The sequence below is a fragment of the Thermobia domestica genome, chromosome 7, assembly GCF_964235325.1.
Source record: "Thermobia domestica chromosome 7, izTheDome1.hap1.1, whole genome shotgun sequence".
Lineage (NCBI taxonomy): Eukaryota > Metazoa > Arthropoda > Insecta > Zygentoma > Lepismatidae > Thermobia > Thermobia domestica.
Genome location: NC_137460.1, coordinates 20070614 through 21224046, shown reverse-complemented (window position 1 = coordinate 21224046; position 1153433 = coordinate 20070614). Strand labels below are relative to the sequence as shown.

Sequence of the window (1153433 nt, the reverse complement as noted above, 5' to 3'; positions counted from 1 at the left end):
AGATATTGCCAAAATAATCAAAAAAAAATATCCCCTTTAGAATACCCTTGCCGATTTTTATCAAGACGTCCTTCACTTGTGTCTGTAAAGGGACATGTACAGATGTTATGAGGAATGACAAGGAGATTTATGCTCATATGTGAATCATGCGCTGTGTAGAGTGCGCAGGTTCAGCTAGTAGGTTGTATAAGATCGGGGTTCGATTTTGAGTGGTTTGGTGGGATTCCTAAAACTGAGCAAGAAAAAGAAAATGAATTAAGAAGCAATACACGAATAAGCAAACAGTGGAGTTTGCAAAATATTTAGTAGGAAAGTATTAACCCTTGATGCACCATACAAGTAATAATATTCGTTCTTATATTTTCTCGAACACTTTGGCTCCACTAGCGAAATGGAAGATGACAGATTATGAGATCCGAAACACTATTGAGTTGTAGCAGACGCAAGCCTTCATAAGGGATCGAATACTGGGGGTAACGGTGGCTCTATACTAGAACGTTCACCTCTGGTGCGAAGGGTCCTTTGTTCGATCCCAGGACAGCTGAGAATGTAGTGGACAGCACAGTGTCCGTGGGTTTCCTTGGGGTTCTCCCGTTTTCTCCTACATTACCACTCTAACATCAATCGTCCGTATGCTTCGCCTATATAGCTAACCATGGAATGCAAAATTCAAAAAAGAAAAATCAATCCGTAAGAGCGTTAGTTACTTGGTCATGAATGAAAGAGAGATTACAACTCAAATTGATTACATTAAAAACGAAATAAGCAATATTGCACAAGTCACAGATCTTATTGAACCTAAATGTGGGTATTTTAGTGTAGCCTTGTCACTTTATTAATGAATGTATAAGATGTCTCATATGTAGTGTATGTTTCAGTGTCACATGTTCGTAAGTAATATAATAATTGCAGTATTAGATAAGTAACATACCTTTATTGAAACTGGAAATGGATGTTTTAGCAAGTGTTTTTTGTCATTTTATTAATGAATGTATAAGTTTCATACATTGAAGGTGTTTCATTGTCAGACGAGTGGTAGTGTAATATTTGCGATATTGAAATTTATAGAAATTCTGGAGTAAAGTTCATTGTCAGATGTTTGTAGGTAATCTACTAATTGCAATATTTGATAAGGAAGAGATCTTTATTGAAACTAGATATGGATATTTTAAAAGAGCCTTGTCATTATTAAATGAATATATAAGAAGTATCGTATCTTCAGAGTAATTGATTGTCAGATGTTTGTGGGTAGATATTAGTGATCACAGTATGGGACGTTGCTCAGATTTTTACGGGAGGTAAATGGAATGTACGTATGAGCAATTGATTACTATTTGTCTCTACAGAACAAATGTTCTCATATATAAATATTCACCATTATTTATTACTTATTTATATGTCAACGTTATCCGACACTTGTCATGAAAGTCAGGGAATTTCCTGCAAAAAGTCAGGGAAATAGATTTCTCCAGATCAGTAGAAACCCTGTATTGGTATAAAGTAATAGCACATTTCATTATAGTGTTCCTGAAACAAACAACTATGTAATACTCTCATTTCTAGAGTTGTTCTAAATATTTGTTTTAATGAAAGATCATGAATTTTGGCGCTGAAAGTTGACCCTTGCATGGATATTGTCCAAATAAAAGTACCCTTACTGTTTAAAAATATCCTTACCAAATTTTTTTGACCCACAACTTCCTCCTCTTCAGTGAGACTCTTCATGTTATATTTTTCCAGAAAGTGTTCTGCCACCATTCCTCTCAACCTTCGGATCATCTTTTCTTCGTAGCCCCTCTTTTCTCTAAACAATCGGATATTGTTTTCTATCACTTCTACCTAAGGAATTGAAAACAGAAAGAAAACTCAAGATTTTGGTAAAAGAAAAATATAATAAAATCTCTAACGGATGCCAGTCAGGCATAATTATTTGTAACTACCTGATTCATACTAGTTTGCTATATTTAATAACTTACACTACAATACAAATGCTGAGCAAACAACGTTTTATTATAAAATAATAAAAGTGATAGTTTCGGATATATAACATATCCTTCTTCAGACACTATCGAAAATTAAATTCTTTTTGATAGTGTCTGAAGAAGGATATGTTAGATATCCGAAACTGTCACATTTACTATTTTATTTTATAATAAAACGTTGCTTTGCTCAGCATTTGTATTGTAGTGTAAAAAAAATAATTATTTGTTAATTACAGAGGGGTTACACAAAGTTAGAATATTCACACTTCATCTAATAATTGTATGTAGTATACAGGGTGTTTCAGGACAACACCGACAACATTTGGGAAGTGATTCCTGACACCAAGATAGGACAAAAAGTATAGATCAACCTAACCTGGGTGCAGAAATGCTTCCTTTCGGAGTTATAGGCTGCCGAAAACATGAAAAAATGAACTTTTTAAGAACCATAGCTTCATAACTATGGGATCTACCGTAGTCGCGCCAAGACTTCACTTACGAACTAATATGTGCCCTATCCAAAATACATGTCTCAGAATCCTAAGCTACTCCAGCAACAATTTTTATAGAAGCAGTTTCGCTACGGGCATGTAATTTGAAGTACTCATCAACTACCTCCATAAAAATTGATGCGGAAGTACCGCAGGATTCTGAAACATGGTTATTTGGATAGGGCACATACTAGTTCCTGAGTGAAGTCTTGACTAGACTACGGTAGGTCCCATAGTTTGGGAGCTATGGACCTTTCAAGTTCATCTTTTTCATGTTTTCGGCAGCTTTAACTCCGAAAGGAAGCATTTGTGCACTCAGATTGGTCTATATTTTTTGTCTTATCTTGGTGTCAGGAATCAACTCCCAAACGTTGTCGGCGTTGTTTTGAAACACCCTGTATACGGCGTTATTACAAAAAAAAAAAAAAAAAAAAAAAAAAAAAAAAAAAAAGATCTGGTTTCATAAATTCACTCTAGCTTTATTATTGGACCCAAAAGAAACCGTAATAGCATTGTGGCGGGCGGAGCTTCTGTAGTACGCATTTATGCTGCTAGGCATATATAACACAACTCATTGCCAATTCAGTGCCGCCTGTGTTGTCGACCTGGCTTGTCGTGTTCATCTACAGTGAGTGTTTTTGCTAGCGCTGTGGTGTTCTCCTTTTGTTTTTCTGATGGCAAGTTTAAGTGAACAACGTGCAGCAGTAAAATTTTGTTTTCTAATCGGTAAAAATGCTACTGAAACTGTTGTAATGTTAAAAACAGCATACACGGAGGATACTATGGGTAAAGTCAAGTGTACGAGTGGTTCAAACATGGCGACATGGTGATTGAGGGCAAACCTCGTTCTGGACGCTGAGTTGAGTCGATTGTGATTTAACGTCCCGTTCAGCAGCGAGGCTATATGAGACGTGGACCTACTGATTAACGTGGAATCCGAACATGAGCTCCCGCCAGGAATCGAAACCGGGTCTCCCACGACAAAGGCGCGTACGCTAATCGCTTAGCCACAAAGGAGCTCTCGTTCTGGACATCAAACTGCCCGAAATGACGAAAATGTTCAAAAAATTCGAGAGCTTGTGCTCACAGAACCGCCGACAGACAATTGATTACCTGTCAGAGATCAGTGGGATATCTTGGAACTCGGTTCAGTGAATTTTAACCGAATATTTGGGCATGAAAAGGATTGCTGCCAAGTTTGTTCGTCGGGTTCTCACTGACAATCCAAAAGAACGTCGAGCTGATGAGACATGGTGCTAGAGGTACGACTCAGAAACAAAGCAACAGTCAAGCCAATGGAAGACGTCATTGTCACCCCGTCCAAACAAATGTCAAGTCAAATCAAAGATCAAAACAATGGTGATTTGCTTTTTTGATGTCAAGGGCGTAGTGCATTCAGAGTTTGTTCCGCCAGGTCAGACAGTCAATCAAACCTTTTATTTGGAAGTGTTAAGACGATTGCGCAACAGTGTTCATCAAAAAAGACCCGAGTTGTGGCAGACAGGAGACTGGTTCTTCCACCACGACAATGCACCCGTACCCGTTCGCGTTTTTGACTAAGAATAACATGGTTCCGCTGCTTCACGCACCTAAACAAACGAGAGAGGAGCTGTCAGCCATTTCTCAAGATGACTACAATGAATATTTCGAACAGTGGAAGCACCGGTGGGACAAATATATTAATTGGAGTGAAGAGTATTTTGAAGAGGATAAGGCTGTTTTGTAAAAAGTTTGAAAATATAGCTTTTACACAATAATTCCAGTTTCTTTTGGGTACCCCTCGTATTGTCACAAAACTTTGCAGACGTACTGAAAAACTCAAAAAGTTCTTGTGCGTTGCAGGTTCGCTTCTGATTTCTGGCACGAGCGCAGCAGTCATCATTTATTCAAAATGGCGACAGACGTAGAGAAAGCTTATGTTGAGTTTATTAATCTAACCTAAGAGTACAACGACATTTCTGAACGAAGTTAAGCAAAGATCCACGAACTGCCAAATCCATTCTGCGATGGTATGCACAATTTACAGCTTCAGGATGCCTCTGTAGTTGAGAGCTAGCACCAACGGACTGCTAAAGACATACTGCACGGAGTGTGGGAAGAACTTTATTATCGGCTTCATATTTACAGAATTACTACGGGGCACACGTAGAGCACTTGTAATATGTCACTAAAAACTTTTCGAGTTATTCAATATGTTTGCTAAGTTTTGTAACAATGTGTAAAATAAAAAACTACAGTGAAGTTATGAAATCGGGTCAATCATTTGTAATAACCCTGTGTATATGTGCGTGTGTATTAGTTACATGTTGAAACCGGAAAAATTAATTTACACCACTTGCGATTTGAATAGAGAATTAACGGCTAACATGGAACCTATTCCTGGAATGCTAAATCAATTAAAATAAATGCTACTCGATATCTCCTACAGCATGTGCTCTCATTTGTCGACACACGGACATGGTCGTTCTGTAAGATATCCGATATTTAGGCATACCAAAGTTTGGAAGTCTAAGAAAAATGGAAGAATAGTTGAGTTGAACTGTACATTGTCTTAATGAAGAACATGCCTGTTACTGCTTTCAACACTCTCCTCAATCGTTCCATGTTTTCTTCAATTTTGTTCAACTAATGAAGATCTAAACTTTAATGCTTTAGTAGTCATCCTGCCCGGAAATGATAAAGATTACCCATTTTCATAGCATACGTCTCAGATCTCGAAATTCCTCATTTACCTGTCAAAGTCCATGAGACTGACATCGGTGCTGTTAAAATTATTCAAAAATTCGTTACTCAAATAATTCTTCGAATATTTTATCTGCTGCTATTCGAATATCCGAATATTCGAACAATTATTCGAATACAGTAGAGTCTAGCTAATCCGATCTACAGTAGTCCGTCCTCTCAGTAATCCGGTCCCACATCTGGCGTCTGCTGCATAACGTTACAATAATCGATTTGTTTATACTGTAACTGCGGAAAAATACATATAGTACTACAGAGGCTGTTCAGTCTACATTTGGCCAATTTCGACTTAACTAAAAATTTAGAAGAATCCATGGCGCCAGCTCCGTAAGTGCTTGATGTGTTTCCCTTGGTTCCTAACAATAGCCCGACAGCGTAATTTTCACTGTAATAGGCTTCTCTGAAGAACAGGAAGGGGAATCTTGTCCCATTCCCTTTGCAGTTCTTCCACAGTTGTCACACGCCGTTTTCCCAAAGCCCGCTTCAGCAATCCAAATCCACAATAGTCCATAGGACTTGCATCTGGACATTTAACAGGTACCTCATTGAAAGGTATCACCTGCATACTACTTGCCTCCTCCATCTCCCTGCAGAATGCGAGGGACGATCGTGAGGTATGTGATGACGCCTTGTCCATGTAAATGCGCACTCGATTGGCATCATTTTCGTATATTGTTGGAATCTCATGCTCGTAGATCGGCCGCATGATCTGCTCCTGAAAATACTGCGAATTTATTTTGCAGTTCTTCGCCACCCTATGAATCTTCAGTTTACCTTGGTAAAGTAGCCAGTAACGACCATGAACCATTTTGGGAAGGATTCTTTACAGACACGGACCCACATTGTGAAGTTCTTGGCGCCTTTCTCTCGGTACATGATGGCTCTCGGTTTGCCGCAGTCGGAAAGGTAAATCCATCCTTCATCGAGCGTTACAACGTACATCCATCTTTGTTTTGCCGGATGCTGTTCCTACAGCTTCCGGGGGTTACACTTTCGTTTCTTTTGGTGGGCATCCGTGAGAAGATGGCCGCGAGCTTTCATGACTTTTTCCAGCTTGAGTTGATGGTGTAACGTCCGGCTCACAGTCCCAAAGAAACGTCAAGATGATTAGCCATACACCTTTGTGTTGGCGGATTTTCTTGCATTGCCATTTTGCGAAGTTTCCTCTGCATGGTGGAGCTTCGTTGCCCTTGTACTTTTTAATAACATTTTTTATTCCATTTAAACTGATGTTGCAACCATTCTTCTTCCACTGTTTTCTAATGACAGAAACACTAAAGTGGGCGTCATAAAGAGCCGCAACATAGCCTTCCAAAAACCGGCTTAGTTTGGGCGGCATTTTGGTCACAGAGCGGAAACCCACACACTTGGAAACAAATTTAACACAGCACTCACAACAATGCTCCTGATTTGTGCGTTATTGTCGTCCGCGCGGAAAAATAACTCCGTTCCCAGGAAGTCACTGCACAGCACTACAGGACGCCACGAGGCAGGTCGGGTGAGTCCATTCTGCCCGGGAGGGGGAAGGAACGAAATCAGCCAAACGTAGGCTGAACAACCTCTGTATCATGACTTCAGCTTACTGTTACTTGGAAAGCGGTAACGTGATAATGTATGCCGCCGTCGAGCATCTTCATTGCTTCAACTGAACATTTGGGACATGCTTCATACTGAGTGATAATCTACGTACAATCCCAAGCATTACGTTTTTTTTTTTTTTTTGTTTTTTTTTTTTTTCCAGTGGAAATGTATATAACCTTATCTAATATAAATAAAATAAAGAGTTTGTTTGTGTGTTTGTCTGTCTGTCTGTGTGCGGCCTGGGGACCAGACAAGTGAACCGAGAGTTACCAAATTTTGGTCAGGGGTACCTTGGCCCAGTCAAATTTCGAACCAGGGGGGTCTCAGGGGGAGCGTTTACCGGAATTGACTTGGGAACCAGACAAATTGACCGAGAGTTACCAAATTTTAGTCACGAATACCTTGGTCCAGGCTCCAGACCAGAATAAACGTTTTTCTCAAAATTCTAACCAAAGGTCTCGGGGGGGGGGGGGGATGACGTTTACCGAGCCATGTAAAAGTAGTAGAAAATGACCGATATTAGTGTCGAATTCGAAGTTTTCGCGGTCGCTGAAATCAATGGTGAAACTCCGATCGCATTAACTTCCAAATTCACGGCTCCGGGCCGGGGGTCACCGAGGGGGGGAGGGGGATTTGAGATACCGAGACACATAAAAGTAATCCAAAATGACCGATATTAGTGTCAAATCCGTAGTTTTCGCGGTTGCTGGAATCAATGGTGACACTTCCATTAGCGATGACTTGCAAATTTAGTTACAACTGCATGCAGGCCGGAAGTCAGCGGGGGGGGGGGGGGGGGGTACCGAGAAATGTAAAATAAAAAATAGCCCAAAATGACCGATATTAGTATCAAATCCATAGTTTTCGCGGTCGCTGAGATCAATGGTGATACTCCCACAGGCGTTGACTTCCAAATACAGCCCCCGTGAGAAGCATGGGTATATTCAACTAATATTTAATAAAGTACTGTATGTGCTAAATTCAATTTCAGGCACTTTCAATCATTCGGCACTTTTACTAATCCAGCACCCTCTTTGCAAGAAATGGTCGGAATAGCGAGTCTGGTGTAATTATTCGAATTAGGAAACTTCCAAGAAATAATTATTCGAGTATTGAATTATTCGAATGTTAACAGCATTAGTTGATATCATCTGAACATGGTGTCTATTTTACAAGCCTCCTGCCACATCCAACCAAGCCTCCTGCCAGGTCTGGAAAGCATGTCATCCAACCAGTAGTGAACAATTTCAGCCACTGATTTCTGATTTTGCAGTTAATTGTCGTGTTTTATAACAAAATGAACAGAAATCATATTATCATCCTTTTATACTTCGTAAATGTTACGGGATATAAACTAAGGAGCGATAGGGAAGTACTGGCTTTAAAAAGTAAGTACTTTGACGTTTGTGAGTTTCTTTTCCTGCTTTCTAGTATGTGTCATCCTGTCAATGTTCGCAACTAAATAGGAAGCCTGGATGCTTTGTGTTAAATCAACTACATGAGGAACTACGGATTTCGTCAATGTCAATTTGGATCATTAACCATGTTAATGTGATCTTTTAGGTGTCACATCCGTCTGTTCATTCACCACGTCAGAGGGACAGTAGAATCGAAAGCAACTGAAAGAGCTCTCGTTCTGATTCGACCATTCTTGGTCACTACGTTACACACTTCTTAATAACCTTGAGACTTTCTGTCCTTCGATGCCATGGTCGATTAACACGTAAGTCTTCACCAGTGAAAACCTACAAAACGCCCCAATCTGCGAGTCTCCAGAACTTCGAGGACAACGCCTAACATCGCCTATGAGAGAAAGGGAGGAGTGTAAAGCTTCATCAAGACTTCGAAATTAATTGTTTCCTTTGCTCTACCATCTTTCCCCTTATATACCCTTATTGCTACCATTCATTATTATCAAAATCATATGCTTTATTTCTTTCAATTGTTAAAGTTATCCCACACCTTTGGTGGGCCTCCCGTTACGATCTCAACCTTAAGTCTTGTTTCAGCAAAATACAATCCTAAAATGTGAAGTACTTCTATTAAAACAGAGGGACTCAAGATTATTATTATAACACAACTTTTATGTCAAAGAGACGGACATAAGTGCTAAATTCGAAGCCTTAGGAACTAAGGAAAACAAGTCATTTCTGAAATATTGTAGATAAATAAAACAAAGCAAAATAAAATAAAATAAATACATATAAATAAAATAGAACAATCAACTTACTTGTTTATCTTTAAAGAACTCCGAGCATTCTTTTAACTGCTTTAGAAAATCGTCTGGTATCGAGCTTTTCGGAATCATAGACTTCGGGGGTAGTTCAGGTCCTAAAATACCCAAAATGAAGAAAAAATATAGGTATTTGAATCTCTTTTTTAAAAAATAAGAATAAAAATATTACACAAACGATAAATTAGTAAGAATTACTTTTTTAAACTCCTTTTTGATGACTCGCGAATTCGCGATATACTTACTACTAATGCGTGCTTCTGCAAGACGATATGAAGCGATAACCAGATGCCGACTGCAACGCATTCGAGATGTACCAATTCAATGCATCCTTGCTTACTCTGCCATCTTACTTATTGACGATTTTGTCTATTTCTGTGACCATGAGAATTTTGGTGGCAACAGAACATGTTTCTTCGTTTTTGCTTGTTTCATATATCGTTTTATTGGAAAACAGTGCTTAGCACATTAAAAAAATTACAGACAGTTGTGATTATTCAATCGTTCTGGAACACGTTGCTGCCCATTTTGGACCAAACGTGTCTCGAGATAGTACAGTAATATGGTTAGTCACTTTTCCCCCCAACATAATGGAAATACATACTAATAAAATTTTTTTCGCATATTTTTCAGTTGATTGAACTTTAGTAACCTTAATTCATGTAGAATGTATAACTGAATATTGTTTTCAAACTATGTTGCGTAATTCCGGCGTTAAGGGGTTAAATGAAATTAACTTTTTATAAACGGATTGTTGACATCAAAACCGGAATTCACTACACTAACTGTCTTCTTTTACTGAAAAGTGAAATGAAATCTACAGTTCCACAGATGATTAATGATACTGAATGATTATGGAACAACTGCTGGAAAGAGAATGTGGAAAAACCCCGAGAAAACTCACGGATACAATGCTGTCCACCTCAAACTTCTATGGTCTGCAATCGAAACAGAGACCTCTCCCATCAGTGAGAACACTACCACTGAGCAAACCATACCCCCTCCTACTTTTTGTATTTTTTTTTTTTTTTTTTTCAATGGTAGGCGCTCATACAAAGTATTTCACAGAAATATTTGTCATTATGTCAACGTAAAACGAAAAATGAAATCAAATCTTCAAACTCATCCCACGGTACAAGTGCCTCAACCGACATGGGAAAAAAAAAATGAAATGAAATCTTTGAGTTTTACGTCCCACGGTTATGCCGGTTAGGCTAAAGGAGACGGTGATGATGAGTAATGAATGAAATGGTGGAATGAAGAAAGTGGGAGGAAACGGGAGAACCCCGAGAAAACCCACGCACACGGTGTTTGTCCACCACAAAGTTTACTTGGCGGGGGCTGGGATCGAACCCGGGACCCCAAGCACCAGAGGTGAACGCTCTACCACTGAGCCACCGCGGCCCCTCAACCAACATGGAGACAATGTCGAAAACTAGCCTAATGTATATACCATATGTTAGCTGTATTGGTTGTATGAAATAATATATACACGTTTCACTGCAGGCTTTGTAACCTTAGTTTCTGATCACCCCTCGTTCATTGATATTTTACGAAGTGTTGTATTTTTCCCTAAGAGCTGTTAGCAGCACTAAAAACAAAATGGAAGTTTATTATAAAGTTATTATTCCCTGACAAGGATCATATTTGGAACAGAATGATATTTTAAAAGTATTTTTAGAGGGCACAGAAACTAAGAGCAACATTAAGTTATAAAATTAAATAATGAAAAAGTATCACAATACGAACAGACAGGAGAAACAAAGTCTATATGCTCACCAAAATGCTTCTTTAAAATATCTAGCCATGGCTGAAATGCCTCTTTTCCTACATACTCTAAGCATATCACATAGACTTCTGAGTTTCCTTCTTTGCTGGTGGCTGGTTTACACACATTGACGTTGGAGAACGCACAGCACAAAACGTACAACAAACAAATTGTGGCCTCTTCGAAGAATGTAAACATCTTCAGCAAAAAGCTTCCACCTGAAACAAGAGTAACAATGCTTTCAGTACTGGTGTAACTCAAGGACCACAAGTAAGAAACACTCGAACGTTAGGTATCTATAAACCTTATCAGACATTCGAACGAAATGGGAATAAAATAATTGACGAAATTTTTAATATTACCATGAAATCATAAATATATTTCCTACTTTTATATACAGGGTGTTTCAAAACAACATCGACAACGTTCAGGAGGTAATTCCTGATACTACGATAAGACGAAAAGTATACACCAACCTGGGTACACAAATGCTTCCTTTCGGAGTTATATGCTGCCGAAAACATGAAAAAATGAAGTTTAAAGGTTCATAGCTCCAAAACTATGGGACCTACCGTAGTCGGGTCAAGATTTCACTTAAGAACTAATACGCGCGCTATCCAAAAATACATGTTTCAGAATTCTAAGGTACTCACGCAACTATTTCTATAGAGGCAGTTTGGCTACGGGCATATAATTTGAAGTATTCACCAACTATCTCTATAAAAATTGTTGCGGAAGTACCACAGGATTCTGAAACATGGATATTTGGATAGGGCACATACTAGCTTCTAAATAAAGTCTTGACCCGACTACGGTAGATCCCATAGTATTGGAGCTATGGGCCTTAAGTTCATTTTTTTATGTTTTCAGCAGTCCATAACTCCGAAAGGAAGCCTTTGTGCACCCAGGTTGGTCTATATTTTTTGTCTTATCTTGGTGTCAGGAATCACCTCCCAAACGTTGTCGGTGTTGTTTTGAATCAAGGTATATTTAGCTAATATAAACATTTATCTATTGTACTTTACATTTGATTAGTCATCATCTCGTACAAAACAGAAATTAAATTTATGGACTCAAAACTGCGATGCAAACTAAATAAGTCTCGAATCGCACTTTTGGCAGCGAACATTAATTACTAGTTTTAGTTGGTTGTTTCACTGTTTTACATGAAATAATAAACATTTTTGTGTGTCACATACAAATATGAAAGTGAAAAGCAAAGTAAAGTGGACCTTAATTTTTACGATAGAATCAAAATAACTTAATACAAACTTCATTTCCTAACCTCATGTTATAGCCAACTGCTCCTCGTGTCCAGTTCGCTTTTCCATTTTTTAAACGTTTTACACTGAACACTACTTGCCTTTCGTTATTTCAATGCAGAACAGGAGAATATAGCAAAATAAATATATATTTCTGCGCCAATGCTATGAAACAAATGAAAAATCAGGAGGGGTGAAAAAAGTACTTCTAATTTCTCGTTTATTAGCTAGTAATCTAGTTTCCGAAAAGAAAGCTTGAGCCTTGGATTTCGGGAGCCCATTGAGCTATTTTCTTTACAGAAAGAATAAAGTGTCAAAGAAAATATGGTCTCTGTCGTCAATTCTACCACGGGCGTCGTTTGAGGGGGGACAGGTAGGACATGTCCCTCCCAATAATTTTCTGTGTTACGTCAAATATTGCCAAACTGGGAGGTATTTTATCGGTATATGCAAGGACAGTATTGATGCATCATGCACATATAAAAACTCAATGTAATGCATTAACGAACTTAACAATGTGTTCAGTCATTTTCCCAAAGCAAAAGCATATTCAGTAACAAACTGGATGTTGTCTTTTGACAAACTTTTCGAAGATACGTCTTGTGTGTCCAACTTGTTGGCTGTAAAGAAAATATAAGATTGAACACGTATGAATAAATATGAGATAATATTGCAAAATCTGGAGAAACTGTTGCAAAAAATAACCCACTTCGGTAATAAAATATGCTCATGAATGCATCAGGTTTTCTGCAGTTCTAAATTTTTCGTTTGCATTACATTTCTAAGACTTTATGTAGCAACTGCGATACGATACTACTTAAATAAAACGCTGTTCTGCACATATTAACATTACTGCTTATGTTCTGCCTTCGCGTCACCCCGACATCCTTGAACCGTCATACTCCTCCTGGAGCCGCCAGTGTGAACACTGTATACCACCAGAAGAAGAAGGTGCAACAAAAGATTGAGATTTAAATCTTAAAAAGAGCTTTAAATTGGCAAGTATTCCATTATATATTATTGTCGAAGAGTAAGTAATATTTATGCTGAGTATTTTTATTTTTCCAACAAAATCATCTGAAAACTTTGGAGGTCTACTATATTCAAAGCCAATATAGGTACTGGTAAACACATAAATAATAGTAAATCAATACATAAAACCGCAAACTAAAAATAAAAACGATACAAAATAGAGACAGAACGCGAAAGATGACATTAAGAAAGATAGAAAACATACGTAACACAAGGGACGGACAAAGTAGTAGATATTTTTGTAATTCGACAAAGTAATATATTTTTCTTAATTTATTATGAGTCAGCAAAAGGAGTTATTATTTTCAGCCGTAGATTTCATTAATGTACCGTGGCCCGCGCAGAGCAGACACTAACGCTCTCGCTTTTGGTGCGAGCGATTCCGGGTTCGATTCCTGGTGGGAACAGTTGGTCGAAAACATATAAAAGCTTTTTCAGGCCAGCTATCCTGAGGGAAGTTTTCCTGGGTTTTCTTATTCACAGGAGGCAAATGCCGGGATGGCGCCTAACATACAGGTCCCAGGCCGCTTCCTTCCTTCCCTTTCATTGAATACTGTGATCGCCGAGGAACGTCATCTCTCATATATGACGGGCTAACATGGCCTTAGATATCGAAATCCCAGAAATCTAAATCTTAATCCTAATCACTAATGTACCACTGAATATAGTGTGTGTATAAATTTACAGTTTCGCACTTGTCGTCGTGCGTTTGTATACTTCACGAATTTTCGCTCAGTGGTAAAGCGCTTATCTCTGGTACCTAGTATCCCTGGTTCGATCCCCAAGTGTTTGTGGCATTTTCTCGGGTCTCTTGTTTAATACCACATTTTCATTCCGCCATTTCATCATCATTCACTTGCCTGAATCATCCGTCTCCCTTAGCTTAAAGGACATAATCATGGGTCGTTGAACTGAAAGATTTTATTTCACGATTTTCACTTCAGCTTCAGGACTAACTGTGTCGCCTTTCTTGCACCAAGAAATCTACAACTGAAAATAATCACTCCTAAGTTTTTTTTTACTCCACCTTAATCCTATATATATATATATATATATATATATATATATATATATATATATATATATATATATATATATATATATATATAGGGTGGTAGGTAACTCCACCGACAAACTTTGGGAGGCGATTCCTTATACGAAATGAAAGAAAAAGGTTCTAATAAACATGGGTCGAAAAATGCCTCCTTTCAGAGTTATGATCCATTGAAAATTCGAAAAATCATTTTTCAAAACTCCCTAATTTAGAATCTATAGGACCTATCCCAAGCGGTTTAAGGAATTACACAGGAACTGGTATACGCTCTAAATATCCATGTTTCAGAATTCACCAGTACCAGCGAAACGAACGCACCATTAGTACTTAAAGGAGTATCCCTATACTTCATTTCCTTTTCACAGTTCCTTTCACTGATAACGGAAGATGGTAAAACATGGTTATTTAGATAGAGAACATAGTATATATATGGGGGAGTAGTGAATCTCAGATTTTTCTGCCGACTATGAAATGCCTAAAGGATTCCTTTAACTCCTACCTTTGGCTAAGATATGTAATGCTGTCACAGCTTCGCAGTAATGCAAAGGAGCTACTATATTCTCTTGTTCGCCTGGGTCTTCTTGGCAATCAATACTACCATCAGCTGTTACCTGCAATGAATCGGAAAATCAAAGATTTAAATCCTCAAAATAAGTTGTGTTTATTAGCTCATTTTCTAAGGATGGAAAATTACTCTGCCTTTACCTTTATATTTTAATTTAAACTTCCATTGTGTCAAACAATAGTCTCTCGTGACATATCTCCAACTCACCAATTGTGAATGGAAAGATATCTTTTGCAGAATCTTTTGCCCTGAAAAGGCTATTGTACACATCTTCGCAACTAGTAAAAATAGTATTTTCCCGTAACCTTCCACACAATAATATTCAAGTTGTTCAAGTCCTCTATCCACACCTCGAACTAATGTTGCACTCCCCGCTAGTCTACTGGCTAGCGCGTGCGCCTTTGATGCGCATGGTTTCAAGTTCGATTCCTTGTGGGACAGTACAAAAGAAAATAATTTTACAATTACATACTTTCATTTATTATCCGTCTCCTTTACTCTAAAGAGCATAACCGTGGAACACTAAACTGAAATGAATTGGAACTAACGTTAAAGTTGCTGTATCAACAAGTCTGATTTCTGCTGATCTCCTTGTCGGAAGAATGTAACCTCTTCCCAGGAAACTCCATCTGGTAACTTCAATTAGACATTTCGTTCCTTCTAGTAATAAACTGCCTTCCATCTAGCACTAAAAATTCATCTTCCCACCCAAAACATAGGAACTCGACCATTAAGCTTCTATATTGTCTTCAAAATTTCAACTCACTTAATTCAATTCACAGGAAAAACTTTACGAACTAAAATTTCTCAAAAGCACCTGACAGACTAAATTCACAACTACGATACCAGAGAAAGATTTAATCTTTTTTATAACAATGCTTTAATTTCGACGTTAATGAACTGAGACGTATTGAGAATGTATGTAATAGTTGGTTATGTTTTTTTTTAAAAAAGAGTATTTGAGTTGCTTCTATCTCCTCCCACGACACTTCTCAAATTTTATGACAAAATTAGAAATCCAAGAGTTTGGCCCTGATTTATCTTTAATTTTCAGATTTGTTATCTACTTACCAACAAAATGTCCCCGAGCTCTTGTGATCTCGCCACTAAATGGTCCAAATTCTTGACGTCCATTAAGTTCCCTGTGTAATCCACTCCAAAGTCCCAATTTTGAAGGGTCTTCATAATGAACCTGTCGTCATTAATCATACACGAAAGTGGGTTGCCCTCGTAATAGGGATTCAATGTAGTAGCCAACCATTTCCACTAGAATCAAAAGGTGAGTGAAATACATGAGACGAAAATTATATAAATCAAAATACTATAATATAACCTATAATAAAGAAAATACGGGGTTTTATGTATCTTGCATATATTTTTTTTTTTATTTATTTCTTTTTAGTTCCAATATTTCACTCACTTTTCTTCTACAAACTTTAGGAGGAAATAGTGTTAAAAAGATTAAATCAAGTAGGAGTTTACATGTTGGTTGTTTATTCACTTATATTATTATACATTATACTGCCAGTAATGTCCGGACACCATTAAAAACTTGTTCATCTCGCGCTCATAAGGAGTTAGTATGGCTTATGTCCGCCAATCGTCGTAGTAACAATCTCGACACTTCTAGGAAAACTTTCCATAAGGCTGTGGTAGATTTCGGGATATCCTACATTCGCCATCCAAAATGGCAAACAGTGACATAAAAGTTTTGTGGCGTTATTGTCGGCCCCTCAACCGGTGCTCCAACTAAATCCAAGGCTTTAAATAGAATTGAGGTGGGTTTTGGGCTAGGGATGGCCAGAGCCGGTTCCTGTTGGAACCGGTTTTCGGGTCTGAACGGATCCGGTTCTAGAAGATTCGGTTCCGGAACCGGTTTTTTGGATCTAGGTCTGGAACCGGTTCTCAAGATCCGGTTCTGGAACCGGGTTATCAGATCCAGATCTGGAACCGGTTCCTAAGATTTGGTTCTGGAACCGGGTTTTCGGATCCAAGTCTGGAACCGGTTCCTAAGATCCGGTTCTGGAACCGGGTTTTCGGATCCAGGTCTGGAACCGGTTCTAAAAACCGGATCTCCGAGAACCGGTTCCGCCGGAACCGGAACTTTGTGGCCATCCCTATTTTGGGCCGGACAGTCAAGTACTTGCATCTTCACTCCTCAAACGTCTCTGTGATGGGGTGGGCTTTATGGATGCTGGCATTGGCACGTTGAATACAAACGGCCCACTTCCGAACAGATGCCGAAGGATAGATAGCGTATAGATGTCTATGCTTTGTTGATAGGCCCATCGTTCCAGTCCAAACCATGGCAAATAGGCCCATCCCATTATTCTTCCACTGCCAAATTTCACAGTATGGACGAGGCACTCTGGCAATAACACTCAACTGGCATACGCCATGTTTACTCACGTCTGTCGGATTGCCACATGAAGCATAATTAATCACTCCAAATGATGCTCTTCCACTCCCCCGCTGTCCACTCGTGCCATGATTTGCACCATTGGACTCGGCGCGCTCGTTTACTTATGTGATGCTTGGCTTATGGGCAACAGTTTGCTCATTAAACCTCAGTTCTATCATCTCGTGAGGAACAGTACATGTATTGGCATCACTTCCGAATTTGTGTGTCTACAGTGTCCAATGACCTTTGCCGGTGTACTTTCACTACGCATTTGAGTCAACTAATTTCTATGAGACAACTTTCGTGGTTTTCCTGTTCGGATTGCGAATTTAGTACTCCTTTTCGTTCTCATTTCATCTGTAGGTACGCACTATCGCACGTGTGATCTGGAATTTGTAGGAAATTACATATTGAATAACCGAGTCATGATGCCCATTTCATCTGCACTTAACTCTCCCCATCCGTTCATTTTAACTGCTCGCGTTTGTATAACTTTCTCCCAAGCGCTCAATTTCCTTCTATCACCATACCTGATGCATCTACTGAACCAGCCTACTTGTTTTTCATGGTGTCCGGTTATTAATGGCAATGTAGTGTATATTCCAATGGAGATAACTTCTCGAAATTCACTGCAAACCTCTTACACAAATCAATTATAAAAATATTTTTACAGTCTACTAAGAAAAATTATTAATTTTTTGCTTTCGCTATTAATATTCATAGTAGGAAATTCGTCTGGTATATTCGTTCCTCACAATTATGAAAAACTGCTGAAAGATTATATATATATATATATATATATATATATATATATATATATATATATATATATATATATATATATATACAATGCATTGTAAAAATTGTGTGGTCAAAATTTTCCATTGCAATGGTATGAAAAATGTTTCGAGCTTTTTAATTTAGAACGTTATTTATGATGTTTCTAAGGTTGATGATACAGAAGGCTGTTCCACATTTATGGAAACGATTTTGTCCCCCCTACGCTAGGGCGTAAAGCCGTATTTCCACCAGCGGTTGTGTTCAATATGACGACCCTGACTATAAACTATAGCCTCACACCGAAGTTTCCATTGGAGTAGGCTTCTGTTCAGAGAAATCTGATCAAGTTTGGACTACTACTCCTTGCAAACTTTCCACAAGCCAATCAATGTGCGTGGGCGACGTAAGGAAATCGCTTGCTTCAAACAAACGAAAGCACAAAAGTCCATTGGTGCAGCGTCGGGAGACTTGACACGGATGACTGAATATGGGGTAGCATGGATTCCAGTTTCACACTCTTCGCGGGTCATGTATGCCACATTTGTTCGAGACGTGAGGATGACTGCTTTGTCTTGATGAATTAAGACTTTACACACCTCACCCTACAACGACGGAAGATCTGCCCTGTCGCGACAAAACGCTGTAACTTTGGCGGAGCAATTTTGAGAAAAAGAGCCGTAAAATCGCTACAGACCGCCTAATTTCCTACTTACATCGCAATTCTCTTTGGTATATTTTCAAAAGTATTTGACTCAGCTCAATGCTGGGCCTGGTGAACATAAGTATCGGTGGGGGAAATTCAAAAATGCTTATAGCGACAAAACAATGTAACTCAAGTTACAGCGTTTTGTCGCGACACGGCAGATATGTTGCCGGTATAATGACTCCAGAATGTGTTGTTGACAGTATGCTGCGTTAATTTTCACATTTCGTGCAACTCTACGCAGGGGAAGTTTCCCTTTATGCCAAAAACCTGCAACCATCAAGAAGCCATGAGGAAAACTTTCGCGGCACGTGCGGACCCAATTGACATGATCCTTGGCATCCTTTGGATGATAGTAAATGGCTCGAACTCGCTTGGAGTTTGACAAATAGATCCAGGCCTCGTATAACGTGACCACATATTTTCATTTGTCACCCGCTAAATATCGTTCACAAAGCCGTTTGCAATGGACCCTGCGTTTCCGGATGTGTTTGGTTGTGAGTGTGCGAACATGAGGCTTATGCTTCACTTTCAGGCGTAAATCCTGGCTGATTATCCTCTGCACAGTTGATTTGAATCTTCTAACACTCCTGGCAATGTCTCTTTGTGGCGGCAAATTCTCCTGGGTCGCCAATTTCTGCACTTGTCGAACCACATCCGTTGTAAGTTTGGCACGGGGGTGTTGTTTTCGTGCCATGGTGTTGTTTTCGTGCCATTGTTCGCATACCCATTTCCTCTGGCTGTGCATTTTTGTTGCGTTTGAGTACATTGGCAAATACCCTTCTTGGAAATGGTGAAACCCTTGGACGAACACTGTTTCACAATTGCACTGTAACTGTATTCGATGTTGGAAAGAGCGGTGATGTACCGTCCCAGAATGGGATCACTTTTGGAGGCGTTTTATACTCAGAGCACTTCACTTCCTGCTACCGAATTCTCCACACAACTGGTTTGTGATTGCTCTGCTGTGCTTACTGTCTGTGCGATTCTAGCACCCCTGGCAACGTTCCACTTAGTTTCTATAAATGTGGACAAATCTTCTGTACGAGGTATGTCAAAAAGTAATCGAACTTTTGGTTGACAAAAGTACATTTATTGATTTGGAAATCCGAAGCACTAATCCTCTTCAAAATAGACTCCTTGGTAATACTTCTCCCAGCTCTTTCGCCATTGTTTGAAACACTTCTGGAACGGATTTTGGAATGGTGAACAACCGTGCCGTCGCATTCCGCATGATGTCTTCTCTTGACTCAAATTGGGACTCTTTTAGTGCCATTTTCAGCTTGGGAAATAACCAGAAGTCACACGGAGACATGTCGAGTGAGTAGGGAGTTTGATGACACACAGGAATGTTGCGATGCAAGTCTGAATCAAACTTCGCGGTCACTCTCCTCATGCACAAATTGAATGGTTTCCGTTTGGGTATAGGCATGCTTTTGGCAAAATTTGATGCAATTATCTCTGTTCAAGTTTTCCTGTCATCTTAGAAGAATCTCAAATCTGACGACCGCTCACTAGACGTCTTCACTAGTTGGCTAACTGCCAGTGACCGACGCTTTCTGTGGACAGGGAAAAAAATCTGACTGCGCATGAGTATCCCCTCTACATTTCCACTGAAGAAAGTTTCCCGTGCTTCATTGGTTTACACGGCAAAAAAATAAGGTTCGATACTTTTTGAAAACACCTCGTATAATTCTAATGTACATAAAATCATTTATTTTCTTTATTACTGATAATCTGCGTTAAAAACATGAAAATCTTGAAGTATTCTACTAGATCTAATTAAACAGCGTAAGAAATGTTAGAAATCGACCACCCAGCGTGATCTTCTCTTAAACAGTCTCCAATGATATCCCAACTACTTTGAAAATAAAGTATAAAACTCAAACAACTATTTAAGTTAATTAGACTAAAGCATGCTTCTTTCGCAAAAAACAATGGAGGAAAAAAATCATTTTTATATCTCTCTAGAAGCAATTCACAGTTTCCTGCTCCAGTTACTGATCATCATCACGAATACCACACTTGAACTTATCGTTGCTGCGCCTCGAAGAACCGATGCCATTTTTGTCGAAAACGAGTTATGTCGTGCAAATAAACCAGAAAGCTGTCAGGCAGCGTCCCTTATAATGTCATAAGTTAATATTCAATTGTTTCGCCACAACAATGAAAAAATAATAGATTGAAATTAAAGGCTTCCGGTTCTCATCACGTATGTATTGATTAATGTATACAAATCCTCTATGTGCTCATCAAGGCGCAAAAGGTGCTACGTAAACAAAAAATAGTAATATAATACTGTTTAAGCAAGCTACAACAATGTGCAGTGCATAATACTATATGCAGAACCAATTTTATTACACTTTTCAAGTGTTTCCGTGTATTTAGCAAAATTTTTAATAGTTCGGAATGTTTTTTGCTTCTCCTGAATAGTTGTGGATTTAACACATAGCGGTTCTTCGAGGCGCAGCGACGACAGATTACATTCATTCATCGTCACAGAAACAAAACTTCTACATCGGATTCAATCCAGTATGAAGCAACTTCACTCTTTATATTATTACTACCCACCCCCCTAAATATAATCACGTATTTCTATCAGTAGCTGACAGTTCTGGTCACATCAGACTTAAATGCACCAGTTTCAACTTTTCTTTTTGATCAAAAGATCCAATATATTTTAATCAAAAATTTTCTTGTATATCTGGAGAGCTACATATAGTGTAGCCAAACCCAAACGATCACTTAACTCAGTATGATGTGCTTATTCCGTAGAAAATACGAAAACTCGATTTAGGGGCCGTTCAAAAATTTTGTGGTCCCTGATCCAAAAACTAATTACTGGCCCAGATCGCAATCTTTTCATGCATTTTTATGGATCATTCCTAAAATTCTTGACCAAGTTCGTAATCTTTTGATCCATTTTTTTGGGAGGGGGGGAATCATTCCTAAAATTCTTGTTTACCTAACCCTTCTTACTTTTTTTTCTTTCTTTTTCAAATTCCCATCATGTATTTTGTCACTGGACGAAATTAATTTTGTACTTTTAGTTTGTGTTAATCCTAATTTTGGAAACATTCCTAAAGTTTTTATTAAACTTTTTTTTTTTTAAAAAAAAATCATTACTTATGCGTGCAAGTATTATCAATATTTGAGTTTTTACCATGTTGATATATCAAGTTCATTACAGATGTCAAACACAGTGAAATTCCGAATTCAGTCCTATTAAAACATTTAAAGGGAAAGGGGGGACAAAATTAAAATCATGTGGGACTGGGAATTTCATTTTTTAAATCCAGAAAGAGGAAAACTAAAACTGAATTCTAAGGTGGACTGACTGGTTAAAGGTTGGTATCTCATCAACGACATCATCAAGCTGCAATTAAAAAGGCAGAACTCTTACAAAACTATAATTACATGGGCGCATGAAAGGATAATCCACATTAACAAAAAATTGGCTACTTACAAGAAATATTCACTTTTTGTATTGTACTGTATCACTTTTTGTATTGTGCTTATAAACATTACACGTGCTCCTGTTTGTATACAACAGCCATATGTATTTTACGATGGAGTACTACGCCTTACGTTGGATTACTACAGAAGCATATGACAGACAAGTCACATGACGGCAAGGGAGCAGCAGCGCCACCGCCACCCGGAGCGCCTATATAACGAACAGGATTCAACGGACAGTCAGTAGTCTGCGATTGGTCAACCCTCCTCTAGCTTGCCTGGAGCTCTAGGAGAAACCAAACCTAAAAGCCTCTAGTTTGCTGCGGTACTCTAAGCTTCCCTTCCTCCCGCCTTAGCTTGCACGGAGCTCTGTCGATACCCCAACCTCAATCATTTAGCCTGCTTCGCGGCTGTGTGACTCTTAACCCCCTCATTGCTTGCTTCGAAGCATTGAGGTTTCCTCCTCCACTTCCCTTAGCTTGCTTCGGAGCTCTGTGGAGATCCTGCCTTAAGGCTGCACAGTCTACCTATATGCACGACAGACATAACAGTGTAACTTTAAGATCTGCGTTTTTGATTATTCGTTTCTCCAATTTTTATCCTATTCTTTTTTATCTTTTAATTTACCTTCGTCCTTTATAACCGGGAAGCTTCGTAGAGAAAATTTGGAAAGTAGATTCTAAATATTCTATTGGAGTTTAGAGGCCCAATCAGGTACGAGGTAACTACAACAAAGTTTAAGATTAAATTGACTCTAAAGCATATATTTCTTGCTTCTGGGATTGTTCTTTACAAGTAACAATACGAAGAAAAAGACTCGATAAAAGTATCTACCACTAAAAAATGATCTTCGCATTTATTTAAAAATCTCAGTACCAATTATTAAACAAGTATATATTAAACTCTGTACAGCAACAACCAGTAAATGGCGTGTTTACCAACCAGCTTTGACCTTCAGTCCTTAGGGATGATGTACGATATGAGCACATCGTCTCCTTTCTCCGTTAATGTCGGCTTTTTTGACCGGAGTACGCTACCTCATTCTTCCAGGTAGCTTTCCAATTGTCCTCAGGACGCACTACCAACGCCATCTGGTATTACCCAATTATCACCTATCTAAATATTGAAAAGACTCAATATTGTTGGCGTTCTACGGAAACTGCTAATCTCTTTCCAGTCTTAGAAAAAAGTAGATGTAAACAAACCCACCTGACTATCAATGGATCGATGATCAGTGATAGGTTGTTGGTCTCAATACACTAGTATCCTACCGCAATATAATCCCTATTAAAATAATAATTTCACAGATATCTGAATTTATCCTTCATTTTATAAGAAACGCAATATATATAATATTTAATAACAGATATAGCTTTATTTCAGCCTCATCAGTATTTGGACATACAGTATTACTGTACATGCGTATGCGTTCGCGCGCCTACCTCACTCATTTAAAATTATTGTAGAATGCAGAGTTTCATGGCGAGGATAAGTGACAATAATCCATCTTCGTCTCGTGTTATAAAAAACAAAAGAGGACAAGAAGAACAGGGAGCAATCTCGTTTATATAATGATTTAAGAAAATACATATTCCCAACATAGCAGTAGTTAGTGTCAGTGCGTTAATTATTTACCAACCAACCGTAGCCTTACACTTTGAAAACTATACGACGACAGTAAGCTAGCAGATGATCTGTCTGTTCATGTCTCTCACTGCAGAAGCATGTGTGAGACGCGGGCGGAGTAATACATTTCGCTTTGTTTACAGACTTTAGACAAGCGTGGTTAGGAAGTTAGCGATAAAAAAAGTAATTAGTATTGATTAATAATTACCTCTAATCCAGTTCCGTTCGTAAAAGACGATTTTATAAAGTGATTTAAGGATGTGATGAAAGCACCAGGCGCTTCGCACAAGTGCACTGAATTCAACTTCCTCGTCTGAACTACAACTGGTGGCACCAAGTTAAACAATGAAGCATTTTCGTAGAACTTACACCATGCCTGAAAATAGACAAATGATTATTATTGATATACGTGGAAACTTAGAACACGATATACACGTATGTACATGGCATGGACAATATAATGAATGTAACGATATTTGGCAGTAGATTGACAGTGGACATACCTACAAGTTATGCTTCCGTTATTTAGTTATATTTTTAGAATATGCTGGCCTACTTACCATAATTAATGCAATATATAACAACAGACTTATAAACATGTAACTTTAGTGTATTCGTAATTTTCCGTACTTAGAGTGGCCGAGAATGAAAGAAGCTGCTTAATTTCAAAATATTTATACTGGCATCGTAAAAAAATGAAATGAAATCTTTAAGTTTTATGTCCCATAGTTATGCCGGTTAGGCTAAAGGAGACGGTGATGATGAGAGATGACTGAAATGCTGGAATGAAGGAAGTGGAAGGAAACGGGAGAACCCGGAGAAAACCCACGAGCACGGTTTGTCCACCACAAAGTCCACACGGCGCGAGCTGGGCTCGAACCAGAGACCCCAAGCATCGGAGATGAACACTCTACCACTGAGCCACCCCGCCCTCCTACTGGCATCGTAAGATTAGTCATATCACTTCATTAATTTTTTCGAATGTTCGAAATGTCATGGCTTCTCTTTTTTATATTCCTTTTGAACTATCTCGTACAACATAGTAACGATATCTGTCCTCTACTGTTAAACATAATCCTACTTACCTGAGTGATAAATTCAGGTTCAATTTTTTCTCGTAAGGTCCACAACACACTCCCAGCTTTATTCGTAGATCTCGTGTGTTTGTGCCATTTTTCTAGGTTGTAATCATTTAACTTATTTTTTACATCATTTAACTCCTTTTTCAGTCTTTGCATTTCGGGAAGCTGTAAAAATTAAGAATTAACAATTAATATTATTACTTTATAAATACCGGTAATATTTCAGAATGGGAAAATACTTCAACTAAACAAATTCTAAGCAGAAAGTGCTACAACTTACTGATATTTATAACGAAATACTTTAGTTTGTATAATATTTACCTGTACCGTGGGCAAAAAGTGCTCATAAATATGTAATATACTTAGTAGAATGTTCATTTTAAATTAACAGAAAAGAAGAATGTTTTTAATATATGTAAGAGATTATTATGGGATAGTTGTGGCTATGTACATGTTATGTGTTGACCTAGTCAAGTGAATTTATGTATTTCACGGTTTTAAAAAGGAATATTTAAGACATATCAAGCAATAAAGGTGAGGCTAATGATCTTTGAATATCTGAGTTGATTCTTGCATAAAGAAAAGTTATTATCGCTTCGTAACTTATATTTTAACAGACGGACCAGGTTGACGACGCTTTTCTATAGAGTCGTTATAAAAATTTGGTTTACCAAACCCGGGATCTTTTGAAAATTCAGTTCCCGAAGAAGGAAAGTAGGGCTGAATTTACTTGGATATTACCATTTATGAATACGAACTTAACCGTATTACGAAGCGGTAAGGTCATCAAAAGAAAAATGGATAGTGAAATAGTGCAACAGGAATCTAATACCAGTAATCCAGGTGAAATTAGTGCAACACCAAGTTTGTCATCTGAGGATCGACTTTTGTTAGCTGTGCAGCGACAAATTATGCAAATGACGACTGAGATAAAACAAACCATGGAACAGAAGCTCAATGAATCTAACACAAACATGGAACAGAAGTTCTATGAAGCTAACCAGACCATGGAACAGAAGATAGAACTGAAGTTCTATGAAGCTAACCAGACCATGGAAAAGAAGATAGAACTGAAATTTAATGAAGCTAGCAAGCAGTATGAAGAATTAAGTAAACGAATAGAACGGATAGAACTGAAATCAGACGATACGAAACAAACAATCGTCCAGGTGATGAACGACATATCCTCGCAGTTTGAAGAGAAGTTAAAAAGGTTAGCCGATGAGTGTCAAGAAAAGCACGATCATCAAAATCATGAAATCTGTGCTGTAAAAAAGGATTTAACGTTAATAGAATCTTCCGTTAAACATCAAAAGATCCAGTTGGCTACTATGCAGGAAGAAATTAAAACGTTACAGGCTAGAGACACCATTTATCGCAATAATCTGGGCAGTGATCGCTTCGAGTTTCCCCAATCACCGGATATAAATACGCCTTCGCCGGAATCTGAGGAGGATATTATATTAGAGGAAAATTGTCCGAAGATCACTGATGAACGAAATATAAATGGTATCATGACACAGCACGCTACGGACCGGAACAATCACACCACAAGAACAAGGAGTGAGAAAAGAAAGGTAAAGCTAAGTGTCAAGATGAGCGAAATCAAAGCCATGAGTAAATTTAGTGGTAAGTGCAATGAAAATGCTAGTTCTTTCTTAGAGAAATTCCAAGACGAATGTAATATAATGTCTATCGACCGATCACAATACATGAAATTAATACCCCATGTATTACTCCCACCTTGTTCCTTATGGTTTAAGGCAATACGTGATCACATTAGTACATATGAGGAATTTAAAGCGGCATTGATCGCGAATTACGAAAATGACTTTTTGCTGGCAAACAGAGATGCCACTCTTAGAAATCAACATTTCAATCCTCGATTGCACAAATCTATTGTAGAGTTTGTTATAAATGTCTATAATGAATTAAAGGTTGTTAATCCCTTGCAATCGGAATCAAGAATAATTGCATCGATTCGCAATTTGCTTCCATTTAAATTACAGCAGATCTTATTTTCCACACAGTGTATGAGTTTCAGTCATTTATTAATGCTTGTACAATGCTACGAAACTCAATACCATGCTATGAATCTAACACAATCAGGAATGGGTAAAAATAAGAATAATTCAGATCATTTGGTCCCTGTTCGGAATTTGAATATCCGAAGTGTGAATAATAATGAACCGAACCTAAGACGAGTATACTCTAGCAATCAAAATGAACAAAATAGACAAGGTTATGTAGGGAATCCGCCTAACCTAATTAATCGTAATAATTCCTATGTTAGACCATATAGTCAAAATAGGTTTAAAAATAGACGAAATGTATGGAGAAATTCCACCAACGCAGCGAACTACGTGGATAGAAGTAATGGAAGGATAAGAGATGGCACTTCACATCAAGATCCAGGTATTGAAGTAATTTCTGTACAAAACAATAATACAGGACATAATCATGATTGTGCTGTACAGTGTACCCTATTGGAACCCTACTCGAGTATGAATTTAAACTAATTGCGGCTGATATGGTAGGGGTTAAACCCATGTCAGCTGTAGGTTCTCATGAGCATTTATCTAAAAATTTAAGCGATAATTTCTATGAACATTTATCTTCCAATTTACCGGTTCATGCTAATTATGAAAATGATCTTTCCTATGACGTTTCTGTGAATAACTATTCGGAAATAGCAATTAACAGGTGTCAATATCAATTTATACCTGTTGTAAATCGTTGTTGGTTTGAAGACGATACTGTCAATGATGGTTTTAATATCGAAGAAAATTTTGTATTTTTAAAATCATATAGTACTGCTAAAATACCTATTAAAGTCAATGGATTAAGTACCGAAGCTTTACTCGATACGGGAGCAAACGCCTCTCTATTATCGTATTCATGGTGGAAAGTAATCACTAGTAATTATTCGAATCCTAAGCTACAAAAGGCTGAGAACATTATTATAGTTGATTTTACCGGTAAACATAAAAAGAGAGTAGCAGGAATTACCCGTGTGTCAATATCTATCCAAGATTTCGAAATATCAATCCCTATTCTGGTTAACAATAATAATGAAAAATGTGTTTAATAACAAAAAGGTGTCTTTTGTTTCTGTAAAATAAATTTATTTACTTCCGTTTGATTATTCAAACGTAGGTTATGTTTAATTTTTATTCTTTCTTATTAATGTGAAGAATCATAATTCAATTTATAATTAGTTAAAGGCAAAAAAATTACTTTATATCAGATTGATTTGTGTTTAATTGTCAAAGATTATGTTAAGAATAAGATCCATTCTATAAAATCAATTATTCAATAACTACCTTGAATGAAATTCTTCTTTATTTATGACATCTTAGTGCTACTATGTATACATTACAATTGCAACATCTAACTTATTTGTTATACAATGCGCCCGAAAAGAATAAATATTATTTGTCACATCATCGTTTGTAATAATGATCGAAACTAGTAATCTTGACAATTTGTGTTTCACCCTCGTTAATTATATTTCTAAGCGACGATGTTTTTAATGATAAAGAATAAATAATAATGTAATAAAAGAGAAATATTAATGAAATCAAAGATTTATTGTAAATGTATTTATGTGAATGATAATAACTAATATTTTATATATATATGAGGGTTAACCAAAAAATAATGAAGATATATACGAGGTGTGATCAAAATATAAAGAACATATGTAATGTACGAACATTAATCTAATCAGACCAGTGGTTCTTGAATATAAAAGCCAAGCCTACTCATGACTTTTATATTCAGTCCCTTTGTCGGGCGACATTTTCTATAACGAAATACTTTAGTTTGTATAATATTTACCTGTACCGTGGGCAAAAAGTGCTCATAAATATGTAATATACTTAGTAGAATGTTCATTTTAAATTAACAGAAAAGAAGAATGTTTTTAATATATGTAAGAGATTATTATGGGATAGTTGTGGCTATGTACATGTTATGTGTTGACCTAGTCAAGTGAATTTATGTATTTCACGGTTTTAAAAAGGAATATTTAAGACATATCAAGCAATAAAGGTGAGGCTAATGATCTTTGAATATCTGAGTTGATTCTTGCATAAAGAAAAGTTATTATCGCTTCGTAACTTATATTTTAACAGACGGACCAGGTTGACGACGCTTTTCTATAGAGTCGTTATATATTATATATATATATATATATACTTTTTTTATGTCAGGACAGGTAAAAGTTGATGATTCGTTGGCATTAATTTCAATCTTCACTTTGACTTAAGAATTTTCTCAAGTAAAATTCACATTCTGTTACTCATTACCAACGTAACAGTACATCAAAAAGTAAATTCACAATTTGGAGACAACAGCTCCCCAAAACTTAGCTCTGGCACTACGAACGGGGAGGTACTTTGTGCCTACCACTGTATATCTTTTGTGATTACCTTCTAATCGTTTCTTTAAAATTATATATAATAATTTTATAATTTTATATATATTGCTCAACATGTTTAGCTAAAGCATATACTTTACGGTGGTGCAAACTGAACGTTAGTGTGTGTCATAAATTTGTTATTTTAAGTTGGTGGGCACAAAGTAACTTCCCCCCCTTCCCGTTGGTAGAAGACGTGACTGACATTTAGAGGTGTCACTCCAGGATGACAGTATAATTAATAGCTGTATCCCGCCTTTCCTGAATTTGGCGGTTAGCCTTACTCCGTGTACTGTTCACTTCAGTCTCCGTAGACTTTTTGAGATTTTCTAATTTGTTTCTTTTGCGAGATAAATTTTAACAGGTGGGTGCAAAATGACTCCCCTCCCCCCTGGTAGTTCGCGTTACAAAAATACGTAGGTAATGTGAGGGTTAAAACGCTCAACCGAATATTGTTACAACAACGTATGACGTCATAATGTTGTATATACACAGCACTTAATTGAAATTCACCATCAATTCCCGATTCTAGCATCATGGCGGGTTTGAGTGTGTGCAACCCAACTAGTTCCATCATTCTTTATCCAGGACATTTACCACATTTTATTCCCCGTTTTTCCACATCTTACCGACACCTTATACTGCCATGTACTCCTTAATCTTCCCAGTTACTGATAAATGGGTAAGACATCTACCTATGGTAAAAGCCACAAAGTCGTTCACAGGTCATCTGGATCACAGCTTTATAACGGTTCGTAAATGTAATTTTTACTTTATTTGTCAATGAAGAAATAGTTTACTTTAAACATTCAAATTATTAGGCTAAGACATTAAAGGATTTTAAGCTATAGTAAGCATCACTCGAATTGGCGTGTGACATCAGCCAATAAGCTCGCAATGCGCTGTTACTAAACCTTCAGGGAGGAATCTAACCATTCACAATTGTCCACAAATATGAACAAAATCAATTATGAATGATTAGATTCCTCTCTGAAGCTTTAGTAACAGGGCATTGCGAGTTTATTGGCTGATGCTACAAGCCAATTCGGGTCTCGAGGACTATAGTAATCATCCGTTTTCTATATCCGTGTATATGACTGAAAACATGAGTTGACCTGCATTGTTTGCCTTCTTGTTCTAAGGACGGGTACAGATTCCATCCTCGGAATATCACTTCACAAGAGTTTAGTAATAATTCTCTACTGCATGAAGACCAACAATCAGCTGCTACTTTCTTTCTGCAATACGGACAAAAAAAAGTGACATTTTTAACGTTGGATTCCAATGTTGTCAAACACACTCGGATAGCAGACATTTATTTCGAAGCAAATTTATAGAAACAGAAGTGAAAATCAAATTTGTGAGCCTCACATTAAAAACATACCTGTTGGAGTGAACAAGAAGCGCCCTTAAATAACATTATTATTTAATTTTAATAATTGTACGTTAAAACTATTTTGTTTATTACAAACTAAATCATGGTGTCTAGCAAATTTCTCTCAGCAATTTCCCGACTTTTTTCAGACTTTTCCCGACCATTTCCAAATTTTTCCCGACTCATTCTAAAAAAATGTTTTCGTAAAATTAGGAAAGATTGAATGTAATGAAAAAGTGTACAAGTTTTTACCTGATCATAGAATGTCTCCTTCTTCATATATACAATGAAACAACCTAATCGTGCAATTTTTTGATCTCCTCCTCTATGGTAGCAACCTGTTCTGACAACTGACTGTTTCTTTGCTTCAAATTCCTTTCGTCTCTGTTCTGCTCTTCTTTTCTCAGCGGCCCTGCGATCTTTTTCTGACATCACTTTTCTGCGGTGTTCTTCGGCTTCCTTGAATCTCGCGTATGCGTTTCTCATTGATAGAATCATCTGCTTTAGGATAGGAATGGCTTGTATGCCACCAGCCTCATTGACAGCATCATACACTACAAATTTTCAACTACTAATTTCTTGTTTACCGAAAAACCCCTTTCTAATGCTACATTACCGTGGGAAAGAATTAGGCATATCTTTACTACTTTGCACAGATATACATCATTTGGTGGTAACACATTCATCCAGAAGTTATCAAGTCTGTGTTCATTTCTTTTGTACGACTCCATTTTCTGCATCAGACGCTGAAGCAATATTACTCTGCACTAAAATTTCGAACGTTGCTCTCATTTGTTTAACAGCTTCTTCCTGTGAATGACCAACGGTTAAGGGATTAAGAAACGTCAGCGCTTTTGTAAGGGAATATTTTAGCGGGGACCTCTCCCGCAGCTTGGACACTAAATGTTGATAACATTCACGTACTTGCTTTCGGATACACATTTCCTTTTCACTAACTTTTGTACATCTTCTCAGTGCTGACCTAGTTGCATACCCAAGGTCAATTTTCTTGATACGAATTAAATTAATATATAAGTTTTCACTTTTCTCCATAACATCAATAGCACTGATACTCTTCCTGGCCATTATTTCTTTTTTAACGAAGCGAGACAATACTTTCAATAACTGAGTAAGGCTACCATGCAAAAATGGAGTCATAGGAGTGTCTGACTTATATTCAGTCAGGAAAGGCTCACAGTCCTCAGCAAGAGATTTGAAAAACGCTAATTTTGCATAGAGCAACTTGTCGTTCAAATTTCTAGCTACTATTCTGAAACTGTTACATTGTCTGTTACCTTAACCGTTTCAACATACTTTCTCACATGCGGTAATATTTCTTGGCTTCGCTTGGCTACCTTCGCATTTTCTACCCAACGAATATGGCAAAATGGAAGTGGAAACAATGACGGACCTGTTATTTCAGAATGCTGGGCACGCCTTGCTGGTACCATTTCGTACAAGTTATACAAGGCTCTAAGAGAAGAAATCAAATCCCATCCAGTTTTTTGTATGCCAGTCTTAAAACCACCGTGAACAACGCGAAGACCACACGAGCCAAGTTCAAGGAGCTGTGGAGCGTCTGTACCAAGGGAGGCACAACGTTCCTCTTTCATTAGCCGTAAAAGCGCCCAATTTACATTTGGCCCATCCACTGAAACTTGCAAAAACGGATCAAGCGATTGCAATACATTCTGCAAACCTTGTAGTAGATCTGTAGCTGTACTATGATCCATAAAAACAGAATTCAAATACCGTGTTCTGACTCTGTTCGTGTTATCGTCCCAGAAGCGTACACTTACATCCATTTGAGTTCTTTGCGCAACACTATTTACTTCATCAAATCCAATGACATAATGTTCGCACCCTTGTAATACGGATTTAAGTTCACGTTGAAAGTATGGACACAATCCGTACACGATGCTATATGACATTTTATCCTTGTGCAATTTCATCTCGCTAGCAATTGTAGTGTCTGGAAACATCCTAGTGAAAAGAACACTACTTTCAGCACTGCGTAAAGAGTTGTGATTCATCACCTCGTTTATACACCACAAAATCTCCGCCTGTATGACTCTATCTTTTAGTTTATATTTGTCCAGAGTCGAAGTAGACCTACGAGTGGGAGAGCATGTTTCGCTGGATGAGCATGGGACAGGACCAGTGCTGGTGCCAGGTTGATCTACATTTAATGAAGACGCAGGAACATCTAAAATTTCTTTAGGTTTTGTTGGGAAATGATATGTCATTGCGAAAGTCTTCTGTCGAGTCGCTGCAAGGTTTTGATGCTTCTTGCACTTTGAATGACTGGTAAGAGCTGTACGTCCCATGGTGCCAAACAAAAATGTGTCATGACACCACACACATTCTGCAGTTAACTTCGTCTTCCCTTCTTTTACCCATGGAAATTCATCTTTCCACCTTTCTTGAAAATTCGTTGACTGCATAATGTGCGTCAGACTCTGAAAACACAAAAGATAAATCATGGCAAAACTACGCGAATATGTTCGGTGCTGAGCTAATTCGTGGCCTAATCGACGATTACGTAAATAAACATTAACCTAACCTAACCTGTTAGAAAAACTTTGCTTAGTTATATATATATATATATATATATATATATATATATATATATATATATATATATAAATAGTTGGTAAAAAGTGTTGAATTATTTACGAAATCATTCCCCAGATAAACTTACCTGCACGTGAAAAACAATCCAACATTTAATTTATACTAAATATTATATACGCATAGTACGATGCAACGCCCAATTAACCACCCGTTACTCTTGAAACGCAAAAACCTTTCTGCTGTCAGCAAACACTGTTGCCAACCACTCGCTCACCACTCTTCTTCCCCCAGCACCACAGCAGGAGACAAACCGCGCGCCTCACATAAATCGCAGAAAATCCACGGTGTACGAGATGCAACGCGTACCACGTGACCACTTCTACGTAGAAAATTAAAAAAAACGGTTGAGATGGATCGCGATGTATTTAGGAACACTTTTTAAAAAAATACGATGTAAACGTACTACATCGCGATGCATTTGGGAACGCGAGGTTTATCGAAGTCGCTCCGACAAGCGTCAGCATCATTTCCAACATGTGGAATTTAATTCCATTTTTCCCGACTTTTTTCCGCAAATTCCAGACAAATCCCCGAATTCCCGACCATTTTTTAAATTTAAGACAAATTCCCGACTTTCCCGACTGCTAGACACCCTGTAAATACAACTATTAATTAATAAGTAGTTAACAGGAAACGAAAACAATATGATACGTAATCAAATGCAGTTGCGTTCGTTCCTCTAATCGCTGCCTTAATTTAGATTTTGGGGGAATTGTTATTCTGGCAACACTGAAAATTCTTCAGGTTCATATTTTCTGTTATAGAATAACATTATATATGATTGGTAAATTGCATTTCATTTATCTCCTATCACTTACCGGTATGAATAACAAGCAAAAGACAAATCGTAAATTTTGTATTATTTTTAGTAGGACAGGCTCTTAAGGTAAATAGTAAGCTGATACCTTTTCATTTTTGTTGAAAACAGACACTTCTGCAGTTAACCTCTGGTATGTGATACTTACTTGCCATTTATCTTCCGTAAACAGGGTTCCAGGATCAGGAAGCTGCCACCCTTCTAACGCCCGGAAAAATGTAAACCTTTTGTTAAAATACTCCCAGACAATATTTTCCAGTTCACTCGTATCCTCGTAACTACGTTGCTGTCGTCCAAACGATGTCGGTAATTCATGATCACGATTCTCGAATGATTTCCGGAAGGAGTTCCTTTCGAACCCACGACCACCAGAAGACGAATACATGTCATTGTCTGAAGATTTGCGCTGAAAGTTTCTGCCCGACCCACGACGATTTCCGAAATTGAACGACGATCCTTCATGATTCTCCGTAGAGCCATCGTACGATTTGCGATGCCAGTTTCTGAATGACCCTCCCCGAGATCCAAACGAGGGTCTGTTTTCTTTATCACTGGAATCGCTTGTAGTTGGGGATAACACTACATTATTGTGTCCATCTGATGATCTAGAACTATCTGCAACCCTTTGTCGCTTTTCCATAGCAGCGTGCACGTCTTTAGTACAATTCCTACAAAAATTATCACTACCATTATTATTTCTACATGCACCATCACAGTCAGACCGAAGATGATACGGATATTTTCTTTGGTCGTCACCATTCAAGTCAGTCGTTGATTTATTTCTGCCTCTATATTTGGCTGCCATGATGTCCTCACCAAGAATTTGGTCTGTATATAACTGTAAGAAAAGAAAAAGATGGAATTGCATCAGTATATGCTGTATTCGTAGTGCCAAAGCAGGTTCTCTCAGTTTTCATGAGAACAGAAATGATCAGTTAAATACTATCTTTAGAGAATAGTGTTTAACCTAAGTTATACGTATATTTTTCTTGCCGTACCACAGCTCACCTCACATCAGAAAAACAGATGTGATCGATTAGTGAAAAAAAAAAAAAAAAAAAGACGTTTACCAAAAATTGTGTACTCTCTCTATTCGGCTATTTGTTTCTTATATGAAGCATTTTCCCTCTGTATGTTTAAAAGAATCGAATCAGTCAAACCTTTTATCTCTATAAGGGCAATGAGGGTAATTATGAGACACTCCTCACTGATCTTAACCACTGTACGTAAATACAAATTAAGAACACAGGCATTTAGAAACATTCTTCACAATGCTCTGTCTACATTTCAGTTAACAAAAGTTTGCATGTACCAATCTTTTTAACAAACCCATTCAAAAAAAAAAGTTTTGAAATTTGAAATCCTATCATTAACTTTTATATCTACTCGTGCAGTAATATCACTGTTGTAAAACCAATGGGTGTTGGTGGAAGCCTGGTAGGTCAGCAGTTATAGGTTAAGTTGAATTTGTGCCTTGGTCTTTCGTTTCAGAGTTACAAATTCTTTTGATTTTGTATCTCATTTTGCTTATATGAAGGGTAACTATGACACGCATGCTAGATTAATGTATTTGAGAAATAACTGGAATCTGTCTCTGTATCCTACCTAGTTATATCATAAATACTGTCAGAAAGTTTGGAGTGGCGCTGTAGGCATCCGGAGTGGCACAGTGCTGCCACCTGTGTATAAAGCGGAAGATGCATGTAGTGTGTGTTCATGACACACGTTGATATTGTACTGAGTTCTGATGGGGTGGGCGATTAAGAAAATCGTGTAGCAGTAATTGCACTACACAAGGTCGAGAAGTCAGCAGGTGAGATTTTCAACCTCCTGAAACCCCTACAAATCAGCAAGAGATTCGTGTATCGCGCCATACAGCGATACACCAAGACTGGAACGGCAGCTGACCGCGCAAGGAGTGGCAGACCACGAACGGTACGAACCCCGCAGGCCCAGAAAGCAGTCGCAGCAAGAATTCGAAGAAATCCTGTTCGAACACAGCATGAACATGAGCAGAAATTCCATGTCTCGTGTGCTCAGAAGTGACCTACATCTACGGGCGTATAAGAGGCGGACTGGTCACTTTCTGACCCAAACATTAATGTCGCAGAGGGTCCTTAAATCAAAGAGACTGTTGTGGTGTTACGCCAACAATCTGCACAGAAAGATTCTGTTCACTGACGAAAAGGTGTTCACAATTGAGCAGGCCTACAACGCCCAAAATGACCGTGTGTATGCCACGTCATCTACTGCAGCTCCAAGGGTTCCGAGAGCACGTCATCCTGCCTCAGCTATGGTTTGGTGGGGAGTGAGCTACTCAGGCACAACCCAGCTGCATTTTTGGGAACAAGGTGTTAAAACACCTGCCAAGGTGTACCAGGGTAAAACATCTGCCAAATATTTGTATATCTTCATGTAATAAACTCAAAATAACGAAGACTTCTTTGTCCCTCATACCTCAATATCACATACAGAAAGCTGGGGACAACAGGTGTCTCATAATTACCCTTTTGGAAGGAAATTATGAGACAACACAAATTCGACATTTACTCATCAACTTATGAGATTACAGGAAATTTCTTGGTAACAAATTGTTACTCTATTGGCACCATAAAACTGCTGCCTTGCTTTCAAAACTAATGTGAGATGAGTAACGTAGAAAAGTTGAGAAATCTGTCTCATAATTGCCCTCCCTGACCTTACATCTGATATTACGAAGAAGGCAGCTTCTATTCTTGCAGAGATTGTAGAATTTGTGAGAGAGTTCGATTTCGTAGGAATCGATCCTTCGGAACGGTATGAGTTACTTTTGTTGATTAAAAAAAACTTTCAATATCTGCATGAGGCCTTTTCTTCTGATGGAATCTACCTGAAGCCCACTTTTATTAGTCAAATCCTACTGACAAATCAAGAGGAAGAAAATGCGACTATCGCAGTGATTCATGGACAAGTGTAAAAAGTTTCTGATTTTAGAACGCAAAAAAAAAAAAAAAAAAAAAAAAATCGATCTTTCGCAAGATATCTCGGGATAGGAGATTTTTATGCTTTGTGGCATCCTAAGGATTTCCTGTGTGAATGCAACTTTGGAAGAAAATGGCAGGAACCGAGCTTGCCACAGAGGTTCTCCAACAAAAAGCGGAAGGCCTGTATCAATATAACGATAAGCAAACCTTTCCCTCCCCTAATGATCTTCCTCATACGACGCACGAAGCTCTTTCCATTATTGCAGAGATCAATGTTAGTTTCCAAAATTTTAAAGGGTAATGATGTTAAATATTCTTACATTTTTCAACAACATTTCTAACGGATACTTCAATAACGCGGATAATTATGTTTTCGTCCTATCAAAAGCATATTTTATTTATTATTACAAAACAGAACCCTCTTTTACGACATTGTCAAGTATAGAAATGGACAGTCTTCTTTGCCTTAACAACAGCAAATTATTGTAAGTTCATATGTAAATGAAATTTAATTATTACGTCCCACGACTGCCCTGTAGCCTAAAGGTGACGGATAATTTGACAATTAATGAATGATTGTGAAATCATTGGTGAAATGAGAATGTGTGAGGGAACGGGAGAACCCCGAGAAACAACACAGACACGATGTTGGTCATCACAAACCCCGTGGTACGGAATGAACAGAGAACTACTTGCACCAAAGGTGAGCACTCAATCACGGATCCACCATGCCACCCAATGTAATAAACCAGTGGCGTAGCCAGAGGGTGACCCGGCTCAAGTCCTCTCTTAGTGGAGTGATATTGAAAACGGATTCTGCTTACATGCAGTTTGTTTTACTTGTGATCTCCATAACACCCCTAAAGCAGAACGTTTCTCAACTTTCTGTGACGGATTACGAAATACAAAAACATTCTGCAAGCATTTTAATAATAACGCTGTAAAATTATAATGTAAAATTTTGAAGCGCATGAAAGCAAAAAAGTCTCTATAATTCTATTTTCTAAACTTTTTTTAAAATTTATTTACAGACTTTATTTATGGAGAAATATACAAGAGTCTTAAAGGGCTGTTATAATAATTGAATAAGTACATGGTGTCTAGCAAATTTCTCTCAGCAATTTCCCGAATTTTTCCAGACTTTTCCCGACCATTTCCTAATTTTTCCCGACTCATTCTAAACCGCTTCTACGTAGAAAATAGAAAAACGGTTGAAATGGATCGCGATGTATTTAGGAACACTTTAAAAAAAATACGATGTAAACGTACTACATCGCGATGCATTTAGGAACGCGAGGTTTATCGGAGTCGCTCCGACAAACGTCAGCATCACTTCCAACATGTGGAATTTAATTCCATTTTTCCCGACTTTTTTTCGCAAATTCCTGACAAATCCCCGACCATTTTTTAAATTTAAGACAAATTCCCGACTTTCCCGACTGCTAGACACCCTGAAGTAACAAACCAAGAAAGCCTTACATATATTTACTCAAAAAGCATTTACAGGTAGGTACTTGTTTTGTGTATTTTATAAACAGTTGTCAAAAATCAATTAAAAACACTGATAATGTCAAAAAATGCACTAAAAGAATCGACATTTTCGTCTGCTTTGTCATTAGCTACATTCTTTCTTGGAAATATCACGGAGTCCAAGGTAAAGAAAAAAAATAGCTGTGATAGAGTGATTGTTAGGTTCATCTATATTCAGGCAAGTCTAATATTGTTTTTTGAATGATACTAGAAACTTCAAGAACTCTTGTGAACAATTTACAATTTCATGCACTACATCGCTGCCAACTGTCTTTTAGGCTGAATTGTGCTTTATTTACGGGGAAGAATATAATTTTGCAACCGTAATTTTCATTTACAGAGTAGACAATCTTTCTGCGGCCGTAATTCTCGTCTAGAGGTTAGTTAATCTTTCTGCAGTCCGCACTTTCTTTATGCGACATTGTCGCACCATCGCCTGTTGTTCTGCTTTGGGGCATAACACGACATTATTTCTTATAATTTGTCACAAAAAAGTAAGTATTGTAGTCAAGTTCAAAAAGCTTAGTTCCCAGAAGGCTAAATTTTAGCCCTTCACAAGATTTCAGCGAACTATTTATATGCTGTATAATTTATATTTTTCTCTTAAAAAAAAAAAAAAAAAAAGTTTACTGAATTTCTCTTTCGCTTACGTATATGCAGAGCACGAAATTTAAGTCGGTCCTATTTTTTTCTCCCAAAAAGATCTAATTTATGAAATACCTATATCCAAACTAAAATATTTGGTTTCGAAAATTTTACACATGCACATACATATATATATGTGCACGCTTATGTATATATGCCCCCTTTGATAAGTTTCTGGCTACGTCACTGCAATAAACAAAAGAAAAGTAAGAAGGCAATGACTAAATTTTCTATCATTTTAAAGACTAAAATTCCAAAAGTTTGTATAGGAAAGAACACCTAACATTTACTCGCGCAAAATTAAAAATACAATAACTCACAAAGACGGCGTGCCAGGTCTTTGTTTCTGAAAGACTTTCATGGACCGCTGGAAGTGTCGTTGTTTGGTGAGCAGACAGCTTACGAACCACGTGGCCGGAAGCTACAGTAGTAATGTACACCAGGAAGTGAGCGTAACCAAACCGAATACAAAAACAATTCACTTTAAGGAATCGAGTAGAATCGAATCTTGTACTCGATTCTGCTCATCTCTAAAATTCTTAGGCTAGTTTTAGACGGAAGCATTTCTCATAGCAAAAATCGTATCATCGATATCCTACCGTGTAAAGGAGCAAATGCTATAGCATTTCCCATGCCATGGCATATCCTATGGCATTTCTCGTCGATAGAACCTGCTCTATTTCGTAGCATTTTCCCCAGCATTTCTGGTCCGATTGCAGCGCTGTGATGTATTAAAAAGAAGCGAAAGATTTTGTGCCAAATATCCATGCTCTTTGTTTCGTGTGGGAAAAAATGAGTTGGAGTAGGGATGCTGTTTGTCCACATACTTCTTTGTGATTTTCGTTTTTTAATATGACCGGCGAGAACTGTTGTTCCAATTACTATAGCTTTAGCTACCTCACGCTTAATTTCGGAGCCATAATTGCGCTCTTCTCCAGTGGTTTGTTTGCTACGTCACGACAAATGCTTATCAAAATGCTACCGTTTAAAAGCACCATATACTTTTGATGCCATAGAATATTATATGAAATATTTGGCAGCACATCTGCTACGATAAATGCTTCCGTCTAAAACTAGCCTTAGAATATAGCTACAGACATTAAGTTCAAGTTCCTTTGAAAAACATCATAAACATGCCCAAAGAAAAGGACTAAAGTTTACTTATTTGGCGTATTCTTACTTTTTATACGGCGGACACAGTGGCTGTGGTAGGGCGCTTACTTCTGGTGTGCGGGGTATCTGGTTCGATACCCGGCCAAGTAAGTTGGTGGTGGACAACATCGTGTCCGCGGGTTTTCTCGGGCACTCCCGTTTTCTCATACATTCTCATTCCACCAATTCTTCCATCATCATTCACTTGCCTTTATCATCGTTTCCCTTAGCCTAACGAGCATAACCGTCGGATGTTAAACTGAAAAATTTCATTTATATATATATATATATATATATATATATATATATATATATATATATATATATATATATATATATATACAGTGAAACCTCTCTAAAGCGGACAGTCATGGGGGAATCAAAAATTGTCCGCCATAGAGAGGTGTCCGCCTTTAAGAGGTTTCAGTATTTTGTTATGTAAATTAGTGAGCAAGGTAATATACAAGTAGAAAAAATATTTTTGTATGAATCACGTATTTACGAATATTACACGGATTATCCTCTGTCATCCAATACTCTATGTTCGAGGCACAACATGGAAATAACATGTTATAGTTCTCTGCACTTTGCACTTATCAGTACTTCGTTCGTTTTCAGTATGGCGCTATAATTTGTGGGGTAATTGCAGTCCTGAAGTGTCCTTTTTGAGACAATATGTATACCTGAGTGCAAAAAATACTAAACTTGTCTTCTGGTTGGTTAGAGACTAACGAGACAGTAGCATAACGTGTCATCCCCAACGGCGGGCAACTGTCAATCACTTTTGGGTCTAAAACAGCTTGGGTGGGAGTGGGATGCAGGCAAAGGACATAAGAGTGTTGTTAAACAGAGACGCTTCGTCTGGGTTGCTGAGCAGACAGTTGAGGAGGCAAAATGTTGTCACAATGCTTCCTTGGTGACACATGTATGAATTACTAAAAATGTATTTTTACTACATTTTCAACTTATTTCTAGAGAAAGTGTCCGTAATATGGAGGTAAATAATACCTATAAAAGACACAAAAGACTGTCCATGTCCGTACTAGAGAATGTCCGCTTTAGAGAAGATTTTCCTATTCCAGTGTTTGGGGATTACAAAATATGTCCGTTAAGGGAGGTGTTCGCTTTATAGAGGTGTCCGTTAGTAGAGGTTTCACTGTATATCTGGTTGCGAACATTTTGAGATCTTCAGTTCAAGAACTAATCCTGAGGACCACCTGAAGACGCCAGAGGCTTCTTGGTGTCAAAATGAACACAATCTGATATGTATAAAAATAAGAATACAAGGTACGTACAGTTGATTCCTTTTATTACACAAAAAGAAACTTTTTATGCCTTAATATTAACGTTAATAACCATTACGTAAGAACAGCGCTAATTTTACAGTGTCAAAGACTATTATCATGGTAGCATTTATGAGTTCTCTCGTATGACTAGATTTGGATGGAATACGCCATGAGATCAACGTTCGATTCTCGGTGGTGGCACTATTATTTATACTTATTTATTTAATTTATTATATTTTACCACGATTATGCTCCGAAATTACGGTAGACGGTGATGATGATAATGTATGAAACGGTGGAATGAAGAAAACGAGAGAAAACCTACATACATGATCTCGTTCAACGGAACTCAAATTGTGACAGCATGGGTAGAACCAGAGACTCAATGGGCCAGAGGTGAGCGTACTATCATTCAAGCACCGTGGCCTCGGTTGAACTAATATGTATTTCACTGTAATTAGGCCTAATTATTAAAATTGCCCGTGATCTCATTTCTCTAAGAAGACAGACACAGAAAATTATAAACAGGCTGTTAATAGTTTAAATAGGTATTCCAGGTACCGTAACAAACGATCGTTTGTAATGGTCGTAAAGCAGGAATTGGAGAAGATTGACACAAAATGAAATCGTGAGGCATGTTAAAGACTACCAAATATCAGATAACATTTTAATGTTTCATCATAAATTATAGCACAACATATAATCAGCATACTCACCTGATTACACTAACATCATATTTTACATCGGGGTGAGAAGCTTTAGCTTTGCACAACTATTCTAGAAAGAGATTAAAAAAGATAAGTTTAATTCATCAGCTAGTATAGAATTCACGTTTTAAAAAATCACAATAGAAACTAATGTCTAAATATAAAACATGGCTTATTGATATAAATCGTATTTGCAAAAGACTCTGTAGAAAAGAAATGTAATTTTCCACCACACTGTTCATCAACTGTCGAACTAATGTCACATAATTTTCCAACTTGTATGCATTAAGTACAAGGGTATATTCAAAATATTGGGTTAAGTTCCAAAGTTAGTCGTCCTAGAATATTCACCTGGAAGAAATTGATAATTTACTCGTTTGTGTGTTTGATATGTAAGGAGAGCGGAAGTTGTGTTTATCTATTTTTTTCTTTTTACAAGCTGTGATAAACGTGGAACTATTTAGCAAGCAGAAGGAACTACTTCGCGCAAGGTTACCGCATGGTTGGATTCTGGAGAAGTAATGAGCATCTGTATTCTGTACATGGCTGCAGGTGTACAGAGACGCTTTATTTAGTATCCTTACGCACAGACGAGGATATGGATACTGACAATCTGGCGAGAATTTACAGAATAAATGTCTAATATTTAATTTCGTACAGATCAAGTTGAGGTACACCACTCGAATTGTTGATACCTTCTTATTGTCCTTCAAAAAGTTTACGCCAGGCGACATGACATTATCTCAATTAGCTTAGATTAAATTCACGGGGTACCAGAAGTAAGTTAATTCTTAAAAACTTACGGCATTTGTGCCGTATCGCCGGACCACTTTGAAAACTTTATAATAATAATAAAAAAAAAAAAAGCATAAAAGTGTATTGCATTCGGTTATATTTTGTTGGATTACATTAAGTTACGCTAGATTACGTTACATTAGGCATGCAGTATTACTCTAATACGGATCCATAGTATAAGTATTAGTAGTAGTAGAAGCAGAAGTAAGAGTAGTAATAGTAATAGTAGGAACGGGTTAGAAGCCCGGCAGGGGTTGGTTGGGTTCTGTTCCCGACATGAAATGGGCAAATTAAAGACTGTACATTTTACAATTTATGGATCCGTATAGTAAAACAAGTTTACCTTTCCGCGAAATAGTCCATCCGCCTCTACATACAGTGCCGCTCACATCATCAAAAAACATCAACAAACACAACCACTTTATTAACTTTTACTATTCCTCTTACCTCCCTTGTACTCATTCTTTCTCACGAACTTAAATAAATTCTCCAATTGACTCGGTAAATTTCATAAAATTGGTCCGGCGATACGGCACTTAACCCAAAATTACTATTCTTTCACAATTTCTGTATAAATACAGCATCCGGGCGTGTCATAAAAACTACAGCACGATTGCCATCTAACCGAATCAGTGCAGGGTGAAGCTGGTGGATCCGCGCAGTAGCGCAAGTGCGTCCAAAGGGAACAGGCGCGTCAGCGACGGTGGATTAATCCGTCGTAAACATAAAATACAGAGATGTCTTTCATACACACATTTATTTTTACCGTCGCAAAGCACTTGCAATGATTCCACACTAGTAATTACACTTTTAAACCTAAAGTACAACTGTATTGTTTAATTCTGCCGCCTGTAGAATTTGTTCGTTATGAACAGGTCTTTCCATGCAGAGTATTGAATTTTACCTGTAAATTTTACAAAATGTGGTGTGTACAAACCTGAACAGAATCTTTAATTTAATTGGGGTAAACTTTAAAACACACGCTCCAATCATCGATAAGTAAAGCCGCAACTATGAGTTTAATATCCGTTTCAGCAGCGAGGCTATATGAGACGGGACCTACAGATTAACGGGGAATCCGAACATTTCGCTCCCGCCGGGAATCGAACCCAGATCTCCGCTATAAAGGAATACAGTAGAGTACGGTAGGGTAGGGTTGGGCAAGCTTAGGGTTAGGGTTGGGAAGTTTACACCCAATTTGTTAATTCTCGTTTTTCCGTCAGGATACCAACTGAAGCAGGCATTTGAATAAACATACTGAAATGTTCACCTATCAGAAATTCAGCAGTAGTATTACAAAGACGCTGAGGGTGGACTTAAACGGCGCCAAACAGTAATTGACCTAAACAACGTATAAGTACAGAATAAAGCAATGCTGCTATAGTAATAAATACATATGTTTTTAACCATATTTCACGAAAAACGGCACAGCATAAGCTGTCTTGAACCCTTGCTAATCTCTAAGTTAAACAAATCTTCCACGGAATTTTCGCGCTGCAAAGTAACACAGTAGTAACAAGCAATAATATAACCACATAAGTATTTATATTTCTTTTACGTGGTACACTGCCTTTCAATGCTGTCTTGTATAGCACATATTAATGTTATTTTCGTAAAACAGTATAATAAGAATAAAATGCACTACTTCCATGACCTGTTAACGTCACTTACAAGAATTGGAAGATATACTCGATAGATGCATACGGTAACCTGTATTCGTACTTCTTCATCTGTGTTCCTCTCAAAATTTTCTCAGAAACAAATTAGTGATGCAAAAGGAATTGGAACTTACCTATATTATGCAGTGACACACTACTGTGTCAATAACAGGAAGGAGAAAAACTATAACGTAACATTCCAGCTATGCTACCGTCGTTATCACGGTAGAGAACAGATACTCTCACAAAATACAAGGTTGCAAACTGCTACATGTAAAATAGTGTATATTTTTTCCAACATTGTTGTACCCTAGTTACAATTTCCAAATATATGACTTCCATACCACACATCGCAAATTGGTTATACTAAATATTTTAAGGAACGTTATTACCAATAAAATCTATTTATAGTATTATAAATAAGAAGCAACGATAATTAACTGATAGTTGGTAACACTAGCCGAATTCCTTTCTGTTTCAGTGCTGCAGGAAAAGGATCGCATATGCATGAAGCTTTGCGAAAATATAGGACAAAATCGTATTTCTCGATATGTAAATCGAATGGTTAGCTTCAGGAAGGTACACGGAAGTTGTGAAACAATTGTTCGTATTGATCACGTTATTATTATTAATATATAAAAAAGTTAAATGCTTAGAAAAGAATCAGAAAATATAGGCCTATCTTCACAGATACAAAAAAAGAGATAAAACAAGAGATAAAAATATTTATCTTTAAGTCTTACTTTTTAGGAAGAGATAAAAAAAACATTGTTTTAAATATATTAACTGTCTTCAATAAAAGCGTTAAAGAGCAGATAATAATAATAATAATAATAATAATAATAATAATACAGCACTTTAAATAAGAAAATAATTCATTGTTATTCAATGGCGGATCTAACCCGGGGCCGGGGGCCTACACAAATTATTTGTGTGACAAGAATAATTGAAGTATTATTCATATTTTTGAAAGTTTATAGAAAGAGTTGCCTTCTATTTTTTATTGGATTTTTTAAACATTAAATATTCCTATTTTTTTCTTAACGACGTGCGTAAACATGAAGGGCTTTATGCAGAGTCGTTCTGACGCGTGATTAGTGGCATACGAAAACTAAAGTATTTTTCCTGCAGTAGTCAGACCTTTAGTATGACGCTAATCACATGTTAAAAAGACTCTACATAAGGCGGTAAATGATTAAAATGATTTGCGTAAACTCATGATATACCTATCGTAGTCTGGGTTCTGGTTCGCCCTCTAGTTTCTACCTTCTAGATCCGCCACTGTTATTATCTACAAAAAAAAATTTGAAATACCGTATGTGCCAAGCCAATCAAATTAAACCCTATAAAATTACCGGGTGCGGACATACACGGTGTAAGCTCACCGGCACAGCCAGTCTACTACAGGGGCGGACAAAAGCTCATCGATAGCAAACATAAGCTCCCTTAAGGGACTTGTAATAAAATTCACGAGAATATTGAAATTTATGCTTTGGCTACTTCCTAAGCAGAAAATGGAGCTACTATCTTATATGACTTATCAGGTATAAAAAAAATAATAAGGACATTGCGGAGTTGAGTCAGACTGTTAAGCGTGGGTAGACCTTGAGGAACTTGTAATAAAATGCAACGGCGCCGATTTCTCTGTAACTTTGGGGGGGCATTGATAAACAATATATATATATACAACAATACATATAACAATAAAAAATACATATTCATAAAATACATGGGGGCCCACATGAGTTTTGGGAGGTCCCCCCGGCAAGCCCCCAGCATCGACGCCCTTGATAAAATGCTCTGGATATTAAAATCTAGCCTTTGACTACAATTACAAATAGGCCTAATAAATTATTAGGCCTATTTGTAATTGTAGTCAAAGGCTAAATTTTAATATCCAGGGCATAATAACTGAATAGGAAATAGAGCTACTAATGTCGTACAGCAGTTATCAGATATCACAATAAAATAATGATGTTGCAAGTTTAATGTGTTAAGCATGGGCGTCGACAGTAAGCCCTGAAAATTTTGGAATCAAATTTTTCTTATAGGCCGGACAATTCATCACTGGATTAAAACAATTTCATGATTAGGCATGAATACTTACATAATAGAATTTGCTTGCTAGCAGGATTGGTTTGTCACTTCTTTTTCGAATTCATCATACTCAGATGTATTTAGGCCTTGCTTCTTACATGTTAGTGCTGCCGTTGTGCTTGCAGACCAACACTCAAACAAATAATTATCTTTCTTATTTACTAACACTAAGCTTTTTTTGTTCATAAGTTGTTGTTTTGTTCTTAGTAAATAAGAAAGAGATTCATTTGATGAGTAGGAAAAAAATTAATAATAATAATACTAATACCAATAATAATAATAATTATTATTATTATTATTATTATTAATAACTATTCTGCCTTTCGGCAGGTCCTAGGACTAATAAGGATTATTTTTTCTAAGTTTTTAGATTAGGGCCTGAAAATGTTTTTTCCACTTTTAACGATCTTCAGCTTCCTCTTTTAACTGCCAATATTTTTTCCTATCTTCATCTATCAGCTGTGTTCTTCTTCTTCCTATTCCTCGCTTCCCTTCCATTTTTCCTTCTATGGCGGTGTGAAGAAGACAATTTCTTCGCAAGATGTGTCCAATTCAATTGGTCTTTCTACGAAGGATGGTGGCTAGAAGTGTCCTCTTCTCTCCTATCCGTTTTAAAACATCTTCGTTTGTTGTTCTCTGTCTATTTTATCTTCTCCATCTTCCTCCAACACCACATTTCGAAACTCCCTAAATATTTCTTCTCTATCTTCCGTAATGTCCAAGTCTCTGAACCAGGCCGGTAGCCAGCCCAAAAGTGTTGGGGGAGCCCGGTAGAAGTTAGGGGGGCCGACCCAGCCATATTATAGTTAGTTCATTTGCAAGCCTACCGTGAAAATTTTAGGGGGCAGTGAAAATTTGGTGGGCACCCTAGCCCCTCGTGGATACGGGCCTGCTCTGAACTATACAGTCCAATGAGTGCAATGCTCCATATATAGCACTTGACCAACTTCTTCTTAAGTCCAATATTGAGCCTGCTAGTTAAGAGTGATCGTTTCTTATTGAATGCTTCTTTAGTTATAGCAATTCTTGACCTGATCTCTTTGGTGCAGTAAGCGTCCCTCGTCGAAATACTTCCCAGATACTTGCAATTATCAACCTCTTCAAGTTCTCTTTGTTCTACTCTGATCTGTAAGGGCGTGTTTCCACGGGATATTCTCATGACTTTCGACTTTTCCATGTTAATTTCCATTCCATACAATTTTCCAGTGTCAACTATTTTGTCAGTCATCTCCTGTAGTCCTTCTTCGGTTTTAGCTATTATAACCGTATCATCTGCATACCTGATAATGATCTGCCCTCCAATCTTGAAATCTCCAATTCCCATTAATGTTTCCTTCGTTAAACATTCACTGTAAATGTTGAATAATTTGGGCGACAAACTACCTTCTTGTCTGACTCCTATTCCAATCTCCACACTATTGGTTTCTCCTTCATTCAAGCGCAACTTCACTCGTCCTATGCACAGGTTTTGAATGAGTCGTCGATCTCTCCAGTTGACTCCGATTTTTTTAAAGTATTTTCAGAAGTTTCGTCCAATTGACTCGGTCGAAAACTTTTCGCCAGTCGATGAAACACAAATACATCAAGAATCTCCCCCTTCATCTTCCTCTTGTGTTCCTAATTTAACGAAGCTTGACCTACAATGTGCACGACTAGGGAGATCGAGCATTAATCTTACACATATCTTTTGTATCTTCAATAGGCTTTTGATGGAGGACTGATGACCCCAAAGTATCGTGCCATAACTTAAATGACTGTGAATTTGCGCATAATAAACAGTTTTAAGTACCTTTAAACTTACGTACAATCTTAATTTACGTATTAGATAAACTCCTTTACTAGCTCTAGATTCCACTTTAAGGATATGATCGTTCCAGTTCAAATGATTATCAAATGAAAACCCACAAAAAAGTTGCGGAATATATATATATATATATATATGTATATATAAATTCTGCATTCGAATTTAATACAAATCAAGTTGGAAGTACACCAGTCTTTAATAATATCTGAGGTGATGTTTAAGGTGGATCACCACCCAGAAGTCAGTATAAGCATTAGTTCATTACCTTAACCAATGCGTAACGAAATGACACATATTATAGGTATTGCATTCTAAAATAGAGTTATGCGTCAGCTACAACATAAGATACTATTTCCTGTGCTTATGTATTCTGTTATCTAAAAAAGCAACATATAAGAGGAAAACTTGATGAGTTTTAAGATGAGTACGCAAGATGGCGCTTGCTGTTAGATTTTGATACTCCTGTGCTCAGTTTTATGAAATTTTTACTTACAAGCACAAATTATTTTACAAGTAGTTATCTCATTACGGAATATGGATATTGTATGGTAATTTTTCTTGTTAAGTTTTACATTTTACCCAAATATTATTCTATGTTTATGGAAATAGTTGTAGTGGCTAAATCTCATGCTTGCGCACGACGCCATAATGCTTCGTTGCCAAACTTGCATGTGTACTGTTGGAGTCACAGTAGTAGGGCAATTCCTTGTTAGCATTTGAAGTCCAGAGGCGGAACCAGTGAACTGTGACAAAACTATTATAATTAATAAGCGGAACCAGTGAACTGTGACAAAACTATTATAATTAATAAAAGTGGAAAATGGGGAAACGGAAGGAATCACATAAAAGAAAGAAGAATTCAACTCAAAGTAAAATGTCGAAGAGCCAAAGGAAGCGAAGAGAAAGAAGAATAATTTGAAGAAAGAGCTAATCGCGTTCCAATTTTTAACTGTTTGTTGCCACGTAAATATTATACACACGTGTAATATAGTTATTTTGACGAACATTTTGAACGTTAAATATGTAATATGTATTCTTTCTTACTTTTTCTTCTTTCCTTTTATCTATTTATTTACTTATTTCTTGCTGAAACTTAATTTGCTTAGGTAACATATATAGTATCTTCTTGAAAATAATTTATATGTATATGTTTCTGAACTTTCATATGTACACGAATAATTGCCTGAACCCGTTAGTGGAATTAATTTCATTTATTACGGAAGGTCGTGGGATGTTACTCTGACTCCATATTGATACTATGCTCAGTCGACTCCTTTTGACATTTGAAACAATTAGGTGCCGGAGAAATTCTCAGTCGCAAGCGTGTACGAATTATGAGCGTTAAAAGTTCAAAATTGAACAGATTTTGAAAAAAGTTTGAAGTAACCATTTTTTTGGTACTGGGGTGTTTTCTTGGGTGCTCGACAGAATGATGAGGTCAAAACATACCCATTTTGCAAGATAAGGGAACTTATTGGGGAGGGGTTGAAGGGTAATGACGTCTGAAAATTTGCAAATTGTCTCCTATTTGGTACACCGTGTCAGTAGGCTAATAACATTTATTTGTCACCCCTATTTAACCACATTGTCTTTTAAATGTCACTTTCCTGTGTGGTCACCTTAACATTGAACAATGATATTTGTCTCCGAAACGCTTTGCACCGGAACTAACGTGAACTGGACTCCCAACCCAGCCGGCCTTTGTGCATTGTGGGGAAAATGAAATATTTCAGTTTAACATCCAACGATTATGACCTTTAGGCTAAGGAAGACGGTGATTAAGGCAAGTGAATGATGTTGGAAGAATTGATGGAATGAGAAGAAGGGAGGAAATGGGAGTACCCCGAGAAAACCCACGAACATGATGATATCCATTGTGGAAAACGGTGTTTCAATATTTCACCGCTAGTCATTTTTTAAAATTTTTCAACGGATTTTAATGGCGATTGTTTGAAAATAGTGGCCAAACTTCAGGCAATATTTTACGATATCCCGCGAGAAATATAACCAAAAAAACAATCGGCTAGCGATGATGTATGCAAACAGCGGTTTTCTCGAGAATGAAAGCCACCTGGTTCACAACTTTGAGCGTGCACTCCCGTTAACCTTTTTTTTTTTTTTTTTTAAGTTTTTCTGTCTATTTTGTCGTTGAATGTCTTAGAATATTCCCTGGAGTTTGACCAATATTTTTCCAGAATAGACATTCTAATTCACTGAAAACTAAGCACATGGCTAGCGATGATCAGGGTTCGGAGTACCGCTCATGTCTGTTCCGCGGCAGGCTTCTCTGGCGCTACGCGAGCTGTTAGGATCGCCATTTTCTCATGATTAACTACAAATGAAATATAGTCGTATACACTAATATTTGTATTCACTGTCAATGCCAGCCTGTAGTGGATAGTTTATTTGATTTAGCTTCATTTTAACAATAACCTGATTTTCGTTTTCCACATATACTATGTTGTAGTGCGTCCGAGTGCAAAATTTTTGCTGAGCAGCTGATCCGGCCAAAACAACATATTGGTGACAGAGTCTTTTAAGAAAATATTAATCTCACTCCTAACTACAGAAGGGGAAGAACACTACAATATAGATCATCACAAGTTTAACTATGAATACCACGACATTCTTCATTGAATTTTGCACGACTGGCAAAGCGTTTTCGAGACAAATATTATTGTTCAATTTGAAGGTGGCTACACAGGAAAGTAATATTTGAATGATACTACAGTCGAATAGGGGTAGCAAATACATTTTATTAGCCCACTGGCCCAATATGCCAAATGGGAGGCAATTTGCAAGATGTAAAACTCCATAAGTCTTCATCCTCTTCCAAATAATAACCATTATCTTACAAAATGCGTACGTTTTGATCTTACACCCGATACCAAGAATGAAGCGCCTATCTCAAGAAATGGTACTTCAAACTTTCTGCAAAATCTGTTTAATTTTGAAACGCTCATAATTCGAACACGCTTACGATCGAGGATTTCTTCGGTCACCTAATTGTTTCATATGTAAAAATGCGTCGACTGAGCATAATATCGATGCGAAGCCAGTGTAACACCCCGTGACTTTCCCTAGTTAGTATTTTAAAAAATCATAAAATCTACAGCTCGAATTGTTTTTCTTTTTCCTATAGAGAAAAGAAAGTACAGTATGTATAGCTTCAGTTCAAAAACGCAACCACTCCTATAGAAATCCTTTTTCTACTCCGGAGCTGCAGTGGTAGAGCATTGACATTTTGTACGTGATGTCGCTGGTTCGATCCCAACTTTGCCAGGTGGGCTTTATGTTGGACAAATACCATGTGTGTGTGGGTTTTCTCGGGGTTTCCCCATGTGCTCCTACTTTTCTCATTCTACCATTTCATTCATTCTTATCATCACCGTCTCGTTTAGCCTACATGGCAGAACCGAGAGACATTATTTTTTTCTGTAACGACCTATCATTAGATTGAACTGTCTTTTTGTCGTGAGTTAACACAGATATTGAGATCATCAGCAAATAAATGACTATTGACGAAGGGTGAAGCGACATTGTATGGAAGGTCATTAATATAAATAATAAAAAGAATCGAGCCAAGAATAGATCCCTGAGGTACTACGTGTCTAACAGGCAATAGGTTAGATTCTTTCACTTCATAAACAACTCTCAGATGTCGTCCATTTAAATACGAATGAAGAAGTGACAGAGCTGCATTATCAAAACCATAGACTTCTAGTTTTTGTAATAAAATATCATGAGACACAGTATCAAATGTTTTTGATAAATCATATAGTTTTACATGAACAAAAGTTTTACAGTCCAACCCAGAAACACAATTTACCAAAAATGAAACAGCAGCCTTGACAGTACCTAGTCCAAATTGAGAATTACTAAATAAATTATTATGTTCAAAATAGTCAACAATCTGTTCATTCAAAACAATCTCAAAAACTTTAGATATAACTAGAACCAATGAAATTGGTCTATAGTTATCAAGAGAAGACTTATTTCCTTTTTTTCTTCATTATGAGTACTACTTTCACTAATTTAAAGCATTCAGGAAAATAACTGTCTAATATACAAGAGTTTATAATATGAGTTAAAGGTTCCGTTATGCAATTTAACCCATATTTTAAAATAATAAGACAGATTATAAATATCCTCACATCTACTGCTACTCATTTTAATAATCGCTTTCTCAATATCTTTTACTTCAACTGGAAGAAAATTAACCGTAGTAGTAGGTTTGGACAATTTATTTAAATAAAAACCTTGACTCATTATTATGAGGATATGATGAAACTTCCCCCAGTATCTCTTCAATTTTGTTAACAAAAAAGTTATTAAATTCAGAGGCATTCAACTGGTTATCAGAGTTTTTTTTTTAATATTTTTTTTACAGTATTCCATATTACTTTAGACTTATTGCCAGAGTTGTTGATGGTATTACCATTAACCTTAATTCTAGTTTCTCTCACTAGTTTATATAACTTTTTCTTACTAATTTTATATAAAATTTTTATGACACTTGAGCCAGTACTACTATAAGTCATAATAAAATTCACATTTTACTTTATCTTTACTCGTAACTCTAGTAGGCAACGATAAAATGGCAAAGGAAAAATATGACAAAAATGAAAACTAGACTTTGAATATTAATATAAAGTAGATTTTCGATATTAAAATATAACTTGAAAACATATTTGACAAACAAGAGATACTACTTTCTTTTACTGAAGAAAGCAATCCAACCTCGTCCTCTGTGCTGATACTTTCGGTGCACGAAATTTTGCAGCACAGAAATATCGGTAAACGAAATTTTGGTGAAAGGATATCTCCTTGTTCTTTATTTTTTTCACTATGGCTGAGAGTATCTGAGATATATATTTCATTTTGCTCTAGAAAAACGTATGATGGGTATGAAGAGGTATTAAAATCTAGACTTTCACTAGTAGTAGGCCTAATTCAGTAGAAATTAGAGCTACTAATGCTATATACCAGTTGGCAATATCAGAATAAAATAATAAGAATTTTACAGGGTTTAATGTGTTAAACATGAGCAAGCTTTGATGAACTTATAATAAAATGTTCCAGACATTTAAATCTGGGCTTTGACTACTAGTAAGTCTTGTTCCTTAATAGAAAATAGGCTATATGACTAATGTCACATAGGAATTATCAGACATCAGAATAAAATATTAAGAATGTTGTAGAGTAGTCTTAAGGCTGTCATCATACTTGCACACCAATAAAGTGCCTACTAATATGGCCCCGATTAGTCAAGATACGTCTTGTTCAGTGTAGAATAGAAAGGAATGGTATCATTTGTGATAATTGTGATAAATGGACAGTGGTGTAGCCAGCAGGTTTTTGTAGGAGGGGCCCGTCGTTTTTGAGGGGGGGCCAGCTACAATGTACAAAGCCAAAAAAAATGTGTTGCTGCTAGTGTTTTTGAGGCCTGAAAGGAAAATTTTGGTTTCCTTCTGGAAAACTAAAAACACTATTTTAGCTTATTATTATTATTATTATTATTATTATTATTATTATTATTATTATTATTATTATTATTATTATTATTATTATTATTATTATTATTATTATTATTATCCATAAATTATATTCAAGATAGTTTTTATTATGCTTAATCAAGAACTACTGCCTGGGACCAAACGCTATACTTCTGTGCATAACTATAAAAGTAACCAAGAAAGTTCTGTCCCTTTTCGTGGAGGTCTGTGTTCAATTGGACCTCACACCGTGAGTTGAATGCGAGTGGAGATAAGGCGAACGTCAGTTGTTGGTGTTGGTATATCCAACATACTACCTGGTTGTGGCAATTCAGTTACACCGCCAACTTGCGTAAAGACAGAGGGAACATGGGACATCCACAGAGCGTCAAAAGAGCATGTATGCTGAACGAGTTCAAATGGTGGTCAAACACCGCTGTAGCTAGACAGAAGATATGCCAGGCCTTTGGTAAGGGTGTCGTGACGACACGGACAGTGCAACATGGTTTAACAAGTTTAAGGACGATGACGAAACACCCGAAAACACCACCTACCAGAAGACCAACACATGTACAAAGAGGAACTGGGATTACAATTCACTGTTGGAGAAATCATTCGGCAGCATATCCATCAACTTGGGAAGCACTACAAATTGGGTCGATGGGTCTCACATGTTTTGACTCCGGGTCAGAAGGCAGCGCGGCAGTCGCCTGTATTTATTTACTGTTTCGGAGCCATTTCTGAACAGGGCGTTAACATGTGATAAAAAGTGGGTCCTATACGAAGCTCCACGGCGCCGTCATCATTGGTTCGCATCCCATGAAATGATTTCAAAACAGCTGAAACCAGCACTTTACCAGAAGAAGGTTCTTCCGTGTGTTTGGTGCATCGTGCATCGGGAACTGCTACCAACTGGTCAGAGTATCAATACAACTGTGTAGTGTCAGCAGTTGAGCTGTTCTCAAGAAAAACTCCAAACTCTGGAGCCATCACTTCTGAGTTTAAAAATGGGTCCTCGTTTACGGCTAGCCAAGTCCCACGTGGCTAGGATGACTCAGGACACCATTCTCCGCCTTGGATGGGAAACAATATTCCCCGGATATTGCACCGTCCGATTATCACCTGTTCCATTCTTTGGACAATCACTTTAGAGGACGCCAGTTCAAATCCCTAGTAAAAGTCCAAAATGCACCTGATACCTTCTTCGTTTGACGGCCCACCAAGTTCTACCGCGATGGATTCCATGGCCTTCCATAACGTTTTCAGAAGGTCGTCGGTGCTGATGGGGACTATTTTTGATCTTCCAGGTTATGTGACATATCGATGTTCGAAGGTGGTGAGTGAAAAAGCGACAGAACTTTTCTTGCTTATCTTTATATTTAAATTTAAGACCTTGTATACAGAACCTATCTACACAAGATTGATTTTCTTTGAAATTTCACTTAATTTCTTTACGGTTTCCTGACAAAAATATTTATTTATTATTCGTGACTAAAAAAAAAAAAAAAAAAAAAAAAAAAAAAAAAAAAAAAACAATTATTTTATTACACTGAGTAGAAATAAAAGAGAGAGCGAATGAAATTCAAATTGAATAAAAACATTGTTTCTCACCAAATTTTCCATCCTCTATGTCTTTTAAAACACTTGTTAAAGCATATAAAAATACAGGGGCGTCGTTAAGGGGGGGTAAAGGGGGGGAGCCTCCCCCCCCAAAGTTACCAATCGCTTGACAAGTTGGCAAATTAAAATACATAGTTGGCAATTTGAAGAATGCCGTTTTGTTCAATTGACTTATTCGGTTTAACATTTTCTTAGGTAGCCAGTTGCTGTAAAACATTATCAGTTCTTTTATAGACTTGGCATAAATTTTGTGTAGTTACCTATCTTGAAATAAATTGATTTATTCGTTTAAAGCTTCTTTACTTGTTGCAAGTGATTACACTTCACTTTTCTTCATTTGATATTCGTAAACATTTTGAAGAATCTTTAATGAAAATCGGAAATTGTACCACTGACAAAAGCAGAATGGAGTTGGCATGCAAAGACAGACAGAAAAGGCGTTTCGGTGGCAAGTAGAGAATTTACGCAAAAGCATTTGATACAAGAGCGTATACAAGGCAACAGGTAGTGACTGAAAGAATTGATATTAATAAAACAAGAACAAGGCAGTGACTGGTTAGTATTAAGCCTACTGTTCGTCCCGTATAAAACGGGACAGTCCCGATTTTGGGCCCGAGAATACCGCGTCCCAATAAATTTAGTCAGGACAGGCAAATGTCCCATATTTTAATTCCATCCCATTTCTCCTATCAATATAAGCTTATTCGGAAAGTAATGAAGTGGCTGGGATAATGCGAATGAACGATAAAGTGTAGCATGTAACAGTTTTGATCAAGTTATCACAATACCCTGTCCGACTTGATAGCGAGCGAAATTTGCAACAATGCTTTTTCCATTGTACCTGGTGGAAACTCGGATACTCTCCAACATAAAAAAAAAAGAAAAAAAAAAGTAAGATGGCTTTGAGTGTTTCTACATGTACAAGCACAGGAAAGATGAGTGACTTTTTCTTCATAGAGACATTAAATAAAGTAACAAGAATTATAATATTTTTGAGATGTTATGGGCACAGAATTGTGCTTGGTCCAGGGCTTAGAAATATGTAAATCTGGTCCTGATAATTATACACGACACAAGGAGAAAAATCAACTTTTCATCAGATTAAACTGACAAACGTAATTTTGGCAAATACTACCATGTAAATAAATATTGCTAAACACGCGAAGAATATTGAATGTAGATTGTATGACTGATTTGAACCGTTTGCATATTGTTTTTCTGTAAAGCATTTATATAAGACATTATCTTAAGTTTTTAAGGCATTTTTTTTATTGTAGTTGGATTGTAAACATCTTCAGTCCGTCAAGTTAATTGCAGGGAACGACGAGAGAAAAGTAGCTGCAGCTTAGGAAACTTCCGCCTATTATATTGTTGAAAAAAATAAATGTTGGCTAGGCTAAAGGAGATGGTGATGATGAGAAATGAATGAAATGGTGGAATGAAGAAAGTGGGAGGAAACGGGAGAACCCCGATACGCACACGGTGTTTTTCCACTACAAAGCTCACTGGAAGTGAGCTGGGATCGAACCAAGGATCCCATGCACCAGAAATGAACGCTATACCACTGAGCCACCGCGGCCTATTATACTGTTATTCATAACCAGAGGTACAGTTTATTGGATTTTGTTGGAAAATTTTTGGGGGGAAAGGGGATCTAAGATCCCGTATTCCCATGAAGAAAACATGGCAGGTTTATTAGTATAAACCTTTTACTATGTATAGTATGTGAATTTGACAAATTTAAGAGTTTTTTTCTAATAGTAAAGTGTCAAAGGGAAGTAGATTTTTATACCAGAGTGAATATACTTTGTATTGTGTAACCGTGTATGCTTTGTGTGTGAATAAATCTTTCGCTTTGAAACAAAAGGTGATCATATTAATATAGAGGACAAGGATAGCGTATTTCAGTTCTGTTTTGCAGTAAGACTTTCTATTTACAGGGCTTTTCGAGTAGGGAGAACTGAACAAAAGTGTGTTTTGGGAATGATATCATCAGTGCCTTGCATAACGGGGGTGATAGCTCCGGGCTCCGAAGAAAGGGGGCGCAAAATTGGGGAGAAAATGAAAAAAGAGAATGAAAGAAAAAGAGAGACAGGAAAAATTATTTGGAATACAACTAGTATGTACTTAAATCCTCTTTCTGCTTTAGGAAATGGTCCTATAATGTTACTCATGTTAGGAAAATATATGTGCACATATATAAAATGGAAGGAAAAAGTAATAAAAGGTGTTCAAAATCAAGGAAAAGCAGGGTTTATTTTTGAAAATTTTCTTACGCTTCGCGCCAACCATGGTGGCGCTTCGCGGATGATCTGTCCCCTAACTCATATGTACGAGGACGCCGTCGTATACTCTCGCCCCGGCTGCTGATTTTCCATCCCACGGCACAGGGGGGCACAGTAGGTTTCTGGAAATGTTCGATGGACGAAAGCTACAATGGATGGGTCAAGTCGTTCTGTCTCTTCCGCTATGAACCTAAGTGCATGATTCCAAAAGTCACATTTTGGGGGGCCAAACAATACGTCTGCTGGGTGAAAGCATAGACCGGTGTGTGTTTCACTTCATTTTCATACAAATGTGTTGCCTTTCCTACTTCATTTTTAATCACGTAGTTGGTTCTTTCGGAAAGTAAAACAAAAATTGCAATTCTTCCTTTCTTTATAGTATTTATAAGTCAAAGCATTACGTAATCATTGTATGTTACTTACGTAGCTCATGGGGGAGCAAGCGGGGCACGTGCCCCGTGCTTGTGGTTGGAGGGGCGCCTAAAAGGGAGGTTATATATTAGTATTTTTCTTGCTGGTATTTAATAATTTTCATCAGAGTGCGAAATTATGAAATCGAAGTGGGAGGAGACTGGAGGACAGAAAAGAAAAAAACTCTCCGCATTTCTGGTGAGGACTGACTGGCGCAGACTATCAAAACTAGCCATAAGTTGTCAAATTAACAGTTGTACATCGTGGGAGATGATAGTGATTCTAAGTTGAGGTGTGAAACTTTACTCGAAACCGGGGGCTGTTCGTCCGTCACTCAGATGGGGCACGGAATGGGGCGAATATGAAAATAAGGTTGCTGTGAAGTTTTCCGCAGAGTTGGTAAAAGTGAGACTAAGATTTTCGAAACACTTGATATATATATATATATCTATCTATCTATATATATATATATATATATATATATATCTATATCTATATCTATATATATATATATATATATATATATATATATATATATATATATATATATATATATATATATATATATATATAATCAAGACTTGGCAATTTCAAGTTTCATCCCCCCCGAATCTTGTAATGCTCGCTACGCCGCTGTAAAAATATACTGTACTTACAAATCAGTTTAGTACCTTCGTTTTATGGCTGTATTTGTAGTACCTTGTTAAAACGTCTGTCTTCAAACTGTCAGATATAAATCGCAGTAAATTGTGTAATCTACTGTCAAAAAAGTATCCTATTTTTCGATCGGTATAAGGAAGAGATACTATACTATTTTTCGATCGGTATAGAAACACAATATTTCTTCACACTATTTTACCGTAAATTATTAATTGTCAATAAAATTTGTTACTTTTAAATGAATGAAGCGAGATAATTTTACTATGATGTTTTAAAAGCTGGTCATTTGGGGGGGCCAGGAAACCATTTGGGGGGGCCTGGCCCCGATGGGCCCCCCTTGGCTACACCCCTGTAAATGAAATCATTTTCGTTGTGCCGGAGTTGATGAAAATGATTTACCAGCTGAAAATGAGCAGTGGTTTTGTCCAAAGTGTAAGAAGGAAGCTGAAAAGCCGGGCTGCGGTCATACCGTGGAATTCGTAGCTCATGGGAGCTTATCCCAGGAATCTTGGTAACAGTGAGCATGGGCAAGGGGTGAACTTGCCTGAAAAGCTTTGGTAATATGCCTGCAGAGCGTGGGAGAACTGATTCACTAGCAGTTCACCTCTACTAGTAAGTAACTAGTAGGCATTCAGAACTTCGGTCTGGCCGTGCAGTGGGCTATCCCACTCCCTTAGAGAATAGGGGTTTCATCGCTGAGATGAGTCAAAATCAAGGGATAAATCTTGACGGTGCACTATGTGCACGATGATATAAGTCCAAATAGGAGTAACTACGGGCCGGGTGACTCTTTTGGCTGAACCGATCCATTAATTAGGCTGAGCGGCCGCGGGCACACTTTCCATGCGTGAACTAAATCGTGGTAATAGATCACTAGATCATAATGGTCATCAAGTTCACCGGACCTCACAATCCTGTAGAGTTTCGTCACGAACAATGTTTACATTTCTCCACTTCCAACGACATTGCTAGAATTGAGAAGGAACAATACCAGAGCCGTTGAGAACATCGCACCAGACATGGTCAGGGCTGGATCTACGAAATACTGCGCCCGGGGCAAAGAAGTTTTTCTGGCGCCCCCTTCCTCCCAAGTCTAAATACTTTATGTTAGGAATTGGAACAAATCTTGTGTTAAAGCATATATATTTTAAAAAGTTTAAAATTATTGCCAACTTTCTCGCTTTTATAACATTTACCGAAATGTGTGTACACATACGAGCTTCAAACCAATTAGAAAGCGTAGGTATATCCAAAACTTAAGAAGTGAGAAGTATTAAAAGTCATTTTATGGTTTAATCGAAACACAGACCGATACATTATGCAATGTTTACGTTTTATTTATATTAAATATTTATGATATTTATTAAAACTTAAATTCTGAAACCGGTTTCTTTGTTGAAGCTCATTTATTTCGAAAATAAAATACTCTGTTATACTGAAAACAAAATTCTCAAGATTTTTCTTGTAAGAAATCCATAATTGTAGAAGATGTAACTTCGTTACATACCTGTATTGGGACCTATTGTGAAATGTCCTTCAGATTTTAACGCAAAGTAATATTAGTGTTGTAATAGAAAAAAACAAAAGAAATACATAACAATATAAACAAGCTATAAAGGTAACCAAGAAAGTTCTGTCGTTTTTCGTGGAGGCCTGTGTTCCATTGGCCCTCACATCACGAGTTGAATGCGAATAGAGATAAGATGAAGGTCAGTATCCAACATACTACCTGGTTGTGGCAGTTCAGTTACACCATGAACTTGCGTAAGGACAGACTGAACATGAGACCTCCACAGACCGTCATAAGGGCGTGTATGCTGTACGAGTTTAAACTGGAGTCAAACGCCGCTGCAGCAGGGCGGAAGATATGCCAGGCCTTTGGTGAGGGTGTCATGACTATGCGAACAACGCAGCGATGGTTTAACAAGTTTAAGGACGGTGACGAAACACTTGAATACGCGCCACGTGTCGGAAAAGAAACCCATGTACAAAATGAAGATCTTCAGGCAGCAGAGGCAAACAGTGGCTAGACATGTGATGAACTGGGACTACAATTCAGTGTGAGTTGAGAAACCATTCGGCAGCACCTCCATCAACGTGGGAAGTGCTACAAGTTCGGTCGATGGGTCCCACATGATTTGACTCCGGGCCAGAAGGCAACGCGAGCAGACACCTGTGTTACTTTGCTGTCTCGTCTGAGGAAGAGCCATTTGTGGACAGAATGTTGACATGTGATGAGAAGTGGGTCCTGTACGAAGCTCCATGGCGCCGTCATCATTGGTTAGCATCCCATGAACCGGTTCCAAAACAGCCGAAACCAGCACTACACCAGAAGAAGGTCCTCCTGTGTGTTTGATGGACTGCTCTCAGCATCGTGCATCGGGAACTGCTACCAGCTGGTCAAGCATTAATGCAACTGTGAACTGTCAGCAGTTTGGAGCCAGCACTTCTGAATCCTAAAGGGGTCCTCCGGGTAATCAATACAGGACAACGCTAAGCCCCACGTGGCTAGGATGACCCAGGACACCATTCTACGCCTTGGATGGGAAACACTATTGTATCCGCCATACTTCTCGGACATTGCACCGTCTAATTATCACCTGTTTCCTTGGATGCCTTCAAGAACGCCAGTTCAAATCCCTAGTAGAGATGTATTTTGATACCTACTTGACACCTTCTTTGCTTCACGGTTCACCAAGGTCTACCGGGATGGAATTCATGGCTTTCCAGTACGTTGGCAGAAGGTCGTCGATGCTGATGGAGACTATTTTTGATCTTCCAGGTATGTCTTAGGTGGTATATTGATTTCAAATGTGGTGGGTGAAAAAGCGATAGAACTTTCTTGGTTACCTTTATATTTAGAAACATTTCTCTATAAATACTGCCCCTTTACTTGATAATCTGTAGCTTCCTCTTCTTGTGTTGGCTCAGGAAATTCTTCATTGATTTACTTTATGATTCCTCCTGTGTATGTAGGGCTTTATTGGCTTTTCAGTTGTATGCTTGGCTTCACTTTATGTGAAGGCCTTCTATCTTTGTGTAGATAAGTATCAAAATCAACTTTTCTTAAGTGATATTGACTTTTCTCATGTGTATATTGGCTTTTCACGTGTCCACGTTGCCTTTTTCTCGCATGTGTATATTGGCTTCACTCTATATGTGGACCTTTCACCTGTGTGTAAATAATTCTTCTAGTAATATGCTTAAGTTTAAGGTAGGCTAGATAGTTACACACGTTTAACATCCATTTATATGTAACAATAAATATAGAGAACAAATACTTATATTTATAGTATCTGTTAATGACGGAATTCTATATAATTCCCTTCTCGTTTTGTAACATGCGCTCACAAAAATAGTTTTTTGGCTTTCCTTTGTGCTAAGTCCTCAATATTTTTTTTCATAAGATGTTGATTGAGCAACCTTGTTCTCTATAACTATTGTTACCAAATATGATAGCCTTTCCTGTCCCATGGATGAACGTAAGTATATTTTAATGAGTTTTAGTTTGCTGAAACTTCTTTCACAAGTTGGCACACTGCATGGAAGGATAAGAAAATTCTAAGAGCCACTGAGACGTTTGGACAGACACTTTGAAGTACATTTTCGGTAATCATGTCGAGTATATTCCTTGGGGTGGACTTCTTGAGGTCCGGCAAGAATACAACAGCCTGGTCATTAAAACACTCAATTTCTACACATAATTCTACAGCATTCAAATCGCCTTGGTATTTCAAACCGATATCCGCGCACGATTTTCTCAGGTCCTCCGAAGAAATTTCACACAATGAGCTTCCTCTGAGGAAGCTGAAGTTCTTGCTTACTTCTTTGAGCTTGTCCATTCTACTATAGAGTTCTCACCGTAAAAGGTCAAGAAAGATTGTCTAAGGCGATCCTCTTCAGTAAAAACTCTTGCTTCATCCTTTCCTGACATTCTCTTCTTCAAGTTACACTTTTATCTGAACTGATCTTCTACATAGATCAAATTAACAGTAACCTTCGCTTCCGACAGCCATCTGTCAAATCCATGATTCTAAACCTGGAGATTGTTTTCAAAAGATCAGATAACAAATCAAGAGACTTTTGCAAAGTCAAATCCTTATTCTCAGTGTTTCTTCCAGACATGTTTCTAGGTGGGCACTATCCACCGGAGCTCTCAGAATGCCCTTCCGGAGGAGAACAAAATAATACGTTTATAATAATAAATAGAATAGTACCGTGTGAAAATAATATGTGCCCCTTCGAATACTAAGTGTGCCCCCAAGGAACATGATTTTCTAAAAGAAACACAACTTATTCTGTATTTCTTTGTTATCTCCATCTATTTCATCCAAAACCGAGCCCAAAAATACTAAATTAATTACAAATTTCAGATCTTTGATTGATTTCATTAAGTTTTTGGCAACTGATTTGACTTCTGAATTAGGGAAAGTGGTTCTAATATCATCAAATAGTGCGAGAACATTTTTCAGCTCAGATTTCCTCCCACTTTCTTCACTCCACCAACCATTCCATCATCGTCCATACGGCTTTCCGACCTTGCCATCATTAATCTCGCCTCGAAATGGCGCCCCCTACATTCTCTCAAACAGGTGCGCCCCGGGGCAAATGCCCCAAATTGCCCCCCGTAGATCCGGCCCTGGACATGGTTGAAAGATATTGGGGAAAATTAGTTGAGATCACAGCTTGAACGTCTTCTACATTACACCTGAGACTCACATCAAGTGCATTTAAAGTCAGAACAAAACTTCAAACTTTTTACTTTTCAATGACAACAAGATTGTGTGGTTCTGTTCAGTATTAGTGGAAATACAGCCTCCTGAAATCGTGTAATAATTTGTAACCACTTTTTAGGAGTTTTAGTAAATCAAACTCTTTAATTATAAATTAAGTAATACAGGAAGCCCTTCTGAACATATAGGACATTCATTGCACAAGGCATTTAGGTCCAGTTTTGGGTCATTTTGGACATATTTAAGATCTCTACCTGAAGCTCCTTTCAGTGCTTAAGAGATCCATGTTCAAATATTGCAAATTTCCCTTAGAATGTTAAAAAAAAAAAAAAAAAAAAAAGTGAACACTTTTCCTTGCATTTAAATGAAGCGTATAAAAATTATGTCTATTTTTCTCTGAATTGGTAATTGGTCTTGAATTCCTTGTGCTCTGAACGTCCCATATAAAGGTTAAAAAAATAACATGTGTGCACGACGTATTTCTTCAATTTAAATGGAAATGAAATCTTTTTAATTTTACGCTCTATGGTTATACTAACGTTGCTTAACCCTTTGGGGATCTTATGGTACATTTTGTACCATACGCGTTTTTCATGGTACATTGCGTTATTTCTCTTCTATTTGAGCTTTTTCGTCCGTTTTTTTTTCAAGTCCAGAGACATTGTAGAAGACATTACGTATGGTTTCAGACCGTCCTGCGTCCAGACATGGGAGGTGATGACGTCATAATCTTAAAATATATTTTTTCCCTTTTTAAGCCTATGTTCATTTTTTGGCGGGCTTATTTTTGAACGTAGAAGATTGAAATTTTGCACAAACATTCAGTCCACCGAGTAGTATTTACCAGATTTTTTGTTCCGATGTCAGTGCTAAACCAGGGGGGGGGGGACCAGAGGGGCAAAGGGGTAAAAAAGGGGATATTTTTACCCCAAAAATCCCGTTTGTCATTTTCCCGTCTCACATGCATGATAGGACCACGTGAGTCATACCATCTGAAAGGCCGTTCCATTCTGAAGAGAATGACGGTCAAATTATTATTCTAGGGTAATTAGGGATGTCTCAGGGATTTTTTGAAAAATATACTTCTATATAGGGAAAAATGGGGCATTGTCGGTATATATATTTTTTGGCGGGCTTATTTTTGAACGTAGAAGATTGAAATTTTGCACAAACATTCAGTCCACCAAGTAGTATTTACCAGATTTTTTGTTCCGATGTCAGTGTTAAAACAGGAAGGGAACCAGAGGGGCAAAGGGTTAAAAAAGGGATATTTTTACCCCAAATATCCCGTTTTTCGTCATTTTCCCGCCTCACATACACGATAGGACCACGTGAGTCATACCGTCTGAAAGGCCGTTCCATTCTGAAGAGAACGACGGTCGAATTATTATTCTAGGATAATTAGGGCCGTCTCAGTGAATTTTTATCCAAATATACTTCTGTATAGGGTAAAAGTGGGGCATGGTAGGGAAATTTTTTTCTGGCGGGCCTATTTTTCCACGTAGAAGATTAAAATTTTGCACAAACATTCAGTCCACCGAGTAGTATTTACCAGAAGTTTTTTTCCGATTTCTGCTTAAAAACAGGGGGATCCAGAGGGGCAAAAGTTGAAAAAAGGGAAATTTTGCCCAATAAATCCATTTTTTCAGGAATTTCCAGCCTTAGATACATGATGGAGACATGTAAATGGTACCGACTGAAAGACAGTTCTATTCTGAAGAGAATGATTGGCGGATTATAGTCTTAGGGTAATTAGGGATGTCTCAGGAATTTTTTTCCCTGAGATCATAGTGTTTTATGGTGATTTGGGCATTGTGGGAATTTTTGATAAAAATTCTCCCGCCCTTATTATTCAAGATAGAAACTTGAAATTTGGCACATACATTCAGTATACCAAGTACTATTTATCAGATCTTTTTTAGATGGCTAATCACACAGGGGGGGTCCAGGGGGGGCCAAAGTTCGAGAAAAAAATTTTCCCTCCGAAATTTTCACTTTGACATTTTTTCCCGCTTCTCGTATATGGTATGAGCATGCAAGTGGTACCATTTGAAAGCCAGCTCTATTCTGAAGAGAATGAGGTATGAACCATGATGCTAGGATAAATAGTGACGATGCAGTAGCTGCTTGACTGAAAGTTTCAAAAATAGCCCAAAAAGCCAAGAACTCCTAAGGGTTAAAGGAGATGTACAAGGTGCGATAAAAATATGGGACTGTAGTTGCACAGTGACATCTATCGATGTTTTATCCATTAAACCTTTGGTACAGTCAGTGTTGCCAATTTGGCGGAAAAGTCGCTAAATCTAGGGAATTTGACTCCAGGATAGCGACAAAAAATAATTTTTCCGATTAGCGACTTTTTTGGTGATTTTTGAATGACGATTTGGAGACTTCCTTACAAATCTAGCGACTTTTGTGCTGTGAACAACTCCTGTAATCAAGTAGACTTACTATTAGCTCGAATCAGTTCAGATATATCAGTGTTTATTTTCTTTTGCTTATTTGAATCAGCGCAGGTGTTGACGAGCTGGGAAAGTATATAGCATTTATCTCCATATTCCTGCTTTGATTGCTATTATCTCTTGTCCTCTAACGGGGACCTACTCTAACCTTTAATGTATTTTAGTTTGCAGAGTTTCCGTTTAGAGGCACAAATAATACATTACCTATAGTAAACTTATTATCTATAGAAGCGTGAGTAAAAGTGAGCTCTATAAGATTTTTCTTTGTAGACTTACTTTTGTTTGTTTTTCTAAACTCATTTTTATATAAAGTAAAAAAATATAGCTATTTTGTATCAAAAGGGAAATTGAAATTATTCTTAGTTACATGTGATTCATCTGCGTTTTTGTAGCGTAGATAGTATTATATATATATATATGAGAGATAAAGACGAAACTCAACTAATATTTTTTTAGCGACTTTTCACCCAAAATTGGAGTCATTTCATCTCCCATTTAGCGACTTTTGTATCAACTTTTTGGCAACACTGGGTACATCAGTGTCGAGTTTGAACGAGTTGTGACTGAATGTGACATGTTAATTGGCTTCCAGAGGCAGAGGAGTGAGGACGTATTAAGAATGTCTGTTGCACTCCAACATTAAGTTTTGTTCTAAGCTGAAAAAAAAAAAGTGCCAAAGAAGCTCGGGAGCGAAATGTCAAAATCAGTGTATGTCGATGAAGCGATGGCAATGAAAACGGTTTACAAGTGATATTAGCGATTGAAGAAGTCGGTTGAAAATGAGCAACGATCGAGATGTCCTTCGACGTCAGTAAGACGAAAACGTGCAAAAAATGGGACAAATGATTTGTTCAAGCAGGCGAATGACTATTTTAGAGCTCTTTTCAAAGAACTATACATTTTGTATGGGTCCGTGAAAAGCTTTTTAACCACCTATTAAATAAACAACTGGCTTCCTTCTTTACGAGCACGGGCCACGAAAACGTGCTGTGCCACATTATACTTTGGATCCGGAGGTTTTGGGCCGAAAAAATATTCTTGTCTATCCATATTCGCTTCAGAGTTGGCGTGGGTCAATGAAAACTTGACCCACGACCCACTGACCCACCACTCACCATGACCCACTCTGACCCACGACCCACCATGACCCATCACCCACCGTGACCCACTGTGACCCACCACCCACTGTGATCCACCTTGACCTACCACCCACTCTGACCCCCACCCACCGTGACCCACCACCCACCATGAACCGCTCTCATCCACTTTGACCTACTCTGAAGCAAAATCCATCGTCATCAACTCTGAACACGATCCACGGTCTCTTCTGAACTGACTAAAGAGTTTACACTTGTAATAGAACAAGACTGTGAAATTGTCACTAATCGGAGTTTGAATTTCTAGTCAATCGCTCAAGCACCAATCTGTTACAATAACGGTGGATCTGACCTTGACGATATAAAATGGTAAAGTGTTTGTCAGTGAGGAAATTAGTGTGTGCCTAAAATATACTTGTACTAATAGAGTATTCTTGGAAATGTTAATTTCTGAACGCATTCCACAACAAACTTCTATTTGCAGGAAAATACCCCTGTATAATATGGAAAAGGTTATGGTTTCTCAGTTCATAGTATTTTTCTCACAAAAGACATGAAAAATCAGTTGTTCATAGGGTATAAAGGTGCTCGGGTACCCTATGTGAGAGCATTTCCATAAAGTATGCTCATAATTGTAATTTGTGTAATCACTAAAACACCACGTTAAATTTAAGTTACAAATATGCATAATTGCAATTATTATGAATATTTATTCAAAGTAGTTTACCTAAAGCAAATAAGAGACTTACTAAAAATTAGGTACAAAGTTGAATAACACAAATAAGCCATTAGTAATACAAGTATACATTTTCCGTCACTCGTAATTTTCCACCTTAAAACAAATCTGAAATCGGATTTATTTCCTGTTGGTAACTTTTTCGTGGTAAATCATCCGCAGTGGAATAATTAGCTCGTCTACTTTGAGCTTGTCTAGCGGTGGGCCATTAACATTGATGAACAACAAGTTAGACAATGTTTGAGCACTTAGTCTATTTCTAATATCAGTCATCTGTAAATTCATAAGGGGAAATCCCCGTTCGCACTCTGTCGTGGAAATTGATAATACTTCTACCCGATTTCTGCAACTCCTCATCGACTAGCTGCTTGTTAGACTTAAGCCTGATAACGATTTTTCTTGGTCAGGTTTGAAATACTCAGCAAGAAGTATCATCTCTCTATCACCATACAACATCTTTTCCATATCGACCATGTCAGTTGGCAATGTCGACTCATGCAGAACAGAAACTTTATCTACCACGCCTTTGACAAGGAATCTTGTGAATAAATTATCAATTAAAGCCTGATAAACTGATGATTTCTTATTTGTTTATAAATTTAAATTTTGTAACTACACATGAAGGTTTGATACCATTACCAAGTTCCTTCCCCGTCTAGAAAGCGAAAGGGAACGAGGTTCCTGGAAAGTGTTCAGAGTTGAATGGGAATTTCCCTCCGTCTTCCCCTTCAATTACCAAACTGCTGTTTGCCATGTGCCAAATTACGATGAATTTCAATTTAATTATCATAGTATAATTATTTCCTTGTTGAATTATCAATACTTTTCAGTGGAAAAAAGGATGAAATTTCAAAGTTCCAAATCAAAGTAATTAGACCAACGTAAAGGGTAAAAAGTGTAAAATTTTCCATACAATTGTGCGTACAATCCAAACTTCAAATTTCCGTGTAATTAAGCTTACAGTACAAATTTTATGCCTACTTTTCTCACTACTTTATGGGTTGATTGCCCTGTGCTGTAAGCGCTCCATATAATAAACATAAGCTTCAGCAATTATTATAGCAGAAAGCATTGGATATATGAAGCCAAGCACTGTATTTTTTCTTTCTGATTTTTTTTTCTTAAATAACATCGATCGTTTTCGGTCATTTTTACAAACCAACTCACTACCAATTTTCCATACATAGAAAGTGCACAACCTCCACATAAAGGAGAATTTTAAGAAATACTAGGACACAATCTGTTTATTTTCAATAAAGAGTTAATACACTGAATTTCAGCTCCGTAAGTTTAACGGCTTGCGATATACTCATTTTTTTTTTCGCAAAAATTCGGATCCTCACTACCTCCTTAGGATATTAAATAAATATAATAATTATAATAAATATAATAATTATAATAAATATAATAATTATAATAAATATAATAATTATAATAAAAGCAATATAACATCCCAATTTGGATTAAGGCCTAACCATATACCAAAAGTAATTTCATTTGACCTTGCAATTTGACCATGATGATCAGACACACATGGTTACATTCAATTTTTTATATAATAATTTATATATTACAGTGATTCAAAGATGTATTTTTCCAGTAGTTAGCTCTAAAAACTCACAGGTCTCGAAAGCCAAGTTGTAGTGTAAGTCCTATTGCTATTATTACTATTAAAAATATCAATATCCAAAAGTGCCTGAAGTTCTTTTTTCACTTGGTTGTATATACTCACCTCAGGTAAGTAGACAGAAACAAGTGGAAAAGGAAGGGAAATGAAGGTCTTGAAAGTAAAACGGAGACAAATTTACCAGTCTTCAGAAGATACTATCTACAATTCAGTGAGCAGAGAGGGTCGGTAGATCATACTGAGTCGGTGGGTCGCAGTGGGTCACGGTGGGTGGTGGGTCGCAGTGGGTCACTGTGGGTGGTGGGTCGCAGTGGGTCACGGTGGGTGGTGGGTCACAGTGGGTCATGGTGGGTGGTGGGTCGCAGTGGGTCACGGTGGGTGGTGGGTCACAGTGGGTCACATGCTGTTGACCCACGACCCACTGACCCACTAAGAAAACTTGACCCACTTGACCCACTGACCCACTGACCAACTCCATCTCTGCTCCAGATATAGCACCGTGAGATTGCTGGCTCTTCTCAAAAATTAAAACCACGATTGCGTAAAGGAAAACATTTGGACTTCCATTCCTAACATTGAGGGAACCACGACAGAGCAGCTGCACGCCCTTCCAAAAGAAGCCTTCCAGAAATGCTTCCAGTCATGGATTCAACATTAGGATAAGTGCATTAGTGCTCTCAGCGGGTCGGGTCGGGTTGAAGACCGACCCGACCCGTGACCCGAATTGACTGATCCGACCCGATGACCCGATCCGACCCGTGATCCGACCCGGTTGACCTGATCCGACAACCCGACCCGAGCTGACCCGACTGACCCGACCCGAGCTGACCCGACACGACAACCCGACCCGAGTTGACCTGACCATTGAGAGCACTAAAGTGCATGCTAGCCAAGGACAGTACTTTGAAGGAGATTAAATCAAATTCTATGTAAGCTTATTACTTTCTTGCTAATAAAAATATTCATCGTATTTTTTCATCACACCTCGTGTGATTGATTGAAATTAACGATTAAAGATTCTGTGGCAGGTGAGTGTACCTCTTATCCTCCGTGGCTTATTCGTCAATTATGCTTTATATCGTTATATTCCAACCCAATTCTTTACTCTACACTCAAGTTATGTACTATTTACATCTATACGTTTATAGTTATGTTTTACTGCTTTTATTTGATTATTTAAAAAAAAATTTGAACAGGCAAACCTATAGCTGATTCGAAAAAAAAGTAATAAATAAGAAATAACAAATGCTTCAGATTATGAAAATACAGTAGATTAACAAAATACGTAAATTCAATATTGAAACCGGAAGTAGAAGATATGTAACTTCCGGTTGCAATTTAAGGAATAAGATCAGAGATAGATAAGTTCTACCTGTTTCTCCGATACTGAATCCATACCGAAAATAGTTTCTCGCTGTATCTTACTCAATTATTACTATAAAGGAACCAATATTCAAATTTGAAGTTGTAATTAGTTTCTAGTACTTTCGGTTTCAGTATGACAATAAGAACTGAAATGAGGGTTATATTTGAAACACTGAATCCATCCCAGAAAAGCCATTTTTTTCTATCGCTTACCGTTTTCATTTTTCTGTATAGTGGGAGGAATCGCCAGGTCTGGACCCCACTATACAGAAATACTTTTCTCCAAAGCAGTGGTTCTCAACCTAATTCTTATCACGATCCCCATTTTATCACATCTTCTTGCCAGCGATCCCCTTTTTCTGGTTTGTAATAAGCTTGTGTGAGATTTTTAATATATCTATTGCGGAGATCTTACGATATCCATCTATTTCTATAATAGTAGAAACCATTTTTTTGTATATAGTGGATACAGTAACTTCTCTAAGAGTGAATGCATTAAAAACCAAATTTGGTCAGTTCACTCATATTACAAATATCGAATCCCATCCTCTTTCATTTAAATTGATTTTTAAACAACTCTGCACCTGTTGAAAAAGTTTAGTAGACCTGTTTTTGTTGTTCTAAGCAGTATGTATAAAAATAAAAATATGCCTCTCAGAACAAAATTCAAAATAATAATTAAAAATATTTTCCGGTATTAGATTCTAATTACATTTATCTCTTCTGCTCATCTTCGTGACTCCCATGAAACCTTCTCCAAAGTAATCTTAAATAATAGAATAACATAAGATAGTTGAGTTGAGTTGATTTTAGTTTAGCGTCCCTTGCAGCAGCGAGGCTATATGAGACGTGGACCTACTGATTAACGTGGAATCCGAACCACATGAGCTCCCGCCGGGAATCGAACCCGGGCTAACATAAGATAGAAAATTTATATATACATACTACAGCATTTCACAATTTACTATAATTTTACAGGGCTTTTAAAAGCACAGTACCATATCAATCGTGCAAAGTAAGTGAAATGTCTTTTTCAATATTAGTCAAAATGAAAAAGGTATTAATCACATACATTTTTAAAGAAAAAAACATAAGAAATGACATTTACACGTTATTTACAGAGAACATCATGTTTAAGAAATAAAAAGGAATATCAGGGATGCTGCACAACTGCTAAAACAATTTCAAAATAAACTTATAGTAATGGATTCAAATATTCAAACATGCAAAATACCATACAATACAACAAAAACTTAAATTCGTTTCAGAAAGCTTTTTCTCCTAGATTTAGCATCAGCAAAATCTAAAAACAATCTTGTCTATGTTTAGTCTTGGAGTTTGTTTTCGTTCTACTTTTAATATAGCAACATTTGTTAACCTTTTCTGTAAGGTATTACTTCTCAAGTAGTTCTTTATGAACTTTTTAATTTTGAGATCGAGCATTCAGCAGAAGCCACATTTACTGGATTTGTTAGAAAAATTACACACAGGCCCGTATATAGGTAAGTGCTATTCTGTGCTCGAGCACAGGACGGCAGAATTTAGGGGACGGCAACATTTCTTTTTCTTTCTTTCTTTCTTTTTTTCTTTTTTTTCTTTTTTCTTTCTTTCTTTCTTTTTTTTTTTTTTTTACAATTCCATATTTTATTATTACAATGATAAGAGTAAATATTTAAGAAATTCAATCATAATACAAGTGAAATTATAAAATATAAAAATCACTTAACGGTTGATTAAGAATTAATTGAATGCATTGTCTTCGGACCATAAATTAAAACCTACATGAATAAATTACATGCCAGTGTTGAGAAAATGTGTCCCCAATGAATGAGTGGTTAAGTTCGTTGTCTTGTAATCAAGGGGTGCCGACTTCTATTCCCAGTGGGGACACAATTGGTTCTGATCCCAAGTTAAGCTGTAGATCCGGTCCTTAGTACATCATCATCATCCCAAAGAAGGCAACGGTAAACTACCATGGGTTCACCTTCCTCAGGGACTTTTGGGTCAAACACCTACCTTCGGGCAGAACACGACAACATAATCATCATTGAGAGAATTAGACCATTTAAAATTACGTTGTAACTTTTGGAAGTTGTAATACCTAAAATGCTACTCAACAAGAGATGGTATGTTTGCAAAATCACGGCTTGTTTCCTTGTTTGAGACATAAGTTTGTGCGGGGAGGGGGGAGGACAAATTATTTGAGCGCACAATATATAGATACCGGCTTGATTACACATGCGGTAAGCACAACAGGAAAAGGTGTAGAATATTCATTCTCCACTAAGAACAAAGCTATTTTCGAAGGTTACCTATTTTAACCCTATTATAATCTCTGAATACCAGTATTTTCCGTGGAAAATCTGAGTTTACATCACACTGCTGTAATTTGTAGCAAAGTCATATCTAGATTTCTGAAGGTCTTCTTCAGATACAGACAACAATGTTGTTGGGGTGAGAAAAGAAAAGCTATTAAGCACTTCAGTCATTCCGTGGAAACGGGTGCTAAATTGTGACACAATACATCCAGAATAGGATAAAAAATACAGTGACACGAAATATATCTTCCGGTACATCTAGTCTACTATCCATAGCCAGTTCATCAAATATATTTCTTTCCAAGCGTTTTGCGTTTCTCTTGAAATGTTTCTGAAATACTCAATTCCGAGCACAGGTCTCTTGTGGATTTTACAAGCTCGTCATACTTTCCCCGCAGATCTTTCATTTGCTGAAGTGATTTCTTCAGATTTCTCTGCAGAGCAATACCCAGAAGACTGCAAACTTTTGGAAGTTACATACATGGACATTAGTATCTTTTTCTAAATGACTAGCATCAACAAAAATTCAAATGCCTCTGTCATCTTTAATGTCTCAACTGCTCTCAATTCTTTTTTTTTTTTTTTTTTAACTTGTCAGGCAAATTGCGGTAGGGGACTTTTGAACATCAGCAATTCTGTCTTCAATGCAGCTAACAGGTTTTGTTTCTCACCTAGTTATACATTGTTTATTCCAGAGTTTTCTTCTTTAATTTTGAAGCCATTTTATCACCAAGAGCTAAAAGTGACCATCTAGGAGCACTAGAATTAAAAAAGGAAAATATATTGAAGTGCATAATAAAATAAATTAGAAACGCATGTGGAGACTTTTGCAGTATCGGCAATAACAAGATTCAGATTAGGCGCATAGCAATGAATGTACGGAGCGTTTGGAGTAGTATTACTAATTCTTACTTGTAAACCACTATAAACTCCGCTCATTACTGATGCTCCATCAAATCTCTGCTTTTTGCACCGTTGTATGTCGATTTGGTTGCTGAGTAGAATTTCACGAACGAGATGTTCATAGTTCCCCACATAGGAAACAAATAACAGAATATAAGTATTCAGTAATAAATTCAGGGCTACTAGGGTCGGGGGCCCCTAAAACAGAAAAGAATGTTACCAAAACTGCTAGTAATTTAGAATTTCACAATGATTATTTCTCACACATAAGAAACGAATAACAGAATGTAAGTACTTATTCAATACTGAGTAATAAACGGGTTCAGTGGGTCCCTAGGTTTGGGGGGCCCAAAAACAGAAAACATGTTTCGAAAATACCCATAATCTAAAATTTCGCAATAATTACTTCTTCCACATAAGAAATAAATAACAGAATATAAGTATTCAGTACCGAGTAATAAACGAGTTTAGCGAGACCTTGGATACCCCCCCAAAAGTTACGGATTTCACCACAATGATTATTTCTTACACATAAGAAATGGTCCTATAAGTTTGGGGGGGGGGGGCTTAAAAATGTTACTAATATTGTCGGCAATTTTAATACTGACAATGATTTTTTCCCCCAAAAGATGAAGTAGAGTAATAATATAAGAAGTGAATGACAATATAAGTATTTAGTACTGAATAATAAAAAGCTTCAGTGAGGACTCTAGGCTTGGGGGCCCCAAAAACAGGAAAAAAAAAGTACTAAAATTGCCGGCAATTTTAAAATTGACACATTTTCTCTCACACATAAGAAATGAGTAATAAAATATAAGTATTCAGTGGCCAACTGAGTAACTCGACTCGACGGGGCCCCTAGACTTGGGGGCCCCGGTGCGTTGCATCGCTTGCACCGCCCATTGTTACAGCACTGAATATTGAATGTTTTTTTCCTTTTAGATAATAAGCAAGTAAAATTATATATTTTGTTTATTGTAGAACGTATATATTCGAAAATTTAAAATATTTTTGTGAAAAATTGTGTGATTAAGTTTAAAGAATTTTACAAAACAATACAAAATGTGTTGTAAACTTAACTTTATTTGGCTCTACTCTATTGAATCTAAAAAAATAAACATTAAAAATAAAATACGTTTCTTTTTATCTTGAACGAACGTACTAGGAGTTTTAAATTAAGCTATTTGAATATGCACATATGTGCCTAAGATTTGTATAATTTTAAAATTATTTGTAACTATCCACTTATACTTTCCATATGTAACATATATATAGTATAATTTGGACAAATTTTCTTGCAGAAAATAATAATTTAAGTGCTGCTTTATTATGAGTACTGAAAATACTGGAAAATTGTTACATGAATCAAAAAGCAACTTTTAAAAAGAATTTTGCAAAACTGGAGTTACTTTCGTAATCACTAAAATTGCGAATGTCATGTCTTGAAATTCGTGAACTGAGATTTCTTTTCCCAAAAGATTAATTTTATTTCATTTAGCATAATAATCTTCCATTTAAAAGGACAGAACCGGAGAGGCAATTTTCTGAGCTTCGGCAGTCTTGAAACGCCTGGAAGTTATACGGGCTGCAATTCAAGTGACCTTGCTATTTCCAAACAAGAGAAAAAGAATCTTTCGACTTTCTGACTGTACAGTGGTGCTACCTGGCGTCAATGTACTGTAAAACAAGGTGTGCGACGTTGAGGTGTGTGCTACGTGTGTTATTGTTAGCTGTTGTGAATGTTGATTTAGCTGTATATTTGTGTATATACTTTGTCTGCAGTAAACTTATATAAATCAAGGTAAGTTAATTAGTATATGCGCATGAATTCACAATATACCGATGTCATGTAGTAAGTATGAATATTTAGTTTTGCCAAAACTTTTGTGTCATGCTTTCTTGACTTTTTTCTTTGAAGGAAAAAACGTGAAGTGACTTGTCTTTGAATAAAGATATTTTTTGTTTGTAGTTTTTAAATTATGAAATACAAACAAAAGAGTTCTATCACAAAGTGTTAAAAGAACGTCCTCTTATTTCAATCAAGTAATTGTGTCCAGGAGAAACTGAAAAATAAAAAACAACAACATTGTTTTGGTTTCTTGTTTTGTCCGCTGGGGCATTGACTACTACAAAAAAACCTAGGTAATAAACGAACACCACCGAGTGACGGGGAATTCACAATCGGTGAACATTTTTTTAACTTCACGCGCGAAAGTGTATGCAGAAGAGTTCTGTCAGTATAATATGTTTCCAGTATGTTTTGAGTTTTGTTTGCTATAAAAAGAAATACTCGATCGTAGGTAAACAAAGATACATAATCGTGTATAGACATTAATTTACTGTTCAAGCAAGAAAACAATCGCACATTTAAAAGAAATTGCGGTGCAGAATGACCAATTTTAGGGGAAAGTTTATTCATGAAGATTGAGTCAGTCTAAGAAACTTTTTGTAGTGAGAGTCGCATTTATAAATATCAAATAAGGTAGATATAATACAAGCTGTGTTAGAAATGCAAACTTAACTCTCCATAACGGAAACAGTATATACACATTGAGACTTTATGTACATTTCTGTAGGATATTTAATGCTCACTGGCTTCTAATTGCACTCGCTCGTGTAAGTTCGGGGCCCTAACGTTCTGTGTTACTCTCCTGCCTGAAGGAGCGTCCTGAACTACAACATAAATATCATTTTCCAAGTATACCTGGCACCGTGGAAATCTACCACCAAAATGAGGTGCTGTCTCATTTTATGTGGTCATAAATACGTAAAATCTACGAAAGTAATGATTTCACAATAAGATTGTGTAGGTACCGGTAATCAAAATGTATCGGTATTTTACTTTTCATATGCATAATAAGGTAGAAATACATGCCTCTCCACTAAGAAAGTATGTCTTTTACCGCGCAGTAAAGTGAAATACTATATGAAGGTAGTGTACAAAGTTATCATAGAAGTGTTACAAAGCTCTGCCATACTCAAGATGCGTATTTTTATGCCACAGGAAATGTTTTCCCCTATGTTCGTTTATGTGTATATTCACCGTCGCTGACGCGCCTGTTATGTATGGACGTGCTACCATCCCTCGCAGCATTCCTGCTCTGATTCTGTTACGTAGCTAATCATGCTTTTAGTGGCCAACTATCAGATGTTGGTTCGTGTTTCATGCACTGTTGTTTTTATGCTGTATATCCACACACTGTTTTTACTCAGCTCTCCTAAATTCAGCCTGCACCCATTAATGCAACTCCTTCTTTATAGGGCATTTTCTGCTAGGAGAAGTTCATATATCATACCACAAAATGGAGTAGCACGCCAAATAATTACATTTAAGACAGTTTTACTAAGAAAACAAAAACAGTGTATTTGTAGCTATATTAGACTGTATTGTACTCAATCTGCTCGAAAGTCAGTATTACTTTCAACAAAAAGTTAAGAACCGAAAAGAGTTCGAGTTAATTCTAATTGCGGAGGACCGATATAAACCATGAAGGTAAATACATTATAAACCCCAATTATCCAACACAATTTTCGAGATATTTCTCAGCCTCTATATAATCGATTTACAGAAAATTTTAAGAGTAAGCTTCTAAGGTCATCTAGTTATATCCTCCAAAATTTGAAACAGATCGGTTGAATAGAGGCCGAGAAATAGCCCGGAAACTTTGTCGGATAATCATGGACGGAGTTAGGAATTGTCTCCTGGGGGAAGGGGGGTCAGACCATTTGTCTGCTGGGGCGCGCGGTAAATACAAATGAGAATTAAAGGATGTTATAGGAGGTATTTTTATTTTTTATCAGAAAATTGGGGTCAGTCCCCCCAACAGCTCCGCCTGTGCGGATAATCGAGATCCTACTGTGCAGCATAACCACGTATAACCTAACGTAACAAAAATTAGACTATAGTTATCAAAAGAAGTACGAATTATTAGGAAAAAATTCTGGCTCACCGTAATTAGAATTTATACAAGCGTTTTTATATTCGGAAGTGGTTTGGAAAGCCCCTATTACATTTCGTAATACATTGATTGAGCCATTATATACTTGTATTGCGAATTATATTTAAACAGGTAGGCTATAGATATTAAAATAATGTGAAGTTAAATCATCAAAACACTTAAGCAAGTATTACTGCTCTTTGTAATATATATAAATAAAGCATGTGAGTTTATTTGGGTACAAGGACATATGTCTTTTTAAGTGCAAGGAGGTATTGTAGCAATGATCGTACTATTGGAGTGTTTTGATTTGATAATCTCGATTCGGTTTCGTTTACCTATGGACTTCAGTGCGAAGAACTTTGAGTTACAGGGAAGCTAGACTAGTTGTAAATATAATAAATTATTTTGTTTATAATAGACTGGTTGTTGTACTCCCAGTGCACTCATCCTCCCATGTATTTGTGGATTTTTAGTGGTTCGGTGTCGTTCCTTCGACCACTTGAAACAGCACTAGGTTTTATTTATTTATTTATTTTTTGTTTTTTTACTATGAATTTTATTGTTTAAAATGAACATTATTTCTGTAGTTCTTATTTATGTGATATGCGACGGATTCAGTTGCAGATTCATAGTTTAACAGTTTTTAGAAAAGGAGGTGTATGTGATTTCAATGAGTATCTATCTTAGTATGTAAATATATACTAAGGTGGACTGACGGCACGAAAAGGGGAGTGGTACAGAAAAGGATGGTAGGTATTGGTAGGGCATCATACCAGTTGGTCGGAGAGGGGAATATTATGTCATTTTGTCATTTATAGATGTCTTGCTATAGACATTCGAATTTACGTCCATACCCTTATAGGTTTTTAACTATTACGTAAGACATAGTTTTAAATAAACATACTTCAAACAAAGCGCTATTTCATTTGATGTTCCATCGTGTTCGTAGATTCTGTAGGGTACTCCCTCTTTCTTCCACATTTACATTCTACCAATTTTTATATCATCGTTCTATTGCCCTTAGCCTAAATGGCCATAACTTCATGGGATGTTAAACCGAAAGCTTTCATTTCATTTTAACTTTGATGTTTCGTTATAGAAGATAACCATTGCGCCCCGGCAATATAGTTGTAACTTGGTTACCCAGCCTTACACCCGCCTTAAAAAGTTATTACCAACGAACATTCCCAGCATGCACAGATTATTTCAGAAAAATAATTTAAGTATCTAAAGGAAATTAATTCATGTTCCTTTCGTTATTAAATTGATTTGGGGAGGAGAGATCACACGGATACTTGTCCATTTGCCTGTACAACGGTACGTTGTATATTATTGTAAATATGTCTTTCTTTATGGTTTTGAGCCATAAGATATTTCAAATTTGTACTAGGCTGGCTGATATTTTTACTATCTGAAGAAGAGAAAGAAATGTTTAAATAATGAGATTGTCAATACGTGGTTGGCAGGACAACTAAATATATATAGAATAAAAATAAATAGAATCAAACTAAGGGACGTAGTGTATTATTGATGGCTCAAATATTATTATTATAAAAAAAGGAAGAATCAGTGTAAAAATATCGTTGTACCTGACTGGCCAGTCCACTCTTGAACATATATATTTGAAGCTTGCTTTGGAACCAATAGGTCGATTTCTAACACCGACTTCCACCAGATTCACAGCAATTATGTCATGTACACTTATGTCCAAAGTTATTGTCGCATGTCAATAAATATATTGCTATAGGAATATAATTTGATAACGAATTCGCCCGGTATTTCTTATAATGTTAGTATGTGTATAATCGGCAAAGACATGTAGGTGGCAAATTTCATGTCAAAAGAGCAGTATATAAGAACAATAGAACGAAAATAAAACTTTCTTGACCATTTAGCAACATTTGGTTTTATTCATTGTAATTTTCGTATTTATAATTCTTTTCATACGAAATTTACCACAAATATACATTTCCCGATTATATACATAGTATCAGTATTAAAAGTGCCCTGCAAAATCATTATCAAATTATATTCTTACAAGAAAACAGTTATAGATATCCGACAGTAATTTTGGACATGAGTGTACACTGATATTCACACCTTTTTTGTGCATGATCTTCGTGTAATTTTATACTTGACTCTGACACGAATGGTGGACAAAAGTATCCATAAATAGAACACTAAACAGCATTGTTTTAGTAGATACCAAAAATATTTAATAATTTAGGTAAAACATTTCTTTCCATAAAATAGTATGCAGTAACAGAATATTTTCATAAACCATATCCTGATAGAGAGTTGGCTACAACAGAATGCGAACTAGTATTTACTTAAATACAAGACAATTCATTTCCCTACCCCCTTACTTCTGCTGTTATAGTTTCTTTCCTACCGTACCATAAGTGTTGTTGAGTTTCACAATCCTGTCAGTTGCTACATACCGGCTATTCTTTGTAACTCCAGTATTTCAGTTCTGAAATTATTTCTAATACGGGAAACAGGACATTCATATCTTTGGAACAAACGCCTCGTCGCGTAAAATTCTATCATGCTGAAACTCGAAACACTGAGTGTATTTTATTGTGATTTTAAGCAAATGAAGTTTGCTTTTGGAAGAAAAAAAATATACTGTGTATAATTTTATCAAAAAGTTTGAACATAATATGGAATATCGTGTACATAAGGCCATGGGCGCTCGAAGGGGAGGGGAAAGGCGAACCTATCCGGATCACGTAAAAGTATTAAATTTCTTAAGATTTTCTTAATATACACAAAAAATATCAAACGTAATATAGGAGCCAGGGGTTTGAGCTCCTTCTAGAAAATTTTCTTCGGGTGCCCATGCATAGGACTGTTTTAACTTTATGGGCTAATGAGGGTGGAGCACATGTTCACCAACTGAGAATGGGTGCAGTTAATGTGAGCAAGACCTAATATCTCGTTTTATATATATATATATATCGTGTTTAAATTCCTTCATTTGTCCTTTTGGTCGTCCAAAAGTTTTACTCAACACTATTTTCGAATACCTGTAGGCAGGCACTTTATTGAATCACAACACAATTCGATGCCGGGTTCGATCCTACCTTACGCTGAATGGCCTTGGTGATGGACAAACACCATGAGCATCATGTGTTTTGTCCGGATTCTTTCATTTTCTCTCGAATTCCTTCATTTCGCCATTCCGTTTATCATCTTCAGGTTTCAGCACTGTTTTCCTTAATCTCGGAGCATTTGAGACATTACAAATAGATAAATAACACTGAGCTTGTGTTTATCCCGTTGTGTTAGTAATCAACTTTTGCTGTCATAATTCCGTACTTACTACGGGCAATACAATTTTTAATTGTAACTTGTTCGATATTAGTTGCGAAGATAAGTTTATGCTTCGGGTAGAACAACAATCTACTTTTAACTTCTTCGCCAACATGTTCCTTATTTGTTTCAAGTATACCTAACGTTTTTAATATGTCACTATGCTAAGTTGAATTTCAAAAGTTCAAATTTGGCGACTGGGCGAAGATCATACCTGGGTGTCTGGCTTATCGTACTACTGTAATCATTTCTTTTTGCTAGGAAATGTGATGTAATTTCACTTTCACCAAAAATTACGTATTGGGAGAAAAGATCGGTTGAAGCCTGCTTTGTATTTCTACAGTGTACTCCTGTGTTCTTAATTAAGTTCAGAACTCGAGTCTTCATTACACTCAGGCGTATTGTGGTGCCCAAATTCCATGTTTTCTAGCAGTAGTAGTATGTAATGTTGCCCGTGAGAGGAGATGTGCCTTTTTAAATTTGAGAGAAGACAGGAAACATGAATATTCTCATTTTGTTTTCGAGACGAGACGAGACGAGAAATTTCTCGTCTCGTAAGGGACATTACATAGCTCACCCAAATATTCGATCTCAAACACTGTTTGTGTTACATGATGAATGGGGGCATGTTTTAAATGGAAGCTGCTCATCGACACGTTAGTATAGACAGTAGCTTCATTTACTTATGTTGTGATTCCAGGTAAATGACAACGTTTTATTTAACATTGGGCGCGTAAACAGTGTACAGCATAAGCATCTCGTCCTATTAAAAAAAAAAAAAGTTTTATTTTTGATTGAAAACGTCATATTTGGAGACGGTTTCCCCTTTTACAGTTTTTTGTAGCTCTGATAACAGAGATGCCCTAAGGTGAGGGAATTGAGACACCCTCTATATATAGTAGCAGATTGCTCGTTCTTCGCACGGGGAGAATAGTTTCATTTTGGACATAAAGGGCAATGGGAGCAGAATTTGGTTTTAAACGGCATCGTAAGTGTCACTGTTAATCTCACCGACCCCGAAAGCTATGATTTCGACACTAATGTCAGTCATTTTCGAATGTATATATATATATCCATATCCCCTTTCCCAAGTTGCGGATATGAATTTGGACTTAAACGGAATCGGAAATGTCACTGTTCGTGTCAGCGACTTCGAAAATATGGATTCGACTCTAATATCGGCCAATTTGCATTGTTTTTTATATACCTTCCCCCTCTCCTAAGTTGCACCATCAGAGTGAAGTGATAAAAACCATCAGAGGCCTTTACCTCATCTATGTTGAAAATTTGATCGAGATCGATCGGGTGGTTGAAGAAGTATAAGGTCGTAAACATGGTCATTTTCAGTTTTATATAACTGACTAGCCTTTGGCTAGCTGGGGGCTCTGCCCCCAATCTCCCGAGTTTGCTCGGCCTACGGCCTCGCATTTCTTATCTATCGCCCTTTGCATCAACAGTGAATTTCCTGAACTTGCTCTACATATTTCCTGAATCTGCCCATCCGGGGGCTTCGTCCCCCCACACACTGTCTTTGTTCGGCCTACGGCCTCGCACCTCTTCAACCCACAATTCTATCGTATCTTTTAGATAGTTGAAATAGGAAATAAAAATATTTTTGTTTCCTAAGAAAACGCCCATTTAAATAACATGGTTATTTCTTCATCCCTCTTTAGACCCTAAAAAATTAAAAATTTTCACTTTTGGCAATTTTAGTGTCGGTTAGTCCTGGAAGGCTACAATCATGCCAAATTTCATTATTCTAATCCTGCCAGAAGTGCCATAACATTTTGAGGTGTAGAAGACGTCTCGTATAAATAACATGGGAAAGATTTTTCAGTTCCATATAAAACCACTCTACGGTTGGAAATTTTTATTTCTGATGATTCACTTAGGTAACGCTAACGGAAACGTACAAGCATACAGAATTTCAAGTTTTTATTCCAATTCTTAGTACCTAAAACATGAGGTTATAAGCAGGGTGGATTGATTTAAATCAGTCTGATTTAAATCAAGATTTAACTCACTTGATTCTTTAAATAAAAATCGTTGATTTAAATCAAATTCCGAAATAAATTAATTTAAAGTGAAGATAAGTAAAATCCCGTTTATGTTCTATTATATCGATTATGGAAGATGATAATCAGAATACAATGAGACTCAAATGTATGTAAGCGCGATATGAAAACGAGTATCATGCAGAGGATAAGTAGGGAAAATCCCGTTTTGAGCGGGTGAATCCTACTTCCTTCTCTTCGTAACATATGGTTTTTAAATCGTTCCAACGGGGAAATCACCATGGACATTTAAGACGAAAATTCTTTTGTGTCCACGTCTATTTCTTTGTTTCCAGGTAATAGGGGCGTATCTAGAGGGATCCGATCCCCTCTCCGAAATAAAGTAAAATAAACAATTAAAACTTTAGTCGAAGTTTATGTACTGAATACATAGAAGTTGCCCGGAATCGTAGTACGGCAAATTTTGGATGCGTTAAAATATCAAATAATACTTTTGATAAAGTGAATACTTTTAAATATCTAGGATAAATATTAACAGACGAAAAGGATATTTACGAAGGAAATAAATGTCAGCTGAAAGCAGGGAATTCGTGTTATTATTCAGTTCAAAATCTCTTGTCGTTGCGAATTCTGTCGAGGAATTTGAAGCTTAAAATACATAAAACGGTAATCATGCCTGTTGTTCTCTATGGTTGCGAAACATGGTCGCTTACTATGAGGGAAGAGCATGACTGAAAATATTTGAGAATAAGATCCTGAGACAAATATTCGGACCCAAGAGGAACGAGAATGGCGGAAACTTCATAACGAGAAATTACATAATTTATACGGTTTACCAAACATTGTCGGGGTCATCTAATCTAGGAGACTCAGGTGGGCAGGTCATGTAACCATTATGGAAGAAAGTAGAAACACTTTCAAAGTTTTAAGTGCGAAACCAATGGAAAAAGACCATTAGGAAGACCTAGACACAAATGGGAGGACAATTTTAAGATTGATTTCGCAGAAATATGAATACAAAGTAGACACTGGATCCAGTTGGCTAAGGATAGAAGTCAATGGAGAGCTTTTGTGAATGTGGCATTGAACTTCCGGGTTCCATAGGCCATAGAGTTAGTTACTTAATTTTAGGCGAAGTTTATGTACTTTATATGTATTTCGTGCCGCTAGCTAGTTCCGAGTTTTTAAAAATATGTCCCTGCCAAATATCAGTAGCTTTAGTGAAAAGAAAAGTGTCATGTTGATAAATGTTGCTGTACTTTAATGCTTAAGAAAGATTGTTTAGGATTGAAATAGGTTAGCGATTAGGAATTAATTCAAAATTCAACCCCAATACTTTCACTTAAATGGCATGATTGAAATTTAATACTAATTCCTAACGTTTCTTTTTCAGTTCGCGACTTGTATTATACGAGGAGAAAGATTTGATTTAAATAAAAAAAATCAACAAAATGATTTTTTTTTAAAAAATCATGCTTTTTTCCACCCTGGTTATAAGTAAAAAAAAGCCCATTTAAATAACATGGGGAAATTTTTCATCCCCTCTTTAGACCCCCCCAAAATTAAAAATTTTCACTTTTGCCAATTTTCCTGTTGGTTAGTTCAGGAAATCTACAATCATGCCAAATTTAATCATTGTAGCCTTACAGGAAATGCTCAATAATTTGTCAGCTCATGTAGTTTTATATATAAGTAGGATATATATAGGCCATGTACACCTCGTAGTGGAACTATAAGCTCCTGCATACTTCCATCGGAAGCTAAATGGTAGGTCATAAAGTTGTATTTCCAAAAACGAGACCAGAAAAGCTTTTTGAGAATCGAGACGAGAGAAGATAACCTTATTTATCGTCTCGTCTCATGGGTAACGCTAGTAGTATTCTCTGGCCGTTGATGAGTTAGTCACTTTTACAGAGAGTCTGTTGGTCACGAAAGTCAAGGAAAGGCCACGAAATCGGAAAATGGTTATGGAAGTTAAGAAAAACTTACTATATTTAGCTTTTGGGTCAAGATTTTATTATCTGTACAAATATAAGTACAGACTGGAAACTTTTGTTGTATAAAACTTCAAACTTCACCACCAAAAATGTCTATTGTAGGCTTTAGACGCTAGCAAATCGCAAAGAAAAGCGCGGCTCTGACGCATGCATGAAAATTCGACCTAATTCGCTCTTGAGGATGTTACGAAATTTTATGGTTTGGTAAAGAAAAGGTCACGAAATTTTATTTTGGAATTTTAGTAGACACTTTGTTTTATTCTTTAGTATAGATGGTCTGCTCTCGTGTATTTTCTTTCTAGCTTTGTTAACTATTTTGGATTTTTTTTCTCTTCCAATTTTTCCTTTTAGACGACCTTGAAGAGATAATAATGTAGAAACAGAGAGTTACCATATACCGGGCTGTGGTTTTTCTCTAAATAAACACAGTCCTATTATGGTGACATTTGGTGATATTGTGGTATTCATGTAGACTTTTTCGATTGGCTGAACTCCCTCCTTTATACTTCTTGGTTCTTAAATTGAACTCGCGCTTAATTCTTACTTCTCGATTTTCACGTGTTAATAAAACAACATGTTTGTTTTTTGTAGCCCTTTATTCACAGAATGGGCATGGTAGCTCAGTGGTAGTGCACTTACCACTGATGCATGGGGTCCCTGGTTCGATCCCGACCAAGTAAGTTTGTGGTGGACAACATCGTGTCCGTTGTTTTTCTCAGGGTACTTCCGTTTCCTCCCACTTTCTCATTCCACAAATTATTCCATTATCATTCACTTTAATCATGGTCTCAGTGGTGTCCCCCCTTATGTCGATGACGCACCCCCCAATTGTCTATCCATAGATGTTCTTCCATGAAAAAAAAATCTTTTCGATTAATTTTTACACTCCCTCAAACATATTTATATAGATTTTTAACCCTCCCCAAATATTTCAATGACGCAGTTTGCGTCATAGCCCCCCTTTGTGGGCACCCCTGCATGGTCTTCCTTATGCTAAAGAGCGTAATTGTGGGACGTTAAAGTCAAAAATTTCATTTTCCTTTATCCACAGAGTAAGATATGCCTTTCCTTTCCGAAATTTGTTCCGTCACCATTTTTTTTTTCTTTGCTCATATTTATCATTCATGTTTCGTATAGAGAATAATCTAAGGACCCCGGGTTTTGAAAATCGTTGGGGGTACTCCCACTGTTCACGACCTGGCGATCTCGGGGTATGAAATACGACTTAGCGTGGTATCCGGGGATCCTTCTGCGTATTTTTTTTTTTTTAATGACCCTGGCTGAAAATACAGTTTTAGGTATTTTTTCAACGAACATGGATTTTTCCGTGTTTGTTTTCCTTTTTAGCTTCTTTTTACACAATTGAAAAGAAAATCTTAAATCAGAAAGTAACGGCTTAAGTAGAGAGGTTCTAAACCCCGTCACACCATTCTGAACGCCGACTATTTGTAATATAAGAAGTGTTTTAAAAAAGATGAATATAGCACAGAGAAACTATAGTTTTATTTGTCATTTATATATATATATATATATATATATATATATATATATATATATATATATATATATATATATATATATATATATATATATATCAGCACCACAATTCCAGAAATTTACATGTGTTCATCCCTGGCAAAGCCTATCCAAAACTTTACATTCCCTTTTCGCTCTATGAAAATTTCGGGCCCTACTGTCATTTAAGAAATGCGGTGAAATATTAGATTTTGCCCATTTTTCTGTCATTTTTAAAAACTTTTTGTTTTTGTGTGGTGCTGAGCACTACACAAACAAAAAATTGGACGGGGAATGCTCGAGACTAGTAGACGGCATTTCTTCAATGATCCTTATTACGAAAGTAAGACATCTCAGTCTGACAGTTACGGTAATTCGTAATCAGGCTGATAGTTCGCTAGTATCGCTGCCTCCGACTTGACCCTAAAAGATATCGCTAACGTGATATGCTGAATGTTTCAACGAAAATTTGACGCAAAATATGTTTTAAACTACCTTTTAAAATCTGGAGGAGCAAAAGTATTTTTGAATTGGCTTACTGTCGTAATTTTTTTGTGATGAACAAATTCAATTAAACTCATTGTACCATATAGACCGCGAATAACATATCTTTGTAGCACGGACGCTTGTTGTAGACCTAACTACTTGGCCGCATATACAAGGTATTTTTGAATTTAGTTGCTCCTTAGCTTAAATGTTGTATCTAATTTTCTCACAAACTCCTCCTCTGAAAGCATTGATGACATTATCTCCCTCGTTTTATAGCCTTGTTCTTTAGTTTAGTGATAATTTCAGATTTCCTCTGAAGGGGGAGGGACAGACTTTCAGTGCACAGCAGAGTCGCAAATCTGTCTTTAACATTGGGTGGGGGGCGGATAAGACCGTTCCCATATTTTCTTTTAAGCGATGTTCAAAATATGGATGAAGTTGAGAAACAATGCTTTGGAGGATCAGGGGAGCAGAGTTGTCTTAGGGACAACATTGGGAACCTGGCAGATTTGAGGCGTATTCTGGAAGAGGGGGGAGATCACACTCATATTACGGTAGATGAATCGGACTTCTGAGGTGAACCTGTTGATATTATATATCAGGCGATGTAGATGAAGTGTCAGTCGGTCACAAATCATCACATTTCTTCCCCCCAAAAAACACATTTCAAATCAGATTATTCTGGGGACCATCTCCCCAGTTCCAACATTAGAGGGGACATGCCCCCACATTCCCCCGGGATTTGCCCCAGTGGTGCACAGGGTTGTGAAAGTAGAAGAACTGAAAAAAGTTGTAGGCTCCGTGGCTTTTCCCTGAAAGACTGATGTTAGTTAAGGGCACAGAATCGCTTGTGGTTGAATGATATATAATACAGTACATTAACGTTCTAATACTCTTTCATAATATAAAATCTTAATCGTTACTATATTTAGATCTTGTATTATTAATAAAGATAAGTTTTAAGTTAAACTAATACAGCAACCTGCCAATATGAACGTTTTGATACAGAATCAGTGATTGCGGTTACGCTTGTGCGTGAATGTGAGTACGCTCAAGAATTTTTGAGTTAGACCTGGCTCAGAATCAGCGAAACTATTTCCAGTGGCGTATATAAAGGGGGCTTCAGTAAATGAAATATTTTGCAGAATTTTCACATTTCCAGGAACCAAGTTAGCCAAGGCCACCGAAACAAAATCGTAAATACGCCACTGGTCATTTCAAATTTTGCCAGGGAATAGGGGGGGGGGTAAGATGGTCTACCAACATAAGAGTTTCGTGTTCTTTACTAGTGTGTTAGCATACAATTGATTAAAAATGATGTGTTCTTTTTAGACTTACGCAGGTAATTGCTCCACTGGCGTCTCCAAATAATACCCCTACTCAGAGTGTGTGTGTATAAATTTCCCAAGGTACCAATCTTATACAGAATATCAAAGAGCGAATTATCATACCCAAAAAATTAAAAAAAAAAAAAAAAAAATGTGTTGAAACTTAAATGGAAACCCCTGAAAGATGAATAAAAGTAATAAAAGAACTATAGCCACGGAAGAACGCAATACGAACAGAAAAATAAAAATTCAAATTATATTTCTGTTCATAATCCACACAAACTATGTTTTTCTTAACATAACAACCAGCTGTATCATTTGGCAGAATTAAGTTGTTTAGAAATAATTCGCAAATTATGCTTAAAAACGAATTAACAAGTAATATAAACAACGCGTAATAGACTAAGTTCAACCAACAGGAGCAGTAAGAATTATCTTATCATCATCTCAAATATAATATAAAAAATATAGGGTATAGTTCTTTATTCAAAATATACATAGAATATCGTTTCCAGTTGAACATTAAAGGAAACCAATTAAGCAGAACTTTTTCGATTTTTGGGCCGCGGTGGCTCAGTGGTTGAGCGTTCATCTCTGATGCGTGGGGTCCCTGTTCGATCCTAGCTCGCGGTAAGTGGGCTTTGTGGTGGACAAATCGTGTGCGTGAGTTTTCTCGGGGTTTCCCCGTTTCCTCCCACTTTATTCATTCCACCACTTCAATCACTTCTCATCACCGTCTCCTTTAGCCTAGCCGGCATAACCATGAGATGTAAAACTCAAAAATTTCGTTTTTTTTTTAAGTTTTTTTTTTCATCTTGTTTGATTTGTTTTTTCTCGATTAAGATACATCCAAGGAGTTTATCGTCTTTAGCCTCTGACTCATGACTTTAAGGAAATAACCACGAGTAGTAAATCATTAAGGGGAAAAGACTCACAACGTGCGCAAGGGTAATTTACGTAGAGCATAATCGGAGGGAGATATGTCCCAGGGGAACCTAACGTCCCGAGTCACCTCCTGAAATCATCACTGCTTTGGATCCCTTCATATTTACTTGCCGTCTCCCGTCCCAAACTCCAAATACTGATTTATACATTTGAAGCAAGGGAAATGGCGGGAAAATTAGTTCATATTTCTTGTTAACGTCACGTGGAAGAGAGAGAGCGCTGTCGTAGAAGACATATTGATCAGAGGAATGAACGTAGTCCGGGATTTCCCCGTGAACACTTCTCTTTGTAAATACGCGACAGTGACGTGAAGAAATTTCATTACTAGTCGTAACGTATTTCATCATCCTAGAGGAAGATGTATATATTTAGATTATTTTTTTTAATGGACAGCTTCTCGAAAGTAAAAAGCCGGGTTATACTATAAACCTCGTTTTGGACGTGGTCCAAGGTGAAGCTTCTCTTGAACACAGTTTCTTTGCTGTTACAGTAATTAACGAATAGGCCTAGAATGTGTTCAAACACTATGTTCGTTACCCGAAATGGATCGTCGATTTACCATAATTTTTTTTTTTTTATGAGAATTTGATTAATTTGTTGTGAAGACCCGAAAAGTACTAAATAAGAATTATATAATGTACCTGTTTTAGACAATATGAGTTTTTTTTTCTTTTAAATAGTGACCTCAGTTTAACAGCCGAAACTTCATATAGTATGGGGGAACAATACGTCTGGTGCGTGGGGTACCTGGTTCGACCCTCGGCCAAGCAGGGGCGCATCCAGGACGGACTTCTGGGGGGGGGCGGTCGGTAGTAATACTGCTACTTAGAGCCACTTTTAAGAGCTCCAAACTTTTTATGGATGGATTTATTTATATATAAAATAAAGTTTCCTCTTCTGGGGGGGGCGCGATCGCCCCCCTGGATCCGCCCCTGCGGCCAAGTAAGTTTGTAGTGGACCTACACTGTGTCCGTTTTTTCTCGGGGTACTCCCGTTTCCTTCCACATGCTTATTCCATCATTCACTTGCCTTAGTCATCCTCTCTCCCTTAGCCTAAGAGGTAGAATCGTGGTACGTTAAACTAAAAGATTTCATTTCATTTATTTATGTATTTACCTGTTTATCCGTGCGTCCGTTCGTCCGGAAGACAACAATCTCAAGAATTACAGTTGATGAATCATCATCGGTTGTAGCCAGAATGTAGAAGGTCGAGAATTAAAAATCAATGCTTTAGTTTAAAATAAAATTGATAAAAACAAATCATTTTAAGGTTGATTTAAAGGGAAAAGTTTTGCCGATAGATGTCACTACAGTCTTCGTATCTCTTTCTCGTATTTTTTTACCTTTCACGAAAATTCACGATTTCTCGTACAAATTTCAAAATAGAGACTTCAAATTTTTAAAGAAGGAACTTCATAACCTATCAAAGACAACAATCCGTGCCGATTTTTTTTATTTAGAATTTTCTTCATTGTTGAAGTGACTTGATTGTTGAAATGGATATTCAAACCTTTAACAGTATAACTGTTTCAATAATGAAGAAAATTCTAAATTAAAAAATCGGCATGGATTGTTGCCTTCGATAGGTTATGAAGTTCCTTCTCTAAAAATTTGAAGTCTCCAGGCTGAAACTTGTAAGAGAAATCGTGAATTTTCGTGAAAGGTAAAAACTACGTGAGAGAGAGACGAAGGGTGTAGTGACATCTACCGGCAAAGCTTGTCCCTTTACACCAACCTTAATAAATAACTGTTAAAAAGTTATTTCCTTTGGTCAGATTTTATTTTTAATAAAAGAAAAAGAAATCCCAACCTACAATGAACAGCATTCAGTTGGAAATCGAGTTCGTTGGTAGAGATCATGCCCAAACTGGAAGTGGTAGTGGTCCTGTTTTAACATTGATCGATATAGAATAGAAACGGGAATAAGATAGCGAGAAGGAGTTTTCTGCAATCAGTTAAGTGGCCCAGGAATATATTCCATCTCTTACTCTAATCTCTTTACTAAAATCGGATTTAATAAAAAATTACCACCACTTCCGGTTTGTATATGAATTGACTAAATGTCACGCCATATAAACCAAACTCCTTCATGTGGTGTACACGTAACAGCGATTTTTTTAAAGTTACAAGTTTATGAAAGCAGCATCATCGTAGGTATTCTGCCATTATCGGCAGGTCACTTGCCGCAACTGGGAAGCTTTCATGTTTCACGGTCTTCCGCTAACCTCTTTGTCTTCACATACGATTTATCTCTTTTGATATCGTCTATTCCATTAATTGTAGTCTCCTTCGCCCCGTCCCTTTCTTCCCTGTCATATACTCTATCACGTCGCTCATGATACAGTTCCTTCTTAGCCAATGTCTCGACTAGCTTCCCTTCCTCTTCTTAGTAATATTTAACATTGTTCTTTTCTCTCCTACAATTTCTAACATCATTCGTTTTCTGCTCGACTAAGCTGATTTGCTTCATTCTTCTCCACACCCACATTTCGAAAGCCAGTGGTTTTCATAATTTTTATGTAATGTATATGTTCCGACCCATACAGGGAAAAACTCCACACGAAGCGTTTTTATGAGTTTTTCTCAACTCTTTATTCAAGGTTCCACAAAATAGTATTACCTTCCTGTTAATAGGCTTAACAATAATTCAGAGAAGAGAAATTAATTAGCGGACGAGAAAGTTGCGTATACGGTTGTCAAAGTCTCATTCTACAAAGTACCTATCGTATAAATAGAACGAAAACATTGATTTACAAATCTTCCACTCAGCGTCTCTTCTTTAACCATAAAATAAAAAATGAAATTTCGAAGTGTTATGTCCCATTATTTTTTTAACCTGTAGGCGGAGGAAAACGGATCATTATTGGATCTTGAATAATTGAGAAATAATTGATGGAATGAGTATAGTGGAAGAAAGGAAGGATCTCGTTGAAACCCATCGATACGATGTTATTTATGCACAAGAATTACAGATAATTTTATCCGAGGGGGGATCAAAATGTGAGGAGGAACACTTATTTGCTAAAGGACATGATTTTTATGAGTGACATGCTATCGTAAGTTAATTTACTTCAGCTCCTTGCAGTGGGAGTAAAGCGTCCCTAGAAATATATTTGGAGGAAACACTGTTTGTCCTAAGCAAAGATCGATTCATATGGTCTAAGATCGAACTAGTGACTCCTTGGACCAGAGGTGAGCGCTAGCACGCTACCATATTACTGTATTTGTTCTTGTGAGCTGTTCGTTATTCCAACGTGGATTTGCTGTCTGATCATAAAAAAGTCTTTCAGGAATGTGTTTGTTCTTCGATTTATTCGGAGTTTAAACTGTTCGTTATTTGATCGAAAACCCTGTATATTCTGATAAATAGTTTAGTTATACAGAAAAGACACAATATTATCCGTTCATTTCTGTGATCTTTGAAACTGCGATTGTTTTTCATTGCACTCAATTATTAATTTGTTGATGCGAGCACGGTGCTTTGTACTTTCTCAATAATAATAATAATAATAATAATAATAATAATAATAATAATAATAATAATAATAATAATAATAATAATAATAATAATAATAATAATAAGTATTTTGTCATTATTCTGAAATCACTTACATTAAGTGAGATCATTTCTCACGGGCGTTATAATTTAGTTATCCAAAAGCTAATGGTAGGCAACCTGGAATACAACCAGGAAATTTGGGTTGTCTATCTCACAGGCTTCATGGTTCACGGTTGACGTTTTATATTACCGGGTGGTGCAGTGAGAAACTGGAGAAAGTGATATGAGTAGTAGACATGGAACTAAACAAATAATGTCGATTGAACATGGATCAAAAGGAACAATGTTTTAACGTGAGAGGCATTCGTATAATGCCGAACATTTCGCAAATGCGGAAAGGTATCGATGTCGGGTCAAGAGATTACATACAAAGTCGCACTTAACAAGTGCAATAATGTACAGATGGGAACGGAGCGGTCTCCACACGGTTGAACTTTCTACAGACAGGTGGAGAATCTACACATACATTCCCCATCTGTAGAGATCCTTGTATTAGAGGTCTGCACGGGCCGGAATTTTTAGCATTTAGGCCTGAGCCCGGTCCGAACTCGTGTAATAATCGAATGAGCCCGAAATAAACCCGAATTACAGAAACTTAATAATTAACGGAAAATTGTATTTTTATTTACAGCAATTAGAGGTTTAATTTTGCAGTAGTGCTTTAAAAGTTCTCTAGAAAGAACGGTGCATTATAAATCGTTCTACAGTATATTTACAAAGTTAGGCCCGAGAAATATGGCTGTATATCTAAAAATGTATTTGCCCGGCCCGGGCCCGAAGTGATATATGCTTTATAGGCCCGAGCCCGTGCAGACCTCTACCTTGTATCATGAAACGTTTTGAGAGGCTTAGGATAACCTCTATTGCTTGGGAACTAAATTAGTAAGAGACATTCACTAGTCATTAGAATCAAATATACTTTAAAAATACTAGATTTTTTATAAATAATAACATGCGCTTTCTTTATGAATTCCGAGTATGTAGGATTGAAATCAGATTTTTTTTAAAAAAAAAAAGAAAGAAAAAGTTTAGGAAATAATCCATAATTTTAAGAAAATGCATCAAGGTATCTTTCATGTAAAAAGCTACTTATTCCTCACGAAACTTGGACGGAGGCTTAATATTGACTTCTTGCGGTTGAAGTTGAAAACTACAAGATTAGCGATGGAGTGTAGAGGATAGAAGCTTTTCAGTGACGCCAAGTGATATGCTACAGGTAAATCATATATGTAAAGCCCTCCCTTTTGGTCTAGTGGGTAGCAGGCGCGCCTTTGGTGCATGGGGTGCTGGGTTCGATTACCGGTGAGAGAGCTTTGAAATGTGAACGCATTACGGTGCTTTGGATTCCACCTGAAACATTAGGACTGTGTCTGGTATAGCCTTGATGCTAAAAGGGATACGATACTCCAGTTCAGCCAATGTATAGTTAAGAAACAAGAGAAGAATGTGGGAAATTAACGGGATTTAGGAAGTTATTCAAATTTTGCAAATAATAATTGAAGAAATGGATAAATTAGGTCTAAGCATTATTATACACTAGCAGAAGTATCCGTTCTCCGCGTGCACTGAACAGTATGGGTTGTCTTAAGTTTTTGAACCTCCAGAACGTGTTACCCCCAGCCCCCTTCAGTCGATAGGATCTTCATACATGATTAGATCTGGTTAAGATGTATCTGTATACAAATTTTGGTAACTTTAGGTGACTCGTTTTTAATCGAAAATCACACACACAAAAGTAGACTCTCTCTCGCATACACACGCTATTTTATCTATTAAAAGGACAAGAAAATCTGTAACTCATCCTAATCAGGGAGCAAAATCCAAATAGAACAATACTCGGTGTTGGAATTTTGGATCAAACTGAAAGTGTTATGTCTGAATGCACTGCAGAAGACATATTTAGTGATGACTTCAGATCAAGTGTATCATGCTTTTTAGCTGTAAAACACGGAAATTTCTTCGCTTACTCTCCAAAGATTGTAATCCGTATGATTGGTGACTGTAGTTATTTCCTTTTCCACCCACGTTGTTCTTTTTTGATCAGCCAAAGAGCTGTTGGTAGCACCAGAAGGCGGAGTGTGGAGTTTGATCACTGGCCTTGACGGATCACGTCTTGCCCAGCCCAATACAGAAGGAGAGAAAGAATAAAAAAAAAAGTTAATAACAATTCGCCGGCAACTATCGGTGGTACTTTTCTGTGTTATGTCTGTCTAGCCGACCGCAGGACCTTGGACGCCATCGAGTCAAGTTAGCACGCTCATGGGAATGCGACGAATAGGTGTGGCGCCTGTGAATTACAAGGGAGACAAAACTAACCCCATGCTCACTTGATCTCTGCTACCGAAATACATAACTGTTTTCTTTTGAAATATAAGATTTCAGCTGTAATAGACATTTTATTATACTCTAGCCATTTGAACAATGTTCCACTTTGACCTGTCAATTAAACAACGTGATTTTTAACTAAGACCGACACGGTGTTTATGAAAATATTGAGAAAGATAGAGAAAAGTTACATTTGAATGTTGTATAGTGTTGGACACGAAAACCGATTTTTCAGTTTCTAGAGAAACCAAAACCGGTTTATGGAAACTTTCGAAAGAACTGGTTCGGTTTGCTTTCAAACAGGTTCCGTTTTCTATCAAACCGGTTTGGTTTTAGGCAATTTCTGGTTTATATCAAAAACTTTCGCTCATTTGTTGACTTTTTGGATTTGATTTTGAGTTGAGCGTTCCTTTCAGCAGCGAGACAATACGAGGCGTGGACCTACAAAACCGCATGATCTCTCACCTGGAATTGAACTCGGATTTTCCGCGTAAAGTTGCGTGCGCTATCCACATAACCACAAGGGATCTCGTTAACTTGTTTGTAAAGAACAGATAGGCCTACCGATCACAGTGGTCTCGGCATTTTTGTTTTGTTTTGTTTTGAGAAACCCGTTTCGGCGAAGAGCCGAAATATGTTTTCAGTTTCTTAAGAAACCAGTTCCCGATTTTTTATAAAAGAAAAACCGTTTTGTGCATCCCCTGTAGGCCTATGTAGTTGTCTTGAGAACATTCATCATGAATCAAGTTTTGGAGTTCAGATACGTACGTGTAACACTGTAGGACAGGGTTTCTGAACCTGGGAGTCGCGAACCCTAAAGTTCGCGAGAGGGTTTCATGAGGGTTCGCGAAGATAAGCGGAAAACATAAATATTATTAGAATCTAACACCGGAAAATATTTTTAAATATTATTTTGAATTTTGTTATGATAGGCATTTTTTTTTATTTTTACACATGCTGTTAAGAACAACAAAAATATAGCTGTACTATACATTTTCAACAGGTGTAGAGTTGTTTAAAAATCAATTTAAATGAAAAAGGTATAATATGAAACTAATGAGAAATGTATTTTGAGATACCAGAAAAATACAAATGCAAGGAAATCTGCATATGGAAATACAATTAAAATTGAAAGCTAATGAGATAAACTGAGCAGGGTGTGATTTCACTAGTGCAGCAGTTTCGTGTTCGATCTTCGTGATGCACATTATCAAGTCATTTAAAATACTCAATGACTTATTTTAACAACTGTCCAAGTTTTTTTTTTAAAATCAAGATTAGAAATAACTTTTTTTTTTTTGTCATAGAACCCAAAGTTAAGGGAGTTGCGAAGTTTTAAAATTTTTAAACAGCCTCCCTTTTGAAACAGCATGGCGAATTGGATTCGATATTTGTAATATGAATGAATTAATTAAATTTGGTTTTAATTTATTCACTTTTAGGAAGGTTACTGTATCCGCTATATACAAATGGATTCTACTATTAAAGAAATAGATGGATATCGTGAGATCTCCGCAGTAGGTATATTAAAAACCCTACACAAACCTTATTACAATCCATAATTTATAAGGGGATCGCTGGCAAGTGGTTGTGTTAAAATAGGGTTCGTGATAGGAAGTAGGTTGAGAACCACTGCTGTAGGGAGACTGATCGTTCCCTACTGTCGATATCAGAGTCATAAACGTTAATGGGATTCCCAATATCTGTTCCTTTTATTATAAAATTGTGCAACTTAAATCTTACTCCATATTAACTAGGGCTCTGGAATTTTGTATAGACGTAAATGTAAACTTAGTAACAATACATTATTTCAAGTCGAGTAGATCGTTCAATATCTCGGAGTTACAGAAATATTGAATATATTATTACGGAGTTTTTCATTTTTAAAACTAAGTCAGATAAATACGGAGGACGGATATTCGAGAGTCTATTGTATTAGGAATAAATTATCAACCACCTGCTGCTTATACAACCCAAAGCACATGAAAGTGTGGCTGGTTGCAGTCGAGTAGGCGTATTGTTGATTTCATATCCACAAGATTAGGGCTTTCTTTTCGTGATGAAAGGAGAGACCGTTGCCTTCCACAATGCTAATAAAATATTGAATAAATATTTAAAAAATGAAAAGAATAACCGTAAAAACTTAAAAACAATTATTTTCATAAACTTTACTAAAACGGATGATATGTATTGGTGGGCTAATACATAGGCCTTTTAAAAAAGTGTATTTTATAAAATAATTCTTTCAAAGATTTTTTTTACAGTTATTGATTTATTGTGTAAGTTTTTGTATAGGAAACTACACAACAGTTTTATTCTTTAAGTCTAAATATTGTCTTTAGACAGTGTAGATTGATTTTTACTTCCGTATACAGTACCAAAGTTATGAAAGATAGAACCCTGGGCTTCAATCCGGTGCATTTGGCAAGATAGAACCCTGGGCTTCAATCCGGTGCATTTGGCGAGTGCGTATACCCTACCCTATATTATCATCGTGCACACACCAGGTCGTTTCCTATCTCGCGTGCATCAGAGATGGATTGCTGGGCTTGGCAACAGATCCTGGCAGTGTGTACACAGCAAGAACAGGTGATACAGTATTTGAAAATAATGATATTTAAGGTAGAATGAATAACAAACTGATAACATAAGTTCAACACACACAACTGATTCAAATGACTGATTCCAACAAACTGACGCAGCTACCAGTTGTAACAGATACATCATTTTTTTTTTCCACAAATGACAGTATATGCGATTAACAGTATTACGAATGGCAGGTATTTCTATGTCAAGGCGTAACTTTTGGAAATGTCCTCGTATTTGTTTCACATTTAGTAGAAAAATAATATTGAAATATATATAAGTGTTTCAAGCAACTATCTTTATTGGTTTTTCAGTATTAAGTGTGGATATAGTATACGTGAATCTTACACTGCGCAACTTCGTTTTTTTATGTAGGAGGTAAATAATGTAAGCTAAAAACATCGTTCTGGGAAAAACTAATCTATTTTGCTCTTTGACTACTACGTGCAGCTGCAGAATAAGAAATGCAATTTGGCGGATACGCTTAAGTGCGGACAGACTGACCTGTCCATAAGGGAAGTCCCACTTCATATTATCATGTTTGTTTTCCCCAAGTGGATGATCTTAGCGCGAGTGCACTGATGCGTGAGACGTTGTAACGTGTGAATTTGTCCACATTTCTTTGTTATTGTTATGGATAATGCGTAAGATATGACATTAGTGTAAGTAAAAATACTCGATTTTCATGTGAGGTTCGTATAGCAAGGACATCTGCGCCAGAATAGTTTTAAATTTGTACAGAATTGCTTACTTTTTAATGTACCATTTAGAAGAAAGAAAGGATGCATGCGTTTGGTATATGTCGTCCCATCCCAGATTCTAGCTCTGCTGACGATAATTTTGGCGTTGATTGAGGATCATGAGGCAAATAACATTTTACTTAATTTAAGTAGTAACTTATCCTGCTTTCGAAAGACGGAAGTGAATGTGCTAATCATCGATCACCAACTAGAAAGAATGTGTGGCTGGTCAGAAATATTCATGGAAATTCAGTTTAGTTACTAATATTTATGTACTGGTAGTTGTAGTTACAAAGATAACAGAAATAGACGATATTATCTTGCAAGTAAAGAAAGGCATTGAAGTGCAAAGCGGGAATGTGCCGCTGACTTTGAAGATACAGTAAAACCTAGAAACGTTCTACTGCAGAGTAACATGGAAAAGAATTACTTATTATAGAAGTAAGTCTACAGTTACTCAATGCGTTCGCAACGGGTTTTCTGGCTCATGCGTACGCTTGGGATACGCTAACCGTGTATTTAAGTGTGGATGGCTAATGACAATGCACTGCAAACGCGAAAGCAATAAAAACGCACAGAATACGCCTGCTCGAGCGTATTTGGTGCGTTTCAGAACAATAGATCGCGTGCTGTTTCGGAATCAGTAAAAGATGTCTAAAGAAAGGGGGAAAAAAGAGATACGTGATACTAGGCAAGGGAATTTTAGCAAGAAACCGCTGCTTGGAAGATGTTTTGTGAAGAGTATTGAAACTCTGCTATTATAAAGTATGTGCGTGTTTTTTTTTTTTTTAAAAAAAATCATAAAAACACAAGGAAATTTCGAAAAATTAGCTAGTCACAGAAAAATCTGTGTGACACAATAGGGTTACATAGACAAAAAGACTTGGAAACCCTGACTGGCGCACAGTATGATTTATAAGTATGGCGAAAGTAAAATTACGGAGTAGCCACCTAGGTCGCGTTCGCTGCGAAGGGTAAGGCATCCTACTTTAGCCATAGCCTAAGAGTTGGACTGGTCCCGCGTACCGTAGTCGCTAACGATGTCGCCTTTGGTGAGAACGGTCCCGTTGGGACACTTGGTCGAAAAATTGTAAAAGCTTTTTCAGGCTAGCCATCCTGAATGAGGTTTTCCTGGGCTTTCCTCATTCACATCAGGTAAATGCTAGGATGGTATTTCCCATAATAGTGCCAGTCCGCTTCCTTCCTTCCCCATTCCTGTCTTCCTCCCCAATTTCGCGGATAGAGTGATCGCCGAGAGACGTCATCCCTCATACGTAACGGTCTAACATGACCATAGATGCCGAAAGCCCAGAAATCTAATTAAGAGGCCTCATCCCGGCGAAATTAAAATACCGCTAATTTTACAGTAATTATGTGATATCTTCAAATAGATAAAAGGTAATCGAAATGTAGAACAAGAGCGCCCTAGACAATATTATTTTACATGAGATACCGTTATCACGATTCACTTGTCTGCCTTCGATTTCGAGCCATTTTGAAAATCGGCACTTATTTTCGCGTTTCTAAGCGGATGAAAACGGAAAGCCACTAGGTGACTTGTGATAAGGGTACCTCACGCAAAATAATATTGTCTAGGGCGCTCTTGTTCCACTTTTCGATTATCTTTAATCTATTTGAAGATATCACATGATTACTGTATAATTAGCGGTATTTTAATTTCGCCGGGATGAGGCCTCTTAATAATCCTAAGAAGATTTCGAGAGATCTTCATCTAGCAGTGTACTGATAGTAGTTGACATGTCCGAAGTACCTTAGTGTCGCCAGCTGAACGGTGTTGCGTACCCCTTCCGTCTTCATCTTCTAGCCAATGGATTTGTATGGGGCAAGAATGTTAATGATGTAATTTCACTGATTTTTTTTCTTGTCTAATTAAAAATGGCCCTTACTTTTTCAAAATGAATTTCCATTATATGTAAAGTTAAATTATATTTTTAGTATCAAATATTAAAATTATGTATAACTGATTTTCACAAAGAGCTTTTGATAAATTTGAGGGAAAAATCAGTGAAATCAAACCATTAAAATGTCAATTCCATTTACAGAAACAGAATAGTAATTCGATATAGTTCAAATCAATGGGCTAAATTAACGAGGCGGCTCCGAACCATTAATTTTTAACGATTGAAATTTGGATAAAGAGTGCGGTGAATTTCTATTATTCGCTTACAGAAATTCAATATAGAAGATGCACAGGGAACATACAATATATCCGCGGTAGCACGCGGGCACATTTGGTCGCTAACATATAAAAGAGGAACGTAGTCATGAAATATAATACTCTCCTTTGCTATTTATTCTTAAAGTGTGTAGACACCTCGATCGTCTTGTGATTGAGAGATTTGCCTTCTGAAACCAAGCAGCACTGTTCTCATTGGCCTGTTGTTCGAATGCATCTTCTTTCGTTTTCTTTTTATTTCTTCTGAATGTTCCAAGATGACCTCTGCGTTTGTTCAGGTGCCAAGTGTTGGTAAGGTTTCGGAGACAAGGTGCACAGGAATCCTAGACCCCTGCATACCTTCAAGTGATTCTCACGAGTGTTATTTTTGTTGCGAAGCAGGACATGGCGCGCGTGTCCTATATAGCCAAACGACACACTGTCAGCTATTCTTTACTCATGTGGCGGCGCTGTTCGCAAAAGGCAGCTGTAGTTTTCCGTTCGAAAGTAGATTTTTTTTTTCATTTTAAAAAAAAATGCAAAATCCAGTGGCGTCGTCAGGCCACTGTCAATATAATCAACAAGAGAAAATACCATACAGAAACAAGTAGGAGAATTTTCTTGCTAATTATAGGTAAATAAGTTTAATCATAGCAAGCGTAGAGAGTTTTAGGAATTATTAACAAAACTCCCTGACACTAAACCTTCAAACTTTACGGACAGACAAAGCAAACGGTAAAAAGGAAACTCCATAAATTCCAAGGATGTTATCAATAGAGGATCTGCCCATATGTATCTTCATCCTATTAAATAATGAAGCCAAAAAAACAACCGAGCATCGGCACGTCTAATTGGCTACTCTCGTTTCTTCCATAGTCTGATTGGCTCCTTTCGTTTCCGCCATGTTTGTTGGCTCAAAACATTGCGATGCTATTGGGTAGAGTGGGCAGAGTAGGGGTGGGGAAACTGTGACGTATGGCTTCAAGATTTTGTTGTGAGGGCACATCCTCTATTTTATAAGATCCTTGGTAGATTCCGACTACAGGCAGCTTTTCTGGTGCTACTCCTGCCACGGCCGGAGAACTACAATCCTAGAAAATTCGTGTTCTGACGCAGATTTTCTGGACTGTGTAGTGTTTGTACACAACCAGATAATATTGTAAAGCTCTGCTTGTGCTGGTATAGGTGGAGCAAATTATATTTGGGAATCGTTTTCTCCTATATTACCAGCTTTTATTATAAACTCTTCATTTGTATAAACAGTATATTACAAAATCACTATTATATAAAATCTTCTAACACTTGAGTAAAATATGGTATCCTAAGGCCCGGGCATCCTAGGAAAGGATCTCCACAGAACTCCGAGCAAGCTAACTGGGGTGAATCATAGGATCCCCACGCTAACTGGGGTGAATCATAGGAGGGGGTTAAAAACAACAAAATCTCCACGCAGGCTGAGTGACTGAGGTTTAGGAGTCTCACAGAGTTCCGAGCAAACTAAACCCTTTTGGGTTAGGTTCCTCTCAAAGCTCCAAGCAAGCTGAGCGAGTGATAGTGACCAGCCGAAGACCGATGATTGTCGATGAGTCTCTCTTAGTTATGTAGGTGCTCCAATGTAGCGGTGGCGCTGCTGGTTATCAAAATACATAACCGTGATTTTCTATATCCTGCACGTGCCAACGGAAGACACATGATTTCCATTTATTTTCTGGTGTACAGATTGGTCCTGGCTCAGCAACAAACAGCTCAGCTCCGTTAAATTTCGCCTCTCCGGTTTTCTAGACTAAAAATCATCTTTTTATTCCTCTGAGTAGAATTGCCCACAAGACCAGACAAAACAGAATTTTCGTGACTATACGAGACGAGACGTCACTTTTAATGTTGCCCACGAGATTAGAAGTATTATACCCGTCGCTCGAGTCTGCATTTGTTTTGTAGAGGCGCTGCTGGTTTTGGTACTGGGCGAAGGGGGTGGTAAGAGGGAAGGCAGGAATGATTTTCTGTATTCCTTTACAGGGTTGCCAGGACATCTTTAGGCCAGGCAACCATCTAGATTCCATATCAAATAGTTACATATTTCTCGCAAGACGACTTGAAATATGTACGCACTACTCTCACACAAATTTGATTCTGTTCATATCCTTTTGATTTTCTCGAAAACCTGACCATAAAAGAAATCTCAAGGAACTATAGTACTCGCGCCGAGTCGTGAAGCTTGACCTAGATCTCCCGATTTCACCACCCATTAGAACGCGAGGGTGTGTTCCAGTCGTCAGCCCCCACCCATCAAATTTTGTCAGTGTCGTCTCTCGCGCTACACTGAAAACATCTCCCGAGAGTACAGTGTTGTCGGATTGGCGCCAAGTTCCGTTTTGTTAATTGTTTTTTGTTGCGTTATATTTTCGTTGTTACTATTTGTGCTATTGTTACCATTTTAGAATAGTTGTTACAGTAGTTATTGTTGTGCAGTGTTATTATTGGTAATTTTTAAATGCATCTTTAATATACTCGTTTACTATGTCTTCAAAGTTTGGCAACATAGCCGGTGAATTTCAGCTGTTCGACGTTTCCCCAAGTGTGCGCTCGGGAAGCTGCTCCACGAATTGTACCGAAGTTTTCCGATGTGTTGGAGCTCAAGAAAAATATTTCTATGATTGGTTTAAAACCCAAGCTTCACGACTCGGCGCGAGTACTATAGTACCTCTGGCGACCCAGCCATGTTGCTCCTGCCACTTGTAAACAAGGAAGTTAGTTCCCAACTTCGCCGCATGCAGAGAAAAATCAGACGAGTAATACATTTTTAAATTGTGGTCGAGACGAAACATTTGTCGAGTCTCAACACTAGTTTACTCAAGTCTTAGATCTCAAACACTTGTTTTAGTGTTACATCATTCATATGTAAGTATGATATAAATGTTCGTCATCGACCCCTCGTGACACGTAAGGATTATAATAACTTTAAGACGAAATTATGAGGGAAAGTCAAGGCATACGTTTCGTACATAAATCTGCAAAACTAAACGAGAAAAGCTTTTCGACGGTTGAGACGAGACAGCCTTAACTCTCGTCTCATAAGTAACCTTCGTGATACTTCTTCGAAATGAGAAGTAACTCTCCTGAAGTTTCCTTCTCGCTAGTGTAGTAAGTAACCTTCATGACACCTTTTCGAGATGAGAAGTAACTCGAAGTTTCCTTCTCGCTAGTGTAGTAAATAACCTTCATGATACCTTTTCGAGATGAGAAGTAACTCTCCTGAAGTTTCCTTCTCGCTAGTGTAGTAAGTAACCTTCATGACACCTTTTCGAGATGAGAAGTAACTCGAAGTTTCCTTCTCGCTAGTGTAGTAAGTAACCTTCATGATACCTTTTCGAGATGAGAAGTAACTCTCCTGAAGTTTCCTTCTCGCTAGTGTAGTAAGTAACCTTCATGACACCTTTTCGAGATGAGAAGTAACTCGAAGTTTCCTTCTCGCTAGTGTAGTAAGTAACCTTCATGATACCTTTTCGAGATGAGAAGTAACTCTCCTGAAGTTTCCTTCTCGCTAGTGTAATAAGTAACCTTCATGATACCTTTTCGAGATGAGAAGTAACTCTCCTGAAGTTTCCTTCTCGCTAGTGTAGTAAGTAACCTTCATGACACCTTTTCGAGATGAGAAGTAACTCTCCTGAAGTTTCCTTCTCGCTAGTGTAGTAAGTAACCTTCATGATACCTTTTCGAGATGAGAAGTAACTCTCCTGAAGTTTCCTTCTCGCTAGTGTAGTAAGTAACCTTCATGATACCTTTTCGAGATGAGAAGTAACTCTCCTGAAGTTTCCTTCTCGCTAGTGTAGTAAGTAACCTTCATGACACCTTTTCGAGATGAGAAGTAACTCTCCTGAAGTTTCCTTCTCGCTAGTGTAGTAAGTAACCTTCATGATACCTTTTCGAGATGAGAAGTATCTCTCCTGAAGTTTCCTTCTCGCTAGTGTAGTGACACAAGCGCGTGTCTCTTATCCTCGAGGTTCTGGATTCGATTCCCAGTGGAAGAACATGAAACGCATGCTGCTGGTTTAGATCCCATTTTACACTATCTCTTGTTCTATAGCCTCGCTGTTAACAGAGGACATGAGTACAAATCAATCTACCAGTCAGTTACCTCTTAAGGGTTTAAAGCTTACTGGCCGTTCACTGAAAATGGAATCTTTGAGTTAACGTCCCGAAGTTATGCCCTTTAGGCTAAGAAGACGTATGATAATGGAGGGAATTATTATATAATAATTGGTGGAATCAGGATGTGGGAGGAAATAGGAAAATCCACGATGTTGAGCACTACTAACAGCCTAATATCGAATCAGGGACCACTTTTATTAGAGGTGAGCTTTCTGTCACTGAACCATTATGTCATCCTCCGTACATTCCAGACTGATACGAATGTTTGATAAAAATTTGATTTATTTATTATTTACGGAAGTCGCTCTGAAACATGTACGTGAGTTACAGTTTCGGGTTACATGCGTAGGATCGACACGGCATCCTACCGTCACCGGAATAGGATCGAAAGCAGTTACCTGCATACGATGACGACATTAAAAATAAATAAATAAAATAAAGTAAAATCTATAATCATTCAATATTAAGTAAAAATCATTTTCATGATTATATATAAGAGAAAACCAGCACACGGTCGACACTGTTTGGAATATCGGGACCCACGCCTTGAATGTGGGAGGTGTAAAAATTTGTAGAGAGAATTAATTGCTAATAGTCGATACCGACAAAATAATAACATTTGTATGTTGCTCTTACAGTGTTGTAAATTTTTACGTATTCTAAATTGGAGCACACCAAATATTTCCTGTAATAACTAAATTTATGACCTACGGAACCCGGAGGTTTAATGCCGCATACAGAAAAGCTCTCCACTGACTTTTATCCTTACGTTACCCAACTGGGTCCAGTTTCTACTTTGTATTTCTATTTCTGAGAGATCCCTGTTAATATTGTCCTCCCATTTGCGCCTAGGTCTTCCTAATGGTCGTTTTCTGATTGGATTTCCAGTTAAAACTTTGAAAGCGTTCCTACTGTTTTCCATTTTCGATGCCTCCAATGTCCTGCCCACTTGAGCCTCCTAGACTTGATGACCCTAAGAATGTTTGGTGAACGGTATAAAATTTGCAGTTCCTCGTTATGAAGTTTCCGTCATTCCCAATTACCGTTTCTCTTGGGTCCGAATTTCGTTTCAGGATTTTATTCTCAAATACTTTCAATCTGCGTTCTTCTCTCAGAGTAAGCGATTGTATTTCGCAACCATACAGTACTACAGGCATGATTATCGTTTTACATATTTTAAGCTTCAAATTCCTCGACAGAATTCACGACTACAAAAGATTTTCAACTGAGTAATAAAACGATTTCTCTGCATTTAATTTCTTCGTGTATATGGTTTTGGTCTGTTAACATTGATTCTAGATATTTGATAGTATATACTTTGTCGAAAGTAGTGATGAGCAAATGTAAGACCAAGACCAAGACTCGGGTGGTCTTGGTCTTGGTCGTGGTCTTGCTTGCAAGAGTCTTGCAAGTCTTGTTTTTAAAAAATCTTACGCTTTTTATAGATAAATTTTACTTTGGATATAAGGGATAATCAATTCTACAATGTGCTAATAGTAACGGAAATGCAATGTATGTTTCTAATATTGTAATATAGCTTACCTTCGTGCACGTATGATGATAGTGTTCAACATAGGTGATGACCTTTATTTTTTTTTAATGGGTGCCCACGCTTCACTACTTATAAGACAAATCACAATGTTTCGTAATCCTTTTTATGTTTTTTTTTAACAGATCCAACAATCCATTGGTTCCCAAATTGGTGAGGCTACACCTGAGACGCATGAAAGAAAATCAAGACGGCACAGATTATTGAAATACCATGAGTTGCAAAATTATTTTTACACTCTAAAGGCGTCAGATTTTTTTCAACCACGATTAGCTAATGCTTGTATTGAACAAACTTCCAATTAAATATTGAAATTTTGTTTTACTGGTTCGAATATGTACTCTGTGGGGCATAAACATGTACCAAGGTTGGCAAAAACAATTTTTTTATTGAAAAAAAAAAGTTTTTTTTGGGGGGGGGTTTAGACCAGTTTTTTTTTTTTTTTTTGTTTAAATAATTTGCTCTATGTGTTTATATCATATATGGACAGAAATAAGTTTGTTTCGCCTTGGTGTTATTATGCAACAACCGGGTTATGCTGGAAGGGGTCACATAAGCTTGAAGCGGAATCCAAACCGCTTCTCGGCTTACATCCGAGAGGAATTGTCCTCCATTTGAACTCGAAACCGGGATTAATTGGCCACAAATGCGATACGTGTGCAGACTCACTCACGAAGGACTCCTGATAAATAAACGTTGTACTGATCTTTACATACTTGTTAATATAATTGTCAAGAGTCATTTCAGAACGACGAAAAGATAAACAGCTGCACAAGTGAAACCATTACATATGGACAGTCCATACAGAATTACATACGGACAGTTTCAAAATATTGCAGAGTACAGAAGAACTAATTTAGTCCAAGTTAAAGGAATACAGCGACTTAATTTGCGTATCACTAAGAAAAGTGAATAAAGATACGAATTATTTGAGTCCACTTTGGCTCTGACCCATTTATACATAAGTAGATACCAAAGATACTTCTGATTTCAATAAATGCCTCTCGTGGGGTTTGTATGACCCCCCCCCCAAAAAAAAACGTATTGCATTTCGATGTATTTTATCAATAGTAAACATCAATAAAACGAAACAATATTTAGAATTTTTCCTTGATTGCACTTGCATACCCACATTAACAAACTATAAAAAAAAAAAAATACAGTGGCGGATCCAGGATATGATCAAGGGAGGGGCTAAACCATAATTTGCCGTTTTATCCAGTATAAAGCAGAATTGAAGCCCATTTTATCCAGTGTAAACCTGAACGTCAAGGGGGGGCTATAGCCCCTTAGCCCCCCTTGGATCTGCCCTTGTATATATATATATATATATATATATATATATATATATATATATATATATATATATATATAAGTTGCTTTTGTAGTATAATCTCTGAGTAATGAATGGAGAATTTAAGTCTGTATATAATACGAATGATATACGGGAGTGAAGCGTGATAACCCACAAATGTGTTCATTAAGATTTTACGAACACTTACACTTTTACGCTTACACTTTTTTTGTTTTGGTTTAAACTAGTTTTTTTTTTGTTGTTGTTGAAAAATAACAGCTGGTTTAAACCACCTTGGTTTAAAACAGCCAACCCTGACATGGACATTACGCAAAAGCGATTTAAAAAATTGCAGGCTTTCGAAATGTGGGCATGGAGAAAAAAGGAGAGAATTAGCTGTGTTGAACGGAAAACGAATGAGAAGGTGGTAGAAATATTAGCAGTAAGAGAAAAAAGAAGAATTTTAGATATTGTCAAGAGGAGGAAGAGAAACTGGTTGGGATATTGGCTGAGGAGGAACTGTATTATGTGGGACGTGCTAGAAAGTATGGTGGAAGGAATGAGAGGGAGGGAGCGAAGGAGACTAGTTGAAGGAAGGCATTAAAACAGAAAATCGCTAGTCAAGGCGAAGAGACCTGCTGAGGACCATCGTATATCGAAGCGTCTCAGTTGCAACAAGTAACCTGCCAATAATGTCAGAATAGCTAATATGCCGTTGCTGCTGATGATATGTTTAGCAACACTGACCAAAAAAAAGGAGAAAAAAATAAAATAATAATTATTATAACAAAATCTTTTAATATTTTAGAATAATTCGAAACTGAAAAAGACTCAATTGTCTATGTCCTTTGTGTAAACTCAATTGATATATATACTTTTGATCTATATTAGAAGTACAAGATAACGGCATCAAACTCCAAGTTATTTAAAATAACTGTACAAAATCAGTCTCACTTGTGAATATGGATTACAAGCATCAATTACCCACTTCGTTAGGTTAAATTTTTTAAAGAATAATATGTTTTGTTAGTCAGTCACTTTTTACTATTACTAAAGGGTTCTCTGATATTGGACTTTTTCGATGATTTATATATTTCTCTCCCCTCCTCCTCCCCAAGTTGCGGGGCTGAATTTGGATTTAAAAGGCATCAGAAGGTCACTGTTTATCTCAGAGACCCCGAAAACTATGGATTCGGCACTGATAAATATCGGGCATTTTCAATAAATTTATATATCTCCTCCTCCCCCATGTTCCGAGGCACGGCATCAGAAATGTCACTGTTCATCTCAATGACCTCGGAAACCATGGATTTGACATTGATAATGATCATTTTCGATCATTTTTATATATCTCCTTCCTCCACCTCCCCCAAGTTGCGGTGCTGAATTTGCATTGAAACGGGATCGGAAGTATCACTGTTCATCTTAGCGACCTCGAAAACTATGGATTCGACACTAATATTTGGTCATTTTTTATCGTTTTTATGTTTATGCCCCTCCCCTAAGTTACGGGGCTGAAATTGTTCGTAAACGGTATCGGAAGTGTCAGTATTCAACTCAGGGGCTAATTTATATATATATCACCCCTCACGCTCCCCTAACCTGCACCGTCAAAGTGATATGACAAACCATCTCAGGTTCGAACCTCATCTATGTTGAAAATGTTGTCAAGGTCGGTCGGGTGGTTCAAGAGTTAGTTTTATTTATTTAATTATTTTTTGTACATTTTCACCTCCCCTAAGGTCTACCGTCAAAGTGGTATGAGAAAAACATCCGAAATCCAAACCTCATCTATGTTGAAAATTTTATTGAGATCGATCGACTGGTTCGAGAGTGATGAAGTCACAAAGACAGTCACTTTTTTATTTTTATTTTTTAAAAATATATCTCCCTCTTCCCCCCTCCTACGTCGCACCGTCGAAGTAAAACGATAAAAATCGTTCCAAGCCTAAAATTCTTCTTTGTTGAGAATTTGATCGAGGTCGGTTGGGTGGTTCAAGATATTAGGATCACAAACGTGATCACTTTCAGTTTTATAATATAGATTTATTGTTGTAGTATAATGTTATAACGCTCAATCCTCGACGTGCCGTATATCTAAGGAGGCCAAAAGTTATATTGATAAACAATTATTCAACGTATAGGCATTCACCCATGAAATCAAACTTGCGGTCACATGCACTAAGTTTTAGTCAATGTCATGAAAATGTTATTTTCGATATTCATTTTATGAGCGTACACTAAAAATTCCCAACGGATGTAGTCGGCATTAATGGTATACGGAATTACGGGTCTAGGTCAAAACTCCCACAGCCAAAACCCCCACACTCAAGAAATGTCAAAACGCCCAAATGATCGGTCATAACTCCCACACAAATGGACAAATCCCCCAAACGCACGAACGGTCAAAACCCCCACACTCAAGAAATGTCAAAACGCCCACACGATCGGTCATAACTCCCACACAAATGGACAAATCCCCCAAACGCACGAACGGTCAAAACCCTCACAGCCAAAACTCCCACACAAATGGACAAAACTCCCACACATAGCAACGGTCACAATACCCACATAAATGGACAAAACCCCCACACAAATGGACAAAACTCCCAAATGCAGAAATTGTCACAACTGCCACACAAATGGACAAAACCCCCAAACGCACGAACGGTCAAAACCCTCACAGCCAAAACTCCCACACAAATGGACAAAACTCCCACACAAATGGGCAAAACTCCCACACATAGCAACGGTCACAATATCCACATAAATGGACAAAACCCCCACACTCTGAAAATATCGTGATTGCAGGTCTTTGTTGCGGCTCTTTACGACGCCCACTTTAGTGTTTCTGTCATTACAAAACAGTGCAAGAAGAATAGTTGCAACATCAGTTTAAGTGGAATAAAAAATGTTATTAAAAAGTACAAGGGCAAGACATACAACCAGGATCATTTCAGAGTGTGAGAGATTTGACCGATTGTGTGGGGTTTTTGTCCATTTGTGTGGCAGTTGTGACAATTTCTGCATGTGGGAGTTTTGTCCATTTGTGTGGGGGTTTTGTCCATTTATGTGGGGATTGTGACCGTTACTATGTGTGGCTGTTTTGTCCATTTGTGTGGGAGTTATGACCGTTGGAGGTTATGACCGATTACCAGTGTGGGGGTTTTGGCTGTGGGGGTTATGACCGATCGTGTGGGCGTTTTGACATTTCTTGAGTGTAGGGGTTTTGGCTGTGGGGGTTTTGACCGGTTCCCGGAATTACCGATGTTCAATACTACATTTCTCTAGTTTTGAAAGAACACCACTAATATGCTTTGAAATGAAATGAAGTATCTAGTTTAACGTACCACGCTTATGAACCAAGGCTAAGAAAGACGTTCATGATGAGAAATGACTAAAATAGTGCAATGAAAAAAGTAAGAGGAAACAGAAAATCTCCGAGAAAACCCACGCACACGGTGTTTGTCCACCAAAAAAGCTCACAAGATGCAAGATGACACCTGTGTGGCTTGAAAACGAGTAATATCTACAGAAAACGCAAACAACCAATTCAGAAAACGACATACTGTTGCTAAATGCTACAGAGGCAGATCGATTCACACGGATTGCATAAACTACTGGGTACACATTTACTTCAGCGGCATTTTTACTGAAGTCAAGAAATTCAAGTAATAGATGTAATGATTTTTTCCTTCTTTTTAACATTCTATATGAAAGAAATAAGTATTACTGGTACTTGTGCAAGACTCTTGCGCAAAAGTCTTGGTCTTGCACCCCTTGGTCTTGGTCTTGATCTTCCATGCAAGACTCTTGCAAAAACTGCAAGACCAAGACTTGTGCTCATCACTGGTCGAAAGTATTATTTGATATTTTGGCGCATCCATAATTTGCAGTATTGCGATCCCGGCGAACTTCCATGTATTTGGAATCGAAAAATGTTCGGCGTAGAATTTTTATCTGGAAGCTTTGAACTGTGAACAGTGTTTTATGTTGACATCTTAGCCGTAAATTTTTCTCTTAAAAATTTCAGTTCATATATATATGTACCGTATATGATCGAAAGAAAGAATTCTATACACTCTAAAATTTGTCCAAAGTCCGCATACATGTCCTAAATCGTTTAGAATATTGTTATACTGAATGCAGACACAAAGTGTTCCCAGAAATACTTGAAATTGGATGATAACTGATCTTTTTCACCTTAGAATTGTTTTTAAGTTCTACGATATATTCATAAAACTAAACTTGGTTCTCTTACTAACAATGCAATATTGATGGCCAACTTTAACGCCTTTAGCCTGGCATTTTCGTCAGGATATATATATCAGGGGGACATTGCCTGACTTACTCTGATACCACAAGGTTAACAACGTTGCCAACCCAACAAAATTGTTTTTCAAATGGCACTACGTCAGACTGTTACACATTTTAAATTTACATGTTAAACGAAAACTTACATTGGTATAAATAGTATTTAGTGTTGCAAACTAAGGACGCTACATTATTAGTAAAATCCAAATTTCGATGGCCTGTCCATCAATAATAACGCAACCGGGGTTGTAAAAACCCCAGTTAAAGAAAAACAGCCCAGTGGGTTTCAATGGGCAAAGTGTGGTTTTATTAAATTTCGTACGTATATTTTGCATGAGACTTTATCGATCGTACGTTTTGATCCTACTCCGAATTCCCACACTTTCGCCTCAAACCATAATAACTTCTATGCGTAACCTACAAAAAAGTACATGTTTCTAGTCTATGATGTATAATAGGACTTACCTGCAATTCCATTTAATCATTCCTGTAAGTATGGCTCGCGTGGTTATTTTAAAACCACTTTACACAAGCTCTGCGTACATTACACTCACAAGATATTATTATTTATGCTAGCTCACATAGGTAATATCCAGAAGCGACTCTAACAAAGAAACTGTGGAAATGTCATTCACATCAAATAGAAAGTGAAATTAATTTAAAATTCTATATCATATTTCAGGTGTCGTAAAAGTCTATATTATTTTTTTTATTTTTAATATGTTTTGTATTGAAATAACTGCGAAGAGTATGCAGACATTAAAATCAGGAACAGTCACGTTTTTCGTGCGTTGGAATTTATTAACACTTTTTGTTTGCATCAAATTGTATGCATGTATCTTTGTGCAAATAGTAATGTATTGAAATAATTTTGAAAGAAACAGTATAAAGCCATAGTAAGTATCGAACAATTAACCTTCTAGACCAGCAGACCTGTAGCAGCCTGATTTATATGGAGGGTCGAAATGAAGACTGAGGGGGCGATGACAAAGACATCAAAGAACACCATAAAATTGTACATTTATTTATTATTTACAAAATGTGTATTTATTTTTGAATTATCGAAATCTTAAATTTTTGTTTCATTTTTGTATGCTTAATACAACCTTTTTTGCGAGGTACTTTATTTTATATTAATAATTAAAATTGAAGAATTTATTTTTTAAAACATTAAAACAAAATTATATTACAGCAATTTTAAATTATACCAATACAAAATAAAAGTATATGTTTTATTCAACATTTGCACTCTGTTTTCTACCTTCCAAAATAAGCGAGACAATACAGTTTATAAATATTCACAACTAACGTTGTGGGTTATGATACTGTTGTTTGGTAGTGCATTTGGTATCCTTGGATGCTTGTCATGGTTGCAGTAATAGGACACTGTTTGAAATTCTTCGAAATGGGTAAAGGCAATGGAAGTTTGGCGCATCTAGCAAATAATAATAATAATAATAATAATTATAAAAAAAATAAAATTATATATATATATATATATATATATATATATATATATTTTACACAGAAATGAGTAGGTAGAATATAATTTGGTAAATATAATTGCAAAAATTTCACTGGTTTTGAATCAGTTGGAAGATTCTCTTTAGCGTTATTTTTTAAGAAGGTGCAAAAAATTATAGGGGGCAGTGCCCCCTCTAGCCCCTCCCTGGCTAATATTCGCAAAATATCATCTCCCTATGATTTACGGTTTCCAAGATATGGTTGTTTAAATATCCACAAAATCGGAACTTTTTTTTTTTTTTTTTTTTTGGCCAATAACTTGGGAACGGTACGAGAGATGTGAAAAAATTTCATCACTTTTTTCAGATAGTCTTTGATGCTGTATCGAATGGAGAGCTCAAAATTGAAAAATTCGCAAATAACATACAGACAGACAGAGACACACACACACACACACACACACACACACACACACACACACACACACACACACTAGGGATGGCCAGAACCGGTTCCTGTTGGAACCGGTTTTCGGGTCTGAACGGATCCGGTTCTAGAAGATCCGGTTCCGGAACCGGTTTTTCGGATCTAGGTCTGGAACCGGTTTTTCGGATCCAGGTCTGGAACCGGTTCTTCAGATCCAGGTCTGGAACCGGTTCGTCGGATCCAGGTCTAGAACCGGTTCTTCGGATCCAGGTCTGGAACCGGGTTTTCGGATCCAGGTGTGGAACCGAAACTTTGTGACGATCCCTACGCTAAACCCGAGCTGCTGGAAGGCTGTGAATAGTGTGCTAGATGAAATCGTGGAAGCGACAGGCAGGCGCCCAGACGGCGACCGCTTGTTTCATTTGGCTAAATAAACTGGGTAACTGGCAAACTCAATGGTTAAACAGGCAAACTGGCCAACTCATTTGGCTAAACACCCACTGGTGGACCAAAATAAATAAAAAAAAAACTGGTGGCCCAATTTTTTTTTCTGGGGGCACAAGCGAGTCTGAGCGGGGAGGGCACAAGCGCATTGTTCTCTTTGCAGGGTTTTGAAGGAACCGGTTCCTAAGATACGATTCTGGAACCGGGTTTTCAGATCCAGTTCTGGAACCGGTTCCTAAGATCCGGTTTTGGAACCGGGTTTTCAGATCCAGATCTGGAACCTGTTCCTAAGATCCGGTTCTGGAACCGGGTTTTCGGATCCAGATCTGGAACCGGTTCTGAAAACCGGATCTCCGAGAACCGGTTCCGCTGAACCGAAACTTTGTGGCCATCCCTAACACACACACACATACACACATATATATATATATATATATATATATATATATATATATATATATATATATATATATATAAAGAATTTAGTAACAAAATTTTAAAGTGTTGAATAAGTAAAACATCTTCCAGTCAACAGCACGGAATCGTTTCTATAAGAAACACTCTATGAGAAGGGTGCTTGTGTAAATAAATAGTAGCAACATATACTTGTCTTCATGTGAGATATATTTTGATGTCTCAATACTAATAGGATGGGATACAACACGAACCAGACATATTCTGATTTAGATATACCGAGTTATCTTGTAGACAACTCTACTGCAGTCTAAGCTTCTATGGAAAACATGGGCGCTTGAATAAAACCAAGACTAGATTATTTTTCGTTCTCATTGCCATAAGATTACACCCTTAAGAAAAACAGTGCCGCGATCCCAAAAAGTTTGCGAAACACTGATTTAGATCATTAGTGTAAGAAGATATATTGTTTTTTTCTTCTTCTTCAACGTTTTCTACTTTGACTTAAAGAGGATGGATTACAGCCAGAAAATGGTCGTAAAACCACATCCGTGCGAAGGGTTATTTTGGAGAGAAATAGTGTTACCACATGTAATTGGCGAATAACAAAATAATCAACATAGCTGACTTATTTTTAGCAATCCGAGAGATTTGATGATGTCGGTTGGTTCCCCTGGTGACTGAACTAGAAGTACCTTATGTGTTGCCTGCATTGCTTCTACAATCGTGTCATTACCATTCTTAGTGTGACATTGGAGCTGGCAGCGGTTCAACGCAAGTCAATAAACTCACTTTTCTCTTGATTCCCGCTCTCTCTGTCTTGCATGCCGATAGATTCTCTACCATCAGGAGAACCATGGTCTTTTAAAGAATCGTCAATGATTGTGGAATTGATAACGTAATTGTCACTGAAGAGTGAAACATCGTTGTGGAGATATATGCGTGTATTTGTAACGCTATCAATAAGTACTAGCGGCGGCGATTGAAGAGGAGAGGGATTTTGGGAGCAGTTACCGTCACTTTTTTGTCCACGCAGTGCCGTGTCTGTCAAAATAAATCGAACTTTTCTTACCCATTTTGCGTTAAATTTCATAAAATTAGAATTGTTATTGCTTAACATAAATGGTTACAGGTTATATTAAATCTTTTAACATCTTACGTTTATGCCCTTTAGAATAAAGGAGATGGTGAACCCTGAACTTTTCGCACCAGAAGTGATCATGTTATCACTTAAAAAAAAGATCTACTGAACATACATGAGTTTCTTATTTATTTCCACAGGAGTCTACAGTATTTTTCGTTTATATAGTTGAGGTTTAGCGTCCCTTTTCAGCACCGAGGCTGTATGAGACATAACCCTACAGCTTAAGGTGGAATCTGATCCACCGTAATGAGTTAAAATGTCAGAGCTCTCCCAATAGGAATAGAAGAAGAATTCTGTGGTGGTGTCTTTCAGCCTGTTTGCACCAGTTTTCCAGAGCGTGTTGTTGAAATTATAATTTCACCTCTAGATCCAATACTTACGGGGGGGGGGGACGTACAAATTTTGAGTATTACTACATACGAGGATGTTCAAAAAGTATTGAACCTTATCTTTTCCCGGGTAAACCAATGAAGCTCGGGAGGTTTTCTTCAGTGCAGATCTGAATGGGATACTCACGCGCAGTCGTGATTTTTTTTCCCGACCGCAGAAAGCAGCGTTGCCAACATGTACGATAATTATCGAATCATACGATAATTTCTACGCCTGTACACTGTACGACAGCTACTGTACGATAATAGGAGATCAATTTAACAAATCCTGGTCGAAATTTCATTCATTACGTGAAAAAGAGTAAGAATTTCTCAAAATGCAATTACAAAATTACAAAAACTAATAATGTCTAGAGAGGAAATAATGCAGGCAAATTAAAGTTAATATTGTAGTAATTTAAATATTTTTATGTTATACCCTAGGTAGAATTTACCTTTATCGTAGCCTAAAATCATAAAACGTATTTACCTGCTTACACATGTTTATTATCACGACATAATTGGTTAATCGGAAATCGTTGTGGTGTAACATACACCGTACATTTTGAACACCGATACTGTATGAGATGTAACGTAAAATTGATGCAAACCACTACTAGTATTTGTACTGCTGTTACGTGATCCCACCTGTAATCAAATTAAGAACAACGACAACATACTCAGGAAACCAATCAAGAAGGGGTAATTAGATAATGTAGATAAGTTTTCACAAGTAAGGCATGTAAAGTATTGAAGGAAAATTAGATTTTGTTTTTCGATAGACTGGTAAAGAATTAAGCTTTAATCGTGTTTCCTATGCAGATTGCTTAATACAGTTTTAGCTGCAAGCATTGGTGTTAATTACCTCGTAATAATAATAACAATAAAACTTGATATTGAGACCAGAAACAAAAGGATACGATAATTATACGACAAAAACGATAATTTTAAGTGCTAAGTACGATAATATCTTCTGATCAGGTTGGCAACGCTGCGCCCACAGAAAGCGTCAGTCGCTGGCAGTCGGCCAATGAGTGAAGACGTGTAGTGAGCGGTCGTTGGATTTCATTTGTTTTGTAAAATGACAGAAAAACCTGGTTGCTCAAGTTTTGCCAAAAGCTTGGCGATACCGTAGCGGAAACCATTCAATCGCATCGGTATATTCAATTTTGAACGAGAATTATGGCATGAGGAGAGTGTCCGCGAAATCTGATTCAGGCTTTCATCCCGAAACACAACATTGTGTGTTTCGTCAGTCTCCTTACTCACCCGATGTGGCTCCTTGTGACTTTTTGGTTAATTTTCAAGCTGAAAATGACACTAAAAGGAACCTGATTTGAGTCTATAGAAGATATCATGCGGAATGCGTTGCTTACCATTCCAAACCCTGCGTTCTAGATGTGTTTCCAACATTGGTGGGAGCGTTGGGAGATGTGTGTGTGCATACCAAGAAGACTACTTTGAAGAGGATTAGTGTTTCGGATTTTCAAATCAATAAATGTATTTTTGCTACCAGAGGTTCGATACTATTTAAACACATCTCGTATTTACCATTTCCAGCCTTTAAGAGACAATCTGCAAACGAGAAATGTCACTTGATTTTGTGTATGTGTGTGTCTAGTGTTTTGTCAAGGATATGTAATTCTGCAGATTGCAAATGCAGCTAATTTCTTTAACATGTATGTTTCTCGTCAGAAACATACATTTTGCGTTGTCTTGACGTGAAAAGATATGAAACAGGACTCACATTTTATTTTTCCTGTTTGGCGTAGTTGTAAGTCAGCGTATTGTGCTAATCACAGAACTGGTTGTTAATTGATTTGAATCACACCACTGAATAGAACTCAAGACCCTATGCACCAAATGCACGTACGCCAGGCACTAGACCAACGGAGAGGACTTGCAAAACTCGACAGAAATGTTAAGGGTAATTAAAAACACCCATGCTCTTCAGTGGAACTCGAAGCTACGATTGGGTGCTGCTGAATCATTATGTCTTCTTAAGAGCCTGCCTTACTAAAAATAATACAAATTTTTACCATTTTTCTTTTGTTTGTTTATTCGTAAGTGAAAGGAGATAACAAAATGCAACTTACCACAATCATAGATAATGCTATTCTACAACAGAAAATATGAACCTGAAGAATGTTCAGTGTTGCCATCCATAGAAATTACAGTGTTGCCAGAATAACAATTCCCCTAAAATCTAAGTTAAGGCAGCGACTATAAGAACGAACTCAACTGCATTTGATTACATGTCATGTTGTTTTGGTTTGCTGTGAACTACTTTTTAAATATCATTATTATTTAATTTTAATAACTATATGTTAAAACTATTTTGTTTATTACAAACCAAATACAACTACTATTTAAAAAGTAGTTCACAGCGAACCAAAACAACATGATACGTAATCAAATGCAGTTGAGTTCGTTCTTCTAGTCACTGTCTTAACTTAGATTTTAGGGGAATTGTTATTCTGGCAACACTGCAATTTCTACGGATGGCAACACTGAACATTCTTCAGGTTCACATTTTATATTGTAGAATAACATTATCTATGATTGTGCTAAGTTGCATTTTGTTATCTCCTTTCACTTATGAATAAACAAGCAAAAGAAAAATGGTAAAATTTGTATTTTTTTTTTTTTTTTTTTTTTGTTAAGGCAGGCTCTTAATGATTAAGAGGTCTGTGCGGATATAAAATACCGTATCCACAATCTCAATACAAAGTTGGCCTAATGATTCATCGGATTTCAAAGCACCGTTTAAAGACAATTATACGACGTACAAAGACTGGTGATACATGAAAAGATAAATACACATGGACATTACGCAAAAATAATGGTAAACGACTGAAATCTCTCGGAATGTGGGTGTGGAGAAGAATGAAGAAAATGAGTTGGTTCAAGCGGAAAACTAATCGGAGTATCAGAAATGGCGGAGGAGAAAAGAACAGTTGTAGACATTGTTGAGAAGAGGAAGAGAAACTGGGACATTGACTAAGAAGGAATTCTGTCATGAGGGGGCGTGCTAGAAGCGGGACAGGACGTTTGGGCGCGGACGTTTCGGCGCTGCCGTTTGGGCGCAAAGCCGTTTAGGCACCAGACGTTTGGGCGCGAGATACATAGTAAAAATCACAATTTACGACATATAAAGTAAGCTATAGGCACTGAAAACTAAGCGCGAATCAAGATATATACATTTCCTACACTTTTGTTTTTCTCTCACCTCATTTATCTGTATATTTTCTAAATTAAATAGTTTAATGCGTTTGTGGTATTTGTTGCCTAACCTCGTCATGGACTGATTTTTCGCTTGTTCACTATTCTTGTACTTCTGATCTAATGATCTAATTTTTGTATTATATAAGAAAGCTAGAAAATGAAGGAATCAGACGAACTGTTAATAATGCCGGGGTGGTATCTAATTTATAGATCCAGGCCGCTTCCTTCCTTCCCCAATCCTTTCCCCGGATAGTGTGCTCCCTCAAACGTGACGGATTAAATGGCCTTAGATGCCGAGAGCCCAGAAATCTAAAAATCCTAAATCCTAATCGAGTTGAGGGAAAGATGTTAATACAGGGTGTCTAAGACATTGAATTTAGGAACTGCAGTATGCCGTATTTCTAGTATCACTTTTTTTTATATTAACATTCCGATATAAAAATCAAAACTTAACACACTTTGTTTTTCATCCCATTGTAAGCATTTAATTTGCACTAAAGAAAGTGGCAAAAGGAAAAAAAGAACGATTTCAAAGTGAAAAATAATAGTTAAGTGTACATATATTGGTCATTTAGCCACTAGAAATGTGTTTGACATTCACACTTATTGCATAACTACAGTAGAAGTCCTGCTTTAAGTTTTTTAATGGAATAAGCTCACTATGTATGTAATGCAGTCAATCATATCTAGTCTGGTCTACTTACCTTTGGCTTGAAAAGTTATCAAATAAAAAGCACACTTAACTTTGGCTGAAACTTAAATTTACAAAATTTAATTGTTAATTCAGTTTTTAGAATTTTGAAATTCCAGTATTTCTAGTATGTAAAACAAAATCCAGTATAATTCAAGGACTTCCACTACAGTAGACACCTTGTGATATCTTGATTCGAACTTAGTACTCAGCGCCTAACATAATGACTTTTTAATTTAACTCGCGCCCAAACGTCTGGCGCCCAAATGGCTTCGCGCCCAAACGGCGGCGCCCAAACGTCACGTACCGTGCTAGAAGGTATGTCTGCAGGAAAGAGAGGGAGGAGGAGGATACAATTGATGGACAATATTAAAACAGAAAAACCGTACGTGAAGAAGAGGTTAGCCGAAGACGGTGGTGCATGGGAGCTTTTGAGTTGCGGCAAGTAACCTGCCAGTAATGGTAGAATACCTATGATAATGATGTAGGTCCGCATCTCATATTCTTGAATTGGACATTTGACTCCGAACCAACCCATACTAAAAAAGCAAGTGGAGAAAACTCGGAAGCACCTATCAGAATAACGATTAATCGCGTCATTAAACAATCGAATAATGCATTGAAATCAATATATAATCGTCATATAATGAAGTGAGTCCAGAAGTATTGGTATATCAACTCCCTTGGGAGCTAGCAACACTTGGTCAAAGATGGATAACTGCTCGCAGTGCCCTCTTAACGAACTGAACAACACATTACAAATTACTATAACACCATCGGCACACACGTTATCTATAAAAGGCGGGAAACAACAAATACTTCGTTTTATTCCTTCATGTTTATGACATTTAGTCCTTCAATACAACACGTATTCTCAACGAACAAACAATTGGAAACACAATAACAAAAGAAAGAAAGAAAAGGTATTACGTCTTCTTATTCTCTTGCAGCGCATGAATTCTCTTCATCGCCATCTTGGTTGGTTGTTCTGTAGAGAGAACTACAAGGTAATATTTACACTCGTTCAACCTGCGGTCAGTGGCCATAATACCAGCCATACACTAACGTATTTTTCAGCCGTAGCCATAAAATTTCTTGCGCTAGTCTTGTTAGCAGCTGTCAATACGTTAGTGTATGGGACCTGGCGTACGTTTACGTACCGAATTTTCATACGCTGGAAAAGTCTGGGTGCTTTTAACTTCGAGCGTAAATACGGCGCGTAAAAACGGCTCAGATGAAAGGGTTTTCGAGCAGCAGGTGGTCTCTTGCCCTTTCCACGGCCTTCTCCCCGGTCTGGTCTTATTGTTTTCAGAAGAGAAAACCTGTTCTTGTGTTGTCCTCGCGAATCGTTCCTGAGGTTTGCTTGTAGACTCACCAGAAATCATCATTCCAATCTAGTTTCAGTCTTTCTATACAATACATGATTTCGGCTAAATTAATATTTTCTATTGCACAAAACGAGACATTGCTTCCTAATTAAAATTCATAATTAATTTTCAGTACATAGAGGAAAAGGTATTTAAATCCAATACTTTCTAATTAGAATTCGCAAATGATGAGAGCTCTTCCGTGGCTATATGGTCAGCGTAAGCTTCTCCGGCGCAGGACATCCTGTTCGATTCTCGGCAGCTCACGCAGTTTGGATCTCACTTCTCATATAGCCTCGCTGTCTGAGAGGTCGCTAAATTCAAACCCAATCCAATCGGACATGATGTCTTTCGACTACGAATTTAACATTAAATTAATATTTGACAATTAGTCCCCCACACACACACACAGAAAAATGAAGTCACACTTTAGAGTTGCTCATATTCTGATATTAAAAAAAGAAGTATAACATGACTTTTAATAGCATGTGACCAATTCCCGACAAACTAAAAATGTCATGCTATTTAGAAAAGAGAGAGAAAGCAAGAGAAGGGAAAGAAGGTAAGGGCAACCAACAGTAGAGTACGCAGGAATTTATTTCGGGAGCGGTCCAAACTCAATTTGAGGGTATTTTATATTAAAATTCCTAAAATTGTCCCTAAAATTAGGCTAAATTTACACAAAAGTAGAAATTTGGGGGGGTCCGGACCCCCAGGACCCACCCCCTGCATACGTCCCTGGCAACCAACATAAAATGTTACTTCCAGACATACTTTCTCGTTCACTTGGTTCTCTCCGGTCGAATATGAATAAAAATGTCCCCAGTAGCAAAGATAAATTACATTTCGCTCTTATGAAGAACACTCCTTCACCAAACAATGTTCAAATTCAGCTTTCTCATATTTTGTTTTGTCCCACGCTACCCGTACAATATTTTTGAAAGAAATCACTACCAGCATAGAGGCTACAGGTACCTACTAGGTATATTTAAGAATGAAAAGTAATAATCCTGACCTTCAACAAGATATTATCTCGATATCTGCCTGATAAAACAGCAAAAAATTGCGTTTGACTATCGAAATTCGGTGAAAATTTTTTGCTATTTCGACCACCTGCTGCTTGTTATTTTAAGTACATTCTCAATTTTACAAGAACTTGTAACAAAATAGGTTCAGAAAGTCACTATTTTTTTTCCCGTGATCTTAACATTACTCGTGAAAAAGAAAATGTGAGAAACCGCAATACATGGCCTAAGGTTTCTTTCTTTGTGAATTATTTCAAACCTCAGATTGTACATATATTTAAATTTAATATACCTAATAATCCTATTTCACCATTAATGCTCACATACTAAGTCTAAATAGCACAATCATTGTACTGCTCGCTTTAGTGTGCTTGCTTTTCAGCCTAAAAGTTCTAGTTCAATCCAGGGTGCCAGCTATGTTGAATATTTTTCAACATTTTATTATATCTCGTCATGATGGGGACTGTACCAACACTTATTTGAAAAGCTTAAGTAGACTCAAAACAGAACATACCAAACACCAAAATTGAAATGACACCCATTTGCAGGAAACAGGATTACACTCATAATAGTTCATGTTAACTTGTAGTATACCATTAAAGCATTTCTCAATTTTTGTGGTGTGGTTACTATCAATTCTTCCCAGATAAACGTTAACTTAAGGTCTATTACCACAAAATATTAAATAACAATGAATATCTGACACTTAAATAATTTCTTTCACGAACAACTCAATCATTTTACTGAGCTCCTCTGTGGCTAAACGGTTAGCGTGCGTGTCTTTGGCGTGGGAGATCCAGGTTTGCTACCCGGTGGGAGCTCATGTGGTTCGGATTCCATGTTAATCAGTAGGTCTCGTCTCATATAGCCTCGCTGCTGAAAGGGACGTTAAATTCAAAATCAACTCAATCGTTTTATTATGTTTATAAGTAGCATGTCCATCAGTGTTAGGAGGATTTATATAATATTTGACACAACTTCTTACTTAATAGTGTTATTTTATTGTCATTTTTACTACTAGAGCTTCGAAATTAATTGATATTTAATTGTTTTCAGTTTCGTATAACATACAAGTTTGTTTACATTTTTCTTTTTACTTTCTGCTTAATTCCTTATAACTACGCTTTCTTACAGTGAAATATGTCTTATTCAATGAATACAAGAACTATGAGTATTAAAAACATACAATTCGACGGATCTTTACACTGAGAAAAATGAAAATTTAAAATAAAACGATATTTTCTGAATCAGTAAATGGAAACTCTTCCGACATAGATTGCTTCAAATTATTGGTTCATAAGTTGTGAAACAAATGTAATAATAATAATAATAATAATAATAATAATAATAATAATAATAATAATAATAATAATAATAATAATAATAATAAATTTAAACGAACGAATGGACTTGGTTCAAAGTGTCTTTAATGAGTTAACAGTTTAAACTTCATTTGAAAAAGAAATCTGAACTAAGATTGGGTAGCTGAGTTAATTTTAATAAGCAGTTGGATGTTTGTACCAACATGTAGTGAAATTTAAACAAACCAGTCGTTCAGAATAGTTTAACTTTGTTTCAAAATAACCTAATCTGAGGTGAATTGGAGATTAAAGTGTTGTGAATAGCTAATGTTTGGACCGAATTTGACTAAGTTCGAAATTAAATAAATTAAGGTCTATATTGTGGTAATGCTTCGTGATAATATGCCAAATATGATAGCTACGCCAAATTCATGAAACAGCTATAATCATTTGTAACAACTCCACATTTTATTATTTGCAGTTTCTTATGTTCCCATATAACATACACGTGCAAACCTTTTTTTTAAAGACAAATTTAATATTTAGTATACTAAATAACTATAATAATTTTAATCAAGCGTTAAAATTATCTTACTTTTCGTAATCAATTGTAGTTGCGCAAAAACACAGATCTATTCGCTTGAAATGGAAAGTACCAGTGACGGCAATTGGGTATGAACACTAAAAAGGGGGACAAAACACTACTAATAGTAAGGGGCATATAATTAGTTTATAGTGTAAAGCCAAAAAAGTGGGGGCAGCAATTACCTTCACGCCCCTAATCGCCGATGGACAGCACATTTGTTAATAATATTCCTATTTTAAGTGAATTTTAAGACTTTGTTGAGGAATAATTTTAGTAGTATTTAATTAGATCTATACGCTTTTATTGGAATCACTTCACTTCAGATTTACAATTAGTTTCATTATATTTTTATTAACTGTTAATCATCCAACGATGCGTTCAAACGTAGAATATTCACTAATAGTCATTACATTGGCCAACAACTTAAATTAATTTGTTTACAATTAACTAAATTATTTTAAAAACAATACCAAATTTGTTATATTTAATTTGAACATGTGGTTTGGTCCAGTCATTAGAATCAATCATTTTTTAATTTAAAAGTTGGTTTACATCGATCAAAAGTGTCTGCTTACTGTGTCAAAAGCTTTTCAGTAGACCTTACATTGAATGCTGTAAATTTCTTATATCTTATACACTAACATGAGAGACGGACATAGGGCGTATTGTGAAATTATATACTCAGAAAAAATGTATGTGGCGTACTTAAAAACGTAGGTTACATGTGTAAATCATGTAGTTTTAGGACTTAACGTACAGCAAATGTATAACTGAAAAAAGCACATTTTATACATACTTTCCGCATACATGTTTCGAATAAACGTACTTTCTGTACGAACGAAAGAACTGTATATAGATGGTCAGGAACTCACATACAGATATACGCATGTAACATACAACTGGCGTATGTAACATACGTATACGTATGTGATATATGGAAGACTATTAGATGTCATACATTCTGCAACGGCATGATGTAACATCTAAGCGGGGAAAGTCTGTAGCATATGGATAACGTATGCTCCGTGCAGGTTTCTGTAGTAAACATAATGATTCCGTATAATTGTACAATATACCGCTGTCCGGATAACGGACTTTTCTCAGTGTATTAATTAATAAGAATTTGCGTCCGTTGAATGAGAATATTAAAAGTTCGAAAAATTATATATATATATATATATATATATATATATATATATATATATATATATATATATATATATATATATATATATATATATTACAATAATGAGGAATATCACAGTCGAATCGATAAGTGTTAGTAAACAATACAAATGTTTAGAAGGTGGATGAAAAACAGAGCAGTAGCTAGAGATTTCGGCGCCAGGGGTGAAGTAGAATTCGGCGCCCCTACACTCACCTTATCAAGCTTCCTTCCTTTATTTATTTATTTATTTATTTATTTACAAATAAGAGAAACAGCTGTTCTTGTTATGCTACGTTGAATTTTTATCATGCTGCTTGCACAGACTATTACAACAACTGAAAGTGATCATTCTCTATTCTTTTACAAAGCTGTTTTCAAGAGGCTTATTTTGAACTTTTTGTTAAACTTACAAAACTGCCTTTGCTGTACACAAATCCACTTTGAGAAAAGTTATAAAAAATTACAACTTTTTACGTTTCATACTATATATAAGAAATGAAATTTTAATACATTAGAAACTATGTGACTTAAAAATGTTCGAAATGGGTAACAGCATCAATTTCCAGTAATAATTGTAAACTTTTGTAATTCTATTCTGTATGTGACCATATAAAGATTTTAATTTTGATTGTTTTACGGTCAAAAATATTTTGTGAAATGTAACGGAAACTCTGAAGAGACAGTATTTGCGAATTTCTTAATATTGATCGATGGAGGTAAAGAATATGTTTAATGTTCGTACTTGAAATCCAAAATGTAGTTTGGCTACTACATACACTACGTGATCAAAAGTATCCGGACACGCAAGAAACATACGTTTTTCATATTAGGTACATTGTGCTGCCACATACTGCCAGGTACTCATTATCAGCGACCTCAGTAGTCATTAGACATCGTGACAAAGGAGAATGGAGCGCTCCGCGGAACTCACGGACTTCGAACGTGGTCAGGTGATTGGGTGTCACTTGTGTCAGAAGTCTGTACGAGAGATTTCCACACGCCTAAACATCCCTAGGTCCACTGTGTCAGATGTGATAGTGAAGTAGAAACGTGAAGGGACACGCACAGCACAAAAGCGTACAGGCCGACCTCGTCTGTTGACTGACAGAGACCGTCGACTGTTGAAGAGAGTCGTAAAGTGTAATAGACAGACATCTATCCAGACCATCACACAGGAATTACAAACTGCATCAGGATCCACTACAAGTACTATGACAGTTAGGCGTGAGTTGAGAAAACTTGCATTTCATGGTCGAATGGCTGCTCATAAGCCACATATCACGCAGGTAAATACCTCGCTTGGTGTAAGGAGCGTAAACATTGGACGATTGAACAGTGGAAAAACGTTGTGTGGAGTGACGAATCACGGTACACAATGTGGCCATCCGATGGCAGGGTGTGGGTATGGCGAGTGCCCAGTAAACGTCATCTGTCAGCGTGTGTAGTGCCAACAGTAAAATTCGGAGGTGATGATGTTATTGTGTGGTCGTGTTTTTCTTGGAGGGGGCTTGCACCCCTTGTTGTTTTGCGTGGCACTCTCACAGCGCAGACCTACATTGATGTTTTAAGCACCTTCTTGCTTCCCATTGTTGAAGAGCAATTCGGGGATGGCGATTGCATCTTTCAACACGATCGAGCACCTGTTCATACTGCATGGCCTGTGGCGGAGTGGTTACACAACCACAACATCCCTATGATGAACTGGCCTGCACAGAATCCTGACTTGAATCCTATAGAACACCTTTGGGAGTTTTGGAAGGCCGACTTTGTGCCAGGCCTCACCAACCTACATCGATACCTCTCCTCAGTTCAGTACTCCGTGAAGAATGGGCTGCCATTCCCCAAGAAACCTTCCAGCACTGATTGAAAGTATGCCTACAAGGGTGGAAGCTGTTATCAAGGCTAAGGGTGGGCCAACACCATATTGAATTCCAGCAGTACCGATGGAGGACGCCACGAACTTCTAAGTCATTTTCAGCCGGGTGTCCGGATACTTTTGATCACATAGTGTATGTTTAAAATTATAGTACTTACTTAATTTCTTAATGACTGAAAATTCTGAATTTAAGGTTACTTTTATTAATAAAAATATTAAAATACACGCACCCACCCACCCACCCACACATATATATATATATATATATATATATATATATATATATATATATATATATATATATATATATATATATATATATATATATATATATATATATAATGTATGTGTGTGTGTGTGTTTTGTATGTATGTAGATAAATAAAAAAATATCACACAACTAGATACGTGAGCACAAAAAAGAATCCTGGCGATACAAGTAGTTAATGGAGAAATAAATTTCTTTAAATTGGAAGCATTTCATATGTCAATGAAATAAAAAAAAAAAAAAAAACACTGGTAGTTCATCAGTCTTTGAAAAAGACGAAATTCGTGGAGTAAAGTTCTGACCCATTAAGCCCCTATTCTAAACTGTTTCAAGAACGTTATTCTCCTTGTCTACCTTCATTTTTAATATTCCCGCGCAAACAACAACTTGTGTGTCTCTTCACTCCTTTCATTTTTCATACCTTTATTCTCACCGTCATGATTAAAACGATTGGTTAGAAAAACGTGATTAACTAACCAAACTCATCATCATCAAAATGCCGAATACGTACGTATTTAAGACTGTGACCGTTTCTGATTTTGAAAACGCTCTTGTTTACACTGTAAGTCATTACTTGGCAGCATGTATGTCACATCGTCATTAAAAAATCATATATAATAGCTTTTTTTTTTTAAAGTAATAAGTAAAAACTTGTTCTAACTCTTATTGAAACATTTGGATTGCGGGCGTAGCGAGCAAGAAAATTTTTAACAAATCTATTTTCATTTCCAATACTTTCCTTTCTTCTTGCTCCTTCGGCACCCTCTTGCTATCAGCGCCCGGGGCAACCGCCCCGCTGGCCCCCCAACTTAGTTACGACACTAATGAGAACTATTCTAAATATAAAGCAATCTATTCTACAGTTGCTAAATGGATAAGGGATAACACAAGCACTTATATATTTAAAAATTACTTGTATTTAAGGTAAAGTATTTTTTTTATCTTAAAAAGATATTTTAACTTCCAAAAACTTCTTATTATGACCAAATGTACTATCCAATGTAATGTAGCATGGTGCATTAATATCGTCACTGTTAGAACAAATGCTATGCTTCAAAGATTGTGAAAGAAAACAGGAGAGTGAATTAGTTGCCGCATTTCATATTAGTAAAGTACAACAATACAATTGATATTGTTTTCATTTGGTTATGTTATATCCCAGATTAAGTGTTAATTCGTTTTCTAAATATAAAATTTTAATTATTCTAGATATTCTTTGTAACTTTTAAATAGCTTTTCAAGTCACATTTCGAAATTAAAACTTGGATTGTTTGTACTTGGAGACGGTTGACTTTCCTTCTTTTTGTTGACCCTTTCATTAAGGACTAGATTCTACAAGAGCAGCAGATGTGCTGAGCATATATTACCCAATAGCAGTGCGCGAATTAGGTTGTGTATATTTGAAAGGGGATACAATAGTTTCTAACAGGAGATAGTTGATTGCTTTGTGAGGGACCAATGTTTCAATTTGTTGCTTTTGGAAGAGATTAAAACAAAATAGAAGGAAATTCCGCCCCGGGATTCGCACCCTGTCCTAAAGGCATGAGTGGCACAAGCTGGATGGTAGGCCCTGGTTCCATGAGATATGTTACGCCACAGAGGGTAGATTTATTTATTTATTTATTTATTCGAGAAATCTAACAAATTTAGTGAGAAAATTTATTAAATTGAATTACTACTTTCGCAAAATCATGGATTTAGCTTTTGTTTTTGTTTGTTTGTTTCTTTTTTTTTTTTTAATCTGTCTGATTTAACTTTGTTAAAATATTCTATGGGAATTTTCACATTCCGATACTATGAAAAGAAATAAAAAGTACTCCTACATTGAATATCACTTGCTAGTCCAAATGTTTCTATTGTTTTGTTCTTTCTTTTTATTCGTTTCCTTAATAGCATAATGTTTATAGGACCTGCATTTAAAACATAGATCTGTCCTGTTCAAACAACTTGAGCAAACTGGAAAACGACCGCGTGCTGAAGTAACAGGCAAAAGGAAGAGCGAAAACTGACCGCTTCTTTTTCTTCTTCTTTTACGCGCCTATTTTTACGCTAGGTGTATGGGCCGACATACGGACCGAAATTTACGACATCATTTTACGGACCGAAAATGCGCGCTGAAAATACGCTAGTGTATGTTAGCCTTAACGCAGCCAGCCTTCATAACGGGAATGTTCTTTTTAAAAAAAGAGTTATAAAGATAACTACGTTTCAGTTGTGAAGGCCAGAAACGACGATTCTTTAACAAAACTGACTTATCTTTGACAATACAGGAAACACGAAAAAAAAAAAAAGTGTTGTGCATATTAGAGTTTACCAAAACTTCTTAAACTTTAATCCACGCATTCCCAAGTAACTCAGAAGACCTCACTTTGGCGTCTACAAATGCGTGAAGAAATTCTACTATCTTCTAAGGAAAATAGAAAAAGAAAGAAATGAAACATAGAATGAGGTTTCATTTTCCTTTTTTCTTGTATGAAACATTTTGTAATATGGATTGGTTGAAATGCATTGCAATTCAGAAACGTGCCCAAGTAAGAAAAGCAAGTTGCAGTGTCACGTGTAGACCACGTGAAAGATTTTTGTTGGAATATTGAAAGTAACCGAATGGTATACCTATACGACATTTAGTTCAGGGCGCAAAATTTCCGGTCGCCATTGGCGACTAGAAATTTAGAGCTGGCGACCACTATTCAGTAGGAATGGTTTCTGCGTAAACTCACAGGGCTGCGTAGTTTCTGTTTCGCACGAAAATAATTGTCACTAATATGAATTGTCCAATCCAATCCCGAATCTAATTGTCAATTTTGAAATTGTATGTCCTCATGTAATCTCTTACTTTGTCAAACTAAAGGCCAGTGGGTGGGGAGGAAGGGACCTCTCTTAATTTGTACGTGAGAGATACTGGCGATCATCATTTTTGGATTGGCGAGTGCGTCTGACTTTGATATTTTGCGTCCTGATTTAGACACAGTTGGATTGCATATAACCAAGAGACAATTCATCTTAATAACTCCCTGTTGGAGCAGGGTGGGGGGGACATATCTTCAGATCAAATAGTTTGATCACTTCCATCAGCGAACTCAATTCCGAAGTTGGGGTCCGGGGTTCAAACCCTGCTCCCGCCAAGTGAACTTTGTGGTGGACAAACACCATGTGCGTGGGTTTCCTCGGGGTTCTCCCGTTTCCTCCCACTTTCTTCATTCTACCATTTCATTCATTGCTAATCATCACCGTCTCCATTAGTCTAGCCGACATAATCGTGGAACGTAAAACTGAAAAAAAAAAATCATTTCATTTCTCAATTCCGAAGTTTAGAACCTTTATATCCTGACCAAAATTTACGTTGGTCCGCGAAGTAGTTCGTGAAATTTTTCTCGCCCAGATAAACGGAGACAGGGATTTTTGTGGAATTATTATTGATATGGCCGCATGGATTCATTTCTGTTTAGGAGCTTATTATTTAATGATATTGAATCGTCTGACAATTGAGACTTGTAGGAAGACATTAGCCAAGCGGGTATATGAAAGAGTGAAGCAGAAGGATATGCTGGTCATGTGGAAATGTCCTGCAGGTAATTTGTTTCTGCTATAATATCATAGATTGTATGGTTATTGGTTTTATCTCAAGTAAAATGGAGGCTAAATAAGGCTTTCTCATCAGAGAACATGCTTTGATAGCGATGTTAAAATTATATTGAATACTGTTCATCCCCTTCTCACTTTCACCTCGTCTATATGGAATTCGTGGCAATGTATGGTCAATTCATATCCTCTGTAGAAAAATAAACATCAAAATTCGTACAGTTATGTCCAGCAATTCAGGAAATGTGATAAATGTGGAATAATCGTTACAAATATCCTCCGTCTCGCATCCCTTTTGAAATGGAATGTTTAAAATTCGTACATGTCTCCCCAAAAGAAAAAAAATTGTGGCCAACCCAAGGATCTTATAAAATAGAGGATCTGCCCTTACAACAAAATCTTGAAGCCATACATCACAGTTTCGCCACCCCTAATCTGCCCACTCCGCCCAATAGGATCGCAGTGTTTTGAGCCAACAATCATGGCAGAAACGAAAGTAGCCAATCAGACGATGGCAGAAACGAGAGTAGCCAATCAGCCGTGCCGATGCTCGGTTGTTTTTTGGCTTCATCGATTTAATAGGATGAAGATACATATGGGCAGATCCTCTATTTATAACCCGTGTGCGTGGGTTTTCTCGGGGTTCTCCCACTTTCTTCATTCCACCATTTAATTCATCACTCATCATCACCGTCTCCTTTAGCCTAACCGGCATAAGCGTGGGACGTAAAACTCAAAAATTTCATTTCATTTTTTCTATTTATAACATCCTTGGGCCAACCTCACGTTCTAGTATCTCTTGAAAATCATCATCTCTTACCAGGCACGTCCGCCGAAATTTATTTCGGGAGGAGTCCAAATTCAATATAAATCATATTAAGAACTGTAAAATCACCCCTAAAATTACACCAAATTTACAGAGAAATCGAGGTTTCGTGTGTCGGACCCAGGACAGGCGTGCATCCAGAAATTTTTGTTGAGAGAGGTCAAAGCTTGGAGGTCCAATACTACAAGTCACTACGGCAATTTAGTTGTGCATAGGTAATATTTTACGTCGAGAAAACAAGTAATTGTAAAATATTTCCATCTATATTTTCAGAAAAGAGAATTATAGAACTAGATGATTTTTATAAGAGAGAGAGTACAGATGAAGTGTAAGATCAAATTTTAATGCTACACCAATTATTTCCTAGTTAAACAAGTATAAGTGTAAGATCAATTTTTTATGTTACACCAATTATTTCCCAGTTAAACAAGTATAAGTGTAAGATCATTTTTTTTATGCTACACCAATTATTTCCCAGTTAAACAAGTATAAGTGTAAGATCAAATTTTAATGCTACACCAATTCTTTCCCAGTTAAACAAGTGTAAGTGTAAGATCAAATTTTAATGCTACACCAATTATTTCCCAGTTAAACAAGTATAAGTGTAAGATCAATTTTTTATGCTACACCAATTATTTCCCAGTTAAACAACTATAAGTGTAAGATCAAATTTTAATGCTACACCAATTCTTTCCCAGTTAAACAACTATAAGTGTAAGATCAAATTTTAATGCTACATCAATTATTTCCCAGTTAAACAAGTATAGTATTACGGAGAAAGTGTACAAATGTATGATGATTTAGGAAGTTTTGATGTGGACTCCGGACCCGGTGGACCCCCGTGAGTGCCCTCCTTGCCCAGGACACTGTCCCTACTTACGTCCTGTCTCTTTCGATAATTATGCGACCGAAATAAAATGATTTTAATATAAATCTGACCTAATTTGAAACGTGCCCAAAATTGCAAAAAATTTATCGAAAACTGCATTAAAAACTTACTATTGGTATAAGTTACAATTTTAATAGATATATCCGTTAACTTCCATCGGTATAGTTGCATTAACATACACCATTTAGAATGAACTATTGTTGCCAGTTTCTTCCTTAACAGTTTAAAGATCAGAGATGTGTAATGAAAAGTGTTTATGGCCGATGTTAAATCGAAGTCCACGATCCATTACTAACTAACTGTTCCCAGTGGCGACTCTTGAGGGAAGTCTCACTGATAAAAAATTAAATTTTATCCCTCTCTCCCCGTACCTTGTAACGGTAAAATTTAAATTTTTACCGGTGTGACTTATCTCAAGAGCCGCCACTGTTGTCTACTTACGATCCACTTTAAGAGCTGAAGCCTTCCTCACTAGTCCAGAAACTAGATACATATCTCCCGGCTTCAATTCCCGGTGGGAGAGCATTAAATAATTGAACACATTACGGTTCGAATTCAACCTTAAACTACTGACCCACGTTTCATAAAGCCTGTATGCTTTAAAGGGATGCTAAACTCCAACCAAACCAACTTAACGTTGGTAGGTGAACGTCTAAGGTAGCATAGAAGGGGGAGCCAGTCCTTGCTTTTCCATTGCAAATGAGAGCTAGAGATAGCATTATTTATACTCCTTCAAATTAGCTGGCTAGAGTAGAAGAACAGGATGAGAAATTGGATTAGGGATACCAGATATACTACAACTGTGTGAACGGCTCCGGATCTCCCCTAAAACTTTCTAATTCAACATACATTTGTACAGTGCACAACAAAAAAACTGCAACATAAGCATGTAAGTTTATTGTGAAACGGCGAAGTCTTTTATTCCAAAATAAATGTGCAGGGGAGGACGCCGAGGTGATTTGTGCCACTTAAACGTTTTGTTGATTCCCTGTGCTGTTAGGCATAATTTCACAGTAAACATACATGCTCATGTTGCAGGTTTTTTGCTGCGGACTGTACAGTTTTTAAAGAAAACTATACTTGTTTAACAGGGAAATGATTGATGTAGCATGGAAATTTAAATAGGGAAATGATTGATGTAGCATGGAAATTTAAACAGGGAAATGATTGATGTAGCATGGAAATTTATCTTACACTTCATTAGCATTTATATAAAAACAATCGAGTCTTATTATTTTTTTTCTGAAAATACAGGTGGAAGTATTTTAGAATTACGTACTTATCGTATTTTCGGGTGTAGAATAACACCCGTTCAATACTGCATAGACGTACTGGCTTGTAATATTGGACACCCACCCAACAAAAAATTTATTTGTGCGCGGCTGTGTGTGATTATGGGTTTATTACACGGTAGTTACTGGTATACATCAATTCATATCATTCGTATTAATGTGCAGAAGACGAGATACATGAGAGTTCTGATCTCAATTTCGAGATGAGAATCGAGAAAGGACTAGAAATTTCATGAGTCTCTTAGGAACATAAATTTACCCAAGTCATACATTGCAGACACTGTTTTAGAGTTACAGGATTCATAGTATAGAAACTAAATGTTGAAAAGATGATTGCATGAACACAATAAAAAGCCTTTATCAACAAAGTCGTTATGCAATATACTACAATAATACGAAATATGGTTTAAATGTTGTTATACCACACCCTTCGTGGACCTCTTGGGAGGCGGAAGGATTTTTGGAAATTTCTCGATAAAATTAAGAAAATAAAAAATCAAAGCATTAATTACAAAACGAGATGAGAAATTCTTTTCGATAATCGAGACTAGAAGATTAAACCTTATTTCTCGTCACGCCTCGTGAGCTCTATCTGATGATAAACCCTGTGCTTTCCTGTTACGCAAGGAGCTAGAACCTTCACAAATGATTATGATATGTTGACGAGATATTATAGTTAGTGAAAAATCCAATGAATTGGTAACCTTTGTGTTTCGTAGCTCTTCTCCCTTGAGGAGCGGATTCTCCATCCTTTCTTTTCCCCTTTGCACCAGGTAAAGAAGTTGCCTCGTTGTGTTCGTTGCAGTCGGAACAGCGTGAGAGGAGGTTGACCTCCACAAACGAGGAGGCTCGTATGCCGAAACTTTTCTTTTCTCCTTTCATCTTAATTTCGACCTTTGTACACTATGATTTTTTTTTTTAAAGTAAGAAAACCCTGAGAACTATGTGAGAAAGCTGTCAAAAGAAATTCATTGGTTACCTGAGTGATTGTGGTGTTATTTTTCTGAGAAGAAATAATGCTGAACAAGTGTGTTGTTGTGTGTTGTTCTGCGAGTGATCTTTCGCGGTTGTTGATCTTTTGTTCAGGTGTTTAATCGTTTGGTGGTGGTGGTCCTTCGAAGTTGTTCGTCGAAAGTCTTTTTTAATTACGTGACGGTAAGGAATTAAAATAATAATAATAATAATAAAAAGTACCAGTAAAATCTCTAAACATATTTTCCATTCTTAGCTGTATTGTTTGTTTGATGTTTATATATTTCTTTGTCTTGAATGTTGTTTTGTAATTGCATTCGTTGCTGTACACCTTTTTCCAGTGGTGCTATCCAGACGGTTCGAACGTTGTTAAAATATTTCCAGTTCGTAGAACCGTTATACCCAGACGTAGCAGTAAATTTTACCCACTTATACCCAAGAGCAGTAAATTTTAGTTTAACTAACTTTGTTTTTTAGAAATTCTTACAGCTACAGGGTTAAACATATCATATCTCTGAACAAGGTTATAAGCGTTTATTTCTTAACCTCAAACGCTCAGATATCAAGAAGGAGAACTGAAATCACATGAGTATAGTGGTGAGAGTTATTTGTATTTGAAACGCATATTTACCATTATCAACAATTGTCGATCCATTGCTAGATTAAGGTTTTTCCTATACTTTTTGACAGGGTGGATTGATTTAAATCAGTCTGATTTAAATCACGATTTTAATCAAGATTTAAATCACTTGATTTTTTTTAATAAAAATCGTTGATTTAAATCAAATTCCGAAATGAATTAATTTAAAGTGAAAGTAAGTAAAATCCCGTTTCTCTTCTGTTATTCCGATTATGGAAGATAATAATCATAATACAATGAGACTCAATGTATGTAAGCACAGTATGAAAACGAGTATCATGTAGGGAACTATCAGGGAAAATCCCGTTTGAACGGATTACGGGTGAACCCTGCTTCCTTCTCTTTGTAACACAGTGTTTTAAAATTTCTATTCCAACGGGGAAATCACCATGGACATTTAAGATGAAGACTCTTTTGTGTCCACGTCCATTTGTTTTGTTTCCAGATAATATGGGCGTATTTAGAGGGGTCCGATCCCCTCTCCGAAACAAACAAACAAACAAACAAACAAAAAAAAGATTTTAAAATTTTGGGCGAAATTTATGTACTAAATACATAGAAGTTCCTCGGGATCGTAATACGAGAAATTTTGGATGCGTTAAAATATCGAATAATACTTATGATAAAATGGATACTTGACCCCATTGCAGAACATGCCGCGATCTGCGATGTGATCGCAGAAAATTTGCCGCGCCTGTGCAGGAAAAATTGTCAAAGGAAATAAAATAACCAACAGAAGAATATAAAAACGTGCCTGCTATGTATAGATGTCTTAAATGCACGGACAACTCACATTTGAACTGTTTTTCACGTCACATAGAGCATATTTTTAACAATCACAAGTGTTGTATCTTCTGGAACTGATCATCTTGAATTTTATTTTGGAATTCCTACAGGAAATTCGTGTTATTATTCAGTTCAAAATCTCTTATCGTCGCGAATTGTGTCGAGGAATTTGAAGCTTTAAAATATATAAAACGATAATTATGCCTGTTGTGCTGTATGGTTATGAAACATGGTCGCTTACGCTGAGGAAAGAATGCAGATTGAAAGTGTTTGAGAATAAAATCCTGAAACGAATATTCGGAACCAAAAGGAACGGAAATGAGGAATGGCGAAAACTTCACGATGAGGAACTGCATAATTTATACCATTCACCAAACATTGTTAGGGTCATCAAATCTTGGAGGCTCAGATGGGCAGGACATGTAGCGAGAATGGAAGAAAGTAGGAACACTTTCAAAGTTTTAACTGGAAGTCCAATCGGAAAACGACCATTAGGAAGACCTAGGCGCAGATGGGAGGACAATATTAAGATGGATCTCACAGAAATAAGAATACAAAATAGAAACTGGATTCAGTTAACTAAGGATAGAAGTCAGGAGAGCTTTTGTGAAAATGTCATTGAACCTCCGGGTTCCGTAGGTCATAGTTAGTTAGTTAATTTTAGGCGAAATTTATGTACTTTATATGTATTTCGTGCTGCTAGCTAGTTCCAATTGTTTAAAAATATGCCCCTGCCAAATATCAGTAGCTTTCGTGAAAAGAAAAGTGTCATGTTGATATACATTGCTGTACTTTTTCCTTAATGCTTAAGAAACATTGTTTGGAATTGAAATAGGTTAACGATTGGGAATTATTTCAAAATTAAAACCCAATACTTTCACATAAATGACATAATTAACATTTAATACTAATTCTTAATGTTTTTTCTTCAGTTCGCGACTTGTATTATCGAAGAAAAAGATTTGATTTAATCAAAAAAATCGATTTAAATCAAAAAAATCAACAAAAATGATTTTTTTGAAAAAATTCATGATTTTTTTCCACCCTGCTTTTTGACAACCATCGATCTTGGATAATTTGTTTTCAGGTTATCCGCAGTGCTACCCAATTTCGTTACACCATCTTATATTAGAATGCTGTGTAGCTCCCTACTTGTCACTTGTGGTATCTAGTAAAAAATTTGCGTTTGTCTACCTTGTATGGTGTGTTTCCTAAGAGAGTTATATCTACTCTCTCTCTTATTCTCTTTTACTGTCTCCAGAAAAGTACCACTGTTTCTTTCGTATACAATGGCGACAACATACCTCTTTTAGTAAAAGGGCTTAAATTTACAAGAATGCACGAGAATTCCCGCCCCGCCCCATGTTACAGAAAATGTTATGTATTGAATGAAGCTATATACGCAAAGATTGGAAATCATTATTAATAGTATTATGAAAAATGCAATTCTAATTTTTGGAACTTATTTGATGAAGGAGATCTAGAGCTTGAGTGATAAAGGGAGAGCATCGACTGTATTATAGTGGTTCAGATTCCAGTTCAAACTCTAGGCGTGGCCACCTGCAGAGTGCGGTAAACGGGTGCAATTGCCTTCTACTAGATTTTCGAAATAGGATAACTTTGTAGTTTTGTTATGCTGAAGGAAATGTGCTTTTAAAATTAATATTCGAATATAATTAATAGACTTTCCATGCCATGTTGACACTTAACACTGATTTACGTGCAGGTTATGAACCCAAAGTTAATTTCGGACGGGGTTCAATTCTTCAAAATACATGTCAGAACAGATTTGCTTATTCACACAAATAAAATCCTATAGTATTTAATACGTTATTTGTTTACAGTGATATATTTACTGTACGTAATGCAGCTGTACTGTATGTGTAAATAATTGTTGTTTTACGTACTTGAAATGTTATGTGTACGCAGGGCCGGATCTACCAAATATTGCGTCCCCAAGTCTAAATACCATATGTTAGGATTTGGAACAGATCTTAGGTTAAAAATGACAAATAAATTAAACTTTTTAAAATATATATTTTAAAAAGTTTAATTTATTTGTCATTTTTCTCCATTTTATAACTTTTACTGAAATTTGTGTCCAGATATGAGCTTGAAACTAACTACTAAATGTATTCAAAAGTTACAAAAATAACACCGCATCAATAATTATGGACAAAACCTCCTTCCACTTATCTTTTTTCTGTTGTAATGCATTCTTGAAGTTCTTTGTCCACTCCTTTGTCTAAATTGACGAAGTTTAGTGGGCACTTCCATTGCACAACAAACTTCTCATGGAAGACCGAATTTTCATAATTTGGTGTTCTTTCAGATATTTCCTTCCAATCTTTAAACCAGAGGCAGATCCAGGGGGGGCGATCGGGGCGATTGCCCCCCAGAAGAGAAAACTTTCTTATTTTATATATAAATAAAACCCATCCGAGAGCTCTTAAAAGTAGCTCTAAGTAGCAGTATTACGACCTACCGCCCCCCCAGAAGTCCGTCCTGGATCCGCCCCTGCTTTAAACCCAGAACTTTCTAATTTTGATATGGCACAAGAAAACGAAGATGACAGGTAATAATAGTTTGGAGTCAGAAAATAACTTACAGGGAAAGCAAAAGAGAGCATTTTCACTTTTTGAATACACGAACCAGGACCATTTGGTTTTCTCCCCGTTTGAAAGAACTCTACATGTCATGAGTTAATCACCTTCCTTCTCTGGTTATATAAGAAAAGTCTATGTTGTCTGTATTCCATGACGAAACCATGAAATTTTGTACAAAATAGCACCTTTGTTTGTTTGATATTTCACTTGGCCAAGTATTAGTATCATCAACGCACTAATCAACTTTTTTTCTCTCGTTATTTTCCATATGCAGTAGGGGTGGTGTCGTTATTGGTAGTGAGTGCTCTTTAAATCGAAGAGATACTCTAGTTCTATAACGAATAACTTTGGTTAAGAAAAGGAACGGAAAAACAAACAGAATCGTGTGTATGAAACCAATCTAACTGCGGGGTAATTTTGTTTCATATTTCTTTTCCATTTTCTACAACAATTATAACATTGTCAGATTACTGACAAAGTTTCGAGAAATAATTAACATTTTGCACAAAGTAATTTGCAAACTTGCCTCAGTATCTTCAGAAGACACCTGGAGGCAAATGTTACGTTCCGACTGATTTTATGTAATTTCCTTTCTTAATCCTTTAATTGGCAAGCATTGATAGCATTGCCATTAAAATGTTTGGTTTGCTTTTATGGTTGAACCATGTCTACCTGATCATAATTTCGTAATTTTTAAAGTATTTTTGTACTTTGGTTACAAAATACAGGGTGTTTATTTCAAAGCAACGTTGCCATAAAATAGGTCTTACGTGTAGCTACTGAGCAGCATTGCCCTATTGTGGTAAAATATCATAAGAATACTCGCAGTAATTACCAACAGTTTCGTTGTAATATTTTCCTACAGGGCAAGAAACCGCAAATAAAAAATAATAATAAAAAAAGAACTTTCGCGGAACATAGGAGATAAAGCTTCTCTAATACTAAATTTGAATTCCCCTATTGACGAAGATTAGAAGTATCTAAAGAAGCGATCCGCAAATCATGTATATGAATATTGTATGAAAGCAATAATGCCAATTAAATGATCACTGAAGTTATAATTCGTGCGGACAACGCAATAGAATGCGATGTTGCTTGAGAGCAACACTGCCCACTAAAGGGTTAATTAAGAAATAGTATCGTTTAAAATGTATATATTAAAATCTACTTAAAAATATGTTTAGTACATTCAGCTACCTTTATTATCTTCATTAATTAAAATCAGAACCGATTGCATTTGACAAAATTTAATCATTACTCGTAAAAAAGTAATACCAACCAATTAAGACAGGAAAAACGTCTTTTCGGCACTTTTCATAGGACTAATTGCTTCATTTTTGACCTGACAAAGTGTAAAATAATTAAACTAATTCCAGTAAACATCAATAAATGTTGGAAACGCTTTTATTCCTCTTATTTGACTCGTGTAAGTGGGTTTTCTCGGGGCTCTCTCGTGTCCTTCCATTTTCTTCATTCATCGTCCATACGGCCTGAGCCAAACTTGCCAGCGTTGATCTTGTATCGAAATGGCATCCCCTACATACTCTCAACCAACTGCGCCCTGGGGCAAATGCTCTGATTGCCCCCCCCCCCCTGTAGATCCGGCGCTGCGTGTACGCATGCATCAAGGAATGTGTGTGTCAGGCGAACACCAGAAATGTTTGCTGGGAGAGTTTCAAAGTATTTTTTTGGGGGGAAGAGGTCCAGTAGTTGTATGTAATATTGAATCTGCCTTATTCTGTATCCGAAAAGGCGATAAGTAATTGTTAATTACTGCCACCTATATATATTTTTTTAAAGTATAGAACTAGATTATTTTTATAAGAAAAGCACAGATGATGCATAAAATCAAATGTTCAGCCTACATCAATCATTTCTCTGTTAAACAAATATTGTTCGGTTTAAGAAAGTCTACAAATGTTAGTCGAGTTCCGGAGTTTTTTTTGGGGGGGGGTTGGGGGTTCCGGACCCAGTGGACCACCGTGGGTATCCCCCTGGTTTGTGTATGTGTATTCGCTACTGAGTTTGTGTCGATCTCTTGCCAACCCTTCCTCCTGGGGAAAAAAAAAATCTATGAACGCCTCCTGACTGTAGGTCTTGTCCTATGTCACCTTGTTGCTGACAAAGGACATATTTTGTATGTTAAATACAAATTAGTCCAATCGACCAGATCAGCATTTTTGTCTGTTACTTTTACACACGAGATAAGAAATTTCTCTTTTCGCCTTAAAAAACGAGACAAGTACATTTTCAAAAATTCGAGTCAAGACGAAAATTTCACGAGTCTTGTGGGTAACACTAGTTCGTCAAAGTTTTAGATATTAAAAAAAAAAAAAAAACTGTTTTATTGTTACATAACTCAGAAACCAGCATTGGTCGTTTAGGATGAATTGACATTGTGCATTTTGCATAAAACTCGATAAACTGTGTGAACCTATGAATTTATTGGCTAATTCATACTCGAGTTCTAGTTCGTTTCAGATGGAGTTTAGATTATCCAAAAATTTCAACTTAATAAGAATTTAGTGTAAATAGTTGTTTATATAAATAAATGAACAGTTATACTCAAATTACTAAACAACACAGTTGAACTCCATATTAAAAGATGCCCTTTTCTGTTTGAAGTTTCTTCTAGGTAGTTAGTATTGCTGGATTTTACTGTTTGTGCTGTGAAAACGGCAGAAAGAGGATGGTGTAGATTTCACTTAAAGTGTACTTGAAATCCTCTTTTTGCCATCCGCAACACCTGTTAGTGTTGACATACACTTTACGGTTTTCGGTTAAGAGTTTTTCCCTTGGATACGTCCAACTTCCGTATTGCGAACGATGAGGCCGATCTTTTGTTGACAAGCACGTGCTGAAATTCTATTTTGCATTTTATACTGTCATTTCTTCAGTGTGGTGTTTGTTAGCGTTTTGTGAGTGCTATTTGAATAATGGATCGCAGCCATATTGTCGACTAATACAGGTTCTTTTTCCTGTATTTATTTATTTAGTTAGATTTATCATCATTTTTTTTTTAACTTCCTAACAATGTTATTCATCACCTATCTATATGCACAGATTGGACCACGCAAAAGTAGCCCAATACCGAAACAGTATTATCAATACATATTATTACAGGGAAGTTGTGATTATGTACTTACGTGTCATAAAAGATGTGAAATTGGTCCCTGTTCATTTCAAGTACTTCTGGGATCTGGGCACAGTTCTTTGCTCGTGATGCTGCTGATAGTGTTCGAGTTGTTTTCTTTAAGTTCTTCCAGGTTGATTGGCGTACATTTTCCTTTTAAACTTTCCCGTCGTACGTGGACAAGTCAGGAGACTGTGGTGGCCATAACCGCTTGGTGACAGTTCAATTACGAAGCAGCATCAGTGACTCATGAGAGTGGAATGTTTCCCATCTTGGTTGAAAAAAAGCAGTTTTTGATTTACCGTGACGTTAGTTGGTTATATAATAGTTTAGCTATGTTCAGGTGCACTTTGGTTTTCACAATTGACTCGAAGAAAGTTGGACCATTTTCATTTTCCTGACACTGAGCACTAAACGACAATTTTCTGATCGTGTACTGAGTCATTTTTCAAAAGAACATTGTCTCGTCTTATGTGTTCACATAATCAGACAGGTAAACCAGGCTTCTTCCATCTTGAAGTACATCAATAGGTCCAAAAATCTTCGGGTTACCATATCCACTATGTACAATAGCGTAATGTTTAGCCTTGTCGGGCTCTTTCAGTTGTTAAACCAGATACAAACTAAACAAGTTTGGTTGTTTTACTTCATGTACTATGAAACTGAGCGCTTCTCGGCGCAAAAGCAATCCTAGTTGACAACAGAAATAACGAATGTGAGCAACAATGAGTGTAAAACAGTTTGCCTGGAAGCTCATCAATGAATAGTGGATAGTGGCCGACTGCCCATGTTTACACCTGAATTTGTGAAAAATGTGCAGAAAGGAATTCTGCAGGTGGCCCCGCGTAGCATAGTCGCTAACGCTCTCGCCTTCGGTGCGAGCGGTCCGGGTTCGACTCCCGGTGTGGACACGATCGAAAAAGTGTAAAACGCTTTTTCAGGCCAGCCACCTTGAATTAGGTTTTCCTGGGTTTTCCTCATTCATAGCTCATGCAAATGCCGGGGTGGTACCTAACTTATAGGGCCCAGGCCGCTTCCTTCCTTCCCCAATCCTTTCTTCCTTCCTTTTCCCTGGATAGTGTGCTCGCCGACGTATGTCATCCCTAATATGTGATGGGCTAAATGGCCATAGATGCCGAAACCCCAGAAATCTAAATCGTAAATAGGTTCCAAAATAACTGAAAGCAAAGCACAAAAAACGCCTAGCGTCCGTTTTGATCTTTCTGCTGCGTTACCATTAGTTCCTCGATCAAATCATCATCGGGAACAAAATATAAGTGCCTTATGTGACGCCATAAATCAATCAGTAGTCCATGCACTGCTGACAATGGTTCGCCAGTGAATCTTAAATTATCTGCCCGAAAAGTTCATGGAGCATATATGTTTGTTCACGGTCTTCAGGAACTGATAGGGTCCTTCATCCAGTTCTTATTCCAGGAGCACATCATCACTGCAGAACGGTATTGCGACACTTTGCGGCAACTGCTGGTCCATACAATTCCCAACTCTGACACGACAGCTTCTTAGCGTGGAGAAACTTGATTATCAGACGTACCTCGCACTTAATGGGAGCCTGTGCGTGTATCTATGTTAACCATACCACAATTCTATCACCGCTAACTCCACACAAGTGCGCTCACGCCAAGTTACATGACTACGTGTTCCTTCCACACTCCTTGCGCAAGCACGTCCCCATCTGACAACTCATGCCAGCTTTCGTAACTTACTTTCTGAATGTGTCTCGTATATGTAAGCATTTGTTAATTAAAAATGATGGTTTTAGTTATCTTTATGACAATAATTATTCGTAAAAGCAAGTTTGTTGGAGTAATTAATTGCACAGTGACTCGTTTATTCTAATAATTGTTGGCACAGTAATTCGTTTAGTAAAGTAACCATTCGTACAAGGATTCGTTTATTGGATAATTATTCTCAATGATTCGTTTATTGCAATAATTATTTATTTATTCGAATAATTTAGGGAGACATAATTTGTCATTTTTTTCAAGCCCAAACATGTTAATTTCAATCATATCTTTGAAGGCCAGATCTCTTGTAGTTACGAGGCTGGCGTAAACCATTGGTCCGCATGATCCCAAGTTTGAATAAGAGGATCACCATAGGAATGACTACTCCAATAAACGGATCACTGTACGATTATTTAGACTTGTATTTTCTAAAGAGATTGTGTTAAAAAGAAGAAAGAACGGTGGGTATATAGTATGTGCATCGTGTTTTGTGCAAAATGTACCGTTAAACTTTTGCGTGATTGCGAGTAGAAGAACGTTAGAACATGGTACACAGTACAATTTCCAGTTACTAGTTTAGCTCTCACCTAATGCAAAAGAAAAGTAACTCTTTTTTAAAGTAAAAAGATACAGTAGTTGTATAGTGTGGTCTTTAATGTACTGGGATTATATAAAAATCATCATTCTCATGTTGTACAGCTTTGCAACATTCACGTAAAATTGAAATAATACCGTCATCATCATGATAAATATTCTCTATTACTGGGAGGTCACTTCATGAAAACTGAGGAGCTTCCATGCAGCGCGTTCTTTAGCTAACCTCGTTGTCTTCCCTTAGGAATATTCTGTTTTAGTACCGTCCGTCAATCTCCCCTGCTTTTCCTTCCACCATGTTATAGTTCCTCCTTAGCCAATGTCCCAAAATTGTATCTTCCTGTTTTTAAATATTTTAAATACATTTTTCTCTACTACTATTCATAATTCTTCCTTGGGAGACCCGGGTTTGATTCCGGGCGGCAGCTCATGTGGTTCAGATTTCACGTTAATAGGTCCACGTCTCATATAGCCTCGCTGCTGAAAGGGACGCTAAACTAAAATAAACTCAACTCATAATTCTTCCTCGGTGGTTTTCCGTTCAATCCAGCTTATTATACCCCATTCTTTTTTATCCCACATTTCGAAAATATCCCGTCTTTTTCGTCGCTTTTGCGTAGTGTTCATACATTTCTGTCATATATAGAGTGCAATAGTCCTCTAGAAAAATCTTATGAGCCTTTTTTTCTTATCTCTTCAAGTTCCCATAAAATAAAAAAAAATGCTTTAAAAAGACCTTGAAACTTTGGAAATTCCTATAAATGTATCCAGACTATATACAGAGCTGTATAATTTTGCGACTTTAGTTGCAGTTCACATTTGTTATTAATGAAAATCAGTGATGACCAACTTCTTTAAACTAAGGAGCCGCATTATAGAAATTTCTATGTGGCGAGGGCCGCAACTTCATTTGATAACTTACGTTTATAATATACACTCATTGCACCGACTCAAAAAGACAACTACAAATAATGTAATTCTTGAGGAAATAGTTTGCAATTCTGAAGTATGCTGATATAATGCACCAGTCTCCGACACAGACTGAGTTGCCAGGTTCTCAGCGACAAACTTCCTCCAAAGAGTCTTGGAAACCCCTTTTGGTCGAAAAACATCGGTTGGGTGAAAATATCTTGGATAATTTTTTAAACATGGGAATAAACGCAAAAAATGAAAAAAAACAAACAAGTAAAAGCATACACCTGTCCTCAATGATATAGACGTTTAAAAATATTCACAGCCACTCATTTTTCACGCCGCAGCATAACTTTAGATATCTAACGTAACCAAATAAATTAAATAAAACACTAACCTAACTAATGAAGCTTAAATTTAATTTTGGTTTCCGCGCCTAAAGCATACATCCCTTTTTGTGTGTTAGTCCTAGTCGGTATATTTTAACTATTTTAAAAAGTTTAATGTACTCGACAAAATGTATAAAAACGCTAACACTTCTCGAGAGTCGCACGAGAAGACCTCGCATGTGGCCCGCGGGCCCGTAGTTGACCATCCTTGATTTAGATCAGTGTCAGTCGTAATTGAGGAACTATATGAGTTATCTTCAGAAAAAAGAAAACAGTAATTTTTTCGAGCCTTGTTAATCTCAGCGTCATACTTATCTGTATCTATCTCAACTTTCTAGCATCCCCAAATTTCAGATTTTCACAGTTCTTCAAGGCCCTCAGCGCCTCAGTATTTCCCGGTCTTTAGCCCAATTTTCGTATTAATTATGAGGATACATGGACTACATGATATTTTAGGGGCACGGTGGCTCAGTGGTAGAGCGTTCACCTCCGGTGCTTAGGGTCCCTGGTTCGATCCCAGCTCGTGCCGTGTAGACTTTGTGGTGGACAAACACCGTACTCGTGGGTTTTCTCTCGGGGTTTTCCCGTTTCCTCCCACTTTCTTTATTCAACCATTTCATTCATTTCTCATCATCACCGTCTCCTTTAGCCTAACTGGCATTGAACGTGGGACGTAAAACTTAAGAGTCTTCATCCCTGCGAAATGAAAATACCGCTAATTTTACAGTAATTATGTGATATCTTCAAACAGATAAAAGATAATTGAAATATGGAACAAGAGCGCCCTAGACAAAATTATTTTGCGTGAGGTACCGTTATCACAAGTCACCTAGTGGCTTTCCGTTTTCAACCGTTTAGAAACGCGAAAATAAATGCCGATTTTCAAAATGACTCGAAATCGAAAGCAGATAAGTGAGTTGTGATAATGGTATCTCATATAAAATATTATTCTCTAGGGCGCTCTTGTTCCACATTTCGATTATCTTCTATCTATTTGAAGATATCACATAATTACTGTAAAATTAGCGGTATTTTAATTTCGCAGGGATAAAGACTCTTAAATATGTGTGTTCGTACAATCACTTCATCAGTTTATAGTTTTTATACTATGAAGCGTGTAACATGAAAACAATGTTTGAGATCAAAAACTTGGGTGAACTAGTGTTGGCTACGGGACTTAAAAAATTTGTCTTGTCGTCTGTCTCGAATTTTGAACATGTACTTCTCATCTCCAAAAGACGTAAACTTCCAGAAAAGCGCAGGCTAAAGAAGTATTCTAATAGGAAAAGAGGGGTGCTAACATCAAGAAATGTGTCGTTCGACTTTCGAAAACGATTTATTAATACCCTGGTATGGAACGTGGCGCTTTACGGATCAGAGACGTGGACATTGAGAAAATTTGAAATATCCAAGCTGGAAACATTTGAAATATGGTGTTGGCACAGAATGCTGTGCGTGTCATGAACCGAAAGGAAAAGGAATGAAGACGTACTAAAGGAAGCTAATGAAAAACGACTGATCATGAGATAATAGGATAAAGAAGAAACATCATGCTTGGCTATCTTATTCGACTCTCCTATTGGATCACCGTGCTAATAGAGTAAAAGGTAGAAGCTAAACCAGGAAGAGGAAGACCAAGGATAGAACATCTAGATGCAGTTACGAAGAAGAGATTTTTATCAAAGTATAAAACAGCTCTCTCAAGCGAGAAAAAAGTTTTAAAATTTCCATGTTGCCCACCAACCTATCTATGGTTGAAGTGAGTAAGAAGAAAACTTTTCATCTCTCTAGTTGAAAGGTTCTGTGCCCTTCAATTCCCAAAACTATTCGAGAGTCTGAAAAGATAAAATAGCTCATTTAGACGAGTCTAGAATGCTCCAGAACACACCGTTTAATGATTCAGACATTTATTTTCAATCTCATGCCATCAGGTGGTTCATCATTCTTATATATTGAAACAGGTTCATTTTTGACCATTAGAGGTTTTCATTTTCTTCTGAAGAGCACAGTGCTTCTTCAGACACCTAGTGGTTGAATTTTTTGAATGGAAAATAGAAGTTTCAGAACACTAATCAGATAAGTGGCAGGACGGAAACGCAAGATAGCCCCATTGTATTTATATTTGCTGGAGTTGCGTTTTTATTTATTTACTTTTTTTAAAAAAAGAAATATTCCCTTTAAGAACTGTGTCTTCCATAATAAGACTCATAAATACAGGAAATACACCACTTCTCGGACAGGTTGTCTGGCGTCTGTAATCCATGCAGTCTGTGCGACGGACTAGTACGCCACCCATTTCTGCAGTATGACTCACTCACATTTAGGGGAGGAAGATCGGATCGAACCACTTAACCCCCTTTCTTCTCCATCAGTTTTTTCTTTCGTTTTTTCAAGCTAGGGAAAATCCGCTTAGTATTGATTTGTGTGCGTAGTGCATTCAATGGTTTTATATGCATACAGTTGCACTAGTCGGTGGTTCTTCCTTCGAATACGCATTCTGAAGAAAAAAACATATGATCAAAATAATAGACCCTCAATAGTGGTGTTAAATTAAAATAATTTCATTTCGAATATTGGAGCAGTAGGTTCTACGAACAGATCGGATAATAAATCATTGTTCGAAGAACGATTTTAATAACGAGTTATTACTCAAATAATGATTTGAATAAGGAAAGATTGCGCGAATAATGATTTAAATAACGCGGAATTTGACAACAGTTCTTTGAATAGCAAGTAATTATTGGAATATGAAACAGTCGAATTATGGTTTGAAATATAAAATAACTGTTCGAATATTGATTTGAAAAATGAATAATGAATAATGATTTGACTAACGCATAACTAGATGTGAATAACTCATAATTGTTTGAATAATGAACTGAATAACGCATAATTGGATTTGAATAACGCATGATTGTTTGAATAATAATTTTTAATAACGAATAATTGTTTGTTTAATGATTTTAGTTACCAATAATTGTTTGATTAATGATTTGAATAAGTGTTTGAATATAATTGAATAACACATAATTGTTTGAATAATAATTTAATAACGAATAATTGTTTGATTGATAATTTGAATAAGTGTTTGAATAATAAATTGAATAACGCATAATTATTTGAATAATGATTTTAATAACGAATAATTGTTTGATTAATGATTTGAATAAGTATTTTAATATAATTGAATAACACATGATTGTTTGAATAATAATTTAATAACGAATAATTGTTTGATTAATGATTTGAATAACGCACAATTACTTGAATATTGTTTTAAATAACGCATAATTGTTCGAATAATTATTTGAGTAACCAATTATGGTTTGAATAATCATGTGAATAAGAACGCAGTGTATCTGAATAACGAATAATTAATATTTCAATCTCAAATAATTTTTTGAATTGTTTTCAATAAATAATTGTTCCAACAAGAATTTGAGTAACGATACAGTTCAAATAATCATTTGATTAAGGATGAAATGTTCGAGTAGTGAATAATTAAATAACTCAGTAAAGATTAATTATATTGAATAACAAATAATTTAATGACGAATAAGTTGTGTGAATATTACTCGAATTGCGAGTGATTTGTTTCGTACAGTCTGACGATAGCTTACATTCTAAATCTTTTTACTCTTTCACGTAGTGTGGCATGCTTCAACTTGCGTTCATCAGTGAGATTTCTTAACTTTCTTAAAATCTTTGTACCCATGGTACTCTTCCCTGATGCTCATCCAGTTTTCCCCATATTGCAGACTATTTATTCTTCTGACAAGTTGTCGGCGATACTTTGCTGACCAACCAACCTCAAACTATTGAAATTCATGCCCTTTTCGAACAATGTAAAAATGCATTAGAGAACGGTGACTAGTGGGAAAGTTCCATTATGTTTATGTGAATATATATATATATATAGTGGTTTACTGCTTGTTTAATTTGTTCCGTTTTTAGCTGTTAAAATTATGGTCACCCTATCAAAATGGGTCACGGTGGGTGGTGAGTCTCAGTGGGTCACGTCCTGTTGACCCACTCCATCTCTGCTAACCTTAACAAAGGCTTGAGTCATGTGCAGTTGGCGATTCACTTACTGTATAGGCCGTTCTTCACCACACTATCTCGCCTCGCCAAAAAGTTTGATTACAGGAATGATAAACTTTTGTTTCCGCGGCGATGATTTTTTTCTTTTGTTTAAGAAAAAATTCTCAAGTTGTCTGGAATCAGTTGCAATTGACAGTTTGTTCTTTGTATATTCCGATGACTAACTGAAAAACAAAAATCGACTTCTTGTGCATAGTCTGGTCTTCTTCTTTTCTAATCCATTTACGGCGACATCACTAGACAGTGCTGAAGTAACATTGAATGGTGTTTTCGTGCCGTGTTACCAGTCTATTAGATACAAACGGTTGACTGGCGTCTGGCAGTTATAAGAGACGTTCACGCGAACTGTAGTTTCTCGAGAATGATTCAATATTATTTGTATCAATAGCAAACAAGAGTGCTTATAAATAACGGTATGGTAGGTTCCTTGCACTTCGCATGTCAGCAGGGTCAGTCCTCCGTATAACTTGACCGAAGCAAAAGGTCAGGTTCAAAGGTAAGAGACATACATTATAGGTAGTTGTCTTTTATTCTGTCCTGTAGAATATGTTTTTATTTTACTTGTTAAAGCTGCAGCATGTCATACGCTTGTTACGTATAATCTAAATTAGACTGAGCCAGCTCTGATAATTTTCTGAAAGGTAAGCTATCCACCCAATGAGATTTTCCAAACACCAATTGCCAATTTTGTTAACAATCGTTAAAATTGGGGGAGGGGCATAGTGGCTCAGTGGTAGGGCGCTTACCTCTGGTTCGTGGGGTTCCTAATTCGATTCCTGTGGTGGACATCGTTTCCGTTTGTTTTCTGAGGATACTGCCGTTTCTTAAAACTTTCTTAATACAGCAATGACACTGAATTCTTCCACCAAAAGGATTTTTTTTTGGTTTTCTTCCTTTAATTGCACTTTATAAAATTGTCGTTTTACTACGTTATTTTTTGTCTTCTTTCTTATGACGGAAAGAAAAATTTCCGAACTTGTTGATAGTCAAGCAGAACGCCTAATCATGTGCAACCAACTGCACTTAGGTGTGGTGTGGGTTGTATAAACAGCAGGCGCTAGGTACTTAATTTCTAAATACGTAATTTTAGAGCGAAACGATGACACAGCGAAAATTGTGTGAAAGTATTATATTGTCATAGGATTTACATAACTATACAAAGTTCCAGAGCTCTAGTTACCATGAAAGTGCGTAAAGTTTAAGTTCCAGAACTCGACTGTAATAGACAGAAAAGTAAATGAAAGTATTGTAAAAAGAGGAAAATGAAGTTATTAGTACATTGAGAAGAAAATATCTGATTATTTGACAAAGTTGGCTGGTTTAAACCAGATGTTTAAAAAATTGGTTTAAACCAAAATAAATTAATACATTTAAGAGCAAAAAATGCCACAAATCGTGTTAATTAATGGTAAAATTTCCCTGTATCTCAAACTATATAGATTGTTTTTCGTACATTACTAACTCATTAAACATCAGTATAAATGCTTTGTTGACATCAAAAGTATTTTCTGCATTTGTATATATATAGATTGTTGAGAGCCAGAGTGATCTTCAATGATTCGTATCTTTATTCACTTCTTTTATTGATATGTAAATTGAATTAAATCGTTGTATTTTTACTCATTGAACTAAATTAAAAATTAGGTCTTCCGTACTCTTATTACATTAGGCCACTGGTTGCGCTACCGATGGCACAACTGGTGGCGACACCATTCTCTTACGTATCGTCCACCAGTGGCACAACCAAAACAAGACGAATATTTTCATGAGAAAATGTCTTCAGTGAGTGAAAGCATGCTTCTCTTTGCTTCAAAATTTGGTAGCTGTATAATTGATTTCCACGCATTTAATTTAATGTTTCTGTTGCTGTAGTCTTGGATTGTGCTGTTCCAAATTGCAGGATATTTTTCAATTTGGGTTGGAATCCGAGGCATATGTATATGTATAAATAGTTGAAAGCCAGAGTGATCTTAAATAATTTATTCGCTTTTTTCATTGATATGCAAATTGAATTAACTCGTTGAACTAACTTGGACTAAATTATATGTTCTGTTCTCTGTAATCGTTTGAAATTGTATCACTTATTTCAGTAACGTGTTTAACTCTGTGCAGTGATTTCACTTCAGCCGTTGTGTATCTTTTTTGTCCTTCTGAAGTGACTTAAAATATTCACAAGTATGTAAGATCAATACAACGTATTCCTATTAGCTGTGTCTTTCGTAAAGAAGTCGGTAGACTCGTCGCCGTTTGTAATCAAGAGGTATCGAGTTCGAATCTAGATGGAGAACTGTTTGTCTTGGGTGCAAACCGAGTAGTGATTCGGATCCTACTTTAGCTTAGGATTGTCGCAGTTTTCAGAGAGAAAAAAAATAGATCGTAGGTTTTTTTTTTTTTAAAGGAAAGAAATATCATATATGCGATATACATATATCAAATATAGGTGTATTATTCCACATAGTAGCGCAGAATAATTGTTATTGAAAATATTTGTTTAAAAAATGGAACACATTAAACACCCGAAAGTTGTATTTTATAATTCCTAGTCAAACACTACACTCAAATCCAACCAAAAAAATCCTTGTTGCATCTTAACTGTATTTAACGAAGACTGCATGCATCTCTAAAGTCCCACATCATTCTTTTTCATTTTTCGTTCAAAAATATTTGTAGAACATATTTACGAAATCTACAATTACTTGGGGTTTGCTTTTATTAGTTCACAGTAGATTCTGATCAACATCACTATATTCTACTTTCATTAGTTCACAGTAGTTTCTGTTTCTGACATCATTATATTCTGCTTTTATTAGTGCATAGGAGCTTCTGTTCGTGACATCAGTATATTCTGCTTTTATTAGTTCACAAAAGTTTCTGTTCCTGAGATCAGTATATTCTGCTTTTATTAGTTCCCAGTAGCTTCTGTTCCTGACATCAGTATATTCTGCTTTTATTAGTTCACAGTAACTACTGTTCATGACGTCAGTATAGAAACTGCGATATGATCGATACGATGTTGACAGACTCTAAAACCAAATTATTATTAATCATAAGGTTGTGGTGCCGGCTAGATAGGAGGTGAGAAAACAACCTATTGTTTTTTTTTTTCGTCTCTGAATACAAAGTTAAATCGTTGGGTTACGTTGTTAACGGTGTGATAAATCAGTTCCTCTAATTAAATAAATAAAGTTACTAACAAAATCGTATAAAAGACATTTTTAAGGTGTCCAGAACTATGATTTTTTTCATGTATTAAAAAAATGGAAGAAATCGTTTTACGAGGAAAATAAAAACGCATAACCTGGCAGAAAAACGTATTACTTGCTGAAAAAAACGTGAGATCTGGCAACCCTATTTAAGCTGTAGACTCGTTCTTCATAACCCCGTTATTGCACAAGGACGTTAAGGTTAAACAAACTTTTTCTATTCATATGTATTCTAAATAAATAAAGCAAATCTATTTAAACAACAACAACAAAAATGATTTAAACAACAACAAAGAACTGAGTTTAAACTAAAAAGAAACTTGTTCATTTAAAAAAAAACATGATTTTTGCAAATCCTGTTTTTCTAGGTGGTAAACGATATGAAAGGAGACAAAAGATGGAGAAGAAGAAAAAGACTAGACAATATTTAGAAGAAATTTACAGAGGGCATTTTTATTTTAAAAAATTGAACTTGTCGCAACTGATGATGACGATAATTATACCAGTTTCAGCACCAATCTTCCTCTTAAGATTGGTGTAAAGGGACAATCGTAGCCGGTAGATGTCACTACAGTCTTCGTATCTCTGTTATGTATTTTTTACCTTTCACGAAAATTACCGATTTCTCTTACAAATTTCAGCCTAGGGATTTCAGATTTTTAGAGAAGGAACTTCATAACCTATCGAAGGCAACAATCCGTGTCGATTTTTTATTTAAAGTCTACTTCATTGTTGAAACAGTTATATTGTTAAAGGTTTGGATATCCATTTCAAAAATCAAGCCATTTCAACAATGAAGAAAATTTACATGAGAAAGATACAAAGACTGTAGTGACATCTATCGGTAAAACTTGTCCCTTTAAACCAACCTTAACTCCTATGCAGAGCCTCCGCAGTTTATTCTGAAACCTAATTAATAGACACCGGATGTTTAGGCACTAAAAACCTGTAAAATAGGCAGGCAAATAGGCACTAAAGTTTTAAAAATAGGCAGTAAAATGGGCACTAAAATGTAACTCGAAATAATGATAAATACTCAATACCATTAAAAAATATGTTCAGGTCATAGATCATGTTCAAAGAATATAGAAACATACCTGTTTGTTAATATCTTATTTTATTGCACATATAAAAACGAAGCTTGTTATGCATTCATACATACTGGGTGAACCTAAAAGATCTGCACATACGTCGGGAGGTGATTCATCATATCAAAAGACCTGTTGCATGTTGTGGAATTCCGCGTCGTGTACGAGTGACAGGGTGCCATCTTAAAGTTGAAAATCGAATCCTGACAATTGGAACGAGACATAGAAGTGTGCACATACTTCGGGAGGTGTTTCCTGACATTCAAGAGGACTTTTTGTCTCCTTTACATGTCACAAATCATCTGTCGAAGTATGTGTACGATTTTCGATTCCAAGTTGGCACCTCTGTCACTCGTACACGACGAGGAATTCGACAACATGCAACAGGACTTTTTGTCTTTTTTTCATGTCACAAATCACCTCTCAACGTATGTGCACACCTATCTGTTCCGTTCCAATTGTCAAGATTTCATTTTCGATTCCAAGTTGGCACCACTGTCGCTCGTACACGACACAGAATTCGACAAAATACAAGAGGACTTTTTGTCTTCTTTTGATGTAATTAATCACCTCCCAAAGTATATGCACGTCTTTGAAGTTCACCCTGTATGTACATTGTAACGCAGCACATTTACAAACTTATTGTACGTATATATGTGTCTTTATTTATGTTGTATAAATTATATATTTTCCCAATAAAGGCTTATTTTAAAGAAAATGGATAAAATAGGCAACATTAGGCACTAAAGCAATTATTTAGGCAATAAAATAAAAATAATAATAACCCCCCGAAATAGGCAAAATAAAATTGGCTTAAATCGAAACTATAACCCCCCACATAAACTTTTAAACGTTACTTCGGCAAGGCTTATTTTAAAGAAAATGGATAAAATAGGCAACATTAGGCACTAAAGAAATTATTTAGGCAATAAAATAAAAATAATAATAACCCCCCGAAATAGGCAAAATAAAATTGGCTTAAATCGAAACTATAACCCCCCACATAAACTTTGAAACGTTACTTCGGCATAATCATATCTTTAATATTAAAGAATAGGCATTTTGTCTAACATCCGGTCTCTACTAATCAATTTGTGCATCTGTTCATTACTGCATCCATTAACCTGTAGTGCCTAAACATAGAATAGAGAGAAAACTAATAAATAATTCCGCTTTGTAGGTAATAGAGTAGAAAGCATCTTTTCACCATTTAATTGAACTGAACCGTTAACCGTTTTCCGGAAATCCTGTGTTCTGTTGGTTACGTCATAATTTCCGTCATATGGAATTTGTCTCACCCATTGGTAGTTTGTCAAGTGAAGTTCTATTTACTCAGGGAGAGACAGACACTCACTCACACATCAACCATATGTGTAAGCTGTGATGGGAGCCAACCGATCCGAACTTCTCTCTCGCGTTGCTAACCCAAGGTCGTGCTATTCTGAGGCAAGGACGAACGACTATCTATCTCTTAGTGTCCGTCGTTCAGGACTTCGTAATCCGTGCACAAAGGACGCTTTCAGTTCATAGGATATCGTCGGCGAGCATGATAAAAGGGACAGGCTTTATTAACACCTAACTTGTTATTCCTTTTCCGCATTCTTCAAAATAAAATTTCAATTTAAGAGTATTTAAAAATGAATTCAAGCCTGTCACACGGATGGATTTAAGAGATAACGCTGGGTTCAGTCATCTCCATTGATTTTTCTAACTACTTGAAAAGTGTCTTCTTTCTGTAACTTCTTACTGTAAAAGTATCTTCTTTTTTGAAAAGTAATTTCTTCCTTTCTGATCTGAAATTCTCAGAATGTTAGCCCGATTTTGATATATCATTCTCACAATCGTAGAGTGAGAGAGCTCTGATTAACGAAACTTATATTAACAAAAATCTTTTCCATGCGTTTCTAAATAGAATAATTTAACCAGCATTAAGTGAAATCTTGTATGTTGTGGAAATTGAACTTGTTACTACTGGTGTTATGCGTCAAACCAGAGGCGGCCCGTCATAAGGGGCCCAATGGGCCCGACCCTCTCATCGTTTATTGTTGCTATAATTTCCCTCTGAACCAAAAACAGTAGTTCTGACTCCTTCAAATAAGTTTTTGCATGTACTACATACGCTTATGGGCACGGTATTCATGCGGCCAGTCACGGGCCAGTACAAAATAAAGGCAAAAAGGGCCTGAGATGTTTCAGTGTGGACTTAGTATCATCTCGCATTGACTCGTGTGGCGAACAACGTGAAACCGAGCTTGAATGTAGGTATAGTGCTGCCAAAATGTCTTGAGCCGTGGCAAATATGCGAACTAAAGCTCACACCCTCGCCACACCCACGGTTGAGCCAATAAGGGTTCAACTGTTGCTAAGCGAGAGAGCCTTAGCCAAAGGGAGTGGAATTCCCGCAGTCGATAGCAGCGCTCGGAACGGAAGACTAGGTGTCAAGTCAATGTGGTATATCTATAGCATGGGCCAAGAATTGTAGGCCCTCATCACACGATTCCTCCCGACCCCTTCCGAACGAAATGATTTGAATCTTGCTTGTTACCAAAATTCGTTTCGTCGGTAGAGGTTGTTGATTCCGCGCCTTAAGTTGCTTTTTTCCTTGACCTTTTTGTGTTACTTCTGCTGAAGGGATTCAAAATCAATCGCGTGTCCACCCATCAGTTTAGACGTACATCTTCTTAGTATCTTTTGTACTATTTTTTCCGTGTGTTTTCATGTGGTTGTGCGAAAATGAATAAAGTACGCATGTTAGGAAGTATTACGCGCATTTCCAGTAGGTGAACTCTCAGAACTTTTCCACTTTTAACCACTCCTTCCCGGAAAATGACTTTACAGTTGTATCCTGCTCCTATCCGATGCTGAACAGAGAAACGCTCAAATCCGAATTACCAGCCGCATAGAGCAATGCTATTCTTTGCGCAGTTAATAACAAAAGTGTCTTATTACTATTTTTTTTTTTGACAAAAACTTAACAGATACATTTTCTGAGGTGTCAAAACTTATGGACATAGTGTTGTTGCCCTATGATTATACTTAATGTGTTATAGTATGGTAAGTTTTTCTGAGTGCAATTTCGAGTTTTTTTAAAGCAATTCACTTAATAATAACAACAATAATACATTAGTAGTAGTAGCAGTAGTTGTAGTAGTAACCATAAAATACTTGTCTTGAGGTTTGGCATACCCTACCTTTTATTTCACGAGCCGCCACTGCGTCAAACTATCAAATAATAATTTCAATAAAGTAGATACTTTTAAATATCTAGGATCAGTATTAACAGACCAAAATCTTACCCACGTCGACTGAAAGCAGGGAATTCGTGTTGTTATTCCGTTCAAAATCCTTTGTCGTTGCGAATGCTGTCGAGGAATTCGAAACTTAACATACAGGGTGGCCCAAAAGTAGGTATACATTCCTGCATTGAACAAGTGTAACATTCTAGTTTATGGGTTTATTTACTTTGGCTCTTCCAAGCTTAAGATGTAAGTAAAAACACATTAAGAACAAATAAAAGAAACTAAGTCTACCTCATGGATAACAATAAGAAATTATATAAAATGCAATGAACTGATCAGTACTGTACTGTATACCTATTTTTGGGCCACCCTGTATATAAACCGATTATCCTGTCTGTTGTCCTGTATGGTTGCGAAACATGGTCGTTTACTCTGAGCGAAGAATACAGACAGAAAGTATTTGATAATAGAAACCTGAGACGAATATTCGGACTCAAGAGGAACGGAAATGGGGAATGACGGAAACTTCATAACGAGGAACTACATAATTTATATCGTTTACTAAACATTGTGCTGGGCGTCAATTCTAGGAGGCTCGGGTGTACAGGTCATGTAGCCAGAATGGAAGAAAATAGGAACGCTTTCAAAGTTTTAACTGAAAATCCAATCGGAAAACGACCATTAGGAAGACCTAGGCGCAGATAGGAGGACAATATTGAGATGAATCTCGCAGAAATAGGAATACAAAGTAGAAACGATCCAGTTGGCTAAGGATTGAAGTCAGTGGAGAACTTTTGTAAGCGCAGCATTGAACCTCCATATGCCATTGTCATTCACAGTTATTTGTTATGCGAACAAATATTCCAATAATTATTCATTATCCGAAATTATTCGGAAAACGGATATTCGAAGAATCCATTATTGGAGTATTGGAAGAATATTTTTTTCGAATTTTAACAGACCCAGTTGTTACCATGAGATTTAGTTGTACTAACGAAGTAATTGCCTGAAACATATGCAAAACTTTATACAATTATCTTGGAAATGTTACGTCGTTTAATGTGTGCTCAACCTACGAATGACTATGGTTGAAAATATGATTAGTTCTACTGTGTGAAATGGAAACGAAACATTGACCCCATATAAACATGGAAAAAGGCAGAGACAAAGAACAGATACCGAACCTGGGTCATTCAGTTTGTAAGTAGATGTCTTAAGGGTCTTCACTACAGCGAAATTAAACTACCGCTAATTTTAGAGTGTTTCTGTAATGTCTTCAAAACAAATAAAAATATTCAAAAAGCAGAAACGTAGTGAACTAGACAATACGATTTTGCATGTGATACCGTTATCACAACTCATCTATCTGCTTTCGATTTGCAACTGTAAATAGATCTAGCTTTTTTTTTTTTTTTTTGGGTTCTGTAAAGAGCGGCATACCAAAAGCAGATAGGTGAATTGTGGTAAAGGTATCACATGCAAAACCAAATTGTCTAGTTCACTACGTTTCTGCTTTTCGAATATTTTTATTTGTTTTGAAGACATTACAGAAAAAACTCTAAAATTAGTGCTAGTTTAATTTCGCCGTAGTGAAGACCCTTAATAACTATGGCACTGCGTCTCTTTCTTTTTATTATTATTATTATTATTATTATTATTATTATTATTATTATTATTATTATTATTATTATTATTATTATTATTATTATTATTATTATTACGGTGAACGAAAGGTTATAGTTTACCACACGGCCTTCTACTTGGCTGATGTGTGGTCAGCACATCCACTTGATAAGTGTTATTTCTGTTATTCTGTTCCAAAATTTGATAAAATCAAGTACACTCGGAAGTTTCCTCACGATCAGTACTGAAAACTGAACCCGGGACTCTTGCACCAAAGGTTCTCGCAGCATTAGGTTACACTGAATAACTAAATGTTCAGCTCGGGCGAACATAATCATAAGCCCCGCTTCCGGTAAAATTGAGTTATTACGTGGAATGAGTTTTGATCGAACCACAGAATAGGATGTAGGTAATTTTAATTTCGGAAATGTACCTAGAGAAGGCAGGGAAAGCTTGTTTGGTATGTGTCATTACAGTGAAATGCATGAAAATGGTCAATCTTCTTTTCCACTTTACTAAAAATTTGAAAAATGCAACATACTATTATATTCGCCCGAGCCGCGAAAATAATACGTAATAATAATTTCGTATACATAAGAGAGTTTCTTCTAAAATTTGGTAGTTAATCATTAATTTGTTAGGAGTTACCAAACCTCCGACCACGACTACTAAGGACAAGAGTGCACTTACTCACTCGTCTAGGTGCTTGCTGCCTCTTAGATAATATAACGTGTGTCATTTTACAAGAAGATTAGCCGTGTTGATGGTATGTCGTGCAAGTTGCGATACCCAACAATTTTCCCAACAGCGAGTGAGCAAGGCAAGAAACAACTGTGATTTCGCATGCTTCATGCCTCCAGCTGACTTCGTGCGAGGACCCTTCTTCTGGAATTAGATTGCTTTTTCCTTTCACTTGGATTTGTTCGTGCTGCTTGCCTGCCGTCGATGTGTTTTGTGGACGATTCTCTTTCGTTTGGTTGCGGGGAAAAGCCTTGGAAAGGCCGCCGAAAAAAGAAAAATTCATCACCTTGTTTTCTGTCGATTGTTTTCGTGGCATTCTTTCTTCGTTGTCGTTCGCTTTTCCTTGCCAACAACTAAAGAAATGGAATCTTGTGCTCAATTACAGCGTTGCCATCTTTCACAGTAAGTCATATTTTCAGACTTACTTAATTATGTTGATTTACCATGGCGCTGGAGTGTACAGGGTGTTTCAAAAGTGCAGGCCTTAGACCAGTTCCATTATGAGCAAAAAAATTAAGAGGGACAAAAGTTATTGGAAATAAGCGGTTTTCAATCTAAAATGGTGGAGTTCTTCCAATCACACTAGCCGTTTGGGGTCGACACTAGTAAGGCTCCCTATTTTAAATGAGAAAACAACGTTGCCAGTTTAGGAGGGGTTTCTGTGGACCCTCACCATACCAAGAATATAGCATTGTTGGGAAACGGATTTTCGAGGTTCTAGGTTCTCTGACATAACAGTGTGCACTTTCCACGTGGCATTTACGCGTTCGAACAGTCTGATGAATTGAAAATAATACTTGTTCATTTAACATGGGACTTCTCACCCGTGTAGAGCTCGAACGGTTCGTACAATGGAAAAATTTCTTCATTTTGGATTCAGACCATCCATTACTTAGTTGCCCTATATATTTTCTGTACCCATTTATACAACTTGGATAAAGGTTCTTGCTCCTTAATACCTACCTTGATACGGATATCCAGATGGGGATCAGCATATATATATATAATGAAAGATGAGGCTATTTGGAAGGAACCATTTGGAAGATCACACTTTCCTGAGAAGATTGATATGAACATGCCTATGTTTCTTTCATAGTAATGTGTTCCTAGGCTGTTTTAAATAAAAAGGAGTATTTTTTCTTTTCTTTTTCCCCCTTTTTTTGCACAACGTTTTAGTTAAATACAATAAATTGTTGAACCAATCTAAACCGACTACAGTGGTAAGCTTGCCTTCCTGAAGGCCAAAGAACCATTTTAAAAAATCGCAATATGCAGTGGAAATTTTGGTAAATGCCAATAGACGCATAAGCTCATGAGGGTTTTTTAAGACACTAAAACATGTCCTACATAATTTTATGAACTTTATGTGTGTATCAGATCAGTAATTGCTTTACATTGCTTTACAAAATTACCTGGTACCATTTTTACAAGTGTACATTTACGTTATCTTTTTGTAAAAGTATCATATGGTACTGTTATAATAATAATGTAACATAGTACATAAGGACAAAAAATAAATGCCAAACTAGACCCTACTGGTAGAAATTCACATATTGAAATTCTTTGCTGCAAAGGCGTATGAAAAAACAACTTGTTCTCTTTATGTATCCCCTGATCAACATCATCATTTTTAGTAGAAAATGGAAGGGAATAAAAAAATGGCCACAGAGTGTCCCAGAAAGGAAGTGGAAATGTAAAACTAATTCGTGTCATTAGGAAACTTCTGATATGATATTTACCACAACTAGGTAAAAATCGCTTTTCATTACGATAACACAGGGACAATTTACAGAAAATTAAAAAAAAAAAAAAAAAGTATAAATTGCCGTGAAAATTTTTATACCATTTATAAATAAGACACAGCACTTATGACCATCCGTATTCCCTATTTTAGGTGCCTACTTTTCATTGGTCTGGAAGGAAACGAAAACAATATATCTGTCATAGTTCTCTCATTATTATACCATGCAACAAATTCTGTATCAGTTTTCCAAATCCCAAGATTTTACAAGTAACCCCAGTTTACGGTATTTGATTTTAGTTTACCTATATACAAGAATTTTAGGAATGATCAAAAAAAAAAAAAAAATGGATCTAAAGATTGTGATCTTGGCCAATAATTAGTTTTTGGATCAGAGGCACAAAATTTTTGATCAGGCCCTAAATCGAGTTTTCGTGTTTTTTTTTATTTTATTTTATTTTATTTTTTTTACAAAATAAGGACACCATACTGAGTTAAGTGGTAGTTTAGGTTTGGGTACACTATATGTAGTTCTGCAGATATAAGACCCACGAGAAAATTTTTGTTGGTTAATAATTAGTTTTAGGATCAGGGGTCACAAAATTTTTGAAGGGCCCCTAAATCGAGTTTTCGTATTTTTTACGGATAATTTGGGTTTGGCTACATTGTATGTAGTTCTCCAAATATAAGGCCTACGAGAAAATATTGGTGCCCAATAATTAGTTTTTGGATCAGAAACCACAAAATTTCTGAACGGACCCTAAATTGAGTTTTCTTTCTTTCTTTTCTTTTTTTCTTTCTTTTCTTTTTTCTTTCTTCTTTTTAACGGAATAAGTACATCACACTGAGTTAAGTGATAGTTTGGGTTTGGCTACACTGTATGTAGTTCTCCAGATATAAGGCTTGCAAGAAAATTTTTAATTGAAATATATTGGATCTTTTGATCCAAAAGGAAGCTGTAATGTATAGAATATTCTTAAATAGAAAATGAATTTAGAGTAATATTTGCTTTCCATTATTTTTCAAAAATCACATTTAAAATAAAGCATAATTTGTTAAATTATCAGAAAAATGAAGCACCTGAACGCTCTAATTATCAATTTATAACAGCTTGTGGTAATTTGATTGGAAATACTGTATTGTAAGTTGTTAGCTATCGGCAAATCTTTCCTGGTGAGGTGGCACTCCAACCCATGGAGGTGGTAAAGCCTCGAAGAAAAAGTAAGCGCGGATACGCTCTGCTGCTAATCTAGGACAAAATGATGTTAGCTGGTATAATTTTGAGAGAGTGGTTTTCGAGGCTTATCCTTTCTATCGATGGCAGTTACGTTGACGCGATGTCCATTGAGTTCGTAATTTTTTTTTAGTAATTTATGTGTTGCTAATCGTTCGATTAACATTTAAGATATGATTTTGTTGAATGAAAATAGTAGCAGTTGATCCTCTTTTATTTCTTCTTTTTGTGACATGGAATTTCTTTTAACTGAATGCAAAAAAGTGATAGTTTTTTTTTTAAATGAAAATTGTACTTACAGCAAAAGCAATACTAAGTATTCACATAGCACAGTGCATTTTACTGCGCAAGGTATATGGTTCAGTTCCCGGTGCATGTGCATTATTTTCATTGTTGAGCCAAACAGTTGTGAAGAGAATTTTCTGAACTGACGAGCCCCGTTCTCGGGTTCAATCCATCTCGAGCTTAATAATGAGGCTAAACTCCAGATCGATCATGTGGGCTCTCGTAGTGTAGTCGCTAACGCTGTTGTCGTCTTTGGTGCGAGCGATCCCGGGTTCGATTTCCGATGGAGATACTCTGTCGAAAAAGATTAAACCTTTTTCAGGCCAGGCCGTCCTGGGTGAGGTTTTCTTCATTCATACTGGGATGGTACCTACCATGTAGTTCCGACGTCGGTTCCTTCCTTCCCATTCCTCGGATAGTGTGATTGTCGAGGGACGTCATCCTTCATATTTCGATTCCCGGTGGGGTCACTTGGTCGAAAAAGTGTAACACGCTTTTTTAGGCCAGCCACCCTGAATGAGGTTTTCCTCATTCCCACCAGGCAAATGTCGGGGTGGTACCTAACTTATAGGTCCTAGGCCGCTTCCTTCCTTCCCTTTTCCCGGATTGTGTGCTCGCCGAGGGACGTTATCCCTCAAATCGTGACTGGGTAAATGGCCGAAAGCCCAGAAATCTAAATCCTAAGTCATCCTTCATACGTTACGGGCTAACATTGCTATACATTCCGAAAGCCCAGAAATCTACTTCCTAATTGTAATCCAAATAGACCAGTTAATTGAATAGAGTAAATGTGCGCTGGAATCATTAACAATGAATACTAAACGGAAACGTTCTTTTCTTTTTCTTTTTTCTTTTTTTAAAGAAAGTAGACTAGAGTCCGTGTGTTAAAGCAGTCATTTACAACTGAACGATCTGTGATGTCACAATGTTGCTTTTCTTCTCAATAAACTATATGGAGAAGAGAAGGAGCAAGTGGAAAACCTGGCAGTGACGACTAGTGATGAGCGCAAGAGTCTTGGTCTTGCAGTTTTTGCAAGAGTCTTGCATGCAAGACCAAGACCAAGACCAAGACCAAGACCAAGACCAAGACCAGGAATCCCGATGCAAGACCAAGACCAAGACCAAGGGGTGCAAGACCAAGACCAAGACCAAGACCATACCTGCAAGAACAAGACCAAGACCAAGACTCTTGCGCAAGAGTCTTGCACAAGTATGGTACTACTTGATTTTTTATAGAATGTAAAAAGGAAGGAGGGAAATCATTACATCTTTCACGTGAACTTCTTGGCTCCAGTAAAAATACCGCCGGAGTGAATAAGTTCCCAGTAGTTTGTGCATTCCATGTGAGTAGATCTGCTCCTGTAACATATAGCTACAATATGTCGTTTTTTGAATCGGTTGTTCACGAGACGACCGACAGCATAATTCTATGAATTGTTACAAGCTATAACTTCCGTGTCTGATTTACTTTGGTCATCATTTGATCATTCACGACGGCCCATGATTGGATTTTGGGAAATCGTACGAATAGTTGTGTCCATAAGAAGTGGATAAGCAAAAATAAACTAGAGCATGTTATGGACACGGTAGCTCAGTGGCAGAGCGTTCACCTCTGGCACATGGGGCCCTGGTTCGATCGCAGCTTGTGCTATGTGAGCTTCTTTGGTGAACAAACACCCTGTGCGTTGGTTTTCCCGTTTCCTCGTACTTTCTTCATTCCACCATTTCTCATCATCAGTGTTTCCCTTAGCCTCAGTGTAATAATCGTGAGACGTTAAAGTAGATATTTCATTTCATTTTAAAGCATACTAGTGGTGTTCTTCTTCCAAAACTGAAGAGAAATGTAGTATTGAACATCGGCAATTCCGTACACCATAGGTGCCGACTACATAGGTATGGCCTTGGCTCTGAGGTTCAAGCATCCATTGGAAATTTTTAATGTGTACTTATAAAATTAATATTGAAATAACATTTTCATGACATTGACAAAAACTTAGCGCATGTGACCGCAAGTTTGATTTCATAGGTGAATGCTTATACGTTAAATAATTGTTTATCAATATAACTTATAGCCCCCTTAGGTATACGGCATATCTAGGATTCAACGATATAACATTATACTGTACAACAATAAATAATCTATATTCACAACTAAGAGTAATTTCGTACTTATTTCAAATAACTTGAAGTTTAATGCCGTTATTATGTATTTCTAATGTAGGTCAAAAGTATTTATATAAATTGAATTACACAAAAGACAGACAGTTGAGTCGTTTTCAGTTTTCACTCAAATTATTCTAAAATATTGGGGCCACAGTGGCTCAGTAGTAGAGCGTTCAGCTCTGGTGTTTGGGGTCCCGCATTCGATCCCAGTCCTCGCCAAGTGAACTTTGTGGTGGACAAACACCGTGTGCGTGGGTTTCCTCGGGGTTCTCCAGTTTTCTCCCACTTTCTTCTTTCCACCATTTTCATTCATTTTTCATCATCACTGTCTCCTTTAGCCTAGCCGGTATAATCGTGGGACATAAAACTCAAAGATTTCATTTCATTTCATATTCTAAAATATTAAGAGGTTTAATTATTATTATTTTATTTTTTCTCTCTTTTTTGGTCAATATTGCAAAAAATATCATCATCGACATAATAATAGCTATTCTGCCATTATTGGCAGGTCACTTGCTGTAGCTGAGAAGCTTCGATGACTGTGGTTCTCAGCTAGTCTCTTCGTCTTAACGTAGCAATTTTCTGTCTTAATATATTTCTTCAAGTACAATCTCCTTCGCCCCCTCCCTCTAGCACGTCCCTCATTATACAGTTCCTCCTCAGCCAATTTCTCCCCTACTGCTAATATTTCTAAAACCTTCGCATTCGTTTTTCGTTCAACCCAGCCGATTCTCTCCTTTTTTCTCCGTGCCACAGTTCGAAAGTCTAATTGTTTCATCGTTTTTGCGTAATGTCCTTGTTTAGCTAATCGTGGTTGGAAAGAAAAAAAATCTGATGCCTTTAGAGTGTAAAAATAATCTTGCAATTATGGTATTTGTGCCGTCTTGGTTTTGTTTCATTCGTCTCACTGACAGGGGTACCCTCCCAAGTTTGGGAACCAGTGGAGTATTGGATCTGTTAAAACATATAAAAATATTACGAAATGTTGTGATTTATCTTGTAAGTAGTGAAGCGTGATCACCCGTTGAAAAAAAAAAAAAGTAAAGGTCATCGCGTATGTTGTACAATATCGTCACACTTACACGAAGGTAAAATATATTACATTTAGAAACATACATTGTATTTCCCTCACTATTGACGCAATGTAGGATTTATTATCTCTTATATCCAGAGTAAAATTTGCTTATGAAAATCATAGATTTCTTAAAAGCAAAACTTGCAAGACTCTTGCAAGCAAGACCAAGACTGGGTGTGCAAGACCAAGACCAAGACCAAGACTAGGTATGCAAGACCAAGACCAAGACCAAGACCGAAGGTTCCAGTGCAAGACCAAGACCAAGACCGCATGTGCAAGACCAAGACCAAGACCAAGACCACCCGGGTCTTGGTCTTGGTCTTGCATTTGCTCATCACTAGTGACGACAGGCAAACAAGAATGCTGATAGCCTTGTCAATGCGATGGTTTTGCAGGCATAGTACTCATAGAACCAGTGACTACTCATACACCCTCAACACATGCTTATTTTTTTCTCCCACTTCATGCCATCATAGATTCATTGACTACTCATACTCTGCCAACACGTGCTTATTTTGTTCTCCCACCTCATGCCGTCATAGATCCATTGACTACTTATACACTGCCAACACGTGCTTATTTTATTCTCCCACTTCATGCCATCATGGATCCATTGACTACGCATACACTGCCAACACGTGCTTATTTTATTCTCCCACTTCGTGCCATCATAGATCCATTGACTACTCATACACTGCCAACACGTGCTTATTTTATTCTCCCACCTCATGCCATCGTAGATCCATTGATTACTCATACACTACCAACACGTGCTTATTTTATTCTCCCACTTCATGCCATCATAGATCCATTGACTACCCATACACTGCAAACACGTGCTTATTTTATTCTCCCACTTCATGCCATCATAGATCCATTAACTACTCATACGCTGAAAACACGTGCTTATTTTATTTTCCCACTTCATGCCATCATAGATCCATTGACTACTCATACACTGCCAACACGTGCTTATTTTATTCTCCTGCGTCGTGCCCTCATCTCTTTTGCTCTAGTGGTTCTCTGTGTTACTTCTCTGATTGTAAAAACACACACTTACGTCACACATCGGCCGGATTGTGAAATTATTAACCCCACTGGACATTGTGTAGTGGGGTTAATGTTCTGAAAATATGTCAGGATGACCGATTGTGCGAACCCAGAGTGTCCTGGTTATTGTGTGAGAATTTGTATCGTAAGTCCCACAACCCCACGAGCCCTGTAGACTCGAAGTGAATTGCGAGACATTGTCCCACTGAGGTTAGTGGGCGCGAGTTCTAGAAGCTGCAAGCCTCATTGACGTTAGTTGAGTCAAACTCAGGACACCAAAATGGCCATCTGTGGTTGGAAAGCTGCTTAAATTAAAATGTAGCAAACTTCGGTCTAAAATTTCGGCTATAAGAATATGTCACAAAATTCGACGTGGATATCGTAGCTGTTCTCACTGGTGGAACGCCAAAGGATTAAGTTCCTGGTGATGTTAGTTAAATAGTTCCATATTCATACACATTGGGCCGTAGCCAAAAATTTAATTTGGCGAGGAGAGATTCCGACTTTTACCACTTTTAAAAGTTAATGTGAAAATTACTATTTAGTTCTTCAAATGTAGTATGTATTTTTTCTCATTCTGTGGGAGGAACAGAAGTAGAGCCATTGATAGGTAGTACTTTTAAAGTACTGTATATGAAATAATAGTACGAATAGATAGTACCTTTTATTTATTTATTTCTAAAAGAACTGTACCGTTGGTTGTGAATAACAATTCCCTAACTTTCAGGTTATTAAGAATTGTATAATACATTCTTGAATATTATTATTATTATTTAATAACAAAAATTTAAAAAAAAAAAAACTATTTGCTGTAAAGTCCAATTTTTCTTCCATTTCTTCTTATTTTCGGGGATATAAAACCAGTAGACCTCGTTTGGCTAAGTACCTGAGCCAACTCAAAATGGATGTGGAGAAGCAGGTGGCCAAACCTGATGCGCGAAATGCTATGCAAAATCACTATGCAACTTTCTTTTTTTTTTGACTGCCCCCCCAGCAAATATTATAATCTGGTCTCCTTCTGTTGATACTTTTTTCTTTCAGTAACCACAGAGCGTTTTCGAGTCCAAGGCCTCAAGTCTGTTACAGCTCTAACGCAGAGTTCGCCGTAGTGTAAGTTACAACACTGGGCGGTGTTATTCATTGATGGTTTGTACAAAAGGGAAGTCTATATAGCGAAAAATAATTAAAATTCAGCGACCAGTTGGCAAATAATTGTTTGCTGTCCGAAAGACAAGAAAACATATTAGTTTTCTGAAAATTTACAGACAGAGTGGAGATAAATTCCAAACATCATCTCTATGAAGGTATGATGCATATGACCAACAACTACTTCATTAAGCTTATTGCCCATTCATCTTACAAGGCCAATTAATCTAAACATTCCTCCAACGCAGACGCATTACCATTGAAGGAAAGATGATTCTAGGAAAAGGAATAATGATGTCTTTTTAGCATGGACTACCATAATTTCCTTGTTGGTTGGTTTGGAGTTTAATCCCACTTTCAGCGCCGAGTCTAACCGTAGTTTCCTTGTTGGTTGGTTTGGAGTTTAATCCCACTTTCAGCACCGAGTCTAACCGTAGTTTTCTTGTTGGTTGGTTTGGAGTTTAATCCCACTTTCAGCGCCGAGTCTAACCGTAGTTTCCTTGTTGGTTGGTTTGTAGTTTAATGCCACTTTCAGCACCGAGTCTAACCGTAGTTTCCTTGTTGGTTGGTTTGGAGTTTAATGCCACTTTCAGCACCGAGTCTAACCGTAGTTTTCTTGTTGGTTGGTTTGGAGTTTAATCCCACTTTCAGCGCCGAGTCTAACCGTAGTTTTCTTGTTGGTTGGTTTGGAGTTTAATGCCACTTTCAGCACCGAGTCTAACCGTAGTTTTCTTGTTGGTTGGTTTGGAGTTTAATGCCACTTTCAGCACCGAGTCTAACCGTAGTTTTCTTGTTGGTTGGTTTGGAATTAAATGCCACTTTCAGCACCGAGTCTAACCGTAGTCTCCTTGTTGGTTGGTTTGGAGTTTAATGCCACTTTCAGCATCGAGTCTAACCGTAGTTTCCTTGTTGGTTGGTTTGGAGTTTAATGCCACTTTCAGCACCGAGTCTAACCGTAGTTTCCTTGTTGGTTGGTTTGGAGTTAAATGCCACTTTCAGCACCGAGTCTACCCGTAGTTTTCTTGTTGGTTGGTTTGGAGTTAAATGCCACTTTCAGCACCGAGTCTAACTGTAGTTTCCTTGTTGGTTGGTTTGGAGTTAAATGCCACTTTCAGCACCGAGTCTAACCGTAGTTTCCTTGTTGGTTGGTTTGGAGTTTAATGCCACTTTCAGCTGCGAGTCTAACCCTAGTTTTCTTGTTGGTTGGTTTGGAGTTAAATGCCACTTTCAGCACCGAGTCTAACCGTAGTTTCCTTGTTGGTTGGTTTGGAGTTTAATGCCACTTTCAGCATCGAGTCTAACCGTAGTTTCCTTGTTGGTTGGTTTGGAGTTTAATGCCACTTTCAGCACCGAGTCTAACCGTAGTTTCCTTGTTGGTTGGTTTGGAGTTAAATGCCACTTTCAGCACCGAGTCTACCCGTAGTTTTCTTGTTGGTTGGTTTGGAGTTAAATGCCACTTTCAGCACCGAGTCTAACTGTAGTTTCCTTGTTGGTTGGTTTGGAGTTAAATGCCACTTTCAGCACCGAGTCTAACCCTAGTTTTCTTGTTGGTTGGTTTGGAGTTAAATGCCACTTTCAGCACCGAGTCTAACCGTAGTTTCCTTGTTGGTTGGTTTGGAGTTAAATACTACTTTCAGCACCGAGTCTACCCGTAGTTTCCTTGTTGGTTGGTTTGGAGTTAAATACCACTTTCAGCACCGAGTCTACCCGTAGTTTCCTTGTTGGTTGGTTTGGAGTTAAATGCCACTTTCAGCACCGAGTCTACCCGTAGTTTCCTTGTTGGTTGTTTTGGAGTGAAATGCCACTTTCAGCACCGAGTCTAACCGTAGTTTTCTTGTTGGTTGGTTTGGAGTTTAATGCCACTTTCAGCACCGAGTCTAACCGTAGTTTTCTTGTTGGTTGGTTTGGAGTGAAATGCCACTTTCAGCACCGAGTCTACCCGTAGTTTCCTTGTTGGTTGGTTTGGAGTTTAATGCCACTTTCAGCACCGAGTCTACCCGTAGTTTCCTTGTTGGTTGGTTTGGAGTTAAATGCCACTTTCAGCACCGAGTCTAACCGTAGTTTCCTTGTTGGTTGGTTTGGAGTTTAATGCCACTTTCAGCTGCGAGTCTAACCGTAGTTTCCTTGTTGGTTGGTTTGGAGTTAAATACTACTTTCAGCACCGAGTCTACCCGTAGTTTCCTTGTTGGTTGGTTTGGAGTTAAATACCACTTTCAGCACCGAGTCTATCCGTAGTTTCCTTGTTGGTTGGTTTGGAGTTAAATGCCACTTTCAGCACCGAGTCTACCCGTAGTTTCCTTGTTGGTTGTTTTGGAGTGAAATGCCACTTTCAGCACCGAGTCTAACCGTAGTTTTCTTGTTGGTTGGTTTGGAGTTTAATGCCACTTTCAGCACCGAGTCTAACCGTAGTTTTCTTGTTGGTTGGTTTGGAGTTGAATGCAATTTTCAGCACCGAGTCTGCCCGTAGATTCCTTGTTGGTTGGTTTGGAGTTTAATGCCATTTTCAGCACCGAGTCTACCCATAGTTTCCTTGTTGGTTGGTTTGGAGTTTAATGCCACTTTCAGCACCGAATCTACTCGTAGTTTCCTTGTTGGTTGGTTTGGAGTTTAATGCCACTTTCAGCACCGAGTCTACCCGTAGTTTCCTTGCTGATTAGTTTTGAGTTTAATGCCATTTTCAGCACCGAGCCTATAGAGACGTGGTCTACGCTTAACGTGATATTCAAACCCTATGAGCTTTCACCTTGAATCGTTATTTCAAATATGAAAGCACAAGGGATTTTTCATATAATTTCTTTGTGGTAAAGTGGTTCAAATTTTTGTCTTTGCGGATGCTCCGAGTTTAATTTTCGGTTCGAATCCTGGATTCCGATTTAAATCTATGTCCCGTACAACTTCGATGTAGAAAAGCGACGCTAGATTCAGCGCCCCGTAACAAGTTTTCCGCAGTTTAGAGCCGTTAGAAAGTTCTAACTCTAGGATTCTTTCAGTATTCTAAATAACCATAATGATAAAATCAATTGCGGTAACCATATGTACTTGCACATAATAAAAAAGTACCAATTCACAATAGGTGCTCCATTTTATTTGTATAGGAAATCAATTCTGCTGTTCCTGGGGCAGCCAGTTTCTCGATAATTCTTTTGAAGTCTAGTTTTTACCATTTTCTTAAAATATCTTGATGCTATAGCTAATGAGTTATGGCATTTCTTTAAGGTCGGTTTAAAGGGACAAGTTTTGTCGATAAATGTCACTACAGTCCTCGTATCTCTCTCATGTATGTTTATACCTTTCAGAAAATTCATGTTTTCTCTTACAAATTTCAAACTACAGACTTCGAATTTTTAGAGAAAGAACTTCATAACGTATCGAAGGCAAAATTCCTTGCAGATTTTTTATGTAGAATTTTCTTCATTGTTGTAATGACAATTGTTGAAATTGGATACCCAAATCTGTAACAATATACTGTTTCAACAGTGAAGAAAATTCTAAATAAAAAATTGGCACGGATTATTGCCTTCGATATGTTATGAAGTTTCTTCTCTAAAAATTTGAAGCCTGTACTTTGAAATTTGTAAGAGAAATCTTGAATGTTCGTGAAAGGTAAAAAATACATGAGAGAGATACGAAGACTTTAGTGACATCTACCGGCAAAACTTATCCCTTTAAACCAACCTTAAATGATTTTATATATTCTTAAATATGATAAAACAACTTTAAGTTCCTGAAATGTACATAGGAATATTCACTATGATATTCGTGAAATGTCTGCTGTCGTATACGTAATTTACCAGATTTGCTGTTTTTTTTTTTTTTAAACAACCTACAATGTACCAAATTATTATGACAATTGCAGAGGTGCTTTTAATTACGAATACTTTGTCCATCTGTTCTTACATTGTTATCTCAAAGACACTTCATGGCCGGTTATTTTATATTGACATTCTCTGTCAGGCTATAAAGAATGAGATTTACAATTTAAAAAATGAAATTCCTGTAATGTGTTCGATGCTTTCCCCACCGGAAGTTGAATGCAGCACTTACAAACCGAAGACATACACTAATCAGTATACAGATGAGAAGGATACACGACATTTCATGAAATCAACCAAACCAAAATTTGATGGAATCAGTCAGAAGTGGGCGAATGTGATTTTTTTCCTCCTATGATGATATTATGAGCCTTCCTAGTAAAAATGGATTTCAAAACTTTACCGGAGAAGAAGTTCAATCGATAATCAGAAAATAATCCGCCCGGTTTCTGGCCATTTTGTTTCATTATTAGAGACGTTTGTCTGAAGACTAAAATCAAGAGCTTTCAACATCAAATAAAACAAAGAAACGCACGAATTATCCCCTCTGTTCATCTTGTGCTTGAAAAAAGTTGGTATAGTAATATCTTGAGTTCGATTGAATTATTCTGAATTCTGTCTCTCGCTATGGAATACATTAGAAAGAGATGACACTAATAAACGTGGTGCCATCTGTTGACAATAATGGAGCCTTGTACCAAAACCGAAACCTAAAACTTTCCGGTACGTTACCATTAACAAATCTTGTAGAAGACAGATACTATATGTAGACAGTGTAATAAAGAATATTACTGTCTAAATAATTAAATTATTTGGTAGTTGGTAGTAGTAGGCAGAAAAACAAGATTTTCAAAACCGGTTCGATTTTTTTGGTCTAAAACCGGTTTCGGTGAAATAACCGAAAGCCGAAATGTTTTTTTCTTGAAACGGTTTTCAGTTGTTATTTTTAAAGAAGTTTTGCCCATCCCTGGTAATTAGTAGTATTCGTTTACATATTTGAACGAAACAGTTTCAGGAATTTCTGAACATTTTATTTATTCAGTAACAGCAGAACAAATGGACGAGAAGTTTTTATTATTTTTTCTATTTTTTCCTGTCACGAACTAGCCAAAATGGCCTTGAATTTGCTAACCACTAATAGATTTTTTTGGGCCTATTTCTGCATTGAGAAAAACGGATGAAAATGAAATGGGAATTCTTAAATTCAAGGTCATGCAAAGTCATGTAATTGAGACCTTCTCTCTCTCTCTCTCTCTCTCTCTCTCTCTCTCTATATATATATATATATATATATATATATATATATATATATATATATATATATATATATATTCCCTTTTTAAAAGTGAAATTTGTAGTAACAATTCATTTTCTACCCTCGTCTTATTATTGTTGGAGTAAAATATGACATCTCTGTAAATAGTATAGATTCCTGCTTCAAATTCGCGGTGTATAAGATAAGGTGGTTAGCACTTCGTCTTAACTTCCGTTTCAATGTTAATCTAGAGAAACAAGACATGCGATCAAGTTCTTCCGCAATAAATATTCATGTACGATAAATTAAGTATGTACTTAAAAAGTTTCTTACGTACACGTGCCGCGTAGATAAGACGATATTCGTATTGGGAGTTGTAAGAATATATTGTCATCAGAATTTTTAAAAGGTTGTTTTCCCGTGTTTAACGTCACTTTTTAGTTTCAAGGGTATTTGAGACGTCGCTTTGGAGCGTAAGAATCTTTACTGCACTCTAATATTGGTAATACTCGTAAATGGATAAACTCTATTTTCTAATTCATAATTTGATAATTAATTGAGGCTTCTTTTCAGGATCTAATTTTAAGATAATGTATCCCAAACCGGGAGCCGTACCGGAGAGAACGTACAGGTAAATGATCGGGTAGTCATCATTTCGTTTTTACTAAATGCATTGTGCTTTCCATTGTAGTGTCTTAATTTTTTATATTTTTCAATTAATCGAGATTAATGTTAAATGCTGTACAGCAACTAGAAATCAAGCTCAGAACTAGGAATGGTCATAAAGTTCCGATTCCACGAGGAACCGGTTCTTATAGATCCGGTTTTCAAAACCGTTTCATGACCTGGATCCGAAAAAAAAACGGTTTCGGAACCGGATTTTAGGAACAGGTTCCAGACTTGGATTCTAAACACTATTAACTATTGATGTGTTGTATTAAATTGTGATCGTCATTTTGAGGCAAATAACCGCACGTGCAGGAAAAAAATCGAAAACCCGGTTTCGGAACCGGATCCGTTCAGAGTCGAAAACCGGTTCCACCAGGAACCGGTTCTGGTCATCCCTACGTAGAACCGATCACAACAAAGTGTCATCATCACAGTTTTTCACAAATACTTGTAAATACATACACTGTGGTTCCTAATTTTTAAGTTAATGATTACTTGCTTGGTTTGAGTTTTGCGACCCAGGACTAAGACTATGTAGTACTTGGACCTGTGGACGATTCATTATTTTGCTTTCAAATTTTAAAACTCTTCCATCGGGAATCGATCCCCGGGACCCCGGGCGCGCGTGTTAGACACTAGACCAGTGTGGAGGAGAGAACAAGTTGATAATTTAGACTCGTTTTGAAGGAAGATATTAAATTTTAAATATTGTGCTTAAAACGGGAATAGAACGTTTTATGACAAAACTAGCAGCGTTCACCCCGCTTCGCTGCGGTCACCCCGGAACGCAATAAACTTTGTTACTTAGATAATTTTTACTTTTTCGCTTTCAAGTGATATGATAAAAACCATAGAAGATTGCAGTAAATGTTAACATTATATCGCCTGTCATTTATGTTAACCCGCCCCGCTTCGCTGCGGTCACCCCGGAACGCAATAAACTTTATTACTTAGATAATTTTTACTTTTTCGCTTTCAAGTGATATGATAAAAACCATAGTAGATTGCAGTAAATGTTAACATTATATCGCCTGTCATTTATGTTAACCCGCCGAGTGACACGGTCATGCGGGTTGCATATAAATACGTTTATTTTTACCTATGATGAACTAACAAAGGATTTGTACTTTATGGACACTTGAATGGTCAATTATCTCAAGACACTGGTAATTAAAAATTAAAGTGATATGATAAAAACCATCTAGGGTCCAAATCCTAATAACCCCCCAAAAATGAAAGAAATTGGTTCAGCCGTATTAGCGTGATGAGGGAACAAAGGATTTGTGCGTTCTCTTTTATATATAAGATAGGCATGGTTTTGTATTCGGGAAAATTCGAAAGTGTATAATAGATCGTGCTTTCTAATTTTTAAGTTCATAGTTTTCCGAGACTTGTTTTCAAGTATGTTACTTTTTTATTACTGCTCTGTATTAATCATCCCTTCCGTTGGATATTCTAACAAAACATTATGTTTCTTTGTGTAAATGGAAAGTTCAGTTTAGTCCAGTGAGTCATAACGTATATATGATACTACAATTCGTAAGCGAATATTTTAAGTTCCTGTTCCAGTTCATGAAGTTTTGTGTGTGTATGTATGTATGTATATGTGTGGTTAAATCTGCGGGCAGAGAAGGACAAATGTTAGAGCGTGGGTGTGGTTTTGTGTGTGAAACATCTTGAAAGGGAACTATCACACTTGGAAGGGGGAAAAAAAAAGTAGCCAAGAATCTCGAACGGAAATTCCTCGGATTTCTTAGTAGATGACTTTACCTGCGTGTATGTCCTTTGTGCCCTTGTTTTCTGTCGCAATGGTGGGTTTATTGTGTGGTCTCAAATCTCACTGTGTGTGGATACCACGTTAGGTAGGTAGGTTATCATCTTCGTCCGTTTACGTGCAATAAAAAGGAGGATTAGGAAAATACCCTTTTGTTTTGCACGGATAACTTACAGGTAAACTTTACGACATCAGTAGCCGTGCTAGATTCGTAATAGTAGGGGGGGGGGAGGCAAGAGGGGAGCCAAGAAAAATTTTGGGGAGGCGAGGCAGCCACACCACACTTGTTTTGCTTTGAATATTATCGGTTTACATATTATTATTATTATTATTATTATTATTATTATTATTATTATTATTATTATTATTATTATTATTATTATTATTATTATTATTATTATTCACCGGTCGTACATAGAGAAATGGGGGCGAGAAAAATATTCATGAAGTGGTCGCCCATCCTCGCCTGCCTGTAGCGCCGCCACTGTTTGACATCGAGATCAACTTTGTTGACCAAACTTAGTAGCGAAGTGGGGAATAACAAGAAACGAGCGTAAGGAAAATTTAAAGTGCTTCTATCCATAAAGACGGGCGGAGTGGTCAAAAACATGATTAATCAGAATAAGCCAGATCAATGTGTTTCAAGTTTGAAAATTGCATTGTATTTGTACAACAGATAAAGGGATGGAAAACAGAAACACGTTAATAATAGACACTGGGAAGAAGTAGATATCTATTAGGGAGTAGGCTTGTCATGACCGCCGTCTTCAAGTTGGCCATCTTGTATCTCGCTCGATTCTTTTTAAATAGGAAGGGTATCATGTAATATATCAAACCGGGGTAATTTTAAGAGAAATACAATGGTGAATTCATGTCAACGTAGTTAATTCTTGTTCAGGGTTACGAGAAATCTAGTTAGTGGTCTCTGATATATATGATAAACCGAAATTTTATAGGTTCTTTAAAAAATAATAATAATAATAATAATAATAAAATTGTGAAGTAAGATGCGGCTAGGGTTATGGAATAGTAGGAGGACGTGGAATAGGAATTACTATCATTATATTAATGGTTCCTGTATGTCTTACTTTCACTAAACTAGTTTTCACCCCAATTCAAATCGAAATTAACAAAAATCACACACATAAGTGTCTTTCTCATAACCGAAACACCTTTCATTAATGCACATATCACAATCAACAATTTTAGTTACGTTTCACCAGGACACCATAAAATTTGTTGTCGCGAGACCATTCTCAGTTCACCTCATTATTAGAGTATCGAAACTATTCTGGCGTTCGTGTCTTCCTTTTTAAAGGAATCTTGGAAGAGTAATGGTGGAATAATGGTAAAGAATAATTGTGCGGTAATGAATAACTACGATACGGTCATATTTTATTTTTGTCTAACGCAGACAAGCCTTTCTTTAAGGCTGTATAGCTCCAGGAAGTTCAGTTCATTGAAACAGACATAAGACTATTTATATAGTTCGACTCAACCAAATTGATTAACCAAATTGTCTCGCCAAATGCTATCTTCCAGGTTTAGAAGATAAACTTATTGCGTGGAATTGAAATCCATCATTAATATGATGGAGCGTTTAATTGGAATCTAATCAGTCCCTAGGCTAAAAGTTTGCCGTTGTGTATAATTTAATAACACAATTTTCTACATAACTTTCGTAAAATTTATTCAGTTTTGATTCAGTATATCGCGTATTATCTGTAGGTCTCCCATTCTTCTTCATTGCACGTGGTTGAAATCAGTATAGGAAAGTGGAGTGTATTCACTTGAAGACAATATTTAAGGTTTTCATAAAACAAAATGTGTGTTTTCTGAGGCTTTATATCCATCCTTATTGTTTTGGGTTGAGGTTGGAGAAATGAATCCGTCCCATGGCTTTCCACTACAGCCTGATGTTTAGGCTTGAAATCCACCTCATCTTTAACCTTTTTTTTTTTTTTTTTGCTACGAAGTACCAGATATATATGAAAAACGGCATATGCTTTCTTTGAGATTTCCTAGTGGGTCTCTTGCTTAGGGTGGAAATTAGCTTATGTTAAATGTTTGATGATACATGTCGAATTATAACGATCATAAAAAAAAAAAAAAAAAAAAAAAAAAAAAAAAAAAAAACAAGAAATTAAAACCTGTTTTCTTTGTGCTTAAGAATCACTTTCTGTTACGATTGAAAGTAAGTGATGAGTAAGATCACCTAGAAGAATCCCCAATAATTTCTCAAATCATTCTGGGGGGCGCGGTGGCTCAGTGGTAGAGCGTTCACCTCTGGTGCTTGGGGTCCCGGGTTCGATCCCAGCCCCCGCCAAGTGAACTTTCTGGTGGACAAACATCGTGCTCGTGGGTTTTCTCGGGGTTCTCCCGTTTCCTCCCACTTTCTTCATTCCACCATTTCACTCATCTCTCATAATCACCGTCTCCTTTAGCCTAACCGGCATAACCGTGGGACGTAAAACTTACAGATTTCATTTCATTTCATTTTCAAATCATTCTGCATTTTATCCAATCTGCAAAGCAGAGCATCACTAGTTTGAGGTAGTAATATTAAGTTGAAAATCAAGGAAATTATCACATTCCACTTCTATTTTTGTTTTCTAAAAGAACTTTCCACAAATCTAATCTTATGAATCAATCTTAATGATCCGAATCAATCTCTTCCATAAAGTCATTATTTTGTAAGTGGCAAGGTGACAGCGTAATTTAACATTTTTACGAGATAAAATGTTACTTTCAAACTATTATTTGATGATTGCTCCATTTTTTTTTTTTTTTAAATGACTAATGTTGTTCATTGAGTGAATGATTTATAAAGTGATACGTTATTGGGGCATCAAGTAGACTGGAACAATAACTGTGTGGTTCCGCTTTCATTGCAATGAAAACTTCACAAGGTCATTTTCTGAAGGCTATGCAAAGGGAAAGAAAAAGTCAATTAATGTATCAATTCAGGAAAGAAAGGATACATACATACATGATAAAATGCACTTGTATTTATTCTGAAACATATAAATAAAATTTTTAAAAAAAGAGCTTGGAACATGAAACATTTCTCACATTGCCAGGAGTAAGTAAGTGCTTACCACCTTACAGCTAATGTTATCCACGAGACGAGATGAGAAGATTTTCTCGTCTCGTTAATTGTATATACTGTGAGTCTCGTCTCGATTCCCCAAGAATTCTCTCTTTCTCGAAAAAAAAAAGATGTTCTCGTTTGTTTTGTAAATTTAAGTAAAACAATTATGTCCTATATTTTTTTCTTAATTTCATGTAGAGGGTGTCAGAATCCTTCTGCGTTACGAGAAGTTCTCCGAAAGGAGTGATAATAGCGGTATTTAAAACATATTTATTATTGGACTATACAGGGTTAGCATAAATGATTCATTCATTTTCAGAAAGGATATATTCTGAAAAGCATTACACGTACACACATGAGAGACATGGAAAGAACCACATACTCACCAAGTTTGTATTGTGTATTTCAGGAGGTAGCAAGAGGGGGGGGGGGGCACAAGACGGAACACTCTCTCATTGTCACACTCCAGTTCGTGACTACGTAAACGATGAACTTCAGCATCGCTGGATTGGGCGTATTGATGAGAATGACCTAGGTTTTTCTTCTGGCTACCCAGATCTCCTGATTTAACGCCCTGCGACTTTTTCCTGTGAAGATCATTTTCACCAATACGCCCAATCCAGTGATGCGAAAATTTATTGTTTAGGTAGTCAATGTGCCAGTGAGGGTTTGCCCCGTCTAGTGCCCCCCCCCCACGTGCTGCCACCTGGAATACACAATACAAACTTGGTGAGTTTGTGGTTCCTTTCATATATATATATCTTTCATGTGCGACATGTAATACTTTTGAAAATATAACCTTTTCAAAACGAATTAGTTATTTATGTTAACTGTGTATTGTATAGTGACTTGTGCATTTTAAAATATTGATAAATATTCTTTATTGTGTTCGTACGATCACTTTATCAATTTATAGTTTATGAATCATGTAACAAAAACAAATGTTTCGAGATCTAAGACTTGGATAAACTAGTGAGCTCCCTCGTGGCTAAGCGGTTAGCGTACGCGCCTTTGGCGTGGGAGACCCGGGTTCGATTCCCGGTGGGAGCTCATGCGGTTCGGATTCCACGTTAATCAGTAGGTCCACGTCTCATATAGCCTCGCTGCTGAAAAGGGACGCTAAACTAAAATCACCTCACCTCACCTTGGATAAACTAGTGTTGCCAGTGATACTTGTAAAATATTTCTTCTCGTCCCGAATTTATAAACACTCGGATTAGTAACCACAGTTTCCCTAAGAAACAAATCTTTCACAAATGTAAAGGTATAGATCCTTCAGTCCAAGTGTCTACTTTCTGACTTAATTATAATAAAGAGCTTCCGAATGAAGTGTATTTGATTTAACGTTCTCAGATCATTTTCAATGAGCTTAGTGACTTAAGTACGAATACGAAATAGCAATGACGGTAACAATTACAAAATATGATAAATAATATTCCACTTGCTGTAAATCGACAGTGGCGACACTATGCGGTGGAAATGTGCTCTGAACGACCTTGCTGCTGTTTTGGAAGTAGTTACTATGTAGATCACTAGATGGCAGGAATGTGCTACTACTTGTGGCGCCTTAGAAACACGGGAAGTACTACCTTTAAAAAAGTCGACGACTGTACTTCGAATATTTATTCGATTCTATACTATAATTATCATTCATTTTAACCACAACTTTACGATCGAAATGAAAATAAAATGCGAAGAAGCTAAACTTTAAATTATATTAAATCTCATTAAGTTGTACTTTTTTAAATATGTTTTAAACAGTCGACCTTAGTTGTTTTAGTAATTACGCTTAACACCCACAATATGGATCTTAGTGGATTTAATAATTCTCATCTTAGATCTCTAGGGTCGACCTTAGTTCATTTAATAATTCACAACTTTACCAGTGCTGATTTAATAATTCGCATTTAACATCCTTAGTGTCGATTTAAGTCGATTTCTGTTTTTTAACATTCACAAGTTTCCCTTAGTCAATTTAATAATCCACACGTAATATCCACAGTATCGACTTCAGTCGATTTAATAATGAACACTTGGCATCCATTGCATCGACCTTACTTGATTTATTGATTGACATTTAACATTCCCAGCATCGTGTTTATTCAATCTAATTTTTACACTGCGCCCACTCTTCTTTCTCAGGTTCTTTTCAGTTCTTAACGTACTTAGGAAAGAAGAGCTGTTAATACTTTTAAATGGATGGCATTTTAACTTTTCTGGGTATTTAAGAAGCTTATATTGAATGTGTTAGTTTGATAGCTGGTTTAAGTTTGTTTATATTTTTGTAATTGCATTATATGGAGTATGTAACGTAATAGTCCCAATAAATGTTATTTTTTGTATGTATTTTGTATAAGAATATGTATTTTGGTAATTTTAACCTTCTAAATTTGAACCTGTCACGAGGCCATATGCATACCAATCATTTGTGCTCACTTCTAGTTTATTTAAATGTTGTTACTAGTATTGAGTAATCAGACAATTTATGGTAAAGAAATATACAAAGAATACCTTATTAAAATTACTATTTCGTTATTGCATAAATATATATTACTTGTTGTTCATTGTTACGAATTCACTATTTGTTACTCAACGTGTAAAAGAAAAAAGCAATTTATTTTTCTTCTTAATAAATTTGTTGATTTACAATTCGTATTCTACTTCACACGATATTAACTATAAGACCTGTGCTGGCTTCCGTCAAATTTACAGACTTTACTAGAAGCCAAGCATGTTACAAGTCAGCCTACTATGTAAGCGTATTATGTTGTGTAAGCCTACTAGAGTATATATCGGGTGTTTTACTACAGAGAAAATGAACCAATCCGTCAAATATTTACAGTTCTTTCTAGCCACGTGTGCAGCCATTAAACCAACGGGGAGGGCTCTTATGCTGTGGTGTGGTGTAGCATTTGGAAGCGAATGTAAAATAGGGTGAAATGAAATCTCAGTTTAACGTCCCATGATTATACCCTTTAGGCTAAAGGAGACAGATGATTTAAGACAAGTGATTAATGGACTAATTGGTGGAATGGAAATGTGGGAGGAAGTAGGAGTATTTCGAGAAAACCCACGGACACAATGTTGTTCACCACAAACTCACTTGGCCGAGGCTCGAACCAGGAACCGCACACACCAGAGGTAAGCGTTCTACTACCGAGTCACTGTGCCCCCTGGAAGCTAATGTTCTGTAAACAGTATTCACAATTATATATATATATATATATATATATATATATATATATATATATATATATATATATATACGAGGGTTGGGGCAAAAGTCATGGCAACCATTTTTTTTCTTGCAGATATGTGAGCGGATCACAAACTTCTATGTGTCGTGTGGAAGTTCTGCAGGCATAGTGTGTATGCAGAACAACAGATAGCTCTGTGATATCTGGTAGTAGCACAGCGAGGCCTGTAAAATCAGTCAGTTGGTGAGTGTCGTGCGAGATGGAAGTAACCCGTGTTGAGCATTGCGCTTACATCAAAATAGCCGTTCTCCGAGGGTGAAATGCGATGGAATGTCACAGTGAATTAGTGGAAGCGCTTGGTAATAATGCCCTACCATACCGGACAGTAGCACAGTGGGTAGGAGAGTTTCAGCAAGGACGTGTGTCAATCAGTGATGAGCAACGTTCGGGACGACCTGTCAGTGTGCGGACCGACACGGCACGTGTCGTCATCAACCCACCGCACTCTCCTGACATATCGTCCCGTGACTTTGATCTCATTCGAAAGATTAAGGAACCACTATGTGATAGGCGGTTTACAACACGCGAGGACATTGCTAATGCTGTGCGCGAACAGGTGACCCGATTCACACATGGTGTGGCAAATGCTGAGGCGGATGGTATTCAACGCCTCCCACATCGTTGGCAGCGCGTGGTGCAAGTAGCAGGGGACTACTTTGAGGGTCTCTATGCTCAGGTTTGTCATGTCAACTGTATGCGTACTGTGTTGTCATTCTTTTGCACCGTGAAGGCCATATAGCCCTGTATACTACCGTAATAAATTAGTGTGTTACCATATTTCAGTGGTATTCATTGTCCACACATGTAGGTAACACCTTGTCCTTTCGTATGTATATGTCAGATTTTCGAACCGGACTGGTATCTTCAAGAAAAAAAATAGTTGCCATGACTTTTGCCCCAACCCTCGTGTATATATATATATATATATATATATATATATATATATATATATATATATATATATATATATGTATATATGTATATATATATATATATATATATATATATATATATATATATATATATATATATATTATATATATTAGTGGTGGGCACAAAAACCGAAACCGGTTTTTGAAAATTAAAAACTGTTTCGGTTTTCTCCAAAAACCGGTTTCGCTTTTTCACCGGTTTCGGTTTTCTTCAAGACCGGTTCCCGTTTTTTCCAAAACTTGTTTTATTTCTGACCAGAATAGTGTTTTGTTGTTCTCCGGAAGCTGATTCCGTTTCCACACAAATAGTTTTCTGGTTTCGGTGAAAAACCGAACCGGTTTTGCAGAAAACTTAGTTGTCGGTTTTCTAAAAACCAGTTTCCGTTTTTTTATATATAAAAACCGGTTTTGCATATCCTCTCTCTCTCTCTCTCTCTCTCTCTCTCTCTATATATATATATATATATATATATATATATATATATATATATATATATATATATATATATATATATCGGTTTCCGGTTTTTATAAAAACCGGTTTTGCCCATCCCTAATATATATATATATATATATATATATATATATATATATATATATATATATATATATATATATATATATATATATATATAATATTGATATTGTCGAATACTTTTTGTACGGAAACTAGCATACTCTGAATTGTTAAGGCTGCCCATAATAATAATAATAATAATAATAATAATAATAATAATAATAATAATAATAATAATAATAATAATAATAATGAAGGGCAATGAGCGTAAAGTAGTTTCTCTGGAGAAATTGAGAGTCTGTTGCTGGTTATACTGTAAGGATATGTTGTAAAAAGGAAGATTAAATTTTTTCAATCTTTTTGAGAGGAGAAAATAAACACCTGTAGGTGTCGATATTAAGTTTTGATAAAGCAGTTGAGAGCAGAGAGGAAATGCCATTCTATATTCGGCTTTTAAGAATGAACCAGTCATGGCTGGCTGATGGGTTCTTTCGCCCGTAGACTCCTCTAGAGCAACGTGTTACGGTACCGTAACGTGAAAGGTGTGTGGGTAGTGCGTTGGTAGTGGGAGACAGTGGTGAGCTTGGAGGAGTCTGACTCATCCGGTTAGACCGCTGCCAACTGGTCGTCGCATCAGCATACAACATAACTACTGTCAATGTAAAGGTATTTGGAAGTTATTGTCTGTTTTTGTAGAAACAGTGAAAGTTTTTCATGAATTCCGAAATAAAAGTACTTGTGAAGATACAGAATGTGAATTAGAAATAATTTCAAAGAAAAATAAATTTTAGGAAGAAGAATCAAAGCGTATTTTGTATGAAAAAAAGAATTAAAAATAAATTTCTAGTTTTATGTCTTACAAATATGCCTTTTAGGCTAAAGGAGATGGGATGGGTAAGAGCTCGGGGAACCGGCAGCTCCATGTGTGTGTGTGTGTGTGTGTGTGTGTGTGTGTGTGTGTGTGTTTTGTGTGTGTGTGTGTGTTCGGAATAACGCGTTATATGTATTTCGTCACGATATATTTCACGTTTTCTTCACTTATAAGCGTGAAAGAAAAAAATTACAGCATGCGTTTTCCCGAGTATGAGAAACTGTGCTACTGACGATCCTTAACACTTCCCAACATCGCGCCAAAGGATTCTGTGTTCACGGCTATCAAGGCGTCTCGTTTGCCTACTTTGAATCAATCTTAAAGTCAGAGCATATCTCAAAATACGGTTGATGTCATGTCTGGGAATTTCACCTTGTATGGAATACTCTGTACATCCACTGAAAATTAATGAAATATAATTTTTGGATTGCTTATGCGTGACTTCCTTTACGCTGATAAGGACCACCGTTCACAGTTTCTGGAATTCGAAATAGGGTCTGTTGAAATTGGGCCTTTTCGCTATTTTGGACAGCCGTAGCTCTGAAACTATGCACTTTTCGCCATAGGTCCATATGAACTTTGTCTTATTTTTATGAGGAATCACCTCTTACAGTTTGTCGGTATAGTTCATTAACACCCTGTATATTGCTTTGTATGCAAGTGGATGCGAAGAAGCTATTATAATATTTAGCTATGAAAGAAAGATGTAGTGTGTTCGGATGCTTGTCGTTGTGACGTAAAAAGACGTTTATTTTCGGTATTGTTTGTCATGCACTGGCTGAGATTGCTGTCGTCAACCTTATGTGCATTTGTATCCAATCATATGTTGTCATGACTACCTTAGAATTACGTCAATTGAATTTTTCAGTTTCTTTTAATTTTTTTGTTATGTTGCTTTATCTGTCTGATGCAAACACAGATGTTTCTGGGTGCTGTCGATTTCATAAGAACAATTTCATCATGGTTCTCCCTCTTTTTCCAATAAGAATCTAGAACCTGTATTTGAGAATGATATCCTACAAAGTATGCCATCCATCATACAGGTGTATTTAAAGTTGCCTATATTCCAGGGATATTTATTAGCATTTCTTGGGGGACTTCACACGAACATTCCACTTTTTTTCTTCTCTAATATAAGCAGTACTTCCGACAGAGTACAGCAAAAAACGTCAAATTTTTACATTCAACATATTTTTCAAGTGGTTATATAATTAGCCAATTATATTGCATCGTTTTCTCCCAAGATGTGGAAGAACTTTTGTTTTAAAACTCAGAAAAAAATTACTAAAGATACTTTCAAAATTTCAATTTGATTGGTTGATCAGAGTTTAGAGCACCTTTTCAAGACTTGGGCTATATAATACGAGGATCTACAATTTAAGGTAAATAAAAAAGACGAACCACCGTGATGCGTTAAAATTTTCCTTCTACAGGGAATCGAACCCGGGATCCATGCACCAAAGGCGCTTACCCTAGCCACTAGGTCAGCGTTTATTCTGAGAGATGAATTTTAAGCATAAGTCGTGTATCGTATTAAATACAGAATCTAAAATATAGAGTATAATCCCTTAAATATTATATATATATATATATATTTGCATGTGCGTAGAATCTTTAAATAGAAAGTGAAGAACTAGCAATAATCTAGACCCGTGGTTCTCAAACTTATTGTTACTGCGACCCACATTAAATAGTAAAAAGTATTTTGTGGCCCACCTGCTTTTATTCAAATATACATTGACATTCTATTTAATGGTGGTGTATTTCAAAGCAATTAAATTTTGTAAATCATATCTCTAATTCCAGTTCGTTCAATAACAGTTCGTATGAGTGATTAACATATAATTTAATTGGGGATGTTATGAACACCCCTTGCGACCACGAATGTTACAAAGTAGAACTCGATGCTTAAATTTTAATAAATAAAAAATTAGTTGGTTTCTTTTACGTCTATCGTAAATATCTCCCTATCAGACTAAATTATAATGTAAATTTATGAATATATTAGCCCTGTCGGTATGAGAATATCAGTTGGTGACGATCGAGCAAGTGCAATATAAATTTCTTTCCCAGTAACTGTATTATATGAAATTGTACACATGCGCAACAAGGGTTAAAGTGTTACCAAAGAAAGGTAACACAGAGCTAACACTACTCCCGACCAATGCCCTACCTCGCTCACCTACTCTCTTTCCATCCTAACCCAGCATCTCTACTGACTGTGTAGCAGGACAGAACTCTGAATAACCACTTAGTTTTCACTTCATTAACAAACGTTTCCAATTTACGTTTTCTGAATTGTACTTCACAATATATGTTTGTGTATCAAAATAAAATTTTCACAATTAAAAATTTCTCGCGACCCACTTAAAAAAAGGTCCGCGACCCACTCTTTGAGAAACACTGGTCTAGACTCTATAGAGTTCTAGCGAAGAAGGGATTTAGGAATTAGATTCGTGGCTTTCGGCATCTATAACTATGTTAGATCGTCACGTATGAGGGATGGCGTCCCTCGGCGAGCACACCACCATCCGAGGAAAAGGAAGAAGAAAGGATTTTGGTGAAGGAAGGAAGCGTCCTGAGACCTATATGTTAGGTACTATTCTGGCATTTGGTTGGTGTGAATGAAAAAAAAACACTCAGGGTGGCCGGCCTGAGAAAGCTTTTACACATTTTCGATCGAGTGTCCCCATCGGGAATCGAACCCGGGACTCTAGCGAAGAATATTTCAACACAACGAAATTATTTCGTGTTGATGAAAATCAGATCGTGACTTAATCAATCAATTATATTACTTTATTCACTTGAAATTTTGAACCGCTAGTGTAGTGACTAGCGCGCGAGCGTTTGGTGAAGGAGTCACCTGGTTTGATTCCTATTCGAAGGGAAATTTGAACGCGTTGCGATGGTTCAGATTCCATCTTAAAAATTGTAGGTCCACGTTTCATATAGGCTTGGTATTGAAAAGCACATTAAAACTCAAATCAGTTGAAACAGAATTAACCGAGTTAATGAACAGTCAAATTTTGGATCACGTTTTTAGAAAACAAGAAAAACTGAACCGGATCAAACTTGGCATCCTGGTATACACTTTGACCTGCTATACAAGCACTTGAAGTATTGTTATTTGTAGGCTGCTGATTCTTAAGTTAAACATAGTCAAAGTTCTAAATCAATTTATTTGGTATAATAAAAACGTTTAGTAATAATTATTACTGTTTAAATAGCAATTGAAAGTAATCTTGTACAGAAAAAAATGACAGACGATCTTTTTTTTTTTAAACTTTCTTTCATTCATTTGTTATTAATAGGAAAATAATGAAGAAATAGCGTTGATGCACCTTGTGCAAGCTATACAAAACGTCAATGCTAGTTGTGGTAAAAGAGACGTTGAACTTTCCTCTGTTATGTTTCCTTTTCTCTCTTGATTCTTTGAAGCATTGTCCCTGGCTCTCCCTCCCCCGCATCTGGTCGTAACGGTTGAACTAGTAAACAGAAGTCACCGACCGAACTTGACTATATGGATTTTCTCTACGGAAAACATACCATACACATTCACACATTCATATTCACTTGCTTGGTTTGGTTAGCTTGTCTTTTGTGTTGTGATGTATGTAATGTCCTTTTGCTGCATCATACTCGTTGCATGACGTAGCGGTCGGTGTTATTTATACGCTGTGTGTCCTTGTGTGACCTTCAGTTTGTCACTGTTTACTGGAAAGGCAATCGTGCTAAGCACTGACATGCACGAAAAACACCACACGCTTATCTTTTCACCTTTTCCTAATTTGTTTGGTAGAGTACCCGAATGGGCATTCTTTGTAAATCTTATTCAACGTACAATGAGGAAAAGTGAAGTGGGACAGCACTTAGTCTGTTTGGCTTGCCCACCGAAAATATTACGCCACTCTCTCTTGTATATGTCTTAGACCTTAAGATTTTTAAAAAGATTTTTTGCACATTTGTTGCAAAGAACTATCGTTCATGCTAATAGTACGAAAATTTCCCATGCGCAGATTTATTTCTATTTGCGTCTTTTGTACTAATTTGGGTATGTCGAATCCAATGTAAATACAGCTAAAAAAAAAAAAAAAAAACTCCCTTACTTCGAAAGGGCGCCGTGTGAGTTTGGTGGGGTTATCGCGGCGGAGGGGGAGAAAAAATCGCCTGGCCAACCTGTTTAAGTACTGAACGTTTTGGAGATTACTGGATGGACGTTCTCACACGCGTCACATTTTCCGGCGTTGCCACAATCCGATGTTGGCTAGGCGATTCCTCCCCCCCCCCCAGTGCAGAACCTTTAGAACTTGCTGCTCTAAAGTTGGATACCCAAAATTTAATAGGTTTTCTATCCGGAACAGAGTCATGTCGACCAAGTCGGAACAGAACGCGAAATATTCGCTGAGTAGTAATTATAGAACCACCGTTACTAATATACTCATCCACAACAAACGAACGATGCTCACCGTGTCACGCCATTGCGACTACTGAAAATGGCAGGTATACCGCTATCGGTCGATACCCCCTCTACTGCCGTATCCGCACCATAACTCACACAGCACCCTATTGAAATATAGAAGATATTTTTGCCGTACCCTGTATTTTAAACATTTCCGTCCTTGGGGTGAGGAGAAAATTGACCTCAGAGTTTGGATATTTGAACTACTTTCGTATCAATGGCAAACGTATTCACGTTGAATAAATTTCTAATTGCGCATTATGTGCTAACGTGAGGAAATCCAATGAAACTAGTTTGAAACACATCCATCCATACGGCCAGGAGGAAAATGACGTCAGCGTTGAAGTCACTTTTCTCGTGATTCTCTGTTCGGATATGTGAAACAATAGTTCCATTGGATTTCGCGGCCTCAAATTAGTATAAAAAGCACAGTTAGCAATGAAGTAATGAGACGTGGCTCGACAACTTTACATTGGATTCGAACTACATTAAGCGTCTTGCGTCGAAGACGTGTATGCGAACTATTTAGCCACGATGGATTTGCGGATTTCAAGAAGGGGCATTACAGTCACCCGACTTAAATCACGTAAACTTTGATCCATGGAGAATTTTAAATAGGGATGTGTTATTGAAGCTAGGTTTGTATCATACCTATGTGGGAGAGGATAATCACGTCAGTGGGTGCTCCTGATCTTTATAGAGGGTGGCCTAAAAGTGGATATACACCTCTGCATTGATCAAGTATAATATTCTAGCTTATAGGTTTGTTTCCTTCGGCTGTTCCCAGCTTAAGATATAAGTAAAAAAAGAATTAAGAACAAATAATAAAGAAACTAAGTCTACCTGTTAAGAAACTTTATGAAAAGCAAGTAGTTGATCAGTACGGGACCGTATACCTACTTTTGGGCCACCCTGTATGTTCAGGAGGATATTGCTGGACAAAAAATAAGGATAGAGAAACCGGTGTCTGAAAAAAAATACAACAGAAAAGCCGACTTTTTAAAATCTGGTTTGAATTTTTACCAATACTGAAAGAATTAGGTATTTACTAAGACCAGTGTGATTTTCGCCCAAGCCGGTATCTGTTCATTCTATTGTAGAACTGATTTCCGAACCAGTTAGTGAAGAAACAAAAAAGTTTATAATAGAAAACGGAGCCGATCTTGAAAAACTGTTTTTAGTTCTCAAGAACTAGTTCCGATTTTTCTAAAAAGAATTAAAATATTTTTTCTGACCACCCTTAGAAGAAAATCCATTGAAGCCAGGGGAGAGAGAGAGAGAAAGATAGAGATAGATAGAGAGAGAGAGAGAGAGAGAGAGAGAGAAAGAGAGAGAGAGAGAGAGAGCGCAGTCACATCAAACTGAACTGCGTGTGACATCATGCCTTTACGTTGGCATAAAAGTCACAGAAAGACAGCAAGAACCATGGAGAAAGGTGTAGAGAACTCTTGGCAGTGTACGAGTACTTATTGATCCATGAGTAATTTTTAGGAGTGGGGGAAGCGACTTAATTAATAATCTCAAATGTACACCAATGGCAATTACTCAAACATCAATGGTCATTGACATGGTAACCTAAACCATTTATTTGATAAATAGTACACGTTATAACATTAAGCTAACATATTATAGGAATTGTAGTATATATGCTCGATGACACTATTAATTATTTACCAGCAAAGAAGCGTCAACACTGTCATTCCTCTATACTCAAATTGGTTGTTGCTAAATATATAAAAACAAGTGATATTCATCACAGACAACTATTTGTTCCCAAATGGCTAGTGCCAGCATCTAAAAACATTTCCGCAAACATGAGCAGCAAAAGACAATCGATGTTCTAATTTCCCTAACACCTCTGCTTTGACCTATGCCAGATAGCTCAGTTATGTTGCGTTCCCTACGCCAGATTGTTGAATTACGTTCCTTTGCCTACGTGGGACTACTTCGTTATGTTCCTTCGTCTGTCACCTTTGCGTACGCTTGATTGCTCGGCTATGTTGTATCGAGATCTTCTTTCACCTCCTCAGGTTATTCCTTCGTCTACTCCCTTTGCTTTTGTTAGATTGCTTAGTTGTCTATTCATCTACTGCCTTTGTCCACGTTAGATTACGTTCTTTCACCTACGTCAGTTTACTGAGTTACGTTTCTTCGTCTACTCGCTTTGCTTTTTGTTACATTGCCTACTAAAACTAGTTGTCTATTTTTCGTCTATTGCATTTTCCACGTTAGATTACGTTCTTTCGCCAACATTAGATTGCTCAGTTATGTTTCTTCGTCTACTGCCTTTGTCCACGTTAGATTACGTTCTTTCGCCTACTTCAGATTCAAAGGCGCCGATTTCTCAGTAAATTTGGGAAGGGGGGGGCATTCAGATGCAGAAGGGATATATATATATACTGTATGAAGATTTTAAGACAAATTGTACTCAAATTATGCCAAATATTGTATATTCATAAATATAATAGGGAGCCCACATGAGCTTTGGGAGGGAAGGGGGCAAGAATCGGCGTCCTTCTTCAGATTGCTCAGTTATGTTTCTTCGTCTACCCTGTCTGCGTACGTCAGACTCCTCAGTTGTATTCTTTCGTCTGGTTATCGAAAAGAAAAAATAAAGTAAGGGAATCAGCCATATTATAGATTATTAACTTGGAAGTGACTGGTCTAGAAAATGGCGGTTGACAGGTGAATGGATAAGTTTTGCATGTATGTTATGGATTATTTTTCAGTTTCAAGGACCCTGTACGTATAATATATCATTGAGCAATTGAGGCAAAGTTAGTTTTGTGGAATCAATAGGTCTATATTACAATAAATATTCAGCGGTAAAAAAAAAAAAAAAAAAGTAGTTTTAGTTAGTGAGAAATACTGTAAAAAAATTGTATTCATTGGATTTCACTGCTTGTATTAAATTTGAAACAATAGGATGGTAACAAATGTTCTCCCATAAGCTATGATAAATAAAGATTAAGACAAAAGATTGCCGAATCAAATTGCTAAGTGTCCAGAAAAGTATTTGCCGTTGAATCATCATCAAAGGTTACTCATATAGATAAACAAAATGTTGTTGTTATGCTCTTCCGAAAAGAAAGAAAGAAAAAAAAAAAGAAAATATGCTACATTGATAATCATACGTTACAGCAAATGATGAGTAAGACTGACTGTGAGCTGGAGAAACGCAACAAGAATCTTAATTGGTTCCGTGTTTTTTGAAAAAAAAAAAAAAATGCACAATGGCAGTAGTGTACAGGCTTAAGATATTTTGATAGACTTGTTGCATAAATGGGCATAGATGGAACTCATGTCAAACTAATAACACTTCGCAAATGATATTCTGAAAACTATTATACGAGGGCACTTTGTTAAGTAAGGTCGAATGTTAATAGAAACAAAACTAGTAAGGACGGTGCCATACATTTTTGGTTATTTCCGCTGTATATATTAAGCTGTCTTTCTACATAGTTTCAATGTTTATTTAAACATTTATATAGCGTTTGACAATTTTTGTATGCGCGCGTCGTAGAAATCACCCACCTGTGACCGAAACCAATCTTCAGCTGTTGTCTTCACTTCTTCACTGGTGTCAAACCGCTGACCGGCGAGAAACTGCTTCGGGTAGGGAACAAACGATAATCACTCGGTCTCGATGCAAGGTTCGGACTGTACGGTGGTTGGTCCTGTAGAGCATATACAGTATGTTCTTGATTTTGTCTCGTACAGTACAATACTGCACAAGAAATATTTTGATAAGACGTTTTCTTCTCTCTTTGTTCAAATGCTTACGTAGTTGTGCTTGATTTTAGTTTACTTTCGCTTTTCATGACTTCACTAGTATTACCTAGGAACCAAAAAGGAATAAGTTTTTCTTTCTTCCATCCTTCTATATATGATAGTGTAGTGTTTAATACTTGGCAAAGATCAGTTGAATTATTTTGTATGCATAAAAAAAAATTGAATTAGTGCTATTATATTGTAGTTGGATACACCGAGTGTGAAAAGAAAGTTCAATAAGTTAGTTGGAGAGGTACGATCCTAGTGTTAAGACGTCCGTGCGACATTGTAGCAATTGTAATATCTAACGCCAAAATATACTTATATAATATATTAATGAACACTCATTTAACATACAAACAAATTAACCCGTCCATGCGAGCTTTTATTATAGTGTGCTATCGAAAGAGATTTATATAAAAGAAGTTTAGTGGAGTCAGATTACAGAAGACATTATCCTTTCGATAAAGAAGAAAAAAAGGAACATTGCAATAGCAATAGCGTCGTTCCATTACTTTCGTCTCTGAAACGTCCATTTCCATCCTCACATCATAATTATTTGCTGTAGAGATTCCGCAACAAGAGCCTTATCACCTGCAAATTGTATTAACCTGTTCGGTAATCTTTTAAACTCTTAAAAATGGAAATACAGTGACTTGTTGGTGGAGAGCTCAGGATAGTATGAAGGGTGCCTAGTTCGATTGCAGATTGTGTGAGTTTGTGGTGAATAGGATCGTGCCCATTGACTTTTCTCGGAGTTTTCCTGTTCCCTTCCACATTCTCATTCCATCAAATCTTGCTTATTTCACTTTACTTGAACATCTATGTCCTTTAGTCTAAATAGGAGGATGACTTAAGGGTCTTCACTACAGCGAAATTAGTGTAGATTGATTGCATTTTGCTATGCTTTCAATTTGCAACTGTAGATAAATTTGGCATTTTTTGCGGGTTCAGTAAATAGCGGCATAGCAAAAACAGATAAGTGAATTGTGATAAAGGTATCACATGCAAAATCGTATTGTGTAGTTCACTACGTTTCTGCTTTTCGAATATTTTTATTTGTTTTGAAGATATTACAGAAAAACTCTAAAATTAGCGGTAGTTTAATTTTGCTGTAGTGAAGACCCAAGGGTTAAGTCAGTCGTTCATAGATTTTTTTCCTTGCCGAACCACCGTCAAATGGACGCAGATTTTTCCTCACCATCTCTTGTAGAAAGTGTGGGTGAAAGTCAACATCCCTGACAGTTGCGAATCTAGCCCGGAGCCGGGGGGCCTACACCCCCAGTTTCTTGAGTGTTAAAATAATTTAAGCTATTATTATTATTATTATTATTATTATTATTATTATTATTATTATTTTAATTTATAGTGAACTCATGATATATCTATCATCGTCTAGGTTTTGGCTGCCTCCCCCAGTCTTTACCTTCTAGATCCCCCTCTGAATGCAAAATGTAATGGTTAACAAATGAAGAAATCTGTATACTGCTATCCCACAACGACAGAAATACCTGTGGTCAGGCATGCATGACTTGGGGCCTCATTTTGTACCAGCTATCGCAAAATTTGCGAAGCTTAACGCAAAACATGCAAAAAGCAATTATAACTACTTTCCAAATTATAGCAAACCAAAACGCAAATTTAACGTTGTGTTAACATAAACTGCTTGGGAGCGAGGCTCCTTGTCATTAATGAATCAAAATTTGAACTTAGTATTTCTGTCCTCGAGTAGTCAAAGAAATGTATAAAGTTAGCGTATAAGGATCAGGTTAATAATGGTATTCTTGGGAATGAGATTTGAAGTTGTTTACTTACTGAATTGTTATTGTTATAAAAAAAGCCTTACTTCATTGCTTATTACGGAAGTTGATGTTAGAATCTGTTTGTTGTAAAGCAAGCGACCTTGTCGTGAATGTTGATTGTTTGTGATTATTAATGCTGTTTGCTCATGATGACGTGTGCTTGCCGATGAGTTCATAGCATGATATATTTTTTGGTGAGAAGAATACGATATGATAATTTACTTATACTAACAATTATGCTTATTTATTTATTTCCAGATTTCCTGGCTTTCTCACGTTGTTAATGGGGTTCTGTGATAAAGGAGAGAAAGTGAAGCCAGACTTACCTCATTTTGGTAAGTTTTTTTTTTGTTTTTGTAGTTTGAAACTTTTAAGATACCCACCTCTGCCTTCACAAACAATGACATCAACTTTTATATACAGGGTGGATCATTTATGCTGAAACACCCTTGTCACTTTTAACTAATGAAAAACGCTCAAGATTTTGTACGATGAAAATATCGACAAGGAGAATATTGTCTGACATACTCAGCAATACAACCAGATTAACAGTGTTACCATCACAATATAAAGTTGTTTTTTTTTTTTCAAATGGTACTGCGTCAGATTGTTATAGGTCCATGCAATAAATAACCGGAAAAGTTATATAAAAAATACAAAACTTCGACAGTTTGTGCTTCTTACTTTGTTATTTTTTGGTGGTGTCCTAGAACTATTATCATATAGACCTGACACGTCTGCCTCGCGAACGGAATGCTGAGAATCAGTGATACAAAATGGCGGCACCTTTGCAGGGCTGTACCAATGTGGAGTAGCGGAGTATCATTAGATTTCTGTTCGCTGAAGGGCGAATTTTCAACACTTGTTACACCCCCGTTTGAATTTAACTGCCCACTCGTACACTTGTGTTCGACTCAAATAACTTTCATCATATTGCACTGCCATCCGACTGTGAATTTAGATTGGTTTCATCTTTTCAGCTAACAGAAAGTTAAACGTCAAATAAATTGAGTGCGAACTTGTAATAAAGATCTGCTAATGTCAGTGAAGAATATTGTTCACCTAACAGAGATACAGTAGAAACTCGATTAACCGTCACCCTCGGGACCGGGACCATGACGGTTAAGCGAATAGACGGATAACAGAAATATCGTTATAAACCTCTACAGTAAGTAAATTTAAAAGGTTCTGGAAGAAATAAATAACCTTATACAAGTGAATAATACATGTTTATACTGTATTTAAATTACATACGTCAATTAAATTAAATTAAATTAATGACGCTGTAAGTAAATTACGGTGTCAATTACGGCACATTTAAAGTACAGTACTGTCCGGAGCAGTGACGGATAACAGAGAGTGACGGTTAATCGAGTTTCTACTGTACTCTCTATTTGATTACATCTGAGAAATCTATTCGTGATGAACTGTCGTGTATTTTTGAGACGCCCTGTATAAATTTAAAAGTTTGTGGGTGGGATTGTGTAAGTGCTGATTGTCACTGCAGATAGGCAGATGACTGTGCTTAGTTAGATTAATAATATTATTAATAATAATAATAATAATAATAATAATAATAATATGAGAAGAAAGGTGTTATCGTTTGTGAGGCTGTATTAAAACCTACTGTGGTTGACCTAAGTTAAAACCAGATATGTATGTGACACCATTCGAAATTGAATTTACATTGAGATTTTTAAATCAAGATTTTTCTCAAAAGGATATTATCAGGAATTGTGACATGGTCCAAGCTATCATTACGTCGTTAATAGAATTATAATAAGTACGTGCTGTTCCTTAGGGACGTGGTCATAAAATTGTAGGCTGAAAGGTACAGCAAATAACAAGATATCGTCTTTCTTCTTTGGCTAAATCTCAAGGCCAAACGTTTGATTTTGGATAGGCGGGCGGGGGAGATAATTCATGAAAAATTTGCCAGAGAGAGAGAGAATTGAAAAGAAATCTCAGGAAAAATTGATTGGATATTGGCTATCACTCACCTCTTGTCTTTTTCTTTTAAAAGAATTGCCGCTGTCTTTTTATTGGGGGAGGAGGGAGGGGTATAAAACACGAGGAATTCGTCCTTGTAACATTTTACTATGTTATTGCCTCTCCTCCTCCCATTGAAGTATTGTTGATGTTGAAGAAAGGGAAAAGTAAGCTTAGATCATGTCAGCAGTTTTGTGGGATATTTTTCAGCGTAGGGAATTTTTTAGTGGAGTGCTGTAATGTTTTTAGAAAAAGGAAAGGGAAATTCCGTAATAAAAAAAATTGTCTCAAAGTATACAGAAAGTAAGCTTTTCAAAATATTGGAAATGGTTGAACAGTTTCCTTGCACATCCACTGCACTGAGAAAAATCCGTTATCCGGACAGCGATATATTGTACAAATATACGGAATCCATAAGTTTACTACGGAAATCTGTACGGTGCATACGTTATCCATACCACGTATATATGTACTGCCTTTTTCGTGCTTAGATGTTACATCATGCCGCTGGAGGGTGTCTGACATCTAACGGTCTTCGTATATTACATCTATACGTCAGCCATATGTTACGAGGGTGGGCTGATAAGTTCTCGGCCCGACCCAGAAGGCATGAAAGTGTGAGGCTATTCAACATAGTCCCCTCGAAGGTCAGCACACTTGGCACTTCGATGCTGCAACTTCTCCAGCCTCTCAAAAAAAAAAAAAAAAAAAAAAAAACTCAAGGTCTGCAGAAAACTGTTTCGCAGCTGTTATCACCTCTTCATCACTGTGAAATTTCTGCCCTTTCAGTGTTGTTTCGAGTTTTGGAAATAGATAATAATCAGAAGGGGCAAGATCTGGCGAGTAAGGTGGGTGGTCAATGCACTGAAACCCTAGGTCCCTCAGAAAATCCATTGTTCTGCCAGCCATGTGGACGGGAGCATTGTCCTGCAAGAACAAGACACCTCGTGTCAACTTTCCCCGGTGCTTTTCTTTAATAGCGTCCTTTATCTTAGCCAGCAGACTGCAGTAATACTCTGCAGTTATGGTTTGGCCCTTTGGAAGGTAGTCTGAGAGCAAAACACCATCCTTATCCCAGAATATTGAGGCAAGCACCTTCTCTGTGGACTTTTGTGCTTTAAATTTTTTGACCCTTGGAGATCCTGAGTGGCGCCACTCGCATGACTGCTGTTTGGTTTCCGGATCAAAGTAATGCAACCACGTTTCATCGTGGGTAACAAGCCGATTCAAAAAATCGTCCTTGGAATTCGCAAAATGCCGCAAAATCACCTGCGATGATCTCACACGTTCGCGTTTCTGATCCGCGTTCAAACATTTCGGAATCCATTTCGCAGAAAGCTTGCGCATGTCCAACTGATCATGGATTATTGACCCAACACGTTCTTTGGATATGTGCACTTTGTCAGCTATCTCTTGAAGCGAAATCCGTCTGTTGCTCAAATTCAGGTCATGAATCTGGTCCACTTTTTTTTGGAATTGACACTGACACTGGCCTGCCACACCTGTCACCATCTTCTGTTGAAAATTCACCACGCTTGAAGTCCGCACACCATTTCTTCACAGTGGAGTATGAAAGGCACTGTCCACCCAATGTGTGTAGCATGCAACCATGGATTTCCTTGGGCGACTTCTGTTGCAGGAAGAAGAACTTCATTACACCTCGCAACTCCTGTTTGGTGAATTTGACATCTGGCTCCGCCATAGTTCATTCAAATTACCTGTAAAATAAAAACCGTTCATGGTCGAATCGTGAAATTTGGTACTTAAACATATAAAAGATCAACATTCCACATGTCATCAATTACATCAGGGTAGTACATTCGGAAGAGGGTCGGGCCGAGAACTTATCAGCCGACCCTCGTATATACGTCCATCTCTATGTGAGATCCTGACCTCCTATATACATTTCTTTGTTTCATACGGAAAGTATTATAAAACATACGTTGCTGCAGGATATTGTATACAGCTGTACCGTTAAGAGTCTTTATCGCGGCGAAATTAAAATACCGCTAATTTTACAGTAATTATGTGATATCTTCAAATAGATAAAAGATAATTGAAATATGGAACAAGAGCGCCCTAGACAATATTATTTTGCGTGAGGTACCGTTATCACAAGTCACCTAGTGGCTTTTCGTTTTCAGCTGTTTAGAAACGCGAAAATAAATGCCGATTTTCAAAATGGCTCGAAATCGAAAGCAGATAAATCAGTCATGATAACGGTATCTCATGTAAAATAATATTGTCTAGGGAGCTCTTGTTCCACTTTTCGATTATCTTTTATCTATTTGGAGGTATGACATAATTACTGTAAAATTAGCGGTATTTTAATTTCGCCGGGATGAAGACTCTTAAGTCCAAAAGCTACAGGATTACACATGTTACCTACATTTTTACGTACGCCACGTACGCTTTTTCTGTGTGTGTGAAAGTCTGAAATCTTTTTAATATTGTGTGTTTCTTATTTTAATTGTAAAGTGAAACATCATACAGTAGTACTATTCATTTTAGAAAGAATCCCGACCTGTTCTGGTGTGAATAGGGAAATCAGAAAATCTATTTTATGATATCCGATATTGAAACTTCAAGTGGATTTCTACATGTCTCCGTTTCCACACTGTCATAATGTTTGTGGTGGAATCTATTCTTGGGACATAAAAGTCCATTTTAGAAATGAAGCCAGAAGTAGTTAAATCTTGTCGTTTCCGTTTCCAGTAGAGAAATGGAGGCTGAGATAGATCTTATCTTAGTGTTGTGATGCTGTATCCAGACTTCTTCTCCTCCTCCTCCTCCCCTAAGGTACGCCATCAAAGTGGAATGATAAAAAAAAAAAAGAAAATCCCAGGCCCGAACCTCATCTATGTTGAAAATTTGATCGAGATCGATCTGATGGTTCAAAAGGTATTAAGTCACAAACAGTCGCTTTCAATTTTACATTATAGATATGTTAGAAACGCAATCTCATTAATCATAAATATACGTTTCGAGTGACCCTCTTTACTGTCTTTAGCAGAATTAAGCATCATTATGTTAATATAAACAGCATTTTCATTGTCACCATACTCTAGCACATGGCAATTATATTAAGGCAACCTATTAGCGATTTTTCGTTTTAATGGTGTTGACTGATCGTGTGATAACTGTAGATGATTTTTCTTCTTATTATTAATTTTACGAGGAATGATCGAAAAGAAGGATTACAAAACCTATTATAGCTTATATGTGAGACATAGTTGGAAGATCATCACACCTGATGATAGAGGGCACTCAACAGTGGTCCATGATGTTCAACCGTTTATCACAACGGCAGATAAAGTTGTCTATATCATTTGTATAGAAATTCGCGTCAAGTTCTCGTAGCCACCGTGAGGCAGTGGTTTTGCCTGATAATGCTGACCAACCATTTTTGGCTTTTAAACAAAGAAAATGTGAAAGTCACTGGGTTAGGTCAGGGCTGTAGAAGGGGTGCTCTTGTCGTTCCAAAGGTAACATCAGTACTTGAAGTACTGGGTCTGCTGCTGTGTCAAGGGTTGTCATTAATAATATTGGTCCGTCTTTCTTTGAAGTTATGATACCATTTCTCTACATGTTAGTTTTAAAATTTAGCCCTTAGCACTGCCAAACACACCTCTACAATCTGCCTATGATAGTCAGCAGATGTACTGTTTCTGGCCCACAGGAACCACGCCACCGCCCTCACTTCCATTGTTGGCCAATTTTCCAGACGTCATAATCATTTTTAATGTACACTTCTCGAGTATACACTATCAGAATCCGAAGTCTTCAAGCCTGCACCAAGACGTACATGTTATTAATCTACAAATACATTTTCGATAAGTTACAGTGCATAACATAAAACTTTTATTTATGCTTTGTAACTTTTTTTTTTTAATTATATCTCATACTTCATTACAGACTATAGCAGAAACGTTGAGCATAAGCGGGAATTTGATGTAGTAAGAACTGGAAATTTCGGAGGGAAATTTTGTGAAAGGTACTCCTATATCCAGTGGTGACCATGAAGCAATTGCTTCAGTCGATCACGATCCGTCGACCGACCAGAAGTGATTTCGTCTTTTTTTCTTTTTCTTTCTTTCTTTCTTTCTTCCTAGTTGTGTTAATTGGCTTCGTGGTTTGTCGTAGTCAAAAGTTGTCAGAAGTTATTACCAACTGTCCTTGGGAAATATATGATCATACCTAGTGGAGTCAATTTTCTGTTTTTTGAACGATACATTTCTCAACTGGAAATTAATAGCTACCGTCATACAAATCCCGACAGCTTAGGGTATTATTTTTAAAGTTACATGATCGTAATGTAATTACTTGTTTAGCCGTACTCCTTTTTTTGGATTCATAACCATATTTGTAGTTCGAAATAAAATGTCGGAATAAATATATAGAAAATAAGTTTTAAGATGTAATTGATACTTAATGTAGTAGTTTTCTTGTTGATCTTACGTTCAGTTGCAGAAAATTATTATTAAGCAAAGAACTAAGTAAGAACCATTGTGTATTCTCTTTATAAATAAGTTGTTAACATATTATATGTTGGTAGCGCACAGTCGTACGTAAAGGTGTATTCCAATTTGCGATCGTTTCAATTATTATTTCTTTAGCGACCAACTTTGATTGACAAGTAGATAAGATTTATCAGCTATGATAAAATAGTACAGTTTGCGACCAAACACTGACTGATTCTTTTCATTTAACATTGGATGCATAAAGAGTGTACAGCCCAAACGGCTCGTCCATTTTTTTAAGTCCTCCACTTTAGATTGAAAACATCATATTTGCAGACGATTTTCCCCACTTACATATTGTTGTAACTCTGATAATAACAGTTATCATATGTCAAGGAACTTTTGAGACACCCTGTATATTCTTGAAAACTTTATTTTCAAAAGTCTCCTAGCCTTTGTTTTCTACTCAACATGCAACTTTAATAAGATGCGTCTATACCATTTTTAACCATCTTTTTCGGAGCCCTCACCTCCGCCTGAACGTTTTGTACCCTCGCCTTTAAGTATGAAATTACGGTAGTCTTTCTGCTATGCGAATTCAGTTCTGAAAGTGTAAGTCGTAGGTTTTTAACTTTCAGTGGCAGTAAAGGGATAAGTTCCGGAATGGAATCTGTTCTTCGGACACTCAGTCCGTATGATAAGCAGTTTCTCAGTATCGCTTAAGAGTTATTTCTCAATAGGGAATAGGCTAAATATTGAAACCGGAGCCAGTAGCAGAATTTCTCTCTTCTGATTGCTGTAGAGAAGTAAACTCCGAGATGGAACCTAGTTTTTCGTTGCTTAATCCATATTAAAAAAAGAAAAGAAAAGAAACTGCTCCTTGCTGTCTATTGCCGTTTTTCACTATTGCAGTATGCGTTGAAGCCGGAAATCATAAGATTTCAACCACTTCCGGTTTGAATAGAAATGAAATCTTTGAGTCTTAGGTTCGACGGTTATGCCGGCTAGGCTAAAGGAGACGGTGATGATGGGAAACGGATGAAGTGGCGGAGTGAAGAAAGTGGACGGAAAAAAAGCGGAGAACCACGAGGAAACCCACGCATACGGTATTTGTCCACCACAGAGCCCACTTGGCGGGAGCTGGGATCGAACCAAGGACTCCATGCACCAGAGGTGAACGCTCCATCACTGAGCAACCCCGGACCGGTGTCAGTAGAGTAATAAAGATCGAGATGAAAGTTATTTTTGAGACGTTGAGTGCATCTTAGAAATTCATTTTTTGCTCTATGGAGATCAGTATTGTAACCGGAAGTACAGTAGTATAGTGCTGCCAAAATGTCTTGAGCCGTGGCAAAAATGCGAACTAAAGCTCACACCCTCGATACACCCACACGTTCAGCCAATAAGGGTTCAACTGTTGCAAAGCGAGACAACCTCAGCGAAAGAGAGTGGAATTCCTTCAGCCAATAGCAGCGCCTGGAACGGAAGACTAGGTGTCAAGTCAGTGTGGTATATTTATAGTATAATTTTCTCTTCCGGTTGCAGTGCAATAGAGAAGTAAAGTCGGAGATGTAACCTATATTTCGGACGCAGCATTGATTAAAAAAAAAAAAAGAAACTATTACTATTTGTACGTAAGGACGACATATCCGTTCTGTAAGATTTCCCATACGTTTATGCTTAGCATAGTTCTGAAGTCTGTACGTTTGACTAGACTCATCGTCAATGTGGTGTGGCCTGGGTCGAGTACGGTAATAGCACGACCGAAGTGGTGTTTCAAAGCAATGCCTCTCACTCTGAGTGATGGCTTCTCAGAATCCTAAAGGTGTGTTTTGTTCTACGAAGTGTTAATAACCGCAGCTGCTTTTCCTGCCTTTTTCTGTATATGTATGTGTGCGTTTTTGTTGTTGTTTAGCTCTGTGTGTAAATGGAGATACATTGCGCTAACTGCTCATACGAGTAAAATGTATATAACAAGCGCTTGTTCTCTTAAATGCTTCAAGAAATGAACCTTTGTACATGTTTCTTGCTCAAAAATGAATAGTTTTAGCGAGTATACGGAACAAAAAGAAAGCTGTTCCAAAGTTAAAACTCTTGTGCGGTAATGAGGTAATGAGAGAGAGAAACTCTTAAATGGTTGGCAACAGGAAGAAGACACTTTGAGAAAAGCGCAAAGCAAACTAGAATTATTATTGCCTTGTTATTCGTATCAGTCTTTCAAAAGTTTTAAAATATGGGATAATGTATGAAACCAATACTTTTTTGCCCTGGTTCCGCACTACAGAAACTTTTTTTTTTTTTTTACAAAGTTTTATAAAAAGCATCTCATTTTATTTTAGTTCGTAAATACAAAAATGACTATATATATATATATATATATATATATATATATATATATACAGGGGCGGATCCAGGATATGATCAAGGGAGGGGCTAAACCATATTTTGCCGTTTTATCCAGTGTAAAGCAGGATTGAAGCCCATTTTATCCAGTGTATACCTCGGCGTCAAGGGGGGGGCTATAGCCCCTATAGCCCTCCCCTTGGATCCGCCACTGTATATATATATATATATATATATATATATATATATATACAGTGGCGGATCCAGGATATGATCAAGGGAGGGGCTAAACCATAGTTTGTCATTTTTAACAAGTGTAAAGCAGGATGTAATTCCATTTTATCCAGTGTATACCTGAGCGTCAAGGGGGGGGCTATAGCCCCTATAGCCCTCCCCTTGGATCCGCCACTGTATATATATATATATATATATATATATATATATATATATATATAATATAAGTTTTAAAAACTGTTGGAAAGCTCCTGCTGGAAGATGATTCTGATGCTACTGTGCGCTAAAATTTTAGATTCTAGGTATTGTTTCGAAAATCCTGGGTTAATATTTGACGAAGCTGAAATTAGAATGTTGGCACACAAATTTCGCTTAAGTGTAAGAGAATAAAAATGTAATTTTCGTATCTTCGAGAAGGTAAAGTCACAAGATTTTTATTCCTCTAAAGCATACTTTGAGTGCACCAGCGAATGTGAAAGGTGGTTCTCACCGATAAATCTTAATAACATCAGCTACGGGGGATGTTCAAGTCAAACAGGGACTTTCTGTTTTACCGGTTTAAAATTGAATCCTAGGGTGGAGCTAGTGCATATATTATGAGCTGACAACTATCTCCTATTACCGGTAGGCCGCACTATTCGTGTGGTGGACAAACACCGTGCTCGTGGGTTTTCTCGGGATTTTCCCGTTTCCTCCCACTTTCTTCATTCCACCATTTTTCATTCATTTCTCATCATCACCGTCTCCTTTAGCCTAAGCGGAATAACCGCGGGACGTGAAACAAAGATTTCATTTTATTTTCCGCACTATTCGTGCGCCAGTCCAGAAACTGGTTTTCAAGACAGTGTGAATGTGTTCAGTTGAGTTGATTTTAACATCCCTTTCAGCAGCAAGACTATATGAGACGGGGCCTATTGATTAACGTGGAATCCGAACCACATAAGCTCTTGATGGGAATCGAACCCGGATCTCTCATGCCAAAGGCGCGTACGCTAACCGCTTAGCCACGAAGGAGCCCATGTGAATATGTTGAAAGTGTACACGAAATAGTACATGGTGATGAAGTTTTTTAGTGTAGAAAAGCATAAAACCAGCGGAAATATACAGATTTCAGTCAGAAAACGGTGATGAAACATTAAGCTGCAACAAAACATTTGAATAGTTGAATTGTGCAGATTCTTCAAAGGTGGTGTACGTCTGTCACAGATGATCTTGGCTGTGCTGGATCCCAGTGCACACCATTCATTTTTTGGGAATTTTCAGCGCGTTGAACAACTTACTGCTGTACAATTCTTATAACGCAAGCGTGTTAGCATTTTCTATCAGCAGTGTGTGCAGCAGTATTGGCTAGGCATGGAGGTGTGTTGGTATTCATCAACATATTCCAGAGCCTTCCAATATTGCAGTACATAATATGTAGGCTCCCCACACACGTCCTAGAAAACCTGGAAATAAAAGTGTGTTGTGGAAACGCCCTGGAAAAGGTATGGAAAGCAGAAAAATGGTAAAAATCCTGGAAATTATTTATGAACTGGAAGTGCCTTGAAATTTATGTTGTATAACAGTTAGAATTGTATATATAATTTGCAGGACTATGATGAATGAAATGCTGTTAAATTATTTATTTTAGAAGAAAATACGTTAATCAAATAATTGAATGTTTAATTAGATTCAAATATTTCATTAAAGAGAGATAAGTTATCAGTCTTTTTTCAGTAGAAAGGTACGAAGTAATGAAAAATATTGTCAAAATAAAGTTTATCGATAAATAAAAGAACTAGTAGGAAGGTAGAGAAATAGTTAATAGTTTTGCGTGTATTCAAAATTATGTATAAATATTCTATTCTATTCTATTCATCTCCCTCGCGGGAGATTTTATAATTAAAAGTCACAGCACTAAGGCCAAGTTGACTGCTTCACTAGAATTGTTTTAAATCTTTTTGTTGTTATTATAATTGTAGAAGATGGCCCGTTCCAAAATGGACGAATTGGCCTGTTTTAAATAGTTTTGTTTCCACACTAGTTTGTGAATTAAAAAGGAAGGCAGAAGCGTAGAACATACAAAAAACATATAAAACACTATAAAAATTGTAATACACTAAATTATGTCCAAAATTGAAATTGTTGTTAAAAATTAAATTGAAATAATTGAAGAGCATGACGCTCCATTGTGTAGAACATTCTACGCCATCTTGCCAACCCCTATGTATAAATAACGACGTGTAAAAAGTGTTAAATGCCATGGTAATCATATAAATAAGAGTTAATTGTTTCTTTTTCTTCTGAGGAAATGTGAATATGTTCTAAATTCTAACAATATTGAAGCTGCATTTTAAAAGTGTTTTTACTATTTTCAATTCCTTGTTTAAATTCTATTGTTTGCACAAAAATCATAAAAACAAAAATTAACGTAAAAAGTGTAATTCAGAATGTATGGTTAGTTGGTGTCCTTAAAGAAATAATACTTCCAGTTGCATTTCAAATTTGTGTTTGTGCATTGTAGTCAAAATTGTTGGTACCCCGGAAAATCTGGAATGAATACTGGAAAAGTCTTGGAAGGTTGGCGGGTGGAAGGTTGGCCTTTTTTACAATATATTTATATTTTTTTTCTTTGCTTCAGAGCGTATTATTTTATTGTAGAAACCAAACTGTCCTATTTTATAAACCAAATTGTTCTAAAAAAAAATTAATGTCCTGCTGGGAGGCCTGTTTCTATAATATTCAAATTTGCAATTCTTTATACAGAAAAGAAAAAGAAAACTTTATATGAGTATTCTTTTAAGTTGGAGGTAAGAAATCTGGTACATAATCTTCAAATTATAATTAATCAAAAATATTTTTTTAGCTTTTACAAAATTTTGGCTTCTAAAGGGGAGAGTTTCCAGTGTTAAAATTTGCGATTCTTTATTCAGAAGATGCTTAATGTGAATAATCGCTACAGTTGGAGGCGTAAAACGATGTACATTCATGTCCAAAATGATTTTCGCATATCTATAACTGTCTTCTTATAAGAATAAAATTTGATAATGATTTTGTAGGGCACTTTTAATACTGATATTATGTGTATAATCGGGAAATGAATATTTGTGGTAAATTTCATAGGAAAAGAATTATGAATACGAAAATTAGAATGACTAAAACAAAATGTTGCTAAATTGACAATAAAGTTTTATTTTCGTTTTGTTGTTCTTATTTGCTGCTCTTTTTACATGAAATTTGCCACATACATGTCTTTGCCGATTATACACATACTAACATTGTAAGAAATACCGGGCGAATTCGTTATCAAATTATATTCCTTCAACAACATATTTATAGACATGCGACAATAATTTTGGACATGAGTGTACATATAAACAAATATTCAGAAGTGAGTAAACATGTGTTGGAGCGTTTTCGACAATTCCGCTTCTGAAAGATTTTTTTAAACAATATTAAAATTTTCGCTTTTGTATTCATTTAAACGTTCCAATATAAGCATTCGTCGTTTACTTTAGGAAACATGTATAAATAAGCACCTGACAGTCGAATTCCGTTTGGGGCCGCCGCCCCCTTTGGGTGTACCGGTACCTCTGATTAGAGATAAAGACCTGTAATAATACAGGAATAGGGAAGAAATAGATGCTTCAACGTATTCACTTATAGCTTGGTGTGAAATTTGATAATGGACGCAATTATCATTAGAGAGTGTTATCTCATTAAAATATGCTTGTTTCCCAATATGTTTGGTTCCGTTGTGTCTGAATGAATAAGCAGTCGTGGAGAGTGTCTGGCGTTCGGTAGATCAATAGTTCGTCTCCCTCCCGGTGTGAGTCATCGTATACATGACGCTCACGCACCCCGATATCTAGCAGCTTCCTCCTTTGCTCTTCATGTGTGGCAAAGGCTGAGAGATGGCGCCAGTGATGCCAACGCGGTGTGGAATTTACTCACTAAACAGGTGAAAAAAAAAAAAAAGTTGTAAATCCAGTACAGCTCATCAAATATGCAGACGATACCACATCTTTTTCATGGAGGCGAGGCTAATTGCTTGATGCATTCGAGCTGTTTTTGTTCATGCCTGTTCATATGATGCTCTTTTGTCTTCTTTTTATCCGACAAAGTATTACGGCTGTCTGCACGACGTTTGCGAATAATATTATTGTTATTAGGAGGCTGCAGTTGCTTAGAAGTAGGGCGCTCATCTGTGGTCCATGGTTCAATCTCAGCTCGCACCAAGTGGGCTTTGTGGAGAACCAGCATCATGTGCACGAGTTTTTCTCAGAGTTCTCCCCCTTTCTTCATTCAGTCTATTATTTCATTCATTATCACCATCTTACCTTAAAATATGAAAGAAATTTTTGAGTATCGTGTGTCTGAATGATGGGCTGTCTGGCTTTTGATCAGGAAACCCGGTTCCATTCTCAATGGTATTTATACAAGTTAGATAAATCCTAAAATAAGCTTAACCCCTCTTTTGGACAACAAAATTAATATAAGACTCAGTCTTATTTTCGAGGAAACAGGTCAAGTATGCTTCATGAAGTTGTAGGTTCTTTTTCATTTAACATTAGTAATGGGAAGAGACAGAACCGCGAAGTTGTCCGTAAGGCGTTTATTTACCAACTGGGCGACCCGTGTTCGCTGTCCGGGAACTAGTTCTTTTTGAAGTTGCAGTTCAGGTTGATCCAGCCTCTGTAAAATGTGTACTTGGGGATATCCTGGGGGGTTAAAGGTGACAGTTGCATGTATAGTAGTACACGTGCCGAAGTTTCAAGCGAAGTTTGTAGTTCCACGTCCCATGTTTATGCCCTGTATGATAGAAAAAATGGATGATTTATAAAAGTCAGTGGTTACGAAATTGCTTGAATGAAAATATGGGAAGCAGGAGAACCCTGCAAAAACCCGCGGATACGGTGTGGTCCACCAATAACTCTACGAAATTGATTGAGTGAAAGTGTGCGAAGAAACACGAGAACCCTGAGAAAACCGCGGATACGATGTGCTCCACCAATAACTCTTATGATCTGGGATTGAACGAAAGACTTCTCGTTTAAAAGGTTGGCACTCTACTACCCCCCTTATGAAGTTTGAGTTAGTGTGGAGCCTTACCTCCACAATACAGTATTTCTGTGTCATATTATCCCATACGGGGGCGGGGGAGCGCAATAAAAAACGTAAAAAAAAATGCTATTAACATTTTTATAGTAAGCTTTTGTAGAATTAAAACAATAGCGTAATCTGGATAAAATTTATGATAAAATTTCTTGTAAATTTCACAGAAAACACGAAACACTTGGTCTTAGTACAGGAATAAGTTTATTATTATTATTATTATTATTATTATTATTTTGCTTTATGAACAATGTTGTCCCTGCGTTCGAAAATGCCAGATTGCTGCTTCATTACTTGTACGGTACGTTACTTCAAAACAATTGTATTATAGCGGGCAGTGCTTTCCTCCATTTCCCGGAGATCTTGAAGTAACCGATTGCATCTTTAGGAGTCCTTGCGTTAATGAATTTACACCTGAAATATATGCAACCCACGGAACATTTATGTTCGTAGAGTTGTATCATTTTTTGCAACACACTGGAGCTATGAGGAACAGGAACTAGTATGAAATTGAGATCAGAACCACTGTCCGGCGTCTGTCCAAAGCATTATATTATTCTAGCAAACTCTAAGCCTTCAATCACACATTTTAGAACCATCAGTAACCAAGTTGATTTAGTGTTGATTTCTAGTGCACGTCCCCAGTCAGCAAAAACAGACCAACAGTTTAAAATGGAATGTGAACCATTTTTAGTTCATTCGCCGGCATCGAACCCGAGACTTCGTGTACTGAAACTACATGCTGTATCCACGAGACTAGAAAGGACCTAATAACCAAGTAATTAATGTCTGTGTGAATGGTATGTTACGTTGCTTACATGAGAGCATGGGCTGTATGGAATTCTAGCTGAGGAACTTGTATTAAAAAAAAAAAAAAACATTTCAATGGACCTGGACCACAGCAAACATCAGTCTGTGTGTCACGGTAATTCAAGTAATAAAAGTTTCACGCTAATAGACTTGCTACCTGCGTTATTGGATGTTAAACTGTTCAGGCAGTTCGCCAATATAAAACTATTGTGACAGTTTAATTCCAACTTGAAAACTGTGTTGTTTCAGTGTAATTATTTCAATAAATAAGTTCGTTATATCTAACCAATTAGAGGTTTCAAGTAAGCACTATTTTAATCTATAGTGTACAGCGGGACGAAAACTGGCAGAACAACTGGTACTGGTAAAAGGTGATTTTAGGAAGCTGAAGTAATTATAAACGTAATTGGAATGGTTTAATTTAGGATTGAATCTCATTGTTTTTTTGTTTTTTTTAATTGTGGTATTTACCAGACACACTCGGAGGATGTTTCGAAATCGGGCATGGATCGAATTTGGCAAGAAAATAGATCTAGTATACATTCCTGCATTCACCCGATGATTCTTGCACGAAACGGTAGTAGTTCGCCCATTCCAGCCATTTTAAGATAATTTAAGATTTCAATAATGTTGACCTTGGGGAGAGTCTAACGACTGACTTTTCCTTAACAAATTATCTATATTCTAATCATATTGTAATGGTGTTTCAAAACTAACTAAACTTGGTGTATACATAAGCAAGTTGGCAACTCTGGTGATACTGTTGACTGCCTGGATGCGTACCTCCTGGGAAAGGTCAAGGCCCACGTATCCTCCATCCTCCCAGCATGGTCGGTGGTGGGATTTCCTTTACTGCCAAGGATTCTCAAGGTCACAAGTGTCGGTTTCTGTTCCTGGGACTATGCGGAAAAACGTTAGTTCGGAGTAAAAAGGGAGGGGGAGGAACAAAAAAACTACTTTCTTGCACAAACAAAATAACTAGGTGTTTACAGCAGTCGTGCTAAACTATCATGCATGTTGAGCTAGCTGCTGGGTAATTGTTATGGAAGAGTCAGTTGTCAGAGCCTCGTTCCCGAGGTCAACATACTTGAAATTTGATTCTTTGAGAACTGAATGAAATTCCAAGCCATCCAAGCTGAGATAACTGAATGGGGTTATTTATATCTTATACAAAGAGAGGGTGTATTATGGCCAGCCATACTATTGTATAGCGAGTGAGATCTCTTTTAACGCAAACATCCAACATTAGTTAATCTAGAACAGTAGATTTCAACCTTTCGATATTAACCGATCGGTAGAAGACGAGCTATAGTGCTGCCAAAATGTCTTGAGCCGTGGCAGAAATGCAAACTAAAGCTCACCCTCGACACACCCACGCATTGAGCCAATAAGGGTTCAGCTGTTGCTAAGCGAGAGAGCCTTAGCGAAAGGAAGTGGAATTCCTTCAGTAGTATATATATATATATATATATACAAACCTTGCTTCAGTCGACAGCAGCGCTCGGAACGGAATACTACGTGTCAACTCAATGCGGTATATCTATAGTTTACTAGCTGCGGACTTCGCCCCCAGACTCCCGCATTTGCTCGGTCTACGGCCTCTTATTTTGCATATCCCTAACATATGTAATTTAAAGGGATATCAAGATATGGCCATCTTATTATAACAATTACAACTGCCTCTCTCTTTTTTTTTTTCATTCTAAGGGTAACATCCGATAACGCAGAAACACGTCTTTAATTAGCATGTCTACTCTTAAGGGATTTTGAGATATTGCCCTGTTATTCTAACAGTTGCAACCCCCACCCTTTTTGGATCAAAATATCCTATATATTTCAATCAAAAAAAAAATGTACACATTATATCTGGAGAACTACATATAGTGTAGCCAAACATAAACGATCACTTAACTCAGTATGATGTGCTTACTCCGTAGAAAATACGAAAACTCGATTTAGGGGCCGCTCAGAAATTTTGTGGCCCCTGATCCAAGATCCAATATATTCCATTCAATCAAAAAAAAAAAAAAAAAAAAAAAAAGCCTTGTGTGTGGCCCCTGATCCAAAAACTATTTTTTGGGCAAGATCGCTATCTTTTCAGTATTTTCTTAATCATTCCTAAAATTCTTGGCCAAGGTCACAATCTTTTGATAGTTTTTTTTTTAAATCATTCCTAAAATTCTTGTTCTTCCTTTCTAAGGGAAACATCAAGAAACACTGAAACACGTCTTTAATTATTTTAAATTTAAAGTCAAACACCAATTTTCATGCCTCTTTACGTAACGGATTTCGAGATACGGCCATCCAATTATAACAATTGTAACCACACCCTTTTCTTCCCACCCCTTTTTCTTTCCTTCAAAGGAAAATCAAAAACCGGTGAAACGTGCCTAATTATTTTAAACGAGAAGTCCAAATGCTGAATTTTATGTCTCTAACATTCAGAGATTCATTGAAATATGGAGATATTAAGATAATAATTGGCACCCTTCTTCCTCACCTTTCCGCGTTGATTATTCAAAAGTACTTTTGTACTGGAACTTTACATCACAAATCCTATACCTTGTCCAAATTTAAAGTTTCTAACTTAAGCGGTTTGGGCAGGACGTTGATCAGTCAGTCAGAACTTCTTTCATTTTTAAAAGTGAAATAGTGGGCCCGCATAGCGTAGTCGCTAATGCCCTTTCCTTTGGTGTGATGGGTTCAATTCCCGGTGGGGACATTCGGTTGAAAAAGTGTAAAAGCTGTTTCAGGGCATCCATCCTGAGAGGTTTTCCAGGGTATTCCTCATTCATACCAGACAGATGTTGGGATGGTACCTAACATACAGGTGCCAGGCCACTTCCGTCCTTTCCCAATTCTTTCTTCCTTCCCTTTCCTCGGATAGTGTGTTCGTCAAGAGACGTTCTTTCATACATGACGGGCTAACATGGCCATAGATACTAGGGTTGGCCACATTTTTTAGAAAATACTTTTTCGAAAACGAGAAATGAAAAATTTTTAGAAAAACGATTTTTTTTCGAAAAACCGATAAACGGAAAATGAAATTTCCGAAAATAAAAAAAAAAACAACATATTTTTCGAAAAAGGCTATCCCTAATGGATACCGAAAGCCCAGAAATCTAATTCCTTATCCTAATCCTTAAGGTGAGATAATGCAAAAAAAAAAAAAAAAAAAATATATATATATATATATATAGTGCCACAACTACATTTTACATTTGTAGTAGAAATTTTACAATCGTACCGCTACCGCATTTAATCTGTTTTCTTTGAAAATTCATTTTTGTGAACGTGATGTGACATTTGCTGCTATTTATTTGTTAAAATCATCTCGATTTGTGGATTCAGTGTTGAAACTCCAAGACGTAGACGACGGTGTCAACGTCCAGTCGGTGCTTTTTTTATTATTTTTTATGTTTTTTGGTTGCACAAACAGCAGAATAAGTTTTCTCATAAATACGTATTTTAAAAAAATCTCTAACAATTTCGAAGCTTTTCTTCTCGGATCAGGATGTTCTTCAGTCACAGCTAACTGGTACTTATAGTATAGTGACTTTGAAACTGGAATGGAGAGCTACGCCAGAAGAAAGTTTCAATGGTGACACGGCATCATGTAATAGGCCAAAACGCCACCCTTTAATGCGGACAGGCAAATTGATCTAGGCGGCTGATCCGTCTAGAAGAATGGTCTTCTTAAACAGAGCTTGATAACACTAGTTAACAAATTTAAACTTTTTGTTTGTTACATGAGAAAAATCACCTGATCTTAAAGGAACTTTTTGCGCTGAATTCGAATATGCACTCGGTTTCTCTCCATCACGTACAGTTTTCCCGTAACAGAGGGATTTTCGGGAAATTCCCTCAAAAATTTCCCTTTTTCAGATATTTTATTCCCCTAGCTCCTGTCCCCTTACATATAGTAACATAGAAATTATACCTAAGTATACCTTGATTTATATTTAATAAACCCTAAAAGTTTCGTAAAAATCGCTTTGTTCTTTCTAGAGAAATAAATATATTTGTATGTATACTGTGTGCACTGTTTATTGCACCTGATAGTAATGCATTCAGATCTCCTGAGTTGGGGTAAAAACGATTTGCTTTATTACTACAAACACAGACATAAAAATGAATATTTACAATAGTCAACAACACACTTGTATTGCTCTCTGTAAATTAGAAACGTGTATAGAGAACCCACCAACCATCTGGATGATTGTTATTTTTGTCTCACAGTAGTTAAGGGACATTCTAAAAAAAAGCAAATACACAATAAGTTATCCCAACGTTAAATCCGCAATTAGACCTATTCCGCACGGGGATGAACTTCCACTTCTCGAGCCCCCTACCAACTGGGAAGAGATATGGCCAAAAGACTCTGATGATGATCATGACCTTGATGAACCATCGACATCAACATGTACATCCAAGGATCCAACGTTCATCCCTGACTGTGTTCGCGAGCCACATTTCATCCGGCAATGTGAACTTAATGACCTAGTCCGTGATTTGCACCTGACAAAACAAGAGGCGGAACTTCTGGGATCAAGGCTCCAGCAGTGGAACTTATTGGATGCAGAAACGAACATATCAGTGTACAGGAAAAGGCATGTTCAATTTTGAAGCTATTTCTCAATGCAAGATAATGTGTGCGTATGTACGGATATGAATGGGTTGATGGCGGAGCTAGGAATTCCTTACGTTCCAGAAGAATGGAGGTTATTTATCGACGCGTCAAAGGTCAGCCTTAAAGCTGTCCTTTTACATAATGGAAATAAAAAACCTTCTATACCACTTGCGCACTCAGTGAAGATTAAGGAATCCTATGACACCATGTCAACTTTGCTAAATCTTATAAATTACAAGGACCATTCTTGGCAAATATGTTGTGATCTCAAGGTAGTTGGTATTTTATTAGGACTGCAGTGCGGTTACACGAAGTACCAATGTTTTTTATGTTTATGGGATAGCCGAGCTGATGACAAACATTATGAAGTGAAGGAATGGGAACCTAGAGTGAATTACGTACCTGGAGAATGCAACGTCAAATACGCTCCTTTGGTAGATCCTAATAAGATATTACTACCGCCACTTCATATCAAGTTAGGACTTATGAAAAACTTTGTCAAAGCCATGGACACATCTGGTGAAGGTTTCAAGTATTTGCGAGATAAGTTCCCTAACCTGAGTGATGCTAAGATTTCAGCGGGAGTGTTTATTGGTCCCCAAATTAGGAAATTAATGCTTGATGATAGCTTTGACAGCAAGTTAAACAATGCTGAGCTAGCTGCCTGGACAGCATTTAAGTGTGTTGTGCGCAACTTTCTGGGCAATAACAAAGCTGAGAGTTACACAGAAATCGTACAGGACATGATACAGAAATACAAAGAGTTGGGTTGTAGGATGTCTTTAAAAATCCACTTTTTGCACTCCCACCTCAGCTTCTTTCCTGCTAACCTAGGTGCTCTCAGCGACGAACAGGGGGAAAGATTCCACCAAGATATAATGGCAATGGAGAAAAGGTACCAGGGACGATGGGATCCTTCAATGATGGGGGACTATTGTTGGGGTCTTGTTAGAGAATGCAACATTTCTTACAAAAGAAGAAAGTAGTGTACGTTTTTGTAACCCAATGGAAGTTTCATATATTGTGATAGTTTTGATTGTCTTTTCATGACCTTTTGGTACATTTGTATTATTGTTTATTGTAAATTGTCACACTTGTAAATTATATTGTATTATATTTTATATATGTGTTTGTGGTAATAAAGCAAAACGTTTTACCTCAACTTAAGAGATCTGAAAGCTTTACTATAAGGTGCAATATACAGTACACACAGTATACATACAAACATATTTATTTCTCTAGAAAGAATAAAGCGATTATTACGAAACTTGGAGGGTTTGTTAAATATGAATCAAAGTATACTTAGGTATAATTTCTATGTTAGTATATGCAAGGGGACAAGATCTTGGGGTGTAAAATAAACGAAAAGGGAAATTTTTGAGGGATTTTCCCGAAAATCCCTCTGTTACGGGAAAATCGTACGTGATGGAGAAAAACCGAGTGCATATTCGAATTCAGCGCAAAAAGTTCCTTTAAGAACAGGTATTTCCTTTTATGTAACAAAACCTTTGTTAACTAGTGTAATCTTCAAACGGTTTTCAAGTTAAAGATTAAAACTATAGTATGAGAAACTAGAATGCAATTAAATACTTATTTCCTCATATTTTCTTTTTGCCTTTGGTTAGAATAATTTTATATCAGAGAAATAAATTGAGAAGAAGTTGCTGTGTTAGGGGCTGGTATCACTCAAATAGTGATAAAGGAAGAAGGTCATAACTTGAAAGATACCAAACGTCCAGATTTAGTTGGTGTAATCCTTTCTTTTTGGTCCCAGTTCCCGACTTATTTTTCGAACTGAAGTTGTGACGCACAATGTGTTGTTTTTTTTTCAGTTATTGTATTTCACACAATGTTATTTTTTCTTACAGAACTTAATAAGGTTCATCGTTAACATGCATAATTTAATGGATAAATTGTCAATAATTACCATCATTCAGTTGGAATATTTCAGAAAAAAAATATCCCGATTTCACAATTTGAAAATGTGGCAGCCTTACCTAACATTATTAGTTGCACTATTTATCATTAGACTTAAAAAAAGAAAAGTCTGAATGTTCTTAACATAAATTCGTGAGACGAATGTACAAGTAATGATTCAGAAATAAAGAAATAAAAAAAGCACTCGACGATATGTAAACACTTGTGTTTGTCTTTGAGAAGCTGTTACAACACTCACAAACTCTGTCACAACGTAACAATGTCTCAAGGATAGTGTTGCGCACGAGACAAGACTCGTCTCGATTCAAAATCATGAATCTTTGAATTCATAATGTTCTAATACGTTACACTAATTAAAAAAAAAAAAAAAAGTGAAACTTATTATATCGGTGGAACCTCCGGCAATATCTGCAGTGACGCTGCTGCAGAGAGTGTCTTCTTGTCTCGTCTCGAAAAAAAAAATTACTTTTCAAAATTACTCCGAAGAAAGTACTCACGTAGAATATTTGTTAGACTCTGTATGTAAAAGAAGTTCTGTCTGAGTGACTGATCAAAAGCCTAGAAATTTGGACAATTCCTAGAATTTGTGACTTAAAGATGACTTTTGTAAATTCGACGTGAAAAGGGAGGGATGAAATGAAAAATGAAACGAAATCTTTGAGTTTTACGTTCCATGGTTATGTCGGTTAGGCTAAAGGAGACGGTGATGATGAGTGATGAATGAAATGGTGGAATGAAGAAAGTGGGAGGAAACGGGAGAACCCCGAGAAAACCCACGCACGCGATGTTTGTCCACCACAAAGTTCACTTGGCGGGGGCTGGGATCGAACCCAGGACCCCAAGCACCAGAGCTGAACGCTGTACCACTGAGCCACCGCGGCCCCATGGGTGAAATGGATGTTGCACTGCACTTATTCAACAATATGTTCATATCTCGTTTCTCAACCTGGAGTCGCGAAGGGAAATAAAAAAGATAAATATAATTAGAATCTAGTATCTAGTGGAAAAATGCCATTTTTAATGATTATTTTGAATGTCTTGTTTTGGTAAACATATTTTAATTTCCGTACTTACGGTCACATACAGCAAAGAATATTAAACAAACGGAGAATTGGTCAAAACAATTAGAATTAAAGTAGAAAGGAAGGTAACTGATGAAAAGCTGCAGACTGAAATACAAGAAAAATACAAACACAATTATATATATTTACACTGTGCACAGTTCTAATACGAGCATGATTCTCCCTCCCACTTCTCACTGTATCTGTGCAAGTCCCTTTACGGACACACCTAGAGAACAGGAAGACTCAAAAGGAGTGAATAGACAAACATATAAATGTAGTATTTTAATATATAGAATGTTGGGGTGAGTTTGTGGCAAACTCGGATAAGTAGTAGATAACACCAAATGGATTTTTTTTTCTTACAATTCCACATCCGAGTACACCTCATTGTGGGTCCACAAGATTTGCCAGCTTGCAATAGGTTTTGTCAAACAAACTAAAGCAAAGCGCCTGAAATGTCCAACAACCCGCTATACGTAGCTACTGTACTGGTTGCCTTTCACAAGGGTATCAACCTTAACTTCTTAGTGACAATATTAAACTAATAGGGTCAAAACGACGACTAAAATGTGGAATAGAAAAATATAGACAAGTTTTTTGAAACTTTGAATGAAAAGTGGCAAATCTACACAAAGCTTGGAATCGAGCAGCGAAAACGGCACGTTTCTAGCATTTGTGGTTTCCGAGATCTCATTGTTGAAAAGATTGACCACAAACATAAACTTTTCTGTGGGGACAAACAATTAAACCTTGTATTTTAATATATAAACTAGCTGAACCTGCGCTCTCTACACAGTGCATCATTCACATATGAGCATGAATCTCCTTGTTATTCCTCGCATCGGTACATATCCGTTTACAGACACAATGAAAGACGACTTGATAAAAATTGGCAAGAGATGCCATAAATGGGAGATTTTTTCGATTGCTTGTTCAATATCTCGCACCATCTGCAAGATTTGAGCCTACTTCCGGTTGTAGTTTTTAATTAATGTATGATCAGTGTTTTCTGTCTTTTTGCATGCGGTATGTAATAAGCAAATACATTAGACAGACAATTAATTATAATGTCAGTGATATATGATGCTCATTGGGCAAAACACTGCAAACAATAAAGATTCAACTTAGAGCGGAGAAATGGTTAGCCTTCGTTTTTCATTATCATTTGTCCATGAAATAAACGCCTGAGGGGTATGCAACACCTGTGCACAATTATTTGGTGTTGGAATTATAAGGCGTAGGATATGATAGGATAAGTTTTTTTTTCTTATTTAATTTCAGCGCTTCCAGTGTTCCAGTAAAAATGTAAGAAAGAAATAATGGCCGGTTTTTAAATATTCAATTAGAACTGGCATATACACAAAATTTGCAATCGATCAGTGAAAACATCTTTCTAGAGCCTGTAGTTCCCGAGATCTCATTGTCGAAAGGATTGGCCACAAACATAAACTTCCACAAACGTATAGTTTAAAGAACCCCAAAGATGACAGCACAATTCATTTGCATTAATTTTGGAAAAGGCTTATTAAAATACAAAGGCTTTGAACAATAATTTAAACACACAAGCTTTATTTAAAAGGTCTATTTAAATAATTTATTTAAAAGTACAGACATTTTAAAATATTTGTTTTTGTTAAACGTGAAATCACAAATAACCGTGAATCAAAGGTTTGAATACAGAATTTATCGATTGAAGCTTAGGCGCTTTTGTTGCTATTATAGCATTTTAATAGATAGATAGGCAGCAATAACCAAACACTTATTACAAACCGGAAATTACATATAGGGGTCCCTGGCAAGGATCTTGATGTGAAATAAGTTAAATAAAAAATTCCTTAAGTTTAGAGACATGAAATTTGCTATTTAGACTTCTAATGTAAAATAATGAAACGCGTTTCAGTGTTTTTGATATTTGGCCTATATGAAAACTAAAAGTGTTCTGAGGTTCAGTACCCTTTTAGGGAGATGGTGAACTCTCGACCATAGAGATGACCATAAAGAACTTCGTGTTCAGTCAAATTCTGTGTAAAAGATACAGGAGGAGAAACTCAAAATATTGCTGGCTTTAACGTGTAGGAGTATTTTCCAGTACCAATATAATCATCATCATCATCATCATAAGTATTCTGCCATTATTGGCAGGTCACTTGGCGCAGCTGAGAAGCTTCCATCGTCCACGGTCTTCTGCTAACATCGTCTTCTTCACGTACGATATTTCTGTTTCGATATCGTCCATTAATTGTCTCCTTCACCCCCTCCCTCTCTTTCCTGCCACCATACCCTCAGGATAGCATGTCCCTCAGGATACAGTTCCTTCTTAGCCAGTGTCCCAACCAGTTTCTCCATTTTTTAAATAATATCTAAAATTGCTCTTTTCTCCCCCACCAATTCTAACACCTTCTCATTCGTTTTCCAGTCGATCCTAGTTGATTCTGCTTTCTTCTCCATGCCCACATTTCGAAAGCTTTCACTCGTTTTTCAGTGGTGCCCACCCCTCCTCATGTCCATGACGCACCCCCCTCAATTGTCTATCCGTAGGTGTTCTTCCATGAAAAAAAACTTTTCGATTAATTTTTACACCCCCTCAAACATATTTATATAGATTTTTAACCCCCCCAATATTTCAATGACGCAGTTTGCGTCATAGCCCCCCCCTTGTGGGCACCCCTGTGTTTTTAATCATTTTTGCGTAATTCCCATGTGTCTGACCCATAGAGTACAATATTCCACACGAAGCATTCTATGAGTCTTATTTTCAAAACTTTATTCAAGGACCCACAAAAGAGTATTTTCTTCCTCCTGAAGGCTTCTTTCACCATTCCTATCCTTACTTTTATTTCACTTTCACACTTCATATCATCACCAATAATATTACCCAGGTATCGAAAGCTATTTTCTCCTTTCTTCCTCCAAATTCTATGTTTGACACTGACCGCTTCCTTCAGTCACCATGGCTTTTGTCTTTCTCAAATTTATTTTCATCCCATGGTAATTTTAACTGAAAGATAGTAGATTGGTATAGAGGTATAGACCCTATGCTTAAAAAATCAAATGGGACAAAAGTCCATAGGTCATTCTGACTAGTGGTCCACGTTTAAAAACGTTTGAGAGTCTTCATAGCATAATTAGAGGAATCTTAAACCGTTTCGCCTGAATCTTAATCCTTAACATCAGTAAATAATAAGAATGTAAGATGAAATAAGGTACACAGAAGAAAACTAAAGTTATCATTCCTTGTTGGTAAAGTTAAAAAGAAAATATATTTGCTGTTGCTTTTTCTTTGAAAGAAATAAAAACATATGTTGGAGAATGACAAGGTGTATTGTTATGGTGGTAGCCGTTAGCTATATAGTCTCGAACGCAGGTGTTGTTTCTTATTGCTACTGCTTCTTGCTTGATAGTGACACCTGTAGAGAAATTTGAACACTACTTGCTTTTTCTTTTTCATTCTTCTGTTTCACGTCTGAGAAGGGCGTGAAAACATGCAATGTGCTTTCTTTTCTGGTTAGCAAGTTCCGATAAGAATTCAAAGGGGAAATACGAAGGACTAAAATAAAACTTACATGTCTAGCAAATACGAAGTGGTGTTTGAAGGAGTGACGTGCACAAGGGGGACTCGGAGTCAACTTCTCTTGAGCAAGATTATTATTATGGAAAAATAAGACACAAAAGTTATCTACATATTGTAGATAAAAATGAAAGTGACATATTTGTGACTTAATAACTGTTGAGTCATCTGACGGATCTCAGTCAAATTTTCAACATAAATGAGGCTCCGGCCTGGGATGGTTTTTATCATTTCATTTTGACGGTGCAACTTAGAGAAGGGGAGAGAGATAATAAAAATGGTCGAAAATGACCGATATTAGTGTCGAATCCATAGTTTTCGAGATCGCTGAGACGAACACTGATAGTTCTGATGCCGTTTAAATCCAAATTCAGCCCCCATTAGTACTCCTAAGGGGGGATGGTGACATGTAAAAATAATTGAAAATGATCAATATTAGTGTCGAATTCATAGTTTTTGGGTCACCGTTGATATGTGATAGTTTTGGTGTCCTTTATGTCTAAAATGAAATTATATTTCCCGTGTGAAGAACCTACATTCTGTTAGTTTTTAATAATAATATCAATTTTAATGAAAGTGACATATATTTTCGGTGATGCATTCCAAATCATATTCGGGGTTGAAAACGATAAAAAATAAGGAAGTAAATTAATTTCACTTTGCAATAGAGTTTAGTCTACCAAAACTCCTTTTTATATTTATCCTGATCGTGTCCGTCCGTCGACTGTCCGAGAAAGACAAAACAATCTCCAGGACTACCTGAAGAATCAGCACCAAATTTGGCCAGAATGTCAAAAACTCGAAATTGAGTTCGTTGATGGACGCGGAATTCAAACCAGAAGTGATAGAAATCAACGATTTCCGGTTTGTACGTTGATCACTATTGATAGCGAGAATAGATAAGAGAATAACGGTAACAAAGCGAGAAGCAATTTTCTGTAATCAGCTAAGCGCCTTATGAATATATATCCCATCTCTACTAATACCGGAAGTGGTATAAATCTACTGCTACGCTTGGTTTCAATATTAAGAAAATATCACGCCACACAAAGTGGACTTCTTCACGTAATATACACATGGCACTGTTACTTCTTTTTAATAGTATTTCATGATTACAGCATTTGGATCTGAAGAGTTACGCTGTTGTGTAGGGGTGAATACTGTATCATGGATCATTTTGGTTTATAAACCATTCAACTACAATATTCTAAACAAATGTTCAACAATTACTTTGATTTGTTTGTATTTACACCCTTCCTTACAAGTAATTTATAGAGGACAAAACCTACTGTTTAAAATGGAATGGGACCCACTGTGACGACTTCGATGCTCTCCCACCGAGAATCGAACTGGGACATCGTTCACGAAGAGCACACATGGTAGCCAGTAACCATATCTTGTATAGTGAATGAATAAATAAATAAAATAAATAAATCAGGTTTCTCAATGGAACATATTGCTTTGGGTTGATAATCAGTGAAGAGCAAGGAAAAAAATAATCCACATGTTTAATGTTTCTGGAAAACTTACTTCCAAATAATAATAATAATAATAATAATAATAATAATAATAATAATAATAATAATAATAATAATAATAATAAATGGTATTTTTGTGAAACATTGAAGTCTGACCTGTTTCTTTTCAAGATTAAAAATTATTATATATTGCTTGTGATTAAAATTGGTCAGGGGTAAATGAGTAACTTTGCTTACGAGATTAGATTTGGAGCTGTCTCGTCTCGGAAAAGTGTTCCGAAAGTGGTATTTCGTGTGGAAAATATCTGTTTATTTGAAAGAATTGAGTCTCATCTTTTATTCTGTCTCAGAAATTTTTTTCGTGTCTTCTCGGGGGCAACAATATACGTGAATTTTATTCCTCCCCCCAACGTAAATTAAAAAGGCTTAGTTCGTTTCTGCTGTGCACGGCACCACTGCTACTACTAATTATTATTATTATTTTAAGGTATCTTTCTATGCTGTATGTCATATTCCTAAAAACTGTAATTGTAGTGATTTCCAGTTGATAATCCATCCAGTCGTTTTAATAACGGCATCAATAAAGATTTCCTATATAATAGCTTTTTTAATGAAATAAGCATAAACGTACACACTCTCTTGTTTTTATGGCCATCCATCTCTTAATGGAAAGCCATGTTCTTATTCATAAATGGAATTAAATAAACAAATTTGAATATTCTTTGGCCAGTTAACGTGTGCCTGTTGTCTTGTATGTTAATGATTACGAAACATTGTCACTTACCCTGAGAGAAGAAGGTAGACTAAAAGTTTTTGAGAACAAGATCCGAGACGAATATTCGGACCCATGAGGGTCGAGAATGGGGAATGGCGGAAATTTCATAACGAGGAATTAATTTATACCGTTTACCAAACATTGTTAGGGTTATCAAATCTAGGAGGGTCAGGTAGGCAGGTCAAGTAGCCAGATCGCAAGAAAGTAGGTACGAGAGAAATTTTGGAGATGGAAGTTTTTTCTTTTCTTTAAGTTTCCCATTCGTACTTAAGACCCTGTTTCCCATAAGAGGAATAAATGGTTTGTGGTAACGTAGACATGCTTTAAGTCAGTTTCTTTTTGCTGACTAACCCGACTTCGACTAAAAGTGCAGTTATATTGTTTGTGAGGTAGGGTTCTCAATTTTACGATATTAATGTTGGATCAAATTAATTCGTAAAATTTCGATCAAAAATTTGGGCTATTTATTTTGATGATTTGTCTCAGTTGTTGGGTATCTGTGTGATTTTTGACATGTGAAATTTCTGTGTTGATCCATGCCTGCATACATACACACTGTACTGGTCTTAAGTTTAACCCGACTTCGCTTTATTAAAAATTTGCTCAATTTCTGTAAATTTTTGGTGAATATAGACAACACCTGAAAGATGCAACCCATTTCACAGCAAGATGTTGTGGGTTGCATCACTCATAGGATGTCAGATATAATTCATTATTAGAAGAAACGTTGAAAGGTATGAACATAATACAAGTATTGATATGAATAATGTGCACATTAAAAAAAAATTTTTTTTATGAAACTAGAATTTGAAAGACGTGTGTATGTGCTACTGTTTATTTTACTATAAGTTAACGAATTGGTTACATTTTCAGACCCCATTATCCGCGGAATAGGGTGGTGCGCCAGCCACACATGGTCCGAAAAATGGCTGAAATAGGATACACTCAACACGAAAATGCTTTTTTAAATTTACAGTTGTGGACGTATATACGAGGGAGGATCCAAAAGAAACCAGACTCGTTCTAAAAAAATAATTTATTACTTTTTTTTTTTTTTTTTTTTACAAAATTCTTTCAGTCTCCTTCAAAGTACTCTCCATTAAATGCGATTCATTTCTCCCATCTTCTTTCCCACTGTTTGAAGCACCTCTGGAACTCCGAAACTTTTATATCGTCCTATGCACTTTGCGAAGTTCTTTTTACAGCCTCTACACCATCAAAACATTTTCCTTTTAGATTTTGTTTAATTCTCGGAAAATGTCATCATATTGGTCAAAAAGTTTGAATCACTTTCAATCTGATTTTTCAAGTCCTTGCTCAAATTCAGACGAATGATTTGATCCTATGTGAGCAGGCGAGAAACAAACTTAGCGGCAACATGTCTCATTTGCAAAACCTCACTCTGGCACGAGCTCCAGCTCACTCCTGCCTGTTTTGAAATATCATCGATCATAAAACGACGATCCTCGCTGATTTTGGGGCAGATTTGTTCGATGTTTTCGTCGTTTCGAAATGCTAATGAGCACCCAGAACGAGCATGATCTTCAACACTCATCTCACCACACTTAAAGCGCCCAAACCACTCAAACAATTGTGTGCGTTCATAGTATCCTTCTTGAAAGCCTGTTGAAGCATTTGGTAAGTTTTCGTTTCCGATTTTCCAAATAGGAAGCAAACACACTCCTTGTTCCTTTGAATTTGCCATAACGATTTCGCAGGCGGCAAACGAGAACAGTTGAGATAAACAATAATACTATCAAATGTTAACCTCCTACGCAGACGCTGTTTGGTGAACTGATTTAGGAAGGTATCTACTAGACCCACCTAGCAGGAGAACTCTCTACTACGCCTAGGAACGGCAATGCTCTTTCAATCCAGTTTCTTTTGGGTCCCTCCTCGTATATATATAGTTATGACTGAATGAACACTACTTTTCTGTAATATTTTCCATAAGTAGAAGCTTTGCTTTGTATATACTTAAACACAAACTATTTGCTGAGCAAAACAATATATTCACATAAAAAACTACATATGTGTTACAGTTTCCCCAAGTAGCACTTTAGCTTCATCAGACACTATCAGACACTTTACTTTTCTGTACTTATACTGGCTTATTTTTTGGATCAAAAGATCCAATATAGATTTCAGTCAAAAATTTTTTTTGTTAGCCTTATATCTGCAGAACTATATCTAGTGTAGCCAAACACAAGCTATCATTTAACTCAGTATGATGTGCTTATTCCGTAGAAAATACGGAACCTCGATTTTGGGACCGTTCAAAAATGTTGTGGCTCCTGAACCAAAAACTAATTATTGGCCAAGATCGCAATCTTTTGGTACATTTCTTTTGGATGATTCCTAAAATTCTTGTTCACATACACGAACCAGTCAACTGTTTTTATTTGTCATGTTTTCATGTTACTCCCCATCTTTATTTGTAAACAACATTTTAACATTTTAAACAACAAAGTGATGCTTCGTCGCAGAAAAAAGAACAAGAAAAAGGAAACGATGATCGCGTATAATTAGGAATTTACTGTATAACTAACGTTTTAATAATAATAATAAAATATATGATCTGTACGGAGTAAAAGTGATTGAATATAAATTAATTCACTTGAGTTGAGTTGAGTTGATTTTGAGTTTAACGTCCCGTTCAGCAGCGAGGCTATATGAGACGTGGAATCCGAACCACATGAGCTCCTACCGGGAATCGAACCCGGGCCTCCCACGCCAAAGGCGCGTACGCTAACCGCTTAGCCACGGAGGAGCTCATTAATTCACTTGAAATAGACACAGACATTTTTTTTAATCTGGAGAAAGCATTTTTAATATAAAAACGGGATTACAAAGCGAACGTATTTTTTGTGTATATAGATAAATTAAAAAAAAAAAATCACAGAACTTCGTGTTGCTTCTTCATTGCCTAGCAGGAACATTGGAGCTTGTTTATTCGTCTCTTAGAAAGTGTTGGGTGTTGTGTTATGCGAATGATATTCCAAGCTGCCTATTTTTGATTCTGCAATCGAAGGGAAACGATATATACAGAAGGAGTTCAAGGTGTACAGCTAAACACTTCTTGCAACTACTTTTAAGTGGTTGGTTTGGTTGTGTTCGTGCGTAGCGGAGGGAGTTAATTTGGTCAGTGCGTGTTGTAGATTTAGCGTGACATGTGTGGCATGGAAAGGGAAAAACATATTCCACTTCCCTTCTCTTCTCTTATACGCTTTGCCTTGCTTTTTTTATACTTTGTATAGACATTATACTTTGCTTTCGCTTGGACTTTTTTTTTTTTTTTTTTTTTTTTTTTTTTTTTTTTTTTACTCGCTCACGAGAAACTGCGGAAATACCTTGTACTGGTTAGGCCTGTGCATAGTATGCGGTAATATAAGAAATGGGGTTTCTTAGTCCACTCTAAAAGAAATCACGTACCTTATTGTTTCTTTTTATAACTATTTGCTTCAACAAACTTTTTGGATCAAAAGATCTAATAAATTTCAATGAAAAATTTTCTTGTAGGGCTTATATCTGGAGAACATGTCCATGAAGTTAGCAGGCCACCTATGGCAGGCCAGAACTTCAACTTCACAGTTCGTTAGTGCTTCGTTAGTGCTCGTTAGTGCCGCAAACCCCATCGTTAGTGCTACAAAAATAACGCCGCAATTTTAATAGTTACTATTGGCCTGCTAACTTCATGCCAGCAGGCCAACATTTCAGAATCACACCATAAGTGAAATAGCCGGTTTCAGCATCGTTAGTGCTCGTTAGTGCTGTAAACAATAACGTTAGTGCTTCTATATATACGGTTTTTAGGGTAACAAAATGGGTCAGTTTTATGAAGCTAGCATGAACTTAGCAGGCCACCTATGGCAGGCCAGAATTTCAACTTCACAGATCGTTAGTGCTTCGTTAGTGCTCGTTAGTTCCGCAAACCCCATCGTTAGTGCTACAAAAATAACGCCGCAATTTTCACCAGTCACTATTGGCCTGCTAACTTCATGCCAATGAACTTTGCAGTCCACATATGGCAGGAGACAACTGCGATTTTACACATCGTTAGTGCTCCGTTAGTGCTCGTTAGTGCCGCAAACCCAATCGTTAGTGCTACAAAAATAACGCCGCAATTTTAATAGTTACTATTGGCCTGCTAACTTCATGCCAGCAGGCCAACATATCAGAATCATACCATAAGTGAAATAGCCGGTTTCAGCATCGTTAGTGCTCGTTAGTGCTGTAAACAATAACGTTAGTGCTTCTATATATACAGTTTTTAGGGTAACAAAATGGGTCAGTTTTATGAAGCTAGTATGAACTTAGCAGGCCACCTATGGCAGGCCAGAATTTCAACTTCACAGATCGTTAGTGCTTCGTTAGTGCTCGTTAGTGCCGCAAACCCCATCGTTAGTGCTACAAAAATAACGCCGCAATTTTCACCAGTCACTATTGGCCTGCTAACTTCATGCCAATGAACTTTGCAGGCCACATATGGCAGGCCACAACTGGGATTTTACACATCGTTAGTGCTCCGTTAGTGCTCGTTAGTGCCGCAAACCCCATCGTTAGTGCTACAAAAATAACGCCGCAATTTTAATAGTTACTATTGGCCTGCTAACTTCATGCCAGCAGGCCAACATATCAGAATCACACCATAAGTGAAATAGCCGGTTTCAGCATCGTTAGTGCTCGTTAGTGCTGTAAACAATAACGTTAGTGCTTCTATATATACGGTTTTTAGGGTAACAAAATGGGTCAGTTTTATGAAGCTAGCATGAACTTAGCAGGCCACCTATGGCAGGCCAGAATTTCAACTTCACAGATCGTTAGTGCTTCGTTAGTGCTCGTTAGTTCCGCAAACCCCATCGTTAGTGCTACAAAAATAACGCCGCAATTTTCACCAGTCACTATTGGCCTGCTAACTTCATGCCAATGAACTTTGCAGTCCACATATGGCAGGAAACAACTGGGATTTTACACATCGTTAGTGCTCCGTTAGTGCTCGTTAGTGCCGCAAACCCAATCGTTAGTGCTACAAAAATAACGCCGCAATTTTAATAGTTACTATTGGCCTGCTAACTTCATGCCAGCAGGCCAACATATCAGAATCATACCATAAGTGAAATAGCCGGTTTCAGCATCGTTAGTGCTCGTTAGTGCTGTAAACAATAACGTTAGTGCTTCTATATATACAGTTTTTAGGGTAACAAAATGGGTCAGTTTTATGAAGCTAGTATGAACTTAGCAGGCCACCTATGGCAGGCCAGAATTTCAACTTCACAGATCGTTAGTGCTTCGTTAGTGCTCGTTAGTGCCGCAAACCCCATCGTTAGTGCTACAAAAATAACGCCGCAATTTTCACCAGTCACTATTGGCCTGCTAACTTCATGCCAATGAACTTTGCAGGCCACATATGGCAGGCCACAACTGGGATTTTACACATCGTTAGTGCTCCGTTAGTGCTCGTTAGTGCCGCAAACCCCATCGTTAGTGCTACAAAAATAACGCCGCAATTTTAATAGTTACTATTGGCCTGCTAACTTCATGCCAGCAGGCCAACATATCAGAATCACACCATAAGTGAAATAGCCGGTTTCAGCATCGTTAGTGCTCGTTAGTGCTGTAAACAATAACGTTAGTGCTTCTATATATACAGTTTTTAGGGTAACAAAATGGGTCAGTTTTATGAAGCTAGTATGAACTTAGCAGGCCACCTATGGCAGGCCAGAATTTCAACTTCACAGATCGTTAGTGCTTTGTTAGTGCTCGTTAGTGCCGCAAACCCCATCGTTAGTGCTACAAAAATAACGCCGCAATTTTCACCAGTCACTATTGGCCTGCTAACTTCATGCCAATGAACTTTGCAGGCCACATATGGCAGGCCACAACTGGGATTTTACACATCGTTAGTGCTCCGTTAGTGCTCGTTAGTGCCGCAAACCCCATCGTTAGTGCTACAAAAATAACGCCGCAATTTTAATAGTTACTATTGGTTTGCTAACTTCATGCCAGCAGGCCAACATATCAGAATCACACCATAAGTGAAATAGCCGGTTTCAGCATCGTTAGTGCTCGTTAGTGCTTCTATATATACAGTTTTTAGGGTAACAAAATGGGTCAGTTTTATGAAGCTAGTATGAACTTAGCAGGCCACCTATGGCAGGCCACCTATGGCAGGCCAGAATTTCAACTTCACAGATCGTTAGTGCTTCGTTAATGCTCGTTAGTGCCGTAAACCCCATCGTTAGTGCTACAAAAATAACGCCGCAATTTTCACCAGTCACTATTGGCCTGCAAACTTCATGCCAATGAACTTTGCAGGCCACATATGGCAGGAAACAACTGGGATTTTACACATCGTTAGTGCTCCGTTAGTGCTCGTTAGTGCCGCAAACCCAATCGTTAGTGCTACAAAAATAACGTCTGAATTTTAATAGTTACTATTGGCCTGCTAACTTTATGCCAGCAGGACAACATATCAGAATCACACCATAAGTGAAATAGCCGGTTTCAGCATCGTTAGTGCTCGTTAGTGCTGTAAACAATAACGTTAGTGCTTCTATATATACAGTTTTTAGGGTAACAAAATGGGTCAGTTTTATGAAGCTAGTTTAAACTTAGCAGGCCACCTATGGCAGGTCAGAATTTCAACTTCACAGATCGTTAGTGCTTCGTTAGTGCTCGTTAGTGCCGCAAACCCCATCGTTAGTGCTACAAAAATAACGCCGCAATTTTCACCAGTCACTATTGGCCAGCTAACTTCATGCCAATGAACTTTGCAGGCCACATATGGCAGGACACAACTGGGATTTTACACATCGTTAGTGCTTTGTTAGTGCTCGTTTGTGCCGCAAACCCAATCGTTAGTGCTACAAAAATAACGTCTGAATTTTAATAGTTACTATTGGCCTGCTAACTTTATGCCAGCAGGACAACATATCAGAATCACACCATAAATGAAATTGCCGGTTCGAGCTTCGTTAGTGCTCGTTAGTGCTAGAAATATTAATGTTAGTGCTTCTATATATGTAGTTTTAGGGTAACAAAATGGGTCCGTTTTATGAAGCTAGCGTGAACTTAGCAGGTCACTTATGGCAGGACAGAAATACAATTTCACAGATCGTTAGTGCTTCGTTAATGCTCGTTGGTGCCGCAAACAATATCGTTAGTGCTACAAAAATAACGCCTGAATTTTCAGCAGTCACTATTGAGCTGCTAATTTTAAGCCAATGAAGTTGGCAGGCCACATATGGCAGGCGACTACTAGGATTTTACACATCGTTAGTGCTTCGTTAGTGCACGTTAGTGCTCCAAACCCCATCGTTAGTGCTACAAAAATAACGCCTGAATTTTCAACAGTTACTATTGGCGTGCTAACTTCATGTCAATGAACTTGGCAGGCCACATATGGCAGGCTACAACTGTGATTTCACATATCGTTAGTGCTTCGTTAGTGCTCGTTAGCACCGGAAACTCCATCGTTAGTGCTACGAAAATAAGTCTGAATTATGATATAATAGATACTATTGGCCTGCTAATTTCATGCCAGCAGGCTAACATATCAAAATCACCCCATAAATGAAGTGGCCGCTTCGAGCATCGTTAGCGCTCGTTAGTGCTAAAAGCATTAACGTTAGTGCTTCTATGTATTCAGTTTTTTGGGTAACATATTGGGTCCGTTTTATGAATCTGGCATGCCACATATGGCAGACCACGATTTGGATTTTACACATCGTAAATGCTTCGTTAGTGCCCGTTAGTGCCGCAAATCTCTTCGTTAGTGCTACAAAAATAACGTCTCAATTTTTAAAAGTAAATGTTGCCATGCTAACTTCTTGCCAATTAATTTTGGCAGGCCACAATTTCGATTTCACATATTGTTTTTTCTTCGTTAGTGTTCGTTATCGCCGCAAAACTCATCGTGAGTGCTTGAAAAATAACGTCTCATTTTTTAGTCACTATTGGCCTGCTAACATCAGCCTAATGAGTTTGCCAGGCCGTCTATTGCAGCCCACAATTTCGATTACACACATTGTTAGTGCTTCGCTAGAACAGCAAATCCCATCGTTAGTGCTACAAAAATAACGCCTCAATTTTTAACAGTCACTATTGGCCTGCTAACTTTATGCCAATGAATTTGGCAGGCCACATATGTCAGACCACAATTTCGGTTTCACATATTGTTTGTGATTCATTTGTGCTCGTTAGTGCCGCAAAACCCATCATTAGTGTTACAGAAATAACGTCCCAATTTTTAACAGTCACTATTGCCTTGCTAACATCTTGCCAACGAACTTAGCAGACCACCTATGGCAGACCACAATTTCGATTTCACACATTGTTAGTGATTCTTTAGTGCTCGTTAGTGCCGTTAGCCCCGTCGATAGTGCTACAAAAATAACTTCACAATTTTTAACAGTCGCTACTTGCCTGATAATTTCATGCCAATGAAATTGGCAGGTCGTCTGTGGCAGGCCACAAGTTCGAATTCACACATTGTTAGTGTTTTGTTAGTGTTCGTTAATGTCCCAAATCCCATCGTTAGTACTACAAAAATAACGTCCGAATTTTAGTAGTTCTTTTGGCCTCCTAACTTCATGCCAGCAGGCCATCATATCAAAATCACACCATTGGTGAAATTGTCGGTTCGAGTAACGTTAGTGCTCGTTAGTGCTTTAAACAATAACGTTAGTGCTTCTATATATACAGTTTTTAGGGTAACAAAATGGGTCAGTTTTATGAAGCTAGTATGAACTTAGCAGGCCACCTATGGCAGGCCAGAATTTCAACTTCACAGATCGTTAGTGCTTCGTTAGTGCTCGTTAGTGCCGCAAACCCCATCGTTAGTGCTACAAAAATAACGCCGCAATTTTCACCAGTCACTATTGGCCTGCTAACTTCATGCCAATGAACTTTGCAGTCCACATATGGCAGGAAACAACTGGGATTTTACACATCGTTAGTGCTCCGTTAGTGCTCGTTAGTGCCGCAAACCCCATCGTTAGTGCTACAAAAATAACGCCGCAATTTTAATAGTTACTATTGGCCTGCTAACTTCATGCCAGCAGGCCAACATATCAGAATCACACCATAAGTGAAAGAGCCGGTTTCAGCATCGTTAGTGCTCGTTAGTGCTGTAAACAATAACGTTATTGCTACTATATATACAGTTTTTAGGGTAACAAAATGGGTCAGTTTTATGAAGCTAGTATGAACTTAGCAGGCCACCTATGGCAGGCCAGAATTTCAACTTCACAGATCTTTAGTGCTTCGTTAGTGCTCGTTAGTGCCGCAAACCCCGTCGTTAGTGCTACAAAAATAACGCCGCAATTTTCTCCAGTCACTATTGGCCTGCTAACTTCATGCCAATGAACTTCGCAGGCCACAACTTGGATTTTACACATCGTTAGTGCTTCGTTAGTGCTCGTTAGTGCCGCAAACCCCATCGTTAGTGCTACAGAAATAACGTCTCAATTTTAATTGTTACTATTTGCTGCTAACTTCATTCTGAAGAACTTGGGATACTACCTATGGCAGGCCACAATTTCGATTTTGCACATAGTTAGTGCTTCTTTATTTCCCGTTAGTCACGCAAACCCCATAGTTAGTGCTTCAAAAATAACGTCTCAATTTTTAACAGTCACTATTGGCCTGCTAATTTTATGCGAACAGGCCAACATATCAAAATCAGTCCATAAATGAAGTGGACGGTTGGAGCAGCGTTAGTGCTTGTTAGTGCTATAAACATTAATGTTAGTGCTTCTATATGTACAGTTATTGTTTAAAAAATGGACCCGTTTCATGAAGCTGACAAGCCACCACCATTTAATCTTACATATCATTTGTGCTTGTTATTGCTCCAAAGACAACGGATATATATATATATATATATATAATATTTAAGAAATCCATTTTCCTCACTTAACTTCATGTCAACACGTCGCAAAGAACTTACAGCAGAGCACAGTCCCGATTTCACCCATCGTTGTTACATCGTTAGTTGTCGTTAGTGCCACATATCCCATTGTTACTGCCCTATAGATATTGCCTACAATTTTGAAGAAACTATTATTGGCCTGCTAACTTGTGCCTGCACGGTAGGGACGAAATCTACGACAGATGACACCCGTCATTAGTGATTACATCTGTCATTACTAGTTCTCTGTAGTTCTCTTCAGTGCCACACATCCAATCGTTAGTGTTCGTTCGTTAGTGCTGCATATCTTATCGTTAATGCTCCACAGATAACATCCACATTTTTAAAACTTCCATTTGACCCTTCTAATTTCATGCCAACACGCCACGCACGAAACCTACAGTAGACCACAATTTTGATCTTATCTATCATTAGTGCTTCGTTAATAGTGCTCGACACATAACGGCTAGATTTTTAGAAATCATCATTTGCTAACTTCGTTACAAGATACCAGGAACGAAACCTGCAGCTAATCAAAATTTCATTTACAGCTCTCGTTAGTTCTTCGTTTATACTTAATAGTGCAGCATATTGCATCGTTACTTCTTCACAGATACCGGTTAGGACTAGGTTGTTACTGCTTTGATATGCCGCATACACCATCATTAGTACTCACATATAATGCCTACATTTTTAAAAAATGCGTTATTGGCCTCCTGCCAATAGGCCTGGCACTACACCTTCCTCAGACACAATTCAATTTCACAAATCGTTAGTGCTCGTTAGTTCTGCAATCTTCTAGTTATTGCTCCCCAGAGAACATTTATATTTAAAAAATCGTATTCTGCAATATCTCAAGCTGAACTTCGATGTGCCTTTACAAGTCGCCCTGTCACGTTCAGTTGCTACCACTACTTGGACACAAATTGCGTCCCTCGAAAAATGGATGATACGAACGCTCTTGTCCGTTCCCCCACCCTCAATGTTGAAGACAAATTTGTACTATGTACTAATAGTACGAGTCGATTAACATCACAAGTAATGGTTTAAAATAATAAGCATATATTTTTCTTTCAACTTTTATCCATTAAATAATTAAATAACTCCACAACAGATGACACATTTGTTAACAATATTACAAAATACTACCATCTCTATATGCATTTTATTTCAACTTCTCATATTATATATTTCAAGACTACACCAATTAAACGTAGAAAGCATACTAATTAAAGCAGGCTTCCTATACAAACGTAGCATATTCTATATCAAGTGAAACAACTTAAACATACGTCTATGACGGTACCTTTACTAGAATGAGATATTTCTCACCGTTGAAATATCATTGCACCGAACACTACTACATCACCTAGATTGGAACAAGCCATAAGGAAATAACCACACACACACATACACTATAACATACAGCAATTAAAACAAACAAACACCAAAAAATACTAGTTAATTTATATGAAACACAGGAAAGCTCTATAAACAATTTGTTATGGCGCTAAATTCAAAACAATAACAACAACAAATGTTAATTTTTCCAGAACCATTAGTGGAGCGAGTACACATATTTACCATTTTGAGAAACAATATTGGTAATGAACAATGTGTTTATCAGTGTAATCTGCGCAATTACTATCTCTTAAAGGGCTAGAAAAATATCCAAAACTTGAAACTAATATTGGGAGAAGTTTCCGAGTAATATATTCTTACACGAATCTTATTAAATTGAAAAATGTAACACTATGTAATAGGAAATGACTGTTGTTATTCTACTACCCATTTCATGGTACTTTTCCATAAATTTCACTAAGCGACACAGCGATCTCTTCATAACTTACAATGAAGTCTTTACTCCTATATAATGTATGTTTTCTTAAATTAACTAGAGAGTGAACAATTTTTGAATAGTTTTTCAAACCGTGCAAAATGGTATTATAGATGATCATATCAGGGATATTTTATTTTGTGGTTAACTAAAGAATACTACCCAACAGGCTCATTGATGTCTTATCTCTGGTGATTATTCTAAACTAAATTAACCAGACAGCAAACGAACTTCAAACTGAATAAAGTTTCAAATTGGACAAGAACTACTTTAGAAGGTCATAACCATGTAGTACTTCTGTCGTACCGATCAACAAAGCAATCCCTTAGCAGGCATATAAAGGTATTCTATTAACAAATACAGAAGGTTGTTTGCTTTAAGTCAGTACTCCCTACAAGATACCACGCCGCTACCACCGATCATGTTCTGTTGGACACCCAGCATCGTGGACTATCACGCGGCATCGCAGTTTTCATTGCAGCAAACTCCGGTTCAGGACAGAAATGGGAATTCTGTTCCACTCATCCCTGCAAGCTTTCCATAGACCAAAATGAAAATGAAATCTTTGAGTTTTACGTCCCACGCTTCTGCCGGTTACTCTAAAGGAGACGGTGATGATGAGTAATGAATGAAACGGTGGAATGAATAAAGTGGGAGTAAACGGGATAACCCCGAGAAAACCCACGTACGCGGTGTTTGTCCACCACAAAGTTCATTTGGCGGGGGCTGGGACTTTCCATAAACCATCCACGATGCGCGGGAGGCGATGTTAAAGACATCGTTTAAACAGTCCAAATGTGCAAAAATCCATTGAAGTTTTCAAACAAAATTACACGAATTCCTATTTCCTCTCACATTTGCTGATAAAAACGTAGTGATGATTTGGCGATATAACTTGAAACCTTATCCATATGAATCATCACCTAGTTCCCGTCCATTTCATAGAATTCGAAGATTTCTCTCCGATAGATAAGTGTCAGAATAGATTCTTGGAAGCATCTGGCATTGACCTTCACGATTTGCTCTACTTTGCGTATCATCAACTTAACCTTATATCCGAATCCCGTAACAACCATAAAGCTACAAGTGAAACTTTGCCTGCACTAACGAACAAAGTTGTTGCGCCCCTTTTCATACAGTTACAGTTACAGAAACTTTTCATATAGTTTCCTGCAATTCGTCTGACATTCGGCGATGCGACGCGGTAGAAGGCGGTGTACACGGCCTTCCGCACACACTTCAACTTGAGGTGTTTGGGATGTGTTTTACTTTTTCATGGTTGACGGTTAGAGATAAATTTGTGGCCTATATCACGTTGAGTGGGGTAATTTTCTTGGCATGCCAATCGTGGGATCTGCCTTAGCAATAGTGTTACTTTGCTTGCCTGGTAGTTTTCGTGGATGAATATTTCGCAAGGGGAGCGTGTTGTAACCTTTCGCAATAGTCACCGCTACACTGCGTCATAATGCGTATATACAAAAATTTATTTGAAAAAGGGTCATTAGGTAACCCTCCCAGTATCGGGTGATTTTCGGCGCCATTTATTATACTCACTAGGAACACTCATGCGCCTATAAGATCCGACACAACACAGCTCCCGCCAGCAGATCCATAGTTCCATAATGATACACCAGTTTGCAGCACTGAATCGAAAATGGTCGGATATAAAGCAAACACCCTTCTTTATTTGTTTTCTAACCAGACATAAATACATAGATACATATATAAGAACATATTTCACATCTAAAGAAATGTGCTTAAACAATAATTTGATTTAAAGGAAACACTTTCGAATCTTCCACTTTATTGAACTACTCTGACTTAAAGACCAATAAAAATTTGATTGCTTCTGGAGGAAGATTGGTCAAGTACACATTTTTTCAACTTAAACTAATTTGACAGTCCTTGGTACTTGAGGCTCTTTTTTACTTATTTGACCTTTGGATTTACCCGTATTTTAAAAGTGAAAACATGTTCAGTCTCCAAAATCAGTAAAAAAAAAAAAAAAAAGGGAAAAGAACTAAAATAATTTGTAGAGTAAAATAATTTTGATGATTATCATGAAGTTTCTTAAGTCTTACACGGTGTATACTAAAATATGTGGACACACGAGCCAGTCATTTCTTACTCTTCTAACATGTCTTTCCAAATCGTTGTACATCTCCCAGTAACCGTTCACTCGTTTCGCGTATCCGATGTAATGGCTTGGTTCGTGGGCAACAACACCCGCAAACCTCCTTTCCTCTGAGCCCACATTTAGATTTCGGGTGAGCTCTTCCAATTTATATGATCTATTATGGACACTGCCTACAAACAGACTTTGCATTTGTTTGTCAGCTAAAAAATCAACGTTGACTAGAAAGATTGAACCGATTGTAAAGCTACATGTCGTTGACGAGCCGCATTCCTTACACTTTCTCAGCTTCCTCACTGTGCGCTCTGTGAAGTTCTTGACTGCTTCCTCTAGAGAGTCGATTCCCATTTCAAGAAGAAATTTCATGTTGACATCTACACACCCGTGGTCTTCAGCTTCTTTCCATGAGCAATCAGGATCAGTGCATGAATATTCAAAGGACATCGATGGCTCGTCCTTCATAACTTTCCCCGCCAAGTTCGAAGCATTTCCAAAGCAGTCGTAAGTCATTGTTATTACCGACTGCCTTTTATTTCTACTAGGTGCTTTCGGTAATACACCCTTGGGTTCTACAGTGGCAGCAATAAGTTGTGCGCGACTCTTGTAAGTATCGGCATCCGCTCCCTTGACAGCTAATAATCTTATTGTTTGATGGAGCAAACACTCAGATTCACTTATTTTCTGACAGAATTCTTGCTTGTCTGTATATGACGCAGCAAGAACCTGTACAAGGGAGTCAAGAGGACAAGTGTTAGTCACAAATATTCTTGTCGTGGGGCTAAGAACTACCGGCTTTGGACACTTGTTACCATTCATAAGAAGTCTATTTTTAGGAGTACGCGTCTGACCTCCGTGAATGGCAACGTGCAGATCTTCGTTGAAATCGAGATAACTTTGCCTTTTTGGTCGCCGGTCCCGTCGAATATTTGCTTGATTTCTCCAATTTTCAATAAAACGCAGGTCATTCGGAGCTTCTTCGGGATTTGAGAAAACAGAATTTCCTTCGCTGTCTTCGGAACTCGAGGGAACGTTTATAATCTGCTCATCGTCTGTTAATTTTTTCAATTGCTTCATATGAACTTCTACTTTTATCTCGTGTTTCGCAGCACGCCTTTCTCCTGCTCGGATGACCGTATCTACATTCTTCATGCCCTGTGAGATGAGACACAGACCGTCGATTGATTGTAAATGAAGCGCTAAAAATCTGTCAGCTCTAACTGGTGTGGTGACTCCTTTTATGATGTCTTTTTTTAACGTTTTGAAATCACTCTCAACTGGTGCAGAAGACGCTGTTAAGTAAGGTGACTTGTATGGTTTAACTAAAACCGCCGTCCAGTGAGGGAAATCCAAGCACGCTTCCAGAAAATTTTTCGCTATTCCCTTGCTGAAGTACGGATTGATACGATCTCCACGAATGGTATCCACTTCAACACTGACCATGTTCCAAATTCTTTCCAACCACACTTTGATGGGGGAATCTGCTGCTTCTTCGGGGTCTGTTTTACCAACATCAGGGAGACGATGTTGGTCGTCAACGTCATCAGGATCCTCCGTTAGAGATTCGGTCTTCATTTTACTGGTTAGGTACTCCAAACTTTCTTCCATTGGTGTATTGATCCCATCTCCATTGCGGCCTTCAAATTCAGATAGGGAAACAATCAGAATATGACGAAGAACTGTTTCAAATTCACCGATGGAATCGGTTTTCATGAGAAGGCCGCAACAATGCATGTAGAATTGCTTTAGACGTTTCAACGATTCTTCTTTCCAACATGGCCAAAGTTTCACGTTCTTTATGAAATGGGCTGCGTCAAGTCTCAAGTAGCAGGGCGGCAAATACTCTGATATTCCCTTTAAATATGCGAAACATTTTTCACGGATTTCACTAAAGCTCCTTCCCCTACAAAACGATCTTGCTATGGCGGATTTCAATGCTGGAGAATTATCTACAACCACTTCATTAGGTACTGGAGCACCACATCTTTCCCATTCATTGAGCCAATATAATATTGAATTGGCATCTTGTTTCTCTGATATCATCTGCACGACCGGTAGTTGTGTGGTACCTGTATGGATAACCCCTTCATACAAAAATATGTGCCCAGACCAGCCGTGGGGACGAGGCAATTTCTGAACCAAAGACCCAGTTGCATCTATGGAAAGTGATACGTATGAATTCTGACGGTGTTGCCTGTACATTTCTAACTGTTGCGGTGAGTAGTAGTGTACAAAAAACTTGTCTGCACCAATATCATGTAAACTTCCAGCGTAGGGTTCTTTGTGTTTCAAAATCTGTAGACTTTGAATGACATCCTTTCTTCTCATTGTCCCTAATCTCGCGTCGAGATTTTCTGATTTTGCATGTCTCAAGACATCATTATTGTAAAGAAATGGGCATGGAGGGTCTCCAGGATCCATATTCTCGCTGGCAATTTCACGCTTATATCTTTCACAGGAGTCGTGCTGCAATTTTCTGCCTACGGTATACCGTTCTTCTCTCTGAAGACGTTGTCTGGACCTGTGCTGTACTCCCCTTGAGTCGTTTGCTGTCCACATCATGGTCACATCTTCTCCTTCTTGCGGCTCCGATAAGATACGCCCTGTAGCTTCCGCGCCACATTCGTTACACATCGCCCTAATCTTCACGAATTCTCTTCTAGTCGCTGATTTGCTGACGTAAGAGTATTTAACAGTGTAGGGACAAGGAATTTTGTGTTGGGCCCACAATTGTCTTCTCAGCTTGTTTGTATAGCAGCAGTCAATAGGCATACGAAACCTTTCCCGCACTCCCATTTCCTTACACTTAACTTTTTTCAGGATCGGTGCCATTTCAACCCACATAGCAGCTGGAAGGAGGACACTAAATGTTTTCTTTGGCTTTATGACTTTACCTTCTGTAGATTCATTAGAAGTGTTTGATGTCGCGTCTGATAAACAAGAGTCATTAGAATCGCTACCATCTGTTACATAGGTCGCAATTCCCGTATTTCTTGTGTAGGTTATATTATGGTGCTCAAGTAGTTTTGCGTAGCAGTCCCAACGATTACTGGTGACGTAGGTATATAAATACTTTGGTGTGATCTTCGCAATTCCAATTTCATTGGACAGCTGTTCCCATACAGGAGCTGATGGCGGTAACACTTTTCCATTTGTGTCAATTATACCATCGGCAGCCAAAATTCTCTTTTGAAGGTCGAGATGTGGAATCGAAGGTGGAGGTGGCATCTGTTAAAATAAGATATATATATATTATTATTTTACCAGTCAGGTTATTCAGTGTGGATTTCGGAAAACATTTTCAAATTTACCACGCTAACGCATCACTATTTTGGAGGTGACGTCTACATTTTGATTCACCTGTGATTTTGAGCAACAATTTTATTTGGTTGAATTAAACTGCTCTTAGAACTACTTTATGCAGACGAACTAAAATTCTCTAGTGAGTCCGCGGTGGCTCAGTGGTAGAGCGTTCATCTCTGATGCTTGGGGTCCCGGGTTCGATCCCATCCAGTGAACTTTGTGGTGGACAAACACCGTGTGCGTGAGTTTCCTCGGGGTTCTCCCGTTTCCTCCCACTTTCTTCATTCCACCATTTCATTCATTACTCATCATCACCGTCTCCTTTATCATAACCGTAGGACGTACAACTCAACGATTTCATTTCATTTTTTTTTTTTTCATTTTAAAATTCTCTAGAACTGTTTTATTTAGTTGGTGAACATTAAAATTTCATTTTTATTATTTAGTGTTTAATTTTCTTTCTTTAAATGATTGTGTATATTTAGTTATTTTCTGTTAAATATGGTATACACCATATACCGTGTTACAATAAATGATTCATTCGTTTTCAAAAGGCTATATGTTCAAAGGTATCACACGTAAAACATGAGATAATCAAATAACCGCACTTACGAAATTTGTATTGCGTATTACATGTGGTACCAGGTATCAGCACATGTTCAGTATCTTTCCGATTGTTTGCACCAGGTGGCAGTGCGAATTTAGTATCTGTCCAAAATAGAGGTAAAGCAAGAAAAGGGATTTGTGTGTTAGGATATGTGAGATGTTCGTCATGTGAGATGAGCGTTCTCAGTGCAACACGCTTTCAGAATAGAGTACGGAAAAGAACCGTCATGTAAACAAAGCATTTTGCGATGATTAAAGGAAACATAGCGCCAGATTAAATAATGTAGAGAGTGACGGCTAGTTTCGTTCTTACCAGTGGTGCAGCCACACGGAAGAGACGGGGACAACGGGACAGGAGATAATCTTTTATTAAGTTTTGCTTATTTGAAAACAGATAGGGATGGGCACTAGTCGAGTCAAAGGTAATTTTCTCGAGTCGAGTTCCTAGCCGAGTCACTGTTTTTGAGGTCGAGTTTTGAGTCGAGTCGAGTTTGATAAATGACTCGCTCGTTCAGCTCGTTTTAACTCGTTTTCAAATCATGGCCTGATTAGACGGGAAGGCGAAAGTCATTAGAAACGTTGCAGTTGTGTGGAATTTTTCTAGTGTTGCTCACAACAGAGGACACTACTCGCATCTCGTCTTGTCTCGATAACGAGACAATAGATGTTTATAACGAGAGAATCTTAAATGTCGTAAGTACCAATATAAATACATAGTGTATTTTGTATCCTCAAGGCTGTACTGTCGAATTTTTGACAGCCCAAGCAAAAGCTCAACTCTGGAAGTGATGTCAAAATTCCCAAGTCGGTTCAACTGAGCGAACAGCTCGAGCTGGCTCGGTTGGGATGAGCCATCGTCTAGGCGCAATTCAGCCAATTGCGTGAACCGTATTGGTTGAGACGAGCCATCGACACGGTTCAGATGAGCCATTAACTCGAGCTGGCTCGTTTGGGATGAGCCACCGACTCGGCTCGAAACAGCTCTGTTGAAATGAGTCCAGCGGCTCAGTTCGATTCGGGTCCACTGAGCCGATGGCACGAACTCGCGCGGTTGGGTGAGCTGTTGGCTCGGCTCACTTCTCGGTTCGGATCGATAGTGAATGAGCTGTGAGCCGAGCCGCTCGAGTCGTTTACAACTCTAAACCGGTGCCGAGCAGATTTGAACATGTCTGGTCGGGGTCCCATCTTTTACAATTTTGGGTTCAAGCTGGAATACTTGCTCCTCCGGAACTCAAACCCTGAACCTCGTAAGCGATGTCCTTGCCTCCTGAAGACATGAGCGAGATCGGTAGTCAATTAGCTTTTAGTATTCAGATACAAACCGCCTAACTTGCAATGTTATTCACAGTGATGTAATAATAATAATAATAATAATAATAATAATAATAATAATAATAATAATAATAATAATAATAATAATAATAATAATCATAATCATAATAATAATAATAATATAATGATAATGATAATAATGTTTTAGTAGTAGTAGTATCATTGATAATAACTATCTTGTCTGTGTTATTTGAAAAGAATACTTGAAACTAGCTCGATTTGACTCTTTTTTTCTCGACTCGACTCGAAACTCGACCGAAATTCGAGTCGAGTTGAAGGAAATTTTTCGAGATGAGTTCTCGAGTCGAGCTCACAGATGTGTTTCGAATCGAGTCGAGTTTCAAAGAAAACTCGCTCGAACTCGCTTATGCCCATCCCTACAAACAGAATGTAACAAACGTAGTTACATCCATATCAAACTTAATAAATTGTACTTTGTGTTTCAATAAGAAATTATTTAAAGTAACTAGGCTACTGTTTATCCATTTAGCAAAGAACAATGCACTAACCAAGCAATCACGTTAAATGAAAAAAAAATATTTATAGTGGTTGAGCACGAGTATGTTTGTTAATTTCATCATTACAGTTTGTATAATAAACAAAAACTACACTTAAAGCGATAGAGAAAAATTATAATCGTTTTGGAGAAGTAATATTATTTAACTCAGATTTCAATATACTCACACCTTTCTATTTGGCCATTTTCTTTCTAGAGCTCTTCGTTCGCAATATGACTGTTTGGCTCGTCTCTTTCGATCGTACTTTAGTATTTTTGATTTGTGTTTTTCATATTTCTGAAATAATCTTGAGTTCAATGAAAGTGCAATATGACCTTTGTTGATTCTTCTGTTCTGTTTAGCTTTTCCGAAAAATTACTTATTGACATGTTCGTGTTTATAAATGGCCAGAGGGATAATAATAATAATAATAATAATAATAATAATAATAATAATAATAATAATAATAATAATAATAATAATAATAATAATAATAATAATAATAATCTGCATTTGATTTCTCAAGTTTTCATAGGAAAAATATTATCCGAAAAAACTGTTCTTACATGTTCAGAAATGTTCATGAAAGAACTAAACTCACTAAAATATTATGTGTTTGCAGCAGATTAAAAATAGCCTGAGTCGTAATTAAGGGGGGAATTTGCCAGGGCGCCCATTCCTTAGCTACGGCACTGACAGTACTTGCTATAAGAATCCCTTAGCTACGGAACCTACACTGAGAAAAAAAATTGTAGGTGGCGTACTTAAAAAGATAGGTTACATGCGTAATTCCTGTAGTTTTTGGACAACGTACAGCAGACGTATAACTGAAAACGCATGTTTTATAATAGTTTCTGTGTAAGTGTTCCATCTATACGAACTTTCCATATGAAACAATATAGGCGGCAAGGATCTCACATACAAATGGACGTATATAACATATAGCTGACGAAGGTAACATAAGTATATGCATGTGATATACAGAAAACTGTTAGATGTCAGACCTCCTGCAACGGCATGATGTAACATCTAAGAGCAGTGCCTATGTAGCATATGGGTAACGTTTGCTCTGTACTGATTTCTATAGTAAGCAAGAAGATTCCGTATATTTGTACAATATAACGCTGTCCGGAAAAAGAATTTTTCTCTGTGTACGTGGCATTAAAGAAAAAAGTCATCTTGCATTATATACGTATAACTCAAGTAACCATTTACAAATCATATTTCCAAATTTAAAAGTAACAATGAGAATGACATTGCCTGTCACCAGTTGCAAAGCAGAGAGAGGTTACTCGAAATAATTAAAAAGAAAACTGCAGATAATGGCAAACCTACCAGTAACACGAGGTGAGGTCATTCTCCACACTACGGTATTTGAAAACATACTTGAGGAATAGAACAGAAGAAAACAGACTTAATATTTTGGTATTCTTATATTCACATAAGGACATGCAAGATTTAGAACAAATGGACAAGAATCCGATGGAGATTCCTCTGAAAAATTTCCGTACCTAAAAATCCACGTGCAATAGTGACAGTTGAAAGAGATTCACCGAAGGTGAAAATCTTCTGTGCAATGTCACAAAGATGTATGAGCAATTTTTCTTTTGTAGAAAACTGTGATCGGTTGAAGTTACCTGTATATATGTTGCAGTTGTATTTTTTTTTTTTTTGAAACGGGTTGTAATCAGCAACAGGTATTTTGTCTTCCAACAAGACGGGGAACTCTCACATAGGAACATCCAAGTTCGTGAATATCTAAACGATTAACTTGCGTATCGCTACATCAGATGCGTTGGTGAGAATGTCCCAGCTTTGTTCCTTTGCCCCTCAGATCTCTTGATTTACTTCCTCTGATTTCTTTCTTTGGGGATACATTAAGGACGTTGTTTATCTACCCCATTACCACAACTATTGCTCGAGCCTAGGGAAAGCATCGATGCTGAAGTATAGACTACTGGCAGGACGAAGTTACGAAATGTGTGGAACAAGGTTGACTACAGTTTGAACATATGGGCACATATGGAACACTTGTAGAGGGTACAGAAAACTTGATGAGTTTGCGTTTATTTTCATGTCTCTCATGTTTGTACATGTATCACTTCCAAAAGTATAGCCTTTTGAAACCAATGAATCATTTATAGTAGTCTTGTACAAAGGACCGTATTTAGATAAGTGCTTTCTGTGCTCGAGTACGGGGCAGCAAATTTTTGGATTTTTTAAAAGATTTACAATAAAGTAATATTGAAAAGTGCAGCCCGCAAAGTCCCGCGCACGCGCGAGAAAAAATGTTAATATGTTTAATTCGCTCTAATTACAGTAGCTACTAATTAACCAGCTTATCTGATTATTTTTAAAAATTCATCCTCTCCCACACCCACCCCAAGGGGTGAGGATGAAATAGAACATCATGAAAACTAATGCCGTAAAACTCAGCGACTTGAAAACTATGAATTCAACACTAATGTATGTCGTTTTCGATTACTTTTAAAATCTTGCCCAATCCCTAGGGAGTGTAGTATGACCTTGAAATTGAATTGGATTAAAATTGTCACTATTCATCTCAGCGACCCCAAAAAGTATGAATTCAATTCATTGGTCGTTTTCGGGAAAGGGGCCGGCAAATTTTGTGAGGAGAGGCGGCAAATTATTTAGAGCACAGGGGGGCACAATATATAAATACGGGCCTGCTTGTACAGTATAAATGTTATTTTCGAAATACTAACACTCCTTAGATTTTTGAATGAACCTGTACGTTGGGCCGGAGTACACTTTATAAGCACTGATTTTTTTTATGACTTGTCCTTGTGAACTTGGCTCCTCCCCACCCGGTGCAAATGATTTAAATATATCATTCAAAAGTAATTCGTTTGCACCGTTTTGTACCGTAATTAATTTTCTATGTACTGCACTATCTTTGAGGAATTAAGGAAACTATGTGGGGCCAGGTTCACGGAGCTCCAAAAGATGTCCTATTGCTTTAATTGGCTCATTTGAAAAACTTTCGTTTGTACCGTCTTACATTGTGAGAAATTAACACTACAAAGTGGGGGGATGGCCATTCACTACCCGATGTAAATGTTCTTTATATCATTCAAAGGTTATTCGTTTGTACCGACTTGTACCGCAACTATTTTTGTTTGTACTGTATTGTATTTTGAGAAAATAAGAAAGCAAAGTAGGGGCAGGTTCACGCAGCCTCCACCACGTCCTGTAAATTGAATTTATATTTGCGTTCTTTCTTGCACATGTTTTGCATATGGTTTAGAACTTTTTCTTCTTAGTATTTGCCATACCCTGGTATGTATAATGGTAGTCATACTGATCGCTGTTTTCTAAAGTGTAAGAGCACAAGTTATATTCATATTAAAACTCAATTACTTTGATATTAATTTTTAAGAGTAAACATTTAAAAGCATATCCAAGGATTTTTCAAATCTGTGAGGAATTTTGTACTTTCCGATAGTAACTACAATCCTGAATTTGCAGAAATGTACTTTAAAATAATTTTGTTTTTTAGAAAGTGTTAAACTGTTATAAGTGTTGAGAACCATCTTAGTTTCTCCACACCATTTTCATTACCACACAATTTTATAATTTCTGGAGAGTATTACTTTGTCCATAAACTAGTAATTGAGAAATAGTTAATATCTCTGAATGAATACTCTTTGTGGATTGAGTATGTGGGAAAACATTGTTACGTCTTTGAAAAAAAGTGACGCTTCCATTTTTAGGACAAACATGGATTACATTTCTCCTATCGCAACGAAACCGCAAACTTGCGACACTATTCCACAAAGTACCACACGTTTCTTTAACTAGGCAATATGCCTTTTATTTCACTTTCCGCAAGCTTGTGGCAATGCAAAAGCACCTTCGTTATACTTGCTGTAGACTTTCGGCAAAGCAGAAAGCGCTTGCGATATATTTACTGCAAGCTTGTGGCAAGGCAGAAGAAGAACCATTAAGAGTTGCTACATGCTTGACTTACTTTGCAAGCTAAATGCTTGCATTTGTCTTGACATGCAAGAGGTCATGGCAAACTTCCAAAAACATTATATTTTTCTTGTCACACTTGCAAAAGCATGCTCCAACATTAAATGAAAAGTTTACCACAAGGTTGCCCCCATGTGCTTCGCTCCAGGACTTCAACTTGCAGAATGTTTGCACAATTTCCACAGAAGCAGAATGCAAGCTTGCCAGAATTGCAAGGCTAGTTTGTATCCAACTTAATGCAAGTTTTCTACACTACTAGGATTAATTTCTTATAACTACTACGGTTTAAAGGAAAACTAAAATTAATTGCAGTAAAATCCAGAAGAAACCAAATAGTCTACCTTCATATGATATGCTAAACTTCTGTGAATTGGGTCTTTTAACACATGATTGGAGACCATCTTGAACTCCCTCTCCCGTTTTTCTGTAATTTCTCGTAATCTAAAATGGTGAATAAGAAAGAAATTACGGTACAACCCAGTACAAAAAACTCTCAAACGACCCATTAGATCGATTATAATACGTGGTAAGGGAATGCGTGAACCTGGTCTTCACTTTGTATTCATAATTTCTAATAAGATAGTATAATAATAATAACAGTACAAACCGGTACAAACGAAATACTTCATAATGATATACTGACAAGTAAAGGACATGAACCTGTTCAACGGGACTTCCTATTCAAACCTAGTTCATTCGATAAACATAAAAAAGATATGTTCACGCACAAAAAAATAGGTGCCATGGATTATGAAGTAAGTCCCTGGGGCCCATTAATCCCGTTAGTATGTAGAAAATCGTAGACTCGCAGTGAAGTAGCTATTGCATCAACATTGTTTATGGAAAGCCATGGTTTACAGTTCATTTTCTTCAGCATGAAACAAGTTTTCCGGAGGTGCTATGTATTGTGGCCCATAATGTACTTGAACAGGGAAAACTGGGATAATGTGTGGAAAATTCTCTCCATAAATCCCTACCTTCAACTTTGACCCTTTCTGGAGTGGCCCCGGGTAAAAGCACAATCCAATTGTATCTCTGAAAATACTATAGAAGTTAGGAAATGTGTATACCAAGTTATACTAGGTACTTTATAATATTATACTGAGATCGCTTGTACCGAGTAGTGTTGGTGGGGAAGGGAGCACCGATTTGTTCCGTCAATTCCTCATAATATAGAAATTTTGAGAAATTTACAGAATAAGCAGTAGCGTAGCCAGGACCATTATTTGGGGGTCGTCAGTATTACGATCATATATACAGGGCGCAAAATTTCAGGTTGCCAATTGGCGACTAGAAATTTAGAGCTGGCGACCAGTGTTCTGTAGAGATGGTTTCTTCCTAAACTCACAAGGCTGCGCAGTTTCTGTTTCGCACGAAAATAATTGTCACTGAGTGAGAGAAAACACGGAATGTGAAGTCTTCACAACGTTTCCATCCCATCCTCTATCGAAATTGTTTGTCCCCTGGATTCCTGTCTTGCGAGATTCCCAAATTTGCTTCCAATTGTCACACTTTGTGCAGTTTTACCAGTGAGTATCACTTCATGTGAGAGAGGCTTCAGTAGTCTCAACAAAGTTAAGACTGTCTACAGGACTTCACTGAAGACAGACACATCGGATGATTTGTTGACAATTTTCATCAATGTCCTTCACTTAAGGACTTTGATCTGAAAAATGCAATCGACAACTGGTACTCAGTGCAGAGAGAGAGAGCGTTGCTCCAACTCAAAATTGATTATCCTGAATCTAATTGTCTGGTTTTGAAATTTTATGCCCTGATGTAATCTCTTTCTTTGTCCAACTAAAGGAGGGGAAAGTACCTCTCATAATTTGTACGCGAGAGATACTAGCGACCATCATTTTTCAATTGGCGAGTGCGTCTGACTTTGAAATTTTGCCCCGTGATATATTTTGTTTTGAAATACAGTACATGAAAGTCAATTATGCTTGCTCCGGAAAAAAAATTACTTACATCAAAGTATCAGTGCACATTGTCGGAACCCTTTGGAAGAGTGCCGGCCTCCCCTGAGCCCCTTACCTACGCCACTGGAAGGTGCAAACGAAACAAATTACGGTAAAATGTGGTAGAAACGAAAGCCTTTCACATGTGCCAATTAAACCGATCATAGGACGAAATGTAGAGGCAGCGCGAACCTGGTCCCCCAATTTTTTTAATTTCTCAAAATGCAGTATAGTTAAAAGTATTTGCGGTATAAACCGGTACAAACGAAGATCTTTTGAGTGATATACTCTAATCGTTTGTGGCGGGTGATGATGACAGAAGTGCCTACAGGGGAGTTTGAGGGCGCAGGATGTTTCCTTTTTCCTCTTAAAACTTTTTTTTTGGGGGGGGGGACAGATTTTTTCACTGAAAATGCCACCATCAAAATTTAGTTATGCAGTAATGACACTTTTAAGAACGATAACTGTGAAGGAAAACTTTTCAGGAATAGCATTTTCAAATAATTGATTATTACAGCAAACAAGTTATTCTTGTTTGATTGAAATGACACGATTATGGCGGGAGGCATAAGAATAGTGCGAATCATAACAATCGAATTGGTTTTAATGACGACTACAGTTTTAATTTCTAAAGAGGTGGGTGCAAGTCGAAAGTCGAGGGGGAGATACATTTTGGGGGGAGGTTCTTTTGTATCTGAAGATAATAAATTATTTGACAATACATGTGGGCAGTAGATTATGTCACCGATTTGGGGGGGGGCTGGACAAGCGGAGGCAGAGACTTTCTGGGAGGAAGGAAAGGCAATTTGGGGAGGAATGTGCCCAAGCACTGGGGGGTATCGGAACCTCTAGGTGGTGGGGCCCATTTTCCACTTTGTACTGTTAATTTCTCACTATATAAGACGGTACAAACTAAACAAAGTATGGTACAATCCGATATAAACAAGTCTTTCAAATGAGCTAATTAAATTTATTAGGACATGATGGGGGATTGAGTGAATCTGGCCCCAACTTTGCTTTTTTTAATTTTTCAGAATACAGTATAGTAGAAACAAAAGTGATTGCGGCACAAATCAGTAGGAACAAATGATTCGGCGTAATAAAGTTGTGCATGTAACAAATTTATCTCCGGAAGGGGGTGCTGAAGCCCGATGGCCACCCCCTAAATACGCCAATGGTTATACTTAAATCGTTTGTACCGGCGTGGGGTTGTGCGGAAATTCCCAAGTGTTTCTGACCGTTAATGCTGAATATAAACTATGTTAAACATATAAATAAAATAATAATACTCACCGCAGATCACAAAGATAATTGTTGTTATATTCTTCTATTAATCTATATTTAGTAAACGATGTAGAAGCTGTTTTCAACTCGATACATAGTTCACACAATGCACATTTCAAACTGAGTTGAGCTTTCTTCACACTAAATTGTAAGAACAATTAAAATACGTATATACTTGCTTTGAGGAGACTAACTGTCTCGTTGTACACCTGCGATAATTTTATAGATCTTTATTCTTGCCGAATGTTGGAGTTTTCGAACATTATATATATAACAGAGTATATGCCGCCTTAATAGTTCTTTGTTTAAAGATGAAATTCTAGAAGCTAGGCCTACTCTTGATAAGTGCCAGTAATTTTTCAACTTGAGACGTGATCTTAACACATTGGTGTTGAAAGATAGCGCAGAAACAAAATAAAAGAAAACAAAGAAGGAAAAGTAAATTCAATACTATTCAAAAATTGTATTTTGATGGTGAGGACAAAACCTAATAAATCACTGTACACACAAGAGTAAGGTTGGACATTTATAAATTTAAAATGCAGGGATTTTTAAAAGCATTTTGAGGACATTTGCTTCTCAAACTTTTCGCTATTTTTCACTTTTTAAGAAAAGAAATCTTTATCTTAGGTACATCGTTGAAGCGAACTGCCCTCCCTCTTCCCTCTGACAAATATCAACCTGAAATTGTAAGAGAAAGCCTCTAATCTCGAACAATATACGCACACGTTTTATGAAAATTAGATTTCTTTTGAGCACTAAAGATGGGATTTGTATCACTAACAAGCGCTAAATGATGTGTAAAATCGAAATTGTGCTCCACCGTACGTGGCTTGCCCGCCCTGTGAGAAAGAAGGAATTACGCCAATAATATGTTTTAAACAACTGAGCGTTATCTGTATAGCACTAACTATGGAATTTGCAACATTACCAAGCACTATCGAATTTTTGAAATTAAAATTGTGGTCTGCCGTATATGGCATATCAGGCCTGTTAAAAACAAGTAATTATGACAAAAGTATATATATATATATATATTAAAGAAAGTAAGCGTTATTTGTGGGGCACTAACGAGCGCTAACGAAGTATGAATGATGTGTGAAGTCGAAATTGTGGCGTGCCGTCCTAGTCTGGCAAGCTAATTAGCATGATGCTAGCAGCACAATAAGAATTACTTTAAATCAATAGATGTTATATATGCAGCATTAACGATGACCTTACGAATATAACGAGAACTAACAAAGAACAAACGATAAGCAAAATCAAAATTGAGGTACCCTGTAAGTAGCATGGTAAGTCTCTTGGCTTCAAGTTAGCAGGTCAATAGATAAGTTTTTATAAGTTAATGTTATTTCTGGAGGACTAGTGATGGAATTTGCAGCACTAACGAGCACTAACGAAGCATGAACGACGTGTGAAGTGAAAATTGTGGTTTACTGTATGTCCGTTAGTGCTCGCATATCTGTTGGTATTATGTTAGCAGGCCAATAACTAATATTTTAAAACAATAGGTGTTATCCATGGATCACAAACGATAGAAGTTGCGGCACAAACGAGAAAGAACATAGCACTAACGATCTGAGAAATCAAGATAGTGGTCTGCTGTAAGTCGTACGGAGGGATTGTTGCTGTAAGTGGTACGGAGGAGGGCGCCCATGTTGTGGTTTCCAAGGGGGGCAAATATAAGCAAAGTTTCAAGTTTAGTTTCAAATTTTTTGTAACTATTGTAAAAAGTCTCTTGGGTTTTCGATATTCCCAGGTACAATTTCCTCTTAGGGCGGCGAGCGCCCCACCTTGCCCTTCTGATGGGCGCCCTTGATTATTGGTATACGTTAGTAGGCCAATAGTAATGTCTGAAAATGCATGCGTTGTTTCTAGCACTAACTATCAGATTTGCTGAGCTAACGAACACTGAACGTTTGTGTATGCAATCGAAATTGTGGTCCGCCGCAGGTGGCTTGCTACCTCTATTGCCGTGAAGTTAGCTGGAAAATATACTATTTTAATAAGTTGAAGTAATAGGTGGAGAATTAACGATAGAATGAGCGGCAGTAACCAAATACTAACTATGTGTAAAATAAAAATAAAAAAAAAATATCCGATGTGGCTAAAATGCCAGACCCGTCCAAACAATGTTGGAAAGACTATAATGATTTTTTTATAAAGTAGGTGTCATCTGCGGGCCACTTACGATGAGATGTATCACAAAGGACCACTAACGAAACATTAACGATGAGTAAAGTTGAAGTCGTGCTTCGCCGCAGGTGCCACCTCTAAGTCGTGCTTGCCACCTCTATTTTCGTGAAGTTAGCCTGCCCTTTGACAAGAAGTTAGTAGGCCAATAATGTTATATATATATATATATATATATATATATATATATATATATATATATATATATATATATATATATATATATATATATATATACCGGGTATATATAAAGGTGTTCTCTGTGGAGCACTAACGATGAAATTTGCGGAACTAACGGGCACTAACAAACCACTAACGATGTGCGAAATTGAAATTGTGGTCTGAAGAAGGTCTGTTTGCAGGACGTTATAAGACCAATAACAGTGTTGGATAAATTTCAATTGAATTAACAATAAATCTGTAAATTTAATTGTTAATTGCAATTAACAATTGAAATAAGTAATGGTTAATTGTTAATTGTAGTTGGCCATTAATAATGGAATTACAGTGGAAAGTAATTGCAATTGAATTCATTCAATTGCAATTGAAATTAATTGGCAATTAATTCAATTGCAATTGATTTCCACAGCAATTACTTTCAATTGATTGATCAATTGCAATTTATTTTCACTGATTAATTTTCAACACTGTAGTTCAGAGAGGGCGTGGAGCAATGAAAACTTTAGCCACGACCAATTGACTCATCACCCATCGTGCCCCAGAGCCCACCCTGACCCACTCTGACCCACCACCCACCATGAACCACTCTCACCCACTGTGACCAACAGACCCACCAAAACCCATTATCATCAACTCTGACCCATGATTCACGCCCTGTTCTCTACTGACTAAAGAGTTTAAACTTGTAATAAAACAAGCCTATGAAATCATCGCTCATCGGAGTTTGAATTTCTACGATCAATCGCTCAAGCACCGCTCTATTACAATAAGGGCGGATCTGACCTTTCTAATATAAATAAAATAAAGAGTTTGTTTGTGTCTGTCTCTCTATATTTGTGCTGAATGTGGACCAGACAAGTGGACCGAAAGTTTTCAAAATTTGGTCACGGGTAGCTTGGTCTAGGCCGCAGATCAATACGAAGTTGTTTTTTTTTCAAATTTCGAACTTGGGGGTCTCAGGGGAACGTTTACCGGGACCGGCCTGGGGACCAAATAAGTTGACCGAGAGTTACGAAATTTTGGTCACGGATACCTTGGTCCAGGTCCCACAGCAAGGAGAAGCGTTTTGACCAAATTCGAACCAGGGGGTCTCAAGGCGGGCGTTTACCGGAACATGTAAAAGTAGTAGAAAATGACCGATATTAGTGTCGATTTCATAGTTTTCGGGGTCGCTGAGATCAATGGTGAAACTCCGATCGCATTAAATTCCAAATTCACCCTATTCGGTTGCGGGCCGAGGGTTATCGGGGGAGAGAGGAGGGATACCAAAACGTAAAAGTAATCCAAAATGACCGATATTAGTGTAAAATCCATAGTTTTCGCGGTCGCTGAGATCAATGGTGACACTACCATTCGATGACTTTCAAATTCATCCACCGTTGTATGCGGGCCTTGGGTCGCCAGAGAGGGGAATTCCGAGACATGTAAAAGTAATCGAAAATGACCGATAGTCCATAGTCAAATCCATAGTTTTCGGGGTCGCTGAGCTCAATGGTGAATATCAAGACCGAGTTTACTTTCACATTTAGCCCTCACCAGCTAAGGAACGGGGGCATTATAAAGGGGATCACGAGACATGTAAAAATAATCCACAATGATCGATATTAGTGTCAAATCCGTAGTTTTCGCGGTCACTGAGATTAATGATGATACTTTCATTAGCGATGATTTTTAAATTTAGCCACCATTGTATGCGGGCCGGGAGTCTCCCGGGGTGGGGAATTGCGAGACATGTAAAAATAATGGAAAATGACCGATATTAGTGTCAAATCCATAGTTTTCGCTATCGCTGAGATGAATGGTGATACTTCCATAGGCGTTGACTTCCAAATACAGTCCCCAGGGCTGCGGGCCAGATGCGTTGATTTTTCAAAATTGGAACCAGAGGATCATAGGGGCTTTTACCGGGATATGTAAAAGGTAGTAGAAAATGGCAGATGTTAGTATCACATTCATAGTTTTCGCGGTATCGGCTGGGGCTAGAGGAGACTATTTTCACAATTCGAACCAAGGGGGTCTGAGGGGGCGTTCACCGGGACATGTAAAAGTAATAGAAAATGACCAATATTTGTGTCGAATCCATATTTATCGAGGTTGCTCAGATGTATAGTGACACCCCCAATAGTGTTTACGTTCAAATTCAGCCCCCATCGGCCTTCCCAATGAAAGCACATGTACGTTGTTGGATATATATTCACATAAAATATATCCAATTTTAGAAATGTTTCTTAATTGTTCTCCCGTTGTTCAGTTTGTTTACATTGATATTTTATCTGATCCGTGCGATTAACGGGCATAACAGCTAGTACGAAATGGTAAAGTGTTTGTCATGGAACAAATTACAATGAATTCAATTATATAGATAATGATTATAATTATCATTGATAATTATTTCCTTGTTGAATTATAGATACTTTTCAGTGGAAAAAAGAAAGTCTCAAATCAACGTAAAATAGACCAACGTAAAGGGAAAAATGTATAAAATTTTCTATATAATTAAGCTTACAAACTTAAAATTTCCATGTAATTAAGCTAAATTTCAATTTTTATGTGTCGTTTTGTGCGCCTATTTCCTCGTTTTGTGCGTCACCGGAAATGGGTCAATGTTATTCTACAAATATGGCGGAACAAGTTAATGCTGTTCCGTCAGGAACGATTTCGAGGTCGTTTCCTTCACATCGTCTTGTGCGCCTTTTCTACCGTTTTGTAAGCCTGTTTCCACGTTTTGTGAATCAATGGTAGTGGGTCAAAGTTGGCATTCAATGTGGGAAGAAAAATGACCCACTCTCCCATCAGTATCGAATTTCGAGGTCGCATTTTTTTGCATTGTTTAGTGCATGTTTTGTATCGTTTCTGCGCATATTTTCACGTTTTGTGCGCCAACGAAAGTGGGTCAAAGAAGACCTACAAATATGGCAGAAAAAGACATATTCACCCCACTTTCAAGGCCCATTTTGACCCACTTCCACTGATGCACAAAGCGACACAAATCATGCATAAAAATGTAAAGGAAACGACCTCGACATTCGATGGTGACAGAACAGCATTAAGTTATTCCGCTATACTTGTAGGCCATTTTGACCCATTTTCGTTGTCGCACTAAAGTGGAAATAGGAGCACAAAACGGTAGAAAACAGGCACTATACGATGCGAAAGAAACGACTTTCAAATTCGATAGTGGCGGAACAAAGGCTCTTTTTTCTCACATCTTGATGGACCATTTTGACGCATTTCTGGTGATGCTCAAAACGTGGAAGTAGGTGAACAGAACGGTACAACATACACACTAAACGATGTGAAGGAAACGTCCTCCAAATTCGTTGGTGGCGGAACAGGATTAACTTGTTTTGTTATGTTCGTAGGTCCATTTTGACCCACTTCCGTTGACGCACAAAATGTGGGAATAGTCGCATAAAGCGACACAAAACATGCAATAAAGATGCAAAGCAAAGTACCTCGAAATTCGTTGGTGGGGAACAAGTTAATGACGCCGTGAGCACCAATATAAGTATATACTGTAGTTCTTACCATCAAGGCTGAGAACTGCACGGTCCAATTTTTTAGCCAAAGTAGAAGCCCAACAGGGATAGTGATGTCAACCGGCTCGGCTCGGTTCAACAGAACGTACAGCTTGAGCTGGCTTAGTTGGGATGACCCATCGACTGGGCTCAATTGAGCCGATGCCTTGAATCGGCTTGGTAGGGACGATTCATCGACTCGGCTCGATTGGAGCCAATGGCTCGAACCAGCTATGTTGAAACGAGTCCATAGGCTGGGTTCAAGTCAGCTTAACTGAACAGATGGCTCGAATCAGCTCGATTGGGGTAAGGAATCAGCTCGGTTCGGCTCGTGTAATCCATCGGCTCAAGTTGGCTCGGTTGGATGAGCTGTTGGCTCGGCTCACTTTTCGGTTCGGCTCGATAAGTGAATGAGCTGTGAGCGAGCCGCTTGAGTCGTTGACAATCCTAAACCCGGGTCGAGCAGTTTTGAACATATTTGGCTGGAGTCCTATAACTTTTAACAATTTTTGGCCCGAGTCCGAATACTTGCTCCTCCTGAACTCAAACCTAGAACCTCGTGACCGATGTCCTTGCTTCCTGAAAATTTCTTAACGACCGAGATCGACAGTCAACTAATTTTTAGTATCATTGATAATTATATTGTCTATATAGGATACTTCTAGAGTGTAGCACTTGGAACTACACAAAGGATTTAGCTCGGATTGGCTCGTTTTGGCTCGACTCGATGGAAACTCGATGCGAATTCGAGTCGAGTTGGGGAAATTTTTCGAGCCGAGTTCTCGAGTTGAGCTCAAAGATATCTACTTCGAGTCGAGTCGAGTTTTAAAGAAACTAGACTCGTGCCCATTCCTATTGTATGCATGACGGGCATATAGAGTTCTTTCGAGGGGTATAGAACCATAAACATAATATATTTAAAAAATAGTTTCACGGCTTTCTTCCCAGGGGGGCAAAGGGATTATAGTTATCCAGGATTTCTTATAAGTACCTTATTTGAAATATGTAAAACAGTAATAAGTGGACAACACAATATACTCACATCTTCTTATCTTCAGTTTTAATTGCTGATTTTAATTGCAATTAACAATTACAAGTTTCAATTGTCAATTGCAATTAACAATTAAATGTTTCAATTGCACCCTTTGCGATTGACAATTAACAATTAAAAGTTTCAATTGCCTGTTGACCAATTAACAATTAACAATTGACGAAAATTTAATTGCAAATTTTATGGTTGAATTCAATTGCAATTGAAATTAATTGTCAATTACAAATTGAAATCAATTGGAATTAATTTTCAGAGCAATTACTTTCAATTGATTTATCGATTGCAATTAATTTCGGTTGATTGCGGCATATCAAAGTAGTAACGACTAGCCGTAGCCGTTATCAGTGGAGCAGTAACGATGTAATATGCTGCAATAACAAGCACTAACGAAGCACTAACGATGGCTGTAAATGAAATTGAGATTAGCCGCAATTTAACTTCCTGGTCTTTTGTAACGAAGTTAGCAGACAAATGATGATTTCTAAAAATGTAGCTGTTAAGTGCCAAGCACTAACGATACGATATACAGCATTAAAGATTATTAACGAAGCACTAATGATAGATAAGATCAAAATTGTGGTCTACTGTAGGTTTCGTGCGTGGCGTGTTGGCATGAAATTAGAAGGGTCAAATGGAAGTTTAAAAAATGTGGATGTTATCTGTGGAGCATTAACGATAAGATATGCAGCACTAACGAACACTAACGATTGGATGTGTGGCACTGAAGAGAACTACAGAAGCTCTAATGACAGATATAATCACTAATGACGGGTGTCATCTGTCGTAGATTTCGTCCCTACCGTGCAGGCACAAGTTAGCAGGCCAATAATAGTTTCTTCAAAATTGTAGGCAATATCTATAGGGCAGTAACAATGGGATATGTGGCACTAACGACAACTAACGATGTAAGAACGATGGGCGAAATCGAGACTGTAATCTGTTGTAAGTTCTTTGCGACGTGTTGACATGAAGGTAAGTGAGGAAAATGGATTTCTTAAATATTATATATATATATCCGTTGTCTTTGGAGCAATAACAAGCACAAACAAAGCACAAATGATATATGAGGTTAAATGGTGGTGGCTTGTCAGCTTCATGAAACGGGTCCATTTTTTAAACAATAACTGTACATATAGAAGCACTAACATTAATGTTTATAGCACTAACAAGCACTAACGCTGCTTCAACCGTCCACTTCATTTATGGGGTGATTTTGATATCTTGGCCTGTTCGAATAAAATTAGCAGGCCAATAGTAAGTGCTAAAAATTGAGACGTTATTTTTGTAGCACTAACTATGGTGTTTGTGAGACTAACGGGCACTAACGAAGCACTACCTATGTGCAAAATCGAAATTATGGCCTGCCATAGGTAGTATACCAAGTTCTTCAGAATGAAGTTAGCAGCAAATAGTAACAATTAAAATTGAGATGTTATTTCTCTAGCACTAACGATGGGGTCTGCAGCACTAACCAGTACTAACGAAGCACTAACAATGTGTGAAATCAAAGTTGTGGCCTGCCATATGTGGCCTGCCAAGTTCATTGGCATAAAGTTAGCATGACAATACTTACTTTTAAAAATTGAGACGTTATTTTTCTGGCACTAATGATGGGGTTTGCGGCACTAACGGGCACTAACGAAGCATTTACGATGTGTAAAATCCAAATCGTGGTCTGCTATATGTGGCATGCCAGCTTCATAAAACGGACTCATTTTACTACTCAAATAACTGAATACATACAAGCACTAACGTTAATGCTCTAAAGCACTAACGAGCACTAACGGCGCTCAAAGCGGCCACTTCATTTATGGGGTGATTTTGATGTGGTAGCATGCTGGCATGAAATTAGCAGGCCAATAGTAACTATTATATCATAATTGAGACTTATTTTCGTAGCACTAACGATGGAGTTTCCGGCTCTAACGAGCACTAACGAAGCACTAACAATGTGTGAAATCCTAGGTCTGGCCTGCCAAGTTCATTGGCATGAAGTTAGCTGGCCAATAGTCACTGGTGAAAATTCAGGCGTTATTTTTGTAGCATTTTTGTAGCGCTAACGATAGGGTTCGCGGCACTAACGAGCACTAACGAAGCACTAACGATCTGTGAAGTTGAAATTCTGGCATACCATCGGTGGTTTGCTAAGTTCATGCTAGATTCATAAAACTGACCCATTTTCTTGCCCTAAAAACTGTATATATAGAAGCACTACCGTTAATGTTTACAGCACTAACGAGCACTAACGATGCTGAAACCGGCTACTTCACTTATGATGTGATTCTGATATATTGGCCTGCTGGCATGAAGTTAGCAGGCCAATAGTAACTATTAAAATTGCGGCGTTATTTTTGTAGCACTAACGATGGGGTTTGCGGCACTAACGAGCACTAACGGAGCACTAACGATGTGTAAAATCGCAGTTGTCTCCTGCCATATGTGGCCTGCAAAGTTCATTGGCATGAAGTTAGCAAGCCAATAGTGACTGGTGAAAATTGCAGCGTTATTTGTGTAGCACTAGCGATGGGGTTTGCGGCACTAACGAGCACTAACGAAGCACTAACGATCTGTGAAGTTGAAATTCTGGCCTGCCATAGGTGGCCTGTTAAGTTCATGCTAGCTTCATAAAACTGACCCATTTTGTTACCCTAAAAAACTGTATATATAGAAGCAATAACGTTATTGTTTACAGCACTAACGAGCACTAACGATGCTGAAACCGGCTATTTCACTTATGGTGTGATTCTGATATGTTGGCCTGCTGGCATGAAGTTAGCAGGCCAATAGTAACTATTAAAATTGCGGCGTTATTTTTGTAGCACTAACGATGGGGTTTGCGGCACTAACGAGCACTAACGGAGCACTAACGATGTGTAAAATCCCAGTTGTTTCCTGCCATATGTGGACTGCAAAGTTCATTGGCATGAAGTTAGCAGGCCAATAGTGACTGGTGAAAATTGCGGCGTTATTTTTGTAGCACTAACGATGGGGTTTGCGGCACTAACGAGCACTAACGAAGCACTAACGATCTGTGAAGTTGAAATTCTGGCCTGCCATAGGTGGCCTGCTAAGTTCATGCTAGCTTCATAAAACTGACCCATTTTGTTACCCTAAAAACTGTATATATAGAAGCACTAACGTTATTGTTTACAGCACTAACGAGCACTAACGATGCTGAAACCGGCTACTTCACTTATGGTGTGATTCTGATATGTTGGCCTGCTGGCATGAAGTTAGCAGGCCAATAGTAACTATTAAAATTGCGGCGTTATTTTTGTAGCACTAACGATGGGGTTTGCGGCACTAACGAGCACTAACGAAGCACTAACGAACTGTGAAGTTGAAGTTCTGGCCTGCCATAGGTGGCCTGCTAACTTCATGGACATCTGGAGAACTACATATAGCTAGTATAGCCAAACCCAAACCATCACTTAACTCAGTATGTGCTTATTACATAGAAAGTACGTAAACTCGATTTAGTACGAAAAGTACGAAAACTCTATGTGACACTATACAAACATAAATGTATAAATGAAGTATGAAATAAGTTCACCGCATCCCAAAAAACAAAAGACTCACACAAATGAAGCAAAATTATGATCTGGACCCATTTCAACAAAATATCTACTAGTCTAGTGCTGTTCAACCATTTTTCCTCGCGTACCCCTAGACACAGTTCGTCATCCAATTGTGTACCCCTGAAGCCGTTCAAAAGAAATCAAATCGAAATGAACTTATTAAACTTAATACACTGAGTTCATTTTTTTTAGTTAGCGCCCCTTTCAGTAGCGAGGCTATATGAGACGGGACCTACTTATTAACGTGGAATCCGAACCATATGAGCTCCTGCCGGGAATCGAACCCGGGTCTCCCACGCCAAAGGCGCGTACGCTAATTGCTTAGCCACGAGCTCACTTAATACACTTGTTCTGCTGATTAAAAACGGGAACAAATAGGGACCCAACAAAAGGACAATCACTGTGCCAACCCCCCAAAAAAATATTTAGAGGGGGATAAAGTGCACATTCGAGAAAATGAACATGGCAAATTTTAAAACATATGGAAGACATCCAATTCTGCTGAAGGGGTTTTACCCTCATCCTCCCTGATAATTCGCACACTGAGGACAGTGTTAAAAATTCAAAAAATAAAAGTAACTTCATAACTTAACTACATGTATTTTCTCCACTATGATCATTCAATAAATGTTGGCTTATTTTATAGGATTACGTACCCCCAGAAACATGTTCTCGTACCCCCGGATGAATAGCAGTGTACTAGTCTATCAGTGGTCCTCAAAATAATATATATTTGTTAAGACTTTAAATTGTATCAAATATTGTTCCCTCAGTTTAAGTTGTCAAGCATGAAATGGGCCTACCATACAGTTTCCCAAAGAACTGAAAGTAATTTTAAATTCTACTTGTGCCTTATCATCTGAAAAACGCATATTTCCCTAAAAGGATGCATAAACGTAATCTGGACCTTAATTTCACTGAAACACCAACTGGACCCTTTAGAGGCAATAAAAATGTGTATTAAGATTTTATATTTTAAGAGAAGCGAAATTTAATATTTTTTAAAAAGGGGCCAACTTTGTTTCTTTCTTGGTGTCCCAAATATTAATGCTTTCCTCCCAGGAAAGGTTTCAAGTAGCAGCGTTTCTCAACCGGTGTGCCGTGAATGAGCCGCTGGTGTGGCGCGAGGAAATCGAAATAAAATTATTAATTCCATAGCAATCAAATTTCAAGACATAGGGAAAAATGAGGACCTCTACTATGAATCTACAATTGAGGACCTTGCCGGACAAAGGGCACATAGAGTAAAAGTGTACTTTCGGGAATGAGCTCTCAAAGTTAAGAGTTGTAATTTATATTTAGTTATAATTAAAGAAACACCTGTGATGAATATTTTTTGGTGGGACATTTCATTCTTTATATGTTAGTGATATTACTATGGTGATTACTGAAAAGTACTTTTAGTAAAAAATAAAAGTTGTAAGACATGTTATGTGCCCTTTTTCCAGCAACCAGTTATCATGTTTGGAAACAAAACACAAGTTTTAAAAGAACAAACTTTATTACAAAATTACATACCTAAATCATAGAAAGGATGTTTTGTTAGGTCTAGTTAGGCCTCAGCGTTCTCTTCAAGCAAACTTTCCAGCCAGTTTTGGTCCTCAGCGGTCAAGTACTTCATCAGACTTCTAACATCAACCATTTTAGCTTGTGACACTTGAGGAAATAGCACTGTTGTTGGTTGAACTTGTGCTAATGTTGCTTTATTAACATTTTTCATGAACTTGAAAGGCGAGTAGGTAGGGATGAAATTGGGAGAACACAATACAGTTCCATCACATTTGTATTTGATCATTACATATTTCATGATAGTGAACTTCAGATGTTTTGAAGTCTTTTGAATGTTTAAAAAAAAAGGTTCAAGGCTCTCGTCCCAACTTTTGATCAGATTTCGATCCATTATTACAGTAAAGGGGCTGGGTTTCTGCCGAGCTTGAACCATAGCTTGAAGCCATGGTTTTGCAGTTCCAATGACCTCTTTCTTTTTTATATGAGACCGAACGAGCCCAAAGTTCCGATCACACTGTGTGAAAGAATGTCCCCTAACTGGAAACAACTGAATTAGTTCAACATTAAACACTTTGCTGAACCAAGAGCAAAACTTAATCATTGTAGCATTGCGGTTCTGTCCTCCCGCAGAGTCTGATAACAAAACAATAGTTTTTACTTGTGATGTTTCTACATATTTTTTAAGGCAATCATACAAAAATGAAGCCACACTGTTCGAGTTCTTACATGCTTGTGATTCCATGAAACAGTAAAAGTAAGACTCGTCATCATTAAAAACATGTACATTGAATGCATATAGCCATAAAAGCCTTTTATAGAATTGGCTGTTAACATTCAGCCTTGGCACCGCGTAGTTTTGTGCATAATCAAATTCACATACCAAAAAAGATGGATCATTTTTTGCTTTTTCAATGTACTCATTTCTTAAAGCTTGTCTTCTCTTATACTTCCTCTGATGAACCTGATACGGTACTTTGATTGGGTCATTAGGATTTCTTGCCAGTTTTTCTTTGCACTCTGTGCAATAATCACATACATCACTTTTAGGTGCTCTTATACCAAATTCATTACTAAACTTAGACTTAAAACACTTAAAATAGTGGGGGTAGCCCATTTTCAAGTTTTCATTAGTTTCAGCCCTATAAAACTCTTGAAACATAGTGTACAACGTTTTAATGTTGAGCTCTGGGTTGTCAAAGTATTTGAGAGAGGTTTTATTACCACTATAATGGCTTAGGCTGTGTGGAATTGATTCAAGGTGCGTCTTCATCAAATGCAAAACGTTCGGTTTCAATTTGTGGGGCCGGTTGGTGTGATGACCTCTCCGTTCTGTAAAGTCTTGTGAATTCAACATTTTTTGTTGGATTACCCTTATTCTTTTAGGACTAACTTGTAGTAGTTTCCTTAAGAAACCCTGACAAACTGATACATTCAAACCACCAACGTTTAGGCTATAGGTCCATGTATTGATTCGGGCCTTTTTGGGATGAATGGCGTGAGTTTTAAGTTCTGTTTTTGTTATACAATTAGAAATAAATGAGTCTTGGAGCTCTTTACCTTGATTATAAAAGAACGAAAATAATTCTTCCTGATGTTCTTTAGTAAAACGAATACAACACTTCTCACTACAACAATCAGGAACATAACCAAACTGTTTGCCACTTACAGTCTTCCCACATCTGTTTACATACATTTCACCTTTAAGTCGATTCACTTTAGCATTTTCACGTTTAAGATTTATATTGTTACTGTATGATTTACGTTTACGTTTAGCTTTTGACTGCTCCATTGCTTTAAATATCTGTTATTTAATAATAAACTTCCTTTATAAATGTGACCTCAAAACAACAGGCAAAATACGTAAACACCACTGTTGTCTGCTGCCGACTATTTCTTTGTTCTTTCCAGCTGCACAGATTCAAAAAAAGTTTTGCCACAGACTAACGAATAGAGATTTTTGTTTGAAACTTTCTGGGCACAATCACAACAACATGGCGGATCGTTTAAAACGATTGCCGGAAAAAGGGCACATAGACCTATGTTCCCTTTGTCCGGCAAGGCCCACAATTTCAAGTTTCAGACCTTGTTGCTTTTCTGTACATTTTTAATGTTGAAAAAAGTATATATTATTATTTTATTACCATTATTGCTTCTTTATTGTTGCAGTCTATTTTGTAACTTGAAATTTTAGAATATCATTCAATCTTAATATCGTAATAATATCTATGAGTGAATGTGCCGCGAGAATTAAAGTTATACCCGTAGTGTGCCGCAGGTTGAAAAAGGTTGGGAAACGTTGACGTAAAGTAATAAATATTTGCAGATAGATCAGGAAAGTGAATTCGTAATTTATGTATTCATTTGCGGACACTAATGTCTTCACACTAAATGATGGGTCGTGAAATCGTTAGTTTATCTAATAGCATTCCGTAACTATTGACTGGTCTACTGTCCAAAATTAATTGTCGTATAGTTGATTGATTTTTAACATTTAAAAAAGTTAGCATAGGAAAGATGCATACCTCATTTCCTAATATTGCACCTTCTGGATTCCTGAACCGAATTTTGTCAAATTCTTCCAAACTGGCCCGATATTAAACTTGCCAAATTTCTGAAACACCAAACCAGGACATTGTTAATACCAATATTTTATCAAAAATTCTTATGATAAACTCTCAACTTAACAAGACACATTCTCAATGAAAATTCATAGTAAATGTTTTTCCAAATTCTAATATAAAATGTATTCTTACACACACCACTCAGAATTCAAAGAAATTTACGGCTGAGTGGTAGAACACTTAACTTGTGGTGCGTAGAGTCCCTGATTCGATCGTCGACCGAGTAAGTTTGCGGTGGACAACGTTGTACTCGTGATACTCCGTTTCCTCCCACTTTCTCATTCCACCAATTCGTTCATCATCATTCCCTTGCTTTAATAATTGTCATAGCTTAAAAGGCTTAATTGTGGAACGTTAAACTCAAAGATTTCATTTCATTTTCACACAAATTTACACTGCATAAATATTAGTGTGGACAAAGGCAGTATTTTGTTTGTAGTAGAGACCTGCACGGGCCGGGCCGACACTGATTTCTCTTCAGGTCGGGCCGGGCTGGGGCCGATTAATTGCAATTCTTTAATAATTATTGGCTTTCGTTAAACGATAATTAGAATAAAGGCAATTGTTGAAGAAATGTGCCCGTGAAAAATGTTACAAAATGAAACTTTTAAAATGTATCGGGCCCGGGCCGGGCTTGGACCAAGAATTTTTTTTAAAAGAACTTATCGGCCCGGGCCGGGCTCGGGCCGAAAATCTCCAAAACTTTTCGGGCCCGGGCTGGGCCGGGCCTAGGTACATTCGAACTGGATTGGGCTCGGGCCGAAAAATTCGACCCGTGTAGGTCTCTAGTTTGTAGTAGGACTACCAAATAATAATTCAGGAAACAGTCTGAGGTATTTGTCTCAAAATTTTCTGTTCACTAGTCAGATTTGGTGTTCTAATTTCTCAAGGAGCTGCTAAAATATATATACATATATAAAAAACTTTTTTTAGCTAGACAAAATTTAACAACTAACTAGTTTAATATCCGCAACACGAGGAGAAAAGGAAGAACTACTATACACTATTCAGGCTTTTACTCCTTCACGTGAACGAACCTCTCAAAAAGCACGTATTGTTCTTGAGTTGAGTTGATTTTGAATTTAACGTCCCGTTCAGCAGCGAGGCTATATGAGACGTGGACCTACTGATTAACGTGGAATCCGAACCACATGAGCTCCCGCCGGGAATCGAACCCGGGCCTCCCACGCCAAAGGCGCGTACGCTAACCGCTTAGCCACGAAGGAGCTCCACACGTATTGTTCTTTATTTTATTAAAGAATTCACTCCAAGTCATTGGAAAGTTCATTTTGCAGAGTATTAGTCCTCTCATTGTTGACTTTTCTATTCTCTACTAGCTGAACCTGCGCTCTCTACACAGCGCATCATTCGCATATGAGCATAAATCTCCATCTCATTCCTCACAACATATGTACATGTCCCTTTACAGACACAAGTGAAAGACGTCTTGATTAAAAGAAATCGGCAAGGGATATCATAAAGGGGAGATTTTTTCGATTATTTTTTCTCAATGTCTCGCACCATTTGCAAGATTTGAGCCTACTTTCGGTTGGCGTTTCCAATTCATGTATGACCAGTGTTTTCTTTTTTCTTGCATGAAGTATATAATAAGCAAATACATTACATATACAATTAATTATAATGTCAGTTATATATGGTGTTCATTGGGCAAAACACTCAAAAATAAATAAATAAAGATTTATCTTAGACTCGAGAAATGGTTATCCTTCCTTTTTCACTATTTGGCCATGGAACAAACGCCTGAGACATATACAACCCCAATATACAACATTGTGGTGTTGGAATGTATAACGCATAGGATATGATGCTTTAGTTTTTTTTATTTCAACGCTTCCAGCGTACTCTAAAAAATGTAATAAAGAAATAATGGCAATTTTTTCAAATATTCAATTAGAACTGGACAATCTACACAAAATTTCCAATCGATCAGTGAAAACGTCATCTTTCTAGAGCCTGTAGTTTCCGAGATCTCATTGTCGAAAGGATTGACCACAAACATATAAACATAGTTTAAAAATACTCGGAAGATGGAAGCACAATTCACATGCATTGATTTTAGAGAAGGCTTATTAAAATACAAAGGCTTTGAACAATAATTTTATATCATAAACTTTATGAAAAAGATATAGTTAACTAATTTAGACTATTTAAAGTACATACTCAAAATGTTTGTCTCTGAAATCTCACATAACCGCAAATGAAAGATTTGAAAGCCAAAGTTATAGGTTGGAGCTCAGGCGCTTTTAATTGCTATTGTAGCATTTTAATAGATAGCTAGATGGAAAAAGCACTAGAAGTTTTTAAATAACTTTGCGAGTAGACACTAAATTTGTCTGTCTGACCGGAACTATACACGAAACCGGTCAGGACAACCCCTCAAAACCGGGACATTTGACAAGCCTACCCAGTAAGATCAGCGTAGGAATTTCTCATCCTAACTGGAATCAAACATAGAGACCATGCGTCCGAAATATCACATACATCAGTACTAACCTAACTACTAACAGTGGCGTCTGAACTTCCCTCTTGACGAAATATGGAAAAGTAAACATTTACTGAATTAAAATATATGTACAAAAATTACGCCTGTCCTGAAAGAATGAGATTTTGAGTGCTTGAACTCCTCGCCCTTGACGAACTCTTGAGTACACCAGTAACTACTAATATACTAAAAATATTAATGAGTATAGAATGATCTAGTAAAGGCCATTGATATTTGTTCGAACCCACTGCCTTGTAAACTATTGCGTGTTTATTTTCTGTTGTCTATTGCTACCCGGAAATTCTGCGAACCAATAGTACGACGCGTTGTCTGTGTCAATCAGATGATTAAAAACCAAGTTTGTTTTCTGTCTTGCAGGAATCAAGTATGCTCCCAGTAATGTAACAAGAGATTTACATGTGTTGTGTTTGTGTTATAACCTATGTGCGAAAGAAAACTCAGTGTTTGAGACCACCCCTCTTCGCCTTCCGGCCTGATTTTTCATCGCTCTTTCATTTTGCCCATTGTGTTCCCTGGGAAGGAGTGCCCGTGACGTCATCGAGCCTTCCCGTCTTGCTCCTCAGGCCGCTCCGACCTCTAGGGATCCGTCGATGACCTTGGCTGGGGCACGCAGGAACCAAGCTGGGTGGCGGCGTTGCCGCGTGCACAACTCTTTCCATAGTCTACGTTGCCAAATATAACAGCCAACCTTTCCAATTGTGCTTTTGCAACGAAGAGAAAAAAGAATATTTTTTTATCTTTGCTTCTCAATTAAAAAAAAATCTTTTAAAGTTTCATTAAGGGGAAGAAATAGTGAAATATACGTTGAAGTGTGTAAAGAATGATGAACCGTGAGGTGAAGCGTGTTACACGCGGTGGTTTGTCGATATTTTTAAAGGAGAGGTGTTGGTGTGCTTGGGTGCAAAGAGCATGCGTGAGCCAGAAGGGTGAATCATTCGCGTTACTAACATTGCAAAGACGTTTCAATTCGCCGAAATTGCCTCTCACTTCTATACTTTCAGGAGTTTGTAGTAATGATAAATAGAATCTAGCGTCTGCTTATATGCCTTGAGGATAGAGTTACACATTTAAAATAAACAACTATTTACATTTGAACTTCTGATATCTCTCAAGTAGTAAATATTTTGTCTCCATAATCGCTGATTTCTGGGGCAGAGTACTTTCTCCCCTCCCAATCCCGAACCTATACACGTATACAAAATATCGTCGTTAATTAATTTCAACAAAATATTTCTCCATTTTTTAAAAATTATCTTCAGAATTATATCAGAAATAGAAAAAAAAAAGCAGCTTTTATTTCAGATGTTCAAAACGCTTTGTTTGGTTCCTCGGTACGTAAGACATCGTTCCTCAAACTGTGGTCCGAAGACCACAAGTGATTTTCGAAATTCGCTTAGATTGAACATTAGTTCTAAGTTGGGAAGGAGAAAATAAAATTTCAAGTGACTTGCATATCACATACTATACAGTAATATCTCCTTAATTCGAACCCTGGTAAACGTCACTTCGCTTAATCCGAACACACACACACACAAAAAGGAAGTATACTACAGTACAGTAGTACTATAATGCATTTAGGCATATAGCCTTTAAATGCACCATAATAAAAGTGTTTGTTAAACAGAGTTAATGCACTTTCTACTGTTCTTTTAGGTTAAGTTAATCTGGACTTTTGTTTATCCGTTCAACTTATCCCCTCAGTTAGTCCGGATTAACGAGGTTTTATTTCAGTTGCAAATCTCCAACAGATATAGATTTTACAAATATAATTATACATTAATAAGGTGAAGATTGTACAATTATATAAATTCTAATAGTTTATATACGAGTAAATGTATTATTATAAAATATTTTTGATGATATCATTCGAATAGGATTAGGTTTCTGAGCTTTCGACACATATCGCCATGTTAGTCCGTTACGTATGAGGGATGACGTCCGTCACATTACCCGGGGACTGTGGAACGAAGGATTGAGGAAGGAAGGAACAGGCCTGAGATCATTAGTGATATTCCATCCCAGCATTTGCTTCGTGTGAATGAGGAAAACCCAGCCAAAACCTCATTGAGAATAGCTGGCAAAAAGCTTTTTACAATTTTTCGACTGAGCGGTGGAAGTTATCAACCCGCTATATATATATATATAATATATTGTACTGATTGCCTGTTACAATGATATCGACCTTAGCACCGCTCTAACGACAATGTTAATTTTATGAGCTCAAAATAAGCCCTAAAATATTGAATAGGAAAATAACGGCATGATTTTTTTGATTTTCTTTTTTAAAAAAGAAAACTTTATTTCAATAAAAACTGGGGAATCTGAATGAAAATTGGATTCTACCATCGAAAACGGTACGTTTGTAGAGCTTATGGTTTCCGAGATCCCATTGTCGAAACGATTTGGCCAGGAACATAAAAACGTGGCATTTTAATATATAAATATCTAATTCTCAAATATTTTATGGTTTCAACTTTGTCATAATTTCAGGGAAGCATCTCTACACTGGATCAACATAGTTAATAATAATTCAGAGGTGTTTTAGACCTAAGATGTAGGTTCAAATTTTGTACATGATTTAAAAGCTACTGTATGTTCACGATTTAATGCAAGGAACGCGCAACCTTTTTTTGCAGTTCTCTCTTCTGGGTTGCGTAACATGCTACAAAAGAGAATATATCAAAATAATCTGCAGTATTACTAGAAATATAGTAATGTACGACTGTAGGTGAACAGCCAACGGTGTCCTATTCGGAAGGCCCAAGGTTTGATTCCTGCAGCAATGATTTATTATTCCCACCGTCCTAAAATGTTTCCATATTCAGGTCCTGGCCAACTTCTCTCCAAGAATTTTACCCATCTTTAATTGGTAACGTTTCGAGTGTAAAGTGACTATTGAAAATCTCTGGATTGTGGTTAACAAATAAAGTAAAAAATGTGTAAATGTTCTAAAGCTATGTTTCTCGTAATTGACACAGACACAAGCAAATGGTAACATTGATTGATTCTGTGAATAGAAATATTTTCAGTTTACTTTCACATGTGTATCCATTCTGTGTGATGAGCGCTTTGCTTTCTTTTTCTTTTTCTTTTTTTTTTCCGTCCTGTTCGTAGTTTCACCTGTCTGCCTTGTGATTCGACCTTGGTGGGATTTTCGGTCTATTTGAGTTGAGAGAGCTGAAAAGAGAAGTATTCTGTTGAATGTATTGTATTGTATTGTGGCAAAATCCCTCTATGGTATTGTAATAACTAGTCTCTGTCTGCCTTATTTATATTTATACCTGGAAATAATTTTGTTACACTCATGTGCTTTGTTATATTTTTGAGTAATTTTGATCCTAAAGAAAGAACATGTGGTTGTAAATTTGAGCAGCGAATTTAAAATCCTGTTTAAAAATATATGGTCTTCGACGTGAATTATCAGTTTTTTTTTGTTTATTTTTTTTCTAAAGTCATCATCCAGCGTGGGATGAACCTCTATGATCACGTCACAACTGAGCGTATACATTTACTTGTATTTCTGCAACCTTCTCAAGGTGACGAGCCGCGCACCATTGCATTTTTTTTATATTTCCTCTTAAAAAAAGTGCAAGAATTCATGCGCACTTAATTTCACTTCTTGCTTTTTTTTTCACACTGATGGTTAAGGTACTCTTTTTCTTTTCAGGAAGTGGCAGTTGGGTGTACGATCTAATTGACTGTCTTGGCAACCACGATTAAACTTTGTGCACGAAGCATTATTGTAGAAGTTGTTGAACTAGTTATCGCTAAAATTAATTCCACCGATTCTTCGACGAGCGCGAGCTTGACATTGGCCGCTGCAGCAGACGAGTTTGTCGTCCCCCTCCCGCCTCCTGTACCGCGCCGCGGTTATCCACTCTCGGCTCCAACCAGGGATGGAAGTTACGTGACAATTTTTGTTCCTATACGGTAATTTCATTACCTGTATTTTGTGTACTATGCAATCTGTATATTATTACACTTAGGATCTGTAAAGTAGGGATGCGCACGAGACAAAATTTATGGCTGTCTCGACTCGAAAATGTGCTGTAAAAGTGATGTCTCGACTCGAAAAATGTATATTTCTCTATTGGAAGAGCCATGTCTCGACTCGAATTTTGTCAGGAAAATCCTGTCTCGACTCGTCTCGTGCGCATCTCTACTGTAAAGTCGGTTGCTTTACGGGAAAAATGGTTAATTGGTTGATTTCAAGTCTAGCACTCCTGTTCAACACCGAGGCTATGTGACAGGAAACCTCAGCTTAATGTAAGATCCGTATCACATGACCTCCCACTGGGAATCAAACCAGTCTCCCGAATACGAATTAACCATATAGCCACGGTGGAGCTCACAGAGAAATACGGTAGTTATGAATGATACCTTGGAGTTGTAGTGTACACTTAAAGGCTTATAAAATAAGAGCTACAAGCAGTAACGATGCTGGAGGGAAGCAAGGGGCGAGCACTTTCCTAGTGGCTACGCCCGCCCCCCAGACATGTATTGTAATGGAGGCCAATTAATATAAAATTATTTTCAGTATACAAAAAAAAAAAAAAAAAAAAAAGAAAGAAAAGAAAAAGCTTCCCCCCAAATCCTTTGCTCCTCTGCTTACCACTTCTTCAAGAAATGAAAGTTTGCTGTCACTGGGTGCAACTTTCGTACCAGATAATAATCTTGTTCTTTCTTTCTTTCTTTCTTTCTTTCTTTCTTTCTTTTCTTTTCTTTCTTTTTTTTTATCAAAGTTTAATGTCCCACTATTATGCTCCGAGGTTTTGACAAGAGACGCTTGGTATTCCAAAGAGATCAGGTCACGAAAGAGGGCAAAGAAGCATTCAACAAGAAAAGCTCACTCTTTAACTATAGATATACCACATTAACTTGATCCCTAGTCTTCCGTTGCAAGCGCTACTATCGGCTGAAGGAATTCCATTCGCTTTCTCTCGCTTAGCAACAGCTGAACCCTTATTGGCTCAACGCGTGTTGTGTGAGCATGGAAGCTTTAGTTCGCATTTTTGCCACGGCTCAAGACATTTTGGCAGCACAATAGCAGCCTTAATATTGGACTAAGGAAGAAAGTGGTCGAGTTCAATATCTAGAGCATTGGAATGTACGCTTTAGAAACTTGGACGTTAAGGAAGTTAGAGAAGAAATATTTTAGAGATCTTCGAAATGTAGTGTTGGAGCAAAATGGAGAAAATAAAATGGATAGAGGGTGTAACAAATGAAGATGTTTTGGAACGCATAGGGGAGAAGAGAACGCTTCTACATACCATCCTTCGTAGGAAGACCGATTATATTGGATGACACATTGCGAAGAAATTGTCTTCTTTCTTCACACGGCTATACAAGTAAAGATTGAAGGAAAGGGAGTAATAGGAAGAAGAACACAAGTAATCGATGATTTGAAAAATAGAAGAAAATATTGGGAGTTAAAAGAGGGAAGCCGAAGATCGAGAAACATTTCCAAACCCAAATCTATAATAATAATAATAATAATAATAATAATAATAATAATAATAATAATAATAATAATAATAATAATAATAATAATAATAATAATAATAATAGTGCCAAAACCTGCCAAAAGGCAGAATACTTAATAATGCTCCGAGGCTAAGAAAGACAGTAATGATGGTAATGAAATGGTGGAATGAAGTAAGCGAAAGGAAACTGGAGAACCCCGAGGAAAACGATGCACGCGGTGTTTGTCCATTACAAAGTCTACTTGGCGAGAGCTAGGATCGAATCAGAAACCCGACGCACCTGAAACGAGATTCTGCCACTAAGCCATCACGGTCCCTGGTGCTCTTGTCGTTAGTATACATGGTCTTGGATACGTTTTGCAGGGTGACAAGGGGGTACTTCAGTAACTATTATCAATGCTGATTCTAGTGTTTAGACAAATATTTAAACAAACAAACTAAAAGATGACCCTGTATGATTGCTGCGGTGTAAAAAATGCCCAACCCTGCCGTAACGTACATCTCCCTCTCTCTTTCTGTCGTTCGTATTATTCGTTTCCAAGCGATAGAAGAGAAGCGAGCCGTGTTGAACGAGGAAGGTAAATGTGCAAAGTGCGAGTAGAGCAGACGGCAAGTTGAAGCAGCCAGCGGTCGCGAAACTTTCTCGGTTGGCGGTTGTTGGTGTGCATGCCTGCTAGTAAAAAAGAGAAATATTTTACCGGATACATTCAAGAAGAGAGTTTTTTAATTCTTTGTGCGTATAAATGTGTCATCATAATCTAAGGTTTATTATGCAACGGTGGCGCATATAAACAGTGTAGAGAGTGAAACTTTGTAGTTCGGTAGATAATGTGATTTGTTATTATTAAAGAAGTGCTTTAAAATTTTTTAGTGTGTGGAATTATTGTGTATTTTGATGCAAACAAGTGTATCGTTCGGTGTAGCGTCGTTTTGCGCAATCCGTGGCAGTAACGCACTTGGGTAAGTGACGAATATGTTTTTATCCTCTTTTTTGTGTGTGTGTTTCCAAGCAAAAGCTAGTTGAAATTTCAGATGATGTTTCAGGCCATACCTAAACCGGTCATTGTATAAGAGATAGGAAGGAGCTATAAGAAGCGATTTCGTTTGGGTCTAGAAATGGTTATTTTTTCTAGTTTAAATGCCTGTGATCCATGTACTTCAATATATTGAATGGTGAGTAAGTGTAAGGCTTGGGTTCGATTTTCAGTGGCGATTTTCATGGTTATTCAGCATCATGAGGCATTTGGGTAACTACTTAGATAATTTTTATGGATAAAATTTAAATATTTCACATGAAAGTACTCCAAACTGTCGGTCTAGGGGTTAGCTCTCGTACCTTTGGTGGTCGAAGATCTGTGTTCGATCTCCAGTGGGTGAGCGTTGAACGCATTAGGATATTACGGATTCCATCCTAAACTGTAAGTCCACATCTATAATCTAGATGCTATGAAGCGATGTGAAACTTTAATAAACCAAAGAAAACTAATTGTCACTTTCTACTAGTGCCTTTCAGTAGAACACAGAAAGGAAGATACGAATCTTAAGTTAAATAACTGTATAGTGTAAGGCAAATTAATCTATCTATATAAGTAAAAATGAAAGTGGCCATATTTGTGAGTTAATAAGTCTTGAACTACCCAACCGATCTCGATTAAATCTTCAATATAGATGGGTTCGGGCCTGCAATGTTTTTGTCATTTCACTTTGACGGTGCAATTTAGGGGAGAGTGAGGGAGGAAGATATATAAAAATGATCGAAAATAACCGATATTAGTGTCGAATGCATAGTTTTCGGGGTCGCTGAGATGAACAGTGACACTTCCGATGCCGTTTCAAATCCACATTCAGCCCGGCAACTTGAATGAGGAGGAGGGGGAAGATATATGAAAATAATCGAAGAAGACCGATATTAGTGTCGATTCCATATTTTCGGAGATGCTGAGAGGAACAGAGACACTTCTGATGCCGTTTAAAATCAAATTTAGCCTACATTAGTACTCCTAATGGGGATGGTGACATGTAAAAATAATTGAAAATGACCGATATTAGTGTCATAGTTTTAGGAGTCCTTAAGTTAATTGGTGACAGTTTTGATACCTTTTATGACCAAAATGAAACGTATTCTCCCTGCGCGAAAAGCGGGCATTCTGCTAGTTAGTATATAACTCGTCAGAAAGTACAACTTCTATACTATGTAAGCTTACCAAAGGTGCAGTGACTGCAATAGGCGAGCCGTGCCGGGGCTCGACCGGGTTTGGAAATTCGACATAATATACTTTGTTAATAAAACAGGGTTCATACACTACCTGGAAAACCTGGAAATCTCAGGGAAATTGATTTTGGAAGAAAAAATCCTGGATAATTCACGGAAATCGATCATATCTGGTAAAGAACCTGGAAATATCAGGGAAATTGAGTTCAATATTTTTGTATATTTTGAATGTATTCAGGTATGGAACAAATTTTTCAATATTTTAATTTTTTTTACGTTAATTATTTATTTTCTTGTGACTCGATATTTAATTGCAATCGTTCATTTGGGGGGGGGGAGAGAAGGGTGGTTATTCTTAAATATATAAATATATTATTCTTAAAATTTGTATGTTTTCTTATTGTTAGTTTCTTCCGCCAGACCTGAAAATTGCAAAATTAATACCTGGAAAATTCAGGGAAATTGAGTTCAATATTTTTGTATGAACCCTGTAAAACTGTGCTCGATTATTTGATTAGTAGAGAAGTGATTGATAAAACACAAAGATTTGATCTATACGCTTTCTCTTGTTATAAAAACAATTTTTCGTGAGAATGGGCTGACATTTACTTATTGCTTTGTTCCAGTGCAGAATAACATCGGTCCAATATTCGATAGACGTAGTGCCTTGCATTATACCTCTCCCACAAAAATTTCTGGGTGCACTCCTGGTGACTGCAAATATCGCCTGCCCCTGCGCCGTAACTCGTATGTGTTACTCGCTTGTTTTTCAACATTCCGCAATGAGTCACGAAAGTAATGCCCTTGTGGAAGTATGCCGACTAAACATGTAAAATCGCTAGTATAGTGTTACTTTTTTCTCAAGGGATTAGGAGACAATACAGTAAACACTTTCCATGGGCGTAATATGGATGCTACAAAAAATATGAGGCAGATGAGAAAAAAACTGAATCTCATAGAAAAAAAGAAACTTAAGAAATAAATGGCGCTGAGGGGCCATGTGTTGATCAGGCATATTCCAACTGACTGCCCGTGTCTTTTATAAAATTGTGTGAACAAAGGATTTTCCTTCTAAATGCTTAGTGAAGTCCGTGGTCTACTCGTAAGAGGGGCTACTCTAGAAGGAAATCGTATCTCTAAATATTACGCGTTTATCGTTTCAAACTAGGCGAAAAAGAATTATTAATATTCTAGCCGTAATTCTTGACCATACTTAAAATACACAAGAGGATATCTTGATATGAACGGAGATAAGTAGATGAATACTGCTGTTTGGACAGGTAGTAACGAACTTCAAATAGGTATTTTTCTGGTAATTGAGGTTATGTGAATTGTTTTGTTTTAAAAAAGTATGTATTCTTCAGAATTCATTGGTTTCTATAATATTTAAAAGCATATTTACAGAATATATATATATGGGTGATTCCACGAAAAAGGGAATTCACTTGGAAAATTTTTGTTCCGTTGATGGTCGCCTATTTCGATAAAAAATATCACATGCACTTACTACTACTAAGTACATGTTAATTAGGTGTTCAGCAGAGCTGAATCGTTATTGGTGTAGTAAATAAAAAATAATAAACTTTTCAGCACCCACGGAGTTGAAACCATAGGTCACGGAGTTGAGATTAGTTAACACGGAGTTGAAAATTGCTGTAGAGTTGAGAAACGTGATACATCTTGGTGATAGGTTTTGGTTTATAAGTGACTAAGCTTATAATTTACATAAAAATTGAAAAAAAATTTCGAATAGTTTTTGTAAGTTAGAATTATTCCCTTATGTTGAATAAAATTCTAACAAACTAGATGACACGTAATTTGTTATACAAAAATACTCCAGAAAATACTGCAAACATATGAAAATATATCTAATGAAGGTTCAAAAATTGAGTACATATATGAATATGTGACGTAAATAAGAAGAAAAAAAAAAAGAAATACGCATACACTTATCGAATATTGAAAAATTATTGCGCTTTCAATATATTGCCTATCATATGGAGAGGACAAACTTTTCACATAAGCTTACGAAACAGACGAAGTAGTCACTAAACCTGTCTATTGTCTACTTCATTTGTTTTCTGAGCTTATGTAAACCGTCTCTCTTCTCTGTGTAATCAAGTCAACACGTCGAAAGTGCAATACTTTTTCAACATTTGGTAAGTGTATTTGTATATTTGGTATATATACAAGGTGTTTCAAAACAATACACACATCGTTTGGGAGCTGATTCCTGGCACCAAGATAAGACGAAAAGTATAGACAACTGGGTGCACAAATACTTCCTTTCGGAGTTATAGACTGCCGAGAACATGAAAAGAAAAATGAACTTTAAAGGTTCATAGCTCCAAAACTATGAGACCTGCCGTAGTCGGGTCACGACTTCACTTAGGAACTAATATGTGCACTATCCAAAAATATGTTTCAGAATCCTTAGGTACTTACGAAGCAATTTTTATAGAGGGAGTTTGGCTACGGGCGTATAATTTGAAGTACTCACCAACTACTTCTATAAAAGTTGTTGTGGAAGTACCGCAAGATTCTAAAACATGGATATTTGGATAGCGCACATACTAATTCCTAAGTGAAGTCTGACCCGACTACGGTAGGTCCCATAGTTTTATGCTATGAACCTTTAAAGTTAATTTTTTTCATGTTTTCGGCAGCCTATAACTGCGAAAGGAAGCATTTGTGCACCCAGATTGGTCTATATTTTTTATTTTATTTTGGTGTTAGGAATCACCTCCCAAACGTTGTCGGTATTGTTTTGAAACGCCCTGTATAATGCACACTAAATGACAGTGTAAGGCACTCATCATTTCTGTCTTTGGATAATTCGATGTTTTTTGTTAAGTAGCCCTCATTTTCCACTACAATGGAGGAAATGTCTTGAGGAAACAGGGAAGGGCTGTTATAGTCTACACAGAATGACAACTGCCAACGCTTTTTAAACGTCAGGTTTAGTAGGCCAGGAGAAATTCCTCCCGATCCGCGTCATAAAATTGACTGTCCGTATATTGCCCTCAGACTCTTCGACAATCCCTGAAAAGAAAACAATTAGTTGATCATAAGATTGAGACGTCAATAGGTTAAAAACAGATACCATCCTTCTTGACTTGACTGAAGTTTTACCTCCGGCTACCTGACAGCCCCAAATCTGAACTTCCGCGAAACACTCCTTAAATGGGCTAGGACCCACCAGCCGGCCTTAGAGTGTGAATGACACGTGGTCAGCGTGTCGGCTCCTACGACCGTTACGATGGTCTGCGTGATCAGGTTTCAGTACATCTCTACTCAAATGAGTTTTTCAATTGCCTCACTGTGCAAAGTAAACACCATTAATTTTTGAGCTTCCACCGGGAAACAAACCCAGAACCACGCACGAAAGGCGAGCATACTAGTCAGTAGACCATAAACGAGCTTTATTTCTATCAATATATTGAAAGAACAAATATTTGGAAGAGCATGAGCATAACAAACACTATAGGATTATCAACTCCGTGAACTTGTCTCAACACCTGGATTCCTTAGTTTTCAGATTTACATGGAGTTGAGAAAATCGAATATAATTTATCTTTACCTGCCCACTTTTTGACCAGTACATGTGAGTAATTGTGTACGAATTTTCTACGTTAAGGCGTAGGTTCCTCAAGGGAAAGAAGGTATATACCATACAAATACATTCAGTAATAAATACCATGGTGTTGAGTATCAATTAATATACGCACCTGCTTTCCACACACAAAAATATTTTTCCTATAGCTTTTAACACATGCACACAACTTTTTCTGTTCTTCAGTCAAACATGTCTGCCTTGTCTTCTTGTGGGTATTGACAATGTGGACGACCATGCTATCTGTTGAGAGCAATGACATTTTTTTTCTCATGCCATGGAGTTGAGACGAAATAGAGGTGACAGAAACGAAGCATAGTCAAGCTTTCGAAAATAATCGTTATAAAGGTTTACTTTCCACAAAACCGAAATATTGAAGTGTTCTCTTCCATTTAATTACCATTAAATGATGTTTGATTTGCGACTTCAGTTGTAATTTATTGATTAAAATCAGTCAACTGTAGTCTGTGACAGCCCACGGTGTTGAGAAATTGGGTAATAATTAATTTTTTACGTATGTTACGTGTTATATTTGCAAACTGTTATATATGACACACCTACTTTGTGAGGGTTACTACCAAACAAGATAAAAATGAGGTGATTCTTTCTAGTAGTAGTTTGAAGAAATGCCCGTGACAGAAAATTTCCCTTTTTCGTGGAATCACCCATATATATATATATATATATATATATATATATATATATATATATATATTAAATCAGAATGCGGTACTAATATTTGAGAAATAAAGTCAAATTGACATTAGTGACTTTTATCTGACAAATCTGGAGAATAATTGAAAACTAAACTAAACGTTACTGTCGGAAAGTCGTTGTTTGTTTGAATTATCTGTGGCTAGTTATGCTCATGAGACGAGACGAGAAGTAATTGTCTTGTCTCGTATTTTTTTGTGGAAATCTCGTCTCGTTTCGATTCTCAGAGAGCCTTTCTCGTACCGTTTAGTAAATTTCTGTACAAAATTAATACCCTGAGTTTGTGTTTAATCTAGAAATTGTTAGAATCCTTCCACTTCACAAGAGTTACGCGAAAGATATGATATAACAACATTCAAACCATATTCACTATTGGGATCAGTAGGGGCGGATCCAAGGAGGGCTTACATAGCCCACCTTTGACGTTCAGGTATACACTGGATAAAATGGGCTTCAATCCTGCTTTATACTGGATAAAGCGGCATACTATGGTTTAGCCCCTCCCTTGATCATATTCTGGATCCGCCACTGGGGATCAGCATCGTAATTTCAGATTTGATTTCGGGGTAAAACCCTAGATGTCAGTAGATTTTCAGGTTTGTCATTGGTAAGTTATAATGGATTAAAAAGTATACAAATGCAGGATGCAAAAATTTCAAAGTCAGGTGCACTTTCGAATGCAAAAAAGTCGCCAGTGTCTCTCACGTACAAGGGGTCCCCCCATTGCCTTTGGTTTGATAGAGAAAGAGATTACATCAGGGCATAAAATTTCAAAACCAGACAATTAGATTCAGGATAATCATTTTTGAATTGGACAATCCATATACCTGTAAAACATTTCTGCTGAACACTGGTCGCCATCTCTAAATTTCTAGTCACTAATGGCGACCAGAAATTTTGCGCTCTGCAAATATCAAGCTCTTATGGGGAAGGGCAGACATCCGTGATTGGAGTATGTTGGTAATAGTTTGCATATCTTTAAATATTGATAAATGCTCTTTATTATGTTTATACAATCACTTCATCAGTTTATAGTTTTTATATTATGAATCGAGCATCACTAAAACAGTGTTCGCGAGAACTAAGATTTCGGTGAATTAATGGTACTCACGCGATTTGAGAAATTTCTCGCCACGTTTCAGAAACGCAACGATAATTGTCATTGTTTCTCGTACCGTCTCGAGTTTAAAAATCTCGTCTCGTTTTCGTAACGAGATATGTATTGCCTTGTGGACAACACTAGTGGCTATGAAAAAGGATGAGTACAGAGCGTGTTTCGAAATGTGATTGTAGAGACAAATGCAGAATATTCACTGAATCTTACGAAAAAGTGATGAGAAAATGTTGGAATTCAAAGGTAGAAGTAAACAGTATGGGATTTTTTTTTTAAATAACTAAGTCTGACGTTCTCTCTCTCTCTCTTTTTTTTTAAAGAAAGTAACTAGATTGGACGTTTTCATTTTTAAAAAGATAGTAACTAGGTAGGACGTTTTCTTTTTAATTCCATCCAATATTGTATTTTTCTACTGCTATTAAAATTATTTGAATAATTTTTCTGCTGATATTTGAATATCCGAATACTCGTTTTCAGTTTTTGAATTATTCGTTATCCGAATAACTTTGAATAACAAATATTGTTCGAATTTTATCAGCACTAGTTTTCTACCTTATAATTCGAGCACTTTCTCACCTTTTTTTTCTTTTTTTCTTTTTCTTTTTTTTTTTTTTTTTTTTTTTTTTTCATAAGATCCAGCCATCTACAACCACATTTCGAAGGCCTCAACTCATCATTCTTTACCTGCACTGTATAGTGGCAAAAGACAATACAGTCACCACTGATACTGTTCAGTTCTGTCAAGTTTTGTTCTCTGTTTTAATATATATATATATATATATATATATATATATATATATATATATATATATATATATATATATATATATATATATATTTTAAGATTTTTATATTTTCATTGCATTTGCTTTTAATGTGTTTACTTAAAAGCAACTAAGGCATAAGGCAATGTGAAGCAAGACGAAATTATCTTAACTCGTCCATTTTTAATACGTTGGGTTAAAAATAAAATAAAGAAAAATCGAACATATTTTTTATTTTTATTGTTTTGAAAGTCCAGTAGATCCAGTAATGTTAGAATATATAATTATTTTCATCCTTAAAATCAAATCCGAGAGACCATTAATATAAAATGTCCACGTCTACTTTAAGATGGGTTGCCACGTTAGAAGAACTTGTAGCTGTCATAAAAGAAAATCTTGAAACTCCACCATATTTCACCGTGCACACAGAGTCTTGAAAAGGTCATAAAACATTTTTTTTTCCATCTTGCAAGGAGTCGAACAGTGTCCAACAGTACCTGCTATCGCCCTCCCGCTGACAAAGGAAAAACCAGTTTCACCGCTTCCGAAACAACGGATTCTTTTGGACAGGGAGAGGAAGTGCGCCAAAATACACGTTTTTAATGAGGAGGTTAATTGTTTGTCCACTAGAGGGCAGTGCTGCATGTGTGGCGACACCTTTCTTGCGTACAAGAAGTTGTAAAATCTAAACAGTAGATAGAAAGATCGAGTAGCAATGTCTTTTTTATGACAGCTACAAGATTCATGTAAAGTGGAAACATGGTCTTACGTCGTAAAAGTGAGCATCTTTCGTGAAGGGTTCTTCCTCTTTTGAGACCATAGCAAGTCAGAGTTCTTCACATCGTAGGAATAATAATTGATGTATAGAAGTGACTGACTGTACTGTATAATGAATCCATAATTACATCGTTCTTGTATACGTGGTATCCCTAAACCTAAATCTGAACCTGTTCCTTTACTCCAGCTCGTAATTTCCAGTTTACCGTATCCTTTTTGAATCACAAAGGAATAAGGTAACCGCCCATACTACTCTTGATCTTCTGGCCTGGTGACCCGGTAAGTGGGCTAGAACCTGCCTTCGGGTAGATTACTCGAGACATGCAGACAGTAAGTGTTAAGAGGTATCCAAATCTCAGAACGTAGAATCCATTTCTACGATGAGAGTTCTAAAGTTGGACGGAGTTGGAGGGCATCGAGAACTTTTCAGCACCCCCTCCTTTCAGTTTTTACTATAATCAGCACTGATGTTATTATTATGATTATTATTATTAGTAGTAGTAGTATCATCATCATCTTCTTCTTCTTTGGCAATGCTATGGCTTCATGATACTATAGAGAGTCAGCGTGCATTAAAGTCGAATGAATACTGACATTCAAGTTACAGTATATGTAACGAAGCCAAAATTACTTAGATATTTTGTACGTGGAATCTCTAATAGGGATAGCCCTTTTCAAAATATCTGTTTTTTGATCTTGTGAAAATTGATTTATCGTTTTTTTTCTTCAAATTTTTCCTTTTTCGTAAAAGGATTGGTTTTCCATATTGGAACCATCCCTGATCTCTAATCCAGTTATTGAGTATGTTCCTTCTCCCCAGTTGCTGCAATTCCTTCTCCGTCCTATCTCTTTTATGTATGTATTTCTTTGAAATCAGCGGGAAAATAAACTAGCCACCTCATCTTCGTAGATCTAATTTCCGTAAAATAACTTGTAAATACAATTCTTTATTCTAGATAATACTGGATTACAAGAAATTTAAATAGCCCCTTTCCAAATAAATACTTTCAAGGTAATTTCCTTTGAAATGAAGGGGTACGGTGGCCCAGTGGTAGAGTGCTTACATCTGGCGCGAGGGCCTCCTGGTTCGATACCTAGCAAAGTAAGCTTGTGGTGGACAGCATTGTGTGTGTGTGTGTTTTTTTTTTCTCGGGGTATTTGTTTCCTCCCACATCTCATTCCACCAATTCTTCCATTATCATTTACTTGTCTTAATCATCGTCTCACGTAGCCCAGTGCTCATAGCGAGTCACTTTTTTTTTTCAAGTTGGTCACTAAAAGTTACTTTTTTGGAGAGTAAAGTGGCTTTTTCGTGTGATTTATGTTTTGCATTGGCAGTTTTCTAAGAAAAATATCATAAAAATAAATGGAAAAGGCAGAAACTTGTTACTCATTACTCTTCTGAAAGCTTCAGTACTTTGCTGCCACATTTGAAGCAGTCAGTTTTATTCTAACTTCAGCTTTTATTCTTTCTAAAGCACAGTGGATGGTTGGTGGATGCTTAAGCTCTCAAGATGTGGTTCAGAACCCTTCTGTGTGTATTCTTTCTTCTATCATAATCAGGGGCGGATCCAGGACCGACTTCTGGGGGGGGGGGCGGTGGGTTGTCATACTGTTACTTTTAAGGGCTCCAAACTTTGGAATGGGTTTTATTTATATATATAAAATAAGAAAGTTTTACTTTTCTGGGGGGGGGGCGATCGCCCCGATCGCTCCCCCCTGGATCCGCCCCTGATCATAATAGTCTTTTAGTTTTCTCTCGTAATAGTTAACGCTACGCTCAACGTTGTGTGTGTGGGTTTGTATGGTTCATTATGTTCGTCTTGTGTTATGCTTTTTGTATGTTCTTTTTAAGAGCATGTGATGAATTTGAATATTTCATGGCTTCGAGAACTCTCAATACTAAGTTACATATAATGTCTGTGATGAAAAAATTCGGAAATAGGCGAGAACTGGTTCCACTTACTCAGAAGCTTCTTACATCTGCTAAGTCTCCTTACTGTAACTACAAAGGATACTTAGAAAACCTAAGATAGGAGGAAGTTTAAAAAGAAGTAAAGAAGAAAAGATGAAACAAAACAGCAAACAAAGAAAGAGGTAATGGAGGAAGTGACAAAGGAAAAAAAGGGGGCATGATGAGATTTTGGTCACTTTTTCATGTGCTTTTGGTCACTTTCCAACTATTTACAAGAGACCAGACCACTATGAACCCTGTTAGCCTAAAGATCATAAATGTGGAACGTTACACTGAAAGATTTCGTTGCATTTTTCTTTTGAAACGTGTCATGGTGTGTAGTCTCCAGCAAATATGCAAAACCGTGTTACCCCCCCCCTTTTTTTTTTTTTTTGCTAAAATTTCGGAGAGGCTTAAGCGATTGCTTAGTGTACGTATGCACTTTTTTTCTTTCATAACACTTAAAAGATAACATAGAAGCAAGTGTGCAGCGGCGACTGTACGCACTTCCTCCGCGTATAAATGCAATGTCGCAGCTCGTTGAAGTATTAGTCGTCAATATAATGACAGAAAGATATAGAAGAAAAAGGAAATAATTTCGAAAAAAAAAAAAATTAAGTTTTTCTCAAACAATTGTAAAATGATTATAAGATTGATCTAACAATGTAAGTAAGATTTTTGAGAATCACGATAACCCTACAGGTAAGATTTTACGTAAGCAGTTAATTTATTATGATCATTTTTTAATAGTTACTGTTCGTAAGTGATGTGTAGTTTTGTTTATAACGAAGTCGTCATTGAATGACTTCCGAAAGAGTTAAATCGGTGAACGAATTGCCGTAAAATTTTCTGATATTTTACATTTGAAAACGCGGAAGAGAACACCGAATTCAATCAGGATGTGGATAACTATAAATAGCTTTACGTTTTTTTTTTTTTTTTTTTTTTCAATTTCAGATTCTAGTGGAAGCCATAAACGTAATTGTTGATTTCTTCGTATTTTTAAGGGGAAACATAATATTGAATGTTTTTGCAGTTAACGGTGCAGCTGTAGGGTGAAAAGGCAATAATAACGACATCGACTGTTTCAGATTGTTAAGTTCCCTGAGTTCAAATTTCACCCTTCAATGACTTGTTTGCGTTCCTACAAAAAACGAATCGCAGCTTGCACTAACCCCCTCTTCCTTTCTCCCTCTTTTACACACACTCTCATATATTGAGCACGGGTGTATGTATTGATCTTGTTCAGAGTGTGTGGTTCTGTAGGTAACTTTTTCTTCCCGCGCCCTCCCGGATTTGAGTTCTCATTGAATCGTTCCTGCAAGGTCACGGTCGGGGCGGTGCGGCGCGGAGCGAAGCTTGAAGGGGGCGTGCCCGTCGCTCGGAAGTGCAGCGGCGCAATCCGACACCGACACCGACGTCGAGGTCGGGGCGGGCGCTGGGAGGAATGCAAGCAAAGCAAGGCGTTTCATTGACCCGGGCGTTCGACGATGCATACAGGAGGCGGCCGTTATTTTTAAGTTTTTCGCTTCTTCTTTAACGCGAAAAATATGTCTGCTTTTGCTCGGAGACAAACTGGCGTCGTTCTCTGTGATATAAATTTCGTATTAGCTATTTTAGTCGCAAAATGGCAGTATTTGGATATGTGTTATTCAAAACAGAACAAAACGTTGTATAAAATTAATTGCAGCGAAAGGTAATTCACTATTTAGAAGTACTAGCAGATGTGCCTAAAGGCCAGGTGGTGTATAAAGCTCTCATCTCTGAAGCAGGTTTGCGTGTTTTTGAACTAGGGTCGCGCCATGTGGCCTTGTAATTCATAAATACCATATGACCATGTGTGGGTTTTCTAATGCTTCTCACGTTTCCTGTCACTGTTTAATATCATTCTATCAATGATTATATTTCGACATCTGGATCCTGCAATCGATTCCCGGTGAGAGGAAAATCTTTTGGTGTTGACTGATCATGGTGAGGCAGAGAATTGAGGGATAATGGGAGAAATAGGATTAGTGTTGTTAAAATTCGAATAATGGGTTCTTCTAATTAATCGGTATTCGAATATTAGAGCAATATTCGTTATTCGAATATTGAAAACGAATATTTCAAATATTCTAATGAATTTCTGCTGTTTTTTTTTAATGTTCATTTTGTAAATTGTTGAATGGTACCAATATTCTCAAATTGCCCTCATAAAAAAATAAAATTTGCCCCAGTGGAGTGTGCGCCCCACGTGAAGAACCACGGATCTAGAAGAATGCTTCGACTCGCGAGCCGGGCTTTGGAAATTGCGTTCTGAAATCCGTGCCTGAAATTTGAAGTAACGGATTATTGATGGCCAGAATTTTTAAATTGAAACCTATACCCTTGAGACTGCCCGCAGAAAAGAAAAGACAGCAATCACTCGATTGGTTCGGCACAAATTCCGTTATTTCCTTCTTGAGTCAGACTTTTAATTTCTTTGTAGTTCTTGTCTATATTTTGCATTATTTCGTCCACATATTTCAGTTGCGACTTTCGTCTGGGTATTGTTCCTTCTGCCATCCTCTCCATAGCAAGTAACGTGTCTCATGATGTGTACAATCATTCGGTCTTTTTTTCAAAATATTTTTCAGTATACTCTCTCTCTTTTTTTTTTCTTATTCCCATCACTCTTTCAGTCGATAACTTCCACTCTCTGTCCTTCTTGTAAGTCTATACTTTACGTTTATACAACACATTGAGATATCTCAATGATACAACATTACATCCACAATGCTGTGATTTTTTTTTTTTTTTTTTTTTGGTACTGTTTTAATATTTCCGGTTAGAATATTTTGTTATGTTCTAGTTCCATTTTCGCCGGAACTATTCTGGATTTTACATCTTGTTTGTAACTATTATTGCTGGTTATATTAGGCCTATTTGAGTAACAGAATTCCTTCATCTCTTCCACCAGGCGATCTATTTTGATTCTTCATTTTCCTTGTTATCTATACGACATTGTTAAATAGGTTTTTATTTTGTCACGTATTCCCTTACTTCTAATGTTAAATTTATGAACCAGGTTTCACTTCTCTAGCTTCAGAAATTCGTGATATATACACTATCCTTGGCAAAAATTTGAAACGACCCCAGCCCTTAAAGTACTGTATTTCAAAAATCTTTTCTTCTTCTTGCTTCTGTGACGAAGTGTCTTCTATGTGAAGTTTTACGTTTCTAAGTATAGCAGTATGGCGTGTGTTATGAATGAGGCTACAATGCTACGAGCACAAAATGTTACAGAATACTGGTACATGCATTTATATATTGAATAATCGTGTTATATTGGATTCTGTGCAAACAATTCACGTTGGATTGCAATCAGATCAAGATGAATTAGGTAATCTAGGAATCTCTTATGTTCTCTCTGGTATTGGAATCTCTTATCTCTAGTTAGGTTAATGTGGTTGTGTGAGAATTAGTTGGAGAATTATGGTTATTGTTTAGCTGTATGGTTGCAAAACGTGGTGACTCACTCTAAGGGAAGAACGCAGATTGAAATATTTGAGAATAAAATACTGAGACGAATATTCAGACCCAAAAGAAACTGGAATGGGCAATGGCGGAGACTTCATAACGAGTTAAATTGAGTTGATTTAAGTTTAACGTCCCGTTCAGCAGCGAGACTATATGAGACGTGGGCCTACTAATTAACGTGGAATGCGAACCACATGAGCTCCTGCCGGGAATCGAACCCGGGTCTCCCACGCCAAAGGTGCGTATGCTAGCCGCTTAGCCACGAAGGAGCTCTAGATTTCATTAAGAACTGCATAATTTATACCGTTTACTAAACATTGTTAGGGTTATCAAGTCTAGGAGGCGTAGGTGGGCAGGTCATACAGCCAGAATGGAAGAAAGTAAGAACGCTTTCAAAGTTTTAACTGAAAATCCATCTAGAAACATCCATTAGGTAGATCTAGGCGCAGATGGGAAAACAATAAGATGGATCTTGCACAAATAGGAATCTAAAGTGGAAACTGAATCCGTTTGCTAAGGACAGAAGTCAGTGAAGAGCTTTTGTGGACTCGGCACTGAGCCTCCGGGTTCCATAGGCCATAGAGTAAGTTAGAGAATTAGTTGGAGCACTACTGGTAATGGAAAGTTTTGTAAACTAATAATGTATTTGTTGGGTCGCGTAGGACGCTTAAGCGTAAGAGCTAAGGAACGTTCTGTCATTAATGGCAGCTTTCTCAGTTATGTGTGTGTAGTATATAGTGTCACAGTTGCAGTTTAAATGTTCCACTTACAAACTTAATATTGGCTTAGGCTTAGTTTAATTCTGAAAAAGTTTAATAGCGTGGACACTAATAACTGGATCACTTTTGCTCTTTAGACTAATCATTTACTAAAATATGATTATGAAAATGTTTGTGTTGAGGACTGCATTTCCTGTTAGCGTCCCTGATTGTGATTTATCATTTATTTTCGAAGGCGAGTATCGATTAAAGATCCCTCGAAATAAAGGGCTTTAATTGAGGCCAAGGTCCCGACCTTCACCGCACCTACGGTTCACTCACGAATTTCCCTTTGCTTTCACAATTGCATACCGCCACACGGAGTCGTCAGAACAATGGATTTCTCCGAGAGAAAGAGAGAGCGGATCTATACCAGGAAGCAACATAGATATCGCTAAGGGAAGCAAAGAGTACGGTACTTAAGAGGGCCTTGTTTTCCTGGGAATATTTTAGTTGAAAGTAATTTACACCCAGTGTGCAAGAACAATCTTTTCAGTTAGCTTAACGTTTGCAGTTCACATAGGTCGTTGACTTTTTTCTTTGCTGCCAAACGAAAGATTAAAAAAAAAAAAAAAAAAAAACTTTATTTCATGCATCAGCTGTAATCCATGGAATAATGGCGGTGGCTGTCTTGTCTCTCTTATATAGCCATTGTATTACACATAAGTTCCTTGTGGCCATATAAAACGCATAGAAAAGTTCGGATTGCTTTCCCATCCACAACGAGCTGCAATGTGTTGATTTGCCGGAAGAGCCACAGTGGCTGACGGCATCGAGTTATCGACCGCGACCTTCAAAAGGTCGGTTGGAACGGATGAGAGAGAACGTTTGGTGTGGAATGGACGGATTAGCATGTAAGCGTAAAAATTACAAAGTCTTTATTTAAAAAAAAAAAAAAAATGCAGTAAAAAAGGTTTTCGTACTGCTTCAGAAAACATGAGAAACTCACGACCTTGTACTGTCGTTTGAGAATATGAATGTATTTTTAGCATTTTTGTAAATGAGTGATTTCTCAGAGTGATAGCTTAGTGGGCAGAGCCTTTTTTTCTGTGGGATTTAAATTTGCGAATTCGTTTCCCGATTTATCATACAATTTATTTATTAACGCATTTCGTGATAGTTGTACAATTTCACACTTCGGAAGTCGTCCAGAGCAAAATTTCCAAATGCTGTATACAATATATAGTTGTACTTTTATCGTTACACCTTATCATTATTAGAATAAAAACCAAGAGAAATTTCATTAACTAATATCTAGTATCGTTATCAGTACTATCAGGGCTGAAAAGTGAATCTGAAAAAGATACGGGGACGGATGATATCACGCCATACCCCGTGTCTATCTTTGTCCGTTGTAATTTTTTTTAGGAAGTGGGGGGACGCCATAGATATATATTGGAAATAAGGGAACGTCTTCCTCCCCTGAGTACTAGTACCCCCCTGAGTACTAGTATTATGTATCGATTAAGTACACTTTACTTTCTGTTAATTAACTATGCAAAAACGTTGGTAGAATTTATACAGTATGGCGCTAAATTCGTTGTACAAAAGCAGAGGAGTGATTCCTGAGAGTAAAACAGACAAAAAAGTTCCCCAAAAATAGGGCGAAAGCCCCATCGTTTACGTGTTATAGGCTGCCGCAAAACATGAAAAAATGAATTCTAAAGGTCCATAGCTCCAAAACTATGGGACTTACTGTAGTCGGGTCAAGACTTCACTTAGGAACTAGTATGTGCTCTATCCAAAAATACATGGTTTAGAATCCTAGGTACTCACGCAACAATTTTTATGAAGGTAGTTGGAGAGTACTTTATATCATAGGCCCGTAGTCAAACTCCCTCTATAAAAATTGTGGAAGCACCTCAGAATTCTGAAACACGCATTTTTGGATAGGGCACATACTAGTTCCTAAGTGAAGTCTTGACCCGACCAAGGTAGGTCCCATAGTTTTGGAGCTATGAACCTTTAAAATTCATTTTTTTTTTTTTTTTCATGATTTCGGCAGCCTATAACACGTAAACGATGAGGTTTTCGCCCTATGTTTATAGGAACTTTTTTTTGTTTGTTTTACTCTTAGGAATCACTCCTCAGCTTTTGTACAACAAATTTAGCGCCATACTGTATATTTGGACCTAATGACAGTGAGCGAGAAAAGTTTTTTCCGTTGGGGAAAAAAAATGAAAATAACAGTGCTATGGCTGAAACGTACAAAAAATAGCATTCTTTTTAATTTACTGAAAACTGTACTGAAAGTGTCCTTCCATTCTGAAGTTATTTACGAAACTAATTTCATCAAACAGAACTTTTGTCACTGACTGTACAAGCACTATTGATTAAGAGTAAAGTCCAAATCACTGAGTCTTTATTTACATAAATTCATCCATCATTCTTAATCTACATTACTTCTTATAAACTTACAATAAACTTTTTTCCACATTACATATTATAACGCCTAATAATGTTGAATCTCTTAATAAGGTTGCAGTAAACTTCTCTCAGAAGATAGGAACAAAAGCCAATTTCTTCTGACTTTTTCGATTTTAGGAATTGTATTATTATTATTATTATTATTATTATTATTATTATTATTATTATTATTATTATTATTATTATTATTATTATTACAAAAGTAGGGTATAATACAGGGTGTTTCAAAATGAATATCGGTTTTTTTTAAAGCTTTGTAATATTTAATACAATTACCTTACAATTATGAACAGTGAATCAAATAAAAAAGCAACTCAGCTTTGTGCGCACGCATGTATGTTCCTCTGTCTGCCGTTATGAAGCGCTAGTAACAAAGATGGCGACTAGTGAGTTGAGTAGAAAGGCTTTTGTATTTTACATTTTGTAAATACTGAATCTATAGTTGCAGTGCAACCGTCCGTTTGGAGAATTTTAAGGAGACGCTTACAACTACATTCTTATCATTTGCAATTGCTACAAGCTCTAAAGTCTGCAGACTACGGTTTACGTGCCAACTTTACAAATGAAATGTTGCTACATGACGATGAAACTTTTCTGCATCGTGTCGTCTTCAGTGATGAATGGACATTTGACCTAAGTGGCAATGTGAACAGTCATAATATTCGCATCTGGGTCAGGAAATCCCCACGAAATGATACAGTTGCAACGAGACTCCCCTAAATGGAATGAATGTACTTTGTGCTATATCCCTGCGGAAGTTTACGGACCTTTCTCTCCTATCGACTTAAGAGTCTTCATTCCGGCGAAATTAAAATACCGCTAATTTTACAGTAATTATGTGATATCTTCAAATAGATAAAAGATAATCGAAATGTGAAACAAGAGCGCTCTAGACAATATTATTTTACATGAGAAACCGTTATCACGACTCACTTATCTGTTTTCGATTTCGAGCCATTTTGAAAATCGGCATTTATTTTCGCGTTTGTAAACAGCTGAAAACGGAAAGCCACTAGGTGACTTGTGATAACGGTACCTCACGCAAAATAATATTGTCTAGAGCGCTCTTGTTCCATATTTCAATTATCTTTTATCTATTTGAAGATATCACATAATTACTGTAAAATTAGCGGTATTTTAATTTCGCCGGGATGAAGACTCTTAATGTGTGCCCTGTAACGAATAGTGCTCGCATTGAACACTTGGACCAAAAACGGTTTGAGTTTCTCTTTCATTTGATGTCTTATTTATAATTGAACACTACATGTAATAAATATTACAAAGCCGTAAAACCTCGATATTCATTTTGAAACACAAACTATTCTAACGTTAGTGTACAGTTTTGTTCACAAAATCTTGGCCACTCACCTTGCTTTGAAGAGGCGATATTCTGGCAACCGTACGTAGGACATCCTAATATTTTGACTCTAAATAACGAGGTTAATTGACCAAAGAAAATCCCATTTGTTTGAATTAATTCGAACAACAATGTTGATTATGTTGATTTAATTCGAACTATAGATAACAGTGCGGTTGTTTTCAAAAAAGGGGTTGGCGACCACAATTTTTTGATCAATACTGTATATTCGTCCATCCGTCCGTTACTCCACACGATAATTCTTGATCGAAATCGAATTTTTATTTTTTATACAGTACTAGCAGCGTTCACCCCGCTTCGCTGCGGTCACCCCGGAACGCAATAAACTTTGTTACTTAGATAATTTTTACTTTTTCGCTTTCAAGTGATATGATAAAAACCATAGAAGATTGCAGTAAATGTTAACATTATATCGCCTGTCATTTATGTTAACCCGCCCCGCTTCGCTGCGGTCACCCCGGAAGTTTTCGCTTTCAAGTGATATGATAAAAACCATAGTAGATTGCAGTAAATGTTAACATTATATCGCCTGTCATTTATGTTAACCCGCCGAGTGACACGGTCATGCGGGTTGCATATAAATACGTTTATTTTTATACCTATGATGAACTAACAAAGGATTTGTACGTTATGGACACTTGAATGGTCAATTATCTCAAGACACTGGTAATTAAAAATTAAAGTGATATGATAAAAACCATCTAGGGTCCAAATCCTAATAACCCCCCAAAAATAAAAGAAATTGGTTCAGCCGTATTAGCGTGATGAGGGAACAAAGGATTTGTGCGTTCTCTTTTATATATAAGATATAGCTAGGGCGATTATCTAGACCGAGTTAGTTAAATGGAGTCAATCCATTAAGATTTTTAACGAGTAACGGCAATTTTTACTCCATACGATAACTTGAACAAACGCGAGTTTTTGAATTTTGTATTTTTATATTAGCTAGAACGCGTTTCAGATAGAGAAAAGCTCGTACCACCGGAAAACTAGACCCCCCTCTTGTTTAAATATCGACGCTACTAGCACATGAAATTCGTTTTTGAATACAGATATAAATAATGTGTTTGTAACTCGTTTAGCGCGCCACGTATCACCCGAAAACACGTTTCTGAATACCGCGTACTTTTTTTTTTCTTTAATCTGTACTTAAATTTGAACCTTCAATATTGAATGTGAGTTTCTGATCTTAGATTTTATTAGTTACTGTGTTATTTACTTACAAATATTAGATTTAGTAATACCTAAGGATAGGGAATGCTTAGCAAAGCATTTCACACTGAGATCGCCCTAATACCCAGTGTTAGGATTTAGATTTCTGGGCTTTCGGCATCTATGGCCATTTAGCCCGTCACATATTAGGGATGGCGTCCCTCAACGAGCACACTATCCGGGAAAAGGAAGCGGCCTGGGACCTCTAAGTTAGGTATACCCCGGCATAAAACCTCATTCTGGTGGCTGGTCTGAAAAAGCGTTTTACACTTTTTTCGATCGAGTCCACCGGGAACCGAACCCTAGTACCCAGTGTTTAAAACTCAAATACGCACACATGTACCTACCGTTCAAAGTGTTCAACGTTAAGTACAAGTGTGTTCTTAATGTAAGGTGCTTTTTTAATCAGTTTTTTTTTTCTACATTTGAAAGTGAATAACTCCGTAACTAATAAAAATCAAAGATCACGCACTCACATTCGATATTCAAGATTCAAACTTAAATATATATATAAACATAATAAAAAAATGTTGAACTATAGATTTCCTGTTATTATACCGAAATAGCACCAAATAAAACAAGAAATAAATTACGTGTCAGAGGAAAATTCTAAATTACGCTCAATGATACTAAGTAAGTACAAGGTACTATCTTGATTCAGTTGAAAATATTACAAATTCACCATCTTCGTAATCCTCAAACAAATTTTGTCTTTCTCTGATTCATAATGCTCGCGAGTTCCATTGTAAACATCATCTTCATTCGATTCATTAGCAGAGTTCCTTCGTGGCTAAGCAATTAGCGCACACACCTTTGGCGTGGGAGATTTGGGTTCGATTCGCAGCGGGAGCTCATGTTTTTCGGATTCCACATTAATCGGTAGGTCCCGTCTCATATAGCCTCACTCCTGAAAGGGACGTTAAAATCTACTCAACTCAACGTGAATCATTTGCAAACACTGTCTCAACCTCCACAATTGTCCTGTCTTGCAGGAATTCACATTTTATACGCGGATTTTAAATTTACTCCTTTAAACTTGGCGAAGTAAATGCTATCCGAAGAGTAGGCGATTTAATCGGAGTAATTGCTCCAAGAAACACAACTGTGTCCTACCGCTGATTAGGTACCCTATTTACTCCACAGTAACAGCTTAATCTAGTGTGGAGAAACTCGTCCTATGGTATTGAATTACACTCTGTCGTTGTAATACTAAATCTGAGAGTAGATTTGATTAGGATTATTATTTTGTACTCTGTTTCCCTTCTTTTCTCTTACCTCAGTTTTTCTTTCAACCCCAGCATTTTGGAGAGGACATGTTCACCCCTCCCCTTGGCTAGGTACCTGATTGAAGAGATGACAGACACGGGAGGAGGAAGAAATTATATAATCGTGTACCACTAGCTACTTTGTGTAATAAATTATAGAAGTAATGGACATTTTACGTAACTATTGCTGTTACATATTAGCAGGTCTTGATGTGTACGTGCTTGGTGTTATCGATTTTCAGAAACCGTGCAGAAAATAAGAAACAATATGAATTGTTCTCGACACCTAACTTTTGTTTTCTCCTTTCTGTATGTAATGCTAAAATGGCGTCGAAGCATTGTTTTTAATTATTGTTTTCGTAAGTAACAAACGGCGTTGTTGAAGGTCTTTGACACGGCTTCCTTTTAGGGCGTGGTTAGACCCTTTAGGTTACCGAGGTCAAGGTTGACAGGACACCTGAAATGGGCGGGGCGGTGTTCTCGGATGTCGTCCGTTGTAAGGAACAGGTGATTTTATTCTGTAGACGATGAATCATGGCGCTGGTCAAGCAAGCTTAAAGAAAAAACTGGTAGCTGAGACAAGAGTTGTATGGTTATTGGAGGAAATGGAGGAGGATCTTATCATTTTCTTCTAGATCAGTAAGGAAAGAATGTAAGAAAATTCTAGGAGAATTTTATCATTTTCTTCTAGATTGGAAAGGAAATGACAAAGAAGATTTTGACACTTTCCTTTAGATTAGTAGGGAAAGAATGAGAGAAAATGCGCGAGGAGAATTTTATAATTTTCTTCTAGATTGGTAGGGAAAAAATATAAGTAAATGCCAGGATTTTATCATTTCCTTCTAGATTAGTAAGGAAATGCGATGAAGCTTTTATTATTTTCTTCTATGTTAGCAGAGAAAGAATGTGAAGATTTTATTATTTTTTCTAGATTAGTAAATAAAAAATTAATGAAATGTGAGGAGGGTTTTATAATTTTCTTCTAGATATTAGTAAGGAAATGCGAGAAAGATTTTATCATGTTCTTCTAGGTTAGTAGGAAAAATTGTGAGGAAATGCTGGAATTTTATCATTTTCTTCTAGATTAGTAAAGAAAGAATGTAAGGAAATGCGCGCAGAATTTTATAATTTTCTTCTAGATTATAAAAAGGAAATAAAGCGTTCTTATGCACATAGCTCAGTGGTTTGGACGCATGTTTCTAGATCTGATACCCAGTGAGAGCAAATATTCTTCTGTGTTCATCCTCGTGAAGCAATTGGAGACTTATTTGAATAAATGAGTCAAGTAATATCATTTCCGCTGTCAATGGAAATGCGTTGTCGCAAAATGAACTATACTCTTACATGTTTGCGTGATTTTACTTTGCCAGAGGATACATTTTCCTGTTTGAGGAAAATTAACTAATTACTAGTCCATCTCTTACCATCTTGGATCTATTGGCCTACTTTCGTGGATAGATTCTGGAGACAAGCAATAGCAAACTGCGGAATCGTGCACTGACAAAATATCACCTAGGTCACTGAGTCATCCGACGATGGGTTTTACTTGAACTGTAATGCCAAAGAGGGAATAATATTATATATACCGTAATACTTTGCACAAGAATTAAGGAATTTTAAAGGAACTTACTTACGTAATGATTTAGAACGCTGTATTGTAAACATATAATAGCTAGACATATAAGGAAAACATTTTTTTAAGTACACTAGTAAACAGTTAGTATGACCATAGTTATTGAAATATAAACTTTGGTGTAAAATAACCCCATAGGTGGGAATACTTCGCACAACGTACAAAAAAAGTATGTTCAACATACGAACATAATGCTTCTGTGCAATGTTTTCCCTTCAGTATTTATACATTTATCACTTCCTACAGAAAACTGCATGCAGTCTACAAATATTGATATCAGAATGATGGTACTGGTACCGGCACAAGAACCACATTCTCATAGTTTAGCATATGCCCCATGAAAATGCCAACTCAGAAACAGGAAAAAAAGAAATCCCCGTGAACTGATTTGCCTTTTTTGCTCTTTATGTCCGAGAGTATAATTCCGAACGTAATCAGTGGAATATTTACGGAGTTTGGGACTTCCAGGCTGAAGCCCACCCAAATTGCATGATTTCTTTTATTTTTTAAAAATCTAATGTTATTCATTCCTATGCGTATAAGCTTCAAGTCCCCTAAAAGTCTAGTGATTTCTTAAAAAAAAAAAAAAAAAAAAAAAAAAAAGCTTTTATGAATGAAGCCCCTTTCAAACTGATTTTCTAAATTCGCCACTGTTCGTAATTTATTGTTCAAGAAGAAATCCATTCTGGCATCTACCTAAATAGGAAATTTACTCAATTAGAAGGCAGGAGGACCAGTAGTAGTAGTAATTTCCTATCTAAGGGGTTACTTTGGACCGGTGCAAAGTAATTCCAATTAGAGGTTGAAACCGCCTTCTCCCAGTTTTACATTTTGACTTTAAAACGTTTCACACTTCAATTTCAACCATTGTTTCAAAGTCCCAGTGTACACAGTAGTATTCTAGGAAACTGACTTAACGGAAATTATTGTAGGTGATATCTTTCAAATTTTGTCGGCCTTTACAGTGACTGCTTTCCATACCTCTACAACAACAAACCCTCCGGGTAATTAGAACTAATGTTAACCGTCAATATTATAGCCAAAATGCAGTTAGATGTTCTATCTTACGGTGGCAGCTGAAACTTGCTCTTTACAGTTCATGGTTGTACTGACAAAGGTCTATGCAGCTCTTTTTATATTTTGTATGAAGAAACACCTGATGTGCAAAGTAACCCCGTCTTACCGTAATTTTATATAATCCAGTAGATTTTGTTTTAATAGCAGAATGGCGTAAAAGCTAACTTTTAAATGAGAGCCTCAAAGGAAGTCCTTGTTTTTACCTTTTACTTCCATTTAGCTACAACTTATACCAATTTAAGAATTTGAGTTGTGGTCAGCAACCGAAGGATGAAACTCATCCTTCGGAAGGTCATAGCTGACGGGAGGCTGATCAGGAGCCCAAAAAGGCAAGTCGAGAGACTGATCGAGTGGGTCATCTTATGACGAGAAGAAGAGAAAGAGAAAGGTAAGGATGATGATGTAGCCAAACAAGTTGTCCTTGATTCAAGGATGCTACTAATAAGGTTGGACTTGGGAGTAGGAAGTATGTGTGTTCGTTTTAAGTGGATAATAATGGTTGTCACTGCATGGTTAGGATACACAATATACATTGTATGTTTACCTACGAATATCGTTCCTTCGTTATTTGCAAAGTCAACAATTACTAAGTATATAATCACTTAATTAGATGAGCATTATTGTAAGGGAGGGTAATGGATGAGTATAGTAAGTCAATGTTGACTGACCTTGTCATTTAACCTCTGGGCGCGTCGTCAGATGTTCCATTTCTATCTTAAATAGTTTGATAATGAGGGATCGAAGAAGCAATAATAATACTGTATACTAGCTGAACCAAAGCTCTCTACACAGCGCATCAGTCACATATGTGCATGAATCTTCTTGTCATTCCTCACAACATCTGTACATATCCCTTTACAGACACAATGAAAGACGTCTTGATAAAAATCGGCAAGGGGTACCATAAAGGGGACAGTTTCTCGATTACTTTTTTTCAATATCTCGCACCGTTTGCAAGATTTGAGCCTATTTCCAGTTGGAGTTCCCAGTTTATGTATGACCAGTGTTTTCTGTCTTCTTGCATGCAGTATGTAATACGTAAATACATTACACACACAATTAATTGTAATGTTAGTGATACATGGTATTCGTCGGGTAAAACACTCCAAATAATAAAGATTCATCTTAAACTGGGGAAATGGTTATCCTTTGTTTTTCATTTTCATTTGGGCATGAAGCAAACGCTTCAGAGATGTACAACCCCTGTATACATATATGTGGTGATGGAATGTATAAAGCGTAGGATATGATGCGTTAAAATTTCAACACTTCCATTGTACCCCTAAATACCATAATAAAGAAATAAGTCATTTTTTAATATTCAATTAGAACTGGAAACGGCATCTTTCTAGAGTCTATGGTTCCCGAGAACTCCCTGTCGAAAGGATTGGCTACAACTATATAAACGTCCATAAACATACGAACTTTTCTAGCATTTGAATAAATAGATTATGCTTATACGGTATACAGTGAATAAAGCCGCAGAAGTTGGACGTAGAGAGATCTGACCAATATGAATACATGTGAGTTTGAAGAACGAAAAATGCTCTTACGTTTAATGAAATTAAAGGGATTTTCAATAACGTTAGTATTTTTGCAGTTTTATTCTGTTCTTGTGTAGTGCGAACACTTAATCAGGTGATATATATATATATATATATATATATATATATATATATATATATATATATATATATATATATATATATATATATATATATATATAAAGCTACTAACCGAAACATCCATTCGTCATAGAACTGAAGAAAAGACTAATGGAAACATATGCATGAAGGGTGGCATTGTATGGATGTGAGGTATAGGCTATGAAGAAGGAACACAGAGGATGTGAGCCTTCGAAATGGGGCACTACAGGAGGATGCTGTGTGGATAAGATACCAATTGAAAGAGTATTGGAAATGGTCGTCTTCTTTCTCTCCCTTGGGAGAGCTGTTTTATACTTTGATATAATCTCTTCTTTGTAACTGCATCTAGATATTCTATCCTCGGTCTTCCTCTTCCCGGTTTTCTTTCTGCCTTTCCCTCTATCAACACGGTGATCCAGTCGGAGTGCCGAATAAGATGACCAAGCCTATTATTTCTTCTTTTCGCTATTATCTTCATGATCTGCCGTCCTTCATTATAGTGCTGCCAAAATGTCTTGATCCGTGGCAAAAATTCGATCTAAAGCTCACAGCTACGCGTTAATCCAATAAGGGTGCAGCTGTTGCTAAGCGAGAGAGCCTTGCAGTCGTGGGAGTGGAATTTTTTCAGCCGATGCAGCGCTTGGAACGGAAGCCTCCTTTCGGTCCATGATATGCGCGGGAAAATGAAGTGAAATCTTTCAATTTAACGCCCCACGATTATGCCTTTAAGGTTAAGGGAGGCGGAAGTCCGTCCTGGGTCCGCCCCTGCTCTTACCAAAAATTGTCTTCTGCACTTCAAGTGACGGGGAAACTCAGTGAATGTCCGTAAGTCTAGAGAGTAGTTTTAATGGCTACCAGTTGTGTTTTCTGATTAAATATTAGATATTCTGATACATTAATATTTTATGTTTCGGAAGTTAAGACAACTCTGAATCCGTGGAGAATCATCCATACATAAGACGTATTTGTTTTATCTGCTCAAATACGTACCAGATCAGAAAAAAAAAAAAAAAAAAACTGGTAGAATGTACCCAATATTCTAACTAGCGTCATCACTTCGTACTGGGGATGTTAGTTGGTTTGTCTTATGTTAGTGTAACTAGCCACTTCACTTCAAAACATGCAAAAATGGTGTTTTCTTGATACATTGTATGTTTGAACAAATACGTTACGCTAGGATAAATACTTGCATTAAACAGTATGTGAGACTGAATTGTTTCCTGATACGCTGTGTGCGTGAATAGATACGTTACGCTGGGTATATACTTGCATTTAAAAGTATCTGCGAAAGCCACATGTGTGAACAGATATGTTACGCGTGAATTGCTTTCCTAATGCGCCTCGTATCGAGACGGATACGTTACGCTAGATATTGTATTTAAAAGCATGCAAGAAGGGATTGTTTTGTAGATACGTTATTCGAAGTACTGTATAAATATTTGCATTTGAGAACATGTAAAAGTGTCTCCCCTGATATTCTATGGGGTAGACAACGTTAGATGTTTTGAGCGAGCAATAGAAAGCAATCTTAACAGTCTCATTTTTTTCATGTTGTGTGAAGAAGCTGAATGGAGGGTGGAAAAATCAACTCTTGAACGTTCTGCCAACTTTTTAAAACACACTCAATTTTCCCACATCATAGTTTGTACGTTCTTCTTTATAGAATCGTCTTATTTTTGGATTACTCTGTCAGCATAAATGAGCATTTAAAACAATCGCCGTTTCGTCTCTCTTTAAAACAAACTTCTGAGTCGTTAAACGCAACATACGATATCCATTCATTTTCATTTAAGAGGCCCAAGCATGGCCATCCATTCAATTGTAAAGCTTTCAGCTCTCTGTTTTTTTGCACAACTTTTTTTGAAAATTTCTAAACGGTATTACAACTAGAAGACTTTGATATTCGACTCTGAAACTCAAAGGTTCATCGGCACAAAGTCGAATATGCCAGTGTATACTAGATACACAATAAACTACGTTGGGCAGCGTATGTGCCAACTTTATTTTTGCAATTCCAATGATGCCGACCATTAGACGACTAAATATGCTACTGGATAAGGTTAGATCTCTTTATTGTTATATAGGAAATGCCTTCTATTGGAGGCATATTAATTGACATCTATCGCTGAATATATGTGTAATAAAATCATAGTAACTGAGTTCTTGTGTTCGTCTAATCCTAATTTTCAATCCGTATTCACTTCAACTCAGTTTTTAATTTTCCATGCACTCTTAATGGCACCTCTTAGCTTTGTTCGGATTGAATGTTGCTTTATATCGAGAAAACGTAGTCATAATGTATTTCATCGTAATAACGTAATGTTGCTGAAATGAACCATCATTCAGATGGCGACGATGCCGGTGACTTGTGAGATTCATGACGTGGGACTGAAGTTCCGGGCGATTAATTCTTTCAGAGCCTGCTTTCCACTTCAACCTAGCATATCGTATAAGGCAGGTAGAGGCAGTGATTTCAGCTCAGTAGTCCAGAAACAAAAGTTTTCACCAGATGATCTTTGTTGGATTCACCATGAAGTTGTCAAAAGTTTGTGCTGTAGATCCGCAGTATAAGACGGATCGTCATTTTCCACAGGTATAGTAGGAAACTTTATATAGCAGTAGCAAAAACGCCAGCAGAATTTTTTTCCAAGGGGAAAGAGGTGGGAGGGAACAAGGACGGATCACAAGCAAAGTCGCCAATACGCATACATTATGATGGACATAATACTTCATGTAACACATGAATTATTTACCCACATTGTCTCATTAACTATAGTGAATGATACTAAGTACTGTAGTGTGTGAGTAAGCAAATCCAAGGTGTTGACATGTAGCCTATTTCGAAGTACCGAATCCCTTTTGAAAATCCAGAGACAACAGTTTTCCCACTTGCCCCACTGTGTGGGCGTCCATAGACAGTAGTTTTTCTTTCTTTCAACTATTGCTATGTTTTCTAGTCACCCTAGCCCAGTGGCTAGTGTTGGACTCACGTCCACGTGGTCTCAGGTTCGATTCCCAGCCGGTGCTTCCCAATTTTCGGCGTCCTCCCAGCGTCGTGAGGGGAACTGAGGAGTCGCGACGCAGCGAGCTGACCACGTGCTTGTCGTAAGACTGGACGTAGCTCAGCTGGTCGCTGACAGATGGCGTTGGTTCTGCTCATTCCCTCAAATGGGCTGTTAACGCCAAGTGGTTGTGTGTTTTAATAGACTAATGTCTAGAGGATTAATGCGTGCTAAGTAAAATACTGTGCTGTACCGGAAAATAAGTTGTACTATATCTTATGTATTCGTTTTTTTTTTTTTTTTTCAGAAATAAACGCACTCCCAGATTTACAGATTTATACCGCATTTCATAAAATCGAGTTTTTACAAAGGTATCACTTATTTTTTTTTTTCCAAAGTTGAAACCTAAGCATCTTCCTCCCTCACACGCTTTTACTGTGAACATTAAATTTATTACATTTCTTTTTTTTTTTTTTTTTTTTTTAAGCCTTAAAGCTGTTCTGTAGTCTTTCCTAAATTAGTTTCCATCAAAAAACCTTGTTTTGTCCCCTTTCCACATCCGGAATATATATATATATATATATATATATATATATATATATATATATATATATATATATATATATATATATATATATATATATATATATATATATATATATATATATATATTTTAAACCAAATTTAATGGAAACGTTCAGAGTAGTGGACATAATAATTATTTTTACGCTTAATACCTTTCTGGAATCGAGCTTACTACTACATATATAGGAGGCACACACTTTGAGCTACCTCTCCACAGAGGAGCGATTGGTAACAAACAAAATTAAGAGATAGTGTGAGTAAGCGGACTTCTGTCTAGAAAACCTGATTTAATGATCCTGGGTGTTGGTGCAGCGACCACATGTTGCCCAGTTGAAATTGCGCCATTTGATTTGGACTGTAACATTAAGAAGTTGTGTTAAAAGAACTATTCGTGTTACTATTCGGTTCAAAATCTCTTGTCGTCGCGAATTATGTCGAGAAATTTGGAGGGAACAACATAGACTGAAAGTATTTGAGAACAAGATCCTGAGACGAATATTCGAACCCAAGAGGAACGGGAATGGGGAATGGCGGAAACTTCATAACGAGGAACTACATAATTTATACGGTTTACCCAACATTGTTAGTGCGTTTGCACACGACAACGATAATATCGGTGGTCCCACCGATAATGTCGGCGGTGAAATCGACTTCAATGTATTCAAATCGTAGCTTGCACACGCCACCGATATTATCGGCCGTTCCTCCGACACGCAGATGCTGTCGGCCAAGCCCCCGATACTGTCGGCGGTACCGCCGACACCGATTTTGTTGGGGGCAATGTTTTCTTATGATTGGATGCACACGCCACCGATAATGTCGGCCGGCCAGCGGGTTAGATGAAGAGAGTGACAAGGCGCTGTGTATTATTGTTTTTTTCTTAGAGCTACTTTTAAGAGGTCCAAACTCTGGGATGGGTTTTATTTATATATATAAAATAAGAAAGCTTCCTCTTCCGGGGGGGGGGGGGGGATGGCTCTGTTCAGTGCATTGTAGACATATTCTGAACAATGGCAAATCTGTTTATGTTTTACTTTCAATGCCTTTATTTTTCTCCCTTTTCCATTTGTTTATATTTACTTTCCTGAGATAAGTATATCTAGCTAAGTGAAAAAAGAAATACACTATTAGATATTGGTATTTGTAATTGTAATAAGAGTAATAGGAGTTGGATTTCGAGGCAGCCTGTACGCTTCATATTTTGTTCCCCTTTACGTTGGCCAACTTTACCTTCATTTGAGACTTTCAAATTTCACCCTATTTTCCACTGAAAAAGTATCTGTATTCAACAAGGAAATTAATTGTAATATGGCCCATGACACTTTACCATTTTATATCGTAAGGTCAGATCCACAGGTATTGTAACAGAGCAGTGCTTGAGCGATTGACTGTAGTAATTCAAACTCCGATTAGTGATAATTTCATAGCCTTGTTTTATTACTCTTTAAACTCTTTAGTCAGTGGAGAAGAGGGCGTGGATCAGGGGTCAGAGCTGATGACGATGGTTTTTGGTGGGTGGTGGGTCGGAGTGGGTCCCAGGTCAGTGGGGGCATGGTGGGTGGAGAGTCGCGTGGGTTACAGTGGGTCATGGGACAAATTTTCATTGATCTACACCATCTCTGACTTCCACCTATATTTTAAAAAAAGTAGAACCAGATGGTTTTTATTAAAAAAGGAATACAGATGAAGTGTAGGATCAAATTTTCATGCTAGATCAATCACTTCCCTGTTAAACAAGTATAGTTTTATTGAGAAAGTATACAAATATATGTTGAGTTAGAAAGTTTAGGGTGGTCCGGATCCGATGTAGCCCCGTAAGTACGTCCCTTCTTAAGACCTAACCTACTATGCTAGACCCTTTCGAAATATCTCTTTCTTTTTTTGGGTTGGGTTATTTATTAATTAAACTCGGTTAATCAAGGGAGAATTATTGTAGAGAGATGATTTCAAGAGCAGTTTGTTGCAAGATGAGGGAAATACGAGTATGCTCAATGTGGATTTTAAACGGGTGGTAAGTTTTATCACAATGTTAGACTTTAGAAAAACGCTATAAATTAATACTAACATAATATTATTATTGTCGTTAATGACCAGCAGGGACTTCTCCCCCAAACTTCTGGTAAGAAAAAGATGGAGCTAAAACGTCAGGAATGTTTCGTGACTTAATGAGTAGAATGAGATCGAATAAAAAAAAAAAAAAAAAAAAAAATCAAAATCCATTCACGCGGATTTCTGGATCACTTTTAATTAAAGTTTTTTTTTTCGCTTGGAGGGTAACATAAGAGCTGCCTGGCGTCCCTTATTCCTATCTCCAATTTGTTCTGTTTAACAGGTCCTAAATATTGCGCGAATTACGACACTCTTCCATTTATGATTGAGGAGGTACTTTTCTTTCACCTGAGTCAGAAACACTATTCTAAAATAAATACAAATTTAACAAAAAGAAAAACATATACGATAAATTCAGAACTATAAACAAAAAGCAAATCTCTTTTAGAATGTGAGGCCCGACCCGAGTACGAAATATGTTATAGCATTTAGGCCCAAGTTCGTGTGATAATCAAATAAACCCGAATTACAGAAACTTAATAATTATTGCAAAGTTGTGTTTTTATTTACAGCAATTAGAGGTTTAATTTTGTAATTGTGCTTTAGAAGTTCTCCACAACATTTGACTTCACTTTGCACCTGCAAAGACTTCACTCTACACCCACTGGACTCAGGGGCGGATCCGGAGGGAGGGGGGGCGATCCGGACTACATATAGTGTAACCAAACCCAAACTATCACTTAACTCAGTATGATGTACTTACTCCGGAAAAAAAATACGTAAACTCGATATAGGGGCAGTTCAAAAATTTTGTGGCCCTTGATCCAAAATATCCAATATATTTCATTCAATCAAACATTTTCTTGTACGCCCCATATTTGGAGAACTACGTATAGTGTAGTGAAACCAAAAGTATCACTTAACTCAATATGATGTGCTTATTATGTAAAAAAAAATACGTAAACTCGATTTAGGGACCGTTTAAAAAATTTGTGGCATCTGATCCAAAAGCTAATTAGTGGCCAAGGTCGCAATCTTTTGATGCGTTTCTTTTCTTTTTTTCTTTCTTTCTTTCTTTCTTTCTTTCTTTTCTTTTCTTTTTTTTTTTTTGATCATTCCTAAAATTCTTGGCCAAGATCGCAATCTTTTGATCCATTTTTTGGATCATTCCTAAAATCCTTGTTATTTATTTGTTTTTATTTTGTGTGAATACCCATTACAATCAAGGTAAGTTATAGTATTAACGAATTAATTCACTTGACTGATGTTGAACTAAAATCCGTCGTACTTGTCTTAATTAATGTATGCATGGACAAATAAACGTCGGATGTTCTAAATTTATCATTTCTCTTCTCGTTCTTTTTCTGCTTGCTCTGCCTAAAATGGAAACGTTTTCGCGACTGAGATCCGTCAGTGGTTAGGTTAAGTTAGATGAACTCGATCTGATATCTGAAGTGCTAAAACTACAACATGATATACTAGAACGTTTATTGCTAATTGCAGATATTGTACACTCATGTCCAAAATGATTGCCGTATATCTATAACTGTCTTCTTGTACGAATATAATTTGGTAATGAGTATGCAGGGTACTTTTAATACCGATACTATGTGTATAATCGGGAAATGTATATTTGTGGTAAATTTCGTAGGAAAAGAATTATAAATACGAAAATTAGAATGAGTAAAACAAAATGTTGCTAAATGGACAAGAAAGTTTTATTTTCGTTTTATTGTTCTTATTACTGCTCTTTTCACATGAAATCTTCCACATACATGTCTTTGCAAATTATACACATACTAACATTATAATAAATACCTGTAGAAATCGTTATCAAATTATATTCCTACATCAACATATTTATAGACATGCGACAATAATTTTGGACATGAGTGTACCTTTATCGCAACATTGTAGGTAACTAAATTCGCTTAAATTTATAGCCAATGTAATTTTGTATTTTGTAATTTTGTAATTTTGTAATTTTTTACCAATATGACTCATATATTCACGAATGTATTAATAGTCTTGATGACTACCGTATGCATATTTTGACAAACTCTCCTCTGAACCGTCATTATTACGCTTCTTCACATTTTCACACATTGTAACACCACTTTATAACTTATACATGCCTTATGCGGGTTTGTTTAATAAGCAAGTTAAATGCTCTTTGTGATCCTAATGAAAAAAAAAAAAGTATTGGAAATATATTTACAAGCATATTTGTGAACTGCGGCGCAGTCTTACAAAGATTGAAAATCACTGTTCCAAGTTCTTTAATGTTCTTTGAAACGCAAGTTCATTTATTTTGATTCACTCATGGTCCAACTTAACCGATGTCACTCGTATAGGACTTCTGAACCCTTTCCCGTATGCACAACCAGGCCGGTAGCCAGCCCAAAAATGTAGGGGGGAAGAGGCAGAAGTTAGGGATGGCCCGATCCAACCATATTATAGTTCATCACCATATTATAGGTCATTTGCAACCCTACCGTGAAAATTTTAGGAGGGGGCAGCAAAAATTTAGGGGGGCCGCCCCCCTAGACCCCCTTGGATACGGGCGGATAGGCCTGTGCACAACCTATAAAATTTTCAAAATCAGCCTCAACACTTTTATTTTCACTTCAAACAAGGTTCTTCCAAGGACACCTTCAAATTATTAACGTGTTCTGGGGAAGCCGGCACCGTTCTAAAGTTAAAATTCTATTCATTGTTGAAGATGATCTCTCGACTGAAGCGGTACCGATTGGAACAAGCACACGTTTTGTTGCCACAGCTGACAAATTAGGAAATATAATGGATTTATATTCTTCACAGGAAAGTTTCATTAGAAATCCCTTGAAGAAACTTATTCTTTCAATCGTTTGAAAGTTCTATATTCAAATAGGACTTCTTCGCACAAAACATGAAATAATTGTGAAAAATCGCCTATTCAGGCTCGGATCAAGGCAGAAGTTTGAAGGGTGTTACTCGAAGTTTAGGGGTGACACCCCCTATCGGGGGGTCTGGCGGAATCCCTGACTGGATAAAACGCTTGTTTGTATAATTGTTCGTCAGAGTTAAAGCCCGTCGACGGGAAAAAACGTTATTTTCCATTGAAAGTGATATTCTAGAAATTATTGCCGTAACGTATACCCACTCTTGAATATTTTAAAATCTTTTTAATAATAATAATAATAATAATAATAATAATAATAATAATAATAGACTTACCTTATTGCAACTGCCAACATTTCTATGGGTGGAATACAGGGTCTCATTTCTGTATGCTGGCGTTGAATATGGTTTCCAATTCTTTCCATTAAAAAATCAAAAGTTTGTGTAGACATGCGATAGTAATTAAAAAATTTTGCATCGTCTTCGCGTAATTTCTCATATAATGTATAAAAAGCACCTTCTACATAACGCACAGTTAATAATGGATGAACCCAAAGCTTTCGCGATCTACATTTCCTGTTTCTACGTCGTAAGTACAACAAGGCAAGAAGATATCTCTTGTTGATAGCTGGACTCACCTTCTCTCTTTCACGTCCTGTCCAATACTAGTCTCAGCGCCGACATTATCGGCCACGTGTGCAAACTATCGCCGACACCGATATTGTCGGGGCTTCCACCGATATTGTCGGCGACGTGTGCAAAGTACGCCGACACCGACACCGATATTATCGGGGCTTCCACCGATATTATCGTTGCCGTGTGCAAACGTCCTTACGGTCGTCAAGTCTAGGAGGCTTTTGTGGGCAGGTCATGTAGCCAGGATGGAAGAAAGTAGAAACGCTTTCAAAGTCTTAACTGGAAGACCAATCGGAAAACGACCATTAGGAAGACCTAGGCGCAGATGTGAGGACAATATTAAGATGGATCTCGCAGAGATTGGAATACAAAATAGAAACCGGATGCAGTTAGCTAAGGATAGAAGTGAGTGGAGAGCTTTTGTGAACGCGACATTGAATCTCCGGGTTCCATAGTCCATAGAGTTAGTTAGTTAGTGAAAAGAACTAATTTGCTATTATTTAAAAAGAATCCAAACCTTTGTTGTACGTGGTGTTATTCTCCCAGCAGATTTTTAACACAAATTTATGCGAAGAGCGGACACACTACTCAGCGAGCGTACGAGGAGTTATTGAAGAACGATGCGCAGAATACCCAACTTTAATTTTGTTTGGAAACGGTTATCGCGCATTTACGAGCAATGCAGGTGTTACATTTGCTGCAGACGTTTACACTCTTCTACTGCATATATTCGTACACTGTGGAAGGGATTCACACTAGTTGACTTCAGATTGAGGAAAGGGCGTGCTAATACAGCAGACATATCATATTGACTTACGTGACTAGTTAAAATATGCATGTATCCTCTCCAATTCGGATATTAGGGAACTCTTAACCATCCTAAGAAAATTGTATTACAGAACGTGTCTCGCTAGTGAATAATCACATCTTACGGTAAATAAATCCATATAACTCCCTTATTATGAATGGTAGAGACAACCTATTGGTACCGTCTTACAGCTCTAAGAATGTCTTACATGACTGAAGGGGGGAAATGTCATTTTGTTGCATAACCACCTTGTTATTTATAGAGAAACTTCAAAAAAAAAAGTTGAAAAAATGACATTTTCTCAATTTTGATAAATATAACTCAGAAGAAATGTTATATATATATATGTAAGATATTGCTATATAAACATTTTTCAATTATTTCTCTGTAATTTGGTGTAAAAATTACCTTTCTACGTTAATTCTGTGAGAGTTTATGAACATTTAAAAATTACCCTAGAAATTCTTATGGTGGCCATATTGATGACGTTATAACTCCGATTCCACAGACCGGAACTTCGAGGACTTTCAGTATGTTAACTAGGACATAAAACTGAGACTATTGCACAAGGTTTCATCTCTTCCCTATTTATTTTTTTCAATCCATTGCATAAAGGTCCTGTACTAGAGTATGTTTTTTTTTCTGTAAAACTTACGGTTTGGATTTCAGATATACACTCTGTAAAGAAAAAATAGCGACACCTCAATTCTCAAGGTAACTTACACAGAAAACCATAGTTGCAGCCGGCTAGAAGAGGAATAGAAGGAAATTATAAGTGTAATAATTCATTTCCATTATCTGTGACACTTATGGTGTACAATAGCGCTTACTAATTATTTATGTATCAGTAATATTCTCTCCAGATGGCACCTCAAAGCGTCTAGTAAGTTATTGGAGTGAGAATTCTGCACTACATTTGTGATGTGTAAGCCCAGGTAATTAGCATTTTGTGATTGTTCTATGATTTGTAATTGTTTGAGCAGTGTCAAGTGGCAATATTGTTGTTGTGCAGTGTTGTTTTTGTATGAAATTGTTGCTACATGTGAACTGTAAACAAGTATGATTGGTAAGAAATGTGACTTGTCGTCACGTAAACAATGCATACTTCTTGCTTTGCACAGCTAAGTTACATCTCTAAGGGAGATGGCTGGAATACTCAGAATTTACCATTCGACGGCGGAAAGAGTAATTAACAAGCAAAAATAGTATTAGAAATCATCCCTTCGTCAACAGTGTAATAGAAAAAAGAAAGCATCACCCAGAGCTGATCGCCATATAAAATCAATGGCACTGCAGATTTAAGGAATGACTTCCCCAAAAATCATTTTGATCTTGGAACTGCAGTCAGTCGTACGACTGAATTGTGCTAACTGTATGAGGAGGATATTACGAAGAAAAAAACGCCTGGAAAGTCGAAACTAACAAAAACACTGAAGACTTCAACACGTACGTTTGAGTCGATATGCTACTTGAACTTATGGCAACTGGAAGGATGTTGTTTTCTCCGTTGAAAAAGGTTTAGAATAGTTGGAAAGGATAGTGGTGTGAAGTTGTGGATGTGAATGAGCGAGAAACATGATACGGATTTTGTTTAAGAGATGCAAATATTCAGTTACTGAGTGAGGGTATGGGTTTGCTTCACTGTCAAAGACGTCAGAACAATGGATAAATGTGAAGAGTCATTTGATGTACAAAAATGTCTTCAAATTCTGGTACGTAAAATTCTTCAAACAGCTAAAGATAACTTTCCTGAAGAAGATATGGACTACTTAATTTTCCAGGACGTAAATGCTTCATGTCAATGAACGAAAATCGTTAATACGTGGTGCAAGAATATGACTATTCAAAGACTCATGTGGCCTCCAAACTGACCTGAAATGAATCCAATTGTAAAGTTTGGGTCGATATGAGCAGAAGACTCAATAGACAACTATCTCGGATAGAATGGAACTCACGGAACAGATAATCCGGGAGTGATTCCATGAAATCAAGGTTGCATTTTGCAATAGCTTTGTCACCAAAAGGTCTCGACGATTCCCTTGCAATTCCTAGAGTTCATGGTCCACATACGAAATCAAGTTTGATGTATTGTATCTCTCAATGTTCGTACACAATATGTCTTACTCTTAAGAAATATTTTGTTTTGTTTTGTGCTGTTATTGTTGATTTTTCATACTTTTATGTATAATTCTTCCCACAGCCGTTTTTGCTGAAAACACACATAGCTACTAATATATGCATATAAATTCATTATATGCATATAAAAAACCTGAAACTGCGGCGCAAGTATTAAGAATGAACTGCTCATTAAGAATATGCATTGTGATATTATCAGTAATTCATGTAAAAACTCTTATTGGTTAATGTATGTTGTGAAAACTATATCCGAGCGAGTGTCGCTATTTTTTCTTTACAGAGTGTAGTATATCACGAATCAAATTGAAGAATATTTCATCGAGTACAACGGGGCATGTGTGCAGGGCCGTGCCGTGGAAAATCAGCGCCTGGGGCGGGAGTATACGACGGCGCTCCCATACATATATTCCAAACAATTTTTCCTATCTTTTTCCTTTTTTCTCCCGAATTTTTCGCCCCCTTACTTCGACGCCCGGGGCCGTCGCCCCCCCCCCCACGGCACGGCCCTGCATGTGTGCCCAAACAGAGTTGCCACCTTTTAATGGTGAGACCCAGGTCGAAGCTAGCAGAAATCTACCCTGATTAAACTTTCTCCACCGCTTACATCGCCCATTATGTAAATAAAGGAAATTTTATGGTGAATAGGAAATGTATTTGATACGAAAATAACAGCGGATGAATACATCTAAGATTCTGTACACGTACAGACTAGTAGGGAACAGTTTTTTGAAAAGCGGTTCGGTTTTCTATCAAAAACCGGTATAGTTTTCTATCAGAATCAGATTTAGGTGGAAGAAACAAAATTTCGGTTTTTCTGCAAACCGGTTTCCGGTTTTTAAATATATATATAAAGATTTTGCCCGTTCCTAGTACAGGCACATCCCACCTTCCAGCGATGAGTTTTCAATCATTATAGAGGGAGATGCGCTATGTTCAAAGGACGGTTTTCATTCACACAATTCAAAGTACCCCTAATACCCCTCATCTACACTACCTGAAGCCACGTTTCCACTTTACATGAATCTTGTAGCTGTCATAAAAAAGACCTTGCTATCCGATCTTTCTATCTACTGTTTAGATTTTACAACTTCTTGTAAGCAAGAAAGGTGTCTCCACACATGCAGCACTGCAGTCTAGTGGACAAACAATTAACCTCCTCATTAAAAACGTGTATTTTGGCGCACTCCTTGCAAGATGGAACAAATGTTTTATGACCCTTTCAAGACTGTGTGTACACGGTGAAATACGGAAGGGTTTCAAGATTATTATTATTATTATTATTATTATTATTATTATTATTATTATTATTATTATTATTATTATTATTATTATTATTATTATTATTATTATGACAGCTACAAGTTCTTCTAACGTGGCAACCCATCTGTAGGCCCACTAAACGAATGTTGAGGTAAGCCTTTAATATTATGGACTCTTGACTGATTTCCTTATAATTTTACGTTCCACTGTTAATGCTTTTAGAATAAAATTGTTTTGTAAGCTGTAAGTTTGTTAATAAATAAATGCAAAGGGTCGGCTCGGCTTTTCGCTGTAACGCTAGTTTTATATATATACAGGATAGCATGCAATTATTTTGTACCTCAAGGTAAAGTATAGTAATAGACCAAGGATAACAAAAGCTGTCCATACCATAAACATAGTTTGCAAAGTTTTGGACCTTTCTTCTACACTGTTTCGATTTTTAAAGAAAAAAAGAAATATGCGGTGAAATAATTTTGCCGGAAGGTGATCCGCATTCCGCTTCCCGTACTTTTGCATGTTTTCAGAGAGAATGCCTCGCGGATCCTGTGAACCCACGGAACGAAGGCTGGAGTCCTTGACGCCTGACGTCGACTCTGACAGGAAGGGGTGGGGCAGACATCGACGCCAGTGTTCCGTGATGGCGTTTGTTTCCGTATTCAACGATTTAATCCAATCACTCATCTTACTGTTTTCTTTGCCGACCGTCTCTCTTCTTCAATAATTGATTTACTCACTGTAACGTCAATGACATTAGATCTTCTCTTGTTATTGAAAGGTAGTTGTATATGTTTTGATGTTTACTTGTTTTTTTTTTTTATCACTAACATCGTTAGTTACGGTTGTTCTTGTTGGGTGAATGGTTAGACTTCTTACCATTTGTGCGGAAGATTTGGGTTCGATCTCCCTTCATATGATTTCATATAAATAGTAGGTTCTTTTTTTTTAATTGATGCGTTAATGAACTCTAGTTCCACAAAAAACTTGAGGTTGTTTCTTATTTGGTACATAGTTGCCACAGCGGGTTTAGTGCCAAAACTGTCATCTGTGGTGCAAAACGTCTCCTGCTCGAGCCCAGACTTTGTGAATCTGTTTGGAGTACATCTTATCTTAATTCGGGTTCCCATCTTCTCCATATTATACGATAACTCCCGTTTTTTGATTTAATTTTGAGTATATCGTCCCTTTTCAGTAGCGAGGCTATATGAGACGGGACCTACTGATTAACGTGGAATCCGAACTACATGAGCTCCCACCGGGAATGGAACCCGGATCTCCCACGCCAGAGGCGCGTACGCTAACCGCTTAGCCATGGAGGAGCTGTAACTCCCGTTTTTGGCACATTTTTTGAACTTTATCTCGTTTCCATATGTTAAAGGAGAAAAATTCTCGTGGAACTCTGGAGCGAAGTTAAGTTTGTATTCCAAGCTATTCCCTATATTATTATTATTATTATTATTATTATTATTATTATTATTATTATTATTATTATTATTATTATTATTATTATTATTAAGCATGTTTCTTTTATTATTATTATGATTTTATGTATAAACTGTTTATTTTATAATTGTAATTCAATGTATTCACTGTATTTTGTATTATTATTGGCACATTAGTGGTTGTCAAGATGTTGTTGTCAATAAACTGCTTTGAATAATATAATAATAATAATAATAATAATAATAATAATAATAATAATAATAATAATAATAATAATAATAATAATAATAATAATAATAATAATAGGAAGGTAGGTGATCATTATGGAAAGTGTATCATTGCTGTATTAGGGATCCGAGAAAATAAATCTCAAACACTGAAGTATCTTACCACATATAACGCAAATAAACAACAGGAAGTGTTAGGAGCGATGTACAGGCTTAAATATTTTATTTAACCTTTCATAGGTCTATATTCTTCTTTCCGTTTCCCTACAAATATCCACTTTGTGCCTTCACTGTGACTCATTATGATGCCTCATGTCTAGAGTTGTTTGATTATACCGTCATTTAGGACATCACGTGTTTTTATTATTTTATGATGTTATAAAAATGAACAAAAAAAAAAGCAGGAAATAAGTAGGATTGTCTACAGTGTGTGTGTGTGTTAGAGAGTGACGTTACCTGTGAAATGGAGTAGATGAACAAACGGCGGTGTTCCCTAAGGTGGCTGGCTGCCTTTCTTTATGGAGAGGACTTCCGTTCTCGTGCATAGCTGACATTCCATGCAGCTGGCCGTCGCAAGATGAGTTTCCATTCCAGTCTCCCAGAGAGTACAAAAAACATCCAGCCGAACCACCTGAAGTGGTAGCCAGCACCTAAAGACTGGAGAACGACTCGCCAAGGTCATTTACTTTGTTCGAGACCACGGAGCAGGGTTGGAAGTTTTCCTTACAGCAATCGGAATCACCAAGTCAAGGCAAATGGTATTTATTGTCTTAATAGAAGGTATTATATCGAAACTTTCTTCCTTCTATGTGACTTATAAAGATGACTCATGCCAGTTGTGCTTTGAGTATATCATATTTTTGTGAAATCACATATTTTAAATTAGTTCAGTCCCAACTACCGCCAAGTGAACACTCTTAAGAGAGGTCATTTGGGCAGGGAAGGGGATATTGCCTCCCTAAGTTTGAGTAATACATATATTTTAATCAGTTGTATACTGATATTCTAATAAACAAATGCGAAACTTCTGTTAATGGACGGGGGGGGGGCGGTGGCTCAGTGGTAGAGCGTTCACCTCCGGTGCTTGGGGTCCCTGGTTCGATCCCAGCTCGCGCCGTATATAGTTTGTGGTGGGCAAACACCGTGCTCGTGGGTTTTCTCGGGGTTCTCCCGTTTCCTCCCACTTTCTTCATTCCACCATTTCACTCATTTCTTATTATCACAGTCTCCTTTAGCCTAACCGGCATAAGCGTAGGACGTTAAACTTAAAGATTTCATTTATTTTTTTTCTGTTAATGGACAGTCTTGCCTCCCACCCCACCCCGAAAGCATAATTTGAAATCAAGCTGCTGCATTGCGTGCGATTGTTTTCTCGGAGTGCTCCCACTTTCTTCATTGTACTACTATCATCCATCTCATTATCACCTCTACGAATATTCCTGGGACGTTGAATAATAATAATAATAATAATAATAATAATAATAATAATAATAATAATAATAATAATAATACTCTTAGATCAACCGAACTCAGAAGCTCCTGGTGAGCAAATCTATGGAACACAACCTCTGTTGCCGAGCTGAAGTTGTCCCTTGCCGAACTCAGCCACCAAATTTCGTTCAGATCCAATGGAAATTGTCGGGAAATAAAATACCACATAGAAGCAGCCATTAAACATAGCGATCTTTATTCGTTGAGACCAGTGATCCGCAACCGGTATGCCGCGGTACACTGGAGTGCCAGCACAAGGTGAAAGGTGTGACGCGAATTTTTCATTAATTATATTGTATAAAATATAAATTTCATTTCATTTTTACTCCATTACTCTGTAACGTGTGAATACAATTATTTATTTTATAGTAGATATAATAGAAAAGTGTATTTTCTTAATTTTCACACCAGTGAATTAAAGTTCATAAATTATTAATAAATTCAGAAGTTATTTGTGTTTATAATAATAATAATAATAATAATAATAATAATAATAATTACTATTATTATTATTATTATTATTATTAATATGAAATGATATAAATAATTGTTATATTACATATTTGTATTAGCGGTGTCAATATCAACATCACATGAGCGAAATTACATTTTGGTGTGCCGTATTGAGTCATAAATAATTTATGGTGTGCCGCGAGGAGCAAAATGTTGCAGATCACTGCCTTAGATGATGGGTTACTTGACTACCAAATTTGGTTCAGATTCAACCAGTAGTTACAGAGAAATAAAGTATCACACCCACACATACACATGGAATGAAACGTAATGTTCCTGTATGCTTACACCGGGAGCTAATGATAATAATAGAGAGTAATTAATACGCCAAAACTAAGGGATTAATGGAGGTCTGTATTGGAAAAACTAGAGTGGTTGGGATGATTCAAGTATCGGAATATAATCATAAAAATATAACTGATCGATATGTCGATATTTTTCGGTACTGACTAAAATGCCCGTTCTTCGCACGTGAAAAAAGTTTTTTGGAAAATATTTGAAAGGTATATTTGAACCTATTTTCCTCTATAGAATGCGTATTTGAATCAAAATCACATCACAATCCAGCTCCTTATGTTCAAAAATTCTTTTTAAACTTTGTAATCGTTATTCTTGGTGAAAAATCCAAATCCCTTTCTCCTCTTAAAACACGCATTTCAGTCAAAGTAATATAATTATGGTAACCCAGGTCGACGTATGTGCTATTTCAAAACCTTAATTTTAAACGGTTTCCTTATTTCTGCCATTTTATGAATACAAAATGGGGAAATTAAAATGTAATAGAAATTATTTCCCTTCTTATTAGAAGCAGAATTTTCAAAAATGCTGGAACGTGTCCAGTTATATTAAATGAGTTTATTTTATTTTAAAATCGCATTACAGCTGTATTTACGACCATTAGAGGGAAAGGTTAGAACTACTTCACCACGTAGATGCGTGTCTTGTGATTAAAGGAAGTCACATCGAACATTTGTAAAAGTATGTCTAAATTTTGGACAGTTTCTAGATATTTTCATGTATTATTCGGTATCGTATATGTTCTACATTTTTTTTAGCACAGCCCTTTCAAACCCAATGGATCGTTTATAATAACCAATTATCGGAACTCTGGCATCTGGATCGATATCAGGAAATTTAGAAACGCGAACTTTATATATTCGTTTGTAAAATAAATTTTTCGTGAAATTTTTATTGAAACCGATGTTAAAATCTATGTTTGATGGGAATTTTCGAAGTCTGTATTTGTGGATAACACTAAATTATTTAGAAAAAAGTCTCTAACATATCATTCAAGCAACGGACAAAATTTAGAGCAGCTGATTTAGTTAAACACTCTTGGCTTTAAACTAAGGATTCTGAATTTACTGTATCACAGCAGATGAGATATTTTGCACAGATTAAATAGTATTTAATTAAAAGTACAGTACTGGATTATTCCTGTTACTTTGGTAATATACTTGTGGATATTAATAACTGCAAACTTCCTTTCGTGCCAACATCAGATCAGTTCAACTCCCTTTTTATCCATTTAAATCATAGTTGAGTTGATTTCAGTTTAGCATCCTTTTCAGCAGCGAGGTTATATGAGACGTGGACCTACTGACTAACGTGGAATCCGTACCACATGAGCACCCGCTGGGAATCGAACCCGGGTCTCCCACGCCAAAGCCATTTAAATCAGAAATGAAATCGTCAAGTTTTATGCCCCACGATTATGCTGGCTAGGCTAAAGGAGACGGTGATAATGAGAAATTAATGAAATGGTGGAAAGGAGAAAGTAGGAGGAAACGGAAGAACCCCGAAAAAACCCACACACGGTGTGTGTCCACCACAAAGTTTACCTGGCGCGATAGATCAGAAATGAGTGCAGTGAATTTTTCTGTTCTCATATTCTAAGAAAATTGGGAGAACCCATTTGTGTTTTAGAAATTGTAATTTGATTTTTAGGTGAAAAGCAGATAGTGTTGATTATTGTTAGAAGGTTGGAAGAGTAAGGAAGAAAATTGTCCCCTCTCCACTAATCTCATCCCCTGCCTGGTCATTTACATTACGTTCGTTCACTTTATGTTTACTCCGTGTTTTTCTGTCTATAGGTATGTTACTTCGGGAACAGGTCAAAACTCCCACAGCCAAAACCCCCACACAAACAGTCATAACCCCCACACAAACGGACAAATCTCCCAAATACACGAACGGTCATAACTCCCACAGCCAAAACTCCCACATTCAAGAAATGTCAAAACGCCCACACAATCGGTCATAACTCCCACACAAACGGACAAATCTTCCAAATGCACAAACGGTCATAACTCCCATAGTCAAAACCCCCACACTGGTAATCGGTCATAACCTCCAACGGTCATAACTCCTACAAAAATGGACAAAACTCCCACACTCTGAAATGATCCTGGTTGCATGTCTTGCCCTTGTACTTTTTAATAACATTTTTTATTCCACTTAAACTGATGTTGCAACTATTCTTCTTGCACTGTTTTCTAATGACAGAAACACTAAAGTGGGTGTCATAAAGAGCCGCAACAAAGACGTGCAGTCACGATCATTTCAGAGTGTGAGGGATTTGTCCGATTGTGTGGGGGTTTTGTCCATTTGTGTGGCAGTTGTGACAATTTCTGCATGTGGGAGTTTTGACCATTTGTGTGGGAGTTTTGTCCATTTGTGTGGGAGTTATGACCGATCGTGTGGGCGTTTTGACATTTCTTGAGTGTGGGGGTTTTGGCTGTGGAGGTTTTGACCGTTCGTGCGTTTGGGAGATTTTCCCATTTGTGTGGGAGTTATGACCGATCGTGTGGGCGTTTTGACATTTCTTGAGTGTGGGGGTTTTGACCTAGATCCGTTACTTCGCTTGATGTATAATATTTTGCCGTGTTGTATTCACGCATAAGTAAAATGGCTGGGTTTATCTATTTATTAAAGCAGTTTTATAGTATTTCTTTTGTTTTACAATATGCCTTACTTTTAATTATCCAGATTACGTCTATAACACATTAACTAACTAACTAACTAACTAACTCTATGGACTATGGAACCCAGAAGTTCAATACCGCATTCACAAAGGCTCTCTACTGACTTCTATCCTTGGCCAGCTAGATCCAGTAACTACTTTGTATTTCTGTTTCTGCGAGATCCATTTTAATATTGCCCTCTCATCTGCACTTAGGTCTTCCTTATGGTCGTTTTGCGATTGGTCTTCCAGTTAAGACTTTGAAAGCGTTCATACTTTCTTCCATCCTGGCTATGTGATCTGCTCACCTGAGCCTCCTAGACTTGATGACCCTAACAATGTTGGGTAAACCGTATAAATTATGTAGTTCCTCGTTATGAAGTTTCCACCATTCCCCATTCCCGTTCCTTTTGGATCCGAATATTCGCCTCATGATCTTGTTCTCAAATACTTTCAGTCTATGTTCTTCCCTCAGAGTAAGTGACCATGTTTCGCAACCATACAGAACAACGGCCATGATTATCGTTTTATATATTTTAAGCTTCAAATTCCTCGATAGAATTCGCGGTGACAAGAGATTTTGAACTGAATAATAACACATTAGTCCGGATAATTGGAGTTTCACCGTATTTATGAAAGTTAGGAAATTTTCATTAGGCAGTAACGTTTTGTTCACCTTGTAAAAACTGTTAACGAATACACATATATACCGTAACTATTACCTAAATACGATATTTTTCATTCACTTTCCATTCCTGCCAGGTAGTGACCTTTCTACGGAGAGATCTAAGAGCGAGAGAGAGAGATAGGGGGGAGAGACAAATCGTAATTTTCCCCTATCAACCCTACCTGAGGCAATGCAGGTGCGCTCTGCTCTGCGGACACCCAAACAGCGGAATAGTATCTGCTGTAGTCCAAGGCTATGAAATTCATCTTCAGAAAAAGAGGAAGAGAAAGTGTCTTGTCATTAGGCATCATATCGGCAATAAAAGAACAGAGCTTTTTGTTTTACAGGAAGAAAAAAAAATGGACGTTTCATTGTTGTCTGTGGTTGATGATGTTGCAATGTTAACAGTTGTAATGGGAGCGACAGTTTCGAAACAGTTTGTTCTGTAGGGGAGCAACGCGGCGTTGTTTTTTCATGTATAGACTATACGATTTTACTTGCTCAAGCTTCTGTTGATGAGTTTTGGCTCGGCTCAAATGTAGGTAGTGTGGACGTAAAACGTTACCGAGGTTCCAGGAACAACAGAAAGACGGTATAAAAGACTGTATATAATTGTGTAAGTAATCTTTAAGTTTCACAGAATCATTTTGAGTAATTGGAGTTTTTAATTCATTGCAATGTTTAACGTCTCTTTCCGGCACCGAGGCTGTATATGACTGGGACCGCCGTTTGCTTTACATTTTTATTACGGGCTATTTTCACAGTATTGCAGCCTGTGCACATTCATTTGTCACGAAAATTTCTGCCATGAAAAATGAGATTACATTGTACGTAAGACCAGGCGTTTAAAAACTTTTTCGGTTTGATTTGATTTTGTTTAACGTCCCACGATTCTGTCTGCTAGGCTAAAGGAGACGTGGACCTACTGATTATAGTGGAATCCGAACCACTTTGGTCGTTCAACTGTACCCCCCACCGGGAATCGAACCCGGGACCACGCGAACCGAAATCAAGCGTGCTAGCCACTCGACCAAGTGGAGGTTTTACGTTTAAAAGGTTGTTTTATGACTACTGCATACGCTACAAAGAACCAAGCAGAACACGTGAGCAGAGGGTAACATTAAGCATTGCAACTTACGCTATGTTGCCATATATCTCATGAATATCAATCAGATTTGCAGATTCCATATTAAAATAACCAAACTTTTTGTGCGTTTTTTTATTAGTATAATAATGTCCTTAATTTTTTGCGGTTTTTAAATTTTTTCTTCGTGTTAATTGGGAGGCACGTGACTTTGTAACTCATTATAAAACCCGCCTGTTTATATCTATTTTTTTTTTTTTTTTTTTTTTTTTTTTTAAGGTCAAGATGGATCGAGTTCGGACAATTGGAATTACACTGGAATATTCATTGCCGAAACGCATATGCGCGATCACAACAAAATTATCTACGGAGCTTGTTACTCAATGCCCTTTTCTCTAGCAGCAAATGGAATGAAACAAGTGTAGCAAGGAAATTGCGCCCAAAGTCAATCGATTTTGGAAAGGATACAGTATTATTGCTCTTTCCGGAAAGGTACATAGAGACTGTAGGGATTCTTACCTGGAAACAAATCTGAGTAATAGTTTGAAGTCCACTTTAAAATGTTGTTGCCATCTAGGTTTGCTACCTTTCCGATGTAAAAAGTTGGGACGCTTCATGCAGTTTGCGACATCGTCAGAGCAAAATATATAGACACTTCATAGGTATTCGGGGAAGGAGGGAATGTCATATATTCTGGGATAAAGAGGATTCTTTTTCCATAATAATATACGTTTGTCTATAGTGAAGATCGAATCATCATATGTTTAATTGATAAAAGGAAGGTAAGGCATTTTAGATTATATAGATTCTATAAAATATATAATAATAATATGGCCAATTTGAATAGCATGTAGCCTATGTATGAACATATATGTTGCATACCTAAATACATGCAAAGCAAAAAATAGAAGTAGTTAACTATGAACAGTACTTTCATATACTTTTTGTTGTATGAACAGTACCGTTTGTTGATATTGTTTCAGCTGCTGCCACTCCCATGTCTTCTGCTGCTACTTACATTTAAATGTTTATTTCTGGTTACTTGTTTCTGCCTTTAGAAGTCGATCGTCACCAGTTATTCGTACAAAGTGAAATTAGACTTCATGTTGCCAGGCACATTGCTATCTGCCTGCCGCTCTTATGCGATTTCCAATTATTTTGAAGGCTCTATATAATAATTTGGAAACGGAAGCTCCAATAGTAATAACAATAGTTACCAACTTTATAAGTAAATATGTAAGTTAGGACATTTCAAAAGTCCTGGCGGAGTCACGACATGGTGCGGGACATTTTCTGCAAAATCGGGCAGGTGGCAACCTTATACTGCTCGCAAAGAGTCGTGAAATTGGGCTTAGATCTACCAATAAAAACGCGAGGATGTGTCCCGGTCGTTAATCCCCATCCTTGAAATTTTGCCAGTAGCGTCTCTAGCGCTATACAGAGAGCATCTCCTGAGGGTACAGTGTTGTCAGATTGTCGCTAAGTTTCGTTTTGTTTTATATTTTTGCTATTATAATGGTTACCGTTTAATTTGAATAATTGTTAGTGTTCGTGTTATAAATCTTTCGTCACTCTTGCCCATGACTTGTAAATTTGGCAACCTTGTTGGTGCATTTCTGCTGTTTCACGTTTTCTCAACTGTGCGTTGGGAAGGCAGCTGCACGAATTGTACCGAATTCTTCCGATGCATCACACGTGATGGAAAGCATTTCTGTCATTGGGATAAAGCTCAGGCTTCATGAGTCGTCGCGGTCACTATAGTCTCATTTGATGCAGTCTTGATGCTAAAAAGGGACCAGCAAATCCAATCAATTAATCAAGTAATCAGGTGTTCACACCGGGGCAACGTTTTCAGATGATTACACTAGTAAAAGTGAATGTGTACTATCTTCAACTGCGGAACATTATACAGGGTTAACATAAATGATTCATTCGTCTTAAAAAGGCTATATTTTCAAAAGTATTACACGTACACACATGAAAATATATATAAAAACCACAAACTCACCAAGTTTGTACACGCTCTACAAATGTTCAAAATGTGCCTCTTTGGTGACACGACATGCGTCCAGACGATACTCGAACTCATTCCGTACAGTTTGTAGCATAGTCCTGTCAATTGTCTGCCCTGCAGCACTGATGCATTCTTCGAGCTCGACTAAGGATTGCGGTAGTGGGGGTACGTAAACAAGGTTTTTAACCTATCCCTACAGGAAGAAGTCATAGAGGGTTAAATCAGGAGATCTGGGAGGCCAGGGGAACAAAGCGAGGTCATTCTCACCAATACACCCAATCCAGCGATGCAGGATGTTCCAAATTGTATTGTATATTCCAGGTGGCAGCACGAGGGGGCACAAGACGGGGGCATCCCTTCATTGTTAACATCTCGCATTGCCGGATTGTGTGTATTGGTGAGAAGGATCTAGTATTGTTCCTGGCATGCCAGATCTCCTGATTTAACGCCCACCTGTGACTTCTACGTTAAGGACTTCGTTTAAGTACCCCCATTACCGCAATCCTTAGTCGAGCTCAAAGAATGCATCAGTGCTGCAGTGCAGACAATTGACAGGACAATGCTACGAAATGTATGGTATGAGCTCGAGTATCATCTGGACGCATGTCGTGTCACCAAAGGGGCACATATTGAACATTTGAGAGCGTGTGTAAAGTTGGTAAGTTTGTGGTTCTTTTCATATATCTTTCATGTGTGTACATGTAATACATTTGAAAACTTAGCCTTTACAATACGAATGAACCTTGTATAACAAAAACCAGAACAAAATTCAAGAAGTTCATACGGATCAGGGGCGGATCCAAGACTGACATCTGGGTGGTGGTGGGTTGTCATGCTGCTACTTTTAAGGGCTCCAAACTTTGGGATGGGTTTTATTTATATATATAAAATAAGAAATTTTCCTCTTCTGGGGGGGGGGGCGATCGCCCCCCTTGGATCCGCCCATGATACGGATTCATATAGAAAATCGTTGTAATGAACATTGGGTTGAAATTTAGAGCAAGTCAAGAGAACTATTTACATTTTCTTTTTAGTATCAATTCTGTATAAGACTCTGATCACCATTTCGCATGTTTCTGTTGTCCGTTCCACACCCCTTTTATCCCTGTCAGTGTCAACTGCTGGACCCGTTCTAAGGACATTGCTAACAGAACTGTGATTCGGCATTAAGATAGAAGGATTGTTGGAAAGAACAACAATAAAATGGAACAAAGGTGAAGCAGGGCGCGGTCGCCTTTATAAGTAAATGCAGATTAACTGTTTGATAACTATCGGGTGACGTCAGGAGTTGTGTATTTGTGCAGATGGATTTCTGTATATTTTATTTGTATAAAATTCATGACTATGAAATAATTATTGTGGACTGCTGGCTTGTTGCAGTTCCAGTCATTTACAAGCAGTATGTTTGTTAGTCTTATAGTATGTAATTTACTGTTAGATCTGTATAAGCCACTGTGAGAAGATATGGAATACATAAAACCGTCTACTCGAATAAGCTATTGGGGGTGCGGTAGCTCAGTGGTAGAGCGTTCACCTCCGGTGCTTTGGGTCCTTGGTTCGATCCCAGCTCGCGCCATGTGGACTTTGTGGTGGACAAACACCGCGCTCGTAGGTTTTCTCGGGGTTCTCCCGTTTCCTCCCACTTTCTTCATTCCACCATTTCATTAATTTCTCATCATCACCGTCTCCTTTAGCCTAACCGGCATAATCATGGGACGTAAAACTTAAAGATTTCATTGTTTTCGAATAAGCTATTCAAGGAACATTCATACGTACAAAATATTTTTAAATAACTACTCTTTAAAAAAAAAAATCCTGCAACGTGTGGTACAGGTCTGCACGGCCCGGCCCGTGAATTTACAATGTGAGGCCTGACCCAAGTCCGAAATATGTTTTAACATTCATGCTCGAGCCCGAATTACAGAAACGTAATAATTAACGCAAAATTGTATTTCTATTTACAGCAATTATAGGTTTAATTTTACAGTTGTGCTTTAAAAGTTCTCCAGAAAGAATGGTGCAATATATATCGTTGCACAGTATATTTACAAAGTTAGGCCCGAAAAGGCCCGAGAAATATGGTTGTATATTTAAAAATTTACGGCCCGAGCCCAAAGTGATTTATGCTTGGCCCGGTCCGACCTCTAACGTGTAGGGGAAACGTATCCTTAAATATTATACAACCAGACAATCAGCAAAGATGGCTTGCATATAACCAAGGAGTTAAGAACCTTTTGTAGCTAGCTTTCTCTAAATCCTTTGACGACGAAGCTTTAGCTATATATCATAGACGATGTCTTGACTGCTTACATGCCGGTCTTGCCCAACTTTTGTCAGAATATCATTCATTTTCTTTTTTCTGTGATTGGTCGCCACTGTGAGGAGTATCTTGGACATTGAAATTTCCAGAACGTAAGCGAATGAACCATCTTTTGTCTGTTGCTTTTGTACAGGGGCGGATCCAGGACCGAATTCTGGGGGGGGGCGGTGGGTTGTCATACTGCTACTTTTAAGGGATCCAAACTTTGGGATAGGTTTTATTTATATATAAAAAATAAGAAAATTTCCTCTTCTGGGGGCGATCACCCCGATCGCCCGCCCTGGATCCGCCCCTGGCTTTTGATAATGTATTTTGCTCATAAACAGGACATATTTCTTCATGGTCCTCCGCAGCGTTGGCGCCTTTATCGAAATATTTTTTTTTAATGTAGCGCAATAATGGGGGGAAATTGACTCATCTTCACGGCGCAATACTTTACGTCTGATTAAACAATTCCAACACTTGGTGCGTTTAGTAGCCTGAACCGTCAGCTGATGTTATGCCAGACCCGCTGCAACTTGTGTTCCTGCGATTTGAGACACTAACACTATCTCGTGCGGAAAAGGCTAACTAGTTTTTAGAATGCATGATATTTTGCTGCAGTTTTCACGAATGTGACGAGATATTCCCAAGGAAGGTTTTTACTTATGATTAAGTACAATAGTTTTGATAATTATTAGTCGTCTTTTTACAGATCTTTCGTAGAAATATCCACTTTATAGGGAGTTTCATTAATTTAAGTATCTAGCTAAACTACTGGGATTACGAAAAAATTGATTTAAAAAAAAAACTTAGAAAAATAACTAACTTTAAAACTTAACTCACTAAAAAAGCATAAAGTAAAGACTTTAAGAAGATAATAACCGACTTTTAGCAAGAAGAAAATAAAAACTTTTTTAAAACATATTAACCAACTTTAAAAGAGCATCAAAAAGCAGAAAATAATAAGTGCTAAAAAGCACGCAAGCATTTAAAAGACAGAAAATATTACCGGTACTATTATTTGTAAGAAGAAAAGTCATGCCTCCTGAAATTACCATTCAAATAATTTTATATTTGACACTATACAATGTTCGTCTTGGTATGGCTTCAAAAAATAAATAAATAAATTATAGTAAAAATATTTTTTAGTTTTTAAGCGCTTTATTTTTTATTTTTTTATTGTCTGCTCTTTAGCGCTTTTATTATGTTCTGCCTTTTAGTGCTTCCTTAAGTCTGTTCACATTTTTTTTTTTTGGGGGGGGGGCGTTATCCTCTGTTCTTTTGCATTTCTATCTTTGGCCAAAATTTAAACAAATGCTTATTTTTATTTCTTATTATAGACGAAGTAGCAGATATAGGGTGTCCGAAATGTCTCACATTATAGGAAAAATTGCATTTTCCCCTTGTTCTTTTATTGTAGTGAATGATGGAATCGCAGTACGAAACAATACTGCTGCGTGGTCGCGAAAGGTACTCACACCGATCCGATATGTTGCCAGCGAGTTCAGCCAACGCCATCTCGAACAAAATCCAGTATCCCACACCACCATGGAGCAATTGTTAGAGAAATGCAAAAGAATCTAGGACGTATGTGAACCAATTCGTCCACATTATGCCCTTCGTGTGCTCACCAATTTGAGATTCCGCCCACAAATGTATGTGGAATTCAACGAAGAATACCCAGCTCGGGGCAAGTGAACTGGGTGGTGGACAAACACCGTGTGCGTGGGTTTTCTCGGTGTTATCCCGTTTCCTCCCAGTTTTTTCATTCCACCATTTCACTCATTTTTCATCATCGCCGTCTTCTCTACCCTAGCCGGCATAATAGTGGAACGTAAAACTTAAAGATTTCATTTCATTTTCAACGGAGACTACTTTCAACAAACACTGTTGTTTTGCCTGTAATGCGCGATATTTCAGATACCCTGTACAGCTGCGAAGGCATTTCGTACTGAAAATTAAAATAAGCAAACGAAACATGAAGAGAGAATATATTTAAAGGTACCGTTCCACTATTCGTGTTGCGGGTTAGGATAGATCTTGGAAAAGCTATCACAGTTATTGATTGTGAGGTTTGACCTAGGGATCTCCAATTTGAAGCAAGCCTGCGTGCTGAGCAATAAGCACACGGCTTACTGATACAAGTATTTCATGTAAAGGGAGTTATTTTAACTTACTAAGTATGTTTATAAGATCTCTTATTTATGAGGTGTAATTGAGAGATCGTTTGATGCAGTTTACATACAATGGTTAGGGCTGCGAGTGTTAACCTAGTGATAGTATGCATGTGTGTGTTCCATATGTGTAAAAAAGGGGATTATTTAATGGGCGCGACCTGTTCGTTCGTGAATGTTTTAATATCACAAGTTGGGAGGAAATTATTAAAATTATTTCTGCGTAACAGGTTTTCAAGGCCTTGTTCTGATAATTCAGTAATGGGCTGTCAATGCCGAGATTGTATCAGGTGAGATTTATGCTGGTAAATGAGTGCCTCAAGCCGTGACAAAGACCATATTGCCAGTTTGGATGTTATCTGAGGTTTGTTACCTGATTTGGGAAGGTAAGAGTTTCAACTTCCAAGCTTGAGTACCTGGTCACTCAACGTCATTTCTTGGTTAATGGTTGATTGGAGATGTTGATGAGAGGAACAGTGTTACTGTAAGCTAAAGAGCACTAGAGCTGAATGCTGTAGATATTTTATTAAGATAATTTCAAGTGCTAAAACTACTTTATACTGGCAACAGTGAAGAAAAGACCCATCAGATGTGTGTGGAGGGTACTACAGGGTGTTACAAAAGTTTGTCACGCAAATAGGTTCCTCACATCAAAATAAAAAAAAGAAGTCCAATGGACCTGTGATCGGAAGTGCATAGTTTCGTACTTACAGGATGCCGAAAACGTGAAAAAATTACCTTTAAAAGTCCATAGTTCCACTACTGTAGGAGTGATCGTAGTATATCACGGAAGAACTAGTGTGTGGATTATCCAAATATCCATCTTTCAGAATCTTCGGTACTTTCACAATCATTTTTAGAGAGGCTGTTTGGCACTACTTAAGAGTCTTCATCCCGGCGAAATTAAAATACCGCTAATTTTACAGTAATTTTGTGATATCTTCAAATAGATAAAAGATAATTAAAATATGAAACAAGAGCGCCCTAGACAATATTATTTTGCTTAAGGTACCGTTATCACAAGTCACCTAGTGGCTTTCCGTTTTCAGCTGTTTAGAAACGCGAAAATAAATGCCGATTTTCAAAATGGCTCGAAATCGAAAGCAGATAAGTGAGTCGTGATAACGGTATCTCATGTAAAATAATATTGTTTAGGGCGCTCTTGTTCCACATTTCGATTATATTTTATCTATTTGAAGATATCACATAATTACTGTAAAATTAGCGGTATTTTAATTTCGCAGGGATGAAGACTCTTAATCACTCTCCACCTACCTCTCTAAAAACTGGTTTGCAGGCACTGGAGCATTCTTAAACATGGATATTTGGATAGTTGACATATCAGTTCTTCAGTGATGTCTTAACCCGACTTCGATAGGGCCCATAGTAGTGGAGCTATGAACTTTTAAGTAAACTTCACTTGTTTCACGTTTTCGGTACCCTATAACTCCAAAACTATCCACTTTTTAGCACAGGTCTGTATGAACTTCTTTTCTTATTTTGATGTAAGGAATCTGTTTACAAAATGTTGTGTGACATATTTTTGTAACACCCTGTATACAGAACACAAATGTTGATATTAGAACAAAGCGATGAAAAACGCTTCGAGATGCTTCTGAATTGTGAATATGGAGTAGAATGGAGAAAATTGGCTGAGGCGATTGGAGCCAATGATGGATTGTTACGTGTATATCGGAGAAAAGAATGTTATTGTAAGTAATTATAAACAGAAGACCTTAATCTCATTATGGACAGTTCTTTCATTGATTTCTCCTTAGCGTCTCTGGCCTTACCCAGGAACGTCTCCAATAACATAGTCATTCTGGTTGTTAAGTTGATGGAGAAAACAATACTAAGGAAAGTGAAGGATAGTCGGACAGTGGGTGGGGAATTCTTTTTTTTAAAAAAGAAGAAACTATTTGCATTGTTATCCGATTGTAGTCGAAGGATCCGTCAAGGTCGGCTTGGATCTAATGAGTCTGTCAGATAGAATTTTCTGTTCATAAGATCTGATAAGAGTTTTGAGCTGTGTTTTGTAATATTGTCATACATCCTTTCCACTTAGGCCATCTCTTGCCGAGACAGTTGCAAATCAGATTTTCAAATACATTTCATTCACCACTCTTCGTCGTCTCTATCTTGTCTGCAGGTATATTCTACTCTCTCACTGTGAAGAACAACTTTGTCATGTTGTATTTGTTCTGTATTTAGAATGAGACCTTGGCTTGGTTCGCGTCACCATTATTTGCATTCAGAGCACTGGATCCCATCGGTCGTCATTTGTCAAAATTGGTGGAGGTGGAATAAATTCATGAGATTGTGATTTTTCTTCAAAGCAATTCTTTATAAGTTTCCTGCTGGAGATGGATAATAAACGTGTGAATAAAACATATGTAGAGATTTTTCTTTTTCATTTTGAGTATATATGGGAATCGGGTGCCATCTTACCAGTATTCCACGGTTTGTGTAACGGTGAACTCCAAGAATAGAGTAATAAGTTTAATATTTAAATATAATTACTTGGTTTCAAAAATTGATGTAGATTCTTCATATTAATGATTTCCACATCGATTGTCTTTTTTCTGTTGTGTTATATTTTCTTATCTTCATTATATTAAGATAGTTCATTCTTAATTTATAAATACTTCATAACGTTAAGAACTCATATTTGCAGACTCTTTCGCGTCCCCAAAATTTACCTTAAAAAAATAAAAAATCCTTAGGTTGTCCGTTTGAATGGAGAATAGTCATCTCATAACTGATCTCAGAAACTATAGTGGCATCGATGATTCGTGAAGCCTAGGCTCTACACAAATCATAGAACTGGTTTCCTCACATGTGATGCATCGGAAGAATTCGGTCCGATTCGTGGAGCTGCCTTCCGAGCGCACAGTTGAGAAAGAGTGAACAGCAGAAGTTTACCAACAATGTTGCCAAACTTTAAACAGCCGAGCGAGAAAAAAAAAGCACTTAAAGAACTATAATACATACACTAATAATTATTCGAATTAAATTGTACCAATACTAATAGCAACATTATAAAGTAACGATCACAACAATAACAACAAAACGAAACATAGCGGCAGTCCGACAATACTGCACCCTCAGGAGATGTTCTCGGTATAGCGCGAGAGACGGTAGTGGCAAGATTTTATGGGTGAGGATTGACGACCAGGACACAACCTCGCATTCTGTTGGATGGTGGAATCTAGGTCAAGTTTCACGACCCATCGCGATCACTATAGTTGACTCAATGATATCTCTGGAGCAAAGAGTTTCCTTGTTTCAATTGTAGGCTGTATTTGTTTGTGGGACAGCACCATGTCCGTGGGTTTACTTGAGATTCTCCTGTTTAGTCGAACACGCTCATTGTACCATTTCTTTGATAATCATTGAAGTTCAGTAACGATACGTCTGAAGCTAACATAATCGTAAGCTCTCGAAGCTTGCATAACATAATCGTAAGACGTTAAAATAAAGAGTTTATTGCTGGGACCGGTGCCATGGTTGTGTAATCTTCCTCTCATGTAGACGACATAGGGTGCTGGGGAACGACCTATGCTATGAGAGTTGATTTTTATATATGCTGTGTGCACCTACCAGCTGCACCGGATTCAATTCCCGGTCGTGATTCAGAGTCTACGTTATAGATATACCACATTGACTTGATATCTAATCTTGTTCCAAGCGCTGCTCTCGGCTGAAGGAATTCCACTCTGTTTCATCATCCATGCTGTCGCTTAGCAACAGCTGAACTCTTATTGACTCAACGCGTGGGTATGTCGAGGGTGTGAGCTTTAGTTTGCATTTTGGCACGGATCAATACATTTTGGCAGCACTATAGTATTGTTCCTCATAACCTCGGTATTGTAGGGACGAAAACAAACTCTTTAGACTTGTTCTCCTCGAAGACGTGCTGACAATAATGAATTGTATGGTACTATTGTAATAGAATACTTACAGTATATATAGCGTGTGATTAATATAACTTCTGTATTTTGTCACGACGCAGGCACTTCCAGTGGGATTATCTCATTATTGACAAAAGGTAATGTGACTTTTAAGCCTATACAAGTAATTAAATCGGTTATATTATTATTTGCAAAAATATCTGAAAAACTGTTAATGAGTGTAGCGAAGAGCTTAATGAATTATGAAACCTGTGCTAATTCTGTATGCGAATATCAATAAAATATGCCATTAACTACTAGATATTTTAAGTACGTTTTGTTGTATGCTTCTTTTAACTTGATTGTATTGTACTATATGCTTATGATATTGTTTTCTGTTTATCTTTGCAGTGTGCCTTGTCGGCGGGGAGCTGAGATGAACGGCCGGTGGTGAAGCCCGGGCCCGTTTGAGTGCCACTCCCCGCCCTGTAATGCCGTCTCTTCCCCATGCCTGGCGCTGAGGGTGACCCCACGAGCCATGGCTCGTCGCCCTGCCCCTGCAGCACGCGGACAAACATTATGAACTACAGTGCCCATAGTGCTCACCCATATAACACATTCACAGTATTGACTCCTCGCAGTGATAGTAGATGATTGACGGCCATCTCAACCAGTTCGGAGGAGGTGATCCCCTGTTGCTGAATGTCTCCTCTGCAGACGACGCCGACGCACATATCATGAACGAGACTATGGACACCAACCCCCCTTCCGCGGGTACTTGGGTGGGAGGGGGGCCCACCGCCCATTATCAACATTCCCCGGCCCTGTGCCACAAGGGGGGCTTAAAGCTCCCCAGTCCCTCCTCGCCTGTGATTGACCCCAACAAGGACGTTGTTGTATCGCCTACGTCTTCCCAGCAACCAGGAATAGTCAACCACGAAAGGAAACCTGCAGTCCCGCCGACGCCGGTTGACGACGGTGAGTACCCTACATTTATTATTATTTGATTCATTTAAGAGAAAATCTTCATGAATTCCTATTTAAAAAAAAAAAAACAACATAATTACAGAAATAATTAAGACAGTGTTAGAGTTCTTGCATTTTCTTGATAGCCGTTCTCTACTTTTCGTTGGGTTGCACCTCATGTGCAATCCAACGAAAATGGAGAATGGTTATGTAGAAATGTGTGGTCCAGCAATGTTGTCACATCTTTGGCTCATTTTTAACTGTGATGAATGACTTTAAGTAGTAACACTTACAATTGCTGATGTGCGAGCTTTGATACTAGTTTAAATAATAAAGAAATAAATAAAGAGTGGTGATTGATCATGTCCACTACTTACCAACAACTTAGATTCAGTTTTGATAAACACTAAGAAGGGACAGACCAAATTTTCAGGTGAGGAAAATCAGTTCAAGTTTAGTTTCAGTGAAAATTGCTGTATTTCTGTTCTGAAGGTAGATAGAAATGTTTTGAGCATGGCTTTTATACTCGTACTTAGAAAGATAGTGTTATACGTAATAAAGTGGTAAATGTCTTGGAAATCATTGATAACGTGGCGATTGTTACTTTGGTAAATGTCTTGGAGATCATGGATAACGTGGCGATTGTTACTTTGGTAAATGTCTTGGAGATCATTGATAACGTGGCGATTGTTACTTTGGTAAATGTCTTGGAGATCATTGATAACGTGGCGATTGTTACTTTGGTAAATGTCTTGGAGATCATGGATAACGTGGCGATTGTTACTTTGGTAAATGTCTTGGAGATCATTGATAACGTGGCGATTGTTACTTTGGTAAATGTCTTGGAGATCATTGATAACGTGGCGATTGTTACTTGACATGATAACTGAGGGTCTTCAACTAATTTTTTCTTCAAGATCTTTTATTTGACGGTAAAATTACAACTCAAATCCCTGCACCAAAACATTACAACAGGTATGACATCACAAAGTGTACCCATCGAATTCTGTGTTATAAGAAAAAGACTTGGAAAATGCTTTTTTCTATCAACGCCGTAGCTGTGGTGGTGTATTGTTTCCCGTGAGATCGTTGTGGTGTCTAACGAATTAATGATCACTAGTAAAAGCCAGCTGAGCAGCGTTCATCTAGTATTGTGAGGATAATTAGGGAGCTACTTGAGTAGGAGTAGAGAATTAGCTGCAACGATGATGGGAAGTGCGATATGTTAACAATATATACATCAATTTATAGTAATAGCACGGTGACTTAGCGGTTGGTCGCTTACCTCTGGTGCGAGGGCCCTGATTCTATCGTTCAAAAAGAAACCAACCTTTAGATAAACCAGCTCAGTAACTTAAGTTTAAAATTTGATCTGTGTACTTTGAATTATATAACCTCCACCTCCAGTGTACATTCACCAAAACAGATATCCAAAAATAACTTTTTCCGAGATGTAGAGGCCATGGAACGTGTAACCTCGTTGAAATAAAGAATTTCATATCACCACGAGTACCATATCTATCGTCGCTCGTTCCAGAATGGGATTGAGAATATTACAACCAATGAAAAACAATCACCCTAACATCAAAAGGAATAGTTTAACAGAGCGTTTCTCAAACTATGATCCGCAGAGCATAGGTGGTCATCGAAGTATCCGTTATGGTCGTCTGAGATTCAACATTAGACCAAAAACAAGGGGAGGGGGATCACTTAAATTGCATATTACGTTATGCAGTTCAGATTCTTTGTAATAAGGTAAACATTATACAAATGTGACACTAGTAATAGTCGGCTTCGCTCTACTGTAGGACGATGGGAGCCTCCCATGTTGCGCGGAGTCGACAGACACACTTCAAAGTTGAATATTGGGCAGGCACGATAGCTTGGAATGGTCTACAACTGGAGGATGGAAAGTGGATAGAATGCCATTTCATAAGAATCGATGCCATTTTAGTTATAGTGGACCTTTGGAGCAATATCAGTTAACAATGAAATATCTGTACAACCACTGCACTTCAGTTCGTTTCGTTCGAAAACATAAAACACATTGTTTAACTCTTCAACAATGTCGATGGCAGCTGTTATAGCATCCAATTCGTCACCCACAACCGTGTCTGCGCGTGCGCATTATTCAATCTTTAAATATGGAAGTGGGCTCTGCGCTAATCTGTATAAGTATACTGGTGTGCAGAAAAATATTCCAGAGAAGATTTTGACTTATAAAAGTGGTCCCAATTTGTAAAAACTTTAACCAACACTGGTTTAACAGGTCATCATAATGTGTGGAACCTGGTAAATTTGTAACACATTATTTCGCAGTGATGACAGAACGTTAAATGACGATGCTGCAATGTGATCTTTGTAATAATAAAACATTTCTCAGGGAACGGGTGAGTCGGATGTCGTTAGCCTGTCTCCCGGATATCACATCCTGCCGTTTTATATACATATTCCAAGAAATCAGATATTTATATATTTGAGGTTGTGTCATTTTGAAGCTGAAGCGCATTTTTGTGGTCTTTATAATACAACAAAATGACCATACTTTTTCTTGTGGATGTTAAAAAGGCCTTGCACGTATCCGTATGAAATTCATTTATTGATAGGAATATGTATGTATATATATATAAAATCAAGTATATATATATGTGTGTGTGTGTGTAGAATAAGCGAAAGTTTTCTCCTAATCATCCGTTAAGAGTGGATAGAAAAAAAAAAGCCTAACGCGGATATTTAGGTAAAGCGGATTATCGTGAATTGCTGGAGGCTTAGAACGTGTGGAGGAGGCTCTTGCGAAGGACGTGATCACAGTCAATGGAAAATCTCCTCCCCCGTCCCACCCACCCTTCTCTTCTTCCGTAGATCTCCTCTCCATGAAACATGCAATTTAAATACAATTGGTCAGTTTCAGCTTTTATCGTGTGCATACTAGATCAATGGGAATGCTCACGTGGAAAATTATATTTTGGAAAAAAAGAAAAAAAAAAGCAGGGGAAATTGTTATGTAAACCCTCGAGAGATTTTATTGGGAAGAAAGTACTCATGCTTTTCAGGCAGATTGAATAAAACATGTCAATGAACGCATATTGAAGTAACATTACAGAATGGGGAAAAAGAAAAGAATTCAAACAGTGGCTGATGTTGCTACGCTACGAGTACAGGGAACTCCACAGTAATACGAACTCGCATTTCGTGTATATACCTATCTTATATATATGATAGGTATACTGTATACATGAAATGCGAGTGACTATGTTTGTGACTTTGTGCATCTAGAACCACCCGACCGATCTGGATCAAATTTTCAACATATAAAGGTAACCAAGAAAGTTCTGCCGCTTTTTGTGGAGGTCTGTGTTCAATTGACTCTCACACTGTGAGTTGAATGAGAATGGAGATAAGCAGGGCCGGATTTCCCAATAGGCCCGGGCCTATGGGCGCAAGCTCCCAGAGGGCGCAAGGCCGAGAGAAAAAAATAAAAAAATATCTAGAAATAAAAATAAATAGCCATAATTTAACATACTTTTTGAATTGATTTTAAAAAATCAGGCTAATAAAGCATTCTGATTTTGAAGTTCATTGGAACAAATAATTGTTGGTAAAGTTAAAGATAAAATTGCATCGTGGAGTGGTGCTTAAGCAATTAACATATAGGCCTGATATAATTTTATAATAAAGGTTTTTAGGAAAGTAACTTTAACCAGACTAGGGGGCGGAAAAAATTATTGGGCCTAGGGGCGCCAAAATGCTAAATCCGGCGCTGGAGATAAGGCGGTCAGTTGTTGGTATTGGTTGGTTGTGGCAGTTCAGTTACACCGTGAACTTGCGTAAGAACAGAGTGAACATAGAACCTCCACAAAGTCATAAGGGCGTGTATGCTGTACGAGTTCAAACTGGGGTCAAACGCCGCTGCAGCGGGCCGGAAGATAATGCTAGGCCTTTGGTGAGGATGTCGTGATTATGCGAACAGTGCAGTCGTGGTTTAATAAGTTTAAGAACGGTGACGAAACACTCGCCGGAAGACCAACACATGTACAAAATGAAGATCAGGCAACAATTGAAATGAACAATGGCCAGACAATGTGAGGAACCTGGACTCACAATTCAGTGTGAGTGGAAAAAAAACACACACACACACACACATTTGGCAGCACCTCCAATAACTTGGGAAGCACTACAAGTTGGGTCGATGGGTCCCACATGATTTGATCCCGGGGCACAAGACAACGCGAGCAGACATCTTTTTCTTTGCTGTCTCGTCTGAGGAAGGAGCTATTTCTGGACAGGGTGTTGACATGTGATGAGAAGTAGGTCCTGTACGAAGCTCCACGGCGCCGTCATCATTGGTTAGCATCCCATGAACAAGTTCCAAAACAGCCGAAACCAGAATTAAGTCCTCCTGTGTGTTTGTTTGACTGCTCGCGGCATCGTGCATGGGGAACTGCTACCAGTTGGTCAGAGCATCAATGCAACTGTGTACTGTCAGCAGTTGAGCCATGTTCAAGAAAAACTCAAAACTCTGGAGTCAGCACGTCTGAATCACAAAGGGATCCTCCTGTTACAGGACAACGCTAAGCTCAGTTTCTAGGATGACCCGGTACATCATTCTACGCCTTGGATTGGAAACACTGTTGCATCCGCCATATTCCCCGGACATTGCACCGTCCGATTATCATCTATATCTTTTCTTGGACAATCACCTTAGAGGACGCCAGTTTAAATCCCTAGTAGAGGTGCAGATTGCGTTCTTCGCTTCACGGCCCATTAAGTTCTACCGCGATGGAATTCATGGCCTTCCAGAACGTTGTCAGAAGGTCGTCGATGCTGGTGGGGATTATGTTTGATCTTCCAGGTATGTCTTAGGTGACATATCTATGTTCGAAGGCGGTGGGTGAAAAAATCGACAGAAGTATGTTTTTTTTTTTTTTTTTTTAATGTGGTTTGGGTGTGGGGTGGATTTTATCATTTCACTTTGACGATCGCAGTAAAAAATGGTCGAAAATGACCTATATTAATGTCGAATCCATAGTTTTCGGGATCGCTGAGATGAAGAGTGACATTTCCGAGCCGTTTAAATCAAAATTCAGCCCACAATAGTAATATTATAACGGCGTCAGAGGATTGTCACTACATCGAAGCATCGTCACTACGTTCCCGAACATGTGCAAAAACGCGTAAGTCTGGTTGCCACTACATACATACAAAAACAGCATACTTCACGGGTATCAAATACATGACATAAGCAGTTGTGCATTTTAAAATTTTTATTTCAATGCAGCGAAGCGGATAATAAACGCTAGTATTGCTAGCCAAGGATAGTACTTTGAAGGAGATTAGACAGATTCTATATAAACTTATTTCATTGTTTCTAATAAAATTAATCACCGTTCTTTTTTTAAAATCTTACCTTGTACATTCGAATTATTTTTGGAATCCTGAATCCATATTAAAGAAATTTTACCATTATGTTACCAATTTTGCTTGACGTTAATGTCGCAAATGTCACTAGGAACAGACAGGAACGTGTCATCCACCGGACATCCGAATCAAACCTAGTCATTCGATAATCATAAAGATATGTTCATGCAGGGGTGCCCACAAAGGGGGCCTATGACGCAAACTGCGTCATTGAAATATTTGGGGTGGTTAAAAATCTATATAAATATGTTTGAAGGGGCGTAAAAATTAATCGAAAAGATTTTTTTCATGGAAGAACACCTACGGATAGACAATTGAGGGGGGTGCGACATGGACATGAGGGGGTGGGCACCACTGGTTCATGCACATAAAATTACGTGCCATGTACAACGGAATAAGTCCCTGGGACTCATTAATTCTGTTAGTATAAAGAAAATCGTAGACTCGCAGTGAAATAGCTATTGCATCAACACTGTTCATTGGAAAGTCATTGTTTATAGTTCTTTCTCTTCAGCATGAAACAAACTTTCCAGATGTCCTATGTATTATGGCCCATAACGTACTTGAACATAGAAAATTGGGGAAAATATCGGGAAAATTCCCTCCAGAAATCCCTCCCATCAACTTTGGATCCCTCTGGAGTGGCCCCTGGTAAAGCACACAATCCAAACGCATCTCGAAAAATACTATATGGGATGACAAATGTGTGTACCAAGTTTTGTTTTGATAGACGGTTCGAGTTTGTATGTACAGAGCGTATTGGTATACAACCTTTCCCCTCATTCCTATTCTTTCTATCAAAAGAAAACTTAGTCCACACATTTCTTATCCCTATAGTATTTTTCGAGATACATTTGGAGTGTGTGCTTGCGCCTGGGGCCACTCCAGATAGGGTCAAAGTTGATGAGAGGGATTATTTCGAGGGAATTTTCCCGACATTCTCCCAATTTTCCCTGTTCAAGTACGTTATGGGCCACAATACATAGGACCTCTGGAAAGCTTGTTTCATGCTGAAGAGAATGAATTATAAACCATGACTTTCCAATGAACAATGTTGATGCAATAGCTATTTCACTGCGAGTCTACAATTTTCTTCATATTAACAGGGTTAATGGGCTTCAGGGCTCCGTTGTCCGTGACACCTAATTTTATGTCCATGAACATATCTTTGTTATGTTTGTCGAATGGACTAGGTTTGATTCGGATGTCCGTTGCTTGTCAGAATATATTAGTGAGGCTTAACGTGATTGGATAGTTGACAGTTGATTTTAGTCTATGTTGAAATTGTTACAGTCAGACATAAAGTATTGTACCGTAAAGATGAGTGAACTTCCTGCAAAACTGCGCCACATTTTATAATTTTATTTCGATAAAGGCGCATATGCTGCCCAGGCTGATGAAGAAATTTCTGTTGTTTATGGGCAAGATAAATTATCAAAAGCAACAGCCGGAAGACAGGTTCAGTTACTTTCTTTGTGGAAATTTTGTTGTCCACTCACAGTGAATGATATTTTGACAAAAGTCGAGCAAAAGCAGCATGTAAGCAGTTATGACGTTGCCGATTACTTAAAACATCCATCACGAAACAGTGTTAAACTGTTGGAGAAAGTTGGCTACAAGAAGCAGCTCGTGGTTTGGGTCCCACATGATCTGATTGGTCGAATTCCTATCTGCGAATCTCTACTGAAACGTAACGAACTGGGACTATTTGTAAAGCGGTTGTTCACGAGTAATGAAAAGTGGATAACCGAAGACAACATTGTGCGAAAAAGATCGTGGTCGAAGCGAGAAGCTCCTCAGTCCGTGGCAAAGCCCATACTGACGCCAAGAATAGTTACGCTGTGCGTTTGGAGGAATTGGAAGAGAATCGTATATCACAAGCTGTTGCCGCCGGGGTAGAATGATAGATTTGGACGTATACGCTCGACAATTAACGTGAGTACACCTAGCAATTCAAAAGAAACGGCCGGAACTGGTCAACAAAACAACGTTGACAACTCCTGACCACATGCATCTTTAACTATTGATAAGAAATTCAGAGAACTTGGCTGTGAGGTTTTAATACATTCACCACATAGCCCGTACCTGGAACCGTCAGATTATCGTTTGTTTGGATCTCTACAGAACTCCTTGGATAGTGTTAGCTTTAAAAGAGGCCTGTGAAAACCACGTGTAATAATCTTTTGACCAGAAACCACAGACAACGAAATGATGATATTGCCAGAAAAATATGAGATCATCGAATAAAATATTGTACATGTGATTTCCTATTGTTATTTTCAAATCACAATAAATTTATTCTCAGTTTTGACCTCCAAATTCTCAATAATCTGACATATGCTTTTTATACAGTACTTATACATAGCAAAATTGGGAAGTCGGAAAAGAATTGCTTAGTTGTGAAAATGAATAAATGTGTTGCTCTTTAGAATACTTCCAGTACCACACGTTTCTGTAGTGCAAAATCGTGAAGGTTAATACAAGAACTTCGTGTTTAAAATTCGAAATCTTCAAGGATTTTTCTTTCTTCTGATGCATATGGTAACTGCAAAGTTCACCTTCGTAAAATGGAAATTGACTGCTCTGTAGCCTTATGTTTCTTTTATGGTTTCTCAAAGTTTTTAAATTGATTTCAGAAGGATTTGGAAAGAAAAGAAAAGAAAATATGTAATATGTCGGCATTAATGGATTCTGTCTCGAAATATGCAAAACAGGAAGAAAAAGGTCGAATGTCTCCTATACAATTTTTTTCCTGCCATGTTTTTTCCTCTTTCTTTTATTGTGTGTGTGAGTGAGTGAGTGAGTGGGTGGTCGCATTGGGGGTAATTCGCCGCCATGAACTTGAAAGCAAGGTCATTCGTTGAAAAATTCATGAATTGGATGTTGGTTATTTTTATGCTTCCATACACACACATATACAGAGAGAGAGAGAGTTCTGGCAGAGGGAGCCAGAAAGAAAGAAGAAAAAAGAAAAAAAAATAAATATGCAGAGGAAGGCAATGGAAGAATAATAATAGAACATAAGAAGGAACATATTCTAGGAATGGGGAATGACCGAGTACGTAGAGAAATAAAGGTGCATTCGTAGTTTTTATTTTATCGCTGGAAATAATGCTCATTGACATCATGATTGATCTGTGGACAACATAATGGGGTGTCCCAACTATGTATTGCTATGAAAAGCATGTGATTTAACCCTTTTAAATTATATCTCCTATTTTTAGGTGATAGGATATAATCTTCATTATTCGATTAAAAAAGTATCAATAAAGCTTTTTACTTCGATTTTTTTTCAAGCCTGGAGGCATTAAAGAACACAACACGTTATTTATGCTTTCACGCCTTTCTGCGTCGAGACACAAGATGTGATGATGTCATAACTTTAAAAAAAAAATATTTTTTGTTATCCGTATTTTTATTATTTTTTGGTGGGCTTACCTAGAAGATTGAAATTTTGCACACACATTCACTGCACCCCTTAGTATTTTTCAGATCTCTCTGTTAAGGGTCCAGAGGGGCAAAAAAAAAGGATATTTTTAATAATGAATCCTCTTTTTCGCGATTTTCCCGCCTTGGATACATGATGGAGACATGTGAATGGTCCGCTTGGAAGGCTGTTATATTCTGAAGAGAATGATGTGCGAATCTAGGGTAAATTGAGATGTTTCAGGAAATTTTTATATTACATCCAGATCATTTGGGACATTGTGGGGATGTTCTTAGCTCATTGGTAAATATTTTTCCCGACCTTACTATTCAAGATAGAAGTTTGGAATTTTGTACACACATTTAGTATTTTTCAGTTGATTTTGGGATCTGTGAGTTAACACGGGGTCCAGAGGGGCTCAAAATTTTTAAAAAAATAGAAAAAAATCCCGGTTTCCTTCAAAATTTCTCACCTCAGGGACATGGTAGGAAATCTATTTTGAAGAGAATGAGATACGAACCATGATTCTAGGATAAATAGGGATGATGCTGCAGGTGCCTGACAAAGTCTGTAATTTACCTTTAAAAAAGCCATAATTTAAAAGGGTTAACAAACATTATCATATCATAAGTTATCTTGATTGATTTGAGTTTAATGGGGAAGGCAGCGGCGTGGCTATATGCTTCCATCACGATAAACCTAAATGTCCCACATACCTTCTTCTAAGCTCTCTCTCTCTCTCTCTCTCTCTCAGGTAGCTGGGGTCAACTTTTCGGATCGTTGTCCTCCACTTGTTTCTATCTTGTGTCATATGCACTGTGACACCACATTGTACCATATCGTTCTTAATACAATCTCTCCCACTTCTTTGGCCTTCCTCAGGATCGTTTCTCATTCAGTTCCAAAGCATTCATCTCTCATAAAAATTAATGGCCTCTCTGTGTGTGCTGTAGCCGCTAGCGAGCGTGATCCGTGGTTCAGTGGGCAGGCCCGTTTCCAGGGGGGTCTAAGGGGGAGCGGGCCCCCCTAAAATTTTAACGGTAGGCTTGCAAATGAACTATAATATGGTGATAAACAATAATATTTTTGGATCGGGCCCCCTAACTTCAGCCGCCCCCCCTACATTTCTGGGCTGGCTACCGGCCTGTCGGTGGGAGAGTATTGAATACATTACATTGGTTCAGATTCCACCTTAAAAAGTAGATCCACGTCTCATGTAGGAGAAAGAGACACTAAACTTCATCAATAATAATAATAATAATAATAATAATAATAATAATAATAATAATAATAATAATAAGAAGAAGAAGAAGAAGAAGAAGAAGAAATAAAAAATGACACTTGCGTAACGTGTAAATAGAAAAAAAGTTGGACAAAATAATATGATTAAACAAGACAATAAAATGATTCGAATAAAAAAATTTAAATAGAGGTCTTAAAACTTAAAAAATGAATAAATAAATAACCGTATGGAAAACGTACAACAAGAAAAGAAATTTTTAAAAAATACCATAATAGTGATACATAAGAGGGAAAATCTAAAAAGAAAACCCCGGAAAACGCCAAACACGTGTCTGAATCACAATGATAAATTGAATAATACGGACACTAAAATCAGCGTGATTCTCCAATACCTGACTTACATTATTAGGTGCTATCAGCATCCTCTGAGGTCTTTTGTATTCTAGACATGCAACAAGAATGTGCTGAATACTCAGATAAGCTATTTTCTCTCACTGAGTAGCCATTTGTATGTAGTTGACAAATACACATTTTTTATGTAACACAATATTCCTAATTGTCCTAAAGTAAGTAATGAACAGGACGTCCTTACAGATAACATGGAGGAGAAGCTAGAACTCTGATATTTCTAGTTAATATTGTTATACAGGTTATGGCCTAAACTACGTCATGAATATTTTAGGAAAAGTACGGCCTGTAGTTGGTACAGTTCGCAGAAAAAAAAAACTGCAACATGAGCATGTAAGTTTATTGTGAAACGACGAAGTCTTTTGTTCCAAAATAAATGTGCAGGGGAGGACGTCAAGGTTCCTCTTGTCGTAATTCGTGTCACTTAGACGTTATGTTGATTCCCTGCTCTGTTAGGCGTAGTTTCACAATAAACTTACATGCTTATGTTACAGGTTTTTTGCTGCGGACTGTACAGGCCACGAAGGCCGATGGATTGTGTGAAAGTAAAATTTCGCTTTTACTAATCATAGTTCGACACTTGTACAGTATATCTTAATTTTTTTTTAAAAAATAAACTAATCAAAGCAAACATTTATTATTATTAATCTGTGTTCCAGTTTCGGTAGTATATCATCAGCAGAAAATCTAATGTGTGTCTGATGAAGACTGAAACTGGAACATAGATTAGTAATAATAAATGTTTGCTTTGATTAGTTTTTTTTTTTAAATTTAAGTTACAAATCTAGAATGAGCAACATTCTTAGGGGAAGTGATGTAGGTGGTGTCGTTTACATATAAATATATTAAAGAAATATATTACAAAGGTGAGTTTATTTCTTTCATGGGTGAATATATTAAAATCATCATCATTACAAGCTTGATGCACAGTTCAGCCATAAAATCTAAAATTAGTTCAGGTGTAATTATATTAATGTACCTTTATTAGTTTTTAAATTATGCAAAACGGCACATACTTTTGGTACGCACCTCATATATATAGCTCTGGTCGCCTTTACCCTCCCAGTTTCTTAAGTCTCCACTTTACGGTGATTGGGTAACTACCCTACCGAATTTAAACTAGAGTAAAACAAGAAATAAGCATTGTATCTATCAAAGGTCGAACTCGGCCCGCCCGGTAGATGTCTTACTGACTACACCACAATGGAAGGATACGAGATAGTTAGTTAGCAGCCAAAATGGTGTGTAAAACTGTATAATATGTTTTTTTTTAAAGTACGTCCTTGATTAAAACATGTTCTCGAATAATTTACGCACTTTTTATACAGGCTTTACATGATTTAAATAGTAATTTTATTGCCTTCCTCTAAAATTCCAGTCACTCAAATTGTATAATGAATTACTTGTGTGGTTGCAGTAAACAACTATTAATTAATTAAAAGTGATACAATCATATCATATAGGCCAGCCTTGTGGTCCTCGTGGTCTGCCGTTGAGGTCCTCTTAAATTTAGTCCAAAAAATTAATAGTCCAAACTAGTCCACAAAAGAGCACAGAAAAAAAAATTCAACTCAGTTTCGTATCACATAGTATAGTTGTTAATCTCAAACGTAGTTTGGAAATTACATAAGCAAGCGCCTTTCACTTTCCTCTTAAGGATTAACATTAATGAAATGTATTAACCTACCTGCTCCATAAAATATTCTTCATACTCTTTAGTTATTAAGAGAAAATGTGTGTTATTCTATTAATATCAAAATAAAATTAAGGGAGTTTTAGTTATTACCACTTCGAAAATACAAATGTACATATTCTCATTCTCAAAAGATATAACAATTAACATATTGTCAAAAGATATGAAAGAAACATGGTCCGTAGAACATTCTATTGAAAGTCGTTCTCAGTTGAGAAATATTCCAGAAACAACACTGCTGTAGGTTAAAGGAAATGACAAAATCTCAAGGAACACTGTTGTAGGCCAAAGGAAATTAGAAAAGTTTAGGAAACACTGCTATAGACTAAAGAAAATAAGAAATGTTCAAGAAACACTGCTGTAGCCTAAAGGAAATGAGAAATGTTCAAGAAACTACTGTATACTGAAGAAAACGAGGAAAGTTCAAGAAACACTGCTGTAGACTAAAGAAAACGAGGAAAGTTCAAGAAACACTGCTGTAGACTAAAGAAAACAAGAAAAGTTCCAGAAACACTGCTGTAGACTAAAGAAAACGAGAAAAGTTCAAGAAACGTTGCTGTAGACTAAAGAAAACGAGAAAAGTTCAAGAAACATTGCTGTAGACTAAAGAAAATTAGAGAAGTTCGAGAAACACCGCCGTAGAGTAAAGGAATAATGGCTGTAAAAGAACGTGGTAGGATACGGGATAACCCCGAGAAGAGTCACGGCCACGATCTTGTTCATCAAAAGTGTACCTGACCCGGGATCGAACAAGGGAGCCCTCATAGTAGAAGTGTGCGTTTAACCTCTCCTCTGTTTCAATAGTTTCGTTTCTACGACATAGCGGCAGTTGAACATGAAAACAGCAAATGGGTTGGTGAAACGTTTCCGAAATGCTCCCACGCTTCTATAAGTACAGTAAACGGTATAACGGAGCAAAACTAACGTTTTCATTTACTTGTTAAAATGTTCTCATGCTAGGTACAATAAAAAGAAAAGCAAAGAAGAAAATGTCGACCTTCACACTTGTACCGCCGGCCTTTTCTTGTTCTCTGGCTCGTTCACATGAGTACCACGTGGATTCTGTAATCGCTCCAACGTTTTTAGTGTCGCTAAATAACCTTCGGTGTTGGCACGGTTTTACCTGGACGTGCCGTTCACTAAATACTTACTAGACATTGCTTAAAGAAAGAAACCAAAAAAGTGAAGGGAAAGATCTGTGCATGCCAAATTTCTACCACCATCACATTTTGTGTTAGAACAGTTGTTCTCAACCGAAGTGGTACCGCGGCACTGATGTTCCCAGACCATTCTAGAGTAAAATTCGTGTGGCTGTATGGTTGTTAGCTTACATGCTTTCGGTACAGGAAACCCGGACTTAATTTCCACTGGGAGCTCATGTGATTTGAATTTCACGTTAAGCTGTAAGATCAGTTTCATATAGCTTCGATGCTAAAATGGGCTTCATCCAACCAATTGTTTTAGAGTAAGCTCTGAGCTCTTGCAGAGAGTATTGAATTCTCCTTTTTCAAGCCCCTTTATTTTTTTGTTTTACTTTTTAAAAAGGAATGTGATTTAGCAACCAAAGCTCCTTTATTGATTAACCCTGTTTGTCTTTTTTTTTTTTTTTTTTTTTTAAGATTTCTGGGTTTTCGACGTCTGGGTAGAGACCTGCACGGGCCGAATTTTCGGCCCGAGCCCAATCCAGCCCGAATGTATGTAGGCCCGGCCCGGCCCGATAAGTTTTTTTAAAAATTCTTGGCCCAATTTTCGAAGTTTCATTTTGTAACATTTTTCACGGGCACACTTCTTCAACGTTTGCCTTTATTCTAATTATCGTTTAACGAATGTCAATAATTATTAAAGAATTGCAATTCATCGGCCCCAGCCCGGCCCGACCTGAAGAGAAATCAGTGTCGGCCCGCCCAAGCCCGACCCGGCCCAAAGAAATAATAGAGTCGGCCGGGTCGAAGCCGGCACGTGCAGGTCTCTACATCTGGGTCCGTCACATATAAGGGATGACGTCCCTCGACGAGCACACTATTCGGGGAAAGAGAAGGAAGGAAGCGGCCTGGGACCTATAAGTTAGGTACAATCCCGGCATTTGCTTGGTGTGAATGAGGAAAACCTCGTTCTGGATGGCTGACCTGAAAAAAATCATTTTACACTTTTTCTCCGGGAATCGAACCCGAGACCGCTTGCACCAAAGGCGAGAGCGTTAGCGGCTGTCTGTCCGGGAAAACAGAAATATCAAGATCTACTTGAAGGATCAGCATCAATTGTAGTTAGGATGTAGATGGTCAAAAATTAGGAATTGAGTTCGTTGATGGCTATGATATTCAAACCGGAAACGGCAGAAATCAACCACTTCCGGTTTTAATTTGATCACTATAAAGTGAAAACGGTAGTAGACAGCGGGAAGCGGTTTTCTGCAACGTCCCATCAATTAAACGTCCCAATAATATGTTCCGTTTCTACTCTTAATCTCTCTGCTAAAACCGGAAATGATAGAAACCTTTTATCACTTCCGGTTTCAGTATTGAGGAAATATTACGCAATACAAACCAAACTTGTTCATTTCCACACATGATCCAGCATCGAAGTAGTTCAGAATTGTGTTCTCCCACATGTCACTACTGTCGATTGATACCAAGTGAAAGATTATTTATCAGATTTTGTAATCGGTTCCATTGTAATTTTGTAGGAATATTTAAATAACTGAATAAGTCGAAAGAAAAAGATTTGGGTTCGTTGAAAAATAGTATTCTTTAAAGAATCGCTAGTTATGTTTCTAATTCAAGGAAGAAAGAAAATAAGAACAGCAAATTACACAATGAAAAAAGCAAATCTGAAGAACAAAAGCATGTTTTGTGGACGCTTTCAGACCTTCCCCACTCCAGCCATTAATCTTTCATCTGTCCTGTGATCACCCTCATTATATTCTTTCTTCTTAGACTTCGAAACTTGCCTTTCACATCAACTAAATACGACGTTTTTTAGCTCTAATCTGTCCTCTTCCTCCAATTTTCTCTGCAGTTCCACCGAGTTCTTCACACTGCTACTTTCTTGTTGCCCCCTTATCACTTCTACCACTTTCTGTATCTTTTGCTCCAGTGGTTCAAATATATTCCATCTGCAATCCAACACAGGTCTTAGTTTAATATTTTCTTTATGAATTTTCGGAAAACCCTTCACAACCGGTATCCTGGTTTCTTCATTTAGACCTTCCTTATTACCCTTCTTTTGTGAACGACACTGCCACTTCTCCTTTAATTTCCTCATTCATAGTTTTGTTGACTATCACCTCATAAGTTTCATGACATAACTCACTCGATCTCTCCTTGTACTATATATATAATGGCGGATCCAGGATATGATCAAGGGAGAGGCTAAACCATAGTTTGCAGCTTTATCCATGTAAAGCAGATTGAAGCCCATTTTATTCAGTGTATATCCCCCCTTGGATCCACGCCTGTATGTATATATATATATATATATATATATATATATATAATGACTAGTGGTAACCCTCGTATAGCTATAGACTAATCACCCCCTAAGAGTCTGTGACATTATAAAGATGTAAATAACGCCATGAACCCCTGAATGTACCCTTGTACAGTATGTTGTGTGGTTATAACATGTTTCTGATTTAATTGATATCAATATTGCTACCCACTGCCCAATTACTACTGCTACTACTACACAGATACCAAAATTTGGAGGTGTAGTCTACAATTTAGGATCAATATTAACAGTCGAAGAAAACAAAATCATATTAACAAAATCATATTCACGAAGAAATTAAATGTCGACTAAAAGCAGGGAATTCGTGTTACTATTCGGTTCAAAATCTCTTGTCGTCGCGAATTCTGTCGAGGAATTTGAAGCTTAAAATATATAAAACGATAATCATGCCTGTTGTTCTGTATGGTTGCGAAACATGGTCGCTTACTCTGAGGGAAGAACATAGACTGAAAGTATTTGAGAACAGGATCCTGAGAAGAATATTCGGACCCAAGAGGAACGAGAATGGGGAATGGCGGAAGCTTCATAACGAGGAACTACATAGTTTATACGGTTTACCCAACATTGTTAGGGTCGTCAAGTCTAGGAGGCTTAGGTGGGCAGGTCATGTAGCTAGAATGGAAGAAAGTAGAAACGCTTTCAAAGTCTTGACTGGTAGACCCATAGGAAAACGACCATTAGGAAGACCTAGGCGCAGATGGGAGGATAATATTAAGATGAATCTCGCAGAGATAGGAATACAAAGTAGAAACTGGATCCAATTAGCTAAGAATAGAAGTCAGTGGAGAGCTTTTGTGAACGCGGCATTGAACCTCCAGGTTCCATAGGCCATAGAGTTAGTTAGTTAGTCTACAATTTGCCTTAAAAGTAGAAAGACGGTCCGTAACTTTGAAGTAATTGGGAAGCAGTATTATAGACAATCATTGCAGACAGCTTTTTTTTTCTTCCTTTGTTCTGAAAATACGAAACTTGTCTCAAATCTCAAACGTCCGTCCGTGCAATTTAATAAACATTTCGTGCCAGGCTGGTTCGTCTTCGGATGTTCACCCTTTATTATCGGTGGTTCTTGGGTTCCCAGGCAGAAGACCATTTACCTCCAAGCACGCTACGGACTTCATTTCTTTCCTCTTCTTTCTTTCTTTTCAACTTAAGAAATACAATTACTTTCGGAATTTCTGTAGAGTAATTTTTCAGCGAAAACCGAGAAATAAAACTCAGAAATATAGTAAATGCAGAATTGCATGTTGTGTCAATCGTAGGTAGTTATAAAGTGCAACAAAAGCTTTCTTTCACGAAAACTTCATTTTTTTTTTTTTTAATCAGTTCAACAATTTCATGTATAACTTTCAATTGTAGCATCGTTGTAAGATGAAATTATGCCAGGTAATCGTAGAATTATGTACTTGCTCCCTCCAACGTAGTTACCGAACCACAGTATCCCAGTAGAAAACAGATGTCGTTGATCTGAGCGAGCTGAGCTCTTCTAGATCCACATTGTGTTTCGGTTTCGAAGATAACTACAGGAATAACGGCTGCACTTACAATCACCAAATGTAATGCTTTGGTGGTTTTCAACACCGACCGGGAGTCAAGCCTAAACGAAAACAAACAGCGACGCTGCGCTACAGGGATAGTCAAACATTGGTGCTGAATACAGCGCCGAATAAAATTAACTAAACTGCACTACAGCGATTGCCACACGTTGATACTGAATACAGCACCAAATGCAAACGACGACACCACAGTGGTTGCTAAACGTTGATGCTGAATACAGCTCCGAATAAAAACGACACTGCGCTACATTGGTTACCAAACGTTCATGCTGAATACAACACCGAATAAAAATAGCGATGTATATTAGAGCATTGGTAGGTCACATCAAAGGGTGCCCACAGCTAGGTTTTAGGGATCAAGTTGCGTCAATGAGTTTTTTTGGCGGGAGAGGGGGTGGCAGAATTTTTAATTGAAAATCGAATTTGGTGCTTTTAAGAACACTATCTATAAAAGAAAACTTACCATGAATAGTTTTTTAAAAATGATTGCCATAGCAAAGAATGCATATTCTTTTCATTGAAAGAAAGAAAAAAATGAAATGAAATTTTGAGTTTTACGTCCCACGCTTATGCCGGTTAGGCTAAAAGAGACGGTGATAATGAGTAATGAATGAAATGGTGGAATGAAGAAAGTGGGAGGAAACGGGAGAACCCCGAGAAAACCCACGCACACGGTGTTTGTCCACCACAAAGTTCACTTGGCGGGAGCAGGGTTTGAACTGATTGAAAGAAAGAAATTATGGTGGGAGGCGACAGCCGATATAGATAGATTCTGTTCTGAAGAAGGGAACACAGGCTACCAAGTAAGGTTGTTTCCTATGTATTTGACATGTATATGATTATAGGAACTCGTTACGATTTTGGAAGTGTAAATTTGAGACCCAGGCAAATTGAGGGGGGGGGGCGTATCGCTGATAATTTAAATAAACAGACGTTACGTTACAGCAATGGTCAGTAATACCTACGCTAAATACAATGCGCAATTTGTCGTGAAAACGTTTGATTATCGCCATTCTTTACTTGAATCAGTTCCTATCCATGCGGTTTTATAATACTTCATTGCTCTCTTTAGCATGTCCCTGGCGTTACAAGTAAAAATGTGTTTCATTAAATCTTAAGATATTTCCATGTGTTTTGTTAGGAAAAATACCTAAATGCTTTGTCAAATAGGCGTGTAAGCTGGAGAACGATGTCGGAAGTAATATTTCGTGCATACCTCAAGAATATTAGTCATCACCGGAAAAATACATATACATGAAATGAAATCAGAAAAAAAAAAAAAAGAATGAAACATGTTGTTACTTTGTGGCATGTAACAGCGATTGTTATCGTGGGCGTAGTCACCCAATTCACAACGAGAAAGGTTGTGACCTCAAGATCGACAACAGAGATTGGAGTATCTCGTTTAAAGAGAAATATGTCAAAATTGAAGAATGCTCAATTATAATGCGGCAGAGTTCCGATGTATTTAGTCACATTCCATTTTATAGGGTTTGTTTCCCCCCCAAAATTACACTCAATATGTTAATATTTGTTCAGCATTGTTTGTAAATACTCAGTGTTTGAAGCGGCTCTGTGTTTGAATATTCCTGGGCATTTTTATTGATAAATAGATGTTTTAACCTGGAAGAACATAATAGATTTTTTTCTTTTTTTTTTAATAGTCGAATGCTTACTACGGCGTATAGTGTACTTTCTGTCTATGAACGTGCTTTGTGAACATTTTTTTTCCCTCGGCTTACGAACGTTATTTCCGGATACGAATGGGCACACACACATGCAGTACCAACAAGTTCATGCAAACTACTTTGTTATTTTTTCACTTTTTGTCTTTCTTACATTTCACATTTTTTTAAGGATGGTGTAAAGGGACAAGTTTTGCCAATAGATGTCACTACAGTCTTCGTATCTCACTCATGTATTTTTTACCTTTCACGAAAATTTACAATTTCTCTTACAAATTTGAACCTACAGACTTCAAATTTTTAGAGAAAGAAGTTCATAACCTATCGAAGGCAACAGTCCGTGCCGATTTTTTATTTAGAATTTTCTTCATTGTTGAAACAGTTATGTTGTTAAAGGTTTGGATATTCATTTCAACAATCAAGTCATTTCAACAATGAAGAAAATTCTAAATAAAAATTCGGCACGGATTGTTGCCTTCGATAGGTTATGAACTTCCTTCTCTAAAAATTTGAAGTCTGCAGGCTGAAATTTGTAAGAGAAATCGTGAATTTTCTTGAAAGGTAAAAAATACATGAGAGAGATACGAAGACTGCAGTGACACCTATCGGCAAAACTTGTCCCTTCAAACTAACCTTAAAATAATGTTTTTGAAAACAATGTTATTCACTATTTGTCTATGTATTTCATCATAAAAAACTATTTAAAACTATAAAAGAAAAAATGAAACGAAATGAGGTATTTCAGTTTTACTTACTACGGTTATGCCGTGTAGGCTAAAGCAGACGGTGATGATGAGAAATGAAAGAAAGGGTAGAATGAAGAAAGTGGGAGGAAATTGGAGAACCCCGAGAAAACGGTAGCTCAGTGGTAGAGTGCTTACTTCTGGTGCGTGGGGTCCCTGGTTTGATCCAGGTAAAATAAGTTTGTGGTGGTTAACATCGTGTCCGCAGGTTTTCTCGTGGTGTTTTCGTTCCCTTCCACATTTTCATTTCACCAATTATTCCGTTATCATTCACTTAATTTAATCATCCGTTATCATTCACTTAATTTAATCATCCGTTATCATTCACTTAATTTAATCATCCGTTATCATTCACTTAATTTAATCATCCGTTATCATTCACTTAATTTAATCATCCGTTATCATTCACTTCATTTAATCATCCGTTATCATTCACTTCATTTAATCATCCGTTATCATTCACTTCATTTAATCATCCGTTATCATTCACTTCATTTAATCATCCGTTATCATTCACTTAATTTAATCATCCGTTATCATTCACTTAATTTAATCATCCGTTATCATTCACTTCATTTAATCATCCGTTATCATTCACTTCATTTAATCATCCGTCTCCCTTAGCCTTATTTTCATTTCAAAGCCAAAGCTAACGCAAATTTTGGATCTCTCTCTCACCGGCTAGGTTTATTAGAGTTATCCGGCTTTTACGTTAAATGAAGCATAAAAGGCATCTGAAGATAAATCTAATGCTAACAAGTTTTTGTTTTAAATAGAATCAATCACTTTTTTCTTTTCAAATTCATTTAGTGATTGGTTTAACACCAGGGTAATAATTTAGAGGTTCAAGGGGGCACTTTTCCCCCTCCTCAAGTTTGAGGAATATTAAATTTTAATCAATTATACGAATGAACTAGTGCTTATATTAATGAAGTGTTGCTCCTCCCTCTTCCCTTCCGAAAGCAAAAGTAGAAATGACGCTAGTGCCGAAACGAATACGAACTATAAACAAAGAAATAAAACAAATAATCATTTGTGCATTTTTCTCTCTCGTGGCATGTTTCCTGAAAGTCACGCCATTTTTACATTGAGCGTAATTAGTAATGCGTTCTTGTGTGCTTTTCTTCCTTTTCTTTGTGTTTCATTTTCTATTTTTTTCAGTTTAATGTCCCACGTTTATGTCCTTTAGGCTAAGGGAGACGGATGAGAAGGGCAAGTGAATGAAGATGGAAGAATTGGTGGAATGAAATGTGAGAGGAAACTGAAGTATCCCGAGAAAACTCACGGACACGACGTTTTCGACCAGAAACTTGCTTGGCCGGGTATTAAACAGGGACCACATATGACGTAAACACTGGACCATTGAGCCACCGTGCCCTCTTTTATTTTCGATTTTCGTCCTTGTAATGTATATGCTCTCATTAATTATGTAACTTAAGAAGGTATGTTATACCTGTGTACTTTGAAATAATATATGAATCACATTGATTTAGTGCGTTTAGTCCTAGATACAATTTTCAGTCAGTGATGATTTCAGATTTCCCCAGGGAAGACTTTTAGCACAAAGGGTGAAGATAGTCCTGTTAAAATACTGGTAACCCACGCTGAGCACGATCTGTGATATGGTCCCTAGGCCACTCCTTGAAATCATAGACTTCTAATAGTCGATAATTTCGACGTTCACTCAGTATTATGAGCCCAGACATTAACGTACTTGATGATAAGTTTTTACCATTTCTTTTAATGCACAAATGCACAAAAAAGTTACAATGGCCTTGTTGAGCAGTATAAAAATTATTCCAGTTCAGATGATAATGACTGGTATCGTAGCGTTAACAACGCATCAGCTACTGAGTCCATAGTGCAATTCATAAGCTTTAAGTATCAGGTTATCTTGTTAGAAATCATGTAAATAGCCAGCCAGGTAGTTCTACGGGAAATTGTGTACATATTTCGTATAGAAAGAGAGCGGTCATTCTTCGTGGGTAGATTGAATGTAATGTGCCACGTTTACCATCGCACGGCTTCTTTGAGAGTTTCCTGAGTAAAGGAAGCAGATAGGTATTACGTTGGTTATATGCCTTGGGGCCAATTGTTGTATAGCTTGTGAGAATGTGGCATGGATGGCGAAAGGCATTTGAAAGTCGAACCCATTCGGAGTAGAAGGAAACCCAAGCAACCTGTTGGCCAGTGGAGACCTCTGGCGTGAATGCCGGTGTCCTTCAACGTCCTGTGTTTGCTTCGGGCGACCCACCTGATACTTCTTGCGTCTCTTCGTCATCTTTCTTTTATGAGTTCTTTGTATTCTGGTTGGTCTCAGGTTATATGGTTTAACTCTCTCACGTGCTAACATAATCATGGGATTGGTATCAACGTTGTCTAGACGGCGAACTAACTGTGAATGCAATGAGTGGTGAAAAAACATGTTACCAGATCGGTACTTAATACGATGGTCCTCACCCGTTCACATCATCTCATTGATACAGTCTTAATGATTTAGTGCTGAAATTGTTTTGAAACATGATTGGGACTTATTGCAGTTATTGTCGCTCGCTTCAAACACGCCCTCTGTTGGGAGATTTCATGATACAACGTTCACGTATTTGCAGCGTTTCTTAAGCACCCGGCTATTTGAGGCGATCGCAAAGCGTATTTATTGCTCATGCGTACTCTTGGAATACGCTGACCATGTATTTAAATGTAGATGGGTAATCATAAACGCGAAAGCAATAAAATCGCTGAGAAAACGTCAGCTCGAGCGTATTTGGTGCGGGTCGGAACAATAAACCGCCTGCTGTTGAAATGTCTTTCCTTTTTTCCCTTCCTTCTGAAATCGTGTTGCCAGGAAAAGGGATTGTAGCAAGAAACAGCTGCTTGGAAGATGGTTTGTGCAGAGTATTGGAACTCTGCTATTACACACCTGGACCAGGCAAAAAGACCTGGAAACCCTGACTGGCTCACAGTATGATTTACACATCTGGTGAAAGTAAAATTACTGAATAGCCACTTTGGCCGCGTTCGCTACAGGCTGTAACGCTTTCTCAAATAGCCTAAGACTAAGTGTCTTTCAAATAAGGAACGCATTTCAGAATGTACGACGAGTGGTGTTAAAATTGTTTGAATATCCAAATATAGTACAGGCCTTGTTCCTTGTTTTCATATTGTCAAACTAGACGCAGTAACTCACTGAGCAAGGAAATGTGATAAAAATATAGAAAAACACAATCACAACAGTTTCGTCATACAATGGTGGCTGTTCGAAGTGACATTGCCCTTTGTTGATTGGCCAGGAACAAATATACCAAGAAATAGTGTTCGCGATATATAAATCTATTGTCTACAGATTATACAGCAAAGCATTGAGAGAGAATGCTAGGAGTGAAGTAAAATTTTTAGTTTTACTAAACTAAAGGAATCGAAAACTACAACGTCAAGAAACAATAGGAATGACGGATGTGAAAATAAGGCATCCAAATTGGTCATATTGTGATATACACAAAAGCAATTATTGACTAGATATCGAGAAACGAGAAGAAATATTCCTATGCAAGATTGAGTGCCGAAATCAAAGAGTACAGCAGAGAAACACGAAAACAATTTCCCGCGATAGATATTTATGGGGAAAAGTTGTGGCGAAATTTTGTCTAGTGTTGGATTGATGATGATAATTTGTTACCCCACAACCAACATTAGTTCCGGCGCCATTGGCGTCGTCATTCATTTGAATTTATCAGCTCCTTATCCCCCATATTCCCGATGCACTCTGTTAATTCTTCTACTGATTTGCCTTTCCCAAAAAAGAATAATCACTTTTAAAATCACTCAACTATTCTAATCCTAATCATCTACTCTGCGGCCTTGAGTAATACGTGTTTCCGTTTCTGATTTAACTAGTTTAAATATTTCAACTTCTTCCCGAACCTCTTTCCGTAAAATTTTAGGACTATCTGGTTTAAATGTTTTTTTCTTTCTTTTCTTTTTTCTTTTCGAACTACCTTTCCTAAAATTTTAGTACTAACTGGTTTCAACTTTCTCTCGAACCCCTTTCCATAAATTTTTAGTACTAACTGGTTTAAATGTTTCAACTTTTTCTCGAACTCCTTTCCCTAAAATTTTAATATTAACTGGGTTCAATTTTTTCTCTTAACTCCCTCCCTTAAATTTTTAAAGGCCGTCATGACCACGTACTTGTTTCCCTTTGTATATTCTTCATTTACTCAGTCTACTTTTTCAGTAGCAATCTGTGTTCATTCTTGATACCACTTAGGTGTCCATTTGAGCCATCAATCTATTCGGGTTAAGGTTAGTTTGAAGGGACATGTTTTGCCGATAGATGCCACTACAGTCTTCGTATCTCTCTCATGTATTTTTTACCTTTCACGAAAATTCACGATTTCTCGTACAAATTTCAACCTAGAGACTTCAAATTTTTGGAGAAGGAACTTGATAACCTATCAAAGACAACAATCCGTGCCGACTTTTTTAAATTTGGAATTCTCTTCATTGTTGGAAAAAAATATCCAAACCTTTCACAATATAACTCTTTCAACAATCAAGGAAATTCTAAATAAGAAATCGGCACGGATTGTTGCCTTCGATAGGTTATGAAGTTCCTTCTCTAAAAATTTGAAATCCCTAGGTTGAAATTTGAAAGAGAAATTGTAAATTTTCGTGAATGGTAAAAAATACATTTGAGAGATACGAAGACTGTAGTGACATCTATTGGCAAAACTTGTCCCTTTACACCGACCTTAATCACCGAATCTCAGGTTGGTTATCTTTGCTTCGGCCCAAATTCAAAACATTTCTAGCCCTCAACTTTAATTGAAGTAGTACCGCACAAACGTTCTTTCAGAAAATTTTGTATATATATATACAGGGTGGGCCATTTTAATTAATCCACGGAAATATCTGAAAAATGATAAAACATAGAAGAAATGTTTGAAGTACACGTTATATATTGCTAAGGGGGAAAACCATTTCCACCAAAAGTACCCCTCCCCACCCCCCGGAAATGGGAGTAACGGGGGGTAACTTTGAAATGTCAAATGGGAACATGGGTCGAGTAATACCTCGTTCGAAAGATCTTGAAAAACTAAGTAACGCTGTACCAAAATTTGTTTCATATGGATCACCAGTTTCAAAATGGCCGCCATGATATAGTTCGGAAACTCCAGTAGCCATAGTATGAAAACCATGGGAGGTAAATGAATGGAACAAAATTGAAATACGTAAATATCATAGGGCATATCGAATGGTGTGGTCCCTGTGATTCCAGTGGCCTCCCTGAAGGGGTCTTGGGGGCTAACTTCAAGATTTCAAATAGTAACATGAGTCGAGTGGTACCTCTTTCGATAAATCTTGCAAAATCAAACATCTTGCAGGAGAAAACGATTGAGGTGAAATGGCAGTGTTCTCAAAAGGCCGCCGAAACATAGTATCAGTGTCAGAGAAAAGGTTTAGTATCCGTAGTATGAAAGCGATTGGATGGAACTGACGTAAGGCACATCGAGAGGTGTTGTCGGGGTGACTCCACTGAAAGGTATCCGGGGCCAACTTGAAAATTTCAAATAGCAACTTGAAGCGAGTAACATCATGTTACATAGACAAATGAATATCAAACAGCTTCTGTAAGAATATTTTCGACATGAGACACCGTTTTCAAAATGATCGCCAAGTCATGGTGAATGTGTCTAAGAAAACGTCTAGTGCCCATAGTATGAATACGGGTAGAGATAAATGAAAATAACGAAAATTAAATAGGAAAACCACGGAGGCGTTCCAAGGCTCGAGAATGATATAACAGAGATAAAAATGTTAGAGTAAAATTGCCATAATGTATAGAGAGATATACAAGTCCTGCAAAATAATCTTTTCCTGTGCCCTGTATGTAAGTGGGGTGGAAAGTAACAGTGAAAGTTCAAATGAGAACTCTACTTTAATTCGCAAATTAAGGCTACCTTACAAATAGGTATGGTATGGTTGAAACATTTGTTTGTAAGGATGACGCTGTAGTGACTAAAAAAAGGTGAAATTTTATTTGAATGGTAACGCATATCTGTTTGGCTAAGTATGATTTGATGCGAAAACAGAAGGAACGTTATACGAAAGAAGTTGTCGAATAATGCAGTTGCTGGAACTTACAAACGTGTGAATTTGCTAATCTCCGTCGCCACAGAAATTTTTATGCAATGCGTGCTGGTTATTCGGAAAGCATTTCGGGGATATACGTACACACTGTTTCGTCCCTCAAGCTCACAATATGACATGAGTGCTAATAGCTAATCAAAATGTAACTGTGGCCAAGGGCGCCCATGTTGTGGTTTACAAGGGAGGCAAGAAAAAGCGACATTTCAAATATAGTTTCAAATTTTGCTGTAGCTATTCTAAAAATTCTATTGAGTTTTCGATATTCCGAAGCACAATTTCCTCTAGGGGGACGAGAGCCCCCCTTGCCCCTCTTATGGGCGCCCTTGACTGTGGCCATCCGCATTAACTGAGTGCACTAACTCTCTATCCCTGAAGTCTGCCTTCCAAACAGCATTGGGTAGGTCAAACGTACGCCCGAACCGTTGTCCGGTCGGACATTGAAATTTTGAAGTTAGCTCACAAGATCCCTTCAGGGAAACCGCTGGGATCGCAGGGGTCACATCATTCGATATGCCCTATGATATTTACGTATTTCAATTTTGTTCCATTCATTTACCTTCCATGGTTTTCATACTACGGCTACTGGAGTTTCCGAAGTATATCATGGCGGCCATTTTGAAACTGGTGATCCATATGAAACAAATTTTGGTACAGCGTTACTTAGTTTTTCAAGACCTTTCGAACGAGGTATTACTCGACCCATGTTCCCATTTGACATTTCAAAGTTACCCCCCGTTACCCCCATTTCCGGGGGGTTGGGAGGGGTACTTTTGGTGGAAATGGTTTTCCCCCTTAACAATATATAACGTGTACTTCAAACATTTCTTCTATGTTTTATCATTTTTAAGATATTTTCGTGGATTAATTAAAATGGCCCACCCTGTATATACATGGTGTCCCCATAGTCCCTTGACATACTGTAACTGTGTTATTATGAAAATTTCAACAAAATGTAAGAAGTGGAAACCGTCTCCAAATATGTTTTCAATCTAAAGTGAAGGAATTTTTCAAAGCGGACGAGACATTTAGGCTGTACTCTTTATGCACCCAAACTGTTTGAAATGGGATTTGGCCACCGACACGTTAGCATAAAAAACAGTAACTTCATTCACTTACGTTGTGGGTCCAGGTAAACGGTAACGTTGAATTTTCATTTAACATTGGGCGCATAAAGAGTGTACAGCCCAAACGGCTCGTCCAATTAAAAAAAAAAAAAAATCCTTCACTTTAGTTTGAAAACATCATATTTCGAGACGGTTTCTCCTCTTACATTTTGTTGTAACTCTGATAATAACAGAGTTACCCTATGTCAGGGGACTTTTAAGGCACCCTGTAAAATATATATAGGGTGTTTCAAAACAACACCGACAACGTTTGGGAGGTAATTTCTGACACCAAGATAAGACAGAAAGTATAGGCCAACCTGGGTGCACAAATGCTTTCTTTCGGAGTTCATTGGCTGCCGAAAATATGAAAAACTGAACTTTAAATGTTGATAGCTCGAAAATTATACGACCTACCATAGTCGGGTCAAGACTTCACTAAGGAACTAGTATGTGCGCTATCCAAAATAAATGTTTCAGAATCCTGAGGTACTCACGTAACAGTTTTCATAGAGGCAGTTTAGCTACTGGCAAATAATTTGAAGTACTCATCAATTATCTCTATCAAAATGTTTGCGGAAGTACCACAGGATTCTGAAACATGGATATTTGAATAGGGCACATACTAGGTCCTAAATAAAGTCTTGACCCGACTACGGTAGGTCCCATAGTTTTGAAGCTATGCACCTTTAAAGTTATTTTTTCATATTTTCTGCAGTCTGTAACTCCGAAAGGAAGGATTTGTTCACCCAGGTTGGTTTATACTTTTTGTCTTATCTTGGTGTTAGGAGTTACCTCTCAAATGTTGTCGGTGTTGTTTTGAAACACTGTGTATATATTACTAGCTGTAAGCACCCGTCGAACTTAATTCACAACATCGATTAAAAGAGAGGAAAAAGTCCTTATTCCATTTCCCGGTATTTATCCTGTGCTGTTATATAAACCCGCAGAACCATGAAGTAATCGGGAAGCATAGACGCAAGGCGTTATTAGAAACCGACAAAAACATGCATACGTTTCCACATACATTTTTACCTCCCAAATCAGAACCCCTCTTCCCCGAGGCGAGAACCGAAAAAGGGTTTGTTCGGGATTAGATCTGGTGAAGATTTATTCCTGTACCGGGCACTAGCTGTAGGTCATACTTTTCTAGGCGAAAACCTGATAACACACACACATTTATATAACTTTATTATTAGATAATATAGTAGCAGAGGCATATAGGACATTGGGTTTTGTAATTAGAAACACACAAAGTTTGACGAATACATATTCTATTAAATTATTATTTAATAATTTAATAAGAAGTAAATTGGAATATGCATCAATAATTTGGTCACCAAATTTCAAATCCTATCTAAAGCAGTTAGAAAATATTCAAAAGAAATTCTTGCGATATCTCTATTACAAGAGATATCATGAATAGGCTTTAAATAAAAGAATTTCATATCTAGAATTATTGAAAGAGTTTAATTGTATATCACTGACTGATAGACGTGAAATTTTGGATCAGATATTTTTATATAAGCGAATAAATGGAATAATGGATAACACTGATTTTCTTGAAAAAATTAGTTTTAATGTTAGACAATGCAATTTAAGATTAAGAGGTTTATTATTAAATAATGTAATCAGAACTGTTTCTTTACAAAACTCATTGATACATACATACATTGAATGTGCAAGACGTATAATAAATTATCTGGTAAGCATTGAAAATTAGATTTTAGTATTAAGTTAGCAAAATTTATAAAAATATTAACGAATATATATCATATACAAAATAAAAACATCGGTCGTATTGTTATAATTCCGGTTGTAAAATGCATAAGTTGAAAATGTAATGTAAAGATTGATTGGTCACTTTTCTGTGATTTTTTTTCTTTTTTATGATTACGTTTGTTTCCTTATGTTTTATTTTTATTATTTTTTTGTGGTCTGTATAACATGAAATAATGTATTCCAATTTATGTAAGAGTTTTATAATTAGGAGTTTATTCCTGTGGATGTTCGAAGATAAATAAATGAATAAAGAAGTAAAGAAAGATATTCCGTTATACCAGAAAAGGAAAACAGATGCAAACAACCCGAGTAAACAACCGAAGGACAAGACACGTTTTACCCTTAAAACAGAGTAATTGTAATTTAGTATCAATGATTTGAAAGAAGAATGAATAAATACAGAACTATACATTCAAGCAGTAGCTTTGTATTCGGTGAAATATTGGATTCTTCAGAGCTCTGATGCCCAAATGACAGCCCAATAAATCATTTGTTAATGGAACAAGAAGCAAGATATGCAGAATAGAACCAAGATTCAGAAAATTGTTCTTATTTTGTCCTGGCCCACAATGAATTATAAACTGACCATCACTGCTTGAGAGAATCGGTACTTATTGATGCAGCCCTATAAATTGGCCATCATTGCTTGAGAGAATCTGCAGTTATTGATGCAACCCTATAAATTGGCCGTCACTGCTTGAGAGAATCTGCAGTTATTGATGGAACCCGATAAGTTGGCCATCACTGCTTGAGAGAATCGGCAATTATTGATGCAACCGTATAAATTGACCATCACTGCTTGAGACAATCGACAATTATTGATTCAAACCGTCGATAAATCTTGAGGTCGAGAGCATCGTAAGCGCCTGGGCCTTGCCTCTGGTTGTTAAGAAATAGTCTTCCAGTCAGTTATGCAGTCGAGGGCTTAAACAATAAACTTGACAATATTGACTAAAAAATATCGACTAGTTTATTCAGTAGTATTTTTTTAATTGAAAATTATTGAGAAAAATTCTAATATTACCCAGTTTTTTGTGCAGTTATTTGGGAAAGAAAATAGATAAAAATAGGGCGGGACTAGCGAACACATTAAAACTTTTTTTTAAAAATATTAACTATGATATATTGTTTTAAAATACGTATAAATATAAATAAAATTGAAATATTGACGTAACATTAGAATTAATGTGAAATATGAAATTGAAATTCTTCCTTTAATACCAAACGTTGTAGATAAAGAGAACTGCCTTTGACGATTCCTTCGTAAGCATGTGTGTAGGCTGTATTTGTTGGTACTTATTTGTGCGGTGTGCCTACGCATGCTGTTGAGAGAGGAGAGACTTCGATTTCCAGAATCTGACAAAGGGAAGTGATGTCGCAGTTAATGAAAAGCATCCCACGGAAGGTTCGTGTTCAATAGAAATTTACGTCAATTGATAAAAGTGTTGTTGACGTTGATCATTGACTAAACAGGTCAGTGACGGAGCTTGGGTGCCTAGACCTCCTACTCAAAAATTTGCCACCCCCTCCCCAGTATCCCCCTTCTTAGTGGGCGTTTTGCTACTAATTAAAATATTTTTAAAAAGTAGTACTGGTCGGTAAGAACTTCGTGTTATCAAACACATATATTAATATATACGAGGGATAGTCGGAAGAAACGTTAAATAGCCTATTATTAAGGCTTATGTGAGAGAGCTGGAAGATCAACACACCTGATGATAGAGGGCATTCAAAACTAAGAACATTTTTGTTCAAACTCTAGTCACAACGGTACATGAGTTTTCCATATCGATTGCATAGAAACCCGCGTCAGGTTCTCGTAACCACCGTGAAAGAGCGATCTTAACATCACATGTCAGATAATGGTGGCCAGCCATGTTCTGCCTTAGAGCAGGGAAAAAATAAAAGTCACTGGAGGCTAGGTCAGGATTATAGACTTTACTTTTCAGCATAAACTGTAAATGCACTCAACAGTTTCTTGTGGTGAATGGGGTCTCGCATTATCATCCAGAAGAATCAGGGTACGGCGGAGGAGAGCAGAACGTTTTCGTCTAATAGCGTGCTGCAGCTTCAGAACTGTCTTGCAATACCTTTCAGTATTCATAGTTTCTCTCTCTTTCAAATAATCGATCTGTATTACACCAGATACATCCCGCAATATAGTGCACAAAACTTTCCTGGACGAAGAAGCCACTTTGGCTTTCTTGTTTGCGCAGAGAAGATGCATGCTTCCATTCCATGGATGTCTGCTACCTTGATAAAGTGAACAGGTACAACAGTTTCATTACCAGTCACTACCGAGAGAAGAAAATTGTTCCTCTCGGCTGCAGAATCAGTAGCGTCGTTTCAGATTTGGCTTGGGGGGAGGGTGGCAAGACCCCTTGATGTAAATAAAATTTCGCGTTTTTCACTGACTTACTACTATTCTATTGATAAAATCTATATAAATCTCAAACTTAGGGGGGAAATGCCCGTCCCTGCCTCACCTATATGACGCCCCTGTGCAGAATATTCAACAATGTCGCCATTCTAGTTGTCTCATGGTTCTCGCATAGTGCCCGTGGCACGCGTATCACGCACATCCTGTACCAGAACCAAAATGTTCTGCACAACACCATATAGTAGTCCCAACTCACCTAACATTGGCTGTAATTTCTTCTGTCCACGCGAATATATTCACTCACACCGGACAGTTCATATCAGTGGTTGACGTACTGGGTCTACCGCTGTGTCCAGGGTTGCCATTGAAGTTGAGCTCTCCCCACACATTTCCACAATCTGCCTATGTTAGCAGGTGAAGTGTTTTTACCTCTCAGTAACCATACCACTGACTTCTACTCTTGATCAATTTTCCGGACGAGCCACCATTTTAAATATCCACTTCTCAGGTATACGTGGCTAACGCTTTCATCTTCAGTGCGAGTGGTCCCGGTTTTGATTCCCAGCGGGGACATTCGGTCGAAAAAGTGTAAAACCTTTTTCGGCCAGCCTCCGTGAATGATGTTTCCCTGAGTTTTCCTCATTCACACCAGACAAATGCCAGGATAGTACCTAATATATAGGTCCCAGGAAGCTTCCTTCTCTCCCCAATCCTTTCTTCCTTCCCTTTCCTCGAGTAGTGTGATAGTCGAAGGAACGTAATCCGTCATACGTAACGGGCTAACATGGCCGTACATGCCGAAAGCTCAGAAATTAATTCCTAAATCTTAAGTCAGGTGGTAAATATTTAGCAGATGTTGCAAAGTGCAATTATTATCGTTGGGCTTAGCCAGGGGTGCCCACAAGGGGGGCTATGACGCAAACTGCGTCATTGAAATATTTGGGGGGGTTAAAATTATATAAATATGTTTGAGGAGGTGTAAAAGTTAATCGAAAAGATTTTTTTTCATGGAAGAACACCTATGGATAGACAATTGCGGGGGGGGGGTGCGTCATGGACATAAGGGGGGGCACCACTGGCTTAGCGGTACTCATAACAGTGCGTATATTCTAACTCTTAGGCTTCTGAAAAAATAAATAAATAAAAGGTTCGATGCAAAGAGTATATGATCGTAGGTAATGGATTTCTATTCATGTAACATTGGCTTTTCAAAGAGTAAACGAAGAAAAATTTTTTAAATCGGACGTGCAAGAAACTTAAATGAAAAATACGTATTAAGTATGTGGAGAAGTATGCCTTCACAAACAAGGAACGAAAAAATATGTTAACCAATGTTGTTTGTTCTGTCAAAAAAGAAAGGAGCGCTTTCCATGGCTTCATTCCTGTATCATGAAATAAGGGAATTCCAAGGAGATTTTTTTTTTTTTCCTTTCTCATCGCTAATACATAATACACTCATTCCTCGGTTTAACGAATAGAAAGGTCTGATGGTTGACCGCAAGTTTCGACACCAAATCTGCGATGGCTAACATCCGTAATTGCACTACGAAAGAAAGAATAGTAATACAGTTACTGTACTTTTAATCAAGTACACACACAACCCAATATGTAAAATACCTAACACACTATACAGGGTGTTTCAAAACAACACCGGCAACGTTAGGATAAGACAAAATCTATAGACCGACCTGAGTACACAAACGCTTCCTTTCGGAGTTATGGGCTACCGAAAACATGAAAAAAATTAACTTTAAAGGTTCATAGCTCCATACTATGTGACTTACTGTAGTCGGGTGAAGACTTCACTTAGTAAATAGTATGTGCCCTATCCAAATATCCAAGTTTCAGAATCCTGCGCTACTTCAACAATAATTTTTATAGAGGTAGTTGGTGAATACTTCAAATTATATGCCCGTAGCCAAACTCCCTCTATACACTACAGGAATCTGAAACATACATTTTTGGATAGCGCACACATTAGTTCCTAAGTAAAGTCTTGACCCGACTACGGTACGTGCCATAGTTTTGGAGTTATGGACCTTTAAAATTAATTTTTTCATGTTTTCGGCAGTCTATAACTCCGAAAGGAAGCATTTGTGAACACAAGTTGGTCTATATAGTTTTTGTCTTATCTTGGTGTCAGGAATCATCTCCCAAATGTTGTCGGTGTTGTTTTGAAACACCTTGTATATATATATACACACACACTAATTAAATTTATTATCTTTAGTTTAAAACCTTCAGAACTTTCAAACGTAATTAACTTCTCGAGATTTTGTCCGTTGCTTCTCAAGTGCCTTAAACACCAAGAGTCCATGAAACCGAGGGATAAGTGAGTCCTGAATGGGAAAATAATTATATTTTGTGCAAAATGAAACTTTTAGCTTAAGTCTGCACCGGTAACTGTCAATCTTTTCGGTCAGTGAATTCATACTGAGGCACGAGTATCCGGATTGAGTTGTTCTCTTTTTTCCGCGATACTCATATTGTATGAACTCTCATAAGAGCCTAGAAAAAAATCATTGACAGGTTGATAGGTGTTGCGTTCTTATTGTAGATGTTGACTTCGCGGTTTCTTTCTACAGTTGCTGGCGAACTACATGTCTTACTCAAAATTCAGTGGCCGCTAGTCACGCGAAAGAAGAGGTAACCTGCTTGACTATGGAGTTTTGCTTTTGGAAACAGTTTCAGTTCCTGAGAGAATTAACTTCCATTTCATGGTGAGGAAACATTGAACTTAAAAAAAAAAACTTTATTGAGTTCAATAATTTACATTTCACGCAGAATAGCACGACATAACTTGAATTAAAATGTATTTCAGAAGGGCGTATTTTCGTTAGCACATTTAAAGTTATTTGCAAAACTTGGTTAGTTCTTTTTATTTATTTATTTATTTATTTATTTTTATCTTCATTGAATTCATTGTGTTTTCATACTTCTGTCATTAGTATTTCTCGTTCAGAGGTCCTTGTGGTCCATGGTGAGTCTTCTTGCAATTTGATGTTTGAGCATCTGGGATTTCGTGTGGTTTGAATTATATATTAAACTCCCGGTTTACGTTCTATGTAAAGCGGGTGTTCACATAGACTACGTTAAATTTGATATGAAGAAATATTTCTGCTGATGCATCATGATATCGAGTTTCTTCTTATGTAGCGTATGTGTTTATTTGATGTTTCATATCTTCTTTTGGTGTAAAGATGAAAAGTCATTTTTTATACTTTAGGAATACACGACTAATTATACGTTTTTCCTTTCTTTTTCCTCTTGAAGGGACTAGTGGTGGTGACCAAGGAGCTCACCCTTCAGGGAAACCTGAACTGCCACCTGGAGTGGCGGATAACATGCCAGTGGAAGACGATGATTTGTCAGGTTCCGATGGAGAAGTCAGTAAGATAGATTTTACAGGTAAAATATTAAATTAAATAATCCAATAGATGTTGTAGCAAATGATTAAAGAAATAATGTAGTAGATTTTATAGGTAAAAAATCAATAGAGTTAACCCAGTCGATTTTACAGGTAAAAGATTAAAAGAAATAACTCGATAGATTTTACCTAACAAATGTTTACAGGTGAAATATTTAAATAACTCAGTAGATCTTTACATATAAAAGATTAAAAGAAACAATTCAATGGAATTTTACAGGTAAAAGATTAAAAGAAATAACTCAATAGATTTTACAGGTAAAAGATTTAAATAAATAATTCAACAGGTAAAAAACAGGTAAGGCAATCTTTTACCTGTAATTTTTTACAGGTAAAAGATTGAAACAAATAATCCAATAAATGTTTACATTTGAAAAATTAAAATAAATAACTCAGTAAATTTTTACAGGTAAAAGATTAAAAGAAATAACTCAATGGAACTTTACAGGTAAAAGATTAAAACAAATAACCCAATAGATTTTATAGGTAAAGGATTAAAATAAATTAACTTAGTAGTTTTTTACTGGTAAAAAATTAAAATAACCCAATAGGTTTTACAGATTAAAGAGTAAAATGAACAACCCATTAAATTTTACAGGTAAAAGGTTAAAATAAATAACTCAATAGATCTTTACAGATAAAAGATTAAAATATATAAACCAATATATTTTACAGGTAAAATATTAAAAGAATTAACTCAGTAAATCTTTACAGACAAAGATTAAAACAAATAACCCAATAGAGTTTACATGCAAAAGATTTTTAAAAAATAATACAATAGAGATTACAGGCAATGTGAATTGTGTTTGTACTGTATACGAGTATGTCTGAGGTAAACATTCAGTGTATCTTATCAGATGATGACTATAACGGATCTATAGACACGTTATTTACTGCAAAGTTTAGGTAAGTTTTATTTAAATTCCGGAATTTTTATAACTAAATTTGTTTATTTTTTTAAATATAGCAATTATAAAATAATTGGTTGGTTATCTCATCATCTGAAAGGAATGTTGTGAATATGTCTCGTCGTATTGCAACATTTTTATTGATAATGCTCATTGTTTTAATCTTATCAATAAAACTTTCCGTTATGAAAAAATCGCCCTTCATTAACTTTAGCTAACCCTTTATTATAAATAGCAATTAACAGTTTATTATAAAGAACCTCAATTGCAGTTAGTGACTTTTTTCGAAAATTTTGACTGAGTCGAAACCTCAAATTTTAGTATTCCATATCTTTGGAACCAAAGGTCTACATAGGAAAATAAATCGAATTTCGCATGCATATTGAGGTAATGAAGGTCTATTACTGTGTTAGATTTCGTCAATATCAGATGAGCTCGGTGTCCTTTATTTATTTATTTATTTATTTACTAGCAGCGTTCACCCCGCTTCGCTGCGGTCACCCCGGAACGCAATAAACTTTGTTACTTAGATAATTTTTACTTTTTCGCTTTCAAGTGATATGATAAAAACCATAGAAGATTGCAGTAAATCTTAACATTATATCGCCTGTCATTTATGTTAACCCGCCCCGCTTCGCTGCGGTCATCCCGGTGCTGGCATATTGTAAAAGTGTCTGTAAAAATAAGCAAATCAATTAAAAAATTTTAAACAGAAGATTCAAGCTATTTTCCGCTGTATATCGCCTGTCATTTATGTTAACCCGCCGAGTGACACGGTCATGCGGGTTGCATATAAATACGTTTATTTTTACCTATGATGAACTAATAACAAAGGATTTGTACGTTATGGACACTTGAATGGTCAATTATCTCAAGACACTGGTAATTAAAAATTAAAGTGATATGATAAAAACCATCTAGGGTCCAAATCCTAATAACCCCCCAAAAATGAAAGAAATTGGTTCAGCCGTATTAGCGTGATGAGCGGACAAAGGATTTTGTACGTTCTCTTTTATATATATAGATAGATTTATTTATTTATTACAACATTGTGAATAAGAAATCAAAGTACCGTTTATGTTTAAAATTTCGACCAACAGGTTAATTAACTTTTTATTGTACACTTCCATATTACTTGTCACTACACATAAAATACCTCCACCGCTCTCTCACACATGAGATTCATACTGTCTGTCACTCTAAAGCAGAGATAAGTATCTGGATAATAGTCTTTGTTGATGTGAATATCACTAAACCAAGTCCCAGTGACAACGTGGGATTTATAAATTTGCTGATTTTGGTTCGTAACTCACGTACATTTTGATACCACAAAGTGATATTATCCATCTAATAATAATAATAGTAGTAAAGGAGCTGAACTGGGCTGATAATTACCAGTATTTTTTTAAAGATACTGTTCGTTTTCTATTATTTTATTTAGACACTGACAACAGAAAATGCCATCTCAAATTATATGAAGGTTTAATACCCTGGTAACATGTACACTCATGTCCAAAATTATTGTCGCATGTCTATAAATGTGCTGTTGTAGGAATATAATTTGATAACGAATTCGCCCGGTATTTCTTATAACGTTAGTATGTGTATAATCGGCAAAGACATGTATGCAGCAAATTTCGTATCAAAAGAGCAGTAAATAAGAACAATAAAACGAAAATAAAACTTTCTTGTCCATTTAGCAACATTTTGTTTTACTCACTCTAATTTTCGTATTTATAATTCTTTTCCTATGAAATTTACAACAAATATACATTTCCCGATTATACACATAGTATCAGTATTAAAAGTACCCTACAAAATCATTTTCAAATTATATTCTTCCAAGAAGACAGTTATAGATATGTGACAATCATTTTGGACATGAGTGTACATGCAAATTGCAAATAAATTATGTTACCATTCTCTTACATTCATTGCTAAAGAAGCATAATAAGTTTTAAAATAATTATGTTTTACTTTTAAGAGAATACAGTAAATGTACTCCCATGAAAATGCCGTGAGGTTTTAACAATTTCATCTTAAAAGTTTGACAATTTTTCACATGACCAATTTAATTTCCAGTTCAAATAAAAATAAAATCTGACGAAAGCAGACACTTACTATTACCAATCTACGTTACAGTTTCGGCAGTATATCAGACATACGAGTAGCAATCAAAAAGTTTACGGAATTTTATTGTTGCTCTTTATTACCAATATAAGTACATATTTACTTAATTGCCATCAAAGTAGACACTTTCGGAACATACACCCTTCTTCCACCTCTCCTGCCATTGCTAAAAACACCGACGAAAGTCCTCTTTTTGATATCTTCTGAAGTTCAGCCGTCGCGGTGGTTTTGATGTCTGCTACGGAGGCGAAACGTGCGCCGGTGCTGTTTTTCTTAAAGAGGCCTCATCCCGGTGAAATTAAAATACCGCTAATTTTACAGTAATTATGTGATATCTTCAAATAGATAAAAATATAATCGAAATGTGGAACAACAGCGCCCTAGACAATATCATTTTACATGAGATACCGTTATCACGATTCACTTATCTGCTTTCGATTTCGAGCCATTTTGAAAATCGGCATTTATTTTTGCGTTTCTGAACAGCTGAAAACGGAAAGCCACTAGGTGACTTGTGATAACAATACCTCCAAAATAATATTGTGTATCGCGCTCTTGTTCCACTTTTCGATTTTCTTTTATATATTTGAAGATATCACATAATTACTGTAAAATTAGCGGTATTTTAATTTCGCCGGGATGAGACCTCTTAAAGCACTGACATCATAAACTGATTTTAAGGCTGTTGAAATAAGTATCTGAAGCAGATTTCCCCAATTTGCACACAAACTTGATGTTTGTGCATTGTTTGAACCGCGACATTGCACCAACTGATTACCACATACTCTTTCGTTTAGCTATACTACTCGTAAACTAACTGTTATCACCTGTTCACACTTGTTATATTCATGACTAGGCAACTTAAGAGCCTGCCTTACTAAAAATAATACAAAATTTACCATTTTTCTTTTGTTTGTTTATTCATAAGTGAAAGGATATAATAAGATGCAACTTACCACAATCATAGATAACGTTATTCTGCAACAGAAAATATGAACCTGAAGAATATTCAGTGTTGCCTTCTATAGAAATTACAGTGTGGAAAGAATAACAATTCACCTAAAATTTAAGTTAAGGCAGCGACTAGAGGAACGACCTCAACGGCATTTGATTACGTATCATGTTGCCTTGGAATTGTGTGAACTACTTAAATAATAGTTGTATTTAGTTTGTAATAAACAAAATTAGTTTTAACATACAGTTTATTAAATTTAAATAATAATGTTATTTAAAAAGTAGTTCACAGCAAGCCAAAACAACATGATACGTAATAAAATACAGTTGAGTTCGTTCTTCTAGCCGCTACCTTAACTTAGATTTTAGGGGAATTGTTATTCTGGCAACACTGTAATTTCTATGGATGGCAACACTGAACATCCTTCAGGTTCATATTTTCTGTTGTAGAATAACATGATCTATAATTGTGGTAAGTTGCATTTTATTATCTCCTTTCACTTATGAATAAACAAGCAAAAGAAAAATGGTAAATTTTGTATTAATTTTAGTAAGGCAGGCTCTTAAGGACTGCACCATACAAGATTCGTTGTGATAGCATCACAAATGCCAAAACTAGAACACCATTCCTGGAACTTTTTAACGACTACTTGTATTATGAAAGTATAATCAAAGACTAGCTTAATTACAGGGTGGTCCAAAAGTAGATATACAGTACTATACTGATCAGCTCATTGCATTGTATAGTATTTCTTTTTGTTATCCATCAGGTAGATTTAGTTTCTTTATTATTTGTTCTTAATGTGTTTTTACTTATATCTTAAAACCTGGAACAGCTGAAGAAAATAAACCTATAAGCTGAAATGTTACACTTGATCAATGCAGAGGTGTATACCTACTTTTGGGCCACCTTGTATATTTCAGAAAACAAGAGGAAACAACCAATAAGATCTCTTTCATTTTGCAGTTATAAATTTTTAATTGTATACAGATCTCAACTTAGGTTCAATAATTACGTTTAAGCTTTCACTTTTTAAAATCTTAACTTTTAATTAGGTACACGTTTGTGTTCTCTCTTACATCTTATAATACTTCACTGGTTGTTGCGTCTTTTTGTCGTCTCTTTTCTACCTTATCTAGTACTTTGCTCCACGATTCATGAATATTTAATCTACCAGTCCAATTCACGTCTTTCTGTGTTCTCTTGTTATCCATTTTCTGATAATATTTCAACTTTCCCTCTCAAGTCTTCGTACATTTTACTCTATTTCATGTTTGTTTCTCTCTCGCGCTTTTATAAACTCCCTTGTATTCTTTCTTTTAGAGCCTGACATACTAAGAATAATGCAAAAATTACCAATTTTGTCTTGCTTGTTTTTCATAAGTGAAACGAGATAATAAAATGTAACTTACCACAATCATATATAATGTTATTCTACAACAGAAAATATAAACCTGAAGAATTTTCAGTATTGCCATCCGTAGAAATTACAGTGTTGTCAGAATAACATTACCCCCAAGATCTAAATTGTGGCAGCGACTAGAGGAACGAACTCAACTGCATTTGATTACGTATCATGTTGTCTTGGAATTGTGTGAACTATTTTTTTTTTTAAATAATAGCTTGTATTTAGTTTGTAATAAACAAAATTAGTTTTAACATACAGTTATTAAGATTAAATAATAATAATGTTTTTAAAAATTAGTTCATAGGATACCAAAACAACATGATTTTCTTTTCTTTTCTTTTTTTTTTGGGGGGGGGGATCAAAGGATCCAATGCATTTCAATCCAAAATTTCCCTGTACGCCTTGTATCTGGAGAACTACTTATAGTGTAGCCAAACCCAAACTGTCACTTAACTCAGTATGATGTGCTAATTCCGTAGAAAATACGAAATTTGATTTAGGGGCCGTTCAAAAATTTTGTCGCCCCTGGTCCAAAAAGATCCAATATATTTAAATCAAAAATTTTCTTGTGCGCCTTAAATTTTGTGGCCCTTGATCCAAAAAAGATCCAATATATTTCAGTCAAAAATTTTCTTGTACGCCATATATCTGGAAAACTATATAGTGTAGCCAAAGCCAAACGATCACTTAACTCAGTATGATGTGCTTATTCCGTAGAAAATACGAAAACTCGATTTAGCGCCGTTCAAAGTTTTGTGACCCTTGATCCCAAAACTAATTATTGGCCAAGATTGCAGTCTTTTGATCCATTTTTTTTTGGATTATTCCAAAAAATTCTTTGCCAAGATCGCAATCTTTTGATCCAGTCAAATTTGGATCATTCCTAAAATTCTTGTTAAAAAGTCTTACTGTTAATAAAATTTTGAAATACTTAAGTTTCTGAATAAAAGCCTATAAAATCAGTTATTCTTTTTCCTTTCTTGATGGAGCAAGAGTTAGCAAACATTTTCTTTTTCCTAAAGGACTACTGCTATGTTCCCTTCTGCTCCTCAATTCATCTTCAATTTGCTTTTAAAATTAATGCTTATAACTGTCTTAAATTGTGGTATTTTGATTTCAGGTGTGAATTTGCGGACCAAGAAGAAACGCGTAGCCGGTGGTGGTGAAGTGGAAGATTCGCAGGATGGGATGGTAGATGGAGAACAGGACGGCGACAGGGAGCGACCGATGTCATGGGAAGGGGAGCTCTCTGACGCTGAAATGAGTAGATTAGATGAAGCTATTAATAATAGCAACGAGCTCAACAAAAAGAAGGTAATTTTAAATACATTTTGTGATCTGTGCAGCTAAATAATAATAATAATAATAATAATAATAATAATAATAATAATAATAATAATAATAATAATAATAATAATAATAATAATAATAATAATAATAATAATAATAAACAAGAACTACTACTACTACTACATTTACTACTACTACTACATTTACTACTATTACTACTACTACTACTACTACTACTACATTTACTACTATTACTACTACTACTACTACATTTACTACTATTACTACTACTACTACTACTACATTTACTACTACTACTACTACTACTACATTTACTACTACTACTATTACTACTACTACTACTTTTACTACTTTTACTATTACTACTACTACTACTTTTACTACTACACTATTACTACTGCTACTACTATTACTATTACTACTACTAAAGGATCTGAACGTCCAAACGCTCTAGTATGACGGTGAAACAATGAAATGACATGTTACCTTTTCGTCCCAGAGCGAAAATGCTCTACACCCCTATGCCTTGTGTGAGGGGTGGCCAATCTTTGTATGTTCGAGGGCTATTTTTCATTTCAGAAATTACTGGCGGTCTATTTGTCTGTTCACTAGCTCGCTATAGGGAACCATAACACACTAACAGTGATGGATACAGACCACCAAATGGCTACTTCTCATGACTCGCCAGTCGGGCAGTAGGCTGTTCGCTACTTCTGCCCTATCCGATAAGGGAGAGGAATGATAGTTGAGAATGAAGGACTGTAAAAGAATTGAAGGAATTAAAGTGGGAGAGGAAACGGGAGAATCAGGGTAGGGGGAAACTGTCCCCCAACTCAGTATGAGAAACTTATGTTTTTTAACAAATTACATGCTAATGAGAAACGTGAAATTCTAATGCCAATTCTACTATCACCCCCCTCCCCCGTTGCAAAATCTGAAATGACGCTGTTTGGGAGAATATCGAGATAACTCATAGATACGATGATCTACAGCACTATAGCGCAGCGTTTTTAATCCCTTATAGTTTCAGCACAGTAATTTAAAATTTTACGGCGCACCGGTAGTAAAACGGTAACACCTTTTTCAAAGCCAATGCCCAATTAAGCTGCATTTTTGTTCATAAAGAAACATACGGAAGCGCCTATCAAAAAACTAAAAATAGTTATTGTTACCGTTTTGAAATATTTAAATGAGAAACTTTTCTGTAAGTAACTTCTGTCCTAACTTTCTATAAGACCTAACTTTCTGCCCCCATACCAGCAGCAGGGCAACCCTAGATTTCATGAACTCCCCATACATTTTCTGTGGAACTCCCTTACTCGACGTAGAACCCCCGCTTGGTCTAGTGGCTAGCATGCTTGATTTCAGTGCGATTCCCGTTGAGAGTATAGTTGAACGACCAAAGAGGTTCGGGTTCCACTAAAATCAGTAGGTCCACGTCTCCTTTAGCCTAGCAGGCATAAGCGTGGGACGTTAAACTAAATTAAACCAATCCCTCCCGCGACGTAGGTAAGGTACGAGAATTTTTATTCATGGTTAAATATAAATCCTCTTAAGTTGATCAGGATCTCTGTTTCAAGTAAACATACTTAAATTGTCCTAGTATGGCCTATGTTATACTCCCTTTTCAGTCCTCGATATTTTTTCTAATCTAGGTGCCAGTTAAGGAAACCAGGTGCCAGAATAATCCAAAATTAATTTCATACATAGGCCTACATGTTTTGGCCATATATTATAGTTACTGGTGTAAATTAATTAAATATATTACTGGAATTAAATGTATTTGAAATTCATAGTAAACTGGAAATTCGAAATGTTATAATGAATGCAATATAATTTGTTTTCAATCTACCCAAGCAGATAAAAATCAGAAGTACTGGAGGTAAAAGTTGGAAATTTTAAACATCAAAACAACAAAGAGCAGGACTCACATATTCAGTGGCCATAATGGTCTGGCGCGTGGAATTTTTCGAGCTCTGCTTCTTTTTATGTCCAGTTTCAAGAAGTTTTGCCCTTAATTAGTTCGTTGATTTTAGCAAGGTAGAATATATTTTTTAAAATCTAATATTTCTCACCCACTCACATTTTAAGGAGAACAAAATATAATCTTCCGTACATCGCCATTAAATATTCCAATAATTTACTAATACTCCGTACACTTGAAAACAATAGAAAAATTTCCTGTTGATGCATGAATGTGTTTAAATATACTGATAACTTAATGAGGTATGTTCTTGATAAAATGCGACTACATTATTTTTTATTGTTTTCAATTAGAAGAATTACAACACAGCGAGATAGCATTGGTTTGTAGTTTTTAAAAACGACAGTCCTTGTCTTTCAGGAAAAAAGCCAACTATTTGCTGTTATGATAAGATTTTTTTTTTCTTGCAGCAACATATATTCTTGCTATTTTATGACTGATAAGCTTGCTGACAAGATAATATTGATGCAGTTGTTAAACGCATCCTTGTTAGATGTTTGCAGCTATTTCTGAAGTATGAGTCAACCACCTACGTTTATCAAAGGAGATACGAAGAGGAGTTCGGTTAGATTATAAATTAATTAATTAGACAGGAAATATCTAGAAATTTATAGTAGATGTTTATAGTATAATAGGAATACAGGTTAATTTTGTTGGAATAAACCGTCAAAATACCTTCGGGGGGTGTTGTTAATCTTAATTTCGCGTAACTTAATTCCAAAACCTAATTGATTTATATACGATTAGTCTGATTATTTTGTATAGATATAGCTCGTAAGTTATGGATCTACCGTTTCGCTAAAATGTTCTACATTGAAAATATAATCTATATGTATAGCTGCTGCGTATGAAACCTAGATGTTCAGTGTTGCGTTCACAAAAGCTCTCCATTGACTTCTGTCTTTAGCCAACTGGATTTAGTTTCTATACTTTTTACTCCTATTTCTACGAAGGGGCCGCGGTGGTTCACTGGTAGAGCGTTCACCTCTGATGCTTGGGGTCCCGGGTTCGATCCTAGCCCCCGCCAAGTGAACTTTGTGGTGGTCAAACACCGTGTGCGTGGGTTTTCTCGGGATTTTCCCGTTTCCTCCCACTTTCTTCATTCCACCATTTCATTCATTACTCATCATCACCGTCTCCTTTAGTCTAACCGGCATAATCGTGGGACGTAAAACTCAAAGATTTCATTTCACTTTTTTCCTATTTCTACGAGATCCATCTTAATACTATCCTCCCATCTGCGCCTAGATCTTTCTAATGGACGTTTTCTGATTGAATTTCCAGTGGAAGCGTTCCTACTTCTTCCATAGGTACACCATAGTCTAGTGGGTACCGGTCGTACTGGGTTCGATTCCCGACCGGTGCTTTCCAATTTTCGCCGTCCACCCAGCGTCGTGAGGCAAATTGGGGAATAAAAGATGTGACGGCCACTAGGTGTACAAAGCACATGATACGCCTGTTAGAAACGACGACGCAGCACGGTGACGACGTGTTCCTCGCTAGCTAATGGCGTTGGAGTGGCTCAGGCCCGCAAAAAAGGGCCCTGACACCTAGTGCTTTTGACTTCTTCCATTCTGGCTACCCGACCTGCCCACTGAACCTCTTAGACTTGATGACCCTAATGTAAGAACGTTTTGTAAAATGGTACTCTTAAAATTAATCTACACCGTATGATATTAATATATCGTCAATAATTTGCGATCTTTAATAATTATTTCAATAACCTGAGTAGCACTTAACTCCAGTTCTCTTATGAGCATGTGGTTTAACGTACGCGTCTTTGGCGCGGGAGACCCGGGTTCGATTCCTATCGGAGCTCATGTGGTTGGGATCCACGTTAAGCTGTAGGTCCACGTCTCGTATCGTCAAGGTGCTGAAAGGGACGCTAAATTCTAATTCAACCAACCAATCCAGTTATCTATAGATTTATATGACACCTAAATAATATATAAAAACACCTTTTTCATTGCTTCTATATACGTTTAATTGTTTCATTAAATCACATTCGCATCTTCCAATATTGTATTATTAAGAATTTTGTTTTACCAAAACTCCTTTATGCACTACATTTAGTGTGTCTGAAAAAAAAAAAAAAAAAAAAAGTTACCATAAATTTTGGTCGGGATATAGAGGGTGAAAAGTGAGTTCGTTGACGGAGGTAATACTCAAACCGGAAGTGATAGAAATCAACCATTTCCGGTTTTAATGTTGATCAGTATACAACAGAAACGGTAATACGTAGTGAGAAGCGGTTTCTAGCAATCGATTAAGCGTCCCAAGAATACACGTCAGCTCCATTTTTAACTCTATACTAAATCCGGAAGTGATGGAAATCCATTACAACTTCCGGTTTTAATATTGATGTATATAGAGCAAAATGGATGAAGTGGTGAGAAGCGTTTTCTTCAAATCGAGCCAGCGTTTTAAAAATTGATACCATCCTCTTTCTCTTAGCCCTCTATTCAAACCGGAAGTGGCAGAAATAAACTACTTCCGGTTCAATGTTGATCATCCTAGAGCAAAAACGATAAAGGCGAGAAATGATTTCCTGCGATCAATTAAGTGTCTCAAGAATATGTTTCATCTCCACTCTAATCTTTGTACTAAAACCGAAAGTTGTAGAAATTTACTGTAATTTCCGGTTTCGATATTAATTGTGGAAATATCATGCTATGCAAACGAAAACCATTAACTAGTGTACACCTGACACCGCTGCTTGTTCTAGTACTTAAACTAATATCAACTTAAATTAATATCAACTTTTGCATACTACTGTATAATCCAGGTACATAACTGTAAGAAGAACTATATCTAAAGAAATCAATCATGGACTAATATTTATAATAATAAAATATATCAGTACTAAAATCATATTGTAATTACCAAGAGCTATAATATAAAAACAATTTGTTTCCCATCTAAGTCGAAAAAACTAACTCAACAAGAATATAAAGTTAATTTTTCATTTTTCCGAGGTATTACATTTTTTCTGAATGTTAATGTTAATAAGGGGACACGGACATTTTGATACTAAGAGTCCCAGGCTATGTGAGTTGATGGATATGCATGTCCTGGATGTTTTCTCGGGATTCTCTTGTTTCCTTTTACCTTTTTGCCTCACCAATTCTATCACCATTTACATGTGTATACTATGCATCTCTTATAGTTTACAGCAGTGGTTTCCAAACTTTTTTGATTGACTACCCAATGTACTGTACTCAAGAAAATCGCGACACACTTACTTAATATTTTATTAATAATAATTAAATATAGTAGGGTAATACCGGTACTATACGTTTCAATGAAGTAGTGATTTTATGTAATATTAAGCATTACTGCTGCCGCTGGAGACGTGGACTGGTAGTCTTGTTTCAAAATTGATCTCCCTATATATAAAAATGAAAGTAGCTATGTTTGTGACCTTGAACCACTCCACCGATCGTGATCAAATTTTCAGCATAGATGAGGTTTGGACCTGCGATGGTTTTTATCATTAGTATTGATATAACTGATCTATATTAGTATTGAATCCATAGTTCGTGGTCGCTATGTCCAAAATGTATTCTCCCCGTGCGAAGAATGGGTATTCTGCTAATTTTAACTATTTATTAAATGCTTCATGACTTAAATTCTGAAATTTCGGGACACACCGATTGGAACCACATGGAGCGTTAACACAGACTGCTACACTAGGAAAGAAAGAAAGAAGAAAACAAACTTGGGAAATAGAGTAAAACCTTTAGGAGCATCAATAAATAAGTTTTTTCTTCTTGGTTTCCTTTTATTGTTATTATCATTTGTGTAGTCTGAGGCGAATCTGTTAACACTAAAACATTTTAACAGCTTCTTGATTTTGACATTTATTTTTTCAGAATTGTAAAATTTGAAAAGGATACTCATGTTTTTGCTTTTAATCCAATTTCGAAATTATTGTTTTAATTCTGACCCTTGCTATTGTTAGTAATGGCATGTTGTATGTCTGTTGACAGGATCGTGAGGAAACGTCAATGGAAGGTGTACAAATATGTGGTATGACGAATTCTGCAGTGCAGAATTGTAGAGAAGAAAACAAACTCCCGGTGAAATTTGGTGAAAGTTTGGTAAGTATATATGCGAAATAACTTCCGTAGTACATTGCAACAAATAACCTCTTTCTGTGATTTTTTTAAAAAAAAAAAAATGTTATCCATATATAATTTTATACCAGAAAGTTATGGTGTCTATTTTCAACTTTGAACTAGATAGAATATGATACTCCAAGAAACCAGTTTTAATCTTGAAATGCCAAAATCAAAAGTGTAGTTCTCCTAATCTGGCTTTTGGTTTTTGAAGGGTCCTATACACAAAGTAATGGGACTTGTTTTGAAAGGAAAAAAAAAATCTATAAAACCACTTCTGCCTGTGGAATGATAAATTGCATTGACAATTTACCAAGTAAATCATGATCAGTTTTTAAAGATAGTAATTATTTTCTTTTTAAATGAAACAGAATAAATGAAACACCAATGTACAATGTTACATAGAGAATAACAGAAACACAACATACTGTGTAATTCTTAAGCCGGAGAGCATGATTAAGTGGCCCAAGGAATTTGGCTGCCGATTGCAAGACTTGTCTGTCAGGCCTAGGTTCAATTTCTGGTGGGAGAGCATTAAAATTTTAAACGCATCACCACGATTCGGATTCCACCTTAAACTAAGAAACAGATAAACCTGTCTGTCGTGGGTTCGAATTCCTTTGGACCCATGGGTATTACATATTATTTCCTTTCACCTCGTTTCGCATCATCTCTTTTAGCCGAAAGGGCAGAATCGCATCATCATCATTGGTATTCTGTCATTATTGGCGTCTCACGTGCTGATCTGAGAATCTTCAATACTCCACGGTCTTCAGCTTCTTCTTCGTCTGTACATACGATTTTTCTGTTTGATACGGTCCATCAATTGAAGCCTCTGCGGGCCCCTTTCCTCTCTCTTTCTTGCTATCATTACTCTCTAGCACCTCCCTCATGATACAATTCCTTCTTAGCCAATGTCCCAACCAGTTTGTCTTCCCCATCTCAATAATAACTAAAATTGTTCTTTTCTCGCTCGTCCCAGCTAATTCTTTCCATTCTTCTTCATACCCACATTTCGACAGTTTCAAGTCGTTTTTCATCGTTTTTACGTAATGTCCATGTTTCTGATCCATACAGTACATACTCCAGATGAAGCATTTTGTGTGTCATTTTCTCAACTCTTTATTCAAAGTCTTTCAAAATACTTTTTTTTTCTTCCTAAAAACTTCTTCCGCCATTCCTATTCTTGCTTTCATGTCACGTTCGCACTTCATATCATCACTAATAATACTTCCCAGTAGTTATCTGTTGTATTTTCTCCCCCTCTTATTCCTACATTTGATACTGACCGCTTCGTTCCAATCACCATGCCTTTTGTCTTTGTAACATTTATTTTCGTCCCATATTCTTCACACCTCTTCCTCAAATTTTCTAACATTTTATTGATTATCTGTTCATATTCCGCAGCAAGTGCTATATCATTTGCAAACCATATACACTTAATCATTCTTTCTCCTACCAAAATGTCGTCCTCATTATGTAGGTTCTTTTTCATTATCCGTTCTAGATAGATAATGTTGACGAGATATAGCATCCCTGTAGAACTCCCCTTCCAATTGCACTCACCCTATTCTCAACACGTACTTGTTAGTTCATATATAAGTTTCTTGTGAGTCCACGATCGTACCATTTCAGCCCAACCTTCTTTAGAACTCCCAACAACAATTCCCAATTCACGCGGTCAAAAGTCTTTTCTAGATAATAAATACAACATACACCTCATTCCCTTTTTTATAAACCTTTCACCGATTACCCTTAATAATCCAATTACATTTCGTGTGCCCTTGCCTCTCCTGGACCCAAACTGTTCCTTCTCAACTTCTTCATTTATTCTTCCATACAACCTTCTGTTCAGCATTCCAAGCAAAATTTTTGTTGCATGCAATATGAGACTAATAATAGTTCTATAATCCTCACGTGTTTCTGGGTTCGGTTTCGTAGCACTCGATATTATGATCATCTTCAAGAAGTCTTTTTACCACTCCCCTGTTTCATATATTTCCTTGCAGATTCGGAACAATTCTTGTCCTTGTCTCCCATATTCTTAATGAATTCGATTGGTATGTTATCTATCCCGGTTGCCTTTCCATTCCTAATCTCGGATAAAGCTTTTTCAAACTCATCCTGAAGAATACTGAACTCTTTATCAATCTCGCGTACTTCATTTTCTACTTCTAATATTTAAGCCACGGGGTCTATCTCTACTCTCATTTTCCGGGGGGAGGGAATATAGGCCAAATGGTCTGTTCCTACTGTCATTTTCCGGAGGCCCTCAGCATATTTTTTCCATCTTTCTAAGAGTTTACTCATCTCACTGACTATCTTTCCATTCTTATTGTCTAGTGTCATAGTAATGTCTTTTTATTTCCCCTGGAGTTCCATAGATTTCACTTCCTTGTACATTTCCTCATATATCCCGACTCTTTCTAATTATTTTGTGTTCTCACATTGTCTTTTGTAAAATTCCTCTTTTGCTCTGTCTGTTTCTCTTCGTAACTCTTTTGTTTAACTTCCTGTACATCTTTCTGCTCTCTTCTGTATCAATCTGTTTCCACGTCTTCTTTTCCCTCATTTTTTGCAACATCTGTTTGTGGCAAATACTTCATTCTGTATGAGGGATGAATTAAAATACACTAACTCGGAGAAGTTCAGTTTATATCCGGGTACGTGGTTCTTCCAAAGGAAGTATAGATTTGGGTTGTAGTGATTTAAACTAGTAAAAATAATATGCTATGTTTGTACATTGTAATGTATAACGTGTTGCGCGAATAAATACTCAGGAACTTTAAATGAGAATAAATAACTCAGGTAAGCGTCTAAATACTTATTACCAAAATTTTCAATGGGATCCACCACCTTCGTCAGCGGCTTATGTATTTATGCTTTTACGTAGACATACAGTGCTATTTTTAATCACATCACGTGACTTCTATTATTATAATGTAACAATATTACTGGCGTGGTTAAGGTTACCTGAAAATGACAAATCATGTGTCTTTAAAAGGTTCTGTAGTGATCACAAACTGGCAGGTGAGGTAATATACTATTTAGTTTTTTCAGCATGTACTGGTACGTTCAACTTTACTGGTAAAATTTTTCACAACGCAACTAAAGATATAAAAGTAATTGGAACAGGAACGTTAATGTATTTGAAGCTGTTATATTTGTTATAAACTATCCATCCTGGTTTAGTTTACATACATATTTTGGTTCACAGAATGTTAGAGGTAAGCTTAACCATACTTGTATTATGTATTGATAATTTCTTGGCGTAAATTGTGCATATTATAAATAACATTATATGGTAGTCGTTGAAGCGTATGCGAATAAGTTAATAATGCACGAATTCAAGATTAATATTTTATTACTGAGAAAAAGATATATCGAAAGTTGAAGTACAACGTCATAAACTATATCCCTAATATTTTTACAGGTTTTGTGAGTACCGTTTCGACTTAATAGTGCAGTTCACAAGCTGTATTCATTTTTAGAAATTAACAGTATAAAAAACATTTTATATTGAGAATGAGTTATACGTGTGTATTTATTTATTTATTTATTCATTTTTCTTTTTTCTTTTTTGCAGAATGAGAAAGGTCACAACATGGAGTGTCCAAGCAATCTTCGGTCACAGCCTATTTTGGCCCCACATACGGAGCTTCCAGTCGATATTCCAATCCTCACGGACAAAATCATTAACTACACTCCATCCCAAAGTCCTCTGCAGCAGAGGCATCTCAAGCCCCAAGCGCCAACGCCCAGTCCTGACTCCGCCATACACTCAGCCTATTATTCCCCTACTCAAAGCCCTGTACAGTCCAGGCATTTGAGTGGATTTAGCTCTCCTTATTCCCATCACACGACGCCTTCATTGTCACGAAACAATTCCGATGCCTCCCAGTACGGGGGCTCCCAGCATAGTTACTCATCGACCACAAGTCCCATCTCCCCAACGCAATTCTCGCCATCCCACTCGCCTATTCAGTCAAGGCATCACGTGCCAGCCGGTTACCCGTCGCCTGTGCTCACAAGGGCGGGCGACTTTCCAAATTTCTCTCGTGGTGATATTTCGTCCCCGCTTCCTTCGCATCACCTGATAGCTGGAGGTGTTGGTGTTATATACACCGGCGTAACACCAATTCCTCGACTGGGAGATGACGATGCCAAACCTATCTCAGCGTCACAAAGTATATTCTCTCCTGATGGTGGTGCTGCAGATGGAAACGGTAAGTTAAATTCAGATTCTTTGTATTAATCAGAGTGTTCTAGAAAGTATTTGCCCGGTATATGCGCTATGCGCAGTATATTCCAAGTAGATATGTTGTTAGTTATACTTGTTTCTTACGACCTCCAAGTACTACTACTTAAGAAATAGTTTCTTCCGGTGCATAGTGATATTTTGGAGATCTCTGGAAGGAGTAATGTAACGCAGTTAGTTATCTTAATATATCAATTTCCGGTTTTTTGTCTTGAACTGCTGAATATTCGGTGAATTAGTTCGCCATCCTTCTTGAAGCGTATAACTGGGAAAGACTTAGATTTGTTGAGTTTTTGGCTGTTTGTAAAGTGCATGCCATATGCTCCATGAGAAACACCTCTTATAACATGTAATATGTAGGTCCTGTCAATGCACAGAGTGAAAAATGTAATCATTAACATAAAACTTCCGTATACACTTGCATTGAAGTTCCTTTTTCTTCTGTGATTTCGGTTCGAAAGATGTGGGTTCGTGTGGTTCGAATTCCACCTTAAGATGTAGGACCACGTCTCATATAGCTTCCATTTCGGAACAGAATACTGAATTCTAACCAAACCCATTGCATAGTATTTTCCCGAATCTTCGTACTCGGTCATTTCATAGGAGAAACTTCTTAATGGCAAGCAAACAATGCTCTATATTGAGAACGCGCTGACTTTGTCTTGTGAATTACGTAGTAACATCTAAACCTTTACAGCTGTAGGTCAAATTATCATAATTATCATTATCATGGCCGTCTTCTTTCTAGGAAGTAAATTGTGATTATTAAACAATGAACACATTGAGAACCTACAAAACTCAAGTGATCAATTTTTAAGCTTTCTGTTGAGAATTCCGTCGTTCTATGCTTGATACGAGCAGCTGAAAGCTTAGGTTAAAATATAAGAAACATAACTCACAGAGTGAAAAATTGACTGACTGCACCGAGATTCGAACCCGAGACCTCTGACATACCGTACCGATGCGTTAACCACTACACCACCCAGTCTGCTTTCTAGAACAGTCACTCAGTCTCCAGGTTGGTGCTCTCCACTCGGATCACGTGGGTTGTATCACAGACCACTGCTATGCTTGAACAATCCCTGTGTTCATATATCAAGCACCTATGACAGTTGTAATTTCATATAGATATTACTATTAAAGAAACAGCGTTATAGAATTCACGTCTACAGAGGATCTGGTGGGTCAAAAAATCGGTTTTACTATTGCATATACCATAAAATCATGACAAATTAGAGTTATTAGCATTAGTATTTAAACATGACTTTTACCATTACTCAAGTGTTTCTTCTTCATGGTATTTCATGATTTGCAAGAAACATATCACAAGACTAGTAGCTTTGAGAAATAGGTCCCTGATAGTCATCGTTTTCAATACGAATCCAGGTGATAGCCATCCTTTCCAGTGTGAACCCAGGTGATAGTCATCCTTTTCCGTGCGAACCCATGTGATATTTTCGAATCTTTTCTATGGGTTTACAGAAGCTTTGAATTAGTTAGTCTAAAGGTATTATTGTCTACTATACTAGGGAAAGTACAGAGCTTTTTGAAGTATAAAGTGAGTGAGTCGACAGATATCTGGTTCTGTTTAGATTAGTTATTTAGTGGTCACCCTTGTCAGTGGAAACCCACAGTATTTATCGAGTTTCCAGTAGGAATACTCACTTTACCTGCTATCAGAAGAAAAACATTATCCATCCTTCTTGTCGCTGACTCTCGAAATTTTCAGCAGTAACTTTAAAATTCGAACACTTGACTGAACAGTTACTTAAGAATATGAATTGATGAATGTTAATAATAATTTGTAAATGTTCTCTTTCATTTACTGTGTCTAATATTTGGTGGGTGGGTGTGTAAAGTACGTTGTCAAAAAATATTGTTTTAGAGAAATCGCATTTGAAAGTTCAGAAATAAATCCAAAATCCGGTTCTGCGAAAATGATTAGCTGTTGTAACTCATGTTTGTCGGAAACACAAAACCGGATTTTTGGATTTATGTTTGAACTTTCAAATGCGATTTCTCTAAAACACTAGCTTTTGACTTAACTCACTTTATACACCCACCCGTCATTAAATGTAATATTAATTTTACTTTTTTGGTGTTCCCTGATACCTTCCTTAGCAGATCCGTGTAGCTTACGCACAACTCATGTCACTTTTAAAAATTTCATCTTGGATTATTTTATATGCATGGTAAACAATGATGAGATCATGAAACTGGTTAATATGATAATATAAATTTCTTAGAGTAGAATCCTCTTCTTTTGAAAATGCTGTGAGAAACTCTTGCAAAAGATCTTTATAAAGACTTACGTAATTTTGTGCTAGTTTGTAGAAATTTTGCTAACTTTTAACAGGCACTTTGTGAAGATGCTGTTATAATTTTAAATCTACGTTAAATTTGGAGGTTTGCCATAGTATAGGGTGGCGCCGAGCCGATTTACACATTTCCAACTTGAATAGTGCGCAGGCGTAATAATATATTTGTTGGCGGGTTGGGAACCAAAAGAGGAAAGAACGTCATGTTATATGGTCAGTCGCAATGGAGTACAGAACATAGTGTTATCTCAGTTCGTAGTTATTACGAAACTAAGTCTGTGCCAGAAGCTCAACGTTTGTTTAGACGAATCTTTAATGTTGGTCCACATGGTAAGATTGCGTCTCGTACCTTGGTGAAGAAGTTGAAGACACTCCTGGAAACATGTTGGATGGGAAACCTGGAGCTCCAAGAACAGTGCGAACTCCTGAGAACGTGGAGAGACCAACATTAAAGTTTCGGCTTAGAAATCGTTGCACGTCCGCCACAGACTTAGTTTCGTCATAACTACAAACTGAGATAAGACGATGTTTTGTACTCCAATACTCCTTTGCAACTAACCATATAACGTGACGTTCTTTCCTCTTTCGGTTCCCCGCTAACCAAATATAAGTTATTATGCCTGTGCAATATTCAGATGTGAAATGTGTCAGTCGGCCCGGCGCCACCCTGTATTATTCAAAACATATAAATGTTTATTCTATATAATAAGTACTTAACTTACAAGGTAGCATTATAACTGTTACATTTTTAAATATTTCTTCTTCTTTTTTTGTTTCTTGGATTGACAGAAATCTTTTATCAATGGTTGTGTTTCTAGGTCTCCTAATAGTAACTAAATCTTCGACAATTTTATTTTATGACAATATTAATATTTGACGCAGTAAATAGAAATCTTACGTTTACGTATTGAGTGTGCAGTTACATCAGTTCTGGAAGTCATTTAATGTATCCAGTGACATACAACTTATACTTCTATTTGCTTGCTATCTTAAAGACTTCTTGTATCGCATGTATATTTGAAATTGTAGATAGAGCGTAAGTTAAATTTGCACTTCTTTTCTGATATTATTATAAACTTTGAGAATTTCAGTTCCATATGTTGTTGTTTTTGTAGATGATAGTCCTCGAGAAGGTGGTAGCAGTATTCCAGACGACCGAGTCTCTTCCCTTCCAGCTGACCTAGTGCAGCACTCCGCATTGGCAGCACCTCCAGGCATTTCACGGCAGCAGCTTATTAATAGGTACGCTTAAAGTAACATAAATCTTGCTAATTTACATGATCTGTAACCCTTTATTTCTATTACGATACGTAAATATATATGAAATGTTGATCACATAATTAGTCATTTCGGTTGTTAACGTTTAAGTATGTTAATTGGTTAAGGTAGAGATATAATGAATCAGTTATAGGAATAGACGTCTGAAACTATGCAATGTTTAACCTTAGAAACACCAAGCTCCTATCTGTTACGTGTAGTACCAAGGAGGGGTTTCAAATTTGCCCGCTCGTTTTTTAAGTGTTCCTATTGAATTTAAAATAACATTTTAAACTAAACTAACAGTAGAAACCTTTGAAATAATTTTACTGTACATTTATCGTAAGTGGTTACATGTATGACACTATTTAGATTATTAAAACACGCGCATGTATTTATTCTGTCATGGCGGTGTATGTATGTATTTATTTACGTCCACTTTTAGAATAAAATTTGTCACTCTCTTGTAAGGTTCAGTGCTTGAATAAGAGACAGATGTATTGCTTAAAAACAATGTAAGTTTTGGACTAAAACGATTTTTTTTTTTCGAAAACAAAGATAGGTTACATCTAGTGCCAATGAGAGGTCAAATCTACCTGCAGCAAAATACTATTTAAAAAAATTAAAAATCAAGTAAATGATAATATAATATAAGACTAACAAATGTGAAGATTATTCAAAGGAACAATGTAAAAAAAATTTTGAAATCTTAGGAAATTCTTATCCTTCTAAAATCCCTGAAAATTTGATCTCCTAACCTCCCCCCAAATGGTATTTCTAGGGTTAAACACAAGTTGTTCGTTATACTGAGTCAATCCTTTAGTAAATAGACATTTGGACATTGTCGCGTATTTAATAGCATCATTTAGTACTTTCACTATTGCTTTCGTCGAACCCTTAATCAAGACTGAGCATAAAATCAAAGAAATTCTGCTATTTTAGCCTACACGAGCATATTTTTAAAAATGCTGTGTTACTGCACAATGAAGCGTAAGCCAGATGTATTATTTAGCCAACCTATCTTGGCTTCATTTTCGCAATGTTGCACGGAGTGCAGTTTTTCATTATTTTTTTTAAATAGCAAATTACGTCTTACCTGAGAAGTAAAACAATTTAAAAAAAAGCTTTGAGACATTCCATTATCTCCTTCGGCCAGAGGCATTTATTGGTGCGGTGAGAAGTGTTTTACATCTTAAAAGTTTCTCGTGATATCCCAGGAGTAAAAGTACTTGCCAATTGTGTTACAACTCACTTAAAGGTGTTGTGTTCTTTCTGACACTTTGAAATTTTAATTCCATCTGTAACCTTCAGATGAAGTACCGTCGGTCTTGAGTGCGACCTGATGAACGTGTCCTATCAGTTTTGTTTTGCGTTGTTCTAAACGGAACTGTTGTCCAATTAACGATGAAGATTGGAATATCCAACGTTCGAACAATTTGCTTGTCACATTGCCGAATAACACAAACTAGTTTGAAATAGCTTATTCTGTGGCACCAGGATTTGAGACATATTGCTTGATTGGCTACACGAAATGTGGAACTATAGTTCAAAATGGAATCTGAACCACTGAAATACGTTCAGATTTCAAAGCTCTTCCACCGGGAATCGAACCCACCAAAGGCCGCCCGTACTATTCACTATACTAGTGGGAAGGGCTACACATACTCCTTAATAGGTTGCTTGGATGAGTTTATATTTAACGTCCCGTTCAACAGCGAGGCATTATGAGACCTAGACCTACAGCTTAACGTGGGATCCGAAGTACATGAGTTTACGCCGGAGATCGCAGAAGACGCGTACACTAACCGTATAGCCAACTGTACATACTTCTTGTGTTTAAGAATATGTCATTAAGTACAAACCTGCAAAGATACTTAAGTATGCAGTCATTACCAAGAAATTTCTGAAATTTAAGGTATCTGCTTATTTTTGTTTATTCATTTATTTTTAAAAATGAGTGATTATAACGTCTTATATAAATGCTGTATAAGCTTAAGTATTGCCACTCTAACCACCTAAGGGTTTTTTCTGCATTCTTTTTGGATCAAAAGATCCAATATATTTCAGGCAAAAATTTTCTTGTACGCCTTATATCTGGAGAACTACATATAGTGTAGCCAAATCCAAACTATCGCTTAACTCAGTGATGATGTGCTTAGTCCGTAAAAAATACGAAAACTCGATTTAGGCGCCGTTCAAAACTTTTGTGGCCCCTGATCCACAAATGTAGCAAAAGATCGAATATGTTTTAATGAAAAATTTTGTTGTAGGCCTTATATCTGGAAAACTACATATAGTGTAGCCAAACACAAATTATCACTTAACTCATTATGCTGCACTTATTCCGTAATAAATAAATAAATAAATAAAAAAAACAAAAAAAAAAAAAAAACGAAAACTCGATTTATGGGCCATCAAAAATTTTGTGCCTCCCTGGTCCAAACACTAAAATTGCTATCTTTTGATCCACTTTTTGGATCATTCCTAAAATTATTGTTTTTATTTATTTTATAAATGAGTGATTAGATAACGTCTTATATAAGCGCTGTATAAGCTTAGATATTATTACTGTAACCTACCTAAAGGATTTTTCTGCTTCTTTTTTATCATTTATTTTACAGTTCGTGATTTTTCATTGATTTATTTTAGATTTACTACATTCATTGTATGACAGTAATACTAATTGTATGTTTTTTCTATCTTTTAGTCCATGTCCCATTTGTGGGGATAAAATTTCCGGTTTCCATTACGGTATATTTTCCTGTGAGAGTTGTAAAGGCTTCTTCAAGAGAACTGTACAGAATAGAAAGAATTACGTTTGCCTCCGAGGATCATCCTGCCCAGTCACTATAGCTACTAGAAAAAAGTGCCCTGCCTGTAGATTTGAAAAGTGCCTAAAAATGGGGATGAAGCTAGAAGGTGAGTGTGGTAATTATAATAACTATGTGCCTACTAGGAAAAAAAAACTGCCCTCCCTGTAGATTTAAAAAGTGCCTAAAAATGGAAATGAAGTTAGAAAGTGAGTATGGAAATTATTATAACTAGATATGTACAGGAAAAAAAATGCCCTGCCTGTAGATTTGAATATATATATACATCCTAAAAATGAGAATGAAGCTAGAAGATGAGTGTAAATTTTATTGTAGCTAGAACTGTCAATTCGGTACAAAAGGGAACTAATAGCAGAGTGCTAAACAACAGGATTTTGAAATTGAATTTAAGTCATCACAATAGTTCTGAATCGACAAATTGTCTACACGCTAGAGACATGTATTAGCGTTAGAGAGGAAAGCAATAGCGTAGGTAGTAACATCTGTTAGCGTGACTATATTAGGATTTATCATGACGCACTGAAACGTTTGTCTTTTGTAAATAGTGTTCGAACAATGCAGGAGTTCTCTGGAATCAGTTAGCCGTGTATGCAAGGTATTTCTGTGTTTTCTAAGTATTAAATAATAACGCAGATGTTCCGGGCGTATTTTTTAAAATTAAAAAAAAGTACAGTTGGACATCGATAACTCGAAGCTGAAGGAAGTACATGAAAATTCGATTTATCGAGTTTTTCAATAATCATGGGTTGGGGTTACCAGGGTGGCCGCAACAAAAATTCGAGATATCGAGGTTCCGTGTTCCTTATTAAAAGTGTCCATATAACTTCGGCGCATACAATAGTCAAGCTTAGACTGATTTACGGAAGGAAGAAAAAAATTTATTAACCTAGAAACAAGTGGGGGGAAGGGGAGATTTCATGTTTAGACATGAGTAAAACACACTTACAGTACAGTACACAGTACACATTCGTGAAAGCATAGAACTATAACTTTGAGTTATCGAGATCACATCAAGAGAAATTCTACTTATAGAAACAAACTTTGACTTGTAAAGGTTCACAGATACAACAGTTCGAGTTACCGAGGTTTTTAAATATGATTATGAAACCTTTAAAATTCGACATATTGAGGTTGTAATTTTTCAACATTCGACTTAGATGTTATTTTAACATAAAGTGTCATGGGGAATTCAAGGGAATGGGGAAAAAGTTCGTGTTGATCAAGGTCCAGCTGTAATAAATTCTCAAGCACATATAATTCATTTACGAGGTCTTTAAGAAAAGAAAAGAAAGAATAGGTAAAAATAATGATCTGATTTTTTGTCTTTCCTTTTCAGCTATCCGAGAGGACAGGACGAGAGGCGGTCGAAGCACGTACCAGTGTTCGTATACGCTTCCAGCGAATCTTGTTCCACCAGGTGGCGAGGCGAGCAAGTCGTTACCTTCCTCTTTGAACCCCTCTGGTGATCCCCAGGTAAAGCTGGAGGCTCCAGATTTGGGGGCTGTTGCTGGAAGCAGTGGGGTAACGGGCAACGGCGTGGACAAGCTAACAGTTCCACAGTTATTGCAAGTAAGGATGCAAATGCTGCTACTTCACAGGATATCAAAATTAACTTAGCTGTAGCATGCAAAGAAAGAAAAACAAAATTTCTCATTATATTACATGCCAGTCCAGCCTTGTATAAAATACTAATTAGTACTGAAAGGAAAATGTCACGTAGTTTCTGCTAAGATGGAAATACTCCATCCTATACTTGAAACAGTACTGTGCGCAACATTTAATTAACTTGTTCATTATTCATTTAATCAACATTTAACAACATTCAAGCATTTTCTTCCTTTGAAAAAATATAGGTAGTTAATAATGTTAATTAAAGTAACTTTGAGAAACGAATTTTAATACCATCACGGGGTAATATGTATGTAGCAGGGTAGTGCTTATTTTTCGACTTTCAAGTTTTTTTTTTTTTTTTATTTATTTATTAAATTTTACCTTCTAAAATGGTTCAAGGTAACACATGAAGCGTTTCCTTGTGAACAAATTGTACTTTTTTCAAATAGTTAAAAAATTTGTTATATTTTCTCGTATTTATTCAGACTTAATTTCCGTTATATTGGTATTCTTATCCTTATGCCAGTGGAATATTTATTGCAGTTTGACAGTCACTTCTGATCGTCCTCCCTCCTTTTATGTTGAAATTACGGATATATATATATTTTTTTTCACAATTCATGCTTGCACTTTATGAATGTTACTAATAACACAGTTACATTATATACGTTAGAAATGGATTATAAACCCCTTAATCTTGTCTTTTGTTTCGAAATAAGTGAAACATTCGTACCAGATGAGAAAATGGCTGATTTTCTAATAGTACAACAACAATTAACTACAAATAAGTCACTTATCAAATAATCTTTTAAAAATTAACAAATAACTATACAAACGACGAAAGGAACATATTGCTGAAAGCTGGATCTTTCATTAATATTTGTGTGACTATATGTTCAGGATTTTTTTTTAAAAATCTATATGGATCCAATTAAAAAAAACATACAATAATACCGTATTTACTCGAATATAAGCGGCGCCCTAAAAATCTGTGTCAGTTTTGAGAATCCGTTTTATTGGAGTAAATACGGTGTTTTTGCTTATTCCATTCTTTTTCATATCTAATAGAAATACTTTCTCTATCGTTTCTTTGTAGGAAATAATGGAAGTGGAGCACTTGTGGCACTATAATGATCAAGAAATCCAGAAAATGTCCGCACAATGTGACAATGAAACTGTTCCTGATGGGAATTCCGGTGATTTTCTCTCAAATTTATGCAACATAGCAGATCATCGACTTTATAAAATTGTTAAGTGGTGTAAAAGCTTGCCGTTATTTAAAAATATCTCTGTAAGTATGTTTTTTGTAGTATTTTTAAATGGAGTTTTTGTATTATAATTATTATTCTTCCTTTATACATTTTTAATTTTTTTTACTATTTTTTTTAAATTTCAAAGTAGTAATAATAATAATGTTTGCGTGTTGTGTTTTAATACATTTCTTTTTTTTTCTTTCTTTTTTTTTTTTCTTTCTTTTGAATTAAACTTGTTTACTGTCGTTTCTCATATAATAAAATGTCACGCAAGGAACGTCCAATGAACATCCCGTTAATATAGTAATAAATCTCAAGGAACACTGTGTTTACATTCCTTTATACTAATGACATGCTAAAGCTCATTGATGACAATAAGACACATTGTGACGATATATTTTTTTGTAACATTCAACTGTCAGAAGTGTTCATAATATATGGCCACTCTGTTGTCCAGTCACAGCAGATTTAAGTTTTTGTACAGACCATATTGTCTGAATGTGCTGATTATCGTTGTCAAGAGTGAGAATTTATGACTGGTTGAGTAAGTTACTGGGTGGAATAGTGGTTAACGCATTGTCGGAGACAAGATTATTTCCGTTCCAGTCGCATGTTTTCACACTTTTAATTTGATTATGATTTTTTTTTTTTTTTTTTTAAGTTTTGTTTTGTTTTGGCACTACACGGCACAGCAACTGAAACTGCTGTTAGTTCTGTAAGTTAGTCAGTTGTATAAATGGTTTGAACAGTTTTCATTGAACTATCAGTATCAGTCTGATTTAGACAGAATTCACTGTAACTCTTTACGTTAAATGTTTGTTGCTTATACTATGGTGATTGGAATGAAGTGGTCGGTGTCAGATATAGAAGAGGAGGGAAGAAAATAGAACAAATGACTAGTTTTCGATATCTGGGTGGTATTATTAGTGATGATATGAAGTGCGAACAAAGATATAAATGGTGAAAGAAGGATTTAGAAGGAAGAAAAGTCTGAATTCGTAGGTCATTCAATAAAGATTTAATAAAAAAAGACTCTTAAAATATTTGTGTTGAGTATTGTAACTTTATGGGGCAGAAGCATGGACATTACGCAAACGCGATGAAAACACTTGAGGCTTTCGAAGTGTTTGTGTGGAGAACAACGGAAAATAAATGATAAGGTGTTGAAATAGTGATGGAGAAAAGAATAATTTTAGATGTAAGTGAAAAAGCAGAAAAATCACACGTAAAGACGAAGAAATTAGCTGAAGACCGTGGTCCATGAAAGTTTCTCAGTTGCGACAATAATGGCAGAATATGATTATATTTTAAATTGCAAAAAAATATTGTTGCCAGATAATGTACATAACTTAATACGAGAACCTAATAGATTTTTTTTTTCTTTCTTTCAGATTGACGATCAAATTGCTTTGTTGATCAATGCATGGTGTGAATTATTGCTGTTTTCTTGTTGTTTCCGCTCCATGGCTACACCGGGGGAGATTCGTGTAAGTCTGGGTAAATCCATTTCTTTGGACCAAGCCAGAAATCTTGGACTGGGAGCATGTATAGAACGAATGCTCAATTTCACGGAACACCTCCGGCGACTTAAGGTGGATAAATACGAATATGTGGCCATGAAAGTTATAGTATTATTAACCTCAGGTAAGTTATTATTTAATATTTGTGTCAGAAATGATAAATTTACTTTTTAATATCACTTCGTTATTTCTGTTTCGGGAGCAATATTCCAGATATGTGATACGCCCATTATAGACTATTTTTAGTGTTGTACTCTTTTATCATTTTATAAAGTGGCATTTATGTAGTGTTTTTAGTCCAATTTTACTCATTTTCATACATGCGAATCATTGTTTCACTTAAATGTAATAAAATATGATTTGCGTCCGGAAAGTAAGTTTCCCTAGAGTGGTAAACACAAAAAAAGATTCAATGTCCTTGAAACATTTATTGCTGTAGATACAGCCCAGATGATTTACTTTTCATCATATTCACAACCGTAATTCAGACCCTTGTCATACCATTGTATTAACTTGTGTGTTACGATGTCGTAAAAATCAGCCCTTAGGGAGTGAAACCAGTATTAGTTGCTTCGGCACCCACCTGGCTCACAATTTCTTGAATTTTTTATTTGTCGTGACAGTTTCGTGTACCAGAGATCCGGAAATTTATAAGAACTGGTTGCTGAATTCAATTCTTGTTATAGTTCTCCAAAATGCGCTACCGCATAAGTTTCACAAGGTCTTCTATCACAAGAGATGGCCGCCCACTTCTCAACTCAGCAGCCGGTTTCCACAGATTTTTCAATCTCTGTTGCATGAAAATGTCATGACACAACTGGAGTTTCAAGAAATTGAGTCAGGTGCATGCTTAAGCAATTGACACGATTCCACTCCCAGCATCTTGACTTTTACATTGGAATACAGAAGTTGATCCCACAGTATCACTGCTAAAATTATATAATGCCGAGAACTTGTTGCATTTACAACTGCCAAAAAGTGTTGTAATAATGTTATAGGAGCAAAGTAAATCAAAAATTGTTTTAAAAGTTCTTACAAATACGCCCTTTTTTATAAATACATAATTTTTTTCCATTTTTTCATATTTCCCAAATGGTTAGAGGTATCAGATTTCTGTAAACGTCATCATGATCTTCATGTCTATTGAAAACTACGTGTGAGTTCCTTTGTGGCTACGCGGTTAGCGTACAAGCCTTTGGAGCGGGGAGACCCGGGTTCGATTCCCGGCGGGAGCTCGTGTAGTTCGGATTCCACGTTAATCAGCAGGTCCCGTCTCATATAGCCTCGCTGCTGAAAGGGATGATACACTCAAAATCAACTCAAAACTACGTGCATAATTGGATGTGACTTTTGTCTAAACACTTTTTCGAAATGAAGTCCGTAAAAAAAAAAAGTCCAGGTTTAATTTCCTTGTAACTTTGTTTCTACTTGTCCGAAATATGTCATATGATGACTGCAGTATTTTACATTAAGGTACTTTGGATATGCATTACTCTGTCCGCTTCACTTGTGTTAATCCTGCTGTAGAACGTGATATTCTTAGCGTCCTTAGTTTGCAACACTGCGTGACAAGTGTGGTATCGTAAGTTCTGTTTTACATGTAGATTTGAAATACGTAATAACCTGACGAAGTGCCATTTTAAAAAGTACACTTGTAGGGTTGGCAACACTGTTGACTTTCCTGCCGATATTCACATAGTACAAAATTCCAGCCGTTTTTCGTGAGGGCGTATCAGGATAAATGGTCCACCTTGTAAGTAATGAGACTGATTCCATGAAAGTCATGTATTTCAAGATATGCATGTCTACACTTAACGTTATTTGAAATTACTTGTTGAGCATCAATACACAAACACAGACATTTTGCCATGTTGTATCTCGCCCGGACGTCTTGAATAGGAACCTCGTTCAAATCACTCGTCACAGCAGCTAGTAGGTTTTTAGCAGTCCCAAAATGATACTCTTTCGAGATGGATTTGAAACAAGAAGTTAGCTGGGTCAAGTCCGGGCTGTAAGGAGGTTGGGGCAACGTTGTAACGATTTTTGCACACAAAACTCTCTCACTGGTATCCGTGGTGAAGCACTCAGATATTGACGATCTCCGGGCAAGCGTGCACGACTCAGTTTGTTCGACTGTGCAAACTTTTTATGAACAAGACCCTTAGAGTCAGAAAACACAATGAGCATTGATTTCATCTGTGATTTGCTGGTTCGAGCGTTCTTTGGTGGAAGAAACTCAGCAGTGTGCCACTCAGATAAGTACCATCGGTACTCTTGTACTTTTGATAAAGCATCCTTCTCGTACGCTTTGAAATGCCGTAGGCAAGTGTCTCGGTCGTGGAATTTTCAAGTTTAACACAAAACTTTATCTTGTATCGCTACTCGATACTTCTCTGTATTTTGAGCGCTACGCGCGACTTTCAAATAGCTACGCACCTAGCCAGAGATCAATATTCTGTAAAAGCTCATTGCCAGCTGGCGAGAAATTTTTTCTGTAGACTCTTCCCCCTGGCTCTTCTGATTGGCGCAAAAAAATCAGTCTCATTATTTTCGGACATCTTGTATTTGAATGTTTCTTTCAACTTCATCAAGAAATTTTGTTTAAAATCCCATAAATTTTTTGCATTTATAAAATAATTACACATGTCTTGATATATACATTGAATATGTATGGCTCTATTGTAGTTATTTGTTGGAACTGTTTCTTTTCGTATCAGATAAAAACATGACTTTTGTTTTTGTGTTGGTTTTCAGATGCAAGCGATCTGAGAGAGCCAGAGAGAGTCCGAGCTTCCCAGGAGAAAGCGTTACAAGCACTTCAGCATTACACTTTGGCTCACTATCCCGACATTCCTTCAAAGTTTGGAGAGCTCTTGCTGAGGATTCCTGAACTTCAGAGGACATGTCAGGTAAACAAACCAAGTGAAAACAACTCACTGGGTATTTATCAGTGATAACAGTCTTCTGAGCATTTATTAGTTTTAATGCAAAAATGTTGAAAAATCCGAAATTTTTACTGAACTGACTGGGACAAGTCCCATTCCTGCTGAATCCGGGGACAATCTCTGCTTTCCGGGAAGTTTGTTAAACCTAGTTCTCAGAAAAAGTTTTTTTGCAAAGTATTAAGCGTATATTGGAGACATTGTGTCTGTGGCATCCACCTTGATAAACTTGATGAGTTCATATCTGACTATGTATATGGATGTTATATTGTCACTTATTTGTACACCTTCATACGAAACTATATTCTTGAAAATAAACTTAAGCAGTACTCACTTTTTGCTCCTTCAAATTATTATAGATTGTTAATAAAATTATATTAAATGTCGTCTTTTTTTATGGTAAGTATCAGCATTGTTAAGACTAGATGTGGAACGCAATTAAATAAAAATAGAATATGAAAAAGCTCAGAGTTTACACTCATAAATAAAAACACCTTTATGCTCCACAGAGTATACAGAGTTGCTGCACTGAACAGAAGACTTCAATAATGTAAAAATTTGTGACTTTTTTAGCTAAAAGATGGTACACGGGAGATTGAACTTTCCCATTACCTTTTATAATAAAAGTTGCCTCTTGTATACAATAGTAATTACTTACAAATAAGTATAAGTTTCTCTAAATAAGTTGGTGATTTGTTGGTGAATTATAGTAGCTCAATAACCATGCGTCTTACAGAGTATAGGATAAGTGCCACTCAATGAGCAGGCGTATTAGAGAATTGATGGTTTCATCAATAGGTGGAGATTGATGCATTCTACCGTGTACTGTCTTCTTTTATCCTGAAATGTCGGCTAACTTCGTCGATCTTAGTTACTTGCCGATCGTTGGCGATGGTGGACAACATCGTCTTTGTGGCTGTCGTCTGAAGTGTGTTTATAGCTAGCACGTGGTGGAACCTAACAATATTTTAAGGCAGTTTGACTTACCAAATTTCCACTATATATTTACTCTGCCTGTGTGCGTTTGTCCGTAAGGGAGAGAGAAAAAAATCTCGACAACTAGTTGATGAATCAGGATGTATTTTGTTCACGATGTAGAGGATCGAAAGTTAGGAATCATGGAGATGATGTTCAAACCGGAAGTGGTAGAAATAATTCATTTCCGGCTTTAACGTTGATCAGTATAGATCACAAACGTTACTAGATAACGATTAACGTTTTGTACAATCATTAAATATTTAAAAATATATTTGATGTCCATCCTTAACCTCTACTAAAGCCGGAAGTAACAGAAATCAACTACAATTTCCGGTAATTTACATAAAGCAAAAACGATAAGAGATAGTAAGAAGCGGTTTCTTGAAATCGATTTAGCTTTCTAAGAATAATTACCATGCCATGTTAGTTCTCTGTTCAAAGCAGAAGTGACAGAAATCAACCGCTTCCGGTTTTAACTTAGATCACTATAGAAGAAAAACGATAATAGATTGCGAGAAACGGGTTTCTACAATCAAGTAAGTGTCCCAAAAACATATTACATCTCCACTCTATTCTCTCTAGCAAAGCTCCTTCGTGACTAAGCGGTTAACGTACACGCCTTTGGCATGGGAAACCCGGGTTCGATTTCCGGGAGAAGCTCATGTGGTTCGGATTCCACGTTAAACAGTAGGTCCACGTCTCATATAGCCTCGTTGCCGAACGGGACGTTAAACTCAAAATCAACTCAGCTCATTAATCTTTCTAATAAAACCGGAAGTGGTAAAAATGTTCTAATATCTTCGGTTTCAATATTAAATGAGAAAATATCAGACCATAAAAAGAAACTCCTTCATGTAATGCACACGTGACATTGCTACTTTGTTTTAAACAGACTATAATAATTTGGAGAAGCAAGAGTGAATATCTTTTGAGTTTATTGATAAGGCTTTTCATGCGATGTACATCGCTGTATATTCTTGAAAGCTTTTATTTACTTAATTCGGTGTGTTTCTGTTCGCATTTGTCATATAAAGACGATATGATTATTAATACGTTTCCTTTTAATTTTTGTTAAGGGGCCGTCTACATATTACGTAACGCAATTTTTGACAGATTTTTACCTCTCCCTCCCTTTTGTTACGTAACACTTCTTGATTTTTGTTTTTCGCCAATTTTGCTTATTTTGGGGATTATTTTCAATGGTAGAATTTTTTTTATTACAGAATGCTTGTATTCTGAATATAATATAATTGTGGTGTTTTTTTCGCCAACAAATCAAAGTATTAGAAAATGGTAGTACCGTAATAATATTTTAACCCCATAAAGTTGTTTAATTAACCAGCCTTTATTTTTCGAAATGGCATACTGTCGTTTTTTCAAGGAGATCGGACCCATTATTTTAGAACACCAATGAGTGGCAAGGATGAAATACTGCAGGAAGATGCAAGTAAAACTGAAACAGAATCTAAAGAAGTGACATCGATCTTTTCCCAGGATTCAAAATGCTTCTTGTATTTGAGGGGGCGCGGTGGCTCAGTGGTAGAGCGTTCACCTCTGGTGCTTGGGGTCCCGGGTTCGATCCCAGCCCCCGCCAAGTGAACTTTGTGGTGGACAAACATCGTGCTCGTGGGTTTTCTCGGGGTACTCCCGTTTCCTCCCACTTTCTTCATTCCACCATTTCACTCATCTCTCATTATCACCGTCTCCTTTAGCCCAACCGGCATAACCGTGGGACGTAAAACTCAAAGATTTCATTTCATTTTCATTTTTCTTGTATTTGAAGTTCGCCAGTGTCGACGATGCGAAGAAGTTTTCTTCCACGCCGACCACAGATTCGAAGTGGCTGCACACGTGGAGAAGCAGGGGGAATCTCTTTTGTGAAGAAGCTTTCGAACATCTTATTAGGACTTTGGACTTCAGTTTACCATTTTTTTAAAATCTTCTTGTCCAAAATCAGTGCCAGGATGCGAATAAAGCCGATTCTTCAGAAATATTCAAATAATAATAATAATAATAATAATAATAATAATAATAATAATAATAATAATAATAATAATAATAATAATAAATAAAATAAATTAAAAATAAAAAATCAGTACGAGATGAATATCCGACGAATTGGGTTTTTAATATCTTATTTTGCGCTGCAAATCGTGGATCGTTCCGTCGCGAAAAATATTATTTCACGAAAAAGAGTTCCTTCTGTTTCACATGCGAAACCCCTTAGAAAAATAGAGTGGGTAATGACAAGCTTTAAATAATCTCCGAAATAGGGATACGAGTGGGAACACGAGGTCGTTTTCAAGCGGTGGTTACGATCACTCACAGCTAACTCCAGAAAAGCGTGCGCCGTAAGTGTAATGCTACAATAGCCACAAAACGGAGTTTTATTGTATTGTAATACACGCAGGGTTTGTCACTAGTCATGCTGGTGTCTAGTAGCATCTTCGAATCCCTTCTGCATGATTTAATTTATATAGGATATATGTTTACAATTTTTCAAACCAATAGAAATATCTTTATACTCTTTATAGAAAGAAAAGAACCGAATACAATTATTTGTTTAGAAGATTGCATATAAACCTGAGAATAAAAATAAAAATTACGGCAAAAAACATGTGTTACATAACGAAGACGTAAACCTCCTGATCTCCCTTGTCACATTTCTAACCTAAGGCCGAATCCCTCTTTGCCGCGTTACATAATGTGTGGATGATCCCTAAATGTTTATCAGCACTTGTGATTCCTCTGTTCTAATCCCATTCTTTCATTTATTTAAATTTGTAGGTTGGCAAGGAAATGCTCTCCATTAAGAATAAAGAAGGAGAGGGCCCAAGTTTCAACTTGCTCATGGAATTGCTGAGAGGGGACCATTGAAATGTGCCACAAGTAAGTAAATACATATATACATGTTGGTCTAATAAATTTGGTACATCGTAAGTGTAGCTCGAAAATAATAGTTAATGTGAGTTTTATCACGCCTGTTTTTCTTGAGGCGTGATTGATATTACCCCGGATGAATTTAAACCAGTAAACATAGTTCCATAAATTTCAGATCCTTCCTTGATCATTTGTCGCAAACCGCATGGAAATCGGACTTCAGTTAGAAATTCTAGACTCAAATGAAATCCGTGAGTTTAAAAACAAAATCACCCTATATATATGTATATGTATATGTTACAACTCTTGGGAGCTGACTCCTGTCACTGAGACAAGAAAAAGAGTTCTCTTGAACTTTCGCCTATCGGGCATAGTTTCGGATCTACAAGGTGCTGAAAGCGTGGGAATATGACTTTCGGACGCCAATAGTTCGGAAACTATCCAACGTAAAGAGGGCGGGTAAAAAATTCACTGAAGAAGTCATACTTGCTGTATTGAATTTTGCATGTTCAGAATCCGACCATGCACGCTCAAGGGATTCCCCAAAGGAACGTAGGGAGTCCCGAATAATCTGCTAAATGAAAATTGGTCTAAATGGACATGAATTGATAGGGTTTCTACCAGGTAACAATAATTCGTTTGTGTTAAGTCGATGTCTGCAACAAATACAAAATGGTAGACACCTTCATGCCCTTTGTGTGTGGTTGCATAATCGCCAGGTACGGATGCTGGCCAACAGTGACGTTCTGAGTATTAAGTGTAGCGAATTTGTACTCAAATGCTCTAGAAAGACTTCTGGAATGTCGGTAGAGAACAACAGATGAAGCAGGGTGATTCATATGTGTGGAAACACGTAACGAAAAATGCCGAGAAACGCACTCATACTCAGTAAACGTGAGTTCAAAGCGTCGGAAATGTAAGAATTAGCATCAACAACATGAAAGCCATTGCCAATTCACTAATAATATTCCCTCAAATCGATGCAATATGATGTGCACGGTTGCATACCAATAAGGATGCAACAACAGGCCAAGTTGAAATTGTGCAAGGGGATTCACTAAGAAACTAGGTAAACTAAATGAATGTCACTAGTGGGATCGCATGATAGATATTGAAATGTGGCCAGTGTGTGTGTTGATATCGACATATAGCTAATGGACAAATGTCAACATGTCCCACTACTGCTGGGACACCGTCCCTCGTGCGAAAAATAGGAAAATAACTACTCGGGTCTTGAATCTGAAGCCGTGGTCTCCCAGTAGGATTGGAAACTGCGACCACGCGAGCGCTCTAGCCCTGAGGCTTCGAGGGAGCCTCACTTTCTCTGTATTCATTTCTTTGAGGAGTACACACTTTGTTTGGCAAGCGCTCTTGTACGTGCTTGTGTGTTTCATTTTGTTACTACTACTGCACAGTTGTAAACAATCAGAGCTTTAAAACGTTTCTTCCTATTTCTCATGTTTTTCCATATGTATGGTGTTCCAACACGAGTGTTACATGTGCCAATTTGTTCATTTTCGTCTTTGTCTTGGCATGTGCACTGTGTGTAAGATACGAATTTCTGGAGGTATTTTCCTATATTTCGAGTACGTCATATGTTCCAGAAGACGTGGGACATGATACAAGTTTGTTAAAGAATTCGGTATTAAGTACCTTACTTACTGTTTAATAACAGACGACCGGACTCTTAGAAATTACGGTTGTGTTAGGTTTTTAATACTTTTATAATATTTTTATCGTGTTATAACAACAATTCATACATGATTCCCTTCATAAATAATTATATTTTATTATCAGACAATCTAATCAATAAGATTAGAGCTATTTTTTAGTGGTTTTACTTTGTTTTATTTTACTTTATATGACTCAGTTTTAAACTATGAAATGTTAGAATTGTACTCTTATATGGTACTAACATTGAATTCTAAGCCTTTAAATTGTATTATGCACAAAAATATTCAATTACCTTGCACAGTGCTATACTTGGCCAACGCTGTTCATAGCTCTTTAAAATTGTAATTAAATTAAATTAAATTAACACATTGATCGCCATTTGTATCACAGGTGATACACACGGCGTCTTCCGCCTATGCTTCGTGTATCATTTCTGATACACAAGGAACGTTCTTTGTATCACCAAGTGTATATGATCTCATATACATGCTGGTTTATTTAACACATCTTATTTGTAGTCAGAGCGCCGGAAAATCATATTGCAGCAGTAATTCTGGCGTCAGTTGAATACTTTTCTTTAAGTGTATTCCGTCCGCGCTTCGTATATCATTTCTGATACACGTCAACTTTGCGCTGACAGTAAAAATTACGAAATATACACTGACAATCAATGTGTTTTAAATAAAATAAAATAAAATATTATTATTATTATTATTATTATTATTATTATTATTATTATTATTATTATTATTATTATTATTATTATTATTATTATTATTTAGTTTTGGAGTTTTATTACAATGCATCATTTTTTAATTTTTTTATTTATTTTTATTTTATTTTATTTTATTTTTATTTATTATTATTATTATTATTATTATTTTGCAGGTCCTTATGTGCCTTCTTGTGTACATGTAGCATAATGTGGATTATAGTGCAAAGGCCAGCTAGGAAGAAGCGTAGTTTGTGGTGGTGGTTTTCAGTGGGTCATCATCCGGGAATCACTCTTCCGGTGACCTTGTGTACTTAGTGAACATCTTCTGTGCTGCTAATTACTATAGCAAAAAAATAAAAATAAATAAATAAATAAGGGGTGAAAAAAACTAAATAAAAAAACGGTCAAGTGGAACATTTATATACTTTGTAAATAGTGTCTTGTGATTTTTTTTTGTGTAATGAAAAAAAAATATTTTGTATTGTTTTCCACTTTTTTGTAAGTATGTGAAAGTTTAATTTTTTTTCCGTAACAGAACCTGGTGTATTGTGAGTGTGTTTATTGCAGCTGCTTTGAAAGCAGCTTAAATTATATTATTAGAAGCTTTTTAAGAAAAAAAAAAAAGCTTTAAATATATATATATATAAATCGATTGCGAAAGAGGCTATTATGGACTTCGTAAAACTATCCCGGTTCTCTCAGTTAAAAACTGTGCTTACGACAAACAAAGAAAACAAAAAAAGAATGAAATTGCTGTGTGCGTGTCCAAGTTTTTGTGCGAAGATATACATATATATAAATATAAATAAAAAATATATATATATAAATATTATTTTTTCTGCATTTGTCAAGATGCCTTGCTGTTAACAGTGTTTTTTTTTTTCGAAAGAAAGGAAGAAAAAATGAAATCAAGAATAGATTTTGGGCTTAATGTTATTTATTTTATACAAAAAAAGAGATCAAATGTTTTTTTAATTGAGATTGAGAGATTTATATATGTTTCACAGAACAATCAAGTTGTCCCATGTGAAACAACAAGTTTTTTTTTGCGGAGATATATATGTGTGATATTGATACGTATCTTGGCATTTCATCTGGGTTATTATTTCGTTGACAATGCGAAGAAACATGTACTTGTAGATGTCATATTTTTGTTTCATTCAACATAATTTGTCTACGTTAATTAGTTGTAATATAATATAATTACCATATTTGGGTGAGTGTAGATATAGCCAGAACACTTTTTTTTTTTAACCTGTCATAAGCAAAGATTCTCAAACTCGTGAGCTCTATTGGGCTAGCGAGCCTCATTGCAAGTAAAAAATTTAAGCCTGAGAAAACCCCGTTGGAAAATGGCTATCTTAGGTCATAATTAGGCACTAAAATAAATAAGTTGATTTAATATCTCTCTCTCTCTCAAGAGTTCACGTTATTCAGATCTTTCACGTTCGTTCGTTGGTTGAAAAGATGGAAGTTCAGTGTACTACATGAACACATGTTGTAAGAAAAATACCTAATTGTTTTGTAGGATGTATGGAAACACGTGAAATTATCTTCTCTATGGTTTTGCGTATTGGTGAGAAATACTGAGATAGTATGTAGACAGCACGTTAAGAAAATCTTTTATTCAGTCATTCTTACCAAAATTTATAAGTACTATGAAATTTGTCCTACGTTGTCAGTTATAGTTCCATAGAAAACTGGCTGTGAGTAATAAAATCTTAAGTGTGTAGCTATTTGTCGCAACCAAAGCCAATCCCTCTTAAGAATTTAACCCAAGTTCTATATTTGCATCGTTTATTCTAACAGATAAAAGAAATTATGCCTCTCGGTGCCAACGAAATGTTTCCTGTAACTTTTTTTGTTCATTATTACTATTACAGCCAAGCTACGAATCATGTGTATATGCATATAATTCTAATAAGGAAAGCATAGAAACTTGTTTACTTCAATGATTTACACTAAAATTTACGAGACGTTACCAGTTCTATGGCCCTGTACAGAAGCAGTGTTTTGCTAGAATAGCGAGCTTTTGCAAACTGGGTTTTACCAAAATTGTTGCTTCATTTCTTTACCGATGGTGGAAAATCTCAATATAATATCGAATGTCTCAATGCTATCCACTCTCCGATTACGGAAGACTTCATTTCGGAAGATACAACATGATACAATAATTTAACACGTTACTAAACCTGAGATGTAAACCGCTTCATTTCAGTAGGCAGGTACGTAGTTACCATTAATATTTGCATTTTCCAAAGTATAAAATTTTGTTTCGGGAAACGCTTGGCATATTCATTTTGTCAGTATTCTTTCCATGGTCCTTGTAGAAATGTTTTAACAGGGTAGAGTGATAAATTAACGAGAACGATATTATATTTGTAAATTCAAGATGCCGTTTGGTAATCAGACCAATTACTTAAGACAGGGCCACAAACCCTACCGTGTTCCAAAATAAGAATACACAGTAATGTCAGACCGTTTATTGTATTCATCTTCTGTTAGGTTTACTCACAACTCTATCATAATCGTAATTCCATAGACTCAAACTCTCAACAACTCAGTTTTTCTCACAGAATATGCACCAATATCTAAAGGCAAAATATGTGTATCATTCTTATTGTACTTTTCACCCTCACCAGACTTGAGATTTATTAATATTCTATAGCTAAATGGGGGTTGACCTCTTGAAGAATTTCATGTTCTGAAAGGACCAATAAACATTCTCTTTAAATCATTGAAGTAAACAAGTTTCGAAAAATGTCACCGACAACTTTGTCTTTAACGCCTATTAAACTCCTAACTCGTGTTCCAACTAGTACTAAAGTGTAAATATTCGTAAAATATTCATAATTCAGATAGTAAAACAAATCACATTAGAGATCGACCAATAACGGTTATTCTCTCACGTTGTGTTGTTGAAACGTCAGCAATTAGCGATGGACAGAACACAGATGAAAACCCAAGATACGTATTATTATCTGTTTATTTTAAATGCTCCAGTTTTTACAGTATAATGTGCTTATATAATCTTAATTGTGTCTTTCATGGTGAGCCCACCTTTTTGATGTTACTGTAATATTTAATAGTCATTTTATAACCAGTATTTGGAGTTACTTTATCTACTTTGGTAAGGTAGAGGAAGCCATTTTTGTTGTCTCCTATTCAATGGTGATCCAGTAACATTATATCCCCTCTCTTTCCTTTATTTTGTAAATAATTTGAAAGCCATATCTTCTCTCTGCCCTTTTTTCTCATGTTAAAAAAATGAAGTAAAAAAAGAACACAAAAAAACAAAAAAGAGTGAGCGAAAAGACAGTATAATGTCCAGTGTCCTTCCTTTTTGGAGAAATCAGCTACTTTATGAACAAAGAAAAATAAAAATGTTTTCAGCATTAATTTTGTTCTTTTATTATTAATATATATTTAACATTACGAGACAGGTTCGATGTTAAAGCACTAAATAACAAGAAATAAGAAATTGAAAATATATATATATATATATGTATTTCTTGTTCCTTGCAAATATATATACACACGAGGGCTGTCCAGTAAGTCCCAGACGTTTTGGCCTGTCGCGGCAGTGGGCGGGGCTACAGTCTCCGTTTTGGTGTCAAAACGTTGCCACACTCAGTACATATCCAACTGTGGTAACGTGAGGACTGTGACGTGTTACAATGCACGCTGCAATAGGAAATCCCAACTCTTGTGAGTTGCGTTCTGTGAGTAGGTTTTTGTTGGCAAAATACTACAAGCCAATTGAAATCGATCACCAACTGTGTGAAGCAGGAAACACAGCGTGAAGGTGGTTGTTTTTTGACAACACACGACCAAGCGTACCCGAGAGCTCTTGGATGGTTTTAGATGAGAGGTGTTCGATCACCCACTATACAGCGCGGATTTTTTTGCCTAGTGGCTACCACCTCTTCTCAGCGATGAAAACATGGCTCGCTACTCAACGCTTTGATACTGACGCCGAACTGCATACCAGTGTAAGCCAGTGGTTGAAATCGCAAGCAGCAGATTTCTACTGCGACAGTATTGGAAAACTTGTGCCACGGTATCATAAATGCCTTAATTTCATGGCGATTATGTGGAAAACAGCTTAAGAGTGCGCTTTTCGAATGTATATAATACAATTTGATTTGTTCATTCCGTTACATTTTTATTTTAAAACGTCTGTTACTTTCTAGATAGCCCTCGTATATTATATATATATTTGAAAAGCATGACTATTTGGAAAATAATATAAAAACTCAACTTTTAAGCATCCTAATAATACTGTAAAAAGCAACAAACTATTTCAAGCAACACTGTCGTCTGCATGAATGTGATTGAAACCTCTCAATCAACAGATCACTGACACTTTTCCTTCGAAGGTTGGTGTTCTGCGTATACTCAGAAAGAGTTGATTTTGAGTTTAACGTCCCGTTCAGCAGCGAGGCTATATGAGACGTGGACCTACTGATTAACGTGAAATCCGAACCACATGAGCTTCCGCCGGGAATCGAACCCGGGCCTCTCACGCTATTCTCAGAAAGAGTCGGTAGCAGTAAGCGTGATAGTTTCTCGAACGAAGAAGGTTGCAAACAAGGTGATCCATTGACGACAAACTACAGGCAAAGGAAAATAATCTTTGACGACTATTTTACTTTACCACATAAACAATTGTAAATAGTAATTCCTCCAAATTTAATAAATTACAGGATTTGTTTGGAAAACAGTAGGACTGATTTTTTTTTTTTTCAAAAAAAAAATATTCACAATTCTGACACATCGACTTAATAGTTTTCAAAATATGCCCCTTCTGCATCAACACAGCGTTTCCAGTCACTCTGCCAATCACTTAAGGCTCCTTTTAACGCAGAAACTGAAATACTCTTCAGCTCCCTCTTACGGCCTCTTGAATGGAATGGGCTGAACCGTGGTGGCGCCCATTCATGACTCTTTTCAGTTCGGAGAAAAGAAAGAAGTCTGCAGGAGCGACATTTGGGCCGTAGGGTGGCTGGGGAAGCTATGATGCCATATTTAGTCAGGAAGTTCATGAAAGCAAATCAGTGTAGCTCGGCGCATTGTTATGATGAAGTTTCCCTGATTCAGCGATTGCTGGACGGATGCGGGCGACTCATTTTCGCAGTCTTCAAATACTTCCACCAGAATTCAAAAGATTTCGCACTTTCCTTATATTTTTGTCACTTTTTGCCGTTGAAGAGTGTCCTGACCGTTGCTCATCCTCAACTTGCTGCCTTCCCTCCCGAAACAATGTGTGCCACTGAAAAACACTTGATCGACCCATGGCATCACTCCCATAAGCAGTCGTGATCATGTCATGGATGTCATTCACAGTTTTACGCAGTTTGACGCAAAACTTCACCGCGTAACGCTGCTCTAACAAACGATTCATTGTGGAGATGGCAAGGCACCTTGAAAGGGGTTCACCTTAAACTCGATCTATACTCCGTGAAATTTTGGATACGACTGGCGACTGATGCGCTGGTAGTTAAGACCCCCAGCATCACGCAACCAGCGCAGTAATACCCCCTCCTTCACCACCTTTTGGAGGAAAAAATCAGTCCGACTACTTCCTGGACAAATCCTGTAGGTTAGTTAGCATCCAAATTTCAATACGTTAGATTTCTCATTATTTGTATTGCAAGGTTAGTTGCACATTACACACAAAATCACATCTAGACAGCAATTAAATATATTAGTTATTCCGTAACCTGTACCAGATGGTTCACACAACAGCAGACAAACGAAGAAAACATCGCAAAACTATATACACACAATGCATAACATACATCCAAGCTCAGTAATGGGTCATTTTTAATCTACTCGTATGTAAGATCGATTACATGCATAAAACTATCAATGTTACACGGAATAGTAATTTATTACTATTTATATTAAATATTCTTCATTTCATCAAACGTCGTTATATGTTTCAATTATCAACCCAAGTAATCAGACCTAGCATTCTGGCATAAATTAATATCAGTATACATTATAATTATCATATGCTCGACATCCTGGCTACATGACTGCCTACCTGAGCACCTGAGCCTCCTAGATTTGATGATCCGAACAATGTTTGGTTAACGGTATAAATTATGTAGTTCCTCGTTATGTAGTTTCCGCCACACCCCATTTCCGTTCGTCTTAGGTTCGAATATTCGTCTTAGGATCTTGTTTTCAAATACTTTCAGTCTACGTTCTTCCCTCAGAGTAAGCGACCATGTTTCGCAACCATACAGAGCAAAGGGCATGATTATCATTTTATATATATATTTTAAGCTTCAAATTCCTCGACAGAATTCACGACGACAAGAGATTTTGAACTGAATAATAACAAGAATTCCCTGCTTTTAGTCGACATTTAATTTCTTTGTGACTATGGTTTCCGTCTGTTAATATTTTTCCCAGATATTTGAAAGTATCAACTTTATCAAAAGTATTATTTAATATTTTGGCGCATCCATAATTTGCCGTATTATAATCTCAACAAATTTCCATCTGTTTAGTTTTCTCTGTATTTACTTCTAAACAGGCCCGCAACCAGCCACAGAGGTTTGGGGGGCCAAGTCATTAAAAATTCTCTTACAGATAGCTAAATTGTGTTTTTTGTATTAATAATAGCATTTTGTGTTCAGATCTGGTGGGACCACGGAAAGTTTAGGGGGGCCATCTTCCCCCAGCCCCCCCTCTGGTTGCGGGCCTGCTTCTAAATCCATACCCCTGCAAGCATTCAATAAGACCTCTGTATGTCTTTCTATTGTTCTCTTATCATTCCCTATTAAATTTACATCATCAGCATATGCCATAACCTGGTGAATACCATTCAACTCTAGGCCCTGATTGCTATCTTTCAATTTCCTTATAGCGTATTCCAGAACAAAGTTGAATAATAATGACGACAACGTATCTACTTGTTTCAGTCAATTCTCGATGTGAGAGCTCGTGGACAAAAATTTTCCTACCCGGACTTTACTTTGGGATTAATTTAAACATATCTTAATTAAACTAACTAGCTTTCTCGGTATTCCAAGTTCTGTAAGAACGTTATATAATGTTTCTCTCCTAACCGAGTCGTAAGCCTTTCTAAAATCAATAAATAGTTGATGTACCGGGGTATTGTATTCCCACTTGTTTTCGAGTATTTGGCGAATGGTAAATATTTGGTCGATAGTTGATCGATTTCGTCTAAATCCACACTGATAATCTCCAATAATTTCATCTGCGTATGGGGTCAATCTTGCTAAAAGAATATTTGAAAGGATTTTATAGGATGTTAACAGAAGAGAAAAATGCCTCGATAATTATCAGTCAGTTTTGTCGCCTTTCTTGTAAATTGGAACAATGATTGATTCTTTCTACTCTTGTGGCAATTCTTCCTTGTTCCAGATAAGGAGAATAAGTTTGTGTATCTTGTTCCACAATTTTTCGCCTCCAGCTAAAATTATCTCAGCCGGAATTTCGTCTGCACCCGGAGATTTGTGTTTCCTTAATTTCTTTAGCAATTTCTACTTTAATTCGATTTCTATTTCTATTCGATTAGGTTCTGGAATATACAGTTCTGCGGCGTGTGTTTCCCTTTCTTCACGCACATTATTTTTTGGCTGTGTGTTAAGAAAATCGTCAAAGAAATCTTCCCATCTATTTAAGATGGTATCTGTATCAGTGAGAATTGTTCCGTGTGCTTTCTTTAATATATAAGCACGCTGTTGATAGCCTTTCTTAAATTCATTGATCTCCTTATACATGTCCCGAACGTTTTTAGGTTTACTATTATCTTCAAGTTCCTTAATTTTAGCTTTCAAAAAATTGCGTTTCTTTGTTCTAAAAGTTTTGGAAATTTTCCACCTGATGTCTACGAAATTTCGTGTAGTTATTTCATTCTACTTTGTAGCAACGTAATTTTACCTATTTTCTCTTCTTTGCTAGTTTCATGCATTCCTGGTCGAACAATCGTTTGTTCCTATATATTTTCGCGTGTCCCAATTTTTCTTTTGCTGAGATTTTAATGCTATCTCTGATTTCAATCCAAGTATTCTCAACACTAGTGCACTCCGAATCTTCTAAAACCGAGAATCTATTGGAAACTTCAATCTGGTATTCCTCTCTTACCTAGCTCTCTTCTAATTTCTTTAAACTAAACCTCTCCGTTTTCAGATGTCTACGATATTCCCTTTATTCAAGGATAATCTCTCTATCACTGCTACCAGATAGTGACCAGTGTCACAGTCATGTCCTCTGAACGACCGAACATCAATTATGCTAGACTGTCTTCTTCTATCTGTTAAAAACGTAAACAAATCGATTGTGTGTTCTTCCGTCTGTCGAGGCTCAAGTGTATTTATGAGCGTTGCGATTTGGGAATTTTGTACTGTTCACGATAAGATTTTTGGATGATGCAAAGTTCACGAGTCTAACACCGTTGTCATTACTTTCCTTATGCATATTTTCGTTCCCTATAATAGATTTAAAGATATCCTCTTGTCCTACCTTCGCATTGAAATATCCTAATAGAATTTTCATATGGTACCGCGGGAGCTGGTTTCATAATATGCTGTATGTGTTAAATGCGACATATCATGAAACGTCTTGTGGCTATTTTATGCTGCGTTTTTTTAGTGACTGAACTTAAGGAACGCTATTGTGTATATATTTTAAGTAGTCAATTATTCCTATTTAATTTGTAATTGATACCTGCAGGAAACAGAAACTGAAGGTACGAAAAATCAGAAGAAATGAGCTTTCGAGCTACAGCGGCGTCGTCGGACTAAAGATAAAATTAAAAAAAAAAAAAAAAAATCCGGTCGTATACCAGTATTCATCCATATGGAATATCGTACCAAGAAGACGAGTGGGCAGATCCATGCCCGAGGAGAATTTCAAGAGAAATAAGAAAACAGTGGAACTAAGAAGTAACGCTCGTAGAATATATATAGATATATAGAGAGAAATATATAGAGAATATATAGAGAAATATATAGAGTAGAATATATAGAGAAATAAATAGAAGAAATGTCCCATTAATAAACGGAAAGAATAGTTAAAAGCAAATGTAGTCGAAAATAGCTGGACTTTCCGATTACGACGTCAGAACATTAATTATTTGTTTACATCCGTTGTTCTGGACTCGATAGTCGACAGCCCACTGTTCTTGGTGTAACCATTAAATTAAATAAGTTTCCTTCAGACAATATGCTAACATGCGAAGAAATTTCATCGATCATTTTACCTACATGCAGGTGTGATTCCTAAAAGTCTCTTGTACTTTCCAGCTTTCGGATCTTCCCTAGAGCCTTGTTCACTGACAATAAAAACAGGAAGAAAATTAATAAGGACAGGAGGAAAATAAAGTAAATTAGAAATAATATTTCTCGGCTTTCTGCATCCATGGTCATTTTAGCCCATCGCGTACGAGAAATAGCGTCTCTCGGCGATCACACTACTAGGAAAAGTGGGGAAGAAACAAAGCGGCCTGGGACCTTGTATGTTAGGTGCCATCCTAGCATTTGCCTAGTGTGAATGAGGAAAACTTAGGAAGAAAGCTCACTCAGAATGGCTGGTGTGAAAAGGCTTTTACAGCTTTCCGACCGAGTGTCCCCACCAGGAATCGAACCTGCGACTGCTTGCACGAAAGTCCAAAGCGTTAGCGACTATACTACTCGGTGTCTCAGGAAAATAAAAGAAACAAACTCACCGGGGTAAAGCAGTGCGTGGAACATCTTGCCGTAGTTGTCTGTCACACGTCGAATGGTGGCGCAGCACGTTGTGAAATGGGGGGCTTTTTTTTTTTCAAAGGACCAACTAATGTTGATATTTTTGTTTCTATTTTAATTATTGCCATCCCATTCCTTGCTTAGCCAACTCTCGTGTATATTGAGCTTTGGATTTTTTTTAGAAAAGTAAATAAGTTCTTGAATCGACAATATTGAGTTTTTCCGAAAGGTCTGAAACAGAGTGTTTTGGTTTAGCATCTCGGAGATGTTCTTCAACTCGTACTTTCAAGCTTCTTTTTGTCATGCCTTCATAACATTCAATACAAATACACTTCATTTACCTCGTAAACTCCAGGTTTGTCATTAGTGTGTGTAATATCTCTTAAATTCAGTGATATTCTGTTCCAAAGTTTTAGGGGGTCGGGTTTCAATGCTGTGCGAAGTCCATATTGAGTAAAGATCTTAATGCGGTTGTCAAATCTATGAAATATAACTTAGGTATGCCGAACCAGTTTTTGTCAGTATCCTCGGTTTCAGATCTGTTAGAACGTGTATTCCTTATAACCTGAGTATGCGAACTCAATAATGTAGAAACAGGATATCCATTTATGTTATTTGGAGGCACGGTGGCTCAGTGGTAGAGCGTTCACCTCCGGTGCTTGGGGTCCCTGGTTCGATCCCAACTTGCGCCGTGTGGGCTTTGTGGTGGACAAACACCGTGCTCGTGGGTTTTCTCGCGGTTCTCTCGTTTCCTCCCACTTTCTTCATTCCACCATCTCATTCATTTCTCATAATCACCGTCTCCTTTAGCCTAACCAACATAATCGTGGGACGTAAAACCTAAAGATTTCATTTCATTTTCCATTCATGTTATCTAAAGTTAACAAGTGATTGATCTCTTTTATCAAATCTGACTTCAATGAGGTAAGTCTTACTGCTTACAGAAAAGGTTTTTTTTCATTATTATTATTACTATTATTATTATTATTATTATTATTATTATTATTATTATTATTATTATTATTATTATTATTATTATTTAGTGAGGAATGTGTGGATCTACTATGTGTATATTGTGTACTTGCATTGGATTTATGATGGATCCTGTTAAAACTTATTATTATGCCTTTTATTGTTTAGGTCTGAGTAGGTAAAGTTACCTTTCTTTGAAAATTTATACGAAAAATTGAGCGTCTCACGATCCTATCAAATTAGGAAGATGGAACTTGATATAGAAACTCCCTATTAACACGTTGACTGCCGACAGGTATGAGTAAGAGGCCGGGCCACAAGTATTTTAGAGCGTTTCACATTTCTACAGTTAATAAAGAAACACATATTTAATTCGGGAACCAATCTGAGCAGACTGATTTATAGGCCAGCGAAAACTATATTACCACATAAAACTGAAGGAAAGGTTACTCGCTGGAGTTACGTGAGAACAAACGTGAGATTGCCGTGACCTACGGATAAGTTACGAGGTCCCTGGAACAAAACTATGATGGCCTATCGGTGGGTCACATGGCAGTCAACGTGTTGAAAACAAGTGGACAGTGTCCCAGTATTTTTGAGAACTCCAGCTTTAAGGAAGGAGGAAGACATTTTCTATAATTTTTTTGTTCACATTGAAGTCGATGTTGCCTGTTGCATGTGCTCGTATCACGGAGAAACTTCAAGCTGGGATTTTATCACGTCGTTTTAATTAAAGTGTATCCTAAGGTGGATATGGGGTTTAATATTTATGCCAAGAATATAAAGGCTTTGAAATTTGAATGTCTCCCACACTCACCTTATTCACCAGACTTCACCCCTAGTGACATTCATGTGTTGGACCGCTCAAAGGACCATTAAGAGGCAAGTATTTCAAAAGTGATGAAGAGGTGAAAATCGCAGTGCACGAGTCGCTAGTCACGACCAAAAGATTTTTCTAAAGGTGGTATCCACACACTTCCGAAGCGCTGGAATACTTGTTTTGAACGTCAGAGAGACTGCGTTGAAAAATGACAGGTATGTTTTTCCTTAATTGTTATAATATAATATGTACAGCACTTTTAAGATTTTCGTTTGAATTACCCTCGTATGTATAGTTCTGACGTGTTTAACTCATAACTTCACTCATGGCTGCTTTTCCGTTTAGACACGCAAGGCACGTACATTTATGTCCAAAATGATTGTCGCATATCTATAACTGTCTTCTTGTAAGAATATAATTTGATAATTATTTTGCAGAGTACTTTTAATACTGATACTATATGTATAATGGGGAAATGTTATTTGTGATAAATTTCATAGGAAAAGAATTATAAATACGAAAATTCATAATGAGTAAAATAAAATGTAACTAAATGGACAAGAAAATTTTATTTTCCTTTCATTGTTCTTATTTACTGCTCTTTTGACATGACATTTGCCACGTACATGTCTATGCCGATTATACACATACTAACATTATAAGAAATATCGGGCGAATTCGTTATCAAATTATATTAATACAACAAAATTTTTATAGACATGCGACAATAATTTTGGACATGAGTGTACCTAGGGTGCAAAAGATTTGGGGGCCCAAAAATTGGAGGACGAAAACAGAGAAAAAATTAAAATACGCTGGTGCAGAAAACGTCATGTCCGTTCCGGTTGAGCTACCTGCTTACAAACAAACTAGATCTCGGCCGGTAATGTAAATATGATACGTATAATTTTACTTTTGTTAATTGAAAATAGAGATTTGTATTACTTGATAATTAAGAATACTTAAAGACAGTTGTCTGAGGATAACTGGGGGTGAAAACAAACTATTAATTGTAGTAACATTAGGAAAAATATGTGTTTTCTGCTATTAGCAGACAAAAGCCGAGACTGTGGAAATGATTCCTTGTGCATTGTGTACTTTTTAATTATAATAATTTACGAGAAACCTATAAATGCAACCTCCGTCCATTTAAAACTACTAGCTTGTCACTCAATATGATAAATTGAACACCAACATGCTGAAAGAAAAAAACAAAGAAAGAAAACAACAATTATAATATACTTTTGATGAGTTCAGTGTCATTATTAAAAGCGCGCCCAACAAATTTCAACTCCTGTACATGCCAAGCCATGCCACTATTCTTTCTTTACGGCTGCCAGTTGCCAAACCGGGACATGGCGAGTCCATAGTTGGTGGATAATGGAAACACACTCCAATGAGAAAAAACAAAGAAAAAAAGTAAGAGAATTAAGGGAAAATCCCTCCCGAACTAAAACTGGCAAGGTAATAGCTGAAGGGAGGAAGGCGCTCTGGAAATAGTGGGGGACATAACAATTTGAAGTGCCTAGGGTGCCGGAGAGGTTAAAAATGGCTCTGACTTCAGTCTGCAAGTAATTAAAATGTTGCACTTCGAACTTGTAAACTTGGGGAGGGAACAACGAGTCATTTGTAAAGTGACGGGTAAGTAAAGGCAACATACCAAGTAACCATATCCGAAGGAAACTTAGAAGATAAAAAGAAAAAGAGACATTAATTAAAGTGAAACGACTATTTTGTTATTTTCTGTAAATACCAAAACAAAAACTTCTGCCTAATTAACACCACATTTGGGACAAACAATAAATTGACCCTACAGCCAGTGGCGGCTTTAGTGGGTAGGCCGTGTAGGCACGGGCCTAGTCAAAAATTTTGGAAAATACATAAACGCCAAAAGATACAATAAAGAGTAAATATATTTTCCACTATTTATATCAATGGTAGATAATTATTTAACAACTTGCATCAACCATTACTGTAAAAGTAATTTCCTATTGTCATTAATCCATCAAATGTGTATATGTATCCATAAGCGAAGGAGCGGGCCTACCCAAAATCAAAATCCTAAAGCCGCCCCTTCTACAGCACTAATTTTGACAAGTGTTGGGAAGTGAGAGAAGGAATGAATATACATTTTTTGTAGAACATTATTTATTAAAAGTTTGGAATGTATGTATGTACAGCCTCGGTCAAAAATCTTGTCCTAGTGATATACGAAATATATTTATATATATGTATATATATATGTATGTGTGTACATAGAGTGAATTACCAAGACAATATTTTTGACAGTGAATGCACAAGAAACATGAAACAAGTTATAACAGATAACAGTTATGGAAAATGTACCATATCTAAAAGATATAGTACTAACCATTTTATTAATAGATACCCAGAGACTGATCTAATAATACGAAAAGATCGTGAAGAAAAGAAAATCAGCCTTTCTCTTTAAACAGTCGCCTTATTTTTTTTTTAAAGTTAAAAAAATAGTGAATTTAAAGATCAATATTTAGAAACACTGATAAAATGTATAATTTTTTAATATTTTTTTTTCCAAGTGGATATAATTTTGGAAAGAAAACTAGAAAGACCATGATGCAATAACTTAAAAAAAGATGGTCTACCGTATAGGAACAGTATCTTCTTTTTGTGTTTACCGTATTTAATAATCTAGAATAGTATTCTTATTTCAAATAGAAGTACTTTTTTTAAAAATATATATTAGAAACAAGATTGAAGAAGAATAGATATCAACAATGTTTATAAAACATATAGCATGAACACCAATTTTTTTAGCTATTTTTTTTATAACACGAACTGACTTTTTCTTAAAAATATTTATTTAACGCTTGCAACACTGTTGATCATTATAATATAGTATTTATTCCTTTGTTCAGTGTTAAGATGTAGTTTCTAGAGTTATGACGTAAGTTTATGAAATGTATTACTACAATCCATTACTATACATGTAACAAGAAAAGTAAACTTTTTTTTATTCACTTATGAATTTCACACATAATGTGTTTTTTTCTTTTTCTTGATGGGACTCATAAATAACATATCCATGAAGCAGTTTTGTGTGTATATATATTAACATCTGTGTATGTATACCACACCGTAATGCCAAATATATACAGTATATATTGTGTTGGGATAAGTATCAGGACATTTGGGAAGATTTTTTTTTAGTTTTAACATCACATAACATATAAGATTGATCCAGTCAATTTCCTATATACATCTGTAAATATTTGTATTCAGTTTATATATTATACTAGGGTGACCAGACGTCTCATTTTTAACTGGTTTGTCCTCATTTTTTTCAGAATGGCTTCTGTGTGCCGGGAAAATTGCAAACGGGAAGCTGTTTTATTCCCGTTATATCCTGTATATATATAAAGGGGGAAGCGTCCCTTTTGTGGCTCGTAGTTATGTACTCACGTTCTTAAACCCCATAGTTTAATCTTCCTTTGGAGAGATTTCGAAATTTTGTAAAAATAGTTTCATATTTTTCGAACAGATGGCTCTGTAGTAGCTTTCTTGATTTGATATTCGATAACCTTCCGTAGGTTGATAATCAAAGACTACAAGTGGAAGGAAGGAAGACATAACAATGTCTACAGCTATGGGGAAAGTCAAATTATGCCAGTTTCCCGTTTTTCTAATTCCTAAATCTGTTCACCCTAATACATATGATACATGTAGTAATATGACATACGGATGTTAAATGTAATAGTAACATTTAACAACAAGTATCTTATTTAATGACAGTTGCTTTGGTATACATGTATATTACTTTTATTTTGAAACATATGATAGTTGAAGAGTATGAGTCATTTATCATTATATAACCTAATGACATAAAAACTCGCATATATTTATTATTATTATTATTTCCATTTAGAGTGAGTTTAACCTTAACATTATTTGAGGCCATTTGTTTCGCAGATTGTCATTTATCATTTTTTTAAAACAAAGTACAATGAAATTATGAAACATTCACTTACTTACATATACAAAACAAAAAGAAACATGATCGTAATGGCACTATTTTTTAATTATTTATTCGTAACTACATGTAATTTGTTACAACACAACCATTTGTAAATACAGTATATATAGAGATGGACATTAACCACATAACTGAGTGGTAAGTACTATTTTTAAATATGATTACAGTCAAGTTTATATCTTATATGTATGAATTTATATGTTTACATATATATATGTATAACACCAACGAGATAATTAATGCTTTCGTGCTTGTTGATCAAAGGGGTTTTGTAGCACAGTCAAAAACATGTTATTCTAAGCCAAATCCTTGAAGTAATTTCCTATATGTATCATTTTTAAAGAACAACTAGTTATATAACAAATAATGAAAGTTAAAACCTGCCATATATATAACGAATCATAAATATACAGACTTATATTATCAGTACTTTGTAAGTTGGCTACTCGTATAATTTGAAGTTGTTTATTTATTTATTTATTTTAATTAATATTGGACAACAGACCTAGGTTTCACTCTACTACCTTCCAAATTGGTGACTAATTACTATAGTTCGCGTTCTTAAAAAATAACAGTATATATCTCTGATATGTTCAGTCTATTTTAATTCAGTGTTAGTTTAAAAACCATGCTGAATATTATGTATCATGGTACGATTATACAGCGTGTACTCGCCTTAAAATTAAAAAGGATTGCGTGGAACCATCTTACGCTATCAACAACGTGGATACATATGAGTGTACTGTGTAAACCTGTGAATTTCAATGGAAGGATATAAGGAAAATCAGTGAAGGATCAATTCTCTTTGAAAACGTAACAGAAATCTTCGCTCCCCCTACATTCAATTCAATTTGGATTTATTTTTGTCCGTCCTGCCAACAAGAAAAAGGTAATTACGTATATTCATGGAAATGGTAATAATATAATGGAAATGGTTTTAGTATATTCAGTATATATTTGTTTAAAATAAAGTAGTAATACATTTGTTTTTAAATGTCTACTACGAAATTATATTCATTTCCTGACATGTGCTCCGTAAAAGACAGAGATGTGTTTATGGTGCATTATATATATACACCGTCTCTACTATGTTTATTTAGAAACTTTGAACTTATTTTAATATCAAGAAAAGGTTTCGAGCAAGTTTATTCCAAACGAGAGCTATATTCTCTGAAGTATTTACTTTCCTGGCACGGTCGCCAGCAAAAGTTGTTATTCATTTCGTACATGTTCTTTCATCGGTGACTTCAAAACGATTCAATAATTTTTTCAGTACTGTTTTCTTTGAATATAAAGGGAACGTTATCTTCTGTAAGTTTCAGAAACCATACTAAACATTGGGAACGTGCAATGCTTCTGGTAGCAGCTATACAATTTACTAGTTAATCTCATGAATTTTATGTATGTTCTGCAAAGATGTTCATGTGCTCAATTTCTTTTGTATTTATTTGAGAGTTCAGCTGACCAAACTGAGTTGGTTTGGAAGTGAAATCACCATTTAAAAAGCTTCAATAGAAAGCTGACATTTTGTAGCTAAATTTGAATACTTACTTACTGACTACTGTCTAATGTGGTTATGAATAGATAAATTGAGAATAATGCTATTAGAAACTATCATGTTAAAATACGGTGAGAAATGATTAATATAATTTTCTTGCCATAATTGCACTATTCTCCTAAATTCGTATGATATATACATGGATTGTTTGCAAATGTCACAGATTAACTGTTCCATTAATTGCACGAAATTAATATTAAGTTCTTTCTTGTCAACATGATGTAACTTGAATGAGATTTGTGATCGGAGAATAATGGAACAAAATCGCTTTTTCCTGTTGCTAACTCAGTCATCGCTTTTTCTGTTTAACCTTTCTAATGGAATATCCAAACGCATGAGATCAGTTCATGTGATATACTGCAACAACTATATCCGAGAGACCTTAATAAGTGAACTTAACATTTTAATGCGACTAACATAAAAATAATAACGTTAATATGGAATTAAACATAATTGGAAAATTACCAGATTTCTGGGCTTCAGTTTTAGATACAAACAAACTGTATCTCCTAGTGTACAAAGTCTGCTTGTTATTTTTAACTTTTATTAAATATTACTTGACGATTATTTCATTAACGATTTCATCAGAAATTTAAGGAATTGTTAAACGTATTTATGTGTTTGAACATGGCCGACTCTAGGCAATTTGCCGCATCTCCCTTTTCTCCAGAAAACAAATCTGAAAAGCCACAATTTTAAGTACGCTACCCCATCATGAACAACGAAGGGAAGGAAAATGCACTTGCACTCAGAAAGGCCTAAACACTACAAATACGATCTCGTTATGTCTGTTTTTTCTTTAAATAATAATCAATTATGTTAGTGAAAGATAAAGCAAACACACACGTGCAGAGGGAAGAGGGTAATCCTTTTTATATAATTCGATATTGATCTTCAAGCTTAATATATCAGTTTGTAATTCCAGTGCATTTAGCTCTTTTATCTTTATTTCTTGATTTTTCCCTTCTACATATGTTCAATTTTTTTAAAAAATGTTTCCACCTTCAATGATAAGGAAATTGTTCCACACAAAGACAAGACTAGTTTTCATATCAAAACTGTGATAACTAACTAAATGAAACAGGTATTCGCTACTGCACGAGAATTGAGTTCTTGTATTTGACAACAATCAAGCAATTCATGCTGAGATTTGTTTGACCATTTGCTTTACCACTGTCTATGTGACCTTAAATTAATGCGACCTAAACACGATTTATGAATGTAGTATTCAAACAGAAAGTCAGCCTGGTAAATTATCATGAAATCTGTTTCCAACAAGAAATATTTATTCTAAATAATATAGTTATGACAAATTTTGCCGCCTCTCCAAACTTGCCGTTCCCTGCAAAGACATGTGTTGCACATATGGTAGAGCCGACCCTGTGTTTGAATGATTACTAACATTATTATCAGATGATGAAAGATCATTTTTTAAATAATCAATTATGTAAAATATTTAAATACGTATTAGTTTTTGACGATTATTTGTGAAATATATAGGTATACACCCCTGCATTGATCAAGTATAACATTCTAGTTTATTGGTTTATTTGCTTCGGCTCTTCCGAGCTTAAAATGTAAGTAAATACATATTAAGAACAAATAATAAAGAAACTAAGTCTACCTGATGGACAACAATAAGAAATAATATAAAATGCAATGAGCTGATCAGTATGGTACTGTATATCTACTTTTGGACCACCCATAATGAGTTATTTTATAAGAATGCTTTAATTATGAGTATTGTCAACTGGACAAATAATCGTTAGCTTATTATATCTTTGGTATGTGGTCTACAACTCGATTTTTGTATACGCACACTCTCCACTAGTTTACAGAGCAATAATCAAAATGGACGAAATATGTCTGGAGCTGATGTTGGCATTTGTTTTAAAACTAAACATATAATGATTGAAATCAGAACGTAATCCATCAAAGAATGGACTTTGAAAATAGTTTTAGAAAATGCTTACAGACAATACTGTACTAAAAGGTCGCAAATATTTTGCGTATGATTCTTATTAAGAAGATGGTCATTCAGTTTACTTTAATGTTTATAGGCCTATAGATATAATTTATATCAATCTTTGTGTATTTGGTAAAGAATTCAATAAGATCAAATTGAAATTAACAACTAAAGACAAATTACAAATATATATATATTAAAAATTTGAATTAACTAGTTTTTAACTCGTTTTTAACTCCACAACTTTAGATTATTTGTCGTTAAAACTAGAGTTATGCTCAAGTAAAAATCCTTATTTCTTAATTTTTATTACTTTTAAACTTTTTAACTTTAAAAGCGAAAACAGCAGTAAAAAAATCCTATCTTTGCTTGTGCGACATCTAGTTTCCACAAGATAAAGTTGAAAACATTAATAAAATAGCCCAGAAATAATACAACTTCCTGGTTTTCACTCCCCATTCAGTATATGAAAATAATATTTTGACTGGCTTCTATTATACATTTCAACAGAGTATTTAGTTACTATAGACCGATAATTTCATTTTAATCAAATTGCGAACGTGCTTTTTGTTAATTTTAAATTTAACAAGTACTGCTTTTTCTTCCCCAGAAGTGATTTTTTTCATTATAGCATATTAATTACTGGATCCTTATTCCAAAGTGAAGTCCTATCCATATATCTTCTCTTTAGGATTGCGGAAAATAAAGGAAAACATAATATAGAATAGCTATGTATGATATTGGATATAAAGGATATTCCAGTTACGAAGTTAGAGCATACCTCGACGACTGATTGGTAAAGAACAGTTTGAACAAATTCGAAGTATCCTTACCACAAATATGTGTTTCCAATACATATCTCGAGTGCACCCACCAACTTGGTAAGGAAAAATTCTATCGTGTGGGGAAGGGCCAATAGACGAAAAAAAAAATATTTGAGAACTACTGAACTACATTTCTCTTAAGTAAGACTTACTTTCACTTGTAAAAACACACATACACACATTATGCGTAAGATATTTTCTCTCTTACCTTTCTGATATTCAGAAGATAGAATTAGCAATTACAGTATTGCATTTTCAACATTTTCAATTAATTGTACGAAGTACATTTAGCAACAAAGTTTCTTCTACAATTTGAAAGAACAACACATAGTTAAAGTGCAGAGAACAGTGCCTGTTTATAGCATTACAAAATTATCTTTTATCTAAAGGAAGAAAACAAGAGTGTAATTTAAATTATTCGACCGAGAACAAAAATTAAGGAAAGAAATTAAAAGATTTTAGTTGATATCTTTTTGTATGATTCATCCCAAGTTAATTTGGAAACGAACTAAGATTTGCGATAACATTTACGAACACTACTGTAAAGTTTTGTATAATATTTATACAGACATTTATACTATACACACTTGTGAACACAATTTCTTAACAATTATAGACTCCTCTCAAAATTAAAAACATTTGTAAATCCTCTCTCTCTCTCTCTCTCTCTCTCTCTCTTTCTCTTCTAACCCGCTTTTAAATATAACTTCTGTTCATGATTTTTATAATTTGAATCAAGTACAGGATGGCCACGTAATGTCATACCATTTGTTTTGTTCATTACGCATGTATAGATGGAATGTTGAAAACTCGTATTCATATACTTTGGTTTATGGAAAATCCGGTAGATGTCACGAGAAGTTAGTATCGAATATTTACTTGGTGCCAAACATCAGTTTTCAAGATAGTGCATAAAAGCAGATTGAGTGTTGAACAGAAGGTGAAAGTTGTACTGTTTTTTCACAGAAATGAGGAGTTTTGTAGCGACACAAAGATGTTTTCGTGCACACTTTCGTACAAAATGGGCTCCATGTATCAGATTATTCAGAGATTGTATCGCTAATTTGAAACAACTGGTTCTGTGGTAGAAAAGAATCAACGGTGCAAACCAAGTGTCCGCAGCCCTGAAAAACATTGAAGCAGTTCGCGTTGCTTTGACACGAAGTCCTAGAAAATCAACAAGGAGGGCGGCTGCTGAGTTAGGAATATCTCGTCGGTCCATACAAAGGATTCTGCATTCTTCACATGTTCCCTTACAAGATAACAGTTGTCCATAAATTAACAGCAGAAGACAAGCAACGAAGACATCAGTTCGATTAATGGTTAGTGCAAGAGAATCACGTTCTGCACAACACATGGTTTACTGACGAGGTGTATTTTCATTTAAATGGTGTAGTGAATAAGCAAAATGTTCGTTTCTGGACAAGTGAACATCCTTACATTCTGCACAAAAGGGATAATTATGGAGAAAAGGTTCAGTGTATGGTCAACAATTTCATCCCATGGAATCATCGGACCATTTTTCTTTGATGAGACGGTAAACAAAGATCGATATAAGGACATGTTGGAAAACAGATTTATTCCAGAACTCTTGGCAACAGGTCTCTCATTACAAACTCAATGGTTCATGCAAGACGGAACCCACCCACACACTGCAAATGTTCTTGATTACCTGTAGATATGTTTGATAGGCGGGTAATGTCACATCGGTTTCCTGAGCGTCACCAAGGTAGCGTCACAGTAGCCCCTGCACAGCCCTGATATGAATCCATGATTTCTTCTTGTGGGGCTACTTGAAAGATAATATCTTCGTAAGGAGTGTAGCTCAACTCAGGGCTCTCATCATGCAGTTGTGAAGTCGAATTTAGGAAGACTTTTGCAGGAAGTTTGTTACAAATGTAAAGGTTCGCTTGCAAGAGGTTGTGAAACAAAATGGTGATCACATTGAACACATACTACATTGAATTAAATTTCCATGCTCATACAAATAATTCTGTACTAATTTTGTAATATTTTGATGATAAATACATGTGTAACGAACAAAACAAATGGTATGATATTTGGTGCGCTACCCTGTATATACTGATTTTAAGTTATGCCAAATTCATAAATAAATTAAATACATTTTTTACAAGGTAATGAAAGCCAAAACTATCCATAAAGAAAGAAAGAAAAAAATGTTTAAAATTGGAAACTTAAAAATTCCCTTCACATCACAAGAAGAAGAAAGCAATAAAACATTTACATAAATAAATCAATAAAACCAGTTCTTAAGTTGTCTACAGTAGTTTAATAGTTAACAAAATTGGGAGATATTGTAAAAGGTAAAACTTTTAAGCCTACTTACTGTACATTATATGTATATGCATATTGTTTTTATCAAGCACTGGGTTTCCCTAATATTATTGTAACCATACTCACATTATTTCCTAGAACCCGTATTATGAACTTTGCTTTCAAAAATTCACAAAGTGCTGAAAAACTAAATTATTAACACAGTAAGAGCATAATTGTTTAAATTAAAATAAATACGATATCGTTCTTTCTTTTTTTCTTTCTTTTTAACTAGTAGATAATAAGATAGCTACTGAAGACAAGTTTTACGTACTACATCCTTTATCTTATTACATTTCAAATCTAGATCTGTTTTGGATATAATTGAAGTTACAAAAAGCAAACAATAGACTGGAAAAGCGGTACGTCATATCTGCTCAGTTACCACGAGAATGATTACTTTTGTTTCTAAACAAATACGTACTAAGTGTACATCTTGTAACGAAAATAACAATGAACGGATCAAGTATGACGTGCTTCTGTCAGTATTTCCTGTACCATTTGTTTCTGGTAATGCCTGAAGAAATGTATTTTATACGGAAATTTCATTTTTGAATGAAAGTAATAATGAATAGGTCAAGTATAACATACTTTCCTCAGATCTTCCTGCATTGTTAGTTTCTGATGGGTTCCAAAGGAGTGTGTTCCATACAAAAATTACATAATAGTTATTTTTGCGAAGATATTATAGTGAAGGAAAGAAATGTAATTTTTGTTGAAATTTTCGAAAGAAGGAACTTTAAACAATAAATTCATCAAAAAGCACAAGGAAGGTAATGAAACATAATTATTTGCCCATGTTAAACATAAGCTGGTTTATGCATTTCTTACGTATTAGAATAAATGTATCTTTTCGAACCGTGTACTTTCGTTGACTCCAGAAGTAAGGAAACTACTTTATTCATCCATTGAAGAACTATATATGCTATCTTGTTCAGAGAAAATCTACTTTTTTGTTTGCTTCAAAATCCAACATTCTGATATTCTATTATGCAACAAATAAATTCTCTCGTATTTCAAACGAGTAAAGAAAATAATTCACAGTTAAATATTATCTATCACGGTTAAAGGCTGTGAAATTTAGGGGTATGAGAGAGCAGGCTAAAACGCATCTTGAAGACAATAAACTGTATTTACAGATTTTAAGTCCACAGGGAAAAGGATGTAATAATGTAATGGAACATTACTATTACTTGAATTAGTACGAACTAATGATATAAACAAAGGAAATCCGAAACCATGGAAACAATTTACCAGAGAAACACTATACAAACTTTCGCTACTTACTTCATCATGTAAGAAGGAGAAAATGTAAGAACAAAAGACAAATTGCTATGAAGTGCGAAGGTAGGCGCCATATTGGAATGCAGAATCATGAGACAATGTTGATAGGTTCAAACCAGAAAGAGCTTAGTGGGGATAGACAAAACTTATGAGACGGGTTGGTCCGTAAGAGTACTGGAAGAGAATGAGAGTATTCATAATATGCTGTACATGTGAAGTTATAAATAATCCATTTTTCACTACACTTAATCCAGTTTCCATCAACTTATTTTCATCCTTGTTACTTTCTTTATTATTTTAATGTTCGTTCTGTATTAACTTCCATTACTATTGTCACTTTTTAATTTTTTTGTTTCTAAAATATTCCTTGCTATTTCTACAAGGGCCGTTCGGAAAGTAACCTCCGATTGGTTAAAAATGAAACACCAAAGTAAATACGAAGAATTTATTATACGCATTTGAAAATTACCTCTTTACTCTATTTTTCAACATAGTTTCCATAAACATTCAAGCATTTATCATATCTCTGTACTAGCTTAGAAATTCCATCAGCATAAAAATCTCCACTATGTGCCTTGAGCCAGTCTGTGACCGTATTTTTCAGCTTCTCATCACCAAAGCACTGGGATCCTAGAAATTCATGGAAATTCATTGGAAAGCTCCGAGATTGTGAAACGCTGGTTTTCGCGAACTTTTTCATCAATTTTCTGAACCAGTTCATCGGTGACCACTGATGGCCTGCCACTCCTCTCTTCGTCATGAATGTTTGTTCGTCCATTTTTAACTAAGCAAACTCATTCATGAAAAACTCCTTCACTCATCACTCTTGGTCCATACATGGCACAAAGTTCCGGATGAATCTCTGCTGCCGAATATTGTTTTGCCGTACGAAAACGTATAACAGCTAACACTTAGCACTTGGCGGGGTTTTCTATTGCAGCACACATTTTGAGACACTACAAAAGTGAAACTAATGATCAGACAACTTTCACTCTACCACGGCTGGTTGTAGGCTGATCTACCGCGCACGTCTGTCCAAAAATGGTAGCGCTGCCCCCACTACTTCATGCAGAGTGACCAATCGGATGTTACTTTCTGAACGCGCATCGTAGCGGAAGGCCAAGTATGATATCTACATTTGTACAGGCAAGCAAATTACGTTTTGAATTAAATTTAAAATACTTTCAGCTCACTGGTGAAAACGAAATATACACTGTTAAATAAAGAATTTTGAATTTAGCAATTATCAACTTTTTCCAGCATGTAGTTGCAGTGTGACTAACTACAGAAGGAAAAATCAGAAAATAACCAAAATGTGGTATATCATGTTTTGAGATCCTTGTATAGATCCTTGAGATCCTTCATATTTTAAAATTACTGTTTTTTCAATTTTTTATTATTACTATTACTACTACTATTACTACTACTACTACTACTACTACTTATTATTATTATTATTATTATTATTATTATTATTATTATTATTATTATTATTATTATTATTATTATTATTATTATTATTAATTTACATAATTATACATATACACGTTTTTGTCTTCCTTTACTATTCCTTATTACCATTTCTTGCAGTGTAGTTTCATATTTCTTCGCTAAACCCTCTCTACCTCCAACATGGCGACATTATGTTACTGATTTCCAATATGGCGCCTACATGGACATTCAACATCTACTTTTTATTCTCTAATTTTTCTTTTCTTTTGTTTATACTTTTTCTTATCTGACGAAATAATTAGTGATAGCCTTATAGTGTCCTTCTTTTTAAGTTTGTTATTCTATAATGGTTTTACTATTTTCTGGCAGGTAATTACTTGTATCTAAAAGTTTGTACTCACTTCAGTATAACAGTATATTATACAATAACAACCCATTGCTACTTTTGTACAGGCTATAAGGAAACAAAACACTAAAAATGATTATGTGTTAAGATAGGTAACAGAGGTAGAAATACAAAAAGGCGGTCACCACGGCAACGAGCAGGATATCACGTTCCCAGTCTATATTTAGTACTACGTCTATTACTAGCTTAAAATCTTTTTACCTTAGTATACGAACTTTCTCACAGTGTATGTACAGTCTTTTTTCTTTTTTTTTTAACTTCAAAGTTAGTTGGATGGTAGGTACTTATTTCTAGCATATTATCGATAATTAATTATCAATATATAAGTTTACTTTGCATAACACGTAAATTTAAATCAATGTTAAAGTTAACTTTAAAAATTAAACTATTTAAGAATTGTATTTTAGTTTCAATAGTGCTTTTCGTATTTTGTATTCGTTTTCTATATTTTCTTTTTATTTTTTAAAAAACTATTAACAATTATTAACAAGATTATTAAATGATAACTTCCACAGCTTGCTTCAAACTTGTAAATTTGACCAACACGTTTTCAATGAGACAAGAATAAAATTCTTTACGTTTTAGTAGCCTCCGGCTAGCGCGCGCAATTTAGGTGTACGTCTTACCATGATCAAATTCTGTATGTACTGCAGCAGCCTCGAATATAAACCCAATATTCTCCCTGAGAACACACAGACACACACACTTGTTTCATCGCTCCTGCCATTGCTGGTAATAACGCTAAAAAGTCCTGTTTTGTTATGTTCCAAAGTTCAGCCGTCGCGTTAGTTTGGATGTCTTCTACAGTGGCAAAACGACTCGCAGAAACGAACATTCCCCTCCACTTACCAACCTCCCTCTCACTGGATTTAGCACCAGCGGATTTTTGGCTCTTCCCCAAGATCAAAAAGACCCTCAGAGTTAATCGTTTCGCCACCTTATAAGTCATCCAAACCAACGCGACGGTTGAACTTCGGAACATACTAAAACAGGATTTTCAGTATTATTTCAAGCAACGCCAGGAGCGGTGGAACAAGTGTATGTGTTCTCAAGGAGTCTATTTTGAAGGTAATTAAGTGAATGTGTACCTATATTGTGGTAATAAAAAGTTTCAATAGCAGGAGCAGTGGAACAAGTGTATGTGTTCTAAAGGAGCCTATTTTGAAGGTAATTAAGTGAATGGATACCTATATTGTGGTAATAAAAAGTTTCAATAACAGGAGCAGTGGAACAAGTGTATGTGTTCTCAAGGAGCCAATTTTGAAGGTAATTAAGTGAATGTGTACCTATATTGTGGTAAAAAAAAAAGTTTCAATAGCAGGAGCAGTGGAACAAGGGTATGTGTTCTCAAGGAGCCTGTACCTATATTGTGGTAATAAGCAGTTACAACGAAATTTCGGAAATGTTTGACTGCTCCTCGTATAAAAGCAAAAATCACAAATATTTTACTTTCCAGGAAAAAGATATAACAGATTGTCCTGACTTTTCTACCATCAATGATTTACTTATTCTAAAAGGAAAAATCTAACATAAATAGCGGTTCAGAAATAAAGGATAATAAAAATACACGAAATTGAAGCTCAATAAAAGACGATCAATTTGTTTATTGAAATAGGACATTTGTTTTCATTTTTCTATTTGAAAATAGTTCCATGTCGACAGTGCACTATTATTTGTTATTGTAAGATACGTAACGAATTGTAACTTTCAAGTACTCTTTTCTATGAACGTGTCAATTTAATGCTCGGGAAGGCAGGCTCCTAGTTTCTTATGAGTTACATCTTAAGATTAGGTTAGAACTTACCTAATTTTAGAATAAATATTTGAAGGGATGGCTGAGATGACATCCATTTAGCTTCTAAATTTAATCCAGGTATTTATAGATTTAAGATCTAATCCTTTATATTTTAAGCTAAGTATATATGTATATCTAAAAGAACTTTCTTGCACCGAACCAGATAATTCAGAAGAACATGACAGTCCCCAGCGACAATTAAGCATTGTAGCAAACAGCAACTTAAAATCCGGATGTTTAAAATACGGTGATTTGCATGTGATAAGTCTCTTTTCTTGGTTTCAGAGGTCCATTGCTTCTTTTTTTGAGACAAAGAAGATCATCGTATATTTGTATAGTTTTAGCTTTTCACACAGGTAAAAACTGACGATAGTTTCGTTTAGTTCTAACCTAAAATTTATCTTAGTTCCACACCTGATTTTAATATCCAGAGTGGAGAATGGTACCGAAAATTAATCTGACACACTCAATCAAGAAGATATTTACTTTCTTAGTATTTAAAAATGTATTCGACCATTCGTCATTTTAGTACATTCTTTTATCTTTTTAAATATTGAAAATATCAGTTTTGAAATTTATTTGTGTACTGATCACAAAGAATGTAGAGCAGTGGAGATGTGACAGGACTGAATAGCACTGATAAAGACTGACAAAGTTGTGCTTTTTATCGATATATTGATAGGTAGCATTGTACTTTGTTTATTTATTCTTTTTTTTTAATTCGGAAAGTGTTACAGAAACACTTATCTTTCTCCAATAAATAATTCTGATTTATTTTAGGTATCGGTTGCTGACATAATTTTATGTTATGAAGTTGGTGTTGGTTTTGTTTTAGATGTTTGAAAAGCTTGAAAGAAGGTAGTTGTTTCTAGCGTTTTGGATATGTAGGATAGATAGGTATTTTTGATAGAAGAGTTTCGTTTCACTTACTATAATTTTCGTTGCAGTTATAGTTTTAATCTTCAATATCTCCAACCTTCATGTTAGGGAACAATTTTGATTGAAACGTGCTGTACTTGTATTCATTATGCACATTTCATTCAATATTTTAATTGTTACCTGCTTTAAGTGTCTCAATCATTTTCTTTTCACGACTCTCTTACAATTTCAATAACGCACTTTGTGTCATATTCCGCTGTGTTAATGATTTTCCAAAATGCCTTCTAGGTGGGTAAAATTCAGTAGTTTTTATAATTGCTGTCGTCGTACTGATTTCTTCACATAATCCCAACTTACCTTTTTTAACCTAATTTTTTTCTCTTTCTGACCTTGATAATGGCCGCGTAATACCATAGAAATAATAGGAAAATACTTTTCCTTTTGCATTCAACGAAACTGTAACTACGTTTTAATTACATTTTTTGTTTGCATTTTCTCCCATAATGTATATATTTGCAACAATTCAGAATACATTCTTAAAAATCAAGTGGTTCACATTAAGAATATAGTTCATATTATATTTGTAATAATAAATTAAATTATTACTAATGATATTTATTGCTAATGAGCCAAAATAAACTTTGATTAAAAGAAAGCTTTTTTTCTGCGTTTATATTTGAATGTTACGAAGCTAAATACTTTAATACTTTATTGATATATCCAAGGATTTTAAACGCATTATATAGGATACAGAAAATTATAAATTCTCTTTGCTTATACAATATATGGCTCAAAAATGAAATAGATATTCCTCCATGTCAGACTGACAAGGAAAATGTACAAAAGGAAATTGGAAGGAGGACAAATTAAATATGACATTTTTCAAAGGAAGTGCAAGGGTTCATTCTTGTACAACTTGGATGAATAATATTTGGGTAGAAAATAGATCTTCCCTCTGTTTCAACGCTGACATTTATTTTGACAGTGAAAGCGAATTGTATTGGTAACGACGATAAAAATCATGAGTGAATCGAACTTTTGAACCTTTTGTTTAGATAGTTCGAATAATACAGTACAAGAATGTTTACTGTTAGGCGGATTGCAAACAAAATATAGTTTCAAGTGGTTTCCCATTTATCCAGTGGCACACGTAGGGAAGAGTAACATATAAACCTAATCTATCTGATGATAAAGAAGATCAAGACGGGATCAGCGATGAAATAAAGAAAGCGTTTGCCAATCCCATCTAAAGCTTCTGAAATGGTTGAAAATTTAAAAAAAGCTTATTGAATGTCAATCACATTGTTGCAAATACAAATGAAACAGAAAATCTATTGACCGTTTGCATGAATTGCCCTCTTTCAAATTAAGAATTCATTACTATCAAATAAACAGTCTGAGCCTTCGCATTAATTAATTTTCGCAGTCCGTGGTAAGTTTAGATATTTGTTTTTGTACTGATGTTCAATTTCATGCACAAACCCACATGTTTATCAGATATATGTGACCTAAAATTTAACTATTAACATTTTGGTGATACATGACAATTGTATGTTCACAAGAGATCATACGTCAGCAGGAGCCAAAACAGGTTATATAAATAAATAAATATCAAAAAGAGGCATATATTTGGGAATTAAGTATGAAAGAAATCAACCATTATTGATAATTCTTAGAAATTTAACTCATTTTTTTTAAAATAGTGAATTAAATTTATTTAGTAAATAATTCTTTAATTAAAAGAATAAAAAGTTTCAAGAATGGTGGCTAAGAGGACTTCGACATGTAGAACGAAAAAATGACGACTGTGTGCGGAAAAAGAATTAGAGAACTAACGAAGAGATGACAACTGTGTGGGAAAAATAATTAGAAAACTAACAAAGAAATGACGACTGTGTGGGAAAATGAATTAGAAAACTAACAAAGAAATGACAACTGTGTGGGAAAAAGAATTAGAAAACTAACAAAGAAATGACGACTGTGTGGGAAAAAGAATTAGAAAACTAACGAAGAGATGACGACTGTGTGGGAAAAAGAATTAGAAAACTAACGAAGAGATGACGACTGTGTGGGAAAAGAATTAGAAAAGTAACAAAGAAATGACGACTGTGTGGGAAAAGAATTACAAAACTAAGAAAAAGATGATGACTGTGTGGGAAAACGACTTAGAAAACTAAGAAAGAGATGACGACTGTATGTGAAAACGAACTAGAAAACTAACAAAGAAATGACGACTGTGTGGGAAAAAAGAATTAGGAAACTAACAAAGAAATGACGACTGTGTAGGAACAAGAATTAGAAAACTAACGAGGAAATGACGACTGTGTGGAAAAAAAGAATCAGAAAACTAGAAGTATCTGGTAAAAGAAAGAGGGAAAGACCAAAGATGAAATGGAAGGACAAGATTGAAGATGATATAGGGGAGAAGGGGATGGAGAATAGAGAACGCTTAGGATAGCGAATCATGAAAGAAAATATAAAGACGTGAAGCTGACCCCATATAAAAACGGGAAAAGGCGGAGATAAAGAAAACAAAGATGAAGACGTAAATATTTCCTTATTTATAACTAAAATGAAATCTTAACGTTCCACTGTTTTAAGGTAAAGAGTGTACAGATAATTAATGCGAATAAAAATGATTAGAAAGAATTGATGAACAAGGGAGAGAAAGTCAGAAAATCCGTGAAATGCCGCGAACATGATTTGCCCAATACAGACTTACAGGGCGTATGAGATCGAAATAAGAAATTTTCCTATCAGAGGTGAACATTCTACCAGTAATCCATCGTGTTCAAATTAAAGATATGGATTTTGAAAAAGCGTTGTTCAAAACAGAAATTGAATTAATAGTAAGAAAATAATATAACATTCAAATTCGAGAAATGGAGTTTTAAAACTTCGTCCAAAACACATATTCAATCAGAGGATAATCCTTCATCCAAATTCAAGAAATGAGTTTATAAAACTTTGTCCAAAAGACCATTTGAATTAATAACCAGAGGATTAACTCTAGTTTAAACCCAAGAAATGACTTTTTAAATCTTTATGTCAAAGACAAGTTGAAACAACAATTAGAGGATAACCCATGCAGTACCTTTTTTTATATTGTTTGCTCGATTATTGAGAGCGTTTTATTTTACATCTTTTTCCAATAATGAACTAAACATAACATTAGAAAGAGTCCATGGACAACTCCCTCATCATGGATTTAAGTTTGTCTTTCAGCAAAGTATCAACATACATATCCTGAATTTGATCAGTGGCGTACGCAAAAGGGGTGTGTTTTAGCACCCAAGTTCATATGGTTTCAAATGATAAAATACGTCTTTTAATATGGTAAACGCTTAGCTTACTCATGGGGGGGAGTGTTAAAACCGCGAACTCTCCCTCGCGTACGCCACTGAATTTGACTACCTTATTGTGAATATTGTAGCTCTGGCTTCTTAAAAATACATTGGAAAGACAGAGGAAATTACATTTACTTAAATTTTTAAGTTAATTTTCCAAACTATAAATTGAGGTCATACTTTAAAAAAAAAAAAAAAAAGCCAGTGGAATAAACGCCTTTGTTTATAAGTTGGAATCTGTGTCTGAAGCTAATTTGAATTAATATATATTGTGGACTATCATGAAATAAAGTGCAAGTGTATGTAAATGTTTATATATTTACTGTGTATATGTCGTTACTACACCACGACCGTACGCAAGGAAATATTTTGAGGGTTTAAATCTTCTCAATTTACAGGTTCCAAATTCTTAAATAGTTTGAAATCTTGTTTGAGATAACCTACCATGCAATCAGAAAAGGAACGTGCCTTCAACTCCATCAGGTCATAGTTCCAATATTCCACTTATATTTCGGCCCGTATTGTTGGCCTTTTTTGAAGAACAAGAGAAAAGCTTTGTCAGTAGGGAAAAATATTGGGGGGGGGGTGGGGGGGGAGAAGAAAAATCACGTAGTTCATCTCAGTGTTTGTACAAAAACTTGTGTACTTGTAGCCTTTCTGAAGCGGACAACGTCCGTAAGTTGGAATCCGCTAGAAGGATAGATACAAATAAGTTTATTGTACCAATTCCAAACGTCTGTTTCTATTTTCAGCCCTATATTACCTATTGACATTATTTCAGTTTTAACCATCTTCACACCTTTTCTTCACTAAAGAGTTGTAATACATTCTTCACACTTTTTCTTCACTAAAGAGCTGTAATACATTAGAAACATAAGATGAATATTGGAACTAGTCCAAGAAACGGCGAATATGTTCATTTTCTGCATATTGAGAAAACACACTAGCATACGTGTGTTTCACTTGACTTAATTTTCAGTTTAGCGTTCCATTCAGCAGCAAGGCTATACGAGACATGGACTTACAGCTTAAAGCGAGATCCGAATACATGAACTCCCCTCGGGAACTAAAGTGGGAGCTCCATAACTGTGTTGTATCACATATTAAACAGTATTTTTCTTTTAAATGATATTTTTACTATTAAGACACAACTTGCTCTAGGTTATTTATCAAATTTCTGAGAACGGCCCTGATATACACCATGAGAAGTTCCAAATATTAAAAAAAAAAAAAATGAAGTACGCAGACCAATAAGAATTACAACAGCATCAAAGAGATAATCAACATTTTTTTAGTTACTATCACAAGATTTAAACATTTAAATTACCTTATAAAATATATATATATCATATAGATATTTATGGATATATATGTATATAGTTTTTAATACTATAAATTTTCCTTGAAACAAAACATGAAGCACGCATGCATGTGCTAAACAAAATGTCTTTCCTGTAATACTTTTTTTTAAGCCTCCACAAACAACATTTAGAATATATATGTATACATATTTTAGAAACTCTAAACATGATATTTTTTAATAATACTTTACGAACACAAAAATAAGTTTTTATTTAATGTATATATACAAGATGTAACGGGAGATAATGCAAATACTGCGGTAGATGATTGTACGTGACTAGTACATGGTAAAAGGTCATGAACATACATTGCGAAACGCTTAGTTTTCGAGTAAATTGGGGAAAAGGAGGAACAACGATAGACATCACGTACGCATTCACTCATTTATAACTAGTAGTACCATTAATGCATACGAACGTGTACAAATGCAGTGTGAAGTCTTCTGCCACGTAAGCCTAGATCCTATGCTGCACGCCAAGTAGCGAGACCCTGATACCAGATCCATGTCCTGTGCGTCAGTTGTGTGAGTGAGTGCGGACAAGTCAGTGTTGTGTGCAGCGTTATGTCTTCAGGTTAATGGTGGGATTTTTGAACATCTACTCCACACTGGGATGTACTAATTGGTGGCTGGACTCTTTGTGTCACATCAGGTACATTGTGTTTCTATCTTGTTTTCTCATTGTGTTTTCGCATTCATGGTAATGTTATATATTGGTACATATCACTTGTTGGTATACGTATTCTTATTTGTCGTTTTTCCGGCAGAATCCTTCACATTGCATTTATATTTGTTCGTATGCATTAATGGTATTACTAGTAATAAATCGGTGAATACGTACGTAGTGTTTTCCGTTATTACTCCTTTTCCCAAATTTACTCGAAAACTAGGCGTTTCGCGATATATGTTCATGTGAACTTTTTTCTTCATGTAATAGTCACGTACAATCACCTATCGCAGTATTTGCATTAGCTCCCGTTACAGCCTGTATATTCATATAAGACGGAGTGAGCACTAGAAATAACACTAAGCAGATATTTATTACGATACTTTTTACCCCAATATGGAGCAGAATACATACTTTAAATATACCATTAAACATGTAGTAACTTTTTGTTATTATTTAGTACTTTAATGCTAGACTAAAAGGAGATTTTGAATTTTTAATAACACACTTTCTTTGTTCTCTAGGAACATTATACATGTATGTATGTTTTATATATATACAACGTAATTATATAAGTACTTTGTGTTTATTTTATTTTTGGCATGTATTCTTTGGTCATTTTTTCTGTTTGTGTTAAAAGCAAACTTTTCTGAGAAATTGTGTAGCAATCTTTAAATGTTCAAAACGATCTGTGGTAAGCTTCAGAAAATAGCTTATTTTTAAAGTATGCTGATATCATTTATCTTCGGATCAGATTTAATACATATATTTAGTACATAACCTTATATTTAAAGATTTTTTTTAAGATACATACATAATAAACATTTTAACATTCTAAAGTACTGTAACATATTGGTTATACTTTTTTTTTCTTTAGAAAAAATCACACATTTACAGTTCAACGGTAATAGTTTGTACAACAATGTACACCGAAGCAACTAAGTTACTCCAGAAGTGATTATCACAGTTAAGACCCCTATGATTTCTTTTTTCTCTGTTTTTGCTACAAAATGGATTCCTTTATGAGAAAGGAACCCTCCAGTCTTAAAATATGCGGGCCTATGAATGGTACAACAAGTTTGTTTCATTTTTTCTGTTTACTACGAACAGTGCACACAACGGGGGCTCAGTACCGTTGTGTTAGTAGACCAGTGTTCCTGAACAAAATATTGGGTTATTTTATCACTTGTTGGACCGCTCTTGGCACACAGTTAGGAATGGTCCTGGCGGCGTAGGAGATGATGAGCAGCTTCGACTTAAACCACGAGGCATTTCTACTGTTAATAGACCGTCTTGTTGAGGGCTTGATGTTTGAGAGGTTTCTGCCGAGTTTGCTCCTAGTACTGGATCTCCTGATGGAACAGAAGGTGTTGGACAGCGTCTTTCGCACGATGCTCCCATGCCACTTAGTGTGTTCAGAGGAATACGGTAGAGCCGGAATGGTCGAGCCTCTGGTGAAGCTTCATGGTGAAAAAAGAAATATTCAAACAGTTATTTGTTATTTAGGTGTTCGTACCATGTCATATATTTTAGTACACCATCTCATAATAAAGACCAAAGTGAGCGAGAGTGAGGGGAAGTGAGTGTGAGGGAGTTGACTCAGGGTGAGGGAAAGGTCATCAATATTATTTGAGAGTTGAGGTATCAATATTATTTAAGGGTGAGTGACAATAGGGGGCAACAATATTATTCGAACAATAATACTACAATTACTGGAATAACAGAAATATTGCGTGTAAGCAATAATATTACAATTAATTATATTTACTGAAATAATATCAGAAGTATTGCGTGCAAGTAATATTGCTACAATTAAGTACACTTACTGAAATAATAGAAGTATTGCGTGTAAGTAACAATGCTACAATTAAGTACACTTACTGGAATAATAGAAGTATTGCGTGTAAGTAATAATACTATAGTTAATTATACTTACTGGAATAATAGAAATTTTGTGAGTAAGCACGCACAGTAATGTGGTCCCAGTTCAACTGTGTAGGTGTGTGTTCTGCTTTAAAGCTGGGAAGATCGCTGACTCCTAGCTTTAAGAGTACTGCGGTGAAACAACAACAACAAGAAAGATCTTTGAGTATTTGTGAAAAAGCATCGTTAATATAATTAATAATCATTGGTTGTTCACGACTTTTTTTGAGAAGTACGTAGTTTTGTTTATTGTAGTTTAGAAGTATGGGGAATAGAGAATAGTTTACCTTTTCAACAAAGAAAGGCTACAAATAGTTTTGTTTATTGGTGTTTAGAAGTAACGAGAAATGAGGCTACAAATAGTTTTGTTTATTTGGTGTTTAGAAGTAACGAGAAATAAGGCTATAAATAGTTTTGTTTGTTGGTGTTTAGAAGTAAGGGGAAATAGAGAATAGTTTACCTTTTTAAGAAAGAAATGTTACAAATAGTTTTGTTTATTGGTATTTACAAGTAACCAGAAATAAGGCTACAAATAGTTTTGTTTATTGGTGTTTAGAAGTAAGGGAAAATAGAGATAGTTTACCTTTTAAACAGAGAAAGGCTACAAATAGTTTTGTTTATTGGTGTTTAAAAGTAACGAGAAATAAGGCTACAAATAGTTTTGTTTATTGGTATTTAGAAGTAACGAGAAATAAGGCTACAAATAGTTTTGTTTATTGTCGTTTAGAAGTAACGGGAAATAGAGAATAGTTTATCACTTTAACAGTGAAAGGCTACAATATAGTTTTGTTTATTTGTGTTTAGAAGTAAAGGGAAAGAGAGAATAGTTTACTTTTTTAACAAAGAAAGGCTACAAATAGTTTTGTTACTTGTCGTTTAGAAGTAAGGGGAATAGAGAATAGTTTATCTTTTCAACAGAGAAGGGCTACAAATAGTTTGTTTATTGGTATTTAGAAGTAACGAGAAATAAGGCTACAAATAGTTTTGTTTATTGGTATTTAGAAGTAACGAGAAATAAGGCTACAAATAGTTTTGTTTATTGTTTAGAAGTAACGGGGAATAGAGAATAGTTTATCACTTTAACAGTGAAAGGCTACAATGTAGTTTTGTTTATTTGTGTTTAGAAGTAAGGGGAAAGAGAGAATAGTTTACTTTTTTTTAACAAAGAAAGGCTACAAATAGTTTTGTTACTTGTCGTTTAGAAGTAAGGGGAATAGAGAATAGTTTATCTTTTCAACAGAGAAGGGCTACAAATAGTTTGTTTATTGGTATTTAGAAGTAACGAGAAATAAGGCTACAAATATAGTTTTGTTTATTGGTATTTAGAAGTAACGAGAAATAAGGCTACAAATAGTTTTGTTTATTGTCGTTTAGAAGTAACGGGGAATAGAGAATAGTTTATCACTTTAACAGTGAAAGGCTACAATGCAGTTTTGTTTATTTGTGTTTAGAAGTAAGGGGAAAGAGAGAATAGTTTACTTTTTTAACAAAGAAAGGCTACAAATAGTTTTGTTACTTGTCGTTTAGAAGTAAGGGGAATAGAGAATAGTTTATCTTTTCAACAGAGAAGGGCAACAAATAGTTTTGTTTATTGGTGTTTAGAAGTAACGAGAAATAAGGCTACAAATAGTTTTGTTTATTGGTGTTTAGAAGTAAGGGGGAATAGAGAATAGTTTATCTTTTTAATAGTGAAAGGCTGCAAATAGTTTTGTTTATTGGTGTTTAGAAATAACAGAGAATAGAGAGTACAGTAAGTCTTCAAAAGTTATTTTTCAAACTTTCGGCGGTTTCTTGGTCTAAAAGGAGATTCTCGATAGATGTTTATTACAAGAACGTTTTTCTTTCACTTGGTGTGAGGCATCTTGGAAGTTTGGCATCATCTTCTCAGCACCTTGTATATAACGACGAACCATATTATATATAAATGAAAATGGTATAGTGTCACTTACTGTGAGGTGAAGAAGGTGGTGAAACACTGGAGTCTTTCTCTACTCTGTCCACTTGAAGCCGTTCCTGCTTAGCCTGGAAGAACTCGGGTGCAGTCGTAGCAAAATAGATGTCATTCTGAAAAGAAGCAAATAGCAAAATCAAATGAGGTCCTAGTTTTCACTAGAAAACGAAGGAAATAAAACAGTTTGCCAATTTTTTTTTAACTAGTTGTGTTGTCTTCCAGCAACGTTTATATATAGTATATTTAAGGGAACTAAAGTTAATAACAATTCTCAGGAAGGGAAGAATAACAATTACTAAGTTGACTTAAAAATATAGCAAATAGTTTCAATAAAAGTTTTATAAATTTTTTAGCATAATTACACTAACAGGGGACACCGTAGTGTAGTGGTTAAAACATTGGAGTTACGTCCGTGTGATCTCGGGTTCGATTCCCGACCGATGCTTCCCAATTTTCTGCGTCATCCCAGCGTCGTGAGGCAAACTGGGGAATCACGTGAAAACAAGTCGTGACGTCAGAAAGTTCCTGATGCACCTGTTAGGAACAGGGCGTCGCAGTTCGCTGACCACGTGTTCGCCGCTAGGCTAAACATAGTTCAGTCATTTGCTAACAGATGGCGCTGAGGTAGGTTTAGGACCACAATCTTCGCTGTTACGCTAAATGTTTTTTTTTTTTTATTATTATTTTAATTACAATAAGAACATTTCTCCAACGTTGACACCCCATCGGCTCAAGAAATAAAATACAGAAAGAAGTAAAGGGAATCAAAGAACAAAAATAAGCAGAGGTCTTTCTCAGTTTTCACATCATAAACAATATCTGTTACATATATATATTTGTAACATTATTATATCTGTTACATATATAATTAATTTTTCCATTTATACTACCTATGTAGTACTTTTCCACAGAAACTGAAACTATTAAAAATAAATAAAACCCTTATATGAAAGGAGCAAAAGGTAAGATGTCAATAAACACACATCAGCCACAGTATTATCAACATTCTCAAAAATACTCGAGACAATTTGTTGACAAATAAATTCCGCACAACGTGAATTCGTGGAAGAAAAGCATTATCAAATATCGGTAAAATGTATTGAAAGTATATTATTAGTAATTACTTATCGACTATATGGCCTATAATGTAAATTATCAAATTAATTAATTATCAATAATTAATATAATCTAATTTATAATAATTATAAATTAATTAATATAACCTAGTAATGTTCTTCGGTCATTTTTTCAATATTTCGACTGTGACATTTGGATACTCATCTTCAGGGGCACATAATGGCTTAATCCATACTATTACAATACTTTTTTTTTTTTTTTTTTTTTTTAAGTCTCAACAGTGCAGTGGTAATTTAATATTTTACGCAGAAATTTTTCGATACCTATAGTTACCTGCCTTTTCCAACATGTTACAAGTTGCTCTTAATGTGCATATATATATATATATTCTGAAAAAAGTAATAAAGAAACTATTTTCTAACTGATTTAAGCGCTACTTCAACTTCACATGATACAAAAGTTGCTATATGGACAATCTTAGCTTTTCTGGCATATATTTAGTAATGTACGATTGTAAACACGCTTATATCGGTATGACAGAAAGAAACGTGGCAATGAGAATCAAAGAACATTATAAGGGACTCGCTGTTTTAGTATTATCCAAACATTTGGCTTTCTCTACGTGCACCATTAATAAGGTACAGTTGCTCCGTAAGACCGACCTCTTTACAAAGAGAAAACTCTACGTCTGACTTCTAGTTTATGAGAACTAGGGAGCCGGAATTAAATCTCGACCAAGGACCCCAAGGGTTACTAGAAAAGTTGGAATTATATTATTAAGCTGAGACACAAATTTTTCCATACTACAATTTTTTTTCTGCAATTTTTCATAAATGCAAAAAAGTAACTATACGGTTTACTACTATAAATTACAATGGCAAATGTATATATATATATACATTTGCCATTGTAATTTATTATATATATTTAAAAGTGATTGTTGAAGATTATAGAAGTTTTTGCAGAGACTTGAGAAGTCGTTTCCAGCGAGGAATCTATGAGAAACTGATTAAATAAACATTTAAAGTCCCACTCGATTTAAGTTTCGAAAGATATAATTCTCCGAAGAAGTTCACAGAACTAAAATATTAGGATAAAAATAAATAACACTATGCCTAGGCCTTTACGCAAAATTATTATTTTTTTCTTTATTATAAAAGAAAGTAAGCTGGGAGTACTTCAAGGTATCATTGTAGGCTCTTTACTATTTTTATGATATGTGAAGAATTGTTTAGAATGTGTAGAAACCAGAGCAATAATTGAATTTACAGACATATAATTAATTATAAAAGACAAAAAACTAAACACACTGCCAAAAAAAAAAAAAAGAAGAAGAAACGCCACTATATAAGAAATATGAACATAGTTTGAAGCATCTTTTATGTTTGAAAAGAAAATCATTAGAATGAAAATTCACAAAAAATCCAGTTCTGAGTGTAAACACTGTTTTTGAAACAGGTTATATTAACAGTCTAGAGTAGTCTAGAGTGATATCTTGGTATTTGCATCAAAACCGAGATAGTGTCTGTAAAAATGTAGAGATAAGAGAAACGATATGCGTATATCAGTACAATGTAGGAAATACAGAACATTTTTTTTCATAAGGACCGTTTTAACAAAACTCAACAAAAACAATTTTTTTTTCAAAATGTGTTTTTTAACTGATTCTGGTACTTTAATGTGAGCTTCACACAATGGCTAACAGAAAATATTTGCCGAAATAGAATATTTGCCGTTGTAAAAGGTACCTGAATATATCAAATTTTCACAAAACTCGATATTTCTATTTTTCAAGATTCTACGAAACTCAACTAATCCATCTTTTATACAGTATGGTTGAAACTAAGAACATAATTTTAAAAAATGAAATTTAATAGTACTGCACTAGACTAGGGCACAATGCCTTTTTCAAAATACTTACTTTGCTTCACCGATAGACGTTGAGTGCTTAAATCTGGAAAGGGACGTGTTTCAATAAATGTTTGAAACACCTCAACTTCCATCAGTGAATCATGTTTTAAGCAAAAACAAAGCTAATGACGTAACGAAGTTGATGTCTTATTTTGACAATGATTCAGAGGAAAGAAAAGAGTTCTATTCAAAAGTTGCAAAAGAGAATGCTAGTGATACTGAAGACAAAATTGTGTGTTATTTAGAACCTTTTACATTAAAGAGGACTGTGTTCCTGTATTGTTTTCACACAGCATTAAAAATCTCAACATTGTATTCTGTACTATTGCTTTGGTTGTCATTTGAATGTATTACTATGAGTTTCATAATAGGTTTAAGATGTGAGAAACAGATTTTGTTACTGTGGAAACTTCTGTTCATGTGTTAAAACAAAAATATAAATTTACTAATACATTGTTAACTTCTTATTCTGATGTTATCTACAAAATGTAATATACTTATGAGCCCATTGAATTTAATTATTAATATTTATAACACGAAGCTTAATAAAATAAGGAAGAAACATGCACGAGAAAGTGGATATGTTGAGTTTTGTAATTTTTTTAAAAAAAAAAAAGTAATTTGTAACTTTTTTTCTTCAATAAAGGCCATTAGTGATTAACTTCAATTATTCCTTCATCAATCCTTATCTACATTGGTGACCAGTATTACATTTTTGAAACCATTTGAATCAATGATATTGAGTACAACTTAAAAATACCTCTCCTGTAAAATTTTGTATATGGCGTTTGTTGAGTTTTGTTAAACGGTCCCTAATTCAAACACTAACAAAAGTAAAAACATTGAGAAACTAATACAAAGATGATTTATTCAAACAAACGAATTCTCACGATGTTGAATTTTTAACGTTATTAGGGCTTTTCTACAATACTAATAGATTTTTATCCTGCACAAACAAAATTATTACCAGAACAATAAAAACACAATAGTTATGGTCTTTTGAAGCATCATAATTAAATAGTAGTTAAGTAATTACCAAAGTAACTACTATATCTTACTTAATGTATCTTGTAAGTAAAAGACGACAACAAAACATTCCTAGAAAAAAAAAAAATAGTAACAAATTACCTTTGAAGTGATGAGCTTAAGTTTTGGCATAACCATCGTTTGGACCAAATTTCCATTTATAATGAGCCGGATCTCCATTGAGTCAGGTGTGAAGGCAAGGATATACGGGAAGGCACACACTACACAATTAAACAATAAAAATAATTACAATAGGAATAAATGCTTAATTACAACCAGGGCCGGATTTCCCAATAGGCCCGGTAGGCCCGGGCCTATGGGTGCAAGCTCCCAGGGGGCGCACGGCCGAGAGAAAAAAAATTAAAAAATATCTAGAAATAAAAATAAATAGCCATAACTTAACATATTTTTGAATTGATTAAAAAATCAGGCTAATTAAGCATTCTGATTTTGAAGTTCATTGGAACAAATAATTGTTGGTAAAGTTCACCAATCTTTTGTTAATACATTAACGGTATTTTGTTAAGCCCAGAACCAAGAAAATTCCTCAAAAAACTTGCAATGATAAAATTGCATCGTGGAGTGGTGTTTAAGCAATTAACATATAAGCCTGATATAATTTTTTAATAAAGGTTTTTAGGAAAGTAACTTTAACCAGACTAGGGGCGGAAAAAATTATTGGGCCTAGGGGCGCCAAAATGCTAAATCCGGCCCTGATTACAACACGAAAGTTACTAAACTTAAAGATTTATGAGTTCTTAATCTTGAAAACAATAGAATAAAACTATTATATACAGGGTATTACAGATCCCTCACATCAAAATAAGAAAAAAGGTTCATATGGACCTGTGCTCAAGAATGGATAGTTTCGGAGTTATAGGGTGCCGAAAATATGAACCAAGTGAACTTTAAAGTTCATAGCTCCACTATTATGGAACTTATTGTAGTCGCGTCAAGACATCACTGAGGAACTAGTATGTGAACTATCCAAATATCCATGTTTAAGAATGCTCCAGTACTTGCACACCAATTTTTAGAGAGACTGTTTGGGATTACTTGTTCGTTCTCCATCTACCTACCTAAAAATTGGTGTGCAAACGCTGGAGCATTCTTATACATGGATATTTGGATAGTTCACATATCAGCTCCTAAGTGATGTCTTGGAGTAGTGGAGATATGAACTTTTAAAGTTCACTTGGTTCATGTTTTCGGCACCCTATAACTCCGAAACTATCCACTTTTGAACACAGGTCTATATGAACTTTTTTTCTTATTTTGATGGGAGGAATCTGTTCCCAAAATACTGTGACACATTTTTGTAATACCCTGTACAACATTTCTCATATTCCATCATATCGCATGCATTTGCTGACATATTCAACAATAAAGTAGCTGAATCTTCAGACATATTGCACAACATATTCCACACTACGACAAAATGATTATCACAAGTTTCTAAACAACAAATGTCTTTTTCCTTTAAATTCATTGCCCAATGCACCTATAATCTTTAACAACTCTGATTCTACCGGGTGTTCAGAAAGTAACTATGCAGTGTCATGTTGTGGTGTGCTAAGTGATAACTGATATGATTTTCAATTAGTAATATAACATTTTCCATTGTTTAACACATTTGAACCATATTTGACCAGGTATTTGTTCAAAGGTCCGGTTTGATTGAAGACCAACATCTTGTGTGACATCATTGTGATCCAGATCATCATGCTGACGATTGAACAAAGAGCGTTTCTGGTGGAGCATGTGTTCCGCAATGGAGACAAGTTTACCTCAGCAGTAGAAGCTACATTTGCAGCAAAATTCCCAGGAGTGAAGATGCCTAACCTCAATGCTGTACGGAACCTCATCACCAAGTTTCGAAAGACCGGATGGGGCGAGTGCACATACCGCCCACAAGGCAGTGAGCTTTTTACAGGACATCTTCGGTGACCGCATCATCTCTCTAGGACTCTGGCCTCCGCGTTCACCTGACTTGCCTCCACCGAATTACTTTCTATGAGGTACGTTGAAGGGAAAGGTCTATGATGGCAATCCGCACACCATACAAGAACTCCAAGCCGCACTGATACGTCACATTCGGAACATCACTCCCGATGTTCTGCACAACGTCTTCAAGAACATGCAGAAACATGTGCAACTGTGTCTTCAAGTGCAAGGTGATCACTTCCAACATCTCTTGTAACTTCCATGATATTAAACTTTAGCTTCGAGTTAATTTCACTTCTTTAAAGTGGTTTATGGAGAATAAAATACGGCAAGTTATGAACTGCATAGTTACTTTCTGAACACCCTGTACATCCAACATATTAAGATGCTTTCCCTAAATTATGATATGTTTTCGTATGCAAGTACCCATCGGAAAGTCATTTAAGGAATAAATATCTTTTGTAGAAAGAATTGGATACAATTTTTTTTTTCTTAAATTTTAATTTTGAACCTTTGTTGAAAGTTCTGAACCTTAAAAGTAACTGCTTCCTACTAGGGATGGCCAATTCCGGAATTTTTACTTTCCGGAATCCGGAAAGTAAAATCGGAAAATTCCGGAATTCGGAAAAATTCCGGAATTCGGAAAAATTCCGGATTTCGGAAAAAATCCGGAATTCGGAAAAAATCCGGATTTCGGAAAAATTCCGGAATTCGGAAAAAATCCGGATTTCGGAAAAATTCCGGAATTCGGAAAAATTCCGTAATTCGGAAAAATTCCGGAATTCGGAAAAATTCCGGAATTCGGAAAAAATCCGGAATTTAGAAAAAATCCGGAATTCGGAAAAATTCCGGAATTTAGAAAAATTCCGGATTTCAGAAAAATTCCGGATTTCGGAAAAATTCCGGATTTCGGAAAAATTCCGGAATTTAGAAAAAATCCGGAATTCGGAAAAATTCCGGATTTCGGAAAAATTCCGGAATTCGGAAAAATTATTTTTTCTTTTTGTAATCCTAAGAATTTTTTTCAAACGCAAACGAACAAATTTCCTTTTTGTAATCCTAAGAATGTATGATGCAAGTTAAGCTGAAACTTACATCCTAAAGTATACACTACTCAATCTTCCCATGGTTAATGAGATGTAGTCCAAAAGTACGATGTACTTCTAATATTTAATTTTTGTTTTACTGTGATATTGTCCAGAGGTAAGACATATATCACACTGAGATAAACAACTTGACATAATGAAGATGTTATCATACGTAGTTTTCCAGAAAATCGTGAGAAACTAATTTTTGTGAAGTTAAAATATGCGTCGCTTGTTGCCAGTGGGATGCAATTGATAACGTTTATGCTGGAATAGTCTTTTTATTATTATTATTATTATTATTATTAATCGTTTATGTACTGTAAAAGAAAAATGTGAACCGTTAAGTAGTAGATTTTATCTGTTGTTTTTTGATATCTTCTAACAGTAATAACAAACTGCTTGTAAATACGCAATGATTATCAAGGACAATGGCATATTAATGTAAGGACTACTCTGCAGACTAGCAATAAACAATAACAGATAAACAATAGTTGCAAAAAAAAAAAAGTAACTAACTTGGGCACGTCAGAATGTTCGCGAGAATATAGGGACGCATTGAGACTAGCAAAGAGCGTGCTATTATCATTACTCAAAGGGCCGTACGATGGAGGCATTAATGTTAATGGCACTAATGAGCACTTACTTGCTCTAACGGTTAACCTCATTTTTGAGATGATTCTTAGAAGTGGGCGTGTTGGCATGCAGTTAGAAGACCTATATCCATTATTTAAAAAGCACACGTTATCTGTGAAGTACTAAAGATTTGCGTCACTATCGAACACTAACGTAGCACTAGCGACGTTTAAAGTCGAAATGGAGTCTGACATAAGTGGCTTGTCAACTTCATGGACATTATATTTTCCTTGAATGAGAGAATTTTGCGCCCAGGAAATTTGCGCCCTACCACAAAAATAGGAAAAAATGCGCTCGCAATATATTTGCACTGGGATGTTTGCGCCCTACCCCAAAAAGAGGGGAAAATGCGCCGGCTATATATTTGCACTGGGATGTTAGCGCCCTACAATTCAACTTATTTTTGTATTGTGTAAAGTAACTTCCACTCACACTTGAACTAGGCTTGCCTATCATCGTCTCAGTGAGTTACTCCATCCGTTATAATATTCCGAACAAATGAAAAAAATACAATTTTAGTTCACTAAAGGGCAATCCATACAAATACAATTTTTCATTATACTACAAAATTTACAAAAAAGTATAAATGACTGATATATAATTATTAATATAATCAAAGAGTATAATTTAATCTACAAAAGGCTGTTTGGCTCTACCCAGATATCTCTGTTCACAATCCTTGCGAGTTGTTTGGCTTTTCAGGACACAAAATATAGAAAAGAAAATGTAAAGTGAATGTAAAATCAGTTCAGTAATATTATCAAGAAAACTATGTACAGTGTGTTTACTTGCTGGAATTCAAACACACAATTGCGTTCAGTCGTTCTTTCAGAAAAAAATTTTCCGGGGGGCACACTTAGTATTCCGGAGGGGGGTCACTGCTGGTACTATTCTATTTATTATTATATTATAGACGTATTATTTTGGTCTCCTCCGAGGGGGCACTCTGAGAGCTCTGGGGAGGCCAGTGTTCCCCCAAAATCATCTCTGGAAGAAGCAGTGATTGCGTTGATCCGTTGTGTTCTTTTGGCTTATATTGAAGTTTATTCTCCCCTTATATAGCCACAATGAAAATAAATCACAAATGGCATGGTTGTGGGGGGAGGATTGTTTATGCTGTAACGTCAGCCCCTCCGAGCAAATGCGTAAGCTCCAATAGGTTCTTTTATTTCGCAGGGCTCAACTTCCTGGTGGAGGTACATCGCAGGCGCAATTTTCCGTTCTTGAGGTAGGGCGCAAATTTCCCAGACGCAAAATTCTCGACATCGTTCGAATGACCTCGGAAAACTATATCTTTTTCAATACTTTTTTATATTCTTTTACTCGAGATTTCTTCATAGCTTCTTATTAAAATACTTACTAATATATCCTCATTTTATTGTCCTAACCAATCAATATGGGTATGTTGTCAGTAAAATATTTAGATTGATCGAGCCTCTGGTGTGTAACCACAGTATTTCATATCATCCCCCCATTAGAAATCTTGGCTAAACGAACCAATATATGTTGCCAATAAAATAGTTTAGAATGATTGAGCCCCTGGTAAATAACCACAGCATTTCGTGACAGACCCCCCCCCTTCCTATTACCATATTCTAGCTACATGCCTGACTCAGCTAATTCTCTACATTCTTTACCAAGCACACATTTTCTAAAGCGGAAAATGCTCTCTAAATACCTAAGCTCATTATTTTCAGCAGATGCACAAATTGGGTAACATTCTATCTACATGAATCTATATATATAAAAGAGAACGTACAAAATCCTTTGTCCGCTCATCACGCTAATACGGCTGAACCAATTTCTTTCATTTTTGGGGGGTTGTTAGGATTTGGACCCTAGATGGTTTTTATCATATCACTTTAATTTTCAATTACCAGTGTCTTGAGATAATTGACCATTCAGGTGTCCATACGTACAAATCCTTTGTTATTAGTTCATCATAGGTAAAAATAAACGTATTTATATGCAACCCGCATGACCGTGTGACTCGGCGGGTTAACATAAATGACAGGCGCTATAATGTTAACATTTACTGCACACTTGAAAGCGAAAAAGTAAAAATTATCTAAGTAACAAAGTTTATTGCGTTCCGGGGTGACCGCAGCGAAGCGGGGCGGGTTAACATAAATGAGAGGCGATATAATGTTAACATTTACTGCAATCTTCTATGGTTTTTATCATATCACTTGAAAGCGAAAAAGTAAAAATTATCTAAGTAACAAAGTTTATTGCGTTCCGGGGTGACCGCAGCGAAGCGGGGTGAACGCTGCTAGTGTTATATATATGTCGATTACTGGAAACCGCTTCTCGCTATCTATTACCATATTTACTATATAATGATTAACGTTAAAACCGGAAATGGTTGATTTGTACCGCTTCCGGTTTGAATATTACATTCATCAGGGAACTCGATTCTTAACTATTGACTCTGTACATCATGGCCAAAATTGATTGGTAATCCATCAGATAGTTCTTGAGACTGTTTGCTTCACTGACGGACAGAATGAATATATGGCTATAGAGTTTTGATAAACTAAATTCGTTAATGAGTGATGATGGAACAAATATAAGAAAGGTAGGCCTTCCACCGGGAAAATTTTCGAACACAAAATTAGCCATCGAAAACCCACATGTCCTGGGTTAGAATACCATAGATGAAAACTCTACCACTGAGTCATCAATCACCCGCTTATTAGTTTTATTAATTATTATATTAATATAAATTAATGAATGCCTGCTTATGTTAATTATTGAACAATTACATTGTACACTTCGTAAAGTCAAAAATTATAAATTTGTATTTACTGTACATACAGTGAGCGCAGAAAGTGTTCGTACACCTATGCTATTGAAACGAGAATGCCTGCGAAAAAGAAACAGAAAATTTAAGAAGTGTAATAACACACACAATATGAATAATGAAAACTAAGCTTTATGAATATATCAATAAAGAACCACAAAGACAAGTTTAATGGTCAGAAAGTAAATAAATTCCGTAGAAAGTGTATAGAGTAGACGCAAAAAGTGATCGTACACCTGACGTACGAATACGAAACAAAGATACCACAACTGGGGTTCACTAGTATTCACCTGAGTATACACCTCTGTATAGCATGACGAGTAACAGAATGGGTTTAGTTGTGAATAGAAGTGAAAAAACTGCACGGTGGGCTCACAAAGTGGGAAGCAACCGAACAGAAACAAATGAGGAGACAAGAAAAGTAATTATTAAATTGCATAAGAAGGGTAAGTCTTTGAGAAAGATAGCAAACCTTGCAGACAGGCCTCGTTCAACAGTACAAACAATAATTGCGATGTATAATGTTTCTATCACTGTGCGAAAAATAAAATAAAAAAAAAAAAAAAAAAAAAACTGGAAGACCAAGAGTGTTGAGTGAACAAGATAAACGTTACATTATTAGGGAAAGAAAAAAGGTTCCAAAAAATAGTGCTGTGCAATTGGCAACGGATCTGGAAACACGCGGTGTTAAAGTATCAGCCAGTACAGTGCGGAATATTTGCAAGGTATCATGGTCGGATAGCCAGGAAAATGTTCTGGGTGAACAAGACAAATCGTATAAAGAGACTAAAGTTTGAAAAAGAGTATAAAGATAAGGGATCAGGCTTCTTTCTGGAATAGGGTCATATTTTCGGACGAAAGTAAATTTAACTTTATCGAGTCCAATGGGAGGCGTATTGTATGGCGCAAGGTGAATACAGAGATGAATCCTCAAAATCTCGTCCCTAAAGTAAGACACGGAGGAGGGTCCGTGCTCGTCTGGGGTTGTATGAGTGCCTCAGGAGTGGGTCGTCTCCACCTTATCGATGGAGTGATGATCCACAAAGTGTATATTAACATATTAAAGGAAAATCTCCATACTAGTGCGCAGAAGATGGTTCTTGAAAACAATTTATTGTTCAGCAAGACAACGACTCCAAACATACAGCGGAAAATACTCGATTGTGGCTACTCTATAATACCTTGAAACAGCTTCGCACACCTCCCCAATCCCCAGATATGAACCCCATAGAACATCTATGGTCTGTTCTGGAGACAACAATCAGAAGGCACAGCTTCTCTACTCAGGGCCGGCGCTAGCAATTTTGCCGCCTTGGGCGGTGCTTTCACATGCCGCCCCTTTGATCCGCAAACCTTATTTTGACAGATAACGTTCAAGTGTCATTTAAAAACATGTATAAAATGGAAAAGTAAACAAAAAAAAAACTACCTTTCTGGAATGTTCACGTAATATTTAAACGACTCTATACTGACACAATATTCAGTATACTCGATTTCGCTGTATATCTATAATATAGAGCAGCGCATACAGAAAATAAAATTTTAAAAATATACTTTAATCATGACTAAGAATTTTAATTTTTAGGCTTATTTTATATCAAAAGGCGTTTTCAACAGAGTATGGAGCAAGAAGATAATACAGTAAATCAGATATTATGGTAAATGTAAGTGATTAGCTTAAGCCTTGTAATGTACTAAAACACAATAGACATACATAAATTTAACATACCTTAATTGAAAGAAACTTTTCTTGCTTTGATATGAGCAAATTCCTTTATCACATCACGTAGTCCAATGTTTTAGCCAATTTGTGTTCTATTGATATCGTCGCTAGACCACTCAAGCGTGTTTCAGACATAGAAGAGTGTAGATAGTTTCTAATAAACTTAAGTTTCCAAAAACTTCTTTCTCCACTTGCCACTGTTACAGGCAAGATTAACAAAATTCTACGTGCGATACTAACATTGGGAGCAAAGTCATGTTCCTAAATTATTATTATTATTTTTTTTGGTGAACTTTCACAGGCTTAATTATAGTGGATAACACTTTCAGTTTGTCTTTCAAATCACTGGGGTTAATATTTTTCAATTCTTCGTGTGTTAAAATGATGGTAAGTTTAGTACACTTTTCAGACAAAAAGTTCAGGTGGTAGGCTGTATCTTTACGATTACTTATATCGCAAAGAAAATTGAAATACTCGCTGTGATGTTTAAGTTGCTCAAATCTTTCTCTTAAAAGCTAACACAATCACTTCTAGAACTTTGTAATAAAAATCGATCTTGTATCTTGTTTGTGGATGTTTTCAGTAGCTTCATCCTCTGCCTCGTACTGAAACTCTCTTCTTTCGACTTCGAGCTTGCACTGTATTACGTATCAGTGGATCACCCGTATCTAATGCTGATGCCAAGTCCATCGTATCAACTAAGTAAGATTTAAACTTTGTATAATTTCTGCTCCTCTCAAAGTACCCAGATATATTTTCAAGAAATCCTACTGCATCCAACACATGAGAATCAATGCTTTAAAGTCATATCAGACAACGAGTGAGTAAAGGAAAGAAAAGTAACTCAGCTGGTTTGCTATACACAGAGCATCGTAGACGACCATTCTATCGGTTCTATTGTCATTACTTATTTGAAGTAAGGCATCATAAACTTCCTATATTTGATAACTGAGTCAGAGCATCAATTCGGCTCTCCCACCTTGTGGTGGATTATGATTTTAAAGTGAGGCTACTAATATGTTCCTTTAGTATGGCCTAACGTTGAACTGGCGCAGAAAAAAAAGTCATAAACTTTTTTTTGGCTATACAAAAAATGAGACATTTCTCAAGAAATAATACGCTGTACGATTTACTATATTCAGAATGAACAATTTGTAAATTGGTCAAAAACTCGCTATTAGAACCTAAATGTCTCTAGATGCTACCAGGGGCGGATCCAGGGGGGCGATCGCCCCTCCCCCAGAAGAGGAAGCTTTTTTATTTTATATATAAATAAAATATATAGTTTATTTTTTGACGCTCTTAAAAGTAGCTCTAAGTAGCAGTATTACAACCCACCGCCCCCCCCAGAAGTCCGTCCTGGATCCGCCCCTGGATGCTACAGGCTAGAACGGCCTGTCTCAAGTGGGAGTGTACCTTTTGCATACTTGGAGCGGAGCGTTAGAACATTATTGAATAGAAAAAAATATAAAAAGACACCGTGATAATCTTATGCACTCTAGCTCAAAATCCTATCTACACTGCTGCAAGGGAAATATTGAACGAGATACCTGTGGCTAGTAGTTTGATAATTGAAAACGAGGAGGAATGCTCTGAATTTCCTGAGAGAGTATTTTCTTGAATGTGAGTAAAGTAAGTTCAATTACATTCTCAGGTTAACACAATCTTATTTTTCCATGTGAGACTATTACGAAGCATTATATTTTGATAGTATTCTTTTCTTTTTCAAATTTTGCCGCCCATTAGACTTGCCGCTCTGGGCGGTGGCACGGTTCGACCCTCTCTCGCGCCGGCCCTGTCTCTACTAAAGAAGGCCTAAGAAAAGCTATTCAAGAAGAATGGGACATAATCAGTCCCGAAGCTACAGAACTACGAACTACTACAGGTGAAATCAATGCCACGAAGACTACAGACAATCATTAACGCACAGGGTAATCCCACAAAATATTAAATAACGTAATATACTTTATAAGCACTAATTCAAGCATAAGTGTACGGTGACATTTTGCGTTTACAAAAAAGGAATTCTCTCTTTTCTTCTGAACAAAACAGTGATTGTGTTTGTTTGGCCTTTCTCTTGTATATAGAAATAAAATGTATGAATGTGTAGTCTTAATTCTGGTTATATATATATTTTTCACCTCCCGTTCTCATGCTAGCTGTTTTCAATATAAAGTATGCACGGTGTACGAACACTTTCTGCGCTCACTGTAGGTATGTTGACAATAAGCGAATGTTATTAGAATATTTGTTGAGATTTCTTTTCCTCCACTGCCTTTCGCCTGGTTAAAAAGTAGTTTGCAGTGCTTTGGAGCAGCTGCAGGTGGGAACGCGATAATGTTTGAGACATACCGGCGACTTTTATGTGTGTGAAAATAAGACCTTCCTTATAAAACAGTAAATAACTGCAGTAGCAATTGTCTACGTAAGTGATAAAGACATATCCAACTACAAGAAACTAATACAGTATATATATTCATTATTGTGTTTCTCTTTTAACAGCTACTAGCTAGGGATGGCCAATTCCAGAATTTTTACTTTCCGGAATCCGGAAAGTAAAATCGGAAAAATTCCGGATTTCGGAAAAATTCCGATTTTTTTCTAAATTCCGGATTTTTTCCGAATGTCGGAATTTTTCCGAATTCCGGAATTTTTCCGAATTCCGGATTTTTTCTGGATTCCGGAATTTTTCCGAATTCCGGATTTTTTCCGAATTCCGGAATTTTTCCGAAATCCGGAATTTTTCTGGATTCCGGAATTTTTCCGAATTCCGGATTTTTTCCGAAATCCGGAATTTTTCCGAATTCCGGAATTTTTCCGAAATCCGGAATTTTTCCGAATTCCGGAAAGTAAATTTTCCGATTCCGGAAAACAAAATTTCCGGAATCCGGATTCCGGAAAATTTTGGCCATCCCTACTTCCTACAAATATTTTCAAGCACAGTAAAAATATAAACTCACTACTTTACGCAAAGATAAATTTGATATGAAAAACTTACCAATAGCCGAGGGCACTGAATTCCAATGAAAGTCAAAATCATTGTTTGGACTTTCTTCAGTCAGTTTTTGAAAATGGCACGTATCTGTAAGGTAATCAAGACGAACCAATTAGAAAAGATATGAAAGCGCTGAGGACCAATACATTTTTTTATTTTTATTTAACAATCACCAGATACAGCTCAGAGGCTATTTTACACTGGATATCTAACAACAACAATGGAAAGGATTTTGGGAAGGTATCGGCCAGGGCCTGTTTAGTAGGTACCATCCCGGCATTTGCCTGGTAGGACTGAGGAAAACCCTGGAAAACCCCAGTCAGGATGGTCGGCAGCGGGAATCGAACCCGCGACTTCCCGAATGCGAAGCCAACGCTCTACCACTTCGGCTACTTCGCTCGGTCAAATGAAAATGACTGTCAGAACAATTCTCTTGAATTCCAGATAAATTTAATAATTATTTTTTCCCGAGATTATACGTGTAATCTTATTCTAATTGTTATTGTCGAATTGAGTTTAATGTTTCTTTTCAGTACTTTTGTTACTGAGACACTACAAAGTGGGGAAGGGGTGTCCGATCCACCACTGGATTTAGAATCTGAAGCAAATATCCCTAACCGAGAGTCGAGCTTGGGACAACGCACATACAAAGCACACATGTTAGATACTCGACAAGAAAGGTGAACAAACTTTATATTAAGAACTAATCTTATTTCTCAGTAAATCTTTGTTTTCTTTTTATTTCTTTTTACCCTTCCCTGAATTTTACTTTCCTTAGTAGCGATTTTTATTGATGACGCCAGGCGGAAATTGGAAACAAATTTTAAAGTAGGCCCAAGGATGTTAATTTGTATTTTGGCCACTATTTGTGATACATACCATAATCAAGCAGGGCAATGCCAGTAGATTTTTTTTCATTTTAAAGTAATTAAAATGCAAACACAAAGTTATTTATTTTCGTCATTAATTCGATTTTTTTTAAAAAAGTAGCAGTTTCAAGTGTACACCGCACGACGGAGTTTGGTTTTACAATTAATATTAAAACTAGAAGTGATAGAAACTTATTACCAGAGATTAGAGTGAAGATGGACGCTTAATTGATTGTAGAAAATCGTTTCTCAATACTTATGACCGTTTTCACAACGTTAAAACAGAAAATGGTTGATTTCTGCCAATTCTGGTTTGAATAGAGAATAGAGTTAAGAGAATAGAGAGTTAAGAGAATAGAGTTAAGATAATAGAGTTAAGAGAATAGAGAATAGAGTTAAGAGAATAGAGTTAAGAGAATAGAGAGTTAAGATAATACAGAATAGAGTTAAGAGAATAGAGAGTTAAGAGAATAGAGTTAAGAGAATAGAGAGTTAAGAGAAAATATAATACTTAGTCTTAGAACTTTAAATCTATTCTAAACCAATCATTTTTGCGCTATAAAGTTCAATATTAAAACCGGAAGTTGTGGTGCATTTCTATCATTTCCGGTTTTAGTAGAAGAGTTAAGGATGAAGATAAGTTGTGTTCTCGCTATCGCATGGAATCGATGAAACTCAGTTGTCAACATGTAAAAATTTGACACGTTGCAAAACATTAATAAGCCTAGTATGAATATAAAATATTGTAGTGTACCATACATATTTTTGATTCCTGAGTTATGGACCATGGGCGTCCGATCCTCCCTCTGACTCACGAAAATGTATTAAATTTCTTAAGATTTTCTTAATACAAATAAAAAAAATACCAAACGTAATATAGCAACCAGAGATTTGAGCCCCCCCCCCCCACTCAGAAAATTTTCTTCGGGCACCTATGTTATGGACCATCAAGTTTGGGGTTTGGATCTTTTCAAATTTTCAATAAACAAAAGAGTCTAATTGCTATTTAGAACAGAAGTACATTGAGCAAATTTGCTATTAAACAGAGGTCTATTAATTTGAGGCACAAGGAAGTATATAATGAGACGGTTGATTAGCTACGTTATAAATACAATGCATATTTACAATAGAAACTTTCTAAAATTAATGAAGGACAAATGAAATGGTTGAAAACCAGTGGCGTCATTTGTGAAAGGCAAGAAGAGGCAATTGCCCCCCTGAGTTTGAGAAATACATATGTTTTAATCAATTGTATACTAACATACTTATAAAAAACGTGAAATTTTTATATGAGTAGAGGATCTTATCCCCTCTCTAGCAAAATCTGGAATAACGCTACTGTTGATACCTATGTTGCAAAAGCAATGTGCACTTATAATAAAGATGATCTAAAATCAATTAAGAATAAATGACACTGTTGATTAATTATGTAACAAATGCAGGGTGCACTTTATAGAAGATCATTTAAAATCAATAAATTAGAAATGACATGGGTGATTAGCTAAGGAGTTTTCTGTCCAAATATTACGTTTCCAGCTGTCGTCGTACAGGCGTGCACCCAGATTTTTTTTTTGGGAGGGGTTCAAAGTTTGGGGGAACCGAAAGTTTTGGGGGTCCAATACGACAAGACATTCCGTCTATATAGCATTGATCCGTGTTATTTTGCATTCGTGGATCGCGATGGCTCAGTGGTAGGGCGTTCACCTCTGGCGCGTGGAGCCCTTGATTCGATTCCAGCTCGCGTCAAGTGGACTTTATGGGGACAAACACCGTGTGCGTGGGTTTCCTCGGGAGTTCTCCTGTTTCCTCCCACTTTCTTAATTCTATCATTTCATTAATTTCTCATCATCACCGCCTCCTTTAGCCTGCATAGCATAACCGTGGGATGTAAAACTGAAATATTTCATTTCATTTCATTTTTGCATTCGATAAATAATTGTTAAGTGCTACCACCTATATATATATATATATATATATATATATGTGTGTATATATATATAACTAGAATATTTATAAGAAAAGAAGTATAAAATTTATGAAGTGTAAAATCAAATCTTTATGCTGCATAATTATTTCTCAGCTAAACAAGTATAGACCCAGTGGATCCCGCGTGAGTATGCCCCTTTTATAGTATGACTTGAGTGTTGATGAGTTATTTTTATATAATAGTGTGAGTTAATAACTGTAATAAATTATTGTAGTAGTCAAAAAATTTCCTTTTCCATAGTAGAAGGTGTGGCGTTTCTAATTTTCTGTTGCAACACAAAAAGTAAATAACTCACGGTTATAGCAGAGAAGGAGTTCGGGTTCCTCATCCTCATAGAGGTCCACCGCAGCCACAAGATGGGCCCTGCTTCCTTCGACCGCATGCAGCCGGCTCACCTCTCCACTCCTCTCGTTGACTAAGTCAAACTGGTGACGGTAACCAACGCAGATGTGATTGTCTGCCACTCCACCGGCCGACGCCGCTAGGGAAGAATCGACCAACGTAATCAGAATTGGTGGTTCCGCCACTTGGATCTCCTGCGGACAAGAAAGAAAAAAAATGTAATGGAAAAACTACAGGTAAAAAAGTAGAAAACTCACACAATTTAGTTTACGTTCAACTGTTATTGGCAGGTTCTCTCTCTCTCTCTCTTTCTCTCGTGTTTCAAACTTTTGATAAACAAGAGAGACATCCTCATAATAACTGAGAAAAATTAACAAAATTTGTTCAATCTCTTCCGTTAGAGAACAAAATTGTGGTATTTTTTTTTTTTTTTAAGAAATATTTATTAACTTAACCATAGTATTGAGAAGAAAGAACAAACTTAGTAGGTGTTAAAATTGGCAACCCCGAAAATGCAACCAAAAGAGGGATGGAGGGAGGAAGAGATACTGTTGTAAAATTCGGCATGGGTACTTTAAAGACATTTGCCAAACTGCACTCCTATTGAGTGAAGACACTATACCAGCGAAAGGGTCGCCTGACGTACTGTGTTCAATTCGTCGACGGACAGGCCTAACCTTCTGTACAAAGAATCCACTATCGAACGTGACATGCTCCAGAAATTAATCTAGCGCAATCCACTGTCAGTCATGTCATTTGTCGTCGTCTTGGCCTGCGGTGCGCTCCATAAAGACCCGATTCACAACCTTCACAAGTATTACATTGCTGAACATAAAATAAACTACCGGAGACTGTAGGAAAGACACTTGGAGCGGGAGGGGGGGGGGAGTCAAAATAGCAGACGGTTGTCACATTGAATGATTCTTACATTTATCTCACGTGAAATGGTAAAATTCGGGCAACTACGTACGGGACATACCGCCAGTGTAGAGAAAGTTCCTCGCAGGGACTTATGATTATCACCGAATATAGTTATGAGGGAAATTGGATATATATAAGACTAGCAGCGTTCACCCCGCTTCGCTGCGGTCACCCCGGAACGCAATAAACTTTGTTACTTAGATAATTTTTACTTTTTCGCTTTCAAGTGATATGATAAAAACCATAGAAGATTGCAGTAAATGTTAACATTATATCGCCTGTCATTTATGTTAACCCGCCCCGCTTCGCTGCGGTCACCCCGGAACGCAATAAACTTTGTTACTTAGATAATTTTTACTTTTTCGCTTTCAAGTGATATGATAAAAACCATAGTAGATTGCAGTAAATGTTAACATTATATCGCCTGTCATTTATGTTAACTCGCCGAGTGACACGGTCATGCGGGTTGCATATACATACGTTTATTTTTACCTATGATGAACTAACAAAGGATTTGTACGTTATGGACACTTGAATGGTCAATTATCTCAAGACACTGGTAATTAAAAATTAAAGTGATATGATAAAAACCATCTAGGGTCCAAATCCTAATAACCCCCCAAAAATGAAAGAAATTGGTTCAGCCGTATTAGCGTGATGAGGGAACAAAGGATTTGTGCGTTCTCTTTTATATATAAGATTGCAAACCATAAAGATGAATGTTGCCTACTTTCAGCAACTCATCGTGGCCCCATCTATGGAGACAGCATGCTTGGTTTGTACAGAGCCAACAGAAACTAGGTACGGATCGACACGGAAAAAGCGTCCACCCCATCCCATCGGGTTTTATCATGACATAAAGCAGGAAACGGAAATCCGCGCTATTCCCTCCCATGACACTCCTGTCAAAAGGTCCGACGCCATCTTAATTAATTTTTGTCCATTTGGACTGTTAAAACAACCTCTAAAATATCACCCTCACTGCCTCTGGAAAACCTGCAGGGAGGAATAGGATGTAATTCCTATATCTGTGCTCGAACGTAGTTTGTTGAAGTGGAAATTACTGACGGGCGATAGTTCTTAATCTTGGAGTACGATAGAACACAACCAGTGATAGCGGCATGTCTTTTTATACGATTTGAAAATCGGGTAGATATAAACCGAATAACGTTATTTTTCTATAGAAAATAGTTACTCATATGTCTAACGAAAGAGATGTAACTTGTTTTTCTTTTTAAAAAAGCAAGAAATTAAATTCAGTTTCTATTGAAATTAAATTATTGTTTATTTCTTTACGTAAAGAACACTGATGTAATTAACGTAATTTATAGCCAGAATTATATGAATCCATACATTATCAAATCTGCTCGTACAATAATAATTTTAAAAAATGGCAGAAACAGAGAAATAGACAAATGTTCGAAGAAAGAAAAAGAACCGAATTCACCTTTAAATGAAGAAGTATTATCCTGTTGCCACATCATGAGAATTCCACTGTGGCTTCCTCTATAACTGGTCTGTTAGAGACGATAATTGTAGCAGACACTTCAGCAGAATACTTACGATGTGGCAACAGGGTAATCTAAATTCTTTTCTTCTTTTGCTCCGAAAACTAAAAACAACTATCTATATCCGCCTTCCTTAATTACTGGTAGAAGAATTCATAATTAATGTACAGGTATACATAATTCTTGTTATAAATTCCTCAATCTTCACGATTCTCACTTCGTTCCTTCCAAGTATAATTTAAAAAGATCATTTGCCGTAAAGCATTTTTCCACATACAGTTTCGGTGTAGAATTCGCCATCTACATCGGGTGTAAAATTGTGGAAGATTACGCTGCTTAAGAGTCTTCATCCCGGCGAAATTAAAATACCGCTAATTTTACAGTAATTACGTGATATCTTCAAATAGATAAAAGATAATTCGAAATGTGGAACAAGAGCGCCCTAGACAATATTATTTTACATGAGAAACCGTATCACGACTCACTTATCTGCTTTCGATTTCGAGCCATTTTGAAAATCGGCATTTATTTTCGCGTTTCTAAACAGCTGAAAACGGAAAGCCACTGGGTAACTTGTGATAACGGTACCTCACGCAAAATAATATTGTCTAGGGCGCTCTTGTTCCATATTTCAATTATCTTTTATCTATTTGAAGATATCACATAATTATTGTAAAATAAGCGGTATTTTAATTTCGCCGGGATGAAGACTCTTAACCACGTACAATGTGAAGAATCCGGTTATTGCACGAATTCTGAAGGACAACAACAAATATATTATTATTTGTCGATAATTTCTAAACTTGTTCTAAAATTCCGTTTTAGGAGTCAAATTAAATTAGCAAATTGTTCACATGCGATAATATTTAATTTCATTTCAAAACAAGGAACTGTTGATTAAACATTATTATTATTATTATTATTATTATTATTATTATTATTATTATTATTATTATTATTATTATTATTATTATTGCTTAACTTAGAAACTAGACAAAAAATTCATTGTACTTACTCTAATGTATTGAAATCCGTCCACTGTGTCAGTGTCACTTGCCGGACACCAAGCAGTCCAAGCTGCAGAATGCCGCCATTGCATTAATAGTAACTTTCGTCCAATAGCAACAACCTTTAAATAATAAAATAAAAAACAAGTTATTTTTTTTCCTTTCATATTGTTTAAGAATTAACTAGAATTCAACATGCAACATTACATTGCGATACTAATTTGCAACAGACTAAAAATAGTTTCACTGTGTCTGCAATATGTGTTTATTATTATGCTGTAATAGTCTGATATGATAATATTACTTTAAGATAACCTACAGAATGCTAAAGTTTCATGTGTCCTTAATCATGTTACACATTTACAATAAATAAATAAATAAATTATAAAAATAAAACATAAAAAGTTAAAAAAAAACGAAATTAATCAGAAAGAAATAATGATACAGTGACACTTTATCGGGGCCGGATTAAGACGGGGTTTTAGGGTCTGTATATCCAGGCCTCCTGGTAAACGGGGGGGCCTTCACTCTGATCAAAACCTCAACTAGCTGTCTAAAAATATGAAACAAATTTCTTCTTTTGTTACATTCTACCGTCTTAATTTGGAAAGATCCATTAGCTATAATGTCATAGTTCCATTAGTATAATATGAGTTGAGTTGAGTTGATTTTGAGTTTACCGTCCCGTTCAGCAGCGAGGCTATATGAGACGTGGACCTACTGATTAACGTGGAATCCGAACCACGTGAGCTCCTGCCGGAAATCGAACCCGGGTTTCCCACGCCAAAGGCGCGTACGCTAACCGCTTAGCCACGAACGAGCTCTAGTATAATATGATCTAATGCAGTGGTCGCCAAACTTATGAAACCTTTGAGTTACCGTACTTTTTAATAGTGCTGTCGAATATTTGTGACATTTGCGGTTTTCGGTTTTTGAGAAAACCGGTTTTGTGTAAACCGAAAACCGCAAATGCGGTTTTGGAAACCGAAACCGCAAAAGCGGTTTTCAAAACCGAAACCGCAAACGCGGTTTTCAAATCCAAAACCACAAAAGCAGTTTTCAAATCCGAAACCGCAAAAGCGGTTTTCAAAACCGACATTTCGCTTTTTATGAAATTTCACTTTTTTCAAAAACCGATATCGACAGCACTACTTTTTAAATCACTGTGAGCTATCAAGTAAAAAAAACTACCAATTTGTTTCTTTTCCTTTTTTTTTTTTTTTTTAAATGTTGCATTTGTTTGTTGCCTGTAAACTTACCTTTCTAATAAATATGGAATCAAACTATCCAAGCTAGCAAATATGTAATATACACTCGAAACACACAACGTGCACAACCCTACGCGTATACAATTCAACTGTGAGATGAGACTGACATTGGCAGTTGCGCTGAAGAAACAAACAGTTGTTATCGTCCTGTCATTAGCGTCAGCTCGGTCGAGGAATCAAGGTTAGCCAACCGTAGCTTCCGTAGCTTTAACACGATCTACCGAAAATGTACTTTCGAGGTACTAGTAGCTCACGATCGACGGTTTGTCGATCACTTATCTAATACATGACATGGTAGACCTACGTTTATTTCCTTAACTTTCCTTCTGTATTTTCAAAGAAATGTATTAGATGAAGTCTCACATATTTTTTTTTTCTAGCCACGGACCTTCAGATGGCTTAATCTGGGCCTGTACTTGGTTCATATCACATTTGATTTCTTATATTCGTTTATCCTTTCTTTTAAATTCTGATCAAGTCTTCAGAAGAGTATTTCTGATGCTTACAGAGATTGGAATTGAAGTAAAAATTGAGAGGCAAACTTACCGAGAATTTTTAACCTTCTGAAAATAATATTAATAACACATCATAATCTATACTTCTTTGCTAATAATAAAATGATACATATATCTGTGTATCTGTCTGCATGGCATCACCTTTTCGCATATAGCCACTACATTTGGTATACGAATAGATCAGATCTAATCGCCTACGAAGCTGTTTTTTTTCGAATTTTAGCATTGGCGAAAATATGGGTGATCAAAATGTAGCTATACATAAAGGTAAATGACAAATATTCAGGACAACAGATATTAGTGTTAAATTCACAGTTTACGACATTGCTGAGATGAATAGTAACACACCCGATGTCGTTTAAGTTCAATTTTAGTCCCCATTGTTGTGGCCGGTTGACGGGGGGAATAAAAAAAATAGATGCCCAAAATGACCAATATTACTGTCAAATTCAGTTTTCAGGGATTGCTGAGATCGATAGTAATATCCCCGACGTCTTTCAAATACAACTTTAGCGGCTATTGTGATAAGGGTTTGAAGGCGTAAAAAAAAAAAATGTTCAAAATGGCCAATATTAGTATCGAATCCATAGTCTTCGGGATCGCTAAGCTGATTGGTAGTCAGTATGACATTTGTGCCCAAATTTAGGCAAGAACGGACATGGCAGCCAGTCTAAGAACTGACAGGAGCGACCCGAAATGCGTTGCTCTTCAATATTTATTTATTTCGCTAATTTCTTCACCTTCAGATAAGATATATTGCATAAACCTTGTCCTCCCCGTCGAAGAACAAGTATTTTAGCCAGTAATATAATAAAATAATGTTTGTGTGTGCATCTGTGGGTCTGCCATCAGCAGAAAGGAGTGATCCAGAATCACTAATTCTTGTACACAAATAGATCTCTACCAGATGAAGCCTGTGTGAAACCCTTTTTCGTATTTTCAGCTCGGGAGGTCAGAGTTGATGGTGAAAATGCATGCGAAAACATGCACATGTCTCACAGTTTTTGACAACACTTTAGGTGTATGCAATACCCATCACCTGATGGTTGTGCGGGATTACATAACAGCTCAGGATAATACGAGGGAATGGAGTAGGCATTTTTTTTCCTATCTTGTAATCGATGTTCTGATTTCAAATTCAACAACGACGGGGGCTTAGAGCTATTAATAATTATAATAATAATTTCGCATAATAATGAGTTTATAAACTTATTTTTCATATTTATAGTATAGACTAGTAAATGTCCCTACGTTACCACAGTCAATATTTTGCATTTTTCCCAGCTCTCTACGTCGTCCATATTGTATACATGTTAATGAACGATTGAACAGACAGTCCCAAACGCCAAATTTCAAGCAGTAAACTTGTTTAAGTTAACACCAACAACTGTGTTTTTTAAAGACGCGAAAATAATTTTAAGTCATCTTGTCGAGTGAATTTTTGTATTAAGTTGTATTTTTTTTTATGGCAAGAGGTATGATCCTTAGTATGTTAAGTTTAATAAATTATTCGGGCATTTCATAAGTTTGCATATGTCTAATTAGTACTTTCCCCCCACTGAAACAAAATATACGAGGAGAACTCAAAAAGTAAAGGGACTTTCGAGAAAAGGTAAATTTATTCTAATGATAGAAAACTGAAATATACAATATTTTTCTTCATAATCTCCTGCACTTCAACGCACTTTTACCAACGATCCACAAGTTTTTTGATTTCATTAAAAAAAAAAGTTTTCGGTTGCATCTGTAACCAATTTTGCATTGCATCAATGACTAGCTGATTATACACGTTTAAATTTCTGAACTTCTGGATGTTTCCAAAACCATGCTCGCAGCCTGACTTTTTGGTTCGTGATGATGTACCCAAGTTAAATCTACAGTAACGATTTGTTGTAAAAATCCATCTCCCTCGCGACGATAACGGGCCAAATGTTTATGAGAGATGTCCAACCTTTGTGCCTTATGCTGCGCTGACAATTCTTTCGGTACCCAACCTGCACACACTTTCCGGTTGTGTTTAACACCTTCTGCAAACTAGAAGCAAATCATTGCCTTCATTCCCTCCTTGATACAGATCGACATTGGAGCTGTCACGTTTAACGGTCTGCTATACTCCAATGTTTAACACGAGAATAAGAGTGACACGTTGCATATAAATGTTGCAGACGACACTAATTCAGCGCTGGATACTAGCAGTGTTACCAAATCCTAGTGCGAGAAATTGCCTAAGTCCCTTTACATTTTGACTTCTCCTCGTACATAAAATAATGAGTTGATTTTGAGTTTAACGTCCCGCTCAGCAGCGAGGCTATATGAGACGTGGACCTACTGATTAACGTGGAATTCGAACCACATGAGCTCCCGCCGGGAATCGAACCCAGAACTCCCACGCCAAAAGCGCGTGCGTTAAACCGAATGTCTCTAGCCGTTATTTACAATAGCAGTTTTCAAAACATTTTCAATTTTTATAATTATTAAAGTATTAATATTTATACGTTAAGTGTTAACTACTTCAAAATTATTACTGTTGTAAATTAATGTTACACAGTTGGGTAGGCCTTGGTTTGGAATTTTAAATTTGTTCCTTACTATTCTAGAATATTCTTTGTTTTTAATTGTGTATTTTCCTTTTTATTATTTTTTTACGTTCTGTTTGATAATCGCTGAAGTCGTTTCAAATAATTGTAATTATTTCTGTTCGAGTTTGATTAAGAAAAAACTATGTACACTCATGTCCAAAATTATTGTCACATGTCTATAAATATGTTGTTGTAGGAATTTAATTTGATAACGAATTCTCCCAATATTTCTTATAATGTTAGTATGTGTACAATCGCCAAAGACATGTGTGTGGCAAATTTCATGTCAAAAGAACAGTAAATAAGAACAATAAAACGAAAATAAAACTTTCTTGTCCATTTAGCAACATTTTGTTTCACTCGTTCTAATTTTCGTATTTATAATTCTTTTCCTATGAAATTTACCACAAATATACATTTCCCGATTATACACATAGTATCAGTATTAAAAGTACCCTGCAAAATCATTATCAAATCATAATCTTACAAGAAGACAGTTATAGATATGCGACAATCATTTTGGACATGAGTGTACATCTTTCACACTATCATCTTAATTTGTTTAGGAAATAAAATTTATATTCTGCGAACAAAAAGATGCACATCTGTCCAGATCCATCTCACTTACATTGAATTTATTCATGTTTTGCCAATTGGGGAATTTCCAAATATCAAATTTCGTACCTTTACGTCTACGGTTCAAAATTTATATTCCTTATTTTGCTACTAAGTTACCCATATTGAATTTATGCAAATGAAAGATTGATTTAGTTGTATGTCGTAATCCATAAAGCTCTGAAATGTCAGTCCTTTGAGTACATCTCATGGTTCAATCTTGCTCCCATTTTCGAAGTCCCAAAATTTTAACTTTAAAATTTACATAAAATGAATGAGTTCGAATACAAGTAGATCCATCGAATATTATCATGAATTTCTTATGTAGATACTAATAATAGTTCTAAAAGTAAAATATGGTGTAAAAACGCATGCCAATTTAGAATATCTAGAGCGCCATATTATGGCTACGAATAACTACAATCAGTGGCGAATTTAGCGGGGGCTATCGGGCTCAAGCCTACCCCCGAAATAAATTTGTTAGTACTTCGAATACCAACCACAACAATCCTTCTTACCATTTCTAAGAACTTCATTGACTTTCCATTTTCTTATACTCTTTGTTCAGAAATAATACTGTATTTGTCAAATTTCATTTTATGTAGAAACTGCATTCGTTTTTCTTTCTTTTGTGAATTCTACTCTTCTGTTTTTTCCTTAGTTGTTACTTTCTTTCGTTTCTCCTATCATACTTTCGACCGTTGTTAGTTGTGATTCAAATCGGCCGTTGTCAGTAACACCAAAACTAAGAGGAGCTGATAAGCGAAACTGTGTTTCACACCAACTTACACGAATATCAACATAATTGGACTTATAGCAAAGGAATATTTACATCGTTTAGTTATAAAGCAAGGTAAATATTTAAATTAAAGGAAATCAAGATGGGGGGAATAAGTGATCCAGGAAATTAGGTAGACCAAGAGGGTGCTTCCTTTTTCTACTATGAATAGAATAAAAGGTTAAATTCACTGCTAAATTTTTGTTCTGCAATTCTTGCCATTAAGACTTCCATGTATGCACAAATTAAAATATATTTAATTCTCAGGTGGGCAATTACCCTCTTCTTTCCCATGTTGTGCATAGTCCCCCGAAACAAAATCCTAAATACGCCACTGTCTACAATAAAACCTATTATATTGGCTACTCTGTAAACGATTTCTTTACATGAAACTTGCATTCTTCTATAAGGTATGTATTACTTATTATTCTGGTCCATACTTCTAACTTTGATCCGAATATAGGGCATCGAAGGCCTAGAGGCTGAGGCTATTTTGGTCATTATCATTTATATTGTCTTTGATAGCCTGCAGAGTATGCAGTTATTCGATAGCACGTGTTTGCATACAAATTTTGTTAAATTGTTTAATGGTTATGCCTCTCTTCATATGTATTACAGTAAGATGGTAGTAAAAGTTGATTTCATATACCGGTAAACTTATCTTCCCTATAAAGTACTTCAATTCCAACGTAAAACTTCCATTTTGTAGTCTATATATTCTCTATCTGCACCTAATATTTACTAAGCAACTATTCCTTCAATAGTTCTAAGCAAAATATTGAACGAATACTTTCTTGAGCCAGTAAAGAACTTCTGAAAATAGCGTTTTATGATAAAAAGTGTTGACTAACCATTCTGAGGTGCGATCCCCCTGGACGCGAAACAGCATATAAATGACAGCCTCTCGTTCGCTCCAATCGATGGTCTTTTAAGTCCTGTCGTCCTCGTGCAGGAGTTTCGCTGTTCCAGTCTCCATCAAAGTCCGACAGACGAAACACATGGATTTTACTGTCTCGCCCTGGAATAAGAAATGAAAGAAAACCTTAAAATCTAGAGGAAACTTCAGACAAACTCCACCAGATGTTAGTGACAGCATCAGTTTAGTTCTGTTAGCGTTTTCCAATAACTTTTTCTCGTTTTATTTCTTTGTTGAAAGGGAGTTTTGTTTTGTAGAAAGAAACTGTATAGGTTCCTTTTCCTTTTATGTGATCCCATAATACATTATATCATTATTTATAACCGATAATATTAATAAATTGAAAATAATATAGCGTCCCCTGTGGATAAGTTATACGGTTACAAACCATCTATAGGGTGGTCACAAAGTCCCGTTACCTCTTGATAAATGCTAACGTAAGTTTTTCCATTGTTTCAGAATGTGTGAACGATGGTTGATATTTCCAGTACAGTATTGAAAAATGTGTTTTTGCAAGTTGTTGGGTGCATGAGAGAAACCACACTGGTTTGTTCCTGTTTTGAAGGAGCACGTAATCAAAGAGATATGTTGGTTTCAGCATGATGGGGGCACCTGCCCATTATGCCCTCGCCGTACGGGAATATCTTACGGAAGACTTTCCTGGTCGTCGGATTGGTCGTGGTAGTCCGGATATGCCCGCACCACTTGCCTGGCCATCACGAAGTCCAGACCTGTAATAATGCGTTATGGGGGTTTATAAAGGGGTATCGTTGCACAAAATCGTTACGATAACACTGCTAAACTGACAGAAGCTGTGAAACAAGCTTTCACTCAAGTTATACCTGCAATGCTCCACAAAATGTGGTAAGAGAAGGTCAATAATTCAAATGAGCAATAGAAGGGGAGGAATAAGGAGAGTTAGCAAAGGAGGACTCGCACAAAACCTAGCTGTGTATTATCCTTTGTCATGAGAACGACGATCGACAGACTGATCCCTTGGACACTTAATGTTTTCTATCCCAATAAAACGTCTCGAAAGCAGTGTTGTTCATGTCATTCAGTTCTTTCCATGTAGTTATTCACGTACCTTAAGTGGTTTATGTTACTTATTTTCAGAGGTAACGGGATTTTGTGGCCACCCTGTATCAAGAGTTCCAAATAACTTGATTGCCATTTAAAACAGCAAAAACTGTCGTTATATTTACTTCTTTCCCATGAAGATACAGATTGATATCAAAATAATGGAAACACTTAAAAAATTAACTCAGTGACATACGTTAAGAGAGAGTTAAGGGCATTACTCTTAACCACTCCCTGAGCAAGATATTGACAGATAATAAAGATATATCACATTAAGGTAGCATACAAAAATTCAGAAATGATTTGAACTTGAGTTACCATCCCTTAATGAAATTTTAGTTCGTTACTGAAGTATCTTATCTTATTAATACGGCGTGGGACTACTGTTCGCCTGCACAGTAAGCCATGAATGTTTTCCAGAGGAATGTTATACTAATCCTCATGCAGTATCACTCAGTTCCGTCAGCGAGGATGGTGGAGGAATCTCTTCCGGAGTCTAGCTCTAGAACTGATTACTGGTGCTCAATAATATTGAAGTCTGTGAAGTGGGTAGGCTAACGTAGGTGCTGTACTTCGTCTTGATGTTCATGAAACCATGCCTCGACACCTCCGGCAATGTCCACTTGGAAGTCATTGGAAGTCATTGACCGATAACATCAAGAACCACAGAATACACATGGTTACTTAAAAAGAAAATCGTAATCGCTGGCAGTAAAACGTCCTGTGAGCGCAATCACAGCACTCACGAAATACAAAGAAATTATGGACAACAGGATCACAGAGCTACCCCATGTTTTACGGAGTATAAACATGTTTGGGCACCCGACATATATAATCATAATATGTTGCTGGAAGTAAGATGAAAGAGGACTCATTGAACGACATGATTCGTTTCCAATCATTGGCGGCACACTTTGCATGTTTTTGCTCAATATCCTTCGTTATGAGTTAAGTGTTGTTAGTGTTGATCGGAGGTTTGGACATTACCGCGAATACACAGGTTATGAAAGTCGTGTCGAACTGTCATCCCTTTCCGATGCCCAACGATTCCTGTCACAAATGGTTCTCCTTCGTCCACTATTCTTCTCCGCCGATGTTGTTTTCCCATGAGTTCTGTAGGCTGTCGTCACTTTAGACACTCTTCCTCGTGACACATCTATACTTGCTATAGTTAACCCGCGTACTCACAATTTGGACTCTTTGCAACTCATAGAAACCTCCCAGTTTGTATCGCCATTGTCTGTCCACTTCTGTGAGGGCATAGTGGGTCAGCGGTAGAGCTCTCACCTCTGGTGCATGGGGTCCCTGGTTCGATCCCCGGCAAGTAAGTTTGTGGTGGACAACATCGTGCTCGTTGTTTTTTTTAGTCCTCCCACTTCCTCATTCCACCAATTCTTCCATCATCATTCACTGCTTTAATCATCGTCTCCCTTAGCCTACCAGGCATAACCGTGGGACGTTAAAACTAAAAAAAAGACAAAGTCTGCCCACTTCAACTAACGTCCCCGTTCCACCTCGTCTCACGAAGTACAGATGATCATTTAACACACATGAGCAATGGACACAGACTGCACATTCATCTAAAGTGTTACCAACTTACACAACTTACGTGTTTCAAACTAGAGATGTTTCTATTATTTTGAGAACCATTTGCATACTATAATGAACTGGATTCTTTTAGGGTTTCTCCTTTCACTAATTAAGACAAATTATAATTTTATCTGTCACTATAGTCTTATCACGCCGACACAAAACACATAAGTAATCCAACTTTTATGTACGTAGGTATACTGTACTTTGTTTGGAACTCACCAAAAACAAATACTGTCGGAATAGTGCGGACGCTAGCCTGTGTCACGTACAGTTATATGAGTCCTCATTTTGACTGCTGGGTGTTGTTAATGGTGAAAAGAGTTAATTTCTTTTGGTCACGTGATCTGGTTCATGGTTGTTTAGTTGCCATATTGGATTTAAGACGGCGAATCATGAACCTCTTTAAACGCGCATAACTCGGCCATTTATGAACCGATTTTGAACATCTTTTTTTCCTTTGGACCCATGGAAACCTGAAGACTTTTCAAAGCAATGTACAGAGCGGCCCAAAAGTAGGTATACATTTCCGTACTGATCGGTCATGACATTTTATTTCATTTACTTATTGTTATCCGTACATATATTGACTTAGTTTCTCCCTTATCTGTTCTTAATTTATTTTCACTTGTACCTTAAGATCGAAACAAACCAAAGCAAATAAATTCATTATTTTAATAAATGTCATACTTCATCGATGCTACTCTGTATACCTACCTTTGGGCCCCCCTGTATTTTCCAGATGTGCTTCAGTGAAACTGTATGTCTCTATAGAAAATTAGAAATATTGTGCTGTGACTTTTGTAAATTTAAAAGTACTAGCAATCAATGCAATCAATGCAGGAACCCTCATAAATAATATTGTTTACGTCTTTATCTCTACTCTGAAAGATTTGCAAATATTCATTTTAATTTTTGGCACTATGTTATTAATTTGTATTAGTATTATCCACTACGACGTATTTGTTTAAAACTACATATGTTTTCTACTTCTTCTATTTGTAAAAATATTTTTTGCTCTTTGAATCCACTTTTTTCTAAAGCTTATATCTGAAAATACGTCATTGTTCCATTTTTTTCAAATTACACGGACATGGGCTAGCACCTAGACTAAAAGTAGTGGCACAAGTACATTTCCTATTTATGTATTAAAATGTAACGGGTTTTTATTTCTAACCTTTATCCGAAACTTCTGAGAATATCCTCGTTATAAATACTCGCACTCTGTAAGCGCCCGAAGAATGAAACTCCAAATAAATGCACTGAGTGAAAATACAGTGCAATCTCTATTTACTTCATTTTGTTTTTTAATTATAGGTTGGGATGCACAGTATCAACTTAAAATTCTGTTTAACTAAACGTACCAGGGTCATTTCATAAATACGTACGAAGTCATTGCTTAAGCTTTTATTGAGATCGGCGACACTTTTTTGGTCTTCGAGGAGATGGAATTCTCCACTCGTTGGATTGTGATTTCAACTCTGGCTCAAAGTCTGTGAGCCACGTTTCATCAATAGCAATAATGCGACGCAGAAAGTCCTCACCTTCAACGTTGAATCTTTGTTTCAGCACCGTTGCATTGTTCACACGTATCTGCTTCTGTTCAGCAGTCAAGAAGTAGGGGGATCCATTGGTCACAAATATTTCTCTTCTGTAATCCACTTGTCAGAATTCGGTATACTGAAGCAGATGGAATCTCTGTGACGTCAGAAAGTCCCTCACATGTCACACAGCCATCTTGTTCAAATACATCCGCCACAAGTTGCACACTTCTTTCATCGGTTAATGATTTCGGCCTTTTTTGGTCTTGCATCATCCTTTATGCTTACACGACCACTACAAAAACGGGTAGCCCAATCAGAAACTGTACCATGGTCCACTGTTGTCTCATCACAAACTTCACATAAGGGATTGTGAATTTCTGTAAGGTTTTTACCACGTATAGTTTCAATCTTTATGTACGACCTCTGGTTTTCAATAAACACGTTAGAGCTCGTCCAGTAATCTTCTCCGATCAACAAACAACATCCGAGACACCTACCGCCTCCATTTCCAACATTTGTCACAGCCACACTGTGTTCACTAGAGAACGCACAAGCACACGTCCTGCTGCCTCAAGACCTCAGCTTCAACTGACGAAATGTTTACCTCGATTTCATCATCCACTCCGCAGTGTTGCCGTAGTGTGCATGTTTTAAGAAATGACTCCTCGTAACTTTAACTATGGGCAAATTTAGGCCATACTACATCGCAGTTTCCACCACTACTTCATCTAACGATTCGCTTAGCTACATTCCAACACTATGCTACACAAAATACTTTAAAACTAGTTTAAGTTCCTTCTTTAAACGGGAACTATGCTATCGACTACAAATATATATTTATTACCTTTATCAGCCCTAAATAGCAAGATCCCGTGAGCTTCAACGACGTTCAGCTGCTTAACTCCAACAGTCTTATCAAATAATAAACGATGAGATAGGCCATCTGTGGAACAATCAAAACATTATCAGTCAAATCAGGTTACTAACTTCTTAATATAATTTGCTCATGCTAAATCACACCCTTCTTCTTTTAACGAATTAAAAAAAATCACAAATACATTAAAAAAAACAACTTAAATTATCGAAATTTACCTGTAACGATATTAGATTATAAGTATCAAAATTGTATCTGTAAAGGACTTTTTAAACGTAATATTTTAAGAAAAAACCTAATCAAGTTGATATCTTGCTGTACTTAGTCAATAAACAAGAAATAAGTAAACCTTAAATTAGCATTCACAAAAAAATCGAGTCAACAATAGTAGATCATAAACATTTAAAATCTAAATCAGATCGTATTTTTTTAAAATAAATAGTTCCATGCAAGGACGCCCATGTGCTTTCCAAGGGGGGACAAGTATAAGCGACGTTTCAAAAATAGTTTCAAATTTTGCTGTAACTAACGTAAAAATTCTCTTAGATTTTCGATATTCTGAAGTACCATTTCTTCTAGGGAGGGCGAGCGCCACACCTTGCCCCGCCGATGGGTGCCCTTCGTACCATGCTCACTTCTTATACATTGTAGTTGTTTTTACTTCGTAACAATCCATGGCAGTCTATGTCCGTAGCTAGGTGGTGGCCAGGGAGTTGATGACTCCTGGGACCATTCTCAGCCCTTGTGAAACTTCTCTGTTGATATGTTATGTATGAACGTAAGATGAACTGAAGTCAGCTTCTCTAAAGACGATCTTGGCTTCCCTGCCTTAGTGTTCTGGTTACAGTGCTGTAACAGGTATGTGTTCCTGGAGGAGGCTTAGGAGATCAAGCTTTCGCATCTATTTCCATATGCATAATTAAATATGACAGTTTTTAATACTATTTTAAATAAACATTTTAATTTTGTACCCTGCGAAACAAAATACTGGATTCACTACTATTATGCGTGGCAGCCGAAATGGCGTTTTACGTTTATCCCAGCTTACATATAGTATTTGCTTACAGCATCATTGCCAACTCTGAAATTTGATAATCTGATTCTGCTAGCATATTGTATATTCTTAGTAACGCAAGAAACTAATTCAAGTTGATATATTCATCCACTGAAAAGCAATTTTTTATTAGACATTTTGCGTCAAAGGCTTACTTCAAACGTGAACTCGGCTGCCGTCTACTATAGTATATTATAAAGAAATAATAATAATAACAATAATAATAATAATAATAATAATAATAATAATAATAATAATAATAATAATAATAATAATAATAATAATAATAATAAAAACAGGATACTATACCTTCTACGAGGTAAACTCCGCCTTCCGTGGCAATAATAAGACGATTTTCTCCCCAAGAATCTCCGCAGGTTATCTCTTGGCTAAAGTCAGGGTAAAAACAATGAGGCTCCCAGGGCTGAAAGAGATTAAATTTTATATATTTCTGTAACAATACTATTAACAGACTTGAAGAAATCGTAACAATACATTTTTACTTTTCGTGTTTTACAGTTAGTAGCACAGCAACACGTTGGTTCCATAAATTTCGTGCAGGTTGTAAAAATGTCGAAAAATCAAACAAAATCCGGTCGCCCCAGAATAAAAGATTCTGAGGTTTTAAGACACGCTATCGAGGAAAATCCATATACAATTGTGAATTCAACTTGTCATGTCCCAGTCTACTGTAGTACGTCACCTTTACGAACTCCGAGAAACAATCGGGCGCTGCCGCATTGTGTCACATGAGTTTATCTAAGGTCAGGCCCAGAGGAGAGTGAACGTGTGCCGACAACTGCTGCAAAATCCACGTGATGTGTTTTTCTGAAACGGGCTGTCAAATGTAACCAAAAACTTATGTCTTTTTTGAAATTTTGATGTCCAAAGGCAGTGCCTGAGCATGTGCCAACTTCCAGAACTGATCCTCAGAGAGAAGCGTTTCAAGCATAAAGTCATGTTATGTGTGTGGTGAGTAACTTACTCCGAGTTTGTTTCTAACGGTCGTACTATCAATGCCGATCTGAGTTCCGACAGTTTTAAGAGATGTATGCTGCATTACGCAAAAAATATCCTGCATTGATGAACTGAAAGTGCGCCCTGCTGCAACAGGATAACATAAAACTACACTCAGCTCGAAAAACGCAACAAAAAATGCAGGAACGTGATGGCATTGAATCAATGCCCACACGCCATATAGTACAGATCTTTCTCCATTGGATTATCACCCTTTTCGGTCCATAGCGCACTTCCTGAAAAATTAAAATGCTTCAGTAACCAACCAGCAGGTAAAAACAGCAGTCACTGACTTCTTTGCATCTAAGGTCAAGACATGGTATCGAGAAATTGGCAGGAAGGTGGCTGCAGACAGTCCAACACGAAGGTTATACTTTGAAATTTTCACCTGCTTACATTGTACTTAGTACATACAAGTACATTGTGTGCCAGAATATTACTCAACCTTGTAATTACACACACTACATAACTTTATTAACTACAGTAAATATGGGCTATGAGTTAGCAAATGGAATATGTTTCGACATGTATTTCGAACAACTCAACCCTCTTTGAAAATCCAGGAGTGGGCAATTCCACCCTCGTCCTTGTTTCATCCTGCGAAAGGCAACGTCCAACGCAGTTTAAAGTGCATGTTAGCCAGCCAGCATTTTGCAGTCATTTATCCAACAGTTCCGACATCATACTTCAAAGCGTAACGTTAACAATTCAGTTGGTTGGCAAATGGTCAGCAAAGTGGCTAATCACAACTTTCAGCCTACGTTGGCCAGTGGATTGCCTACCGTTCCTTACTATTGGGTCTATTGTTTGTACAGCTAGGAACTTCTTTTCACATAAATTTACGAATACTAGAGTTTGTAGTGGCGTTGTGAATACAAGGTATCTAGTACTGAGTGGACTGTTCGATCCTCGCTAGGGGACGGGAATTATATTCCCTTTCTACTCTCGTTCCGACGTAGCTCAAGGGTCCCTGGGGAAATCTGGGACGTTAAGGTAGACGAAGTGTGGCGCTGAGTACGAGGGGATTTCAAAAGTTTCCGCCCTGAGTCCGAAATATAGTACCACTAGTAATAAATCACTCACGGCATATAGTGCCATCTATGGAAGAAATAATGTATTAGTTTCAACTGTTTAGCTGTGTAGGTTCGTTGCCGGCCGTCATTTGAATCAGTCGCTTTGCGTTGAGTGTGCGTTTTGCATGGCAATGCTCCACCCCACACAGTTGTTGTCTAATTCTTTGCCAAGGTTACAGCTAACAGTGTTCGTAGTTTGATTTAAATTTCCATAACCTAGGGAAATTTTGTAGGTAAATTTAGCTAAAAGGGGAAAAAGGGAATTTGGCAATAAAACGTGAAAATCTAGGGAAAATCTCGCGATGAGTGATTGACCAATATAAACGCTTAAAATTTTTCTTTCTTCTTCACAAACAAACCAATACAATAGCCAGTGACGTACTTACGATTTTGTTTCGGGAAGGCTTTGCTAACTTTATTCTTGGAAATGGGAAAATACTGCAAGAAATTTCAGTCACTTTAAAATAGTAAATAAAATGTCGGGGATTTAAGCTCGGAATCCCCCCTTAAATACACCACTGACAATAGCAATAGTTTTCGGATTTAGATTTCTGGGCTTTCGGCATCAATTGCCATGTTAGCCATTCACGTTTGAGGGATGACATCCATCGGCGAGCACACTATCCGAGGAAAGGGAAGGAAAGGACCTATATGTTAGGTACCATCTCGGCATTAGCCTGGTGTGAATGAGGAAAATCCAGGAAAACTAATTCAGGGTGGCTGGCCTGAAAATGGTTTTTACACTTTTTCGACCGAGCCACTGGGAATCGAATCAGGGACCGCTCTGCAACAGTTTTCGTGTGCAAGTAGCATAATTTGCAGCAGTAGCGTAGCCAGGATATGTGTTTGGGGGGTCCAAGTGCTGTTATAGGCACATATAGAAAAATTACAAACATAAAAACATATAAACATAAAAATATATTAAAAAAATTACAAACATCAAAGTACCAAAGTACATTGCCGGACCTCTTTGGGGGGGCAGCCCCTCTGGGCCTCCCTTCCCTACGCCACTGACTTGCACCGATTGTTGGCTGGGTATAATTGTGTGTATCTTTTTGTAAAACAAAGAAATTGAAGGAAAAGTAAGAAGAGTAGAAACGAAAAATGCAAATGAATAAAACAAATGTGGTTGGCACTTCCTTCAATACAGATAAATTAATCTTATCACGTAATTTCCGTCTGAGGAGTTGGATATTCAACAAACTAGGGAAAATTTGATAAAGAAAGGGAAAAATTTTTTGTCCGTGGAGGGAAATTTTCTTAAGGAAACCTACGAACACTGCTGAAAGGATGGATGGGTGTTGAATCTCCTCAAAGCAACAGTCTTTCATTGCTTGCGCCATCTGAACTTTGTGGTTGGCAAACGCTGTATGCGTGGATTTTCTCTGAGTTTTCCCATTTGTGTCCTACTTTCATCATTCCTCTCCATTTCTTTTATTATTACCATCACCGTTTCTCTTTAACTCGTAGCATAATTGTAGAAAATTAAACTAGAAATGAAGTGAAATGAAATACTATAGTCCGCGTCACCCGAATTGGCGTGTGGCATCAGCCAATAAGCTCACAGTGCCCTGTTACGAAACCTTCAGGGAGGAATCAAATTATTTCTAATTGATTTTGTTCGTATTTCTGGGCAATTATGAATGAATGATTAGATTCCTCCCTGAAGGTTTAATAACAGGGCACTGCGAGCTTATTGGCTGATGCCCCACGCTAATTCGGGTGACGTGGACTATAGAACTTTGGTCTGCTGTAGTCTATCCCGAATGAAGAGTGCACTTTATGTTAACTTGCAAACTCTTAAAAAAATATATATATTTTTATACGAACGGAACAAAGAATATTAATATAATAACTTTTAGATATTATTAAGAAGAGGAAGAGAAACTGGTTGGGACATTGCCTAAGAAGAAATTGTATCATGAGGGACGTCCTAGAGGGTATGGTGGCGGGAAAGAGAGGGAGGAGGCGGGGGAGACTACAATTAATGGATTATATAAAAACAGAAAGATCATACGTGAAGACGAAGAGGTTAGCGGAGGACCGTGGAGCATGGAAGCTCCTCAGCTGTGGCAAGTGACCTGCCAGTAAGGGCAGAATACCTATGATGATGATGAACTAATGATTAGAAATTTTATTTAATGCTTTCAACTATTAAAACAGATATTAGAAAACAGTCCTATCTTGAATCCCATGGCACACAGTTTAACAATATTATTGACTATAATATAGCATAGAGAAAGGATATAGTATAAAGAGGTTTCCCGCTGAAACTAAATCACTTGACTAGAGACTGTGGCGCCGTCACTCAAAGTAGTTCTCATAGCACGAACTACTAAAAACAAGAACCAATCGAATCATTCAGAGCGCATGGGTTAGAATACAGTAGCGAATGATACAATTTAGATACTGCCAGGAGGCATTTTTGCCGATCCCAAAGGTTTCAGTGTTCGTGCGTTACCCTACTTAGCTGTACAGGTTGACTGCCATGAACATCATATGTGGTGCTCACCTTATTTTTCTGTGGGGCCATGAGCACCATATATGATGCTTATGCTCGATATCACAAATTACTAACCTATTCAGGTTCTTGAGCATCATATGAGACCATGAGCACAACATATGATGCTCGGCTCCCATTCGTACATTTTCGGGAGAAGCAAAATATCGCGACAAAAATGTGATATGACTATCCATAATTGAGCCAAAGGTAAGAAGAAATTTATGGCCTTCTGGGAGCAGTATCCTCAAATCACCTTCGCAGTCAACCTGTTAAATTGGTCATGTAAAATGTGCAGAAACATTTGGGCAAGTTTTAATTTGCCCATTTGATATCGAGAACAGAACCCAACCAACCCCTGTGGAGTTTCTAACTAGTTCCTCCCCCTCCTCCTCCTCCTTCTTCTACTACTACTACTACTCGGTAAATCACTTTTTTGAGTATTATTTTTAATCTTATTTTATTGAAAAAAGTATTATGAAAAATTAAAAAATATATAAAAAAACTTTCCTTGGAGCGGGTTCGAACCCACGCCAAAAGTCACATTCATTACTAGCCCATTCACTACTACTCATTTTTTGTAAAAAAAAAAGAAACAATTTTATTAACAATTTATACGCATTTACAAAACAATAAAATTACATAAAATAAATCTACGAGATCCGACAGCATCTGATGTTTGTTTTCTTCTATATGTATATGGCATGAGTTTTGATGTCTTATCTGTACTGGCCAGTAAGATCAGAGAATACCTGAAACGTTTGGGATCCGCAAATATCTAATTAGTTTCAATTGGAATGTATAGGGAGTTGTGCATCAGTGATAATACAAAATGCAGCTTCTTTCGTTTGTAAATACATGCACGATTATATCTTCTAAAATTTGTCTCTACATTTTAAACTCGAATTAAAAATAATACAAAACAAAACAAGTAAAGGTTTAAAATTTAATATGCTACCAAATATTCCTGTTGTAAGTATAAGCTTTTAAAATAGCTAGCGTGATCCAACCAACTATTAATTGAATCTGGCCGAATATTACCGTTTTTTCTTTCATTGCTTCATGACATTATATCATTAGTATTTTAATAATTGTCAGAGAACATTACAAAGCATTGTCCCACAATAAATGGGAGAAAATTGTCCACCATTTTTTAAAAATGTTAATCATATTAGTATCTATTAATGGAGCTTAATTGTAGCACGCGGATAATTTAATAAGGAGTATGTTTAGCACAAGGGGTCCAGCAGCACGCAAAAAACACAAAATTTACAGGAGAAATGAATGATGCAAGTACTTAGACGTAACGTAACCAAATCTAACCTAACCTAACACAAACTAACCTAATCTAACCTGAGCTAACCTAAACTTACCTAATATTATAGAAATAAGCGAAATCCTATCATTTTTTGGAAAATTATGCGGGACCCCTACACTAATTTAACATAAACTAATCCAGCCTAAACTAAACTAAACTAACCTAAGCTAGCCTAAACTAACATAACCTACTCTAAACTAATCGAATGCGAATAGAAATTACCAAAATTGTAACATTTTTTAGGGAAAAGAGCTGGACCCCTTCTGCTAAACATAGGCCTTTAATAATTCTCTTTACAAATCTGTTAGGAATAAAGTGGATTATGTTTCATATAATGGTAAGTTTTTTTTTAATATATAAATACAATTATGTAACAGTGAAAAGGTCAACGTTGTATCCAGTTTAGTGATAAATTAAAATGTCATACTACAAAGAAATCAGAGTAGATTGTTTCTTCCCACTGTCCACTTTGAAGGAGTAGTAACGTATATCCTCTTATTATTATTTTCATTTACGTAGGAAACAAAATCAAATATGTAGTATGTAATATCAAATACATATTCTCTGTCGGAACACACTGATAAAATTTTCTATATTTTCTTGCTTGTCACGTCCCCTTACAAGTTCTAGCCCAAGACGCCCAAACTGCCAGAAACGCGATTAAAATAATAATAATAATAATAATAATAATAATAATAATAATAATAATAATAATAATAATAATAATAATAATAATAATAATAATAATAATAATAATAATTTAATCTTTCTGAAACTTAGTACTCCATCATTAGGATTGTTGTTTTTGAATTTGACACTATTATTTGTTGCAAAATCAAAATTGCGGATTTTACATTATTTTAAAAAAAATAACATGGTGGATCCAATATGTCCTACTTAATTCTACTTCAAGAAAAAAATTAAAACCAAGAGATGGAGAAACGCAAAAATATTAAAGGAAATGGATGTAGCACAAGTGAAAGGAAAAAACGGAGCAAAGAAAAAGTCAAAAGGATACAGGAAAAAACAAAAATGATAAAAACTGATGGTAGTCACAAAAGTTAAGGTGAGTAGTTTTTTTCTTTTTTTCAATACAAAGTTCGGAAGGAAGTAAGAAATTCTGAAACATGCAAATTGATATACAAACGTGTTTTACCTCCAATTACATTGCAAAAAGTTACAAAAACAATTACAATTATGCGTAAAGAGCAGAAACACACCTTAAGTCCTTCAGAGAAATCTCCCAAAGAATCCATCAGACACAGCAAACGATATGAAAGGCCCCGAATACCCGTGACTTTATGATAAGTGAATCTTCTAATTTCACGGCTTACTGCTATGATAATGCTTGAAAGCGTGTTCTACGCAATAGTTTCTTCAGTTTTGATATGAGGTCGAAATCGCAATGTGATAGGCTGGGGACTATACTGCATGATTCAGTACCTTACGATCTCTATCGCGAAAGAAGATTCTATACACACGCTGCCGTATGTGCTGCTGCGTTGTCATGGAAGAATGAGTGCATTATGTAAAAGTTCAAAGCGTTTCTTCCGAACAACGCTGCGGATTGCGATGAAAATTCTTTCTGCGCCTGCGTCGCGAACTACGATTACGCCATTTTGCCTATTTCAGTTCTGGTTGTTAGGCGTTGGACAAAAATTAATCAGTTGTAACAATTTATGAATGGAAATTACGTCGAAGGACTCTAGATGCCATTCGTATGTGTTTCTGAGCTTTACGCATAGTTGTAATTGAAATGGTTTGTAATGTTCTAATTCAATGTAAGGAGCGATTTGTTGCACCCATGTTTGTCATGCTATGTACTGGTGTGGATATATGTATTCAGCCAAACTACCTACATGTAACGTTTAGATATATATACTGACGTTCCATTTACTTTTTTCAGAATTTCTTGCTTCGTTCCCATTTTTGTAATAAAGATTAGTTGCCATTACTTTTGCGGTGACCCTCGATATGTAAAATTGTCCATCTAATTAATCGTAGGGGCCGCGGTGGTTCAATGGTTCACCTTTGGTGTGTGGGGTTCCTGGTTCGATCCCAACTCGCAACAAGTGAGCTTTGTTGTGGACAAATACTGTGTGGGTGGGTTTTCTCATGATTCTTCCATTTCCTCCCACTTTCTTCATTTCATCCATTTCTCATTATCACCGTTTCCTTTATCTTACACGGTTAACAATCGGACGTAAAACTAAAAGATTTCACTAATTAGGCGTACTGTATAAATTTTGTCTCTCTTTTTCACACTTTTTTTTTTTTTTTTTTTTAAATTGGAGTTGTGCTCTGAACGTTCTATGTATGAAGTGGGGCGTTGTGATGTCATGTGGACTCTAGGAGAAGAGGAAAATGAACGAAGAGTGAAAGCCTGCTAAATGTGGTGCTATATAAAAATGTTCAAAATTAAATGGGTGAATAAAATATTAAGCGAAAGTGTGTTGGAAACGGTACAAGAAGAAAAGTAGTACACTGAAAACTGGTTCAAAGAGAAGATATGATGATTGATCATATTATTAGACGTGAAGGAATCATGCTGTTAGTTATAAAGAAGGAAAATCCCTTGAGGAAGGCCGGGATTGAAATACAGTGTGTCCAGATGCAAATACACCAATAAGAAATTTGAAAATGAAATGAAATGAAATCTTTTAGTTTTACGTCCCACGATTATGCCAGTTAGGCTAAAGGAGACGGTGATGATGAGAATGAATGAAATGGTGGAATGAAGAAAGTGGTAGGAAACGGGAGAACCCCGAAAAATCCCACGAGCACGGTGTTTGTCCACCACAGAGTCTACATGGCGTGGGCTATGATTGAACCAAGGACCCCAAGCACCGGAGGTGAACGCTCTACCACTGAACAAGTAAAAAATTTGAATAACTCGAGAGCCAATAATGATAGAATCTTCCAGTTTTGATTTCCGGAAAGGGGAAAGAATAGAATTTTATGTCCAGAAGAAAACAATTACTCAACTTACCTCAGTATACTTCCACGTGTGGTCCTTTTGTTCCTCGGCAAACATCATGGCGGTACTGAACCTCCCTCCAGGTATTGTGTAACATTTGAGGTGTCACGGATCCACAAGCACCGATAATTCTTTGTCTTAGATCATCCAAATTTTGAAATTGAGTCTGGTACATAAAAGTCATCACGTACCCCCCAAAGAAAAAAGTCCAGGGAGTTAAGTCAGGCTATCTCGGGTGCCATTGAATGGGACTTCGGCCATACAGAAATTCTCTCACGCAACGGATATGATGGAATTCCAAGAATTGTTTCCGCCATCTAACAATAGAATGATGGACTGGTAGTTCGTGTACGTATCGTTGTATAAATCTCCTCTATACGGTTACAGGGAACTTGAATTCTGCGAACTAAAAACAGCACTCCACTTTCTCACGAACAGTAAAGGATACTATTTTCCTTACGAGTAATGTGCATGCGTGAAATCTTGTAACGTTCAATTGTCTGCTATACATATAGTTCCGAAAAACAAAACCGCACGATTCTATCACTATTGGTTCTCGAGTTATTCAAATTTTATTGGTATATTTTCATCCGGATACACTGTATATGAACCACATTACAGAAGATATAGGTTAGAGAAGATACATGGAGCATTTCCAAGTAAAGAAAGAAAAAGATAGGCTTATTTTACGTGTAGAAACAACTAGTAAGTCATAGATTCTACTTACAGCTCTTTTGAATAGTCCCGTAGTGGCTAGGCTCGTGGGTGCATCTCCTTTTACAATGGTATCGAGCTTCAGAGCTTGTCCTATCCTCACAAACTCCACCTGCCGAGCTTCCTCCTTCCGCCGGGAGCCGCGCGGGGGATCAGGAAGGACATCACTGAACGCTCGTCGATTCAGCATTGTCTGAAGAACGAAATAAGGATATACATATTACAAAAGAAGCAAAATTTAAACAATGTCTTTTTTTCTATTAAATATTACAATATTAAAAATATAATTTATCAGGATCGATACACGCTCTTTTTTTGTACCGGGAAAGTACAGCCGTGTTCCCCAATAAACCTCAGAAAACCTGGCATGGTGGAGCACTTTGCTAGGAAATTATTTATATTCAAATAATACTGCTTTAAAAAAGGAAAGTACACTACTCAGAAATTTTTGTTGGGAGGTTTGATTGGAGGAGTTCCGGGGCAAACGGACCTCCGTCAATGCGCCCTGGTGCAGTCAAAAAGGGTTAAAAGTTAAATTAAAGGCACATGATTAAAAGTTTTTTTTTTCTTTTTTTATAGAGCAGCGGCGTAAGAGCAAAACGACATAGGGCCGAAACAGGTTTCTGAGCTGAATTGTCTGTCGTATAGCGTTTTGGTCCTGTGCCGCATCCCCGTCACTAAAACACATGTATATTATTTAAAGAGTTGCGAAGGTATATGGACCCGGCGGACCAATCGTGAGTGCGTCCTTAGTACGTGTTTCAGTAAATGGCCTATGTTTAGCAGAAGGGGTCCAGTTCTTTTCTCTAAAAAAATGTTACAATTTTGGTAATTTCTGTTCACAATCGCTTAGTTTAGGGTAGGGTTGGTCAGTTTAAGTTAGGTTAGGCTAGTTTAGGTTACGTTAGGTTAGTTTAGTTTATGTTATATTAGTGTAGGAGTCCCGCATAATTTTCCAAAAAATGATAGAATTTCGCTTATTTCTACCAATATTACGTTGGTTTAGGCTACTTCAGGTTAGCTTACGTTAGTTTATGTTAGATTAGGTTAGATTTGGTTACGTTATGTTACGTCTAAGTACTTGTATCACTCATTTCTCCTGTAAATTTAGTGTTTTTACGTGTTTCTGGACCCCTTGTACTAAACATACCCCCAGTAAATTTTAAACCCTTAGAGACCAGTGTTTCTTCTCTTTTTAATTAATTGCAGTACATTTTATATTACCAAACTATGCAAAGAGGAGAAAGAAGGTATGTTCGCCCGCGGACAGGTATCACAAGATTTTTTAAATGGATTCGTATTCCAAAAATAGGCTTTATCTCATGATTTAATGTTTTTCGTTCTTCATCAGTGGCTTTTTTTTTAAAACATTATACCTTGTATACGTTCTATAGAACTTCTAATCCTGACCAAACTTACGATAACGTACACCATAACTTGCTTAGCACGTATTAAAAAATATTTTCCTGTGCAGACCTTTGGGTCTTGTGTTATAAGTCACTAATATTGAAATTTAGATTGCGACAAATTTTTGTATATATTAACTGAAATAGTTGTCCTTCGCATTTTTAAAATATTTTTTAAACATTATAGCGGTACTATATAATGTAGGAGGTGTAAGAGGTATGAAATAGTTATCTTTGTTTTAACCGACTTCATCTGACTAGGACCTGGCACCGTGGTGATCGTTTAACGGGGAGTTCTATTGTATTATTTTAGTTTTTTTTAAAAAATCACATTTATAAATCTAGACTTTGTGTTAAAAACAAACTCACAAAAGCTTGAAATTCACATATTATTATTATTATTATTATTATTATTATTATTATTATTATTATTATTATTATTATTATTATTATTATTATTACTTTGGAGTTATAAGAAAATCAAATATGAAGAAAAACAAACAAAAAATCTAAGAATTTTTAAATTCAACAAATGAGAACTTCAGAAAAAAAAAACACAACTGAACGCAGAACTTTAGTAAAAATAGAAAGGGGAGAGAAAAAAAGATTAATTGAAAAAAAAGGTATTCTTTCTGGTAACATTGTTTCCATTACTTTTTCTCAGGACAGTCGACAGAGGTAAAAACTTTTCAATTTTGTAGTGACATATGCGGTCTACCAACGTCACAAGCAGATGTTGGAAGCATTGAGCAAAACCATTTTTCTTACAAATAGAAATTTCTGGAAACAAATTACTGTAAATAAAAAAAAGTTGAAAATCAATAACTGTATACATGTATGTGTGAGTGTGTCTTGTCTCTGAATTAGTAATTCTTTTATTATTTCTTTAAATGTATCTTTTTTACTAACTTATATTGGAATACTGAATCTCAAGCCGAGCAGTGTCCATCACGAAATAAAAGCGAATCTCGTAAGAAGCCATTTTGATCTACGTATGCTCAGTATTTTAATACAGAAGAATTAAATCCATTTCAGGCAAACTAAAATTACGGAATAAGCACTAATGTAATCTCTCTTTCTATCAAATTGTATCCTTTGATTCAAGTGAAGTCATCACATAACGAGAGTCAAATATATCCACAAATAATTGGTCAGTTTATGGGAAAAAAATTTAAGCCTTCTACACAGAGATAAATTTATTTGAGACATATCAAGATGGTGGAATAAATACTAATATATTCTCCATGTTTCTAATTCTATCGTTTCATTCAAGTGAAGGTCGTCATGTGACGAAAGTGAAACATATCCGCAGATAATAAGCTCTGTTGGTCTGTTTATGGACAAATAATCTCAGCCTGCTATATAGAGTTAAATTTATTTCAGGCAGAGTAAGATGGCGGAATGAACACTAATGTAATCTCTATGTTTGTAATTCTATCGTTTCATTTAGAGTGAAGGTCGTCATGTGATGTGACGAAAGTGAAACACATTTGCAGCTAATGAGAAGCTATATTGGTCTGTTTATGAAAAAAAGTATTCACAGCCTTTTTTACACAGAATTAGATCTATTTCATGCAGACGAAGATGGCGGAACAGACATTAATTTAACCTGTATGCACTAAATTTTATTGGTTCAAGTTAGTAGTATTATAGAGACAAGTAGAGGATTCTTATCTGCAAAGGTTATCCAGATAGCTAAAAAAAATTTAAAAATGTATGACAAATAACCAAATGCAAAAAGAATGCAAAATGTTTTTGCTTCTGAGGGCGAGGTAGACTGTAGAAAATTTGCTGTAAAAAAATAAAAAATCCGGATGTTGGAAAATATAAAAGATGAGATGAAACATATAAGAATCGATATTTGACACGTACTGAACAAAATGATGCACTTACGAGTAAATTCGCATGTGTAGTTTTCGTAAAAAAAAAAAAAAAAAAAAAAACTAATTTTTATGGCTCCAAAAAGTATGTTGTTTCTTCCTAGTAATAACCATAGCTTCTTTTTTTATTGTGTTGGAGCATATCATTTACTTATGTGCTGCATATGTAAAAAAAAAAAAGTACATTTAGGTAGCAGACGAGGGCGCCCATGTTGCGGTTTCCAAGGGGGGGCAAGTATAAGCGACGTTTCAAATATAGGTTCAAATTTTGCTGTACTTAATATAAAAATTCTGTTGGGTTTTCGATATTCTGAAGTACAATTTCCTTTGAGGGGGGCGAGCGCCCCACCTTGCCCCCCGCTGATGGGAGCCCTTGGCACCAGATTAACTTCTTGCAACAGTGACGCAAAAACATTTCCATTATTACGCTGTTGTCCCCCTCAAAAGCCGGGGAAAAGCTCCATCTCCAAAAAAGCTGGTTTCCTTTTTTTAAATTTCTAAATGTAATCCACTAATACATTAATTCAGTAGTCACAGATCTGCTTTTGAATATTGAATACAAATCCATTTACATCTTTTCGTTTCACTTACTCATCTAACATTATACAATTCGATAATGTCAACACAGTGATGGAAGCAGGATTCCTTACTTGGCATTTTCCATTAATTTTTAAAAACTACCTTCATCATTTTTTTTGGAAGGGGCGGGGTGAAGGGCAGATGAGATGAGAGAGACATTGGATAATTATATTTAGTTCCCTATCAATGTGAACCTCTCCTGTCATCTGCTTAATAAGTGGAGTCTCATTTTTATAGCTATTTGAATACAGAAGAGAGTGTATGGTGTATATTTTATAACAGCTGTGAAAAGTGCTTCAATTTGTTATATATGAGAAACGTGGTGGTGAGTGCTGAATAAAATTTTTACTGTAAGGGGAATTTCATTATGTAGCTACACTCCACTTTTATGACCTGATTTTTTTTAATTGAAATAAAAGTAGAGTGGATTAATCTGCAAATTTTATTATCAATGTTCAACACGACAAATTTTGATAGACAGACACCTGATTTTAATGGAATAATGTCATGGAAACAAGAAGGGGTGGAGGAGGGCTTTACATAGCAAACTAGAACGTGGGATTCTACAAACCTAAAAAAGAAAAAAAAGTGAAACAACGGTAGAGATTGTAATTCCATACTCTGGAGCAGTAGCGTCAGTGAGAACGCCAGCTTTAATTTCTTGGAGGGGGAGGGGAGAGGCAAAGACATTTTTTTGGGGGGAAGCTATTTTTATGTTTCTTAATCTGCATTATAATACAACATGTCTGGGGCAGGCCCTTAGCTACGAGGGGAGGGGGCACACGTCCCCCCAATATGTAGTCGTGTTCCCCAAGTGAAAGATCAGCACAAATTGCAGGATATGTTTTATATCAGGTTTATTACTTTAGAAATCATCGATCAGTGCTAGTTTTCTCATTTAGGCAAATAGGGCAAAGGTTGAAGTAATGGGTGAGTGATGGAGCACCAAAACACCAAAATTTAAATAAGAAGGACTTTAAACCTAGTCTTAACATTATTCAGTGATATTAACACTAGGGATGGTTTGACTGACAAATGTTTTAGAATAAATTCTATCATGTATTCAGTATTATTCTGAATTAAAATCACTTTATATTTTGTTCAGTTGTCCCTTCAAATTTTACTAGGTTATACCGAACATTGAATTCTTCTAGGAGATGCATCATACCATATTTTAATAATACTTCTTATGTAAGAAAATTCCAGTCTACTTGGGCCTTCCAATGGTATGAAGACAAGCTAATTTAGTGACCAGTTGCAGTCTTTAATTGCGTACATATTCATGTCATACACTAAAATGACCTTTCAATTTTGCAAATACCAACAGGACATTTAATATGGCATCTAGATTAGGGTGGATCGAAAAAAACTTTTGTTTAGTTTCCGAGTTGCTATACCGCGGAAAAGTTGTGGTTAGTGATGACTTGAAAAATAAAAAAAGAAGTGTCGAAATCGGTTAATATCTTCCGATCGCGCAAAGCGTCTGAAAAATTTTAAAAAACATGAAAAAAACAATTTTCTCGTACTCTTTATTAAAATAAAATACTCTCGTATTTTTTACGCTATAGTGATAAAACGTTACAACATGCCTTATTTAATAATAAAAACAGTTGTTTTATGATTTTAGAGAATATCTTCCGATCGCCCAAAGCCCATGAAGTTTAAGAAAAATGTCTGTTGTTCGTATTAAAAAAAAAAATCAAAAATTATAAACAGCGATATTTTTAATGCCTTATAGTGCTGATGTAATAACATGCGTTCTAATATGTTTTATAATGTTTAATGTTTTAATGAGAGAGTTCCAAGGTTATGACATATAATTTCCAAAGCTAACACAAATGTGCAGCTCTTCACTTGTTTTTATATATAAAAACAACCCAGAGGAGGAGGCTGCACTTCGAGTTCCACCCACACTCTTCCCATCCACCCAACCATAAAAGGTGTGTACTATTTACAATATTTACATATTTAAATTTGTTTTTCTTTTTTGAAAGACTTACAAAATTGAGGCGATTTTATAGTCAGATTTTGTTCTGAACTCAGGCATCAAAGATCTGGATTTCAACGTTGCTCTGATGTAGCCATCTCTTGATTTGAATCCGCATACTTTGAGCGAAACTTCTGTAACTAGCTTCACGCATCGCTCCACGGCTTGCGTACGGCAGGTGAACTTCTTGATATCCCCATCTGGTATTTCACCTCGTTGAACGAAAGAGTTGATGTTGTCGTTTGAAACTTTTCGATGAAGAGGTGGAAAAGAATACTTGGCTTCACTCCATTCAATTATGTCAATGTAATCTGAGGCTTCAAAATTCACAGTTGGAGTATAAAAGGTTCTGATGCTTTTTCCTTTCGAATCAGACTGCCTGGCTTTCAACACTCTTCTAAGCCCTAGTTCTCTAATATGCTTCCTCTCATCAAAAATCATGGCTATTAAAAGATTTTCGGGTGGGTAAAGAACGAGTTCCTTTCAATGACGGGGGAAACAACTTGCTTCAAATTGTGAGGCAAGTATCGAGATGTTTCAATTGTTCTATATATATATGAATAGGTCCACTTATGAAGGTATTGCTGTTTTTAATTTCAAACCACACTGGCATCTAAGATTTCAAAATGAATGTCACTATAGTTTTTAACTCACTTGAAGGATTTGCTTCACTTATGTATAGTCTGAGAACTCTATTTGCACAAGTGAGCCATCTGGAATGTGAAAGTGGTCCAGGATCAGGAATTGATAAATCACTTGGACATATGCCACTTTTGACCGCCTGACATATATCTAAAAGATATCTCTGGTCTTTACTCAAAGAATTTCTGTCAACTTCTGGAATTACACAATCTATTGATTGAAAAATCTATCGCAAGCAGTTTCTCACACCCGCTAAGATTATTTCCAATTGGTCCAGAAAATGTTGTGGGGCCCTGTTCCTCTATCCAAATGTTGAAAAAGATGACGGAAAGGTAATTCATTGAAATCAAGTAGGCAAAGAGGTCATTGCAGAGGTCGCCCAACATGGGTCTCAAGATGACGAATAACACCATTTTTCCAGCCAGTATTTGTATTAGTACCATCACAACCGATGATATCCAAGTCTTCCACTGAAATTCCTTGTTCATTAAGGCAAGATACAATGTCTTTAGCAGATCCAGAGCTCGACGACACATGGCCAATGTATGCAGAACTAGGTTCTTTGATGAGCGAGTAATGGTAATCCTTAATAGTACGACGAAATTGTTTGGATTCAATCTTATCTATAACCAAGGTGTCATCCTTTCTTCCATCAAAATAAAGACCACGCAGTTTATCTAAATCATTTTCACTGTTGTTTTGCAAGTCACTTCTGATTTTGATCCTATCCCTTCTAATTTTACACCTTCAATAACCATAGACGTATCTGCTTTGGTTATTATACCAAAGTCTTCTAGCATACTAGGTGCTATAGCAGAACTTGCACGGTCACTGACTCAATATCGATCGTAGGTTAATGCTGTAGCTCCTTGTGTAATTCTCATCTGCCATGGAGATGGAGATTCCTTTTTCTTAGAGTCATTTGGTTTGTATTCAGGTTCAATTTCAGAACACACTTCGGCTGAACAACTTGGCTCTTCCACAAGTAAACAATCAGGGTTATCTCTATTTAAAGTATAGCTTCTTCTTTCAAGTCTACGTTTTAACTTTGATGTCTCCTTCCAATCCAAAGCACTAATTTTTCCTAACCCATGCTCCCTCTGAAGATATAAGAATTTTCGCTCAATGACAGGAATCTTGTTAGGTTTCTCACACGTGCGCGAACGGAAGATAGTCCCTAAAAACATATAACATGTGTTTTTCTTATTAAATATTACTAGTTGTAACGTTTTATCACTATAGCATTAAAAATACGAGAGTATTTTGTTTTCATAAAAAGTACGAAAACATTAAATTTTTCGTGCTTTTTAAAATTTTTCAGACGCTTTGCGCGATCGGAAGATATTAACCGATTTCGACACTTTCTTTTTTATTTTTCAAGTCATCACTAACCACAACTTTTCCGCGGTATAGCAACTCGGAAACTAAAAGAAAGTTTTTTTCGATCCACCCTAATCTAGATGTCGTACTGTAGGAAAACCGCCTTCTATATAAACTACTTAAAGTTTACATAAGATATCACCAGGGGTTACTCTGTAATGTTGTCACAAAGTCACATAACTCTTCAATTATTAGGAAAAAATAATAATAAAATATTAATTATGGATATTTTTTCCTGTGTAGGAATGAGGAACAGTCTAAAAAATTTTAGTTATTTAATATGGAGACTGCAACCCTGATTGATGTCCATGACAGATTTTGCAACATAGCGTAAGTCACGATGCTTAATGTTACACCCTGTTTACGAATTCGAGCTTAGTTCTTTCTCGCGTTAGTCTTCCTCAGAGAATAGCCCTTTAAACACCTGCCTTTACGTACAAGGTAATCTCATCCTTAAAGTGACCAAAAGAAAGCTTTTTACCTACCCCTTTCGCCCGGTGGGCGAGAAAAGAGAGGTTGGGCGAAGGGTGGAGGTCTTCAATTTTGTTCTGGTTTTGAGCGCTGCACACAACGAAGGTGGGTATAGGAAAAAAAGACCTGTTAGTCATGGTAGAAAGAATGACTCATATCATTTCAAAGGCGACATAGCTCTGGAGTAGGTTTTCGACGAAGGATTATGTTTTTTCTTCTACGACGCTCATATATAAATTATTATGAAAAAAAACTTTGGAGAAAAAAAAATTATTCTAACATGTTTGGATAAAATATTGTGGCAACAATTTTTAAATCACACTGTTGGTTCGCCTTGACCAGAAAAATAATATAGTATTATATATATATAATTTCATCATTGTTAGATTTGATAAATGTCATAGGTGAATATGAAACGTATTTAGGTTTAAAACAGTAATTTCATTTCTTTGAGCTTATTATTTAATCCTCTCTGCACAAATACCTAATTGAAAAGTCGATATGCTATTCCCATAACGCAAATTGAAACATGTACTGTGTACAGGCAGTAATTACAGTAAAAACGTTATAATTTTGTTAGTATATATATATATATCAGTGAAGTTTTTCATTTAAGAAAAAATTAGTATTCTAATGTAAAAAGTAATTTATATTTCCCCACGTCCTTAATTGGCATAATCTAGTTCGATTTAGAGAATATTTATTAAACTCAGATTTAATTTCTAATAATTAAAAAAAAAAGACTTTAAAATACATTTTCTATAAGTTTTATTTAGGTATGGAAACTGATATTTCGGATATCTCGTAATTGAAATATCTTCATAACTGAACAGGCAGGAAATTTCCGGTAGTCATTGGTGACCATTTATTTATGTATATATTTATTTATAAACATGATCCCAGATACAGCTGAACGACAGTTTACACTGGGATATATAACAAATCTAAGAGATGAAACATAATACAATAATAATTTAGATTGGCAACAGGCATTTTAGTGCATAATAATTATCAATATTTAAAATGGCGGCCAAAGTCTCTGATCTGGCTACTTGATTCACGTACCTGAAATTTCGTTCTGTGAACTGATTCATGGTGCTAGGCAGTAGCATATACTGGTTTGACGGCAGGGGCGGATCCAGGGGGCGATCGGGTCGATCGCTCCCCAGAAGAGAAAACTTTCTTATTTTATATATAAAAATAAAACCTCCCAGAGTTTGGAGCTCTTAAAAGTTGCTCTAAGTAGCAGTGTTAGAACCCATCGCCCCCCAGAAGTTCGTCCTGGATCCGAACCTGTTTGACGGCTTGGTCAGGAAGACGACACTCGCTTTATCATCAGTAGCTGGTACCGCAAAAACATGTCTGATTCTCATCCCAGAATTATACGAGGGTGAGTCAATAAGAAACTGCAATACTTTTCTATTTCTTTTCAGGTTGACTACGACATTGTATGTTCACCAGATGCTAGGTGTCACCTTTGCCTGTGGTAGATTGCAGCATTACCACATCAGCCTGCTTTGCACTTTTCCGAAGTAAAGATGGCCGGACCACACTCTATGTGCACCAAATAAGAACAGCGCTCTGTCATTTGTTTTTTGTGGTCTCAAGTTGTACCCGGAGCGGAAATTCATAGAAGAGTTTCAGCATATTACGCGGACAATGTGTTGTCACAGCAAAGTGTTTACAAGTGAATTGTACAGTTCAAAAGTGCTCAGGTCAAATTAGCGTGAAGGATGAGGAAAGAGAAGGACGTCCAGTTACAGCAACAACTGATGATATTGAATGAGCCTGTGCCTTGATTCTGAATGACTGTTGATGAAGTGACAATCCATATGGACATTAGTTACGGTTTTGCATGCGACATCGTGAATAACAGCCTCAACTTTCAAATAGTCTGTGCGAGATTGGTTCCGTAAAGAAAGGCAATGAAGAGCACAAGCGAAACCCTATGAGAATCTGTCAGCACCTACCGTACCGTTAAGCTAATGAAGATGAAGTGTTTCTCAGGCAAATAATCACTGGAGATGAAACGTGGATTCATCACTTTGAATCAGAGAGCAAACGTCAGAGAATGGAATCTCCCGTCAAGAAGAAATTAAACAGTCAACGTTCTGCAGAAAAAGTGATGCTCACAGTGTTTTGGGATTCACAAGGGCCAATACTGGAACAGCACTTGGAAAGGGGTCAACATTAAACAGTAAAAGTTACAGTAACATGCTGGTAAGCAAGCTGAAGGCTATAATTCGTAATAAACGTAGAGATCGATTGTCGGAAAGCGTTATTTTGTTGCATGACAATGCGCGTCCACATACCGCCCCCACCACCCCTCACACTCTTCAGATACTGCGTTTCGAGGTGTTGGAGTATCCTGCATACAGTCCCGATCTCGTCCCGTCGGATTATCATCTGTTTGTTTCACTTAAAGATGCTCTCAGAGCCCGTTGATTCAGTTCCGATGAACAGGTGAAGGAAGCGGTGCGTTTGCAGCTTACAGCGCAATCAATTTTTTTTGTTTGCAGAGGATATTGGAAAGCTTGAAAGGGTGACTATGTTGAAAAACGATATGAATAAAAACATTGTATTCTTGTGGTAATAAATAATAAAACTTAATTGGACATACTTATTGACTTATCCTCGTGTTAAGTTAGCATTACTACACTACTCTATACTGAATTGTAAGTAAGTATACTATACTTACATTCTCAGACTTCACCGAAATACCACTCAAATTAAACTAACTTAATTAGAGCGTTTCTTTAAGACATAGCACTTAATGGCAGAAAGGTGGAACAAACTCACTTGCTCATGGCCGACTGGTGTTTCATACATATTATTACTTCACTTGTTTTCTGTACAACTTCGATAATTTTTACCACTGGCATGGAAACGCCCGGTTCATTAGTGCCACCCATGTTTATAGTCGTTAATAATAATAATAATAATAATAATAATAATAATAATAATAATAATAATAATAATAATAATAATAATAATAATTATTATTATTATTATTATTATTATTATTATTATTACTTCTTTTCGTCTATTTTATATTTGTTCTCTTAATGCTTGAAGCTCTATTATGTCTGCTGATGCCTCGGTAAGCATCAATGATTTCAAGGAATGGTCTAGGATGGCGGAATTGCCCCCCGGAGGCATATACTCTATCGTGCTCGATGTGGTTCCCCAATATTCTCGCAGTACTACTTTTCAGCCCCAATGTATTGAATTCGGTTTTTAGGGTTCATATGAAAGTGAACTCTTAATACGGAGTTACAACAATTCTCGGTGTCAGAGATATTATAAGCTCGAACGAAACTACACACAGCTCGGACCAAGTGAACTTTGTGGTGGCGGCTTCGGTGACTCAGTGGTCAGCTCGCTACGATCCTTCATACCACGAGGACGTGCTTTGTCTCTGGTGCGGTTTTTGTGGTGTGAGTATTTGAACTACGCAGTACTGGTTATTGTTTTACTATTAGTGCCTTTAATTATCTGTGTATATATATAGATGAACAGAAATGATATATAGATTTGTTTCTGTGTTGGTGCTGCATATACTGCATTGATATCAGTATGTCCCAGAACATTCGTACGAATACCGTGAAATTCGAATTCGATAAGAGTACAAGATCCAGGTGGCCATTAGCACTTGAGATACATAAATGGCTAAGTGAGAACTTTGCACCCTTATTAGCTGAGGCAACAACCATACAACTGCATTATGGGGAATACTGTATATATGTGAAAATAGGTGATGAGGATAAGTTTAATGTATTTATGTCGAATAACCCAGAAACAGTGAATTTCCGCCACAGTGATGGACTGATAAGTGAAGTACGAATTACACACGCAGTCTCTGTTTTGACTAGCGTACGAGTTTTGGATTTGCCTATGGAATTGTCGGATGAGGTGGTAGTGAATGTATTAAATGAATATGGAACTGTACATAACGTTACTTATGAAAAATGGCGTGCATGTCTCCCATACCCTATTTATAATGGAGTGCGAATTATTTCCATGTTACTGAAAAAAGAACATTCCATCCAAAGTGTTTTTCGACAACCAGAAAGCCACGATGATATACCAGGAGCAACAAACAACGTGTTGGATATGTGCCTCCCGCGCACACGTCCAGTCATTTTGCCTAAAGAAGATAAATGTAAGACAGCCCGCATCGCAACATGCTGAGGAACTCCGGATGACAGAAATATTTAAAGGAACACTTCCATCTACAAGGGGATATGCAAATGTGCAAGTTGCTGAGACTCTACCGCCCACGAGAACCCCGCCAAATTAACTGCCTAGATGTGATAATAGTGTGCCTCCTCTTAATGATGATGTAGCATTTCCGGCTTTATTCAAGCTTGTTGATGCATCTCATTCGCCTCTAGCATCTGCAGTGATAGCAAGTGAAGTGACGCCTTCTGCCATCTCTGGGCCTACTCAAGAACTACCTTCGCCAGTGAGCGCTTCTGAAACAAGTGAAATATGTGAGTCGTCTTCCCAGCAAGTAAACAAAGTGAATAGTAAAACCCACGAACAGCAATTAAGTGCCACGCATACATTGGATGAGGAAGCTGAATCCCTGCCTTTAGGTAAGAAACGAAAGCCGAATCTTGCTGATTCCCCACATTCGAGTGATATGTGTGAAACTGTAACCGAAACTTTCAGTTACGATTTAGATATTTCCTCCATAACACCTAATGACCAAGTAGAAACAGTATCATCAGTGGAAACAGTAGAAAACCATGCCAATCAGTTGCCTGTTGAATTTACTTACTCGCCAAAATAGTCCGGGTCGAGAGTCAGCTCCATTGCATCACTCTAAGTATCGTGCATCGATATGTAGATTGGCCTTGTACTTTCTTTCTCTCAGAGATTTGTTTGCCTTTATTCTTTTTTCTGCAGTAGCAGTATTGTTATTTCCAACAATAATATGCCTCTACCTAATGGGCGCTCATTTTGTACACTCAATTTAAATGCTATATCTAACTTATCTAATCAGTGCTTACTGCAACAATTTGTAGCACAAATTGATGCCGATTTTCTTGTTTCAAGAAGTGGCATTCTCTCATTTTCCTTTCTACCGGCATATAATACTATTATTAATCAAGGTGAACACCAACGTGGAACTGCTATTTTGTACAAGGAAGGTATACAAGTGGACGATATAACCTGTTTGCCTTCCGGTAGGAAAATTCGTTGCCTCTCCGACGGGTTCACGATTATTAACATTTATTCACCATCTGGGACGCAAAACCGCTTACGCAGGGAACAATTTTATAATGAAGACATAGTGCCGTTGTTACCAGCATTATCGGACAAACTTGTCATGGCAGGAGACTGGGATGCGGTGGAATCACCATTGGACACGTCAGGACAATATACAGGGTGTTTCAAAACAATACCGACAACGTTAGGGTGGTGATTCCTGACACTAAGATAAGATGAAAAGTATAGACCAACCTGGGTGCACAAATGCTTCCTTTCTGAGTTAAGGCTGCCGAAAACATGAAAAAAAGAACTTTAAAGTCCATAGTTCCAAAACTATGGAACCTACCGTAGTCGGGTCAAGACTTCACTTAGGAACCAGTGTGAGTGCTATCCAAAAATACATGTTTCAGAACCCTAAGGTACTCACGCAACAATTTTTATAAAGGCAGTTCGGCCACGGGCATATAATTTGAAGCACTCACAACTACCCCTATAAAAATTGTTGCGAAAGTAAGGCAGGATTCTGAAACATGGATATTTGGACAGGACACAAACTAGTTCCTAAATAAAGTGTTTACTCGACCACGACAGATTCCATATTTTTGGAGCAAGGACCTTTAAAATTCATTTTTTCATGTTTTCGGCAGCCTATAACTTCAAAAAGAAGCATTTGTGCACCCAGGTTGGTCTATACTTTTTGTCTTATTTTGATGTCAGGAATCACCTCTCAAACGTTGTCGATGTTGTTTTGAAACACCCTGTATACCATGTAAGGCTATGCAAACTCTTCTCACAGCTTCACCTACGCAAATGTTTGGTTATTATGTCATGCAGAACGCCAAATGATGTACCGCATCTCCCGAGTACAATCTCGTTTAGATAGGATCTATATATCAGAAGTATCCCGGCAAAATATTACAGAAGCGGCCTTGCGCATCCCCTCTTTTTCTAATCATGTGTCCGTCTACATTACCTGCAAGTTCCCACAAGCTGTGAGTCGATCTGTTGGTCGCTCATATTGGAAATTGCCACCTCGACTTTTAAACCGCCTTGATATTAAAAACTTGTTCCTTCACAAGTGACAATATCGGTGTAAACAACAGCGCTATTACCACAGCCTTAATCAGTGGTGGGTAGCTTATGCTAAACATGAAATTTGTTCACTTTTTGACACCGATCTTCTCCATACCCAGGAACACTATTACAAAATTCTGCATGACATATGGTCACAACCGAACACACCGGAAAATTTTACTCTCATGAACCACATTAAAGCAAAATTACTTCAAGTGGAATATCAACTTTTTCCTAAATTGTACAGTCGAGCACATCTTGGTGAACAACTGGAAAACGAAAAGACCACCTTCTATCATTATGTGCGTAATATGTACCGCAATACCTCCAAATACATAGATTGTCTTGATGTCTGTGGGGAACAAACCCTCTACAATTTTGATGATATTCAAAATGAATTCGTTATTATCAGCAAATGTATGACAGACCTCAGGATACGTTGATCGACATACAAGACTTTATAGATTTTCCTTTACCGCATGCCGCTACCGACGCTTTGGATTCCCTCATGCACACCTTTTCGATTGAGAAATTGACGAGTGTTTTGAAGAAATCACATAATATCTCCAACCCTGTGCCTGATGGACTACCGTACCTATTCTATAAGCAATATTGGGATATTGTGAATCAGACAGTACTTGAAATAATGAATGAATTATTAAACCCTCTAGTATTCCACAGAATGATGGGATCTTTATCCTCCTTCCTAAAAAATCCGGACGATTTTCTCTTGAGGACTTTCGTCCTATTACGCTTCTGAATACCGATCTTAAGATTTTACCAAAATGATTGCTAGCCGCTTAAAACCCATATGTAGTCAGCTCATCAGCCCCTATCAAGCTGCATTCAATCCTACGTATAATATGCAAGCAGCACTATCCAAACTGCGGGATATTATTTCATATTACTAGTTTAAACGTCTCCCAGCATGTGTAATAACACTTGATTTTAGGAAAGCATTTGACAGCAGGGGCGGATCTAGGGGACGATCGGGGCGATCGCCCCCAGAAGAGCAAACTTTCTTATAAATATAAATAAAATCCATCCCAAAGTTTGGAGCCCTTAAAAGTAGCAGTATGACAACCCACCGAAGTCGGTTCTGGATCCGCCCCTGTTTGACGGTATGACCCATATGTACTTAAGGCATATGTGTTTCCTCCATCCTTTATCAGCCTTATTACAACGTTATACAAAAATGCATTCTCCAAAATTAATTTAAATGGTCATTTGTTACATACTATACACCTTAAACGTGGTATCCGACAAGGTTGCGCATTTTCAATGTATTTGTTCAGCCTCGGACTTGACCCCCTACTACAAAAAATTGCGAGGGATCAAGATCCACTATTACAGATGATTTTACACTACTTCGTACTGAATTTTCTCATCTTCAGAAAGCAATGAAACACGTTGAGCGGTATTCCTTGCTCAGTGGACAAATGCTCAATACACATAAATCTAAGCAATTATTGTTTCATAACTAGCAATGTCCAGATTCCCCGCTGAACCCTTGGAACGTGCAGTCGGCCTTCGTTCTTAAAATTCTTGGTATTACTTGGTATTCCAAAAAAAAAAAAAAAAAATGATGCCAAGAATCAACAGCAGCATATATGGAACCCGATCATAACCACAAATGCGTATACAAAGTCAAGCAGATAAACCACGTGCACTTCCCTTGTATCAACGGATAAGGTGTGCTAACGCTTACACTTGCTCCAAATTTGGTATGTGGCACAAATTTTTCCTTTAACAGAAATGTATGCTAAGAAAATAGACTCCCTAATTCAGTGGTTTCTATGGAAGAGATGCCTTTTCGGAGTACGACGGCAGGTTCTGTGGGACGTAAATCTCAAAGATTTCATTTCATTTTAACACCGTGTGCGTGGATTTTCTCGGGATCCTCCCGTTTTCTCCCATATTATTCATTCCACCATTGCATTCATTTCTCATCATCACCGTCTATTTTAGCCTAGCCGGCATAGACATGGGACGTAAAACTGAAAGATTCCATAGGCTCATTCATGAAATAAGTTAAAAGTTCAACTAAATCTTAAGAAACAATCGATAGTGTGTGGGCTAGACTGTAATGAAACGAAGGGTGCAGCGCAACGCTGACGAGTGAGGCTAAGGTGTGTGACTAATCGGAGATACTACAGCGATTACAGGTGACAGAAGACGCGACATCTAACAGCATTACAAGGAATGCGGAGCGCCAAACTCAAATGCTACGCAGTCCCTTAGCATAGACATTAGAGGACATGTTTGTGTCCCCGATATTCGCACATGGTTTCCACGACGTTTTGAGGCGCATCCTCGTAAGCAACTTGATTCTGTTCAGCAGTGGAGATAATTTCAGCAGAAGGTAGAAAATCCATAATTTACATGTTATATTTTCGTTTTATGTCCCACAATTCTGTCCTTTACATTAAAAATATGAAATGAATTATAATAAATAATAAATTATCATAGATAAATTATAATACTCTATGCAATAAACGGGATTCGAACCTGTGAGAAACAGGTCTTGGCAATCAGTCTCAGTTTTTCTTCCACGCACACTTCTCGAAAGGTAGCCCCACCGAAATTATCCAATCGCCCCACGGAGCAAAGATAAATTGGGAATAGTGGAGTTACTCTTACACAGAACATACACTTTAACAAATATTATTCCAGTGCAGCATCTCACATTCTAATTTTATCCCCCTCCCCCCTGAACAAACTTTTGTGGAAGAAAGCCTGCCCACCTTTCATAACTTGTAGCTACACAATATGTTAAGAGGATTAAGTTTTAAGAAGTCAAGGATTATTTTTCAAACAACTACAAATCTCGTTTCGTTGGGAGTGTTTGAACTCAAGCAGTACAACAAAGCATGTAATAATAATAATAATAATAATAATAATAATAATAATAATAATAATAATAATAATAATAATAATAATAATAATAATAATATAATCGTACAGGTTTAATTTTGTCGCACCACTAGAAAGAATTGTTGAAAAATTATAATTCTTTCACTAATTTCCTTTATCGTCCCCTAAAAGTTTTCCACTGGGCGGCATGAAAATGTCTCAATTGGAATAGATAAAATTCAAGTGGGCTACCAGAAATAATTGTTAAAAATTACAATTCTTTTACGACTTGCGTATAAATAAGTCTTCTGGATGTGTAGCATAAAAACTACAGTGCGAAAAACAAGTCAACCTGTGCTACGTGGCTAATGAAAAGCACGAATATTATCTAAGCAAATCAGAGCAGAGAGAAGCTGGTGCGCCCGCGCGTCAGCGCGGGAGTGCGTCCTAAGGAAGCAGGAGCATCCACGATGGTAAATATGCTTGAAACGAGAGTAGTGGACAGATGTAGGTTTTGGCAGTGATAAGAGTTTCAATAGCACTTGTCATAGTTTCATACTAGTAACACTGCACTTGTAAACATAAAATACAGGTTTTGTACACTGTGCAGAAATATGCTGGCGGTGGAAAATAGCATCTAATAGAGCCATCTTTAATATGTATTCACTTATTTTATCCGTCGTAAAGCACTTGTAATGATTTTACAATAGTAACTCTACACTTGTAAACCTAAAATACAGCTGTATTACTTTGTATTTAATCCTGTCACCTGCTGAAATTTGTTCCTTATAAGCGTGTCTTTTCATGCAAAGTATTGGATTTTACCTGTAAATTTTCCAAAATGTGGTGCGACAAAATTACATCTGCACAATAATAATAATAATAATAATAATAATAATAATAATAATAATAATAATAAATGATTTGAGTACTTACCCCTCGGCCATCACTCATGTGTTCCCCATATAAATCCTTAATAAGCATATCCAGAGTTCTTTCCCGCTTCTGGGAAAAAATTGGCGTGTTAAATGCTGCTTTTTCTCCATTAATTACTATATTTAAAAAAGAGAAAAGAAAAAAGTATAATAGAACATGATTTATTAGCATATCCAGATAGGTGGAAATAGAATTCGTAATTTTAACTTCATTTTGTTGCTGGTGGTAGTGGTAGTGGGGTGAGAGGGATACAACCAATCACATTGTTGATAGACAAGTTTGAAACGTAACGGAAATTTAAAACCAGTAAACTAATTATTCCTGTATTTTCGCTTCTCTTTTTTTAAAAAAAATTAGATTTCCTCTTTTTTGTTTCTCGCACCGAACTTTCCTCCGCCCAGTGTAGATTCAAGATATAGAAATCTGCTAAAAATAGATATAAATTCATAGTATAGCCTGTGACTGATTGTCACTAATAAGTTGTCCAATGAGTGAATGAAACATTGGCAGAAGATGGCGTGATATCTAGATGCAATTAACACACACAGAACATACAAAATACAATTTCCTCGTTGCGTGAGTTGCAGTTGACTTGGCTTGATATTCCCCTGCAAACAATTTTATCCGATATTCTACATTCGTTGTTTCACTTCTGGGACAATATTAGCAAATTTTGTTACTTAACCGGAAGAACAGTAATTCGTTTATTCACTTCTTTTATTAATTAATTCTATGCCTTTTTTTCTGTTTAATAATTGTGAGGTGAAAATTGAACGGGAGCCTGTATTTAATCAACTTGGATTTTGGCAAAATGCAAGGAAATAAAGTTGAAAAATATATTGATTCCAATGTTGTTTAAAGTGTATGATTTTTACCCATAAATTTCCGATTTTTTATTCATCAGTTTTCTCACAATTTTACTTCTTTAGTAATAGTTTTGTTCCCAATTTAGTTTGTTGGCAGATGTTAGGCAAAGTGGTTAATTACAACTTAGGCCCAACATTGGCAGATGCTAGGCAAAATGGCTAATTACATCGCAGGTTCAACGTTGGCAGATGCTAGACAAAGCTGCTAATTACAATGTAGGGCCAACGTTGGTAGATGCTAGGCAAAGCGGTTAATTACAACATAGGGTCAACGTTGAGAGATGCTAGGCAAAGTGGCTAATTACAACGTAGGGTCAACGTTGGCAGATGCTACATAAAACGAATAATGATAACGTAGGGCCAACGTTGGCAGATGAGCTAGGCAAAGCGGCTAATTAAAACGTAGGTCAACGTTGGCTGATGTTAGGCAAAGCGGCTAATTAAATGTAGAGCCAACGTTGGCAGATGCTAGACAAAGCGGTGAATTACAACGTAGGTCAACGTTGGCAAATGTTAGGCAACGCGGCTAATCCCAACGTAGGGTCAACGTTGGGAGATGTTAGGCAACGCGGCTAATTCCAACGTACAGTCAACGTTGGGAGATGTTAGGCAAAGGGGCTAACTACAACGTAGGGTCAACGTTGGCAGATGCTACATAAAACGAATAATGATAACGTAGGGCCAACGTTGGCAGACGAGCTAGGCAAAGCGGCTAATTACAACGTAGGGCCAACGTTCGCAGATGCTAGGCAAAGCGGCTAATTAGAACGTAGGTCAACGTTGGCAAATGTTAGGCAACGCGGCTAATCCCAACGTAGAGTCAACGTTGGGAGATGTTAGGCAAAGCGGCTAATTACAACGTACGCTCAACCTTATCAGATGCTACACAAAACGACTAATTGCGACGTAGGACCAACATTGTCAGTTGGCTACCTCATAAGTGATGAGCCACTGCATATCGTTGGTAAAGCTGCACTCAAATTCGAATCGACGATATTAGTTAGTGTACTAGACAGTGAGTGCAATCTTCGACCCAACACAATGACATTTTTCGTAATAACTTAGACAAGGAAGAATCAGGGGCGTAAATAAGAGGCCCGCAGAACCCGCATTGCGGGAACATATGCCATCAGAGGGCCCCCAAATCGTGAAGCGGGACGTAGAGAAGAGGCCCCACTCCACGCTGTCTGCGGGAGAACCCCCCCAGGCCTTTAGTTACGCCACTGGGAAGAATGTAAAAATGTAGGAAGTGAGGCAGTTAAGATATCTGCAAAACTTATTACAGCAACTAATAATTGTTTTAAAGACTTGTTGTTAGTGTTGCCATGTTGAGGGATAAATCCCACGGCATAGAGATATTTCTTGTGGATAGGAAATGAAAGAATTATACAGCGAACCTTATCTCCAAAGACCGTTGACCTTTTCTTTACAAGCTCCTTTGAAATGCACTAGGATTTGCTACTCTCCATTATTTAGAAGGATTCAAAATGAGAAATCAACCAATCGGATGTATTGACGAAAATTTGATCAACTGAAAAATGGCCTTGGTTATCAGCAGGAGCAAGGAGGCATCGTAGACTAATGGTTAGAGAGTTGAGCTAATGTACGCGAGGTCTCGGGTTCAATTCCAGGCCGGTGTTGTGAGGCAAACTGGGAGTCACCTGAATAAAAGACGTGACGACTACTAGGTCTAGGAAGCTCCTGATACGCCTGTTAGAGAAAGAGCGACGCAGCTCTGTCTAGACTAGACAGCTAGACTAAATATAGTTCAGCCGGTTGCTAACAGATGGTGTTGTAGCGGCTCAGGACCACAAAAAGCTATTTGCCAAGTTGTTTTGTTTATCAGCAAGAGCATTAAAGGATAAAGACTAAAAAGTAATCATTGTACTTGTAAATTTATAATCTTAGTGATGTGTCAAGACATTTGGCGTTCTATAAATTCTTTCTCAGAGCATTTTTCAAAATTGAAATATTTGAAATAATAAAGTATCTTCTTTTAAGGTGTGTGAAATTTTTTAATCATGTGTATATTGTAAGAATCCCACCTTTCAGTATGTATTACTTCTTCAAGCATACGTTATAACTGTAAACACGTGATATTGTTTATAATTACGATTACAGGCAGACGATACAAGAATCAGGAACACACGAAGCAGGCCGGAAGGAAACCGAAGACGGACGAACCGCCCAGAATCACCAATAAAAGAGGACAGGATAGGACCTAACTATCAGTTTACGACTGATCAACTGACCTACAGCACCTGCTCCTGAGGTCACATTGGACAAGGGCGTTCCTACCAAGGGCGCCGATTTCTCTGTAACTTTGGGGGGGAAGCATATGAGGATTTTAAGACAAATTGAATTCAAATTATGCCAAATATTGTATATTCATAAATACAATGCGGGGGCCTACATGAGTTTTCGGGAGGGGATGTTTCCTAGGATCGGCGCCCTTAGTTCCTACCTTGCCTAAGGTCTGGAGGCTGTCCTGGGCTGAGATTCCTAATAACAACCATACTCCTGGAGGCTGCTATGAGCTAAAGGGGGGTCCTTATAAACCATCTCCTAAAGTCAAAAAGAGATTCCTTAACTAACATCCTGGAGGCTGCTATAAGGAAAGGGGTTCCCATACAAATCCAAATTAAATCTTTATCACCCGAAGCCACTTTATGTGTGTTAAGAACTCACTTGAAAACATTCATATATCGTATTTACAAGAAACTTTTGTAAATTGTTTTATAAATGATTATTTTTATAATAAAATTAGTGAAGGGCTAACCCCGGACTATCATTGACTCTACCAAAAAGAACATTTCAATATAAATTTCATTTAGTAGAAATTTGTTGTATATAATCCTTGTTTTACTTACAACAATCTAGCCAAAATTGTGTGTGCGACCATTTGTATGTTTAGTGTTAACACAGAAAAACAGCTAATAATAGACTAGACGAGGAAACGTAAACTTTTTCTTTTACAAAAAGGTAACGTTCCTCTAATTTTGCACTGGTGATGTTAGCTTAACATTGCTTTATTTTCTCTCCACTTGTGTCTGAAATGACAAGAGCAGACGTTTTGTGATGAATAGAGCCGAACCAATGACGAATGATAGAGAACTAACAACAGAGCAATTCTGCTGATTCACCAAACATCTCTTTCAATTGTGCTGAGACAGTTTTTCTTCTGTCTCTGTTCAGCTTTCTTCTCTCCGCTCCCTTTTCTCCAGTTCAAGAGAAAATAGCCACTTCTTTAGAAAAGGTCACAGGTTATAAACAGGACTATTTTTGTTCCCCATTGAAATAGAAGTCGAAGCAAATATGAAGGGAAAGAGAAAAAGAGAAAGAAAGAAACAAGCAAACAAACAAAACTAATTTTACTAGTAGTGAGATAGGAAAGGTTAAGTAGCTCAGCATCACAGCTAGTACCGAAAGTGTTAAGAAGAGTAATAAAGAAATGAACAACTTCAGATGTAATGAAAAAAGACGTCGAGAATCTAGAAGACATCAGCTGAGAAAGAATTGTATCATGAGAAGCGAAATAAAATGTATGGTGGAAGGAAAAAGAGAGTGTGGAAGAAAGAAGCAACAACTGACGTCGATTTCAAAACAAAAAATGGTACTACGTCAGAACGAACGACTTGGGCACATCGAAGCTTCTCAACTTGTGACAACTAGCCTATCAGTGATTGCATAATTCCTATATCAGTTCTCAGATACGATTTAGTTTTACGGCAACTGATTTGCCACTAATGGCATAATTTCTATCTCAGTTCTTAGGGTACGATATAGTTTTGAGGCAACTGACTTGCCAGAAATGGCATAATTTTTTTCTCAGTCCTCAGGATACGATTTAGTTTGTGACAACTGATCTGCCAGTAATGGCATAGTTTCTATCTCACTTCTCATTGTACGATTTAATTTTGGGGCAACTACCTACCACTAATGGCATAATTTCTATCTCAATGATTAGGGTACGATTTAGTTTGTGACAACTGATCTGCCATTAATGACATAATTTCTATCTCAGTTCTCAGGGTACGATTTAGTTTTGTGGCACCTGACATACCCGAAATGGCATAAATTTCTCAGTTCTCAGAGTACGATTTAGTTTGTGATATTTGACCTGCCACTAATGGTATGATTTTCAACTCAGTTCTCAGGGTAGGATTTCTTTTGTGGCAACTGATCTACCAGTAAAGACAGAAGTTAATATCTCAGGTTGCAATCTAGTTTGTTTTAATCAAGTAACTCTAGCTATCCCCTTTATTTGAGACAAAATAAGCTCATGGATAATCTCTGGACGTCCTTCGTGATATCAAGCACGATTGAAGGCACAATATCCTCGAGATAAATCGACCTGAAGGTAAGGTTCTGCTACAACAACTGGGAAAACTACAATTGGTGAGCTCAGGACTTATGTATGTATAGGGGGTGAGAAAAGCTTATGGCAATAAGAAATGTTCTAAGTTCACAGGCTAATACGAACTGATCTGAGATATTGCCACAAAGAACTGCCCTTAACCTGATAACGGAACGTAAACCCACTTTTTGAACGAAATAGTCTAGAATCCATGGATACTAGGAACTGAGCTTAGTTCGTACGTATGGACCGGTTCGAAAATGACTAACATGAATTGACTAGTACACATTGAGTATCAGACGAAAGAGAATTGAGCTAAGTATTAGGCCTGTGGATTAGAGAGTGACATAAATCTAGAGCTTATAGGAATTGAGCTATCCCTGCGGACAGTGAGAGATCAGCTGGATTCATAGGAATTCGAATTGAGCTTTGTGTGTGCTTACCAGAAATTAAACTGAGTCTATAGCTCATAGGAATTCCATTTTGTTTGTGACTAGTAAGGAGCGAGATAGGTCTATAATTTAAAAAAATGCGAGCTCTGCCAAAACGATTTGAGGAGATCCATAGGTAATATGAATTGATCTTTGACTGTGGGAGAAAGTGAAGCAGTCTATAGTTCATAGTAATTCGGTTTTATTAGCTGGTAGGATACAGTAAGCTGGAATTATTGCTAATAAGATTTGAGCTTTACCTGTGGCTAAAAGAAATTGAGGTATATATGTGTATAGTTCATAGAAATTAAAGTTCGTTTTGACTAATAGAAAATAAGGAGGATCTATAATTAATAGAAATTGAACTTTGCTTATATAGCTAATAAGAAGTTCTAAAAAATCTATAATTAATATGAATTCCGCTTTGTCTCTGACTTATAAGAAGTGAAATGATTCTATAGCTAATCAAGTGGAGTGAATAGAAAGTAAAGTGGATCTATAGGTAGCAAATAGAAATTGAATTTTGCATGTTGTTAACAAAAATATCACACGCATCTTTGAGTAATAAGGATTGCGTTTTGCTTCTGATTATTACCCAAGTAACATTTTCGTTGCCAAACAGCGTGCCAACCGTTGTCTATTTGTAGGCATCGTTGGCAAAGCCACTATAAAAATGCCAACGGCAAATTCGACAATCCATCAACCATCGATGCCAACAAACGAAAACAAAACACTGGTTCAACATAGGTGCATCGTTGTTTCGGCAACGCATCGAAAGACGATGTTCTATTTTGTTGTCACAATGTTGGCGTTCCGTAGGATAACGATCGTTAGCCAACTGTTTTTTTCACGTTGGTGTTTTTTTGGCATTCCATTGGCCCAACCACACCATAATTGGTAGATTGTAGGATAACGATCGTTGGCCAACTGTGATTTTCTCGTTGGCATTTTGTTGGAATTTCGTTGGCCCAACTCCACCATGGTTGGCACACTGTCGTCCATTGGTTGGTTGGCCAACTGTATACAATCTTCTGTTGGCCCAACTGTGGCGATAAGCTCAAAATATGGTTATCTCTTGCCCTTAATTGGTTTGGATTTAAAAGAAAAGCTTGTATTTAAAAGAGACTTTTTAAAAATAATTTTGCACTGGACACATATATTTACATATACTCTCCAAATTTACATATATATATCTTTACATCCATGTTTATAAATAACCCTGGTTATTGCAACTTAATTTTAAATTTGTCAACATTCTCCCTAAAAAAAAAACAATTGTAAATGTAATTTTTTAAACAAAAAAAAAACATGTTTCAGTACATTATTAAGCCCTTTTAGTTATATTGTTTTAAAATTGTATATCTAAGTATATCTTGTCGTCCTTTACAACAGCATTCTAATTACTTCAGTTGAAATGGGTATCTTTCACTGTGTGTAATGTTCTTTCGTATTGAAATCCTATTTCGTCATCTTGATTTTATTAATTTATTTTTTTATAACATTGGAAATTTTACCCCTTTACCAGTAGTCAAAATTTGTATTTGTTGCTTGCCAATGGTTTGTTCTCGCCGATTTTCCTCTTTTTAATTAGTTAATCTAAATTTTGTTTTACACAACTCCATTAAAAATTCAACCCTCTTTATGTTAAAAAGTACATAATCATGACTAATACAACCTTGTCCTTCATTCACTATAATAATATAACCAAAATCATGTTCTATCTATAAATAAACTATATTAACCTTGCCATGAATAACGTAATTGTATTTAATGCTTAAAATTAAAAAAAACATTTTTTAAAATTCAGTAACATTATCGTAACATTAATGCTCTTAATTTCTTACTCTTAATTTCAATCATCTAAGTTCAAATTATACTTAAATAGCTAGTTTTATATCTGTTATCAAACAATTAGTTATTGTCTTAAAACCTAATTAGTTCACTATCATTTCTGCATGTAAGCCTAATATGTAACTATAGCAGTTGTTTATACAAGTACCTGTCAATATGTTAATTGTTAAAATTTTCATTATACTTTTCTATGTCAATCTCTTCACTAATAAAAACTGTTAACTAATAAAAATTAATAAGTCTGTTAATAATTATAATGGCTACCATTGCCATTATCTTAAATAAACTTATTGCATTATATAGCCTATTAAATAGCTATTATTTTATTTCCTTCTTGTTAATATAATAACTAACTAAATATGTATCTCTTATTTCTCCTTATAAACCTCCCATTCCATTTTTTATGTGTTCAGTTGTATCTCAATTGTGCTATGCTTTATAATTATACTTAATTCTTACAAAAATACCATCATTGTCTTCTTACATATGGTTTAAAATTAATCTACAAAAATCGTTACTTTTTATAGTAAACAATAATAAAATGCAACCATACAACTGCTCAATTTAGCTATTAAATCCTTTCCCCTTTACCATCTAATAATATTGCCTTGCCATCATATCTCCCCCTTTCCTTAATTCGTACTGTTCTTAATTCATAAAAAAAAAAAAAAAACTCTTCTACAAGGGTTATTCCAAAAATAAATTACCCATACTCTCTATCCATACTTCACTCACTTCTTGGTAATTTTCAAAGTCGAAAATTATAAAGCAGTAAAAATGTGGCGAAAAAAAGCTTGTATTTAAAAATAACTTGTTGCAAATAATTGTTGGTATAACGATTTGCTGTACCGCCAAAATCACCGTTGGCCAACCAACTATGGTTAGTTAGCCCAACCATTTGCCAACCCAAAATGCTACTTGGGTTTTGGGGATGAAATGGATTTATTAGCTAATAAAAATTAGGCCTATGCTTTGTCTGCGGTAGAAAGTGAAGTAGATATGTACGTAATAAGAATTGAGGTATGCCCAGGGATTTATTTGTAGCCAGGGAAGCCTGGGAATTTCCCCCCTTCTAAGCTTGACTTCCCTGTCTCTAGATTTAATTCAGTCTTCCCAGCCTGGGAAGATATTTTCCCCCTTTCTTAGGCTATACAATTTGTTTTAAAGTACAATAATTCATTTTTTCAGTATGCTTATTGTCGCGAGCTGTGTTGGTCTTGTTTATAGAATTGCTTCCCGAAGAAAAACTCTTTCAACTGGCATCACTACTTATCATTCTTAATCTGAGTAGCACAGTAATAAAAAAAACAACGTTTTCAGTAATCAGTGAGAAGTCATAGCAGTTGTGAATTGGTATCTTTTTCGTTGACAAGCACGTTAAAAAGAACGAAAGGAAATGGATATTAGACTATATTTTAACAAAAGAAAAGCTCCTGACGATGAGGCAAGTAATTCCAGCACACAAAGTAAGAGGCTTTGAAGATAGTGCAACGTCCGAAATCACATTAGAGATATCTCATCAGAAAAATGAAAATAATTCGGGACCTAGTGTTATTAATGGTAAGGTTATTTCTAGCCCAAGTGGTTTGTTCTCTTCAATATGTGATCAAAAACAATTTACAAGCTGGAAAATTAAACGACGTGGCTAGGTGTTAAACAAAATACTAATGACATTCGCGTTGTGTGTATTATATGTGCTTCCGTTCGTAAACTCGGTATTGATACAATGCGTGAGTTTTCTCGGGGTTCTTCTGTTTCCTTCCACTTTCTTCATTCCACCATTTCGTTCATTTTTCATCATCACCGTCTCCTTTAGCCGAACCGGCATAAACGTGGGACGTAAAACTTGAAGATTTAATTTTATTTCGGTATTCATACAGAAAGAAGAATAAATGCACAAAGTGTATGGTGCAACGATATTATTGCAAAAGCATCAAAGAAACGTTTTTATAAAATTTTTGACCACGAAAAGTATATTGCACACAAAAAATGTTCATATGTCAATATGTGAACAAAGGGATAGGGAAGAAATATAGGTTTCAATGGCAAATGCAGAAGACAGGTGGAAAATTGTGAATGAAATTCGTGTTAAAATCATAGCTACGATATTTAGGACTGCCTACGTTATTGTCCAAAATCGTCTATCGTTTACGATGCTCCCACATCTTATTAAATTACAAGAACTAAATTTAATGCACCTCGGACAAGTTCTTTACTGCTATGTTACATGTACAAATATTATTGACTTTTAGCTACAGAAATGAAGGCAAACTGGCCGAATACCTTGCGCGTTCCATTGAACCCTTCGAGCTAATCCTGGATGAATCCTCCACTGTGTCTCATAAACCAGTTATCATTGTGCATATCCGTACTGTAGTTAATCACGTATGTATCAATATAATTTTAGTATTATTTGAGTTACAGGCAATAACAGGCAGAGAAGTTTGTGATTCCGTGATTATGTGAACGAATGAATCTTTCCAAAATGATATTACGGGAAAGACTTATGGCAGTTTGTCTGAGAGCGCCAGTAACATGCAAGGCGGAATAAATGATGCTCTCTCTTTACTGCAGCAAGAATTAGACACCAATTTACTCGTGTTTTACTACATGAGTCAGAAGATGGAACTGGTTGTTCACAACGCTGTTAATACGGTTTCAGATATGGTTCATTTTCAAAACTTTGTAGAACGATTACACGGTGTTTAGTCAATATTCCCGTAGAACACAAAAAATCCAATTAATATCAGGAGAACTAAGTATTCGCTTCTATAATATTACTAAAGTTTTTGATGTACGGTCGTGAGGCTGTTCATATCGTTCAGTAGAAGCATTGTGGAAGTCCTACCCTGCGCTAGTGGAACACTTTCGAGAAGCTTCTACAAATTTGCAGAGAAGTTTTGAGCAGCGTGCAATATTTTTGGTCCTGCAAAATTTCACTAAGTGGAATTTTGTTTATGAAATGTCCATGATCCGAGATGTGCTGGAACCTCTAGATGTCCTTAGCCTGTTTCTACAAGAAAGGTCAGCATCCCTTGTACTGTACAGGCAATAAGCAAAATTGAAACAACTGTAGGTGTACTGGAAGCGTTGCAAGAAAAGGATGGCATGTTCATGGAAGAATTACAAAGTCAGTTGAAGAAACTGGTCAGTTTTGTGGAGTCCCACTTGCAAAACCCTTAGACAGTTCTCTTGAGAAGTACCAGCAAAACAGATTGCAATTCTGTCAGGGTCTGGCAGATAACATACGGTCTTGCTTTCCTAACGAAACGTTCGGTAGGGTCGAGGTTTTGCCACAATCCAAGTGGTCAGAAGAATTGTCTGCAAGAATGTTATACTGCGACAAAGAAGTAATGAAAATTAAAATAAAATAAAATTTTCTTCTGATAATATAGCCAAAATTCTGCAGCATTCCGAGAGAACTCCTAATATTCGACCAAATCTACAAAATCTTAACATGAAATCATTGTTCTTCTAGTTTCTTCTGCATGCTGTGGGAGAGGCTTTTCCAGCTTAAACTTATAGCACACTGACGCTAGAAACCTTTTATCTGTTAAAAAAAAAAAAAAAAAAAAAAAAAAACTCGAATCTACCAGACATTACGAGACTTCTTTCAATGTAGAAAAGTATGTCACCAGTTGGATAAAAAATGGACATCGTGCTGCTACCGACAAATCAACTGGGAAAAAGACGGTGTCCGATTTAAACCAATCTCCTATTGCATCACTATTCTAAAGTGAGGTACGGTGTAACTACTATTAATTCTACTGGTACTAAAACTTATTTATGGTATGAAGAATGACATTTAACACCGTCTTTCCCCTTCTATTTAATAAAATTAGATTCAAGTGTATGTGCACTTATCACTGTTATGAAAAAGTAAACTCTTAACTTTTGTAGTATTTATTGTTCGGGCAATGAATTTCGTCTTCAAATACCTAATAAGAATGGACTAATGAATTACTTGTCATAACAAAACAGTTTTACGTAGGAGTGTGACATTTGTTATGACAAGTTATGCAGGTTGCAATGTAAGTATAGGGCTTTTGCTGAATGCTGCACACTTGTCCTCAACACTAGCACGAAAAGTAGCAAGGCAAGTAACGAATGTGATCTGATCTACCTAACCAAATTTTATCTAACGTCCCCACCAATATTTACCATAAAATTGTTTTTTTAATGAAAAAATTATGAACTTGGAAACTGGCTATGAAACTAGTACCATAATTTCAAAGTATATAGGTTTAAAAATAACGTTGTCCCAACCTGACTTTATAGTTGTTCTGTTATACGGAACACAATCTTTCATAAATATTCCCCACTTCTACAAAATCCACAAATAAATCACTGGGTATGCCTATAGCTAGCAGGAAACTGGGCTTTGTGACTAATAGGAAATAAAATGGATCTATAATTAAAAATTGAGCTTTGCCTGTGACTAATATGAAAGACAGTAAAATAGATCTATAGATGATAAAAATTAAGGTTTGTAGCTAATAGATAGTGAAATTAGTCAGTGACTTTTATGAGTTAAACTTTTATATGTGATTAACAGAAAGTGGAATACGTAGATTTATAGGTCAGAGGCGTTTGTAACCAATAAGTCTTGAGCTTTTATAACCAATACGTATTGAGCATTTCCTGTGGCTAATAAACGCCTTGGCACACAGAATGCGGGATGGGATCACATTCTGCGAACTTTGTCCGCAGCGGACTGAACGCCAATCTGTATTGTTAATATTGCATCATTTTTGCCAAACACACTCGAGTCTGTGATAACGATCTCAAGCAGGACGCAGCGGTCAGCAGTCAGTTGAGTTTCGAGTCAGTGGCCCGCATATTGTGTAGCGTTCTCTGTTGAAATGGACATTGAAAGCCTCATAGAAGAGGTGAGAAACTGACCTATTTAACTATCCTCACGCCCTACCATGCCTTAATGTGTGTGACATTTCCAGATCGAAGCCCGTTTTTGAATTTCGCGACGTCGTGTCCGTGATCGCAGCCCGCATTCTGTGCCAAGCTCTTAAGAAGTTAAATGGATCTATGAGATGAGCTTTGCCTGTGGCTAACAGGAATTAGGATATACTTGTGGCTAATAAGTAGTGAAATAAATCTACAGTATTGATATTTGACTGTTACTAATGGGAAGTGCTAACAGAAACAGACAGTGAAATGGAGATATGAATGTATAGGTAATAGGAATTGATCTTAACCTTTAGTTAACAGATAGTGAAATGGAGAAATGAAAGTATAGATAATAGGAATTAATTTTTTCCTTTGGCTAACAGGTAGTAAAAATGGAGAAATGAATATGTAGGTAATAGGAATTGAAATTTAACTTTGGCTAAGAGACAGTGAAATGGAGAAAAGAATGTATAGATAATAGGAATTGAACTTTACCTTTGACTGACAGATAGTGAAGTGAAGAAATTAATCTATGACTAACAGGAATTGATCTTTACCTTCGGCTAACAAACATTGAAATGGAGAAATAAATGTATAGGAAAAAGGAATTTACCTTTGGGTAATAGATAGTGAAATAGAGAATGAAATGAAATCTTTAAGTTTTACGTCCCACGGTTATGCCGGCCAGGCTAAAGGAGACGGTGATGATGAGAAATGAATGAAATGGTGATATGAAGAAAGTGGGAGGAAACGGGAGAACCCAGAGAAAATCCACACACAGGGTTTTGTCCACTACAAAGTTCACTTGGCGGGAGCAGGGTGTGAATCCGAGACCCCATGCATCAGAGGTGAACGCTCAACCATTGAGCCACCGCGGCCTCTATAGTGAAATAGAGTATTGAATCTATATGTAATAGGAATTGAACGTTACTTTTGACTAACAGATAGTGAAAGGGAAAATTGAATTTTTAGGCAATAGGAACTGAACTTTACCTTTGGCTAACAGAAAGTGGAATGGAAAATTGAATCTATAGCTAATAGGAATTTAACTTTTCCTTTAGCAAATATAGGGAATGGAGAGATTAATGTACAGGCAATAGGAATTTATCTTTAAGTGTGCTCAATAGGCAGTATGGGTCTATAGTTAATAAGAATAGAACTTCTCTTGTCGATAATAGGGTGAGATAGGTATAGTAATATTGAGCTTAGCGTGTAACTAACAGGAAGTGAAATGGATCTACAAGCAGTGGTTATTAAGCTTTACATGTGGCTAATAGGATTTGATTTTGATTTTAGGTTTAGCGTTCTTTTAGCAGCAAGGTCATATGAAACGTGGACCACATGAGCTCCCGCCGAAAATCAAACCCAGGTCTCTTACTCCGAAAGCGTATACGGTAACCACTTGTTCACGAGGTGGCTCATGTGGTTAATAGGAAATGGAATAAGATTTGAACTTGCCTGTATCTAAGAGAAAGTGAAATTGATCTATAGACAACAAGTATTGAGCTTTAGCTATGGCTGATATGAAGTGAAATAGGTTTATAGCTAATATGAATTATACTTTCTTGCGGGTAATGAAAAGTTTGAAGAGTCTATGGGTAGCAGAAAGCCAATACCCAGGCCATTTCTTCTATTGAAGCACAAATACCTTGTGGAACACTTAAAGATTAATTCACACACAGTGTGCCATTTCCATACCGTAGTCCACAAGTTTTTTTTCCCAGACTTTGGCATTGAAGATTCATTGGGTTGTCGTTTTCAATTCCGTGTTTGTGCCGTTCCCAACCGTGTCCCGACAGGCCGCCTTGAAGAGAAAGCAGCACGGTCGTGGCTCGTTGGCCGCGATCCTTCGGCTTTCTTCGGAGCACACGAAGCGACACGAAGTTGATCAAAACCAATTGAAATGGTGTGGAAAGCACTAGCGATACGGCACGGCACGACTTTGGCATGGGCACGGCAGACTATATGTAAATTAACCTTAAGTGGGTTTCCCAGTGTACTTCATTATTTTCTAACAACTCTATTTTTTCATGCTTAAACATTTAACTGTCACACTAGTGAAACTAAGTAAAATATCTTGGAATTACCACACAATTAACATCTATCATTATTAGAATTATACTTTATTGTAGATCTAGTTTATAATTAAAGTAAAGAGAAAGAAAAAAAACTGTACTTACATTTGACTAGCAAGAACTCCCTGAATTCCTGATGGTTTTTGAAAACTGGAGGGCAAGGCAGTGAGGGACCAAACAGCGGGACAGATTCTTCTGAGTAAATAGCCAATCGGTAGGCGTCCTCTTCAGGTACATAAGTAACCAATGCGAACACATCTTTGGATACAAGTCAAGGAAAAAATAAAATATGCGAGAAACAATACATATTATTAAAGAATTATATATCTAAGATTGAAACCAACAGAGTGTAGGCAGGCCAGTTGTTACTGATTTGCTTTGCTATTTGGAGATTTTGGGTTCAAATTCGGGATCAGTCTCCCTGGTTGAAATGTTAGCGAATTTTTCTGACTTCCACCATGTGAATGCGGGAAAGGTACCTGTAAATGTTGGCAATAATTGATATCTGTGTGAAGCACGGTGGCTCAGTGGTAGAACACTTAACTTCTGGTGCATGGGATTCCTGGTTCGACCCGTGGCCAAGTAAGTTTGTGGCGGACAATATCGTGTCTGTGGGTTTTTTTGGGGGGGTTACTCCCGTTTCCTTCCTCGTCCTCATTCCACCAATTCTTCCGTCATCATTCACTTACCTTAATCGTCTTCCTTAGCCTAAAGGGCATAATCGTGGGACGTTAAACTAAAAGATTTCATTTCATTTCGTTTTTTTTTTACATCCGTTATTAGCATCAGGGCTAAATAGGACAGGACATACGGTTTTAAGTGGGATCAGAATCTCTACTCATGAGACGGGACTTACTTTTTAAGGTGTGATCAGAATCTCTATTCATGAGACGGGACTTACTTTTAAAGGTGTGATCAGAATCTCTACTCATGAGACGGGACTTACTTTTTAAGGTGTGATCAGAATCTCTACTCATGAGACGGGACTTACTTTTTAAGGTGTGATCAGAATCTCTACTCATGAGACGGGACTTACTTTTTAAGGTGTGATCAGAATCTCTACTCATGAGACGGGACTTACTTTTTAAAGTGGGATCAGAACCACTCCTTATGAGATGAGACTTACTTTTTGAAGTGGGATAAGAACCACTACTTAAAGAAGAACTTACTTTCTAAACTACACGAGGGTCACTACTTATGGGACAGGACTTACTGTTTAAACTGGGATTATAACCATTACTTATGAGACGGGACTTACTTTATACAGAACAACAATTTGTAAGACGGGACTTACTTTTTACCGAACAACAATTTGTAAGACGGGACTTACTTTTTAAAATGGGATCAGAACCATTACTTATAAGACCTGACATGATGTTTAAAGTGGGATCAGAACCACTACTTATCAGACGGGACTTACTGTTTAAAATGGGATCAGAACCATTACTTATGAGATGAGACTTACTTTTTAAAGTGGTATCAGAACCACTACTTATGAGACGGGACTTAGTTTTTAAAGTGAGATCAGAACCACTACTTATGAGGCGGGACTTAGTTTTTAAAGTGAGATCAGAACCACTACTTATGAGGCGGGACTTAGTTTTTAAAGTGAGATCAGAACCACAACCTATGAAACAGGATTTACTTTTTCAAATGGAATCAGAACCATTACTTGCGTATATACACACCAAGGCAAGTACATTACCAGGAATCAAACTATAGATCACGTGAACAGAAAGTATGTGGATTAATCACTCAGTCGCGAAAACATCAATTAGTATTTTTATTAATGTCGATTGTTAACGATTCTATTTAAATAAATGCACTGTAAAAAAATCCGTTTTCTGGGCAGCGGTATGTTGTATAAATATACGGAATCCACATGTTTACTATGGAAATCTGTACGGAGCATAGGCTATCATACGCTACATACATACATACTGCCTTTTTCCGGTTACATAATGCCGCCGCAGGATGTCTGATATCTAACAGTATGTGAGGTCCTGACCGCTTATATACAGTTCTTATTTTCATGCGGAAAGTAATTGTAAGAAACACCGGTCGATGATCACTTATACTGATAATATTATAACACATACGTTTTTTCACTTACACGTTTCCTCCGGGATGATACATATAGTTGTACACTCATGTCCAAAATTATTCTCACATGTCTATAAATATGTTGTTATAGGAATATAATTTGATAACTAAATCGCCCGGTGTTTCTTACAATTTTAATATGTGTATAATCGGCAAAGACATGCATGTGCTAAATTTCATGTCAAAAGAGCAATACAACTTTCTTGCCCATTTTAGCAACATCTTGTTTTACTCATTCTAATTTTCGTATTTGTAATTCTTTTCCTATGAAAATTACCACAAACATACGAGTTCCCGATAATACACATAGTATGAGTATTAAAAGTACCCTGCAAAATCATTATTAAATTATATTCTTAGAAGAAGACAGTTACAGATATGCGAAAATCATTTTGGACATGAGTGTACATAAAGGCAAGTACATCACCAGGAAACAAACTATAGATCACGTGCACAGGAAGTATATGCCTTATCACTCAGCCAAGAAAACCAAACTCCCATTAGTACAATGTATTTTTTATTGATATCGTTTGTTAATTATTGTATTTAAATTAGTGGTATTTATAAGAGAAAGAATAAATAAAATTTGGTGATGAAGACAGTATAGAAAAACCACGGAAAATATTTCCATGTATAGCATATAGATAAGATAACCACCGTTAAAGTCAACGTTATACGTTAATCCGTCACCAAACTCAGGCGGATTCACCGTTATCCGTTAACATATAACTCCATTAACAAACTCACGCGAGATAATCTCTCCAGTTAACTGTTCCAAACAACAGAATTAAAGAATTCGAATCCATTCGAGAGTTATAGTGCGGAATAACGGACGTACTTACTAACAACACAACCTTATAAATCTCACTACGTGATCCTGTTAATTACCAATAGGAAACAAAAAAAAAAAAAAAAAACGGATTTGTTGTGTTTGAATTCTTGTCCAATATCATCACAGGTGAAACGAGAAATCGTGGCTTTATCAACATCAAGAAATAAAGAAACGACTAAGCTCTAACAAAAAGATCAACTCACTGTACAAAAGCTACACAGGTAATTTTGCATCCGACATATTGTACAAATAAGGATTTGTGTATTGCGAATTCTTTTCCAGGAATTTTATCATCGCCCTTGATATTTTATTGGCAACAGCCCGGACGCCTTGCGAAGCAATTCAAGGATATTGACCTGATGCATAAAATACTGCTACAACAAGATAATGCATCCTACCTTCCGCAGAGGTTGTATTATTTCACATCCACCTTACTCCCTCGATTTTGCGCTCATGGAATTCCATTTTTATCGCTCTCTATTCAACAACTTTCAAGGAAACTCCTTCGCAAACGAATAGTTCTTTAAATTAAGCTTGGAAACTTCTTTAACTTCAAATTGCCCAATTTATTCAGGCGTGAACTCAAAACATTGCCTCAGCACTGGAAAACAATTCTCGACAATGAACGAAAAGGTACTACATAGCAGGAACACATCTACGGGATGCCTACTGCTTACGGACCCCTCCTCCCAAAAACTTTCTAACACAATATACATTTGTACACTCTCAATAAAACTTTACTTGTTTAACAGGGAAATGATTGAAGTAGCACCGACATTTCATCTTGCACTTCATCTCTATGCTTTCTCTTATGAAAACAATCGAGTACTATCATTTTCCTCATTACTTATAGTCTTTTCAGCTGCATAATAATACCCGTTCAATACTGCATAAGTTCCAGGGGCGGACTGGCAACCATAGGGCCCACCCTGCTAAACTGAAATGAGGGCCCACTGTATAAAGATGTAAAAAATGTACTTGGCATTCTTCATATGTATTACCGTCTATCTTCGAATCCATAAATAGTCAGGGCTCGAGTCGAACCTCCTTGAGTCACAGGTCGGGTCAGGGCTCCTCTAGCCACGGGTCGGCCCTGGCCAACTTATGAGTCGTTTCGGCTAAAACCTATTCGGGTCATGAGTCGGGCTGGGTTGACGTTCAACTCGACCCGACCCTCTCAACCCGAGAAGGATTTAGCCGAAACGGCGCATAAGAAAGTTGACCCGAGCCGATCCGTGGCTAGAGCAGCCCTGACCCTAGCGTAGGTGACTTGACCCGACCCGTGTCTCAGGCAGGCTTGACTCGACCCCTGACCCATGAAAGCCTGATCTGACCCGTTTGAAAGCACTACGCGGCAGCAAACAGTTCAGTTAATTTCGTGTTCGCCTGTTAAAGTTGTGTAATTTCAGGTAAAAATAGCCATAAAAGATAAGCTACAATTGACTGAAATCATCCAAAGACGTGGTGTATACATTATAATTTATAAAAACCTTAGACGGAAAAACAAAACAAAACAAAAAAAAAACTACCTGGCAACTGTCCTGCAGTACTCGAATGAGTCACATTACGTTCATTTGTTTCTTGGGGCTTCACAGATTCAAATAGCCTACGTTGTTTTGGGTCAGATGCAGCTTTTTGTAAATCACATCATCGTTTGTGTTCTCGCTTTTTAGCATCACTTTTATATTTACAGTAATCTTACAATCACTCCTACCATCCATACTGACACAACCACATCTGTCTTCCGCGACAAACGACACGTAACTGGTGTTCCAATAATTGAATTGCTGCTATCGGATTTGCTCTTCGATGTAATATACAAATAAAACACGAGCCGAGGGCAGCAACTTCATAGTAATTGTTTGAAGTTTGTATAAAACAATCGTTGATAGTGGCGACTAATTTCTTTTCGCTTTACCGCACTGAAAAAAAAAAAAAAAAAAAAACGAAGCCTGATCCGATTTCTTTCTTCGAAGCTTGGTCTGAGGACAATGCAGTTCAAAAGCGTTCCGGCTCCACCTCCACTTTCCACAATAACAATATCTACGAAACTATTGTTTCTTTAAAACATCACCACTTGCCAGCTTGTAAAAGGATCGGAGTAGACAACGGTATCCAAATCCAATAACAGCCTGAAATCTACTGTGTTTCTTATATTTAAAAAAGTAGTAGTTAACGTGCTCGTTTTTAACAGCTGCTGTATCACAAACCCCGCAATGTTTTAGGGCCTGATTGGGCGATTCTCAGCGTTACGCACGGGACATTTGTACACAAAAACTGCTTTTTTAAACAAAAATGTATTTTCAAATAAAATAAAAAGCATGTCAAAATTAGAAGGAAAATTATTAGCGCATAGTTAAGTAAAATGAAACACTCAAAACAATTTCAACTTTGAGTTATAAGCCAAAATTAAGCGTTACGCACGGGACTCAGACAAAAAGCTCATTTGACAACCTCAGTTTCATTGGTCATTCTCTGCGATTTATGATAGCATTTCCATTTTGTATGCCATCACTTATGTTCTACAATCATTCTTCTTACTGTGCATTATATTTTTAAATTGAAAAATATAATTTAATTAGTTTCCCATTGTGTTTTCTTTTTCGACTCACCGTTACGCACGGGACAGAAAAGTAACCATGCAATTGTTTGGTTGTTCTAATACTATTCTTATGCAATATCCTTACTAAAGAGATTGATATTTTAAGATTAACATTTGGACATTAACAAGCATAAAAAATTGCATCCATAATTTAATTTAAATGAATTAAATTACATTCCAAAGTATCAAAGTCGAACTTTGCTAGGCAACTCGCTTAATGTTATTACCATGTCTTTGAGGTATTTGTCTGAGCGCTGATTGGAGGCGTTCAAACCACATAAGCTGTACAATTGTTGAGCTGTCGATCCTCTGTGCTGCCTACTAAACGTTTAGTCGTTTGACCGTTGCCATTGTCAGGTGAAATGTGGGAAAGTCAATTGAAGGGAAAGAGTTGGTTTTTGGTTATTTGGTATGATTGTTTGTTACTTCATAGTGAAGATTTGCTTTAGGGTGAGTTTTTTTAAATAAGTAATATGGATTCACAGGCAAGTAACTCTGTTCCAAGTAATATTGTCAGTGATGAACTAAATCAATCAACAAAAGCAATCAGTGGCGCTGAAATGGCTAGAAAATATACACTTAAATATAGGAACAAGGTGAGACAGAAAAATAAAGTGAGGATGCAGCGTTATAGACAAGTTAAAAGATTAACTTTTTTACTCTCACGTTTCTTTTGCGAAACTCATTCCGCATTGTTTGCTATTTAGAAGAGGAAAACACTCTAAAATGTGAAGAACAAGGTAATTCAAGTTAGATTGGTTCAAGAAAAACGAAAAGAGTACCAGTGTACAGAATGATATATTCATCAAATGATGAGAGCGACATTAATTCAGAATACAACTTTGAAGACTATGTTCATAATGATATTCCAACCTTCCAACTGTCGAGGTCAGAATGGACAATATTAAACCAGGTGTAATTTTCCTAGTGAAATTTGATTGTGGTTCTTCCAGAAATAGGATTAAATATCAGTATGTATGTGTCTGAAAGTGATGTAGAAGAAGATGAGGACATTAGAGTAACAAATCCGAAATACATAGACAGCAGTTGTACGAAGTTTTGTATTGATGAACTCATTTGGTCAAGTTTTAAATATACTTAAAGCACCAAATTTGCGGATAAAGGGTAAAAAAATATACTATAAAATTCCAGAACCAATAGCCGTTTTTGTAAAGAACTTAAAGAGTGTTGAAGAGAATCCATTCGTCCCCAACAAGACTGTCGAACCAACTTAGATACCTACCTTTGTAATAAAAAGAAAAAAAAATGTGATTTATCATGATAATTCGTTTTTGAGCTACGTGGTAAATGTTTCTATGTAACTTAACGTAAACTATTTTGGTAGTTATGTTTAGTTATATTTGATTTAGTTTCTCTCAGCAAATTTATGTTTCTTTGAGTTAATATAAAAGTTCATTCTTCATTGTTTAATCTCAATAACAATAAACACGTATTGAAACCTGAATAACTTGATTTTATTCACTTTCTTGCATAAATCTGTAAATGTCCCGTGCGTAACGTTACGCACGGGACAACATTTCGATAACGCATAAAATAAATAAGGGTGATAATAAACAAATTTAATAAGTACCACTAACAGGCTAATAATAATTCTACTTTGGACCAAAAGTTTCAATACTTTATCTTCTACAATTACAAAAGAAACACGAAAAATACATGTTTTCCGTTACGCACGGGACAGCGAAACATGAAATGAGAAAACTACGATTTTTGCCTACCAGAATCAAACATTAATTAAAACAAAATTATCAAATTTTTGCCAAAGGCTCACTTCATATTTTTTGCTATTGTTCATATAATTACAGATTTAGAATTTAGTTTGAAAGTTATTTGAAAATTGGGATATGTAAACAGCATTGAGCGTGGTGTAGAACAGATAAAGTTTATGTGGTCAAAACCTAGTAAATATATTTTTCAAAAAGATTTTAAATGTCTCAGTATATAGTTACACTATTTCTTAATAGAAAAACATAAACATCATAGTTTCAAATTAATTTTGAAAATTTACTAACAATGGACCACTTGCCAGAGAATCGCCCGATTATCTCATAAATGGAACCTTTTCAAGTCGATAAACGTGAAGAAGAATAAGGTCTGTTCATGAAAGTTTGACTTTACGTTTTTTTTATGCAAAACACTAGTTTGCGGGAGTTACCCTGCCATATTTTTTATGCTGGTGGGTTTAATTGAGCACATCTTATTAAAATTGGTGGAGGGGGCCCACCTGTTTGGGGGGCCCACCCTGCATTTGCAGGGTAGCAGGGTGGGCCAGTCCGCCCCTGATAAGTTCTACATACTAGTGGATTGTAGTTTTGGATCCCTTTCCCCAATATATGGACTCCTACTAACAAAAATCACTGCTTGCTGCGTAGTGATTAGTTTTTAGTTTATGTTCGTCTGAAATAAAGTACAGACACAAAAGTTCACAACGATAAAAAAAAAAAAAAATGCTTTAAACTTATGCATCAATCTAATATTAATTCAAAACATCAATACTTACTGTCTGATACATACAATCACTTGTATTTTTATTGATGCAATGGAAAGGATACGAGTAAATTGGGATTTAATAAAAGACGGGTTGAAATGGGACATCTGTCCGGGCCCACCGTCCAAGAAAACTATATTTACTATGTCATTTCCTATATGCCTCTTGCGTTCTACCTGGAAAACATAAGAAAAAAACTCATTTTATACCATGAAGCTTGAAAGACTACAATCATAAAATCTGAATGCTATGTATTTATTGGATAAGTTGGCTATATAGATTCTAAAAACTAATAAAATGACTTATGAACATTACTCTTATGGTACCTTGCAAAGTAGAAGCGAGGGAAGGGCTTTTCTTAAGTTGGAGGATTATTTCGTTTATCTTTGACCTTGTTATAAACTTGAAGCTAAAAGGAAACACCTATCATGATTCATGAAAATAGGAAAAGCCTTAAAAGGTTAAGAAAAAAAAAGGTGATGTCCACAGATGTAAAGTTAATTTGGCAAAGTTCATGTGGTTGAGGTTTATACGGTAAAATCCATGTTATTGATGCCCATATAGAGAAATCTACAGAGTTGAGGTCCATATGACAAAAGTCCATATGAAGTTGAAGTCAAGTGATCGAGATGACCATTAAACAAGCCATTTTATTCCACTCCATGTTGGTGAAATATACCACCCAAGTAGCAACTGGCAAAGTTCACGGGGTCTAGGCCCATGTGGCATTTCCATGCAATTGAGGTATATATGGCAGAGTCCATGTAGTTAAAGCCCATATAGTAAAGTCCCCATGCAAGTCCATAGTAAAGTCCACGAGGCTGTGCTCCATACGGCAAAGACCATAGGGTTAAAGTCAAGTGACCGAGATGATTATTAAGAAAAACTCTTTTATTCCACTCCATGTTTGTGAAATATATCACCCAAGTAGCAGCTGGCAAAGTACACCAAGTCGAGGTCTATGTAGCATTGCCGATGGGGTTGAGGTCTATATTCCCAAGTCCATTTGGTTGAGGTCCATATGGTAAAGTTCATGGGATTGAAGGTCATATGACAAAGTCTATGAGGTTGAAGTCGAGTGAGCGAGATGTCCATTAAACAAAACTTCTTCTTCTACTTAAATGTTGGGGAAATACCAACCAAGTAGCAACTTGGTGAGTTCACGGTGTCGAGATTTATGTGAGGTTGTCCATGGAGTTGAAATCTATATCCATGGATCTAAGTCCACGTGTTTAAGGCCCGTCCACAGAAGTCCATATGCAAAGTTCACGAGGTTGAGACCTAAGTTCATGGGGATTGAAGTTAAGTGACCGCGATGACCACTAAACAAACTCTTTTCTTCCAGTAGTAGAAGGTCTGGGAAATATGTACCCAACTAATGACATAAGATTTCTACGTAAATATGAGGTGCTACTGTATAATCGACAATCAGTGTGAAGGGCTGTTGACTCAGGTGAAAGCAAAAATTTTACAGCTGCTCCGCATGGTGTCGCTACTATTCGTAGTAAACCTAATTGATCCAGAGTTGCGCTGCATAGTATTATCACTCGCTGAGAATGTCGAAGTTGACTCTCATGTAATCAACAGTTTTACAGTTGCACCGCATGGCATCGCAACTGTCGGTTGTAAACGTAATTGATCAAGAGTTACGCCGCATTATGTCGCTTCTGTCAGTAGTAAATGTAAATGATCCAGAGTTACAATTTCCGTTTTATTACACTAGAGTCGCTGGTAGAGTGAATGGATAGTCAAATACGTAGTGCAGTAATTTAAACATACTTCTTAAACTTGAAAATGTACGAGGGTATTTACGAAAGTTTCCGGCCCGAGATAGAATATTACGCCACTGGCAATAAGCCGTCCATGACATTTTAGTGTCATTTATAGAATAAACAATGTGTCGGCTTCAACTGTCTAGCTGCGTCGGTTCATTGAAAGCAGTCATTTGAATCATTCACTGCATGTTGAGATCTTATTGCATGATGATGCTCCAGTCCACACGATTGTTGTTCCCAAGGCTGCAGTGATAGACTATGGATTCAAGGAAATTCAGTCCCACCCTACAGCTCAAATTTAGCACTGCAGCCTTAGCAATAATAATCGTATAGACTAGAGCAGGGAGCAAAATTTCCGGTCGCCATTAGCGACTAGAAATTTATTGCTGGCGGTCAGTGTTCAGTAGGAATGGTTTCTACCTACACTCACAGGCAGGAGTTCCAGAGTATAAGACGAAATTTAATCAAGAATGTAAAAATGTTATATAACAGAACGGTTTCAATCTGTATTATCATAGATAGTTCTGTCCCTTCATATATTTGACACTTTGAGTTGGCTTCCTAAAGGAAAAATCCTTGAATTTGGTGTGGAAGAAATAAAACTGCTTTTTAAGTACGGTACTTGCAACCAGATTTATACAGTGAAAAAGTAGACCTTGTCTTAGCAGAAAGGACAGAATATAAACTTTCGTTTTCATCAGTGACGTTGAATCAGACACTGAAAAAGATTTACAGTGCAAATTTCATTATAAGATTTCCAAATTTGCTTCCAATTGTTACATTTTGTCCAGTTTTACCTGTAAAAACTGCTTCATGTGAGAAAGGTTTCAGAAGTCTCACCAGAGTTAAAGAGTGCGTACAGTAATTCACCGAAGACTGACACACTGGATGATTTGCTGACAACTTCCATCAACGGCACTTCAGTTAAGGACTTTTATTCGAAAACTGCAATCGATAATTGGTACTTCAGTGCAGAGACAGAGGGAGCGTTACACAAACGTAAAGTCTTAAGTTTTTTTTGTTAGCATGTATATGAATTGTCTAATTCAAAATTGATTATCCTGAATCTAATTGTCTGGTTTTGAAATTTTATGCCCTGATGTAATCTCTTTCTTTGTCAAACCAAATGCGGAGGGGGGGACCTCTCATAATTTGTACTTGAGAAATACTGGCGGCCATGATTTTTGGATTGGCGAGTGCGTCTGACCTTGAAATATTTGCGCCCTAGACTAGAGCATTATCATTCAGAAAGAGCTCAACTGATTCAAATGACTGCCTCCAACGAACTGATGTTGCTAGACAGTTGAAACTGACACTCTATTTCTTGCATAGATGGTACTGGTGCTATATGGCACGAACAGCTTATTAAATCTTCCCCTGGTGTGATATTTCGGTGCGAGACCGGAAAACTTTTGACATTGTCCTCGTAGATTTACAAGTTCAAGTCACAACTTATTTAGGTACATTATAGTAAATGTCACAACAACATCACGCAAATCTCGAAGCAGGGTACGTGTGGTCAGCTCCTAAAGAGTTCCATCGACATTTTTTGCTTGGAAGCTTTCCAGATGACTCCTTTTTTTCGTTCATGAACTTTGCCTCTTGTTTTTATGAAGTTGAGTTAACGCTGTACTACCAAACCTAATTTCTTCACACATTACCTGGAATTGTCGGGCCAGTGTAACTACAGCGTTGGCATTAAAAATGCTAATTCTTAACAGTACACAGCCATGATAATAGATGTCGCTAGCTCCCTGCCTGATGTCAATAACAGATGTCGCTAGTATGCAGGTAATTTGTAGGTTTAAACTATTGTGACAATTTAATTACAAATTTAAAACTGGATTCTTTCAATTTAATTATTTCAAGACAGGACACAAGACGTAATCATATTTTGATGTGAACATTAATGTTTGTGTATTTCCACAACAGTATATTTTATGACGGCTTAATTGCGACTTAAAATGTATTGTTTCAATTCGATTCTTTGAAAATTGATAATGATAATGCTGAATATAAGCGTCCTCTGCTGTTTATTATTAGGACAAGTAAAGAATCACAGCTTTTAATTGAACATGAACTCGATTTTTAACCTATAGTGTAGAGAAGGTCGAAGGTTTGGGCCTAGCAAATAGTAATATTTTTTCTTTAAAAAAATGTTTTGTTTTAAAAAAGTAGCAAACGAAATTAAACAAATTCTAATGAAAAGTGCAAAAATAATTACTTTAATGCTTTGTTTCTCTTTATGTAAAAAGAAAAGCATGGGGGAGCGTTCTCATACACGATCAATTTATAAATTCTTTATTTCTCATGCTTAACTGTACATGATACTGCTCCTCATGCTTTTCTTTTGAACCATGCATAAGTATTTTTTTTTTTTTGAAGTACCGGTAATTCTCTTGAAGGCCGCAGATTTGGGCTTAGCAAGCAGTCATAATATATATTGAAATACTTTCTTTAAAAAAAAAGTAAACAAAATAAAACAGATCGTAATGAAAAGTATAAAAGCGCCTTTGGACCGGGTTCGATTCCCGGCGGGAGCTCATGTCGTTCGGATTCCACGTTAATCAGTAGGTCCACGTCTCATATAGCCTCGCTGCTGAAAAGGACGTTAAACTCAACTCAACTCAATTCTGCTTCCAAGAAAATTATTTTTCGATCTAAGCATGACTTTAAAAAAAGCATGGGGAGCACTCTAATATACAATCAAATAATAAATCCTTTATTTCTCATGCTTAATTCTACATGCTAGTGTTTCTTATGCTTTTCTCTTTAACCATTCATAAGTATATATATATTCTAAAAAATATTCTTTTGAAAACAGATTTTCTAAAACACTTTAGTACCATTTGTTTTATTTTAATTGTTAACTTTTTAAAAGAAAACACGTTTTTTAAAAATATTATTTTATTTTTTATTGTTTAGTATGATTTGATTTTATTTCTATTTTTTTAAACATGCTTTTCAAAAATGTTTCATTTTATTTTTTTAAATGTGCTATGAAAAAAAAAATCATGTAAATGTGAAATTTTATTTGAACTTGTGAATGTAATAATAATATAGACCTGTGTGAACTAGATAATTCCGTTTTACTCAAGGGTAAAGCTGGTAGCATACGAAAAGACTGATATAGATCTTTGAAATGAAACAAGATAATAAAATATGCAGAAAAATATATATAAAAAAGTAACAATGGAATATTGTATTGTCGCTATGCAAAATTTCATCATTGAATGACCTAAGAAAAATGAATTACTGGTAAATTAACGTAGCAAGATTTTAGGACAGAGGTTGAACAATTTTAAGTGAAAGAAAATCATGTAAAAACATTACCTGTTGACGGTTATCCTTTGAGTAAGGCAACATAGTTGAAACATGGAACATAATTTCATGGCCTTCGTATATCGTATATACAGAGAAACGACCAGTCATGTCCCCTGCAATTAAACAAAAGAAACTAAATGTAAATATAATACAATAAGATACAAATTAGGCATTTGCAACTTGGGTCAGGGAGTAGGGATGGTCCGACATTGGGGTAACGAGCTCACACTTCTTACCAGAGATGTGCGTCTACGCGTAAAAAACGATAGTTTACGTTTACGTGTCAACTATACGTAGACAATGTAAACAACGTAGACTATGTAGAATATGTCAACAACACGTAATTTAATATGGTGTCGTGGACAATAAAGGAGCTTTCTTTTGTCGTTACCTTGCGAAATTGCGTACAAAATAAAATGCCTAGACCAGCGAATAGTAACTTTCGAATACCTAGTTTCGTCTTGATGAAGGAAAATGAAAAATATTATGCATTTTGTAAATATGCAAGAAAAAATTGGCAAATACAGCATATTCAAGACTGAAAGCTCACAGGTGAGAATTAGTTTTGTAAATTTCATTATAAAAGCAGTGCTCGATCGTTTCCCTAATCTTTCGCTGCGCCGAAGCAAAACAACTGAATGAGGAAATATGAACAAACGAGCAACGAAATTGTTCCTTACATTTGATAGTGGTTGTCTACATAGTCTACACGGGAAAAGGTGTAATGTAGATTACGTATAGATTACAGTAGACAATCGCGTAGACGTAAAATTATAGTTTACGGCACATCACTGCTTCTTACCTTCATTTACGACCTGAATAAGTTTACGTAGGCCCGCAACCAGAGGGGGGCTAGGAGGGCCGGGCCCCCTAAACTTTTTCGTGGCTGCTCCAGACCTTAACACAAAATGCTACTATTAATACAAAAAACACAATTTAGCTATTTGTAAGAAAAAATTTTAATGACTTCGCCCCCCTAACATATTCATGCCCCTCAAACCTCTGTGGTTGGTTGCGGGCCTGAGTTTACGTATTGATAAACAAAATTACTACAAGTTGATATTTTTTAAGTATGAGTCAAGCTGACAAAACAGGATGTAAATAAAGGTAAAATAATAAACAACCGAAGCTAATCTAACCTATCTGAAGCTACACTTACCCTAGCTAAACTAGACTTAACTACCCTGGAAAAAAATCTGTAGTTTAAATTGCCAAATATCAATGTAGAATCATTTATCCTTCATTTTGTAAGTTGATATACATTTCCTTAGATTAAATTACAAAATATGCTGTTTTTTTAAAAATTTACAGTAAATTTATAAGAAAATACGACATTTTTATTGACAAAAATGTAATTTTACACTATATCATATTAGTAATTTTACTTTATAGGTGTAAATTGATTTACATAGAGGCTTGGCAAACAGATTGCCAATACTTTTTTGTAAATTTACCTATGAAATGTCTTATAGTGTAACCTAACATACTTCAAATCCGTGTAATCTCAGGAAACCCAAGCTGTAGAGTAGATTTACATAAAAATAAGGACGACATTTTCTTTGAGAATCTCTTAACTACGAGGCGCATCCAGAAAGCAAGTTGCAAATGTTCCCCAATATGGCACGAGTGGTGGGCAGGACTAGAGAAGAAATTCGTTTGCATAACCTAGCTAGAGCGCATTGATATGGAGTCAGTGGGAGAGAATTCTAGTAAGGTAGACATAACTAGGCGTATACAGTTTTCCGCCGAGTGCTTGGTAAGGGCGATAATCAGATTTCTCTACGCTCAGAAACTGTCGGTATCAGAGATCAACTGCATGTTACCCATGAAGGTATGGGTGCCTTCAAAAGATGGAACAGAGACTTCCTAGCAGTGCGCACCATAGAGCAAATTCCGTGGCCGACCACGGCTGGTTCGGATATCTTTGATCATCTCTCCCACAGCTCGGCCTTGCGCCCAGTAATTTGTTCTTCGACCGGAAGCGGTTTGGGGTCCCGGGTTCGATCCCAGCCCCCGCCAAGTGAACTTGTGGTGGACAAACACCGTGTGCGTGGGTTTTCTCGGGGTTCTACCATTTCCTCCCACTTTCTTCATTCCACCATTTCATTCATTACTCATCATCACCGTCTCATTTAGCCTAACCGGCATAATCGTGGGACGTAAAACTCAAAGATTTCATTTTTCGACCGGAAGCGATTTCTGGCCCGATTACGTTTCGACAGCGCACTTGAGTTGCAGATGGTTGGGACATTGTGATTCTAATCAGTAGCGTCATTTCAGATTTGGGTGTGGGGGGAGGGGAGCAAGACCACTTGATATAAGTAAAATTTCGCGTTTTTCGCTGACTTACTACTATTCTATTGATAGAATCTATATAAATCTCAAACTCAGTGGGGGGGGCAAATGCCCCTCCCTGTCCCCTCTAAATGACGCCCCTGATTACAATCCTTGGCAGTAGAATTCTTTCACACATACATACGAAAACTGGTGTGGCGTAACGACAAATGCCTCAACATGGATAATGATAGAAAGTAAGTTATGAATCACTAACCTCCATACAGTAATAAAATAATCTTTTATTTTACATCGGAACTTATTTTCTGGATGCACCTCGTAACTCTAAGCTAAGGAATATATAATTGCTTATCAAATACGACTTCTTAAGGTATAAGGAGTATACATTCCAAGAAAAATCATAATAATAGTAATTTTCTTATATCAGACTTTTTTTTTTTTTTAAAAAAAGATAACATATTACATTTCATTAAACTAAACTTTAAAATATGGAAATCACATTAGATTACAGTAGTAGGGGTCGACGTTGGTGCAACTCAGTCAGCAAAAATTTTTGTGACGTCATAGGTCAAAGGTCAATGACCTTGGCCCAGGGTCAATGACCTAGGGGTACCTAGGACCACCCCCTCTAAATTTTGGCAGGGGTACCTTGGCCCACCCCCTAAATTTTGGCAGGGGTACCTAGGACCACCCCCCTTAAATTTTGGAAATTGCCAAATCTAAAAATTGGGTATGTTAGCCTAGGACCATAGTATGTACCTCTAGCAGTATTCGGGGTCTATGTCGTTCCCTTTCATGGGTAAAAAATTGCCAAAAATTCAAATTTCGGAGGTTTTTGACCTAATTTATCCCCTTTGATGAGGTATTATTACCTTATATAGTTATATGGGCGTATACAGGGGTCCATTCCCTTTCATAAGACATGGGTATATTAATGCACCCCTTCAAAAATTTGGGAGGGGTACCATGGCCCACCCCTTTAATTTTGGAAATTGACCAATTTCAACATTGGGTATTATAGTACAGGACCCTAATATGTATTATAATAAATTTGGGTGGTCCACCTCATTTCCTTCTAGGGGTACAAAATTGCCAAAAATATAAACGTAAGCAATACGTTATACCACGTGTTTGGTTTTTGGCTCAATTTATCCCCTTTGATGAGGTATTATTACCCTATATGGTTATATGGGCGTATACAGAGGTCCATTTCCTTTCATAAGACATGGGTATATTTGTGCACCCCGGGAGGGGTACTTTGGCCCACCCCTTAAATTTTGGAAATTGCTCATTTTATATATTTGGTATTATAGTACTGGACCCTAACATGTATTATGATAAATTTGGGTGGTCCACCTCGTTCCCTTTTAGGGGTACAAATTGCCAAAATATAAACGTAAGCAATACGTTGTACCACGTGTTTGGTCTTTTGACCCAATTTATCCTCTTGGATGAGGTTCTATTACCTTATATGGTTATATGGTTATTATAGGGGTCTATTTCCTATCATAAGACATAGGTACATTTGTGCACTCCTTTAAAAATTTCGGAGGGGTACTTTGCCCCACCCCTTAAATTTTAGAAATTGCTCATTTTATATATTTGGTATTATAGTACTGGACCCTAACATGTATTATGATAAATTTGGGTGGTCCACCTTGTTCCCTTTTAGGGGTACAAAATTGCCAAAATTTTAGTACAACCACGTGTTTGGTATTTGGTACATTTTATCCCCCTTTGATGAGGTCCTATTACCTTATATGGTTATATGGTCATGTATAGGGGTTCATTATCTATCATAAGACATAGGTACATTGGTGCACCCCAGGAGGGGTACCTTGGCCCACCCCTTAAATGTTGGAAATTGCCCAATTTAAACATTTGGTATTATAGTACAGGACCTCAATATGTTTCGGTGTTTCTATTGTTAAATTTTTAAGTACAACCACGTGTTCGGTTATTGACTCAATGTATCCTATTTGATAAGGTATGGACGGGTATCCCCTTTCAATTTGGTAGGACCATTCGGGTGTAGTACAGTCACGTGATCGATGATTTGGTTTTAATGTGCGACGAGGTCCCTGGTCAATGTTCTCTAGGAATTAGGTGGAAACTTTGTCCAGGGTTCTCGTCTTATATCGCACAGTTCTTTAGGAGAATCTGATAACGTTGTATATGGAATGGACAATAAAAACACATAAATAAGCATAAATTGTATTTTATTCATTTTTTCTGGTTTCTTCTTTTTCTTTCTTGTTACACTAAGTTATTGACAATGTTTGTATATTGAGCTGGGTTTCTTCATTAGACCGCCTCCTTTTCTTGATTGTAATGATTTGTTTCCATGTTTTGCAGCATAGCACCCGTTTGCAAAGCTTCGTATTGTGAATTCTGTAAAAAAGAACGAGGAAAAAGATGATTAGTATAGAAATAGATGATGATTAAACAATACATTTGCAATGATAAATATGATAAAATTACCTGGAAGGTATATTGCAGCAGTCTACGATCATTAACCGTGGGTACTGTTGTGAACAAGTATTGAATTTCACGCAGAGATTTTCCTTGGGCTTTACAGCACAAATAAAAATAAGCATAATAGCCACATACGGATGAACCAAGACTTTGCATTTGGCTATTATTATATTTATAGTATATACAATGAAGTTTTAAGAATGCAACATGTTGTGGTACATAAGGAGGAAGGCCATAGCTGTCAAAATATTCTCCAACACCGCGATGATCAATATAAATTGCAATCCAATGGCTTCCTAGTTTTGTGGATGGATCTGTATTTACAATGATTGCCAGAGGAAGAGAAATCCGTGAGGGCAACTCATCGCTTGCAAATACCCCAGTAAAATGATTTCTGAATAATGGACTCCCGTTTAAAGCACTCGCTAATTGTAATGTATTCAACATCGTGAATGGAAATGATACATAACGTATACGTACCTTGTAATTTAAAAGTCCAGGATAATGTTGCGCTGGTGGTCTATCTCTAGGAGTGAGGAAAACTCTCCATACACAATACAGTTTGCAGGTGCTGCTAATTTCTCTTGGAAATGAACTTCCAATCGGATGGCTCCATGTCGTTGTAAATTCCAATAGTGACAATCTCCAGCAGAAGAATCGGGAGTTAGGTCAAATACAAACAGTGTATATCCATTCTTGTAGTCGGCTCTTGAAATTGTATTTCCAGTATTGGTAAAATGTATGCCAGAGCCTGAGAACAATGTGTGGTACGATGAAATGTAGAGATTTTCTTCAAAGTTGGGTTGCAATGGTTTTGAAGGTACAGCTTTTCCATCCACGTACAATGTAAAGAAATTAATGTTTAGATGTTGAAATTCAAATGCATTGGTGGTAATAGTTCCACTGGATGCTTCATTCGATGTAAATCCTACAATAATACGATTTGGCAATGTTCCCATAAACAGGTTATCAATAGTTTTGGATTGTATATCCTTCGGGATGGTAAATGATTTCATTTGAACCCTTGTCAGAGGATACTTTGCCGGTGTAGATTGTAAAATTTTATTGTGTGCCAATTTGACACTAGGGCTGATGCTGACTTTTTTCACCTGCAACGATGCATCTAGAATATTGATTTTTGCATTGACACCACTTTCACCGGCCATGAGACAAAAGTTTGGCTTTGCAGGAATAAGTTTCACACGTAATTCCACTCCATGAATTAAAAATTTATCTTGATTAAAAATGTCACAATGAAGATGTCCAATCATATCGAATTTCATACTTTGTTTTGTCAGTTCATAGCGTTGTTGAAATCCTTTGTTCTCACTTGTGGTTGCGTTCATATGACCAGCCGTATCTTGAAACCACATTGCTGTTTGTAAATGTGTATTTTTAGCTCCATCACTATAATTGAGTAGTTTTTCCATGTACGAACGATATGGATGATTATGTGACGGAAATGAAATCAGTTTATTGTTCAAGTAGATTTGTACTTCACTAAACATAGCATTTAGAAAATCATTGACAGGTGCAATTGCTTTATCCGTATTGATGAAGGAGGAACCATCTGGTTTCACAATTTGTGCTTGGATGTATAATAAGGTTTGTGGTAAATCAATATATTCATCACTGCTACCACTCACTACAAATTCTATTGGTGAATTTTCAGCTATTGAACTAATTGGTTTGTAGCCTATAATACGATTGTCCAGAACACTGGTTTGCGTGGGCAACGTTGAAAAAATGTCCAATTCACTTTTTACACATTCACAGGATTGATGATGTAAGAAAGCCATCGTTGAATTAATCAAAAATATCTGGTGACGATGCCAATGATCTCTTCTTCTTCTTATGTGATAATTTACGTCTCTTTGTAGGATTGATGGTGTTGTTGATCGTTGGAAGGTCAACCTCAAACTGAGAGCAGTCATCCCATTTTCGTTTATGATATCCACTTCCCAGCATAGTTTTCAACTTGTTTTTAGCTTTTTCTTGTAAATTCGATTTTGCCTCTTGCATACGTTGATGAAACGATTCTTCCAGCGGTTGATTCGAGATCACAACATCATTAATCATATTGGCACCTGATTTTAATAATTCTTTTCCCACAGTTTTAGCGCCTTGCTTCACAAGTGGTAACACTGAACGAAATAAGCCACCAAGGAAACTTCCAATGCCATGTCCTGCTTGATAGGGACTTCCCACATAGACGTTGCCGATACCGGATAACGCTTGTTTTTGGTAGTATTGCAAATACGGATCAGTCATGACGACGACGACGGAAATGTAGTTTTGTACACACCGTTCCAAAGGTGAATGGCATAGGATGACCTGTGCTATCCCTTATATCGATTTGTATTTGCTCAAAATTCATTTTTTCCACCGGAACATAATGTGCAGGATTAAAGATTTGTACTGCATGACTTCCAAAAGTATGATTCACAGGATCCATGTTGACAATTCGTAGCAAGGGTACCATTGTATCTCCAACAATGACAGATTCAATAATGTCACAATAGACGTACATTTGTGATGGTAAGCCTAATCGTACATCCGGTGTATATTGTCCCTTTTCCATATCTTTTAAATCACTTTTCGGGTCAAATCCAAGCATTAAACTAACACTTGGTGACAATTGTACAGAAGTATGGATTTCCTTTTTGGGATGTCTTATGAGGCATATATTATTAGTTGCGTCATGAGATATAAATAAATTGGTTTCTTTATGATGTATATTAATTGCATGAATAAGATCCCGTATATTGTTATAATAGCGTACAGGGATCGTTACAACCTTCCACGGTTCCTGATCATTACTACTTGATGATTTGTAATATATTTTATTGTTTTTACTGTTAATGTTCAGCAAAGAATGTGGATAATGAATCTCTACAATTGCCACATCCCATTTCTGGCGAAACTCTACACGTCGTTGTAATTTCGTAATATATGAAGTCAATGTATTTTCTGGAAAATAATCCATGGAACTATTACTGGGAAGTGTAACGTAAAAATCTTGATCAGGTTCCATTCTTCTTCTTCAATGAAGTTGCAGGGATCCACGAATTGAATGAGGAAGGATATCCTTTCCACTGGACGAGATACTCCTTTCTGCGACCTTTTGTTCTTGTACGTAATATTTTATCGATGAGGAACGTCGAAGGGAGCGGTACTGGTTGTAATTCTTCTCTGTAGAAAACACCATCGATAAGTTGATGATTTAAATCCTCTAGTCGATACACTGGTGGGTTTCTTGGTACAATGGCTTTTACTCTGAATATTTCCCAAGTCCAGTTCTCGAGGTAACCCTTGTCAAAGATACGTTTTGTTTTACTTATACGAACAGTATCACCAACAGATAAATCCGTATCTTGTTTTGAACGTTGTAGCTTTTTGTCGTATAAGTTATGCCACACCTCCAGTAAATTGTCCTGAGAAACGTTTGCAGGTGCCATTTTAATACTGGAATGCCGACTTTCATTGTATGCTTTTACAAGTAAAGGCAATACTTTGATGTAATTGTATGTTTGATATTTGGTAAAGTATTTCCACATACGATGTTTCAATGTCTGATTAAATCTTTCTGCGATGCTGGCTTTAATATCTGGATCCGTTGTTGTAACATGTTGCACGTTGTGTTTTCTGAGAAACTTTTGTACTGTCTTGTTGGTAAATTCAGTTCCTTGATCACTACGTAGTACAATTGGTTTCCTCTCCTGGAAAATCATTTCAAATGCATTCACTATATCCTCGGCACTTTTTGATTTTAGTGGTACAGCCCACCCGTACCGACTAAACACATCAATCACTGTAAGAATATAGCGGTAATTGTCATTATAGTTTTGAAGTGCTTGTAAATCATTTAAATCACATTCCCATTGATCATCAATATTGTTGACAAGATAAAAATCTCTACGGAAACGACGACGTACAGGACGATGTAACGTGTAGGTAGGTTGTTTGTTTAACCAAAGTTTTATTTTGGTTAGAGGTATAGATTTTCCTGTGGCTTGCCATAATTTCTTTGCAGTAGAAAACGATGCAGGATGTGCTGGATTGTAATAAATGGATTTCAACTTTTTGTTCATGGTTTGTACGTTGACCATTGTGGAATGATACGTTTTCTTTTTGGTCGGACTTCTAAAACATCATCATCATCTTCTTCTTCTTCTTCTTCTCCGGAAGAAAATAATTCAGGTGCCGGTTTTGGTGGTGCAGATCCTTCAGATGCTGATGTACTATTATGCTTGACAATATAGTTTAATCTTCGTGGATTACCAATCAATTCTTGAGGTGTGTTTGACGATGCAAGGTAGTTGCAAAACAATTCCCAGCCTTGAGGATTAGAATGTTTCCTCGGTCGAGTCACATCGCACATTAAATCTACAATATTGGATCCATGTAGTTTATTATCGTTGATGTACACTGTTCCTTTATGATCCCACGTAATTGCGTCATCTTGTTTTAAACGACGGAATAGTAGTTCGGCTTTCTTACGATACATTTGTGGTATTGCGGCTAAAATTTCTTGTTTCGTGCTATCGTCAACATTCGGGACGTCACCATTAGGTTTCATTGATGTAATTGTAAGTGGTATTGGTTCTTCTTGTTTACGTATCACATAAAGATATTTCTGTAATATTCTATTGTACTGATTCCATTTTTCTTCATCACTTGGATACGATGTATTCAATATAGATTGCATTTCACGATCGAGATTAGATTCTCGATTTTCACTCACACGGGATGATGATGCATGCATTCGTTGAAGCATTTCTGGTGGGACTAAAACCATCTTCTTGCTATGTTCCATGATGTTTATTGTTTAAACAGAATACTGGATAACACACTTCCTACAATAGGTGCAAGTAATGCAGGTAAGAATCCTCCTTGTTGTACGGCTAAATGTTTCTTCTTTTTATCCAATGATTTTGTATTGTCTACGAGATAGCGGAGCGTGTTCTTGTAACGCTTTAATCTTGACTTCTGCGCACTTGTCAGTGGAACATTGCCTTTTAAGACATTATAACAACATTCACAAATACTATGAATTAATGAAGCGTCTGCATTGGCAATAATAGCTTTACGCAATCTTGGTTTAGCTTTGTGCAGAGCACGTAGCAGATCAGCGTGTTTCACTGTAGGAGACATCGTGACAGACTGTCATTCTTTTCACATGCACAATAATTTAAACATGTTTTGTTGGTACGTAAACATAATGATGCAAATCGTCGGGAAAAATATTTGTACGAAATCGCATTTCATCGGGTGTATCTTGTTTAAGATCCAGCAGTAAATAGCCATGTGGATTTCTTGTTGCGTCTGCATAACTTTCTTGTAGAAACAGTGGATTCTCAGGCATGATTTGATAACTCATATGCTTGATTTGTGACTTGTCACGTGGATTTTTAAACAACACCAAATACGAACAATTTAAACTCATATTTCTATTTGCTTTACTTTGATGAAATACATTTTGTGTTATAAAAATCACACTAATATTTCGATGATGTGATCCTTTTGTGAACATATCAACAATATCACTATTCACTTCTCGCATATGGTCATCAATAATAATCAAATGTGGTCCATCTTGAGGCTGAAAATCTTTCATTCGTGGAAGTCCTTCGTGAAATTCTACTGGAACTGGCATTGTTGCATACACGTCTTGCCATTCTGCATAATACCAATATATCTTACGAAATTTTGCATTGATCATGGTTGGGAGATGTGACAGTAATCGCTTCACAAAATACGTTTTTCCACACCCACTAGGCCCTGCGAGAATACAGGTAAATGGATGTTTCCACTGTGTATCCATGATGAACACCAACACCTTGTTTCAAAAATGATGCGTATTTAAAGCGAGTACAACAATTCTTGCACTCACTGGTGTGAAAAGGAAAGAAACAGTTCATCTGTTTATCGAGTAGTTGAAAACCGTTTATTTGGTAATCGAATAGTTGAAAACCGTTTATTTGTTAATCGAATAGTTAAAAACCGGATAAAGTTTAACGGTTAACCGTGAAAGCTGATCACTGTTTGATTTAAATTCTATTTACAAAATTTTGTTTGAAAATTGTTTGTTTAAAATTTTTTGTTCCAAATTTTTGTTTTGAAGTTTTTCGTTTCCAAATATTTTTTGTTTAAAATTTGTTTTGAAATTTTTGTTTGTAAATTTATTGTTACAAAATTTTTTGTTTGAAAATTTTTCGTTTCAAATTTTTTTGGGTTGAAAATTTTTTGTTTCAAAATTTTTGTTTCAACTTTTTTCGTTTCAAAATTTTTCGTTTCAAATTTTTGTTTTGAAAAATTTTTTAGTTTCAAGATTTTTGTTTAAAAGTTTTCGTTTCAATTTTTGTTTTGATTTTTTTTAGTTTGAAAAGTTGAAAAAAAAGTTTTAAATGCCAAGAATCATGTACAAAGTTTCCACCTAATTCCTAGAGAACATTGACCAGGGACCTCGTCGCACATTAAAACCAAATCATCGATCACGTGACTGTACTACACCCGAATGGTCCTACCAAATTGAAAGGGGATACCCGTCCATACCTTATCAAATAGGATACATTGAGTCAATAACCGAACACGTGGTTGTACTTAAAAATTTAACAATAGAAACACCGAAACATATTGAGGTCCTGTACTATAATACCAAATGTTTAAATTGGGCAATTTCCAAAATTTAAGGGGTGGGCAAAATTACCCCTCCTGGGGTGCACCAATGTACCTATGTCTTATGATAGATAATGAACCCCTATACATGACCATATAACCATATAAGGTAATAGGACCTCATCAAAGGGGGATAAAATGTACCAAATACCAAACACGTGGTTGTACTAAAATTTTGGCAATTTTGTACCCCTAAAAGGGAACAAGGTGGACCACCCAAATTTATCATAATACATGTTAGGGTCCAGTACTATAATACCAAATATATAAAATGAGCAATTTCTAAAATTTAAGGGGTGGGGCAAAGTACCCCTCCGAAATTTTTAAAGGAGTGCACAAATGTACCTATGTCTTATGATAGGAAATAGACCCCTATAATAACCATATAACCATATAAGGTAATAGAACCTCATCCAAGAGGATAAATTGGGTCAAAAGACCAAACACGTGGTACAACGTATTGCTTACGTTTATATTTTGGCAATTTGTACCCCTAAAAGGGAACGAGGTGGACCACCCAAATTTATCATAATACATGTTAGGGTCCAGTACTATAATACCAAATATATAAAATGAGCAATTTCCAAAATTTAAGGGGTGGGCCAAAGTACCCCTCCCGGGGTGCACAAATATACCCATGTCTTATGAAAGGAAATGGACCTCTGTATACGCCCATATAACCATATAGGGTAATAATACCTCATCAAAGGGGATAAATTGAGCCAAAAACCAAACACGTGGTATAACGTATTGCTTACGTTTATATTTTTGGCAATTTTGTACCCCTAGAAGGAAATGAGGTGGACCACCCAAATTTATTATAATACATATTAGGGTCCTGTACTATAATACCCAATGTTGAAATTGGTCAATTTCCAAAATTAAAGGGGTGGGCCATGGTACCCCTCCCAAATTTTTGAAGGGGTGCATTAATATACCCATGTCTTATGAAAGGGAATAGACCCCTGTATACGCCCATATAACTATATAAGGTAATAATACCTCATCAAAGGGGATAAATTAGGTCAAAAACCTCCGAAATTTGAATTTTTGGCAATTTTTTACCCATGAAAGGGAACGACATAGACCCCGAATACTGCTAGAGGTACATACTATGGTCCTAGGCTACCATACCCAATTTTTAGATTTGGCAATTTCCAAAATTTAAGGGGGGTGGTCCTAGGTACCCCTGCCAAAATTTAGGGGGTGGGCCAAGGTACCCCTGCCAAAATTTAGAGGGGGTGGTCCTAGGTACCCCTAGGTCATTGACCCTGGGCCAAGGTCATTGACCTTTGACCTATGACGTCACAAAAATTTTTGCTGACTGAGTTGCACCAACGTCGACCCCTACTACTATTACGTTATGTGCAATAACTACAGTTCACAATGAGATCTCTCCTACTGAACAAACATTGCTGTTTTAGATAGTTCTTAAGCCAATTTCGATGTTTAAAACTGAAGAACTTACATTATTTGAAATTTAGTTTAATATGTATAAAGGTAAATAAATATTTTTACTTAAAAGATATGTTATAGTTTATTTGAAAGCAGTGGCGTATTTACGATTTTGTTTCGGGAGGGGCTTTGCTAACTTTCGGGGGGGGCTTTGCCTGAAAATGTGAAAATTCTGCAAGATATTTCATGTACTTTACTATAGTAAGTAAGATTTCGGGGGGAGGCTTAAGCCCGGAACCCCCCCCTAAATACGCCACTGTTTGAAAGTTATACAAAGAAATATAATCGAACGTACCTTTAACGTCTAGGCCTCCCCTATATTTATCCCAATTCTTGAGTCGAATTTTATCACCGAGAAGACCTACGAACCTGTCAAAGTCTCGGCTTCCAGTCTCTGAAATAAAGAAAACGGGACATATTAGTAATACGCAGTCGCTTTTTTAAATTTTCAGATAAAAAATCAACTCACAAAGGAAGAACAATGATGAAGGAACATTTTTATATACGAGGATGTCGTCTGCGAACACAGAAACAGTGTTATAAAGTGTGCACAAAAGATGCTTGTAGTGTCCGAGCGCGATTTTACACACTTCTCTCTCTTTCGTGTGCATTCCCACCATTGTCAATGCGCCTACCCGTACGGACGCATCCGCGCGCTGGCTCTCCAAGTTCGCCTTGCCCTTGGCTTGTGGTGTCTCAAAGTTAGTTTGTAGTGTCAACCTAGCACAGATTGGTGTGTATTTCTCGCAGTTGTCATTTTTACGGCAGACAAATTTGTAGGCACATTATTTATGACAATAAATTTACAAGCAAATTATTGGAAATTTGTATATACATAGTTGGTAGACAGGCTCCAACAAAAGCAGTATGGAAATCATTAGAAAATAATAAGTGAAAAAAAAAATTTTTCAAACAATTATTTCTGGTAGCACCCTTCAACTTTACATGTGCCAAATGGGAAAATCTTTGAGTTTTACGTCCACGGTTATGCCGGTTAGGCTGGGATATGCGAGATGTACTGGCAAAAACAGAATGTAGAAGGCATTGGCCCATGTGTAAATAAACTAATATTGAGGAGTTTGGTTATTCAGTTCGAGCTTAGTTCATGCTATTAATAATAGCGAGTAGTTTTGATTGTTCATCTAGAGTTTAGTTCCTGCTGGTAGAGCACAAACTAGAAGATTCTATAGTTCTGTATCCATTTATTGCTAGAGAGTTCTTTGACATGATATTGACGTTTTGTTTCGGTATCACTCATAGATAATCTGCTCGTGATCCTTCACCTCCAATGTACAACTTCAGAGTAATACGAGTAATTACCTTACTTATTTCTTTTCGGTTGCACAAAAGTTATTGAAAAAAATCTCTCTTGTTACTGATTTTCGTTTCTTAAAAACAGAAAGTTGAATTACAATTGAGGCAGCTTTATGTAGATATACGTATAGTGCTGTAGCAGTTCGATTCTCTTTTTTTTTCCTAAAGAAAAGAAAGAAATATTGGACAAGTAAAAAACAGAAAAAATTCTAAGTGGTATTATAGTCTTTGGAACTTTCTGGAATCTTCTAAGCTCTGTGAATTACCAAGAAATACTTTTTCAAGAGAGATTAGAAACAAAGGGAAAACCAGAGGTTTAAGACTCTGAGAAGCAAAAGAAAAAGACGAACAATTTCTGTTGAATTTCGTTGATAACCCAACAATTAAAGATCATTTTCTTTCAGTACCTTCCAACGTTTTAGATAAGATTGTTACATACATTCTAAAGAGTTTAATAATGTCTCTCATTTGCATAATAGTGTCCTTATAAAGAGCACTTCTCAGGGGACCCCCCTCTTCTCCAGCAGAAGTCCTCCGCCCCCCCTATTCTCCACACTCATTGGACTTTTGCCAAAGATCAAGTGGAATTATCGTCCTCGTTAATGGCCATGAGATTTCGCGCTTTCATGATCAAAGAGAAATGAATATTTTTTTCCACTTTTCTCTCTGTATTTAAATATGAAAAATATATTCCTCAAAATTCAAATACCAGGGGAAAAAACGAGTTTTGTTTCTTATCGTGAATATTTCTAAATTATACGAATCGAATACTGAAACCGGAAGGGATGTCGTATTTCCGGTTTCCATAGAGGGCTCTAGGGCGGAGGTGATAACTATTTCGAGAACGCTGAATCAATATATATATATATATATATATATATAACTGTTTCATTTTCTATTACTCTATTTTCCTCAATGGAGATCAATACGGAAAACGAAAGTGAAAGTAGATTTCTACCACTTACGATATTTTTTATTTGATTTTGCGTTTAGAGTCCAGTTCAGCATAGTTTTAACATGGGATCCGTACCACATGAATGGGGACGTCGTAATCTAGTGGTTACAGCGTTGGACTCATGTCCACTTGGTCCCGGGTTCGATTCCCGGCTGGCCAGTGCTTCCCAAATTTCACATATTTGTATTTATTTTATAATAACTTTCTTTAATTATTACAAAATAAATAAGTTATTACTAAATAAATACAAATATTATTTAAAAAGTAGTTAACAAGGAACATAGACAACATAATAAGTCATCAATTACCGTTGAGTTCATTTTTCTAGTCGCTGCTTTAACCTAGATTTTAGAGTAATTCAAATTCTGGTCACACTGTAATTTACATGGATGGCAACACTGAAAATTCTTCCGATTCGTATTTTCGAGTGTAGAATAACATTATCTATTACTCTTGTAAGATATATTTTATTATCTCTTTTCACTTACGAAAAACAGGCAAAAGAAAAATTATTAGCTTTTGAAAAATATTTAATAGTCTGGCCCCTTAATTCAAAATACAAAACAAAAAAGATAAGGGCATATATGGGTTAAATAAGGTGTTAACTAAATAGCAGAACATTAAAAGGACATTGTTTTAGCCAAAATTAGTGACAGGTGTGGAATTTCCAATAATCTGATTAGGTGTAAAACCGTGAAGAATAAGCAAAAATAATACCAACAAAAACACATGTAAATACTTCGGCAAACAGAAGGATTAGGAACAGAGCAAGTAAAATTTTATTTTACTTTTATTCAAATTTTAAAAGACATTTTAATTGAAGAAGCAATTCAAGTAAAGCTAAGTATAAACGGCTGGATACTGACAATTATAATTATGAATGTAGAATTGGCCAAAACTCTGGATAATAGCCAAATTATATTTATTATTGGTTAATTGGATTGCGAAAATTGTTAAACTGGCAACACTGCTCGTCTGCGTGCTATCACCAGGGCGGCGCTGTTATCTGTTAGCCTGTCATGTTGGAGGTTAAAAGAGACCCAGAAGCAATTGACTCACACAAAAGTCGTGACTCAAGTGAGCCGGTAACGCATGAATCGTTCAATCACTGTACGTAACATGGACGGACTATACCAGGACAAAAGTTGTGACCCAAGTGACTCGGTGACTCATGAACCGTTCAATTACTGTAGGTAAAATGGACGGACTTTATAATGAACCATCTCGCCTGCTGCCATCAAGTTCAATTTTCTGGGAATTGAATACCAAGCTCTTAAAATGTTCTGTGCACGGATGTGGAGACGCTTAGTAAATGACTTTCTCTCGGAATCGGCAATAACAATTCTAAATTCCAGGACAACAAGACAATATATTGAAATGGGATTGTATTAAATTTACTTCGTACTTTTAACTAAAGTCATAATGAGAGCTAATAAAACATGGAAATCTGAGCAGCCATTTTAAAAGCGATTTTCATTACGAGAAAAGAACGACAGCATCTACGCGATCCCATGGTTTTTCCTTATCTTTTGAGCAGGGATTAATCTTAATGCTCAGCAAGACGATCACAATTCGTTTTCCCAAGAATTTTCTCCTGGGAAACCGCAAAGAGGAGAAAGAAAGAAAAGAAACTTACAAGCGAAAAAGGTAGTCAAACAAGGGAAAAAGAGTTTTCTTGGTATCTCTGGAAGTTAAAAGCCAGTCGCCCATTGAAGATAGCGACGCCGTCGAGTCTCTTTTGATGTTCTGGCATTTTCTGTGATAAATTATAGGTTGAGTATCCCCGGGGAAATTCATGAAGTACTCACTTTCGCGATATTTTTTTCCCCACTTCGTTCTCAACCGAAAAGAAAAGTATATCAAAAGCCAAGTTTAAAAATGTTAGTAAGTTTTTCTTTCAAAGTAGAAAAATAATTACAGTTGAATATTATGTCTGTTTAATAATGAATGATACTTCAAAAATGTCTTTTAAAACAAATTTTTGCTTCTTAGAAAGTATTACATTTGTCTTTCTCGAAAAATAAATACCTCTTAAGGAGCTAACAAACACAAAATACCTATATCTTGCTGTTTCAATATCTGAAAGTATTTTTCACGTTAAAAACTCATTGCAGTTCAGAGACATTTCAATCTCTAAAAGTGTTAAGTTAGAAGCACAGGTAATTCAGAAACAGACATTTTAATCTTTGGGAATATTAGATACATTAGAATCACAGACAACGTAGCAACAGATGTTTCAATCTTTGGAAGTATTCGTTCCATTAGAAGCACATATACAACGATATTGTATATCAGTGAATTACTTTCATTTTTATCTTGTAGTTATTTTGGGCAACGGTGCTTAAAAATACACAATCTGTTGTGAAGAAGAAGAAGAAGAAAAGAATGTATTATATATATATATATGCCATGGTAGTTACAGTAACAAGACATAGTTGTTTGTTGAAAAGTTGCTATGACAACTGAAAAAAAAATATTATTAATTAAGAATTGAGAATAAAAGGTATTTGTGATGTGTATTAGATGTGTCTAATTTCCAGGCTATGCAATTGCTAGTTCTTGTGGTGCATGATAGTGGTGACTTATCTTATTATTCGAACTGTGGCCATAAATGTAACGTATAAAAGAGAGAATTACGTATAAAATAAGAAAAAAATATTATATATTAGTAAACTGTTACATTTTTAGATGGTGGTTCCGCCCAGGAGTATCTTGAGATTTGATAGAAGTTAAGTAGGCAGTCTCATAGATATCGTCATCACGGATTATACTTTATTAAGAAGTAAAAAGAAAATTTATCGGAACCTTAAAATGGATAATCACAGAGGTGAAAGTATTAATAATGAAGTTGGTAATGTTGAAGGAACAGGATCTGACACATCAACCAATGTGGCTGACCTTATAAAACAGCTAAGTTAACAATTAACACAGCAAATGAATACTAGATTTCGGCAGATGGATACTAAACTTCGGCAGATGGATGCTAAATTTGAGCAAATAAATTTGGGCAGTCCATGACGCAGCAAATGGATAATAAATTGGAACAAATCACACAGCAAATTAACACTAAACTAGAACAAACAGACTGTAGGATGCAACAAATTTTGCACAGATTTACAATTGTACAAAGTTCTGTGCAAGTGCTTGAAACTTAAGTTAATGAGCACACAAATCAAATTTCGAGAATTACAGGAAGAAATACATTCGATTAAGGAAAAGATTAGTACCGTAAATGGTAATCCTGATGTGGTCGTCAACATAGACAATATGCCAGATGAACCCATACTAGCTATGGAAGAAAGTGATATATTTGAAAGCTATTTGGAAAGCGATGATAGTCATTCTAGTATCGGGAAAGAAGAGAGAAGTCCACATTCATCGCATCGTAGGAATCATATATACGTAAAGTCAAAACATTTGAAACATTCTAATAATAATGGTCATTTTAGATCTAGCAAAATAAGATCTTTAACCAAATTTAATGGCCGATCGGAGGAAATACCAGCCAGTACATTTTTGAAAAAAATCGAAGAAGAGTGCGATCTAATTGTTGTAGACAAATCTAAATTTCTTAAAATTTTGCCACATGTTTTACTACCATCTTGTTCAGTATGATTCAAAACGATCAGGGGTACTTCACGTAACTACTTAGATTTCCAAAACGCTCTGCTTTCAAATTCTGAAAATGATTTTATGTTGGAAAACTGAGACGCTTTAGTTCGAAATAGACGTTATGATCCAAAAATTGATAAGTCTTTTACTGATTTTGTGATTTCCGTTTATAATGAGTTGAATCCATATCATACCAACAGGAATCACGAGTTATAGCATCGATTCGAATATTGTTACCTTTTAGGTTACAGCAAATACTGATCTCTGCACAATGCGTTAATTTCAATCATCTAATTATGATAGTGCAAAATTTTGAAAGTCAATCAATGCTGCAAGGTAATAATAACCGAAACCAAGTTAATCCTATTCATGTTCGAAATATCAATGTAAGGGAAGAGTGTAAGCCTAATGTAAGAAGTAGGTCTAATGATAGATTCAATACCGGTAATAGAACCAAGGGCACTCATCAGGGGGGGTTTGGTGGGGCGCTCGCCCCCCTAGAGAAAATTTTACTTGGGAATATCGAAAATAGAATAGCATTTTTACCCCTTAGTTACAGCAAAATTTGAAACTATATTTGAAACGTCGCCTATACTTGTCCCCCCTTGGGAAACCACAACATGGGCGCCCTTGAATAAAACCGAACCTAATTTTAGAAGAAACAGAAATCGTAATCGTAGAACATTTAGAAATCAGGCAAACAATAGATCTAATTTTCCTCGAAATGGGTTTCATAGTAATTTCATAGGTGGCAGAAATTATCAAAACAGGAATCAAAGAACTGGAGACATAAATAACATACAGGACAATACTCAAGATTGTGCCAATTAATGTAACCTAACCGAATCATTTGGTAATGTTAATTTAAACTAGATGTGGCTGACGTGACACGGGTTAAAGCCACGCCAGCAACTTATTCGCAGGAGTGTTTTTCTGTAAATGAAACTAACCTTAAGACTTAGTTTTTGTGAGGTTGCATCCTCAAAGCGATGTGTCATTAAAAAGAATTTATAAGTTTTGCGATTTATACGCAGAACCTTATTTGTGTACTAAACAAATCAATTCTAAAGTTTGTGAATTAATGGATGTGAAGACTGGTAAACTTTTGGGTTTAAGTAATATTGACGAGTTGAAATTATGGCGTCCGTCAAAACATATTACCAAAGGTAAATGGATATGGCTAGTTAAAACGTTAGTTCCTTCAGAAGTTTTATCCAAGATTAACATACATATTGATTCTTAGTATAATATTTTCTTTATTTGTATTATTCTTTGCTATGATATTTATTAATTCTCGTTTTGTTTCACTTTTGAGTATTGTTCTGATTTATATGCAATTCGCTTCACTTATCAGTATTGTGCTTTCAAAGTCTTTTATAATCATATTACTGATGCCCAAATGGAAGTAATAGGTTATGTAGTATTTCAATATACTAATTTGTCAATGAGCCCGAATGATGTTAAGTCAAAGAATCTATTTAGAATGCCGGAATGGATTTCTTGTTGGAAAATAAATTACGAACAGTCCAGAAAAATAGTTTGAGAGGGGCTTCACTCAAAAAAGCTTAGTTTTTAGAAATCACTAGACTTTTGGGGGGATTGAAGCTTATATGCATAGAAATGACTAACATTAGATTTTTTTTTAAATCATGCAGTTTGGGTGGCCTGACCAAATTCCGTAAATATTCCACTGATTACGTTTGGGATGATATTCTTGCACATAAAGAGCAACCACGGCAAACCAGTTCACGAGGTTTTATTTCTATCCCTGAGTTGGGCATTTTTGTGGGGTATATGCTGAACTATCAGAATGTGGTTTTTGTGCCGTACCAGAAAATACATAATTTTCTTTACAAATATCGATAATTCATACTAAGTACTGATACCGGTACCATCATTCTAATATAAATATTTGTAGACTGCATGCAGTTTTCTGTAGGAATTGAAATGTATAAATACTGAAGGGAAAACATTGCCCAGAAACATTATGTTCGTATGTTGAACAGACTTTCGTATGTTGTGCAAAATATCCCCCACCTATGGGGTAACTTTTCGCCAAAGTTTATACACTGCTCCACAAAACTTAAGCAACCCGAGAGGACGTGGTATAAGTGGCGTGTGGGGCCCATTCAACACTGGTTAGTGGCATGCACATACACAGAGACACACAGGGAAGGCGAGCACCCACTCTATCGCATAAGCATCACCGTTGCAAGCGCGGTGAACAACTTATGCCATGAGGCGTACACTACAGCCCAGTAGTGTCCGAGGCTCCAAACATTGAGTTAGTGGTTCTTGTGTGGGGTACACACGTTGCAATGGTTGGTAGATGACATTTGAGTGACTGACCGCGGGCGAATAATTCGGCGCTTGGAATTGGGCCGATCGTAAGTGAAAGTGGCGCAGGAATTCAACGTGAAGAAAAGTGTTGTGTCGAGGCTGTGGAGTCGCTTCCAACATGGAGGTGAAGTCAGTAGACATCATGGAGGAGGTCGTCCGAAGAAGACGTCGGCCGTCGAGGACCGATTTCTCATGATTTCTGCCAAACGTAACCGTCAAGCTTCATGCTCTCAACTAGTCAATGAGTTGTTTCAGGCTACAGGACAACACGTGAGTCGTGAAACTGTTCGTCGGCGGCTCAATAGAGCAGGATTGTATGCAAGAAGGCCTGTGCTGTGTGTGCCATTGAAACTGAAGCATAAACGTGCGCGTTACACATGGTGTAAGGAACATGTTGCATGGGGGGAACACCAGTGGGCGCGTGTCATGTTCTCCGATGAGTCGAGATTCAGCCTGTTGTGTGATTCTGGTCGGACTTTAGTGTGGAGAGAGCCAGGAACACGCTATCATCCAAACTTCATTGCTGAACGGCCGTCCTATGGCGGTGGTTCCATTATGGTGTGGGATGGAATTATGCTGGATGGGGAAATGGACCTCCGTATTGTGCAACATGGCACTTTGACAGCACAACGGTACCGGGATGAAATTCTCAATATACATGTGCGCAATTTCCGCGGAGCATTTGGCCCAGACTTCCTGTTCATGGATGACAATGCCCGCCCACACCATGCACATCTTTTGTCCGAGTATCTGGAGAGCGAAGACATTACGCGTATTGCATAGCCTGCATATTCGCCGGACTTGAATACCATCGAGCATGTGTGGAATGCTCTTGGGCGGCGAATAGCGCAGCGCAGTCCACCAGCACGCACTCTCCCTGACCTGCAAACAGCTCTCCTCAAGGAGTGGCGCCATCTGCCGCAAGACTTGATCAACATTTTGATTTGCAACATGGAGGCCAGGTGTCGTGCCTGTATAGCTGTTCGTGGTGGTCATACACCATATTGACTGCCTATGCCCTCGCAGAGTCCAGCTTCACCTGTTGAGGTATAGTTGTGCTAAAGTTTTTAGTCACTCTGTACATTCTAACTGTATTGTTCGTCTTCACTTTTGTTGCATTGTGTATTTGGACCGTCTGTTTGTTCATTATACTTGGTGCAGTGATCGTGTCGTTTTATTTTCTGCCGCTTTCTTCGAGTAGCTTAAGTATTGTGGAGCAGTGTATTTCAATAACTATGGTCATACTGAATGTTTACTAATGCACTTGCACGTGTGTTTTCCATATATATATATATATATATATATATATATATATATATATATATATATATATATATATATATATATATATATATATATATATCGCTATTATATATTTAAAACCAGCGGAGCAAATCTATCTTCAACATTGGGGGGACGAGTAAGACCGTTCCCATAATTTTTTTTAAAGCAATGTTCAAAATATTTATGAGTTGAAAAACAACGCTGTGGAGGATCAGGAGAGCAGAGGTGCCTTCAACATTGGGAGGCAGGCAGATTTGAGGCTTTTTCTCAGGATACATAAATTTCATCTCACTTTCCTTTGTGGGAATCGGACACATATCATCACATTTCTCTTCAAAAACACACTTCAAATCGGATTATTGGGGGGGGGGAGTTTCCCAGTTACAAGATTGGAGGTGACATGCTCCCCTCATTCCCCCAGGATTTGCGCCAGTGTTTAAAACACAATGTTCTAAATCATTACGTTTGTAAGTTACATGCGATTTTCTTTAAAATTCCTTAAATCTGGTGCAAAATAACGTCTTACTTTATATTAGACTTGGTAACGATGTGTATAACCACTGTTGCACTATAAACTTTCCCCACTGTGGTTGGTTACAAAGTAAGCATTTGCCTTTAAAAAAAATGAACAATGCGTTATATTGTTCACAAACAAGCTAGATTAGATTTAAATGGAAAGTTATACCATTACAAAAGAGGCAGCTATCATATTTACGTACTTCGTATATGTATCAAAAAAGCTAAAGGTTTTAGTACTCGCCATCTTTATCGCCTGACTTACCAATTAACGAATCTTTTTTTTTTTTCCTAAGAGAGGAAGAATTGAGTTGCAGACTAGGTTAAAAAGAATTAAGTAAAAAAAAAAAAAAATCGAGTACCATTAAACGTAAGATTTACGCCCCGTTTAACCCTTTTTGTTAGGGAAAACTTTGAACACCAGGAGTCGCACCTGTTCTGGTTATGAGCGAGCAATTAAACGCTTGCGACAGCTCCTTTTACGATCTAAGTTTCCTCATTTATGACATCATCAACCTTCTGATCCCCTGGGGTTTGGAGGAGAAAAAAAAAACGTGTATTTAATGTCCTTCGCGCGCTGTGGAATACTTAACGTAACAACTATTGGCGAACAGATCTATCGCAGCCACAAAACTCAAATGTAGCAAGTTTTACAACCTTGACCTATGATTCATAATCTAGATAACCCAAAACACGTAAAAATATTTTTTAAAGCATGAACAGAAACAGAGGCATAAATAATATCATGTTATATACATTTTAAATTTTAATAGTAATTTCTTAAAACTCCGTTTGATGTCTCTGCAGTCGAGGGATAGATACGTATCAAGTTCCCTCATTTTGTTTCAGCGCCAAATTTCTCGTGAAAGTGGCTCCTTTTTTTTCGCCATCATACTCGTTTGACATCAGTTTGCTTAGATAATCCAAGCAAAATGAAGCCTTTTTTAAAAAATATTGATACAACATAAACAGAAGCCATTTCGATAGTAATATGCACAGAAGGATATACCTAAGTGGTATCTCTTCATTAATCGCGTGTATGATCGCCCATAATAATAATTTATGTAACTATGTATAAGGATTCCAATTATATTAGGATTATACAGACCACTTTATCTTAATTTTATTTAGATATTAACGTTAACATGTTCCCTGTTTTAAATAGATTACGCTCTGAGTTACTATTTCTTTTTAACATTTCCTGCGAAATTGAAATTTAATTTAGTATAGATAAAAGCACATTTTTAACTTGAGACAATTTTTCTGTAAATCATATTTGTTTAAAACCGCTTAACTTATAATTTTTTTCGCAAAAGTCGTTCCAAATTTTATAATTTTTTCGGTACAATGTAAATATGCTATTTCAATTTAGTCATTTCGTCAATAAGCATTGGCCTTCAATGCAAAATATTAGCCAAAAATAGTTAAATGAATCTTACCGACATCTAGCGAACACCCATACACTCAGCTGCGTATGGCGAACGTAAGGATTCCTCGTTTAAATTAATATTTAGATCTTTTTTCTTTGCACGAATATATTCGTGTTCATAATTTTAGGGCAAAACAAAAATAACGTAATAATTCGTGGTTTTAAGTTAAGCGGTTAAGGTTGCTTTAAAGGGACAAGTTTTGCCAATAGATGTCACCACAGTCTTCGTATCTCTCTCATGTATTATTTTTATCTCTCACGAAAATTCACGATTTCTCTTACAAATTTCAACCTAGAGACTTCAAATTTTTGGAGAAGAAACTTCATAATCTATCGAAGGCAACAATCCGTGCCGATTTTCTATTTAGAATTTTCTTCATTGTTGAAATGGCTTGATTGTTGAAATGGATATCCAAATCTTTAACAATATAATTGTTTCACAATAAATGGCCCTCGTATATAAAAACTTTGGAATTATGGGTGTGGAGAAGAATGGAGAGAACTAGTTGGATCGAGCGGAAAACGAGTAAAAAGGTGTTAGAAATGGTGGGAGGAGAAAAGAACAATTTTAGAAGTTATTAAGAAGACGAAGAGAAACTGGTTGGGACATTGGCTAACTGTATCATGAGGAACCTGCTAGAGGGTATGGTGGCAGGAAAGAGAGGGACGGGGCGAAGGAGACTACAATTAATGGACGATATTAAAATAGAAAAAACCGTACGTGAAGACGAATAGGTCAGCTGATGACCGTGGAGCATGGAAATTTCTCAGTTGCAGTAAGTGACCTGCCAACAATGGCAGAATACCTATGACGATGATGATGATGTTCCATTAGCGTTTTTAGAATTTCCCGTTTTAAGAAGGGGAGAGTATTTTCCATATTTTTTTCTGTCTCATAGAAGTCGATCTTATCTATTGTTTGTGATCTCATCACGGGAAAACAGCTGATCCACTTTGAAATGAATTTCGGAACATAGTATCTCTACCTCAAAGTTAATATTTATCATACCAGTTCGATATGATAAAGGGTGTGTCTATGAGGATGAGGAAAATTCAAAAATTTATGGGAAAAATATATTATCTTATGACATTTTCATTGAAATGCATACTTTATGGGAGAAGAGATTCAGATACTTCCCATAAAACCTATTCTTCCCACACGAAGAATAGGCATTTTAGCTAATATAGTGTACACTGAGAGAAAAAGTTGTAGGTGACGTACTTAAAAAGATAGGTTACATGCGTAATTCCTGTAGTTTTTCGACTTAACGTCAACAGACATATAACTGAAAACGCATGTTTTATAATACTTTCTGTATAAGTGTCCCACCTATACGTACTTTCCGCATGAAACAATGTAGGCGGTCAGGATCTCACATACAAATGGACGTACATAACATATAGCTGACGAAGGTATATGCATGTGATACACGGAAAACTGTTAGTTGTCAGACATCCTGCAACGGCATGATGTAACATCTAAGGGCAGTGCCTATGTAGCATACGGATAACGTATGCTCCGTACTGATTTCTATAGTAAGCAAGAGGATACCGTATATTTGTACAATGTACCGCTGTCCGGAGAATGGATTTTTCTCTGAGTACACATCGTGTTTCTACTACATTGGATTTCCAGTGTATGATATTAAGACACACACACACACAAAATATTGTGTTGGATAAATCAAACTCTATAAAGTATGGAAAATAAACGTGATATAGAAAAAATGCATTAAGTATATACACGTATTGAAACTTTCCTTTTCCAAGGGCGATGCTCTTCGGAACTCCAGAAGACACACCAGCTCGACGACTTAAGACATCATACCCTCCTTCCTAATAAGTATAACTAATGTTAAAAGTAAAGAAAAGCAAAAGTCGTGTAAGACAAATGCAAAACTCAAAAAAACATTTTAACTTTTATTTCCGGGCCGGATGCCGCAACCATCACTATTCTAGAGCAAAATAGTATGTATGATATTTGAGTACCCTACCATCTCTATTATTTTGGTTACAGAGATCGCTGTAGGACTTTCCTAACAAAGGGGGGAAAGGTGTGGAAGACCGATATAAAAGCACAATCGCGAATACACAAATACTTTGATGCATTACATAAAACAACAGTTATTTACGAACATATCTTTATTAACTACAGTAAATAAATTATTATTACATTATATTACAGTATTAATTAAACGAAATCGACCAAAGCACAAAATATAGGCCTATATTGACTAACCCTTGTATAACCGTTTGGGCAACGTAGCATTGTCTTCATCAGATACGTTACGAAAAATCTATCCAAGAATAACAAGTTAAATATAAACAAAAAAGTGAAAGGAGGTCACGCCCACTATTCCCAGAGCCTATCAAGTTCTCCCTTCACATTTGTCATCACGCCCACTCTTCCCAGAGCCTATCAAGTTCTCCCTTCACATTTGTCATCAATCTGTACAAAACGCAAAATTTTAATTAGATCTTTGTTACATACTTTTTGAATTATTGTATTTGCAAAATGTAGATTTTTAATTAGATGCTTGTTACATGCTTTTCTTAATTACTTGCATTACTGTCGAATGCTTTCAAAGCTACAATGAACAGTGTTTACAAACACTGAACACGTGCTTATAATGACAAACATCAACCATGTGTGTCTTACTATGGATTACTATGACTGCAGGCGACAGAGACACCACATGACTGGTCACATGACAACGAGGGAACAGCAGCGCCACCGCTTCACCTAGAGCATCTGTATAACGGAGAGGATTTCAATGAGAGGCACGAGTCTGTGATTGGCCATTCCTCCTATAGCTTGCTTTGGAGCTCTAGGGGATACCTACCCCAAAGCCTCTAGTTTGCATTGGAACTCTAGACTTCCCATCTCTCCTTTTACCTTGCTCAGAGCTCTGTTGGGCATCCTAATCTGAGCCACTTAGCTTGCTTCGGAGTTATATGACTCTTAACCCCTTCACTGCTTGTACGGAGTAGTGGTGGTTCTAAAATCTAATCCACCTAGCTTGCTTTGGAGCTCTAGGAGATACCTATCCTAATGACTCTAGTTTGTATCGGAACTCTAGGCTTCCCATCTCTCCTTTAAGCTTGCTCGGAGCTCTGTTGGGCATCCTAACCTCAGCCACCTAGCTTGCTTTGGAGCTTTAGAAGATACCTATCCTAAAGCCTCTAGTTTGCATCGGAACTCTATCTAGGCTTCTCATCTCTCCTTTTAGCTTGCACGGAGTTCTGTTGGGCATCCTAACCTCAACCACTTAGCTTGCTTCGGAGTTCTGTGACTCTTAACCCCCCTCACTGCTTGCACGGAGTAGTGGGGGTTCTAAAATCCACTCCACCTAGCTTGCTTTGGAGCTCTGTGGAGATCTATCCTAGGTTGCTCGTGCCTTGGGTTACCTCGTTACCCAGTATTAGAGAGTTTACATTATAGACCCTAGTTGTATCTTAGTAATATATTGTTTATAGTGGGTTTTGTAATATATATATATATATATATATATATATAAAACAGTAGTGGGAAAAACGATTCCGGATGTAATTTTCTCTACATATGCTTTACTTATACCTGCACAAGCCGAACTTTACAATATTAAATACTATAGTAAAGTGGCGTATTTAGGGGGTGGCTACCGGGCTCAAGCACTCCCCGAAATAAATTTGTTATATACACAACTTCATTAAAATTTGTCGGCATCCAAAAGTGCTTATTGACGTGTTGTGCATAGTCCCCCCGTAAATACGCCACTGTTATAGTATGTGAGAGCAAATTAATATTTTTTGATACGTATTTTGCAAGAAACGAACACGCTTAAAAAATTCAAGGAGAGGGGCAATTGCTACCTTTGTCCCCCGCTGCGGGCAGCTATAATTACTGTTAGATACTCAACAAGGGAGTTAAATAAACGGAGCCCAAAGTGTATTGATAACCTAACACTAAATTAGGTGAGAGATTAGAATCTATTATTACATTCCGTAAATGTAGGCTTTTGCCTTAGAGCAACCTCACTACTGCGAAACATAAACACACTGATAATTGTTGATTCCTTTAGATATACGCTATTCATATATCCCTGAGAGAGTGATGCACTTACTAAAGAGAAATCATAACAAACCAACAATTATACGTACTACTAAAGATTCATTCATCAAGGGAAAAAATGAAATGAAATCTTTGAGTTTTACGTCCCACGGTTATGCCGGTTAGGCTAAAGGAGACGGTGATTATGAGAAATGAATGAAATGGTGGAATGAAGAAAGTGGGAGAAAACGGGAGAACCCCGAGAAAACCCACGCACACGGTGTTTGTCCAGCACAAAGTTCACTTGGCGGGGTCTGGGATCGAATCCGGGACCCCAAACACCAGAGGTGAACGCTCTACCACTGAGCCACCGCGGCCCAACATTCATCAAGGGAATATACATGAGAGCCCAGAGAACAATATTCGATAGCAAGATGATCTTTGTTTGCACAGACTCATAATAACTAAACATCCTAATTAGAGTATGTACAGTCAGCGACAAAAGTTCTTTACATCTAGTAAAATGTATTGACGGGAACGTGACGGGAACGTTCAGAAAATTATGTTCTTTTTTAATTTACTCAAAACTGTACGCAAATTGTGCTTCCATTCTGAAGTTATCTTACGAAACTAATTTCATCAAATGGAAATAACTTTTGCCACTGACTGTACAACCTTCTATGGCACTTTCAGTCAAGTAGAAACATCCTGTAGCACTTTGTGACCGTTCCAATTCTCAACAATTACAATTATAAATTTCTAAATCAGTGGAAAAGTCAGATGTTACTAGGCTGCTAATAAAACCCAAAACGCTAATAATAATAATAATAATAATAATAATAATAATAATAATAATAATAATAATAATAATAATAATAATAATAATAATAATAATAATAATAAAATGGGTTGCCAGGATGAATACCTATACTTCATCTTAAGCCTCTTCAATCTTTCGATTAAACACTTGGCTTCTTGTTGTCTGTCTCCTTTTCTTATTTGTTCTCCTCTTTTTGGAAACGTTTGTCAAGAAGACTTGGGGATGGAAATAAGAAGTCCCCTTCTACTGAAACTCTCAAATCCAATTTAACTTCTGAAGAGCCCAACGCTATGGGTCAGAGGTTACATAGAATCTCCTTCCTTGTCTCTCCTTCAGGAACGGACCCTGAATATTTATCATTCGCCGAAGACGGAAACAATGTTGCAAACTACTCTTTTCTATCAGTTATTTTTCAATAGTTGAACATTTTCTATTATGTTTTTTTCAATAGTTAAACATTCTCGCCGCTTATCCTTGGTCGTTGAGCTTTTGTGTTGTTTCACGTTCTTGTGTATGCAACTGATTGGTAGGTCAGTTAATAATAATAATAATAATAATAATAATAATAATAATAATAATAATAATAATAATAATAATAATAATAATAATAATAATAATAATAATAATAATAGAGAATCATTGAACTATAATAGGAATTATGCACTGTGAACAGAGCCAAATGAAATTAAATGATATCTTTCATATTTTCCATTCTATAAGCTTTGTGGGGGGCGCGGTGGGGTGGCTCAGTGGTAGAGCGTTCACCTCCGGTGCTTGGGATCCCTGGTTCGATCCCAGCTCGTGCCGTGTGGACTTTGTGGGGGACAAACACCATGCTCGTGGGTTTTCTCGGGGTTCTCTCGTGTCCTCCCACTTTCTTCATTCCACCATTTCACTCATTTCTCATTGTCACCGTCTCCTTTGGCCTAACCGGCGTCCGTAAAACTAAAGGATTTTTTATAAGCTTTGCTTTTAATAGACGTAAATTTGATTTAAACTATTCGCTTACCAAAACAATACGTTTACTGTAAAAAATAACTTGTAACACTTTCGACAACTATTCACTTGGGATCATGAGACACTATCCTGATAATATGGCATAAACTTGTAACTCTGTTCAACTCAGGAAAGACCATGTTGTAAGCTTTCTTCGAACCACTGTTGTTGCTTCTTGAATTCAGCGTCCCTTTTCAGGTTATATGAGACGTGAACCTAAAGTTTATTGAGGAATCTGAACCACAATAATGCGTTCAATGTTTTCCCACCAAGAATGGAACTCGGGACTATATGTAGCAAAGTGATGCGTGCTATACTTTTTCCTTTTTTAATTCACTCCATCTGCGACAGGCCTTCAGCGTGGGACGCAAACAATGGTACGTGGGTTAGGCAAATGAAACGAAAAGTGTAACTTGACGTTGCCGTATGGTAAAGGAGATGTGATTAAGCAAACACACTACAGCGCGGACAGACTGGGTAGATAACATATACATCTCGTTCTCTGGCAACACCGCAACCCTCTCATTTGCTAACAGCATTTAAAGGGAACTCAGCACCCCGCCTTCAAGCACCATAACCTCTGTCCCTTAGTATAATTAATCCTTTTTCGAATATTCTATTTCATACAATATAATAGAGAATATGAAACACAGAAACTGCAAGGACAATTAAACATCTTCAGAGGGACTCGAATCGCCAATAGATGTCGCCACACGACCGTCAGCCTAATGCATCAAATCGCTTGAGCACATCACAACCGCAGTCATTAGACCAGCGTTGTGGATTTTCATCAAACGTAATTGTCCGAAAACGTCTATTACAGTACACACGTCGTTTCCGATCTCTATGGTGGCGAATTTGAAATGCGCTGTAACACTGCAGAGAAAAGGACGGAAGCGAACCGAACTGCAGCAGTGAGAGAGATTCTTTAGAAGTAGGGTTATAGTGAAGTGAATTCACTGCCTAGTGCGTAAAATGGCACAGCGAATCCGAATACCACCATACTGGGAAAGGTACATTACAATTCTTTCTGATGAGTAAGATACTCGTATTTACAGATTATACATTAGTGTAAGAGGTATGGTTTCGAAATATTCAAGAAAGGCATATCCTATGCTGAATCGGAAAGGTAAAGAAAGGTAAACTGGAACTGCTTCAAGTAGAGCAAGAAATAGAGAAGTCTACGACCTACACTGAGCCGAACATTGCAGATGATTCAGAAAGTGAAGACCCCTTGTCGCTAGTCCCCATCCAGCAATACAGAGTCATTACAAACATATGGGGACTTCAGTGAAAATAGTGAACACTAGGATTATTAAGGTGGATCATCACCCGGAAGTCAGTACATATTTTAGCTCATTGCCTTAACTACTGCACAATGAAACATTTACATATTATAAATATTGTACTATAAGGTAGTGTAATGTTTCAGCTACAGCACAAGACACTTATTCATTTGGTTGTATCTCCTGATATCGAAAAATGTAACAAATAATAAAGAAAATATTTGATTCGTTTTACGATGAGCACACACGATGGCACCTGCTGTTAGATCTTACTAGAAGTGCTCCGTTTTATGAAATGTTTATTTGAATGTATAAAGTATTATAAAGTAACGATCTTATAACGAATTAGATATATTGTTTGACCATTTTTCGTGTTACGTTTCATATTTTATTTAAATATTAATTTACATTTAAGGAAATAGTTATTGAGACGAAACTTTCCCAGAACGCCATAATGCATTGTTGCCAAATTTGTACGTTTTACTGTAGTAGTCACAATAAGAAAATTCCTGGATTCTAACGTTGCAGTTCGAGAAGTGGAATTGCGGTAAGGGTCGAAAACTAATTTCTCCATTCAGCATCCAAGCAGAATTCCATGATTACTCCCTTTATTCTCTGGCATCAGTAAACACTGGACACTATCTGGCAACGTCACACTATTCAAGCAGCGTTTAGCATAGACTGGGAACACCTAGTGATCCACCTAAACCATCAGTGACGACGATAGATGGTATCAACGGGGACAGACACTCAGCGATAGCATTGTTTACCCCTCAACTGCCCCCAGATATGTTGTATTGTATTGTACTACTGTCTTGCATACACAAAAAGAAGCTACCCTCAAATAAATTCTCCGCCCCTCCATTTTCCCCCCAAGAAACTAAAGTTGGCGTCGTCACTCAAAACCGGGATTTACATCTAAACAAGCAGCATAAAAGTCGGGTTCACATATTGTTGTCACAGCACATTGCTGAATGTTCAACGAATAGTTGCAAGCTGTACGAACACTACCTTGCCAGTAAAAGGTGGACGTGTGTGATCATTCTAGGTGAGGCATACGTTTATCTGAATGAATTGTAATAAAATACGTCCCAGAGGGAGAAATAATTTCGAACTATGTTGTCAAGAAACAGTACAAAGTTTCCCCCAAATTTTCATAATCATTTCGGGATTTAGTTACACTGTCAAGTTAACCATCTGCCGCGTGGCTAAAAATGTCACAGTCAACACGGCCTCTTATCAAACGGCAACCTTGGCCCAGCTGGTTCGCACAGCTGTCTATGATTCAGATTATTAAAAGGCATGGCTATATCAGGATAGGGCGTAAAGTCATAACATCTGCTTTCATCACCAACTTTTGGCTGATACGGATCGCGCAACCAAGTGGGCTTCATGGTGCACAAACACCGTGCAAGGGTTTTCTCGGAGTTCTCCTACTTTCTTCATTCCATCATTTCATTCATTTCTCATCATCACCGCCTACATTAGCCTAATCGCTAATCGCGAGTCCTAAAACTGAAATTATTATTGTATGGAACGCGCAAGGGAAATACACGCCATCCCGTACAACTACATTCCTGTTAATGGATTGCTGTGTCTTTGAGTTGTTGGTACGTGCTCTTGGACACGGGTGACTTCGAACCGTAGATAGTTTCTGGGAAACTTGTCGAGAGGAGTGGACTAATCTCGACATGGCGTATTTCACACCAGATTGCTCAACGAAAACTCCGTTACAGAGTGATAGTTGGAACTCGCGGTCACCAGTTCGACTCAGATGGTGGCGGCATGGTATGTCATAAGATATAGCATGTTGGCATTTCGTGACCATAGATCGCAAACAACCTCAGTATAATTCCATTCCTCTTTCATGAATAAATATATTAATAATAATACTACAGTATGGCGTGATTCGTGGTGTAAGTTAAGAAAAGATAATTATATTATTATTTTATAGTTAACCCTCAATTACATTTCTTTATATTAATGAATAAATGTATACTAAACTATTAATTTTGGGCGTTGTTAATTTACTTGATCGATTAACTTTTCTTAGGTCACTAATGGAACAGTCGGGAACAACACGTGGTTCTGCGAGTTAACTCAAATTGAAGTCCGTCAGCTATCCATTGTTTAGAGTGACGGATGAGAAAATGACAACAATAGCTGTCCTATTAGTGGAATAACCACATGCATAATAGAAGAATTATTGCACCACATAATTATTAGAAGCTATCCAGTAATCTACTTGTTGCATTACAAGTATCATTGTTAGAAGTTCAAAGTATCTCACACTATTTATTCGGAAAGAAAAACTGGTTAAATTAACGAATTATTTGATTATTTGTTTAAAATATCATCAACTAGCTGTAAGGACTCGTCGTTGTGGGTCGTAATTCAGAACCAAAATAAAAAGAGAAAGTATCCGTCGTTGCCGACTCTTAATTCAGAACATCGATTTAAAAAAAGAAAAGAAAAGAAAAGAAAAGAAAAGAAAAGAAAAGAAAAGAAAAGAAAAGAAAAGAAAAGGTGAAAAATTCTCAATTCCTCGATATTTATCCTACGCCATTATATAAACCTGCACAATCATTGTGTAATGAGGGTTGCATACACGTAAGGCGTTATTAGAAACCTATTAATATGCATACGTTTTCGTATGTTTTCACCTGGTGCCGTTCACTACAAACCCACATAGCCTGGGATCGAAGTAGGGACGCCTCGCAGTACAGATGAGCGCTCTACAAATGAACTACCATGCCACTATTATTGTGCAATGGGTGGGGTCAAAACATTTATGTAAGTAAGAAAGAAGGTTTTTTTCTCGGGGGCAGGAATATAAGGATAAATTAGCGGTCTTCATGAAGCATGAGGGCGGGTCACCCACGTTCTTGAGTTATGGTAGACAGCATTTTATGCAATTTGTGTCTTCTCGAATAAGAATATAGATTGAAAGAGCGGTATAGTACATCGAATTTTAAGAGGTTACACCATTCACATGAGAGAGAAAGTTTAGGAGAATAAGGTCACAGTGGTTCAGTGGTAAAGACCTCACTTCTGGCACTAGAAGTATTTTGTTCGATCCCAGACCATGCTACATTGTGCTGGACAACATCGCGTTCGTGGGTTTTATCGAGGTTCTTGGGTTTCCTTCCACATTCTCATTCCGCCAATTATTTAATTATCATTCACTAATCATCCGTTTCTTTTAGCCTACAAGCCATAATTGTGTGAGATAAAGCTAGAAAATTCATAATCATTTCATAGCAGTATGACTGGTGATGTATGCAATTATTTAACAAAAATTAGTGATAGAGTGGTGAGTAAAGGCATATACTGCGAAGATTGATTTTACATAATAGTCTACGCCTCCGCAAACTACAAAGGATCTAAGGCCCGGTCTTTGATCGGACTCCACGTTAATAGTAGCTCCTATCCTTCACAAACACGGTGTTGTATAGGACAAAATTCAACTTAAGAAGTAGCAGTGCTACGTGTGCATTATGTGGAGAAGTGTGGTTTGTGTAACATGTTTTCTAAATATTGAAACCAGAATAGGTGGTGGTTTCTACCACTTCCGGTTTTAGGAGAGAAAAACAGAGTGGAAATGCAATATATCCTTGGGAAAATAAATAGATTGCAGAAAACTGCTTCTCGCCATCTATTACCGTCTTTGCTCTATAGTGATCAATTCAGAGATTGGAAGTGCCGGAAGTCAACAATTTCTTTAGAGGGTTTAAACAGAGTGGTAAAAGAGTAGATGATCCCTATTCTTAGGACGCTAAGACAGCTCCAAAAGACCGCTTTTCGCCATCTATGGATGTCAATGTTAAAACCGGAAGTGGTTGATTTCTGCCACTTACGGTTTGAATAAAGAGTTAAGAGATAAAAAGTCATCTATTCTCAGAAATCTAAATCGATTCTCCCTATCACTTGCCGTTTTCTCTTTATGTAGATCGTTATTAAAACCGGAAGTGGTACAAAATTTTTATCACTTCCGGTTTTAATGGAGAGTTAGGGATGGTAATAAAATGTATTCTTGAGACGCTTAATGGATTGCAGAAAATTGATTTTCGCTATCTATTACCGTTTCTGCTATATAGTGATAACGTTAAAACTGGAAATGGTTGATTTTTTTTTACCGCTTCGAGTGGATGCATCATCTCCCTAAACGAACTTGGGTCCAAACTTTTCACCTTTATGATCTGACCAGAATTCATCCTGATTCATCAAGTTGATCTCGAGATTCTTTTTTTTTCTCTCGGACGGACAGACAAAGGTACTTTGGAAAAAAAATAAAATAGGGTGCACGGTGGCTCAGTGGTAGAGCGCTTACCTCTGGTACGTGGGGTTCCTGGTTCGGTCCCCGGACAAGTAAAATTTGTAGTGGACAACCGTGTCCGTGGGTTTTCCCGGCGCAATCCTGTTTCCTCCCACTTTCTCATTCCACCAATTTTTCCATCATCATTCACTTATCTTAATCATCTGTCTCCCTTAGCCTAATCGTGGGACGTTAAACTAAAAGATTTCATTTCATGGAAAAATAAACTCCTTATAGAGTGTTCCTTCCAGGCATATTCCCCCTCCCCTGTAATTAGTCAACCGACCCCCAATGTCCAGGGTACGTTCCAGTGTAGACTTTTTCCTTATATTGGGGGCGCGGTGGCTCAGTGGTACAGGCAGGTGTTTGGGGTCCCTGGTTCGATCCCAGCTCGCGCCGTGTGGACTTTGTGGGGGACAAACACCGTACTCGTGGGTTTTCTCGGAGTTCTCCCGTTTCCTCCCACTTTCTTCATTTCATTCATTGCTCATCATCATCGTCTCCTTTGGCCTTTACGGCATAATCGTGGGACGTAAAACTTAAAGATTTCATTTCATTTTCTTTCCTTATATTTTGATTTTGTCTCTCCTGGACTAACTACTTAGAAGAAAGCCTGGTTAACCAGTGGGAAGGGTAAAATTAGATTGGACATTACGTTGGACTGAAAGGGTTACACCAGGTGCATGAGAGGGTATATTTAGCGGAACGACTGACATATACGTAATCACTGTTTCTTTCAGGAAAATATTCTCCGGGACACCCTTAGTATTCGGAGGGGCACACGCACATATTATTTTCAAACGTTACTGTTCTATTTATTATTAGAGCGGGCCCCGGTTCGATTCCCGGTGGGGGCACTCGGTCGAAAAAGTGTAAAACGCTTTTTCAGGCCAGCCACCATGAATGAGGTTTTCCTGGGTTTTCCTCATTCACACCAGGCAAATGCCGGGGTGGTACCTAACTTATAGGTCCCAGACCGCTTCCTTTCCTTCCCCCATCCTTTCTTCCTTCCCTTTCCCCGGATTGTGTGCTCGCCAAGGGACGTCATCCCTTAAAACGTGACGGGCTAAATGGCCTTAGATGCCGAAAGCCCAGAAATCTAAATCCTAACCTCTTGTTTATTATTATATTATGGACGTATTGCTTTGGTCTCCTTCGTGGGGGCACTCTGAGAGCTCCGGGAGGGCAATGCCTCCCAAAAACATGTCTGGAAGAAATACTGTACGTAAGTAGTGTTTAATAAATTATTTCACAAAAAAAGTGGCTATATTCACTTGTATAACTTGCTACTTTTTTTGCTATCTGGTCACAAATCGTGAAGATGAATTGTTTGAGATGGCAACACTTTTTAGTTACTTCTTTTCTATTTTATGGACAGAAAATACGACAAAGTGCAGCAGAGAAAAAAAATCTGAGGAAAAGATGTCTTTAAGAAGCGATAGAAAATAAAAACGATAGTAGAAAGAAAGAGAAATAGAAGAAATGAACAGAAAGAGAGAGTTCGTTGAAGATCCTTTTCCCCGGAAAATGTCTATTGACGACCGGAAATATCGGTAAGTCAAGAAAGAAAGAAGAAGAAAAAGAGCGATTGGCGTTTACTTGATGAATGGTGCCTCCATCTATTGAGAAAGGAGCAATCGTAAGAATGAAAATCGCCACAGAAGGAGAAGTTGTGACAGCCACTGTTCTTTTAGAACGGAAAGCTGAAGACAGATGGCGCTAGAAGAATGAAAAAAAGAATATAACGGATGTGCTGTCGAAAGATAGTAGGAATATAAGGAATGTCTGAGAGAAATTGCAGTAGAAATACCTGAAAAAGGTTTGTAGAATATGGCTGTTTGACAAATAAAGCAGACTAATTCAGTTTAAAACAGGCGTCAGTTGGCACAATAATTTTTCTACCAGTTCATTTTATAATTGTCTATCGTATGTTCTTTTTAGTGTTCAACTATTTCTTCACTTGGTGAAGGTTACTCTTATGAAGATTTATTGCAACGATGAAAATTTAGTCGGAATCCTGTAGGGGGATATGGGGACTATTTCAGTATGGTAAGAGAACAAATAGATTTTCCTAAAACAGGTTGAGTCAAAATTATGTGAACAATCTGAAGATTGTTCTGTTTTCTATTACAGGCTGACCTATGGCTGACAGACTCACATTAGAGCATAGAAGAGTGATGGCAAGCTTACTGGAAGTTGTGCGGTCGGCAACAGAAGTGCGTCGAAGGTTTGCAGAACGATTTCCAGATCGACAGCCATCAACTTGTTTAACAAATTATCGCATTTATCAGAAGTTTGCAGCAAATACATCAGTAGAAGAGAATTATCGCGAAAATGTGGAGCGACCTAGAACTGGCAGAAGTGAATTAAACATTGCTACAGTGCAAGAGGCCATACTATGGAGTCCAACAAAATCAACGAGACGTTGCAGTCTGGAAACAGAGATTCCACAGAGGACAGTGAACCGAATTCTATCCAAGGATCTTGGCATGTGGCCATATCACCTACAAATCGTTCGAGCTTTGACTGCTCCGTAGAAACAGAATGCTGTGAGATTCTACCTGAAATATTACGGATGCAGCCAAGTACTGATAGTCAAATGATTTTCAGTGAAGAAGCTACATTTTATACCAGCGACTATGTTAATCGTCATAACACAATTTTCTGGGGTATTGAAAATCCACGTATCATTCATGAGCATGAAGACGGATCCCCGAAGGTAAATGTGTGGTGTGCCGTGATCACTATTGGTGTAATTGGCCAATTTTAGTGTACAATCACAACGGTGACTGCAGATGACTACTTTCAAATGTTGCAAGAGTTTGTTATTGATAACATGTCCCTACAACTTCGACGAGAAGGTTATTTTCAGCATGATGGTGCACCGCCTCATTTTTCTTGTGCCGTGCGCGCTTATCGTGATCAAATGTTTCCAAATTGTTGGATTGGTCGCGGCGGACTTTTAGCATGGCCTCCCCAATCTCCGGATCTCACACCCTGTGACTTCGGGTTATGAGATATGATAACGGAGAGCGTGTATAGTACAAAAGTAAGAGACATCGAAGAACTCAAGGACAGAATAAAAGGTGTGATATCCAAAATTTCTCCCGAAATGTGTGTTCGGGCACTAAATTGTACTGTTGAATGTTGGTTTATATGCATTAATCATGCTTGTGGGCAGGTCGGGACTCTGTATAACGAAAACTACCTAAATTCTTTCTCTCAAATAGTGGACACATAATTTTGACTCACCCTGTATTTATGACGTCAAACTATTACAAAATTACCATAGTACAATGTACAGTAAGTTCCGATTAGCTGTAAGTGCCATGAAAAAAAAATAACCCTGTTGCAGTCCCACTCAATTATTTTTTTATAAGTAGTCACTGCGGACTGACATTCTGGATTCCGCATGCAAATAAGTACTGTATGTTCGAAAACATAAAAATAAATTCCACTGTAAAAATCAATATTTTCAACAATAGTGCACGCTTCGAAGTGCAACTCTACTCTGATAAGCAGAAGGCGATTGTTGTAAGGTATGAAACACGGAAACTGGGAAGAGTGATTTGTGTTGGTAGTAAATTACGAGGGGGGGGGGACCCAAAAGAAACGAGATTGAAAGAGCGCTGCCGTTCCTAGGCGTAGTAGAGAGTTCTCCTGCTAGGTGGGTCTAGTAGAGACCTTCCCAAATCAGTTGGCCAAGCGGCGTCTGCGTAGGGGGTTAACGTTTGAGTGTGGTGAGATGAGTGTTGAAGATCATGCTCGATCTGGGTGCTCTTCATCATTTCGAAACGATGAAAACATCGAACAAATCTGTTCCAAAATCAGCGAAGATCGTCGTTTCATGATCGATGATATTTCAAAACAGGCAGAAGTGAGTTGGAGCTCGTGTCAGCGTCAGGTTTTGCAAATGAGACATGTTGCCGCTAAGTTTGTTTCTCGCCTGCTCACACAGGATCAAATCATTCGTCTGAATTTGAGCCAGGACTTGAAAAATCAGATTGAAAGTGATCCAAACTTTTTGACCAACATGATTACATTTTCCGAGAATTAAACAAAATCTAAAAGGAAAATGTTTTGATGGTGTAGAGGCTGTAAAAAGAACTTCGTAGAGCGCATTGGGCGATATAAAAGTTCCAGAGTTCCAGAGGTACTCTCCAGAGAGGAACAGTGGGAAAGAAGATGGGAGAAATGAATCGCATTTAATGGAGAGTACTTTGAAGGAGACTGAAAGAATTTTGTAAAAAATGTAATAAATTATTTTTTTTTAGAACGAAAGTCCGGTTTCTTTTGGGTCTTTCATCGTATATTCCTTGTTTACTGTGGAGTAAGAGTTCACGGTCGACCACTGAAGGGTTAATTACGAACCATGAAAAAGCAATTTCAATCCGTAGTTTTTATGCTGAAATCTTCTTTCTTTGTGTTTGAACCTAATGTTTAGTCTTTTTTCGGGTTATTCGCGATTTTCGCTTTCTGCGGTTGCCACCCAGTTCCGTGGTTAATCGTGGCTTTACTTTATTAACAATTAAAATCTGCTATAAAACGGATATTCAGTAAAAGAAAATATTAAAGGGAAAACAGACAGAAAATGAAACTTAAAAAACGGAACTATTTGGATCTCTGAAGGGGTTATTTGAGTCTTTGCTGTCCTGTATATATATATAAATATAGGGAGAGAAAGAGAGAGAGAGAGGAACAGGTACAAATATGGAATAGGGGCACCAATATGGAATACTATAATATCTCGTAAGGTAACGTGAGTACTCTAGCGAACAAACTGTGAAACAATCCCTCCTTCCTTCCTTTGTTAACAAAAGTAGTCATTGTTGAGTTTAAAGCCGAAAGCAACTCGTCGGTTTCTTTTGATTGTTTTCCCGGTGAAGTGAATTTTTAGTAGGTAAGGAGCATTTCGTCGTATATTTCTAATACACGTGCCTATTCAAATACACTTCTGTTCGTTTGGAAAGAGGACATTTGTAGCGACATTACCACATATCTAGTTTTTTCTATTGTTTGAACTGTGAGTGTTTTGACGTTTTGTTTCGGAAGACAGTAGTGGCTCGAATATGGAATATTTGGTATTCCATATTTAGACCCTTATTCTAGAACTGTGTTTCAACTGTAGATATGGCGACAACATCGAAAGGTAGAAAATTGTCACCTGCTAGAAAAGTGTGGGATGAAGTTGCTATGCAGGAGGCAATAAAATCGGTGCGACAGAAAAAGATGGGCTATTTGAAGTCCGCCAAGACATTTAATGTTCCACGCGCAACTCTCTTCCGACTGGCTAAATCAGACGTGACAGTAAATGAAGCCACGAAAACCAAGCTTGGGAGGAAGACAGTTTTGCCGCAAGAAATTGAAGAACAACTACTTCAATATGCTCTAACAATGGAAAGCAAATTTTTTGGACTGACCAGACGAGACTTACAAACAATGACCTTTCAGATAGCCAAAAGAAACGGGATTCCAAATCCATTTCTGGGAGACAGAGCTGGTAGAGGATGGCTCCGCCTCTTCTTGAAAAGGCATAAGGATAGATGCTCGTTTCAAAAGCCAACAGCAACTTCTTTCCAACGGGCCACCGGCTTCACTAAGGAAAATGTCAACAAATTTTTCGACCTCCTAACTGAAGAAATGGAGAAGAAAAAATACCCAGCAGACAAGATATTTAATGTTGACGAAACTGGATTGAGTGTGGTGCAGAGCAAAGTACCACGAGTTCTTGCAGTGAAGGGTAAGCGGCAGGTGGCAGCACTAAGTTCTGCTGAGAGAGGTTCTCTGGTGACAGTCGTAACTTGCATGAGTGCTAGTGGAATATTCGTTCCACCCAGGTTCATTTTCCCCCGCAAGAACATGAACAATCAGCTGATGAGAGGTGCCCCGCCTGGGTCTGTCGCTGCTTGACATCCCTCAGGGTGGATTCAGAATGATCTCTTTACCCAATGGTTCCTCCACTTCATCGACAAAGTGAAACCGTCACGTGAGTCACCTGTTCTCTTGATTTTGGATGGTCATTATAGCCACTCCAGAAATTTAGATGTCATTAACTTGGGTCGAGAGAATAATGTCTGCATTTTATGCCTCCCTCCTCATGCTACTCACAAAATGCAGCTACTGGACAGAACGTTCATGAGTCCACTGAAGTCTTACTATAGCGAGGAAGTGCGGATGTGGCTAAGGCTTCATGATAGGCCTCTGACTAACATGGACATTGCTGAACTCTTTGGTAAGGCCTATCTCAAATGCCAGACTGGGTGAGATCGCCGTGAATGGCTTTCGAATTACAGGGCTCTACCCAGAAAATCGGAATGTTTTCACAGATGCAGATTTCATTGCATCTAGAGGAACAACGGACAGTGTCAGTGAAGCTGAGCAGAAAAGAATTGGGCCAAGCAGTGGGAGTGTTTCTTGTGCCGATGAAGCAGGAGCATCTACCAGCGGTACAGTGATTACTCCATGGGACATATCGCCTGTGCCCAACGTAGGGAAGAAAAGGGGAAGCAGGGGAAGAAAATCAGGAACTGCCAATATTCTGACTTCATCACCATATAAAGCTTCCATTGAAATGTCTCTGGGAGCAAGGAAGCAATGTGTCAAACGAAACAAGAGACAACGAAGACCAGCAAGATGTGAAACGTCCGACACTGCGAGTGATAGTGATAGTTCATTTAGCGTGAGAGACGACTCTTCTGATATTGATATTGGTGAAGGTGGAACACCCTATAGCGAGCACGCTGAATGCATTTTCTGCTCGGGCAAATTTTCATGTGATAAGGAAGGGGAAGAATGGGTTATGTGCCAGATGTGCTCACACTGCTTGTGCAGGTTATGAACATGGTTATCACGTTTGTGACTTACGTAAGAGAACTGTACAATGACGTAATATGTCAGTGGTGTTCGTTTCTACTTTGCTCCTATAACTTGGTTTAATTTTCAACTTTTTTACCTCACTAATTTTGCTTGTTGAAAGTGTTTGTTCGAAAATGTTCAAGGTATTCCATATTTGTACATCGTTTTCTAAAGTAAGAATTTTGTAACTTTATTGGAAATTGATGTTTATAAATATTTCCCATTCCTTTACGCAGCACAAAATTTGGATATTGTTTAAGGATATGTTACACAGTATTTATAGAGTTTTTTGTGTTAATTTATGCAAATATATTGATTTTGTCAAACAAAAAGTAAATGGTATTCCATATTTGTACCTCTTCCTCTCTCTCTCTCTCTCTCTCTCTCTCTCTCTATATATATATATATATATATATATATAACATCCTCACACTAATAAGGCATATGACTCAAGAGTGTTTAAAAGTTGATCAAGTCATATTCACTTTACACGCTTGCCACACACAAACTGTTTTCTTACGCAACTCCTACACTTACCTCATGATACCATTGTTTACATACTTCGCAGAGAATCCAATCACATTTTCTGACAAATTAATCAGAATTAGACCTAGATAGTGTAACTTTCACAGTTTACATGCAATATTTTTCAAGGATTCATTTACATCGTAAAGCTTATAATATTCGTGGTGGCTACTACTGTTTGAAACAGGTCGTCTACATATTTTTCCTATTATCTTTGTCGTCCGGAAAGTTTTCGTGCTCTTTCCAATATAATTTGAAACTACTTTTATTTCTATAAATCTCCTTCACGACACTATTGCTTTTAGTGTTTCATGTATTGTGAAAATGTTTCGTAACACTTGGTGACTGAAGTTTTTCATTGTTTTAAAAACTGCTCAGTGCTATGTTTTTTTTTAAAGTAGTGAACACTGTGCATTGTAAACACAAAATTTCAATCTCTCGCTTTTCTCAAAATTCATTTGACTCAAAATAGCCTTCTTATTTGTTTTTGAGAATTAGAAAGTGCTATTCGTACATATGATGGAAAGAAAGGCGACAAAATGGCGTCCATTGCTGTAACTACAGTATTGTCAACGTGGGTTGACACTCCTCTAAAATTGATTTTGGGACGTAGATTTCTCAAATGTGGAGCACTTGAAGTAATTCCAGATTGGTAGCATTAGCTCAAGGTACACCTTAAATTTCGAAGTTCGTTCGAAAAGTAAGTTCTGTTTGGTAATAAAAAAGAAATCGAGTACAAATAAAGAAAGCAATGTGTTGCACAAAAATCAATAACACTTACAGTACTTTTGCACATAGCTCCTGTAATTTTCCATTTTTCATAGTGTGGTATAAGTTTATGTATTCCTGTATCATAGAATGTTGTCAACCATGTGGTAACGTGTTCTTTTAACTTTTTATCATTGTTGAAGCGCTTACCACCAAGGAAAGACTTGAGATGCAGAAAGAGATTCAAGTCGCTAGGAGCGAGGTCGGGACTGAACGGAGGATGGCCAAAAACGTTCCAGTGAAAGCTTTCAAGGTGTTGTTTGGTCACATTCGCAGTGTGTGGCCGGGCCTTGTCGTGAGTGAAAACCACACCTTTTGAGAACATTCCTCTGCGCTTGTTCTGTATTGCACGGCTCGCAATAAACATCTTTATTGATTGTTGCATCTCGTGGTAAAAATTCATTCAGTAAAATGCCTTGCCTGTCCCAAAACACTGTGCACATGACTTTTCGGGGTGTCAAGAATTCCTTTGGTTTAACATTTGTTCGGGACGAAGTATGCCTCAATTCCACGGATTGCCGATTCGTTTCAGGGGTGTCACAAACAACCCAAGTTTCATCCCTCGTGACTTTCTGGGATAAAAAAGTTCTCGCCATCGTTATGATAATGTGTCAGAAAATCAAGTGCGCTATCCATCCGTTGTTTTTTGTGTTCTTCGGTAAGAAGTTTAGGCACCCAACGTGCACAAAGTTTACGAAAACCCAGTTTTTCAGTAACAATCCCGTACAGTACTGTTCGTGAAATGTGTGGAAATTCAAGACTAAGAGTATTAATCGTAAAACTACGGTTTTTCTAATCGTTTCGTTGACCGCACTCACCAGTTCATCAGAAAGCACAGATGGACGCCCACATCGTTCTTCGCCATACACTTGATCACGTCCTTTCTTAAATTGTCGGACCCATCTTATCACCATTGAACCACTCATTGCATTTTCTGCGTAAACCTCGCAGATTTGTCGATGAATGTAATTTGGTTTTACGTTCTTCCCATTCAGAAAACGAATCACAGATCTAATTTCACAATTGGCGGATTTTTTTTTTTTTATCAACGCTGCCAATACAAACAATCACAATGAACGACACACAACACAGAGCGATCTCAAAATGGCGTCATTTTGTTCTCCTTGGATCAGAGTAACTAACTACGCTCACTCTAATCTTAGAATGCTAAATCGATTTTTAAAAAAAGCACTTCTCGCTGTCTTTTATCGCGTTTGGTCTATGTAAATCACTATTGAAACCGGAAGTTGTTGTGGATTTCTATCACTTCCGGTTTTAGTAGAAAGTTAAGGATGGGGAAATATATTCTTGGAAATATATTCCTGAAAATTCCTTAGGTTGTCTTGTGCCGTTCCCATGCCGTGCCCCGACAGGTAGCCTTGAAGAGAAACCACCTCAACAGAGATGCTTCGGCTTTCTTCGGAGTTCTCGAAGCGACACGAAGTTGACCCTCCTTGCAATCCCTTTTGGGAAATGTAATGGTGTAGAAAAAAAGTAGAGGGACGGTATGTCACGGAATGATATGGTATGTAGTGAATGCTTACGGCCGTGACACGAACGGAACACGGTACAGGAACGGCTCGGGCACTTCACTTTATCCTTTAATCAATTCCAGGAAATCACTTCTCACTATTTATTACCGTTTATGATTTATAATGATGAGCATTAAAACCGGAAATGTTTTATTTCTGACAGATCCGTTTGGTGGATCACCTTTATCAATGGAGTCAATTCCTAACTTCTGTTTTTCTACAAGTACACTCATGTCCAAAATGATTGACACATATCTATAACTAAGCTCCCTCGTGGCTAAGCAGTTAGCGTACGCGCCTATGGCGTGGGAGACCCGGGTTCGCTTCCCGGCGGGAGCTCATGTGGTTCGGATTCCACGTTAATCAGTAGGTCCACGTCTCATATAGCCTCGCTGCTGAACGGGACGCTAAACTAAAATCAACTCAACTCAACATATCTATAACTGTCTTCTTGTAAGAATATAATTTGATAATGGTTTTGCAGGGTACTTTTAATACTGATACTATGTCTATAATCGGGAAATGTATATTTGTGCTAAATTTCATAGGAAAAAGAAATATCAATACGAAAAATATAATGAGAAAAACAAAATGTTGTAAAATGGAGAAAAAAAGTTTTATTTTCGTTTTATTATTCTTATTTAACTGCTCTTATGACATGAAATTTGCCACATACACGTCTTTGCCGGTAATACACATACTAACATTATTAGAAATACCGGGAGAATTCGTTATCAAATTATATTCCTACACCAACATATTTATAGACATGCCACAGTAATTTTGGACATGAGTGTACATCCTGGTCAGAATTAACGGTGTACCATCAAGTGTTTGAGTTTTTTTTCCTTCCCGAATGGCCGGACACTCATAGAGACAGAGTAAATATATAAAAGAGTTTTGATAAACCAAATTCTAAACACAAAAGTAAAAGATACATTAAGAGAACAATGAACTGAAGGAGAAAACTATAGATCATGCTTACCATTGCTAAACATCTCGTCATCACTGACTTGTCCAGGACGTGCATACAGGACTCCAAATTTAAAATTCACAGATCCTTCCTGTTCCTCCAGAAGTAATAAATCCTGTAAAAACACGAAGAAAAGAAATAGATCAGAAAACTCCAAAGTTTAATTGTGAATTATTTTTAACAAAATCAATCAAGGATAAGAAATTTCCAGTTGCTTTGATGAAGTTTCTATAATAAAATATGCATTGTTTTTTTATTTACTGGTGATAAACGCGATAACATAGAGAAATCGCCACTGAATATTTTCTAATACTGTAATTATAGGTCATATAAAATAGGTAATATAAAATAAATAAATAGAAATTTTTGGTAAAGACAATAGGAAGTTTTAATTTAATGTTGACTTTTGCGTCCCTGTCAGCAGTGAGGCTATATGAGACGTGGACTTGCAGCATAACGTGGGATTCGAACTACATACATGAATTTCCGACCGGGAATAGAATATGAGTCTTCCAGATCAAAGACGCGAACGATAACCACTTAGCCTCGGATAAGCTCTGAAACAATAAAAAGGATCACGCGAAATATGTGAATATATATATATATATATATATATATATATATATATATATATATATATATATATATATAACCACCGTTAAAGTGGCCGTTACCCGTTACAAAGTTAACGGTTTGACTCCATTAACGATTGAATCGAGATAATCGCTCTGACTATTTATTGCAAAACATAGAATTTAAAACTTCAATTACATATATTGGATATAGATTGCCAGTTAAAGACAGCCACCGTTAAAGATAACATCGTTAAAGTTGCTATTACTCGTTAATTTTAACGGATTGACTCTATTAACGAACTCGGTTAAAGTAATTGTTCTAGCTATGTACTGCAGAAAACATAATTCAAAAATTCGCTTACATATATGCGATGTGTGCTGTAGATCAAGTCGCCGTTACCCGTTAAATTGTTAACGGATTGACTCTATTAACGAACTCAGCCAAGATAATTACTCTAACGGATGGACGAAGTGTTAGGCTAGTTTTAGACGAAAGCATTTATCGTAGCATTTCTCGTAGCGGATGTGCTGCCAAAAATCTCGTATAATATTCTATGGCATCAAAAGTATATTGTGCTTTTACACGGTAGCATTTTGTCGTGACGTAGCAAACAAATCACTGGAGAAGAGCACAATTATGGCTCCAAAACTAAAAATAGATATTTCAGTCACGACCCGCTCGAGAGAGTAATACTCCCGGAAGTACGTTTTTTCGCGCGCTACTCTAGCCAGCTGTTTTACGCGTTATCCTAGTCAGTTGTTTTAAGTTGGTCACAAAATCTATATCATTTAGTACAAGGGGAACAAAACGAGCCTTATATCATGGAGTACAAGGGCAACAAAACGAGCCCTGCGGGGCTTATAACCCGTTCCTACTACTACTACTACTACTTATCTGCACAAAAGTAAGTAAATCACATTTTTGAGTATTATTTTCGTATTATTTTAATTTAAAAAGTTATAAAAATGTAAAAAAACTTTCCTCGGGCCGGGTTTGAACTCACGCCAAAAGAGATTCTCTTTACAAGCATATAGCGCTAGCCCACTCGGCCACGAGGACCGACAACAAGAATCGTCTAAATTCTGCTGCAATGTGAATTCAATGTGACGAGACATAGATAACGGCAACCAATCAGAATTGTGTTTTCCGTTCCTACTTCCGGGAGCATTACTCTCCTGAGCTAGTCCTTTTCAGTCACTATTTCTTCTAAAGCCCTTTTTCGCATATGCTTATTATGATAGAAAGGACTTTTAACGGTGCAGTTATACTATACAGGTCCATAGATTTTAAAATTTACAGAAGGAATTTCTAATATTTTAATAGAGTAGTGTATATAAATAATGGAAATATGGTGTGTACTTACATCTGAAATGCGTATTTACGTGGAAATATAGAAATTAAAGTCGAACCTGAAATGCACGTAATTTTCAATAAACTGTCATAAAATTTTGGTAATTCTGTAATTGCCCCATTTTGTATAGAGAACGGAACCCAACCAACCCCTTCGGGGCTTCTAACCCGTTCTCCCTACTACTACTACTACTACTATTCCAACTATTACTACTACCCGTTCCTACTTCTACTCCTATTCTAACTACTACTACTACCCGTTCCTACTCCTACTCCTATTTCTACTACTACTCTTACTATTACTACACCTACTGCTACTGTTACTATTATAAAGTACTCCTACTCTTACTACTACTTACTCCTCCTACCCCTATTACTACCACTTACTTCAACTACTATTACTCTTACTACTACTACTACTACTACTACTACTACTACTTATACTATGGATCCGTATAGTAAAACTACACGTTGCCACCTGTTAAAGTGAACCTGCACCGGAGAACGCAAGAGCACACCTCAGAAATGATTGCTGAAGGTACAATAAATGAAACGAGAAAGTTTTTTTTTTTTTTTTAATGAATTTCTGTGTGAATTCGTATAGTGAAACTGCACGCTTGTAACTTTGTAAACAAGGATGTTCCTCATATTTTTTAATCAACATAAAAATAGTATCCCTACTCCAACTCATTTTTCTTTACTACAATTCAATTTCCCAAACAAAACAAAGAGCATGGATATTTGACACAGAATCTTTCACTTCCTTTTAATACACCACGGCGCTGCAATCTGAGCAGAAATGCTGGGGAAAATGCTACGAAATAGAGCAGGTTCTATCGACAAGAAATGCCATAGGATCAGGGGCGTCATTTAGGGGGGGCAGATTGCCCCCCCCAAGAGTTTCAGGAATACATATACTTTAATAGATTGCCTACTAATATACTAGTACAAAACGTGAAAGTCTTATGTCGGTGATGCTCTTGCCCCCCCCCAAGCAAAGTCTGAAATGACGCCCCTGCATAGGATATGCCATGGCATGGGAAATGCTATAGCATTTGCTACTTTACACGGTAGGATATCGATGATACGACTTCTGCTACCAGAAATGCTATGATAAATGCTTCCGTCTAAAACTAGCCTAATACACCACGGCGCTGCAATCTGAGCAGAAATGCTGGGGAAAATGCTACGAAATAGAGCAGGTTCTATCGACAAGAAATGCCATAGGATATGCCATGGCATGGGAAATGCTATAGCATTTGCTACTTTACACGGTAGGATATCGATGATACGACTTCTGCTACCAGAAATGCTATGATAAATGCTTCCGTCTAAAACTAGCCTTAACAACACAATCTTATAAGTTTCACTGCGCATCCTAACAAACATTGCTAGACAGTTTAAAGAATCACGTACTTGCAGTTTCAATTTCGTCCGATAGATGTCAAACAGTAAATGATGTATGCTTCCAACTAACTACGCGATGTATAGACTTCTTCTACGTTTATTTCAATAGTAGAAACAAAATGTGAATAAATATATCTTTAAAGTCACCCGTTACCCGTTAAGGTGTTAACGCATTGCCTTGATTATCGAGCTCGGGCAAACTAATCGATCTAGCTATGTGTAGCAAAATACAGAATTCATAGGGTTGTTATTCGTCCTGGAAAATTTGGGATCGTCACGGAAACGAGATCTGCGTCCCGGCGTCCCGAAAATACTTATCGGGACGCTTAAATTTCCCGGATTTCAGCGAAGAACAAAGGAAGGTAATATTAGAGTTTGTTTTTTTTCTCAAGATTAGGTATATAATGATTCTCTTCGATTTCTTTGTATGGAAATTTAAAAGTCGAAAAAAAACTTGAATACATAAAACATGGATTTAATTAAGTTCACGATTTAACTAGTTTAACATTAAACGAAGCATTTGTTTCATTGGGCCAGGGACAAAAGGTTTTACTGCTCAATCTTATAGTTATCTTTAGTACTCTGTTTCAATCTGCATCTTGCTTCCGAATATTTTAATCAATAATCCCTGACCGATATTTGCGACAATTTTCCGATGACCATTCAAGGAGAAAAATATATTGTTTTAATTAATAAAACTGAACACACAACATTGAGAAACATCATCATATCTTGAATAAGCTAAAACAGACTCTGAAAGCCACGAAACATAACAGATCCCAAGAAATTTAAAAAAAAAAAAAAATGCTTACCGTGGGGAGAGGGTAAATCATCTGCTTACGTTTGCTTAACTAGGAAAAAAAAATCTACTAAAATGACTAAAAATGTGATTACGTAATATTTGAACAACTCTATGTAATGCAAGGAAGTAACTTAGTATATAGGACTTCTTTTCATTTTAAGCATTTCAAAGATTCTCGTAATTTAGTAGCGTCCCAGATCTTTCTTTTTGAAATATGGCAAACCTAAGAATTCAATAATTTGCTTTCGGTCAAGAGTGATCGTGTGGAGTAACGTACGTACGTACGTGCTAACTACACAATTTTATAAGTCATACTGGCGAGATCCTCAGAAGGTGAAAATGTTGTGACAACTGGAAACTGGCACAAAATATAAGCTAGCGGGATACAGGACAAGAGTCTTCAAAACGGAACTCTCTCGGTCAAAACCTCTGCTTCGATTTATTATCCTTAACATGAAACTCACACTGTTTACAGGCTCGCACTCCTTCAAGCTCGGTATATTCAACGAGGTTCGAACTCGCACTCTGAGCTTGAAAGCCACGCCATGGCCCGGATTGTGAAATCGGGCATTTCTGATCTGGAGTACGTAATCCACACACAATGAAGAAATACAATATTTCTTGTTTGCACACTTTCCCTTTATGTAATTCACTAAATATTACTTTGGACTCAAAATCACTTCAAAAAACCAAAGAATTAAAGGGACAGCGAGTTTTTAAAAGCAATGTTCTATGAAAAATAATCGGTGGGACAGTAGAGGACTAGAAACTTTTTCCATTATAAAATAAACATTTGGTTTTGCAGGGAAAATAAATATAGAATTTTCAACAATTCTACAAGAACGTGGAGACAAACATTGTAAAAACTTATCAAGTGCCATCTATCGTGAGTTAGTTATTTCAGTAAACACAAAAAATATTCGTATTGAAAAGTTATTTTTAAATAATAATAATAATAATAATAATAATAATAATAATAATAATAATAATAATAATAATAATAATAATAATAATAATAATAATAATAATAATAATAATAATAATAACTTTTGGTCTTTTACACTTTTGCAATAAGAAATCATCCTCATGGAAAAAAGATGCGGGCCACCATATTATATTATACTTTCTTCCATTCGTTTCTTAAATTAAATAATCACGGTGGCTCAGTGGTACACAAGGGCGCCGATTCTTGGAGGGCCGGGGGGCCCGGGTCTCACAAAGCTCATGCGGGCCCTCTATTGTATTTATGAATATACAATATTTGGCATAATTTGAGTGAAATTTGTTTTAAAATCCTCATAAATATACCTTCCTTCTGCATCTGAATGGGCCCCCATGTGGTGGACAAACACCGTGTGCGTGGGTTTTCTCGGGGCTCTCCCGTTTCATCCCACTTTCTTCTTTCCACCATTTTATTCATTACTCATCATCATCGTCTCCTTTAGTCTAACCGGCATAACCGTGGGACGTAAAACTCAAAGATTTCATTTCATTTTTTGAATGGGCCCCCCAAATTTACAGAGAAATCGGCGCCCTTGGTGGTAGAGCGCTTACCTTTTGCGCGTGGTACCCCTAGTTCGATCCCCGGTCAAGTAAGTTTGTAGTGGGCAATATCTTGTCCATGGATTTCCTCGAGGTACTCCCGTTTCCTCCCACATTTCCATTACACCGATCATTTACTTGCCTTAATTATACGTCCCCCTTAACCTAAAAAGACATAATCCTGGTACTTTACACTGAAAGATTTGAATTAAATTATGCAATGCTAAAGTTGTTACTGACTGTTTATTTATGAAATTATAGGAACAAATTAGTCTGTGTTGATTTTGAGAAAAAAAACTTTTGAGATTTTTTCTCAAAAAAATCTTTTGAGAAAAAAAGAAGAGAAAAACTCCCTACTGAGAGTCAAACTTCTCCACATGGATTTTCTTTACAAGTGTGGAGAGAGTGTTGGGCAGCGGCGCAACCACGGAGGGGTCCCCCGGTTCCGGATGCCCCCCTAGAACTTCCTAACTCAACATACACTTGTACACTTTCTCAATAAACCTTCACTCATTTAATTGGAAAATGATTGATGTAGTATGAAAAATTTGATCTGTACTCTTTCTCTTATAAAAGCAATCTACTCAGGCCCGTATCCAGGGGGGTCTAGGGGGCTACTCCCCCTATTTTTTTAAATTTTTGCTGCCCCCTTAAATTTTCACGGTAGGCTTCCAAATGAATTATAATATGGTGATTAAGTATAATATAGTTGGATCAGCCCCCCTAACTTTAGCCAGGCCCCCCTACATTTTTGGACTGGCTACCGGCCTGAATCTACTTCAATCATTTTTTTTTTTGAAAATATAGGCGGAAGATTTTCCAATTATTTATTATCTTTTCAGTTGCAGAGTAATACCCGTTTAATACTAAATATACGTAGTGGCTTGTCGTATTGGACTCCCACCAACAAAAATTTCTGGGTGCGCGCCTGGTGTTGAGAATGGTACAGCCATTTTTACAGTAATGGTTCTTCTCGTATAGTTCAGCAAATAATTTAAGGCTCCATTAGACTCTCAATTTTAGAATACTTTGGGGTGATACCATAATTTTTACATTACAGTCCACGTCACCTTAATTGACGTATGATGTCAGCCAATAAGCTCGCAGTGTGCTGATTTCAAACCTTCAGTGAGGAATTTAATCTTTCGTAATTGATTTTGTTCATATTTATAGTCATTTATGAATGACTAGCAGCGTTCACCCCGCTTCGCTGCGGTCACCCCGGAACGCAATAAACTTTGTTACTTAGATAATTTTTACTTTTTCGCTTTCAAATTGCAGTAAATGTTAACATTATAGCGCCTGTCATTTATGTTAACCCGCCGAGTGACACGGTCATGCGGGTTGCATATAAATACGTTTATTTTTACCTATGATGAACTAATAACAAAGGATTTGTACGTATGGACACTTGAATGGTCAATTATCTCAAGACACTTGTAATTAAAAATTAAAGTGATATGATAAAAACCATCTAGGGTCCAAATCCTAATAACCCCCCAAAAATAAAAGAAATTGGTTCAGCCGTATTAGCGTGATGAGGGAACAAAGGATTTGTACGTTCTCTTTTATAATATAGATTAGATACCTCACTGAAGGTTTGGCAACATCGCGCTGCAAGCTAATTGGTTGACGCCATACGCCAATTCGAGTGACGCAGACTATAGTGCTTCGCTTTCGTGTAGTTTACCAAACATTTTTAAGGCTTAATTGAATCGTCCTTCGTATTAATAAGAAACGCAAGAAATAGAACAAATAAACCAAAAGAGAAGGAAATGCAAAGCAAAGAAACAAAATGAAAAAATCAGAATGAGCTAACAGGATAAAATGATATAAAAGAAAACCTGGAAAAAGAATTATTGATAGATAAAATATATAGATAGATATTCCAAGTACTCATTATCCAGTTTAAGAAGTAAACAAATAATATAAAAAACAACTCCAAAAACAATCAAAAATTCATTTTCAATTCCTATAATTTTTTATTTCTTTCTTTTTTAAATGAAGTGTAACAGTAGTTGAGTAATCCACAAGTCAACTCTAACAATTCTCATCTACATATCACTAGAGAGATAATAAGATGGTAAACAAAGCATAATTTTCTATCGTTTCACAAACACAAGTTTAAAAAAAAAATAATGAACAAAGAAAAACATATATATTCAAACATTTCTTTGAGGTTACTCCCTGAGTAGTCAATTAGTAGACCTATCTTCAGAAAAAGAAAAGAGAGAAGAAAGCTATTATTATTATTATTATTATTATTATTATTATTATTATTATTATTATTATTATTATTATTATTATTATTATTATTATAGAGAAGCAGGAATCCCACACTGTGAGCAGAGCCGGTTAATGTGGAAAAACTGGTAATATTTTGATGCGAAGAAAATATTCAAGTCTTCTCAAACCATGACTTTATGGTTGAATATCAAAATAAAATGTGTGATATCAAAATAAAAATAACGTTCCTGGTACTATAGTCCCTAGTTACTTCTCCTTTGATTTCGCCAGCCAAAAGCCAATTCTGTCGAGAGTGTTTCACCCTCTATCAGGGTTGAGGGTTAAGACATATTCGGATATTAGTTGGTCATACAATAAATGCTCCTATCTTTTTTAGGGACAAGATTGTTAGGTAGTGTCTTTATCAACATAGTGATAGGAAATAATTGGTAGTGTTTCGGCAGGTAAGTAGGTAGTGACATTAGTTACTCAGGATATGTTGGTAGTGTACTATCTGGCAAGAAACTGGAATAGGTTGGTAGGTAAAAGCCCTACCTACCTGGGACAAGGTTAGACAGTAGCACATCGATGCGGTATTCAATCACTTTGCGTAAATTAGTCTAAATCTATAGGAAAGTCTGGATGTCGGAGAGGGGGATCCAGACTTGCAAGATACTCTGCCTACGAACATTCTTGACTATGACTAATCTTCAGTAGATAAGTTACCAATTACTTTGAAATTTTGTAGAGAATTACAAACCTCCCTTCATATATGATTAAAATAATACAAACTTTAGCTTTTAAGGCAAGTCAGCAAGGCCGCTGCAGTTCGAGGAATCAGTAAGTGGGTCATGACGATAGCTTTGATTTTACACATTAAACTACTTTTGCATATAAATAATCTTCAGATATTTAAAGATATGTATAATCTGATATGTGCGAAATGATAAAGCGTGAAACGGTATATGTACAGGGATAAGCCGCACAAGACATTGAGATTTTCTTCCTCCAAACAAACGTTATTCATAACACATAATGGCATGCAAGTGCACTTTTGAGGGCATGGTGGCACAGTGGTAGACCCCTTACCTCTGGTATGTGTGGTCACTGATTCGATCCCCGGCCAAGTAAGTTTGCGGTGGACAACATTGTCTCCGTGGGATTTTTCGAGACACCCCCGTTTCTTTCTGCAATCTCATCCCACCAATTCTTCCATAATCATTCACTTGCTTTAAGAGGCCTCATCCTGGCGAAACTAAAATACCGCTAATTTTACAGTAATTATGTGATATCTTCAAATAGATAAAAGATAATCGAAATGTGGAACAAGAGGGCTCTAGACAATATCATTTTACATGAAACACCGTTATCACGACTCACTTATATACTTTCGATTTCGAGCCATTTTGAAAATCAGCATTTATTTTCGCGTTTTTAAATGCTATTAGTTGACTCATGATAACGGTAACTCATGTAAAATAATATTGTTTAGGGCGCTCTTGTTCCACATTTCAGTTATCTTTTATCTATTTGAAGATATCACATAATTACCGTAAAATTAGCGGTATTTTAATTTCGCCGGGATGAGGCCTCTTAATCATTTGTCTCTCTTAGCCTAAAAGGCATAACCGTGGGTATAAATTGGAAGTTTTTTTTTTAAGATTTGCAAGTGCGTTTTTGCTATATGTCAGTTCGGATGAAAGGGTAACACGTCTGCGGCGCCAATTATGCCTCTAGTGTATATTTTCCTAATTGTGTGGTTTAATTTCTGCCACTTCAGGTTTTAGTAGAGAGTTCAAGACGGAGATTTTTTTTTTTTTTTAAAAAAAAAGTGTTTTGGGGACGCTTAGTCGCTTGCAGGAAACCGCTTTTCGTTATTTTCTGCCGTTTTTGCTCAATAGTGAGGAACGAAAAATCGGCAATGATCGTTTTCTATCACTTCTGGTAAGAATATCACTAACTCAACCATCTCGGCTTCTAACGTTTGACCCTCTGCGCCTTGAACAAATTTGGTGATGATCCATTGAGCGGTTCCTGAGATATTTTTGTCTCTAGGACGTTCGGACGCACGAACAGATTAAATATATAAAGAAGTTTCGGTAAACCAATCTCATCTAAAAAATAGTAACGAAAAATACAGCAATGTTTGTGTTCATAGTGTTAACAACTTGAAAAATATATATTTATTTATATAAGTAGATTGGATTACGGACTGTTCGTATCATATATTAGAAACAGGGCCTGATTTAGGGGGGAGCACCGGAGCACGTACACCCCCTCCTCCGTTCTGAATATACACTATCTAAAGTGAGAAACTGGCAGTGGAAATAACAATACTTTCCTAAAATGTCATGTCATCTTTCTGTTTCGGGCTTAAAAGAATGCGGTTTTGCTAAACAAAATAGTTTGTCAGTTCCTCATACACATCACAGATGCCTAAAGGCATTTTAAAAAAATGATTCAAGTGTACTGATAATTATTGGTGCACCCCCCCTCAGAAAATCCTGGATCCGCTCCTGATTAGAAGCAACTAATATTGAAAGAAGTTTCGAATGAATAATACCAGTCCTTCCTTCTATTCGACTGGTGTTATTCTTTTTTTTAAAACGACTGGAAGTTTTCAAAATGTGGGTGCGGAGAAGAATGGAGAGAAATAGCTGGGTCGAGCGAAAAAACGAATGAGAGGGTGTTAGAAATGGTGGTGGAGAAAAAGAACAATTCTAGATATTATTAAGAAGAGGGAGAGAAACTGGTTGGGACATTGGCTAAGAAGAAACTTTATCATGAGGGACGAACTAGAGGGTATGGTGGCAGGAAAGAGAGGGAGAGGCGAAGAAGACCATAATTGATGGACAATATCAAAACAGAAAAATCGCACGTGAAGACGAAGAGGTTAGCTGATGACCGTGGAGCACGGAAACTTATCATTTGCGGCCAATAATGGCAGAATACCTATAATGATATGGCAGAGTTGAGTTGATTTTAGTTTAGCGTCCCTTTCAGCAGCGAGGCTATATGAGACGTGGACCTACTGATTAAAGTGGAATCCGAACCACATGAGCTCCCGCCGGGAATCGAACCCGGGTCTCCCACGCCAAAGGCGCGTACGCTAACCGCTTAGCCACGGAGGAGCTCTAATGATATGGCAGAATACCTATGATGATGATTACTTCTATACAATACCATTTGACTTTGTACAGAAAACATCGTGTTCGTGTGTCTTCTCAGAATTCTCCTGTTTTTTTGCTAACACTCATTCCACCAACTTCTTTAATAATCATTTACTTTAATTAATCATCCATCTTTGAGCCTAAAAAGCAAAGGCAAAAGGCAAGCATTGAAGGTTTCATAATTATCATACCCATACAGCTACTCCGGTGCCATTGGATTGTTTTAATTGCACGCAACCCTCATAACTTCAGTGGTCTCCGGGTTGCATATATGTCTGGGCGAAATGCGTTCAGTAATCTACAACGTGTTGTGCTTATTATTATGCTTTAACGTGCGAGATACACAAGTGAATTCAATCCATTATCTAGATCAGCGTTTCCCAACCTTTTTCAACTTGCGGCACACTACGGGTGTAACTTGGATTCTCGCGGCACACTTATAGATATTATTATTTGTAAATATATATATATATATATATATATATATATATATATATATATATATATATATATATATATAATACCGTGGTATTTTTGCTGTGATTACTGAGCTCCTTTTCACAGAGAAGAAAGCTCGATCACTGGTTTTTCCCCGTGGTAAATCACTATGCTTATTTTTCGTGCTAATTTAAAAACAGAAAACAATTGCAATGAAATATTGGACTCGGGTTTTTAAAATTACGCTTTCTTTTTCGAAAACTGTATCCAACTTTTTACTAAGAAGAAAGATCACTAAATAACGAACGAACAAACAAATCTCTTTTACTTTTAAAACACAAATGTAGGTAATTTGTCGAAAGGATTGAATGGTATTTTAAATTTTCAAGTTACGAAATAGTCTGAACAATAAAGAAGCAATAATGGTCATATCAATTACAAATATTTTTTTCAATATTAGAAATGTACAGAACAGTGACCTGGTATGAAACTTAAAATTGTGGATTCATAGTAGAGGTTCATAGTAATGGGAAATACAAATATATATATTTTCCCCTGCGTTTTGCAATTTGATTGCTATACCATTAATCATTTTGTTTCAATTTCCTCGCGGCACACCAACGGCCCATTCGCGGCACACCGGTTGGGAAACGCTGATCTAGATAATACCCGGAATCCGTTACATATTATTCAATATCCATTATGTGGTTACTACCGTGTCTTGTAATGATGAAATGTAATACTTTCGACATAAATACACTCGAAATATTATTTTTAATTATGCCAGAAAAATTTATTAGTACGTTAGCTCTCTACCTATAACTCATCCCGCACCACACGCTCGCTGAAAGGACTTTAGTAGCTGTGGAATGCCCTATGAAACTTATCCACTGGAATAGTTTTCAGTACCGCCGTCACATTCTCTTGATTCGATCCAGGACAGTGATCGAAGTGAGACGGTATGTGGTGGTATGCCATACCCCCTGTGGTTTTACCGTGATCAAGACATACTGTCACTGGAGAGTAGATGCTAAATACCTTTAATAAATCCATTTTTATGCACAGTAATTGACAAATACCTTTACACGTAAAAAGATTTTATTTCTCATGTAGAAATAATTTCTAAGTTGACAACACCGACATTCTGGTTATATTTTTCCAATCTTTTGTTTTTAAAATGAGGTGTCTTCAAAGAAGTTCATCTATTTTACATTTTTATGTGCCATATTGAATTGCTTCTTTCTTGTATGTGTGCGTGTCTTCTTCCTTTCATGCATATAAATGTCGTTTTGAGCATGGGTGGATTTAGATGTTGTCTGCTGTGGAGGACGGATCTTGCGGGGATTTGGGATACCCCTCAGTCGAGTAGGCTGGCCAGGAGTTTTTTCGCAGGAAATTATTAATATAAAAACTCAGTTTTTGAGCATTTTCGGGTGTAATCCTTTATAATACAACACAAGGGGATATATATATATATATATATATATATATATATATATATATATATATATATATATATATATATATATATATATATATATATATATATATATATATATATTATTTTTTTCAGAAAGTTGTTGTTGGGAGATGAAAGTCCTTTCATGCCCCTCCGTAACTAAAGAGAAACTCTCCAAAGGTTTTCAGTCTTTATGTAAATAGAAATGCAAACTTTTAGACAACGTACCCTTACTGTATTTCAACGTTTAGATAGCCCGTATGCCGAGATAAAATCGTAATAAAACATACCCTCCTCTGCTTTTTTTTTTCCACTTCGAGCACTGATCCAGGATCCTCGAAACATTCCCCTTATTGGGTAGATTTGAATTCCAGGGGGACAAATCACGCGAATATGGGTGGTATTCAAGGACGGTGATTTTTCTTTTGGCCAAAATTGACAATGCACTGCCCTCACCAGTTTTCTTGAGCGTCAGTTTTAGTCAAAAAAAAAATCACACTTCTTGAATATCATCTATATTCTCCTGAATTCGCTCGTGAACTTCATGCTTTTCCTCAAACCTGTTCTCAAGAGGGGGCGGGAAATGATCTATGTAGAAAATTAATGCGATAATGTTTTCTTCTGGTATCCTTAAGTATATTATTTTGAGGTAGTCCAGGAACTTATTGAACAGACTATGTAGTTAAGAAGTTGCAATACAAACATAACTAAGTATATCGAACTAGACTTTTTTTTTAGTGTTCAAACAACACTCTTTGCGCCTACGGTACACCATGATTGTTCCACTTGCACCCGTTCTCGTTGCCCTAACACTATGTGCTACTCGCCTACCTTAGTTCGCTAACGTTCACTCATACTCTTATACGGACAGACTGGCTCCGTCAAAAGGGCGGTGCTACAGATAGGATATTAGAAAAAGGTGCCATACCAATTGTCGGACTGTTTCAGTAGACATCTGACATTATGTCTATAATGACATACATGGGCCCTGAGAACAAAAGGGGGTCTGGGTTCCTATAGTTTGCTTGGACCACCGTATTTATAATAAAATTCTTATTGATTTCTTGTAGATGATATCTGACAACGAAACACACATATCCAAATGTCCTCCCTAAAGTTATACAGAAATCGGCGCCACTGATCTCATACGATTTCAAATATAACATGAAACGTAATTTTTGAAACATAGATATGTACGTCAAATAAAATCTAATTGACTTTTATATTTATTTAATATTTACAAACTTTGTTATCATGAAAAAATAATCTTGCATTAGAAAGAAAATGGTAATGAGTAGCTTTTTATTTATTACATTTACCGGCAAAGTCGGTAATGGTAAAGGATCTATCGTGACTTACAACACCAACAAACGAAACACAATGTAAACCTCCCAACCCTAACTTCTACGTATATCAATGTGCTGTTTTAGTTTGATATTTGATTACAGAAGACAGCCATGGCGATCCCACAAGATAGCTATAGGCTACGTACATATATTTTATGCACCTTAAAAGATATTCTAGACAAAAATTAAAACATTTCATTCCTTTTATATTTGGTATCAAATAGATTTTTTCCAGGAAGAGGCATCATAAATGGGTCATAGTCAAATAGCAGCAGACACTTGCCCGGTTGTTCAGCGGGCCAATCTACGTTACTCCTGCGCTTCTTCGCGGATTACAAAATAAATCGTCTTCTACATACAAACATTAGTACTTAAGATTTTAAATGCATAATGAAAAGTCGATAATGGAAGTTATTATTTCCCAGAAGAATTAGCACTATACGTAGTCATTATGTTTTGGCACTAAAACATTTCATTTGAACATCTACGGTGATAATAACATTGTTGATACTAACTCTATGCACCCATATTGTAAATTTGTGCAAGGATGGGGATAAAAATGTAAATGCGCCAATACAGAAAGCATTATTCTAAAAGTAATGGAAAAGAATCGTCTAATTGTGTCATTTTCTTGTTGCCGACAGCTCATCAATCTGCACAGCATTAACAGGTGATTGACATATCTGTGTCACACTTCACATGCAAAATGAGCACTGCACTCTCCCATTTTTATTCATTTTTAATCTAATTCTGTTATCAACATTTTTCTCTGCTGCAAGCAAATGCTACGTCGCAGATACAGGAGCTGATAAACGTCAGTGACATCTGGCGGCAATAAAAGTGGATCTGACGTTGAAGAATTCTTTCCATTTCTGCACAACAAAGACTAAACCTGTTTCAGGTCACCACACTGTCAATAAACCACACAAACATTCTTTCTCATTTCCATATTCGCATTGTGTTGTATATGTTTACGTGTTCTTTTTATATTTTTCTCCTCCTTTTTATCAAAAGGCAAAAGTTCAATGTACAAAGCAGGATAGGAAATCAGACAATATTATACGTATCAATATTTAAAACAAATGAATAATTTTTTTTACTGGTACAGATTAAGAATAAACTGTTGAGAGACAAAGAAGATTACCTGTGTCCATATCTAAGAATGTACGTAAAACGGAAGATTCTGTCCTGTAAAAATACATATATCTGTTGTCTGTGTGGTGACAAAACAAATCTCTCTGTATCAATGATCCTTTCCAGGGATGACCAGGGGGGGATTTTTCCCCTGAAGCTTCGAAATTCCCCCACGCAGGCATCTTCAATACGGGTTCTTACTGTTTTGGCAGTACTGTTTTTGACCCCACTGTATTGAAATTTCTCCAGGGAGAAAGAAATCTTGTGAACTCATCATTGGTCCGTATTATAGAGGTATTGTTTATGGAGAGATGTTCGTTAAGGGAGGTTTCACTTTATACACAACCAGAAATGTAACACACAAAAATTAAGAATTTATAAGAACTCGAAACTCTACAACTCAATGTTAAACACATTACAAAATAAACTCCCACTCCAAATTAAAGAAGAAAGACACATAAAAATATACAAAATTAATTTTTGCAATAAGTAAAGGAATTAAAATGCACACTTTTTTTTTTTTAAAAAAAAAGATGTTATCATAAAGTATGAATTATAAACTTACCATTAGAGTGCAACGGACAACACGAGAATCAGGTTCACACACACACAAGCATCTGATTATGTGACATCCTTTTGTGATCTGTCCCTATAATTCTTTCAATATACTGTCAGTGATAAAGAATAGAATTTTTGAATCGCTAGTACGCAGGGCGGATCCAGGACCGACTTCTGGGGGGGTTGTCATACTGCTACTTTTAAGGGCTCCAAACTTTGGGATAGGTTTTATTTATATATATGTAAAATAAGAAAGTTTCCTCTTCTGGGGGGGGGGGGGGCGATTGGCCGATCGCTCCTCCTGGATCCGCCCCTGCTACTACGATACATTTTTTGAAGTTCCGAAGAGCAACATCTCTGGAATGGATATCCTAGTACTATTCGCATTCTATTTCTTTTCATTTTTTTCTGTTAATCATTTCTCTTTTTCGTTTTCTCTGTTAATATCTTGTCCTTTCTTAAGGGAAGAACACCGAATAGATCCCAGGAAGCAACGTTATAGACACCACACACTCGCATAGGTTGTGATCGAACAAGGCACTAATAGCATCGAGGGGGCGCGAGTCCTATATCACGAGGCTACAGCAAGGGCGCCATCAGGGGGGGCAAGGGGGGACGATCGCCCCCCTAGAGGAAATTGTACTTCAGAATATCGAAAATCCAATAGAATTTTTACATTAGTTACAGCAAAATTTGAAACTATTTTTGAAACGTCGCTTATACTTGCCCCCCTTGGAAACCACAACATGGGCGCCCTTGGGAAACAGCGTCCCCCTTCATGACGTTTGAGTAAATGAAATTAAATATTTGAATTTAACGTCCCACGCTTATGCCCTTGAGGCTAAGGGAGAGGATTAACGCAAGTGAATGATGATGAAAATTTGGTAGAATGACAATGTGAGCGAAAACGGGATAACCCCGAGAAAACACACAGACAAATTGTTGTCCACCACAAAGTTACTTGGCCGGGGGTCGAACCAGGGACCCTAAACACCAGAAAAAAGTCCTCTACCACTAAGCCAACGTGCTTCTCGACTTTGAGTAAAGTTGAGGGCTTATATGATTAACTCACATTCATTGTTAGTAATGAGGTTATGCGAAGCAAGAAATCGTGAAATGAATTAAGCATGACGTTGAGTAAGATTTTAGAAGTAAACACTCACCTTTGTTTTGGCGTGGAAAACCCGGGTTCGATTCCTGCCGGGATCTCATGTGGTTTGGATTCCACGTTAATCAGTAGGTCTCGTCTCATACAGCCTCGCAGCTGAAAGGGACGTTAAACTCAAAAATCAATTGACTCACCCTTGTGTTTTGACTGCACGTACGGATTGAGATCGACGAACATTCGATACTTGATTTAGAGGACAATACGAAACTTACAGGTCATGAAATTACAAATTTGAATTTTTGTTCAACTATATCCCTTTTTCACTCCTGTAACTTTAAAAAATCTAAAAATATTTATTTTCTATATCCTTTTTATATGATTATCTTGAAATCTGAAGTTTCCAACGCTGCTAGCAGAGAACGCTGCTAAAGATAATCAGCTGGTGCTGGCTGCGTCTCTCATTTGAATGGCTTCTTGATCTCATTGGCCCTTAACATGAATCACCCAATTCTTCAGCAACCTGCTACATTGTTTTCCAAGAGGAAGAGGGGAAGCTATGTTTTCCGTCAAAATTTTCCTCTTTAGAAATTTTGCTGACTCAGACCAGTGTTTTTTTTTATGAAGTTCATTTATTTCAAGTGGAAAAAGAAAAGAAAAAAGAACAACGTCAGCCACTTTGCACAGCCAATCAACGTTCTTCTTTCCGGTCTCCACCTTTCCGTGCCGTAAACAAGTGACTCAATTCTCTTGTTACTTTTGCTTTTCGTACGATTCAACCTTGTTTTAAGTAGAAAGGAAGAGACAGAAATTAATAAAATTAGTTAGACTTTTTTTGGGTTTAACTTTATTCAACATTTTGCTCCTTTTGTTTATGTACTGGGTGTCTCAAATGTCTCATACCCATAAACGTAACTTAAAGGCGGTTGCCACGTTAGAAGAACTTGTAGCTGTCATAAAAAAATCTTGAAACCCTACCATATTTCACCATGTACACATAGTCTTGAAAGGGTCATAAAACATTTTTACCATCTTGCAAGGAGCTGAACAGTGTGCAACTTTCTGGGACGTCTTGCTTGCTACCTGCTATTGCCCTCTCGCTGACATAAAGGAAAAACCAGTTTCGCCGCTTCCGAAACAACGGATTCTTTTGAACAGGGAGGGGGAGTGCGCCAAAATACACGTTTTTAATGAGGAGGTTCACTGTTTGTCCACTAGAGTGCAGTGCTGGATAGGTGGAAAAATCTTTCTTGCTTTCAAGAAGTTGTAATATGTACACAGTAAACAGAAAGATTGGATTTCAAGATTTTTTAAATGACAGCTACAAGTTCTTGTAAAGTGACAAGGCCTCTTTAGAGAGGGAAGTCCAAGGGGGCACTCTAGAATACTTTTGGCAGTTGGAAGGTTGTTTTTCCACATGCTGAAACTGTGGTCATTCTTTCAATTCAAACAAAAAGGAGCCGTGTTCCACCCGCTAACAAAATATCCTAGTTACGCCAATGCTCGTACCACAAAGAAATGTTCAATGTACGTTGCTATTTAATTCGATAATTATTAAGATTACGCATGTTGACCTTATAATATTGTATTGTTACTACAAGGACCGTCCGGAAAATAATGTCACCAAGTGCTTTTCTCATGTGCAAATCTTTGGTCACAATCTCGTAGACGATAATTTTTGGAATATTTAACATGTCAGCCATTAAACGAATACTTATTCGACGGCCCGTTTCTAAAAGTTTTTTTTTTCACACGAGTCACATTTTCGTCGTTTGAGGAGGTTGACGGGCGTCCAACACTGGCTTCGTCATCGACAACGCCTTGTGCTATTTGTAGACTTGCCTTTGCGATAAACACTCAACTCCAAAGGCCTGTTGAACTATTGGAAAAATTTCCGTTGCAGACTTGCCAAGTTTAACACAAAATTTGATTGTATATCTCTTTTTTTCCAGTGAGCGTTGCATCGCGACTCGTACAAGAGACGAAACAAGAGGTTTACGAGAGCTCGGAGACAACTGAGCAAGCGCTCGCTGGGTGTTTGCCTTATACCATCAGCATCGATCCTGGCAGATAAAGCGCGTAGTAACGAATGAACAGTCGCTTCACAATAAAATGTGTCATTACTTTCCAACAGAGCCTGTACGCCCGTCCGTTATACCACAAGATAACCTTGAACAAAAGCGAACTTTTGAATTACGAATCTTCGGACCCAAAAGGAACAGGAATGGGGAATGGTGGAAACTTCATAAGAGGAACTAGGTAATTTATACGGTTTACCAAACATTGTTAGGGTCGTCAAGTCTAGGAGGCTTAGGTGGGTGGGTCATGTAGCTAAAATGGAAGAAAGTAGAAAGGCTTTCAAAGTCTTGACTGAAGACCAATCGAAAAACGACCATTGGGAAGACCTAGGCGCAGATGGGAGGACAATATTAAGATGGATCTTGCAGAAATAGGAATACAAAGTAGAAACTGGATCCAGTTGTCTAAGCATAGAAGACAGTGAGGAGCTTTTGTGAACCCAGCATTGAACCTCCGGGTTCCATAGGTCATAGAGTGAGTTCGTTAGTTAGAGTTAGTTTTTTTTGTAATAGACAGCTAAAGCGATGATCTCGACCGAGTTCGTTAACAGAGTCAATCCGTTAATATATTTATGGATAACGGTGAATTAACGGTAGTAATCCATATCCAGGTTAAAATCTATAATATTCCCTAGCTTGTTATGCAACCTGTACAGTAACAAAGAAGTGTTGGTTGCATACAATGAAAGGATATGTAGCTTTTGTTGCTGCGAGTGTCCAATATATGGAATTGCATGATCATCTTTACTGACTCTAGCAGAGTTTATCTATTGTTCAGTAGTTAATATCCATCCTTACGTAACAGCAGTTTTATGAAGGATTAGATATCTTATTTACTATATGTACACACTCCGATTTCTCTGAACCACGCCGGGGTTTGAATTCGGTTCTGTTGGCAAGACTATCGTGGAAGATTATCTCATACAGAACGAGCGTTTCCCTTCCACACTATCTCGCCTTCAAAGACGTTGCATTAAAATACGAGAACATTAATCTCGGCATACCTAAAGAAAAAACTAACAATATTAATAACAATCTCCGATTCCGTAAATCAGAGCTGCTCATAGATTTCATAGAGCTATCGACAAATTTTCGATGAAGGTCTCCCAAAGCCAAGCAATAGCAAGTGATCATCAGCAGTGTTACCAACTACGTTTTTTTAAATGAAAAGAATCAAGTAACAATTCAAAAGTCAGCAAATTCTTGTATTATCAATGGACTATTAAACTTAGTTCCTGTTACCAACGTATGTTTTAAAAAGTAGATAAATATGTATTTTTAAAATCTAATATTATTTAATTTAATCTTTAGAAAAGTTATGATTATTTTGGCGCTGTCAAAAAAAATCACACTTGAACGAATACAACTTTTACACGAGATAATTATTCACCCATCCCCCACAAAGAGCCCAGGCCCCGACGTTGGTCAATGTTGCTTCCTTTACGGGGCTCTGCGTAAATACATTTGTAGGATGAGGAAGTTTGTGTGCTACAGTGAAGTTTAGAGCTGTGTCAAGAGTAGTTCATTACCAAAAAGGACACCCTTACCAAAATTGGACTAAATGGAGCAGCCAGACAAAGAATGTTCTGAGAAAAGGCAGCAGTTCTTCCAGAGTCAAGTTGGCGGAAATCATAGTGATTGATACGGCAGCTTCGAGATTGGTCCTAACTCTGGTCTGGGTTGGGACTTAACAAATGGAATTACTTCGGGGTGAAAAGCAATGGGAAATTATGACGCTATTTTCCCTAGTTTGCTGACAACAGAAAGAGAACATAAAGTATTTACCAATGGATTTCCGAAGAAGAAAATATTTAGTTTCTTAGTTAAAATATACCCTCCCCCCATTTGGATAACACAAAAAGTAAAAAATCTGAAAGAAAAATGGAACAAAATATCCTAGTCTAAATTTGTGGAGGCAGAGGAATTGAGAAGCAAAGGATATATAATGTTTTACTCAGGTAATGAGAAAGAGTCGAAATGGTGTAAGTGTAATTCTAAGTAAGCACATATGATAAAGAAGTTAATTAAAGTAGAATTTGTTTTTAATAGAGTTATCATCTTAAAACTTAAAGAAAAAGAGATGGATGTAGTAGTGATACAGACATACGGATCGAACATTGCACAAATAACTGAAGAAGTAGACAAATAGAAGACAGGGAAAAGAAGGTGTATTACGCAATTTTGATTTGAGTTTAGCAGCGAGGCTATGAGACGTGGATCTATAGCTTAATGTGGGATTGTGGGAGAATCGACGTAATTGTAATGAGAAATTTTGCAGCTGGGGGGGGGGAAACAAGAAGGTAATGTCGTAGACTAATAAAATTTAGGCGTAAAGAATAAAAAAGGAGATAGAGAGGTCAATTTCTGCAGAATTCACTAGTAACTGGTAATAGTTGGTTCAAACAGTATAAGAGGAGAATATGGTATTCCTCAACAGACGACAGAAGTTATTAAACAGCATATAGTTTTGGAAAAAAATATCGGAATAGCTTAAAGAACTCGAAAACCCTCCTCGAAGCCGATATTTTCTCTTACTACAACCTTATGATGACCGAGGGCACCTAAAAATAGCAAAGCTACACGCAAATGCCAATTGAGGACATGTATTCCTACGAAGATATTGTAAATTATAAAGCTCGTAAATTATTATTTAGAAAAAGCGTAATCTGTTAAGCAAAATTATACATTTGCAATTAGTACTCTTTACTAAATGTTTCATTGTTTAAACTTTTGGGAGGCGTTTTGTTAGTAAAGCATTTTGCGAAACCTTTAATTCGCTAAACGCTTTGTGAAATTTCAAATCATTAGGAGCTTTGTGAAACTTTTAATTAGTAAAACGCTTTGCAAAGTTTTCAATTTGATAAAACGTTTTGCGAAACGCCGTAATTTACTAAACGCTTTGCAAAATGTTTAATTTGCTACATGTTTTACAAAACTTTTAATCAGTGAAACGCTATGAACTTCGTGAAGTGATAGCTAAAAGTTTTACGAGCTTTCATTTTCTAAAAGTTTTGCTAAACCTTTAAGTCACTATTGGACTTATGCAGAGTCGTTCTGACGCGTTATTAGTGCTACACTAAATAGTTCCACTAACATATGTTTCCTGCAGTAGTCAGGCCTTTAGTATGACGCTAATCATACCTCAAAACGACTCTGCATAAGCCCATACATGTTTTGCGAAATTTTTAATTAGGCCTTAGTTACGTTTCCCATTTCTTTTCATTGGCTAAATCTTTTCAGAATTATTTTAATACCTAAAAAGTTTTGTGACGGTTTAATTAGCGAAACTCTTTGCAAAACCTTTAATTACCTAAACATTTTATGAAAAATTAAATTAACTAAATGTATTATGATACGTTTAATTAACTAAACAGTGTTCTAAAAATTTAATTTGATAAACGGTGTTCTGAGTTTTTAGTTAAGTATAATCTTTGTGGAACGTTTAATTAATTAAACGTCTTGAACAATGTTTAATTAGTTACACGTTTTGTGAAACCTTTAATAAGATAGAAAAAACTTTGCAAAAAGTTTAGTTAGACAAACGGTTTGGGAAATTATTAATTTGACAAATGGGTAGGTTAACGTTTAGTGAGGTACACTACTTATAAAACCTTTAATAAGTCAATTATTTTGCGTGACGATTAATTTTAGCTAAATACCCTTCGAAACGTTTCATTACTGCAACGTTTGCATAAGGTTAAATTAGCAACATTTGTGCTAATTTACAAGTGTAAGACTAAACCATAACGTCAACAAAGGAAAGTTTTTTATTCCAAGTTATATCAGCAAGCAACCGAAAACTCCCTCAGTTTTTCAAACATTAGCCAAACGGTAGTATAGATCATATACGGAACTTAACGTTTATCATTAAAAAAAATGTATGACGATATTATACAGAATCGCAACACGGAAGTTACATTACATTGTTTCTTTGTTGTATGTCTAAATAGACAAACTTAGTTCTATATATTTCATTTTGCTCTTTATGTTCAGTGCTGTTCCTTTCTGTTTTCCCCATTTCTCACGTTGTTTGAGCGCAGGAGTTTCATTACAGTGAAATTGAAAGATTGTGTTACTCAGCAAGACATATTTCTGTCACTGCAGTGAGTCAACAAAGCTTAACACGGGTTACACTCTAAGGCGGATGGATTTTCTTTCTATTAAAACTTCAACAGTGTTGCTATCTTACTGTACTGAAAAAGGCCCGCTCCCAGGTTTGTAAGGAGTTTGGTTTATCAAAACTTCTTTATATATATTTAACCTTTCTGTCCGAGAGGCAAAAAATCGTAAGAAGTACATTAATAGATCACTATAAATTTTGGCCAGGATGTACAGAGTCAAAACATAGCAATCAAGCTCATTGATGAAAGTGATCCATTCACCAGCAGTAGTAGGCAATCATATCCGATTCCCACGTAGATCACTATAGACCAAATATAGTAATACATATCGATAAGTGGTTTCCTGCAATCGATTAAGCGTCCCAAAAATATATATTTCATCCCATTCTTAACTCTCTATCAGTGTTGGGCAAAAATCAATTGAAATCAACTGTAATTGATCAATCAATTCAAAAAATAATTGCTCTGGAAATTAATTGCAATTTATTTCAATTGTAATTTATTTTAATTTGTCCTTTGCAATTAATTTCAATTGCCATTGAATTCAATCATAAAATTTACAATTAAATTTTTGTTAATTGGTCACCAGGCATTTGAAACTTGTAATTGTTAATTGTCAATCGCAAAGGGTGCAATTGAAAGATTTAATTGTTAATTGCAATTCACAACTGAAACTTGTAAATGTTGGTTGTAATTGTTAATTGCAATTGAAGTCAGCAATTAAAAGTGAAGATAAGAAGATGTGTGTATATTGTGTTGTCCACTTGTTACTGTTTTACATATTTCAAATAAGGTACTTATCTAAAATGCTGTATAACCACCATCCCTTCGCCCCCTGGGAAGAAAGCCATGAAACTTAGTATTTTTTAAAAATATATTGAGCCTTATGCAGAGTCGTTCTGAAGCGTGATTAATGCCATACTAAAGAGTTCGATTAACATATGTTTGCGGCAGTAGCCAGACCTTTTGTATGACGCTAAACATACCTCAAACCGACTCTGCATAAGACTGATTTAGGTTTAGGTATCGAAAGAACTCTATATCACCGTCATGGATACAATTTACGAACAAAACATTGACTACTAAAACAACGACTGCCGAAAGAAAAACAGCAAAGAAAAACATTGGCAAAGAAAAACAGCGACTGCCGAAAAAATCAGCGATTAGGAAAACGCACTCTATTATTATGAAAAGTCTAAAAATTAGGGGGTAATTGTGAATAATACAGTTTCCGGGGGTGGAGTATTTCCAGTCATTACACACACGCAACATATATATCAATCAACTTGGCTTGACGAAAGAAAGCGATCCGTACCGGAATTGATCACTTGCGATCAACCACTTCCGGTGCACGGTACCTAATGCAGTTTCCAGAGGTGGGGTATTTCTAGCTTTTCCACACGTGCAACGTAAAGGTTTATATTAACTAACTCGTGCTGACGAAGAAAAGCGGTTGCTACTTGAGCTGCTCACTTCCAGCCAACTACTTCTGATACGAAGTACCTAACACATTTTCCGAGCAAGTCAACCAACAAAAACAAGTTTTCCAAAACAAAACGCTTTGGAACTGGAAATTTCTCCACAGTCTTTCGCCCTGCAATATTGGTTGACACGGTTCTCGCCTGAAGGGACATGGTCCGCTCCTCCAAGTCGTACACAGAGGAGAAAAAAAAAACTTGCACCTTGCCTAAATGCGAGATTGCCAAGTGGTCATAACTATTGGTTCTGTTAACCAAGTAAGGTCAAGGCAGCTATGGTGACAGTAAAGGCGACCCTGTGAAGAGTGAAGACAGATTGGGGATGTCAGTAGTTAATACACTCGTGTTTGAATGAGTAGAAATTTGGCAGCATAGAGAGAAGGTTTTCCTTTCCATATGTGTGTGGGTGAATGAGAGAATTGGAGAGCAGCTTTTAGAAAAAAAGGGTTAATGAGGGAAAGGGGTAAGAGTTTAAAGGGGACTGCAATCCCTGTCCTCAACTCGACTGACCAATGTCTAATGTAGGAAACCCTTCTCTTTCTTCACTTTCCTCTTCCGCCTATTATCACCCACGCCTTTGGCTACTTAAACAGGGACTAGTACCCCTCTCACTAAAAGGTCTTTGAGGAGGGGTATTTGGATGGTTTCTTTTGCAGCAAAAAAAATCACACCGGAAAAAATAATGTATTTGGAGTCGGACGGGTGTATGTTCACGATCAAATTGTCCAATCGGTTCGTACTTTGTAGTGTTGTGTGTGGGTGCGTGTGCCGGTCTTTGTTGTTCATTGGAATTGTTGCTGTAAATGCATAATACGTGTCTGTCCCTGATATACGTGAAGTGACAATGAATTCTGTAACGTCTCTGTTGAATGAGCCGTTTTCAAAAAGAATTTTAGAAGCAAAGCTTTTTGTGAAAAACATCGGAGGACCGATTCCGACTCTCAATATAACGCAAGTAATTATAAGTCAGAAACAAACATCTACAAGGAAGTTTAATCTCAATTTGTACGAACAGCATAAGTGGTTATGTGGATGCGAAATTTAAAATGCTTTGTTTTGTTTTCTGTTTGATGTTCGGGGCGGGGGAAGATGCATAGAGTAAAACAGGTGTTGTGGATATCCAGCATCTGCACAAAAAAAAAGAAAAAAAAAGAAAAGAAAATTCGTCAGCTCATATAAAACACGTTAATCTCACTGTGCTGGGAAATGTGAATATTGCTGCTCAACTAGATGCTGGTTATAGGCGGTCCATTGACAATCACAATCAAAAAGTGTCGCAAAACAGGTACGTGCTCAATATAATCATCAATTCGGTTCTGTGGCGTCTTCGAACTGGCTTATAAGAGGACATGATGAAACAAACTCTTTTTCAAATCCATGCGTGTTTAGTGGATTAATTAATTTCAGCGCTGAACTTAACAGCGCTCTCAAGAGTCATTAGAAAACGCATCAATTTTTAAGGGTACGTCAAAAATCATACAAAATGAGCTTCTCCATTGCATGTTAGAAGTATACCATGAAGAAATTGCTATTATTGTTTATACTATTATTATTAAATTATTATTATTTATAATAATATTAATAGTAATGAAAAAACGAGGTAATATATTGTGCACCACCTAAAATTCAAAGCACGAGCCGCCACTGATATATATATATAAAGTTGAAATCATTTTTAAACACCCTGTATAACATCCCAAGAATAGATTTCGCTTCCATTATCCCTCTGTTAAAACCGGAAATTGTAGGAATTTAGATATTCTAGTTTTAGAATTGCATCCAATTGGTGCACAAACGCCAAGATATACCGGGAAACGGTTTCTTAATATGGCTCGGATGACTCAAGAATAGGTTTCATCCCGACTAACAAACACCCCTCTATCGAAACTAAAAGGTGAAAGATTTAACTTCTTCCAGTCAATGATACCAACCTGAAACCTTAGAAAATCCCTGCTTGAAAGGAAAAAATCCCATTTTGCTTTAAAATTTCCCACGTCCTGTACTAATTACAAAATGTTCAAAATTTATAAAATTTGAAAATTAAAGTTACTTTTTTTTCGATATTTGAGTGAATCCGATCTTCTAAATTCCCAACAAGTATTTTCCATAATCAAAAGAGACTACTGGAATTATTTAGTAAAACAACCACATTTTGTTGTCAGAATTTAGTATTTTCATCACGCTTTCTACTGAAGGTAACGAAACCAGACACATTTGATTCTCCAGTTGTTCCCTGTTATGTGGGACGTTTTAGAAATTGGCAGTTTTTCGTGTGGTCATTTACTTTTTACCGTTGAGATTTTTTTAAAAAAACTCTAGAGTACAAATACGTTTGTTTTAAGCTTTTTTATTATTATTTAGAAGTTCCTGCTTAAATCACTTTCAGAGTAACATGCATTTTCAACTACCAAAATCTGACAATTAGTCTGACACTGGTTTCACGTTTATCCAAGCGTTATTAGCCTAGTTTTCTGTCATAGGGAATTTTGTTGGTGTTGGTGAAAGAAGCATGTGAAAAATCACATAGATGTTGCCAATTTTGACGAAAATTCCCCTTTATTCCTATTCGAAAAATTGATTTCAAAAAATCCCACAAAATGAATTTTCCCACGGATTGGCATCACTGCTTTCAGTTTCAAAACGTTGGATCCCGTTCGAAGCAAGTGTAAGGGCAGAGGTGGGTAAAATGATCCCTGCGAGTAAAATGATCGATCCCCTACCCCTACAGAGGAAATTGGTGCAGCTGCCTGTCGTATCACGTGGTTGCTACGTCACACAAAATAAGTTGTCCTTTTTTATCAGTTCTCTTTCGATGACAAACGTTTTGTTAATCTTCCGGACGACAAAAAAAAAAAAAAAAAAAAAAAGTTCATAACGTTGTATACAAGGTGAGTGCTACTTCTTGCTGTATTTGTACTAACGCATGAATTAGAACGTAAACGAGACCTATTTGTTGAAAAGTCAGTGCTTAACTCTATACATTTAGCAATGCAGGTGGAAGTCTTCTTCATGTTTTGTCACACAAGAACGCATTTAATGGGAGCCATATAAAAAGACAAAACAATCCCGGGATCATCTTACTTTAGGATTATTCCATTTTCTTAGGGATCATTTAGCCGTTTTTGTTTATGTGACTCAAGGTAATCCAGATGAGCATGATAAGGAAATCCTCCATTTTCTTGGGGATCATTTAGCCGTTTTTGTTTATGTGACTCAAGGTAATCCAGATGAGCATGATAAGGAAATCCTCCATTTTCTTGGGGATCATTTAGCCGTTTTTGTTTATGTGACTCAAGGCAATCCAGATGAGCATGATAAGGAAATCCTCCATTTTCTTGGGGATCATTTAGCCGTTTTTGTTTATTTGACTCAAGGGAATCCAGATGAGCATGATAAGGAAATCCTCCATTTTCTTGGGGATCATTTAGCCGTTTTTGTTTATGTGACTCAAGGGAATCCAGATGAGCATGATAAGGAAATCCTCCATTTTCTTGGGGATCATTTAGCCGTTTTTGTTTATGTGACTCAAGGTAATCCAGATGAGCATGATAAGGAAATCCTCCATTTTCTTGGGGATCATTTAGCCGTTTTTGTTTATGTGACTCAAGGTAATCCAGATGAGCATGATAAGGAAATCCTCCATTTTCTTGGGGATCATTTAGCCGTTTTTGTTTATTTGACTCAAGGTAATCCAGATGAGCATGATAAGGAAATCCTCCATTTTCTTGCGGATCATTTAGCCGTTTTTGTTTATTTGACTCAAGGTAATCCAGATGAGCATGATAAGGAAATCCTCCATTTTCTTGCGGATCATTTAGCCGTTTTTGTTTATTTGACTCAAGGTAATCCAGATGAGCATGATAAGGAAATCCTCCATTTTCTTGCGGATCATTTAGCCGTTTTTGTTTATTTGACTCAAGGTAATCCAGATGAGCATGATAAGGAAATCCTCCATTTTCTTGGGGATCATTTAGCCGTTTTTGTTTATTTGACTCAAGGGAATCCAGATGAGCATGATAAGGAAATCCTCCATTTTCTTAGGGATCATTTAGCCGTTTTTGTTTATGTGACTCAAGGTAATCCAGATGAGCATGATAAGGAAATCCTCCATTTTCTTGGGGATCATTTAGCCGTTTTTGTTTATTTGACTCAAGGTAATCCAGATGAGCATGATAAGGAAATCCTCCATTTTCTTGGGGATCATTTAGCCGTTTTTGTTTATTTGACTCAAGGGAATCCAGATGAGCATGATAAGGAAATCCTCCATTTTCTTGCGGATCATTTAGCCGTTTTTGTTTATTTGACTCAAGGTAATCCAGATGAGTATGATAAGGAAATCCTCCATTTTCTTAGGGATCATTTAGCCGTTTTTGTTTATTTGACTCAAGGTAATCCAGATGAGCATGATAAGGAAATCCTCCATTTTCTTGCGGATCATTTAGCCGTTTTTGTTTATTTGACTCAAGGTAATCCAGATGAGTATGATAAGGAAATCCTCCATTTTCTTAGGGATCATTTAGCCGTTTTTGTTTATTTGACTCAAGGTAATCCAGATGAGCATGATAAGGAAATCCTCCATTTTATTGGGGATCATTTAGCCGTTTTTGTTTATTTGACTCAAGGTAATCCAGATGAGCATGATAAGGAAATAATCCATTTTCTTGGGGATCATTTAGCCGTTTTTGTTTATTTGACTCAAGGTAATCCAGATGAGCATGATAAGGAAATCCTCCATTTTCTTGGGGATCATTTAGCCGTTTTTGTTTATTTGACTCAAGGTAATCCAGATGAGCATGATAAGGAAATCCTCCATTTTCTTGGGGATCATTTAGCCGTTTTTGTTTATTTGACTCAAGGTAATCCAGATGAGTATGATAAGGAAATCCTCCATTTTCTTGGGGATTATTTAGCCGTTTTTGTTTATTTGACTCAAGGTAATCCAGATGAGCATGATAAGGAAATCCTCCATTTTCTTGGGGATCATTTAGCCGTTTTTGTTTATTTGACTCAAGGTAATCCAGATGAGCATGATAAGGAAATCCTCCATTTTCTTGGGGATCATTTAGCCGTTTTTGTTTATGTGACTCAAGGTAATCCAGATGAGCATGATAAGGAAATCCTCCATTTTCTTGGGGATCATTTAGCCGTTTTTGTTTATGTGACTCAAGGTAATCCAGATGAGCACGATAAGGAAATCCTCCATTTTCTTGGGGATCATTTAGCCGTTTTTGTTTATTTGACTCAAGGTAATCCAGATGAGCATGATAAGGAAATCCTCCATTTTCTTGGGGATCATTTAGCCGTTTTTGTTTATTTGACTCAAGGTAATCCAGATGAGCATGATAAGGAAATCCTCCATTTTCTTGGGGATCATTTAGCCGTTTTTGTTTATGTGACTCAAGGTAATCCAGATGAGCATGATAAGGAAATCCTCCATTTTCTTGGGGATCATTTAGCCGTTTTTGTTTATTTGACTCAAGGTAATCCAGATGAGCATGATAAGGAAATCCTCCATTTTCTTGGGGATCATTTAGCCGTTTTTGTTTATTTGACTCAAGGTAATCCAGATGAGCATGATAAGGAAATCCTCCATTTTCTTGCGGATCATTTAGCCGTTTTTGTTTATTTGACTCAAGGTAATCCAGATGAGCATGATAAGGAAATCCTCCATTTTCTTGCGGATCATTTAGCCGTTTTTGTTTATTTGACTCAAGGTAATCCAGATGAGCATGATAAGGAAATCCTCCATTTTCTTGGGGATCATTTAGCCGTTTTTGTTTATGTGACTCAAGGTAATCCAGATGAGCATGATAAGGAAATCCTCCATTTTCTTGGGGATCATTTAGCCGTTTTTGTTTATGTGACTCAAGGTAATCCAGATGAGCATGATAAGGAAATCCTCCATTTTCTTGCGGATCATTTAGCCGTTTTTGTTTATTTGACTCAAGGTAATCCAGATGAGCATGATAAGGAAATCCTCCATTTTCTTGGGGATCATTTAGCCGTTTTTGTTTATGTGACTCAAGGTAATCCAGATGAGCATGATAAGGAAATCCTCCATTTTCTTGGGGATCATTTAGCCGTTTTTGTTTATTTGACTCAAGGTAATCCAGATGAGCATGATAATGAAATCCTTGGAGATAGGTCTACTCTAAGTGATGTCCAGCAAAACTCAGTGAATAATTCTAGGCATGCTGTTCTGGAAACTGCTATTCCAAAATTAAAGGAATATAAAAAAGAAGGCAATGATTTTTAAAACGAAGAAGTTGAAAGGCGCAAAAAAGAAATGTCAAGTATCATCTGCTTTTGACGACGAATCCATGACAGATAGCGAGTGTATCTATTGTCATGACTTATATTTAAAGTCTGCTGGAAGTGAGGGTTGGATAATGTGTCAGCAGTGTCAAGATTGTGCCTACCATCAGTGTGCTGGTGTTGATGAAGATTTCCTTGTGTGTGATAGGGATGCGCACGAGACAAGATTTCTGGGTGTCTCGTCTCGAAAATGTGCTGTAAAAGTGATGTCTCGACTCGAAAAATGTATATTTTTCTATTGGAAGAGCCGTGTCTTGACTCGAATTTTGTCAGGAAAATCCTGTCTCGACTCGTCTCGTGCGCATCCCTAGTATGTGGCATGTGTTAGTAGTGCCACTTAGGCTACAAGAAAGCTGATCCCAAAAAAAGCATAACAGAAGTAAGTGTTCAAAAACATTTTCTATATTGAACAATATATTAGCCTATTTTAACAAACTATAAATACTATTATTACTAACATACTTTAACATAATATTACTACACCTTGCACTCAATTTTTCTTTAATATAACCTTTTTGTAAAATCACAAGATTTTCCTATTATTTTCAATGGAGGGATTATTTTACCAACCCCTAAGGCAAAATGATCCTTTCGCAATAGCTTCAAATTTGTGTCAAAGTAATATCGAAGATGTTTATTGACAATTTTCAGAATTGCACGTTAGAAACATCTTATCCTACCGGCACAATTACCACAATAAAGATCATTAGAGCTAAGATCTGGAGGCTAATTTGTCTTAAGGGGATCATTTTATCCACCTCTCCCCTACGAAGATATATCGCGGAAACTGTTTTTGTTATGTATTCATCTCAATTCTGTTTTTTTTTTATTGATTGGAAGGTTGTCGTAGTTATTCAATATTAAATGAAACTCATACATTCGGAAAAGCATAGGGAAATTAAGCCAATAATGGCTCGAAACGGGGAAAAATATTAGAAAGCAGATTTTCATTTTAACACATTCTATGGACTCCCTTGATACTCCACAGGAATATTCCAAAAACATTCTACATGGGCAACCACTTGAAATGACATCATCAATATGGTGGCCACGAAACTACGACTACTTGTGCTTATGCGGTAATATCTCATCACAGAACAGATACAAACTTCGATCTGGTGCCAAATTGAAGATATAGCATAGCTTAAATAATTTCAGCTAATATCGTTCTTACGTGTTGACGCCATTTTTAAATATGGCAGTTATTATCTTAAAAATTAATTTTCCCTGATTCATTTTATTTGTTTTATAGTAGATTACTGTAAAACTATCAAATATACGGAAAAACTCCTCGAAGCAAACGTTATAGAGGAAAGTCTTACAATTAGTTCATTGTCTGTAGCGCAAGGTGTTGAATTTTCAGCACTTAGATTACGCTAATCGTGTAAGAATATTTTTACAATTAAAAGCGGAAAAGCGTCTGGATTTTTTTTTTACATTTTTTAAACCACTGAGACTTCTGAGAAAATCGTTAAAAATAGCACATGAGCAACCTCCTGAAATGACATCATCAATATGGCGGCCATGCGAATATACTCATTTATGCTTATACGATAATATCTCGTCACAGAACTGAGATACGAACATAGTTCTGGTGCCCAGTTAAAGATACCTGATTCAAATGATTTCAGTTAATATTGTTTTTATGTGTTACCGCCATTTTTAAATATGTCGGCTATTATCTTAAAAATTAATTTACTCCGTTTCATTTTATTTGTTTCAAATCAGATTACTATGAAAGTACCAGATACATACATACGAAATATTTTTAGTATTTTAAAGTAGTATTGATATCGCTAATTTACTTGGCTTTGCAATGGCAAAAGGTCTGCATTTTACATTATATTATCAAACAAAATTATTATTTAAAATAGTAAATATTAAACACTTTACTGTTATAAAAAAACACATCTTTAAATTTTTTATAACAACATAATATATTTAATCAAAATTTAGAAACCATTTACTGCATTACAAATTACATAACCCAGCTCTCTACAATTGCCTCATTCATTAATGTTTCTGAATCGTTTAGAAGATGGTTTTGAAGTTTCTTCAATATCATCACAAATATAATCGTCATCTTCTAATGAATTTAATGCTAGTTTATTTATGCACGATTCTCCCGCACATTATCCACACATTGATGTGCAGTGGAGTCCTCCTTTTCGGCACTCACACTTTTGCATCCTCATCATACGAGATGCAGTAGATTATCTGGCGCTGGTGGCAAAGTCGATGCCACGGGTACGTACTGTCCCGCCTCTATTTTCCATCCCCATTTCTCAGGCGAAGGGTGATTTCCTTCCACTCTTGTGTATGATGGTACACTCGAAAACTATGCTGGCGCGCTGCAGCTGAATTTGGAGGGAGGCTTGCAAGGTTGATGATGTTATTCGCTTTTTTTTTTTTTTTTTTTTGCAAGAGTTTGGATATATTTCTTAAATCTTGTTCTGTCGAGTCCATCTGTTATTTTTCCGCCGTACAATTTCAAAATAAACGCTTCTCCTACAAAAACAAAAATACGTTTTAATTAATACAACGGAAATTTACCCTTTCCTAAAAATAAAGGAAATGAAAGGAAATTTTCTCACCTGTTGATGCAATGCAATATTTTCATGTGTCGCTTCTACTTTGTTGAACTTCTTCACAACTGCCAGCAGCTCGGAGTCCTTCTGTAGCTTATTGAAACCTGTAATTGGTTCCTTATTGTAGAATGCAGATGTGTCGCACCCCATCATAGCCTGGATCAACAACAAAACGTGTCTCACGTTGTTCAGACCGTCGTTCAGTTTGCTGTTTGTTGCTAGAACTTCTTGGGTCTAACATGTATATGGTGTCTTCGGGCTGTATTAAGACAGCCATGAGTACTAGAAGGTCGGGATCTGTACCAACTATGATTGCAGTTTTTCCAAACATGGCGTCGTTCATTGCTGTTCTGATAATCAATGTATCCGCATCACAAGGTGCATGAAGAACGGACAGATTTGCTGTTTTTAATACTGAGCTAAGAACTTTAACAGAATTTGATTTATTGACTGTTTGACAAGAACTGCTCTTGTGCAGCGGACAAGACATTCCATTGTTACTTCTTGCTTCGTACTACCTGGCCTCCCAAGAGAACTTCGTACATGCAAACATATTTTGTATTTCGTTCTTTGTACTTGCATCTTTGTACTTGGTTCGTCATACCGTCAGAAATAGTCATTACGGAACCAATGCGGTCGTTGTTTTTGACTGGTATGAAGAACCAAGTACAAAATATGTTACATTGATTATAAGTACAGCAATGAATTAGGCCAAGTCTAGCTCATGTGGTTCGGATTCCACGTTAATCAGTATGTTCACGTCTCACATAGCCTCGCTGCTGAACGGGACTCAACTCAACTCAACTCATAGACCAAGTCTGGAAAATCCGCAATCATAGTTAGTACAGACCCCGAGCTTCTAGTACTCATGGCTGTCTTAATACAGCAAGAAGATACCATATACATGTTAGGCCCAAGAAGTTCTAGCAACAAGCAGCAAACTGAACGACGGTCTGAGCAATGTGAGAGACGTTTTTTTGTTGTTGATCCAGGCTATGATGGGGTGCGACACAACATCTGCATTCTACAATAAGGAACCAATTACCGGTTCCAATAAGCTACAGAAGGACTCCAAGCTGCTGGCAGTTGTGAAGAAGTTCAACAAAGTAGAAGCGACACGTGATAATATTGCATTGCATCAGCAGGTGAGAAAATTTCCTTTTATTTCTTTTACTTTCAGGAAAGGATAAATTTCCGTTGTATTAATTTAAACATTACTTTAAGGTTATATAATTTGTAATACAGTATATGGTTTCTAAATTTTATTAAATATATTATGTTGTTATAAAAAATTTAAATATGTGTTATTTTATAACAGTAAAGTGTTTAATGTTTGCTTTTTTAAATAATAATTTTGTTTGATAATATCATAATGTAAAATGCAGACTTTTTGTCATTACAAAGCTAAGTAAATTAGCGATACCAATGCTACTGTAAAATACTGAAAATATTTTGTATGTATGTATCTGGTACTTTCATAGTAATCTGATTTGAAACAAATAAAATGAAGCGGAGTAAATTAAGTTTTAATATAATACCCGGCGTATTTAAAAATGGCGGCAACACATAAAAACAATATTAACTGAAATCATTTGAATCATGTACCTTTAACTGGGCACCTGAACGACGTTCGTATCTCAGTTCTGTAATGAGATATTATCATATAAGCATAAATGAATATATTTGCATGGCCGCTATATTGATGACATCATTTCAGGATCCCCATGTCCTATTTTTGACGATTTTCTCAGGAGTCTCAGCGGTTTAAAAAATGTAAAAGTTTGTTTTCCAAACGCATTTCCGCCTTTAATTGTAAAAATATTCTCACATCATTAACGTAATCTAAGTGCTGAAAATTCAACACCTTGCGCTACAGAAAATGGACTAATTCGCTTAATTGTTAAGATACAGGAATAATATTAATATCTTTAGAAAGGTGAAATTCTCCTCTATAACGTTTACTTCGAGGAGTTTTTCCGTATATTTGATAGTTTTACAGTAATCTACTATAAAACAAATAAAATGAAACATAGAAAATTAATATTTAAATAACCGCCATATTTAAAAATGGCGACAACACGTAAGATGGCAACAGAACAAAGTTTGTAACTCGGTTCTGTGATGAGATACAAATATTACCGCATAAGCACAAGAAGTCGTAGTTGCGTGGCCGCCATATTGGTGACATCATTTCAGGTGGTTGCCCCACGTGAAATCTTTTGGGATTTTTCTGTGCAGTATCAGGGGTATCCATAGAATTTGTTAAAATGAAAATTTGCTTTCTAATATTTTTTCTATCTCCAACCCTAATTTGCTTATACTATAAGAACCGCAGAGTAGTGCAGTAAATGAAGCTCAAATTTTAATGAAGAAAGTAACAAATTAGTAACAAGCTGAAAATGGGTTCAGATGTTGGGAATGATGTTCTAAACAACGTATTAAAAGTCCCCTGAAATCTCAGGTGACCTTCGCTGCCATATTGGAAAATGGCCGCCGGAAGTGTCAAATGAACAATACCGAGATAAAAATAGCAATATCTTCGCTATGGTTGAACATAAAGAGATAAAGTTAGTGTCGTTTTATAGAATATAGATAACACAATATTTTTTAGAGAAACAATTTTTCATAAAATGCATACTTTTAGAAATATTTAGCTCTAACTTCTAAAATTCCGAAAACTACCGTCAAACTGATTTAAAATATTTAACTTAGGATGTAATTATTAACAAGTTAAAATTTGACATAGATGTTGATAAAGATTATTTAAATGACATACTAAAATCCCACCCACAACCTCTTCGTTTGCCATATTGGATAATGTCCAAATGTACGAAGTAATCGAAATATAATATTTTGTTAAGTGAAATACAAAATCTGGACGGGGCTAAATATTTGAGAAACTGTAAATGCAGTCGATCCGAAGCCAATTGGGATCAATGGTGGTGCAAGGGGGAAACGTTATGACGTGTTTAAGGTTGCCCTTCGCCATCTTGGTGACCGCCATCTTGAAATCAACTTGTTTATTTTAAATGGCAACAGGGTCGTGTTACATATTAAACAACATCCTCGTTCGAAGAGAAACCCAATGGTAAGGTTATTTTTCCAAAACTTACAACTGTTTTGAAGTTGTGAATATATTTAGGATATGTTATATGTGAAATGTTGTGGAATGTGCTGTGCGAAGTTTCGAATTGAAGGATAAAGATAAAGTAAAAATCAAACTTTGTAACATCTCACATTACGTATTCTTTAATATCCATGAAAAGAGATAGCTAACACACGTGAGACAATTACAATCACATGACATGTTCAACATGCCCACCGTTCTGTTCTATGCATATCCTTAACCTCGAGACGCAGTGCTTGTGCACTCTGCGAAGCATAGTTGGTGATATTTGTTCACAGACAGTAATGATTCTCCTTTTCAGGTAGCCAATGTCAATAATTTTACACTGGTAGACAATAGCTTTAAAGTGCCCCAAAAGATAGAAATCCAACGGAGTTAGGTCGGGGACCTTGCTGATTACTCAACTGGTCCATGGCGGTCTACCCAACAACTGGCAAAGTGTTCATTGAACCATTGATTACATTAAGACCATAATGCCGCGGAGCCCCATCTTGTTGCCAATATTGATGAAATCACCCTTCCTCTTCCAACAAAAGTGGTATATCAGTGTTTTCAAACATATCTCCATATTGTGCAGCATCCAAGCAGGGACGTACGCAGGGGGGTCACGGGGGTCCGGACCCCCCGAAATTTCGACTTTTTTAAAATTGAGCCTAATTTTAGGGGCAATTTTAGGAATTTTAATATAAAATACCTTCATATTTATTTTGAACCCCTCCCCCCCGAAATAAATTCCTGGGTACGCTACTGCATCCAAGGTCCCATCAATGAAAACACATCCAATAAGTTTTCGCCCCATATTTCACACCACACCATTACCTTACCTGCATCTTGCATCTTTGATGAATCTATCCACTTAAGATTTGTATTATCCCAGTACCGGACATTTTGGTTGTTAATCTCACCTGTTACATAGAAATTTGCCTCATTACTAGAAACAATGTTATGAGGAAACACTCGGTTACGAGCTATCTGGGCCAACGTCTACTCATAAATCTCCATTGGTCTATCTAAATCATCCTCTGTCAGTTTTTGTTTCAACTTTAATTTTTAGGGGCGCCCCTTTTTCCTTTTTAGCATTCTTTGAACACTCGAAAAATAAAGTGGTCCTGCTAACTTCACGTGAACATAGCAGAACCAGAATACAAATTTCTGCAAATCTTAAGATTTTTCTGTTTGAATAGTTCGTTCTACGTTTGTACCGGATTGTAGCGTAAAACTTTTCGTTTGTACCGGTTCAAAATTCGAAAAATGGAAAAATAAAGTGGTCCTGCTAAGTTCACGTGAACTTATCAGGACCACTTTATTTTTCGATTTTTTCGAAATTGAGACCGGCACAAACGAAAATTTTTATGTACAATCCGGTACAAACGCAATACAAACGATTCGTACAGAAAAATCATCAAATTTGTAGAAATTTATCAGTGGTCCTCCTATGTTCACGTGAACTTAGCAGGACCACTTTATTTTTCCATTTTTTCGAATTTGGGACCGGTACAAACGAAAATTTTTACAGTGCAATCCGGTACAAACGTAGAACAAACGATTCAAACAGAAAAATCTTAAGATTTGCAGAAATTTGTATTCTGGTCCTGCTATGTTCACGTGAACTTAGAAGGACCATTTTATTGTTCGATTTTTTCGAATTTGAGACCGGTACAAACGCATGGTGTGCAAATATTTATAATTTTCAAAAGTTGTCCTGCTAAGTTCACACTCGTCAAAGAGACCAATTATTTAATTTGTTGTAACACATTTTTTCACTTTCAGAAAATTATGTATAAGACAAATTTCTATAAAAGTACTATGAGCAATTCTTGTTAATTGGATTCAAAAGTACTGTTTCCATATGTAGCCCAAATCATTTGATCCGCAAATATACCCAAGAATAGCAGATATAAGGAATGGTATGCAGTGCGTTATAAACACAGAAAAATTTAAAAAAACATAAATCAACTAATCAGTGGGATCGAAGCACCATCTATTGCATTCAATTATATCTATTACATTGAATTGCTGCGTTGTGAATTCATATGGAAATGCACAGAAACAAGTGTTACTGTTCTACGGTTAAATGGATTACTTTTCTGGGAATAATTTCTCACATAATCTAATCATTGTATTTAACCTTATTCCGTGAATTGTTTCGCAAATTGATTAAATAGCAATGTCAAAATTGGTTTCGTCCATTAAGTGTTATTGTTGATAATAAGCTTCGAAAGTGACAGTGGTACACTAGTACATTATGAAGTAATCCAAATATAATTTCAAAATATGACTTCTAGTGTAATTCATGTATTTTGTTCTCTTCACTTCGCCCCGTTGCTAGTGACTGAATGCAAATCAAAGCCTGCCTATGGTTTATGCTTATACTGAATACGAACAAGTAAAGAAGGGGAAGGGGCGAAAAATTGTCTTAGGCCCAGGAGCGTAAAATACCTAGTGCGTGAGAATCACATAAAAAACCGCTATGTTTTTCTTATGAGGGATCGTCATTATTTAATCGAACGAGCCTGTAAAACTTAAATACCTAGTGCGTGAGAATCACATAAAAAACCGCTATGTTTTTCTTATGAGGGATCGTCATTATTTAATCGAACGAGCCTGTAAAACTTAAATACCTAGTGCGTGAGAATCACATAAAAAACCGCTATGTTTTTGTTATGAGGAATCGTCATTATTTAATCGAACGAGCCTGTAAAACTTAAATACCTAGTGCGTGAGAATCACATAAAAAACCGCTATGTTTTTCTTATGAGGGATCGTCATTATTTAATCGAACGAGCCTGTAAAACTTAAATACCTAGTGCGTGAGAATCACATAAAAAACCGCTATGTTTTTCTTATGAGGGATCGTCATTATTTAATCGAACGAGCCTGTAAAACTTAAATACCTAGTGCGTGAGAATCACATAAAAAACCGCTATGTTTTTCTTATGAGAGATCGTCATTATTTAATCGAACGAGCCTGTAAAACTTAAATACCTAGTGCGTGAGAATCACATAAAAAACCGCTATGTTTTTCCAAAAGCATAGGTTCAAAAGTTTGATTTATCCACGATTTTTTACTATTGTTTTCAATACAGTTTTCAAGGGGAATGGACTTCTGTTCGAATTATCCAAGTTCTAATTAACGATACTCCACTGTATATATATATATATATATATATATATATATATATATAATAATAATAAGAGAGTTTCCTCTTCTGGGGAGGCGATCGCTCCGATCGCCCCCTGGATCCGCCACTGATATGAAGACGAATAAACATGAACGTATATTTGAAATTGTTAGGATACGCTACCTTGATTAAGAAGTGTCATCTCGGGAATAAAACATCTGACCTTTCGAATTTGAGCACTAGGTATCATTAACCCACTATAAAATTCTGCAACAATGTTGTAAAGCTGATAGCTTTCATGCTTCAGGGTCAACTAGTCTGAGAAGCAAGATCCAAACCGGCCGCCCCGGACAAAAGTTGAAACCCAAGTAACTCTATAACCCGGTGACCCGTACCATCAGATTTGCCTGGGTCTTCTGGTCCGAGAAGCAAGACCCAAACCAGCCGCCCCGGACAAAAGTTGCAACTCAAGTGACTCAGATAACCCGGTGACCCTGCGATTAGGTTTGTCCGGGTCACATGGTCCGAGAAGTGAGACTCAAATCGGACGCTCCGGACAAAAGATGCGACCCAAGTGACTCAGATAACCGGTGAGCTCTGCCATTGGATTTGCCCGGGTCGCCTGTTCTGAGAAACGAGACCGAAACCGGCCAGCCCGGACAAAAGTCGCGACCCAAGTGACTCAGATAATCCGGTGACCCGTACCATCGGATTTGTCCGGGTCGTATGGTCTGAGAAGTGGGACCCAAACTGGCCACCCTGGACAAAAGTTACTATCCAAGTGACTCAGATAACCCGGTGGCGCATATCATTACTAAAGAATAATATATATAATTTATGAGTATAAAAGTCTAATAGATTAATTTTTATACGTAAATTCCGTTTCAATAGATAAATGGACAGAAAAAGATCCTTAATACACACTTATTTGGAGAAAGAAACTGAGGTTAGCAACTCTGCTCAGAACCGGAAATGGAATAACTATGTTTAATATGACACAAGGAAAAACAAAAGAAGCAAGGAAACCACATAAAATAAACAACAGCATTGCAGATAAAATTATACATTTTGTTTGGTCCTTGAGGGGCCAAGAATACACCGTTAGTTACTTACTCAACTCGAAAAGAGCATGTTGCAATCATAAATTCCCAGCAGCCTGAAACTGCTCAACTCCGGGTAATCTATATCCGAAAAAGAGCAACCCACACACACATACACATTGCACGTTCGGGAAATAAACCCAAGATATATAGGCAAAACCTGGGAGTGTCTACAGTAGTAGTACATACGGTATTTCTGGTTTTATTTGATACTTCTCAAGTTACGTGGTAGCAAATAACGTGCTGGGTTTCTTTTCTCTTCTTGTTACGTGTTCTCCGTCAAAGAAGGACATAAACACATTTGTTGATTTCTTGTAATCCGAGGATGGTCTGCACAATATCAGTTAACAAATTGTGTGTTTAATTTATTACTAACCAGTAAGTTCTGGTATTTGTTTATTATATCTTTTTTCTTTTTTAAGAACCAACCTTATTTGAAGAAAACTGCAAGCAGAAACAGACCATTTTCAACGAACTTTTAAAAAAATGTTACTGAATTCTCTATGGCTCTGTGTGTGTATGTTGTTTGCGAATTTGTCAATTTTGAGCCCTTTTTTTCAATTTTGATGGAGCATCGAAAACTGTCTGAAAGAAGTGATGGAATTTTTCGCGTCACTCTTACCGTTCCCAGGATATTGCCCCCCCCCCCAAAGTTCCGATTTTGGGAGATTTAAGGAGCCATATTTCGGGAACCGTAACTCATAGATAGAAAATGAAATGAAATCTTTCAGTTTTACGTCCCACGGTTATGCCGGTTAGGCTAAAGGAGACGGTGATCATGAGAAATGAATGAAATGGTGGAATGAAGAAAGTGGGAGGAAACGGGAGAACCCTGAGAAAACCCACGCACACGGTGTTTGTCCACCTCAAAGTTCACTTGGCGGGAGCAGAGTTTGAACCCGGGACCCCAAGCACCAGAGGGGAACAACTCATAGAGAGATCACATTGGTGTTGATCAATACCTAAGAGTATGGTGAACACTTTGGTACCAAATAGTAAAAGGTGACCACTGGCCAACTGACCATCGTTCCCCAGATATTGGCCAAAAAGGTTCGGATTTCAGGAGAGTTAAGGAGCCTTAATTCGGGAACATTAAGTCATAGAGAGATAAGATTGGTGTTTAGTGGCGTATTTACGATTTTGTTTCGGGAGGGGCTTTGCTAACTTTCGGGGGGGCTTTGCCTGGAAATGTGAAAATTCTGCAAGATATTTCATTTACTTTACTAAGTAAGATTTCGGGGGAGGGCTTAAGCCCGGAAGCCACCCCCCTAAATACGCCACTGTTGGTGTTGATCACTACCTAAGAGGATGGTGAACATTTTGGCACCTAATAGTAACCGGTGGCCACTAGCCAATTGGCCACCGTTACCCAGATATTGGCCAAAGAAGTACGGATTTCGGGAGATTTAAGGTACCATATCTCGGGAATCATAAGTCAGAGAAAGAGATGATATTTTTGGATTTTTTTAAAGTTTTGAGTTCTCCATTTTGTGCATGTGTCTTCGTAAAACAACATATCGTAAAACAACACACAACAAAAGAGAAAGAAAAGTATATGTTTAGTGAGAATAAAACTTCATCAAACCCGAACTTATTAAAATGAGTCACAACCATTTAAAACTCTGTTGTTTCCCAGAGCTATGGGCTTCCAAACTTTGGATTTGGGTTTGTACTCGAAAAGAAATTGCTATTTAGAATACAAATGAACGGAACAAACTCATATACAGTGGAACATCTTTCATTTGAACCTAAATGGACCATAAATATATTTCTAATTATCGATAATTTCAAATTATTCACGTTCATTTAACATTTATATCATATTCAACTACAGATGGTGATCAGAAAAATGGAAACACCAGAACGAAAAACGAACTTACCAGATTAATATGGTGTCAGGCCACCTTTCGCCTTCAGAACAGCCTTGATGCGACGTGGGATGGAGGCATAGAGGTCGTGAATAGTAGCAAGTGGAATTTTACACCATTCTTCGTGCAGGGCATCGGCCAGTTCTGTGAGAGAGGATGGAGGTGGAAATCGTCGCCGGAGTCGTGTTTCCAAGACGGACCACAGATGTTCAATTATATTGAGATCTGGGGACTGGGCGGGCCAGGGGAGGTGTTGAACTTCATCCCGATGTTCCTTAAACCACGCTGCAACAACGTCAGCTGTGTAAATGGGTGCATTATCATCCTGGGTGCATCATCATTGTCCGGGAACAACATCCGGACCATAGAATGCAAGTGGTCTCCTAAAATTGCGACATAATCGTTGGCAGTGATTCGTCAGCTAAGTGTGACCACAGGACCTAATGAAAACCATGATATGGCGGCCCACAGCATCATCGAGCCGCCGCCATGTTTCACAGTTGGGCGGAGACACTGCAGATCATAAGCTTCTTTGGGCGTTCTCCACACATAAATACGGCCCGTGGTTGGGAATAGGGTGAAGGATGACTCATCCGACCATATCACACGTTTCCAGTTCTCAATGGTCCAAATTGCATGCTCGCGGCACAATTTGCGGCGTGCGAAAGCGTTATGGTCCCTGATGAGCGGTTTGGCCCGTGCAACACGACCCCGTAAGTTCATATCATGTAATTTACGGCGGACTGTGATTGTCGAAACAGGGTGGACGAGGTGCTGATTGAGTTCCTCCGTCACTTGCTCTGCAATGGCACGACGGTTCTGCGTGACAATGCGCTTTGATACCCGGCATGACCTGTCACTCATGATTTTCTTCTGCCCACTGTTCCGCTTCCCCGATGTGGTTTTCCCGTGTGTTGTGTAGGCCGTCATCACCTTCGACACTGTCCCACGCGACCCACCTAACACAGTAGCCACTGCCGTCACACTCACTCCACATAACCGCGCACCAACAATTTGCCCTCTTTGAAAATCTGACAAGTGAGAGGTCTCCCATTTTACACTACCTCCGTCTGCTGCAGCCACTGGACACTGCTGTTCTACTGCACCTGACGTAGTATGGAGACGGACCTAACACACCACCACCAGCGTTCTGGCGCTGCGGGCGCCACGACACCACTGCCAACCCATACATCTGACGTGTTGCCAACTACAGGTGTTTCCATTTTTCTGATCACCATCTGTACTTGATGTGTGCTACTTCAATATGTTTAAATATAGTATCACATATTAGTTAAGATCATAATACTTATCATTGTAGTTATTTTCACGTTATTTTGTGTGATTTGTAACGTCCTGTAAGTTGACTTACAGCAGTAAAATAAACTACAGTGGTTTATCTGTTAAAATTTAAGATTTTGAAGTTTGTTCCAAGAATGATGCAGGTTGTTTAGATTTTGTTTTAGTTTTTGAAGTTTTTCATTTTTCAAATATTGTACTTGTAAAATGAAGTAACACTGACTATTTATATTTTGTTTTTCATATAGTACTTCTAGGTAACTACACTCTCAGTCCAGCTCCAAACAATTGACCCTACAGTGGATGATTTTTTTTTTTTTTTTTTGTATTTAAGTGAAATAATATACAGGCATATGATAAGGCACTTCTAATTAATATCCGAATACAAAAATGTCCTAAAGTAATTTTTCGTGCTAAAATATATATAAAAAAAATTGTATCACTTATGATACATTATGCATCAACAGTTCATGTTCCTCTCTCGTACCAAATCAAATTATAGCATATGTAAAAACAATTAGGAAACTTACTTCATGAACTTGGAATTTTTGCAACTTCGAAACTATTCTTTGTCCTTCAGAGTATAACGATCCCAAAACTCTTCTATTCTCATCTTCGCTAAGCACGCGTACGATTTCTTTTTCTCTGTACTGAAGCAACATTTTCCTGACATCTACCGGATATATGGTGAACTATGTGCTGAGGAGAAATATCAGATATGATACAGTATGTATTTGTGATACAGCTCACGACCTGAACACTGAAACTAGCCATAATTTATTTTGTATCAAATGTGATACAATATGCATTGTAGGGTTAAGCCAGAGATTACATTCCTTCTTGGGATGCTATGAGTTCGAACACTGCAAATTACTGTAGGGCAAATTTGATGTAAACTGTTGAGGTGTGTTTGACTATTTTGCATTCAAATTTCATTAAATATGTACTAGACATAGGATATTTTCTTCTCTGATAATTTTTCCCGAAATATCCGAACCGGATATCCGAACGGGGGACTATTTTATCTCTGGAATGTGTTACCTTAGAATCATCACTATATTTGTTTTCGTCGTTCATTCTATTATATTTAGAGAGCTTCGAAATATGTTGGAGGAATATGGAGAAGATAAAACGGACAGAGAGAGCAACAAAGATGTTTTAAACCGGATAGGAGAGAAGAGGACACTTCTATCTAACATTTTCATAGGAAGGTCAATTAGGTTGGACACATCTTGCGAGGAAATTATCTTCTCCATATCGTCATACAAGGAAAGATGGAAGGAAAGCGAGGAATAGGAAGAAGAAGAACATAAGTGATCGATGATTTGAAAAATAGAAGAAAATATTGGAAGTTAAAAGAGGAAGCTGAAAATCGAGAAACATGGAAGAAATATTTCCAGGCTTAAATTGAAAATTAAGAAGAAAAAAAAACCTCATTAGTCCCAGGACCAGCCAAAAGGCAGAATACTTATAATAATAATAATAATAATAATAATAATAATAATAATAATAATAATAATAATAATAATAATAATAATAATAATAATAATAATAATAATAATAGACATGTTTTTGCCTGAATGAAAAATGTTTTTGTTTCGTGAATCTAGGGGTTTACCAGATCTGAGTCACGAAAAATCCTACAAACTCAAGAATCAGTTCGTGTTGCAGGGCCGTAACTTGTTGGGGCAGGGGGCAACTGCTTTCCCCCAGGGAAGTTCCCCCGTTTGAGGGGAGGCCCACTTTAAGATAAAATTTTCTTACTTCATATACGATACGAACATGAAATTATAAATAAAGCATCAAACAGGTTCACTACATTACAAACCAGCACACAAAATAAAACAAATCTGAGTCATGGTCCCATTTCAGTAAAAAATGTCTACTATTAGGGGCCATAGAAATAATATTTAATCGTATGACTTTGAGATTTGTTAATATTGTCCCCTTAATTAATTTGCCTTGTATGGAACGCACCCAGGGGTGTAACGGTCCCGCAGACCTTGCCTTGGGGAGGGCCACAGGCTCCGGGGGACCCATAAAGAGTAAGAGAAAGATGGAAAGAGGGGGCCCAAAAATTAGAAAAACAACTTTTCTAGGGGACCTAAATACGTGTATTAGTGCTTGCCCACCCCCCAGAAAAAATCCAAGTTACGACGCTGGCGTGTTGTCAAACAAAAATGGCTACCATCGGAGTTCGAGGAAACAGTTAAAAATAAATAATTTTGGACTTTGTAATCATACAGGAATCCACAAACTAAAAATCATTTGATCATAAAATAGTCAAGCAATATTCATTGGCTCACTTCATATTTAATTGACCTCTTATAACGAAATACTTTAGTTTGTATAATATTAACCTGTACCTTGGGCAAAAAGTGTTCATAAATATGTAATATACTTAGTAGAATGTTTATTTTAAATCAACAGAAAAGAAGAATGTTTTTAATATATGTAGGAGATTATTATGGGATAGTTGTGACTATGTACATGTTATGTGTTGACCTAGTCAAGTGAATTTATGTATTTTACGGTCTTAAAAAGAATATTAAGACATATAAAGCAATAAAGGTGAGACTAATAATCTTTGAATATCTGAGTTGATTTTTGCATAAAAAAAAGTAATTATCGCTTCGTAACTTATATTTTACAAGACGAACCAGGTTGACGACGCTTTTCTATAGAGTCGTTATAAAAATTTGGTTTACCAAACCCGGGACTTTTGAAAATTCAGTTCCCGAAGAAGGAAAGTAGGGCTGAATTTACTTGGATATTACTATTTATGAATACGAACTTAACCGTATTACGAAGCGGTAAGGTCATCAAAAGAAAAATGGATAGTGAAATAGTGCAACAGGAATCTAATACCAGTAATCCAGGTGAAATAAGTGCAACACCAAGTTTGTCATCTGGGGATCGACTTTTGTTAGCTGTGCAGCGACAAATTATACAAATGACGACTGAGATAAAACAAACCATGGAACAGAAGCTCAATGAATCTAACACAAACATGGAACAGAAGTTCTATGAAGCTAACCAGACCATGGAACGGAAGATAGAACAGAAGTTCTATGAAGCTAACCAGACCATGGAACAGAAGATAGAATTGAAATTCAACGAAGCTAGCAAGCAGTATGAAGAATTAAGTAAACGAATAGAACGGATAGAACTGAAATCAGACGATACGAAACAAACAATCGTCCAGGTGATGAACGACATATCCTCGCAGTTTGAAGAGAAGTTAAAAAGGTTAGCCGATGAATGTCAAGAAAAGCACGATCATCAAAATCATGAAATCTGTGCTGTAAAAAAGGATTTAACGTTAATAGAATCTTCCGTTAAGCATCAAAAGATCCAGTTGGCTACTATGCAGGAAGAAATTAAAATGTTACAGGCTAGAGATAACATTTATCGCAATAATCTGGGCAGTGATCGCTTCGAGTTTCCCCAATCACCGGATATAAATACGCCTTCGCCGGAATCTGAGGAGGATATTATATTAGAGGAAAATTGTCCGAAGATCACTGATGAACGAAATATAAATGGTATCATGACACAGCACGCTACGGACCGGAACAATCACACCACAAGAACAAGGAGTGAGAAAAGAAAGGTTAAGTTAAGTGTCAAGATGAGCGAAATCAAAGCCATGAGTAAATTTAGTGGTAAGTGCAATGAAAATGCTAGTTCTTTCTTAGAGAAGTTCCAAGACGAATGTAATATAATGTCTATCGACCGATCACAATACATGAAATTAATACCCCATGTATTACTCCCACCTTGTTCCTTATGGTTTAAGGCAATACGTGATCACATTAGTACATATGAGGAATTTAAAGCGGCATTGATCGCGAATTATGAAAATGACTTTTTGCTGGCAAACAGAGATGCCACTCTTAGAAATCAACATTTCAATCCTCGATTGCACAAATCTATTGTAGAGTTTGTTGTAAATGTCTATAATGAATTAAAGGTTGTTAATCCCTTGCAATCGGAATCAAGAATAATTGCATCGATTCGCAATTTGCTTCCATTTAAATTACAGCAGATCTTATTTTCCACACAGTGTATGAGTTTCAGTCATTTATTAATGCTTGTACAATGCTACGAAACTCAATACCATGCTATGAATCTAACACAATCAGGAATGGGTAAAAATAAGAATAATTCAGATCATTTGGTCCCTGTTCGGAATTTGAATATCCGAAGTGTGAATAATAATGAACCGAACCTAAGACGAGTATACTCTAACAATCAAAATGAACAAAATAGACAAGGTTATGTAGGGAATCCGCCTAACCTAATCAATCGAAGTAGACACAAAAACAATAGAAATACATGTCGAAATCCTAGAGATGCTACCAATCCTATGTATAGACAAAATCATTGTTCACGAGATGGTACTTCGTATCCAAATTCAAATCACAATGAAGGACATGTACAACCTAATGTAGAACCTAACCACGATTGTGCGGTACAATGCACTTTATTAGATTCATATGCCAGTGCGAATGTAACATGATTACCGTTAACGAAATTAGGTTAAACCCATGTTGGTTATAGATTCTTGTGAATTTTCGTTTTAAAGTTTGTGTTAATATTAATAATGAAAACGATTGTTATAAGTATTTGAAATGCTCAAATAAATAAGAATGAAAAATAACAATAATAATGAAAAATGTGTTTATTTAATAACAAAAGGGTGTCTTTTGTTTCTGTAAAATAAATTTATTTACTTCCATTTGATTATTCAAACGTAGGTTATGTTTAATTTTTATTCTTTCTTATTAATGTGAAGAATCATAATTCAATTTATAATTAGTTAAAGGCAAAGATTATTTATATCAGATTGATTTGTGTTTAATTATCAAAGATTATGTTAAGAATAAGATCCATTCTATAAAATCAATTATTCAATGACTACCTTGAGTGAAATTCTTTTTTTATTTTGGACATCTTAGTGCTACTATGTATACATTGCAATTGCAACATCTAACTTATTTGTTATACAATGCGCCCGAAAAGAACAAATATTATTTGTCACATCATCGTTTGTAATAATGATCGAAATTAATAATCTTGATAATTTGTGTTTCACCCTCGTTAATTATATTTCTAAGCGACGATGTTTTTAATGATAAAGAATAAATAATAATGTAATAAAAGAGAAATATTAATGAAATCAAAGATTTATTATAAATGTATTTATGTAAATGATAATAACTAATATTTTATATATATATGAGGGTTAACCAAAAAGTAATGAAGATATATACGAGGTGTGATCAAAATATAAAAAAACATATGTAATGTACGAACATTAATCTAACCAGACCAGTGGTTCTTGAATATAAAAGTCAAGCCTACTCATGACTTTTATATTCAGTCCCTTTATCGGGCGACATTTTCTATAACGAAATACTTTAGTTTGTATAATATTAACCTGTACCTTGGGCAAAAAGTGTTCATAAATATGTAATATACTTAGTAGAATGTTTATTTTAAATCAACAGAAAAGAAGAATGTTTTTAATATATGTAGGAGATTATTATGGGATAGTTGTGACTATGTACATGTTATGTGTTGACCTAGTCAAGTGAATTTATGTATTTTACGGTCTTAAAAAGAATATTAAGACATATAAAGCAATAAAGGTGAGACTAATAATCTTTGAATATCTGAGTTGATTTTTGCATAAAAAAAAGTAATTATCGCTTCGTAACTTATATTTTACAAGACGAACCAGGTTGACGACGCTTTTCTATAGAGTCGTTATACTCTCATTATTTCATTTTCTTTATCTCAAGAAATCTTTATTATTCAGTTAAACGACCCATAATTATGTCCTTAAAGCTAAAGGAGATGGGCGAATAAGGCAAGTGAATGATCATGCAAGAATAAGTAAAATGAGAATGCAGGAGGAAACTAGAGTAATCTGAGAAAACCCACGGATATGGTAAATGAAAATGAAATGAAATCTTTCTGCCTTATGCAGAGTCGTTTTGACCTATGATTAGCGTCATACTAAAAGCTTGACTACTGCAGGAAACATATGTTAGTCGAACTCTTTAGTATGGCACTAGTCACCCTTCATAACGACTCTGCAAAAGGCCCTTTGAGTTTTACGTCCCACGGTTATGCCTGTGAGGCTAAAGGAGAAGGTGGAATGAAGAAAGTGGAAGGAAACGGGAGAACCCCGAGGAAACCCACGCACATGGTGTTTGTCCACCACAAAGTTCACGGATATGGTGTTGTCCACCATAATTTTACTTAGTAGGGATCGAATCAGGGATCTCAAACACCAAAGGTAAATGCTCTATCACTGAGCCACCGTGCCCCTCCCCCCAAGTTCACCCCAAGAAATTTATCGGTTAGCATAGCTATAATCTTTTGACATATTACTCCGTTATCGCTAATAACATTGAAAATGAAAAAAAAAAAAACTCTTATTTAACTTCTGGCTTCTGTGCGGTTGAAGATTCTTTCAAAGCAGATCTTTAACTTGAAAAAAAAAAAACAGTGAATTATTGGATCTAATTTATTCACAAGGACATTAACAATCTAAGTGGAATGTAGGAAAGGGGAAAATGAACAAAAAAAGTCAAGAACCATTAGTGATTTTTTTTTCGTTCACAAGAAGTTAAGAAATAGGATGTATTAAGTATTTTACCCCCCCCCTTTTTTTTAATTTCATAAGTCCCGTGCAGGAACTGTTTACAATCGAGATTAAGCTCTTGTTAGACTTAATTCTTATTCAATAGAGAGAGAGAGAAAAAAGAAAGCCTACGTTCGAAAATTATCAATAGAATATAAAAGTTACAAAGGAGCGTAGAGAAATGGTTAAGAGAGGCACAATACTTACGAAAAATAAAGAACTTTCTTTCTCAATAGCACACGACAAGTAACTCAACTCCATAAGTTCGATATTATAGAACAGGGATGCAAATAAACAACAAAGTTTTAATAGCCCAAATCCCACAATAGAAACCATTTACTTACCTACCTACCTAACTAACTAACTCTATGGCCTATGGAACCCGGAGGTTCAATGCCGCGTTCACAAAAGCTCTCCACTGACTTCTATCCTTAGCTAACTGTATCCAGTTTCTACTTTGTATTCCAATCTCTGCGAGATCCATCTTAATATTGTCCTCCCATCTGTGCTTGGGTCTTCCTAATGGTCGTTTTCCGATTGGTCTTCCAGTCAAGACTTTGAAAGCGTTTCTACTTTCTTCCATTCTAGCTACATGACCTGCCCACCTAAGCCTCCTAGACTTGACGACCCTAACAATGTTGGGTAAACCATAAAAATTATGTTACTTACCTTCAGTATGATATTAAATACTCGCCCGCACTGATAAACCACTCGCCCCGGGCCTGTGGTTATTTGCATCCCTGTTATAGAAGTATAGTAGAATTTCCTTCCAGGTATGATTAACAAGAATTTTAGGAATAATCCCAAACAATAGATGAAAAGATTGCGATCTTGGGCAATAATTAATTTTTTGGATCAGGACCACAAAATTTTTGAATGTCCCCTAAATCGAGTTTTCGTATTTTTTACGGAATAAGCACACCATACTGATGTTAACTTATAGTTTGAGTTTGGCTGCACTATATGAAGTTCTCCAGATGTAAGGCCTACAAGAAAAATCTTTGAGTTTTACGTCCCACGGTAATGCCGGTTAGGCTAAAGGAGACGGTGATGATGAGTAATGAATGAAATGGTGGAATGAAGAAAGTGGAAGGAAACGGGAGAACCCCAAGAAAACCCACGCACACGGTGTTTGTCCATCACAAAGCTCACTTGGCGGGGGCTGGGATCGAACCCGGGACCCCAAGCACCAGAGGTGAACGCTCTACCACTGAGCCACCGCGGCCCCGGACTACAAGAAAATTTTTGCCTGTAATATAATGGATTGTTTGGGCCAAAAAGAAAGGAGACAGTGAAGTCATTGTGAAATAGCGAACTAAAAGCTAGCAATGGAAGAAAAACTAACAGTTTCCTGCTGGTGTTGTGGCTAATGGTGAACGCGGTCTCGGATTCGATTAACGGTGGGGGAGGATTGAAACTGGAATCATTAAAGCAGTTCGGATTTTACCTTACACTGAAGATTCACGTCTCATACTGCCTCGGTGCTAAACTAAGAGGCTGTAATGTTCAACAAACAACAAGAAAGAAAGAAACAACAACAACAGTGTAGCAAACTACCGAAATTAAAATTTCAGAAAAAAAATATTGAAATAAAATGAAATTTCCAATTTTACGTCCGATGTTTATGCCCCAAGGTCTAAAGGACACGTATGGTTAACAAAATAAGTGGAATGATAACGTGGGAGAACTCACGGAGATGAGATATCCGCATCAGAGGTGAACCACCACTTTTGTATTTAAAAAAAAAAAATACGAATTGCTATCAGAGTAGACAGTGACACGAACACAGAAACATAAAAAAAAAAAAAAACAGTTGAAAATGACCAACTTCTTCAGCGGGACTCGAACCTCTGATGGGTTTTTCTCCTCATATGCGTCAACCTAACGCCTCAAACCGGCATCACTGAGCCACTGTATCTCCAGAAAGAAAATGTTGTTCGTAGAGTTTTAGTGACGGATCTATGGGAAAGGAACCTTTGGGCAATCCAAGAAGAAGATGCAAACATGAAATAAAGCAGGGACCTTCTAGAGGTGGGAATAAAACTATTCTGAGTAGGTTTCATTGTAATTAAATAGTATCAATTAATGAATTTCTTTCTGCGTTCATATAAGAGGGGTGTTCAAAAAGAAACCGAACTTTGGCTTGTACAACATTTTAAGCACTATCCCATCAAAGTAGTCGCCTCTACTGACAATATACCGTTCCTGACGTTTCTACCTTTTTTGGAAATCTTCCTGGAACGCACTTTCTGGGATGGTGCGCAGGTCTTTTCTCGCTTTGTCCTGAATCTCCTCTATTGTTTTGAATTAGGGGGGATTGGGAATTACATTTCTGGGCTGTCGGCATCTAAGGAATTACATTTCTGGCCCATCACGTACGCACACTATCTGAGGAAACGGAAGGAAGAAAGAATTGGGGAACGAAGGAATCGGCCTGAACCATTATATAAGGTAGCATCCCGGCATTTTCCTGATGTGAACTAGGCAAACCCAGGAAAAACCTCACTCAAGACGGCTGGCCTGAAAAAGCTGTTACACTTTTTCGACTGTTTGCCACCACCGGGAATCGAACCCGGGACCAAAGGCGAGAACGTTGGCGACTGAGTTACGCGGGCCTCTCTATGCTTTCGAAACGACATCCTTTTAAAGTGATTTTAAATTTCGGAAATAGGAAAAAGCTTACTGGGGCTAAGTCAGTAGAATAGGTTGGATGGGGAACAACGGGGAATCTAATGTTTTGTCAGATACCTGCGGATGAGGAGCGAAGCATGAATAGGCACATTGGCACAGTGCACCATCCAAGTCTGATATTCCCTCAATTCAGGCCTCTTCTTGCGCACAACATCCCTCAACCGCGCTAAAATGTGCTGATAAAACTGTTTACCATCTGATCACGTGATACAAATTCATGATGGACAATACCTTTCTAATCAAAAATTACAACCAACATTATCTTGACGACTCTTACGTGCTGTTTTTTTTTTTTTTTTTTTTTTTTTTTTTTGGACGAAGAGACCCTGAACGAATTGAAAAGCAACTGAAATATCTCTGTAAATGTTTTGAAAGTTTGTAGCAAAATTTCACACACGCGTTGTTGTTCTTTAATTGTCACTGTATCACTAATTTTACACACAGTAGCTGCAACGCACTCACTCGGCCAGTTGGCGCGCTATTTCAGAAGTTCGGTATCGTTTTGAACACACCTCGTATATAAAAGCAATCCAAGAACTTTAACGTATTCAATATAGATTTCTCCGATTCAACACATACAGAAAAGAAGTATCCGAAATTCCAACCTAGTAGCTATTTGTATCCGGAAATTTTCATACTTTCAAACCCCATAGTACAATAATGACCTTACACTTTTGCTAAACAATAAAGTCGACTAGCCGTAATTCCTTATTGAAATTGAAATTAAAATTTAAATAGATATTTATTTATTTTGGTCGGTTGATTTGAAGCTTAACGTCCCTTGCTATATGACACTGTCCTATACTGCTTAACGCGGGATCGGGACCACATGAGCTGCCACCGGGAATCGAGTCAAGTTCTCTCGCGATGAAGAAGGGTGTGCTAGCCACAAAGCCCCAAAAGAGCTTAGACTTCTGTTTTTTTTATTTGTTAAAGGGTAAACTTCTTTATTCTTATATTAGGAGTTAAAAGCCATATTCCTTATTTTGTTACAAGTTTTATTATTATTATTATTATTATTATTATTATTATTATTATTATTATTATTATTATTATTATTATTATTATTATTATTATTATCAGGGAGACTGTGCCTCAAAGATGTAGAACGCTTGCTTCTGGTGTGTGGGGTTTCTGGTTCGACTCCCGGCTAAGTTAGTTTGTAGTGGACAACATCGTGTCCGTGAATTTTCTCGGGGTACTCCCGTTTCCTTCCACATTCTCCTTCCACCAATTTTTCCATTATTATTCACTTGCCTAAATCATCCGTCTCCTTTACCTTAAAAGGCACAACCGTGGGGTGTTAAACTGAAAGAAGGATTGTTATTATTTTAGAAGAATTAAAATAAAAGAATACATAATAGAATTTTATTTTAGAAGAATTAAAATAAAAGAATACATAATAAGAACTTCAGGGCAAGTCTGAAAAAAGGATACCTGTCCATGACATGGACATATATATATATCTTGAAGAAGGATCCTCTACTAGCCTAAGTCCAAATCGACGCAACTTTCTTTCCAAGCTCTCCTGAAACAAAACCTGAAAAGTCATCAATTTACCGAGCAAAGTAGCTCAAGTGGTAGAGCATTGGCTTCGCATTCGGGAGGTCGCGGGTTCGATTCCCGCTGCCGACCATTCTGACTGGGGTTTTCCAGGGTTTTCCTCATTCCTACCAGGCAAATGCCGGGATGGTACCTACTTCAAACAGGCCCTGGCCGACACCTTTCCAAATCCTTTCCATTGTTATTGTTGTTGTTAGATATCTAGTATAAAATGGCCTCTGAGCTGTATCTGATGATTGTTAAATAAATAAATAAGTAAATTTCAGTCAGATACAAGGATACCGTACATTACACAAAAATGAGATGAAGGAACCATGAGCGATTCCAGTAAATGCGTTTCAGGAGACGATCCAGCCATGAAATAGACGTTAGCAGTAGTGTGTCACTAGTGCAGACGACTACTTTGAAAGATGTAAACTTATCAACACACAGTGGCGTATTTACGATTTTGTATCGGGGGGGCTTAGCTAACTTTATTCCTGGAAATGTGAAAATTCTGCAAGATATTTCATTTACTTTAATATAGTAAATAAAATTTCGGAGGGGGCTTAAGCCCGGAAGCCCCACTCTAAATACGCCACTGTCAACATATTTGGTTTAGCTGCAGTTTGATCTTCCTTAAACTTTAAAATCTGAATTTAGAGAGAAAAATGTAGATTTATAATAATAATAATAATAATAATAATAATAATAATAATAATAATAATAATAATAATAATAATAATAATAATAATAATACTGAAAGAAAACTGCAAGGTTTGAAAATTACATACAATATTCTTAACTTACCTTCTGAATATCGGGTGGAAAAACTTCCTTTGGACCCTTTTCGAATTTCTCCATGTTGGGGAAATTGCTGAAAATAAATAAATTAATTAAGAATAATAGCAAATCAAGTATACTGTAATTAGGGCAGATACTTATAACAGAAACGTGGTAAACAATATACGATAAACATTGATGGAGTCCTACTGAAATAAGTACAAAGAGACAAGGAAACAATTTGAGTTGGTTTCACATCATTCTATCCTTTACTTGTATTTCTGTACACGAGTTCTTGCCAATAATACAGGAAACGTATCAATGAATGCAGAAACATTTTAAGAAGATTTCGTGTCATATATTCTCTGGTAATACTTGATTTCTCTCACTGCCTCTACAACACAAGTTCATATAAGGAATGAGACGGCAGACAAAGTTACAGAGATTGTTTTCGATCTATGGTAACAAATGTGACATATGCCTGGAGTGCCGTGGAAAAGCGGACGGAAGCGAACTGAACTGCAGCAATGAGAGAAATTCTTCGGAAATGTCGTGAAATGTTCTCACGTACAGAGTGCGTAAAATGCTGCAAATACCACTAACACTAGCAAGGATACATTACAGCTCTTTTCGATGTAAAGTACTCCAAATACAGGATTATAGGGCAATGTAAGTGGGGTGGTTCCAGGCCGGTAGCCAGCCCAAAAATGTCGGGGGGGGGGCAGCTGAAGTTAGGGGGGGCGATCCAATCATATTATAGTTCATTTGCAAGCCTAATGTGAAAATTTTTAGGGAGACCAGCAAAAATTTTAGGGGAGACCGCCCCCTGGATACGGGCCTGGGATGGTTTCAGAATATCTAAGAAAGTCAATTCCTGTGCTGAATCAAAATGGTGAGAGTAGACTGGGACTGCTTCTAGAGGGAATGAAATAGAGAAGTTCCTTCCTAGTCGGGATTCTGAAAGTAATTACTCTTGTCGCTGGGCCGAATCCACCAATAAAGAGAGAGAGTGCATTGAAACTAGGAAACGACTTGAAAATGGTAATCACCATTAGTGATCGGAATTTCAATCTAAACATCTAAACAATTGATGCAAAAGTCGAGTTCAAAAGTTGTTATCAGAGCACATTGCTCAACATACCACGAACCGTTGTAAGCTGTTTGATTTCCCCAAGGTTTCTTGATCATTGCAAGATTTACTTACAATGGCAATTAAACCATCCGCCGCGTAGCTAAAAATGTCAAAGTCAACTCGGCCTATTATCAGACGGCCGTCTTGACTCGCTGTTGTTTTCCACAAAACTGGTGCACATTCTCATAAAATATTGCTACCTACTTCCAGCCGCTAATTTTGGCAAATATTGAGCGCGTACAGGAATACATGCCATCCCTATACAGACATATCTGTCAAGTTACCTGGGGTCTCGCCGGTGGGTTACTGCACCTTTGAGTTTTTGAAAAGGACCGATCTCTCACATAGTAAATGGCCTCTGGAAAGCCTGCCAGAAAGAATGGAGTTATCTCGACTGATCGAACGGAAACTCCTGCAGAGAACAGCCCGACTCAAGACTATTACAACCCCGATGGTGACGGCATACTGTTTCATCAAGTACAGTGTGTTTACTTTTGTTATCATAGGTCGAAAACAACCTCGGTAATTGTACTATTGTAAGAAGGTTAATACACAGTTTTGTTAAGAAAATTAACAAACCAAGTTAATTTTAACAGCCATGATCTCTAAAGTACGCAAAAAAAAAAAATCCAGTTAAAATAAAGATCTCGATTGGTCAAACCAAATTTAAATTTGTTTGATTTAATTCTAACCCATGAATAAGAATAGAAAGATTTTACAAAATCTGACTGATTGTTTTTTTTTTTTTTTTTTTTTTTTTTTTTAAATAAGACTGTACTGAAGGAGAATGGGATTGAAATTCTGCTGTTGTCTTAGCTCCGTTCACGTACACTCATGTCCAAAATTATTGTCGCATGCCTATAAATATGTTGTTGTAGGAATATAATTTGATAACGAATTCGCCCGGTATTTCTTATAATGTTACTACGTGTATAATCGGCAAAGACATGTATAAGGTTAATTTCATGTCAAAGGAGCAGTAAAAAAGAACAATAAAACGAAAATAAAGCTTTCTTGTCCATTAAGCTACATTTTGTTTTACTCATTCTAATTTTCGTATTTATAATTCTTTTGCTATGAAATTTAGCATAAATATACATTTCCCAATTATACACATAGTATCAGTATTAAAAGTACCCTACTAAATCATTATCAAATTATATTCTTACAAGAAGACAGTTATAGATATGCGACAATCATTTTGGACATGAGTGTACATATAACTTATTATAACGTACAAAAGATTTATTCAATTTAAAATAGACTTTTTCTCTCTTGCGGTATAAAATCATATATGACCTTTGACTTAGCTTGGTTAATTAGAGTTTAGGCATTCTTTTCAGCAGCGAGGCTATATAAGACGCGGGCCCACAACTTAACGTAGGATCCGAAGCACATGAACTCCCTCCAAAGGAGCGTATGCTAACCATGAGAGAGCCAAAGAGAGCCCATATGTGCTCTTATATGAAAGATTGTCGTATGTGTATCTGGTCTCGAGTTTGATCCAGGGACCCCTGCGCGCTGTCATTGGTACACGCGGTCTCAGGTTCGATTCCCAGTGGAGAAGCACAAATATTTAATATTCACTGTCACTAGTCATTCGGCTTCTTTAGTTTAAAGAGCATAACCGTGGAACGTTAAACTTTAAAAAAAAAAAAGTTTTTTTTTTCATTTCATTTCGATTCACGGTGTCACTAATATTTTCGGTACTGACCAAACATCATATTGTAACCAACTAGAGGTCTGGGTCCATGTTCGGACAGCTCGTGGTATTACCAATAAGTATACTCCTGATACTTTAACTTACCTGGACAGGATGACGAAGACCTCTCCAAAGAAGATTACAAACTGTTTCCCAAAAAGCTCGTCGGTCTCAATAATGAGATGAGCATTAGGCGCCGAGAGGTTCGGGTGTCTCGTCTCGAAAACCTCACGGACGATCAGACGGTCATCCAGACCATAACACACGCAAACATCACTCATACAAACAACGAAAACACACTGGATTAATTGACACTATACTTATTTATTAGAACACTATTTTGAAAAAAAAAAATAACGAAGAGAAATGAATACAACACTGGACACTAATAAATTTTGCCGTTGAAATTACGTTTTGCCCTATTCGGGAGATATAGCCCTTTCTATGTATATATGATTATAATTCGGGTATCACTATAAATACTTTGCTCACACCATGAACACACTTGGGGGATTCGCATTGGGGAAAAGTTGTCTGGATCGTCCCACGATGAACCCAGTTGTTACGCTGAACAATCCTGCAGCGTAAAAGTAAATCTTGAGTAAATAAACGAAAAGAAGGTCTTCACAGTTGAATTCTGATATTGGAGGGCGCGTATATAACGTTTTAAACGCACAAGGTCTGAGGACCTAGGATTTCACTGATTGGGGCTAGCCGTCAGAAATCGTCCTTCATCGGCTAAATAGCTTGTGCCCCTTAACACAACTTATGTTTGAAGTTCAACGCGAGATGCGTGGTTGCATCTTCCAGACCTGGAGTCAAACTCCTCGAGCGTCCAAGCTCAAGGTACGGGTTGCAATGGTCAACGGAATAGTGTTGGCAGTTCATTTCAAAAATTACTCAGTTACTCACCTGTATGCACATACAAACAGAATACGGAAAACAATTTATGTTAATTTTAGTCAACTGCCCATAATGCACTAGACACTGCGATAACTTTGGCGTGAGAAAGTACAGATAACGGGCTGGAATACAACGCAGTTGGTGCCACTTCGGCTACTGGGACATCTGGTCAGCCCATATTTCTCTAATCTATTATAATGTTTCCATAAGCGATTAAAGAAAGCACTTAATTCAGTTCCCAATAACTATAGAATATATACTGTGTATATAATGAGTCAGGGAGAAACACTGAAATGGTTAGTCACTAACTGAAATGTTCTCAGCAAAATCAATGTTTTAAATATATATATGAAAAAACGATGAAAGACTTCTTTGTCCAATTGTGTGGGAAAGAAGCAATTCCCACCAAAGAAAGAACTTATGTGCGTTGCAGAATAAAGTACAAATCGAAAATAATAATCACTGTCTTCACGAAATATACAGGGCGTCCACAAAAATACTTCTATAACCTGGTGGCGGTTATAGATTGGTGTCCGAAAGTGGAACGACCTGTCAAGTGCACACGTAGACAGGTTGAGAACCCTTGGCCGTCTGACGAAGTATGAATAAAATTAGGTTTTTCACCTGAAAATTTAAAATAAGTTAGTTGGCAACACTGTCATATGGTGTGAGACTTACGTGTATGAACGTTGAATGGTTTTTCACCTGAAAAAGGCTATTTAAAATAATTAAGTAACTTGTTCACTCACTACAACATGATGAGGTTCCTGCATGAGCAATGTCCAATCCAAATGTTCCATGAAGTAATAAGATCCTCTTGAACAATTGGTGCAGTTGGGTTTCCTTATCTTCCGTTTCTTCACATGTTGAAACCATGCTGTCTTCCTGTGTGAGTATCCTCCATGATTCTCCAACGATGAGTTGATGAGGGGAGAAGGGGAGATTTTTTTTTTTTTTTTTTTAACACTGGTGTGAGAAACGAAGTACGGTTACAACACCTGTATGATAACTTTTTTTTTTTTTTAAGTTCGCAGAAAGCGTTTGTAGGGCTATTAAAATTCTTTTTTTTTTTTTTTTTAACACGCAAATACTTTTGGTAAAATGTTTAAGTGTTCCGTTTCGATCACTATACTTTGTGCAATATGGAGTAAATGTATTATAGGGCTATTTAAATGCTTTTTTTTTTTTTAAAAAAAAACACACTAATAAATTCTTTTCATAAAATATTTAAGTGTTCCGTTTCGATCACTATTTTGTGCAATATGAAACAAATATACACACTCAATAACTATTCATGAAAACATCGACTTAAAGAGTTATCAAATATCTCAATAAAAATTAGTAAATATACTGATATCTGTATTTAAAATATCAAAATATGAATGAATATGCAAATAGCAAACATGTTAAAGGTACTAAAATATTAAAATTATTATTAAAGTTTCAATATTACTATAATGTATTTGAAAAATATGAAAATCATTGAAAAAGTAAAATGAATGGAAATGTAAACACATGATAAATTGACAATATATAAACAAAATAAGATTTTCACCTGTATGTCCCCTTTTTTTTTTTTTTTAACTGTGCCTCGTGTTGTTTGGCAGAAAAGAACGAAAAATCGTTTTTCAAATAAAAAAAAATAAACTTAAGTGTCAAAATTGACGTTCATAGTAATTCCAAGAAATAAGCATGATTCTGCATATCAAAGAAAAAGATTGTGATTTCGTTGACATGTATGAAGAAAATTCGGCACGCCATAAGATCAAATGCCATCTGCTCGTCGTGAAAATCGAGACTTTAATTCAATAATGCTCAATACAACAAATGATTCATTCTGAAACAAAGTTATTATTAGCTTAGGCCTAGAATAATGGTTGTTGTTCACTTCCAAAAACGTAAACATTGTAGGGTTACCAGAATAGATGGGTATTATCTGCAAAAAATTTGTTAATAAAGCGTTGAAAACTATTCAATATTGATCCAAGTTTTTCAAAGGTCTGAATCAAGGAAGTTGACTCACTAGTCCAAACATTCCTGAAAATAAATGGTCATTACACCATGAATTGACCAAAACCATAGGTGGGAAAAATGTGTAATACTACACGTACTTACACACACAATATGCCATCGACACCTGCGAGGCAAAAAAAAAAACTAGAAACGAGGAAGGCCTGCAACCCTAGGCACTTACAAAATTGTTTCTGCACAAAACTGAAATATAAACATTAATATTCAGTAAACTACGCGTATGTTCCCTGGAACATAACATACGTCTTCCACCTAGAAAAAATGTGTAAACACACAAAATACAAATGCTCTCGTAGCATCGTAAAGATATGTCTCTATAAGACAAAATACATGAGACCTACTAAGAGAAAAACATGAGATACAAACAAGAATATAGTCAACGACATTACAACTTTCTGGTTGGTCTGAAACATCCAATTAAATTCCCTACAAAACAGCTGTAACAAGCTTCCTTAGGCATCTTCGCTACAAATATTCAAAATGGTCTTATTAACACATTAAAATTCAGTCATCGAGCATACGAAATAATTGACAAAGTCATTTTCATAAAACATTATGGCTTCATGCTGTTGGAAAGAAAGAAAATAAGTTTAGTTTCCAGGATCTATATCGAATTCGAATAGTTTCTAGGACATACTGGAACTAAAATACAATTTTCTCAAAATTAACATGAAAAATAAACATTACAACTCATTAGCATACAAGTACACAACATAGTTACGATTCATAAACGTTAAAATATTCGCTGAAATGTTACTAGATAATAACATACTCAAAAAATCTAACCTAAGAATACACATGGTTAGTTACGGGTTACTATAAAAGAAGAAGAGAAATGAAAAACTATATTTTGCGATTGATGGCGAAAATACAGTTAGCTATGGAATATCCAATGGATTAGCCACATCCATTTTTGCAAGAGATCTGCAATTCCAGGAAATATTGCCTCCCTGAAAAAAAATATTTATCTTTATCCCCATAAAATATCCTACCCGAAGGAGTTCCCCTACGGTCGTTCAGTGGTCTAGAGAAGACGAAAAAAAATGTTAATTAGAAATTACAAGAAAATATAGAAGTTAAACATATTTCCGCATATATATTAATATGAGGGGAAAAACGACCGTTCACCATCAGAATATCTGTTCATATAGTTCCTTCTACAATAAAAGATTACTGCTTTCGTTCGGAGAATTATACTATTCACACGACATTCCTGCACATTCTATTACCAACAAGGAAATGTCTGTTATCACTTGTTTAAGGCTTAGCCTACTTTCCGTTCTAAACTTTTCTCTTCGAACAAAATATATCATGTCACATCCTGGAAATTCAAATAAAGTCAAAATCGGGTAAATGACGTAAATGAGGTTCAATAAAATTACAGTAAACACTTCAAAATGAAAACGAAAATCTAAGATTAAAACTAAAAAATAACATTGATAATCGTAAAATTCCATATTTTACGCATGAGATTACATACTAAGTTTCAATGACAAATATACACGTGTACAGTATATATAATTAACAACTAAAAATTTTCTTATCTATACATTCTACTTTTCTTAAAGGGAAATCAAACATTAATTCTAAGTCATACGTATGATAACATCTTTAAGAATTTGGAAAGTGGGAAGGGATTCTAGAAAGGGATTTAAAATTTAAAACATTTAATAAAAATATGTTATAAGGCCAAAATATCTTCCCACTGGCTGAAGGTACGGATATCTCGCCAAGATATCAAACCGTTTTTGGATAAGTACGGTCCCTCTACGTATATGATTACATACTAAATTTTAATTATAAACATACAACTATATATATAAGTAACAACTAAAATTTTTCTGATTCTGCGCATCTGGATACATTATTCTTTTTTTTTTTTCTAAAAGAAAATCAAACATTAATTGTGAATAACCTGTAATAACATATTTAAGAATTTCGAAAGTGGGAAGGGATCCTAAAAAGGGATTTTAAAATTTAAAATACAATAAAAATATATATTATAACGCCAAAACATCTTCCCACTAGCTAGGAATACGGAACTACGCCACTAGTTCAAATTGCTTTTGGATAAATGCAATCTCCCTACGTATGTGATACGTTAATTATTTACTAAAAGATCTAAATTCAAACATCTGAAATGAAAACAAGAAAAAATTAATGACATTAAACTAATAGTAAGTCATTAGTAAGGTTTGCAACACTCATACACAGCTGACTGAGGTGTGAAGTGCTACACGGAGCAAAGACAGAAAAAGAAAAGAATTAATCAGCTGTATATCACCCGTTATTCGTAACCATAAACACAAGTGGTTCTACAGTCTGGCGACTGCCTTATCGAAACAAGAAAAAGAAAGAAAAACATGTTATCTACTCTTTGCCGAACAGTTAAAGGCTGGAAGCAAAAATGAGTTTAAAAGAAATGCGTAGTTCTTCTTTTCGTGTCCAGGTGTTTTATCCACAACTAAAAGCAAAAAGGAAGAAAATGAATACATGTTTATCGCTTAGAAATGCGTCGCTCTCCTAGGAGAAAAAATTGTATCAACACACAAAGTCTTGGTTACTTTTTTTTTTTTATGATTACTGTTTCTGCTTTGATAATTACGGTTTGTTTGTCTATTTCTACGATGGTTACCTCTCCGTACAAATCTATGCTTAATGTCACACAAATTGCGGTTCCTGTCTAGTATGTGATAACTCAGGTTACGTGGCCGTGATTTACGACTTCTTTTGTATTTGTTATTCTTTCGTATGCGCTCTTGGTTCTGATTCCCTTTAAATTTTGTATTGTTTAACATCTGGTCTTCGTATCTTTGCCTACTGCTATAACTGTAACCTCGTTTACGCTTTTTCTCTCTGTGGTTTGTGATAGTTATTTTTGTGCGCTTACGACCTCTGTCGTCTACAATCATTTGTTCGTGGATTTCACTACTTCTACTACAAGCGACGTCACTAGTACTGCTATTAGGGATGTTATTAAATTCTGAATAGATAAAATCGTTGCCAGATTTGTTACGAGGTTGGTTTAGACTACCTGTCTCTGGTTGGAGTTCAGATTCCTGAGTTTCCTTTTCATTAGCGATGTTAGTCTCTAGCTCAGGTTCCAATTCCAATGTTTTGTTTACGCTAGGAATATCAGTCACTAATTGAGGTTCAAATTCCGGTGTTTTGTTTTCAGCGCTCTCTGTTTCTTGGCTCTTTTCAGTATTTACTATTTGCTGACTATTTTCACGAAACACATCTCGTAAATTGTCTATCTTTTGACCTAATTCGCTCTTTACCTCAGCAAAAGTCTCTTTAATTTCAGCACGGTACTTTCTATTCTCTTTTTTTAAATTTTCAAAAGTCTCTTCAAAAATTAACTTTAGTTTCCGGAATATATCTGCCTCGTTGTATGCCATCTTAAACAAAATAGAATAAACTATTAATAAAACATATTAAAATCACCTGAAAGAGAATATTTTTTCAAATTCCTGGTACTGAGCTGAAAGAGAAATGATATATTAAAATATTTATCTTATGAGTATTCGAGCACCAACGGTCTCGATTCGGGTCGGTAGTTCGGGCGTCATTTATTTGTAATCGACTAGGTGTTCGAGTCGCTGTTCGGGCGGCCATTTATTTGTAACCGTCCTCAGTTCGTGGTCCATGTTCGGGCAGCTATTTATTTGTAACCAACTAGAGGTCTGGGTCCATGTTCGGACAGCTCGTGGTATTACCAATAAGTATACTCCTGATACTTTAACTTACCTGGACAGGATGACGAAGACCTCTCCAAAGAAGATTACAAACTGTTTCCCAAAAAGCTCGTCGGTCTCAATAATGAGATGAGCATTAGGCGCCGAGAGGTTCGGGTGTCTCGTCTCGAAAACCTCACGGACGATCAGACGGTCATCCAGACCATAACACACGCAAACATCACTCATACAAACAACGAAAACACACTGGATTAATTGACACTATACTTATTTATTAGAACACTATTTTGAAAAAAAAAAATAACGAAGAGAAATGAATACAACACTGGACACTAATAAATTTTGCCGTTGAAATTACGTTTTGCCCTATTCGGGAGATATAGCCCTTTCTATGTATATATGATTATAATTCGGGTATCACTATAAATACTTTGCTCACACCATGAACACACTTGGGGGATTCGCATTGGGGAAAAGTTGTCTGGATCGTCCCACGATGAACCCAGTTGTTACGCTGAACAATCCTGCAGCGTAAAAGTAAATCTTGAGTAAATAAACGAAAAGAAGGTCTTCACAGTTGAATTCTGATATTGGAGGGCGCGTATATAACGTTTTAAACGCACAAGGTCTGAGGACCTAGGATTTCACTGATTGGGGCTAGCCGTCAGAAATCGTCCTTCATCGGCTAAATAGCTTGTGCCCCTTAACACAACTTATGTTTGAAGTTCAACGCGAGATGCGTGGTTGCATCTTCCAGACCTGGAGTCAAACTCCTCGAGCGTCCAAGCTCAAGGTACGGGTTGCAATGGTCAACGGAATAGTGTTGGCAGTTCATTTCAAAAATTACTCAGTTACTCACCTGTATGCACATACAAACAGAATACGGAAAACAATTTATGTTAATTTTAGTCAACTGCCCATAATGCACTAGACACTGCGATAACTTTGGCGTGAGAAAGTACAGATAACGGGCTGGAATACAACGCAGTTGGTGCCACTTCGGCTACTGGGACATCTGGTCAGCCCATATTTCTCTAATCTATTATAATGTTTCCATAAGCGATTAAAGAAAGCACTTAATTCAGTTCCCAATAACTATAGAATATATACTGTGTATATAATGAGTCAGGGAGAAACACTGAAATGGTTAGTCACTAACTGAAATGTTCTCAGCAAAATCAATGTTTTAAATATATATATGAAAAAACGATGAAAGACTTCTTTGTCCAATTGTGTGGGAAAGAAGCAATTCCCACCAAAGAAAGAACTTATGTGCGTTGCAGAATAAAGTACAAATCGAAAATAATAATCACTGTCTTCACGAAATATACAGGGCGTCCACAAAAATACTTCTATAACCTGGTGGCGGTTATAATATAATGCAATTAGTGCTTGAAATAAGAGGTATGAACTCCAGCATAGAAAGCCAGAACAAATAAATTTAGGGAACCAACGGCTTTTGTGGTGGAAGAAGTGCTGTGCCGTGGAAAATCAGCGCCCGGGGCGAGAGTATACGATGGCGCCCCCATACATATATTCCAAGTATTTTTCCCCTTTCTTTCGCCCCTTTCTCTCACGATTTTTCGCCCCCTTACTTCGGCGCCCGGGGCCGTCGCCCCGCTCGCCCCCCACGGCACGGCCCTGGGTGGAAGACAATTGGTTCCTCATTGAATTACTTTCAGGTAGGACCTCGTATATTCACAGTATAAATATATTATTTGGTGAATTTTACTTATCACAACCAGTTAAAAGAAAAACAAAATGTTCAATGACCTTTTCAGGAAGAGAAATGACAGTAGTAAATGCCAGAAAGATTTTTGTTACGTTTTCAGAGAGTAGGCAATTGATTGTTGTATGCCACACATAATCTATGAAGGCAATCAATTTTGTTTGCCGTACGTTCTGTTTAAAAATAAATCACCATCATACTGTGTGAATACTGCGTGATTGAGTAAAGTGCGGAACTCGTATATACATACAAAGCACCTTCCTTCCTATACAAAAATATCGCCATTGAAAAAGCCTGTTAAAAAAAAAGTGACCTTTCACTCGCCATTTACACTGTATTGATCTCTCTTACACGCACAAATATTTACAGAATCCATCTCTCCCAACCCCTGTAACACTCACACACCTTTACATCTCTGTCCAACACACCCACACACATGGTAAGTTACTACTATGACCGAAAGAAAAAGAAAACACTTTTCATAAGTTTCTTTTGCAAACTTCCTTACAATATCAGCACAGCATGCATTTTCTTGTTCTATTTTTGAAAAGACAATGGTATATGGTATAACCATAACACCTCCGAAATAGAACAGCAAAATTACCCTCACTAGGTGGCAGAAATGGCCTATGTGATTAATGAATTCCATTTAAATAAATGGCGTAGATTGCCGACAATCAACAATGTATCCTGCTGTAGCGGCATATCCTCCCGTCGCGTCCAGACCTGTCTCCACCGTTGCATACCTACCAGGATAAATGATGTGCTTTTTATACTTTTTTCCCTTTCCTTTTCATTTCGGTCGACACAGAGTGGGTAAAAAAATTGGAGAAAAAGTAGTAATATGTGGATGGGCTAACTAACATATACAAAAAATGTATTTTGTTTTTTTTTTTTAAAAAAACTAAACAGTTTGATTAATGAGAATACTAGTATCTTTGTTGCTTTTTAAATGACAGACGCGGCTAAAAGCGTTTGTAAAGTGGCCTGTTTTATCACTGTAGCTAAAAATCGTATTTTGCACTGTTCACAAACACACTACAGCACGTAGGCTGATTAATAGCGTAGATGCTGTCGAGATCAAAATAGCTTTTTATCTTTTTTTTTTCATTCAAAAAGCTAACCATACCCAAACATGTAGGTGTCACACTAAGGTTTTGTAAAGTCACTTTTTATTAGAGGCACTAACATAGCTGTTTTATGTCGTTCATTCGTAAAATGTGAGTTATATTTTTACTCTAGCGGTAATGACACAAATACCACTCTGATGTGACATTAAGAATGACAAATATGAGTTTCAAGTGGAGAGAAAGAGGGGAAAAGGGAAATATCGCCCAACGAAATTGGTGTAGCCTACATAAACATTGTTTACATTTGGTATACCTTTATCTTTAAAGATATCCTCACCTGACAAACTATCGAATTGAAATTGAACATTTTAAAATTTATGTTTATTACTCATTAGTTTCGTGCTGTGCAACCGGATTACTGGCATCAGCTAAAGCAGGGTTTCTTAACTTTGGGGTCGCGAAGATACGCAAAAGATGAATGAACTGACCTAATTTGGTTTTAATCCATTCGCTTTTAGGGAAGTTTGTGTATCCACTATATACTAGAAATGGATTCTACTATTATAGAAATAGATGGATATCGTGAAATCTCCACAATAGTTATATTAAAAATTCCACACAAGCTTATTACAAACCAGAAATTATAAAGGGGTCATTGGTAAGGGAACCGGTCAAAACACCCACAGCCAAATCCCCCACACTCAAGAAATGTCAAAACGCCCACACGATCGGTCATAACCCCCACACAAATGGACAAATCTCCCAAACGCACGAACGGCCAAAACCCCCACAGCCAAAACCCCCCACACTCAAGAAATGTCAAAACGCCCACACGATCGGTCATAACCCCCACACAAATGGACAAAACAGCCACACATAGCAACGGTCACAATCCCCACATAAATGGACAAAACCCCCACACAAATGGACAAAACTCCCACATGCAGAAATAGTCACAACTGCCACACAAATTGACAAAACCCCCATACTCATGTAGTGCCCTTGTACTTTTTAATAACATTTTTTATTCCACTTAAACTGATGTTGCAACTATTCTTCTTGGGCGTCATAAAGAGCCGCAACAAAGACGTGAAATGACGATCATTTCAGAGTGTGGGGGATTTGTCCGATTTTGTGGGAGTTTTGTCCATTTATGTGGGGATTATGACCGTTGCTATGTGTGGCTGTTTTGTCCATTTGTGTGGGGGTTATGACCGTTGGGAGTTATGACCGCTTACCTATGTGGGTGTTTTGACATTTCTTGAGTGTGGAAGTTTTGGCTGTGGGGGTTTTGACCGTTCGTGCGTTTGGGAGATTTGTCCATTTGTGTGGGGGTTATGACCGATTGTGTGGGCGTTTTGACATTTCTTGAGTGTGGGGGTTTTGGCTGTGGGGGTTTTGACCGTTCGTGCGTTTGGGAGATTTGTCCATTTGTGTGGGGGTTATGACCGTTTGTGTGGGTGTTTTGACATTTCTTGAGTGTGGGGGTTTTGGCTGTGGGGGTTTTGACCTAGACCCGTTGGTAAGAGGGTGTGATAAAATTGGGTTCGCGAAAGGAATTAGGTTGAGAACCACTGAGCTAAAGAAAACTAAATTCTAACTGAAAATTAAAAACTGTTTATTCTAGCCTTGAAACTATGTTAACAAGGACCGATCTTAAGCAATTTGCCACCCAGTGCAATAGCAGCATTTGCTACTACTTCTTACCTAGAAAGAACACATCTTAAAAGCCATGATTTTGAGCACGTTACTCCATCAGTTAGTAGCGTTAACGGAAATATAGAATTCACCAAATAATAATAATAATAATAATAATAATAATAATAATAATAATAATAATAATAATAATAATAATAATAATAATAATAATAATAATAATAATAATGCGTCAGTGAAAACGTAGTATGAAGTCAGAATTAAGTTTGAACTAGTGTTAACGCTTGCTGCTCCATGTAAATTCACGTGCGGCACATATGGTAGAGCCCTGCATATAACCTATATATTGTGAACTTCTGCTTGTGCAGGTAGAGCTAAGGTAGAGAGCAAATTACAGTCCGAAATCGTTTTTTCCACTACTGGTTTTTATTACAAAATCCACCATAAACAGTATATTACAAAAATGTTACTATATCGTAAATTCTCTAATACTGGGTTAATAGAAAGGTGATCCAAAGTGCAAGCAGTCTATAGCAAGACCTCCACAAAACTCTAAAGCAAGCTAAGTAGAGTGGATTTTAGGATCCCCTGTGCTCCGAAGCAAGCAGTGAGGGGGTTAAGAGTCACAAAACTCCGAAGCAAGCTAGGTGGCTGAGGTTAGAATGCCCAACAGAACTCCGAGCAAGCTAAAAGGAGAGATGGGAAGCCTAGAGTTCCGATGCAAACTAGAGGCTTTGGGATATGTATCTCCTAGAACTCCAGAGCAAGCTAGAGGAGGGAAAGCCAGTCGCAGACTGATGTCTTCCCTTGGAATCTGTATATTTGCTTTGTAGTAATCAAAGTTAAAACCGGAAATGATTAATTTCTATCACTTTAGTGTGAATTTCACCTACATCCACAAACTTGTATACATAACTTTCGTCTCTGTATTTGATGGTCAAAATTATTCACGAAGATGCCTCAAGTACGTTGTTATTGAGATTTTTCTCTTCTAATCACACCAACACATATATACATTCGGACTGATAGGACAAATATACAGGGTGGCTCACGAAAAACGAGTCCGCTTCTCAAACTGACATCACACACTCGTCTGTACCTAATCCTCACGGCTCTATACTGTCGTGGGTATGCAACAACAATGAGGTCACTTCCTACCTAACTGTCTAACGCACAATCAATAGCAACAATTACTAGTGCCAACTGCGCCGACAACAATAAGAAATTTTCATTGCAAACATGGAGGCGGGGTTGGTTTTTCATGGGCCACCCGTTATAAAGGAGAATTGTTAAACTAAAGTCTTTAAAAGTGAAGTTTCAAACATAATTAGCACTTGAATTGACCTGCGTTTTTATCATTATATTTTGATAGAAATACGAATCCAAAAGGGAGGGAACGGAATTTAAAATAACGATTGCACCGTTTGAAATTAAATTAGCACTTGGGTCGAGCTGTTTTTTAAAACAACTTCATTTTTATTTAATTACCCATCCTAATGGAAGGGAAAGGAGTTAAAATACAACTTCTCTTCAGAAATTCGGTGAATAACGTTATATTTCTCACGGCCGTAAGATTGCGCCACAGTCGCATCCCGCTCCAGACAGTCAACACATGAATAAACAAGTTCCCGAGCGGCGGAACTTTAAGTGTGCTTAACTATAACAGTACATTGTAGAGTGAGGGTGTAGTGCACGTGGCCAAAAACCATAAATGGATACCAAAATGGACCAGCGAACGAATATACTTTTCTGTTTCAAACTTGGAAAATCAGTGAACGAGACTCATGAAACGCTGACAACAGTTTACGAGGAACATGTTGTCACCTTAAAGTGTGTTTATGAGTGATTTAAACGTCTCTGAGAAGGGCGGAACATCATGAAAGACGCCCTCCCAACTGGCCAGCCTGCAACTGAACGTATCCCGGACAACGTACAGAAAGTGAAGGAACTTTTGGCTCAGGATCATCGTGTGACAGTACGAATGATAGCAGAGAAAGTGGAAAGTGGTCGCGAGATCCCTTATCTCATAGTGACCCAGGATTTGGGTAAAGATAAGGTTTGCTCCCACCTAGTGCCCCACACTTTGACGCCGGAACAAATGCAACATTGGTTTGACGTCTGTAGAGACGTCATCAACTGGACGGATCGAGACCCGAAATTCCTGAAAACCATTGTCATGGGAGACGAGACTTGGTGTCTGAGGCACGGCCCCCAAAGGTAAGCATCAAAGTATGGAGTGGTGAGGTCAAAGATCACTGAAAAGCAAGAAGGTGCGTAGTGAGAGATTCCACATCAAGACAATGCTCGTGGTACTTCGACTCTGAGGGTCTTATGCATTAAGAACTCTTCCCCGAGAGTACTATATTAAATGCTGCTACGTACGTGCAAATACTGGAACGTCTGCTGTAACGGATCAAGCTCCAGTACCGCTGAAGGCTATCCCTAAAGACGAGTAAGCCAAGAATCTTTAGGACTTGTACAGCCGTTCCCAGAAGTGCATTATCATCAATTCGGATTACTTCGAAGGACAGTAACCGCTGTTTCAAAACAATTCATTTGAAATATTGACACAGCCACCGAAATCTGCGGACAGAGGTTGTATACCTACCAGTGACTGGCCAGCTTTAATTTCTTGGAGGGTAAAATAGAGAGGCAGGAAAAATTTTGGGGAACAGTTATTTTTTGGATACCTACAAGGATAGTTTTATATTACCTGACCTACATCACAATCCGCCATGTCTAGAGGGGGGAGGAGCAGTTGAGGACGGGAGACGTGGCCACCAGGGGCAGCCTCGTGCCCCCTCTGGCGTCTTCACTGCTTTCAAATATTTCTTATAATATATTCTTTCCATACGAAGTACGGTCATTTCGGCTAAAGGCATAAATTTGAAAACAAAAAATTATTTTCGTAACATTGACTGATTAACTTTTACATTTGTAGACAACATAAGCCCAAGGTCATCTTTGGTGCGAATTGAATGTAGTAGCCCCTACTGGCGCTAATAAATAACAAGGAACAACTGAAGTTTGCCTAGTAGACAATTCTTTCACGAGTTTAACCACAAACAAGATACGATATTTTGAGACACTGCACTCAAAGGATTTCCGAACCAACTTAGTTTCAGCCACTTCTGTTGCTAACTAAGAGCCTGGAGGAAGTTTGTGGTTATCTTCCATTGTGCTAAGTGAACACTGATGTAAATATAATCTGTATCCCAAACTCCTTCTATCTTACGTAATACGGACTAGAAGAGTATATACCCTTACTGTTGTCTGTATCTGGTAAACCCGATCTTACACAACTAAATCATGTAAGGCGTTACGTGTAACGGAATCCTGGTAACAGAGCCAACAAAAACAAGGAACTTTATTACCATCTTTTATCGCTAACGTCCTGCCGACTCGCACTAAACAAACGACAAACTTTCCTAGTTTACACATTTTTCTTTTAAGGTTTCGTTGTTTCAGAGGAAGAGGTTCATAAATTACTTAATACTACAAGCTTCAAGAGGGATAAAAGTGAGTAGATAATAGAATACGGAGCGTACAATTATATATCTTCAGACGTCTGCCTAACGGAAAACAAACTGACAATCTTATCATGGTGGCAACCTTGCACTGATAAAAAAAAAAGCAAAGAGAATGAATAGTAGCATTATTTCATGGTTTACTGGGGGGGGAGCGGGAGGATACGGAAGACAATCTTTTCACTGGTATATTACTACAATAGCTATTGATTAAAATGTATTCATCTCGGGCTTAATGGGAAATTGCCTCCTCCCTGACACAATAAATTACGCCATTGGAAGGGAGGTAATATGTTTTTTAAAGTACATTAATTCGATAATACGCGGAGAGTGTCGGCTCTAGCTTGGAGCCGCGGAGCCTAGTACTTGAAAAATTTGCTTTCGTTCTAGAGTTGGCGTGTGGAGTAACGGACGAATGGTCCAACAACACAATTTTATCAAACTTATAAAGTCCCACTGCGGGATTCTAATAGAATAGATGAGTTATAATCTTTTCACTATTGTAATATAGACGAGACCTGCTAGCAGGGTGTAATCACAAAGCAGTCGACTGATTACCCTGGTTGCAACTATCCGATGATGTTTTCAGTAAGGAAATGAAATACCGTAATGAAACAATATAATTCAGCGCTTTCAAGGCAAAATATTTTATTAACTGGACGGGTAAAAGTTAAAGTAGGTTAATTCATACTTTTATAATTACACTTTCATCGAAATGAATATCCTAAGGAAGAAGGAGTTTCGAATATTTCCCAGAAACCTATTCTACCTGTGCAAAAAATAGCCACTTAATATATATATATATATATATATATATATATATATATATATATATATAGTAGCGGATCCAGGATATGATCAGGGGATGGGCTAAACCATAATTTGCCGCTTTATCCAGTGTAAAGTAGAATTGAAGCCCATTTTATCCAGTGTATACCTGAGCATCAATGGGGGGGTATAGTCCTTATAGCCCCCTTGGATCCGCCAATATATATATATATATATATATATATATATATATATATATATATATATATATATATATATATATATAGAGAGAGAGAGAGAGAGAGAGAGAGATAGATAGATAGATAGATAGATAGATAGATAGATAGATATATATAGATATAGATATAGATATAGATATAGATATATAGATATATACACGGTGTATATATAGATAGATACACCAGATAATGTAACAATTTTGCTGTAACTTTAGCTTTCGATAACGTACCTGTGAACAAATAAGATCGTGACGCGTTGTTGCCAAACTTCCGAACTCAGTGAGCGCATATTGCTACATGTTGGCATGGTTCTTTCTTCATTGAGAAAACACATCTTTGAGTTTTACGTTCCATGGTTATGTCAACTAAACTAAAGAAAACGGTGATGATGAGAAATGAATAAAAATGGTGGAATGAAGAAAGTGGGTAAAAACGGGAGAACACCGATAAAACCCATGCACACGGTGTTTGTCCACCACAAAGTCCACTTGGCGCGAGCTGGGATCGAACTACGGACCCCAAGCGCCAGAGGTGAACGCTCCACCACTGAACCACCGCGGCCCTTTTAGAACATACAGTACATCAGCTAAATCAAGATTCCCGCATCGTAGCGTTGCCACTCATTCTAAGCAGATTAGTCATCGTGAGACATACACAGTAAACTAACTGAACATCAGATGTCAAGTAAATATAGGATATTCGGGATTCTCGCAAAATAAGTGCTGCTCCGTATCACACGCCATTGAATTGGGACCGCTTTCTCCTGCTAGAGTTCCATTGTGAATTAGAATGTCGTCGAATAAACTGTTAGCTTATTAAGAAGAAAAAAAAATATATTAGTTTCGGAGCTTGCACCTTGAAAATTCAGTTTTTTCACATTAAAAGGTAAGAAAGAATTAAACTTGCTATTTTATTATATAAGGATAAGATAGCTTAATACAGTATTCTAGAACGATAGTAATGTTACGCTAAACTACATGAATTTGTTTCGTGAGTATGGTTATCTTTCCCACGTGACACCTTTTATCCTACTATTGGGTAGCGGGAATACTAAATATCAGATACCCGACATTATTAAGGTTGGTTTAAAGTAGGGTGACCAACTGTCCCGTAAAAACGGGATTGTCCCGTTTTTTCACTACCAGTCCCGGTGTCCCGAAAAATTTTCCCTGGACGCCAAAATGTCCCTATTTACGTACATTGGGTACAAAAAAGGTTTCCAATCTAAAATTTCCTAATTTATATTATTATTTTCTAAGCTATGTGATTATTTTGGAATATGTCTAATTACTGAGCAACGTCATTACGACGTTTGCGATATTGGATCTGGTGGCTGCGCTGTTTTCCCTCCTAGGTCTCCACCTCCAAGACTCCCACTCCGCAGACGACAGTGCAAGGGGCTGAAAGCCTTATATATATATATATATATATATATATATATATATATATATATATATATATATATATATATATATATATATATATATATATGAAAAATATGAAAAACAAACTGTTTTTACTTTCTCTTTCGACCGGCGGAAGACTGAGGCGCTGTCATCAATACAGTATAGTGTTTCCGTGATTTGACTAAGTGTAAGATGTAACATACTGTCATTTACGAAAGGGAAACAAAAATATAGAACTATAAAACTGAAAGTAAAAAGAAAACTCGTAAGTGAAATAATGTTTAAAAGTAAGAAAAAGCAAATAAAGGGAACTAGAATCCGATGCTGAGAGTAGTTCGTTATAAATTCTTTCGGTAACAGATTTTGTTTATTGACAGATATTGATGAATGTTTCATATATTTTTAGTAATGTTTACAAAATTTCATATTTTGTTAGTTGCTGATAGTTACTTGTTATTTAATTAATTCCACAACCTTTGCAATAGGTTTCAAAACGAGAAAGTGTAAATTTGCCCTTTTTTGTGAGAGATACAGTGAGAGAGAGAGAACGGAGAGGCAACAATATATATTTAGGGGAGCAACCTAATCAAAACTAAAAGTTGTCCCGTTTTTTCTAGTTGGCAATTTGGTCACCCTAGTTTAAAGGGACACGTTTTGCCAATAGATGTCACTACAGTCTTCATATCTCTCTTATGTATCTTTTACCTTTCACGAATATTCACGATTTCTCTTACATATTTCAACCTAGAGACTTCAAATTTTTAAAGAAGGAACTTCATAACCTAACGAAGGCAACAATCCGTGCCGATTTTTTTTACTTAGAATTTTCTTCATTGTTGGAATGGCTTGATTGTTGAAATGGATATTCAAACCTTTAAGAATAGAACTGTTTCAACAATGAGGAAAATTCTAAACAAAAAAATCGGCACGGGTTGTTATCTTCAATAGATTATGAAGTTCCTTCTGTAAAAATTTGAAGTCTCTAGGCTGAAATTTGTAAGAGAAATCGTGAATTTTCGTGAAAGGTAAAAAATACATAAGAGAGATACGAAGACTGTAGTGACATCTATCGGCAAAGCTTGTCAATTTACATTAACCTTAAGAAAACGTCCTTCTGTATTTTGTGGAGTTGATCCAGTATATCCATTGCCTCCGATGGGCACATGAATTATGTGCTGACAGTGCTAACCGGAAGAAACACGTCTGTGATATTTGAATGGAATAAGTATTGTGGTTGTAACTGTAGACTAAAATAAACTAGGTACGCATTAATTACTAATTTGTAGAGAGGCGTTGAACCTTTATTGATTATTAATGGAATCTTTTGGTGCATCACCTGTTTTCGTAAACGAACATGACATGCAAACAGGGTCGGATTCAGGATTATCTGAGGGGGGGGGTGCACTGTTAACTACCACAATAAATAGCCAATCACACTAAAACTCTTCAAAGTGACATGTCACAATATTCTTTACCCCTGACAACACTGATGCATAGAACGGAGGAAAGTATTTTGCAGAACGGAGGGTTGCAAGTATTATGCAGGAAAAAAAAATGTTATCTCCTCCTGATTTGTGTTTTCTTCCCTACTTGACAATGTTATATTGTTTTGCTTGGTGAATCCTTTTCCTTATACCTTCAGAAAATCGACTTAAACCTTTTCGTTTGCAAAGTTCTGTTTTCTTTTAAGCCCTAAACGGAAATATGATGGCAGAAAGTTTCGGAATGTGTTGCTATTTTCACTGCTAGCTTCTCATTTTAAATAGTGTATATTTACAACGAAGGGGGGGGGGTGCACGTGCATTTCCCCCTAAATCCGGCCCTGCATTCAAATAATTGAATTTGGCATTTCAGCGAAAGGCATTGTGGCTTTGAAAAATTGTGTTCGCAGAACAAAAGGAAAAAGGTTTCGCCCTATTTCTAATGCTCAAAATTCTATTTTCCATTGTTTTCAATAAGAAATTCTTTTCTAATGTTTCTAATGTTAAGTCTATGTTTATCTCATTTTCAGTGATTATTCCTCAATGATATGTCCGATTGGGACATATAAGACCTTACGACACTCGGAGCGTGCTCTCGAATCACCATGTCCAATTTGGATAACAACGGTTCAGGCATAAACGAACGCCTAACGGCTTCGCTCCAATAACTATAAGAGTATGCAATAATACGTAATAGGGTAAGTTTGGGTGAATCCGGACAATTCTGATGTTTTTTTCTTTTACTGCTACCCCACTAAACAAAAATATTCAATACTTCGTCACATTATTTAATGACGTGTTGGTATACATGTACAACTGAAATAGTTTTCCTAGAATGTCATGCTGAGAAATAAAAAATAATTTTCTGAAAGTTGGCAAAATCTTTGATTTGCAAATTTAGAATGGTAAATCCGGACAGTAGGCTGGCGATTCCGGACACTGAACCATAAAGGATGATATATACATGATAAGTGTATTTTAGCTTACTATCCTGCTACACAAACGTTCTAATATGAGCAGTAAGAATATAAATACAGTACAATTACATGATAAATACATACAAATTACTAACAGCAATTTCTATACTAATTTATTTACTGTTGAAATTGCAAGCTGAGTGCACAGTAGTGTATCTATCACTATAGTTTTTAATCATTATACATAATAATCACATTTATTTCCATTAGAATTACACTGTACTACTATTTTTACAAGTAACAACTAGATTATTTGTAAAATGTATGTGTGCACTGAAACTAGCATTTATTTTTCTTTCGTGAATCACGTCTGCCAGTTCATGAAGCAGTAGTCATAATTCAGGCACATCGTCTACAGATAAAATACGGTTCTTTACTACCGCTCACACATCTTTCATGAAACCAGGCTTTACACAGAGTACAGGGCCCCCAGGAACCGTATCTGCTTGATGATGGTGCATAATAATTCTTCCACAAAACCCATAGTTGTTTTCATCCATACCTTCGATCGTGTTTGAGGAGATATTTTGAAATATTTAATTTTTTTTTAGCAACGCCTGACCTTGGGATGTGGGTTTGCGAGAAGCAACAGCAAAAGAAGGTAAGAACTGTTTAATTGAGGAATCTGAAGGCGATTGGGACGTGTTTAGGGATGAGTATGATGGCACAGAAGAAGAATTGTTTCCAGCTGCTGGCAGATCAAGTTTATTCGACAAAAGAAATTCATGTTCCCGAACTTGTTGTGGATCAAATAGTGGCACGGAATCCATTTGCAGCAGCATAAACACTTGCGGCACGATACCAGCTTTTCGGATCTCGGATATCATTTTTGTCAGATATCCTGTTGGATATGCCTTCATCCATGAATTTGTTGCATCATATGCCTTCATACTCCACATTTAGCACTTTAAAGAATATCAAATGCAATGGGTGCAGCCGGTGGCTCGTGTGTGAAGATAAAAAGATAGCATAAATGTAATATCCATCATAAAATTGACGAGCCGACAGTGAACTGTGTGACGTATGAGCGTCTAAAATCAACAAAACGGCAGAATGTTGCAAGTTGGAATGCATGAAGCGAAGTGTTCTAACCAGGTAAGGAAACACTCTTCATTACTCCTATCATTTTTCCTCATGAGAACTTCAGAACGGTTTGGCAAACTTTGCTCGAACTCCTGTTTCTATTTCACACTCAGAAACGTGAAACGCGAGAGAGTGTTCTGAATCCTCTTAGCTGATTAATAACATTGTCCGGATTCACCTTAACGTAGTAAACGTGTCCGGATCCACCCTTTCCTAAATGTCCGGAATCGCCCATTTTAAGCATCATAAACTTGTGCACGCGTTGCGCAAGCGCGCGCAAAGCCATGGAATTCTTCCAACATGCACCGAGTAAAGTAGGGTCTTTGCTTCGATATATGTCTTACTTAACCATTTGCTGACAACCACTTCTGTGTAAAACTTTAACATATTTCACTAAAAAGTTACATGAGGTCAAAAAACGAGCATGAAGCTACCTTTTTCTTCTTCTTTCCCCCACCATCGAAACTACGTATAACGCTCTTCGCAGTTCCTACTCAGCACTGAACTGTAGGAAAGTACGATGCTTGAAATGAGCTTCACACAAGTTTCCACATTTCAGATGCGGAAAACAGTATTACTGTAAGCTTAGAATGTCCGGATTCAGCGACTGTCTGGAATCACCCAAACTATATATAGCTCTTATCAGTATGTGTAACAGTGTCAAGAATAAAGAGCCATTTGAAATTCAAGGAATTTAATTGAAATCCCATGTTAAATTTCCACCCGATATTAGGCATGTCCACTATTCGATATTAGGACGGATATTTTGAACTCCTCAAATTCGCCATTTTCAAGTTCTTTTTCTGAATATCACGCAATATCAATATCACATGAAATAAAAGGTGGGAAATTAATCAATCATATTACACATAATTATGGATTTTTGGATAATTTTCGGTAAGTTAATTATAGTCATTTTAGAAACCATTCGATATTCAGTCGCTTTGCCTTATTCAAGATCAAACTCCAATTCGGCTGCCGCGCACAATATTCATTTCAGACTTCAAAATACAATGTTTTTTATGTCACGCAACCTTACATAAACCCTAGTTAGCAAACAATTTATATGAAACTTACCTTAGTATTTGTTTCACAGTTAATGGCTTATTCGGCGTGTAGGACAAACATATCTTTTGCGCTCCCTGTAAAAATAAAAATTTAAAAAAAATCAGCTTTGGTTAACACATCAAACAACAACGTAATTAACAATATTGCGCTTTATTTCGTATTGTTTTGTTTGAAACAAACGAAAACAAAAACTCATCAACCATTTTGGTTTAACTGTAAGCTAAAAGGAGATAATAATAGGATAATTGAGTTTGTGTATTTTGCATCTTCCTTTTTAGTCCGTAAAACTATAGAATAGAGTTTGTTAACAATGGTGAAAATGGAATTTACTCATTTTATTTATTTATTTATTTATTTTTCTAGTTTGAATACTGTTTGTTGTGAATAGATGTTTTGAAGTTAATCTGGCGAGTGTGTTTTGTATTATCATATTAAATGAAAAGAGACCTGATATTAACACAAAACACCAGATGGCATAACGAACACAAAATACCTTTAGAAATCAACAACATTAATTAGGTTACACAATTAGCACCAAGATTAACGTATCAATAGGCAGTCCAAATGACACTTTGGAGCACTCTCAAAAGGACAGCTCTTCTATTAACATTTTTGCGTTCAGTACAAAGATAATACAAAAGGGTGCAAAGATAATATGTAAGCAGGGAAATGTACTAAAACATGTTTTTGTTTCGTAAAAAAGAATAAATTAACAGTGGAATGGTTATTATTAGAATAGACGTAAATAACGGCTCCGCGTCCACGGCAGACCCCACAATGCGAGGGTGGGCAACCCATTAGCGGGCCCCAAATCGTAAAAACTTAATTCATTTGAATAATTCTGTAATAAAGCATTTAGTACTAAATATTATTAACCCTTTCGTGCACAACGTGCACTGGAATGGACACTGCTGATTGGTTACAATCGTGCTGTGTCGGAACTCTCCACCCGCAACCAAAATGCTTTGTTTTTCAGTAGAAGTTACCTGGGTGGCCTGACGATCTAAATTGTTTTCCTACTTAGCTTGAAACTCTGAAAGTAGGGGTGTGATGTGATCGGCGTATGCTTGAAACAGGCAAGAAAGAGGCGTGTCGAGGTTTTCTGGAATATCTACTAATATCTTCTACAAACGGCGTGCCAAGCAAGTGATACTTTTTTTCTTTTCTTTGTTATAATGTGTGAAACAAGCTGACATCATGATATTATCATGTTTTGTTCTTGTATCTACAAAAATCATCCAAACAGACATGTCCCATGTAGTGGACAGCATGCGCTTAAAGCACATTTGTCTGCAACAATTTGTCCACTGTAGTGGGCATCATGCACCTAATGAAGATATGTTTGTTTTTGCAAAAAAAGTTGCTTGCCACTTACAAAAATATAATTGGAGGCTCCGTGGCAACCAATGAGTCTCATCAAAGTTCTGAGTAACATATGTGAAATCTGGGTTCGATTTCCAGTTGATGTCACCACACTTGACTCCAACACATTATGGCAGACAAGATTAGTATGTTCAGAACACCTCCCGAAAAGACCATCGTTCCTGAAATCAAACTGAAATCAGAACATGAAGACCTGTATAAAAAACTACCATGAGCACATGCTACTCAACATGTTGAGGATGACAGAAGTGAATTAGCATCAGCGAATGAAGAAAAACAAATTAAAGATCCTGCTCTGAATAGGAGCAACCAAAGACGGCAACAACCAAAGCTGAGGTGGTCAAAATGTGGCAATAAATTTTCTCAAAATGTTTTTCCATTTCTTGGAAATAACAATATAAGTATTATAGGAAATGAACAAATTGACCATTAGTAGGGCATGGAGTAGGGTTACATGTACGATTTTGATGAATATATTGATTATTAACTCTTATTACTCGCACCAAAATTAGGTTTTCCAGTTTTATACGGTATAACGTTTATTCCATTTATTTTTAGTGTAATTTTGCAAACTTTATATGCCACAATTAAGAAATCATTATTTTACCCAAAATGCATGAGGTCCAATCAAATGGATAGATAAAGATAATAATTAAATTCTGCTAAGAAAATATCAAATTTCAAAATTTTCGGTTTTACAAGTCATAGTACATCAAGAACAATTTGTAAGAAAAAAAGTCATCATTCTATGTTAATGAGAACATAATTCAAGCACGAAAGGGTTCATAGGGTCATTTGTTCAAAGACGGCGCCCCCTAAGGACTTTGTTCTTGAATAACAAGGAAATATAAATTTTGAAGAAAAAACAATGATTAACACTATTGTTATTTAGGTTATCGGAAAATACAGGTTTTATTCGCTAACCTGACATTCCGTCTGCACAACAAATCAAAAAAGAATAGCAAGTAGTGGAAAGTAGGCCGTTTTTACAAACATGTGTCGAAGTCGGTCTACCATTAAAAAGTTGGTTGTGTACAGTTGGACCCCCTTAAATTAAACTCCCATATATATAAAGTATATATATACAGTGGACTCTTTTTAATTCGAAGTCCAAGAGGACACGAAAAAACTTCGAATTATCCAACAACATTCATTTTCACATATATAACAACAAACAAACCAAAGCACTGTGCATCAAAAACATATTCATATGATGTAGACTTTACCTTTAAAGCAGCTTATTATTTGCCTGATCGAATACCGCAAACTAACAAACGACATTGACTCCACATAATTCAAACTATGTGTACAATGGAAAATATATTTACGTACAACACTACAACTTACATTGAATAGCCCAAACAATTAAACACCAGTAACAATTTGAATATTCTGTTTTCATTTTTAAGAAATCGTAAACCTCATTTGCTTAAATTTGATTGTTTTTGTACGGTCAATAAATCTTGAATTTCATGTATTGCGTAGAATATGATATTAACATTTGGTTGACTTTATCAATAATTCATCTTAAATTTTCAACCAATTCTGAAACAAGATGAGATTGGCACACGTTCTCTATGTTTACTTCTTCTCCAACTCACCTTCATCTTTATCATTACATAGATTTCCTATTTATCTTTTGTATGTATTGCTCTTTCGTATGGCTGTATCTGGATAACTGAAAACACGTTAAAACTGTATTTCTCTGTTTACATCTGTCTAACATTAAAAATTTTCAATTGTATTTACTTCGAATTATCCAAAACCTAGGTTCAAAAGTTCGATTTATCCACGATTTTTTTACTATTGTTTTCAATACAGTTTTCAAGGGGAATGGACTTCTGTTCGAATTATCCAATATTTCAAATTATCCAAGTTCGAATTAACGAGACTCCACTGTATATATATATATATATATATATATATATATATACAGTGGCGTATTTACGATTTTGTTTCGGGAGGGGCTTTGCTAACTTTCGGGGGGGGGGCTTTGCCTGAAAATGTGAAAATTCTGCAAGATATTTCATATACTTTACTATAGTAAGTAAGATTTCGGGAGGGGCTTAAGCCCGGAAGCCCCCCTAAACCACTGTATATATATATATATAATTGGCAATGCTTTTTTAAATATATTACTAGCCGTTAGTAGAAATAAGTGGGGAATTTAGCTTAAGATGATGGAGTATTAGGATTAGACGGTTATATAACAAAGAATTAGCAAAATTTTTTTTCTTCTAGAAAAGAGAGATTGGGTTTGGGAAGGAGGTTAAGTGAGTGATAGGAATACCTTTATTATGACGTTTGGGTGTAAAGCTGTTATTTTTTGACGATTAGGTTTTGTATTGAAAGGCTTGTTTTTTATTTTATTTTATTTTTTGAAGAGCCCTTGTTGTTAGTTGGTTTTGAACCGTTGTTGAAGTTTCCTCTTGTGGATTAGATTTTTGTTTACTGGTTAACTGCAACTGCCATTTTCCAACTTTTATTTTAACTTTAGCTGCCACTTCCTAAGCGGAAGTTTTTGGTTTTATCTAAGGTTGGGCCCAGGGCTTGATGATTATTATAACTGAGCCAAGAAGTGTTTTAAATGTTATGGGAGGTGTGTTATGAGATAGTGGGAGGAATTAGGAAAGAAGTTTTTTTTCACACATTTATTTTAAAACACAAGAAAAATAATTACATAAATTATATTACAACTACAAGGTGCTGATTTAGCAAAACACAGAACAGTTGGTTGCTGGTTATTTAGAGCATTACTTTATATTTTGCTTGTTTTTGGCATGTTTTAATGTAAACATAATAATAATAATGCAAAGTTTTTTAAAAAAATACACTAAATTTTACAAAACACAAACAGCATGAACAAAAATAGGCGCACCACATTATTGTTTGCTAGAAAAATATAATATGTATAAAATCATTTAATTATTGTTTGATTACTAACAGCTTTTAATGTGGGTGCCAGCACCAACACGCAGATCCGTTTACATTATGTATACAGAGTGTTTCAAAACAACACCTACAACGTTTGGGAGGGGATTCTTTACACCAAGATAAGACAAAAAGTATAGACCAACTTGGGTGCACAAATGCTTCCTTTCGGAGTTATGCTCTGCCGAAATTATGAAAAATTGAACTTTAAAGGTCCATAGGTCCAAAACTATGGGACCTACCGTAGTCGGGTTAAGACTTCACTTAGGAACTAGTATGAGCCCTATCCAAAAATCCATGTTTCAAAATCCTGCGGTACTTTCACAACAGTTTTTATAGAGGGAGTTTGGTAAGGGCATATAATTTGAAGTACTCACCAACTACCCGCGTTATTAGTACCGTAACGAACGCGTTATTAGTACTTAAAGGAGTATCCCTATACCCCAATTTCCTTTTTACAGTTCGTTTCGCCGATAACGTAGGATGGTAAAACATGGATATTTAAGATACTTCGCATACTAGTTCCTTTGTAATTCCTTAAACGGGATCGGTCTTGTAGTTTCTAAGGCAGAGCGTTTCGAAACGTGAATTTTCGAATTTTCGGCGGTTCATAACTCTGAAAGGAGACTTTTTCGTCCCATGTTTATAAGAACTTTTGTCTTTCATTTCATATAAGGAATCACCTCCCAAAGTTTGTCGGTGGAGTTACCTACCACCTGTATATATATATATAGGTTGTATTTACTGTTGAAAAGGAAAATCCAAATTATAGAGTAAACTAAGATATTCACATTAACATGACAAAAAAAAAGCACTGTACATTTTAAGTGGTTACATGTGAAGAGTGACTGAACTGTATTAACTGAAACACAAGTTGCACATATTAACGTTATGTGTCCAAATGAAGTCTCAATAACCGTCAGTCTAAATTATAGAGGATATGATGCGAATTTGAAGCTATACACACAACCTATGGAGAAAGGTAGCTGTCTATTGCAAAGACGGATCTTTATAAGGTTTGAAGCCTAGACACCCATCACAGTAAAAGAAGAAAATGATAATACTACGTCCTTGGGAGCTGATGGAAATGAGCATAGCATTGGGATGAAGCACTCAATCTAGAAACTTCAAAATGGTAAAATGGTATCGAGTAGCACACTCACCTCTGCACTATGAAAGATACAACCAAATCAGTTTTTTCTCATACTTCTTTGTTTTTATCCAAAGACAAAGACCCTAAAAGGGGAGATCTCCCAGCAACCACAACCTTTTGCCAAACATGATGTTACTGATTATTTTCTATATTCGTCAACTGATGGACAATCTTACTTAAACACATTTTTCTTCATGCTAAATTACTGTTTGAAAGACAGATAAAAACATATTTTTCTTCATGCTAAATTACTGTTTGAAAGACAGATAAAGTGTCTTGATAAGTATGGCGATTACATGGAAAAGTAGAGTAAGGTTCTATGACTTTGTAAATAAAGATTTTTGTTGATATTTTCTGTTTTTATTTAACCATGTCAAAATGTTCTTTCTTTCTGGATGACCCTTGTATATATATATATATATATCAAACAAAAAATCTAAAACGTTTGCAAAAGTGTGAAAATCATACCTAGTATGGTGTGGGGCCTCCTTTTGCGTCCAAAATAGATTGGATCCGACGTGGAATGGACGTATACAGCTCCTGAATCGTGGTGTGTGGAATTTTGTACCATTGTTCCTCCAAAACATGCTTCAGTTCCTTAAGGGATGCTGGTGGAGGGTAATGAGACCGAACACGCCTTTTTAACTCAGACCACAATGGCTCAATGATGTTCAGATCTGGTGATTGTGGGACCCAGGGGAGGTGTGATAGCTCCTGGTCATGCTCCTCAAACCATAATTTCACCGTTTTTGCAGCGTGACAGAGTACCAGACCATCTTGGTAGATGCCATCACCATCAGGGAACAATATTTGGGCCATGGGTAGAACCTGGTCCCCCAAAATAACTCATACGCCTTAGTATTCATCATTCCATGCAGGGCTATGATGGGACCTGCAGAAAACCACGATATCACTGCCCACACTGTAACAGAATTACTCTCATGCTTTACAGTTGGGAGCAAACAGTCTGTATCATAGGCCTGCGATGGTATTCTCCATACGTAAACACGACCGGTTGTTGGAAACAAGGTGAAGGTCGATTCATCGGACCACATTACGTGTGTCCATTGCTCATGAGTCCACGCCTTGTGGTTCTTGTACCACTGGATACGCCTATTTGCATTTACTGTTGTGACCAGGGGTTTGGCGATAGCGGCCCTACCATGAATTTTCATTTTATGAAGTTCTCGTCGCACTATTTTCGATGAAACCGTGTTCTGTAGGCCGGAATTGAGTTCAGACGTAATTTTCATTGCAGTGGTCTTCTTTTTAGCTGCTACAATCCGTTTTAATGCCCTCCGGTCCCTATCTGACAGGATTGTCTTTCGACCACTGTTGTGCTTTGCATACGTCGTTTGTCCATGAATTGTGTATGCCCTCATAACATTGGACACAGTGCCTTTTGATACCCCCACAATGTTCGCCACTCTTGCCACTGAAGCTCCAACCAGACGGGCACCAACGATCATGGTTCTTTGGAAGTCTGTCAGGTCGCCCATTTTACCGCACCAGTTTCACACCACGACACTCACAGGTGAACTGCTTACTGCTGACGGAAGAGGAAGGTCCACATGACACATTGAAAACAAAAAACGATCGGCAACCGCAACACGTGTTGTACCGTGCAGGACCAAACTTATGTGTCGTGTATGAAGTGTTTTTAGATTTTTTTTGTCTACCCCTGTATACATATAAAGCAAATATCGTTACTTGTATAATGTATTGTTTTGAAGTCAGTTTAGACTAATTGAAAAAAATATTATAATGTTTCCATAAATAATTTGATTCCGCAGCCATTGATTGACACTGCTTACGAGCTTTCGAATCTTGGTTCGTTTTCTTATAATTAAAGTAAAGTAATTTCCCAATTGCCTGAAAATTTTTCGCTCTTACCAGAATTCAAGCCCATACTCAAGCACAAGCACTCGCTAACTACTCGTTCAGTCTTTTAAATACATGAACGAACCAAAGTGAAAGATCAGGTAAACGTTTGTAGGTAATGAAAATTAAGAACGATCCAACTTAATTATGAAGCTAAAATAGTGCAAAAATAAGAAGAAAACACAATTCGCTTTCCATGCTTAATTTTCCAATCAACAAACCTTTGTTGTTGAAGAGGCAGTTTTAGCATTATAAAAGGAATTTTTCTTAATTAGATATGTCAGGTTTCTCCGTCAAGTCGGATCGATGTAGAGGTTCTAGAAAATGTATTTTCTTAAGACGTGTTCAGCTCTCGGTATTTTTTCTTCTTTTTCGTCTTTTTGAATTAAGGAAAGAAAAAAAGAAGAAAGTTCTCATTCAATTATGGATAGGGAAAAAGAGACACTAAACTCAAAATGTATTGGCATGTAAATTATACGAAGTAATTGTAAAGAACGCACAGATGATACAAGGATGAAGAGGGTGCATATAAGACGGAATATGGTTGTGCTCTCCCGCTGCCAAAATCCTTACACATACAGTACAATACCTTTATCCAGGGCCGACTCTACTACCATATGTGCAACTCGTGCATTTGCACGGAGCGGCAAGTTTAGAGGGGCGGAAAAATCTGTCGAAACTATATAATTTAAAATAAATATTTCTTTCTCGAAACAGTCTTCATGACGATGGTAATTAAATTTACTAGGCTGACCTATTTAAATATTATATTCATAAATCATGTTTAAGTCGCATTAGTTTAAGGATACATGGATAGTGCTAAAGCAAATGGTCAAATAAATCTCAGCATGAATTGCTTGATTTGATGTCAAATACAAGAAAATTCTCGAACAGTAGCGAACACCTGTTTCATTTAGTTAGTTATCACAGTTTTGATATGAAAAGTAGTCTTGTCTTTGTCAGAAACAAGTTCCTTATTACTCAAAGTGGAAACAAGTTCTTTTTTTATTATTTTTTTAACAGATGTAGAAAGATAATGAAGAAATAAAGATAAAAGAGCTAGTTGCACTGGAATTGCAAACTGACATGTTGAGATTGAAGTTTGATATTGATTTCTAAAAAAAGGAGAATAAGGAATACCGCCCCTTCCCCTTCGTTGTTCCTGATGGGATGGCATACTTAAAATCATGACTTTTAAGATTTGTTCTTTCTGAAGAAAGGGGAGGGCGGCAAATCACGCCATTGCACGGGGCAGTAAATTGCCTAGGGTCGTCCCTGCTTTTATCTAAATTTTACGAACAGTAGGAGAAAAATGAAGCGAAATCTGTAGTCTCAAGTCCTACAGTTATGTGCTTTAGGCTAAAGAAGACGCATGCTTAAGAGTCTTCATCCCGACGAAATTAAAATACCGCTAATTTTATAGTAATTATGTGATATCTTCAAATAGATAAAAAAATAATTGAAATATGGAACAAGAGCGCCCTAGACAATATTATTTTGCGTGAGGTAGTGTTATCACAAGTCACCTAGTGGCTTTCCGTTTTCAGCTGTTTAGAAACGCGAAAATAAATGCCGATTTTCCAAATGGCTCGAAATCGAAACCAGATAAGTGAGTCGTGATAACGGTTTCTCATGTAAAATAATATTGCCTAGGGCGCTCTTGTTCCACATTTCGATTATCTTTTATCTATTTGAAATCACATAATTAATGTAAAATTAGCGGTATTTTAATTTTGTCGGGATGAAGACTCTTAACGAAAAGAAATGATTGTAAAAAAATGTGGAATGAGAATGTGGGAGCAAACTAGGGATTGGTGGAATTAGAATGTGGAAGGAAATGAGAGAACACTAAGAAAGAATTATGAATACGATATTGTTCGCCGTAAACTCACATGGCTAGGATAGAACCAGGGACCATTGCACCAGAGATGAGTGCTTTATCACTAAGCTACCGTGCTCAAACAGTGTTTTGTATAATCTCTCTATAGCTATAGTTTGTGTTCAAAGCTATTCTTCTAACCGGGGGAGCTCATGGGGTTCGGATTCCACGTTAATCAGTAGGTCCTGTCCCATATAGCCTCGCTGCTGAAAGGGACGTAAAAACTCAAAATCAAATCAACTCAATCTATTCTACAGTTTTTCAGTATTGGAAAACATATAAACACGAAATTACATTTGAAATATTCAAGTTATGGTGTATCCACGGAATAAATTAGCTTACCCCGTTAATAAGCATCTTGATGAGATGGCAACATTGTACCTGCAAAATTTGGCAACGGTGTAGCTTGTCATAGTATCTTAACACAACTCATTCCGAATTTACAAGGAATTCATATTCCTGGACGCTGAACTTTGAAACTTCACTCCGAAGAGCAGTGCTAACGTGGATTTAGACCCACGTACGAATCATGTTATCAAATCTAATCCAGTCTTTTTCTATCATGAACTTATTCTAAATATTAGTTTGAAGAATCCTATTATTTCTATCTAAACATTGATTTACAACACTGATTTACAATATGCAAACAGCAAACTTCTTTGGCGGTCTTCCTATAAATACAACAAATGAGTCCTAATAACAGCCGGTTAAATAGAAGTGGTAGTAGTAATAGGAAATATGAAATCGAGTACGTGAAGTTCTGTGCTGAAGTGGTCAACTTATTAATCCAATATAAAATTTTGAAATAATGCCGTGGAGTTGATGGATCTGATATGAATTACAAAATTCAGATGACCAGGTGAAATATCTCGATCCCTGCCATCATTGTTCTGTAGTCATATACAGTATATCGAATCTGTGACCTAATTTGATTTCATTCACATGAGTGTAGCTTGGTGTTGCTATTTTCATAAACAGCCGTATATGCTTCCAAAATGTTACAGTATTTCTTTCACTCTCGTTTTTATTGGTTGATATGAAGAATCGGAGAAAAAAAATTGCAACCATTGTTATGCTAGTGTTAAAACAAGATAGCTGCATATTTGTTTTTGAATATTTAAATATCGTATGGCATTGTATATGTATTTTTTAGTGGAACCATATAACTCATGGACTAGTTTTACATCTGTGAAAAGGGATAACAGAGTGGCTTAACATATTTCATCTGCAGCCGTAGCGTTATCATCTATTTAAGAGCGGAGGAGGAAAATACCATCTGACAAATGAAAAATATCACTTTCAAAAAATGCAAAGAAGAAAGAATGCAGAATATATTTTTCTTTCTGCAAGAAGTGGTCTTTTTTTTTTGTGATAGTATCCATAAATTTAATTTTTTTCTGCTCTAGGTCTAGTATTATACTGCACTTTCAAAAGAAGTAAAAATAAATTATATTCTAGAAATGCCTCATTTATTTGCGAAGAAAATAACCGAAGAGACTGACTTTCTAGTAATCCTTTCAGTCACATACACTAGATTAGTGCTTCTCAATCTAATTTCTATCACGACCACCATTTTATCACATCTTCTTGCCAGCGACCCCCTTACAATTTCTGGTTTATACTAAGCCTTGTGTGGGATTTTTAATACACCTATTGTGGACGTATCACGATATTCGTCTATTTCTATAATAGTAGAAGCTATTTCTTGTATATAGTGGATACAGTAACAGTAATATATTCCCTACTATGATGAAAGTGCTGGTTCAAGATGAATATTAAACCCTTTCATTGAAGAGGCCATCAAAGTAGCTGATCTAAGCCCACAACTTCTTGATCAATTAATAGAATTATCGTGCGCCAAGTCTTTGCAATTGGATTTCTGGAATAAATACTTGGACAAAAAATAAAATGAAATGAAATCTTTAAGTTTTACGTCCCACGGTTTTGCCGGCTAGGCTAAAGGAGACGGTGAAGATGAGAAATGGTGGAATGAAAGATGTTGGAGGAAACGGGAGAACCCCGAGAAAACCCACGGGCACGAAGTTTGTCCACCACAAAGTCCACACAGCGCGAGCTGGGATCGAACCAGGGACCCCAAGCACTAGAGGTGAACGCTTTACCACTGAGCCACTGCGCGTCCATCAATACTTGGACAAGTTTTAGCTGGAGAGAAGAGAAGAATATCCTGGTCTGGTATCTGGTGCTTAAAAAGTAATAATTCCATTTGTTATATCGTACCTGTGCGAAAGTGGTTTCTCTTCCATGGTAAGCATTAAAGCAATATAATATGTTAATAATTTTGCAAGGTACTTTTAATACTGATACTATGTGTATAATCGTGAAATGTATATTTGTGGTAAATTTCATAGCAAAAGAATTATAAATACGAAAATTAGAATAAGTAAAACACAATTTTGCTAAATGGACAAGAAAGTTCTATTTTCGTTCTATTGTTTTTACTTACTGCTCTTTCGATATGAAATGTGACGCATACGTGTCTTTGGCGATTATACACATACCAACATTATAAGAAAAACCGGGCGAATTCGTTATCAAATTATATTCCTACAAAAACATATTTATACATATGCGACAATATTACTGCACAGTGTGTATTCATTAATTTTTCATATTCCTGTATAGTAAAGGTTCTATGGCTTCATAAAGTATGTACTTTTCCTTTGTTTCCTTTGGGCAGTTTATTCTCTGTTGTATTCTCAAGGAACCAATACATACAAGCAGGCCCGTATCCAGAGGGGTCTAGGGCGGCGGGTTCCCCCAAAATTTTCGCTGTCCCGCTAAAATTTTCACGGTAGGCTTGCAAATGAACTATAATATGGTGATGAACTATAATATAGTTAGATCGGGTCCCCCTAACTTCGGCCGGGACCCCCTGCACTTTTGGGCTGTCTACGGGCCTGTATACAAGTACAGTACTATATTTTCTGAGGAAACACTCGTATTTATTCATTTTTAACCCCATTCCCGATAACCCGTCATTTTCACAAACTCGGCCACCCTTCGGCCCACATTAAGCCGAGTTTTCGATACTCTACTGAATATCAAACTAAATAACAAATTTTGCTTTGCGTTAACGCAAATCGTTACGAAATGTGCCCGCACGTGTCCACTAGCACTTTCTACGAACAACTGTTTCTTTTTCTTCTTCTTTTTAATGAACCTCAATACTGTCTGTATTATCTGAAAACTTATAAGTTTCTGTGTATTATTCATGTTATTTAACACCTTGGACTAAAACGAACGGAGAACTTCTTAATTGTTTTAATCCATTTCTACCTTTGAAAACTTTATAAAGACAATTTAAACCCTTAACAGCTTAGAATGTTTAAAAGACTTCTTCCAAAGCTAACTTTATGGAACTGAAAATCCTGCTGACCTCTTTACCTAACTCTCTTCTAAGAGATTAAAACGTTCGATCGAAATGGTCGTAAACCACTGCAGACTCAAACTTACATAAATCATTCGCTGTTACCAGCGAGTGTTACAACTACCACCATTAATTTTTTAGCCTTGTTTGCTTTTAAAGTGAAAGAAAGAGCTTCTTTGGTAAATTAACAACATTAATACTGTCAAACAATTCACTTTCCCTTGTTTTTGTTGAATAAAACCAGTAACAACAAGAAAAAAAAAAACGACCAATGGAATGCAATTGCGATTATTTTAGACCCAAGGGGCCGCGGTGGCTCAATGGTAGAGCGTTCACCTCTGGTGGCTGGGGTCCCGGGTTGGATCCCAGCCCCCGCCAAGTGAACTTTATGGTGGACAAACACCGTGTGCGTGGGTTTTCTCGGCGTTCTCTCGTTTCCTCCCACTTTCTTCATTTCATTCATTACTCATCATCACCGTCTCCTTTAGTCTAACCGGCATAACCGTGGGACGTAAAACTCAAAGATTTCATTTCATTTCATACTTTAGATCCATTAGTCATGTGTACACTGAGGCTTGCATATATTTTTTTTTTGAAACTATCCAACTAAATGATGGGAAATTGAAAACACATGGAGTTCCTCGGTCACGTAAATTGTGATGAACAGTGGCGTATTTAGGATTTTGTTTCGGGGAGGGGGGCTCTGCGCAACACGTGAACAAGCATTTATTTTTCCTTTTGGGGACCTTCTATTCTATTCATAGAAGAAAAAGGACGCATCCTCTTGGCCTACCTAATTTCCCAGGCTACCTATCCCCCCCTCTTAATTTTCTTTAAATCAAACATTCTTTATAAATAAACGATGAAAATATTCCATTGCTATAATAACTAAAGTTCCGTTATGTTGATATCCGTGCAAGTTGGTGTAGAACACCAGTTTCGCATATCAGCTCCTCTTAGTTTTGGTGTTACTGACAACGGTCGACTTGAATCACAACTAACAACGTTCGAAAGTGTAATAGAAGAAACGAAAGAAAGTAACAACCAAGGGCGGACCAAGGCAAAATTTTCACCCGGTCAAACTGACTTTTCGGCACCTCCGCTAATCCTAGCCTATAGTTTACATTTTATTACAGTAATTTTAATATTTTAAATCAATTTTTCACAAAGAAAAGTGAATACTCAAATACATGATACAGGTATATTTAGTACTTAAAAACTGTTTTTTTTTTATTATTATTAATGCGCCGATATGTACAAACAAAAACAATTTCGAACAGCATTTATTGACTATTAGCCTACTAATGGTGACATGATTATACTGTGAATTGTTAATAACATCAGAAGTCATTCTACCATATATCCGACTATGTAACAATCTATTCTAATAACATGAAATATTAATAAAAATATTTAACATATGTTGAACGTGTTTCACATGGCGGGAGGAAGGATTCAAAGGCAGTCCCTGAATTTTCCTTTTTTCGTAGTGGAGCCTCTAACCCCCTCCTGTGTTGTTGCAGAGTGGTATATTCGATCTTACAAACACTGTCGAAATGAATGATTTGGCAAAAACTTTACATAGCGAAATATCTAGACATCACTTTCAACAAAGGCCGACAGTTTGGGGCGGTGGTGTCGCTTCTAAGAAATCAAAAGTAAGTGTTGTATATAGTGTTCCCCCTCCACTACCACTTTAAAAGAGTAACATGTATTAAATCCAATAACATGCATTAGCTGGAGAACGCTCACAAAGAACATAGCACGCTATAAACAATACAAACTCCCCTCTTTCTTCTGCCTTGTCTCCATTTGTCGATACAGCCAACTTAGTACTATGAAATTCTCTTTTTCCATGGTGGAACGGAATATATATATATATAATTGACGCTACTTTACAAGAATATAAACAAAAAGGTCAATAGAAAACGTTATAAAATTATCTTTTTGTGGCTCATTTTGGCGCCCCTCTGAGTGTGGCGCCCCGGGGTTGCTCGGCCCTTGGTCCGCCCTTGGTAACAACTAAGAAAAAAACAGAAGAGTAGAATGAACGAAAGAAAGAAAACAGAACGCATTTCTGTACAAAGAGCATAAGAAAATGGAAAGTAAATGAAATTCTCAGAAATGGTAAGAAGGGTTACTGTTGTACACTCATGTCCAAAATTATTGTCGCATGTCTATAAATATGTTGTTGTAGGAGTATAATTTGCTAACGAATTCGCCCGATATCTCTTATAATGTTAGTATGTGTATAATCGGCAAAAACATGTATGTGGCAAAATTTCATGTCAAAAGATCAGTAAAGAAGAACAATAGAACGAAAATAAAACTGTCTTGTCCATTTATCAACATTTTGTTTTACTCATTCTAATTTTCGTATTTATAATCCTTTTTCCTATGAAATGTACTACAAATATACATTTCCCGATTATACACATAGTATCAATATTAAAAGTACCCTGCAAAATCATTAACATATTATATTGTTATAAGAAGACAGTTATAGATATGCGACAATCATTTTGGATATGAGTGTACGTGGAATGCGAAAAACTAATAAATTTATGTCGGTGGGGGGGGGGGGGGAAGGACCTGAACCTGATAGCTCCTTAAATACGCCACTGGTGGTGGACAACATGTGTCCGTGGCTTTTCTCGGGGTATTCCCGTTTCCTCCCACTTTCTCATTTCTCCAATTCTTCCATCATCATTCACTTGCTTTATTCATCGATTCCCTCAGTCTAAAGGGCATAATCATGGAACGTTAAGTTGAAATAGAACGCATGGCAAATATTGGCAGTTTAGTTTAGTGTGAAACTTATGCTACAAGAGAAAGGCCCCTAACAGCACAAGATGTGCTAGGCATGTGCCATTTAGGTGTCCCAGCTACTTTTTAGGTACCCGACACTTGGCACATATGATATTCATGTACTAAGCATGTACTTAAGCTACCTACAGTTTTAGGTACTTGTTACACCTAATTGGTATTTTCAACTATGTACCACAAATATAGCATTTATATACCTGGCTCAGTTTCGTACTTTAACAGTAATTTATTTTTGTGTCGCCACTTGGGACATATATCTATCATGTTCTAGATACATCCTTTAGGTGCATAATGTTTCAGATAGCCTAACAGCGGAAGATGTGCTAGGCATGCGCCATTTAGGTATCCTAAATGCATCTCCCACATTTGATGCATTTGTTGCTTCTTTTTCTAAGCGATTGTGTACTAGAAGCAACAAACGCATCAACTTTATTAGATAACAAGTGTTGCCGATCATTTGAAAGTGAATATGGAAGAACCATAAAATAAAGTAAATAGACACTCGTCATTTTGTTATAAATTACATGTGAGCAGATTTTATCTGATCCCAAACGGTTATCGTAGAATATACGCTGTTAAAGGAGCACTCTGATTAGCCAAATTCAAAAGACCTCAATAATTTATTCTTCTACAAGCAATGTTCTCTTCATCGTCTGCGTGGCCAAGTCGATAGAGCACGTGGCTAGTAATCCAAAGGTCGGCGGTATGCGCTCACTCTGGGGTACATTTTTATTACTTTTTTAAAGTGCTTTTTATATTCACCTTAATGTAAACACATTACGCATATAGACGATTTAACATATTTTGGGGAGTACTTTTGTGATTCATTGACGCTTACGGCATAGGGAACATATTTAGAACATGTTAGGCACGTTCCCCAGGTACATGTCAGGCATATGCCTAGAGGCAGACATAGACTGTGACTATCACTTGCCATCCATGTGATTTCTCCCTCAGAGATACATAGGGCACATACTGGACACATTCCCATGTACCTGAGGGAACATGATATGCATATGCCTGCTACGTAATTGTGTTGTTAGGGGCTTAAAGCGGGACAGGATACAACGGAACTTCGTACCGGCAAATCAGTGTCTTTCCGGAACCAAATTACTTCCGGTGCGACTTTTGTGTCTTAGCAACATTTGAACATTTATTTTATTAGTATGCTTAAAGTTTTATTTTACTTGTGACAAAAACAAAACTTCACCACGAAAGAAAGAAACTACCATGATCACAGGACGAAGACCTACAGAACTGAGGAATATTAAAGTAATAGTTTTCCCCCTCACTCTTAGATGCTACCAGTCCATCACTTTTTATTTTTTATTCGATAACAATCACCAGTACTAGGCTTACACAATGAAGTGAAACTCAACTGTTATAATCATCATCATCATCGGTATTCTGTCATTGTTGGCAGGTTACTTGCTGCAACTGAGAAGCTTCCATGCTGCACGGTCTTCCACTAAGCCCTTCGTCTTCACGTACAATTTTTCTGTTTTGATATCGTCTATTAATTGTAGTCTACTTCACTCTCTTCCTCTTTTTCCTGCCACCATATCCTCTAGCACGTCCCTCATAATACAGTTCCTTCTTAGCCAATGTCCCAAACAGTTTCTCTTTCTCTTCTTAATAATATTTAAAATGGTTCCATTTTCCCCGGCCATTTTTAACAACTTCTCATTCGTTTTCCGCTCGACCCAGTTAATTCTATCCATTCTTCTCCACACCCACATTTCTAAAGCTTCCAGTAGTTTTTCATCATTTTTGCATAATGTACACTCATGTCCAAAATTATTGTCTCATCTCTATAAATATGTTGTTGTAGGAATATAATTTGATAACGAATTCGCCCGGTATTTCTTATAATGTTACTATGTGTATAATCGGCAAAGACATGTATGTGCCAAATTTCATGTCAAAAGAACAGTAAATAAGAATAATAAAACGGAAATAAAATTTTATTGTCTATTTATCGACAGTTTATTTTACTCATTTTAATTTTCCTATTTATAATTCTTTTCCTATGAAATTTACCACAAATTAACATTTCCCGATTATACACCTAGTGTCAGTATTAAAAGCACTCTGCAAAATCATTATCAGATTATATTCTTACGAGAAGAGAGTTACAGATATGCGACAATAATTTTGGACATGCGTGTACATGTTTCTGATCCATAAAGTATAATACTCCACACGAAGCATTTTACGAGTCTTTTTCTTAATCCTTTATTCTAGGTCCCAGAAAATAGTATTTTCGTCCTCCTAAAGACTTCTTTCGCCATTCGTATCCTTGCATTATTTTGAGGTTCACATTTCATATCATTTGCAATAATAATACCCAGGAATCAAAAACTAGTCACCTGTTCTATTTTCTCCCAACTGTTTCCATATTTGACACCGATCCCTTCGTTCCAATCACCATGGTTTTTGTCTTTCTAACATTTATTTTCATCCCATATGCTTCACAGCGAGGGGGGGGAGGGCAATTTCTCTGTAAATTTGGGGGAGCACAATCAGATGCAGAAGGCATAAGACAAATTGCTTTCAAATTATGCCAAATATTGTATATTCTTAAATACAATAAGGGGACACACATGAGCTTTGGGGGGGGGGGGCTCGGCCCCCCAGGATCGGCGCCCATGCTTCACAGCCCTTTCTCAAGTTTTCTAACATATTTTTGATTTTCTCTTCAGATTTGCAACAAGTACCACATCATCTGCAAACTGTAATAATGGATATATAATCTACCTTTAATAGTGTTAAATTTTATTTTACGCTTAATCAGTGGCGTATTTAGGGGGGAGGCTTCCGGGCTTAAGCACCATCCCCGAAATTTTACTTACTATAGTAAAATATATGAAATATCTTGCAGAATTTTCACATTTTCAGGCAAAGTTCCCCCCCCCGGAAATTAGCAAAGCCCTCCCCGAAACAAAATCGTAAATACGCCACTGCGCTTAATCGTCTCAAATATGATTTCTGTTGTCTGAACGCAACTTGTCTTTTTTGTTTTTTAATCGTACGTTTGTGTTGTGGAAAGTTTTATCGATGAAAAGTTGATAACTACAGAGAAACTGCTGCATAAACGTATTCTAGAACTTCGGAGCAACATTCATTATTACTAGCTGATAGGAATTCTTGGCTAAACATAGAGAGATGTTTTCAAGTTCCTAGGTTGCCTACGACAGCATACAGAATTTTCCCTTTATCTCCACTTTGAATCTTAAAAACACAAGCTTCAACTATCTTCCCGTAATTTGATTATGGTAGACTAAAGTCAGCATGCTTAATAAGTTGGGAGGCAGTAACAAACCACCACTTTCTCATCTTTCCTGCACCATTGGCCGCCAAACTCTCGACAGTGTTACCATCTTGGAATCACTTTGAAAAGTGTAACGAAAGGTAAGGTAAGAAGAAAATTAACATTTTTCTTGCAGTGTATGCAAATGCTATGATGCAAACTTTTAAATAGGGGTTTCAAGAAATCTTTTGATAAACGAGTAAGAATATCATAGTGTAACTTAAACGAAGAAGTTTGATTACTTTTTGGTAAATCAAGCTTCTTAAGAACCCAACTTTTATGAAGCCTCGGCTTAAATTACCTCAAATAAAATAAACTATACTTGAGAAAGGCCTGTAAAATAAACTATACTTGAGAAAGGCCTGTGAAGAATATGGGATGAAAGCAAATGTTAGAAAGACAAAAGACATGGTGATTGAAACGAAGGTGTCGGCGGTGTCAAATGTAGAAGTAGAAAGGGAGGAAATAATGAGGCGAATTGATTTTGAGTTTATCGTCCCTTTTCAGCAGCGATGCTATACAAGACCTACCGATTAACGTGGAATCCGAACAACTTGAGCTCCCACCGGGAATCGAACCCGGGTCTCCCGCTAACCGCTTAACCATGGAGGAGCTCAGGGAGGAAATAGAACAGGGGACTAGTTTTGGATACCTGGTTATTATTATTATTACTGATGATATTAAGTGTGAACATGAAATAAAAGCAAGGATAGGAATTGCGAAAAAAAAAAGCCTTTAGAAGGAAGACAATACTATTTTGTAGGACCTAGAATAAAGGATTGAAAAAAAGACTCATAAAATGCTTCGTGTGGAGTATTATACTTTATTGGTCAGAAACATGTAAATTATGCAAAAATGATGAAAAAGTACTGGAAGCTTTCGAAACGTGGGTGTGGAGAAGAATGGAAGTCAAGCGGAAAACGAATGAGAAGTTGTTCAATGTGGTGTGGAAGAAAAGAATAATTTTAGATATTATTAAGAAGAGGAAGAGAAACTAGTTGGAACATTGGGTAAGGAGGAACTGTATCATGAGGGACGTGCTAGATGGTATAGTGGCAGGAAAGAGAGGGAAGGGGCGAAGATGATTATAATTAATGGATGATATCAAAACAGAAGAGTCGTAGTGAAGACCAAGAGGTTAGTGGGAGACCGTGGAGCATGGAGGGTTCTCAGATGCGGCAAATGACCTGTCAATACAGGCAGAACACCTATGATAATGACTTCAAGATGAATGAATATTTGGAAATAGAAAACATTTTATCGAGTGGAAAGCCATTTAGATTCATTTTAGGGTGGGATTCTACAAACAGATTAATAGTTTTGCATTCTGGGCATTATACTAGCACGCTATTCTCAGCAGTTCTGCGGGCAGTCTATCAAGCAAGGATATTATTCATATTTACTGCTATAGGAATAGATGGGAAACTGTTCACTTCAAATATTTTCGGATCAACTAGTTAGATCACCTCCTTCAACGAGCTCAATTCCTGTACATCCTGGCCAAAATTGATGATCATAATCCATGAAGTAGTTCTTGAGATTTGTGTCTCCCGGACGGACTACGGACAAAGAGTAAATGTATAAAAGAATTCTTGGTAAACGAACGTCCCTTAAAAAAGTGACGATTGAAATACTGATTTATTTATTTTATTTTTGAGAGCTCCCTCGTGTCTAAATGGTTAGCGTACGCGCCTTTGGCACGGGAGACCCGGGTTCGCTTCCCAGCGAGAGCTCATCTGGTTCGGATCCCACGTTAAGCTATAGGTCCACATGTCATATAGCCTCGCTGCTGAAAGAGACGCTCAATTCAAAATAAATCAAATTCCATCATCTTGACTAGCCCTTAGCAGGGAAGAGTTTCTCTGGTAACAGCGCTATGCAACCTTTGATGATTCTTTTGACATCGTATACACCAGATTTCTCAGGTCAAGGAATCGGCTGACGGCAAAAGTCTGTAGCTGCAATCATAGAATACTTTGATTAAACTGTTATTATACTTTTATTTTCCTTTATTGACCTTTGAATTTGACTCACGTCACTCAGACATTTATATCGCGCCAACGTAATATTAGCCAGATAATGATGTTAAACTCCAAAAGTAGCATGATTAACATCATAGGTATTCTGTCATTATTGGAACGCTGTGTGCTTGGGTTTTCTCTGGATTCTCCTGTTTCCTACCACTTTATTCATTCCACTGATGCATTCATTTCTCATCATCACTCGTCTTCTTTAGCCTAGCCGATAAGCGTGGGACGTAAAACTGAAAAAAATCATTTCATTTCTGTCATTATTGGCAAGTCACTTGCCGCAGCTGAGAAGCTTCCATGCTCCATGGTATTCTGCTAACCTCTTTGACTTCACGTGCGATTTTTCTGTTTTGATATCCTCCATTACTTGTAGTCTCTTTCGCCCCTTCTCTCTCTTCTTTGTCACCATACCCTCTAGGATTTCCCTCATGATACACTCCCTTCTTAGCCAACGTCCCAACAGAGCTTCTTCGTGGCTAAGCGGTTAGCGTACGCACCTTTGGCGTGCGAGACCCGGGTTCGGTTCCCAGCGGAAGCTCATGAGGTTCGGATTCCACTATAATCAGTTGGTGCCGTCTCATATAGCCTCGCTGCTGGAAGGGACGTTAAACTCAAAATCAACTCAACCCAATGTCCCAACCGATTTGTTTTCCTCTTCTTAATAATATCTAAAATTGTTATTTTCTCCCTCATAATTTCTAATACACCCTCATTCGTTTCCCGTTCGACCTGGCTAATTCTCTTCATTCTTCTCCACACCCATATTTCGAAAGCTTCCAGCCGTTCTCCATCATTTTTGCGTAATGTCCAAGTTTCTGACCCATACAGTACAATACTCCCCCACGAAGGATTTTATGAGTCTTTTTCTCAACTCTTTATTCAAGGTCCGACTTTCTTCTTTCTGAAGGCTTCTTTCGCCATTCCTATCCTGGCTTTTATTTCACCTTCACACTTCGTATCATTACTAAAAATACTACCTAAGTATCAAAAACTAGACATTTGCTATATTTTCTTCCTTTCTACTTCCACATATATTTGACACTGACCGCTCCGTTCCAATCACCATGGCTTTTGACTTTCTTACATTTATTTTCATCCCATAAAAGTAACAAGAACAGCAGAAATACATGAATCAAATTAGAGAATAAATATTACAATAATAATTACTTTAACAGTGGGGATTATAAGGGAAATTGTTCGTCAAATGGGAAAATATGACGCATTCCGAAGGGAAATCTTGGTGAACATAATTAGTATCACTAGCTGGTTGTTGCTACAGAAGTAGCCGCGGTAGTTATTGAGGTAACAAGAGCTGTTCTCATAGAGTGAGCGTCCATGGATGATGATTATTCAATAAACTCCGACCGTGAGTGAAGAAAAAAAAAAAAAACCAACTCACCGCAGCCATGATACCATAATTTAACCTTCTTCACTTCCTCTCCATATAACATCTCCTAGGTCACTAATTGTAACTTCAATAACAGACTCTATTTAGCAGATGAGAGGCAAAGTTTATGTAACACGAAATTACCTTCTATTTTTTTCTCGGTTGAGAGCAATTTGGCAGTAACAAGTAAATAAACAATGAAATTCTTATTAGCTGGATGTATTCTAATGTAGGAGAAGATTGAAATCTACTTCTAAATAAACGATATTTTTATTTATATTGCGTATCGTATTGTATACAAGATAATACTATGGACTTATGAAGGCGAAATCTTTGAAGAAGATAGATGTCTCGATGTTATTAATAATAGGCAAAAAAAGTGCAGAATGCAAACAGGAAACAAAACGTAGGCTCATAGTTTCGATACTTAATAAATATGACAGCTAAATTGTGTATTAATGAACTTCTTTTAAGCAACATATACCTTTCTTTTTCTTAAATAAAATTTAGTAAAATCTATATAAGTTCTTATATCTTTGAACATGAAGAGGATCCCTTTCTTTGAACAGGACTGTACGAATTTATCCATCCTTTCAATTGTCTTCAGATTAAAGTACATAGTTCCAAACACGAACATGGATCATCCAATTGCCTGCTTGCCATACACGTTGGACGTGAATTAAAACATAACCTTTGGGACAATTCTTTTAATTAGCAGCAAATGCTGTTTTTTTTTCTTTCTTTTGAAACTGGAAGACAAGGATAGTTTCTCGTGCGAGCCTCCTAATATCTGCCTTATAACAGACGAGGAACGTTTCTCATGCGAGGCTCGAATTCTGCCTTATAACGGACGGTGAGCGTTTCTCGTGTAAGGCTCCAATTCCGCCTTATAACGGACGAAGAGTGTTTCTAGTGTAAGGCTCCAATTCTGCCTTATCATGGACGAGGAGCGTTTCTCGTGCGAAATTCTTGTTATGTGCCTTATAACGGACGAGGAGCGTTTCTCGTGCGAGACTCCTATTATCTGCCTTATAACGGACGAGGAGTGTTTCTTGTGCAAGGCTCCAAATCTGCCTCATAACGGACGAGGAGCGTTTCTCATGCGAGGCTCCAATTATGCCTTATAACGAACAATGAGCGTTTCTCGTGCGAGGCTCAAAGTCTGCCCTATAATGGACGCGGAGCGTTTCTCGTGCGAGACTCCTATTATCTGCCTTATAACGGACGCTGAGCCTTTCTTGTGCGGGACTCCTATTATCTGCCTTATAACGGACGAGGAGCATTTCTAGAGTAAACCTCCAATTCTGCCTTATAATGAACGAGGAGCGTTTCTCGTGTGAAATTTCTGTTATCTGCCTTATAACGGACGATGAGCGTTTCTAGTGTAAGGCTCCAATTCTGCCTCATAACGGACGAGGAGCGTTTCTCGTGCGAGGCTCCAATACTGCCTTATAACGAACAAGGAGCGTTTCTCGTGCGGGACTCCTATTATCTGCCTTATAACAGACGAGGAACGTTTCTCATGCGAGGCTCGAATTCTGCCTTATAACGAACAAGGAGCGTTTCTCGTGAGAAATTCTTGTTATGTGTTTTATAACGGACGAGGAGCGTTTCTCGTACGGGACTTCTATTATCTGCCTTATAATGGACGAGGAGCGTTTCTCGTGCGAGACTTCTATTATCTGCCTTATAAAGGACGAGGAGTGTTTCTCGTGCGAGGCTCCAAGCCTGTTTTATAACGGACTAGGAACGTTTCTCGTGCGAGACTCTTATTATCTGCCTCTTAACGGATGAGGAGCGTTTCTCGTGCTTCTGCCTTATAACAGACGAGGAGTGTTTCTTGTGCGAGGCTCCAAATCTGCCTCATAACGGACGAGGAGCATTTCTCATGCGAGGCTCCAATTATGCCTTATAACGGACAATGAGCGTTTCTCGTGCGAGGCTCAAAGTCTGCCCTATAATGGACGCGGAGCGTTTCTCGTGCGAGACTCCTATTATCTGCCTTGTAACGGACGATGAGCGTTTCTCGTGCGAAGCTCCCATTCTGCCTTATAACGAACAAGGAGCGTTTCTTGTGAAAGACTCTTATTATCTACCTTATAACGGACGAGGAGCATATCTAGAGTAAACCTACAATTCTGCCTTATAATGAACGAGGAGCGTTTCTCGTGCGAAATTTCTGTTATCTGCCTTATAACGGACGATGAACGTTTCTAGTGTAAGACTCCAATTCTGCCTCATAACGGACGAGAAGCGTTTCTAGTGTAAGGCTTTAATTCTGCCTTATAATGGACAAGGAGCTTTTCTCGTGCGGAACTCTTATTATCTGCATTATAAAAGACGAGAAGATGTTCTAGTGTAAGGCTCCAATTCTGCCTTATAATGGACGCGGAGCGTTTCTCGTGCGAGACTCCTATTATCTGCCTTATAACGGACGAGGAGCGTTTCTCGTGCGATGCTCCAATTCTGCCTTATAACGGACAAGGAGCGTTTCTCATGCGATACTCTTATTATCTGCCTTACAACGGATGAGGAAAGTTTCTCGTGCTTCTGCCTCATAACGGACGAGGACAGTTTCTCGTGCGAGGCTCCAATTCTGCCTCATAACGGACGAGGAGCGTTTCTCGTGCGAGGCTCCAATACTGCCTTATAACGAACAAGGAGCGTTTCTCGTGCGGGACTCCTATTATCTGCCTTATAACAGACGAGGAACGTTTCTCGTGCGAGGCTCCAATTCTGCCTCATAACGGACAATGAGCGTTTCTCGTGCGAGGCTCAAAGTCTGCCCTATAATGGACGCGGAGTGTTTCTCGTGCGGGACTCCTATTATCTGCCTTATAAGAGACGAGGAACGTTTCTCATGCGAGGCTCCAATTCTGCCTCATAACGGACGAGGAGCGTTTCTCGTGCGAGGCTCCAATACTGCCTTATAACGAACAAGGAGCGTTTCTCGTGCGGGACTCCTATTATCTGCCCTATAACAGACGAGGAACGTTTCTCATGCGAGGCTCGAATTCTGCCTTATAACGGACGATGAGCGTTTCTCGTGAGAAATTCTTGTTATGTGTCTTATAACGGACGAGGAGCGTTTCTCGTACGGGACTTCTATTATCTGCCTTATAATGGACGAGGAACGTTTCTCGTGCGAGACTCTTATTATCTGCCTCTTAACGGATGAGGAGCGTTTCTCGTGCTTCTGCCTTATAACAGACGAGGAGTGTTTCTTGTGCGAGGCTCCAAATCTGCCTCATAACGGACGAGGAGCATTTCTCATGCGAGGCTCCAATTATGCCTTATAACGGACAATGAGCGTTTCTCGTGCGAGGCTCAAAGTCTGCCCTATAATGGACGCGGAGCGTTTCTCGTGCGAGACTCCTATTATCTGCCTTGTAACGGACGATGAGCGTTTCTCGTGCGAAGCTCCCATTCTGCCTTATAACGAACAAGGAGCGTTTCTTGTGAAAGACTCTTATTATCTACCTTATAACGGACGAGGAGCATATCTAGAGTAAACCTACAATTCTGCCTTATAATGAACGAGGAGCGTTTCTCGTGCGAAATTTCTGTTATCTGCCTTATAACGGACGATGAACGTTTCTAGTGTAAGACTCCAATTCTGCCTCATAACGGACGAGAAGCGTTTCTAGTGTAAGGCTTTAATTCTGCCTTATAATGGACAAGGAGCTTTTCTCGTGCGGAACTCTTATTATCTGCATTATAAAAGACGAGAAGATGTTCTAGTGTAAGGCTCCAATTCTGCCTTATAATGGACGCGGAGCGTTTCTCGTGCGAGACTCCTATTATCTGCCTTATAACAGACGAGGAACGTTTCTCATGCGAGGCTCCAATTCTGCCTCATAACGGACGAGGAGCGTTTCTCGTGCGAGGCTCCAATACTGCCTTATAACGAACAAGGAGCGTTTCTCGTGCGGGACTCCTATTATCTGCCTTATAACAGACGAGGAACGTTTCTCATGCGAGGCTCGAATTCTGCCTTATAACGAACAAGGAGCGTTTCTCGTGCGGGACTCCTATTATCTGCCTTATAACAGACGAGGAACGTTTCTCATGCGAGGCTCCAATTCTGCCTCATAACGGACGAGGAGCGTTTCTCGTGCGAGGCTCCAATACTGCCTTATAACAGACGAGGAACGTTTCTCATGCGAGGCTCGAATTCTGCCTTATAACGGACGATGAGCGTTTCTCGTGAGAAATTCTTGTTATGTGTCTTATAACGGACGAGGAGCGTTTCTCGTACGGGACTTCTATTATCTGCCTTATAATGGACGAGGAACGTTTCTCGTGCGAGACTCTTATTATCTGCCTCTTAACGGATGAGGAGCGTTTCTCGTGCTTCTGCCTTATAACAGACGAGGAGTGTTTCTTGTGCGAGGCTCCAAATCTGCCTCATAACGGACGAGGAGCATTTCTCATGCGAGGCTCCAATTATGCCTTATAACGGACAATGAGCGTTTCTCGTGCGAGGCTCAAAGTCTGCCCTATAATGGACGCGGAGCGTTTCTCGTGCGAGACTCCTATTATCTGCCTTGTAACGGACGATGAGCGTTTCTCGTGCGAAGCTCCCATTCTGCCTTATAACGAACAAGGAGCGTTTCTTGTGAAAGACTCTTATTATCTACCTTATAACGGACGAGGAGCATATCTAGAGTAAACCTACAATTCTGCCTTATAATGAACGAGGAGCGTTTCTCGTGCGAAATTTCTGTTATCTGCCTTATAACGGACGATGAACGTTTCTAGTGTAAGACTCCAATTCTGCCTCATAACGGACGAGAAGCGTTTCTAGTGTAAGGCTTTAATTCTGCCTTATAATGGACAAGGAGCTTTTCTCGTGCGGAACTCTTATTATCTGCATTATAAAAGACGAGAAGATGTTCTAGTGTAAGGCTCCAATTCTGCCTTATAATGGACGCGGAGCGTTTCTCGTGCGAGACTCCTATTATCTGCCTTATAACGGACGAGGAGCGTTTCTCGTGCGATGCTCCAATTCTGCCTTATAACGGACAAGGAGCGTTTCTCATGCGATACTCTTATTATCTGCCTTACAACGGATGAGGAAAGTTTCTCGTGCTTCTGCCTCATAACGGACGAGGACAGTTTCTCGTGCGAGGCTCCAATTCTGCCTCATAACGGACGAGGAGTGTTTCTCGTGCGGGACTTCTATTATTTGCCTTATAACGCACGAGGAACGTTTCTTGTGGGGGACTTCTATTATTTGCCTTTTTCATGCGAGGCTCCAATTCTGCCTTATAACGGAGGAGGAGCGTTTCTCGTGCGAGACTCCTATTATCTGCCTTATAACTTTCACAAACCTTGAATCATTTTAGAATGGAGTTCGGAGTTTGAATTATTAAGTAATAAAATTCAGAACATCCTACTCACCGTCTTCTTCCATAGAATGGCTCTATATTGGGGAACACACTGATTATTGGCATCTGTTAGCACTACCGACAGGAAGAAGGGGACTTTATCTCCATCTGCTCCCACATAATTTTGATGAACTGTAACGGAAAAGAATAACATAAATTATTGACAACATCGTTGAATGCTAATCCAGCAACAAATAAGCCTAGAGTTAATATTATAATTTTGATATACCTAATAAGTGCGTTATCCCCTATATAAGAGAATTAAAATTAGGGATTAGACTTCTGGACTATCGGCATCTATGGTCATCTTAGAGCATTTCTATTTCAAGTGTGCCTCTGCTGGCGCCGCTGTCGATGTGTTGCTTCCCGTACCTTCCTCAAAAGAGAATGAACAAGTTGCTATGGCCGAGATCCTTCAATAGTTGGATGCGAACAAAAGTAGCCACAATGAATTATTCCACAGACTTCGCTGTACACTATGTTGTTAACCATTCTAAGCAGCCTACGATATTCACTTGTCAAGACCAAACGACTGAATGACAAATTGGCAACGCAGGCAAGGCCGTTCACTTCTTTCCCCTAAGCAAAGGGGTTTCCTCCGTCAGATAGGATGGCGGGGTAGCCGAAGTATGTTTCACATATTTTCTGAGGGCACACTTGAAATAGAAGGGCTCTAACCCGTTACAGATATGACTGATGACGTCCCTCGACGATCACATTATCCGAGGAAAGGGAAGGAAAGAAGCTACTTGGGACTATTATGTTAGGTACCATCCCGGCCTTTGCCTGGTGTGAATAAGAAAAACCCGAAAGACATCACTCAAGATAGCTGGCCTAAAAAAGCTGTTACACCTTTTATACCGAGTGTCCCCAATTGGGAATCGAACGCGGGGCCCGTAACCGACTACACTACGCGGGGCCACTCCCCCAGTTACAAGAACAGTAACCCTTGACACTTTGTGTAGTCGGTAAGACATTATACTATATGAATTATCTTGAAAATGGACTTTTACAGTATTAATATTCGCGCAGAGTTCCCTCCTGGCTAGGAATGGGCACGAGCGAGTTCGAGCGAGTTTTCTTTGAAACTCGACTCGACTCAAAACAGACATCTTTGAACTCGGCTCGAAAAATTTCCTCCAACTCGACTCGAATTTGGTTCGAGTTTCGAGTCGAGTAGAGCCAAAACGAGCCGAATTATGAGTGTAGTTCAAGTACTCTCTTCAAGTATCTTACATACACAATACAATTATTATCAATGACAGTACTACTACTACTACAACTTATTATTATTATTATTAATATTATTATTATTATTATTATTATTATTATTATTATTATTATTATAAGGGCCGCCGTGGCTCAGTGGTAGAGCGTTCACCTCTGGTGCATGGGGTCCCGGGTTCTATTTCTGCTCCCGCCAAGTGAACCCTGTGGTGGACAAACACCGTGTGCATGCGTTTCCTCGGGACTCTCCCGTTTCCCCCCACTTTCTTCATTCCACCATTTCATTCATTTCTCAACACCCCAGTCTCCTTTAGCCTAGCTGGCATAAGCGTGGGACGTAAAACTCAAAGATTTATAATTATTACACCGTTTTTGCTTCGCAATCGAGAGGTCCCATTCTCGAATCCAGAGTTCAGTATAATGACTGAGGTTTTCCAGGGTTTTCCTCAGTTACACCAGATCAATGGTGGGATGGTACCTTAAAATTCAGACCCTGGCCGCCATCCTTCCACTTCCTTTCCCAATGTTGTTATTATTGTTGATTTGTTGAGTGCTCCAGTGTAAAATGGCCTCTGAGATTGTATCTGGTAGCTTAGTAATAAATAAATAAATATATCTCTCGTTCACTTAATTTTCAAAGGATAGGTGATGGTGGGCATGAAGTCATACGTTTCCAGGTACATATACACTTCCTAAGAGATCACCACGTCTACGATACTTTTTCGATACGACAGTACATATACTTTGTCTCCTAGACTATTGTCGTGGTCTGTATATGAGTAACTTAAAACTTACAATCTATACTAATTCGCGAAGTGTTCTCTCGGGATTCGTGTAAAATTGATTCAAATGCAAAGTTCTCCGCGGCCCAATTCATATTGCACTAATTTTAACGGCCTATATGTAATTTGCATATTTATGGGTCCTCATATATCCGAAATTCAATCATACACTACTATAACGCTCGGGAACAAAATTGTTTTTACACTAGTTTCTTTAGATGGAATTGGACATGAATGTGGGTATATACAAAACAAATTGGATCAAGTATTGGATCAAAGAATTGTTATGAATGAATATTAGTCTAGTAGTACTTTACTGAGTAAATAGGCAGAACGATATGGAGGAGAGATTTGAATCGGATAAGCACAACAGTGGCTTGTGATTGAAGAAGAATTATGTATGTAACACTGCTGTCAGAAATAAGATAAAGTATGAATAATGATAATATATTGTAGATATTCATTATTTTTAATAATAATAATAATAATAATAATAATAATAATAATAATAATAATAATAATAATTTCAGCACGCAAAGTGTCACACACGTAAATATTTCGTGAAAGCAGAGAAATGAACTTGTTTTTCCGATGGCTTTTGTAAATAGCTGTGGGATTCTTCCTGTTATTTGAGGGGTGTCTGCAAATTTTGACTACCATAGCTTTGCTCAAATAAATGACAAACTGCCGCAGAAAAGTAATATTGTTTTTTTCCTTTTTTATTGCCTACTATAAACAGGGAAAGAGCTTAACTATTCAGTAAAGAAGTATGAACCTCTGTAGGGACCTCTGATTACAGATTCCGTTTGATGGTAACTTGTTTACTTGAAGAGTTGCAGGGCTGTTGAACAATAAAACACTCGTGTTCAGTTGCAGTCCAGTCTAAATTTGTAAGAACGTTTGTCTCCAATGAATAAGATAAAAGAGAATTTCCTGAAACCGAACTGGCGAAAGCCGACGTTTCACCTAAACCGAACCGAATCGAACCGAACCTAGTCGGTGGCTCATCCCGACCGAGCCGGCTCAGGCCATCGGCTCAATTGAACCAAGCCGAGCCGGTTGACATCACTACCTGGGTTGGGCTTCTGTTTAGGTTCAGAAATTCGACCGTGCAGGTCACGGTGCTCACGACATTTGAGGCTGTCTCGTTATCAATACGAGATGAGATGCAAGCAGTGTCCCCTCTGGTGAGCAACACTAAAAGTATTCCATATTAGGGCTTACATTTCTCATGGCTTTCGCTTTTCAGTTTAATCAGGCCATGATTTCAAAACGAGCTAAAACTTGCTAAACGAGCGAGCCATGTATCAAACTCGACTCGACTCGAAACTCGATCTCAAAAACACTAACTCGGCTCGGAACTCGACTCGAGAAAACAACCTTTCACACGGCTCGAAACTCGACTCGAATTCGAGTCGAGTCGAGTTTCAGCTCGACTCGTGCCCATCCCTACTCCTGGCTAAGCGGTTAGCGTATGTGCTTTTGGCGTAGGATACCCATGTTCGATTCCCAGTGGGAGCTCATGTGGTTCAGATTCCACGATAAGCAATAGGTGCACGTTTCATATAGCCTTGCTGCTGAAAGGGACGCTAAAATCAAATCAAAACATTCTCGCATGCTGATAATATACCACCCATGATCTACTACGAAGTTGGCAAGCATTATATTCTCGTTTTTTTCGGTTCACTTCATCCTGCCTTTCGGGCGTCAACTTTCAAAACTTTAGGTGAGGGCTTTTACCCCCTAAAACCGTTTTTCCGCAGAAAATATAAAAACCCGTATTCGTTTATTTTTTTGCGTATTGTCCCTACACTAAGTTTCGTTCCAATTCTTCAAGGCCGTTACACACATCGAACATATTGTTACTAGCACTTTTGATATTTTGTGATCAAAGGTTTCGAGGGTCCGTGCAACATCTAACCTTTTTTTTTTTTGTATTCCCTCATTTTATAATATTTGTACACAATTTCGTTCACTTCGGGCCACTTGATTTTGCCCTTGGGCGTCAACTTTCAAAATTTTGGGTGGAGTCTTTTGCCCCCCTAAAACCGTTTTTCCGCAGAAAAAAAAACACGTATTCGTTTATTTTATGTGTAGTATCTACCTGCAAAATTTTTTTCAAAATCAGAATGTTACTTGTTAGTGTAATCCCAATAAACTAAGAAACAAAAAGAAAAAAAAACTTACGTTTTCCAAGAAAGTATTTGAAGTACCATCTCGTTTGATACTCTGGGTTCTCCAATACAGGTGTACTCGGGGAGCCAAACATCTGAAAAAACAAATAAAAACCACAATTCGTTATTTCAAGACGTCAAGTCAGATTAACTACAGCACGACAGGTCAGAGCTACCTAACTATATATAATAATAATACTAATACTACTACTACTACTACTACTACTACTACTACTACTACTACTACTACTACTACTACTACTAATAATAATAATAATAATAATAATAATAATAATAGTGCAGGCCCTTAAACTTGTCAGATTTTGAGGAGGAAAGCACACTCTTTTAATTCCATTTTACCATTGAGGTAATCAATATCCAAGTGAATCGCCAGAATGGTAAGAAATAAAAATGAAAATGACGAAATCTTTGAATTTTACGCCCCACGGTTATGCCGGTTAGGCTAAAGGAGACGGTGATGATGAGTAATGAATGAAACGGTGGAATGAAGAAAGTGGGAGGAAACGGGAGAACCCCGGGGAAATCCATGCACACGGTGTTTGTCCACCACAAGGTTCACTTGGCAGGGGCTAGGTTCGAATCCGGGACCCCAAGCACCTGAGGTGAACGCTCTACCACTGAGCCACTGCGGCCCCCCAGGTAAGAAATAAAGTTTTATCGTTGCTCAAATTTACTTCATAAGGGGGGACACGGTGGCTCAGTTGTAGAGTGCTTACCCCTGGTACTTGTGGTCACTGGGTCGATCCCCGGCCAAGTAAGTTTGTGGTGGACATCATCGTGTCCGTGGGATTTCTTGGGGTACTCCCGTTTCCTCCCACTATCTCATTTCACCAATTTTTCCACCATCATTCATTTGCTTTAGTTATCGTCTCCCTTAGCCTAACGGGCATAATTGTGGGAGTTAAACTCAAAGATTTCATTTCATTTTTTTTTCAAATTTACTTCAACAACTAAAAAAATTCTAATGGAAGATGATTTAAGTCTCTGTGTCAAATAATGAAACATTATAAACACACTTTATGTATGGTACTTGTACCGATTATGGCCCGGGTCCCTAATATGGCCCACCCACCATATCTCTGCAGATTTACGTTGTTGCTACTAGATGACAGTATAAAATGTGTCTTCACGACAAGCGTAAACATATTTGCGCAGCTCAGAGGACATAGTTTATATTGTCATCTAGTAGCACCAACGTAAATCTGCAGAGATATGGTGGGTGGGCCATATTAGGGACCAGGGCCATAATCGGTACAAGTACCATATAAATGTTTTTCATATGTAGTATATTGTAGGTTTTCGGGACACTGGCTCAGTGGTAGAACTCCCTCTGAGGCGAGAGGTAGATCTTAGGCCACGTGAGTTTAAGATTGATAACATTGTGTCCGTGGGTTTTCTCGGAGTTCTCACGTTTCCTCGCACATTCTCATTCTACGAATTATTTCATAATCACAAACTTTCATAATTCTCCGCCTTCTTAGGCTACAAGACATAATCGTGGAACGTAAAACTGAATTATTTTCATTTACTAGAATTTTTGAATAAGGAGTCTGCAACACTGACGGTTTTACAATATACGAAAAAGAAAATGGAATACAAAATTCCATTTATTCAAGTTCCTGCACGCTTTGACCTTCACAGCAACAGAAATGAAAATTAGACCTTAAAATAAATGGCACCTCATTTCATTGAAGTGACAGCTGAACATATTTTCCAAAAGTTCCACGAGGTTCCGGTCTCTCTCGGTGTGAGTTTGCAGAAGGGAGAAAAGGTTTTTTTTTTCCCTTCCAAAAACTACAATTTCTGAATACTATGAAACAAGACAGCTTAAGTGATTATACAGGGTAATTCGCACCACGTCTTTTAAATTTTACTCATATTATAGAAAGAAATGAGAATGAAATAAAATCTTTAAGTTTTACGTCCCACGGTTATGCCGGTTAGGCTAAAGGAGATGGTGATGATGATAAATGAATGAAATGGTGGAATCAAGAAAATGGGAGGAAACGGGAGAATCCCGAGAAAACCCACGAGTACGGTGTTTGTCCACCACAAAGTCCACACGGTGCGATCTAGGATCTAACTAGGGACCCCAATCACCGGAGGTGAATGCTCTACCACGGAGTCACCGCGCCCCCGATATTATTATATAAAGATTGATTTGATTTGATTTTTTGAGTTTAACGTCCCGTTCAGCAGCGAGGCTATATAAGACGTGGACCTACTGATTAACGTGGAATCCGAACCACATGAGCTCCCGCCGGGAATCAAACCCAGGTCTCCCACGCCAAAGGCGTGTATGCTAACCGAGGAGCTCATTATTATATAAAGAGTTTGCTAAAGAAGAAAAATAACATACCAAATCGCATATGCTAAATTTAACGATGGTAGTTTAGAGATACGGTGTCTTTTGCGGTCATGATGAAAATTCCTATTTAAGTGCGTCAGATGCATCCATTGCTGAGGCTTTATCCTTGTCTGAAAAAAAAAAAAAAAACTTAATATACTTGCGTCATTTGCAAACGTGTGGAACGGTTCAACTCAACTTCAAGTAAGCTTGTGATGGACAACATCCTGTTTGTGGGTGTTCTCGGGATACTCCCGTTTCCTCCCACTTACTCATCCCACCATTTCTTCCATAATCGTTCATTTGTCTTAATCAGAACCGGATTTAGATTTGATGTGGCCCTAAACTACTGAAGGTAATGGGGGTCTGTCCAGTTGCCCTTTGTCAATGACAAATTGTGTGCACTGCAGTCTGCAACTCTATGCTACATGTTGCCAAGTAAAACCAGTCCATGAAGAACGTAAGCACCCTATATGCACAAATGATATTTTTGGGAGCAGGCTAGCTGAAGGGGTCCCATTACTTACATCATAGAAGCCTATGCAACACAAAGTGCCGTTGATATATAAGCTTTATTTTGCTTTTTTTTTAAATATATATTTTGGAAATGTACATACAGTTTATTCTGTACTTTTCTTGGGGCCCCCCAAGAGAATGGAGCCATAAGCTATAGCTTTTTTTAGCTTATACGTAAATCCAGCACTGGAATTGTCTCTCTTATCCTGAAGGGCATAAACGTGGGACGTTAAATTGGAAGATTTCATATCATTTCTAAGAAGCGGAAACATGGACACTACCCAAAGATATAAACAAAAGGATAAATGTGTGTGTGGACAAGAGGGTAGCAAATTCTTTAAGTCATTTCGAAACCACTGAAGAAACGTTAGGAAAAAGAGCAAAAATATTGGTTGTAATTATAGAGAGAAAGTGAAAACGGTTGGAAAGCTTGTCTGAAAAAAAGGGATTTAGGATTTAGAGATTTCTGGGCTTTTGGCATCTAAGGCCATTTATTCCCGTCACGTTTTGAGGGATGACGTCCTTCGGCGAGCACATTATCCGGGGACAGGGAAGGAAGAAAGGATTGGAGAAGGAAGGAAACGGCCTGGGACCTATAAGTTAGGTACCACCCCGGCATTTGCCTGGTGTGAATGAGGAAGGCTGGCCTGAAAAAGTTTTTTTTTTACACTTTTTCGGCCGAGTGACCCTACGGGAATCGAATCCGGGACCGCTCGCCCGAAGGCGAGAGCATTAGCTACTACGCTAAGCGGGGCCACTGTCTGAAAAGAAATAAATCCTCAGCAGGTACGGTGGAAGAAAAAAGATGCTGGGGAGAAATGATTTAAATCGGTGGATATGGTTAAAGGAATAATTTCTACGTCAAGGCGAAAATGAAATGAAATGAAGTTTCTGGTTTAAACGTCCACAGATTACGTCCTTTAGGCTCATTAAGACTTATGAGGATGGAAACTAAGGCCTGTGACTAACATCTTGGCATTTCAGCTAAACGAATAAAACGCAAGCTCTGGCGCGACGTTGCCAAGTGGTAAAGGGGTGTGGCTATGGGTAAGCAGACAAACTACAGCGCGATCAGGTGACAGAGAACAGACGTGGATGTGTACAAAATAAATGTGACAATACCGCTGGCCTCTCATTTGCTAGCAGCATTTAAAGGGAACTTGGAGAGCCGCCTTCAAATGCCAAGATGTTTGTCACGCCGTTTAAATGATAATGAAATAATTGGCAGAATAAGAAAGTAGGCGGGAAAAGGAGAATCCCGAGAAAACCCATCAACACGATGATGTCCACCATAAACTCACTTGTCCTGGTATCGAACCAATGTCTCCTAGCAGCGGAAGTGGGCGCTTTACCACTTAGCCACCGTCAAGACGAAGTGTTTTGGCTGAAGACTGTATTGCACTAAAACTTCTCACTGTGCGACACCTGACGCATATCTCCTATTTGACTTTGTGTACATGTTGTGCAACATTTGCTCCCATTGATGTATTGAATACCGATGGACGCTGGATTATTAGTGCAATCTCTGTTGACAATTAGTAGCACGCTTCAAACCTGTAGATGCGCGACAATGTACGGATATCAAAGGTTATTAAGGTAATCAGGCTTTCTGATTGACATGAGACTATAATAGTTATCTATCAATAGCTGTGATCGCTGTAATATGTACACTATTACATAAGATACACTATTACACATAAGCGCGATAATGCAGTATCTGATGAAACTTGTTTATATGTACTAGAGCGGAAAAGTATATTCGGAAAAATCATTTTATTACTCCCAGCACGTTACTTGTGAATATATGATTTGGTTCTAATCTTCATGGCTTCTTTGGAAACAATGAATTAGGCTTATTTATAGGCACTGTTAACATGAAAATGAAATTTAATTAGTTTAACCTCATAGACCATCCAATGCAATGCAATACATCCTTATCGAAGAGACGGCATGAAAATCTGCGGAATACATATGAAAGTAACTATGTTTGCGCCTTAATATATCGATCTTTGTCACATAGATGAGGTTCGGGCCTGGGATGTTTTTTATCATTTCACTTTTATGGTGCAACTTGGGGGAGGGGAGGGGAGATATATGCCACATAGATGAGGTTCGGGCCTGGGATGTTTTTTATCATTTCACTTTTATGGTGCAACTTGGGGGAGGGGAGGGGAGATATATGCCACATAGATGAGGTTCGGGCCTGGGATGTTTTTTATCATTTCACTTTTATGGTGCAACTTGGGGGAGGGAAGGGGAGATATAAGCCACATAGATGAGGTTCGGGCCTGGGATGTTTTTTATCATTTCACTTTTATGGTGCAACTTGGGGGAGGGGAGGGGAGATATATGCCACATAGATGAGGTTTGGGCCTGGGATGTTTTTTATCATTTCACTTTTATGGTGCAACTTGGGGGAGGGGAGGGGAGATATATGCCACATAGATGAGGTTTGGGCCTGGGATGTTTTTTATCATTTCACTTTTATGGTGCAACTTGGGGGAGGGAAGGGGAGATATAAGCCACATAGATGAGGTTCGGGCCTGGGATGTTTTTTATCATTTCACTTTTATGGTGCAACTTGGGGGAGGGGAGGGGAGATATATGCCACATAGATGAGGTTCGGGCCTGGGATGTTTTTTTATCATTTCACTTTTATGGTGCAACTTGGGAGAGGGAAGGGGAGATATATGCCACATAGATGAGGTTCGGGCCTGGGATGTTTTTTATCATTTCACTTTTATGGTGCAACTTGGGGGAGGGGAGGGGAGATATATGCCACATAGATGAGGTTCGGGCCTGGGATGTTTTTTTATCATTTCACTTTTATGGTGCAACTTGGGGGAGGGGAGGGGAGATATATGCCACATAGATGAGGTTCGGGCCTGGGATGTTTTTTATCATTTCACTTTTATGGTGCAACTTGGGGGAGGGGGGGGAGATATATATAAAAATGATCGAAAATGGCCGATATTCGTATGCAATCCATAGTTTTCGGGGTCGCTGAGATGAACAGTGACACTTCCGATGCCATTTAAATCCAAATTCAACCCCTCGCACATATATATAAATGATCGAAAATGACCGATATCATATCAGAGAGTACTTAAGTAATATTTAAAAAGTGACTAATTGAAGGGAAATATTAGTCATTTTTCTTACTTTAACCCAACAAAGCAGGTAAATGACGCTAGTTATAAATATAAAAATGACAATCAAATTTAATCGACCTCGTTTGCTTTGCTGTCTTTAGCTGTCCGCAGAAGGTTATGTCCTCTTTTCGGTCATCATATACAGATGGTGATCAGAAAAATGGAAACACCTGAACGAAATTGCAACTTACCAGGTTAATATGGTGTCGGGCCACATTTCGCCTTCAGAACAGCCTAGAGGTCGTGAATGGTAGCAAGTGGAATTTTACACCATTCCTTGTGCAGGGCATCGACCAGTTCTGTGAGAGAGGATGGAGGGGGAAATCGTCGCCGGAGTCGTGTTTCCAAGAGGACCACAGATGTTCAATTATGTTGAGGTTTGGGGATTGGGCGGGCCAAGGGAGGTGTTGAACTTCATCCCGATGTTCCTCAAACTACACTGCAACAACGCCAGCTGTGTGAATGGGTGCATTATTGTCCTGGAAGATGGCGTCATTGTCCGGGAACAACATCCGGACCATAGGATGCAAGTGGTCTCCTAAAATTGCGACATAATCGTTGACAGTGATTTGTCCGCTAAGTGTGACCACAGGACCCAATGAAAACCACGATATGGCGGCCCACAGCATCACCGAGCCGCCGCCATGTTTCACAATTGGGCGGAGACACTGCAGATCATAAGCTTCTTTGGGGGTTCTTCACACATAAACACTTCCCGTGGATGGGAAGAGGATGAAAGATGACTCATCCGACCATATGACACGTTTCCAGTCCTCACCGGTCCAAGTTGCATGGTCGCGGCGCCATTTGCGGCGTGCGAAAGCGTTATGGTCCCTGATGAGCGGTTTGGCCCGTGCAACACGACCCCGTAAGTTCATGTCATGTAATTCGCGGTGGACTGTGATTGTCGAAACAGGGTGGAGGAGGTGCTGATTGAGTTCCTCCGTCACTTGCTCCGCAGTGGCACGACGGTTCTGCGTGACAATGCGCTTTAATACCCGGCGTGACCTGTCACTCATGATTTTCTTCCGCCCACTGTTCCGCTTCCCCGATGTGGTTTTCCCGTGTGTTGTGTAGGCCGTCATCACCTTCGACACTGTCCCACGCGACACACCTAACACAGTAGCCACTGCCGTCACACTCACTCGCGCACCAAAAATTTGTCCTCTTTGAAAATCTGAGAGGTCTCCCATTTTACACTACCTCCGTCTGCTGCAGCCACTTGACACTGCTGTTCCACTGCGCCTGACGTAGTATGTAGACAGACCTAACACACCACCACCAGCGGTCCTGCGCTGCGGGCGCTACGACACCACTGCCAACCCATACATCTGACGTGTTGCCAACTACAGGTGTTTCCATTTTTCTGATCACCATCTGTATATGTTTTACCGTAAAGTAGCTAATCTACTACATGATTACTCTGTAACGTCACTGTCTGTTGTTTACTCCTTTAATTGTTAGCCAATCACTCAGAGAGGAAACAGTATCACACATGAGATGAAAGGAGAGGAGAAATACGGTTTCCTCGTCTCATTCTCGTGAATTTCGTAGTAGTTTAATCTCGTCTCGAAACATTTTCTTGTCTCGTGTCTCGGTTCTTCGAATTTTTTTTGTCTTGTTTTGTAAAATGGTGTATAAAATTTATAATATGATGTTTTTGGCTTAATTCTATCTTGAAGTTGTCATAATCCTTGTGTGCTACAAGAAGTTCATGAAGAGTGTCAAACCATATTTATTATTGGAGTATTTTGTATAATGACTTATATTTACTTTAAATGTTGATAAATACTTCTCATTATGTTCGTATAATCACTTTATCAATTTGTAGTTTATATACTATGAATCAAGTAACACTAAAATAGAAAAAAATCAAACGGCTTTTAGAAAAAAATGGAACCGTTTTTGAAAATTTTCGGATTTCTATCAAAAACCAGTTTCGGTTTTCTATCACAACAAGTTTCAGTTATAGAACCGGTTTGGTTTTCTATCAAAACCCAATTTTAGTTTTAAAACCGGTTTGATTTTCTATCAAAACCCAATTTTAGTTTTAAAACCGATTTGGTTTTCTATCAAAACCCAATTTTGTTTTAAAAGCGGTTTGGTTTTCTATCAAAACCCAATTTTAGTTTTAAAACCGGTTTGGTTTTCTATCAAAACCCAATTTTAGTTTTAAAACCGGTTTGGTTTTCTATCAAAACCCAATTTTAGTTTTAAAACCGGTTTGGTTTTCTATCAAAGCCCAATTTTAGTTTTAAAACCGGTTTGGTTTTCTATCAAAACCCAATTTTAGTTTTAAAGCCGGTTTGGTTTTCTATCAAAACCCAATTTTAGTTTTAAAACCGGTTTGGTTTTCTATCAAAACCCAATTTTAGTTTTAAAACCGGTTTGGTTTTCTATCAAAACCCAATTTTAGTTTTAAAACCGGTTTGGTTTTCTATCAAAACCCAATTTTAGTTTTAAAACCGGTTTGGTTTTCTATCAAAACCCAATTTTAGTTTTAAAACCGGTTTGGTTTTCTATCAAAACACAATTTTAGTTTTAAAACCGTTTTTTTTAATCAAAACTCAATTGGATACAGCGAATGAACGATTTGTTGTGATTTAAGCAGAAAACCTACAGTGTCTGTATATAACTGTTCTTTCCAGTTAGTCAGGACTAAACTTTTTTTTCCTCATTGCAGGTTAATATGAATTTAACAGCTTCTAAAAATTAAAAATTAATAACAAATTGAATACATACTTCCGTCAGGTGAACATGAAGCACACTTGTTTACAGAAAAAGTCAAAATCACCTGGAACTTTCATTAAAAAAAAATACATAGTGAAACTGCCAGATTATCACATCAAATGAAATGCTGCTACCAACGAAGTACTTCTGCAAACAAGAAATAACTAAATCTATCCCTTCTACAAAGATGGAAGGAATCGCCGTCAATGTTGAGTTTAACGTCCCTTTCAGCAGCAAGGTTATATGAGACAGGGTCTACTGATTAACGTGGAATCCGAACCACATGAGCTCCCTCTGGGAATGGAAGCCGGGTGTCCCACGCCAAAGGTGCGTACGCTAACCGCTTAGAAATGATGGAGCTCGAATTGCTGCCTCCTCCATACGGACAGAAATATCCACGATGACAGAGGACAAGTTAAGAAAAGTCGCAACACTATCAAATCGAAACTTTATTTTATTGAAACGAAATAGATTATTAAAATTTCTTGACTGCTTAGTGTTTAGACCATATATGTATTAAAACATCATATAAATTAAGAATTGAAATTTCATGGTGGCCAAGCCTCCTTGGCAACACCTTAACTAACTACGGGCTTGATTCAAGGGCGAAAGCCAAAGAAATCAAACGTCTCTACAAAATGCATACTTTGTCCGTAGATGGAGAAAATGGTTAGCATGCATAAACATCTAATCTAGCGACTTTTTTTACTTCTCCGAAAGAGGGCTATGAACAGAAAGAATAAAATTGACAGAAAAATCCGTGTCGTAGAAGGAAAACAAGCTCATGTTGAGAATCAAATTCATATACATCATATTCATATCAAATTCATTCAAACAAGTTCAAATTCCTATAAATTTTTTGTAATTGTTAACATGGCGTTGCCTTTACAAAACTTGTAAATGAGAAAAATAAGTTTGTTTGTCCTTCAAGAACTTTCTGCTCCATCGTATCTTCAGGGGAGTTAATAAGTAGGAGGTGGAAACATTTACTCCTTAAAATTAAAGCGACCTCATTTTCCGACCTTTTTAAGCTGACGACATGGAAGGTTAAGGGAGATTTATTATCAGGTGAAAATTCCTTCTGCACTGCATTTCTACTTTTAACAGAAAATGCAGAAATTCCTTCCTGTTTACGTTGGATTTTCTTCGATTTTTTTTCTTTCATGGCTGTTGAATAATTAAAAAAAAGAAGAACTGAACTTGACTGAGACATTGCTTGGAAATAAATGATCATATTCTGAAAGATGTAAGGTATGGTAGAAGGTAAAACACGGAGGAGAGGAAATATTACAATTCATTGATGCTATACTCTGTTAACTCTGTTAACTCTGTTAACGACAGTAAAGAAGATCATGCGTAGAAGTTACAATTTCGTCCGCGGTGGCTTACAAGTCAGTGGTAGAGCATTCACGTCTGGTGCGTGGATTCGATCCCAGCTCGCGCCAATTGAACTTTGTGGTGACAAACACCGTATGCATGGGTTTTCTCGGGGGTTTTCCGTTTTCACCCACTTTCTTCATTCCACAATTTCACTCATTTCTCATTATCACCGTCTCCTTTAGCCTAACCGGCATAATCGTGGGACATAAAACCTAAAGACTTCATTTCATCTTTTTCTACCTGTGCGATGAATAACTTCTAGTATTCAACAATTATACACTGTGTTTTAATAGGAGAAAGAGGTATATGAATAGCCACTGTTATTAACTACGGTACTTATTGAAAAGAAAAAAAAAATGCTTTCGCTCAAGAGTTACCGTAAGGAGTAACGGACACCTGTATGTCACCATTATCCGTGAACATCTTAACGGATTCATTCCATTGACGAAATCTGCCGAGATAGACTCCCTGGCTATATATTGCAAAAAAATAAATTTAAAATCATTTTCGTTCGAGTTATCTCAAGGAGTAACGGACACATGTACGTCACCGTTATGCGTGAACATCTTAACGGATTGACTCTTTTAACGAAATCTACCGAGATAACCTCCCTAGCTATGTATTGCAATAAATAAATAAATAAATAAATAAATTTCAAAAAACATTTAGGTTCAATAGTTATCGTAAGGAGTAACGCGCACATGTACGTCACCGTTATCCGTGATCATCTTAACGAATTGACTCTTTTTAACGAAATCTACCGAGATAACCTCCCTAGCTATGTATTGCACAAAAATAAATTTCAAAAATCATTTTGGTTCAATAGTTATCGTAAGGAGTAACGGGCACATGTACGTCACCGTTATCCGTGATCATCTTAACGAATTGACTCTTTTTAACGAAATCTACCGAGATAACCTCCCTAGCTATGTATTGCACAAAAATAAATTTCAAAAATCATTTTGGTTCAATAGTTATCGTAAGGAGTAACGGGCACACGTACGTCACCGTTATCCGTGAACATCTTAACGGATTGACTCTTTTAACGAAATCTGCCGAGATAACCTCACTAGCTATGTATTGCAAAAAAAAATAATTTAAAAACCGCTTTTGTTCAAGAGTTATCGCCTTACCAATTGTAAGTAAGCGTAAAATGGCAAATACTTATAGAACATATGCAAATCGCTGATTCCTGATGTACATATACACATATACATGAAACAATTTATTAAGTAAGAAAGTAAAATATGAAATATTTTAGTTTAACGTCCTTCGTTACGTTCTTTAGGCTAAGGGAAACAATGATTAAGGCTAGTAAATGATAATAGTGGAATGAGAATGTGGGATGAAAAGAGAGAGTGTCCTGAGACAACCCACCAGTATGATGTTGTCCACCACAAACTTACTTGGTCGGGGATCGAAGAAGGAACCCCAGCACCAGAGATAACCACTCTATTATTGAGCCACCATTTTATTAAGTAAGAACAACAGAAAGAAAAATATATCAGGTAGTCTAAAAAGCACTGAGCCTTTGAAGGTCAAAATTGAGAATACATTTATTGCGACTTGAAAAAAAAATAACATTATGAAGCGACACATACACCATTTTTTTCGATGACACGCCACTTTCCCGGCAATACCATAGTCTCTGTAGAACTTCCGTGATTTCTATAACTTTTAAAATAACACAGGCCCGTCTTCAAAATAACTTAACATCATTCACGGATTTCTGTACAGACCGAAACAGATTCGATCTGGCGGTGCCAGGTCCGGACTATACGGTAGATGTATTAAAAGCTCCCAGTCTCTTAAAGTTCCCTTAATTTCTGAACGGATTGGTTCTTTTGACTTCATATTTTACCTCTCCCTAATGTTTGCTACTGGCTGCTGCGCCGGTTTGGAAAGAAGTCCACAGATGACACATGAAAACTAAAGTTCACTGTTTGACTTGAGTTTATTTTGAGTTTAACGTCCTTTCAGCAGCAAAGCTATATGAGACAGGACCTACTGATTAACGTGGATTGCAGAAAGAAACTCCACGCAAGCCGATAACAAAGCAGTGTTGCAAACTTTCGCATAAAATATTTCATTGTGGTTTACAGACTTTCCAAACACCCTGTATTGTATTCCGGTAAGCGTACGGTAAGCACTGTACGGTTACATTTCAGGCCTTGGTACAATACGTTTCATGTTGTGACCTTTTCAGCAAAATAGATGTGATCATAAAAAGCAGTCTTCCTGTCGACCTAAAATAGACCTGTGCTGAATGGTTTTGTCCTTCTCTATCTCGGAATACTTAGGTGAAATACTGTAGTTGAATTTGTACTGTATAGCTTATAGATACGTTCCACCCAACATATACCTTTGTTCCACATTTCTATTGAAGAGAGAAATGCCGAGTGTTTCTAAACTCCAATACCTTACCTGCTGTATTTGAGTGTTGAAACAAATGTACTATGGACGAAACACAAACACATTCATACGTATACTAAACACGGTAAAATTTACTTTTCTAATAAACATTGTAAGCACCGTGAGACTTCGTTCAAATCCCCCTGTTATTTTTGTAATTCCACAATAATACTGGAGGGAAGACATGTTGGAATGGAAACGACAAGCGAGAGAAACACGAACATTACACAAAAGTTAGATGATGCTTTACACAAAGCTATTTGAGACGGTTATGGTTCGTTTTTGAAAAAAACTTCCCTTTCTCTCCACTTCGCTTTATTTTGGCGCTGCTGTAGCAGAGAAGTTTCCAAATTCTCTCACTAGAGTGATTTTAACAAAAGGACTTGGTTTGCAATTAAAACTCTTTTTTCAAAAGCACCTGAATACGTGTTTCACTCTTTCAGTGTATATTTTGGTAGAAGTGGATTAATGGTGAATTCAAGTACTTGTGAAAAAAAGAGGTATATGCGAAATTTATTAACTTCACTCCGTATAATATCCTGTCATATCTAGTGCATTAAGCCACACACTTTTTTATGACTCCAGTGAGAATTTCTATAGACTTTTCACCGACCAAACAAAATTTGTTCTTAATGAAGTTTTACTGCTTGTTTGGAATACATCGGATATTTTTCCTTATTTGTACCAGTAAAAAGGAGCTAAGGGAGCTTTTCAAAATTCAATGAAGCCACTATAATGAGTCACAGGATCCCTATTAAAAGTTTTGATACCGTTTCCTGCATTTATCTATACTAACGGTTCATACGTATTCGATACAGTGGCATACACGAGGGGGTTCCGTGTTTTCAATTCCTGTTCTACAAGATATTATTGAAAAATAAACACTTAATAATATAATAATATAAATATGCAAAAATATAATAATATAAATATACAGAACATTGTTACAACACTCACTTCTGGTGTCAGGAATCCCTTCTACAATTTACGGCTGGAACAACCAATCAGATTTCGGGAAACGTCGTGAGAGAGTGGCGCTGTTGACGCTGTTTCTCTTGACGTCATAAGGTGAGAAGGAAGAGAAAATCGGATGTATATAAGGATTAACAGCTTTAGAGGGATAAAATAAAGGAAAAATTGGTGGGTTAATCTCATAAAATACTAGTGTGTATAGAAAATGTGTAACTTGCTTTTGTAATCTGATTTGACAGCATAAAAGGACACTCTTCCTTTTTGTGTCTCCCACGTGGCCCTTAAATTTTCTTTACGTGTATGAAGATTTCTTGTATGACTGCTAACCCTGTACAACTTTCTTCAACTCTGCGTCGAAAACCTGACATTTATATATCATATAAATTCTATTTTTTCTTCTTCCCACCTCTTTGTTAAATATGATTGCGACTTCACTATGGAAAAAAAAATAAAGAAACTGCATTTTTCAAAATGTTATTCAGTTTATCACATTCGTTTTACAAGATTCAATTAAAGAAAATGATTGAAGAAACTTTAAGATCCTTTTATTTTCAAGTAATATTATTTTATACTTTCCATACGATACCAATTACAACTTGAGGCCATTCTTCTTCCCTCAACTGCTTCAAACTTGTCTATAATTTCCTCAAAGTTTATTTTTTCTACTTCTTTCCTCTCAGCATTTAGTGGAACCAGATCATACAATCTGTCTTGAACAATGGATGCTTTTTAAGTCTGACAGAATTGATTTCATTTGCTCAATGATCTTTCACACGCGTTAACCTCATGAGCATGCCTCCTTTGGCCCGATAGTAGGGCTAATTTATGATTGTAAGCGAATCGTGGGCCGACAATGGCTCGTTATATTAGCAGAGTCGTGGCTAGGAGGGCGAGTGGGGCGGTTGCCCCGGGCGCTGATAGCAAGAGGGCACCAAACGAGCAAGAAAAAAGAAAAAGTGTTGGAAAAGAGTAAACGACGCGTCGCCCCGAAAACGTATTGGCGCCCTATTAAATCAATATTGTTGTCGATTTGCAAAAAAATAGATTTGTTAAAAAATTTCTTGCTCGTTCCGCTCGCAACCCAAACGTTTTAATATGAGTCACAACAAGTTTTTAACTTATTACCTTACGTTATTATATATTTGTTTGTGACCATGTGATATACAAGGTGACGAGTAATTACTTATAATGTACGAAGGAGCGTTTTCAAAATCAGAAACGGTCGAAGTCTGAAACATATGTTTGACGTTTTGATGGTGACGACTTTGCTTAGATAATCACGCTTCTCTACCCAATCGGATTAATCATGACGGTGAGAATGAAGGCTCTGAGATATTCGCAAAGAAGGCTCCTTCTAAATTTCCGTTACATTTCACAAAATATTTTTATCGTAAAAGAATCGAAATTAAAATGCTATTTATGTGGTCACATACAGAATAAAATTACAAAAGTTTACAATTATTACTGGAAATTAATGCAGTCATCCATTTCGAACATTTTAAAAGCACATAGTTTCTAATGTATTAAAATTTCATTTCTTATCAATAGTATGAAACGTTGTAAATAGTTGTGAATTTCCATAACTGTTCTCCAAATAGATTTGTTTACAACCAAAGCTAGTTTTGCTAAGTTTAACAAAAAAGTCCAAAATAAGCCAATTGAAAACAGCTCTTAATTGTAAAAGAATACATAATTATCGCTTTGCAATGGTCTGTCCAAGCAGCTTGATAAAAATTTAGCTTTTGCATAACAACAAAAGCTGCTTCTCTTATATGTTAAAAAAAAAAAAAGCTTGGTAACGTGAGTGTAGGGGGGCGCCTAATTCTACTTCGCCCCGGGGGCTGAAATCTCTAGCTACGTCTCTGTATATTACGTGGAAGAATAGGAAAGTACTATTAGCTGTCGATTTGCAGACTGGGGACCACACGCTCGTCCCCATAGAAGAGAAATATCAGACTTGTTTTGAGTGTTAGAGTAGAATAGAGGGCCTTCATAAGCGTGGGAAAATTTTGGCCGTGGGAACGTTCCAATGGGGCTTAAATCGTTGTAAACCAGTGTGTTGCTATGCTAGAATAAGGAAGTATACTCTTGGACGCCTACCAGATGTAAAAAACAAGATAAAACATGCCTTTTTTTCGTCTCCTCATCTTATATTGTTTAGTTATTTGAACCCCCGCCACCCCTGCTTCTCCTGGAAAGCCGAATATGTCGGAGTCAAGTTTCGACAAGCCTTTAGTTGCTATGTTCATAGCCTTTTACAGCTAGCACAGAAACGCGTGGGAAAATTTTGGTTTATTTGAACCTCCGTAACCCCTACTCCTCTTTAGTTGCTAGGTTCATAGCCCCTGGAATTGGGAGGCAAGTTTCGACAAGACTTTAGTTGCTATGTTCATAGCCTTTTACGGATAGCACAGAAGTTATCATGATCGAAGCTCCCCAATTGTAAGTCCTATCAGTTATCATGATCGAAGTTTTCCAATTGATTGATTGATTTTTGCTTTTCGTTATGTATTGAATAGCTAGATGCTCTTGGCCTTCATAGTCTTGGATGCTCATACTGGTGGACGGATCAGAGTCCTATCAGTTATCATGATAGAAGCTTCCCAGTCGATTGAATGATTGATTTTTGTCTTCAAAGAGCATAAGCGATTAAGCCCCTTGGTCCTATTCCCACGAGATGTCTGGAGAATATGAACTGAAAGCATGATATTCAAATGATCGAAGCTTCTCAGGAGATTGTATGAAATTGGTCTTAGTTGCTAAGGTAAAGATTATATGTCATAATTTTTTTTAAAAGCGTGAGATGAGACACACTATATGAGTCTCATAACGAAACACATACTCATGCAAAATCATGTTGATTAGCCCCTTGGCCCTATTCCCACAAAGTGTCTGTAGAAGACGTGATAGTCAAATGATCAAAGCCTCTCACGAAATTGGCTTAGTTGCTAAGGTAAATATTGTATTTCACAATTTTTTAAAGACGTGAGACATGAAACCAGATATAAGTCTCATAACGAAACACATACCTATACACTCCTTTCCCCCACACCTCCTGCGAATGGATTCCATTGATTGAGCAAATTCTAATAATGGAAACTTCTCATAGCATATCATATTGTTTAAAACGTAGGGTGTGAAGTGTGTTATATGAATATTCACAGGATGATATCTGCTATGCTAAGTAAATCGATATCACTTCCTGTTTAGTTGTTATGTTCATAGCCTTTGAGAACATCATGTTGCTAGAAACAAGATGAAACATGCCTTTTAGGGTTACCATCAGCTATAGGTTCATGAAAAAACACGCCTTTTCTAGTCGCCTTGTATTGGTTAGCTAATTTGAATTCCCAAGCCCCGCCCCCCTCCCGCAAAGACTCTTGAACGTCTACCGGATCTTCATCAGAGTCCTTTCAGTTACCACGATTGAAACCTACCAATTGATTGTGTTTTCAGCTTAAACTGTAGTGAGTGTTTTGTGCTTTAAGTTCTTAGGATTAAATCCTATCAATTGATTGTGTTTTCAACCTAAAACTGAAGTGTATGTGTGTTTTGTGATACCGCTCGTTCTTATTAAAATAGGTAAGTAAAATATATATATATATATATGTTCTTTCTTCATTTAGTTATAAAGGCAGTTGAAAGAACAAGTGTATTTATTCAAAGTTCCGTTCATGTTCTAACATTTAAAAAAAAAAACACACAGACACATATGTGAATGTCTGTTTTGTTAGTCTCTTTCTTCCTCTGTTTTGTTAGTACATTGAACTTCATCTTAAAATGGTTTAGTTTCAAGAACAACAGATAAGATGCCATTGTCAAATGTTTTGATGATACGTACTACAACGAGATAACAAGACTGCCCTAGTTAAAAACACATAAGCGAACTTCTATGATGCTTCTAAGAAAAATGATAAGATGGAATTCTTGAATGTTTTCTGGTTCGCATTGCAATTGTCGCAAGAAGTGTCTGTAGACTTGGTATTTTAATTTTGATAATATGATGTATACGTCTGTCTTTCTGTTTGTAAATGAAATCTTTTAAACAATGAAGAGATTTACGTCCAACAATAAAGCCAACAAGGTCTGTCTGTCTTTCTATGTCGGTTATGCTAATGGAGGCGATGGTGATGAGTTGAGTTGATTTTAGTTCAGCGTCCCTTTCAACAGCAAGGCTATATGAGACGTGGACCTACTGATTATCGTGGAATCTGAACCACTAAGTTTTACGTCTTACAGTTATGTCGGCTATGCTAATGCAGACGGTGATGATGAGTTGATGAGTTGAGTTGATTTTAGTTTAGCGTCCCTTTCAGCTGCGAGGCTATATGAGACGTGGACCTACTGATTAACGTGGAATCCGAATCACAAGAGCTCCAGCCGGGACGATGGTAATGAGAAATGAATGAATGAAATGTTGCATTAAATTCACGTACACGGTGTTTGTCCATCGAGTTTTACGTCCTACGGTTACGTCTACTAGGCTAATGAAGATGAAACATGCCTTTTAGGGTTACCATCAGCTATAGGTTCATGAAAAAACACGCCTTTTCTAGTCGCCTTGTATTGGTTAGCTAATTTGAATTCCCAAGCCCCGCCCCCCTCCCGCAAAGACTCTTGAACGTCTACCGGATCTTCATCAGAGTCCTTTCAGTTACCACGATTGAAACCTACCAATTGATTGTGTTTTCAGCTTAAACTGTAGTGAGTGTTTTGTGCTTTAAGTTCTTAGGATTAAATCCTATCAATTGATTGTGTTTTCAACCTAAAACTGAAGTGTATGTGTGTTTTGTGAATGAAAAAATGAATGAAATGATGTAATGAAGAAAGTGGAAGGAAACTGATGAACTCCGAAGGGAAATCCACGCATATGATGTTTGTCCACCACAAAGTTCATAGGGCACGAACTGGGATCGAATCAGGGACCCAAGCACTTGAGGTGAACGCTCTACCACTGAGCCACCGTGCCCTCTGGAACGTAAAATGAAATGATAAGGACGGTTTTCCGGGGACAGTCAATAGCATCTTTTCGTTAAGTTGTAAAGGAAGCAGGGAATTTGTGGTCGCTAAAATTAATGACAAGTATATAGAAAAAAAAAAGACGTGATTTGAACACGGGACCTCATGCACCAGAGGTGAACACTCTACCACTGAGGCACTGAAGTTAATTTCATAATTTTCTAATGTTAATAAGAGTGAAATCTAACGTTAAATACACATACACAAGTCAACGAACTGAGAGAGAGTTTCTGTATCTGCAATGTCTACTTGCAAAGAGCAGAAAAATAAGATAACAGAACATGTTTTGTATTTCAATGTTGTTCTCCAGCTGTCGCGTCAACATTATCTTAGGTCATGGTTTCAGACAACACGAAGCGAAGATATGTATGTGTGTGTGTGTGTTTTAGGTAATATTAAAACAGTGTTTGAGATCTAAAACTTTACAAAACTAGTGTTGCTTATTCATCTCGGATGTCGTTACCTATGTCATATGATGTTGATTGATTTTTGAGTTTAACGTTCCGTTCAGCAGCGAGGCTATATGCACCACAAAGTTCACACGACGAAAGTTAGGATTGAACCAGAGACCCCAATCACCGGAGGTGAACGCTTTACCACTGATCCACAGAACCCCACGATTTCAACATGGGGCACAAATCTTCAAGTTAAAACAATTGTCTATTCTCAAATAAGAGAACATTTCTCCATTTCGTTAAGTTGATCTAGGAAGTTGAACTTTATACAGTTTTCTCCATATTATAGTCTAAGCTGTATGTGATATTACTTTAAAAGGACGAAAGTAGTTAAAATATTCCCTATTATTATCATCAATTTCTTCTAAAATGCTCAGATTCCCGTCATAGAATTCGTATACTAGCTATGTACACAGGCGTGCATTAAGAAATTTTTTGTTGGGAGAGGTCCAAGCTTTGGGCGACGGGACTCAAACACTACAAGCCTCTGTGTAGTATTGAACGCGTATTATTTTGTACTCGAAAAGACAATAAGTACTTGTAAAATACTTTCATCTATATTGTCATAGCGTCCCTTTCAGCAGCGAGGCTATATGAGACGTGGACACTAAATCACCAAGGTCCCCTATCGCATCACAAGTGAACGCTTTACCACTGATTCACCGAGTCCCCTTAGATCAAAGTACAGTACTCATGTAATAATATTATGTAACATAAAGTTCACTTGTCGAGGGGCTCCCTGGGGGTAATATTCATACACGTAAAATATTTTAAAATAAACAATATTAGTACCGATTCCATAGTTTTCGAAGGTGCTGTATTCAATAAAGACACTTTGAAAATAGTAACATGACATCTAAGGGGTAAAAAAAAAGTGGTGAGCTCATGGGGTCTCCCTAGGGGGTAATATTCATACACGTAAAATATTTTAAAATAAACAATATTAGTACCGATTCCATAGTTTTCGAAGGTGTTGTATTCAATAAAGACACTTTGAAAATAGTAACATGACATCTAAGGGGTAAAAAAGTGATGAGCTCACGGGGGATGATATTCATACACGTAAAAATAATTTAAAATAAACAGTATTAGTTTCGATTCCATAGTTTTCGAAGATGTTGTATTCAATAAAGACACTTTGAAATCAGTAACGTGACATCTAAGGGGTAAAAAGTGTTGAGCTCCCGGGGGGTGATATTCATACACGTAAAATAAACAACATTAGTATCGATTCTATAGTTTTCGAAGGTGTTGTATTCAATAAAGACACTTTGAAATCAGTAACATGACATCTAAGGGGTAAAAAGTTGTGGGCTCCCGGGGGGTGGTATTCTTACACGTAAAAAATAATATAAAATAAACAATATTAGTATGGATTCCATAGTTTTCCTAGTGTTGATTCCATATCGTGACAGGATTCCAATTTGTGACTTCCCGTGCACTAAAGATGAACGCTGTATCACGTAAGAAAAAGAGATGAAATCTTTTAGTTTAAAATGTTTTCCATCCCTCATTCACACGTTAAGGGGAGCATATGAATAAGACACATGTAGGAACGGTTTTCCGGGGAAAGTCAATAGCATCTTTTCGTTAAGTTGTAAAGAAGATAGCTTGCGCCAATTACGACACCCCTCCCATTTATGATTGAAGAGATACATTGTTTACAGTACTCATGTAATAATATTATGTAACATAAAGTTCACTTGTCGAGGGGCTCCCTGGGGGTAATATTCATACACGTAAAATATTTTAAAATAAACAATATTAGTACCGATTCCATAGTTTTCGAAGGTGCTGTATTCAATAAAGACACTTTGAAAATAGTAACATGACATCTAAGGGGTAAAAAAAAAAAGTGGTGAGCTCATGGGGTCTCCCTAGGGGGTAATATTCATACACGTAAAATATTTTAAAATAAACAATATTAGTACCGATTCCATAGTTTTCGAAGGTGTTGTATTCAATAAAGACACTTTGAAAATAGTAACATGACATCTAAGGGGTAAAAAAGTGATGAGCTCACGGGGGATGATATTCATACACGTAAAAATAATTTAAAATAAACAGTATTAGTTTCGATTCCATAGTTTTCGAAGATGTTGTATTCAATAAAGACACTTTGAAATCAGTAACGTGACATCTAAGGGGTAAAAAGTGTTGAGCTCCCGGGGGGTGATATTCATACACGTAAAATAAACAACATTAGTATCGATTCTATAGTTTTCGAAGGTGTTGTATTCAATAAAGACACTTTGAAATCAGTAACATGACATCTAAGGGGTAAAAAGTTGTGGGCTCCCGGGGGGTGGTATTCTTACACGTAAAAAATAATATAAAATAAACAATATTAGTATGGATTCCATAGTTTTCCTAGTGTTGATTCCATATCGTGACAGGATTCCAATTTGTGACTTCCCGTGCACTAAAGATGAACGCTGTATCACGTAAGAAAAAGAGATGAAATCTTTTAGTTTAAAATGTCTTCCATCCCTCATTCACACGTTAAGGGGAGCATATGAATAAGACACATGTAGGAACGGTTTTCCGGGGAAAGTCAATAGCATCTTTTCGTTAAGTTGTAAAGAAGATAGCATTGAATTTGTGGTCGCTAAAATTAATGACAGTATAAAAGAAAGAAGTGTAGAGAGGAGGAGGAGGAAATACGGATTTCGCGTTCACTAAAATTAACGATAAAATTCTAAAACAGAATAAGTATAAAAGACCGTGTAATCTACATATCTTCATTAGTCAATACATTTGAAAGAGATTGTGAGCATACATTTGTTTCACTCTTCATCCCATGGAATAGGAAGAAAAGTTAAAAATATTTAAAAGGTATGATGAGAGATTATTTCATTGACATTATAAAGTTCTGTCTTATATAGTATATATTTATATATCTAATATATATTGATTTATAAGTAACAAAATTCATTTCTTTTTTATTTTAGGTTGCATACAAATAAAGATAAGTGTAATCCTTTTCCCTATTCCCGTTGATATTATTATTATTATTCCTTTTTAATTACTTATATATATCACATTTTACTTACTCGTATATTCTTTTAAACGCTTATATACCCTTTCAAAATATTTATATACATATATATATTCCATTTAAATAAGATTTATATATCCTATTATATATCATATTCATATACTATTACATATACCATTTACATATATTGCATTACGTATATATACATCTGAGGAAGAAAAATGGCAAAAGAGAGTACGCAAGATTTACTGAAGGAGATTACGGTCTTCATTAATGACATTGAAGAAGAAGAAGAAGAAGAGGTAGTGGGCGTAAATAACGAAACGCAAGTTCTTTTAAGTGAAATAAATGCCATAATCGGGATAGAAGAAGAAGAAGAAGAAGAAGAAGACGCAAAAGAAGAAATGGAAATAGATCATCATGAAAAAATGCAAGAAGAAGAAGCCGGAGAAGAACAAATGAAAATAGAAGAAAGAATAGAAGAAGCAGCAACAGAAGAAGAAGAAGAAAGAGAAACTATTGAAATTCAAATTCCAGTAGAAAAAGAAGAAGAATATGATGAAGAAGAACTATTACAAATATTGAACAGTGCTAGCAATAGAACGATAACAGAAGAAGCATCAGGCCGTATTAAAGAAATTATAAAGTGGTTACAAGAAGGAACAGAAGAAGACGTCGAAGAAAGGAGAAATGAAGAAGAAGAGCTGCTAAATTTCACGTTTTCCCAAATAATAGGAGAGGATTACAATAAGGAAGAGATGAAGATAGAAGAAGAAGATGATAAGTTTTACACGAATGAACTAGAAAATTGGATTAACAATTTGTTTCCCGATCCCAGAAAAGAAGAAGAAGAAGTAATATATCCCTCAATTATGGAAATATTAGCAGAGGCTAATACAGAACACGAAGAAATGGAAGTCGATTTAGACGACATAGAAAAAAGAATGGACGAATTGCTAGCCGTATTTCAAGCACAACGAAATTCAAATATACAAGTAGGATTCGGAAATAACAACCGTAATGATGGACACAATAGATTTCATATAATAGAAGAACGAAGAAGACAATACAGAAGATACAATATGGAGGGTAGAATGCTACGATTCCGTCTAGCCCCCGTACGTGCAGATGAAAACCCTTTTACGGCAATTGAAGCAAGTCTACGGGCACTAATAGATTATTTGCTACGTAATGTGGACCAGCATGATTACGTAGGAATAACAATTACAAATGAGAGAGAAGGACACCGCCCTTTTTGGTTGTCATTCAGAGAAGCAAGAAATCTTTCAGCAGAAGTTCTATGGATAAGTTATGAGAAAGTACTGCAAAGTAATGCGGCTTTTCTTATAAATGAAGATTGCATCGTGAATTTTCATCATGTACGTATGCCAAGAGGACAAGGTCCTTTGAAACAACATATTATGAATACTGAAGAATACGTAAAGGCAAAACGTGGTATTGTTACAATTAAGAATAAAGGTACAAGGTGTTTAGCACATGCAATCGTAGTTGCCATAGGACTGAAAAAATACAAGGGAAGAAATCAAGCTGAATACAGAAGATATGTAAATCAATATAAATATATAATTGAAAAAGAAGCAGAAGACCTATGTGAATCTGCTGATGTAGATCTTAGTCATGGTGGTGGAATTCCTGAAATTCGTAAATTTCAGGAATATTTAAAGGATTATAAAATCACAGTGTATAGGGGTTTTTCAGGAAGTGATGTTATGTTTGAAGCACCACCAAGTGATAACGAGAGAACTGCTTTAAATTTACTGTTTATAGATAACCACTACAACGTCATTGAAAGCTTGACAGCATGTTTTAGCTGTAGTTATTATTGTGAAAGTTGTCATAAGAAATATGAAAACAAGCATGCACATTTGAAACATTGTACAGCTGTATGTTTTCGTTGTCATCAGAAGCCACCATGTGACTTTAAAGATATCCATATTACTTGCAATGATTGTAATCGAGAATTTTATGGACAGTCATGCTATGACTATCACAAGTCAGCGCCGTATCAAAATGGAAAGCCTTTATGTTCCATTGTGAAATGTTGTGACCAGTGTTTGAAAATTTATGTAGTAAAAGAGAAAGGTTCTCACGTATGTGGAGAAACTTATTGCAACATTTGCTATGCTATAGTACCACCCAATCATGAATGTTACATGAAAGTGAATGAAAGAAGAAAATCGAAAAAAGCCAATGAAAAAATCATCATGGAGAAGAAAGCTATGATTCTGTTTTATGATATTGAATGTACACAAGATACGAAAATAGAAGATGAGGACGCAAACATATATGAACACATACCTAATGTCTTGGTTAGTCAACATGTATGTTACCAGTGTTATGAAGATAACAACATCAAGAATGATTGTGTCATTTGTGGAAAGCGAGAAAATATTTTTGACGGAGAAAATGTAATAGAAGATTTTCTAAAACATCTGCAACAACGTCGACCAAACATTAAATCAGTAACCTGTGTTGCCCATAACTCAAAGGGATATGACGCACATTTCATCATTAAGACCATGGTTGAGAAGATGAATTGGACTCCAGAAGTAATCATGAATGGAGCAAAAATTCTCTCTCTTAAAATAGGAAACGTAACCTTCATCGATTCACTAAGCTTTCTTCCTATGCCCTTAAGTAAATTAAGTGGTGCATTTGGACTTCAATCGTGCAAAGGATATTTCCCACACTTCTTTAATCGACGTGAGAACCAAACCTATGAAGGGCCGCTTCCAGACATTAAATATTATGGAGCAGATACTATGAAAGTAGACGAAAGACGCAAGTTTCTCCAATGGTATACCGAACATCAAAACGACACCTTTAAAATGAAAGAAGAACTCATCAAGTATTGTGTACAGGATGTCGAGGTATTACGTCAAGCCTGTATTTCATTTATGAATACATTTGAATCTGAAACTAATGTCAATCCCTTACTTGAATGTATTACAATTGCCAGTGCATGTAATTTGGTATATCGTAGAAATTTCTTAAAGGAAAATACAATTGGTATCATACCAAAGAACGGATATCGATGGAGAGATGTACAATCAGTTGAAGCAGTACAATGGATAGCTTGGGAAGAAAAAACCAGAAACATCCAAATTACCAATGCTGCACGTAGTAAGGAAAAACGAATAGCATCAATGAAAGTAGATGGTGTATGGACAGATCCCAACACAGGAAGAATACACGTCTGGGAGTATGAAGGCGATTTCACACATGGTTGTATCTACTGCTACCCTAACGACAGAGATAAACCCATCTATAACAATGCTACAGATACCATGGAATTTCGATATGAAGCAACAAAGAAGAAAATCCAAAAATTAAAAGATTTTGGCTGTGAAGTGCATGAAATATGGGGTTGTGAATTTAAAAAACAATTGGCAGGAAATGAAGAGATGAAGAAGTATGTTAGTAATCATCCGTATACAAAGAAAACACCATTAAAACCTCGTGACGCTTTTTATGGAGGACGTGTGAATGCCATACGTTTGTATCATAAAGCAGAAGAATCTGAAGGAGAGACCATAAAATACAAAGATGTTATTTCCCTTTATCCTTTTATCTCTAAGACTAAGAAGTTTCCAATTCGTCATCCTACTATCTATCTGCCTGGAGATTCAAATATTCCCACCATTGAAGAAGTAGAAGGATTAGTTAAGCTCAGTATTTTGCCTCCAAAACAACTGTTTCATCCTGTCCTCCCTTATAAATCAAATGATAGATTGATGTTTCCACTCTGCCGTACATGTTGTGATGAATTAAACCAAGCACCTTGTAATCACAACGATGAAGACCGAGTGCTACATGGAACATGGGTAGCAGATGAAGTAAGAAAGGCATTAGAAAAAGGATACAAAATAATAGATATTCATGAAATATGGGCATATGACGTTGTTCAATATGATGAAAAAACAAAAAGTGGTGGCTTATTTGCAGAATACATAAACACCTTCCTGAAAGCAAAAACAGAAGCAAGTGGATGGCCAGCATGGTGTGAAACAGATGAATTAAAGAAGAAGTACATTCAGCAATTTTATGAAAAGGAAGGAATACGTCTAGATGAGAACAAAATTAAACATAATCCAGCACTTAGAAGTTTAGCTAAATTAATGCTAAATTCATTTTGGGGAAAATTTGGTCAACGTGAGAACATGGGTCATGTCAGCATTATTAATGAACCCAAGGAATTATATGAAAAATTAACATCTCATGATATAGATGTTCATCAAATATTCCCAGTAAATGATGACATGTTATATGTATATTGGCAATACAACGATGACGTTCCTGTTTCACTACCAACAGTAAATGTTGTCATAGCCGCATACACAACAGCACAAGCAAGATTAGAATTGTACAAATATTTAGATCAGCTACAAGAAAGAGTATTATATTTTGATACTGATTCCGTCATTTATACGCAAAAACCTGGTGAAAGTACAATTCCAACTGGTGACTTTTTAGGCGATTTAACAAATGAAGTCCTCGAATATGGTAAAGAAGCCTATATTTCAGAATATGTATCGGCGGGCCCGAAGAATTACAGCTTACGTATTTTTGATCCCAGCACGAAGAAGGAGTTTCAAGTATGCAAGATACGGGGCTTTTCATTAAACTATGAATCTTCAAAACACCTAAATTTTGATGTAATGAAGAAAATGATAGTAGATAATGAAGAGGATGCAGAAGAAGAAGAAGAAGAATCTCGTCCCACGGAAGTCAAAATTACCAATGAGAAAAATATTTGCCGCAGGAAAGACCATACTATCGTCAGCATGCCCGAAACAAAAATTTATAAGATAAATTATATTAAACGACGTAGAATTCCAAATTCATATGATACTTTTCCATATGGCTACACTACTTCCAACAAAAGAAGAAGAGAAATGTAATAAGGCCCTTTATAAATATACGTATAAGGAAAGAATGATCATATTCTTTAACATGGACACGACGTGGAAACATCCCTTTTCATGAAAGTGATAAAGCTGTGGCTCCTATTAATGACTTTTTAAATTCTATGTTCAGTGAAGTGGAAGTGTATTTAAATAACAAACTGATTTCATTTCCATCTCATAATCATCCATATCGATCATACATTGAAAAACTGTTAAATTATGATGATTCTGCTAAAAATACTCATCTTCAATGTGCATTCTGGTTTCAAGATACTGCTGGACATATGGATGCAACATCTAGTGGTAATAAAGGATTTCAACAACGTTATGAATTAACAAAAAAAAGTGCAAAATTCGACATGCTTGGACATCTTCATTGTGATATTTTTAATCAAGATAAATTTTTAATCCAAGGAGTAGAATTACGTCTCAAGTTAATTCCTGCAAAGCCAAACTTTTGTCTCATCGCTAGTGATGCGTCTGTTGAAGCTAAAGTGAACATTTTAGACGCTGCTTTACATATTAAAAAGATTAATGTTAGTCCTACAATAAAACTAGCACATAACAAGCTTCTACAATCAACAACAGCCAAATATCCTCTCACAAGAGTGCAAATGAAGTCATTCGTCATTCCAAAGGATCTTCAATCAAAAACAATTGATAATTTATTTATAGGAGTATTACCAACTCGAGTGATTGTGGCGTTTACACAAAATGATGCCTATACAGGAACAATAACTTCAAATCCATTTCATTTCAAACATTTTGACATCAATTTCTTCTCTCTATACATTGATGGAAAACCTGTACCTTCAAAACCATTACAACCAATTTTCGAAAACAACCTCTATGTTTCCTCATATCATACCTTATTTTGTGGATCAGGCATTCACTTTTCCAATCATGGCAACAATATTCCTCGCCTTGACTTTCCTCAAGGATACACTATCTTTGTTTTCGACATTACTCAAGATGGAGAAGCCAGCGCTGTGCAGCATTGGAATCTTATACGTCATGGGTGTGTTCGTCTGGAAGTTCATTTTACGAAGCCTCTACCAGCACCTATCTCCTGCATTGTGTATGGAGAATTCCAATCTCTCTTAGAAGTGGATCATCAGAGGAACATCATCATGGATTTTTAAAGGTACGTTATTTAAATATCATATCATATATGTACATGTCTGCATTTTTATACATGATGTCCTCTACACTAGATTTATTGAATGCTTTGCAATCAAATTCTTTATTTCACAATCATTTCGTTGGCGTATATGCAGCCAATGAATTACCAGCACATGTTCCACTACCTGCAGCTATCATCATAAATACAGATCCCTTGAACAAACTTGGCACACACTGGATTTCCGTATATATTCATACTGATGGCCGTGCCCACTACTTCGATACGTTTGGATTTCCTCCATATGTAATGCATCATATTCAATTTCTACGTAGAAATTCCACTTCTTATACATTTAATAATAAACAAATTCAAAGTGTGAAATCATCCTTATGTGGGCATTATTCATATCTTTTCCTATGCTTCAAAGCTAAAGGAAAGTCCTTAAATGAATTTCATTACACTTTCTCATCAACTCCAGAAAAAAATGATCGTCGTTTGCTGTATTTACTTTTACAGGTAATCATGTCTTCATTCTTCTTCTTCGTTTGTTTTGATTACTTTCTTTTCATATTATTGCAGGTAGCCATTTCTTCTTCTTCTTTATTATAATGTGTTTGTATGTATTATTATTTGTTCATGATTATAGATAAAATAAATTTTAAGTTTGTTTTTCAATTTTTTTTTCATTTCAGAGAGTAAAAGATCGTCATCGTGTGTATGGACATCATCTTCAATGTTCAGATTGACTTGTATCTACGTTTCATCATCATCATCAACAGCAGTAGTATCATCAGTGAACAGTATATGGCAGTTGTAAAGTTATCATCACAGGAACAATGGAAACAAAATCTAACGTTCTTTTAAAATGTACTATACTTACCGTCGTTTTAATTGTGTAAATAGTTTCATCAGCAATAAACAATTTGTATTATTTTTTCTCTTTGAAAACAAATGTTTTATTTCTTATTTTCTCCGTTTCCTAATAAATAAATATGTTTTATGATCAGTTATGTAATTAAATACACATATCATAAAACATATTTTTAAGTCATTGAATTAAAGAATTTCATAGTGATTTAAAAAAAGATTCTAAAACTGATTTTTAATTCAATGATGTAATCATATAACTACATAATAATAATAATAATGAATTCAAATACTTAATCAGTTATTCTTTCGTAAATTAAATCAAGTATGTGAATTCAATATTATTATTATTATTATGATAGGACTTTTGTTTTTAAAATTTTAATATTAATTATTTTAATTCCTTTTTTTAAAATTAAAAAAAAGTCCTATCATACTTAAGACAAAGTTGTATAATAATAATAATTTCAAATACTAATTTCTATTTTAACATTCATTTCAAGAATTTGAATTCATTATGATTATTATTATTATTATTATTATACGTATCACTTATAATATACGAGGAAAAAAAATGTTAGGATTTTTTCTTATAAAAAAACTTTAAAATCCTAACATATTGAGGTGTATGAAACGAACACAAAACACACACAAATAAAACATTTCACTTTCCACTATATATATTTTTATTACATTTAATATTACGTTGTTTAGCATACATGAAAAAAACAAATCAATTTCTCCTTCTTTATGAAGAGTCGTTCACTTCATTGATACCCTCCGAAGGTTGAGTTTCGGTTTCCCCCCACCATGGCTGTGTCGATACACTATCAAATAAATCAGCCATAATTGAGTCTATGAGTTTTTGTTTGCAAAATACTTTCATTTCCAATTTTAATCGTTCACCATCAATGTTCACATCACTGTTCTTATCAAGAGAGACACTTGGAAAACTAATGTTCATACTACGTAAAGCTATATTGGCCAATGCAGACTCTTCAGTGATTCGAAGTATTTGTGAATGTTGTTATAATGTATTAAAAGGGAATGTACCTCTTACAAAGACACAGAAAGCAAGATTAAAGCGATACAAGAGGACGCTTCGATATCTTGTGAAGAAAGGAAACTCCATCCAAAAGAAGAAGAAGCATTTATTAGTACAGCAGCAGGGTGGATTCCTACCGGCATTATTAGCTCCTATTTTAACTGGTGCATTATCAAGTTTACTATTCCGTTAGTACAATGGAACATAGGACTTTTGTTTTTTAAAATTTTAATATTAATTATTTTAATTCCTTTTTTTAAAATTAAAAAAAAAGTCCTATCATACTTAAGACAAAGTTGTATAATAATAATAATTTCAAATACTAATTTCTATTTTAACATTCATTTCAAGAATTTGAATTCATTATGATTATTATTATTATTATTATTATACGTATCACTTATAATATACGATGAAAAAAAATATGTTAGGATTTTTTTCTTATAAAAAACTTTAAAATCCTAACATATTGAGGTGTATGAAACGAACACAAAACACACACACAAATAAAACATTTCACTTTCCACTATATATATTTTTATTACATTTGTTATTATGTTGTTTAGCATACATGAAGAAAAAACAAATCAATTTCTCCTTCTTTATGAAGAGTCGTTCACTTCATTGATACCCTCCGAAGGTTGAGTTTCGGTTTCCCCCCACCATGGCTGTGTCGATACACTATCAAATAAATCAGCCATAATTGAGTCTATGAGTTTTTGTTTGCAAAATACTTTCATTTCCAATTTTAATCGTTCACCATCAATGTTCACATCACTGTTCTTATCAAGAGAGACACTTGGAAAACTAATGTTCATACCATTAATAATACTCTGTTCATCTACACAGGTATGGATTCCGGCAAGTCCTCTGCATGTAAGACACTGTAATTGTACATGATTACGAATAGTATCTGTACACAAGTCAAAATATTCACGTAGCACAACACTACAAACTTTACTGTTTTTCACAGCATGTTCAATACACGGTAATATTTCCAAGAAATAAAGCCAATCACTTGAAGATAAGTACACAGTGTTTCGAGGAGCATGAAGTGTTCCTTTCTTCTCTAACATCACTAATTTTTCACCCATTAGTTTTCGTACCACAAGTTCGTTTTTTCGACCAAGAGATTTTATAAATGTAATTTCCACTTGAGAATTTAAATAGTCCGTAACAAATGGGGTTAAATGTACAAGTTTCTCCCACTCTGCCAAATTTAACTCCACTCCAAACACAAGTCCTTTGCCAACACGAATCACTGGTTCAAATGTATCACTATCCAGTCCAATGCAAATTAATTTGGTTTTCATTGAATTAAGTCCATATTCAACATTTAACAAGTACTCTTTCTTGGTATCCATAGTTGACGCACAAGCACTCAAAGACATGTTACACCAGTCGCTGGTCAGCACAGAATAACGACACTATGCATACAGATGACTGCGCATGCATGAAGAGGAGGGGGGCGAAGAGGAAAATTCATGTTTCATCTTGTTTGTACATGACACCATACACTTACGATGAGTAAACCAGTTCAGTAAATTCAAGATCGTGCATGTTACGTCCAGATACATTAATCTTCATTCCTTTATATATTAAACAGACATTTCCACTTTGTAAATACGTTAATAATGCACCATTATCTGCTTCCAATTTTTCAGTACAACGTCCAGGTAAAATCACTTTTTCACCTCCTTCAAATGTCACACAGGCCTTCCTACCATATACCGTTGTAATTATCTCACAGTTTACAATACGAAATGGTACTCCAATCTCCAAATCTCGCATTTTTGTAAAGGGTACCATTGATGGCTTATTAAGTTTATCTAATAAACTCATTGACGATGACATCTTTAAAATTTTTGACGTTTCTTCCTTTGCAACAGCTGCTAACAGAATGATCTACACAAGCACATACGTTCCGCTTACGCTCTTCGCAGGAGGGTGGGGGGTTTGGGGATTCAAATTATTAACCAATAAACGACAAGAACACGAAAAAGGCATGTTTTATCTTGTTTTTTACATCTGGTAGGCGTCCAAGAGTATACTTCCTTATTCTAGCATAGCAACACACTGGTTTACAACGATTTAAGCCCCGTGGGAACGTTCCCACGGCCAAAATTTTCCCACGCTTATGAAGGCCCTCTATTCTACTGTTAGAAGGATTCGTAAGGATTCCATAAATATAGCAGGGATAGTGGCCTCAATCTCTGGCTTCAAAGTTCAGTAGCAAATACCAACTACAGGGTGTCTACTGAGTTTCATTTTCAAAATTCCAGTATATTCACTATAAGTACCAGTAAAATTCCAGTGCCTAATATAATGATTTTTTAAAAAAAAGTTCATTAGAGTACACTCTTGATGATTTCAGGTTTGTAATTGTTTTACCATCAAAAGAATATTTTATTTTTAATAAATTTAATTGCCTTGATTTTTTTGAAATACAAATGATTTTTTAAACATTTTTAAAGGGCCTCCCAACTCTCCTCACAGCCCTCCACTCCGCCCATTGTTTTAAATGTCTAATTACAAAATGTATACAACTCTTGCGTTGGAAAAATTTACAATTTCAATGGATACAAAATTGCTAAGACTATTAAAACAATTACAAAAAAAAAAAAAAAGTTGTTGATAAATTACCAGTTTCATGATTTTTCCAGTATGTGGATCAAAATTCCAGTATATTTCCAGTATTTTCAGTATCAAAATTAAATTCCAGCAAAATTCAAGTATTTCCAGTATCAGTAGACACCCTGAACTAGCAGCAACGAAAAGAACAAACTCGAGTTTTTACAAATGAATACAATGTTGACAAACTAACCGATAAAACTTTACAAACTATATTTCACACCCTTGTTGCATTAGTATAAATTTCACTATTATTTTTCTTTGCTACTTATGCTTCTAGGTTAAATAAAATAACACGAGTTAACAAACACTTTATTGGTGTCGATAATTCAGCAGCCTGTCTCTGCTAACGTAATAATATATCCTTACCAATTGTTGAACTATTATTATAACACCACTGCCAACACTTGTTTAAGGTAGAAAATAGAAAAAAAAAACGGAAACAATAGTATTGGCTGCAAAGAAGCCTATTAGCGTTGAAACTAAAAAAAATAAAATGAAAAGCAACAAACGATATTGAATAATAAATTTCGCATACCTGTGTGTACAATTGCTTGAGATAAGCAGCGGAACAATTCGGTTTCTTCCTGTTGTTTTTTAAAAGAATTGCCTAATAATTTGGTCTCAGAGCTTTAACTATAAATATACTACTACTACTACTACTACTACTACTACTACTACTACTACTACTGTACTACTACTACTACTACTACTACTACTACTACTAATAATAATAATAATAATAATAATAATAATAATAATAATAGTTCCTCCCCATATATATAAACAAGATAATAAACTTATTTCATCAAGAATGTTAATTCCTTGAAACAACATAAAACAATGTGTATTAATGAAGTACGTAATTAAAATCAAAAACGCATGTAGCGTAATTTGCGAGGCCGCTGTAATACCCACTATCACAGTGGTCCAGCTATTTTTGTTACACCCAGGCTCCAAGGCAGGCACACCTACGGGGTGAATCGGGTTCGGGCCCCCCAACACTTCCTAACATACATTTGTACACTTTCTTAGTAAAGCTGTACTTGTTTAACAAGGAAATGATTGATAGAGAATGAACATTAGATTTTACATTTTATCTGTACTTTTTCTCTTATAAAAACAATCTAGTTTAACAATGTTGGGTAAACCACTTCCACCTATATTTTCAGACAAATATATATATATATATATTTGTCTGAAAATATAGGTGGAAGTGGTTTACCCAACATTGTTAGGGTCATCAAGTCTAGAAGGCTTAGGTGGGCGGGCCATGTAGCTCGGATGGAAGAAAGTAGAAACGCTTTCAAAGTCTTGACTGGAAGACCCATCGAAAAACAACCATTAGGAATACCTAGGCGCAGATGGGAGAACAATATTAAGATGTATCTCGCAGAGATTGGAATACAAAGTAGAATCTGGATGCAGTTAGCTAAGGATAGAAGTCAGTGGAGAGCTTTTGTGAACGCGGCATTGAACCTTCCGGTTCCATAGGCTATAGAGTTAGTTAGTTACTTAGTTATTTTACAATCACTTGTGGGTACATGGGGTCGCAGTGGCTCAGTGGCAGTGCGTTCACCTCTAGTGCGTGGGGTCCCTGGTTCGATCCCAGCTTGCTCTAAGTGAATTTTGTGGTGGAAAAGCATAGTGTGCGTGGGTTTTCTCGGGATTTTCCCATTTTCTCCTACTTTATTCATTTCAAAATTACATTCATTTCTCATTATCACCGCCTCCTTTAGCTTAACCGGCATAACCGTGGCACGTAAAACTGAAATATTTCATTTTTCACTCACCGGGTACAGAGTGATACCCGTTCAATAGTACATAGACGTAGTGGCTTGGGGTATTGGACCGCCCGCCCCCCCCAAACAAAAATTTCTTATTAAAGCCATATTAAAAAGAGATCGATGAGTGGACAAAATCGTCTCTATTGGCCTAGTTTAGCAGAAGGGGTCCAGCTCTTTTCTCTAAAAAATGTTACAATTTTGATAATTCCTGTTCACATTCGATTAGTTTATTGCAGACTAGGTTAGTTTAGGTTAGATTATATTAGTGTAGGGGTCTCGCATAATTTTCCTTAAAAAATGATAGAATTTCGCTTATTTCTACTAATATTAGGTTAGTTTAGGTTAGTTCAGGTTAGCTTAGGTTAGTTTATGTTAGGTTAGGTTAGATTTGGTTACGTTATGTTACGTCTAAGTACTTGCATCATTCATTTCTCCTGTAAATGTTGTGTTTTATACGTGCTTCTGGACCCCTTGTACTAAACATACTCCTCTCTATTTAATGTGTCGAATGAAAAACTAAACGGGTTTTTGCGTAAATTGAGGTAAACTTATCACATTATTTTCGTCCAGTAAAAGAAATAATAATAATAATAAAAAAAATCTGGGGTAACAGCCATTGTTCCTCATAGTACTTGGCCTCTGTTCCTTTCTAGCTTCGTCTTGCTTATGCATAACATTGTTTGGAACTCTAACGTCATACCTAATAATTCTTCTTAACATGCAAGAAGTTTCAAAATAACGTGATCAATGAACTCAAAAGCAAAGGTACTGTTATAACTTTCCAAGAAAGTCTGAACGTTGGAAGCGTTATTAAAAATCTTCACTTTAGCATGTCTAAATTTCCTTTCTTTTCACCCCCTACCTCTCCACAAAAGTGCATTCATAGTTTTCTACAATCTACCTTCTAAGAAACAAACTAGAATATATATACGAAAAAAAATCCTTTCAAAAATAAAGATTTTGCAAGTTTATAAAGCGAATGAACGGAAACCGGAAGAACAGAGTGGAATCCTCTCTCTATAGAAGTAAAGCATCATCAGAGCAAAGGAAAATGCCAATAGCAGAATTTTCTCCTGACTGTGTGCGTCCGTACAATAAACCTCAACGAAACCAAACAAGAATTGCTTTTGTATCCCCCAACCCCGTTTCTTTCTTTTCTTTTTTCTTTTTTTTTTTCATTTTTAGCTATTCTGTCTTTCTTCACTTCGCTACAGATTCTCTTTTGTGCAACAGAGAAAGGAGAAGAAAAAAGTCATATAAAAGATAGGATAGGAAAAAGAAGCCTTCTGAATTCATTGTGATACGTACCTGTTCGATTTTAACAATTGCTTAATAATTCTTTTCTTAAAAAAAAAAAGTTCATTTTTTTCTTTTAATACTGACATTTATAACTTCAAAGTGTTTCCAACGTGTTGCAACCCAGGGTAGTGAAGTATTTTGCATATCTGTTCCATGATAAATGTCGCAAAACTTATCCGATTTTTAGTGAAGCATAGTATGTGTCTTCTTTCAACATGTTATTGTGTGGGGTTACGATCAGTAGCGTCATTTCAGATTTGGCGTGGGGGAGGGGGGGGCAAGACCCTTGATATAAGCAAAATTTCGCGTTTTTCACTGACTTACTACTATTCTATTGATAAAATCTATATAAATCTCAAACTCAGGGGGGTAAATGCCCCTTCCAGCCTTCTCTAAATGACGCCCCTGGTTACGATCAATCAAAACTAAAGAAGTAAAAGAATCCATGCTATGTTGCAAGTTAACACAAATACATAAGAAAAAAAATTCGAGTATCATTATCATATGTATTTGCTGTAACTGAGAGCTTCCATGTTCCACGATCTTCCGCTAACCTCTTCGTCTTCGCGTACGATTTCTCTGTTAAACTCATCCATTAATTGTAGTCTCCTTCGCCCTCTCCCTCTCTTTCCTGCCACCATACCCTCTACCACATCCCTCATGTTACAGTTTCTTCTTAGCCAATGTCCCTAATAACTTTCTCTTCCTCTTTTTAATAGTATTTAAAATTGTTCTTTTCTCCCCCCATCATTTCTAACACCCTCTCATTCGTTTTCCGTTCGACTCGGCTAATTCTTTCAATTCTTCTCCACACTTACATTTCGAAAGCTTAAAATCGTGTTTCATCCTTTCTGTGTAATGTCCAAGTTTTTGTCCCATACAGTCAGTGTTCGAAGTGAAAAAAAAAAGCAGAGGCGGTATGTTTTATTATGATTTTGACTCAACATACCGGCTATTTAAATATTGTCTTGACCATTGAAAAACCAGAGACGGTATTCCTCATTACTGAAAAACCAGAGGCGGTATGGCATACCACCGCATACCGTCTCACTTCGACCACTGACTACAGTACAAAACTCCACACGAAGCATTTTATAAATCTTTTCGTTAACTCTTTGTTCAATTTCCCATATTTCAATATAAAGCACGTAAAAAGTACTCGATTAAGACAAGACCTTGAGTATAGTTTTCTAGGTTATTCCAAGCATCCCCAGGGAATGGCGTAATAATGTAAGTGTAGATTTACCCTACTCCCAATTCGAAACTATGTTCATATGTTCCACAATAATTTTCTCTAAAAAAAAAGAAAAATGTTCTGTGCAATATATCCTATATTTTTCTTGAAGCTCTCCAATCATCCCCTCTGGAAAAGAATAAAATGCTGGATTAAACTCCCACCTTCCAATTAAAAAAAAAAAAAAAAAAAAAAAGATAACTTCCGTAGAACTCAATCCGTTTTGATACAATACTAGGTAGATACATATGCTTTTCTACCATTCCCGGTGGTTTGAATTACAATTAGGGAAGAATGAGCGGTGAATTTATCTCCTTAATGTAAAATGAATTACACTCTCCCTCTCAATCAATAGTATTGGTATACATATCGGGTGTTTTAAAAATGGTAGCCATGGACTACGGAGCACTATTCTACAAGTTAAAATAAAGTGAAAAATACAGGGTGGTAGGTAACTCCACTGACAAACTTTGGGAGGTGATTCCTTATATGAAATGAAAGAAAAAGGTTCTAATAAACATGGGTCGAAAAACGTCTCATTTTAGAGTTATGAACCGCCGAAAATTCACGTTTCGAAACGCCCTGCCTTAGAAACTACAGGACCGGTCCCAAGCGGTTTAAGGAATTACAAAGGAACTAGTATGCGAATTATCTAAAATATCCATGTTTTACCATCCTCCGTTATCGGCGAAACGAACTGTAAAAAGGAAATTGAGGTATAGGGGTACTCCTTTAAGTACTAATAACGCGTTGGTTTCGCCGATAACAGAGGATGGTAAAAATGAATATTTAGATAGTTCGCATACTAGTTCCTGTGTAATTCCTTAAACCGCTTCTTATAGGTCCTATAGTTTCTAAGGCAGGGCGTTTCGAAACATGAATTTTTCGAATTTTCGGCGGTTCATAACTCTGAAATGAGACGTTTTTCGACCTATATTTATAAGAATTTTTTTTCTTTCATTTTATATAAGGAATCACCTCCCACAGTTTGTCGGTGGAGTTACCTACCACCCTGTATATATAATCAAGGGCGCCCATCAGGGGGGGCAATGTGGAGCGCTCGCCTCCCCTAAGAGAAAATCGTATTTGGGAATATCGAAAGCCCAATAGAATTTTCACATATAGCAAAATTTGAAACTATATTTGAAACCTCGCTTATATTTGCCCCCCTTGGAAAACACAACATTAGCGCCCTTGTATATAATTATAAGTACACCTATCGTGCCCTTGTATGGAGACGCAAATTGCACTATGTGGCAACGTCGCAGATGAAGAACTATGAAATAAATCTCCCAATCCATCAAATAGTTACAAAGTGTTCCAACAATGAAAGATCGCGAAACGAAAATGACGCCTCCACAATGTTGCATTAACGACCTGCCTGTTGGGATTGTTATGAGAGGCACCTAAGAGGTGCCGGATAATAGTACTAAATTTGATTAGAATGAAACACATGATTTTGATGGTATTGAGTAGTAGCTATAAGGACGTTAAAGGAATAGATGGTAGAGCAAGAATTTGCAACTAATTTGCAACAATCTCACCCTAATACAAAGTAGATTCAATCTTCTCCCTCCTACTCTTAGGTGATGATAGGCGTAGATTTGTAGGTTGGGGCGTCTTGAAGATTTTTATGATGACATGTTTGACAATCGACCAAGGCATCGAATGCCGGACCGAAGGCACGGCGAAGTCGATGTGTTCCCCGAAGTGGTTGAGTTTTAAACACCAAGCCCAAATGAATACGATCAAGGTTTTTCAAGTGTATTTGTTTGGACTGTTTCCAGATGGCAGATAAAGTCGATAGACGTTGACACTAGAATCATTTGTTAGCGTAACAATCGACGTAAGTGCTTGATGGATTCTTAGAACAATGCTAGATTAATAGTTCCAAACTAATCTGCGACGATGCCATATAGTGAAATTTTGGTTTTCCATAGAGGTTGAAGAGGGCCCCGATGGGTATTTCATTATATAGCATCTTTGCTTTATTTTGACCTGTAAAATAGAATTCTGTACGTGGGTGCCTGTTTTAGAACACACGATGTGTATATTGAGGCTTCACAGTTGTTCCCACTACATGGATTTAAATCGAAAATGAGAGTGATTTTTCTACCTTCTTTCCCAGGGTTTAGACATTATGTTCTACGATAACAATAGAATAGAATAGAATAGAATAGAATAGATAGATAGATAGATAGATAGATACAATAGATAGATAGATATACACAAGCTGAACCTGCGCTCTCTACACAGCGCGTCATTCACATATGACCATAATCTCGCCATTTCTCGCAACATCTGTACATGTTCCTTTACAGACACAAGTGAAACATGTCTTGATAAAACTCGACAAGGGGTATCATAAAGGGGAGATTTTTCGATTATTTTTTTTTCAATATCTCGCACCGTTTGCAAGATTTGAGCTTATTTCCGATTGGAGTTTCTAATTCATGTATGACCAGTGTTTTCTTTCTTCTTGCATGCAGTATGTAATAAGTAGAGACCGGATGTTTAGGCATTAAAAACTTGCAAAATAGGCAGGCAAATGGGCAGTTAAAATTTAAAAAATAGGCAGTAAAATAGTCACTAAAATAACTCGAAATAATGAAGATAAGTACTCAATAAAATTAAAAAAATAAATTCATGTCATGGATAATGTTCAAAGAATCTAGAAACATACCTCTTTGTTAATATCTTCTTTTACTATATATACTCGTAGAAAAACTAAGCTTGACATGTATTCCATATATATTTGGTAAATACATTCTCTATGGAACTTTATCACTACACATAACAGTCCAAATTTTATACACTTTATCAGTACACACAGCAGTCCAAAGTTTTACGGCATCTTATTACAACAAACAGCCTCGGAAGAGGCAGAATCCTTTAGTAAAATACTAAATTATATATTTTTCCCCAATAAAGTCTTATTTTGAAGAAAATGCATAGAATATGCAACGTTAGGCACTAAAGCAATTATTTAGGCAGGAAGGGGAGAAATAGGCAAAATAGACAAGATAAAATTGGCTTAAATTGAAACTATAACCCCCAATATAAATTTTAAAACGTTATTTTTGGTCGTATTTTTAATATTAAAGAATAGGCATTTTGCCTAACATCCGATCTCTAGTAATAAGCAAATACAGTACACACAATTATATCAGTGATATATGGTGTCCATTGGGCAAAACACCAACTAATAAAGATTCATCTTAGACTGGAGAAATGGTTCCTTCGTTCCTCATTATCATTTGAGCATGAAATAAAAGCCTGAGAGATATACAACCCCTGTATATAAATATGTAGTGTTGGAATGTATAACTCGTAGGCAATGATGCTTTACTTTTTTAAAATTTGAACACCTCCAGCGTACCCCTAAAAATATAATAAAGAAATAACGGTCTTGTATTTTAAATACTCAATTAGAACTGAACAATCTACACAAAATTTGCAATCAATCAGTGAAAACGGTATCAGAATTCACTGTCGAAAGGATTAGCCGCAAACATATAAACTTTTCCTGACCACAAACATACAAACCTAACATTTTGATATTTATATATGATTTTGACACAATGCACTGTATATGCTGACTAAGGATTTCAAATCTTTACTGGTTGAAGTCAATGAAATATAAGAACTCTAGCGATTCAAGCACCATCCCCATTGATTTAAAAAATAAAGGGTCATATAAAAAGTCTACCCAGTTTTTGGTATATTTTTGAACAAAAAAATTCTTTATTGAAAATTAGTTTTAATCAAGTACATATTGACCATTATTCTCTATGACTTTTTTGTCATTTTTCGGGTAGCTTCTTAATTCCATCGCTGTAGAACTTGTATGGTTTACCGTCGAAAAACTTGGCCAAGTGATTTTCAGCGGCACTTCGGTCGACCAATTTTTTTCCCATCCAGAGAGTTTGGTAGAGACCGAAACAAATGGTAGTCAGACGGTGCAAGGTCGGGCTATATACTGGATGCATCAAAGATGTGTGTGGCCGCGCATTGTCATGATGGGACACAACTCCCTTTTTGTTGGCCAATTCTCGAATGAGTTTTGATGACTGGGAACAAATTGACGTAACTTGGTTGGGAAGTTTTGATGCATCCACCGTATAGCCCGGACCTTGCATCGTCTGACTACTATTTGTTCCGGACTCTGCAAAACTCTCTTAATGGTAAAAAAAATGACCGACCGAAGCGCCGCTGAAAATCACTTGGCCAAGTTTTTCGACGAGAAACCACAGAAGTTCTACCCTGATGGAATTATGAAGCTACCCGAAAAATGACAAAAGGTCATAGATGATAATGTTTAATATGTACTTGATTAAAATTGATTTTCAATAAAAAAAAATTTTGTTCAAAAATGCACCAAAAAACCGCGGAGACATTTTTATATGACCCTTTACAAATATGTTTTATGAAAGCTTTCGTGAAGAAAATGGATATTGTTTGGGATACGGCGCAATTTCTTCTCAGGATTTCCAATCGTCTCTATTGCTTAGATTTAAAATCGGTCACGAATCAGGGAATGAATACGGGACAATTTTAAAAAAATTATTTTCAGTAAATATTATTTTAACTCCAATTCTTAGAGAACATAGTGCGTAATTTTTTTGGTAGAAATTCATGCCTATACTTTGAGGTGCAAATTACTGAGAAAGAAGCGACACCAATGCTTCGACAATACACAGCAGCACTAGTACTGGTAAGTGAAGCGAGCGTAGTGAGCTTCTATCATTCGTCTCAACTAGCATTTGTGTGTCTCTGTCTGTTAAGGCGTAAAAATTTATCAGAATTTTTTTTAAAAAAAATGAAATTTGATACGTGCCTTCCCCCAATCTTTCGAAATAACTCTATTTTTTGAAATGAATTGAAAATAAATATTTTAGTTTAACGCCCCACAATAATGCCCTGTTCGCTTAAAAGAGGCGATGATTAAGGCAAGTGAATGATGATGGAAGAATTAGTGGAATGAAAATGTGGAAACAAATGGGAAAAACCCCGAGAAAACCCACGGGTACAACGTTGTCCACTACAAACTTACTTGGTTGGGGATCAAGCCAGGGACCCCACCCACAAGAGGTAAGTTCTCTACCATTCATCTGCCGTGCCCCCTCTCTGTTTGAGGTTGCAGTCCACACAGCACAAGGTGGTAAAAGAGTAAAATTCAGACATGTTGCAAATTTTCGTATGATCGTACAAAACAATTTTCGGTATAACCTTTGTAAAAATTATTCCATTTTGACCAAATATATATATATATATAATCAAAGAACTTTAAAATGTTCGGTACTGAATTATTTATGTCTGTCTGCGTGTGTGTTTCTGTTATTTGTGAATTTTTGAGTTTTGATCCCTCCATTCGATAGGGCATCAAAAACTATCTCAAAGAAGTGATAGAATTTTTCGTGTCACTCTTACCGTTTCCGAGACATTGGCCAAAAAATTTCGATTTAAGGAAATTTAGGGGAGTCATATCTCGGGAACCGTAAGTCATAGAGAGATCAAAGCCCCTATTGGTGTTGATTAACACCTAAGAGGATGGTGAACATTTCGGTACCATATAGTAACCGGTGGGTACTGGCCAACTGGCCACCGTTCCTCAGATATTGGCCAAACAAGAATGGATTTCGGGGGATTTGAGGAGCCATTTCTCGGGAACCCTAAGTCATAGAGGGATGACATTTTCCGATTTTTTTTCAATTTCGAGCCATCCACTTTGAGCATATGCCTTCGTGAAACAATATATCGTAGAACGTTTTAACATAACTCCTAAACAAAACATGTGGAAAAAATTCAGTACTCAAGGAAATTATCAATGGATAAATATATTACAAGAATTGTTTGAGTATAATAATAAAGTATATAGAACAACTGGTATAAAGCCTATAGAAGTTAATAAGAAAAATCAATCCTTTTTAAGTTCGGTCTGACAATGCTCTTGGTGCATTCTCAACTAGTTTCTGTATGATATTCTAGTTATTCCCATTGGTTGCGTTTGAAATCTGCTGACGATAAGCACGTAAAAAGAGATAATTTCTGCCAAATAATGTTCCTACATAACTTTCAGGAAATTATTCGACTTTGATTGACGATCTCCAATCATTTTCACTGCATAGAGTTCAAATCAATCAAGAATGAGAGATGAATTTATCCCCCAAATTAAAAAGAAAAATATTCTGCTTTAAATTTCCAGGAAAAACATTTTTTTGGGGGGATGTTGCATATAATTTTCAGATACGGTACTTCTATTGTAGCATATTTATAATTTATCTTCACTGCCTGCGTTTAAAATTAGTCGAGAATAAAGAAGTGAATATCACTCTTCCAGAACTTGCTATTTAACAAATATGTTCCATGTTCGCTTTAGAAAGTTTGTTCGATTTGATAGAATATGGGTAGATAGTCAAAAAGTTCCAGGAATGTTGTAGTTCTGGCATTTGTGATGGAATCAAAATGAATCATGTACAATACAGTCCTTAAGTTGCCTAATTATGAATTTGACAAGTGGGAACAGGTTATAACAGGCAGTGTACGAGTAATGTAACTGAACGGAGGAGTTTGTGATGGGTGATCAGATGGTGCAATGTGACAGTTCATACGCAAATTAGAGAAATCTATATTTCAGAGACTTCGATAGCCATAAAAAAAACAGTTTAGCACCATCGGATGTTTGGATCTCCCCAAAGCTAAAAAAAGGTCTCAAAGGTACCCATTTCGACACTGTAGAAGAGATCAAAACCAACAGAACGACTGAACTTCGGAACAGGCCCGTAGCCAGCGGAAAAATGTAGGTGGGGGCCCGGCTGAAGTTAGGGGGGGCGATCCAACCATATTATAGTTCATCACCATATTATAGTTCATTTGCAAGCCTACCGTGAAAATTTTTAGGGGGGCCGGCAAAATTTTAGGGGATCCCTAGACCCCCCTGGATACGGGCCAGCTTCGGAAGGTACCAGAAGAGGCATTTCGTCGGCGTTTCCACCAATCATACGAGCGGTGGAACAAGTGTGTGTGTGTGTGTGTGTGTGTGTGTGTTCCGAGGTTGGCAACTTCGAAGGCGATTAAATAAACGTGCACTTACATATATTGTGATAATAAAACGGTACAACAGAATTCCGGAATCTTTTCGACTGCCCCTCGTATATTCTATGAGAATTTTTTTTCTCGCAACCCCTTCTGCTTGGAATTGAAATCAGTCAATAATTGAGTGAATTTATTAAAAACCTCCCCAGATTAAAAAAAAAGAAGGTTCCGTAAAAAAAATCGTAAAAATTCTCCCATTTTTAACGAAACATAGCGAAATAGCTCAAGAGTAAACCGAACAAAACCTCCAATAATAATAATAACAATAAAAGGAACTTTTACAGCGTCACTAGTATTTAAAATATTCAGAAGGAATATCCGTTTAAATATAAAGTAAAATTAAAAGTACCCATGCTTTCCTTGTCTCCCACATAAAATACAAAAGTCACTGCACACAAAAATTAATTAATTAGCAACAACATAACAAGTGGTGATGTTTACTTTAGCAACATGTCAGTGTTTATATTACGTTTAAAATTTACCTTATGTTATTAATACCTATGTTTACTTGATCAAAGTTATGGTTATTCTGTTATTATCGCTTACGTTTATTTGTTCTAATTTGCTATTATTAATACTATTGCTTATTTTTTATTTATTTATATTGTCTTTACAAACTTTAGGTGCTTGTACATATTTTGAAATAATAATACAATAATTACTATTATTATTGGTATACAGTGGCGTGTTCACGATTTTGTTTCGGGAGGGGCTTTGCTAACTTTCGGTGGGGGGGCCTTTGCCTGAAAATGTGAAAATTCTGCAAGATATTTCATACATATACTTTACTATAGTAAATAAGATTTCGGGGGGCTTAAGCCCGGAAGCCCTTCCTAAATACGCCACTGTCGATATATATGTATATTCCAACATTTTGTTTGATATGATTTACTTTATTTACATTGTTCCTATATCATAACATGCTTATTAATGGGATTATGGATCTAGTTATTGCAAGAAAGGTCCATTCTTTTATTAAAATAAGGACAAAATCTTCCAAAATTGTTTTTTTTTGGGGGGGGGGGCTAATTTATTTTACCTTTATCACGGAACGAGATGAATCACTCAATTTTTCAGAGGTGATAAAACAATCTAGGGATCTTCTAATTTTTTATTTTTTGGCAATTTTCAAAATATAGTGGACGGTCGTATGAGCCTCTGCTGAAAATTAAGAGGACTATCGTTCCCATGCCAGAATAAAGGGTGTGAGGTCAACGTACTCCTCCAAAAATATATTATAATTTATTACATTACGTATATATATATATTACATTACTAACTAATATATACTTGTCAATAATCTTTAAAAAAATCTAGGAACATCTTTACATAGAAGGAATATTTTAGGCATACATTTTGGCCTTTTATATATTAATACAGATGTTTGAATCTTCTGTTAATATTGCTTATTAGTATTTCTTTAAAGACATACACACGAATATATTCCTTTAGACCAAAAATACATCGATGTGTATTAGGAATATGAAGTATTCTTGAAGGAATATACCACTGATACACAGTAAAACCTGCCTTCAACGGAGCCATTATTAACTAACTAACTAACTAACTCTATGGCCTATGGAACCCGGAGGTACAATGCCGCGTTCACAAAACCTCTCCATTGACTTCTATCCTTAGCCAATTGGATCCAGTTTCTACTTTGTATTCCTATCTCTGCGAGATCCATCTTAATATTGTCCTCCCATCTACGCCTAGGTCTTCCTAATGGTCGTTTTCCGATTGGTCTTCCAGTCAAGACTTTGAAAACATTTCTACTTTTTTTCCATTCTAGCTACATGACCTGCCCACCTAATCCTCCTAGACTTGACGACCCTAACAATGTTGGGTAAACCGTATAAATTATGTAGTTCCTCGTTATGGTTTCCGCCATTCCCTATTCCTGTTCCTCTTGGGTCCGAATATTCGTCTCAGGATCGTATTCTCAAATAATTTCAGTCTATGTTCTTCCCTCAGAGTAAGCGACCATGTTTCGCAACCATACAGAACAACAGGCATGATTATCGTTTGATATATTTTAAGCTTCAAATTCCTTGACAGAATTCGCGACGACAAGAGATTTTGAACCGAATAGTAACACGAATTCCCTGCTTTTAGTCGACATTTAATTTCTTCGTGAAAATGATTTTCGTCTGTTTATATTGAACGGAGCCATTATTAAATGGAAATATTGCTCGGTCCTTTGAATTTAGGGAAGAAAAATGTGTCAAGTTCCTTTTATTAAACGGAAAATGTGTTACGTGGATAACAGAAACCAAAATAAGCTTTTTAACGGAAAATTTCAAGTTCCGGTATGTAGCGTTTAGAAAGTTTTTAGACATCTTATGAGAGATTAAATATGTACAATGCTACGCTGTCAGTGAAACAAAAAGCGATGTGCAAATCGAAGTCGGCACGATGGATATAGGTGCCTTAATTGAGAATTGTACGGAAAGACTGAAAGGAGAAGAGGTGCTGGAAGAAGAGAAATATGGCATTCAGTTGGAAAAAGAATGTAGGCTAAATACGTGTCTAGATGCTGTCAAAGGTTTAAAGGTAGGAACTACAGAAATTTGCCTTACGCCGAAATGAGGCTATGCTTACACGTTAGTGTGGTTACTTAGTGTTTGTGGAAAGCCGACAATTAAGCAGTAATGTGTACAGGAAACCATTCTTGAGTATTGGAAAAAATAAAGCTAACTTTGTAGAATGCCTTCTCAGTTCATGGTAAGTTTTGCGTGTATTAATTCGTAGTATAAATAAATACTGTAAATTGAGTAAGGTACGTACAGCATCTTATTTCATTTTACTATATGTCCACTATATACATGCACATTATTTCCCCATAGGCAGGGGTAAAAGTACGGGGGAACGCGGGGAATGTCGTGCCCCACTTCCAAAAAAAAAATCTATAGCGTCCCTCCACTTCCTAAACAAATTACAATGAGGAAAAATAGCAATGGAGGACGACATGACGTCATGCGTCCCCACAGCTTTTCAGATCCACTTTTACTCCTGCCCATAGGTCTACCATCGTTAAGCAGAAATCTATCTTAACAGGCCCGCAACCAGCCACAGAGGTTTAGGGGGGCCATGAATATGTTGGCGGGGCAAATAACCAAAAATTATCTTACAAATATCTAAATTGTGTTTTTTGAATTAATAATAAAAATTTGTATATGAGACCTGGAGGGGCCACGAAAAGTTTAGGAGGAACAGGCCCCCCTAGTCCCTCTCTAGTTGTGGGCCTGTATCTTAACCGAATTTTTTTCGATTCCGCCAAATACAGGTTTTACTGTAGTAAATACTGTAGAGCATACATTTCTTAGTGTAATTCCATAATTAAAATACTTTGTCAAACTAATACGAGGGCCATCCGAAAAGTGGTACCCGTTTGCGCCGCATGAAGCGCTGACGACTCGGGGAGCCGCTGGGCAAGGTCAGACCGCGTCAGTGGCTTGTCTGCCTGCTCTGTGCAAGGTTGCGTGACGCTAGCAGTGTCTGTGTTGTGTCTGTGCTAGTTTATAATGATTAAACGAATTGAGAACCCTGCCAGTTGTGAAGTGAGGGCTGTGATTAAATTTCTTAATGCGCGAAACGTTCGACCTTGTGAAATTCATCGCCAATTAAAGGAGGTGTATGGAGACAATGTGATGGACGAGTCGTCTGTTCGGCGCTGGTGTCGCAACTGCAACCTGGGGAGGGGGAGTACACACGACAAGGAGCGTTCAGGGAGACCATCTGTCATTACAGACGAACTGCTGAGGTCAGTAGACGAATGCGTGAGGAACGATCGGCGCGTCACAATTGATGAACATTCTGGTGGGAAAAAGATTTGACAGCGATGAAGAACTTAAACGAGGCGTCACTACGTATCTCAATACGCTGGCGGCGGAGGACTATGACACTGGAATATAAAAACTCGTCACATGGTATGACAAATGCTTCAATTTGCTTGGTGATTATGTGGAGAAGTAGTGTAAAGTATGCTCTTTCCAATAAAAATGTGTATATTTGTTAATATGTACTACTGTGTCTTTATTGCACAAACGGGTACCACTTTCCGGATGGCCCTCGTATATTGAATGACACAAAAATTAACAGGATTTAAATTTCGTGACATCTGAAGCTCATATTGTAGTAATAAGATTACGGTTCGTAGAGTTAGACGTGATGGAAAAATAAATACACGATGCAGAGTGGCACCACGAGCCATGTGGCGCGCGAAATCATTCAATTGTTACAGAAGAAATTTCATGGTCGGCTGATTTCACATAACAGCGATCACAATAGACTGATATAGAATTGTCGTTATATTCTCCCCGTTACCATAGTGATTACCATTTTTTTCTATTCAAACACGTGAAGCGAAAGGTGTATTGTAACGTAAAACATAAACAAGAACAATGGATGGAAAGTTATTCACATTTATAAGATATTCTGAAGACGAAGTTAAGTTAGTGCGGAAAAGGTACAGAGTAAGAATATGGGCGCAACTATTTAGAATATTTAGAATAAAATCTAACAATTTACAAAGAAAGAGTAACATCTGAGTCAATCCATTCTAAGTGATCAAGCATGTGCCGTTCGACCATCTCCAAAAAATTTATTTTTTTTATGAATGTCTATTCTATATCAGGGTACTTCAAAACCACAATTAATTATTATTATTTTTTTACAACATCCCATGGCGACGCAATGGCTGCCGCCATTTTGCGTTTTTTCGATTTTAGGCGTTTACGTTGTTTTGAATATTTCAGCATGTATTTCTCCCCGTTGAAAATTGCTGCACGTCTCCAGCTCGTGCAGAGCTAAAACTTTGATCTAACATTTTTGCCTAAAACCACTTGAAGACGATGAAATCAGGGTCTGCAGTAGCAACATTTTTGGACATTGAAGGAGGTCTTTCGTTCATAAAATCTTTTTTGGACATTTAAAACATATTTGGGAAGAGGAAACAACTTATGTAGAGGTCTGAATTTGTATGTGCATGTAGTCCGGGGTCATAAGTTAATACAGAAAAATTTACAGCCATGTAGCTGCTCCCAAAGGCCTGAAAAAATCGTTAAGTTGGGGAATTATGCCAATTTAGCATATTTCACTGTCCAATATCTCCAGTGGGCCTAGATAGAAAAATCTGAAATTTTGGGGATAGTTAGTTCTTTAGTATACCATAACACACAACAAAGCGAGTTTTGTGTGTTTGAGCAGAAGGGGTCAAAGTATTAAGTAAAGCCGTCATACTCTAGGCGGTGTTTTGTTCATAAAATCTTTTTTGGACATTGAAAACATATTTGGGAAGAGGAAACAATTTACGTAGAGGTCTGAATTTGTGCGTGCACTTAGTTCAGGGTCACAAGTTAATATATAAAAATTTACAAACCTGTTGCCGCTCTCAAAGGCCTGAAAACAATCGTAAAGTTGGGGAATTATGCCAATTTAGAGGAAAGAAACGAGCTTGAGAGCCTTGACTGGACTAACTATTCGTAACACTATATTTTACTTCACAACAACGAATTTCCAGTAGAATTTATGAACAAAACATCTCCTAGACTATGACGTCATTACTTAATACTTTGACTCCCTTCTGCTCAAAAACACAAAACGTGCTTTGTTGTGTGTTATGGTATACTAAAGGACTAACTATTTCCAAAATTTCAGATTTTTTTTTATCCAGGCCCATTGGAGATATTGGATAGTGAAATATGCTAAATTGGCATAATTCCCCAACTGTACGATTTTATTCAGACCTTTGGGAGCAGCTACAGGTCTGTAAATTTTTGTGTATTAACTTATGACCATAGACTACATGCACACACAAATTCAGACCTCTATATCAGTTGTTTCCTCTTCCCAAACATGTTTTCAATGTCCAAAAATGTTGCTACTATAGGCCCTGATTTCACCCCCTTCAAATGGTTTTAGGCAAAAATGTTAAGAGATCAAAGTTTTAGCTCCGCACGGGTTGGAAACGTCCAGTAATTTTTAATTTGTTAGGACAAATACATGCTGAGATATTCAAAACAACGTAAACGCCTAAAATCGAAAAAACGCAGAAACTTTCTTTAACTCTAAAGTTTACAATATGGAAATTAACACATCATCATTTTCGCTTTGTATTTAGTTTCTTGGCCCGTATTTTTTAAGCAAATAGAATGGCGATTACTGTGAAAACGAGAAGGATGTGACGTCACACTATTTCAGTCCATTGGCCACCAAAGTCAAGCGATCTTACACAATGTGATTTTTTATCTCTGAGGACTTGTAAGTCCAATATTTACAGCAAACGTGTGCCAGCTATTCCTGAACTTAAAGAAGAAATTAAATGTGTTGTGGCAACAATTGAGCCACAAGTTTGCGAAAATGTCACTGTAAATTTTGTCGAAAGATGGCGTGGGTATCAAATGAGACATGGAGGACATTTGCTTGACATTTTCCGTAGTTGATCGGAGAGTTTAATCTTTCAAAGCATGTCAGTTTTACCAATTCATGCATAAATAAAGGTACATTTTGTAAATTTACATCCGGCGTTACATGTGGAACACCTTGTATATATTTAATTGAAATAGACGTACTTTATTGAAATATATACTTACGCGTGTGTAAATTGAATCATCAAGAAAGAAACCTATCTTCGAGTAGAATGGTATAGTTTCGTCACATATCTACCTAGGTATATACAAATGATTAAAATTTCGCAATTGTGTAAGCCCGTAATCTTGAAAATTCAGTATGGCATGAACCCACCATTCTATCGTGATGCAATTAAAGCCTCTATACGTTGTGTGATCGAACGAGTCGGACATTGTGACATTAAATGTGTTCCAGAGGGATTGCCTGCCACGCTGTTTATATGCGACACAGATGGCCATTTAGCATTGGACTCGCACTCACTGGCATAAGGGCTAATTTCCCTCAATTTGGCTCGTGTAATCACTCATTCTCGGGCTCACTGCTCTCACCCTCGATCTCATTTCCCCAAAATGGGCTTGTGCTCACTCATTCTCGGACTCATTTCCCTCAAATGGGCTTGCGCTCACTCACTCTCGGGCCCATTTCCTTCAAATATGCTCGCCTTTACTCGGGCTCATTTCCCTCAAATGGACTTGCGCTCGCTCATTCTCGGAATCATTTCCCTCAAATGGGCTTGCGCTCACTCACTCTAGGACTCATTTCCCTCAAATGGGCTTGCGCTCACTCACTCTAGGACTCATTTCCCTCAAATGGGCTTGCGCTCACTCATTCTCGGACTCACCTCCCCCAAATGCCGAGTTCACTCGGACTCGGGCTGATTCATCTCAACTGAATTGGTGCTCTGGCTCATTTCCTTCAATAAGGCTCACTCTCACTTATTTTATTGAGGCTCGGGCTCATTCGGCCTCGTAGTTAATTATTCAGTCAGAACCCGTTGAGTGGAAGTCCCGGACTCGCGATAGAGAGTTTGGATATCTTTGGTATGCGAGTCTACTTTCAGCTGGAGGCTTTGACGAACAAATTACCGACGAATCATATCTCACACGTTTCCATTGCGATATATCAGGCGGTCGTGCAAGCCAGGAATACATGTGGCTCTGCATTGTCCTGCTGAAATATAGGATCCTGAGCTCTTTGAAGGAGAAGTAGAGCCCCTGAAGCTTCGTTGATGCAGAGGTTTTCGGTAAGGTTGCTCAGAATACATAGTAGAATGAGATCGCATGTTGTATCCAATGGTACTGCGTGACATCACGCTTGTTGTTGGGCTGCTACGAAGCTCGACAATCCACACTACTAAATTACGCTCCCTACTTAAGTGTCTAATGCAGTGGTTCTCAAACTTGTTGTTACCGCGGCCCATATTAAATATTAAAAAGTACTTTGTGGCCCACCTACTTTTATTCAATTACACATTGTCATTCTATGTAATGGTGATGTATTTCAAACCTATTAAATTCTGTAAATCATATTTCTAATTTTTCCATAGAAAGATAACACAGAGCTAATACTATTCCCAACGCAATACCCTACCTTATGAGATTTTGACTCACCCATTCTCTTTCCGTCCTAACCAAACATCTCTACTGATTGTACAACAAGGCAGGGCTCTGAGTAACCACTTACTCTCCATTTCATTAACAAACTCTTCCAATGTTCATTTCCTGAATGATACTTACTTTACAACATATGTTTCTGCATCAAAATAAAATTTTCATAATTAAAAGATCAAACTTCTCACGACCCAGCAAAAAACGGCCCGCGACCCACACTTTGGGAAACACTGGTCTAATGCGTATGAAAAGAGAACGTGTCTCTTAGTATGTTAATGACACGCCACTACTATAGTTTGAGACAAAACTGTATTATAAAAGGCGTGATAGAACGTACGATGGAAAGAAAAACAGGGAGGGGCAAAAGAGGCAACAGCAGAAAGACAGTATTAAAACAGAAAATTCCTACGTCAAGACGAGAGGTCTCTAGCACATAGAAGCTTCACAATTTGCGCCAAGTACCCCGTCAATAAGGGCAGAATTTTTACGACGATGATGAAATAATATAGAAAATTAATTGCGGAATATTTTCATTTCTTAATTGGCAACACTGCAGTATGAGGTACTATTTTTTTTTTTCGCTGCGCTGAAACAACCGAAAACTGAGCAGCGCTGAATGGAGCCACGTGGAAAATGTTAGCTTTTTTTTTTTTTTTTTTTTTTGTCTTTCTTTCTCCCTTTTGTAATTAATAACTGGCATGTAGTGGTTCGCAGAAGGAAGTAAGGACCAACGGCAGAGGGTGGTTTGTCTCTCCAGATTTATGACATAAAATGAGAAGGGTTGAAAACTAACGTTCTCTCCAGCGGTCTCAGAGAAGCATAAAGATTATATACATATATAAGATTTTACCCACTAATCGAATTAAAGAAGAAATTTGTGAAATAAAATGGTAGCTTGATTTACGATGCTAATTCATTCCAGAAAGTTACTCGTGTCTCGACAATCTTGTATCCTGAATCAAATCTTCCCAAATTCTATAGTATTGCAATATGACAGAAATTATGTGATACGGATAAAGGATATTTTATTAACTGATGATCTTAATTCTTTGTAAATGCTTCATATTTTAAATGGAAATAAAATTCAATTCCCAAGCTGGTGCTGATCGGTCGTTCACATCTTCAAAACAATCAAGGAAGTCTCGTAGCAAGTAGCAAGTTAAAAACCATGTCCAGATAAAACATTATTTCAATAGGAAATATAACTTACGTAGCAATCAGGGGCGGATCCAGGACCAACTTCCGGGGGGGGGGCGGTGGGTTGTCATACTGCTACTTTTAAGGGGTCCAAACTTTGGGATGAGTTTTATTTATATAAAAAAATAAGGAAATTTCCTTTTCTGGGGGGGGGAAATTGCCCCTCCCCCTGGATCCGCCCCTGGTAGCAATGTGTCAAATCAATAACAAACACTTCCTACTTGGAGTCATGAGGAAATTCTTGTACATGTAAAGGTAAGCGGAAACGTAATAATGCCACCAAAAATTAAGGGAGAGAAGGTAGGTGAACAAAAAGAGCACTGAACTCAAGTTTTAAAGTGATCACTAGAGACCGGAAGTTTAGGCATTAAAATCCTGGAAAATAGGCACGCAAATACGCACTTTAAATTTAAAAAATAGGCAGTAAAATAGGCACTAAAATGTAATTCGAAATAATGAAGATAAATACTCAATACCATTAAAAAATAGATTCTAGTCATAGATAGTGTTCAAAGTAGAAACATACCTGTTTGTTAATAGGTATAATAACGAAATTAGACATGTATTCCATGTATATTTGGTAAATACATTCTGTACAGTACTTTATCACTACACATAACAGTCCAATTTTTAAACACTTTATCAGTACACACACCAGTCCAAAGTTTTACAGCACTTTATCAGTACACATAGCAGTCCAAACTTTTACGACATCTTATCACTACAAACAGCATTTCTATTTCTCGGAAGAGGCAGAATCTTTTTTTTTTTTTTTTAAATATTAAATTATATATTTTTCAACAATAGAGTCTTATTTTGAACAAAAGGCATAGAATAGGCAATATTAGGCACTAAAGTAATTATTTAGGCATGAATGGGCGAAATAGGCCAAACACGCAAAACAAAATTGGTTTAAATTAAAACTATAAACCCCGATATAAACTTTAAAACGTCATTTTTGACCATATCTTTAATATTAAAGAATAGGCATTTAGTCTAACATCCGGTCTCTAGTGATCACAAAAGTGCTCCACTTTGTCCACTCCGATTGATCTTGGTGAGTACATGCTGGTTACAAAACGATGACACACTGCTATCATTAGACTTAATTACCGATCTCACTTATACCAAGAATTCTAAGTCAGTACGACAGTTATTAAGAATTTTGTAATAAGGCCACAGCACCAGTCTTGGGTAATTATCTAAATCTGATGTCTCTAGTTTCATTTATTCAATTAAGACATTACCATCTTAATAAAATTATTGATCTACCTAAATTAAATGGTTAAGCTTGTTTTGAGATTACACTCTAATTCCTTCCACGCTAACATACTTATTATTGTTTGAGCTAAATGTAGATATAAAGCATGTACTATGTCGACGTCCGGATTTCGATCCAATAAGTTGGCATACGTTTGTATTATTAGGAATAGTTTTATTACTACTACTACTACCAAGGGCACCGATTTCTCTGTAAATTTGAGGGGGCCCATTCAGATGCAGAAGGTATATATGTACGGATTTTAAGACAAATTGCATTCAAATTATGCCAAATATTGTATATTCATAAATACAATAGGGGGGGGGGGCAACATAAGCTTTGGCGCCCTTGGCTGCTACTACTACTACTACTACTACTACTACTACTACTAATAATAATAATAATAATAATAATAATAATTATTATTATTATTATAGTTCAGCGTTCAACCAAGTACAGCACTTTGTCAATATCAGAACTAAGAACATTTAAAAATACAAACAAGAAAAAAAGCTTGATTTCTTATTATGACATACTCTATTGTTTCATATAAATTCATGGAAGTATAATTACTGTAACGTTATTTTGCTTAATTTCCAAAGCTTGATTTCTTATTATGACATACTCTGTTGTTTCATATAAATTCATGGAAGTAGAATTACTGTAACGTTATTTTGCTTAATTTCCAAAGCTTGATTTCTTATTATGACATACTCTGTTGTTTCATATAAATTCATGAAAGTAGAATTACTGTAACGTTATTTTGCTTAATTTCCAAAGCTTGATTTCTTATTATGACATACTCTGTTGTTTCATATAAATTCATGGAAGTAGAATTACTGTAACGTTATTTTGCTTAATTTCCAAAGCTTGATTTCTTATTATGACATACTCTGTTGTTTCATATAAATTCATGGAAGTAGAATTACTGTAACGTTATTTTGCTTAATTTCCAAAGCTTGATTTCTTATTATGACATACTCTGTTGTTTCATATAAATTCATGGAAGTAGAATTACTGTAACGTTATTTTGCTTAATTTCCAAAGCTTGATTTCTTATTATGACATACTCTGTTGTTTCATATAAATTCATGGAAGTAGAACTACTGTAACGTTATTTTGCTTAATTTCCAAAGCTTGATTTCTTATTATGACATACTCTGTTGTTTCATATAAATTCATGGAAGTAGAATTACTGTAACGTTATTTTGCTTAATTTCCAAAGCTTGATTTCTTATTATGACATACTCTGTTGTTTCATATAAATTCATGGAAGTAGAATTACTGTAACGTTATTTTGCTTAATTTTCAAAGCTTGATTTCTTATTATGACATACTCTGTTGTTTCATATAAATTCATGGAAGTAGAATTACTGTAACGTTATTTTGCTTAATTTCCAAAGCTTGATTTCTTATTATGACATACTCTGTTGTTTCATATAAATTCATGGAAGTAGAATTACTGTAACGTTATTTTGCTTAATTTCCAAAGCTTGATTTCTTATTATGACATACTCTGTTGTTTCATATAAATTCATGGAAGTAGAATTACTGTAACGTTATTTTGCTTAATTTCCAAAGCTTGATTTCTTATTATGACATACTCTGTTGTTTCATATAAATTCATGGAAGTAGAATTACTGTAACGTTATTTTGCTTAATTTCCAAAGCTTGATTTCTTATTATGACATACCCTGTTGTTTCATATAAATTCATGGAAGTAGAATTACTGTAACGTTATTTTGCTTAATTTCCAAAGCTTGATTTCTTATTATGACATACTCTGTTGTTTCATATAAATTCATGGAAGTAGAATTACTGTAACGTTATTTTGCTTAATTTCCAAAGCTTGATTTCTTATTATGACATACTCTGTTGTTTCATATAAATTCATGGAAGTAGAATTACTGTAACGTTATTTTGCTTAATTTCCAAAGCTTGATTTCTTATTATGACATACTCTGTTGTTTCATATAAATTCATGGAAGTAGAATTACTGTAACGTTATTTTGCTTAATTTCCAAAGCTTGATTTCTTATTATGACATACTCTGTTGTTTCATATAAATTCATGGAAGTAGAATTACTGTAACGTTATTTTGCTTAATTTTCAAAGCTTGATTTCTTATTATGACATACTCTGTTGTTTCATATAAATTCATGGAAGTAGAATTACTGTAACGTTATTTTGCTTAATTTCCAAAGCTTGATTTCTTATTATGACATACTCTGTTGTTTCATATAAATTCATGGAAGTAGAATTACTGTAACGTTATTTTGCTTAATTTCCAAAGCTTGATTTCTTATTATGACATACTCTGTTGTTTCATATAAATTCATGGAAGTAGAATTACTGTAACGTTATTTTGCTTAATTTGCATGACATTTATTTTTTTTTAAATTATTGTTTGTTAGCAACCTACCTAAAATAGAACTGTAACATGCATCATTCTTTGTCTTGTCTTTACGTTATGAACTTTCAACTAAACAAATTTGAAAGGTAGGGGGAGACACGGTGGCTCAGTAGTGGAGCGCTAACCTCTGGTGCGCAAAGTCCCTGGTTCGATCCCCGGCTAAGTAACTTTGTGGTGGACAACATCGTGCCTGTGGGTTTTCTTAGGGTTCTCCCGTTTCCTTCCACTTTCTCATTCCACCAATTCTTCCATTATCATTCATTTCCTTTAATCATCGTCTCCTTTAGCCTAAAGGGCATAAGTTGAGACGTTAAACTCAGATTTCATTTCATTTCAAAACAAATTTGAACTCTGTAAGTGATGGACGATTTGGTATTTTCTAAGTTTTGCACTGTCCGATCATGTAACATGTTTCTGTTTTTCAGTAGTTAAGTTCCAAAACAAAAATTACCCATTGTTCATAATTATTAGCGATAAAATCTCTAACTTGTGTCAAAATACAAGTACTTACTAAACCACGTTTATGCTCACTCTAATTTTTGAGAATGAACTGCAGCTATAAAGTTCCATATTGAACCTTTATATCACTATTACTACTATTATTATTACTACTACTACTACTACTACTACTATTACTAACACTACTACTACTACTACTACTACTATTACTACTACTACTACCACCACCAGTACTACTACTACTATTACTAACACTACTACTAGTACTACTACTATTTCTACTAGTAGTAGTAATAATAATATTACTAATAAAGGGATTCCTTCAATGGGACAGACCAATCTGGTCTACAGGCGATATACTCCGTACAGGATTCTGGGTATCAGAAGGTAATGTGGTTAACAATAGAGATGGTCATATTAAATGAAAATCTTAGGGTGGCTGGGCCGGTAGTGGTCACCGTTTCAGTAGTGGTCACCTAGGAGAATAAATTTGAAGTGCAGACACGTATTAGCCAATAAGCTTTAGTTTTGCATTTTTACTGTAATGCCTATTACCCTTTCTGTATACTGCACCCCTAAGGGATAGCTTTTTTTAGTTGGAGTACGAGTCTAGAAGAGGTTTTTTATGTATATGTGGAGAATTTTTCCAATTTCGAAATTTTGAAGGTAAGCAAACCGCTCGTTTTAGACTATTCCATTATGTCTAGTTTATTTTATAAGTATTTTAAATCTTTTTAATATGTAAGAATTCAATAATAATCAGTTATTTCAAAAATATATTTACTTTTTACGCTTAAATTATTGCAGACGTGAGTTGTAGGGGTGACCACTACTAAAATACAAAAATGACCACTTTTTTAGTAACGGTCACACTAGGTGACCATAATTGAAAACATAATTTCAGTAGTGGGCATAGAAGTAACCAGAATAAAAATTAGTGGTGGGCACAAAAACAGGTTCTTCGATTTTTGAACATTTTCAAAAAAGCGTTTTTTCACCGAAACCGATTTCGGTTTCTTCCAAAACCGGTTCGGTTTTTCAAAGGATTCGGAGTCGATTTCCTTCAAAGGCGGTTCCGGATTTCTCCAAAATTGGTTCTATTTCTGACCAGAATAGTGTTTCGTTGTTCTCCGGAAACCGATTCCGTTTCCAAAGAAATAGAAATAGTTCCAAAAGTTTTCGCCGAAACCAGTTTCGGTGAAAAAACGAACCGGTTTTTGGAGAAAATCAAGACCGGCTTCGGTGAAAACCGAACCGGTTTCTGGACAAAACCAAAACTGGTTTCGGTTAAAAACCGAACTGGTTTTGGAGGAAACCAAAACTGGTTTCATTAAAAAAACGAACCGGTTTCGAAGAAAACTAAGATCGGTTTCGGTGAAAAATCGAACCGGTTTTTGGAGAAAACCGAAACAAGTTTCAAAGAAAAAACTAAACCGGTTTTTGGAGAAAACCAGAACAGGTTTAGGTGGAAAAACCGAACCGTTTTTTGGCGAAAACCGGAGAAAAGCAAAACCGGTTTCGGTAAAAGAACAAAACTCTTTTGAAGAAAACCAAGACCGGTTTCGGTGAAAAAACGAACAGTTTTTTTAAAGAAAACCAAAACCGGTTTTAGTGAAAAAAGGAACCGGTTTTGGAGAAAAATAGAATAATATACATACAAAATAATATTCTATACCGCACCGCGTTTCCACTTCTCGAATTCTTTTGCTTGTTTCGAAAAATATTATAGAAAAACTGTAAAATTAGTGGTAGTTTAAATTAGTTGTATGAAAGACCCTTAAAATATTATTTCTGCCAGATTGGACCTTTAAGTATGAATATAAAGGTACCTAAGCATAGCTTCACTATAGGTTTACCTATTTTTTCTTTTATAAATGTAACATTTTACTTAAAATGTAATCATGTTGTAGTTTCCTTTTATATGTTTATGCAAATTCTTTATTTTCATTGAATATTGTAGCTATTTAAATATTACTTAGTTACAATATTACTTTGATAACACTAGATTAGTGATCATTTCAATGTAAATTTAATTTTTCCAAGAACATGTAAAACGAATAAACACAGTAACCTATAATAAGTGTCATCTAAAATGTGTGACCACTACTGAATATAATAGTGACCACAACTAGGATAAAAGTGACCACTATTAGCAAAACTACTCTTACCAATGAAAAAATTGGCATATTTTCTTACTGCTTCCCTTAATGTATGAAAGCTATGGTTGCATTGAAAGAGAACAAGATTTTCCTTCAGCTGAATAAAAACCACTACTGTAACATTAAAACACAAATGACAAAAAAAAAAAAAAAAAAAAAAAAAAAAAAATCAAAATTTCCTTAAGAGTGTCCACTACCGGTTCAGTCATCCTATATCTTAAAAATGAATTTTTCCGAAACGAAACATTTTCGAGAAAGGAAAATCGAAAATAGAAAAACTGGATCACTAGGCGCCCGTTATTATCTCCAAAACTTTGGGGATTAGGATCAGGATTAGGATTAGAATTAGGATCAGGATTAGGATTAGAATTAGGATCAGGATTAGAAGTAGGATTAGGATCAGGATTAGAATTAGGATCAGGATTAGGATTAGAATTAGGATTAAGATTAGGATTAGAATTAGGATCAGGATCAGGATTAGAATTAGGATTAGGATTAGAATTAGGATCAGGATTAGGATCAGGATTAGGATTTAGATTTCTGGGCTTCCGGCATCTGCGGCCATGTAGCCCGTCACGTATGAGGAATGCCGTCCCTCAGCGAACACACTATCCGGGGAAAGGGAAGGAAGAAAGGATTGGGGAAGCAAGGAAGCGGCCTGGGACCTATAATTTGGATGCCACCCCGGCATTTGGCTGGTGTAAATGAAGAAAAACCCAGAAAACCTCACTCAGGATGGCTGAACTGAAAAATCTTTTACATTTTTTTCCAAAACTTTGAATATCAATTTCTAACACAATCTATCATGTAATTTCTATAAAGTAAATAGTTATTAGTCAAGGAGTATGTTTTTTTTTTATTTTTTTTTTATTTTTTTAAATCTGATGATGGTCATCAATGAAACAAGAATGCCTTTTCTTACCAAAACAACAGCCAAATAACAGAGACTTATTTGAAAGGTAAGAAATTGTGCACATTGGAAAGTTACAATATCTGCCCTTGTACTACCAACTATCGTATATGCTTACTTTAGTAGGGTAGGTCCGGTTTTGAATTAAGAACCACAAAAAGATAAGAAAAAATATTGTTAAAGACCTCAAATAGCAAGGAAATATTAAAGGAAGAGGAACCAAAAACGAAAATTCAAAAAATATTTAAGGAAATAACAAAACAATTTTAAAAAACGAAAAGAATTCGAAAAACAAGAAAGGGTAGTTTTGAGAAAAAAAAAACGAATAGTAAAGAAAAAATTCAAAAAGCGAAAAAACGCATTTTTTTTCAAGAAAATGAAAAGTGAAATTTTTCGCAACAAGTCATCCCTAAGTCAGTATTGTTCTAGCCAACTTTAACCCCACGTTTTCTTAGGCACAAAACGAGAGAAGTTCAATCCTTGAACAGAATTTAGATGAGATAGCACGAGCAGTGGCGGATCTATCTCGCTGCCGGGGAATCAATCCCACTGTCTTTTTGAGTGACAAAAATAATTCAAGCTATTATTTGTATATTTTTGAAAATTTATATTAAGAGTCCCTATCACTGCGAAACTAAAATACCGCTAATTTTACAGTAATTATATGATACTGTAAAATAATCCGTGTTATTCAATCGGCAATTAGACGCCTTATCGATTACACCACCACATCTATAATAATAATAATAATAATAATAATAATAATAATAATAATAATAATAATAATAATAATAATAATAATAATAATAATAATAATAATAATAATAATATAAATTCAGGTGATGGAATCAGTGTTTCTTTCAGAAACAATATTCCGGGGAACACACTTATTATTCGGGAAAGCAACTGCTAGTACCAGAGGCACCCGAAGAGGAGGGCAGGATGGGGTCCTCCCCCCTTCTGGCTTACGAAAATGTGTACGTAATATAGCAAACCACGTATAGTAGACCAGAAATACCAGACTTGATATAGCAACTATGCAGATGGGCCCCCTCTAGAAAATTTTCTTCGGGCGCCCCTGGCCAGTACTATTCTATTTATTATTATATTTTACACCTATTATTTTGGTCTCTCCGTGGGAGCATTCTCAGAGCTTCGGGGGGCAGTGCTCCTCCAAAAACATGTCTGCACGAAACGGTGGATGGAATTGATGAGAACACGACTCATCTCTAGTTCCCTTATCCTGATAACAAGGAAAAGCCTATTTTTGATGAGTATAGATTATAATGCAGATGATAATACCATTGATTTATTTAGTTTAAATTAAATGAAGAAGAATATTGCGTAGTAAGACAGACAAAATGTTAATAATGTATTAAGGAAAGACAGAAAAGCGAACGATTAAATGTAAAACGAAAACTGGAGAAAGACTCGGACCGGAAACTTCAGCAGCCTCATTTCCTCAGGGCGAGACTCAGTGTCTCCTCTCCTCCTCCCCCAGCCCAACCCGCGCTGACACCGCACTGATTCAATTTACAGGTCTCAGAGTGATTAACTTGCTTGGTGGTCTTCTCTCCCACCGACCGCCACTGCACGCATACAACGCCGTCTCTCGCCCAGCCGATTAGTTCTTCCTGCTGCAACCATCCTTCTCACCCTTTTCCAACCGCTACGACCTGATTAACATATAAGGTTTCTTCCACACTCCCAAACCCTATTTAACCCCCCTTTTCATGCACTTTATTTTCTTTAACGAACACTCTAGTTTAATAACACTACTGACACCCTAGAAAATGTTCCTATAATTATTCGTGCCGTACTGCATGAGATCCTATCAACTATTATGCCTTCCCCTATACAGAAAATGACATGGGCGAAGTAAATATATGGAAAAGTAGTATTACAGGACCTTTTCAAGTCCTGAAGCAAAAAGTAAATTAATACTTTTAAGATACAGTAGCTACTATCCTGAATGTTATGCAATTTATACCAGGCATGTTGTTTAAGTTGCCTATTCAACAGGATACAAGGTAAAGTTTAAATAATGTGATTGGTTTTACGTAAATATTCACTATGGGCTTGAAAGCCAGAGTAGGTAATAATCTCTATACTAAGAACAGATTTTTACTAATTCTGGTTGCAAGAGAGGAATACAGTCGGAGATAAAATTTATTTTTAGGACGCAGAATTCATATCAAAAAGACATTTCTCGTTATTTCTTATTGGTGACTTACACGTACCATTGGATCCGGGATGAGATGCACAGCATCTCGACGTGTGTGTGGTACCTCTACTGACGGCGGTTGCCAGTTGAACGATAGAGGTAGGCAAGGCCGGGACACGAGCCCACTCGGGCATTGCCTGGGGTTCCCGGATTGGGTTGGACTCTGCCGGGTTGTGGTCATACCGTGGGATTCGGTAGCACATGGGAACTAATCCCAGGGACCTGGGTAACGGTGAACATGTGCGGGAGGTGAGCTCGCCTTATAACGCTCGGGCACCATGCCTGCAGAGTATGGTATGGCCTGACTTGCTAGCAGGACCGTCTCCTCCAGTAGGTCAACTGGTAGGCACTGGCCGCGCAGTGGGCGTATCCTACTCCCTCAGTGAATGGGGGTTACACACTTACGTGTCAAGGTTAAGGGACAAATCTTGATGGTGCACTTGTGCACGAGGACATAAGTGCAAAGCACGAGCAACCACGGGCGGGGTGCATTACATTCTTGCGGAACCCGTCCATTAAATAGACCGAACGGTCGCGGGCATGCTCCCCATGCATGCAATTAAGCGTGGCATAGTAGACCACTAGCTCACAATGTTTTTGTTTTATAGATATCAATACTGAAACCGGACATGTTAGTGTACAGAGGAACATTGAATCGATTCGAGAAAAATAAATAAATAAAAGCTTCTCGCTCTTTCACAAATTTTGATCTAAATGTAAGCTGATCAACGTTGAAACCGGAAATGAGTGATTTACATAACTTCTGATTTGCATAGAGGCTAAGTATGTGGCTATTTGAGAATGCGTTTTCAAAGCGTTACCCCCTAGAGCGAACGCGACCAAGGTGGCTCTTTGGTAACTCTACTTTCGCCAGAGTTATAGATCATACTGTGAGCCAGTCAGGGTTTCCAGGTCTTTCTTGCCAAGTCCAGGTCTAAAATAGCAGAGTTCCAGTACTCTGCACAAAGCATCTTCAAAGCAGCTGTTTGTTGCTAAAATCCCCTTGCCTGGCAACACGTCTTTTTTCCCTTCCTTTTGACATCTTTTAAACAGCAGGCAGACTATTGTTCCGAAACGCACCAAATGCAGTCGGGCTGACGTTTTCTCCGCGTTTTTATTGCTTTCGCGTTTGTGATTAGCCATCCCCATTTAAATACATGGTCAGCGTATTCCAAGCGTACGCATGAGCAATAAAAACGGGTTGCGATCGCTTCAAATAGCCGCCCTGTAAAGGGACGATATGGAATGTATCCTCGAGATGCTGAATCAATGCCGGAAAATTGCTTCTCGAAATCTTGGAAGTCTAAAACGATTTCTCGCTATGAATTAAGTGTTCTGTTCTATAGAGATCAAAATTGAAACCAGAAGTTTAAATCATTTCCGGTTTCATCTATTAAGAAAAAAAGTTTCTCACTATCTTCCGCTGCTTTTCCTCTATGGCATTCATCATTGAAACTAGAAACAAAAGATTTCTATTACTTTCTATTGGAACAGAAGGACTAGAGTGAAAATGTAACATACTCTTGGGACGTTAAATCAACGTTAGGAAAGGAATATGAATTGACGTGTACAAATCTGACTATGTAATGATTCCATAATTACACAGTTCTTCCATACATGGTATTCTGAATATTAATATATTCCCAGCCTGTTCATCTGCTTCAACTCGTAACTACCAAGGTTTATAAAACCACAGGAAAAGAAAATGGCCACCCGGCACCTGCATAACTGACTGACTGACCTAGCTATTAGAGTAAAAGGGATAGTACCTGCCTTCAGAGAGAACACTCGATATATATATATCCCTTCTCGTTCTATTGAGATGTAAAAGTTCCCCATGGCATTTGGACACGGGGAAACAATAAAACAGAAACCAAAATTAAAACACTCTTGAAATGTTTATGGAACGGATTTTTCATTCCTTTTTTATACAAATAATGTCAGTTTCCTCTCTTGAAAGTCGGTTGGTTCGTGAAAAATAAATCAATGTGTGGACATTTTTTTAAATATGGAAACTAACACTTTTGGATCAGTTCCTATTAACCACTATTACGAGGTATTTAAGACTTTCTTTGTTCGTTGGTAGAAAACTTCAGAACATTTTTGGGCATATTAAACAATAATCAAAAGTAGTTTCTAAATATGTCCAAATCTTGGTCAAACACTGATTTACTTTTTGCAATATTGGTTCTGTTTTTTAAGGTCTTTTTCAGCAACGAAACTATATAAGGCGTGGAACCAGCTCAACATGACCTACTACTGGACATTCTTTCAGTTTCCTGCACTGAAGGCCTGAATGCTAGCCATTGATACGAGAGAGCTCTGAAGGTTGTAGCAATCCACGAGGGTGTTCTGAAGATTGACTGTTGATATTAAACTCGATAAACCTAGCAAGCATGAGGAAGCTCTGAAGATCAACTTGTTACGGGAAACTTAGCAACCCACAATGGAGTTCTGGTCGACTGTTATTAATGTCCTCAAGAAACCTAGCAACTCATAAGAGAGCTCTGAAGATCTATTGTTGTAATAATCTTCAAGAAACCTAGCGAGCCAAAATAAATAAATAAATAAATAAATAAAGTCGATTGTTGTTATTGCCTTGGAGAAACTTAGCAAGTCAGGAGGAAGCTCTGAAGATCTATTGTTGTAATTACCCTCAAAAAACCTAGCAAGCCAGAAAGAAGTTTTCAAGATCTATTGTTGTTATTATTGCCCTCGAGAAACTAGCAAGTCACGAGACAGCTCTGATATTTGATTGTTGTTATTATTGCTCTTGATAAACCCATAAGCGATCTCCATATATCGATTGTTGTTGTTGTCCTCGAGAAACCTAGCAAGGCATGAGGGAGCTCTGAAGATCTATTGTTGTAATTGTATTCGAGGAACCTAGCACGCCAGAAAAACTTGAAAGTCAATTGTGGTTATCGCCCTTGAGAAACCTAGCAAGCAATGAGGGAACTTTGAAGAACAATCATTGTTATTGCCTTTTTGAATACTAGCAAGCCACAAGACAGCTCTGGGGGGAACCTAGCAAGCCATAAGAAAGCTGTTAATATTCATTGTTGTAATTACCCTCGAGAAACCTAACGAGACAGGAGGGAGCTTTGAATGTTCATTGTTGTAATTACCCGCGAGAGAACTAGAAAGCCACGAGGGAACTCTGAAGGTCGATTGTTTTATTATTCCCCTCGAGAAACATTGCATATACATACCATTAAATACCAAAGCAGGAAGTGAAAGTTGCATAATTCATACAACATTCCACCTAAACAAACAAATCGGCGTATCGAGTTACAGGATAAATATAAAAAAAATAAGTGACAATTTAGCTTTTAAAATACTGTACCTGGATTTTACGTCAACCCGCTGATATGTAATTTTCACTGTTAGATTAAATTTATTCAAGAGGAATTTGAAGGGATGCCGAAACATTACCCTTTCCCTTTGGTAATTACCTTCACAGGCCATTTCGTCGGTGATTATCTTATAGCTTATGACCTCACCATTGGCTACACCTCCGTTACCATGCCAATTGAATTTCTTCATAGTTAAACTCTAGCACTCGGAGTTGAGGTTGATCAGGATACGCCTGATTCGCGTGGGAACGAAGTCCCCCCTCCCAGGTATAATATCTGGTGGGACCACTACCATCAACCATATCCGACTTTCCGGTAAATGGGCGGTAGCGTAACCATATATGTAAGAAAACGAAATGCATCAATTTCTTAAGCGAACAAAGTCCTGAGTGTCTCCCAGTTGTACCTAGTGGTGGAGGGGACACGCCTAGCCAGGAGTCTAAGAATATTAGTAGTGTTTGCACTCGAGTGTTACAAGGAAACCTCACCTCATCTTGGAGGAAAACACAAGTTGCCAGATTCCACGATATGACTACACTAGATGAGGTATCCAACCTGGGAACCCTTAGAAATTGGAAGGAGGGCTTGTGTTTCAGTTCTGCCTACCTCTGACGTTCCAAGTCGTGTAGAAGCACCGCGAACACATCGAGGTACTCTCGTGCCTCATCCCGGACCCAATGATACGTGTACGGTCACTGTTTGTGATTGAGATCTTCTCATTGTTACCCGAGTTAAGATGTCGTCATCACTAGGATCAAAATACTTTTGCCCAGTAGCAGTTAATCACCTCCCCCGCCGATAAGGTCCACTACATGGGTGAAATATCTAGATTTAACGGGAAAACGGTCGTTGGCACATGACTGGTAAGTTAATTGCGCGCCATATTTTGCCAAGGCTTCTTGTCGTATGGGGCGGATACTCACTAGAGCTTTTTCTATTCCAAGTGTGTCTCTGCTGGCGCTGCAGTCGATGTGATTTCCCGTACCTCCCTCGAAGGAGGAGGGACAAGTTGCTGTGACCGAGATATTTCAATAGTTGAACTCGGACAGGGTTGCCTCATTAAAACATTCCGGATTATTTCACAAGCTTTGCTGTCCTCTGTCTTGTTAGCCATTCTAAGTAGCCTACGATCTTCACTTGTCAAGACCAAACGACTGAATGACCAATTGGCAACACAGCTGAGGTCATTCAAAGGGAAAGTTTCCTCCGTAAGAGGGCGTTGGAGATGGGGTTGAAGTATGTTTGACATATTTTCCGAGGGCACATGTGAAATAGAAAGTCTCTAGCCCGGAGAGCCCACGAGCTGAATTACGTATTTTATGTGTAAATCGTAGGGGCTTGTTTGCCCAGAACCCTATAACACTGTTAAGACGGACCTGATTTAGACTGTACTACCAAAAAGCTCTTAGGTCCAATTCAGGCACCCAGGAATTCCTAAACAGAAAGTTAATTAATAATAATAATTATTATTATTAATTAACTTTCTGTTAATCTTAATTATAATATAAGATTATAATTAATTATAATCTTTAGAGATAATAAATTATAGTATCAGTGATATATATGAAATCAGTGTTGCCATATGTGCAAATGTATAACTAGATCTTACCTCTTCTTTCTCTCCAAGTGATTCCCCATTTTCTATTCTGAATCTTCTACCGTTTAGTTCATGACCTTCAGCTTCTACTTGTGGGAGCTGCAAGACACAACGAAAGAAAATTAGAAATTAATAATATGAATATTTTAAAGTTGAGTACAAAAACCTTGCAAAGAAAATAAATTAAATACGGTACAAGAGTGCAAAGTAGATATACAGTTTATTCCTTTTTAGTATGTATTATTATTTATCAGATAATCGTGGCTGGTCATTCAACCATCGAACAACAGAAGTAGATAATCAAACAATACTGAAAGAGTCCCATAGCCAAGCGGGGTCTAGGGAGGCCGGGCCTTCCTAAATTTTTGCTGGCCTCCCCTAAAATTTTCACGGTAGGCTTGCAAATGAACTATGATATGGAGATGAACTATAATATGGTTGGATCGGGCCCCCTAAGTTCTACCGCCTCCCCCCTAGATTTTTGGCTGGCTACCGGCCTGTACTGGAAAAAACAGAATGTTTAAAAAAAGTTAGATAGAAATGTGCTACAGAATTCGATACATCTCCTCGAAGTAGACTAACGCGTACAGAGTAAATTTAATGAAACTTGCTCTACCTGTGATGCATCAAAGAGTGGTTGACCGGTCAGTATTACTACCCAGCACAATGAAATGTTAGTTGCGCAGGCATTTATCCAAAATGTAAAAAAAATCAAAGAGTCGAGCTTCTTACGAGTAAGACATTTCTTGTAAGGCATCTGATGAACGCTTAGATTTGAAGATGTATCGGCCAAAATCACTTCGTGGATTATTAGAGGATGATTCAGATCACCGATTACGAGAAAAAAAATGGTGATGGCATCATTCGAAAAGTATGTTGCTCAGACGAAACGAATTTTAAATTTTCAGACTGTTATTAGGCATATTCCTATTCGACAAATACTGGAAAAGAAGTGTGAATACGATACTACGGTACATCAACTATTTATTGATTTTAGAATGGCTTACGACTCCGTTAGGAGAGAAACATTATACAACGTTCTTACAGAATTTGGAATACGGAAAAAGCTAATTAGATTGATTAAGGTGTATTTAATTGAATCTCAAAGCAAAGTCCGGGTAAGAAAATTTTTGTCCACGAGGTTTCACGTCGAGAATGGCCTGAAACAAGAAGATGCGTTTTCGCCATTATTAATTAACTTTGTTCTGGAATACGCTATAAGGAAAATCAAAGATAGCAACGAGGGCCTAAAGTTGAATGGGGTTCACCAGGTTATGGCATATGCTGATGATGTAAATTTAATAGGGAATGATAAGAGAACAATAGAAAGAAATGCAGAGATCTTATTAAACGCTTGCAGGGACATGGGTTTAGAAGTAAATGCAGAGAAAACTAAATACATGGAATCGTAATACGACAAATTATGGATACGTTAAATATCGAATAATACATTTGATAAAGTGGATACTTTCAAATATCTAGGATCAATATTAACAGACGAAAACGATATTCACGAAGAAATTAAATGTCGACTAAAAGCAGGGAATTCGCAGCTTAAAATATATAAAACGATAATCATGCCTGTTGTTCAGTATTGATGCAAAAGATGGTCACTTACTCTGAGGGAAGAACATAGACTGAAATTATTTGAGAAGATCCTGAGGCGAAATTCGGACCCAAGAGGAACTGGAATGGGGAATGGTGGAGACTTTATAATGAGGAACTACAATAATTTATACGGTTTACCCAATATTATTAGGGTCATCAAGTCTAGGAGGCTTAGGTGAGTAGGTCATGTAGCCAGTATGGAAGAAAGCAGGAACGCTTTCAGTCTTAACTGGAAGACCAATCGGAAAACGACCATTAGGAAGACCTAGGTGCAGATGGGAGGACAATATTAAGAAGGATCTCGCAGAAATAAGAATACAAAGTAGAAACTGGATCCAATTGGCTCAGGCTAGAAGTCAGTGGAGAGCTTTTGTGAACGCGGCATTGAACTACCGGGTTCCCTAGACCATAGAGTTAGTTAGTTAGTTTAGATAGTTACTTAGTAAGTTAATAGGCATAACTGTGTCTACTACGCACAGAAAAACCTCGATGCAATACTCGAACAACAATTGAATAAACCTGGATTTACAGTTTGGGTGAGTCTTTCATGCAAATGAATTATTGGGCCTATCTTGTTTTTAATGGAATTGTTACACAAGTCCTGTGTCTTGGCATGCTAGGGAATACTGTTATTCCACAATTACCACGACAATATGATACGGCGACTTCTATTTCCAGCAAGATGGAGCTCCTCCCTGCTAGTGCAGTAACAGTGCGGAAGTTTCTCGATAACGAATTACCCAATCGTTGACGAGGGTCAGTTGAATAGCCACCACGATCACTAGACCTCACCCCAATTGACTTTACCTTCTGAGTTGTCAAGGATAAAGTATTTTCGAGTAAATCACGCATTATTTACGAAGCGAATAATTTCATAAGAGAAGTGTATCAAGAAATCAATAAAACGTCTGTACTAAAGTGTGTTTAAGTGTAGATACTGGACTGCGGAAATGTGTAAATAATGAAGGTCGACATTTTGAGGATTTCAGGGATTATACTTAACTGTAATTCCTATATCACCTGATTGTAACCTCATAAAGTTTTTTCATAAAAAGAACTCATTATATAATACATAAATACTAATACAATAAACAAGAACTCTTTTAAGTAAATAGATACTTTTGTACCCTCCTGCACATTCATTATTGTTGTAAATATCTGAATTAAGGTATAAGGTTGAAGGAACTAACGCAGGAGTACAACATAAATTTATTTTGTGGGAAAGTAGGAAAGTTTGGAGGAAAGTGCTCTCATCCACTCTTATGTGATTGGATTTCAAAGACATTGTTCGTGGTCATGAACCAAGAAATCAGCAAATGTTCCCGGGCCCATTTAGTATTGTGATATCTTCAAGTTTGAATTTTAACTACCTCTTAAATTTGTCCAATTTTTCTCCATTTTTGTCCGTCCAAGAAACAGTTTTCTACCATTCAAATAAACGAGGGAGGGCCATTTCAAAATTTGGCCACTTCATCTTCTGTAGTGTGACACCTTCAAATTCGCAATTTAACCCGCTTAGAATTTTGTCCATTTTTTATAGTTCTTATACCACCAACAAAAAATTTTATACTATCCAAATAAACAAGGGAGAGTCATCTTGAAACTTTGACTACTTCGATCACCTTTAGTGCGACATCTTCAAATTCGAATTTAATTAGCTGAGAATTGAGTCGAATTTTTGTACATTTTTGTACCACCAAGAAAAAACGTTGTACCATTCAAATAAACCAGGGACGTTCATTTAAAACTTTGGCCACTCAGATCACATGTAGTAGACATATTCAAATTTTAACTAGCTTGGTGGTACAAAAATCTACAAAACAGAGAGAATTCTAAGCTATTTAGAAATCGAAATTTAAAAATGTCACACTACTGGTGATCGAAGTGACCATAATTTCGAAATGGACCTACTTTGTCAATTTGAATGGTACAAAATTTTTCTTGGTGGTGCAAAAATGTACAGAAATTGGACAAAAAATGAAATCTTTGAGTTTTACGTCCTACGATTATGCCGGTTAGGCTAAAGGAGACGGTGATTATGAGAAATGAATGAAATGGTGGAATGAAGAAAGTGGGAGGAAACGGGAGAACCCCGAGAAAACCCACGCACACGGTGTTTGTCCACCACAAAGTTCACTTGGCGGGAGCTGGGATTGAACCCGGAACCCCAAGCACCAGAGGTGAACGCTCTACCACTGAGCCACCGCCAGAAATTGGACAAAATTCTGAGCTAATTAAAATCCGAATTTGAAGATGTCGCATTACAGGAGATTGATGCGGCTCAAATTTCAAATCTACTTCCCTCGTTTATCTGAATGGTACAATTTTTTTTTCCAGAGTGGATAAAAATTGGACAAAGTTGTCAGCTAGTTAAAATTCAAATATGAAGATGTAACACTACATGTGATAGAAGTGGCCAAATTTTGAAATGACCCTCCCTCGTTTATTTGAATGGTACAACATGTTATCTTGGGTGGGCAAAAATGAAAATAAAATTGGGCAAAATTCTGAGCTAGTTAAAATTCAAATTTAAAGATGTTGGACTACAACTGAATGGCCCCAATGATCCTAGGTCTTTAACTAATACAACATCAAAACTTTTATAAACGCCTGTATTTTAATAAGCATGTTGATTGATTACGAAGTTACGCCAAGAATTTAAAGGTAGGATTGTTAAGTCATGTGTTTATAATGACTTAACTTCTGAGAGATTGTTGGTGCTCATGAACCACAAATTTTGACATGTTACAATTAATACATTCCCAAACTTTTATATATATGTATGTAAGTACCTGAGTTCGCAAATTATTTTCATTTACTCTGGACTTATGCCAAACTTTTTATGTACTACATTTAGACAACTCAATGTATTGCTAAGAAAAACATCTCGTTAGAGTAGCAGGTAGGCGTTAGAAAACAAACTAGAAAATACACACGTCGGAACTCGAACGATAAAGGTCATGGCTAACGTGAAATAGATACATATTTACTTTACTAAAAGTGACAGAATGAGGCCTTGGAAACTTTCGCGCTAGAAAAAGAATGTAACATTTCCAAACTAGTCCCTTGGTATGGACCACGCCCGTAAACACTGTGTTGGCTCTCCTTTCTGCACGGCTATCGATCGTCAAATGCTTTTTCGAAACTTTTGAGCCGTTCCTCTTCCTTTTCTCGTACGTCGCGACGCTATGTCCATCAAATAGATATAAAGCTTTATCAATAAGTTGCCAGACATAGAAGTTCATAGGAAAATGTATCACTATTTCAACACATTTGGAAAGGAAGGGGCTTGCTGGATTAATGGTATAGTTCTCTCGTCTGGTTCTACGGATTCCTTTGATCGATCGCAGGCATGTAAGTTTTCGATAAACAATATCTTGAGGTTCTCCCGTTTTCTTTACGTTATCAATACGGCAATGCTTCCATATACCGTATACCGTACCATATGTTTTCCACGTTGATATCATCTACCGTGTGGAAAACATGAGTAGCGTCCACAGCTGTAGAGAGACAGAGCGAAAAAGCAGGGTGCGTGGCCCTGTTGAGCCCATGTACTTTGAACATGGTTAGGTGATTACTAGACATCGGATTTTTATGCACTTAAAATTCATGAAATATGCATGCAACTATGTTGTTAAATGTGTTAAAATATGCATTTAATATGCACCAACAATACAATAAAATAGAACATTTTCAAATATGCAATAGAGTTGTGACAAAGTTTTATAGGCGAAATATAAAATCGAAAGTGCACTTTAACTGTAATCTTTCAGTGACTTCTCTTTAGAATTTTCTTTTATGGTAATAACAGTGATTCCGTGCATTTTTACACGGTCCAGTTTCGCACGATGCCCATTATCGAACAATTTCGCACGATTCTGTTTATCACATTAATCATTCTGTAGGTGTCGTGCATTTTCACACGGTCCACCTGTCAATCACGTGATTCATTACGTCAAGCACGTTTCAACTCCAGTGTTTTTGGAAATTGATATCGTTTCTACAAATCGACTTTCAAGGCATTCTGCGGCTAAGTTGGTCAAAGGCTGTATTTTCGGAAATTAATGTATATCAACAATAAAGTTATTCTCAACAATAAAGAATAAAATAAGCACTTTGTTAATCAAATCGGAGCTCATTGTTTAAAAAATAGGGAGGTGAATGAACTTTTAATTTGTGATTGTTCTTTTCCTGTTCTTGCTTAATTCACTGTAGGTGCATAGCAAGAATTCTGTGTTTTGGTTACGAGGGTTTGAAACCAGTCCTAAGTAACAGCAGGTGCATAGCAAGAATTCTGTGTTTTGGTTACGAGGGTTTGAAACCAGTCCTAAGTAACAGCGTTTTCTGACAGAAAGTTTAAGAGTTGCTGCAAGTCTTTTTCTTAATTGTACTCCATACATGCAGATATAGGAAGTACGCGTGATAACACGTTGGTTATACCAGTCTTGTATGCACTGCTGCCAGATAAAACGGAGCAAAAATACAAGCAACTGTTTACATTTCTTAAAATGTGATCTGGCCAGAACGAATCCCGAGTGCTGAAAATGGATTTTGAGCTTGCTGCAATGCATTGCATGCGATGTTTCCTAATTCACAGGTTTCCGGCTGCCACTGCCATTTCAGCCAGAGCATCTGACGGAAGATTTAGAGTATAGGCCTCGTCGAAGAATACTTCCACAGTGAAGGTGTACGCCATCATGTTCGTTTGTGCAGTGCATTAGCATTATAATACCGGCAAGCAGGATCGATGAAGGTTGGCTCATCGTCATGGCGGACTGTCCATCTGGCTAGAAAATCGAGCACTTCAACGATTATGTTATTGACCAATAGATGGACAATCCAAACATCTGAAGAGAAATATGGAACTGCAGTGGTCAAAGGCACAGAACAAACAACCCAGTGGAGGGTTGACTAAAAACTGCAACATATCGAAGAATATACCATATGTCTTGAAGCTTGCAAATGTACTAAAAGTAGATGCGACGTCTAGTTTCCATGCTTTTGCGAACAGAGCATAAATTACAATGCGGAGAATCGTAGAAAATCAACCTACAATCGTCATGATGATTGGTGTAATTAGTTCTGGAAAAGCCAGGAAATGGTGAAGACAGTAAAAAAATGCTTAAGAAGCTTGAGCTATCTTCAAAAGCTGGAATAATGAACTATGAATTGTACAAAATAGATCGACGATGACGATGTGCTGAAGTTTGAAGGTTCCATCTTAACGATTTGCTGTTCGCTCGGAAAATATTAAGATGACAATGTTCTTCTTCGAACCGCGTAGGAGTATGGAACTAATGTTGTGTGCTTCACAAATTATAACGTTTTTCTGTGCTCTCTGACGGACACATTTTTCTTTGATTTTTGAACTTCCTCATTGAATTCTCTTATGTGCTCCTTATTTTATTCTTTATTTAAATTTGTTATCTTCTATTCCTAATTATTTTAATTTTTGATTATTCTTTTTTCTGTTCTTATTTCTTTTTATTTGATATTCTTTTTAGGTTTTATCTATTTCAATTTGAAATAGTTTTTATTTTTCCCTTATTTATTTCAAATTCCCAATATTTATGTTATTATTTTTCACTTCTTCTTTACTATAACTTTTATTTGCTCATTTTTTGTGTGTTGTTCTTAGTTATTTTAGTTTCCGGTTATTTTCTTTATTATTATTTTTGTGAAACAAACATTTCCTAAGTTCTCCTTTTCTAGTATTAATTACAATTGTTCGTATTTATTTTAACTTGTGTTTGCTCTTTTTCTGTTCTTACTCTTAGTTCACATTTGTTCACATGTGTTCTCCCTCCCCCTATAGTGAAAGCGATTACAAAATAAATCACGTGATTGAGAGTTGGACCGTGTGAAAACGCACGACACCTGCAAAATGATAATTCCGATAAACAAGACCGTGCGAAATTCTTCCATAATGAACATCGTTTGAAATTGCACCGTGCGAAAATGCACGACACCGTAACAGTTTATACATTCCTAATTTACAAAAAAAAAAAAAAAAAAAAAAAGTTTTCTTCTTTAAGGATTTACTTCTTCTCGTAATTAGCTATCAGTTTGGACTTTTGAAGCCAAAAAAGGGCCCCTCGTTATCAATAAATGAAATTGGACAATATTTATGGAGAAATGGTTGTTTAATATCTATGTTTTCTGGCAAGTTGAAATCTAACTCTTCAAGATATTTTCACATAACTATAATTGTTTTGTAGGCGGAGTTTCCAGCAAAAACATCCAATTTCTTTTACGCAGCACACCCGAAATTACCCAAAACTGACTGGAACTCTTCTGAACTTCATTAAATAGAGCTAAGTATTCAATCACAAGCATTCGTCGCGTCTCTTGTCTCTGAATTGATGTCGACACAATATTACAATCAATCTTTGTCATTATAAGATTTCTCTTAACATCTTGACAATTGAAAGCGTCCTCGCTCTGCTGATCAGCTGCTAACGTTATTGGTTCTCCGTAAAATAGGCATTCTTCCATCCTCCTATGCAAAAAGTAATTATCTTGCATAGACATTTAAATATATTTAAAATAAAAACTAAAACTGGATTTGTTGCATGCTATAAACATACACCAATAAATAAAAACTTATAGAATGTTGAATATGTTTTTAAGCACCAAATTATGCATTAATATTTGAAATATGCATTTTTATGCACTATAAAACTTCTACATCGAGCTGTATTGTTGTTAGAAGCCCCTACCAAGTTTAATAGAGATGCATATAAGGAAATGAAATATGCATTTGCATAAAAATCCGATGTCTAGTGATTACATGCCACAGATGTAATAACTTGTTCTGGGGATTTTTTGTCCCACTGAAACACGCTGTGGAAGTTGAAGCGTTCAAGTGTCATTCTTTCGATACTAGAGAATCCACATTTTGTAAAAATGGGAGATACAGTGCCTCACTGACAGAGCTTTCACTTCTAGGATGGAGGATTCCTGGTTCGATTCCAGGAGATATAAGCTTTCCCTAGACAACATAGTGTCTGGGTTTTCTCTTGGGGCTTCTCTCGTTTCCTCCTCAATTTTCATTCCACCAATTCTTTCATAATCATTCATTTTTTTAAAATTAATTATCTGTCTCCTTAAAACTATTGGACATAAGAGTTGAACGTAAACATTCAGGACTTCATTTTTTGTTTGTGAAAATGGGTTTTTTGCAGAATATCACACACCATGTTTGCTCCGGAGCTCCCTTGTGGTTATATTGTTAACGTACAACACTTTCGGTGCAGGAGAATCGGGGTTCAATTTCCGTTGGGAGCTTATGTGGTTCGGATTCCATGTATGTCCACGTGTCATATGGCCTCGCTGCTGAAAGGGATGCTAAACTCTTCACGACAACAACTTTCGTTCACGAGTTACCATTTCAACTAACGGGCGGACGAGTTGCCGTTACCCGTTAAAAATGATAACGGATTGAGTGTATTAAAGAAATCGACCGAGATAGTCACTCTATGTATTTTAAAAAATTTAAAATTGCTTTCGTTCAACTAACGGATGGCCAAGTTAAAATGATACGGTAACGGATTCAGTCTATTAACGAACCTCACCGAGATAATCTATTTGCGAAAACCACGATTCAAGAAGTCATTTTCTCTCAAGAGTATCGTGCGAAATAACTGACTGATACAATAAGGGTTACATGCGTAGGATCGAAACTGCGTAGCATCGAAACTGCGTACGATCGAAACTGCGTACGACCGAAACTGCGTGCGACCGAAACTGCGTACGATCGAAACTGCGTACGATCGAAACTGCGTACGATCGAAACTAAAACCGGCGTAGGATCGAAAACAGATAAGGTCTTATGATCGAACAATTAAAAAACAATTATTTTATAATCACAGAATATTAAGTAATAGTATTTTTATGAAGTTATATAGGGAAAAATCGGAGTAGGATCAAAACTGTATACGACCGAAACTGCGTAGCGTCGAAACTGCGTAGGATCGAAACTGCGTACGGTCGAAACTGCGTAGCGTCGAAACTGCGTACGATCGAAACTGCGTAGCGTCGAAACTGCGTAGGATCGAAACTGCGTACGATCGAAAGTGCATAGATACGAAACTGAGAAATAAAATAGTGACAAATATAATTAAATAATCATACAGGGGTGTACCCAGGAAGTTTTTCTTGGGGGACTATGACTTATTCAGGAGGACCAAAAAAGCTAAGTCTTGTCTCAGCAGGGAGAAAGGAGAATCCTCCCCCCAAAAGCCACTACTTCTGATCAAGTTGGCAAATTCCTTGTTCAGAAGATTGCCGTTAAGTTCAATTGACTTAGCTTAACATTTTCTTAGTTACCTAGTTGCTGTGAATTGTCACTTCTTTTATAGACTTTGCAGGTGGCACAATCGAAGGTTCATGTAATTAGTTCAAGCTTTTGCTAGTTTGGGCTTCGTCCCAAATTTACTAACTTCCAGGGTTGTTTTGTTTAAAACAAAATATTTAAAACAAATGATTAAAACTTTTTTTTTAACAATTGATTTTGTTTAAAACAAATTTTGTTTATGTTTTAAACATTTTGTTTTAAATACGTTTATTTTGAAGACTTGTCTTAAACATATGTTTATTTGCATTTTATTTTATGTTCGTAAAAAAAAGAAATCTTCCAGAGCAAGAGAACTGTCCAAAAGTGCTCCCCAATCAGAAGACTATTTTCTTCCCATGTGAATGGTTTGATTTCTCGTGGCTACAGCAGGTCAATGTGGTGATCTACAATTTATTTTGTCTCTTTTCCCCCTTATTTTTAATGTATATTGTATTGTTTAAATGCTTCTCAGTTAACTTGCGAGAAAGTGTCGTAGTCGAAGGTTGGACTACTTATAGAACTGATATTAAAAAATAAATAAAATAATTATCACGGAAACAAACTGTTGTGTTGTATTCATTGCGACGTTGAGGTTCTGAAATTAAAATATCGCAAGCATTCGTTTATACAGTACATGTTAGTTCTGTCTCCGTACAACATGGAATCGTTTAACATGGATTATGCGTGAAGAAAAGAAGGACATGATTTGATACAAATTTATTAGAGTAACTCAAACTCAATCAGGTAAGTAAACGATCAAACGAGTTTGTCACAAAACGTGTAAGAAAGAAATGGGTGGTTTAGTTCCAAGAACGAAAATCATTATAAAAAATGCAATGCTTGGTAAAAATGGAAACCCAAACAAATGGTAAAAATGTTGATCCGAAAATTGCTTCTGATGAATCTAACGTCAGTGGTGTGGCTGAGATGCAACTGGAAACTTCAGGTAACAACTAATTTTGTATCAACAATATCTTTTTCATTATATTATGAAAATTTTATTTCGTACCTCTTCCCCACCACAGTTCTAAATTTTCTTTGAAACTTTACAACTTGGCATAGCTTGTATGAAGAGACCAGGTGAGAAACGCAAGGTATGGCAGTCGATCACGTAACTAACCAAGTGTGATACTTATTATAACGTTAGTGCTGAACGTCAAGGTCTGGGACAATTTGATCTCAATTTGTTTGTTTGTATGTATGTACCACGCTACAGGGTGCAATATTCAGTCTTTTAACATTAATTTTTGAGGATAGAGACACGAGGCGTCGGAATTTGCTGTATAGATTTTGACTGCGATCCCACGTAAAATTTCAAAATTAGTGGGTCAGATCCCACTTTAAACAAAAAGCCCTGTCTAATATAGCCTTGCTACTGATGCAAGATGTAATCAATCAAACTAAACAAACTAATTTTATATGTTTCGAACAAACTTGGGTTGCAGGATAAATTTGGCTTCAACTCAACATTTAGAGCACAAGGGACCCAAGTTCATTTTCAGAAAGGTTCACTTTTGCTCAGCAAACGTAATATCTTCGTGGCATAGGGTATGAAATAAATGAAACAAAAACCACGGGAAAGCGTGTGGACTAGAGTTTCATAGGACAACCGCTAGACAAGGGCGTTGACGGAATGGGGAGGAGAGCTAATTTTCCCTTCCCCCTCCTTGCTCATACATTTAAGATATTAACATTATACTTGTATTGTGTATGTTGCAGCGTTGGAATGATTAACAAGTCAAGTTCCGAATGTCATAGTCAATGATGCATAATTACGTTACATAAATGCAGAATGTGTCCAAAAGAATACATCGACGTAAAATGTCATATTTTCACAACCACGAATCCGAGATGAAAGAAAGAAAAACTACCTGAAAAAAAGGAATCTAGAATTTTGTATGATTGCCGCTAGATAGGGGCGTTCGTTTAGAAATCATCCGTCTTCTACCCTGAATTTCAGATTTTTGGGGCAGTAATGCAGATTTAGAAACATTTTGCTTAGCAAAGTCCAACATTTAAAAATTGAAGTCCTTGCACCGAATAAATACGGATTTTGATCATTGGCCGTAAGGAGCTATAGGCCTATATTGCTTTCTTGTATAATTTTTTTACCCAAGGATTTCAAAGGTGGCTCTACTTTCGAGTTTCGGGCCTGCTTAAAATTCAGGAAATTGGACCTAAGCAACTTCCCAGTTTTAATCATCTGTATGTTCTTCGTATTTATTCGGTGTAATTACCTCAGGCTTATTCTGTTGGACTTTGCTTATCAAAAGATTTCTAAAACTGTCTTACCGTCCCCAAAATCTGAAATGCAGGGTGCGGATGAGGGTGGTTGCCCTCCTGTTCCACTGACGCCCTTACTAGCGGCTGTCATATGAAACTATCCCACGCCTTTTCGCATGGTTTTAGTTACATTTGTTTTGGATTCTTGACTGCGAAGTATTATTTTTTGAAATAGAATTCATTTGCTGAGGAAAACTGAAGTTTATTGAAAATGGATTTGGATCTATTGTACTCTGAACGCCCCAAATATTAGCTTTCGTCAATAAATTTTTGACTCAAAAAACAACCAATTACATAGACTTGCAGAAAATATAAAGTTAGCACAATATGAAGTGTGCTTCAAACATTACTTTTCGAAAACGTAGCCCTATTATTATAAAATAATTTTATTAGCACCAGTGTTATGAAGTAGTAATCAAATTTTGCACCAAAAATCTCACCCGCCTCCACGAAACGCTAGCTTAGCCCCTAAAGGCATAACTACAAAACTTTTAGAAGCGGTAACTCGAAATGATTTTCTTTATGGTTAAAATAACCGCACAACAGCATTTCTGGTAAAATTCTAGCCCTCATGTAACATGACACCATTTGCATTTGAAATTTCGAATACTAAGCACAGATGTTCGCCATGATGCTTGATAGCACCATCTGATGTGTCAGACCACTTCCAAGATTCATCATTCTCCCTCAACCCGTTGTCAACGCACAAGGATGGTGAGGACTTTTGTTTTGCCATGTATATTGATAGATTGTGTGAAACCTCTATAGTTGGTAAATTTTAAAATCTACCTTAAAAGCTTACTATATCCAAGAAAATACTTACTGTATGAGAGTCACTGGCAAGAGGGTGTAATAAAAGGGGTCGTTATATGAAATAAGTTGAAAATTACTAATCTATACGGAAATGTTCTGTACCCAACACTGTGTAGTCTTAAAGAGAATAAAATAAATGAAAAGATCGGTTGAAAGAGCAAAAAGTCTTAATAAATACGTGATTACACGATTTTGAAATATGTTTAAAATAATATTTTAAACTGTTCAAAATGTTTAAAACATGTACTTTTACTTTTTTGTGTGTTTTTTAAAACATCTTTAAAACATTTTAAACACTTTTTTCATGTTTTAAACACGCGTTTTGTTCTTTAAAAAAAAACTGTATTTTTTCCAACCCTGCTAACTTTTGACCAAGTTGGAAAATTAGAATGCGTTGCTGCCAATATTTACTTAAAAGACGTCCGTTTCTTTCAATTGACATTTGGATTAGTATTTTCTTACTTACCCAGTTGCTGTGATTTTCAATTTCTTTATGAACTTGGCAATTGGCAAAATTGAATGTTTATATAATCAGTTTAGTTTTAAGTAGGTGGGAATTTGTCGCCAGATACAAAATTTCTCATCCTACGGCCTCGCGCCTCATAAACCTACTAACATACCAAAATTCCTAGTTTTTATTCCGATTTCAATTACGGTACCTAAAATATGAGATTTTGTACATCCAAAAAGTCTATTTAAATTACACAGTTTTTTGTCTCTTTAAAGCTGCTAAAAATGGAAAATATTCACTTTTGGAAATTTTCTATATAGTCCCAGGAGGCTAAAAACTTTGCCAAATTTAATCCTTGTAGTTCTACTGGAAGTGCCTATACTGTAAAAAATCGTTGTATTATTTCAACGACATGCCTATGTGTTAGCACGATTGTGTTAAAATATAACACAAACAAGTGGTTAGAACAACTCACTCTCCGTTTGGAGTTGTGTGTCAAATGCCGCTAGTTGAAATGACACACAGCCTGTGTGTTAACACAAGTGTAGGATCTTCGGTGTTGTTTTCTGCGTGATTGCCATATATGTTGGGTATCTAATTATAAAGGCTTATGAGCTTATGAACTGAAGCTACAGGCAAACACAGTAGAAAGAAATACTTAAACAAATCCAAGTATACGCAAAATTTCAAAATGCAAACCGCGCGATGTGTTTTCAATTGTTTTACAAAATGTTTCTGAAGAAACCCTAACAGCACAAGATGTGCTAGGCATGTACAATCCGCGGCAAAAAACCTGCAACATGAGAATATAAGTTTATTGTGAAATGACGAAGTCTTTTGCTCCAAAATAAGTGTGCACGGGAGGAGGCCGAAGTTTATCCTGGCGTGATTCGTTCCACTTAGACGTTATGTTCATTCCCTTGTGCTGTTAGGTGTAGTTTTACAAACTTATATCCTCATGTTGCAGGTTTTTTGCCGCGGATTGTACCATTTTGGTGTTCTAAATTCATCTCCCACATTTGATGCATTTATTGCTTCTTTTTCAAAGCGGTTGTGTACTAGAAGCAACAAACGCATCAACTTTATTAGATGGCAACTGGCGCCGATCATTTGAAAGTGAATATGGAAGAACTACAAAATAAAGTAAATAGACAGTCGTCATTTTGTAATAAAATTAGGTCTACATGGCGAGCAGATTTTATCCCGAACGGTTATCGTCGAATATACGCGGGTTAAAGGAGCACTCTGATTAGCCAAATTCAAAAGACCTTAAGAATTTATCCCTCTACAAGCGACGGTTTACGTGTTATAGGCTGCCAAAAACATGAAAAAAGGAATTTTAAAGGTCCATAGCTCCAAAACTATGGGACCTACCGCAGTCGGGTCAAGACTTAACTTAGGAACTAGTATGTGCCCTATCCAAAAATGCGTATGTCAGAATCCTGAGGTGCTTCCACAACAATTTTTATAGAGGGAGTTTAACTACGGGCCTATGATATAAAGTATTCTCCAACTACCTCCATAAAAATTGTTGTGGACATCTTAGGTGAATTGAATTTTGGACATCTTAGGTGAACTTTGGACATCTTAGGTGAATTGAATTCTGTATGGAAATGGAAAACATTTCAGTTTTATTTAAATCTTGGAAAAGAAACATTCTCTGTGTGCAAGAGGTTAATCTATACACATGACGATATATCACTCCAAATGTTTTAAACATATTAACTGGCAGAGTATATAGTTATCCTGGGGGCAAGAAAACAAAGGGATTATTACTGAAATTAAAAATCGTAGTATGGTGGTACGTACCATACGCATGAACTTACTTTGGAGGAGGGGTCCAAATTCAATGCGAAGATAAAGTATTTTCAGATTTGTCAATTTTCGAAGTTTATGTTTATAATTCCGTACCTATACGTCCGAGCGCAAGTGAACTACGTCAGTCAAACATCGGTCCTTACTGAACAAACTTGGGCACAGATCGTTGCAATTGCGTAATTAGGAGGCGCACCATAAATTCGTATTTAGGTTCTAAACATCGTGTGTGTGGGTTTTATCGGGGTTCTCCCGTTTCCTTCCACTTTTTTCATTCCACCATTTCATTCATTTCTCATCATCAGCGTCTACTTTAGCCTAACCGGCATAACCGTAGGACGTGAAACTAAAAGATTTCATTTCATTTCATTTTCGTATTAAGGTTCTAATCCTTGATTTTTCTCACTTTTATATTTACCATAATCTATTAATTTTTAATTACTAGCTTCGTTTATTCAATATCGACATGATACTTTCAGGATATATTAGTGGTGGGCTAAGGTTTATTTGAAGATAGTTGCATCTGTCTCTTAGCAGTATTTCCAGCCACAGAACTATTTATTTCCAGACTTTTTTTGGTAAAAATTTCCTTTTTTCCCTTCTAAAATTTGCCTCTTATTTCCTTCTCTTCTATTGGCTACATTGGAACGAACATACCAGATTCTGGAAGCCTCATCCTTGACTTACAAAACGCACTATAAAAAGTTTCACTTGGATAATTGGGGACACTACAATTCCGGTCTTACAGTATACCATATTACATAATTTTAAGGATAATAGTGACTTTCTAGGAAAAATGATATACTTTTTAAAATTACATGCTTAATTTGAGAGATATCATCATGATACTAGCTGAATATATTATTGGTGGGCCAAAGATTACTTTAAAATTGTTTGCTTCTGAGTGGTAGCAATGTTGCCAGCTACAGAAAATGTTAATTGTAATTGTTTGTAAAAAATTTGGGAAGTTTATCCTTTCCCCCCTATTATTTCAGTGTCCTTGGCTATATTCAAACCAACGTACAACTGTCTGGAATCATTCTTGGCCTACAAAACGCACCATAGAGGAGCACGATTGAATAATTAGGGAAGACGGTGAACCACCATGTATGCTGATTTTTGCTTCTGACGCGTAAGAAGTGCCAAAATTTGATGTGTATTATGAGAGAGTTTTTTTCTTTCTCTCTTTGTATGGCAGCCAGCGACTTCAGGTTTTTACTGTACCTTGTCAACATACCAGAAAATTCTTTTTAGGTGACTTGAACCCCTGTGGCTTCGGTGTTCCCAGCTAGAAAAAATCATGAAATTCGGCTAGGGATTTTTTTTTTTTAAATTTCACTCCTACATTTTTTCAACAATCCCTCCCGTTAGCAACACTGCAATCTAACTTACACCAAAAAATAGCCATGTCCCTCTTCTAAAATACAAAACGTAAACGATATCAATCGGGATAACAGTGTTTGGGCAATAAATCATTAACTGAAAGTCTACCAAAAACCCCAAAATCGATTTTGTCCCGAAAGGGTTAATGAGATATGCGCGCCAAAGATTTCGGGCTCTAATTTAACGTGAGCCCCCCCCCCCCCCAAAAGTTTCTGGGCTGGTCCAGAGAATGAATGGCCTACATAGTACTGTCTACGGGCTGGATAGGCTACCAAATTTCAGCTTTCGTTCTCCCATAGTTAATGTGATATAGGCGCCGAAAATTTGGGGGCTAACTTCACCAGAGCCTCCCAACTTTCTGGGCTAGTCGAGATAAAGATCGATGGGCTAACAAATTTCATCTTTTGGGCCAATATAGTTAATAAGGTGTGAAAATCAAAGTTTTGGGGCGTTAACTTAACGTGAGCCCTTAACTTTTTGGGCAAGTTGAGATAATGAGTGTACCAGGTACTAAACTTCATGGGCCTTCCAACCCATTATTATTTAGCATTTGGGGCACTCAAGGAACACAGATACAGGGTCTCCAAATGTGAAAATGAAAATGCAATCTTTAAGTTTTATGTCCGACTGTCATCCTGGGTAGACTAAAGGAGACGCAGATGATGAGAATAAATGGAATGGTGAAATGAAAGAGTTGTGGGAAAGGGAAACTCCAAGAAAACCCTCACACACGGTGTTTGTTCACCACAAACCCCACTTTGCGCAAGTTGGTATAGAACCAGGGCCCCGCAGCATGTGTGAACCCTCTGCCACTAAGCCACTGCGGCCCGGAAGTCCTCGAGACGAGACACATAGGCGTATACCTAACGTGTAATTTGTTCGTAGCGGGAATTTCTGTTATGGTATAGTTAATTACATACAATGAAAAACCGAAAATGTGATGTGGACAATCGCGAACAAGCAATAAACAATCTGCGTGATTTGTTTTAGATTTCGGAAAATAGGTTCTGCCAGATTTACGCTTATCGACTGTAATCGTTTATTTATTTATTTATTTATTTATTTGGGAGGGAAGCAAAGTATAATACATTTCAGTCATTACACATGCAAAGAGATGTTTTATGGTAATTGTTTTTTGCTGAAATATAACTTCGGTATCTTTTATACGTGTTTAGGAGCTGAGATTATTATCTAATAATTATAAGGAAGATACAAGTTTTTTTTTTTTTTTTTGTTACGAAGATACAAGTTTTTCACCTTCGTACAATTCATGTTTAATAGGCGTATAGAAGGGGCTCATGCCCAAAACATTGGGACTCCATTTCTGGGGCCCCATGTTGGGGGGCCTGTTCCTGACCACCACTGTGCTGAGGGGAATCGGATCTTTCCAACGTCACCATCTGTATGCAACAACTCCATGCTGAAACGAGAAATAGAGTGGACTCAAGCCCAACATTTCGGAACCACATTTTCTGGAGCTTCGAGGCCAGGGCCCAATTTCTGACATTACCGCTTTCGTTAATCGACCCCGACCTTTCAAACGCTAACACTATAGTACAACACCATGTTAAATAGGCAAATAAAAGAGACCTGAACCCAAACTTTTGGGATCTCATTTCTGGAGTCTCAGGTCCCGCAGCTTTCCAACACCACAATATGTATCCAATAACTCCATGCTTAAAAGAAAAATATAATGAAGCCAAGCTCAAAATTTCGGGACACCATTTTTGGACCTTTGAGACGAGGGCCCAATTTCTGACGTTAACACTGTGCTCAGACGACCCGAACATTTAAAAACTTCACCACCCACCCACATACAAATCCATGTTTAATAGGCGTATAGAAAGAACCCGCGCCCAAAACTTCGGGACCCCATTTTTCTGGAGCCTCATGGCTGGGGCCCGGTTTCTGATATCACCACTGTGCTCGGGAGACCCGGACTTTTCCAATGCCACCATCTGCATCCACTAACTCCATGTCTAACACGGCTTCCCCATTGTAGGAGGATTTTGACGAATTTTCTGCAGGTTCTTTACAACTATTTACAACGTTTCAAACTATTCATAAGAAATGAAGTTTCAATACATTAGAAACTATGTTCTTTTAAAATGTTCAAAATGGATGACGGCATTGATTTCCAGTAATAGTTGTAAACTTTCGTAATTTTATTCTCTATTTGAATAGTAGTTTAATTTCGAATCTTTTACGGTTAAAAATATTTTTGTGAAATGTAACGGAATACATTGAAATGTTCCTACCCCCACGGGTACGTGTTCCAATTATAAATCGATTTGAGGTTCAGCGTACAAATGAGAAACTCCCAAAGCGAAGTGCAATATTGTAACGTTGTTGACATACATATGAATAACTGGTGATTAGGTCGTTAAGCTGTACATCTATATATATAAAAGAGAACGTACAAATCCTTTGTCCGCTCATCACGCTAATACGGCTGAACCAATTTCTTTCATTTTTGGGGGGTTATTAGGATTTGGACCCTAGATGGTTTTTATCATATCACTTTAATTTTCAATTACCAGTGTCTTGAGATAATTGACCATTCAGGTGTCCACAAATCCTTTGTTAGTTCATCATAGGTAAAAATAAACGTATTTATATGCAACCCACATGACCGTGTCACTCGGCGGGTTAACATAAATGACAGGCGTTATAATGGTTTTTATCATATCACTTGAAAGCGAAAAAGTAAAAATTATCTAAGTAACAAAGTTTATTGCGTTCGGGGGTGACCGCAGCGAAGCGGGGCGGGTTAACATAAATGACAGGCGATATAATGTTAACATTTACTGCAATCTTCTATGGTTTTTATCATATCACTTGAAAGCGAAAAAGTAAAAATTATCTAAGTAACAAAGTTTATTGCGTTCCGGGGTGACCGCAGCGAAGCGGGGTGAACGCTGCTAGTAAAATCATATAAATTTTCATTCATATTACGCAGACAAGTACACACAGAACAGCATATGAATCTTTATCTGACTTTTGTTTCTCTAACTTTCTGATAGCCTTTAGAAATAATATCTTTATAATCGAAATATTCGTTAAACATTATTATTATTATTATCCTTCAATATTCATTATACATCATATTCTTCATTACTTTAAATTCTTCATATTACGTAACTATTTTACATTATATTCCGTCGAAGCTGTTTCAAAGTTAGTATTACACTTCTGACATAGTCATCATTACAAATCATAATTGATTCTCAATCCATACGCCTGTAACTTGTCCATCCTACCTGCAGTGTGGATCCTACGCAGTTTCGACGCTACGCAGTTTCGACGCTACGCAGTTTCGATCGTACGCAGTTTCGATCGTACGCAGTTTCGACCGTACGCAGTTTCGATCCTACGCAGTTTCGACGCTACGCAGTTTCGACCGTACGCAGTTTCGATCCTACGCAGTTTAGGTCGTGTGGAGTCCATGAATATAACCCTAATTTATAGCTGCACAGGTTAAACAAATTAAAGAGAGAGAGAAAAAAAAATATTTTTTGAGCGCATGATTAAAACTTAAATTATTTCAGGGCAACTGCGTAGGATCGAAACTGCGTACGGTCGAAACTGCGTAGCGTCGAAACTGCGTACGATCGAAACTGCGTAGGATCGAAACAGGTTTTGAGCTGAATTTTTCGATCGTACGCAGTTTCGATGCTACGCAGTTTCGATCCTACGCCGCATTCCCTACAATAACAGCACAATCTTATTCGTACTGCGTGCTCCGGGAATGCGGCGTAGGATCGAAACTGCGTACGATCGAAAAATTCAGCTCAAAACCTGTTTCGATCCTACGCAGTTTCGATCGTACGCAGTTTCGACGCTACGCAGTTTCGACCGTACGCAGTTTCGATCCTACGCAGTTGCCCTGAAATAATTTAAGTTTTAATCATGCGCTCAAAAAATATATTTTTTTTTCTCTCTCTTTAATTTGTTTAACCTGTGCAGCTATAAATTAGGGTTATATTCATGGACTCCACACGACCTAAACTGCGTAGGATCGAAACTGCGTACGGTCGAAACTGCGTAGCGTCGAAACTGCGTAGGATCGAAACTGCGTACGGTCGAAACTGCGTAGCGTCGAAACTGCGTAGGATCGAAACTGCATAGGATCCACACTGCAGGTAGGATGGACAAGTTACAGGCGTATGGATTGAGAATCAATTATGATTTGTAATGATGACTATGTCAGAAGTGTAATACTAACTTTGAAACAGCTTCGACGGAATATAATGTAAAATAGTTATGTAATATGAAGAATTTAAAGTAATGAAGAATATGATGTATAATGAATATTGAAGGATAATAATAATAATAATGTTTAACGAATATTTCGATTGTAAAGATATTATTTCTAAAGGCTATCAGAAAGTTAGAGAAACAAAAGTCAGATAAAGATTCATATGCTGTTCTGTGTGTACTTGTCTGCGTAATATGAATGAAAATTTATATGATTTTATGTACAGCTTAACGACCTAATCACCAGTTATTCATATGTATGTCAACAACGTTACAATATTGTACTTCGCTTTGGGAGTTTCTCATTTGTACGCTGAACCTCAAATCGATTTATAATTGGAACACGTACCCGTGGGGGTAGGAGCATTTCAATGTATTCCGTTACATTTCACAAAAATATTTTTAACCGTAAAAGATTCGAAATTAAACTACTATTCAAATAGAGAATAAAATTACGAAAGTTTACAACTATTACTGGAAATCAATGCTGTCATCCATTTTGAACATTTTAAAAGAACATAGTTTCTAATGTATTGAAACTTCATTTCTTATGAATAGTTTGAAACGTTGTAAATAGTTGTAAAGAACCTGCAGAAAATTCGTCAAAATCCTCCTACAATGGGGAAGCCGTGTTAGACATGGAGTTAGTGGATGCAGATGGTGGCATTGGAAAAGTCCGGGTCTCCCGAGCACAGTGGTGATATCAGAAACCGGGCCCCAGCCATGAGGCTCCAGAAAAATGGGGTCCCGAAGTTTTGGGCGCGGGTTCTTTCTATACGCCTATTAAACATGGAATTGTATGTGGGTGGGTGGCGAAGTTTTTAAATGTTCGGGTCGTCTGAGCACAGTGTTAACGTCAGAAATTCGGCCCTTGTCTCAAAGGTCCAAAAATGGTGTCCCGAAATTTTGAGCTTGGCTTCATTATATTTTTCTTTTAAGCATGGAGTTATTGGATACATATTGTGGTGTTGGAAAGCTGCGGGACCTGAGACTCCAGAAATGAGATCCCAAAAGTTTGGGTTCAGGTCTCTTTTATTTGCCTATTTAACATGGTGTTGTACTATAGTGTTAGCGTTTGAAAGGTCGGGGTCGATTAACGAAAGCGGTAATGTCAGAAATTGGGCCCTGGCCTCGAAGCTCCAGAAAATGTGGTTCCGAAATGTTGGGCTTGAGTCCACTCTATTTCTCGTTTCAGCATGGAGTTGTTGCATACAGATGGTGACGTTGGAAAGATCCGATTCCCCTCAGCACAGTGGTGGACAGGAACCGGGCCCCCAACATGGGGCCCCAGAAATGGAGTCTCAATGTTTTGGGCATGAGCCCCTTCTATACGCCTATTAAACATGAATTGTTGTACGAAGGTGAAAAACTTGTATCTTCGTAAAAAAAAAAAAAAAAAAAAAAAACCTTGTATCTTCCTTATAATTATTAGATAATAATCTCAGCTCCTAAACACGTATAAAAGATACCGAAGTTATATTTCAGCAAAAAACAATTACCATAAAACATCTCTTTGCATGTGTAATGACTGAAATGTATTATACTTTGCTTCCCTCCCAAATAAATAAATAAATAAATAAACGATTGCAGTCGATAAGCGTAAATCTGGCAGAACCTATTTTCCGAAATCTAAAACAAATCACGCAGATTGTTTATTGCTTGTTCGCGATTGTCCACATCACATTTTCGGTTTTTCATTGTATGTAATTAACTATACCATAACAGAAATTCCCGCTACGAACAAATTACACGTTAGGTATACGCCTATGTGTCTCGTCTCGAGGACTTCCGGGCCGCAGTGGCTTAGTGGCAGAGGGTTCACACATGCTGCGGGGCCCTGGTTCTATACCAACTTGCGCAAAGTGGGGTTTGTGGTGAACAAACACCGTGTGTGAGGGTTTTCTTGGAGTTTCCCTTTCCCACAACTCTTTCACTTCACCATTCCATTTATTCTCATCATCTGCGTCTCCTTTAGTCTACCCAGGATGACAGTCGGACATAAAACTTAAAGATTGCATTTTCATTTTCACATTTGGAGACCCTGTATCTGTGTTCCTTGAGTGCCCCAAATGCTAAATAATAATGGGTTGGAAGGCCAGTAGTATTGATTTAGTATGGTAAACATCAAAATACTTGCCGCGCCTTGATAAGATAGTTTATCGCTTGTTTAATTAAGGATAAGGGGGGTGTATCGAAGGAGGTGATGAAATAGGGTCAGGTTTTTTTTTTTCCTGGAGATAGATGACGAAAGGAAAGGTTGAATGACCACTACGAAGGTCACATTGGATGGTCCCTACCGCATGGCCCCTGTGCAGGACCACAATGGATGACCCCTGGAAATGACCCCCAGGACCCATAGCCCCTATGCAGGACCCATAGCCCCTATGCAGGACCTATGGCCCCTACGCTTCAATAGAAGCTACCTATTAAAAAGCGAATAAAAGGAAATGGTTTCCTTCCCTGCTTGCAGGAACAGTGAATGACAGCAGGCCTCATGGCCCCTGGAAATGACCCCAACCCATGGCCCCTGAAGATTGCCCCCTGTGCAGGAACCATGGCCCCTATGCAGCACCTATACGAATAGTATGTGAGCATATATAATTGATTAGAAGCTACATGTTAAAAAGGTGGGAGTAGATAAAAGGAAATGGTCCCTGGTTTCCAGGACCCATGGCCCCTGGAAATGGCCCCCATACAGGACCACTGTGGATGACCCTAGGCCCCATACGATTAGTATGTGAGAATATTTTTATTGTTATGTATGGCAAGCCATACTCCTTGCTAAAAAGGTGGGAGCAGATAAAAGGAAATGGTTCCCTTCCCTGCTTGCAGGGACAGTGAATGACAGCAGGACCCATGGCCCCTGGAAATGACCCCAACCCATGGCCCCTATGCTTTATTAGAAGCTACATGCTAAAAAGGTGGGAGTAGATAAAAGGAAATGGTTCCCTTCCCTGGCCCCTGGAAATGACTCCCAGGACCCATGGCCCCTATGCAGGACCCACACGAACAGTATGTGAGCATATATAATTCATTAGAAGCTAACTGTTAAAAAGATGTGAGAAATCTAAAATAAGCCCCTCCCCCTCCTACAAGTATACTATGAAAAGGGTAATATTTATTATAGCATTTTTCTTACTTGCGAGTTGAAGACTGATGTACATAGACATCCTTCCTTGAGAGCCGATGAAATTGAAATGAACGAGAGAAAATTCGTTTGGCGTGGCTTTAGTGACGTCAAGATTAACTTTGTACCGTATCAGAATGATAAAAGTGATTATAGACTTTACTTATTTATATGAATCACAGATTACTGGCAATCATCTACAAACATTTGTATGGTTTGAACTTAATCAGAACTTTGAATAACAATCACGTGCAAGGTTAAAAACCTTTATTATTGACAACCATGAGTGATATCTAACAGAGTTAATCACAGATGGATCACGAGTTTATGTGTCTAAGTTTAAATGATATTGACGATAGAAAAAAATAAACCGATAATCACGAGAACTGATGGGTTATTGAACGCTTGCCCTATTACAAACTGAACTTGTATTTGTAAATATATATATAAACAATTTGGAAACGTTATTACTTAGAGATAACCAGAGAACGTTGAAAACATTTATTTTGTTATTAGAATTTAATACTAAAAAAATAAAATAAACTGCAACTTTAGAGATTAATACCTTGAACTGCACAATTATTATTATTATTATTATTATTATTGTATAGATTTAATGTTCACGGTGAGAACATTGACCATGCACCACCTATATGCAATAAAGCACACGTACTTATGGAAAAAAAATGGTTCCGCCTATACTAAATAAAGTACTTATATATAAATCCCTATGTTTCCTTTTTATATATATTATAATTGTTGCTACTGAAAGTGTCTTTTATAGTAATTAATTGTGTGATTTTACGTGTGTGTGTGTGTGTGTGTGTGTATGTGTGTGTGTGTGTGTGTGTGTGTGTGTGTGTGTGTGTTTGCGATTTCTAAAAAGTTTGGACGACCAGCGAAAATTGTAAGTTATTATTGTAGTTGATGTATATATTTACACATATTCATTGACGCGCCTTTTGTACATTATTATTTAAACCTAGGGCTAACGAACAAATGTAAAATTGTAATTTACTTTAAAAGTATAACACATAATCGTTAACGTGCCACCACAGGCATTCATATTGAAACGTGAGAAAAAAGTGATTAATTGTAAAATATTTTAACATTAATGCCGCACCTTTGTTTAAAATGCTATTCATGTTGCGCGCTTACACAAAGATTTATTTTTATTATAGCAAGCATTTACGGAAATAATTTTAAAATACCATTGCACCTAACACATATTGGTTACGCATTTGTTAAAATTGCATTTACGCGAAAGCGAAATAAAAATTACTGTGTGCCCCTAACACATGTTGGTTGTACTTTTTAAAATTGCACTAACGCGAAAGCGAAATAAAAATTACTGTGTTCACCTAGCACAAGCTGTTTGCACTTTTTACAATTGTACGTACGCGAACATGAAATAAAAAATTACTGTGTTCACCTAACACATGTTGGTTGCACTTTTTAAAATTGTATGTACGCTAATACGGGCACCAACTTACATTTAAGAACGCGTTATAAAATAGTTTGTGTTATATATAACTTTTGCGGATAAATTAGTTGCCTAGCACAAAAATTAAATTCCCTATTTATTATTAAGCTAAGCTAAGATGGCTATACTCGCTAACACGCATTTACTTGAAAACCACATTTTTTTTTACTATGCTATTGTAACGTAACCGTTGCTAATGCGCCTTTACTGGAAAACCATATGGTTCCTTAATAAACTAACCTAAGATGCATATAATCGCTAACGCGCCTTTACTTGAAAACCACATGATTTTTTTACTAAGATAACCTAAGCTGGATATATTTGCTAATGCGCCTTTACTTGAAAACCACATGATTTTTTTACTAAGGTAACCTAAGCTGGATATATTTGCTAATGCGCATTTACTTGAAAACCATATGGTTCATTAATAAACTAACCTAAGATGCATATAGTCGCTAACGCGCCTTTACTTGAAAACCATATGGTTCATTAATAAACTAACCTAAGCTGGATATACCTGCTAACGCCACCTATGGTATCGTGACCGTCGGTAACGCGCCTTTACCGTATAACCTAACTTAACGGAGCATTATTCACTTTTGATAATAATGTATAAAATAATTATTATTTTGTTTTAACTTGTTGCTACGCGTTTGCTAATACTGAATAAATGCTTGAAAATGCACACCGGCTTTGCCCTCCCCCTGAACCACATGGTTGCGCGACGGTTTTACCCTGCCCTAAACCACTTGGTTGCGCGACGGTTTTACCCTGACCTAAACCATGTGGTTGCGCGATGGTTTTACCCTGCCCTGACCTGCTTAAATGTTGGTGGGTATGCTTTTTTATATAGAATAAGCGACACTGCTATGTATATACCCTAAACTTATTTGTGGAAATAACAAATGTATACCCGTATTGCCCTGCCCTGCCCTGCACACTTGTTGCCGCGGATGTTTTTTTTATATAAATGGACATTGACTGCCAAGGCTTTAAAAACTAACAAATGTAATTATTGTACGCATGCTTTCGTATAAATTCACGCACGTTTTTTTTTTCACGAATGGACACCGACTGTTACGGCTTGAACTATTTATTGTATAAATGCTTCCGTATAAATGCAAGCATTTTTCCCAAATGGACTTTTACTGCCACGGCTTGAACTATTTTTTGTACGAATGCTTTCGTATAAATGCATGCACGCATGGACACCAATTGCCACGCTTTTAATTTTATTTAATGTAATTAATGCACGCATGCTTCCGTATAAATGCACGCACGCATGGGCACTAATTGTTACGCTTTTAAAATTAATCACTGCTATATTTTTATGCATCTACATTAACAAATACTAAATATAATTGATTTTAAAACACGGAAAACAATAACAACCTGCGATTGGCTAATATTCATATGTTGGAAATACCTTTAAATAGTGTAGGCCACCATCATTTGCTTAACGCACATAGTGACGAATACGATTTTCATAAGTATTTATAAAATAAATGTAGAAAAAAACATTACCAATTTGAAATATATCATTTCTAGTACACACTAAATAATTTAATGCTAAAAATGATATTAAACTTACCTTTATATATAATCTTCTTTAATTACATCTCGAATCCACTTTTGAACTTTACGTATTCTAATAAACGCGTGGACAGGAAGTGACTCAACTTCCTGTAGCAGTGTTGGTAAATCTTAATACTTGGTGTTTAGTTAGAGAATGGTAATGGAAGATTTTTGATTTAAAGAGATTAATAAATAAGAAATTATTATGAAATGGGGAATTGTTTTTGGTATACTTTATTTACAAGTGCGGAAAAAGTATATGTATTGCCTAGTTTGTAAAATAAAAATAAATGAAAATGCTTTAGGTCATTTTGTATTGTAGCCTGTAGGAATATGAGCCGATTCACTACCCTTTATGATATTTAGACTGCAAAACACAGATTATAATGTAACACATTTGCTTATTTTATGGATTTTGCGATGAATTATATACGCAAACTAGAATGCGAAGACAATTTAGTAAGACACAATGTGTTAGTAACAGACAACTTACTAAGACACATTGTATTAGTCAAAGACTATGCAGTAAGACACAATGTGTTAATGAAAGACTATTTAGGGGTAATCAGGGGTTAGTTATGGAATACTAAAGATAGGCAGGGGGTAATTAGGGTATACTAAAGATAATCAAGGGGTAGTTATGGAATACTAAAGATGGTCAGGGACTATTTAGGGGATATTAAGAATAATTAAAGGGTAGTTAGCCCTTAGTAAGGATATTTAAGGACTATTAGGGGATAATTAAAGGGTAGTTAACCCTTACTAAGGATATTCAAGGACTATTTAGGGGATACTAAAGGTAGTCAAGGGGTATACTAAGAATAAAAAAGGACTATTCAAGGAATATTCAAAGGATATTCAAGGAATATTTAGGGGATATTCAAGGAATATTCAGGGGATATTAAAGGAATATTTATGGTATATTCAAGAACTATTTAGGGGCAAGCTTAATTATAGAGTACAGAATGAGGGCCATTTGTTTTGCGATACTTAGTTTCAGAATAAATATTACGGTGTGGGGGAGCAGTACAGAATGAGGACCTTTTATATTGGTATATTTAGTTTGAGAATAAATATTGCTGTAGGCTGCAGTACAGAATGGGGTCCATTTGTTTTGGTATATTTAGTTTAAGTATAAATTTTGCGGTTGGCCGCAGTACAGAATGAGGGCCTTTTCTTTTGGTATATATAGTTTGAGAATGAATATTGCTGTAGGCTGCAGTACAGAATGAGACCCTTTTCTTTTGTTATATATAGTTACAGAATAAATTTTGCGCTTGGCCGCAGTACAGAATGAGACCCTTTTCTTTTGATATATATATATATATATATATATATATATATATATATATATATATATATATATATATATAGTTACAGAATAAATTTTGCAATGAGCAGCAGTATAGAATGAGGGCCTTTTTTTTACTATAATTAGATTAAGAATAAATTTTACGATGGGGCAGGATGGTCCTTAGCTTATTTCAGAATTGGAATAAGGCTACATAGATATGTACTGTTAACGCAAATGCGTATAAAATAAGGTCACATAGATGTGTACTGTTAACGCAAAAAAAACGTATAGATTGGGCTTTAGGATATTTTAGGATTGGAATAAGCCTACATAGATGTGTAATGTTAATGAAAATGCATGTAGAACGGGTCTTAGAGTATTTTAAAATTGGAAAAAGGCTACATAGATGTGTACTGTTAACGCAAATACGTATAGAATGTACCTTATGATATTTTAGGATTGGAATAAGCCTACATAGATATGTACTGTTATTGCAAAGGGATATAGAATGGGAATTGGAAAAAAATGCACAGAGACATATTGTTTTATAATTTCGTTTGCAGACGACCTAATACCATACTGAATGCTTTTGAATAAGACCGCTAAGTGGCAATATTTAACATATGACTGCGTGAAAACATGGGTGAACTTGTTGAATATAATGATATATATATATATATATATATATATATATATTATCATAATATTTTATTGGCATTATTTTGTATGTCTAGACATATTTGATTACAGTACTAAAGACGGAGTTTTGTTTTTGTACATCCATTAACGAAGAACTTAAGACATGAACTGAGGTTTTGCGCGCGTTGAAAACCCGGATGAATTGACCTTTGTACGATTAGATAAATTTATTGAACGACGAAACATCATGTGACGATGTGTAATTTTGAACATTGATACATGACTAAACACCATGTGACGATGAGTAATTTTGTCCCTTGATACATGATTAAACATCATGTGATAAGTAATTGGGGTTATTGACGTATGACTAAACATCATATGATAAGTAATTTGGGACTACAACAGATGAATAAGCATCATATGACATTGCCACAAGTAATGTTGATTTTACATATTGTGAACATGTGATGGGAACGCTATGATAAGATATTATAAAAGAAACTGTTAACGTACTACAAAATAAGATAGATAGGGTATTGAACTTATATGATTAAAGATCCTTGTTATTAATTAAGATTGCCAGAGCGTTGAATACACAAGCGCGAGATTACCAATGATAAATAAAACTGAATTTATCATTATAGATGTTTTGAACTTTGAAAACTTGTTGTTTTGGAAATAATATTTGTTTAATAGGATGGTTTAAAATATCATGTGGTTTGACTACAACATGATAGCATATTGTTTACGTGTTTTTTGTATATTATGTGCTTATGATTACGGGTTGTTTTTGAAATTATATTTGAAAAAATATAATAATCATGTGATATGACGTTGGTGATAAAATGTTTCCTTATATATTGGGGTTTGAAGAGAAGTTGTTCATAGAGGCATCAACGCTGTAGAGTCGATTAAAAGTTAAGTAGAGAGGCAGATTTGAGATGGATTCTAATATTGAACCGGCATTGAAGAAGTTTAAGTCTTTAGACGCTCCGGAATCTCCAGAAATAATTATTGAGGAGGAGATTATTCATCTTAGAGATGAACCGGTTTTAATTCCAACATCACCAGTGGGATCACCTTCATTATTGAGAGCATCAAATACTGGACCATTGTTTGGTACAACATTAAAAGTACCAGCAATGAAATGGACGCTGGATGCTGAGAAAGAAGAAGAAGCAAGACAATTACCACCATTGATATATGTGGAGAATGAGGAAGCAAGACCCCCATCACCAGATTTATTTATTGAAGAGGAGGAAGAAGAAGAAGGAAGACCACCGGAACAACAACATCCATTGATTCATGTGGAGGAGGAGGAAGCAAGACCCCCATCACCAGATTTATTTATTGAAGAGGATGAAGAAGCAAGGTTTCCATCATTATATGTGGATGCGGAGGAAGCAAGACCACCATCACCAGATTTATTTATTGAAGAGGAGGAAGAAGTAAACCCCCCATCGCCAGACTTATTTAGTGAGGTGGAAGAAGAGGAAATTCTTCGTTTATTTGAGGAATTGGACGAATGTAAACCTGATACACCAATTGCAAGTGTGACACCGTCACCACAAAAGGAACCAATGGATTTATCAGTGCGACGAAAAGAAAAGTGTGAGTGCGGTTTTGATATTGTGGACAAAAACTGTGTACATAAAAGTATTTTAAATTGGAAACCTGAAAGTGCATTATTATGTCATGGCTGCCACTTTAATTATTACAATCAGCTTGGACATCATTGTTTGCTGGCTAACCAACTGTCAATGGAGGCGGAAGCATGGCTTATTATGGCAAGTGAAAATGTAAGAAACGATGTATATATTATTTATTTGATGTCATACTAATATGTATGTTAATGAACAATTGTTTAAGAAACAATATAATGAATTACTGCAAAATCCGAATTATATTGAGGAATTACCCAATATATTATTAGAGAAAGACAGAAATGTAACATTTAAAGCATGATTTTTGTATATATATATTTTGTTTTGTACATATATTATTTCTTTGTATTATTATTTTGCTTGTATATATTTTTGTTAGTGAAATAAATATTTACCCAAAATTTTATTTTTGATTTTTATTTATTATTAAAAACTTTTCCTGAATAATAAAAATAGGTAATATACTAATATTGGATATAAGAATTGGTATTTACAATGAACTTTATTTAATCCGAAGAAACTTATTTTTCAAATACACAAATTGTAAATTATAAAAAGTTATACGTTAATTAGAAATGCAATATGAAAACTGTAGAAACTTTTGGCATATACATATGGTATAAAACTTTTAAAACAAGTTTAAAACAAAATGAAAATATAAGTTTAAAAACAAAATGCAAAATGAAAATAAAAATACAAGTTTAAAAACAAAATTGCAAAAAAAAACGCAAACTAAAAAAAAAGTTTTTCACATGCATGCATTATAAAATGCACAAGTAAATTTTATGACATGTGAATTTTGTCTTGTTATATGCACATGTTAAAGTTTTTTTTTACTTGCATGAATTAATTTTCACAGAATACTTTAAGTATAATAATAATATTGTAAAACGCATTTACACAAAACAAAAAACACATTTAAGGAAATAATAATAATCAAAAAATGAAAACAAGTAATATACAGTGATAAAATTTTATTCACAATAACATATACACACAGATACATTTGTATTTTTTAATAATGTTAACATTCTTTGTTATATTGTTTAATACATTCAAGATTTATATTAGTATATGCACAATTACATATTGGACAGTTTTCTGATAATTTATACACAATGTTTTTATTATTTACTAATTGAATAACAGAAGAGTTTCCATTACAACTTTTTAAAATGCGGATTATATAGTAAATCTTTTTGTAAAAATAATTTGGTAATTAATTCAATGTTGTCTTTGTTTAATAACATGTTATATAATGTCCATGTAAATTCCCAATCATCAATTTCAGTATCAGAATGCACTGTTGCAAATTGATCATATAATTCATCAAAAGTTTGTGCGCTTACCATTGTACGCCATGCATTATAGCGTAACATATTATAGTCCGAAGTAATACAATCGTGTTCTTCTACTTTGCTCCTGTTTTGAAAACATCCGTAACACAAAAGTTCTCGATGTGGTTTCCAACGGGCAATACACATTAACACACAGTGTTCTTTTATAGAAAAAGAAGAACAATTATATTCGCATTCCTCATATCTATTTAGGAAAATACAACGATGTTTACAATAACGATTCTTGAAACACATTTTTGTCCTTTTCCAGGTATGCTTCTCTTAAATCAAAAATATGATAATCATTAAATGTAATTTCCTGGTATGTATAGTTAAATTTGTTTATAAGATTTGGAATAATGTTGGTATTTATATATTTTACATGAATTTTCAAATATTGTTTTAATATTTGATCACGTGTTGATTTTTTAATTAGGAAATTCCACACAACAGTATTTAATTCCTCATCGGTTTCAGTTAAACATTTATGCACAGTTTTATTTTCACTACGATTTGCACAACCTTCACAAAGTAAAGGTTCAGAAAGTTTATAATTTACTAGTAATTGTTTTACACAAATTTCACTTACGTTATTAGGAGTACAATTACACTTTACTTCGTTGAATATAAGATTATCATTAGAAATTGTATCTTGAGTTGTTACTTCATCTTGAAATGGTATTTCAGTTGATTCTCTGAAACTTCTTCTATACACTTGTTCGGGTATTGGCTCCTGTGTTGGAAATATTATGCGACATGTATCATCTTCTTCAGGAATTTCAGAATCATCTGGATTGACAAGTATAATTTTCTTTTGTTTTTCAAGTTGAAACTGTTTTTCACGTGGTGAAATATACTTAGAGTTTACAGTATTACTTTTGGATAATAAAAGATTAGTTTGAATTTCACCTTTTTGTTTTTTATTATGAGAAGTTGAAAATGGTTTTATATGTAGTGATGTATTTCTTTTACGTTTTGCACTAGCGGAAACAGACGGGCTTTGACTGTACATCTTATTACGGTAGAATCCGCTTTATATCAGTATGAACCATGACCTCATTTATAATCACAAACCTGCGCAGAAGATTGAGCATAAGCCTTTTCACATAAGATTTCCTACAGGAAATCTAGAAAAAGAAGCATATGCTCAATCTTCTGCGCAGGTTTGTGATTATAAATGAGGTCATGGTTCATACTGATATAAAGCGGATTCTACCGTAATAAGATGTACAGTCAAAGCCCGTCTGTTTCCGCTAGTGCAAAACGTAAAAGAAATACATCACTACATATAAAACCATTTTCAACTTCTCATAATAAAAAACAAAAAGGTGAAATTCAAACTAATCTTTTATTATCCAAAAGTAATACTGTAAACTCTAAGTATATTTCACCACGTGAAAAACAGTTTCAACTTGAAAAACAAAAGAAAATTATACTTGTCAATCCAGATGATTCTGAAATTCCTGAAGAAGATGATACATGTCGCATAATATTTCCAACACAGGAGCCAATACCCGAACAAGTGTATAGAAGAAGTTTCAGAGAATCAACTGAAATACCATTTCAAGATGAAGTAACAACTCAAGATACAATTTCTAATGATAATCTTATATTCAACGAAGTAAAGTGTAATTGTACTCCTAATAATGTAAGTGAAATTTGTGTAAAACAATTACTAGTAAATTATAAACTTTCTGAACCTTTACTTTGTGAAGGTTGTGCAAATCGTAGTGAAAATAAAACTGTGCATAAATGTTTAACTGAAACCGATGAGGAATTAAATACTGTTGTGTGGAATTTCCTAATTAAAAAATCAACACGTGATCAAATATTAAAACAATATTTGAAAATTCATGTAAAATATATAAATACCAACATTATTCCAAATCTTATAAACAAATTTAACTATACATACCAGGAAATTACATTTAATGATTATCATATTTTTGATTTAAGAGAAGCATACCTGGAAAAGGACAAAAATGTGTTTCAAGAATCGTTATTGTAAACATCGTTGTATTTTCCTAAATAGATATGAGGAATGCGAATATAATTGTTCTTCTTTTTCTATAAAAGAACACTGTGTGTTAATGTGTATTGCCCGTTGGAAACCACATCGAGAACTTTTGTGTTACGGATGTTTTCAAAACAGGAGCAAAGTAGAAGAACACGATTGTATTACTTCGGACTATAATATGTTACGCTATAATGCATGGCGTACAATGGTAAGCGCACAAACTTTTGATGAATTATATGATCAATTTGCAACAGTGCATTCTGATACTGAAATTGATGATTGGGAATTTACATGGACATTATATAACATGTTATTAAACAAAGACAACATTGAATTAATTACCAAATTATTTTTACAAAAAGATTTACTATATAATCCGCATTTTAAAAAGTTGTAATGGAAACTCTTCTGTTATTCAATTAGTAAATAATAAAAACATTGTGTATAAATTATCAGAAAACTGTCCAATATGTAATTGTGCATATACTAATATAAATCTTGAATGTATTAAACAATATAACAAAGAATGTTAACATTATTAAAAAATACAAATGTATCTGTGTGTATATGTTATTGTGAATAAAATTTTATCACTGTATATTACTTGTTTTCATTTTTTGATTATTATTATTTCCTTAAATGTGTTTTTTGTTTTGTGTAAATGCGTTTTACAATATTATTATTATACTTAAAGTATTCTGTGAAAATTAATTCATGCAAGTAAAAAAAAACTTTAACATGTGCATATAACAAGACAAAATTCACATGTCATAAAATTTACTTGTGCATTTTATAATGCATGCATGTGAAAAACTTTTTTTTTAGTTTGCGTTTTTTTTGCAATTTTGTTTTTAAACTTGTATTTTTATTTTCATTTTGCATTTTGTTTTTAAACTTATATTTTCATTTTGTTTTAAACTTGTTTTAAAAGTTTTATACCATATGTATATGCCAAAAGTTTCTACAGTTTTCATATTGCATTTCTAATTAACGTATAACTTTTTATAATTTACAATTTGTGTATTTGAAAAATAAGTTTCTTCGGATTAAATAAAGTTCATTGTAAATACCAATTCTTATATCCAATATTAGTATATTACCTATTTTTATTATTCAGGAAAAGTTTTTAATAATAAATAAAAATCAAAAATAAAATTTTGGGTAAATATTTATTTCACTAACAAAAATATATACAAGCAAAATAATAATACAAAGAAATAATATATGTACAAAACAAAATATATATATACAAAAATCATGCTTTAAATGTTACATTTCTGTCTTTCTCTAATAATATATTGGGTAATTCCTCAATATAATTCGGATTTTGCAATAATTCATTATATTGTTTCTTAAACAATTGTTCATTAACATACATATTAGCATGTGACATCAAATAAATAATATATACATCGTTTCTTACATTTTCACTTGCCATAATAAGCCATGCTTCCGCCTCCATTGACAGTTGGTTAGCCAGCAAACAATGATGTCCAAGCTGATTGTAATAATTAAAGTGGCAGCCATGACATAATAATGCACTTTCAGGTTTCCAATTTAAAATACTTTTATGTACACAGTTTTTGTCCACAATATCAAAACCGCACTCACACTTTTCTTTTCGTCGCACTGATAAATCCATTGGTTCCTTTTGTGGTGACGGTATCACACTTGCAATTGGTGTATCAGGTTTACATTCGTCCAATTCCTCAAATAAACGAAGAATTTCCTCTTCTTCCACCTCACTAAATAAGTCTGGCGATGGGGGGTTTACTTCTTCCTCCTCTTCAATAAATAAATCTGGTGATGGTGGTCTTGCTTCCTCCGCATCCACATATAATGATGGAAACCTTGCTTCTTCATCCTCTTCAATAAATAAATCTGGTGATGGGGGTCTTGCTTCCTCCTCCTCCACATGAATCAATGGATGTTGTTGTTCCGGTGGTCTTCCTTCTTCTTCCTCCTCTTCAATAAATAAATCTGGTGATGGGGGTCTTGCTTCCTCATTCTCCACATATATCAATGGTGGTAATTGTCTTGCTTCTTCTTCTTTCTCAGCATCCAGCGTCCATTTCATTGCTGGTACTTTTAATGTTGTACCAAACAATGGTCCAGTATTTGATGCTCTCAATAATGAAGGTGATCCCACTGGTGATGTTGGAATTAAAACCGGTTCATCTCTAAGATGAATAATCTCCTCCTCAATAATTATTTCTGGAGATTCCGGAGCGTCTAAAGACTTAAACTTCTTCAATGCCGGTTCAATATTAGAATCCATCTCAAATCTGCCTCTCTACTTAACTTTTAATCGACTCTACAGCGTTGATGCCTCTATGAACAACTTCTCTTCAAACCCCAATATATAAGGAAACATTTTATCACCAACGTCATATCACATGATCATTATATTTTTTCAAATATAATTTCAAAAACAACCCGTAATCATAAGCACATAATATACAAAAAACACGTAAACAATATGCTATCATGTTGTAGTCAAACCACATGATATTTTAAACCATCCTATTAAACAAATATTATTTCCAAAACAACAAGTTTTCAAAGTTCAAAACATCTATAATGATAAATTCAGTTTTATTTATCATTGGTAATCTCGCGCTTGTGTATTCAACGCTCTGGCAATCTTAATTAATAACAAGGATCTTTAATCATATAAGTTCAATACCCTATCTATCTTATTTTGTAGTACGTTAACAGTTTCTTTTATAATATCTTATCATAGCGTTCCCATCACATGTTCACAATATGTAAAATCAACATTACTTGTGGCAATGTCATATGATGCTTATTCATCTGTTGTAGTCCCAAATTACTTATCATATGATGTTTAGTCATACGTCAATAACCCCAATTACTTATCACATGATGTTTAATCATGTATCAAGGGACAAAATTACTCATCGTCACATGGTGTTTAGTCATGTATCAATGTTCAAAATTACACATCGTCACATGATGTTTCGTCGTTCAATAAATTTATCTAATCGTACAAAGGTCAATTCATCCGGGTTTTCAACGCGCGCAAAACCTCAGTTCATGTCTTAAGTTCTTCGTTAATGGATGTACAAAAACAAAACTCCGTCTTTAGTACTGTAATCAAATATGTCTAGACATACAAAATAATGCCAATAAAATATTATGATAATATATATATATATATATATATATATATATATCATTATATTCAACAAGTTCACCCATGTTTTCACGCAGTCATATGTTAAATATTGCCACTTAGCGGTCTTATTCAAAAGCATTCAGTATGGTATTAGGTCGTCTGCAAACGAAATTATAAAACAATATGTCTCTGTGCATTTTTTTCCAATTCCCATTCTATATCCCTTTGCAATAACAGTACATATCTATGTAGGCTTATTCCAATCCTAAAATATCATAAGGTACATTCTATACGTATTTGCGTTAACAGTACACATCTATGTAGCCTTTTTCCAATTTTAAAATACTCTAAGACCCGTTCTACATGCATTTTCATTAACATTACACATCTATGTAGGCTTATTCCAATCCTAAAATATCCTAAAGCCCAATCTATACGTTTTTTTTTGCGTTAACAGTACACATCTATGTGACCTTATTTTATACGCATTTGCGTTAACAGTACATATCTATGTAGCCTTATTCCAATTCTGAAATAAGCTAAGGACCATCCTGCCCCATCGTAAAATTTATTCTTAATCTAATTATAGTAAAAAAAAGGCCCTCATTCTATACTGCTGCTCATTGCAAAATTTATTCTGTAACTATATATATATATATATATATATATATATATATATATATATATATATCAAAAGAAAAGGGTCTCATTCTGTACTGCGGCCAAGCGCAAAATTTATTCTGTAACTATATATAACAAAAGAAAAGGGTCTCATTCTGTACTGCAGCCTACAGCAATATTCATTCTCAAACTATATATACCAAAAGAAAAGGCCCTCATTCTGTACTGCGGCCAACCGCAAAATTTATACTTAAACTAAATATACCAAAACAAATGGACCCCATTCTGTACTGCAGCCTACAGCAATATTTATTCTCAAACTAAATATACCAATATAAAAGGTCCTCATTCTGTACTGCTCCCCCACACCGTAATATTTATTCTGAAACTAAGTATCGCAAAACAAATGGCCCTCATTCTGTACTCTATAATTAAGCTTGCCCCTAAATAGTTCTTGAATATACCATAAATATTCCTTTAATATCCCCTGAATATTCCTTGAATATCCCCTAAATATTCCTTGAATATCCTTTGAATATTCCTTGAATAGTCCTTTTTTATTCTTAGTATACCCCTTGACTACCTTTAGTATCCCCTAAATAGTCCTTGAATATCCTTAGTAAGGGTTAACTACCCTTTAATTATCCCCTAATAGTCCTTAAATATCCTTACTAAGGGCTAACTACCCTTTAATTATTCTTAATATCCCCTAAATAGTCCCTGACCATCTTTAGTATTCCATAACTACCCCTTGATTATCTTTAGTATACCCTAATTACCCCCTGCCTATCTTTAGTATTCCATAACTAACCCCTGATTACCCCTAAATAGTCTTTCATTAACACATTGTGTCTTACTGCATAGTCTTTGACTAATACAATGTGTCTTAGTAAGTTGTCTGTTACTAACACATTGTGTCTTACTAAATTGTCTTCGCATTCTAGTTTGCGTATATAATTCATCGCAAAATCCATAAAATAAGCAAATGTGTTACATTATAATCTGTGTTTTGCAGTCTAAATATCATAAAGGGTAGTGAATCGGCTCATATTCCTACAGGCTACAATACAAAATGACCTAAAGCATTTTCATTTATTTTTATTTTACAAACTAGGCAATACATATACTTTTTCCGCACTTGTAAATAAAGTATACCAAAAACAATTCCCCATTTCATAATAATTTCTTATTTATTAATCTCTTTAAATCAAAAATCTTCCATTACCATTCTCTAACTAAACACCAAGTATTAAGATTTACCAACACTGCTACAGGAAGTTGAGTCACTTCCTGTCCACGCGTTTATTAGAATACGTAAAGTTCAAAAGTGGATTCGAGATGTAATTAAAGAAGATTATATATAAAGGTAAGTTTAATATCATTTTTAGCATTAAATTATTTAGTGTGTACTAGAAATGATATATTTCAAATTGGTAATGTTTTTTTCTACATTTATTTTATAAATACTTATGAAAATCGTATTCGTCACTATGTGCGTTAAGCAAATGATGGTGGCCTACACTATTTAAAGGTATTTCCAACATATGAATATTAGCCAATCGCAGGTTGTTATTGTTTTCCGTGTTTTAAAATCAATTATATTTAGTATTTGTTAATGTAGATGCATAAAAATATAGCAGTGATTAATTTTAAAAGCGTAACAATTAGTGCCCATGCGTGCGTGCATTTATACGGAAGCATGCGTGCATTAATTACATTAAATAAAATTAAAAGCGTGGCAATTGGTGTCCATGTGTGCATGCATTTATACGAAAGCATTCGTACAAAAAATAGTTCAAGCCGTGGCAGTAAAAGTCCATTTGGGAAAAATACTTGCATTTATACGGAAGCATTTATACAATAAATAGTTCAAGCCGTAACAGTCGGTGTCCATTCGTGAAAAAAAAACGTGCGTGAATTTATACGAAAGCATGCGTACAATAATTACATTTGTTAGTTTTTAAAGCCTTGGCAGTCAATGTCCATTTATATAAAAAAAACATCCGCGGCAACAAGTGTGCAGGGCAGGGCAGGGCAATACGGGTATACATTTGTTATTTCCACAAATAAGTTTAGGGTATATACATAGCAGTGTCGCTTATTCTATATAAAAAAGCATACCCACCAACATTTAAGCAGGTCAGGGCAGGGTAAAACCATCGCGCAACCACATGGTTTAGGTCAGGGTAAAACCGTCGCGCAACCAAGTGGTTTAGGGCAGGGTAAAACCGTCGCGCAACCATGTGGTTCAGGGGGAGGGCAAAGCCGGTGTGCATTTTCAAGCATTTATTCAGTATTAGCAAACGCGTAGCAACAAGTTAAAACAAAATAATAATTATTTTATACATTATTATCAAAAGTGAATAATGCTCCGTTAAGTTAGGTTATACGGTAAAGGCGCGTTACCGACGGTCACGATACCATAGGTGGCGTTAGCAGGTATATCCAGCTTAGGTTAGTTTATTAATGAACCATATGGTTTTCAAGTAAAGGCGCGTTAGCGACTATATGCATCTTAGGTTAGTTTATTAATGAACCATATGGTTTTCAAGTAAATGCGCATTAGCAAATATATCCAGCTTAGGTTACCTTAGTAAAAAAATCATGTGGTTTTCAAGTAAAGGCGCATTAGCAAATATATCCAGCTTAGGTTATCTTAGTAAAAAAATCATGTGGTTTTCAAGTAAAGGCGCGTTAGCGATTATATGCATCTTAGGTTAGTTTATTAAGGAACCATATGGTTTTCCAGTAAAGGCGCATTAGCAACGGTTACGTTACAATAGCATAGTAAAAAAAAATGTGGTTTTCAAGTAAATGCGTGTTAGCGAGTATAGCCATCTTAGCTTAGCTTAATAATAAATAGGGAATTTAATTTTTGTGCTAGGCAACTAATTTATCCGCAAAAGTTATATATAACACAAACTATTTTATAACGCGTTCTTAAATGTAAGTTGGTGCCCGTATTAGCGTACATACAATTTTAAAAAGTGCAACCAACATGTGTTAGGTGAACACAGTAATTTTTTATTTCATGTTCGCGTACGTACAATTGTAAAAAGTGCAAACAGCTTGTGCTAGGTGAACACAGTAATTTTTATTTCGCTTTCGCGTTAGTGCAATTTTAAAAAGTACAACCAACATGTGTTAGGGGCACACAGTAATTTTTATTTCGCTTTCGCGTAAATGCAATTTTAACAAATGCGTAACCAATATGTGTTAGGTGCAATGGTATTTTAAAATTATTTCCGTAAATGCTTGCTATAATAAAAATAAATCTTTGTGTAAGCGCGCAACATGCATAGCATTTTAAACAAAGGTGCGGCATTAATGTTAAAATATTTTACAATTAATCACTTTTTTCTCACGTTTCAATATGAATGCCTGTGGTGGCACGTTAACGATTATGTGTTATACTTTTAAAGTAAATTACAATTTTACATTTGTTCGTTAGCCCTAGGTTTAAATAATAATGTACAAAAGGCGCGTCAATGAATATATACATACATAATATATACATACAACTACAATAATAACTTACAATTTTCGCTGGTCGTCCAAACTTTTTAGAAATCGCAAACACACACACACACACACACACACACACACACACACACATACACACACACACACACACACACACGTAAAATCACACAATTAATTACTATAAAAGACACTTTCAGTAGCAACAATTATAATATATATAAAAAGGAAACATAGGGATTTATATATAAGTACTTTATTTAGTATAGGCGGAACCATTTTTTTTCCATAAGTACGTGTGCTTTATTGCATATAGGTGGTGCATGGTCAATGTTCTCACCGTGAACATTAAATCTATACAATAATAATAATAATAATAATAATAATTGTGCAGTTCAAGGTATTAATCTCTAAAGTTGCAGTTTATTTTATTTTTTTAGTATTAAATTCTAATAACAAAATAAATGTTTTCAACGTTCTCTGGTTATCTCTAAGTAATAACGTTTCCAAATTGTTTATATATATATTTACAAATACAAGTTCAGTTTGTAATAGGGCAAGCGTTCAATAACCCATCAGTTCTCGTGATTATCGGTTTATTTTTTTCTATCGTCAATATCATTTAAACTTAGACACATAAACTCGTGATCCATCTGTGATTAACTCTGTTAGATATCACTCATGGTTGTCAATAATAAAGGTTTTTAACCTTGCACGTGATTGTTATTCAAAGTTCTGATTAAGTTCAAATCATACAAATGTTTGTAGATGATTGCCAGTAATCTGTGATTCATATAAATAAGTAAAGTCTATAATCACTTTTATCATTCTGATACGGTACAAAGTTAATCTTGACGTCACTAAAGCCACGCCAAACGAATTTTCTCTCGTTCATTTCAATTTCATCGGCTCTCAAGGAAGGATGTCTATGTACATCAGTCTTCAACTCGCAAGTAAGAAAAATGCTATAATAAATATTACCCTTTTCATAGTATACTTGTAGGAGGGGGAGGGGCTTATTTTAGATTTCTCACATCTTTTTAACAGTTAGCTTCTAATGAATTATATATGCTCACATACTGTTCGTGTGGGTCCTGCATAGGGGCCATGGGTCCTGGGAGTCATTTCCAGGGACCAGGGAAGGGAACCATTTCCTTTTATCTACTCCCACCTTTTTAGCATGTAGCTTCTAATAAAGCATAGGGGCCATGGGTTGGGGTCATTTCCAGGGGCCATGGGTCCTGCTGTCATTCACTGTCCCTGCAAGCAGGGAAGGGAACCATTTCCTTTTATCTGCTCCCACCTTTTTAGCAAGGAGTATGGCTTGCCATACAAAACAATAAAAATATTCTCACATACTAATCGTATGGGGCCTAGGGTCATCCACAGTGGTCCTGTATGGGGGCCATTTCCAGGGGCCATGGGTCCTGGAAACCAGGGACCATTTCCTTTTATCTACTCCCACCTTTTTAACATGTAGCTTCTAATCAATTATATATGCTCACATACTGTTCGTATAGGTGCTGCATAGGGGCCATGGTTCCTGCACAGGGGGCAATCTTCAGGGGCCATGGGTTGGGGTCATTTCCAGGGGCCATGAGGCCTGCTGTCATTCACTGTTCCTGCAAGCAGGGAAGGAAACCATTTCCTTTTATTCGCTTTTTAATAGGTAGCTTCTATTGAAGCGTAGGGGCCATAGGTCCTGCATAGGGGCTATGGGTCCTGCATAGGGGCTATGGGTCCTGGGGGTCATTTCCAGGGGTCATCCATTGTGGTCCTGCACAGGGGCCATGCGGTAGGGACCATCCAATGTGACCTTCGTAGTGGTCATTCAACCTTTCCTTTCGTCATCTATCTCCAGGAAAAAAAAACCTGACCCTATTTCATCACCTCCTTCGATACACCCCCCTTATCCTTAATTAACCAAGCGATAAACTATCTTATCAAGGCGCGGCAAGTCTTTTGATGTTTACCATACTAAATCAATACTACTAAGGCCCATGAAGTTTAGTACCTGGTACACTCATTATCTCAACTTGCCCAAAAAGTTAAGGGCTCACGTTAAGTTAACGCCCCAAAACTTTGATTTTCACACCTTATTAACTATATTGGCCCAAAAGATGAAATTTGTTAGCCCATCGATCTTTATCTCGACTAGCCCAGAAAGTTGGGAGGCTCTGGTGAAGTTAGCCCCCAAATTTTCGGCGCCTATATCACATTAACTATGGGAGAACGAAAGCTGAAATTTGGTAGCCTATCCAGCCCGTAGACAGTACTATGTAGGCCATTCATTCTCTGGACCAGCCCAGAAACTTTGGGGGGGGGGGGGCTCACGTTAAATTAGAGCCCGAAATCTTTGGCGCGCATATCTCATTAACCCTTTCGGGACAAAATCGATTTTGGGGTTTTTGGTAGACTTTCAGTTAATGATTTATTGCCCAAACACTGTTATCCCGATTGATATCGTTTACGTTTTGTATTTTAGAAGAGGGACATGGCTATTTTTTGGTGTAAGTTAGATTGCAGTGTTGCTAACGGGAGGGATTATTGAAAAAATGTAGGAGTGAAATTAAAAAAAAAAATCCCTAGCCGAATTTCATGATTTTTTCTAGCTGGGAACACCGAAGCCACAGGGGTTCAAGTCACCTAAAAAGAATTTTCTGGTATGTTGACAAGGTACAGTAAAAACCTGAAGTCGCTGGCTGCCATACAAAGAGAGAAAGAAAAAAAAACTCTCTCATAATACACATCAAATTTTGGCACTTCTTACGCGTCAGAAGCAAAAATCAGCATACATGGTGGTTCACCGTCTTCCCTAATTATTCAATCGTGCTCCTCTATGGTGCGTTTTGTAGGCCAAGAATGATTCCAGACAGTTGTACGTTGGTTTGAATATAGCCAAGGACACTGAAATAATAGGGGGGAAAGGATAAACTTCCCAAATTTTTTACAAACAATTACAATTAACATTTTCTGTAGCTGGCAACATTGCTACCACTCAGAAGCAAACAATTTTAAAGTAATCTTTGGCCCACCAATAATATATTCAGCTAGTATCATGATGATATCTCTCAAATTAAGCATGTAATTTTAAAAAGTATATCATTTTTCCTAGAAAGTCACTATTATCCTTAAAATTATGTAATATGGTATACTGTAAGACCGGAATTGTAGTGTCCCCAATTATCCAAGTGAAACTTTTTATAGTGCGTTTTGTAAGTCAAGGATGAGGCTTCCAGAATCTGGTATGTTCGTTCCAATGTAGCCAATAGAAGAGAAGGAAATAAGAGGCAAATTTTAGAAGGGAAAAAAGGAAATTTTTACCAAAAAAAGTCTGGAAATAAATAGTTCTATGGCTGGAAATACTGCTAAGAGACAGATGCAACTATCTTCAAATAAACCTTAGCCCACCACAAATATATCCTGAAAGTATCATGTCGATATTGAATAAACGAAGCTAGTAATTAAAAATTAATAGATTATGGTAAATATAAAAGTGAGAAAAATCAAGGATTAGAACCTTAATACGAAAATGAAATGAAATGAAATCTTTTAGTTTCACGTCCTACGGTTATGCCGGTTAGGCTAAAGTAGACGCTGATGATGAGAAATGAATGAAATGGTGGAATGAAAAAGTGGAAGGAAACGGGAGAACCCCGATAAAACCCACACACACGATGTTTAGAACCTAAATACGAATTTATGGTGCGCCTCCTAATTACGCAATTGCAACGATCTGTGCCCAAGTTTGTTCAGTAAGGACCGATGTTTGACTGACGTAGTTCACTTGCGCTCGGACGTATAGGTACGGAATTATAAACATAAACTTCGAAAATTGACAAATCTGAAAATACTTTATCTTCGCATTGAATTTGGACCCCTCCTCCAAAGTAAGTTCATGCGTATGGTACGTACCACCATACTACGATTTTTAATTTCAGTAAAAATCCCTTTGTTTTCTTGCCCCCAGGATAACTATATACTCTGCCAGTTAATATGTTTAAAACATTTGGAGTGATGTATCGTCATGTGTATAGATTAACCTCTTGCACACAGAGAATGTTTCTTTTCCAAGATTTAAATAAAACTGAAATGTTTTCCATTTCCATACAGAATTCAATTCACCTAAGATGTCCAAAGTTCACCTAAGATGTCCAAAATTCAATTCACCTAAGATGTCCACAACAATTTTTATGGAGGTAGTTGGAGAATACTTTATATCATAGGCCCGTAGTTAAACTCCCTCTATAAAAATTGTTGTGGAAGCACCTCAGGATTCTGACATACGCATTTTTGGATAGGGCACATACTAGTTCCTAAGTTAAGTCTTGACCCGACTGAGGTAGGTCCCATAGTTTTGGAGCTATGGACCTTTAAAATTCCTTTTTTCATGTTTTTGGCAGCCTATAACACGTAAACCGTCGCTTGTAGAGGAATAAATTCTTAAGGTCTTTTGAATTTGGCTAATCAGAGTGCTCCTTTAACCCGCGTATATTCGACGATAACCGTTCGGGATAAAATCTGCTCGCCATGTAGACCTAATTTTATTACAAAATGACGACTGTCTATTTACTTTATTTTGTAGTTCTTCCATATTCACTTTCAAATGATCGGCGCCAGTTGCCATCTAATAAATTTGATGCGTTTGTTGCTTCTAGTACACAACCGCTTTAAAAAAGAAGCAATAAATGCATCAAATGTGGGAGATGAATTTAGAACACCAAAATGGTACATGCCTAGCACATCTTGTGCTGTTAGGGTTTCTTCAGAAACATTTTGTAAAACAATTGAAAACACATCGCGCGGTTTGTATTTTGAAATTTTGCGTATACTTGGATTTGTTTAAGTATTTCTTTCTACTGTGTTTGCCTGTAGCTTCAGTTCATAAGCCTTTATAATTAGATACCCAACATATATGGCAATCACGCAGAAAACAACACCGAAGATTCTACACTTGTGTTAACACACAGGCTGTGTGTCATTTCAACTAGCGGCATTTGACACACAACTCCAAACGGAGAGTGAGTTGTTCTAACCACTTGTTTGTGTTATATTTTAACACAATCGTGCTAACACATAGGCATGTCGTTGAAATAATACAACGATTTTTTACAGTATAGGCACTTCCAGTAGAACTACAAGGATTAAATTTGGCAAAGTTTTTAGCCTCCTGGGACTATATAGAAAATTTCCAAAAGTGAATATTTTCCATTTTTAGCAGCTTTAAAGAGACAAAAAACTGTGTAATTTAAATAGACTTTTTGGATGTACAAAATCTCATATTTTAGGTACCGTAATTGAAATCGGAATAAAAACTAGGAATTTTGGTATGTTAGTAGGTTTATGAGGCGCGAGGCCGTAGGATGAGAAATTTTGTATCTGGCGACAAATTCCCACCTACTTAAAACTAAACTGATTATATAAACATTCAATTTTGCCAATTGCCAAGTTCATAAAGAAATTGAACATCACAGCAACTGGGTAAGTAAGAAAATGCTAATCCAAATGTCAATTGAAAGAAACGGAAGTCTTTTAAGTAAATATTGGCAGCAACGCATTCTAATTTTCCAACTTGGTCAAAAGTTAGCAGGGTTGGAAAAAATACAGTTTTTTTTAAAAAAAAGAACAAAACTCGTGTTTAAAACATGAAAAAAGTGTTTAAAATGTTTTAAAGATGTTTTAAAAAACACACAAAAAAGTAAAAGTACATGTTTTAAACATTTTGAACAGTTTAAAATATTATTTTAAACATATTTCAAAATCGTGTAATCACGTATTTATTAAGACTTTTTGCTCTTTCAACCGATCTTTTCATTTATTTTATTCTCTTTAAAACTACACAGTGTTGGGAACAGAACATTTCCGTATAGATTAGTAATTTTCAACTTATTTCATATAACGACCCCTTTTATTACACCCTCTTGCCAGTGACTCTCATACAGTAAGTATTTTCTTGGATATAGTAAGCTTTTAAGGTAGATTTTAAAATTTACCAACTATAGAGGTTTCACACAATCTATCAATATACATGGCAAAACAAAAGTCCTCACCATCCTTGTGCGTTGACAACGGGTTGAGGGAGAATGATGAATCTTGGAAGTGGTCTGACACATCAGATGGTGCTATCAAGCATCATGGCGAACATCTGTGCTTAGTATTCGAAATTTCAAATGCAAATGGTGTCATGTTACATGAGGGCTAGAATTTTACCAGAAATACTGTTGTGCGGTTATTTTAACCATAAAGAAAATCATTTCGAGTTACCGCTTCTAAAAGTTTTGTAGTTATGCCTTTAGGGGCTAAGCTAGCGTTTCGTGGAGGCGGGTGAGATTTTTGTTGCAAAATTTGATTACTACTTCATAACACTGGTGCTAATAAAATTATTTTATAATAATAGGGCTACGTTTTCGAAAAGTAATGTTTGAAGCACACTTCATATTGTGCTAACTTTATATTTTCTGCAAGTCTATGTAATTGGTTGTTTTTTGAGTCTCAAAATTTATTGACGAAAGCTAATATTTGGGGCGTTCAGAGTACAATAGATCCAAATCCATTTTCAATAAACTTCAGTTTTCCTCAGCAAATGAATTCTATTTCAAAAAATAATACTTCGCAGTCAAGAATCCAAAACAAATGTAACTAAAACCATGCGAAAAGGCGTGGGATAGTTTCATATGACAGCCGCTAGTAAGGGCGTCAGTGGAACAGGAGGGCAACCACCCTCATCCGCACCCTGCATTTCAGATTTTGGGGACGGTAAGACAGTTTTAGAAATCTTTTGATAAGCAAAGTCCAACAGAATAAGCCTGAGGTAATTACACCGAATAAATACGAAGAACATACAGATGATTAAAACTGGGAAGTTGCTTAGGTCCAATTTCCTGAATTTTAAGCAGGCCCGAAACTCGAAAGTAGAGCCAACTTTGAAATCCTTGGGTAAAAAAATTATACAAGAAAGCAATATAGGCCTATAGCTCCTTACGGCCAATGATCAAAATCCGTATTTATTCGGTGCAAGGACTTCAATTTTTAAATGTTGGACTTTGCTAAGCAAAATGTTTCTAAATCTGCATTACTGCCCCAAAAATCTGAAATTCAGGGTAGAAGACGGATGATTTCTAAACGAACGCCCCTATCTAGCGGCAATCATACAAAATTCTAGATTCCTTTTTTTCAGGTAGTTTTTCTTTCTTTCATCTCGGATTCGTGGTTGTGAAAATATGACATTTTACGTCGATGTATTCTTTTGGACACATTCTGCATTTATGTAACGTAATTATGCATCATTGACTATGACATTCGGAACTTGACTTGTTAATCATTCCAACGCTGCAACATACACAATACAAGTATAATGTTAATATCTTAAATGTATGAGCAAGGAGGGGGAAGGGAAAATTAGCTCTCCTCCCCATTCCGTCAATGCCCTTGTCTAGCGGTTGTCCTATGAAACTCTAGTCCACACGCTTTCCCGTGGTTTTTGTTTCATTTATTTCATACCCTATGCCACGAAGATATTACGTTTGCTGAGCAAAAGTGAACCTTTCTGAAAATGAACTTGGGTCCCTTGTGCTCTAAATGTTGAGTTGAAGCCAAATTTATCCTGCAACCCAAGTTTGTTCGAAACATATAAAATTAGTTTGTTTAGTTTGATTGATTACATCTTGCATCAGTAGCAAGGCTATATTAGACAGGGCTTTTTGTTTAAAGTGGGATCTGACCCACTAATTTTGAAATTTTACGTGGGATCGCAGTCAAAATCTATACAGCAAATTCCGACGCCTCGTGTCTCTATCCTCAAAAATTAATGTTAAAAGACTGAATATTGCACCCTGTAGCGTGGTACATACATACAAACAAACAAATTGAGATCAAATTGTCCCAGATCTTGACGTTCAGCACTAACGTTATAATAAGTATCACACTTGGTTAGTTACGTGATCGACTGCCATACCTTGCGTTTCTCACTTGGTCTCTTCATACAAGCTATGCCAAGTTGTAAAGTTTCAAAGAAAATTTAGAACTGTGGTGGGGAAGAGGTACGAAATAAAATTTTCATAATATAATGAAAAAGATATTGTTGATACAAAATTAGTTGTTATCTGAAGTTTCCAGTTGCATCTCAGCCACACCACTGACGTTAGATTCATCAGAAGCAATTTTCGGATCAACATTTTTACCATTTGTTTGGGTTTCCATTTTTACCAAGCATTGCATTTTTTATAATGATTTTCGTTCTTGGAACTAAACCACCCATTTCTTTCTTACACGTTTTGTGACAAACTCGTTTGATCGTTTACTTACCTGATTGAGTTTGAGTTACTCTAATAAATTTGTATCAAATCATGTCCTTCTTTTCTTCACGCATAATCCATGTTAAACGATTCCATGTTGTACGGAGACAGAACTAACATGTACTGTACAAACGAATGCTTGCGATATTTTAATTTCAGAACCTCAACGTCGCAATGAATACAACACAACAGTTTGTTTCCGTGATAATTATTTTATTTATTTTTTAATATCAGTTCTATAAGTAGTCCAACCTTCGACTACGACACTTTCTCGCAAGTTAACTGAGAAGCATTTAAACAATACAATATACGTTAAAAATAAGGGGGAAAAGAGACAAAATAAATTGTAGATCACCACATTGACCTGCTGTAGCCACGAGAAATCAAACCATTCACATGGGAAGAAAATAGTCTTCTGATTGGGGAGCACTTTTGGACAGTTCTCTTGCTCTGGAAGATTTCTTTTTTTTACGAACATAAAATAAAATGCAAATAAACATATGTTTAAGACAAGTCTTCAAAATAAACGTGTTTAAAACAAAATGTTTAAAACATAAAGAAAATTTGTTTTAAACAAAATCAATTGTTAAAAAAAAGTTTTAATCATTTGTTTTAAATATTTTGTTTTAAACAAAACAACCCTGGAAGTTAGTAAATTTGGGACGAAGCCCAAACTAGCAAAAACTTGAACTAATTACATGAACCTTCGATTGTGCCACCTGCAAAGTCTATAAAAGAAGTGACAATTCACAGCAACTAGGTAACTAAGAAAATGTTAAGCTAAGTCAATTGAACTTAACGGCAATCTTCTGAACAAGGAATTTGCCAACTTGATCAGAAGTAGTGGCTTTTGGGGGGAGGATTCTCCTTTCTCCCTGCTGAGACAAGACTTAGCTTTTTTGGTCCTCCTGAATAAGTCATAGTCCCCCAAGAAAAACTTCCTGGGTACACCCCTGTATGATTATTTAATTATATTTGTCACTATTTTATTTCTCAGTTTCGTATCTATGCACTTTCGATCGTACGCAGTTTCGACCGTACGCAGTTTCGATCGTACGCAGTTTCGATCCTACGCAGTTTCGACGCTACGCAGTTTCGATCGTACGCAGTTTCGACGCTACGCAGTTTCGACCGTACGCAGTTTCGATCCTACGCAGTTTCGACGCTACGCAGTTTCGGTCGTATACAGTTTTGATCCTACTCCGATTTTTCCCTATATAACTTCAAAAAAATACTATTACTTAATATTCTGTGATTATAAAATAATTGTTTTTTTATTGTTCGATCATAAGACCTTATCTGTTTTCGATCCTACGCCGGTTTTAGTTTCGATCGTACAGAGTTTCGATCGTACGCAGTTTCGATCGTACGCAGTTTCGGTCGTACGCAGTTTCGGTCGTACGCAGTTTCGATCGTACGCAGTTTCGATGCTACGCAGTTTCGATCCTACGCATGTAACCCCGTGCTCCTAATAAATACACTAAAGAAACGAACACGCAGCTTTTCGTATGTTGATATATATGTTTGTTGCATGTAGAAAATAAAATAAAATAAAGGACTCCATTTTTATTTGCAAATTACCAGCAGCAACTAGTTATGTCTCGTACGAGGAAAACTTTAAGAAAGAAAAAAAAAGTAGAAAAAATCTCATAACGTTGCTTTCGTTTGTCGCCCAGGAGAGGCGCTGGTGATTCATTTCCACAGAAAATGTCCGTCACTTGCATGTGGACTAGACATATATCACGACAAACATTCATGAAGGAAAACTACTGGGGAAAAAAAATTAAAAAATATATAATTAGGTGCTTTAAAATATTGCGTCTCTTTATATGTATGACTTCTGTGCTAGTAATTTCGTTTTTTTTAAAAAAAAAAAAAAAGCTAAGCTCGTATTCAGTACAGAAAAGTTCTCTTGTAAGGATATGCCTAGAAGATGGGGCTCTAAATTGCTTTGCGTCATGATATAAATTTGCTGTTTTTCTACTCAAACATTTTAGAAACACGGGGCTAGTTTTTTTTTTTTTTTAGTTTTTTTACAAATATAATAAATTACTCAAACTAATGAGAGAGAATAATAAAGACAGCCTTTTGTTACTTTGAATGTTTCTACGTTAAAGCTTACAGTTACAAATTAACTGTGATATAATTCTCTCTTAATATTATACTCCTAAGTGTTATAATAAATTCCTGCTAGTCTTCTCTGGGTTTCTTATGTTGAGTGAGCATGAAGGCTCAGTGGTAAGGCGTTTACCTCTGATGCATGGGGTCCTTGCTTCGATTCCCGGCCAGTTTGTGATTTTCTCGTCCGTTTCCTTCCACATGCTTATTTCACCAATTCTGTTATTATCCATTTGCCTTAAGAGAGGCCTCATCCCGGCGAAATTAAAATACCGCTAATTTTACAGTAATTATGTGATATCTTCAAATAGATAAAAAGGTAATCGAAATGTGGAACAAGAGCGCCCTAGACAATATCATTTTACATGAGATACCGTTATCACGACTCACTTATCTGCTTTCGATTTCAAGCCATTTTGAAAAATCAGCATTTATTTTCGCGTTTCTAAACGGCTGAAAACAGAAAGCGACTAGGTAACTTATGATAACGGTACCTCACGCAAAATAATATTGTCTAGGGCGCTCTTGTTCCATATTTCAATTATCTTTTTATGTATTTGAAGATATCACATAATTACTTTAAAATTAGCGGTATTTTAATTTCGCGGAGATGAGGCCTCTTAATCATCCATCTCCCTTAGCCTAAAGGACATAATCATGGGACATTAAGCTGAAACATTAATTACTTTTTCCCCCCTTTTTATAAAAATCAATCGTTCTATAATTTTTTTTCTGAAAATGTAAGTGGAAACACTTAACGTTTACTTATAATCTTTGCGGGTACAGAAGAACGCCGGTTAAATACAACATAGACGAATTGTCTTGTACTATTGGACCCCCTTCCTAAACTTTGAATCTCTTCCAACATATTTTCAAGGGCGTGCCTGGAGCCCGAGGGTCACTTATCCAGGGACCTCACGAGCATAATTGAAGACCTGAATTCCAGAACGAATACGCGACTAAACATACCACCGACAAAACGTACCACTTGCCCTGAGGGCTGCTTGTGAAGGGTTTTCTAAAAACACTTTAAATAATGACAAACGATAAAACGTACCACTTGCCTGGAGGGCTACTTGCGAAGTCTTCCAATCAGCCATCAAATAATGACAGGCGACAAAACGTACTACTTGATAGGACCGTATATAAGTATATATATATATATATATATATATATATATATATATATATATATATATATATATATATATATATACCGGCCAAAATAAGGTTAAAAATTGAACAGATTGGTGGTGAGAAAAGTACCGATGTAGGACCAAGACTAAGACCAAGGGATGCAAGACCAAGACCATGCCTGATTTCCTCATGCTGTCGATACTCCACCGAAAGTCCTATCTCCTGAACTTTCGACCAAAGGCATTTCTTAAAATGGAAGAAGCACCCACTTATTTCTGTCGAAGGAAATACTTGGCGAAGCACAGATATGGCAGACGATTCAAAATCAACGTTCACTATTTCTGGTTTCCACTCCGGAACAGACTGAAGGATGAGTTGAAACAAACGAATATCTGTCTCTTTATTCTTATTGGATAATAAAGCAGACACTACCGGATTTGATGTTGGTTTCTTCATACGAACTGCCAAAATCTGCATGGATACTGTAAATCTGAGAAAACTGTTCATTAGAGCACTTGAAAGTACCATTCATGAAAAAAAAAAAAAATGATTGAAGCGTTTCAAGCTCTCTTTGCCCTTATCACCACAAAAAAATTATAATTCTATTTCTTCTCCGTCGTCAGCTAACAGAAATAAAGTACCGTCAAGCATCTTGAGTGTTTCTTCTTCTAACACCACTTCTTTACAGTTGTTAGGATCTTTTGTATTTCCTTGCGCCGCACATCACTGTCTCTGTAGAGTTCTTCTCAGTAGCGAGGAGGCCTATTTCCCCCCGAAGAAAACCTTTGGTGAAAGTAAATTTTAATGACCACTACCAACCCTGTTTACAATGTCAGATTTCCTCGAAATAAATGTCTCACATTTCAAGGTCAACTTTTTCCTTTGAAGTGGCACGTTTTGTCGCGGATTAAATATCTTAAATGTTTTAATTAGTCCATGACAGGTTGTCATTTATGACAGGTCGTCAAAAGTGGTACGTTTTGTCGCGAAAATTCAAGTGGTACGTTTTGTCGCTGGTACGTTTTGTCGTTATATCTCCAAGTCCTCCGGAGTACTTTTGTTTAGAAGAACGACAGGAAGATTATACTTGGCATGCTATTCTCTTTAGCTGAAATTATTTTGTATTTTTTTAAAAAGTTTTGATTTGGATTTACGTATTATGCAAGTAAATAGCCCTTAAAACGTAGATGCTAACTAAAAAAAAAAAAAAAAAAAAAAACGCAAAATACGAAGAAAAAGAGTGGACTTGGGATGCTCTGCAATTCAGGTCTTCAATTATATTACGTATAAAATTTAGTTGTAGGGTTTTAACACAATGGTTTGCTCAGTTGCCCATAATGCTGTTAAGACGACGCTTGATGTTGATGGTTATATTTTTTCATCAGACGCCCCTCCTCGCCTCAGCTATTTTGGATTTTACATCTTTGTTCATTAGTGTCTAGCGTTATTTTTTTCAGCACCGAGGCTATATAAGACATGGACATACATTTAAAGGTGGAATCCAAATCACCGTAATGCGTTCAATGCTCTCTCACTGGGAATCGAACCCAGGATCACGCACAACAAAGGAACAACGTGCTAGTCATTGGCCCATCAGAAGATACGAATACGCATTAAAAGAAAATATCGAAGTAAATAAAGCATAACCAGACCTTCTTTCTTAAAAAGTTCACAAAAAAGACTGAACTTGATATCTTTTTAGAATTTTTATCCTTTAGGAAACTCGCAAATAAAATCCTCGGTGAGAGACGTAAATTTATTTATTTATTTAACAATCACCAGATACAGCTCAGAGGCCATTTTATACTGGATATCCAACAACAACAATGGAAAGGATTTGGGAAGGTATCGGCCAGCGGCTGTTTTAGTAGGTACCATCCCGGCATTTGCCTGGTAGGACTGAGGGAAAATCCCGGAAAACCCCAGTCAGAATGGTCGGCAGCGGGAATCGAACCCACGACCTCCCGAATGCGAAGCCAACGCTCTACCACTTGAGCTACTTCGCACGAAAAATCTTTAGAAATACACAGAGAAGAAAACGTATGAAGCGTAGGTAAAAACGTTGGTTACATGCGTATTTCCTGTAGATTTTGAACTTAACGTAACAACCCTACGTAACATACTGCAACAAACGTATAACGTCTAAATGTATGTTTTATACGTACTTTCCGTATAAGTGTTCCGAATAAACGTACTTTCTGCATAAGTGTTCCGAATAAACGTACTTTCCGTATAAGTGTTCCGAATAAACGTACTTTCCGTATAAGTGTTCCGAATAAACATACTTTCCGTATAAGTGTTATGAATAAACGTACTTTCCGTATAAGTGTTCCGAATAAACGTACTTTCCGTATAAGTGTTCCGAATAAACGTACTTTCCATATAAGTGTTATGAATAAACGTACTTTCCGTATAAGTGTTCCGAATAAACGTACTTTCCGTATAAGTGTTCCGAATAAACATACTTTCCGTATAAGTGTTATGAATAAACGTACTTTCTGCATAAGTGTTCCGAATAAACGTACTTTCCGTATAAGTGTTCCGAATAAACGTACTTTCCGTATAAGAGTTCCGAATAAACGTACTTTCCGTATAAGTGTTCCGAATAAACGTACTTTCCGTATAAGTGTTCCGAATAAACGTACTTTCCGTATAAGTGTTCCGAATAAACGTACTTTCCGTATAAGTGTTCCGAATAAACGTACTTTCCGTATAAGTGTTCCGAATAAACGTACTTTCCGTATAAAAGAAAGAACTGTATATAGGGGTCTATGGGTCTCACATACAGATGAACGTATATAACATAGCTATAGTTGACATATGTATATGTATGTAATATACGAAATCCAGTCAGGCATCCTGCAGAGGCATGATGTAACATCTAAGTGGGAAACAGGCAGTACGTATGCAGCATACGGATAACGTATGCACCGTACAGATTTCCGTAGTAAACATAAGGATTCCGTATATTTGTATAGTATACCGCTATCCGGATAACGTTTTTTTTTCTCAGTTTAAGTCGACTTAGAAACTATCATTGTGCATCTTAATATGCTTGTACGAAATTGGAACTAAAATATATTATGAAAAGTTTATATTTGTTGTCATTTCCATTTGCTTGAGCCTATAATAATACAGGGTTAGCATAAAAGATTCATTCGTTTGGAAAAGGATATATTTTCAAAAGTATTACACGCACACACATGGAAGACATATGAAAAGAAAAAAAAAACTCACCAAGTTTGTATTATGTATTTCAGGTGGCAGCACGAGGGGGGCTCAACACGAGGCACCTCCTCATTGGCACATCCCGCATCGCTGGATTTGTCGTATTGGTGGGAATGATCTAGCTTTGTTCCCCTGACCTCCCAGATCTCCTGATATAACACCCTGTGACTTCTTTCTGTGGGCTTACGTTAAGAACCTTGTTTACGTACCCCCCACTACCGCAATCCTTAGTCGAGCTCAAAGAACGAATCAGTGCTGCAGTGCAGACAATTGGCAGAACAATGCTACAAAATGTATGGAATGAGCTCGAGTTCATCTGGACGGTATAGTGACACCAAAGGAGCACATATTAGACATTTATAGAGGATGTATAAACTTGGTGAGTTTCTTTCTTTTCATACATCTTTCATGTGTGTTTATGTAATACTTTTCAAAATGAATAAATCATTTATTCTAATCCTATATAACATTGGAATAATAATTAAACCAAGCAATATTAGTGCAATGACAGGAAAATCGTCATATTTAAACATATAAATCTTCCTTATCATACCTACTCAACACAAAACGAAGATATTCAAGATATGCGTATGTTAAATGTAATATGTCGTTCGTGTTACTTGAAACTAGTATCACATTTAAGACATATATTTATGGATTTGTTTCTCGCGACTGACAGCAGCAAAAAAATTGTCCGCTATAAATTTACAGTGGCTTCTCATACCATTTCAAGAAGAAAGACGCCTGATTTTTATGCAACCTCACACGCAGCAATGTGTAACAGGTTGCCGCGGGTTACTGCTATGGATTTTTCTTAAACCCAAGTTTCCGAATTCTTTCTACGTATTTGGTGAAGCCAAAGGGCCACAAGGGTTTACACATGTTCTTGTAGAGTTTACGGTTTACGATGATGCAAAGCAATTTATGTTGCTACCTTGCGTTTCATTTCCGCTTATAAAATATGCATGCATCCTTTTATCTCTCTCTCTCTCTCGTTTCCTCCTTACTAAAACGGATATTACATTTTTCTAAAAGTTGTTGGACTAAAACTGACAGCATGGCTACAAAATATCGTCTTGGAAGCCAAGTTTGCTTCATGAATACAAATTCATTTATTTTCCCCCTATATTTTAAAGATATAAATATGAAATGAAATGAAATCTTTGTTTTACATCCCACGGTTATGCCGGCTAGACTAAAGGAGACGGTGATGAAAAATGAATGAAACGGTGGTATGACGAAAGTGGGAGGAAACGGGAAAACTTTGAGAAACCCACGCACATGCCTTTGTTCACCACAAAGTTCAGTTGGCGGGAGCTGGGATCGAACCAATGACCCCATGCACCAGAGGTGAACACTCTACCACTGAGCCATCACGGCCCCAAAGGTATAAATATGATTGAAACAACGAAGAATAGATCTTATCTTGGTGTTATAAACGTCAAAATTATGCTACATACAGGGTGACCCATAATTGTGCATATGATGCTTGATTGACTGTAGTACAGTGAAACTTCTCTAAAGCGGACAGCCGTGGGGAATCAAAAATTGTCCGCTATAGAGAGGTGTCCGCCTTAAAGAGGTTTCAATATTTTCTTACGTAAATCAGTAAATAAGTTAATATGCAATTAGAAAGAAACATGTTTGCATGTATCATGTATTTACGAATATTACCGAAATGTTGCTGAACCTGCATTATCCTCCGTTATCAATTACTCTATGTTCGAGGCACAACGTGGAAATAAGATATTATAGTTCTCTGCACATTACACTTATCATACGTACTAAGGTTTCAGTATGTTGCTTAATTTGCGAGTTAATTACAGTCCAGTAGTGTCTTTTTTGATACAATATGCGTACTCGCGGGCAAAAATACCAAACTTATCTTCTGCTTGGTTAGAGATTCCAGCGGGACAGTAGCGTAACGTGTCATCCCAAACGGCGGCCAACTGTCAACCACTTTTGCGTCTAAAACAGGTTGGGTGGGAGTCGAATGCAAACAAAGGACATGAGGGCATTATTAAACAGAGACGCTTCGTCTGGGTTGCTGAACAGACAGTTAAGGAGGCAAAATGTTGTCACAGTGCTTGCTTGGTGACACGTGTATGAATTGCTAAAACCGTACTTTTATTGTAATTTTCAACTTATTTCTTGAGAAAGTGTCCGTAATACGAAGGTAAATAATACCTAAACAAGACAGAAAGGACTCTCCGTGTCCGTAGTAGAGAGTGTCCGCTTTATAGAGGTTTACCAATATGTTTGTTTTCCTATTACAATGTTTGAGGACTACAAAATATGTCCGTTACGGGAGGTGTCTGCTTTATAGAGGTTTCACTGTATTTGTAATTCTGGACAGAAAGTTTCGATATGGCAACTGTGTAGCCTGAGAATGGGGATAACGGTCACTGGACTTAGCAATGTTCAGACAGGATGGTGGGGCTGAACGAAACATTCCCGAACCACTGGATCCGTCAACGTGAGTCTGTGGAGTGGCCAGCTCGATCTCCCGATTTGCCACCACCGGACTTTTTCTTATGAAGTGTTTTACATAAAGGACAAAGTGTGTAAACATCACATACATAGTTTGGCCGAACTGCGGGAAGCTATCAGAGAAGAGTTTCACAGGATACCAGTACGGGTCTGTTCAGCTGCTTGTGACAACTTTGCTCTTCGTCTTGAGGCATGTATCGATTTAGATAATGCATTGGTGGATTATGCCATGGAGAACAGGGGTTAAAATTCTTGTAAGGGAAGGTATGAGAGTAATGTGTTTTATGTTTAATTTTATGTTGAAGTTATGTTGCTAGTTTCTTTAGCGCAGTCCTTGAAACATCATATAAATTATTATGGGCTAATATGGGAAGTCTAATTAGTATTGTCTATGAGACGAGAAACAAAGCAAATCTCGTCTCGTTTTTACAACACTAGAGGTCTTAGATCTCAAACCTTGTTTCATGAGTGTACGAATACAATGAAGAGATTTTATCAACGTGTACAGATAATAAAGTCCAATAATAAATATGTTTTCAAGATTATATCACATCTTTAGTGGACTTCCGTGACACGGAAGGTTTCTTGGTACTTCTAGATGAAAGGGTATAAATTTTGCATACATATTTACAAATCAAGACGGGAAAACTTTCTCAATAATCAAGACGAGACGAGACTTGTACAAAATTTACGAAGCGATACAAGGAAACCTTATTCTTCGTCTTCTCTCGTGGGCAGTAGTAAGTTTATGTTCATCTCTTCGTCCGCCTCAGATCTATATCTATATCTATCTATCTATCTATATAATGCCAGCCGATCCTGAGGTCAATAGCACTCGAGTTAGCGCTAACCAATGTGAGTTGAAAAAGGCATATGAATGGATAGTGAACCAGACCTCGAGTCCGAGTGAGCGCGAACCTCAATGAGTTTTTTGAGCACAAGCGTAAGCGAGCACGAACCTCATCACTCAGGATAGTAAGTTCGAATCCTGAGCAAGAGCGAGCTTTGCAAGCCTGATTGATGATAGTGAGTCCAAGCTGGAGCGAGTGCGAAACTGAGATAGTGTGAAAATCGTTAAAACTAATGAGGGCAAGCCTCACAGAGAATAGTGAGTCTGAGTCCGTGCGTCACTAGCCCTATGCATGTGAAATCCTTTCTGTGTGAGTATATGTTTCCGGAGGTATTGACTATTAACGCTGAGCTTGGATTTATCGAACCTGGGTCTCCTCCGCTAAAGACGCAATAAATTAATGTTTTATAAGGAGTATTTTGCGTTATTGTTAGGAACAGTAATGTCTTCAGAGGGTGGTCTGAGGAATTGCTTCCCCACTCCGGAGCTACGAAATTTGCCTTCGGGACTCGTATTGTCCTTCGAATGGATTCCTAGTATTTATGTAATATAACTCTTCACCCTCAGTGTATTGAAAATCCCCCCCGGGGGTAAAATATGAAATTATCACGGGGTTAAGAGTATAAATGTCACTGTTTAGAAAAATATAACAACAATACATAGAATTTACTAGTTAACAACGTAACTTGTACAATCCGCGGCAAAAAACCTGCAACATGAGTATATAAGTTTATTGTGAAATGACGAAGTCTTTTGCTCCAAAATAAGTGTGCACGGGAGGAGGCCGAGGTTTATCCTGGCGTGATTCGTTCCACTTAGACGTTATGTTCATTCTCTGTGCTGTTAGGCGTAGTTTCACAATAAACTTACATCCTCATGTTGCAGGTTTTTTGCCGCGGATTGTACCATATGCAGCAATAAATAACAATTTCTACCAGCAAAATAATACAGAAAAAAAACTGTCAATTAGGCAACGATCAACATGCTTTTTTAACGCAACAAAAGTCCGTTGTTTTCGATTTCTTAGGAAGTACGGAATACAATTTATCCGCAACCATGTTATTTGTGTTCATTTCAGCATGTTATTTATGTTCATCTCAGCATGTTATTTGTGTTAATCTCAGGATGTTATTCTTGTTCATCTCAGTGTTATGTTCTCCTCAGCATGTTATTTTATTCACCTCAGCATGTTATTTTATTCACCTCAGCATTTTATTTATGATTATCTCCGCATGTTATTTATGTTCATTTTAGCATGTTATTTATGTTAATCTAAGCATGTTATTTACGATTATCTCCGCATGTTATTTAAGTTCATCTCAGTATGTCATTAATGTTCACCTTAGCATGTTATTTATGTTCATCACAGCAAATTATTTGTGTTCATCTCAGTACGTTACTTATGTTCATCTTAACATGTTATTTATGATTATCTCCATATATTATTTATGTTCAGCTCAGCATGCTATTTATGTTCATCTTAGCTTGTTACATACATCTGAAAACTACTTCGTTGCTCTATTTTTCAACATAGTTTCCATAAACATTCACTTATCATATCTCTATACTAGCTTAGAAATTCCATCAGCATAAAAATCTCCCGCCAGTGCCTTGAGCCAGTCTGTGTCCGCATCTTTCTGCTCCCCATCATCACTAATTTGTGGAAATTCGTGGAAATTTGTGGAAATTCGTGGAAATTTGTGGAAAATTGTGGAAATTCGTGGAAATGTGTGGAAATTCGTGGAAATATGTGGAAATTCGTGGAAATGTGGAAATTCGTGGAAATGTGTGGAAATTAATTGGAAAGCTCCGAGATTGTGAAACGTCGATTTTCATGAACGTATCCCTCAATTTTCTGAACGAGTTCATCAGTGACCACTGATGACCTGCTACTCCTCTCTTCGGCATGAATGTTTGTCCACTTTTAAATGAATGAACCCATCCACGAACAACTCCTTCACTCATCACACTCGGTCCATACACGACACAACGTTCCCGATGAATAAATAGATGCTGTCGAATATTGCTTTCCCGTAAGAAAGCGTATAACAGCATACTTGGCGAGATTTTCTATTGCAGCACACATTTTGAGACGCTACAAAAGTGGAACTATCAACTAACCACATTGACATGACACCTGGCTTTCTGTTGCAAGCGCTGCTATCGGGTGAAGGAATTTCACTACCTTTTGTCATCCGCTCTCTCACTTAGTAACATCTGAACATCTTATTGGCTCAACGTGTGGGTGTGTCGAGGGTGTGAGCATTAGTTCGCATTTTTGCCACGGATCGACATTTTGGCAGCACTATAGTTATCAGACAACCTTCACTCTACCACAGCTATGGGTGCAGACTGATCTACCGCGCACATCTGTGCAAAGACGACAGCGCTGCCCCCACTGTTTCACGCACAGTGACCAATCGGAAGTTATTTTCTGAATGCGCTTCGTATATATATAATCCATCTATATAAGTAATAGTATATCAATAAAATGAATGATGTTTACAACCACATAAAACTAAAAATGTTATGGTGCCAGAAAATTCCCAATTTGTGGTGACTTTTCCAGTGATGGGTGTGATACTAAATTTTAATGATGATGAGAGTCGTCATCGTTAGCAATTACAACAACCGTACACAAATATGTACACATTTTCCACAAACGAATCCAAATCCTCATCTGCATCCATTACAAACAGCTTCCTGCTTTTCATCTGCATGAAATATTGCTGGACCTTTGGCCATACAATGAACGCTCTTCCAGTTCAAAAACTTTCTGTATGAATATTTATGAAGCCTACTCAGAAACCTCAGAGCGAATTCAACAGCTATAATTTTCAAAAGAATTCAAATCAGTCCCTTTTTTTTAGTTTAGTTTGTATTGTTACTGTTATATTCCAACAGAAGTTCAACTTTGTGTATCTAGGAATAATATCAGAAATCGTTAAAGCAACAATAATGCTCCTGGGGGAACCAATTATCTCTGATACGTTTTTTTGTTCTCTTTTCTCCTGTCTCACTCGGAATATTAACTTTCTTATCTCTTTTCACGTAGACCAAGCAACGCAATATCAACTGCTGCTTGTAATTACACTGTTAGCATTAGATAAACACAGCATATGGAGAAGTTCCCTTCCTAATGCTTGCTACTGCATGCGACTAAATTTTCACCTCAAGTCAAGATTAGAAATAACATATATGACAATAAATTTACTAGGAAACTTAAGGTTGATGTAAAGGGACAAGCTTTGCCGGTAGATGTCACTACAGTCTTCATATCTCTCTCATGTTTTTTTTTTTTTTTTTTTTTTACCTTTCACGAAAATTTTCACGATTTCTCTTACAAATTTCAGTCTAGAGACTTCAATTTTTTTTTACAGAAGGAACTTCATAACCTATTGAAGACAACAATCCGTGCCGATTTTTTTGTTTAGAATTTTCTTCATTGTTGAAACAGTTATACTGTTAAAGGTCTGAATATTCACTTCAAAAATCAAGCCATTCTAACAATGAAGAAAATTCTAAATAAAAAATCGGCACGGATTGTTGTATTCAATAGGTTATGAAGTTCCTTCTGTAAAAATTTGAAGTCTCTAGGTTGAAAAATGTAAAAGAAATCGTGAATTTTCGTGAAAGGTAAAAAAATACATGAGAGAGATACGAAGACTATAGTTACATCTATCGGCAAAACTTGTCCATTTAAACCACCCTTAAGCCAATTTTTTCCTACCTCCATTTTAAAGCACTGCATATATATATATATATATATATACAGGATGTTAACGAACTGTACCGACAATCTGTAAGAGGTGATTCCTTATATATCAAAATAAGAGAAAAGAGTTCATGTGAACCTGCGGGGAAAAGTGCATAGTTTCAGAGCTAAGGCTATCCAAAATAGTCGAAAAGCTAAATTTCAACATACGCTATTTGGAATTTTAGAAACCATGAAGTCAGGGCCGCGCCGTGGCTGAAGCGAAGGGGCGACGGCCCCGGGCGCCGAAGTAAGGGGGCGAAAAATTCGGGAGAAAAAAGGAAAAAGAGGAAAAATTGCTTGGAACATATGTATGGGGGCGCCGTCGTATACTCTCGCCCCGGGCGCTGATTTTCCATGGCACGGCCCTGCATGAAGTGGCGGTCCATAGCAAAGGATTCCACATATACGCAATCCAAAAAAAATGTATATTTTGCTAATGTGCAATTTGTATGTAAGCGATTTCCTACAGGGTATAACTCTCAGACATGTTCCTAACAGTGGCAACAGAATTTTCAGATACTAACTGAACTTGCGCTCTCATATAGCGCATCATTCACATATGAGCATGAATCTCTTTGTTATTCGTCAGAACATCTGTACATGTCCCTTTACAGAGACAAGTCAAAGACACCTTGGTAAAAATCGGCAAGGCGTACCATAATGGGGAGATATTTCGATTATTTCTTTTCAATAGGTCTATGTAGTACCGTTTGCAAAATTTGAGCCTCCTTCCGGTTGCAGTTTCAAATTCACGTATGATAACTGTTTTCTTTTTTCTTGTACGCAGTATGTAATAAGCAAATATATTACACACAAAATTAATTATAACGTAAGTGATACAGTGTTCATTGGACAAACCATTCCAAACAATAACGATTCATCTTAGACTTGAGAAATCGTTATCCTTTCGTTTTTCATTATAATTTGGTCATGAAACAAACACATGAGAGATTATTCCCGTATACAATTATGTAGTGTTGGAATGTATAATGCGTAGGATATGTTACTTTAAAAAAAAAAGAAAGAAATTAACACTTTCAATTTACCCCCCAAAAATGTAATAAAGATATAACGGCCATGTTTTTTTTTTTTTTTTTTTTTTTAAATATTCAATTAGAATTGGACAATCTTCACAAAATTTAGAATCGACAAGTGAAAACGGTACGTTTCCAGTACTTATGGTTTTCGAGATTTCATTGTCCAAAACGTTGGAGGCAAACATAAACTTTTCTTTGGAGACAAATATATAAACCTAGCATTTTAATATATAGATACCCTGATTTTTCAAGGTGGGTCTGACGTAGGCAAATATAAATAAATAAAGAAAGAAAGAAAGAAAGAAAAGAAAAAGAATTAGCTTTGACAACAGTAGATACGGAATTTTACACGTTCTTGCGATTCTTCTCATGACTTAGTTCCGTTATATGCTCCAATATTCCGAAACACTGGCGTATTTAGGATTATTTCGGAGGAGAGCTATGCTATGCACAACACATGAATAAGCACTTTTGGGGGTCGACAAATTTAAATGAAGTTTTGCATATAACAAATTTATTTTTTTTGGGGGGGTGAGCTTAAGCCCGGTAGCCACCTCTCTAAATACGCCATTATTCCGAAATATAATATTGTTTCGATGCAACTGGTTCTCAAATTTGTTCAAAAGTTCACGATTAAAAGCCGGTTGTGATTTCAGTTTCTCTTCTTCCTTTTCCTAATGCACTTAATTTGCGCGTTACCACTTCAAGTTGCGAATTTAGGTCACTAGTCACTTTGTAAATACCAACTATTTTTTTTATCCATTTCCTCCAGTCTTTTTGTACAGATCATCTATTGATTTGGGTCCAGCAACCATCTCAATTCCACATATAAGTATCTGTGTCCCAACAATAATTACCAATAGAGAAAATATTGTCAGGACCAAGACTTAAAAGTCAGAATTTCCGTACAGTTTGCCAAACTTGATCTTCACTTTGGCCACAAAAGCTCCTATCCGGCCTCTCCAATTTACAATAACAACACCCATACCGTGCTCTCCAGAGTGACGCGACAACACGTCCGAAAACTTCAAAGGTCTAGGTACAATGTATGCAGTGAAGTATACACTCTTTTGTACTCCAAATATGCGATATCTTAAACTCACCAATACTTTTCGAGGTATAACCGAAAAAAAGTGTAATCTTTAAAAACATTTCTAACCTTAATAAAACTTCGGAACTCAAAATATAATTTACCCTTCAATTTCAAAAAAAATATTCTAAGGTCACCACATATTTTCATATATGGGATATGGAGTAATTATCGTACGGAGTAACGCACGGACAGACAGATATAATAACTTTATAATGTTATGAATCCAGTGCGTTATCCTAATAATCTCTAATAACTTGTAATGCAAAAACCCTATAAAGGAAGTTTTTAATGAAATAAACTGATTCCGTGGAAATAGAACCCTACATTATATATACAACCCCTACAGTATATACAACCCCAGGCTCCACCCCACTCAATCTAAGCGTTAATCTGGAGTTGTCTATTTTTCCTTTACTTTAGAGTTGTTATTAGACCAGGAAAAAGTCACAATTTTCCTTCTTGGTTAAGTTCAATATACGAACTACTTTTTTTTTTTTTTTAATGAGAACTTAAATCCAGTCTTTATCAATAGAAAAAAAGGTAAGTAAACCTGAAAACCTTTTTTTTAACTGCCTATTAATCTATTTTTTTCCCTTGGGAGGAATAAGGGGAAAAAAGGAAAAAAATATTACCTGGGAAATTGAAATTCAGTGTTCTGTAGGTACTGAAAGAAATTTTCTTCAAAGAAAAGAGAAACGAAAGAAGGAAATTGGAAATGGACGTAGGTTAGGTAGTGATAGTGTTGATCTTAAGTGTATACATAACGTTTTATATCTATCTAATATCGTACCACATATAAACAGAGAAAGGGGAAGAAGCATAAGCATTGCTTTGCCGAATAGCGATAGCCGAAAGGAAGGAAGGAGTAGCGGAACGTGTAATAAGCCGCGCGCCAACGCAGACGTGTGAGTGTACCTAGTGTGTATCTGTAGGTGTGTGTGTGTGTGTGTATGGATCTGGGACTCATGTGTATTGATCGTAGCGACAGCGACAGAGAAGAAGAGAGACTGAGAAAGAGAGAGAGAGAGAGAGGTAATGGGAGATAGTTTCTCTTCATTTGGGAAGAGGGGGTTGGCTGGGGGTCAGGGACGGAAAACTGGGAGAATCGTTCACCTAATTCACTAGACGCTTAACGTCGACTGCGGAAGGACAAGTTTTAAGTACAGACACACACACACACACCTATTGGATACATATATTTCTCTCTCTCTCTCTCTCTCTCTCTCTCTATATATATATATATATATATATATATATAGAGAGAGAGAGAGAGAGAGGAAAATACAGAAAAGGAAAATCTATATCAGAACCATCTGTAGACACGATTATACTCTACCCGTAATTTCTTTCAAGATTTCGCTCGAAGTAAAGAGGTTAAAAAAAAAAAAAAAACCTGCTCAAACTTGCTATCTCTTTTAAATTCGTGTAAGTATCAAGAAATAAGGAATTTACAGATGGTACCTATAACAAAGTATCGTAAAATTTTGATTAAGCAAACAAAATACAAGCTGGCCATTCCATATTAAACAAAGAGGTTTCGTAATGACAAATCCCTGGTAATAATAGATAATACACTATATATATATATATATATATATATATATATATATATATATATATATATATATATATATATATATATACAGTGGCGGATCCAGGATATGATCAAGGGAGGGGCTAAACCATATTTTGCCGTTTTATCCAGTGTAAAGCAGGATTGAAGCCCATTTTATCCAGTGTAAAACTGAGCGTCAAGGGGGGGCTATAGCCCTTATAGCCCCCCTTGGATCCGCCACTGTATATATATACTATAAATGTCCTCCCCGGTGTTTCTAATGGCAAGCGTGTCCGCCTTTGGTACACAGGGATCCAAGTATTATTCCGGATAAGAGAAAGCCTTGAAATTTGAAAGGATTGCAATGGTTTGTGTAGGTAGTAGAAATGAACAATAAGTGGATCAAAAATGTATAATGGCCAGAAAGACTTTGTTTACAGTGCCACCAAATTTATTTGTGAAAATGATAACTGCACAATTATTGATAGAAGAAGAGGAATGTTTGTTGTTATTTTGTATACCTTGGTTGTTTATCACGGGACTCTCGATTCAGCCTTTCTGCTCTCATTTTTCACAGGATACTTTGCGGTTGGTGACGTCACGTGGAGGTATCGCCTACGATATTATAAAATAGAGGATCTGCCCATACCACAAAATCGTGAAGCCATACGTCACAGACATACGTATCCTATGATTGGTGATTTTCTTACCTGTGAAAGCTTACTTTGGATAATTTCTTCTCACTCTTATTTGTACAACCATTATACACGCTCAAAAAGTCTCTATACACCTGAATCGTGGCAAGTCAAAGTCGCATTCAAAGTCACATGAAATAAAATTTTATGCGAAGGTTTGCAACACTGCTATATTATCGCCTTGCGTGAAGTTCCTTTTTTAGATTCCAGTCGGCAAAGTGACGTTGAAGTGATTGTTGCATCTAGTTAGCGGTCTCTGAAACAATGGTGTTAACTTTGGAACAACGAATATTCCTGGTTGAACATGTGTTCCGTGAACAAGGTGAGTACAAACAGACAGTCAAAGATAAGTTTGCAGCTAGGTTTCCGGATACACCTGTTCCGAATCGTCACACTGTAAGGGCACTGATCGATAAATTTAGAGACATTGGAACGGTAATGGACTATGATCGAAGTGGTAGACCGTCAGTGCTTGATGAAGAAAAAATGCTACACATATCGGATGCAATGCAACGTAGCCCCCATAAACCACTTCGAAAAGTGGCCCAGGAAGAAGCAATAAGTGTTGGTACGGCACAAAAGGCGGTTCGTAAGAAACTGCGTCTTATCCCGTATAAGGTGAAAGCGGTGTAGCAGTTACTTCCTCCCGACAGTGTAAAACGAGTGCAGTATTGTGAATGGTTTACACGGTTTGTTATGGACAAGTCTAACGATGTTTTGGATATATTTTTTTTTTTTTTTTTTTTTTTACTGATGAGGCCTGGTTCTATTTATCAGGTTACGTCAATGCCCAGAACTCACGTTTGTGGTGTGCAGAAAACCCACATGTCATACATGAAGTTCCTCTGCATGACCAGAAGGTAGGGGTGTGGATTGCAATATCCAGAAGAAGAATAGTCGGACCCATATTTTTCAGACAAACAATAGATTCAACTCGTTATTGTGAAATTATTCACCAGTTCATGGGAGAACTAACGGAAGACGAAATTCGTAATGCTTGGATACAACAAGATGGCGTTACAGCACATACAGCTTGCCAATCCATGAGATTACTGCAAGAGGTTTTTGGAGATCGAATAATTTCAAAGAGATTGTGGCCACCTCGGTCTCCTGACTTGTATCCTCCGGATTTTTCCTTCTGGGGTTATGCAAAGAATTCTGTTTATAAAAGGAACCCCCACACGCTACAAGAACTCGATACAGCTATTCGAGATTTTGCTCATAGCATTTTGCATGAACAATTTGTGAGAGTATTTGAGAACAAGAAGAAACGTGTGCAAGCATGTTTGGAGGCTCATGGAGGACATTTCCAACATTTGCTGTGAAAATGTGTGTTAAAATGTGTGTGTATATGCTACGCCCTGTACATAGTGCTTTTATGCCATAAAATATAATAAATTTTGAGTAAAATAATTTTCTCGTTGCTTTGAATATGTGACAATTCAGGTGTATAGAGACTTTTTGAACGTTCTGTATAATATAAATGTGAAGAAACGAGTTAAATAAAAATAAACGACAGTGAAGATCGCAAAGATTTGAGCCAACATATATAGCGGAAACGAGAGCAGCCAATTAGAAGTGCCAATGCTAGTTTGTTTTTTTCGGCTTCATTCAGTTAATAGGGTGAAGATACACATGGGAAGATCCTTTATTTTATAACATCCTTGGGTATCGCGAGGTATCGTTCAAGAGAACAAGTGAAATACTGCATACGCAATTACGTTAGTTGGTATACTGTTACAAGGTGGGCAAAAGTCCCTCCACATGACGTCACGGACAGGGAACCAATCAGAACGATAAATGCGAACTGGGATTACCTTTGTTTTATAAACCTTGGTTGTTTATTAGTTACGAAGTTGTGATGTTAGACGAAGTTGAATGTTTTTTGTGGAAGAACCGAATATTTAAAGAGTCTAAGGAATGTTAGAGTTGCGTTCATAAGTTCGTGTAAGGAATTGTGTTAAGAAGGTACTGAATAAATGAACAGGATTATGGATGGTGTTATTTTCTGAATTGTAACGGTAATAGGTATGAAAGACGTTCACAGCTTGTATTAAGTGTTCATCGTATGAGATTAATTTTCAGATGTCTATTTGAAGTACGGAAACGCTAGATAATCTATTATCAGTAGTAACAGTTCGGATTCCATCTTAAAACTGCAGGTTCACGTTTCATCTAGCCTCGGTGCTGTAAAGGAATGCTACACTCCAATCAACAAACAAATGCGATTATAATTTGGAACATTAAGTTTAAAATTTGGTCTCGATGCGTTAAACAGTATGGAACATATTTACATCGGAACAGATGAACAGGCAGTCACACATCTAAGATTCCGTTTAATAGCATATAGCAGCATTTCCCAACCTTTTTCAACTTACGGCACACTACGGGTGTTCTTGGATTCTCGCGGCACACTTATAGATATTATTATTTGTAAATATAAAAAAACAGTGGTATTTTTCCGTGATTATTGATCTCACAGAGAAGGATGCTTGATCACTGGTCCCCCCCTTCCCGTGGCAAATCATTATGCTTATTTTTTATTCTAATTTAAAAATAGAAAACAATTGTAATATAATATTGGACTCAGGTTTTTACAAACATGCTTTCTTTCTAAAAACTGTATCCAACCTTTTACTAAGAAGGAAGATCACTAAATAACGAACGAACAAACAAATCTCTTTTACTTTTGAAACACAAATGTAAGCAATTTGTCGAAAGGATCGAATGATATTTTAAATTTTCAAGTTACGAAATAGTCTGCAACAATAAAGAAGCAATAATGGTCATAACAATGATAACAAATACATTTTTCAACATTCGAAATGTACAGAACAGTAACCCGGTATGAAACTTAAAATTGTAGATTTATAGTAGAGGTTCATAGTAATGTGAAATACAAATATACATTTTCCCCTACGTTTTGCAATTTTATTGCTATAAAATTAATAATTTTGTTTCGAGCTCTTGCGGCACACTAGCTTCCCATTCACGGCACACCGGTTGGGAAACGCTCGCATATAGAGACTATGAAATGTGTAAATTCTTTGAAATCTCGAATTGTATGTTTTTCAGGATCAGTACACTTTATTCTCTAATCCTATCACTCGAAAGGAACTTAAATAAATAAATGTGAACCATACGTTGGAACTTTATTTCATTAACTGCAATGCTTACTATCGTCTTGCCAGTCCCACAGAGATAAGCTTGATGGCGTTAAATTTCAGAATTAGTTTCGCTCTCGCCGCTCGTCTAGTGACTAAAGTATGCGCCTTTGGTGCACCTGATCCTCGGTTCGAGTCCCGGTGGGAATGTATTACGGTAGTTCGGACTCCCCCTACCTTAAACTGTAGGTCCACATTTCTTATATAGACTCGGTATAGAAAAGAAAATGAAATGAAATCTTTCAGTATAACGTCCCACGATTATGATGTGATTTAGGCTAAGGGAGACAGATGATTTAGGCTAGGGGAGACAGATGATTTAGGCTAAAGGAGACAGATGATTTTAGGCCAAGGGAGACAGATGATTTAGGCCAAGGGAGACAGATGATTTAGGCTAAGGGAGACAGATGATTTAGGCCAAGGGAGACAGATGATTTTAGGCAACTGAATGTTGATAGTATTGGTGGTATAAGAATGTTGGAGGAAAAGGGAGTACTCCGAAAAAAATCCAAGGCCACGATGTTGTGAACCACAAACCTATTTGATCGGGGATCGAAAGAGTTAATTTTGAATTTAACGTCCCGTTCAGCAGCGAGGCTATATGAGACGTGGACCTACTGATTAACGTGGAATCTGAACCACATGAGCTCCCGCCGGGAATCGAACTAGGGATGGTACCGAGACCGAGACTAGTCTCGGTCTCGTCTCGGTATCGTCTCGAATTATCGAGACGAGACCGAGACGGCCTTTTATCTACCGAGACGAGACCGAGACGGAGCTCTATAAATCGAGACGAGACCGAGACGAGACTTAGTTCAGTCTCGAAAGTCTCGGTCTCGTCTCGAATATTGATATAGACAACTATTAAGATTGACCTTTACTCAAAATTTCTTTTGTTGCTGTATTATGTAATATGGAAACAGTTGAATAATGTTCAGTGGCGTATTTAGGGGATGACTATCGGACTGAAGCCCCTCCCGAAATAGATTTATGATCATTTTTTCGCATTGCACGTACAACACAAATATTTCTTACTTGTTCTCAAGCCTCTCCCGAAACAAAATCCACTGCTGATGTGTATAGTCATCTCTGTCTCCCTCTCTCAACATATATATATATATATATATATATATATATATATATATATGTACCAGCGGATCTAGGATATGATCGAGGGAGGGGCTAAACCATAGTTTGACATTTTATCCAGTGTAAAGAAAGAAGTAGGATTGAAGCCCATTTTATACAGTGTATAGCTGAGAGTCAAGGGAAGGTATAACCCCTTTAACACTACCCTTGGATCCTCGCCTGTATATATCATATCTAATATAAGTAAATGGAAGAGTTTGTTTGTCTGTGTGTCTGCGTGCCTGTCTTTCTGATTGCCTGTGTGCGGCCTGGGAACCAGACGAGTGTCCAAGTGTTACGAAATTTGGGTAATGTCCCAGGCCTCAGACCAAGAAGAAGCGTTGTTTTTTTTTTTTTTTTTTTTTTTAGTTTTGAATCAGGAGGGGCGTTTACCGGAACTTGTAAAGGTAGTAGAAAATGACCGATATTAGTGTCAAGTGTATAGTTTTTGCGGTCGTTGAGATCAATGGTGTCACTTCCATTAGCGATGACTTTTAAATTCAGCTACCAGTGTATGCGGGCCGGGGTTCACCTGCTGGGGAGGGGGTACCCAGACATGTAAAAATAATACAAAATAACCGATATTAGTGTCAAATACATAGTTTTCGCGGTTGCTGAGATAGTGATACTCCCACAGGCCTTGACTTCCAAATACTGATCCCATGCGAAAAATGGGTATTTCATCTAGTTATATGTAATAGTCATATATATTAAAAATGCTGAATTTTTTTAACATGCTGTGTGAAATATGGAAGGGGAAATTCTTCTAGATACTCTGCAATACCACTAGATAAACAAGGAATGTTGCCAACGCAACATAAAGTTCTAATTTCTCAAATTGCACTACGTTTGATATTACATATTTCTGTTCAGTTAATTTAGTTTAGTGCGTGGGTTTTCTCGGGGTTGTCCCGTTTCCTCCCACTTTCTTCATTCCACCATTTCATTCATCTCTCATCATCACAGTCTCCTTCAGCTTAATCGGCATAACCGTGGGACGTAAAACTCAAAAATTTCATTTCATTTTCTAATTGAGTTTAACGCCTCTTTCTGCAGCGAGGTTATATGAGACTGAACCTACTGATTAACGTTGAATCTAAACCACATGAGCTCCTGCCGGGAATCTAACCCGGGTCTCTCACGCCATAGGCTAAATGCTTAGCCACGAAAGAGCTCTACATATTTCTAATTTAGATATTAAATTAAACCACAAAAGCACATATATTATTCAGTGTAACAAAGGACAATACATATAACTAACATCAACATTTTGGAGATCTCTAATAACTCAAATGGCAGGAACATTATAACATTAGTGTTCAGTAGTTTTAATTACAACAAGTCGCAGTTACATTATTTTAATCAGTGTTGGGAACTTAAATAAATTGCTAAATATTATTATAAATATAGTGCAAATAACGTAGCTAAAGTGCAAAATATTTTAAAATTACTCGTAATTTGTTTTATGGTACAAGAATGTTTTCAAAACACGATGTTTTTCATAGTCTTTGGGCTACTTATAATGTTAATGTCAAAGTTTTCGTTCCAGCAATACATGTAAAAGCAAATTGTAACTGAAATTAAACGTAACTGGCAACTTTTCAGTAGCACTAGTTGTTCTCCCTAAGCCTTAGGCCTGGTGTATTTTTTAGATGCTGCTTTATTAAAATTTTAATGGCACCCTAACTGCATTTCATTTGTTATAGTTTGACCACCGACCACCTCAAACTCGATCCATACCATATAGCTATATGCAATTATTCAGACTTACAGATAGTAATACACATTGTGTTGATTTTTGGTTTGTTTTGTTTTAGTTTAACGTCTCACGATTATGCTAGGTTTGGCTAAAGAAGACGTGGAGTTACTGATCATAGTGGAATCCGAAAAACTTTGGTCGTTGAACATTACCGCAACCAGGAATCGAACTCGGGACCATGCGAACCAAAATCAAGCGTACAAGCCATTACAGCAAATGGGGGTTCTTACATTGTGTTGATTTAAATAATTGAGTCAGTGTTGCCAGAGATCAAAAAGTAGCGTGTCTGTGCTCCAAAAGTAGAGGATATGAACTATTTGTAGCCCAAATATATAGAAATGAATTATTTGGCAACTAATAACTGGTACTAATGAAATAATGTTTAAAATAGACCGGTAAATGTGATGGACATATTGCAAGACGAAATTATGATCGATAGCCGAAAACAATTTTAGATTGGATACCACGTGACAAAAACAGTCTAGGAAATGTTCGCATACAAGAAATTGTGACAAAATCAGGAACCACTGGGGAGTAACCTGGAAAGAATTACCCAAGATAGATAGTTGTAGAGAAAACTTGGGAAGACTTCATCCAGCAGTGGATTGATAATGCTTGATTATGATGATGGTGATGATTTTATATCGAGACCTCAGAGGTAAACTAAACCAAGTCATAATTTCGTAATTTTACAAGGGAAGCGAAAAACCGGTTCCTTAACTAAGATCTATAATACTGTTTTTCAAACTATACTAAGTAGTTACAAAGTAATAAGATGGCATTAGACTCACATTATTACACCACTAGAAAGAACATAGTCTATTTTTTAAAAAGTATTCTAACTCAATTTGACCAAAAAGTGACTTAACATAGTCTACCACTATGTTCAGATATATATTGGTAGGGTGAAATTGGATCCAAAATTTAACGAAAATCATACAGCGAAAAAAAAATATTTTTGACTATTTAATGTATGTTCATGTTTTGCAAGTAATTTTCAATCAATATAAACGTATCAGCATCGCCATCCAGCGCGGGAATGTGTCATCGATCTTAGGCACATTACCTCCTGGTAAAGAACTGGACGAGATTTTTCTTCTATAACACACAATAAGACGGAAGGAGACATATCCGAGGAGGCTGACAACCACTTTGACTATGTTCATGAAGAATGTTTTGAATCCAGTTTGGATAAATATACATTGTTGGAAGTCATGGCTAATACCGGTAACTTTGGGAGTGGTAGCAACATTATCTACAGATTTTACTTTGTTACTCAAAATCGTTAAAGACCCGAATGATATTGTTTATTTGTCCGATGTTTATTTTGGAACAAATATGATAGCTACAGATAATCTATGTATTCTTAGATAACTTAAAAATGTATCAAAATATTTGTATTGGTGATTAAAACCAATGACATATTTATGGATAATAAAAATTTTAGATGTTAAAAAAAATATATAAAATTTCAACGTAATGAACGCACGATTGGTTTTCTCGAATAAAGATCACATGCGCCGCTAAGAGCTCAGGAATAAGGTTAATCTATGTTACGGCAGTGGATATACGTATGCGTATGTGTTGCATTACAACTTTAGGAACTTGTATAAGAAACAGAATGTACTTAAATTTAGACGCGAACTATGTGAAACATCTGACTTTGAATCTAACTTGTTTCGTGATGCAACCCGAGGCCACACATAGCAAAGATGAGTGTCGTAGCTCCCACCACAAAGTTCAGGAATTTCGTGTTATAAGCTGTCAATTAAACACGTAGATGTGAAACGGTAATAAAACATTTGATCAATTTTAAACAAAATATATTGTAGTAATAATTTACCGTATTTGTTCAGATAATGAACGTTATATTATGTTTTTAAAATGACAGTCAAAACAAAACGTATTGGATAATAAATGAGAAATTGTAAAATTTCAATTTCGGTACGATTAAATACATTCATGCTGCTATGTGTTGCGTTATCCGTTAGGAGGTATTGAACAATTCTTATTCTAAGGAAGGAATTAAACTACTGTATAGTACTGAAGTTAATTTAATTGAGTTTAATTGTATAGGCAGTACTGAGGCCATATGAGAAAGTCTTTTGCTGAAAGTGAAATATGGGTTACTATTAGAATTTTATTCTAGATATGATATACCCAATGATGATTGAAACTGGAACACACGCATGGAAGGCATCAGCGCTAGCAAATTAGCTCTGAAGAAGCACACCATACTATAATTCTAAGTCAAGAATAAGGCCAAAAATAAGAAGCAGAAACGACAGACTTTACAATAATAATATTTTTACAATTTTAATTTCACCTATTTATTTCGAGACTTTCGAGACGAGACCGAGATTTGGCCTTCGAGACCGAGACCGACATCGAGACAAGCATTTGTTGACCGAGACGGCGATTTTTGAGTCGAGACGAGACCGAGACCGAGACAGCTATTTTTAAACCGAGACGAGACCGAGACTGTACAAAGTCTCGTCTCGCCTCGTCTCGATACCATCCCTAAATCGAACGAGGGACCCCACGGACCAGAGGTAAGCGCCCTACCATTGAGCAATCGTGCCCCTCCCCCCTCGGTGCAGAAAAGAAACCTTAGCTAAATTTTAAGCACAACCACCAGCAGTATCAGTTTCATGTTACTAATTAGAGTGGTTATTGTGAAGAATCAAATTTCAGGCTTGCTAAAACTTGATTTTTCGAAAAACTACGCATTAGAATTTGAATAAGATCTATTAACTTATATTGTTTCATCTTCGGATTTCTTTTTATTATTATTATTATTATTATTATTATTATTATTATTATTATTATTATTATTATTATTATTATTATTATTATTATTATTATTATTATATCTTAATAGTCTTGCAGAATTTACAGACTAAGATAGAACTCTCCACTTTAACTGTTTGTTTCCATTTGCAGGAAAGTACGTTAAAAAATGAAATCTTTAGTTTAACGTCCCACGATTATGCCGTTTAGGCTAAAAGAGATGATGATTAAAGTACAGAGTGATGGCGGGATGAGAATGTGGGAGAAAAATCGGAGTACCCGAGAAAACCCATGGACAAAATGTAAAGCTTACTTGGCCGGGATCGAACCAAGGCCCTACGCACCAGAGATAACCGTTCTAACAGTGAGTCGCCGTGCCACCCCAAAAATGCGTCAAAAAATCAAAGTTAACTTCAGCGAAATTTTACCACAAATATAGATTTAAAAAAAAAAACCTTCCTTGTATTAATATTTTATTTCTGTTTGACCTCAAGAGTCGAAGACATTGGTACTATGTCTCCTCAGAAAAAGAGAAATTTCTGTTTCTGAAATTTTCAAACGTTACTCTTCTACCCACATTCATTTTGTTAAGTGTGTGAGTGTTATAACCACAAGGCATATCAACAAGAGAATTATTTATTAGAGACAAAGTGAAAGTTTTTATTTGAAAATGTCTAGAAACCACAATTTTGTTCAACACAGTGAACTTTCTAAGAAAACTGTTTATCTTTCCTGAAATATTTCTGTTTTCTTTTCTTTTTTCGTTATTGAGGAAAAAATTTTAAAGCATGTATAAAATTCTTTTCCTCTCCTCTTTCACTAACTGGATTCCAACATGCTTATCGAATCATATAGGTGTATAGAAGTAGAAAGTAAATATTAATACAGTTGGAGAAGGACAAGCAAGAATATTACATTTATTATTATTTTTATTATTATAGAAGAAAATGAATAAATAAAAATAAACAAACTTGAAACTATTTTTATCGAGTATTTTTTTTAAAGAGGAGAGTGTACGGAATGCAACTCTAAAATTCTATAATACAGCAAAGCATCACGGGCAGAGACGGAGTGGGTCAAAATTTGTGAGTCAGTGGATCGTGGGTCAACAGGACATGACCCACCAACATCCACCATTCACCATGACCCACCTTGCCCAATTAACCCACCATCACCCACTCTGACTCACAGAACCATTTTTCTCAGTGCATTATAGACAGCATCTTGTGAACACTGGTGAATTTGTTTACGTTTTACCTTCAAGGCCTCCATTTTTCTTCCTTCAAGGCCAATAAACAAACTTGAAACTATTTTTATCGAGTATTTTTTTAAAGAGGAGAGTGTACGGAATGCAACTCTAAAATTCTACAATACAGCAAAGCATCACGGGCAGAGACGGAGTGGGTCAAAATTTGTGAGTCAGTTGATCGTGGGTCAACAGGACATGACCCACCAACATCCACCATTCACCATGACCCACCTTGCCCAATTAACCCACCATCACCCACTCTGACTCACAGAACCATTTTTCTCAGTGCATTATAGACAGCATCTTGTGAACACTGGTGAATTTGTTTACGTTTTACCTTCAAGGCCTCCATTTTTCTTCCTTCAAGGCCAATAAACAAACTTGAAACTATTTTTATCGAGTATTTTTTTAAAGAGGAGAGTGTACGGAATGCAACTCTAAAATTCTATAATACAGCAAAGCATCACGGGCATAGACGGAGTGGGTCAAAATTTGTGAGTCAGTGGATCGTGGGTCAACAGGACATGACCCACCAACATCCACCATTCACCATGACCCACCTTGCCCAATTAACCCACCATCACCCACTCTGACTCACAGAACCATTTTTCTCAGTGCATTATAGACAGCATCTTGTGAACACTGGTGAATTTGTTTACGTTTTACCTTCAAGGCCTCCATTTTTCTTCCTTCAAGGCCAATAAACAAACTTGAAACTATTTTTATCTAGTATTTTTTTAAAGAGGAGAGTGTACGGAATGCAACTCTAAAATTCTATAATACAGCAAAGCATCACGGGCAGAGACGGAGTGGGTCAAAATTTGTGAGTCAGTGGATCGTGGGTCAACAGGACATGACCCACCAACATCCACCATTCACCATGACCCACCTTGCCCAATTAACCCACCATCACCCACTCTGACTCACAGAACCATTTTTCTCAGTGCATTATAGACAGCATCTTGTGAACACTGGTGAATTTGTTTACGTTTTACCTTCAAGGCCTCCATTTTTCTTCCTTCAAGGCCAATAAACAAACTTGAAACTATTTTTATCGAGTATTTTTTTAAAGAGGAGAGTGTACGGAATGCAACTCTAAAATTCTATAATACAGCAAAGCATCACGGGCAGAGACGGAGTGGGTCAAAATTTGTGAGTCAGTGGATCGTGGGTCAACAGGACATGACCCACCAACATCCACCATTCACCATGACCCACCTTGCCCAATTAACCCACCATCACCCACTCTGACTCACAGAACCATTTTTCTCAGTGCATTATAGACAGCATCTTGTGAACACTGGTGAATTTGTTTACGTTTTACCTTCAAGGCCTCCATTTTTCTTCCTTCAAGGCCAATAAACAAACTTGAAACTATTTTTATCGAGTATTTTTTTAAAGAGGAGAGTGTACGGAATGCAACTCTAAAATTCTATAATACAGCAAAGCATCACGGGCAGAGACGGAGTGGGTCAAAATTTGTGAGTCAGTGGATCGTGGGTCAACAGGACATGACCCACCAACATCCACCATTCACCATGACCCACCTTGCCCAATTAACCCACCAAAACCCACTCTGACTCACAGAACCATTTTTCTCAGTGCATTATAGACAGCATCTTGTGAACACTGGTGAATTTGTTTACGTTTTACCTTCAAGGCCTCCATTTTTCTTCCTTCAAGGCCAATAAACAAACTTGAAACTATTTTTATCGAGTATTTTTTTAAAGAGGAGAGTGTACGGAATGCAACTCTAAAATTCTATAATACAGCAAAGCATCACGGGCATAGACGGAGTGGGTCAAAATTTGTGAGTCAGTGGATCGTGGGTCAACAGGACATGACCCACCAACATCCACCATTCACCATGACCCACCTTGCCCAATTAACCCACCATCACCCACTCTGACTCACAGAACCATTTTTCTCAGTGCATTATAGACAGCATCTTGTGAACACTGGTGAATTTGTTTACGTTTTACCTTCAAGGCCTCCATTTTTCTTCCTTCAAGGCCAATAAACAAACTTGAAACTATTTTTATCGAGTATTTTTTTAAAGAGGAGAGTGTACGGAATGCAACTCTAAAATTCTATAATACTGCAAAGCATCACGGGCAGAGACGGAGTGGGTCAAAATTTGTGAGTCAGTGGATCGTGGGTCAACAGGACATGACCCACCAACATCCACCATTCACCATGACCCACCTTGCCCAATTAACCCACCATCACCCACTCTGACTCACAGAACCATTTTTCTCAGTGCATTATAGACAGCATCTTGTGAACACTGGTGAATTTGTTTACGTTTTACCTTCAAGGCCTCCATTTTTCTTCCTTCAAGGTCAATAAACAAACTTGAAACTATTTTTATCGAGTATTTTTTTAAAGAGGAGAGTGTACGGAATGCAACTCTAAAATTCTATAATACAGCAAAGCATCACGGGCAGAGACGGAGTGGGTCAAAATTTGTGAGTCAGTGGATCGTGGGTCAACAGGACATGACCCACCAACATCCACCATTCACCATGACCCACCTTGCCCAATTAACCCACCATCACCCACTCTGACTCACAGAACCATTTTTCTCAGTGCATTATAGACAGCATCTTGTGAACACTGGTGAATTTGTTTACGTTTTACCTTCAAGGCCTCCATTTTTCTTCCTTCAAGGCCAATAAACAAACTTGAAACTATTTTTATCGAGTATTTTTTTAAAGAGGAGAGTGTACGGAATGCAACTCTAAAATTCTATAATACAGCAAAGCATCACGGGCAGAGACGGAGTGGGTCAAAATTTGTGAGTCAGTGGATCGTGGGTCAACAGGACATGACCCACCAACATCCACCATTCACCATGACCCACCTTGCCCAATTAACCCACCATCACCCACTCTGACTCACAGAACCATTTTTCTCAGTGCATTATAGACAGCATCTTGTGAACACTGGTGAATTTGTTTGCGTTTTACCTTCAAGGCCTCCATTTTTCTTCCTTCAAGGCCAATAAACAAACTTGAAACTATTTTTATCGAGTATTTTTTTAAAGAGGAGAGTGTACGGAATGCAACTCTAAAATTCTATAATACAGCAAAGCATCACGGGCAGAGACGGAGTGGGTCAAAATTTGTGAGTCAGTGGATCGTGGGTCAACAGGACATGACCCACCAACATCCACCATTCACCATGACCCACCTTGCCCAATTAACCCACCAAAACCCACTCTGACTCACAGAACCATTTTTCTCAGTGCATTATAGACAGCATCTTGTGAACACTGGTGAATTTGTTTACGTTTTACCTTCAAGGCCTCCATTTTTCTTCCTTCAAGGCCAATAAACAAACTTGAAACTATTTTTATCGAGTATTTTTTTAAAGAGGAGAGTGTACGGAATGCAACTCTAAAATTCTATAATACAGCAAAGCATCACGGGCATAGACGGAGTGGGTCAAAATTTGTGAGTCAGTGGATCGTGGGTCAACAGGACATGACCCACCAACATCCACCATTCACCATGACCCACCTTGCCCAATTAACCCACCATCACCCACTCTGACTCACAGAACCATTTTTCTCAGTGCATTATAGACAGCATCTTGTGAACACTGGTGAATTTGTTTACGTTTTACCTTCAAGGCCTCCATTTTTCTTCCTTCAAGGCCAATAAACAAACTTGAAACTATTTTTATCGAGTATTTTTTTAAAGAGGAGAGTGTACGGAATGCAACTCTAAAATTCTATAATACAGCAAAGCATCACGGGCAGAGACGGAGTGGGTCAAAATTTGTGAGTCAGTGGATCGTGGGTCAACAGGACATGACCCACCAACATCCACCATTCACCATGACCCACCTTGCCCAATTAACCCACCAAAACCCACTCTGACTCACAGAACCATTTTTCTCAGTGCATTATAGACAGCATCTTGTGAACACTGGTGAATTTGTTTACGTTTTACCTTCAAGGCCTCCATTTTTCTTCCTTCAAGGCCAATAAACAAACTTGAAACTATTTTTATCGAGTATTTTTTTAAAGAGGAGAGTGTACGGAATGCAACTCTAAAATTCTATAATACAGCAAAGCATCACGGGCATAGACGGAGTGGGTCAAAATTTGTGAGTCAGTGGATCGTGGGTCAACAGGACATGACCCACCAACATCCACCATTCACCATGACCCACCTTGCCCAATTAACCCACCATCACCCACTCTGACTCACAGAACCATTTTTCTCAGTACATTATAGACAGCATCTTGTGAACACTGGTGAATTTGTTTACGTTTTACCTTCAAGGCCTCCATTTTTCTTCCTTCAAGGCCAATAAACAAACTTGAAACTATTTTTATCGAGTATTTTTTTAAAGAGGAGAGTGTACGGAATGCAACTCTAAAATTCTATAATACAGCAAAGCATCACGGGCAGAGACGGAGTGGGTCAAAATTTGTGAGTCAGTGGATCGTGGGTCAAGAGGACATGACCCACCAACATCCACCATTCACCATGACCCACCTTGCCCAATTAACCCACCATCACCCACTCTGACTCACAGAACCATTTTTCTCAGTACATTATAGACAGCATCTTGTGAACACTGGTGAATTTGTTTACGTTTTACCTTCAAGGCCTCCATTTTTCTTCCTTCAAGGCCAATAAACAAACTTGAAACTATTTTTATCGAGTATATTTTTAAAGAGGAGAGTGTACGGAATGCAACTCTAAAATTCTATAATACAGCAAAGCATCACGGGCAGAGACGGAGTGGGTCAAAATTTGTGAGTCAGTGGATCGTGGGTCAACAGGACGTGACCCACCAACACCCACCATTCACCATGACCCACCTTGCCCAACCGACCCACCATCACCCACTCTGACTCACCGAACTATTTTGCTCAGTGCATTGTAGACAGCATCTTCTGGACACTGGTGAATTTGTCTACGTTTTACCTTCAAGGTCACCATTTTTCTTCCCTTTTAATTTGTTTCTATCAAGGATATTATAAAATAGAGGATCTGCCCTTACAACAAAATCTTGAAGCCATACGTCACAGTTTCGCCACCCCTACTCTGCCCACTCCGCCCAATAGGATCGCAATGTTTTGAGCCAACAATCATGGCGGAAACGAAAGTAGCCAATCAGACGATGGCAGAAACGAGAGTAGCCACTCAGACTTGCCGATGCTCGGTTGTTTTTTTGGCTTCATCGATTTAATAGGATGAAGATACATACGGGCAGATCCTCTATTTATAACATCCTTGGTTTCTATTTACTTACCTGAGATGAGTATATCTAAGCGAAAAAAGAACTTCAGGCACTTTCGGATATTGGTAATTGGTAATTGGATGTTGGTAATTGTAACAGTAGCTATATGACTTACTACTTGGCTTTTAAGACTCAGTCCAATTTTACACTTTTTTCCTTTACGTTGGCCTACTTTTACTTTGATTTGAGACATTCAAATTTCATCCTATTTTCCACTGACAAGAATCCGTAATTCAACAAGGAAATAATTACATGTGATAATTACGTTTAAACTCATCGCAATTTGGTCCATGGCCAACACTTTATCATTTTATACCGTAAAGGTCAGATCCATCGATATTATAACAGAGCGGTGCTTAAGGATTGATCGTAGAAATTCAAACCCCGATTAGTGATAATTTTACAGCCTTGTTTTATTACAAGTGTCAGTAGAGTCAGTGGAGAGAAGGGCGTGGATCATTGGTCAGAGTTGATGACGATGGGTTTTGGTGGGTAAGAGCGGATCACAGTAGGTGTTGGGTCAGTGGGTCATTGATCAAATTTTCAATGACCCACGCCATGCGATTTTAACGCTAAATGAAACCAGTGTAGGGTCCGCACGGATTCAGTGGTAGAGCGCCCACCTCGTGCGAGAGTTCTCTGGTTCGATTTCAGGTTCTGCGAAGTGGGCTTTGTGGTGGACAAACACCATGTATATGTAGGTTTTCTTGCGCTTCTGCCGTTTCCACCCACTTTCTTCATTTCAATATTTCAATCGTTCTTTTCGCCGTCTCTTTTAGCCTCGGAGCATAGACGTGGGACGTTAAACTTGAAGAAAAAATAGAACCACTTAAAAATTTATAACCCCCCCCCTCTCTGGCTCCGCCACTCACTGTGATACGTCGGGTAGTGATATTTCTATTATCAATATCTTCCTGTACTAGTTTTTCAACACAGAAGTTGTTTATGCAGATCTTTATTTGGTACCGGTAACCAGTGTTTCTTTCAGGAAAAAAGTTCCGGCAGAGCACACTTACAAGGGAATGGTCTTAACCTGACGAGTCCGAGTTGGACGAAATGTCGCTTAGACACTAACTCGAGGTCGGTGGGTAACGTGAGAATAGTCATTCGATTCGCTTTTATGTACTTTACGAGATATGCAGGGTGATGCAAAACAGATGCAACATAACACAACTATGCGATTCAATTTATTTGTTATCTGTGCGTTATTTCTTTATGTACAAATTTATGTCATTACTTGTACAGACCATGTACAACCGAGATTTGCTGTGTGCCACACAGACAACCAAACTTTCTATCCGTAACAAGCGATCCCGTCACAAAACTTCACAGGGCTCGTCGTTGCGTTCGTCCGAGCAATCATACGTTTATTACACGTTGCACAAACTATGACGCCCCATGGCATCCCACATTACAAAATTATGTGGGACATTTTGCTGGACCACCACAAATCGGTAGTGTATTTCCAGCAAACACATTGTGTATTTTGAATCAACTACCATACTCTGTTGCTGGTCACACAAAATTCCAAGAAAAATTAAATATTCGCACCAGCAGACTCCCTGCAGCAAAGCATGTGTTTGAAACATTTTCTACCATCTATTCTGTGTTGTTGGATATCTATAATGGAATTCTTGCTGGTCCAGCAAGAAATTGGAACTAGGGATGTTGATTCTTCGTTTAGCATCCATTTTGACTTACATCACTGGCGATTAAGATTTCATCTGTGAATCACGTGATAAGCGCGCGAATTTCTAATTAAGATTTTGAATGTACTTGGATTAGGCTGTCGTGTGCATCTGCTATTCGTGGGTAAGAGACGGACTTACTACATTTGAATCGTGTATGCCGAATTGCAGACTGACATGCACAGCAAGCGACATTGAAAATAGATCACAGCCTGCCGCACCCAAACATGTAAGTTGGGCTGTTTGTTTTTCCAAACTTTGTCCATTACTCTTTACTTTACAGTCGCTGGAATCCGGTCTTCGTTCTAATGTTGACCTTTCACTATTACTACAACAGGTAAATAGTGCTTTCACGGTTATTTGTGTTCAAAGACTCGTGCTTCTTTCCGGGATCTCAACATCGTCCCCTGTTTCTCCTTTAATTTTCATGCCACTGAGCACTACATACTCCTCCATTCAGCTACACCGTATAAGTACACTGCCTGTAAAGACGTGTTGACACTTGTTAGATTCATAAGTAGGCAACCTAGGGACAGTATTACACAAGATTCGTTGTGATTGCATGACAAATGTCAGAACTACAACATTCCGGGAACATTTTGATTGCTCCTCGTATATCTATATCTATCTATCGATCTATATCTATATCCATCTATATCTATCTATCTATCCTTACGATAGAACAAGGGTGACGCATAACCCCATCCTAGTGTTTTTTTATTGCTATTAGTTTTCTTTGACCTGGCTACCCTGCTAATCTCTCTTCAATACAAGGCCAGTTAGTGTGTTGCATAAGCTCGCGTGAAGTGGGTCCTGTCTTTGTTTTCTAAGTACTGTGGGGTGGCATGTCACCCCTGTTAACATTTACGTCTGTAAATTTCATTTAAACCGACAATTGTTCCTGCCGCTTGCAATGGATCCTCTGAGTGTTACCGACAATTTTGCTGACTTTGTCAACAGAGTGTTGAATGAAGAGGAGAGCTGTGAGTGATGAAGAAGATAAAGTTGAGGTTCAGTCTGAAGAGAGCGTGAAATTGAGTTTGGTTCTTCTGATGCGGATAATGAGAATGCAGCGACTACAGGGATCTTCATCAAAGGTAGAAACGGCCATATATGCCGACTGTACCACCTAAACAGTGAATAATAAATTGATATATTTTTTTTATTTTTTAACGTAAAAAATCGCAGTGGGATTATTGGTCACCCCATGTTACCTCCCGAAGCTGCCATATTGATGTTACCATCGTAGGGTATATATATATGTATACTGTATCGTATTACAGGGAGTTTCAAAACAACATCGACAACGTTTGGGAGGTGATTCCTGACACCAAAATAAGACGAAAAGTATAGACCAACCTGGGTGCACAAATGCTTCCTTTCAAAGTTACAAGCTGCCGAAAACATGAAAAAATGAACTTTTAAGGGTCCATAGCTCCAAAACTATGGGACCTACCGTAGTCGGGTCAAGACTTGGGAACTAATATGTGCTCTAAACAAAAATACATGTTTCAGAATCCTAAGGTACTCACGCAACAATTTTTGTACAGGCAGTTTGGTTACGAGTATATTATCTAAAGTACTCACTAACTACCTCTATAAAAAATGTTGCGGAAGTACTGCAGGATTCTGAAGCATGTGTTTTTGGATAGAGCAAATATTAGTTCCTTACTAAAGTCTTGACCCGACTGCGGTAGGCCCCATATTTTTGGAGCTATAGACCTTTAAATTTCATTTTTCAAGTTTTCAGCAGCCTATAACTCCGAAAGGAAGCATTTGTGTACCCAGGTGGGTCTATACGTTTTGTCTTATCTTGGTGTCAGGAATCACCTCCCAAACGTTGTTGGTGGTGTTTTGAAATATTCTGTATATGTATACCGATTTCGGATACTTTTTCTACGTTAATAATAATTTTATAGAAAATTCATTTTTATTTACTCATATTTTGGTCCCCTTAAGTCGGCTGGTTGACAAAACTTTGGGGAAACCCTATGAATTTGAAGCTGGTCAACGAAAACCTTGAGCAGTGACAACACCAGAGGAGGTGTAATGGGTCGCCGACCCCCCCCCCCGCCCTGGCTGCTCTTCCAGTCATTATGTATTTTAATATAAAAGTTTATCCTTTTCGGTATACACACACAACACACACACACACACACACACACAAATGACTGCTTTCCTTCTCAAAAAATGTATCTGTCCCTCCGGTTCTCCACAAATTCCAAAAAAATAAAAAATGGCGTCGTCACTAACCTTGTGAGAATGATGTTTAAAATAAGTCTCATAAAAATTGAAGTGTAAGAGTCACGTTTCTGCCTTTCTAGCTGCATATATATAAAAACAGTTATAAATTGGTGTCGGAAACGTAAATAGGTCAAAAAGAACGAGAAATAAATGGCAGGAAACACGCAAAACAAACTAGATCGCACTAACAGACAAATTGGAAGAAATAACTATATAAATCAGACAGAAACCAAACGCCACAGAAGAGAAATGGCCATTTGAAGAAAAACATAACGTAAAAACTTACAAATAGTATCATATAGGATGATTCTTGAATAAGCGTACGCCAAAAAAATAGTGCTGGCTATTGTATAGAAAGAAAATTAGTGTTCTTTCAAGAAAGTCATCATTCCACGAGGTGATGACTCACTTTTAATAATGCAGCAAAATTTAGTGGAATGTATGCCAAAAATTAGTGTTATAGTAGTGCTGACGAAAATGCATAGAAAGAAAATTAGTGTTATTTATCTCATCACGAAAATGAATAATTGATTGTTTCCTTTGATTAGAGATTTCTGTACACATTTTGCCTTTCTGCTAAGAACATTAATTTCTCTATTTCTTTCTATGTATTGGGCCGAGTTGGCCCAGTGGTAGAGCGATCACCTGTGGTCCATGGGGTCCTTGGTTCCATCCCAGCTCGACCCAGGTGAACTTCGTGGTGGACAAACACCGTGTGCGTGGGTTTTCTCCAAGTTCTCCCGTTTTCTCCCACTTTATTCATTCCACCATTTCATTCATTTCTCATCATCACCGTCTGCTTTAGCCTAGCCCGCACAATCGTGGGACGTAAAACTTAAAGATTTCATTTTATTTTTTCTTTCTATGCAGTAGGGTATCATCGGCACTAATTTTGATATACTATTTTCCAAAATTAGTGCTGAATTATAAAAAGTTGGTGGTGTTGTTTTTACTTAAAGACATTCTCACCGAGAAAATATGTAGAATACTGATTCTCTGGTAACAGCAGGGGTAAAAGTTGATGGGAACACAGGGGTACGCCGTACCCCACTCGAAAATATATGTATAGCATCCCTAGTTCCTAAAAAAAATACAATGGGCAAAGATAGGCAGGAGAAACGGCGTGGCATCATGCCACTACCTACAGTCCCCCCACCTTTTCAGATTCACTTTTACCCCTGCGTAACAGTAGATCTACTAATTTTCTTTCTATGAGATATTGTGAGCATTCATTTTTAATACATGTATCATGATTCGTGCTCATGTAGGTGGTGCGGCCAAAACTGATTATTGGCCAAGATCACAATCTTTTGATCCATTATTTTGGATCATTTCTAAAATTCTTGTTAAAACCCTTAAATACTCGCGCGGGGTATTCACAGCATCTCAACCAGGTAACTTTTGTGTTGCTAGTCAGAAATCCTGATGAACAAATATTTAAAAAATGTCTCAAAACGAGTTCAAAAACTCTAATTGCAGCAAATACTTTTAAAAGCATGTTTAGAGTTATACTACATTGTCTTAATTATTTAAAAAAATATATTTTTATTGCACGATGCTGTCAAATTATAAATATGAAATTCGAAATGTAAACTTTTCACTTGAATTAAGCCGGCCCGTATCCTGTACATATATTGCATTCGTGTTGTATTTTAGATTTATTACTAATACTTTTATTTAATCCAAATTGTTTATGATTTTGCATGACACTCTTTCGTACATTACATCTGTTAATTGAATTTAGTCTGATAATACGAGTTTATGTTTTAACCTGCCCCATTTCCCGGTTGTAAAAGTATACGTGAGTCACTGAGCCGTTCAAATGAACCGATTCATATTAGTGAGCGAACTACTGAGCGATGAATCGTTTTGTCCATCACTAATCGTCCATGTGGTTGTGGGCGAACCATCTTGATACTGAACAGGCCCATATCCAGGGGGGTCTAGGAGAGCCGGGTTACCCTAAAATTTTGCTGGCCCCCCTAAAATGTTCAAGGTAGGCTTCCAAATTTTGGTGATGAACTATAATATGGTTAGGTCGGATCCCCCTAAGTTTAGTCGCCCCCCCCTAAATTTTTGGGCTGGCTACCGGCCTGATACTGTACAACGACTCACCAAAGGTGGTCGCCAACCCTGGTTCGGCTAATAACATAAGTAAATCTTTAGTGGCCGTAATTGTTCACACCTTAAAATATCTTCCGTAATTATATCCACTAGTATTCTCACCTTTTATACTGAAATTACAAGTCGATGATGAGTAGTAAATAATTTATTCGTTGATTCTCTTTTAACGTATATTCACACAAACTGTTTTGCAATCAAACATGTTAATTATGTATCTATAAACAACTACTTAGCAAACAATTATACAATAATGTATATTTCTTACATATATTAAAAACATTCTTCTTTTGTTATTTTTAAATTAACATTATATCAGGTATAGTGCTTATGTAGAAGCACTTTCTGCCCAAAAATACAGGTAATTATCAATCGATACAAAGTATCTCGTTGTATAAAATGTCGCCCGACGACGGGACTGAATATAAAAGTTACAAGCGAGCTTGGCTTTTATATTTAAGAACCACTGGTCCGTTTATAATAATGATATTCTATTAATTACCTCCTTTTACATTTTGATCGACCCTCGTATATAACTTTATTAAGCTTCCTTTATAGAAATACATTTATAATAAATCTTTTATTTCATTAATATTTATCTTTTATTATAGAAACGTCGTCGCTTATTAATCTAATCACTGAAGGGTGCGAAGTCAAAAATTGTAAAAGTCAATTACATTTTAAAACATAAATCACAATGATCAATAGTTTCAATCATTATTAAAAACGATCATATTAAGAAAAAGATGTTTGATCTTTCCAGGGCGCATTATATAGTAATTATGTTAGATGATATTTTAAAATATACATTATATCAATAAGGCGTCATGATACAAAAGGATCTTATTCGAATAACATATAAGGTAGCTCATAAAGACAGCCGTCGAATAATTAGCTTAATAGAATGAATCTTATATTTAACATAATCTTTGACAACAAAGTTTCAACACAAATCAATATAATATAAATAACCTTTGCTTTTAATCAATTACGAATCGAATTATAATTCTTCACATTAACAAGAAAGAATTAAAATCATTTGAAAATTATCATTTGTTGAAACAGACATGATAAAGTATCTAAAAGTCATAAGGGTTGTTTTCATTATTAACATTAACACATAAATTTGAAGATAAATGTTGATAAGAATCTATAGCTGATATGGGCTCAACCCTTACTTCATCAATTGCAGTCAATTTAAATTCGTACCTGCATATGATTCTAATAAAGTACATTGTACTGCACAATCGTTATTATGTCCCGTATTATTGTTCTGTACAGGAATTGTGTCATTATCTTGATTTGGATGCGAAATGCCATCTCTTGAATTACGATTACGTGTATTCATATAGTTTACTGTATTCCTGGAATTTTGCCATGTATTTCGTCTATTTTTAAATCTATTTTGGTTATATGGTCTAACATACGGATTGCCACGATTAATTAGGTTAGGTGGATTCCCAACATATCTTCGCCTATTTTGTCCGTTTTGATTGTTGAAATTTGCTCGACTTAGGTTATATTCCGTATTGTCTGCATTACGGATATTTAGATTCCGAACAGGTACAAGGTGATCTGAATTGTTTTTAATTTTGCCTAATCCTGCTTGATGATTCTGAGCGTGGTATTGAGTTTCATAACATTGGACAAGCGTTAATAGGTGATTAAGACTCATACACTGGGTAGAAAACAGGATCTGTTGTAGTTTAAACGGTAGCAAATTTCGAATTGATGCAATTACTCTGGATTCCGATTGCAACGGATTTACGACTTTTAATTCGTTATATGTATTTACGACAAAATCGACAACAGATTTGTGCAAACGAGGATTAAAAGGTTGGTTTCTAATCGTGGCATCTCTGTTTGCAAGCAAAAAGTCGTTTTCGTAATTTGCAATCAGCGCTGCTTTGAATTCCTCATATGTATTGATGTGATTTCGTACTGCTTTAAACCATAAAGAACATGGTGGGAGTAATAAATGAGGGATTAGTTTCATATATTGCGATTTATCTATACACATTATATTGCACTCATCTTGAAATTTTTCTAAGAAAGAGGTAGCATTTTCATTACATTTACCACTAAACTTACTCATAGCACGTATTTCACTCATCTTTACACTTAACTTTACCTTCCTTTCACCATTTCGTGTTCGTGTTGAGTGACAATTTTTACCTACTGCATTATCTGTGGTTCCACCATCTCTTTTCCGCCCATCTTTATTCCTTGAATGAATTCCTTCCAAAATAATGTCCTCATCGGATGGATTACTTGAAGATGAGATAATATGAGGTCCACGTTGATCTGTTACGGGTGAATGCGAGGTCATCTCTTGTGAACAAGGGAACTCCAAATGATCATTAACCATGTTGTTGTGGTATGCGTTGTCCTTAATTTGTAACATCCTAATATCCTCTTGTAATGTAGATATCAACTGAGTATTTGCACGTATTTGGTTAGAATTATCCGTAACCTGAATCTTTTGTTGCCGTACAGAAGATTCTATTACTTCCAAATCCTTTTTTACACAATTGACTTCTTGGATTACATGGTTGTAATTATCCTGGCAATCTTCTGATACTCTTTTTAACTTTTCATCAAATTGTAATGTAAGGTCTTTCACCGCCTGGATCACAGATTGTTTCGTATCTTCTGAATTTTGGTCTATTTGCTCCAACCGTCTACTTAATTCCTCGTACTGTTTACTGGATTCCTCGGATTTCTGCTCCAATTGTCTACTTAATTCCTCGTACTGTTTACTGGATTCCTCGGATTTCTGCTGAACCGTATCCTTTAATTCTTCCGACATCTGGGCTAACTTTTGTTCTTGTCGCTGTAAAGCCATTAAGATTTTGTCTTCAAATGTCAACACTTCAGGTACAACAGGAGCTGTATTTTGTTCGTCGTTACCACTGTCACCAGTTTCTTTCTCCATTGCCTCACCGAGCATAATTTTTCTTGTGATTATTTTACCACTTCTAAGTATAGTTAAGTTCGTAGACATGAACCTTATTACTGAAGTAAATTCACCCCTTACTTTGTACTTCAGGATATGAATTTACAAAGCTCCCGGGTGAGGTAAACCAAAATTTTACAACGACTCACCAAAGGTGGTCGCCAACCCTGGTTCGGCTAATAACATAAGTAAATCTTTAGTGGCCGTAATTGTTCACACCTTAAAATATCTTCCGTAATTATATCCACTAGTATTCTCACCTTTTATACTGAAATTACAAGTCGATGATGAGTAGTAAATAATTTATTCGTTGATTCTCTTTTAACGTATATTCACACAAACTGTTTTGCAATCAAACATGTTAATTATGTATCTATAAACAACTACTTAGCAAACAATTATACAATAATGTATATTTCTTACATATATTAAAAACATTCTTCTTTTGTTATTTTTAAATTAACATTATATCAGGTATAGTGCTTATGTAGAAGCACTTTCTGCCCAAAAATACAGGTAATTATCAATCGATACAAAGTATCTCGTTGTAACTGAAATATCTATATCAACTTTTATTATTTATCTATATTAGTGATAAAGTCGACTGGGCTCTATAGCTGCATCTGCATATAACGAAAACGAACACACGATTTGCGTTATTTTATATACGGTACCTTGCGCAAGGGTTTGAAGATCGAATGAAGGATTGTTCAACTACATATTCTACCGAGAAATTAGTTAAATTGATTACAGAAATCTTTTTCTCGAAAATCAATTTTATAATTGTTCTGTGTTCCCATCTTCATAATTTTTTATTCAATTACATCCTTTCACTGTTATCCAACTTTATTTCTAATTCTATACAAGTTTCGTGAAACAGAAGTAAAAAAAAAAAGTTATAATCATCTATTGGCTTCTGGAACAAACGCTAAATTAATTACTTTCTTGAAACTGGCTAGAGAGGGCAGCACATGAATAATTCAAATCAAAAGAAATCCATTTTATCCAGTCAGCGACATTAAGGAAACCTTCAAGTTAGTAATTCTATTTTGTAATATGATTAATGTTGTTCAAGCTATTGCTTTTCTTGTAATATTAGACACCAAAATTGAGAAACTGCTGGAAACTTTCGTAATTAAGGTGCAGATTACGAGTAGGTGTACCTATGGAAAATTACTACATATACTATATCTTGTATACATATAAAATCGACTCTTAGCACGTTGAAAAATGACATTTTGAAAGCAACGTTGACGTTCCTTGGTGTAGATTTACTTTAGGAGAGCATAATTAATGTGGCCAGAAATATGATATAGCGTTTACTACAAAACTGGTTCTGATCAAATTTAGGCACACCACATTTTGCAAAATTTACAGGTAAAATTCAATCTCTGTTTGAAAAGACGTGTTTACAAGGATGCCGATTTCTCTGTAACTTTGCGGAAGGGAGGGGGGGCATTTAGATGTATATTTGGTTGCAGACAAGGGTCTAACAAGGCATATATGAGAATTTTAAGACAAATTGAATTCAAATTATGCCAAATATTGTTTAATGACAATAAATATTCTATTTTATTCTATAAAATAATATATATATATATATATATATATATATATATATATATATATATATATATATATATATATATATATATACATTCATAAAAATACATGGGGGCCGGAGCCCTGGATCCTGGGCCCCCCAGGATCGGAGCCCATGCATGTTTATAAGGAAAAATTTCTGCAAGTGGCAGGATTAAATACAAGTAATATAACTGTAGTTTATGTTCGCAAATGTAAGGTTACTAATACAAAATCACCACAAGTGTTCAAGGACGGTTGAAATAATTGGGTGCATATAGAAGAAGACTGTATTAGATACTATTTTCCACTGGGGAAATATTTCTGAACAGCGTACAAGAGCTATATTTTATGTTTACAATTGTTGCGTTACTAATATGAAATCATTACAAGTGTTAGGAACTCTTATCACTGCGCAAACCTAATTCTTTTCAGTACCGTCGCTGGCGCTTCTGCTTCCCGTACAGCATTATTGGCATTGGCGTATTTAGGGGGCGGCAATCGGGCTTAAGCCCCCGAAATAAATCTGTTATATGCAAAACTTCATCAAAATTTGCCGTACCCAAAAGGAAAAATATAAGTGCTTGTTTATGTCTTGTGCATAGTCCACCCGAAACAAAATCCTAAATACGCCACTGATTATAATTATTGGTGTTCGTCACATAGAGAATGCAGTCCATGAAACCCTGATTATCAAACCTTGCTTTATAAATATAGCCTTAATCAATACAACTTATCCTATTTCGAACATCCTATTTAAAGTTGAGAAAAACTTTATAAATATTTAAACGTCGCTTAAAAAGATATATTGGAACCTGTCTCGCCCGTCCCCCTTAATGTTAAGGACAAATTTACGCCTCTGGGCCCAGGCTTCCCGGCCTCGGGCTAGATCAGCCACTAGCTGCTAGGCTAAAAATGTAGATTTTAAATTGTAGGGGTCCAAATTGTACATTCCGTATTTTTTTGGAGGGCTCAACTTCATATTTTTCTAGGGGGCTGAAATATTAATGCATGTCCCCCCACAAAAAGTTCCACGTTACGGCACTGTCTGTAGGGTCTAGGGGCTGGGCTCCCTAAATTTTTAATCTCCCCTGCAATTTTCACGGTAGGCTTGCAAATGAGCTATAATATGGTTGGACCCCCCCCCTCCAACTTCTACTGGCTCCTCTTACATTTCTGGGCTGGCTACGGGCTTCAGCAACCGTGTGCTTCTGTGATGTAAGTAATAGAGCCTCTCTTCTAGCTTGCTCCCTAAAATGTCAGTTGACAAAGGGCAGCTGAACAAATAAAAGGATAATCAATTTTGAATTGGACAATTGATATACATGTTTAAAAAAAAATACCTTACGACAAGAATTACAAAGTTGTGAAGACTTCACTTCCCATGTTTGTCGTGAAGACTTCACATTCCGTGTTTTCTCTCACTCAGTAACAATAAATTTTGTGCAAAACAGAAACTGTGTAGCTCTGTGAATTTAGGCAGAAACCATTCCTACTGAACACTGGTCGACAACTCTAGATTTCTAGTCGCCAGTGGCGACCTGGCGACCGGAAATTTTGCGGCTTGGCTTAGAGTCTCATCAAATCTAAATCCGGCTCTGGGAATAAGCAACTTTTATCTTAAAGTAGGCCCCTTGAACGTCAGGGAGCTTAAATGGAAGGGCAGTTGTTACGATAAATGCAAGTTACGACCTAGAACAGGTGACAGAGAGATTATATGTTCCTTGAATTGAACGAGTAGCCGTTTTATCTTCTCGCACATTGCAGAAGGTAAAATCAATACGTAGAGACGTAGAAATAATTTAAACCCAGAAAAATAGATGCTCATTAGCGTAGTTTACAAATTCAGTCTCCATAGATAGTGCAACATTGCAAGTGAGTTGATATTCTACATTTAAGCGTTGTGAACACTGATCTGGCTTCTCGCTTTCACTAATAAGTCTTCCTAATTAAATTAACTGCTAACGAACTAAGTCCTTACGCCAACGAAGCAAAAAGGGGTGAGACGAAGGTAAGAAGATAATACACTCACGGTGACGTATGAAGGTAGGGAATGTTATTCAACTAAAAGGAGTGAAGAGCGATTAGGGAAGAGATTAAAAGAAAAAAATTGTCGTATAAATAAAATAATACAGGCAAAAACATTTTCTGAAAAATTCATTGCTGTATATTTTTAGCAGGAAGAGGGAATTCCCTAATGTAGGGAAATTTAATAGCAAGTAGGGAAAGGGAATTTTTAGGTAAAAAGAAATACAGAGAAATACCCGTGTTGAGATACCGACCGAATTTTATGATCCTGTTTTCCATCTACCTTCTAGAAGTCCTTGACTTGTCTTGCAATCGATCTTCTACAAGTGCAAATTGACTGCATACTAGCGACATCTCTTAACGTCAGGTGGAAGACAAAACAACTAGCGACAACTATTAGCCTGATTGTGAGCTATTAGGAATGAGGGTGACCCGTTCAAAATATTAATTGGTGAAGGCTCTTGTTTTTGCAATAAGAACAAGAATATCTAAACATATTCGCTTAAATGTTTATGCAACCCGAAACTCTGAAATGTTTTGAGGTTTGTACTCTTGCTTCAGTGACAGAACTCCTGGTTAGAAAAGAAGACGAATAAAAGTGTTAAGGAAGTGAACATATCTGAGTGGTAAAAACCGTGATGTCTTAGGGGTCTGGCGAGGGAACACGGTGGTTTAGTGGTAGAGTGCTTACCTCTGGTACAGTCACGAACATTAATAAATGCAGGCTAAAACCTTTACTTCTTATGGCTGCAACTTCCATTTATTAATGTTCGTGACTGTACAAAGGATCTATGGTTCCATCCCCTTAGAAGTAAACGTCTGGTGGACAACATCGTGCCTTTGGATTTTCTCGGGGTACTCCCGTTTCCTCCCACTTTCTCATTCCACCAATTCTTTTATGTATCATTCACTTGTCTTAATCATCGCCTCTCTCTTAATCTAAAGGACATAATCTTGGTACGTTAAGGCGGCAGACTACTAAATATTTTTGAAAAACTAATAATTTTTCTTTTACCCGTTTTTCGTAAGTAGAAATAGGTAATAAAATGTAACTTACCACAATAATAGATAATGTTATTCTACACCCGAATATACGAATCGGAAGAATTTTCAGTGTTGCCATCCATAGAAATTACAGTGTGACCAGAATTTGAATTACTCAAAAATCTAGGTAAAGGCAACGACTAGAAAATGAAGGTAACGGTAATTGATGACTTATCATGCTATGTTCCTTGTTTACTACTTTTTAAATAATATTTCTATTTATTTTATAAAACTTACATAAATTATTACAAAATAAAGAAGTTATTACAAAATAAATAGAAATATTATTTAAAAAGTAATAAACAAGGAACATAGACAACATTGATAAGTCATCAATTACCGTTGAGTTCATTTTTCTAGTCGCTTTCTTTACCTAGATTTTTGAGTAATTCAAATTCTGGTCACACTGTAATTTCTATGAATGGCAACACTGAAAATTCTTCCGATTCGTATTTTCGGGTGTAGAATAACATTATCTATTATTGTGGTAAGTTACATTTTATTACCTCTTTCCACTTACGAAAAACGGGCAAAAGAAAAATTATTAGTTTTTCAAAAATATTTAGTAGTCTGCCCCCTTAAACTCAATGATTTCAATTCATTTTAAGGAGGCGGCCCGGAGAAAAAACTCCCAGCCCCGAAGCTACGAAATTTCCCCGGGACATTTCTTTGATCATACTCATCTTTGGTTACCAGTATCTTTTCCACGCTTCTTCCACAGCCTACCAACGACCAGTAAGTACGCCAGAAATTTTTACTTGGGGCGGTGTTCAAAATAAAATGGGGGTACTCTCAGAATAGTGATATACATTTTTAAACAAACTCAAAGAAAACAGTATATTTTGTTACGCAACTATTAACTATTACACCACCACCACCACCGCTACTACTACTACTACTACTACTAGTACTACTACAAAAACAACAACAACTACTACTACTACTACTATCAGCTATTTGCAGTAGTAGGTTCAATAAAGGAAGTTCACATTTGTTATTAATGTAAGTAATACAGTGAAACCTCTCGAAACGGACTTTGGTGGAACACGATTATTTGTCCTTAAATGAGAGGTGTCCCTAAAAGGAAGGGTTCTCTCTCATAACAGCACACCACACATATTTATGGCATGGAAGAATAAGAAAGTTTGTCCTCTTATGAAGGTGTTCACTATTGAGAGATGCCAGTTAAAGAGAGGTTTCACTGTATTAGGAATTAACCATCACTATTTTACCCAGTAATTACATATGAATTGATTACATACGAATTATTGTAATCATTTTGCAAACTTCTGCCATTATTTCAATTTATTTACTCCCAGCAAGTTTTAGTGAGCGATTTTTTTTTTAAAAAAATATTAATTGGTGAAAAAATTTCCTCGTCCCATGGTGAAATCACATTCGTTTAGTTCCAATTTCATTATTTTAATGTTCTAACCCTGTTGTTAACATTAATTGTTGTAATATTATTTGATCTCTTAATCTCCGCTCCTGCCCCTTCCTGGCTACGTTATTGACTCTGAATATCTTTCATAAGAAAATTATTCATTGATTTAATTGTTTTCCAGGAATCCAGTTATTCAATTTACAAATATTTTGAATCTTTCTGTTTTGTCTTTTTGTAATGTAGCGTAGTTTTAATAACACTAGTTAACAAAGGTTTTGTTACATAAAAGGAAATACCTGTTCTTAAAGGAACTTTTTGCGCTGAATTCGAATATGCACTCGGTTTTTCTCCATCACGTACGATTTTCCCGTAACAGAGGGATTTTCGGGAACCCTCCAAGTTTCGTAATAATCGCTTTATTCTTTCTAGAGAAATAAATATGTTTGTATGTATACTGTGTGTACTGTTTATTGCACCTTATAGTAATGCTTTCAGATCTCTTAAGTTGAGGTAAAACGTTTTGCTTTATTACCACAAACACATATATAAAATATAATACAATATAATTTACAAGTGTGACAATTTACAATAAACAATAATACAAATGTACCAAAAGGTCATGAAAAGACAATCAAAACTATCACAATATATGAAACTTCCATTGGGTTACAAAAACGTACACTACTTCCTTCTTTTGTAAGAAATGTTGCATTCTCTAAGAAGACCCCAACAATAGTCCCCCATCATTGAAGGATCCCATCGTCCCTGGTACCTTTTCTCCATTGCCATAATATCTTGGTGGAATCTTTCCCCCTGTTCGTCGCTGAGAGCACCTAGGTTAGCAGGAAAGAAGCTGAGGTGGGAGTGCAAAAAGTGAATTTTTAAAGACATCCTACAACCCAACTCTTTGTATTTCTGTATCATGTCCTGTACGATTTCTGTGTAACTCTCAGCTTTGTTATTGCCCAGAAAGTTGCGCACAACACACTTAAATGCTGTCCAGGCAGCTAGCTCAGCACTGTTTAACTTGCTGTCAAAGCTATCATCAAGCATTAATTTCCTAATTTGGGGACCAATAAACACTCCCGCTGAAATCTTAGCATCACTCAGGTTAGGGAACTTATCTCGCAAATACTTGAAACCTTCACCAGATGTGTCCATGGCTTTGACAAAGTTTTTCATAAGTCCTAACTTGATATGAAGTGGCGGTAGTAATATCTTATTAGGATCTACCAAAGGAGCGTATTTGACGTTGCATTCTCCAGGTACGTAATTCACTCTAGGTTCCCATTCCTTCACTTCATAATGTTTGTCATCAGCTCGGCTATCCCATAAACATAAAAAAACATTGGTACTTCGTGTAACCGCACTGCAGTCCTAATAAAATACCAACTACCTTGAGATCACAACATATTTGCCAACAATGGTCCTTGTAATTTATAAGATTTAGCAAAGTTGACATGGTGTCATAGGATTCCTTAATCTTCACTGAGTGCGCAAGTGGTATAGAAGGTTTTTTATTTCCATTATGTAAAAGGACAGCTTTAAGGCTGACCTTTGACGCGTCGATAAATAACCTCCATTCTTCTGGAACGTAAGGAATTCCTAGCTCCGCCATCAACCCATTTATATCCGTACATACGCACACATTATCTTGCATTGAGAAATAGCTTGAAAATTGAACATGCCTTTTCCTGTACACTGATATGTTCGTTTCTGCATCCAATAAGTTCCACTGCTGGAGCCTTGATCCCAGAAGTTCCTCCTCTTGTTTTGTCAGGTGCAAATCACGGACTAGGTCATTAAGTTCACATTGCCGGATGAAATGTGGCTCGCGAACACAGTCAGGGATGAACGTTGGATCCTTGGATGTACATGTTGATGTCGATGGTTCATCAAGGTCATGATCATCATCAGAGTCTTTTGGCCATATCTCTTCCCAGTTGGTAGGGGGCTCGGGAAGTGGAAGTTCTTTTGCATTCTGTTACATTTGATAACAAATATTGATAACCATTTCATGAACAAAACGAAAAAACTTGGAGAATTATATATATATGTATTAAGATATACATATACTGTACGTTTAAAAAATATATATACGTTGGAAGCACATTCTATTTTTATACACGTTTCTAATTTACAGAGAGCAATACAAGTATGTTGTTGACTATTGTAAATATTCATTTTTATGTCTGTGTTTGTAGTAATAAAGCAAATCGTTTTTACCCCAACTCAGGAGATCTGAAAGCGTTACTATCAGGTGCAATAAACAGTGCACACAGTATACATACAAATATATTTATTTCTCTAGAAAGAACAAAGCGATTTTTACGAAACTTTTAGAGTTTATTAAATATAAATCAAGATATACTTAGGTATAATTTCTATGTTACTATATGTAAGGGGACAGGAGCTAGGGGAATAAAATATCTGAAAAAGGGAAATTTTTGAGAGAATTTTTCGAAAATCCCTCTGTTACGGGAAAACTGTACGTGATGGAGAGAAACCGAGTGCATATTCGAATTCAGCGCAAAAAGTTCCTTTAAGATCAAGTGATTTTTCTCATGTAACAAACAAAAAGTTTAAATTTGTTAACTAGTGTAATCCGCTCAATGAATTTACGTAAATAAAAATATACTTTACAAAAAACAAATGCTAGCGACAAATGCGTTCCTGCATAACACTAGACTCAGTCTAAAATATGTATATTTCTTTCTTCGATCAATATCTTCATTTCTAAAAACTCTTTGACTACTAACTTCCGTCCGTTGATACACCACTTGCAGAGTAGCACTTACCAACTGAATCTGGTAAAGGATTATTATTAGTGTATATTGTCACATTTTTCCTTATTGAGGAGCAGGGGCGGATCCAGGTCTGACTTCTGGGGGGGCGGTGGGTTGTCATACTGCTACTTTTAAGGGCTCCAAACTTTGGGATGGGTTTTATTTATATATATAAAATAAGAAAGTTTCCTCTTCTGGGGGGCGATCGCCTCGATCGTCCCCCTGGATCCGCCTCTGTTGAGGAGAAGGTAGATGAATGACCGCTCAAGACGTTGCCAATTTCAGTCATCTGCATCTCCATATAAATCTCTTTCTCGGAAACGACTGCGGAGTCGAGGAGGGTAGGTATGAGCGGGTCTGTTTTGTCAATTGTTTTGATCGAAACACCGCCCGAAACAAACCCAAGATCGCTTCGTATTTTGAAGTGAAATAAATACCTTTTTTCAACTTGATGTAATAAATAACCTATATGATACCGATTGATACAATTGGATTTGGATGAGTATTCCTTTTCCATCCAGGGTGTGTGTGTAAAGAAATTTGGGGGGTGTTGGGGTGTAGATTACTCCCTGCCAACGGCGCCGATGATCCAAAATTTATGTAGGTGCATACCAATGGCGGGACGTGTTAGCCTATATGTTTTCACGGAAGTTTCAATGTTTGATTGATTTATTTTTGGTTAAAATCTTTTATGAACACTGTCATAAAGGGCTGTGCTGTGATAAAGTAAAATATTAAGGTACTATGAGGATAAGTTGGGGCTGCCCTATCTTAATTGATAACACGGCAAGAGAAACGAGTTTAAACCCGGGTCCAAACTAAAAATCTTCTGGGTGCACCGCACCCACAAGATTATTTCTGTGGGTGCCGGAGCACCCACATAGTCGGCGTGCATGCAGCCTACTTATTCAAATCATCCTTCAGGGGAAAATCTAAAATCATCATCGGTCAAGAGCCTTTGGCACCAGATGTTTCGAATTTGTGGTGCTACAGACATTAAATTTTGAAAGAATAACCAGTCAAGTGTGCTTAGGCGGCAGTTGAATTGCTATTTTTAGATTGGAGACAAGAAGAATCTTTTAAAATTCAAGACGAATCGATAAATTTCACGACCTTGTTGGCAACACTAATTCATCCAATCCATTCCATCTCAAACACTGTTTGTCTAGTCTTACTGTACATAATTCACAGTATAAAAACCAAGGATCTTATAAAATAGAGGATCTGTCCTTACAACAAAATCTTGAAGCCATACGTCACAGTTTCGCCACCCCTACTCTGCCCACTCCGCCCAATAGGATCGCAATGTTTTGAGCCAACAATCATGGCGGAAACGAAAGTAGCCAATCAGATTATGGCAGAAACGAGAGTAGCCAATCAGACGTGCCGTGCCGATGCTCGGTTGTTTTTTGGCTTCATCAATTTAATAGGATGAAGATACATATGGGCAGATCCTCTATTTAGGCCTATAACATCCTTGATAAAAACTAGAAATTGATAAAGTGATTGTGTGAATACAATGAAGAATATTTATCAACGTCTAAAGATACGCAAGTCATTACTGCTATATTCTAATAATAAATATAGTTTAAATAGCACATACTTCCTGGACTCTTTGTGAGTCGTGAGATGGAAGAATTCTGTTACTTTCTAGAAGAAATTAAGGACAATTACGAGCATAAATTTTGCGAACATAATTACAAAATAAAACGAGAAAAATTTTTGAGGCGAGAAAACATTATCTCTTGTCTCATGAGGAACACTAAGTTTGAAACGAGGGTAAGAGCCTGTTATACTAAAAATAATAACAATCTTTACCATTTTTCTTTTTACTTGATTTTCATAAGTGAAAGGAGATAATGAAATGCAACTTACCACAATCATAGATAATGTTTATTCTACAACAGAAAATATTAACCTGAAGAATGTCATCCATAGAAATTACAGTGTTGCCAGAATAACATTCGCCCCCGAAATCTAAGTTGAGGCAGCGACTAGAGGAACGAACTCAACTGCCTTTGATTACGTTTCATGTTCTATTGCAATCCTGTGAACTACTTTTAAAATAACATTATTATTTAATTTTAATAATTGTATGTTACAACTATTTTGTTTATTACAAACTAAATACAACTACTATTTATCAAGTAGTTCACAGATTCCAAGACAACATGATACGTATTCAAATGCAGTTGAGTTTGTTCATCTAGTCACTGCCTTAACTTGGATTTTGGGGGAAATGTTATTCTGACAACACTGAAAATTCTTGAAGTTAATGTTTTCTGTTGTAGAATAACATTATCTACAATTGAGGTAAGTTGCGTTTCATTATCTCCTTTCACTTATGAAAAACAAGCAAAAGAAAAATTGTAAATTTTGTATTATATTTTAGTAAATCAGGCTCTTAGGTGCTTACCATAGCGAATCTCAGAGCAAACAGAGACAAGAAAGAAGTCTGAAGATTATAATCTGATTTTTAAAATATTCTTTATTATATGAGCGGCTCAGAGAAGCATAATGGTATGTCACTTTTTCTATTCAAGTAATCTGGGAAAGCATTCCTATGCAAATTAATACAATGACACATGGTCACTGCGCCTCGAAGAACCGCTATATGTTAAAACTACAACTTTTCAGGAGAAGCAAAAAAACATCCATTCCACTCTTAAATTTTGCCAAATATGCACGGAAACACTTGAAAATATAATAAAATTAGTTCTGCGTATATTATGCACTGGACATTGTTGTAGCTTGTTTCAACAATATTATATTTCTATTTTTGAGTTTACTTAGCACATGTCGGGTTTATCTTTTGCGCCTTTATAAGCACATAGAAAATCAATACGTACGTGATTAGAACTTGAAACCTATCTATTATTTTTTCATTGTTGTGGCGAAACAATTGAATATTCACTCAACACATTATGAGGGACGCTGCCTGGCAGTTTTGAGGTTTATTTGCACACCATAACTCATTTTCCACAAAAATGTCACATAGCGGTTCTTCGAGGCGCAGCGACGACATATGAGATAAGCTTTCCCTGCCATCTACAGATACATTTCCGAAATTGAACTACCTACATGCTGATCTGTGCAACGATCCCGACCCATTCCACATAAAAATCCAGTTTCCACTAAAGCTGACTTGCCATTATGTTCGCCCGATCAGCTCACATAACGAAATTCATGTCTTGTTTGGGTATAGAAGGCATATATTGAAGGCCATTTAGCCCGTCACCTATGAGGGATGACGCTCCTGGGCGAGCACACTATCTGGGGAAAGGGAAGGAAGGAAGCGGCCTGGGACCTATAAGTTATGTACTACCCCGGCATTTGCCTGGTGTGAATGAGGAAACCCAAGAAAACCTCATTCAGGATGGCTGGCATGAAAAATCCTTTTACACTTTTTCGACAACCCCATTGGGAATCGAACCCGGAACAAACAAGTGACCCGTGTTATCACTGATATGCATGGTTGCAAGAATATGGCTTTTAGATTAGAGGCAGGGCCGGATTTAGGGGGGTGCAAAGGTGCACGTACCCCCCCCCCCTTTGTTGTAAATATACACTACCTAAAGTGAGAAGCTAGCAGTGAGTTTTGCAAAATCAATAGTTTCAGTCAATTTTCTGAAGGTTGAAGGAAAAACATTCATCGAGAGCAGACAGCATTTCCAGGACAATTCCTCATTCACACCACAAATGCCTAAACGCATTTAAAAACCTCAAATTTAATTCATATGTACTGGCAGTTATTTGGTGCATCCCCCTCAGAAAATCCTGGATCCGGCCCTGATTAGAAGTGTATGGCCAGATTTCTTTCAATAAGACTATACCTAAAATACTCACTTGTTTTACTCTATGCCTTCCAATTTTCATATTTGATCCAGCTATCTTCGCTTCAATATCCATTTTTTCCCCCTTCATATTTTCATTTCGTAGCATAAAGAAATCTTTCACACCATTTATACACGTTCGCAACATCCAATATCTTGTGACTTGACAAACATGGCTTTTAAACTCTTTAGAATACCCAAGTTTTAAACTCTTCTAATAAAAAACAAAGTTTTTTTCTCTTTACTTCACCCTTCTCGCCCGGTTGAAATTCTCTAGACAAAAATCAACACTGAGTTTTTAAAGCGTCCTTTATTGTTGTACGCCATTCTTAATTTTCCAAGAAAGCTGTTCGCCTTTCTTTCCCGTTCTAGAACTAGCTTCGACGTCGTTACTATCCAAACACTAAATCACTGTCACAACCTCTATTAAGTTTTAGTTTAAGGAAAAAATAATAAATGGTAACAGCCTGAGAGAATAATGTAAAGAAATTGCACTTCACAACTTCAGCACAAAATATGAAACTCGCCGTCATAAGTTGTCTCTTCACATTTTTGCTATTTTTGAATACTTGTCGTAGCATCAAAGATAATCCCAGAAAAACATATTATATTCGGACGGTGATACACCGACTGCGAGTGTTTCATAGAATCCTCATGCAGATGGCGCTAGTGTAAAAGAGCTGTATGGTGGGTAACAACATATTAGGGTCTACAACGTATTTTTTTGCAGATACAATCTAAACATATTCACTTTTAATTGTAGTACACAGTAGCGTACGCAGGAATTTATTTCGGAAGGGGCAGGCCTGTTGTCAACCTAAAAATTTATGAGTGGCCCCCAGTAGTAGTCAGGGGGTAGCCAGACCCAATCATATTATACTTCATCACCATATTATAGTTCATTTGCAAGCCTACCGTGAAAGTCTATGAGGCCAGCCAAAATTTAGGGGAGCCCGCCCCCTTGCCCCCCCCGTGGATACGGGCCTGGGAAGGGGTCCAAACTCAATATGAGGGTATTTTATATCAAAATTCCTAAAATAGCTCCTAAAATTGGGATAAATTTACACAAAAGTAGAACTTTCGGGGGGATTCCCATAGGACCCACCCCTTGCGTACGTCCCTGGTTGTACAATACCGAGTTGGTTTTTGATTAGATTCTAGGAATGCTTTCAAAGTTTTAACTGGAAGTCCAATCGGAAAACGACTATTAGGAAGACCTAAGCGCAGATGGAAGGTCAATATTAAGATAGATTTTGCAACAATAGGAATACAAAGTAGAAACTGGATCCAGTTGGCTAAGGATAGAAGTCAGTGGAGAGCTTTTGTGAAGGCTACGTTGAATCTCCGGGTTCCATAGGCCATAGAGTGTGCAGTTAGTTATAGCTCTGTAAAAAGGGCATTTTCTAATCATGTTCGCTAGAACTTGTAGGATTAGGAATTAGATCAGATTTTTGGGCTTGAAGCATCTATGACTATGTTAGCCCGTAATGTATGAAGGATGACCCGACGTCCCTCGGCGATCAAACTATCCGAGGAAAGGGAAAAAAGGAAGCGCCCTGGGACCTATATGTTTGGTACCATCCCAACATTTGGCAGGTGTCAAATGAGGAAAACCTCATTCAGGATGGTTGGACTGAAAGAAGCTTTTACGCTTCTTCGACCGAGTGTCCCTACCGGGAATCGGACCCGGGACCGCTCGTATCAAAGACGAGAGCGTTAGCGACCACGCTACGCAGAGTTCATTATACATTAACATCGTTGCGCGAAGTTTGTTCAATGGAGTTTTCCTCCACAGTACATAGCCTATACAGCGACAGAGAGAAAGAAATTGAATTTCGACCTAGATACTAGCTTCATTGTTAATGGTAAAATATCAGTATTGAATCCAACATCAGAATATTTACAGCTAACACCGTAACAGGAGAAACAAAGGTTAAAGTAAAAGTTCGTGTCAAACGTCAGTTCTTTGACAACGTACAATATAATTAAAAGAGAAAAAAAAGCGAGCTTACCATCTCCCCCCCCCAAAAAAAAAACTCTATTGTCCTCTGCAGTACATTGATAACAACAATGTATCATGACGTCCAAAATGTGAATGGTAACTGAGCAACAAAGAAGATGAGCAACAATTGGCTATTTCAGAACACTTTTATATACAGGACAACAAACTAAAGGGGAAAAAAATAGATTCATTGTTGTTCATTGGTCATTGTTTCATTCAGTAAGCAGCTATACACGAGATAAGAGAAAAGTCGAAACACGACAGAAGTGTCAAATGAATTTTAATAATAATGGCTTCACAGCGACTGAGATGCATAGAAACGCTGGGATTATTTTAAGTGCAAGGAGTGGACCGTGTCAAACAACTGTCAGATCTAAAGTGAACCTTCTGAAAATGTAGATTTTAGAAGAATCATTTCACTTATTTTCCATTATACACGTATAAAACAAAGATAAGTCAGCACAAATCAAATAGAGTTTTGAAATGATTATCAAAATATTTTGAACATATTATTTTATGCCTGCTCTGACAAGTTCACTTTAGAATTTGCGTAGTAAATATTGGACATGAAAAGATAATCAGAGTGAGGAAAGCTAACAGCTATGACCATGAAAGAAACTGTAAAGAGGAAAAAGTAGTGTTGACAACAGTGTTGCCAATTTGGAGGAAAAGTCGCTAAATCTAGGGGATTCGCCTTCCAAGATAGCGACAAAAAATATTTTTTCCGATTAGCGACGTTTTTGGTGATTTTGGAATGATGATTTGGCGGCTTACTTACAAATCTAGCGACTTTTGTGCTGCGAACAACTTGTCCTAAAATAAGTGCTATTAGCTCGAATCAGTTCAGATATATGTTTATTTTCCTTTTGCTTATTTGAATCAGTGCAGATGTTGACGAGCGGGGAAAGTACATAACATTTATCTCTATATTCCCGCTTTGATTGCTGTTATCTCTTACCTTCTAACGGGAATCAACTCCAGCTTTTAATGCCCTTTAGTTTCCAAACCTTCCTTTAGAGACACAATAATACATTTACCGATAGCAAACAGATTATCTGTAGAAGCGTGAGTAGAAGTGAAGTGTGTAAGAGTTTTCTAGACCTTTAATTTTGTTCGTTTTTCTAAACTCGTTTTTGATTTCGTTGAAGCAAAATTGATCATAAAGTTAAAAATACACAAAAGCGAAATTATTGTTAGTTATATATGGGTCTTTCATATTTTTCTTGTAGCGTAGATAATATTGTGAGTTGAATTGATCACGTATCTTCTATATAAAATATATAGTATATAACATATGATATATAATATATATAATATATATCTTCTATATATAGAATATGCTGTAAATTTAATTAGTTATTACATTATTTTCATGTAAATTTGTTACATCTGCCTCCACCACGCCGAATGGTTAACACACATATCTTACAAGCACCTGGTTTCTAAATCAAATCGAAATGGATGATTAGCGTCCATCCATCCAAAATTCCACGATTTTTTAAAGCGACTTTTCACCCAAAATTGGAGTCATTCCATCTCCTATTTAGCGACTTTTTGTATCAACTTGTTGGCAACAATGGTTGACAAGTAAATTACCCCCTTGTGAATGTCATAAAATACTCCCTTGCAAAATACCAGTGATGTCCATGTGAATGTCATAAAATACTCCGTTGCAAAATACCAGTGATATCCATGTGGATGCCATAAAGTACTCCGTTGCAAAATACCAGTGACATCCATGTGGATATCATAAAGTACTCCGTTGCAAAATACCAGTGACATCTAGGTGGATGTCATAAAGTACTCCGTTGCAAAATACCAGTGACATCCAGATGGATGTCATAAAATACTCCGTTGCAAAATACCAGTGACATCAAGGTGGATGTCATAAAATACTCCGTGGAAAGATACCAGCGACATCCATGTAGATGTCATAAAATACTTCGTTGCAAAATACCAGTGGCATCAAGGTGGATGTCAAAATACTCCGTTACAAAATACCAGTGACATCCAGGTGGATGTCATAAAATACTTCGTTGCAAATTACCAGTGACATCCAGATGGATGTCATAAAATACTCCGTTGCAAAATACCAGTGGCATCAAGGTGGATGTCATAAAATACTCCGTTGCAAAATATCAGTGACATCCAGATGGATGTCATAAAATACTCCGTTGCAAAATACCAGTGGCATCCAGATGGATGTCATAAAATACTCCGTTGCAAAATACCAGTGACATCCAGATGGATGTCATAAAATACTCCGTTGCAAAATACCAGTGACATCCAGATGGATGTCATAAAATACTCCGTTGCAAAATACCAGTGACATCCATGTGGATATAATAAAATACTCCGTTGCAAAATACCAGTGACATCCAGATGGATGTCATAAAATACTCCGTTGCAAAATACCAGTGTCATCCAGATGGATGTCATAAAATACTCCGTTGCAAAATACCAGTGACATCCAGATGGATGTCATAAAATACTCCATTGCATAAAATACTCCATTGCATAAAATACTCCGTTGCAAAATACCAGTGACATCTAGATGGATGTCATAAAATACTCCGTTGCAAAATACCAGTGACATCCAGATGGATGTCATAAAATACTCCGTTGCAAAATACCAGTGACATCCAGATGGATGTCATAAAATACTCCGTTGCAAAATACCAGTAACATCCAGATGGATGTCATAAAATACTCCGTGGCAAAATACCAGTGACATCCAGATGGATATCATAAAATACTCCGTTGCAAAATACCAGTTACATCCATGAGGATGTCATCAAAACGATCCTTTACTAAGGGTCGTATTAATCCTGGAGATGATGAAATTTTTAGTGGATGCAAGACACGAGTTAGTTCTATTGTTTCTGCTTAGGTGATAACACCTTACTGACAGAAAAAAAATGTCTCAGTGGATGGCAGGTCTAAGGGAGCCATGTGTTTATTTTGACGATAACTTTGCAACTTCGATATCGTACTCCGAGATCAGAAAAAAGAAAAAAAACTTTGTCTTTGATCACTGACCAGTGTCGCCAGCCCGAAGCAGCATAAAATCCCTTCAGAACATTAAAATTTAGCTATTTAGTTAAAATGTTCCAAAATGATTTTTTTTATCAGTAATGTGAATGCTGCCCTCGCGCTTGCACAATATTTACACCTTATATAACGGACTTGATAGTCTTATAACAGTAAATGGAAATCTGGTATTACAGCATGCACATAGGAAAATGACACATGGAACGCAAAGGGTTAATGGTGGGCAACATCGGGTCCGCGGATTTTTTCGGGATACTCCCATTTCCTCCCACATTCCACCAATTCTTCCATCATCATTCATATACCCTAATCCTCCATCTCCCTTAGCCTACAAGGCATAAACGTGCGACGTTAAATTGAAACAAGTAAATTAACCCTTTTTCTACACAAAGCAATGTGGCATCTTATTTCTCACACTTTTAAAACTAGAAGTTCCGTTAGTTCTAATTGTCGTAGTGAAACTTCTGCTGATATTTTCGTCCCTTGCTCCTGCTCCAGATTGACTTTTACCATCACAACAAGCCAGGGTCGGATCCAGGACGGACTTCTGGGGAGGCGGTGGGTTGTAATACTGCTACTTAGAGCTACTTTTAAGAGCTCCAAACTCTGGGATGGGTTTTAATTATATGTAAAATAAGAACGTTTTCTCTTCTGGAGGGGGGAGGGCGATTGCCCCTGCAGCAAGCTGACTTCTTTGCTGTGAACAGTTATTTGGTACTAGCACAACAATGAATAAACCACGCATTACACAGGCTATTCACTTCGCATTTCGAGAACAACTTCTCAACTAACTTTGTGTCGTTAACCTGGAATGCATATCTTTCAGGCGCCATTATAGTGCCAATGCAATTATTTTATAGCAATATACAACAATTTAATAGCAGTTCATTGCAGCTGGCAATATTCCGATTCCACTACCGGATGCCAACCTTGAAACTCATTACAAAAGACTATCAAATACTCACTTCAAGTGTGCTAAGTCACGGTCAATAGCTCAAGCACCGCTCTCTAACAATACCGGTGGTTCTGACTTTTACGATATAAAATGGTAAAGGGTTTTTGATGGGCCATATTACGAAGAATTTCAATTTAATTATCATATATACTGTATAAATATCTCCTTGTTGAATTACAGATACTTGTCAGTGGAAATAGAATGAATTTTTTTAAAAGCTTAAAATTTAATTGTGTCTGGAAAGCCAAGTAGTAAGTCCTATTGCTATTATTACGATTATAAATATCAATATCCAAAAGTGCCTCAAGTTCTTCATTCACTTAAATATACTCATCTTGGGTAAGTAAATAGAAGCAAAAGAAAGGGAAATGGAGGCCTTGAAAGTAGACCCTAGATAAATTCACCAGTGTTCAGAAGATGCTCTCTGAATGTACTACAATGTACTGAACAGAGTGGGTCGGTAGGTCGGTAAGACAGTGGTTCACAGTGGGTGGTAAGTCAAGAGTGGGTCATACTGGTTGGCCGGTCAGAATGAGTCAGAGTGGGTCACGATGGGTCGAGAAGTGAATCACGTGCTGTTGACCTACGACCCACTGACCCACTCAAATCTTGAGTCACTTCACCCATGACCCATTAACCCACTTCATTACAATAGGGGTTTATATTGATGTTGATCAGAGATTGAAGTTAACATTTAAGATGGGTAAATGGATATTAAAGTGACTGAAGGAAAGTAAGAGATTATTCACTTAGAGTGAGGTGATTACGTATTAGTTGTAGTGGTCATAGCAGAGACCAAGTCGGAGTTTCATGAAAAGATATAGTAGAAATAAGCTGAGAGTCTAATTTACAACGTAAGTGACATGCGTTGCCTTTAGTATTGATAGTAGACAACATCGCCAGGCCTTTTAGAGTAATTTACCTACATATAAGAGTAGTAGAGTAGTAGTTATACGAGTCTCACGTTAAATAAATCTTGAGATTCGATCGTAAGCTGTCAAAACAACTGCGGCAAATCACGATTATATTTTGTAGCAAATGGCTGTCCACTAAATAACATAATTTTTAAAAAATGGCCTTCGTTTATATATCTTGTGGAGTAAGAGATGGATATATCATCAACGAAAATCCTATAAGGTCCTCTAGCGTGAACCTAATAAATGTAACTTCACTACCAGGCACTACGATGTGCAGAAAATTAAATGTTTTTTTTTTTTATGTTCCACAATTATGCCATTTAAACTAAAGGAGCCGGATAATTAAGGTACTATTGGTAAAATAAGAGAGAAAACCCATGGACACGATATTGTCCACCTAAACTCACATGAGCGGGAATCGATCCAGTGAACCCTCGCACCAGAGGTGAACAGCCTTCCACTGCGTTACCATGCTCCCCTCATAGAATTGATAATCCTCCATAGAATTAGTAAATTCCTTTGGATAAAGTTGTTCTAAAATATGAAGTGCAGTCTGACTTATTAAAGTCTCAAGGTGCCAAATTCTCGACAAAAGTTTCTCAATAGCTTAAAACTGAATATTTTCAAATCTTCTGTATATAATGCTAGATGTTTTGACTTTTCATGGAAATCCACATTATTGAGTTAGCGTATTTCTAAGTTACTGTAGCAAAGAGATCTCAGTCTGCATATCACAAGAAAGATTCAAAAATTAACCGCTTGATTACCACTAGGTACGGCCTGTACGTAGTTGAGTATGCATTCTTCCCTACCACTATGTACTGCCAATGCACACGGAAAAGAAAGTATTTGACAGTTAACAAATTTTCTTTTGTCAATAACACGAGAACAAATTAATTAATTTGGATTTTTTTTGTTGTTATCTTTAGAATAGTTATAACTTCACAACATGCCAAAGTCGGTACTCTAATAGGTTAATTTATTGTTGAGTTATTAGGAAAAGAAATTATGTCAACTGAAGAATACTTTCTTTCGTAACTGTACATAGCTGTTTCCACCGGTTGAAGTGAAAATATTCTTGCATGGTAATGGCCACGAAAACGTACGAATGATTCTGGTCGCGGAAGACCGAAGTGTACGTATTCCTGTGACATCATTAGAGCACGTGACCCTTGAGGCAATAAGCAAGTTGCTGAGAGTACGAACCCCTGCTATTAATGATATGTATGTTTTTGTTTTTGTGTACTCTGTATCACAAAACCAGTAAAATATGGAGGAAGGAGAGGGTTATGGTTCGTCAGATTATGTTCCGGAGGAAAAGCAGAATGAATTAGCAACGAATGTGGTTGATGATTTGTTTGCACTATTTGTTCTCTAACGCTCTCCGCTTAGCATGGTCGTGAGGTTCTGCACTCTATCTACAGGGCTGGGATTCAAGGGGTTAATGCCAAAAAAAATGGAGTATCTCAGAAACCCCTTAAGTGGGGAAGATAAAACTCGACATATAAACACCTTACTAAAAGTAATTGAAAACGTATTATAGTGTTTTTGAAAATTCTACTTCTAAATGGATGTTTCTATGATAATTTAATTTTTCATTTTGTATTCATAAAATGAAAAAAAAAAAAAAAAAACTTTAACCGTTCAAAAATGATTTTAAAAAATAACACACATTTAGCACTCGGGTAGAGTTGGGTTTTTGTTATCACATATTGATTTGAATATGCATGCTAAGGGGGGAAGACTGTTCAAATATGTATTTAAAATATTTTCCATAATCTTATTCTTCTCATACGAAAACCGAGCATATTAGCTAGTTTTGAATCATCTATTAGTTCAGGTTAAACTGTCAAAATCATCTGATTCTGTACAAAGAGAGAGATTAGTGTCTATCACAGCAATGCACCGAACCGAGGACATTTTTGTTAAATTCTGAGAAAATGGGATAAGGAAATTTTCAACTCTTAAAAAAACATTTCTGGATATTAAGCTGTAAAATAACGCATTGATTCCGTTAGCGTTTTCTAGAAAGAGCGAAAGAAAAAAAGATAAAAAGAAGAGAAACGAAAAGAAAGAAGACATTTTAACAAGATTTAAGAAAAAAGAGGGAATAAATGTAAAAACGAAAAAGAAAAAGAGTACCCGAAGCTGACTTATAGAAAGAAGATTTAAAAAAAAACAGCTGCAGAGTTAAGGTTTTCTTTTTTCTTCAAAGAGCCTATCGTAAAGTGAAGTGTGATGCTTGAACGTAATACGGTGATAGAGCAGACCCTTGGGGAACTCCGAACAGGACAAGTGCCTGTTACAAATGTTAATAGAGTGATCCATTTCTTAGAATTTGTCCATTGACGATTCCGTTGTTATTCGAGGAGATTATTCCGTTCACCGAGAATCCTATCTGCATTCGGAATGACTCTGCTGCAGAAATCGATTAGCAATTTATTCACTTCTTGTCCCGGAGACCAAGATGACACGGCGGACAGGTTAAAATTTGTATGTATCCCTTAATATTTACATAACCATTCCACAGCTTCGCAGTACGCTTTTCAATATCTAACAAATTTTATTTTATTATACATTATATCAATTTTTCATAGAATTAGGTTGACTTTCTATGGATCAATATTAACAGACTGTATTCACGAATAAATTAATGTCGACTAAAATTAGGGAATTCGTGTTATTATTCAGTTCAAAATCTTTTGTCGCGAATTCTGTCGAGGAATTTGACGATTAAAGTATACGAAATGATAATCATAATCTGTTATTCTGTATGCTTACAAAACTTGGTTGCTTACTCTGATGGAAGAACGTAGACTGAAAGTATTTGAGAACAAGATCCTGAGACGAATATTCGGACCCAAAAGGAACGGGAATGAGGAATGGCAGAAACTTCATAACGAAGGACTACATAATTTATACCGTTTACAAACATTGTTAGGGTCATCAAATCTTGGAGGCTCAGGTGGGCAGGTCATATAGCCAGAATGAAGGAAAGTAGAAACGCTTTCAAAGTTTTAAATGGAAATCCAATCGGAAAACGGCCATTAGGAAGACCTAGGCGCAGATGGGAGGATAATATTAAGATGGATCTCGCAGAGATAGGAATACAAAGTAGAAACTGGATCCAGTTAGCTAAGCTGGAGAACTTTTGTGATAGCAGCATTGAACCTCCGGGTTCCATAGGCCATAGAGTTAGTTACGTTGACTTTTGACAAAGAAACTGTTACTGAAAAGCTGTAAAATTACTGTGATGTGTTACGTAATTAAGCTAAAGATAACAGACAGCGTAATTAATGGAAATGAAGAATTATATTAGAATTAGTGGAATGAGAAAGTGGAAGGAAAACGAGAGACCTCCGAGGAAACCCACGGACACAATATTGTCTGCCATAAAGATACTGGCTTGAGATTAAACCAGGGACCTCTTGCAGCACAGGGGAGCGCCCTACCACTGAGCTACTGCACCTTTTAATTAACTGTCGAAAGAAGGTTAATAGTAATGTTAGTGATTAGTGCCATGAAAGTTAATAGTGATTGTCACATGTCTGCAACGAGGTGGGCAAATTGTATTATAGCTGTTCTTTTTTTTTTCTTTTTGATATGTAGCATACGGGAATGTAGGAATGAAGTAATTTGAGGATATTATACTGTATAATTGAGTTGATTTTGAGTTTAACGTCCCTTTCGGCAGCGAGACTATATAAGACGAGACCTACTGATTAACGAGGATTCCGATATACATGAGCTCCCGCCGGGTCTTCCACGCCAAAGGCGCATACGCTAACCGTTTAGCCACAAAAGAGCTCTAATTTGAGGATATGTTTAGGGCTTAGTTGTGCTTTTTATTACAAAGATGTGTTGTCCAGGCGTGTTGTAATAATTGAGATTGATCCTATAACGGATAGTAGCGAAAATGCTTCGAGGTGTTTGATTTAAGAAGTGGAAGCCACAGGGAATTACAGCTGTGAAGAATACTCCCTAGTAACAGAGACAACTTGCAAATCGCTTGCTGTAAGCTTGAATTGCAAGTCAGCCAAGTTTGCATCCAGCTTGATTGGAAAATGTGCAAGCATGCCGCAAGCTGGATTACAGTAACGAAATTACATGGGGGCAACATTGTATTCAGTATTCCATTCAAGCTTGACGCAAGCGTTTTACAAGTCAAGTCAAGTTAATAGCCAATGAACGACCGGTGAAGGGGATAAAGCATCGCTTGCAAGTACAACTAAAGGTAGATTGTATGAAAGCATGCGTTTCAAATGCAAGTGTAGAAAGCCAAAAGCCAAACACGTGGCCGAAAGTTTTCTTGCTACTTGGACTGTACTTTGAGCTTTGACGCTATGACGATTACTTGGAACAATATAACGTTAATATTTAACGATTTCGGTTTATCCTAACTCCTTTTTATTATGTCCGTGTGGTCGTTCGTCCGTTCCGGAGACAAAGAAGTCCCAACAAGATGCAGAGCCAGCAACTTTGGTTAAGAGTCTTCATCCCGGCGAAATTAAAATAGCGCTAATTTTACAGTAATTATGTGATATCTTCAAATAGATAAAAGATAATCGAAATGTGGAACAAGAGCGCCCTAGACAATATTATTTTACATAAGAAACCGTTATCACTTATCTGCTTTCGATTTCGAGCCATTTTGAAAATCGGCATTTATTTTCGCGTTTCTAAACAGCTGAAAACGGAAAGCCGCTAGGAGACTTGTGATAACGGTACCTCACGCAAAATAATATTGTCTAGGGCGCTCTTGTTCCATATTTCAATTATCTTTTATCTATTTGAAGATAATCACATAATTACTGTAAAATTAGCGGTATTTTAATTTCGCCGGGATGAAGACTCTTAAGATGCAGAGATTCAAAAGCTATGCATTGAAATTGTTGATGGAGGGATATTCAAAGTTATAGCGGTAGAAATCAATAATTTCCATTTTTATGTTATCACCATAGATCAACAGCGATAATCGGTTTTCTGCAATCGATTAAGCGTCACAAGAATACATTTCATCTCTACCTTTAAACCTCTAATTAAACCGGAAGTGGTAGAAATCAACCGCTTCCGGCTTTAGTATTGATTACTACAATAGATTAGGATTAGGAATTAAATTTCTAGGATTTTTAAGTATCTAAGGTTATGTTAGTCCGTCACATGTGAAGGGTGATGTCTCTCGGCGGTCACACTATCTAAGGAAAGGGAAGAAAAAAAGAAAGGATTGGGGAAGGAGGGAAACGGCCCGGGACCTATATGTTAGGTGCCATCCCGGCATTTGCCTCGTATGAATTGCGGAAAACCTTACTGAGGATGGCTGGCCTGAAAAAACTTGTATATTTTTTCAACCGAATGTCCCCAATGGAAATCGAACCCGGGACCATTCGCACCGAAGGACAAGTGCGATAGCGACTCGCAACAATAGAATGAAAACGGTAATAGAGAGCGAGAAGAGGCTTTGTATAATGCATTAAGTGTCTTCTTAAGAATTTATTCCATTTCCACTTTAACTCTCTACTAAGACCGGAAGTTATGGAAATCTACTAACACTTCCGGTTTCAATATTAATGGAGAAAATATAACGCTATACAAACCATACTCCTATACGTCATGTGCACGTAAGCTTGTTTCTTGTTCCTTGGGGCGTACGGTGGCTCACAGTCAGTTGTAGAGCGCTTATCTCTAGTACATGGAAGTCCCTAGTTCAATCCGCGCCCAAGTAAGTTTGTGGTGGACAACATCGTGTCCGTGGGTTTTCTCGGGGTACTCCCGTTCCCTCCCACATTCTCATTCCACCAATTATGCCATCATCATTCACTTGCTTTAATAATCGTCTCTCTTAGCCCAAAGAACATAATCGCGGGACGTTAAACTGAAAGATTTCATTTTGTTATTTATTTTGAGTTTTTTTGAGTTTTACGTCCCACAGTTATGCCGGTTAGGCTAAAGGAGACAGTGATTATGAGAAATGAATGAAATGGTGGAATGAAGAAAGTGGGAACCCCGAGCAAACCCACGAGCACGGTGTTTGTCCACCACAAAGTCCACACGGCGCGAGTGGGATCGAACCACGGATCCCAAGCACCGGAGGTGAACGCTCTACCACTGAGCCACCACGGGACAATCTGGCTCTCCTTAAATGGACCAACACTCGAACTAACTACTCTAAGTACTAACTACAACTGTAAAAATTATAGTTCCTGAACTATATGTTAATAAGTACTATTATCTTCGAATAGTTCTTATACAGTCCCGTCTCGTATTTTATATAATTTCTTATTGTTATCAAACAGGTAGACCTAGTTTCTTTATTATTTGTTCTTAACATCTTTTTACTTATAACTTCAGTCCGGAACAGTGAAAGCAAATAAATCCATAAACTACAATGTTATACTTGATCGATGTAGGGGTGTATACCTACTTTTGGGCCACCCTATGGTTTATGTACACAATAGTTTAGAAGTATTTCATTTCTGAAAAAAATTCCAAGACTTATCAGGAATTCTTCGCTCGGTTCATTCGGCTAAAATCCAGAAATCATAGGGGGCTATATCGAGTGAATAAACAGGCTCATCTAATTCGATTGGAGGAAGACATTTCTGACATAGTTAACACATTGCTCAGAATATATTAAACACACACATACACACACACTTCTCTACTGATTTTGCAATAAGCAACTTTCCAAGAAATGGCTTCGAGTGGTTTGAGATTTACGCATGAGTTAAAACAAATATTAATCATGAACACAACTTCAATTCAATCACAACACTCGCGACACTACGCGGCCGTCTCTGAAACTAAGTTCATACACATCATGTAGGTATACAGTACTAATAAAAATACACTCAAGGATTAAAAAAAAACTGTTAGTACTTACCAGTTCAACAGATCCGTAATGTCGTCGACTAAATACACCCCTTCTTGAGATCAAATCACTTGATGAGGAACTGAAAAACAAAAATAGATACATTTTAACAAAATAAAATATATTGTAAATATGCTAGACAACAATTCCAATATTAGATCACTTTATATAAATAATATGCCAAAGAGACAAAAAAATTGATTTATTTTTCAATTCGTTTAACGATCTTATCAACAAAGAAAATACTCGCTATAGAAACCGGAAGTGGCTCTTGAGTAAAATCAGTACCGGTAAAATTTAAATTTTATTGCTACAACCAGTAGCGGTTCTAGAAGGTAAAAACTAATGGGGGAAACGGCTAGACCCCAGACTAAGATAGGTATATCATGAATTTACTATACACTTTTAAAAATATATAAATAATAGATTAAATTATTTTTGTTACTCAAAAACTGAGGGGCCTAGGCTCCCCGGGCACGGGCTAGAACCGCCACTGAATACAATCTAAGGAAAGAATGCTTTAAACAGCCAGTGGCGGATCTTGAAGGTAAAAACGGGGCGGGGGGGGGGGGGCAGCTAGAACCCAGACTGTAATATGGTATATTATAAGATTACCATAAACTTTCAAAAATATGTTAGTAATAGTTTAAATTATTTTGGTCACTCAAAAAACTGAGGGGCCTAGGCCCCTCGGCCTCGAGCTAGATCCGCCCCTGTAAACAATTTCAGAAAGCTGCATGAATTAAGGTGGATCACTAGGTGTTCTCGGTGCTATGCTAAACGTTGCTTGAATAGTGCAGCGTTGCCAGATAGTGTCGAGTGTTACTGATGCTAGATAATAAAGGAAGTAATGATGGAATTCTGCTTGGATATTTACTGGAGAAATTAGTTTTCGACTCTTACCGCAATTCACAGTTAAGTTCCGCTTCGCAAACTGCAACGCTAGAATTCAGGAATGTTCTTATTGTGACTACCAAAGTAAACGTTCAAATTTGGCAACAACGTATTATGGCGTTCTGCGCAAGTTTCTTCTCAAAATCTATTTCCTTAAATGTAAATTAATATTTAAATAAAATGTGAAACATAACACGAAAAACGGTCAAACAGTATATCTATTTCGTAATAAGATCGTTACTTTAAAATACATTACACATACAAATAAACATTTCATAAAATTGAGCTCTTCTAGTAAGATCTGACAGCAAGTGCCATCTTGTGTGCTCATTGTAGAGATGCAAGGGCTCGGAAAAAACCCGGCTTTTTTGGAAAAAAACTCGGTTTTTTCTGCTTTGCTTTTTTGCTTTGGAAATTTTGGGCTTTTTTCAAAATACTGCTTTAAATTGATAAAACAGACTTTGTATCGCTTCTCTATAACACAAAAAATCATTTAATTAGTGGTTGATGCTGATAATAATATAAAACATCGAAAATAAAATATGAATTTCGAAAAAATATTTCAAATGAATATTTCATTATGAATTCATTATGAATTCCACAGGATTAACCAATGTATATAATAAGAATTTTTTAACCTCCTATATACAAAAGTAAGCAGAGTTGGCAAGAACCGTGGTTGTTTTTGAAAATGCCAAAAACCCGTTTTTTGGGGGATGTTTAAACCAGGCTTTTTTGGTTTAAACCAGGCTTTTTTGACTTTTTTATTTTTTGATTTTTTGACTTTTTTGATTTTTTGCTTTATGTATTTATATTACATATTCACAGAAATAAGTTTGTTTCGCCTTGATGTTATTATGTAACAGCGGGGTTATGCCGGAAGAACTCCCATAAGCTTAAAGAAGTGCGGTCAGTAAATTTCTTAAGTTGAGAATCTCCCGCCCTAGCCATTGAGAAAATCCCGTCATTACTTGAAATGTAAGACAATAACGGGAAAATCCTGTTATTGCTTTGCATGTAAAATTTAAAGGTCAACGTACCATAATCAGTACGCTAAAACTGAGGTATTAAATTACAAATTTAGTACCGGTACGTAAATATCATTGAAAGTCCAATCCAAGCTAATGTTGGAAGCTACGTAGGGAATCGATAAATTTTGCCAATTTCTATCAATATATTTAAGCAATATTGGCTTCTTTATAAAACAACACACATTTAGGCATGTAGAAATATACAATTTGGTTTGTTTCGTATATTTAAGCTTAACATCCTTACGAAATACCGAGGTTATCAAGGAGAAGACTTTCGCTTAAACTGACATCCGAACCGCTACTTGGGTTACGCATGAAAGAAGGTTTGTGGTTCGACCGAGAATTGAACATGGAACACCTTGATTAAAAGGTGAAAGGGAAATAAAACTATTGCAGGTGGTTTGATATCTGGAAACGTTACCATGAAGTTCACACGATTCGCATTTTTCATTCTTTTTATTTTTGTGGTTTAAACCAGTTATTAAAAAAAAAGTTGGTGTAAACCAGCCAACCCTAAAAGTAAACACTTCTTTTTAAAGAATACACAAATAACTAGCAAAATAGTATGTAGTATTTTTACTTCAAATTATTCCATACCCTCTTTTTGAAACAAAATAAAATTAAAATAAAACATAAGAGAAATACTTAGATTTATATGATACACTTAAAGGCTGCACATCTAGAGCTTTTGGTTCTGTATATTCTTGAAATTCTACAGTTAAGTTTTATAGAACCACCATCACAGTTTACCCAATCCTCAAGTTTTCTGAATTTTTAACAAGAGGGATTCAACATATTATTACGGAACTCCCCCCCCCCCAAAAAAAAAAAAGACTACGGAATATATTTAAGTTAAGCTAAATACAACTGCACAACAAACATGACTGAGTGATTAGCTTTTGCGCTTCTATCGGGAAGTCCGAGATTCAACCATTCTGACAAAGCTTTTCTTCATTCCATCTGTGAATGTAGAAATAGTGCGTGTACTGTGAGTTGGGCGACTTCCTTTTTCATTGTTTTTAAATCGTTATTATTACTAATTACCAGCAGTGACGGTTTTGCGAAGGTTAGGGAGGCGGTCTTTCGGACTGAAGCCCGTTCCCCAAAGTTACGGAATGTCTGCAACAAACGAAATATCTATTATTTATGCCTTTACTCATAAACTTTAAGCTCCCGTCAAATAAAAATTACGAATGTTTAAAAAAACTAAAAACATTAGTAAGAAACCCTTCCCAAAATACTTTTCTAAATCCGCCACTGATTCTCAGTATAAAATGATTTTTAAAGTTGTATCCGGAAGATTATTGCTAAACATATAAACGAAACGAAATATTAGTTATGCCTGTACTCATAAACTTCAAGCACTTCCCAAATAAAATTAGGACTTTTTAGGAAACGAAACAATCAGAAAAAACCCTCCTAAAGTACTTTTCTAAATCCGCTACTGATTATTTGTATAAATTGGTATTCAAGGTTGTGTCCGGAAAATTATTGCTAAATCACTTCACAGCTACAGTATAACAGAAATGTGGAAGTACGGTTTGACGGATATATTGAAAAACGTACGCTTTGACGGATAAATAGAAAAACGGGCAAGTTTAACTTTTGCGCTAGAAGCTAGAGTACTAAAAGCTCTTAGAAATGAAACACGGATGACAAACTAGAGAAGAAAAAAGATGTCGATAACTCAAAAGTTAAAATAAAGTTAAATAGCCTCTAAAATTACCCTCAAATACTACATTCTTCATGTTAGCTTTAATTCGTAAATCATGTGCTCCATCCATCTTGATGGTGAATTTCAGAGCGAAATATCACATTCAGGTCATGGAATTCTTATCTAACTATAGAATATACTATAAGAAAGCTATTTAGATAGAAAAATCATGAAGTTGAAAAAAGCCAAAATTTCCAAAATTCTCGTTTTTTTCCCAAAAAAGCCGGCTTTTTATGTGAAAAAAACCATCGAATCAAAAAAGCCGGCTTTCTTGCATCTCTAGCTCATTGTAAAACGAATCAAATATTTTCTTTTATTTGTTACTGTTTTCGATATCAGAAGACATAACCAAATAAATCAGTGTCTTGTGTTGTTGCTGAAACATAATTCTATCTTTTAGTACAATATTTATAATATGTAACATTTCTTTGGGTAGTAATTAAGGGAATGAGGTAAAATATGTGTTACCTTCCGGGTGGTGATCCACCTTAATTATCACTTTCGACCAGCTTTCCTTCTTTACCTTGTACCAATATTTATACTATACTTTTAACCATGTGACTTTCCACAAAAATTGCTACTGAGGAAAAATAAAATTTCTATCTGGGAAATGGCTAACAGAACAAAAAGGTCAAATGCGATTATGGGATCAAATCGTCATTTTTAAAAAATAAAAACTCAACCCATAACTTTACTTTTCTTTGAAAAAAAAAAAAAAAAAAAAAAAAATGCCAAAAAGAATATTTCTTATACTCAAGGCTTAAATTGTTATCCGGGAAAAGAGAACTGTTGTAACTCTTCGCAAACAAGTTCTTTCTTCTAAAGTTGAAATCTAAAAAGAAAGAGAGAGACCAGGAATCTCCGACATAAGGTACGAAAAGTCTGTTAAAGAAGATAGTTATTTGATCCTAACTTTGTGACTCAACGAGATCTTGAGCTTATTTCTAGAATGTAACGCCAACGTTAAGCTTGAAACGTGACGGTAAAAGCTAAAAGAAAGGAAAAAAAGGGCCACTTTCCAGCAAATGTGTTTTTGAGAGCGAAAAACTGTTAGAAAGAATTCTGATCAGAACTTATTTTATTCAATCTATGACTGGTTGTGCTTCTAACATCTATCGGTTCTTTTGAGATTTTTTTTTTTTTTTTTTTTTTTTTTTACAAGTAATGTATACACTCATGTCCAAAATGATTGTCATACATCTATAACTGTCTTCTTGTAAGAATATAATTTGATAATGATTTTGTAGAGTATTTTTAATACTGATACTATGTGTATAATCGGGAAATGCATATTTGTGGTAAACTTCATAGGAAAAGAATTATAAATGTGAAAGTTATAATGACTAAAACAAAATGTTCTTAAATGGACAAGAAAGTTTTATTTTCGTTTTATTGTTCTTATTTACTGCTTTTTTGACATGAAATTTGCCACATACAGTGCGTCCCAGTAGCTTTCGAACCCGAAAAAAACGTTATAGTTTCCGAACAAATGTACATAAGAAAATGAAATTCACAATACACGTACCTTGATTCATGCTAAACACGAGAAAGGGTTGAACAGAAGCGCACACATCAAAACAAAGACGATAGGTGGCGCCAGGGGAAGTGCTGCTTGGCGTGGTGCGTGTGCGATAGTGTGACTCGAGTCGCTGCATCGCGAGGATGGTTCTGTACACCGTACAGGAACGCGTGTTCATTGTTAAAAAATATTGGATATCGGGATCGTATCAGACCGTTCAACGTGAATTTTGCCGTCAATTTGGATGCCGTAAAGAACCATCGAAATCATCAATACATCATTTGGTAAACAAGTTCGAAACAACAGGAACGTTGCTTACGGGACATGGAGGCGCGCGTCCAAGGATGTCCGAGGAGACAGTACAGAATGTACGGCAACGTCTTTTGCAGTTCCCTAAGAAGAGCCTGCGTCGATTATCACAAGAGGTAGAGATGTCAAAGTCAACTGTGCCAAGCTGTTTCCATATCGCGTTACAGTCGTCCAGGAGTTGAAGACTACAGATTGGGAAAAGCGCGTGATGTATTGTCGTTGGTTGCAAGCTTTGTTGCATGACAATCCAGGAATCCTAGACTATACTTGGTTCACAGATGAAGCTTGGTTCCATCTCTCCGGTTATGTGAACTCGCAGAATACTCGGGTGTGGGCCTACAACGATAACGTTGTATATAATATTAGCAATCTGTGCCAGCTTATAAAAAGGGATCAAAGGCGAATTATTTGAGCAGTATTATATATAAAGAAAAGAAAGACACATAGAGATATCGAGATATTATTTTGTAATCGTTAACTAAAAAGAGAGTTGTTGCTATGGCAACGTAGTAAAATAAGTGTGTATGTATGTAGACATCTTGTTGAATATGCAGAAAGTTGATTATGTACGCTTCTCATGGTTGAGTATTAAAAATCAGCTAAAAAGTGATAAAACGTTTGAATTATTTCAAAGATTACTAAAATTGGAATATAACGAACCAGCACCTTCTAAAAAATTGGTGCCTCAACTCCGGGAGATCTTCAAAGTATCGTTTTGAAGATTAGTAAAAACGGCAAATCTTCAACGTGACATTAGTGTTATCTTATTGAGAAGTGGCAAAGTGATTCACCGAAATATGGCTATGAGTACAACAAGTAGTAATATAACCAGTGATCAGAGTGTGTGTCCAGAAATGAATTTTAATGAAAATTTGACTGACATTTTAAAAGACTTAGCCCAACAAATAAGGAACCAGTCTGAGCAAATAAGGAACCAGTCTGAGCAGATTAATGACCAAGTACGAAAAGGTGATGAATTAGTCCAGCAAATTAGGAACCAGTCAGAGCAAATTCAACACTTTGATGAAAAATTGGACCAGAAGATAACCCAGCTAGCTAACGATTTTGATGAATAGATAGCGAGGTTGGAACAATGTAATGAGAGCAGATGGGATCTTGTTCAACGTCAATTGAGTCAGATGAACCAACAGGTAGTAGAAAAATTTGAACAGTACGATGAAAAAATGGAAAAAGTAACACAAAGAAGCACGGAAGTTCAAGAGTCAATAGATGTTCTAGAGTCAACGATTAATGCTCATGATAATCACATCAAATTACTGCAAGACGAAGTAAACTTTATCAAGGAGAGATGTATTCCCGAAAGTCCATTTCAGGATAATGGATACATGAATCATCCTACATCTACAGGTTGGGTACCTACTCGTCATCCCAGACCAATTTTGGAACTTGACGGATCTTCGAGTTGTGAAGAGAGTACTGAAAGAGAAAGAAGAGTGAGGCAAACATCCAGGCGTAAACACATCTCCAATAGAGGTATGAAGACAAATACAGGTAAACCATTGCGATTCAGCGAAGTTAAGTCGCTTACTAAATTTAGTGGTATACCCGAAGATATCCCCGCTAGGGCATTTCTCGAAAAATTTCAGGATGAATGTGAGCTCATGGGTGTAGATGAGTCTCAGTTTTTAAAATTATTGCCGCATATCTTATTACCACCCTGATTAACACGGTTCAAAGCTATCAGGGGTAGTCTTCGTACATATTCAGATTTTAAGAAAGCTCTTCTATCAAATTATGAAAATGATTTTATGATAGCGAATAGAGATGCCGTCTTGCGAACGAAACATTTCAATCCAAAATTACACAGGAGTATTACAGAATTTGTAGTATTTACATATAATGAGCTAAGATCACTAAATCCAAATCATCCGGAATCCCGAATTATAGCTTCCATTAGAATCTTATTACCATTTCGACTGCAACAGTTGTTAATGTCGGCGCAGTGCATTAACTTCAACCATTTAATTATGCTTATTCAGAATTATGAAAGTCAGTCGGCGATACAGAATAACAATAAAATGCATGATAGAGGTCAGGGTAATTATGCACGTAATGAGACACAATATGCTTGTGTTCGTAATGTAAATATACAACCTGAAAATAATTCTAATGTGCATAGTTTTAATAATAGAATGAATAGTTATAATGGTACCGTTAATCAAACGCAACCTAATCACAGAAATGGAGTTAGGAATTTTAGAAATAGCAACAGGAATTTCAGTAGAAGTAATAATTATCGCCGATTTTCACAAAATCAATTTGCAGATGGCAGGAATTTTGTAAATAGGAATCAAAATATGGTATCATCCTATGAAAGACAAAAACGTACCCAAGATTGTGCTATACAATGTTGCTTAAATGAACCCTTCGAACGTATAACTTGAACTGTCAAAAAGGCGTTCGATGGATTTGTATTAATTTGACCTTTGCTTACGTCTATGGTTAATATGTTCTTCAGTCGATTTATTATTAAAATGTACGTTGAAAGCATATGTAATTATGACATATCTTGTTAAATATGTAAAAAGCAAATCATTTATGGAATATTGACGAAGTTAATTTATGGCAGTCAACTGAAAATATTATTGAATTTGTTCCTTATAGTTTTGTTGCAATTTCCTTTTATAGTATCAACTGAGGAAATGTCAATTTGTGTTTCATGTCTTTTGCAAAGTTCTCTCATAACTATATTATAAATATTTAAAAATAAAAGACCATAATTTTAATGTAAACGTATGAAGGTTATGACAGATATATAAAATAGATGCAATTTATTATATGGAAAGAATAAGAATAATGAATATCGAATCTCTTAATTTTTCAAAGTTTATTAATGTATTAAATGATAATCCTCAATGTGTTTATATGTTCTAATTTTGTTGCCTTCTGACCCCTACTAATATTTAATATTATAAAGATCTTTATTTGTAATTTAAACATGAAGGAAACTATCAGTTAGGTTTAATTTTTGAATACCCTCATCGACGATAATTGTAAATCGACGTTCTTAGTATTGATATATATTGATAAATATAAAAATGTGTAATGTTATAATATATTATATATATAAATGGAAGAGTAAAATATTTGTATTAAAGGTGATATTAAGTATATACGAGGGCTATTCAAAAGGTAGGTGCTTTATAATCTTCAACCCAGGGTTCTTTCCTTCATAGTAGAACTATTATGGAAGTCCCGTCCGGACGACATCTACAACGATAACGTTGCATATAATATTAGCAATCTGTGCTAGCTTATAAAAAGGGATCAGAGGCGAATTATTTGAGCAGTATTATATATAAAGAAAAGAAAGACACATAGAGATATCGAGAGATTATTTTGTAATCGTTAACTAAAAAGAGAGTTGTTGCTATGGCAACGTAGTAAATAGGTGTGTGTATGTATGTAGACATATTGTTGAATATGCAGAAAATTGATTATGTACGCTTCTCATGGTTGAGTATTAAAAATCAGCTAAGAAAGTGATAAAACGTTTGAATTATTTCGAAGATTACTAAAATTGGAATATAACGAACCAGCACCTTCTAGGCCGCCGAAAATCCTCATGTGTACCATGAGATTCCACTTCATCCCTTGAAGGTGGGAGTCTGGTGTGCAATTTCCCGACAGCGTATCATTGGACCCATCTTCTTTGAAGATACAGTAAATACACAAGTTTACTTACACATCTTCAGTGAATTTGTGAATCAGCTGCACGATCAAGAACTGCGTCACGGTTATTTCCAACAAGACGGAGCAACATGCCACACTTCCAACGTGGCCATGGCAGAAATTGAGTCCTTTTTTTGGTGACAGGATAATCTCCAAAGGATTGTGGCCGCCAAGATCCCCGAATCCTCGGATGGGGTTTTCTTAAAGGCTGTGTCTATAGAAACAACCCACGATCACTGCAAGAGTTGCGAAACAACATTGAGAATGCGATTCATGAGATCACACCGGAGACTCTACAGCGGACTTTTCACAATATGGAACGCCGTGTAGAAACATGTCTTGACGTCCAGGGAGGACACTTTTCAGTACCTGCTGTACCGTCTGTATTCAGCACGAAACAAGGTACGTGTATTCTAGGAAACCATGTGAAACAAGTAGGGATGCGCACGAGACAAGATTGGTGGCTGTCTCGTCTCGAAAATGTGCTGTAAAAGTGATGTCTCGACTCGAAAAATGTATATTTTAGTATTGGAAGAGCTGTGTCTCGACTCGAATTTTATCAGGAAAATCCTGTCTCGACTCGTCTCGACGCATTCCTAGAAACAAGCGCTGTCATCTTCAGCACATTGCCCAATCCAACGGCATGGGAGTTCCTCGTTCAAGTAGCACACAGGCCTACGTAGATGTGTATCGTATGACGAAAATAAGTCAAATAGAACATTTGTAACAGTATTTCTGAAACTTTTGTATATTTTCATATGTCATTTGTTACTGTATGAGTCATACATTTCTTTAATACACTCTTTTCCGTCGAAAATCGACTTTAACCGATGTGAAATTTTTTGCATTTCGCTGCGGAAATCGATTTTAGTCCACAGCTTCGTTTTTTTTTAATACTTCGGTACGATAGTCGATTTTAGTCGCCCATTGTATATGGAACATATGGTAGTTATAATGCGTTGCATTGTGCTGCCAACTGGCGGTGATTTCTTAGAACTCTGCAGTTGAGCACAAATAAATACGAAAGCTTTGCGTCATTCTGTTGTGGTATGTTTGTGGGTTTGAGGTTAGATAAGTACAGCAGGAAACAATGTCGAACAACAGTAAGACAATCAGCGACAGTCGAATAGCTGCATTTTTCATGTATAATGTTTTAGCGCTAATATTACACAATATTGTATAATTTTGCACTTTGTCGATTTCAAACATTCGCAACAAGTTATTTTGCTATATGTCATGTTTTATATAACATTTATTGGAAAATACAGTGATTGAAAATCTTTGAGTTGTACGTCCCACGGTTATGTCGGTTAGGCTAAAGGAGACGGTGACGATGAGTAGTGAATGAAATGGTGGAATAAAGAAAGTGGGAGGAAACGGGAGAACCCTGAGAAAACCCACGCACACGGTGTTTGTCCACCACAAAGTCCACTTGGCGGGGGCTGGGATCGAACCCAGGACCTCAAGCACCAGAGGTGAACGCTCTACCACTGAGCCACCGCGGCCCCCAATACAGTGATTGAATTTGACATGTTTAACCGTTTATACAATTTATGTATTTCTAATAGATATTTTTAGTATCTTTAAAACATATTTCACGGAAATATGAACATTTCATTTTTTGCCTGTCTAATTGCCCCTTTTCCAGGAACCACCCGAAAATTCAATTCCGCAGCGAAAGGGTTAAAACACAGTTCTTTGAAACACGATGAATCATTTATAACTACCCTGAAATATAATACAAAATACTATTCTCACCTTCCTTCCAGTTTCAGGCAGGGGCGGATCCAGGTAGGCGATCGCCACCCAGAAGACGAATCTTTCTTATATATATAAATAAAACCCATCCCAAAGGTTGGAGCCCTTAAAAGTAGCAGCATGACCCCCCCCCCCCGAAGTCGGTCCTGGATCCGCTCCTGGTTTCAGGTGGGGGAGAATGGAACGTGCTTTAAACTGTTACGTCTTGTTGTATAGGCTATGGCTACAAAGACCGTACATGCAAATCAATCAAACTACGTACTTCTCTTCGTAAATACAGATTTTTTTTTTAAATTTAATTTTCTTTTTTACACATGACTGTTAAAGTGCTTATTCTTAAAGAGTATAGCTATAATGAAAGGCCATACGGCTATATTGGCAGGGGACCAAAAAAAAAAAAAAGAAAAAAGAAAAACTGTTGGGAGGATGACGGAAAGTTAGATGAACAAAAAGGTCAAGAGCCCAAAAGAAATTAAGTGGAAAGAGAGTGAGATCATAAGAACTTATCGTGGGCGGTTTTGGGACAATGGCGGAAGACCAAATCGATGCTATCAACATCAATCATCTGAACGAAGAGCCGGTAATTGATCAGCAGTTTTGTTTCCACGATTTTTAAACAAAAAAAATCTCTTTCGAACGTAACTTGGTCTACTTCTATAAAGAGGGTATTTTTTTTTTTTTAATGAAACTTTTCACATCAAGAACTATCCTACACTACTTTTTCTTCGTCAACGAAGTAGTTGTATACATAGTAGTTGTAATGACCTACACTACTTTTTCGCCAACAAATTAGTTATATGCACAGGAGTTGTAATGACGTAAAACTGTTTGACATCATTACGTTGTTTTGAACTTCTTTGTTAAAAAAAAACTCCTTTTGTCAGTGAGATACATCACACTTTGAAGTAGGTGTAAAAAAATGAGAAATGGTTTCTATCATTACACTTCTTCAAATAGCTTCAAACGTTAAGAATAGTGCGGGGGGGGCGCGGTGGCACAGTGGTAGGGTGTTCACCTCCGGTGCTTGGGGTCCCTGGTTCGATGCCAGTTCACGCGGTATGGACTTTGTGGTGGACAAACACCGTGCTCGTGGGTTTTCTCGGGGTTCTCCCATTTCCTCCCAGTTTTTTCATTCCACCATTTCACTCAACATCACCGTCTCCTTTAGCCTAACCGGCATAACCGTAGGACGTAAAACTTAAAGATTTTATTTTTAAAAAAAGAATAGTGCAGTGCCATGCCGTGGAAAATCAGCGCCCGAGGCGAGAGTATACGACGGCGCCCCCGTACATACGAGTGAGATCGACAGACCATCCGCTAATCCCCCCCCTTCCTAAGGGCATGGTACTGCAAGTGTAAAAAGTTTAAAAACGTTGTATTATTTGATCACCAGATGACACGCCAACAATTGAATCGTGTCTTGTTGTAAAATAAAATACTGTGCAACGAAACTGCTTGTCTTTCTCGAGTAATTAAAATACACAAATAAAGTTTACTGTGTGGTGTTTTCATTTCTGAAATGTAATAATATGGAAATAGTGTATTTCTTATGGTTTTAACTATCTTCCCGTTACGTGTTGGGAATCTAGAGACCATATTTACAAATTAAAATTTCGTAGTGGGTTCGAACCCCGTGCAAGTGCTGTTGTTATTTTTACCAGAAACGCTGGACCACCAATGACAAATAACCACTTCAGATGGAAGGCAAGGGCTTCGGCCCGGTACTTCTGACCTCCAAGCCACGACACTGCCGAAACTCAGAATCTTAATATAGACCGTACATTTATTTGTTTTTTAGATAACAATTCAATGAGAATGATTCACCGTGATTCATTTATTCTTTACAAAAACAAAGTAAACTTAAATGTAGCGGTGCCAGATCTAGCATAATGACGCTAGGTCTAGCATAATTTGCATGTCTTTAGCATCTAGCATCTTGCTTTTAGCATCCTGCCGAAATCTAGCATAATTTCAGCAAGTTTATCAAAAAGCCGTAAAACCTGGAGATGAGAAAGAAATTGGTCGTGGGAAGAAATCGAGCGACAGAATTGTATCCTCTCCCATTGATTCATACAGTCGCTAAACCATACAGGCAGTCTTATTGTTCGAAGCAAGTTTAAAACCCTTTACCGATACCGAGGTCATCTCTTTACCGATGCCTTTTAGAGAAGGGACCTGGGAGTAAAAACTATTTAGTATTTCTGAAAATAAGTTTTATTGAAGATGGTAGCTTCTTGCCGTTAAGATGAAACATATAGCATACAAATGCATGTGACTCAAAGGCCTTTCGTCCGTGGCTAAGCGGTTAGCGCACGCGTCTTTGGCGTGGGAGGCCCGAGTTCGATTCCCTGTGGTCGCTCATGTGGTTGGGATTCCACGTTAATCAGTAGGTCCACGTCTCATATAGCCTCGCTGCTGAAAAGGGACGTTAAACTCAAAATTAACTCAACTCAAAGGCCTTTCGCTATGTATTTGACCCAGTCCCCCCCAGAGATGCTTTGTTTAATTTTTTTTTTATTTATTTATTTGTAGTTCCACCCAGGGTCCTTTGACTGCAAGGTAATTTTCTTTCAAAATATATAAACAAACACTTTGCATTCATTTATAAGACATATTTTTCTTTCTTTATTCTTCTTAGAAGCCAAGCTTTTCCTGTTCTTAAAATGAAAGATTATTCAGAATAATTCCAAGCTGTGAGTCTGGAAAGAACTGCACTAGTTTAATTGCTTAAAGGTTTGGTGCGTGAAGTATTGAGTTCTATCCTCGCATTCTTGTGCTCTGCGTATTTTAAGTTACGTTATCGTATCTCAACTTCGTTTCTTTCTTTCTTTTTTTTTTTTTTTATAAACTCTTGAATTAGTAATTATGAGGATCTAGCATAATTTGACTGAATCTAGCATAATTTCGATCAGATTTCGGAATAATTCCGAGTTGTGAGTCTGGCAACGCTGCTTAAATGAATATACTGGATATTTCAAAATGGCCAGTGGCGGATCTACAAGGTAAAAACTGGGGGGTAACCAGAACCCAGACAATGATAGGTATCATGAATTTATTTTAAACTTCAAAAAATATATAAATAATAGCTTAAATTGTTTTTGTCACTCAAAAAACTGATGGGGGGGAGGGCTAGTCCCCCCGGCCCCAGCCTAGATTCCCCACTGAATCTAGTCTTGATCAATTTCAGCTCTTTGTTCGCTCATCAACTAAGGATAGTTCAGAAAAGTGGAGAGAAACGAATAAAAGATACTGCACGATGTCATTATGGAGTGTAATGTTCACGCACGCCGAGGCAAACACAACTAACGAGAAGTTGTACGGCTATAACTACTTAATTCCATACTATAGTGTTGCCAAAATGTCTTGAGCCGTGGCAAAAATGCGAACTAAAGCTCACACCCTCCCACACCCACGCGTTGAGCCAATAAGGGTTCAGCTGTTGCTAAGCGAGAGAGTCTTAGCGAAAGGGAGTGGAATTCCTTCTGCCGATTGCAGCGCTAGGAACGGAAGACTAGGTGTGAAGTCAGTGCGGTATATCTATAGTGCCTGACGAAGCTCTGGAAGTAGTGTTGCCAACACTCAACGAGAAAAAGTGGCTAAAAATAACCAGACATGTCTAGGGGGGAAAAATGCAAGCTTTCGCACTGAAACAAAGCTTAATAAATTCGGTTTCAATAGTAACAAAATTAAAGCAAAATTCCTCTAACAGAAATAAATGTCATCATCATGATCCACTCCAGGTTGAGGCGTTTGTTCTTTTGTCTTGGTTGCTTGTACCGGACTGTATTTGTTTCAAATAGTTACAATAAAGAAAATAACACTTTTGCACACAATGCAACCCAAAATATCATTCTTCAAATTGACGAAAACGTTTTTATTTTTCAAGCTGTTACTGGGTAAATTTTTAACTACATTCCCCTGGTTGAATGCCCATTTTACTTCCGCGAATCTGGAAGCGTTAGTATGAAAGAAAGTCAACGAAACTAATTCTGAAAAGGGACTCTCCTCCAGCATATGTGTACTGATTTAATTCTTCCAAAAATTCTTCAGTTGAAGACACGAATTTATGTTCGCCACTGATTTTCAATTTTATCGATATTATCTTCAAATCCCAAAGTGAAATCTAAAACTAAGTTAGTAAAAGACTGGTTTGAAATCCTCATTGGCATTGAAAAGCATCATTTTCTAAGGATATCTGTATAATCAGAAAGTATATTCTGAATTTCTTTAACGAGTTCTGTTACTCAAATTTACATTTCTTCCCCGAAAATTTTTCTCAACGTCTACTAGTAACTTTCTCATTCTCTACTGTGTGACCAAGATAAGGGGAAGGATCAATATGACTATCAATGCTACCTTTTAAGTGGTCAATTCTAGCAGTAGGGTATAGAATGCTGCCACTTAGAGAACGAATCGAACTTCAGAAAATAGCAAAATGACACACAGAATATATATCCAAAAGTGCCTTAACTCAGAAAATGGCTAGAAATGGCTAAAAGCTAAAAGCATATGGCTAGAAAAGCCACTAGTGGTTTTTTGAAAATTTGTGGCTAGCCAGGTTCTCAAAATGGCCAGATCTAGCCACGAAGTGGCGAAATTGGTAAATCCTGTCCGGAAGCATATCTGGGCTGGAAGACGGGAAGCAATATGTCGAGCGAGAGCATCTCACGCATGCTCAATCAGACTGATGTAAGGTGATTTCAGAAGCTACGGCATTTGCCAAATATATTCTATTTCCAGATACTTCTACCCGATGGTAGCTTGGTGTGGCCTGACATTGTTATTTGTCAGCATGAAAGTGGGACTCACAGCACTTCGAAAAGACGCATACACTTTTGCAGAATGATATTTCGGTACATCTGACCTGTTACAGTTCCTCTATCGAAGACATGACTGGATGTACGTGCACCAATGCAAATCAAGCCCCATACTAAAACACCACCACTTCCACACGAGTTTTTTCTTTTTCGATGATGTTAGCAGAATGGCACACTGTTTCATTGTCCATTCAGTGTTTTCGACATTAGAAATTACGGATTCTCCTCTGGGGATTGGTCAATGGAACGCAAAGTGGAGGCCATGTGGAGAATAAACCATTCCTGCTGAGTAGTCAGTACACTGTGTGTCTGGAAACAACTGTCTCACTGGCAGTAGCACGATCCTGGATAAAATTCTCTGCAGTACTCTGTTTGCATCAACTAGCGCTTATGGTAAGATATCGTTTTTCGTTTGGGATTGTACACCTTGGATAATCCTTGCTGTAGTGTTGGGTCACATTTCCACATTGCCAAATTCGCGAGATAACATTTCGTGGAAAATACACATCCACGATACGATCTATTGTGTTTCACTTGGCCTTAGTCGCCTTTTATCTTGTCCCTTGTTACTTCATAAATATGTGTTCGTTATGCCGTTGCCCTCACAACTCGCGAACAAACAACTGCATTCGTCTTCGTGTCGATGCCTACTGAATAGTGGCATCTATTAGCGTGAGCCAGATAAGTGATAGCGCACATAGTGGCATTTATTAGCGTGACTGTTTACTATTAGCCCTTTTAGGAATTATGATATATATTTTATACCATGGCGTAGTATCGTCTTTGACCGCTTACTTAGGTTCTATAAAAAATATTTAAGCTGGGTTTTCTTATTGGTCAAGTCAAGAATGAAAGATGCGTTTTGGAACCAGATGTTCAACTTGGCGGCGCCAAGTAGGGCCGGAGGAACGTGACTTTTTTCTTAAGGCAAATTTCAAAACATTTTCACGCCTTTACTTTTGAAGATATCAAATTGAAACTCCGCGATACGGGTTGTGTATACGTTTGGGTATTTTTCAAATTTGTTTGAGATCCCTACGTGAAACCGGGGCCGGGACCGATGGGCGCAAGTGTTCCGAGGGGGTGGTTTTTCATAAAAATCCGCTTTTTCCCAATTTTCCGGTTTAGGTGCATAATACGGACCATCGGAAAGGGCTAGTTATACTGAAGAAAATGACGTTTGAACCATGACTTTAGGTTAGATAGTAATGACACAGTACATTTTTGAAGTGAGGGGTGCACCAATATCTACCAAAATAACCAATCACACTGAAGCTCCTCAAAGTGATATGTGACAATATTCTTTACCCCTAACAACACAGATGAAAGTATTTTAAAGAGGGTCACAAGTGTTATATAGGGAGAAAAAATGTTCTTGTCTCCTCCTGGCTTCTGATTTCTTCATTACTTGACAAATGTTATATTGTTTTGCTTGACGAATGATGCTTTTAGAAAATCGACTTAAACTATTGGTTTTGTAAAGCCCTGCTTTCTTTTAAGGCCAAAACGGGAACATGATGGCAGAAAGTTTCGGGAAGTGTTGCTACTTTCACTTCTAGCTTCTCATTTTAGATAGTGTATATTTACGAGAGGGGTGCACGAGCACCTCTGTACCCCCTAAATCCGGCCCTGTATATATCTATATATATATCTATATATCTATATATATATATATATATATATATATATATATATATATATATATATATATATATATATATATATATATATATATATGAAAAAATGGTCACCTTCAAACTTTCAACAATTTCTCTCGACCTTAGTTTTCAAGATACAAGATTGAAATTTTGCACACGTATTATGTGCATAACAGCATATTATTATTATTAAAAATCAGATTTGTACGTGAACTCAGGCCCGGGCCAGAGGGGCGAAAAAATTTTGAATTTTTTTTCGAAAAATCTGCCGGTTTTTGCCGATTTTCCCGTTTCTGGTGTATAATGCGGACAAGCGAATGTTACCGTTGGAAGGTATGCTCATTCTTAAAAAAAAAAAAAAAAGCGAGGTATGAACCATAATCCTACTATAAACAGTACAGAAGCAGTAGCTGTTTGAGTGAAAGTCTAAAATTTACCTCAAAAAGTGGAAATATGAAAGGATTAGAAATTAGCGCGATGTACAGATACGTTTTGTTGTTTATCATAAGGATTTACACGGATGAAAGTCGACTGCATTTCTCATTGAACTTTGCTCTCCTAAGTTCTTCATCCCTAGAGAGGTTTGATTATTCAGAATATCGTATTAACATTTTCATTTTCTCATATATATATATATATATATATATATATATATATATATATATATATATATATATATATATATATATATATATATATATATAGATAGATAGATAGATATAGATAGATATATCTAATAGCATCTGCAATAATGAGTGGAGCTTTATATATCCATACACTTTTAAAGCAGTTAAGTATAATCTAATCTATTCTATCTATTATAATCTAATATAAAGAAAGTAAAGAGTTTGTTTGTGTGCTTGCCTGTGTGCGGCCTGGGGACCAGACGAGTGGACCGAGAGTTACCAAATTTTGGTCAGATGTACCTTGGCCCAGGCCCCAGGTCAAGACGAAGTCCTTTTTTTAAATTTCGAACCAGGGGAGTCTCAGGGGGGCGTTTACCGGAACCGGCTAGGGAACCAGACAAATTGACCGAGAGTTACCGAATTTTAGTCACGAATACCTTGGTCCAGGCTCCAGGCCAAAGTTAAACGTTTTCGTCAAAATTCGAACCAGGGGGGTCTCACGGGGACGTTTACCGGGACATGTAAAAGTAGTAGAAAATGACCGATATTAGTGTCGAATTCATAGTTTTCGTGGTCGCTGAAATCAATGGTGAAGGGGCGAGATACTGAGACATGTAAAAAATAGCCCAAAATGACTGATATTAGTATCAAATCCATAGTTTTCGCGGTCGCTGAGATCAATTGTGATACTCCCACAGGCGTTGACTTCCAAATACAGCCACTGTGCGAAGCATGGGTATATTCAACTAATCCTAAAATAAGACAGAACGGTGCATACCAAACCACATATATGAGACACATTGGGCCTTATGCAGAGTCGTTCTGATGAGTGATTAGTGCCATACTAAAGTTTTTGACTAACATATGTTTCATGCAGTAGTCAGGCCTAGTATGTCGCTAATCTTACATCAAAACGACTCTGCATAAGGCGGATTATGTTTTCTTGTGGATTTCAAAGAATTAAGTAAGCATCGTGCTAGCAACCAAGGAGGCAGGAGCAGACATTTGCAGAAGGTAACATACATTTAAGTAAAATACACAGGGTTGCCAATTTAGCCATTTTGTGGCTAGATCTGGTCATTTGGAGAACCTGAGTAGCCACAAATTTTCTAAAAAGCCACTAGTGGCTTTTCTAGCCTCATGCTTTTTGATAGCCATTTTTTAAAATAGATTCTGTGTGTCATTTTGCTATTTTCTAAAGTTTCATTCGTTCTTTAACTGGTAGCATTCTAAACTTCACTACTAGAGCTCACCTTCTAAACGACTGTATTGATTGTTATATTGATCCTTCTCCATATCTTGGTTACAGAGTAGAGAATGAGCTCATAACCTACCAGTAGAGTTTGAGAAAAGTCTTCAGGAAAGATGTGTAAGTTTTAATAAAACTTGTTAAAGAAATTCAGTATAGACTTCCTGATAATATACACATCCTTCAGAATGTCAGAGGATTTAAAATCAGTGAAACAGTCTTTTCCTGACTTAGCTTTAGTTTTCACTTTGTGAATTTAAGATATTGTCAGTGGCGGACATAAATTTCATGAAATGGATGAATAAGTCTTCAACTGAAGAAATTTTGCAAGAAATAAATCATTACACAGATGCTGCAAAGAAGAGTCCATTTTCAAGATTAGTTTCGTTGGCTTTCTTATATTATTATTATTATTATTATTATTATTATTATTATTATTATTATTATTATTAATATTATTATTCATACTAACGTTACCACATTCGAATTTCCAACGCGCAAGTGAAGCTTGTATTCAACCATGTGAATATTGTCAGAAACGGAGTCAGAAACAGGTTGAAAACAAAAATACTTTCTTCAATTTTAAGAGATTTGGGTTGTGCCGTGGGCAAAAGTGTTATTTTCTAGTAGAAATTTCAGCTACCTTTTGCAACTAGTTAAAACAAAAGCAGTTCGGTACAAGCAATCGAGAGTAAATAATCTCGCCATGACCTAAAGAAGATTATAATGATGACATTTATTTCTGTTGGGGAGGGAAGTTGCTTTAATTTTATTCTAGTAGATGAAGCGAATTTATTTAGATTTGTCTCAGCGCGGAAACCTGCTTTTTTTGACCATTTTTAGCTGTTGATTTTAGCCACTTTTTCTTGTTAAGTGTTGGCAATAGTAAAAATACAGTTTCTGCAACGTCCCAGAGACTGCTGTGTTAAGCCCTACCTACTAAGTTTTATGATGGCTAGAATGTACCAAATTACTGGCTCGTAATGGTTCGTAATGGCGAGGAGCGTTTACATCTGACAGGTGTAGCTGGTTCAATCCCAGCTCCGGGCAAAAAAAGCTTTCTGATGTACAAACACTGTGTGCATGGGTTTTCTCGCGGTTCTTCCTTCCCTTCCACTTTGTTCAGGCCACCATTATCATTGCTAAACTAGAAACGTTAAATGAACACAAAATCACAGTATAAAAATTTTATAGTAAAATTACATCACTGACAAACTTTCCGTGTTATAAACAGAAATTATCTATCTATCTATCTATCTATCTATCTATCTATCTGTATATATATTACAGTGGCGGATCCAGGATATGATCAAGGGAGGGGCTAAACCATAGTTTGCCGCTTTATCTAGTGTAAAACAGGATTGAAGTCCATTTTATCCAGTGTATACCTGAGGGTCAAGGGGGGGGGCTATAGCCCCTATAGCCCCCCTTGGATCCGCCCTTATATATATATATATATATATATATATATATATATATATATATATATATATATATATATATCTTGAAGCGTTAATAATAACTTTTGAAAAGAAAACAATTGTTTTAATTAATCTTTTCCCAAAATGGTGCATTGCGTACGTTTAGTTTTTTTTTTTTTTTTTCAAAGAATTATAGTGGTCACACGTACTGAAATTTTCTCCTTTGCTTTTTAAATGTATGTAAATACTAAGAATAATACAACACAATGTAACTCAAACCATTATTCATGTGTAAGTACAAAGAATGTTAATTAACTTTCCGTCTGAACAATTCATATATTCTTTCTTTTGCACATTTCTTTCACCTTCATATACAACATTTTTTTTAAAAAAATATATTATTCTTATGTAGTACAAGTCCCAAGCCTCTAAGCTGCATCCTTATATATATACACAACTTTATTTATACAGACAGTAGCTTTTCCACTATCCAGTCTAACTCAAAAAAATAAAAGTAAGAAAAAACTTTGTAATAAAATAAGGAATAAATTTTCTTTGACAATTTACTGCACTTGTAACGCTTTCATGAGAACACGCCTTTGCCAAGGAATAACAGTCTTCTTGTCACAGATATATATATATATATATATATATATATATATATATATATATATATATATATATATATATATATATATATATATATATATATATATATATATATATATATTACCTTTGTGTCTATTCTTATTTAAATTACGTAAACAGATATAACTTTCGCCTTAAATTTTTCATAAGCACAATATGCTGTATTGTTGTTTTTTTGATAATGTGAGCAAGTAATCGCGCCTAGAGACTGTCTTTTGTCTGGTGGGCAAGCGAAATACGAGTGCCGGTATCTCTTATGTTTGGACACTTTGGGGTTGGGCCTTATGGAAAGTCATTAGTGTCATACTAAAGGCCTGACTACTGCAGGAAACATATGTTAGTCAAACTCTTTAGTATGGCACTAATCACGCGTCAGAACGACTCTGCATAAAGCCCTTTATATTCAGTTATTTTACAGTGCATTGTGTGTTTATGTTAGTGTCGTGTCTACAAAGAAAAAACATTTTATTATTTTCTACAGATCCAGATAGTTCTGCAGACACAGATAAGTCATTCTTTTATAGTATTTTATATTTTGTTCGTTTTCCCTGGAAGATATCAGGCCTTTTACTCTGTATTGTTTTTAAAGCCGGAACGTTTAAATCAGCGTTTCCCAACCTTTTTCAACTTGCGGCACACTAGAGTGTTACTTGGATTCTCGCGGCACACTTATAGATATTATTATTTGTAAATATAAAAAGTGCTATTTTTTTCTCTCTGATTACTGATCTTCGCACAGAGAAGAAAACTCGATCACTGGGTTTTCCCCGTGATAAATCACTATGCTTATTTTTCATTCTAATTTAAAAACAGAAAACAATTGCAATGAAATATTGGACTCAGGTTTTTAAAAATACGCTTTCTTTTTAAAAACTGGATCCAACCTTCTACTAAGAAGGAAGATCACTAAATAACGAACGAACAAACAAATCTCTTTTACTTTTAAAACACAAATGTAGGTAATTTGTCGAAAGGATTGAATGGTATTTCAAATTTTCAAGTTACGAAATAGTCTGCAACAATAAAGATGCAATAATTGTCATAACAATGATAACAAATACTTTTTTTCCAACATTAGAAATGTACAGAATAGTAACCCGGTATGAAACTTAAAATTGTAGATTCATAGTAATGTGAAACACAAATATACATTTTTTTCCCTACGTTTTGCAATTTGATTGCTGTAAAATTAATAATTTTGTTTCGATTCCTCGCGGCACACCAGCGACCCATTCACGACACACCAGTGTGCCGCGGCACACCGCTTGGGAAACGCTGGTTTAAATAATAAATACTTCATAAGCAATACTTTCTTTCTATATTCAATATGTAAAGATTATATGTTACAATCTGTCAAGAAGTTTTCTTTTTCAAGAAACTAAGTGTTGACTCTTATTTTAAGCCTACCTTTTCACCATTGTGCAGTAAGGGCCTATTCGCCCGGTTTGCCGTAAGGATCAGATTGTGTCACGTGATCAGGTCTAAAGTTATGTTGCGTGCTAAAATCGAGTCTGGAGATTTCAAATCCAGATGTCAGATATTTCAAGGACGTAACCTCCGCTTGGGGCACCCTGGATGATTCACAGCGCCCTGAATAATTCACAGAAGATGCATATACTTTATCATTATTATTGATTTTACTCAAACAATTTGACTTTTGACAATGTTCTGTCCATATTTACCTTACCTGCTATCAGGCCCGTATCCACGGGGGCCAAGCGGGGCCGCCCCCCTTCCTAAACTTTGGCTGGCCCCCATAAAATTTCACGTTAGGCTTGCAAATGAACTATAATATGGTGATGAAGTATAATATGATTGAATCGGCCCCCCTAACTTCTACCGGGTCCCCCCTAAATTTTGGGGCTGGCTACGGTCCTGCCTGCTATATATCGTTTTTAAGCTATTATTATGTCTTTGCAATAAGATCTCAATTAGCCATCTCCTTATTATAGTTTTGAGATATGTGAACGACTTCATTTTTCTCATTGACTTCATGTTTCGTGATGTTTTACTATTAAATATATTCCATCCATTTCAGGACAATTTCTTTTTTGAATATAGCATCTATTTATACATAGTAGCCTATCTTGAATATTGAAGCAGAAAATTCAGTGATCTCTTTCTTTTGGTTTTTGACATAAGTGGAGGGATTATTTGTTTTGTCGTTAATGTTTATGATTCGTGCTTCTTTTTTTACTATATTCCATTCATTTTAGGACAATTTGCTTAAGAATCTTCTACATTTGAGCTGAATTTCAACCCCCCCCCACAAAGTCTGTTTACATCATTGAAACCGGATAGGCTCTTTGTCAATGAACAGTAAAATCAAGTTTAATCATTTATTTAAGAACTAGCGTTATATCGTCGACAGCATCACAAACTGTCGTATCTCAGTTTCCTAAACTTTTCAGGAGAGCGATTTTTAGGTTTTCTCACAACTTTGAACAACCATATCTCAAAATCTATTTTATCGAAAGGATAGAAAATTTACCAAGTTACAACTTATAACATAAGAAATCAGTGTAGAAAGTTTTATGAAATTTGCCTGTAAAAGCTTGTGGAAAATTAGGCGGGAAAAAGATACGACAGTTTGTGATGATGGTAATCCTCTCTTGTATGAAAGATAAGACGCATATTTTTTTATACTGAGAACAACATTAATAGATGAACAATCGGAATATATTGCACTTTTATTGAAAAACTTCATGTTTATTACACAAAATAATTTAACAAATGCTTCCTGAGATTCTTGAGGGTAAAACGAAATTCCTGAGAACACTCAAGAAACACAATATTAAGAACATACTAACCATAACATAAAAATAATGCTATCAAGTTGTCATGGCCAGAATATAAAATCTTGCAAAGTAATATGCAAATTGCATGCTTTTATTTTGTACTTGAGAATGATGGCTAATGTGGTAAGTTTCTGTAAAATTGAACATGTTCAGGGTTTCGAATGATTGGAGCTGGGCCCGGACACAATGATAACGAGTCCTCGTAGGCGTGGGAGACCGGGGTTCGATTCCCGGTGGGAGCTCCTGTGGTTTGGATTGCACGTTAATCAGTAGGCCCACGTCTCATATAGCCTCGCTGCTGAAAGGGACGTTAAAAATCAATCAATCAATCAAAACGAGTCCTCGTACTTCTCTGGAGCGTTAATTTTTGGCAAGTCTGCAAAGTAAGAACTTCTATCTGGTGGATTCAATCTGCGTTCTTTTCAGGGAAATAGTTATGTAAGTGTCCTCAAAATGATTTGTCTTAAACTGAATGCAGTTTGGATATTCTTTGTTCACTTTCACTTCGCGCATTTCCGTCCAATTGATTGGATCTCCATTTTCGTCACGTCTAACTGACAGGATACAAAGACATTGGGACAAAGATCTAGTCTCATACATCGCTTCTGTCAACACAATGAACGGTATATGGGTTCTTTTTCCTTGCCAGTTTAACAATCGGTTCAAGTTGTGAGAGTACAAAATTACTGCCACAGTGCTTAATAGATGTGCTTATAGCACTGTGAACTGAATCTCCCTCATTTTGTCCATGCCTAGATTCAAAGAATCGGAGAGAAATTACTCTGATGTTCTTACGTGTTTGCACCGCATACCACATCATAGCAACCAACCTGAACTCCTACTAGGTCCATCCTGTATTTCTCTAACTCATTCGTTATGGATTTTAACGCGCCTCCCTATAAAGAATTTTAATATTCCATGTTCTAAATCTCATGTCCATTTTCTTTTGCTGATGTCGTGCCAATATTATCAGCCTTGATCCGAGGATTCTGGATTGTTTCTGAAAAAGTGTATTTTTTTCTATTACAGGATGAGTTTGTTAGGCTCACCCAAACCCCCAAGCTAGAGGGCCACTCCTTGTCTGCCCGCGACTGCTTATTCAGTATCTTCGCAGCTAACCTCTATATCTAAATGCCTTCTCCTCGATCCGCAACCTGGGGCCGCGGTGGCTCAGTGGTAGAGCGTTCACCTCTGGTTCATGAGGTCGCGGGTTCCAACCCTGCTCCCGGGAAGTGAACTTTGTGGTGGACAAACAGCGTGTGCGTGGGTTTCCTCGGGATTCTCCCGTTTCCTCCCACTTTCTTCATTCCATCATTTCATTCATTTCTCATAATCACCGTCTCCGTTAGCCTAACCGACATAACCGCGGGACGTAAAACTCAAAAATGTCATGGCATGTTGATCCGCAACCTGAGGACGCCCCATGCCGTGTAAATATATATGTATACAGCCCCGCATTGATCAAGTATAACATTCTAGCTTATAAGTTTATTTACTTCGGCTGTTCCGAGCTTAAGACATATGTAAAAATACATTAGGAACAAATGATGAAGAAACTAAGTGGATAACAATAAGAAATTATATTAAAAGCAATGAGTTTATCAGTACGGGACTGTATACTTACTTTTTGGCCACTTTGTATATGTAAACAAATTGCTTTGAATATAGGCGTATCTGTCCAGTTGCGAAAGATCTGTTGCTCACAAACTGTCGTAACTCAAGATACGACTGTTTGTGAAAATGGTTTATATGCTTCATCTTAAGATACGACACAGTGACGTCATCACCACCGTCAAAACAACGCACATTACAGATGTGTCGTTTTGGGAAATTGTAGAAGTCAGTGTATGCAACTACATAGTAAAATATCTCAATTTTCGATTTTTTGGAGATACGACACTTTGTGACGCTGTCGACGATATGTTACGTTAATATTTTGTTTATTTAAAAAATGTGTGTATGTACAGTGTACACCATTTTTTTTTTTTTTTTTTTTTGTTTCAAGCAATTAAGTTACGACATTATAAACTTTAACTTAAAATGTGTCCAATATATTTCTCTTATTCTTGGACTTCCCTAATACATTTTTTTTAAAGTATTACATATGTTTTTCCGTAATACATTTTTAAAACTCATAGTACAGTACATAATAACATTTATAAAATACTTGCATGTTCTAAAAGGTCAGCGAGTTTTGGTATAAGTGTGTTTTTAATAGTACGGCTGGGGCAAGAAGTGAGTAATTGTAAAACTTCCACTTTTCTGAATTTTTTGTTATCCGGCTTTTGCCCTTCCGCCACAATTGGTCGGATGGTCATGAGTCAGTGGTAAAGCGCTTACCTCTGGTTAGAGGTCTGCACGGGCCGTAATTTTTAGCCTGAGCCCGGCCTGGAACGTGAATTTAGAATGTGAGGCCCGACCCGAGTGCGAAATATTATTTAGCATTTAGGCCTGAGCTCGCGTGATAATCAAATGTGCCCGAAATAAATCCGAATTACAAAAACTTAACAATTAACGCAAAATGGTATTTTTATTGACAGCAATTAGAGGATTAATTTTGCAGTTGTAATTTAAAAGTTCTCCGGAAAGAACGGTACAATATATATCGTTGTAGAATATATTTACAAAATGAGGCCCGAGAAATATGATTGTATATTTAAAAATTTATGGCCCGAGCCCGTCCCGGCCCATGAGGCCCCGACCCGAGTCCGAAATATGTTTTAGCATTTACACCTGAGCTCGCGTGATAATCAAATGAGCCCGAAATAAGCGCAAATTATAAAAACTTAATAATTAACGCAAAATTGTATTTTTATTTACAGCAATTAGAGGTTTAATTTTGCAGTTGCGCTTTAAAAGTTCTCCAGGAAGAAAGGTGCAATATATATATCGTTGTACAGTATATTTACAAAGGCCCGAAAAATATGATCGTATATTTAAAAATTTACGGTTCGAGCGCGGCCCGGGCCCGAAGTTATATATGCTTTGTAGGCTCGAGCCCGTGCAGACCTCTCTACCTCTGGTGCGTGTGGTCCCTGGTTCGATCCTCGGACGAGTAAGTTTATGGTGCTTAACATTGTATCCGTGGATTTTCTCGGGAGTATTCCCGTTTCCTTCCACGTTCTCATTCTACCGATTCTTGCATCATCATTTATTTGCCTTAATCGTGTCTTCCTTAGCCTAAAGGGCATAATGTAGGACCTTAAACTGAAAATTTTCATTTCATATTTTGAGTATCGCGTGCTAATTAGGGATGCGCACGAGACAAGATTTGTGGCTGTCTCGTCTCGAAAATGTGCTGTAAAATAGATGTCTCGACTCGAAAAATGTATATTTCTCTATTGGAAGTGCCGTGTCTCGACTCGAATTTTGTCAGGAAAATCCTGTCTCGACTCGTGTCGTGCGCACCCCTAGTGCTAATATTACCGTAGTGTTGTTTCCTCAATCGGAAATAGTACCGTACATTATTGATTGTTGGTATCGTGAGGAACCAAGGAAATAGCCTGTTGAACTTGCTATATATATATATATATATATATATATATATATATATATATATATATATGGTCTATATATATATATATATATATATATATATATATATATATATATATATATATATATATATATATATATATATATATATTGTTTAAACTTGGGCACAAACTGCTGGTGCGATTTAAAAAAAAAACCGTTTTAGGTTGTAAACCACCTGCTTCTAACAAATGTTCTATCTTTACATTTTTTCCTATTGTAATATTCCATGCATTCTCTGTATATATACAATCAGCACGTGCTTGTATTTATGAACAACAACCAGGTGCGTCCTACTACAAACTACTACAGTAGCAAACAACAGGAATACCAGATACATCTTTAGTCACGTGATGAAGAAGGATCCTGAGCGCCACTGCCACGTTGAAGCAGCTATAAAACCCAAAAGGACCTCCATATCTGGTATCACTCTTTGGCTGGTCAACTCCACTATCTCAGCTTGCTTGGAGCTTTGAGAAGTACCTAACCCAGACCTTCTTGCTTGCCTGGAGATCTAAGGCCTCCTAAATCCCCCACTCTGCTCGCCTGGAGCATTGTGGGAGTTCTAACCTCAGCCACCCATCCTGCGTGGCGCTTTATGGCTTTCTAAAGTCTCTTTGCTTGCGTGGAGCATTGAGAATCCTAAATCCACTCCATTTGGTTTGTGTGTGGATTCTTCCCTAGGCTGTCTGGGCCTTGGGTCACCTATTTATCCTACACTGTAAAAATTGAGGTGTTGAAACAACACAAAATGACTACCGGTACCACTTTAGCGTATTACTTTTGTGTTAATTCAGCACCAAGACATCGTCTTCCGAGCATATCAGAAATAACTAGTTACCACTTGAGAGAATTTGCATTAGTATTTATTGTTTAATACGAGCAAAGCTTTGCGAAATATCTTTGGCACTTATGCCAAGTAACGAATAATGTTCTGTGTTTTCTATAATCGGTCACAATGATATTGTTGTAAACCTGTAAATCGTCTGACAACAGTTCCACGGGCAACAGTTCTGCCATCTTATGTTCATATATGCTAAGACACAAGAATAACAGATAAAGAAAACAGATGGAAGCATAGCTATCTGTGTAACTGTTGTCAGATGATTCACAGGTTTGCAAAAATATTATTGTGACCGATTACAGAAAACAGAATGTTATTAGTTACTTGCCATAAATGCGAAATATATTTCCCAAAGCTTTACTCATACCAAACAATAAAAAACAATGCAAATACTTACAGCCAGTAACGAGGTATTTCTGATATGCCCTGAAGGCGATGTGGCTTGTGTTGAGTTGACACACAAGTAACACGCTAAAGTGGTAGTCATTTTGTGTTATTTCAATACCTCATTTTTTGCTGTGTAGTTATTAGATAAATTTATATGTTTTTTTAATAGTAATACTGTATTATACTGTTTATAACAGAAAATTTTGTAATAAAATTGATAGGATGAGAAAACGATTCCCCTGTGTGTTACTTGCTCTGCCTACCTGTATTAAGCAGAATTTTACACAATCTTTATTCATAACGGAGTTGGCGTATGACACCGAACTTTAAACACATCCTATACAGTGGAAGTTAAATTTGACAAAGCTTGAGATACTTAACTAGGCTGGAAGAATAAATCTGTAAAATATCAAATCATCAAAATTCTAGTTAATTTAAAATAAAACAAAAATAATTCCCCATAGAATAGAAAGACATCCTAGTTGTCAACACCGTTAAACAATAACAAACCTAAAAAGGAAAAACACGTCACAAAATTACAACTTATTTTATCGTTATGACTGGCAAACAACCAGACAGTGTATTTCTTTGAATAAATAATATTCTAAAATATTTCGTATACAACTGTTCTAATAAGTAGAATAAAAGTATTTTCTTTACGTAAACATAGCAGAAATGCATAATTATCAGATTTATATAGTAAATTCATGCATACAACTTGTGTCATCCCAAAAATGGAGCCTGTGTGCATATATATAACTTGAATCTTTTTGAACATATTTTCAATTGTTACATTATTATCCTTTCTTCTTTATTTTAAAAAAAAATCTTCTGCACTAAATTCCCCAAATGTCTCAAGGCATTTCGTTACGCTACGCATGTTTTTATTATTAGTATTATTTACTTTGAAAATAGTGCAACAAATGTAAAATATATATATATATATATATATATATATATATATTAGAAACATTACAAGTAACTTTCCGCAATGCAGGAGACAGTTGAGCGATGGAACATTTTTTTTGTTTTGTTGTGTTTTTTTAATGTACAGTCAGCGACAGAAGTTTCTTTTCCGTTGAATGAAATTAGTTTCGTAAATAACTTCAGAATGGAAAGATAATTTGAGTAGTTTTCAGTAAATTAAAACCAATGTAATTTTCCGTACGTCCCAAGCCTTGAAACTCGGTGAAACTGTGCACGTTGCAATTGCAACGTCATTCCTAAAATAAATTTTACCAAACGAAAAAAAAACTTTTGTCGTTGACTGTACAAGAACTACATGAGAAAAGTTCCTGGGATCACTATGAAGACTCGTTTACAACTCCGTAAATGTATTTTTTTCTGTTTTACAGTTCTATTTAGTGTAATATGCCATTACAGTCTAATGTGATGATGTTTTAATAGGAGGGTGCCCGAAATTTTTTGCACCGACTGTACTTGACGTTTAACAAAAAATTTCTGGCTGTTCATATAATTCGTAATTTTGTTCGTTATTCTATTTCAAATTAACATGGAAAACTGTAAAAAATTTATTAGGAATTATAGTTTTGGGAGTCAATACCTTTATTTATATTTTAAATTAGTTATAAGTCTTGTATATGGATGTGTAAATGGATTATTACAATTCTTACGGTGTCAGTGCTATCTGAAAACATAAGGCCACTATTGGACGGAACTTTTCAGATCAAATAACCAATCTAAAATTCGACAGAATTTTCAGGACCACCCCTCACCTCTCTTTTAGATACCTAGGTTCTTCTAAAATCTAGTTTAATCCAGATTTTACCAAATTTTATTCGTTTCAAAGCCCCACCGCTAAAATGCTTTGTTTTGATTGGAGGATAAACCCACGCTATGATATTAGGGCGCGATTATTCCCATTCCCTGCAAGAATTTCACTGAAGACGCCGGACTAAGATCTTCCCAGCTCAGAAAGTCAAAAAGGAGCTAGAAAAGCTGCAAATAAAGGTAACATTTGGATTTTATTAACGTGTAAAATCGTTGGAAGTCTCAAGGAGCCAAAAACTATTAAATTTCATAGTAAAAAACTGGAATAAAAAGCTGAAATAGTAAGTGCAATATAGTGACGCCATGATTTCATCTACCGATCGCTATGGACAGGATTCAGAAGTAGTGTGATTTCCGTTTTTTTTTTCTTTTCCTAAAACCGGTTCTGAAGATCAGTGTTTCCCCTGATATTTTCACCTTCCAATTTTCCTGCTAATTGAGGGTTATAAGACCTGTCCATATATAGATTTGTGTATGTAGGTAGCGAGTGATTTTTTTTGACATATATGGCAGTATTTATTTTCTTTATAGTTAGGATAGTAATCATAATGCACGTGTAAATTTACAGTAAGGGCTCCTATCTGACTCCCAAATTGGGAGTACGGCTTCCAGCGGGATGAGTTGAACATGTAGTTTGTTCCGGGTTCCTGCCCCTTCAGGGCAGGGGTCCTATTGTTAGTCAACACTTCGATATGTCCCCTCGGGGCATTGATTGAACAGGTTGATTTTAAGAATGTGATTTAGTAAATACAAGGGCCAGTTGGCCCTGTTCCTTTCTTTCCCTTTCCTTTCGAGCCGATTTAAAATGGTAAAATCTGAATGTTGTTTGTGTATATTTATTAGTATAACATGTATTAATGATAGTGATGATTGGTGTGTATTGGCATGATGTGTCTTGTAGTTTAAGTAGTATGTGTATATTTGTAATGTAGTATCAGTGGTAGTGGTAGTTAAGTGATGAAAGAGTGTGTGAGATAATTAAATATGGACAGTGTAGTATTTGCTATGCGATAATTTTTTTTATTATTCCGTCATTAAGGGAACTCATACACAATATTTAAAAGTGAACGTAATATAGTACAATAATTCCGTGTACAAGGTCACATTCAGTTGTTCAAGGGTTGATTATATCGTCGCTAGCCCCTAGTGTCAAAAGTTAGTACTAACCGCCATTCGTATGTCGATGTTCTTAGTGATTTAGTTTCCATGAAATTGACCTTTCTTTTCGAAATAAAACCTAGAAGGTATAATTCACAGCCCATATGAATGTACAGTTAGGTCAAGTGACCCAAAATTAATATATCCTGAAAATTACAACATTCTGCTTAGTCTAGAAATCGAAATATTTAAGTAAATAAACAATACGTAATTTTTTAACAGAAGTCGGGCGATATGATGCTAGTTCTTCGCTTTGAAATTATATTAAATGTTCATTTCTTTCTTCGTGGCTGCAGAATTTCATTGTTGCTGCAGAATTTCATAAACATTAAATATTATCGCAGATAATTCTATTTTCAGTGAACATACGTAGGATTTTTTTTTCGTTCTTAATAAAGCTACCAGGTATTACATAGTATTGTGTGTGTGGTGAAAGAGTCTTGAGTTCGAGTGAGGTTGTCGTGCGGTGATCGGAATGGGAAATGTTTGTAGTGATTATAGATTTTAAAGTGTTATGATGAAATGTGTATATAGGCTGGGCGTAGATAGAGGAGACAGGGTGTTTGTAAAATATAGCGTTGTAGTAAATGAAAGGAATGATGATATGAATATTATATGAATATTAATATGAATATGAATATGAAAGTATATGAATATTGTAGTAAATGAATATAGAAGATAGGACACCCATATAGTTAAATATATAGTAGCCCAGTGAATACTTCGTCACGTGTTGATGTATATATATATATTGAATAGATACGTGTAGCTACAAACATCTCAGGTTCTGACCCCTGCACCATAATATCACGCGGACCGGAGGGCGATATATAGTCGGACTATGGTAATACTTTGTAGTTTAATGTGTTATAGTAATAATCAACCATAGTAATACCATCTGATAGAATGGGTAGCATCATATAATCGCTGACTAGACATATTGAATAATAAATTATGAAAAGACAGTAGTAGTTATACAACAGGGCTGTAGTGAATTATATTTTCTGGTCGGTTTTAAAAATAGAATATCCTGCTCCGTGAGATTTTTTTTTTCTTCACGTCACCTACTCGGGCTAGCTTACAATGTTCATGGAGGTGACAGCTCTGACAGGGTTACAGAATCAAAACAATTAGTTATTAAAATTTATTATCCCGTACCCGGGCATCGACCTCTCCCCCTTGAATATTTTCGTTTTCTTTTCTTAGTTTCCAAACTAGATAGTGATGGAAATTAATCTATGCCTCAGAATTTAGCGCATTCTGCGAAGGGGAGCTATCGGTGAGGTTTGGCAATAGAAATCACCGATCCAAAATTCAGTTTATTTAATTTTTTTTTATTTTGGCAAATCACTAATTAGGGATATCTTAGCTATTACTCGTTTCATTACTGTCCTAGAACCTTCTTAGTTCTTATGAGGGGTCGAATGTTTTTTTTCCTTACTTAGAGATTTCAAAATTGGGGACGCAGTTACCTGGTCCCTTCTCCCTCTCCCTTTATCCTGCTGGTCTGGGCCGGATACGGGGATCGGATTTCAATCTTACAAGCAAATTCTTGTGGGATTGGGATCTGATGGACACAGAACTTGCATCCTTGGCAGCAGGGCCTCCCTCCTAGTTTACGTATTTAAGTAAACTACCCTCTTTCGGCATATGTGAATATTTTTGGCTATGAGTTGTTATATATTTAAATTCGATCACTCTTCTGTGTAGTGAGTAGTACTTTAATCTTTCTCCTTTCGTTGGCGCCGCTTTCTCTCCCTTGTCTCTTCCTTCTTACTTCGAGATTTTTTTTTAATTTTCAACCTTCCCCCCCCCCAGATTTTGAACTTGTTGCTTACGATTTATTTAACGTACAACTCTGATCTGAAATTACCAGCTGAGACGTTGCAAGACACGATTCATGGATAGAGTAGATAGTGATTGGGTCCTCCATCACATTTTGACCTATTGCCAAAATGAATAACGACTTCATATTTGACGACACTTCAATTACGTTCTTTCACCGTCGTCCCCTTAAGTTTTTTTTAATCCGTTGGTCACTTTCCTTTCTGTTTTGGTTTTCGTTTACCTTGTAGTTGATCCGGGCCCAGAAATTGTATTTTGGTTTATCTAGTTATATCTTTAGGAATGTTCTGTGTTACGTGCCTGCCTCACAGTTTTTTTTAAAATTATTTAAGCACTAATTGAATATATGAAAGTTAAAATTTATAGACGCGCGGTATCAGGTAAAATCATTTTTTTTCATATGTAATGTCGGAAATCATTTGTTTTCTTGGACAATGTTTGCAACCTTTTCAAAAATTATTGTTGGGGTGATTAATTTAAATGTGTGCGCATTTATAATAAATATATATATATATAGAAATGAATACGTCGAAATGTATATGTATTTAGTATGTGAATATGATTTTACAGTAAAAGTATGATATTAAATGTATTATATGAATATATGTAAGAGCGCTCGTGTCTGTCCCCCCAAACGTGTATTGGTTGCTATAGTTTACCAGTAAGTTTATCGACGAATATAAGAATGTAGATTTTGTCAAGAATACCGCCGTGCACTCACGTAATTTTCCTTTTATTCTGAATAAATGTAAACGATAACCTATGTAATTATTTAATGGCATGTATTAAAAAGTAACGGCAGGTCTAAACGTAACCCACATCATGATGAATATTATCCCTGAACTACCAACCTAAAACCATTGTGGAAAGTGCACCTTGAATCCTTCTCACCTGCATATGTATCCTGTGACTTGACCAGTTTTTTTTTATCCTCAATTTAAACCATCATACTCCGTACTCCTGTGGAAGATCGTTTTAAATCCGAACCATGTATACATATATACGAAAGTGATCCTAAGGAAAGGTCTCATGACGTGTCCCAGTGTTGAACAAATAACTTGAAATTATTCAATTAATAAGTTTGGAAATGGACTGTCTAAGAGGAGAAACATCCTCTGGCGAAAGTGATTTTTTCGAAATCCCTAGATGGGTATAAACGTCGCAGTGTGCGAGTGCAGATATAAACTGCTAAGAGTTACAAACTAAATATAGTCGATGAATGGTTCTTATAAACCAATAGTTATATATATATAGATATATATATAAACACAAACTAAGTTATATGGAGCGAAATGTTTTGGACACTACGAGTAGTGCGTGATTTGTGATTTGAACGCTCAGAATTATTAATATTTTATTTCTCAATGTGAGGTAGAGACTCATAAGTCCTAATACATCTAAAAGTTTTTTTTCTTTTCTTTCCTCTTTGTCCATATATTTTTTTTAAGTGAAATAAGTGTCTCTTTGCGTATGTCGCAAATCATAATTTTGTTTTAGCATGCCTAAGATATAATACATGTAATTATTTTTTCTTTTTCCATTTGTCAAGATGATTGAATATATAAAAATTTACTAAAATATAACTCTATGTATTTTATTAATATATAACCAAGAACTTGTGCTTTTAAGATTTTCTTTGTAATTATTTTTCTTTTTTTTCACTATGAATGTAATAAACTATTTGTACCTTTGTAGTTAGTTGGTTTCCTTTAAACATATATACACTGTCCTGAGTGAGTGAGCGTGTGAATGCATGATAGATTTAATATAAGTAATTTTAGTGATATCATTTGTCATATTAACATCTGTAATATATGTGTCATGTTTTAATATATGTGTTAAGGTAAATAACCTAGGTCATGAAGGACCGCTACTAATGGTTTAAATCGGCTCTAGGAGTGAAACGGAAATAGCAGGATAAGCCTAAATACGACATCTTTCTTCCAGAAAGTTGAGACTCTTATTGATACGATACATAAATTTATATTGAGTTTATAAGTTTGATTTTTTTTTCTTTCTTGGCTAATTCATATGTGTGGTTGATCCTAGAAAACAGAGTTCAGATGCTGGATGGTTATCAATCACCGGTTAGAATAACAGTACAAAGAATGATTTCACTTTTCTCATTTCCAGGTCTAGGTCTGGGCAACCCCACGATCGTGGTGCCTGGAGCTAGGTCTGGGTGGTATGAGGGAACATGTGTCTATTCCGAAGCATTCCAAAACTGATTAGTCGTTAATAACATTTAGAATGATTCATCTTTCAAGGACTTTCTCGAATTCTTACTATATTTCCGGAATTATCCAGTAATCTGTTTCTTATTACAATACCCTATTTCTTTTTCTTTCTTCTTTTTCTACCTCCTTCTTTTACCCTTCTACTTTCTTCTCTTTCTTTTCTATTTCTGAATGAAAGAAAACGGAGTCATGACTGAGAGTAGTCGCTATTGGCACGGTCAATAAGTTGTTTCGATGAGTTTTCTTCGGGAGTCCGATATGGGATAATTAACAATGAGATGAGTATGCATTGAGGGACGAACAATAACAAGAAAGTTTATTGGAATTTACTTTATTGGAGAATAATCTGGATTTCAATTAGTAGGTGATGTTTCGTAATCGCCCTCGTTCAAAGAGAATTAATTTTAGCGACTCCTCTACATTGCTCTTTTCTTCGTTTACTACTACTTTTTTTTTACGTTTTCTTTCATTAGGATTTTAAAAAAAATAATGAAATGTAGTATATAAAGTATTCCATGGATGCAACGGTGCGGTATCGTACATCATACGCGACCTTAGCCTGTGCAGGGCATAGGGAAAGGGATGCCTGCGGGGTCCTTCACCATTGCATGGCATAAAATTAAAAGTAAAAATATTCACGACAGAATATCGCCCATCAAAAATCAAAGAAAATAGAGAATTGTTTTCGATTTAGCGACTGTGTTCGTTTATTAATAACAATATTACTTAGAGCTGCTTAACATAAGTAATACCTCTTCTTTTTTTTTTTTTTTTTTTTTGCTTTGGCCTGCCATGAATTTGTTGTCCAAAATGACTCCTCCTGAATGTTATTTTGTATGAAGCTAGCAATTGAACACTGGCTAATAAATAACCTCTCTAATTATTTCTTCCAGCGCAGTTGTTCTCCATAAATTTGAATATGGGATATGCAGTCGAATGGTTGTTCCACACTTCAGTCGCCAGTCAGACACTCAACAAAGCAGGTTGCAGGTTATGAAAATTCAGAAAGTAATACCTCAAGATTTTGGCAATAAAATAATTTAACTAAAACGAGAAGGTGTACAAAGTTGCGACCATTTTGACACAATTCTCCCTATTCGCTTGGTAATGCTTCTTCTTCTTCTTCTTCTTCTTTCTTTTTCTTTTTTTTTAACTTCATACTGCCCAAGGATCTTATAAAATAGAGGATCTGCCCTTACAACAAAATCTTGAAGCCATACGTCACAGTTTTGCCACCCCTACTCTGCCCACTCCACCCAATAGGATCGCAATGTTTTGAGCCAACAAACATGGCGGAAAAGAAAGTAGCCAATCAGACGATGGCGGAAACGAGAGTAGCCAATCAGACGATGGCGAAAACGAGAGTAGCCAATCAGACGTGCCGATGCTCGGTTGTTTTTTGGCTTCATTATTTAATAGGATGAAGATACATAAGGGCAGATCCTCTATTTTATAAGATCCTTGATACTACCTTTGTACGTAGATTCTTCCGTTAGCTCAATGTCCTGGTTAAACTTCGAAACTTCCTCAGAGTTAAAAAAAAAAGAAAAAAAGCCTATGTTGATGACGTCCGACATGTAAGTGTTAGAATAGCGGAGGAAATGACAGAGGAGAGTGCAATTGGAAGGGGAATCCGACAGGAATGCTGACATTTGCTAACATTATTAATTATCTGTCTACAAGAGATAGTGAAAAGGAGCCTACATAATGAAGACAGCATTTCAGTAGGAGATAAAGTGATTAGGTGTATACGCGTTGCAGACGATATGGCGCTTGTTATGAAATCTGAAAAGAAAAATTAATAAGATGTTAGAAGACTTAAGAAAGGGCTGTGAAGAAAATGGGATGAAAATAAATGTTAGAAAGACGAAAGCACTGGTGATTGGAACGAAGTGGCCGTTGTGAAATATAGAAACAGGAGGAGAGAAATTAGAACAAGTGACTAGTTTTCGATACCAGGATAGCATTGTTAGTAATGATATGAAGTGTGAACGTGAAATAAAACCAAGGATAGAAATGGTGAAAGAAGCCTTTAGCAGGAAGAAAATACTATTTTGTGGGACTTTGAATAAAGAGTTGAGAAAAATACCCATGAAATGAATCGTGTGGAGTATTTTGGTGTATGGAACAGAAACATGGATATTACTCCAAAATGATGAAAAATGTAAGTGTGGAGAAGAGTGGAGAGAATTAGCTGGATTGAGCGGAAAACGAATGAAAGTGTGTTAGAAATGATGGGGAGAAAAGAACACATTTAGATATTATTGGGAAAAAACACAGAGAAACTGGTTGGGATATTGGCTAAGAAGGAACTGCATCACGAGGGATGTGCTAGAGGGTATAGTAACAGGAAAGAGAGGGAGAGGGCGAAGGAGACTACAATTGATGGACGATATCAAAACAGAGAAATAGTAGTGAAGACGAAAAGGTTAGCGGAAGACCGTGGAGCATGAAAGTTTCTCAGCTGCGGCAAGTAACTTGCCAATAATGGCAGAATGTCTGTGATGATGATACGATGTGTTATGTGCACGCGCCCATCGAAGTGTGTGTATTTCCAATTGTGCTTGTGTGTCGGGTTTTTGCGCCCTTTGGAAAAAAATTCCTGTGGGCGTTCCTGATTGTATCCATTGTAAATTTGAATCTTATCCAAATATTTCAGACTCACACACAAGCATTTGCTTATGTGAGCCATTTTCTATCTTTTTTATTCTTTGCATAAAAAATACAAAAAAAATTCGCAATATAGAAATAAGTGCATTGAATTAAGTTACCCGACACTGGGAGATAGACATGACTTCTGGAAGTCCGAAGTCCTGTCATCTCTGAATACCGGGTACGTTAAACTCTACTAATAATGGGAATCTAGGAAGCCCGATTTCCTTTAGAGAAGTAATAGCACTTATAAGTAGAAAATTTACTTGTTAATTTCTGTAGCAGATATTTTTCTTATTCTTTTATTTTATTTTCATTAATATTTTGTATATTGCTATTTTATAATTTAATATGTTTATGTATTTTTATGTATATTTTAATATATTGGATACATCCAATATATTCATTTTCTTCTTTATATAAATAAATAAAAAACAAACATTATTGCTCACCAGGTGAGAAAAACTAGCAATAAGTATAGTGATGATCAATAATCCAAATTTTATTATGTACCACTATTCACAGTTTACATCCATGGAATTTAACTTAGTTTGTTGCCCTTCAAATCACTTTATAAGGAAGTTACCAGAACTAGCAATAGCCTTAATCTTGAATATTTAATGGTCGGAGTCCACTTGTGTACATATTTCCAACCAAATTTGCTTAATTTGGTAATTTATAAATAGGCGGAAATAGGTCTGATTCGTTTTAATTTTAAAGTTTGTATTTAAATAACAAAAATTGAAATTTCACGTTAACAGATTCCATAGGCCATCTCTCATTCGTCGACTTAATTTGGTTTATTGTCGTCCAATACGTAATACAGTTATCTGGAAACTAGGGTAAAAGACATTAAATTAAAATAAAGCCAATACTATTTTTAGTGTTGCGTGACTGATTCTTTTTTCTGTTTCTCGTGACATCAAAGCTTACCAGACGTCAGAGGCGTGGCATTGTCCGTTAACGTAATATCCGTGCGAGACAAAAAGATATACAGCGTTATTTTCTCGACTTAAAAAAATTCCTATAATAGCTTCCTTACTAGATTTTTTTAAAGGCATCTATATAATGGTGATTTCGGAAATTTCCCTCTAGAAATAGATTGAATACACGGGGATAGGTTGAAATATAGTGATGCAAATTCACTGGTAACCACAAAGGGCATGAATGGAGCCACCTAAGGTTTCTGCGGGAATTATGTGTTTCAGGAGGGAATCCCACTGGGCCACCTTTGGAAGCATCACTGTATATTGCAAGGATTCGTACATCCACAAGTACTATAAGCCACATGTTTCACTATAGACACGTGCTTTCACGATTTGCAAACAAATAGTACCCTAACAGCACAATTACATAGCAGGCATGATATGCCTATCATGTTCCCTCAGGTACATGGGAATGTGTCCTGTATGTGCCTTATGTACCTCTGAGAGAGAAATCCCATGGATAGCAAGTGATAGTCACAGTCTATGCCCGCCCCTAAGCACATGCCTGACATATAGACCTACCTGGGGAACATTCCTAATATGTTTCAGGTGAGTTCTTCATGCCGTAAGCGTCAATGAACCACAAAATTACTTCCCCAAAATATGTTAAATCGCCTATATGCGTAATGTGTTTACATTAAGGTGTCTAAACAACATTTTAAAGAAGTAAAAAAATGTACCCCAGGGTGGGCGCGAACCTCCAACCTTTGGATTACTAGCCGCGTGCTCTCCCGACTTGGCCACTGAGGTAATGGAGAGAACCTCGCTTGTAGAGAGACAAATTGTTGAGGTCTTTTGAATTTGGCTAATCAGAGTGCTCCTTTAACCGCTTATATTCGAGGATAACCGTTTGAGATCAGATAAAATCTGCTCGCCATGTAATTTTATTACCAAATGACTAGTGTCTATTTATTTATTGCATGGTTCTTCCATATTCACTTTTAAATGATCGGCGACAGTTGCCATCTAATAAAGTTGATGCGTTTGTTGCTTCTAGTACACAATCGCTTAGAAGAAGAAGCATCAAATGCATCAAATTTGGGAGATGAATTTAGAACACCTAAATGGCGCATGCCTAGCACATCTGGTAGTGTTAAGAGTATCTGAAACAGTATGCACCTAAAGGACGTACCTAGAACATGACAGATATATGTCCCAAGTGACGACATTAAAACAAACGACTGTTAGAGTGCGAAACTGAGCCAGGTATATAAATCCTATATTTGTAGTACATAGTTGCAATTATCAATTAGGTGTAACACGTACCTAAAACTGTAGGTAGCTGAAATACATACTTAGCGCATGAATATCATATGTGCCAAGTGTCGGGTACCTAAAAAGTAGCTGGGATACCTAAATGGCACATTTTCTGCTCTTAGGGTAGCAGACGACAGAAGAAAGTTACACTTTCAGAAAGAGACGTAGAGGACACGGAGAATCACGAAGAAATACGACAACCCCTCCATAGATTCTCCCTCCAAAGGGCGGCTATAAAAGAGGACGTTGAAACTAAGAAATCATCAGTGTCTTAGTGTACTGATCATTGAGTTCAGTTGAGAGTTTGCCGAAGAAGATTATACTACTTATATCCTACATTTAATACATTTATTTTAGTGTGTTCATAAATTTAGATATAATCTTATAGAAACTTTGTACGATATTTATATACAGTATTTTTATCACAAAGAGGTGAAGGGTTACAACTCCCTGTGCACTATTGGCTCCACCTACAGAATATTAAAATATAAAAAGTTGTTCCAAAACAATTGAGAAAATAAATATCTACATTTGACAACACTGCGTGTAATCTTGACAGGTTTTACAAGTAAATCTCGGTTATTCTAGTAGCAATAGCAATAGATGGCATGCACTTATAGCGCGGATGTTAAATGCTGGGCGAAGTTGAGTAAGCCTCTTTCTCTGTACCTCTACACATGTTTGTGTTTTGTGTTTTAAGCATGAAATGGATAAGAAGGAAGAGCAGGGGTGTGTAGGAGAAACTTCACAATCCAACGCTATGAAGTTTTTATTCACCACTTTTGACCCAAGTGTTGATGTCTTTCGGATCCAGATGTGCAAAGTATCCTAGTTGGAATCCATAAAGAAAAAGTTATCTGCAATTTGTGTTCTTCATGATGCAATTTCACACGAAGCTACCGTATAGCACGCCGCTACCTGACTGAATGGGCACCCCAGTCTGTTTATTGAGCGTGTGCCTAGTTCGTGACGTCATATACGTGAGTTTGGTCCAGGGGCGTACGCAGAGGGTGGGTCCTGGGAGTCCGGACCCCCGCCGAAATCCCGACTTTTTTGTAAATGCAGTCTACTTTTAGGGGCAATTTTAGAAATGTTCATATAATTTAGCCTCAAATTGTATTTGGAACCCCCCGAAACGCTTTAGACCCCTCCCGAAATAAATTCCTGCGTACGTCCCTATTGGTCTATCCATTGGTTGTATTACAGAGGGTACGAGTTTCCCACTAGATGTACAATCAAACATTTCAACCATACCAACCTAATACTTAACAATTTGTCCTACGTATTTTCCTTTGATGGTTAATAACTCCGTAAGTAAACGTCTGCATTAGAAAATATTTCACATGCTTTCTAAGGAAGTCAAGGTCCATCTCCAATGCCAAGTTTGATCTAGGTCAGATAGGTTCTATAGGTCCTTTACCTTTATCAGAAGATAATAGCTATTTGGTATCTGAATATTTAAAATAAAATTTCCTGTGTGCTTTGTATATAGTTTGATTGCAAGAAAAGTCAAATTGGTATTTGGAGACGAATTTCTTGTTTAGAAAAAATACGTTTAAAACAAGGAGTACAAAATGTTGGTAAGAAGAGTAACGTTTTGAACAGATAAATTTTCCTTCAGGGTTCCCACAGAATTGGAAAACCTGGAATGCCCGGAAAAATCAGGAAATTTAGTTACTCGTAAAAAGTCCTCGAAAAGTCAGGGAATTTTATGAATTTGATTTGACTTCTAGTCTAGCTTCCCTTTCAGCAACTAAGCTGTATGAGACGTGGACCTATAGTCCGAACGTGGGAATCGAACCTAGGTCTCCCATGCCAAAGACGCGTATCCTACTCTAACCGCTTAGCCATGAGGGAACTAAGGAAAATTTCATAAAGGCCCTTTGGTCGGAAAAGTAGTTTTTTTAACATACTATGAAAAAATGAAATTAAATCTTTAAGTTTTACGTCCCACGATTATGCCGGTTAGGCTAAAGGAGACGGTGATTATGAGAAATGAATGAAATGATGGAATGAAGAAAGTGGGAGGAAACGGGAGAACCCCGAAAAAAACTCACAAGCGCGGTGTTTGTCCACCACAAAGTCCACACGGCGCGAGCTGGGATCGAACCAGAGACCCCAAGCACCGGAGGTGAACGCTCTACCACTGAGCAACCCTGCTCCCGTAACATATACTATATAGAGAGTTGGATGTTTGTAAATCTTGACTTGAAAAAGTCAGGGAATTCGTGCTCGCCAAACAAGTGGGAACCCTGTCCTTTAAAAAAAAAAAAAAAAAATGTTATAATAGCAAACATGAAGTACTGTAAGCTGGTTCTATTCCCGATCAAGTAAGTTTATGTTGGTGGACAACATCATATTCGTGGGCTTTCTCGGGATATTCCCGTTTCCTTCTACACTGTCATTCCACTTATTCTTCCATCATCATTCAATTGCCTTACTCATCATCCTACTCCCTTAGCCTAAAAGGGCATAAGCGTGGGACGTTAAACTGCAAGATTTCATTTCATTTTCATTTTGTAATTATGTTAACAGGTACTGGCTGAAGCTAACTGAAAATTAAATGGTATAATAAAAAGACAACATATTATTGACCAAGACCACTTCGGCCATTATTTTATTTTCATTCCTCCCATTAAAATAAATTCAACATAAACAACCAAGGGGGGTTCGACGACCTAAAGAGAAGAGGATATTCGATGACTTAGTGTGTTCTACAGGCAATTGCCTTCCTCAATTTCTTGTTCGGGTACTAAATTACTAAACGAGAGGTCAAATGTAGCTCTATTTTCTTTCCCCCATTTGCTATCTCCCATTAGATGACACTCGAAAAGACAGTAAAGACTCATCAATGTGACGTCAATGATGGTAATTGTTGGATCACGTGACTTACGAGGTAGCTGTGCACCACGCCTCAGTGCTTGGATCGTGTTGAAGAATCAATTGAAATGAGCGTTAATTGACCTCTTATACAAGAGCTGTAAGGGTGTGTTGTTGTTGTTGCTTTTTCTTCTTGTTTGTTTGTTTGTTTGTCCTTCAGTTGATGTTAGCACAGCTGGCAGGCGCTAAAACGATTTTCTAAAACAACAAAAAACACAATAACAAAAATTGTCTAAAAGGTAAAGGAACAGAAAGACAAACACAACAACACGGCGTTATTGAGTTCGTTGTAGAACGACGCCCAACTTTTACAATGGAGACATTTTATACATACGGAAAGAGCCCTCGCATGGTTATATGGTTGGCGTACACGCATTTTAGCGTGGAAAATCCATGTTCGATTCTCGGTGGGAACTTTTGTGCTTCGGATCATACGTTAAGATCTCCATGTCTCATACATATTTAATTCAGCACACGACTTTTGGAGTTCCGAACTCAAAATTTATGTCCACTAAATTCCACCGAAAAGAATCTTCTCCACTCAAAACAAGAATTTGTCGTCCAATAAGTACCAAATTTTAAGTTTTCATTCGTTATCCGCACTTTCTCGTTCCCCGGCAGTATTAGCGTTGAATTTTATTGAGTCCTTACATTATCAACAATAGTACATGTAGGACCAAATTTTCTTTAAAAAATGTTACAAAAAAGTAGAAAAGATACCGAAACGCAAACTCAAGAAGGCATGAGATGACAAATAAAAGATTGTGCAGAATGTACAAATGCTAACGCGACAATATGAAATCTTGCTAAACCTATAAACAAATTTCCCTCAAACTGACATTTTTCTGCACACGTCTAGATTTTAGACTTGAAACACTACAGGTTGTACTTTTGGTGGAATTTTAATTATACTACATCCCAAACACCGAAAAAGTCTAACTAACACTTTCCAACATTGAGATGATGAATATTCAATTCATTTGTATTTCACTCTTCCTCGAAATGTCAACAAATAAGCTGATAGTAATTTACATTTTCTGATGTTCAATTAAAAACATACATTTTTCAAGTGACCAAATATCTAGACGTATAGAATTTGGTACAAAAATATTAAAATAGTGTTTGGGATGTAGCTAGTAGAGACCTGCACGGGCCGAATTTTTCGGCCCGAGCCCAATCCAGCCCGAATGTGCCTAGGCCCGGCCCAGCCCGGGCCCGAAAAGTTTTGGAGATTTTCGGCCCGAGCCCGGCCCGGTTTTAAATTCTTGGCCAAAACCCGGCCCGGGACTGATAAATTTTAAAAGTTTCATTTTGTAACATAGTTCACGGGCACACTTCTTCAACGTTTTCCTTTATCCTAATTATCGTTTAATGAAAGTCAATAATTATTGCAATTAATTGGTCCCAGCCCGGCCCGACCTGAAGAGAAATCAGTGTCGGCCCGCCCAAGCCCGGCCCGGCCTAAAGAAATAACAGAGTTGGCCCGCCCAAGCCCGGCCCGTGCAGGTCTCTAGTAGCTAGTATAATTATTAATTAAGATTCCACAAAAATTCCACCAAAAGTACTACCTGTGGTGTTTCAAGTCTAAAATCTTGACGTGTGCAAAAAAAAAAAAAAAAAAATGTCAGTTTGAGGGAAATGTGTTTATCAACAGAAAGTAACTAGGAAGTTGTTACAATTTGTTGCGTACACAGTTTTACATGACGCGGAACTTATACAGTGGAGACAAATAGTATAATTTACATATGTAGACATGACGCTATTCTCTTCGGTTTATCTGGACAATTTAACAAGTGGATAGAACAAAACAAAACTACGAAATTTACATGCATGATATAAACATAAAAGATTTCGATAAAATTAAAATATTGATTTTTTATTTTTTAAATTTACAGTATTCATTTTCATTAAAATACAATGGATCGAGATATTTTAAATCTTTCATTGAATCAAGGGCGGATCCAGGCGGGCGATCGAACCCCCCCCCCACCAGAAGATGAAACTTTCTTATTTTATATATATAAATAAAACCCATCCCAAAGTTTGGAGCCCTTAAAACTAGCGGGTGCACCTCGTTTGCGCACAGTTTTCTCCCAAAGATCTACGATAATCTGTAGTTGATTGACAGCTGATCGAAAAGTATAAAATCGTGGTTTTGCGCACAGTTTTTAAATGCGACGTTGCAAAATCTCAATATAATCATGCTTAAGCAAATCATGCAGTTGCGCACAGTTTCAATACTTTAGAGAATAAGGGTAAATATGAAAGATACGAAAGAATTATTCAATTCTGCTGTTCAATGTTTATTATATTCAATTCTGCTGTATGGTACATTTTTTACAACTTTAGTCCTTGAAATTTGTGTCCTACAACTTTAAGATATTTCATTCTCGAAACTTCGCTGTGTGTGGAGTTTTGAAAGTACCTATATAATTTCATGATTTGTTCCCTCCTTTGAATGTCTTCTTTACTTTGTGGTTTCGAATCACCTTTCCGTACCGAAGCGATCTTCAAACGTGTTTCATGCTGTATTTCAAGTAACACTGATACTACCGTATGGACATCAGGTGCACTAGAATAGAACTGGCAGTTGTAGTGACGGTGGAAAGATTCTGGTCCATTTGTTGTCCTAGGTGCTGGAGATGGTTCACAAGCCCACATCACTGGAAGGTACCTGAAAAGTAAAGGTAATCATGAATACCATATCGTATCACCTTTTAATTTTTTATTTTGAAATAATATTTTGATTTCCAGAACTGCTATAAAATAGAAACTAATTTTCAGATCTCATTTCATATAATACTTTACTATTTCTGTGCGCTATTTCTATATTCATGCCTTTAATTGCTCAAACGAGAATGCTTCTAGCCTATATACTAGACAGTTTTTAGTTACTTTGGCTGGAGACCCTCTACCTCTTTAATTTTGATATTTATCATTCTTTAATACTAAGTTAAGTGGTTTTTCCCAGATCGGGACGGGTGTAAGCCACAGGGTTGTTCTTGCCAGCAAAATTCATTATATCTTTTACATTTATCAAACCAGAATAATACCTTCAATTATCTTCGATGTAGTTGTTCAGCACATAATCTGAAATTCTAAATCCTTTCGTGTCAGGTGGCACCTAAATCAGATCAGCAAAGGCATCTGGTACTTGCTCTGGAGATAAATACGGGAGTCCAAAAATGTCTTTACCCAAGAACCTAAAAATCATAGAAATTAAATTGAGTTCAACATTGTTGACTTTTTTATGGATAGTTCACAACTTAAATTTCCTAGAGTAGTCTTGCCTAGAGTAGTAGCCACAAATTCATATTTAGAAGACATAATCTAATAACATGATAGTAGAGTTATTTCAAAAGTCCACAGCTTAAAAAAGTAACTATAAAACCGGAAAGGAAAGTAACTAAGGTACAAATCATAATGGTACATACCTAACTGTGACTTTGGATCTAAATAGGCACTACGGAGATCGCTATCACTTTGTACCTTTCGCCACCATGCTTGACCTAGGTGGAACCTGCAACAACGAATATCACAGTCTGGGAACATCACTCAGATAGCTTCTATGGCAGAATTTTCAAAGTCTGTGTAAATACAGTCTGTATGTCTGAGTGTCACTCTTGCGTCTAAACTGATAACCATCTTCCACATATCTTCGTAAGTCTGTTTATCTTTTTTGGCAATAACGCGAAGCATAGAGGAACATAATATCCATTCTTATAGCCGTGAATGGTATATAGCTGGGCAAAATGTCGTGGAGAATATGCAAATGTCCCGTCAGCAAACAATTCCATGACCTGGAAATCACACCAGAACCTGAAATGAAAAAAGAATAAAGGAATAATAATACCTAATAAGAATAAAGAACACATAGAAGCGAAACATTTTCTTCACTAGGCCTATATAGAAAGAACTATATAAAAACATCAAAATCAACAACTAAAAAGGAACACATACCTGATGTTTTCATTGCATGTAAGAAGGAATTTGCGCTGCTTCATTGATGTACAGAAACCTCCGAGATCGATACATTGCTTCTCTGCATGTTTTCATAACCTTATGATCAAGTTGTTCAAGCTTGTCATTTTTGAAATCTTCTTTCTTATGACTTTATTTGGCCGTTCGTCAAGGCATTCTGCAACACGACGTTTACAGTTTTCCCTCAACAAATGCCTGTTAACATTTTCAATACTCCCTTGATGGTTATGCTCCACTCCCTTCTGTAATACCCTGCTTTCAGTACCACCAACTTCAATTGTAGCCGAGCATGTTTTCAAGGTAGGCCTATACCTGCAAAATTAATGGTTTGGTGTAAGTAATCAATCATTAGTAGATGGAGCAATAGTGAGCAGGTGCCTCACCAAAAGGTCTATAGATTAACTCTGCTCCCATTATTATGCATGGTGCGCCTTTCTTCGTAGTTGATATCTCGAAGTCCATACTGTCGTCTCAGATTCAACAGATTACAATTATTCTCAGTATCCTCCAGTATATATATTCATATCTGGTAGTTAACAAGTTCCAGAGACACAGCAAGTGGTTCCTGATTGGTTACCGCCAGCCAATCCCGTGACAGCTACCCAAAGAGAACTACAAAAGCGAACTTTTAATTAACGAGCTACTGCCAAGTAAAAGTCGTTAATTAAAAGTTCATTTTTGTAGTTCTCTTTTGGAAGCTGTCACGGGATTGGCTGCCGCCAGCTGGCGGTATGTTAGATAAGTGAGTTAGTGTGTTCGAAGAAGCCAAGAAAGTAAGGTAGTTGGAGTTACTTAGGTAATTTAATAAATTAGTTTATTTTATTTAATCAAATGAGTCCTGTCTTGTTTTGCAAACAAACTACAAAATATATTGTATATTAAGATCAAAGAATGAATTGGCAACGTTGCATACCATTTTGTGCGCAAAAGCATTAAAATGATTATTTGTTTTGCTTCTTATCTGCATGGAATGATAAGCTGGAAGAAAGTGTGCGCAAAAGCATTGCACCCAAAACTAGCAGTATGACAACCCACCGCCCCCCCCCAGAAGTCGGTTCTGGATCCGCCCCTGCATTGAATATTTGATAGTTCGCCCCAGGAGTAAAAGTGGAACCGAAAAAGTAGGAGAAAGTTTTAACGTCACGCCGTCCCCCGTGCCTAACTTTGCTCCTTGTAATTTTTTTTTCACAAAGTGGGGGACGTCATATTTTTTTTGGAAGTGGGGGACGCCATATTTTATTTGGAAGTGGGAGACGACGTTCCTCCTCTTTTACCTCTGGTTCACCCACATGTAGCATGGCCCACTTGTGGCCCACCCCGGGGAAGAAAGTCCCGCATCATCACTGAATACAACGAAAGACACTTTGGAACGGTACTTTCGAAAATGAAAGAAGCTACAAGTAAAATTAGGCGTTAACAGAAAAAGATTATATATCTGTACCGGAGCAAGAAAGTAAACTAGCGAAATTCAGTTTTTTTAAAGGTTTTATTTTGTTTAAAAATAATTAAACAAATGTTTCATCTTCATAAGTGTATACCACAATACTTATATAAATTAGTTTAGCCTCTAGTGTATTATTACTGTTTGCTCTGAGCTATCTTATTGAGCAAATATTATCTGACAAACAAATTCATGAGTTAAACTTTCCCTCTATAGCTTTGTCATGGCAAAACGTACCGTAATTGTGTTTGACTTTATGCTTTTGACGTTTGTACTGTCGTCGAGTGGGTGATGTCCATATGTAGTAATTGCCAGAGAAGATTTTATTTACATATGTATACGTGTGTAATTAACAAATATAACACTCTCCAATCTCCTACGATCAACTTATAAGAAAATTATATACGTATAAAATTTCCTTTGTGTACAACTACACACATTATAAATAGTACGCATTTCGTGTTCAGGTCACCAACTACTGTAAATTACTCCCTTTACTGGGTTAAAATAGGAAAATTAGGTAATATGTTCCATTAGTCACAGGCCCGTATCCACGGAGGGGGCAAGGGGGGCCGGCCCCCCTAAACTTTGGCTGGCCCCCATAAAATTTCACGGTAGGCTTGCAAATGAACTATAATATGGTGATGAAGTATAACATGATTGGGTCGGGCCCCCCTAACTTCTACCGCCCCCCTCTAAATTTTTGGGCTGGCTACGGGCGTGGTTAGTCACTTTTTGCTATTACCGAAGCGCTCTCTCAGTAAATTGGTCATATTTGATCATTTTCATGTACCTCCCCCTCCTCTTCTTCCCCCAAGTTGCGGAGCTGAATTTGGATTTTAAATGGCATCTCAAGTGTCACTGTTCATCTCAGCGACTCCGGAAGCTATAGATTCGACACTAATATCGGTCATTTTAGATAATTTTCATTATCACTCCCAGGGCTGTAGTCGAGGGTACACGGCGGCGGTACACTACTCTGCTCAATCTTTGTGATGAGAGTGTACCTTCTGCTTAAAAGTGCATAGTTTCGTTTATATTTATGATTTATTTAATCGGGCCATGACTCCAATGATAAAGTGACTATATCACCTTTTTTTTTTCTCTTATATTCTTAGCAGATGTTCATACATAGAATCATGAAAATATCCGGCGCAATTTTTTATGTTCCTTCTCGGAGTGAGTTGGTTTCTTCTCCATACTTGCTGTGATTTATGTAAGGGATGTCATCAAGAAAATAGCGTGAAATGCTTTTAGACTATAAAATAGTAACGTATTTTTATATTGAATTAATTAATACATACGATTTACATTATTCATTAAAAGTGCCTTCAATGTCTCTTATGACAATGATAGATGATCACTAGAGACCGGATGTTAGGCAAAATGCCTATTCTTTAATATTAAAGATATGATCAAAAATAACGTTTCAAAGTTTATGTGGGGGGTTATAGTTTCGATTTAAGCCAATTTTATTTTGCCTATTTTGCCTATTTCGACCTTTACTGCCTAAATAATTGCTTTAGTGCCTAATGTTGCCTATTTTATGCATTTTCTTTAAAATAAGCCTTCATTGGGAAAATATATAATTTATACAACATAAATAAAGACGCATATATACGTATAATAAGTGTTTGTAAATACAAACATGTGCTACGTTACAATGTACATACAGGGTGAACTTCAAAGATGTGCATATACTTTGGGAGGTGATTAATTACATCAAAAGAAGACAAAAAGTCCTCTTGTATTTTGTCGAATTCTGTGTCGTGTACGAGTGACAGTGGTGCCAACTTGGAATCGAAAATCAAATCTTGACAATTGGAACGGAACAAATAGGTGTGCACATACGTTGAGAGGTGATTTGTGACATGAAAAGAAGACAAAAAGTCCTGTTGCATGTTGTCGAATTCCTCGTCGTGTACGAGTGGCAGAGGTGCCAAGTTGGAATCGAAAATCGTACACATACTTCGACAGATGATTCGTGACAAGTAAAGAAGACAAAAAGTCCTCTTGAATGTCAGGAAACATCTCCCGAAGTATGTGCACACTTTTATGTCTCGTTCCAATTGTCAGGATTAGATTTTCAATTTTAAGATTGCACCCCTGTCACTCGTACACGACGCGGAATTCCACAACATGCAACAGGACTTTCTGCCTTCTTTTGATATGCATCATGCAACAGGTCTTCTTTTGATATTACGAATCACCTTCCGAAGTATGTGCAGATCTTTTAGGTTTACCCAGTATGTATGAATGCATAACAAGCTTCGTTTTTATATGTACAATAAAATAAGATATTAACAAACAGGTATGTTTCTATATTCTTTGAACATTATCTATGACTTGAACCTATTTTTTAATGGTATTGAGTATTTATCTTCATTATTTCGCGTTACATTTTAGTGCCTATTTTACTGCCTATTTTTAAAAATTTTAGTGCCTATTTGCCTGCCTATTTTACAGGTTTTTAGTGCCTAAACATCCGGTCTCTAATGATCACAAATCAGCGTGTACCCTCTGAAAATGTTAGGATTACAGCACTGATCACTCCTCCCACTCCCCTAAGTTGCACCGTCAAAATGAAATAATATAAACTATCCCAGGCTCGAACTTCATCGATGTTGAAAATTTGATTTTGATCGGTCTGGTGGTTCAATCAGTTATTAAGTCATAAACACAGTCACTCATTTTTACTTATATAGATGATAAATAGGCCTATCTGTTGGCCATAACTAGAGGCCGAATATTAAGGCATTAAAATCATGGAGAATATGCAGGAAAATACGTGCTTGTAATTCGGAAATAGGCAGTAACATAGGTACTAAAATGTAACTGGAAATATTAATGATAAACATTCAAATCATCCTCAAAGATATTAGTTTGGTGCGAATGAAATGCCCGTTTAAAGGTGCGTCATTTCCAAAGGCAAAAAAAAAAAAAAAAAAAGAACGCCTACAATACCTAGTTAACCAAAATATCAATGATCTTATAAAATAGAGGATCTGCCCATATGTATCTTCATCCTATTAAATGAATGAAGTGAAAAAACATCCAAGCATCGGCACGTCTGATTGGCTATTCTCATTTTCGCCATCGTCTGGTTGGCTACTTTCGTTTCCGTCATGATTGTTGGCTCAAAACATTGCAATCCTATTGGGCGGAGTGGGCAGAGTAGGGTTGGCGAAACTATGACGTATGGCTTTAAGATTTTGTTGTAAGGGCAGATCCTCTATTTTATAAGATCCTTGCAAAATAGTTGCCGTCTGCTACCACATGCTTTTGGAATCGCTCAGCCAATGACTCTATTTGGTGGTGAGAGAAGTCCTAAACCGAGACTTGCACCGACCCACCATCACGGAAGGTGTTTCTTCTCAAGAAGTGATTGAGATGCCGCAAAATGGAGAAATGTCACCAAAATGTGGTCAATGAGAAAGGGTGGTTCCACTGTATACTTGTCACGAGTCCCCAACTGGCTTCCTTTGTACTCAAGCAGAAAATTTAAAAATGAAAATGAAATCTTTGAGTTTTACGTCCCACGCTTATGCCGGTTAGGCTAAAGGAGACGGTGATGATGAGTAATGAATGAAATGGTGGAATGAAGAAAGTGGGAGGAAACGGGAGAACCCCGAGAAAACCCACGCACACGGTGTTTGTCCACCACAAAGTTCACTTGGCGGGGGCTGGGATCGAACCCGGGACCCCAAGCACCAGAGAAGCAGAAAATTTACCCTAACAGCGTTCATAAATAACACTCCAAATAAGTCATAAACGTACGAGTGTGATGTCGATCGGACGCGTTATTATCATCGCTAAACTCGTGTTAAAATTAATACATTTTGATAGTAAGTAACAATAATAATATAGTATCACTAACATAACAAACACTAAAGCATTCCTTCTGAAGAAATCCCACATATTAAGTATGAAACTATACAAGTCAAGCAAGGTGTTGATTAAGTTTCTACATCGTTTTCGGTTCCAGAGGGTAAAATAATGCAACATCGTTTTGTTTTTCTACAGGTCAATCGGAAAACCACAATCAACTAGAAGGATCTGCTGAAATATCCCTCTCATGTAACAAAGAAACATATGGGTTACTTCAATGGTGTTCCGCTTCCTTTGAGCTTCTTGAAGATGACGTGGCAGCGCCGACTTTAACTCACGGAGATCTTTCATCGATTTCTAAGCGACATGTGGACATGAGGACACAATGGCTGTTGATCATTGATGACTGTTTGGGGACAAGTTTGGGCTACGTTTCGTGGAGTTCGATACCGTAACGACCCGCTTTGATGCTTTTGCCTCTACGAGGAAAGACACGATGAATCACACGCATATAACGGCAGCAAATCTGTCTGCGACTTGACGGATGGCGTTAACACTATTCTGGGCGTTGATCACGCCCCAACTACTATCCTAACCATTTACGACTGTCATACGAAGATCTATACTTCATCAGAAGTGACGCTCCGATGTGGGTATACTTTCAAGTTATTGTCAAAGAGCTGCGCACTTCCAGACGGCGATTCTTGACCGGTGTGAACTCATTTTATTAGAACACACACCTCTAGACGGCGAGGTGTTAACTCATGTTATTGAAATGCACACCTCCAAATGGCGGTTCTTGGCCAGTGTGAACTCATGTGTTTGAAATGCATACCTCCAAACGGCAATTCTTGGACAGTGTGAACTCGATTCATATGCACATCTCGAGACAGTGATTCTTGGCCAGTGTGAACTTATGTAATTTTTTCCATCTTATCAATTGAATAAAACCACCGAACGACAGTGGTACATTTTTATCTTGTACATTTTGGTAGTCCATCATAAGAAATGTCTAAATGCACAGTTTCACATTATAACAAGGATTTTTTTTTTCAAGTTAGCAATTGATAATTATCTCTTTGATTCTAGAACTCAATTTAGAAAAAAAAAAAAAAAAAACTAAAACCATATTTTTACTTTTATGGATGTAGTTGGGGAATATTTAAGAAATATGCTTGTGGACTGTGATACTTTTATTTTTTTACTCTCATCCACCAAGCCGCAATGGTATGGCTAATTTCTCATGAAAAAAAAAAAAATCAGGAAATCAAGAGGTTTTCTTCGATATGGTTTTCCAAAAGCGCCTATTGTATTTTTTGATCATATTTCGTAAATAAATGTAAACAAATATAGCGTGATATGATTCAACTTAAAAAGTGAGAACGAGGAAGCTTATTGCGGTGATCCGTACCCTTTACTTCTTAAGTTCAGAACATATACTAGTATACAGGCGCAGATCCAGGGGGGTGTAGAGGCTATAGCGCCCCCTTGAGGCTCAGGTATACACGGGATAAAATGGGCTTCAATCCTGCTTTACACTGGATAAAGCTGCGAACTATGGTTTAGCCCCTCCCTTGATCATATTCTGGATCCGCCACTGCTAGTATATCCTACTATATGCACTAGAATAGCATATATAAAAAAGGTATTAATTAAAATTCCCATAATTCTGTATTAGTATTCATAGAACAAAATATTATACATACTATACTCCGCGTCACCCTAATTAGTGTTTGGCATCAGCCAATAAGCTCGCAGTGCGTTGTTACCAAACCTTCAATGACGAATCTAATCATTCATAATTGTCCACAAATACGAACGAAATCAATTATGAATAATTAGATTCCCTTGGTAACAGCGCACTGCGACCTTATTGGCTGATGCCATACGCCAATTCGGGTGACGCGGAGTATAGTTGTTTTAAACATAACTGAAGACTCTCAAGATTGTTTTATACGTGTAATAAACCTAACATAACCTATTAGCCTATTACTATCTGTATACTCTTCCCAGCAAGCAAGTAAATCTTCGGTAAGTCTAAGTGTGCCCTTCATTTCTTCTAGTAGACCTAACCTTAGAGATTCTTCTGTGTATGGCTTTGCAAAGTGTAAATTTTAAATCGTGTTTCGAGTCAAGATAATCTTGGTGTATAAACCTGTTTACGCTTAAACTGGATGTAAGAAAAAAGGCTGCGCAAAAACGATTGCGCATTAGACTTAACCGCAGAGATTCTCCCTCTGTATGGCTTTGTCAAGTGTAAATTTTAAGTCATGCTTCATAGGTGTGTCAGTTTAAAAGGAATTTGAAGGCTAGCCTTCTATTACATATTACTGGCAAGTCTGAAGCAAGCTTGCAATTGAGGAACTAGCAAGTTTGCTATAGCCTTGGTTAGGTCTGCAGCTGTATAAATGCAAGTTTGTGCAAGCCTATAGGCTTAGCCTTGAAGGCTTGAGTTAGGCTATTAAAAGTTTAGAATGTTTATTAGGGCTCTTAGTATAATCGATACCTGTAGCGTGTAATTGTTTTTGTCTTTTTTTTTTTAAACCAATGCTCAATCTAAGAGGACTATAAGGCAAATATCGATGACTACTGAGATACGCGGAACATAGTTTGAGAAATGGCGCACTAGATCATAAACGAAGAATCCCAATCAATGTTTTTTTTTTAATTTTTTGTTCTAATCAAGAATTGGTTTGGAATTTAATGCTTTGTTTAAGTAGTTGGTAACATGAGACTTGGACCCACAGATTAACATGGGATTCCGCTTCTACCGGGAATCGAATCCGAAATCTCTGGATCAAAGTAATGTATGACAACCAGACAACCATAAAGAAAACCTTAATTAAGAATTGCAGAATCAGATCTGAAAATGCGAGAAAAGGAAACTAGTAATTAAACAGCTCAATATTAGAATCTCGCGTGACCAGACGATCACATTTCAAAAAGTTATTCGTTCTTAAGTTGAAGAAAAAACACACTTTTCATCAATTTTATTGCTGAGGATTGCGTGTTCGTCACTTGTAACGATCACTGGGAATTAATTTCGGCGTCACCGCCATTCAGAACTGTTCAAACAAGCGTCGTTCTGAACGTTCAGTCAGTCAGACACGTGGGAGATAAAATGTGACGCTGGCGCAAGGTTGGTTAGAGGTATGTTTACCTTCCGGGGACCCCATGTTGGTCGCCCTCATTTCCATCCACGAGCGCCGAGCTCTTCTTCGTCGTCTTCTGTTTTCTGCAAATATTTGATTTGAAGTCCAAAAAGTCACGAGGTCTCTGCACTCTTTAGCAGCTAAAATGTCCACCCACACCATTCGACAAGGTTGAAGGTTAACCGAGTGTAAGAGGGTGGGGTTTATTCGTTCGATGGTAAAGGCCAAAGAAGAGAATGTTCTTATTAAATTGTTTGAAAAGAATCTTTGCCTTTTCCTTCATCGATAAATGGAGAGGTTCTTACCTCCAACTTATTACAAGAACATGATAGCCTTTGTCCAACACCTATTATAACGTCATGACTATACCTAACATTATAGTTTTTTTTTTTCGGGAGGGGAACATTGACGACGCCAGCTTTAACTTCTTAAGGGGGGCAGATAAATTTTTCGGAGGCCAGAAATTTTTTGTATTAAAAGAGAATTGTTTGATATTACTTAACCTTGCCTATATTACAACGCAATATGTCTGACGGGCAGTTATTGTCACGGGGGGAAAGAGGGTAATTCACCCCTTGTCCGTCTGGTGTCGTCACTGGATGTGGAACATCTCGAATAAGACAGATATTTGAATTAGGCCGTAGTGAAAGGTGCGAGGTTTTAGGTTTAATAAAAAACGGAAGTTCGAACGAACTTTGTGTTGCCAGGCACGATGGCTCAGTGGTAGAGCGTTCACCTCTAACACGAGAAATTCTGAATGGCTTTGTTTAGTAGACGTGGTAATAACTGAATGCCTTTATTTACTAAGCATACTAACAGTTAAATGCCCTTACTCACTAGACCCGGCGAACAGATAAAGAAGTTTGTTTACTAGATGCGACAACAGTTGAATACCTATGTTACTATAGTGCTGCCAAAATGTCTTGAGCCGTGGCAAAAATGCGAATTAAAGCTCACACCCTCGAGACACCCGCGCGTTGAGCCAATAAGGGTTCAGTTGTTGCTAAGCGAGAGAGCTTTGAAGCTGTCTGTGCTAAAGTGAGTGGAATTCCTTCAGCCAATAACAGCGCTAGGAACGGAAGAGTAGGTATCAAGTCAACGTGGTATATCTATAGGTGAATGCCTTTATTTGTTACACGAAGCACCAGTTAAGTGGCTTTAACTATCTGATTAATCTTAGCTTTGCATTAGTAATTCAAAGTAAAAATAACATATAGCGTTGAAGAGCTGTCACATGTACTGAAAGAAGGAATTCAGCTATTACCATGTGTGGTAAACAAAAGCATTTAACTGTTACCACGTTCAGTGGACAAAGCCATTCAAAATGGAAATAACACAAAGCATCTGGGTAAAGCCCAACGTTTTTGTTCAGAGGCTTTGTGTTGTTTCTAGTTTGAATGGTTTTGTTCACTAAACGTGGTAACAGTGAAATGCTTTTGTTTACTAAATGCGTTAATAGCTGAATTCCTTTGTTCACTAGACATGACAACTCTTCAATGCATTTCTGTAGTAGGTGTAGCAACAGCTGAATGCTTTCAATGATAGGTATTATTAGAAGCCAATGACTGGGACACTGTTTGTAGTGCTGATACGAGGTGCACACAAAAAATACCTACCATTTCGTTTATTGACATCACTCCGTCCATTTTGTGTACCATGTGCTATAGTCATCTCTGGGCGTATGTTTCAGATACTGGGTAATAACACTACCCAGGGATGATCTACTGGAAAAATGATCTCTACGAAAAATATCCTTGAGATTTGAGAACACTCATAAATCACTCGAGGCTAAATTTAATGAGTAGAGCGGGTGTGACAGAAGTTCAAAACTGTGGTCAGCCAAGAATGAGATCATAACATTAGACAGTGTGGCGGTACATTGTGTATGAGAAAGATGACATTTCCATTTGCCATTTTTGGTCGATTCTCGGTCAATTTTAGCTAGCATTCTGTATCCAAAAATATAGGAATATATTTGCCCGTAATTCTATGACCTTCCGGGTGGGACAATATCACTATCTGGGAGTCCCTTCTCGTTGGATGCCACCTCACGATTTTTTTGGAGGGGTAAATCTGTATTTTTCCATTGCGTCGACTGCCTTTTGTTTCTCGGTTGAATAATGGAATCTGTAATTCATCCATTGTCTCACAACCAACAACTTACAAGAAAATACGGTGTACGTTCCTCTCTTCTGAAGCGTCTCACATTTGCAACACTTTATCGAATGCTTGCTTCTTTTAGATCGTCATTAAGCATTCGTGGAACCCAGTGAGAAGAAACTTTCCGTAGGCCCAGTTCGTCTGTAATTATTCGCTCTACTGTTCCCATTGTTAGCTCCAGTGTATCACATGGTGACACGCCTTTCTTCCATGATGAAAGTTTCAACACAGGCAATGTTAGCGTTAGTTTATATGGTTTTGGGGCGTCCAGACCTCTATTCGTCTTTCACACTCGTTCACTCTTCCTTGAACTCACGCACCCACTTTCTAACAGTGTTTTGTGGAAGAGCACTGTCACCACACACATCTTCCAATATGCAATGGATATTGCCTGCACAACGTCTAGCTGCGGTGAGGAATTTCACAATTACCAGTTGCTCTTCAACCGAAAATTTCATGTCCCCAGGCAGTATCAGGAACACGTCCCTCTCGTCCAGATTCTGTAACTCAACTGCTGCCACCTAGTAAACAAAATCCACATTGCTTAGAGACGAAGGGTGGAAGTCTCTGACGATCAAAAGGTGGACTTTAAAATAAAACGGCACGTACTTTTGGTGTGCACCTAGTACTTCGTGATTGGAGGCCCGTTCTCTGCTGCTTGCTGGATTTGATTTGTTTTTCAGTTTAGAATTGCATTCAGCAGTAAGGCTATATGAGATATGAGCTTGCAGCTTACAGCTTACAGCTTAATGTGGGATCCGAACCATGAGAATTAAACCCGAGTCTCCTACACCAAAGGCGCCAACGCCTTACGTTTCTTACCATATATAAAACTTACGTATTTCATAATTATATCTTTCACTAACAACCCTATAATATTCGCTTGTTCTAATCTTTTTTATTTCCAAAAATGATTCTAGTTATTTTCTTGGCTTTTTATGACATGCATCCAGCCAATAAATACTGTAATATACCGCGCATGGCTCTGTTTACAATCAACACATGCCTGTATTTGTCAGCAACATTACAAGCGTCCTACTACAAACTAATACAGTAGCAGACGACAAGACACCACACTAGTCATGTGATTAAGAAGGGCCACCAGCGCCACCGCTACACTGGAACAGCTATAAAAACCAAGAGGACCTTCACATCTGGTATCAGTCTTCGGCTGATCAGCTCCACTCTCTCAGCTTGCTTGGAGCAAGCTTTAACAGGTACTTACCCCAGCCTTTTACCTTGCTTGGAGATCTAAGACCTTCTATCCTACCCACTTAGTTTGCTTGAAACTCTGTGGGATTCCTAGCCACAGCCACCCAGCGTGTGTGGAGCATTGAGGATCTTAAATCCACCCCACTTACAAGGAGAAGGCACACTTTGGTAAGTGAACTTCGGGGCCATTTTTTTGCGAGGTAGTAGTGCACATTTAAAGAGTTAATATTACAAACTGGGAGAGTGCAATGGGCAAAAATGACGGAGAAAAAAACCGTCTTAAAGTTTTTTTACTCGACGTATATATCCTACGACGCGCAAACTTATCAAGTGACGGCGTAGCAGAGTGAGACGAATCAGCGACTCATGCGCGAAGGATCCCGGGTTCGATTCTCGTTCGAGTCAACAGTTTTTTCTTTTCTTTTCTTTTCTTTTTTTTTTTTTTTTGCTTCAACCAATAAAGTAGGCATTTGTAACTATAAGTAAAATATTAATTTATAATGAATAAAACCATAGAAATTTTCAATCACTTGTAAATTGTTTTGATGTTGCATGATGTTGATGTTCACTTAGCAAAGTCTGCCTTCTCCTTGTTAGTTTGCTTGGAACTCTGTGGAGGTCCTTTTCTAGGCTGCTCGGGCCTTGAGACATCTACTTTTCCTAGTTGTTAAAAAGTTTTGTACCTTTATAGTAATATTGCATCATACTGTTTACAATTACAACAGGAAATTTTGTAATAAAATTGGTAGTGGGAGAAAACGTGTGTAATTTGCTCTATCTACAACCTGAATTAAGCAGAATTTTACAATAGCCTTTTGGGATAGTGTGAAAAGAATCGATAGATGTGGATATAGCGGATAGTGTGGATAGTGGATATAGCGAAGAGGCGAGTTCTTGCAGATTGACTTATTTCTGTGTAACAAAACTTCACTGTAACAAACTAAATTCGCAGATCCTCACGATATCGTTATACTGGTATTTTACTGTAAAAAAAAATATTTCCGTTACTCAATAGTCCTTGACGTTAATGTTCACGGATGAACAGACCACAATCTTATGGTAATTTATGCTCCAAAGTAAATTGTAATGGAAGTGAAGGCTAATTTAAATACTAATACTTTGATAGAAAACGAAAAAAACTAGCGGGTAGGATTATTGTGGAAAGGAAATGTGCAACCTAACCAAAGAATAAAACGTATATACCTGCAATTGTTTTCTTCTCATTTTGCTTTGTGTTATTTTCTTTCTTACTTTCTTTGTAAATGCAGGATGAAGGGTAAACTATTCATTTTACGAAAAAGTCAAAAAGAAAGAAAGAAAACGAAAGAGAGCGAGAGAGAGAAAAACTTCCACCACGCGTCCGTGAACAAACCATGCCCTCAAGAAAAAGTTGAAACCCTCTGTAAAATACCAACGCTCATGCGCATAACAAGAAGAATCAGAAGAAGAAACCAACTTGGCTTAGAGCACCAAACAACATTATAGAGTTAAGAATTTTTTTTTTGCTCCAAATAATCTCCTCTTTTCTTCACCTTCTCCTCAAAAACCTTTTGAATATGGTAGGCCTTGTTTGTTATTTCATCTTTCATATTCAGATGGGTGAGAGGAGTGTGGGAGCAAATGGGGAAAATAATGTGATTTAAAAAAAATCTCTAGAAAATGCTAAACGATTTGGGATTTATTCCTTCATTTAATTTTTATGTCGGTAAATTTCCTCTAGATTTTTTTTCTTTATAGATAAGAAAAATTGAACGCGAAATGGAAATACATAGGGCTGTCTGTTAGTTAACAGGTATTAAAGCAAAAGCGATCAGATATACCGAGATATGGATTTTATGATAACGATCAGAGATACTGAGAAATGGCATTTATGGTATCGATCAGAGATACTGAGAAATGGCTTTTATGCTATCGATCAGAAATACCAAGAAATGTTTTTTTTATGATAACGATCAGAAATACTGAGAAATGGTTTTTATGATAAGAATCAGAGATATCAAGTAATGGTTTCTATGATAATGATCAGAGATACCGAGAAATGACTTTTATGATAACGATTAGAAATACCGAGAAATGTTACAACGATATGTTGTATTTTTAATTGTACTCTCTTCTATTCCTTGGGCAAAATGTCTGATCTTGCCTATAAAATATGCACTAGCCAGCTGGATTAAGAAGAAGAAGAAGAAGAAAAGAAAATATATAATATAAAATCCATGTATTAAATAAATGAATGTGTTGTTGTCATCACCAAGACGACATATTTAGTTGTTGCTATGGTAACAGAAGTAAGGTTATAGATATAATGTAAAACTACCTTGTAAGAATCATAACGTTTATAGAAAGGAAGTGACATTTTGTATTATGTCAATTTAGTGTACTCATTGTGTGGCTCAAACAACGATAAAATAATATCGTTAAGGATCTGGAGGTGACAGTTATGTCTTTTTATGATAACGATAAGACATACGGAGAAATGGCTTTTATGATAATGATCAGAGATGCCCAGAAATTATTTTTATGATAACGATCAGAGGTAACGAGAAATGGCTTTTATGATAACAACCAGAGATACAAAAAATGAGTTATGACAACTGTCAGAGATACGGAGAAATGGCTTTTATGATATCGATCAGATATACCGAGAAATGGCTTTTATGATAATGATCAGAGATACTGAGAAATGGCTTTTATGATAACGATTACAAATACCGAGAAATGTCTTTTATGATCACTATAAGAGATAGGGAGAAATAGCTTTTATGATAATGATTAGAAATACTGAGAAATGTCTTTTATGATAACGATAAGACGTACGGAGAAATGGCTTTTATGATAATGATCAGAGATACCCAGAAATGTTTTTTTATGATAACGATCAGAGATACCAAGAAATGAATTTTATGATAACGAGAAATGGCTTCTATAATAACAATTAGAGGTACACAGAAATCATTTACGATAACGATCAGAGATATCAAGAAATGATTTCTATGATAATGATCGGAGATGATCAGAGATAACGAGAAATGGCTTTTATAATACCGATCAGAGATACAGAAAAATGACTTATGATAACTGTCAGAGATACCGAGAAATGACTAATATGGATTCAACTACAAAAATAAGTTTATATTCACATTTATATTCACATTTATATTCGCTTTTATATCACTTCGGGACCGGGATGGGCTCGGGCCATAAATTTTTAAATACTGAACCATATTTCTCGGGTCTTTTCGCACCTAACTTTGTAAATATACTATACAACGATATTTACTTGACCGTTCGATATTGATATTTATTTGACCGTTCGATATTGATGTTTATTTGACCGTTCGATATTGATATGTATTTGGCCGTTCGATATTGATATTTATTCGACCGTTCGATATTCATATTTATTTGACCGTTCGATATTGATATTTATTTGACCGTTCGATATTCATATTTATTTGACCGTTCGATATTGATTATCACACGAGCTCGAGCTTAGCTTGGGCCTAAATGCTAAAATATATTTCGGACTCGAATCGCGCCTCACATTATAAATTCACGGGCCGAACCGGGCCCGGGCTAAAAATTCCGGCCAGTGCAGACCTCTAGTGTGACGACACATACACATGTATCGAAAACCACAGTGGTCTATAAGTCAAGAATATTTCAAGAAAAACGTGCAGGAACAAGTGATTCTTCCTGTCCTGGTCGAACCCATGTTGCCACTGAGACAACAATGAAAAAGTGTTCGAAGTTATTCGTGCGAGCATTCGACAAATAGCGGAGGACTTCAACATGATTATAAGACTGCCAGATGGCGCGTTGAAAAACGCCGTGCTTCAACGGTTTGAACCTTTCAAATTTGACATGGATGGCATTCGTAGATGGGTCACACAATAGCACAAGTATTTTCTACAGTAATTTTTCTGAAGTATCATACAAATGCTTTGATACACTTATCATGTATGTCTTCATACCCTTTTTTAGTTTAACGTCCGACAATTATGCATCGTGGCTAAGGAAGAGACGGTAATGATTGTAATTAACGAAAGTTTGGAGTGAAGAAAGTGGTTTGAAACGGAATCTCAAAAAAACCCTCACACACGGTGTTTATCCACCACAAAGCCCCTACACTGTGTATAGAGGGTAATCAAATACCATTAGTACCTCGCAAATATTGTCTGTTTCAGTTGATCATACCATATGTACAGCATACTAAAGGTGCAAACCCAGTATTTGTCTATCTAAAACAGTGGTTCCCAACCTATTTCCTATCACGACCCTCATTTTACCATATCCTCTTGCCAGCAATCCTCTTATAATTTCTGTTTTGTAATAAGCTTGTGTGGGATTTTTAATATACCTATTGCGGAGATCTCACGATATCCGTCTATTTCTATAATAGTAGAAGCCATTTCTTGTATATAGTGGATACAATAACTTCCCTAAAATCTAATGTATTAAAACTACATTTCGTCAGGTCATTCATATTACAAATATCGAATCCGATCCGTCATACTGTTTCAAAATGGAGGCTGTTTGAAACTTTTAAAATTTCATAACTCCTTTAATTTTGGGTCATATGATAAAAAAATAAAAAAATAAAATGATTTCTAATTTTGGTTAAAAAAAACTTGGATAGTTGTTAAAAAAAAAGTTATTGAGTATTTTAAATGACTTGATAATGTGCGTCACGAAGATTGAACCGGACATTGTCGCACTTGTGAAATCATATCATGCTCAGGTATCTCATTAGCTTTCAATTTTAATTGTATTTCAATAGTTTCATATCGTACCTCTTTCATTTAAATTGATTTTTAAACAACTCTGCATCTGTTGAAAATGTTTAGTAGACCTATTTTTTGTTGTTCTTAACAGTATGTATACAAATAAAAATATGCCTATCAGAAAAAAAAATCAAAATAATATTTAAAAATATTTCCGGTATTAGATTCTAATTATATTTATCTCTTCCGCTTATCTCCGCGATACCCATTAAAACCCTCTCACGACCCCCTAGGAGTCGCGACCTCCAGGTTGAGAAATCATGATGTAGAGAGACAAATAAATGGTTGCCGGCTTCGGTACTTGAATCCGAGACTGAAATGCGAACGCAAACCCATACACCTGTGCTCTTCCGTCGTTAAAAAAAAAAGAGGACCTCATTTGTCGCAGACAGTAAAATAAAGAAGCGCGACATACATCTTTTTAGAAAAAAAAATGAAAGAAAATGATTCTTGCAGAAAGAAAGATTGGATGAAAAATTAGTAGCAAGGTAAAACGTGCGGACATGTTTCGGAAGAAAAATGCTCCCCCAAGAACCCAAACGACAGAAAGTGCCCTACTTGGAAAGGTCGAATAAAGGAATAAAGAAGAAAAATCGACGAAAGAATGTAGATACTTCTTTCCACCCACCCCCATCAGGTTGTCTCCTACTACCTACCCTATCGATTTCCGGTTGAAACATAGAACACACACACACACATACACACCAGATATATTCTTTTTGTATTTTTGAGATGCCGTAGATTTGATAAATAAGTACAATTTATTTCTAGTGTCTCCCTAAAATTTGGACAATAATACTAATAAAGGAAGTTACTTTTTTTTTGTATGTTGTAAAGCGATAGATATTACAAATTGTTAAATAGATTAAGAAAAGAATCTGAAGACACTGTCCCGACATAGGCATAAAAGGAATCATTCACTCGTATTTGTTTTCATCATGACCAAAGAAAATACAAATAAATAAATAAATAAATAAATAATGAGTCTCATTTAACTTTTAGGAGCTACACAAACTCAGAAAGCTCGAACAGAGCTTTCTCTTTTTTAATTCCTGCTACATATTTTATAATCCTTCTTACCAGACGAGCCGCCAGAAATTTTTGTTGGGTGGAGTCCAAGGTTGGGGGTACAATACTTCATGCTATTACGTCTATGCATGGGCGCCCGAAGGGGGGCCAAGGCCCCCATCTCACGAAAATGTATACGTCATATAGCAAACCATGTATATTAAATACCAAAAATACCAGAATATAGCAACCATGGAGATGACTCCCCCTAGAAAATTTTCTTCGGAGGGCCTTGAGTCTATGTAGTATTACACGGGTATTATTCTGCACTCGCAAAGACGATAAACAATTGTAAAATATTTCCACTTATATTTTCAGAAAAAAAAATGGTAGAACTGTATCGTTTTTGTAAGAAGACAAAGAGTGCCCCCCCTATTCTTACATTTCATATTATTTAAACGATAAAAAATATTTTTACGTGAGAAAGTCCAATCTGGTTGTAAGATCATATATTTAAGGCTTTATCCACATTCCTTGTTTACAAAAATATATAACGTTCTCTGAAGAAAATAAAAATTATTTTATACATTTTTTAAAAAAAATATTTAACCAGTGAATTTCTGCTTTTTTCATTTTATAAATGGCACGGTGCCCAAGTGGTAGAGCGTTCATCTCCGGTGCTTGGGGTCCCTGGTTCGATCCCAGCTCGCGCCGTGTGGACTTTGTGGTGGACAAACACCTTGCTCGTGGGTTTTCTCGGAGTTCTCCCGTTTCCTCCCACTTTCTTCATTCCACCATTTCACTCATCTCTCATCATCACCGTCTTCTTTAGCCTAACCGGCATAAACGTGGGACGTAAAACTTAAAGATTTCATTTCATTTTCATAAAGATTTCATTTAATTTTCATAAGTGTGTGGTGGACAACACCGTGTTCATGGGTTTTCTCGGGTTTACTCCCGTTTCCTCCCACATTGTCATTCTACCAAGTCTTCCATCAACATTCACTTGCCTTAGTCACCCGCCTACCTTAGCCTAAAGGGCATAATCTGTGAGATATTAAACTGAAAAGATTTTTTTTTCATTTTATAAATTGTTTAACGTATCTAAATTTTCGACTGAAGGAGACGGATGGTTAATGTAACTGAACGATAGTGAAATAATTATTTTTGGATTGGTAAATGTGGCAAACGGTAGAACTCAGCGAAAACCTAGAGACACAATCTTGTCCATCCCAAACTTACATGGGCTGAGATCAGGAGCGTCATTTGAGTAGTGCAGGAGGCAATCGTTTCCCCTCCCTGAGTTTGGGAAACACACTATTTTTTTTAATAAATTGTATATTCATATGCTAATAATAATAATAAAAAAAACATGAAACTCCTGTGTCGGTGGACTATCTTGATGCCCCTAGCAAAATCCAAAATGATGCCACTGTCTGGAATCAAACCAGGAGTATCTTGCACGAAAGGACTCTAAATTGAACTATCGCGTCTTTATTTTTTTCAGGTGTTGTCATTATTTTGTGGAACCATTATGTACACTCATGTCCAAAATGATTGTCCCATATCTATAACTATCTTCTTGTAATAATATAATTTGATAATTATACTTTTAATACTGATACTATGTGTATAATCGCGAAATGTATATTTGTGGTAAATTTCATAGGAAAAGAATTATAAATACGAAAATTAGAATGAGTAAAACAAAATGTTGCTAAATGGACAAGAAAGTTTTATTTTCGATTTATTGTTCTTATTTACTGCTCTTTTCACATGAAATTTGCCACATACATGTCTTTGCCGATTATACTCATATTAACATTGCAAAAAAATACCGGGCGAATTCGTTATCAAATTATATTCCTACAACAACGTATTTATAGACATGCGACAATAATTTTGGGCATGAGTGTATTTAACACCGCTCGACTACACACACTCGCCGCCACTGCGCTCCCATTCTTCAATTGTTATATCTAAGTTGGAATGACAAGGTAATTTACTCGTTACGTTTTTATCATAAATTATCCATAATTTACGTTTACACAGAAAAATAATTCGTAATATTTCTCTGTCTTAAGAAACAAACCATTCAAAACCAGGACATAGTCAAAAAGCATAACACCAAATACGATTTCTTCAAATATGCTAGTTGCGTGAACGGAAGCGAAGTCTAAAGTTCATACTAATAACAGAGACTTTATAAACGAATACGAATATGTGTAACGTGTAGCTAATATTTCTTATAGTTTTACCCTCGTTGTAGAGGGCAGAGCGGACAAAGCATTGAAAACTAAAACCGATGGAACAACTGACAGCAAGTGTGAAGTGGAGTGGGTTTTTGTGAGTGAAGAAAGGCGTCAGACGCGGCGTCCTCGAAGGTGAATGAATATGAGAGGAAGCATTGTTATTGCATTATACAATCATTCCTTATTGTATAATGCTTGGCTTAAAACATGTTGAACAGAGCCTTTAGAACGTAAAACATTATGAAATCTTTTTTAAACATAATCTGCGCGAAAATCATAATATTTATTTATTTGTATAGGCAAAACTATTTACGAGATCAATATGGCAGTTTATAAAATTGCCAAATTCATCGAGATCCCATACAAATTTGGAAGGAAGCATTTCAGGCCTTTTTCTTTGTGCCAAACCGAACAGCAACCGGCCCGAAAAACGTTTTATTTTAATTTGTACCTAGGTACTTTTCATGTTTTACGCGTTAGATAGAAAACATTTTTTTTAAACGTGTAATTACCCAAGCCTGATCACAAACCAATACTTGTCTTGAGTGATACAGTATTTCTGTCTAGACCAGTGGCGGATCTAACCTGATGCCGGGGGTCTAGGATCCTCCGGTTTTCTGAGTGAGAAAATAATTTAACCTATTATTTATACATTTTTGAAAGTTTATAGTAAACTCGTGATATAGGACTATCTAACATAGTCTGGGTTCTGGTTCCCCCCCTAGCTTTTACCTTCTAGATCCGCCACTGACCTAGACATGCATATGTGCTATACTGATGTTGTTTTCAGGGGCGGATCCAGGGGGCGGTCGCTTATTTTTATATATAAATAAAACCCATCCCAGAGTATGGAACTCTTAAAAGTAGCTGTAAGTAGCAATATTACAACCCACCTCCTCCCGTCCAGAAGTCTGTCCTGGATCCGCCCCTGGTTGTTTGGTTATTAAAAAAAAAAAAAAAGAATTAGCAAACTATTTTCTAAATATTGTAAATATCTGTAATAATAAAAACCTCGTTAGAAGAAAACACCTGTTGTTCAAACGGACGTTATTTTCATATTGGCCTAATCTATATTTTAAGTTACTCCTTTATTACGACTTTGTTTTTATCCTTTTCCTTTTTTTCTATTTCTTTTCCAAAAGTTAATCTATTTTCCAGTTACCTCTCACAGTGGGTTCTATATAGCATTCTTGCATCGGAAATCGTTACAATACAATCTGCTTTTTCTTTTCCTTAAAACTTCAAAGAAGTAAATTCAAGAAAGTAGTTTTCAAAAAGAACAGCTCTCACACAGTTATAAATATCATTGCGTGTGTGTAAGAGAGAGCTATTACAGCTATCGGAGTAGAAGAACAGCAATATACGAACATACAGTACGTTTGAGTTCTTTAGGACTCGGCTGAAAGCAGTGTTGCCAAAACGTTGACACAAAAAGTCGCTAAGTGGAGGTGAGATGACTCCAATTTGGGGTGAAAAGTCGCTGAAACTTATTCGTGATATTCCGTCTCTCTCTCTCTCTCTCTCTCTCTCTCTCTCTCCCTCTCTATCTATCTATCTATTATATGGTGATCAGAAAAATGGAAACACCTGAACGAAATTGCAACTTACCAGATTAATATGGTGTCGGGCCACCTTTCGCCTTCAGAACAGCCTTGATGCGACGTGGGATGGAGGCATAGAGGTCGTGAATAGTAGCAAGTGGAATTTTACACCATTCCTCGTGCAGGGCATCGGCCAGTTCTGTGAGAGAGGATGGAGGTGGAAATCGTCGCCGGAGTCGTGTTTCCAAGACGGACCACAGATGTTCAATTATGTTGAGATCTGGGGATTGGGCGGGCCAGGGGAGGTGTTGAACTTCATCCCGATGTTCCTCAAACCACGCTGCAACAACGCCAGCTGTGTGAATGGGTGCATTATCATACTGAAAGATGACGTCATTGTCCGGGAACAACATCCGAACCATAGGATGCAAATGATCTCCTAAAATTGCGACATAATCGTTGGCAGTGATTCGTCCTCTAAGTGTGACCACAGGATCCACCGCCGCCATGTGACACTGCAGATCATAAGCTTCTTTGGGCGTTCTCCACACATAAACACGGCCCGTGGTTGGGAATAGGGTGAAGGATGACTCTTCCGATCATATCACACGTTTCCAGTCCTCAACGGTCCAAGTTGCATGGTCGCGGCACCATTTGCGGCGTGCGAAAGCGTTATGGTCCCTGATGAGCGGTTCATGTCATGTAATTCGCGGTGGACTGTGATTGTCGAAACAGGGTGGGGGAGGTGCTGATTGAGTTCCTCCGTCACTTGCTCCGCAGTGGCTCGACGGTTCTGCGTGACAATGCGCTTTAATACCCTTCGTGACCTGTCACTCATGATTTTCTTCCGCCTTCCCGATGTGGTTTTCCCGTGTGTTGTGTAGGCCGTCATCACCTTCGACACTGTCCCACGCGACACACCTAACACAGTAGCCACTGCCGTGACACTCACTCCACATAACCGCGCACCAACAATTTACTCTCTTTGAAAATCTGAGAGGTCTCCCATTTTACACTACCTCCGTCTGCTGCAGCCACTGGACACTGCTGTTGCACTGTGCCTGACGTAGTATGGAGACCGACCTAACACACCACCAGCAGCGGTCCGGCGCTGCGAGCGCCACAACACCACTGCCAACCTATACATCTGACGTGTTGCCAACTACAGGTGTTTCCATTTTTCTGATCACCATATATATATATATATATATATATATATATATATATATATATATTGTGTTGATTTAAAAATCTACACATTAATTTTTGCATAATTTACATAAATAATTATAGTATATTGATTTTATTAATTGTCATGGATTTTTAAATTTGATTTTTAAGTTTTTTCACATACAGTAATAGTATTTTGCCCTTTAGTCACTGTTCTTCTTACAAGAAGTAGCCGTGGGAAAAGATTTTTTTTTTAACATATGGATGCTTGGTGAGTTGGGAGGCTGAGCGTATAAATACGGTTCATGTTTGTGGGGGAGGCACTCTCTTCTCAACCACTAACTTCTTCACATCTCCCAGAGATCCTTACCCCTCTGCGCCTCCAATAGTGAAGAGACGCAGGGATGAAGTTTTCTACCACTGAACCGGACTTACACAATGAGTAGTCGGCTCTGAGATATGCCCTATCATTTCTTTTTAAATCTTAGGAAATTAGGATATTTTTAGATAGGATGAATTAAGGATTTTTAGTTAGATTCCTATTATAAGGGAGTCTATCTTTTATTTTTGAAGTAGTATTTTTAAAATATTTTGCTAAATTTTATTTGGGCAGCTCTCTTGAATGATAGAGACTGTTCATTTTAAGTTAATAATGATAACTCTTCTTTCGGGATAAGTGAGCCTGGAAGAGGGTTTGATAGAGATAAACTTTAGCTATTTTTTTAATAGGTGATGGCGGTCGTTATACGGCGAACCAGATAAAGTTTTTTTTTTTGGAACCTCTTTCGGAATGAGGAGGCGCTGTTCTTTTTTTGCTTTTAGTACCCAGTCGCCTGAATGATGTCGGCTGCGGATTTTTTTTTTTTTTTTAATATTGTGGTTGTCTCTTGAATGAGGGGGCATTCACTGAGTTGTTATTGCCTTTGGAATGAGGAGGCATTTAGAGTTTTAATTTTTTAATTGTCTCTTGAATGAGGGGGCATTTAGATCTCCATTTTTGATTGTCTCTTAAATGAGGGGGCATTCTGATTGATTTTCTTTTTAACCCAGCTATCTGAGTGATGAATAGCTGCGGATTTTTTCTATTATTTAAGAAATTTTAAATAGAAACAGCTGAATTAAAGCTGGAAGAGTAATTTCATTTTTAACCTGTAGAAGATCGAGTGAGTCTTCTTCTAGGTCCCATTTTTAAACAGTCGTCTAGTCGATACTGCAATTGATACTACTTGTCCCTTGTGACAGCTCGCTGCGCGCACGTGGAGCTTAATGCTGCGTTGCCAGCTTTTGCGTTGAATATTGAAACTACACGAGTAGAACACGTGAATTGTTTCTTGTTCCATATTAACATTTACTAAATGTAGAATTCTAAATGACAAAAATGAACTTAAAGGAATGCTTTCAATAACCACCAGATCCAGTACCCAAGTTCACATTTGACTAAAACAATGTGTATTTGTTTGTATTCAAACTGGCAACGTGCGGAGAGGGTGGAATGTTTAACACTGCAGAGCAAGAGAAATAAGCCACTATAATTGGCTGAACGTGCTCTTGCCACAGAGACAGAGCTTCTTGGCTGATTGTTATGACCATGTGCAGGAAGGAAAAAAACAGAGGAAAACAACTGTCACACGGGACAAGTTGTATCAATATTGAATTATAAGCTGGCGACAAATATAATAAATAGGTTTGCTTCGGTTGGGGATCGAATGAGTCCTCTTCCGGAATGGATATTGGCCGCTCGGCTGAATGAACTGACGGTCTAAAAGTTAGTAGGACGAAAAATATAATTTAATACGATCAAAAATATAAATATTGTATACAAATTGTACAAAAATTTGTAAAGTATGTAAGGGAACTCATTAAAGAATTAAAACCAAGATAATTATTTTTTTGTTTAAATTTCGCAAATACGAAAATTTTCTTCACAAGTTATTGAATAGTCTCTATATTTTTTTTTCCTGTTTCTTGTGTAGCTCTATTCAAGGAAACCGTTAGGATTTTTTAAAAAAATTCTTTTTCCCCGGATGAGACCGGGAAGGACCGACATTTTCACTTTGAAAGTATATATGCAATATATTATCTATTATATATATTATAGAGAACTAATTATATATGTGTTTTATATTTAAACGACACAATATATAATATATATATATATATATATAGGGTGTTTCAAAACAACACCGACAACGTTTGGGAGGTAATTCCTGATGCCAAGATAAGACAAAAAGTACAGACCCACCTGGGTGCACAAATGCTTCCTTTCGGAGTTATAGGTTGCCGAAAACATGAAAAAAATTAACTTTAAAGGTCCATAGCACCAATACTGTAGGACCTACCTACCGTAGTCAAGTCAATACTTCACTTAGGAACTGGTACGCGCACTATCCAAATATCCACGTTTCAGAGGGGCCGCGGTGGCTCAGTGGTAGAGCATTCACCTCTAGTGCTTGGGGTCCCGGGTTCGATCCCAGCCCCCACCAAGTGAATTTTGTGGTGGACAAACACCGTGTGCGTGGGTTTTCTCGAGGTTCTCCCGTTTCCTCCCACTTTCTTCATTCCACCATATCATTCATTACTCATCATCACCGTCTCCTTTAGCCTAATCGGCATAACTGTGGGACGTAAAACTCAAAGATTTCATTTCATTATTTCCATGTTTCAGAATCCTGCGGTACCTCCACAACAATTTTTATAGAAGTAGTTGGTGAATACTTTAAATGATATGCCTGTATATATAATATGCGTGCGTGTGTGTGTCAATTAGGTTACAGTATCTTGACAATAATTTTACAAAGAAAAAGCCTATATCCACTTCACAGTTTACTCGAGCTCTTATTGCAAACTAAATAATATGGCATTGAACGTTAAAATTGTTCTCCGTTAGAGGGTAGGACGTAGCCTATCAGAAAACAAAGCGGGATTCTGGAGATTTTACTCACTGCAGGCTGTATATTTGCCTACCTCATTGACACTTGGGCTGATTCAAATAAGCGAAAGTAAAACAAACATATGAACACTGCTTCGAATTAATAGTGTTTGATTACAGAAGCACAAGTTGTTCACAGCACAGAAATCACTAGTTTTGTAAGTCGCCAAATCGTTATTTAAAAATCATCCAAAAAGTCGCTAATCGAAAATACTATTTGTTGTCTCTTTTCTGGAGATCCAATTTCCTATAATTAGCGACTTTTCCCCTAAACTGGCAACACTAGCTGAAAGAGAAAGAAAATGGAAATCTGAAATGTCATTTAATTTCTTGCTTTATCCTTTGCTTCTCTTTTTATGAGACAAGAATATTGCTATCTTTTTTTCTCATTTTATTGTACAATTCACATTTTCCACTCTCCTATCCATACGAGAAATAAACCTGTAAAAGCAGGGCTGCATTTAACATTTTCTTCGCCGCTGGCTATTATAAAAATGCCGCCCCTCCAAAATCAATGAGCACCAGTGTAGAAACTTTTGAGGCACTGTCTGATCATGACACTATGCTGATAAGATCTGAGAAGCACGTGACATGAGTAATACTTGTAATACAAGTTTGTCACAACAATGATACAAGTCATGAATTACCTGAACGCTGGTGGCTGGACCATAAGCTTTCAAGACTAGGTAATTCTGGTAATCAATAATGGACGTGTTTTGAAATTACTACATAAAGTAATGCATAAAGAAAATACATAAAGAAATGCATAAAGTAAATGTATACCGGTACTTGTTTTAATTTGAAGAAATATAAAACAAAACTTTTGTTCTTTCTCTTTCATTAGACCTAGTAGAAGCAAATTTCAATCATAAAACTATCAACGTTTGGCAGGTCCAAAGTAAACCTGCACCAAAATTTCTCTTCATAAACGGATTTATCTTTCAATTAACAACACTCAGTTTCTGTGTTGATTTTACTGACTATAGAATTATGAATTATAAGTCCCCGGCTAAAAATCGAGCAAATTTTTCATTTCTTCGAACTCAACATTACCTAACAATATCTTCCTTCCGAACAGAAGAGATTTATTGCTTCTGTCTGCAGTTCTTTTTAAATGCCCAACCCATTGGTTTTGTTTCTACCATTTGCTGTTTCCCACAATAAAATGATTTATGTGTGAAATGGTGAAGAAAACGCGAGATTCTTCACCACCCTTTCCTAAAATCTGACTGCTGAGTTAAAAAGAAAAAGAAAAAAAAGAAAAACGAGTATTCAGAGCCATCTATAGATGTTTATCTGTTTCAATTTTTTTTTACACAATCCCCTCGCGTTTTAGCTTGATTGGGCGCTAGATTTTATATCGTTTTTTATGATCCGCTACCAATACACAAGCTAAACACGTTTCAAGTGTTGGAGTCGAGACGAAAGCCATTATTCTTAAACTGCAAGAAAAAGACATTAAAATACAAAATGAGTGCAATAAAGCGTAAAATGAAAACTGTAATTAGGTAATTGTCTGCCATTTTGTGGCTGATAAAAATCTCCATTTCATGATTAATTAACGAAATATTAAATCTTTTCTAAAAAAAAATTGTTTAAGTTCACTTTAAAATCCTGAAATTTTAATTGAAGCAAGTGTAAGATAACTTCCGTCATTCCATTTATTGTCTGTCTGCCTACTTCATGATAGGCAAAGTATCCTGTTTCAATGAAACTTAACGTATGTTTTTTTAAGTCTTACAGCACATGCTTGGGTTGAAGTAATTCCAAGGATAAGGAGCAAAAATAGTATAAATGTAAAGATCACCAAGTTGAAAGTTTGTGCATAAACATACAAAAATTAATATCAAACAAGTTTTTCGTGATTATATACAGTAGACTACCGAGTATCCGGCTTAGTTTTCTTTTATCATAACTAAATGAAGGCAAGGTGTTTCATTGGCAACATTGCCAAGGCATTGGAAGCGGGCGTCTGCTACGATTCTCCTACTGTCGTGTGCAAAATACAAGTTTTGACAGAAAAAGAGCAGCGTTCTGCTCCTTGTTCAATCATCAATGTGTAAGGGACCTCAATACAGCACGCTTACCGCTGTTTCTGATTATAACTGTAGAAAAAAATGAAAATGAAATTAAATCTTTAAGTTTTACGTCCTACGATTATGCCGGCTAGGTTAAACGAGACGGTGATGATGAGAAATGAACGAAACGGTGGAATGAAGGAAGTGAGAGGAAACGGGAGAACGCCGAGGAAACCCAAGTACATGGTGTTTGTCCACTACAAAGTTCACTTGGCGCGAGCTGGGATCGAACTAGGGACACCATGCACCAGAGGTGAACGCTCTACCACTGAGCCACTGTGGCCCGCGATTATGACTGTAGAGTACGTACACTACTGTATTCGTAACTTGTTCTTGGGATATGCTTAATGAGTTCATAGAACTCCACCATGTCCTGCTTGCCCTTCTGCCGCATTACGCCCGATACTCGTGAGTCTACTGTACGTAAAAAGTCAATTGTAATTTAGTACGTGTATATATATATTTTAAAAATGTTTGCCAGTCATTTTTATTGCCTCAGGCTAAAGTCGGTCAAGAAAACAGGGGGTAAAATGGATATATTCAACTATAAATTGTAAGTTTTCGCATCTACATGTGATTTTTCTCAAAATTCATGTCAGTACTGCTAATAACTATAAACTTTTTTTTTATCTAAAGGAAATCTTAACCGACTTCATATATGTAACTCACTGGTTTAAGATGTTACAGTATTCCGAAACTTTGCAGTGCAACCCCTGTGCTCTTATGCAACCACAACCATGATAACGACTGAATGGTTGCATAACAGTTTAGGGGCTGTACTGCAAAATTTCGGAACAGTGTAACATTTTAAATGCTAGAAACGATAAGAATGTTACTTTGCCATAATTAACTCATTATTCGTTGTGGTATTTTATAGTCTAGCTCTAAATATTACCATCAGATCCTTGAAAAAGACTGTATGGGACCAATGGGAAGGCATATTCTTTCAAATAATGAAAAAAAGGAATGATTAAAACTGATGCACCTATGTTCAAATTATGCTTCAATACAGCCAGAGCATTTATGTATAAACTGAGTGAATTGGGGACCTCCTTTTTTGAAATCAGTTAAAAAATAACCAAATGATATTGGTGCAATATTTTATGTATTTCCTTTAAGTCTCATCAGTGATCCTTAAGATGAACACACTTTACGTTTACAATTCACCCAGTATCAACGATGTTCAGTATACACCTTAACCATTAAATTTCATCAAGGCATTTAGTTCTACGCAAGAATAAAGAGATTTCCTATTTTAAATTTATAAATATACTCTCATACATACATATAGATACACCTGAAAGGTATTAACTTTTTTTTTTTTTTTTTTTTTTTTTTTTTTACGTTGGCGGAGCCGAGTAAAATGATATATAGTTTGGTTATCTCTTGAAATTGAATTTTCTATTGAAAAGTGAATAGGAAACCATGTTTACCTTTTTTCCAGCTCTTTATTCTTTGAACGATATAGGCTATTTTATTGCGTAGGTGTTTGAAGGTTTTACGTTATGGTGAAACACTTAAATCCATCAATATTATTGTACGGAAATTGAAAAACTGATATTGAATATATATATATATATATATATATATATATATATATATATATATATATATATATATATATATATATATATATATATAAAATAGAGACAAGCTTTTGTACCTTCAGAATTTTGTTCGACCTCTGAGAGCTGCTCATATCAACCACAAGATACTGAATTCAAAATCCTTTCCATGAAGATCGGATCTCCAGAGACAGCGGGGCACCGACAGACTGATGTAAGAGAATCGTATTCTCAGGGGGAACGAAGTGAAGCGACGGGAGTTAGAGAGGGTTAAAAAAAACAAAGAAAAATAAAAGAGAAATAGCATGGAGGTCTTATGTAACGTAAGGCTTTAGAGAGATTGGTTTTCTACCTGTACGACAGCAAGAAATGTACAAGTCTTGTTCCATGAAATAATTTATATATATAATAAAATTTACATTTGCTTTCATCAAAGAAAGGAGGGCACTTATTTTAGTGGATTTACTATCTTAATCTGATGGGTCCTCGCCAACAGACCCATGAAGTCCCTGTGGCTCAGTGGTAGAGTGGTCACTCTGGAGCGTAGGTTACCAAGGGACTTTGTGGTTGACAAACACATCGTTTACGTGGGTTTTTCCCGAGGTTCTCCAGTTTTCACCCACTTCTATTATTTCGCCATTATCATCATTTCATCATTACATTTTCTCTTGGCGCATAATCATGGGCCGTTAAACAAAAAAGAAAATCTCCAGAAAACTATTTACTATCAAGTTTTTATTAATTTAAACTATGCATCCAGTACTTTTATTTCTTACAATTTACATTTTATGTTTTTTGCTTGAGTTAATTGGTCAATTATGATCAAACCAGGCTTGTAGCTAGAGGATGTCCAGGGCGTTTAGCCAGGCCCATATTCACAGGGTGGCCGAAATTTTTACTGGCCCCCCTGAAATTTTCATAGTAGGTTTGCAAATGAACTATAATATAGTTGGATCGTATCCCTTAACTTCTACCGGGCCCTTCTACATTTTTGGTCTGGCTACGGGCCTGGGTTTAGTTTTACGTTGTTGGTGTAGACCAGTGATGACGACTGCAGACCAGAACAAAGTAAGAATCATATTTGAAGCTATTTTCCTACAGTGCTAGTGGTAGGTAAACATATACAGTGATATAATTACTAATTGATATCTTCAAGTAGTTATATGTATATGTGAAAAACAAGTTGTAATATACCAAAGCGCTGTAATTTGGTAAACTAATTGAAATCTTTAAGACAAACTTGGAAAACATTAAAAGGGCCGTAAAGTATCAATAGCAATATGATTATTCTCTTTAGAGTTACTGCTTCTCTATGAATGTAGCAGAGATTTATACTAGTCCGAGCTGTCCTGTGATTAATTATAATGGTATAGATGAACCAAACCTCGTCCAAGTTAACAACACGCTGTGTACACAATTGTTTATTTGCTATCGCTATAAATCAGACAAACATAATTGTAACAAACGTCGCTGGTGTTCAGTAGCAGCGTTCAAACACAAGAGAGGGTTATGGTACGTACAGTCCACGTGGTCTGAGTAATTTAACACTGAACGCAATAGTTAAAATGTATCAGAGATCAGAAAGCTGATGAGTAATACTAATATAAAGGTTACTTCACTATCGCACGGTAAATACCGGTAGGAGACCTGAATTCGATTTACGGTTCAGTCGCATTTTTTCACTTATTATATTCTCATTGAATTCTTACCTATAGAAGGCAGATATAAGAAAAACCGGTTCATTCGCTTATTTCCCGTATAAAATTGAACTATACATTTGAATGATTATCTATTATCGAAATAATACAATTGTCTTTAACACCGATGTAAGAAGAGTTTAGTTCAGGGCGGCTCTTAATGTAGCATCGTTAAAATTATTAACTTTACAAGATAAGGGAAAACAGCTTACCTATTGAACTAATATTCTTTTATACATCTCTCTGAAACTGTACGAAGCATTCTTCCCTTGGCTTGTAGCGAGGTCAGCTCTACCATACGTGCAACACGTGCATTTGAACGGGGCGCCAAGTTTCGAGGGGCGTCAAAATCTGTCATAAGTATATTATTTCAAATAAATATTTCTTGTTGGGCACAGATTTCATGATGATGGTAGTTAAATTTACTAAGCTGACCTTCTTCTATTTGAATACTACATTCATAAATCATGTTTAGATCGTCTTAGTTTAAGGTCATATGGACAGTGCTAAAGCAAACAGTCAAACCAATCCCAGCATGAATTGCTTGATGGTTGTCAAATACAAGAACTCTATTCTCGAACACCTGTTTCATTTAGTTAGTTATCACAGTTTCGGTATGAAAATTAGTCTTGTCTTTCTCACAAATAAGTTCCTTATCACTGAAGGTAAAAACAAGTTTTTAACAAATGTAGAAGGAAAATCAAGAAATAAAGATAAAAGAGCTAGTTGCACTGGAATTGCAAACTGTTATATTGAGATTTAAGCTTTATATTGAATTACACACACACACACACACACACACACACACACACACATATATATATATATATATATATATATATATATATATATATATATATATATATATATATATATATAACTACTATCTTTCCTCTGCAGATCTGTTTGCTTTATCTTTTACTAACAAATATATTATTATTTAAAGAAAAACAAAACACACACGTCGAGATTGTATTTGTGGTGTTTAGGCCTTTCCCTCCCCTTTGTTGTTCATGATGGGGTTGCATACTTAAAATCATGGCTTTTAAGATTTGTTCTTTATGGAGAAAGGGGCGGCAAATGATACCATTGCACGGGGCGGTAAATTACCTAAAGCGGGCCCTGCTTGCAGCAATGAAGTTTAATATTTTATCGATGTTTCATCCCTTAAGAGCCGCCATTGCCAATATTAAATGAATGACTTTATAACCATGAAGCTTGGAAACATGGAAAATTATTTACAATATTTCATTCCCGATATTGTTATTACGGTAAAAGTTTACTTATTCATTTATGTTTAATAATGAAGGCAGAGTAGTCATACAATCTTCAAGTAGAACGAAAATTCATCTTTACAAGAATAAAAAGAGAGAAAAAAAGTTGCAAAGCTGCAAACATGAGAAAAGAAAGCGTTTCTAATAATTTCTGTTTCTACGGCTGATCAAGCGGTTTAAAACATGCCTGGAAAAGAAACATAATGTACTTACGACCTTAAGTTTTCCACCCTGATTGTTTTTCCCCTATGAAAAGACAAAAAAAGGGAAGAGAAAAGAAAAAAAAAAGAAATTGCATTAGTGGTAGAAAGGATACAAGTACTCTACACAGTGAGAAACATCACTAGACTATCGAACAGAGAAAAAGAAACTATCACAGAGTTAGCACACTAATCTACAGTGAGATTGTTAACACATTGACTATTAAGCGGGACACAACACACAACACAAGATTAATATATTACCACAAACACACACATTGAAAATAAGGTACTAAAGAGTTTGTTTCAGATTCGTTTAGCCCAAATCATTTCCTCTACCAAATTAACAGATGAAATAACGTAAGATTTAATATAGGAAGGATAGTTCGTGCAGGTTTACTTTTGGGGCACCACTTGAAATATTCGTTGAAAAATTATAATTCTTCTTCTAGTTTCCTTCTTCTTGTTCCCTAAATGATTTTCACTAGGCAACATAAAAATATCTGACTTGGCATAGATAAAATTGAGGGAGCCATCAGAACTTGTCGGAAAATTACAATTCTTCTACGAATTGCGTATATATACGGAGTCCGGATGTATGGCATAAAAACTACAGTCAAAAAAGTCTGACCAACCTGTGATGACCACAAAAAAGCACGAATGTCATCTTTTGAGGAAAGGGAGAAGCTGGGAGGCCCGAGCGGTAGCGAGGGGGTGCGTCCGAAGGGAACAGGAGCGTCAGGTGACGGCGAGTAGATGTGTAAGGGAGAGTACTGAAAACAAGTGTATGTTGCAATAATACGTGTTGCAATAGCACTTGTCATGATTTCATATTAGTAGCGTTTCACCTGTAAACATAAAATACAGCTTCTGTACACTGTGCAGAAATACGCCGCCAGTGGAAAATACGGTAGCATCTAATTCCCGTCATCTTTCACATGCACTCACTTATTTTATGCATCATACAGCACTTGTAATGATTTTACACTTGTAAAAATAAAATACAGGTGCATTACTTTATATTTAATTCCATCGCCTGCAGAAATTTGATCTTTATAAATATGTCTTTTTTATGCAAAGCATTGAATTTTACCTGTAAATCTTCCAAAATGTGTTTCTCCAAAAGTAAACCAGCACTGGATAGTTACCATTTCAGACGAAACGGTAATCATTTTCTCGTCTTTTAGGTAGGGATATAATAGAGTATATATGGGGAAATACAACGTATACCTACTTATTATTTTTATAGTTCAGTATTTGTTCACTTTAAATCAGAGATATAATGAAGGGTATAGGGGTGGATATACTTGTAATATATATTTTTGAAAACAGTCAAGCGTATACTAATAAATAATTCTAGCAATACATCGCTGCTAGTAAGGTGTTATACAGGGTGTTTCAAAACAACACGGGCAACGTTTGGGAGGTGATTTCTGACACCAAGATATGTCAAAAAGTATAGACCAACCTGGGTGCACAAATGCTTTCTTTCCCAGTTATAGGCTCCGAAAACATGAAAAAAAAAAAGAACTTTAAAGGTCCATAGTTTCAAAACTATGGGACCTACCGTAGCCGGGTCAAGACTTCACTTAGGAACTACTATGTGCCCTATCCAAATATCCAACTTTCAGAATCCTGCGATACTTCTGCAACAATTTTTATAGAGGTAGTTGGTGGATATTTCAAATTGTATGACCGTAGCCAAACTTCCTCTAAATTGTTGGGTGAGAACCTTAGGTTTTTAAACGTGGATTTTTGGTTTGCGCTCATATTAGTTCCTAAGTGAAGTCTTGACCCGGCTACGGTAGGTCCCATAGCGTTGGAGCTATGAAACTTTAAAGTCCATTTTTTCATGTTTTTGGCAGCCTATAACTCCGAAAGGAAGGATTGTGCACCCAGGTTGGTCTATACTTTTCGTCTGGTCTTAGTGTCATGAATCACCTCCCAAACGTTGTTGGTGTTGCTTTGAAACACCCTGTATAAAGATCTGTTTAAAGAAATCCCTACTATAGGATTTTGGTATCTCTATTGTAATAGCCTAAAAGAAATAGGACCAGAGTAGGGCAAGTTATTCCGTGAAGTTGCTTAAAGAATCTGTCAGTGGTGCTTGCTTCTGATTGGCTAAAAGTCTAAATAAAACATAGATTTATATCAAATGAGAAACGTCCATGAAAGAAAAGAAAGTTTAATTTTGAGAAAAACCAATTGAAATATAGTATTTTAGGAAGACAACAATAGTAAAATAAATAAATAAAATAAGGTCGACCCCACACAGGACAGTTCATAGATAGCCAAATTGCTATATACTCCCGGGACTCCACCATTAGAAAATGATGTACTCAGTCTCATTGTGCTGCTGGTTTTAGTTCCCAGAGTGCTCCAGGCAGAGTTGCCAGATTTGTGTCCGGGAATTACATCATTATCAATATTTGGGCTCACTATAACATTTTAAAGTTAATTGCATCTTACCTTAGCCAAAGAAAACAATATCTGATGTACAGGAGAACTCAATCATATTTTTATAACATGAATTTAGGAGTTCCACAGGAATCAAATTTGGGTCACCTCTTTTTTCTTAGTTTGTATAAATGATTCACCCATGAAAATAAACTATTCGATATATATATTATGTACCGATGATTTTAAGTTATACAAAGAAGTGACAACTGACATTGGTAAGCAAAGGTTACAGATGGATGTAGACTCTGTATTTCAATGGAGTGTAGAAAATTCATTAAAATTAAATCAAAACAAATGTTATTATATATCACATGCTAATTGTAAATATATTAACAATTATAAGCATTATATTAGTAATTCTGAGATAAGAAGAAAATATGAAGGTAAAGATTTGGGCGTTGTGTTTACGTAGAATATTTCATTTAGGAAGCACATAGATAATATGGTGGCAGAAGCATACAGGACATGGGATTTTGTAATTAGAAACACGCAAAGTTTGACGGATACATATTCTATTAAACCCTTTCAACACGGGGAAACACAATTGTGCGGGTTAGTTAAAATCGATGTAGAAGTGCTCCTTACTACTTTTGTGCTTCGAAACGGCGTGCAGTGATTGTGTAAGTTTCGTTCAACGATTTGCAGTTGTTTCGGTTTGTGATAAGCCATTTTTGGTGCGTATACAAGAAGAAAGAAAAGAAGTGTTCTCAACAAAGCTATGACTGCCGCCGTGTTAAAAGGGTTAAATTGTTATTCAAAACTTAATAAGAAGTAAATTAGAATATGCATCAAAAATTTGGTCACCAAATTTCAAATTCTATCAAAAGAAATTAAAAAAAAATATTCAAAAGAATTTCTTATGATATTTATATTTCAAGAGATATCATGAATCAGCTTTCAGTAAAAGAATTTCATACGTAGAATTACGTATTAGAAGAGCTTAATCGTATATCACTGACTGACGTGAAATTTTGGATCAGATATTTTTATATAAATGAATAAATGGAATAATGGATGACATTGATTTTACTTCAAAAAATTAGTTTTAATGTTAGACAATGCAATTTAAGATCAAGAAATTTATTATCAAATATTATACTCAGAACTGTTTCTTTGAAAAACTCATTGTTACATTGAATGTGCAAGACGTATAATAAATTATCTGGTAAGCATGGAGAATTAGTTTTTTGTATTAAGTCAGCAAAGTTTGTAAAAAATATTAAAGAATATATATATACAAAATTTAAACATCGGTCGTGTTGTTATAATTGCGATTGTAAAATGAATAAATTGGAAATGTTGTAATGTAATGATTGACTGGCCACACTTTTCTGTGGATTTTTTAATGATTTTCTTTATTTTTCTTTTCTTTCTTTCTTTTTTTTTTGTACAATTCGCGGCAAAAAACCTGCAACATGAGCATATAAGTTTATTGTGAAATGACGAAGTCTTTTGTTCCAAAATAAGTGTACACGGGAGGAGGCCGAGGTTTATCCTGGCTTGATTTGTTCCACTTAGATGTTATGTTCATTCCCTGTGCTGTTAGGCGTAGTTTCACAATAAACTTACATCCTCATGTTGCAGATTTTTTGCCGCGGATTGTACAACATGAAATTATGTACTTTAATTTACGTAAGACTTTTGTAATTATGGATTTATTTCTTTTGAAGTTTGAAGATAAATAAATAAATATCAAACACAGACCTAAATAATTCTAAAATTTGTCTAAATTATACAAGATTTTTAACTTTTAAACTACGGGATATTTCGTTTTCGAAATACGCTGTTCCATGTCGTAACTACAGATATTTCGATTACGAAATGGTACTACAATAATTTTTGTAACACTTTTTATTTCATGTGTCTTCAATAAATAGAAGTAAAAACATGGACTTCTTTGTAAACCCTTACGAAAACGCTTTAAATGTAGTTTAAAGGTTAAAAAAATACCTCCGCAGTTTAAGGGTTAAAACAGTAATCCCCCGTAGTTTAAGGGTTAAACTACACTAACTTTACAGACTCCCTTCATTATTTTAGTGAAGCGTCCTGGCTACGTTCAGGTACAAAATAAGTAATAAGAATATAATGAATTGATTTGGTAAAAGACATACCATATTATGATATATATGATACTCGTATCACACTTCATATTAATATGAAAACAATACATTTGCGAATCACCATAAATATAAAACATACTATTTCAACGGAAGATACGTCGCAAATGTTTCAAAATTTCTTTGATTAGTTGATTCTTTATACTGGAAAGTTAAAAGGGAAGGAGGAATGAATTTATATCTTACGGATAGCACAACGCAGCTACCTCAATCATTGCTATGATACCGAAAGGGATCGTAGTCAATTACGGTTGAACCATCAATATTTTCGTTCATTTGTCTGTTCTTTAGAGAAAGGAGTGAAATTACGATAGATTTAATCAAGATGCTAATTGAATGTAAATTATTGTGAGATTTCCACTGAGATACTTGGTATGGTTTCATTGCCAGATATCCATTTAAAAGACTGCTTGAACCTGAGAACCATTTTGGAACGATAATAGGACGAAAATAAAAGTCCCCACCCCTTCTGGAGACCGAACAAGTTTAGAACATACACCATCGCGGCTGGAGAAGAATATTTATAAATTTAAAAATAAGTCCACTTCTAATTGACTGAAAGACTAATTATAACATACAATTTTATTGTAGAAAAAGAAATATAAAAGATATACTAATTAAAACTTCTGACTTGCTGAGAGATCAGTTAAGAGAAAATTTTGCACAAATTTGTTGAAGTCCACAAATAAAGTCCACTTCTAATAGATCTTGCGATAATTTAATAACAATGTTATTAATCAATATTGAAGATTCGATTACAAGACATTTTTAAAATCTCGCATTAATTTGTTTGAGAGCAATTAAAACTTTGGTAAAGTAAAATATAATGAGTACATTTACAGTCATACAGCAACATATAATGAGAACAGTGTGGTACTTCTACCTTGTAATGGTCAGGGGCGGATCCAGAGGGCGATCGGGGTGATCGCATCCTCCAGAAGAGGAAACTTTCTTATTAGAGTTCTATGAAATCTATCCTCGAGTTTGGAGCTCTTAAATTAGCTCTAAGTACCAGTATTACAACCCCCCGCCCCCCCAGAAGTCCGTCCTGGATCCGCCCCCTGGTAATGATAAGCATAAGAATTCCATCCAAAGGTACTGGCTACTGGGATTTCATTTTTTAAATTAACGTGTCTCAAATAAGATAAAAATAGACGAAAGAAAGATTCTTGTTCTGACTTGTTACTAGAGAATTACACGCACACAGAGACAAAGCATATTCTTTTGACGGTAAGGCCTATAAATTCGTAAGTATTCATACTCCAGAATGATGTTTTTAAAAAAACTTAAATATGATAATTATTGAATAAAGTTAATATTTTGGGAGAGAACATTTGGACATATCACCACGAGAATTTAAGGGATGTATCGTGGACGATCGATCCTGCGATTTCTTAGGTATCCTAATTTAGTAATGTACGAAGGAAAAAGAACTTAAAAATTCCCAAGAATTGTAAAGTTTAACAATTTTATTACAATTCATTATGAAATGTGACTGATAGATTCCGCTACGTAAGGAGGTCATGAAACATTCAAATTTTGAATTTGATTCGACAATATTTTTCTTATCCTTGCAGTCTCTCGGGAATGAAGAAAAAATAATTTTAACTGCTCGTCTGCTACTTGATTTTGTAGGACTACATTAAAAAATATATATAAGATCTAGAAGGTTACGCCTTCTATTTAGCGAAGGATTTATAAAATACAAGAGAAGTGTTACGATCATTAGATAGATCACGTGATTTTAACATTCGTACAGGCCAATCTTCCAATTCTTTTTAATGAAAATTATTATAACAAAAACATTTTAGTGAGTACAGTTATTTAAGTGCACAATATTCAACTTACAACACAAATAAAGACTTTCTATAATAACAATAATAATAATACTCGTGAAACAATTATTCTAAAATCTACAACTACAATTGCAAATATAACAGTTGGAACTATGTCGAATGTGCTCGTGCATTATCCAGTTGAGAAGAAAGTTATAATCCAGCTTACTTACGTAGTAAATTACTTCCTTACATTAAACAATATAGTTACTAAATTAAAATATTATTACATATTTTGTCCATAGTCAAGTACAATCAAGTACTATAGACATAATTTTATCGAAGATAAATATGAAATTCAAATGAGGATTATATCGACACATATATAATTATAGTAGTGTAGTTGGTTAAGCTTTAACCTCTTAGCGATGGACAAAACCAGCATTTGTAAAAACCAGAAACTGGGTTCTAGAAAAATTGGAAATTCGACATTTGGGTTTTTCTCAAGACCAGTTTCCTTTTTCACCGAAATCGGTTTCGGTTTCCTCCAAAAACCGGTTCAGCTTTCTCATCGAAACCGGTTTCGGTTTTAGCCGTAACCGCCTTCCCTTTTCTCCAAAACAGAGTTTTGGGTTTCTCGATATCAGTTTTTTTACAGGCTAGCCTGAAGGGATAGCTGCCTTTCAGAGGGTTACGCCCTCTTTTAGGAACAAGACTTGATGTTTAACTAGGGAATTGATATGTTAGATGGGCTAAGTGATTTTAATCTTTATTAGCAACAACATTTACATAAATAAGTAATTTTGGAGGTGGAGACTTAAGGAACATTAATCCTTAACATTTGGTGCAGGTATATACACAAGGAAAATAAACATACAATATATTTAAACAAATAAACGATAACAAAATGATAATGATGAGTAGGTATAGAATTCATGATATTTACAAGTATAGCAATGGGCGTGAAATATGTGGTGAGGTGCATACACAGGACAACATGTGGATGATATTAATTAGACAAATGAGATTATCTTCAGCCTAGGGGCTACTCTAGGCAATGATGAAGACGAATGAGGCCCATGTTAGTACATAATGGTAATCACTGTGCTGAAAATGATGGCAAATGAGAGGAAGATGTTCATGAATGACGTAATCTGTGATGACAAGTAAAGCGGATTCTAACGGTGGTAGAGAATAGTGATATAATGTGAATCAGTTCTTTTTTTTTTTTGTTTCTATGCAAGCTAAAAGCCAGCAGCCATTAGAAGGTTGCGCCTTCTGTGCGGTAAGAGATTATGCACATAATTCATTGGAGCTCAGTTATAATTTGATGGGCTATGAGATGTTCGTAAAGTAGAAGCAGGATGTTCTAACCAGTTCTTGTTCTGGTAGATATAATACAGATAAAAATATCAAATGATTCTGTGCAATTTAATTACAAATATAGTCAGTCATTTATTTCATCAATATTCCCAGAAGTGTTGCGTTTTTTTTTTAAAGAAAGAAATTAATGTGTATATACTGTATATATGCTCAAAACTATACAAATGCCCGTAATTTGAGCATATACAAAAATAGACTCAAAATTCATCCTAACGAAAGAGAGAAAGAAAAAAAGGAAAAATTAATAAATATTTGTGTACTATTAATTACTGGGTAATAAAAAGCAAACATTTATATAGCAAAAGTATTTTTACATATATATATATATATATATATATATATATATATATATATATATATATATATATATATATATATATATATATATATATATATATATATATATATAGCTGCTTAAAATTCATTGCGACGTCAAAAATTTATGTATGAATAGTCAACTATATGTGTTAATATTTATTGTGCATGCAGTCAAAACAAAATATGTTTTTATTATTCAGCTAAATTGCTTTCTGCTTTTTCCTTTTCAATTAGCAAAACATTTATATGAAAAACAAACTATTTTTTTTTTTCATATTATTATTATGGCATATTTTCTACTGTAGAATTTATTAAATTCAATGAATGTATTAAATTCACACGGTACTAATGAACTAATTCGAAAGATTACTAACAAATTTTTGAATTTTCTTTTTTTTTTTCTTTTTCTTTTTTGTCGTATAAAGGTTTCCAGAAAGTTTAACTTAGGATCAGTGAAGCAAGAACAATAAATCAGAGTTGGCAAAAACCATGGTTTTTATTGAAAAAAGCAAAAAGCTCGGTTTTTTGGTTTAAACTTTTGCTGTTTTCAGCCTTTTTTGTACAGAAAAATCAAAACCAGTTTTTGAAAACTTTTATAAAAAAAGTTAACTTGGTTTTCTGTAAAAAAAAAAAAAAAAAAGAAAGAAAAAAAGAAGTTTCGGAGAGAAGCAGAACCAGTCAGTTTTTCGGTTTTCAAGACAGGGGTGCCCACAGGGAGGGCTATGACGCAAACTGCGTCATTGAAATATTTGGGGGGGTTAAAAATCTATATAAATATGTTTGAGGGGGTGTAAAAATTAATCGAAAATATTTTTTTTCATGGAAGAACACCTATGGATAGACAATTGCGGGGGGGGGTGCGTCATGGACATAAGGGGGAGTGGGCACCACTGTTCAAGAAACCTGTTTTTATAAAACCGATTTTATTAATCCCTAGCTTAGACTAGCGACGTACCTATACTGTCTTTAATGGGAAAATGTGATGAACAAAAAATTGGCCTTGATGAAGATTTACACTCCATCCACATGGTCGATACCATTGCCAACACAATTAATAAAACGTTTTACATATTTCGTTGAATCATCTTCTACATGTGACGATATGTACAGCTCCGAAATGAGGCAGTTGTTGATTTATAACTTTTTTTTCATGTTTTCGTTTTTCAGTTTAACATCCAACGATTATGCTCATTAGGTTAAGGGAGACAATGATTAAAGCAAGTGAATGATAATGGAAAAAATGGTGGAATGAGAAAGTGGGAGGAAAGGGAGTACAATAAGAAACCCCACGGACATGATCTTGTCCACCACAAACTTATTTGGCCAGGCAACGAACCAGAAACCTCATTCACCAGAGGTAAGCGCTCTAATGCTAAGCCACCGTGTCCCCCTTTCACGAAATGAAATGAAAGGAAATCTTGACGTTTTACGTCCCACAATTATGCCGACTAGGCTAAAGGAGATGATGATGATGAGAAATGAATGAAATTAATTTTTGGATTGAAGAAAGTGGGAGGAAACGGGAAAATTTAGAGAAAACCCACGCACACGGTATTTGTCCACCACAAGGCTTACTTGGCGCGAGCTGGGGTCGAATCAAGGATCTCATGCACCAGAGGTGAACGCTCTACTACTGAGCCACCGCGGCCCCTGTTCCCCTTTCATGTTTCCGTGTTAGGATCTCCCTTTTATAATATTTACCAGTATTGTTTTCGAACACCCTGTGTATATAATGTTCTTGGTAAAGGTTGCATACTTACAAAATTATTTTAAAAACATAATCTATGTAAGCCCGTTTCTCTTAACCCACGCTCTTCTTTTTTCGATGCTTTTATTTTCTGAAGATTATACTTACTTTATATATGGTGCATTCATTGCTAGGACAACCATTAAAAAAAAAAAAAAAAAAACAAAAAAAAAAAACGAAAAAGCAAGGATAAAACAACAGAGAAAAGGTCTGTTTACAAATTAGAGATGGAAGCCACTTAACAATGCATTCAGGCACAAAGGGATTTGTGTAACGATGACTTCGTCAACGCATAATCCCAACATTACAGAATATCTCACTTTTTTAAAAAATAGACTTATTAAAAAAGTAAATAAAGAACTATGTTCATGAACACAATACTTAATGTTTTGCTAAATGAACACGAATCAGGACTCTACGAGGAGGATTATTAGTCATCTGGCCCTTCTCGGTGGCATGGGCGTCTCTGGCGGGGGGACGGGGGGACGGGGGGACGCGTCCCCCCCAATATTTTGAAGTGACATAATCTAAAATTCCGCTGATATACTAGCAGTTAGATCATTTCCTTTGATGTCCCCCCCAAATTTTACATGCCAGAGACGCCAATGCTCGGTGGTCTTATGGCTAGAACAGATGCCTTCGGTACACGGCGTTCCAGGTCCGATTAACACTCAATCGAATCGGATAATGGTTCACATGCTTTTTTAAACTGTATATCTCCTTCTGTGTAACTCATTTTCTGATAAAGGATGTAAGTATTTTTTTATTTCTGAATCAATAGTTAAACATTTTTACTTTTGGTGTATCCTTACATTTGGCGAATTTAATTTCCAGTGAGAATATATGTGACTTTGATTGTAAACAGGCCCACAACCAGAGTGGGGGCTAGGGGGACGTGGCTCCCCTAAACTTTTAGTGGCCCCTCCAGATCTTAATACAAAATTCTATTATTAATACAAAAAAGAATTTGTAGGATAATTTTTAATGACTTGGTCCCCCCTAACATATCCATGCCCCCCCCCCAAACCTCTGTGGCTGGTTTCGGGTCAGATTGTAAATATAATTCAAGTAATAATTTTATATTTATATATCATAAGAACTAAGAGTTACCATTTTGTCGAGAACGAAAAAGAACTACAAAACCGCAACTATGCGATTAGACAGGAAAAAAAAATTGTTCAAATTGGTTCTAAAATGTTAAAATAATATGGAAGTAGGTAATTTTGTATGTATTAGCTGTACGCGTACAATTCTGCTTCCACCTTTTCCAATAGATGGCCCTAGCGGTAAGTGGTGGTGGCAATAAACAGATGTAGACGTCATACAATAAGCTTGGGCATTTGTCAATATAACCCCATCGAAACATTAATCGATTTGTGTCCGCATCGTAAAGTTATTCTTAATTGAAAATGTCAGTTTACGATCCAAATTCTCGTCATTTGCGGGAGGTTTTAATTTTCTGTTTCAATATGAAGAAATCTGCGGCTGTCTCTCATCGAATGCTCTCAAATACTTATGGTGAGACGGCTATTAATGAAAGGACGTTTCATGAGTGGTTTCAACAACACTTCAAGAAAGGCGATCCTGACATCGAAGACCGGCAGGACGGTGGAAGAGAGAAGATTTTCAAAGATGTGGAATTGGAGGCATTACTTCATGAAAACTCGTGTCAAACGGAAGAAGAATTGGAAGAATTATTAGGAGTGACTCAGCAAGCCATTTTAAAAGGCCTCAAAGCAATAGGAATAATTCAGAAACAAGAAAATTGGATGCCGTACGAGTTGAAACCGAGAGCTGTTGAACGGCGTTCATTTCCTTGTGAACAACAGCTTGAAAGATAAAGACGGAAGGGATTTTTGCATCGGATTATGACTGGGGCCGAAAAATGCGTTCATTACGATAATCATAAAAGCAGAAAATCATGGGGTTTCCCGATCATGTTTCCGCGTCGACGACCAAATCGAATATTCACAGCTCCAAAGGCATGCTCTGTATTTGGTGGGACCAGCTCGGCGTAGTGTATTGTGAACTCCTAAAAACTGACTGAAACAATCACAGGCGATCTGTATTGAAAGCAATTACATCTTTCAAAGAGGTCGAGCATTGAAAGACAAACTGACGCAATACAACGAGAAACACAATCAAGTGATTTTGCAGCATGACAATGCTCGACTTCATGTCGCAAAGTTGATCAAAACGTAGTTGGTAATGTTGAAATAGGGAGTCGTACCTCACCCATCGTATTCTCCAGACTTTGTTCCCTCTGAGTTCTGACTATCACTTGTTTCGATCAATAGCACACGCTCTGACTGATCACCACTTACGGTCTTATGAAGAAGTCAAAAATTGAATCAATACGTAGATCGCCTCAAATGATAAGCAGTTTTTTCGACGCGGGATTCGTATGCTACCGAAAAGATGGGAGAAAGTAGTGACCAGGGATGGACAATATTTTGAATCGTAAATCTATCAGCAGTCTTTTATTTTTTTTTTTTAACAAAGAATCCTCGAACGTCCGAAAAACGGCAGAAGCAAAGTTTTCTGTACACTTAATATTAACCCACTTTCACGTAATCACATATTAGGTTTTCGCACTTTTTACATTTTTCATTTCTTTTTTAAAACGGTCCCTTAAGTTTTCCCATATTTAAAATTTATTAAAATCTTAGTTTTTACCTTTATCAAAATTTTATTTCTCGCTATTGACGCCATGTTATGAGACCGTCTCTAGCGTAAGAGCAAGATGACATCAAAACGATAATGGAACTGATCATGACAACGAAATCAACCATATTGCTTGATAAACTACCTGCAGTGCTGTTGAGATTAGTTGTTCAGTATAATGTTCAGGATGTAAAAAATCAGCATACGACACTAAAATGAAAGTAAATGATTTTGTATTCGGAAAATCTAAAGGCTAAAATATTTTCTATTTTCTAACACTTAATTCATCTCAAAGTACGAGGGCAATTCAAAAAAAGAATCATCCGTTTGCGCATGCGCAAGAAATGGACAGGAAGAGCGATGCCAGTCTTTGGCGTAGCGTGCAGTAGCCCAGTAGACAGTGAAAAGTGGAAGAAGAAGGTTGTGTTGCAGTTCACTCGTCTACTATAACAATTGAAAATGAACGGTCCAAGAGAAAAAACCCGCCAAATGTGAAGTGCGTGCGGTAATACGATTTCTGAGTGCGAAAAAACTTTCGGCAGCTACGACTCATCGCGAGCTGTGAGGTGTTTACGGACCAAACGTGATGAGTGAAGGTATATCGTAAGCGAATGGTGTTTCACGTTTAAAGATGGATGAACTAACATGCACGATGCGTCAAGAAGTGAGCACCCATATGTAGTCAGGAGCTCCTCCGTGGCTAAGCGGTTAGCATACGCGCCTTTGGCGTGGGAGCCAGGGTTCGATTTCCGGCGGGAGCTCACGTGGTCCGGATTTAATGTTAATCATTAAGTCCACGTCTCATATAGCCTCGCTGCTGAAAGGGACGTTAAACTCAAAATCAATTCAACCGATCTGTGTAGTTAGCAATGAACTCGTGCAGGAACTGTTTGTGAAGTCCATTTGTCGTCGAGCGACTACCACCTCCTCAGGCACATGAAAAGGTGGCTAGCGTCGCACCGCAATGCTGTCAACGGGTGGCTTCATTCCCAGGCAGGAGAGTTTGTTACAGTAGGAATTTCGAACATTGTAAAACATTATGGCAAGTGCCTCAATTTGAATGGTAAATATATTGAAGAGTGATGAATTGTTGTACTTTTCTATATAATAAAAGTTCTGTATTTGCGAGTATATGTCGTTGATAACCAAACGGCATTTTTTTTTCGAATTACCCTCGTATATTTCATATAAGTTGAGGTAAAATGCTATATTTAAGTCTAGGTTTGGTAAACTTTAGTTTGTTAAGAAGATTAGTTCATGCAAAACTAAACCAATCTCCTTCATGAAATGAAATCTTTAAATTTTACGTCCCACGATTCTCCCGGCTAGGCTAAAAGAGACGGTGATGATGAGAAATTTAGGATTTAGATTTCTGGGCTTTCGGCATCCATATCCATATAGCTCGTCATGTATGACGTATGACGTTCCTCGGTGAGCACACTATCCGGGGAAAGGAAAAGAACAGAGTACTGGGGAAAGAAGGAAGCGGTCTGGGACTATAAGGTAGGTACCAGCCCGGCATTTGCCTCGTGAAGATGAGGAAAACTTCATTCAGGATGGCTAGCCTAAAAAAGCTTTTTACACTTTTCCGACCGAGTGCACCCACCGGCAATCGAACCCGGGACCGCTCATGATAAGAAATGCATGAAATGGTAAATGAAGAAGTGGGAGGAAACGGGAGAAAACCCAGGCTTACGGTGTTTGTCCACCAGAAAGCTTACGTGGCACGGGTGCCCGTCTCCTTCATGTGTACACGTGATACCGCTACTTATTCACTCATTTTCCTCGATATTCTGAAAAACTACGCTTAGGCATTTGCAAATATATTCTGTTTATCTCGATATAATCGATCGATTGATTTATGTCTCAATATTAGGCATGTTTTCCTGTTATACAAGCTATAATAATATAGAACTAATTCCTTCGCAATCAATTTACAGAAACACAATATCATAACACCATTAGTGCTTCAGCAACGTATACATATCGACCAGGAATTCAACACTTCCTCTTCAATTATTAACGTAAATAACAATATCTTCCTTTAAAAGCTGTTGTTTAGAAGGAAGCCACAGCAATAATATATACAGGGTGTTTCAAAACAACACCGACAACGTTTGGACAAAAAGTATAGACAAACTTGGGTGCACAAGTGCTTCCTTTCACAGTTATAGGCTCCGAAAACATGGAAAAGAGATGAACTTTAAAGGTCCATAGTTTCAAAACTATGGGACCTACCGAAATCGGGCCAATACTTCACTTAGGAACTATCATGTGCCCTATCCAAATATCCATATTTCAGAATCCCGCGGTACTTCCACAACCATTTTTATAGAGGTAGTTGGTGAGTACTTCTAATTAAATGCCAGTAGCCAGTAGAAAAAAACGGTTTTGCAAGACCTGAAGACCACATTTTGTTTGCTGCTACTCAGGCCGGTCTTAGGTGGTGCGGGGCCCGATTGGGAACATTTTGCCAGCCCCAGGTTTACAACTAACTTGCACCAAGGTCTGTAGAACCAATCTATATATATATGCAGGCGCGGATCCAAGGGGCCTATAGGGGCTATAGCCCCCTTTGACGCTCAGGTATACACTGGACAAAATGGGTTTCACACTGGATAAAGTGGCAAATTATGGCAGAATATATATAGCGCTCCCCTACTGGTATACTGGTCATACCCGTTCTCAAGTATAACGTTTTTCTATCTGCAAAATGTTCTGGTGGAAACTGCTCACTTTGTTCTTTGGTTATAGCAGCTAATTTTTCAGAGAAGTAACTCAAATGAAAATACAGACAGTGAATGAATATTAAAATACATATTTCACCTTTGTGCTTCGCAATTTTTCAAAAAGGTTCTGTACCAGTATTTCATAGTTTTCTTCTCTTACAAGTAAACCTATCGATGTGGAAATCTAGTTTCTTGACCAAACTTGGCAGAGAAGTGCAGAATATCAAGAAACGAGTGTAAGCAAAATTTAAAGTGCTTCCCTCCATAAAGACGGCAGGAATGGCCAAAAACCTCATTGATCAGAATAAGCCATTACAATGTGTTTCAAGTTTGAAAATTTCATTTTATTTGTAAAACTTGTAAAGGGATAAAAACAAAAGAAACCTATTAACCGATATTGGGAGAAAGTAGACATCTTTTTGAGAGTATGCTTATCATGGCCGCCATCTTGAAGTCGGCTATCTTGTATCTCACTGGACTTTTTATAAATAGGAAGGGTCATGTAATATATCAAATTGGGTTACAATTTTACGAGAAACACAATAGTGAAGTCTGTGTTTCCATAAGTATATATTTGTAAGACATAATGAAATAAATGCACATTGATATGGATTGGTTGGTTCAAAGATATCTCTTTTTGAAAAGTATTCAAATCAGGAATGTACACTAGTGAGAACATCGTAGGTAGCTACTTATGACAGGTCGATCAGCTTACAATCGCTATCGACTGCATACAAAATGAAATGATGATGAGACGATCACAAACTTTAAGGAACTGATGGAAGATGGATGACATATTTTCCATGATTATTTAAGTTAGAAAACAAACCTTCATAAGCAGCCACCTATTGAGTACGCACTAGTATACGTTCGGTTTTCTTGACGATTTAAAAAAAAAAAAAAAAAAAAAAAAAACATCCACCGAGTAATTTGCAGGAGAGGGCAAAGTTTGGTTTTGTATTTTTAATATTGCTATAATAAGAGAAAGGATATGCAAGGAAGTAGAGTTGAGACTGATTTATTTGATACCCTCTCGGTATTCACGGTAGTATCACATAACATAATCAGTAAGAAGGCCAGGAACTTTTACTTAGTGGGGTGTTCAAAATAAAAGAGGATGCGCGCCCAGAATAATGATACATATTTTTACACAATCAAAGAAAACAATATTTTTATGACCAGGGGTGTATGTAAGGAAATTTCGGGGAGTTTAGGTGTTGTAGGTGTGCAGAATACTACCTGGACATAATATCTATTTTTACAACAGAAGCTGTAAACGTAAAAAATAAAGAAACCATTGCAGCATTGAATTCGGAAAATATTTACTTATGCCTGGAAACTTAATACAAACCATTCATTTACTTGTTAGGGAGAGGCCTTTGTAGAGTCCATGGATGTATCTGTATTGTAATATATTGTTGTGTGTACTTAACAACTGAGAGTAGCAGAACCATCTTAACGGTACCATAGCCACTTGATTGGGGGCCCCGCGAACAGAATGGCATGTATTAATTACATGTATTAGGAGCAAAATTTATTCACAGAGACCACAACACACTGGTTGCTTTAGGGCATAATATGCTGTTACAACGGCACTGGAGAGTAGAGTAGGCGGCACTAGCGCGAGGCTCGCCTTTAGGCACGAGACCCAATTGGGAGCAATCGGTCCAATTGGCTTTAGGCCGGACCTGCTGCTACTACTGTGTGCGCAAGGAAAGGTGGCTTCTGATATTTGGGTACAGCACGTGGAGTACTGGAGGTACTATTGCGAGAAGCTCCGCAACAGAGACAGCAGTTCAGGCGACAAACTTCAGACATTTTAACAAGTCGTCTCAATTACCGGCAACAGCACCTTCGTTGCCTAGCAACAGCGTGAAAGAATACTGCTGTAATTGGCGAACAATCCTCCCTCTCGTTTTGTTTACAACATGTGCAGCTACCTGTCAGAGGCCATCTTTCAGTAACTCGATAATACTAGTGGCATCAAGACAAGACGAGACGGGAAATAACGTTTCCTCATCTTGCCTCGTTTTCCAAATTTATGTACAAAATTTATGCTCTTATTTCGTTTTTCATTTAGAAATTATCAGAGTACTAACGGATAGACGTTAAGACACCGTTACTGGTTAAGATATTAACGGATAAACTTCATTAACAAAGTTGGCTGAGACAATTGTTCTATTTATTGCGACAAATAAAATTAAAAAATTCGCTTCCGTTCAAGAGTTATCGTGTGGAGTAACGGATGGACGTAGTAACATTAGAATACTACTTGCGTGATCCTAATGTAATATTAGTAATAGAAATAGTATTAATTATTCCTTGTACTTGAAAAATAAGGTAAACTCAGTTCATTCACCTCTCTATCAACACGACGCATAAATACATACATGCACATGCAGTGCACGCAATATCTATTCTTTTCATGTATCAAACACATCTTTTGCCATTCACGTAGAATGAACGCAACCACAAATTGCAACACAAGCTTTGCGAAAGAAAGAAAGAAAATTAAACTTGTATTTTTTTTTCTTTCTGCAAACACGCACTCTGAAGAGAAGGATTTGAAATACTTCATTTCTTTTTGTTTTCCAATTCACTTGAATTTCAATCGTATTCGTGTGTATTTGAAACTTTTTGTTTAGTGCGGTTTAAATTAAATTCAATTTTACCATCTAATGCACACAAAATGTTGCTAGGTTTCCAGACTCTGGAGGGCGGGTGTAGGTGAATGATGTAGCTAGTGGAACATGTGTCAAGTTAGCATACACACATTTAGCTAACACGACCAAAAGTATACAATCGTTAGTGCTACGTTAGTGCTGTTTAGTGATAGCTTCCCAACGTTAATGCTGCTATATTTTAAAAAAATAGAACGACATTTTTGTTGTATGCCAACTTGACGTCAAGTTAGCATACACATATACAAAAATTAAAACACTAACGAAAGTAACTATACCGATCGTTAGTGTTACGTTAGTGCTGATTAGTGATAGCTTCCCAACATTAGTGCTGCTATACTTAAAAAATAGAGCCACATTTTTGTTGTATGCCAACTTGACGTCAAAATGGCATACAACAAAAAAGTCGCTCTATTTGTTTTAAGTGTAACAGCACTAACGTTGGGAAACTAGCACTAACCAGCACTAACGATTGTATGCTTTTGGTAGTGTTGGCTAAATGCGTGTATGCTACTTTGACACACTTGCTAGTGGATGGTGTCGAAAAGTCTAAGGAACTTGCCAGCTCGACCAGACATGGCCATTTCGTAATGCAGGATTGTACGACTCAAGCTCATGATCTTCCGCGACTCGCGTTCACTAATCTCAATGGGTGTTCACGCAGTCTGAAGATCACACTCACTCAAGCTCTTCCTCGTTATTCTCAACTAGACCTTACTCGTGCTCATTAAGGGCCCGAGTCCTGAACGACTCTCGCACTCGTGGTCGCGCTCACTAGCTTAAGTTGAGTTGAGTTTAGCGTCCCGTTCAGCAGCGAGGCTATATGAGACGTGGACCCACTGATTAACGTGGAATCCGAACCACACGAGCCTCCGTCGGGAATCGAACCAGGGTCTCCCACGCCAAAGGCGCGTATGCTAACCGCTTAGCCACGAAGTAGCTCTCACTAGCCTCATAAGGGCTTGCGCTCAGTCAGTACTAAGCTAGCTACTTTCAATAGAGATCACACTCACTAATCTGAACAACACTCTCGCTATCTGAGGTTTTCCCACGGGGAATTGAACCCAGGATCACGTATACCAAAAGCGCATGCGCTAGCCACTAGACCAGTGGTGAGGGCTTATACTGAACCGCCGCGCTGTGCCCCCTATAATCGTAATTTCATTTATATTAGCTCGCTGCTCCCCTGGAAGTATACCTGTAAGAAACAAGGTAGAAAGTAGAAATTTTTCCTTAAGACACCAAATGGTATGAGTAAACAAATTCTAATTATCTCTTACCATTTTTGCTTTAATTACCCGTCAACAGATGGACAGACGGGTCTAACTATTCTGTAAGATGTTCCAAGAAATTAAAATGAAATGAAATCTTTTAAGATTTACGTCCCACGATTACGCCGGCTAGCCTAAAGAAGAGGGTGATGAAGAGAAAGGAATGAAAACGGTCTAATGAAGAATGGGAGGAAACGGGAGAACCCCGAGAAAACCCATGCACACGCCCGAGCTCACTTTGTGCGAGCTGGCATCGAAGCAAGGGCCAAGAGGTGAGACGTTACGTACGTATGCATAATATAGTTTGGTAATCTAAAAACGAAAACATGTGAAAAAAAATAATATACTGCCAAATTTACTTTTAAGAAATGCATTACAGTTAGAAACACTTATCAACCAATGTGTTCCTGACATGTGTAGAGTAACATTACGAGATCCCACGAGTCCATTAAGCACCATGCGTGCAATCTATATGGGCTCTTTCGGATGCATTACATATAAATTTACTGAGCAGAACCAGGCTGCAATGACATTCGAGGCCATTAAACGCCCCCTATCATTCTCTGAAACAAAGAAACGAATTTGTCGTTTATCCATGGTTCGAATACCGGTTGTTTAATATTGGATTTGCTTGACGGGATACAAAATTACCCGCGTCTGCATATAAACTCTCAAAATGGACGTGTTTATGTGTTGCAGATTCCTAGATGAACAGTGCAATAAATTTCGTTAATCTTTTTTTTATTTTTCATGCCGATACAATTTCTGTAATTTATCTGCTGGGATTTCCATATAAATCATAGTTTTATATACCCTGCTCATAAGTTATAATAAAGGTGTTTTAAATCTACAAAATAATATAATGAAAGCTCAGTTTATTTGATTACGTAATAAGTTAGCGTTTATTAAAATCACGCAACTGGGATTTATAATATTGTAATGTTAGTATGTCCGTTCGTTACTTCACCCAATAATTCCCGAATGCTGTGATGACTTTAGACGATTTCTCCTGGGGGGAATTATCAATACGTAGGGGGTTAAAGTAGTATTCTCACCAGACCATTCCCTGAAATCGTCAGTGCTTGGATGAAAGCTATTTTTTGAACTCTCTTTTCGCAATAGATATATATAGTGATTATCTAGGACGAATTCGTTAATGGATCCAATCCGTTAACATCTTAATGGGTAACCGTAATTTTATACCAATCCGTTAGTCTACGCGATATCTCTTGAACGAAACTGAATTTTTAAATTCTACTTTTCGGAATAGATAACTAGAGAGATTATCTAGGAAGAGTTCGTTAATGGATCCAATCCGTTAACATCTTAAAGGGTAACGGTAATTTTATACCAATCCGTTAGTCCACGTGATATCTCTTGAACGAAAGTGAATTTTTAAATTCTATTTTTCGGAATAGATAACTAGAGAGATTATCTAGGAAGAGTTCGTTAATGGATCTAATCCGTTAACATCTTAATGGGTAACGGTAATTTTATACCAATCCGTTAGTCCACGCGATATCCCTCTTGAACGAAAGTGAATTTTTAAATTCTATTTTTCAGAATAGATAACTAAAGAGATTATCTAGGAAGAGTTCGTTAATGGATCTAATCCGTTAGCATCTTAAAGGGTAACGGTAATTTTACACCAATCCGTTAGTCCACGCGATATCTCTTGAACGAAAGTGAATTTTTAAATTCTATTTTTCGGAATAGATAACTAGAGAGATTATCTAGGAAGAGTTCGTTAATGGATCCAATCCGTTAACATCTTAATGGGTAAAGGTAATTTTACACCAATCCGTTAGTCCATGCGATATCTCTTGAACGAAAGTAAATTTTTGAATTCTGTTTTTCTCAGTAGATATCTACAGCGATTATCTCGGACTTATTCGTTAGTGACGTCAGTTTATTTATTAACATTTTGACGGGTAACGACGACTTTAACAGTAGCAATATATTTTCCTTCTTCTACTATTGAAAGTAGCAGTAGTAGAAGTTTCACATTTCGCCGTTAGATGGCCAGCAAACATCATCCAGTGGTCGGCATCTACCGGACGAAATTGAACATTTCTAACGTTCGATCCTTTTTACTGTCTAGCAGAGTCTATTGCCTATTAATTTATAAACTATATTTATATTAAAATTCTGATCATAATTTTGTGCTGGCCGAAGTAGATATTCAACTGAAAAATGTAGGCAGAAGAAAAGTAGGTAACAAAGTGTTGAATACTGAAAAGTTGAAAAACGAGGAAATAAGAAATCTTTTCGCTGAAAAATTCGAAGAAAAATGTTCAAACGAGGAAAGGATAGGCGCAGGTAGTAACGCACGGTGGGAACATATTAAACGTTGCTTACAGCAGGCGGCAGAAGAAGCAGTAGGTTACCGCGAACACAAAACTGCTAAGAAATCATGGGTTACGGAGCAGATGTGGCAGAAAATGAGGGAGAGGAAGATGTGGAAACAGGTTGATACAGAAGAGGGCAGAAAGATGTACAGAAAGTTAAATAATGAATTACGAAGAGAAACAGACAAAGCGAGGGAAGAGTTTTACAAAAGAAAATGCGAGGACATAGAAGAATTAGAAAGAGTTGGGAAATATGAGGAAATGTACAAGGAGGTGACATCTATGGAATTTCGGAGGAAACAAGGGAGTATTATGATGGCAGTAGAAAATAAGAATGGGAAGGTAGTCAGCGAGAGAAATGAGGTCATAGGAAGGTGGAAAGAATACGTTGAAGACTTATATGAGAGTAGGGATAGACCGTGTAACCTAAATGTTGAAGTGGAAAATGAAGTAGGCGAGGATGATAAAGGATTTAGTATTCTTCGGGATGAGTTTGAAAAGGCTATATCCGAGATTAGGAATGGAAAGGCAACAGGAATAGATAACATACCAATTGAATTCATTAAAAATATAGGAGACAAGGGAAAGAAAGAATTGTGGCGACTATGCAATGAAATATATGAAACAGGAGAATGGCCAAGAGACTTTCTGAAAACGATCATGATACCGATGGCTAAGAAATCGAACCCAAAGAGATGTGAGGATTATAGAACTATTAGTCTCATATCTCATGCAGCTAAAATTCTGCTCCGAATACTGAACAGAAGGTTATATGGAAGAACAAATAAAGATGTTGAGGAAGAGCAGTTCGGGTTCAGAAGAGGCAAGGGCACAAGAGATGCTATTGGATTATTAAGGGTGATCGGTGAAAGATTTATAGAAAAAGGGAAAGAGGTGTATGTTGTATTTATTGATCTAGAAAAGGCTTTTGACCGCGTGAATTGGGAATTGTTGTTGGGAGTTCTAACAAAGATAGGGTTGGAATGGAAAGATAGAAGACTCATAAGAAACTTATACATGAACCAACAAGTAAGTGTTAGGATAGGGGAAGAACTGACGGAAGAGAGTGCAATTGGAAGGGGAGTTCGACAAGGATGCTGCCTCTCGCCAACACTATTTAATGTCTATCTAGAAGAAATAGTGAAAAAGAGCCTACATGATGATGATGGCATTTCGGTAGGAGGTAGAATGATTAGATGTATAAGATTTGCAGACGATATGGCGCTTGTTGCAGAATCTGAAAAGAAAATCAATAAAATGTTAGGAAAAATGAGAAAGGGCTTTGAAGAATATGGGATGAAAATAAATGTTAGAAAGACAAAAGCCATGGTGATTGGTACGAAGGGGTCTTTGTCAAATATAAAAGTAGGAGGGGAGAAAATAGAACAAGTGAATAGTTTTCGATACCTGGGTAGTGTTTCGATACCTGGGTAATGACATGAAATGCGAACATGAAATAAAAGCAAGGATAGGAATGGCGAAAGAAGCCTTTAAAAGAAAGAAAAGTCTGTTTTGTGGGACCTTGAACAAAGAGTTGAGAAAAAGACTCATAAAATGCTTCGTGTGGGGTGTTGTACTGTATGGGGCGGAAACGTGGACCTTACGTAAAAGTGACGAAAATCGACTGGAAGCTTTGAAATGTGGGCGTGGAGAAGAATGGAAAGAATTAGTTGGGTCGAGCGGAAAACGAATGAGAGAGTGTTAGAAATGGTGGGTGAGAAAAGAACACTTTTAGATATTATTAGGAAGAGGAAGAGAAACTGGTTGGGACATTGCCTAAGAAGAGATTGTATCATGAGGGACGTCCTAGAGGGTATGGTGGCGGGAAAGAGAGGGAGGGGGCGAAAGAGACTACAATTAATGGATGATATTAAAACAGAAAGATCATACGCGAAGACGAAAAGGTTAGCGGACGACCGTGGAGCATGGAAGCTTCTCAGCTGCGTCAAGTGACCTGCCAATAAAGGCAGAATACCTATGATGATGATGATATTAAAATTGAATTTCCGGTTCAACCAAGGCGAGGCCAGTGCTATGGTCCTGTAATCAAGGATGGAGGCGAGATACTGTGTGGTTAATTAAAGGTGGCGTCTGATGGGTGGACAGTGCACCAGGCCGGTAGCCAACCCAAAACTGAAGGGGGGAGGGCAGTAGAAGTTAGGGGGGCCCTATCCAACCATAGTATAGTTCATCTCCATATTATAGTTCATTTGCAAACCTACCGTAAAAAAATTAGGGGGGCCAGCAAAAATTTAGGGGGGCCGGCCCACCCAGCCCCTCGTGGATACGGGCCTGCAGTGAACGTGATGCGTTGGAGGCGCTGAAGCCAAACGCCCTGCAGAAATAGAGGCAGCAGCTCTGGCAACAAGCTTAGAGCGTTTAATAAGTCTTAATTCTGTAACCACACTAATATGACAGGACGGTTTGAATCCTAAGGTTTACAAATAATAAAAACCATATTACTTGAAATATTTGAAAATAGATTCAACATTTAACTACCAGGAGCAGCGCAGGCAGTGTCTTTGGTTGCCTAGAAACAGCGTAAAAGAATATTGCAGCGATTTGCGAGCAACCTTCCCCTTCGTTTTGTTTATAGCACTTGCATATGTCTGAAAGATACCAGTATAGCTTAACCGCATAATACTGTGGTAAGGATAGTTAATGATCATACTTTCAGGATTGATCATATACTTTTTACCTGCCAACTACTCTTGTTAGTAGTGGGCTCCTTCCTTCTTAGCCTCGCCATTGCACAAGGACATAAAACAAACGCTTGTTTAGTTGACGTTTTGTGCTTATGCAACATTAGGCTATGCAAATGACTCTGGGGAAATATTATAGTGAAGTGAGTTGAAGAAACTAAGGGAATCAGTGTAGGGAAATGAGTTGAAGAAAACGAGGGAATTAGTGTAGTGAAGTGATCTGAAGGAAATGAGGGAATTGGTGTAGTGAAGTGATCTGAAGGAAATGAAGGAATTAGTGTAGTGAAGTGAGTTAAAGAAAATGAGGGTATTAGTGTAGTGAAGTGAGTTAAAGAAAATGAGGGAATTAGTGTAGTGAAGTGAATCGAAGAAAATGGCTGGATTTAGTGTAGTGAATTCCCGTAAGTCGAAGAAAACGGGAGAATTAGTGTAGTGAAGTGAGTTAAAGAAAATGAAGGAATTAGTGTAGTGAACTGATCGGAAGAAAATGAGGGAATTAGTGTAGTGAGTAGTGAAGTGAGTTAAAGAAAATGAGGGAATTAGTGTAATGAAGTGAGTTAAAGAAAATCAGGGAATTAGTGTAGTGAAGTGATCTGAAGAAAATTAGGGAATTAGTGTAGTGAAGTGAGTCGAAGAAAATGGCTGAATTTAGTGTAGTGAAGTAAGTCGAAGAAAATGGAAGAATTAGTGTAGTGAAGTAAGTTGAAGAAAATGAGAGAATTAGTGTAGTGAAGTGGGTCGAAGAAAATGGCTGAATTTAGTGTAGTGAAGTAAGTCAAAGAAACTGGGAGAATTAGTGTAGTGAAGTAAGTGGAAGGAAATGAGAGAATTAGTGTAGTGAAAGTTGAAGAAAATGAGGGAATTAGTGTAGTGAAGTGAGTTGAAGAAAATGGTTGAAATAGTGTAGTGAAGTGAGTTGAAGAAAATAGTTGAATTAGTGTAGTGAAGTGAGTCGAAGAAAATGGTTGGATTAGTGTAGTAAAGTGAGTTGAAGAAAATGGGGAAATTAATGTAGTGAAGTGACGATGAAATTATACACTAAGTTTATAATCTCGAGATATATATATACAATAAACCGCTGTAGTCCTGCTCGCTCGTTGTTGTTTATTGAAATTCAGCGTTCCTACGGCACGGAGGCTATATGAAACGTGTACCTCTACCTACTGTTTAGGATAAAACACGAACAACCGCAGAGTTATCTCTTGGCGTACGTGTCTTCGTCGTGCGAGACCCGGGATCGATTCCCGGCGAAAGCTCAAGTAGTTCGGATCCCACGTTAAGTTATAAATCCACATTCGATACCTCAGTGCTGAAAATACCAAGTTGATTAACCAATAACCTTAGAAATTAATTAGTAGAGAACGATGTACTGTAGGTCCGGAATATCATTGCACGCAGACAAAGATGTAATGTTTGAAGTATCATTACACGCAACATATCCCTGGTTGTTCTTGTAATAATGTTGTAGTACCAACTGTATGATTCCTCATGTGTCTTCTACGATGTTCCATCACGCTAATTGTTAGAGCAAGTAATGACTCTGGCAGAGAACGGAGTGGTGTCTGGAATAACAATATACAATAGTGTGAAAAATCTTTTCGGTCATTTGTCCTTATTTTTCTATTATTCAAGTATATTTCTTTTCTTTTTCTTTCTTCTTTTTGTCGAGGCCCCTAAGGCTTTCGTGTTCATCTTCCTGTTATTGTAACACGTATTATTTTTCTATTTCAACTATTGGATTTATTTACCTCTAGGACGAAGAACATCTCTGTAATTGGATGACCATTTAATCAACGCCTTCGCACAAAATCATGTCAAGCGAAGACGACATTCTCAGGTTATCAAAAAAGCACGTTTTTCTTCTGACGTAAACACTTTTCTCTCATACGTGAGCAAGAATCAATCGGAAAAACAAGTACCTCAAGAGAACATTCCTTATAAATGACGTCAAATCTTTTCAACGACTAAAAATAACGTATAATGCATGAAAGGAAAAGAACAAAATGTTAACGTATTGAAACTCCTTAGAATATAAGAACAATATAAGTTGAAGTATTTGCAATTCAGTAAAGGAAAGAGTGACCATATTAACTTGTACGAGGGTATCAAAAATTAACCGCAATATAGCTATAACTTTCCTTACATTGTTCATACGTTTATTTTACTGTTATGCTATTGTGGTCATGCTATGAAAATTTGATTCTAATTCCTCCATTTACAAGGGCGCCCATGTTGTAGTTTCCAAAGGGGGGGAAGTGTAAGCGACGTTTCAAATATAGGTTCAAATTTTGCTGTAATTTATGTAAAAATTCTGTTGGGTTTTCGATATTCTGAAGTACAACTTCCTCTAGGGGGCGAGCGTCCCCCCTTGCCCCCCCTGATGGGCGCTCTTGTCTATTTACCTTCCTTTTATTGCAAATAGATAATGGGCCCTACATTAGAAGTTTGCATCAAATAGGAACAACGAACAGTGACCCGGTTTTTGTAGTCGGAAGGTGTGTCAGGCGCTGCATTTTATCAAAAACTTTCGGCACAATACGGAAACAGTGAGTGTCATACCGCAATGGAGTGTCTACGAATTGATTAAAAAAAAAAAAAATCAAAAATGATCGCACAAGTGTTACGCACCAGGAAGGATCCGAACGACCATCTACGGCAGCGTTTCCCAACCTTATTCAACTTGCAACACACTACGGGTGTTACTTGGATTCTCGCGGCACACTTATAGATATTATTATTTGTAAATATAAAAAAAACAATGGTATTTTTTCTGTGATTATTGATCTCCTCCTCGCAGAGAAGAAAGCTCTATCGCTTGTTTTTCTTCGTGGTAAATCATTATGCTTATTTTTCATTCTAATTTTAAAATAGAAAACAATTGCAATGAAATATTGGACTCAAGGTTTTTAAAAATACGCTTTGTTTTTAAAAACTGTATCCAACCTTTTACTAAGAAGGAAGATCACTAAATAACGAACGAACAAACAAATCTCTTACTTTTAAAACACAAAAGTAGAAATTTGTCGAGAGGATTGAATGATATTTTAAATTTTCAAGTTACGAAAAAGTCTGCAACGATAAAGAAGCAATAATGGTCATAACAATAATAACAAATACTTTTTTCAACATTAGAAATGTTGAACAGTAACCCGATATGAAACTTAAAATTGTAGATTCATAGTAGAGGTTCATAGTAATGTGAAATACAAATATACATTTTCCCCTATGTTTTGCAATTTGATTGCTATAAAATTAATAATTTTGTTTCGATTCCTCGCGGCACACCAGCGGCCCATTCGCGGCACACCGGTTGGGAAACGTTTATCTACGGCCACATTTTTTTTTCAATCCATTCATAGACACTCCGTTGCGGCAATACATTGTTCCTAAATTATACGGAAAGTCTTTGATGAATTGCGGCCCCTGATACACCTTCCGCCCACAAAACCGGGTCACTGCTCGTTGTTCCTATTTGGTGCAAACTTCTAATAGAGCGAGCACGATCTATCTGCAACAATAAGAAGACAAAGGGAGGAATTTGGATCAAATATAGTATGAGCACAACAGCGTAACAATAAAATAAACGAGGACAGAGGTCCGTATGAGCAATATAAGACAAGTTATAGTGACACCAAGGTGACCAGAATTTTCACTTGCGAAAACGGGACGCATACGAATCGCCTACGGGACGGAAGGGGGGATATCGGACTTCCAGATTGCATTTTGGGACTCAGCAGTGTTCTCAATTTACAAAATACACAAGTAAGAGTGATAACACACCGTTTCTAAGTTTACGTATACCACACAACAAATAATGGTTCCCGATTGCAAGTTCTACCCAACAATTCTTTTAACTAGTTGAACACTCACAAGTAAACCTTACGTTTGGGTGAATCGAGTTGCTGACTGAGACACATATGAGAAAGTAGTACTAAATGTGGTCAGTATTTCAGTGAAGTTGTAGGTGCGAAGCTCCAGGGGTTTAGGAGATACAGCTACCAGAACATCACATGGAAGTACAGAATAGTCTTCATACAGTTGGAGGTAAAAGCTCTGTAAGACCTCTTGTAACGACAAAAGGTGAATAACAAATATTTGGGTATATATTAGGACTAGGGGGAAGTCATATAGTAAGGGTATACCTGACGGCAGCCATCTTGAAATCCGCCATTTTGAATTAAGGTTAAGTTTTTAAAATAGGAATAGGGTCATGTGATACATGATTTAAGACGCAAATTTAATGAGAAGAACAATGGTGACGTTAATTTTGATTTACGCGCGATTGGTAAAAAGTTACAGGGAAATTAAATCTTGTTGCAGCATATGTATTAGTCCTTTACCCCACCTTGTAAATTTTGTGTTGTTAATGATGATAATTATATAAAAAGCAGGTGGATAAATATTAGGTCTATGGTAAGAGTTGCCTTGGTGGCGCCCATGTTCAAATCCACCAATTTGAATCAGACAAAACTTTTAAACAAAACGCATAACATTGACACCTTATTAATAGCAAAATTTACCATAAATCCAACGGTATAACTATTTTTCTTTATCATTAACCAGCATTTGTTATCACATAAACAAGTTGCTAATTTAAGGAAAAATGACCAAAGTATAATTGAGTCATAATTGAAAGTGGGTCTTTCTTCCAGAAAAGTCCTCAATTAGTACAATCAATATGTAGTTCAGAAAAGAGTGCATGACACACAAATGCTCTGCTCACAGTGAGCACACCTGATAAAGGCAATCGAGTTACACTTGACACATTTGTCGTTAACAATTCCGTCAAAGCAGTAGTCGTACGGAGCGATCCAACGTCCAGGTCCTTCATTCAAATATCCAGCCTGATTGAAAGCGAATCGAATCATATTGCGGAAACGAGGAGCACTGAACTGGTAAATTGTAAACGACTGAAGTTTTATGAACCTATCACGATGCCATATGTTCACGTCACTTTCTGTTACTGCTGTATCAGTAATGAAACGAACAACTGCTTTGTACGGGCGAAAGAAGTGAACATCTAGAGGCTGAATCATGCCAGTACACCCACTAGGTATCAGTCGCTTAATCAGTGTAACTCCTTCGGGCACACTCTGTGACGAAAGAATGTCGTCTTTGTTTGCACTCCACGAATCAAGTAAGAGCAAGATTGTCTTTCTATCACGTGGAATGCTTTTCCACATGACTTCCGTATAGAAATTCTTAAGATCCTGTTTTAATACATATGCTGCAACAATATTTAATTTCCCTGTAACTTTTTACCAATTGGGCGTAAATCAAAATTAACTTCACCATTGTTCTTCTCATTAAATTTGCGTCTTAAATCATGTATCACATGACCCTATTCCTATTTTAAAAACTTAACCTTAATTCAAAATGGCGGATTTCAAGATGGCTGCCGTCAGGTATACCCTTACTATATGACTTCCTTCTAGTCCTAATATGTACCCATATATTTGTTATTCGCCTTTTGTCGCTACAAGAGGTCTTACAAAGCTTTTACCTCAAACTGTATGAAGACTATTCTGTACTTCCATGTGATGTTCTGGTAGCTGTATCTCCTAAACCCCTGGAGCTTCGCACCTACAACTTCACTGAAATACTGACCACATTTAGTACTACTTTCTCATATGTGTCTCAGTCAGCAACTCTATTCACCCAAACGTAAGGTTTACTTGTCAGAATTCCCACTTAACACCCACTTGAACCACGAACACTCAATTCCCATTTGAAAATTCAGAAGTTCACGGCTGAACCTTGGCAACGAGTGTTGGTACGGAAAACAGTGGAATTTGCATTTACGATTTATATTTTGAATAATAATTACGGGACACCTAGGTCATTTTTACTTAAAAACGGGACATTTAGGCGTCCCGTTCGAGAATCAGAAAAAACGGGACAACGGTTGGAAAAAAAGGACTGTTCCGGCTAAAACGGGACGTCTGGTCACCTTGAGTTACACTGGAGATAATTTTTGACACCCTCGAAATTGGGTTATTTCTTTTTTAAATGAAATCACTCAATTGTAACATATAAGATTACATTAGTCTAATCTGATCATCTACTAATTGAATTTTTTTTCAATGGTGGACTTTCATTATCCCCCTTTTTTCCCCTCTCTTTTATGGTCGGGCTTGAGAGGAAACACTTTCTCTTTTTAACGAATTAAAATGGAGTAAAGTCGTACTTAAGATTAATATTGTAGGTCAGTATTTCTCAATCTACGGACCACACGGCTCGTTTTTAAGTATAAAATGCTTGAATATTTGTTTTCAATATGCATCCTTACTTATTTCAGGTTTGGGTAAATTTGAATTGAATTAACCAGTAAGTTTAATTTTAAGTTACAATTTTAAAAAAAATTGAAATGAGTAATTGTCAATTGTTAATTGTATCTGACCAATGCCTAAAAATGTAGGGGGGGCGGCTGAAGTTAGGGGGGCCTGATTCAACCATATTATAGTTCATCACCATATTGTAGTTCATTTGCAAGCCTACCGTGAAACTTTAAGGGGGAGCAGCCAAAATTTAGGGGGGGAACCGGCCCCTCCTAGACCCCCCTGGATACAAGCCTGCAAACTACAGTACCAACACTGGCTTTCTCACCCCTGAGTCTGATTAACTTTGCTTCGGATATTGGACAACAAAACCACATGGCAATGAAATATATCTTTACGCCCATCACCCCTTACAAGTTACGCAAAAGTTTTGCTGAGCGAACCCCGATTACAAAATGACGATCTTTGATTCACACATGGCAGGCTGTATAAAGACATTTTGGTAATGTTGTAACTTCCTAATGTATTTAAGACGCCAGCAGAGGCAACTCTAGGATATTTTATACTCTAGGCGAAAAACATGTCTGTGCCCCCATAATCTCCTTCTTCGCCAAATCCAAACCAAAGTGAAGCCTTATCACCCTTGACATTTTCACCACATCATCTTATTGTTACATTTGTTTAAGCATTAAATAAAACGGAAGTTACTCGCAATGCCTCTTTTTATGGTATTAATAAGTAATCTATAAGCCAATTATTGTTTAAAAACATTCTTAATGCTATGACATTTGGAATTAAATTTTACAAATATGACCACAGGGAAATAAAAAATTAAAGTTTTATTGCAATGTAAACCATGTAGGTGTTCATTGTAAATATAAAACAAAAGATGGTTAAGACAAAGCAAAGATGAAGTTTCTTAATTTATTTTTAGTTATTTTGAATTTGTGTAATTATTCTGTCAAAAGCTATACCACATTGACTTGACACCTAGTCTTCAGATCCAGCGCTGTTATCGGCTGGAGAAATTCCACTCCCATTCGTCATCCGCTCTTTCGCTTAGCAACAGCTGAATCTTTATTGGCTCAACACGTGGGTGTGAGCTTTAGTTCCCATTTTTGCCATGGATCAAGACATTTTGGCAGCACTATAAGTAGCTTAAAAAATGTCCAGTCAGTTGTTGTCTGATTATATAAATTTGGTGCCCTGTGAAAGAAGTACCTTTGAATAAATCGACAGTCTAGGGCGGGAAAAAGATAGAAGAGGTGGGTATTTGGTGCTACACGGGTAAGAATGTGATGGGATAATTCTGGCGTGCGTGTGTAAAGTCGGTTAAGTCAAAAAAATCAGAAATTGAGATTTTTGCAAGGTCTTGTGTAAAAAAAAATTCTGCATCTTTGTGTCTAGTCGGCTAAGTCATAACTTCATATTTAAGAGAGATATGGAAGTGTGCATAATCAGACAAATGGGCAAAGTTAATGTTTTGCGTGTGTAAAGACGGTTAAGTCAGAAAAACGTGACTTGTCTGACTTTGAACTATTCTTACTTTATGTGCGTAGTAGGTTAAGTCAAGATTGAATGACTTGTCCGATTTTACACCTGATTTTGTGGTATACTGAGTGTCCAAATACGGTTAAGTTGCATCGATATGCTGTATGAAACTTGATATTATTTCTTCTGTCCTTGAAAAAATATTTTAGTAGTGTGTGTGTATTCTACTATGCTTGCAGGTGGTGCGAGGGATATACTCGTGTTACAAGCCGAAAACAATAATAGTAATAACACAACAATAGCTTCGTGTAGTTTCTTTAGATTGAAAATAAAAGCAAAGCTCAAAATAAAATGTCGGTTCCTTTATATGTTTTGTTTCTTTTTTAAAGCTAGCTTTTGAAAGGCAAAGCTGAAAAGCAAATTCTAGCTTCAAGAATTTTTAATAAAGCCGCCGCCAATACAATAGAAATCTTTCATTCTTTCATTCAAATCTTTCATTTACTTATTTCCTTCTGTACGTGAAATTAATAGCACACTCTACAGCAGCAGTTGTTAGAAATGCTTTCCAGGAGTAAGTTGATTGTTGCGTTAGCTAAAAAACGCAAAATGGAAGACTCTCATGATGACATTCAGCAATCAGATAACTTAAGGCAAATAATTGACTGTTCTGATGATAGCGATAAAGATCCTCTTTTTAACCCAAACGACTATTCAGAAACACTTTCGGATTTAGATGAAAACGTGGATGATAGGAAGGTAATAACGAGAGAAAAGAAAAGTGGTGGAATAAAAAGACGAAAGAAGGTTAAACGTCAGTTTGCTAAAAACATCGAAATAGAAGACAATAGTACAGTTATGGTGAGAGGTAAAGAAGTACGCTATAAGGAATCCTTTAAGATTTTTGGAGAACCACACGAACATCTACCCAGTACTTCTAATCAAGATGTAACATGTGATCAAGATCTCTTCAGCCAACGTCAAGATATTAATATTGAGAAAGAAACAAATGAATCAGTTAATGAAGGGATAGAAAAGAGAGGAAGCAAAGGTGACACAAGAGAAGTACGGCAACAAAGAAAAGAAGCCCGAAACACAGGAAAACAATACACAACAAAATCAGGAAAAGTAGTGAAGGAAAAAGTTATGCAACCGCTAGGAACATGCAGAATGAAGTGTAGTGAAAGAATAAAAGACGAATACAGAGTAGAACTACACAAAGACTATTGGAATATGGGAAGCTTCGACAAACGGGTTCTGTATATTTCCAGTTTGATCGATATTCAAGATAAGGCCAATACAAGAATACGGACAAATGATCCTAATAAACACCGATTTAGACAGATAACTGTAAAATACAATTTAAGTATAAATGGAAAACTTGAGGGAATTTGTAAATCATGTTTTATAAAAACATTCGGTGAAACAAAGGCTTTCATTGAAACAGTTATTCAAAAGAAACGGTCACAATTATCTGGAATTCCAGACCAGGACATGAGAGGGAAACATCCAGCAGTTTCTAAATTGCCAGATCAGACAACAGAAGCAGTTAGAAGACATATTCTCTCTATACCAACTTACGAGAGTCACTATACTCGGAAAAAATCTGACAAAACGTATTTACCAAGTCACTTTACTTTGTCAGATCTATACAGGGAATACACAAAACAATGTCCAGAGAATCCCGTGAGTCGTAGAATTTACGAGTCTATTTTTCATGAATTTAACATAGCTATTAAGAAAAATAAAACTGATACATGCCATGTATGTGACAAATTTCAAATGAGAATGAAACTGTCCGAAGGTAACGATAGATTAATGATGAAAGAAGAATGGGAAAAGCACACTGAAAAGGCAGATTTGGCATACGAAGAAAAAAGAAGAGATAAGGAAATATCAAGGAACAATCCAGATACTCTTACCCTCACTTTCGATCTTCAACAGTGCCTTCCGACACCAGTTGTTACTAACTCTATTGCATTCTATAAGAGGCAGCTTTGGACTTACAACCTAACAGTTCATAACTGTAAAACGCAACAAGCGCATTGTTTCATGTGGCATGAAGGGCAGGCTGCAAGAGGAGCCAACGAAATTGCATCCTGTATCTACAAGTATTTAATGGGACTAGAACCTAATGTACGTCATGTAATAATGTACTCTGATTCTTGCCAAGGACAAAACAAAAATAGCCATATGGCTGTGATGTGCATGGTCGCTATCCAAAACAATCCAAATATATTATCCATCGACCATAAATTTTTAATCCCTGGTCACACTCATATGGAAAGTGATGGAGACCACAGCTTAATTGAAAAAAAGAAGAAGAAGTATGGACTTCCAATACATCATCCACATGATTGGGCCCAATTAGTTCGTGTTACAGGCAGGAAAACACCATTCCTTGTTACAGAAATGTCAACTGCAGACTTCCTTGACTTCTCATCACTACTGAAACAGGATTTAATTTTACGAAAAACTGACATGGAAGGAGAACGGATCTTTTGGAGAGACATTCAGTGGCTTCGTTACGATCAGCAGAATCCTGGCAGCTTTTCTTTTAAAACACATCTGGACAAGGACGGAATTTTCAGAAAGGTCAGCTTCAGGAGGAGAGGGAGACAGACAAGAAAGCTTGAACCAAAGGTTTGCTACAATGGACCAAATCCTATATCGGTGGAAAAGAAGAGGGATCTACTTGATCTTTTGCCATTCATCTCCGAGACGTTTTGGGAATTCTATAGGAACCTGAAAACAAGCACAGATGTCCGCAACACTTTGCCTGATGCGGTTGAAGATGAAGACATGGAAGACTATATTCCTTAAGCCAAGTGTCAGTGTGGTGATATCGTTAGGCTATGTGATCTGTGGTGATATTGTGTTGTGCTGTGAAATGTGGCTGATCTTTTATCCAAATAGTGTGTGTTCATTTTACTCTTTTTATTTATATTAGTTTTCATTACGCATTGTGTGTTGCAGAAGTGATTGTGTATTTTGTAGTTGTGCATTATGCCTCCAAGTTTCTGTGCTATATGTAGCAGAAAGTGCCTATTTTGCAAATGCTAGAGCTATACAGTGAGACAAAAAGTGTAAAAAATTTAGTATATTTTTCATATTAGAAGACTAGGAGCCTACAAGTGTCATTTTAGTAATATTGTGATAAGTCTTAAACATGATGGGCAGCTTTTTCGTAAAGCATAGTGTTTGTTGATATTATTCATGTGTTCAGTGACGATAAAGCTTCAGTGCATTATTTTTTTTCAAGTTTGTGTTATATTACCAAAGAAGTTCCGAATTTTGCAAGGAATAGAGGAATGCAGAATGGTAATTTAATCATTTAAGAACATATTTTACAGATGTCAAAATAGAAGTAAGTTTGCAGCAACATATAGATCGACAATTCATATTTTAAAAGATGAACCCATAATAAAACTGATTGCAAAGAATTCAGTCAGTCAAGTATTGTAAAGTGTTTTTATTTGTTTTTTGTTTTAGTATTCTTTTGAGTGTTGTTTGAAGTAAATTTGTATGAAACACATACAGCTATGTCCTTAATGTCATTGAAATATACTTAAGTAAAGCGATAAAAACAAACAAAATCATAAATTATATCCCGTAAAGCTTGCCTCAAGTCTTGTGTAAAGTACGACAAGTCATATTATTTTTCGTGTAAAGTCGGACAAGTCCAAGCTTGAACTGAAGTATATTTTTCAAGTATTGTCTAAAATCCAAAATAACTTTCAAATTGCTGAGATGTACATGTAAAATCGTTATTCTTGTATTAAAATAACAATAAAAATAAATAAAATTACTATGGCCTCATTTAGGGATTTACAGCAATTTTTCAAACTTTCAAATTTATTTTTCTCAATTAGTGTTTTTCTGACTTATCCGACTTTACACACGCACGCCAGAATTCTTAAAGTAGGGCTTCAGATCTTAAGATTCCATTGACTACCTTATGTCGAGACTTTAGATCAGTGACATTTCTGCGAACATCCGGGGTCTGGATATTCAGATAATGCCGGAGATCTTCTTTAGTAATAGAATGAACAGTGGGAACATGGAAACATACTATGGTCAGATAGATGTTTCCCCGCTCCATATAGGTAAGCAGTAATCGGTCTTGGGTGATCCCACTTTTTATTAACTTCCTTTTCCTACATGTGTAGGACACTGGTGCAGCTAAGCTTTGGCTAATGTTGATAAACCGCACGTAAAAATAATATCTGTCATTCCACCCCTAAATGTTTCCGCCCTAGGCAGCCGCCTAAAGTTTTTCCAGCCTTAGAACAAAGTAGGCGTAAACAAAGCAAACTGAATTACTCCGCGGCTCACACGTGCTTCGACAGCGAGAGACGTGAACACCAAGATCGTCTGCTAGCTTACTGTCGTCGCATAATTTCCAAAGTGTTGGTAAATAATTAACGGACTGACACTGGCTACTGCTATGTTGGAGATATATATATTTTTTAAATCCTTATATAAACGAGATTGTCTTTATTCCTGTTGTCTTCTTTTGTGTTTTATAACACGAGACGAAAATGGATTATTGTCACACATCGTTGCCATGAAACTCTGCATTCTACAATAATTTTAAATGAGTGGGGAAGGCGCGTGAACGCATACGCATGCGCAGTAAATACTATATGTCCAGATACGAGTCAGGTTGAAATAAAGCTACGTCTGTTGTTAAATATTACATATATATTGCGCTTATTATTACAAAATGTAGGATAAATTCAGATATTTTTATTTGAAATTATTATTTTAGTAGGGATTATATTGCGGTAGGATACTAGTGCACTGAGACCAACAACCAATTACTGGTCATCGATAAACTGGTAGTCAGGTGGGTTTGTTTATCTACTTTTTTCTTAGGCTGGAAAGAGAATAGGTTATCTAGATGGATGAGCCGGCCCCTGGACGCCAGGTCACCGAAAATGAACCCCCTTTCCTCCGCACCTGCTTTGATTGCATAATAATATGCTTTTATTCTTACCAAACACACACAAAAAAGCGAAAAAACATATCGAATAAACTCATACTTTCGAAAACACTCAAATGAAGCCAATTAAAGAGATTTATCTTTTAATCAGAATTCCTTATCTTGGTAGGATTTGTTTCATGTTTTAGAACGATCTTCATTTACGGAGTTCTAATGAGGTACTTGATTAACGTAGCTTCCTGTTATTTTCCTTGTAAAGAATTTTAATGATGGTTCATGTCAAAAATTCATTATAATTTGCTTCTATCGACCAATTATTTCAATTATTACCACGAGATGGCTCTCGATAGCAATCTTGTATACATTTACCCTCCTGCTATAAGTCTGGAGTTTATATTTCACAATATACATATAATTATTAAAATGTATTTTTCTCATTCACTAACATTGTTGATAGATCTATAACGTTTCATGCCTTTGTATCGTTAAATAAATTTAAAATTTAAAATCACAAATTGATTAACGCAGAAATTCGCATTTTTACAGTAAGATAAAGCACGCCACAGATTTATCTGTGGTTTATCTGTGGTCGTTTTTTCCGAATCATGTATTTACAAGACATTCAGGGCTCATACAGAATCGGTTTTAGCGCTGAATTCGATTCTTGACTAGCTGCTGATGCTGACTTCCGTAAATAGAAAATCGTTAGGCAGGATCAACCACGACTTTTCTGCAGGGTTGTCCAAACAGAACAGGAGAACTCAACGTAAGAAATATGTCTCTCTTATGTTTATTTCTCCTGTTGTGTTTGGACAACTCTGTAGAAAAGTCGTGGCCGGCATTTTACGATATGAATTATTGTTATCTTCACTAACGCAAGGCAGGCACGTAGCCAGGATTTCGTAATAGGGGAGGTCCGTGACATGAAATACTGTGGTTATCGCACGAGGGGTTCGATAATTCTAAACTATTTTATTGGCAACATACCCATATTAGTTTGTTAGGACAATAAAATGAGGATATATTAATCTTTTGATAACAAACTATAAACAAATCTCGAGTAAAATAATATTTAAAAAATATTGAAAAATATACAGTCTTCCGAGGTCATTCGAACTCGGTTCTTGTTGTCTTCTTCCTTCTTCTTTTTCTTATCTTCAATTAATGCCGTCAAAGATAGTAACTAGATCTCTTTCGGCATTAAACACATCCTATAAAATGGATTAGTGTTGCCGCGAAATTGAAAATTACTTTAACAAGTGTAATTGGAATTTATGTTGCCAGGCTCTGGTGATTATTGGCACTTCTTAAGTTCTACCTGAGAATCTACCTGATAGAACAGGTTTAACGATTCTCATTTTTAGTCCATAGAATTAGCATAGAGCTAAATGGAATTCGGAACGGTCCGTTCAAATATAAATTTTTAGATTGAACCCCTTCCGTTTCTTCCACACAAAGTTCCTCATAAAAAAGAGTAACCAAACGTTTGCTGAGGTTTTATACTTTTAACGCTGATTTTTTTCTCGTTTCTTTTTGTTTCATCCTTCCTTAATTTTTTTATATATGGTCTCGAAGGGGGGGGGGGTCCGGACCCCCCGGACCCACCCCTTGGCTACGTGCCTGACGCAAGGGTAAAAGTGAGGGGAACATGGGGTGACACTGTACACCCACTTCCAGAAAATATCCATGGCGTCCCTCCACTTCCTAAAAATTACAATGAGCAACGATAGGTATGGAGGACGGCATGACGTCATGCGTCTCCCTATCTTTTCAGATCCACTTTTCCCCCCTGTTTCTAAATATAGAAGTTTGTAGCGCTAAAAATGATTCTTCATACGGCCAATGAAAGTTCCCAGTACCTTCGTATGATTTTCCAGCCTAAATATCCATATCATCATTCTACTATGGTTTACGTCGGTCCGAGTTAGGAACGTCACTGTCATCTGGGGAAAGACACGTCCTATATCGTGAAGGGAAATAGTATGTCTGAAGTTGTACGTATTTAAGAGTCGTCAAATGGCACCTATATTATAAATAAATCGTTACTAGGAAGAGTGTATCATGGTCCTTTTTCCATGCTTGCTTTTGCTACTTACAAATAATGAAAACAATGTTGAGAGAATGAGTTCACACTCGGAGTAAGTACTGCGAAAGCCATTCTAAATGTTTGAAACTATTTTTTTAAATAAACTCTAAATTTAGTCCACAAACTACTATTTTTCATTTTTTTTTTTTTTTAATGGTTGGACTTCCAATTTCGACATATTACTTTCAGTTGGTTTTGGAAGTTCATTATTTGATGGGCTTCGTCTAAGGTTACGGTTATAGCGAAATTTTCTCTCCCTTTTCCACTTTTAACGGGACGGAATAAGCAATACAAACACATTGTTTTAAATTAAACCTGGTGATACCGGATAACATATTTTTTTCTTTACGAAATAAACGTGTTTGTTTTTTCCAGTAGATGATTAAGTAGACAGCGCACTTATTGGTTACTCATATACAGTATATATCCACAGCAGTTGTGCTTGCTCAGTGACGTCTAAAACAAGGTCGCAAAGGTTGCAGGTGTTCTTTTTATTGCAAGTGTACCGTTTGTTGGCTGAACTGCAGAGAACTCTGAATATTTTTGCTGCCAAACTTGATTTGCCTATGAGTGAGGAAAATGGATCGCTAAACTCGGCACAAATAGGCTCTTCTATGAAGATGAAGAATGAAGGGTGGCTGGAGATAAGAAAATTGAAAACGGAAGGATGAAATATTGAAAGTTATGTATAATCATGCCATAAGACTCTACATGCAATATGAAGCAGTAAAAGTAAAGGTAAGGTACGAGCTAACAGTCTCACCTCACGTAAGTAGTGTATATAATTTGTTTACCAACACAGACCATGAAACAGGTCTATGGTTTTTTTTAATGTGTTTTCATATTTGGAGATTGAAAAAAAAAAAACCTCTCTGTACCAATGCACGGAACTTGGCTTTGTTTGTGACTGAAATGCCACTCGGACCGAAGATTAAAACACAAATATACAACAGAGTTCTAGTTAAGACCTTTTCCTTGTTGTGAAGTTAGTCTTCTAGAAGCTTTGCCACGCTAAAAGCACGCCATTAAATTTAAATCCAGAGAGCAAGGATTCTGAATTGTAAGTAGCGAGGATCGCTTCAAAGATAACGAAGTTTGCCACAGTAACTACTCTCGTTGGCAACAGATGACAATCTACTCTCCAAAACTTTCTATCTTAACATTTGCATTAAGTCCTGCACGTTAGGAAGAAGTAAAAGTTCTGGATTTTTATACTATTCTTTGTTTGTAAAAGACGAAAACCAAAATAATATTTGATATTTCTAAACGGAAAAATATACAAGAAATAATTCTTATTGCTCTCTAAATTATAAGCAAAGCTCTAACATAACTAAACTGTATAGCCATAGTATAACCAATTGAAAATATTCTATAAATGATCTTTGCCAGTTCCGGGAAAACGCCTAATTAATTACAATTGAACGACAATAACAATGTTCAAACGTTACACTGTGAAGGTAGTGTTAATTCGTTTTGTTCTAAATTGTGTCAGTGGTCTAAATGTTATTTTTTCTTTTTCTTGTTTTCGGATGATACTGGTCCAAAATCTTACAACTCTAACACTGTTTTAGTGTTAACAAGTATTAAGACTTTTAAATTGATAAGGTGATTGCACGAACACAACGAAAAGCGTTTATCAATGTTTTAAAGATACCCAAATCATCACACAATATACACCAATTCAGTGGCGTATTTACGATTTTGTTTCGGGGGTGGCTTTGCTAACTTTCGGAGGGGGGCTTTGCCTGAAAATGTGAAAACTCTCCAAGATATTTCATATACTTTACTATAGTAAGTAAGATTTCGGGGGAGGCTTAAGCCCGGAAGCCCCCCCCCTAAATACGCCAGTGCACCAATTATAAATATGGTTTAAAGCTTCTTTTTACTTTAACGTTCCATGATTGTGTACTGAGACAAAGGAACACGGTAAATACGATAATAATGAATGAATGGTGGAATGAAAAAGTTGGAGGAAGTGGGAAAATTCCGAGAAAACCCATGCACATAGTGTTTGTCCACCATTAAAAGTTAGTGGATTTCTTGTCATGCCGAATAATTCTGATAACTTCTAGATGAAATGAAGAAAAACAGGGCAAAACTTTTTGTACATAAATTTACAATACAACACAAGACAAGAAAAATGTTCGAGAATCGAGACGAGACATAAAATTTATGTGAGACGAGACGAGAAAATTTCGTCTCGTCTTGTGGGTAACAGTATCACGTACATTATTGGTCCACTAATCGACGGGACGGCCCTGCCGATGCAGCCACCAAAGGTGGATATTTTTCTATAACCCGTGTGTCGCGTACCATGAGACAGAAATGGTAGAAAACTTAACCCATGACCTACTACCCATCACCCACCATGACCCACTCTGAACCACAGCTCATCATGACCCACCATCCACCAAAAGCCCATCAATTCTGACCCAAGATCCACGCCTTCCTCTCCACTGACTAAAGAGACTACATTCGCAATGAAACTAGGCTGTGAAATTATCAGTAATCGGAGTTTGAATTTCTACGGTCAAACGCTCAAGCACCGCTCTGTTACAATGCTGGTGGACTGGGCCGTGCCGTGGAAAATCAGTGCCCGGGGCGAGAGTATACGACGGCGCCCCATACATATATTCCAAGCAATTTTTCTTATCTTTCTTCCTTTTTTCTACCGAATTTTTCGCCCCCCTTACTTCGGCGCCCGGGGCCGTCGGCCCGCTCGCTCTACCCAAGGCACGGCCCTATTGGTGGATCTGACGTTTACAATATAAAATGGCAAACTGTTTGCCATGGGCCATATTACGATGAATTTCAATTTAATTATTATATGTTGTTCATTCCTTGTTAAATTACAAAAAAAAAAAAAAAAAAAAAAAAAAAATCAGTGGAAAATAGGCTGAAATTTGAAAGTTTAAATTCAAGGTAAAGTAGACCAACGTAAAATAGTGTAAAATTCGACTGTGTCTCGGAAGCCAAGTAGCAAGTCCTATTGCTACTATTACAATTACCAGTGGCGTTTTTACGATTTTGTTTCGGGAGGGGCTTTGCTAACTTTCGGGGGAGGGCTTTGCCTAAAAATATGAAAATTCTGCAAGATATTTCATATAATTTACTATAGTAAGTAAGATTTCGGGGGGGGAGCTTAAGCCCTGAAACCCCCTCCTAAATACGCCACTGACAATTACTAATATCAAAATCCAAAAATGCCCGGAGTTCTTTTTTCACTTAGAGATACTCATTTCAGATAAGTAAACAGAAACAAATAAAAAGGGAAGAAAAATGGAGACCTTGAAAGAAAAGATTCACCAGTGTTCAGAGGATGTCGTCTACAATGCACTGAGCAGAGTGGGTCGATGGGTCGGAGTGGGTCATGGTGAGTTGATGGGTCGCAGTGGGATATGTCCTATTGATCCACAGCTCACTAACCCACTTAAAAAACTTGACCCACAACCCACTGACCCACTCCATCTCTGTTGTGAGGCACCGGGAACTTATTCCTAGTCAACACTTATTTTAACCCTCAATAGACTTATTCTCTACATGGCTATACTTACTTAAGCTAAGCTAACCTAAGAAACTTAAGTACCTGGAAATAACCTTCAAACTTAGCTCACCGAGTAGATGCTATAGAGTTGAGTTGATTTTGAGTTTAACGTTCCTTTCAACAGCGAGGCTATACGAGACGGGACCTACTGATTAACGTGGAATTCGAGCCACATGAGCTCTCGTCGGGAATTGAACCCGGGTCTCCCACGCCAAAAGTGCGCACGCTAACCGCTTAGCCACGGAGGAGCTCTAGATGCTATAAGAATGAATGGGAAACAAGTGCGAGGCTGACCAAAGAAGAAGTGAGAGAGAGATGATGTGAAGAACGATGTGGTGCAGTGTGGTGTGACAGTGGATATGACACAAAATAGGAACAGATGGAGGATAGCGGTCCGAAAAGTCGACCCAAACTAACTGGGAAAAGGGCTTAGAAAAAGAAGAGGTAACGTAAGCTAACCTAAATTAAAGGTAATAAATCTCTAAGGATGGCCAGAACCGGTTCCTGGTGGAACCGGTTTTCGGGTCTGAACGGATCCGGTTCTAGAAGATCCGGTTCCGGAACCGGTTTTTCGGATCCACGTCTGGAACCGGTTCTTCGAATCCAGGTCTAGAACCGGTTCTTCGGATCCAGGTCTGGAACCGGTTCTTCGGATCAAGGTCTGGAACCGGTTCTTCGGACCCAGTTTTAAAACCGGTTGCCAAGATCCTGTTCTGCAACCGGATTTTCGGATCCAGGTCTGGAACCGGTTCCGGAACCGGTTCTGAAAACCGGATCTCCAAGAACCGGTTCCTCGCTGAACCGGTTCTGCTGGAACCGAAACTTTGTGACCATCCCTACGCTAAACCAGAGCTGCTGGCAGACTGAACAGTGTGCTAGATGAAATGGTGGAAGCGACAGGCAGACGCCCAGGCGGCGGCCGCTTGTCTCATTTGGCTAAATAAAGTGGGAAACTTGCAAACTCATTGGTTAAACAGGCAAACTGGCCAACTCATTTGGCTAAACACCCACTGGTGGACCAATTTTCTTTTTCTGGAGGCACAAGCGGGTCTGGGCGGGGAGGGCACAAGCGCATGGTCCTCTTTGCAGTGTTTTGAAGGTGAACTTTGTGCCTCCTTACGGGTCTTTGGGGGCTTTCGGATCCAGGTCTGGAACCGGATTTTCAGATCCAGATCTGAAACCGGTTCCTAAGATCCGGTTCTGGAACCGGTTCCTAAGATCCTGTTCTGGAACCGGGTTTTCGAATCCAGGTTCGGAACCGGTTCTGAAAACCGGATCTCCGAGAACCGGTTCCTCGCGGAACTGGTTCCACCGGAACCGGATTTTTGTGGCCATCCCTAAGCTAAACCGGAGCTATCAAGTTAAATGCAATTAAACTAATCTAATAAATTTAACGAATCTAAGTTTAAACTTTAATTATCTAACCTAAACAAATCGAATCAAAGAGCTCCTTCGTGACTAAGCGGTTAGCGTACGCACCTTTGGCGTGGGTGACCCGGGTTCGATTCCCGGCGGGAGCTCATGTAGTTCGGATTCCACGTTAACCAGTAGGTCCACGTCTCATATAGCCTCGCTGCTGAACGGGACGTTACACTCAAAATCAACTCAACTGAACCCAATCAAAGTTAACATTAGCGAAACGAACTCAGCTAATACTCTCCCGATCCCTATGCTTTAAAGTGGAAATTAATCAACCTAAGCTAATTGAACCTAAGATGTCTTAAGAGTCTTCATCCCGGCGAAATTAAAATACCGCTAATTTTACAGTAATTATGTGATATCTTCAAATAGATAAAAGATAATTGAAATATGGAACAAGAGCGCCCTAGACAATATTATTTTGCGTGAGGTACCGTTATCACAAGTCACCTAGTGGCTTTCCGTTTTCAACTGTTTAGAAACGCGAAAATAAATGTCGATTTTCAAAATGGCTCGAAACCGAAAGCAGATAAGTGAGTTGTGATAACGGTTTCTTATGTAAAATAATATTGTCTAGGGCGCTCTTGTTCCACATTTCGATTATCTTTTATCTATTTGAAGATATCACATAATTTCTGTAAAATTAGCGGTATTTTAATTTCGCCGGGATGAAGACTCTTAAGCTGAAAACGTAACCTAAGCAGAGCTATCTTGGCTACACTTACCGAACGTACATTACATTATGTTTAACTTAAATAACCAAAGGTAAATGAAGTCAACCTAACCTATGCTGCACTATCCAAAACTAGACTAGCCTAAACAGGTAATAGTTAACCAAAGCTAATCTAACATTTATACACAGTATGTCGGAAATATTCTGGGACTTCTCTTTTTTTTTAAAAAAAATAGTATTTTACTAACTGTAGTTATTTTTATTCAAAATACATCCCTTCCTCATCATTACACCGCTGAGACGTTCAACCAATGCTAGCATAGAGTTTATAATGTCCTTTCTCGAAATCGCCTCAATGACCCTCGTCACGGCAGACTGAACGTGTATAACATTGTCATAAAATGTTCCCTTCATGGCCAATTTTAATTTTGGGAATAAGAAATAGTCACAGGGCGATAAATCAAGCGAATATGGAGGATGTAGAAGCACACAGATTTGTTTTTTAACCAAAAAAAGTCGCGTGACATGGTGCGTTATCATGCAATAAAGACCAATTGTCTGGCGCTCGATACTCAGGCCTTACGCGAACGATTCGCTCCCACAAACGCTCCATAACACCCAGATAATGTTCACCATTAACAGTTTGATCCTGTGGAACGAATTCCCGAAGTATAATCCCTTTGGAATCGTAAAAAAAACAAACCAACATTATCTTGTCACGTCACTTTTGAAAACGCAATTTTTTTCGCTTTCGAAGAACTTGGGGACTTCCACATAGCACTTTGGAGTTTTGTTTGAGGGTCGTACTTGAAGCACCAAGTCTCATCACCAGTTACAATCGATTTCAGGAATGTTCTGTTTTTGTCTGGCTGTTTTAATCAGGTCCTTGCAATGTTCAACGCGAACAATTTTTTGGTCGTCAGTTAAAGTATGCGCAACAAATCGAGTACAGTCTCCCCGTTTCATTAATCCTTTGTCAACATTTCGTGAATTATGTATTTAGTCGTATTTTATTTCTCCGTCATCCATCTTACAGTCGAATTCGCATCGTTGGCGATTATTTCACGCACTTGTTCCACCAAGTCATCGCGATTTTTGTTTTTCGGTCTGCCTTGGCTTTGGGTCGTCTTCCAAGGACTTCTGACCGTCCCATAATCGCGTATACCACTCGAACACACGTGTACGTGATAAACACTCATCACCATACACTTGTTTTATCATTTCCAATGTTTGGGTAAATGTTTTACCTAGCTCGAAACAAAATTTAATATTCGTTCTTTGCTCTCTCATGTTTTCTGTAACGAGGTGACACCAGATACATTCACTTTTCTTGCTCCGTTAATCTATTCTCATGATTGTGGTCTCGTTTTGTTGAGCAGATATCCACCTTTCCGATCATATGTTGCTTCAATAGATGGCGCTATAGGTTATCTAGCCAAAATAAGCTAAGCTAAACTAACAAGGGAAGGTCACGAAGTGGTTCCACTGAGATCCGAACGAGACAGTTGTGTTTGCATTTGATATGTTAGAACTAGACGAATCCCAAAGTTATACGTGCCACCGATCGGGATATTATGAGTTAGAGCCTATTTTGTAATGTGAAAGCTATTAGCCGGCAAAACAGTTTGAACAGGGCCATTTGTTTGGAAACGGTTGGGCATGTGGAAAACTCGACGAACACGTATCCCATCTATTTCAAGGGCACACTTTTTGAAGGTAAAAAAAAAAGTTTGGACCAGTGTCCCCCGCAGTATTCCAGACGGGAACCAACTTAAAAGTTTTAAATGGCAAGGGGGGTTAAGTAGTACATCGATTGAAAGCTGTTGTGAAATGAAATAAATTGAAGCAAGTCTCGTCTCTACGGCAACTCCATACAAAATGACGGCAGATGAAAATGTAGTAAACAAAAACTATTGAAAAGTCCATCCCACTTCTATAAATCGGAAATAGTGGGACAAATGTGAAAACAGAAAAGATGTGTGGCATTATTTTCAAAGTTCAACGAGTTAAAGTGAAAACGTCTTGTCCCAGGGTCCCAGGCGGGGTCCAACTCAAAAGTTTCGAAGACAAGGAGGGTTAAATAGTGTATCGTTTGAAAGCTGTTGTTACCTCAAAAAGTATGCTCTTGAAATAGATGGGATATGTGTTCGCCGAGTTTTCCATATACTCAACCATTTCCGAACAAATGATCCGGTTCAAACTATTCTGTCAGCTAATAGCTTTTACATTATAAAATATGTTGTAACTCACGATATCCTCACCGGTGGCACGTATAACTTCGGGATTCGTCTAGTTATAACATATCAAATGCAAACACATTTGTGTCGTTCGGATCTCAGCGGAGCCACTTCGTAACCTTCCCTTGTAAGCTAAAAAGTTGATTTCTTCTAAGAATGAAAACAAAAATCAGCCATTTCCTTCGGGCACACTAAAGTCAATTTGTAAGACCAAAACAAATATAGTTATTTACTAAAAACGATCCATTTAAGACATAAACAAGAGCGCTATTTCAGCTTTTCTTGGAAGCAGAGGGGGAGGGTAGCATTATACATACCTAAAAGTTTCATTTTTATTTGTCTTAGTATTATATTAATATACAATTGTTTAAGAAAATATGTCTTTCTTAGAGTCAGGGCTCAAGTACGTCTCTTGTCCTCCGCAAATGACCTTCCTGGGCATAAGAAACATGTATAGATCTATTTATTACAAGAAATAACAAAATTGAATAGATTTTGTTGTTGCAGACTTAAAATAAATCTGTATGATTCAATATTGTCAGTTTACTGTCAATCATGCAGAAAGAAAGAAAAAAAACTGGGATTAGTTTTTTTTTTAATATTGAGTATTACAGCCTTTTGTTTACAGACATCATTTTTGCTATTGTTTCCCATTTACACTGTTAACACGTGCTTCGTTATTGAGTTGGCCTGGATAAACAATTCAATTTCAAGTGTAGTAGTCTTGCACATTGGAATATGTGCGAAAAAAATCCAATTAATTGTAAGTTTAAAAAATAGAATTTATAGTCAGCTCTTTTCCTTTACGTCAATGTGATTTATTGAACATCAGTCAACTGATTTGATTTTTAAAGAATAAAAATATACAAAAAAAATATAATAAAGTTATATTAAAAGGAATTCTATCTGGACCTTTTTATTATTATAATTATAATTTAATTAAAAATACATTGCAATGAAAAGCAGTACCAAATTTCCTGGATTAAAATTCCAGAAGGACAATCTTCATGGGGATAACAATACTCAGGAAGAAATATTGTAACGAAGTGTGATATTTTAGGAGCCAAAAAAGTCTCTTTTATTAACCCCTTTCGTACCAGTGATATCCATGTGGATGTCATAGAACACTCCGTTACAAAATACCAGTAACATTCATGGGAATGTCATAAAAAACTCCGTTAAAAATACCAGTGAGATTCATGGGGATGTCATAAAATAATCCGTTACAAAATACTAGTAACATTCATGGGAATGTCATAAAATACTCCGTTACAAAATACCAGTGATATCCATGTGTATGTCATAAAATACTCCGTTACAAAATACCAGTAACATTCATGGGGATGTCATAAAATACTCCGTTACAAAATACCAGTAACATTCATGGGGATGTCATAATACCAATAACATTCATGTGGATGTCATAAAATACTCCGTTACAAAATACCAGTGATATCCATGTGGATGTCATAAAATAATCCGTTACAAAATACCCGTAACAATCATGGGGATGTCATAAAATACTCCGTTACAAAATACCAGTAACATTCATGGGGATGTCATAATACCAATAACATTCATGTGGAGGTCATAAAATACTCCGTTACAAAATACCAGTAACATCCAGGTGGATGTCATAAAATACTGCGTTACAAAATGGGGATGTCATGAAAACGCATCCTTTATAACAGGGTCTATTAATCCTGGAGATAATGAAATTTTTTAGTGAATACAAGGCACGAGTTAGTTCTACTATTTCTCCTTAGGTGATAACACATTACTGACAGAAAATTAAAAAAAAATGTTGTCTTAGTAGATGGTAGGCCTATGGAAGCACTCAATTACAACCACATGTGTTTGCGATAAACAATTAGCAACTTCAAGATGTATTTCGAGATCGCAAAATATGTCTTTTATGTCTGGTTAGTATTGTCAACCTGAAGCAGCATAAAATTCCTTCAGAATATCAGAATTTCCCTTTTCCCTTCCAAATGTTCCACAATGCAAATAATTGTTTTTATCAGTAATGTGAGTGCTCTCCTCACGCGTGCACATAACTATGCCGTATAATCTACAGTCTTTTAACACTAATTGAAAGCGGTATTACAGGTAACACATACGAAAATGACACCTGGAACGCAAGGGGTTAATAGTGTCATTTTCGTATTTATCGTACAGTGTTCTTCGCCATAAGGTAAATAAATATTAACCCTTACAGCCTCTATATTTTGTTTTCTAAAGCAGATCAGGTTTGAAAGAGTTAAATAAAAAGAACAGTAGTCTCGAAAATAAATACAAGGATTGCTCAAAAATAAACTAAACTTACATCATGTTGTTTGCTGGGCATTTGCACTTGAACTGGTTCAGTTCTAAAACATGTTGCTAACCGCTACAAATGCAGTACAGCGCCTTGGGTGACATACTAGTGAAGTAAGTTCCCCAACCATGAGAAAACATAACATCGAATACGATGTTACGAATAGGACTGCGGTTTCAAATCAACCTCCAACGAGGACGACTCAAAATCCACACGGCCGTCTATATCTATATTAATCAAATGGAAATAGTGCGAGAAGTCATCTGTGAAAATTTCCATCCAACTACTGAGGGCATTTTCGAACTGGCGCACTGGTTTTGTAGATATTCTGAAACATTCTACTGTAATCTATATATTAAAATGCTAGGTTTATATGTTTGTAGCCAATCCTTTCGACAATGAGATCTCGAAAAACCACAAGTGCTAGAAACGTGCCATTTTCACTGGTCGATTCTAAATTTTGTGTAAATTGTCCAGTTCTAATTGAATGTTTAATAAACATGGTCGTTATTTCTTTATTAAATTTTTTCAACTGGAAATGCTGAAATTAAAAAAATACATCATATCCTACGAGTTATACATTCCAACACCACACATTTGTATACAGGAGTTGTATATCTCAGGCGTTTGTTTCATGACAAATGATAATGAAAAACGAAAGATAACCATTTCTCCAGTGTAGGATGAATCTTTATTGTTTGGAGTGTTTTGCCCAATGAACACCATATATCATTGACATTATAATTACATAAGTTTTGAAATTTATTCCATATGCTGGCTAATAAAAAAATACAGAAATTAAGGCAACGTGTTACTCAGATTACGAAATAACATTTGCATGCAACTTTAACAGAAGCCTGCATGTTTTCACTTTTTCCCCCTTTTCTGGCTGCGTGTTTTCTTAACCACTGGGGGATATATCGCTAGAAAAATGGCGACCTAATTTTGCTTGCATTTAAACAAAAAAAAAAAAAAAAAAAAAGGAAAAAATATATATAGTGCATAGAAAGACAGACCACGCCTTATTCAAGAATAAAACCATAAAACAAATACGCGTCTCACAGTTAACGAGATGACTTTAAAAAACATGAAAAAAAGAGTCACTTCCATCAAGTATTCACGTAAAATGTTTGCATTTTGCATGACAACATAACGTTTTGTCAGAGTAAGGACATGAAACAATGCTACCTCTTTCATGTGCAGGAATCAATTATTATATCAAACGAACCAGACATTGGAGTCTAATAGCAATAGTTTATATGTTTGAGTATGAGCCCTTGTCATACATTTGTTTGCGGATGCATGCAAACATATTACTTGTATGTATTTTGATGACATGACTGCGATATTATTTATTGAGTGATACAGATACACCTATATATATTATTTATTTACTGTTATTTCAAATTTTATATATTGTCTAAAGTTCTGCTTGTGGAGGTGTAGGTACAGTAAATTGAGAGTCCGGAATCATTTCCCCATTACCGATTTTTATTACAAAATACACTATAAACAGTATGTTACAACAATGTTACTATGATGTACTTCTGTAATAGCCCTACTGGTTAAAGAGAGGTGACTCAAGGCCCGAGCAGCCTACGGCAGGATCTCCATAGAGCTTCGAAACAAGCTAGGTGGAGTGAATTTTAGGATCCCTAATGCTGCATGCAAGCAGTGAGGGGGTTAAGAGTCACACAGAGCTCCGAAGCAAGCTAGGTGACTGAGGTTAGGAGGCTCAACAGAGCTCCGAGCAAGCTAAGAGGGCAAAGGAAATTAGAGGCTTTGGGTTAGATCTCTCCTAGAGCTCCAAAGCAAGCTAAAGGCGGGATAGCTAATCGCAGACTGATGCCTCTCGGTTATATAGGCGATCCAGGTGAGGCGGTAGCGCTGATGTTCCGACGTCGTCACATGACCACTGATGTCGCTGCTGTTCCTATTGTCTGCAGCCATAATAATCCATAGTAAGACGCACATGGTTGATGTTCGTAAATATAAGCATATGTAAACATAACTATGCGAGATATTACAATAGAGTTTCCTCGTGGCTAGATTGTTAGCGTACGCGCCTTTGACACGGGAGACCGTTGTTCGATTACCAGTAGGAGCTCGTGTAGTTTGGATCCCACGTTATGCTGTAGGTCTGTGTCTCATATAGCCTCGTTGGTGAAAATTTCAATCCAATCAATCAAACTTCTGAAAACATGGTAAATTGCTTCATCTACAGAATGATGTGCCCGAATTATACACACTCCTCAGAACATTGATTTTACTATTACCATCCGACCTGCAAACAATCATACTGTGTGCTGTACTGTGTACTGTATACAGTACCTATTTTGAGTAAACAGAGTATAATCTTGCAACCAACTAGCTTAAATGGCTGTTCTTCACACAGAAAGACTAATTTTATAAAAAAAATATTTAAAAGGTATATTTGCATTCATTACTCCTCTTAGAATTTGTATTTGAATGGAAATGCAACGATAGCAAAAAAGACGAGCAGCTCCCGCTGTGCAAGCTAAGGAACACAACCTCTGCTCTGAAGCCAGGCATGACCCTGGTCGAGTTCGGTCACCAAATATAGCGATATTTCTTAGACGATTATACTACAATATTCTGGTTGATAGAGTCTAAAATAACGTATTCGGGAACTGAATCCTTAACCCTTTTTTATTATGCAAAGAATGTTTTTTTTATAAAAGTTTTTACGAAGTTTCTGTAAATCTTTCTTGAAGTCTATTTGAGTGTTTCCAGCGTGGGGAAATAGAAACATCTTGGCTGACGATGTGTCCTCGGGTGGCACTGATAATGTCTTGTTCCTGTGGTCCTCTTTTATAGCCATCTTCTTGTAGGGAGGATCTAGAGAGGGGTAGTCGGTCTTCTTCGGAGCTCCTCGAGTCCTCTTCGTATTTACCTGGTTGCGTGGCCTCTTTATGTCGTCTGCCACTGTTTGTTTTTAATTATAAAAACACGTGTTTGCAGTATACACATGTAGCTTGTAGTATGTGTGTGGGGGGTATGCGGATCTTTACAATACTTACTTACCAAATTTCTAATAAATCCACGCAGTTGTTACCGAGAAATAAAGTACCACAAACACACATACACACGCACATACACCCCGAGTGAAACTTTAAGCCCCTATATGCTTATTACGCCGTGAGCTAAGAGATCAAGTGTCAACTGTTTAAAAATTCACTGCAAACAGTGCAGTCGTTGTTCTTTTCGAAAACAAAGAAACTCTCTTAGGACACATATTTCAATCAAAGAGTAATGAGAAAAAGCCAGTTCAACCCTAGTGCTATGTTCAAAAATTTTATTTTAAAACGTTTAACAGTTATTGACTTTTGTTATTTTATGAATAAATAGTAGAAAATTAAAATAATATACAAATTACCCTCTTCCCTCTTTAGAAGCAGAATTTTGTAAAAGACTGCAGTACATGTCCATTTAATATTATTCATAAATTTATATATCTAGTTTTATTTTCCTAACATTAAGCGCTTGTGAGATACTCTATTTTTGGTATATATTTTAACCCTTATCCCCTTAGGATACTCATTTTTAATGAAAATAACACGATAAAAATACTAGTTCGTGTTGGATACTAATTATTGCACGTTTGAAAATTCGTGTCTAGCGATTCAGCTGCTTTCACATTATGATAAGATAGACAACATCGCTCTAAATGTGGAGAACAAACTTTACAAACTGCCCCTTACCCCTTCTTAGAAGGAGAATTTTCAAAAACGTTAGGACACTTTTTCCATTATTTTTGATGGGAATTAGGACACCTTTTCCAATATTTTTAATAGGAACTAGGACACTTTTCCATTATTTTTAAAAGGAACTAGGACACTTTTTGCATCATTTTAAATGGGAACTAGGACATTTTTTCCATCATTTTTAATGGGAACTAGGACACTCTTTCCATTATTTTTAATGGGAATTTGGACACCTTTTCCATTATTTTTAATAAGAACTAGGACACTTTTACCATTATTTTTAATAGGAATTCGGACACTTTTCCATTATTTTTAAAAGAAACTAGGACACTTTCCCATCATTTTAAATGCGAACTAGGATATTTTTCCATCATTTTTAATGGGAACTAGAACACTCTTTACATTATTTTAAATGGGAATTATTTTTTTAAAAATGGGACACGTTTTCCATTATTTTTAAATGGGAGCTAGGACACTTTTCCATTATTTTTAATAGGAACTAGGATACTTTTTCCATCGTTTTAAATGGGAACTAGGACATTTTTCCATCATTTTAAATGGGAACTAGGACACTCTTTCCATTATTTTTAATGGAGACTAGAACACTTTTTAATGGGAACTTTCTATACAAAGATACGTCCTTCTAACTTACGGGGTTCTGCGTCTTCGTCCGACCAGAAAAAAATGCACAACTACTAAGTAAATTACCAGTGATTTTTGACCAATAGGTTGAAAGTGAAAAGCTAGAAATCAAGTTTTGTTGATAAAGGTTAGATTGAAACCAAAAGTGGTAAAAATAGTAAACCATTTTCTGTTTTAACGCTGATCTTATAGAGCAAAACAATAATAGATAGCGAAAAGCAATATCCTGCAATCGATTAAACGTTCCAAGAATGCAGTGCATCTGCATATTTAACTCTAATAAAACAGGAGGCGATAAGAAAACCCATTATAGTTTTTGTTTTCAATATTGAGGAAAAAATGATGAGACATAGCAACATATTTTAAACAAATGATTCTAAGAATAGGTACACTCATGTCCAAAATTATTGTCGCATGTCTATAAATATGTTGTTGTAGGAATATAATTTGATAACGAATTCGCCTGGTATTACTTTTAACGTTAGTAGGTTTATAATCGTCAAAGACATGTATGTGGCATATTTCATGTCAAAAGAGCAATAAATAACAACAATAAAACGAAAATAAAACTTTCTTGTCCATGTAGCAACATTTTGTTTTACTCATTCTAATTTTCGTATTTATAATTATTTTCCTATGAAATTTACCACAAACATACATTTCCCGATTACTCACATAGTATTAAAAGTACCCTAATCAGTATTAAAAGTACCCTGCAAAATCATTATCAAATTATATTCTTACAAGAAGACAGTTATAAAAAGAAGTTTCAGACAAGAGTGTACATTCTTCTCTTTTTAACCCTCTATTCAAACAGAAAGCAGGGGCGGATCAAGGACGGACATCTGGGGGGTGGGGGCGGCGGGTTGTAATACTGCTACTTAGAGCTATTTTTATAAGAGCTCCAAACTCTGGGATGGGTTTTATTTATATATAAAATAAGAAAGTTTCCTCTTCTGGGGGGGGGGGAGAAGTGGCATAAATTAACCCCTGACTGAAAGTGGCATAAATTAACCACTCCGGGTTTTAACATTGATCGCTGTAGAGTTAAAACGGTAATAGATAGCGAGAAGCGGTTTCCAGCAATTAATTAAGTGCTTTTAGAATATATTCCTTCTCCACTCTGATCTCTTTACTAAAACCAGAAGTGGCCAAAATCTAGTATCACTTCTGGTTTCAATATTTAAACCAGTTAAGAATACTCCAAGAGTATTGCGAGAACGAACTTAAAAGGTATGGAGAAATGGAGCGGGAAAGATAACGGTGATTGTTCCTACATATAAAAGTTAATCTTTTTATTCACATGTCCTTCTGTTTTTCGCAAAGATCCGCAACATATGATCTCTCTATGACTTGCGGTTCCCGAGAAGAAGCTCCTCAAATCTCCCTAATTCGAACATTTTTTGCCAATTTCTGAGGAACGGTGATCAGGCCACCGATTAGTACAGAGCGTTCAAAAAGTCTCTATACACCTGAATTGTCACATATTCAAAGCAACGAGAAAATTATTTTACTCAAAATTTATTATATTTTATGGCATAAAAGCACTATGTACAGGGCGTAGAATATGCACACACATTTTCACAGCAAATGTTGGGAATGTCCCCCATGAGCCTCCAAATGTCCCCCACCCCTACGATTCAGGTGTATAGAGACTTTTTGAATGCTCTGTATTTGGTACCATAATATTCACCATCCTCTTAGATATTGGTCAACACCAATATGATCCCTTTATGACTTACGGTTCCCGAGATATGGATCCTTAAGTCACTCGAAATCGGAATTTATTGTTTGGTCAATATGTCGGGAACGGTAAGGCATAAAGAGATGATGTTGGTGTTGGTGAATACCTAAGAGGATGGTAAACATTTTGGTACCGATATTAATTGTTGGCCACTGGCCAAACCAGTGGCCAGTTGGACAGTGTCCACCGGTTACTATTTGGTATCAAAATGTTTACCATTCTCTTAGGTATTGACCAACACCAACATCATCTCTCTATGACTTATGATTCCAGAGATATGAATCTTTAAATCTCCGGAAATCGGCCATTGTTTGGCCAATATCTCGGGAACGGTAAGAATAACGCGAAAAATTACATCACTTTCTCAAATAGTTTTTGATGCTCTATCGAATGGAGGACTCAAAATTAAGAAAAAAAAAAAAGAATCGCAAATAACAGATAGACGGACAGGCAGACAGACATAGAGAATTAAGTAACGAACTTTTTAAGTTCGTTGAAAATGACACGCCACATAAACCAAACTCCTTTTCGCAGTGTACACGTTACATTATTATTATTATTTGCTGTTTATACAGCTCTTTGAACGTAAATAAATAAATAAAACACAGAACCTCGTATGTAACCAATAAACCAATAAAAATGTCTTTTTCAGATTAAAATTACACGGCCTGCAATTCCCAGGTCTTATGTTCTCACATATGATTACCTAATCTTTATTTTTTTATATATATATCTTTCAATTAAAGTAGAACAATTAAACTCGGTCTATTATTTTGGAGAAAGAAAACATGTTATTTGTGAACATGATTAACGTAGTAGCAATAACACTAAAAATAATAAAATAAACGAAAAATGATGAGAAAAACATGTATCTTAACATGCTTGAGTTCCTTTGCTCACTCCCAACAAAATAGTTGTAATTTTTCTTATTCTAATCTTGTGTTATATTGTTTTTTGTTATTGTATTGTAAGAAACAATGTTTCATATAGACATATATATATAGCACATTACTTGTTATTACAAATCTGACCTTGAGTACAGATGTTAGGTGCAGGCTCTATTCCGTAACAGTTTGCGGTTACTTAGCCTAACGCAAAATTTGCGTTTTAATTTGCGATTATAGGTCAGAGATAAGCATTTTTTTTCTAATCCTCACTCCAAGAGCGCCGATTTCTCTGTAACTTTGGGGGAGCCCATTCAAATATGTGTTTGGTTGCAGACAAGAGTCTAAGAAGGTATATATGAGGATTTTAAGACAAAATTGAATTCAAATTATGCCAAATATTGTATACTAGCTGAAATACCCATTTTTCGCGAGGGTCAGTTAAAATATATATGTAAACAAACTGAACAACGAAAGAAAAAAAAATCGGTCATTTTCTACTACTTTTACATATCCCGGTCTACGCCCCTGGTTCCCAGCCGATAGGGGCTATATTTGGATGTCAACGCCTGTGTGAGTATCACCATTCATCTCAGCGACCGCGAAAACTATGGATTTGACATTAATATCGATCATTTTGGATTATTTTTAAATGTCTCGGTAACCCCTCCCCCACGCAGGTGAACTCCGGCCCTTATACAATGGTAGCTGAATGTGAAAGTCATCGCTAATGGAAGTGTCACCATTGATCTCATCGACCGCGAAAACTATGAATTCGACACTGAAATTGGAACTATTTTTTCCCAATATCTCGGGCACGGTAAGTCATAGAGAGATGATATTGGTGTTGATCAATACCTAAGAGGATGCTAAACATTTTGATACCGATATTAACTGGTGATCAGCTGGACAGTGGCCACCGGCTACTATTATTTGATACCAAAATTTCACCATCCCTCCCAAGATATGGCTCCTTAAATCTCTGGAAATCAGCCATTTTTTTGGCCAATATCTCTGGAATGGTAAGAGTGACGCGAAAAATTCCACCATTTTCTCAGATACTTTTCCCTGCTCTATCGGATGGAGGGCTCAAAATTAAAAAAAAAAAATCGCAAATAACAGACAGACAGACAGACACACAGACATAGATAATTCAGTGACGAACTTTTTTAAAGTTCGTTGAAAATGAAATCAGAAATACGTGTTCTAGCCTTACTGTGTCTCAAATGTGCTACTTACAAGCCTATTGATTTATTTTATGTTGATATCACGTGATACGTCGTTTCCTCTGTCTTCTTGCATGTTAATAAGGTTATTGATTTCCGTCTGCATATGTTTATGTAGGCCTATTTATTTATTTCACACTCGCTTTCTAACAGAGAATTCATACTCCTTATTACGTCACCTGCTTTTATACATGCGGTGTGACTAAAATGAAACAAGTTGATTTGTTTGAATATGAAAATTTGACATTAAAACACTGTAGTATATATATATGGACATAATCTAGTTAACTCATGTTTCATATTTATTTCTTCTTAAGAAAACATCTCTCGCCGCTTTGAAATTAACATAATGCTTTGCAGTGTAGAGTTAAAATTGTTTGAGGAATTCTAAATTTATCAAGATGTAATTACCTTCTTTCTTTTTTATTACTATCCATATTTGAATTTCAAATATTGATTGTGTTGGCTCAAATAAGTACCTCATGCAAGAGACCCGAGATCGATTTCCCGTGGCAATACATATTAAGCAACAAGTCATGTGGACAGGTTAAAATTACAACGGTGTAAATCATTTTTTCCCTTTCTTTTTCCAGAAATTAACATAACGCAAAAAGTTCTCTAATAAATTCGGAAACAAAAATGTTGTAATGCTATCATTTTAGGAAGGTCACTCGAATCCAAAAATTGAAATTAATTTATACGATGGGTACAATTTTACTGCTTACAGTAGTAGCTTACATCAGTATAAATCAGCGACGACGCTACGGAGGGGCAAGGGAGGCAAGTGTCTCCCTCGATGAAATTGTCCATCCCCTCGAAAGTCCCAAGACATATTGTATTGTAATGTACGTCAACCAATATAAATGCCCTGCTGTTCCGCTATAAATGTATCTGGGCATCCACTTGCCCTAGCGCCATTACAACTGTAAATATAGTAAGTTCATGTAGCCCCAGTGCTGAAAACATGCCTTTTTTTTTTTTTTAGGCCGCCGTCATTCAGAGACAGAATACAGATAATCCAATTCAGCTTTCCTGGAGGCAACATAATACATAATATAGGCCTGTACTGTGAGGTGATCTAGCATGAATTGTATGAACTCGACTATTGTTCTGGGTTCAAGCCCCATCCAAAGGCGGATATAGAAGTTAAAAACTGGGGTGGGCAACCAGAATCTAGACTATGATAGTATATCACGAGTTTATTATTAACTTTCAAAAATATATAAATAATAGCTTAAATTATTTTTACCACTCAAAAAACTGGGGTCCCAAGCTAGATCCGCTATGGCTCGGTCGTTATTTGGAGACCATGTTCATAACCTTGGTTTTGGATAAGGGGAAAAAAAACTCAAAACTTAAACGTGATAATTTTGGTGAATAGATCTATATCTTTAAACGCCTGCGAGAAGTATTGTGACAAAATATTGCAGTGTGTTAATATAAGAAAGACTGACCTTTAAAAAAAAATATCGATGAAGAACGAGTTTTTATCAGTGATGCCAACTCGTCGGGAAAATCCTATTTTATGGTATTTTATGACATTAATTTCTCGAGATGGGATAAAGGGAATTGTCGATGCAATTGGCAGTAAATATAGGATATTTCATAAATCAACAGGAACAACATTCTCTATGAACGGAAAGTAGACCAATGACTCGTCAATCATCTTTTAAATCAGCGTTTATTTTTCAAATTTTGTTAGTGGGGCCGCGGTGGCTCAGTGGTCTGGTGCATGGGGTCGCGGGTTCAAACCCTGCTCCTACCAAGTGAACTTTGTGGTGAACAAACACCGTGTGCGTGGGTTTCCTCGGAGTTCTCCCACTTTCTTCATTTCATTCATTACTCATCATCACCGTCTCCTTTAGCCTAGCCGGCATAACTGTGGGACGTAAAACGCAAAAATTTCATTTTCAAATTTAGTTACCGGAAAATACACGCCAGAAGAAGTAACTTCAAAAGAATACAAATAATGTAATTAATGGGAGATATTTAATTAATGATATTTAAAAAAGAATACAAATAATGTAATTAATGGGAGAAAAGTAAAATACAAAATAATAAACAACCAAGGAAACGTTCTGCACAAAACGAAACGAGATAATGTTATCCTAGCATCCTTACGTTCACTTCAATATGATGACACAGACGAATTGTGTAAATGCTAAATTCTGGGGACAAAATGTACCCGTTTTCACAAACATTTTAAATTACCTTTTTCACTTAAGAAATAATAATTATTCATCAACTATTTGATAAACATAAAAGATCGAAACTAACGGGTACTTTTCATATACTGAAGAAAATGTGTGACATACAATAGTCCCATTTTTCATATTTTTTTTAAAAATCAACTAACTTAAAATTCCTTACTAAATTCTCTCTTTCTCTCTCTCCCTCTCTCTCTATGTTTGTATATATATATATATATATATATATATATATATATATATATATATATATATATATATATATATATATATATATATATATGTCTGTTATTTGCGAATTTTTTTCAATTTTGAGCCCTCATTCGATAGAGCTCAAAAACTATCTGAAAGAAGTGATGGAGTTTTTCGCGTCACTCTTAGCATTCCCGAGATACTGGCCAAAAAAGTTACCGTTTCGGGAGATTTAAGTAGACAGTGGCCACCGGTTACCAGTGGCCACCATCTTAAGTATTGATCAACACCAATATCATCTCTCTATGACTTACCGTTGCCCAGATATTGGCCAAAAAACTTTGTATTTCGGGAGATTTAAGGAGCCATATCTCGGGAACCGTTAGTCATAGAGAGATAAGATTTTGCAAATTTTTCAATTTTGAGACGTCCATTTTGAACATATGTCTTCGTAAAACAACATATCGCAGAACGTTTTAACAAAATTCTTAAACGAAACATGTGGGACAAAAAAAATTAGACTCAAGGAAATTATAAATGGATAGATATATTACAAGAATTGTTTAATGAGTATAATAATAAAGTAGATAGAACAATTGAAGAGTTTGATGTAATAAGGGCGTAAGCGAGTTTACGCATTTGTGGCTTTTGCCATGCTTGTTTAGCCTCCTGGTAACATTTCAATTCAATATCGGAATAAAATGCTGTATATTACATTGTTTTATGTTAAGAAAAAAAAAAAACACTTCTTAAATTTTCAACATCGTTTTTCTCTAACTGCATGTTTCAGACTTACGCCCTTATTGCATAAAACTACTCAATTTGTGTAAAGCCTGTAGAAGTTAATAAGAAAGAATAATTCTTTTTAAATTCGTTCTGGTAAAGCTCTTGGTGCATCCTAAGCTGGTTTCAATTTTGTAATTAGTATAACGTGGGAAGTTTATGACCAATATGGAAATTTCTGCCTCTGAAAATGGGATTTTATAATGTTTGAGGTTGGCATGACTGATTTTTACTACAATAGAGAAATATTTACTACCATAAACATACCGGTACTTTTCAGAAAATTGGAACAATTAAATTTTCCAGAATTAACATTATTTTCACTCCATGACTAGAAAAAAAATGGGTAACTATTACCGCTAGCAATTATACTATTGCAGTGTTGGGTAAGTTACTTGTAAAAATGTAACGCGTTACAAGTTACTTTACTTTCTTTTAAAATGTAACGCGTTAGTAACGCGTTACTTGCCCCAAAAAAGTAACAGTTACTTTACTTCGAAAGTAACGCGTTACTAACGCGTTACTTTTAGGTCCAAAACTTTAAAAATGTGAAAAAAATATGACTTCAATTTTCCGTACTACTATTACTACCGCTATTATTATTATTATTATTATTATTATTATTATTATTATTATTATTATTATTATTATTATTATTATTGCACGTTCTGAGTCGCTTTATGTAAATGTAAGGACAAATTTTTACTTGATATATGAACACTTCAATATAATGTAACATTGATAAAATGCCATACTGCGTTACTTGTAGGGATGGACACGTGCGAGTTTTCTTTGAAACTCGATTCGACTAGAAACAGACACCTTTGAGATCGAACCGAGAACTAGGCTCGAAAAATTTCCTCCAACTCGACTCGAATTGGGGTCGAGTTTCGAGTCGACTCGAGCCAAATCCGGTGTGTAGTTTCGAGTACTTCTTCAAGTATATTACATAGACAGTATAATTATTATCAATGACACTACTACTACTACAACTTTTATTATTATTATTATTGTTATTATTATTATTAATTATAACAACACTGTATGTAAAAATGAAAGATGGGCGGTTTGTATTTGAATACTAAAAAACTAGTTGATTACCAACCTCGGTAGTCGTGAAGTCTAGGAGTCAAGGACATTGTTTACGAGCTTCTGAATTTGGGTTGAGGGTCTAGATTGAGTATTCCGGCTCGAGCCAAACACTGTTAAGTGTTATAGGGCACTGGCCAAATATCTTCAAAACTGCTCGGCCCGAATTGTCAACGACTCGAGCAACTCGGCTCACAGCTCATTCACTATCGACCCCAACCAAGAAGTGAACCGAGCCAACAGCTCACTCAAAAGACTCGGCTAGAGCCCTCGGCTCAGTTGAGCCGAACCGAGCAAATGGCTCATCCCTACCAAGCCAGCTTGAGCCGGTGGTCACCCCAAGTGAGCCGGCTCGAGCCATCTTCTCAGTTGAGTCGAGCCGAGCTGAGCTTGTTAAAAAAATAGCTGTTGTGGTCTCGCTATCGAGACGAGACGAGATGCGAGCAGTGTCCCTTCTCGTGAGCAACACTAAGAGTATTCCATATTACTGTTTAGCTTACATTTCTCATGGCTTTCGTTTTCCAGTGTAATCAGGCCATGATTTCAAGACGAGTTAAAACGAACAAGCCATTTATCAAACTCGACCTGACTCGAAACTCGACGGGAAAAACTGAATCGGCTCGGAACTCGACTCGAGGATATTACCCTTGATTTGACTCGAAACTCGACTTGATTCGACTCGACTTGAAACTGATCTGAAAGAACTCCAATATTACATACCATCAGCAAACTATTTTCTAGTAATAAAGTAGGCCTGCTCATCAGAACACAGTTTATTCATATTAGCCCCTGACTGTAAATCGTTAATTATGGCACCCTAGTTGTTGATAAATATTTTCCGCCGGGGCACTTCAGACACTTTACTTTTAAATTCTGTCCACCATCATCCTCAGCTCTTTAGAAAAAGTATTCTTTCAAATGTTCGAACAGTAAAATATTTTCGTTCTCCATCTTTATAAAAACAACACCAATCAAAGTAAAATAGACTACCAGTATCATTGCACTCCTATTTCACTCACTGAATGTATTGATTTGGAGCTGTCAAAATCTACGACAAAATCTTCCAGGTGCTTGCAATCAGCACACGTGATTTCCCTAAGGCTGTCTTCATCTTCAAAAAACAGCAAGTGGCACTACGAACTTATCTGTTCTCTGTGTGTCTGTGACTGTCGGTCACTGACATAAATAGTTCATGCTCGATTGTTTCATTCTGAGAAATTCACTTACAGGAAAGAAACATTTGTTTCCGGAAAAAAATATACATATATTGTAGTTACTCATCCGAAATGTAACGCGGAAAAAGTAACGCAAACTAGGTACGTTACTTAAAAATTTGTAACGCGTTACCGTTACAGTTACTTTGGAAAAGATGTAACGCGTTACTAGGAAACGTTACTTAAAAAGTAACGCGTTACAAGTAACGCGTTACTTGCGTTACTTTACTTCCCAACACTGTACTATTGTCTGTTACATTGGCGCCACCTTGCGACAATTCTTGAAAAAATACTACATATCACTGGCTAAACAGAAATTTCAAATTTCATCTGTATGTTACAAGACAAGAGGTCAGAATGAAGTCAACTCGAGATTGAGTCTCTGTCTCGCCATATGGGCACCCATATCTGTTGGTAGCAGATTTGGTGCGTACTCGGAATCAAAGAACTTATCTCCTTTAAAAAAGTGCTTCTGTATCTGCTATTTGCGACGCTGGCACAATCGCAACACACAATGCAGTTGCCCGGAACGACGCTATGACGGAACGAAATGGATGTAGAGCACAAAAACCGAAAGCGATAGTACTGCCCCATTTGTTTTCTCTGGTTCCTCAAATAGCGTTTTCTCATCTTCGTTTTGGTTAATAAGAACCGAAAAAAATGCCGCATATCTTACAAGAATATATATATATATATATATATATATATATATATATATATATATATATATATATATATATATATATATATATATAAAGAAACAATAATAATACGGAAAATCTGACAGATACACGCTCACACACAAATAGGAATTGTAGTTTCCCCGTATCCGCTGCGTTTATGTGTATAAATTTTGCCTGGATTTTGGAACATTTCCAAACACGTGGTCCTGTTATACGCCAGCGATCTTTCTGGTCGATATTTTATCATTTAAAAGGATTCAAAGCAAAACTTGAAAGAAAAAAACAGTATCATTTTTATCTTAAAGTAGCTAATATAAAATATCTTCGCTATTTACACGGGATCATCATTTTTATGGAAACAAGTGGAGCTGGAAACACGTCAGATGACTGGGTTGGCAACGGTCAGCCAGTGACCGCACTGCAAGCGTGGTGGTTGTGTGTTAGAGTAAACTTTGTACTACATGAAGAATAGTAGAACGATAGTACGCGGTGAACTGAGCAGACAATGACAGTAAAATGGATGACCTATTTGAATTTCGAAGAGGGAAAACTATTGGAGTTTGGTTATGTGCTGCGAGCGTAAAGAAAGTGAGCGACACTGTCCCAGGTCATAACGGCTTACAAAACTCTTGGTGAAAGCACATGGTGGTCGGAAGAAAACTGTCACTGACAGGTTCCACCGAGAATTAAAGCAAATTTGTCACTCAGAACCGTCGTAAGACTGCGTAGCATGTGACGGAGAAACTCAAGCAGTACTGCTATGAGATGCATGACATGGATATACATGAGGTCGAATTGCACCTAAGACTGCGTTACATGTGACGGAGAAACCCAAGCAGTACTACCGTCAGATACATGACATGGACATACGAAGTCGAATTGCACGTAAGAGTTTATTGCATGTGACAGAGAAACCCACCATGCCGTGAGATTCATGACACAGACATACGACATCGAATTGCACCTAAGACTGCGTTACATGTGACGCAGAAACCCAAGCAGTACTACCGTGAGATGCATGACACGGACACACGACTTCCAATTGCACGTAAGACTGCGTTGCATGTGATGGTGAAACCCAAGCAATACTGTCGTGAGAGGGAACTAGAGGACAAAGGGCTCTAGAAAGTATACCTGGAAGAAACACTGCTTATTATCTCAAACTCTAGAATGTTCAATTTTTCCAGGTTGTTATGAAGTTCACACAATATCAGGATGTATTTAACTATTATTTACCTTCATAAATTTTCGAGTATAATATTATTAGCGCCTAGCTTGTTGTTGTTGTTTATTGAACCTTAACGTACTTTTCCACCACCGAAACTGAATGAGACGTGGGCCTACAGTTTAAGGTGGGATCTAAAATATTATAATGCTGTAAAATTTTAATGCTCTCTCACTGGGAATCGATTCCGAGGTCCTGTGAATCAAAGGCCTGCGCGATACCCACTATACCAGCAGAAAAGGGTAGCATGAGCGGAAAACAAAGTGTCCAAAGAGAAGAAGACATATGTCAACTAATATTATTGCAAAAATGAAACATTCGAAAAGGGAGAAATTATTTAAAAAATGAAGCGAAAAGGGTAAAAAAGCTAATTTCTGCATCACTAAATATGTGATCTCATTGCGTTTTGGTAATTTTAGGAAATGAAAGGTCTTAACATACGCTACAAATATCCCATACAAAATTTTTGTATAAGCAACGGTATTTCCGGCAAGCGGTTTATTTATCCGTTTTCCAAAAGTAGTGTTGTGGAATGTTCTTTTTGCATTCATTGATTCATAAATCAAACAATAGATAATGTGGAGCTGAATAAACAAACATTTATGTCTAAATTCCGATGCGTAGTTTTTTTTAGAGACTTGGTTGATTTAGTAGAGGTTGGCTCTTGAGATAGATTGATTGGTTGATTGATTTAGAATTTAGCTTTCCTTTTAGCATTGAGGCTATACAAGACGTGAACCTATAGCTTAACGTGTGATCCGAACCACGATTCCCACAGGGAGTTGAATCCGGGTCTCTCGCCCTGAAGGCGCGTATGCTAACCATATAGCCAGGGGAGGTCGCTAAACGTGTGTCGCTTGATGCCGATAATAATTGATATAAAATACAATATCGTTTGTTGCTGATAATAATAACTGTAATTAAGTGCAATGTCTTTGTTGCCGATAATTAATATTACATGCAATATCATGTGTTGCCGATAACAATAATTGATATTAAGTGTAATATTGTTTGTTGCCGATAATAATAACTAGTATTAAGTGCAATGTCTTTGTTGCCGATAATAATAACTAGTATTAAGTGCAATGTCTTTGTTGCCGATAATAATAATTGATATTAAGTGCAATGTCGTTAAACTGCAAGATTTCATTTCATTTTCAGCAAACAAAACCGGGTTGGGTGGGTACGTACACGCCTTCCTGCCATGGATCTTGGTTTTCCTAATTACCAGTGGATAATTAAGGGTATTTTAAATTGATTTGATGAAACTTATAAAAACGTCTGTTGCCGCATATCTTCAAATTTTCCCATATCAAAAAATAAACTCAGCATTTGAGCAAAATATTTATGGGAAGAAAACCATAAAAAAGCAAACAATAAAAAATGTGTCATTGACGCATAGAGGGAGATTGTTAAAATAAAGTGACTGCAGTTCCTCTGTATACAGTAAAATAAAAAAAAAAAAATAGAAAAGAAAAAAAGGAACAGCTTTAATGTTAAGTATAAATATACATAGTCTATGTATATACACAACCAACCAACTTGAAATATATTTCCTGCAACAAAGATCTGAAAAGAAATAAACAGCCTCTGCAGTGGAAGAAATAAAGACTCGTAAAAGAGACTGAAACAAGGAGAAATATAAATATCAAAGGTTGCCAGAACATGGAAAATAAAACAAAGAAAAAGAAATGCCATTTTTGATAAGATAAAGAAAATAGCGATACAATTTTCTGCTGAAATGACAACGTGAGTAGTACCTGAATTATTACTTCTTTTTTTCCCTTCTGTCAAACCACTTCAGAGCGCACTTTCGGTGAGGTTTTATTTTCTATCTCTAGAAACTCTTCTTCAACAATTCGTTAAAAAAAACTACCTACGCCATCACCACCAGTATTCCAAAAGTAACGACTCTTTTCATGCTGTTATCTTCTGGAAAAATATATAACGAATGATATTATAACTCGAGCTGAAGTAGTAGTACAATAAATGATCGTTAGGGGTGGCACTGGCTTTGCGCCTACCATTTGTTTTTCGTTTTCCACCTCAAGAACAATTTGTCGTCTGCTTCCCGCAGAAAAAAGATAGCAAAAAAAAAAAAAATGCAAAGTTAAACTACGAAAATAGGAAATTTAATATAAACAAGGAAAATGGATGTTTCTAGAATATAACTTTTCTATTCTTTCCCCTTGAAAGACAGTGGTTTCTCTTCGTTAAGAATCAGCAATGGTTAGGCAGGGTTTTCCATCTCAGGGGTTGTAACACTCTAAGGAAGTAGTAGTGTAAATACGAATAACAAATGGCAGGACTTCTACCCATGTAAATTTAGTAAAAAAAAAAAAAATCTTACGCTTGCAAAACTATTCTCGTGAAGGATTAGGAAAATATACTAAATACTTAGTATAAATGTCAAATGTACAGCGTTAAGCTTTGCTCATAACAAAGAATAACAATTAATACAAATTCTTAATGTTAATTATTGTATATTTATAATACGCTAAGAAGATGATGGCGTTGGTGACAAACAGGATTTCGTCCAAAGCTCAGTATAAATGATCACCTTATGCATCTTGTCAATTATATCATAAACGAATTTAATACTTCGAAACCATCCTGTCTCATATTTCTTGATTTAGAGAAGGCTTTTGATAAAGTCTGGCGCCAGGACTTCTTTCAAAATTACTAAAATTTCCGTTTCTAACAATGTTCACTTATGTCAATACGCTGACGACACAGTCTATTATTATTACTATTATTATTATTATTATTATTATTATTATTATTATTATTATTATTATTATTGCCATCAGACGTACTACAGCAACTATACACAGCTCCACGACAAGCAATAGATAACTTTGTCACCTGGTTCGATAAATGGTGACTCATAATAAATGCCAATAAAACCCAAATTGCAGTCTTTCTTCCATCTAAAGAAAAACACTCCAAGGTTCACCGCAACCCGAACTTACTTCATATCTCTGTCAGTCTTACACATTTCCCAATTTCCAAACACAGTCAAGTACGTGGGACTCACATCTCCGATACATAACAACCAAACCAAATAATCGGTTTAATTTCCTAATTCATTTCAGTGGCACGGCATGGGGTCTTTACTCTGAGTTAGTGTTAAATCTATAAAGTCCGGTGCTCCGGTACTAATTTACGAACTGGCTGGCAACACCCTACTCCTACTATCATAAACTTATAGTTCTGGAACGGCTCGCGCTTCGAATTGCTTACCGCATCAAACTCCCTAGCCCAATTCAAGAACTCTATAACAGACAATTGAAATTTCCTCATATTTTGTATTCAACGGCTACATTTTAGATACTTCCAGTTTTAAGTTCCAGAATTAACACCGCTCATAGTCGACACCCATCAACGTCCACACCCACTACGATATTACTAATTCCACACTGCAATTCCTCTTCTTTTTATCGTATATCATTACTCGTTACCCCCAAATTATCCAAATCTTCCACTCACTCGTTCATTTCTTGTAGCTCACCCGCCGCCTCATCTGATCTCTTGCACCAATGTCCTGTTAAGTGCACCTCACCTCATTGATTCCTCCACACATCACTTCCATCATATCGATATATAGGGCTCAGTATTTATATTGTTACGTCATTCTCTGAACAATACTTACAGCTCCTGCTCTAATGATTATGATCTAAAGATCTTAATGACCCACTCTATGACCAATAAAGTTCTAATAAGGTGTTAAAATATCTCTTAGCCACAATTTTTCTTCCAATTCCAATCCTAGCCCACAATTTTTGTAACTTCTTTTTCTCCCATGTAGGGCGTTACCCTCAAACGCGGGGCTAGTGCAAAAATAAGAGCCTTGGAGTCGAAATAACACAATGACAGTGGTAGATCAATTGAGTTGATTAACACTATCATTATCTGGCTGTGTAAAGTAGGGGACAAAAATAAATGACCAAAAAATGCCATTAATACTAATGACGATTTTGGTCGTTTATTTTTGTCCCGTACTTTACGTAAATTATGAAGTACGATTTTCGAGAAATTTAGATGCACAAACTTATTCAAAATAATGCACTATATGCTGGCTATATCAGTCATGTCGAACGAATGTTTAGCAATGAAAAGTTATAAGTTTCCATTACTTCGAGCTTGCCTCCAATTCAATCTGACAACAATATCTGTTAAACATTACATAAATGCAGTTTAATAAAGATTTACTGAAACCAACAATAATACTGATATTTTCCGTATTCAATTATGTGCAGTGTCCTCTGTATAAGGAATTGTTCTATACTAAGGGATAGCATTTATTGCATTTGAAGGCGGCGCTCCGAGTTCTCTGTAAACGCTACTAGTAGTAAATGAAAAGGCTGCGTTGTTGCCACGTCGTTGTACACATTCACGGAGTTGTCTATCTTGTTAAAGTAAGGAATGAGATGTATCTTGTCATCTGCTCACCTAGTCGTGTGTGTCTGCGTAGCCACATCCTTCTAGCAAATGGCAACGTCGCATCACAGACTTTTTATCATTCGCCTACCCCATATGTCATCCACTGTGTCCCACCCTTTAGTTACGGAAGAACCGATGCTGATATAATAGTACCTGTGTCTAGAGGTCACGCGTAGTGATTTTATCTTTTAAAAATATTCCGAAAGCACCCAACCATTCGACTTATTTTTTGCCAGAATCCACTCTTTCACTCCTGGCGGAGTAATAACTTCTAAAGTGACAAACGGCCCCGCGATGAATTTTCATGGTATGTATTTGCACATCTTCCTAACGTAGTTATCTCTCTCTCTTCTTCCTCCCATCCTTTTTACCAATTCTTTACCGGTCTTTTTTCCGGAATTTCCTCTCGTTTTACTTTCAGCAAGCGTTCTTCTTGCTTTTCATTCGGATGACGCTGAACGAGAGACATCACAGCGGCTATGCTTTTATATTCTCCAAGTAAAAAGAAAAGAAAGCGCGGGAAGATTTTTCCCTCAAAAACTTTTTTACTACTATTATATTTACCACACACACACATACACAAACACACACATACACACACACACACACACACACAGAGATATATATATATATACACAAAATGTCAAAAGATTCCAAATCCTTCCTTTTCTTTGTATATATATCACAGTCACTGGTGAGTTTTTCCTTTATTTTTTTCCCTCGTAGATCGACCACTTTCATCGATACTAACCTAACTGCCAAAGGAGGTGCGTGCGTATGCATGTGAATAAAACATCAGCTATTTTTATTATATCCTTCAACTCTGACATTCTGACACCTGTCTTGAACATTGTTCTTTTACAGGAATGCAAGGGTTAGGTACGTATTTATACATAACAGCGATTTCCTAAGACCATTGTATACGTACGTATAAAGAGTGATCCCTATATATACATACGAGGGTAAATCAGAAAATACTATCCCACTGTTTTCTTTTTTTCTTGAAACACTACTTATTCGTAATATATTCTTTAGAAAAAAGGAATAAACAAGAACATACAGAAATGATAAAGGGAAATGCTAGTTAGTATTCCGTGAAAAAAAAAAAACTAATTTTCGTCACCAAATGATATCGGAGATATTTAAAGTAAAAAATATATACGAAAGTATACTTCATATTGTTTAGGTATAAAAATATGTTGCTGATTGACAAAGGCGAACACACATTGTGTGTGTGTGTTTTTTTTAAGCAATTTTGAGGGTGGAAAATTGACAAAAATACAGAGTAATGAACAGATGTACTGATGATAGTTAATCAATGCGGAGCTTGCAGAATGACTACAGCCCACCGAGGTACATGACACGTCAATCGGAAATTAGTGCGAAATTCCATTAGATTCCTATTTGGAAGTCTGAGCGAAACGACCTTTGGGTAGCCCAAGAAGAACATAAGAAAATATATTAAAGGACCCTAAGAAGGTGATAAATAAGAAGTAGCAATGTCACGTGTATATCACGTGAAGAAGTTTGGTTTGAATGACGTGATATTTTCTCAATTAACAATGAAGTCGAAAGTGTTAGTATATTTCTACCACTTGCGGTTTTAATAGAGAGATTAGAGAGGATATAAAATGTATTCTTCACACACACTTAATCGATTATAGGAAACCGCTTTTCGCTATCTATTACTGTTTCTGTGATAAACGCTAAAAAAGAATATGGTTGATATACCCCATTTCCGGTTTGCTTATCACTTAAATCACCGTACTCGATTCCTAACATTTGACCCCTCGAAGACCAGGAGAAGCACGGTGGTTCAGTGGTGGTTGACTTGCCTCTGGTGCGTGGAGTCCCTGTAGCAACTGTATCGGAACTGTAACAACTCTGTGGTGTTTCAGAGGTTGTGGTCATACCTTTTCTCCTACCATGCTTGGTCTTGGCGAGGTTGTGGTCATACCACAATATTCGGTGCTTTCAGCTGTTTGGACGTCACCTGGCGGGAAAAGGGGGAATGTGAGCTTGCCTTGAGAGTCTCTATCACTGCGAAATTAAAATACCGCTAATTTTACAGTAATTATGTGATATCTTCAAATAGATGAAAGATAATCGATAAGTGGATCAAGACCTCCCTAGAGGATGTTATTTTGCATGAGTTACCGTTATCACGAGTAACCTGGTAGCTTTTCGTTTGCTGTTATTTAGAAACGCGAAAATAAATGCCGATTTTCTAAATGGGTGGAAATCGAAAGCAGATAAATGAGTCGTGATAACGGTATCTCACGCAAAATAATACTGTCTAGGGAGGTCTTGTTGCACTTTTCGATTATCTTTTATCTATTTAAAGATATCACATAATTACTGTAAAATTAGCGGTATTTTAATTTCGCAGTGATAAGGCCTCTTAACCCTTTCCGTTCGAACCCGCACGCTCGTGCGGGTAGCTTTTCTGTATTACACAAACGAGAATTTTTAATTTTTCACCGTCACTACGGCTTCAAAACACGCACAATTGTGCGAGTCCACTTTCTCAGAACCTACGATGGATCCACGCATTGTTTTAATAAAAATGTTCTACACATGTTTCATGTAGTATGGAAAAATCAGTTTCATGAAAATAATCTAAGAATTTCTACTCCCGTGCGAAAATGGTTAACTAGTATGTGCCCTATTCAAATATTCATGTTTCAGAATCCTGTGGTACTTCTGCAACAGTTTTTATAGAGGTAGTTGGTGAGTACTTTAAATTATATGCCATTAGCCAAACTCCCTCTATAAAAATTGTTGCGTGTGTACCGCAGGATTATGAAACATGTAGTTTTGGATAGGGCACATATTAGTTCCTAAGTGAAATCTTGAACCGACTACGGTAGATCCCATAATTTTGGAGTTACGGACATTTAATGTCCATTTTTTTTTCGTGATTTCGGCAGTCTATAACTCCGAAAGGAAGCATTTGTGCACTCAGGTTGGTCTATAATTTTTGTCTTATCTTGGTGTCAGGAATCACCTCCCAAACGTTGTCGGTGTTGTTTTGAAACACCCTATATATCTTTAAATCCTTACAGATAGGCTTAAAACATGCTGCTCAGTGTGACACATGTTGCTTCTACCGCGAATATTTCAATCAGTGTTGGCAAGTCCAAATTTAAATGCAACTTCACCCAATCAACGTTTTAACATGCACATATAAATTCATTAATATAGGGCAGAATCCATATTTTCGATGCTACTACACTACCTACATAAGCGAAGTTTCATGGAGAAAATACACCATTTCTACTTACTTTCAAGATAACAAGACAGAAAACCACTCTTATAATTCAAGGACAAAATGAGTGTTGCATAGTGTTATTTCTTTAATATCTACGGCTCATTGATACTTCAATATTTTCTTGCAAAATATGTAAATTGACTCATAACTCATACGTATGGATGCTCCGTCATTAATTTTAAGTTTGTTTAGTTGGAGTAGCTTGGAAACTATGAAGCAGAAAAAAGAATTTTTCATTTCCACCGATAACTAATCGGATGAGGCCTCTGTAAGGGGGAACTAGGAAAATCGTAGTTTTCATGAATTTTCACTCTGAATTGGCAACTCTGGTTATGTTTCAGTGCATCAAAAGGTGTGTTAAGGGTCTGTCTACATTATGCAATTCCTGAAAAGAACGGAAAAGAAACTTCGAAATAATCATGATAAAACTTTTACTTACATGCACCCGGCAACTCTGCTACTACCACGCAATGAGTTCCAACAACAGGTGCTGGAACTACCGCCTGTTTTGATTAAAACACAGGTTGACACGTTTCATCATGTTGGCAGAAACTTTACGAAGAGTAGAAGTGTTAATGTTCTCAATGGTACTGCGAATGTTCGTTTCCAGGTCTTGTATAGTTCGAGAATTGTTCTTGTATATCTTTTGCTTTAAGTAGCCCCATAGAAATGAATAGCAGCGTTGCCGGGTGCATGTAAGTAAAAGTTTTATCATTATAATTTGAAAGTTTCTTTTTCTTTGTTTTCAGGAATTGCATAATGTAGACGGATCCTTAACGCATCTTTTGATGCACTGAAACATCAGCAGGGTTGCCAATTCAGACAGTTAATTCATGAAAACTATGATTTTCCTAGTTCCCCCTTATAGAGGCCTCATCCGATGTTATCGGTGGAAATGAAAAATTCTTTTTTCTGCTCCATAGTTTCCAAGCTACTCCAACTAAACAAACTTAAAATTAATGACGGAGCATCCATACGTATGAGTTATGAGTCAATTTACATGCTTTGCAAAAAAAAAAAAAAAAAAAAAAACTTTGGTTACAACCTGGCAACACAGTGTGGTTCCTAATGTACTTCAATCGTTGGTTTCTAATTTAAAAATATATGCATGAATAAGGCTTCAGTTTGGTATAACTATTATTCGTGTATCACTTCAGGTTCAAAAGTTCTACTATCCCAAACTCCGGGTTGCATTGTATATTGGACACCCTGTAGCATTAAGATTTAAATTATCATATATCACGATAAATTATCGTATGGTTGGCAAGCTTGATCCCAAAATTGCATCCTAGCTGTATGTTCACAGCTCAGTTTAGCCGTGGTGCTGGACAGTAGCGTAGCCAGGATGTGTGTTTGGGGGGGGGGGCAAGTGCTGTTATAGGTACATATAGAAAAATTACACACAAAAATATATATATATAAACATAAAAATATATAAAAAATTACAAACATCAAAGTACCAAAGTACATTGTCGGACCCCCCCTTCCCTACGCCACTGGTGCTGGATAAACATGCAAACAAGCAGAGGAAGATCTAGAGGTAAAAACTGGGTGCAGCCAGAACCCAGATTGCGATAGGTGTATGATGAGTTTACTATAAAGTTACTAAAACAGATAAATAATAAGCTGTAATTATTAGGGATGCGCTCGAGTCGAGACATGTCTCGAATCTCGACTCGACTCGACTCGAATTCGAGTCGAGATTCGAGTCGAGACACACTTTGTAAAATTCGAGACGAGTCGAGACCAACGTATTTCTCGACTCGAATTTTCGAGTCGAGACACGAGTCGAGTCGAGACGGCTCTTAAAAATCTCGACTCGACTCGAATGTCTCGAAAATTTTTCTATAATTTTTAATATTATTTTGAAGAAAGTATTCACTCAGAAACAGCCTTGAAACCAATTCCAGCTTTTATTCCTTCAGAAAGGTACAGAACACATAAAATTAATAATTAATCTTTAAAGATCAAGATTTAATTTTCAGCTCAATTCAGTTAATTAGAACTAATAGTTAATGTTGTTGTATTTGGTTGTACTGCAAATATAATGATAATAATAATAATTGATTATCTAGTTTGTATAAAACTATTATCCGTAGTTTAAATCTAGTTTGTATAAAACTATTGCGATAAAGTGGACTTCATAAATTCTCTGAATGAGCAGTTGATAGTCTATAGTAATTTAGCATAGTTATAATTATTGCATGAACGCAATAGGGTTACGTAACTTCTGGATTATTCGCTTGCCCAACTATTTTGAGGCTTTAATATGTTGCAGCATATCAAGAGCTACGGATAATATATAATGAAACATTTGTTGTAAATCACATATTGTGATACGAGACTATTTTACATAGTATATCTTATCTAATATAAATAAAATAAAGAGTTTGTTTGTGAGTTTGTCTGTCTGTTTGTGTGCGACCTGGGGACCAGACGAGTGGACCGAGAGTTCCCAAAATTTGGTCACGGGTACCTTGGTCCAGGCCCCAGATCAAGACGAAGCGTTTATTTTTAAATTTCGAACCAGGGGGGTCTCGGAGGGGACGTTTACTGGGACCGACCTGAGGACCAGACAAGTTGACCGAGAGTTACCAAATTTTGGTCACGGATACCTTGGTCCAGGTCCCAGTCTAAGGCAAAGCGTTTTTGTCAAAATTGTAACCAGGGGGGTCTCAGGGGCGCGTTTACCGAGACATGTAGTAAAAGTAATCCAAATTGATCGACATTAGTGTCAAATCCATAGTTTTCACGGTCGCTGAGATCAATGGTGACACTTCCATCAGCGATGACTTGCAAATTCAGCTACCACTGTACGCGGGCCGGGTGTCAGCGGGTGAGGAATACCGAGACATGTATAAATAGCCCATATTGATTGATACTAGTGTCAAATCCATAGTTTTCGCGGTCGCTGAAATGAATGGTGATACTTCCACAGGTGTTGACTTCCAAATACAGCCCCCATGCTAAGAATGGGTATATTAAGCTAGTATTACAGTAAATGGACTGCTTGGATGCCAAGAACTAGTACAGATAAGTACCTTTCACTTCTGTGAATAGGTATTTTTTTAAAGGATTTTTGTAAACACTAAATTATAAAACAATGAACTACATACAGTAGTTATGGTTTTGGTTCCCAACATAAAAGAAATATGAATTGTTCATGAGATATTGAACTTTAACTTTCACTCCTGGAAAATTTCAATTTTGGAGTTAGGCCACTTGGCATCGAAGCAGTTCACTGTAAGATAAATACATTCCGCACATTAGTAACATAGTTGTTCAGGAGCCTTCGATTTCCATCCTCTCAAATGAAAGCTGAACGATTGCTTGGTACATGCTGACTATATAGGAGAAATAGTGTATTAAGTTTTCGAGCTTTGGTGCGTATCCGTATTTACACTCTGATATAACTTTAAGTTCACACTCAAATCGAGCTAATTTGTTTAATACATTTCGAAAGCTTTTGTTTATATGCAGCTCACTAAGGAAAATCTATTTCATAATCGTAACATTTATGTACTAAGAAACTATGAACGTAAAGTGGACTCGACCTAGCCTCGTGGCTGCTGTGACTCAGTGGCACAGCTTTCACCCTTGGTGTGTGAGGACTCTGATTCTGTGTGTGTGTGTGTGAACTCCGTGGCTAGTGTACGCGTCTTTGTCGTGGAAGACTCGGGTTCAATTCCCGGCGCGAGCTCATGTAGTTCGGATTCCACGTTAATCAGTAGGTCTACACTTCATATATCCTCGCTGCTGAAAGAGACGGTAAAGTCAAAATCAACTCAACAATATATATGTGTGTGTGCTTATGTGAATTTCCTCGTGGCTGTATGGTTAACACATACACCTTGATCGCGGGAGACTCTGGTTCGATTTACGGTGGAAGCTCATGAAGTTGTTACCGGTATTCCACTTTAAACTGTAGATCCATGCCTCATATAACCATACATATAATATATATGCCTTTGATACACTTATTTTCCGACTTGGAAGCCATCGAAAATTTCCGGACACAGAGTCCCGTAGACCGAAAATGAGAAACATGGCTACAGAGTAAAACTGCCATAAAAATTTAAGCTTTTTAGGCTAACTTAATCCTTATATATAATGCAACTAGCTTGGCCAAGCTATAATGAAGGAAATGCTATCATTTGCAACACTCTGAGAATAGAAAATGTTCGCCAGGTATTACTATCCTCCCCTCTCCTGCAGAATGAAAACCCTGACTAAAACTCAATATTATATATATATATATATATATATATATATATACAGTGGCGGATCTAAGGGGGGCTATAGGGGCTATAGCCCCCCCCCTTGACGCTCGGGTATACACTGGATAAAATGGACTTCAATCCTGCTTTACACTGGATAAAACGGAAAAATATGGTTTAGCCCCTCCCTTGATCATATCCTGGATCCGCCCCTGTATAACTATTTTGTGTAATGTAACAAACAGTGGAGGTTAGTATTCATGTTTTCTTGCAGAGGTCCTTACGAGGGTTCGCTTCCATCTTCCTCTCCCCAAGAACTAATAAATTAAAACATTGCGATTACTTGTTAATCTTGTAAAATTGCGATTACTTGTCAATCTTGTACAAAGGACGCAATTAAAGTCCCAGTGTAACACCCCTTCACATTTAGATTTTTGCCCTGGAAGAAAACCAGTTATTATTGTTTCTTGATTTCTCAGTCTCACCTACATAAACATACGAATAGAATTAAAGGATAGGACATGTTTAGAGTGCTTGCACGTGACATCTAACTATATTTCTCATCAAATGTGTCACAGATGAAAATGTCCGTTTGTACTGCCTCTATTTTCTGGTACACATGTTTCATTTATGTTATGTTGCTAAAATTCGTTAGGAAACAAGTACAGACTGCGCCTGTGTGCCTGACAAAACGTAAATGTACTGGATAATTATTTCTTCACTTTCTTAAAAAAAAAAAAAAAAGTAACACATCTCATGTCGGCTAACAAAAGGAGGTAGCGGACCAAAGATTGCCGTTGTTTACCTAAGGTCGTTACACAGCAGGGGTTTCACTCAGTCAGAGAGAGAGAAAAAAAAATAATTTAAAGTTTCTACATTTGTTTTGAACTGCAATATACTTCTTCCTTTTATTTTAAGAACCATTTCCTTGTCATTTGTCTGCATCAGAAAAAAATGCAAAAAAAAAAAAATCACTAGAATGTGCCTATTTACCCAAAGTACGTACTAGATCACTAGTTCAATAGTAAAATCACTAAATCTAGTATTATACGAAATCATAAATGTGGCATCCCTGGGTTGGAGCGAAAGTAATGGTTGAAGTAAAAAATAGTCCGTATTTCTACTGCGTTCTGTTGTTGAATTCACAGAAATGTTCAAAAATAAATTCAAGAAGTAAAACACGATCCTACAAAAGACTGTTTACTTGCTCACTGGTTTTAGTATTGTGAACTGAAACTCAAGTCGCAGTCATGTTGAATACTTCTGTCCCTTTCTAGTAGTTTCTACTTTACAACTTGAGGTAGGATGAGGGTCGAGTCGGAAGCGGTATGTATTGTTTATACTACTTACAATGTTACCCCCTCCCATAAAATATAAATTCACCCTTTCTCCCTTCCCTTTTTCGAATACAATGAACCGACTCTTTTGCTGAAGAAAGATGCTAAGAGAAAATTGAAACATCTGTGTCTAAACTTTCTTTGAAGCGCATTCTTTTGTATTTGTAGGGTTTTGCGAGTGTTTTCACGTCAATATGAAGAGATAGTTAGCCAAATCTTTTACCATGGACTCCTGCTGCGAACTGACCGTGAGTAAACATAAACACCCGATCTCGCTGTGCTCAATTTCTCTCGCACACGTGAAATGGGTGTTGTTGTTTCCAAAACAAATAGGAAGTTATCTTGTGCTTTTGCATTTCTGATCAGAAGAAATATCAAAACCATCCAATATATATGATACGAAACAGCTAACAGAGGGAGGCAAAGATTATAGTATACCAAGTTTTCCGCGTGGTACCATTATGGAGAATAAATATTTGATAAAGTCACGTAGATGCGCTTAAACCTATTCCATCTGTCCTTATAATTTTTCTGGTCTCATCAATTTCTCAGGAAAATACGTACAACATATGTCCAAATTCCATATATACTATTTCTAAACTCATTAAGAACACCAACTGATATCAATAAACAGGAAAGAAAACAATACTTTATACTTCTATCATTTGGTACACATCTCTATGAAGCACAGCTTGTTTCTTTTCGAAATAGCTCCTTCGTGTCACAGCTGTGGTTAGTTTTGTTTTGTGTTAGGATGAAAGAGAGAAATGCAACATTTGCTTCGCGGTGAAGTTATATATATATTATTAAGATGAGCGGTGATAAGCGAGGTTTAACAAAGAGTGCCTTTCGGATGCACAATTTAACGGGTAGTTGCAGTCCGTGTTGAGAATTGAACCAAAGCTATGTAAGACACGTCAATATTGAGATCTTTTGTGGTAAAAGTGAACTTCAGAAACACACAAAAGACTTGAAACATCAAACTAATGTAAAGCAATTGAAAAATAGCCTACCTATCGCTGCATCTTTTCTGTGGCTAGGAACATGCAGTGTGTAGCAACAAGAATCGTGTTAAGGACTTTTTTTTTTCGAACATAACATTCCCTTCCACACCATAAAAGACAATATAATGTTTGTTAAAAGAAAGTGCACATAATATTTTTAAATTTTGTTTGTGATCCTATCATGCATAATTATAAATAATGCCTTTCATACTACGAGAATGAGTTCAACTATACGTCATGGCCCCTCTAAAGCGGGGCCGCGGTGGCTCAGTGGTAGATCGTTCACCTCTGGTGCTTGGAGACCCTGGTTCGATCCCAGCTCGCACCAAGTGAACTTTGTGGTGAACAAACACCGTGTGCATGGGTTTCCTCGGGGTTCTTCCATTCCTCCCACTTTCTTCATTCCACGATTTCACTAATTTCTCATCATCACCCCTCTCCTTTAGCCTAACTGGCATAATCGTGGGACGTAAAACTCAAAGATTTCACTTCATTTTTTCCCTCGAAAGCGATATCTTTCAAAATTATTTATTGTTAGATATTGTAAATTTACGGTATCTATTTTAGTGGACGGGAAATTTTGCATCTAATCGGATAATTTCATGGCTTCTAACAGGAATTCGCAGTTACGAAATTTGCATCACTGTCTTTTGAAAGGATGCCTAGAAAAAATACTACTAGAAAATAACTGAAAACACAAAATGGATTTGATAGCCAAATTCACGTCATCTTGGTTCGTCATCATTTTTCTTTAAATATTTGTATTTAGTATTAGATTAGAGTTTAGTGTCCCTTTCAGCATCAAGGCTACATGAGACGTGAACTTACAAATTAACGTGGGTTCAGAACCATAGGAGTTCCCATCGGAAATCGAACTTAGGTCTCCCGCACCAAAGACGCGTACGCTAATCATATGGACAAGGGTGTTCGATATTTAGTAATGTGTACATAAAGTTGTGAAATTGCGCTTGTATAATGGAATGCAATTCCTTCTACTGACATAAACCTTCACAATACTTAGCTGGACAAAGTATCTTTAAAAAGAAAATGTCACTCTTTATGTTTCAGTTCCTGGTTCGACTGAAGGATGGAACAAATTGCAATGAGCGTTTTTGGATCCTACGTTGTGTAGTTGATTCATCACAAACTTGGTATTTGATACGGATATGAACTATTACACTTATTTGGTGTTTATTTCTAAATAAGTCCTAATACAATTTCATAAAGTTGTAATTCTTCTTTAGTTTGTATCACTTTACACAATGACAAATCCAAAAGGTGTGTTGTATCGGTGCAGTACCAGTTTTTCACGTTTTTCAAAATGTTCCAAAACCCAAAGAATAATCTTTAATTTCTGATATTTTAGTCGTCACAAATTACAATTTTATAATGTAGTCAATGTAACGTCCCGTTCAGCAGCGAGGCTATGTGAGACGTGGACCTACTGATTAACGTGGAATCCGAACCACATGAACTCCCACCGGGAATCAAGCCCAGGTTTCCCACGCCAAAGGCAAGTATACTAACCGTTAGCCACGAAGGAGCTCCACCATAATTTTAGTGGGCGATAAGAAATATTTCGCCAGTGCTTTTACAATAAATAAAATTTTATAAGTATTAAAGAATAGTGGTAAGAGATTTTATAATAGCTCTTTTATTTATGAGATATGAGTATTTAAAAAAAAAACAACTAAAGAATAGGTTGGCGGAACCACAAAAGACTCGTAAAATAAACTTTCTTATAAATACATACGCACCTTACTCACCTTTTATAATTGCTATGCTTACGTTCTCCATAAAAACAGAAATTCTCTTTTAATGATACTTTACACAAGATCATGAAGTGGGTTCAAATTTAATTAAAGGCAAAATACAATACAATAATCCACAAATATTGCTTCAAGTGAGTTTAAAGATTTCTAAACACTAGTGCAAAACCGGGCTCTGCCGTTGCGATCGATTTACAGGTCTTGAGACGAAAGTAAGAAGGGACTTACGCACACAGTAAGTAAAAACAATTAATATGCCTGTAACTTTCCCCCAAATGGGTGTATCTTAAAACTAACCTCACCATTATTTTTCTAATTAAATTCTAGCCCGAAATTATGTATCATATTACCCTATTCCCATTTTGAAAACTTGACCTTAATTCAAAATGGCGGATTTCAAGATGGCTGCCATCAAGGTCATATCTACCATACGACTTCCCCCAGGACTTATATGTATCCACATGGTTTTTCTTCACTTTTCTTCATTAACGCTCCGTTTACAAAGGGTAGTAAGGGACTTCTGTAGTAATCTCTAATAACCACATCACAACTCTTAAAAGTTATTTAAAAAAATAGAAAACATGCACCATGACAAAAATTTGTCATCACAAGTAATGATGCATACATGCCTTCTATCAGCAAAAAAAGTTTCATTGAAATTGGAGCCGTACATTTGAGTGATGTCTCTTGTGGGATGTGATTGAACGTGACGTCAGAACACATCGCCCCCCCTTCCCGGAATTTACGGGAATTAGGTGACCTGAGTGAGCACATGTGGTGCCAGCTCTCTCCAGCGACCTATCAAGGATCATTGCGTGTATGCCAAGACGTGTCGCCGTTTTTATCCATGCCAAAAGTCGACATACTGACAATTAGGTAGGTAGTCATGATGGTCTGGCTGATGTGTGCGTATATTTTAACTCGTACATTTTGTCTCGACTCGAATTTCGAGACGTCTCGACTCGAATTCGAGTCGAGTCGAGACACGAGTCGAGACAGAAACATATTTTCGAGTCGAGACAACATTTTCTCGAGACGAGTCGAGACAGGCTTAAATCTCGACTCGACTCGACTCGAATGCATCCCTAGTAATTATTATTGCCACTCAAAAAATGGGCGGCCTCCCAACACCAGGCTAGATTCGCCACTGCCAGCAAGTATAAATCAACCTTCAGTAATTTACAAAATTATGAGTTTGTTCGGGATCTTACTAACTTATAGATAACAAAACAACTACAGTTGTTATTCCGTTATCTTCATAAAATTAGTAGCGGTATTTGGATCTCTTTTCAAAGTGTGAATTGACAACTCACGACATCTCACCTAATGAAGATTTTTAGTAATATACAACTACATTTATATAAAAGACATAACTATTACTTTTCACAAATTTTCCAAATTTATAATAATTTGCCTTGGTATTGCTTTTCCGTATTGCCCTGCCATCTATTCTGGACATTAAAGTAAATTGAAAAATAAAAATGAGCGAGGTTCTACCATTTGACTGACCTTCGTACAATTAGTCCAAATTTAATAACTTGGCATATGTTCTCTTCCAGGTAATGGTAGAATCTGACAAGAATAAGTAAGGGCTGGGGATATTTGAAGGAGGTATATACAACCAGAAGTTGAAACTTTGTGCTCATATGTAATGTGATTAAGCAATTTTCCACCTTTACTTTCCTAAGGCTTCCCAATCATCCTTAGTCCTTGAGAGTAGAAATAGGTGAAGGATAAAAGTTTTTTTTTTTTTTTAAAAAAAGATAAATACTCGCTTAAAAAGTTGGGTTACTCATTTTTTTTTAGTTGAATTTACTTCGTTTTCAAAAGAGTTTGGTTTACCAACCAAAACTAATTTGTACACTTATCCTGTTAGTTAGTCCGACAGGGAGACAAAAGCAATTCAAAAACTACTGATCGACCAACATCAATTTTGGCCAAGATATCATAATCATTAACATAGATACTGCCATTGTTGGCAAGTCACTTGCCGCATCTTAGAAGCTTCCACGCTCCACGCAGGCACGTAGCCAAGAAAGGGTCCGGGGGGTCCGGAACAGGCCCGTATCCAGGGGGGTCTAGGGGCCGTACCTTCTAAATTTTTGCTAGCCCCCCTAAAATTTTCATGGTAGGCTTGCCAATGAACTATAATATGGTGATTAACTATAATATGGTTGGATCGGCCCCTCCCTATATTTTTGGGCTGTCTACCGGCCTGGTCCGGCCCCCCCCCTTTTCGAGACCAGAAATGAAAAAAAAAATAAGGAAGGATGAAACAAAATGAAATGAGAAAAAGAAGGATCAGCGTTAAAAAATAAACTACTGGAAGCTTTTGGTTACTCTTTCTTATGAGGAGATTTGTATTACTTCCAATACATGGTGGCGAGGTAAGCGAGATACCCTGGGAGAGTCAGGGAATTTGAAATTTCTAGAAAAGTTACAGAATTCTCAGAATTTCTGCTAGTAGTGAGGGAGATTTCAAGCTTCCGAATGCATAATGCCGTTGAGTAACAGCATGGACATTTTTTATCATAATTTTTCGTCATCGCATCCTTGCAGTATCAAACATGTTATTTCAAAAGCAATTTTCTACTGCTCCTTTAACCTGTCATTTCGAACCGACAGTAGTTGACGGAATAATAAAAACAAAAATTTATGTGGAAAGAAAGTTGTATTAGAATTTGATTCGGCAGAGAAAGGAACGCAGATATTATAAAATATTTTACAAGACATTATTGAAGTGCTTTTTAGAATAGTGACTATGTACTTTTTATAATAATTGAGGTCATAATGAAAGGAAAATTGTTATATTTGAATACACAGAGGAAGGACGTAAATATTATAAAATCTTTTTCAATACTTTATTTTATTATTTTACTCGAGATTTCTTCATAGTTTGTTATTAAAATACTTACCAGGATATCCTCATTTTATTGTCCTAACAAACCAATATATGTTGATAGTAAAGTAGTTTAGATTGATCAAGCTCCTGGGCCTTCAAAATTTCATGTCACGCCCCTTCCCCTCTTCGTTACGAAATCCTGGCTAAACGAACCAATATAGTTTCCAGTAAAATAGTTTAGAGTGATCGAGCCTCTGGTGTGATGACCACAGTATTTCATGTCACGGACCCGCCCCTTCACGAAATCGTGCCTGCTTCACGGACCTCCGCTGATCTCTTTGTCTTCACATACATTTTTTTTTCTGTTTTGATATATTCCATCAATTGTAGCCTCCTTCTCTTCCTCCCTCTTTTCCTGCCACCATACCTTCTAGCACGTCCCTGATGATACAGTTCCTTCTTAGCCAATGTCCCAACCAGTATCTCTTCTGCTTCCCAATACTATTTAAAACTGTTTTTCCCTCCCAACCATTTTTAATACCCTCTCGTTTGTTTTCCGCTCAATCCAACTAATTTTTTCAATTCTTCTCCACATCCACATTTCGAAAGCTTTCAGTCGTTGCGTAATATCCATGTGATGTATATGAGGTCAAAATTTACGAATCCAGTTTATAGATAAAGGTGATTCTTCCACCGGAAGTATTCAAAATCAACCATTTCCGGTTTTAACGCTGATCACTAGTAGAGTGAAAACAGTAATATAATGAGAAGTAGTTTCCTGCAATGAAATAGAATACTAAGAATACATTTCATCTCCTTTTTTCACTTTCTGCTAAAACCGGAAGTGGTAGAAATCGAGTAAACTTCCGGTTTCAATATTGATCTACATTGAATTCGAATGATATGAGACAAGTAGAGGGATTTTTGTTTTGTATCGATGTAACGTTGTAAGAATAGGTACACTCTTCTCTCTTATCAATTTATTCAAACCGTAAATGGCAGAAATCAACCACTTCTGGTTTTAACATTGACCCTACAGATTATTTCTTCAACTTATTAGTAGAACTTTAAACGCTTTTTTTCCCTTTGAGCATTAGATGAACTAAGCTCCTTTCAAAAGTGAGCTAACATAACTTTTAAATTGAACTTATAGAAGAAGAACTTGAAACGTTTTTGTTTTCCTTTGAGCATTAGATGAACTAAGCTCCTTTCAAAAGTGAGCTTACATAGCTTTTGAAGTGAATATAGTTCTTCAAGTTACTAGTAGCATTTGAGATGTTTTCTTTTGAGTATTAAATGAACTAAGCTCCTTTCACAAGTGAGCTAACAACTTTTAAATTCAATTTATAGAAGAAGAACTTTAAACGTTTTTGTTTTCCTTTGAGCATTAGATGAACTAAGCTCCTTTCAAAAGTGAGCTAACATAACTTTTAAATTGAACTTATAGAAGAAGAACTTGAAACGTTTTGTTTTCCTTTGAGCATTAGATGAACTAAGCTCCTTTCAAAAGTGAGCTTACATAGCTTTTGAAGTGAATATAGTTCTTCAAGTTACTAGTAGCATTTGAGATGTTTTCTTTTGAGTATTAAATGAACTAAGCTCCTTTCAAAAGTGAGCTAACATAACTTTTAAATTCAACTTATAGAACTTTAAACGTTTTGTTTTCCTTTGAGCATTAGATGAACTAAGCTCCTTTCAAAAGTGAGCTAAGATAACTTTTAAGTTGAACTTATAGAAGAACTTTAAACGTTTTGTTTTCCTTTGAGCATTAGATGAACTAAGCTCCTTTCAAAAGTGAGCTTATTTAGCCTTTGAATTGAACTTACTTCCTCATGTTAAAAATGGGTGAAGAACTTTGAGCTTTTTCCCTTTGAACATCAATTAAACTGAGCTCCTTTCAAAAGCAAGCTTCCTCAACATCGGCCATGAGAGTGTGAGTACTTCAACATTTACGACCACAGGTGTTCCTCAGGGCAGCCGTCTAAACTCTCTCTCACTGACAACACACAATATTCGAGACACAACGGATACGTCTTCTTCTTCTTCTTCTACTACTACTCTTGTAGTTTTTATAATAATTACCTTTTACATGCGTATGCATATACCCACACAGTCTCCTTGCGAGGAAAATAAAACAGAATTGAAATGGCGAAGGAGCGTACTAAGATTTATGGTTCCACAAACATCCAGCGACCGAAAATTTTCAAGGGAAAACACTTTGTGAGTAGATATTTCACGTCACCGTTCCAAGCTCGTACATCATCATTATTTATTGTTTCCCAGTCGTTGTGTAAGACAAGTGCTGCCACCTAACTCACTCCCAAGATTCCATTCAGGCATGTTTCCATTCTGAGTGAACGAGAAAATTAATCATAATGCTTACGCCAATATTCACGATGCAAATGCTTTAAATGGAGGAAACAGTGCCTCATTTAAGGAGCATTAATTCGGAAAGCTATTTAACAGGTTTTACTTCTGGAAATCTTGTGTTCGATTTCAGGTATTATTACTCATTTAAGAAAAGAAATAATGCTATAAAGAAAATAAATTTGGAACTTAGAAGGATGGAAGATGGCGCTACTTTGAATATATATAGTGTCCGGTGCAACAATGACTCAGTGGTAGAAGCGATGAGTCAGTGGTTCAACTCCAGGTCATGGTAGTTTGTGGTCGACAATGCTGTGTCCGTGGATTCTTTCGGAATTCCCCCTTCCTCCTACATTATCATTTCCCTTATTACTTAAGAATCATTTTTAGCCTACAGGCAGCCTACATGCTAGACATTTATTTAGAGGTAGCTCAGTGGTAGAGCGCTTACCTCTGATGCGTGGGGTCATTGGTTTGAACTCTGGCCAAGTAAGTTTGTGGTGGACAACATAGTGCCCGTGGGTTTACTTGGGGTACCCCAGTTTTCTTCCAGTTTCTCATTCCACCAATTCTTCCACCAGTGGTAAAGCGTTCACCTCCGGTGCTTGGGGTCCCTGGTTCGATCCCAGCTCGCGCCGTGTGAACTTTGTGGTGGACAAACACCGTGCTCGTGGGTTTTCTCGGGGTTCTCCCGTTTCCTCCTACTTTCTTCATTCCGACATTTCCTTCATCTCTCATTACCACCGTCTCCTTTAGTCTAACCGGCATAACCGTGGGACGCAAAACTTAAAACTTAGATCCACAAATTCTTCCATAATCATTCACTTGCCTTAATCGTCGTTTTCCTTACCCTAACAGACATAATTGTGAAACGTTAAACCCAAAGATTTCATTTCATTTCATTTTCGGGCTCGCTACGTTTTATGAGGCTCGCAATCGTTTCAACCCCTGCGCTCTAACGACATTCGGCCCGTGCTCACTCGGGCTCCGTCGCGCTATCCATTAATAGAGCTTGCATTGACATGGCTTTGTAAAAATGAAATGAAATCTGTAAGTTTTACGTCTCATGGTTATGCCGGTTAGGCTAAAGGACACGGTGATTATGAGAAATGAATGAAATGGTGGAATGAAGAGTGGGAGGAAACGGGAGAACCGCGAGAAAACCCACGAACACGGTGTTTGTCCACTACAAAGTCCACACGACGCGAGCTGGGATCGCACCAGGGACCCCAAGCATCGGAGGTGAAAGCTCTACCACTGAGCCACCGCGTCCCCTTGGGCTTTGTAAGTTTAGACATTTTTGTTTCAAACCAGTAACACATTTACCCAAGCTACTGACGATGGATTTGAAATTTACGATAGCAACACTGATCATCACCTTTGCGTTTTCGAAACTTCGATTGATCTAAATATTTAACGAGTCAAAAAGAAAGGAAAAAAAAAGTTTGAAATCCGTAACATTAAACAACACACAAACGATAAACGTATCGATTTATTCGTATTTATTCATGATAGATCGTATATACGTATATAGCGCATGGAGTCCGGACAAACGTATTTACTTTACCGAAACTTGATTGTCAAAAGACAACGTTGAGCTCAACAAGACAAGTTACAAACCCAACCTGTAATCATCCGTGACGAACGAAGACACGCGAGTAGCTGACAGCAAAAAGGCGGAACGAAGACAAACAAAGGAGACGGATCGGCAGAGTAAATATGTAGCGACGACTAGAAGCACATATCTTTCGAGTTTGATTAAGATTTTCCTCAGATGCAATAACGTCTTAACAATTGTCTTTTACGTGACTGGGTTTACACTTTTTTGTTTGTTACTTAAGAATGTTTTACTTCTTTTGTTAGTTAAAGAAAAAGTATTTTCTTTCGCTCTTATGTCAAAGGATTTGGTTTCCTTGTAAAATAAAGAATAAAATTGATCGGTTAGTACTTAAAATATTTTGTCAGCAGCTAGGATATATGAGACGAGAATTACACAGTGTTGCACACGAGAAGAGACGAGCCAAGAAATATATTTTGCGAAAATATTGTCCTGTCACGATTCCTGAACAATTATTCCCTCTTTTGTCCAGTGTTCGTACTTTGAGGGAAATTTCCCTAACCTAGGAAAGGGGCCCAAAAGGGAAAAGGGATTTTTTTTTTTTATAAAACGTGAAAATCCAAGGAAATTCTGGCGCTGGCTGATTGACCAATATAAATGTTTAAATTTTTCTTTGTTCTTCACAAATAAACCAAGATAATTTTAAAAGTGTATGTGTGTGTTCCAAGCATAGATGTTCGTTTTATTCCGACCTCACTCACCGTCGCCCTAGTAGTGGCAGTTGTCCCCCGGGCTCGCACTAAAAATTAGCCCTCGGCCTCGTGAAGGGGGTTGTCCATCGCCCTCGCTCTCATGCTGGAAACTTGTTCCCGCCCTCGCAGTGACAGTTGGCTCCCCGCCCTCGTTCACCCTCACCATCGCGAAGGCAGTTGCCCGTCGCCCTTTTTCACCCTCATTGTCGAAGCTTGTCCTTGCCCTCGCGCACCCTCACCCTCGAGTCATTGTGAGTGATGAATTTTGAGGGTGAGGATGCCCTTGAGTGGGCCACTCTTGCAAGAATGAATATCTCTGGTTCAAAGTAGCATAATTTGCATCCATTGTTGACTAGGTATATTTGTGTGTATCTTTTTGTTACAAAAACAAATAAAGAAAAAGTGAAAATAATACAAGCGGAAAGTAAATGAAGAAAATAAATGTAGTTGGCCTTTCCTTTAATATAACTAAATTAACCTGATCACATAACATGTAGGAATTGGGCACTCAACAAACTAGGGAAAAAATGATAAAAAAGGTTATGTTTTGTGTCAGTCGAGGGAAATTTTATTTTCTTAAGAGTCTTCATCCCGGCGAAATTAAAATACCGCTAATTTTACAGTAATCATGTGATATCTTCAAATAGATAAAAGATAATTGAAATGTGGAACAAGAGCGCCCTAGACAATATTATTTTGCGTGAGGTACCGTTATCACAAGTCACCTACTGGCTTTATGTTTTCAGCTGTTTAGAAACGCGAAAATAAATGCCGATTTTCAAAATGGCTCGAAATCGAAAGCAGATAAATGAGTCGTGATAACGGTTTCTCATGTAAAATGTATTGTCTAGGGCGCTCTTGTTTCACATTTCGATTATCTTTTATCTATTTGAAGATATCACATAATTAATGTAAAATTAGCTGTATTTTAATTTCGCCGGGATGAAGACTTTTAAGGAAACCTAGCCTACGTGACTGGTTTCCCTAATAAGCAGACAAGCTCCCACCAACCAACATGACACTTTTTCTTGTTCTAAAAATCTACGTCAATTTTAACAGGACAGAGAGTATACCTTTGGACACTTCGAGTAGGGCACTAACAGAAACCTTTCCATAAAACAATGTTTTCTTTCGTCATTTGGAATATGCGAGAATGATATTTTTTGGGGTTAGTTTGATATTTCCTTACTGTGTAACGCCGTTAGTTTACAGAAGAGAAAGTTCATACTTGGATACATTCCAGAACAAGCGATTGCCATACAGAACATTTCAGATTAGTCCACTTTGGAAAATGTTCCGGCCAATGATATACATTATCAAATCTAACTCATCTGTGTGTCTCGGCCCAGGCCCGTTGCCAGCCCAAAAATGTAGATGGGGCCCGGCTGAAGTTAGGGGGGGCCCGACCCAACCATATTATAGTTCATTTGCAACCCTACCGTGAAATTTTACGGGGTCCAGCATAAGTTTAAGGGGGCGTCCCCCTAGACCCCCCTGGATACGGCCCTGTCTCGGCCAACTTGACGAACATCTAGTTGCTCATCTTTAAGATGAAAAATGTGAAATGTAAAATCTAAGCTTGTTCTCTACCTTCTTATCACAAAATCACAAGGTATTATTTTTCGTACATCTATATAACATCCTAGAATTTTCAAGATCAGGTGAGAATTTTCACAATAAAATATTTAGATATTCAAATTCAAAAATTACATGTTTGTTAAGTTTTTTGCGAAAGAGATTTTCTTTCAAAAATATGTAAATATATTTTCTACAGAAGAATATATAAATATAAGTTAAAAAGTCAAGGGACTGTTTATTAGCAAACATTAGTTTTGCCATCTTTCTGACGTTTTATTTATCAACACTGATTTAATTTTCACTTCCTTAATACACACAAGAAAACACAATGAAAGAAAAATAAATAAAACTCACAATAAAAAAGAAAAAAAATATTTTAAGAAAACAAAACAAAACATGAATTTTGAAGAGAATTCTTGATGCACGAAAAGAAAAGAGTTACCTTCGGGCATTCAGGAACGTAACCGTTATTAACAACAGCTACGGTGCGTTGGTTTTCTTCGCATTTTACAAAATTTACGAGTGTGTTACAGGTTGCCAATGTCTGTGTTTTTTCACTAAACCCGGTACTTTTCCTACAAGCACATCTAGTGGTGAAAGTTATTCTTCAGTGGATTGGAGGGAAAATATGGAAAATACTGAAACTAAATTTTCTTATTTCTCAGTATTCGCTGTCATGTTGACACTGCCTTTGCTATTTATTTGGTACAATACGCTTTTTTGTACGCTTGTTGCAGAATCTAAGGTGCCTTCCATTTCAATTCAGGTAATAAATAAATAAATAAATAAAAATAAATTTGTACCATCACCATCTCAGATATTGTTGAAACTTTTTTATAGCAACTAGACATGTTTTTAAGAGACCCATATTTTTTGTTTTGTCGAAAAAAAATTTCCCGCCAAGTAATGGGCCATCAAAGACGTGGAGTACAATTTATGAATTGTAGAAGACATGGAAAATGATCAACTTCGGAGCCCCATCATTCGACTATGGAGACAGGTAGAGTTATAATTCTTGTTGTGGTATGTACATAGGGATATAAATAAACTATATTTTATTATAGTTTGGTTTGCGCATGCGTATCTTTTTCTACATAAATTAACAAATGAACGTCAGTTTATCTGAAAAGTCGAAGTTCGAAAATTTTTTTCGAGCACTTCCGGTTCGAATTTTAAAATTTTGTTTTCACGTTTGGTAAGACCTAGTTACCCGCTTTCCGAAAAAAGAATTGTATCGCTTCTGTATGCAATCGTTTTGTCGCAAGAAATTCCAGAAATTGTAAAATTTTCAAAAATCGCCATTTTTGGGCGCCATTTTCTCGAAAACACCATCTTTTAAAATTCTTAAATTTTGTCAGATGGTTCAACTTTACATGAATAATAAACACACTAAATACCATTCTCGATCATCAATGCTTCATGAATTAACAACAGCCTTTTGAAGTTAGCGAAGTTTCGTTAACTTTGATGGCATCCATTCGCATGTCAGTCCGATGGATGACATCTCGCATGTCAGTCCGTCCACATCAGTACCTCCCCTTCGAGAAATTCCTTGTGCCGCGTCCCTACTGACTTGCTTCTCACACCATTATGTTATTCAGGCATTACTTTCTCTAAACTGTGTAGACCCGATTGCTGTTGCACCTTTCCTTTGTCCGCAATGAGGTGTCACACGTCGTTTTGCTGTCATTTGCGACAGTTTGTAACTCGGAAATGACGCCGAATTTAATAATAATGTCATATAAACTTTTTGTTTGTTTGTTTTCATGTTTAGATTCTTATCCCAAGCGTTGTAAACGAAATTGTGTACCACCCTATATATATATATATATATATATATATATATATATATATATATATATATATATATATATATATATATATATATATCTTAGTGTGATTCTCGTTTTTTCCGTCTCTTTTTAAAGTCCGATGGAATATAGTGCAATTTTTATGTCATTCCGTTGGCAGCACTGCGTTTTCTCCGTCGTAGAATTTTCGACTTTTTTTTTCTTTTTTAAGTGTTTCTTTCTACTTTGGCTTTGTATTTATGTCTAATCTGACTTGCTAAATAGTTTGTTGCAGACTAAATGAAAGAAGAAAAACATATATAACTATAAAAAAAACAATGAAAGTTTTTTTTAAAGGGTAAAAAGAAAAAGAAGAGAAACTTGTACAATTACGGTCAATGAGTTAAAAATCTTCTGAACAATTACGAAATTGAGCTTCCATTTAGAATGTCACGCTCTTCCAAGCAGCAAGTATTAATATGCTAGATATGTAAATACCTTAATGTACATTAACAATAACAGTATATATACACATTGCATATTATATATATACAAGTATATTATTATTATTATACGGATAAAACATAATTATTATGTCAATTATTATCTATGTAATAATTTGATGTAATTGTATTGATGTTTGTGTCGCATAAGTAACGCTATTTAATTCCGGATGCCAAGTTCGTAGACTTACTGCGGAGAGGTTATATATCTATTAACACCAGTGGCGTACGGAGAAGTTCGTCAAGGAAGTTGGGGGGTTCAAACTTCCAAATTCATATATTTTCAGAAGGAAGAATTGCCACAAGAGTGGAAAGAATCAATCATTGTTCCAATTCACAAGAAAGGCAACAAAACTGACTGTAATAATTATCGAGTCATTTCTCTTCTGTCAACATCCTATAAAATACTTTCAAATATTCTATTAGCTAGATTGACCTCATACGCATATGAAATTGTTGGAGATTATCAGTGCGGATTTAGATGAAATTGATCAACTATCGACCAAATATATACCATTCGATGAATACTCGAGAAGAAGTGGGAATACAATACTCCGGTACATCAACTATTTATTGATTTTAGGAAGGCCTAAGACCCGGTAGGAGAGAAACATTATACAACGTTCTTACAGAACTTGGAATACCGAGAAAGCTAATTAGATTAATTAAGATATGTTTAAGTGAATCCCAAAGTAAAGTCCGAGTAGGAAAAGTTTTGTCCATGAGCTTACACGTCGAAAATGGCCTGAAACAAGGAGATGCGTTGTCGCCTGGAATACACTATAAGGAAAATCAAAATAGCAACCAGGGCCTAGAGTTGAACGGTATTCACCAGGTTATGGCATATGCTGGTGATGTAAATTTAATAGGGGATGACAGGAGAACAATAGAAAGAAATGCAGAGATCTTATTAAACGCTTGTAGGGACATGGGTTTAGAAGTAAATGCAGAGAAAACTAAATACATGGAAATGCGTCGGGACCGTAATACAGCAAATTATGGATGCGTTAAAATATTAAATAATACTTTTGATAAAGTGGATAGTTTCAAAAAAAAATGAAATGAAATGAAATCTTTAAGTTTAACGTCCCACGGTTATGCCGGTTAGGCTAAAGGAGACGGCGATGATGAGAGATGAGTGAAATGGTGGAATGAAGAAAGTGGGAGGAAACGGGAGAACCCCGAGAAAACCCACGAGCACGGTGTTTGTCCACCACAAAGTTCACACGGCGTGAGCTGGGATCGAACCAGGGACCCCAAGCACCGGAGGTGAACGCTCTACCACTGAATCATCATTGGTTCTAACTTCTGATAGCCCCGCTAGTGTTGCTCTCAAGATAGAGAAGGCTTAACTTTTTCACATAATCTCGTGAATTTTGGAGAAAACTTGACTCCTCAAAAAAAAAAAAAAAAAAAAAAAAAAAAAAAAAAAAAACCTTTCTCGTGTCCATTTTCAAAAAATTCTTTAGTCGTCACGTCTTGGAATTTTTATCGACCCGTTTTTATAAATTTATGTATTATAAAATTTATGTCCTGATTTTGTTTTTCTTAATTTCATTTAGAAGTTATTAGAATCTTCCCACGTTAGGAGAGGTTCCCGAAGGATGTGGCATAACAACATTCAAACTATATTTATTATTGAAGTACATTAGCTATGTAATGACTTGCGTTACTTTTAAACGTTGGTAAATACTCTTTATTGTGTTCGCATAATAACTTTATTGGTTTATATCGTTTATACTATGATTCATGTTAACACTTCTTAAACAGTATTTGAGTTCTGAGACGTGGGGGAACTATTTTACGAAATGAAATCTTTGAGTTTAACGTCTCATGAGTTTGCCTGTTAGGGCTAAAGGGGACGGGTGATTAAGGCAAGTGAATGACGATGGAAGAGTTGAGTTGATTTTGAGTCTAACGTCCCTTTCAGCAGCGAGGCTATATGAGACGGGACCTACTGATTAACGTGGAATCTGAACCACATAAGCTCCCGCCGGGAATTGATCCCGGTCTTCCACGCCAATGACGATGGAAGAAATGGTGGAATGAACATGTAGGATGAAACAGGAGTAGCCTACCCCGAGAAAATCCACGCACACGGTGTTGTTCGTTGGCCGGGGATCTCACGAACTAGCTCACGAAACTTGTGAATTTCTCGTTTTATCAAGAATTTAAAAATATACGTACTTCTCGTTTCGTGGACAACACTACCCCTACCCATCCACCCCCTTCTCCCGCAAATTGCTGAATATGGCCTTGGTTAACAAATACTGTTGCACAATTACATACTTCTCACACAATCTTTCCAAGTTTCCTACTATGTTGAAGTAATTTTCCCTTGCCTCTCCTTAGAATTTCAATGGCGTAATTTTGCTTCAAGACCCCCCACTATGAAAACTCCTAAATAAACTCTTCATTCATTTAATATGAATCTCGCATAATTATTTAGGTTTCTACATTTTCTTATTCTTCTCGTATGAGGAAGCCTACCATAGACTAATTCCACAAGACTGAATGAATTAAGTTAGTTTGCAGTAGACCTGAACGTGTGTCGTTTATTACGCTGGAAGCTGGTCATACAATGTTAATGAATCTAAGGCATGCAAATGGATGTGAAAAAAACAAAGAAAGGAAAAAAACAACAGGGTGCAATGTTCCCGTAGAGTAGACGTGCTGAAATTATTACATGAATAAATGTCCAGTGACGGCTAGGAAAATTATCCAGTCACGCCTTTGTTCTCGCTTTTTTTTTTTTATGTAGTTACATCGTGTTTTTTTTTCTTTCTTTTTGCTCATTCTGAAACGGTAATCTGCTTAACCCTTGTGATGCTAGGCTGCAGTAGCGTCAAAATGGTCTCTAATTTACGGTTAACAACAACTAACACCAGAAAATTTATGTAATCAACGTAAAAAAAAAATAAAAAATAAAAAATAAAAAATAAAAATGCATGAACGGTTGCATACTTTAATAGATTGTTATTCATTAACATTCAGATAATCAATTTATTTAAAGCTACAGTGTATTCCAAAAAGAATGACCCGATTTTAAATGAATAATTTAATGATAAGTAAGTGTTAAGTTGAAGGGTTGCTTACAAAACAACAGTTGAGACAGAGACTGATTTATCTAAAAAAAAAAAAAAAAAAAAAAAAAAAAAAAAGTGACGTCAAAGTCTCGTAATCTAAACTCGTGAACAGCTCTAAAGATATATCACATTGACTTGACTTACTTAGTCTTCTGTTCCAAGCGCTGTTATCGGCTGAAGGCATTCCACTCTCTTTCGCTAAGACTCTCTCTGTTAGCAACAGCTGAACCCTTATTGGCTCAACGCGTGGGTATATCGAGGATGTGAGCTTTAGTTCGCATTTTTGCCACGGCTCAAGACATTTTGGCAGCACTATAATAGCCTCATGTCTCGCCAGTGTCATACCATGGAAGGAGGAAGAGCGAGCGAGGCGACGGCTCCGGGAGCCGAAATAAGGGGTGCAAAATTCGGGAGGAAAAAGAAAAGAAAAGAAGAAAAAGATAAGGAAAACTTCTTAGAATATTTTTGATCAACAGCAGTATTTTATTTTTCAATCTAATATTTAATTTGACCAGGGTCAGAAAATGCTTATGCACATATATAAAATGGAAGGAAAAAAGTAATAAAAAGTGCTCAAAATCAAGGAAAAGCAGGGCTTATTTTTGAAAATGTTCTTACGTTTCGCGCCAAACATGGTGGCGCTCCGCGGCTGGTCTGTCGACGTCACTGCACAGGGGCGCCACGTATACTCTCGCCCCGGGGCGCTGATTTTCCATGGCATGGCACTAAGTCTCATTCATCACAATTGAGGACCTGAATTGAAAAATATCCCAAGTCGACCTTCCTCGTATTATCAATTTTATTATTATTATTATTATTATTATTATTATTATTATCCATTGGTATCTGTGTTCCAACCAAGGGCTATCCATTTGCATAATATCAGAGCTTAAGTCCAACTAAAAATCATTCAGCTGAACCATAGAATCACACACCAAGTCAAAAGATTTACGGTGTTATTCATTTCAGTTGAGGAATTTAAAGACGTTTTCGCACTCGGGCGAATCACATGGTTGCAAAATGCAAACTGCAATGAAAACATTTTTTCAAGTTGGTGCGGCAATACATTTTTTTAGTTGTTTGAACTTGATACATTTTTTAGTTTTTTGAATTTGATACATTTTTTAGTTGTTTGAATTTGATACATTTTTTAGTTGTTTGAATTTGATACATTTTTTAGTTGTTTGAATTTGATACATTTTTTAGTTGTTTGAATTTGATACATTTTTTAGTTGTTTGAATTTGATACATTTTTAGTTGTTTGAATTTGATACATTTTTTAGTTGTTTGAAAAATGAAATGAAATCTTTGAGTTTTACGTCCTACGGTTATGCCGGTTAGGCTAAAGGAGACGGTGATGATGAGAGATGAGTGAAAGGGTGGAATAATGAAAGTGGGAGGAAACGGGAGAACCCCGAGAAAACCCACGAGCACGGTGTTTGTCCACCACAAACTTCACTTGGCGGGGACTGGGATTGAACCCGGGACCCCAAGCACCAGAGGTGAACGCTCTACGTTAATGTATCTGTTTACGTAGCTGGGAGTTTAAGGACGGAAAACTAACTAAACGGCGTGATAAACATCTTGACATTTGAAGCGGCGTTCCAAGTTCCCTTTAAATGCTGCTAGCAAATGAGAGGTCTGTGTCGCGCTGTAGTTTTGTCTCCTTAGCCATAGCCACACCCCTTTACTACTTGGCAACGTGGCGCCAGAGCTTGTGTTTTATTCGTTTAGCTGAAATGCCAAGATGTTTGTCATAGGCTTTAACTACCTCTATGACCTATATAACCCGGAGGTTCAATGCCGCGCTCACAAAAGCTTTACATTGAGTTCTATCCTTACGTTAGCCAACTGGATCCAGTTTCTACTTTGTTTTCCTACTTCCGCGGGATCCATCTAAATATTGTCCTCCCACTTGCACTCACGTTTTCCTAATGGTCGTTTCCGATTGGATTTTCAGCTAAAACTTTGAAAGTGTTCCTACTTTCTTTCATTCTGACTACATCACCTACCCACCTAAGCCTCTTAGACTTGATAACCCTAACAATGTTTGATAAGAGGGGGGGGGGGCAACAACGAATATAATAAGACAACCCGCAATAAGTATATCCAAACAAAAAACATTCAATATTATAATGTTCCTTTTAAAAATACTCCAGTGGTCAATTATTAAGTACTTAATGTGCTCTGCACCTGCTGTTGCACGTACAACACCAAAGTGACAGTTGAATTCGTTCCAAACAAGACTTCTTCCACAGAACTCACTGCAGCCGTGAATCTATTTTTTGAGTTCATCCAAGTCAGCAGGTAATGGTGCAACGAAAACATGTTTTTAAAAAATATTCTCACAAGAAAAAGTGACATGATGTAATGTCTGGAGACCTTGGAGGCCAAGAAAAAGGGGGCTTCGGTGGAAAGCATCTTGAATTCGTTGATAATTTTCTCTTAAATGTGTGATCTTCCTGAGCTGTTCCTCATACATGAATATTCTTTAAAATGTTGATACCACGATTTTTTTTTTTTTAATTGCTGGATCAGTCTCATAAGGTTATTGGTATGCACACTGGCTCGTAACCACGGTCATAATAAATTTGAGAGTGAAAGACTTGTGAGCAACTGAAGCTACCGTCTATTTGGGAGTTACTAGTGACATCTGGTAGAAGTCATTTGAAACTCTAGCTCACCAAAGTAGTACAATAAGATTTCTACATGGATGCACAAATGTTAAGATTTTAAAAACGGGTATTTCTTTAATGAAACATGCTGTACTTTGAAAACTAATAAATATGTATAGGGTACCAAAGTAACGTACTTTCGAGGGCGATGCTCTTGAAGAAACTAGAAGTCTTACAAGAAATTAAGTAAGCCGTAAATTTAAGAAAAAATCCAGCGTAGTATTATTCGAGTTATTATTATTATTATTATTATTATTATTATTATTATTATTATTATTATTATTATTAGTAGTAGTAGTAGTAGTAGTAGTAGTAGTAGTAGTAGTAGTAGTAGTATAAGTATTTTGCCATTACTGGCAGGCCACTTGCCGCAACCAAGAAGCTCTTCCATGCTCCACAGTCATCCGATAACCTCTTCGTCTTCACGTATGATTTTTCTAATTTGACATCATGCATCCATCCACTGTAGCCTTCTTCGCCCTCTCCCTCTCTTTCCTGCCACCATACCCTCTAACACGTCCTTCATGGTACAGTTCCTTCCTAGCCAGTATCCCAATCAGTTTCTGTTCCTCTTCTTAATAATATCTAAAAATTGTTCTTTTGTCCCACCATTTCTAACACTCATTCATTTTCCGCTCGATCCAGCTAATTCTTTCCTTTCTTCTCCATACCCACATTTTGAAAGTTGCCATCCGTTTTGCATCATTTTTGCATATTGTTGATGTTTCTGCCCCATACAGTACAATACTCGATACGAAGCATTTAATGAGTCTTTTTTTCTCAATTCTTTATACAAGGTCCCAGAAAACAAACACTTTTTTTCTCCTAAAGACTTGTTTCACCATTCCTATCTTCAAAAAATAAAACATAATTACGAAACCTACTTTGAGAAAGACTTAAATCAGCTTAAAATGGTTTCCATACTCAAAATGATTTGTATATTATAATGCAATCACTCAAAAACCACTGACAAATTATACAAAGCTAATTTCGCAGCTAATATAATGTTAGAAATTCCAATTATGTTTACATAGAAGCAAATTAACGAGATAACCATTTAGATAGGTGGTTGGCTAATATATATATATATCAGGTTTTATTTGTTTAAAAAAATGTTAAAAATAAACAACTAAAATTCTTCTTCTTCTTCTTGAATACCTGAAATCGAACAACATTTGTTGTTGGAAAATGATGTCAGGGGTAATAAATAAGTTTACTTTTACTTGTTTCAATGCGTTTGTTATCTCTTTAATTTCCGCCTTTCTTGTATTAATTTTCTTTTGAAAGTAAAACACACGAGCATATCTTATCGTATACACAAAAGGCCATGCCCGCATTCTTTCATAATGATGAGTTTGTAAGAAAAATGAAGAAGCATTACTCCTGAAATTGTTAATACAAGTACATGTAGTTTTAACCTTACAGCATAGAACTGTACATTTAACACCTTTAAAGTCGCATGTTACGTTTAATATTTAAATAAAATGTTCTTCATTTTCGCATTACCAAGCAGAGTATTCTAACCATCTTAGGCTTATTTTTTTTCTGTAATAATTTTACTTTAAGTTAGGTAATTGTGGTTTCATGACTTTGTGTTAAAATGATCGAAATTGTAACGCTTTTTTTTTTTTTTTTGGCATATTTACGATTTTGTTTCGTGAGGGGCTTTGCTAACTTTCGGGGGGGGGGCTTTGCCTGGAAATGTGAAAATTCTGTAAGATATTTCATTTACTTTACTATACTAAGTAAGATTTCGGAAGGGGGCTTAAGCCCGGAAGCCACCCCCCTAAATACGCCACTGGCAAATTGTATTGGTTCAGCTGAGAGACTACCCCGCTAAATAGTGGTAAGAGTATTGCTTATGACTCCAAGCCTCTGCTTATTTATATTCGTGGCTGGCACAATATCATAACCAAACAAATTGATAAAATTTCAAGAGTTAAGGGGCCCATAAACGATCCACGGTTTGTGCAAACACTGTGTTTGCGCAAACATTCGTCGATACACGGTTCAACTGTTAGCACAAACTCCAGTTCAATTTTGAGTTTGATCGCGTAAACCTGTCCACTAAAGCAGCTCGTTTCGCGATAGTAATTGCTTGTGCTTTGGAAGCGGAAAGACCTGCGAAACCAAAACGGAAGAAGAGGGTGTGGATGAAAGAGTGGTTCAAGAAACGGTCTAAGTTTAGTCATCAAAATTTACCTAGGTAATATTCGAACTTGAGACAAGTTCGACTGTGAACTATAAAAATTATTTACGAATGGATTCAACTACATGTGGTGAAATACTGGAAAATTGATTTTATTCCTCACTGACTCTATCCGCATTCTGATCTATTTTCTTCATTTTATCCACCAATTTCTCATTAAGGCATTCTTTTAGATTCCTGTTTTTATAATCTTCACTTTTTACCTTCCATAGTTCAGGTAAATTTCGATAAAGTTCAATTCAGAATTCTTGATTCCTATTCATTGACGCCATAGCGCAAGAAATAAGCGTCTGTACACTAGGTCTCTTACTCAGAAATAAAGCTCGTTTTGCACAAACATGTCCATACACGTCCACGTGTTTGCGCAAACATCATGTTCGTGTAAACAATTTTTGAACGAGTTCGATGTGGAAAAAGTTTGCACAAACGTTTGCGCAAACAATTCATACAGCACCATACACGGTCAAACTGTTTGCACAAACCGTGGACCGTGTATGGGGCGTATTTGTCACAATTTCAGGCTATTATCTCATTAATCATAGTGTGTGTACTGGTGCTAAAATCACGCACTTGTGTTTTCTATTAGCTCAGATTTACGTATCTTCGATTAAATCCATAATAATTGAACTGAGTCATTTTTTAACATATTTTAAATTAATAGTCTTATTTTCTTTCTAGTTATACGTCTTTACGATTATACTTTGATACTACAATGAAGACGCACTGAGAAAAAAGAATTGTAGGTGGCGCACTTAAAAAGATAGGTTGCATGCGTAAATCCTGTAGTTTTTGGACTTAACGTACAGCAGACGTATAACTGAAAACGCATGTTTTATAATACTTTCCGTATAAGTGTTCCATCTATACGTACTTTCCGTATGAAATAATATAGGCAGTCAGGATCTTACATACAAATGGACGTATATAACATATAGCTGACGAAGGCAACATAAGTATATGTATGTGATATACGGAAAACTGTTAGATGTCAGACATCCTGCAACGGCATGATGTAACATCTAAGGGCAGTACCTATGTAGCATACGGATAACGTATTCTCCGTACTGATTTCTATAGTAAGCAAGAGAATACCGTATATTTGTACAATATACCGCTGTCCGGAGAACGGATTTCTTATCTGTGCGGATATTGTAATAATGACAAAACGGTGGAATGAAGAAAGTGGGATGGAACAGAAGAAACCCGAGACCCTCCTCCTATTTAAGTTATTGGTCCATCACAAAGCATACTTGACGCAAGCGATTTACTACACTGAGAAAAAAAAAAAACGTATGTACCTGTAGTTTTTGGACTTAACGTAAATCCTATGTAACATATATATATATATATATATATATATATATATATATATATATAGCCGGTCAGGATCTCACATGCAGATGGGTGTATAGCTGACATATGTAACATACGTATATGTATGTATATAGGAAGACTGTTAGATTAGATGTCAGACATCTTACAGGGGCATGATGTAACATCTAAGCGGGGAAAAAGGGCACTACGTATATATCATATGGATAAGGTAGAAAAAATATGCTCCGTACTAATTTCCGTAGCAAACATAATGATTCCGTACATTTGTACAACATAGCACTGTCCGGATAACGGTTTTTTCTCAGTGCACTGACTCATCATGATCTATAAATAGCAGTTTTAGTTATCATTGATATAATGGGTAATAAGTAACCGTTTGGAACATAAAGACCGGTTTGATTCCCGGTGGGAAAGCATCGAACATATTACAATGGTTCAGATCCCACTTTAAACGGTAGATTTCTTATGTAAATTTATTGCTGACAACCAATCAAAGAAACTCAGATGCCTTGAGACTCAAACTCAGAAACATCTAAAATGTACGATTTACATAGGGTATCCTATTTACACATATCTAACAGAAAGTGTCGTATTATGATTGGCTTTAATGTATAATACTCTATGTACTAAATGTGTTTCATCTTTAGCATATAGTCCTGAGGGGAAAAAATAAAAATAGGGCGAATGATATGTGGTGTCGTTTCGTGTTATAATTATCTGTTTATACTATGGAAATGTCATGAAAAAGAGATCGAAAGCAGAGATCATGTTGAATAGAAGCAGAGTGCAATATTTCGTGAAGGATATGCGTATCTGAAATTCGGCACACATACTTTACGGAGGTGTGAAACAAACACGGAAAATGGAAATCAGATCACACTGACATAATGAGATCCTGCTCAACGTCAGTGTTAGCAAATGGCATCGCTGAACTGGAAAACGAGTATTAATATCCAAATGGAGTAGCAGGGTTTCCAACCAATGTCACATACACCTAACGCATATATTCCCAATGCAAGCGAAGTATCCATCCCAATGTTAGAATACACACTTATACAGGGCCGGATTTTGCCATATGTGCAACGCGTGCATTCTTATGAGGTGGCAAGTTTCGAAGGCAAAATCTATCATAACTAGGCCCTATATGATTTAAAATAAATACTTCTTGTTGGAAACAGACTTCATGGCGATGTTAGTTATATTTATTAAGGTCAGCCTTTATTTGAATAATAATTGTTCATAAATCATGTTTAGGTCGCATTAGTTTAAGGTCATATGGACAGTCAGTGCTAAAGCCAATGGTCAAACAAATCCCAGCATGAATTGCTTGGTTGTTGTCAAATACAAAAACTCAATTCTCGAACAGCAGCGAACCGAACACCTGTTCCATTTAGTTAGTTATCAGTTTTCATATGAAAGCTACGTCTTGGCTTTGTCACAAACAAGTTCCTTATCATTGAAGATGGAAACAAGTTTTTAATTTTAAAATAAAATTAGATGTAGAAGACAAATTAAGAGATAAAGATAAAAGAGCTAGTTGCACTGGAATTGCAAACTGATATATTGAGATTGAAGCTCGATATTGAATTCTGTATAAAGGGTTACAATGTTTCCTGTGCACGTGTGTTTGCTTTATCTTTCACTAACATAATAGGCCTATTGTTATTTAAAGAAAAAATACAAGGCGATTGTATTTGTACTGTTTAGTCCTTTCTGAATGTGTCTTTCTCTTCCCTACGTTGTAAGTAGATACAGGCCCGTAGCCAGCACAAAAATTTAGGGGGGGGGGCGGTAGAAGTTCGGGGGGCCCGACCCAATCATATTATACTTCATCACCATATTATAGTTCATTTGCAAGCCTACCGTGAAATTTTATGGGGCCAGCCAAAGTTTAGGGGGGGGCCGGCCCCCCTTGCCCCCCGTGGATACGGGCCTGAGTAGATATATAAATTTTTTTTTGGTACATTATAGTATCCTTGAAAATTAAACATTTTTTTTTCATAGTTAATGCTTAGTTTCAATGTTCTTTTCTCCCGGAACACCAGTAGTTCCGTCGGGGCAGACCATTTGGAAATGGCTGCGTTGAGACATTAAAATAACACAAAATAAGCAATTTAAGTATTTGACTTCCGAACTATGCTATGCATAAGTGTTGGAAGTCTTAAAGAACGACTTTGTCCGTCCGTCTGTCGACAGATATAAGAGTGATAAAGGGCAAAAGATGTCGAGATTCGGTTTCCTGCAATTGATTCAGCACCCGAAGGATAGCTTTCATCTCTTCGGTTAACTCTCTATTCAAACCGGAAGTGGTTCAAACGAGTCATTTCCGGTTTCAACGTTAATCGCTATAGAGCAGAAATGGCCACAGATATTGAGAAGCGTTTTTTTTGTAAAGGATTTAGCGTCTCAAGGACAGGTTGCATTTCTTCCGTTAATCCTCTATTCAACCAAAAATGGTCAAACTTACCCATTTACGGTTTCAACGTTTATCGACATAAAACGAAAACGGTAACAGGTAGGGGAAACGGTATCGGGGTTATTTGAAACAATACAGCGTCTGAACATAACATACCATGACTATCCATAACACTACCGAAAACAGAAGTGGTTCAAATTTAGTATTACTTCCGGATTCAATATTGATTTCCGTAGAGCAAATGTTATCAAGATGTGATTTTTGCAATCTATTCAGCGTTCCAAGAATAGGTTTCATGTGCTCTATCAATCCTCCATTCAAGCCGGAAGTGGTTAAATTTACCCATTTCCGGTTTCAATCTTTATCGCCAAAGAACGATTGATTGCAAGGAGCGGTTTTTTGGTAATCGATTCAGAGTCCAAAGAATTGGTTCTACCTCCTCTTTTAGCCATCTATTCAAAACGGAAGTGGTTGAAATAAACATTTTTTTAGTTTCATCCTTTATCGCCATAGAACAGAAACCGGTAAGTGATAGCGAGTAGGCTTTTTGATGTGTATTTAGCGTCTGTACAACAGGTTCTATCTTTGACCTTATCCTATTGCAACTAGTAGTTATAAATGCACTACTTCAAGTTTGAGTACTGAACTGGCATAGTTTGAAAGTCTTAGTTTCACACAGTGAAACGAGTCTCCAGTCCCGGTTTTTGCTAGGGATGGCCAGAACCGGTTCCTGCTGGAACCGGTTTTCGGTTCTGAACGGATCCGGTTCTAGAAGATCCGGTTCCGGAACCGGTTTTTCGGATCCAGATCTGGAACCGGTTCTTCGGATCCAGGTCCAGAACCGGTTCTTCGAATCCAGATCTGGAACCGGTTCTTCGGATCCAGGTCTGGAACCGGTTCTTCGGATCCAGGTCTGGAACCGGTTCCGCTGGTACCGAAACTTTGTTACCATCCCTACCTAAACGCGAGCTGCTGGCAAGCTGTGAACGGTATGCTAGACGAAATGGTGGAAGCGACAGGCAGGCGCCCAGGCGGCGGCAGCTTGTCTCATTTGGCTAAATAAACTGGGTAACTGGCAAACTCATTGGCTAAACAGGCAAACTGGCCAACTCATTTGGCTAAAGACCCACTGGTGGACCAAAACTTTTTCTAGGGGCACAAGCGGGTCTGGGCGGGGAAGGCACAAGCGCATGGTCCTCTTTGCATTATTTTTAAAGGTGAACTTTGTGCCTCCTTTACGGGTCTTTGGGGGCTTTCGGATCCAGGTCTGGAACCGGTCCCTAAGATCCGGTTCTGGAACCGGGTTTTCAGATCCAGATCTGGAACCGGTTCCTAAGATCTGGTTCTGGAACCGGTCCTTAAGATCCAGATCTGGAACCGGTCCTTAAGATCCGGTTCTGGAACCGGTTCCTAAGATCCGGTTCTGGAACCGGGTTTTCGGATCCAGGTCCGGAACCGGTTCCAGAACCGGTTCTGAAAACCGGATCTCCGAGAACCGGTTCCGCCGGAACCGGAACTTTGTGGCCATCCCTAGTCTAGAACCGGTTCTTCGGATCCAGATCTGGAACCTGTTCTCAAGATCCGGTTCTGGAACCGGGTTATCGGATCCAGATCTGGAACCAAAACTTTGTGACGATCCCTACGCTAAACCCGAGCTGCTGGAAGGCTGTGAACAGTGTGCTAGATGAAATGGTGGAAGCGACAGGCAGGCGCCCAGGCAGCGGCCGCTTGTCTCATTTGACTAAATAAACTGGGTAACTGGCAAACTCAATGGTTAAACAGGCAAACTGGCCAACTCATTTGGCTAAACACCCACTGGTGGACCAAAATAAAAACAAAAAAAAAAAAACACTGGTGGCCCAAAATTTTTTTCTGGGGGCACAAGAGAGTCTGGGCGGGGAGGGCACAAGCGCATGGTCCCTTTTGCAGTGTTTTGAAGGTGAAATTTGTGCCTCCTTTACGGGTCTTTGGAGACTTTCGGATCCAGGTCTGGAACCGGTTCTGGAACCGGGTTTTTAGATCCAGATCTGAAACCGGGTTTTCGGATCCAGGTCTGGAACCGGTTCCTAAGATCTGGTTCTGGAACCGGGTTTTCGGATCCAGGTCCGGAACCGGTTCCAAAACCGGTTCTGAAAATCGGATCTAGGAACCGGTTCCGTCGGAACCGGAACTTTGTGGCCATCCCTAGTTTTTTCAGTGACAAAATAATTTAAGTATTATTTATATATTTTTGTAAGTTTATATATACCTATCAAAGTTTCGTTACTGGCTGCTCCCTCCCAGTTTTTAACTTCTAGATCCGCCACTGCGATTCTCACTTGTTTATTTATTAATATTGCTTCTGGTATTATTGAAACAGATGTATTTTTGTTATGAGTAAGCAAAGAGAAATTAATTGCAATACATTCCTAATTCCCACAAATCTTTACATTTTATCCTTAAGTATATATAACACAACAAAACACATATGTACAAATAAAAATCTTATTCTAGGTGGATATTATAGAAAATAATATCGGCATATTGCGTGTATCCGGTATATGAAGGGCAATTAGGTCATAAAATAATTTCCAGTACTGTATGTATTGTGTACATTTAAAGAATACGCCATATGTTTAAAACAGATTTTTGTTTCTGTTGTTACGTAAGTGAGTTTATGGTTGGCGAAATCCACACATTTTATCGTGTTTCCAAAAGACAAAAGAGAGGAAGTAAATATTTACAACAGATGTCGCTAGTCGTCTGGACTTCTATAATCTGTGTTTATTGTTTTAGTGGTTCTCAGGGATTGCCATCTTGTCTTCATGTTTTAAAGAATAAAAAAGAAACACCAATAACAAGAACAGAAAAGTAGATAACGTTATCTTAACAATGATTAACTAGTTTCTTTCTTTAAGATTGTTAAAGCTTACATTTTGTAAAATTGTTTCTAGTATTTGTCTTTTTCTGGATTGACAGAATACACCACATAATCTCAACCTGAGTGTCGTAAGGTATAACTAAAGAATTAAGTTCTTCAAGAATGAACACAAAAGTTACACATCTACTAGTTGAAATATGGACTCAATGGTAATAGCTTTTGATTCTCAAATTCTATGATGGCCAAGGGCGCCGATCCTGGGGGGCCAAGGGGGCCCGGACCCCCACAAAGCTCGTGTAGGCCCCCATATATTTTCATATGTATGTTTTATTGTTATATATATATATTATGAATGCCCCCCCCCCAAATTACAGAGAAATCCGCGCCCTTGATGGTGGCCTATTTGTATGCACATGGACAAGGGTACAACAAACTCTGGTAAGGACAGTAAAGTAAATAAATAAATAAAATAAATAAAAATTTTAAAAAATCGACAGTGATGCCAATCTGAAATGTTACAAAATGTTCTCTTGAGAGGTAGAAATTCCCATTTTGCTCTTGACTTTCCCACGCTGTATTAATATAAAAAAAATTCAAATTTTGAACACATGAACAATTAAATTAGTGTATATCAATCATATGATTGAATTATACAAAAATGCCGATTGTCTACATTTATCAAACACATATTTTCCTTAATTGAGAGAAACAATTGAAACTGCTAATGAAATTAAGTACATTTTGTTATGAGTTTAGTATTTCCATCACACATTTCTGCCATGATCTTCCACTGGACGTAATAAAACCAGATAAATTTCATTCTGCAGTCATTTCGTATGGAACATTCTCGAAATTTGACGTTTCTCGTTTTGCCTTCTTCCGTTAATTCTGTTCTTTCTTTTCATTTTTTTTTCTCAATACGAAAGTACAATTAACGTTTACATTAATATGCAATTTATAGTAACAACATTTGACAATTAGCGTTATTTTCACATTTATTGAAGACTCATTTGTCTACTCACACATAGGATAATTTTGTTGCCGTCAATGGAATAGATATATGAAAAATCCCTGGCAAATTTTTACGAAAATTCTCTTTATCCCATTAAAAAAGGAAAATCATTGTCAAAAATCTCACAATATGGGATTTTCCCCACGGGTTGGCATCATTGAGGATCGGGTCTAAAACTTTAAATTTCGTCCTGTAGATGTCACCTACTGGATGATGTTTCCTGCCATCTAATACCGTGATGTCCAAATTTATTGTCGCATGTCTATAAATATGTTGTTGTAGGAATATAATTTGATAACGAATTCGCCCGGTATTTCTCACAATATTAGTATGTGTATAATCGGCAAAGACTTGTGTGTGGTAAATTTTATGTCAAAAGAGCAGTAAATAACAATAAAACGGAAATAAAACTTTCTTGTCCATTTAGCAACATTTTGTTTTACTCATTCTAATTTTCGTATTTATAATTCTTTCCCTATGAAATTTACCACAAATACACATTTTCCGATTATACACATAGTATCAGTATTAAAAGTACCCTGGTAAATAATTATCAAATTATATTCTTACAAGAAGACAGTTATAGATAAGCGACAATCATTTTGGACATGAGTGTACCTGATGAGGTATAACTTCTACCATTCTACAATTATACATCTTTATTTCAATTGTAAAAATGGGATCGTTACCTATGAACATGGACTCCATTAACGAGCTTCGTCGAGATAATCGCTCTAATGAAATAAATAAATAAATCGCTTTCGTTCAAAAGTTGTCCCGAAGAAAGGGCAAAACATTTTAACCGGGTAAACGGCAAATAATAATAATAATAATAATAATAATAATAATAATAATAATAATAATAATAATAATAATAATAATAATAATAATAATAATAAAAAGTTGAAATGAAATGAAATCTTTGAATTTAACGTCCCATGTTATGCCCTTTAGGGTAAGGAACACGATAATTAAAGAAAGTGAATGATTATGGAAGAATGGGTGGAATGAGAAAGCGGGAGGAGACGAGAGTACCCCGAGAAAACTCACAGAAACAATGTTGTCCACCAGAAACTTACTTGGACGGGAATCAAAACAGGTACTCAAACACCAGAGGAAAGTGGTCAAACACTGAGCTACCGTGCCACTCCTCATTCAAGAGTTGACACAGGCGTTCTAACATTACTGTCTTATAAGGTCTATTAGAGTGATCCTAATAACAACCATACTTGAGGGCAATTTTCCATTATTTTTACCCCTTTTGAGGCAATGGTTTGCTCAATGTTATGATATTAAGCTTACCAAAAGTGATTAATAAAGGCAATATATCTTAAATAGCGCACGATTTTAGAGGAAAACCAGGACATTTGGAGTTTTGAACAGATTAAGTGAATTCACGACCGTTTCGGCTAAATTGGGACATGTGGGAGCTCTACACATACAGGAAATGTCCTTTAGATTCACACTGCTGGCTAAAGTGGGCTACACATTCTAAACTTTCCGATTTTTCTTTTCGTATAAGTTCCGTTAAAAAAAAAAAAAAATGGAAAATTTTCAGTTACATATTATCTTGTTAAACATACTGCAAGTACATAATAGCTTATCAATATTTGTTATTTACTACCCAGAGCATATTTCTTTTTGCATAAAATTCTTACAGTTTATATAAAATTCACAATATCTGTCTCATTTCATTTTCTATTTATTTCTCTTACAATATGCTTTTTCTATTCTCTTTTTCGGGTAACGTCCTATTCTAGTTTTCTCTTCATTCCATGAAAAAATATATTCAGGTTAACTTATACCTTCACTTATACCTTTCTCATTTATAAAATAATCTCAGAAGAACGCTACTATTTCAATTTCTCACAGAATATTCTGATAATGTTAACTTTTCATAGAATACTAGATGAACCAGCGCTCTCTACACAGCGCATCATTCACATATGAGCATGAATCTCCTTGTCATTCTTCACAACATCTGTACATGTCCCTTTACAGACACAAGTGAAGGACGTGTTGATAAAAATTGGCAAGGGGTATCATAAAGGGGAGATTTTTTTCCATTATTCTTTCAATATCTCGCACCGTTTGCAAAATCTGAGTCTACTTCCGAATGGAGTTTCTAATTCATGTATGATCAGTGTTTTCTTTCTTCTTGCATGCAGTATGTATGTATGTAACAAGCAAATACATTACATTCACAATTAATTATAATGTCAGTGATATATGGTGTTCATTAGGTAAAACTCTCCAAACAATAAAGATTCATCTTAAACTGAATCCTTCGTTTTTCATTATCATTTGGCCATAAAACAAACGCCGGAGAGATATACTAATCTTGTATACAAATATGTGGTGTTGAAATGTATAACTCGTAGGATATGATGCTTCACTTTTTAAAATTTCAATACTTCCAGTGTACCCCTAAAAAAATGTAATAAAGAAATATCGACTATGTTTCTTAAATATTCAATTAGAACTGAACAATCTACACAACATTTGCAATCGATCAGTGAAAACAGCATCTTTCTAGAGCTTGTGGTTTTCGACATATCAATGTCAAAAGAATTCAGAATTGGCTACAAACATATAAACGTACACAAAGATCTAACTTTTACTTGACCACAAACATATAAACCTAGTATTTTAATATATAGATTCCCAGAATGGTCTCTTTTCTACTAATTTTTTTTTTATAAAAATTTATTCAGTAAATGTTGTTTCCCATAATATATTCTCATAATATTTCTCTTCGATTAATTCCTTATAGAATATCCAGAGAATATTTCGTTTCCTTGTCCATAGAATATTTTACTTATATCGAATTTTCTTACATTTCTTGTAGATATTCTAAGTATTCAAAGAATATAGAAGCATTTCTAGGCAATAGAGATTTTTTTTTTTTTTTTGATCAAAAGATCCAATATATTTCAATCAAAATTTTTCTTGTAGGCCTTATATCTGGAGAGCTACATATAGTGTACCCAAACCAAAACTATTATTTAACTCAGTATGATGTGCTTATTCCGTGGAAGATACGGAACTTCGATTTTGGGGCCGTTCAAAAATTTTGTTTGGCCTCTGATCCAAAAACTAATAATTGGTCAAGATCACAATCTTTTGATCAATTTTTGGTTTTCCTTAAAGACAAAAAAAGCTGTAACATTTACCAAAACATTTTGTATCTACTTCTCAGCATTTCCTGTCCTCAGAATGATTTCAAATTTACCACAAATTAAAATTTTGTTTTCGCTTGGAACAGGTTCTCGAAGCAAGTAGCAGTTAAGGTAATAGTTACATAATTAAGATTTGCAGCTTAATTGCCGGTTGTTCCACATAACGAAAAGTGCACTTTGATAACTATCTCGAATGGAGACTATCTCCCAGGAAACTATCTCCGAAGTCAAGCCCAGACAAACAAAAGTAGCTTATCATAACGATACGCTTAATAAGAGAAATATTCATTAGCGACTATCAGTAGTGGTACAGAAGCGAGAACGAAACATTTTCTTCTTAAACCAAGGGATGAATTTACGTGTTAAAATATTCTTCACCGATTTCAACTCTAAACTGAGAAATAAACCTTGAACCTTGAAGAAAATACACGTTCTCCTCCGTGTGAAAAAAAAATGTACGTGTATCGTTCAATATATATAAGTTTCCTTAAGAGTCCTCATCCCGGCGAAATTAAAATACCGCTAATTTTACAATAATTATGTGATATCTTCAAATAGATAAAATATAATTGAAATATGGAACAAGAGCGTCCTAGACAATATTATTTTGCGTGAGGTACCGTTATCACAAGTCTCCTAGCGGCTTTCCGTTTTCAGCTGTTTAGAAACGCGAAAATAAATGCCGATTTTCAAAATGGCTCGAAATCGAAAGCAGATGAGTGAGTCATGATAACGGTTTTTCATGTAAAATAATATTGTCTAGGGCGCTCTTGTTCCACATTTCGATTATCTTTTATCTATTTGAAGATATCACATAATTACTGTAAAATTAGCGGTATTTTAATTTCGCCGGGATGAAGACTCTTAAGCTGAAAAATATCTTTTAAGATACATTTGTACATTATATATCCATGTGTAGGTAGGTCCTTCCTCACTTCTCTACATAATCCTCATTGAGATTCAGGCATTTATCCCACCGTTGTATCAATTTCTCCAAATCCTTTGCCAGAAAAAAATATCATAGCTTTGGCTATTTAGGACTCTTCTCACATTCTGCTACTCTTCTTTATCTGTTCCGAAACGTTCAACGTCTATCGGAAGTGTAATGATGAACAAATATCTCATCCTCTGTCACAATACGCATGAGTAATACAATTGAAATCTTGCTGGTATCGCATTAAACCTTCAAGAATGCAACGCATCCTCATCTGTCGAGCATCGCCACTGAGTTGATGAGGAACTCATCGTGTGTACATACTTTGTGGGATTGCAGTTTCTCGTGAAGTGATTAAGAAAGTGAAAAGTAGAACGAAGGAAATATGTGAGAAAGATGAAGGTGTAGTGTATAAAGTGAAATGTAGGGATTGTGATATGATATACATAGGGGAAACAGGGAAAACATTTAAGGAGAGCATAAAACAACATTGGGATGATGTGAGACTCAAGAAGAAAAATAATGCCATATATAAACATGTTAAAGAAACGGGGCATAATATAGACTGGGAAGATGTACAAGGGCTAGAAAGGGAGAATAGACCAATAATAAGGAAAGGAAGGAAGTACAAAGGATAAAGAAAGAGATAAGTGACAAATTAATGAACTGGACTGTTAATACATGAGCTATGGAATAAATTATTGGAACAAATTGAAGTAAAAGAACAAGACTAGACAGATTTATACGTAATTTATATCCATATATGCAACGAACTTACTGAAGTTCGTTACTGAATTTTCTATTTGTCTACCTGTGTGTCTGTGTGTCTGTCTGTCCGTCTGTCTGTTATTTCCGTTTTTTCAACTTTGAACCCTGCATTTGATAGAGCATCAGAAACTATCAGAGAAAGTAATTACATTTTTCGCGTCACTCTTACCGTGCCCGACATATTGGCCAAAAAATGGCCGATTTCCAGAGATTTAAGGATCCACATCTCGGGATCCGTAAGAGATTCAGAGATCATATCGGTGTTGATCAATATCTAAAAGGATGGTAAATATTTTGGTACTAATTAGTAACCGGTGGCCACTGTCCAACTGGCCATTGGTTTGGTCAATGGTCAGTTGGTCAGTGGCCACCAATTATTACCGATACCAAAATGTTTACCATACTCTTAGGTATTGATTAACATCAATATCATTTCTCTATGACTTACCGTTCCCGTGATATTGGCCAAAAACTGGCCAATTTCTAGATATTTAACGAGCTATAACTCGGGAAGCATAAGTTGTAGAGAGATGATATTAATGTTGATCAATACCTAAGAGGGTGATAAATATCTTGGTACCAAATAGTAATCGGTGGCCACTGACTAACTGTTTACTGGCCAACTGGCCACCGTTCCCCCAGATATTGGCCAAAAAAGTTCGAATTTCTAGATATTTAAGCAGCCATATTTCGAGAACTGTAAGTCATAGAGAGATGATATTTTGCTAATTTTTGCGAGAAAGAGAAGAAGGTGCGGATAAAAAAAATCTAGGAACAATGACAAACTTAACGAACTTAAAAAAGAATGGAGGGATGAAGCGGGAAGGATAACGCTATATAAGGAAGGATAAGGATATATAAATGTACGTAAGAATTCATATTAGCTTTGTTAACTTCAATAACTTATACTAAAATTACAAATCGCTGAGCAAAGGAAGGTTTATTTATCAAATAATAAATGTGTGACAGTTTTGCCAACTAACAGAATATATTGGCTTCCGATGGCCAACTGACAATGTCTGATGAGGCCAATATGTTCTGTTAGTTGGCAAAACTGTCGCACATTTATTATTTAATAAATAAACCTTGCTTGGCTCAGCGATTTGTAATTTTAGTGTAAGAATTTTGTTACAAGTCTGCAGTAATATGCTACTGGACATTAATAATAATAATAATAATAATCTCCTGAAAGGTATGCACCACTTTAACCATTCTGAACCTGAGGTTCAGAGTACCGGCACCTTTATTTTTAGAAATAAAACGTTGTATCTTATATATATATATATATATATATATATATATATATATATATATATATATATATATATATATATATATATATATATATATATATATATATGTCATAGTTTATCTACATAATGTTTCATTTTAATGTATTTGTCGTAGAGTATTCTCAAAACAGTTTATTTTCTACATTTTTCTGATAGTATAATTAAAAAATATCTATTTTTATGCATGTCATGTTAGTTGTTCTCAGAATGTTCAAACCTATATATGCTGCTCGTAGAGTATCTTCAGAAAATTCCTGTTCGTGCACTTTTTCCGCAAAATGTTCTTAAAAAGTCATTTTCTATACATTTGAAATATTTTATCCTAAGCTTTTCTACTCTTTTATGCATTTGTTGAAGAATATTTGATTTTCTTTTTTTTTTCCTTGTAACGTTCTTAGAATGTCCGTTTTCTATGCATTTCTCATAGGACACCCTATGAATGTTTAGTTTTGTGTCAATTTCTCATAGAATATGTTAATTCCTACACTTTTTTGTCAAATATTCTTCGAATTTTTGTGTTAGATCATGGTTTTCGTATATACTAGCCACCTAATATAGTTAGCAAGTGCTAGAAAATCGATTTTAATCTATATGGAAACACTCCTGATGTATAAATAAAGAATGATGGGTATTCGTATATAGGTGAGACGGGGGTAATGGGGATCACCCAAGTTTCTCGGAAAACTACATGCACAGACTTGTTTCTGACTGTTGCTGTTCTCTAACCATAATAGCATCAAAACACTGTAGCTAGCGGCTATTCTGTCAGTCAATGGAGGGAAGTTATTGATGATAATTGTTTCTTTTTTGGCAGTACGCTACAAATTTATAGTTTCTTTTTAATTTAGTTATGTCTATCACCATTACTATTTCGATTTTCAGTTGTAGTTTTTGACATTGTGTTCCATTTATTTTCCATTAAATATAACGTTATTATTCTCGTTTCTTTGTTTACGAATGAAATAAAGAAATACAAGTCTCTGCTGTACGTTTACAAATTAATAAATTGTTAAGAACTAACATGAGACAAATGGCCGTAATATTGTCTTAACAACCTTAAATGTATCTATAACTAACTCCATGGCCGGAGGTTCAATGCCGCGTTCACAAAAGCTCTCCACTGACTTCTATCCTTAGCCATCTGGATCCAGTTTTTACTTTGTATTCCTATTTCTGCGTCATCATCATCATCATAGGTATTCTGCCTTTAGTGGCAGGTCACTTGCCGCAGCTGTGAAGCTTCCATGCTCCACGGTCCTCCGCTAACCTTTTCGTCTTCGCGTATGATCTTTCTGTTTTAATATCGTCCATTAATTGTAGTCTCCTTCGCCCCCTCACTCTCTTTCCCGCCACCATACCCTCTAGGACGTCCCTCATGATGCAATCTCTTCTTAGGCAATGTCCCAACCAGTTTCTCTTCCTCTTCCTAATAATATCTAAAAGTGTTCTTTTCTCACCCACCATTTCTAACACACTCTCATTCGTTTTCCGCTCGACCCAACTAACTCTTTCCATTCTCCTCCACACCCACATTTCGAAAGCTTCCAGTCGATTTTCGTCACCCTTACGCAATGTCCACGTTTCCGCCCCATACAGCACAACACTCCTATTTCTGCGAGATCATCTTAATAGTGTTCTAGCATCTGCTCGTAGGTCTTCCTAATGGTCGTTTTCTGATTGGATTTCGAGTTATAACTTCAAAAGTGTTCCTACTTTCTTCCATTCTGGTACATGACCTGTCCACCTGAGCCTCCTAGTCTAGATTACCCTAACAATGTTCGATAAACTGTATAAATTATCACTTCCTTGTTATGAATTTTCTGCCGTTTAGAGATGCGTTTGAGTCGAGTCGAGACAGAATTTTCCTGACAAAATTCGAGTCGAGACACAGCTCTTCCAATAGAAAAATATATATTTTTCGAGTCGAGACATCACTTTTACAGCACATTTTCGAGTGGAGACAGTCTCAAATTTTGTCTCGTGCGCATCCCTACTGCCGTTCCTTATTTCCATTCCTCTTGGGTCTGAATATTCGTCTTATGATCTTATTCTCAAATACTTTCAGTCTGCCTTCTTCCCTCAGAGTAAGCGACCATGTTTCGCAACCATACAGAACAACAGGCATGATTATCGTTTTATATATTTTAAGCTTTAAATTCCTCGACAGAATACGCGACGACGAATGAAATGTCGAATGACGAATTCCCTGCTTTTAGTCGACATTTCATTAAATCGTGAATATGGTTTTGGTCTGTTAATATCGATTCTAAATATTTGAAAGTATTATCTGATGTTTTAACTCATTCATAATTTGCAGTATTACGATCTGAGCGAACTTCCGAATGTATCTAAAGTGTGATTGTAGATATATTACGGTGAATAAAGATCCCTATAAGTTGTTTTATCTTTATTCATTATTGTATTATACCTATTAAGAGATTAGTAATGACCGCAATTACCTTAAGTCTTAGGCTATTTGAGAAAGCGTTACTCCCTGTAGCGAACGCGGCCAAAGTGGCTATTCAGTAATTTTACTTTCATCAGATGTGTAAATCATACTGTGAGCCAGTCAGGGTTTCCAGGTCTTTTTGCCAGGTCCAGGTGTGTAATAGCAGAGTTCCAACACTCTGCACAAACTATCTTCCAAGCAGCTGTTTCTTGCTACAATCCCTTTGCCTGGCAACACGTCTTTCCTTTTTTCCCTTCCTTTTGAAATCTTTTAAACAGCAGGCGGTTTATTGTTCCGACCCGCACCAAATCCGCTCCAGCTGACGTTTTCTCAGCGATTTAATTGCTTTCGCGTTTATGATTAGCCATCTACATTTAAATACATGGTCAGCGTATTTGAAGAGTACGCTTTGCGATCGCCTCAAATAGCCGGGTACTAAGATGCGGGAAATGGGTATCAATGTAGCTGTTACCGTATGTTGTTTTCAATGTAGCTAGCTACTTTTTGGTAAATCTGAATTGCATCTTACGCGTACACAAGACAGAAAAATGTTCCTGCTACAGCATGCAACAGTTGACATTATGCTTTTTTAAAAAAATGTTCTTATTTGACAGTGGCGGATCTAGGAGGCAAAACTTGGGAAGGGGGGGGGGGCACCAGAACCCCGACTATGATAGGTATATCAGGAACTTTCAAAAATATATAAATAATAGTTTCCCTAGCCCCGAGCTAGATACACAACTGCCGTTTGATATAAGATTTTCCTTATTCGATGCGCACAGAACATTCTATGAGATATTCATAGAAAGATACTCGAAGAGAATTCTACAACAAAAATGTAGAAAATGTAGACTGTCTTAAGGATATTCTACGGTAAATACAATAAAGATGAAACATGTGAGGAAAACTAATGAGACGTATACAAGACACGAACAGCCTACTTGAAGAAATGCCGAGGTGGTACCGTACCTAACTTATAGGTCTCCAGGTCGCTTCCTTCCTTCCCAAATCCTCCCTCCCTTCCATTTCCCCGGATAGTGTGCTCACCGAGGGACGTCATCCCTCAAACGTGATGGGCTAAATAGCCGTAGATGCCGACAGCCGAGAAATCTAAATCCTAAATACTAAACTTTTACGAAAAAATCTAGGAATCGTGATATTTTGAAGATAGTCTACGAGGAATGCATTAAAAAAAACTGAAAAACATTCTGAGAATAATCTAAGAGATATGCATAGAAAATTGACATTCTAAGAATATTCCACAAGTGTAGGAATTAGGATATTCTGAGCATAGTCTAGACAAGTAAATAGAAACATAGGACATTTTGAATTAGTATGAGATAGCCCTGCATAACATGAGTATATACCCAAAATGGACATCCTACGAAAATACTACGGAAAAGTGTATAAATCAGAGTATTCTAAGTACTATATAGATAAGACGGTATGATCTAAAGGTAATCTATCTTTTAGAAAAGTATAGAAAAGTTTAATATTCTAAGTACATTGAACAAGAATGTTTAGAAAACACGACATTCTACGAGAAACGTGCAGCAAATTGCATATTCTAAACCAGTGCTAATCAACCTTTTTTAATCTCGCGTACCCCTAGACACACTTCGCCATCCAATTGTGTACCCCTGAGTTGTTTAAAAGAAATCAAATCGAAATGAACGTATTAAACTTAATACACATGTTCTGTTGATTAAAAAGGGGGACAAATAGAGACTCAACAAATGGACAATCAGTGTGCCAATCAAAAGACTATTTACAGAGCGATAAACTGCACATCCGAAAAAGTTAACGTGAGAAATTTCAAAACACGCTTTACTGAGGGGATTTTCCGCTCATCTTCCCTGATAATTCATAACTTTAGAACTAACTGTTAATGAGATGACTGAGCTTACTTCCGGGACGCCAACTCCTCGACTCTCGATCGAATCTTCGAGAATGCGAGAATCAGAGCTGCTTCTGGATTCAAGCAATTTCCGTGCTTCGTTTTTATTGATGTTAATGCAAAGAAACCTTGTTTACATAAATATGTTGATGGAAATGGAAGAAGTTGTGAAGTAGCACAGATCATTCAATACATTCTCCAACTATGATCATTCAATAAATATTGGAAATATACTTATTTTTGAATTATGTACCCCCCAGCAAACTTTTCGCGTACCCCCAGTTGAATAGCACTGTTCTAAACGAAACAGTTTTTTCAATGTGCTGAGAACATATAAAATTTCATATTGTAGTGGAAGGTCATCTGAAGAAAATAAAATAAGCCACTGGCCACTCAATATACAGTTTACTGTAACAAGAATATTGGTAATGATCCAAAAAAAATGCATCAAAAGATTACAATCTTGGCCAAGAATTAGTTTTGGGATCAGAGGCCACAAAATTTTTGAATGGCCCCTAAATCGAGTTTTCGTATTAACTACGGAATAAGGACATCATACTGAGTTAAGTGATAGTTTGGGTTTGGCTGCAAACTCTCCAGATATAAGGCGTGCAAGAACATTTTTGACCTTTTTATCCAAAAATAGTACAGGAAGTGTCTGATAAATATACTCCTTTTTCAAGTTCTAATCAAGCAAAACACAACCAACAGAATTGAAAACAAAGTAGTCATAAAAAAGTTGTTGATTGAATATTCTTGATCCATAACGTGAACATGTCATCGTTACTTTGATGCAGATCTAATTCCTCGTAATAGAACAGTGATATTTTGGCAAATCAATTCAACTGATTGCTTTGTGATAAAGGAATGGCTGACGCTACTTGAAAGATAAACTGTTAGGCACACAGTACTAGGACTATATTCCTTTGTTACAAAGAATTCAGTTGAACTGATCGATGAAATATATATATAAAATGGCGGATCCAGGATATGATCAAGGAAGGGGCTAAACCATAGTTTGCCGCTTTATCCAGTGTAAAACAGAATTGATGTCCATTTTATCCAGTGTATACCTGAGCGTCAAAGGGGAGCTATAGCCCCTATATAGCCCCTTTTGTGCCAAGAAAATAGTAATTAACTTGAGGTCAATGATGCCCAGAGGCGGGTTTTAGGGCACACCTTGGGCCCAGGAAGGGGACAATTTTTCATTGGAAAAAGGACAACCAAACTTTAATAGGCCTACTTAGATAGGTAGCTAAAAGTCTGGATATGTTATGAAAAGAAAGAAGTTAAGAAATTGAAGAAAATTTTGTAAGAAAATTATCTTGTTCTTTTTTTCACATCCAATACCGGTCTCCTCCACTACCTTTATTTTCAGGGGGGAGGGAAATGAAACCTTTTCGTTTAACGTCCCTCGTTTATGCCCTTTAGGCTAAAGGACACGATGATTAAGGCAAGTGAATGAGAAGGGAATAATTGATGGAATGAGAAAGTGGAAGGTAACGAGAGTACCTCGAGAAACCTGAAGAACACGGTGTTGTCCACTATAAATTTACCTGGTCGGGGATCAACTCAGAGATTTGCGAGGGGGGTGATGGCATCGTTGTTTGGAGGGTTCGGGTTTAGGTGACCTTGTTTCTAGGTCTAGGGGGTTCGTGGTGACTCAGTAGCAAAGCGTTCACTACTTGTGTATGGATGGGGTCCTTCGTTCGATCCCAGCTCGCGTCAAGTGAGCTTTGTGGTGGACAAACACCGTGTGCGTGGGTATTCTCCGGATTCTCCCGTTTCTCCCCAGTTTCTTCATTCCACTATTTAATTCATTTCTCATCATCACCGTCCCCTTTAGCCTAGCCGGCATTAGGATGGGATGTAAAACTTAGAAGACTTAATTTTTCCTAGGTCTACTTAAAAAATAAAGGAACTCTTCGTAAAACATTTTTTTTATTTTGAGAATATATATATATATATATATATATATATATATATATATATATATATATATATATATATATATATATATATATATATATATATATATATATAAAAATATTTATTATTATTATTTTTTCATGAAAACGAAAAATGATAATTTAAATTCAGGTCACGATTTTGGCCAAATCTTGGTCAGGATTTTGTCACTCTAGACACAGCAACGCTGTTGGGAAGAAATAAAATCTCCATTTCTATTAAACGTGAAATCACGCGATAATAATAGTACCAATACAAATAGTAAATTTATGCATTAAAAAAAAAAAAAAAAAAAGAAAAAGACACTTACATAGCCGAAGAGGCCCTTCGCCGTTGCAGGTGGAATTCCCTTGTGGACGGTTCTGGCCGAAGCAGCGCTGTTAAACGGTCAACACACAGAGACCTTGACCTGTCACGCTGTTGTGGTGTCGTCGCTGGCGGCATGTCGTGATTCTGATGTTCCAACAATCTCTTCTTCACACGATCCCCCCGTAATCTGTTCATCAGTTTCACGTCTAGACAAAGCATTGTAGTTTCGACACTACCCTCAACTAGCCTATCCGCCCCGAACACGCCTGAATTTCTACGAATTTGGCGCTCTATTTTGGCGGTTTATATATATTTTTAATTTATTCGCAACGCAAATATCGCACAATGATTTAAGCCACAATTATTCTAAATTTATTCGGTGAGTACAGCACTAATCAATATTGCCAGATTGATTCTTTTCTAAAAACACCACTATTCACACAAGTACACTCAAACAAACACACTAGATCGCACTAAAATGATATATACACTTTTATTCTTCTTTAGTGTTGGTTTTAAAAAAAAATCACTTAATTGACAGAAGATGGCACATTTCCTTTATTATCCTTGTAAGACAAAAAAATAATATTGCCTAACCTAAAAAATAAAAAGTTAAGCTAGGCCTCATTGTATAAATAAAAAAAAAAGAGAGAATCTTAGCTTTTACACACGGCCTAATTCTGTGACCTTCAAAACGAAGACAGAAAAAAAAGACAATATTATATCTTGTTAATTTCGAACAACTTGAAGTACAAAAGGCATCAAGCAGATTTTCGTGGGAATCCTATTGTCTTGTTGAAGAACTAATCCGGGCGTTTTCTTCGCACAGATTGGTTGATGATGAATTAAAATTTTCACTACCATGTTTTCTGATATTATTGTCAGTTTGCTTTCTTCTTTTTTTTCTGTTTCTTTTCTTTTCTTTCTTTCTTTCTTTCGCGGAATATGTACTTTCGTAAAATGTACGATAGAATTAATAAACTAACTCATAACTAAACACACACACAATTTGCGTTTATACCTTTTTATCGCGCGGGCTCTCGATGTTTGTTTCGTGTGTGTGTAACTCGATAAGAGGCCGTTAGGAGTGAATAATCGCAGCCGGTCGTTCGTTCGCCGGGTAGCCCCGATGTGCTGAGACGAGCGCCGCGATTTCTACTCTCACCAGTTCAGTTAGTTGCAACAACTGCCACCCGCATATCACGTTGACGCCGGAGCACAACTTGAAAGAAGTGTTGCCATCTCACGCACTAAAGATTGAAAACTAGTTATTTTTAAAAAGTTCGTAAATACACTTTCCATTTCTTTGCTAAGAACACCACTCTTTTGTTTTTCTTTCTTGTTTCCAAGCGACGGTGGGAATGAAGGAAGTCCTTCTTGATTATAAAAATAAATTCGAATTCGATACGTCGATGGATTTACACGTTTTATGCCACCTACAGTCTAGTGTTAGCAGATATCTCGATAGGATCTTTTTTTTTCTCTTCCCTCATTTAATTATCACTTGCGCAAATACCGGGGGCATGTGAGGGGTATGTCCCCTCCGAGCTTGGAACTGGGGGCTGCTCCCCAACAATACGATTTGAAATATGTTTTTTGGGGAGAAATGTGATAATTTGTGTCTAATTGTCACAAAGGAAAGTGAGATAAAATTCATGTTCTCCCAGAATAAGCCTCAAATCTATCTGCCTCCCAATCTTGAAGATATGTCTTCTCCCCTGGTCCTCCACAGCATTGTTTTTCCACTTCAGGTATAATATACTGGAACGGTCTTTTAACCACCACCCCAATCTTGAAGACAGATTTGCGTCACTGTTAATTATATCGGGTGAAACTAGGATCATATGTGCGGGAGGGAAGGCATTGGGCAATCCCCCAGGAAAGCTCACCCTACTTTAAGACAAAATTTTCTTACTCCATATACAATACGGACATAAAATTATAAATGAAGCATCAAACAGGTTCATTACATTTCATAAACAAAACAGTACGCCAAAGGTAAATAAAACAAAAATGAATCCTGTGCCCATTTCAGTAAAAAAAAAAAAAAAAAAAAATGTCTACCATTAGGGGCCCTAGAAATAATATTTATTCGTATGGCTTTGAGATTTGTCAATAGTTTCTCCTTAATTAATTTTTCATGTATGGAACGAGCCCAGGAGCGTAACTAACGGTTCCACAGACATTGCCGTGCGGGAGGACTCATAGGCTCCGGGGGTCCACAAAGAATAAGAGAAAGATGGAACGAAGGGGCCTATTTTCGAATTTTGCGGGAAAGCCCACATACAACTTTTTCTAGAGGGTCAAAATATTAATGCTTGCCCCCCCAAAAAATCTAAGTTAGGGCGCTGGGTGAAACGCTGCACCAATAAAGACTGTTTTCCTTTAACTTCAAGAAAGAAAAGAGAAAATAGGTATTTGTTGCCAGCGGTGCCCATCTCCCTCACCAGGTGGCTACGCATAATCCCTCGTAATTTCACTAAACTATAATGACAATGCTAAAAACCAGTGGAGTGCAAGGCTTGATTCGTATACCACATGAATGCAACCAAATATAAACTCACTGTATTTAATGATAACAACTTCAGTTTGCACTCAAAAATAATACACGAGAATAAATATATTCACATGGCTTATTGTTTGTGCTATATATCTTCGAACATGATATATGGTCCACCAAAACTGCATGTTCTTGCCTCCACAGGCGTCTCTGGCGGGGGGACGAGGGAGATGCGTCCCCCCAAAATTTTGAAGTACAAAACATTCAATATTTTATTCTAATTTAATTTATTTACTAACTAGAGAATATCATACAAATAATAATAATTATATTTATTTGGAATATAATATTCAGGCTGTGAAACGATTGTAATCGAGTTCTTGATATGCCTTAGGGGGTCCATGAAAGTAAGCAGAAAGTTATCAAATGGAATCAAAGTTAATAAACAAGTTGGGCTAGGTAGTACCATTTAAATAACTTTCTTTGATGCCCCCCCCCCAAATTTTACACGCCAGAGACGCCAGTGCCTCCACACACACACTATTCACAAAACAATAGGAAAGAGTTTTGCAACTTGAACACTGTTGCCAGCTAAAGGCACACACACACACACTGTTAAATACACAAATAATCCCAAACAACTACAAACTAGAGATGCAAGGGCTCGGAAAAAAACCGGATTTTTGGAAAAAAAACTCGGTTTTTTCTGCTTTGCTTTTTTGATTGGGAAATTTTGGGCTTTTTTCAAAATACTGCTTTAAATTGATAAAACAGACTTTGTATCGCTTCTCTATAACACAAAAAATCATTTAATTAGTGGTTGATGCTGATAATAATATAAAACATCGAAAATAAACTATGAATTTCGAAAAAATATTTCAAACAATTTTTCATCAACATATTTACATTATGAATTCCACAGGATTAACCAATGTATATAAAAAGAATTTTTTAACCTCCTATATACAAAAGTAAGCAGAGTTGGCAAGAACCGTGGTTGTTTTTGAAAATGCCGAAAACCCGTTTTTTGGGGGATGTTTTAAACCAGGCTTTTTTGGTTTAAACTAGGCTTTTTTGACTTAGATTTTTTGCTTTATGTATTTATATTACATATTCACAGAAATAAGTTTGTTTCGCCTTGATGTTATTATGCAACAGCGGGGTTATGCCGGAAGAACTCCCATAAGCTTAAAGAAGTGCGGTCAGTAAATTTCTTAAGTTGAGAATCTCCCGCCCTAGCCATTGGGAAAATCCCGTCATTACTTGAAATGTAAGACAATAACGAGAAAATCCTGTTATTGCTTTGCATGTAAAATTTAAAGGTCAACGTACCATAATCAGTACGCTAAAACTGAGGTATTAAATTACAAATTTAGTACCGGTACGTAGATATCATTGAAAGTTCAATCCAAGCTAATGTTGGAAGCTACGTAGGCAATCGATAAATTTTGCCAATTTCTATCAATAAATTTAAGCAATATTGGCTTCTTTATAAAACAACACGCATTTAGGCATGCAGAAATATACAATTTGGTTTGTTTTGTATATTTAGGCTTAACATCCTTACGAAATACCGAGGTTATCAAGGAGAAGACTTTCGCTTAAACTGACATCCGAACCGCTACTTGGGTTACGCATGAAAGAAGGGTTGTGGTTCGGCCGAGAATTGAACATGGGACACCTTGATTAAAAGGTGAAAGGGAAATAAAACTATTGCAGGTGGTTTGATATCTGGAAACGTCACCATGAAGTTCACACGATTTGCATTTTTCATTCTTTTTATTTTTGTGGTTTAAACCAGTTATTAAAAAAAAAAATGGTGTTAACCAGCCAACCCTAAAAGTAAACACTTCTTTTTAAAGAATACACAAATAACTAGCAAAATAGTATGTAGTATTTTTACTTCAAAATATTCCATACCCTCTTTTTGAAACAAAATAAAATTAAAATAAAACATAAGAGAAAAACTTAGATTTATATGATACACTTAAAGGCTGAACATCTAGAGCTTTTGGTTCTGTATATTCTTGAAATTCTACAGTTAAGTTTTATAGAACCACCATCACAGTTTACCCAATCCTCAAGTTTTCTGAATTTTTAACAAGAGGGATTCAACATATCATTACGGAACTCCCCCCCCCCAAAAAAAAAGACTACGGAATATATTTAAGTTAAGCTAAATACAACTGCACAACAAACATGACTGAGTGATTAGCTTTTGAGCTTCTATCGGGAAGTCCGGGATTCAACCAGCATTCGACCATTCTGACAAAGCTTTTTTTTATTCCATCTGTGAATGTAGAAATAGTGCGTGTACTGTGAGTTGAGCGACTTCCTTTTTTATTGTTTTTAAATCGTTATTATTACTAATTACCAGCAGTGACGGTTTTGCGAAGGTTAGGGGGCGGTCTTTCGGACTGAAGCCCGTTCCCCAAAGTTACGGAATGTCTGCAACAAACGAAATATCTATTATTTATGCCTTTACTCATAAACTTTAAGCTCCCGTCAAATAAAAATTACGAATGTTTAAAAAAAACTAAACATTAGTAAGAAACCCTTCCCAAAATACTTTTCTAAATCCGCCACTGATTTTCAGTATAAAATGATTTTTAAAGTTGTATCCGGAAGATTAATGCTAAACATATAAACGAAGCGAAATATTAGTTATGCCTGTACTCATAAACTTCAAGCACTTCCCAAATAAAATTAGGACTTTTTAGGAAACGAAACAATCAGAAAAACCCCTCCTAAAGTACTTTTCTAAATCCGCTACTGATTATTTGTATAAATTGGTATTCAAGGTTGTGTCCGGAAAATTAATGCTAAATCACTTCACAGCTACAGTATAACAGAAATGTGGAAGTACGGTTTGACGGATATATTGAAAAACGGGCAAGTTTAACTTTTGCGCTAGAAGCTAGAGTACTAAAAGCTCTTAGAAATGAAACACGGATGACAAACTAGAGAAGAAAAAAGATGTCGATAACTCAAAAGTTAAAATAAAGTTAAATAGCCTCTAAAATTACCCTCAAATACTACATTTTTCATGTTAGCTTTAATTCGTAAAACATGTGCTCCATCCATCTTGATGGTGAATTTCAGAGCGAAATATGACATTCAGGTCATGGAATTCTTATCTAACTATAGAATATACTATAAGAAAGCTATTTAGATAGAAAAATCATGAAGTTGAAAAAAGCCAAAATTTCCAAAATTCTCGTTTTTTTCCCAAAAAGCCGGCTTTTTATGTGAAAAAAACCATCGATTCAAAAAAGCCGGCTTTTTTGCATCTCTACTACAAACCAACAAACAAACTAACTGTAATATGTGATATGAGTAATATGTGAGTAATTGCACAAGTTGATTAGTTTAATGTTAATAATGTTAGGTTATGCATTCTGTATAGTTTTGGTAAAACAATTCCAAGTTACCGAACCTTGATGAGATACGAGAGAGGACAATTTGAATATTGATGATCCAGTCATTGTAATTAAGCCAAACTAGATTTGGCTGGAATGTAATATGTATCAGTATTTAATGTATGTGTATCAGGATTAAAGTACAGAATCTATAATCAACAAGAGTAATACAAATTACTCAATAAAGTAAGGGTTGGATTAAACCATCTGAAGGCCCGGGGCTAGAAAAAAATATGTGGACCCTGCTGACTTCACCTAATACAGTTTTGTAAAAGTACAGTAGGAAAAGTTAAGGGAATATGTTTCATATTTTTGATAGTTTTTTTTTTTTTTATGCACGGTTATGCCGGCTAGCTAAAGGAGACGGCGATGATGAGAAATGGATGAAACGATGGAATGAAGAAAGTGGGAGGAAATGGGAGAACCCCGTGAAAACCCACGCGCACGGTGTTTGTCAACCACAAAGTTCACTTGGCGTGAGCTGGTATCGAAAAATGAAATCTTTGAGTTTTACGTCCCACGCTTATGCCGGTTAGGCTAAAGGAGACGGTGATGATGAGTAATAAATGAAATGGTGGAATGAAGAAAGTGGAAGGAAACGGGAGGACCCCGAGGAAATCCACGCACACTGTGTTTGCTCACCACAAAGTTCACTTGGCGGGGGCTGGGATCGAACCCGGGACCCCAAGCACCAGAGGTGAACGCTTTACCACTGAGCAACCGCGGCCCGAGCTGAGCTGGTATCGAACAAGGGACCCCATGCACCAGAGGTGAACGCTCTATCACTGAACTACCGCGGCCCCTAAATTTTAATGAGAGTGGAGGTGTCTGTCCAACTGGAGACCCGAGTCTATAGGCCCCCTAAACCCTCCTTAATATGGCCCTGAATAAAGTGAGTTACTCGGAAGAGCCTAATGTAGGCGTAAGAGTTATAAATTAATACTGGTAAAGTTGTCGAAACTTCGAGGGCAGATATAGTTCGAGTTAACAGTAAAATTGTAATTTTTACTTCCAATGCCAAAAGATTTCTGTACTTCCAGTGCCAGTGTACTTTCTTTTGTTGCTAACATTAAACTGTAGATACCATAACACCAACGAACACTTCTGTATTCTTTTATCTGATATTTTATATCATGTAGAGGACCTTCACCTTACTCTTACTGGAGGGCTGGTATTGAACTTCAAGGGCAATGGAACTGTCACCAATCAGCGCATGGGTCCTGAAAACTATGGATTCGACACTAATATCGGTCATTTTTATAGGTGTTCGTCCTGCCCAAGGGCGCCGATTTCTCTGTAAATTTCGGGGGGGGGGGATTCATATGCAGACAGCATATATATGAGGATTTTAAGACAAACTGCATTCAAATTATGTCAAATATTAAATATTCACAGATAGTTTGAGGGGGCCCATATCAGCTTTGGGGGTGCAGCGCCCCCAGGATCGATCCTTTTTCGCAAGATGTGCTAGGGAGGTCTTACAACAACAGTACTATTTTGCAGGTTATAAGTAATATATGTAACAACTTTGGTTAAAATTTCCCCAGACGTTCCTGAGTTATGTTGGAACAGACACACACACACATCCATATATATATATATATATATATATATATATATATATATATATATATCGGGCGTTCTAAAAATAGCGCCTAAGAACAACAGAATCCTATTCCTCCTATTCTACAAGTCAAAACAAAGCAAATATATATAATTGTAAACCTTTTGGGTCCTCGTCTGAAGACACGAATTGCATTATGTGGCAACGTTGCAGACAAAGAAGCATAGGGTAGAACTACCAATCTATCAAAACAGTTACATCAATTCTTTCTAGATGACAGTTAAAGTCGATAGATATTGATTCGTAGAACAATGATTTTGATTGCAAGTTAATCTGCGAAATTGCCACATAATGCAACACTTGATTTCCCATAGCGGCTGAAGGAGGCTGCGGAGGGTATACAATTGTATAGTATTTTTGCTATATTTTGACCTAAAGAATGGCGCTCTGTTATCCGTAGGCCGTTCCATCCCATATATCAACCCGTTGTGTATAGCTATTAGTTTAATTATTTATTGATTGCATTCAAGCGACAATGAGAGTGATTACGAAAACAAATTTGAATTCCAGATGTCTCCGGATTTACATGTTCCATGGCTCGAATCTGCCAGAAGTGTTATTTCTGGATATCCATCCATTTGGATATTATTGTATACGATTCAAAGTTGAAGCTGAAAGTAATGATTGATTACAACCATTTCCAGTTGCAATAGAAATAAAGTCGGATATCGAATCTACAATTGGCGGTAGGCCTATGTCCACGGGGGATCTAGGGGGGCTGGCCCCCCAAAATTTTCACAGTAGGCTTTCAAATGAACTAAAATATGGTGATGAACTATAATATGGTTGGCTCGGGTCCCCCTAACTTCTACCGCCCCCCCCCCATTATATTTTTGGGCTGGCTACCGGCCTGATTAACGATACCGAATCCATGTTGGAAAAAAAAATGATTCTCACTATCTTTTAGAGTTTTGCACTTTGGCGGCCATTGTCGAAACCGAAGTCTGCAGATTTCCAACTCTCACAGTCATAGTCTGGGTAGGCAGATAAAAAGCCATTCTCTGATCGTTTTTGTCGTAGAGAGATCCAAATTGAAACCGAAAATAAAAGTTGATTTTTACGGTACCACTTCCGGTTTTAGTAGAGAACTGAGTATAGAGACGGTATCGTATCTAATCTCGGGACTAGGTCTAGAAGGCTCCTAATACTTCTGTTAGAGACAGAGCGACGTAGCGCGCTGACCACGTGTTCGGTCCCTAACAGACGGCGTTGGAGTGACTCAGGCCTACAAAGGGCTGTTATGTCAAGTGGTTGGTTTGGTTTGGTATCTAATCTCGATATTAGGCGCTGATCACGTGTTCGTCGCTAGGATGAACGTGGTTGAGTTGAGTTGATTTTGAGTTTAAAGTGCCTTTCAGCAGCGAGGCTATATGAGACGAGACCTACTGATTAACGTGGAATCCGAACCCCATGAACTCCCATTAAACACCATGAACTCCCATTGAACACCACAAATTCCCATTGAACTCCATGAACTCCCACTGAAACCCATGAAGTCCCATTGAACCCCATGAACTCCCATTCAACACCATCAACTCCCATTGAACCCCATGAACTCCCATTGAACCTCATGAACTCAAATTGAACCCCATGAACTTCCATTGAACCCCATGAACTCTCATTGAACTTCATGAACTCCCATTGAACTCCATGAACTCCCATTGAACCCCATTAACTCTCATTGAACCAAATGAACTCCCATTGAACCCCATGAGCTTCCATTGAACTCCATGAACTCCCTATTGAACCCCATGAACTCCCATTGATCCCCATGAACTCTCATTGAACCCCATGCACTCCCATTGAACCTCATGAAGAAGTTTTAGGCTGGATGTAGTTCAGCCGATTGCTAAGATGACGTTGGAGCGGCTCAGGCCTACAAAGGGCTGTTGAGCCAAGTGGTTGGTTTAGTATCTTATCTCGAGACGCTAAATCGATTCCAAACGATACCGCTCGTCGCTCTCTACTACGTCTTCGCACTATTGTATCGACGTTGAAACCGGAAATGATTTATTTCTGCTACTTCCGGTTTAAATAGAGGATTAAGAGGGGAGGCGAAACCTACTGTTTGGAAGCTGAATTGATTTCAAGAGATCGTTTCTCGGTACCTCTTGCAGTTTTGGTTTTGGTTTTGGTAGGGTTGCCAACTTTGAAAAGTAAAATTACCGTCTCGCTCATAATTCTGAAAAAAAAGATGAAGACTAATTGTATTTTAAATCATGAAACATATCGTTGAGTCTGAAAAAAAAAAAAAACCGGTGTGCCGGTAAAAATATCGCCCAGTTGGAAGCCCTAGTTACCAGTCAACAGACAGACAGACATGAGCGTTCTATAAGATTCCCATACTTACAGTTTACAAGTCTAAAAACCATTTCCTGTGGGTATACTGCGTACAGCAAATACAGTATTACTAGTTTATCAAACTGATCTCTGCAGGGGCGTACCAGAGAGGGGAGGTCCACCGGGTAAGGACTCGCCCTCCCCCATAAAACTTCTAATTGAACATAACTTTGTACACTTTCTCAATAAAACTATATTTGTTTAACAAGGAAATGATTTATATACCATGAAAATTTGATCTTACACTTCATTTATACTTTTTGTCTTATAAAAACAATCTAGTTCTTATCATTTTCTTTGGAAAATATACATAGAAGTATTTTACAATCACTTACCGTCTTTCCGAGTGCAGAAAAATATCCGTTCAATAGTACATAGGCTAGTAGTATTAGACTCAAAGCTTGGACCCCATGCAAGAAAAAAATTCTAGGTGGCGCCTAGGTTTCTGCAAAATCTTTAGATGATAAGTTACATGGACAATCTTTGACATGCGCGCCGACTATGTGGGTCCTCCGGGGCCCGGGACAATAATTTTGTGGGCAAGAGCGCCGATCCTGGGGGCCCGGGCCCCCCAAAGCTCATGTGGGCCCCTCTATTGTATTTATGAATATACAATATTTGGCATAATTAGAATGCAATTTGTCTTAAAATCATCATATATATACCTTCTGCATTCTGAATGCGCCCCCCCCCCAAATTTACAGAGAGATCGGCGCCCTTGCTTGTGGGTGCACCGTACACACAGTATTTTTAGTTTGGACCCGGGTTTGAACCCGTTTCTCTTGCGTTTAAATCAGCCGTGTTACGAACTGAGCTAGGACAGCCCCAACTTATAGTATCGGTATATTTTACTTTATCACAGCACAGCTTTTTATGACAGTGTTCATAAAAGATTTTAACTAAAAATAAATCAATCAAATATCGAGACTTCCCTGAAATCATATAGGCTAACAGGTCCCGCCATTGATATACACCGACATAAATTTTGGAAAGTCGGTGCCGTTGATCTTTGATCTCCTGGCGATTGATTTTTTTTTTTTTTTTTTGTCTTCTTGTATCTATATAAATGCCGTGATTCTTCATATTTTTATTACTTCGAAACTAGAATAGGGTTTGCTCTGACGTCAGCATCCATCGGAAAGCTTCTTCACTGACGAAGTTTAACACAGACACAGTTTCATATTTAATGCAGTACTCTGACAGACGCCTCGTTTCAGATACATAATTTAACAGAATGGACGCGGACAGTCAACTCATGTTAATTTTTATCCATAAAGGTTTCCTTTAGTTTTTTTTCTAATCTTGATTTTTAAAAACCCCTTTTCCCTTGTAATTAGTAGTAAAACTTTTAAAATATTCCGTAGTTAACCAGAGCCCTAAATTAGCAGTTGCAGAAAACCGCATGTTATATTGAAATACTTTAATCAAACACTTCGCAATTTTTTTTTAAATTTCCTTTTTTCAAAAAAAAAAAAATAATAATAATAAAAAATCAATAAACCTTCTCTAGTATAATAAATGGTGTTGTGCGCAGTAGAAATGAGCCAAAGATTTGCATCAGGTTTACATCAATACCGAAAAAATATATATTGAAGAACTCGAATTAGAAACTTTTTTTTTTTTTTAATGACGGGGCCATTTCCCTTCCCCGAATTACTGCACTTTTCTGCATATGTTTATGGGCCTTATCCAAATGTGTATACCAAAAATCAGCTAGTTTGGAGTCAGTTCTACTCATAAATATCGTTTACCAACCCTAGATATGACATTTACCGCATTAGTGACAATCTTCCATATTCACTAAGGAGTAGTTTACCAAAACTCTTACATACACAAACACAAACACACACACACACACAGACACAGACATACATACATACATACATAGATACTTTGGCGTGGGAGACCCGGGTTCGATTCCCGGCGGGAGCTCATGTGGTTCGGATTCCACGTTAATCAGTAGGTCTACGTCTCATATAGCCTCGCTCCTGAACGGGACGTTAAACTCAAAATCAACTCAACAATACATAGATACATAGATACATAGATACATAGATACATACATACATACATACATACATACATACATACATACATATACAGGGTGACTGGTAATTCGATGCATTCCTTGCAAGGGAATATTGCATGTTTTGTGTGGCATGCTGATAAAGGTGTCCGCCTCCTGGAAAACAACGCACCCGTTCACTGCTCGAACGTTGGCAGAGAGATGCACGACCTTGGGTATGAAATTGGTCATAGTTCGCGTTTTCTCTTGACCGTACACCATCTTTGTTCCACCTCTTCCCAAACATGCAGTCAGTTTCCTAGAGGCAAGTACTTTTGCGATGTTGCCACACTGCTTTCTGAGGTGCAGTAATGGATTTTCGATCACTACACCTTACTTCACGTTCGGACCTATAACATAATAACGGTGCAGTGTTACGAGCTGTACATTACCACATGACCTACACAGGTATGCATCACGCATGTAAAATTTCATCGCTCTACGATATCTATATGAAAGTTTGTCAGGGTGAAATTTTCTCGCGCAACCCTCGTTAGCCGGCAAATTTCAAAAGAAATCACATATACCCAAATTACTCACAAAATATTGATTTGCGACCCCCGGTTCATATAGGTGAAAATATGCCAAAGTATTTGTAGAATATCTCCTTGCAAGGAATGCATCGAATTACCAGTCACCCTGTATATTTATATACAATGAAGGGATCAGAAACCAAGGTTGTAAGGCCGATATTTCCGGAGTTTCGTATGTTATAGAGGAAAGAGAAGTGCACAGTAATTTTAATACATGCAATTGGCAACTGTGCAGAGTTTCAGCCACCCGCCACCTACAGCGCTAGTTGTAGCTTAATACAAATGGTGACTCGTTTGGAAAACTGGTCTCGCGAAGAAGTCAGCTCGTTTATTCGATTTTTGTGAGCGAAACATGTAATCGCGGCTAAAATTCGCCGGCAGCTGGTAGAGGTTTACAGAGAGGTATGTCTTGTCAACATGTCGGAGAATTGTGTCGGATGTGACAAACGCTCGCATGCATGGACCCTAGACGACCACCATGCTGTTGAAGCAGTTTCTCTAGGACATCATCGACCACCTTTCCTACAGCCCGGACCTCGCTCCAAGCGACTTTCACCTGTCCCTGAACTTGAAGGAGAACCTAGGCTGAATACGCAAGGAAAGTATTTTTAACAGAAAAGAATCTTCAAACTTATCCCACGATGTGAGTTCCCTTAACCGATGTGGAGACTATGTCAAAAAATAACCTAATGTACAGGGTTTGTCCCGGAAGTAGTAGGACTGATTTTTTCCGCCAAAACGTGGTGAAGGAGGGGGATGTTACTTCGCTGGTTGGATGGTGGTGGGTCTTAGCTACGAGCACACCAATCACCAGTCGTCTCCAAGCCTTCACGGAGCGTAGATCGCGTTTAAGATGAACCCCTTTCAAGGTGCCTTGTCGGCTCCACAATGAATCGCCTGTTAGAGTGGCGTTACGCGTTGAAGGTTTGTGTCAAACTGGGTACCTCTGAATGAAACACCTTAAACCTCACCTCGCCCGGAAAAAGCCCGCATGAGCAAGTCGAAAATGAAATGGATATTGATTATCTTTTTCGACTGCAAAGGAGGGTTCTCACATAGAGTTTGTACCGCCTGATAAGACAGTGAATACTGTATTCTACGTGGAAGTACTTGAAAGACTCAGAAAGCGAGTCGCCCGCGTCCGTCCAGCAATCGCTGGATCATGGAAGCTTCGTCACGACAATGCGCCGAGTCACACCGCTTTTGCTGTCATGAACTTCCTGACCACACATGAGATCACACAGCTTCCTCAGCAACCCTATAGCCTAGATGTCGCCCCTGCAGACTTCTTTCTTTTCCCCCGACTGAAAATGATCATGAACTTACGGGACCACGGCACGGCTCGGTCCAAGTCATTCAAGAGGTCGTAACGAGGGGGCTGAAAGAGTCCATTATCTGCGTTCCAGGGAGCCTTCAGTTATTGACAGTTGCTGGAAATGTTGTGTTGATGCAGAAGAATATATATATATATATATATATATATATATATATATATATATATATATATATATATATATATATATATATATATATATAGATATATAGATATAGATAGATAGATAGATAGATGGCATCTGTACATGCATATGTATGTATGTGTGCGAGACAAAATATCGCAAGAATCACCTGATGGATTACTATAAGCAGGGGTGTCCACAAGGGGGGGGGCTATGACGCAAACTGCGTCATTGAAATATTTGGGGGGGTTAAAAATCTATATAAATATGTTTGAGGGGGTGTAAAAATTAATTGAAAAGTTTTTTCATGGAAGAACACCTACGGATAGACAATTGAGGGGGAATGCGTCATGAACATGAGGGGGGGTGGGCACCACTGAATTAAGTTTTGGCCAGAACGTACAGGGTCTAAAGTTAGGAATTAAGTTCATCGATGGAGATGATACTTAAACCGGAAGTGATAGAAAACAAACCATTTCCGGTTTTAGCGTTTGGTCAATATAGAGCAAAAACGGTAATAGATAGCGAAAGCAGTTTCCTCCAATAGATTAAGCGTCCCAAGAATACATATCATCTTCATCATTAAGTCTGAACTATAACCGGAAGTGACAACAATCCACCACAATTTCCGGTTTCAATATTGAATTACAATAAATCAAAAGCAATAAAAGATAAGTGATTTAGCGTTCTAAGGAGAGGAACAATATTCTCTCTTAAGGTTGATTTAAAGGGACAAGTTTTGCCGATAGATGGTAGGCCTACTACAGTTTTCGTATCTCTCCCTGTATTTTTTACCATTCGCAAAATATCACGATTTCTCTTACAAATTTCAACCTACAGACTTCAAACTTTTAGAAAAGGAACTTCATAATCTATCGAAGGCAATAATCCGTGCCGATTTTTTACTTAGAAATTTCTTCATTGTTGAAATGGATATCCAAACTTTTAACAATGGAACTGTTTTAACAATGAAGAAAATTTTAAATAAAAAATCGGCACGGATTGTTCCTTTTAATATGTTATGAAGTTCTTTCTCTAAAAAATTAAAGTCTCTAGTTGGAAATTTGTAAGAGAAATTGTAAATTTTCGTGAAAGGTAAAAAATACATGGGAGAGATACGAAGACTGTAGTGCCATCTATCGGCAAAACTTGTCCCTTTACACTTACCTTAACACTCTATTGCAACTGGAAATCGCCGAAATGAATCACTTCCGGTTTTAACGTTCATCGCTAAAGGGTAAAATTAGGTTATTGATAGCGAAAAGCTGTAATAAATTAAGAGTCCTAAAAATAGATTCCATTTCTACTCTAAACTCTTTACTGAAAACGGAAATGGTAGAAATCTACTACCACTTCCGGTCTCAATATTAATTGAAAAAAAATATTACGTCATATACACCGAACTTGCTTACGAGGTGTACAAGCGACACTAATACTTGTTTGAATTTCATACTCTGTTTGTGTATACATGCTACTTACTAAAATAATTAGCTTGAACAGCGTATACCCCAACTGATGGATTATCTTTCTTTCTTTTTTAGATTACGTCATTACTTCATCCAATTAATGTTTCAACTATTTAAAAAAAAAATCTATCCCGAAAGACTATATTTACATTTCGTTTATCCAACGATTTAATACACTAATTAAAATGTAGTTAAACCGAAATTGATCTCCAAGTTAATTAGGAAACTCCCGGGTTTATATCTAGGAGAACACGAGCTCGATTCATTTTACTGTTCTTTTTTTTCTTCCTTGAAGCGACAACCATATGGATTTTTCTATTATATTGCATCTAAATCAAGTTTTCTTGATTTTTTTTACGTATTAATCAATTTTTCAGGACAAGAATCAAACAAAATGCAGCGTCACATGTACACCTACATGAAGGAGTTTGGTTTGTATGGTGTGATATTTTCTCACTTGCTACACCGTGCTCGTGGGTTTTCTCGGGGTTTTCCCACTTTCTTCATTACACCATTTCATTCATCTCTCATCATCACCGTCTCCTTTAGCCTAACCGGCATAACCCTGGGGCGTAAAACTTAAAGATTTCCTTTCATTTCATTTTTCTCAGTTGCTATTGAAAATGACCGATATTAGTGTCGAATCCATAGTTTTGTAGGTCACTGAGATGAATAGTGACAGTTCCGATGCCGTTTGAATCTAAACACACTCCTTTATGTCCAAAATAAAACGTATTCTTCGCGTGCGAAGAACGGGTATTCTGCTAGTTCTTAATAAACGTTCGTCCAAGTCAACGACTAACATCGCTTAAAAATACATGACAGAGTTTTATAACGTATTTAAGTATCCCTGACCATGTTAGTAGAATAAACAGTAAAACCATCACGGGGAACAGGAGCAATATAAACACAACATAAATTGCCAGAAAAATTTTTATAATTGAATAAATAAACAAATAAATTATTATATACTTATACTTCCCTAAAAAAACATTACAAATAAAAAGTAAACAAAAAAGGTTATTTTCATAAGTTTGCACATGAATATGTAGCATAGAAAAAGGGCAATAACTGTAAATATATATTTAGTTCGTTCAATAATGATTGGCACTCTTCCCTGTAACTGGTGCCAAGTAGCAGTTGGAAATGTTTGTTGATGTATGCGTTAACATAGACTATAGTACTATCAACCCCCAATAAATGGTTTTGTTTCCGTAGGTAGCAGATTGTAGCAGCAGTTGTTCCAACTTGCCAGGACGCTGATGGACAGCATGGAAGCAGACACGCATGGGCAACGGTGGACAGTGTGGTTTCTCTGGAAGGAAGGAGTAATTACTTCAAACATCCACAACAGATTATAAGCCGTATGTGGGGACACAGCACCAAGTCGCAGATCCGTGTTTCGTTGGGTATCCGAATTCAAAGAAGGCAAAGACAGTGCTGCAAAAAGCAAAAGCACTGGGCGTCCTGCAACAGCACGCAGACCAAGCAATGCCGCGCGAGTGAATGATTTGATAATGGAGCACAGGAGAATCACGTTTGATGAACTAGAGAAAGAAACAAGTCTATCACGGGGTTCCCTCTACACTATCATTCACAAGGATTTGAAGCTGCACAAGGTGTGTGCACAATGGGTGCCTCATGACCTCATCGTTGCACAGAAACAAAAGCATGTGGAGATTTGCCAGCAGTTGATGCAACAATACAGTGAAAATCCGACCGAGTTCTTTGAGCGTCTGGTCACCGTTGACGAAACTTGGTTCCTTTACGAGACTCCAGAAAAGAAACGCCACTCCATGGAATGGAGGCATACTGGAAGCCCTCGTCCCAAGAAGGCACGAATGGGACTATTCGTGCGGAAACAAATGGCGACCATTTTCTGGGATCAGAAAGAAATAGTGATGATGGAATGCCTCCCTCCCAATACGTCCATCGACAGTGAGAGGTACTGCAGTTCACTGCATAGACTCCGCCGACAAGGAAAGTGGGACAGTGGTGTTCTTCTCCAACACGACAATGCACGGTCACATATCAGTCGCCAGACAGTTGCCACAGTTCATAAACTAGGGTTTAGTGTACTGCCGCATCCTCCATGTTCGCCGGATCGGGCTTCTAGTGACTATGCTTTATTCGACACAATGAAAGAGGGCATGAGAGGTAAAAAATTCAACACAAATGATGAACTACACGCATTTGTCCGCCAGTGGCAGAGAGATACCCTGAAAGAATAGTTTGCTACACAAATAAGAAAGCTTCCAGAACGGTAGCAAAGATTCATGGACATTGCCGGGGAATACCACTAACATAAATTGTAATCGTTTGTTCAATAAATGGTTCCTGTGAAAACAAATTAATTGTAGTGCCAATCATTTTTGAACGCCCCAAGTATATAAAGTTTACGAATTAAAAAGCTAAATTGCTGGGAGCAAACAAAATACAGTGTAGAGTCTAAGATAAAGTGTCTCTCAAACTGTGGTCAATGGATAAAACTGATCCTCGAGGTATGTCTTTGCGATTCTCTTAAATTCAACATTAGTCTACACAAAACAGAAAATAGCAAAACAAAAAGTAAATTGTGTATCACACACCATAGTGATGAAACTCAATAACCAGGTAACTGCTGTAAAATTTACCTTTAAATTGCTCTCCTGTAAAATTTACTTTTCCCGACTTAGCCGGTTATTCACTTTAACCAGAACGGATTTTTCTCTGTGCAGAAGTAAAGAATATTGTCGCATGCCATTTTGAAGAGTTATTGGTGTGATTGGTTATTTACGTAGATATTGGCGCAGCCCCCCGAAGAAAATACTGGATCAGACCCTGGATACAGATATATTCTTCTGTTAACAACAATATAAAAGAAGTAGTAGTGTCACGTGTTTACCATGTCAAGGAGCTTGGTGTCTATGACATGATATTTCTTATTTGACATTGAAACCGCAAGTGATACCAGATTTCTACCAATTAGAGTGGCCATCAAATATCCGAAGTAGCTCAAGTGGTAGAGTGTTGGCTTCGCATTCGGGAGGTCGTGGGTTCGATTCCCGCTGCCGGCCATCCTGACTGAGATTTTCAAGGGTTTCCCTCAGTCCTACCAGGCAAATGTCAGGGTGGTACCTACTAAAAAGGCCCTGGCCGATACCTTCTCAAATCCCTTCCATTGTTATTGTTGTTGTTAGATTTCCAGTATAAAATGGCCTCTGATGAGCTGTATCTGGTCATTGTTAAATAAATTAATAAAATAACTCTTAAGACGCTAAATTGACTCCAGAAAACAGCTTCTCTCTATTAGTTTTTTAAACTGTAGAACTACTACCGTTAAAACCGGAAGTAGTTGATATTCTATCACTTCCGGTTTTAATAGAGATAGAGGCGAGATGGGATTTATTATTTTTGGGACGCTTAATTGAATACAGAAAACCACTTCCCACTATCTATTACAATTTTCACTCTGTAATGATCACCGTTTAAAGCGTAAACGGTTAATTTGTACCACTTCCGGTTTGAATATCGGCTCCAAAAATGAAGTCGATTCCTCACTTCTAATTCTCTACATTCTGATTCTCAAATTTAGTGATACTTAATCAAACGGTTCCTGGACGGCTGGATAGGGTAAACATAGAATATAAAGAAGCTTTGTTAACGAAAACTCCACTAAAAACGAGAAAATTGTAATCAATACTATTACTGGTATTAACGATAAAAAATTATAAATTTGCTTTGTTGTAAGCGCAAAGACCTACTTTGTTGTAAAATATTTGTTTCTTTTTCGGACTCCCTCTTCTAATACTCGGCATACAATGGTTTTCTTTTTCTTCTAACATACTGCAAGATTAAAATATTCGAGTTTTATCAATAATATCAGTTTGTCACAGAAAACATACTAATTAACGACCGCTCCCATCTTTGTAATAACATAGAAAAGACACAACACTAGAATATTTGATAGGCTTACAGCAAAGTCAACTTGAACAGATTCTCTCAAACGAACAACTTAAAATCAATGTGACTCTGAAGCAGACGGCAGAGCTGAAAAATAAAATCATTAGCCACGGACAAAATCATGATGGCTTCATGTAAAAAATTGAAATTAGTTCAATTATTCCGTAATTAAAAATACAGTATAATGCTATAATTTCGTAAATATTAAAAATATTTTACATCAGGAGCGCACCCAGATTTTTTTGGGGGGGGGGAGAGGTCGGGGATAGTCCAATACTAAGGCACTACGTCTTTGTACTGATCGAATATTGTTTGCACCCGAAAAGACGATAAGTAATTGTCAAATATTTCTACATATATTAAAAAAAAAAAAAAAAAAAAAAACTAGACTTTTTATACGAGACATAGTACAGATTAAGTGTAAGATCAAATTTTCATGCTACATCATTTCCCTCTCAAACAAGTATAATTTTATAGTTTTATTGAGAAAGTGTATAAACAGTGACGTAGCAGCTGTCCCCGCAACTCCTGCAGTGCGGGGGGCCCCGTAGTCTTGCGATGAATAAAGATTTAAAGAAGTAGAACTTCAATCTTACTTTATCGGCTTTACAACTAGGGCCCCTTCTCTATACTTTGCGGGGGGGGGGCCGCAAAAGTGTGCTACGCCACTGTATATAAATGTATCTTGAGTTAGGATTTTTTTTGGCGGGGTATGGACCTGGTGCCCCCACCCCCCGCCGATGAGTGCACCCCGGTATTACATTAATACTCAAATTTGAGAAATATTGCATTTTAAAACTTGCGTGAACGTCCTGTTGAGAATAAAATTGAAAACACATTTACTTAAGTTTAAAACTAATCTGTTTTGTTGCTTCGTGTTCTGTGACATTAACACTGTCTAAGCAACCATGAACGAATGCAGCGTAAACATGATTTATGAATACGCAATAAACATGATTTATGAATGTAATGCGCAAATAAACGGATCAGATTAGTAAATTTAACTAACATGGTCGTGAAGCCAGATTACAAGAAGATATACAGTATATTCATTTTAGGTAATATTTTTTTCTGTATTTCAATTTTATATACATGCTAGTTATTTTCCGCCTCGTGCAATTACATGTATTGCTCATACGGTAGAGCAGACACTGAATACGAGAGCTATAATTGGAGAACCGAGTCCGAGCGTACAGGGTGTCTCAAAAGTCCCCTGACAAAGGGTAACTCTGTTATTATTAGAGTTACAACAAAACGTAAGAGGAAAAACCGTCTCCAAATATGACGTTTTCAATCTAAAGAAAAGGAATTTTTTAAATCGGACGAGCCGTTTGGGCTGTACACTCTTTATGCGTCCAATGTTAAATGAAAATGTAACCTTGCCATTTACCTGGACCCACAACATAAGTGAATAAAGTTACTGTCTTTTACGCTAACGTGTCAATGGTCAACCATCATTTTAAACATACTCCCATTCACTTCACTTTGGATTGGAAATATATTTGGAGACGGTTTTCCCTCGTACATTTTTTTGTAGCTCTGATAATAACCGAGTTACCCTATGTAAGGGAATTTTGAGACACCCTGTATTTATAAGTCTTAAAATTTATAGCAGGATAATGTCTTAATTGATCTTAAACTGTAATTGAATAACGTGTAACGAAGGCAGTTTTCATTTAGACGCAGGGTAAAACGTGTAACGAAGGCAGTTTTCATTTAGACGCAGGGTAAAACGTGTAACGAAGGCAGTTTTCATTTAGACGCAGGGTAAAACGTGTAACGAAGGCAGTTTTCATTTAGACGCAGGGTAAAACGTGTAACGAAGGCAATTTTCATTTAGACGCAGGGTAAAACGTGTAACAAAGGCAGTTTTCATTTAGACGCAGGGTAAAACGTGTAACGAAGGCAGTTTTCATTTTGACGCAGAGTAAAAGCGACTGAGTACTTTTACTCTCTATTTAACCCAAATACTTTTACTTACGTTACTCAATTACAATAAAACTTTAATTGATACTAATGACTACAGCCCGGATTTATATGTAAAATACATGTTTATATTAACATGCAGAAACGTATGGAGAGTAATTTTGCTTCCCGATGGACTTGTAAGAATTGGTTAGAGGCGCAAATGTTAGCACATATAAGTGCATATTTTGAGTGAATTTCGAGTTGCTTGCATATTTCGTAAACTTTGCAGTGTTCTGCATATTTCCGAATTTTATTGCTGCATGCTCGCATATTTCAGAGTATATCACTAGAAAGCAGGTCATATTTAAAGTGAACCGAATCACTTTGTAAGCGCAGATATGGTATAGATTAAAAAAATAGCGTTGAGTTCGTTGCTTACAATATTGAGTGAATTCACTTACGACTGCTTTCAAATTCGGTGTTTTTCACATGCACCAGTAACTTCTTCTGACATAGAAAAGAACTTTTCGATCTACAAAACGTTTCTCAGTTATAAACGCAAAGAATTTACAGAAGATAACCTAAGGAAGACATCCACAGTTCATCGCAACAAGTCATTAAGGTATTATAACAAATTGAAATTTTACTTTCTTAGTACATATTTCAGTGCAAATGTTAAATTTTTAATGCATATTTTAGGGCATATTTTTTTCGTGCATGTTTGCTTGCATATATCGGGGTTGGTTTGTGCATGGAAATCCGGGCTCTACTAATGACTACAAATTTTATCATATTTAATAGTACCGAATTCAAATTTAACACTCAGTATAGTTACTACATTCAATTACAAACACCAGCTGAATCCTGTTTCAAAGTTGGCTAGTAAGATTTACGTGCAGAAACTAACATTGTAGCACAAATTACTAGTGAACATATCAATGTTAAGTTTCGTTAACTCAGAACTTTGAACCATAGAGAAAAGATTGAGTGTAGACGTAAATTTTAAAATTTTAATAATAGTTAAAATTTTCAAAATTTCAATTTCTTAAAAATTTAACGGCCATTTCAGATTTCCGCCCCTACTTCTCCTCTATCTTCGTTAAGACACTGGAATGAATAGATCGTGATCATATTAACATAAAAATCCAATTTTATGGCACATGAAACTCGAAGACTCAATACCGTTTTCACAAAACTCTCCAATGATTTTTGTCGTTTGCCCACTGGATCCAGTTTTCTACTTGGTATTCCTATCTCCGCGAGAATCCTCCTACCTACGCCTAGGTCTTCCTAATGGTCTTTTCCCCGATTGGAAATAGAGTTAAAATTTGCAAACGTTCCTACTTTCTTCCATTTTGACTACGTGATTTTCACACATGAGCCTCCTGGACTTAATGACCCTAACAATGTTTGGTAAACGGTATAAATTATGAAATTCCACGTTATAAAGTTTCCGCTATTCCCCATTCCCGTCTCCCTTGGGTCGGAATATTCGCCTTAGGATTTTATTTTTGAACACATTGAGTCCGCGTTCTTCTCCAAAAGTAAAGGACCATTTTAAGCTTCAAATTCTTCGACTGGATTCGCGAAGACCAAAGAGTCGACTACTGTCTGGCTCAAACCTCTTGACGTTTGGCGACAGCCAATGGCGGATAAGAGTGACGTTGTCGGATTTCATTTCCTTTCGTGTACAAGTATAACGTGAAACATTTCTTCTCTGAAACACAGATGGGAGAGCAAACTAAACGCTTCAAATCGAGAACGTGAAAGAATAAACACTGGTTTAGCGTATGAGGACTTGTGTATGAGGAAACAATCTTACAATAAAATAATGAACCACTGTACATAGAATCATGCCTTTCTTCTCGAATTATTTAGAAATGATTTTCTTCCTTCCTAAATATACACTAACAGTTTATCAACAAAGACATCTTTGAGTGCAAATAATATTTTTGCCAAGCATCGAGTATTAGACAACCTTGCGTAATTTTCATTGGGTGTTGCAAGAAAGAGGGCACGCCTTAAACGTCAAGAGATTTGAGCCAGACAATAATAAAACAAATTCCTTCTTTCAGTAGACATTTAATTTCTTCGTGGACATGGTTTCGGCCTGGGGGCCGCGGTGGCTCAGTGGTAGAGCGTTCACCTCTGGTGCTTGGGGTCCAGGGTTCGATCCCAGCCCCCGCCAAGTGAACTTTGTGGTGGACAAACACCGTGTGCGTGGGTTTTCTCGGGGTTCTCCCGTTTCCTCCCACTTTCTTCATTCCACCATTTCATTCATCACTCATCATCACCGTCTCCTTTAGCCTAACCGGCATAAGCGTGGGATGTAAAACTCAAATATTTCATTTCATTTTCATGGTTTCGGCCTGTTAATATTGACCCTAGGTATTTGAAAAGTAGAAAAAAATACTACTAGTTGATATTTTAACGTACTTACAGTTTGTAGTGTTACGATCACGTCGAATTTCCATGTATTTGGTTTTCTCCGCATTTACCCCTAAACCACAGTCTCTGTAGGCATTTAAAGAAACCTTTGTATTTATTTCAATTGTTCTCATATCATCCCCTATCAGATAGACATCACATCATCAACATACGCCATGACCTGGTGACTACCATTCAACTCTTAAGCCCTAGTTGCTATCTGTAATTTTCCGTATAACATATTCCAGAACAAAATTGAAATAATTATGTCGACAAATCATGCATTTTTAAGCAACAATGCTTGGAGGTTAAACTTTCATTTCGAAACGTATAATCTGAGAAGGGTTGATTTCAATTTAATCTAATGGGGTTCTTTGTGCAAACTTATCAAACTGTGAAATCTGATGGAGAAAAGATTATATATATATATATATATATATATATATATATATATATATATATATATATATATATATATATATATATATATATATATATATATATATATATATATATAAATGTAATTTTAACAATATTTGATTCTACTGATACATGCTGTATAAAACAGATGTCAGAAGTTAAGATAAAAGAAAGCCGGAATAATGTACATAAAAAAAAGACTATTAATTTTACTGTTATATATATTTAGGGGATATACAATTGGTAATTGTTCTGTCGAGAACAGATTGGATTTCATCATTGGATACAGAATATTGTGAGATTTCGTGACAAAAATAGTTTTTATTTTATTTTATTTTTTAAAAAAAGTAATAATAAAAGCAACATGCGGAAGTCAATGTTGCCAACTTGGAAGTTTTGGCACTAGAGTCGGGAAGTATACTTTCAAAGAAATATTTTGGGAGATAACCAATTCTTAGGGTATAAGTCAAGCAGTATCGAAGAAGCTTATACAGGGTGTTTCTAAACAGCACTGACAACGTTTGGGAGGTGATTCCTGACACCAAGATAAGACAAAAGGTATAGACCAACCTGTTTGCACAAATGCTACCTTTCGGAGTTAAAGCTGCCAAAAACATGAAAAAAATGAAGTTTAAAGATCCATAGCTCCAATACCATGGAACCTACCGTAGTCGGGTCAAGACTTCACTTAGGAACTAATATGAGTTCTATCCAAGAATACATGTTTCAGAATTGTAAGGTACTCACGCAACAATTTTTATGCAGGGAGTTTGGCTACGGGAATATAATTTGAAGTACTTAGCAACTATCTCTATAAAAATTGTTGTGGAAGTACCGCAGGATTCTGAAACATGACTATTTGTATAGGGCACATACTAGTTCCTAAGTAAAGTCTTGATCCGACTACGGTAGGTCCCATAATATTGGAGCTATGGATCTTTAAAATTATTATTTTTTTTTCATGTTTTCGGCAGCCTATAACTCCGAATGGAATCATTTGTGCACCCAGGCTGGTCTATACTTTTTGTCTTTTCTTGGTGTCAGAAATCACCTCTCACATGTTGTTGGTGTTGTTTTGAAACGCCCTGTATAAAAATTATAGATAATGCCTATAAACGAGCCGGTGCAAATACGTAGCAATTTCTCAACAAATTATGCTTTACATCCAGGATGATTAAAAGCAATGACTCTTCCTGGAATCATGGATGCAATTTGTGACATTATTCTTGAAAATTGCAGCATTTCAGCCAGTGGTGGATATATCCCGGGGCCGGAGGGCCTAGGCCACCCCAGTTTTTGTGTGACAAAAATAATTTAAGCTATTTATATTTATTATAGTTTGAGGTTTGCACCCCGCTTTCTCAGTTCTTACCTTCTCAGCAAAACTTGTGTCTGTGATTCTGGGCATTTCTTTGGAACTCGTCGGTAGCATAATTCAGAATGGCTTGGGTATGCGCAAGTTCTCGGCATAATGGGTTCCCAAAATATATGTCAGGAGAATAAAAGGGTAACGGCATTAAGAGAAGGGTATTCTTCCAATTTGACCGTAATGCTGATCAATTTCGCTGACGAATAGTAACCATAGATGAAATATGGTTGTACCACTATGATCCTGAATCGGAACAACAGTCAATGGAGTAGTAGCACTCATTTCTCCATCGCCCCAAGAAGTTCAAGACACAGAAGTAGGTTGAGAAACTGTTTGGAACATTCTTCTGGTATAAGTATGGAGTGGTAGACTACCTCCTCAATGGTCAGATATTTAATCCAGAATCTCTACATTACTTACAAAACTGAAAGAAAAATTCAAAGTTCAACGCTGCGGAAAATGAAAAGAAATGAATTCTGTTCCTTCAGGAGAATACACCTGTCCATCAAGCCCCTGCGAACATAACTGACATTGCATGATCTAGGATTTCAATGTCTAGATCATCATTCTTATTCCGCAGATTTAGTTCCGTCTAACTATTACGTGTACTTATTTCCCAAACTTAAATAACACTTGAAAGACGCCATTTTAGATCTGATAGGGGTAGTACTACGAACAATGGTGCGAGGAAATCTAGATTTTTTTTAACTTTTCTGCAAAAGCTGGAGCACTGTACAAGGTAGTATATTGACACTCGGGGGAAGAGAAGAAGAAGTAAAACTTCACCAATCCACGTGCACTCCTTCTGGGTTGGGCTACGAATTTTTCAGCAGTTCCTAGTCAATATGGTAGACGTCACGCCAGTACTTTGAAACAAAATAAGTAAAGGAGCACTAGTATAAACCAATTACTAACTAAAGATCAGCACTCTGACAATACATTTTATTGGGAATCAATTTCATTCCATAATTTTATTATTATCATTTGCAGGAAGGGAAACACAACTCTTTTTATCTCCTTCAAAAAATTAAGCCCTGGTAGTTGCAAACTAAGCTGTTATAAGCACATCCTCTGAATATTGGAAGCCGAGAATAATGTTTCAGAAAAAAGAAGTTTTAAATAAAACAAAATATGAAACTGAAAACTTCAAACCTGGACAAATACAAACAAGTTACGTAACTGGTTTTACCTTTCTTTTGTTTCCAATCGAAGTTGATCCAATGAGAAGAAAACAAGTCGACCAAATCTACTATTGTTCGCTAGGCACAATTATTAAAAATCATAAGAAAGAAGTATAACTAAAATTTACCTCAAAAGGGGCTAAATTAGAAAACAGAAATATGCGTGCATACCCAGACGCTCAAAGAAGAAAGCTTGAGGATTAATCTGCCACATAGTAAATTCAATGAAAGTAGACTACAATTTGTCAATGAGATTGGTTATGATACTGATATATAATACTACATGAAGAATGTTTAAAGATTGTACGAGTCTGGGGGGGCAGTCTAGGTGGCAGTCAGGGGGGCAGAAGTAGCTACTAGGGGGGCGCTCGCCCCCCTTTGGCGTCATCACTGTATCGTTATGTTTACTTTTTGAACTTAAGCACTTTCTGTACTTTTTGGTGGCATCTTTTACTTTCCCTTTCTGTATGTACCTGTAAGGCGCACACAAATGATGGAAAAAATTTATTCGAGCAAAGCGCATCTCTTTACAATGAATTAAGTAGAAAGTTCATTAAATATGAGAGAAACTAGTTGCAAAAAATATCAATAAATAGATCAAGATATTTAGAATATTTGATGTATAATAAATATACATTATACACGATTAATGTAAAATAATCATTGAAATTAACAATAAAGCATAATTTAAAAAAAAGCATAATTAAACAAGAAATAAAGCATAATGTGGGTTGCTCTAACAATTAAGTTGTATGAAGACGAGAAGAAAACGAAAGCTGATTCCTTTTAACGAATTTCGTTGATCTTCTTTGTGTCTACAAAAACGCATTCCTAGAAACCTACAAGCTAGGTATCATCTCTGTGATATATCAGTTTCTAGTGCTACATGAGAAAGGTCATTCTCTTCTTTGAAAAGATTAAAGACTTGTATACGCAAGTCAATGACTCATGATAGGTTGAAAAACTTAGTGTTACTTTATATTGAGAAGAAAATTGCTAAATCGTTAGATCTTTAACAAGTTGTGGATATGTTTGCTGCTGCCCACACGAATAGAAAGATCCTCTTCAAGTAGAGGCATGAACCTATAAGTTATTTTCTTTACCTGTAAAAGTGTATTTGCTTCCACTTAAGTCAACCAGCTACACATATTTTAAACGCCATGATTAAATAACTATTTACTTATATTAGAAATCAATTGCATTAATGAATCCTAGTTGTTTGAGGTACTAAATTCTTATATTTTCACTGTTTTCCAAAGAGTAAAATCATGAACAATAAAGATGGAAACATTCACTTTGAATACACACACACACACACACACACACACACACACATATATATATATATATATATATATATATATATATATATATATTGGAGATGTCCCCCTCAAAATCCTCTTGGGCCCTTCATTGGCCCCCCCTGAAAAAACTCTAGCTACGCTACTGGACACCATGCACCAGAGATGAATTCTCTACCACTGAGCCACCGCGGCCCTGCTTGGGCTTGGTCGTCCATATCCAATCTCTCTTTTGGCGTTGCTTAAACAACTTCTAGTTTTGTTCTAAATCCAGACTCCATATTGGCGTAGATATTAATATTACAGTCGATTGGTAAAATCAATCTTCCACATTTAAAAATTAAAGTACACACAAGTAGAAAAATAAGCATTTATCATAAAAACACTAGCTGCAAGTGTTCAAAATAGATTTATGGTTTCTATAAAATCAATTGAAAATTGCTATTTTTAATTAGGCAGCTAGTGAAAAACAGCAGCTTTCGACTCCAGCCGAGTTTAAACTCAACCTAAACTCAGTTGACCAACGTGTACTGACCCGACTGACCCGACCCGACAACCCGACCCGAGCTGACCCGATTGAACCGACCCGACAACCCGACCCGAGCTGACCCGATTGACCCGACCCGACAACCCGACCCGAGTTGACCCGATTGACCCGACCCGAATAACCCGACCCGAATAACCCGACCCGAGCTGACCGGACAACCCGACCCGAGCTGACCCGACTGACCCGACCCGATAACCCGACCCGAGTTGACCTGACCCGACCCGACCCGTTTGAGAGCACTATACCTTACACACCTTCGTTTTGCTGAAGACACCTTTCTCTTCGCAAACAGCAACACAGAAAAGTAAAGTATAATAAAAGAACTTAATTAAAAAGCAAAGAAAAATGAAATGAAATTTTTGAGTTTTACATCCCACGGTTATGCCGCTTAGGCTAAAGGAGACGGTGATGATGAGAGATGAATGAAATGGTGGATTGAAGAAAGTGGGAGGAAACGGGAGAACCCCGAGAAAACCCACGCACACGGTGTTTGTCCACCACAAAGTTCACTTGGCCGGAGCAGGGTTTGAACCCGAGACCCCAAGCACCAGAGGTGAACGCTCTACCACTGAGCCACCGCGGCCCAAAAAGCAAAGAAGTGGGGTTGGAAATGAATATGGGAAATGTGAAAGTAATGTTCAGCAACTTTTGGAGGGAAGAAGTGTAGGGTTGAAGTTCAAAGTACGGAATTAGAAGAACAGAATATCTTCGTTTACCTGAGACAGGAGACATTCATGAATGGCAACACTACAGTTGAAATGAACAGACGTACTAAGATGGGCTAGTACCAGACCCGTATCCAGGGAAAGTCTAGGGGGGCCGCCCCCTAAATTTTGGCTGTCCCCCCTAAACTTTTCACGGGATACTGGCAAATGAACTATAATATGGTTGCATCGGGCCCCTCTAATTTCAGCCGCCCCCCCCTTACATTTTTGGGCTGGCTGACATCAAGACACACACATTACATACGAAAGAAACAATTCAATATGGCACATCAAAATATAAGCTAGTCATTTTAGAAACAAAAGGTAGGAAAAAGTTAGAAATGTCAGTATTGTCAATTTAGAAACTATTTCTACATAAGAATTTTTTTTTTTACATGCAGATATTCGTCAATTACAATATATCTACAAAAATAATTTATTAAAGCTATTTAGCATCTACTCTTCCGTGACGGTATGTGTTGGTCACTGAAAAACCAGAGGCGGTATGCTTCATCACTGAAAAACCAGAGGCGGTATTCTTCATCACTGAAAAACCAGAGGCGGTATTCTTCATCACTGAAAAACCAGAGGCGGTATTCTTCATCACTGAAAAACCAGAGGTGGTATTCTTCATCACTGAAAAACCAGAGGTGGTATGCTTCATCACTGAAAAATCAGAGGCGGTATTCTTCATCACTGAAAAACCAGAGGTGGTATGCTTCATCACTGAAAAATCAGAGGCGGTATTCTTCATCACTGAAAAACCAGAGGTGGTATTCTTCATCACTGAAAAACCAGAGGCGGTATGCTTCATCACTGAAAAACCAGAGGCGGTATTTTTCATCACTGAAAAACCAGAGGCGGTATTCTTCATCACTGAAAAACCAGAGGCGGTATTCTTCATCACTGAAAAACCAGAGGTGGTATTCTTCATCACTGAAAAACCAGAGGCGGTATGCTTCATCACTGAAAAATCAGAGGCGGTATTCTTCATCACTGAAAAACCAGAGGCGGTATTCTTCATCACTGAAAAACCAGAGGTGGTATGCTTCATCACTGAAAAACCAGAGGCGGTATTCTTCATCACTGAAAAACCAGAGGTGGTATGCTTCATCACTGAAAAACCAGAGGCGGTATGCTTCATCACTGAAAAACCAGAGGCGGTATTCTTCATCACTGAAAAACCAGAGGTGGTATGCTTCATCACTGAAAAACCAGAGGTGGTATGCTTCATCACTGAAAAACCAGAGGTGGTATGCTTCATCACTGAAAAACCAGAGGCGGTATTCTTCATCACTGAAAAACCAGAGGTGGTATGCTTCATCACTGAAAAACCAGAGGTGGTATGCTTCATCACTGAAAAACCAGAGGCGGTATTCTTCATCACTGAAAAACCAGAGGTGGTATGCTTCATCACTGAAAAACCAGAGGTGGTATGCTTCATCACTGAAAAACCAGAGGTGGTATGCTTCATCACTGAAAAACCAGAGGCGGTATTCTTCATCACTGAAAAACCAGAGGTGGTATGCTTCATCACTGAAAAACCAGAGGCGGTATGCTTCATCACTGAAAAACCAGAGGTGGTATGCTTCATCACTGAAAAACCAGAGGTGGTATGCTTCATCACTGAAAAACCAGAAGCGGTATTCTTCATCACTGAAAAACCAGAGGTGGTATGCTTCATCACTGAAAAACCAGAGGTGGTATGCTTCATCACTGAAAAACCAGAGGCGGTATTCTTCATCACTGAAAAACCAGAGGTGGTATGCTTCATCACTGAAAAACCAGAGGTGGTATGCTTCATCACTGAAAAATCAGAGGCGGTATTCTTCATCACTGAAAAACCAGAGGCGGTATTCTTCATCACTGAAAAACCAGAGGTGGTATGCTTCATCACTGAAAAACCAGAGGTGGTATGCTTCATCACTGAAAAACCAGAGGTGGTATGCTTCATCACTGAAAAACCAGAGGCGGTATGCTTCATCACTCAAAAACCAGAGGTGGTATGCTTCATCACTCAAAAACCAGAGGCGGTATGCTTCATCACTGAAAAACCAGAGGCGATACCACCGCATACCGTCTCACTTCGACCACTGGTTTAAAGTGTAAAATTTTCAATGAACGTATTTAGTCTGTTTTAACATACGGGTCGGAGACGTTGACAAAAGTAAACCAATTGAGAATATTCCACGAGCATTGCCAGAACGAACTCAAAAAGAACTGTTTGTTGTCTACGGCAAATTGTGTTTATAAAAAAATGAAACCAAAAATGTTAGGCTATTTATCTCTTATAATTAGAGGAAGAGTAATTGCATGTGGGAAGCTGGAATGCCTAAACAGGAAGTTGCTCACGCCATGAGCCTGGATAGTAAAATCACCTCAATTCAACTCATTAATTAAAGATATAGAGTTGGAAGTAGGATAGCCTATTACAAGAAGGAATGTTGATCGTTGGACGAAAGCAATCTCTACTGGATATCAAAGACAAGGGAAGCTAGACAGCTTGATGTAATTGCCCACAATAAATGGCTTTCAGAAGAACTGGAGATAATTTCGTCCAGCAGTGGACTGTCAACATTTCATTTCCCATGTTTATGAATCCGATTTGTAGAACCAATATAAAAAAAATGTGTAGAACTTGCTATACTGGTTAAAATGATGTCTTTCCTTTGCTTCTACTAGCATTAAGCAATACTTTTGAACTTCCAAACTATGCTGCTATGCTTAAATATTGGAAATCTTATAGAAGGGCTATGTTCGCTCTATGTTTGCTGATCCGTCCGTTTGTCAACAGCTTTCAGAACAAAAACAATAAGATATATCGAGAAAAGTTTTCTTGGGAATCGATTCAGCGTTCCAAGTATAGATTCCATCTCATCCATTAATTTTCTATTCAAACCGGAAGTGGTAGAAATTAGCCATTTCCGGTCTCAACGTTGACCATCATGGAACAAAAACCTTAAGAGATTCCGACAAAAGGCTTTCTGGCATCGATTCAGCGTTTAAACAAAATATATCTTTATCTGTATCTATCTACTAAAACCAAAAGTTGTATATAATTACTATCACTTCTATGGTCTCCATACAACACAAACGGTATGATACAGCGACAAGTGTTTTTTTTAAATCGACTCAGTAACTCAACAATAGATGCCATTTACTCAGTTTACCCTCAATTCAAACCGGAAGTAATGTAAATTAACCATTTCCGCTCTCAACCTTGATCTCCATAGAGGTAAAATGATAATAGATAACGGGAAACGGTCTTTCAGAATCGACTCAGTGTACCAAGAACACGTTCCATTTCTTAAGACTACCGTCTACGTATTCAAACCGGAAGTGCTAAAAATTAACAATTTCCTGTTTCATCCTCCCTTAATTCCCATGGTCTCCGTAGAATAAAAATGATAACATATAGGGTCTCTTGCAATCGACTTAATGTCTAAAGAAAAGATACCATTTTCAACCGCATCTGTCTACTAAAAGCGATAGTGGAAGAAATTTATTGCTACACCGGTTCCAATATTAGTCTCTGTAGAGCAGAAACAATAACAGATGGGAAGAGTGAGCAATGGCGTTTTGAAATGAAATGAAATGTAACAGTTTAACGTCCTACGATGAAGCCCCTTAGACTAAAGAAGACGAGTGATTAAGACAAGTGAATGATGGTGGGATAATTGGTGGATTGTGAATGTGGGAGGAAACAGACACGATATCGTCTACCACAAACTTAGTTAACCTGGAATCGAACACGGAACCCCATACACCAGAGATAAACGCTCTACCACTGAGCCACTGTGTACAATGGATTCAGCTTTGATCTTATTAACTATTGCAACCAGTAGCTGCAGAAGCGCTACTTCAACTATTAGTATTGAATTCGCGTAATTCGGAAGTCTATCATAGTTTCACACTATGAAATGAAACTCACTTGTTTGTAAATATAATTACTGGTTCTTGGAATAACATAGTTGTAAGCAGTGTTGCAAACATTATATTTGCATACCCATTTACTTTATCAAATTCCTTTTTAATCTTCACGAAACTTAGAACAGTCATTTTGCAACGGGATGCTCTGTAACGTCACCAGAAACGTACGTTGCTCGTATTCTCGGTATACTAGAAATAGGAAAAGAATAAGAAAAGTAGGCATGGAAATAAGCGTTGATACAAGATAGCAATATTGTTCAAACAAGGATCTCGGTTTAAAACAGGGCTTTGAGCTGGATTTTAATTTTAAGAATCTACGGGATTCTTATTTATAATTTAGACCAGCCGTGTGCAACAGCCGGCCCGCGGGCCATATGCGGTCCGCCGAACCCTATTTTCCAGCCCGCTGGTCATTTATTGAAACTAATTATATCTATCTATCTATATCTATATCTATATCTATATCTATATTCTATCTATCTATCCCAGACAGCAATTTAAGCTTACTGCAAGTTGCCACAAGCTTGCTGTGGCAAGGTCAATTAGCTTGCCGCAAGCTATATTATGCAAGCCAATTAGCTTGCTGCAAGCTTGTGGCAAGCTAGTTAGTTACATCTGGGCAAGGCTTGCACAAGCTTGTCTTCACAAGTTAAACACAAGTCAAATTATCTCAAACGCAATCCAAGTATAAGCGTATTCTCATCAATGGCAAGCTTTATTAAGCTTATTGCAAGCGAAAACTCGCCAAACAAGTTACATGGAATCTTTCAGTAAGCGAATTTAGATAAAACAGTATAATCTAACTGTCTGACTAAATCTATGCTACAATATGTTTTTCCCTCCCGTTTCCAATTATTGAAGCAATTGCACAACCGTGGAAACACCCAACATCAAAATAAGCATAATTATTATATTTTAGTTGTGACAAGCAACGCGCCGTTGCTTCTTACAAATATTGAATACGTTAGTATATTAGCCGCGAGTATTTGAAATTTCTACCTTTTTATATAAAAACGCAGAAAAATGTTTATACTTTAAACACAGCGTTCAGATAAAGTTTATACTGTAAGTTAAACTTAAAGTTTATATTAAAATATCTGCAACAGTTCTGTATTCTTTTGCAAAATAAGTAGGATCATATCTGCTGCCATCTATGTTCACATTTATGCTTTATATATAAATACTATAATTCGTTATGCCTCATGGTTACCGAAATATGAGAAAATAAAGAGTGATATTATAAGTACGTGGGACTAGAGTACTAGACTACTAGACGGCACAATTAAAAAAATAATTAAGTTTGTTCTTTATTCAAGCTGAATGCCAACAAGACGCTAACAACGCGAACACTACCTTGTCGCCGAAAGTTAAGAGGTCAGCGTCACGTGGTTTTTGAGAACAACTGAAAATCGGACGCGCGCTGGCTTTTTACTTCAATCTAAAGAAAAGCGTCTCGCAAGTGAAGCATGGGTTGCCCGCAATACAGCTTGCGCTAAGCAGAAATAAGCTTTTGTGTATAAGCCAAAGCGAAATAAAATCAAATAAAAGCGACAGGCAAGCTTGCGGTAAGCAAACATGCTGTCTGGGATCTATCTATCTATCTATCTATCTATCTATCTATCTATCTATCTATCTATCTATCTATCACGAAACCTGTTAAGAGTGAACTGGAAATTTTCCATCGATCAGAGTGCGAAACGTGGTAACGCCCTGAAGACAAGCACTTGGCAAGCGTAAGTACTTGCGGGAAATTTCCCTCGGTTTACGGATTGTTAGATGTATCGACAAAGTTCTAAATACATTATTCTGCTCCTCTTTAGTGAGTAAATATTTTGGTTACCATTATAACAGTTGTTTTGTGTTACCTGTGATGTAAATTACGATTAACAATGTCCATCATTTAATACTATACTAATCAATTGTCGTAAAACTGATATACCTACAGTGAGGCCCGCGACGCCATTTAGTGCTCTGTGATTGGCTCGCGTATGTTCCAAGTTGCACACCCCTGATTTAGACGATACTAGAGTACGGAAGGTATTAGGGATGCGTTCGAGTCGAGTCGAGACAGAAATTTCCTGACAAAATTCGAGTCGAGACACAACTCTTCCAATAGAAAAATATATATTTTTCGAGTCGAGACATCACTTTTGCAGCACATTTTCGAGTCGAGACAGTCTCAAATCTTGTCTCGTGCGCATCCCTAGAAGGTATAACGTCGTTAGCTTCTCGCGAAAAGCTGTAGTGACGTTTATGGGGAGTGACCAGCTTGGTTACTCGTGGCTGGCTGAGCGCAGTAGATGGTTGGTGGTGATTGGCTATCCTCTTAACACACCCCTAGTGACGAGCAGGTCCAAGCGCGGGAAGCCAACGACGTTACACCTTCAGGAAAATAAACGTTATTTAAATTTCCGCTGACTTCATCTTTACCCCACACCGGTGTCCCCATTTGATACAACTACTCAGGTCCGATTAAGGAAAAAGGAAATAAAATGAAATATTTTCAGTTTAACATCCCACGATGATGGCCCGTAGGCTAACGGAGACGATGATCAAAGCAAGTGAAAAGATGATGAAGAATTGGTGGAATGGGAAAGTGGGACGAAGCGGGAGTTGCCCGAAAAAAAACGCCACGAACACGATATTATCTACCACAAACGTACTTGTCCGGGGATCGAACCAGGGACCGTGGACAGCAGATATAGACACTCTATCACTGAGCGACCGTGCCCTCCATTAAAATAAAAAAAAAAAAACATTAGCATTTCAGCTCATTTTAAAGAAAGTGAAAAAAAATTCCACGTAAATTCAATGGCCTAGAAGACAAAGGTTCAGATCAGCTATATATACAGGGGCGGATCCAAGGGGGGCTATAGCCCCTTTTTGTCGCTTAGGTATACACTGGATAAAATAGGCTTCAATCCTGCTTTACACTGGATAAAACGGCAAACTATGGTTTAGTCCCTCCCTTGATCATATCCTGTATCCGCCACTGGCTATATATGAATGATCTTTTCTCTTTTATATTAATTTTTCTAAAAATATTTTAGTTACTTAATATTTTTCCTGTCTGATAATATCTGAAGTTTACACCCTCAAATCAGAAATTTCTGCACAAACAATAATCTGTAAATAAATTATACAAAATACAAACATGACGCCATCTTTCATAAACTTTTTTTTCCCCCTTTTTAATTCAAGAAAAAGAACAGAAATAAGTCTTTTGATGTTGACCAGTAGACGGCTTCTTTTGTTTTTGGGAAGCCATTTTCCCTCACATTTCACGGTGAGAGTGACATCTGTGGTGAAGAGAATGCTAGTAGCAACGGGGAGGTTGATTCTCTATTTGTAGAACGTAAAAAAAACTATTTTCCATTTCAAAGCATACGAAACCTTTTCATGTACGGATTAATAATACTAATAATAATACTAGTAATGAAAGCGTATTCTTTGCTGATATTTTTTAAAAAAATGTTTGTTCTTGTTTTTCTGTAATCCGTCCTGAGTACCTACGAGGGTACTATTTTTGAACATTGTGTTTAAGATAATGGAAAATGCATGCATAATGTATGCTGCTGTCAACAAATCTCGCTATTTTTCTTTTCACTCGAAGGAATATAAAGATGGCACAAAGAGCATTATTTCCATCAGCACTTCTACTGTTTGCAATGTAATATCTGAGTCGGGGCCGTGACGTGGGGGGGTGCGAGCGGGGCGACGGCCCCGGGCACCGAAGTAAGAGCGGCGAAAAATTCGGGAGAAAAAAAAAGAAAAAAAAGATAAGAAAAATTGCTTGGAATATATGTATGGGGGCGCCGTCGTATACTCTCGCCCCGGGCACTGATTTTCCACGGCACGGCCCTGATCTGAGTTGTAGTTCTATAATGCTCTAAAATTACCGAACTGTGTAGTGTTGTAAGTTGATGTACAACAGGGGCGCACCAATATGGGGGGTCCAGTGGGTCCGGGCCCCTCCTCAAAACTTCCTAAATCAACATACATTTCGCACACTTTCTCAATAAAACAATACTTGTTGAACAAGAAAATGATTGATGTAGCATGAAGATTCGATCTCGCACTTCATCTGTACTCTTTCTATTATAAAAACAATCGAGTTTTATCATATTTTTTGCCTGAAAATATAGGTGGAAACATTTTACAGTTACTTGTCATCTTTTCGGTTCAGAAAAATAACCGTTCAATACTACGAAGATGTAGTGACTTATAGTAATGCCCCCTAAAACTTGGGCCCCTCTCAGAAAAAAAAAAAATTCTAAGTGAGTGCCTGGTATACAACATAATCTTTCTTTCTTTTTACAGATTATATAAAATGTTTTAAAATTCTACAGATAAACAGGGCCGGATTAAGGGAGGGGCTTAGGGGCGCTACAGCCTGGGGCCTCCAGATAGACAGGAACCTCCGCTCTGATCAAAATATATCTAAAAAGAATTATGAAGATACAATAATCATCATAAAAATAAAATATGACCAAAAATATGAAACATATTCCTTTAACCTTCCTAATGTACTTTCACAGAAATATATTAGATGAAGTCAGCAGGGGCCACATATTTTTTCTAGCCCTGAGACTCCGGATATTTTATTCCAGTCCTGCAGATACATTTGCAAGTCACGGGAACTTATATTAGTTGTCAGTTACGATGTCAAAAGGCTTTCTTGCAACGGAGTCAATCAATTTTTCATTTCTCTGCAGATATTAAAAAAAAAAAAAAAAAAAAAAAAATCATCTTTACAAAAATATGTACACATGTAGCCTATGAGTTCCGATCTGCATGAAAAGACGCTAGGAGGCGTGCCGTGTATGTTTGGAATTCCATCTCCCTCAATAATCCCTTCCTTCGTAAAATTTCCTGTTTCGAAAGATTAGGGAAAACAGGAATTCCCGTTCTGCCTAAAGCAGGGGCGTCATTTAGGGGGCAGGAGGGCCCCCCCAAGAGTTTGAGGAATACATATACTTTAATAGATTGCCTACTAATATACTAGTACAAAATGTGAAAGTCTTATGTCGGTGGTGCTCTTGCTCCCCCCCCCCTTCCCCAAGCGAATTCTGAAACGACGCTCCTGGCCTAAAGTTAAGATCACTGAAAATATTTCCTGCAAAGTGCTGGATGGTCTTTAGGAAGAAGGTCATAAAAACGGAAGCGACTGACCTAATTAAAGACCCATCTGGTTTGACATAGCCCTTCACCAGGAAGTTTAGTTTTTAATTTAATAGTTTGTTAGTCAAGTGAAAGGCAGTGTAAAAGTATTAAAATCTAAGAATAACTAATAACATAAGTGGGTTACAAACATTATCTAAAAAAAAAAGGAACATTTTAAGGCAATCAGAATGCAATGCAAATTCCAAGTTTCATACATAATAGAACATTACGAAGTTATTTCCAACACCCATAACACCAGAGCCTTTAAGAAACTAATACATTAAACGCATAAATGCCTAGTGAGTATATTCAAAAAAGAAGTTAAAAAATATTCTTCCCTTCTTAAAATGAAACAAAGGAGATCGATTTTGGAAAGAAGATAATCGATATTTAACAGCCATAAAACTCAGACAATTCGTTCAACAACCGAAAATAGGGTCTGAAACGTGTATTATTTTCTCTGTAATTTTTCGCTTTTGCTTCTTAAGATTTCACTCCCATTGTGTTTACCAAAGGAAGAAATATAAACCTCCTGTTAGTAGAACTGTAATGTATCTTTTTTCTTCTTTGGATATTTGCACATAAAAGTTTTCCATAAAACATTCTGCACCTTTTTAGTTTATAAATCTTCCAAGCTATTGCATTTTACATTAGTTCTTTTGTATCTCTGATCACGAACTGTGGAGTATGGTGCGTGGAAGGAATTATAAGATTCGGTAGAGACAACGGAATAGCTAAATGTTTAGTGAGTTTTATATTCTGAGACTAAGACATTAATTTAAGTCTTTATTGTAACAACTAACGCTCCTTTTACCTCTGTGAGTTTTTTTTTTTTTTTTTGCTCAAACACCCACAGAAATATTTTTTCCATCTCTAACTCGTAAGTACTCAAATATCTGTTTTTTTTTTTTTTTTATTGTAATGGTGTGACGTTTCATTCCTACTGCGGAATCGATTCATTTCAATAGACCACAAACATTCGTTCTTCTGGATCGAATCCTTTGATTCCATTTCATTAGATAATTCCGAGTTCCTGTATGATTCTGCAATTTGATTCATACAGCTAATGATTCGTTTCTCTGAATCGGATTCTTCGGATCCCCTGAGTTGCATAATGCAGGGTTCCTACATCCGCATGGATATCTAATCTGATTCCTTTTATCATGAAAAGTAGTCGTACCAGTTTTACTGTACCTGTTGAAAAATTGTTGGAAATTATGACCGAAAAGATTCATTTCCCTCCCATTTTCTGAAAAGCACACTTACAGTATTTTGAATCATCGTACTTGTTTGATTCCGTCTCAATTCATTAACTGAGTCTGCTATTTGATTCCATCAACCGAATCTATTAAATAAATCCGTCAATAATGCTGAATTAAATTTGTCTTTTGATTCTACCGAAGTTGTTCTGTTTTTTTTTTCCCCCGAGACTCGATTTTTTCCTTCCACTTTGGTTTCAGAATCGTTCCGCGTTTCGGAATCATAACAACGAGTTCCTTATTTCGGATGGTTATTAATTGACATATGTACGCGAATATCTGGCTAATATAGTCATTATAACTTACTTCGTACTATATACGTGATATACCTAATTTTGAATGCTTTAATTTCGGCTTTAATGCTTTAATACAGCTTTTCCCGAGGTTCTTCTGTTTCTTTCCATATACACATTTCACCTTCCATAATAATTAATTAAAAAGGCTGATTTACCGAAACAACTCCTTTATTATCTACTATGCTTGCCCCTGTATCCATCCAGGATACACAAAATATCAAGAACTACTTTATGGATCACCATCAATTTTGACCAGAGTGTACAGGATCAAAGGTTAAGTATCGAGTTCGTTGACAGATGTGATTCATTCAGTTAATCCCAGGATATGGATAATCGAAAATCGGGTTCCCCATGGGAGCAATTATGGATATTATCCTTGCTTGATAGATTACCCGCACTGCTGTTGAGATTAGCGGGTTAGTATATTGCTTAGGATGTAAAATACTAGTTTGTCCGTAAAAAATAATATTCAAATGAAACTAAATGACTCTACTTGATAAATCACTTACGTATTTCTATTTGCAAGTATTCATTCAATTTATTAATAAGTTTTTCAGTAAGGAAATGGGGAGTGAAGGGAAACTAAATTTTCAACTTGCGTACACCATAGTAAACCAAACTTTTTCACGTAGTGTACGCACTTATGCACTTCTATTTTCAAGTGTTTATTCATCTTATTAAAGTTTTTTGAGTGGTCTGAATGGAGAGTGAAGGGAAATTAAATATTCACGTTGAGTACACCATAGTAAATCAAACTTTTTTACGTGGCTTACGGCATCCCAATAGCACATTCCACCCACTGCTCTTTCTGCGTATTGAAATCAGAACTGAGACACCCACTGGTTTAGAGTATGTTTTTGTACTGAGTGACGAAAAGAAACTTATGTATTTGCTTTAAATATAGGATGACTTCCACAAGTAGAAACTGTTGCAAGAAACTTGCTCGGAGGTCCTATCATAGTACGTAAATTTAAGTATGTACTAGACTCATTACAGAAACATATATACGCTCGCCTTACGCAAGTATTTAATTTGGATTTTAGGAAGTTCCAGAAGACAAAATTCTGGTAAGAATTTTTCACTTGAATAGAAAACCAAAAGTTTGAAAAGAAGGGCACCATCTTCAAAAGAAAGCTATAACAAACTTTTTTGTTGTTGACATTTTTAAATTTCTGACAAATAACGAGGAAATAGATAAAATATTATCTATTTATGCATATCCTGTGTCGTGACACACGAATACGAAAAGAATAATTTTTCATATCACATTAGTTTAAAAAGTTCAATTTCTCTTGCAGGTACTGAATTTTTAACATCTTTTCCTTTTTTAAAATATAATATATAGAATAACATTTCACAATTAAGTCAGTTTAAAAGGAAATACAGTTCTGAAAGTTTTTCTCTCGCTGAAATAAGGAAACGGACGTTACATCTGCACGAATAGTATAAGAGTTTATTCGCCTCAATATGAGGAAATATATTCTATATTCCAGTGCTGGCTAGCATTTTTTTCACGCCCTAACCTAGCCAGCTGTTTTTAAGTTGGTCACAAGGAAGCGGCTGAGGGTAGATTTACATCAAAGTTGCGCCACCCGAGTATGACATAATGTTACCTGGTATTATCATGGGGGTCAAGGTGTAAAAAAAAAAAAACGAGTGTTGCAGATGTTCTAGCCCCCTTCACTCGCTGACGCTCTCTCAGATGTTTCATAACATAACTAAATTACTTTTTATGCATTATATATTACGTATAAGCGCAAATGAGTATTAGTTTTATCATATATTAATGATAAAAGTGTCATGGAAATATAAAAAATTATAAAGAACTTTACTTTGGTCTGGTTTCAACACATGTTACTTTCATTTCTAGCCCTGCGCTAGCATGTTTGGCCACGCGGGCCGACAGCAGTTGGCATTTGATTTGTGCTATATGTAAGCTACGTGGCGAGAAACGAATAACTTCAACCAATCAGAACCGTGTATTTAGCTCCTATGGCTAGGCTCGAGCGTGAATTAAAATATATGCTGCTGGCTAAGCGATAGTAGCCGTGCTTTATATAGCACGCGCAAAATGATGTCATATATATTTTATTTTGTTTATAAAATTCACCATCATTATCAAATGTATGTTGCCAATATTGGTAAGTTACTTACAGCATGTAGAGAGTTTCCATGAGAACTTCTGTAAATCTGATTCTTCACGAAAAAAATTTCCCTCCTTCATATAATCAAGAAATCATTCTATTCTTCCTCTCCTTCAAATTCCCACCATTCAGCTTACCTTTCATCACATCCTCAAAAAAAAAAAAAAAAAAAAAAAAAAAGTATCCAATTTTTTTCCTTTTATAACTAACTATCATCGATTACCCGGTTCGCTGGGTTAAAATAAAAAAAATAAATAAATGCACATAAAAATAAATAATATATAAATATAAATATAAATATAAAATATAAATAAAATAAATAATAATGCTCCTTATCTAATGTATTTGATACCCGTAAAATGTACTGCTTTTGTTTATAGTGACATGGATTAAACGGCACCGGAAGTATCACTGTTCATCTCAACGATTCCGGAAACTATGGATCCGACACTAATATCGATCATTTTTGATTATTTATATATATACCTCTCTTTGCCCCAAATTTCGTGGCTGAATTGGGATATAAACGGGAATCAGAAGTGTCACTGTTCTCAGCGACCCGAAAAGTATGGATTTGACACTAATATGTCATTTTCGATCAATTATATATATATATATATATATCCCCTCCTACCCCAAGTTGCGGGGCTGAATTTGGATTTAAACAGCATCGGAAGTGTCACTGTTCTTCTCAGTGACTCCGAAAACTATAGATTCAACACTAATATCGGTCATTTTTTAAATATTTTCTCTTCACCCTCCCCTACGTTCTACCGTCAAAGCGATTTATAGAAATTATCCCAGGTCCGAACCCTATCTATGTTGAAAATTTGGTCGAGATCGATCTGGTAGTTCAAGAGATTAAGGATCACGAACATAGTGACCTTCAATTTTATAATATAGATTATTTTGTCTTTAAGTTTTGCTAACACTTCCTCAATAATTTCCGTTTCATCCTATTTATTTTCATAATTTTTCCCCCCACATCAGTATTTTCAATGCTTCCAGATTTTTAAATTGTTTTCTCTTAATGTACTTTTTCCTACTCCATTCAGTACAATTGAGGGATCTTTCTCGTAACTTCTCCTTTAACAACTCACAAAATACGCTTTTCTTCTTCATAAAGGCTACTTTCTCCATTCCTATTCTTACTTCGATTTCCCATTCCCATTTCAACTCTTCATTAACAATGCCTTTCTTCTTAAAAGCTGCTTTCGACATTTCTATAGAACTAGGGCTTTGATAGAAATGTCATAAGGGAATATCAAGAATTTATTCCTGCTTAAGGTTTTCATAAAATAGTAACCAATAGGTGGCCATTTTGTGCACGTGGATTCGCATCTGGGTCTTGTCGTGGCACTGTACAGTGGTCCAGACACCCTCCAAACCTGACCAAAACCTCAAAATTCGAAAGTATCAGAAATATGAAAGGACCTTACAGATTTTATAAGGAAAGACGTAAGGAAATAATTAGGTAGGTTTCCGTGTACTCATAAGGATTGGGGCTACAGTTAGTACCAATGTGAAAGATTAAAGTCGCGGAAAAAGGCCATGTATCCAAGCCGGTAGCGGAAGAAAAGTTCATGATGTGAGAACAAAATAATATTTCATTGTTTGTCGTCAATAATGATTACGTAGAACATTGTTATACATTCGTCGTTCGTGACACATACGTAGAACTCTAATCTGAGTTCATATACCAGTCAATATGTAGATAAATAAAATTAGATCGAAAGCCAAAATTGGTATACTTGATATTGAATTTCATGTAGAGTTTTGAGTCCAGCCGAGTCCAGCTCTGTTATGTGCTGGATGTGATAGTAAGGGGATGTTATCTGTTAGAGAAAAAGACCGAGTGTTGCCCGTTTTTGCCCGATCTGGTTTGAAAGGCATATTTGTATGTGAGTAGGGTAATATTGTTGCGAGTAGTATTTAGGCTAATGACTGTTTGTCCTTGTCATTCCAGAAATGTCGTTCGAAACAACACGAAGGAGGCTTCTATAAGTCCTGCAGAATGTAGAAGGAAACAAAGAGACCAAAAGGCAACATCTTTAGTTTCCTTGAGAAATAAACGTCCACTGAATTGACGGCACTATGTATTGTATTGTACTAGTAAATTCGGTGGTAAACAAATATGTCTTACAAACCAGATCGGGCAACACTCGGTCTTTTTCTCTAACAGACAACATCCCCTTACTATCACATCCAGCACATAATAGAGCTGGACTCGGCTGGACTCAAAATAAAACTCTACATGAAATTCAATATCAAGTATACCAATCTTTGGCTTTCAATCTTATTTTATTTATTTACATATTGACTGGTATATGAACTCAGATTAGAGTTCTACGTATATGTCACGAACGACGTATGTGTAACAATGTTCTACACAATCATTATTGACGCCAAATAATGAAATATTATTTTGTTTTCACATCATGAACTTTGTGCCTGCTAGCGGGTTGGATACATGGCCTTTTTCCACGACTTTAATCTTTCACATTGGTACTAACTGTAGGCCCAACCCTTATGAGTGCACGGAAACCTACCTATTTTCCAAGTTTTGTATTGATAGACGGAGTAGATATGAGGGAAAAGCTTGTATACCAATACGCGATTTCCCCTCATACATATTCTGTCTAGCAATACAAAACTTGGTACAGTCATTTCTTATCCCATAATAGTACTTTTCCAATGAACAGTGTTGATGCAATAGCTCTTTCACTGCGAGTCTACGATTTTCTTTATATTAACAGGGTCAATGGGCCCCAGGAACTTATACCGTTGTCCATGGCACTTAATTTTTTGTACATGAACATATCTTAGTAATGTTTATCGAATGAACTAGGTGTGATTAGGAAGTCCCATTGACAGGTTCATGTCCTTTCCTTGTGAGTTAAATTTGGGTTTAGCTACACTACATGAAGTTCTCCAGATATAAGGCGTACAAGAAAATTTTTAATTCAAATATGTTGGATCGTTTGATCCAATTACATTTTAAATTTCCATTTCCTTCAACACAATTTATTTACACTTTCAGACATAAAATAATTTCTATTTCTGTATTGGCTGTTTTCTTTTTTATGTATTTGTTAGTGAATAAACATACAGATTGTTCCTTTGTTCCCATTCCTAACGATCACCTTATCTGACGTCAATTTACACGTTTTGCATTTCATCAGCTTGCCTTCGATTCATTGAACTAGAAATTTAATGGTCAATTCCTGGAATAATAGTACAGAGAGAACACGTTGTTGAACTAAGTTGACCAACGGCGAAGATGTAGAGAGGAATTCCCCGCGACTCTTGATTTTGGAACGTGGGACCACGGTTGTTCAGTGGTAGCGCGTTCACCTCTAGTGCAGGGGGTCCTTGGTTCGATTTCAGTTCGCGCCAAGTGAACTTTTTGGTGGACAAACGCCATTTCTTCGCACTTTCTTCATTCTATCATTTCATCATCACAGTCAGTGCCGGATTTAAGTTTGATGGGGCTCTTAGCTATTGAAAGGGATCCTATTATATGTCAAGCTTTCTTTTCCAGCGACAAAATGGCGCCGTGTTTTAGGTTTGAATCTAAATGGAAATAAGAGTCCATTACAAGCAGAGCTGGGAAACGGGGCTCTGCGGGCTGGATAACAGAGGCCTCATTACAAGTGGGGCTGATAAATAGAACCCTATTACTTGTTTCATAAAAGCTTAGTACATAACAATACAAAACACAATTAAATTTTTGGGGGCCCCAAGAGAATGAAGCCCTAAGCTAAAGCTTGTTTAGCTTATACGTAAATCCGATAGTGATCACCGTCTCCTTAGCCTAGCCAACATAATCGTGGAACGTAAAACTTAAAGGGCCTCATGCAGAGTCATTCTGACGCGTGATTAGTGTCATACTAAAGAGTTCGACTAACATATATTTCCTACAGTACTCACGCCTTTAGTATAATGCTAATCATACGTCAAAACGACTCTGCATAAGGCAGAAATATTTTTGCTTGATTTTGGAACCTAAACTTTACCGATGTTTATAAGGGTAACGCATTAACTAATTAGTAATATCATCCGGCCAGAAACCCTAGCTGTTCGGCTAATGGCAAACATAATCATATAGTTTGCCTTTTTTTTTTTTTTTTTTTAATCAACGGCAAGAATGATTTTGTTATTAGGAAGCGTTTGTACTCCAAGTTATTCCACGCTATAAATTCATCGTAACTTTGTTGGTTCCGTGCCGAGTTTCTTGCCCAAGCTGTCTGGTCGTCAATAGCCCAGACTCCATGTTTCTGAAGATAGACGACAGTGCACCGAGAGAATCGTGAATGGAGGATCGCCGAATGTTCCAGGCAAGTGTTAGTATTAGAGTTTTTACCTATCCTATGTTCATCCTCATCTCTTACGTCACGACCTGCTTCAAATTGAAAAAAAAAAAAAAAATGCTGTTTCATTTATTAAGCATCTGATGTCATGAACCCGTTATCTCTGCTCTAAAGATTTTTAGGTTATAAAATCCTGGGATGGGCTTGTCAGTTCTAAATGCCCAAATTCTTAATTTTACTTTTGTTACTTCCAGCTACAAGAACTGACGAGATCATATTGCACAACATAGTGTAAATATTGTTATATCACACCCTTCTTGTACCTTTCGTGATGTGCAAAGATTCTGATACAGTGATACCAACCTGAATCATTATAAAATCCCATCTCGAGAGGCAAAAAAAAAAAAAAAAAGCAACTTTGCCTCTGGATTCCCCACGTTATGTTAATTACAAATATGATATGCTATGAAAAATGGAACTTCTGTTTTACGTATACTCTTTATATCTAAGATCTATATAAATTATACGTAATTTCGATGGTCTATCATTATAAAATAGTTTATGAATACATATTTTCCTAGGGTCTATATCACCACTCTGCGTTACAACGATACTTGTATTCTAACACCATAGCGTCTCTTCAAAGCGCTATGCTAACACCTTTATTTATAATTGTGGGCAAACTGAATTTTTGAATTATGCACAAGCCGTTGGAAAAAGGAAGAAGAAGAATATGAAGAGAGAAATAGATGTAATTTCTTTTCTGGTTGTTATGCGATTATATTTTGTTATAATAGTGATTTGACGATGTGAGTTAGTTCTCATTGCAACGTAAAATAAATAATGCATAACTGAAGACCCATCTCGTGAAACTTATATGTACGATTTTTAAAGAGTGTATTTGTTTAACTTGTTACGTACTACAATAAAATGTAATATCTTTGATGCAGTGTGTAAAATAGATTTTGATATTTCAGTAGCCTTTAGTTACATAAATATACGAACTGTGGTCGTTATAGCGTCATCAACTATATTACTCAACGTAACGACATATCGTTCTCCAAGTATTTTGTGACGAACGTTTTCAAAAAGTTATTTGTTCTCGTTTGTTATTCTAGTTTTTTTTCTAGACTAGTCTAATCTAGTCTATTTTAGTTACTTTTTATTTTCTTTTTCTCTCTTAACAGGTTGACCGCCATGAGACCCAAAATTGGGTCTCAAGTACTGTCATTCGTGAGGCCGTGATACCTACTTTTTGTGTCTCACCTTATACCAGCTGTTTCAAGCCGCGATACCCGCATAGAGTCTATGGGTTTCACTTGTCACTTGTTAACATTGTAAAAAGTAATCTTTTTATTCCGGAATATTACACGATACTCGTAGCCTCGTCCTAGAAAGCAACCGACCCATATAACTAATGGCGTCAAAATGGACGTACCATGTTGACTAATTTTCGCAAATTTTAATTACTTGACCCCACAGAGTGTTACAATCTGGTCTCGGCAGTCAACCTGTTAAATATTCGAGTACGAATTATGTTTCTCGCTACTTGGTTTCTTGAGCATTGCACATGATTAACACACTTCACAACCTACTTTCCACAATAACAAAGAAAATTCTTCGTGAAAATACTTCAAATTTGACGATCAATCTTGATTTCGCGATTGTTAATGACCCATTGGGCCTTATGCAGAGTCGTTTTGACGTATGATTATCGTGATACTAAAGGAATGACTACTACAGGAAACATGTGTTAGTCGAACTCTCTAGTATGGCACTAATCACCCGTCAGAACTACTCTGCATAAAGCTGATTATGTCTACTTTCCACCCGCAGAGAATATTTTGAATTGGATTTAACATACAGGGTGTCTGAAAAGTCCCCTGACATAAGGTAACTGTTATTATCAGAGTTACGACAAAATGTAAGAGCGGAAACCGTTTCCAAATATGATGTTTTCAATCTAAAGTGAAGATTTTTTTTTTTTTAAACTGGACGAGCCGTTTGGGCTGTACACTCCTTATGTGCCCAATGTTAAATAGAAATGCAAAGTTGCCATTTACCTGGACCCATAGCAGAAGTGAATTAAGTTACTGTTTGAAATGGGGACTGGCCATAGACACCTTAGCGTAAAAGAAAGTAACTTCATTCACTTATGGGTGTGGTTCCAGGTAAATGGCAACGTTGTATTTTCATTTAACATTGGGCACATAAGGAGTGTACAGCCCAAACAGGAATCCCGAAAAATCCCATGCACACGGTGTTTGTCAACCACAAAGCTCACTTTGGCACGAGCTGGCATCGAACCTAGGATCCCATGCACCAGAGGTGAATGATCTACCACTGAGCCACCGAGGCCGCTAAAAATTTCTTATATACAGGGTGTTTCAAAACAACACTGACAACGTTTGGGAGGTGATCCCTGACACCTAGATAAGACAAAAAGTAGACCAACCTGGGTGCACAAGTGCTTCCTTTCGGAGTTATACGCTACCGTAAACATGAAAAAATGAACTTTAAAGGTCCATAGCTCAAATACTATGGGACTTATCGTAGTCGGGTCAAGACTTCACTTAGGAACTAGTATGTGTCCTACCCAAAAATCAATGTTTCAGAATCCTGAGGTACTCACGCAACAATTTTAATAGAAGGAGTTTCGCATACCTCTATAAAAATTGTCGCGGAAGTACCGCAGGATTCTGAAACTTGGATATTTGGATAGAGCATATACTAGTTTCTAAATGAAGTCTTGACCCAACTATGGTACTTCCTATGGCATTGGAGCTATGGACCTTTAAAGTTCATTTTTTTTATGTTTTCGGCAGCCTATAACTCCGAAAGGAAGCATTTGTGCACCCAGGTTGGTCTATACTTTTCGTCGTATCTTGATGTCAGGAATCACCTCCCAAACGTTGTCGGTGTCATTTTGAAACACCCTGTATATATATTGCCCTTTATCCCTTTCCGAAAAATTAACGTCAAAAATTCCATAAAATGGGATTTTTCTCATAGGTTGATATGACTGTCTGATATCATCTAGATAAAATTTAGGGCATAAATTTACAAAATGTTTCGAGACAAGATGAGAAAGAATTGTTCCAGAATCGAAGCTTGACGAGAATTTAAAAAAAAAAAAATATACGAGACGAGAGAAAACCCAACTTCTTGTCTCGCCTCATCCAATGGACGACTACGCTCGACTGTACGAGACGGCTATATATAGATTTTAATCAACTCAATATATATACCTAAATGATAGACTATATTAAAATGGATTTTCGTAACTGCTTTTAAACGATAACAAAAAGAAGATTTTTTCTTTCTTTTTAAGAAACAATAGAATTCAGGCTATCATGTTCCACTTGTTCTTTTTAAATAACTGGATCAGGAGAATAATGTAGCGAGATTAGCTACCTGGAAAAGACAACCATCTTCTTCTGATTTTCTCTAAAAGTAGAAAAGCTAGGCCTCTTTCATTCAAGAGAACAAGATCTCGAGACTCAAAATTAAAGAAGGAGTACTTTTTTTTTTTATTCGGTAAAAGGAGACCTAGCTAGTTCTTTTATGTGTTCTGATTTAATTTGTAGTTCGTGTTCTTTACGAGCAAATGTTCCTCACGAATGGTACTCGAACCTTCCGTAACTCTGCTATTGTCACATAGCAAATTCAATTTTCCCTATTTTTTTTTACTCTCTCCTTCGTTCTTCCTTTTATATATGTTTTTTTGGGGGAGCTTTTTTCACAAAATCCCCTCCTACCTCACGCTCCCTGTCCTAGCATCTTAAGAAATTCATTCTCCACTCGTCTTCTTTTACATGCAGGGAATTAATTCTGTATTCTTTTGTTCATGAAAAGTAATTAAAGTCTATTGTATTGTGGTGTTTCTTTATATAGATATATATATAGTACTTAACTGTAAGAGACTAACAGGATAATTAATTTTGGGTACAAAAGAATTTTCAATTACGGACACACACATACATGCATTTTCTCGTATAGCTGGAAGACCAAAGGTTCACATGGTTCGTCTCCTAGGTTTACTTTATTATTATCAAATTCAGACAAACTTTGTGTCAAGTTAAGACTTAGCGAGATTTTGGCTGCAAAGATAATCTCTGCATTGTTTCAAAAATGAAATGAAATCTTGAAGTTTTACGTCCTACGATTTTGGCAGCTAGGCTAAACGTGACAGTGATGATGAAAAACGAGTGCAATGGTGGAATGAATAAAGTGAGAGGAAACGAGAGAACCCCAAGAAAACCCACACATACTGTGTTTGTCCACCACAAAGTCCACTTAGCGCGAGCTAGAATCGAATTAGGAACCCCACGCAAAATAGATGAACGCTCTATCATTGAGCCACCGCTGTCTCTAGGCTTGTTTCATTTGGTAAGTTGAAACTGAGGGAGATTTTGGCTTCTCAGTAAAATATAATTTTGGATTCCTATATAAAAAATACTTAGTGCGGTATAAATTGTCAAGCTTAAAATATAGTGTTATTAGACAACAAGTTTGAACTGAATAAACTTAGTTGTCAGCGAGATTTCAGGTGCCAAGTTAAAACTCAGCCGTGAGAGAAATTTAACTTTAACGTAGGATTGGATATTACGCTTAAAATCAACATAGCATCAAGTTTAAGCTGAGCACTGATTTGTTTGTCGAGCTAAAGTTTATTCTAGAAAAAGCTGCTACGTTGAATTTAGCGTGGCATGAATTTTCGCTTTCAAATCAGGGAACTATTAGCTATCAAGTATAAACTCAGTGGGATTAACTGTTAAGAAAATTTTGGCTGGAAATTTGAAATTCATTGTAGCTTTAACTGTTAAGTTAAATTTTGATTGCTTAATCTCCATCTAGCATTCGTTTTCAAATATAACTCAGCATGATTTATTTTAACAATTTTGCACTAAATATTGATTTAGGTGGTTTTGTTTCAATTCAGCACAGCATTCGCTTCAAAGTTTAAGTCAGCGTGGCTTTGATTGTGGAGTTCAAAACACAGTGCTATTGGCTACCAAGTTAAAACTCACTGGATTTAGTTGTTGCATCTGGTTTCGGTCCCAAATTTAAATTTCAGTGTGGCTTTAGCCTTACATTCACTTTCAAGTTAAACCCAGCATGGATAATTTGTTATATTTAAACTGAGTATGGTTTTGTCTTTTAAGTTGGAGACGCGGTGACTCAATGGCAGATCACATAATTCCTGTGCATAACATGGGATGCTAAATTGAAGATTTTACTTCAGCTTTGTTTTCCCTATTTAAATTATTTTCAGACTAGTATTCGACGTGAAGAGCTCGGTGTAACTTTAGTTGTCTTGTTCAAAGTACATTCACACAAGATATTCAGACTTGTAGTAGTGTTTAAGTTATTTTCAGCCTAGTATTCGACGCGAAGTTTAGCTCGGTGTAACTATAGTTGTCTTGTTCAAAGTACTTCAGACTTGTAGTAGTGTTTATTTTCAGCATAGTATTCGACGTGAAGTTTAGCTCGGTGTAACTTTAGTTGTCTTGTTCAAAGTACATTCAGACAAGACATTCAGACTTGTAGTAGTGTTTAAGTTATTTTCAACCTAGTATTCGACGTGAAGTTTAGCTCGATGTAACTTTAGTTGTCTTGTTCAAAGTACATTCAGACAAGACATTCAGACTTGTAGTAGTGTTTAAGTAGTTGTCTTGTTCAAAAATACATTCAGACAGGACATTCAGACAGGACATTCAGACTTATAGTAGTGTTTGTTTTGAGCGTAGCATTCGCTGGGAAGTTTAGTTTCAGTGTAACTTTGTCTTGTTCAAAGTACATTCAAACTTGTAGTAGTGTTTAAGTTACTTTCAGCCTAGCATTCGGTGCGAAGTTTAGCTCACTGTAACTTTAGATGTCTTGTTCAAAGTACATTCAGTCAGAACATTCAGACTTTGTAATAGAAACTTAAAGGATAATGAAAATATCCCTTTGGGTTTTAGTTGGATCTGAATATTACGAAACAATATTTGGATGTCCTACAAAGAGCCCGGAAATGTCTCACAGAAACCCTGCAGGAAGACCCGTTTCTGGGTCATAAGTGGTCATATATATATATCAGGATATCTGAAAAACTGTTGAGTTTCTGGAGGTCAAGATTCAGAATACATTTATTGTAATTTGAGAAAAACATTATAAAACCAAATACGCACCATTTTGTTCCATGATCTTCTCTCACATTTTCAGCAACACCATAAACTCGTTATTGTAGAACTGTAGTTCCTGGTTAGCAAACTGACACGTGGAACTAATTTCATTGTTTACTATTGACGTCAGCCCCATGTCAAGCTTGCCAGTGGTATTGATTTTACTTGAAATTTCTTTCACATCCAATTTTTCAAGAAAATAAAAAGGATATCCTGAACCAAATCAAATTTAATGGAATCAGTTATATTATTCTAATTTAAGTCGTTGAGCCCTGAATACGTAAAACTATTTAACAAGGGAATTTCTAACTTGAAAAATATCACAAGATGAAGATAATTAAAGTGAATGAAGATTTTAAAAAAAATCATGGGTTTCCGACATTTGTTAGGTAGTCTTACTGAGAGTTGTATGCCTTTTTGATAAGTTAAGAGACACGTCTTATCTTCTTGAATAGTTTTAGTTTGTTAAAGTGCGTATACTTTCTTTTTTTTATTCTTTCTTTTTTGGTGCCGGCCATTTTGATTCACTGCCTTATGTCAAGTGATAGTCATTTTACTATTATTTAAACAATAGTATTTGTTGAAAGAGAGCTGTTAAACATCGTTAGCAATATTCAATCCTACTTTGAAAATAGTCCACAAATGTTATCTGTTAAAGTATGAATACTTTTTTGGCGTACTCTATATAAGTGTGAATACTTTTTTTTTTTTTAAAAAAAAAACATACTCTGTGTAATAAAATTCTACACTATTCTTAGCGTTTAAGGTGGATCACCACCCGAAAGTCAGTACATATTTTAGCTCATTGCCTTAACTATTGCGCAAAGAAACGTTACATATTATAAATATTGTAATATAAGATAGAGTAATGTTTCAGTTACAGCACAAGACAGTGATTCATTTAGTTGTATCTCCTGATATCGAAAAATGTAACAAATAAAAGAAAATATTTGATTCAAATGAGCACACTAGATGGCACCTGCTGTAAGACCTTACAAGAAATGCCCAGTTTTACAAAATGTTTATTTGTAAGTGTAAAGTATTTTAAAGTAACGATCTTATTACGAAATAGATATATTGTTTGACCGTTTTTCGTGTTATGTTTCATATTTTATTTAAATATTAATTTACATTTAAGGAAATAGATTTTGAGACGAAACTTGCGCAGAACGCCATAATGCGCTGTTGCCAAATGTATACGTTTACTGTAGTAGTCACAATGAGAAAATTCCTGGATTCTAGTGTTGCAGTTCGAGAAGCGGAATTGCGGTAAGGGTCGAAAACTAATTTCTCTAGTAAATATCCAAACAGAATTCCATGATTACTTCCTTTATTATCTGGCATCAGTAAATACTCGACACTATCTGGCAACGCCACACTATTTAAGCAGCGTTTGGAATAGCACTGGAAACACCTAGTGATCCACCTTAATGGAGAAACAATTCTACAATAGAAAGATTAGTCATACCCTAATTGATAAGTCATAACGAGCCGAACAAAAATATATCTTTTATTAGTATAAATTCTTATGAGTAATTTTTGAGAAAAACAAAAACGAACCTTTTTAAAAAAAAACTGAAAATTGATGCTCTAGAATAGCCACTCTACATATTAAGATGAAACACCATATGCCGTCGTAGTGACGTACGCAGAATTCACTACTCGGGGATCAAGCATTCAATATCATACTCTTTCAGGACAAGCGTGATTTTTGTATATACATCTGAATATAGTAAATGTTTATTTTCTATTATACCTCGCTCAAGAGGGAGAGGGTAGAGCCCCATTTACAGCAGGCGTGCACCCAGAAATGTTTACTAAGAGGGGTCCAAAGTATTTTTAGCGGATCTAATATGCCTTTGTAATATTGAACCTGTAATATTCTGTACCCGAAAAGACGACAAGTAATTGTTAATTACTGCCACCAATATTTTTTTTTAGAAAAAAGTGATAGAACTAGATAAATTTTATAAGAAAAGAAAGAGTCCAGATGAGGCGTAAAATTAAATCTTTTGACTACTATAATTTCTCTGTAAAACAAGTATAGTTCTGTTAAGAATAGGGCTGTGCGATATGTCGATATATCGATATTGTCGATATCGATATCAGTTTATATCGATAATCGATATCGCAAAAATATCGACGTCGATATATCGATATCGTCGATATTCGATATCGATATCCGATATTGTCGATATTCGATTTCGATATCCGATATTGTCGATATCGATATTCGATATTGTCGATATTCGATATCGAAATTGTCGATATCGATATATTTATTCGATATCGATATCAGAAAAATATCGAATGTCGATATCGAAATTTCGATATCCCACAGCCCTAGTTAAGAAAATCCACAAATGTTTGTCGAGTTACGAATTTTTTTTACGGGGGGGTGTGGACCCGAAGGACACCCCGTGGGTGTGCCCCAGGTATAAAGTATAGTTAATTACACAGCCAAAACTTATGATAAAGTCATAAATTTTAGGTTTTTGCTTCATTATAATATCGTCCAAATCGATAGAGCTCATAACGCTGAACAAAATGAGATACTTGAGGTCAATTCTTATGCGTAATTTTCGAGATAATTGAGTTTATGTGTCGCTAATAAATTACATTCTTCATTTCCAAAAATTGATTTTTTTATTCTGCTGGAAGAAATTCAGCGCCGTAATTTAGATTTTTTTTCTAGGGGGAGGGGGCAAGCATTAATATTCGTATTTGAGTCTCCTAGAAAACTTCTTTTCTAATTCTTGGGGCCCATCTTTCCATCTTTCTTTTAGTTTTTATGGGCCCCCGGAACTTGTGGGCCCTCTCGCACGGCGAGGTGTGCGGTGCCGTTAGTTACGCCTCTGGGCCCGTTTCATACCTGACAAAATAATTAAGGGGACAGTATTGACAAACCTCAAAGCCATACGAATAAATAAGCTTAATATTTCTAAGGTCCCTAATAGTAGACATTTTTTATTAAAATGGGTCCACGACTCTTTTTTTTTGTTTTATTGACCTTTTGTGTGCTGTTTTGTTTACGATGTAATATAGTGAACCTGTTTGATGCTTCATTTATAATTTCATATTCGTATCGTATATGGAGTAAGAAAATTTTGTCTTAAAATGGGCCCCCCTCGAACGGCGGGGAGCTTCCCTGGGGAGAAGGTTGCCCCCTTTCCCCCACAAGTTACAGCCCTGAAGAAATTGCATATTTTATTTAAGTTCCGTGTATGTCAAAATGCACAGTTAACTAGTAGATTGTGGCTTCTGCTGTCTCGGTTCTTCTGACGGTGACAAACACACTCCTAACGGTGATATACGCAATTAGTGCTAATTGGGAAGCACATACTACTTAAAAGGCAGTTGATTAAGTCAGTGGTGCCCACCCCCCCCTAATGTCCATGACGCACCCCCCATTGGCTATCCGTAGGTGTTCTTCCATGAAAAATCTTCTTTTCGTGGTGCCCACCCCCCCTAATGTCCATGACGCACCCCCCATTGGCTATCCGTAGGTGTTCTTCCATGAAAAATCTTCTTTTCGATTAATTTTTACACCCCCTCAAACATATTTATACAGATTTTTAACCCCCCAAATATTTCAATGACGCACTTTGCGTCATAGCCTCCCCTTGTGGGCACCCCTGATTAAGTAGAACATGATAATAAGAAACTGTAGTACAATAAAAATTGAAAAAAAGTAGCTGGGTTACCAGCGATACGCTCTTTATACATGAAAGGTGGTATCAAAAAGTTTCCAGACTAGTTCTGTAACACTCCAATAGATGGCAGCGCAAGACTGCACGCACAAGCACACGGACCAGTGAAGCCATATCTAGCATCTTGGTGCTAGATCTAGCATAATTCACATGCATTTAGCATCTAGCATCTTGACCTTAGCATCTTGGCCAAATCTAGCATAATTTCATTGTTCCCTCTGATGAACAGAAAAAGAACGAAAATTTAGATGGTTCAAGGACCGTCGGAAATTATTCTTCTTAGTTGAGGCGATGGTTGGAACAATCAGTATTTCCACGGTTGTAATTTATTGTTGAATCCAGAGAAATATTCAAAAATAGCAAAACGTGACTCTACAAAACACATTTACTTACCCATAGTTTTATTACTGTCAACTGAAACCTGAATCTAGGATGTTTCTGTCCCTTTCAATTTACAACTTGAGAGGGGAGGAATATGAGCTTCAGGTGACAGCTAGTAATACACTAAAAGAAATGCTTCAGGCCTGTGTCAGAAGCAGCTTGTTGTATATATATTTCTTAAAATGTTATCCATTCATAAAACATAAATTCGACCTTCCTCCCCTATAATTTGTCATTTACCAATTTATTTCATTATCATTCCTGACAGCGTCATATTAGCTTCGTACATGAATACAGTTAAAATAATGAAGATAAGTAGGGGCGGGTCTTTAAAATTAGTTAGGAAAGATAATTTGAAAATCTGGCATAATTTACAAAAATCTAGCATACTTCAGACCCGTGTTTGGCATCATCGCGAGTCTCGAGTATGGCAACCCTGACACGGACCACCACCACACTTCATCAGTCAGTGTGCCAAGAGACATTACCTCGTATACATCGGAAGCTGTGCAGCTTGTGCTATACTGGCCACGTGCGTTACCACGTCTGCAATTTTATCATGGGCAGCAAATAGAACGATAAGAAAACGTGAAATTCTGTGTGAAACTGGGCAAATCCGCCACAAAGACACTTGACATGACTCAACAAATATACAGAAATGCTGCAATGCCTCGTTGGAGGGTTTTAAGTGACACGCGGACTTCAAGAGCGCAAGAACATCATTGGAAAACGGTAAGAGATCAGGGTGAACTTCAACGAGCACAATATCCGAAAATATCGAAGCCATTCGGCAACTTGTGCATGAAGATCGTCGGAGAACAACTTACATTGCTTTTATTGTCGGTGTGTCATATGGAACAGTGCAGGCAAACCTCACGTGTGATTTGATCATGCTTCCAAGTTCGTTCCCAGGCTGCTGACCCAGGAGCAGAAGGAATACCTCGTCGAAGTCTGCAAGAACTTCATCTGTGCGCCATCGACGACCCGTCCTTCATGTCCAGGATCATTACTGGTGACGAAACTTGGGTGTATGGGTGCGACTCTGAGACAAAGCAACAGTCTTTATAGTGGAAGAGTCCATCATTTCCACAACCGAAAAAGGTGAGGCAGGTACGCAGCCCTACCAAATGCATGCTCATCGTCTTTTTCTACATTCGCGGCATTGTGCATCACGAATTCGTCCCCAGAGGCCAGACCATCAATAGGGAGTTCTACTCTCACGTTTTAAAGCATCTGAAACAGGACATTCGGCGAAAGCGACTGGATCTGTGGCGCGCGAAAAACTGGCTGCTTCACGGCGACAATGCACTCTGTCACCGTGCTCTCCTACACGTGAGTTTCTCACCAGAAACAAGATGCTCACACTCTCACATTCATCCTACTCGCCATATTTGGCTCCTGCGTACTTTGCAATCTTCCTAAAGCTGAAGATCCAGCTCAAAGGTCGCCGTTTGGATACCATTGCGGAGATCCAACCCGAATCGCAGAAGATGCTTGACACACTTAGAAAACAAGTCTTCCAGGACACATTTCAGCAATGGCAGAAAAGCTAGGAGCGCTGTATTATTGCACAAAGTGACTATTTTGAAGGAGATACTGTGTTTACGTAAGTAAATAAAACATTTTCTGATAAACCGAACTTAGTCTCAAAACTTTTTGATAGACTCTTGTTTAAGAGTCTTCATCCCGGCGAAATTAAAATACCGCTAATTTTACAGTAATTATGTGATATCTTCAAATAGATAAAAGATAATCGAAATGTGGAACAAGAGCGCCCTAGACAATATTATTTTACATAAGAACCCGTTATCACGACTCACTTATCTGCTTTCGATTTCGAGCCATTTTGAAAATCGGCATTTATTTTCGCGTTTCTAAACAGCTGAAAAGAGAAAGCCACTAGGTGACTTGTGATAACGGTACCTCACGAAAAATAATATTGTCTAGGGCGCTCTTGTTCCATATTTCATTTATCTTTTATCTATTTGAATATATCACATAATTACTGTAAAATTAGCGGTATTTTAATTTTGCCGTGACGAGAAAAAAAAAGTTTTTCTGAACGCTTTATCGTGCTTCACTTTTCATAACATATTAGTAATATTAGTATTAAAGGAATGCTTACCCTTTTATTATTGATATCAAACTATTTTAACCTGCTCTCTACTATTTTAAATAGTGTAACAGGGGATGTAACACTGCTATTTTCCGACAAGAGAAAAATAATAATAGCTAATTAACCGAGAAAAACTTTGTGGTAGATAATTAAAAGTTTCTGAACGCCTCGCAGTGACAAAATGTTCAACTAAGTGATACGTTTTTCTCCCTCTCGTGTTTGTCTGGACATCTCGTGGTCGGATTCGGAACTATTTGGTGAAATCAATAGCAGCGTGTCGTGCTTCTCGAATCTGCTTTTAAGTTACTGAAGTTCCTTGACTAGCAATTTTATAATTTAAGCAAACGTAAGCGAGCTTTTATCATTCGACTTGACTGGTTTGTGAGTCTGTCTGTTCTAGTGATAACTAACAGCACCGATTTTGGGGGCCTGAAGAGGTCAGGGCCTACCATAAAGGAGGAGCTCAAGGGATTAAGTAGATATGGTTTCATCTATTTCTACAGTACATTGTATAATCACAGTTATATATAGCTAATTTATTCTAATTAAATTAGTCAAACTGGTTACACTATTGTCTTGAAATACGCATTTCATTGACATACGCTTGATACAGAATTCCGTACATGAAACAGAAAAGAGATAATTTATTCCAATGAAAATGGAGATATGTGCGTCTGTCGTTTAAGGATCATTTAGCATGAAAGAAAAACAAAAGCAATGAATATTTTCCAATGATGCATCGCGAGTTTGTAATTAATCACGCAGGAGCGAACCCACGTTGAGGGGGGACATCAGGTTCGGGTTCGGACCTTCCAAAAATGTAACTCGACTAACATTTGTGCGCCTGTTCTTATATAATGGTCTTTGAAATACAGGGTTATTATAAATGATGGACCCATTTTTAAAGATGTGTATTTATTTAAGTACAAATCCAAACTAAACAATCTATACCAATGGAAAGTGGAAGTTTCAAAGGTTTTTTGTAATACATTATAAATGTTCAATGTGTCCACCGTCTGCTCCACGGCAAACATCTATGCGGTATTTGAACTCTTCCTACACACGAGCAAGTGTATCTACTGTTACGGAGTGCACGAGCAAGTGTGGTACGGTTCCGCAGATCGTCCAGAGTTATTGGTAGAGGTGGGACGTAAACAGCTTCCTTAACATAACCCCATAAGAAGTAGTCAGCTGGGGTGAGTTCAGGACTTCTTGGGAACTCAAGAACGCAGAAAACCTTGTGCTCCACGGTAGCCATCTCACTCGCAACTGAGAGGGAAACGAATGGCCAGCGTTGCCAGACTCACAGCTCGGAATTATTCCAAAACCTGATCGAAATTATGTTAGATTCGGTCAAACTATGCTAGATCCTCATAATTACTAATTCAGAAACTTTTAAAGAAAAGAAAAAACCGAAGTTGAGATACGATAACGTAACTTAAAATACGCAGCGCGCTAGAATGCGTGTATAGAACTCAATACTTCATGCACAAAATCTTTAACTCAACTAAACTAGTGCAGTCGTTGCCAGACTTACAGCTTGGAATTATTCTGAATAATCTTTCATTTTAAGAGCAGGAAAAGCTTGGCTTAAGAAAAAATGTCGTATAAATGCATGCAAAGTGTTTCTTTACGTATTTTGAAAGAAAATGACCTTACAGTCAAAGGATTAGAAAACGCTGGGTGGAGCTAAAAAAAAAAAAAAAAAAAAAAAATGCATTTCTGGGGTGGACTGAGTTAAACACATGGCAAAAAGCCTCTGAGTCACATGCATTTGTGTGGTATATGTTTCACCTTAACGACAAGAAGCTGCAGTCTCCAATAAAACTCGTTTTCTAATAGGCTTAAGCTATTTGAGAATGTGTTTTCGAAGCGTTGCCCCGCGTAGCGAACGCGACCAAAGTGGCTATTCGTTAATTTTACTTTCTCCAGAGCTATAAATCATACTACGAACCAGTCAGGGTTTCCAGATCTTTTTTTTTTTTTTTTTTTTTTGCCAGGTCCAGGTCTATAATAGCAGAGTTCCAATACTCTGCACAAAGCATCTTTCAAGCAGCTGTTTCTTGCTAAAAATCCCTTGCTAAAGGTCGCTTCCTTATTTTCCCATTCCTCTCTTCCTTTCTGGATAACGTGCTCGCTGAGAGGTGTCATTCCTCATACGCGACGAGGTTAAGGCCGTAGATGCTGATAATGTTCATTGTTTCTTTCCTTTTTCCTTTATTTTTTGTAAGCCGTACAGGGATGTAAAATAACTTTTAAGTATTTCCATACATTTATTTTATATTATTTATTAAAATTATTTATCTTATCTTATCTTAAAATACTCCTTCATATGTTCCGGCATTATTTTGGAGGTACTACGACCTATTTAACGAAGCTCAGAGGTTGGTTCGTCTACTAAGTATACCTGCTTCGTCCTGTGAAGCTGAACTGAGACTTACAGCTTTACAGCATCTCAAAACTTATCTATGAAGTACAATGTCCCAAAGGTAGCAGAACGCTGTGGCGCTGTGTCATATGCATAAGGACATATTCGATCTAATACATGTGAATGATCTTGTGAAAACTTTTAGTGAAAGTGCGGACGAAAGGAGAACTACATTAGGAAAAGCTGTATAACTGCTCAAGCATTGATTAGTATTATTTGTTATGTTTTAGTATTCTACTAACTGGAGAATGTTTTATTTTTATTAAAATTTGACATACAGTACAACCCCTCAAATCCGAACTAATTGGGGCTGAAGCCTGTTCGGATTTCGGGGGGTTCGGATTACCCGGGAAATAATATTACGTACTTATTTCGTCAGTGAATTTGCGGTGAAACAACGACTGAGGTTAGACAGGGTGACCCAGTGGTCGAAAGGGCAGTGACCTTGGCTGGCGGGTGTACACTCATGTCCAAAATGATTGTCGCACATCTATAACTGTCTTCTTGTAAGAATATAATTAGATAACGATTTAGAATAAGCATTGTCTAAAAATGTTAAAACCTTAAAGAAACTAAATTTGTGTGATTAAATCGATTTTTTTTTCATTTTCCAGCTGTAGTTAATTTTTTTCTCCTGAGAACGTGTTCGGATTTGCCGGGTTTTCGGATTTCCGGGGTTCGGATTTGAGGGGTTGTACTGTATTTACAAGACTCGTAAGTCATGGCAACTAGTTTTTTTTTTTTCTTTTGAATGAGACAGAAAGTTTATGGCATGTAATGTCGAGTGATCCCACCAGATGAAGTATGAGAGTGGAGCTGCATCTCTGAGCACGCTCTGAAGTTCAGGGCGACAATCAGTGATGTCAAGTTGGGGAAAAAGTCGCTAAATCTGGAGGATTCGACCTCTACGATAACAACAGGAAGTAATTTTTTCCGATTGACAACTTGTTTTGGTGATTTTTAAATGACGGTTTAGTTACTTACTTACAAATTTACTGACTTTTTGCTGCAAACAATCTGTTCATCTGTAGAAGAGCATTAGTTCAAAACAGTTTTTATGTTCTTTTTTTTCTTTCCCTTTTGCTTGTTTTAATCAGTGTAAGTGATGAAGAGTTTGGGAATACAGCGTACCCAGTTCTCCACAATCCTGCATTGTTATCTGTAATCTTCGTCCTCTAACGGAGAACAATTACAATAACTTGATGTTCTTTAGTTTGCAGAACTTCCGTTGAGAGACACAAGTAATACAACATTACCGATAGAAACGAGATTAGCTATAGATGCGTGAATAAAAGCGAAGTGGGTGTTTGTTATATTTGTCCTTTCGGATCTTTTAATTATTCTGCACTTTTTCTTTAAGAAATGCATAACGTAAGTACTATATGTAGTGTTAATTATTTCGGAATTATTATGACTCCAAAATATGAACAAAAGTACCCGAAAGAATGTGAAATGATCCCTGAATTCAAGGATTGATTGCGCTCTGTTGACAAAGATGTGAGTAGAGCATACATATTGTTTATTTTACAACTTTAAAACAATGCTTGTAGACAACGGATTTCAGGAATAACTTGTTTTTATCGACTTTTCACCCAAAATTGGAGTCATTTCACCTCTCGTTTAGCGACTTTTTTTGTCAACATTTTGGCAACACTGATGACAGTGGTTCGAAATGGCAGTCACGAAGAGTGAACAACATACGGATGGGGATAAGAAGTTCTTCCACACGCGCCTTATTTTCCTGGTTTTAGTCCATACGATTATGATCTGATTCCAAAAGTGAAACAGTCATTGCGTGGGAAAGGTTTTGCTGATAAACCAGACATTTCGTCCCGAGGCAGGCCTAACTCACGTTAGCGTTTCTCATAAAGCAGATGGTATTCAACGCGTTGCCCATCGCTAGCAACGGACCGTCGATGAACTTGGAGACTACTTCGAAGGTTGCTAAACATCCAGGGTAACTTGCCAGACCTGTACTGTGTACAATTGTAAAGTCTGTATAAGTACGAGCTTTGTGTAACAGTTGCTCACCAATGTTGTCCGATTGTCTGTGTTTTGCTTGTTCCCCAATAGAGACTCCTTCATCCAGCCTTTCTCTGATAAGGCCACTCGACGGCCCATGCCATAAGCATTCCAACATTTGTCTTCGATCTGTCCTGTTATACACCATTCGAAAGAAAAAAATAGTTGTCATGACTTATGACTTAACTCTCGTATTTTACGTTGCACAAATAAACTTAAATTTTATAATACATGTAGAAATCGTCTTGACTCTATGAAAGTGTATTCTTAGTTATTGTATTTTTTTAAAAAAAGAGAGAGACAAAATTCACCTGGAGGATGTTCCCTCCCCCAAAGTTATAGAGAAATCGGTGATACCTTCGTATCATCACCATCATAGGTATTCTGCCTTTATTAGCAGGTCACTTGCCGCAGCTGAGAAGCTTCCATGCTCCTAGGTCCTCCGCTAACTTCTTCGTCTTCGCGTATCATCTTTCTGTTTTTATATCATCCATTAATTGTAATCTCCTTCGCCCCCTCCCTCTCTTTCCCGCCACTATACCTTCTAGGACGTCCCTCATGATACAATCTCTTCTTAGGCAATGTCCCAACCAGTTTCTCTTCCTCTTCCTGATAATATCTAAAAGTGTTCTTTTCTCACCCACCATTTCTAACACTCTCTCATTCGTTTTCCGCTCGACCCAACTAATTCTTTCCATTCTTCTCCACACCACATTTCGAAGGCTTCCAGTCTATTTCCGTCACCTTTACGTAATGTCCACGTTTCCGCCCCATACAGTACAACACTCCACACGAAGCATTTTATGAGTGTTTTTCTCAACTCTTTATTCAAGGTCCCACAAAACAGTCTTTTCTTCCTCCTAAAGGCTTCTTTCGCCATTCCTATCCTTGCTTTTATTTCACGTTCGCACTTCATGTTATTACTAAGAATACTACCCAGATATCGAAAACTATTCACTTGTTCTATTTTCTCCCCTCCTACTTTTATATTTGACACAGACCCCTTCGTTCCAATCACCATGGTTTTTGTCTTTCTAACATTTATTTTCATCCCATATTCTTCAAAGCCCTTTCTCATTTTTTCTAACATTTTATTGATTCTCTTTTCAGATTCTGCAACAAGCGCCATATCGTCTGCAAATCTTATGCATCGAATCATTCTACCTCCTACCGAAATGCCATCATCATCATATAGGCTCTTTTTCACTATCTCTTCTAGATAGACATTAAATAGTGTTGGCGAGAGGCAGCATCCTTGTCGAACTCCCCTTCCAATTGCACTCTCTTCCGTCAGTTCTTCCCCTATCCTAACACTTACTTGTTGGTTCATGTATAAGTTTCTTATGAGTCTTCTACCTTTCCGTTCCAACCCTATCTTCGTTAGAACTCCCAACAACAATTTCCAATTCACGCGTTCTAAAGCCTTTTCAAGATCAACATACACCTCTTTCCCTTTTTCTATAAATCTTTCACCGATCGCCCTTAATAATCCAATTGCATCTCTTGTGCCCTTACCTCTTCTGAACCCGAACTGCTCCTCCTCAACATCTTTATTCGTTCTTTCATATAACCTTCTGTTCAGTATTCGGAGCAGAATTTTAGCTGCATGAGATATGAGACTAATAGTTCTATAATCCTCACATCTCTTTGGGTTCGATTTCTTAGCCATCGGTATCATGATCGTTTTCAGAAAGTCTTTTGGCCATTCTCCTGTTTCATATATTTCATTGCATAGTCGGAACAATTCTTTCTTTTTCTTGTCTCCTACATTTTTTCGATACCTTCGTATTAAATATTTAAATTTATTACAAAGTAGTTGCAATTTTTCTCAGAATGACCTAATGCCATTGCTTGTGATTGAAGTCGGTTAAAAATAGTGAGGTGTTCCCCAAAATTGAAAGTTTGTTCATGCAAGAATATGATAAAATATATTTCCCCGATACTTCATCAAAATGATTCGATTTTGATGCTATATGACATAGATTTAACTTGAGGCTTCTCGAACACTCTTTCTGCTTAGATTTACTTTGTCGAAAATGAAAGGGTAAATTTAAACACACACACACACACACACAAACACATCGATTAAAATATACAAAGATCATTCCATCTTGTACAAACTTTCAATGTAGTCTCTCTGCTCCTTAATGACCGAGTCTCCCAATATCCACGAAACTTCAGTAGCATATTTGTTTCCAAGACGCTGTTTTTATTCAATTGTCGAATGGCTCATGTAATGGCGGCAGAAACCTCTTCTAGAGATGGTAAACGATTTCAGTGCATAGGCTGTTTCTCTAAGGATGTTCATACTGTAAGGGGCATGGGGAAACACCTTCTAACCGTATTCGCGCAGTTTTATACTTAACGACATTCGTAAACTGTGGCCGACCGTTGTCGTTGAGAATGAATGGCTAAACCTCGAGCAACCAAGGTTGGGTTTTGTGCACTTTTTTTTGTGCAGTTTTTGTAAGCAGCCAGAATAATACATTGCTGTGACACTTCTTCTACATGGTACTCTGTTATGATGATTTCTTGGTGATCAAAACCAAATACAGTGAAACCTCTCTAAAGCGGACAACCGTGAGGAATCAAAAATTGTCCGCTACAGAGAGGTGTCCGCCTTCAAGAGGTTTCAGTATTTTGTTATGTAAATTAGTGAGTAAGGTAATATACAATTAGCAAACTTATTTTTGCATGAATCACGTATTTACGAATATTACATGCATTATCCTCTGTCATCCAATACTCTGTGTTCGAGGCACAACATGGAAATAACATGTTATACTTCTCTGCACTTTACACTTATCAGTACTTCCTACGTTTTCAGTATGGCGCTTCAATTTGTGGGGTAACTGCAGTCCTGAAGTATCCTTTTTGAGACAATATACATACCTGAGGGCAAAAAGTACTAAACTTGTCTTCTGGTTGGTTAGAGACTCCAACGGGACAGTAGCATAACGTGTCATCCCTAACGGCGGGCAACTGTCAATCACTTTTGTGTCTAAAACAGCTTGGGTGGGAGTGGGATGCAAGCAAAGGACATAAGAGTATTGTTAAACAGAGACGCTTCGTCTGGGTTGCTGAGCAACTGACGGGGCAAAATATTGTTACAATGCTTCCTTGGTGACACATGTATGAATTACTAAAAATGTATTTTTACCACACTTTTCAACTTATTTCTAGAGAAAGTGTCCGTAATACGGAGGTAAATAATACCTATAAAAGACAGAAAAGACTGTCCGTGTCCGTACTAGAGAGTGTCCGCTTTAGAGAGGTGTCCGTTAGTAGAGGTTTCACTGTATTATTATTTGTTTGACCTTTGATTGAGTTTGTCGACAGGTCGTAAGGATGATGGAGTTACCACTCGTTGAATACAACGAGTACGAAAGGAAGTAGCCCAACAAGAAGTTGTAATACGACCCATTGTTAAATCGCCACAAACTTCATGAGAATTCTGATGGGATTTACCACATGATGTTTAAATTTTAAATATAACCTCTGATCTTTTACTGACATCGTACCAGAAACACCTGCAGCTTCCATTTCCAACATTTGTCGCAGTCAAGATGAGTATACTACAGAGTTCACAAGCTGTGGGTACTGGCTTATTTAATTAAAAGGATTATAAAATGACCAGTGGCGGATCTAGTCCGGGGCCGGGGGAGCCTAGGTCCCCCCAGTTTTCAGGAAGACGAAAAAAATTTAAGCTACTATTTATATGTTATTGAAACTTTATAGTCTGGCAGACCCCCAGTTTTTACCTTCTAGATCCGCCACTGAAAATTACATTATAAATTAAATGATGCGGGGACCAATAAACCCTCACAACAAGTGAAAATTTCATCCGTTATCGGCCAAGGTAACAAATCGAAGGCATATTCTTCTGTTTCATAAACTGAAATTGAAATGACGCAAGGTTTCCTGCGATTGCATCATCCACTACACTACACAATGCTTCTGCATTAGTTAGCAAACGAACCTCGTATATTTCAAATTACTTTTGTGAAATATACATATACTGATTTTGATGCAATATGATGCATATCACCTTTAAGACTTCCCAATCTTATCCACATCTTGGAGTTAAAATCAGTGAAGAACAAGTTTTACCGATTTTTTTCTAAATATTGCTACGATAAATTTCCTGAAAATTATTCCATTTTGATAAAAAATTACGGCACTTTATTGTTTTTTTAGACTTTCCAACAATTCGTAGGGTTTGAGATTGAAATCAGTCAAGAATCAGGGGTAATTCACTCTTTCCTGATTAAAAAAAAATATTTTACGATAATTTTCTTAAAAATATAGGCCTGTACTCAGGTTTGATTCAGTATATTTTACAGTAGTGATTCATGGTCTCTAGAAGCAGCGCACAGTGGGGCGAAAACGCAAAAAGCTGGCCAAAAGTAAAAAAACGAAAGTTAGTAATATAGGAATTTTTTTATGTAGTTGGCTAGAGTGATGTTAGAAGGACCCAAATCCATAAACAGAATAGGGTTTTTCCTTTATTCCGACTACCTGAGCCAGTCTTAAGTAGACCCTTCAGCAGATCAAATGCGTAGAGAACAATAGAAGAATTGTGACGCGTCCGTTTAAACGGTTGTAACTTTCGAACGCGTTCATAGTTTTTAAATCTGTAAAGTTTTCCTATATCGTACTGGTAAGTAGAATAAGTGTATGAAGTGAAAAATTAATAATAATGATGTAATAATTTATAATTTGAATAGCAAGTCAGGCAAAATTTTCACATTGTTTATATATTTTATTAACTTAAAGCGTTGAAAACATTATGTGCACCCTCGTGCACCACGTTCATATTTTGTAGAATGGTAGTCTGAATATTAATTAATGCTGTCGACAAAAACATAGCTGCCAAAGCGTGCCAATTACGAAGCTTGTTGATGTTAATTATTGCTCATTAATGTTACAGTGACAAGCCGTTGCAGTTATCATAACCGAATCAAATACCACTAATTTGTGTCATTTAAGTAATAATACATTTCTAATAAATAAGAACGTAAGTAACAAGTAATTGTTCATCAAAATATGTGAAAAAAGTGAATGTTGTTAAAGATACATTGTGAAAATTACGAAGTATGTTGACATTCTTGTTATTCCGCCATTTTGGATCCGCCATTTTGTTTTTTTCAACTTTAGTTGCAGAATTCTAATCAGCAACCTCAATGACCCCTTTATCACCACTTTTGAGAACATTTCTACGACTTTTTCGACTTTTGCAAATTTTATTCCGCCATTTTGGATCCGCCATTTTGTTTTTTTCAACGTTAGTTGCAGAATCATAATCAGCAATCTCAATAACCCCTTAATACTAAATTTCATTCAATCTGAATATAGTTATCATATTTTGGCCAGCTTTTTGCGTTTTCGCCCCACTGTGCAGCGGTTCCAATACCAAAGATATGTGTGTACGCGCGAATGTTCCCTCCCCAGGTGCTGTTGAGTCTTATACAAACAATATTTAGGGTATATGCGTTTATATGTTATTTATATTCAAAATTTCTATGCCGATGTTCTTGAACAATATATAAAAATCGGGATCGCGGTGTGGCTCAGTGGTAGAGCGCTCATCTGTAGCATATGGCGTCCTTGGTTCGATTCCAGCTTTCTCCAACTGGGTTTTCTGGTGAACAAACATCATATGCACCTATTTTCACGCTTTTTCCAGTTTCCTTGCACGGTCGCCATCCTACTATTGTCATAAATCTCGTGGGTACGGTGGCTCAGTGGTAAAGCGTTTACCTCTGGTCCGTGTGGTCTCTGGTTCGATCCCCGCACAAATAAGTTTGTCATGGATAACCGTTTCCGTGGGATTTCTCGGGATACTCCCGTTTCTCCCCACATTATCATTCCACCAATCCCAGACAGCATGTTTGCTTGTCGCAAGCTTGCCTATCGCTTTTATTTGATTTTATTTCGCTTTGGCTTATACACAAAAGCTTATTTCTGCTTAGCGCAAGCCGTAGTGCGGGCAACCCACGCTTCGCTTGCGAGACGCTTTTCCTTAGATTGAAGTAAAAAGCCAGCGCGCGTTCGATTTTCAGTTGTTCTCAAAATCCACGTGACGCTGACCTCCTTACTTTCGGCGATAAAGTAGTGTTCGCATTGTTAGTGTCTTGTTAGCATTCAGCTTGAATAAAGGACAAACTTAATTATTTTTGTAATTGTTCCGTCTAGTACTCTAGTACTCTAGTCCCACGTACCTATAATATCGCTCTTTATTTCCTCATATTTCGGTAACTATGAGGCATAATGAATTGTAGTATTTATGTATAAAGCATAAATGCGAACATAGATGGCAGCAGATTTGAGCCTACTTATTTCGCGAAAGAATACAGAACTGTTGCATATATTTTAATATAAACTTCAAGTTTAACTTACAGTTTACTATAAACTTTATCTGAACGCTGTGTTTAAAGTATAAACATTTTTCTGCGTTTTTATATAACAAGGTAGAAATTTCAAGTACTCGCGGCTAATATAGCAACATATTAGATATTTGCAAGAAGGAACGGCGCGTTGCGTGTCAACTAAACCGTAACAATTATGCTTATTTTGATGTTTTGCAGAAGCGGATGGGAGACTTGGGTGTTTTCATGGTTGTGCATGTGCTTCAATAATTGGGGAGGTGAGGGGACAATATATTGTAGCATAGATTTAGTCAGACAGCTAAATTATACTGATTTCATGCTGTTTTATGTAAATTCGCTTAGTGCAAGATTCCATATAACTTCTTTGGCGTGTGTTTCGCTTGCAATAAGCTTAATAAAGCTTGCCATTGATGATAATACGCTTATACTTGGCTTGCGTTTGAGATAATTTGACTTGTGTTTAACTTGTGAAGACAAGCTTGCCCCAAGCCTTGCCCAGATGTAACTAACTAGCTTGCCGCAAGCTTAAAGCAAGCTAATTGGCTTGCATAGTATAGCTTGCGGCAAGCTAATTTACCTTGCAACAGCAAGTTTGTGGCAACTTGCAGCAAGTTTAAATTGCTGTCTGGGAATTATTCCATTATCATTCACTTGCTTTAATCATCGTTTCCCTTAGCCTAATGGACATACTCGTGGGTAGTTCAACTGAATTCCTTTCATTTTCACGAGTACTAATTATAGTCTAATACATACGCAAAAAACTAATGTTGACGATACCGCATAGAAACAAATTATTGCTCTTAGCAGAATATGGGAGGGGGGTTATTTTCATGTAGAGACAGCCCCACCACTTTATAATGCAGCACTGATTTCGGAAAGTAAGCCTAAAAATTGTGCTGAGGATACTGCATCAGGCCCGTATCCAGGGGGGTCCAGGGGGGCCGGCCCACCTAAAATTTTACTGGCCCCTCCTAAAATTTTCACGGTAGGCTTACAAGTGAACTAGAATATGGTGATGAACTATAAGGTGGTTGGGTTGGGCCCCCACAAACTTCGACCTGCCCCCCCCCCTAAATTTTTGGGGTGGCTACGCGCCTGTACTTCTTACGAAGAAAATTAGTGCTGCTGTTGTGTCATCATAATTTAATAAGGATAAGTTGTTTCCTTTGATTATACCGTCATTATAGGATTTTCGTGTATGCGAAGCAATTACTGCTCATAAGAATAACCCTGTCTTCATACAAACTACAAGCTGGATTGTTGTTAAAAAAACGTTCCTTTCTATAGCATAACTTTTTATAAGTTAATTACAATTTATTAAATATTACCTTCATATTCTCTTTAACGTAGGAACCTTGAAAGAGAGATTTTTAACTTCTTTGTGGGTTTGCTTGTTATAAATAAGTAAAGAATATTTATCTAACAAATCAGTAAAGAGTCTAAAGTCACTGGCAGTGGCATCTAGTGAGCAGAGAAGGAACTTGTTACCCGTGCTACAGCGGAAGCTGATATTGACCAGAATCACAGATTCGATTGCTTGCTTCTTCCATCTCGTGAGAGAAATGTGAACTAGGAAACATTCAGATTCAACGAAACAAATTGTTACCATGTTACAAATAAGATCATATTGAACACCATAACTTTCATTGTTCAACGGCTGTTATACAACAATATAACAGAATCATGGGTGTCCGCAGGCTCTCCCTGGAGTTCTAGTGAATCAATAATTTGAATCAGGTTTTCGGATACAAAGAAATTTCTAAATTTTATTCTCCAATATTCAGTGTCGTCCCGTGCGGAGACGAGCGGGGCGACGACCCCGGGCACCGAAGTAAGGGGGGCGTAAAATTCAGGAGGGAAAAGAAAAGGAAAGAAGGAAAGAAAAAAGGGAAAAAAATACTTGGAATATTTTAGATCAACAATAATATTTTTCAATCTAATATTTAATTTGACCAGGGTAAGAAAATGCTTGTCCACCTATATAAAATGAAAGGAAAAAAGTGATAAAAAGTGCTCAAAATCAAGGAAAAGTAGGGTTTATTTTTGAAAATTTTCTTACGCTTTCGCGCTAACCATGGTGGCGCTTCGCGGCTGGTTTGTCGATGTACGGGGGCGCCGTCGTATACACTCGACCCGGGCACTAATTTTTCACGGCACGACACTGCCAATGTTATAGCTATTTCTTTGTTTGTAACTTTTGTCATAAAAATATCTGTTATACTTATGATACTAGAAGTTCAGCAAAATATAAAAGATTTACTTTTGTGCTGCTGACAAACCCATGAATCTGTGGAAGACCATAGGTGGATCCCGAGTAGAGTTACCAACCGTCTGGTATTTTACCGGACAGTTCGGGTTTTGACCTTCTTGTGCGGTACGGCCTCAAAACCGGACGTTAAATGTCCGGTAATTTTTCCTCTTACTGGTCATATTCCCTGTTCTATTTCAGATTATTTTGGTGTTAAGAAAGGAATCGTTTGTCGATGAACATAATTAAAACGATAATTAGTTTTTATATCGACCTGTCATGCGCGGAGTTTGCTGAAGAGTTAAAGCCAGGAATATTTACTGAACTTATCAAAACTGCTAAAGTTCAACAAAAATACATTTTCGAGAGCGCAGTTAGCACTGCTTCGTCCTCAGTTACATCTTCCAATTAAATAATACATCCAGATCCAGCAATAGTGTGTAGGCATTATGAGACATTACCAGTTCCAACGAAGCTGGTAAGACATTTTTAAAGTATATTTTGTGTATATCATAATTATATTGCTAATTATATTTGCTTTTCTGTTTTAAATATGATGTATTAATGATGGTAGACTACAAAAAATTACATGCGCCGACTCAACCAAAACTGGAACAAGTATGTTTAATAAATACTTCAAAACTAACTAAAGTTATTAAATTCGAACTCCGAATCCGTCAATTTTACGTGAAGTAACCATTTTTAGGTTGTTAACATTTTTGACGAGCAATGATGTCACATTCTGAAGAGTATACGTACTCCAGTAGGGTGTCCGGTATTTCCAGTTTAAAAAGTTGGCAACCCTAAGCCAGAAGCTGGGGTAAAGGATCGTTCGCCTCCCTCACAACAGCAGAGGCACCGTAGTGCTTCAAAAGACCGATGAGAAAGAAAACTTGAGGATTGTTCACTGTCTCCCCCCCCCAAAGAGTTCGTCCTAGATCCGCCCCTGAGGAAGATACCGATCAAATCATCCTTTGGGGAATCCTCTCCAGATCTATTCCGATTAACGATGCACGTCAAAAGGTGATAAATATAAATAAATAAATAAATAAATAAATATAAAGAACTGCTAAAATCAATGGCATCATTTCATGCTTTCCTTGGGAAAGAGAAATGAAATCTTTACGTTTAACGTCCCACGGTTATGCCGGTTAGGCTAAAGGAGATGGTGATAATGAGAAATGAGTGAAATGGTGGAATGAAGAAAGTGGGAGGAAACGGGAGAACCCCGAGAAAACCCACGAGCACGGTGTTTGTCCACCACAAAGTCCACACGGCGCCCTTGGGAAAGAGGGAAGAATGTCCATTTTACGTAATGTTTTACGTTTTTCATTGATATATCATTATATTATTGATTAAAATGTATATAGATCTCAAACTCACGTGGAGCAATTGCCCCCTGCTCTCCCTAAATGACGCCGCTGACTATAATCCTGCAGAAACCCCATGAACAGAACTAGTAATATGTGATCTTCAGTAGCGGATTAACGGAAGGCACAGTAGGCACGTGCCTAGGGCGCCAGAGCCCAAGAAAAATATATTTAAAAATTAGTTATCGGTCTTTGTTTACAAAAATCACTTAATAGACTTATTTTATAATTTTAGAATAAAGCACTAATCTAATGTTACACTCAGGGCCGTTGCATGGACGGGGCGAACGGGGCAATTGCCCCGGGTGCCGCGACCAGAGGGGAAACCGGGACGACAAATCAACAAAATTCAAGTAATTCAGGTTATGTTGGTAAATGAAATTAAAAAAAAAAAAAATGTTAAAACGTCTCTGGAAGAAACACTGGTTGCGGATGGTATTTAGCAAGAATCGAACGTGAACATCAATGATAGTTGCACAGATGAGGTTAATGCTTGTACGACTTCTGCAGTCACTCCAGTGACTTTAAAAAATCCCGAAAATTTGACCGAGACGGCCGGTAAAAGAAACAACAGTTTGAACTCACAGGAAAAAGTTACAAAGGAAATAGTGATCACAGATTTTGAGAGTAGGCATACCGATACCCATGCTGCAGCGTGCAGCTCACTCTACTGCTACAGAAAGGAAGGTAAGAAAATTCTGATAATCTGATTCACATATGACTTGTTCGTACAATAGACCTGCACATCAAAATTTTGTAAATTTATTTGTATGTCTTCGTATCTTCTATATTTAGATTCAGTTATTCGGTATCACTTATAATTTTATAGGCCTACTAGCAGCGTTCACCCCGCTTCGCTGCGGTCACCCCGGAACGCAATAAACTTTGTTACTTAGATAATTTTTACTTTTTCGCTTTCAAGTGATATGATAAAAACCATAGAAGATTGCACTAATGTTAACATTATATCGCCTGTCATTTATGTTAACCCGCCCCGCTTCGCTGCGGTCACCCCAACCCGCCCCGCTTCGCTGCGGTCATCCCGGAACGCAATAAACTTTGTTACTTAGATAATTTTTACTTTTCCGCTTTCAAGTGTTTTATAGCGCCTGTCAGTTATGTTAACCCGCCGAGTCACAGGGTCATGCGGGTTGCATATAAATACGTTTATTTTCATACCTATGATGAACTAATAACAAAGGATTTGTACGTATGGACACCTGAATGGTCAATTATCTCAAGACACTGGTAATTGAAAATTAAAGTGATATGATAAAAACCATCTAGGGTCCACATCCTAACAACCCCCCAAAAATGAAAGAAATCGGTTCAGCCGTATTAGCGTGATGAGCGGACAAAGGATTTTTTGTACGTATGGACACCTGATTGGTCAATTATCTCAAGACACTGCTAATTGAAAATTAAAGTGATATGATAAAAACCATCTAGGGTCCAAATCCTAACAACCCCCCAAAAATGAAAGAAATCGGTTCAGCCGTATTAGCGTGATGAGTGGACAAAGGATTTTGTGCGTTCTCTTTTATATATATAGATTATAAAAATAAAAATAAAACTATTCATAGTAGGCTATAAGTGAAGTCAAATATGAACTCTAATTCAGTCTCTACTGGCAGGCACGGTGCCAAGGGTGGGTGCAGATGGGCGGCAGAATACATACCCTGTTTTGCGCATTCTCTAATCTTGTAGGAACTTGTGCCTCTGAGTCTTGTGATGCTATTTCGTTTTCTGGTTTACAATATAACTTGTTCTCAGCCTCAGACAGATGGTGACAATTCTACTAAAACATTTGAAGTTGGGATCAGCTGTTCTGAAAAGCTTATCAGTAACTCGTTGGTCAGCAAGGGCAGATGCGTGTAAAGCACTTTCCACCAGGGGCGGATCCAGGACCGACTTCTGGGGGGAAGGGCGGTGGGTTGTCAAATTGCTACTTTTAAGGGCTCCAAACCTTGGGATGGGTTTTATTTATATATATAAAATAAGAAAGTTTCCTTTTCTGGGGGGGGGGGGCGATCGCCCCCTGCTTTCCACAAGCTACAGTGAAGTTTGTGTAGCTCTGGAGCAAATTGCAAGTGATAACAATCAAAAACCACACACTCGTAGTGATGCTGATGATTACCGACGAAAACTACAACAGTTAGAGTCGGTTCATGTATACTATCTGGACCAAGATCATGGAGCGATTTGATGCGGCCAATAAAAAAAAAAAACTACAAACAACAGATATTGATGTGAGTGAAGCAACAGAAGTAATTACAGGATTGGAAACATATTTAAAAATTGTTCTTACGGACTTCGATGCATACGAAGAGAAAGTAAAGATCGTAAGTGGGTGTCAGAAATATCTGCATGACAAGGGGCAGAAGAAAAGTAGGAAAACTGCTCCCGATGAAACAAAAGGGGGAGGACACGTGTTTATAGGAAGAGAACGATTTTGTATGGAGATATTTAACGTAATTATGGATTCCCTTATCTCTGAATTGTGCAGAAGGAAAAAGGCATACAACATGATAAATGAAAAATTTAATTTCCTTGCAAAACTGTGGACTGTAAAATCATTCGAGTACAAGCGAATGCATTGGTTCTCCATTTCAAAGATGAGTTAAATAACAGTTTTTTTTTTTTTTTGGAAAGAATGTACTCATTTCAAAGCTCACTGGCAAGAGTGTGGTGTAGCCATCAAAACCGCATCTGAAATGAAGCACGTTCGGACAAAGAAACTCGAAACCATCTTTCCCAATGTAAATATTTGACTACGAATGTTTGTGACTGCGCCAAATTCGAACTGTTCAGGGGAAAGATCTTTTTCTGTTAAAACGCGTCAAGTATCATTTACGGTTCAGAATGCACAACAAAAGCTTTCAGCTCGTAGTAAAATGTGTATTGAAAGCGAACTGTTAAATAAGATAGATTTTGTACCAGTGGTTAGCTTATTTGCAGACTCTAAAACCAGGAAGAAGTGTTTTACTCTGTAACAAATATCGTACTATTTCCAGTAACTGTTGATGTTTAAGAGTATAAAGAGAGTGTTACCGTCCATATTATGACATATAAAGATGTAGCCTATAACAGGCCGGTAACCAGCCCGAAAATGTACGGGGGGGGGGGGCGGTAGAAGTTAGGGGAGACCCGATCCAACCATATTACAGTTTATCACTATGTTATAGTTCATTTGCAAGCCACCGTGATAATTTTAGGAGGGGACAGTAAAATTTAGGGGGGCCGGCCCCCCTAGACCCCCCTTGGATACGGGCCTGGCCTATAACCATTAAGATTCAAAGCGTCATAATGTTTGTTATATGTAATGTGATGAACGGAGTTTTTGTATACTGGTATGTATAGAATGTGAGTTGT

General features: G+C 36.7%; 4 protein-coding genes and 1 long non-coding RNA gene across 7 annotated transcripts in view; 2 read left to right on the top strand and 3 right to left on the bottom strand.

Annotated features, from left to right (window-relative positions):
* The window catches only part of aft (cap methyltransferase 2), a 62810-nt gene extending 17677 nt beyond the window's left edge, over positions 1-45133 (bottom strand). The window contains exons 1-10 of the mRNA XM_081764185.1: positions 44875-45133; positions 42297-42357; positions 34153-34842; positions 24762-24923; positions 23885-24052; positions 15782-15976; positions 14645-14756; positions 10809-11015; positions 9027-9127; positions 1678-1839 (exon numbers count right to left, since the gene is read on the bottom strand). Coding sequence (XP_081620311.1) covers positions 1678-1839; positions 9027-9127; positions 10809-11015; positions 14645-14756; positions 15782-15976; positions 23885-24052; positions 24762-24923; positions 34153-34809 — 1764 coding nt within the window. The 5' untranslated portion in view covers positions 34810-34842; positions 42297-42357; positions 44875-45133. The remainder of the gene's footprint in view (positions 1-1677; positions 1840-9026; positions 9128-10808; positions 11016-14644; positions 14757-15781; positions 15977-23884; positions 24053-24761; positions 24924-34152; positions 34843-42296; positions 42358-44874) is intronic.
* Positions 45134-75998: 30865 nt separating this feature from the next.
* On the top strand, positions 75999-407620 carry Hr39 (Nuclear hormone receptor FTZ-F1 beta). 3 transcript variants are annotated; one of them, XM_081764182.1, is made up of 15 exons: positions 75999-76154; positions 195883-195959; positions 332098-332664; positions 367017-367151; positions 373692-373885; positions 379856-379966; positions 383571-384210; positions 387676-387802; positions 390525-390736; positions 391985-392217; positions 393356-393550; positions 394904-395156; positions 397787-397941; positions 401740-401841; positions 404395-407620. In XM_081764182.1, the coding sequence occupies exons 3-14, from the start codon at positions 332337-332339 to the stop codon at positions 401827-401829; spliced, it is 2673 nt and encodes an 890-aa protein (XP_081620308.1). In that variant the 5' UTR covers positions 75999-76154; positions 195883-195959; positions 332098-332336; the 3' UTR covers positions 401830-401841; positions 404395-407620. The 3 variants fall into 3 exon arrangements, with proteins under 3 accessions (XP_081620308.1, XP_081620309.1, XP_081620310.1); XM_081764183.1 differs by lacking the exon at positions 75999-76154 and adding an exon at positions 135785-136100; XM_081764184.1 differs by lacking the exons at positions 75999-76154; positions 195883-195959 and adding an exon at positions 274059-274481.
* Positions 407621-436313: 28693 nt separating this feature from the next.
* Positions 436314-1078160, bottom strand: LOC145689883 (GTPase-activating Rap/Ran-GAP domain-like protein 3). Its single transcript, XM_081764181.1, has 23 exons — positions 1076927-1078160; positions 876344-876413; positions 757959-758045; positions 690352-690433; positions 686169-686287; positions 658607-658671; positions 634155-634221; positions 578263-578365; positions 544996-545094; positions 531807-531910; positions 526763-526874; positions 518758-518910; positions 504168-504283; positions 485756-485935; positions 476453-476567; positions 475060-475158; positions 469937-470103; positions 463339-463452; positions 459848-460088; positions 456700-456783; positions 445613-445731; positions 441495-441609; positions 436314-439082 (listed from the first exon to the last, which is right to left on the bottom strand). Exons 1-23 carry the CDS (start codon positions 1077142-1077144, stop codon positions 438805-438807), a joined length of 2907 nt encoding a protein of 968 aa, XP_081620307.1. The 5' UTR covers positions 1077145-1078160; the 3' UTR covers positions 436314-438804.
* Positions 707326-719299, top strand: LOC145689882 (uncharacterized). Its single transcript, XM_081764180.1, has 3 exons — positions 707326-707450; positions 712294-718412; positions 719084-719299. The coding sequence occupies exon 2, from the start codon at positions 712562-712564 to the stop codon at positions 717260-717262; it is 4701 nt and encodes a 1566-aa protein (XP_081620306.1). The 5' UTR covers positions 707326-707450; positions 712294-712561; the 3' UTR covers positions 717263-718412; positions 719084-719299.
* LOC145689884 (uncharacterized) lies at positions 922333-924649 on the bottom strand. Its single transcript, XR_014132118.1, has 2 exons — positions 923998-924649; positions 922333-923856 (listed from the first exon to the last, which is right to left on the bottom strand). It is a non-coding gene; the product is annotated as an uncharacterized LOC145689884 (long non-coding RNA).
* Positions 1078161-1153433: the final 75273 nt, after the last annotated feature.

Bases quoted from the DNA above. Each gene is read 5' to 3' on its own strand.
- Hr39 (XM_081764182.1), top strand. From the start codon at position 332,337: ATGATTGACGGCCATCTCAACCAGTTCGGAGGAGGTGATCCCCTGTTG. The intron at 379,967-383,570 runs GTAAGTATATAT...TCTTTTTTGCAG, and splicing joins TGAAATTTGGTGAAAGTTTG to AATGAGAAAGGTCACAACAT. The intron at 387,803-390,524 runs GTACGCTTAAAG...TCTATCTTTTAG, and splicing joins CGGCAGCAGCTTATTAATAG to TCCATGTCCCATTTGTGGGG.
- LOC145689883 (XM_081764181.1), bottom strand. From the start codon at position 1,077,144: ATGCTTTGTCTAGACGTGAAACTGATGAACAGATTACGGGGGGATCGT. The intron at 470,104-475,059 runs GTAATAAATATA...TTCTTATTCCAG, and splicing joins GCTATTTAGGGCTGATAAAG to GGCGAGACAGTAAAATCCAT. The intron at 463,453-469,936 runs GTTAGTCAACAC...TATTATTTAAAG, and splicing joins GGGGATCGCACCTCAGAATG to GTTGTTGCTATTGGACGAAA.
- LOC145689882 (XM_081764180.1), top strand. From the start codon at position 712,562: ATGGCAAAAGAGAGTACGCAAGATTTACTGAAGGAGATTACGGTCTTC.